Source organism: Pleurodeles waltl, chromosome 5, assembly GCF_031143425.1.
Source record: "Pleurodeles waltl isolate 20211129_DDA chromosome 5, aPleWal1.hap1.20221129, whole genome shotgun sequence".
NCBI classification, from domain to species: Eukaryota; Metazoa; Chordata; class Amphibia; order Caudata; family Salamandridae; genus Pleurodeles; species Pleurodeles waltl.
Genome location: NC_090444.1, coordinates 994,437,379 through 995,590,811, shown reverse-complemented (window position 1 = coordinate 995,590,811; position 1,153,433 = coordinate 994,437,379). Strand labels below are relative to the sequence as shown.

The 1,153,433-nt window shown below is 45.6% G+C and overlaps 1 protein-coding gene, 1 long non-coding RNA gene and 1 pseudogene across 3 annotated transcripts; 1 reads left to right on the top strand and 2 right to left on the bottom strand.

Moving 5' to 3' along the window:
* Positions 1-226,696: 226,696 nt before the first annotated feature.
* Positions 226,697-1,098,373, bottom strand: ADGB (androglobin). 2 transcript variants are annotated; one of them, XM_069235154.1, is made up of 35 exons: positions 1,098,184-1,098,373; positions 1,067,523-1,067,685; positions 997,626-997,718; positions 981,257-981,328; positions 950,060-950,266; positions 899,369-899,508; positions 898,252-898,338; positions 877,640-877,824; positions 841,595-841,717; positions 810,438-810,532; positions 802,623-802,797; positions 783,532-783,622; positions 748,626-748,722; positions 733,679-733,724; positions 719,787-719,916; positions 695,908-695,971; positions 693,422-693,524; positions 686,043-686,184; positions 654,334-654,448; positions 621,993-622,244; positions 616,320-616,458; positions 593,684-593,809; positions 572,743-572,836; positions 566,518-566,652; positions 548,378-548,531; positions 528,201-528,388; positions 480,263-480,447; positions 462,600-462,763; positions 433,573-433,687; positions 415,833-416,023; positions 381,143-381,307; positions 339,268-339,466; positions 285,722-285,821; positions 249,766-249,949; positions 226,697-227,156 (listed from the first exon to the last, which is right to left on the bottom strand). In XM_069235154.1, the coding sequence occupies exons 1-35, from the start codon at positions 1,098,258-1,098,260 to the stop codon at positions 226,938-226,940; spliced, it is 4,815 nt and encodes a 1,604-aa protein (XP_069091255.1). In that variant the 5' UTR covers positions 1,098,261-1,098,373; the 3' UTR covers positions 226,697-226,937. The 2 variants fall into 2 exon arrangements, with proteins under 2 accessions (XP_069091255.1, XP_069091256.1); XM_069235155.1 differs by having other exon boundaries at positions 227,016-227,156; positions 249,782-249,949.
* On the bottom strand, positions 1,048,248-1,048,646 carry LOC138295195 (large ribosomal subunit protein eL36-like; annotated as a pseudogene).
* Positions 1,098,374-1,098,464: 91 nt separating the features above from the next.
* On the top strand, positions 1,098,465-1,100,031 carry LOC138297340 (uncharacterized). Its single transcript, XR_011204037.1, has 3 exons — positions 1,098,465-1,098,536; positions 1,098,641-1,098,755; positions 1,099,882-1,100,031. It is a non-coding gene; the product is annotated as an uncharacterized lncRNA (long non-coding RNA).
* Positions 1,100,032-1,153,433: the final 53,402 nt, after the last annotated feature.

The following is a 1,153,433-nucleotide window of genomic DNA, read 5'->3' as shown; positions in this document are numbered from 1 at the left end:
TTTGGCCCATACACTGCACTTCAGTCTCAGCGAAGACATCTGGCGGGAGAATGACTTGCGATGCTGTAAGTGTTTTTTATTCTATTTTTTTATTTTACTTGCACGCGCATCCACCCATTTGGCTGCCCCGTCCCTCCTCTGTAGATGCCAGTCGCCACTGGTAGCCCGGTCCACTTTGAAGAATAAGGGGCTTGGTTTCCAGTACTAGCTGTGTCCTCCCAATGTCTGTGTGTCATTCAAGACACACTGGACACCCATCAATGAATGTGTGTGCTTCTGGTGTTGTATGTGATTTTGGTGTACCCGGTCAGTCATGACAGTGAGAGACTGTTAGTGTGAGTGAGAATCAATGTGGGTGAGGATAATTGAGAGTGACATTGAGTGGATTTAAATGTAAAGGGAAATGAGAGTCAAAGTTTGTGAGAAAAGAGTTAGTGAGAGTAAGAGTGAGTGAAATGAGTGTGAGTGAGTATGTTTGACTAAGAGTGAAGGCTAGTAAGCCTGAGTGAGTGATAATAAATGAGACTGAGTGAGAATAGGGTAGTAAGAGTGAGTGCAAGTGATTATGAGTAAGAAAGTATGGGTGAGTAAGAATGAGTGAGAGTGAGCGAGTGAAGGTATGTCTGTTATAAGTGACAAAGTGAATGATACAGAGTTGTTTGAAGTTGAGTCAGGCAAATGGGGAATTATGCTCTCTGGAGACTCAGGTGCTCCTGATGCTAGACTGCTGTGGTCGAAAGATTTGAGGTTCCCCCCAAGTACCTAAACGGGAGGTGCAGAACTTGGGTATATAATCTGACAGCAACTTGTCCTTTAAACCCCAATTAAGGTCAATTACCACTACTTGCTTTACGCTAAAAAATCCTTAAAAAAGATACTTATATTTTTACCAGGCCGCACACACAAATCAGTGGTGCATGCCCTCCTTACTGCCAGGCTAGATATGCCAATGTCCTATACCTCAGTCTTCCAGCGGGACTTCTTAATAGGCTACAGCTGATCCAAAATGCAGCAGCTCACCTTATTCTGAATAGCTCAATGAGACAATCTACCACGAATAATCTTAAGGAACTTTGGGGCATTTTTACAAGAAATTTTGTAAATTGGCAGCGCTGTGCTGCGTTACTTCTAAAACGCAGGGATGCGCCGTAATTACTAGAATAAGGCGCATCCCTGAGTTTCCCCCTGCGCTAGTGCTAAATTAGCTGCAGAGCACCGATGCAGCCACCCTTGCGCCATGGTGCAAGGGTGGCTGCGTTGCAGGGGAGCTTGTTTTTGTGCAGGAAGGGATACCTTCCTGCACAAAAACAATCTTCAATGATGATTGCTGTTTCTATGTGTGCTGTAGAATGCAGCACACATAGAAAGAGCAAAATATGAGGACAAATGAAAGGATTTCTCCTCATTGCGCCATACTAACGACAACCCTGGGGTGGAGTTAGATTTTGGAGCTGCCTCAGGTTTTTGAAATCTCGTAAATATGGGGCAGCATCAAAATGCAATGGGTTTTGCTGTGGAAAGCCCACAGCAACACTCATTGCATGCCCCGAACACGCAAAGTGCTGGGTGTGAAGGGGCCGTATTTATAAGGCGGCATTAAGCTACTTCTTGTGGCTTAACACCACCTTGTAAATACAGCGCAGTGCACAGCACCACTCGAGCGTCACAAAAAGTGGCACTAGGGGCCTGTAAATATGCCCCTTTATTGGCTCCTGATAAAAAAGAGGGGCATCTTTAAGGCACTCACAATTACCTATAGAGTTCTGCATCAAATAGGGCCTCCTTATCTGCATCCCAAGGATATACAAGGAAAGACTAGGAGGACAAACTTTCTCCTATTTGACAGGAAAAAATTTAATCCACTTAAAGCACTCAGAGACTCAAAATTGGAGAAGTTGTTTATGTCTGCACTAAAAACACATTTGTTTATAAAATGTTTAACTTAGGCTCCTTGAGCGCTCTATAGGTTTTAGCATGAGGACACCTATTAGGAATCAGCTATGTCCTTTGTAAGTGTTATTATTTTTATTATTAACCCTTTAGCTGCTGGGCCTTCCCCCCCATGATGAGCCCTTTTTTGGCAATTTGGGGTACTTTGTGCTTAGACCCCCCATACCTTTTTGTGCACATAAGCTATCCACGCCAAATGTGCATCCTTTTTTCTAACATTCTGGAGATTGTAAAGGTACCCAGAGTTTGTGGTTTCCCCTGGAGGAGACCAAGAAATTAGCCAAAATACAGCAACAATTTGTTTTGTTTTTTTTTTAAAATGGGAGAAAAGTGCTGCATAAGAAAGCATCTGGTTTTTTCCCTGAAAATAACATCAACAAAGAGTTTGCGGTGCTAAAATTATCATCATCCCAGCATTCAGGAACTGCAGACTTGAATGAGAAAAACACATTTTTCCTGACAGTTTTAGCATTATACTGGGACATACCCCATTTTTTCTATTTTTTGTGCTTTCAGCCTCCTTCCAGTTAGTGACAGAAATGGGTATAAACCTTTCTGACAATTAGAAACAATTCTAAATTCAGCAAGGAGTCATTTGTGTAAGTCCTTCAAGATTTTCCACAGAAAGTAACAGTTGAAATAAAAAAAATATTGAAATTGAGTTGAAAAAAACAGCCCTTTCTTATTATGTTTTCTTCTGTAACTTCTTCCAACTATGAATGATTTTTAAAAGCAATATACCATTATGTTTTCTGGATCCCCCTGGGTATGGGGATATATAGGTCTTGTAGGTTCATCAAGAACCCACGCTACTAAGAGTCAATAAATGAGCTGCACCTTGCAGTGGGTTTTCATTGTATACCGGGTATACAGCAATTCAGTTGGTAAAATATGAAGAGTGAAAAATAGGTATCTAGGAAACCTATGTATTTCTAAAATGAGCACAAGATAAGGAGTTTATAAACAGTGGTTATTTGTACATCTCTGAATTTGGGGGTCCTCATACTAGTATGTGAATTACAGGGCATTTCTCAAAATGACTTCTTTCTTACACATTGCCTTCCATTTTGAAGGCAAAAATGTAGAGAAAGACAATTTGCAATAACACTTGTTCTTCTATTCTGTGTTCCCCCAAGTCTCTTGATAAAAATGGTACCTCATTTGTGTGGATAGGCCTAGTGCCCGAGACAGGTAACGCCCCAAAACCCAACATGGACACATCACAATTTTCCGTTGAAAAATGATGTATTTTTTGCAAAGTTTCTAGCTGTGGATTTTGGGCTGTAGCTCAGCTGGCACACAGGGAAACCTACCAAACCTACACATTTATGGAAGGTAGACACCTAGGAGAATCCAGAATGGGGTGACTTATGGGGCTCTCACCAGGTTCTGTCACCCAGAATCCTTTGCAAACCTCAAAATTTGGCTAAAAAAACATGTTTGCTGCATATTTCAGCGACTGAAAGTTCTGGAATCTGAGGGTAGTCACAAACTTCCTTCCACCCTGCAATCCCCTAAGTTTCCCGATAAAAATGGTACCTCACTCATGTGGGAAGGCCTAGTGCCCGTGACAGAAATGGATCACACAACGGTTAATGTTAGTCCTTTCATGAGGGCAACTGTTGAGCCTGGGGTGATCCATTCCTGATGCAGTCAAGTGGGGTAGCATTTTTATCAGCACAGGTGGGGAAACACTGGGTGGTAGAAATTTTGAGGATCCCAGCATATTCCTGTATTTTGTGTGACAGAAATACAAGAAAAAAATGAGTTTTTATTCAACATTTCACTTTTGCAGGGTATTCTGGGTAGGAAACCTTTAGAGAATCCACACAAGCCACACCTACTTGGACTCCCCCAGGTGTCTAGTTTCCAGAAATGTCTGGGTTTGGTAGGTTTCCCTATATGGCTGCTGAGCCGAGGACCACACACGCATGTGCCAGCCTTACAAAACCAGGTTATTTTGTGATAGATAATTCTGATGTCTCCACAACATGATTTGGGTGGTGGAATTTGGGTCTGAACTAAATTGGGGAGCTCCAAGAGAGAACTCTCTCTGTGCTTGCCGCCGCATGCACCTGCTCTCTGGGTTGGGCTAACCCACTATGGTCCCACTGCACAGACTGTGCTTGCGAAGGGACAGCACGACTGTCTTCATCAACTCCCTCAGAATCACTGGAAGAGGAGTTGTCAGATGGGATTCCTCTGACTGAAAAATCACTCTCAGAGTTTGGTCCATTGTCCTATCCCTCAGATGCTGCCTCTGTATCTGATGTCTCAGCCTCTGACCCTACGTCAAAACTGTCCTCCGTAATTCGAGATACGGCTTGAGCAGAAGTCATCCAATGAGAAGCCATCTCTGCTACTGGCTAAACTGTCCCTCTAAAACACTAGCCTACGTAGACAGTCACAGTATTGCTGGTGTGTGTGTGATGCGTGCAACAGGAAAGGTCAGTCACCTTACCTTCACTTCTTCCCTCACTTCTTCCCTCAATCAGCACGTTTTCTCAAGACACTCAAAAAAAAAAAGACACACTATTACTTCACCTTGTGACATACCCATCGTCACAGTCTTTAGTGCCTGTGGCACCCAGTCCGACATTCATTATTGATGCTCCTACTCCCATGACCTCCTCTTCGGATTCCCTCACTACCACCCAGCAAAAGTGCCCTTCATCTCTCCATAGCCCCCCCTCGCACATACATTTCATTTGTATTATAGCGCAGGTAATGGCTGGCTTTACTAATCCACTCAGCTATTCACATAAAATACAGATTTGATATTTGCAGCAGGCATATAAACCTTCTGTGTTACTTTATTGCATCAAAACTGCCACTAGACAAAAGTCTGATCCTTCTCTAGCAGAAACATAATCACAAGAGTTATCTTGACTTTTTTATTGCTGCCTAAGATCTATGGTTGAAACGTGGCGGTTGGAGTACGTGCAATGCTTTGAAGACGCGTGCTGCAAGACAGCTGGTGGTGAATATATATATATATATATATATACATATATATATATATATATAAAACCGATATATATATATATATATATATATATATATATATAGAGAGAGAGAGAATATAGAGAGAGAGAGATTACTTTTATATTTGGGCGTGGTTTCCCTGAAGGCTGATCGCACACCCTAGGGAAACCACACATGCATTGACAAAAGTGATCTCCCTGTATGTGTGTGTGTGTGTGTGTGTATATATATATATATATATATATATATATATATACAGACATATATATACAGACATATATATAGATATATATCTATATATATATATATATATATAGAGAGAGAGATGTATATCTACATATAGATCTATAAATATATAGCTCTATAAATATATTTTTTAATGGCTGTATGGTTTCCCTGAGGGGCGATCGTGGCCCCAAGGAAACCATACATCTATTAAAAATAAATTGTCCCCACAGTGGGGTCAGCTCTGCTCACGGGTTACCCCCTTTCAGTTTCTTATTTTTTTCTTCAAATATGCGTATTTATTTTTAACCCCTGGGGAAAACGTTTTTTTTTTTAAATATGCCCCGGGGAGGGGATGATGACCTATTTACAGAGGGAGCTGACCCCCCCCCCAAGTGTAATCCCTGGTGTAATCCCTGGTGTCTGGTGTATAGTGGGGTTTCCTAGCTGTGAATTGCAGCACTGCTGCAATCCACAGCCAGGTAACCATTTCAGGAAGGCCTCGTTTGAAGGCTGGGGAGGCCCTTTCCTGCCCGTTTTCCCCATCGGACAGAAAGCGGCCTAACCTGTTGCTTCCTGCTCTGGTGGGGAAAAGAAACAAGGAAACTCTTCCGTGTCTCCCAAAGGGGTTTTAAATAAAAACAAATCTTCCGGTGCAACACACAGGAAGATTTTTAAAATTCCTCCCTGGCGTCGGCCACTGGTTGTGACCCGCACCAATGAGGGTGTGCGTGCACGCACTGAAGAGGTTCAAAGAGTGAGTGCAAGAGAGAGATTGACAATGAATGATTTAGGGGGTCATTACAACATTGGCAGTAAAAGCCGCTTACCGCTGTGCTGAAGACCACCAACACACCGCCGCGGCCACGGAATCCCGCCACAGCTATTATGACCCACAGTTCGGAATCCGCAGAAATTCAGACACCCACACAACTCCGCCACACCAAAGGTCAGTGCCAAACTGGCGAAAACAAAACCTCCACCGTCACGCCAACAGAAACACGCCCATGCTATTACGACCCACGAATCCACGCGGCGGTCTTACAACTGCAGTATTCCATTGGCGGTACACACCACTGCGCTCAAAATACACACACATCTCCAAAACACCGCCACATTGGACAATTCAAAATACACACACCTGATACACATACACACACCACTCCCACACACCCAATACAATATAAAACACACACCCCCAACACCCACAAACCCCTACGACCAAAATATCTGAAAGAAGGCCAGAGAGAGACAACAGCAATAGACAACCCCACCACACAGAGGCACACAACACCATCACCCATACAACATCCACGCTCAAAACACCCCACACCACCACACATCACCACACTCATCAACACATACACCACCCCACACATCACCTACACCACCCCATGTCACGCCAAAGACACCCCAGGTTTTCGGAGGAGGAGCTCAGGGTCATGGTGGAGGAAATCCTACGGGTAGAGCCACAGCTATTTGGAGCACAGGTGCAGCACACCTCCATAGCCAGGAAGATGGAGCTATGGCGAAGAATCGTCGACAGGGTCAACGCTGTGGGACAGCATCCAAGAAATCGGGACGACATCCGGAAGAGGTGGAACGACCTACGGGGGAAGGTGCGTTCCGTGATATCCAGGCACAACATCGCGATACAGCGGACTGGCGGCGGACCCCCACCTCCTCCCCCACAACTAACAACATGGGAGGAGCAGGTCTTGACCATCATGCATCCTGAGGGCCTTAGAGGAGTCGGTGGAGGATGGGACACTGGTAAGTCAAATCTTAATTATCATATCCCCCACCCTACCTGTATGCTATCTCACACCCCCACCCTCACCCCCTCCCCTATCACGCCAAATCCTCACTAATGTACTCAATACACAAACCACACATCCCAACACCAAGCCCTGCATGCAACACCAAAGCATGGTCACCCCTCACTAAAGCAGGCCCACAGCACATACCCTTAACACCCCCCAACCATCATCACACAAGCCCCCACACTGGAATGCTAGCACTGGGGTACACGCACACCCACCCATTGCACACAATGACACACACATGCAATAATCATGCTTTTATACCCCTGCAGGACCACTACCCAATGTCACCAGACAGGAGGGTCCAGACATCTCTACCCCACCCACAGAAGAGGCCCACAGTGATGACAGCAGCTCTGGCCAACTGGATCCAGATGACCAGCCCGGACCATCGTGTGCCTCGGGACAGTCGGTTCCCCTTGCACAGGCACAGCCCAACACTGACCTTCCACCCTCTGGTAACACCAGGACAGCACCCACCCAGCGGGCCCATACCTCCGTCCCCAGGACACGTCAATCAGCGGTGTGTCCACCACTACAGGGAACCCAGGATAACCCACCACCCCAACAACAACAGGGACCTGGGGGCAGTGGTAGTGGGCACACGGTCCAGGGGACGGAGGCACAGGAACACAGGGGAACTGGGAGGGCTGCTGTGCGACAGGGGGCGGACAGGCCAAGGGAACCCACTCTCCACGAGGCCCTCTCCTCCATCATGGGAGCCTACCACCACTCCCAGGAGACGATGGCTACGGTCCTGGCCAAGTTTCAGGAGACCCAGCGCCTGCAGGACGAACAGTATTTGGGGTTCAGGGAGGAGCTTAGAACCATCAGCTCCGCCCTGGCGTTAGTGGACAGGACGCCCCGCCACAGGACCACCACACCAGCACCCCACCCCCTGCAGACGGAGAACCACCCCGCAAGCGGTCCCTGAGATCCAGGAACAGGACAGAGCAAGATGGCAAGACACCCGCCAGGAAATGAGACCACCCTGATTGTCCTCCCACTGTCCCACTTTGTTACCCTGTCCAGATTTGAACTGCCCCAGCTCCACTTCCTATGCCCATATGGGCAATGCACCTGTGTGACTAATAGACTGGACTCTGCCATGGACATTCCTCCACCATCACCCATCACCATTTTGCCACCCTCTCCAATAATTAGCACTTCAATAAACACCCTTGAACCACAAAACAATCTGAAGTCAGTCTGTGATTATGAAAATGTGTATTAACTATGACAATTGCAAAATCCGTTCGAAAATGTAATGTCAACATACCTATGTCACACATCACAAGTCCATGAAGGATGCAAGCAGATGACACACGTTGGTAACCACACCTGTTAAACCGTAATGGAAATGTACAACTCAGTTACCATATACTGCTACAAATTGACAGACAGGATAGAGGTAGAATTGTGAAAGTGAATGTGATAGTTAAAAAAATGTTCTCACCTGTGTGTCACTGGAAATATTGCTGTATGACTGACTCCCTGTTGTCTATGTCTTCTTCCTCAGCTTCATCCTCATCACTGTCCACAGGCTCCACAGCTGCCACAACACCGTCATCTGGACCATCCTCCTGCAGAAAAGGCACCTGGCGTCGCAAAGCAAGATTGTGAAGCATGGAGCAGGCGATGATGATCTGGCACACCTTCCTTAGTGAGTAGAATAGGGAACCACCTGTCATATGGAGGCACCTGAACCTGGCCTTCAGGAGCCCGAAGGTGCGTTCGATCTCCCTCCTAGTCCGCCCATGGGCCTCATTGTAGCGTTCCTCTGCCCTGGTCCTGGGATTCCTCACTGGGGTCAGTAGCCATGACAGGTTGGGGTAACCAGAATCCCCTAATAGCCACACACGGTGCCTCTGGAGTTGACCCATCACATAAGGGATGCTGCTATTCTGCAGGATGTAGGCGTCATGCACTGAGCCAGGGAACATAGCATTCATCTGGGAGATGTACTGGTCTGCCAAACATACCATCTGTACATTCATGGAATGATAACTCTTCCAGTTCCTGTACACCTGTTCACTCCTGCGTGGGGGGACCAGAGCTACATGGGTGCCATCAATAGCACCTATGATGTTGGGGATATGTCCCAGGGCATTGAAGTCACCCTTCACTGTAGCCAAATCCTCCACCTGAGGGAAAACGATGTAGCTCCTTACGTGTTTCAGCAGGGCAGACAACACTCTGGACAGCATGTTGGAAAACATAGGCTGGGACATCCCTGATGCCATGGCCACTGTTGTTTGAAATGATCCACCTGCAAGGAAATGGAGCACTGATAGCACCTGCACGTCAGGGGTTATTCCTGTGGGATGGCGGATTGGTGAGATCAGGTCTGGCTCCAACTGGGTACACAGTTCCTGGATTGTGGCACGGTCAAACCTGTAGGTGATGATCAAATGCCGCTCCTCCATTGTTAACAGGTCCCCCAGTGGTCGGTACACCGGAGGATTCCGCCATCTCCTCAAATGTCCCAGCTGACGGTGCCTAAGAAGGACAACAGCGACCACAGAGTCAACAAAATCCCAGGTATGTACCCACAGCTACACAGAACACAACACCAAATACAAAACTCATCATGTATGTGTGTTGAGTGTAGGCCTAGGTATGTGTGACGCAGTAGTAAATGAAGCCATGTGGGCCCCTGAAGTGGCGGCTGCCTGACCTCTAAAGTGGGACAATGGGGTGTGAGGTATCAGCGCTGGCGTTGTACACCGTCGCGGTAGGCGGTCGTAGACCGTGGCGCAATGCTGCATTGGTTAACATTGGACCCTATGGGTCCCAGGAGCCAATGACGAAGTGCGCCGGCGGTGATGATACGCACCGCCGCGGACGTCACCGCCACGGACGTGACCGCCATTTACTATCTGTTCAATCACTCGATACCTGATCTTTGACAGGAGAGGACCTATACTGCAAGTGCTGCTGTGACCTCGGTCTGGAAGAGACAATGGCTGCTGCGTCTGGGGACAGGGCCCCTGCCTTCACTGCTCAGGAGTTGGAGAAGCTAGTCGACGGGGTCCTCCCCCAGTACACGCTACTCCACGGTCCTCCAGACCAACAGGTAAGTACACAGGGAGCACGTTGTATGGGCTATGCTGGGTGGAGAGGGCTGGATGTCAGTAGCAAGGGGGCAGAGTTAAGCGACCATGAAGGACTGTGAATGCATGTGCCACATGGCAAGGGTAGGGATGGGGGCCACTCACTTCGACGGTGCACTTGTTAATGACTTCTCTTCTTCCCCTGTACATGTCATGTAGGTCAGCGCCCACCAGAAGAAGGACATTTGGCATGCCATCGCCAAGGATGTCCGGACCCTGGGGGTCCACCAGAGACGGGGCACCCACTGCCGTAAAAGATGGGAGGACATTCGCCGCTGGAGCAAGAAGACGGCGGAGGCTCAGCTGGGGATGGGACCCAACATGGGAGGGGTGCCCGTCGCACCATGACCCCCCTGATGTTCCGGATCCTGGCGGTGGCCTACCCTGAGTTGGATGGGCGCTTGAGGGCATCACAGCAGACACAAGGGGGTGAGTACAACATCATTCTGCGGACTTTGCGCACAGTGGAGGGGTCTGGGTGGGGGAGGATGGCTGTGGGTTCCCCTAGGCCAGGGCGAGTTAGGTAGGCTAGGCCCCTCCGTAATGCATGCCATGTTGCACTCCACCCCACCTCTGTAGAGTGCCAAGTACAGGTATACATGCCCCTGTGTCATCTATGTGTGCAGAAGTCCACTATAGCCATGTAGGCCAGATCCCAGGAATTGCATCTGTAGAGGCCAAGAGCACGGCGTAGTGCAGGGGGCTGCTGTGTCTGTATTGTCCGCCAACGGTAGCGGTAAGCCATGCACTCAACCTGTCTTTCTTCTGTCGTTCCCCACCTCCCTTTTTGTGCTCTCCCTGTTTTTTTGTGCATCAGCATCATCAGGCGGAGGTACAGTGGCACCGGAGCACGAGGTAGCTGCATCCCACATGGCCATGGAGGGCCACACCACAGACTCTGAATACACCAGTGGGACGGAGGGCGAGGGGAGCTTCACGTCGGTCACCGGATCACCAAACAGTGACACAGACTCGTCCGCCGATGGGAGCTCCCTTGTGGTGGCGGCACCATCTGTGCCCCCCACTTCTACAGGTACAGCCGCCACCCCCCCTACCAGCACCGCCCTCCCAGCAGCCCCTTAGCCTTCGCTCCTTGCCCGCTCACCCAGGAGGGTGGGCATCACCTTCGCCCCGGCACCTCAGGTCCTGCCCCAGTCACCCCTGCTGCCCTCAGTGAGGAGGCCATTGACCTCCTCAGTTCACTCACTGTTGGGCAGTCTACCATTGTGAATGCCATCCAGGGTGTAGAAAGGGAGTTGCAACACGGTAATGCATTCCTGGAGGGCATTCATTCTGGTCAGGCTGCCCTTCATCGAACCCTGCAATCTCTGGCCTCAGCACTGTTGGCAGCCATTGTCCCTGTGTCTAGACTCCCCCCTCCAACTTCCTCCACCCAGACCCAATCCCCTGTACCCCAGCCTATCCCAAGCACACCATCAGACAAGCATGCACACACCCCAACTCACAAAATTAGCTCAGGCAAACATAAGCACCACACATCCCACAGGCACTCACACAAGCATCACCCACATACAGACACAGCAACATCCACTGCCTCCACTGTGTCCCCCTCCTCGTCGTCTCCCTCCTCCCTCCCAGTGTCGTCTACACTCTCACCTGCATGCACCACATCTACAGGCACTAGGACTCGCACCAGAACACCCAGCACCACACCCCGCTCACCTGCACTCACCACCCCCACTACCATTTACAAGTCCCCTGTGTCCACTCCCAGTGTGTCTGTGACGCCCCCTCCCAAAGTACACAAACGCGGGCACCCACACACCCAACATCCATCCACCTCACGACAGCCTCCAGTACCTGCACCCAAATCACCTAAAGTGACACCTCCTACAACCACCTCCTCTTCCTCCACTCCCATACCCCCTCCAGCTACCCATCCCAAAGTTCGTCAGAAACTCTTCCTCCGCGACGTTGACCTCTTTCCCCCCACCCCCACCCCTCCAATTCATAGGTCCCGTAGTAGCACCTCAGCCAAAAAAAGTCTGGTACCAGAGGTGCGTGTTAAAGGTGTGTGGAGTGCACCGGCCACCAGGGCAGCCAGTGTGACACGGAGCCAGAGCACTGCCAGTCCACCCCCTGTAAAGCACCTTAAGTTGGAAAGTGGCCGACGGGAGAGGGTGAAGACTCCTGGCGGAAAAACAGCTCACAAGGGTCCCGGGGGGAGTGCTGAGTCTGCTGTGACTCCTCCCAAGGTGTGGAAGGGGCAGAAGAAGTCTTCAAAGTCTGGGAAGAGCAGCACGGCGGAGAAGGCCGCCATCCTCCCCGCCGGCCGGGACGCCACCGCCAGCAGTATCGTCACAGGTCAGGAGACCACCGCCGGAGTCAGTGCACTGGAGGGCACCAGTATCGTCACAGGTCAGGAGACCACCACCGGAGTCAGTGCCCTGGAGGGAACCAGTATCGTCACAGGTCAGGAGACCACCGCCGGAGTCAGTGCCCTGGAGTGCACCAGTATCGTCACAGGTCAGGAGACCACCGCCGGAGTCAGTGACCTGGAGGGCCCCGGCAGCCACAGCCACGCTGGGCACTGAGGGACCGTAATGCCACACACCGCTGCACAGGTCAGAGACAGCAAAGGCAAGCACCGCTGAACAGGGCAAAGCACCGCCATGGCAAAGCACCGCTGAACAGGCCAAAGACCGACATGGTGAAGACCGCTGAACAGGGCAAAGCACCGCCATGGTGAAGACCGCTGAACAGGGCAAAGCACCACCATGGCAAAGCACCGCTGAACAGGCCAAAGACCGACATGGTGAAGACCGCTGAACAGGGCAAAGCACCGCCATGGTGAAGACCGCTGAACAGGGCAAAGCACCGCCATGGCAAAGCACCGCTGAACAGGCCAAAGACCGACATGGTGAAGACCGCTGAACAGGGCAAAGCACCGCCTTGGCAAAGCACCGCTGAACAGGCCAAAGACCGACATGGTGAAGACCGCTGAACAGGGCAAAGCACCGCCATGGTGAAGACCGCTGAACAGGGCAAGGCACCGCCAAATCAAGCATCGTTAGCCCATGTGCAGCTGGGACAGTGACGGAACAGGGTCCGTCATGGGGAGCGTGATGCACTCCGGGCACCAGTCCCCCTCCAGAACCAGTGGAGACTGTTAATCACTTGAGAGACTGTGGCTTTGCACTCCCCAGGATGGTACAGTGGGCAAGCCACCCACTGTAGAGACTTGAGAGACTGTGGCTTTGCACTCCCCAGGATAAAGCAGTGGGCAAACCACCCACTGTAGAGACTCGAGAGACTGTGGCTTTGCACTCCCCAGGATGGTACAGTGGTTAAGCCACCCACTGTAGAGACTTGAGAGACTGTGGCTTTGCACTCCCTAGGATAAAGCAGTGGGCAAACCAGCCACTGTAGAGACTTGAGAGACTGTGGCTTTGCACTCCCCAGGATAAAGCAGTAGGCATCCCACCCACTGTAGAGACTTGAGAGACTGTGGCTGTGCACTCCCCAGGATAAAGCAGGGGGCAAACCACCCACTGTAGAGACTTGAGAGACTGTGGCTTTGCACTCCCCAGGATGGTACAGTGGGCAACCCACCCACTGTAGAGACTTGAGAGACTGTGGCTTTGCACTCCCCAGGATAAAGCAGTGGGCAAACCACCCACTGAAAAGACTTGAGAGACTGTGGCTTTGCACTCCCCAGGATACATCAATGGGCATGGAGCCCCATCGTGGATCTGGCGTGGTGCAGTCATCCGGCTGAGGTTGCCCCCCCCTTCCCTTCCCCCTGAGGTGCCTGTTGTATTTCTATCTGATGCCCCTGCAGTGTTCTCTCCGTTTGTGGACAGGTATCTAGTGTGGGCCTCGCCCATGCATTGTGGGCCCAGTGGTCCACGGACATTGAAATGTGCATACCTGCACTACTAATCATGATGTATATATTTGGAAAGTGTATATCTATCTGTATATAGTAGGTTACTGTATTTTGATACATTACAATGTTTGAACTGATTTAGTTTTGTCTTTGCATTCTTCCGGGGGGGTTGGGGGTTGTTACTGTGCTGTTTGGAACTGCATTGGTGTGTGTGTTGTAGTGTGCGAGGGTCGGGTTGGGGGTGGGGGTGTTGCGTGTGTGTCCCCCTGACTTTTGCCTCCCCTATGTCGTAGGTGCAGTACTCACCGTTGTCTTCGGCGCCTACGTTGCTGGTGATCGTACAGGAGCAGGAAGACAAGCGCAGGGAGTATTTGTAGTTCGGGCTCCATGGTAGCCTCCTTCCGTCGTGGAGTGTGTTCAGGTGAGCGTTTTCGCATTGCAAAAGCTGTTTCCGCCGTATTTTTATCCACGGTGAATCCGCCCCGGAAAAGGTGGCGGATTGGCGGGTTGTGCTACTGTGGGCGGTACTTTGTCTTCCGCCTGTCTGTTGGCGGTGACCGCCGCGCTGCTTGTCTGTACCGCCGTGGCGGTCGGAGTGTTAAAGTGGCTGTCTATGTTGGCGGTTTCCACCACGGTCATAATTCCCTTTTTTGGTCCGCCGGCATGTTTGCGGTATTACCGCAGCTTTAACACCGTCCGCCAGGGTTGTAATGACCACCTTAGTGTTTAAGTGGCTGAAAATGTAAGTGAGTGTGAGTATGAATGTAAGTAAGCATGAGTAATAATGTGGTACCATGCTTGTGAGACTCCCATTGGCCCTGATGTAGTGAAGGTAATTGTTCTCTCATAGAGGCACACCTGACAAAATACTGGTGCTGGCATTCTGGAGGTAATGCTTAGCATGACACTTACCTGTGACAAAACACTGGCATACTTGAGGACATTTTTGACATGGGGCACCAGTGGCAAAATAGTGCTAGCACAATTAAGGAAATTCTTGACATTAGGATGGGCTGCCATAGCATATGGGTTGAGAGCAACCATCACAAAATGATGACCCTTATACACTGAGGTCGTTTTTGGTACAATGGTCATCTATGCTATGTGGATGCTAATAATGGCAAACTTCTGACCGTGGTATATTGTATGTAATGTTTGGCCCAAGGGGGCACCAGTGGCTTAAAGGGCCACTCATGACAGAATGCAGGTCCTGGCAAAATGAGAAGCATTTTTGGCATATCGGGCACATATAACACATTTTGAAAAAAACAGGTCAACTGCTGGGAAGCATCAGGTTACATTGGCTTGGCACATCATGAAAACTTCTGAATATTTAAAGTGTGTTCTTTTAAAGCCTATGGCTTCCTAGCAAATTTATGTCAGGTATTGCTTTAAAATACACGATTTGACCCCTTTTTTCCCAACTATTTTCTCGGTTGTAACACCCCCTCCCCTGCCCTGCCTCCCCACCGAATTTCCTCTGGAAGAGGTCTGACTCATTCCCTTCACATCCTCACTACAATTCAGGGCTAGTATTATGCCCCAGTAATTTCAAAGATCATACTAGCACCCTAATATAGATAGTATCTAAAATAGACAAATCTTCATCTTGTGCTGATATACAAATCGTGCACTTATTATGGCACTTCAGCGATGTCACTTCTTGTGATGTCATCAGGGTTAAGTTTCTGTGTCATGACTTCTGGAGAACAAAGACGTACTTTCACTTTCTTTGATGTCATTAAGAACAAACGGTGTGTGATGTCACTTTCGCTAGCCTTGGCATTTTGGTGAATCGATGCCCATTTTGAGGTACAAATAATATAACAAAAATATTCCAAAGAAAAGCTGTGGAAACAAGCCTTGGCAATACTAGAGCATGTAACTATGCCAATAAAGCAAGATGTTATTCAGAAACCCCTAAATTGTACCAGCTTACAGAATGGCAACCAGCAAAAACCCTGTGCTGCTACCGTCACTGCCCTACAGCCAGGATTCCTGAAGTCACTTAAAATGCATCAACAGGTTTCTGTCTTTGTAATTCCACAAAACTACAAGTGCACACTTTTAAGCAATCAGTGCTAGCAGTCTGCAAAATACCAGCAAGTAACAAACGCTTATTTTATCGCCTCTCTACTCATTCAATGATGGTGCTAGAAAGTGTACACTACTTAAATTGTAATTTTAATTTTAAATTTTAAAATATTGAGCCAGAATATGGATTACCAACGTATTTTGAAGATAGGTGTATGGAAGCAGTTATGCATTTGCTATACTTAATTCCACCTCTATGGCCCTTGACAAAGAATACCTATATCTTCAGGATAGACAGATGTGGAGTTAAAAACAGTTAATCTATACTTACTTATATATACGTTCCTTCACAATACTTTGGAAGTCGAAATTTAAGCTACGATATTTTGGTAGCACAATATTTTTATGCTCAATTTTCTCGCATACAATTTTTATGAAAAAACACACAAATCCATCTCAGCGAAAACGGGTACATGGATAATTATGCTTTTGTTAGTCAATGGACTCCATCTTTTGAATACTGACTACAGATAAGAGCGAGAGCATATGCATTAGAAAATAAAAATGTATATTCGAGCTAGTGATTGATGCAGGGGAACTCTTCAACAAAGGTTGAGGGGCAGAGAAGGTTGGGGGTATAGAAGGGCAGAAGTATTGTTTTGAAGGCATGGCATCTAGGCCCAGATTTATACTTTTTGACGCAAACATGCGTTAGCGCAGGTTTGCATCAAAAAGTCTACCGCCAGCTAGCAACATTCGTGGATGCCAGCCGGGCGTCATATTTAAGGAATGACGCTAGCCGGCGGTAAGGCCCGGTTAGCGTCAAACTAAATGACGCTATCCGGGTGGGGGAGCAGTAGGGGAAACAGGGGGTCGTGCGTCAAAGAATAGCGCTAGTCAGGTTAGAGTCAGAAAAATGACTCTAAACTGACTAGAGTCATTTTTTGACGCACAACCCCCATGGACATGACTCCTGTCTTAGTAAAGACAGGAGTCATGCCCCCCTGCCCAGTGGTCATGCCCAGGGGACTTATGTCTCCTGGGCATGGCCATTGGGCACAGTGCCATGTAGGTGGGACCAAGTTGGCCCCCCAATGGCACTTTTAAAACATAAAATAAAAAACTTACCTGGACTTACCTGGAATGGGTCCCCCCATCTTTAGGTGTCCTCCAGGTGTGGGTAGGGGTGGGCGAGAGTGTCCCTGGGGGTCGGGAAGGGCACCTGTGGGCTGCTTCCATGGTCTCCGACCATGGAAATGAGCCTACAGGTCCCCTAATGCCTGCCCTGACCCAGGCGTTAAATAATGGCTCTAAGCAGTCTTAGCGCCATTATTTAAGGCCTTCCTCATCCCGTGCATGATTTTTGTACGGGAGGATAAATAAGGCGCTAAGGCCTTAGAGTCATTTTTTGCCTGAGAATGCCTACCTTGCATCTCATTGACGCAAGGTAGGTTTTCACTGTAAAAAAATGATGTTAACTCCAATATTTTGGCGCTAGATGGGTCTAGCGTCAAAATATAAATATGGAGTTAAGTTTGCACCAGATTTGCGTAAAAATAAAATGACGCAAATTTGGCGCAAACAGAGTATAAATATCCCCCTAGTTTAAAATAGCACTAACTGTAAAATGGAGATCGGCAGAATGCAATAGAGTAGGGATCTGAAATTAACTGTTGGTTGGCAGGCAGCTATGACAGCAATGTGAATTTTTTATTAAGGGCATGACAGCTCCAAAGGAAGTGAACTGTGGCATGTAATTTGTGAACTTTACATGAACAACAAATAACTCAAGGAAAATAAAATCACTGAAAGGCATAAACTCCACTAAGGAGATGCTATAGACCTCAAGAAACCTGTGCCTCTGCAAGCATGTCCATTTTGATGTCCCTGTTTGTATCAATATCACATTGCACAAAATGATTACGCTTTAGAGGGTTACTAAAATCAGACTTTCCGTGCAGATCACTAAGTAAATGTAGCAACAGGAAGAATAAGCTATGTAGAGAACCCAAATCTCATCAAAGAGGTTTAAGCATTGGAACCTGTATTCTGTGTTGTTCACTTCTTAAATATTTTCTCCTTTTATTTTTCAATATGTTGTTAAACAGGTGTATTTTAGTTGATTTTGAAGGCAATCTTCATATAACTTGTGCTGAGTATGAGCGTTATGGCTCTGATTCCCACCTGCTTTACAAGTTGTTCCTCATAATGCCCCGTTTGTATTACAAAAATATTGTTTTAAAAAATGTAAGAAGGATATACAGACTTTGGGGTCCCTTTAAGCAAAGCTACAATTTCACAATGAAGGCACTATTTCTGTCTGTCAATTTCCTTTTTATACTGTGCACTAAGAATAAGGCATGAACTATACGCCAGCCCTTGATCTTGCTTTCCAAGGACCATTCCCAAACATGAAAAACAGCAACTGCTGACTCTGATAGCTAATACCAGCTGTTAACGATTGTGTTAAACTGAGATGAGGTCCATGTAATGTCTTGCCTGTGATGCATCAGACAAGACAGGAAATGAGGGTACACCCAAATAAGTGAAGAGTGCCTACTAAGTATCACCTTAGCCGGAGGGTCTAGTAGTGCGGTCTCCCACACCATGTGACCCAACTAATAAATCTGAGTGCGGACAGGCGGGTTTAATATAGAAAAGAGAGACGGCTGGTCACGTAGCTGCATACCTGGCTCCTGTGTATTATTCCAGCGCAACAACAGTGCAGCGACACTGGTACAGCATCCATTTTAGGACATCCTCATTCCTCACTCCTCATCCCTGCTTCTCATCCATCATCCCTACTTCGCATCCATCATCCCTACTTCTCTTCCATCATCCCTACTTCTCATCCATCATATGTCATTTCTACTTCTCATCCATCATCCCTACTTCTCATCCATCATCCCTGCTTCTCATCCATCCTCCCTACTCCTCATCCCTCATCCTTGCTTCTCGTCTATCATACATCATCCCTACTTCTCACTTCTCATTCATCACCCCTACTTCTCATCCATCATCCATACTTCTCATCCATCATCCCTGCTTCTCTTCCATCACCCCTACTCCTCATCCCTGCTTCTCATCCCTACTTCTCTTCATTCATCCCTACTTCTCATCCCTCATCCCTGCTTCTCATCCCTACTTCTCATGCATCATTCCTACTTCTCATGCCTCAGCCATCATCCCTACTCCTCATCCATCATCCCTACTCCTCATTCCTCATCCCTCAGTCATACCAACACATTTTCAGTTTTGTGAAATACACCTTCACACTGATTGGTTGGAAACAGACAATCAGAGTTATGAGAGAAAGCTGCATTCTATTTCAATGAAAAACAGCCTCCTCATTGCACATGGTGGGTGAAGAGGGAGGAGAGGAAATGCAACTGTGTGTTTGTTTCCAGTGAATTTAAGGCTGCACAATATTTCATTTTATTTAACTCAGTGTTTTTCTGTTAGCACAGGCCTCTGCAGAAAGCTCTGCTGGTTTGGGAAATACAAGGAGTGCACAGCCTGGGCCATAAATCAGCTCTTGGAGAAAGGGTTATACAGGTCATCTACAGTTAAACCGAAAAACTTTCTGGTTTCAGTTTCATATGTAGAAACAAAATGTTTAAAATAAACTCTGGTGACAGTGCAATCCAATTCATCCAAACCTTTTCTGGTTTCATTTTTATTTGTAACAAATAAAATGTTTAAATCTGAGCCTGCTTTTTATTTGTAACAAATAACATGTTTACATCTGAGGCTGCTTTTATCTCTGAGAGCTGTATCTTTTTTCTTTTCTGAAACCAGAAAGATTTTCAATGAACTGTAGATGAACTGTATAACCCTTTCTCCAAGAGCTGATTTATGGCCCTAGCTGTGGGCTCCTTGTATTTCCCTAACCAGCAGAGCTGTAAGAATGCAGCTCTCTCTCATAACTCTGATTGGCTGTTCCTAACCAATCAATGTGAAGGTGTGTTTCACAAAACTGAAAATGTGTTGGTATGACTGAGGGATGAGGAATGAGGAGTAGGGATGATGGCTGAGGCATGAGAAGTAGGAATGATGGATGAGAAGTAGGGATGAGAAGCAGGGATGAGAAGTAGGGATGCTGGAAGAGAAGTAGGGATGAGAAGCAGGGATGAGGAGTAGGGATGATGGAAGAGAAGCAGGGATGATGGATGAGAAGTAGGGATGATGTATGATGGATGAGAAGCAGGGAAGATGGATGAGAAGTAGGGATGATGTATGATGGATGAGAAGTAGGGATGATGTATGAGAAGAGAGAAGTAGGGATGATGTATGATGGATGAGAAGCAGGGATGAGGGATGAGGAGTAGGGGTGATGGATGAGAAGTAGGGATGATGGAAGAGAAGCAGGGATGAGGGATGAGAAGTAGGGGTGATGGATGAGAAGTAGGGATGATGTATGATGGATGAGAAGTAGGGATGATTAATGAGAAGTATGGATGATATATGATAGATGATAAGTAGGGATGATGGAAGAGAAATAGTGATGATGGAAGAGAAGCAGGGATGATGGATGAGAAGTAGGGATGATGGGTAAGAAGCAGGGATGAGACACAGGGATGAGAAGTAGGGATGATGGAAGAGAAGTAGGGATGATGGATAAGAAGCAGGGATGAGACACAGGGATGAGAAGTAGGGATGATGGAAGAGAAGTAAGGATGATGGATGAGAAGTAGGGATAATATATGATGGATGAGAAGTAGGGATGATGAATGAAAAGTAGGGATGATGGAAGAGAAGTAGGGTTGATGGATGAGAAGTAGGGATGATGGATGAGAAGCAGGAAGGAGCGACCTCTGACCTGTTTTTGGTCTAGAGCTCGCCCCCCACGTCCGCAGCACCACCTTGCTGTCTCATGTCCCTGACCCCCGCCCACGCTGCTGCTAGCGTGTTCGAGGCCCTCCTCCACCCGCAGGCATCCTCCTGCGCCTCATCCCTGGTTTCTAGTGGGCTTCTGGTAAGCGTCGCTAGACTTGTGTGCATTGTGCCGTTTTCGCCGTATCTTTTAACTGTATTCTGTTTTCTGCGCCTTGCTTCCTAGCGCTTCTGCCCCCATTTGTGCCTTTTTTAATTGCTGTATTCCGCTTGCGTTGTGCCGTTTACCGTATTTGTGACTGTATTCCGTATTTTGAGATCGCCTTGTGCCTTTTTTCACTTTTTGTGCTTTCTCCGCTTGTTTTTCGCCCCTTGGGCGCTCCCCCTTGCCGCTTTCCCCTGCCGCTGCCTCCCTGCGGCCCCGCCCCCTCGCGCCCCCATTCGCCGCTCCCTCCCGCCTCCCAGCTGCTCCTCCCTCCCCCTCCCTTCTTAATGGCTGGCGCTGCGCGTCGAGGGTGAGCAACCTCTGACCTGTCTTTGGTCTAGAGCTCGCCCCCCACGTCCGCAGCACCACCTTGCTGTCTCGTGTCCCTGACCCCCGCCCACGCTGCTGCTAGCGTGTTCGAGGCCCTCCTCCACCCGCAGGCATCCTCCTGCGCCTCATCCCTGGTGTCTAGTGGGCTTCTGGTAAGCCTCACTAGACTTGTGTGCATTGTGCCGTTTTCGCCGTATCTTTTAACTGTATTCTGTTTTCTGCGCCTTGCTTCCTAGCGCTTCTGCCCCCATTTGTGCCTTTTTTTAATTGCTGTATTCCGCATGCGTTGTGCCGTCTACCGTATTTGTGACTGTATTCCGTATTTTGTGATCGCCTTGTGCCTTTTTTCACTTTTTGTGCTTTCTCCGCTTGTTTTTCGCCCCTTGGGCGCTCCCCCTTACTGCTTTCCCCTACCGCTGCCTCCCTGCGGCCCCGCCCCCCTCGTGCCCCCATTCACCGCTCCCTCCCACCTCCCGCCTCCCAGCTGCTCCCCCCTCCCTTCTTAATGGCTGGTGCTGCGCGTCAAGGGTGAGCGACCTTTGACCTGTTTTTGGTCTAGAGCTCACCCCCCACGTCCGCAGCACCACCTTGTTGTTGTGTGTCCCTGACCCCCGCCCATGCTGCTGCTAGCGTGTTCGAGGCCCTCCTCCACCCGCAGGCATCCTCCTGCACCTCATCCCTGGTGTCTAGTGGGCTTCTGGTAAGCGTCGCTAGACTTGTGTGCATTGTGCCGTTTTCGCCGTTCTTTTAACTGTATTCTGTTTTCTGCGCCTTGCTTCCTAGCGCTTCTGCCCCCATTTGTGCCTTTTTTTAATTGCTGTATTCTGCTTGCGTTGTGCCGTTTACCGTATTTGTGACTGTATTCCGTATTTTGTGATCACCTTGTGCCTTTTTTCACTTTTTGTGCTTTCTCCGCTTGTTTTTCGCCCCTTGGGAGCTCCCCATTGCCGCTTTCCCCTGCCGCTGCCTCCCTGCGGCCCCGCCCCCTCATGCCCCCATTCGCCGCTCCCTCCCGCCTCCCGCCTCCCAGCTGCTCTTCCCTCCCCCCTCCCTTCTTAATGGCTGGCGCTGTGCGTACGCGCAGCGGGCGCGCCAGAGGCAAGCCCGTCTGCACCCGTCCGCACTTGGACCACGCCCAGCGCCACCCCCCCTGGTCCGCGCGACCCCGGCCCCAACAGACACCGCTACTCGGCCAACGAACTCATCGCTCTCAACCCCGGTTCCTCCACAACATGCTTCCGGGCCACACCGAAGCACACCAAAGGTCCCTTCTCCTGCCGCGCCTGCAACTTCACCTGCAACAGAACAAGGAAGCCCGCAACAACCAACACCAACCACCTCCACTGCATACTCCTCAACACACGCTCCGCACGAAAGCACGCCATCGAGCTCTGGGACCTGCTCGACACCACCGCCCCAGACGTAGCCTTTCTGACCGAAACCTGGTGGAACGACTCCTCAGCCCCTGACATCACCATAGCCATCCCTGATGGCTACAAGATCACCAGAAGAGATCGCCCCAACGGAATCGGAGGAGGAATAGCCATCGCCCACAAATCCACCCTCCAAATCCACACCCACACGGACGACACCCTGAAGACAGCTGAACACCTGCACTTCTGGATCCACACTGACCCCAACACCACCCTCAGGGGAACGCTCATCTACCGACCCCCAGGACCACGAGCCCCCTTCAGCGACACCATCGCCGACATCACGAGCACCCACGCCCTCGCCTCTATGGACTACATCCTCCTTGGAGACCTCAACTTCCACCTGGAGAACAACAACGACGCCAACACCGCATCGCTGACCGACAACCTCTCCAACCTCGGACTCAGTCAACTGGTCAACACACCCACTCACATCGCCGGCCACACGCTCGATCCTATCTTCTCGGCAAGCAACCACGTCACCTTCAGCCACACCACCGAACTCCACTGGACCGACCACCACTGCGTCCACTTCACATTCAAGAAACACACCAAACACCACCGCACCCCACTACCTCCTCACCGCCGCTGGAGCAAAGTCACTGAAGACCAACTGACCAGCACCCTCGCCCAGAACCCACCTACCGACCCCACCGACCCAGACACTGCCGCCATCAACCTCCGACGGTGGATCCACGACTGCGCCAACACCCTCGCACCACTCAAGAGACCCATCGTCAACCAAGAAAAGAAAAAAGCCGCCTCGTTCACAGACGAACTCATCACCTCCAAACGCACCTGCCAGAAACTAAAGAAGAAATGGCTCCTCGAACGCACACCTACCAGCCTGACAACCCACAAGAAAGCCACCCGCAAGCACCACCAACTAATCAGACTCGCCAAACGCTCCCACTTCACAGAACGCCTAAACAACAACGCACACGACAGCAAAGAACTCTTCCGCATCGTGAAAGAGCTCTCCAACCCCAGCGCCAACGTCAACGACATCCCACCATCCCAAGAACTCTGCGACGCCCTGTCCACCTTCTTCCATCAGAAGATCGCCGACATCCACAACAGCCTCAACACCACGCCTCCGCCAGACCCCACCCCCGACAACTCCTGCGCCAACCGCCTTACCGCCTGGACCCACGTAGACGACGCCGAAACTTGCAAGATCATGAACTCCATCCACTCAGGATCCCCTTCAGACCCATGCCCACACCACGTATACAACAAAGCTGACTCTACCATCGCACCCCAACTCCGAAAGGTCATCAACTTATCCTTCGATACCGCGACCTTCCTGGACAGCTAGAAGCATGCCGAAATCCACGCCCTCCTCAAGAAACCCAAGGCAGACCCCAACGACTTCAAAAACATCCGCCCGATCTCCCTCCTCCCCTTCCTGGCGAAGGTCATCGAGAAGATCGTCAACGCGCAGCTCACCCACCACCTCGAGGACAACTCCATCCTGGACCCCTCCCAGTCCGGCTTCCGGCGCAACCACAGCACCGAGACTGCTCTCCTCGCCGCCACAGATTACATCAGGCAACAAATGGACAACGGCGAAACATCTGCCCTCATCCTCCTGGACCTTTCCGCAGCCTTCGACACAGTTTGCCACCGCACCCTACTTACACGCCTCCACAAAGCCGGAATACAAGACAAAGCCCTCAACTGGATCTCCTCTTTTCTCTCCGGCAGAACCCAGAGAGTCCGACTCTCACCCTTCCGCTCCGAAGCCACCAACATCATCTGCGGCGTACCCCAAGGCTTCTCTCTAAGCCTGACGCTGTTCAACGTCTACATGGCCCCCCTCGCACAACTGGCCCGTCAGCACAACCTCAACATTCTCTCTTACGCCGACGACACCCAGCTCATCCTCTCCCTCACTAAAGACCCACCCACCGCCAAAGCCAACCTCCACGAAGGACTGAATTTAATTGCCAAATGGATGAGAAACAGCCGCCTGAAGTTGAACTCCGACAAGACGGAAGTCCTCATCCTCGGACGCACCCCATCGGCCTGGGACGACTCCTGGTGGCCCACCGCACTGGGGCCCGCTCCTAAGCCAGCCAACCACGCACGCAACCTTGGCTTCATCCTCGACTCCGCCCTCACCATGTCCAAGCAGGTCAACGCAGTTTCCTCCTCCTGCTACAACACCCTCCGCATGCTCCGTAGAGTGTACAAATGGATCCCGAGGGAAACCAGAAAAACTGTGACCCAGGCCCTCATCAGCAGTAGACTAGACTACGGCAACGCACTCTACACAGGCATCCCAGCAAAGGACATCCGACGACTTCAATGCATCCAAAACGCCTCCGCCTGACTGGTCCTCGACGTACCCCGGCGATGCCACATCTCCCACCACCTGAAAGACCTCCACTGGCTCCCCGTGGACAAGAGGATCACCTTCAAGCTCCTTACCCACGCTAACAAGGCACTCTACAACGCCGGACCCGCCTACCTGAACAACAGATTCAACTTCTACGTCCCCTCCCGCCAACTCCGCTCTGCCAACCTCTCCCTCACCCCGCTTTCAACGCAAGACCTCCGGCGGAAGATCCTTCTCCTACCTCGCCGCCAAGACCTGGAACACCCTCCCCACCCCCCTGCGGCAGACCCAAGACCTTCTCACCTTCAGGAGACTCCTCAAGACCTGGCTCTTCGACCAATAGCAGCTCCCCCCCCCCCCCCCCTCAGCGCCTTGAAACCCTAACGGGTACGTAGCGCGCTTTATAAATGTCATGATTGATTGATTGATTGATTGAATGAGAAGTAGGGATGAGGAGTAAGGAATGAGGATGTCCTAAAATGGATGCTGTACACTGGGTTTTTTTTGTGACTGCTCAGGGAGTCGCCATCATACTCCCCAACACAACAGTCCAGTGGTACTAGGTCAACCTTAGAATGCAGCAAGCACAGGCTGGGGCTACCTGGGTCACTTATGCCAGACAGACAGCAGAATCATAAAAGGGAAGGCAGATACTGAATCTTTACGAGATTGTTCTTTAGAAAGTCCTCTCATTTGAGAAAGTTAGTAATTTGGTCCTCTCTTCAGTGGATTAGATAGAGTTAAAAGTATACTTCTAAAGGAGGCAATTTGAATGAGGATCTGGAGTTAGTTTTCCTGTAATACCTATAACTTAGAGTCTGACCTGCAAAAGAAGAAATCCGAATATCAAGTCTAGGAAGGCTAGCCATTGATATAAAACTCAAAAACCATCCTGCATTTCCATGACAGAAACAGAGAGGATTAAACACTATGGCCCTCATTACAACCCTGGCAGTAAATCCCGCTTACCGGCGTGCAGAAGACCGCCAACATACCGATGCGGCCGCAGAATTCCGCTACAGGTATTACGACCCACAGCTCGGAATCCGCCATAATACAGACACCCACACAAGTCCGCCACACCAAAGGTCAGTGATAAACTGGCGATAACAACACCGACACCGTCACGCCAACAGGAATACGCCCACACTATCACGACCCACGAATCAACGCGGCGGTCTTTCAACCGCGGTATTCCATTGCCGGTACACACCGCCGCGCTCAAAATACACACACATTTACAAAACACAACCACATTGGACAAATCAAAATACACACACCTGACACACATACACACACCACACACACACACCCAATCCAATATAAAAAACACACCCACATCACCCACAAACCCTTACTACCAGAATTCTGAAACCACGCCAGGGAGAGACACCACCATAAACAACACCAGCATCCACAGACACACAACACCATCACTTATACAACATCCACACACCTCAAACAACACACAACACATCCCCTCACACATCACAACACAGACCACCTCACACATCACCCACACCACATCATGGCACCTCAACGACACCTCAGGTTCTCTGAGGAGGAGCTCAGGGTCATGGTGGAGGAAATCGTCCGGGTGGAGCCACAGCTATTCGGATCACAGGTGCAGCACACCTCCATTGCAAGGAAGATGTAGCTATGGCGCAGAATTGTCGACAGGGTCAACGCAATGGAACAGCATCCAAGAACTAGGGACGACATCAGGAAGAGGTGGAACGACCTACGGGGGAAGGTGCATTCCATGTTCTCCAGACACCAGATTGCTGTACAGAGGACTGGCGGTGGACCCCCACCTCCTCCCCCACAACTTACAACATGGGAGGAGCAGGTCTTGGCAATACTGCATCCTGAGGGCCTCGCAGGAGTAGCAGGGGGACTGGACTCTGGTAAGTCAACTCTTTACTACCTTATCCCCCCCACCCTACCTGCATACCATCACATACTCCCACCCTCACCCTCACCCCCATCACTCCAACACCTCACATAAGCCCCACTATCACAACCCACCCATCCCAATACCAAGCCCTGCATGCAACACCAAAGCATGGGCATCCATCACCAAAGCATGTCCACTACAGATACCCACACAGACCCCAAACCAAATATCACACAAGGACCAAGCCAAGAATGCAAGCACTGGAGTACAGGGTCACTCACCCATTGCACACCATGGCACACACAGATGCAATAATCATGCCTTTACACCCCTGCAGGACCCCTACCCAACGTCACCGGACAGGAGGTACCAGACATATCCAGTCCCCCCACAGAAGAGACCCACAGTGATGACAGCAGCTCTGCACAACTGGATCAAGATGACCAGCCCAGCCCATCAGGGACCTCGGGACATTCGGTTCCCCTGACACAGTCACAAGCCACCACAGAGCCTCCCCCTTTAGGAAACACCACCACAGCACCCACCCAGCAGGCCCATCCCTCTCTCACCAGGACACGTCAATCAGCAGTGTGTCCACCATTACAGGAAACCCAGGCAAACCCACCAACCCAAGAAAATCAGGGACCTGGGGGCAGTGGCAGTGGGCACACGGTTCAGGGGACAGAGGCTCAGGAAAACAGGGAAGCTGGAAGGACTGCTGTGCGACAGGGGGAAGACAGGCCCAGGGAACCCACTCTCCACGAGGCCCTCTCCAACATAATGGGAGCTTACCATCATTCCCAGGAGACAATGGCAACGGTACTGGCCAAGTTTCAGGAGACCCAGCGGCTGCAGGAGGAACACTATCTGGGGATCAGGGAGGACCTGAAGTCCATTAACAACACCCTGGTCACCATTGCAGGGGTGCTGCAAGACCTTGTCAACACCAGGAGAGACACAATGGCACAACAAGGGGCCCCTGACACTAGCCTGGACGATGAACAGCCCTCCACCTCCGCCGGCGCTAGTGGACAGGAGACACCGCCACAGGAACACAATACCAGCACCCCACCCCCTGCAGATGGAGAACCACCCCGCAAACGGTCCCTGAGATCCAGGAACAAGACAGAGAACATTGCCAAGACCCCCGCCAGGAAATGAGACCCCCCTGAATGTCACCCTTCTGTCCCACTTTGTCACCCTGTCCATCCTTCAACTTCCATTGCTCCACTTCTTATGCCCCTATACCTGTGAAACAAATCGACTGGACTCTGCCATGGACATTCCTCCACCACCACCCCCCCCCGCCCATTTTACAACCCCCTCCACTTATTTGCACAGAAATAAACACAATTCAATCACAAAACAATCTGGAGTCAGTCTGTGCTTTCACAAACGTGTAATTGCAATAACCATGGAATGTAGCAATGTCAATTTACTTGTGCGCATACCGATGTAACACAGCTGTAGGCCTGGAGGAAATATAGCAGAGGGCACAAAGTGGGACCCACATCTGTGAAATGGAAAGCCAAAGTGACAAGTCAGGGTCCATAGACTGAGTGCAAAAGACAGACTTATGCTAGCTCCAATAATAGTATGAGATATGGGAGGCAGTGACATCTTCTTACCTGTGTCTCACTGGAAGTATTGCATGATTATGTTGTTTCGGTTGTCGATATCCTCTTCTTCTGCCTCCTCTTCTTCACTGTCCACAGGCTCCACAGCTCCCACAAGACCACCATCTGGCCCATCCTCCTGCAGAAAAGGCACCTGGCGTCGCAAAGCCAGGTTGTGCAGCATATAGCAGGCCACAATGATCTGGCACACCTTCTTTGGTGAGTAGTAGAGAGAACCACTTGTCATATGGAGGCACCGGAATCTGGCCTTCAGGAGGCCGAAGGTTCTTTCAAACACCCTCCTAGTTCGCCCATGTGCCTCATTGTAGCGTTCCTCTGCCCTTGTCCTGGGATTCCTCACTGGGGTCAGTAGCCATGACAGGTTGGGGTAACCAGAGTAACCTGCAAATTCGAGGGACAACTGTTAGACACACACTAACCCTTAGGGACAACCCCATACCCAGACACTTATTCACACTGTATAGGGTCCTTGTCCTCACCTATAAGCCACACACGGTGCCTCTGGAGTTGTCCCATCACATAAGGGATGCTGCTATTTCTCAAAATGTAAGCATCATGCACTGAGCGAGGAAACTTGGCATTCACATGGGAGATGTACTGGTCTGCCAAACACACCATCTTCACATTCATAGAATGGTAGCTCTTTCGGTTTCTCTACACCTGTTCACTACTGCGCGGGGGTACCAATGCCACATGTGTCACATCAATGGCACCAATGATGTTGGGGATATGTCCCAGGGCAGAGAAGTCACCTTTCACTGTGGGCAAATCCTCCACCTGAGGGAACACGATGTAGCTGCGCATGTGTTTCAGCAGGGCAGACAACACTCTGGACAACACGTTAAAGAACATTGGCTGGGACATCCCTGATGCAATGGCCACTGTTGTTTGAAAGGAACCACTTGCCAGGAAATGGAGTACTGACAGGACCTGCACTAGAGGGGGTATCCCTGTGGGATGGCGGATAGCTGACATCAGGTCTGGCTCCCACTGGGCACACAGTTCCTGGATTGTTGCACGATCAAGTCTGTAGGTGACTATGATGTGTCTCTCTTCCATTGTCGACAGGTCCACCAGCGGTCTGTACACCGGAGGATGCTGCCATCTCATCACCTGCCCCAGCAGACGTGCCTTATGGAGGAGAACAGCGAGCAGAGAGTCAGCCAACACTGAGGAATCACAAAATGTAATTTGCACACATTTATTAATCCACAATGTGCCTGTAACTGTGTGTATTCAAGGCCTACATTGGTGTGATGCAGTTATTATTAATGCCATGTGGCCCCCTGAAATGGCAGCTGCCTGACCTGTAAGGTGGGACAAGGGGATATGAGGTAACTGCACTGGCGTTCTACACCGTTGCGGTGGGCAGTCGAAGACCGCGGCACAATTCTGCATTGGTTAACATTGGACCCTATGGGTCCCAGGAGCCAATGACGATGTACGCCGGCGGTGACGGTATGCACCGCAGCGGACGTGAACACCAATTTCTGTCTGTTCACTCACTAGATACCTGACCTTCAACAGGAGAGGACCTACACTGCAAGTGCTGCTGTGACCTGTGTCTGGAAGCGACGATGGCTCATGTGTCTGGGGAAAGGGCCCCTGCCTTCACTTCGGAGGAGTTGGAGAAACTAGTGGATGGGGTCCTCCCCCAGTACACACAACTGTACGGTCCTCCAGACAAACAGGTGAGTACACTGTCTGTTTGGAGTGGTGTGGATGGAAGACACATGGGGGGTGAGGCCTGCATGTGCGGACGGTGGGTGCATGTGCGTCAGGTCAAGGGTGGGAACGGGGGCCAATGAGTATGACGGTCCGGACGGGTAAAGAATTTCCTTTCCCCCATACCATTCCTCTAGGTCAGCGCCCACCAGAAGAAGGCTATTTGGCGTGCCATCACCAAGGACGTCCGGACCCTGGGTGTCCACCACAGACGGAGCACCTACTGCCGGAAAAGATGGGAGGACCTGCGCCGCTGGAGCAAGAAGACAGCGGAGGCCCAGCTGGGGATGGCCTCCCAACGTGGGAGGGGTGCCTGTCGCACCATGACCCCCCTGATGTTCCGGATCCTGGCGGTGGCGTATCCGTAGTTAGATGGGCGCATGAGGGCATCACAGCAGCCACAAGGGGGTGAGTACACTCTCATTCAGCTGACTGTGTGTGCAATACGAGGTGTCTGGGTGGGGGAGGTGGGCAGTGGGTTCCCCTAGGCCAAGGTGAGCTTGGTATGCAAGGTCCCTTGTGAGGCAGGCTATGTGGCACCCCAACCCCACTAGTGGTTAGTGCCATCCAGTGCTTAATTTGTAAATAAAAACATGCCGGTGCCCAAAGCCCTCCTCTTACACACGCGACTGCTGCAATTAAATGTGCGAGCACTGAATACTGAGGCAGCGCAATCCTGAAGCCATCTCGGGCCTCTTCAATCCATTTACAATCACTCCCTGACCCTTCAGCTCACTCTTGCAGCTTTCTCCTTTTATGTTACTTTTTCGTTTTACTCTTCCTCCGTCTTTCCCACATGTGTCTTTTACTTGCAGCAAATGCTTGAGGCAGAAGAATAAGCCCCGGCCCTCAAAATTAAGTGCCAGTGCTTAGCACCGGAAACAACAAGCACAAATTAAGCACTGGTGCCCTCTACACCTAGTCAGGCTCCTGTGACTTCCAGGTGTGCAGCAGTCGGGCTTAGGCCTTGTACCCCATGGGCATGTGATTAATCTAGGAACTATAAGTGCATGGCGTAGTGCAGAGGGCTGCTCACTGTCTGTTGTGTCCGCCAACGGTAGTGGTGTTGCATGCACTGAACATGTCTTTCTCCTGTCTTTCCCCCCCCCTTTTTGTGGTCTCCCTGTTCTTGTGTGCAATAGCATCATCAGGCGGAGGAGCATTGGCATCGGAGAAGGAGGGAGCTGCATCCCACTTGGCCCTGGAGGGCGAAACAACGGAGTCTGAAGCCACCAGTGGGACGGAGGGCGAGGGGAGCTCCACGACGGGGACAGGAGCAGAGACCAGCGACAGCGACTCCTCCTCTGATGGGCGCTCCCTTGCGGTGGCTGGCCCCTCTGTGCCCACCGCATCAACAGGTACAGCCGCCACCCCTCCTACCAGCACCGCCCTCCCAGCAGCCCCTCAGCGTGTGTCCTGTGCCCGCTCACCCAGGAGGGTGGGCATCTCCTTCGCCCCAGACACCTCAGGCCCTGCCCCAGTCAGCCCTGCTGCCCTCAGTGAGGAGGCTATTGACCTCCTGAGATCCCTCACTGTTGGGCAGTCTACCATTCTGAATGCCATCCAGGGTGTTGAGAGGCATTTGCAAAAAACAAATGCATACCTGGAGGGCATTCATTCGGGCCAGGCAGCCCAAAAGAGAGCATTTCAGGCTCTGGCCTCAGCACTGATGGCAGCCATTGTCCCTGTGTCCAGCCCCCCCCCCACCAACCTCCTCCATCCAGACCCAATCCCCAGTACCTCAGCCTATCCCAAGCACACCATCAGACCAGCATGCACACACATCAACATACAAGAGTGGCTCAGGCAAACATAAGCACCACACATCCCACAGGCGCTCACACAAGCATCATACCCATGCACACATACCAACATCCACTTCCCCCACTGTGTCCCCCTCCTCCACGTCTCCCTCCTCCCTCCCAGTCTCGTCTCCACTCACACCTGCATGCACTACATCCTCAGCCCCTACCTCCATCACCAGCACGCCCATCACCACACACGGCTCACGTGCACTCACCACCCCCACTACCATTCACACATCCCCAGTGACCTCTCCCAGTGTGTCAGTGAGCCCTCCTCCCAAAGTACACAAACGCAGGCACACACCCACCCAACAGCCATCCACCTCACAACAGCCTCCAGCCCATGCAGCTTCACCCAAATTCAGCAGACGTACACCTCCTACAACCACTACCTCTTCCTCCACTCCCAAACCCCCTCCATCTACCCATCCCAGTGTGTCTAAAAAACTTTTCCTGGCTAACATTGACCTCTTCCCTACACCTCCCCCCGTCCTTCCCCTAGGGCCAGGCTTTCCAGGTCCGAGCCCAGCACCTCAGCCACCACATCCCCAGGCACAGTGGTGCAGCAACTGCGGGGTCATGGAGTGCGCCAACCATCAGGGCTGCTAGTGTGCCACGGAGCAAGGGCAAGGACATTCCGCCACCTGCCAAGGTTAAAAAGGTGCCCACATCCCAGAGGGAGAAGCCGAAAACACCTGCCACCAAGGGGTCAGCGAAAATGAAAGGGGATAGTGGCAAGACAACTGCGCCACCATCAAAGGTGGGGAAGGGCCATAAACTGAAGGGCAGGTCAGGAGAGGACATGGGGGCACCGACTGAGGGACCAGTGTCACACCTTGTGTCCACGTCCACGCCAACCTGTACGGCGGAGAACACCGCCACCGCCACCTGCAGCACCACCTGCACCGCCACCAGCACCGCCGCCAGCACCACCGCCACAGACGCCACAGCCAGCACCGCCGCCATAGACCCCGCAGCCAGCACTGCCGCCACAGACCCCGCCACCAGCACCGCCGCCACAGACCCCGCAGCCAGCACTGCCGCCACAGACCCCGCAGCCAGCACCGCCGCCACAGACCCCGCCGCAAGCACCGCCACGACTGACACCGCCGCAAGCACCGCCAGCGGCCCCGAGACGTCCTCAGACAGTGGCACCACCGCAGACATGGCTACCACCCCCAGTGGTCAGTCGTCCGAGGCTGGTGGTGAGTTCAAGGACCCAGGGCAGCTTCCATGAAGCATCACTGTCATCACAGTTGTCACCTGCATATGGAATGCGAAGCCGCAGCAGTGTGGGGTATGTCTCTGCCTCCATGGCGTATCATGCTACCTGTACCTCTGCAATCTTGTGGCACACACACCCAGGAGAGTGTATTGTTCCGGCCACACTGCACGTGGAGCACTCTGGGCACCATGCCCCCTCCAGAACCAGTGGAGAATGACATCTACTACCTCAGTCCTTGGCAGGATGAAGCACTCTGGGCACAAAGCCCCCTCCAGAACCAGTGGAGAATGGCATCCACTACCTCAATCCTTGGCAGGATGAAGCACTCTGAGCACAAAGCCCCCTCCAGAACCAGTGGAGAATGACATCCACTACCTCAGTCCTTGGCAGGATGAAGCACTCTGGGCACAAAGCCCCCTCCAGAACCAGTGGAGACTGTTATCCACTTGAGAGACTGTAAGAAGTGGGCAAACCACCCACCGGAAAGACTTGAGAGACTGTGGCTTTGCATTCCCCAGGAAAAAGCAGTGGGCAAACCACCCACTGGAAAGACTTGACAGACTGTGGCTTTGCACTCCCCAGGACCAAACTGTGGGCATGGAGCCCCCTCATGGAGCAGTGGCGTCGTGCGTTCATCAGGCTGAGGTGCCCCCCCTCACCCTGAGGTGCCTGTATATTTTCTATCTGATGCCCCTCCAGTGTTCTCTCCGTTTGGAGTCAGGTATCATGTGTGGGCCTCGCCCATGCATTTTGTGCCCAGTGGTCCACGGACAATGATTGGTGCACTATCCGGACTTGTGTATTTGGTGTACATAATTGTATATACTGGATTTTGAATTTTGATAATGATATTTCACATGATTACATTCGTTAAAATCATTTCCTTTTGTCCTTGTTCTTCCAGGGGGTTGGGGGGGGGGGGTGTATATGTAATGTTGCAGCATGTATTTGTGTGTTTGGTGTTGTGGGTGGGGGTGGGGGTGTTGCGTGTTGCGTGTGTGTGTCACTCTCTTTTCCCTCCCCCCTCCCCTGTGTTGTAGGTGCAGTACTCACCGTGGTCGTCGCAGCTGTCGTTGGAGCTCCTGATAGAGGAGCAGGAAGACCATCATCGGCAGTATCTGCAATTAGGGATCCATGGCATCCTGGTTCCTCGTGGGGTGTGGAGAGGTGAGTGTTTTCCCTTCTGTGTACTGTTTCCGCCGTGTTTTTGTTCGCGTTGGTTCCGCCCCGGAAAAGGTGGCGGATAGGCCTGTTGTGATAGGGTGGGCGGTAAATTGTCTTCCGTCTGTCTGTTGGCGGTGTCCGCCGCGGTGTTTGTTTGTACCGCCATGGCGGTCGGAGTGTTAAAGTGGCTGGCTATGTTGGCAGTTTCCGCCACGGTCATAATCCCATTTTTTTCTCCGACGGACTGTTTGCGGTATTACCGCCTGTAGGAAGTTGGCTCTGTATGTGCTATTTCAAAGTAAGGAATAGCATGCACAGAGTCCAAGGGTTCCCCTTAGAGGTAAGATAGTGGCAAAAAGAGATAATACTAATGCTCTATTTTGTGGTAGTGTGGTCGAGCAGTAGGCTTATCCAAGGAGTAGTGTTAAGCATTTGTTGTACATACACACAGACAATAAATGAGGTACACACACTCAGAGACAAATCCAGCCAATAGGTTTTTTATATAGAAAAATATCTTTTCTTAGTTTATTTTAAGAACCACAGGTTCAAATTCTACATGTAATATCTCATTCGAAAGGTATTGCAGGTAAGTACTTTAGGAACTTCAAATCATCAAAATTGCATGTATACTTTTCAAGTTATTCACAAATAGCTGTTTTAAAAGTGGACACAGTGCAATTTTCACAGTTCCTAGGGGAGGTAAGTATTTGTTAGGTTAACCAGGTAAATAAGACACTTACAGGGCTTAGTTCTTGGTCCAAGGTAGCCCACCGTTGGGGGTTCAGAGCAACCCCAAAGTCACCACACCAGCAGCTCAGGGCCAGTCAGGCGCAGAGTTCAAAGTGGTGCCCAAAACGCATAGGCTAGAATGGAGAGAAGGGGGTGCCCCGGTTCCGGTCTGCTTGCAGGTAAGTACCCGCGTCCTCGGAGGGCAGACCAGGGGGGTTTTGTAGGGCACCGGGGGGGACACAAGTCCACACAGAAATTTCACCCTCAGCAGCGCGGGGGCGGCCGGGTGCAGTGTAGAAACAGGCGTCGGGTTCGCAATGTTAGTCTATGAGAGATCTCGGGATCTCTTCAGCGCTGCAGGCAGGCAAGGGGGGGGTTCCTCGGGGAAACCTCCACTTGGGCAAGGGAGAGGGACTCCTGGGGGTCACTTCTCCAGTGAAAGTCCGGTCCTTCAGGTCCTGGGGGCTGCGGGTGCAGGGTCTCTCCCAGGTGTCGGGATTTTGGATTCAAGGAGTCGCGGTCAGGGGAAGCCTCGGGATTCCCTCTGCAGGCGGCGCTGTGGGGGCTCAGGGGGGACAGGTTTTGGTACTCACAGTATCAGAGTAGTCCTGGGGTCCCTCCTGAGGTGTCGGTTCTCCACCAGCCGAGTCGGGGTCGCCGGGTGCAGTGTTGCAAGTCTCACGCTTCTTGCGGGGAGCTTGCAGGGTTCTTTAAAGCTGCTGGAAACAAAGTTGCAGCTTTTCTTGGAGCAGGTCCGCTGTCCTCGGGAGTTTCTTGTCTTTTCGAAGCAGGGGCAGTCCTCAGAGGATGTCGAGGTCGCTGGTCCCTTTGGAAGGCGTCGCTGGAGCAGGATCTTTGGAAGGCAGGAGACAGGCCGGTGAGTTTCTGGAGCCAAGGCAGTTGTCGTCTTCTGGTCTTCCGCTGCAGGGGTTTTCAGCTGGGCAGTCCTTCTTCTTGTAGTTGCAGGAATCTAATTTTCTAGGGTTCAGGGTAGCCCTTAAATACTAAATTTAAGGGCGTGTTTAGGTCTGGGGGGTTAGTAGCCAATGGCTACTAGCCCTGAGGGTGGGTACACCCTCTTTGTGCCTCCTCCCAAGGGGAGGGGGTCACAATCCTAACCCTATTGGGGGAATCCTCCATCTGCAAGATGGAGGATTTCTAAAAGTTAGAGTCACTTCAGCTCAGGACACCTTAGGGGCTGTCCTGACTGGCCAGTGACTCCTCCTTGTTTTTCTCATTATTTTCTCCGGCCTTGCCGCCAAAAGTGGGGCCTGGCCGGAGGGGGCGGGCAACTCCACTAGCTGGAGTGTCCTGCTGGGTTGGCACAAAGGAGGTGAGCCTTTGAGGCTCACCGCCAGGTGTGACAATTCCTGCCTGGGGGAGGTGTTAGCATCTCCACCCAGTGCAGGCTTTGTTACTGGCCTCAGAGTGACAAAGGCACTCTCCCCATGGGGCCAGCAACATGTCTCGGTTTGTGGCAGGCTGCTAAAACTAGTCAGCCTACACAGATAGTCGGTTAAGTTTCAGGGGGCACCTCTAAGGTGCCCTCTGGGGTGTATTTGACAATAAAATGTACACTGGCATCAGTGTGCATTTATTGTGCTGAGAAGTTTGATACCAAACTTCCCAGTTTTCAGTGTAGCCATTATGGTGCTGTGGAGTTCGTGTTTGACAAACTCCCAGACCATATACTCTTATGGCTACCCTGCACTTACAATGTCTAAGGTTTTGTTTAGACACTGTAGGGGTACCATGCTCATGCACTGGTACCCTCACCTATGGTATAGTGCACCCTGCCTTAGGGCTGTAAGGCCTGCTAGAGGGGTGTCTTACCTATACTGCATAGGCAGTGAGAGGCTGGCATGGCACCCTGAGGGGAGTGCCATGTCGACTTACTCGTTTTGTCCTCACTAGCACACACAAGCTGGCAAGCAGGGTGTCTGTGCTGAGTGAGAGGTCTCCAGGGTGGCATAAGACATGCTGCAGCCCTTAGAGACCTTCCTTGGCATCAGGGCCCTTGGTACTAGAAGTACCAGTTACAAGGGACTTATCTGGATGCCAGGGTCTGCCAATTGTGGATACAAAAGTACAGGTTAGGGAAAGAACACTGGTGCTGGGGCCTGGTTAGCAGGCCTCAGCACACTTTCAATTGTAAACATAGCATCAGCAAAGGCAAAAAGTCAGGGGGCAACCATGCCAAGGAGGCATTTCCTTACACAACCCCCCCCCAAACGAAAGAGGATGAGACTAACCTTTCCCAAGAGAGTCTTCATTTTCTAAGTGGAAGAACCTGGAAAGGCCATCTGCATTGGCATGGGCAATCCCAGGTCTGTGTTCCACTATAAAGTCCATTCCCTGTAGGGAGATGGACCACCTCAACAGTTTAGGATTTTCACCTTTCATTTGCATCAGCCATTTGAGAGGTCTGTGGTCAGTTTGAACTAGGAAGTGAGTCCCAAAGAGGTATGGTCTCAGCTTCTTCAGGGACCAAACCACAGCAAAGGCCTCCCTCTCAATGGCACTCCAACGCTGCTCCCTGGGGAGTAACCTCCTGCTAATGAAAGCAACAGGCTGGTCAAGGCCATCATCATTTGTTTGGGACAAAACTGCCCCTATCCCATGTTCAGAGGCATCAGTCTGCACAATGAACTGCTTAGAATAATCTGGAGCTTTTAGAACTGGTGCTGAGCACATTGCTTGTTTCAGGGTGTCAAAGGCCTGTTGGCATTCCACAGTCCAGTTCACTTTCTTGGGCATTTTCTTGGAGGTGAGTTCAGTGAGGGCTGTCACAATGGATCCATATCCCTTCACAAACCTCCTGTAATACCCAGTCAAGCCAAGGAATGCCCTGACTTGAGTCTGGGTTTTTGGAGCTACCCAGTCCAGAATAGTCTGGATCTTGGGTTGGAGTGGCTGAACTTGGCCTCCACCTACAAGGTGGCCCAAGTAAACCACAGTTCCCTGCCCTATCTGGCATTTGGATGCCTTGATAGAGAGGCCTGCAGATTGCAGAGCCTTCAAAACCTTCTTCAGGTGGACCAGGTGATCCTGCCAGGTGGAGCTAAAGACAGCAATATCATCAAGATAAGCTGTGCTAAAGGACTCCAAGCCAGCAAGGACTTGATTCACCAGCCTTTGGAAGGTGGCAGGGGCATTCTTTAAACCAAAGGGCATAACAGTAAACTGATAATGCCCATCAGGTGTGGAGAATGCTGTCTTTTCTTTTGCTCCAGGTGCCATTTTTATTTGCCAGTACCCTGCTGTCAAGTCAAAGGTACTTAGAAATTTGGCAGCACCTAATTTATCAATGAACTCATCAGCTCTTGGAATTGGATGGGCATCTGTCTTGGTGACAGAATTGAGCCCTCTGTAGTCCACACAAAACCTCATCTCTTTCTTTCCATCTTTGGTGTGAGGTTTGGGGACTAAGACCACTGGGCTAGCCCAGGGGCTGTCAGAGCGCTCAATTACTCCCAATTCCAGCATCTTGTGGACTTCCACCTTGATGCTTTCTTTAACATGGTCAGATTGTCTAAAGATTTTGTTCTTGACAGGCATGCTGTCTCCTGTGTCCACATCATGGGTACACAGGTGTGTCTGACCAGGGGTTAAGGAGAAGAGTTCAGGAAACTGTTGTAGGACTCTCCTACAATCAGCTTGCTGTTGGCCAGAGAGGGTGTCTGAGTAGATCACTCCATCTACTGTGCCATCTTTTGGGTCTGATGACAGAAGATCAGGGAGAGGTTCACTCTCTGCCTCCTGATCCTCATCTGTTACCATCAACAGATTCACATCAGCCCTGTCATGGAAGAGCTTAAGGCGGTTCACATGGATCACCCTCTTGGGGCTCCTGCTTGTGCCCAGGTCCACCAGGTAGGTGACCTGACTCTTCCTTTCTAGTACTGGGTAAGGGCCACTCCATTTGTCCTGGAGTGCCCTGGGAGCCACAGGCTCCAGAACCCAGACTTTCTGCCCTGGTTGGAACTCCACCAGTGCAGCCTTTTGGTCATACCAAAACTTCTGGAGCTGTTGGCTGGCCTCAAGATTTTTGGTTGCCTTTTCCATGTACTCTGCCATTCTAGAGCGAAGGCCAAGTACATAGTCCACTATGTCTTGCTTAGGCTCATGGAGAGGTCTCTCCCAGCCTTCTTTAACAAGAGCAAGTGGTCCTCTTACAGGATGACCAAACAGAAGTTCAAAGGGTGAGAATCCTACTCCCTTCTGTGGCACCTCTCTGTAAGCGAAAAGCAGACATGGCAAGAGGACATCCCATCTCCTTTTGAGTTTTTCTGGGAGCCCCATGATCATGCCTTTTAATGTCTTGTTGAATCTCTCAACCAAGCCATTAGTTTGTGGATGGTATGGTGTAGTGAATTTATACGTCACCCCACACTCATTCCACATGTGCTTTAGGTATGCTGACATGAAGTTGGTACCTCTGTCAGACACCACCTCCTTAGGGAAACCCACTCTGGTAAAGATACCAATGAGGGCCTTGGCTACTGCAGGGGCAGTAGTCGACCTAAGGGGAATAGCTTCAGGATACCTGGTAGCATGATCCACTACTACCAGGATATACATATTTCCTGAGGCTGTGGGAGGTTCCAGTGGACCAACTATGTCCACACCCACTCTTTCAAAGGGCACCCCCACCACTGGAAGTGGAATGAGGGGGGCCTTTGGATGCCCACCTGTCTTACCACTGGCTTGACAGGTGGGGCAGGAGAGGCAAAACTCCTTAACCATGTTGGACATATTGGGCCAGTAGAAGTGGTTGACTAACCTCTCCCACGTCTTGGTTTGTCCCAAATGTCCAGCAAGGGGAATGTCATGGGCCAATGTTAGGATGAATTTCCTGAACAGCTGAGGCACTACCACTCTCCTAGTGGCACCAGGTTTGGGGTCTCTGGCCTCAGTGTACAGGAGTCCATCTTCCCAATAGACCCTATGCGTTCCATTTTTCTTGCCTTTGGACTCTTCAGCAGCTTGCTGCCTAAGGCCTTCAAGAGAGGGACAGGTTTCTTGTCCCTTACACAGCTCCTCCCTTGAGGGTCCCCCTGGGCCTAAGAGCTCAACCTGATAAGGTTCAAGCTCCAAAGGCTCAGTTCCCTCAGAGGGCAGAACTTCTTCCTGAGAAGAGAGGTTCCCTTTCTTTTGCTGTGTTGTAGTTGGTTTCCCAACTGACTTTCCTGTTCTCTTGGTAGGCTGGGCCATTCTTCCAGACTCCAGCTCTACTTGTTCACCCTGTGCCTTGCATTGTGCTCTTGTTTTCACACACACCAGTTCAGGGATACCCAGCATTGCTGCATGGGTTTTTAGTTCTACCTCAGCCCATGCTGAGGACTCCAGGTCATTTCCAAGCAGACAGTCCACTGGGATATTTGAGGAGACCACCACCTGTTTCAGGCCATTGACCCCTCCCCATTCTAAAGTAACCATTGCCATGGGATGTACTTTTCTCTGATTGTCAGCGTTGGTGACTGTGTAAGTTTTTCCAGTCAGGTATTGGCCAGGGGAAACCAGTTTCTCTGTCACCATGGTGACACTGGCACCTGTATCCCTCAGGCCCTTTATTCTAGTCCCATTAATTAAGAGTTGCTGTCTGTATTTTTGCATGTTAGGCGGCCAGACAGCTAGTGTGGCTAAATCCACCCCACCCTCAGAAACTAGAATAGCTTCAGTGTGGACCCTGATTTGCTCTGGGCACACTGTTGATCCCACTTGGAGACTAGCCATACCAGTGTTACCTGGATGGGAGTTTGGAGTGGAACCTTTCTTGGGACAGGCCTTGTCTCCAGTTTGGTGTTCATGCTGTTTACAGCTATGACACCAGGCCTTTTTGGGATCAAAGTTTTTACCCTTGTACCCATTGTTTTGTGAAGAGGCTCTGGGCCCACCCTCCTGTGCAGGTTTTTGGGGGCCTGTAGAAGACTCTTTACTATTTTTAGTTTTGGTTGTCTCATCACCCTTCCCCTGGGGAGGCTTTGTGACCCCTTTCTTTTGGTCACCCCCTGTTGAAGTCTTGGACACCCTTGTCTTGACCCAATGGTCCGCCTTCTTTCCCAATTCTTGGGGAGAAATTGGTCCTAGGTCTACCAGATGCTGATGCAGTTTATCATTGAAACAATTACTTAACAGGTGTTCCTTCACAAATAAATTGTACAGCCCATCATAATTACTTACACCACTGCCTTGAATCCAACCATCTAGTGTTTTCACTGAGTAGTCAACAAAGTCAACCCAGGTCTGGCTCGAGGATTTTTGAGCCCCCCTGAACCTAATCCTGTACTCCTCAGTGGAGAATCCAAAGCCCTCAATCAGGGTACCCTTCATGAGGTCATAAGATTCTGCATCTTTTCCAGAGAGTGTGAGGAGTCTATCCCTACACTTTCCAGTGAACATTTCCCAAAGGAGAGCACCCCAGTGAGATCTGTTCACTTTTCTGGTTACACAAGCCCTCTCAAAAGCTGTGAACCACTTGGTGATGTCATCACCATCTTCATATTTTGTCACAATCCCTTTGGGGATTTTTAACATGTCAGGAGAATCTCTGACCCTATTTATATTGCTGCCACCATTGATGGGTCCTAGGCCCATCTCTTGTCTTTCCCTTTCTATGGCTAGGAGCTGTCTCTCTAAAGCCAATCTTTTGGCCATCCTGGCTAACAGGAGGTCATCTTCACTGAGAGCATCCTCAGTGATTTCAGAAATGTGGGACCCTCCTGTGAGGGACTCACTATTTCTGACTAACACAGTTGGAGACAGGACTTGAGGGGTCCTGTTCTCCCTATTTAGGACTGGAGGAGGGACATTGGCCTCCAAGTCACTAATTTCTTCCTCTGTGATGTCATCATCAGAGGGGTTGGCTTTTTCAAACTCTGCCAACAGCTCCTGGAGCTGAATTTTGGTAGGTCTGGAGCCAATGGTTATTTTCTTTATATTACAGAGAGACCTTAGCTCCCTCATCTTAAGATGGAGGTAAGGTGTGGTGTCGAGTTCCACCACCTGCATCTCTGTATCAGACATTATTCTGCTAAGAGTTGGAATACTTTTTAAAGAATCTAAAACTGTTTCTAGAGTCTAATTCAAACTTTTAACAAACTTTTTAAACTCTAAAAGACAATGCTAAACAGGGACTTAACACACAAGGCCCTAGCAGGACTTTTAAGAATTTTGAAAAATTTCAAATTGCAAAAATGAGTTTCTAATGACAATTTTGGAATTTGTCGTGTGATCAGGTATTGGCTGAGTAGTCCAGCAAATGCAAAGTCTTGTACCCCACCGCTGATCCACCAATGTAGGAAGTTGGCTCTGTATGTGCTATTTCAAAGTAAGGAATAGCATGCACAGAGTCCAAGGGTTCCCCTTAGAGGTAAGATAGTGGCAAAAAGAGATAATACTAATGCTCTATTTTGTGGTAGTGTGGTCGAGCAGTAGGCTTATCCAAGGAGTAGTGTTAAGCATTTGTTGTACATACACACAGACAATAAATGAGGTACACACACTCAGAGACAAATCCAGCCAATAGGTTTTTTATATGGAAAAATATCTTTTCTTAGTTTATTTTAAGAACCACAGGTTCAAATTCTACATGTAATATCTCATTCGAAAGGTATTGCAGGTAAGTACTTTAGGAACTTCAAATCATCAAAATTGCATGTATACTTTTCAAGTTATTGACAAATAGCTGTTTTAAAAGTGGACACTTAGTGCAATTTTCACAGTTCCTAGGGGAGGTAAGTATTTGTTAGGTTAACCAGGTAAGTAAGACACTTACAGGGCTTAGTTCTTGGTCCAAGGTAGCCCACCGTTGGGGGTTCAGAGCAACCCCAAAGTCACCACACCAGCAGCTCAGGGCCAGTCAGGCGCAGAGTTCAAAGTGGTGCCCAAAACGCATAGGCTAGAATGGAGAGAAGGGGGTGCCCCGGTTCCGGTCTGCTTGCAGGTAAGTACCCGCGTCCTCGGAGGGCAGACCAGGGGGGTTTTGTAGGGCACCGGGGGGGACACAAGTCCACACAGAAATTTCACCCTCAGCAGCGCGGGGGCGGCCGGGTGCAGTGTAGAAACAGGCGTCGGGTTCGCAATGTTAGTCTATGAGAGATCTCGGGATCTCTTCAGCGCTGCAGGCAGGCAAGGGGGGGGGTTCCTCGGGGAAACCTCCACTTGGGCAAGGGAGAGGGACTCCTGGGGGTCACTTCTCCAGTGAAAGTCCGGTCCTTCAGGTCCTGGGGGCTGCGGGTGCAGGGTCTCTCCCAGGTGTCGGGATTTTGGATTCAAGGAGTCGCGGTCAGGGGAAGCCTCGGGATTCCCTCTGCAGGCGGCGCTGTGGGGGCTCAGGGGGGACAGGTTTTGGTACTCACAGTATCAGAGTAGTCCTGGGGTCCCTCCTGAGGTGTCGGTTCTCCACCAGCCGAGTCGGGGTCGCCGGGTGCAGTGTTGCAAGTCTCACGCTTCTTGCGGGGAGCTTGCAGAGTTCTTTAAAGCTGCTGGAAACAAAGTTGCAGCTTTTCTTGGAGCAGGTCCGCTGTCCTCGGGAGTTTCTTGTCTTTTCGAAGCAGGGGCAGTCCTCAGAGGATGTCGAGGTCGCTGGTCCCTTTGGAAGGCGTCGCTGGAGCAGGATCTTTGGAAGGCAGGAGACAGGCCGGTGAGTTTCTGGAGCCAAGGCAGTTGTCGTCTTCTGGTCTTCCGCTGCAGGGGTTTTCAGCTGGGCAGTCCTTCTTCTTGTAGTTGCAGGAATCTAATTTTCTAGGGTTCAGGGTAGCCCTTAAATACTAAATTTAAGGGCGTGTTTAGGTCTGGGGGGTTAGTAGCCAATGGCTACTAGCCCTGAGGGTGGGTACACCCTCTTTGTGCCTCCTCCCAAGGGGAGGGGGTCACAATCCTAACCCTATTGGGGGAATCCTCCATCTGCAAGATGGAGGATTTCTAAAAGTTAGAGTCACTTCAGCTCAGGACACCTTAGGGGCTGTCCTGACTGGCCAGTGACTCCTCCTTGTTTTTCTCATTATTTTCTCCGGCCTTGCTGCCAAAAGTGGGGCCTGGCCGGAGGGGGCGGGCAACTCCACTAGCTGGAGTGTCCTGCTGGGTTGGCACAAAGGAGGTGAGCCTTTGAGGCTCACCGCCAGGTGTGACAATTCCTGCCTGGGGGAGGTGTTAGCATCTCCACCCAGTGCAGGCTTTGTTACTGGCCTCAGAGTGACAAAGGCACTCTCCCCATGGGGCCAGCAACATGTCTCGGTTTGTGGCAGGCTGCTAAAACTAGTCAGCCTACACAGATAGTCGGTTAAGTTTCAGGGGGCACCTCTAAGGTGCCCTCTGGGGTGTATTTGACAATAAAATGTACACTGGCATCAGTGTGCATTTATTGTGCTGAGAAGTTTGATACCAAACTTCCCAGTTTTCAGTGTAGCCATTATGGTGCTGTGGAGTTCGTGTTTGACAAACTCCCAGACCATATACTCTTATGGCTACCCTGCACTTACAATGTCTAAGGTTTTGTTTAGACACTGTAGGGGTACCATGCTCATGCACTGGTACCCTCACCTATGGTATAGTGCACCCTGCCTTAGGGCTGTAAGGCCTGCTAGAGGGGTGTCTTACCTATACTGCATAGGCAGTGAGAGGCTGGCATGGCACCCTGAGGGGAGTGCCATGTCGACTTACTCGTTTTGTCCTCACTAGCACACACAAGCTGGCAAGCAGGGTGTCTGTGCTGAGTGAGAGGTCTCCAGGGTGGCATAAGACATGCTGCAGCCCTTAGAGACCTTCCTTGGCATCAGGGCCCTTGGTACTAGAAGTACCAGTTACAAGGGACTTATCTGGATGCCAGGGTCTGCCAATTGTGGATACAAAAGTACAGGTTAGGGAAAGAACACTGGTGCTGGGGCCTGGTTAGCAGGCCTCAGCACACTTTCAATTGTAAACATAGCATCAGCAAAGGCAAAAAGTCAGGGGGCAACCATGCCAAGGAGGCATTTCCTTACACAACCCCCCCCCAAACGAAAGAGGATGAGACTAACCTTTCCCAAGAGAGTCTTCATTTTCTAAGTGGAAGAACCTGGAAAGGCCATCTGCATTGGCATGGGCAGTCCCAGGTCTGTGTTCCACTATAAAGTCCATTCCCTGTAGGGAGATGGACCACCTCAACAGTTTAGGATTTTCACCTTTCATTTGCATCAGCCATTTGAGAGGTCTGTGGTCAGTTTGAACTAGGAAGTGAGTCCCAAAGAGGTATGGTCTCAGCTTCTTCAGGGACCAAACCACAGCAAAGGCCTCCCTCTCAATGGCACTCCAACGCTGCTCCCTGGGGAGTAACCTCCTGCTAATGAAAGCAACAGGCTGGTCAAGGCCATCATCATTTGTTTGGGACAAAACTGCCCCTATCCCATGTTCAGAGGCATCAGTCTGCACAATGAACTGCTTAGAATAATCTGGAGCTTTTAGAACTGGTGCTGAGCACATTGCTTGTTTCAGGGTGTCAAAGGCCTGTTGGCATTCCACAGTCCAGTTCACTTTCTTGGGCATTTTCTTGGAGGTGAGTTCAGTGAGGGCTGTCACAATGGATCCATATCCCTTCACAAACCTCCTGTAATACCCAGTCAAGCCAAGGAATGCCCTGACTTGAGTCTGGGTTTTTGGAGCTACCCAGTCCAGAATAGTCTGGATCTTGGGTTGGAGTGGCTGAACTTGGCCTCCACCTACAAGGTGGCCCAAGTAAACCACAGTTCCCTGCCCTATCTGGCATTTGGATGCCTTGATAGAGAGGCCTGCAGATTGCAGAGCCTTCAAAACCTTCTTCAGGTGGACCAGGTGATCCTGCCAGGTGGAGCTAAAGACAGCAATATCATCAAGATAAGCTGTGCTAAAGGACTCCAAGCCAGCAAGGACTTGATTCACCAGCCTTTGGAAGGTGGCAGGGGCATTCTTTAAACCAAAGGGCATAACAGTAAACTGATAATGCCCATCAGGTGTGGAGAATGCTGTCTTTTCTTTTGCTCCAGGTGCCATTTTTATTTGCCAGTACCCTGCTGTCAAGTCAAAGGTACTTAGAAATTTGGCAGCACCTAATTTATCAATGAGCTCATCAGCTCTTGGAATTGGATGGGCATCTGTCTTGGTGACAGAATTGAGCCCTCTGTAGTCCACACAAAACCTCATCTCTTTCTTTCCATCTTTGGTGTGAGGTTTGGGGACTAAGACCACTGGGCTAGCCCAGGGGCTGTCAGAGCGCTCAATTACTCCCAATTCCAGCATCTTGTGGACTTCCACCTTGATGCTTTCTTTAACATGGTCAGATTGTCTAAAGATTTTGTTCTTGACAGGCATGCTGTCTCCTGTGTCCACATCATGGGTACACAGGTGTGTCTGACCAGGGGTTAAGGAGAAGAGTTCAGGAAACTGTTGTAGGACTCTCCTACAATCAGCTTGCTGTTGGCCAGAGAGGGTGTCTGAGTAGATCACTCCATCTACTGTGCCATCTTTTGGGTCTGATGACAGAAGATCAGGGAGAGGTTCACTCTCTGCCTCCTGATCCTCATCTGTTACCATCAACAGATTCACATCAGCCCTGTCATGGAAGAGCTTAAGGCGGTTCACATGGATCACCCTCTTGGGGCTCCTGCTTGTGCCCAGGTCCACCAGGTAGGTGACCTGACTCTTCCTTTCTAGTACTGGGTAAGGGCCACTCCATTTGTCCTGGAGTGCCCTGGGAGCCACAGGCTCCAGAACCCAGACTTTCTGCCCTGGTTGGAACTCCACCAGTGCAGCCTTTTGGTCATACCAAAACTTCTGGAGCTGTTGGCTGGCCTCAAGGTTTTTGGTTGCCTTTTCCATGTACTCTGCCATTCTAGAGCGAAGGCCAAGTACATAGTCCACTATGTCTTGCTTAGGCTCATGGAGAGGTCTCTCCCAGCCTTCTTTAACAAGAGCAAGTGGTCCTCTTACAGGATGACCAAACAGAAGTTCAAAGGGTGAGAATCCTACTCCCTTCTGTGGCACCTCTCTGTAAGCGAAAAGCAGACATGGCAAGAGGACATCCCATCTCCTTTTGAGTTTTTCTGGGAGCCCCATGATCATGCCTTTTAATGTCTTGTTGAATCTCTCAACCAAGCCATTAGTTTGTGGATGGTATGGTGTAGTGAATTTATACGTCACCCCACACTCATTCCACATGTGCTTTAGGTATGCTGACATGAAGTTGGTACCTCTGTCAGACACCACCTCCTTAGGGAAACCCACTCTGGTAAAGATACCAATGAGGGCCTTGGCTACTGCAGGGGCAGTAGTCGACCTAAGGGGAATAGCTTCAGGATACCTGGTAGCATGATCCACTACTACCAGGATATACATATTTCCTGAGGCTGTGGGAGGTTCCAGTGGACCAACTATGTCCACACCCACTCTTTCAAAGGGCACCCCCACCACTGGAAGTGGAATGAGGGGGGCCTTTGGATGCCCACCTGTCTTACCACTGGCTTGACAGGTGGGGCAGGAGAGGCAAAACTCCTTAACCATGTTGGACATATTGGGCCAGTAGAAGTGGTTGACTAACCTCTCCCACGTCTTGGTTTGTCCCAAATGTCCAGCAAGGGGAATGTCATGGGCCAATGTTAGGATGAATTTCCTGAACAGCTGAGGCACTACCACTCTCCTAGTGGCACCAGGTTTGGGGTCTCTGGCCTCAGTGTACAGGAGTCCATCTTCCCAATAGACCCTATGCGTTCCATTTTTCTTGCCTTTGGACTCATCAGCAGCTTGCTGCCTAAGGCCTTCAAGAGAGGGACAGGTTTCTTGTCCCTTACACAGCTCCTCCCTTGAGGGTCCCCCTGGGCCTAAGAGCTCAACCTGATAAGGTTCAAGCTCCAAAGGCTCAGTTCCCTCAGAGGGCAGAACTTCTTCCTGAGAAGAGAGGTTCCCTTTCTTTTGCTGTGTTGTAGTTGGTTTCCCAACTGACTTTCCTGTTCTCTTGGTAGGCTGGGCCATTCTTCCAGACTCCAGCTCTACTTGTTCACCCTGTGCCTTGCATTGTGCTCTTGTTTTCACACACACCAGTTCAGGGATACCCAGCATTGCTGCATGGGTTTTTAGTTCTACCTCAGCCCATGCTGAGGACTCCAGGTCATTTCCAAGCAGACAGTCCACTGGGATATTTGAGGAGACCACCACCTGTTTCAGGCCATTGACCCCTCCCCATTCTAAAGTAACCATTGCCATGGGATGTACTTTTCTCTGATTGTCAGCGTTGGTGACTGTGTAAGTTTTTCCAGTCAGGTATTGGCCAGGGGAAACCAGTTTCTCTGTCACCATGGTGACACTGGCACCTGTATCCCTCAGGCCCTCTATTCTAGTCCCATTAATTAAGAGTTGCTGTCTGTATTTTTGCATGTTAGGCGGCCAGACAGCTAGTGTGGCTAAATCCACCCCACCCTCAGAAACTAGAATAGCTTCAGTGTGGACCCTGATTTGCTCTGGGCACACTGTTGATCCCACTTGGAGACTAGCCATACCAGTGTTACCTGGATGGGAGTTTGGAGTGGAACCTTTCTTGGGACAGGCCTTGTCTCCAGTTTGGTGTCCATGCTGTTTACAGCTATGACACCAGGCCTTTTTGGGATCAAAGTTTTTACCCTTGTACCCATTGTTTTGTGAAGAGGCTCTGGGCCCACCCTCCTGTGCAGGTTTTTGGGGGCCTGTAGAAGACTCTTTACTATTTTTAGTTTTGGTTGTCTCATCACCCTTCCCCTGGGGAGGCTTTGTGACCCCTTTCTTTTGGTCACCCCCTGTTGAAGTCTTGGACACCCTTGTCTTGACCCAATGGTCCGCCTTCTTTCCCAATTCTTGGGGAGAAATTGGTCCTAGGTCTACCAGATGCTGATGCAGTTTATCATTGAAACAATTACTTAACAGGTGTTCCTTCACAAATAAATTGTACAGCCCATCATAATTACTTACACCACTGCCTTGAATCCAACCATCTAGTGTTTTCACTGAGTAGTCAACAAAGTCAACCCAGGTCTGGCTCGAGGATTTTTGAGCCCCCCTGAACCTAATCCTGTACTCCTCAGTGGAGAATCCAAAGCCCTCAATCAGGGTACCCTTCATGAGGTCATAAGATTCTGCATCTTTTCCAGAGAGTGTGAGGAGTCTATCCCTACACTTTCCAGTGAACATTTCCCAAAGGAGAGCACCCCAGTGAGATCTGTTCACTTTTCTGGTTACACAAGCCCTCTCAAAAGCTGTGAACCACTTGGTGATGTCATCACCATCTTCATATTTTGTCACAATCCCTTTGGGGATTTTTAACATGTCAGGAGAATCTCTGACCCTATTTATATTGCTGCCACCATTGATGGGTCCTAGGCCCATCTCTTGTCTTTCCCTTTTTATGGCTAGGAGCTGTCTCTCTAAAGCCAATCTTTTGGCCATCCTGGCTAACAGGAGGTCATCTTCACTGAGAGCATCCTCAGTGATTTCAGAAATGTGGGACCCTCCTGTGAGGGACTCACTATTTCTGACTAACACAGTTGGAGACAGGACTTGAGGGGTCCTGTTCTCCCTATTTAGGACTGGAGGAGGGACATTGGCCTCCAAGTCACTAATTTCTTCCTCTGTGATGTCATCATCAGAGGGGTTGGCTTTTTCAAACTCTGCCAACAGCTCCTGGAGCTGAATTTTGGTAGGTCTGGAGCCAATGGTTATTTTCTTTATATTACAGAGAGACCTTAGCTCCCTCATCTTAAGATGGAGGTAAGGTGTGGTGTCGAGTTCCACCACCTGCATCTCTGTATCAGACATTATTCTGCTAAGAGTTGGAATACTTTTTAAAGAATCTAAAACTGTTTCTAGAGTCTAATTCAAACTTTTAACAAACTTTTTAAACTCTAAAAGACAATGCTAAACAGGGACTTAACACACAAGGCCCTAGCAGGACTTTTAAGAATTTTGAAAAATTTCAAATTGCAAAAATGAGTTTCTAATGACAATTTTGGAATTTGTCGTGTGATCAGGTATTGGCTGAGTAGTCCAGCAAATGCAAAGTCTTGTACCCCACCGCTGATCCACCAATGTAGGAAGTTGGCTCTGTATGTGCTATTTCAAAGTAAGGAATAGCATGCACAGAGTCCAAGGGTTCCCCTTAGAGGTAAGATAGTGGCAAAAAGAGATAATACTAATGCTCTATTTTGTGGTAGTGTGGTCGAGCAGTAGGCTTATCCAAGGAGTAGTGTTAAGCATTTGTTGTACATACACACAGACAATAAATGAGGTACACACACTCAGAGACAAATCCAGCCAATAGGTTTTTTATATGGAAAAATATCTTTTCTTAGTTTATTTTAAGAACCACAGGTTCAAATTCTACATGTAATATCTCATTCGAAAGGTATTGCAGGTAAGTACTTTAGGAACTTCAAATCATCAAAATTGCATGTATACTTTTCAAGTTATTGACAAATAGCTGTTTTAAAAGTGGACACTTAGTGCAATTTTCACAGTTCCTAGGGGAGGTAAGTATTTGTTAGGTTAACCAGGTAAGTAAGACACTTACAGGGCTTAGTTCTTGGTCCAAGGTAGCCCACCGTTGGGGGTTCAGAGCAACCCCAAAGTCACCACACCAGCAGCTCAGGGCCAGTCAGGCGCAGAGTTCAAAGTGGTGCCCAAAACGCATAGGCTAGAATGGAGAGAAGGGGGTGCCCCGGTTCCGGTCTGCTTGCAGGTAAGTACCCGCGTCCTCGGAGGGCAGACCAGGGGGGTTTTGTAGGGCACCGGGGGGGACACAAGTCCACACAGAAATTTCACCCTCAGCAGCGCGGGGGCGGCCGGGTGCAGTGTAGAAACAGGCGTCGGGTTCGCAATGTTAGTCTATGAGAGATCTCGGGATCTCTTCAGCGCTGCAGGCAGGCAAGGGGGGGGTTCCTCGGGGAAACCTCCACTTGGGCAAGGGAGAGGGACTCCTGGGGGTCACTTCTCCAGTGAAAGTCCGGTCCTTCAGGTCCTGGGGGCTGCGGGTGCAGGGTCTCTCCCAGGTGTCGGGATTTTGGATTCAAGGAGTCGCGGTCAGGGGAAGCCTCGGGATTCCCTCTGCAGGCGGCGCTGTGGGGGCTCAGGGGGGACAGGTTTTGGTACTCACAGTATCAGAGTAGTCCTGGGGTCCCTCCTGAGGTGTCGGTTCTCCACCAGCCGAGTCGGGGTCGCCGGGTGCAGTGTTGCAAGTCTCACGCTTCTTGCGGGGAGCTTGCAGGGTTCTTTAAAGCTGCTGGAAACAAAGTTGCAGCTTTTCTTGGAGCAGGTCCGCTGTCCTCGGGAGTTTCTTGTCTTTTCGAAGCAGGGGCAGTCCTCAGAGGATGTCGAGGTCGCTGGTCCCTTTGGAAGGCGTCGCTGGAGCAGGATCTTTGGAAGGCAGGAGACAGGCCGGTGAGTTTCGGGAGCCAAGGCAGTTGTCGTCTTCTGGTCTTCCGCTGCAGGGGTTTTCAGCTGGGCAGTCCTTCTTCTTGTAGTTGCAGGAATCTAATTTTCTAGGGTTCAGGGTAGCCCTTAAATACTAAATTTAAGGGCGTGTTTAGGTCTGGGGGGTTAGTAGCCAATGGCTACTAGCCCTGAGGGTGGGTACACCCTCTTTGTGCCTCCTCCCAAGGGGAGGGGGTCACAATCCTAACCCTATTGGGGGAATCCTCCATCTGCAAGATGGAGGATTTCTAAAAGTTAGAGTCACTTCAGCTCAGGACACCTTAGGGGCTGTCCTGACTGGCCAGTGACTCCTCCTTGTTTTTCTCATTATTTTCTCCGGCCTTGCCGCCAAAAGTGGGGCCTGGCCGGAGGGGGCGGGCAACTCCACTAGCTGGAGTGTCCTGCTGGGTTGGCACAAAGGAGGTGAGCCTTTGAGGCTCACCGCCAGGTGTGACAATTCCTGCCTGGGGGAGGTGTTAGCATCTCCACCCAGTGCAGGCTTTGTTACTGGCCTCAGAGTGACAAAGGCACTCTCCCCATGGGGCCAGCAACATGTCTCGGTTTGTGGCAGGCTGCTAAAACTAGTCAGCCTACACAGATAGTCGGTTAAGTTTCAGGGGGCACCTCTAAGGTGCCCTCTGGGGTGTATTTGACAATAAAATGTACACTGGCATCAGTGTGCATTTATTGTGCTGAGAAGTTTGATACCAAACTTCCCAGTTTTCAGTGTAGCCATTATGGTGCTGTGGAGTTCGTGTTTGACAAACTCCCAGACCATATACTCTTATGGCTACCCTGCACTTACAATGTCTAAGGTTTTGTTTAGACACTGTAGGGGTACCATGCTCATGCACTGGTACCCTCACCTATGGTATAGTGCACCCTGCCTTAGGGCTGTAAGGCCTGCTAGAGGGGTGTCTTACCTATACTGCATAGGCAGTGAGAGGCTGGCATGGCACCCTGAGGGGAGTGCCATGTCGACTTACTCGTTTTGTCCTCACTAGCACACACAAGCTGGCAAGCAGGGTGTCTGTGCTGAGTGAGAGGTCTCCAGGGTGGCATAAGACATGCTGCAGCCCTTAGAGACCTTCCTTGGCATCAGGGCCCTTGGTACTAGAAGTACCAGTTACAAGGGACTTATCTGGATGCCAGGGTCTGCCAATTGTGGATACAAAAGTACAGGTTAGGGAAAGAACACTGGTGCTGGGGCCTGGTTAGCAGGCCTCAGCACACTTTCAATTATAAACATAGCATCAGCAAAGGCAAAAAGTCAGGGGGCAACCATGCCAAGGAGGCATTTCCTTACACAACCCCCCCCCAAACGAAAGAGGATGAGACTAACCTTTCCCAAGAGAGTCTTCATTTTCTAAGTGGAAGAACCTGGAAAGGCCATCTGCATTGGCATGGGCAGTCCCAGGTCTGTGTTCCACTATAAAGTCCATTCCCTGTAGGGAGATGGACCACCTCAACAGTTTAGGATTTTCACCTTTCATTTGCATCAGCCATTTGAGAGGTCTGTGGTCAGTTTGAACTAGGAAGTGAGTCCCAAAGAGGTATGGTCTCAGCTTCTTCAGGGACCAAACCACAGCAAAGGCCTCCCTCTCAATGGCACTCCAACGCTGCTCCCTGGGGAGTAACCTCCTGCTAATGAAAGCAACAGGCTGGTCAAGGCCATCATCATTTGTTTGGGACAAAACTGCCCCTATCCCATGTTCAGAGGCATCAGTCTGCACAATGAACTGCTTAGAATAATCTGGAGCTTTTAGAACTGGTGCTGAGCACATTGCTTGTTTCAGGGTGTCAAAGGCCTGTTGGCATTCCACAGTCCAGTTCACTTTCTTGGGCATTTTCTTGGAGGTGAGTTCAGTGAGGGCTGTCACAATGGATCCATATCCCTTCACAAACCTCCTGTAATACCCAGTCAAGCCAAGGAATGCCCTGACTTGAGTCTGGGTTTTTGGAGCTACCCAGTCCAGAATAGTCTGGATCTTGGGTTGGAGTGGCTGAACTTGGCCTCCACCTACAAGGTGGCCCAAGTAAACCACAGTTCCCTGCCCTATCTGGCATTTGGATGCCTTGATAGAGAGGCCTGCAGATTGCAGAGCCTTCAAAACCTTCTTCAGGTGGACCAGGTGATCCTGCCAGGTGGAGCTAAAGACAGCAATATCATCAAGATAAGCTGTGCTAAAGGACTCCAAGCCAGCAAGGACTTGATTCACCAGCCTTTGGAAGGTGGCAGGGGCATTCTTTAAACCAAAGGGCATAACAGTAAACTGATAATGCCCATCAGGTGTGGAGAATGCTGTCTTTTCTTTTGCTCCAGGTGCCATTTTTATTTGCCAGTACCCTGCTGTCAAGTCAAAGGTACTTAGAAATTTGGCAGCACCTAATTTATCAATGAGCTCATCAGCTCTTGGAATTGGATGGGCATCTGTCTTGGTGACAGAATTGAGCCCTCTGTAGTCCACACAAAACCTCATCTCTTTCTTTCCATCTTTGGTGTGAGGTTTGGGGACTAAGACCACTGGGCTAGCCCAGGGGCTGTCAGAGCGCTCAATTACTCCCAATTCCAGCATCTTGTGGACTTCCACCTTGATGCTTTCTTTAACATGGTCAGATTGTCTAAAGATTTTGTTCTTGACAGGCATGCTGTCTCCTGTGTCCACATCATGGGTACACAGGTGTGTCTGACCAGGGGTTAAGGAGAAGAGTTCAGGAAACTGTTGTAGGACTCTCCTACAATCAGCTTGCTGTTGGCCAGAGAGGGTGTCTGAGTAGATCACTCCATCTACTGTGCCATCTTTTGGGTCTGATGACAGAAGATCAGGGAGAGGTTCACTCTCTGCCTCCTGATCCTCATCTGTTACCATCAACAGATTCACATCAGCCCTGTCATGGAAGAGCTTAAGGCGGTTCACATGGATCACCCTCTTGGGGCTCCTGCTTGTGCCCAGGTCCACCAGGTAGGTGACCTGACTCTTCCTTTCTAGTACTGGGTAAGGGCCACTCCATTTGTCCTGGAGTGCCCTGGGAGCCACAGGCTCCAGAACCCAGACTTTCTGCCCTGGTTGGAACTCCACCAGTGCAGCCTTTTGGTCATACCAAAACTTCTGGAGCTGTTGGCTGGCCTCAAGGTTTTTGGTTGCCTTTTCCATGTACTCTGCCATTCTAGAGCGAAGGCCAAGTACATAGTCCACTATGTCTTGCTTAGGCTCATGGAGAGGTCTCTCCCAGCCTTCTTTAACAAGAGCAAGTGGTCCTCTTACAGGATGACCAAACAGAAGTTCAAAGGGTGAGAATCCTACTCCCTTCTGTGGCACCTCTCTGTAAGCGAAAAGCAGACATGGCAAGAGGACATCCCATCTCCTTTTGAGTGTTTCTGGGAGCCCCATGGTCATGCCTTTTAATGTCTTGTTGAATCTCTCAACCAAGCCATTAGTTTGTGGATGGTATGGTGTAGTGAATTTATACGTCACCCCACACTCATTCCACATGTGCTTTAGGTATGCTGACATGAAGTTGGTACCTCTGTCAGACACCACCTCCTTAGGGAAACCCACTCTGGTAAAGATACCAATGAGGGCCTTGGCTACTGCAGGGGCAGTAGTCGACCTAAGGGGAATAGCTTCAGGATACCTGGTAGCATGATCCACTACTACCAGGATATACATATTTCCTGAGGCTGTGGGAGGTTCCAGTGGACCAACTATGTCCACACCCACTCTTTCAAAGGGCACCCCCACCACTGGAAGTGGAATGAGGGGGGCCTTTGGATGCCCACCTGTCTTACCACTGGCTTGACAGGTGGGGCAGGAGAGGCAAAACTCCTTAACCATGTTGGACATATTGGGCCAGTAGAAGTGGTTGACTAACCTCTCCCACGTCTTGGTTTGTCCCAAATGTCCAGCAAGTGGAATGTCATGGGCCAATGTTAGGATGAATTTCCTGAACAGCTGAGGCACTACCACTCTCCTAGTGGCACCAGGTTTGGGGTCTCTGGCCTCAGTGTACAGGAGTCCATCTTCCCAATAGACCCTATGCGTTCCATTTTTCTTGCCTTTGGACTCTTCAGCAGCTTGCTGCCTAAGGCCTTCAAGAGAGGGACAGGTTTCTTGTCCCTTACACAGCTCCTCCCTTGAGGGTCCCCCTGGGCCTAAGAGCTCAACCTGATAAGGTTCAAGCTCCAAAGGCTCAGTTCCCTCAGAGGGCAGAACTTCTTCCTGAGAAGAGAGGTTCCCTTTCTTTTGCTGTGTTGTAGTTGGTTTCCCAACTGACTTTCCTGTTCTCTTGGTAGGCTGGGCCATTCTTCCAGACTCCAGCTCTACTTGTTCACCCTGTGCCTTGCATTGTGCTCTTGTTTTCACACACACCAGTTCAGGGATACCCAGCATTGCTGCATGGGTTTTTAGTTCTACCTCAGCCCATGCTGAGGACTCCAGGTCATTTCCAAGCAGACAGTCCACTGGGATATTTGAGGAGACCACCACCTGTTTCAGGCCATTGACCCCTCCCCATTCTAAAGTAACCATTGCCATGGGATGTACTTTTCTCTGATTGTCAGCGTTGGTGACTGTGTAAGTTTTTCCAGTCAGGTATTGGCCAGGGGAAACCAGTTTCTCTGTCACCATGGTGACACTGGCACCTGTATCCCTCAGGCCCTCTATTCTAGTCCCATTAATTAAGAGTTGCTGTCTGTATTTTTGCATGTTAGGCGGCCAGACAGCTAGTGTGGCTAAATCCACCCCACCCTCAGAAACTAGAATAGCTTCAGTGTGGACCCTGATTTGCTCTGGGCACACTGTTGATCCCACTTGGAGACTAGCCATACCAGTGTTACCTGGATGGGAGTTTGGAGTGGAACCTTTCTTGGGACAGGCCTTGTCTCCAGTTTGGTGTCCATGCTGTTTACAGCTATGACACCAGGCCTTTTTGGGATCAAAGTTTTTACCCTTGTACCCATTGTTTTGTGAAGAGGCTCTGGGCCCACCCTCCTGTGCAGGTTTTTGGGGGCCTGTAGAAGACTCTTTACTATTTTTAGTTTTGGTTGTCTCATCACCCTTCCCCTGGGGAGGCTTTGTGACCCCTTTCTTTTGGTCACCCCCTGTTGAAGTCTTGGACACCCTTGTCTTGACCCAATGGTCCGCCTTCTTTCCCAATTCTTGGGGAGAAATTGGTCCTAGGTCTACCAGATGCTGATGCAGTTTATCATTGAAACAATTACTTAACAGGTGTTCCTTCACAAATAAATTGTACAGCCCATCATAATTACTTACACCACTGCCTTGAATCCAACCATCTAGTGTTTTCACTGAGTAGTCAACAAAGTCAACCCAGGTCTGGCTCGAGGATTTTTGAGCCCCCCTGAACCTAATCCTGTACTCCTCAGTGGAGAATCCAAAGCCCTCAATCAGGGTACCCTTCATGAGGTCATAAGATTCTGCATCTTTTCCAGAGAGTGTGAGGAGTCTATCCCTACACTTTCCAGTGAACATTTCCCAAAGGAGAGCACCCCAGTGAGATCTGTTCACTTTTCTGGTTACACAAGCCCTCTCAAAAGCTGTGAACCACTTGGTGATGTCATCACCATCTTCATATTTTGTCACAATCCCTTTGGGGATTTTTAACATGTCAGGAGAATCTCTGACCCTATTTATATTGCTGCCACCATTGATGGGTCCTAGGCCCATCTCTTGTCTTTCCCTTTCTATGGCTAGGAGCTGTCTCTCTAAAGCCAATCTTTTGGCCATCCTGGCTAACAGGAGGTCATCTTCACTGAGAGCATCCTCAGTGATTTCAGAAATGTGGGACCCTCCTGTGAGGGACTCACTATTTCTGACTAACACAGTTGGAGACAGGACTTGAGGGGTCCTGTTCTCCCTATTTAGGACTGGAGGAGGGACATTGGCCTCCAAGTCACTAATTTCTTCCTCTGTGATGTCATCATCAGAGGGGTTGGCTTTTTCAAACTCTGCCAACAGCTCCTGGAGCTGAATTTTGGTAGGTCTGGAGCCAATGGTTATTTTCTTTATATTACAGAGAGACCTTAGCTCCCTCATCTTAAGATGGAGGTAAGGTGTGGTGTCGAGTTCCACCACCTGCATCTCTGTATCAGACATTATTCTGCTAAGAGTTGGAATACTTTTTAAAGAATCTAAAACTGTTTCTAGAGTCTAATTCAAACTTTTAACAAACTTTTTAAACTCTAAAAGACAATGCTAAACAGGGACTTAACACACAAGGCCCTAGCAGGACTTTTAAGAATTTTGAAAAATTTCAAATTGCAAAAATGAGTTTCTAATGACAATTTTGGAATTTGTCGTGTGATCAGGTATTGGCTGAGTAGTCCAGCAAATGCAAAGTCTTGTACCCCACCGCTGATCCACCAATGTAGGAAGTTGGCTCTGTATGTGCTATTTCAAAGTAAGGAATAGCATGCACAGAGTCCAAGGGTTCCCCTTAGAGGTAAGATAGTGGCAAAAAGAGATAATACTAATGCTCTATTTTGTGGTAGTGTGGTCGAGCAGTAGGCTTATCCAAGGAGTAGTGTTAAGCATTTGTTGTACATACACACAGACAATAAATGAGGTACACACACTCAGAGACAAATCCAGCCAATAGGTTTTTTATATGGAAAAATATCTTTTCTTAGTTTATTTTAAGAACCACAGGTTCAAATTCTACATGTAATATCTCATTCGAAAGGTATTGCAGGTAAGTACTTTAGGAACTTCAAATCATCAAAATTGCATGTATACTTTTCAAGTTATTGACAAATAGCTGTTTTAAAAGTGGACACTTAGTGCAATTTTCACAGTTCCTAGGGGAGGTAAGTATTTGTTAGGTTAACCAGGTAAGTAAGACACTTACAGGGCTTAGTTCTTGGTCCAAGGTAGCCCACCGTTGGGGGTTCAGAGCAACCCCAAAGTCACCACACCAGCAGCTCAGGGCCAGTCAGGCGCAGAGTTCAAAGTGGTGCCCAAAACGCATAGGCTAGAATGGAGAGAAGGGGGTGCCCCGGTTCCGGTCTGCTTGCAGGTAAGTACCCGCGTCCTCGGAGGGCAGACCAGGGGGGTTTTGTAGGGCACCGGGGGGGACACAAGTCCACACAGAAATTTCACCCTCAGCAGCGCGGGGGCGGCCGGGTGCAGTGTAGAAACAGGCGTCGGGTTCGCAATGTTAGTCTATGAGAGATCTCGGGATCTCTTCAGCGCTGCAGGCAGGCAAGGGGGGGGTTCCTCGGGGAAACCTCCACTTGGGCAAGGGAGAGGGACTCCTGGGGGTCACTTCTCCAGTGAAAGTCCGGTCCTTCAGGTCCTGGGGGCTGCGGGTGCAGGGTCTCTCCCAGGTGTCGGGATTTTGGATTCAAGGAGTCGCGGTCAGGGGAAGCCTCGGGATTCCCTCTGCAGGCGGCGCTGTGGGGGCTCAGGGGGGACAGGTTTTGGTACTCACAGTATCAGAGTAGTCCTGGGGTCCCTCCTGAGGTGTCGGTTCTCCACCAGCCGAGTCGGGGTCGCCGGGTGCAGTGTTGCAAGTCTCACGCTTCTTGCGGGGAGCTTGCAGGGTTCTTTAAAGCTGCTGGAAACAAAGTTGCAGCTTTTCTTGGAGCAGGTCCGCTGTCCTCGGGAGTTTCTTGTCTTTTCGAAGCAGGGGCAGTCCTCAGAGGATGTCGAGGTCGCTGGTCCCTTTGGAAGGCGTCGCTGGAGCAGGATCTTTGGAAGGCAGGAGACAGGCCGGTGAGTTTCGGGAGCCAAGGCAGTTGTCGTCTTCTGGTCTTCCGCTGCAGGGGTTTTCAGCTGGGCAGTCCTTCTTCTTGTAGTTGCAGGAATCTAATTTTCTAGGGTTCAGGGTAGCCCTTAAATACTAAATTTAAGGGCGTGTTTAGGTCTGGGGGGTTAGTAGCCAATGGCTACTAGCCCTGAGGGTGGGTACACCCTCTTTGTGCCTCCTCCCAAGGGGAGGGGGTCACAATCCTAACCCTATTGGGGGAATCCTCCATCTGCAAGATGGAGGATTTCTAAAAGTTAGAGTCACTTCAGCTCAGGACACCTTAGGGGCTGTCCTGACTGGCCAGTGACTCCTCCTTGTTTTTCTCATTATTTTCTCCGGCCTTGCCGCCAAAAGTGGGGCCTGGCCGGAGGGGGCGGGCAACTCCACTAGCTGGAGTGTCCTGCTGGGTTGGCACAAAGGAGGTGAGCCTTTGAGGCTCACCGCCAGGTGTGACAATTCCTGCCTGGGGGAGGTGTTAGCATCTCCACCCAGTGCAGGCTTTGTTACTGGCCTCAGAGTGACAAAGGCACTCTCCCCATGGGGCCAGCAACATGTCTCGGTTTGTGGCAGGCTGCTAAAACTAGTCAGCCTACACAGATAGTCGGTTAAGTTTCAGGGGGCACCTCTAAGGTGCCCTCTGGGGTGTATTTGACAATAAAATGTACACTGGCATCAGTGTGCATTTATTGTGCTGAGAAGTTTGATACCAAACTTCCCAGTTTTCAGTGTAGCCATTATGGTGCTGTGGAGTTCGTGTTTGACAAACTCCCAGACCATATACTCTTATGGCTACCCTGCACTTACAATGTCTAAGGTTTTGTTTAGACACTGTAGGGGTACCATGCTCATGCACTGGTACCCTCACCTATGGTATAGTGCACCCTGCCTTAGGGCTGTAAGGCCTGCTAGAGGGGTGTCTTACCTATACTGCATAGGCAATGAGAGGCTGGCATGGCACCCTGAAGGGAGTGCCATGTCGACTTACTCGTTTTGTCCTCACTAGCACACACAAGCTGGCAAGCAGGGTGTCTGTGCTGAGTGAGAGGTCTCCAGGGTGGCATAAGACATGCTGCAGCCCTTAGAGACCTTCCTTGGCATCAGGGCCCTTGGTACTAGAAGTACCAGTTACAAGGGACTTATCTGGATGCCAGGGTCTGCCAATTGTGGATACAAAAGTACAGGTTAGGGAAAGAACACTGGTGCTGGGGCCTGGTTAGCAGGCCTCAGCACACTTTCAATTGTAAACATAGCATCAGCAAAGGCAAAAAGTCAGGGGGCAACCATGCCAAGGAGGCATTTCCTTACACCGCCGCTTTAACACCGACCGCCAGGGTTGTAATGAGGGCCTATGCCCTCTGCTTTTGCTCAGCAAATTGATGGCAGCAATAGGTAGTAAATGTGTATAGATGGGCAGAGTGTAAACTGCTATTTATTCCCAGTGTGAGGAAGGATCATGGTTCAAGAGAGGTAAAGCCTCTGGAATAAAGCTTCATGGCATAACCCATGAATGATTCAGCTATGGTGTATTCCATACTCTTCGTTCATGTGCAGTATTTATAAATAAAGGGGTGTAAGCAGGAACAAAGTACAGTCTCGTTGCATAGATCGTCTATAGGACCCAACCCTATCCTGCACACATTTCTCATCTAATATCCCCAAGGCTAACAAATCCTCCTAAAGAACCACCCTTATTGTGGTAATACTAATGGTTTTAGCCTTTGCACTGTGATAATAATTACTGAATCTATGTTTATTACCTGACGTGATCCAAATAAAATGTTATTGATCTTCACTGTCAGGCATAAACTCCAATACAATGAAATCGAAGATGAGCTTTTATGAAATCATTCACTGATGAAAGAATATTCCAAGAGGCTGAAGTGTTAACCCGTTTCGCGTAAAACCTTGAATGACAGGCACACTGTTTTGTCATGACTCCTAGCCTATTTCATCAGAATCCTTATCACAAGTTCGACAGTTACGATCGTGGCCATGAGAACTACTGGATGAAAGAAATAAAGAATGACTTTCTTGCCAGAAAGCACAAATCCGGTTTGAGCATCTTAATAACCTGTATAATGAATCGCGACTTCTCCTTCTGGTGAACTGGTACATCCTACTAAAAACTTTCAAACGCAACTTCAATTTTTAAAGAGAATTGTAAGGGAAAATAACCATCCCAGATACTCGCTAATTTAATTTGGTTCACCGTTGAAAAACATTAAGCTTAGTCTGGAACAGAAGATTCTAGCGCAGTGGTTCCCAACCTGTGGTCCAGGGGTGTCCGCAACTCCTTAGAAAATTAAAAACAGATTAGGTGCCCTGCTTTAAGTAATGACTCAGTGGAGGGGGAGGCCCACATTCCAATAATTATTTACTGGGGTCCCCGGGTTCCGTAATGATAAAGTGGGGGCTCACAGAAGTCAAAAGGTTGGTGACCAGTGATCTAGAGACCTCTCGTTAAACTACAGTCGATCAAACATTTCATTCATTTTACACAGGTGTACGTTCATCCTTCCACGACGAGAAGCTACATTGCACACCTCATTAACAAATGGGAGACTGAACTACTCTACAACATGCTTTGCAAAAGGCATCTCAAAACCAAGAGATAACTTTTTGTGAACTTGAGGTAGGATTTCTGAGAAGAAAGGTACATTTGAAATCTAATCTACAAACGTCTTGCCCTCCCCCTAAGTAAAAATAAAATGACTTACAAAAGATTTGCATGATTCTATTGAATGCATCGTAATTGCATTTATGTAGAGCTTACTACTCATGCTGAGGGCTTAAAACATTTTGTGGTGAGTAGCAGGCTTATCCGGAACCCAGGGTTAGGGGTTAATTTACTAGTTACTGGTATTAGCCTTGTACTCTGAAGGAAACCATTCTATGCATTCAATCCATTTTTTTGTGGTAGTGTAAATTATTGAAAATTAGGTGTGATCACTGGTTATATGTCTGTAAGACTTTTATTTTGCTCAGTAGCTCAAGGGACCTGTGGAACAGAGGGTGTTTTATTCAGTGTAGGGAAGAGTGATTCAGTGCACCTATTCTAAAAACAAGGGCCCATATTTATACTTTTTGATGCAAAACTGCGCTAACGCAGTTTTGCGTAAAAAAAATTAGCGCCGGCTAACGCCATTCTGAAGCGCCATGCGGGCGCCGTATTTATTGAATGAGGTTAGCCGGCGTTAGCCGCCGGCGCCGTCTGGTGTGCGTTAAAAAAAACGACGTACACCAGGCAGCGCCGGCGTAGGGGGATATGGGGCTTGGGCGTCAAGAAATGGGGCAAGTCAGGTTGAGGCAATTTTTTCGCCTCAACCCGATTTGCGCCATTTTATTTTTCACTCCCAACCCCCATAGAAATGACTCCTGTCTTAGAAAAGACAGGAGTCAGGCCCCCTTGCCCACTGGCCATGCCCAGGGGACTTTTGTCCCCTGGGCATGGTCATTGGGCATAGTGGCATGTAGGGGGGCACAAATCAGGCCCCCCTATACCACAATTTTTTTTTTTTAAAAACACTTACCTGAACTTACCTTAATGTCCCTGGGATGAGTCCCTCCAGCCTTGGGTGTCCTCCTGGGGTGGGCAAGGGTGACAGGGGGTGTCCCTGGGGGCATGGGAGGGCACCTCTGGGCTCCTTCAGAGCCCACAGGTCCCTTAACGCCTGCCTTTTGCAGGCGCTAAAAAACGGCACAAAAGCGGGCGTACGTCATTTTTTTTGACCCGCCCACTCCCGGGCGTGAATTTTGCCCGGGAGTATAAATCCGACGCACATGCCTCGGAGTCGATTTTTTAGACGGGAACGCCTACCTTGCATATAATTAACGCAAAGTAGGTGTCCACGCTAAAAAATGACGCTAACTCCATGGACTTTGGCGCTAGGCGCGTCTAACGCCAAAGTATAAATATGGAGTTAGTTTTGCGTCGAAATTGCGTAAAAAAAAACGACGCAATTCCGGCGCAAACGGAGTATAAATATGCCCCAAGATTTCCAGTGTGAGTGCAGGGATCAAAATTCTGCACAGAGGTCTGTTGATGGTGCTATTGATTACCGAAATTCTGTTGTATTCATTCCATCTCATGCCTCTTTAATCCACCAGACACTCCCTGACTCTTTGTTTCACTCTTACATGTTCCTTTTCGTCCCTGCTTTCTTCCTTGTTTCTTCTCTTCCAAATTCTTTCACCCTTTTGTCTGTTTAAGGTCGAGCCTGCAAGAGCATGTGCTAATGAGACACTATTGTTTACAGAAAGTACTTGGAGCATGCCCATTGCTGACCATGGTCCGGGGGGACGGTAGACGAGGGATCCTCTGAGGGTGGTCCTGGGGTCGGTGCGAATTTGAAAATGCAGATGTTCAGCGGCGAGAGGGGTGTCTTCGGTGGAGGTGGTGACGCTGACGGAGTCTTTGAAGACGATGGCGATACCTCCTCCTACTTGGTTGGTGCGGTCTTTTCTGGAGATCTTGTAGCCTTCGGGGATGGCAGTGGCGATGTCTGGAGCTGATGAGGCGTTCATCCAGGTTTCCGTGATGAAGGCGACGTCCGGAGCCGTGGAGTCCAGGAGGTCCCAGAGTTCAACGGCGTGCTTGTGGACAGAGCGAGCGTTGACCAGGATGCACTTGAGGTGGTTGATGGCGCGTGGGCTGGTGGTCACCATCGATTCGATTACACTCCAATCCACTCTAATGTACTCCAATTCACTGTATTTGAATCCACGCCACTCTACTCCATTCAATTTCACTGTAATCCACTATACTCAAATTCACTCTACTCAAATCCATTCCACTCAGTCCACTCCACTTCACTCTAATCCACACCACACTACTCCATTCAACTCCACTGTAATCCAGTCCACTGCAATCCACTTTAATCCACTCTAGTGTAATCCAATCCCCTCTAATCCACTCATATTCACTCCACTCCACTGAACTCCAATACACTCAAATCTAATCCACTCCATTTCACCCCACGCCACTTTAGGCTAATCCACACCATTCTAATCCATTGCACTCTAATCCACTCCACTCTAACCCACTCCGGTCCACTTCACTCCAATCCACTCTAATCCACTCCACTATAATCCACTCCAGTCTATTCCACTCCACTTTAATCCAATCCACTCCACTCCAAACAGTCCAAATCCAATTTAATCCTCTCCACTCCACACTAATTTACTCCAATTCACTCAAATCTACTCTAATACACTCTAATCCACTCCGGTCTCCCGCACTCTAATCCACTCCATTCTAATCTGCCCAGTCCACCTTAGTCCACTCTACTCCAATTCACTCCACTCCACTCTAAACTACTCCAATCCACTCCAATTTAGTCCACATCAATCCACTCCAATCCTCTCTGAGCAACTCCACGAAATCAACCCCACTTCACTCTCATCCGCTCCAATCAACTGCACACGAATCCACTCTAAATAAGGATAATTCACTCAACTCTAATCCATTCCACTCCAATCAACTCTAATATAATCTACTTCAGACCACTCTAATCTACTCCACTCCAATCCACTCCAATCCTCTCCAATCCACTCCAATGTAATACATCCCAATCCAGTCTAATTCACTCCACCCTAATTCATTCCACTCTAATCCACTGTACTCCATTCCAAGCCACGTGACCCTAATCCAGTCCACTTTAATTTACTCCAATCCATTCTACTCTGCTCTACTCCAATCCGCTCCACTCCACTCTAATGCATTCTAATTCAATCCACTCCACTCTAATCCACTCCACTTTCCTTCCGCTCTTCTCTAATTCACTCCACTCCCTTTCCACTCTACTCTAATCCACTCCACTCTAATCTACTCCACTCCATTCCATTCCACTCCTATCCACTCTAATACATTCCAATCCCCTCCACTCTGATCCGCTCCAATCCACTCCACTATAAACGACTCCAATCCACTCCAATCCACTCTGCTCTAATCCACTACACTCTAATGAACTCCTCTCCAATCAACTGCAGTCCACTCTACTCTAACCCACTCTACTCTAAGTCACTCTACACCACTTCACTTCACAAATCCATCCTAATCCATTCTAATCTACTCCACTCTAATTCACTCCAATCAACTCTAATACAGTTCAATCTACTCCACTCAAATCCATTCAGCTAAAATCCACTACAGTCCATTCTAATCCATTCAAGTCCACTCTAATCCAGTCCACTCTAATTTGTGTCAATCCACTCCATTCCAATCCACTCCAATTAATACCACTCTAATTCACTCCAGTCTACTCAACTCTAATCCACTCCAATCGATTCCAGCCCACTGCACTGTAATCCACTCTGATCCAGTACAATCCACTCTGACCCATTCCACGTCAATCTACTCTAATCCCCTCTAATCCAGTCTACTTCACTCCAGTCCACTCTAATCCACTCCAATCTACTTCACTATAATCCATTCCACTCTAATACATTCCAAGGCAATCTAATCCACACCACTCTAATTCATTCCACTGTAATGCACTCCAATCATCTCCACTTTAATCTACTTCACACTAATTCACTGCACTCTAATCTACTCTACTCCACTCCAATCCACTCTAATTTACTCCACTATAATCTACTCCACTCCAATCCACCTAATTCTAATTCACTCCAGTCCACTCCATTCTGATCCACTCCACTCCACTCCAAATCACTCTAATTAAATCCACTCCACTCCTCTCTTCCCGACTCAACTCTAATCCATTCCACTCAAATTCACTGCACTCCAGTCTAATAAATATCACTCCACTCAAATCCACACCACTCCACTAATGCTGCCCACTCTAATCCACTCCACTTCAATCCATGCTACTCTAATCCACTCCACGCCATTCTACTCTGCCACACTCCAGTCTATGACACTACACTCTATGGCCCTCCAAGCTACTCCACTCTTTAATACTCCACGCAACTCCACAGCACTCTATGCTAATTTACAACACTCTGCTGTATGGCACTCTGCTCCACTCTATTACTCTCCACTGTAGACAACCACACCACTAACTTTTAGCCATGCTGAACAGCAGCCACACTGGTGTACTATATGCCCAAAGCACATTGACAAAGCCAATAGCTCTCACATAGGTGAGCACTATTGACTTTGCCTTCTTGTTCTGGATCAAAGTCTGTTGAGGGAAATTATGTGCTGATTCCCAAAAAAGAATGCCTGTTGTCTCAGCTTGCAACAACCGGCTCCAAATAAGCACTCTAGATTTCATACAATGTTGCTGATGTCAATTTGCCTGAATTCCCCGTAATAATTCCATCTTTTTGCTATTTTTCATCACATATGCTCGCTGCATTCCCGTGTGCCAGTGTTTTCAAGCTGCCTGGACACTTCTGACGTTTACTCGTGTAAAAATCAAACGTACTTTCTTTAAGCCTTATCAAGCCACCGCCAGCACACGCCTGCTTCTCGGCTCACCGCAGCGTGACTCAACTATCATCTACGTCTGTAGGAAAATCCGAGACGAAAACAATGCGCCTTGGACTGCAGGGCAGGACAAACAAACAGCCTTAAAACACAATGTGCTGGGTAAACAAGGATTAAACAAAGGTCCTCGTATATGAGGCATGAGAGAAACTTCACTTCGGTGTAAAGAGCAGGATATTACCACATAGATTAATCATTGCGAAATACACCTTCAAGTAGTTTCGATTTGTTGCCCAAGGGACGCAAAACAGTCACCAGAAAAGCAGTAACAAAATATAAACTATTAAACTAAGTGGTACGTGAGCTACATATAGCCGGAAGAGGGGGGTAAGGTAGAGTTCCGGGAGAAAGATGAGGGCGATAAACTTAAATAACCCTCGGTGAATAATCACTTCTCCCATTGTCCGTTCAGAACATACGGACTGGGATTAGCTGGTTGTATATCGGGGTCATTTTCACTGTTAGGTCTTGGAGTCCAGGGTGGAACCTAGCACCACCGCTCAATATAATGTAACTCACAGGTCATCTTGCCAACATTAAGGAAAACAAGCATTTGCAATGCAATGGGTCTCGCGTTTGCTCCAGTTAGAGCAGTTACCATTGTAAACTCCTAACCGGACTTTTCTTGCCACATAAATTGTGGCAGTATTGTTGCACTTTATCGCCTCGGGGCGCCTTGCAAGCGGCACTGCGCTACCATCACCCATGGAAGAACTGTTTTTACCCGTGTTATGTGGGGCGCACTGGCTACAGCATGGGCCACGGAGAAAGGAGGCCAGGTATGTGACAGGCTGCCACCGCGCGTGCTCTCACCCCATACCCCGTGTATTTATTTGTGGTGCTTTTCAAGGCATGAAATATAATGAAATGTTGTTTATGTACAGAAGTTAGATGCTACCGATTTAACGTTTGATAGTACTAAAAGGAACAGATGGTACTATTAAGCCACCTAATAGTATTCATGTTATCAGCCTCAGAGGGATGAAGCTCTGAGGTGGCCCAGTCAGGATTGGAATCTGTGACCCAGTGATTGCACACACATCCTGCTTAGGCGGACAACCTCATAACTCACTAATTTGTCTCAGTCACTGGACGACTCAGAGCGCTATGTGAATCTTAGGAGAGAAGAGACAGTGGGGTAGAGGCACGGGTGGCACTGGAGGAATGGTGCAAGCGGACAACCATGCATTAACAATGCGCCTTCGTGTAGTTTTAGTGCAGCAGTGCAGGGGACATTACTCCGTTCATTGAGAGAGACTGTACCCTCTAGTGACATAATGCATCACTTCGCCTATATTTCATGTTTACTGTGATAATCCATTGCACATAGTTAGTTGCATCTATTTACTGATTCGGGAGAAGTTAATAATATGCAGTAGATCAGTGGGTGCTGCGCCTGCTGCAGATGGCTGTGACCTTGCCATCACATGTTTTAAAGCCGCTGGGCAAAGTCTGCCTTTCATCTTTTCTGGGTTGGTAAAAAAAAGTGCAGTGGATCACTACATGACATGGAGATGGGGTCGGATACAGAAAAGATACCCAAGTAACATCACCTCTACTTAAAAAAAAAAAATCTTACTACTTCCCTTAATGAACACACAAAAAATGAAGAGCACAGACCTAAGGAATTACAAAACTACTATTTTACTATTAACCTCTAATGTTGGGCTCCGAAGTAGTGTGTTACTCGCTGCAAAAGCTTCTCGTCAGGGGTAGTAAGCGCTATACAACTACAATTTACAAAAAGGGATGGACGTGCATCGCTTGGCAGTACACCTTCAATCACAGTCTAAAGCTTTATATCAACATTTCCTATCCCTTTGGAGTAATTTTGCTAATAATGTGTCCTTTCCATGCCACTTAGTGCTGCATGTTTGCAGGTTCCAAGTGCTGTTCATTACAGGTGTTATTATTTCGTTGCATCTAGTGGTACGGGTTTTAACATCAGCTGATGAAAGGCTGAGTTTACACGTGACTTGCTGTTTGCACAAAGAGATGAGCAGCTACTGAGTTTCCTTCACCGTCTCAGTGCTTGAACTGACGCTTGTTCTGTGCGCTGCATTTTGCAATCTACTCTCTTTTGGGTGGGAGGGCTTCTCTGTTTTTAAAGGCGCATTAAGCAGCCAGGCAAGTGCTCATCGCTGCAAAATGTGACACTTCCAGCCGGTAATACAGTGTGTCAGATCAACTTGGTTAAATATTACACAAACCAACTAATTTATATGTGCGCTTTTTTAACATGTTTTGGTGTGATTTGGAACAATTAGAATAACCAATTTTTACAAAAATACCAGTTACTTGTTTACACCTATAAATTAAGCATGACGTGCTGATTATAATAGTAATAACACGTGTTGGCTTATGCTGGGGTAAGCATACCAAAAACATAACACAAGCAGCAGGCGCTCGGGGAATATTCCCCAGAACAGCACGCGCGACTGCAATTACTTATACTCTTCGCAATTGTGAGCATTGGAGACAGAGAACAGGAGTTAACAATAAAGAAAGGGCCACGGATAGACGAACAGCATTTTTTCGAGGCATTATATAGTTGTCTGTGTGAAAATTGTGCGCAAGGGCGTACCGCGCGTACAAAAGTAACACAAACATTTTAAATGCAACGGGTCTCGCATTTGCTTGAGTTAGAGCTATCAGCCTTGTAAACTCCTCACTGGACTTTTCTTGCCACACAAATTACAAGAAAAAAAACAGAGCGATCGAGCTGAAATCGAAAATGGAAAAACCGAGCGATTGCGCTACGTAAACCCCAGTGCAATCGCGCTGCGTGGAAAAGAAACAGATAAAGAAGTCCGGACTACAAGCTGAAAATATCGAGCCTCAAATGTTTTTAGTAGTTTACTGGTGCTGTGTAGGTGGGCTAAACACCGGAAAAGGCATGTCGTATGCATGCCTTTCACAAATTAAAGCAAGCGGATTTTAAAAGAAAAGCCCACGAACCAATGTAAGTGACTGAGGTGACATAGGTGTGGTTTGAAGCCCAAAGACAGATTACAGAATGGACGGAGCGCTTTGCGCTCGCCCATAAAAACGATGCTTGGAAATAAATTACTGCTATCTAACTAGAGAAGATGATCTAAAACAAGTATTAGCATGTATATAGAAACCAAATAAATTATTAAAACTAACAGCAGGCCCTCGACCTTGCTCATTGTGGTTGTCCCCTGCTGCTGCGGATCACTTGCTAATATGTGGCACTTGCTTTGTAACTTTCTGTTCTGTTTTGCTGCATTGTGGTTTGTTGTTGTATTTTTGTTGTTTCTGTTGCTTTTTGCCGCTCCTACTGTTTTTTCCCCGCTTCTTGCCCTCCCACCTCGTGCCTCCTGCTAGCCTCTCTCACCTCCCAGGACTACTTATGGAGGCTGCAGACCTGCCCCTGTGAGCAGCTCCTCGACCTTTGGGCAGTGTGCCACTCCCTTGCTGCTGCGGATCGCTCGTTGGCACCTGGGATTGCCATGGTCCCCCAATTGCTTTGTGACTCTCTGTTTTGCTGTATTCTATTTTGCTGCTTTTGTATTTCTGTTGTTTCCATTGCTTTTCACAGCTCCTGTTATTTTTTTCCCACTTTGTGCCCTCCAGCTAGCCCCTCTCACCTCCCAGGACGATAATGGAGGCCACAGGGCAGATGCGCTCAGCAAAGCCTGTCTGTGCCCCTCTGTGCCTGGACCGCACCCAGCGCCAGGAAAACTGGTCCTACTTCCACCCAAAGATACTGAACCCAGGACGCCATAACAACAACTGCTGTTGGACCTCCCCTGTTCCACAGTAGGCCAGCACTGCCTTTTCTCCTGCTACACTGCAGCTCCACAACCATTGCGAACACCACCGCACCTACCAAGACCACCCCAGGTCATCTCCACTGCCTCCTGCTCAACGCATGATCTCTCTGCAAGCATGCAACCAAACTTTGGGACACCATCACCTCCTCACCCTCAATGTCATCTTCCTCACCCATACCTGGCTCAACTCCACTCCGATGGCTTCAAGATTACACACCGAGACCACATCAAAAAGTACAGCGGTGGAATCACCATCATTCACAAGGAAACTATTCACTGCACCACCACTGCAGACAACATCATGAAACACCTCAACTTCTAACACTGAACCAACAGCAAAACCACCATCAGAGGCACTGTCACCTATAGAACTTCCAAGACCTTCCTCCAGTTTCTGCAACGCCATTCATGATTTCATCACTCCACTCACCATGGACTCCGAATACTACATCTTCCCTGACAACCTCAATTTTCACCCTTATGACCCAAACAATATCAACACTGCCAACCTACTTGAAAGTGTTGAGTAGGCTCTCATTATCCTAATGAGATTACTGGATTTCAAGTGGCAGAATTGCCTGCGGTGTGGGAGACTGAGTCTGACCCACTACAGCTGACACTTGTCACCCTAATCTGGGTTTTCCTTGAGCCAACTAGCAGTGCCTCATCTCTACCCAAAGGCAGGGATGATTGGGCAGCCAAGCGCATGACATAACTGGTTTCTCAGGGAAGCCGTGATCACTCAGGTCTTATCCGTTTTTCTCATTTACATTAGTCTCCTAAATACAATGACAAACAGAGGCAGTATATGTTTCAATAAGATTTTAATGAAGCAACTGCATCTTAGATAGCAAAGCATGGACTGCAATAACCAGGACGATGCAGCATGACAAGATTAAAATTGTGACAAGGAGAGTAAAACACAGAAATAACGCTACCATATTGTCACTAGAGTCAATAGACTAATTCCTATCTAGGCTATACTAGAGAACAACGTGTTAAGCTCTAATTCTGCCCAAGTTCCCCTGGTAAGACCTCATCCCTCATACCTGAGCAAAATGCCTGAAGTCTGCAGAAGCAGCTGTAGCGAAGCATTCAGCAATCAGCATACAGTCGTGGTTCTCTGGCTGGAATCTCCCTCTAATGTGTAAGGGACAGGGAAGTGTTTTCATAATAAAACAGCTGATGTTCTGAGAAAATGTCCCTAATTAAGGATGTGTATTTTCTATGAATGTCTGAGACTAAACTTTTACCATGTTCACCGGCAACCTATCTTGCTGCAGCCTTGGAAGAAGCACAGAGTGAGCAAGAATGTCTTGTTTGAGTGCTGGCTAGGCAAAAACAGTTAGATAGAAAGAAATAAAGCAAGGCTGTAAAAGTGCCTATTGTAACATTAATAACATGAAGCTGAATAAAATATATCTAGGTTAAAGTGCATAGTGGCAGGCCTAGTATGTTAAAATAACGTGCATGAAGCTATAACTAAAATGGCTACACAACAAAAGTATGAGCAACATCAGCCTCACCCAAGTAGTCACCAACTCCACAATCATCACAACACCAGAAAGCGCTCATGCAAATGACTCAAAAGGAAATGGCTCACCAGCAAGGAGCCCACTGACGGACTATCTTTAAAAACTGCCCTTGGCCAATTCCACTAACTCCTGAAAAAGATGAAAAACCAATCACCCTGGCCGACTGCATCAAAGCAAGCTCCAACTACAGCAAGGATCTTTTCAAAATCGTCAAAGAGTTATCCAGTCCTTCAGCCACCAATAATGTCATCACCCCTTCACAAGAACTCTGCGACTCCCTAGCAGACTTCTTCCATGAGAAGATTTCCACAATCTACAGAAATTTTAAACCCCAACCTACAACCTCCTCAGCCACCTCGACCCCACAAATGAGGAGCACGACCACCCGCTCACTACCTGGGACCAGCCCACCATGGAAGACAACACAGCCATCATGATCTCCGTCCACTCAGGAGCGCCCACAAGCCTCTGCCCTACCACATCTTCAACCACAGGTGCAAGCTGATCGGCACCAAGCTCACTGGCATCCTCAAATCATTCATCACCACAGCTACATTGCCTGAAGAATGGAAGCACGCAGAAGTCAAACCCCTACTCAAGAAACCATCCGCAGACCCCAACAAACTCAAGAACTACGACCCTATTTCCATGCTCCCCTTTCTTGTCAAAGTTCTTAAGAAGGACATAAACCGCCAATTCATAGAACACCTGTAGAACAACAATCCTCCGGATACTTCCCAATCTGGTTTCACACCAGCCACAGCACTGACACCGTCATGATCGCAGCCACAGACTACATCAGATCCTCCTCAACCAAGGGAAAACGGAGGCCATGAGCCTCCTCGACCTCTCAGCAGCGTTTGACACAGTATCACACCATACCCTAATCAAAAGGCTTCACAACATTGGAATCCAAGGAGATGCCCTGAAGTGGATCTCATATTTCTTCATTGGTCGAACCCAGAGAATCCACCTTCCGCCCTTCACCTCAGCATCCAAGAACACCATCAGCTGGATCCCATAAGGTGTGTCCCTCAGCACTACCATGTTCAAAACTTACGTGACTCCCTTGGGAAAATGTGTCAGATCACATGGACTGAAAATCTTATCCTAGGCCAACGATACCCAGCTCATCCTCTCACTATCAGAAGCCATCTCTTCCACACTGACCAACTTCAGGTGCATGATGAACATCGCCGACTGGATGAGAGTCAACTGCCTACAACTTACCCAGACAAGACAGAAGTGCTGATCTTCTGGAACAGCACCTCATCATGGAACAACGCCTGGTGGCCCCCCAGAACTAGGGCCCTCACCCACTCCAACCAACCATTTCCGCAAACTTGGCATCATCCTAGACAGTAATCTTACCATTAAAAGGCCGATCAATGCAGTCTCATCTACATGCTTCCTCACCTTGTGCATGCTTCGCAGGATTTTCAAGTTGCTTCCTGTTGACACCAGATGCACCGTCACACAAGCCCCGGTCACCAACCAACTGGATGACGTCAACGCACTCTATTTAGGTATCAACCCGCCCCTCCTCAAGAGACTGCAACCGATTCAGAACTCATGGGCCAGATCCATCCTAGATCTCTGAAAATGGACCCACTTCACCCCCACCTCAAGAAGGCCCACTGGCAGCCCACTCAGAAGAGATGTCAGTTCAAGATGTTGACCCACACCCCTTCAAATCCCTCCACATCCAGGGACAAGCATTCATCAACCACCGACTGAACTTCCTTCTTCCCTCTGGAGACTTGTGCTCTGCCTCCCTCAGCCTTGCCCACACCCCTCGCATCCGCCGCAGCATCAGTGGAGGATGCTTCTTCTCCTACCTCTCTGCAAAGTCATGGAAGAATCTCCCACTTCACCTACAGAGTGAGAGTCTCTGCATGCTCTCTTACCTGGTAACGCAGTGCCAGGATGGGGAGAGCCTAGTGTGCATGTGTGTTTAGCCAACCCGAGACGCAGGTGGCCAAATATACATGTGCACTGAGGGGGAGTGCTGTGCACTTCCCCTCTGTCTGTGTCACACCCGTGGCCCCGCCTCTTTTACGGTAAAACCATAACAAACGTGGGGGCATATTTATAATGTCCTAGCGCCACCTTGCGCCACATTAACATAATTATTTTTTAAGTTAATGTGGGCTGACGAGGCCGAAATCTCTGCGCCGTATTTACAGGATGGCGCAATGCATTCATTGTGCCACTCTGTAATCCTTGGCGCTACATTATGGCTACGCCAGGCATAATGTATGCAAAGGGGGCATTCCCCCATTAGGGGAGCCAGAAAAATGGCGTAAGGAAATCTGTGAGATTTCCTTGCGCCATTTTTTATGGCACTTTTAACGTCTGCTTAAGAGCACGCATTAAGAGGGGGCTTCCATTCTTTAGAATGGGGCCCTATGTGCTCTGCAGGAGTAGCACCAATATTTTGGCACTACTCCTGCAGAGTACATCAATAGCATCATGAAAAATTACACTATTGCTCCCTACCCTGCGCTATGGTGCACCGTATGTTAAATACGGCGCACATATAGTGGCGGTAGGGGGTAGGGGGGCACTAAATGGCACAGGGAAAGTGGTGGTTTCAATAAATCTGCCCCATAGTTTATTAGGTTTTACTGTAAATGTTTTGCAGCTGCTGCTTCTGCCGGTGGCGGGGGTGGATACAGGGGTGATGCTCCTCCACCACAGCGGAGGAGCCACCACTGGATATTTGTATCCTTTGATATTTTTGTTCTCAATATTCTGTCCGACAACCACACACCTATCACAGGCCACTTGGCTGGCACACGCTTAGACAGCTCAATGGAGAACAAAAAAAAAACCATACATTTCCTCTTTATGAACATTTAACAAGTTTATACCTTGTGTCGTTAAAGTCTTCTGAGCTTTTCTTGGCTGCCTAGTTTCTGACCATAAATTATTTAACTTGTGTCATTTTCACGTAGTTTAATTTACCACCACTTCTGAAATATTTGAATGCCAGCGATTACATTTCACTCCACATAAAGGGTCACATACAATAAATCCCTGTAAGGAACTTACAAAAGGAATTATCAAATCATTTCTGCTAAGACTTATTTTTCTACTCAAGCTAAATGAAGAAAAGCAAATGCTGCTGAACGAACACAACAAAGTAAAACCCATTTTAAAATTATAACACTGGCTACTCAACTAGCCGCAAAGACTCATTCTGTTTCTCACAGTTCACATCCGCTCAATTAGTCTTTGGCCTAGAAGTACCATTCAGTGGCATTCATAGAGTGACACCTAAAAAGGACAGCTTGTCATTGTGAGATAAACTAATGGCCGGGATTTGAAAGTCATCAATTACAGATACAATAACAAATATCCATGTACAAAACAAAGGTGACAAATTGACGAAAACAAATGGAGACAGTCACAAGAGCTGACAAACCCTTCTCCTGTCAGCGGTGACACTGAGCAGCTAAGAAATTCTCTTCTGCTCCCCTACAAAGCTCCAATAAGCCAGCCCATACATATCAGCCCAATGCACATTTCGTAGCTGCCTGCGGATGTCTTGCAGCCGGTTCTCCATCTAAAATGTGTATTTCTGGTTATTTTCTTACCAACTATCCAGTGAGCGGAGAGGTACTGCCTGGCTGGTCTCAAACTACTAGTAGTGGTTAATGCATCACACAAACTGAAAAATGCAACAATTGTTTGATGGACGGGAGATGTACACCCATGAATAATTAGTCTCAATATATAATTTTGTTCCAACAGTATTAGTGTGGTTCTTTGGCACCTCTTATACATGTTTCCTGTTCAACTTCTCGTTATAACTTCTTCCATTCTACTCAATAAATGTTGTTGCCAGCACCGCTTGCACAACTAGGCCCATATTTATACTTTTTGACGCTAAACTGCGCTAACGCAGTTTAGCGTCAAAAAGTTTTGCGCCGGCTAACGCCATTCTGAAGCGCCATGCGGGCGCCGTATTTATTGAATGGCGTTAGCCGGCGCAAGCAGACCGGCGCTGCCTGGTGTGCGCGAGAAAAACCACGTACACCAGGCAGCGCCGGCGTAGGGGGAAAATGGCGCATGGGCGTCTTAAAATGGGGCAAGTCAGGTTACGTCGAAAAAATCGTCGTAACCCGACTTGCGCCATTTATTTTCGACGCCCATCCCCCATCAACATGACTCCTATCATTGTAAAGATAGGAGTCATGCCCCCTTGCCCAATGGCCATGCCCAGGGGACTTCTGTCCCCTGGGCATGGTCATTGGGCATAGTGGCATGTAGGGGGGCACAAATCAGGCCCCCCTATGCCAAAAAAAATTATTAAAAAAAAAAAAAAAAATACTTACCTGAATGTCCCTGGGGTGGGTCCCTCCAGCCTTGGGTGTCCTCCTGGGGTGGGCAAGGGTGGCAGGGGGGGTCCCTGGGGGCAGGGGAGGGCACTCTGGGCTCATTTTGAGCCCACTTGTCCCTTAACGCCATGCCTGACCCAGGCGTTAAAAAGCGGCGCAAATGCGCCGTTTTTAGCCACGCCCGCTCCCGGGCGTCTCTTTTGCCCGGGAGTATAAATACCACGTAAAGGCCTGGGAGTCATTTTTTAGACGGGAACGCCTCCCTTGCATATCATTAACGCAAGGAAGGGGTTCACGCTAAAAAATGACGCACATTCCGGGAACTTTGGCGCTATTCGCCTCTAACGCCATAGTATAAATATGGCGTTAGTTGGCGTTAGTTTAGCGTCGAATTTGCGTCGAAAAAAACGACGCAAATTCGGCGCAAACGGAGTATAAATACGGCCCCTAGTACTTTGAGGGACCTCCGTTTCTCCATATGCCACATAATCCACTTCTAGCAGCTCCTCTTCCATTTGGGCTTTATGGCACCATTTTTACTGTCCCTCCCGCACTTCCTCTGCCCTCTACAAAAAGCTCATCATCAGTTACCCATAGAATCTATACAATACCAAGACATACATAAAGTTGGCTTGTGTACTCCTCCGAGTCTTGGTAGGACCTCCATTAAACTCTGCTCTACCTATGGCGGTGGGGCGTGTAGTGTCCTGCTGGACACTTTCTATTGTTTGTTACACAGCCACTCCTGGAGGGCTGGACTTTACACCCACCCCACATCCATCCAACACAGATGTCACAAGTCAGGTGACCCTGCCAAGGAAAGAGCCAAAAATCATGTGCTGGAGGCCAGTTACCAGTATCATCACCCTGGTGCCTGCGTCATTTATTAGTCTAACATGTGGGCCTAGGGCCCAGGTCATAACAGGGCGCTCTGTTAGAATGTTACTAACGGAACAATTCCTGATCAGCCGTTATAGGCCTGCTTTGGAGATGAACTGCAATTGTGGTGGAAAGACCCTAGACACTCAAAGCACTTGTGGAACCCAGTACATCACTAAGAGAACTATTGTTCCACTGATGATGGTTAAACATGGCACTCTTACTGCAGTCATCTTGCTAGCACCAGAAGCTCTCCAGCAGTGATACAATCATTTTGTACTAGCACTCTGACTGGAATATGGCATCACATTAATTTAACAGTTTATTAGGAAAAGTGTTATTCTTTTAGGTAACATTCCCTGCTGCAGCAAGAGCAACTTTAGTGACACTCACTGTCACATAATTATGTTCCTGTGGCCCTGAACAGGAAGCCAGCAAATTAGCCCTTGGAGTAACTTCGGGTAGTCCTGGGTGCAGATGTAGTTGCAGGGCTCAGTAGGAAGGCTGGCCTCTGAGGGTTAAAGGTAGGTTCCAGGCAGCAGGACAGTCCTTCCAGGTACAGCTGCAGTCTGGCAGAGTGCACAGCAAGTCACAGCAGCTGGCAGTCCTCTGAGACTCCTGCCACAGGTTCAGTAGTGAATTGAAGAGTGGGTCTGAAGGTCCTATTTTCATACCCTGGTGCCCTTCCCCTGGAAGGTGTGAAACATTTCTGGAAGGGTTCTTTGAAGTCAATCAATCAATCAGTGTATTTGTAGAGCGCACTACCACCCGGGAGGGTCTCAAGGCGCTGAGGGGGGGAGGGTGCTGCTACTGCTCAAATAGCCAGGTTTTGAGTCGCTTCCTGAAAGTCAGCAGGTCTTCGGTCTGTCGTAGGGGCACGGGAAGGGTGTTCAAGGTCTTGGCGGCGAGGTGGGAGACGGATCTGCCAACGGTATTCGCTCTTAGGATGCAGGGGACGGTGGCGAGGTCGGCTGAGCGGAGTTGGCAGGACGGCGTGTAGAAGGTGAGTTGTCTGTTGAGGTAGGCTGGGCCAGTGTTGTGGAGTGCCTTGTGTGCGTGGGTGAGGAGCTTGAAGGTTATCCTTTTGTTGACGGGGAGCCAGTGTAGGTCTCTCAGAAGGGGAGTGATGTGGCTGTGGCGGTGGGCATCGAGGATCAGGCGTGCAGAGGCATTTTGTATGCGTTGCAGTCGTTTGAGGAGTTTGGCCGGGGCTCCTGCGTAGAGGGTGTTTCCGTAGTCAAGTTTGCTGCTGACGAGGGCTTGGGTGACTGTTCTTCTTGTATTTGTGGGGATCCACGTGTAGATCTTGCGGAGCATGTGCAGGGTGTTGAAGCAGGTTGAGGAGACAGCGCTGACTTGCTTGGTCATGGAGAGTGTTGAGTCGAGGATGATCTCCAGGTTGCGTGCGTGGTTGGTGGGTGTTGGGGCTGCTCCCAGAGTCATCCCAGGCTGAGGGGTTGGCACCGAAGATGAGGACCTCCGTCTTATCTGAGTTCAACTTCAGTTTGCTGTTCCTCATCCATTCGGCGACGGCCTTCATTCCTTCGTAGAGGTTGGATTTGGCTGTGAGGGGGTCCTTGGTGAGGGAGAGGATCAGTTGGGTGTTGTCGGCGTAGGCCTATGATGTTTTATACCGTCCCACACATACGTCCTCATTGCCGGGCAAATTGTTCAAACTGGCAGGAAATCATAATATAGAACCTCTTGATAATTTAATGGATAACTAGCAATTACAGGTGAATAGCCTTGAAAGTGCAAGCACGTCTGGCCCTTAGTAAGTAAACTTACAAGGGGAGCGTTTAGGTCGATGAACCTTTTAGATCGCATGGAGTATCCTAATCATGTAGTGACCATCGAAATCAATAATCAGCCTAAAGTACTATTAATAAAACATCGTCTCACGAATAACCACAACTCGGTGAAGAGTTAACAATTTTTATTTCCCTATTGATTACAATGCTAAATCATCTGTTACATCAATCTTTATTCAATCTGCTCAATTATTAATTCCTTAATGAAAACATCAAAGTCATGACTTGAAGAAAACATATGCGTGAAAACACCTACATACGCCAAAAGAATACCAAAATTAATAGCAGAGTTCAGCAAATAGCTTGTCAGTCATTTGTCACTGTCAACGTCACCCCTATCAGCCTACCTAGCCAAGATTAGCATCAGCATGTAGGGCTTCATGCAAAACAATTTAGAGAAAAAGCATTAATTTGGAATAGATTTATCTAAGTGAGAATTCTATAATCAGTGCAGTTGGTACCTAGAAGAAAAGTCAAAAATTGTCAGTCACATTTTCATAGCTACCTATCCACAGGATGGATCAGCAACAAAGTCAGCCTTCATCTTCAGGTCATCAGTTAGTCAGCCACGCATCAGGCTCTCAGAGTATGAGCCCAACGACGGAACCTCGGACATCGTCTCCTGACGTCATCAATGCACCCCTCGCATCTCCTGTTTTAGCCCTTTGTCATGACTTTTTATTAAGGTCTCCCAGTCCATCCCCCTAATTCCTAATTGGTCAGTCATTCAGCAGATATGACTTTAACCTATAGTGTTTGTTTACCAAATCTACCAATTTTAATATTAGTCATTTCACAAGATGCGGATTGGTCCGCTATATGATGTCCTCATCATCCGGCCCTTCAGATATAGAAATTGTTGCATGTTCTTCTTCATTCAGTGCCTCTATTGTTCAAGTCCTGGGAAAGTACATTTAGCCTACACTACACATAATTGTATCAAATTGTCTTCATCATCTCCTGTTTGCCGGTACATTGCAGAAAATTCTAGCTAAGCAACTTTAACATCGGGCAGTTCAGGGTCATGGCAGCTTCTTGCAAACGCGGTTATTATTTCTGCTCTTTGAGTGCGAGGCCTAGGAACACTACGCCATGTTTTTGAGCTAAGTTAGCACTATAAATTAAACTAAAACATAGGTTATACATCTCAATATGATATATTACTACATTATTCTCGTATATTTTTCATCATTTCATACAGTTTCAGGTATATTAGTACAATCTCGTATACATGGCTGTCACACCCCGAGGGCACATTTTCAAACTTGCACATTATTTCCTCTACGATTAATTTCTCTACAAACTTTTCATTAATCAAGCACATAAACATGATTCATCATTTTCCAATTAGCATATCTGCTTCAACAATAGTAAGTCTGAAACACAACTTTCACAGGGCATAAACTGCTTAGCCTTCAAAAAAGTAGTGAACTGTCCCATATGTCTCTGACATACCATAGAACTAAGCCAAGATTCACTAAACTGTCACACAACGCTGCGCAGCAGCAACAAATGCTGTGCTGTGTTGCATAACGGAGGGAGCAGGAGAGTGCCATGTCTACTCTCTCCCTAGCGCCGGCACACAATTTTGCTGCAGAGCGCCAAGCACACACCTGTGTGTCATAGTGCAAGTGTGTGTGCAGAAATCTAGCACAGGTTTTGTACTGGAAGGGTTTCCTTTCAGTACAAAATAGTATGGCTAGACTTAATGTTAGACCTGACAACCTTAGGGTGGCCATTCTCTAACTTTTTGCCTGGCTCCCTCCACTTTTCTGACACTGGTTTTGCTGGTTTTAGGACTCTGCGCACTTTACCACTGCTAACAAGTGCCAGGGTGCGTATGCTCTCTCCCTTAAACATGGTAACATTGGTGCATTCTCATTTGGCATATTTGATTTACCTGTAAGCCCCTAGTAAAGTGCACTACATGTGCCCAGGGCCTGTAGATTGAATGCTACTAGTGAGACTGTAGCACTGGTTGTGCCACCCACATAAGTAGCCTCTTAACCATGTCTCAGGCCTGCTATTGCAAGGCCTGTGTGTGCAGTTTCACTGCCACTTCGAGTTGGCATTTAAAAGTATTTGCCAAGCCTTAAACTCCCCTTTTTCTACATATAAGTCTGCCCTGAGTTAGGCCCTAGGTAACACATAGGGCAGGGTGCTATGTAGGCAAAAGGCAGGACATGTACATGTGTGTTTTATATGTCCTTGTAGTGGAAAACTCCTAAATGTGTTTTCCACTACTGTGAAGCCTGCTCCTTTCACAGTCTAACATTAGGGCTACCCTCATATACTGTTTGAGTGGTAGATTTTGATCAGAAGGGGGTAACCAGGTCCTATTCCTTATGGCCAGAATGGTAATAGAAAATCCTGCTTATTGGTGAGGTTGCATTTTATATTACTATTTTAGAAATGCCACTTTTAGAAAGTGAGCATTCATCTGCACTTAAAATCCATCTGTGCCTTACAGCCTGTCTCCAATCAACGTCTGGGCTTGGCTGATTGACACCTTCCTTCTGCATTTCACCCAGACAACCACAAACACAGGCTACTCAGTCACACCTGCAATCATCTGAATTCTGAATGGGTCTTCCTGGGCTGGAAGGGTGGAGGGCCTGACACATTTCAAAGGCTAGTGGCCTGCCCTCACACAATGGACTGCCAAACCCCCTATTGGGACCCTGGCAGACAAAGCTGTGCTGAAAGGGGACCTTGTGTACTTCAAAACCACTCTTTGAAGTCTCCTCCACTTCAAAGGCAATTTTGGGTATATAAACTGGGTCTCCGACCCCACCAAATCATACAGTTCTGGACCTGAGCCTGCAACCTGTCAAGAGGAACTGTCTGGCTGCCCAAAGGACTCATCTGGACTGCTTTGCTGTAAAGTACTGCTGCCCTGCTGCCCTCTGACTTTGCTGAGAAGTGCTCTCCAAAGGCTTGGATTTAGCTTGCCTCCTGTTTTCTGAAGTCTCAGGGCCAAAAAGATTTCAACTCCTCAAGGAAACTCCTTGTACACCGAAATTCGATGCATAGCCTGCTGAAAACGACGCACAGCCTGCCATGAGACGAGAAAATCAAAGTAGCCCGACTTTTCAAGCGAAGATTGATGTAGCGCCTGCGTTGCGACCCGAAATTCGACGAACGGCCATACTGGATCTACGCACAGCTGAGCCAGAACAATGCAGCCCTACTTTCTTTGTGAAGAATTGACACAGTGCCTGCCGTGCGACAGAAACTTCAACGCATCGTCTGCCAGATCAACATAACGCCTGTAACTTCTTCCCGCATGCCCAGGATTTTTCTCATATCATCCCTGGGTTCCAAAAGATCACGGCATCGCAGTGAAGCAAAGCCCCTTGCAGTGGGGAAAGAAACAACGCATGGTCTGTGTTGCGCTGGAAAATCCAACGCACACCTTATTTTTCCCCACATCTCCTCCTCTGCAGTCTCCGTGCATGGTCATTTTGAAGCAAACCAGTTACTTTGTGCAAACAAGATACAACTGTTGATTTCTAAGATTTAAGACTCTTTTTAAACTTGCAAAAGTGATATCTCAACTTGTGCTTATTGCTTCTTTATCGTTTTGACCTTAATTTAACTGAATAAATATCATATATTTTTCTAAACCTGCGGGGTGTATTTTTGTGGTGTTTTCACTGTGTTATTGCATGATTTATTGCACAAATACTTTACACATTGCCTTCTAAGTTAAGCCTGACTGCTCAGTTCCAAGCTACCAGAGGGTGGACACAGGATAAGTTGGATTGTGTGTGACTTACCCTGAATAGGATTGTGGTTCCTTTTTAGACAAAGGTGAATACCTCTGCCAACTAGAGACCCCATTTCTAACATTGGTGATCAGCGGTGAGGATAGGACTTGTGTTTGTGCAGTGACATACAATAGCTACATGTACACTTCCTACCCACAGTTAAAGGCCAATTTGATTTTTCTCTTTTTTCAGCAATTTATTTCTGTTTGATACTTTAATCTAAATCCTAAACAACATGTCTCTGGCTGGGTCTCAAGGAGGAGCGGGAGAGTTTGACCTAGTCAATCTGGAGACATACACTGTCAGCCACATAAAAGGGTTCTGCAAGGGGATGGGAGTACCTACCCGGGGTGCCTCCAAGAAGGAGGAGTACCAAAAGGAACTGAGGGCCTGGGCAGAAGCCTGTTCACAAGAGAATGTTGTAGTGGAAGAGCCAGAAGATGGCTCCCCAGAGGATTTGCCACCAGCAGTGGGGGATGACACCCCTGGATCTGTGCACCCTGCTAAACCAGGGAGCAGTGTCTCAAATCACAGCCTGACCGCAGAGGAAAGGAGGAAGGAGAGAGAGTTTCAACTACAGATGGCCAGGTTAAATATAGAGAGAGAGGAGAGCAGAAAGAGAGGCTAAGAGAGCAGCCGGACAAGCTGAGGTGGCTGCAGCTGAGAGGGCCTTGGCTGAAAAAAATCTCATCTTAGCTCATGAACTGAGTCTGAAGGAGCTGGAGCTGGAGCTGAAGTCTAGGCAGTCTGAGTCCAGCAGTGATGGTGGCCACATACATACAGGACATGCTGGGGACGAAAAGGTTTGTATACCCAAAGATGTGGTGCCAAGTTATGTGGTGGGAGATGACATTGATAAGTGGTTTGCTGCTTATGAAGTTGCACTAAGGGCTCATGGGGTTCCTGAAGAGCAATGGCGGAGGGTGGCTTGTGGAAACACATGCCAGTACTTGGGAGGGACACACTTCTCACACTAGAGGTTAGGGACCTGAACAAGTATGACCCTATCAAAGCCATTTTGATTGCTCAGTTTGGGCTGACCCCTGAAAAGTATTGCCAGAAAATCAGGGGCAGCATCAAACTCTCCATACAAACTTGGGTAGACTTTCTTGATTTTTCCAGCAAGGCACTGAATGGATGGGTGCGGGCAGTAAAGTAAATGATTATGTGGGGCTGTTTAATTTGATCCTAAGAGAGCATATGTTCAGTGTTTGCTTTACAGAGTTGCACCAGCACTTGATTGACAGTAAGCTAACTGATCTTAGGAAGCCTGCTGAGGAGGCAGACATCTAGGCTCACACCAGAGTGTCCAAAAAAGTATCTCGGGGGGACACCCACAAAGGTGGTCAGCGTTCCCACCAGAAGAAAGAGGGGGGAGAAAACGTAATAATAAGGATTTCTCAAAAGGTCCCCAAAATAATTCCCATGGCGATAGTGATACCCAATCCCAACCTGATTCTGCAAAGAAACCAGGATTCTTTGACCATAAGAAAGGGAGGTTTGTACCCCAATGCATAGAGTGCATCAAGTATGGTCACTCCAAGGGTGACTCCAAGTGTCCAAAAAGGGCACAGCCCCCCACTGGAGGGCAGACACCTGGGTTTGCTAGTGTAGTGCTCTGGGAGGAGGTAGTCCCAGATTGTTTTGGGGAGCAGATAGAGGTAACCCTAGTGTCCTGGGAGATGAGGAAATTGTGCCAAAAGCCCACATACCTGTCAATACTTCCAAGTATAGGTAGTGGGTCACCACTAATGGGCAAAGGGTGGAGGCTCTGCGTGACACAGGAGCCAGCATGACTACTGTCAGGGGTCAGCTGGAGTCAGCAGAGCAGGTTATTCCCAATACATTCCACCAGGTCATAGTCACTGATAATCATAAGAGTCAACTACCGGTGGCTCTGGTTCCCTTTGAGTGTGGGGGGGGTCTCTGGTACTCTGAAAGTAGCTGTGAGTCCTGCCATGCCTGTAGATTGTCTGTTAGGTAACGACCTTGAGCATACTATTTCAAAAGCCGGATTGCTTGAAACCCCACTAGACACCAGGGATTTTTTTTTTTCCTGAAACTGTCAAAAGGGAGCGACCCCTTGGGCAAGGGTCGCTCCCAGGGGGGGCATTTTTTTGGGAAGGCCTTTTCTGCCCCCCTGGGGGCAGAAACCTCTAGGCACCAGGGATCTTTATTTTTATTTTTTATTTTTTCTGATGGCAAGGGTTGCTCCCCTAGGGGGCAATATATATTTAGGCCATTTCTGCCCCCCTTGGGGGCAGATTGGCCTATGTTGATGAGGCCAATCTGCCCCCAAGGGGGGCAGAAACCATTAGACAACAGGGAGTTTTTTTTTTTGCGTGAATTTCACGCAACGGGAGCGACCCCTTGGGCAAGGGTCGCTCCCAAAGGGGGCATTTTATTGGGAAGGCCTTCCCAAGGGATCATTTCTTTTTTTTTTTCTTTTTGTTATGTTTTTTTTTTTTTTTAGGTGGGGAGCAACCCCTTAGGCAAGGGTCGCTCCCCTAGGGGGCAAATTATATTTAGGCCATTTCTGCCCCCCTTGGGGGCAGATTGGCCTATTTTGATGAGGCCAATCTGCTCCCAAGAGGGGCAGAAACCATTAGACACCAGGGAGTTTTTTTTGTGTGAATTTCACGCAAGGGGAGCGACCCCTTAGGCAAGGGTCGCTCCATAGGGGGGGAATTATTTTAGGCCATTTCTGTCCCCCTGGGGGGTAGATCAGCCTATTTTGATTAGGCTGATCTGTCCCCAAGGGGGGGCAGAAACCACTAGGCAGCAGGGATTTTTTTGTTTTACAGATGGGGAGCGACCCCTTGGACAAGGGTCGCTCCCCTGGAGGGGCAAATTGTATTTAGGCCATTTCTGCCCGCTTTGGCTGCAGATCGGCCGATTTTAGGTCAATCTTCCCCCAAGGGGGGCAGAAACCACTAGGCACCGGGGATTTGTTTTTTGTGTTTTTTTTTTTTTTTTAGAGATGGTGTGCGACCCATCAGGCAAGGGTCGCTCCCCTGTGGGGCAAATTGTATTTAGACCATTTCTGCCCCCCTTGGGGGCAGATTGGTCGATTTTAGGTCAATCTGCCCCAACGGGGCAGAAACCACTAGGCACCGGGGATTTGTTTTTTGGCGCCAATGTCACGCAGGGGGAGTGACCCCGTAGGCAAGGGTCGCTCCGGGTGGGGGGGGGTGGGTTTGGGGGGCAAATTTATTTTAGGCCGTTTCTGCCACCAGGGGGGGCAGAAACCTCTAGGCGCCAGGGCAAATTTTTTTTGTGTGTTTTTTTTTTTGTTTGTTTGTTTTTTTAGAGATGGGGAGTGACCCATCAAGCAAGGGTCGCTCCCCTGGGGGGCAAATTGTATTTAGACCATTTCTGCCCCCCCTTGGGGGCAGATTGGTCGATTTTAGGTCAATCTGCCCCCAAGGGGGCAGAAACCACTAGGCACCGGGGATTTGTTTTTTGGCGCCAATGTCACGCAGGGGGAGCGACCTCGTAGGCAAGGGTCGCTCCCAGGCAGTGGGGTTTGGGGGTGGTGGGGGGTCAAATTTATTTTAGGGCATTTCTGCCCCCCCCCCCTGGGGCCGGCTGAGCTAGAGGCCAAAATCCACAGGTAGGCACTGTTTTCTATGAAAAAATGTGATGTGTCCACGTTGTGTTTTGGGCCATTTCCTGTCACGAGCGCTAGGCCTACCCACGCAAGTGAGGCATCATTTTTATCGGGAGACTTGGGGGAACGCTGGGTGGAAGGAAATTTGTGGCTCCTCTCAGATTCCAGAACTTTCTGCCACAGAAATGTGAGGAACATGTGTTTTTTTAGCCAAATTTTGAGGTTTGCAAGGGATTCTGGGTAACAGAAACTGGTCCGAGCCACATAAGTCACCCCATCTTGGATTCCCCTAGGTCTGTAGTTTTCAGAAATGCACAGGTTTGGTAGGTTTCCGTAGGTGCTGGCTGAGCTAGAGGCCAAAATCTACAGGTAGGCACTTTGCTAAAAACAGCTCTGTTTTCTGTGATGTGTCCACGTGTTGTTTTGGGGCATATCCTGTCGCGGGCGTTAGGCCTACCCACACAAGTGAGGTATCATTTTTATCGGGAGACTTGGGGGAACATAGAATAGCAAAACAAGTGTTATTGCCCCTTGTCTTTCTCTACATTTTTCCCTTCCAAATGGAAGACAGTGTGTAAAAAAGACGTCTATTTGAGAAATGCCCTGTAATTCACATGCTACTATGGGCACCCCGGAATTCAGAGATGTGCAAATAACCACTGCTTCTCAACACCTTATCTTGTGCCCATTTTGGAAATACAAAGGTTTTCTTGATAGCTATTTTTTACTCTTTATATTTCAGCAAATGAATTGCTATATACCCGGCATAGAATGAAAACCCACTGCAGGATGCAGGTCATTTATTGGCTCTGGGTACCTAGAGTTCTTGATGAACCTACAAGCCCTATATATCCCTGCAACCAGAAGACTCCAGCAGACGTAACGGTATATTGCTTTCGAAAATCTGACATTGCAGGAAAAAGTAACAGAGTAAAATGTAGAGAAAAATTGATGTTTTTTTCACCTCAATTTCAATATTTTTATTTTTCAGTTGTTATTTTCTGTAGGAAACCCTTGTAGGATCTACACAAATTACCCCTTGCTGAATTCAGAATGTTGTCTACTTTTCAGAACTGTTGTGGTTTCTGGGATCCAGCGTTGGTTTCATGCCCATTTCTGTCACTGACTGGAAGGAGGCTGAAAGCACAAAAAATCGTAAAAATGGGGTATGTCCCAGTAAAATGCCAAAATTGTGTTGAAAAATTGGGTTTTCTGATTCAAGTCTGCCTGTTCCTGAAAGCTGGGAAGCTGGTGATTTTAGCACCGCAAACCCTTTGTTGATGCCCTTTTCAGGGAAAAAAACACAAGCCTTCTTCTGCAGCCCCTTTTTCCCATTTTTTTGAAAAAAAACAAATTTTCACTGTATTTTGGCTAATTTCTTGGCCTCCTTCTGGGGAACCCACAAAGTCTGGGTACCTCTAGAAACCCTAGAATGTTGGAAAAAAAGGACGCAAATTTGGCGTGGGTAGCTTATGTGAACAAAATGTTATGAGGGCCTAAGCGCAAACTGCTCCAAATAGCCAAAAAAAGGCTCGGCACAGGAGGGGGAAAAGGCCTGGCAGCGAAGGGGTTAATGCCTGCCTTGGACAGGTGTTGAAAATGACAGGAAAAATGGTGCAGTGAAATCTCGTAAATTTCACTGCTCCATTTTTCTGGGCCTCATAACGGGGAAACGGCCCCCTTGCATACATTATGCCCTGCGCAGGCATTATGTGGTGCAAGGGGTTACAAAGTTGCAGAATCTAAGCATTGCGCCACTTTGTAAATCTGGTGAAGGGAAAAGGCCTCTTTGACGCCGCCTTAGCATTAAAAAAATTACGCTAAGACAGTGCAAGGGGGTGCTAAGAGCTTGTAAATATGCCCCATAGTTTTAAATGACTGAACACCATCTTGGACAGGAAACAAAACACACGTTAACCCAAAATCATCTACCTCCACCTCTTGGGACTACAGGCATGGACAGGTCTTTACAAATGTGGCAGTAACTCAGTATAAGAAAATGGGTTATTGGTTTATGGGCCAACAACTGCAATCCTTGTCAGGACAAACCACAAAAGTCACTATATTACCTGTGCTTAATCCTCTCATAGGTCGGCACAAAGGCAGTCAGGTTTAACTTAGCTGCACCACGTAAAGTATTTTTGCAACACACAAACAGTAATAAAGTGAAAGCACAACTCAGGAAAACCCCCAAACCACTTTAGAGAAACAGAGTACATTTTAATAAATACAATAGGACCAGAACAACAACAATCCAATAAGTAGAACCAGAAATATGCAATGGAATTTTAAACTTTTAAGAAAGTATAGTGTCTAAAATCACAGAGTGCCACTCGCAGTCATCTGGTTGTACTAGACCGGAGAAAAGTCACAACTTTAGGTCGACCGCGAAGGATCTTGGGACAGATGCAGGAATCAGGTTAGTCCCACTACTTAAATTACCTTACCAAAGTCTGGCGTGATGAGGCCAGAACTTCAGCTTTTCTCATTTTCTTGTAGAGGGGTGCAAACTGAAGTTAGCCAAGGGTTTAGGACCTAGGGTGGCACCTCTTGGGGATCAGGGACTCACTCTAGCAGAGGCCAGCATGGCTCAGCCAGGTCCAGTTGCAGCAGACCAGCATGGCAGTTGCAGAGATGCCTCTGGATCTTGTTATGTACCTATGGCTAGGAACAAGAGGTAAGCCAGCTGACACAACACACTAAGGCAGCGTGGAATGAAGGAAGGCGATCAAATCTTTTTTCGCAGAGAGAAAGGCAGTCCTCAAGCATCAGAGCAGTCCTCTGGGAAACATGGTAAGCCTCAAGCAGTAGGGCAGTCGAAAGAAAGACAGGAAGAAAGAAAGAAAGAAAGAAAGAACGAACGAAAGAAAGAAAGAAAGAAAGATTCGGATAGCTTACTTGGAATCAACCCACTTTGCTATCTCAGCAGCCGGCAAAGGTATCACTGATTCCACTGTACTGAAGTCTACCTGGCTAATCAATGTATACAAAACTACACGCCCAATGAGTTATCTCACCTGCTTCAAAAGTATGAGCAGTTATATTCCTAATGAACTATTTTACCATTGTATGAACATAAATGTAATTCCATTTTCAGATATTGACGCACCCAAAAGTTTCTTATTTTTTTAAGGGTAACAGTCAAAAATATTGGAAACGAAAACCCAAATCACCCCACCTATACTTAAATAAAAGTTTTACAACAGTGTTGCAAATAATACACAACAGATCCTTGTTTTCCACCTGGATGCAGCTTATTAAAGAACCATTAGTAAAATTTACTTTAGGATAAAATGTAATCTTCAGAAGTGTCCGCCTATGAACTCAGATCCCATAACATTGAAGCTTTCAATTTGAGTATTATATTGGAATTTAGATATAATTACATTTCATTGATTGAATAGTACGAAGATGATATCTTAATAGAGAATAGTTTCAATGGCACCAAACTAGTATTCTATAAAATAGCAGAAGTCAGATAAACAGACAACAGCATTGGCAGGAGACACGAACTGATAAATCTGGAATGTGCCCTCTGCTCACATCAAAAGCTTCCTTTGATTGGTGCTAAACACAAAGGCAACACTAAAGTAATTTTACAGTTACAAAAGTGGCACAGAAGGGAACAACCTTGTGTGCAGATGTGCTCCTTGTGACCAATCCAACACATTTCCTATTAGGATGTAGGGCTATTTTCATTTATGAAACTAGGCAGTTTGTGAGTTGCTACAGTCTGGTGGTCTGCCGGTCACTTTTTGTACATAAAGGAGAAAAGGGGACCATATTTGGTTGAACTGGCACAATTTGTTCAGTAAGGCAGTGTGACTTTGTCCACTTCTAAATTATACCAGTGTTTACCCACCAAGGGTCTATGCAAGGCTTGAGATTTCCATTAGGATTCATCCATTTTCACAGAAAGTGACATCTCTGGTTTCCTGCCAAACCCATCTTGAAAAGAAGAAGCCAAGCAAGAGGACTTCACTTCCCATCACACATCTGCGCAGGAAGTGACATCACTGGATTTCCCATCATGCATCTGCACAGGAAAGTGACATCACTGGTTTCCCACCCACAGATCCCTGCACTCCTCCCAGGACCTACTTTATGGCGATTGCAGTGCGGGCGTGAAGCAGACCCATGCCTCTGGTGCACCTAAGGCGAGCCACGGGCTAGGCAATCTGCGCCCATCTGTGCCTGGTCCACGTCCTGTGTCAGAAACTCTGCCAGGAACCCTGGTTCTGCCTCAACCCACTGCCACTCTGCAGTGTTTCTCTGTGCTCTCAACCTTTGCTGCCTCTCGCAGCACTGTTGCCACAACACACCACACAACTCAGAAGGAGCACTCACTAGGACCTATGCAAGTGCTCATGCACTCTCCCATGCCCTACACCTACCACTCCTACCTCAACAGCAACCAGCACCCCACTCTCTCACACTCACACAAACCAGCCACCACCCATACAAAATACCATGCTCAAATTCATGCTCCTCAACACCCGCTCACCCACCAAACATGCCACAGAGACTAGGGACCTATTGCACGACCACCCTCCGGACTTGCTCTTCCTCACAGAAACATGTCTATAGCAAGCCTCTGTGCCGAACATTGCTATACCCATCCCTGCTGGCTACAAGATCACAAAGCAAGACAGTCAGCAAAAACCTGAAGGTGAAGTTGCTATCATATTCACAGATACCATCAGTTGCACCACCTACAAAGACGTTCCCATCCACTACATTGAACACCTCATGTTCAAGATATGTGTTACAGCTACCTTCTCCCTGAGTGGAACCCTTATGCACAGACCCGCACCAATTTCGCCAGTGACATCACAGACTTTATTGCACCCCTCATCATCAACACTAGCATCTTCATCCTTCACCTTAACTTTCACTTGGAAGACCGTATCAACTCAAACTCTCAGGCCCTTCTAAAAGCTTGGGAAGCCTTGGCCTCATCCAGGATGTTATTGCACCCATCCATCCTGCTGGACACCTATGGGATCTGATTTTCTCCTTATTTAGCAAAACCACAATCAACAAGACAGCAACTATCAAGTGTAGAGACCACAGCGTCATCAGTTTCAGCATACCCATCCTTCATTACCCCAAATCTATGTGGGAGCAGGGTTTTCTATGCCTTAATCTTTTAGTGTAATCATTAAATAACCTCTGCCACTGGTCGTAGGGGCCTTTGTTTGCTGACAAGGAAAAATGCAAAGGGGCAATCATCTACATCAATCCAATAACATGACAAATTGTTTAATGACTTTTGTAGAGTCAATCAAGCAATTTTGTATAGTTAAATGATTTTATTTTCAATTCTTTTGCTTTATTATCTATTCAATATTTAGTAGTCTTTTAAGCATCATCATTAGAAGTGATATAATCCAATAACAATATTTAAATATTTGTACAAATTACAGTTTAAATTGTAATAATGCAGCAAGAATGTTCCATAAAGGAAAGTTTCCTATCTTAAATAAATTGAATAAGAGTGAATAAAGAGTAAGTTCAGATGCCCAATGAAGTGTTTAAATAAGAAAATCATGTATGAGCAAAACACCTTTGCATCTCAAGCTGGAAAGAATTCTCAGCTATAAATCTGCAAATCGGCAAAATAGGTGAAGCAACCTCCCATGAAGGGAACTAGCATTCCAGGCAGGTGGGAATAGATGAACTTCCCATTTCCTTACATCTGTACAGTTGTCTGTGCAAATAACAACTCAATGTGGAAAACGGGCCTTTCAATGCTAATGCATTATTTTCAGTTAATATTGCATGTGGCTAACTTACGTCATTACATTATAATTTCTTTTATGCTCAGATTGACTAAGTCTGGTTGCTAACTGCATTGCATTCAAATGTATGTCTATTTTCATGTACTGTTGTGTTTGGAAGTTAAATGTGCTTTTGTTTGTAAAAAAATTATAATTTGTGACAGTATTACCACCACTAGAACTGCCTGGCATAGCTGGAAAAGCATCACAGAAGAGGTGTGGGATTCTGCCCACTACACACACACCTGCCTGAGCACACCAGCAACTTGTCAAAAGACACCTTGGCTCCCCTCAAGCACAATCCAATGGCGAGAGCCCGACCACAAGTCAGATGGTACACAGAGGGACTTAGGGGCTCATTTACACGCCCCTTGCACCACTGTAGCATCATTACTTTTGCCACTACAGTGGCACAGAACAGTCCCCCACCCCAGGTCATCATTACAAACTGGTGCAATGGGACCATTGCACCAGTTTGTAAACCCTTGCACCGCATTATACCTTTGCAAGGTATAATGTATGCAAGTGAGGCATTCACCCACTAGGAGGCCCGCAGGAATTGTGCAGTGAAATCTACAAGTTTTCACTCTGTCATTCTAGCGTAATTTTTTAACGCCTGCTCAGAGCAGAAGTTGAAGTAATGCTGTGTCGTTTTTAATGGGGCCCCCATAGCATTGGTGGACTAGCGTCAACATTTTTGACGCTAGTCCAGCAAAGCACCACTACTGTGCCAGAAATTATGATGCAGCTGTGCTAACAAGCACCATGGTGCACTGTATTGTAAATTAAGCGCTAGCATGGTGTCGTTAGGAGGTGCAGGGGGCGCAAGCAAACTGCTGCATTGTAATCATTGCACCAGCTTTTTGTAAATGAGGGCCTTTGCATGGCAAAATGTCACTGTAAGAAACTGGAGCACAAATGGAGGACAAGTCAAGACACCACAGATAAAGACATCTTCAAACCAGCTCTAAGATACTACCACCAGTAGAACATCAAGAGAACAGCTCTTGCAGATCGCATCAATGCTGCCACTAACAGCAGCAAGGAAATCTTCGCTATCATCAAGCATTTCACTGTGCCTCTTGTTGCCTCCAGCAAAATCACTCCCTCACAAAACCTTTGCACAAAGCTTTCAGAACTATTCTGTAACAAAATCACCACCATATACAGCAAGTTTGACCCTCAATTGGATCCAATCACCGTAAAAATTCAACTTTCCATCACATACTGGGGTATCTATGAGGTCAAACTGAATTTGTTCTGTATGGTTGTTTGCACAAAGCATGGACAAGGGCGTTGTTTGATAAACGATAAGCCCGGCGGATAATTCTGAGCCATCCCCAGCTCTGACTCGTTCAGGGACATCTTTTCTGACAGTCGTAATATTTAGGGGTTTAGCCAAACCCATATCTAAAAGTTTCCGGTAGCCCCAGAGTCAAGCAATATGGAAATGACCTTATGAACCTGATGGGACAACACTAACATCACAATAAGAGCTAGATGTCGAGGTACTGGACTGATGGTATTAGCCAGAAGATGTGAGACCATATTGAAAGAAGCACTCGATAAAATGGTCTCAGAAGTTATCGAGCCAGTTAGTTTTCCGCCTGGTCAGGAAGAGAGAATTCAGGCCCTGTTACCGCACCAATGGCTTTCTTTGGAACAGTAGGCTTGTTAGGAAATTCCCAAGCAAAATGCCCTGCCTTACCGCAGTATAAACACAGTTTCAATGTTTTCCTACGTTCTTTCTCTTCCTTAGATAGTGGGCCCCGCTCACTGCCAATTTGCATGGGCTCAGGTGTATCATGAGTGGGAATGGTGGACTCCTTTTTCTCAGTTTTGAGCACCACTAAGCGTGTGTCACACCGGAATTTTTCTCCCTTACATTCACTCAAGCGGTGATCCAATTGTACCACCAGGTCAATGAACTCAGAACACTCCGTAGGAGGTTCCACAATTTGAACTAGAACATCCTTGAGATCGTCCCGAAGGCCACGATAGAAGAGGGAGGTCCTCTTCTCCTCTGGCCACTCAGTCTCTGCCACCAACCGATTGAAAGAGGTGATATAGGACAGTAGATCCTTGTTTCCCTGGTGCAAAATTCAGCAACTCATTGTCACTGTCTTGCACGAAGAGGTGTTTGGTGAACGGTTTCCGCAAGGCTACCTTGAACCGGTTGAAATCATACAGTATAGGGTCATTGTGCTCCACCAGCAGAATAGACCAATTAGCTGCATCGCTTCCCAAATAAGAAATAATAAAAGCTACATTTGCAGCATCATTGGGGAATGCAGCTGCCCGACACAAAAACTGTATCTGGCACTGGTTAAGAAAAAACCTTTCTGGTGGAGCTAAAGGCACAGGGGTTGGTGTTGTGACCATTACCTGCATGGGTTGTGTGGTGGAAGTCGTTGGGCCTGAATCGGGTCTAGGAACATGATTAGACGGGTCAAACCGAGGAGCCTGTAGTACTGGAGATCTTTGTTTTAGATTGACTCCTCTCCATGGGGTGTCATGTGGTTTATACCGCTCCAGATTCTCTTGCTTTAAGGAAAGAAGTTCCTTCTGTAATCCCGCTAGGGCCCTAGTTAAATCTAATAAAGATGGAGCATCCTGATCAGCTGGTAAGGCCTGTGCTAAACCTTTGAAAGTACTCATTGAGGAATCCATCGCCCAGGCAGCCCTGTATGTTGTGGCTTGGCTTTATGTCGAGACGGGCCACTCACCTGAAAAGCAGGATGTCTGCAGGGGCGATGGTATGCCTCCCGACCGCCTGTAACACCTCCCGGCACTTCCTAGTGGACACAGAAACCCCGTCAGGTGTACTTCGGGTGATAGTAGAGTTAGTGCACTCAACTTCCATGAAACTGAATCTCTCTTTCTTATATGGGCACGGGAGCAGTAGTAGAACACCGGGATGCTCCAGCACTTTTCTTGGATAATAATAACTGTTGGCACAATTATTAACACTGCATTACCAAAAAAACAAATTGAGTACCATAACAATAAGTACTGCGACACTAGGGCTCGCTTCCCAGAGATTCACTGTTGCGAGCTACAATTAGAACTGTGGTTGCACTTATCATGCACAAGAAAGACAAACAAGGGCATTAATTATATCACATATAACTTTCCTGCATGCATAGGGTTAAACTAAAAGGAACAAAAACAATCCAAGAAATACAAATGTCCACTCTGGGTTCAAACAGTTAGGGTGGCACAGTTTGGTTTGGTTTCACTCTGTGTGAGAAAAACCCTTCAAAAAGCAAATTCCTCAAACCTGAAACACAGGCATGAATGACACAATTTAAATCCAAGAGTTATGCTATTAGAGAAAGAAAAGTCACGTAAATGCCCTTTTAAAATTTCACTGTCACTTTTTGTAGTACTTGAGCTCAAACAGATTTCCTGAAGCACATTAAGGCAAGTAACTACAATAATAATGTAGAATGTTCAGAAATGCATTTGTCTCTTCAAGATAAGTACTCTGCTAAAATACGAGGTCTGAAATACACCAGCTCTTCTAGGAAAGAGCGGCGCTCAAAGAACAAACTCCCTGGAGAATACTAGTCACTGAGCTGCAGTCTTTTCCGGAGTGCTGGAGGAATGCCTGGTGTCAGCTGATACAGGAACGAAGAAAAGAATTGCCTCCAAAGTCCTACATACGAGGATGACAGCAGGGGATGGACTGCCAAATCAGATGTTGAGATCAGGAAGCAAAACAAAGCCAAGCAGGGAGGCATGCTTCACTCTGCTATGTATAGCCAATCAGGAAAGCAGTTGAGTTTCCACATGTGGATGAGTCACCACACCCAATTAGAAGCACATGTCTACACCACACCCAATTAGAAGCACATGTCTATGCCTGCTCACGTTAGCAAATAAGCATTGGTAAAACAAGCATTGATAAAACCAATTGTGTAACACAGCACATCATGTTTACTTAGAAACATGAAGGTTTAACCAAGAACAGAGATATGATTTAACCCTAATCCCTGGGGATGCTGACAGATAACGCAGGAGGCACCTTGGGGATTCCTGACATGGCAGAAGTCCCAGGGAAGTAGTTTGCCAGGACTGTTCCTGAGCAAGGTGACTCATTACCCAGTGCTGGGTAGCATGAGGCCTGTGAAAAGTTTGGGAGGGCAGCCTCGAGCAAAGTGTGCTGATGGTCGATAGAACCAGATCCAGCGCAAGCAAACTCACTTGGATATTGAGGAGCCTATTTACAGGCCACATGCATTGCTGTGAGTCACTTTTTGTGATGCACCGGCAGGGCATAGTGCAGGCCCACATCTACAAGGCCACGTAAAGAATCTTTGTGTGGCTTAGCATGGCCTTGTAGATATGGTGTAAGGCAATGCGGCGAAAGTTGCTGCATCAGGAAGGCATTCCATGGGCATTGCAGTGGGTTTTCCCACGCAATCCCAATGGGTTTTGGTGCATTGACAGATTTACAAGGCATTGCAGACCTGGGAATGCGTCAAAATCTTATGCCTCCTTAGTGGAAGTGCAACAAATATAAATATCTTTATTTCCTCTTGTTTTTTCCTCTTTCTATGAAGCACACATAGAAAGAGGAAAAAGCCTCCATGGATTCTTTTTGTGCTGGAAGCATTGCGGTCTCTCGGCGAGACATGGGATGCATTTCCTCACTGCAGGGACAGGCAGGAGGTGGCAGCTAGAGCTTAGATCCAGAAGGCCTTAGAAAAAAATAATAATAATTTAGCCCCGGAATTTATGGGAAAACCTGCATGAGCTGGCTACTTGCTCCTTATTTGCCTACGAGGATCCCAGAAATTAGTGTGGGGCACAGCTAGTGACATTGGTTAGCAGTATTTAGACTGTTTGAGAAGTCAGAGAGTGGGTCATTATCTTTTTGACTATAGATGGGCGGATGGTGGATGGGCAGTATGGGCCACAGTGTGGTGGGGAGTCGCTGTCACAGTGAAAGAATTTGAAGGTGATCAGAGTCGGGCTCAGACAAAAAATAGGTCTGGGCACCAAAATAAAAGTGGCCCACTTTGGCAAAGCATATACTTAAATAAGTGCCAATATATGGGAAATCAACTGTAAAAACCGGCCCAGCTGTCAATTAAACCGACCCAAAACTGCTAAAAATGGCCCACGCATTGAATTAGCAGACCAGCCCACTAGGCACTGCCTGATTGCTTTAAAGGCCAAGTTGACCCTGAAGGTGAGGCAAAAAGAGCCATTATGGGTTTTGGTAGCAGAGCGCACTCGAGCTGGAGGGAGGATCATCTACCTAGGTGTTGGGGCAGTGGTGGTTCCTCTTTTAGGGCAGAGGAGCGTCACCCTGCCTGCTGCGAGTGCAGCAGAAAACATAAATTACTCTATTTTACTTTTTTTAAAAGGAGGTGCCGCTGGTCCAGCCCGAGTATGAGGGCAGGGCATTCCTGTTTATTAGCAGGAGGATTGATGACTTGCCTAAAGATTAAGGGCCGTATTTATACTTTTTGGCGCACAACTGCGCCAACGCAGTTGTGCGTCAAAAAACTTAACGCCGGCTAACGCCATTCCAAAGAGCCATGCGGGCGCCTTATTTATGGAATGACGTTAGCCGGCGGAGCTGACTGGTGTGCGTCAAAAAAAATGACCCACACCAGGCAGCGCCGGCGTAGTGGAAAATGGAGCTTGGGCGTCAAAGAATGGGGCAAGTCGGTCTGAGGCAAAAAATCTGCCTCAACCCGATTTGCGCCATTTTTTTTTACTCCAACCCTCCATTGACATGACTCCTGTCTTAGCAAAGACAGGAGTCATGTCCCCTTGCCCAATGGCCATGCCCAGGGGACCTCTGTCCCCTGGGCATGTTCATTGGGCATAGTGGCATGTAGGGGGGCACAAATCAGGCCCCCCTATGCCACAAAAAAAGAAATTACTTACCTGAACTTACCTTAAATTCCCTGGGATGGGTCCCTCCATCCTTGGGGGTCCTCCTGGGGTGGGCAAGGGTGGCAGGGGGTGTCCCTGGGGGCATGGGAGGGCACCTCTGGGCTCCTTCCGAGCCCACAGGTCCCTTAACGCCTGCCCTGACCAGGCGCTAAAAAATTACGCAAAAGCGGCTGGATGTCATTTTTTTTGACCCGCCCACTCCCGTGCGCCATTTTTGCACGGGAGTTTAAATAAGGCGCACATGCCTTGGAGTCATTTTTTAGACGGGAACGCCTACCTTGCATATCATTAACACAAGGTAGGTGTCCACGCTAAAAAATGACGCTAACTCCAAGATCTTTGGCGCTAGACGGGTCTAACGCCAAAGTATAAATATGGAGTTAGTTTTGCGTCGGATTTGCGTAAAAAAAAACGACGAAAATCCGGCGCAAACAGAGTATAAATATGCCCCTAAATACGCATGTCGGAATGGCCGTCTGTCTGGGGACGACCAGCCCGACATGTGCACTTAAGTCTGCACCAATACGAGCTGCTTTAAACAGGTGGGCGGATTGGAAATACAGGCGCCCAGTCTCAAAAGGAGCTCTGGGTTAGCCCGCTCTAACCAATCATGGTGCTGCGCTTAAGCTGAATACTCCTATAAACAGCATGAGAGCAGTGTCAGGAATGGTGTTGTGGAGAAAGTTAACCACCATACTGCCTGAATCAGGCTTGCGCTCTTGGCTACTCTCAGAGCACCGGACCAGCGCAGAAGAAATAAACAAGAACATAAGTAAGGCAGAGTGCTCGGACTGTGCACATTCGCCACACACACTCTGTCGTAGGTTGGCAGACTTCAGAATACCGGTCTGCTTGAGCTTCTCTCACTTGGCAGTGTGCAACATGAGGTACCTAAAACCTACTCGTATTACTGTATCGTTTATTATGTGTTCCTGTTTGTTTCTGTGACTGCCAGGCCTTCTCTTATCGCAAGACTGCCCTAAAAACGATAATTTAATTATGAAACTAGTCACGTGCATTTACTATCGAGAAACACAGGCACAGTGTTATAGGGGCATGGAAAAACAGACTCAAACATGCGCTTGCCTCCCATTAAACATTAAGGGGCATATTTAAGAGCCCCTAGTGCCATTCCAATGCCACATTAGCTTCATTATTTTATGCTAATGTGGCGTAAGAAGGCCAAAAACGCACCACCATATTTACAAAGTGGTGCAATGCATGCATTGCGCCACTTTGTAAACCTTTGCAATACATTATGCCTGTGCAAGGCATAATGTAGGCAAAAGGGGTGTTCCCCCGTTAAGGGTGGGCCAAAAAATGGTGCGAAGAAATCTGAGAGATTTCCTTGTGCCATTTTTTTGGCACAAGAAAAGTGGCGCTGCACTGTGTGCATCAATACTTTTCTTAAATATGCCACTACATTTTATAGATGACAGACCTGTAAAATGGTTTCCACTCATCTTTACCTCACCCCCTCCACCACCACTAGCCTCGTGTCTTCTATCTTGTTATTAATTTGTCTATCATGTAGACATGATTTACTCCGCATAAACATGATTACTAAAGTGCTTTCATTTGAGAGCTGCTGTTATCCTCTCAAGTGCCATTAGTCGTGAGGCACTCGCACTTCTCATTTTTGTGCACAATCTAGAACATCTTACAAATGTGCTTGTTGCCATAGAATTGTACACTTTATCACGTGAGCTACTTCATTAAACTAACTCCACAGCCGTGGAATAATTGGGCCTCTTTTTTCTCCATAGGGATTTAATAAACATGTTAAGGGGAATATTTAAAAGCCCTTAACTCCACAAGAGCATCACTTTTGCCCTGCGCTGTATTTAGAAGGTGGCGTTAAGCTTCTTTTTGTGGCTTAACGCCACCTTGAAAATATGGCCTCTTTATACGCATTATGCAGCACACATAGAGAGAGCAAATCGCCATTTAGTTTGTTTTTGTGCAAGAAGGTGTTCCTTCCTGCACAAAACAATCTCCCCCTCAACACAGCCATCCTTGCACTATGGTGCAAGGGTTGCTGCGTTGGTGCACGGCAGCAAATTTACTGCCGGCTCAGGGGAAACACAGGGGTGCACTATATTCTAGTATGCTCCTTAATATTAAATTTTTTGATATGCTTTGTTTAAAATTGTCCTTTGCTAATGTCCTGTGACTAGAAGCATTGATTTACAATTAGTATATTTGTCCATATTTACAATATTTCCTGTTGTCTACTGGAACTGCTACTGGCCTAACCCCTCTCTGTTTACTTGTACTGCATTTTATACTCCAGTTCAAAGGATATGGGGCCGTATTTATACTCTGGTTGCGCCGAATTTGCGTCGTTTTTTTCGACGCAAATTCGACGCTAAACTAACGCCAACTAACGCCATATTTATACTATGGCGTTAGACGCTTCGGGCGCAAAAGTGCCCGGAGAGTGCGTCATTTTTTAGCGTGAACCCCTTCCTTGCGTTAATGAGATGCAAGGGAGGCGTTCCCGTCTTAAAAAATGACTCCCAGGCCTTTACGTGGTATTTATACTCCCGGGCAAAAATGACGCCCGGGAGTGGGCGTGGCCAAAAACCCCGCATTTGCGCCGCTTTTTAACGCCTGGGTCAGGCATGGCGTTAAGGGACAAGTGGGCTCAAAATGAGCCCAGAGTGCCCTCCCCTTCCCCCAGGGACCCCCCCTGCCACCCTTGCCCACCCCAGGAGAACACCCAAGGACGGAGGGACCCATCCCATGGACATTAAGGTAAGTTCAGGTAAGTATTTTTTTTTTTTTTTTTTTGTGGCATAGGGGGGCCTGATTTGTGCCCCCCTACATGCCACTATGCCCAATGACCATGCCCAGGGGACAGAAGTCCCCTGGGCATGGCCATTGGGCAAGGGGGCATGACTCCTATCTTTACAATGATAGGAGTCATGTTGATGGGGGATGGGCGTCGTTAAAAAATGGCGCAAGTCGGGTTAAGACGATTTTTTTGCCTCAACCTGACTTGCCCCATTTTAAGACGCCCTAACGTCATTTTTTCCCAACGCCGGCGCTGCCTGGTCTACGTGGTTTTTTTCCACGCACACCAGGCAGCGCCGGTCTGATTGCGCCGTCTAACGCCATTCCATAAATACGGCGCCCGCATGGCGCTTCAGAATGGCGTTAGACGGCGCAAAATTTTTTGACGCTAAACTGCGTTAGCGCAGTTTAGCGTCAAAAAGTATAAATATGGCCCATAATGCGGATGCAGAATATATTCTAAACATGAAATGGGAAGAACTTGTATGTCTACATGTCTGCTGCACACCCACAGAAGTACACATTTTTACACATGATGACGCACTTGAACACGTACAGTGCTTAATTTGTAAATAAAAACGTTCCGGTGCTCATAGCTCTTCTCTGAAACACGCGGCGGCTGCTGCAATTAAATTTTTGAGCACAGAATATTGAGGCAGTGTAATTCTAAAGCCATCTCGGGCTCTTTACTCCATTTACAGCCACTCCCTGCCCCTTCAGCTCACTCTTGGCGGTGCTCCCGCGGTCCCCGGACCTCGGAATGACCGCCTAAATTCGGAAGAACAATCAAAGCAGTCATCACTTACTTTCACCTTAATTGATTATTTATAGGGACCAGGGAAAGGGCTCAAAACCAGTTCTGTACATAAAAGTATAATTTAAACCAATGATTTAGGATTAGAGCCAACAAAGATTACTTTATTATCTACCTTTCTAAAGAATATAATCTTAAACATATCGGAGGCATTGAGCAGAGGGGGAAAGGAAATAAAACCGAACTGTGAAATCCTTGTGAAAACTATCTACAAGTCATAGTTCCCGATGAATCAAGCGGAGACAGTTACGGGTCAACTAGCAGTAGCCTAATATCAATACTAGGCAAATAAAGGAAATGCATTATGTATCAAAGGGTAACAGAGATACACACAATCTAAGAATTGTGATCAGTAATGATAGTGTGATTGATCACATGGGGACCTCTGATAAATGGTTCACTGCCAACAGGTACAATGTTTTATCTCAGCAAATCTACTGCTCACAGCAATCACCGTGTGATAGGGTAGATTACATGTGGGGTACTCCCGCAACATTAGATTACTGAGCTGGAATGTACGTAGTTTTGATAGTGTAATCAAATTAAAGGGTATAGTGGAAAAGTTTAATCATTGTCCCATTCTAATGCTCCAAGAAGCATGGCTGCGGGTGAAACCTAGGGTTGAAGGCTATGCACCTTTCTGTGCAAATGTCTCCCAGACCAGCAATGAAAAGCTGTTGTGGGACCTACTTACTTTGGTATCAACAACAATTATTAAAGACTGTAATCAAGAATTGCTCTCTAATAACTGTAATACATAATAATGTAGCAGTAAATGAAATTCTGTTTTTTGTGAATGTATATATGCACAAGGTAACTATAATGTTAACAATGATAAAAGAAGTCGGTGACAATATTAAATGTTAAAGTTACACTACCCGGAAGCAATAGTTGTAACGGTGGTGAATTTTAACATAGACTTGGTACGCTTAGTTACGGAGGAGATTGTAGGGGATGCTTTAGAGGTTTATAACATATATGGAAATTGGATTTGTTTAAATGGGATAGTGGACCGGGACATCCCAGCGTTATTCACGAGGAAGGGAATATTTGGAGTTTCAATTATTGATTATATTATTGCCAATTATAATTTATGTCACAAATTCTCATCACTTCAAGTGAATTTCAACCACGGTAGTGACTATGCTATACTTTATCTCAGCTTTGACACACCTTACCAATTGACCTCGCCTTGGTCATTAAACAATGGAAATGGCAGAGTAACTTTTGTCTCAAAAGCAGGGACAGCTTAACTGGAGCTCTTCCATCACGGCTTTGTTTAATATGCTTCTCTCTTCCACAGTGGATCAAAATCAAATGGTGAATGGGGATCCTGTTAAGATCTTGGAAGACACCATTTCTGAAGTTGCAAATGAGATTCAAGGAAGATCTCAGCCAAAAAGAAAAAGGCAATCCCTTCTAAAGATTCAAAAGAGGTAGAACTTTCTTGGAAATTAAACAAACTCATTCCTCAGCAGTTTTCTGATCCATCGGTACTCAGAGGCAAAGATATACAAGCATTATGGAATAAAAAAAGAAAAACCTGATCAGAGCTCAACAGAAAGGAAGCCGACTCAAACTAGCTGAATTTGCAGCAAGCAAGAAAGTTAAAAAAATATGGGGCATATTTACAAGCCCCTAAAGCCACTGGAAGGTCACTTTTAGCGACGCTCCGGTGGCGCTGTGAACTGCGCTATATTTACTAGGTTGCTCTGGGCCACTTTTTGTGGCTTAACGCCGCCTTGTAAATATGGGCCTCTCCGACACAGTTTTCTTTTGGGGGTTCCACCACAACGTACATTGCTTTTGACTCTGCCCCATATTTACAAGGAATCGTCAATCTGAGGCAGCACCAAAAACTTATGCCACCCCAATGGTGACGTTAGAATGGTGCAATGAGGAGAAATAATGTTATTTCTCCTCGTTTTTGCTTTTTCTATGTGCGCTGCATTCTGCAGGACATATAAAAGAGCAAAAGAACATTAATGATTGTTTATGTGCAGGAAGGTGCCCCTTCGTGCACATAAACAATTATTCAATAATGGCGATTTGATACTTCTATGTGCGCTGCATTCTGCAGCACACATAAAAGTGCCAAATCGCCATTGTAGATAGTTTATGTGCAGGAAGGAACACCTTCCTGCACTTAAACAATCATTCCCTTCAATGCAGACACCCTGGCACTATGGTGCAAGGATGCCCGTGTTGGTGCTGGCAGCTAAATTTAGTGCCAGCACAGAGGGAAACACAGGGATGTGCTGTATTTTTGTAAATACGGAGCATCCTTGTATTTCAGAACTGATGCAACACAGCACTGACAATTTTGGTGCACTGCCGCACTGTCCAGTTCCAAGTGAATTTGCCCCTATATTTCAGGCATCTATTTGCTAAGCACACAGGCAGTAATCGAGCTCCGTCTACAGTACCTATTTTTCCTTCTGAATGGATCTATTATTTTACTGACATATGCAAAAAACTCAGCCATAGTACAACATGAGGTGCCTTTATTACCTATAGCAAAAACTGCTGTGGACACTGGGCAAATAAAATCCTCCAAACAAAAAACAAATACTGTCTCTAATTAATAGAGGAAGATTATCAGCAGTAGTTAGCCCAGATGGGATACCAATAATGGTGATGATTAGTGACCGGGAAACTTTGAGCAAATTTCTAGTACACCTTTTTGCATCATGTTATGACTTGGAAGGCATACCAACTTGATGATCAGGGAGTGTTGTCCCAATTCACAAAAAGGGAATTCACTCCTTGCCCAATAACTATCAACAAATTGCCTTGCTGGACGCTTTGGGGAAGATCTTTGCATCCAGCATCTTAGAGCACCTAGAATAATGTCCATCCTCGTCAGAGGTGATTCCAAGTGGGTTTTAGACCCAATCACTCAGTGATAGACAGCATAGCAATTGTTCAGTCTCTCATTGATAAATATGTGGAGCCTCATTTAAAACGTTTTGGCTTAGAGCAGTGCCACAAGCCTTCTTGCTGCACTTCCCTGCGTCAAAACAGAAGGGCAAGAATGTGCTGCATCTACAAGATACAGTGCATTCCTGTCCTTTCCCCTGGCTCTGGTGCATAAATTGCTGCCCTTCATCAATGCAGGCACCCTTACACCATGGCGCAAGGGTCCTTGTGTTGCGGGGATGACTGTTTTTGTGCAGGATGGGAAGCCTTCCTGCACAAAAACAATCATGCAAGAAGGAGGAAATAAAATGGGAGAAATAAAGATATTTCTTCCAAGTTCAACACCCTTATGCCACCCCTGGGGTGCTGTAGGCTTTTGACACATTCTCAGGTTTCCTAAACCCTGTAAATCTGGGAATACGTCAAAATCCATGGGTGCTACGTGAGAACACCCATCGAAACACCCATGGAATGCCCCTTTGATGTAAAGTAAGGCAAGGCAGTGACTTGCGCTGCATTGCTTTACTCCATATCTACAAGGCCATGAAAAGCCAAGCACAATGGCTTTGTGTCACCTTGTAGATATGGGCTTGTAGATAAAGTGGCGCACCAGTGAAGGAAGCTGATTGTAAAGAAGCCCCATGGTGTCTAAGTCTCAGGTTCTATATTATGTATTTGTCGACTTCTCACCAGCATTCAACAGAACGGATAGCCCTACCTTTTGGAGAAAATTGATCTGCCAGGCGATAGTTTTAGCATTACATTTAAGTACATGGTGTAAAGTTCTAATGGGGAAAGTAAGGGTTTGTCTCCAAAAATTACACCACAGAACAGCCTGAAACAGAGCTGTATTTTGTTTCTCTTTTGTTTTCTATCTATTTATTTGATTTCCCCTCTCACTTTACTAATCTTTAAAAAAATTCTCCTTGTGTACCGGAAAAAGATTTGCGTGCTTTATTGCATGTGGACGATGTTGTCATTTTTGATCTTACACTGATTGGACCCCAGCATAGCTTAGATTCTCTTTTTAAATATACAAGAGATAACTACCTGACGGTAAACATAACTAAGACCTGGGTGATGCCATTTAAAGGCAAGAGGCAATATTATTCTTTCAAATGGAACTTGGGTGGGAGTCTTTTAGAGGTTGTAAAAACATATGTTTATCTTGGAAGGTCTTCTCCCAATCTCTGGAAACTAGATCCCATCTATTACATATCGGCTCTATAACATTGGCAACAGCTGTTTTGAAAAGTAAGACAAAGGGTCTGATTTAGATCTTGGCGTTGTTACCGTCAAACCGCGGTGGCAACAGACCCAAGAAGACCATCAAGTCGTGGTGTACAGACAGCTGTATTCAGATTTTACAGTCCTGCAGGCAGTGTACTGGTGGCTGTTTGCTGTCAGAGAGAGGACATTGTGAGACCCAATGGACATCGAACAATGGTCATGGCTATGCAATATTGGTAAGTGACACACACACATTGTACCCTTGCCATATGTGTCCCCCTGCATCATGCACAACACAACACTTCACATACACACCATTATCCATTGCCATCCCACCGCAAAACACGTGCATGCCAAAAACACACATTGCCATACATCCATGACACAACATACACACACTATTGATGCTGCACATACGTATGACACAAACACAACAACAAACACAACTACACAGTCATCTACACAAACACGTGCAAACACAAGCACAACTACACACATCATGACAAAGACCGCCACACAACACCCACCTGAAATTTGCACGCAGCAACACAACACAACATACACAACAACATCCACGCCATATGCAAGTGGCACACATCTTGACACATCCTCATCACCCACAATACCTCCCTCCACCTCAACCAGCCAATCGCATCGCACAAACATACATATACTGAGTCACACGCACAACTTGTTGCACAGCATGACAGGTACATGTCCTCTTGCAATGTGCACATCTGGACACAGTTGACAAGTGGGATTCTACTGTCATTGTGGTGCCAGCATTCATTTGGCAATGAATACTGACACCAAAATGACAGTTGTGCATGTGTGCAATGTGCGTTGTGTACAAGTGTTTCCCCATCCGTGTCTTATACAATTGTCTCCCCGACATATGCATGTCACAGTAATTTAAAAAAAATTACTGTGACATGTATATGTCTGCAGTGGTCCAGAGCTCATGTGCAGGGACCCTCCAATGTACATAGCCGATGCGGGTTGCCTTCCTTTAGTGTTTTCTCCATGGTCTCATGGCAGCAGCAACAGAGAGTCTTGTCCAGTCTTGTCTACCTGAAACAGGAACGGAATCGGGGAAAAAGTGAGTTTGCACCGTTTATCCCCCCAATCCATCAAGTCAGATGTGGCTGCCGGGCTACCACTTTTTGCTTGGCAGTAAGGCACATCCAAATCTGCAAAGCAGTAAGTGTGGCTGGAGTCCTACCACCAGCCACTTTTTCCTATGGCGCTGTTGCAGCAGCAAAAACCTGCCAGGGTTCGCTAGACTCAGGTGGGCTTTTACCTATGGGACTGCCAACATCCAAATCTGAAGGGTGGACCATCAAGGCAGCAGATGGGTTCTCAGTCAGAAAACTGATGGCAGGACTGTTACCGCCAGCATCTAAATCAGGCCCTAAGGTTTTCTAGCAATGTCACTCATTGTCTTACATTAAAAGGATATAGGCCCTACTGCAATAAAATGTCTCTTAATCAAACCCAAAAATATTTATTGTTTTCTTTGGAATATAACGTGCAATGTTTAATAATGATGTTAACATTGGGTATTTTAACTTTAAAGGATTTCACGGACCATTGGTCTGGCTTAGATCACTTGACTGGAAATTATGATCTCTGCAACGAGGAGAAGAGGGGGAGTGCAAGATTTAAAACATCCACCTTGTTTGTGTCCACACTCAACAGTGGTGAATGACAGAACCAGTTTTTTTAAACAGCTGAATTTTAATTTTTAAATGCAATTTTTTTTAATTTTATGAATTCATATCACTGGCAATGTCTCCTCCCCACGTGAGCTTGTGTGCTATAACCTTTCACAAATTCTCTCAAATCTTTTTTTTTTAAACTGTGTCATTGTGGAGAAGTGATTTATAAACTGTCCATTTTTATTATTTTTGTAAACATTGCTGATCTCAGCCGAGAGCTAAATCAATACAATTATATATAAATATACAAGAGGTTTATAACATTCCAATGCAATTACGTTGCTCTAATATGAAGCAAATTGTAAGTAGGCGATTGGCTGCAAAAGAATGTGTCTATCTTAATGGGCATAAATCCCTTAGATTCTCCTGTAAACTCTTCCGGTATGGTAATCAAGTATGCCCTGTGAAATTATAGTTTAGTTTTAACCTGGCAATACACATTTTTGACAGTTTTGAAGTTGTTAAGGAATGAGGGAAGTGATCTTTGGGTGCAGGAGGTTTTCCTATGCCAAAAGGTAGCCATAAAGAATATAACATACGTAGATTTCTTCCAGTAGGCTTTTTTTTATCCACGACGATTGACTACATCTCGGCCGAACACTTATACTACCTCATGATTATCAATCAGACAGCCTTATGGAAGGATGAAATTAATATCAGCAATAGAAAGCTTAAATGGTACCAAAACACAGTCGTAAAGGTAGTTCAATGTATTGTAGTAAAAGACTTACAAAGTCAGGCTTGTGTCTGATAGAAGGTAGGCACTAAGGGACATGTTTATACTTTTTGGTGCAAGACTGCACTAACGCAGTTTTGCACCACAAAGTTTAGCACCGGCTTGCACCATTTCTGAGCACCAAGCGGACACCATATTTATGGAATGGTGCAAGCCGGTGCAAAGGGTAGGTTAGCATAAAAAAAATGACACAAATTCGGTGCAAAACAAGTATAAATATGCCACTGAGGGCGCTAGTTGGTTTGACTCCGGCTGCCGTAGGTGGAGAAATAATTTACGTATGTTGCGAAATGTAAATAGAATATTAAAATCAGAAGCGCTTTAAGTGAAAATAAAAGAACTAAGAAAAAATAATATAGCCTGAATAAAGGAAAACAAGATACCCTATATTAACACCAAATTGAATGAAATTAACTCTGTGATTCATTCGGGGCATCATAAACAATGTTGGAGACCGGTGAATACTGTATGTAACACACAAACCCATCTTCATAATTAACTATAACCCCCGAGGGAAAATGGGAATGTTATTTAAATAAACTATTCCGAAATATCCTGTGATAGATCAGGAAACTGTAAAAAGGCTAAAACTTACACATGCCGCTGATAAATTACTTGCATTAGTGGTCCAAAATAATATAGATTAGCGGACAAAATTGCACTACTGTTTAAGTGGATTTCCGTAACTGGTAAAAATGCAGGACTCTCGGAAAGGTGCAGTTTAAAAGCAGTATTTTAAAAGGGAGATAGAAGACAACTGCCAAACTACAGATGATTTAGCCTGACAGATATAGGGCCAGATGTAGCAAAGTTTTGCGAGTCGCAAATGGCCTGAATCGCTATTTGCGACCTCGCAAAATCCCAAATGGGATGCAAAATCCCATTTCCGAATAGCAAATAGCGATGCAACACAGCACCGACTCGCAAAAATTGCAACCTGATTTTACGACCCGCAAACAGGAAGTCGCAAATTGCGAGTCGCAAACCATATGCAAAAGCCAGTCGCAAAAAGCCCGTTTTGCACATCCAGATTACCACTGATTCAGAGCAGGTGGTAACCAGAACCAAAGTATAAAAGGAGACCCAGAAGGCATCTGGGTGACTCAAAATGGCTGAACTGTACGTGACAGCATGGAGGAGGAGAGTCCATGCTGCCCAGCAGAGGAGGAGGAGGCAGAGACAGAAGAGGATATACCGAACCAGGCAGACACTATTTCAACAAACTGAGGAGGAGATATATGACAAATATAGACTGAGCAGTGCTGTAATCTTAGAAATAATTGAACTGCTGAATCCTCAGCTTGAACGATAGACAATGCGCAGCAGCTCCATCCCTACACATGTGCAAGTGCTATGCTCACTGCACTTCTTGGCCTCGGGTAGCTATCTGGGGGTGATTGCTGTGGCAGGTGGGGTATCCCAAAGTGCACTCTCACGATTCTTCAGATGTTTCCTAGATGCCATACTCACACACATGTCCAGATATATATAACTACCCAGGAATGAGGCAGAAATTATCAGCACCAAGTTGGACTTCTACAGAATTGCCAACTTCCCCCATGTAATAGGGTGTGTGGACGGGACACATATACAAATTTGCCCACCTGCAAATCTGGAATATGTGTTCCGCAATAGGAAATGTACCCACTCACTAAACATCCAGGTGGTATGTGACGCTCATAATGTCATTACTGACATTGGAGCTAAATATCCAGGGAGTACACATGACTCATACATATTCAGGCACAGTGGCATACACCAACGCCTAGAACGTGGGGAGTGTGGAGACGGATATCTATTAGGTATTGCTGACTACACTCTGAAGCCATACATACAGGTCACTGTGTAACCCATTGATGCCCTGCTAAATTTGCCTTTTTTGTCAAACAGGTGACAGTGCATATGCCCTGAGACCATGGATACTCGCCCTGTACCTAACACCTGGCAATCAGAACGAGAGGCGATATAACAGTGCACATCGGCGGACCAGAACTGTAGTTGAGAGGATCTTTGGCTTGTTAAAGGCAAGATTCAGATGCCTCCACAAAAGTGGAGGTGCACTCCAGTATGCCCCAGAAACAGCATGCAAGATAGTTGCCGCCTGTGCCATCCTACACAACATTGCCACCAGACGTGGGCTACATCTCACCCCTGAAGACACAGACACGGAGGATGAGGAGCAAGAGCTACCACACCGACAGCCTGGGGATAGAAGCATCGCAAATGAGGGCAGACAGAGATGGAACCACATTGCAACCCAATACTTTGGCTGGTACGTGGCAACCGTGACCACACTCACTAATGTCAGACACACATAGCCCAGTTGTGTAGTCAAGCAAACAAAACCTTTTTATTTCTAAACTATGAAAAAAATAGAATTGTGCTGTATGCCACAGTCTTGAATTGTAAAAAGTCATATCAGACACATTAATTGCATGTGCCTTAGTAATAGTACATGTTGGTGGCTCATAGCCTCCTCCTACTGCGGCCACCATGGCTCACTCCTGGTGGGTCCCCTGACCCCTGCCGTGCACTGCTACTCCGCAGCACACGGGAATCGGTGGCAGACACACTGCTGATGGTCAAGCCCTCCTCGCTGTCCTGCGGGGAATCCCCTGTGCCCCTTGCAGCCTGCCTGGTCTCCATTATGTCTACTGCATGGCTGATGCGGCTAAGTCCCCGTGCTACATTTCCTGCGTTATGACCTAGTTCAACCTGCAGGCTGACAGTACGCCTTGACAGGCAGGTGGTGTTTGTAGCCAGGCGCCCAATGGATGCTGCAAGTCTGTCAAACCGGGCAGCAGTGTTGCGCTCCCTGCGCCGTGCCTGTGCCCTGTCTGCCACGAGTACCCTGACCAAATGTTCGATGGCCTGTGTCATGTTCCCCAGATGTGTGTTCATCTGTTGGAACTGACTGTCCACATTTGCCATCCCATGGGTCATAGTGGTCTGAAGTCTATTAAGGTTTCTGTTTATTGACCGCAAATGTCTGTTTTGCAGGCGCTGACCCTGTACCAGTGATGCCTCCAGTCCCGCAAACTCAACGTCTGCGACATCATCCCTGTGCACAGACTGCACTCTGCGCCGGCGTCTGCGCACTGCTCCTACAGCTGGCTGTGTGTGCCTCTCTGTGAGGCTGGGCCCTGGTGCTACCCCTGCTGCCTCCATGTCCTGCGCAGGATCTTCCATGGAGTCTGGTGGCATTTCCATGGGTGGTGGCATCCTGCTGGGCCCTGCTGTGTCACTGGCAGCCTCCTGCTGTGAGTCTGGCCCATGTTCCTCTCCCTGCATGTGTTCGCTGATGGGGTGCCTTGTGGGAGACCTGTGGGACATAGGGGATACACTGTCAGTCTCGCACATCTGTTTTATGCCTCATAATAAACATTTCCCCATATTTGAACCACTGTACTACATTGCCCATAATGCACTATTCTAGAGGTTGCTAGACTGGAATGGAGCTAGTCTGGTGGTGCCTGCTGCTGTGTACTGGGATAGTGTGTATACTGCATTTGTCGGTGTCAAAGCATATATCATGGTACTCACTTTTTGATGTTCCAGACGCTGAACTGTCCACTTCTCCTATGCCAAGTACGGCCTCCGGCTCCAGTGTCGTCTCCACCATGGTTTCCAGGGCTGTAGGTGGTGGAACGGTGGATGGGCCTCCTCCGGTGCCCCTCATCTCCCTCACGTGCTCCGCAACCCTCTCCTTGGTCCTGGAGCGAAGGTCATCCCACCTTTTCTGGATTTCCTCTAGGGTGCGGTGGCTTACCCTAATGACATTGATTTTTTCTTGAATTTCTTGCCAAATTCTTTTCTTCTGAGTGTCAGGGACACTCATTGCTGCCTTGCCGAAGAGTTGGTCATGGTGTAGGCAGCACTCCTCCGTTAGGACCTCCAACTCCTTGTCTGAGAATTTTAGTTTTCCTCCTGCCAGCACTGCCTGTCTCCTCCATGGTTGCTGCAGCTCCTCTCACCTAGGTGTGGCTCTGCAGTTTGGGCTGGGTGTGCTCCTCCCTCCTCCCAGTTCTATTTGGTGACTTCCTGGTTCTGATGTCATCACCAAGAGCCAGGAAGTGGGTTTCCCAACTGTTAGGTTGCACCTGCAGGCAATTTGCGAGGCAGTTGCAATTTGTGACATCGGACCACACCCTCTGCGCAAATTGCGAGCTCACTTTTAGCGAGGTCGCAAATTGCGACATCGCTAAAAACGGAGGTCGCAAAATGCGGTGCCACACATCTGCGACTTGCAATTTGGTATTGCAAGTCTTTATTGCATTTGGTTTTGCGAGTTGGAAATTGCGATGCGCATGGAGTCGCTATTTCCGAGTCGCAAAATTTTACCTACCTACATCTGGCCCATAGTATCAAAGATCCTTTTCGACTTTCCTCTAATCTGATTTACAGGAATGAAGTTTAAGTCAAAATATTATATCAAAGGAGCAAGATATATTTTGAAAAGTGATAGCGGTATTTCGGCACCTGCGGGTTCGGCGGTCTTGGGAAAAGACCGCCAAAGTCGTGATGAGGGCCATGGTCTTGGGAGGCTTCTGGTATGGATATGCCTATTTTAAACTAATCGTACAGCTAGACTAAAAATTTGTGACATAATATTAGACAGGTGTACTGTGGAATGTGTAACCAGAAAAGGGTGCACGGACAACCCCTGTTGTTTTCACGGCATTGTACCCCTTAGAGATAGTGCTTAGGAACAGTTTGCGGGCCTGGGGTGGAGCAAATTGTATCAATGTAAGTGGCTGATACCTTGGTCTATGGTACTCACTCACACTTACCACTTCCCACTACCCTTGATGGAGCTACACACATTGGATAGGGTATCAGGTCTATGCACCAACTGGGGCACATCTGTACTATTCCTACCGAAAAGACTGTTGGGATGACCCACATCTAATCTTCAATGATGGGTCGCAAACAGGAAACAGGCCAATTCGGATGCTTGACCAGGCAGGTAGCCCATATGGCGGACACATTATATGCATATAACATTGACAAGATCATACAAGGCCTCAGTGGGTCAGTCAAGTTCTGACCTACACGCTGCTACACACTGCTGCACCAGTTCTGGGTCCCAACAAGCAGCAAGGCCTCTGACATGGTTCCCAGCAGGTCCTGGCTACCAGCCCTAGCCTTCGCTTCTGCCTGCAGCCCTTGGCGGGCTGTGACTCATGCAGTGAAGTACAGCAAGGGGTGATATCGATACTGGATGACAAAGGAGAGTGGCAGTAGAGATGGCAAAAATGTCAAAGACAATGGCAAGCAGGTAGTAGGTGACCACCTATTCAACAGAGGTGGCCGTCATTGCCAGAGGAGGCCACCCCACCCTGCTTTACATCCGCCTGTCCCCCTCCCACACATCTATACCTACAGCTGCGCCGCTGTCTATGACCTAACTGCCTCCTAACTTCAGCTGGGTAAGGTAGAGTTTATTTCAGCGGTGCCACTTCAGTGCTCCTATAACATTTGGTCCCTTGGGCTGGACTCTGTAAAAAATCCCCCATTGGGGCTTTGTGCATGCTAGTGCCCCTTACCTGGGGGGCCAGACCCTTCGCAGGGTTTCTCAGCGCACTTGTGCCCCTTCCAAGGCAGCTCTAGATGGCAAAGACTAGGAAAGGTGAGGCTGTGCTGTAAAGGGTTGGAAAAACAGCACACAGCAACTCCGGTGACCTCGGCCCGAATTCCAAGGAGAGTTGGAGACAACAGCAGCAGCAGAAAGTGGCAAGCAGTGGGGAGAGACAATGAAAAATAGTGAAGTTGCCATTTTAGGTGTTAATATGAAGCTGCTAGGAAAGAAAGTTGTTGAAAGTAGTGGACAATTGTTCAGTTGTTGCCGTCTGGAATGACTTTGGCACGGCCACAGGTGGCTGACCTTACTGCTGGTGGGTGCATAAGTGGTCAGAATTAGCCCAGTGCAGCTTGTGTTCGCTTTGCATCGTATTGCCCCATTCCGCCTCAGAGTAGCTCAACATAGCTTTTACCAGTCTGATAGCCAATCCAGCATAGCGGCATGTCAGATACGTAACACGATAATTTTCTGCCGGCAGGGGAACGCTGAGGAATGGGTTTATAAACTTCACCTGACCTCACTTTGGCAGAAAATAGTGTTAGTAATACCGCACTTTGTGGTCAGTAAAAACTTGGGAGTCAGTGGTGACCAAGAAGCAAAGAAAAAAACAAACTCAGGCACCCCCACAGCGGACAGGACAGACTTCACCATTAGTCCCATTAACACCCCAGCTTCCTGGAATGAATGCTTGATTGAATGACTCCTGCTCTATCAGATGGGATAATTCAGGGTTATTTCAATCTAGAATCACGACCAAGTTTAATTACTTAAAGGATGCAGGTTGTCAGAGTCACCAGATCCTCGGGGTCTGCGCACGTTCCCAACACGTCCACCACTGAACAGCTCCAAGACTCTGATAGATAAATCACAGAGGCTAAGAGAGTTCAAGAGGGGAAGAGGGGATTAGGAAGGGGACAGCTAGGAAGGAAACCTGTGGGAAGCAAAAGATTAAACAACACAACATCAGATTAAAAAACCAACATTTAGATTCATAAAGACTCTCTGTTGGATCTATGGTTCAATGATACTTGGAACATGAAATAATACTCCATTGAGTTCCAGAATTCTATGACACTCGGAACATGAAATAACTCTCAGTTGAGCCTATAATTCAGTGATACTTGAAACATGAAATATACACACTGTTGAGTCAAGAGTTCAGTGATACTCGGAACATGAAGTAACACTCTGTTGAGTCTAGAGTTCAGTGATACTCGGAACATGAAATAACACCTAAAACTAAGAAAACATGAATGGTCTAGAACTAGACTCTAATTAGACCTTACTAAATCTAGATACCTGGAAAAGAATCAAAAATGGTTAGTACAATGTTTCATATAGAATTTTCATGAATTGAAAACTTACTGTTCTAGGGATATTAGAACGTTCCTGAATATTGTTCCAAAACAAACACAGCCTCATTACATGAGGATAAGACTCTCCAAACATTTCTTGGAAAAACAATAGGAATTGTACTAGAGACCCTACATGCACATAGAATACGATATCCAGAATTCTAGCACAATAGAACTTTAGAATGTCAGAACATAGATTGCGCACATCGCGGATTTCCACAAAAGTTCTGTAAATGTCATGAAATAGTTGCACACAATGAATAACATGAATTAAGCATAGGAAACAAATCGCACATTTTACCGATTTGAAGGCAGCTTTGTAAATGGCAGAAAATGGTTGCGCGCAATGAATATCTTGGTTTATACACAAGTAAAGAATTGCGCTTCTTGCCGATTCAAATGCAACCTGGAAAATGTCAGAAAATGGTTGCGCGCAATGAATATCTTGGTTTATACACAAGTAAAGAATCGCACGTCTTGACGATTCTAAAACAACCTTGTGAATAACAGAAAATGGTTGCGCACAATGAATACCAAGGGTTAAACACGAAAAGCGAATCGCACGTCTTGCCGATTCGAATGCCACCATAAAACTGCCAAGGAATGGTAGCGCACATTGAATATCATGAAGTACGCACAAGGAAAGAATCGCGCGTCTTGCCGATTCGAATGCCAACATGAAACTGCCCAGGAAATGGTAGCGCACCAAGAGCAGCAAGAGTTAAATCACTAGGAAACGAATCGCGCGTCTTGCTGATTCGAAGGCCACCATGTAAATGTCAAAAATTGGTAGCGCACAATGAATATCAAGGGTTAAAACACGAGGAAGAGAATCAAGCGTCTTGCCGATTCGATGTCACCATATGAATGCCTGGAAATGGTAACGCACAATGAATAACATGAATTTAACACGAGTAAAGAATCGCGCGTTTAGCTGATTCCAATGTAAGCATGTGAATGCCCAATAAACATCAAGCTCACTTTCACACACACAAGAATCAAAAGATTTAGCACGAAGAATTAGGCCCCAAGAATTCGAGCGTCACTGATACGGAGTCGGGGGCCCAGCCCGACCTCCGTCTTACTGCCCTAATCAAGAATTTCCCAGGCGAGTGAAAGGGCGAGGCCTGGAAAATCAAAGTAGGCCACCGGAACAGGAGCTCCGGAAGTTGCCGCTGCTCTGCACTGGGACCTCTGAATAGTGAGCACGTGGAGCTGGGCTGACTCCCTTTTATAGAGTTTTGGCCCAGCCCACAACCACACCCAGGCATGCTGCAGGGAAAGCTTCTAGAAGGCCCTGGAAAGGGACCACACCCTGACGCACTCTGAAAGCCTGCAGCAATACATTGCAAATGTACAGTACTTATAAGCACCTTAAAAATGAATCTTTTGGATTGAATTCTGCAATGCAAAAGGTTAAACAATAACATATCATCACAATGCAGAAATTACATTATCTTGAGAGTGTTTGGTTTTTGCATTCTAGACGCCCATAGAGCGCGCACTGCCCAGATGTTGACACAGGTGCAGTAATATTTTCAAGTAATACTGACATTAAGGGACTACCCATTCAGTTAAGCCCCACAGCACTGGTACACAACCACTTAAGAGAATTGACCACCCCATTGCAGGCGAAGGGCCCTGGAAGCAGCACTGAGCAAGGGAACATTAAGAACCATTTGGATAACATCGTTGAGAGAGAGGAGGTAGTTACCACAAATTATTTGAGCATCAATCACAGTTACTCACATCAGAAGCAGTCAGAGACTACAATGGAGAAGACTGATATCAAATTATAGGAACTGATTAAACCTGGTGAAGACTCCCTGCTGCAGTAGCTCAGTTCATTGCTGGGAAGGGATGATCTGTCTCACCTAATACACCAACTGGTGGAAGTAGAAATGAAAACAACAACTCTCCTGTAATGGGATGACACTGGCAAATGGAGACGGACTTCGGGGCGGTAGCCCCACTAGGTTTAGAAGACCAGCGGATGGGACACTGCTACCCAATAAAATGGACCCCAATGAAGCAGATCAGAAGGGAGCCAAACAGACCCGAGGAACAGAAAGCTATAACTGCTGAGAACTCGCAAGATCAAGAGAAAGATCTATCGCATCTCTGCTCCAAGGAATGGGAGAATATGCAGGCCTCATATGGCAATGAAGCTCCGTCTATTTCTAGTCCTATTACAAAGGGGAGCAAAGAGCTTCAGGGGGGGACTTGGGACAACAATGCTCAGAACTTTACTTAGCTCAGTGGAGGCAATTAACTTCCAGGCAAATAAAATGGATATACAGATCAGCCTCCTGAACACCCTGGCAATGTCTGTAGCTGGAATTGATGAACAAAATTGCAAACTTAAATAATTTAAGAGTACAGGCAGGTACACAAGGTACCGGTCAAGATTGAAACACTGTCTTGGATACACTGTCGACTCTCCCTGAGACAATGTCACAGTAACTCAATGAGTTCGAGAGAATGGTCAAGGAAAAGCCCCAAAGGGGCACGGGGCACATACAATGTGAAGCAACAAAGACTGCACACTTGCAATGGAGCATGAGACTATTGCAAGTGAGGCAATCTTAGGGGAGGTTGTGGATCTGCAGTTTGGAAACCCTCGGGCATAATTAAGGAAGGCACAAATTGCAATATGGAAGCCACTGAAGTTGAGCCTGGGAAAACACCAGTACTAACAACATGTATACAAGAGTGTGGCCACCAGACAATGGGTGACACTTCAAAATCTAAGATGGATAAAAAAGGAAGGGTTACAATAAAAAAAAAGTCTGACAAGTAGTTTGGCAGCCTGCCCAACTTTCAATATAGGAACTAGGTCACCACCCATTGCCCAGGAACAAAAATCAGTCATTGACAGAGGGGGAGGGGCAGAAGCACCTGGCACAATGCCTGAGATGAGTAGTGAAACTAAAATCAGCAGCAGTACAGGAATTTCCTAGGAAGCAGCTGCACCAGACACCCCAAACCTAGTTATGGTTAACAACCAATCTCTACACTTTAATTCCTCCCTGACCAGCTGCTCAAATGAGTTGGTCAGAATTCAGTCAGGTCAGACACCGCTACCGAGACTCATCCAACCTCTAAAAATATATATCTAGGGGCCCATTTGACATTTTAAACAGGAGCAATATTCTTCAGCTCATTTGCTCGCTGGACTCACTCTGAGAGGTCACCTCAAAAGAGATAATCTCAATCGAATTATTGATAGGTCCGGGATAGCAAAATTAATCCACCAACGTCACCTGGGGCTCGGTTGAGCTAGCCCAGATGTATTGACAGAGGCTGAAGCCCTTAGAAGTTGGGGGAATATAATCACCCCACTGAGGAGTATGAGATATCCTCACATCTTGGAGTCCACAAGAAAGGACGGAACAATGCCAAGCTAACCTAGAAATGTCTATTCTGTCCTAAAAATTGCCCTGAGTAAATCTGTAGGCCTTCCAATGCAACCTGTTAGAAACTCTCCAGGAAAGCCGTCTACAGGCTCTAAGGTTGTAGCAGACTGGGGTTGGCTGTTAGGGGTTTTGAACACAACCAGATTACTGAAATGACAAAACATCTATCCAGGCTCTGATATAAACAGTGGGCTCAGAACACGTTCCTGGAATATCAATGGATTGTCCCACAAGTTGAAAGATCCAGAGACACTTTATTATCTCTGTTCCTTTCAAGTAGTGCTCTTACGAGAGACCTGGTCACAGGTGGTACTCCATTTGGAGTGCTTTGTTAATTTCTTTGTCCCTGCAATAAAAACTCATAAATATGGGTGCTGGAAGAGAGGTCTTGCAATGTACACATCAGCTATTAGTGCAAAAGAATGCAACAGGAAACCAATGAGGATGGACTACAGGTAGTGAATCTGCTCCTTAAAAATCCAAAAGGCTTGGCTAAGACAATCACATTGGTGAATGATTACATTCACTCACGCAGAAGATCAAGGTCAGAGTTAAGTGACATGTTGATGGATCTAATTGTGGGACTAAGGAAGGAGAGCCACAATAGTGAACTATGGGACAGATTTATACTTTTTGACGCAAAACTGCGCAAATGAAGTTTTGGGTCAAAAAGATTAGCGCTGGCAAGTGCCATTTTTTAACGCCACCCGGGCATCATATTTATACTATGATGCTGAGTGGTGCTAGAACAAGGTTAGAGTAAAAAAAAAATACGTTAACCATTGCGCCTTGTCATAAAGCAAAACAGAAATGCACCGTTTTTTACCATGTTAGCGTCAACTTTAGATGTGAATGCAGAAAACAGTGCAGAGGAGAGGCAAAATGGAGCCAGAAAGCCAGGAGAGACCCCAGTGTGACCCCAATCAACCAGGAACCAGCCAGGAGGACACACATAAGACCCAGGGGAGGGAGAAGAAAAATAGAAAGTGTTGTTTCAATGCAGAGGAGCATGAAATACTGGTGAGAGAGGTGACAGAGCATCAACATCAACTCTTCATCAGCTCAAAATTGCCAACTGGAAGGAGAGAGGCAATCTGGCAGCAGATAGTAGAAAAGATTACAAGTGTGGCAGAGGTGAGGAGAACCGAAAGTGAGTGCAAGAAATGCTGGCATGACTACAAGTGAAGGACAAAGAAAAAAATGACAAGGAAAAGGAAGCAGCACTGCAAACTGGAGGTGGTAGTCCAGCACCACAAGAGGACCTGGATGAACTGGAGGAGCTGGTTGCAGCTGTCATCCCGGAGGAACTGGCAGTGGAATCGCAGGACAGGAAAGCGCAGACTACCAGGAAACACCACAAAAGCAGTGTAAGTCGCATGGAGAAAATTAATGCTAAATTATCAAGTGCAAGAAGGGGGAGGCGCATAGGACACACTTAATGCATGTCAATGGAGCGCAGAGGGACACATTGCACATGAAGCATGTTGCATCATGCTGACGTAAGCTACACATGTACCTACACCTTGGTAGTGCCATGCACCACAACACATACACAACCTGGACATATATCAATCACCTGGGCTGAATACCTACATGTACATATGCAGCACATGGGATGGATGGCATGTCTAATGACTGTGTCTCTGGTTGTGTCATCACAATATCCCTCGCATATAGTCAAATTGACCCTACCAACACAACCAAGACATCAGAGACTAGGAAGTCAGTCAAAACCATTCCTGGGGTTATATCATGGTGGTGTCCCTTTGCATTACCACCTTGCAACTGCCTTGCCTCATTGCCCAAACATGTGTGCTGCATCTTACAGCACACAATTCATTGCAACCGTCCCAACAGTACACAGACATGTGCCGGTAGCCCCACCACCCTGCACATTAACAACACATCCACAGAAGGCAGCCACCTCTCCATGATGCAGTGAGGATGCCCCATGGTTGCATGGAAAAATAATCAGAGCAGGCGCTGGGGGAATAGCAGGGTGGTCCTGTATCACAGGAAACATGGCACTACCCAAAGCAACTAAACTGGAACCACACATCTTGATGCTGATCAGAAATGTGCCACTACAGAAAATATGTACCACAGATAACAAACTGCAGGTCACAACAGATACAGGCTGAGCCGACAACTACTCTGACACAACCTTGTGAGACACATAGGAATGGGGAAATAAACATGCATACAACACATGGTGTATGACTGTGAACATAATGGTGTATAATACCACATTGACGGGCAGGGGATGGTGCATGGGCAAGTCTGGTGTTGGTAAGACTGCCAGTGTAGACAGTGTAGACAGTGTACCCTTTGTGGTTGGCGGTATAAGTCACACGTTGGGATGGCGGGTGGAAATCTGTCTGCTCGTGGTAGCTCTGTGGAGCACTTAGCAACACATTGTTGAGGGATCAAACAGAGTCAGTGCCAGTCTTGGGGTTCATTGGGTGTGACAGGACACGCTGCTCTTAGCCCTGCAAATCAGGCAGTGGAAAGGGCAAAGGGGCAGGGCATGTGTCAGACTTTGGCGTAATCATACCTCTAAACATAGTATTTCTCCTACCAAACGTTTTTGCCACACACTTTGTTCTATTAAAAAACATTCTCCTCTTTATTCATGTGGAAAAATGCATTTGTGTAATAAGAGTGCTCGGTGGTGGTTAAACTGCTCAAATCCACGATGTCTATGTTGATGGAACTACAATTCCCAGCATCCTGGAGTACACATGATTAAGGATGTAGGGGCCAGATGTAGCAAAAATAAAAATTGCGACTCGCATTTTGCGAGTTGATGCGACTCGCAAAATGCGACTCGCAAATTGGAATGCCAGAAAAAAAAGCGATCCGATTTTGCGACTCGCAGCCGGACTCGCAACGCTGTGTGCGAGTCCGCAGTTTGCGAGGTCGCTGTTTGCGAGTGTGCAAAAAACAAACTCGCAATTAGCGAGTGGGTGTCGCAAATTGCGAATACCTTCAAAATTGCTTGCAGATGCAGCAGAACACTCCAGAAAGCATACCAGAACACCCTGGAAACACTTCCTGGCACATGATGATGACATCACAGCCAGGAAGTTAACAAATACACCTGGGAGGAGGGCTCAACAGTGAGCAGTGTCTCTGCCACTCACAGTAGGGTGCTGAGGAGTGGTAGGCACCGCACCATGGACGCAGCAGGGACCAGCCAGGCTGGCAGGAGGGGCAGGAGATCATAGATAACAGCCAGGACAGATTAATGTGGCACATGGCGTTAATGTGCCACATGACTGGTTGGCATTTTCCTGCCCATGGACAATTTCAACTTGTATATAGTTTCTTCATGACATTAATAAAACAGTTATTTTTGTTTCACTTAACAAATGGTTAATAGGTGAGTATGGTGGGAGTTGACACGTACCGTCCAAAATATTGCGTTGCAATGTGGTCCCGTCTCAGTCTGCCTTGATTAGCTAGACTCCTATCCCCATGATGGCGATGTGGTTGTTCTTGCTCTTCATCATCAGGATCTGGGTCTGCAGGGGTGAGAGGTAGCCCACGTCGGGTGGCTATGTTGTGGAGGATGGCGCATGCGACCACAATTTTGAAAGCGGTAATGGGGGTGTATTGGAGGGCGCCTCCACTGCGGTGGAGGCATCTGAATCTTGCCTTCAGCAGTCCAAAGGTGCCCTCGATCAGGTTCTTGGTCCTCTTATGCGCACTGTTGTATTGCCTCTCTGATTCAGTTCTGGGTGTTAAAAAAGGAGTCATGATCCAAGGCCTGAGAGCATATGCACTGTCACCTGTTGGGCACAAAAGTACACGGTTAGGAAGTCCAGATTGTCGTGCACAGTGACCTGTGTGTATGTCTGCAAGTGTCTGTGGCTCTACCTAGGAGGTAACCGTCTCCAAATTCCCCACGTTCCAGGCGTTGATGTATCCCACTATGCCTAAAAATGTATGAGTCATGGGTACTGCCAGGAAACTTAGCTACGATGTCCGTGATGACATAATGGGCATCACAAACAACCTGTATGTTGAGTGAGTGGGTACACTTCCTGTTGCGGAAAATGTGTTCCAGATTAGCAGGGGGGCATATTTGAATGTGTGTCCCATCTACACACCCTATGACATGAGGAAAGTGGGCAATGCGGTAAAAGTCCAGCTTGGTGCTGTTAATTTCTGCCTCATTCCTTGGTAAGTATATGAAGTGAGACATGTGCGTGACTAAGGCATCTAGGAATGCCCTGAGGAACCTTGACACTGCACTTTGGGATACCCCACCTGCCACGGCAATGACCCCCTGATAGCTCCCTGAGGCCAAGAGGTGCAGTGCGCATAGCACTTGCACATGCGTAGGGATGGCGCAGCCACGCAGAGTCTTGTGTTCTAGCTGTGGTTTGAGTAAATCTATTAATTCTAGAATGGCTGCGCTGCTAAGGCGGTATTTGTCATAGATCTCCTCTTCAGTTTGCTGAAAAAGAGTCTGCCTGGTTCTATATATCTTCTCCTGTCTGTGGCCCCTCCTCCTCCTCTGCTGGGCTGCGTAGACTCTCCTCCTCACTGCTATCAGGTATATCTCCGCCATCTTGAGTAACCCAGATGCCTTCTGGGTCCCCTTTTATACTTTGGTAATGGTTACCACCTGCTCTGAGTTAGTGGTAAATGGGACATGCAAACTGGGCTTTTTGCGACTAGTCGCAATTTGCGAGTTGCAATTGCATGAGGTTTGCGACTCGCAAATTGCGACTTGCAATTTGCGGGTCCCAAAATGGGGTCGCAACGGATGCGACTCGCAAACGGGTCCCATCGCTTTTTGTGAGTCGGAAATGGGCTTTTTGCATCCCATTTCCGATTTTGCACTGTCGCAAATTGCGAATCGCCCCGTTTGCGAGTCGCAAACGTTTGCTACATCTGGCCCTAGATCTTTATGGAATTTTCATGATTGAGGGCGTGGTTCTGCTATAAAAACCAACCACTCCCATTTCCCTGTGCTTACTATTTTGGACTTTGCCTGGATTGGATTTGGTCCCCTGCCGTGCAGTGGATGGTCTCTGGAGTTCCAAGAAGCGAGTGGACGGATTCGCTGTCGTAAGAGTGTTTACTTTTCAGGAACATTTCTTTTTTGAAAGACTGCACCAAAGCTGAATGTTTCATGTTTAATAACATTGTTTATTTTGCATACAGAATCTAAGCTGAGAGTTTCATGTTTAGTAACATTGTTTATTTAGGAGAGGAAACTGAAGTCATCGCTTGTTTAATCTTCAGTATCTTTGTTTAGTTAAAAATCTGAAAAGTGATGTGGAGTGTTTGACCTTTAACAACCTTGCTTTAGGAATATCTGAAGCTTTGTGTTATTTTAGTTTAAATATGCCCTGGGGATTAGTTACAATTATATGTTTGTTCTAGTGCAACATATTTTGTTTAAAAGGATTCTTTTAAGTAAAAGGAAACAGGGTCATTTGCAGACTTTATAAATGGTTCCAGCTGAATTGAATTATGTTATTCTTAAATGTTTAAACAGAGGACACATTTACAAGCTCATGTTTTAAAAAGACTTCTTATTTAAATGTTTTGTTTATTTGAAGAAATAATCAATATAAGAGCGCATTCTATTGTGAAGGGTTAAACATTAGAATTCACTGTGTTTCTTGAGAAGAAAGATTCATAGGTATTTTTATAAAGTTGAAAAGTTACAGTTTTAAAATTCGTTGTGCAATTTTGGACAAAAAGATGTTAACTAAAAGACATTGTAGATTTCATATTATATTTTAATTATTAGATAAACATATTTGAAGGATATTAATATTTCTTCTCAGATAGTATTTTTGTGAATATATTATTAAATATTTGCATATTACTTGCCTTATAATAAATATTGGATAAATGTTTAAATATCCTTGTAATTGTCTTCTATGCATGTCTAAGAAAGTTTTCTCTTTAGATTGCCTTTCATGCTGATCTTCTTTTTCCCTTTTGAGTATGATATTTGAAGTTATAATTGTCAACAATAAATCATAACAGAACAAAGACACAAATCCAGAGGAATCCGACTTTGACAGCATGGGACCCCCTGCACTGCCCATGCCAGGCGCATGGGCTGTGCATAGGCATCCAGGGGCACACCACACCACATCACCACCAACCTTTGTATAGGGGTTTTACCACCATGCAAAGGCTGGTGGAAGAGCGGGAACATACCTGGAGGGTAGCGTTGATCGTAATACTGGTCTGGTGTCATAAGACAGGTGGCATTGCCAGTATGTAAGCTGCTGGAAACCTGTCAATGCCAGGCCATTGGCCCATAGGGCATTCCCCATTGACAACATGTGCCAACATCACCTGCGCTATTGGAGGTGGCCGTATAGACAATGGCATTCAGGTGGTCATAGGACTGCTGCACTTGTAATGAGGGACCAGTATGAGTACCTCAAGAATCACCATCAAACTAGCTCAAGGCCCTTCAACTCCAGTTAACTGGCAATGTCCATAAACTCATTTACCATCAGGCACTGTAAGATACAAAATTAAGTACACAGCAAAAAATGATACCCATGCTGGCCATCCCTGGGTCTACCCATGTGCCTGTGTAAAATTAGCTGCACTGCCAACATGCTGCATCTCTTGCATCATAGTGCAAGGATGGCTGCATTGAGGGGGAGATCATTGTTGTGCAGGAAGGCGCACCTACCAGCACAGAAAGAAGGTGAAATGGAAATCTGTTAGGTCCATGTGTGCTGTGCAATGTAGCACACATACACATACATCAACATAAGGAGCTATCAAAGTACACAACATCATAGTGTCTTGGCAATGCCATCCCTGGGGTGGTGCAAGGTTTCAGTACCGCACAGGTGTATGTGAAACATGTAAGACTGGGGCAGGGCCATATTGCCATGTGTGGTGCTGCGGCTTGACCACTACAACACCCATTGCAAGACCCATTGCAAGACCCATTGCAAGACCCTACCATGCGAATGGATGCATGGGAGGTTTGACAATAACAAGATGGTGTCATGCCACAAAAGAGGATATACATCACACCTAGCAGATATGACACAGCCAATTGCACCACCTGAGCTTCCCCTCAAGTGACACTCAGGTGGGGCAAAGGGCTGATAGACTGCAACCATGATGTACAGGAACAATGTTTGGAAAGTAAGATGACAATGAGCATCCAACAGAAACATTTCAACTGTCACAACACAGAAAGATTTATTTTACACCATTTCATTGCAGAGGATGATGGCTCTCCTGCTGATCTGCCTGTCCTGGAGTACCCCGATGACCTGGATGGCCAGCTGACAACCATCAGCCAAGAGACCCTTCAAGAAGCCCTCGTATCCCTCCAGACACCACCTCCAGTCGCAAGGAAGACAAATAATGTAGCAGCCATCCCAGATGCCCCACCCAACACCCCAATAGAACGACCTGCCAGCACCGACACAGCTGAGGACTCCCAGGGACCAGCTTTGAAAGGACAGTGGTAGGAGTCCAGTGGGAGCTGGCCAAAGAGGTGCTGGTGGCAATGGAGACTGTGGCAGCCATCCTAGAGGCTATGCGCGCGTGCCTCGTTACGGCCAATGAACAGACTGTAGCCACACAAGGCACACACTCCCCACTTCATGGAGTCCAGCAGTGTCTGAGGAACATAGCTGCTGCCATGAGGGAGAGGCCACAACAACTGCCCTCCCAAACTCGCAGCAGCATGATGGAGAACAAGCTGGACTCCATGCACCGGGAAGTGGCCTCCCTCAGGACAGACATGGCTGCCTACCACCGGGATCTTGCTGCTATCCTCAAAAATCAGCAGCTCCTCCTTGCTGCAGTGATGCCATATGTTGTTCCAAAGATAGCACCTGCCGGAAATTTGGGAGTCCACATCTCCAACCACTGAAGTGTGTGTGGGCCCCCACAACCTCCCCTCCACCACCAAGGGCAGAGGAGACACCACACACATCGGTAGATGAAGATGTGGAACAGATAATCTTCACCTGTAAAAGTTCCTGGTAGCACCTGCCCATGCCACATAGGCAGTGCTTTCCTTTGTCCTGTGCTTGAGATCATGCCAGTGTTAGCACAGTTGAATATGTGCACTCTTCACTGACACACTGTTGACCTGTCTGCTATGGACTGTCATTGTCTCTCACTTTCTAATTGGCAATTCAAGGCCCTCCGCACTTAACAACACTTCACCCAAGCATGTACCATGAAATGTCCCTCAACCCTGGACTTGTGTTGTGTCACAATTGTATGGATTTCACAAATGGGGTCACTGACTTGGACATTGTATATATTGCACTACGACACTTGTGAATAAACACCTCCTACACAAACAGCTTGTCTTTGTGTATTGTGACACATCTACTACGCTTAGCAATTGTGATATGTGTAACCATGTCATTAGTCACAGAGTTTCAGTACAAGAGGGCAGGAATATGGGGCACATACCTACACACAAGGTTCTAACATGATAAATGTCAATGCTGGTCTCATCCCCTAGAAGCAATTCACTGAGTATGTAAAAAATTAAGAACCCATGCATGCATCACTCACTACATATGGCAGGAATGGCTGTGAAACAGGTCTTGGGCAATATCTTCAGCTGGTAGTACCAGTAGAGCACATTGGTGTGAAATAGAGGTACCTAACCTCATCAGTGATTGCCACAGGTCACGTTTGCAGGATAGAGTTCAAATGTAGGCTGTTGTCAGATGTGCCACAATCCCCAACATTTCTACACAGGACCCCAACACTGACAGCTGAATTACCACACCTATCTGTCCAATGCAAAGTTAACATAGTCACCTTGAGTGGTGGGTACACTGGATGGCAGATGCATGGCAGTGCTTAATTTGTGCTTGTTGTTTCTGGTGCGGAGCACCGGTACTTATTTCTGAGGGCCGGAGCTTAGTTTTCTGCATCAGGCATTTACTACGAGCAAAAGACACATATGGAAAAGGCAGGGGAAAAGAAAATTCGAAAAAGCGTCCAAAGGCAGAGAGCAGAAGGCTGCAAGAGTGAGTTGAAGAGGCAGGGAGTGGCTGTGAATGGATTAAAGAGGCCCGAGAAGGCTTTAGAATAACGCTGCCTTGATGTTCTGTGTTTGCTTATTTAATTGCAGCAGCTGCGTGTTTCACAGGAGAGCTTTGGGCACCGGCACGTTTTATTTACAAATTAAGCATTGATGCATGGGCAAGTAGATGTGAAGTTCCTGCCAATGTGACAGTTTAGATGTCAATAGGTGATGCACATGTCAGGAGAGGTATTCGGAGGAAGGACGGAATCCCTAGGCCACAAACAATTTGCAATGTGAACTCATGGGAAGACCCTGAGACACTAGCATATAACACAAAATGTATAGGAGTATACAAAATGTTTTTATTAAGTATTAAACTGTACTAAAAAAAAAAAAAAAACTACCCTATACTAACCTATTCTAACTATACTTAGGAAACAACTAAAGCTAACTACCCTATGCTAAACTTAACATACACATTTAACACCACACTCTAAACATTGGGCCTCACCCCCTTAAGTTACAGGACACATGCAGGACAACATATACCAATACTACACATATACTAACTAATTCTAAACAAATATTTCTTTTTTGCATTTGTTTTAAATTATTAAACACATATATACCCCAACATGACCCCCCACTCACCCACCAATCAACCCATAATAAGTAAATAACCCACCCCCAAACCCTCTTATCCTAACTAAACTACATACCTAGGCTAACCTAAAACTATCCCCCTAAAACCCATAATCAAACATAACTTAAAAGCAGAAGGGAGGGGACAGAACTTAGAGGTGGCAGTTCAGATTCACTCAGAGCTTTGCTTTCTCCAGTTTTTTTTTACGTACTTTACCCTCTTGGTGTTGTCAGCCACCTCCTTCTCCAGACCAGCCAAACATTTCAGGATCAGGGAAATGTCCCTCTTCCGATACTGCAGCATTTGCGTGTCCATGGCATTAGGTGGTGTGGGCTGTTGCACTGTAGTATTTGAAGTTGCTGCAGCTGAAGTAGTGGAAGTGGTGCCAGATCTCCCCCCCTGCACTTCTGAGGAGATATGTGTCTGCGGTGCCTTCTTTGTCACTGTGTGGACCTCTTTTGGGAATGCCCGCCATTCTCCCATTGTCCTCTCAGCACAGTAGCAGCGAGCCATCCTACGGAACCCAGATTCCACTGCCAGGATATGGCAGTACCTCACTGTCCTCTTTTTGAATGTGCGTAGCTCATCTTTGCTCATTTTGGCAGCTGTGAAATGGAGACAGGCAACCATCAGTGTCAGCATTGTGTGGAGTCTGCACAGCTCTAATTACACATGCACTCCAACTCACATTCCAGAAAAGACAATGGCCCTGATAAATGTAATGACAACGCTGCCTTAGCACCATTTTATTGCCACTAAGGTGAGGCAAAACGTGAAAATGAACCAAACACATGTAAGTGTGCATCGCTTTTGCATTATAAACAATAATGCAAAGGCAGTGCCAACTTGACATAGATCAGGCCCAAACTTCCTCATCATCTGTGTCTATTTCCAACCATACATCACCAGGAACTTGGACATGTTAATGGGAGGATGGGATCCTATTCGTAACCATAAGGGGTCAGAGCTGATAGGTACACATAGAAGCCTGATCAATATGACTGTCACCTACAGTGTGAGCATTACATCGACCTACAAATTTGATATTCGACTCCCCTGAGCCTAAGGGGGGGGACGGCCATGCAATCCATCATCTCAATTGTCCTGGTCATCCACCAAGGCATGCCCACTCATACATGGAGTCAAGGAGTGGACCATATGTTAGGAGGGCTGACAACTAGGAAGCTGGTATCCATAGGACTATCACATCTACATTAATGTGTCCAGGTGTAGACACCCATTAATACCTGATCTGCCACTATTATTCCTTACACATCCATTTCCATGCCAGTACACGTTTGGCCTTGACTTGCATGCAAGACAATTACATTCCACATAAGTGAAACATGCACGGAGTGCTAAAGACGGAGCGCCATGCTGGGGGACAATTGCCAGCCCAGTTCTCCAGCTTCATGACAATACAGGGATGCACCAAATTGAGTTCAATATGGTGCATCCAGGTGTTGTGAGAATGATGGAGTGTGCCACTACAAATATTCTCACAGCGTTGCACTGTGTCATTCGTAGTCATAGTCACATATGGCCCTACACGTGGCTTGACATCACCTTTTGCAAACAATGCTGGCTATTGTGCACCACGTGCCTCACAAGATGTGACCCTATGGTGGTGCATGGGGATCCCTTAAAAGGGCCATAATGCCAGCACACAGCCTACTTTGATATTTGATCATCGAACAGCTTATCACATCTGGCATTGTATTCAGCACACAGGACTCACACAAAACCTGGATTACGTCACAGAACACACATTATCACACTTACTGGATACATCTGGGTCCTCAAATCGTGCCACTTTGTGGATTGTGTAGGGAGCAGGTCCACCTGTAAGACATGAATGGAAAACCTTGCTTAGTGTCATATCACAATCACTGCAAGTGGACAACAAATTTGAGTGTGAACTAGTTGAGAGGAGTGAGCTAGTTATCCTAGTGGAAAACAGTGCAACAGACACACCACTACAATCACACAATGACACAAACACTCAGGTGAGTAAAAACCACACATCTAAACACTAACACTGGGCCAGAGACTCATGTAGTGCTACACGCTGCAGCAACCATATGTGGGCCATCTCTAGAAGACGGAACAACATGGTATAAGGGGGATTTGTGTAAAAAAACATGACACTACCCTGACGCTTTGCAAGACATATGACTCAGGTACTCAAGCCTGTCCTGCAAGGAACCCAGAGGCGCTTTGTGATAGACATGCGGCTCAATTTTAAGACTGCAATGATCATGCGTTGATTTGTCCATGACAAATGTGGCAAAGTTGTCTAATGGTCTCAAATGCCCCATATACATTGCCTCCTAAGGCAGGTAAGCCCCCCTTTGCTAACATAATGGCAGGGGCAGGGGTCATGTGCGTTAAATGATGACAAAGCTGCGCTATACATGCATTGCCCAACTTTGTTGACACAATCCATGGAAAATATGGTAGGCTTGTGGTGCCTTCGCGTTTCATACATGACACTATGCCAAGGCACAGGTGTCGCAATGGCCTCTGAAATGTGTGCCTACATGATAGTTGTGCAGGACTCACCAGACATCTGACCTGCATTGGTATGATGGTTTGACATGTGAACTCCAGGCCTAGACTGACACAGATACACTTCATTCTGGTGTAGTGTGGTTAGTTTTACGTATTCATTGCGCTTTAGCTTCAGGCTTTAGGCTTTTGTGCACTTTGCCCTGAATATATTTTATTCATTTGCTGACAGCTTAGAGCCTCTGTGCACTTTGCTCTACATGCTTTTTATTAGGCTTCATACTGTTATTTTTTAAATAGCCAGTTCTACGGTGTTGTTTTTTATTTCATATCACACTGTTTTGCCTACTTCAGCACTGGAGTTCTCCATAACATATTTACTCTGTGCTTCAGTCAAGGATACAGTGTGGTATATTGCCGATAGACGTGGTAGGAGTTTAGACTTGGCATTCCTGCGTAGGGACATTTTGTGATCACGATGACATGTTAGTTATAAAATCACTTCCTTGTCCCAATACACGCAAGAGGGAGATTCCGACCAGAGAATCACAACTAGACGCTGACTGCCTCGTTGCAGATGCTGAACCAAGATCACAGGTCTTTGCTCAGGTATGAGGGCTGATGTCTCCACAGAGATTCTAATAGGCAAGCTAGACGCTTAACATGCTGTGCTCTAAATAGAACAAGCAGAGGGAGAGTAGAAACTGTTAGACAATATGATAGCTTTGTTCTTATGTTTTACTCTCCTGGTGACTATTTCAATCCTACTGTGTTGTATGGTTCTGGTTATTGCGGCTCACACCGTAATATCTAAAATACAGTCGTTTTATTAAAACATTATATAAAACTTATACTGTCTTTGTCATTTGTATATGAGATCATATTGGAAACAAGAGAGTTGGTTTGGATCTGAGTAACCACGACTTCCCTGAGAAGTTCCAGAGATGTCATGCGCTCGGCTGCCAAATCATTCCTTCCACATGGGAGAAATGAGGCACTGCTAGTTAGCCGGAGCAAAAACCGGATTTAGGGTGACAGAGTTCTTTACACGTGGGTCAGACTCAGTCCCCCATACCGTTATAGATCCTGCTGCCTAGAAATCCAGTAGTCTCATTTAGAATAATGAGAGCCCACGCGACATGGCGCCGCCAACGTTTGGTCTGGCTCTAATGATTAGGTCCGACTGACTCTCTTGGTCTCATATATAGTTTGACTCCTCGGTTCCGTATACGGAGACGTCCGTGGGGTTGAGGGTTTCCGCCGCCACGGCATAGGAGCTTCCTATTGCTTAGTGGTTGGTTGTTCAAGCTTGAACTTTGAAAGGAAAACCCCGATATTGGTGTGCCTTCTCTGACCTGGAGCTATTTTTTATAAATGGCGAATCCTAATGTAGTGAATATAGCAATTAATATGCGTCACCCGCTCACAGGACATCTGTTGACACATGGACTGACAGTCCAGGGGGGTCCAGTCACTTTTGTGGTGGACGCCCATGCAGCTTATAGAACGGAACTTTTTTATTCTTGGGTCGGATTTCCAGCAGTGGATGGGGGAACAAATACTTTTCACGAATACACTGTTGCGAATGTCCCTGGACAATACAGGGCTTACGCTTATTTAGAAATACCTCTATCTTATCAAGAACACCATAATTGGCTTGATGGCGCCCTCCCACACACAGTAGCACAAGTTAGGTTAGGTCCACTGAGTAATGATGGTCCTACCTGGCCTTTATTGGCTACATATACACCTCATCCTGCGGTTGCTCAATTGGCAGTGGTTGAAGTTCGTAGTTTATATACAGACTTAACGGCTACATATAGACGATTAGTTCAGTTTGTCATGCAGACACTAAATACGAATGCAGCGCGTGCTGCTCCAGCGCACCCACAGACTGTGGTTCCGGGTATTAATCCGGCCACTGTGCACTCAGTTATGGGTAAAGTACCGGCTAAACGAGAGGAGACTCCATTTTGGCTGGCGCAAAAAATTAACACGCTGGAAGCAGTATTTCCCCATACGGGACCTCAGGATAAACATAGAATTTTGACGATGTGTTTGCCGTATGGGATTGTTCCTCCGGTGGACCTTTGTAATACCTGGGGCACGGTGTTTGCCGCGCTCTACACTACGGCACACGGTACACCGACATTAGCTAATTTACCGGACGTGCTTAAACAGATTCAAGATGAATATGGGGCTGCCCCTGCCTTAGATTTGGGCATGCAGTTGCTGGGCAATTTTGCCACAGTTTCTTCTATTATTTTGAGTAATCTCAAAGGAGAGGCAGTAGCACTAGCAGTGCGTATGCGTCTTCGGGATGTTCCGCTGCTTAATCAGGAGCGGAAGCTTCCGAGAATAATAACGGAAACATATTCTAGTATTGGTCGTGATAGCCTAGGGGCTAGACCACAAAAACCCTAGTTACAGGGTAAAAATAATGAAGATAATGCTGAACAGCAACAACCTGAGGGTTCGAAAAAGCGCTGGGAAAAGAAACAGCAAACACCTAAGAAAGATGGTGGGCAGTCTCCGCAACCGGAGACCCCACAGAATAAGTATAATCTCAGGAATAGGGATACCTTGAAGACGCCTGATAGATATCAATATACTGATACACGCCAATCTCCTCGGAAAAGAGAAGTGAGAGAGGTGGGCAGTCAGAGCGGAGGACGGAGTACGTGAAACCGAGACAGGATTCACAACGCTCAGTGGAGGTTTCTATTAAACAAGAAGAGAAACCGCTGCAACAAAAACAGCAATTTAAAAAGAAGAAAGTGGCAGCAGTCTCAGTTAGACATGCCACTCAAGAAGAGAGTTCTCTTGACGAACAAGACGTGGGCGTTAGCACTGTTAGACAGCGCGGCAGAGGTCACAATAGTTCGCCGGAGTCTTCTAGAGCATCTGGAGGTGAAAGCAACTGATGACTTCATACAAGTCGAGACGGCGGACATGCGAATCTCTGATCCTGATAGAGTATATGAAGTGACTCTACAATTAGAAGGGGACATTGACCGTATTATAAACGCCATTTTTTGGGACCATGTGGTAAAATCATATGATGTTCTGTTGGCCGAACAGGATTGGCCACCTGACTTTGTTCGCGACTGTCCGGTTGGGGAGGAGGTTATTACACCTTCCTTCTCACCACTTGTTCCGAGAGAACTAGCGGAGTCCTATAGTAAATCATGGGCATGAGGCGAACCTCAGCCACAGCCGCAGTATCCTATCAAATTTGAAGCAAGGGCATCGGTTAGGAAAATTCTTACACAATTGGAGTATCAGGGTGTAATTGAGCCCTGTGTCTCGCCGATGAATAATCCCTTGTTTCCGGTTGCTAAACCGGACCATTCATATAGGATAGTGGTGGATTACCGACATTTGAATAGTCATACACGCACATATGCAATACAGAATTCACATAGCGCAGCGCTTATTAATAATATCGTGCGTAAGAAGTACAAGACAACATTAGATATCTCGAATGGATTTTTCTGCCAGAATATAGCGCCCGAGAGTCGGGACTATACCTGTTTCAGTGCGTTTGGCTCTCAGAAATTTTTTTGTCGTTTGCCTCAGGGGTATAAGAATAGCCCAGGACTGTTTTCGGCTCGTGTCACTGAAATTCTGCATGAGTTCGACCCTGAAGCGTTGTCATATGTTGATGACATATATCTGACAGATGATGAGATTCTGCAACATCTAAGGCGTGTATCGCGCATTGTTGTGGGGTTTGCTGACATTGGCTTTAAGTTTAATTTTAAGAAATCAAAGATTGCCTTCCTCAGCGTCATTTTCCTGGGATATGAGTTGTCGAGTGAGGGCAAGAGCTTAGCGCCACATTTTTTGGAGAAATGTGCTTTATTGCAGCCTCCTAATACGGTTCGGAAGCTCCAGTCATTGTTGGGGTTTTTGAATTTTGGCAGAACTTACATTCCTGATTATGCGACGCGTATAAAACCCTTGTACGAGTTGATTCGCCCGAATTTTTCGAGTAGATTTTGGACGATTGAACATACACACATACTACGAGAGTTACAGAGTGATCTCTTAGCAGTTAAACACTTACACACACGGGACAATAAGACTCATTTAGTCATCAGGGTGATACCTGGGGCTGTTGGGTTTACTTATGTCACCTTTAATGAGGGGGAGACAGTCCCGATTGCATACAAATCTCATTTGTATTCTGCTGCAGAACAACGATTTGCACAGACTGAGAAAATTCTCACTGCAGTACAGATGGCTGTTATTAAAGAAAGACCGCTAGCCCAGGGCCAACGCATTATTGTCGTTTCCCCAATTCCGGCCTTAGAGGCAGTTACAAAAGCGAGTGTTCCAAATTCGAAAGCTTTGCACCCACGATGGATACAATGGGCTACGTCTTTGACAGCCACTGATGTAGATTACTTATTTGACCCTAAACTGCAGACTCAAGAATTTCTTCAATATGAGATGGAATACCCTGTTCCTGCTGGTACGTTGCCTATTGACCAATATCAAGTGGTCATGTATACCGATGGCTCTGCGCAACCAGCGGTTGGGACTAAACAACAGTATTCTGCTGCATGTGCGGTGGTGAGCGGCACTATGGAGGGGGAAGTGTTCTGCCCCCGACATACTTATACTAAAACCTTGGGAGATTGCACGGCACAGCTGGCTGAGCTCAAAGCTCTATTGTTAGCATTGGAGCACGCGGATCCGGCGACTTTAACCTTGCTGGTCTGTGACTCCTACTACTGTGTTCAGTCTTTCAATGAATATCTACACTATTGGAAGATGAATGGATTCAGAGATTCTAAAGGCAACACCATTAAACATAAAATGTTGTGGGGTAAGGTTGCGGATCTGAAGGAAACGCTTCCTAACGTCCATGTTGTGCATACACTTGGACACCAACGCGTTGGAATACACGTTGCTGGGAATACTTTGGCTGATGAAGCCGCGAAATCAGCAGTGGCAGTCGCCACTGTGGCCGCAGTGACTCGTTCGAGTTCCAAACCAGACACAGAAATTTCGGCTGCCATAAAGGCTACGGTTGATGGCATGCCCTTTCCTAAAGGATTTCCTTCAAAATATAGTTACTGCTTGAATGGTGCGCTGAATGCTACTGTTACAATTCCAGGCATTGGTGTACGTGAAATTCCCAATAAAATTGAGAGACCTCGATTAATTTCTGCAGCACATGAGGGGGTGGCTTCTGCACATGCTGGTGTGGCTGCCATGATTTCACTTTTACAGGCTCGTTACTGGTGGCCTCGTAGCTATAAAGAGACGAAGCAATATGTCCTTTGTTGTGACGTTTGTCAACAAATTAAAGCATCGTCGGCTAGACGCCCGCAGCAGATGCCCCTTCTGATTTCAAATAGACCATTACAGTGTGTGTACTTGGATCATTGTGGTCCGCTGACACCAGATTGTGCATACAAATATATATTGGTTGCTGTAGATTCGTGCTCCAGATTTGTGTGGGTATGGCCACAATGCTCGGCTGACGCTCAAACTGTTATTAAAGATTTGCGCATCTTTGTCGATATATTTGCAGTTGCGGCTTTTCATTCGGACCAGGGCCCTGCTTTTGCCTCTAAGGCATTCAGGGACACCATGGCTTCGTTGGGGGTCCAACTCCAATTCTCGTCTCCATTTCATCCCGAGGGAAATTCTGTCGTGGAGCGTTTAAATCGTGATTTAAAGCAGTACTTAATGGCCAGAGTTATAGGTACGGGTCGTGGTTGGCTAGCCCACCTATATGGAGTACAGAGAGCACTTAATAACTTGCCTAGAAGGTCACTGGGGGGTCGTACTTCATATGAGTGCCTGTTTGGAACACAAATGTATGTTCCTGATCTAGATGGTCCTGGTGTGGAGGCGGCAGACACGCCCTTTGACATAAATGATCGTGTCACTGTTTTGCAGGATTTACAACAATTCCGTGAAGATAACTCTTCTGCCAGTGCTGCCTCCTCAGGAATTAAGGATGAGCCAGTAACACCTACTGGTTGGATACCCAGGATTGGAGATCTAGTGTGTGAAAAGGTCGCAGTTAAAAAAGAATTTGGTCCTTCTTATCGAGAACCTGTCCCTGTGTTGGGGGTGAGCGGCACGAGAACTGTGATTTTACCGCCGCTGCGAGGGGCCAAAGGAAATCGCTTTGTTTCCATTGATAATGTCAAGTTACAACATGTGGCCGATTCTGCACAGCAGACCAAGAGGGACACCCAGTAGTTCCGGAATCCCTCTCACTACTGGGGAAGAAGTCCTGCTGCAGGTGATTTTCACCGACACTGTTTCCTCTCCGAGCTTGGGGAGGGTGGATGATGATCTTGCGATTGTTCCACCGACGGCGATTAATATGGAATCTTTTGATCAAATTGCTGTACGTTCTACTGGTGTTTCTGAAAATGTGGTTTATAGCGTGCCACGGCAAGAGCCTCCATATGCTTCTTTGTTCACAGTTGCACCTTTTGCTAGAACTGCTTCTGGCTGCTTCAACGACGCTGATAATGATGTGTCCGGCTCCTCGTCCTCGATGTCTTCTGTCCACGGTCCACGACGGCTGCTGGGTTGGCTTAAACGCACATATTTTGTTTTTCCTTGGAACTATTTTTGGCTGTTTTTGGCCGTGATGACTCTTTTTTTATGGTTGGGATTTGTGGTTACTTTTTTTCTGATAATACATGGTCATTTTCTTCCTGATCGATCTGACATTGAGCACGTGGAGACTGTGTTAAAACCGCATTTTTCATCTCATATGGTTCGAAGAGACTTGTCCACTGTAAACATTTCTGCAATACCAATTCCGGATGGGATTGTGTGGGATAAAGTAATGTTTGATATATATGGTCCCACTGAATTGATTCAAATACCGTATGTCCTCAAGTTATCCATGAATGATATTGTTATACCTGGCATTGTTTCTGATGATTGGGATGTGAAGACAGTAGATTCTATGCTAACGGATTTGCAATATTATACTGTCTATGACGATGAAGATGCTTACCAGTTTAGAGATAATCATGGTGACATGTTTTGTTACAACTATTATGGACACCACTTTATTCATTTGCCTAGTATACCTGTCCCTTCTAAATTAAAAAATTGGCAGCACTATGTGAATGCTACTTTTAGTGACTTTACACATTGGGTCCAGAATGGTACGGTTAACACTTCATCGTTACATCCAGGCGGGTGGTTATTATGGCCTGTAGACACTAATGTGTGTCATCAATGTTTTGTCACCTCTTCAGGGGAGTTCAGGACAAGTAGGGCAGACCCTCGTTACGTATCACCAGAACATGCTGATATTATAACTACATACAGTGTGGGGAAGCTTTGTCGGCAATGGTTGAAGTCATCCACGCTGGATGCAGTTAAGTCACATCTCAAGTTACTGTTTAATGATACTGATTTACAAGAGTTTTTGTCAGGTCCCAAAGTACCACGGAAGAAAAGGTTCTTATACGAGGTTTATAATGAGATTTGGAAGCTTTCACAACAAGAGGCTGCAGCCCGGTTGAGGCAGATTGATCAGGAAAATCTGATGCAGACTTTGGGCCTCATTATGACCCTGGCGGGCGGCGGAGGCCGCCCGCCAGGATGCCGCCCTCCAAAATACCGCGCCGCGGTCAAAAGACCGCGGCGGGTATTACGAGTTTTCCCCTGGGCTGGCGGGCGGTTGCTGAAAAACCGCCCGCCAGCAGAGGGGAAAATGACCTTCCCACGAGGATGCCGGCTCGTAATCGAGCCGCCGGAGTGGGAAGGTGCGACGGGTGCAGTGGCACCCGTCGCGTATTACTTTGCGGGGCCCTCTTACGGGGGCCCCTGCCGTGCCCATGCCATTGGCATGGGCACGGCAGGGGCCCCCAGGGGCCCGCGACCCCCCCTACCGCCATCCTGTTCATGGCGGCTTTCCCGCCATGAACAGGATGGCGGAAGGGGGGGTCAGAATCCTCATGGCTGCGGAGCGCGCTCCGCAGCCATGGAGGATTCAAACGAGCAGCGGAAAGTCAGCGGGAGACCGCTGACTTTCCGCTTCTGACCGCGGCTGAACCGCCGCGGTCAGAATGCTCGTTGGAGCACCGCCAGCCTGTTGGCGGTGCTCCCGTGGTCGGTGGCCCTGGCGGCCACCGGCCGCCAGGGTCAGAATGACCCTCTTTGTCTGTTGTTGATAATGGCATGCATACCCTTTCTGACCGTGTTTACACGATTGACAGCATTGTTTCCTCTGCCATTGACATTATTAAATCGGACATGTCTTCTTTATATCATGGGCAGAGTCAGACCCGGTCCATCATGCAGCTGGGTTGGACTCTTCAGACCTTGAAGGCGGGTCGCGTTCCATGGCAGCACGTTCGTGCCAGAGAGATCTTTATCTCTTTTAATTTGACTTGTCAACAACAACTGATGGCAAAAAAGGAAGCGACATATGTTATGTTAAATATTGAGAAATTAGAGAAACTGCCTTTCACGGTGGCTGAGATTCCGTCAGCTGAGTGTTGATTCATGGGGTTATTAATTTGCCTATCTCCACTTTGCAATTTACTTCTTGTTTGAAGCACATTCCGGTGGGTAGATATGAACTATTGGGAGACAGTTACATACACGAGGTGTGGGAGCTTCCCTTTCAGTACAGATGTGTTAATGGTTTGAAGGAGGTTTTTCTTAGCGGCAGCGAATGCGAAGCTTCTGTCAGCCATTCAATGGTTTGTAAACAGCTGTCCTTGCACGGGGCGTGTAACGCTTCGATTGCTAACTTAGCTTGTTATCTGAAGGGAGTTCCAGTCCCGGTTATTAAAAACACTTTCCAGGTGCTTTCTAACGGCAGTTACATTGTTCTTAACAGCGAACGCTGCTGTGGCATGCGTGCCGGAATAGTTTACATCGTCGTTGTCAACAAGGCCGTAACGTGCTGCGGGAATGTGTTGTTTCCCCCCACTCAATTTAGGGAGGTAGCAGACATCTGGCCTCATATTGCTACTTCCAAGGTTGATTTCGACAAGTTGAGTCGGCTAAAAGCTTTATTGTTTCAAAAGCATGTGGCCCTTACATCTGCTAGCGAGACCTACGCACTTCAGGTGGCAAGGTCATCGGCGGAGATATAGTCCCTTTTGAAAACTAACTTTCCAAATCACTTCGGTGAACTTGTAGGACGTATATTTAATGCATCCAGCACTGCTGGTATTGCACATTTTTTCAAAGTCGTTGGTGTTGGTTTTGCTCATACCTTCTCTTCCATATTCGGTTTGATACCTTCGGCTATACATTCTATTTTCGGAAGCATTTTTGGGGGTTTCCCGATTACTTTGGCTTTATTGGCTGGAGTCTTGCTGTTGTTGCTTTTTTTTCACAATGGCTGTCCCGTCACGACGAGATCCTGTATTTCTGCTCCCGTCAGCGCAGCTGTGTCGTGAACGCATGATGCAGCATTTTGGAGCAACACTCCTGGGACATTTGGAGTGTGACTGGTCTCTGTCATTCAGACCGGTTTTGGATTGTGTGCAACCTGTGTTTCGATGCCTTTGGTGCTCGTTTGAACATGCACTGGCTCTCTGTCTCTCACTGCAGCGCCCTCCAATGGTCGATACTGATCTGTTGATGTTCCCGATTAGGGCTCATTCCCAGACTTGGGCACTACGGATGCGCTTGATTCGTGAGGCGGTTTATGAGATTTCCTTCCTAGAGGAAGATGGTATTGTCTGTTTCATAGGCCCTGCACGGGGTGCCGCCCTGAATGGTTTTGGGGCTTTGGATCACACCTGCTCCATGGTACTTTGTGACGTGGATCTTCCGATACTGAGATATATCGATGTGGAGGAACTCCTGCGTTCTATTGCTTCTGTCTGACGATTGGATTTTTACGAAATTGACACTATATTGAATTTGGCTTTATGGTCACATGTTACCTAAATTTATGACTTTGTTGTCTTCTCACCTTGTCGAAATGATTGTTTTAGATATTGTTTATATTTGGGGCATCCTTTTATATTATTGGAACCACTTGCTACCGACAAGGGGAGGGTGTAGTGTGGTTAGTTTTACGTATTCATTGCGCTTTAGCTTCAGGCTTTAGGCCTTTGTGCACTTTGCCCTGAATATATTTTATTCATTTGCTGACAGCTTAGAGCCTCTGTGCACTTTGCTCTACATGCTTTTTATTAGGCTTCATACTGTTATTTTTCAAATAGCCAGTTCTACGGTGTTGTTTTTTATTTCATATCACACTGTTTTGCCTACTTCAGCACTGGAGTTCTCCATAACATATTTACTCTGTGCTTCAGTCAAGGATACAGTCTGGTACATTGCCGATAGACGTGGTAGGAGTTTAGACTTGGCATTCCTGCGTAGGGACATTTTGTGATCACGATGACATGTTAGTTATAAAATCACTTCCTTGTCCCAATACACGCAAGAGGGAGATTCCGACCAGAGAACCACAACTAGACGCTGACTGCCTCGTTGCAGATGCTGAACCAAGATCACAGCTCTTTGCTCAGGTATGAGGGCTGATGTCTCCACAGTGATTCTAATAGGCAAGCTAGACGCTTAACATGCTGTGCTCTAAATAGAACAAGCAGAGGGAGAGTAGAAACTGTTAGACAATATGATAGCTTTGTTCTTATGTTTTACTCTCCTGGTGACCATTTCAATCCTACTGTGTTGTATGGTTCTGGTTATTGCGGCTCACGCCTTAATATCTAAAATACAGTTGTTTTATTAAAACATTATATAAAACTTATACTGTCTTTGTCATTTGTATATGAGATCATATTGGAAACAAGAGAGTTGGTTTGGATCTGAGTAACCACGACTTCCCTGAGAAGTTCCAGAGATGTCATGCGCTCGGCTGCCAAATCATTCCTTCCACATGGGAGAAATGAGGCACTGCTAGTTAGCCGGAGCAAAAACCGGATTTAGGGTGACAGAGTTCTTTACACGTGGGTCAGACTCAGTCCCCCACACCGTTATAGATCCTGCTGCCTAGAAATCCAGTAGTCTCATTTAGAATAATGAGAGCCCACGCGACACTGGTTGCATACAACCTGTCCACGAGCATTGCATGCAGCACCCCAACTCATCTGCTACTGTCATTCAAGAGCAGTGAACAGTAAATAGTATACCAATGGGAGACTCACAGACAGGTCTGCTGATCCCACCACCAAGGTAATGAAGCAGATCCTGCTCCCTGGCCACCAGATCTGTCCAGCGATGCTTGAGCTGGTGCTCATTCCTGCCAATCCTGTACACTCTCTTCAGGTGGTTGAGTACCTTGCCCCAGCGCAGCTGCCTGGCCTCCTACCGGTATCCCTGAATGACCCGGCCACCCATCTCTAGCATCATGGGAAGGTAGTGGCATACCAGCCACACAAATCCACCTAACTCTTCCTCTGACATCCTTGTCAGCCTCCCCATGCCAGATATGTTTTAAATGGTCAAATTTGACCCCAAATACCAAGAAAAAAAGGAAAAATAAACGGAAACTTAACCCCACTAACAAATCCCAACTATCTCAAATGCTAAACTGCCCTGCACAGAGACCCCACAGAACAAATACAAATTTTGACAAAAAACACACAATATCACAACTACTGGGACAAAATGCACACAATTAATGACAGGACACAAAAGGAGGGACACAACAAACTGCAATCAACAACCAAGACATAACCACCAGCTCCAAAACACGACCACACAGTCAGAAAGGCACAGACTGTAAAGAGAAAGTGAAACTACACCCACTGTACCATGCATGTAGACAGGATTTCCTATTACATCACGTTTTTCGGTTATGCGTGTATTTATTTGACGCATTTGACATTTGCATAGGTTTTTTTGACGCATAACGCACGTGCATCGTTTATATAGATGAATTACGGTTATGCGTCGATTTCACTGAAGGCAGCATTGAGAGGTGAGCAAAGGGGGAATTCACGCTAAGGGCCCATATGTCATTTACTTTGCATTTGCAGATGTTTTAGACGCATTTGTGTCATAAATTTTGCCTCTATCCCTGATTGTGTGTTTTTTTGCATTGGCCTTGCATTCAGTGTGCATTGTCCTTAGATGCACCCTGAATCAGCATACATATAACATGGGAATGCTGCAGTGTGGCATTTTGGGTATGGCCACATGTGATGTCCATGCAGCAATGTGACAAGGGTATGATTGGTCTGTTCCACCAATGTGTGTGTTACAGACCCAACACCATGCAAATGTGTGACAACAGTGCATCCACATATGTTTGGCATTGAGTTCAATGCAATAGTTCTGATTTGTTATTGTGTATTGTGTTTTTGTCTGTGATATGTGATGTTGTCACACAGAGCATAATATTTTAAGCTACATACACAGATCAGGCATTGTTGATGATGGGTGAAACATTGCTACCTAGGAAATATTACAAGACAACTGTCTCCGTATGTAGATTTTGAGTTTATGGAGACTTGTGTGATGCCTGCGTATTTGTCTGACATGTGTACATCTTTGGTACATAGTGTGTATGACACACTCTGCCTACATTACACCCAGAATATGTTTTGATCACAAATGTTTTATTGAACTTGTTGCAATTACAAATGGTTGTTGGTTTTGTGTGGTGGACCTGCAGCCCTAGCTGCATATAGTCTCATCTATGCAGATGTGCATTCCACTGATGTGTCCGTTCAATGTGTGAGGTCATGTGTACCCTGTGTCAGGATTGTGCCCATGGCAGTAGCAGGACAGATTACCATAGATATACTGCATAGGCCCAACTTCTACCATTGTTTGTTATACCTGGGCAAATCATGATGGCCATTGTTACTAATGATGTCCCCCCCTTGTCACACATGTTCCATGCAGCCATTGCAACTCTCATACTGAGTTGTGACTGTGTTCAGTTCTAACATGACTTAATTTCTATTTATTGACATCCACTGCCTCATGTGTGGGTCCCTTGCATACATCCTATTTTGACATGATGTAGTTGTGTCTGATGGCCATTGACTTACAATTTGGCAACGTGGATGTACAAAATATGTAGTGGTCCATTGATTGTGTCCTTCATTTGTCACATACCAGTGATGAGGCTGTTAGTGATGTGTGTGATGGTGGCAGTACAATCTTACACATCACATGTGATGTTGCAACAGTACTTGTCAGATTCCTATTTGTACATGATCCCTGACCCTTGACTCACATTCCTAAGCTATGCGTAGTGGAGATTGAAAAGACCAAAGCAGTTTTGGTTGTATTAGTGAAGTGTTTATTTACAAAATTGACAAGGTGAAATCAGTGGTCCTTAAGAGTGAAAGTTGTCAAAGATGCTGTCTCCGGCGTACCCCAGCAGCTGTGTTGTGCTGTTCCTCCTCTATATCGTCCACACCATCCTCCGCCTCCTCAGGTACGACATCTACCTGTTCATACATAAGAAAGTTCATCCGCACACATATGTGGTGCAGGATAACACGTCAGGATGATTTTGCACACAATGTGTGGGACATATAGAAGGCTGCCTCCTGTGAGGTCTAGGCACCTGAATCTTGTTTTCAGTATGCTAAATGTCCTTTCCATGATATTGTGTGTCTTACGGTGTCCCTCATTGTATGCACGCTCTGATGCTGTGCTTGGGTTTGCAAATGGGGTCATTATCAACGGCTGTATGCGAGAACCCTGATCCCCTGCAAAAGATAAAATATGTAAGTTGTTGTTTAGGCTTGAAACAGGTTTGTCATGTTGCATGGCAGTTGTTATTTTGATTTGGTTGTGTCTAATACGTGTTTGAGGTATGGTGTGAGTTCCTGGCCTTGTGCAAAGTTTTCTTAGCACTGTGTTGTTGAACATGACAATCTTGGGAATTGGTTCAAGGACTTGGGACATATATTATGGAATCCTAACTGATGCTCAGTATGTATGTACCATGTGTTGTGTAGTGCACCTTTGTGTCAGTGTGCTATCACTAGAGGGGACATGACATATTCTCACAACACAATGGAGTCTGATGTGGTGACAACGTGTGGTAGTCCTACTGAGCCTGGACATCCGAGCCATTTTGACATGTGTCATTACAGATGAAGTGCAACACTTAGGCCCATTTTTATGAGTAAGTGACAATGCACAACACAGCTCCAACACTGGCAGCACTGTGTTGCAACATTTTGACTATGCAGGAATGCACCATGTGTGACGTTACTAGGCAACTCTTTGTTATCCCCTGCGCCAGCGCCTACTATACAGCCGTGCACCAAAACTACCAACTTTGCACCAGGGTGCTTGGCTAGCTGTCCTGTGGAGGTGGATGTATCTATGCAGGTTGGGACACCTTCCTCTACATATACATTTTTGATGGCCAATTGGCTCTCTCTGTGTGTGCAACAGAGCAGCATGCATAGGTGGCACATTCATATGAGGTCAAATCACAGTCTATTTCCTTATTGCAATGTGAAAACGGCCCCCCTGGGGTGTTGCTTGATGTTGGCACTTCCTCAGGTTTTAGGTGACACCTACATCCTTGTCAGCATCATTATGCTATGTATCTTGTGGTGACAGACCTGCAGCTACACACATTGCAAGCTCCTTCCACGCCAAGTGCTGGGTGGGAGGATGGCTGATTTAAAATGTGGCTTCAAGTCACAAAAGAGTGGTCCTCCGTAAACGTGTACATATAGTGAAGGCCATGACAATGGCACTGGGGGCTCTTACATAGACCCCTTAGTGATCCGGAGTGGCAGCTGATGTTTGTGCCAGCCATTAGGTATCCAAGGGTGTGTATCCCATTGTTTCAGGATTATCAACATCACAACCAGTGTCTCTCCTATCTTCCAAAACATGAATCAACATTTATACTGTCCACACATGCACAGTGCAGGCTATGGGATGGAGCTCAGCTGCTTAGCAAATGTGTCCTTTAACACAGTGCATGTAAGGTCAGCGATGTCCTAATTACTCCTCCTATGGCATCCATGATCTGCACTGTCTAACAGTGACTCTGCCCCATGGTGGGCCATTTATTGTTTACAGTACAGACATGATGGTGTAGTGGGTCAGTAAGTGGTGCATGTGAGGTGACACTACAGTAGGTGTGGTGCCACTTCTCACAAATCTGGCACATGGTATGTGATGGCCATTGATGTTGTATTCCTATGTGTGTGGCCCAATGCACCAGGCAGTTGTATATGGACACTACAGGTATGTCAGGTATGTGTTGATGAGATGTAGTTGGTATTGGCACCATTTGTCTGGCATATGATGTTTGTTCTGGCGGAGACTTGTACGACATGATTGGAGTGATCTGTGTCTATGTGTGACTTACGTTACATGAGCATGGTGTATGCCGTTGACATTGCTGTGCTATTCTTTGTTTGGTGTACTGTGTGTGTGAAGTGTACGTAGTGGGCAACCTGTGGGCACTTGCAGTGGTTTGTGTACATCTTCTGTTTGCAAACGGTACACATCTGAACCTGTCCTTCACGTGGTGTGCCTGTCAAGTTGTGGTTGTGTTAAGTACATGTGGGTGTATGTGTTTGTGGTGTACACTGATTGTGCTGTACATGGTGCATATGTGTTGTTACCTGCAGATCTGTGTTACCCTGGCCATGTTTTTTTTGGAGTGGTGTATATCTTGTGTGTCCTACAGGGTTGGTGTGTTGTGTGTAAATTGCTAGGTCTGTTGACTTACCCACAAGTAGGCCATTTTCATATTATCCATCCTGGAAGTGTTCGTTGATCCTGCTGTGCTGCAATATGTAGGCATTATGGACACTCCCAGGATACTTGGCCAAAATGTTTGTGAATAATCCCCAGTGGTCCACTATGGCCTTCACATTTATGGAATGCGTGTGTTTGCGATTCCGGTACAAATGCTCTGTTGCTGCAAGTGGAACAAGTTGGGCATGGGTGCAGTCAATTGCACCGAGCACATGCGGGAAGCCATCAAATTGGTAGAACCCCTGTTTTATCTCCTATTGCATTTTCTGGGTGTTAGGGAAGCAGATGTGGTGGGTTTTCAGAGTGATCAATGCGTCTAACACCTTTGGCAGGAACACCGAGAATGACGGCTGTGACATACCAGCAACCAGGGCCCGCTGTTTGAGCCACTTGCCAGCATGTGCAGGACAGCTAGCATCTTTGTCACAGGTGGTATATTATGTGGGGTCTGCAGGATGGCTGTGATCTGTGGCTCGGTGTGGCACAGCAGGTGTAGTATGGCTTGCCAGTTGAGTCTGTATGTCCTTATAATGTCTTGTTTTCTGAGGGCAAGGAGGGTTGTCGTGTTTCTGAATATCCTCTACTGCCTTCTGACGTTTTGGTGGTGGTGGTTGCAGTTGTTGTTGCTGTCCTCCATGTTGTCTTGCAAGCTGGAGCATTATCACTTCCATGTTATCCAGTGGGTTGTTAATGTTGCTTCTGTGTGGTTTCCTTTAGCAGTGATGTGTGGGCCTCATTTTAACACCTGATCTGACCCAGGCGTGAACATTTTAGGCAAATCGGAGTTAATGTAATTTTTTGGGTCTGCCTCCCACCCGTGCATCATTTTTGCCCAGGTGGATAAATATGGTGCTAGGGGCTTAGAGTCATTATTTGGATGGGAACGCCTACATTGCATCTCATTGATGCGGGTCTAGCGTCAAAATATAAATATGGAGTTAAGTTTGCGCTGAATTAACGTAAAAAAGATTGACGCTAATTCAGTGCAACGCAAATATAAATCTGGGCCTATATGTCTCAGGAGACTTCAATATGTGGCTAATAAGCACGCTTCCTTCAAATGAAATTATAGAGGCCCAAGAAATATTTTGGACGACGCCCATCCAAAAAAAGCCCCAAGGGCTTAAGTCTGACAATAGTGGTCAAATATTTCAAGGTAATCTGGAACATCTGGGCCTGAGAGCTTTAAATGGTTGCTTAAGCTCAGATAAACCACCTTGTCCTTCTTACTTAACTAAATCTAGGGCATCCTCAATCAATGATATGTTCTTGAGCCTTCCTCTGTTGCAGTTTGCTACTGCCTTTAGGGATAGATCTGAAAGTGACCATCGACCCCAAGAGATAAATTTGGAGATAGACATCAAAGCGTATGAATGTACAGATGCTTCTCTTCCAAAACTGGAGTATGGAGCTAAGCAAGTATGGTTATCCATGCTGAGGGAGAGAGAAAAACCTTTGGTTACCTGGGAAGGTTCACTACAGATCTTGCTAATCAATTTACAAAACCAGCTGCGGCCAACAGAAAAAGTTGTGATTATAAGAACTATTCTCCTCAGGTGTGGGGGCGTAACCCCTCGATTAGAAATGCTGAAAAGAAAGTAAAGCAATTATGGCGGGGTCCTCAAAAGGACCCCCAAACGACCCAGTGATCCTACAAAATCTTAGGAATGTGAAGAAAGTACAAAAAAGGTTAAAATTGATAGCTCAAAGAAAGCGCATTGACGCCTTTTGGGCTAAACTGCTGCGTGACATTAGAAAAAATAACTCAGCTAGTTTCTGGCGGACTGTGAATGGAACATTCAGTGCTCTCTCAAGAGTGGCAACCTCTAATATCTCAGATGTAACTTGATTTAATTTTCATTAGAGTCACTATAACCCTGAGGAACATGTGGAACACACAAGTAATCATTCAGTGAATCTGGAGTTATTTAACCCTAAGGAGCTGGTGTAACACACAAGTAATCATTTAGTGGTTTCAGAGTTATTTAGTCCTTTTGCCACCCCACATAAAGAAGAGGTTCACAATCTACCTGGTTGTATAATTACCATGAGCTGCATCCATAGGCAGATTATAAAGGGACAAAGGGAGGGAGCTATCTATAAAGATGATCCATCATTCTGGGCAACTCAGCTAACCCTGCTGTTTAATTTCATTGTTCAGCATCATTGTATACCATCCTCATGGCGAGGTATGATTATTTCACCAATTTTTAAGGGTGGAAACAAAGGGGATTCTGGGAACTTATGCCTTTGTAGCTTTAATAAACAATGATGCTAAATACTTTGCAGGCTTATTGCTAGAAGAACTTCAGAATTGGGTGGAGGTAAACACCATCATACTGTGAAACCAAACAGGCTTCATGAAACAAACAGGGACCTCAATAAACATCATGGCTCTTTCCCTGTTAAATGATCTTGAAATAACAACTATTCAGTCTATTTGTGCTTTATTGATTACAAGATAGCATTCAACAAGGTTGACTCAGGGAGGTTGTGGGGGAAACTGGCTCATTGGAACAGTCTGGCCATCTTACTAAAGGCCCTGGTATTACTGCACACTGATACATAGGTCATAGTCAAATTAGATGATGGTGGCCACCTGTTGAGGGCAGTTAAAACAACTTGTGGCATGAAACAGGGTTGTGTGCTGGCTCCAACTTTGTTAAACCTGTTTTTATCTGATCTTTCACAGGCTTTAAATGCGGTTAATACCCATGCTCCTCAATTGGGGAGTTTCCAGTTTCCGTATGCAGATGATTTAGACCTTATCAGTAGAAAAAAGGTGGTCGAAAGCGACTTCTTGATGTAACTTTGGCCTACTCACCAAGCAATGGTCTGGCTATTAATAGGAAGTAAACCAAAATATTTGTAGTTCAAGGCAAAAGGTCACAAAAGCACCTATGATTCTTGGAGGGAGAAAAATTAGAAATTGTAAAAATTTCAGGTACCTTGGAGTTTACTTCAACGTGAACGGAAGGTACAAGGATCAACTAGAGGAAATAAGAAAGAAATGCAATGCTCTGACTTTCGGTCTGAGGACCCTTTACAGTAAGTTGAAAGGTCCAACACTCATCCCGATCTTGCAGGTGGCTGAGGCAAAAGTCCTGCCCACACTGACTTATGGATTTGCAGACTTGAGGGGACAGGACAGTGCACTCTGGACAAAATTATACTTAAAGTATATATGTCTATGTCCCATTTACCATCATCTACTTCACCGGCCCAAGTCAGGCTGGAGTTCGGCATTGCTAAGCAACTGGCTCGGAAAGCGGCTTTTAAAAACTGCTGCTATAGGTGAAAATTAGCGTTGGAGCGTTTTTTTGGGTCGTTAGCTCTGGTCCGAAATCGAAGACAGCCTGAGCTCTGTGGCTCCATGCCTCTTAGATCAGGCCTTAATTACTCTGCCTGGGATTTAACTATGAACCACATGGAGTTTAGAGAACTGTCTAAATCGAGCACCCAGTTACTATCAGTGGTTGAGGATAAAGCCAGCTTGTCACACTGCTGCCATGGTTGGATGAAGCTCCGCAGCTATACTAGGCTTAACTCACAGTGTTATCTAAGTAAACCTTACAGAAATCATGAGAAGGAACAGTTTCTAAAATATTTGAAGGAGGTTTATCAAAGAGTTTACTCTTTCTTTGGTATACATAAGATCGTAATATGCATTAGTAATTTGACTCCCACATTGCCATACGTAATTCAATTGGTGGACTCGCACTTTAACACCAGTATTACCCAATGCATGTTGCAGGGGGAGGGGGTGCGTATGCTGGGGAAGGCGCATGTTCTTTGAGACAGCGTTCCTTTCTGCTTTTAAGGACGTTTGCTGAGGACTAGCTGTCTTGCGGACAACTTCCAAATTATTATGAGCATGGGCACCTTAAACTCACATACTGCCCTTTGTTGAAAATCTAGGGTTAGCAGGGTCAGACTGGACCCTATCTCAGCTCTTTAATATATGTACGGACAAGAGGAGTATACGTTTTGCATATGCTATTAAATTGAAGTATGGTTGAGAATTTTATAATGCAATTTTAACAAAGATGAATTTGGATGTGACTTATTTCCTTTTTATGTGTTTTACAATGAGCTTTCCGAGTATTGTACTGCAATGGTTTTTATTAATCAAGCAATAGAGATATTATTTGATTTGATAATTGAAAGTTCTGGAATTTGCTCCCTCTCTCAATAATTGGATGCATTTCCCTGATTAAAATGATGTTCTTACATAGATGCCTGTACGTGATCCAAAGCTCTAAATGCCCTAATCCCAGAGACACCTTCAAAAAGTTTGATAAGCTAATGACAAAACTAGTATGGGCTGATAAAAAAAATGCATAGCTAGGCTGGGCACATTGAAATGGGAATGGGAACATGATCATCTGGCAGTCCCAGACCTAAAGTTATATTATCTAGCAGTCAGCCTCAAGATGCGGCAAAATGGTGCTCACTGGATGATAAATGATAAAAAAATTACTAGAAGACTTGATTAGTACAAAATCTGTCCTAGTGCTGTTGATGAGAAGGAAGGCGATACCTGTAACCTTTCCCTACTTCAAGAGACAAGTGAGAAGGACAAGGGAAAATCTCTTTGAGAGTAAAACAGTACTGGGAAGTAAATATGCAAGCACCTAGGTCCTGATTTATACTTTTTGACTCTAAACTGCGCTAACGCAGTTTAGCATCAAAAAGTATACCGCCGTCTAGCACCATCCCAAGACACCAGCTGGGCGTCATATTTATGGGATGACGGTAGCCGGCAGAAAGGCCCGGCTACCATCCTAAAAAAAGATGCTAGATGGGTGGGGCAGGCGTAGGGGGAACAGAGGGTTTAGCGTCAAAGGGTGACGCTAGTATGGGCAGAGGCATAAATAATGCCTCTAACAAGACTAGCGTTATTTTCTGACATTAAAATTAAAACCCCATGGACATGACTCCTATCTTAGTTAAGACAGAAGTCATGCCCACACCCCTATGGCCATGCCCAGGGGACATATGTCCCCTGGGCACAGCCATTGGGCCCACTGTCATGTAGGGTGGCCCAAGTTAGGCCCCCCTATGCACTACAGAAATAAAAAAACACTTGTTAGCTCTACTTACCTATACTGACCTGGGGTGGGGTTCCCCCATCCTCCGCTGTTCCGCTGTTCCTCTGGTGTGGGTGGGGGTATCCCTGGGGCTAGGAAAAAACACCTGTGGGCTTTTTTCATGGTCTCTGGCCATGGAAAAAGGCCCACTGGTCCCCTAACGCCTGCCCTGACACAGGCGTTAAATATTGGCACTAAGGAAGCTTAGTGCCATTATTTAGGCCCTCCTCCCTCTCATGCACCATTTTTGCCCAGGAGGATAAATAAGGCGCCTGGGCCTTAGAGTCATTTCTTGCTCGGGAATGCCTACCTTGCACCTCATTGACACAAGGTAGTTTTCCGCAGGCAAAAAATGACTTTAACTCCAATATTTTGACGCTAGACGGATCTAGCATCAAAATATAAATATGGAGTTAAGTTTGCGCTGAAATAGCCTTAAAAAATGATGTTATTTCTGCGCAAACAGAGTATAAATATGCCCCATAGTAACTATCGAGACTGGGTAAAAGCCTGTTCCCAAGTAAGGGAAATTTCATGTAATACATGATTTAAATTACCCTACTGTAATATTGTTCAACATACTTACCTTGACCCAGTAAATCCCAATAGTCTATACCCAATGAGGTCATTCTCATGCCCACAATGTGGTGGAAACGTTGATGCATGATTATTTCACATGACAAGGCCAGGTAGGGAGCTGTCAGGAGGCGTGCAGAAGGTAGCGGTACTGGGAACTTATTATATGGAGCTTATTCCAAATCACATCCCTACTTCTGGAATGTACAACTAAACAGTGCTTACTAAATATAATTCCTAAAGGGAAAAACATTTTGTACATAACTTTGTAAGTTTGGGATTGGGATGAGTCAAACTCTGCATCATCATACACTGGCTGTTATGACAGGGAGGGTAGTAAAGGAAGAAATGGAGTGTGCAACAGAGGAGGAAATTCATCAGAAAGTGGACAGAAGAGGCCCAAAAGCAGCAGTGGATATACTCAGCTGGAGGGTCATGCTTAATAGTTTGGCTACAGTAAAGAATGAGAATGCTCCATGAGTGGTTGAAATTATTCACCATCTCTAAGGTGGTCATTACAACCCTGGCGGTCGGTGTTAAAGCGGCGGTAAAACCGCCAACAGGCCGGCTGTAAAAAAATTTGAATTATGACCGTGGCGGAAACCGCCAACAAAGACAGCCACTTTAACACTCTGACCGCCACAGCGGTACAGACAAACAGCGCGGCAGTCACCGCCAACAGACAGGCGGAGGACAATGTACCACACACAGTATCATAAACCTACCAATCCGCCACCTTTTCCGGGGTGGATTCACCGCGGATAAAAACACGGCGGAAACAGGCATTTCAAAGGGAAAACGCTCACCTCTACACACTCCACGAGGAAGGAGGGCACCATGGAGCCGGAACTCCATATTCTCCCTGCGATAGTCTTCCTGCTCATCTACGAGGAGCATCAACGCCGGCGGCGAAGACAACGGTGAGTACTGCACCTACGACATAGGGGAGGGGGAGGGAAAAGCACAGGGACACACACAACCAACATCCCAACCCCCACCCCGACCCTCACCCACTACAACACACACACCAATGCACATCCAAACATTACAGTAACAACTCCCAACCCCCCCAGGAAGAATGCAAAGACCAAAGGAAATGAGTTGAACCATTGTAATATATCAAAATACAGTAACCAAATATATATATATATATATATATATATATATATATATATATATATATATACACATTAAACAAAATATACACGACGATTAGTAGTGCAGGTAATGCACCATTCATTGTCTGTGGACCACTGGGCCCAAAATGCATGGGCGAGGCCGGCACTAGATACCTGATCAAAACAGAGAGAACACTGCAGGGGCATCAGATAGAAATACAACAGGCACCTCAGGGGGAAGGGAAGGGGGGCACCTCAGCCGGATGAGTGCACCACACCAGATCCACGAGGGGGCTCCATGCCCATTGATGTATCCTGGGGAGTGCAAAGCCACAGTTTCTCAAGTCTCTACAGTGGGTGGTTTGCCCACTGTACCATCCTGGGGAGTGCAAAGCCACAGTCTCTCAAGTCTCTACAGTGGGTGGTTTGCCCACTGTACCATCCTGGGGAGTGCAAAGCCACAGTCTCTCAAGTCTCCCAAGTTATGTTATGTTATGTTATGTTATGTTATGTTATGTTATGTTATAATTGCTTATATAGCGCCTAAACTGCCCAGAGGCCTCGTAGCGCTTATACTGTGATAGCGGGATTGTACTGTTTATGTTTGTGCAGGAGTTTAAGTTTTAAATAACCAAGTCTTCAGATCCTTCCTAAAAGAAGTCTCTTGTGAATTTGATCTAATATTGAGAGGAAGGTTATTCCAAAGCAAAGCACCTTGATATGCCAATGATCTTCCTCCCCACCTTGCTTTCTTCACCGTTGGCACTATGACCAGCTTAGTTGAGGAGGATATGAGTGGCCTGGCTGGAATGTAGACATATGCCAACGTTTTAAGCATTTCAGGACCATTATCGAATATGGCTCTATGAATGTGGCATAGGGCCTTGAACTGAATCCTGTTCTCCACTGGGAGCCAGTGTAGGGACGCGACTCCTGCCCGTATGGAGTGTTGCTTAGGAGTATTTAGAAGCATACGCGCAGCTGCGTTTTGTACCCTTTGTAATCTTTGAATCACGTATCTTGGTGATCCTACAAACAGGGCATTGCCATAATCAATCTAAGAACCTATCAGTGCCTGAATAACCAGTCTTCTGGCAAGAAACGGTAGTATAGTTAAAACCTTCCTCAGAGTCCTAAGCAGGGCGAATGAGGTTCCTGCTATTCTATTGGCATGTTGGGACATTGAGAGTTGGGTGGGTTGCCCACTGTACCATCCTGGGGAGTGCAAAGCCACAGTCTCTCAAGTCTCTACAGTGGGTGGGTTGCCCACTGCTTTATCCTGGGGAGTGCAAAGCCACAGTTTCTCAAGTCTCCACAGTGGGTGGTTTGCCCACTGTACCATCCTGGGGAGTGCAAAGCCACAGTCTCTCAAGTCTCTACAGTGGGTGGGTTGCCCACTGCTTTATCCTGGGGAGTGCAAAGCCACAGTCTCTCAAGTCTCTACAGTGGGTGTTTTGCCCACTGCTTTATCCTGGGGAGTGCAAAGCCACAGTCTCTCAAGTGTCTACAGTGGGTGGTTTGCCCACTGTACCATCCTGGGGAGTGCAAAGCCACAGTCTCTCAAGGTTCTACAGTGGGTGGGTTGCCCACTGCTTTATCCTGGGGAGTGCAAAGCCACAGTCTCTCAAGTCTCTACAGTGGGTGGTTTGCCCACTGTACCATCCTGGGGAGTGCAAAGCCACAGTCTCACAAATGGATGCATGTCTCCACTGGTTCTGGAGGGGGACTGGTGCCCAGAGTGCTTCATCCTGTGCAGGTCAGACGGATGGGATGCATGTCTCCACTGGTTCTGGAGGGGGACTGGTGCCCAGAGTGCATCATCCTGTGCAGGACAGACGGAGTGGATGCATGTCTCCACTGGTTCTGGAGGGGGACTGGTGCCCAGAGTGCATCATCCTGTGCAGGACAGACGGAGTGGATGCATGTCTCCACTTGTTCTGGAGGGGGACTGGTGCCCAGAGTGCAGCACTCACCCCGTGACGGTCCCAGTTGCGTCACTGCCCCTGCTGCTAATGGGCTAGCGGTGCTCGCCTTGGCGGTCTTTGCCCTGTTCAGCGGTGCTTGAGTTTGCAGTTTCTGACCTGTTCAGTGGTGCTTGCCCTGTTCAGCCGTGCTTGCCATGGCGGTCTTTGCCCTGTTCAGCGGTGCTTCACTTGGCGGTCTTTGCCCTGTTCAGCGGTGCTTGCCCTGTTCAGCGGTGCTTGCCATGGCGGTCTTTGCCCTGTTCAACGGTGCTTCACTTGGCGGTCTTTGCCCTGTTCAGCGGTCTTTGCCCTGTTCAGCGGTGGTTGCTATGGCGGTCTTTGCCCTGATCGGCGGTGCTTGAGTTTGCAGTTTCTGACCTGTTCAGCGGTGCTTGCCCTGTTCAGCGGTGCTTGCCATGGCGGTCTTTGCTCTGTTCAGTGGTGCTTCACTTGGCGGTCTTTGCCCTGTTCAGCGGTGCTTGCCATGGCGGTCTTTGCCCTGTTCAGCGGTGCTTGAGTTTGCAGTTTCTGACCTGTTCAGCGGTGCTTGCCCTGTTCAGCGGTGCTTTCCTTGTTCAGCAGAGCTTGCCATGGCGGTCTTTGCCCAGTTCAGCGGTGCTTGCCAAGGCGGTCCTTCATTGCCCAGCAGGCCTGTGGCTGGCGGTTCTTCATGGTCAGCTGGGCTGTGGCTTGCGGGGCCCTCCTGGCCAGCTGGGCTGTGGCTGGCGGTGGCCTCCTGGCCAGTGACGATTGGGCTGGCCTCCTGGGCAGTGACTCTGGCGGTGGCCTCCTGGCCAGTGACGATTGGGCTGGCGGTGGCCTCCTGGGCAGTGACGATGGGGCTGGCCTCCTGGGCAGTGACTCTGGCGGTGGCCTCCTGGCCAGTGACGATTGGGCTGGCGGTGGCCTCCTGGGCAGTGACGATGGGACTGGCCTCCTGGGCAGTGACTCTGGCGGTGGCCTCCTGGCCAGTGACGATTGGGCTGCCCTCCTGGGCAGTGACTCTGGCGGTGGCCTCCTGGCCAGCGGGGATGATGGCGGTCTTCTCCGTCGTGCTGCTCCTCCCAGACTTTGGAGATTTCTTCTGCCCCTTCCCCACCTTGGGAGGAGTCACAGCTGAGTCGACACTCCCCCCGGGACCCTTGTGAGCGGCTTTGCTGCCTGGAGTCTTCCCCCTCTCCCGCCGGGCACTGTCCAACTTCTGGTGCTTCACATGGGGGGGGACTGGCTGTGCTGTGGCTCTGTGCCACACTGGCTGGCCTGGTGGCCGGTGCACTCCACATACCTGTAACAACAGGCACCACTGGTCCCGGAGTTTTTTTGGCTGAGGTGCTAGTACGGGACCTATGATTTGGAGGGGGGGGTGGGAAAGAGGTCAAGCTTGGCCAGGAACAGTTTCTTGGGAACACTGGGACGGGTAGCTGGAGGGGGTTTGGGAGTGGAGGAAGAGGTAGTGGTTGTAGGAGGTGTACGTTTGGTGACTTTGGGTGAAGGTGCATGCGCTGGAGGCTGTCATGAGGTGGATGGCTGTTGGGTGGGTGTGTGCCTGCGTTTGTGTATCTTTGGAGGGGGCGTCACAGACACACTGGGAGAGGACACAGGGGACGTGTACATGGGAGTGGGGGTGGTGACTGCACGTGAGCGGGGTGTGGTGGTGGGTGTGCTGGTGCGGGACGCAGTGGCTGTAGTGGTAGTGCATGCAGGTGAGAGTGTAGACGAGACTGGGAGGGAGGAGGGAGACGACGAGGAGGGGAACACAGTGGAGGCAGTGGATGTTGGTGTGTCTGTATGTGTGTGATGCTTGCGTGAGTGCCTGTGGGATGTGTGGTGCTTATGTTTGCCTGAGCTTCCCTTGTGTGGTGAGGTGTGTGCAGGCTGGTCTGATGGTGTGCTTGGGATAGGCTGGGGTACAGGGGATTGGGTCTGGGTGGAGGAAGTTGGAGGCTAGAGACAGGGACAATGGCTGCCATCAGTGCTGAGGCCAGAGTTTGCAGGGTTCGATGAAGGGCAGCCTGACCAGAATGAATGCCCTCCAGGAATGCATTTGTGTGTTGCAATTCCCTTTCTACACCCTGGATGGCATTCAAAATGTTAGACTGCCCAACAGTGAGGGACCTGAGGAGGTCAATGGCCTCCTCACTGAGGGCAGCAGAGGTGACAGGGGCAGGGGCTGAGGTGCCTGGGGCGAAGGTGATGCCCACCCTCCTGGGTGAGCGGGCACGGGGCGAAGGCTGAGGGGCTGATGGGAGGGCGGTGCTGGTAGGGGGGGTGGCGGCTGTACCTGTAGAAGTGGGGGGCAGAGATTTTGCCACCACCACAAGGGAGCTCCCATCGGAGAACGAGTCCGTGTCGCTGGTTGCAGATCCTGTGACCGCCGTGAAGCTCCCCTCGCCCTCTGTCCCACTGGTGTATTCCGAGTCCGTGGTGTGGCCCTCCATGGCCATATGGGATGCAGCTCCCTCGTTCTCCGGTGCCACTGTACCTCCGCCTGATGATGCTGATGCACACAAGAACAGGGAGACCACAAACAGTGGGGGGGACGACAGAAGAAAGACAGGTTGAGTGCATGGCTTACCGCTACCGTTGGCGGACAATACAGACACAGCAGCCCCCTGCACTTCGTCGCGCTGTTGGGCTCTACAGATGCAATTCCTGGGATATGGCCTACATGGCTATGGTCGACATCTGCACACATAGATGACACAGGGGCATGTATGCCTGTACTTGGCACTCTACAGGGGTGGGGTGTCACATGGCCTGCATTACGGAGGGGCCTAGCCTACGGAACTCGCCCTGGCCTAGGGAAACCCACAGCCCTCCTCCCCCACCCAGACACCTTCACTGTGCGCAAAGTCCGCTGAATGAGAGTGTACTCACCCCCTTGTGTCTGCTGTGATGCCCTCAAGTGCCCATCCAACTCAGGGTAGGCCACCGCCAGGATCCGGAACATCAGGGGGGTCATGGTGCGACAGGCACCCCTCCCACGTTGGGAGGCCATCCCCAGCTGAGCCTACGCCGTCTTCTTGTTCCAGCAGCGAATGTCCTCCCATCTTTTACGGCAGTGGGTGCTCTGTCTTTGGTGGACCCCCAGGGTCCGGACGTCCTTGGCGATGGCACGCCAAATATCCTTCTTCTGGTGGGCGCTGACCTACATGACATGTACAGGGGAAGAAGAGAAGTCATTACCAACTGCACCGTCTAAGTGAGTGGCCCACATCCCTACCCTTGCCACATGCATGTGGCACATGCATTCACAGTCCTTCATGCACGCAGAACTGTGCCCCCTTCATTCTTACAACCAGCCCTCTCCCATACAACGTGCTCCCTGTGTACTTACCTGTTGGTCTGGAGGACCATAGATTAGCGTGTACTGGGGAGGACCCCGTCCACGAGCTTCTCCAACTCCTCTGCAGTGAAGGCAGGGGCCCTTTCCCCAGACGCACGAGCCATTGTCTCTTCCAGACCGAGGTCACAGCAGCACTTGCAGTGTAGGTCCTCTCCTGTCGAAGATCAGGTATCGAGTGATTGAACAGATAGAAAATGGTGGTCACATCCGCGGCGGTCACGTCCGCGGCAGTGCGTACCATCACCGCCGGCGTACATCGTCATTGGCTCCTGGGACCCATAGGGTCCAATGTTAACCAATGCAGCATTGCGCCGCGGTCTTCGACCGCCTACCGCGACGGTGTACAACGCCAGCGCAGTTACCTCACATCCCATTGTCCCACTTTAGAGGTCAGGCAGCCGCCATTTCAGGGGCCCAAATGGCCTAATTCACAACTGCGTCACACAGACCTAGGCCTTGTCGCACAACACAAATACAGGCCAGATTCGGTGTATGAATGGTGTTCTGTGTAGACTGTGGGTACATACCTCTGAGTTGTTTGACTCTGTGGTCGCTGTTGTCCTTCCTAGGCACCGTCCGCTGGGACATGTGAGGAGATGGCGGAATCCTCCAGTGTACCGACCGCTGGTGGACCTGTCGACAATGGAGGAGCGACATTTGATCATCACCTACAGGTTTGACCGTGCCACAATCCAAGAACTGTGTGCCCAGTTGGAGCCAGACCTGATGTCAGCAATCCGCCATCCCACAGGGATCCCCCCCTCAAGTGCAGGTGCTATCAGTGCTACATTTCCTTGCAAGTGGGTCCTTTCAAACAACAGTGGCCATGACATCAGGGATGTCCCAGCCTATGTTTTCCAACTTGTTGTCCAGAGTGTTGTCTGCCCTGCTGAAACGCATGCGGAGCTACATCGTTTTCCCTCAGGTGGAGGATTTGCCTACAGTTAAAGGTGATTTCTATGCCCTTGGACATATCCCCAACATCATAGGTGCCATTGATGGGACCCATGTAGCTCTGGTCCCCCCCCACAGGAGTGAACAGGTGTATAGGAACCGGAAGAGTTATCATTCGATGAATGTACAGATGGTATGTTTGGCAGACCAGTACATCTCCCAGGTAAATGCTATGTTCCCTGGCTCTGTGCATGACGCCTACATCCTGCGGAATAGCAGCATCCCTTATGTGATGGGTCAACTCCAGAGGCACAGGGTGTGGCTATTAGGGGACTCTGGTTACCCCAACCTGTCATGGCTACTGACCCCAGTGAGGAATCCCAGGACCAGGGCAGAGGAACGCTACAATGAGGCCCATGGGAGGAGTAGGAGGGTGATCGAACGCACCTTCGGCCTCCTGAAGGCCAGGTTCAGGTGCCTCCATATGACAGGTGGTTCCCTATTCTACTCACCAAGGAAGGTGTGCCAGATCATCGTGGCCTGCTGTATGCTTCACAACTTGGCTTTGCGACGACAGGTGCCTTTTCTGCAGGAGGATGGTCCAGATGGCGGTGTTGTGGCAGCTGTGGAGCCTGTGGACAGTGATGAGGAGGAAGCAGAGGAAGAAATCATTGACAACAGGGACTCAGTTATCCAGCAATATTTCCAGTGCCACACAGGTGAGAACACATTCCTGCCTACTACAAGTACTTTCACACTTCTACCTCTATCCTGTCTGTCGATTTCAACCAGTATATGGTAACTGAGTTGTACATTTCCATTACGGTTTCACAGGTGTGGTTTCCAAAGTGTGTCATCTGCTTAGATTCCTCATGGACTTGAGATGTGTGACATAGGTATGTTGACATTACATTTGAGAATGCATTTTTTCACTGTCATTGCTAATACACATTTTCAAAATCACAGAATGACTCCAGAATATTTTGTGCTTCAAGGGTGTTTATTTTAGTGCTCAATATTGGAGGGGGGTTGTCAAATGGTGAGGGGTAATGGTGGAGGAATGTCCATGGCAGAGTCCAGTCTATTAGTCTCACAGGTGCATTGTCCAAAGGGGCATAGGAAGTGGAGCTGGGGCAGTTCCAGTATGGACAGGGTTACACAGTGGGACAGTAGGATGACAATCAGGGTGGTCTCATTTCTTGGCGGGGGTCTTGGCATCGTGCTCTGTCTTGTTCCTGGATCTCAGGGACCGTTTGCGGGGTGGTTCTCCGTCTGCAGGGGGTGGGGTGCTGGTGTGGTGGTCCTGTGGCGGTGCCTCCTCTCCAATAGCCCCGGTGGAGGTGGTGGGCAGTTCATCGTCCATGCTAGTGTCAGGGGCCCCTTGGAGTGCCACAGTGTCCCTCCTGGTGTTAAGTATCTCCTTCAGCACCCCTACGATGGTATCCAGGGCGGTGCTGATGGTTCTGAGTTCCTCCCTGAACCCCACATACTGTTCCTCCTGCAGCCGCTGGGTCTCCTGAAACTTGGCCAGGACCGTTGCCATCGTCTCCTGGGAGTGGTGGTATGCTCCCATGATGTTGGAGAGGACCTCGTGGAGAGTGGGTTCCCTAGGCCTGTCCGCCCCCTGTCGCACAGCAGCCCTCCCAGTTCCCCTGTGTTCCTGGGCCTCCGTCCCCTGGACCGTGTGCCCACTGCCACTGCCCCCAGGTCCCTGTTGTTGTTGGGGTGGTGGGTTATCCTGGGTTCCCTGTAGTGGTGGAAACACAGCTGATTGACGTGTCCTGGGTACGGAGGTAAGGGCCCGCTGGGTGGGTGCTGTGCTGGTGTTACCAGAGGGGGGAAGGTCTGTGGTGGCCTGTGACTGGGTGTGGGGAACCGACTGTCCCGAGGCCCACGATGGTCCGGGCTGGTCATCTGGATCCAGTTGGACAGAGCTGCTGTCATCACTGTGGGCCTCTTCTGTGGGTGGGGTGGAGATGTCTGGACCCTCCTGTCTGGTGACGTTGGGTAGTGGTCCTGCAGGGGTGTAAAAGCATGATTTTGTTGTACACACACAGGCAATAAATAAGGAACACACACTCAGAGACAATTCCAGGCCAATAGGTTTTTGTATAGGTCCACACAGAAAGTACACCCTCAGCAGCGCGGGGGCGGCCGGGTGCAGTGTGCAAACACGCGTTGGGTTTTCAATAGGTTTCAATGGGAGACCAAGGGGTCTCTTCAGCGATGCAGGCAGGCAAGGGGGGCGGGGGGCTCCTCGGGGTAGCCACCACCTGGGCAAGGGAGAGGGCCTCCTGGGGGTCACTCTTGCACTGGAGTTCGGATCCTTCAGGTCCTGGGGGCTGCGGGTGCAGAGTCTTTACCAGGCGTCGGGATCTGAGGAACAGGCAGTCGCGGTCAGGGGGGGCCTCGGGATTCCCTCTGCAGGCGTCGCTGTGGGGGGTCAGGGGGGGCAACTCTGGCTACTCACGGTCTCGCAGTCACCGGGGAGTCCTCCCTGAAGTGTTTGTTCTCCACAAGTCAAGCCAGGGGCGTCGGGTGCAGAGTAGCAAGTCTCACGTTTCCGGCGGGAAACGCAGGTTGTTTTAAAGTTGCTCCTTTGTTTCAAAGTTGCAGTCTTGGGTGAACAGAGCCGCTGTCTTCAGGAGTTCTTGGTCCTTCTAGAGCAGGGCAGTCCTCTGAGGATTCAGAGGTCGCTGGTCCCTGGGGAAAGCGTCGCTGGAGCAGTGTCTTTAGAAGGAGGGGAGACAGGCCGGTAGAGCTGGGGCCAAAGCAGTTGGTGTCTCCGTCTTCTCTGCAGGGTTTTTCAGCTTAGCAGTCCTCTTCTTCTTAGGTTGCAGGAATCTGAGTTCCTAGGTTCTGGGGAGCCTCTAAATACAGAATTTAGGGGTGTGTTTAGGTCTGAGGGGTTAGTAGCCAATGGCTACTAGCCCTGAGGGTGGCTACACCCTCTTTGTGCCTCCTCCCTGAGGGGAGGGGGGCACATCCCTATCCCTATTTGGGGAATTCTCCATCTGCAAGATGGAGGATTTCTAAAAGTCAGAGTCACCTCAGCTCAGGACACCTTAGGGGCTGTCCTGACTGGCCAGTGACTCCTCCTTGTTTTTCTCATTATCTCTCCTGGACTTGCCGCCAAAAGTGGGGGCTGTGTCCAGGGGGCGGGCATCTCCACTAGCTGGAGTGCCCTGGGGCATTGTAACACGAAGCCTGAGCCTTTGAGGCTCACTGCTAGGTGTTACAGTTCCTGCAGGGGGGAGGTGTGAAGCATCTCCACCCAGAGCAGGCTTTTGTTTTTGTCCCCAGAGAGCACAAAGGCCCTCACCACATGGGGTCAGAAACTCGTCTCTCAGCAGCAGGCTGGCACAGACCAGTCAGTCATGCACTGAACAATTGGGTAAAATACAGGGGGCATCTCTAAGATGCACTCTGTGTGCATTTTTTAATAAATCCAACACTGGCATCAGTGTGGGTTCATTATTCTGAGAAGTTTGATACCAAACTTCCCAGTATTCATTGTAGCCATTATGGAGCTGAAAGGATTTGCAGCAGTTGCTACAGGTGGGGGTGCAACGCTCCTCTGCCACAGCGGAGGAGCCGCTACTGCTTGCGCCCTGTTCTGAAGTCTCAAGGACATCAAAGACTTCATCTGCCAGTGCCAGGGCCCTTCTGCTGAGAGTTCTGTCTTGCTAAGTGGTGCCAAAACCAGTCCCTGGGCCTCTAGACGTGGAAGCTGGTAACCTGCAAGGGAAAATCCACGCACTGCTGTGTGCATGTCAGAAAAACCGATGAAGCGCCTATCCCACGGCTGAGAATTAGATGTAGCACCTGCCTCGTGGCTGAAGAATTGACGCAATGCCTGTTCTCAACGCGGACCCTTCGCACAGTGCATCAGAATTTTCCACACATCAAAATCTTCCATATCACCGCACAGACCTGAAGCTCCTTGTCTGGAAATCGATGCATTCCTTTTCTGTGATGAAAGAATTGTCGCACGGCCTCACGTGAGAGTTATGGACCGATCCATTGCTTGCTTTTCCGATGCACACTCGCCCATGCAGCATTATTTTTGACACATACCAGGTACTTCGTGCTAAAACAACACGTCCATTGATTTCTATGGATTAAGACTCTTTTTACTTTAAAGATTCATAACTTTGCTTGTGTATGTTGGATTTTTGTCATTTTGGTCTTGTTTGATTTAGATAAATATTGGCTATTTTTTCTAAACTTGTGTGGAGTCCTACAAATACTTTACACATCGTCTCTGAGATAAGCCTGACTGCTTGTGCCAAGCTTCCAAGGGACTGAGCAGGGGTTATCTGAGCTGTGTATCTCACTTACCCTGACTAGAGTGAGGGTGCCTACTTGGACAAGGTGTAAACTGACTGCCAACTAGAGACCCCATTTCTAACAGCGGTGTTACAGGCTTTGCACTGTGGTCATACTGCACTGTTTAAGCAGTGTCAACAGCACCGTCTTCCCTTGTAAAATATTTGCCAATCTGTGCTGCACACTCATGTGTCTCAATTAAATGTATTTGTTATTATAACTTCATTTGTAAAGTGGTGGCCTTTCTGAAGCATTAATTGCATGAATTTATTTAACCTTGTATTGAACAAGTTACTTCCGTTTGGTAACACATTATCTGGTAGAGACTATGGGGGTCATTATGAACACGGCGGTAAACACCACTGTGTTCATGCTGGCGGTCTTTCTATAGACCGCCAGCCCCCCTGACACCCCACCGGCTGCATAAAGAACATTCTGCTGGGCCGACGGGTGGAAACATTGTTTCTGCCCGCCAACCCAGCAGAATGCAGGGCTGGGACATTAACGACGGCTCCACATGGAGCCGCCGTCAATGCCGCTGTGCGGCGGGTGCAGTAGCACCCTTCGCGCAGATCACTGCCTGTAAATCGGGCAGTGGCCTGCGCGACGGGGCACTGCAGGGGGGCCCCGGGGCATCCCTTCTGCCAGCCTCTCCCTGGCGGGGGAACCCACCAGGGAAAGGCTGGGGGAAATAGGGTACATTATCCGGAGGACAGCGCTGCTTGCAGCGCTTCCCTGTGGGATAATGTAATCCGCCATCGTCAGGCTGCCTGTTGGAGGTAGCCTGGCGGTGGCGGAGGGCCGCCACAGGTGGCCCTCCCTGTGTTAATAATATGGTGGTTCAGACCGCCATGTCGGTGGCGATCTTTTTCCGCAGCCGCCGGCATGGCGGCCTGAACCGCCAAGTTCATAATGAGGGCCTATATCTAGCTGCAGATTCCTTATCTTTGAATTTCACAGGTGTCAAAGTGGATCTGGAAACTTTTGCATGAGCAGTACCCCTGTGCGCCATTGAGTGACTTAGTTCCATTCCGCACAGCGACGGCAGTGTTGTTGCTGCCAGAAGTGATGTCTCAGTCACCTATATAGGCACCACCCAGGCGCACGGATGTCAGTTACTTTTGCGACTTGCCACACCAGGAGCGCAGAGCCATGAAGTGAAATAATGAATGTGTGTCCAAACTAGGGCCCTGAAATCTGCTGCTAGATATAGGGGGTCATTCTGACCCCCGCCGGTGGCGGAAGCCGCCGGCCTGGCGGAAGCCGCCGGCCTGGCGGGAACCGCCAGAAGACCATACTGCGGTCAAAAGACCGCGGCGGTCATTCTGACTTTCCCGCTGGGCTGGCGGGCGACCGCCAAAAGGCCGCCCGCCCGCCCGCCCAGCGGGAAAGCACCAGCAACGAGGAAGCCGGCTCCGAATGGAGCAGGCGGAGTTGCTGGTGTGCGACGGGTGCAGTTGCACCCGTCGCGATTTTCAGTGTCTGCCAAGCAGACACTGAAAATCTCAATGGGGCCCTGTTAGGGGGCCCCACGACACCCGTTCCTGCCATCCTGTTTCTTGCGGTGTAAACCGCCAGAAACAGGATGGCGGGAAGGGGGTCGGAATCCCCATGGCGGCGCTGCTTGCAGCGCCGCCGTGGAGGATTCCCTGGGGCAGCGGGAAACCGCCGGTTTCCCTTTTCTGACCGCGGCCTTACCGCCGCGGTCAGAATTGCCCCAGAAGCACGGCCAGCCTGTTGGCGGTGCTTCCGCGGCACTCTGCCCTGGCGGTTTTCAACCGCCAGGGTCAGAATGACCGCCATAGTCTCTACCAGATAATGCGTTGCCGAAGATAAGTAACTTGTTCATCTGCTAGAGAATTCTAGCTGCAGATCCCTTGACTTTAAATAGATCCCCAAGCCATACCATCCTGGCGGTGGGCTGTGGACAAATGTGGCTGACTCTGCAGACTTTGCTGTCCATACAGTAGTGTTTGGCAAACGTGTGTAGGGACACCCACATTTCTGCCTGGTATATGCCAGGGCTGGAAATCCATGAGCTAATGTCGTGGTTGCAGCTTTTCCTCTGGTGGAATGGGCCCTTAAGCCCTTGGGTGGCTGATTTTTAGCAAGGGCGTAGTAGATCTTGATACTGACAATGACCCACTGCAAAATGGTCCATTTCTGTACATAGCCCACAAAGAGTTGGTTGTCCACCAGGAACTCTTTTGTTCGATTAAGGTAGAACAACAATGCTCTTTTTGGGTCCGGACAGTGGAGTTGCTCCTCTTCTTTGGATGAATGTGGAGGAGCAAAAAAGGTGGGCATGGTGAGAGACTATCCCAAATGGAAAGGTGTCACCACTTTTGGGAGGAAAGAGAGCCAGGTGCGAAGTACCACCTTCTCTGGTAACACAGTAAGATGGGGCGGCTTGAAAGATAAAGCCTGCCGCTCACTTACCCTCCGGGCAGATGTTATTGCCACTAAGAAGGCTATCTTAATGGTAAGAAACCGGAGGGGACAAAAATTCTTCTGAGTGACAACCGCCTTGGAAACTCCAACATGCAAAACTGCTGACATTGTGCATTCTCTTCGGAGGTGAACATATCCAACCAAGACTCTCCCCACTGCTTAAAGAGTCCTTGCACCACATCCGAATGTAGACACTATTTGAGATCCGCTAGGCAATGACAAAGATCAGAAGATCCTCCATCAGCCGTTCTTGAGATGGCGGTATAAGGTGAGTGAAAGATTAGAAAGGGAGGGAGTAGCCCCTCCAAATGATCTGCAAAACCCAAAATTATTTGCCAAGGCCAAGCCTCCGGTGCAGAACCTGATGGGGCCTCCTCCAATCCCACAGGGCCTGAAGATGCTCCAGAGAGGTCAGCCTACTCAAATACTCGGCGCATGGCCTTGTAAAACTCCTTCATTTGAGTCGGGGTTCCTCCGGCTTCTGGATAAAGGAGGAGGCATTGAGTTGGACCTGGCAATGTTTCCACAGAACCATGCCTGGAGTGCTGATTTTCCCCACTCGTCTCGTCAGCAGAGGGACAAGGTGAAGGTAAGTAACTTATTCTTTGGGGACCAGTCCCTCAAAGCTTTCTGTGACATGGCCTGGCAGTCCGAGCACGACTTTGAGTCTTGGTTGTGCTCGAGACACTTAGCACACAAGATGTGGGTCGATAACCGACATGGTTTGGTGACGGGCGCCACACAGCTTAAACCCTACATTTCTAGATGATATTCTCAACACACAGAAAACATATTCGACAAAATGTCAAAAAAAGTCTGTCAGTAAGACACAGAAGGGTAGCTGTTTTCTGGATCAGTGGTAACTGGCATGGAAAGAAAAGGACTGATGTCAGTGAGCTTGGGTGGTGCCTATATAGTTGACCGCGACATCACTTCTGGCACCAACGATGCCAATGACACCATGTGGACCTGAACAAAGCCACCCGACAGAGCGCAAGGGTACTGCTGACGCAAAAGTTTCTGGATCCAGTCTGATGCTGAGAAATCCAAAGGTAAGGAATCTGCAGCTAAAAGTCTAGATCAGGTATGTATGTTCTGTCAGAAAGATACCAGTGAGAACCATTGTTTTTTTAAACATCTTTTTGTTTTATTTTGACAAAACCAACAGCAATAACAAAATCCCCTTCCTAGACAGCGAGGGTGGGGTCCATGAGAAATCTCCATCCCGCTATAACCATATTCTCACCTGGAACTTTATCCTATACCTTCCCTCAGCTCCTTCTATGGCCCCCAGACTTTATCACATTTCCGGGCGCACTCCCTTGCTCTATATATTTGCCGTTCAGCTCCCATGCACCAATCCATTCCTTCCTCCCAGTTGCGTCTAGTCGATAACATTGTAGCACCCACATGCCTCTACTGGCCACCATTAAGGCTAAATTGTTAAAAAGCAGTGCATATCTGTCTAATGTTTGTCCCCCCAGATGCCCAGCGCAATCTACTGGGGTGTAAGCTGTATCCCATAGCCCAGTGTATTTGCTTACCAATCTGTTCCCAGTACTTTTTGATCCCGGGGCAGTCCCACAATGGGTGGAGTAAGGTACCCCTCATCCACATGCAGCACCGACAGAGGTCATCAGTTGCCCTGCCCATCCGATACAGGGCCTGATTTAAGGAAAGTGGCACTGCACCCAATGCAGCACCACATTCCTTGCGCTTCTTAGCACCCCCCAGTGTGTGGTGCCATATCTAAGACACAGCGCACCACAGCGATAGTTATGGAACTAGCACGAAAATGTTTTGTGCTAGTTTAGAGCTTTGCAAGATTAGCATTAAAAAATGTTGGCGCTAATCCTGTAAAGCCCATTGAGGCCCATTGTAAACAATGGTATGCCTCCTTTTAACGCCTGCTCTGAGCAGGCGTTAAAAGTGCTGAAAAAAATGACACAAAGAAATATTTTAGATTTCTTTGTGCCATTTTTTCAGCCCCCTTCATGCCTCCTTTGCATACATTATGCCAGGTGCAGGTATAATGTAGCACAAAGGGTTACAATGTGGTGCAATGCATGCATTGCGCCACTTTGTAAATTTCACTCATCGATTTTATCCTCCTTGGGCCACATTAGCGTAAAAAAAATGATGCTAATGTGGCACAAGGAGGTGCTAGGAGCTCTTAAATCTGTCGAACAGTCAGGTCCCCATTAAATACACCCTGTGTAGTATCTTCAGTTTGATCAGTCAGAACCCCGCCTTAACACCTAGCTTCAGTCATCATCCTCAAGCTGCCTTTGGTCTCTCTCCTACATTTCTCCCTAAAGGGTGCTAGCAACAGGAGGTTGTTGTTTAATAGACTGCATGATATGTCGGGAGGTATCAAGCAACATGTATTCCAGTGGGGATTCCTCCTCTGTGGTGCCTTGGCGAGCCCAAGCCTTCTCCAAGATGTATTTCATTTGTTGATACCACAGTACCTGGCTTCAGTGCTTAATTTGTAAATTAAGAGGTGCCGGTGCTCAAAGCCCTTCTCTTAAACACAAGGATGCTGTAATTAAATCTGCCAGCACTGAATACTGAGGCAGCGTAATACTGAAGTCATCTCGGGCCTCTTCAATCCATTAACGGCCACCCCTGCCCCTTCAGCTCATCCTGCAACTTTCTACTTTCTCCCTTTATGGCCCTTTTTTGTTTTTCCTTCTTCCGTCTTTCACATATGTGTCTTTTTTCTCGCAGCAAGTGCTTGAGGCATAAGAATAAGCCACGGCCCTCACAAATAAGTGCCGGTGCTCAGCACCGGAAACAACAAGCACAAATTAAGCACTGCCTGGCTTCCTGTTAGTTTAAATTCTTTCTGCAGTGCAGTAAATGAAATCAGATCCCCTGCGTCCAGACATCTCCCAGGTTGGAGATACCAAGGAGATCCTACTTCCTGTAGCCCTCAATCTTATGCAATCCACTTAAAAAAGTACAGGATTCACAGATGGTTCCATACTGTTAATTTACCCCACCATACTAGCTTCCTTGTAGCCCAGTTCCACACTGTCATCACGGTTTTTGTGGCATAGGCAAGGGAGGCAACCCCCTTCATCCATAAAGTCTCTGCAGGTACTGGGCTGGGGCTATTGCTACCCTGTCATCCTGTACAGATGGTTCCTGAAGGTCCAAAAACGCCCAGTCATTTATCACCTGCAGCTGGGTGGCCTAATAATTGAGCTTGAGATTCGGAAGAGCAATACCCCCATCTGTCTGGTGTCTGGTCAGTAGTTATAATGCAACTCAGGGGATCCCACCACCCCACAAGAACCCCCTAGTGAGTCTGTCCACAGTCTGAAAGAATTTATCTGAATTTGGGAACAGGGTGTTCTGCAATATAAATAAAAACTTAGGCAGTAAATCATTTTATGTAGGCCCACCTGGCCCTGCAGGGACAGGGGAGGTTTCACCACCTTTCTACATCTTGATGTTAAGCATCAAGGACTCATAGCAAATTCCAGTCAAAAACAGGTCTCAGTCCACAGTCACAAAGATCCCCAGGTATTGGAACACATCAGTCGCCCATCGATTCTCATGTGCGTTCCATGACCACCCTCCACTTGGGGAACACCACAGATTTGTGCCAATTAATCTGGACTCCCGAGCAACAGCCAAAGGTTTCTAGGATATGTAGGATTCTGAGCACGGAAGTTGGTGAGTCTGCCATGAACAGCAGGGTATCAGCTGCGTACAAGGAGATGACATCTTCACATTTCAGGGCCTGTTGTAGGCCTCTGATATGTGCATTTCTTAAGACCCAGGCTGTCTGTACCTCCAGGGTCACTGCAAACAATAGTGGCAATAGCGGTTGTAGGAAGCTGGCCTGATGTGTGGTGGGTATCAAAGGTACTTACTCCTTATACCAGGTATCCCTTATTAGTGTAGTGTAGGTAGTGTCTAGAAGCCAGGCTCTCTAGAGGCAGATGTGGATGAGCAGCCAAGGCTTACCTAGGAGACAGACAAAGCTCATAGAATACCACTGTAGTCACACAGCACTTACACAATGAAAAAAAACACTCATGGGCATATTTCAGAGCCCCTAGCACCTCCTTGCGCCACATTAGCATAATTTATTTTGATGTTAATGTGGCCCAACAAGGCCAAAATCCACACGCCATATTTGTAGCCCTTAGCTCTACATTATGCCTGTGACAGGCAAAGTCATTTTCTTGGCACTTTTAATGCCTGCTCGGAGCAGGCGTTAAAAGAGGGCACACCATTGTTTAAAATGGGCCCCTACGTACTCTGCAGGAGTAGCGCCAACATTTTGTCCCTACTCCTGCAGAGTACATCAATAGCGTAATAAAAAAATGACACTTTTGCCCTCTACCCTGTGCCATGGTGCGCCGTATTTTAAATACGGTGTACACATGGTGGCGGTAGTGGGGCGGTAAAGGGCGCAAGAAAAGTGGCGATCCAGTTTGTGTAGTGCCACTTTTCTTGAATATGCCCCTCAGTGTTACAAAAATAAAGGTACTTTACTTTAGTGACACAATTACCAAAACGTACTAGAGAGACAACCCTCCAATAGGAGGTAAGTAACACACTAGATATATATACACTACTAATCAGAAACAGGCATAAATAGCAGTAGAAAAAAGTTCAATAGCAATAGACAATAGTGATCCTAGGGGGAGCCCAAACCACATACTAAAAATATAGAATGTGAATGCAGGATCCCAACTAGGTAAGTGGAAGCTACTGAGGGGAGCTGGGGAACTAGGAAACCCCAAAGCTAAGTGCCCCCAACAGGGCCCCCTAGCGACTAGGAAGTAAGCAGTAAGATACTGGATTTTCCCCAAGCCACCGAAAAGGACTAAAAAGAACATAATGCAACACCCAGACAAGACTGCAAGAAACCAGATGTGGATTCCTGAAGACTAAGGCCTGAAAAAGAAGAAGACTGTGTCCGGAAGTCGCAGGAGTGTCTGGCGGTGGCAGGAGCCACTACCCATCCACCTGTAGTTGCAGGAGTTGGTCGACGGTAGGTCGAAGATGGCCAGCAATGCAGCTCTGGAGTCGGTGAAGAGTTCCTGGAGGATGCAGTCAACGTCCCACGCTGGATGACAGATTGCAGTCTGTCTGTGGCATGGAAAAGCCACCAACAAGCCTTGGCAAAGGCCAGAGTCGCGTTAGAAGAAAGGTTGAGCTGCCATGGACCAGCAAGGTCCAGGAGGACTCAACTCACGGGGGGGGTCTCAGGGGACCCTCAGCAAGACAGAGTCCACAGAAGAAAAGGCAGCTCCCACAGGAGACCCAGTGGAAGAGGACCCTGGATGAACCCCTCCTCAGCGCCTGACATCGCCATAGCCATCCCGGACAGCTACAAGATGACCCGCAGGGACCGCTCCAACAAACCAGGAGGAGGCATCGCCATCATCAACAAAAACACCCTCAGGATCACGACCAGCATCAAGACACCCTCAGCACCGCCGAACACCTGCACTTCCAGATCCACACTGAACCAAACACCATCCTCCGAGGGACCCTCCTCTACAGGCCCCCCAGCCCCCAACAGGAGTTCAGGGACTCCATCACCGACATCATCAGCACGCACGCTCTCGCACCCACTGACTACATACCCCTCAAGGACTTAAACTTCCACCTCGAGAACACCAACGACAACAACACCGCCACCCTGCTCAACAACTTCTCCAACTTTGGCCTCAAACAGCTCGTCATGACACCAACCCACTCCGCAGGACACACACTCAACCCTATTTTCTCTGCCAGCAATCACGTCTCCTTCAGCCCCACCACTGAACTCCACTGGACAGATCACTGCTGCATCTACTTCTCCTTCAAGAAACCCACAACACACCACCACCACCCACAACGGATCCCCTACCGCAGTTGGAACAAGGTCACCGAAGACCAACGTATCGCGACCCTCTCCCAGAACCCACCCATCGACACCACCGACACTGATGCAGCTGCCCGCAACTTCAGGCAATGGGTCGACATCTGTGCCAATACTCTCGCCCCAATCAAGAATCCCTCCAATAGACGCACCGACAGAAAGGCCTTCTGGTTTACGGCCGACCTCCATAAATCTAAGCAAACCTGCCGAATACTCGAAAGAAAGTGGCACCAAGATCAGACTCTGTACAACCACACAGCCTTCAAAAACGCCATCCGCTGTCAGCGAGACCGGATCCTCGGGGTTTGCACCTGTTCCCAATATGTCCACCTCTTGGCAGCTCCAAACTCTACTAGCTATTGTAGCACAGAGTTAAAGAATGGCCAAGCGGGTGGGGTTTAGGTTGGGAACAGCGGGGAAGGAGACCTGTGGAAGAAAGAGTTAAGAACACAATAGCAAAGTCATTCACATTAATCATCATGAGCTTTGTTTTAACTCTCTATGCTCTAATAACATGAGAGATCAAGAACTTTTCAATTATGTGACCTTTTTATAATCATTTACTCTGAACATTGAACTTTCTCAAGTTAATCCTTAGAATAGCAATTACATCACAACAAGAGTCAATGAGTACATTCGTTCCCAAAGAATTAACTGCTATAGGATTCATGAATTATACTGTAGAAGAGGCAAACTAACTAAACCTGTTTTGTCAAGAAAGATCACACTCTATTTGATCTAAGTTTCAAGATTCATTTGCCCAGAAATTATTGCGCACCTTATTGCCAGACTGGAAGGATCGAGCGCTCTGCCGATCTGAACTGCAAGGGTTAATTGCCAAGAATGAATCACACACACTGTTGCCGATTCAACCATCAGGATTCAAATGCCTCGAAATGATCGTGCACTCTGACGATCTGAACTGCAAGGGTTAATTGCCAAGAATGAATCGCGCACACTGTTGCCGATTCAACCATCAAGATTCAAATGCCTCGAAATGATCGCGCACTCTGCCGATCTGAACTGCAAGGGTTAATTGCCAAGAATGAATCGCGCACACTGTTGCCGATTCAACCATCAAAATTCAAATGCTCGAAATGATCGCGCACTCTGCCGATCCGAACTGCAAGGGTTAATTGCCAAGAATGAATCGTGCACACTGTTGCCGATTCAACCATCAAGATTCAAATGCCTCGAAATGATCGCGCACTCTGCCGATCTGAACTGCAAGGGTTAATTGCCAAGAATGAATCGCGCACACTGTTGCCGATTCAACCATCAAGATTCAAATGCCTCGAAATGATCGCGCACTCTGCCGATCTGAACTGCAAGGGTTAATTGCCAAGAATGAATCGCACACACTGTTGCCGATTCAACCATCAAGATTCAAATGCCTTGAAATGATCGCGCATTCTGCCGATCCGAACTGCAAGGGTTAATTGCCAAGAATGAATCACACACACTGTTGCCGATTCAACCATCAGGATTCAAATGCCTCGAAATGATCGTGCACTCTGACGATCTGAACTGCAAGGGTTAATTGCCAAGAATGAATCGCGCACACTGTTGCCGATTCAACTATCAAGATTCAAATGCCTCGAAATGATCGCGCACTCTGCCGATCTGAACTGCAAGGGTTAATTGCCAAGAATGAATCGTGCACACTGTTGCCGATTCAACCATCAAGATTCAAATGCCTCGAAATGATCGCGCACTCTGCCGATCTGAACTGCAAGGGTTAATTGCCAAGAATGAATCGCGCACACTGTTGCCGATTCAACCATCAAGATTCAAATGCCTCGAAATGATCGCGCACTCTGCCGATCTGAACTGCAAGGGTTAATTGCCAAGAATGAATCGCACACACTGTTGCCGATTCAACCATCAAGATTCAAATGCCTTGAAATGATCGCGCATTCTGCCGATCCGAACTGCAAGGGTTAATTGCCAAGAATGAATCACGCACACTGTTGCCGATTCAACCATCAGGATTCAAATGCCTCGAAATGATCGTGCACTCTGCCGATCTGAACTGCAAGGGTTAATTGCCAAGAATGAATCGCGCACACTGTTGCCGATTCAACCATCAAGATTCAAATGCCTCGAAATGATCGCGCACTCTGCCGATCTGAACTGCAAGGGTTAATTGCCAAGAATGAATCGCGCACACTGTTGCCGATTCAACCATAAAAATTCAAATGCTCGAAATGATCGCGCACTCTGCCGATCTGAACTGCAAGGGTTAATTGCCAAGAATGAATCGCGCACACTGTTGCCGATTCAACCATCAAAATTCAAATGCTCGAAATGATTGCGCACTCTGCCGATCTGAACTGCAAGGGTTAATTGCCAAGAATGAATCGCGCACACTGTTGCCGATTCAACCATCAAAATTCAAATGCTCGAAATGATCGCGCACTCTGCCGATCCGAACTGCAAGGGTTAATTGCCAAGAATGAATTGTGCACACTGTTGCCGATTCAACCATCAAGATTCAAATGCCTCGAAATGATTGCGCACTCTGCCGATCTGAACTGCAAGGGTTAATTGCCAAGAATGAATCGCGCATACTGTTGCCGATTCAACCATCAAGATTCAAATGCCTTGAAATGATCGCGCATTCTGCCGATCTGAACTGCAAGGGTTAATTGTCAAGAATGAATCGCGCTCACTGTTCCCAATTCAACCATCAAGATTCAAAAGCCTCAAAGTGATCACGCACTCTGCCGATCCGAACTGCAAGGGTGAAGTGCCAAGAACAAATCACACACATTGGAAATCACAAAGCCAAAAACTCAAATGTTGCTAGAAAAGGGAGTCGAGGGCCTTCCCTGAACTCCGCCTTACCGCCCTGCTTAAAGATCAGCAAGATAATGAGGACAGGGCCAGGAAATGTCCAAGTAGGTCTCCGGAATAAGAGCCCTGGAAAATGCTGCTGCTCTGCACCGGGACCTCTGAATAGTGAGCAAGTGGAGCTGGGCTGGGTTCCTTAAATAGACCAAAGACCCGCCCACCTGCCACACCCAGCCACACCCAGACAGGCTGTAGGAAAGGCTTGGAAATGAACAATACATTGCAAACAGTATTAATGACATTTCAAGATAAATATCTGCAATGCAAAAAGTTAAGATGCAATATCAGCACACAATGCATGAATTATTACATTGCATAATGTTTGTCATTTTGCATTATGTTGCCCGTAGAGCGCTCACTGTCCTGGTGTTGACATCCGCAAACACCACCAACTCATCTGAGCCGCCAAGAGAACCACATTCAAAGACCGAATCAACAACAACGCACACACCACAAGGAGCTCTTTAACGTCGTGAAGGAACTCTCCAACCTCAGCTCCAACGCCAATGCCAACGACATCCTGCCATCCCAAGACCGCTGCGATTCCCTACCCTCCTACTTCCACCGCAAGATTGCAGACATCCACGACAGCTTCAGCACCCAGGCCACCCGGCAACCACCAACACCACAGTTTCACCTCCGACCAACCTCCTGCTCTCCTTGACCCCTGTCAACGACAACGGCACCATCAAAATCATGAGTACCAGCCACTCCGGTTCTCCATCTGACCCCTGCTCTCACCACATCCTCAACAAAGCAAGCTCCATCATCGCACCCCAACTACGGAAGATCATCAAAAGCTCCTTCAAGTCTGCCACCTTCCCGGAGAGCTGTAAACACGCAGAGAATAACGCCCTCCTCAAAAAAAAACAGGCGGACCCAAAAGACCTCAAGAACTTCCGGCCTATCTCCCTGCTCCCCTTCTCAAAAGTCATTGAGAAGGCTGTCAACAGACAACTAACCCGCTTCCTTGAGGAGAACTGCACCCTGGACTCTTCCCAATCCGGATTCCGCAGCAACCACAGTACCGAAACCGCCCTCATCTCCGCAACCGACAACATCAGAACCATACTGGACAACAACGAAACCGCAGGACCTGGACCTCTCGGCTGCGTTCCACACTGTCTGCCACCACACCCTATGCTCACGCCTCAGCAATGCAGGAATCCGCAACAGACCACCTTTCTAACCGGCAGAACCCAGAGAGTCCACCTCCCCCTATTCCGCTCAGAGGCCACCAAAATCATCTGCGGTATACCCCAGGGTTTGTCCCTCAGCCCGGCCCTCTTCAACACCTACATGGCCCACTCGCTAACATCCCCGATCCAACAACCTCAACAACATCTCATACACCGACGACTCCAAGCTGAACCTCCCCCTCACCAAGGACTCCACCAAGACCAACCTCCACAAAGGAATGAAGGCCATCGTCGAATGGATGAAAAGCAGCCGCCTCAAACTCAATTCTGACAAGACAGAAGTCCTCATCTTCGGCTCCACCCCCTCCGCAAGGGATGACTTCTGGTGGTCTGCCACTCTCGGAGCCGTTCCGACTCCCACCGAACGCACACACAACCTAGGATTCATCTTGGACTCCTCGTTATCCATGACCCAGCAAGTCAACGCCATCTCCTCCTCCTGCTTCAACATCCTCCGCATGCTCCGAAAGATTTACAAATGGATACCCACTGAAACCAGAAGAACAGTCACCCAAGCCTTCGTAAGCAGCAAACTGGACTACGGCAATGCCCTCTACACAGGAACCATGGCCAAACTCCAGAAGAGGCTGCAACGGATCCAGAACGCCTCTGCACGCCTCATCCTGGACATCCCCTGCCACTGCCACATCACAGACCACCTGAGAAACCTGCACTGGCTCCCAGTCAACAACAAAATCACCTTCAAACTCCTCACCCACACCCACAAAGCACTGCACAACACTGGACTAGAATACCTCAACAGACGGCTCTCCTTCTACACCCCGACCCGGCATCTCCGCTCCGCGGACCTCCCCCTTGCAACCGTCCCATGCATCCACAGAACTACAACCGGCGGTAGATCATTCTCTCACCTCGCTGCCAAAACGTGGAACACTCTTCCCACCCACCTACGCCAGACCAAGGACCTCCTTACCTTCAGGAAACTTCTCAAGACCTGGCTGTTCGAGCAGTAGCAGCACCCCCAATTCTACTCCCCCCTCCTCAGCGCCTTGAGACCCTCGCGGGTGAGTAGTGCGCTTTACAAATTCCTGATTGATTGATTGATTGACCCTGGAGTCACAGAGGAGCCCACGCAGCACAACTGAAGAAGGGTCCCAGCCACAGGAAAGGTACTCCGAGGGCTGTGCATCACAGGAAAGAGTGTGGGGGGCTGGGGCTACACGGAGCCTGAAGATCCCTTGGAGGAGATGCCAACAAGCTTTGGTAGGTGCAAGAGATGTGGTGCCTTGGGGTACTGTCCTTCGTGGGAAGGCAAGGCCTTACGTTCACCAAAGCTGAACAGCTGGTAAATAGGACCAAGGGGACTACTCCAGACCACCACCTGTGGTGCAGGATCCATGCAGCTCAGGATGAGAGGAGATCCATGAAGCCGGTCATGATTGCAGTTGGTGCCTGCGATGCAGGGGAGTGACTCCTTCACTCCAAGGGAGATCCCTTCTTCCTTTTCGTGCAGACTGATGACTTGCCACCCTCAGAGGATGCACTGCCGGGGAAATGCTGCAGAACCTAAAAGGAGCTGTGGAAACAAAATTCCAAGCAGAGTCTTCGTTGTGGATGCAGATTGTCAGTTCCTGGAGGGTCCAATCGCAGTTCCAAGGGCCAGAAGTCGAAGTAGATGTTGCAGAGGAGTCCTGCTGGAATCTTGCAAGCTGAATCTGAGGACCCACCCAAGAGGGAGACCCTATATAGCCCCGGAAGGGGGGATTGGTCACCTAGCCAGGTGGCCACCTATCAGGAGGGGGCTCTGACATCCCCTGCCCGACCTTGCCACTCACGTGCTCCCAGAGGCATCTTCCCACCTTGGATTCAAGATGGCAGAATCAAGGAGTCCTCTGGAGGAGCTCTGGGCACCACCCCTGGGGTAGTGATGGACAAGGGAGTGGGCACTCCCCTTTCCATTGTCCAGGTTCGCACAAAGCAGGGACTGGAGTTCCCTGAACCTGTGCTCACTGGTTTATGCAAGGAGGGCACCAATTGTGCCCTTCAAAGCATACCAGTGGCTTGGGGAGGCTACCCCTCCCAAGCTATGTAACACATATTTCCAAAGGTGGAAGGTGTTACCCCCCTCTCCCAGAGGAAATCCTTTGTTCTGCCTTCCTGGACTTGAGCTGATCAAGCAGCAGGAGGGCAGAAACCCATCTGAGGGGGGGCAGCAGCTTGGGCTGCCCGGAAAACCCCAGAAAGCCGATGGGAGCCATGCTGGGGGTCCTCTAAGGAGCCCCCAGAGTGCATGGAATCATACTTCTAATACTGGCAACAATATCGGAGTATGATTCTAACATGTTTGATACCAAACATGCCTAGGTTCGGAGATACCATTATGTAGCTGGACTTAGATAGTGACCTATGTCCAGTACACACGTAAAATGGAGTCCTCGCACTCACAAAGTCGATGAAAATGGAGCTGGAGTTTGTGGGGCACCTCTGCTCATGCAGAGGTGCCCTCACACACAGGTACCTGCACCCTGTCCTCTGGGCTAGAAGGTCCTACAATAGGGGTGACTTACAGTGGCCTGGTGCAGTGACCTGTAGTGAAAAGTGTGCATGCATACTTTCACGCAGGCTGCAATGGCAGGCCTGCAGATACACTTTGCATGGGCTCCCCATGGGTGGCATAATACATGCTGCAGCCCATGCGGGACCCCTGGTAACCCAATGCCCTGGGTACCTGTGTACCATATACTAGGGACTGATATGGGAACACCAGTATGACAAATGTAGGATGTGTGTGGTCCAAGCAAGCAAGTTTGAAGGGAGAAAGCACATTCACTGGGGTCCTGGTTAGCCGGTTCCCAGTGAACACAGTCAAAATATACTGACAACAGGCAAAAAGTAGGGGTAACCATGTCAGAAAGAGGGTACTTTCCTACAGCAGTCATCCTTGTCTGGTGTGCCTGAATAGTCTAAATGCTATTGGGACCCTGACTCCTGCAACTGGGTCCCGATATAAAAGCTTCACCCAAGATAAAACATGAGCACCAAAGCCCATCTTAATAAGCACCACCAGCATGTATGACAATTCCAATGAATCAAAGGCCTTCTTGGCATCAAGGATCAGAAGGAGCCCTGATTTCTCAATTCTAATGCTACTAGCCAAACAATCCATCAGGTACCTTAAGTTGTGTCCCGAGGCGCTACAAGGCATAAACCCAGACAGAGTTAGGTTAGCCAGAGAGTCCACCATCTGTTTAAGGTGGTTTACCATGATTTTCGGTAGCACCTTTGTCTCCACATTAATCAGTGAGAACTGCCTATAGGAGGCACAATTGTCAGCTGGCTTACCCTGCTTCTGAATTAGAGCAATCACAAACTCCCTGAGGTACGGCGGCAATATGTCCTGAACCCTCGCTCTAAAAACATTTTAAGCATCGGTTTCACCACTTTGGATTTTACACATTTGAAAAACTCTGGCAGAAAGCTGTTAGAGTCTGGGATCTTACCGCTGCTGAGCTGGGATTTGACCTCTGCCACCTTGTACACAGTGATCTCTTAATCTAAGAGGGTCCTCTGGTCAGGTTTCAGACTGGGGGTCAGAAGGTCAGCAATAAAAGTCTCCAGGTCCTCCCGATCGACCAGGGCGTGTGACCTATACAACTCCTCCAAGTACTCTGCAAATGCTTGTGTAATTTTCAAGGGATTCTTCTGTAACCCTGCCCTTCCAGAATACCCCCCTGTATCCACCATTGTCCTAATTCCCTCTTCACCAGCCAGGCCAGAAGCTTCCCTGCTTTGTTGCCTACCTCGCACAGCCTCCCCTGCTAGGCTCGGAAAGGGGCCCTGGACTCCTGATGGAGTAGGTGCACTTATTCTTGCCATAGCTGGTCTAAGCTATGTGCCCAAGAAGACAAAGTAACAAAATTACCTTCCAACTCTGCTAGTTTCTCTTCAAACCATTGACACTCCTCCTCTCCCTTACGTCCTTTACCCATTACCTGTGCAATTAGTTGGCCCATAAGGACGGTTTTGTAGGCTTCCAACAAGTCAACCTCAGAATGTACAGAGTCCTCATTTTCCATGAAGTAGCATTCTATGGCCTTTATCACCAGTCGCCTAGTGGTGTTATCTGTGAGTTCCCACAGAACCGGCATCCATGTCCCCCTCGGCCCTGGGATGCCCTTTTGAACCACTCTGGTTATGGGTGAGTGATCGAGATCCCCCGCGTGAGAAAGGTCATGAGGATTAATATATACCCATCTGGTGTCTAGGAAGCCGGAGATAATCCAACCTAGACAATGTGCCCATGGAGTTGGCTGCATAGGAGTATTGTTGTTGGTCATGTGTCTCCCTCCCATGACCTCCATAAAGGTGGTCTGGGGCGAAGTCTGTCCAGGGTCGTTCCCTTGTTTTCATTACCCTGTCTAGGTCCCATCAGATTGAGATCACCATAAAAAATGGTCAGCCCATCTTGGGCTTATGCCAACCACACACCCAGGCATACTAAACTCTCAGACTGCAGGCCAAGGGGAAAGTACCAGGAGCAAAACACCAGGTCCGTACCATAACACAGCCCCTGTATCACTGCATGACACCCATTCTCAATGATCCATGTTTTATGGGCCTCCAATGGGAGGGATCTACAGGCTAGGCTCCCACTCCCTGGGGGTCCCTAGAGAAGCCCGCATGTGCCAGAAAAATGTGTCTACCCCGGCTCAAGAACCTGCAGTTGTTGCCCACCAGCTGTGTCTTCTGTAGCAGGACCATGTTGGGGTTATGCCTCCGGAGGTATTTCCTCACCATCCCTGTCTTAAGTTTATCCCCCAAGTCATTCATGTTTCAGAAGAGAATCTTCAGGGTTAGGCCACCGGCCGGGGCCTCCAGTTCAGCACTCTCCATATATTGGGGGTGATTCTGACCGCGGCCAAGCGGTTCCCGCCGAAAGACCGCTCCGCAGTCAAAAGACCGCGGCGGTCATTCTGGCTTTCCCACAGGGCTGGCGGGCGACCGCCGAAAGTCCGCCCGCCAGCCCAGCGGGAAACACCCTTCCCACGAGGAAGCCGGCTCAGAATGGAGCCGGCGGAGTGGGAAGGTGCGACGGGTGCAGTTGCACCCGTCGCGAATTTCAGTGTCTGCAAAGCAGACACTGAAATTCTTTGTGGGGCCCTGTTACGGGGGCCCCTGCAGTGCCCATGCCATTGGCATGGGCACTGCAGGGGCCCCCAGGGGCCCCACGACACCCCATACCGCCATCCTGTTCATGGCGGGTGAACCGCCAGGAACAGGATGGCGGTATGGGCTGTCAGAATCCCCATGGCGGCGCAGCAAGCTGCGCCGCCATGGCGGATTCCCATGGGCAGCGGAAAGTCGGCGGTACACCGCCGGCTTTCCGCTTCTGGCCGCGGCTGTACCGCCGCGGTCAGAATGCCCGGCGGAGCACCGCCAGCCTGTTGGCGGTGCTACCGCCAACCTCCGCCATGGCGGTAATTACCGCCAGGGTCAGAATGACCCCCATTGTCTGTTTCAGTACCTACATGTCTGGTCCCTGTCTGCCATGTCCTACTCCACATTACAAATGCCCTCAAACAAACATGACCCCCATGATTCCACCCACTCAAGCACTTTGTGCTGTGTGCTCAGAACTACCCCCTCCCCAATGCCCAAAATGTCTGTCACAATATTGCCAAAACTTGAGCAGAGTTTGAGAATAGTCTGCAGCTATGTAGTGTGAACCACACCCACGTGAGGGGGAGTGACCCTCCATATTCTCAATTGACCTTCACCCAATGCACCCAGGTGTGCACCTTAGTAGTTGCTCATGTAGTCATACCTGCCACAAAACTCAACCCAGGACCTCCTCATATCAACAAGTCTGCCATCATAGGAGTCACGTCGGGCAAGTCCCTTCATCTTCGCTCCTTCAAGAGTCCTCCGAGCCATCCCTAAAGCCCTCCACTGACCTAGCCAGTTCCTTCCATCTGTTGCTGGTGGAGAGAGGGCGACTAGGTCGCAACTCCGCCACTACTTTCTCCCTTTCAATCTTCGACTGGACCCTCGTTTGGGCCACCCTTGTTCTATGGTGTGGCCCTGTTGCAACTTTGTTGTCAGCCAGTGTTCTTGTTTCTGGGATTCCTGCGCACACAAGGACATGCGCTCTTGGCCTCAAGCCATGCCCACGCCTCAGCCACTATGCTAAAGATGTGGGAGCGGTACTGGTCCACAATCCTCAATCTGCCTGGGTAGAGGAGCACATATTTTAAGTTCAGAGTTAATAGCTGCCTTTTAACGTATATGAAAGACTTCATTTTACGTTGAACCGCCTGAGTATAGTGTGGATAGATATTGACCTAGCCTCCGTCCAACTGTTAGGGTCCATGATTGTGAGTACGTTGTAACATGTCATCTGTGTCACAGAAGTTGATTAGTCTAATGGCCAATGCCCTCATGGGGACAACCGGCCACAGTGGGCCTCCCAAAATGGTCTGTTTCCACTGTAAATAGTCTTGAGGCCTTACCATCCATGACTACCTTCAACAGCCAATCCTCCATAAAGAGTTCAGCACTGGGACCTTCAACGCATTCCAGCAGGCCCACCACTTGCACATTTTTGCATCAGGAGCGTCCCTCTGCATCTTCCACTCTCTCCTGTAGGAGCGCTATTATGTGCTGCAAGATTTGTAGCTTCTTCTTGTGGTTCATTGCAATGGGCTGCAGATGGGCCACTGCAGACTCTTTTTCAGCTACCCTGTCAACCAATTTTTTGTGGTCCGCTCAAAAAAGTCCCAAATCCAGAGTGACCAAGTTTATTTTATTCTTCAATGCAATCTAAGGGTCTGCAATAGCTGCTAGTATTGCTGCTGTGTGAGCCTCCAGGCCAAAGTCTGATGGGCAATGGTCCATCTCCCCAGAGACCACCTGATTCTGTCTCGCCCCCTTCAGGGAGCCCTGTCTTGCTGGTTTATTGCGCACCATGACAGACAGCGCCACCTAGCTCAGTGCCTCTCGTACGTTGTTTACCAAGTCCAGAGCTCAGGGACTGTCAGACACAGGTTTGCTGCCTCAGCCTGGCCACGCCACACCTCCACTCCCCCCCAAAAAGGGGCTGACTCCTCGGTCACCCTCAGGCCGCCATGCCAACCAACCTTCTCAAGACAGAAACTGTCCCAGCTGGCACAAGCACCCCCAGCTCACGTCTGTCAAGCCTGGTGCCGGTGCTGGTGTAGTTCTGCCTCCACCTCACAAGACTCACAACCTCCTCCAGCACACCTTTGCGTACTACCACTGAAGAACCAGCTTCACTGTCTGGCTACAGTGTGCTCAGAGTAGCATCAGGATTGGCTGGGAGCACCCAGCCAGGGCGCTCCCAGGCAGATTGGAAGCCTGTGCCTGTTCTCTCCAGCCCAGCAACGCAGTGCTGGCCTGGAGTGAGCACACTGCGCATGTGTGTTTTCCCAGCCCGACCGGCCAGCCAAACACACTGCTCGTCACCCTCGTGGCCCGCTTCTTTACAAGAAAACGACAATAAACACAGTTTATTATTGTTTTCTTGTAAAGGTTTTGCAGCTGCTGCTGCTGGTGGGGGGGGCAAAGCTCCTCCCCCCTAACGGAGGAGCCGCCCCTGCCTGTGTATGTCCTCCAGTTGTGATGGCTGCTCTTCCTAGGGACTCCTGCCTCCTGGGCAGCTCTGGGGATCAGCCAGTCTTCCCCTCGCAACCTGCAGTACGCTTGGCCCCAAAATCACCTCTTCTGATGGTCGTTCGTGCAAGGGGAGCTCCCAGGCATTGGGTGTATCGTAGGTTATGGGGCTGGCGCAATCTTCTAGAAGTTGTGGGTTACGGTGGCTCCAAGATCAGTTTCACTCTGACTCTTTTTCCAGGCAAGTCGTGGCCTCTGCAGGCACCGCTCCCTCTCCAGAGTCCATCAGTTTTTGCCACAGGCACCAGGATCATTGCTGTCTAAAGGGTTGACGGTGTAGAGCTTCAGGTGCTCGCGTCCACCTCCATGCACAGTTGGTCACACCCCCAATGAGATCCATTGTTGCAGATATATACAGATTACCTTGATTTCCCTAGGCTATTAGGTAGTCCCTGTTGCCTTTTGAGTAATAGACAGGTGGCAGAGACTGGTACGTTCTTAACAAAATCTTTTGTGACACTTATAACCATAAATTATTAGATTTGCTTTACATTAAGCTTTTACTCAATCTTAGTTCCTTAGAACTGCATGTCTTGCTTGATAAATGGCTGGTCTTCACGACATAATTTCACTAAATACACCCTTGTCTCTTTTTATTTGTATTGGTAACTATAGATACATTTACCTAATTATCCCCTCTTCCCTCCATTTCAACATTGATAACTTCTGAATTATTTTTTTACGTCTCACTACCTTAATAATTGGTATTTCGTGTCTGTTTGTGTCCACTAATAACTTCATCCCACAAACATTAAGATGTTTATAAGCTTTATTTCGACATGTACATGGCTGTTTTTTAATACACTGATACTAAATATAGCTGTGAATATTATATTTGTATAATGATTTATTGCAAAACATCTTCATTGATCCAACAGCCTCAGCTGTTAAAATTATAGTCCACCCACCACATATCAGGCTACACCCCCATAAACAATTTGGCTCTCTGCCATCCATCCTTAAAAATTGCTACTGGAATTACTATCCTAAACTATTTCTACCAATTCTTTTCACCCTTTGACTTCACTCCCAAATATCTGTATACTGATCATTTCTTCCGTCTTATTTTAATTTTTGGCACCTAGATAGTTTACATTTTTTTATTTTTTTATTTGAAGACATATAAATACAAATAGATGCAAATACAGTACAGTAATTCCTCCATGTACAATAAACAGCAGTTAATATTTAAATTCAATATAGTCAATAACGTGCAAAATGTAGCCTAATATAAATCGGCTAAAATTCATACCGTGCTAGCTTCAAGCCATCATGCAAATGGAGCCCAAATAGAGTTGCCGATCCGCCTTCGAGTAACTCCCTTAATCGCATGACAGCTCTTCTCAAAATAATACATCAAGATTAAGCGGGCTAGCCACTGGTTAAATGATGGAGGCATTGGCTCTAGCCAATCCAATGTAATACAGCAGCTAGCCACTGACATGGCTAAAAACAAAAACCTCCACAGCTGAAGCGAATACTCAGCATCATCGTCGCCGAGCAGTACAAGCTGGGGGGTGACCACCACCTCCTGCCGGCAAAGGCTAGAGACAAAATTAGCGATATCTTTAAAAAATCCTTGCAGTCTGCCACAACTAAAAAACGTGTTCCAGGTCAGCCAGCTCACTCTTACAGTGGAGCATACCACCCCCCTTGAGCTACCCCATTTCGCTAACTTGACCGGTGTGTAATATAATTGAAATAGCGTTTTATAGTGCTGTGCTTGAGGACCGGCCACAAGCAAAAGGCGCTGACCCATATCTAAAGAAGTCAAGAAAGTAGATTCAGATGCTCCAATACTTCGGTCCCACCTCTCAACATGATTGCCTAGATCATCCGCTAATGTATCCAAAAAAAGTGGATATAGAGAACGCGCCTGCCACTTTGTATAGCTATATAGTACCTCAAAGATAGGAACTCTATTCCTCATTGAGCCACTGGCATGAGCTGGCATTTTCAACAAAAAGTCCCTTATTTGTAGATATTTAAAAAAGTCTCTGCTATCAAGTTTAAATTCCTTCCTCAGCTCTTCAAACATTTTAATGTGGGCCCCTACATAGAAATCACCAATGTACCGAACACCCTGTTTTATCCATCTGGCACTTTGTTTATCCCTAAAAATATCGGGGAGTATAGATGAGTTCATAATCAGAGTATAAAAATGTATGCGTTCTATTCCCATACGGGTTTTAATCCTAGTCCACACCCTATAAACCGCCCACACAGACTTGAAATTGACTTTTTGTAAATAGCTGTGCTCAATGTTCCTCATCAAGGCTGCACTAGCATAATTGCCCCAGATCATATTATAAATAGATGGACAAGGACACGTACCAACTCATGTATAATTAGGGGTTGAATATATTGTAAAGCTATCGCCCAATAGTGGAATAGAAAATTAGGGGCACCAAATACTTGTATGCCCACTGAGGTTTAGAAAAGGACCATGTGAAACTATTTGCTAAGTTTTCCATGTATTTAAACCAGTCTTTCCTAATTTCCAGTGGAATATTACGGAAAAGATATAAGACCCTAGGTGAAAATAGCTTTTTAATAATATTACAGCGCCCTACAATCGTTAAATGTAAGTTATTCATGCTGCACATCTCTTTCCTGGACTTAGCAATTACGGGGGCGAAGTTTTTTTTCCACAATCTGCTCCACTTTAGTCGTTAACTTAATTCCCAAATAAGTGACTTGTTCAACCCTTCTATTATCAGCCATAGAAATCCACTCGTTCCCCATTATTTGACTCTTAGCCCTGTTTAATAAATAGCCTGATACCACACCAAAATCTGCCATTAACATTTCTATTTCTGCAATAGCCAGCCCAGGATCAGGCGTAGTAATGGCTATATCATCCGCATATGCCAGGATTTTCAGCGTGCCCTCAACAGTATTCATGGGCGATATCAAGTTGTTGTGAAAAAGCCTCCTAATTAGAGGATCAATGTAGAGGGCAAAAAGCAAAGGTAAACAGGGACAACCCTGTCTCGTACCTCTTGTGATATATATAATATCGGATGCTACCCCCGATATATAAATCCGAGCCATAGGTTTCTGACTTAGGGCTTGAATAGCCTTAATAAAACCAGGTCCAATATTAGCTTTCGTCAACACTGCCCAAAGATATTCCCATCTCACTCTATCAAAAGCTTTTTCTGCATCTAACAAAATTAATGACATTGGGGATGCCGCAGCTTGAGATGCGTCCAGCATAGCAATGATCCGCCTAACATCGGTCGGCCGTCCCATGTCCAGGAATAAACCCATGCTGCCACGGAGAGACAAGCCCACCAATTATTCCATTCAATCTCGTTGCGAAAATGTTTGCATACAGTTTCGCACCTGCATTTATCAGAGAGATAGGGCGATAGGAGCCTGGCAACAGTGGGTCCCTTTCCTTCCTTAAAAAAAACGCAATGTTGGCTTCTAGCCATGAACCTGGCACTTGCCCGCCATCCTGAACTGACACAAATAGTGCCAGGATATCGTCTTTTAATAGATCAAAAAAAGTTTTTTTAAATTCCAGTGGTGTCATATCCAGCCCAGTGGCTTTCACATTGGGCAAAGAGGCTACTGCTGCTATAATCTCATCAGTCAAAATAGGAGCAACCAGTTGGCGGCTCTCATGTAATGATAGTCTAGGGCCAGGATTTTCCATCAAATACTGGCTAATCTTTTCTGCTTGATCCCTACCAGGTAAGTTCTCCTGCTGATACAGCACCGAATAGTAATCTTTAAAGACTTCCAATATCGCCAAGTCCCCCAGGACAATGTGCTCCTGTGTATCCTTGATAGCAGGAATAAGGCCCCGGATCGCTCTCTCTGCCTAATGTCATAAGCAAGCAGTTGCCTACCTTCTCACTAAGCTCATAGGACTCCTGCCTGCGCGTCTGAGCCTTGATAACATCTTGATTTACATACAGCTGCATAACCCTAGCTTTTGTGGCCGCTATCTTATTCAGGATACTCTGTATGGACTGACTATTCACACTCGACCCCCCCCAATCTGTCGCTCCAGAGAAGCTAAGTCCTCCAACGCCACTGACAAAACTGAGCAACGTTGTTTTTCCTGCTTTAGGGCATAACTTAAAGTTTCCCCTCGAACAGCTGCTTTTAAGGTGTCCCAGAGCATCCCAGGTGAAGCCGTGCCCCGATTAAAGCTTAAAAACTCCAGAATCTATCTTTTCATTAGAGATACATAAGCAGGGTCTAAAAGTAAGCCCTGGTCGAAAGACCAGGGTCTTTGACGCCGCATATTGCATAAAACTGGAAATTGCACCACCAAAGGATTATGATCAGACATAACCCTAGGAAACTTCTCTATAGACAATCCCTCATACAAAGATGATGACAAGAAAAAATAGTCCAATCGAACAGACGTCCGATGCGGGTAGAAGAACAAGGTGTACCCCAAGTCAGTGACCGCATCATGCTGTCAAGCGTCCACAAGTCCATGACTCTGGACTAAAGCCTGTACAGCACGGTGGACCTTCGGCTTTCGGCCCACATATGAGTCCTGATTATGTAACAGGGTACCCGCCTCTATGTGTATGTTCAAATTGCCGCATATAACCAACGGAATAGGCCAAGCAGCCAACTCCACATTCAGACTATCTATAATATCGGGATCGTCTAAATTAGACCCATAAATGGAGCACAGGGTAAAGCAAAACTCCCCCAATATACATTCCAATATAACCCAGCGACCCAGTATTATCAACCCTTTTTTTTCCACCCTAAGCAAATCTCGGCGAGCGAGAACCGCAACCCCTCCTGTTGTCGTGGTTTGGGTTGTATAGGCTAGAACTTCCAGTGAAAATCCCAAAAATGCTTTTTTGATGGTACAACATGCATCTCCTGCAAGCAGATTACATCTGCTTTTAACATCTTTAACCCATGATTAACCAAGCGCCTGTTCGCCGTATAATTCAAGCCACAAATATTAACCGTAGCAATCCTAAGAACGTTATAGTGCCCCATTTGAAAAACTGACCCATACTCCCATAATTAAACCGAGCCTGATCATGCATGGAGAAAACTTCAATATCTTCTTCTACTTCATTTTATGCATCTTCAAAACCAGCATGCTCCCCTGAGTCCAACCCCCACCCCCAGCCCCCCAATCCCACCAAAAAAACCCAAAATATACCCCCACTCAACCCCCTCTTCCCCAATGCCCTACCAAATGAGGCGGTCAGACTAAGTCTGTAAGATGGACAGGGCGCCGCCCCCTCCTAGGCTCCTAGAACTATCCCCCAATTAAAAAAGAATATTTTTTTATGTCTGCTACATCATACCGCAGATGAGAGTAAAACACCACACAAAAAAGAGATAATTTCTTTCAAGCACCAAGCTAGTGCAGCCCATGTCGCTGCTCATTTTACCTGATTCTATTCCCAAGCTTTACCCCTCCTTTCATGATCCTGCCTCTTCTACAGCTTACATACCCATGTGGTTCTTTATATATTTATACCACCTCCACCCCATTCCATCCTTTCCCTCTCCCTTGTTAAGTCAAAGACTGCAGGTATTCTTTAGCTTTGTTCTCTGACGTAAACATCCTCACAGTGCCTTTAAATACTGTCTTAAGTCGAGCTGGGGCCAGCAAAAAAGCTTTGTCTCCCTTCCCCTGGAAGGAGCTAATCAGTTGTCTCAAACGCCAATGTCTCTCTACTGTTGCATGACAAAAGTCAGGGTGAGAAAAAAGGTAGAACCCTCACAGCTTATCTTGGAGTTAGGACGGGCCTTTTCATAAACTATCTGCTGCAGCAAGTAGCTGCCAAAATAGACAATAAGGGCTCTAGGATGCTGCAAACTGGACCCAGCTCCTCCTACTGTCATCTGTTTCTTCACATAGAGTGGGAACCCATGGACTCTTTGGATCTCCTTCTCCCAGTCCCAAACAGACTGTTCTGGAAATGCTGCCTTAAACAACCTGATTATATAGGCCCTTGCATCTTGCCCTTCTATTCCTTCTTGTATCCCCAAGATACGTAGATTGTTGCAGCGTTGTCAGTTTTTCAAAGTCCTCAATCTTCCATTGAATATCAACGAGCTGAGTATCGTGCATAGCGGCTTGTTGTGTCACTGCTCCCAGATCTGTTTCCAGGGCATCAGCCCGAGCCTCAATCACGGCAATCCGTTCACCAATTTCTGAGCAGGACTTTGCTATCTTACTGACTGCTACTTGTAGTTGCTTTGTGGCCACTCTAACTTTTTTGCTGTCCCCCTGTGTCTGTTTATGTTGCGCCATGATAGTCTCATAAATAAGAGCCAGCGAGGGGGGAGTCACCTCTAACTCCGTAGCATCTTTCTCATGGCCACCTGGGATTTCTAGAAGCTCATCCATCATATGCGGGATTTGTTGTGTTCCCAAATAGTCCCAAGACATTGCTCTCTCCCCCCACACCTTTCTCTTTATTACATTTTTTTCCATTTTCTCCATATCTTCATCGCCTCGCCTTTCAGGTCACTTATTCGCAGTCCGTCTTAGCATGGAGGGGGGAGCAGAAGAGTTATTCCCTGTTTCTGAATCTGTGAAAGAACTACTACCAGGGTCATCCGAGTCCCTGGACAGGTCCGAGAGAGAATACAAATTCTCACCACCCTCACCCGCCACGTGATAATCCTCTTTCCCCTGCTGAAAATTGCAGGGATTGAGGGGAGCCAGGAGGGTACATGCTGAAACAGCCAGATTTTCCTCGGCCATTACGATTCCTGCTGCCACTGTCGACATCAGGCCCTGATGCACAACCTGCGAATTCTGAGGCTGCTTCAAGGTATCTAAACCAGAAATTGTAGGAAAGTACCATCTTGCCTGGCATGTTACCCCCATTTTTCACTGTATATATGTTGTTTTAGTTGTATGTGTCACTGGGACCTTGCCAGCCAGGGCCCCAGTGCTCATAAGTGTGCCTGTATGTGTTACCTGTGTTATGACTATTTGTCTCACTGAGGCTCTGCTAATCAGAACATCAGTGGTTATGCTCTCTCATTTCTTTCAAATTGTCACTAACAGGCTAGTGACCAATTTTACTAATTTACATTGGCATACTGGAACACCCTTATAATTCCCTAGTATATGGTAGTGAGGTACCCAGGGTATTGGGGTTCCAGGAGATCCCTATGGGCTGCAGCATTTCTTTTGCCACCCATAGGGAGCTCTGACAATTCTTACACAGGCCTGCCACTGCAGCCTGAGTGAAATAACGTCCACGTTATTTCACAGCCATTTTACACTGCACTTAAGTAACTTATAAGTCACCTATATGTCTAACCTTTACCTGGTAAAGGTTGGGTGCTAAGTTACTTAGTGTGTGGGCACCCTGGCACTAGCCAAGGTGCCCCCACATTGTTCAGGGCCAATTCCCCGGACTTTGTGAGTGCGGGGACACCATTACACGCGTGCACTACATATAGGTCACTCCCTATATGTAGCTTCACAATGGTAACTCCGAATATGGCCATGTAACATGTCTATGATCATGGAATTGCCCCCTCTATGCCATCCTGGCATAGTTGGCACAATCCCATGATCCCACAGGTCTGTAGCTCAGACCTGGGTACTGCCAAACAGCGTTTCCCGGGGTTTCACTGCAGCTGCTGCCAACCCCTCAGACAGGTTTCTGCCCTCCTGGGGTCCAGCCAGGCTTGGCCCAGGAAGGCAGAACAAAGGACTTCCTCAGAGAGAGGGTGTTACACCCTCTCCCTTTGGAAAATGGTGTTAGGGCTGGGGAGGAGTAGCCTCCCCCAGCCTCTGGAAATGCTTTCATGGGCACAGATGGTGCCCATTTCTGCATAAGCCAGTCTACACCGGTTCAGGGACCCCTCAGCCCTGCTCTGGCGCGAAACTGGACAAAGGAAAGGGGAGTGACCACCCCCCTGACCTGCACCTCCCCTGGGAGGTGCCCAGAGCTCCTCCAGTGTGCTCCAGACCTCTGCCATCTTGGAAACAGAGGTGCTGCTGGCACACTGGACTGCTCTGAGTGGCCAGGGTCAGCAGGTGACGTCAGAGACTCCTTCTGATAGGCTCCTTCAGGTGTTGCTAGCCTATCTTCTCTCCTAAGTAGCCAAACCCTCTTTTCTGGCTATTTAGGGTCTCTGCTTTGGGGATTTCCTTAGATAACGAATGCAAGAGCTCATCCGAGTTCCTCTGCATCTCTCTCTTCACCTTCTGCCAAGGAATCGACTGCTGACCGCTCTGGAAGCCTGCAAAACTGCAACAAAGTAGCAAAGACGACTACTGCAACTCTGTAACGCTGATCCTGCCGCCTTCTCGACTGCTTTCCTGGTGGTGCATGCTGTGGGGGTAGTCTGCCTCCTCTCTGCACTAGAAGCTCCGAAGAAATCTCCCGTGGGTCGACGGAATCGTCCCCCTGCAACCGCAGGCACCAAAGAACTGCATCACCGGTACCCTGGGTCTCCTCTCAGCATGACGAGCGAGGTCCCTTGAATCCAGCAACTCTGTCCAAGTGACTCCCACAGTCCAGTGACTCTTCAGTTCAAGTTTGGCGGAGATAAGTCCTTGCCTCCCCACGCCAGACTGCATTGCTGGGAACCGTGACTTTTGCAGCTACTCCGGCCTCCGTGCACTTCCAGCAGAAATCCTTTGTGCACAGTCCAGCCTGGGCCCATGGCACTCTAACCTGCATTGCACGACCTCCTAAGTTGTCCTCCGGCGGCGTGGGACTCCTTTGTGCAACTTCGGGTGAGCACCGTTTCACTCCACGTCGTAGTGCCTGTTCCGGCACTTCTGCGGGTGCTGCCTGCTTCTGAGAGGGCTCTTTGTCTTGCTCGACAACCCCTCTGTCCCAAGACGCAATTGGCGACATCCTGGTCCCTCCTGGGCCACAGCAGCATCCAAAAACCCTAACCGCACGACTTGCAGCTAGTAAGGCTTGTTTGCGGTCTTTCTTCAGGACAACACTTCTGCACAACTCTCCACAGCGTGAGGGATCCGTCCTCCAAAGGGGAAGTTTCTAGCCCTTGTCGTTCCTGCAGAACCTTCAGCTTCTACTGTCCAGTAGCAGCTTCTTTGCATCCACAGCTGGCATTTCCTGGGCATCTGCCCATCTCCGACTTGCTTGTGACTTTTGGACTTGGTCCTCTTGTTCCACAGGTACCCTCAACTGGAAATCCATCATTGTTGCATTGCTGGTTTGTGTCTTTCCTGCAGAATTCCCCTATCACGACTTCTCTGTCCTTTGGGGAACTTTAGTGCACTTTGCACTCACTTTTCAGGGTCTTGGGGTGGGCTATTTTTCTAACCCTAACTGTTTTCTTACAGTCCCAGCGACCCTCTACAAGGTCACATAGGTTTGGGGTCCATTTGTGGTTCGCATTCCACTTTTGGAGTATATGGTTTGTGTTGCCCCTATTCCTATGTGTCCCCATTGCATCCTATTGCAACTATACATTGTTTGCACTGTTTTCTAATACTATTACTGCATATTTTGGTATTGTGTACATATATCTTGTGTATATTTGCTATCCTCATACTGAGGGTACTCACTGAGATACTTTTGGCATATTGTCATAAAAATAAAGTACCTTTATTTTTAGTATATCTGTGTATTGTGTTTTCTTATGATATTGTGCATATGACACTAGTGGTACTGTAGGAGCTTCACTCGTCTCCTAGTTCAGCCTAAGGCGCTCTGCTAAGCTACCATTATCTATCAGCCTAAGCTGCTAGACACCCTATACACTAATAAGGGATAACTGGGCCTGGTGCAAGGTGTAAGTACCCCTTGGTACTCACTACAAGCCAGTCCAGACTCCTACATTGGTTGTGCAGTGGTGGGATAAGTGCTCTGTAACTACTTACCACTTTTGTCATTGTACTTTTCATAAGAGAAAAATATACAAAACAAGTTCAGTGTATGTACACCTAACCAAAACGTTTTGCATTTCTTTTCTCACTTCTTTTCTAAAGTGCTGAAAAGTACCTCTAACTTTCTAAAAAGTTCTTAAAAAGTTTTAAAAGTTTTTTTTCTGTCTTTCTAAAAGTTCTGAAAAACTTTTTCCCCCTTTTTCTATCACTTAAACACTTTCTAAAATGTCTGGCACAGGCCAAACTGTTGATCTGTCCAAACTTGCTTATGATCACCTTAGCTGGAAAGGAGCAAGGAGTCTCTGCATAGAAAGAGGTTTAAGTGTAGGGAAGAATCCCCCTAGAGAACTGTTAGTGAATATGCTTGTTGAACAGGATAAGGCCAGAGCTGGCACAACTGTTGAAAAGTTAGCTGATGGTTCCCACTCTGATTCTGGGGCACCCCTAGCAAAAGAAGTGGGAGGGAAACTTCCAAGCCTGCCCCCTAGCAAACCACCTAGCATAGCTGGTACTGATGTAGAGTCACACCATACTGATAGTGTTGTCTCACATCACAGTAAGAGTATCCCTTCTCATCATAGTAGAAGTGCTGTTTCTGTTAGTCAAGCTATTAGGGTGCCTTCTGTTAGGGCCAGGTCTCCTTCTGTTCTATCTCAGCATACTTATGCCTCTAGACATGCCTCACCCACCCACCCTGATGACAGAGTGTTAGAAAGGGAGCTCAATAGATTGAGAGTGGAACAAACCAGACTGAAGCTCAAGAAGCAACAGCTGGATTTGGATAGGCAGTCCTTAGAGGTGGAAAGGGAAAGACAGAAATTGGGTTTAGAAACCCATGGTGGCAGCAGCAGTATTCCCCATAGTCATCCTGCAAAAGAGCATGATTCTAGGAATCTGCAAAGATAGTTCCCCCTTATAAGGAGGGAGATGACATTAACAAGTGGTTTGCTGCACTTGAGAGGGCCTGTGTTGTACAGGATGTCCCTCAAAGGCAGTGGGCTGCTATCCTATGGCTATCAAAGTGATGCCAATAATTTTGCAGTTCTTAAGAATGCACTCCTGGATGGTTATGGCTTAACCACTGAACAGTACAGGATGAAGTTCAGAGAGACCAAAAAGGGGTCTTCACAAGACTGGGTTGATTTTGTTGACCATTCAGTGAAGGCCTTGGAGGGGTGGTTACATGGCAGTAAAGTTACTGATTATGAAAGCCTGTATAACTTGATCCTGAGAGAGCATATACTTAATAACTGTGTGTCTGATTTGTTGCACCAGTACCTGGTGGACTCTGATCTGACCTCTCCCCAAGAATTGGGAAAGAAGGCAGACAAATGGGTCAGAACAAGGGTGAACAGAAAAGTTCATACAGGGGGTGACAAAGATGGCAATAAGAAGAAGGATGGTAAGTCTTCTGACAAGGGTGGGGACAAATCTAAAAATGAGTCTTCATCAGGCCCACAAAAACACTCTGGTGGGGGTGGTGGGTCCAAATCCTCTTCAAATCAAAACAAAGAAAAGAAACCATGGTGCTATTTATGTAAAATAAAAGGCCATTGGACAACAGATCCCAGTTGTCCAAAGAAAAGCACCAAGCCTCCTACCACTACAACCCCTACTGCTACACCTAGTGTCCCTACTACTAGCAGTGGTGGTGGGAGCAAACCTACTAATAGCCAATCCAAGGGAGTAGCTGGGCTCACTTTTGGTAACTTAGTTGGGGTTGGTCTTGTTAGGGAGACCACAGAGGCTGTGTTAGTCTCTGAGGGGGCTATTGATTTAGCCACCTTAGTTGCTTGTCCCCTTAACATGGATAAGTATAAGCAACTACCCCTAATAAATGGTGTTGAGGTTCAGGCCTACAGGGACACTGGTGCCAGTGTTACAATGGTAATAGAGAAACTGGTCCACCCTGAACAACACCTACTTGGTTACCAGTACGAAGTAACCGATGCTCACAACAACACACTTAGCCACCCCATGGCTGTTGTAAATCTCAACTGGGGGGGGTTACTGGTCCAAAGAAAGTTGTGGTTGCCTCAGATTTACCTGTAGACTGTCTACTTGGAAATGATTTAGAGACATCAGCTTGGTCAGATGTGGAGTTGGAGGCCCATGCAGCAATGCTGGGCATCCCAGGGCATATTTTTGCTTTAACCAGGGCTCAGGCCAAAAAGCAAAAAGGACAGGGTGACTTGGATCCTGGAACAATGGACCAAGTGCTCCCTAAAGCTAGGGCTAGTAGAAGTAAAGCACTACCTACTATCCCTCCCTCTACAGTGGATTCTACTTCTGAGGAAGAAGAATTTCCACCCTGTGCAGAACCTACACCAGAGGAGCTGGAAGCAGTCACTGCTGAGCTTTTGGGTGAAGGGGGGCCTGCCAGGGAGGAACTGAGTGTGGCACAGCAGACCTGTCCCACACTAGAGGGTCTAAGACAGCAAGCTGTCAAACAAGCAAATGGGGATGTCAGTGACTCTCACAGAGTTTACTGGGAGGACAACCTCTTGTACACTGAAGCAAGGGATCCTAAACCTGGAACTGCCAGGAGATTAGTGATTCCTCAGGAGTACAGAAAGTTCCTCCTAACTCTAGCCCACGACATTCCCTTAGCTGGACAGATGGGGCAAATGAAAACTTGGGACAGTCTTGTTCCCTTGTTTCATTGGCCTAGAATGTCAGAGGACACAAAATAATTTTGTAAGTCCTGTGAAACCTGTCAAGCCAGTGGCAAGACAGGTGGCACTCCAAAGGCACCCCTTATTCCACTGCCTGTGGTTGGGGTTCCCTTTGAAAGGGTAGGGGTTGACATAGTTGGCCCCCTTGACCCTCCTACTGCTTCAGGCAATAGGTTTATCTTGGTGGTAGTGGACCATGCCACCAGATATCCTGAAGCAATTCCTCTAAGGACCACTACAGCACCTGCAGTGGCAAAGGCCCTCCTGGGAATATTTTCCAGGGTGGGTTTCCCAAAAGAAGTAGTATCAGACAGGGGAAGCAATTTCATGTCTGCTTACTTAAAGGCCATGTGGAAGGAGTATGGTGTGACATACAAGTTCACTACACCCTATCATCCACAAACAAATGGACTGGTGGAGAGATTTAACAAAACTCTCAAAGGCATGATTATGGGACTCCCTGAAAAACTCTGCAGGAGATGGGATATCCTTTTACCATGCCTCTTTTTTGCTTACAGGGAGGTACCCCAGAAAGGAGTGGGCTTCAGCCCCTTTGAACTCCTCTTTGGACACCCTGTGAGAGGTCCTCTAACACTTGTTAAGGAGGGTTGGGAACAACCTTTAAAAGCTCCAAAGCAAGACATAGTGGACTATGTACTTGGCCTCAGATCAAGGATGGCTGAGTACATGAAAAAGGCCAGTAAAAACCTTCAGGCCAGCCAAGAGCTCCAAAAGCAATGGCATGACCAGAAGGCTGTTTTGGTTCAGTACCAACCAGGGCAGAAAGTGTGGGTCTTGGAGCCTGTGGCCCCAAGAGCACTCCAAGATAAATGGAGTGGACCCCACACAATTGTTGAGAAAAAGGGTGAAGTCACCTACTTAGTTGACTTAGGCACTGCCAGGAGTCCCCTTAGGGTGCTCCATGTCAATCGCCTGAAACCCTACTATGACAGGGCTGATCTCACCCTGCTCATGGCAACAGATGAGGGACAGGAAGAAGAGAGTGACCCTCTCCCTGATCTCTTCTCTTCCACAGAACAAGATGCTCTGGTGGAAGGGGTTGTACTGGCAGATTGTCTTACTGCTGAGCAGAAAGACCACTGCATAAATCTCCTGGGTCAGTTTTCTGAACTCTTCTCTACTGTGCCAGGCACCACTTCTTGGTGTGAGCACACTATAGATACTGGAGACAGCTTGCCTGTCAAAAGTAAGATCTATAGGCAGCCTGACCATGTCAGAGACTGCATAAAACAAGAAGTGCAGAAAATGTTAGAACTGGGAGTGGTTGAGCACTCTGAAAGTCCATGGGCCTCTCCTGTGGTACTTGCACCAAAACCTCATTCCAAAGATGGAAAGAAGGAAATGCGGTTTTGTGTAGACTATAGAGGTCTCAACCAAGTAACCAAAATGGATGCTCACCCTATACCCAGGGCAGATGAGCTCATAGATACACTGGCATCTGCCAAGTATCTAAGCACTTTTGACTTGACTGCAGGGTATTGGCAGATCAAATTATCAGAAGATGCAAAAGCAAAAACTGCATTTTCAACCATTGGAGGCCATTACCAATTCACAGTAGTGCCTTTTGGATTGAAAAATGCACCTGCCACTTTTCAGAGGTTGGTGAACACAGTCCTGCAAGGGCTGTAGGCTTTTAGTGCAGCATATCTGGACGATATAGCTGTCTTTAGCTCCAGCTGGGATGATCACCTGGTCCACCTATGGAAAGTTTTGGAGGCCCTGCAAAAGGCAGGCCTCACTATCAAGGCTTCAAAGTGCCAGATAGGGCAGGGGAAGGTGGTTTATCTGGGACACCTTGTTGGTGGGGAACAGATTGCACCACTTCAGGGGAAAATCCAAACTATTATAGATTGGGTTCCCCCTACTACTCAGACTCAGGTGAGAGCCTTTTTAGGCCTCACTGGGTATTATAGGAGGTTCATAAAGAACTATGGCTCCATTGCAGCCCCTCTTAATGACCTCACTTCAAAGAAAATGCCTAAGAAGGTATTATGGACAGCAAACTGTCAGAAAGCTTTTGAGGAGCTGAAGCAGGCCATGTGCTCTGCCCCTGTCCTAAAAAGCCCTTGTTACTCTAAAAAATTCTATGTCCAAACTGATGCATCTGAATTAGGAGTAGGGGCAGTCCTATCACAACTTAATTCTGAGGACCAGGATCAACCTGTTGCTTTTATTAGTAGGAGGTTGACCCCTGGAGAAAAGCGTTGGTCTGCCATAGAGAGGGAGGCCTTTTCTGTGGTCTGGGCACTGAAGAAGTTGAGGCCATACCTGTTTGGCACTCACTTCATTGTTCAGACAGACCACAAACCTCTACTTTGGCTAAAACAAATGAAAGGTGAAAATCCTAAATTGTTGAGGTGGTCCATATCCCTACAGGGAATGGACTATACAGTGGAACATAGACCTGGGAGTAGCCACTCCAATGCAGATGGACTCTCCAGATATTTCTACTTAGACAATGAAGACCCATGAGGTAATGACTAGTCTTATTGTCCTTCGTTTGGGGGGGGGTTTGTAGGAAAGTACCATCTTGCCTGGCATGTTACCCATTTTTCACTGTATATATGTTGTTTTAGTTGTATGTGTCACTGGGACCTTGCCAGCCAGGGCCCCAGTGCTCATAAGTGTGCCTGTATGTGTTACCTGTGTTATGACTAACTGTCTCACTGAGGCTCTGCTAATCAGAACATCAGTGGTTATGCTCTCTCATTTCTTTCAAATTGTCACTAACAGGCTAGTGACCAATTTTACCAATTTACATTGGCATACTGGAACACCCTTATACTTCCCTAGTATATGGTACTGAGGTACCCAGGGTATTAGGGTTCCAGGAGATCCCTATGGGTTGCAGCATTTCTTTTGCCACCCATAGGGAGTTCTGACAATTCTTACACAGGCCTGCCACTGCAGCCTGAGTGAAATAACGTCCACGTTATTTCACAGCCATTTTACACTGCACTTAAGTAACTTATAAGTCACCTATATGTCTAACCTTTACCTGGTAAAGGTTGGGTGCTAAGTTACTTAGTGTGTGGGCACCCTGGCACTAGCCAAGGTGCCCCCACATTGTTCAGGGCCAATTCTCCGGACTTTGTGAGTGCGGGGACACCATTACACGCGTGCACTACATATAGGTCACTACCTATATGTAGCTTCACAATGGTAACTCCGAATATGGCCATGTAACATGTCTATGATCATGGAATTGCCCCCTCTATGCCATCCTGGCATAGTTGGCACAATCCCATGATCCCACAGGTCTGTAGCTCAGACCTGGGTACTGCCAAACTGCCTTTCCGGGGTTTCACTGCAGCTGCTGCTGCTGCCAACCCCTCAGACAGGTTTCTGCCCTCCTGGGGTCCAGCCAGGCTTGGCCCAGGAAGGCAGAACAAAGGACTTCCTCAGAGAGAGGGTGTTACACCCTCTCCCTTTGGAAAATGGTGTTAGGGCTGGAGAGGAGTAGCCTCCCCCAGCCTCTGGAAATGCTTTCATGGGCACAGATGGTGCCCATTTCTGCATAAGCCAGTCTACACCGGTTCAGGGACCCCTCAGCCCTGCTCTGGCGCGAAACTGGACAAAGGAAAGGGGAGTGACCACTCCCCTGACCTGCACCTCCCCTGGGAGGTGCCCAGAGCTCCTCCAGTGTGCTCCAGACCTCTGCCATCTTGGAAACAGAGGTGCTGCTGGCACACTGGACTGCTCTGAGTGGCCAGGGTCAGCAGGTGACTTCTGAGACTCCTTCTGATAGGCTCCTTCAGGTGTTGCTAGCCTATCTTCTCTCCTAAGTAGCCAAACCCTCTTTTCTGGCTATTTAGGGTCTCTGCTTTGGGGATTTCTTTAGATAACGAATGCAAGAGCTCATCCGAGTTCCTCTGCATCTCTCTCTTCACCTTCTGCCAAGGAATCGACTGCTGACCGCGCTGGAAGCCTGCAAAACTGCAACAAAGTAGCAAAGACGACTACTGCAACTCTGTAACGCTGATCCTGCCGCCTTCTCGACTGCTTTCCTTGTGGTGCATGCTGTGGGGGTAGTCTGCCTCCTCTCTGCACTAGAAGCTCCGAAGAAATCTCCCGTGGGTCGACGGAATCGGCCCCTTGCAACCGCAGGCACCAAAGAACTGCATCACCGGTACCCTGGGTCTCCTCTCAGCACGACGAGCGAGGTCCCTTGAATCCAGCAACTCTGTCCAAGTGACTCCCACAGTCCAGTGACTCTTCAGTCCAAGTTTGGTGGAGGTAAGTCCTTGCCTCCCCACGCCAGACTGCATTGCTGGGAACCGTGACTTTTGCAGCTACTCCAGCCTTCGTGCACTTCCGGCGGAAATCCTTTGTGCACAGTCCAGCCTGGGTCCACGGCACTCTAACCTGCATTGCACGACCTCCTAAGTTGTCCTCCGGCGGCGTGGGACTCCTTTGTGCAACTTCGGATGAGCGCCGTTTCACTCCAAGTCGTAGTGCCTGTTCCGGCACTTCTGCGGGCGCTGCCTGCTTCTGAGAGGGCTCCTTGTCTTGCTCGACGCCCTCTCTGTCCCCAGACACAATTGGCGACATCCTGGTCCCTCCTGGGCCACAGCAGCATCCAAAAACCCTAACCACATGACTTGCAGCTAGCAAGGCTTGTTTGTGATTTTTCTTCAGGAAAACACTTCTGCACAACTCTCCACGGCATGAGGGATCCGTCCTCCAAAGGGAAAGTTCCTAGCCCTTGTCGTTCTTGCAGAACCTTCAGCTTCTACTGTCCAGTAGCAGCTTCTTTGCATCCACAGCTGGCATTTCCTGGACATCTGCCCATCTCCGACTTGCTTGTGACTTTTGGACTTGGTCCCCTTGTTCCACAGGTACCCTCGACTGGAAATCCATTGTTGTTGCATTGCCGGTTTGTGTCTTTCCTGCAGAATTCCCCTATCACGACTTCTCTGTCCTTTGGGGAACTTTAGTGCACTTTGCACTCACTTTTCAGGGTCTTGGGGTGGGCTATTTTTCTAACCCTAACTGTTTTCTTACAGTCCCAGCGACCCTCTACAAGGTCACATAGGTTTGGGGTCCATTCGTGGTTCGCATTCCACTTTTGGAGTATATGGTTTGTGTTGCCCCTATTCCTATGTGTCCCCATTGCATCCTATTGTAACTATACATTGTTTGCACTGTTTTCTAATACTATTACTGCATATTTTGGTATTGTGTACATATATCTTGTGTAAATTTGCTATCCTCATACTGAGAGTACTCACTGAGATACTTTTGGCATATTGTCATAAAAATAAAGTACCTTTATTTTTAGTATATCTGTGTATTGTGTTTTCTTATGATATTGTGCATATGACACTAGTGGTACTGTAGGAGCTTCACTCGTCTCCTAGTTCAGCCTAAGCTGCTCTGCCAAGCTACCATTATCTATCAGCCTAAGCTGCTAGACACCCTATACACTAATAAGGGATAACTGGGCCTGGTGCAAGGTGTAAGTACCCCTTGGTACTCACTACAAGCCAGTCCAGCCTCCTACAGAAATGCCTTGTAACTTTTGATGGATTTTTCCCTCAGATGTTGCTTGTTGCTTATTGCCATTGGTATTAGACATAGAAAGGCATAAGGAATCCAAAGACATGCCCCTCACAGAATTACTTTGGCCCAGAGGTCCATTCCCCTCACTAATATCGTCCGTCTGGGGCAGTACCCTGTCTTCAAGAGCTGTGGGCACTGAGGATACTATAGACACTGGGCAGATACTATCGCCAGTTGCCTCAGTCACAGCTGCAGACCTTGCCTATAGATGATCAGAGTTCGGAGATTTCTTATCTATATTGTCCACTAAGGCTTCCACGGTTTGTGGGGCTTTGAACATTGAGGGGATTGTTACCCCCCCATGCGCACAGGCCAATCTGGCCTCATTTTTCGACTTACAGTTTAGGTTCATCACTCTGTGGTTACTTTCCGTGGCCTCCTGAGCCCCCTCAGCTCTTGCTGTAGTTTGTCCTCCAGTGCTGCTGTTGCTACCACTCCTGGAAGCACCTCCTCGAGACGGAAGATGAGAGAGACGCCGATCCTGCGTTCCCAGCTTCACTCGGCTCCCACGCACAGCCTTAGAGGCCATCGCTGATTGTAGGGCTGCTTGAACCAGAACGGAGCGGGGAAGCACCAGAGCACAAAAAAAACACAAAGGGGCATATTTATACTCTGGTTGCACCGGAATTGCGTCATTTTTTTTTACGTAAATCCGACGCAAAACTAACTCCATATTTATACTTTGGCGTTAGACCCGTCTAGCGCCAAAGATCTTCGTGTTTGCGTCATTTTTTAGCGTGGACACCTTCCTTGCGTTAATGATATGCAAGGTAGGCGTTCCCTTCTAAAAAAAGACTCCGAGGCATGTGCGCCGTATTTATACTCCCGGGCAAAAATGACGCCCGGGAGTGGGCGGGTCAAAAAAAATGACGTCCAGCCGCTTTAGCATCATTTTTTAGCGCCTGGTCAGGGCAGGCGTTAAGGGACCTGTGGGCTCTGAAGGAGCCCAGAGGTGCCCTCCCATGCCCCCAGGGACACCCCCTGCCACTCTTGCCCACCCCAGGAGGACATCCAAGGATGGAGGGACCCATCCCAGGGAACTTAAGGTAAGTTCAGGTAAGTATTTTTTTTTGTGGCATAGGGGGGCCTGATTTGTGCCCCCCTACATGCCACTATGCCCAATGACCATGCCCAGGGGACATAAGTCCCCTGGCCATGGCCATTGGGCAAGGGGGCATGACTCCTGTCTTTGGTAAGACAGGAGTCATGTCAATGGAGGGTGGGAGTCAAACAAAAATGGTGCAACTCGGGTTGAGGCAGATTTTTTGCCTCAGACCGACTTGCCCCATTTTTTGACGCCCAAGCTCCATTTTCCCCTACGCCGGCGCTGCCTGGTGTAAGTCATTTTTTTTGACGCACACCAGGCAGCTCCGCCGGCTAACGTCATTCCATAAATAAGGCGCCCGCATGGCGCTTTGGAATGGCATTAGCCGGCGTTAAATTTTTTGACGCACAACTGCGTTGGCGCAGTTGTGCGCCAAAAAGTATAAATACGGCCCCAAAGTGCCTCCAAGTTGTTGCTGCCACGAGCGCGGTGGCTGGATCGGGTTACACGGCCAGCTCGGCTTGCAGGTTACAGAAAAAAACTCGGCAGCTGAATAAAGCAGGACCTCCCAGAACCGCGGCGTCATCCTGCCGAATCGTTCGCTCTCGTTCCTCTGCGAGCGCGAACAGTCAAACAAACATCGGAGCGCAAGAGGGAGAGAGCCTCCAGCCACTAGCAACTTGCGGCCCATCTTGCCTCTATTGCTTGTATACCATTGTTGCACGTTTCATTTAATGACATAAAACTAACATAAATACACATTTGTGGTATTTAATACTAGCTTGACCTACGAACACCCTTTCGCCTCCAGCTTTCAGGAGAAGGTTCAGCAGCTGACAACTAAGGGTCTGTTGACAAAGCAATCATCCGTTGCAGGAGCAGGTAAGACATCTTACTACTTGAATGTTTTGGGCCATAAACGAATCATTTTTTCAGTACTCGGTTATTTTTTAGCTTAACCATACATGAAACATTAATACACTTCATTAAAGACAGTGTAAAAACATCTCCTCATTGACACAAGTTTCAAGTACACATAATACTGCAAACAATCACATTTCTAAAATCCACCCCTTATGAATATCCTAATCTATCCTAGAAAGAATACATATTACTCTCCCTCCGATGGTAAATTCCTATGCTGATATAATACATCTAGAAAATAGATGCACAGCAGAAAACGAGTATTTAGATATCACATAAAAGCCAACTTGCGAGGTGTCCCTCTTACATACTCCTTAAACGATCACATAGTGCCTAACATTGAGATAACTCAGCCAGGATATTACATATTTTCACCTCGGCTTCCTGTATGAGGGACAGAGGAATAAAACGAGACCTTCAATATTTATTTTAGAGAGAGCAAGGTTGTACTAACTCTAACTTCTTCTGGGTTACTGCAAATGTTACTTAATCCAGACAGCTGTACAAGTCACATATTTCAACCATTTCAAATGATTACAAACCTTAATTGACATTTCACACTGGAGAGCAACGGTATAATGAACAAGATAGTCATGCCCTTGCAGGCAGATCCAATAAATTAATGGCTTTAAACAAGTGATTGCCTTAATCATGATTAATCCTAACTAAAAACAGGGAGGGACATTTGGCATTCGCTGGGTAAGTCCAGCAAGATTCTCAACAATCTATTTTTGGTAATAGATTGTAAGTGAATGTTAGAATACCCTCAGATTTCACCACAGTATGCGCTTGGGTTTTGTATACCAATCAATAGTCTTACAAAAGGTTCAACTTCTTCCTTATTGATGGTAAAGTGCCAGGTATTGCTCAAGAAAGAGGCTTGTTATGTCACTTCTATGATTAGACGCAGCTTCTAATGTGAATGTTACATTTTTACAACCACCTTGTCATTTTAGCTTCTGTTGACAATGAGCCTGATAATTATACTATATTAGTCCTAGGAGAAATCCTGATCCTCCTCCAAGGTGCCATATCTACAGCTTCCACGGCTCAAGAGGAGGAGGAGGAAGACGATGAATAAAAGAGACTGACAGTCCCAAACAGAATAACATAGTAAAGAAGGCCTCAGAGCTGACCGTCAGTCTCCCTCCAATACACCTCCTGCATACTGCAAACCCCTAGCCAACAGCTACCAAAGCACATATGCCTGGGCCAGCAACACTGGACTCTCTCCAACTAAAATCTCAACCTACAGGTACCATAGTTGACTCTCACTGTAGGTGTAACTCCCTTTTTCATGACATTAACTGAGGGGGAAAAAGCCTTGGTGAAGAAATCCACTATCCAGTCTAGCTCACACAACCTCCCTGGTGCCAACATTCTACATAGTGGACAACTTACTGGTATTTTAAGATGACCATCTGGAGTGGTCGTGAGGGGTTGGCATGGCCTAATAAAGTCCTCTGGGAGGATTCGTTTTTCCCACAACAACACTGTGAGTGGGATATTCAAGAAATGGGGAGACAGTGTGCAAAACATAATCTCATCTTGAAGCTGTACAAAGGTTGTTTACAAGAGTGACCGTTGTCTGTCTGCGTCCGTTTGAGAGGAAAAACTCCATCCATGACAATGCAAAGATACACTGGGAAAATTTTTGTTTGTCAAGGTAGAATGATGCAAGGCGACATGCCTTGACCATGCAGATGATAAAGGCTATATGACACAGACAGGTAACTGGTGATCTGCAGGACCATATGAAGTCAAATAATACACAACACCAGCCTGCATGGCCCACCACCTCCCAAACCCTAATAACTTACCTGCACCAACCACAAATCCACCACCTTAAAATCATCAAACCCAACTACAACCTGAAGAGGGCACACTATTGCATAGCCAGAGATGTGCATGATACTTCCCATCTGTTTGGGTGTGGCATCAACCGCCATAGCTATGAGCATTTTCCAGTTCTCTCACTGCCTCATCCTCACAAACCCAAACATAACTTTCAGAACTTCCCATCCCATGTCATTGAATGGAATGAGTAATATTTTGGCACCTTTATAATCAGCACATTTATTTACCATTCATTAGTGTGTTCACTTGTGTTCATGCCGATGTTAAATGTTTCTACAATAAAATGGGAGCAAACTGCCCTTTAAACTTTGTATTTGACATTTCTGTACTTGCATACATTAATATGCATGCCCACACATTCACGAAATCCACCAATAAATTCAATGTACCAGATTTAAAAAAAATAGTTTTTTTTTTTTTTTATTGATTATTTTGTTTTATTTTCCATTATTAGAAAGGCACAGTCTTTAAGAAACAAAAAGTGGTCTATTTCAATGAGGGGAAGGCAACTTGAAATTGGGTAGGCAATACAAAAAATAGGCCAGAAGCAGAAGGGAACATGTCCGTGTACATAGTGAAAATGAAAACATGTAATAAAAGTTTGCAACATGTCCAACATAAAACGTCCAAATGATTGTTCTAAAGTATTAAAGTTAATTTATGAAAGCAAATCCAAAGTCCAAATAAAAAGTAATGTCATTACCCTAACCCATATGAGGTGTCAGACTTGCTGTTCTTGATTTGGATGAAATGTTCCTGGCTACCCTCTGGCTCAAATTTCACCACAACATAAAATTCCTCCTCTGGTGCAGACAGGTGACTTGAATTGGTAGGACTGGAGACCCCTATAAGGATCTGAACATTCTAGGGTATGTCTGGAAACAATATACAGAGACAGCCCACAAGACATGGGAACAGCAGGTGAGGAGGGAGGTGAAGGCAGATGGGCCACTATGCTGCTATCAAGAAGATCAAGAAGTAAAATAATTTCCAATGCCGGCTAGCTAGTATCTCTCGGATAGCGTGCAGCTTCTCTGTCACCTCTTACACATCTTAGAAGATCTCTAGTTGACCAGTTGACCTGGAAAGAGGTACACAGCTGGAGACTACATAGAGGTGGAGGCTTCTGGAGTGATAGTGGGACTAACCGCAGGCCCAGGTGATGGTGGCTGTGCTCCTGGGACACCACAGAGGTATCTTCTTATAGGCCAGGAGACGCTGCACCATCTGACACGTCCTGGCATGTGATTTTCAGCTCTAACACCCACTGGGAAAACTACAGCATTTTACCTCACATCCCTAGAATAACATTGCATTCACTGTTAATGGCAAATAAGAGCTGAGATATGAGTAAATGAGCAAACAATGGTGACTCATAGGTGAAGCATCAACTTCTCATTTCCGGCCGTTTCATGCTGGATATTTAAAGTTAGTCACTGACTGTATGTCATTTTATAGTGACCGTTTTGTGTATCAGCATATAGCAATATGGCTGACAAGTGTGTTAGTCATTATATAAGATCTATTTTAAATCACATAAAGTAAACAGATCATGTACAAATCTAATCAAAAAGATTTGAAAGTTTGATGTTAAGACACTGGCAATTGTTACTTAAAGAATTCCTTACATTACAAACCTTGTTCTTAGTGCAATTTAAGTTTGACATCATATGACTAGAACATACCTATCATGGTCTTTTAAAAAAGATCACTAAATAAAACATTTTAACTGGTCACCATATGGTACAGCCACATGGAAAAACTAACCTTCGGTAATGCTTTATCTGGTAGAGGTTCTAACTAGCTGCAGATTTCTTACCTTAGAATAGTATTATTCTCCTGGCATCATAAGGGATCTGGACATTTTTGAATCGTACCCCTGCACACCAGTAGGCATCGTCACTTGGCTCTGCATCATAATCATCCACTCTGGAAATTACATGCCTAGTACCCGTATAGGCATCATCCTGACGTCAGTTACTTTCACGACTTTCCACGCCAGCAGTGCAGAGTCCCGATGAGAACTGACCACTGGTGTAAAATAATAAGGCCCTGAGAAGGGTGTCCCTTACATTGCAATCAGCTCAGGAGCAAGCAGAATGGGAGGGCCTGTAAGGAATATGCAACTAGATAGAGTCTCTACAATATAAGGAGCAACCGAAGAAAAGTTATTTGTTCATCTGATATAGACTTCTAGCTACCTTAAAATAGATACAAAAGCATTGCCTCCCAAGAGGAGGGTATGTGAAGCAAATTTAAACCAGAAAGTCCTGCAGGGCAGGACCGGTGACGTGCCCGTTGTGAAGGACCTGACTGTCCAGACAGTAGCACTTGGTAAATGTGTGCAAGGGAGCCCAAGTTGTGGCCTGCCAGATGTCCAGGACAGGGAAAATGTGGTCTAACACAGTGGTCTTAGCTTTAGGTCTGGTGGAATGAGCACGCAAACCCTCAGGGGGTTGCTTCTTGGCAAATGCATACCATATCGTGATCCAAAGCACTATCCATCTGGAGATGGTCCATTTGTGCACATCCTTCCCTTTTTTGGCTCCAACGTACTCCACAAAGAGTTGCTCGTCCATCAGGAACTCTTTTGTGCAATCAAGGCAGAACAACAAAGGCCCCGATTAAGAAAAGTGGTGGCTCATGTCATGACGCGCCACTTTTCTTGCGGCCCATTGTGCCCCCACTAACGCCACCATATGTGTGCCGTATTTAACATACCGTGCACCAGGGCACAGGTTAGGGACAATAGCATCATAATTTTTTACATTACTGTTGTACTTTGCAGGATAAGCGCCAAAAATGTTGACGCTCATCCTGCAAAGTTCATAGAGGCCCAAGATAAATAATGGTGTGCCTCCTTTTAACACCTGCCCCGTGCAGGCGTTAGAAATTACGCTAAAAATGACGCAGTGGAATCTCAGAGATTCCACGGTGCTATTTTTGTGAGCCCCTTAATTGGAGAACTCCCCCTCTCGCATACATTTTGGCGGTCATTTTGAACATGGCGGTTCGGCCTGCCATGCCGGCAGTGGCGGCTGAAGCCACCAGCCGGCATGGCGGGCCGAACCGCCACATTATGAAATGGATGACGGCCGCCAGCGGCAGCCGTCACCCACCGCCATGCTCCCGCCGCCAGGCAGCCTGGCGGCGGGATGAAACACCATCTGCCATTGTAGCTGCGCTACCCTGCGGATAATGTTTCAAATGCCACCAGCCTTTTCCTGGTGGGATATCCCACCAGGAAAAGGCTGGCGGAGGGGGCCCCTGCACTGCCCATGCACTTTGCATGGGCAGTGCAGGGGCCCCCGTGCAGGCCCCTGTCGCGCATGTCACTGGCCGATTTACGGGCAGTGACATGCGCGACGGGTGCTGCTGCACCCGCCGCACACCAACATTGGCGGCGGCTCCTCATGGAGCCGCCCTTAATGTTGCGGCCGTGTTCCCCGCAGTGTCTCCGCCAGCCGGCCTGGCAGGGAAAACATTGTACGGCCGGCGAGATTTCCAGGAGGCTGGCGGTCGATTGAAAGACCGCCAGCCTGAATTCGGCGGGAAATCCCAAAGTGACCGCCTATGTCTGGTGCAGGCTTAATGTGGTGCAAGGGTTTACAAAGTGGCACAATGCGTGCATTGCGCCACTTTGTAAATATGGCGTGGCGTTTTTGCCACACTATCGCCACATTAGTGTCAAACAATTATGCTAATGTGGAAATAGTTGGCACTAGGCCCTTCATAAATCTGGGCCAAAGTTTTTTTTGAGTCCAGATGGTGGAGTCTCTCCTCCTCCTTGGAGGGGTGAAGCAGAGCAGTAAAAGGAGGCTATCTGATGTTCTGGCCCACACAGAAAGGAGTTACCACCTTTGGAAGGAAGGAGGCACATGTCCGGAGGACCAGCTTGTCCGGTAGAAGGTGGTGTAGGGAGGGTGAGCTGAGAGTGCCTGCATCTCACTGAATCCTCGCTTATGTAATGACCACCGGAAAGGTAGTGTTGATGGTCAACATAATATCAATATACAAAGAGTATATAGTTCCTAGGTTCATCTCATGGCGGAACACTATTAGTGTATTTCCCAAGAGAAGGGTGGTCAGTGGAAAGTGAATATTCAGGAGCAAGACCACTCACCCCCCAAATGGGTAGCATGTTTCATCATAGGGGACCTCCTTGTTGAGCCGTGGCTGCAATGCGAAGGAGCCACTCAGGGGGGCTCATTGCCAAAGATATTTTAAGATGATTCGCTGTTTGAGATCCCTATCCCCTGGTTTGCTTTTTAAATGGACAAGTAATCTTCGAGATATGTTGGTGCATACTAGACCAAAATCTTCACCACAGTAGGAACAGGGCAGCCAGTGGGATTGGCCACCTATTATGGGCCATTACCCATGAGGCAAATGTTGTGTCTAACAAAACCCGCCAAAGCATTCTGCAGCACGCATAGAAAGAGCAAAATGGCAGAAATGATTGTTTATGTGCAGGAAGGTGTCCCTTCCTGCACATAAACAATCATTTGAAAATGACGCTTTGGCACTTCTGTGTGTGCCAAAGAGCCATTAGTGATTATTTATGTGAGGGAAGGGACACCTTCCCGCACATAAACAATCACAGCCCTCAACGCAGACATCATTGCACGATGGTGCAAGGATGCCTGCGTTGGCACTGGCAGCTAAATTTAGCGCCAGCGCAGGGGACAACACAGGGGTGCACCGTATCCACTTAAATACGGTGCATCCCTGCATTGTGAAAATGACTGAGCGCGGTGCTGCCAATTATGGCGCAGCGCCGCGCTCTCATTTTCCCATACATATGGGCCTTAGATCTCCCTGGGTATGATCAATGGCCTAGGTGAAAATATTCTGCAAGTGTTTAACAAATCTAGCCACAACAGGTGACTTGACTAAAGAGGTTTAGGGGCCGATTTATGGAAAGTGGCGCTGCACCGAGTGCAGCGCCACTTTCCCTGCACCCCTTAGCGCCCCCCTACCGCCACCACGATTGTGCTGTATTTAAAATATGGTGCACCATGGAGCAGGGTAGAGTGCAATAGCATCATTTCTCATGATGCTATTGATGTACTCTGCAGGAGTAGTGCCAAAATATTGGCGCTACTCTTGCAGAGTACATAGGGGCCCATTACAAACAATGGAAGCCCTCTTTTAAAGCCTGCTCTGAGCAGGCTTTAAAAGGGCCATACAAAATGACGCAAAAAAATCTCTTAGATTTCCTTGCGCCAACGCCCCCTTTGCATACATTATGCCTGGCGCAGGCACAATGTAGCGCGAAGGGTTACAAAATGACACAATGCATGCATTGCACCACTTTGTAAATATGGCGCTAGGATTTTTAGCCATATCAGTGTAAAAAAAAAAGATTCTAAAGTGGCACAAGGTGGCGCTTGGGTTTTACAAAAATGCCCCTTAGTCTGGCAACTGCAAACATGCTGAAATGGCTGATAGATAACCTTTAACTCTGCCCAGAGCAGAGCCCTGCTGGGCCAAATATAAGCGAACAGAAGAACCTTAGAGAGAGGTGCAGAAAGATGGCCAATATTTCTAAGATCACACCGTGTCACAAACTTATCCCAGTGGCAGCTTTATAATGACTTGGTAGAGGGGTGCGTGGCTGCCAGGATAACATCAAAACATAGGGAGGAAGTTGGAAAGCTGTCGACTGTTGCCGCTTAATCTCCATGCATGAAGGTGAGAGGTGCACAGGATTGGGTGCAGAGCCTTCCCCTGATGCTGAGACAGAAAATCCACTCTAAGAGGCAGCATGATCGGGGCACCGATGGCCATGGTCAACAGCTCGGGATGTCAGAATATCTGTGCCCAGTGTATAACCCCCAAAACAATTTGAGCCCGGTTGATCCTGATCTTCTTGAGAACTCTGGTCAGGAGTGGTATAGGCAGAAAGATGTACAGGTGGCGGGAGCTCCACTCAAGATGAAAAGCAACCTCAGAGGGAGAGTCGCCTTGGAAACACCAGTGCACAAAGCTGCTGACATTGTGCGTTCTCTATGTTGCCAAACAGATCTAACCAAGGCTCTCCCCACTGCCGAAAGAGGCACTGCACCACCCACAGGTGGAGACACCATTCATGATCCGCTAGGCATCTTTAGGCGAGTTAGTCTGTCTTGGCATTCAGAGAGCCCACCATGTGTTGAACCACCAGGGTAATGGCCTAACATTCCAGCCATGTCCAGAGATACAGAGCCTCTTGACAACGGGTTCACAACCCTACGCCGCCCTGTTTGTTGCAGTAGCACATTGTGACTTTGTCTTATGACCAGACTATAGAGTTTCATGTACAAATCATCGATGGACCTTAAACTTGCAGCGTCTCTTGGAATTTTGTCTTTTCTTTCACAAGTTAGTCCATGCACGTGACCTTTTTCAACACCCTTCATCTTGACCCAACCCTGAGGCTAGTATTTAGGCATCTAGATATGTGAGTATTGTTTTCTTGGCCCCAGGAGACTGGTCGGAGTACCTGTTTAGTGCCCCCTTGATGGGGACCTCATTGCTAGCCTGCTTTCTCGGGTTGTGAGGATTGTCTTTCCAGGTGGTAACCTCTGCCCCTTTGTGTAGGTTCATCCATTTTGCACCCTGAAGAAAGTGGTAGACTACATTTTGTGTTTGTTCATCAAAACAAGTGTCTGCCATTTTAATGGGAACCTGAAGAACATATTATTATGCAAGAATGATTAAAAAGAATTAAAGGAAAACTTCCCAACAAGACAAATGAGCAGTTGGAGATGTATGCCTTATTTGTATGATTTCAAATTGAAGAATAATTAATACTTTTGTCTAGTGCAAGAAATTATGAATGTCCATTGATATATATGAAAGTAGAAGGCACATGTGTTTGTGTTTTGATTTTATACACAAACACTAGTGAAGGACAAGTCTGTCTCTAAATACATGAGTGGTTTAGTCGTTGGTACTTGGACCCAATATTTTCAGTAGTATGGATAGTCTGCTGTATGGATAGTATGGCTGTGGTATGACTGTGGTATTGGTGAGGGGTGTATTTTGATTTTAGAATACTTGGGGTATGGTTGGAACTGCCTAGAGAGTAACCCTCCTTTATACATATTGTTGGCTTTGATTTGTTGTGCACTTAAGATTTATGCCTAGATTATATATATTTGTGCAACTCAACACGTATATTCCATTATAAAGATTGTATTATATATTATGTAATAAACAGTTTTCAAAAACATACACTATGTTGGATTTTTTTTTAATGTGATGGCTCTAATGTGACAACTGAAGTATCAACATTGATGAGTTACACGATTGTGAAAATATGGAGTTGGCAGGCTGTTTTGTTGTCTTTGATGCATCTGTCACTACAGTCAGCTATGGATGGTGAGCAGAAAGGGGTCTGCCACTAACCCAATCGCAGCTTGTCAGCCACCACTGCAGATATTTTGCAGTTCCCTCCGAGATCTGGACCATGTTTGAGAAATTCCTCTGATGCTGCGCCCACTGGGAATTCAGGTCCCACTCCAGAGCCTGCATATGCCAATAGGCATGGGTTACAAAAAGGTTGGAGCAGGCCATGAGGTCAAAACAACCTTGTGGTCATTCTCACCAAAATCAAGGATTGAGGCTGAAGCATTGGTATAATAGCCTGAATATCCTGGGCCTGCGGCTCGGGAGTATAGGCCCTATGAAAAGAGAGAGTGTCCGGTGTAACTTCAGCTCATCGATAGTGAACTCCAGCGAGTGCAGAAGGTTCGCTGTGGTCTTGATATGGTAGATGAATGCCTGGAGCTAGCTCACCTTCAAAAGCCAATGGTCGAGGTAGAGAACAACCGGAACCCCTGACCTCCGCAGATGAGCTGCGGCCACCGGCATCACTTTAGTGAACATGGGAGGGGAGCTGGTAAGCTAGAAGGGGAGCACCGTGAAATGAAAGTGCTCTTGCCCCATCTTGAACCGCAGATAATATATGCAAGCAGGCAGGATGGGGATGTGGAAATAAGTGTCCTGCAAGTCCAATACTTCCATCCAGTCTCTCAGATCCACTGCAGATAGAACTTAAGCTTGCGTGAGCATTTTGAATTTCTCCTTTTTCAGCAAGAAGTTTGGAAGGTCAAGGTAAGAATAGGACAAAGGTCCCCATCACTCTTGGGCACCAGAAGGTCGCAGGTATAGCAACCACAACCTACTTCTGATGTCGGCACCCTCTCTATGGCTCCTTTGGACAAGACAGCCAGTGCTTTCTGATGGAGCAAAGAGAGGTGATCCTCCATCAGTGAGTCTAAATAGAGTGGCATGGGTGGAAATGTGGTAACAAATGGGAGGTAGTAGCCCCTTTAGACAATTTGCAATACCCAATGGTCCAACATTATTGACCCCCAGTGGTGCAGGTGATGGCATATCATGCCTCCCACTGAATGCCCATAATGGTCGGAGGACAAGCTAAAGGGGTTTGGAAGCTGTGGCTGCCGGGAAGGGGGGTGGACTGGCCTGACCTCTGGCTACCTGTCTCACATGGCCAATGGTACCCATGTCGTTGGCCATGAAAAGGCTGGGAAGCCTGTTGGGCACTGTGGATGGGAGTGTATGGATGCAGTTCAAAATCCCTTCCTTGGCTATGAAAGGGGTGGAAGGTGGACTGGGGTTGCTGTCCTTAAGGTGCTCCAGCACTGGGTCCCCCTTCTCCCCAAAAAAACAAGAGCCATCAAAGGTCATGTCTATAAGCCAGCCTTTGACATCCCCTGAAAAGGCAGTGGTTCTCAGCTAGGCATGGAGCCGCAAGGCCTCAGACGATAAAATCGCTCAACCCAGTGACTTGGTTGTGTCCAGTCCACATCATAGGGCAAACTTTTCTGCGTCTCTCCTGTCAGTAATAGCTTGGGAGAGTATAGATCAGGCCTCCTCTAAAACCTTAGGCAGCACTTGGCACTGGAGCTGGTGCTGGGGAAGCTTTTCAGTGGATGTCAAAGACTGGCTGGGGAAGGTCTTGGTCTCACCAGTGGCTCTGCTCAGGATCCAATATGGGATCAACAGTACCAACTGGTGCCGAGGGTGAACATGCCAATGAGGATCCAGTAGGGTTCTTCCAAGCCTGTGGTGCCTAAAGGTGCTCCAGAGATCCAGAATCATCCTAGGATGAGGTGCATGGCCTTACAGATTTCATTAGGCATAGGGGGTCGCTCCGGCTCTGGGAAAGTCAGGGAAGCACAGAGCAAACCGTGACTCAGGATCTGCGGAAGTAGGAAGCCTGGAATGCCAATGCTTCTGCTTCTTGTCAGAAGACTGATGGGCGGCAAAGTCAAAGCCCTCTTCAACTTCTCTTAATTTGTGAGATTTACCCGTCTTTCCTGACAACTTCAAGTGGGATGACGATCTTTGGGTTTTGCTCAGCGAATGATCCCGGCATCTTCCTTGTGACTGGAATCTTGAGCGTTGCGGGATCATCAACTTCAGGTGGTGAGGAGCTTGAGGGATCACTGCGTCAGTTACTTTGGGTGCATGGCGCTGCAGTCCTTGCAGGTCTTGGAGTTGTGGTCTCTCTCCAAGCACCACAAACAAACCATTTATACTCTGCTTGCACCATATTAGCGTAAACATTTTTTACACTAAAACGGTGCAAACTTAACTTCATATTTATATTTTGACTCTAGCCCATCTAGCATCAAAATATAGGAGTTAGCGCCATGCTGTGGACGCTAATTAGATGCAAGATAGGCGTTCCAGTCCACAACATGATGCTAATCCCCTACTGCCATATTTATACTCCTGTGCAGAAATGACACGCATGGATTAGGCAGACCCAAATAATCGCGCTAAGCCTGCTTAGCATCATTGTTTATTGCCTGGGTCTGACCAGGCGTTAGGGGACCTGTGGACCCATTTCCATGGCTAAACACCATGGAATGGGTCTACAGATGCCCGCCCCAGGAACACCCACACCAGAGGGACGCCATAGGATGGGGGATCCCATCCTGGGTAAGTATAATTTTTTTTTAATGTGCCATGGGGGGCTCCTTACATGGGGCCTGACACTGGGTGTTATGGCGTTGCCCAGGGGGGTCCCCTGGGCTGGCCACTGCGGTGGCGGGCATGACTCCTGTCTTTAATAAGACAGTAGTCATGTTTGGGTGGTAGTGTGTCAGAAAATTACACTAGGCTGGTTAGCGGCATATTTATTGCCACTAACCAGCCTAGCGTCATTTCTGACCCACTACCTTTTTCCCTTGTCCCCATCCCCCTGGCTAGCATCTTTTGTTTAGATGCTAGCCTGTCCTTTGCGGCACGTTGCGCCATTCCATAAATATGGCGCCCGGCTTGTGCTATGGAATGGCGCTAGCAAGCGCTATGGATTTTGCCGCAAAACTACATTAGCGCAGTTTTGCGGCGAAATCCATAAATATGAGCCCAAGTGTGGCTCTGTGTAGGGAAACATGTTTTCTGCAGGTTTATCCCAATTTTTGCCCCCATTTGGACTATTGGCTGCTGGTGTTTCAAATCTGAGACTGCACTGAGGCCTTCTGCCCAGCCCTCAGTGACAGTTTTCAGTCCCTTTACAAAAGGTATGTTGAATTGGTTGTCCCTATTTGACAAGTACTGACTTACATATAAGTTCCTAGTATATGGTACCCAGAGTACTTAGGACATGTAACGCAGAGTGTCCCCACAGGGCTGCAGCACTGGTTGTACCAGCCTTTATGTGACAATGTGAAAACATGGCCCCCAATCTGCCATTGCAGACTGGAAAGACAGTGTCACACTGCCAGTTTGACTTTGCCATTACCATTAATAGCAAAGCCACCCTACCCCTTAACAATATGTATGTCTCCCCTAAGGAAGGCCAATAGAGCCCTATGGCAGGCAGCTATTTTTTGTTCAGTGGGACATATATTTTCCATATGTCTAGCAGCAACACTTCCAAATTGTCATTTTCCTGTGATTAAAGTCAATAGCCCCATTGGCTAACACAGGGTTACCGGTTGGCACTCCAACCCGGCTAACCCCTGATTGGGACTACCTAACTGGGTCATGTAAGCTAATTAAATGCAATCCAAGGCACTCATCTCAAGTCAATTGAAAGTCAATATTAATATCCTCTGCGTTCAATATTGATATTGACTTTCAATTGACTTGAGACGAGTGCCTTGGATTGTATTTAATTAGTTATTACCCGTTGGGGGAATTTTGGGGGAGTTGGGTGGCTCTTCCCTTCCAGGAGCACCATATATACTTATGTGCATTTGAGATTTTGGTGAGAAATCGTGAGCGCCATTACCTACAAAACACCCTTCTTTATTTTTTGTGGGTCATGTAAGCTATCAATTTAATTGTGGCATTAAATGTGACTTGATGGTCTAGTCGACATTTATGTTACTTTTAAAGTTAAGCAACTTTTAGAAATTTCCCACTCTGTCCCCCAGCTAGTCCAGTTGCTTCACAAAGGCCTTGGCACATACACAGCTTTCTGACTGCTTGGGAAGACGTGTGAACAACTCCCAGGCTCACAAACAAAGGCAGTGACCACAAAGCCACCGTTGAAGGGCAGGTGGTGTAAACACACCCAAGCAACTGCCTTTTGTTCCTGTAGACAGGTTGGAGACAGGGACAGAGAGGGAAACCCAGTGTCAGAACTGGTTTTCCCATGTGTATGTAGCCCCTGGATAGCCACACCATTGGTGTGGGCTACCATGCCCTTGATGACCAAGGATGGGTTGTGCCATCTTGGGTGGGAGGGGGCAAGAATATTGCACTATCGGACAGCCTGATACCACATGCTAGAAATTGGGTGTCTAGTTGGCAGAGGTATACACCCTGTCCAAGTAGGGACCACAATCCTAGTTAGGGTACGGCACAACACAACCTAAATTATCCTGTGCTCACCCTCCAATAGATTGGCACAGAGCAGGCAGGCTTAACTTAGAAGGCAATGTGTAAAGTATTTGTGCAATAACTCCTATGGTAACACAGAGAAAACACCACAAAACGTACTCCACATCAGTTTAGGAAAATAGATAATATTTATCTGAATAAAATAAGACCAAAATGACAAAAATGCAAAACGCACAAGTCAAGAGATCTCTCTTTAAAGGTTTAAATGAGTCTCAACCCTTAAGATTCAGTGATTGTATCCTTTTTACACACAATACCTGAGAAGCGTCAAAAATAACAACACAGAGCGGCCGCAGAATAGGAGATGCATCGAAAAGCAAAGAGATGCATAGATATTTCTGGCACGGCAAAGGCGACACATCGTTTCTTTCCATGCTAGAAGGTGATACGTTGGTTTCCAGGAGTGCAGCCTTGGTTCCTCACTGTGATGTGGGGGTATTTTGACACCCAGGGCTGATGCGTGGAAAACCCAGAACGCATTGAGCAGAGGTAACAGGTGCTTCATCTATCCGGCAGGTGATGCAGTGAATTTTGCAGGTGTTGCATCAATTTTCTGAAGCCCTGGATTTTCTCTTCTTTGGTGAAGTCTTTGATAACCCTGAGACCTCGGAACAAGAGATAAGCTCAAGCCCTTGGAGTGCACTTGAGGAGAAAGGCAGAGTCCTTCCAGCAGAGTCTGGGATTAGCAGGCAGCAGAGCAACAAGCAAGCCAGCAGTCCTACCAGCAAAGCAGTCCAGATGAGTACTTTGGGCAGCCAGGCAGTACCTCTGACAGAATTCAGTTGTAGGTCCAGAATTTTCTGAATTGCTGGGGTCACAGACCCAGTATATATACCCAAAAGTGCCTTTTAAATAGAGGAAACTTCAAAGAGTGGTTCTGAAGTGCACAAGTTCCCCTTTCAACCCAGCCCTGTCTGCCAGGAGCCCTGTGACAGGTTATCAGTCGTTTGTGTGATGGCACGCCACTGGCCTTTGAAGTGGAAGAGAGAGCCCCTCCACCCTCCCTGCCCAGAGAAACCCATCTGTATGCAGATGAATGCAGATGCAGCTGAGTGTCCTGTGTTTATGGCAGTCTGGGTGGAATGCACAAGGGGAGCTGTCAACCAGCACACACAAGACCTGGACTGGAGACAGGCTGTAAGAAACAGATGGCAGTGAGGGCAGAGAAATGCCTTCTGTGTAAAAGCATCATTTCTAAAAAAGTACTGTAAAATCCAAATTCACCAGTAAGTAGGATTTCTCACTACCATTTCAACCATACCAAATATGACAAGGCTACTCCTCTTAGATCAGAAACTACCACTTAAAGGCATATAACAGAATGTATAAAGCTAGTCTATAAGAGGAGCAGGCTTCACAGTAGTGAAAAACAACTTTGGGAGTTTTTCACTACCATGGCAAGTAAAACTTATACGTACATGTCCTGCCTTTTACCAGTGAAACTGCACACACAGGCCTGGCAATGGCAACCCTGAGACATGGTTAAGGGGCTACCTATGCGGGAGGCGCAATCACTGCTGCAGGCCCACTAGTAGCATTTAATTTACAGGCCCTGGGCACATGTAATGCAGTTTTCTAGGGACTTACAAATAAATTAAATATGGCAATTGGTGATGAGCCAATGGTACCATGTTTTAGGGGGAGAGTGCATGCACTTTAGCACTGGTTGCCAGTGGTAAAGTACTCAGAGTCCTAAAGTCAACAAAAACAAGATCAGAAAAAGAGGAGGAAGGCAAAAGGTTTGAGGTGACCCTTCAGAGGGGGCAATTTTCCAATACCATACCAGGCTGGAACTTTGTCACCCAAGAGGAGGAGACCCACTAGCCCATTGGCTAGTGACTGCATTGTCCCATTGGGGCACACTCCTGGGATAAATAGGGTGCCCCTGGAAACCTAGACTTTAGTACACTGTGGATCTGGAGAGAGAATGGAAAGAAAACCCTCTTACAGCTGTTGGAAGCACACAAACATAGTCTGCAACACTGGCATGACTGCACCTGCTGCACTTTGGATTAGTAGAGTTGGGACCCTGTCTAGAGTTCTTGGCTTGGGGAAAAGTTGATTCCCTGCCCCAGTTCAAAGCAGTGACTCCAAGGGTCAGTTGGCTGGCCCCCAGGAACAACACCAGGGACATTAAAGCCGGGGGTTCCCAAATTGCCAAATTGGTAGCCACCGCAGACATTTTGCTGCTACTGGGCGCCAGGTCCTTCAAGGAACTTAGCCGAGATAGCCAAAAGTTGCACCCATATCTGCTGGACCAATGAATGGTGTCTATTCCTGGATTCGTCCCAAGCAAGGGACACTAGCCCCCTCCAAAGGTTTGCAGCCTGGCTGCTATATTGCAAGAAACGAAACCCTGCCACAGCAGCCCTTCTACCAGTGTACAGAGGACTTTGTGGAACCTGATATCTGTGGCCAAAGTAGCCCCACCTCACACATGGACCGAGGACTCACCCGGGATTGACACCCATCAACCGCACAGCATCAGGGTCATACTTGAGCTTGAGAATCCTTTGCCTGCATTGTTCAGCATCAGGACCACTCCATTGTCATCTATGGCGGTTGTCCTGTAAAGTTTAGATTATGCTTCCAAGATGCTCAGGTAGCCAGGTAACTATCCAAAGTATCATTGCAGGCCTCCTAGATCTGTGTCCTGCCAGAAATGGTCACCCAAATTGGATCAGGGTTGCCGGACTTAGGCCCAGATTTATACTTTTTGCCGCAAAAACTGAGCAAACGCAGTTTTGCGGCAAAGAGTATAGTACCGGCTTGCACCATTCCACAGCACCAGCCAGGCGCCATATTAAAGGAATTGCGCATGCCGGCGCTAAACTTGGGCTAGTGTCTTAAAAAACGTCGCTAGCCGGGTGGGGGAGGCAGTAGGGAAGGAGGGGGTTGTGCGTCAGAAAATGACACTAGCCTGGTTAGAGGCAAGAAAATGCCTCTAACCAGACTATCGCCATTTCCTGGTGCACAGTCACCAAAAACATGACTCCTGTCTTAGGAAACACAGGAACCATGCCCACCACCCCAAAGGCCAGCACAGGGGACAAGTGTCATGGGCATGGCCATTGCACCCTGTGCCATGCAGGGGGCCCCAAGTTAAGGCCCCTGATGGCACTTTAAAAAAGAAAAAACTTACCAATACTTACCCTACTTACCTGGGATGGAGTCCCCCATCTCCTGGTGTCCCTCTGGTGGGGGTGAGGGTGTTCCAGGGGTTTGGGGAGGGCATCTGCGGACCCATTCCATGGTGTTTAACCATGGAAATGGGTCCACAGGTCCCCTAACGCCTGGTCTGACCCAGGCATTAAACCTGTGCGTCATTTTAGCATGGGAGATGAATATGGGGCTATGGGGATAGCATCATTTTTTAAATGGGAATGCCTACCTTGCATCTCATTGACGCAAGGTAGGTGCACGCATCCAAAAAATGCTGCAGACTCATAAATTTTGACGTAAGACGTGTCTACTGTCAAATTATAAATATGGATTTAAGTTTGTATAAATACGCCCCTAACTCTTTCAAACTTTTCAAAAGTTTCCAAAGTTTTTGTTGACCAATGCTTGTTTGTAGTTATATTATGCCTTTAAAATTTGTATCTCCGGAACCCTCCTGTGGATTTTGATTTAAACATTCATAAAAATATGCTCTATTTTTATAAATTGTTGTGTCTCTTTCTTGTTGTGTGACTTTCTTTCTTTGTCTATTGTTTGGTACTGTTATATGCGTCACACATTGTTCCTTTGCTAAGCTTTACTGTTTGCAACCACAACTACCTAGGGTTAAGCTTAAGGTTAAGTAAATGAACCTGAATGGAAGATGTTATTTGAGAGTGTACTGCATGATAGCGCCCCACAGCTGTATCATACTGTACACCCAAATCCTCACAGTTTGTCACAGACATCTGCCTGTGACAGGCACCACATATTTTTAAACCATCCAGTTTCTTTGGAGACATCCATGTCACACCAAGATAGAAATCTCTTGAAAAAAGTTTGACAAAAAGTCAATAAAAAACACAGTAAAAAAAATGACACAGGGTAGCTCTTTACAGATGAGCGCTATCTGGCGTGAAAGGAAAAGAACCAATGTCAGCGCGCCGTGGTGGCACCTGTATAGACACGTGTATGTAATTTCCAGTGCAGACATCATGGAGCTGAACGATGCTGCCTGCTTAAAAACATCCGGATCCAGTCTGATGCCTGGGGAACATTCTAACATAATCAATCTGCAGCTAGAAATCTGTATCAGATATAAAACACAGTATGCAAGAGAAATGAGTAAACACTTTCAAAACATTTATGCATTTTGTTTTTATTACCAAATCATACTTAACATCTTTCTGTTGTTCATGTGCCTACAGTTGAGCATCAATGGCCAGCAGGCTGATTTAAGCACCCTCCTGTGCAGTGATGCCAGTACGTTGTGTTGCAAATGTAGATTGGTGGCTACTTCAGGCACATTGTTTGCCCTCAGCCATGTCCTGAGCCGGAGGTCTTTCCTGCAATTATGTCACTCATTCCTTTTTCTGGTATGGACATTAACCACACTTGAGCAGATGGTAATGTCCTTCCATATCAAGGTCAATGCTATAGTACTCAGTTGATTGTTCGGTCTTAGCATTTAACTCAGAAAAATCCAGGAGAACCCCATCACAAATTATGTTTAATTCCTTTCTGGAATCACTAGAGGACCTCCCAGAACAATCCCCAGGGATTTTGGGGATACATCCAACCAACGGAATAGCAGGATGGAGAAACCTTGGTTTGCAGTGAATCGGTTGCTCAGGAATGGCCTACTTCCTATTCAGGGATGCCATTTTCTGTTCGTTGCCATAGGTGGGTATCTCTGTCCAAGATCTGCACACTCACATACCGAGTGGAGACAAAGAAAACAGGTCTGGACTTCAAATACATTGTAAAGAAATAGCATTTAAAGCCTAAAACATGTCTACATAAATACATGTGCATTGTATGTTGTTTGTATTACTAATCATTAAATACTGAATGAATGAGAAAGTGATGTGAACATAAATGCATATTAAAATGAGACTTACTTGTTTGGTTTTGACATCATTGTAGTGCAAGAGCACTGTTTCAGTATGGCATTTGCGAATGGTGTAATAGTCCACCATTTCTCACTGGCTCAAAACTGTCCAAACATTGTGATTCAGTAACCAACGCAGTAGCTCATGTAAATGAATGAGGCAACTTGTTGGTTATGCACCCACAGACAAATGCTCAGATTTAAGAGGGCCTAGCGCCATCTAACAACACATTAGCGTCATTTTTTTTACGCTAATGTGGTTTTAGATGGCTAAAAACGCCACACCAGATTTACAAATTGGAGCAATGCTTGCATTGCGCCACTTTGTAAACCCTTGCGCCACATTATGCCTGTGCCAGGCATAATGTATGCAAGAGGTGCGTTCTGGCATTAGGGGGGCCGAAAAAATGGCACAAAGTAATCAAAGAGATTTTTTTGCGGAATTTTTTACCGGCATTTTTTACGCCTGCTCAGCGCAGGCGTTAAAAGGAGGCTCCCATTGGTTTCAATGGGCCTCTGGGTGCTCTGTGCCGAAGTCCATTGTTCTGTACTGCACCCTGGAAACTTGATGGGGCCACAGTACAGGCATGATTTTCACATGTAAGCCCCGTTGCATGGCGAAGTTGTGCAACATGCAACAGGTAACAATAATGTAACACATAACTTCGGGGATATAATGGAGCACCCCCGTATGATCTAGACATTTAAAGTGTGATTGGTGGATGCCAAAAGTACACTCAATGATTACTCATGTACAAGTGTTTACCCTTGCACACCTCTGTAGAGGCTGCATCATTGGATGTCGGAAGGGTGTGAAAAGATAAGGAGAGATAGCATTCCTGGCTAGTTGCGGAAATCCCCAGCAACCTTGTGACTTGCAAGAGGTGACTGCTGGAAGAGGTTGCTGTCATATGTGCTTCCAGAAAAGGGAATATGTACATCAGTGAAGCAGCCTCTGGCATTGCAGCCAGCATGCACATTAATGGGGTGCCATCTTCTCTGTTTGGAAATGGTGTTCACTGTAGAGTTATTGCTGAAGTGCTTCATGGGTGCAATCATTGGCACCTAACACCTGAGATAAGTGGGCAATGGCATAAAAATAACTTGCCATCCACAGCCTTCTGCTAGTGAGTGTGGTATGATAATAAACTGGTGCACTTGGCTGGTAATGCATCTCAGTACATGTAGCAAGCAGGGTGATTGACTAGTCCGATAGATTCCCAAGGTGCCCTCACTGATCCTCTGGTTGGATCCAGAGGCTAGTAAATGGAGAGCAGCCGGTATTGGAGCTATTTTCAGGCATAGCTTGGGATCCGAAAGTAGATGAATTGAGATCCAGATCAAAGTCTGCAACCATGTCAAGCATCACATCTGGCGAGAAGTGGTATCTAGCAATGACTGCTTCACTAGGCATGCCAAAGATGTTCATCTTCTTGCTGTAAACTCCCACTCTCCTCCTTAAATAATTGTTTCTCAAGTTGAGGGGCAAAGCTGTAAGGTATTCATTGACAGGGTGAAACAGATTTTTCATGTGTGAGTTGCAGTAACTTTACACTGTTGATAGTACCGCTCACTCCCACCCCCACTCCTGGAGCAAGTGTGGTAGGTGATTGAAGGTTTGTTGGAATATGGATTTATATTATTCTACCTAGTAAAAAGTTGTTTATACATTTAAAAATATATTAAGGTATTAAAAATATGTTATTAAATATTTATTTTTAACATTTTCCCTTTATTTTAAGATGTTTCCCTATACATGTTATTCCCTAGTCCCACTGATATGTATGAGAGTGTGTTATAGTACCAGTGACTGGCCATGTGTTGTACTTGACTTACTCCAACACTTGGCTGAAGGAGAGTTGAGCCTGTTTTGTCAGTACTTCTAATGTAGTAGATTTGGGTTTAGCTTTTGTGAATACCAACTGGCATACAATTGTATGGGTGTGTTTTAATACTAGCATGTCCCTTCTAAGCCCCTCATTACATTTTCCTAAACCCCAACCATGTACTATACATATTCTCCATTATCCAGCCACTTCCCCTCTCCCGTCAACATTTAAGGCACTTCTGAAGGAGATCTCTGCTTATAAGAGACAGGGCACATGAAGGTGGTGTCCTCCAGCCAGAGATTTATGAATAGCATGCGTAAGTACATAAAGTAGTCTTACTAGAGTACTACTTCCAGTAGCCAATGCCTTTTCAAATAGGCCCGCTGTATTCCTATGTTTCCGTACAGTAGGGAGATTAATTTCTCTATAGCTGTTCCGCGGTCATTTCTTTTTTAATGGGTCATATCTGCTTCGTCTTTTTCAGTATCTACTGAAACATTAGACACTAGAAAACCTCGTCTGGCATTACCAAACCTGGGCCAACCAAGAGAAAAAAATAAATTGTCCATTATTCCCACTGACCTTTTTCTGTTTTGGGGTATCAGTGCAGCAGATACATTTCTTCTTTTGCGAAATAAAATGTAAAATAACATGAAACATCTGATAGGTACACATGAAGTGAATACTTCTATTAGTAGTGAAGTAGCAGACATGATATGCATTTTTTGTTGATCCGTATAGTTAGGGGTTTGAGGTTTGTCACCAAATGAAAGGTGGATCATAATCACTTGGGCCCATATTTATACTCTGTTTGTGCTGAACTAGCGTCATTTTTTTTTACACTAATTCAGCACAAACTTAACTCCATATTTATACTTTGGCGCTCGACACGTCTAGAGCCAAAGCTATGGAGTTAACGTCATTTTCTGGACGTGAAAACCTACCTTGCGTCAATGAGATGCAAGGTAGGAGCTCCCGTCTAGAAAATTACGGTATGGCCCTTGCTCCATATTTATCCCCCCATGCTAAAATCATGCAAGGAGTACGGGGGCCTTAAATAATGGCGCAACGCATGCTTAGCACCATTATTTAACGCCTGGGTCAGGGCTGGTGTTAGGAGACCTGTGGGCCTATTTCCATGGTCAGAGACCATGGAAAGAGCCCACCGGTGCCCTTACCTGGCCACTGGGACACCCCCACCCACACCAGGAAGACACCTAAGGATGGGGGAACCTCATCCCTAGTAAGTAGAGGTAGGTATTTACACAGATATAGCGATTGCCTTATTACACACTGGCCCATATTATGATTGGCCGATGAAATTCCGCTAAGTGTAGTTTCTCCTGTTATTGCAAACACATTCATTTCGAATCTAAAGTCTAACTCAGCACCTCTGCAATATTCCCTAGGCAAATTTCGGCCTGGAAAAATGTCTGGAAAATAGGAAGGCATGCACATTTTGGTGCCCCATTTTGCAGAGGTGACCTCAGAATAGGCGATAAATCTCGCCGCTGTTAAATTCTGAGCCTCAGGATATTGGATTTTCGAATACGTGATAATTACACGATCCAGTGCCGGTCTGCTCGTACAGAGGATGTAAAAAGCAAAGGAGATAAACATGTTTAGACAGCTCCATTGCAACATCTTAAAAAATTATCGGATGTTCTGAAAGACTCCGAAAATAAAAGGCAGTATCTACTACATAGGCCCAGATATCAGATAAAACAAAGACAAGTGAAAGGAATGTGATAGTTTGTATAAAGAGGTCTTGCTTTTAAACACTAGCATGAAATACATTTCTGAAATTGTGTTACATTGTTTTTTGTTCAGTATTCTAAAAAGAACAGGGACGCAATTATCAAGTAATTTATTTGAATAAAGCAGTAAAGAAATACAACAATGAATGTTAACACTTCATTGATTTAAGAAAATAGGTGTATGATAGAAAATGTACCAATATATGACAACCTGGCTACAACTTTACGTCAGTAGCAAAAAATAGACTTTGGCCCGTATTTATACTTTTTTACGCTAAACTGCGCAAACGGAGTATAAATATGCCCCTTTATTTCTTTATTTACATACAATACATGGCGCCATTATACTAGCTTATTTTTCTTTCCTGCACTCTTCTGACCCTTAGCACTTTTCTGGGCCTTTTTCTTCTCTGCTGAGGGACTCTTGCTCTCGAGATCTGCTTGAAGGGCTGCTTCCTGGGCAGCTAAGGCTGCTTGCTTTTCATTCTCAGCCTCTACTAGCTTATTTCTGTATGCGTCACGAGCACTGAGGATCCTGTCCCGTGATGCATCTAAGGATAGCTAAAGAAAGGAAATATAGATTTTAATTGCAAAGAGGAGCTGCAGACAACCTTTGTATTATACACGTATGAAGTGCTGATATAAAACTTTTATAACTTGGAGATGATTATTTTATGGTGTTTAGGTTTGATATGCAAAGAAATGCACCTCCTTTAGCCCACAAGTGAGCTTAGAACTGACTGGTCAAGAAATAAATTAACATAATACTAGTTATCAAACAGGCCTGATGAACTATTTCCTATTGACACAAACTGACAGTGGTAAGAATCCAATGTTGTCGAGATTCAGAAATGTTCATAGCTAGGGAAAAATTATTTAAACAAATATTCAATACTTTAATATTCTATATACCTAGAAGTAACAGGCTTCATCATTGGTAAATGCTAGCAGTTATTGTATGTATTTAACATTTAACTCGTGAGTACAGGGAAAGAAAAAAACATGGAATTAGTAATGGACTTCAACAATAAAATAACATTTGCATTTGAGGTAAACCGTTAAGGGAATGAACATCAGTAAAATATAAAATAGTTCAATAGGGACCACAATCTTCACATTCTATAAACGACAATAACCCTTTTGCTGATAATAATAACATAGCGTCAAATTTACGAAGATATTTGCAGACCTAAGTGACAGTGAGTCACTCTTACCCGGATTTATTTCCACCAGCATTTCTGCCAGTATGAGGAAATAAACCGTTTTGGTGACATTTCTCAGAGTTTGGACTGAGAGACTACAGGGTGGGTGTAACCGCCAAAGGAGGTCACAACCCACAAACATGCAAATGAATGTGCATTCGCAACCCCTGTGGCAGGCACACCAAAGCAGAGTTGCTGCAATCATAGGCAAGGTTAAGTTCGTATCCAGGATCGGAATGAGCAACAGCACCATGACCCCAAAAATGGTGAAGTTGCAGTAGAAGAAACCTCTCAAATGATAAAATATCTACTCCATCGAAAAAAAGGTTTTAAAGTGCAAAAGCACGTTTGCATTTCAAAAGTGTAAGTGGAAATATTTACATTTACATTTCCGTACGTGTACATGTTTATGCACGCATGCTCAAGAGGGAATTAATTATCTACTGTCCCATGTCCCCAGGAGTATGATATAATTGTTTGTAATCTTAGTAAACTAGGCCCTAAGTATTCTTGTACAAGGGGAAGAGGCAGGAGTTGGCGAAAGAGAGTAATTAATAACCTGTGGTGAAATTAAAGACATTCTATTCTACTTAATCTTAATTATTTCCTGCAAACCTTGTGAAATGCAACGATATCATGGAGGAGGCAAAACAGTACAAGATGTCATTAAGAGAAAGGTAAATCATGGATAGGGTAATCCGACAAGGAAGTCAAGATCATACGAAAGTCTGTAATGGCCTATAATATTGGAGGTTGATTGGGGATGGGGACGAAATGAATGAAGGCAAGATAAAATTTCAGGGTGTGGACAAACCTGGGTGGGGTAGAACGGAATGGGCTGTTTGTTACAATATCAACTACAGAAATATTGTAATAAAAAAAATATTGCATCAAAAAGACTGGGGACCTGGGCGGATGCGCCTTGCTAGAGCTTTGCATCATCCTCCCACTTATCGGCCTAATCCACTGTGAGGGCTCGGCATTGGGACTGGTCTTAGATACTGGCAGCCTTCTTCACTAGGGATGGCCCCGATCTGCGCAAGAGGCGCTGCTGAGGAAGCCGCCTGGGGCCCATGGCGGACGGTGCAGCGGCAACCCACATTTCAACAGTGGGGCCCGGTAGGCCTGGGTTGGCCAGCCTCACTCCCTGGCAATTGTGGGGACCTCCCATGGATATGGAGTGCATGGTAGGAGCTGCAAAGCGGTAGCGTCTGCCCCCTCCCGTCTGAACCTGCACTGCCGACAAGGGAGTAGAGGCTGGGTATGAAGTGGCCCTGAGTCTGCAGAGACCACTGCCCCCTCCTAACAGCTGCTTGACAGGCACGGATCACAGCCCATTAAAGGAGACTCTGGTCCCACTAGGACCCGACGAGCTCCCATTACAAGGACTCCCACTCTCCCCCGGAGCCTGCCTTCGGTCTGATGTGGGAGCATGGAGCAGCCGGCTCTCCCTTTCCCCAGCGAAGGTAAAGCAGGGGTGGCAAGGAAAACAGCCAGAGGGGCTGGACAAGGGAGCATGGCATTGGACTGTGCCCACGATTTTAGGAAGCGCTCCAGAGGTAGGCCTCTATAGGGCAGACAGCATTGCAATTGCTGGGGCCCATTGCACCAGAAGAAGCGGGAGAGATCTGGATGGTGACCATGGACTGGCAGAAAAGGTGGGGGGCTTAGCCCTGAATTAGGCCAGGGCCTGTGGGACTTGATTGAGCCTTACTCACCCCAGAGGGAGGTAGTTGCCTGAATCCTCGGAGGGGCCTCCCGGCCAACACCATTGGGGCATCCCCACAGCCCACCCATAGCCTGGGCACTGCATATATATGAACTCATCCTAATCCCTGCACATTACTGGAATCGGCCAGAGACAGACACCAACACCCACCCACTGATGCCTCACTCGAGGATTGAGGAAGGCCAGTGACTGGGATGAAAAGTCAGCCACCAAACTGCTGCTGCCCCAGCTGCCCCAGAGTCAGGACATGCTGCAGGCACACGTGGACCCATGCTTGCCAATCTTCACCGGCACCGCAAAGGCAGCATCTCGCAAGGACACTGCCAGAACCACTTTACAAAATCTAGATGTTCTAGATCATGGAGTCTAGTGAACGTAGTACTAACTATATTCCATGTTCTTTCCTCTGAGCTTCCAAATACGAATGTTCCGTAGCAAGGGATCCAAAAACAGACTAATCTCTCTCTAGAGAAATTAACCAACATTTACTGGAACATTTCAGCACTAAAAGGGAAGTTAAATGAACCCGATTAGTGTAACCTTATAGATACTGCAGACATTCTTATGTTCTAAAACACTTGGAAATGTTTTCCCTATATAGAGTGGGTTTTAGATTATTTCATATTCCTGCTGCTGCGTCTAGAGCTGGGAGCCCGTCAGGTGGGCTAGCACTGTGAGTTAATATCACTTTGTATTGTTCCATTAAACAACTCTCCATTAGTCTGCCAGCTATTTTAGGGTTAGAATTTATCTAAAAAAAGGGCAAGACACTACTAACTATAAATGTTTACAATCAAAGTTCCAGCAGGACAGTAGATGTTTTAAAAATATTGTCTGATTACTTGGAGATTCTCTCAAATGGTCCCTAGGTCATAGTTGGTGGTGATTTTAATCCTTGTTTTGAGCCTTCTACAATTTTGAGATATCTTGCCAAGGACGAGGATGAGTTTTAGGGCATCCTGTTAAATAGTACCTCTAGGACCTTTCATCCGAGGACAGCATTACAACTAAATGACATCACTTTAACATTTGGCGTACATGCCTGCAATGGACGTACCGTTTAAGAGCTCATATGAAAACTTTTTTTTATACAGAGGGAATTACACAATTATTGTTGACTATATCTTTCTTGATGTCCACCTCCGGTTTAAATTGATTGGCAAGGATGTTATGGATAGGCAAAAAAGTGACCAACATCTCCTGATGTTACAGCCGAAAGGGAATCTAATCAACAAACAATTAAACCAGCAGGTTTGAGGAGAGAATGAACAAGCAATCTCAAACAACAGGAAGAATGTCAATATGGATGACCAAACTAATTTGTACAATTACTTAGTTCCGATACTTGTCTCTGTTGGTGAATGGGACCCCACAGATACTTCAATTATAGACACCCATACTCGATAGTTCCAGGATCTGAAGAACGTATTTTTATGAAGACTACAAAAGGGCCACAGGGGAATAGCATGAGCCAGTCACTGTGGTTTCATAAGGAAGGCAGATCAGCTAAAAATCTTTTGATATTAGCAATCAAAAGTGGGTCCAAATGCCATATGCTCTGCGAGAGAAGATTTTAATAAGCAAAGTAAAGCCATGGGAATCATCCCTGTGGGAGGATCTCCTAGAAGCTGCCCAGACCTAAAACCAGGCAGCATTCTTGCACATAAATAGTAACAGAGACCTCTCCCAAGTCCTGAGACCAGAGACCAAGATATTGCCCCATGATTGGCTTGACCATTTCCAGTTGTTATACTGTGCACATACAGAAGCACAGAAAGAAATACATTTTCGAGAGAGTATAAATTGTGTGAACTATTCAGTGCAGCAAGAATCCCCCTTTAAAGATGCAGATCCTTCTGAGCAGAGTAAGCACTCAGTAGTGTATTTGTCTATAAAAGATACACTAGCGTCTATAAAATCACAGAAATCGGAAAAGGCCCAGGACTAGATAAAGTTCCCTGTGACCCTTTTTTAATCTGAGCACACCATATGGGCACCATACATCAACAAAGTCACCAATGCCATGGCAGCTGGGGCCTCTATCCTTCCATTGTGAAAAGGTGCGGCGATAGTACCGGTCTACAAAAAAGTCTCTTAGTCCAAACAAGTTAATTATCGCACAATAGACAATATCCCAAAAATGTTTTGTAAGCAGGTACTGGACAAATTGATTTAATGGGCTGAGGAAAACAAAATATAAACCCCGCTCCATGCTGGTTTTCCATCAAACACCAGTACTATTGACTAGGTGTTGACATTTTTTTAACAATGAAACAGAAGATTGTTAATATTAACAAGGCCGCCGTTAGGTGGCATTCGCTGACACAGCCTTTGGCACAGTACCCAGGGGGAATCTGTGAAATGTTTAAATAAATATGTATTCCTTTACCAAATTTAGACATAATTGTGCACTTGCACGAGAATACCTTTGCACACGTTCACTGAGGAACCAAAGAAGAACTCACAGATCCCACAGCCATTGAAAAAGGACTAAGGCAAGATTGTGTCTTAGCCCAAACCTTGTTTTTTTGTGTTTACCAAAGGTTGTGTTAGAGTTATGAAAGATTGTGACAACGATTCCTCAATGTTGGGTGGTGTCAAAACTTCGGCAAATTTATTCGCTCAAGACACCGTATTGGTTTCTAAAACTCCAAAGGGGATTCAATTGTTGCTAGAGAGGTTTGACCTTATTTGTTCGTCCATGCCTAACAATTAACTCAAGCAAGACAACATTCACGGCAATCAAGCCTCATAAACAATTCAGGGGAACACTACGGCTGGGTAACACGAGTCTTGGAAGGGTTACTGAGTTTGACTACGTCATAGGGATATGATTGTCAAGCTCAAACTCATGGTTTTCTAAATGGTTTGTAGAGTGTGATATTGCTGAAACATAGGGCGGCCGCTATAACTAGATTGGCCAACAAAGCTACATTTCATCCCGTTTTCCCAGCTCTAGAGATCTACAGCGACTAATAGGCTGCTGGTGCCATTTATGGTTCAGTGTTTTAGGGAAATAGTAATGTTGACTCTGGGGGTGGCTGAAAACAATTTTAGAAGAGCAATTGTATCCCTCTCATAAAGCAAAACAATATGGCCCGTGAGATTGGACCTTAATTTGAAAGCATACAGTAGTTATAATTAGGTTAATACAAATCCTCTACTGGCTTCGTATTTGGTCGGTGGAGGACTTGAAACACTTCAGGATATGTCTCAGAGATATTTGATCATGCCTTGGTGGATCAAGATTACCCTGGTTAAATTTCCATCAGGACATCTTTGACCAAATTGGGTCTGAGTGATTTGTGGTCCAACAAAGGAGCCATTACCGCCACTTTCCATGTGTTTGTCCAGAAAAGCTTTCGGGAATGGGAGTGGGAAAACCTCAGCAATACATAGGCTTGGGAACCCTGATGGTGATATTCTTAAAAGTGAAACCTGAAGCATGTTTGGACTGTGCAACCTTCCGTTTATGCAGTCATTGTGCATCAAGTTCAGACTGGGGACTTTGCCCTTAGTGTACTTTATCAGTAACTGGAGTGCTGTTTCTCCTACATCAGAGTTGTGCTTTGCTTGTTCTGATTCTGACAAAATGGAGGAACACGTCCTATTTTCCTGTCCGGCATATAAAAAAAACAAAGGGGACGTTGGATTGTTCCCCTTTGTAGATGCATGAGGGTTGGGCAATATAGGGTAGACTCGAGAGTTAGTAAATACAGTATTGAGGGCCACGTAGTATTCTCAGTAGCAAAATACCTCTAGTCAGTTTGGCATAGGAGATAATGTATAATTGCTGTTTAGGATCTATCATGTAATCTGATACGTTTATTATTTTTACTCCATCTATTTTTACTTCATTGAAGGAAGTATCAACCATCTATAACTGCTTTGTACAATATGTGTTATTTATGCATGTATTTGTCTATGGATTTTATCCAATATTATGAAAAATTTGATTTGACTGATAACCAAAATACTGATATTCTATATTTAACTCGTTAGCTGCTGAGGCTTTTCCAGGCCCAGTTATTAGTGTTTTTTTATGTTTCCAGAACTTGAAGCTTAAGCCTTCAAAATGCATTTTCCAAAAAAGTTACACAGGCACAATGTGTGTCCTTTTTTCCCCCACATATTGGGGACTCTAATGTTACAGTGGATTTGTAGATCCCCAGGAAGTGAAATCAGTAAAATATCTAAAATATCGAAACATTTTTTATTTTTTGTGGAAAAAAAGTACAAGTTACTTACTTTCGGTAACGATATGGAGACATTTTCTAGTTGCATATTCCTTACCTTTGAATTTCTCCATGCGTCAGAATGGATCAGGAGTAGTGCAGAGCCATGAAGAACACTGAGAATGGTGCGCCAAAACTAGGTCCCTTAGAGGGAAGTACCTGCCCCTAGAAATCAGTTCGCAGTGCAGGGAGGATGTGCGGGTCGGTAAGGAATCTGCAGCTAGAATCTGTCTCTACCAGATATATCTTTACCGAAGGAAAGTAACTTGTCCATCTGATAGAGACTTCTAGTTGTAGATTCCTCACCTTTGAATAGATACCCGAGCAATACCATCTCCAGTGGTGGGCTGCAAACTAAGATCACACCAAAAAATCCTGCAGGACCGAACGGCCAAATTAGCTGCCCCTGCGGACCTGACAGTCCAGGCAGTAGTGCTTGATAAATGTATGTAAGGATGCCCACGTTGCGGCCTGACAGATATCCGGGACTGGAACTCTGCGTGCTTACACCGTGGTAGCAGCAGTTGTTCTGGTAGAATGAGTGCGCAAACCCTCAGGGGGTTGCTTTTTCGCCAAAGAGTAGCACATCTTGATGCAAAGGACTACCCATCGTGAGGTGGTCCTCTTCCTCATCGCCTTTCCTATCTTCGCACTCACATATCCCACAAAGAGTTGATCCTCCACCCGGAAATCTTTGGTACAATCTAGATAGAACGCCAATGCTCTTTGTGGATCCAGATGGTGGAGTCTCTCCTCCTCATGAGAGGGATGTAGGGGTGCGTAGAAAGTAGGCAAGGTGATAGATTGGCCTACGTGAAAAGGCGTTACCACTTTGGAAAAAAAGGAAGCCCTGGTACGAAGAACCACTTTGTCAAGATGCACTGCTAGGAATGGTGGCTTCGAAGAGCCTGAAGCTCACTTACTCTGCGAGCAGAGGTGATAGCAATCAAGAAAGCTGTCTTAAAAGCCGTAAAGGACAGTTGTGGAGTGGCTCCAAAAGGGCACACATGAGGTATGTGAGGATCAAGTTCAAATCCACTGGGGGATGATGAATGGGACGGGAGGAAACATATCCCAACAATGGGAGATTTGAAAAGAGAAGGTTGTTCTGGTAGCCTTAAGAAGGCAGAGATGGCAGACAAATATCCCTTGAGGGTGTCCAGAGTAGGGCCCTGCTGGTCAAGAGAGAGAATAAAGAGGAGAACCTCTGAGAGAGGTGGAGAGAGGGGATCAACAGATTTGTTGATACACCATGCCACAAATTTCTTCCAACGCACGCGTATACCGTTTGGGTGGAGGGACGCCTGGCTGCCAAGATGACATTACAGACTTCGGGTGAAAGGTCAAAAGCCGTCAACTGTTGCTCCTTAATTTCCACGCAAGGAGGTGGGGACTGGACAGGTTCGGGTGGATAACCATCCCCTGCTGCTGTGACTGAAGATCCTCTCGAAGGGGCAGTCTGATAGGAGGATCGATGGCCATGCTCAAGAGCTTGGGATACCAGACTCTTCGTGCCCAGTCTGGAGCCACCAAGATTACTTGGACCCTTTTTTGCCTGATCATCTTCAGAACTCTGGGCAGAAGTGGTATTGGCGGGAAGGCGTACAGGAGGCCTCAGTTTCACTTGTGACGAAAAGCGGCGCTGAGCGAGTGCCGCCTTGGAAACTACAATGCGCAATACAGCTGACATTGCGCTTTCTCTGCGGAGACGAACAGATCTAACCAAGGCTCTCCCAACTGCTGAAAGAGACCTTTCGCCACCTCCGGATGGAGACGCCATTCGTGATCGACTATGCATCGATGGCTGAGTTCGTCTGCTCTGGCTTTCAGAGAGCCCGCCAGATGTTGAACCACCAGTCATGTCCAGAAGCAAAGAGCCTCTTGACAAAGGGTCCACGACCCCACTCCGCCCTGCTTTTCGCAATACCACATGGCGGTGGTGTTGTTGGTGAACACCTACACCACTTTCCCTTTGAGAGAGGGAAGGAATGCTTTCAATGCAAGTCGGATCGCCCGGAGCTCCAAAAGGTTGACGTGGAGCTCAGACTCTGCCCGAGACCATAGGCCTCTGATCTCTGCTTCTCCCATGTGGCCGCCCCATCCCAGGAGTGATGCATCTGTCACTACTGTGAGATCTGGTTTGGAAAGGGAGAGGGATCTGCCATTGACCCAATCTAGATTCAACAACCACCACTGCAGGTCTTTCGCAGTTCCCTCCGAGATCTGAACCATGTTGGAGAGATTCCCATGATGCTACGCCCACTAGAACTTCAGATCCCACTGCAGAGCCCGCATATGCCATCTGGCATGTTGGACCAGCAAGATGCAGGAGGCCATGAGACCCAGCAGCCTCAGAGCCATTCTCACTGAAATCCAGGATAGAGGCTGAAACATCGCTATCTTAGCCTTAATATCCTGGAGTCACTTTTCTGGAGGATAGGCCTGAAACTGCACTATGTCCAGAACAGCTCTGATGAAAGGGAGCGTCTGAGAGGGAGTCAGGTGGGACTTTGGCACGTTGATAGTGAACCCCAGCGAATGCAGAAGGTTCGCCCTAGTCTGAAGGTGGGAGACGACTTTCTGGGGTGAGTCCGCCTTCAACAGCCAGCAGTCGAGGTAGGGGAAGACTGGGACCCCTAACCTTCGCAGAAGAGCTGCAACCACTACCATCACTTTCGTAAACACCCGAGGGGAACTGGTAAGGCCAAAAGGGGGCACAGTGAACTGAAAGTGCTAGTGACCTACCAAAAATCAACGTCTGTGGACCAGTAGGATAGGAATACGGAAATAGGCATCCTGCAAGTCCAACGCAACCATCCAGTCTCCAGGGTACAGGGCAGAAAGGACCTGAGCTAAGGTTAACATCTTGAACTTCTCCTTCTTGAGGAAGAGGTTAAGTGACCGGAGGTCTAGCATAAGGCGAAGGCCCTTGTCCTTTTTGAGCACCAGAAAGTAATGGGAATAGCAACAAAGACCTACTTCTGGAGCAGGGACCCTCTCTATGGCTCCCTTGGCCAGGAGAGCCTTGACTTCCTCGTGGTGAAGTGCCAAATGATCCTCCGACAGGTGATCGAATGATGGTGGCTTGAGGAGAAGTCTCGAAGGGGAGGGAGCAGCCCCTTCGGATGATCTGTAAAACCCTCCTGTCCATGGTAATGGATTCCCAGTGGGGCAGATGATGGTGAATTCTGCCACCAACTGGTCCTGGATGTCCCAATGGACCAGGAAGGTTTTGAGGCAGAGGAGGAGGTGGGGGTGGACTGGGCGGCCCGCTGACTCCCCGATCCACGAGCAAAGTGGATCCCGCGTCCACATCGGCGCAGGGGCTGTGCAGCATGCGCAGGTCGGTGGCCCAGTGGAAAATGACGCGGTTAGGTGCCCTTTCCGTAGCCACAAAAGGACCGAGAGGCAGACTGAGGGGGGCGAGGAGCGGCTGCGAGGCCAAGGGACCGAGATATAGCCTGGGAATCCTTAAAGCACTGGAGCGCTGAGTCTGCTTTGTCTCCGAAAGAGACAAGTGCCATCAAAGGGCATGTCCATCAAAGATTGCTGGACATCCCCCGAAATGCCAGACGTCCTCAACCAGGCGTTGCATCTCAGTGCCACCATTGATGCAACCGATCTGCTTAGTGAGTCGGTCGTATCCAGTCCACAACGGATCATGAACTTGGCTGCGTCTCTACCATCTGTCATGGCTTGGGAGAGAACATTCCAGGCCTCTTCTGGAACTTGTGGCAGCACTTGCATGACTGTATCCCAGAGAGTATGGGAATAGCGGCCCAAAAGGCATGCAGTGTTCACAGACTGCAGTGGTAGGCTGGCAGAAGAAAAGATCTTCTTCCCTAAGTTGTCCAGTCTTTTTGATTCCCTGTGCGAGGGAGCGGTAGGGAACGCGCCAGTGGATGAAGAAGCCTGGATCACAAGGCTCTCAGGCGTAGGGTGTTGGGTAAGGAAATTTGGGTCATTTGGTGCAGGCCGATGGTTGCGGACAATTATCCTATTCACAGGAGTCCCTGTGCTGGGTTTCGACCAGGTCCCCAGTAGGACGTCCATAAGTGCTTCATTGAAGGGAAGAAGGGGTTCCGAGTTGGAGGCCCCAGGCTGAAGCACTTCAGTCAGGAGGTTAGGCATGACCTCCACAAAAGGAAGCTCGAGGTCCAAAACCTCAGCCGCCCTTCTCACCACCATAGAATAAGAAGATCCCTCCTCCATAGCCATGGTACGGGGAGAGAACATGCCAGTGTCAGGGGAGGTGTCCAACCCACTGGCATCACCCAATCCCTGTACCCAATCCAGTTCAGGCTCAAGCTGGTCTTCTAAATGGTCCAGCGACCCCTCTACACTATCCCCGTATCCGTACCCATAGTAATAGGGTTCAGGATCAACCCTGGGCACAGCAGATCCCATGGAAAATGTAATCGGCATCGAGCGATGTCGTTCCGGCTCCGGGTCGTCGGGAATGAGTATAGGTCGATGACGATTGGACCCAATCGGTGCCGGGAGCGTCGACGTGTGACCCGACGCTGGGGAAGGTCGCGTTGGCACGACCGGCATCGGGACGGATCTGGAAGCAGAACCTGAGGTGCCCTCCGGAGTCGGGACCGAAGTCGCCGACTTTGAACCCGAGGGGGCCCTCACTGACTCCCCTGGGCCCAACGGCGCAGACGATGGGTCGGCCTGCCCAAATATGAGGCGGATGACCTTATAGAACTCCTTTAGTTAGGAAGGGGTAACTCCGTCACCTGGAAATTCGGGGAGGCGCAGAGCGGACCCAGACTGAGGCTCCAAATACGGAGGCCTAGAAAGTCAACGCTCTTCCCGTGTTGCGTCATGCGAGCCATGGGGCGAGGTGGAAGAACGTTTCGCCTTCTTCGACTTCTTGTTCTTACTCGACTGTCCAGATGACTTGGACGAAGAATAATGGTGGCGACTCCGTGACCAGTCTCCTGACCTTCCTCTCAACCAGGACCGGGAACGACTCGGAGCATGACTTCGGGTCGTGGTTGCGCTCCAAACACCAAAGGCACACGAGGTGCGGATCCGTCACTGACATCATGCGGTGACAGGGGTCGCAGGGCTTAAATCTGGTCTTACGTGACATCACTCGACGCATCAAAACTCCTCAAAAACGAATTTGACAAAATGTTGCAGTTAGTCAAAAAATGACTGGGGTAACTCTTATCCAGATCTGCGCGAAGTTTGGCACAGAAAATAACTGACGTCAGCGCGCCGGGGTGGTGCCGATATACGACCGTGACGTTATCACAGTGACCACGATGCTAACGATGCCCGCGGAGTCAACCGACGCCTCCTAACGGCGAGCAAGGGTAATGCTCGAAGAAAAATTCTCCGGATCCAGTCTGATGCCTGGGGAAAAGCAGATTTGCTGTACAACAAAATACATTTTGTTTATTTACAAATGGTATCAATAAAATGTTTGCTGTGATAGGATCACCATCTTCTTAACTTTCAGAAACAAGCATGGCTGTAAAAAAAGTAAATTATTTTACCACAGTTTTTGTAGTTTTGTAAGCAGTAATAGATTTTTACTATTTCTCTACCTATTTGCAGTTTGTGGTGGAAACAGCAGTGAAACCAACTGGTAAATCCAAAAAGCTGTACATTTCTGAAAAGTAGACAATTCCAAATTCAACAAGGGGTTGTCCCTGTAGCTCACCCAAGGTTTTTCAAAGGAAACTGGTCATTCAAATATACAAAAACAAAATCAGTCAGACCCTGTGGCCACAGAAATATATAGTGTTAGGTGGCTGTCCAAAAACAGGTGCTATCCAGAGGCAATAACCGAGCTGCAGTTTATATTTTATATTCATTTTGTACCACCCATGCAGCAATTCATATGGTAACATCCACTGAACAAAAAATTGGCATGTGGGAAACCTACGCATTTTTTTAATGAACCCAAGATACTGAGTTTAGTAATAGTGCTTATATGTACAGCTCCTAATTTTGGGTTTCCCATACTGTTGGGAAGGAAGAATTTGCTGCATGGTGATGGACGTGCAACTCTGTCTTGAGTGCTCCAGCTGCATGAATATCTAGACACCTGATACTGATTTTTTATAATGGGCGAACACAGATCATGCTTTTGTGCCATGACCGAGGCCGATATCATGGTAATGCAGTCTAAATAGATTGGGAGGGGTGCACCAAGCCCTACTACATACTGGTAGAGGGATACTGCTTTTTCCAGGAGTAAAGTGACATAAACACTCTGCTGGCAGCATTCTGTTCTGGTTTAGCAAGAGTCAGTAGTGTGAACAGACCTTTTTACCTATGTCACTGGAGTGGTGCTTAGTGGTCCACTCATGTAAAGTTCAATTCCTGTGTACTTAACTCATCCTTTGCCTACATGGTGACTGCAGGTAGCGCCAGAAATGTGTGATACTTTCATGTGCGTGCTGAAATGTGCCTGTGCATGCCACATAAGATGGCGGCCTGAGGCTTCCAGTTTGGAAACCCTGGGCCCAGAAAAGCTAGTGGCGGTGAAGACTGCTACCCCCAGACAGGAGATGTGGATTGCTGACATTCCTGAGTGCTGGGTGGGGAACACGCACAATGGAGGAAGGAGAACAGAGAATCTTCTGTGTACAACCAAGGTTTCTTTGATTCCAGGAAGAGTTATTGGTCAATGGGGCCCAGGTTCATAGAAAAGCGAGATGGTAAGTGTTAAAAATGGGGTCTCTAGTTGCCGGGGGTATCTAAGTAGGGACCAGCACCCTTGTCAGGGTAAGTCAGATACACACTAAAAGATAACCTGTGCTCACCCTCTGGTAGATTGGCACAGAGCACTCAGGCTGATCTAAAGAGGCAATGTGTAAAGTATTTGTGCAACACACAGACACACACACAGTAACAAAATGAAAACACCACAAAGACTCCACACCAGGTTAGGAAACTAGATTATGATTTTATAATTAATTTAAGACAAGAACAAATAACTAAACGAGTTCTAGCACTTAAAAGCAAATATTGCTTCAGAGGTTACTTGAGGTCACGCTTGACATGGGCAAAGCCGACTGCAATGGAGCGCAGGCTAGCTACCGGAGCCACGCAGGCCCGGGGAACAGAGTATCTTGATCCTGGACGTAACAGCAAGATGCGGAGCACAGGCGAGTGATGCGTCGATGCTGGGGCCACAGTCAAGGTGATTTTACTTGGGCACAAAAGATGAGCGTCAAAGCCGTGATGCGTTGATTCCAAAGCGGATGAGCTGGATTTCTCCACACTGTCAAAGGGATGGCAACGATGTGTGAGTTCAGTGCTGCATCAATGCTGGTGCGCCGGGTGCTGCTTCCAGCAGGCAGGGGATTCGTTGCTTGATGCGAAGGTCCCAGAAATGCTGCTTGGGTCCCAAGTGCAATGCACTGATTTCACTCCTGCAACAGGGTCGATGAGTTGGTTGTTGCTTCTAGCAGGAAGGAGATACATCTATTTCACTGGTGCAAGTATCTGTGTCCACTTCCAGGGAACCAGGAACAGGAGCAGGGGTAGGGACTTTGATATCTCTGAGTCTCTAGCAACAGGAGGCAAGTCGATAAGCCTTTGGAGATCACTTAGGGGTGCAAAGTAGAGTCCAGCTCTTCCTAACCGGGGTCACACAGCAGCATGTCAGCACGGCAGAAAAGCAGTCCTTTTAGGTCAGCAGTCCAGCAGAGTAACAGAGTGTCTGATTTGGTGGAACCAGAGAACCAGTACTTGTACCCAAATGTACCTTTTAAGTGGGGGGTGACTTCACAGAGGGTCTTTGAAGTGCACAATTATCCTTTTTTCCTCAGCCCTGGCTGCAGTTCATCCATAGGGGGTAATCAGCACTTTGTATGGGGACAGGTAATGCCTATTCAGGAGTGTGTCAGTCCCCTGCCCAGGAAGAGCCATCAGAATGCAGATGAACACTTAGACACACCTACCCTTCCTGTGTTTGTGGCAGGTTACAGGCATACAAAGCTGTAAGAGCAGAGAAATACCAACTTTCTAAAAGTCTCTTCCACAAGAGGGATGTCCCCTTGCAAGGTCAGCCAAGCTGGGCCACTAAGAAATGTCAACAGAAAAAAAAGAAATTCCAGTACTGACCTTACTTTAAAAATTCATATATGTGCGTGAGCACCTAAATCAATGGGTGTGATGACCAATTATTTATTACTTAGTGTTAATACAGTTTATTCAAATGTGTGTACATACAACATTGGCATTTATAAAATAGTAATGGTACTTCACCATTAAAGAGGATTTAACATTACCATTCCAATGATATGAAACATGACATAGCTACTCCTTCTCAATCAGGAATTACAACTAAAAAGTGTAATAAGGAATTGCCAGTGTTAGCCTATGAGGTTCACAGTAGTGAAAAATGACTCTGGGAGTTTTCCACTACCAGGAAATGTAAAACTTTAAAGAACATGTCCTACCTTTTAGTTACATGACACCCTGCCCTATGGGCTATCTAGCTCCTACATTAGCCAGATGGTGACTACAGAGAAGGGCGCATTGTACGCAATGGTGGTGCTAGGTCCTGGACCTAGATCTGCCAACGGTGCCGGTCAGGACTAATTCCTGACAGAAGTACTTCAGCCGGACTGATATCCTGCTGTAGCCACCATAGGAGAGAGCAAGCCAGTTAGCCAATAATTATAACTGCTGAATTTCCATGGTTTTGTGCGAGGAAATGCAGAACCTAACTATAACGTCCCTGTAACCTTTGAGAGCGTCGTATGAAGCTTCTGGCATCGCAAATGTCGGAGCCATCCCAATCTTCCCATCGACCAAGTTCTTCTTGACTGGCATCTGTTCACGGGCCCGATCAAGGAGTCGTTCTCATGGATGCCATTCTCCATCGACGTCAAGAGGTAAGTCTTGACACAGGTGGTTGAAGTCACAAAAGTTGTCGACTTCACTGCAAACGACCTCAGTTGAGGAAGCGAGGTCTGTAACCTTCGGTTTGAACCCCGAAGACATGGACAAACCACACTGTTCCATACAACAAAACATCGAAGCAGGTCGCAAACGACCCAACTAACCTTTACCAGATCTGCATTGCAAGCGCAGGAAAGAACAAAGTGACGTTGGCGAGGGGTTTATATGGACTCCGCTGATGAATATTTGATAAAAAATGTGTTTAATGCATTTAATTATAAAATATAATGTTATATTTTCCAAGTTTTTCCACTTAAAAATGAATGTATTTTAAAAATGAACACTGTATAAAAAATTAAATATATGATTTGTAGTTTTGAAAGACCATTAACAATAGCAAAAATGTGTTAGTATTTTTAAAGCATTCCTTACTTTTAATTCCAATATAATTTTTATTCATTTTTCAATATTTATACAAATTAAGTTTAAATTAAAATTACATTTGTAACAGAATAATTCAAAACAACATTGATACAAATATAGAAGTATATTACTTTACAATAAAATATAAATTAAAATCTGATCACTCTAAAATAGTTCCCAAATATAATAAACATTCATAAAATAATTATATAATGATTATGAACACATAATAGTTTCCTCTGAGCTACGCCACTTCAATGTACGCCTTCCCACTCTACGCTAATCCACTTTGCCCTACACCACTCTCCGCCACTCCACTGTACACCCCTCCACTCTACGCTACTGCTCTCTTTGCCACTCCACTCTTCTACACTCCACTGTACAGTATTCCACTCTATGCTACTCCACTTTACAGTAATCCACTCTATGCTTCTACAGTGTACACCAATCCACTGCACACCGCTTCATTGTATGACACTCTCCTCCTCTCTCTATAAATCCACTTTAAAAAGTCTACCACACTTCATATCACTCTGTAACATTCAACTCCACTCCATCCCTGTACACTCCACTCTCCAACACTATACTCCACTTCATGCCCGTTCACTCCAATGTACAACACTCTTTTCCACTATACAACACTTTTCTGTACGACACAGCACCTTATTCTACTGTAGGAGACCCCACTCCAAATTATAACAGTTTACTACCTACACTACGCCAGTATACTCCACTTTATGCCACTCTACTGTATATCACACCAATAAACTCTATTGTACTTTACTTCACACTATGTTACACCACTCCATGCCACTCTACGAGGCTTTACGTCACTCTGCCCTACTATACAACAACCCACTCTATGCAGTTCCACTGTTTCACACACTACTGTAGTCTCTGCACCTCCACTCTACAACACTCTAAAACACTGTATGCCCCTCTCCAACACTTTACTCCTGTCTATACCCCTTCGCTTCACTGTACAACACTGTACACTACTGAATACATGCCACTCCACTCTATGCTACTCTAGTCCACTATACAACACTGTACGCAACTCTTTGTATGCCACTGCACCCCACTGAACTCCACTCTACTAACACAGTACTCCACCGAATGCCACTCCACTCTACACCACTCAATGCCATTGTACTCTGCAACACTTTATGACAATCCACTATACCACACTCTGCAACACTGTACTGTACTCTACTCTACAAAATCAACTAGACTGTATGCACTCTACTCTAGATCACTTTGAAATACTGTACGAGACTCCACTACACTCTATGGTACAACACGATACTCTAATGTATGACACTTTAGTTGACTGTATGCTGTGCCACTCAACTCTACTGCACTCCACGCCACTGTAGTCTATGACACGCCACTCCCCTCTATGACATTTTACTCCACTCTACACTACTCCACTCCAATGTACTCCACTCTACTGCACTTTATCCCACTGTACACCACTGTACTATACTCTACTCTACGCGCCATTTCACACTCTACTCCACTCCACTGCATGCAACTCCAATCTACAACACTATGCAACTCTACAACACTCTACTCCACTCTATGGCCTTCCAGTCTACACCACTGTACTACACTGTATGACACTCAATGACATGACACTCAACTTCTCCCTATGATATGCCACCTCACTATATGACATGTCACTCCACTCTACAACACTCTCCTCCACTGTACTCTACAATACTCCACTCTATGACACTGTACTTTACCCTACTCTACTCTCAAACACTCTATTCCACTCTATAACAGTCTATGACACCCTACTCTACAATACTTAACTCCACTATAGGAGGCACCATACCATTACACTTGATTACACTTTACTATACTGGATGATATGCTACGATACAACAGAGTGTTGTATAGTTCAGTGTTGCCAAGTGCAGTATCGTGCAGTAGAGTGGCAGAGAGTCTCATACAGTGTAGTGTTGTACAGTGGAGTATTATTATTTGTGAGAACACAATAGTAGAGTGGCAAGTTAGTGTTGTCTGATTTGCAAGCTGAAAAGAGCATGTAAGGAGGTCTGCTACTTATAATAATTTGAAGGTGGTGGATAAGTTTTAAATGAAAGTTAGAACTATAACTTTGGAATTTTTAAAGTTTGTATAGTTTAAACTTGATTTGTAAAGAGAAAATATGTTTTCCTAAATAAAACTAAGCTTTAACCTTTGGATAGATAGATAGATAGAAAGATAGATAGAGATAGATAGATAGATAGATAGATAGATAGATAGATAGATAGATAGATAGATAGATAGATAATGTGTGTGTACATATACCTATATAAGATAAAACGTCATGCCTAAAAACGAAAACAATTAGGAGTCATATTAATACTTCAAGGTAAATTTAGGTGCAAATGATTTCTGTCTAGACTGTTTATGGGAGATAATGAATGTAATGTGACAAACAGTGTGAGGCTTGAGTATTCTTTCTAGATGTCTATCACGCATTCCAATGGGAGAACGTCCTAGAAGGTGGAATGATAGACTAACAGCCAATAGCATGAGCTGAGAGACATACACCTCTGGGCGAACTCAAAGCCCACTCTAAGTATATTTTAAGACACTTGTCACAATATGTAATGCAGACAGCTGCGTTGTCAAACCAAATCTAAGTATATAAATCAATGAAGGTGGCCTCTATATTCCACATATATGTAGTATCTGCTCATTTAGGGGGTTATTACAACTTTGGAGGAGGTGTTAATCCGTCCCAAAAGTGACGGTAAAGTGACGGATATACCACCAGCCGTATTACGAGTCCATTATATCCTATGGAACTCGTAATACGGCTGGTGGTATATCCGTCACTTTACAGTCACTTTTGGGACGGATTAACACCTCCTCCAAAGTTGTAATAACCCCCTTAATGTTTTTTTTCCTGGGAGTGTGATGGTACCACTATATGTACTGGGCATCAAGAATAGTTCAGTACTGTAGGAAAATGCCACTGTTGTCATGGTTATCCCCTAACTTATTGCCTTTTGTTGATGCCAGCTTTGATTGAAAATGTGCAGTGACCCTGCTAACCAGGCCCCAGCACCAGTGTTCTTTCCCTAAAACCGTACCTTTATCTCCACAATTGGCACAGCCCTGGCACACAAATAAGTCCCTTGTAAAAGGTACCCCTGTGTTTTGCTTTCACTAATGACCGAGCTGACAAAAATCTCTGGAACGCACTTCTCAGTTCAAAGAAGACATTTATTATTATTTCACCCCCAGGTTCCTAAAAAGGAGGTTAGCATGGTAAAAGCACACATTTAAAAATAGTCACAGCAATGAAAGGAAAATATACAAAAAGGATTCTCAACTGCAATGTACACAGCAAATATATGTAGTTATGTGATATTATGCAAAGCAAATAATGAAGTAAAAATTAATCACCTTAGGGCCTGCCAAGCTCTTCATCTTTCTCATGCCAGCAAGGCAATTACCCCATTCGCCTGCGAGAAATAGATTACCACCCTCACAGGACAGATATCAGGCATCCGACATCAAGAATCCTGACTGAGGCCACTCTCGCTCTCACTGCCGCACTGGGTCTTTTATATGATGTAAAAACAGAAGGAACTTTCCGGAAAAAACCCTCACTTAGCAATACAAACATGCCGGCTAATTTAGGTCAGAGTTGAAAGAAACAGGTTGGAACTGGCCAGTTTCCCAAGGTGTCTCTCCCAAGCCTAAACCGTTCCCTGCTGTCCTTATCATGCTGACTGACTAACTCCACATTAATATGTTCTAGCTCTTCGGTGAGAACGAGCACGAAAACAAGCACAGTTTACAATGTGGAAAAGTACAAACACATTTAACATGGCAGTGTCTAACGCTACGATAAAGTCAATAGGCAGCTAAACTGAATACAAAATGTAGTCTGCAACTGGTGAACACTAGACAGCTAACCCTGGGGCAAAGTGGTGCAACACAAAGTCAGTGGCCAAAAACACATATTTCACTACACCCTGGTACCAAGGGCCCTGTGGCCAGGGAAGGTCTCATAGGGCTGCAGCATGTATTATGCGACCCTGGGGACTCCTCACTCAGCACATGCACACTGCCTCACGCTGGTGGGGAGACTAAGTCGACATGGCACTCTCCTCAGAGTGCCATGCCCACAACCCACTGCCTGTGGCATAGGTAAGTCACCCCTCTAGCAGGCCTTACAGCCCTAAGGCAGGGTGCACTATACCACAGGCAAGGACATAGCTGTATGAACACTATGCCCAAACAGTGTCAAAGCCAATTCTTAGTCATTGTAAGTGCAGGGTAGCCATAAAGAGTATATGGTCTGGGAGTTTGTCAAACACAAACTCCACAGCTCCATTATGGCTACACTGAATACTGGGAAGTTTGGTATCAAACTTCTGAGCACAATAAATCCACACTGATGCCAGTGTGGGATTTATTGAGAAATGCACACAGAGGGCATCTTAGAGATGCCACCTGCATGCCAGCCCAACTGCTAGCGCTAGGCTGACTGGTCTCTGCCAGCCTGCCACTTCCAGACTTGTTTCTGGCCACATGGGGTGAGTGCCTTTGTGCACTCTGTAACCAGGAACAAAGCCTGTCCTGGGTGGAGGTGCTTCACACCTCCCCCTGCAGGAACTGTAACACCTGGCGGTGATCCTCAAAGGCTCAAGCCTGGTGTTACAACGCCCCAGGGCACTCCAGCTAGTGGAGATGCCCGCCCCCGGACACAGCCCCCACTTTTGGCGACAAGTCCAGAGGAGTTAATGAGAAAAACAAGGAGGAGTCACCCTCCAGCCAGGACAGTACCTACGGTGTCCAGAGCTGAGGTGACCCCCTTCCTTAGAAAATCCTCCATCTTGGCATGGAGGATTTAGCCCAACAAGTTTAGGGATGTGCCCCCATCCCCAAACGGAAGAGGCACAAGGATAGTGTAGCCACCCTCAGGGACAGTAGCCATTGGCTACTGCCCTCCAGCCCTAAACACCCCCCTAAATCTAGTATTTAGGGGTGACCCTGAACCCAGGAAATCAGATTCCTGACGACCTAACAAGAAGAAGGACTGCTGACCGGAAAACCCTGCAGAGAATAAGGAGACAACAACTGCTTTGGCCCCAGACCTACAGGCCTTTCTCCAGATTCAAAGAACCTGCAACAGCGACGCATCCAGCAGGCCCAGCAACCTCTGCTGACTCAGAGGACTGCCCTGTAAACCCAAAACACCAAGAAACTCCGGTGGAGAGCGGCTCTGTCCAAAGCAACAAAGATGAAAACATCTTTAAAGGGACTCTCACTTCACACCTGAAGCGTGAGTCCCCAACACTCTGCACCCGACGCCCCGGCCCGTGTCCAGACAAACCAACACCGCAGAGAGGACCCTAAGACGACCTCCCTGCACCCCCATGACGTTGCCTGCAGAGAGAATCCAGAGGATCCCCCTGACCGCAACTGCCCGGTAACAAAGAACCCGATGCCTAGAAGAAGCACTGCACCCGCAGCCCCCAGGCCTGAGAGGAACCAACTACCAGTACAGGAGTGACCAGAAGGCGGCTCTCATCCTTGCCCAGTCAGTGGCTGGCCCGAGAAGCCCCCCGTGTGCCCTGCTTGCATCGTTAGAGTGACCCCCGGGTCCCTCCATTGATTCCAATACAAAACCTGACCTCTTGTTTGCATACTGCACCCGGATGCCCCTGCGCTGCTGAGGGTGTTTTTTGTGTGCATGTTTGGGACCCCCCCAGTGCTCTACAAAACCCCCCTGGCCTGCCCCCGAGGACGCAGGTACTTACCTGCTAGCAGACTGGAACCGGAGCACCCCTAGTCTCCATAGGTGCCTATGTTATTTGGGCCCCTCTTTGACCTCTGCACCTGACCGGCCCTGTGTTGCTGGTGCTGGGTGTTTGGGGTTAGCTTGAACCCCCAACGGTGGGCTGCCTATGCCCTGGAGAATGAACTTGTAAGTGCTTTACTTACCTGATAAACTAACCTTTACTTACCTCCACCAGGAACTGTTGAATTTTGCAGTGTCCATTTTTAAAATAGTTTATTGCCATTTTATGCCAAACTGTGTACATTACTGTTTTCATTCAAAGTTCTATATTTACCTATGCCAAGTACCTTACAATTTATGTACTCACTTGAATTCTGAATCTTGTGGTTCTAAAATAAACTAAGAAAAGAATATTTTTCGATATAAAAACCTATTGTCCTGGAGTTAAGTCTTTGAGTGTGTGTTCCCATTTATTGCCTGTGTGTGTACAACAAATGCTTAACACTTCCCTTTGATAAGCCTAACTGCTCCACCACACTACCACAAATAGAGCATTAGTATTATCTATTATTGCCACTATCAACCTCTAAGGGTAACCCCTGGACTCTGTGCACACTATTTCTCACTTTGAGATAGTATATACAGAGACAGCTTCCAACAAGTACCAACAATTTAGAATATGCAACATGAAAACAAATCACACAGTCAAATTGTTCAAGATGGAGCTATCCCTGAGCCAGTATGTGAACAATTCTGAGCCAGTGCAGCTAGAAGTATTATTAAAAAACATATTCTTCAGGGTCCTAATTGTCCAGGTTTGTTGACCTTAAACACATCTGAAAGGTATTAACAAAAATACTGGCTAAAGAATGAATGCTTAACATGGCCAGTAACACAAATGAGAGTATTGGTATTGTTGATGGAATTAAAGTACCTGCAGATCATCGTACATTTGCAGCAACCTTTGCTTTAGCAGTGTCCGTGACTTCTGTTCCTCTTCTCTTTGACGTAGCACTTGCTCGCGAAGCTCTTTGTACTGACGGATCTCCTCTGCTTTCTGCATCTCTTGCTGTAGTAAGATAGTCTCATCTTTAAGCACAGGTTCTGGCATTGTCTTCCTACAGAATGATATAGTATATTTTATTTTGTATCCCTGTGCTTTGTGTGATTGTACCCTATTTGTTGATCACTAAGATGTATATTCGAAGTACTAACAAACCAGAAGAGGAGGAAATTATTCAAAGAACACAAATCATATACGAGGGCACCACATGCAAAAACAGGATTCCTAACATAACACCCAATGTCTTGTTTCTAAAAGATCCCAGCTTCTTGCTTCATGCGCCTTTCTTCATGAAGTCCACCATGTTTCATATGCCTAATGTTTCACATACTAGAAATCCTCACAAGGTCACGTGCCAATATGAACATACTGAAGATTTTTTTTTTAAATCCATCAGAGAAGCTGAGATATACTTGAATTATTTGCAATAGTTTGGAATTTCAGAGATTCATACCATACCAATGTAGAATGTACAAAGATAAAACATTTGAATTCTGCTCCTAAAGGGTTACTTCTGAGCTTGGAGAATGCATGACTTTTGAAGGTTTCACAAAAAATCCAGGGGCATTCTGGTAGATCTACAACAGTCATAGTGTTTCTGAAGTTCTCCGATGTGTAATGTACTCAAGGGGAGTCAAAAACATTTGAACAATTCGGTATGTTTAAAGGTAATTGAAAGGTGTTGCTCTTTCTTGTTTTCGCCCAGGTATATATTCTTTCCTCAAAAAGAAATAATTTACTGAGTATCCTAATTTTATAACATAATATACTTACTCATTTGACAAGTAGTAATATGTGTGTGTGCTACAGTGGGAAACTAACTTCAAGACTAGGTAAATACCAACAAACTGATGAGCTTATAGGCTAAGCTACATTTGCAAGGTGGACACTCAAACACCTACACTGACTCAAAATATACAAATGCAGCAATTCTGTCACAGTGGTGGATTTTCTACAGTTGTAAGTGTACATTACCAACATAAAATCTCACCAATCCTGATTATGCAAATCCATATTGGAACTTTATATATGTAAGGTGCCTGTTGGCACAACGGTTCAGTTTAGGTTCACAAAAGGTGTAAAGCTTGCACATTGTTTTCTTAATCCTGTGTTTTATCTCACATAGACATTGTAATTCCCTCTTTGTAGGATTCTCAGACCATTCAATCTCAAGGCTGTAAAGGTTTCAGAAGATGGTCATAAGACTAGCAAAAGTGCTCAAATTATGAGTTTGTCTCAGGGTCGAGACGAAGTCTCAACTGTTTTCCAGTAGACCAGAAGGACCCTTCTTAAATCACTTTACGTAATCCAAAAATCCTTTCGCAAGCTGGCCAGGTCTTTCTCTCCCACCTGGTGAAACCCCCTTATAGCTGTCATTACGATCAAGTGCTGTCTCTCACAAATAATTTAACCAGAAGCACATCAGCGGAAGAGCTGTTCACCAGCCAAGCTCTGGAATGATCTCCCTCAGGATCTGCGAAATATTTCCAGTTTTGAAGTTTTGAAGTATGCTGTAAATGTCTTCCTATTTTCACTGCTCTAGCTCTGTCTGATGTGGGCCAGGGCTGGTCTCTTGCTGGACTTCTAACTCAGCTTTTGGGTTGCTATCCTGTTCGCTGTTCTTTTTATTCCTGTTCTAGCACCAAGATGCTTCACTGAAAATGTGCTCTATTATTATTATTATTATTATTATTATTATTAATAATAATAATGATAATAATATTAATAACAAAAACAACAATAATAATAATAATGATAATAATAATATTATTAATAATAATAATAATAATAATAATAATAATATCACAACACTTAAACCACACCCTCTACATACATATACACATGGCAATTTGGTCGTTTACAGCGCTTAGAAACAGGAGAAGTGTGAAACAAGGTTTTGTTATCATTTAGTTAAGTACTAATGTCAACTACGTCTGCAGATTGTAAAGTGCAGTTTGTAACTTGCGTAATAACAGTACACTAATTATTACTACCAACATGTTTATTTCATAGACCCTAATGCTGCTGCTTGCTATTTTTAAACACTGTAACTTAGAGGAGTGCCTGGTTCTCATTTTAATAGTACTCTACATATGGATCTTGACAGAACAACAGATTGAGTTGGCCTAACTGAGATTCAACTGGTGAACTGCAGCCCACACACATGTCAGCAGCGGGTCGTCTTGCTGGCTTATTCCCGAATACAGAATTACAGCCTACGATCCACCGAATACTTGCTAGTCTTTACTTACAAGACAGCGTGTTTGAGACATTATAGCCCTGTTGATCTGTTTAATTATTATTTTTTCACTACTGAATAGCATTTTGCAACATGCACTTAAGCCAAGTTCGGTCGTCCCTTTATACAGTAGAAAAAACAACCTAAATTTGTATCAAGGAGATCAACCCGCAATCACAACTCATGCCTAACATCTCATTTAAAACCATTTATCTCAAAAGGCACGATTGGAGGGATTCGAATGTGACCATACTAGACACATCTCTCAGTTATGCCATCTTCCAAACCAGGATTGCAATGGCTGCTCATAAAGTTATCTGAAGTTCAGCAGATATTATGTATTATTATAGGTTTTGTATTACTGTACCGTCCCACACATATGTTGACCATTTCTTCTCTTGCTCTTGACCTAACTGATGGAACTCCAGCATGAACGAGTCCTCTGTTGAAACACCAAGGCAAAATGTGTTTTTTAACACTGGAATTACATGACACCAGCCCTACCAAGTATCACGCATCAGGCGTGATTCTAAAGCATTTCAGTGTGGTGGTCTGCATCACTGCGCTGAAATGGAAAATCGGAGATTGCTTAAAGTATCCTGCGACCCCAGACCAGCCCATGGCTGCCACTCTGGTCGGTGCTGGATGGCCACAACTGAGCTAGTGACCGTGGCTGCCTGCAGCCTGACTCTGAGTTGCGGCGATGTAAGCAGCCGGGAGCCACAAGACAAAGGGCCTGATTCTAACTTTGGAGGACGGTGTTAAACCGTCCCAAAAGTGGCGGATATTCCACCTACCGTATTACGAGTTCCATAGGATATAATGGACTCGTAATACGGTAGGTGGTATATCCGCCACTTTTGGGACGGTTTAACACCGTCCTCCAAAGTTAGAATCAGGCCCAAAATGTAATTATCATTCATCTGTGCCGATTCCTGTCAGTGCCCCTCAGCACAACACAACATCTCAGTCCAGTCCCTGCTATACAGTGTTTCCATTCCTGTTAAACATTTTGTATGAAAATGTGTCTGCATATTTGCAGAGAACTTTAATAAAGTACTGCTCATGAAAGACTTCTTTAACATCATGGTTACACATTTGTTTAACAGTATAATCAGGTTACAAGGGCACCAGGCTAGTTAGTCCCCTTTCATTTCTGGTGTTTTGCAGCAGTTGTCAGATTTTCTTAGATTTTCTTATTGCTCAAATGGGTGAAATGAACAAGTTACTTACCTTCAGTAACAAATTATCTGGTAGAGACTCTATTTAGCTGCAGATTCCTTACCTTAGAATTCCCTGGTGTCAGCTTCAAATCCGGAATTTTTCTGCTGAGCAGTACCCTGCGCGAGCCTTCAGGTGGCGTCATTTGGATCCACGTGCGTCGTCCGGCTCCATGTGCCGTTGTCAGCGTAGTTGGAGCCGTCTGTGACATCACGGTCTTCTATACAGGCACAACCCCGGCACGCGTACGTCAGTTCTTTTCCACAACTTCCCACGGCAGAAGCGCAGAGTTATGGAAGAACCAACTTTTAGCTTTTCTTTTTCTTTTTCTGATTGTCTGAACAAAAAGTAATGCCCTGGAGAAATGGTAAAAATCTGAATAATATATATCCGCAGAGCGGGGAGGCTTGGGTGGGTGTAAGGAATCTGCAGCTAGATAGAGTCTCTACCAGATAATTCGTTATTGAAGGTAAGTAACTTGCTCATTTGATAGAGCCTTCTAGCTGCAGATTCCTTACCTTAGAATAATACCCAAGCTATAACTCCTGGTGGCTGGTTGCGAAGATATACTTCACACAAGGAAGTCCTGCAGGACTGAGCAAGCAAAATGGTCCTCTCTTCTAACCTGTGCAAGGAAACCCACGTTGCCGCCTGGCAGATGTCCAGCACCAGCAAGCCTCGAGCTAACGCTGTGGTAGCAGCTTTCCCTCTGATAGAGTGAGCTCTCAAGCCCTCAGGAGGCTGCTTCATAGCCAAATCATAGCAAATTTTAATGTAGAGAACGACCCAGCACCAAATGGTTAATTTTTGGACTGCCCGCCCCTTCTTTGCACCAACATACCCCACAAAGAGTTGGTCTTCCACCCGGAACTCTTTTGTGCGGTCAAGGTAGAACGATAACGCTCTTTTTGGGTCCAGCCGTTGGAGACGATGCTCTTCTTTAGATGGATGCGGGGGATCAAAGAAGGTGGGCAGAGTGATATTTTGACCCAGATGGAAAGGGGTCACCGCCTTGGGGAGAAAAGAGGCATGAGTTCTGAGGACTACCTTATCAGGATATATTGTGAGATACAGTGGTTTTGACGATAAAGCCAGCATCTCACTCACTCTTATGGCAGATGTGATCGACCACTAAGAAGGCTGTTTTATTAGTGAGCAGCTGGAGAAGACAATTATTTAAGGGCTCAAAAGGAGCACACATCAGAAAAGTAAGCACTAGATTAACGTCCCACTGGGGTATAACAAAAGGCGTAGGTGAAAACATATGTACAAGCCCTTTTAAGAATCTCTGTACCATAGAAGACTTAAACAAAGACTGTTGATCAGGCAAACGAAGGAAAGCCGATAAGGCAGAAAGATAGCCCTTAAGAGTCCCTAAGGAGGAACCCTGTTGGGCTAGTGACAGAATAAACAGAAGGATATTAGAAAGAGAAGAAGAAAGAGGATCAATAGACCTCTCTGTACAATATAATACAAAACGTTTCCAATGGCAGGCATAAATCGACTTAGTAGAGGGCCACCTGGCTGCCAGAATGACATCACAGACCTCAGGAGGGAGGTCATAAACCATCAACTGTCGCCGCTCAATCTCCATGCATGAAGCCGCAGAGTTGACAGGTTCAGGTGGCGAACCTTCTGCTGCTGCAACAGAAGGTCCTCCAGAAGTGGCAACCTGATTGGAGGACTGATGCTTATTTTGAGAAGCTCTGGTTACCAGACTCTTCGTGCCCAATCCGGAGCCACTAGGATTATTTGGGCCTGGTTGTTCTTGATTTTCTTGAGAACTCTGGGCAGAAGTGGTATAGGCAGAAAGGCGTACAGGAGGCCTGAACTACACTTGCGATGAAAATCATTGCCTAGTGTTAGCTGCCTTGGAAACTCCAATGCGCAATACAGCTGACATTGCGCTTTCTCTTTGGAGGCGAACAGATCTAACCAAGGCTCTCCCCACTGCTGAAAGAGTCCTTGCGCCACCTCTGAATGGAGACACCATTCGTGATCCTCTAAGCATCACCGGCTGAGTTTGTTCGCTCTGGCGTTCAGAGAAACTGGCAGGTGTTGAACCACCAGGGCTATGCCCTGATGTTCCAGCCATGTCCAGAGACATAGAGCCTCGTGACAAAGGTTCCACGAGCCCACACCGCCCTGCTTGATGCAGTACCACATTGCGGTAGTGTTGTCTGTGAACACCTGCACTACTTTCCCTTTCACAACAGGAAGAAATGCCTTTAATGCTAGCCGGATCGCCCGAAGCTCCAACAAGCTGATATGGAGCCTGGATTCCACCGGAGACCACAGACCCCTGATCTCCACCTCTATCAGATGTGACGCATCTGTCACTACAGTGAGATCTGGTTGGGGAAGGGAGAGGAGTCTACCCTTGACCCAATCGCAGTTCACTAACCACCACTGCAGATCCTTTGCAGTTCCCTCTGAGATCTGACCCAAGTGTGTAAGATTTCTCTGATGCTGTGCCCATTGGAACTTCGGGTCCCACTGCAGAGCCCTCATATGCCATCTGGCATGCATGACAAATAGGATTCAGGAAGCCATGAGTCCCAACAGCCTCAGATTCTGTCTTACCGAAATCCAGGATAGAGGAGGAAACATCGGTATTATAACCTGAATATCCTGGACTCGCTGCTCAGGAGGATAGGCCCGCTACTGCACTGTGTCCAGAACAGCTCCGATGAAAGTGAGCTTCTGAGAGGGATTGAGGTGTGACTTTGGCATGTTTCTGGTGAACTCCAGCAAGTGCAAGATGTTCGCCGTCATTTGGAGGTGGGTGACAAGAGCCTGGGGCATCGGAGCCTTCAACAGCTAATCGTCCAGGTAGGGGAAGACTGAAATCCCTAACCTGCGCAGATGAGCTGCCACCACCGCCAACACCTGAGGGGCACTGGTGAGACCGAAAGGGAGCATGGTAAACTAAAAGTGCTCGTGGCCCACCTTGAACCGCAAGTAACGCCTGGGGGAGGGCAGGATGGGAATGTAAAAATACGCATCCTTCAAGTCCAACGTTACCATCTAGTCTTCTTGGTCTAGGGCAGACAAGACCCGAGCAAGAGTGAGCATCTTGAATTTCTCCTTTTTGAGGAAGAGATTGACGTCCCTTAAATCCAGGATAGGACGAAGGCCCTTGTTCTTTTCGGGAATCAGAAAGTATTGGGAAAATCAACCACTGCCTACTTCTGACATCGGGTCCCTTTCTATGGCTCCCTTGGCCAAGAGAGACGTAACTTCCTCGCAGAGCAAAGCCAAATGATCCCCCATCAGTCATTCTTTTATCGGTGGGATAGAGGGAGGGAAAGACTGGAAGGGGAGGGAATGATCTGCAAGACCCATTTCTCTGATGTGATGGACTGCCAGTGAGGGAGAAGAAATTAAATCCTCCCTCCAACTGGACGGACATGGTCTTGCAGAACCATACTAGGAGGGCTTGGGTGCTCCGGAAGGGGGGTGGGTGGTGTCCGACCTCTGGCTAGACCCTCTGGGTGTGATGGTACGCCGACCTCGTCCTCGCACGGGATGCTGGGAAGCCGGAGGATGGTGACTAACTTGTGGCTGGCGTGGTACAGCGCCCCTTGTGAAGCCTTGAAAGGGACGAAAGACAGACTGCTGAAGAGCCGGCGCTGTAAGGCCCAAGGATCTGGCCGTATCTCAAGAATCCTTAAATGACTCAAGCGCAGAGTCTGCCTTCTCACCAAAAAGGCGAGAGCCATCAAAGGGCATATCCATCAAACTCGACTGGACATCCCCTGAGAAGCCAGTAGGATGGAGCCAGGCATGGCGACGAAGGGCCACTGTCAAAGAAATCGCCCTGCCCAGCAAGTCGGTCATGTACAAGCCACACCTGATAGTAAACTTGGCTGCATCTCTCCCATCCTTGACAGCCTGGGTGAGAGTGTCCTGTACGCCCTCCGGGAGCTGGGGCAGCACCTGTGCCACCGTATCCCATGAAGTATGGGAAAACAGGCCCAATAGGCAAGAGGTGTTTACTGACCTCAAAGCCAGGCTGAAGGAAGAAAACAACTTCTTTCCAAGTTGGTCCAGCTTCTTGGATTCCCTTTCCGGAGGGGTAGAAGGGAAGGCACCACAGGAAGTGGAGGCTTGGACCACCTAGCTCTCCGGGGTGGGGTGTTGGGTGAGGAAACTAGGGTCATTTGGAGCAGGTCTAGGACAGCGGCCAATTGTCCTATTCACAGGAGCCCCTCTGCTGGGTTTGGACCATGTTCCCAGAAAGACATCTGTGAGGGCCTCATTGAAGGGTAACATCGGCTCCGATGTAGCAACCCCCAGCTGAAGCACCTCAGGCAGGAGATTAGTCCTGACTGGCACCGTAGGCAAATTTAGGTCCAAGACTTCAGCTGCCCTACGTACCACCATTGCATAAGATGCGCCCTCCTCCATAGCCACAGTGGGAGGAGAGACCGTGCCAGCATCTGGAGAAGTATCTAGTCCTTTGGCCTTCCCTAGATCCTCATACCAGTCCTGTTCGTGCTCCAATCCATACTCTAAACGGTCCTCAGACCCCTCCCATTCGTCTCCTGTGTCTCGCTGTTCTGAATAAGCCTCAGGCACTGATCAGGGCGTAATCAGCAGTGTCGAAGTCGGAATCGGCATCCTACAACGTCATTCCGGCTCCGGATCATCCGGAATGAGGATGGGGCTACCACCACCAGTGGGCACCGGTGGTGGAGGGAGTGTCGACGTCGGGCCCGCCTGCCGGAGGAGGTCAACTGTGAGAGACCGGCGCCGGTCCAGATCCGCTATTGGATCCTGGGGTCCTCAACTGCACTGAGGCTGAAGCCACTGATGTCGAATCCGATGGGGCCCCTGCTGACCCTGAAGACCCACCTGAGGGTGTAGCCCGCTCAAAAACAAGGCGCATAGCCTCGTAAAATTCTTTAGTTTGAGCGGGGGTCCCCGGAAAAGGGGGAAGACGCAGAATTGGCCCTGGCTCCGCGGAACTGCACTCGGAACGTCGACGTTCCCTAGACGCCTCGTCGGCCGACGGGCTTATCAAAGTCGAAATCCACTTGGACTTCTTCTTCTTCTTGTGCCTCTTACCTGAATTACCCGAAGACCTAGAATGAAAGGAAGATGACTTGGGGCTGCAGGAGCGATGCCGCAACCTCCTCCTAGAGCGGGACGTGACCTCCTCGGAGCTGCGCTAACCGAAGACAGCTGCTGGGCCGCTAGAAGCTTGAGAGATCTCTCTCTCTCAAGGCCTTTGGAGCCATGGCCTGACAGTCGGAACACGTCTTTGAATTGTGGTCCTTTTCCAGGCACCAAAGACACACCTGGCGTGGCTCTGTAACCAACGTGGTGCAATGACATGCACCACATGGTTTGAATCCCGTCTTCCTCGAGGACATCGTTCAGACAATCGTAAAGCTTCGACAAATCCGTCGAAAAAAAGGGTAGCTCTTTCCGGATCTGCGCTTAACCGGCGCGGAAGGGAAAGAACTGACGTACGCGTGCCCGGGTGGTGCCTATATAGAAGACCGTGACATCACAGAAGGCTCCAACGACCCTGACAATGCCAAGCAGAGTCGGACGACGCACACGGATCCGAATGACGTCACCCAACAGCGCGCAAAGCGTACTGCTCAGCAGAAAAATTCCAGATTCAAAGCTGATGCCAGGGAATTCTAAGGGATGGAATCTGCAGCTAGAAGTCTCTATCAAATATCTGATATTTATGTTTCCCTCATTTTCATTGCTTGATGTGTGCTCACGAGAAAGTGTCAGTCATGGTTGTTAAAATGTCACTCATGGTTACACTGAGATTATCGAAATGCCAGATATAGCAATCTGAAACCCTGGCAGCTATGTGGCACTAAATGTGTTTGTGGCGTGCCTTGAACCATACCCATCATAGTTCAGTTTCACAGTTGTATTACAACCTTGCAGTAGATTTCTTCATGATGAGTAAAGTGCGTGTATCCGCAAAATGACAGAACAGACAGTATGCAATCTTCAAGGAAAAAAAACTGTAGAAAATCAGTTGAGAGGTTCGCATAGCAGGTTTAATTTGCCAAATACTAGAATGCAATTGAGTGAATACCTTTACTCTTGGAACTGCATTCAAAAAGTTTGTTTTTCTTAAAAAGTAGCACATATATCTTTCTTTCTTTTTACTTTCTTTCCTTCGGAGCAACACAATTTTTCACTGCAGGCCTACACAATATACAAGCATTAAAGAAATATAACTGACTACATATATCATCTGTGCCTTAACAATATTAATGTTAAGTGAGGCATCAGAACGTATTATTGAAGGGGCTTTCACTGTAGGAGCTAGAGATTTCATATATACGTGTGCGTTCTAATGTTTAGCCTTAACATGAAGATTTGTAGTTCTCATTCACATTTATACTTGTGTTTTGAAATGTGGCATTTATTGAACAGCACACTGCATATGTAATTAAGAATTCAATTATTCATGTTTTGCATTTATTCTGACAAAATGCTTGCACCCATAATGGTGTATTAAAAGTGCATACTGACAATAATTTTCTAAAGTTGACATAACTAGGCCCCTTTGTTTACCATGAGTTGTATTTTTTCATGCTCTGCATGTTTTATGAGTATTATATATTAGAGATGGAAAGGCCTGAGAAGAAATCTTCTGGCACGGATTGGACGATTTAATGGGGGGAAGAAGCCTTCGATTCATTCCGTATGTGAAGTAAAAGCATCAAAGCTTAACTGTATTGTTGGAGCTCTGTGGGATGGGAGAATAATTCGATGTTGCAAGTGTGCTCCATGAGAGGAGAAATAATTCGGTCTCTGGTGATGTGTTAGGAGATAAGGGTGCTCCTGGAACTTCCCACTTTAAGTTAGTGTTCCCTTTGGTTGAGTTATGGCTGATTTCTTTAGACTTGGAGAGGTACAGACCTCTTAGCACCCTTTGCCCTTACTGTGTGTTGCTTCACACTAACATTGTTTCCTTTCTGCTAAAGACTTCTACTGGAGTCTTTGCGATGCTGACACCTACCTGCTTTATCCCTTAAAATCATTGAGACCCTGCTCTATTTAGCTGAGAACCTAACCAGATGTCTTTAATTCTGCTTATATTGAGGAGGATCAATCCAAATTATTTTGTTGAAATCAATTCTGGTTTCTTAATATCTGTATATGCTGTGACTGTAATTTCTGTATGCCTTATGCTATTGAGATTGAACCTATTCTGGCATTTCAGTTCGCCAGTTCTGATTCTGTTCCTTTATAATCTGATTCTAATTTTACGCATATATTGGAGAATTGATAAATTTGTAATACATCTACTACATTTTTCATATTAATTCTTGACCCTCTTTGTGTGGCAAAGTTGGCATTACGAGTTTTAACTGTGAATGTAATACTAACCACTTTGCCTTCAAGTACACTAAAAGATCCATAAAGTGGAGACCACAGTCCGCTTCCTTGTGTGCACTCTCACCTCTGTCACCCCCTGCACTATTACCATTTCCCTTTCCCTCTTGGCAAGCCTTTGTGAACAGTAACAACCCCTAAACCTTTTCTTCTTTTTCTTTTTACTCCTCCATCCTCATCTGCCTTTCCCATTTCCTTGTTCCTCCCTCCTTGCATTTTTCTTATGTTTGTAATATTTTCGGAGATGGACCTCCCCAAACTTTTACCACCCGCTCACTAGGTTTTGGTGAGTTTCACATTAAGCTGATGTGCTCGGTGGTGTTCGGGAAATGTCTTACTTCATGAAGAAGTTAGAATTTTTTCAATTTGCGTGAGCACAGTATTTTAAATTCAATCTGGGACCACAGCCTTGTGTTCCATCAACACGCATAGCACATCAGGTGGAAGCAGTGTAACCTAAGTGTCGCATGGTGACATAATAGAAGCCAATTCCTATTCCCGAAGAACAAGTCACTTACCTTTAGTAATGCTCTTTCAGGTAGAAACTCTATCTTGCCACTGGTTCCTCACCTTTTGAATATTCCCCAGGTGTCAGACTGGATCTGGAAACTTTTTTCAGTAGTATGCCTGCATGCCCGTAAGCAGCACCATGCATCTTCGCACTGATGCTGTTCATTCTGGAAAAGACGTTCAGAGCCAGGGACGGCTTTAGGGCGGTGCGATTGGTGCAGCTGCACCCGGCACTGAATTTGGTTGGGGGAATTGTGTTTGAAAAAAACTTACAGATTTTAAAGCATGTGAACTTCCTTGTGCATCCAGCTATTTCAGGCAACCATAAAAATGTCAAGATAAGCCTGATGTTTATTGTTATTGCTGGTGAGAAATCGGGACTTTGTATAGTGGCAGTTCTGACTCATCAGAAAGTAGCACAGAGGGATTTGTGTACCATGCAGATCACAAACCTGAGTGAGTCAAATATGAGCAGCGCTTAAAAAAAAATTAAACGTATGTCAGAGAGGAACTATGGAAAGATGAGAGGCACTGTTGGAGAGTCATGGTGAGGGAATTGATGGAGAAGGAGGTCATGGGGAGGAGGCGCCAAAAAGACTGTTGTACCAGGCGCCCATATTGCTAAAGCCGGCTCTCTTCACAGCCTATGTAGGCAGACTCCCCCGTACTGACATCAGTTGCTTTCAAAACTGTCCTGGCCCCAGGGGGTAGAGCCCCAGCAGCGAATTGGTTGTAACCAGTGAGCAGATTTCTAAACTTGAATTCTTATTAATGGATAGAGTCCAATTGCAGAATGGAGAGGAAGTGGGGTCGGCGAGTAGTCTGCATCCAGATAGTCTACAAGAAACAGCATTAATGAAGGTAAGTAACTTGTCCTGAAAGAGGCTTCTAGCTGCAAATTCTTCATCTTTTTAAAAAATACCAAAGCACTACCTATTTGGAGGTAGGTCTATGAATGGACTCAAATCAGAAAGTCTGGTAGTGCTGAGTGGCAAAATGAACATGTTACTTACCTCTGGTAATGCTTTATCTGGTAGAAACTCTATCTAGCAGCAAATTCCTTAACTTGGAATATTTCTCAGACGTCAGACTGGATCCGGGAAATCTTTAGCAGTACCTCTGCATGCCGTAGGTGGTGCTGATCACCTCGGCATCATCCACACCGGAACTGAAGTACGCAGGGCCTACTTAATCACCATCCCAGCGTGCTGACATCAGTTTCTTTCTGTAAATCTTTCCCGCACCAGAAGCAGAGAGCAACGTCAGAAGGCTGAGGACCTACAGTGCTAAGGACCTACAGTGACCTTTCAGGTAGGAAGATCTGTTCTCAGAAACAGACAGCATTTTAGGGTCAGTAAGATGTCTACGACAAGACCCAGTCCCTTCCAGATAAGGCGTTACTGAAGATAAGTAATATGTCTATCTGACAGAGATTTCTAGCCACCTATTCCTTACCTTTGAAGACCCCCCAAAGCAATATCTCCATTGAAGTGGGTCTGCAAACTGGTTCAGCCCAAAAAGGTCCTGGAGGATCAAATGGGAAAAGTTCCCGTCACAACAGAACTCACTCAAGCCTAAAAAAATCATAAAAATGTTACTAGACCTGCAGGTCGAGTAACTTGTATAATCTACTCGACCTAACTGTAATGTACTTGACCCGTAAACTGGTCTCAAATTGTGTGGCCCTAGGCAAATATTTTATTTTACAGAGTAGCCTTTTTCTTCATTCTCACATATAGGTGCACATTCAAATATTTTATTTTACAGAGTAGCCTTTTTCTTCATTCTCACATATAGGTGCACATTCAGATATATGAGTTCAGCATTTATGCTGTACTTAAAAACTCTTTTGTTTGATTAAATAGACTAAACGTTTGCTCCATGTATACTAAGAACCCACATATAAGGGACACACGATCCATGACTTGCCTCTTAGTTTACTAATAGCATTGCCATCATGACAGGAGTGTTTCTCAATTTGTGTTTAAACACTCACTTTTAATAAATATATTCCTCCCACGTCACAGCCTGACAGATGTGTAGGGCGGGGGCGGGGGCGGTGCGAGCTAATTCAGTGGTCGCAGCTTTGGCTCTGGTGGAATGAGCCAACAAGGTCTCAGGGGGTTGCTTTTTGGCCAATGCAAAGCAGATCTTAATGCAGAGTACAATCCATCTGTAGATGGTGCATTTCTGCACTGCTTTCCTCTTCTTTGTTGCAGTGAACCCAACAAAAGACTAACAGTCTACCTAGTGTTGCTTGGCGACAATGCTCTTTTTGGGTTCAAGCAGTGGAGTCTATCCTCCTCTTTGGTGTGATGATCCAGAACAAAGAAGTTAGGCAGCTGGATGCTTTGACCAAAGTGGAATGTTGTCATTACCTTCGGCAAAAAAGGGGTATGGCGCAGAGAACCAGTTTGTCTAGAAAGAAGCTGGTGAACGGAGGGTTAACAGAGATCACCCGCAGCTCATTGAACCTCCTGCCAGATGTGATGGTCACAAAGAATATCTTGATCGTAAGAAGCCTGAGGGGCAACTATGCATATGTTCAAAGAGTGAACACATTAAGAAAGTTAAAATCAAATTAAGATCACTTTGTGGCAAAATAAAAGGTTTGGAGAAAAACAGATGTTGAAGGCTTTTCAGAAAGCATGGTACAACAGGTGACTTGAACAGGGGGGGCTAATCTGCCAACCTCAGAAAAGCCAACCAATACCCTTTAACTGTGTCCAGAGGAAGGCCTTGCCTGGCTAATGACAAAACAAACACCAACATTTCAACAAGAGTGCAGAAATACAGCCAACATGTTTTTCAGTGCACCAAGACACAAATTTGTCCCAACAGTTTGACTATATGGTCTTTGTGGAGGGATGGCAAGCTACCCTCACAGACAGACTTTGGGAGGGAGACTGAAGAATCTCAAATGCCACCTCTCAAACTTCACGCATGAAGGCGGAGCGTGTGCAGAAGTCTGCCCTGTTGCTGCGACATGGAGTCGATCGGCGCCCCCTTCTGGCACACAGAGGTTTGACTCAAGATTCTCCAGATCCAGTCAGATGCTTACAGAATATTCTAATGTAAGGAATCTGCAACTAGAAGTCTCTATCAGATGCTGCTGTCAGCGAACCCAGCTGTGCAGACAGTAGTGTGTTATCAATGCATGAAGTGAAGTGATGCTCACATAGCTGCCTGGCAGAATTCCAGCACAGTTGTAGTAGCATTGGCCCTGGTGAAATAAGCTCACACCCCATCTGGAGGCTGCTTCTTGGCCATTGTGTAGCAGATCTTGATGTAGAGCACAATCCAACAAAAGCTACTCCTCTTCTGCACTGTTTTGCCTTTTTTTGCACTAGCAAACCCCACAAAGAGATGATCGTCCACCCGGTGTGCTTTGGTGAGATCGATGTAAAAGCTCAGCACTCTTCTGGGGTCCAATTGATGGAGTCTCTCCTTCTTCTAAGGGAGTGAGCAGAGCATAGAACAATACCTCAGGGATGGTTTGCCCAGTGTGGAATGGAGTCACAACTTTTGGCATGAAGCATGCTAGCGTCTGCAGAATCAGTTCTTCTGGGAACACCGTGGTAAATGGCCTACAGACACAGATACCCTTCAGCTCACAACTCTCTGTGCTGATGTTATAGCAATGAGAAACACTGTCTTGATGGTATGAAGCCACAGAAGGCAGCTGTGAAATAGCTCAAAGTGAGAGCACATGAGAGAGAGGAAATACGTATTGTAGGCCTTTCAAAAAATGTGACACAACCGGCGACGTATACACTGAGTGCTGGTCTGGTAATTGTAAAAAGGCCAAAAGATCCAAAATGGGTCTTTTAACTGTGCCAAAAGCACAGCATTGCCGGACTAGAGACAAAACAAGCAACAAAACATCAGATAACTTTGCCTGGAGGGGGTCAATCTGGCGTTGACCTCAGCAAACCACAACTGTGCTCAAATGACAGGTGTATACAAGTTTTGACGAAGGATGCCTGGCTAACAAGATGACATCAACCTCCTCCGGAGGGAGGTCAAAGATGTTCATGCATGAAGTTTGAGATTATCACGGCCCAGGTGCAGAACCCTGTCTAATCAGGAGCCACTAGGATGTCTTAGGCCCAGTTAGTCTTGATTTTCTTCAAAACAAACAGCAGGATGTCAGATAACTTTGCCTGGAGAGGGTTAACCTGGCTAGGTACTCAGGAAACCACAAATTTGTCCCAATGACAGGCATTTAGAGTTTTTGACGAGGGACGCCTGGCTGCCAAGAGAACATGAACCTCCTACGGAAGAAGGTCAAAGACGTTCAATAGTTGCCATCCAATCTCTATGCATAAAGGTTGAGATTGTCAAGGCCCAGGTGCAGAAACCTGATCTGTTGCTGCAACGGCTGGTCCTCCCAAAGGGGGAGCCTGACTGGGGGACAAATGCCCAAGCCCAAGAGCTCCGGATATCATACTCTCCTTGCCCAATCAGGAGCCACTAGGATGTCTTGGCCCAGTCGTTCCTGATCTTCTTCAGAACTCTGGACCGCAGATGTATCAATGGGAAGGCATATAAGAGTCCCTGGTTCCACTCTAGACGGAATGGGTCTCCTAGAAGAGAACTCCTTGGAAACTTCAATGCCCAGAAGGGCTGACATTGGGTGTTCCTGGCGGTCGCGAAGAGATCGAGCCAGGGTTCTCCCCCTTGTGGAAAAGACCTTGTGCCTCCTCCGGGTATAGCTTAAACTCATGGGCTGATAGATGTCGATGGCTGAGCTCATCCCCCTTGGCATTCAAAGATCCTTCCAGGTGGTTTGCAAACTGGCAAATTCCTTGATGGCCTAGCCATTTCCAGAGGTGCAGAGCCTCATGGCACAGTATCTGTGACCCCACTTAGCCTGTATGTTGCAGTGCCATATGGTTGTGCTGTTGGCCACGGGCACCTGTACCAGCTTCCTTTTGATGGATGGAAGGAGTGTTTTCAGGATTAAGCAGATCGCCTGAGCTCCACAGGGCTGAAATGGAGCAGGACTCCACAAGAGACCGGATGCCTCCAATCTCCACCTCTTCCAGAAGGACACCCAAACCCAGGAATGATGCATCATTCAACACTGTCAATTCTGGGTAGGGTAGGGTTAGGGGTCTGCCACTGGCTGAATCGTGGTCCAGTAACTCTCACTGTAGATTTTTCATAATCTACTCTGAAATCTGGTCATGGTCAGAGGGGTCTAGGTGGTGTTGGGCATGGATCCCACTGTACAGCCTGCATATGCCACCTGGGGTGATGTACCAGCTGGGTGCAGGGGTCCATCAGTCCCAGTTTCAGAGTCAAGCTCATTGAAATGCAGGACAGAGGCTGAAAGATTGTAATCATAACTTGAATGTCCTTAGACTCTCCTTTCTGAAGGAAAAGCTTGAAAATGAACTGTGTCCAACATAGCTCCAATGCAGGGGAGCATCTGAGAAGGAGTCGGTATGACTTAAACATGTTGATTGTGAATCCTAAAGATGACAGGAGGTTCGTCATAGTCTTGAGGTGGTGAACAACTGCAATGGTCGAACCCACCTTCAACAGCCAGTTGTCGAGGTAGAGAATGACTGGGACCCTCGAATCTGTGCTACTACCACCGCCATCACTTTCGTGAACACCCGAAGAGCCCTGGCGAGACCAAAGAGGAGCACAACAAACTGAAAATGCTCCAGTCCCACCTTAAACCTCAGGTAGTGTTGATGGGCCTGAAGGACATGTGTATGGGAATAGGCATCTTACAGGTCTAGTGCTATCACCCAGCCTCCAGGGTCGAGGACAGACAAGAACTGGGCCAGTATGAGCATTTTAAATATTTTCCTTCCAGAGAAAGGGATTGAGAGTCTGTAGGTCTAGAATAGGATGAAAGCCTCCGTCCTTCTTTGCCACCAGAAGCAGTGGTTATAACAACCTCAACCTATTTCTGGCACAGAAACCCTTATGATAGCCCCTTTGGCCAAAAGGGTTTGCAATTCTAGCCATAAGAATGGCAGATGGCCCTCTGTCTGTCACTCTGGGGACAGTGGTAGGTGCAGCAGAGTGGCAATGAAGGTGTCAACACCAGGACAGTGCGCGCTCTACGGGAAACCAGAATGCAAAAACCCAACACTCTCAAGATAATGTAATTTATGCATTGTGATGATATGTTATTGTTTAACCTTTTGCATTGCAGAATTCAATCCTGAAGAATCATTTTTTAGGTGCTTATAAATACTGTCCATTTGCAATGTATTGCTGCAAGCTTTCAGAGTGAGTCAGGGTGTCGTCCCTTTCCAGGGCCTTCTAGTAGTTTTCCCTGCAGCATGCCTGCGTGTGGTTGTGGGCTGGGCCAAGACTCTATAAAAGGGAGCCAGCCCAGCTCCACGTGCTCACTATTCAGAGGTCCCAGTGCAGAGCAGCAGCAACTTCCTGAGCTCCTGTTCCGGTGGCCTACTTTGATTTTCCAGGCCTCGCCCTTTCACTCGTTGGGTGATTCTTGATCAGGGCGGTAAGACAGAGGTTGGGCTGGGTCCCCGACTCCGTATCAATGAAGCTCGAACTCTTGGGCCTAATTTTTCCTTGCTAAAATAATTTGCTCTTGCGTGTGTGAAGGTGCGTTTGGACTTTTCCATTACTTTTGCATGGTGGCATTCGAATCTGCAAGACGCGCGATTCTTTTCTTGTGTACTAATTCATGATATACATTGTGTGCTACCATTCCTTGGCAGTTTCATGGTGGCATTCGAATCGGCAAGACGCGCGATTCTTTTCTTGTGTACTAATTCATGATATACATTGTGCGCTACCATTCCTTGGCAGTTTCATGGTAGCATTCGAATCGGCAAGACGCGCGATTCTTTACTTGTGTACTAATTCATGATATTCATTGTCCGCTACCATTTCTTGGCAGTTACATGGTGGCACTCGAATCGGCAAGATGGGCAATTCTTTTCCTTGTGTTCTAATCCATGATATTCATTGTACGCTACCATTCCTTGGCAGTTACATGGTGGCACTCGAATCGGCAAGATGTGCAATTCTTTCCTCGTGCTTAATTCATGTTGTTCATTGTACGCTACCATTTCTTGACAGTTACATGGTGGTTTTTCAAATCAGCAAGACACGCAATTCTTTCCTCGTGCTTAATTCATGTTGTTCATTGTACGCTACCATTCCTTGAAAGTTACATGGTGATTTTCGAATTGGCAAAACGTGCGATTCTTTCCTCGTGCTTAATTCATGTTATTCATTGTGCACTACCATTCCTTGACAGTTACATGGTGGTTTTCGAATCGGCAAGACGCGCAATTCTTTCCACGTGCTTTCTTCATGTTGTTCATTGTGCGCTACCATTCTAAGGCATTTACTTGGAAGTATTCGAGTTGACAAGTCACATGATTTATTCCTTGAACCAGGGAAATTAGTTGGAAAAGTAGTCAGGGTTGTCCCCCATGATGCATGCACCAACAAGCTTTCAGGGGGACTGGCTCAAATGAAAAAACCTAGGAGGGAGGGTGGTGGCTTCTTGCAATTTGGTGATTGACAAGGGAATCAGAGCAAGGTTTGGCCAGGCCCCAAGAGAGCATCTGTAAGTGCCCCACTGAAAGGTAAGAGGGGCTTATTACTTTTGCCAAGGCTGGAGTACTTCTATCAGTACATTTGTTTTGACCTCCAAGGTTGGGAGTTGGCATTCAAAAACCTCAACAGCTCTACACATGACCATTAATAAGAAGCACTCTTCTCAGTGGCAGGACCAGGGAGTGAGAGAAGGCCATGTTCAGGAGAGGAGCCCAGGCCTCTGGCCTCTTGAAGGTCATCATATCGATTGTCTTCGTTTTATGAGTGCCCTATTTCATCACCCACATCGTACTTATTCGCTGAATCTATTCCGAATAAGGAATGTAATGTATGTACACTTCCTTGAAGAGGTGGCAACTCCAGTGGGGAGAGGCGGTGCTTTGACAGGAGTCAAGTGCAGCCTCAGAAAAGGCTGCAACAGACATGACTTGGATTTTGAGAGCACAACTGGCACCTTACCATCCAGCACTGTTGGAGTCAGCAATGGCATGGAGGTTTAAGGAACCAGCACGGAGTAGAACAGGAGTCAATGTGGGAGCCAGAGGAGGTCCAGTAGAGGATTCGGAGGTTCAACAGATGCCGAGGGCAAACCCGCTGTCGGTATCCCAGATGGAAGGCTCTCAGCTACTTGAGGTCAAAAGGTGCACCAGAAGGAGCCGGTAAGGATCCAAAGAGTTAGAGCATGGCCTTGTGGAACTCTTAGATCTGCCTCGGTGTCCTGATGTCCCAGAAATTCAGGTTGTGGCGGGATAAGCTGCACAATTGGCTCCAATGTTGGCCGACTGTGAGTGCAAGATCAAGAAGCATGGAGACGCCGTCGCTCCTTCTCTGGACAATGTGAGTGGTGGGAAGGATCCAAATCCCGCTTGGATTTTTTCTGTCTGTTTTTTCTCAACTTAAAAGAAGACTTGAAGCGTCACAACCACTGCCCTCTGGAGTGATTCCTGCGGCTTATGGATAAGGGACAACCCTTGGACTTGGACAAGTCTCAACTCCTAGTCTTCAGCTGCTTGGTGACATAGAATTTCACCTCACAGTCTCATATGGTCTTCAAGTTCAGCAATGCATAGTTACTGTTGGGTGTAAGAGTCGTGGCCTGACCCTGGGCATTGCTGGTGAACCTGATTAGGATCTGTCACAGACATTTGTTTGTAACAGTTTCTTACAGGGTTGGAAGCCAGTCAACTCGGAAAGTGACATTTCCCTTTCACTCTGTAAAATTTTAAGATGAAAAACTGTCTCAATGAAACAAGAGGTAACTGGGACCCATGTCTGGTGGCGCAGACAAAAAGGAACTAATGTCAGTCTGTGGGAGAGGAGCCTAAATAGTCTCTGCACGTCATCTGTGGCTATAAGTCTTTTTCTGAAAGTACCATCCTGGGAGTCCCAGAAGTCCCAGCCTGGGACTTCCAGAATCAAGAGGCAGAAAACGAGCAGTGCTATCAATAAAACATGTGTGCAGCGAAGGTTTCCAAGTGTGCATGGCAGATGGAAATGTCCTGCTGCCATGCACGGCACCTTTTTTAAAGCCCTTTAGTTTTTTTTAAAAAACATTAGCTTGTCATCATCAAAGAAACTTTATTCGATTGTTTTTGACAATCATAAAAGTCATTACGCAAAAAAAAAAAAAAAACTGTTTTCAGAGAAAAAAGGAAGAAAAATACAGAGAATAAAATACGTATAAATATAAATATAAATGCAAACAGGTAAAAGATTAAGAAAGTGGTAGAGGTTAATAAATAATTTGATTAAAACAGATAAGGTAATCTCAAATATGACGCTTAGAAGTCTCACCCATTTGCCTCAAGGCATTGTCTGGCCTTAATCACTGAACACAGGAACAAGGCTAATCCATTGCAAACCATGATAGAGGGAAGGGATAAAAGATACAAAAAAGCTGGACGACATTGTTTGAAATGCATTAATTTTAAAAGTGGCATCACAAACATTTTCCTAGAAGTTGAATAAAATTTACAAAAAAGAAGTGTGTGCATTGTATTTTGATCGGAGACATTATCACAAGGGCATTTTTGCAGTTGTAGAGACCAGTCATTAATCAGGGGAAAACTAACGAGGCGATGAAAAGACTCTAGTCTTAAGCGCGTAAGGACAAACCGATGTCTTGGGTTCGTGACTTTACTTAAGTATGGTTCCATACCATTCGTTTGCTGTATCATGTGGTTTCTCCTGACACTATGTTTATTTGCCTCCGCATCCCATCTCAATTCGGCCAGGTGGGTGAGGCAAGTGCTTTTCAGGTCTTTCCTGGAAATTGTTTTCAATTCATCTGGAGTAAAAAACAGCTCAGGGTGGCCTAGTTTAATAAGAAAGTGCTTTATGTAATTTAGCCATGGAATTTTGGACGAGTAAGTAAGTGCTAGGGCATCTGCTATGATAGCCCTGTTCAACCTTGCAGGATCCGAGATCCATACCTTATGCCAGAGTCGAATTGGTTGGACACGAATGAGATCTGTGAGGTATGTTACTCCCATTTCTGAATGGCATACTACTGTTGACGTTGATTGCGGGACACTTAGGACTGTTTTCAGGAGAGCATTTTCGGTCAGCTGTAGGGTAGAGCAGTCTCGATATCCCCAGAGTCCAGCCCCGTACAGTGCTACTGAAACACATTTCGCATTGTAAAGAGTCATCATATCTTTAGGAATTGCTCTCCCCACCCTTTTAGAAAAGTTTTTTATCGCCATTACGGTTTTCGTAAATAACAATTTTCTCGCCTTTATGGCTTGTACCCATGTACCTCTGTCATCGAACACAATGCCTAGGTACGAAAATATCCCTGTGTCGACTAGTTTTGCACCTTTTAAGTCTATGTGGCAGTTCTTTGTGCGGCATCTGGAATATGTCATAGAGAAAGTTTTAGTGTGCTTAATTTAATGCAGTTATCCATGCAGTTATCAAAGGTTGTTACTAATCTTTGCAAAGCGACTGGGGTGCGGGCCATCAAGACAGCGTCATCCGCATACAAGAGGGCCGGGATCTTCCGAGAGCCTATTTGTGGAAGATCACCACAGGCATTGGAAAGAGTCCCCTCTAGACTATTAGTCAGTCAGTCAGTCAAAATAACTTTATTCGGCGATTAGCCATAAAAGTAAACATGCATACATAAAAATCATCATAAAATACAGTACTTATGACATTCATTAAAAGTAAGTCTATTAAATCTAAGCTTACCACCCAAGCTTACTAAAACAGTAAGATAATAAATACTTATAAAAACGTATATAATAATAAGACAATATAGTAATAGGACAATGCCTAATTTCTCTTAATAAATAGTCACATTACCAGTTCATATCGATTTCTAATGGTGATAGCGAATTTAATAAAACTAAGAATAGAAATGCAGATTTGTTTGGATGAGAGGCTTTGGATTCCAATCAATCCTTCTTTGTAGGAAGAAGTGTGCAAGTTGCGCAAAATGGGTAATAAAAAGGATTTCCTGGGAACTGAATAAAGTTTACAAAATAAAATAAAGTGGCAAGTGCTTTGTTTTGAAAAGTTATCACAAGGGCATGGGGGTAGTGTTTTTTCCCACACACATTTTATCGGGAACGCCACTCTAAAATGGATCAAATTAAATCTAAAAGTTACAAGTAAAGAGTATATAGAAGGGATCGGGAACCAAACAAAATAAGGTTCTAACAAGTCTGATGATAGAATTTGTATATATGAATTAAAAGAGCTCAATTTCTCTGCCACTTGGTATCTAAGATTCATAACATGCTCTTTATGTCGAAGTTTAACAATTTCTTTCGCATTAGCTGGCAGGAGCAGCTCTGGTTTAAAATACATATACTCCAAATCCAAGTTTCGGAAGCCATTGTGAACAAAATTTTGCCATGGAATTTTGTTACAGTTTGATAATGAGAAACAATCTTTTACACAATCATGTGTTAAAGTAGCCGCCGGATTTGACCATACTTTTATCCATAGCAAAAGTGGGGCAATATCTATCAAATCTGTAATGTAGCGGATTCCCAGTTCCTCATGGCATAAAATGTTCGCTATGTTCTTAGGTACCATAAGTAACCGATGAAGGAATTTATTCTCTGCAAGCTGTAAAGTGCTTGGACTGGTATATCCCCAAAGGCCACCCCCATAAGTCGCCGCCGAAACACATTTAGAGTTGTAGAGCGTGAGGATCTGGTGGACCGGTCTATGCCCTAATTTGCGGGCAAAGCGAAAGATTGCCTCAACCTTTCTTGCCAGTTGTTGAAGCTTAAAATTCAAATGGGATTTCCAAGACAGAGTGGAACTTAGATACAGACCTAGATAGCAAAAGTCTTTTACCTTTGTCAGGGTATTCCCCCCATTCTAAAACATCTGGTATGAGTATTTTTAGGACCGCAGGTCATAACATGTGATTTTTTAAAATTGACTTTCAAATCCAGCTCTCGTGTGTGTGTTAAAAAAAGATCCAAGAGAGTCTGTAGACCATTGGCCGTGCGGGCAATTAAAACAGCATCATCGGCATATAATAAAATTGGCAATTGTCTAAAACTCATCCTTGGGAAATCCTTACCATTTTGGACCAAACAATTATGCAAGCCATGTATGTACAGTAAAAACAGGAAAGGTGCCAGTGTGCAGCCCTGTCTAACACCTCGAGTGGAAACAAGGGGATGGGACCTTTCACCGTGTTGTCCAAACTGAATTAAAATATGGAGGTCAGAGTATAAGCGTTTGATCAAAATTAACAAATCTTGCTCAATCCCCATTGTATCCATTATGTCCCACAGTTTTGCTCTGTTCACCATATCAAATGCACTAGACAGATCTATGAATGCTAAATGGATAGGTTCCCTTTTGGCAATTACATATTTACTGAGGATAAGATGTAAATTTAGGGCCTGGTCCACTGTGCCTAATGCAGTCCTAAACCCATATTGAATTGGCGATAAAATGTTTGACCTTACAACCCAATCCTCGAGCCGGGTCAGGATGACACTCCCCAGTATCTTTGCCGTGGAGTCTATTAAAGAAATGGGTCTGTAGCAGAAGGGGTCAAGCCTGTTACCCTTTTTGAAAATCGGAACGATAATTGCCATTAACCATGAGGAGGGAATAGCGCTTTGAATAGCACTGTTCAGAACGTTTGTGATTAATGGAACCCACAGATCAGGTAGAGTTTTAAATAGATCCACCGGTATCCCATCAGGGCCAGGAGCTTTCCTTAGTTTCATTTTAGTTATTGCTGCACTGATCTCATGTGCCTCATGTAAAATGGCGCTCTTAACTGGAATTGGAGTAGCCAAACGTGGGGGGCCACATACCTCCCCTCCGTCATTGGGATTATTTGCAGATTGAAATACAGATGAAAAATGGTCTACCCAAACCCCCTCTGGTATCAAACAGTCATCTTCTCTGTTTTCCTTTCCTGAAAAATATGGGTGATTAACCACCTTCCAAAATTGAGAGGGATCCCGTAGTTCTGTCGCTGCCATAAGGTCTTCCCAAGCGCTAGTGCGTATTTCATTCTTTCTCTCTTCTAGGACTGATTTATATCGGCCCCTGGCCTGTTTAATTAAATCCCGATTAGATGGAATGGTTTTGATCGCTAACTTTAGATCTCTATGGGCAGCCGTACAGGCAGAGTTGAACCACCGTTGAGGTTTTACACCTTTGGGATGTTGGGCACACAACAGTGCCTGAGAAATAGCACAGCTTAAAGATTCAAAGGCATTTAGAAGGTGGAATGGAGTGGGTTGCAGGGACAAGCAAGTGTTTATGTCAGCCTTGTTTTGAGTAATAAGGTTCGTATGGAAAGTGTTAGAGTTTACTCTCTCCCACCTTATGCGAGGGCCAGAATTTCTTTTGAAGACCTCTTTCCCTTTATATGCAATCCTAGGTAAGATTACTCTAGTTTTAAAGGATAATTTTATACTCAAAGGGTTATGGTCACTAGCACAGTGAGATTTAATTTTAAAATCCGCTATTGAACGTGAAAGTGAGGAGTTAATCAGAATAAAATCAATAATACTGCCGTTAATACTTCCAGTATAGGTGGGTGTTTCTCTTATCTGACTGTTTGCCATATCCCTTGCAAAAGCAAGATCAAATTTATAAATGAGAGTGTTCAAGGCATTTCCTAAATTAGAGTGAATAAAATGAGTGAGTGACTCTCTGCCTTCTATAGCGGCACCACATAAATGAGGTAATTCATACTTGCATAACTGAACATTAAAATCTCCAACCCAGATCGTATCAAATTCCCTGTCCTGAAGTTTCCCGGCTGAGTCTAGTTGGTCTGTAAGCTCTTCGAGACTTCCTGGCAGAGCAGCACTTGGAATGTTATTATAAAAGTTTAAGAGTAAAATATCTTTTCGTCCGGATATTGATAATAAAACTACCAAAAAAAAAGCAGAAGACCAAATCAATGAAACCTCAATTTTTGGGAGTAATAATGACACAAGTACCAGAAGGCCGCCACTTGCTCTGCCTGCTCTAGATGGAGTAGCTGGCTGAGATACGGAGTAGTAGCCGTCTAAATGGAAGGGTGCCGTAAGCCAAGTTTCTTGAAAACAAATGATGTCAAATGTGGATATAAATTCTAGCCATTCCAAATTTTCAACTTTAGAACGCAACCCAGCAATATTCCAACTAATTAAGGATAACAATGCGTTACTTTGCTGGGGCTTTTTCCCAGACTCCTCGATTATGGCCGTGTCTGTTGTAAGATGTGGAAAGCTAACTAACTCGTCAGGCCCTATGGGTGATTGCAAAAGTGTATGCACTCCCATCAGCTCTGGTTCCTGTAAATATTCATTGGGGAGCCCCGAACCCTCCAATTGTCAATCAATTGCGTCAAGGGAAGAGTGATTTTGAGTAACCCCAGAGTCAAGAGTGGGGTTCTGTACAGGTGCCTTTGTTAGAATATTTTTACCATGGAAAGCCCTCGTAGGAGGAAGTGGTAAAGTGGGCGGCCTGTAGAAAAAGCTTAATGGATAGACTTTAATTCCACCTTCCCCTTTTGGACTCAATGGTAGAGACGCCAACAAATGATTAACACGATGAGAATTTGCAAAATTAATCACTATGCAATCGCCTTCATATGCTTTTTTAGACAAGCCTAACCACTTCACCCTTCTAGCCATAATTATTCTATTATTTAAATCATCTTGATGTCTAAGTTTTTGGCTCATCCAATGTGCACATTTCCTTATTAGCGCATGAGTATCTTCCTTCTGAGCGCAATCAAGAGGTGGAACGTTTGCTAAAACTAAAACATATGGCAAGCTATCCGGAGGAAGCTGTAGAACCTCTTTTGTGCTAGTGGAAGATCTAGGTTTAGAAGCAGTTTCAGGCCTCGGTAAGTCAATCGCGCCACCAGCCAGAGTAGACAGGGAATCAGTTAATAAGTCATTATGGGGATTGCGGGTAGGTATGCGATGGGACGGGAGTTGGTTACAGTTCATTAGACGGTTAGCCTGCTGAGAAGCATTGAGATCAGACACCAATTTCGGAGTAGAGGGAGGGGAGTTTGAACTAGAATTTAGAGTGGGCTGCTGAGGCAGATATTTAAAAATAGTTTCTTGTAACTGCTCAAATTTGGAATCAATAAGTAATGTTAGCTTCTCCTCTAAAGCCGAAAAAAAAAGGTTTGAGGATTGAGTCTAAATTGGTCGAATGATTATCTCTTAGAATCCTGCGGTCTGAGCCTAGATCGCCCAATATTGAGATTTCCTTTGGAAAAGGGTCGGCCGGGATATCCGTTGGTGTGGAAATACGTTCCTTAACCTTCGTTGGGTGTTTGAGTAACTTATTACACTTACGGAATCCTCCAGCTTTCCTTTTTTTTGGGGGAGGGGGAGTGTCAGCTAAATGTTCGTTGTTAGCTATGTTAAAGGGCTGTAAAGAATGCGAAGCATTAACGTCATCTTCAGGCAGAGGCAAAATAAACTCACTGGGAGCAATTGGAGAGACTGCGGACTGTATATAAGTCGTAGGTTCTAAAGAGGTTCTTTGGGTCAAATTATTTGCCACCCCAATTCTTTCTTCCACTTGGACAATTTCAGTTTCAATGGCCCCAATAACTGAAGATAAGTAGCTAGTTATTGATGATTGGACGGGCATAGCGTGTGCTCCATCGGCCCCAGGTGTGGTGTTCTTTCTTTTACCCATTGTCTTGCAAGTAATAATGGGGCAAAACACCAATCTAAGCCGATATGAGTAAAATACAGGGAAGTAGTGGCAGTGTGAAAATAGTAATTAGATAAATGGAACTGCTCTCTTAGCGGATCTTGCTTAGATGCCAGTTACTTAGGACCTCCTGAGCCGTGAAACCCAAATAAGGGGGGTTATGAAAGAGCAATCACAGAAGAGAAAAATGCAGTACCTCTTAAGAGTCCGATGAGCCTGATCCAGAAGTCCCATGTGAGTTCTCAGGGGGGTGGCCAGCCCCTTCCGGGCGCTGACGGGCGAAGGACGGGCCGGCCCTTGGCCCGGGCTTTGCCCAGGCGCCACCCGCGCGCGTCCTGCGAAAACGCACTTCCCGCGACAGCGGGAGCGCGATCCAAGTTTAAAGGGCTCCTGCCCTATGGTCCGCCTCCTGCCTCCTTCCGAAAACACGCTTCCCGCGACAGCGGGAGTGCGATCCAAGTTTAAAGGGCTCCTGCCCTATGGTCCGCCTCCTGCCTCCTTCCGAAAACCGTGATCCAAGTTTAAAGGGCTCCTGCCCTATGGTCCGCCTCCTGCCTCCTCCGAAAACGCACTTCCCGCGACAGCGGGAGCGCGATCCAAGTTTAAAGGGCTCCTGCCCTATGGTCCGCCTCCTGCCTCCTTCCGAAAACGGCGATCCAAGTTTAAAGGGCTCCTGCCCTATGGTCCGCCTCCTGCCTCCTCCGAAAAGGCGCTTCTCTAGACTATTAATTTACAAGGCGAACAATAGCGGAGCTAGCACACAACCTTGACGCACCCCTCGTTCAATGGGAAAAGATGAAGTGCATTCACCCTGACGCCCATAGCGGACCCTGGCGTTTGCACCAGCATACAATTCCCTAATAAAGTGGACTATGGTAGTATCGACCCCCATGTCCAACAAAATGGGCCACAATTTTGAATGCACCACACAATCGAATGCAGAGGTTAAATCGACGAATGCAAGGTATAGTGCTCCGGGCTTGGCCCTTGTATATTTACCAAGTATGATCTCTAGGTTAAGAGCCTGTTCCGTTGTCCCTATACCGGCCCTAAACCCGTATTGTAGATCAGAGAGGATGTGATTTTCCTCTATCCAACCTTGTAATCTGTTTAAAATAATACGTCCCGCAATCTTTGCAAGTGTGTCGAGCAATGAAATAGGACGATAACATGCGGGATTATGGCGATCTCCCTTTTTATAGATTGGAATAATTATAGACTCAGCCCAGGTCGGGATGGAAGTAGTTGAGCAGCAGGCGCATAGCACCTGCGTCAATAGTAGACCCCAAAGAGGGACATTAGATTTATAGATGTCAACTGGAACTCCATCTGGACCTGGGGCTTTTCCGCTTTTACTTGCATTGATAGCGTCAATGACCTCGTTTAAGGTAAATGGTGAGATGGGGTCATGAGAGTCTAATTTAGGGAGATTTATTTCCAGTGCCAAATTTTCTGAGGAGTATATGGCAGAAAAGAATGCAACCCACTCTTCTTCAGTGATGGCAATTTCAATTTTTGGTATTTCTTCATCACATAGGAGCGGGGAGTTCACAATTTTCCAGAATTTGACATTATCATTCCGGAGGCTTGCATCGTGGAGGGATTGCCATGCCTCATTTTTTAAGTTCTGTTTTCTTTTCTTTATGGCATTTTTATACTCCTTCCTCTTTAAACTTAATTGGCATTTATCCGGGTTTTGTAAGTGTAAGTGGCATTTTAGGTTCTAACAGGCTTGTGTGCATTCAGCATTGAACCAACCTTTATCCTCCTTCGGGTTCGATTTGCTAAAACTTGCCTTGAGAAACTGTTTTACACCAGCCGTGATTACCATGAAGGCCTCGATACAGTCTCATGGGCTCGTGTTATCTGCAAGGCAGATATTAAATTCATTAGCATAGTTGGTCACTAGTTGTTTCATAAAACCTGTAGGTTCAATGTCTGACCATCGGATGGTGTAACCATTTCTTGCTCCCAGTTCAATATTTTCTACTATCTCTTCCATTTCCCTGTGTATAAGAACGTGTTGGGGAAATGTGAGGCCTACGATTTGAGGGTTATGGTCGCTAAATATGGTATCTTGAATGTCATAATCAAGTACATAAGGGAGGAGGTTATTGGAGAGTAAAATGAAATCAATTGTCGTGTTGGCTTGCCTACCGTTAAAAGTGGGTTTCAATTGTGGTCTACCCTGGGTCAGACAGTTGCACAGGATGAGGTCAAGACTAAATAGAACTTCATTCAGCAAGTTGCCTGAGTTGTTGTGTATGAAGTGTAGTGAATCGTCATCACCATCAGGGGTATAAGGGCAGTAGCCCTTAGTTGAACTAGGACACAGGTGTATGTTAAAATCGCCTCCCCACACAATATAAGACTGTTTATCTGAAGAGTCACATGCTCGGTCTATATCATCCTGGAGGAGGTTTAGTACGAATCGAAGATCTTGAAAAGGTACATTATTATAAAAATTAATGACCACCAGTTGTGCAATATTTTTTAGATGACATGTAATCACTTGATAAAACATATTAGATGTTAGAGCAATGTCCTTGATTATATCACACTTGTTGGATATAAAGGTGCACAAACCGCCCTTAGCCCTGCCCCGTGCAGAAGGAACGGCAGTAGTATGTAGTGTCCTATAGCCATATATGTGAATCGGGTTCACAGACCAGGTCTCTTGGAGGCACACCCAGGGAGAGCACTGGATGTATTCTAGCCAGGCCTCATTCTCCACCTTAGATCGGAGGCCAGCCACATTCCAAAATAAAAATGAGAGATGGTCTTTACGCATTGTTTTTGCCTGGCCCACAGAGGACTTATCAGTTATCTGAGTTTTCCCTGGGATAGTATTGCTTTCTGTGCATACGAGAGGAATCGGGGCACAGGTAGAGGTTTTTATTGGCAGGGCTCTTGGAAACAGTTCATCATTGACAGATTGTCTAAAGGAGGGTTCCATGTCCAATCGTTCTTCTCCAGTAGCTACTGCAGAATTGACTGTACCCAGATGGGCGAGGTCCGATGTTTTCTATAGGGTGCTTGAGCCTGCAGGATTCCTTGTCAGATAATAGTCAATCAGTATCTTTAGCTTGTCAATTTAAGAACTTTTTTAAAAATGCAGTCATCAATCTTCACATGTACCGCCCAACTACTAACCTATTTATTGTTCTTTGTTTGCTCTGAATTTCTCCTTTACCCCATCCCTCTTATTGAACTAAAGGTGACCTCCTTCCCAAATGGATTGTTTTTATCCCCCGCCTCCCTCTCACCTTCCCCTGCCCCACTCTTTACCTGCCTCTATCACTTCCTTGAACAACTACCTCACAATTTTAACATTGCTGTTGTGGCCATCTGAGTTAATCTTGGTATTTAGCGCCATAGTATTAATGACCAAGGGCCAGATGTAGCAAAGGGTTTTTCCCATTTTGTGTCAATGGGAAAATGTGTTTGTATATATGGCCCTAAGTTACTTACCTTTGGTAATGCTTTATCTGGTAGAGATTCTATCTAGCTGCAGATTCCTTACCTTTGAATTTCCTGCCGTCAGCTTGGAATCCAGAATTTTTTGCTGAGCAGTACGCTGCGCGCCCTGTCGGAGGGCGTCGTTTGGATCCACGTGCGTGGTGTTGTCAGTATTATTTTGACCTTGTTATTTAGCACCATAGTATTAATAGCGAATACTATTGTGAACCAAAAGTGTTTTTTTTTTTTTTTCTATTTTTTATTACTTCTGTTTTTCAAGTTTTAACAGCAAAGTCTTCCAACTTCCAGTTTTTATAAAGTTTTTTTTGTCACAAAACGCTTTTTGGTGTTTTAGATTTTCATACACTGTATTCTTATAAATATCTGTTTTATTAAACCACACACTACAAACGACACACTGCTATGTAAGTAGTTTTGAAACAGGAGAAGAAGCCATGCAAGACTATCAAGGCTATGCCTGCTGTTAATCTCAAATTAGGTTATATTTTGCAACTAATAGACTATTAAAACATAAAATATAAAACTACTCGTTAAATTTAAAGCTCCCAAAATTAAAAAATGCAATGACTGTTTCCCAGCTAGGAAGTATTAAGCTAGTTCGTATAGAAAGACAAACTGTTAGGGGGTCTAAATTGTCTCTGCTCATAGGGATCTCGGTCACAAGACACACTGACAGGGAAAACATGAATGGGTGAAATAAAAAAGGCACCCTGCAAAATTAAATCATCGCCTTCTACGGAATTGTTTAAACTTCTATTTCATATTGTAATCAGTATGAAAAAAAAACATTCGAATTACCACAGACACATTGTTAACTTGTTAGACTTACGGATGGTAGTGAAGAGACCAATATATCACGTTTTAATCAGAAGACCAGCTTTTTTAAACAAGACACAATCAGCATTGCGTCATTTTATCTTTCCCAAGAACAAGGTCTAGTAAATCTACCGCCCATTATCTGCCAAAGACACATACCATTATTAGCAAAGGAAGATATGTTGGGGAGATAACCTGGATCACCAAATAGCAGTAAATGTGGCAAACAGTTGAAGAAAGCATAGGAAACTCTACAAATTGGCAGGTTTAACTAACTATTAGTAGAAACCAAGAGCAGTGTCTCTTCAGTTATTACCATCAGATACTTTGAGATTGGTTTAATATCCAGCGTGTGAAATGCTCAAAACTTTACCTAATGAAATACAATATGTAATTTACTACATACTGCTGGAACAAAAAATAGTAAGTGAAATTCTGAAATATTTGCACAGTGGTTTCTTTTTCTTTCGTAATCCTTTATTGAGGCTTATACATAGGAAAGTAACACCTTACATGACAGTTACTATGCAAAGGAACAACATGGACTTTCATATGCAACAGTGTACACCTGGCATTTTGACAATCATAATTGCCTGATCCATGGTGACGACATTCCGTGCAATACGTGTACATACTATTGAGTAATGAGAACTTTCATACATGTATCCGTGGGTCCAGTCCTTTTACATTATCGCCTTCTGAAATAAGGGACAGGGTACACAGTGGTTTCTAATTTCTAGCACTTGAATGGTGTAACAGTTAAATAATTAATGGTGGCTTACCAAAGGCTGCTTCAGTTAAGTTTAAGAACGTGCTCATATGAGAAGGCCAATTAACCAAGAGGAGAATGGCGCTAGTTTTTAAAATGAATCTGACATTCCACTTTGCTTACCCACAGGACTGGCGGTATAAGCATTAGGCTCTTGCAGGAACAGTAAGAATAGCTTCTGTTCTTGGGTGCCCAGGTGTTTTCCATCTAAGTGCCTAATTATAACTCAGGAGGGCAGCATCACTAGGTAACATAGTGCTCTAGCAGGTTCTCAGTGGTCCAGGGTTTCCGGACCTTATATCAGCAGACCCCCAGTAATTATTGGGCCAGAAATTCAGGTCCCCATTTTCACCAGCTGTGAATTTGCATCCAGGAAAAACTAGCTAAATTGTGCATGGCGCGGGGGGCAGGAGGTCATAGAAAGAAACAGGGTATGGCACTTATCAGACCCTACTAAGCATCATAAGAGAAGCTGACAACCCTTCCCCTGGAATCCCTCCCTAAACGCCCACTGAGCAGCAAGTGCCCAAGGCCAAAGCAATAGAAGCAAGGTAGACAGAAACCTTGACGATGTCCAGACTACCTCGTGACCACCCACTCAACTGCCTCTGCCACCACAGCAGCAGGGCTGGGACCGACACTTCGTCACGTTAGAGGGCGAGAGCACAGCCCGGTCCAGACATTGTTCACCCCACTATTAAATAGGTACAGAGGAAGAATAATATAGTCCCCATGGCCATTCAGGATACTGCCCTTGAGCCTCCATCTCTACAACATGCTGACCCCACCCAAGCCACCCGCAATCAGATCGCTGGACAGAAGACCGAGGCCTCGGGACAATCAAGCATCCCCACCAGGACACTTGCGACACGATGAGGGAGCAAAAATGGATCCCCAGCCATCCTTAACCACAACCCAGTCCCATGGCTGCCATCCCTCTAGCAACCAGTCACAAAACTAAACTCCTAAAAAACCGGTCTGCAAAGTTAGTCGTAGATGTGACCCGATTAACCCTTAATTGGACGGTGGAGAGCAAGAAGGAATTATTGCCCAGCTTTGCTAAAGACGGTCCTTGCAAATCTGGCTCCGTGCATTACCCAACTCCTAAAGAGGTCCTTAGTGAGGATATTTTGTTAACCTTTTTTTAATTGAGCTTTTGATGGAGCCTTAGTTTTTGGAAGGTGTCCTCTTTTGCTTTGTGGCACCTCAGTTTAATGATTAATAAATAGGTAACTTCTTCATTTGGACATTTGTCCCATTATAATGTTAAGTCCCTAATCCTAAAACAGTTTTCCTGGTCGCGATCATGTAAGCCTGGAGCTTCAATGAGTAACAGGCTGTTTTCACATTGCAATTTTTTTTAAACATCTTTCCAGCCCTATGCTAACGAACTCACATTTAAATCAGCCTATTTAATTGACTATCCTCTTAACTGTTCTACAAGAAATAATCACTCACGCGCCAATGAGTGGAGCAAGCATTTCTGTTCTCGAGGGTCTCTTGATCCTCCCCGTACAACTGAAAAACAATACAGAACACGCGGAGACACCGTGGCCCTATCGTGATTGGCTGTGCTGGTTTATGTGCCTGGAATTCGTAGCTCCACTGTGTCCGATCTGTACTGTCTGAAAATCTAACTCGAAGATGTGACTCAACACATTTTACTCTCGCTTTCTTTTACTCAAACCGTAAGGTGCTGCCGAGGAGCCTTAATAATTAAACAATACACACAAAGACAATATTATGTGCTTTCCATAAGGTTAATTCTATAGATTCATTGTTGGTGCCAACTCCCATAAACAGTAGAAAATTCTGTAAACTGAAAGGAATGGAAATATCAGCACTTCCATTACACCAAGCCAGTGATGCATGACTGCGACATCAAGGGACAGAAGTTACGCACCGCATTGCTGAGGCTATATTTCTGAGGTTAGCCAGAGGCCTGGCAGCCCCTGTGCAATATACTATGCCATCAATAACGGTTAACTTGTTTGTTTAGGGCTGGATGTAAAAAAGTGCGTACAAGAGGAACTGGGCCTACTTCTCCGCTAGAGTAGTACTTTACCAGAGTGCATCATTTCAGGTATCCGGACAGTCAACACGTTTTTCATCTCCTAAAGCGCGCAGGCCTGGGGATTTTTCAAGGCTTATTCTTTTAGTGATGCATTTCCAGGTAAGAGATTGAGTCCAGAGGATACACTTAGAGTACTCAATGCTGTTTCTGAAAATATCTGGTCGGTAGCCCTGTAATGTATGGTGGTCATCTATGGACCATCAAAGGGCTGGCATGGGCCTTAGTTGTCTTACGAATGTGCGGAGGTGAACAGGGGCTGGCTGAGCAGATGTTTGAAATAATGTCTTTATATAATAAATGAAAATGAACAATCATGCCACCACGAAAAGTAAAGAGATTTATGTATACTAAGAAATGGTGAAAGCATTCTAATCTATCAAGCCCATTGCTGAGACTGCATGTTGAAGGGGTTTTGAGGTCCAATCCTACGATATGGATATGACTGTGACTACAAGTTTAATAGGTTCTGGGGTCCCATCCCATGATCTGGTTATTTTAAAGGAAATGGTGCTGATTCACAAAAGAATGAGTAGTAGTGCTACAGGAGACCTCTTTTACGTACTTTTTCATGCCTTTGTGAATCCGAATCGAAAAGCTCAACGTCCTATTAGCAAAAGTGCCAAGAGGGCACAATCCTTTCTATCGGCAATAATTACATTTATGAATGTACCCTGAATAATCCCATTGTCGACGTAGTACGTAGGAGAATACGTTTTACAGGAGTGCTGCTTTATGTACTCCAAAATGTACCTGTGAAAACCTCCCAAAGAAAGAAAGAATCGGCTGAGGGAACATAATCTCCATCAGAAGTATAATTCACAAAGATATGTGACTTTTTTGCTCAAAGCAAATCAAAATTATGCAAGTAAGAATGAGAAATATAAAACAGGTGTTTTGAGTGTAAATGATGAGGAGCGGGGTTCTCTTATCGGAGAAGCTGTACATATATCTGAAATGACGTACTCGCTATTTCCCTGAAGCTTCTGGGTGGTGCTATATGGGGTCTTGGATGGATCATAATTATTTTCATTTCTAGCCTCTCCTTCCTACGGGGGGGGGGGGGAGATGGGGGCGGCTTTCGCCAAACAAAAGTGCTTTTTGCATCGTTTTACAAAAAAAAAAAAATGTAGACAACCTATACTTTTATCCAGTCAGAACGAAAGCATCTGCTAACACTGCGGAATGAACCTCTGGCCTACATTATCTACATCTACCAACCACTTGAAGCGGTTCTCCGACAAGTTCACGTCCCTTTAGAAACAAGCACTTACCCTCAATATGCGTGTTTATGTTTATAGGGGACACACCCACAGGAAAAACACAACACAAATTACAAATACATAAACACCCACAGGAAAAACACAACACAAATTACAAATACATAAAAATGCATATTTCGTTACAGCAAAACAATCAATGGAATAAGCATTTGACATGGAATATGGACTTGGCCAGGATTTTCAAAGTCTACCCTATAAAAAACTGTCTGGTTAAAAGCTCAAGAGATTTGCATGTGGTATTTTCGTCACTAACCGCGGCTGCTTACGAAGGCAGTGCTCCAACTAAGAAGAAACCCTTTTAAATATCCGGATACACATATGGACATATCACAACGTACCTAATGAATGGTGTAAGATCCAGTGGCACCCATGTTTTAGGTTGTGCTGCTGGGGCCAGTGCTGTCATTGGTTGCTCTCCAGGTAAAATAGAAGGCGACACTGTAGAAAAAACATAAGGATTTTTACATTACATGAATTGATAAGGCAAGTTGTCGCTCCTGGTTTTGTTGATGTATTTGCTTAGCTTAGTGGTTAAATAAGGACTATGAAGGTAAATATATTCTCAGCACATGTTAAGCTCAACCACACTGGGCATCTGTACAGTTGTTGTACACTTTACTGTACTGAGTACTAACTCAATTATTAATTAGGGTAGGAGCCATTTCAACATTATATATATATATATATATATATATATATATATATATATATATATATATATATATATAGTAAAACGCCCTTTTTGGCATGGTTACCCCCCCCCCAACACACACACATTTTGCCTGATATTGATGCTAACTTTGACTGAGTGGGTGCTGGGATCCTACTAACCAGGCCCCAGCACCAGTGTTTATTCCGTAAACTGTACCATTGCTTCCACAATTGGCACACCCCTGGCACACAGCTAAGTCTCTTGTAAAAAAGGTACCAGTGGTACCAAGGGCTTAAGGGCTGCAGCATGCACTGTGCTACCCTGGGGATCCCCTCACCAAGCACATGCACACTGCCATTGCAGATTGCGTGTGATGGTGGGGAGAACAAGTTAAGTTGACAAGGCACCCCTTTCAGGGTGCCATACCCACAAACCACTGCCTGTGGCATAGGTAAGTCACCCTTCTTGCAGGCTTCACAGCCCTAAGACAGGGTACACTATACCACAGATGAGGGCACAGCTGCACAAGCAATATGCCCCTATAGTGTCTATGTCCTCTCTTAGACATTGTAAGTGCAGTGTGGCCATATTAAGTACATGGGCTGGGAGTCTGTCATTACGAACTCCACAGCTCCATGATGGCTTCACTGAAGGTTGGGAAGTTTGGTATCAAACTTCTCATCATAATAAACCCACACTGATACCAGTGTTGGATTTATTGTACAATGCACACAGCAAGCATCTTAGAGATGCACCATGTATTTTACCCAACCCTTTAGTGTAAGGCTGACCAGTCTGTGCCAGCCTGCCACTAACAGACAAGTTTCCAACTCAATGGGGTGAGAACCTTTGTGCTCCCTGGGGTCAGGAACAAAGTCTGCTCTGGGTGGAGGTGCTTCACACCTCCCCCCTGCAGGAACTGTACCTTCGTGGTGAGCTTCAAAGGCTCAGGCCACCTGTTACAGTGCCCCAGGGAACTCCAGCTAGTGGTGATGCCTGTCAACTGGTTGAAGCTCCACTTTTGGCAGCAAGTTCAGCAGGAAAATTAGGAAAAACAGGGAGGAGTGACCACTCCAGCTATGACCACCCCTAAGGTGTCCAGAACTGAAGTGACCCCCTCCCTCCAGAATCCTACGTTTTAGTTTGGAGGACAGGGACCAATAAGGTTAGGAGTGTGCTCCCCTCCCCAAAGGGAGTAAGCACAGGAAGGGTGTGGCCACTCTCTGGGACTGCCCTCAGAACCCTGTAACGCCACTAAATATAGGATTGAAGGGCACCCCTGAACCTAACTCACCAGATTCCTGGCGACCCTCAAGACAAGAAGAAAGAAGGACTGCTAAGATGACACCCCAGCAGACTCCAGACACCAACTGACTCAGCCCCAGACCTACCAGCCTGTCTGCAGCTTCAGAAGCCCTGCTACAAAAACAGGACACATCCTGCAGGACCAGCAACCTCTACAAACCCCCAGAGGACTGCCTGCCCAGCAGAGGACCAAGAACTCCAGAGGACAGCGGCCCTGTCCACAAGAGACTCCACAAAGGACTCCAAAACAGCCCCAGATCTGCGAGTCCTGCCCACTCTGCTCCCGAAGTCCACAGCCCGAGTCCAGGCAGCCCACCGGTCCACAGTTGGTCCCCAGGCGATTCCGACCTTGTGTCCACCCTGGGTTGACCCCTGCTGGCCAACACTACGACGCCTGCAGACTAAATCTAGAGGACCCACCAGACCGCGAGAGACCCGGGCAAAGATATCCCACGCCAACAGGTACCCCTGCACCCGCAGCCCCCTGGCCTTGGGGAATCTGAACTACAGTCCAGCAACGTTAAGCAGGTAGCCCTCCTCCTTGTCCAGTCTTTGGTTTTCCAGAACCAACCTCCTGGACCTAACTTGCAGCCTCTTTGTGACCCCTGGGGTCCTCCTACTGAAAATCATTGGGAGCCCAATGCTGTGTTTGCACCCGGCCGACCTCACCTAAACCCCGCAGGTCTACCCTCCGTACTTACCTGCCAGCAGATCTGTTTCCTAGTGCCCCCAGTCTCCATTGGATCCCAATCTAAATCCAGCACCAACTTTGACCTCTGTTCCCAGCTGGCTCACGTGTTGCTGGTGGTGCATGTTTGGGGTCATCTTGAACCTTGACCAGTGGACTTCCTAACCCTAGGAGACTTGAACTGTAAGTCGAGTACTTGCCTCAAAACTGCAGTAACACTTTCCCCTCCAGGACTGTACTGAAAATTGCACTGTCAACTTTTAAAAGTGAAACGTTTTACTTGCCTGTAAAATGTTTTATTTGCCAAACCCCAAAAAGTACAATTGATACATATTTTGATACTCACTTGCAAATGTACTTACCTGCAGCAAGATTCTTTTGGTTCTAGAAATAAAGGAACAAAATATATTTTTCCTGTATAAATACATTGGCCTTGAGTTAGTCATTGAGTGTTTGCCTCATTTCTTGACTCTGTGTGTACAGCAAATGCTTTGCGCTCCCCTCTGATAAGCCTAACTACTCAACCACACTACCACAAAAGAGAGCATTAGTATTGTCTATTTTAGCCTCTGAGGAACCCCTGGACTCTGTGCACACTATATCTCATTTTGATATAGTATCTACAGAGCCAGCTTCCTACAATACAAATCTCTAGATTTGATATATATATATATATATATATATATATATATATATATATATACACACACAAACACACATACATATATATATGCACATATAAACACACATACATATATATAGATACATACATATTTATACTCACAGAAATAACAATGGTTAAAGTAATGTTATAGTTAGGTTGGAAGGAATTAACAGCTAAAGTTTAAAAACCACAAAAACACTGAAATTCCCCAGATACAATTCAGTTAACTAACTATAACGTGCACCCCCTTGATGCATTGTTAATGACCTCACATATTACATACCTCATGACATGTTTAATGACCACATTGATGACATCACTGAGGACATCTCAAATGACATAATTGATGATAACACTGATGACATCATCCAATGAACGTACAAGTTTGCTACATGCTTTCCCTACTGGAAAGTATTGGCAAGCTACACCTAGACCCTATTTTCTACCACCTTTGCAGTGCTCATAGGTATAGTCTTTTGCAACATGGAGGACATAAAAGATATCAGTAAAAATACCCATATTTAGTAGAGATTATGCTCTTTTTTATTGGTATTCAGGTGCCCAAGGCTAACAATGTCTCTGTATACATTAATGCAATGAGCAATTTATTTAATCCTAAATAACATTCACAAAAGTGTTTGGTCATTTAATTACCTTAATGAGACGTACTTGTTAAAGTTAAATACCTAGGCTGACATAAAATTTTAAGTCAATGGCCTCACATCTAAGATTCAGCAACTCATAAGGCATGTTTGAAAAAATATCTTATGTATATTCTTGAAATTAGCAGAATCCGTACACCATTGCAACAATGCTTATTATCATTCTTCGACTTGAACTTGTTGTAAATGAGTCACCAACAGATTACATAGTCTTCCGCAATGTGTAGTGTGTCAGAGTTTTCATTGAACTTCTGGAAATAAATATCTGTATCGTAAAAATTCTCAAGTTTATATTAAAATTGTCAATAGCACTACATGACAACTTTTTACTGTCAGCCTGTGCACAGAAATCAACTGGTGAATCTATTGTAAACATAAGCTTTAGCTTTCCTCTTATGTTTTGGCTATAGGAGTTTGATTTAAGGCACAACCTATTTGTAATGTATGTCTGCAACTCACACTTGTTGTTTTTGTCTCTTCCTTGTTTAAATTAAGTACTGTTTTAAAACTTTTCATGTAGGTAAACTTTGCACCATATGCAATTTACCATGCTGAATATGTCTTTTCTCCAGGTCAGCTCTGTATATATTCCATGGAGGCACACATGTATATACAGTCAATGCATGCTGTATTTATTTGTGGGCCTTTCACTACTTACTTTCTTTTCTAAAGGGATCAAGCAGTTTATTGTGTAATTTGAAGAGAAGTAGCTTGGATGATGTCATCAGTGAAGTCATCATGTATATCATTCGCAATGCCATCAGTAATGTAACCAATAATGTTAAATAACTTTTCATAAGTGATGTAATCTGTGAAGTCATAAGCAGTGCATAGTCAGGCGCAAGTTATAGTTAGCTCAGAGAACTATAAAGTGGCATTTTCAGTTTCAGTGTTTTTTTGGTTTTTAAGGATTACTTTAAAACCCACTTCAACACTCAACTATAAAATTACTTTAACCATTGTTTTTTCAGTGCCTTTCTAAGATTTTTTTAACATAAGATAAGATGTTATTACCATACCTAGCCATACTATCCCTTTAAAAAACAAGTTATTTACATTCTGTAACGTTCTTTCTGGCAGGGACTCTATCTAACTGCAGATCCATCACCTGAATATTCCCCCAGGCATCAGACTGAACCCTGAAAATCTTAAGCATTACCCATATGAGCTGGTAGACGGCACCTGCAACTCCATGTGTTGAATAGATACCCAAGTAATACCTGCCAGGTGGTGGGTCTGAGAACTGACTCAGACTAAAAAGTCCTGCTGCAGTACTGAGTGGGCAAAATGCTCATTTTGGCAGACCTGGCTGTCCAGAAAGTAGTGCTTCATTAACGTATACAGAAATGTCCACGTAGCAGCCTTGCAAATGTACAGGACAGGCCCTCCACGTGCCAATGTAGTGGTAGCAGGATTGGCTCTGCTGGAATAAGTACATAAGCCTTCAGAGTGCTGTTTTTTAGCCAATGTGTAGCACAATCCAGTGAAAAATGGTTCTGTTCTGCATTGTCTTGCCGCCCTTTGCTTCTGCGAATCCAATAAAGAGTTGATTGTCCTCCTGGTGTTGTCTAGTTTGACTTATGTAGAAACTGAAACCTTTTAAGATCAATGCAATGCAATCTCTCCACCTTAGTGGGGCGAGGTGAAGAAAAGAACACCAGGAGGGTGAAGGTTTGCCTGGCATGAAAAGGAGTAACCACCTTTGGCAAAAAAGAGGCACATGTCCTAAGACCATCTTGTCTGGGTAGAACGTGGTGAAGGAGGGTTAACAGAGAATGACTGTAGCTCGCTCACTCTGCCTGTTGAGGTTATGGCCATGAAAAAGAGTGGTGTGAGGGTAATCAGCCTAAGACAACAGCTGTCTAGAGATTCCAAGTGAGAGCACATATGAAATACCAAAACTAAATTCAAGTCTAGCAAGGGCATAACAAAAGAAGAAGGTGAAAACAGAGGCTGTAACCCTTTGAGAAAATACATCACAACTGGTGATTTACAGAATGAAGACTAATCCAGCAACTGTACAGGCCTAAATAGCTGACAGGTACTCTTTAATCATCCGTAAAGCACAGCCTTGCTATGCTAAGTGAACACAAAGAGCAAAACCTCAGACAATTTGGCATGAAGTGGGTCAACTTGTTTGGTAGGGTATGAGGCAACAAAATCATCCTAACTGCAGGTGTATACTGACTTGGCGGAGGAACACTTGGATGCCAAGGTAACATTGACAACCTCTGGAGGGAGGTCAAAAGCGTGCAACTGCTGCTGCTCAATTTCCCAGGCTGTGCAGGTCCAGGTGCAGGACCCTGCCCGACTGCTGTAACAGGTGATCCTCCTGAAGGAGCAAACTGATCGGAGGATAGATGCTCATGCCCAGGAGTTCAGGATACCATGCTCTCTGTGCCCAATTTGGAGCCACTAGGATGAATTGGAACTGGTCTGGATCTTCTTCAGAATCTGGGGCAGAAGTGGTATTGTCAGAAAGGCATACAGGAGTTCCAGTTTCCAATCTAAAGAGAATTAGCCTCTGAGTAAGAGCTGCTCTGTTACTCAGAAGTGCTGATATTTTGTGTTTTTATCAGTTGCAAACAGATGAAACCAAGGTTCTCGTCATTTGTGGAGGTACCCTGTGCCACCTCCAGGTGTAACCACCATTCATGATCCACAAGGTATCAAACGTCTGAGTTTGTTTGCCCTGGTGTTTAAAGATCCCACAAGGTGCTACACTACCAAAAACAATTCTGGTGTTCCAGAAGCACCCAGAGACGCAGAGTCTCTTGGCACAGGATCTATGACGCCACCGCACCCTGCTTCTTGCAGCATCACATGGCAGTAGTATTATCTATGAACACCTGATACAACCTCCCTTTGACAGATGGCAGGAAGGTTTTCAACACTAAGCGGATAGTTCTCAGCTTTAGCAGGTTGATGTGGAGCTGGGATTTCGCTGGAGACCAGATGCCTCTGATCTTCACCATTCCCAAGCAGCCATCCAATCCCTGAAGCAATGCATTGGTTACAATTGTCAGCTATGAGTGAGGTAGGAAGAGGGGTCTGCCACTGACCCAGTTGTGGACTAGCAGCCATCATTGCAGATCCTTCTTAGTCTCTTCTGAAATCTGGACTTGATTAGAAAAACCCCCCTGGGGCTGTACCCACTGGAATTTCAAATTCCACAGCAGATCCCGCATATGCCACCTGGTGTGTGTGACCAGCAAGACAGAGGAGGCCATCAGTCCCAGCAGCGTCAGCATTATCCTCATTGAAACTCACAGACTGGGGCTGAAACATAGGGATCATTGAAACTTTGTTGCATCATGGTCAATCTGAGTGGACTGTGAAAGGATGACGTGGGCTTCCTCTTAGACGATTAGCAAAACCTTGAGAAAGTGAGTCCTTCCCTAGAAACAACTGATCTCAATGGTAAACTGATAGATGAGTAAACTTACTTTCAGAAGGTCTCAATACACTTCGATTCACAATCAGGAGGAGTATTAGGGAACTGTTTGGGTTCCCAGAGTCCCAACTGGCCTTCTTTCGCTTCTTCTTGGCCTTACCTGAAGACTTAGACCTCGATGACAACCTATTGCATGTCCAGCTTTTGGAATGGGACTGGGCTCTCCCCTGTGACTTTGCATAACCCGGGATCGTTTGATGCTTGGTGACGAAGAGCTTCCCCTTGTGCTCCCATATAGTCCTCAGGTAAATCAAGGTGCAGTTGTCCCAGGTCTTGGAGTTGTGTTTTGATTCCAGACATCACAGGCAAACCAAGTGGGGTTCAGTCATAGACATTTATACGCAACATTTCCCACAACATTTCAATCCTGCCAACTTTGGAGGGGATATTTCCCATGCACACTGGTAAAAAATAGTTTTGAAGAAATGTTTTAAAAACGTCAAAAACACAGTTTCAAGAGACCTGGTCTAGTTCCGGATCCATGTCTGATAGCCTGGCAAGACAGGAACCGATGTCAACGAGCCTGGGTGGTGGCTATGTTTGCCCATGCATGTCACTTCCAGCGCTAAACAACGTCAATGAAGAGCCACCGGTGCCACGTCCCTGCACACAGCGTGGTTAAGATTTTTGACTGGCACCTGGAGGAATATTTAAAAAGGAGAGGACTCGGTGCTTAGATAGCTCAATCAGAATTTTATTTCAGTGAGTATCTGTTTTTTTTATTTTAGGGAAGATCATATTACCACACCTGACTATAACGTATACTTAACCTTTGTTGTTTTCATAAATTTATACGGATTTTGAACATACTTAGACAACACCTCTACTGCATACAGCCTTCAGCCATTCACAACAGGGGGTTGGCAAAGGTCAACCCTCTTCTGGTGGCCAACCCACTATTCTCTATCTGTGTGCCCTTGCTCCCATCGCCTGCCTTCTGTTGTTAGCTTGCTGGCCCTGCCTCATTCCTGCCTGCTCTCTGTTCTCCTTCTGAGTGCTCTGGCCCCTCCAATCTGCCCTCTGCGGTCAGCTTCCTGACCCTGTCCCCCCTCCTCTGTTCCCCATGTGCCTAGCCCTTCTCTTTTTCATCTGTTCACTGTGGTTTATTGCTCTGCCCCTGTTGGCATGTCCTCCAATGTTATGTTAAAAGAATTTATAAAGCGCATGGCTGCCCCACCAACAGGGCTTACCAGTGCCCCACCAATAACACAGCACACCACACATAAACAAATATGACAAAAAAGGCAAAGAGCACTTTATAGATATGACATGAAATCTAAGTTGCAAATAACCAATTTTAAGCTGTTTCCTAAAATTAAAATAGTTCAGTGTTTTTCTTAAATATACAGGCATATTAATGCAAAAGGCCGGAGCAAGAGCACGGAAGGAGCAGCCTCCTTATCTTGTTTTGTTGATCAGTGGGGTAAGGACAAGATTTATGTCAGCTGAGAGGAGGGTTTTCGTAGGTAAGTAAGGCTGCATAATTCCAGAGAGAGTAGGGGCTCCACATGCATACATAATCGTGTGGGCTGTAGTCAAGGCTTTAAACAGTATGCGTTTCTCAGTGGGCAACCAATGAAATTTCTGAAGGAGCCTAGCGGCAGAACAGAATTTGGGGAGAGCAAAAAGTAATCTGGCAGTATCATTTTGGACAGACTACAGATTTTTTTTTAACCAAACTCTTGGTGCCCAGATATAGAATGTTACAATACTCCAGGTGAGCCAAGATTAAAGACTGAATTATCATCTGCCAGACTTGAGCTTGGAAGAAACCAATGATTAGTTTAAGTCCTCCAAAAAGACCAAAGCAAGTGCTGCTCAGTGTTCTAATTTGGGTCTCAAAGGAAAACGGGTCGTCCATCCCGATGCCTAAATGCCCGAGGCCTTCTGTCCACCAGTGGTCATCCCAATTCTGGGTATGATTCTCCAGCGGAAAGACACTGGTTTTATTGGGATTTAGTTTTAGGCAGTTATTTTTCATCCAATTGGCATCTACAAGCATACACTCCTGGAAGTTGGAGATATCTTTTGTTGCATCTGTTGAGAGTGTAAAAATAAGTTGTATATCATCAGTGTGTGAAATTAGGGAGATCTCAAAGGACTTCACAACCTCAGCTAATGAGCTCTCATAAATAATAAAAAGAGTAGGGCTCAACAAAGAGCCCGGGGAAAAACCATGTTCCAAACGTCTCTGTCTGGAGGAAAAGGTGGGGGTATTACTGGAAAGGATGGAGGCACGCCATGTTAAAACTTTGCCTCATTTTATGAGTGTGGAGAAGTAGCACCTTGTCAATCACTGTGTCAAATGTGACACTAAGGTCTAGGAGAATAAGGGCTCATGAGGTGCTTTCATCTGCTGCTCTACGGAGCGCCTCAGTCACTGCTAAGAGAGCCGATTCTGTGCTGTAAGAGAGTCTGAAGCCATTTTGGGATGTGTCAAAAATGTTGCTGACCTCTAGAGACTCAGTCAGAGGACTGTTTACATGTTTCTTCACTACTTTAGATAGAAAGGGTAGCAGGGGGATGGGACGGTAATTTTCAGGTTTGGCCACGTGAAGGGACACTTTCTTCAGAAGGGAAAATACTTTTGCATGTTTCCATGTCTTATGTATCAAAGTCGAGGACAGGGAGAGGTAATCAATTTCTAAAAAATGATGGCAAAATAAATTCATGAACTTTTAAAACAAGGTCATGTTTGAGTGGGTCATCTGGAGAACTTGACTGCATAAGGAGGTTAGAAAAGCAATTCAAGTAAGGCTACATAATTCAGTTTTGCCTTTGGCTCATCTGTGAGCAAAGGCAGTCCACTGCTTCAGATCTTTCACTTGTCAAAATAAATTGAATAGATATTGCTAATCTTTTCGACAAAAAGGTCAGCTAGTTTGTTACAGTGATTATTCGAGGCCTAAACCAGCCCTTATGCAGCTACCAGTATTGTTAATCTGTTGATAATGGAGAAAATCTATTTTGCCAGATTATTACTGTTTATATTTTTATTAGAAAAGAACTCCACCCGAGCTTTCCTAATCATTTTATGATAGATTTTTACTGTGTTCATATAGAACCCCTTAGCTAGAGTGTCAAAAGTCTTTCTCCATGCTTGTTCAAGTACTTTCCAGTGCTGCTTTTCAGCAACCAATAATTCATTGAACCAGAGAGTGGAAGATCTTTTTTTAATCTGGCTCGGACATGCAGGCATAAAAACATTGAGGGCTGAAGTAAGCCATGACTTTATCTTGGACTGTGCATGATCCACATTGGGATCTAACTGGGGAGTGTTCCTTCAAAACTAGCAACCAAAATCAGATTCAATTTCTGCCATTGCCCGCTTACTGCCCTGCCACCTCCCCCATGCTGTGTGTGTGCGCCCCTGTCCCCTCCTTACTGCCCTCCTTGGTCGACTAAGCTGTCCCTGCCTGGCTGCCCTCCATGGTCAGCTCACTACCCGCTACCCCTGCCCTCTGTTCCCCGTGTGCATGCCCCTGCTTCTACCTTCTGCCCGCTGTGGTCCATTATGCTGACCAGATCAGGTCTGTTTGCTGTGGTCAGATTGATACCCGGGTCCCCCTTCTGCCTGGCCTCTGTTCACCATCTGTGTGCCCATTCCCTACCCTGCCAGCCATCTGTGGACAGATTACTGCCCCTGCCCACGCCGGCCTACCATGTCACGTAGGTTCTCATTAGGATAATGAGGCTACTGGATTTGCGTGGGAGGATCGCCTAAGGTGTGGGCACTGAGTACAACTCCACACATGGTGACACCTGTCGGCCTAATCTGGGGTTTCCGGGCAAACTAGCAGCGCCCCATCTCTGACAGAGATGATTGTGGAAACCAAGCTCATGGTAAGATAGACTCCCCAGGGAATCGTGGTACATCAGATCTCATCACGTTCTCTCAGTTACCATAAACTCACTCAGGCAAAGACAACAGAGACAGAATAGTTAGATAAAAGCAGGTGCACAGCAATAACGAGGATAATGAAACACAAAAGGAGCAGGCTTATGACTAAAAATGTACAACACAAGAACAGTCCTACCACGCTGACCACGCTGTCTAAACAGGGGAGTGGATCTATAACCCCTCACCTACCCTAAGTATGAGCACAGCATACTAAGCCTAATCTGCCCTTTGGGTTTCCCCCCTGTCTAAACAGGGGAGTGGATCTATAACCCCTCACCTACCCTAAGTATGAGCACAGCATACTAAGCCTAATCTGCCCTTTGGGTTTCCCCCTGGGAGAACATCATCCCTCATACCTGAAGAAGAGGCCTGAGGTCTAGAGAGACACCGTCCCCATCCAGTTCAGGGCTCGGCCGTCTAAGCAAGTAGCTGTAGCAAAGCTTGCAGCAATCAGCATATAGTAGCGGTCATCTGGCTGGAATCTTCCTCTAACATGTCTGGGACTAAGGGGTATACAACAGCTGACATTATAAGAAATGGTCCCCACGTATGAGTGTGTTGTTTTTTGTGAATGCAGTGGACATAGCATACCACGTTTGTCAGCCTTCCTACCTGACTATAGCCTTGTAGAAAGCACAAAGTGAGCTACATGTCCTACTAAGAACACAATGCTTTCCTAGGAGAAAGGGCAAGAAGATAGAGAGAAATAAACCAGCACCGCAAATTAAGCTATTGCTATAAAAACAAAGCAACGCCGTGTAAAATGTAATAGGGTGAAAGTGCACAGTGGCAGGCCTAGTTAGCTAAAACAACATGTCTAAAACCTAACTAAAAGAGCCATACAACAACCCTATGTGGTCAGCTTTCTCCCCCTGCCCCCTCCTTCTTGCACTTGGTTTTCCATGTGCATGCCCCTGCTCCCTCTTTCCTACCCTCAATGTTCAGCTGTGCTGCCCCTGGCCATGAAGGCCTTTCCTCTGTGGTGAGCTTGCAACCCCTTCCCCCACCTACCTGCCCTGTGCTTTCCTTGTCTGTGCCCTGCCCAGTCATTCCTGCCCATGTGGTCTTTTGTGCTGTCACTGCCCCTCCCACATGCCCTCCATGCTTAGCTTGCTGAGCCTACATACTTCGTCCCTCCTTTCTGTTGTCCGAGTCAATGACCCTCCCTCCTGCGTTACATGGCCAGTAGTGCAACCACTGCCCCTTCCGTCTGCCCTGAGTGGTTAGCTTGCTGTCCTTGTCCTGCTCCCACATGCGCTCTGCTGTTCATAAGCATGGTGTCTGTGTGAGTCGTTATCTTCCCCCATGATCAGCTTGCTCAACCTACCCCTACCTCTCTGCCAACCCTCCAGTATCTGAATCCATGACCCTGCCCCCTCACCCCAGCCCTTAATGGTCTGTTTTACTGCCACTGTCCCTCCTGCCTGCCCTGCTCCCAAATGTCCTCTGTTATCTGTGTGCATGCCCCTGCCTCCTCCCTCCACTGAGCTGCCACTACCCCTTGTGCTTGTTTTGTGTGGTCTGTTGTGCTGCCACAGCCATTCTTGTCTGCCCAGCAAGGTCAGCTTGCTGACCTTGTCCCTGCCCCCTCACCCCTCTACTTTCCATTGTCTGAGTATAAGAGCCTATTGTCGCACTCCTGCTCTTCATAGTTCATTGTGGTGTCCCTTCCTCCTGTCCTTCATGATCTGCTGTGTTGCCACTGACACTTCTACCTGACCTGAGTGGCCTGTTGTGCTGCCACTGCACCTCCTGCCGACCCTCCTTGGTCAGCTTGCTGCTCCTAGTTCAGCTCCCTTCCTTCTGCCCTCTGTTGTCTTCGTACAGCCTCTACCCCCTCCGTTCCACCCTCCAAGGTCCTTTGTGCATGCATCTGCCCCCTCCTTCTCGCCCACCAAAGTCTGGTGTGCTGCCACTAACCATACCACCTGCTATAGACAGGGACCTGGCTTGGCAGTTCAGGCTAGACAGTTCCTACTGGAGCAGGACCAAAGCTGATTTGTACATAGCTGGATCTAATCTGAGAGGCCATGGTGGTAAAATGAATGATGGATGGAGATGCAGGCCTGAGTCATTACCAATGGCTGAAAGATTCAAGCAACCCATCCATCCCTTTTTTGTTTACTTAAGTCCTTTGGTGCAGTGGATGACCTGCTGACATCCTCCGCAGTGCTGTAGGTGTTCATGGGTCATCCACCTACAGGGGGCAGGTTTTTGGAGGAAGTTATTGTGCTCCCACTGAGGCTTCCCTGCATGTATTTAGATATGGGGGATAAGGAGGAACTGCTTCTATGTAACTCCCCCACCTTCATCTATCAGTGACATCAGAACCCTACAAGGTGTACTAGCGTCACTGATCACATTGGAAGGACCATCCAGGAGCAGGTAAGGCAGCTCCCTGTGCAGCTTGTGGGTTTTTGTCCTCCTACCCTGCCCCTCAGTGTAGGAAAGGGGTGAGCCTCTCCTTTCCAGCAATGCCTTTTTCAAAACAATCCCTGTTTGTGGATCATGGACACACTGCAACTCATGAGCAGGGATCCACAAGACATCAAGGAATTATATTAATTAAGTGGGATGTCGGCCCCTCGGCATGGTTGACCCTCTCCCCCCCCGGGAGGCCATATATAATGTATATTTATGTTTAACCTTCCCTGGTGGAGCCCATTGACCCTGAATGAGAGGAGCTATTGGCTTCTCCAGTAAAGGAAATTTGGCCACCATTTTGATTTTTAGTTTTGTGCTGCCCAGGACCTTTCAAGCTTTCCTGGGCAGGAGAAAATGTGTAAAGGAATGTTGGAAAGGGGAGAGCCTCAATTTCCAGTGATGCCTTGTTGAAACAGATCCCTTGTCATGGATTGTGAATGAACCGCAGTCCAAAAGCAGGGATTCCATTAGACACTAGGGAAGTCTTGTTTTGTGTGCTTAGTTGGCCCTCGGGCATGGTGAACTTGCCCATCCTTGTATATAATATGTTTTCCCTTCTCCTGGGGGACGGGGGAGCATATTAGCCCCTGATGTGGGGCCTAAAGCCCCCCCAAAAGTGATGGGAAAATGTGGCAGCCATATTTTTCATTGTGGGCGGGGCTTGTCTAGTATTCCCTGGGCAACAAACATTTTTTGAGGTTGGCCCCAAGCACGTTTCGACCCGAGTGGTCAATATATTATATTTGCTTATTTACCCTTCCATTGGGGGATGATTGGGCACCCTGCTAGGGGTCATGATGAGGGAAAATATGGATGATTTTATTTAGGCATATGTACCTGAGTTTTTGGCACTCCCCGGCCACACAATGTGTGGAGCAAGGGGCAATCTTTCTTTTTATGGGTCTTTTTTCTCTACCAGAGACCCTCCCAAGGAAAGGAAAATATGGCAGTCATATTTATAACTGCTGCAGTGGGTGAACCCATTTCAGGTAGCAATCAGTTATTAGGCTGTTTACATTTTGCTAAGGCCATGGTATTAAGGTGGGTGGGCTGAAACACTGTTCTAAGCTGTGGTGGGTGGAAGCAAAATGTGAATGGTTGAACCCATGATGTATTCCATGCTGTGTAGAATTACAGTACAGTAACTGATAAATGGTTGAAGTGTACGGACCCATTTTCCAAATGATATTTGCTGGTTGAAAGTAAAATATGAATTACACAGGAATTGATCAGTGCTTGATGTGGGCTTACACATTGCCCTATGCTGTGGTAAGTGGAAGCAAAGGGGCAGATGACACAAATGGCTAACTTCATTGTGTCTAATCCGCATTCTGCTCTTTCACAAGGAGTGTGTTTCAAAAATAAATTTCTCCTGGCATTGGGGGAAAATGTAGCATAATAGGCTTTTGTTTTTTTGTGTGTGTTCTTTTGCAGTATGAAATAACATTTTTCCTTATCTATTTCCCTTAGCTTCGTTGGAGATGCTTTTGGCAGAGTTAGATCTTTGGATATGTTTTTGGCAGCATTGGCTCTTTGAAAAAGTTCTTTGTATCAGATGAGTGCAAGTTTGAGACTGTTGTGGTTGTGATCACACTTTACAACACTCTCACAGCCTTACATTACCATTCTTTCAGTACACAGCACAAACACAGCACCCCAAACACAGGCACACAGCATTCATTTCTATGAGAATCTCTGCATTCTATCTAAGCCAGAAAGTTTTAGTTAACAAAGGTAGATGGCGTCTAATTGGATGACTGCTTCAGAGGCTCTAACTCAAATAATGGAGAAGAGCTGTGAGGGAGGGTCTGATACTGAGACAGCATCAGAGGGAAAGAGTCATGAAGCAGGATCTGGGGGTGATTTTTCAGCTGGAACTCCTTCTGATGACAAATCATCTTCCAGTGATTGAGAGGGACATGGCCCTGGTAGTTGTGATATCCTGTTGCGAGCACTAACTGTTCACTGAAAAGCTAGTGACAGGGAAGATCAGTGGAGAGTGCAGAAAGATATGGCACTGAGCACAGACAGAATGCTGACTTGATATTTTCTGGAGATACTGGATGTAAGGTCAATACAGCAATTTTTTTGCCTAGTGACTAATTGCATCCAATTTTGGATGCAGATTTCCCTGAGGAAATTGTGCAGCATAGCGATTTGCATGCTGAACAGTTTCTGTGGGAGCCTGGAGGCACTCTGGCGCCTCACCCTAGGGCACACCTGTGGACCCCCACTTCACTCAGGCAGCTGAAAAAAAACGTTTTGGGCCTACTGCTGAAAATGGGAATAGTCCACAAACTAACTGTACTGTCCTACTGGCCTGCTTTTGCGATTAGGGTAACACCAGGTTTCGCATTGGTCATGAGCTGAGACAGAGCTATGATTTTGCAGTGCATGCTGCAATTTAATGACAATTCTTCTGCAGTGCCACAGGACCTCCCAGAAAAGCTATCCAAAATTCGGCCTGTTTTGGAACATTGCTCTGCCAAGTCCGAGATTTAGGGGGTTATTACAAATTTGGAGGAGGTGTTAATCCGTCCCAAAAGTGACAGTAAAGTGACGGATATACCACCAGCCGTATTACGAGTTCCATAGGATATAATGGACTCGTAATAAGGCTGGTGGTATATCCGTCATTTTACCGTCACTTTTGGGACGGATTAACACCTCCTCCAAAGTTGTAATAACCCCCTTAGACTCCTAGATAGGATAAAGCAGTTGATATGTCCTTGATCTTGAACAAAGAGCAACTGCTGTTAATGCAGTACATACCTAGTAAAAGAGTTTGTTGCTGCATCAAGATGTATATTTTATGGGAAAGCTCAATTGGTTATGCATACAGCCTGAGAGTAAACACCGGGAAGGACTCTGCAATAAATCCTGCTGGATGTCCTTCTACGGTAGGAGTGAGTGAGAAGATTGTATGAGACACTACCCAATCTATCCTTTATAAAGGCCACAATCTTAATGTACTAGATCGATTATAGGTGAGTTCCCACTTCAAAAATTACTAATAATGAGCACAATGCTTCAGTAGTTGTTTATTACATAGAAGACATCAGTTCCATAGGTTTATAGTCCAGTTAATTAATGATAATCTTGAAGCTGAGATTAAGTTCCAAGGATCAGCAACATAATAGTCCAATCAACTAATATCAAGGTTGGAGAGAAATCAAGTAACAATATTCGATGGAAGAACAGCCAACACGTGTTTCGCCCCTTTAGCGGGTAGGCGGGGGCTTTCTCAAGGCCAGTTCAGAGCATAATGAAAAACTTCTGACATCAATTGTCACAATTATGGATAGGAATCTAAAGATGCGGTAAGCAAAGGAAATACTGGCGAAAGATCACCGGCGCGTCCTGCGTTCAATCGCTGATTTTTCATTATGCTCTGAACTAATCTCAGCTTCAAGATTATCATTAATTAACTGGACTATAAACCTATGGAACTGATGTCTTCTATGTAATAAACAACTACTGAAGCATTGTGCTCATTATTAGTAATTTTTGAAGTGGGAACTCACCTATAATCGATCTAGTACTATAATTATTGGGAGGCTTAGGGTCCAGGCCTTCCGATTTGGAGTTCTCACAACTATCTCATAAATTCGGCATTCTAAGGAAGTCAACTGGCTGGACTCCCTTTTTTCATTTCCACAATCTTAATGTAGATAACTTCTATACAGGATTCTAGCTGTTTAGTGAACTGTACAAAGCTGGCACTCTGGCTTGAAGTGCATTAGAAATAGGATTCCCTTATGAGCTTGTTTGTAAGAAGCTCCAAAAAGGAAAGAGCAATGTTTTGCATTGCCGCAAACTGCTTGCTGTCAAGGTCTCAGACAGGCAGGAAGCCTACGTGCTCATTACGCTTGAGAAAACATTTCAGGTCATAGTTTGGGGATAGTTGACAGAAGTCCTCAAGCCCACTTGTATAAGTGACAATGAGTGGAGTGGATAAAAACATCCAAGTTCTTCAACCATATGATGTGAACCGTAAAACAAGCACATTATATAGGAAGTTGGCTACTCACCTGATGCAGTTAGCAACCTACAATGCGTATGTTGTGTATGTTGGCACATGACCACAGGAAGACTGATATCATTCTTTGACTTTCAGTTGTCTGTTATTGAAAACCTTGCTGTGGTAAAAGCAGTAGTCTCTACTTAGCCTGTTGTGAAGAATATTGCAAGACAGCAGGATTGGCACTTTGCCAACAGCATTTCTGAAACACAGCAAAAAGAGTCACCAATATCGCCGATGCAGAGTTTGTGCTCAGCAAGAAAAGTGGCAGGAGAGTAGATATGACTGCCCCCAGGACCCATCTCAGTCTGGCCTGTGTTTGCCAATTTACTTCTCTTTGTACCACACAAATGTGAGTTGATAGGAAACAGACTCAAGTAGTGCACATTGTTTAGGAGTTACTCTCTGTCCCAAATGACTGTACATGGATACATAACTTTCAGTGGGCCCTTACTTGAATAGCTGTGTAGCCTTGGAAATTGGTCACTTGAATTATAGAGAATAACTCTAATCCAAGACTTTTTTCTTTCTAAATTGGATTTGAGTCACCATGCATTTATTCACTGTAGCATAGTGGCAGACATTGGTCTTGCTTTTGGCTCTTTCTCACCTTCAAGTCCCATCAAAAATGTGGGGGACGTTCTGTCCACCATATTACAAGTGCATTTCAGTGAGCGCTCTGAACATAATAGTCAACAGGACATGCACCATGTTTTAATTGAGTACCCTTGTCCACCAAACTCTAAGGGGGTCATTCCAACCTTGGCGGGCGGCTACCGCCGCCCTCCAGGCGGAAACCGCCATTTGGCCGCCATGCGGCCAAAATTCCGCAGCCCCCATTCTGACATTCCCGCTGGGCCGGCGGGCGCTAACCAAGTTAGCGCCCGCCGGCCCAGCGGGAATGAGGGCCGCAACACAGGAGCTGGCTCCGAATGGAGCCGGCGGTGTTGCGGCCGTGCGACGGGTGCAGTTGCACCCGTTGCGCTTTTCACTGTCTGCTAGGCAGACAGTGAAAAGCTGGCCGGGCCCTGTTAGGGGGCCCCTGCACTGCCCATGCCTGTGGCATGGGCAGTGCAGGGGCCCCCAGGGGCCCCAGGACACCCCTTACCGCCAGCCTCTTCCTGGTGGTGAAAACCACCAGAAACAGGCTGGCGGTACGGGGGTCAGAATCCCCAGGGCAGCGCTGCCCTGGCGGATTCTCCCAGCCGGGGCAAAAACAGCGGAAAACCGCCGGCCCCGGCGGGGCGACCGCGGCTTTACCGCCGCGGTCAGAATGGCATTTGAAGCACCGCCAGCCTGTTGGCGGTGCTTCCGTCATTCGTGACCCTGGCGGTCCAAGACCGCCAGGGTCAGAAGGACCCCCTATGGCCCTTATTCTTTCCAGAAATGCTCTTTAGAGAATTTAGTAGGTTGTGTTCCAGAATGTTAAGCCCTATTTTCAAAGGTAGATTTTCTAACACTGTCCGAGGAGATGGATTTATTGCAGTAAGTGTACTGAAAGAGCATGAAAGACAAGTATTCCCTAGCCTAAGCAGGCTGCTATGGTGAAATGTTGGGAACATTGCCCCCTCAAGTTATTAGGACTCCAGGTGAGCGACAGCAGCCAAAGTATAGCCTAGGTTTGTTGTCTTAGATATCTTGTTTAGTAGACAGCCGTTAAGCAAGGTAGAAGTGACATACAGACTACTGTACCCACCACTCGTCACGTCATACTTCTGGTCTGTTTGCCACCTTCATACTCTGTCAAAACATGACGGATATTTTGCCAACCATGTTTCTAATGCATTTCCGTCAGTGGACTTCACATAGTGGTGGACATGACATGTGCCTTGTTTTGAATGAGTACCCCATTCACCAAACCCTAACGCCCTTAGTCTTTCTAGAAGTGTTCTTTAGGGAATTTAGTTGTCGTCCTCAGAATGTTTAGTCCCATTTTTGATGGTACATTTGGTCACACCGTCTTAAGAATGGGCCACAAATGAATATCCGAGACACCCTCAATGTATGTCCACACACTGAAAGGAGTTTGAGTAGTGCACAGGGTGCACTGAAAGCACATGACAGAAAAGTCTTTCTGAACCTAATCAGGCTTCCATGGTGAGGCTTTAATAAAGGTACACCTGGCACCCTAACAGTATTAGGACTGCAGATGAGATGGACAGACATGAACAGGTAGTTAAACCATAACCTAGGTTTGCTTTCTTAATGGTCTTGTTTAGGTAGAAGGAGATATTCATGTTCGAAGTGAAAGTGTAGTCAACGCACTAAACAAACATGGCTGCAGTATGTGTGTAGGGGCAATTGTGTGGACATTGGCTGGTGAAATGTGTGACTGTTGGCTGGCAAAATATGTGGCTGTTGGCTGGTGGAATGTGTGGTTTTGGCTGGCGGAATGTGTGGCTGTTGGCTGGCAGAATGTGTGGCTGTTGACTGGCAGAATGTATGTATTGTTTGCTAGAGGTGTGCTTCTGTAATAAGTTGGCTAATCAGTGGTCGAGTGGCAGTGTGATTGGTGCTTCAGTCCTGCTGGTGTATGAATGTGATTGACTTGTGAATGGTGGCTGTTTTTTTATGTCAGTATGTGTGTGTTGGGTCCCTGCCCGGCAGTAATAATGGCTTTGTATGGCACACATGAAAACATTGTGAATGGATCATAACATGCTTGGTATCTTGACATGCCTTTACGGTTCACTAACACTAAATAATGGGTTAAATATTCCAATAATGTTATCAGTATTGACGCTTTAACCTATTACCTCTGGTAGTGCCAAAACATACTGGTATGAATTTGTGCTTGAGCTCTGGATAGGTTCAGAAGGAACACTAACATCTCCTCACATTTTTGAAAACTGAACACCCTGAGTTTTCTAGGGAGGTGTAACATGCATTAATCCCATTCACTTATCAACAATACAAAAGTACTACCAGTTAGTGTTTCCACCCTTGTCCTTATAAAAATGCTGACACCCTTTTGTGGCTTGGCCTAGCTCCTGTGACACAAAAGGTTCTAAAACGTAAATTGGAGCCATTGGCAATAGGGATAGCTGTGGTATTTGGGCCTGTGCTCAGTGGCCTGCTAGGGAAACCTAACAAACCCACATATTTCTAAAAACTGGATACCTGGCGGAGTCCAGGGTGGTGTGCCTTCTGTTGATCCCACAAATTTTCTTACCATCAGTGTTCTATGAACCTCAAACTTTAGCGAAAAACACTGATTTTCCATACATGTCTGTGATAGAAACTTCCAGAAACAGCAGGAATCCACACAATTCATAGCCCCAAGTTTTACTCCACTCGGTGCAATGAAAACGCTGCCCCACTTGTGTTGGTGGACCTATTGCCTGTGACAGTAATGGATCCAACCAAGGCCAATAGAACCACGAAAGGCACACCACCCTGGAATCCCCTGGGTATCTAGTCACTGATTTCTCCACTTAGTGTTTAAGTGTCTTTTGAGTTGCGGTCTTTTGACCCACCCACACAAGTGAGATTCCATTTTTATCGGGAGAGTTGGGGGAACAAAGGATGGTAGGAAATTTGTGATTCCCCGCAGATTTCAGAACTCTTCACCACAGAAATATGAGAAAAGTGTTGTTATCCATAGTGTGAGGTTTGCAAGGGCTTCTGGGTAAAATTACCTAATGAGAGCCACATAAGTCATGCCACCTTATATTCTCTTGAGTGTCTACTTTTCAGAAATGTGCAGGTTTAATAGGATTCCTGAGATGCCATTACAGCTAGATTCCAAAATCCACAGTTTTCCTGTCTCGGGGGCCAGACCCACCCACACAAGTAAAGTACAATTTTTACTGGGAGACTTGGGGAATGGTAGGTGGTAGGAAATCTGTAGCTCCGCTCAGGTTCCAGAACTTTCTGTCACATACATTTGTGGAAAATGTGTGGTTTTCCATCGAAGTTCGAGGTTTGCAAGAGTTTCTGGAAACAATTACCTGGTGATAGCCACGCAAGTCCCACTACTTTGGACTCTCCCAGGTGTCTAGATTTAAAAAATGTGCAGGTGCTGTAGGTTTCCCTAGGTGCCAGTTGAGCTAGGGCTCAAAATCCACAGCCACCCAAATTGCAAAAAAGAGTCAGTGTTCAGTGGAAAAAGGTGACATGTTCATGTTGCATTTTGGGCCCTTTTCTGTCCCAGGGGCTAGGTCCACCCACACAAGTAAGGTGCCGTTTTCATTGGAAGACTTGGAAGAAAGCAGGATGGTAGGACATTTGTGATTCCCTGCAGATCTTGGAACTGTCCTTCACAGAAATGTGATGAAAATATGTTTTTATACACAGTTTGAGGTTTGCAAGGGTTTCTGGATAAAATTACCTAGTGAATTCCATGCAAGTCACACCATCATGAGCATCTTGGTTCAAAAATTTGCAAATTTGGTAGGTTTCCTGAGGCGCAGGTAGAGCTAAAACCCAAAATCCACAGCAACCCAAACAGCAAAAAAGGGTCTGTTTTGAGTGGAAAAATGTGAGGCTTTTTGGGCCTTTTCCTTTTGCAGGGGCCAGGCTTACCCACACACAAGAAGTACCATTTATATCAGGAGACCTTGGGAAATGCTAGGTGGTAGGGAATTTGTGGTTCCCCAAAGATCTCAGAACCGCCTGTCATAGAAATGTGAGGAAAATGTGTTTTTTAGCTAAAGTGTGGGCTTTCCAAAAGCTTTTGGTAAAATTACCTAGTGAGAGCCACATAAGTAGCACCACCCTAGACTTTCCTGAGTGTCTAATTTTCAGAAATGTGCAGGTTTGGTAGGTTTCCCTTAGGTGCCAGCTGAGCTAGGACCCAAAATCCACTGGTACAAAAACTGCAAAAAAGGGTTGGTGTTCAGTGGAAACAGGTGGCATGTCCATGTTGCACTTTCGGCCCCTTTCTGTCCCAGGGGCTAGACCCACCCATACAAGTGAGGTACCATTTTTATCAGCTGCGTGGGTGAAAATCTGTGTGTGCATGGAGATTCCAGAACTTTCCGTAACAGAAATATGAGAAAAATGTGTGTTTTCAGCCAAAGTTTGAAATTTGCAAGGACTTCTGTGTACAAATACCTGGTGAGAGGCAAGTAAGTCATGTCACCCTGGACTCTCCCAGGTGTCTAGTTTTCAGAAATATGCATGTTTGTTAGGTTTCCTTAGGTGCAGGCTGAGCTAGGACCCAAAATATACTACTATCAAAACTGCAAAAAAGGTTTGGTTTTCATTGGAAAAAAGGTGACATTTCCATGTTATGTTTTGGGCCCTTTCCTGTTGTGGGGGCTAGGTACACACAAGTGAGGTACCAATTTTATCTGGAGACTTGGGGGAATGCTGCGTGGTAGGAAGTTTGTGGCTCTCAGATTACAAAAATTAAGTATATCTTCAGTGGTAAAAAGGTGACATGTCCATGTTGCATTTGGGGCCTTTTCCTGTTATGAGCTAGGCTGACCCACATAAGCACTTTAATAAGGACACATGGAGGAACACTAGATGGTATAAAATTTGTGGCTCCCTACAGAATCCAGAATATTCTGCCACAGAAATGTGAGGAAAGTGTGTTTTTTAGCCAAAGAGTGAGTTTTTGCAAGGGCTTCTGAATATTTTTTGAGTGAGAGCCATGTAGGCCACACTACCACAGACTCTCCTCACCATCTAGTTTTCAGAAATATGCAAATTGACAGGTTTCCTGAGGTGATGGCTGAGCTAGGGCCCAAAACCCACAATCAACAATTTGTTTAAAAATCTTGAGGGATCTAAAAAAATGACCCCTTGCTGTGTTCACAATTGTTTTTTTTTTTACCTTTCAGAATTGCATAGCTTTCCAACATCAGTGATGGGTTTCATATCTGTTTCCATCACAAGCTGGAAGTAGGATGAAAGTACAAAAATTAGGAAAATGGGGTACCTCCTAGAAAAATGACAAAACTGTGGCAAAAATCGTTTGTTGATGCAGCTCTACTTGCTCCTGAAGGATGGGCAGATGGTGATTTTAGGAAAAACAGACACTTTTTTGCACAGCACCTTTTTCACATTTTTTCACCCAAAAAACACAATGTTTGCTATATTTTGGCAATTTCCTCAGTCCCCTCTGGCATAATTCACAAACCCAGGGTACCTTTAGAATCTCCGTGATGTTGGCAAAAAAGGACAAAAATTTTGTGTGGATACCTTATGTGGAAAAAAGTTACGGAGGAGATTGTGCAAAGTATCCCAAATAGCAAAACAAAATGGCTGAGCACTGGGGTTCAGAAAAGCCTCAGCAGCAAAGGAGTTGAGTTTGTGCATCTAAGATGCAGGAAACAAGTGAAGAGTGAAAAACAGAAACCCCAGACATTTCAAAAGAGAGATACTGAAGCCATGAGGTAGCAGTGTGATGCTGGTGGGGCACTGATACACTTGTACAGAAGTACCAGAAGGGAAGAAGAGGTCTTATTAAAAGCACTGGATTTAATGTTGAGATCAGAGGAGTGCTTTATCAACTGTGATTTATTGCTCAACACTCAAACAGCAGCAATAAAGAAACAAATTAGACGTGGAAATCACACGTTTGCCAACATTCCAGAATGTCTCCTATTTATTGCTGCTCCTTTAACAGATAAGCCATGCGGAACAAGATACTTATCTTCAATAACGCCTTATCTGGTAGAGGCTACACCTAGCCGCAAGTTCCTTACCTTAGAATATTCCCGACTGGATCCAGAAACTTTTGGTGTGCAGTACCCCTGTGCGTTGGTAGGTGTGGCAACATCTGCATCTGAAATGACTTGCGTGGAGCCTATATAGAGGCCACCCTATCCTGCTGACATCAGTTTCACAACTTTCGACGCCGGAAGCACAGAGCCACAAGGAACACTGACCACTGGTGTGCAAAACTATGGCCCTTATAAGGATTAATACTTAACTCTAAAATCCGGTTGCACAGCAGGGAGGGATGGGTGGGTCAGTAAGGAATCTGCGGCTAGATGGAGTCTCTACCACATAAGGCATTACTGAAGGTAAGTAACTTGTTCATCTGGTAGAGAAGTCTAGCTGCGGATTCCTTAACTAGGGATAGATACCCAAAGCAATACCTTCCCAGAGGTGGGGCTGCAATACAGATTATACTAAGAAGTCCTTTAGGACCAAACAGGAAAAATGACACAGCCTCAAAGGAGCTGACTGTCTAGGCAGTGGTGGTTCATAAACATGTACAAAGAAGCCACATTGCTGCATGACAGATATCCAGGACAGGAACTCTGTGAGCTGATGTAGTAGCTGCAGCTTTCACCCGGATAAAATGAGTTCACAAATTCTCACAGGGTTGCATTTTGGTCGGTGCATAGCATATTTTGATGCAGAAAACTTTCCATAGCAAGATTGTCCACGTCTTCACTGCCTCCCCTTTCTTGGATTCGACAAACCCTATAAAGAGTTGAACATTCATCTGGAAGTCATAAGACTCATAAGTGCAATCAAGGTCGTACAACAATGCTCTTTTTGGGTCCAGTCGGTAAAATCTCCCTCTTGATGAGGTGGAGCATAAAAGGTAGGCAGAGTGATGGACTGTCCTACATGGCAAAGAGGTAACTACTTTTGGTAAGCGATGCTCTACTTTGAAGAACCATTTTGTCAGGGGAGAAAGTAATGTATGGAGGATGCTCAGAGTGCGCTTGTAGCTAACTGACCCTCCAGGCAGATGTTATCGCCACTAGGAAGGCCATTTTTTAGGTGAGAAGCCCGAGTGGACAGTTTTGGGGCACCAAGTTAAGGTTCCCCTGGGGCATAATAAAAGGCACTGGTGGGAACATGTGCTGGAGACCTTTCAGAAACCTATGTTCGATTGGGTATTTGAAAAGCGATGGCTGATCTAGAAACCACAGAAATGCAGAAATAATAGAAAGGTTTAACATGCCCACAGCAGAGACCTGCCAAGGAAAGAAAAAACAAGAAAACCTAGGAAAGGGGTGCAGATAGAGGGTCAACATGCTTATCTGCACAACATGCCATGAACTTGTTCCAACAGCAGGTATATACCGCCTTGGTGGAGGGACGCCTGGCTGTTAAGATAACATTGCAAACTTTGGGCAGAAGGTTGAAAGCTGTCAACTGTCACCACTCAATCTCCACATATGAAGGTGGAGCATTTTCAGGTTTGGGTGCAGGACCCTACCCTGCTGCGACAGCTGATCCTCCCAAAGAGGCAGCCTGATCGGAGGACCAATGCTCATGCTCAATAGCTCATGATACCAGACTTTCTGTGCCCAATTCAAAGCAAAATGGATGACTTAGGCCCGGTCATTCTTGATCTTCTTGAGAACTCTGGGTAGGAGTGGTACTGGCAGAAAGGCATACAGGAGGCTGGAGCGCCTCTTGAGATGAAAAGCATCTCTGAATGAGAGCAGACTTTGAAACTTCAGAGCACAAAACTACTCAAACAGATTTAACCAAGGTTCTCCCCACTTTTGACAGAGACCTAGCGTCACTTCCAGATGGAGAGGCCATGTGTGATCCGCTAAGCACCACGCCTGAGTTGGTCCCCTCTGATATCCAGAGAGCCTTCCAGGAATTGAACTGCTAGGGAAATGCCCTGGTGTTTCAGCCCTGTCCTGAGGCACAAAGCCTCTTGACAAAGTCAACTATCCCATCTCGCCTTGTCTGTGCTGTACCACCACTTGGCGGTGGTGTTATCTGTATTAGCCTTCCCATGAGTGAAGAAAGAAAGGCTTTCAATGCAATTTGGATCACCTAAACCACCAATAGATTAATGTGGAGCTCAGATTCAGCTGAAGACCAGAGTCCTCTGATCTCCAGGGCTCCTAGATGGCTGCTGCAGACCAGGACTGATGCACCTGTCAATATAGTCAGCTCTATTTGGAAAAGAGAGAGGGGTCTGCCACTGACCGAGCTGGGGTTCATTAACCAACACAGCAGGTGTTTTGAAGTTCCCTCTGAGATCTAGACCATGTTGGAGAAATTCTCCTCCCCAACAACCTAATGGTCGTTCTCAGAAAAATCCAGTATAGAGGCTGAAGCATGGGTAGCTTAGCCCCAATATTATGGACTTGCTGCTTGAGAGGATAAGCCCAAAACTGCACTCTGTGCAGAACAGCGCAGATGAAAGAGAGCATCTGAGAGGAAGTTAGGTGTGACTTTGGCACATTGGCATTGATCCCTAGTGAATGCAGAAGGAGGTCTGCTGTAGTTTGAAAAGGGAGAGACAACCAACTTGAACAGCCAATCATCAATGTAGCGGAAGACTGGGACTCTTGAGCTCTGGAGGTGTGCTGCAACTACCACCATCACCTTGGTCCACATCAAGGGGCACTGGTAAGACAAAAGGGCAGCACGACAAACTGGAAGTGCACTTGGCCTACCATAAACCGCAGGTAATGTCTGTGTGCAGGCAGAACGGGGATGTGAAAATAGGAGTCCTGCAAGACCAACGCTACCATCCAGGCTCCCAGGTGCAGGGCAGACAACACTTGTGCAAGCTTGAGCATCTTGAAATTCTTCTTTCTCAGGAAGAGGTTAAGGAGGAAAAGAACTAGGATAGAACAAAGCCTCTGTCCTTCTTGGGCACCAGAAAGTAGTGGGAGTAGCAACCACAACCTACTTCTGATGTGGGTACCCACTCTAGGGATCCCTTGAAAAAGAGAGCTAACACTTCCCGATAAAGCAAAGAGAGGTGGTCCTTCATCAGAATGCTGTAAGTGGGTGGCATGGGAGGAAGGATGGTCACAAAGGGGAGAGTGTATCCAATTTGGACAAGCTGTAAAACCCAGTGGTCAGATGTTATTGTTCTCCAATGGTGGAGGGGATGGCATATCCTGCCCCCACTGGATGCCCATGATAGCTGGAGGGCAAACTGAGGGGGTTTGGGGGCAGACTCCTCTGTCTGCCTGTGCCACGTGGTGTGAGGGAACTGCATCGTAGGCCACAAAAAGATTGCAAAAGTTGCTAGCCTTAGTAGCTGGGAATGTAGAGACGCAGTTGTAAACCTTTTTCACAAAAGGTGCAGAAGGCACACCAGGGTTTGTGAGGGGTCATAGAAAGGCCAAAGGGCCTGGCTGTAGCCTTTCTGTTCTTGAATTGCTTCAGCACTGAGTCCGCCTTCTCACTGAACAGACAGGAGCCATCAAAGGGCATATCCATGAGCGAAGCTTGGACATCCCCCAAAAAGCCAATGGTTCTCAAACAGGCGTGGTGCCTAAGGGCCACTGACAATGAAATTGCATTACCCAGCGAGTCATTTGTATACAGCCTAGCACATATCTTATTGGGAACTTGGCTGCATCTCTACCATCCGCAATTACCTGAGAGAGCATGGCTCGGGCCTAATCCAAGACCATGGGAAGCACCTGCACAGCCAAGTACCAGATCATATGAGAGTACTGGCCCAAGAGGCATGCAGTGTTCACCTACCACATTGCCGTGCTGGCAGATGGAAACATCCTCTTCCCAAAGGTATCCAACCTTTTTGATTCTTCATCTGGAGAGTGGCACGTCATGAGTGGGGTTAATTTTGGATGTGGAGGCCTGGATCACCAACTTCTCCAGTGTATGGAATGTGTGAGGAAACCGGGGTCCCCTGGGGCAGGGCGATGGTGGCAGGTAATCAATCCGTCAATGGAGTCCTGGGACCCAACTAGTGCTGAGGGCAAACCTTCTGGCAGAACACCAGTAGGGGCTCCTCCTGAACCTGTGGGGCTCAGGGGCGCTTGGGGGGGAGGGGGTCAGACAACCTGAAGAGGTGATGCATGGCTTCATAAATTCTTTCAGTGGGGCGGCAGTTGCCTCGGTCCCAAAAACACAGGCATGAGCAAAGATGGCTCAGGCGCAGGCGCAGGCTCCAACCACTGAGGTATGCCTCAAGTGCCGACAGCCCCGTGACTCGTCCTAAGACTTTCGAGGTGAAGTCAAAGACCTCTTTGACTTATTTTTATTGTGGGTCTTCCCCGACGAATTGGAATGGAATGACAATCGTCGGGTACGACTTAGCAAACAACCTTGGGACCTTCCTTGAGATTGAAATCTGAAGCATCAAAGGGCTGCCTGACGTCGGGTGCAAAAAACTTGAGGGACTGCTCCCTCATAGCATTGGGATGCATTGCACAGTAATCCTTGCATGTCTTGGCGTCATGGTCCTGATCAAGACACCAGAGACAAACCAAGTGTGGATCAGTCACTGACATTTGTTGGTGACAGCCACCACATGGTTAAAAGCCTGCTTTTCTGGTGGACATCCACCCACCAGGACACAAAGTCTCAAAAATTATTTGACAAAAGGTTGAAAAAAAGTCAGTCAAAAATGACTGGGGGTTGCTCTCTCCAGATCTGCGCTGGCTAGAGTAGAGAGAAAAGAACTGATGTCAGCGTGCAGGGTGGCACCTATATGAGCACTGTGCATATGACTTCCGGCAAGAACGATGCTGATGATACCATGCGGAGCCAAATGATGTCACCTACTAACACACAGGGGTACTGCTCACCAAAAGCCTCCAGATCCAGTCTGATGCTGGAAAATATTTCAAGGTAAAGAATCTGCAACTAGAAGTCTCGATCAGATTTTCCTTTACTTTTGATGTGAAATGTGTATGTTGCTGAACTTACTAGTATATGTTTTAAATGTTTTGCAAATGCTGAGACTACTGGTTTGGAGACTCAATTGGGCTGGAAGTAGTGTGCTTAAATGAGTTACTGTACTTGGTTTACATACTTTACTAAAGAAACCAGTTGTCGCCTTAAATCCATAATGAGCTCCTCTAGCGCAACCCTAATAATACAGGTATTTTTCCAGTTTTCACTATTCTTTGGGAGAACTTTCAAAATTCAACTCTTCTGTAACCATACTGCCTTTCGTGGGTGGCAATGTTATGGATCATGGACATATACCAGGCATGCTTGCAGGCAACTTGATGGTCGGCATGCTGACCTTTCATTATCAGGTATCAGGAGTGACTAAAATCTCATGAGAGGGATTCACTACCACCAACTGGCTAGGCCATATCACTGTTAAACAATGCAAAAGATAAACAGCAACAACTTTGTTGTACTGATGTTGATTTTTTATTTATTTGACAGATGAAAGGATTCTGGTTAGCTCTTGCTATTATGGTATATTTAATGACAAGGAAAATATGGTCTATTTTATTTAGTTGAAGGTTTGATACGGTTACCCTGTGAAACCAGCAAGGTGATGCAAGGAGAGCAAGACACATAAATGAACTTGGTGATCTACGTGACCTCACCATGGAAGAGGCTGTGCGCGCTCGTGCCCGTTCCCTCTCCTGCTAGCCAGTCAGTCTGCTCTACCTGTGCTGCCACTCTTGAGGAGCTAACAGACCCTCTCTCCTGTCATTTTTCTGTCCTGCTTGACTTGCGTTCTCTACTACCTCTGGTGGCCTGCTGAAGTTCTCCAAGGTGCCCAGTTACAGCCTCAGTGGAGAGACAGGTACCATAAAAGAAGTGGGGCAGAACCGGGCAGTGAATCCAAACACAAACTTGTTGCTGGTGAACTGGTGGGGCTGGGAGGGAGAACATGGAGGGTCAAGTCTGACCCACTCCTGGTAGAATGTTGAGCGCTTCACTAGTGGGAAAAATGGCTTGGACTGCCGTTGCACAGGGAGAGAGGTGGTGGAGGCAGCACATGGTGCAACTTGTGGTGCACCAGCTGCCTAAAGGTGACTACTCTGCTTCGGCTCAAATTAGATTTCAGCATATCATTTACAGCAAGTTTGTGGTTGTATGAGTCAACAAACAACTCAATAGACAAGCAGATTTTGGTGCCCCCCCTTTAACGCAAGTTTGGGCAGCAGTATATCTTTCAGAGGAACTTAGGGCCAGATGTAGCAAACGGTTTGCGAGTCGCAAACAGCGAAAATCGCCGTTTGCGAGTCGCAAACCTGAGTTTGCTATGCAGAAATGCATTTTGCGAGTCGGGACCGACTCGCAAAATGCATTTCAGAGTCGCAAATAGGAAGTGGTGTTCCCTTCCTATTTGCGAGTCGGAGTGGTATGCAACTCCGGTCGCAAATGGAGTCGCAGTTATCATCCACTTGAAGTGGATGGTAACCCACTCGCAAACGGGAAGGGGTCCCCATTGGACCCCTTCCCCTTTGTGACTGGACCCCAAATTATTTTTTCAGGGCAGGTAGTGGTCCAAGGGACCACTACCTGCCCTGAAAAAATTCCGAAACAAAAGGTTTCGTTTTTTTTTTAAAGTGCAGCTCGTTTTCCTTTAAGGAAAACGGGCTACACTTGAAAAAAAAAACTGCTTTATTTAAAAGCAGTCAGGGACATGGAGGTCTGCTGACTACAGCAGGCCTCCATATCCGTGAGTGCCCATAGTCGCTATGGGGCCGAAATTTGCGACCCACCTCATTAATATTAATGAGGTGGGTCTTTGCGACCCCATAGCGACTTGCAGACTGTGTCTGAGACACCGTTCTGCATTGCAAATTGCGAGTTGCAATTTGCGAGTCGCTCGGACTCGCAAATTGCAAGTCGCAATTTGCAAAGTTGCTACATCTGGCCCTTAGTTGCCATTTCCCTGTCTCATCCCTATTTTGTGGATTGTCAAAACCTTTAAATTACCAACCATGACCATCAAAAAATTAAGGAGCTGGCAAATTTTTGAGAGATCTCCTTGAGCCAACCTACAAAAGTACTGCTACGGTGCAGTGAAGAATCTTGCATATTGGTGGTCCATCCAATGTGCCATAGATTCTAACATTCAATACCAAGAAAACACCTTATACGTTTTCCTTACTTCTTGTATCACCAGCACTATTGCTAAGCAATGCCAAGGCATACATCACCATGAGTCGTGTATTGACTTTGACAAACATTTCACAACTCCAAGAATGCCCAGAAAGCAACACTCATTGGAGAGACCTCAGCTTGCGGTTCTAAGAACAGGTGATGGAGTATACCCTAAAAAACAAGGATATCAATTACATAAAGTCTTTATCCAATGATCAAATCAACACAGATCATCCATAGTATCCATGACACTTTTCCCCATTGGAAGACCCTGGCTCTCCATGAAAGCAGTCCCCTTCCACTGGAAGACCTCTCAAACACCTTGGAGCTCCCCATGAAGGCTAGCATTCAATCGCCCAGAAACTATATAGCTACCTCAGAAAACATCTTTGTTCTTCAGGGAAAAACTCCCTCTGTTCTCTGTGTTAAAACTCCTGGTGAAAACTTCCTCAAATTCCAATCATATACTGGATTCCTTATCAGTCACTCTTTTCACACTGAGAATGAAGATGAGTAAACTACTTAAAATCTGCTCATCAAGTTTATCCCTTTCTTGGAATGTCTGCAACTCGCCTCAGAACAGAAAAAATGTGGCCTCTTAGACCGGGATCCCATTGTGGAAGGAAAGATCTAAAAATGTGAAAATCCAAAAGGTTGTAATTTATTCATTCTGGAACTTGTTTGAATCAAATAAAAGAGAACAACCTCAAGAGCCTGAAGGGGACCAAGATTCACCACTCTGCTCAAAGTAGATGGTGCACTGGTGGTATTCCCCATGTCTGAGGAAAAATGGGCTAGGTTGCCTAAACCTGTTCCTACTCTAATGGAAATTCAAAGTGGCACGAAAAAAGCAGAAGATGACATTTCTGCCTCCCCAATTAAGGAAAAGGCCAGAAAGAAGAGAAGAAATAAAAGGCAAGTACAAATCATAAGGTTTTCATAAAAAGGTAGGCAAAAGATAAAGTTTGATGAACAACTTCACAGTCTAATCAAGTATAGAGGCAATGTAGCTCCTTGTGGTACACATGTCCAAATCAACCCCACTAATTTCACTAGCAAAAGGCAAGGGGTAAATCCTGCTTCAGCTAGAGCCCAAGCAGCATTCAACACTTTCTGAGAATAAAAGGCCCCTGCCCTGACTCCCTGTACGTTCATGAAAGACTCTCTTGTTAAAATAAGCAGTCAAATGGAGGTGAAGGTGGGATCTTCTGTGTAAACTGTAATTTTATCAAGCTCTGATGGTGTAAAACAATTCTATACCTCTTTGCAAGAGTCACAGAAAGAAAAACTTAAATCCAGAGTAATGCAAGTCTGACGGGAGCTTTTCTCTTAATCCATTGGCCCCAAACAGTCATTGGAACTGTCACAAGTGAATTTTCTCAGAAACAGCGAACTACAAATGTCCATGATATTTGAAATTCCATCAACAAAAAAGATTCTCAAATCCAACAACCCAGCCTTAAATTGTCTCGAAGAAACTGGCAAACAGAAGCCCTAATTGTTGATTCTTTTTATGTGTTTAATTACCCCCCAGTACCAACAGATATAGGTCATGCTAAAGAGAGTTTGGCAATACTACTTTCCATGGAGTTTGATTGGAAGACTCACAAAATGTTGCTCGATACCAACTGCCTTCAGTGTCTAAAGATCTCACTCGCAAACTTGTGGTAACTCTCTTTTAGTCTGTAATGTATGTGTGCCACTGGGTACACAGTATATTAGTACTATCAAATACATTTTTCGCTACTACAAATAAAATAAGAGATAAAGAAAAAATTCCCCTGTCTTCTAACCACAGGAGACTTTAATGCAAAAACTCTCTAACCCTTTTGGGATCCTCATTGGTATTCCAAGCCAGAAGACAGCTGAAATATACCGAAGGCTTCATTCTAAAAAAATATCTGGAGTGATACACAGGTGTACTTCTTCTGGAAAAACTTAAGTTGTGAGAAATTAACCCTTTAAATGAACAAAAAGATCCCAATATCTCAGCAAAAGTAACCAAATGTGGTCCATCTAATTCTTCTATTATTGATTGTATGAGTACCTTATGTGCAACCTTACATTTGATACCGCATTTCACTGTAAACTATACTCCTCACAGCGACCATGCTCTTCTCCTCTCCTTGCTAAAACTGTCTTCCAAAAACCTTAGTTTTGAGGGGGAAGAAAAAAAGCTCTGCCATATTCCTGGTAACTGGGGAAAGAAAGGCTGAAAGTAGCAAATAAGTACTGCTATCAAGGTAGAACCTTTATTGTTCCATGGGAAGAAGGCACTTTGATTATTTAATCCAAATTGATAAAACCGATATTCCCCCTACAATAATCTATGCTCTGGAACATAACGGCAATTGAATCTTGGTCATTTTTTTAAATATTAGCAGAGGGAATATATTTAGAAAATGTTATTACCTAAAATCGTCACTTCTGGTACAACTCAGATTAGAACTTAGTATAGTCGGGGTTTTAGTCCAGGTTCTAGCCGATATAATTAGCTGGGAATACAAACTGCTTCCTGCTCCTAACTGCTATCTGATCGATAGAGCGGAGGCCCTTGTCCTTTTTGGGCACTAGAAAGTAGCAGAAATAACAACTGTGACCTGCTTCTGGCACAGGGACCCTCTCTTTGACTCCCTTGGCCAGGAGAGCCGTAACCTCCTTGCGGAGAAGTGCCAGGTGCTCCTGCATCATCCAAATGTAGGATGGTGGCATGGCAGGAAGCATATTCTTGAAGGGGAAGGAGTAGCCCCATCAGACTATTTGCAAAACCCACCTGTCTGACGTGATGGTATTCCAGTGGGGCAGGTGATGGCGAATCCTGCTGCCGTCTGGTGGGGCAATGCCAAATTAGAAAGGTTTGGAGGCTGCAGCTGAACAGTGGGCTGTGGACTGGCTAGACCACTGGCTCCCTGATCCACGCAGATGCTGGATCCCATGTCCTCAGCCCCAAAGAGGCTGGACAACATGCGCAGTGCAGTGGTTGGCGAGGAACGGAAGTGGTTGGATGCCCCTTCCGTAGCCATGACAGGGGGGAAAAGTAGACTAAGTGGGGCGAATGGCAACAGCGAGGCCAAGTACCAGGCCATAGCCAGGGACTCCTTAAAGCGTTTGAGCGCCGAGTCTGATTTATCCCAGAAGAGCCAGGTGCCATCAAAGGGCATGTCCATCAGAGTAGAAAGAACATCCCCTGAAAAGGCAGATGTCTGTAACCAGGTGTGGCACCTCAGGGCCACCATCGAAGCAACCGGTCTGCCCAGAGAGTTGGTCAGCCTACATCTGATTGTGAACTTGGCTGTGTCTCACCATCAGCAACAGCCTGGGAGAGAATGGCCCGGGCCTCCTCCGGGACCTATGGCAGCACTTGCGCGACCATGTCCCATAAAGTATGCATGGAACGGCCCTAAAGACATCAAGTGTTTATGGACTGCAGTGCCAGTCTGGAGGAAGTAAACAACTTCTTCTCAAGGTAGTCCAGCATCTTTCATTCCTTATTTGGAGGAGCACAAAGGAACACGCCATGGGATGTTGAGGCTTGGATGACCACACTCTCAGGAGTGGGGTGTTGGGTGAAGAAAGTCGGGTTGATAGGCGCAGGCCTATGGCGGCGAGTTATTGTCCTATTAACAGTAGCCCCTGTGGTGGGTTTGGACACGATCCCCAGAAGGACATGCGTGATGGCCTCACTGAAGGGCAAAAGGAGTTCTGATGTGGAAGCCCTCTTACCGAATTTGTCCCCCTAAGAATAAGGGTCAGGATCCATCTAGGGACCAAAGTCCAAGCCGAAGTCGGAATCAGCATCGAGCAACACCGCTCTGGCTACATGTCAGGATCGACATGCCCAAGGCGACGTCAGGAACATGAAGTGCAGAGCCGTCGTCGGGGAAGATCGCAAGAGTATGACTGATACTGGTCCGAGTATGGAAGCGGATCCCTTAAAGCCCCTCAGAGCTGAGGCAGAAACCTCCACAGCAGAACCCGAAGGGGCATCTTCCAACCCCACAGAGCCTGAAGGCTCCCCGACAGGGTTGGACTACCCAAAAATGAGGCACATGGCCTTGTAAAATTCCTTTAGTTGGGCACGGGTGGCTCCAGCTTGGGAAAGAGCAGAGCCAACCCAGAAACTTGAAAAAGAGCAGAGCTGACCCAATAACAGGTTCCGAAGACAGAGGCCTAGAGTGAGGACGCTCCTTCTCCCACATCATGTCGTCTGACCGATGGGGAAAAGTCAAAGAACTCTTGTGCTTCTTTGATTTGTTTTTATGCATACCTGAACGACCAAATGATTTTTTTTTTTTTATAAAGATTTTTATTTTATTTTGAAGAACAAAAAAGAAATACACAACGAAAATACATTATAGCAATACCTAAAAAAAGAAAAAATACAAATATCAATACCATAGCACCCTCTTCACGATGTAGCATCTGCCATCTCTGTCTCATTCGTCCTGTGGGACCCGGGGACCTGGTAGGCCCACGGCCTCCATGCGGTCTGAAATAAGTTTTAGTTTTTAAGGATTCTGGAGATTTTGGTCCAGTCTTTATGACATTAGAATAGGTGGCTGACCCCTATTGATACCATGTCCGAGGGAGATCAGTTTGCTCTCTACCTTTCGTGGCCTATGTTCGGTCCCTCCCACACACAGAGCAAGGATTTCAGCTGTTACTGCCCCATGGACCTTGGGTGACTTTTACTTCGGGGGTGTATGGAGCTTCCTGCCATCTTAATTTATTCAATCAGCCAACAGACCCACCCAACTCCCCCATATTCTATTGTATTTTTCAGGACAACCTCTTGCTTCGTACACCAGTCTTTCGCATCCTGCGCACCAATCCACTCCTCGTCTCCATTTGTTAAGGGTCGGCGCTTTTACGGCCTTCCATTCCGACATAATGTCCCTTTTTGCCACCAAGCAGGCCACTCCCAGGAATGTACGACTCGATCTATTTAGTCCTATCTCACCCAATGCCCCCAGTAAAAGTGGTGTCGGGGATACCTCCACCGTAGACTGCAGTACTTCGGAAACCTCCTCTATAACCGCCCTCCAATATGACTCTATAACTGGGTAGGCCCAGACCATGTGGAAGAAATCAGCTCCTGGCTGAGAGCACCGGGGGCACTCGTCTGTGGGCCGAAGACTCGCCCGGTGGAGCCTCTTAGGGGTAAGGTAAGCTGCGTGTAGGTAGAGGGTCTGTAGCAATTGAAACCGTGTGGATATGGCCAGTGTTCGGGGAGCCATTAGTGCCTCTCTCCAGTCTAAATCCTCCATGGGACCCACCCAGCCCTCCCATTTCCGGCAAAGTTCCTCGAGGGGAGGGGATGTGTTAGTGAGGATGGAGCGGTATATTTGGGAGGTTCCTCCTTTGTTTAGGTGTCCCATCATAATCTTAGCTTCCAGCGGGCTATACTCTGGGATGCTGTCTCCTGCTCGTACGTGTACCCGTAGAGCATCTCTGAGCTGTAGATATTTGTGAAACTGGGTGTTGTGTAGAGAGTATGTTTTCTGAAGCTCCTCATAGGGTCGAATGTGCGAGTTGCCCCAGATGTCGCCGAGCGTAGTTATCCCAATATTGTCCCACTTCCGAAAGCCCTCCAGCGTGGAGACTTCCTTTAGCCATTTCCCCTGCCAGAGAGGTGTCTGAAGAGTTAGGCGATCCCACCACCCCGTGGCTCTCTGTGCTGCGCGCCATCCCGTGAAGACCAGCTTGGTCACCTCTGGGGTGGATTGTGGAATCACGCCTCCATACAGGGCATTGAAAACCCCGTTGTAACCCATCTCCTGAAGTTCCAGTCTGTACGCGGGGTCGGTCCAACCCCCTGTTAGCCAGTCGTTAATCACCAGTAGGCGCATGGCTAGGTAGTAAAAATGAATGTTGGACATCCCCAGTCCCCCTTCATAGACGTTTCTTTGACACGTGGCTAGAGCTAGTTTGGGGCGCGAGCCGTGCCACAGGAATTGGCGTGCCATAGTCTCGACTTCGTTGAACCATTTCCGAGGGATTAGGTGCGGGAAGTTTTGTAGTTGGTATAGGAATCTGGGGAGTACCATCATTTTGTATAGAGCTATTCTCCCCAGCGTGTTGAGTGGTAAATTCCGCCAGCGTTGAAGATCTTTCCTGAAGTTTTTAAGGAGCGGTGTGATATTCAGTTCCCAAGCTAGCTCAGGGAGCAGAGCTATGTGAACGCCCAGATATTTAAAACTATTGCGGCGGATTGGGATGTTTTCCTGCCAGTTTACATAGTCTCTCGAGGGGTGTAGTGGGATCAGTAAGGATTTGCTAGAGTTTAGGGTAAGCCCCGAGGCTTGTGAGAAGAGCTCTAGGAGTTCTAGGACCCGCGGGCCGCTCATTGCCGGGTTGGAGAGGTAAAGGAGGAGGTCGTCAGCGTACAGTGCCACCCTGTCCTCCGGTCCCGCAGGCCATGCCCAGCCTGTTATTAGTGGGTCTTCTCTCAGCAATTTTGCCAGAGGCTCAATTGCCAGGGCGAAGAGTAACGGTGATAGGGGGCAACCCTGGCGGGTCCCGCGACGGATCTGTAATGGATCGGATGTCACCCCGTTCACCTGAATACGAGCTGTCGGGTTGGAGTAAAGCAGTTTTACTCGGTTTCGGAATTTGGGTCCAAAACCGTTTTTCTTTAAAACGTGTTCTAAGTACGTCCAATCCACAGTGTCAAAGGCTTTTTCAAAGTCTATTAGTAGGAGGTCAAGAGGGGACCTGGACAAGGTGCCACGGCGAGCTAGGGCATTATGCAACCTTCTAATGCAATGTCTGGTGCTACGTGAGGGCATGAAGCTGCACTGGTCTGGATGTATCAGCGAGGGGAGCACTTCCCTCAGCCTGGTAGCCAGTAATGTTGAGAGCACTTTAATCTCCGCGTTTAGCAGGGAGATGGGTCTATAGGCTGAGCGGTGGGGCGCTGGCGGGCAGGTCTTCGGAATCACCACTATTGTAGCTTGGTCTATTCCTATGGGAAAACGTCCTATTTCTGCTGCTTCGCTAAACATGTTGAGTAGATGGGGACATAAAATGTCCCCGCATCTGTTATAGAGCTTGGATGGAAAGCCATCCGGCCCAGGAGTTTTGCCTGATGCTAGCCCGGACATGGCCGTTGATATTTCGGCCAGGGTTATGGGTTCCTCCAGGATCTCCTTGGTTGCCTGTGGGATTCCAGGGAGCATTATGTCATCTAGAAGGGGAGATTCCCTTTCAATTTGCGGGCGGGGGCGCTCAGCGTATAGTTGGGCGTAGTATGAAGCGAAGCTCATAGCAATTTCCCGAGGGGTCTTCGCTATTGAGCCTGCCTCGTCCACGACCTCTGGGATAACTCTGTCGGCCAGTGGCCATGAGGCCAACCAATGCAGGAGTTTGCCATTTTTATCGCCCCATCCATACACGCGAGCCGCCGATGCCCTACATGTGTGCTTTGCGGCCTCAAACACCAGCTGTCTTATTTCTTCTCTAATCACTGTTAAACGCCTCAAAGCAGATGCTGATGCCACGGTAGTTTCAGACTGCTCCAGGGCTAGGGCTCTGGCTTCGAGGGTTGTCACCTGTAAGTCTCGTGCCCGTTTGCGGGCGCGCACACGGTACTTGGCATAGCCTCTAAGTGTGGCTTTACATGCCGCCCAGACTGTGCCCGGGGATTGTACGGATCCCAGATTTTGCTCAAAGTACTGGGTGAGGTGGTCCCTTAATTCGAGAGTGAAGTCGTTATTCTGTAGGTACCATGCATTCATACGCCACATGGGAAGTTGATTTGGGGCTATGTCTCCTATCCGGATTCGGACTGGAGAGTGATCCGAGACTCCCCGAGGTAATATCTCAGCGCCAGTGACTCTAGGGACGTCCAGGGCGGGCATGAGCACAAGATCAATTTTTGCCTGAGAGTGGTGAACCGCTGAAGTGTGTGTGTATTGTCGTGTTTTGGGGTGCCATGTCCTCCATACCTCACACAGGGCTAGGCTTGTTATCCAACCATTTAATTTGGTTGCTCTCCCTACTCGGGTAGATGAAATAGGTCCGGATACGTCTACTTTAGGATTCAGGACTGAATTAAAGTCCCCTCCAAAGAGTGTGAGTCCCTGTGGGAGGCCTATAATCATCCGGCGGAGAGTTGATAAGAAGGTGTCGAAGCCAGCTGGGGGAGCGTAGACACATACGAAATTTATCGGTGACCCGTTTGGTATACCGGTCACTGCTACAAATCTACCCTGTGGGTCTGACTGCGTGGCTGTAACCACTATGGGCAGTGAGCGATGGAATAAGATGGCCACCCCCCTGGAACCTCTCGAGAAACCCGCGTGGAAAGCTTTGTCAAACCCTCCCTGTGCTAGGATAGGGCACTTGGTTCCCAATAGGTGGGTCTCCTGTAAGAGGACCACTGAAGGGGCATACCTGCGCAGGGTGTTGAACACTGCAGATCTTTTGATTTTATCTAGGAGGCCATTAACGTTCCATGAGAGAATCTGTGTCAGTGCGGGGACCGTGTGTGCCATGATTGCGTTACGGGAATTCGGGGACCTGACCAGGGGTCCAGAGATAGGCACCTCGAATGGAAGGGATCTATGCAGCGGGTGTATGTATTGCTATAGTAACTTATCACAACCGTTTCACTAAGCCCTAACATGAGCTTTAAACTCCCCAACTCCCCCCCACCCCATACTTCTACCTTTGAAGCATCTGTCGCCCTAATGCCCAACGGGGGCAACACAGCCATGTAGACTGCCATCGAGTGGAGTGGTGGACCCCTCCTGTATGTCGGATCAGTTGCAGTTGATTAATGAAAAACCCCTACCCGTAATAAAGTTGTTGGGGTGCTCGGCGTAATGCTGTCGTGGGTGTGCATTGCATCAATCACGTGAGCGCCATCTAGTTCCGCTGGTGTGGCCCATTGCAGAAGGAGCTCAGTACATGTAGGGCCAGTGTCAACCAAGTTCGGGAGATTGGCTTAAACGGTCCACTCATTGCTCTTCTTTCGAGGTCTGGTCTCCAGGGTGTACCATTGGTCCCTCCCCCGGTGTGGGGACCAGGTTCGGATAGTTATCCTCGATTGTTTGGGCATTAGAGTTCTTCAGCCTCCCTTTCCTGAATCTGGTGCGCTTCCGACCTCTCCGCATGATCGCTTGCGTGCCCGGGTGTGTCACCCGGGGGGTTCCAGACGAATCAATTGGACCCCTTCGGTTTCCGATACCCTCCTCCGTCAGCCAGTCCCACGCCTCCTCAGGTGACTCGAAGAAGTGCGCCTTGACGGCAAGGATTACTTTCAGGCGAGCTGGGAAGAGGAACATGTAGGAGAGCTGCATCGCTCTCAGTTTTTGTTTCACCTGCTCATACGATCGGCGTTTGGTTTGGACTTCTCGAGTGTAGTCTGGGAAGACCAACATTTTCTGATTGTCCCAGAGGAGGTTAGGGGAGCGCCTGGCTTCTCTGAGGATCGCATCACGGTCTTTAAAATTGAAAAAGCGCGCTATCATGGGTCTTCGGGGGCCGCGGGGCCAGGGCTCTATGCGCTCTTTCAATCGCGAACCAAGGTGAAAGAGAGTTCTCCGGCATCCAGGATTTAATCCAGTTCTCTAGAAACTCAGTAGCTTTGCCATCCTCCGCGCCCTCCGGGACGCCCACAAAGCGTAGGTTGTTGCGTCTGGAGCGGTTCTCTGCGTCTTCTGCTCTGCGGTGGAGCTCGCCGGTCCGAGTCTGTAACTGAGCCACCTTGGTTCTAAGGTCAGCCAAGTCGTCCTCTGTCTGTGAGACACGGTTCTCCACCTCCGTAATACGGCCCACTGCATTCCTGAGATCTTGTCTTACGAGGCCCATCTCTTCCCTCACCTCTCCAATCTTGGTTTCCACTGCCTGTTGCGAAGTCTGAATTGCGAGGAGGATAGTACTGACCCCGTCTGCAGTCTGTTAATTAAGTGGAGCATCACCTCCGGTTCGGGGGACCGTTGGCGTGGTAAATTGGTCGATCCTCTGCTGGGATGGCTGCGCCTGCCTGGCGGCTCTAACCTTACCCATGCTGTCCGAAGGGCCAAGGAAGTGCAGATATGATCTAGAGGGAGCAGTGCGTATCCATGACAAGGGCCGCGTGTCTCTTGTCCGGGTGGGTCTGACCTGGGGTGGCCACCTCGGGGAGGGGGTTCCAGCCAGGGGCCGAGCAGAGGACGGCAACAAGGTCTTTCACTGGGTCCGCAGGAGGGGGTGGGGTCACCTGTCCCCCTCGTGGTGTGTCCCAGGATTCGGTCAGTAGGGAAAGGGACTCACCCCTCTACAGGTCCGGAGCCATGGAAGCGTCTAAATTGTCGGAATCTTCCGGGGCAGCAGTCCAATTGTTATCTTGGCGCCCTCATGGCATGCCCATGGCTTTCGGTGCCCCCATAGGCACGGGACAGCGTTGACCCAGGGTAGTTCTAAGGCCAACTTCCTCCGGGGCCCGAGTCTCCGCAGACCCCAGGCGATGGGGAGCCACTGGCCCCACTGTGTTCCCCACGGAGTTGTTATTGTGCCAGTTCGGTCTCACCCTTCGGTGGGCTGATTTCCCCCCGGGTGCAGGTTTCGGGACTTCGGTTTGTGGGTCCACGTGGGTCAGGGCCCTCGTCGTGTTTATTCGTCACCCCTGCTTCCAATCGCTCCTCCACTCTCGTTCCTGCGCCGGAGCAGGTGCATTTTCGGAGCTTCGCAGTTTGCGGGGCGGAGCCGGTGGATGGTCTTCTGACATCCCCGGTTCGCTGTTAAAGTCCAGCAGGCCCCGGGTTCCGGATTGCAGGCCCAGTCTTCCACCACTTAGTGGTGCGCAGTATTGTCTCCCGGGGCTCCAAGGGCGCGGATCTCCAGTGCGCGTCCCTTTATGCCTCCTACCTTCTGAGGTCGCGCTGCCCGAGTCAGTGCACCGGTGTTCGGGCTCCCGGTGTCTGGTCCGCTGAACCACGGGGCCTGTCTGCCTCGGAGACGCCCAATCTCGGTGCCGCCGACCGCACGTGCGGTAGTCCGCCAGGCCCCCCTCTCGGGCGCGCTGGATGGTGTGGCGCCCCCATGCGCGGCTCCGGGAGCCTCGGGCATGGTCTGGTTCCCGGGCCGGCGTCGCTCCCCGAAGGCTCCAGGCACTCCCGAGCTTTGGATTTTTGAGCTCCCGGAGTCAGGGGGCCACCAAGACACCCCTCGGGTCCCGGTTGGGACAAAGCAGGATCGAGTATGGCAGTGGATTTGGGCGGATGACGGAGGGGTCCGGAGCACTCTTAGAGTGCGACCGCCATCTTGACGCGCGTGGCCACGCCCTCTGAACGACCAAATGATTTGGAGTGGGGTGAGGAGGAGTGCTGATGGCTCCGCGTGCAGTCTTGGGACCTTCCTCTCGACCTGATGCGATACAGAGCAGGACTCCAGGCCGCGAGCAACTTTAGGGACCACTATCTCAAAGCCTTTGAATTCATGGACCAGCAGTCGGAGCATAACTTTGGGTTGTGGTGGTGCTCCAAGCACCTCAAACACACTAGATGCTAATCTGTCACCAACATCATGTGGTGGCAGAAGTCGCAGGGCATGAAGCTGATCTTATGAGATGACATCTCGACACACCAGAAGTTAAAAAAGTTCAACAAAAAGTTGAAGGCCAGTCAAAAAGCGACTGTAAGGGTAGCTCTCTCCGGTTCTGCGCATAGGTTGGCGTGGAAAGAAAAGAACTGACGTCTGCGTGTTGAGAAGGCGACTATATAGACCCACAAGGTTATATCTGGCATCCACGACACCAACGACAGACACGGAGTCGACCAATGCCACATAACAGCATGCAAGGGTATTGCTCGAAGAAAAATCTCCGGATCCAGACTGACGCCTGGGGCAAATTCTAAGATAAGGACTCTGCAACTAGAAGTCTCTACCAAATACCAATTTGCAGCCAGTAAATGCACAGTTACAGAAGAGCACTGTGTCAATTGATAACTGATTTGGTAATTAGACATTTTATTGACACAGTTCCAATTCCTGCCTTATTCTACTTCCTTCATAAGAAGAGTTTCTTTGCTTTTTCCCTGATCTGTAAGCCTATTGTGCCCTATCTTCTTTGGACCCATTCACTACTGATTCAGTGTGGTCATCTTTGTGAGGTTGCTTCTGACTGAGACTACTCTCAACCACTTATGCAAGTTTCCCATCATTAACAAGAGTGAATGTTAACCATTTCTCTAAAGTTGCTGTTTGGGATACAAATCATGAACAGCAATGCATTCTGGATCAAGTGGTTTATACCATAAGGAATTCAAGGTGATTGTTTTCCTAGTTTTGTACAGTTTCTATGTCATCAGTGCTATTTTTTCACTCTCAGTAGAAAGATACTTCTTTCTGTCCATTCAGCTATATTAGTGAGCAGTGTTCCCTTAAGGAGAGAGAAAAGCTGTGCTTTCAGAGGCATTTTCAATGGTACGTCTGTCTCCAACTAAGCAATGGTTAAATAATTGGGTAAGATTTGAAAGGTTAGGATTTCTCTTTCGCTAATCAGCAGGTTTCCAGAATATTCACAGTTCCTTTGGGAGGTAGGAAGTTTCAGTGACTTGTTTCCCATTTAGATTGATTTTAGCAACTTGTTTTTTCACGTAGATTATGAGGCCGGTTGTTGCTCATTTGACAAATCAAAGTAGAACAACAACACTCTTTTTGGGTCCAGCTGGTGGAGTCACTCCTCTTCCTTGGAGAGATGTAAAGAGCAAAGAAGGTGGGCAGTGTGACAATTTGCCCCAAATGAAATAGGGGTCCTCACCTTTTGGAAAAAAGAGGCATGGGTGCAAAGCACCACTTTGTCAGGAAACACTGTGAGATTTGGAGGCTTGGATGACAAAGCCTGCAACTCATTCACCCTCCACGCAGATGTTGTGGCCACAAGAAAGGCTTTTTTGATGGTGAGCAGCCTGAGGGGACAATTATGAAGTGGCTCAAATCGAGCACACATCACAAATGTAAGAACCAGATTCAGGTCCCACTGAGGCATAATGAAGAGCCAAGGCAGAAACATATGTACAAGCATTTAAGAAACATAGGCCCTCATTCCGACCCTGGCGGTCTAAAACCGCCAGGGCCGCGGGCAACGGAAGCACCGCCAACAGGCTGGCGGTGCTTCAGTGCCCATTCTGACCGCGGCGGATTTCCCCTGGCTGGCTGAACCTCCATGGCGGCGCCGCAAGCAGCGCCGCCATGGGGATTCCGACCCCCTTCCCGCCAGCCTGTTTCTGGTGGTTTTGACCGCCAGGAACAGGATGGCGGGAACGGGTGTCGTGGGGCCCCTGGGGGCCCCTGCATTGCCCATGCCACTGGCATGGGCAGTGCAGGGGCCCCATAACAGGGCCCCAGCATGATTTTCACTGTCTGCATAGCAGACAGTGAAAATCGCGACGGGTGCAACTGCACCCGTCGCACCCCTACAACACCGCCGGCTCCATTCGGAGCCGGCCTCTGTGTTGCAGGGCCTTTCCCGCTGGGCCGGCGGGCGCTCCCTTGGCGGGCGCCCGCCTGCCCAGCGGGAAAGTCAGAATGGCCTCCGCGGTCTTCTGACCGCGGAGCGGCCATTTGGCGGTTCCCGCCCGGGTCAGAATGACCCCCATAGTCACAATAGGGGACTTAAATAAAGAGGGTTGTTCAGGCCGCCGCAGAAAAGTGGATAGAGCAGACAGATAGTCCTTAAGAGTGCCAAGAGCAGAGCCCTGCTGAGCAAGATACAGAATGAAAACAAGAACATTAGAGAGAGAGAAGCAGAAAAAGGACCTATAGACTTCTCTGTAAAATATTTTACAAAGTTTTGCTTACGACAGGCGTATACTGTTTTGGTGGAGAAACGCCTGGTTGCCAGAATAACATTACAGATTTTAGCAGGAAGGTTGAAAGTTGTCAACTGCTACCGCTCAATCTCCACACATGAAGGCTTAGTGTTGATAGGTTAGAGTGGAGGATCCTCCCCTGCTGCTGTGACAGGAGATCCTCTCGAAATGGCAGCTTCATCGGAGGATTGATGCTCATTTTCAGAAACTCTCAATAACAGACTCTCCTTGCTCAGTCTGGAGCCATTCTTGATTTGTTTTAGAACATTGGGCAGAAATGGAATGGGCAGAAAGGAGTATAGGGGGCCTGAACTCCACTCATGATGAAAAGCGTTGCACAGGGATTGCTGTTTTGGAAACTCCAACGTTTGATACTGCTGACATTATGCGTTCTCTTTGCAGGCAAACAGATTTAACCAAGGCTCTCCCCACTGCTAAGAGAAACCTTGCACGACCTCCAAATGAAGACACCACTCATGATCTGCTAGGCATCGAAGGCTGAGTTTGCCTGCCCTGGCGTTCAAAGACCATATCAGGTGTTGAACAACCAGGATTAATTCCTGCTGTTCAAGCCATGCCCAGAGATGCAGGGCCTCTTGACAAAGGGTCCATGACCCCACCAAGCCCTGCTTGTTGCAGTACCACATGGCAGTGGTCTTGTCCGTGAATACCTGCACTACCTTCCCTTTGACAGAGGGAAGAAATAATTTCAGTACTAGCCAGATCACATGGAGCTCCAGCAAGTTGATACGGAGTCTGGATTCCGCCGGAGACCAAAGTCCTCTGATCTTCACCTCTCCCAGATAGCCACATCATCCCAGGAGTGATGCATCTGTCGCTACGGTGAGGTCTGGCTGGGGAAGTGAGAGGAATCTGCCTTTGACCCATTCACGGTTCATAATTAACCACTGCAGGTCCTTTGCAGTTGCCTCCGAAATCCTGACCATGTCAGAGAGATTGTTCTGATGCTGCACCCACTGGAACTTCACGTCCCACTGCACAGTCCGCATATGCCATCTGGCATGATTCACCAGCAGGATGCAGGGGTCCATGAAGCCCAGCAGCTTCAGATTCAGTCCCACCGAAACACAGGACAGAGGCTGAAACATCGGCATCACAGCCTGAATATCCTGGACTCGCTGCTCAGGAGGATAATCCCGAAACTGCACTGTGTCCAGAACAGCTCTGCGAGGGAGTCAGGTGTGACTTCAACATGTTTATTATGAACCCTAGGGAATGCAGGATGTTCGCCGTAGTCTGGAGGTGGAAGACAACAGCCTGGAGCGAGCCCACTTTCAACAGCCAGCCATAGAGGTAGGGGAAGACTGAAACCCCTAACCTGCGCAGACCATCACCAGGAGCTTGGTGAGCACCCGAGGGGCAGAGGTAAGGCAAAAGGGGAGCATGGTGAACAGAAGGTGCTCATGGCCCACCTTGAACCGCAGATAATGATTGTGGGCAGGCAAGATGGGAATGTGGAAACATGCATTCGGCAAGTCCAGTGCTACCAGCCAGTCTCTTTGGTCTAGGGCAGACAGGACCTGAGCCAAAGTGAGCATCTTGATTTTCTCCTTCTTGAGGAAGAGATTGACAGTCTGTAAGTCTAGGAGCGGGTGAAGGCCCTTGTTCTTTTTAGGTATCAGAAAGTTGCGTGAATAACAACCACTACCTACTCCTGACAATGGAACCCTTTCCATGGCTCCCTTGGCCAAGACAACCATTGCTCTCTCAGAGCAAAATTATGTGATCCTCTCCAGCCGTTCATGTGTCAGTGGTATTGGGAGAGGAAAGGACTGTAAAGGCTGGGCGCAGCCTTTCTGGATGATATGCAGAACCCACGCATCCGATATAATGGACTGCCAGTGGACGAGATAATGCTGAATTCTACCTCCAACTGGACAACCATGGTCCTGCAGAACCAAACTAGAAGGGCTTGGAGGGTGTTGGTGGCAGATGATTTCTGGCTTCCAGATCCTCTAATTCAGAAGGCATTGTGCCCACATCTTCGCATGGCTTGAGGAGCTTGCACAGGATGGTGGTTGGCATAGGGCTGGTGCAGTGGTATACCCCTTCTGTAGTTACAAAAGGGGTGAGAGACATACATTGAATGAGGGGGTTGCCGAGAGTCCCAAGTACTTGGCCGTAGCTTGAGAGTCCTTAAAGTGCTCCAGCACAGAGTCTCCCTTCTCGCCAAACAAGTGAGTCCTGTTGAAGGGCATGTCCATAAGATTTGCCTGGACATCCCCCGAAAAGCCAGAATCTCTCAGTCAGGTGTGGCGTCATGAAGCCACCATCGATGAAACCGCTCTAGCCAGCAAGTCAGTCATATCCAGGTCACACATAATGGTGAAATTTGCTGCGTCCCTCCTGTCTTTCACTGCTTTGGAGAGAACGGTCCTCCGGACCTGTGGCAGCACTTGCACAACCCTATCCCACAAGGTGTGCGAGAAACAGCCAAAAAAGCATGAGGTGTTCAACCTCAATGCCAGGCTGGTGGAAGAATACATCTTCCCAAGTTGGTCCAGCCTCTTGGATTCCCTGTCTGGGGGGAGTGGAAGGGGACACACCATGGGAAGTTGAGGCTTGGACTACCAAGCTCTCAGGGGTGGGATGTTGGCTGAGGAAACTAGGGTCATCCAGTGCAGGGGCATGGCGGCGGGCAATGTCCTCTTTACAGGAGCCCCTGTGCTGGGCCTGGGCCAGGTTCCCAGCAAGCCGTTAGTAAGTGCCTCATTAAAAGGCAAAAGGGTTTCAGAAGTGGAAACCCCAGGCTGAAACACTTTTGTCAAGAGGTTAGTCCTTGACAGCCACTGAGTGAAGTTTGAGGTCAAGGACCTCCACTGCCCCACGCACCACCACTGCATATGAAACTCCCTCCTCTGTAGCTACAGCAGGGTGGGGAGAGCAAGCCAGAATCTGGAGATGTGTCCAGTCCACTGGACTCTCCTAGTTCCTCATACCAGTCCAATGATTGCTCTTACTGGTGCTCTAAAGGGTACAGTGACCCCTCCTACTCATCTCTCATGCCTGGCTGTTGAAAATAATGCTCAGGCAAGGATCTGGTACCCATGGGCACTGTTGGTGCCGGAATTGGCGTTGTGAGATGCCGCTCTGGCTCTGGAAGGTTGGAAATCAGAATGGAGCTCTTGATGGCAGTGAACGCCGGCGTCGCAAAGAGCATCAGTGTCTGAATGGCTTTGTGTGTATACTACCGGTGCCGATCCGGATCCAGGTTCAGATACATGAGCCCACATCCGAGCTGAGGCCAAAGCCGTTGGCAAAGAACCTGATGGGATCTCCTCCAACCCTGCAGGGCCCAAAAGGATTCCGGAGGGGGGTGCAGAGTCTGACCTGGCAAGGATTCAGTGGAACCTTGCCTAGAACACTTGATGCATCGGCCGACAAACGAGGTGAAGTCGAAGTCTGCTTGACTTCTTCTTCTTCTTCTTCTTGTGCCTCTTCCCTGCGACCGTCCCGAGCACCTCAAGTGGGAGGAGGAGGACTTGGGCCTCCTTGGGAGGTCCCACAACCTTCTCCTCTACCAGGACCGTGACCTCCGAGGAGTCGCGCTCGATGGCCTTGATTGCTGGGCTGCAAGGAGCTTCATGTACCGATCTCTTAAAGCCTTAGGCACCACGCCATGCAGACCAAGCACAACCGAATCATGGTTGCACTCGAAACATCATAGGCAGACAGGATGAGGGTCCGTAACTGACATTGTGCGGCGATAGGTGCCAAATGGCTTGAATCCTACCTTTGTGGGTGACATCCTCAACACACTTTCAAAAATACTTGACAAAATGCCCCAAAAAAAACCTCTCTGGATAGGCACTAACTGGCGCAGAAAGAAAAGAACTGACGCCTGCACGCCTGGATGGCTCCTATATAAGTGACTGCGACATTCCATACAGCGCCAACGATGCCACACGGAACCGAACAAAGCCACTCGATGGCGCTCACTAGGTTATGAAGTCACCAGACAGCGCGTTTAGGGGTACTGCTCAAGCAGAAGTTTCTGGGTCCAGTCTGACACTTGGGAAATTCAAAGGTAAGGAATCTGCAGCTAGAAGTCTCTATCAGATTGACAGGTTTACACATGTCTTTGATTACAGGTCCATATGTGGTGTAACAAACAATTTTTGGGTTAGACTTCCATATCTCAGAGACATTCCTTGAGCTTCTGCCATACTGGGAGGGCCTCCTGAAGTATGAGGTCATCCCTGCATTGCAGTGGCTTACTGAACATCCCTGAGGTCCATTACATTACAGGGCTCAGCAAGACTTGAAAGGTTGTGTTTTAAGAAAAGGATGTTGGTATGAAAGTGTTTTGCCATTGTAGAGTGAACTGAGTGGGTAGTTTGTTTGTTGGTGGTTAGACATTTTGGAGTCTTGGAATGGCTTCACAATTTCTGATACCCACCTTGATGTGATTTTGAAATTAGATGTAAGCATGTGAGATGAGGTGCCCAGAAGGAGGAAGAGAATGTAGAAGGATGGTAGTCAAAGGTGCAGGAGATATTACATATAAATCACTTCAAACTCTTAGTAGGTGCATTTGTAGAAAAGGGTTTAGGTACCTGATCTGTTATGGTAAAATGGAAAATGTTTTATCAGTTCAATATGCAAACAGATTAGAAGGCACAAGATCAATGAAGTTGACAGATCTGATAAATGAGTTCTGGCATTATTGTCTGAACAATAACATTTCAGCGAGAGCAGAATATATTTCTTTTTTTACATTGGATCAGCTCATAACTGAGTCTCGGGCAGTGGTTGTGTCTAGACTAGAGTTTGACAATACAATTCTGGTGGACGTACCGCAATCCAGGCTCAACACGTAGAAACTAAACTTTCACACCAATGCAAGTATAGACTTCTCTTAAAAATATGACCACATTTCCCACATCCTCACTGCTCTACATTAACTTCCTTCAGAGGCACATTTTAAGTTCTGACTGGAATATATCACATACAAGGCTCTGCAGTTTAACACACCCCTCTTACCTTAAAGAGCTACTTAATATCTTTGAGGACAAACAACGCACATGAAGGAAAGATACAGTCTTTCCAGAAAGCCCTTGGATTAGACCATTCCATGCCCATCACCAATCATTTTCTAGGTCTGCCACTGCAATAATAACTCTTCCAAGTCTGAATAGAAACCTGCTATCTTTGAACCACCACTTAAAGATTCCTTTGTATCAAATATATCTCCCAAATATGCAGCTCACTAAACAATGCACATCACTGTTTATGTTAAGGGTTGTTGACTGCACTGAAGGTAGATGATTTCTCTCATGCTACTTGTAACAGTTGTTAAGTGTACAGTGGTAATGTGTTCTGGCATGAAGGGTGCTTTAAAACAAAATAGTGGAGCTAATAAATAATGAATTATCCTTGTCTGATGAATTCTAGGGTGAATGAAAGCCAAGACGCCTAAGTGAATAGAAGCTGGATCCAAACATGTTTAAGGGGATAGATCAATTATTGGGTGATTCATGGTAGATCAAGCTGCAAGAATGTTAACGCTCAGGTGCCATGATTTTACAGCTGGGAAGCATACTTGGAGGCAATGGCTTTGGATACATTTCTCTGACTGTGGCCAGGGATGCAGGTTTCATCTTCCCCTTTTTAATGATTCAATGAGTGAGGAAAAGGCTGGGGGATTCCATTATTGGACACTTATGGAACAACTTTTCAATTTTACCAAGGACTGCTTTAAGAACAAAAGCCATTTTTTAAATATCTCGGTTTAGGAAAGGCATACAAAACCTTTCTGACAGTCTGACATTTATCAAAGGTCTCATTCATTCGAGAACACAGAATTCTAGTAAATATGTCACATGGTTGGTTTCTAGAAACCTTACTCATCTTAACCTGTGGCTGGGTTGCATCCAAACTGTATCTGTCATCCTCTTACCTTCTGTGGTAACTGTAATTATATTTCTGCAGCCCAGCAAGAATGTGTGACTGACATCTATCTGTGGAACAAAATGCCCCTCTGTGCAGCTGCAAAATGGAGCATTTCTTGCAGGAAAAGAGGGGGAGATTAATTATAGGAACATCCAAACATAGTTATATAGGAATATAAGGGCAACAGAGAAAAAAGAAGGCACTGACCGCCAAGCCAGCACAGAGGAACGACAGCAGCTAGCTGTAGGAATAGTATATGTGTATTAAAACAGGACCTTGATGGGAGTAACTAGATCTAAAATCAGTCTGGTTGGTTTCTTTCTGGTTGGAAGACTAAGTTACTGTTATTTAATGAGAAGTGTTACAGAGCTCCAGTACTGTAAGTGATATTCTATCATCTTAGAAATTTTGCAGAACAGTGCCTTGCATACCAGATTTACCCTCAGTCAGAGGAATGTCTACAAAAGAAGGGGAGGGCTTACTAGGGGAATTTATTAGGAATCAGTTAAGCACTCTTAACCAACCACTGCTGAGGCACTACAGTTGCTTTTGTTTCTCGCGACCAAGCATCCAGAACACCGATGGATTTTGGAGAAGACAAGTAGAAAGCGGAGCCAGTTGCTGCCTCCCAGGTACAGGAAAAAAGCACTGGATCCTGAACACTCTTAAACAAAACCATGGCAAGTGCTACTCAAGGGTCAGACTAGCTGCCTCCTGTAGACTTAAGGAGAAAAAGAACAAGAAGAGAGAAGTAGGTAGCTCCATGGGAAATAGTATTCGTGCTTCGGCCTTGGCTGAATACAATAGCTGAGCCTGTCTTCCTCTACTACTAATACTCAAGGTCTGGGGGCGTTTGAGTGTACCAGCCTGCAAGGCAACTGATTATGCCCCTGCCTTACCCATCTCATGTGAGGCAGACAATCAAGTTGCTGTTTTTTTCATTTTTGTACAAGAAAGTCTCTTCTGTGGCAACTTAACCTTGAGTTTTAACTTCCAATTGTTTCTTGTAGGTGCATTTTGAATTTAAGAACATGTCTCCCAATTCCGTTATCTGATTTTCTTCTTGTTTTACTTTTACAATTTTTCTTCGTTTCACTTGATTGGTTTAAAGATGTTACTGCTTCATTTCTTGACTTTGATGTTGCTTTGATGTTGCTTAAATACTTTACTCACATTTTTTATGAAAGCCTGTTGCTTTCGCGCCATGACTACCAGAAGAAAGATAAGAATTTTTTTATGAAATTGAAAGACAGTGGATTACTAACTTTGTGAGAGTTCATATCTTTCTCCTCACAACTAATACTCCACGTTGTCAAATAATGGACATATTAGCAACCTTGTCGTATTTTTTTGGCTGTTTAGTAGAGTTTCACATGTTCATGCAGTGTATAAATCCAGTAGCCGTTTTTTTCTGAACACCCTGAAAAGAGGTTCTTAACGGTTGAGTGGCTGAGATGAGATGAAATGTGCTTGTCTAAGATAATGCTTGCCTTAGTTATAGAATTTAAAGAAATTACACTTTACGCTGATGTGATTGGCTGCGTAACTGGATTTTTGTGTTAAGGGTAACTGTCATTAGAAGAAATCAAGCACTGGATTGTAGTTAAAGGATGTCTCATTTTTAGGTTGAGCATAGCTGCTTTTCCGATGTGTTGGAATGTACCTGGGCTTTTAACCACACCCACCTCAAGCCCATCAGTGGCACTTGTTCGTGGGCTTGCCCTTCAAAAATCCTTTGATGACAATGGTAAAAGGTTTCGGTTTGTCCCTCATTGGGGAGGTTTTGTTACCGCCTTGGCCATCGCCCCTATTACATGGCTAGTTGTATTTTTGCTGATAAGTTTAACTGCGAGCAAACTTCTTTTTCCTTTTGTGTGTCTCTTCACACTGGTGCTAGTGGCAGCCGTAGCGCTGTGAATCAGTTCGCTCATGCAAAACTTGTATTTTTCATTTTCAATTTATGTTGCAAGAAAAGTTCAGTTAGGAGTTTACAACGCTAATAGCTCTCACTCGAGCAATTGTGAGACCCATTGCATTGCAAATGCTTGTTTATGGTTGGTGCACAGATGCCATCATGTAATCACAGATTTTGAAACAGGTTTTGATTGTTGATGGACCCTTATTATCTTTCAATGCCTTATTGTTCAAGTTTGTTTGTCCATAATAGGTATAGCGAAGAAATTGTGGAATGTTGCAGGACTCACAGTTTCCAGGTTTGATAATTGTGCTTTACTGCTTCAATTTGAAGGGCAAGTATCAAAGTAATGCATAGTAAACATTTCCATGTTTTAAATTAAATGTGATTTTATACTCCCTTCATAAAGAAAATTATTAGTGGATAGAAAGTATCCCAACTAGAAATTATACTAATATGGTCCTAGATAAGAATAATATTTTTGCAATGTATTTTATGTGTCAGATCGTGGAAAGACATTTTGCAGCAGGGCCTGATTAAAGGAAGCATGTGGTTGTTCGGGTTATTTGATGTAAACCCCAACACTGCTCATTTGCTAACAGTCATTCATTATCAATCACACTTTTGACACAAATTCTGTTAGAAGGGACATCAACTGAAAAAAGCTTAAAGAACTCAAACAAGACTATTTGTCTGAGAAGCACTCTGAGTTGTGTGTATGTGCCACGCTGGATCTACATGCACGTTAAAAGTATGTCTGTCTATACCTGCTTCCTTTGTCCCAGTTACAGTTGGAGGTTGCTCAGATTCAATTTGATCATTTAGTCCTGCTGCACTTGGAGGCCACTCAGTCTTGATGTGATCCTGTACCCCAGCTGTCGATGACGGCTTCTCTGTTTCAGTTTGATCCTTTGGTGAAACACTGGACATGTACTTGTTGATAAACTGCAAGCGTGCTTGTTCTGCCTATGAAACATGCATTTAAATAGAATGTGTTAGCAATCTCATGAACAGAAAATACTATAAGGAGAAAATACAGTTCTTTAACAGTTCAAATATTCAAAATGCCAGTCGTTCGCTTGTTTCCACCTCAGCACAAAGCCCTTATGCTAGGAACAAAGTACTTGATTTACAAAAATAGTAAGTCACAAACCATTCACAAACTGACTTGCGATTGAAAACAGGGTATTGTTGATGTACGAATAATTGCTAATGGTAAATTTCCTAAAACTGCACATCAAATAATTAGAAATCTCTTATTTTTGTGATAGAAAATACCAAATTGCTAATTGAGATTACAAAATAGCAAATTGTCATTTTTGTTTTGCAAATAGGACATTTGTCAAAACACATTATTGTGCAAAATATCATCAATTGGAAGTCCGTGGTAACCAGGTGCCAAGTAAAACAAGTATTTTCAATGCAACGGGTCTTGCATTTGCTCGAGTTAGAGCTATTAGCGTTGTAATCTCCTAACCGGACTTTTCGTGTCACACAAAAGGAGAAAAAAAATGCAGCGCAATTGTGCTGCGTGGAAAATAGACAGATAAAGTAGTCCGGAAATCATGCTGAAAACATCGAGCCTCGTATGTTCTTAGTAGTTTACTGGTGCTGTGTAGGTGGGCTAAACACCGGAAAAGGCATGACGTATGCATGCCTTTAACAAATGAAAGCAAGCAGATTTTAAAAGGCAAGCCCACGAACCAATGAAAGTGACTGATGTGACAAGGGCGTGTTTGGAAGCCCAAAGAGAGATTACAGCATGGGACGGAGCGATTTGCGCTCGCCCATAATAAGGAAGGTCAAAATGCATTGTTATCTTTCACGATCGCTCCAATCTGTGTTGCAGTGAGGAGAATGTGGCTTCGTGTAACCCAATAGAAGAGGAGAGATGGAATGTTCAGACAAAGGAGCTCTCTATTTGACCAAACAGATGAGATTTTTGTTACGTATGGGTTTAGCAAATATGTAATTCTTCGTTAAATTAATAAATTGGACTGTGTACCATGCAGGCCTACACAACACAGTGGAACAATTCCTACCTACACTCAGGTTCTGTGTACCTTACACCTTTTAGCATCTGGAAGCTACCATCAAACAGTTACAGTTACAGGAGGGATCTCCCAGACTGCCTCATGCAAGGTTTTTAGGATTTTTCTTGATGTAATGTTGGCAAGAATTAATTCTTATATTGCATTTCCAAATATGCTTGCTGAGTTGGAAACCTACAAATATCTAAGCCTTTGCTACAGTCCATTTTCCACAAGTGATACGATGTGTAGACAATAGACAATTTCTAATTTGTGACATCGAACATGTATCACAATAGATGGAATAACCATTCATTCAATATACAAGCAGTGTGCAATGTCACATGACCACAGACTCAGTTGCTTGATAACTAGGGAGTTCTTGTGACTCTTATACAGTTAGACACTTTCGACTATATGACCGACTATCAAGGGGAGCACTTGGAGACGGATGGTTGTTGGGTAGATAATATTTTAATATAACCATTGTGCTAAATTTTGGATCTTTATAATATTTCTTAAATGCGTTTGTTAAATTGCAGGTGACAGTGCCTATGCATTACAATTAAGAACAACAATTTCATACTTTAATCTCAGAACACTTAGACAAAAGAGGTACAATGCTGCTCATAAAGAAACAAGTAGTGTCATAGAGTGGACATTTGGCTTAGTCAAAGGCAGATGTCGATGTCTGCACAAAAGTAGAGATCCCCTGGAATATGATCCAGCAATGTTTTGTAAACCGTACCCACGTGGACAATATGAATAATTTAGTCATCCGAAGAAGACTTCCAATGAACCCTGCAAGCGAAGACATTATGCTGCAAGAGCTGCAGAGGGATGTGCATGCACGTCATCGACAATTTCTTTTAAGATACACATCACATACATAATCTCAAAGAAGGAGCAAACAAAATGTATAGACTAGTAAACAATTTATTTTCTGTTTATTCACTAATTACTTTGAATATGAATAGTTTAATTCTGAATAGATTAATCCAGGATTGGAAAACTATTGTTGTTACAAAATAATAACATGTCTTTGTTTACCCTTAAGAAAATACTCAAATTATCTGCATTTCTGTTTGTTGATCAGTAGCTGTCTTTTTGATGAATGTGATGTGGCCTTGTCTTTTCTGTCTCCACTCTGGCAGATATACTACTCACTCTTCAGCCTCCCTCAATTTCTCCTTGCTGCCATAATTACTGAATTAGAAGTGTTGGTTATTCGGGCTAGGCTCCTTGCTACATCACCACTGTGGTTGACTAGCTCTACCTGCATGTTAGCAGTTCTCCAACACATAGATTAAATGTCTGCAGCCAACCTTTCAACAGAACATCCTAATGTTTCAAGGCACTTGTTCATGTAGCTCTCTGTTGGCATCTGTGTGCTCCAGTCTTCAGCCATTTGTGTGGATTCATTATGTATAGCAATTTATAGTAATTACTTACAGCCAGACCTAAGGGCTGCATTACAATCAGAAATTGTTCAGTCTAATGTTGGTACCCCTCTGCTCAATTCAGAGACAGACCTCTGCTGCTTTCTTTGAATTTTTAACATTGATTGTCCCAATACATGAGTTTGTGCTTGAGTAGGGGAGGTTTCCTCCCCTTACGTAATGCTCGGTCTTACAATAGGCCTCAAAACCCATCTTTCTCTTTTTAAGAAAGAAACTGTTGGTTTTGGATGATGCTGAGAAACTGCAGAGGGCACAATACTTGAAGACTGTCCTCCAAATGCAGGGGTGGTATTTGGCCTATTGGGTGCCCTGCCTCTGTATGAATGGTAACATCTTTATCAGTAGTTTCAGCTTTTGAGTGATAGGAGGAATCACTCACATCCTTTGTTTCTAGTGGGAGTGTATGAGTAGGTTGAGCTGCAGTAGGTCAAAACATAGTGAAAATATTCCTAAAATGTTTGAGTTTATAATACTTTAAGTGTGTTAATTTAAACAGTTTTGGCTATTAATAAAAAAGAGCTAAATGTAAATATTATACATAGCATTTACAATATATTTTAAATAGCTCACCAAGTTCAAAACGCAAAAACAACACCTTTTTATACAAGACTTGGAGTTATGCACATGGCCTAATTACCCACAATGATTTGTACTGATCACTATGAACTGAAATGGATACATTAATATATGAATGTTTCAATTTTTCACCAATGTTGACTACTGTGTAAATAAACATCATAATATTACAATCTCCAGGCCCATTCAGTTTGTAACACTTATTATACCTATTTATCATTAATATACAGTGATATAAGTACATTCTTATGAACTGACTTGTAGCTTGATGTGTCAATACTGGATACGCCAGAGATGGATTCAGGCTGGTAGGTGGTCTCTATCATTTTTCCAAAGAGGTAGTCAGTGGTTCTGTACTTGGTTCCCAACCTCTACCTGCAGCCTCCTGTCTTCTTGATGCTACCTTCTCTTTGGAGCGGAGGCACAGGTCATACCACCACTTTTTAATTTTTTTCAGCAGACCTTTTGGTGACATCTACAGCATTTATACTTTGATAAATCCTGGTCCAAATGTGTTTTTGTTGCCTCTGCAACAGACATGAAGGCCCATATTTATACTTTTTGACGCAAAACTGCGCTAACGCAGTTTTGCGCCAAAAAAATGAGCGCCCTGCTAACGCCATTCTGAAGCGCCATGCGGGCGCCGTATTTATTGAATGGCGTTAGCCGGCGTTAGCCGACCGGCGCTGCCAGGTGTGCGTGAAAAAAAACAACGTACACCAGGCAGCGCCGGCGTAGGGAAAAATGGCGTTTGGGCGTCCCAAAATGGGGCAAGTCAGGCTGAGGCAAAAAAATCGTCTTAACCCGATTTGCGCCATTTTTTTTGGGCGCCCAGACACCATTAACATGACTCCTGTCTTAGCAAAGACAGGAGTCATGCCCCCTTGCCCAATGGCCATGCCCAGGTGACTTATGTCCCCTGGGCATGGTCATTGGGCATAGTGGCATGTAGGGGGGCACAAATCAGGCCCCCCATGCCACAAAAAAAAAAAAAAAAAAATACTTACCACAACTTACCTTTTCTTCCCTGGGATGGGTCCCTCCATCCTTGGGTGTCCTCCTGGGGTGGGCAAGGGTGGCAGGGGGTGTCCCTGGGGGCTTGGGAGGGCACCTCTGGGCTCATTCTGAGCCCACAGGTCCCTTAACGCCTGCCCTGACCCAGGCGCTAAAATCCGGCGCAAATGCGGGTTTTTTAGTCCCGCCCACTCCCGGGCGTCATTTTTGCCCGGGAGTATAAATACGACGTATATGCATCGGAGTCATTTTTTAAGACGGGAACGCCTACATTGCATATCATTAACGCAAGGAAGGTGTTCACGCAAAAAAATGACGCTAACTCCATGAACTTTGGCGCTAGACGCATCTAACGCCAAAGTATAAATATGGAGTTAGTTTTGCGTCGAATTTGCGTCGAAAAAAACGACGCATATTCGGCGCAAACGGAGTATAAATATGCCCCGAAAGATTTCCCAAACCGCTTTTCGTTTCAGAGAGACACTATTCCACAAGACATTCCAGCTAATTTCCAGCTCTTGGTCATTAAATTGATGCATCCTCCTTTCACAAAACTTCTCTTGTGACGCCTGGCTGGGCATGATGCTTAGAATTCCTTCTGTGATGGAAGACATGTTCTCATTCTGCTGTGCAGGTTAAAGTAAAGGTACTTACTAAAATGGGTGAGGTTATCTGTCACTGTGGGGGAAACAGGTAATATTTGGGACATATACTGATTTGCAATTTGCGATTCAGTATGTAAAAATACAGAATGCTTATGAATCACCATTTTCCCAAAGGGAAGGTACTTAAAACATATTTAGGGATTCCTAATTTGTGATTCAGTATTTGCTGCAATTTAGGAATCGCTAAAGATCATTTTTGTACATTAGACTTTGCAAAAGACACAGTGAGGGTGGGGGGGTGCACTTCCCCCCTTAATGACGGGACCCTGCTGTTCAAGGGAAGTGCTATCTCTCTTGTCTACTCTGAAGACAGAACACAAGATATCTTGCAATCCTATATATTAGCTCTTGTTCTGTAATTATTTTCACTTTTATGTGGATAATAAATTGCCTTTTAAGAGAGTTTAAATAATATATTACTTTTACAACCCTATTAGTCTCTTGATCATGTGACAGAATGGAGCTGTGTTGCAGTCCTGTGGATCGTATACACCACCACCCAGCCAAACAACCTAGATACCAAAAAAAACAAGTAACACAAGTGTGTGAACTGAATGTAACTAAGGATAAAATGTCAAATCATAGAAAACCAGAGTGGGCAAAAACAAGGCATAGAACCCATATACAAAAACAGGAAAATATGCAAGGATTACGGTTTTGGTTAACGTTTAGAATGATACAATACAGTGGTAATAATTTTCCCTTTTTACCTCTGTACTTTTTTGTATTTTCTATAGGTAAACTTGTTAGCCACAACATTTTTACAACTATTTTTCTAATACTTATATTTTGTATTCAGACTTTTTTTAAACACAATCCCGTTTGTCAGTGCAGTTCTTATCCCCTGCAACAGTATTTCTAACAGATATCATTTACAAAAATGCTGGTAAATGTAAACCATCCAATCTGCCTAGATGTTCTGTGTACCAATAGAAAACTTTGCACGATTGCACAACATTTCTAACTGAAACATATTTGCTGGTGCTGGTAGAAATAAAAATAAAATAGAAATAATGTGAATACCCAAAACCTTGAAAAAGGACCAAATGAACAAGTTACTTACCTTCGGTAATGCTTTTTCTGGTGGATACAGTATCTACCTGTGGATTCCTCACCTTTTGAATATCCCCAATGCACAAACATTCAACAGAAACTTTTCTCTATAGCTCTCCACATTGACGAGGACGTCATAATACTATGGCTCAACACGCAATTCCTTCTGACGTGATTGGAACCATAAGAGACCCTCGTCGGCATGCTCACATCAGTTCCCACACACTTTGTTTGTGCCTTTAAGGCAAACGGGTGAAACCAACATCACAAATGCAACAACATGTCACAAAATAGATACAAATATACACCAATATCTATATAAATTGAAAAATATATACATAATATACAAATGGATTTCTTTTTGGTATATACAGACAAGCAACGGGGAGGCATGTGGGTCAGTGAGGAACCCATAAGTAGATATTGTATCAACCAGAAAAAGCGTTACTGAAGATAAGTAACACGTTCCTCTGATGGACACATCTAAGTGTGGATTCTTCACCTTTTGAATAGAATCCCTAAGCAGTCCTGCACTCGGAGGTGGGTGCCTGTCTGCTTATACCAAAAAGTCTTACAAGACAGAACGGGCAAAGTGACACTTCCTTCTCACCTCTGACTCTAAGCAATAGTGTTTTGCGAAAGTGTGGAGGGAGGCCCAAGTTGCTGCTTTAAACATGTGAACTACTGGGACACCTCTACCCAAAGCAGAATTAGAGGACTTAGCTCTAGTGGAATGAGCTCTTATGCCTACAGGTGGCTGCTTGTTAGCCATGGCATAGCAGATCTTTATGCACAGGATGATCCACCTAGACAATGTCCTCTTGTGTAGAGCCTTTCCTTTCATTCTGCCTACATATCCGACAAATAGTTGATCTTCCAGCCGGAGATCACGTGTCCTGTCTATATAAAAGTTAACAACCCTTTTAGGGTCCAAAAAATTAAGCCTTTTTTCCTCCTTAGATGGATGGGGAGGAGGACAGAACGTGGGAAGGGTGATAGACTGGCATAAGTGGAGGGGAGTAACTACCTTTGGAAGGAAAGCAGCCCTGGTTCTCAACACCAGCTTATCTGCATAGAAAGTGGTGAACGGAGGCTTAACACTTAGGGCCTTCAATTCGCTGACTCGCCTAGCAGACGTTATGGCCACAAGGAAAACTGCCTTAAAAGTGAGTAACCTGAAAGAACAACTGTGTAAAGGTTCAAAAAGAGAACCTATTAAGAAAGTCAGAACTAAATTAAGATCTCACTGAGGCATTATAAACGGACTGGGAGGATATCTATCAGTAAGTCCCTCAATAAACCTTAGCACTACAAGAGGACTTAAAAAGGGAAGGCTGGTCGGTGCAAACAAAGGAATGCCGAAAGGGCAGACAAAAACCCTTTAAATGTTGCAACTGCACAACCTTGTTGCACTAAGGAAAGCTCACGAATGTAAAATGTCAGACAAATGGACTATTAAGGGGTCAACAGAATTTTCTTTGTACCACTTAACAAAGCTAGCCCATCTGCCCGCATATACAGTGGAGGATTGCCTGGCCGATAAAATAACATCCACAGTGTCAGAGGGGAAGGAAAAATAACTCAGGATGTCCCAGTCAATCTCCAGGCATCTAGGTGCAGGCTCTGGAGGTGGGGATGAAGAACCCACACCTGCTTCTGCGACTTCGAGAGGTCTTCCCTGTGAGGGAGACAGAGCGGAGGGCACGGTGAGAAATAAAGAAGGTCTGTGTACCACATCCTTCATGGCCATTCTGGGGCTATTAATATGAACTGGGCCCGGTCTTGGCAAATCTTCCTCAGAACCTGAGAAATCAAGGGTATGGAGGGGAACGTGTGAAGCAGCTGGGAGCCCCAGTCCAATTGAAATGCATCCTCCAAAGCCCCCTACAGCGAATACTGGAGGCTGCCGAATGACGGGCAGTGTGCGTTCTCATGAGTGACGAGCAGGTCTACCTGAGAGGTCCCCCATAGCCGGAAGATGTGAAGCACCACTTCTAGATGAAGGCGTCACTCGTGATCAGCTGAAAAATGCTAACTGAGACTGTCCGCACCTACGGTCAGAATGCCGGACAAGTGATTTGCTATGATGCGAATCCCATCATCCTGAGCACAGGACCAGAGATGTAGAGCTTCTTTGCAAAGAAGATACAACCCTACACCTCCCTGTTGTTGACATACCACATTGTAGTAGTACTGCCTGTCAAGACCTGTACTCACTGACTGCAGCTGAAAGGGAGGAAGGCCTTGAAAGCCAGATGCATCGCCCACAGTTTCGACAGACTGATGTGTAACAACTGTTCTCCTGGAGACCACAGTCCTTTGTTCTCCAAATCCCCCAGATGTGCTCCACACCCTAGAGTGGAGGAATCTGTAAATCACTGTGACAACCGAAGGTGGAGGACAAAGCGGCTTCCCTTGTGATAGACTGCCGTCAACACCCTACCATCTAAGATCCGTTACAGTGTCTCTGGAGATTTTTACCGACTTTCTGAGATCTCCATTGTGTTGAAACCACTGCCTGCAGAGGCACCACTGAAAGGCCCTTGTGCTAGAGTGCCTGGTTGACCAACAGAATGCAGGAAGCAATCAAACCAAGCAGCCATAAGACCTTCAGGACTTGAACCATTGCTCCACTCAGAAACATCAGAATGATAGCCTGAAAGTCAAGAATCCTCTGAGGAGGAGGGTAGGCACAATTAACTGTAGTGTCCATGTTATACTTTTTCATCCTTGGCGTGGTTTCCACCTAACTTTTTGCTTCTGTTTCCCAGGTTGTTGATGTGTGCTGGACTCTGTTTGTGCTGTGTTTGTTACTCTGGGCACTTTACCACTGCTATCCAGTGCTAAAGTGCAAGTGCCCCTATACAAAATGTGTATATTATTAGCTTAACATGATTGGCATATGTGATTTACTAGTAAGACCCTAGTACAGTGCACTAGAGGTGCTCAGGGCCTGTAAATAAAATGCTACTAGTGGGCCTGCAGCACTGGTTGTGCCACCCACATTCGTAGCCCTGTAATCATGTGTTACAACTGCCACTCCAGTGTCTGTGTGTGCAGTTTTAAACTGCCAATTCGACTTGGCAAGTGTACCCACTTGCCAGGCCTAAACCTTCACTTTTCTTACATGTAAGACACCCCGAAGGTAGGCCCTAGGTAGCCACATGGGCAGGGTGCAGTGTATGTTTAAGGTAGAATATCTACAGTGAAATACTGCTAAATTCGTTTTTCACTGTTGCAAGGCCTATTTCTCTCATAGGTTAACATGGGGGCTACCTTTAAAAATGAATAAAGCATAGATTACCTTTGGGAGCAGATAGACGTGGAGTTTGGGGTCTCTGAGCTCACAATTTTGAAATACATCTTTTAGTAAAGTTGGTTTTAAGATTGTGTGCCCCTATGAATGGGGTGTGCTGAGAGGGCTCGAAGTGAGACTTGCCCACGTTTATGGAAAAGCCCAGGTTGTACAACTGAGTTGTCAACTGCAAGTGATGTAATACCATCTCTGGAGACTTGGCTTTGAGCAGCCAATTGTCCAGGTACAGGAATACCGGTATTCTTCTTTTTCGGAGATGTGCTGCGACCACCGCCATCACCTTTGTCAAGATTCGAGGTGTGGAAGTGAGACCAAATGGAACTACTGCAAACTGGTAATTTTGTGGCTCCACCATGCAACTGCAGAATGGGGATGTGAAAATATGTATCAAGCAAATTGATTGAAACCATCAACTCTTCCTTGTCCAGCAGTGGAAGCACCTGTGCCAGGGTTAGCATTATGAATTTCTCCTTTTTGAGGAACCAATTCAAAACCCTGAGGTCTAGGATCAGCCGCAACAGACCAACCTTTTTGGGAATCAGGAAGTAACATGAGTAACAGCTTGGAGCCCGTTCCTGCTACAGAACCAACTCCATTATGCCCTTCTGAAGTAGGGATTATACCTTCTGTTGGAGGAGTAGAAGATGCTCCTCTGAACCTTGTTGGAGATGGAAAGGTGGGGGGAATTCCCAGAAAGGTAGACAGTACCCATGTTCTACTATTCTCGAAACCCACAGGTCCAATGTTAAGGACCTCCACTGTGGTAGAAAATGGGACAATCTTCCTCCCACGGGCAAAGCATGCTCTAAGAAGGTGAAACTATGGCTACTTTCTTGTGATGTTGGCTGGGGAAGAGGAGGTGAAAGGTTGATGGACAGCTCCTCGCTGTCTGCCCTTGCCACGCCCTCTTTAGGACTTGTACAGTAGATTGGCTGACTGATGCTGCTGGAACTGCTGCTTGCCACGAAAGGAATAGATCTAGAAAAAAGACCTGGAACTTGCAAAAAGGCCTGTAGTCTCTAGGTTGGGTTTGAAGGCCTAATGACCTCACTGTCACTTTGCTGTCTTTAAACCTTTCCAATGCAGAATCAGGTTTGGTGCCAAACAGTCTTGCACCAACAAAAGGCAAATCCATTTGAGTGGCTTGCATTGAAGTTCCATTACCCTAGCCACTGAATCAGCCATATCCAAGCCCGACTGTATGACCTGTCTCACTGCTGCCTGACTATCATTCAAAGTGTCCCTGAACATCTTCTGGCAGCTTTGGAACCACAGCCCTGGCAGAATCCATCAAGGCATGAATCTAGTGGCCCAAAAGACACGTGGCATTGGCAGATTTCAAAGCCAGACTCCTAGAAGAAAAAAAACTCCTTCACAGATTGATCCATTTTTGTCAACTTCCTGCCCACTGGAGAAGTTGGGAAGAATCATGGAGCCGACATTGAAGAACAGGAAGCTTGTACTACCAAGCTTTCAGGTGTTGGTTGACTGCTTAAAAACAGAGGATCCGCTGGTGCAGTCTTGTGCCTTCTGGAAAAGGGTCGAGACACTGCTGCAGTAGATAAAGCTCCAACTTGGCCAAATGTCCAACGCAGGCTCAGTCAAAGCCACATTAACAGGTAAAAGTGGTTCTGACACAGAAGAAGAAGAAGGAAGTATTTCTGTCAATAGATTAGGTTTAATTAAATTCTGCTGTAGGAAGGGGTAACTCCAGCATTCTAGCAGCCTTCCTTATCACCACATGATATGATGTAACCTCAGGTGGAGGTGTGCCCTTCGGTGACATCAACTCCTATTCTGGGGAAGAGTCCAGACCACTTGCCACATCCAGTCCCTCAAAGTCAGGATCAAGCACAAGAATTTCTCTTTCTTCCAGGTCAGGGTCCAGCTGTGAACAGAGATATTGTTCTCCCTCGAGAAGCCACTGAATTTCTCACCGGAGACTGAATTGGTGCCAGCAACGCTGGTATCGGCACAGAGGATTTGGACACATGGACAGTGGCTGGAGTTGAATGATGCAACTCCGGCATGGAGCCTTCTGATTTCGGTATGAGTGCAATCTGCGCAGATTACTCCTGCCGAATGTCAGCTGGCAAAGGAGTCACCTTCCTCAATACCGGAGATGGCCTGAGTACCTGGGCCATCTGCATGATAGGCAGGAATGGAGCATGCTGATACGGCACCAGAAAACCTACCTGGTAATAAGACATTGGATCCATGGGGCCCGAAGGCACACCAGATGAAGTCATGGCCCAGTTAGAATGCTAAACATAGCATTTAGAAAGCTGGAAGGATCTGTCCCAGAAGCAGGAAAAGCTGGATGCTCTTGCTCCTGTCGCAGAGGCAGAGGAAGAAATGGAGTCGGAGGGACCACTTCTGGATCTGAATCAGGAGGCACAGGTGAATTCGATGGTTTTACTGGACTCGAAGGCAACGCCAGGCAAGTCACAGGGGATGTAGTCAAAGAGTCTTCAGTCGACCTCGGACAAGGAGACACCGACGTCAGAGAAACACCTCCTGAAGATCGACGTCAGGAACTGTGACGCTGCTTCTTTTTCTGCTTCCTCTTGGATGACGACAACTCCAAACGAGGTGAAGACCTCCAACTGCTTCTCTTCTCCTTCCTAACCTTGGCCTTGAAAAGTTTTGCCTCTCTTTCTTTCAAGGTTTTCTGGTTTATCTTCTGGCACAAAAAACAGGCGTCAACATTTTGGTCTGAGCTGAGACAGTCATCATGTGGTTCCGTGATCGATATCTGACCGCCACACTCCTGTCTGTGCTTGAATTTGGACTTCCTCTGTGGAGACATTGTTGCAGAAAAACAGAATCTACAGTTTTTTTCTAACTTGAAATACTGTTGCTAACAGAAACCTATAGGGAGAGATGAAAAAAACGCTATGCATCCAATGCGAAGAAAAAAGGGAAGGGACATCTGCACGTCGAAGAGGGGTTCTTATTGCTCCAATGACATCAGTTGGAGTCACTTGCAGAGCCATAGCATTATGACATCCTTGTCGACGTGAAGAGCTATGGAGGAAAGTTTCCTTGGAATGCTGGCGCATTGGGAATATTGCAAAGGTGAGAAATCCACAGGTAGATGCATCCATCAGAACAATACGGACCCAGCATTGAATCCCATTTAGGAGGAGAACACTGTTTTGCTAAAAAAGAAAAGAAAAAAGCACGAAGCTTCTATTTTTAATAATTTTGTTTTCAATACACAACTCAAAGACAGATGTTATCACCTTGGGAACAATTGAAACAAAACCACTCCGGAGCCTTCATTTACCACTCCTCGAAATGTTGTCCTGGAAACTAGGCTTGTGACAGAATAAGTGCAAAACCTGAACTATTTGAAATGTATCCCCTCCTCCATCCCAGCCCCTCCATATTCAGGTCTTGGTCAATAATGTTTAGTACTATGAGGTTCTTTTGACATTTTAACTTGACTGTTGAGTTTTTGAGAATGGGGTCACAGAATCTACCAAATTTACCAAATAGTGTACATCAGCCCATGCATGATCTTCTTCATGCCAATATGGTTCACAATTACTGCATTGCACTGCTCAGTTATAGAATTTGCTGAGTGCTGCATTGAGCAAGGACTTTTGGGGGAAACACCTGGAAGAATGAGTCCTGAACCACGAGGTTGTGAAAAATGAAAGCGAAACAATGCTTACGTTTTCCACGACTTCCTGGTTTTGGTACCTTAACCACGCATGTCTGAGCAACGTACATGCGTGGTTAAGGTACAGAAGGGAGTCTGAGTGGACGCGGTGAAGGAGGATGTAAGTTGGGCTGGGACTGGGGCTGTTTTTGGGAGGGAGGTGGGGGTGATTAGGGTTTGGAGGGGGCAGGGTTTAGGTTTTAGGGGCAGGATGGGGACTCAGGGTATTTTTAGTGTTTGGGGTGGGATGGGGCTGGGAGTGATTAGGGTTTAGGGAGGGAGGGGGGGTCAGGGTTTAGGTTTAAGGGGTGGGGTGGAGGGCTGGGGTGGAAGCATGCTGGGTTGTGCATGCTGATTGCTAATGCCTTTACCAGGAACGCGTTTACAACAGTAAAATCGCTGTAAACGCATTCGTGGTAAAAGCATTAGTGGTTAGAACGAGGTCGCTGTTCCGACCTCGTTGTTGAGCCACGGGTGGTTTAGGCACCCGTGGTTCCAAGATATAACCACTTTTGGGCCATTCCAGGCACTGACTAATAGATATCTTTACTGGCACACAAAATAGTAAAGTTTCTTGTGTTTTCGGAAGGAGGTATCTCAAAGCCTGTTGTACAGCCTTCATACTCTCTGTCCTGAAGGTTCATGGATTCATACATAACCAGAGGACATCTATCAATGAACCTGCCCCTCCACGCTCCATTCAACATGTGGAGCACTGTTTTTATGAATCATATGTTAACTAATGGACAGAGGAGTGCCATTCATGGCATATTTTCAGGAATGATTTGGGAATTCGAGGCAAAATTAGGAAAATTCCATCTGATGCCTTCCCATTCATTTTTACATAGGATCTTATCCCATTTCTTTTCCCAGGCTTCTTGTGCCCCTGTTACTCTGCTCCAGTCTAACATTCAACTGTTAGAATAACTCTGGGACAACCCACCCAAAATCTGTCTTGTCTTTCAGGTACTTATGAAACTGTATGAGCTGTGATGTACCCCACTCTTTAATGGACCAGTGTAAAACCTAATGTTGTACTAAGAAATATCAAAACTGCTCCATTTCCGTCAGGTTAAAGCCAAATCTTACTTGTTGGAACAACTTGATGACATCTTAAAGTATCTTCACTCCCATTTGGTCATATCTTCCCACTTCCAGGTGCCCAAAAATAATTCAATCTGAGCTCGAAGAAAGGTGCTATTACCACAACAGGCCTGAATAGGGGGCAGGATGCCCGCCATTACATTCTTCACAAATTGTCCCAAATCTGGAAGGTCAGTCATGTCATCAGGGAAATATAAAGCCTGACTACCCAAGGCAGACACAATATTTCCATACAGAGCTTGAATGCAGGCATGTAATAAATGAAGCAAGGTGTCTTGTTGCTTCTTGGCATGCACAAATTCCGGAATTTTGGTCTACGCTGCTTTGTAATAGAATTTAATATCCTAGCTCCACCTCCCTCTGTCTGAAATATGCATGTCTCAGTGAGATGTAGGATATTTCCCTCCTCAAACAACTTGCCATCTTAAAGGACACAGTGTGACCCAACCTAAAATGGAAAGGGACAGACACACCTGTAGGACATTTCCCTTCTCAAACAACTTGCCATTTTAATGAACACAGTGTGGCCCAACCTAACATGGAAAGGGACAGGCACGCCTTCTGAAAGGTTGGCAGGTTCCTTCCCTCCCTAAGGAGCCATCTTTTAGGTGCTACCAGGACTACTGTACTGCTCTTTCATCAAGGCATCAGACTCAGCTCACTTCTCAGCTGAATGTCAGGCTGATACCAGCTCTTATTGAACAGTAGCTCTCTGTATACTCCCTGGGACACTGCCTTCCAAAACCAGAGAGGTCTATTGGAACCAGAACAAGTGAGGTAGGGGGTCCCACTCGTTTATATTAAAATGAGGCAGAGGATGTATATCCACAGTCTGTAACTTTAGAATCGGTTTGGGGTGGTTCTCTTTTAAAGTATCCTTTCCACGCTGCTTTCAGACACAACCTTTGTTTAGACTGATGCTTTTCACAGCAAGGTAGTACTGAGCATATAGCACCCAAAACAGAGCAACAAAGAGGTGTGTGGTTTCTGCACCTGGCTGTGAACAGCCAACTGAAAGTATAAACAGGGAAAGACAAAAGGCCAGGCCTCACCTAAAGATTTCTAATATTGTGCTTGATGGCAAGAACATCCCCCTGCATGGACACCTCCAACTAAAACAGCTGCAGTGTGGCTGATGTCTGCTGAGTCATCATCTCCTACTACTGACAGAGGTAATAAGCATTTGATGAATTTTCCTTTGTTGTGTGTCCCTTGCTATGGTTCATTTGGCCATCTCATTTGAGTAGTGTTTCTGGTACTAATTATGTGGATGTAATGCCTGGACTTGCACCTGGTTTTTCAAGCTGCTAAGTTTATGTCCACACAAGGACATTTACAAAGATGCTGCCTGAACCCTTCCATCAATTCTGCATCATTGGGTCATGGCTCGGTTAGCACAGTTCTTTTGGATGCTGTTACATGTTTATGTGCTCCAGACAATCTTGACCTCACTACCTAGAGTTGTTGCACTGATGTGTCTGCCAGTTCACTGCCAGGGGTATTGGAATGGCTTGCCTTTAAGCTTACATGCAGTTATGTGCTTGGTAGCAGATGTCCCAGTCTGATCTGTGCCCAAGTTCATTTCTGTTGTCTGATTCATATGCGGAGAGTAGCTGGTGTTTCCTTGATGCTTTTGTTTTCTAACAAGTTATTTAACAAAAGTCAACAGTCAATTGTTGGCATCAACATACGTGATTGCTTTGTAGATTGTTTCCCTTGACAGTAATCTGAGATGCCTGCATCACATTCAGGCATGATTTAACAAATTCATGCTAACATTTGAGCAGCCTAGTGGTTTGCAATCAGATGTTTTCATGGCATTTGTCTGAAAATCTTATACTGGATTTAAGGGTGTAAGTTAATGCAGGTTGGTTGTTACAAAGATTAATAGTGCAGTGTAGACTTCACATCCTTTGGAGTTTTGCTGAAAGGTGTATTACATTGGTTGAAGCGCATGGCAGACATAGTCAGACACCAAAGCTGAACATGTGATAAATGGAGCTATATTTCCATAACCTTACTCACTGCTGTCATACTCAAGGGAGATACCTGGGCACACCTATTCAGACAGAGGCACAATGGAGTGCCTTTCATAGAGCATTTGGAGTACAACATGATTGCAGAAAAACCTTTCTGAAAGCCAAACAGGTGTATCTGTGCTGGACGAGCCCTGCACTGAGGCCTCATATAAGGGAAAATGCACTTCATGCATATGAAAGATTGCCCAATTACAGTTATCAATGAAAGCCAAATCTGAATGTACAGCTCTGCATAGAAGAGCATGAAATAAAGTAACCAGTAGCATATAGCTAAGTCTGCATGTCATTGTACTTGGGGCAATTCTCTTGTCAAATATGTTATGCAAGGCAATGTGAAGTCTGTGCGGTGTTTTGCTTTGTATACAAATGGCTTCCCCTTTACAAGGAACATGATGCTTTCTTTGTCTCTCAAATGTTAAGTACATGGAGTTGTAACTATGTTTCTAGGTACTTGTATAGCAGAACATATGACCAGGGAGCAGTGGAAGGAGAGCAAGTAAGAGGAGGTCTTGGCCAAGATCTCAGGCTGGAGTGGCGCAGAGAGTGGCTTCAGCTGCCCTTGCTACTGCTATAGTTCAATTTGCACTTTCTCTTCGAGGTCCTGGAGCAAGTCCATACTGACCATCCACCTTAGATGCTGCCACCTGTCCTATGAAGGGGCTCAAAAACTGCTGAGGGCACCGAAAAGGTGCATTAAGAGTCTCTCCAGCTGTGCAAGAGGTTATGTGGTCTATAGAGAGAGGCGTCTAAGCAGTTGCGGGCCAGGAGCCCTGGTGACAGGTATGAAGTTGAGCAGGAGCTCAACTAGTTCTGCATGCACAGACAAGAACGTGCTGATAGCTCAAAACAAGAACTGCAAGAAAGGAGAGAAACTGTCAGATAACCATAGATGAGGAAGAGCGGCTGTCTAAGTTACTACTCACTACTAACATCTGGGGACGGATCACAAAAGATTTCTGACTGATGCCATTTCATGTCTTTGGTGGAAAGTTAAGCCAATGTTTGCTCCAACTTTTTATCTTTGTCACTGTATTAGGAAAACAGGATTCTGGAGGTGAGAATGAGTGACAAGAATGGCTGTGTATATTTGTTGTTGGTATTTTGTTGTAGTCGTGATGTGTTCTTTTTTGTGCTGCATTGCAGCAATGAGATTTTGTTGTGTTGTGGTGGTTGTGTTACACTGTTTTGACTATTTTGTTGTAATTTGCTCAGTTATGTTTTAATTGCATTGTGTTGTTATGAGTCTTTGCATGTGTATTTGTGTTATGTTCTATTGTTTACTTCAGATATGTCAACAAATGCTGCCACATTTTTAGTCAAAAATCAGAACATGACGAGAGTGCCAGTGACAAACACCCATTTACCACTAACTGCGCTGCTCAAGCTCTTTAAATACTTAAAACACCAGTCATCCCAAAACCGTAGCAGAGTCTAAACATAGCGCTCACAGTGCTAATTTTATGAGGTGTGTTTTTTGATCTGGTCATGTATTCTTTTAAGACGAACTACAGCCCTTATTCCAAGTATCCCAGAGAGCGTTGCGATATTTAACAGACCAAGTAAAATCCGATAACTCAGTTTCTGAATATATCTCGAGAGCTATTTCGCCCCAATTCCAAATGTTTCCCTAGTGAAGGGGGATCAGGTGCACCCGATAGTGGTCTCCACACCAAAATCCACAGTAATTAGCGGGCTGTGACCGGCCTTCTGCATCAACCTGTGCGCTTCCTCCTCCTTCTCAAGCGCTGCTTGCAGCGGTACTGGAGCAAAGCTCCGAGCCTGTATCATATGAAGCCGTCCACATTGTCCACATCACATAGTTAGGGGATGAGAGCAGTGGCAACAGCAAGGTTAAACAAGCATTTGCAATGCAATGGGTCCCGTGTTTGCTCGAGTTAGAGCTATTAGCGTTGTAAATTCCTAAGTGGACTTTTCTTGCCATGTAATTGGAAAATTAAAAGTAAAGCAGTTCACATAAGCAAGTCAATTCAAAGCGCCCCGGTCGCCATAAGCGTGAGTGTGAGTTTTTTTGGTTCCCTGCCTGAATGTCTAGAACGATCGCAGCTGGGGTTAAAAGGCAAACCGAAACCAGAGGAGGGACCCATCACGCGCTGCAACAGGAGGAAGTGTGGCGTGGTGTGATGGACAACAAAATGTTCACTTATTGAAATCGCCTGGGAGGGAACTCAGCACACATAGGAAGGACATTTCACAAAATCCACCATTAAAAATGAAGCATTTAAGACAAGCACAACAAAGAATGAATAGCAATAGTGGGCGTGCTTAAAAACCCACAGAGAGATTACAACAGGCCAGAGCGTTTGCACGCTGGACACTAAAAAGCAGAGTGCCCGAAGCTGCTCTTGCTGTGCTCCCTCTCCAGCAGCCTGTGTCTTTCCAACCAGAGTGACTCTTGTACTGATGTGCCCGTGCAATTTAATCCCTATCACTGCTCTCTAATTCTTCTTTAGCTACTCTTATTTAACCTCAGCTGCTCTTCACCATATCAATGTCTTCCATCTCCTACTTCCTCTTTGCTGAGGATTCCCCACTCCTTCTTTCTTCTCTCCTGCTCCCCGCGTGCATTCTTCTCTCCTATCTGCTTCCCTTCTTCTCTTCACATGTTGCGCCTGATTTTTCAGTCCTGCTTGCTTTTCACTTGCTTGATGTTCCTGCCATGTCCCGTTTTTCCTTCTCTGCTACACCCACAACTCTGCCTCTAATACCTTGTTCCCCCTCCTGTCTGCTCTTACTTTGTGGAGTCAGTAATGTTTGTTACTATGTGGGGCACATAATACTTGCTAGTGAGGGGGGAACTAATGTTCATTATCGAGTTGGGCCATTAAAGCTTATTACAACATGGGGCACTGATGCATATACTGCCTTGTACTATTGATATATGTTATTGCCAGGTCTACTGATGCAAGTTGCCCTTAGATGGAACAGACGTATTACGGTCTGGAAAAGCTGATATTGGAGACAGAGACTGCTGTACGCAAATATACGCAATATGTTATCTGCCATATATGCTTAGCCAAAACTTTCTCCAGTGCCCATTAAGGATAAGTCATTGCTGCTCCTCTAGGCCACACTGGCCCTTAGGCTCCTATTTTGGGTGGTGGTAGACTATTCCTCTTCTGGGCTTCCAGCTGTTCTTTGGGATGCATGATAGGGCAATGGGTGCAATCTCATAATCCATAATCCCACCTGCAGATTTGACCTTGTCACTGACAGTACAGAGGGTCTGCGCATTTTGCACAGAGCTAAAGACTGTTCAAGTCAGCTGATACACAACACTGCCTGAGCCCCACACACATGTAGAGCACGGGCTTTCATTAGCAGACAGTGCAGTATATTGTATGGAGTTGGATGGCTTGGGTTAGAAATTCATGTGCAACAGCTATTGTAGGCAGTGGGGTATTGTGGACATCTAATCACAATGACCATACGTTTCGACTTTGCACTATACAATGAACAAGTTACTTACCTTCGGTAATGCATTGCTGGTATAGACTCTGTATTTTGAATTTTTCCAGGTGTCAGACTGGAACCAGAAACTTTTATAACAGTTCCCTCACATGTAGGAGGTGGTGTTGTGCGCCTCCGCAACGCATCTGTCTTGTGTTAATGTGATGTCAGGGCCACTATATCGGTGCCATCTCTGCGTACTGTCATAACTTTGTTTCTGATCTTTGACCACTCTGTCGACAGAAAGCTCATAGAAATCATATTAAGGCACTGTGCAGATCTCTAAATTAGGATCTTATTAATGGACTGTGTGAGTCCATACCACAGCACAGGGAGGATAGTGGGTTGGTGAGGTGTCTGCGGGTAGATAGAGTCTATACCAGAAAAGGCATTTCAAAGGTAAATAACTTGTTGTTCTGATAGGGACGTCTAACTGCAGATTCCTCTCCTTGTGAATATATACCAAAACAGTACTTTCTGTGGTTTTGGTCTGTGGAATGGCTTGGAGGCCATTTTTGCATTCTCCCCAGGATGCATGACAATGCAAGAGAAAGTTGATTGTGTCTCCACAGCTGAGAATGGGGGATGTTCAAGATTTTTCTTGATCTTTTTCAGTAATCTGGGTAGGAGAGGTAGGATCCGAAAGGCATACAAAAGTTCCAACCCCCAGTGTAGGCAGAAGGCATCACTGAGGAAGAGCTGTCTTCACAATGCCACAATGCAAACCTTTAGACACTACACTTTCTCTGTGGTTGAAAAAAGACTGAGAAAGGCTTCTTCACATTGCTGGAAGTTGACTTTTGTAACTTATGAGTGCAACTGCCATTTGTAATCTGCTAGGCCACGTTGGCTGAGTTCAACCTTCCTGGCATTTAAAGATCTTGCCAGATGTTTGGTGATCAGGGAGTTGCTCTGAGTGTTCAGACATCTCTGAAGAAATAGCAAACTCACTGATGTGGAGGCAAGCCTTTGCCGGAGACCGGAGTCCTGTGATGTCCTGCTTCCCAGACAACCTCCACAACTCACCAATGATACATCTGTCACATTAGCTCCAGGTGGGGTAGGGAGAAGAGTCTGCTGCACGTTCAATTGTGGTTGAGCAGCCACCGTTGCAGATCTTTTGCACTCTCCTCGGATACCTGGATAGAATATGACAGGATTTCTTGGTGCTGTGTCCACTGATTACTTCAGATCACACTGCAGAGCCTGCATGTGCCACCTGGTGTGGTCCACGAGCAGGATGCAGGAAGCCAAGAGGCCCAGAAGCCTCAGAGCTGCTCTCACGGAGATCCAGGCTAAGGGTTGAAAGACTGTGATCATGCCCAAAATCCCAGCACTTGTTAAGGCAAAGAGAAAATTGGAAAGAGCACCGAATGATGCCAACAGTCGTCTGGAGGTGGCTTCCAATTGTTTGAGGTAGCCAATCAGCAAGGTTGGGAACACTGGTATTCCAAACCTCCGCAGAAGGACTGCGACTACCACCATCATCACTTTTGTGAACACCAAAGGTGCACTGGTAAGGTCAAAAGGGAGCAACAACAACTGAAAGTGCTCTTTGCGTACCTGAAACTGCAGGTAGCATCTGAGGGATTGCAGGACGGGAACATGGAAGTAGAGGTCCTGCAAATCTAATACCATCCAGTCTCCTGGATCCAAGGCACACAGGATTCGGACAGGTTGAGCATGTTGAACTTGTCCTTCCAGGGGAAGAAGTTCAGAAGGCGAAGGTCAAGGATAAGGCAAAGGCATCTCTACTTCGCACCAGAAAATAATACGAGTAGCAGACAGTGCATATCTTTGATGATCGCACGCACTCTATTAGTCCTTTGGGCAAGAGAGCCTGAACCTCTCCAAAACGTATGGACAAGTGAGCTAGTGGGAGGTGTGGTGTGGGTGTCATATATTGTGGATGTGACAGGAAGGGTAAGATGTACCCATGCTCCACGATCTGCAGCACCCATTGGTTGGATGTGATGTTCCTCCACCTGAGGAGGTGGAAGGTGGCACGTCCTCCCACTGGGCGATTGTGAGTTTCTGAGGTTGAATTACAGAGTTTTTGTGGCAGCTGCAGGAGCGAGAGCTAGCATCCCCTGGGGGTCAGGTTGCTGTCACCCTGATCCCTGGTCTCTAGTCCGAAAGGGCTGAAAGGCCAGTTGCTGCTTTGGCACATTTTGGAGTTGATTCTGCTGAAATCCCCAACTAAAGCCTCAAAAGAGGCGAATCTGCTAGAGGAATGGTGGAAGAGGCAGAGCTAAGCCTAACGAACAAGCAGTGCTTTTATCTCTTTAAATTTTTCTAAGGCCAAGGCTGCCTTCACTCCAAACAGCCTGGAGCCCTCAAAGGGCATATCCATCAAGGACTGTTTGTATGTCAGTAGAAAAGCCAGTGAAGCGAAGCACGACGCTGGTCCCAACTGCCCTACCCAGTCGGTTGCATCCTGGCTTTATTTGATGAGGTGTTGCTGGGTTGGATGGATGTCCTCCGGTGATGTACGTGCATTAATAGAAAAAATTAAAACTGAGAAAACTTATTGGAGGAAACAAAATCATGGAAAAACAATTTTAAGAAAAGACAATTTTAAGGAAATACAAATAAATCGAAAATTAAAAGGAACACTTTAAAGGAATGAATGTTTTAGTGAGGAGAAATCCACAATTACAATAAAAGGGTGTAGTTTAGGACTAGCGAGGAGATTTTGGATTCAGGGAAGAGTACTGTTTAGGGGAGATTATGGGTTTTTAGTGACAGGTATGGGTGAACTTCAGATACAGAAAAGGGTTTTAGGGTTAATGGATGGGTGGAGTTTAGGGCTGGTAAGGGGTTTTTTTGGTGTCACAAATGGGTGAAGTTTAGGGGAGGTGAATGATTTTTAGGATTCACGGATAAGTGAAATTTAGGGTTCAATAATGTATCTTGTTTAGGTGTGGTGAGAGATTTTTAGAGGGCAGGGACTAAAGGTGTTTGGGGCTGTGACATCCTGCGCAAGATTGATTCAACACGGAGCCACGTGACACCACCTACCGATGGACAGGGGAATTTCTATAAAAGTTTCCAGATTCAGTCTGGCGCACTGGTAAACTCAGAAGGTGAGGAATCTGTAGTTAAAAGGCTGTATCAGAAATATCGATTCATGTAATACAGCTTCTACAACATTCACACAACATTAGGCTTCCTTTCAGTGCCTCCAAAATGCTTGGGCAGCACCACCTTGTTGACTTCCAATGAGAACTCTTTCTCCTCATCCCCAGTACACAGATGGCTGCGCCTACAGAAAAAACGGAGTGATACCACTGCTGCTACACCCAGCCATGTCTGCATACCTTTGCTACACATGTTTGGGGTATGCATAAGATTGTGTGTTTGCCAGCTGTTAACTTTACTGGAACAGTTGTACCAGTGTCTTGTATTTCAACAGCCTTTTAGATCTCTGCTGCAGACAGTTCTAGCTGTCTGCTTGCAAGGCCTATTGTTTCCAATATGTATATATACACAGGCGGCTTTAGGTCAGCTCATTTGCCCATAATTGGATGCCATTGATGTTTCTCTCTCTTTCCAGCTCCTTATTCAACTGCTTTCATTTCTGTTCATGTGTATGTCCTAAACCAAGTGTATTTTGGTCTCACAGTGAACTGATTGGTTGTCTCAGCTCCCCCAAGCCCCGCTGATCCGCTACGACCCCACCACCCTCCACGCCCTCAACCCAGGGCGCTCCAAAACCTGCTTCCTAGCTCACCCCAAACGCACCCATGGACCCTTCGCCTGCAACTCCTGCAAACGCATCTTCCACCACGCAACTACCACGACCACAAGCCCACGCGCCATCAACCACCTCAAGTGCATCCTGGTCAACGCTCGTTCCGTCCACAAGCACGCCGTTGAACTTTGGGACCTCCTGGACTCCACAGCCCCGGACGTCGCCTTCATCACGGAGACATGGATGAACGCCTCCTCTGCTCCAGACATCGCTACCGCCATCCCCGAAGGCTACAAGATCTCCAGAAAAGACCGCACCAACCAAGTAGGAGGAGGTGTCGCCATCATCTTCAAAGACTCCATCAGCATCACCACCTCCACCGAAGACCCCCCCCTCGCCGCTGAACACCTGCATTTTCAGATTCGCACCGACCCAAGGACCACCCTCAGAGGATCCCTCGTCTACCGTCCTCCCGGACCTCGCGCCTCTTTCAGCGACGCCATCGCCGACTTCATCTCCCCGCACGCCCTCGCCTCACCGGACTACATCCTCCTAGGCGACCTCAACTTCCATCTGGAACAAAACAACGACCCCAACACCACCACCCTGCTCGACAACCTCGCCAACCTCGGCCTCAAACAACTGGTGAACACCGCCACCCACATCGCCGGACACACGCTCGACCCTATCTTCTCCGCCAGCAAACACGTCTTCTTCAGCCACACCTCTGCCCTACACTGGACCGACCACAGCTGCGTCCACTTCACATTCCGACGCGAGACCTCCCACCTCCGCACTCAACCCATCCCTCGTCGACAGTGGAACAAGATCCCTGAAGAGCAACTCTTCTCCGCTCTCGCCGCCAACCAACCCACCCTCACCACCGACCCCAACGACGCAGCTCTCAACCTCACAAACTGGATCTCCAACTGCGCTGACAACCTTGCTCCCCTCAAACGCACGCATCGACAGACCAACACCAAAAAACCTCTCTGGTTCTCTGACACCCTCAAAGAATCAAAGAAAACTTGTCGTGCCCTTGAGAAGGCTTGGCGCAAGGACCACACCGCTGACAACATGACCGCCCTCAAGAACGCTACACGCGAACACCACCACCTGATCCGCACTGCCAAAAGGAACTTTTTCACCGACAGACTAGACAAAAACAGCCACAACAGCAGAGAACTCTTCAGCATCGTCAAAGAGTTCTCCAACCCCAGCGCCAGCGCCAATGCCGTCACGCCCTCACAGGATTTGTGCGAATCCCTCGCCACTTTCTTCCATCGCAAGATCAGCGACCTCCACGACAGCTTCGGACACCAGACCCAACCATACACCACTGAACCCGCTTCCCCGGACATCACCCTCAACAACTGGACCCACATCAACACGGAAGAAACCAAATCCATCATGAACTCTATCCACTCCGGCGCCCCTTCGGACCCCTGCCCGCACTTCATCTTTAACAAAGCCGACGACATCATCGCCCCGCACCTCCAGACCGTCATCAACTCTTCTTTTTCTTCTGCTACCTTCCCCGAATGCTGGAAGCACGCTGAAGTCAACGCCCTACTAAAGAAACCTACGGCTGACCCAAGCGACCTGAAAAACTTCCGCCCCATCTCTCTTCTACCTTTCCCAGCCAAGATAATAGAAAAGACCGTCAACAAACAGCTGACCACCTTCCTGGAAGACAACAACCTGCTCGACCCTTCACAAACCGGATTCCGAACCAACCACAGCACGGAAACCGCCCTCATCTCAGTCACAGACGACATCAGAACCCTGATGGACAACGGTGAAACAGTCGCCCTCATTCTCCTCGACCTCTCGGCTGCCTTTGACACCGTCTGTCACCGCACCCTAATCACCCGCCTACGCTCCACCGGGATCCAAGGCCAGGCCCTGGACTGGATCGCCTCCTTCCTCGCTAACCGCTCCCAAAGAGTTTACCTCCCTCCGTTTCGCTCAGAACCCACCAAGATCATCTGCGGCGTACCTCAAGGCTCATCGCTCAGCCCGACACTCTTCAATGTCTACATGAGCCCCCTCGCCGACATCGTACGCAAGCACGACATCATCATCACCTCCTACGCCGACGACACCCAACTTGTACTCTCCCTCACCAAGGACCCCGCCAGCGCCAAGACCAACCTACAAGAGGGTATGAAGGACGTCGCAGATTGGATGAGGCTCAGCCGCCTAAAGCTGAACTCTGAAAAAACGGAAGTCCTCATCCTCGGCAACACCCCGTCCGCCTGGGACGACTCCTGGTGGCCCACGGCCCTCGGCACCGCACCGACCCCCGCAGACCACGCCCGCAACCTCGGCTTCATCTTGGACCCTCTTCTCACCATGACCAAGCAAGTCAACGCCGTGTCCTCCGCCTGCTTCCTCACTCTCCGCATGCTCCGCAAGATCTTCCGCTGGATCCCCGCCGACACCAGAAAAACCGTGACCCACGCCCTTGTCACGAGTCGCCTGGACTACGGCAACACCCTCTACGCCGGGACCACCGCCAAACTCCAAAACCGCCTGCAACGCATCCAAAACGCCTCGGCCCGCCTCATCCTCGACGTACCCCGCAACAGCCACATCTCCGCACACCTGAGACACCTGCATTGGCTCCCAGTCAGCAAAAGGATCACCTTCCGTCTTCTCACCCACGCACACAAAGCCCTCCACAACAAGGGACCGGAATACCTCAACAGAAGCCTCAGCTTCTACGTCCCCACCCGCCCCCTCCGCTCCGCTGGCCTCGCACTTGCTGCCGTCCCTCGCACCCGCCGCTCCACGGCGGGTGGGAGATCTTTCTCCTTCCTGGCGGCCAAGACCTGGAACTCCCTCCCCACCAGCCTCAGGACCACCCAGGACCACTCCGCTTTCCGGAGACTCCTAAAGACTTGGCTGTTCGAGCAGCGATAACCCCCCCTTTCCCCCCTAGCGCCTTGAGACCCGCACGGGTGAGTAGCGCGCTTTATAAATGTTAATGATTTGATTTGATTTGATCTCACTTCTATCCACTGCTGGCCTTACTTGCATTCAGAGAAATATTTTTATCTCTTTAAACACTCTGCTGGAAGGCAGATTGTTATTAAGGGTTAGTACACACCTACCACTAGCAATGAGGCCACCAATCCAATGTTAGGCTCAGCCAAGTTCTCAAAACATTAGCCCCTCGCTCAACCCCTGGTAGCTTGGCAACCAGCAGACAGACTTAATTTTAGAGACATGTATGTAAAGCATTTAAATACACAAATACAGTGAATAAGTAACGCACAACACACAATAACAATTCCACATCAATTTATAAAAATAGGAAATATTTTTATCTTTAAAATGACACCAAAACGACAAAATATAGGGAACTGGAGATATGCATTTTTAATGATTAAATAAGAAAATGTGCTTTCTAGGGCTTAGAAATCAATAGTGCCAACCGGGGACATCTGGTTGCCTTAGACTGGGAGCAAGTCACAATTTGAGGTTGACCGCGATGGAGCCCTGCTCGGATACACTGAGCAGAAGGCCTTGGTCAAAGTTTTACCTTCTGACTTTGTCATTTTTCTGGAGCTTTGTCTCTCGTCGTCAGGCGATGCACCTCGTCAGGCCAGAATCCGATGCAACAGATTTGGCTTGAGTTTCTGCAAAGTTCCGGCCAACTCCTGGAAGTCTTGGGTCGCGATTCACGTTGGCAGCTTAACTCTCATTGATGGGTGGGTCACCTTATGGAGCTTTTTCCAAAAGTTTCTCCAAACGTCTGGAACGTTTTCCAGAAGTTCCTCTTGAGGGTTCAAAATGTCCCAAACACAACTGCAAGGGTCTAGAAGCTCTGAGATGGTCCTTGGAAATTTGGACCACAATTCCCACAATGCATCTGGCCAAATCCTTAAACGTTCACTGGACTCCCTTCAGGCTAGGGGCTTTAGTTACCACTGGTACAGAAAAGCTCTGTTAACCTGTTGCTTTCAGGAAGTCCACTTCTAAGTCCTTTTTAGAAGCAAGGCAATGTCCTTAGGTCTGCTATTCCAGTGTGCAACAGGAGCAGTCCTTCAGGGTGCAGTTCCTGGGTTGCAGACCTGGGTTCTAGCAAGGCACTCCTTTTTCTCTTTTTGGCTTCAGGCAGCAGATACAAGTCTCAGACATATTTATTCAAATATCTTGGGGGATAAGCGGGGGGGCACCCCTGTCCAGTGAGATTCACTGTGCCACGCAAAAGCATAACAGCATCCTCCAAAACATAGCATTGTCTTGTCCCACAAGGCACTGCACTTTGAAATCCAAGATGGATGATTTCCCTCCAGCTAACCTGGCTATACCAACCTACTGGTGTGACCAATTTCCAATAACACTCCCCTCCAGATCCTCTGCAAATTCCTTCCATTGGATTGCCATCTGTCTGAGGGGTACACGAAGAGGGGGTAGGCCTGACTGGCATTCCTAGCTGACTTGCTCTCTTTGAAGCTCAGATTGATTTACTCAGCCCTCTTCCGGCCCTGGGCCCTGCAGCTGCAGAGCTCCTTCCTCCAGATAATCTCTCCTCTGTGCAGGCCACTTAGCATCTCATCAAAGCAACCTGGCTTATCCTGTTAAGGCGGACTAATCAGAAGAGGCAACTAGCAGACTGGAGTTTTGCTTAAAGAAAATAAAGTCCTATAACTTCTCTTCTGTACTAGCTATGACATATTCATCAGTGGGAAGTTGTTGGATGTCCTTCAATTATACATTTAGCTCTTTTCTAGAAATATTTGTGCTTATATGAAATATTCAAATGTTATCCCATGGAGCTAAGTATCTACAATGGGGAAAATGAAATGAGCACTAGGACATATAAAACATCTTTTATAATGTCCCTGCTTATAGATACATGGCACCCCGCCCCTGGGGCACCTAGGGGAGACCTTCAGGGTAATATATGTAAAAATAAGGCAGATTACCACTTTGGAAGTACTTTTAATTCCAATGTCAAAATTACTATTAGCAATGATAAACTCCTGTAAGACCCTAGTATATAATAGGGCAAGGAGGTTTAGAGGCTCAGTAGATTTCTTGCACTGCTTTGTTGCCTGCTGTCATTTTTAAAGGCAGCCCTGCCTTGCAGATTGTCTTTAAAAAGTAAAGTGTGTTCAATTGTACTACATTTTAATTAGAGCACTGGCCTTAGACCTGGTTAGCAGAGCCCAGGACACAGTCAGGGTAAGTTACCACCAGTATCAGTCAGAAAAAATGGGTGGGAACATGCTAAAATGATGACTTTCTTACACATTCCATGGTAGTGCAGGTGTTTTCTTGCTCTGCACCCTTGTGCTGTTTCCTCTTTCAATTAGTCCCACTTCTCTCTCTCTGAGTTCCTTCCCCCACGCCTACTCATCCCCTTCATACTCCTACCCATCCACACTCTTTTTGTAACTCCTTACTCCCTGCTCCCTGGTGTTGACTTGCCGTGTCTGCTTCCGACCTGTTGCCTGTGTAAATCTTTTTTTAATATATATACTTTTTTAGGAGGAAGTATCTGTTGAGTTGCACTGGGGTGAGCTAGGCGCTGTGTAACATGTGAAACTGTATATTTTTAAATCTCGCTTTTCTCTAGACGGTGTATGGAAATGCGAGTGCTTAAGTTCACTTCTTATAACTGACACCTTCCCAATGCCATTCTCCCGCTTAGTCCAGAAGGGGATCCAATGAAATGTCAGTGTGGCCATGGAGCCTTATATATAGCCAATTGGACAAGCGACGACCAGCTCCAAAAGTAAGCAGGGTCTTCAGTAAATTATCTGTGGGAGGCTCCTCATCTCATACTCCCCACAACCTATACTAAGTATTGCGCAGGTGGAGAGAGGTGAGGAATTGATCAGCCGGAAGGTCAAAATATGTCTGATGCTGGGGGAAAGGGAAGGAGATGGCTGCCTGAGAAAAGATTCCTAACAGATCGCCTGATCAAACGCTCCTGCCAGGCATGTAATGCCTCGCTGGAATAAGATTCTGGATATCGCGGGAGAGCCACTAAAGGAAAGCCAGAAGCATATGGAACAACTTGGCGTGTAAGGGTGCAAAGCCTTCGATGACACCCGCTTGCTACCTGCAGATGGTGTGCCTGAGAAGGGTGGGTTGCCTGGTCCAGGAGAAGGAGCCCCCTGATAGCAGAAGCGGTAAACAGGGGGGGAGTGATAGTAGGTTTTGACTGCTATCCACGTAGCTACCCATTGTAGTTGAGCTGCCAAGAAGTACAGGTCAAAGGAAGGAGCACTCAGCCCGTGTTCATCTGGAAATAGTTGCAACTTGCGTGAAGCAACTCTGCGGCACCCCCCTCCCCAAATCAGTTTGATATGCAAGGAATCAAGGTCCTTAAAAAAAGCTCGGGTGGGATTATGGGGAGATTGGTAAAATATTACAGAAGGCGAGGTACAATAACCATCTTTGACAGTGCAATCCTCCCGTGTAGCCAGTGGCAACTTTGTCCAAAGAGAGACTTAGGATTTAAGCGAGGTCAGCACAGGACGCAGGTTACCTTCAAAAAGGTAATCCGGAGAATGATACAGGTGGATACTCGCAAAGCTGAGGTGTGCCATCCATAATTATTTTGTGGGGCTAGAGTGTCGTGAAGTGGGTAACTAGTGGATTTGCCCCAATTGAGTCGGAGTCCAGACACCTTGGCAAATGACTGTAACATGGTGTGGATGAGGTTTTTGGGTCATATGACAGTCATGGAGGAACAGGAGTAGGTCGTCTGCACAGAGTGAGACCACATGTGTCCTTTCCTCGAGGGGGTTACCCCACAGTCCCAAGATCTTGTAATCAGCCCCCAATATAGCAATGGGGCGGCAGGACAGGGCATCTGTAATGTCCCGGTGGGGCTTGGAGAGAGAGATCAACAAAATCTCCTGTAATGAGGATGGCAACTCACCCAGTAGGAAAGCCTTGTTGTACATAGCAGCCAAACGGGGTGCAAGAATGTCAAAAAATGCACTGTAATATTCTATGGAGATGCTGTCCAGGCCCGGGGTTTTATTGCTAGCCATGTCCTGGACGGCCTGCTTGGCATCTGCTGGAGTTATAACCTCATCCAACACATTCTGGGTAGGCGTGTCAATAGTATGGATGGTAAGGCGGCCTAGGAACGTAGCTACAGCACTGCCCTGGATCTCCTTAGGCGTTTTGTAAATACAGGAGTAATAAGTGTGAAAGGCTGAGAGAATGTTGCTCTGTGCGTGAAGGAACGCACCCGAAAGGGAGCGGAGCTAATGGATGGGGTCTCCCTTTGTTCCTGACGGATTAGCCAGGCAAGGAGGAAGCCCAATGTATTGCAGTCCATGTGGGTTTTAGCGCATACTGAGTGAAATCGAAGCCGTGTAAACGCTCCTAGAGGGAAGCATGCTGTTTCTTAGCCTCCTCCAATGCTGTGATACAAGAAAAGTCTTGCTCCGCCCGATATTCCAGCTGCGGCAGGAGGTGTTCAGCCTGTCTAATCTCCCCTTCCAGCGTGCATCAGACCCCAACAATCCCCAGCAGGCAAACCTCACAGATGACAACCTTGAATGCGTCCCACTCAAGAAGTTTGTTGGATGCTGTGCCTTCGTTCTCACTAAAGAAGTTGTTAATATGGGAGGCCCTAAAAGCTGGGTCCTCCAAGCATTCGTGTGGCAGGCGCCAGGTGGTGCGAGCACCCTAAAAGATATCTACTGTGTGGGCGTCATGATCTGAAACAACCCAATCCAAATAATCGGTGCTTGCAGGGAGGGCGTGAGTGCCTGGGACAGAGAAGACGGTGCAGTCTGATAGATGTACAAATTGTCAAACGTGGAATACAAAGAATACACCCGAGGGTGAGGGTAAAGTGTCCGCCAGGCACTTAGCAAAGCCCAGTGCTGCATCCATTCTGCAAACCTTGTTGCCTGAGTTTGTGGACGAGGAACAGGGGAGCGGGGATGGGTGCAATCCAGTCAAACATCAAGGACACAGTTGTGATCTCCCCCAAAAATCCAAGGAAGATGTATCCTATGGGCTAAGAGACCGGATAGCTACGACCAGAAAGCATCCTGGTCAGTATTGGGGGCTTATATACTCCAGAGCAAGACTGGGAGGTAGTTGAGACTGCCCCCAGGAAGACATAGCATCCATCCCCATCAATTATAGTGTTGAGCACCTGGCAAGGAGTCCCCTGGCAGATCCATATTAAAGCTCCCCGTGGCAAAGGCCGAATACGTGGTTGCGTCTCACAATCTTTTTTGGAGGTGTGGCAATTGAGGCATAGTGTGTGTCTCCTGAAGGAAGACTATGTGGGGGCAATGGCACTTGAGATAGGAGTAAATGGAGTAGCGTTTTTGAGCAGTTTGCATGCCTTTGACATTGAGGGTGAGGAATCTAGTAGAAACTTTCAAGTCAATCGTGGAAGAGGTAGGGAGTGGCAATAAGTGGGCAGCGAGTGGTTTCAACATGTAGCAGTGTGAACCCCCTGGTCAGTGCCCCATTTGAGTGATGGTGTGCAAGCACTGTGCATTCATGGTGCTTAAATGGGAACTAAGCAAGCTGGAGAGAGAATAGGGAATTGTAAACAAAAAGAGCCTTCTGCAACAGGCAGAACGCCGCAACTGGAAATTGTGAATCATGAATCATATAGAGAGGGGAACGGGCCAAGAGTGGAGCGTGTGTGAGCTAAGCAGTACACCCTCAAACGTTAAGTAACTGTAGTGGGGCCCCCAGTGGTGCGAATGTATTGGGATATGGATACTGTGCCTATACTGCTATGCCACACTGATGATGGGAAGGGAAATGAGACGAGTCAAGCATGTTTTCATACATGACACATTGAAGCTGCGCGAGTATGAAACAAGTAACAATAATATCAGAAAAATCATATAATATTGTCAGCAGTCTGAGGAGTCAAAAGTTGAAGATAGTGGAAAAGTTGGGGAGAGGGCTGTGATGAGACCGACACACTGTTCTGAGGAGAAGATGCGTGGACTGCTGTCAACATCCGAGAGAACAGTGTCTGTATTCAGATGCTTGGCAGCCGCTAGTGCTTGGCGTCCATTTCCCATTATTTGCTCCAAGTCTGGGGTTGCTGAAGATGGCGATTTCGATGTAGGAGGAAGGGGATCCCTCTGTGGGTGGACCCCCATTTTCACCGAGGTCTGGCAGATTTAGAGGATTCAACAGTGGGACGCAGCAATGAAGTGTCGAAGTATCTGTCTAGCCTTTCCCAGTTTTTTTTAGGGTTGGTAAAGAAATTAGTTTTACCCTCTGATGAACAAGTTACTTACCTTCGGTAATGCTTTTTCTGGTGGATACAGTATCTACCTGTGGATTCCTCACCTTTTGAATATCCCAATGCGTCAGCATTCCACTGAAACTTTTCTTCATAGCTTTACCTGTCGATGAGGACGTCACAGTGCTATGGCTCCACCCACGACTCCGCATGAGATTATCGGAGCCATAATTAGCCCTCATCAGTGTGCTGACATCAGTTCCTACCCACTCTTTTAGTGCCTTTGAGGCAAACGGGTGAAACCAACATCACAAATGCAACAACATGTCGCAAACAAGATACAATTATACACAAATATTTATATGAAACAAGAATTGCATAAATAATATACAACAGATTTCTTTTTTGGCATATACAGACAAGTAACAGGGAGGCGGGTGGGTCAGTGAGTCATCCACAGGTAGATACTGTATCTACCAGAAAAAGCATTACTGAAGGTAAGTAACTTGTTCTTCTGATGGATACATCTACCTGTGGATTCCTTACCTTTTGAGTAGAATCTCAAAGCAGGCCTGCACTCAGAGCTGGGTGCTTGACTGTCTGTACCAAAAAATCTTGCAAGTCAGAATGGGCAAAGTGATCGTCCCTCCTCAGCGTCTAAGCAATAGTGCTTCCCAAAAGTGTGAAGGGAGGCTCAAGTTGCAGCTTTACAGATGTCAACTACTGGTGCACCTCTAGCTAAAGGGGAAGTAGAAAATATTGGCCCTGATTTAGAGTTTGGAGGAGGGGTTACTCCATCACAAACATGATGGATATTCCGTCCGGTGTATTACGATCCCCATAGGATATAATGGGATTGTAATATGGCGACGGGATATCCGTCACGTTTGTGACGGGGTATTTCCGTCTGACGAGATCTAAACCAGGCCCTTGGCTCTAGTGAAGTGAGCTCCAATACCTTTAGGAGGCTCTTTGTTAACCACGGCGTAGCAGATCTTTATGCACAGGATGATCTATCGGGACAATGTCCTCTTATGCACAGGCTTTCCTTTCATTTGGACCACAAAGCCAATAAACAGTTGATTGTCCAGCCGTAGATCACATGCCCTGTCTATTTAAAAGCCCACAGTCCTTTCAGGGTCCAAGTGATGAAGCCTTAGAAGGATGGGAAGGAGGATAGAAATTAGGAAGGGAGATAGAGTGGCTCAAGTGGAAGGGAGTAACCACTTTTGGCAGAAAAGCAGCCCTGGTTCTCAGTACCAACTTATCTGCATAGAAAGTCATGAAGAGAAGTTTCACACTTAACAACTACAATTCACTAACATGTCTAGTCAACGTTATGGCAACTACAAAAACCGTTTTGAAAGTAAACAATCTTAAAGGACAAGTATGTAAAGGCTCAAACAGCATACGCATAAGGTAAGTTAACACAAAACTAAGATCCCAATAAGGCATGATTAACAGTGTGGGAAGGTACTTGTTAGTAAGAACCTTAATAAACTGTAATACTATAGGGGACTTAAACAGGGAAGGTTAGTCTGGTAAACAAAGAAATGTTGAAAGGGCAGACAAATATCCCTTACCTGTTGCAATTGCACAACTTTGTTGCGTTAGGGAAAGCACAAAACATAAAAAGGTCAACTGAATTTCCTTCTCACCCTTTAACAAATTTAGCCCATCTGCCAGCATAAACCAACTTGGTGGAGTGTCACCTGGCCGATAAAATAACATCCACCACGTCAGGGGAAAGAGACCACATAGCCAATAAACAGCTGATCGTCCAGCTGGAGAGCACATGTCCTGTCTATTTAAAAGTTCACAGCCCTTTTAGGGTCCAAGTGATGTAGCCTTAGATGGATGGGAAGGAGGATAGAAAGTAGGAAGGGTGATAGAGTGGCTCAAATGGAAGGGAGTAACCACTTTTGGTAGAAAAGCAGCCCTGGTTCTCAATACGAACTTATCTGCATAGAAAGTCACGAAGGGAGGTTTCACACTTAATGACTGCAATTCACTAAGATGTCTAGTCGACGTTATGGAAACTACAAAAAAACGTTTTGAAAGTAAATAATCTTAAAGGAAAAGTATGTAAAGACGCAAACAGCATACTCATAAGGTAAGTTAATACAAAATTAAGATCCCACTAAGGCATGATTAACAGAGTGGGAAGGTACTTGTTAGTAAGAACCTTAATAAACTGTAATACTATAGGGGACTTAAACAGGGAAGGTTGGTCTGGTGAACAAAGAAATGTTGAAAGGACAGACAAATATCCCTTACCTTTTGCAACTGCACAACCTTGTTGCGCTAGGGAAAGCACAAAACGTAAAAAGGCAAACTGAATTTCCTTCACACCACTTAACAAACTTAGCCCATCTGCCAGCCTACACCAACTTGGTGGAGTGTCAACTGACCAATAAAATAACATCCACCACGTCAGAGGAAAGAGAAAAAGAACTCAGGTTGCCCGTTCAATCTCCAGGCATATAGGTGCAGGCTCTGGAGGTCACGATGTAGAACCTGCCCTGTGACTGCAAGAGGACTGCCATGTGAGGGAGACGGAGGGGAGGGCACAGTGAGAAGTGAAGATCTGTGTACCACACCCTTTGCGGCCAAATCCAGGGCTATTAATATGACTTTGGCCCGGTCTTGGCAAATCTTCCTCAGAACTTGAGGAATCAAGGGTATGGGGGAAAACGAGTAAAGTAGCTGGGATCCCTAATCCACATGAAATGTGGCCCCCAACATCTCCTGCATCGGATACTGGAGGCTGCAGAACATCAGGCTGTGCGTGTTCTTGTGAGTGGCAAACAGGTCTCTCCGAGGGATCCCCCATATCCCGAAGATGTGAAGCAGCACCTCTAGATGGAGATGCTGCTCATAATCGGCTGAATAATGCTGACTGAGACTGTCCGCATGTAAGTTCATAACTCCACCAAGTGATTTGGCACTATCCAAATACGATGGTACTGAGCCCAGGACCAGAACCGTAGAGCCTCTCTGCAGAGAACATACAACTCTACACCTCCCTATTTGTTGACGTACCACATTGCAATAGTATTGTCTGTCAAGACCTGCACTGACTGAAAGCAAATGGATTGGAGGAAGGCAGTGAGAGCCCGATGTACTGCCAGCAATTCCAACAGGTTGATGTGCAATAACAGTTTCTCTGGAGACCAAAGTCCTTTGATCCCCAGATGATCTCCCCACCATGGAGTGGAGGCATCCGTTATTACTGAGGCCACCAGAGGAGGAGGACAAAACAACTTCCCTTGAGTCAGATTGTCATTCACTCTCCACCATTGAAGATCCACTGCAATGTCTCTGGAGAATTTGACCAAATCTGAGATCTCAGTTCTGTTGAAACCACTGCCTGTGGAGGCACCACGGGGGCCCTCGTGTGCCAGGGTGCATGGGTGACCAACAGAATGCAGGAGGCTATCAGACTGATAAGGCGAAAGGCCTTCAGGACTGGAACCATTTCTCCACTATGAAACATCGGAATCTAGCCAGAATATCTTGAATCCCTTGAGGAGGAGAGTAATCATGGTTCACTGCAGTGCCCAGTATTGCCCCTATAAACAGGATGTGTTGAGAGGGCTCTAGGTGAGATTTGGGCACATTGATGGAAAAGCCCAAGTTGTACAACAACTGAGTCATCAACTGCAAATGATGTAACACCAACTCTGAAGACTTGACTTTGAGCAGCCAAGTGTCCAGGTAAGGGAATACTGGTATTCCCCACCTTCTGAGATGTGTTGCGACCGCGTGCATCACCTTCAAGAAGACTCAAAGTTCGGAAGTGAGACCAAATGGAAGGATTGCAAACTGGTCATGTTGAGACCCCACCATGAAGAGGAGATACTTCTTGTGCGACTGTAGAATGGAGATGTGGAAATACTCTTCCTGCAAATCGACTGAAACCATCCTGTCTTCCTTGTCCAGCACAAGAAGCACCTGTGCCAGAGTGAGCATTTTGAATTTTTCCTACTTGAGGAAACAATTCAAAACCCTGAGGTCTAGGATCGGACGCAAACAACCGTTCTTTTTGGGAATCATAAAATACAGAGAATAACATCTTGACCCCATTCCTGGTTTGGAACTAATTCCACTGCACCCTTTAGAAGTAGGGTTTGGACATCCTGCTGAAGTAGCAGACGATGTCCTTTGGAAAAAAAACTTTTTTGAGAAGGGAGCAGTGGGGGAAACTCCCGAAAGGGTAGGGTGTATCCATTTTCTACAATACTCAACACCCACAGGTTTGATGTTATGGACCTCCACTGTGTGATAGAAAATGGACCAACTTTCCTCCAAATGGTAAAACCTGCTCCAAGTTGCAAGAACTAGGGCTGCTTTCCTGAGACGTTGGTAAGGGAGAAGAAGAGGAGGAAGAGGAAGGCTGATGGGCGGCTCAGTTTTTTTCCTGGGCCCACCCTCTGTAACTCCTATAGAAGAGATTGGCCTGCTGCTGCTGTTTTTATTGTCTTCCTCGAAGGGAAAAGGTTCTCCCAAATCCTTGGAACCTCCAAAACTGCCTATCATTCTTCAGTGGCATTTGAAGGTCCAAAGACCTGGCTGTTGCTTTACTCTCCTTAAACCTCTCCAAAGCCGAGTCAGCTTTAGCACCAAACAATTTCGACCCATCAAATAGAAGTTCTAATAAGGTTGTTTGTATGTCAGGAGAAAAACGAGAGTCTCTTAACCAAGCATGCCTCCTGGAAGCAACTGAGGTTCCCTTCCCATTGCTCTTGCCACAGAGTCAGTTGTGTCCAGAACTGCCTGGATGACTTAGCGTGCAGCAGCCTCACTACCATACCTAAACAATTACTTAACACCAACATGTTTCGGACCCTACTCAAAAACTCCCACCTGGAGCGATAATCCCTTCACGGTCAAGGGTTTTGGGCGCCTCGTCAGGGCTAAATAGTAGTTGGGGTCCCTATCGTCACTTTATGTGTCACACATACATGCAAAAGGTAAGACTATTTCTCACATTGTCCTCTTCCAGTTATTTAGAAAAAGATGCAAAACAGAGGTGCTTATAAAGTTATTATTCAGACCAGCCTTTCCACTTCGAAAAATGGGGTGTTGATGACTTTGGCCAAGGCTGAGATTTCTGACATCCTGTCTTTTCCTGCTTTGCCTTGGCCATAAACAGCTTCGTCTCCCTCTCTTTCAACCCCTTGAGGTTCATCTTCTGACACGACGACCAGGTGTTCACATCATAGTCTGAACTCAAACACCAAAGGCAATCGTCGTGACAGTCAGTAATTGACATCTGCCATTCGCATTACCTACACAGCTTAAATCCAGACTTCCTTAGAGGAGACATTTTTTCTTCCATCAACAAAGTTGCAACCTTGGAGAAAAACTACTGAAGGAAATCTAAGACCTAATTGAGAGCTACAAGAAAACCGTTACGCATTGAAGACACAGAAAAAAGAGAACTGACGTCAGAACGCTGGCGAAGGTTTCTTATGGCTCCAATGACATTACGTGGAGTCGTGTGCAGAGCCGAGGCATTGTAACGTCCCCGTCGATGTGGGAGAACTATGAAGAAAAGTTTCCATGGAATGCTGGTGCACTGGGATATTCAAAAGATGAAGAATGTGCAGGCAGCTGTATCCATCAGAAAAATGATTTTGAGTCTCGCAGGATACAATAGGGAGTACTGGACTCCCAGGTGTCAAATATGCTGTTTGGCCCCAAGGAAAGTGGTGCGTTGGCATTGTACAGCAATTGTGCAGTCCGGGAATATCATTACGTCTTTACCCTCTAGCAAAAGGGGGCCCTTCAAACAGGCTGCAAGAAGGATGGCATTCCAGTCCCAGTAGTGAAGGAATTTTGCCAACATGAGATGCAGCAGTGTGCCAGAACGTGGTGTGACAACTCTAGTGAGAAGAAAGCAGTAAGATCCGAGGCAGAAACAAAGGAGCAGAACCAAGTATCCAATAACTGCAGAGGGTCCTTCCCCTCTAACCCCTTCGGCATTGCTTCTGTGGGAATGACCGTCTGCATCATCCGCCTACTCCTTCAGCATTTGTAACCGTTCTTGGAGGTCTCAAATGGCTTATACATTATCTCAACTTTGAAGCTATATTGCGGCCATAGTCTGTTCTTCCTCAGTCACTGGGTCTTTGAGTTTTCCCTGCTCATCCCTGAGGAAAGTCTGCTCTGTCACCAGGGACCCCAGCACAGTCTCCAGGGACGTGGGGGAGTTTTCAGTAACTGACAGAACTTGATCCAGTTTATCCTGTGGGGGCTGCAAGGATTCAGCAGACAAGTCCTGTTAGGGGTGTCAGAGATTATGGAGAGGGGGCGGTGTGAATTCTGTGATAGCACTGCAGATGTTTTCATTCCCCTCATGATAAGCTTTAGCGGCGTGGAGGGGCGACCTGCGGCCCAGGTAGTCGCAGTCCAAACAGGGCTTAGGCTAGTCCCAGGAAGATCTATTCTGTCACACCCTGATATAGGTGCCAAAGGGGCTAGTGATGATCCATGGAGCTGGAGAGGCTACGCAGAGCCAATCCGCAGTGTCCTGATATAGATATCGAGGTTCCCGAAGCCCCAGTGGTTCCACCACAGCACGGCAGGTAGTACGAGCCCAGGGGTAGCCAGCTGGAGACAACCCGCTCAAGCCCACGGCTGTGAGGAGGAGGTAATGCTCATGTGCTACCTGGAGTCCAGAGGGGCTCCCCACTTTCAGTCACAACTTGCCCCTAGGTCCTGTGGGAAATGGTGCTAGAACCGGCACTAGGAACCACTCTCAACGGGTACCTGAGTGCAAACAAACACCAAGGCAATGTGGAGGAGAGGGGGCCCCAGGGAGCACCAGGCCATGTGCAGAGGCAGGGCCATCACAACAGCTGGAAAGCCTGCAACAGAAGCAATGCAGGCAGACCCCAGTCCCCCCCAGCCAGGCAAGGCAGTCCTTTCCTATGTGTTGCTCCTCCCCAGATGCTGCTGAGTTACCAGTCGTGTGAGGGGCCCTCCTCCCTGGAAAAATGCTGAATGTCATGGAGTCAGGAAGGCACCTATGGTGCAGAGCAACCGCGATCTATCATGCTGGGTAGAGGGGTGGAGACCCCGAGCTCAGATGGCCCCTCGGATTGTCATGGATGTAGGTTTTTCCCTCCAGTAGATTGGACACCACTCCTGCTCACTGTGGTCCAGGAGGTGAAGAAGCAAGAACGGTTGTGTGAGGCCAAGAGCACCAGCAGTGTAAGAATTGGGTTGTCCAGAGGGCACAGGCCGCATTGAGCCCAGAATCAGGTGTGGGCATTCCAGGCCCAAGTAGACTTAAACAGCATAGGAGTACTAAGGGGGCTCTCCCCCCGCAGTTCTGATGCTCCATGCAGGCGATTCCTCTCGTCTGTTCTGTGGCCGCTGCAGCTGTAGGTCTCAAGAGTCAGGGGCTGGTGAGTTGGCGCGTGCAGGTCAGTAAAGCCACTCCAATGCAGCCGCTCAGGGCTTCAAGAGTTGGGCTGGAAACATGTGCCGTACATCATCCAGGTCCTCTGCCGCTTTCTCCAGTCTCAGCCCTCCGCAAATTAAGGGATTTGTCTTCCACCCATAAGTGGCCAACTCAGGGAGGAATCAGTGGGTTGTCATGATGAGTGCGAGGCGGCCGTTGAAGCAGAGGTGTGCCCTTGCCCTCCACAGCAGGGACCAAAATGCTGTGGGCCAGCAGCAGTAAAGTTCCAGTGAAGTATCCCAGGGTTACAGCCATCTATGGTGGGCTCCAGGGGATAATGCGGTTGGGGTGGGGTAAAGAGTGCGGAGCGTTGTTAGGAAGGGTCAGCCATTACTGGCTGCTGGGCAACACCCCACCTTTTCTTGACCTTTAAAAAAAATATTTTTTAATAAAAATATTTTAATTTACTGAGATAACATTGGCATCTGTCATGATAAATTAAAAAAGGCTACAAGTGTCACAAATTAGTATGCAAATACATAACAGGACTTGTACCTTAATTTCATCATGACCCTGGATGCCATATTAGAGTGGATTTTCTTTACTAAAAAATCCATTATAAAATTGCCATCACATGTTTGCATCTTCATGCACACACATAAAGTCAATTGGAAAAATAAGCATTGGCAAAGCCAAAAGCTCAGTGTTTTAAAGCCAAGGGTCTAGGCGAGTGTGGGTGACATTTTTAATGTCAAGATGGTTTCTTTACATGAGGATCATAAGGTTTTACATATCCGTTGCAATGAAGCATTAACTATGCTGTGATCTGAAGGCATGACTAAATTGTCTTTTCCAAGCAAGAAGACTCAGCTTAGTTTGAAGCCGGCTGAACTAGAACTGGATAAGCCTGGAGAAATGTAGAGCCTTTTACATGCTTTGGGTTTACCAATTCCGATGAGAATAAATAAACATGGACTGCGCTCAAAACATTTTGTAATGATTGATTGATTTAAGTAGAAAAATAATTTACAATTCTCGGATATATATGAGGTTTGTGATGCAGAGTATTCACAGTCATTTCAAACAAACCCTGATTTAGTAATGAATGCATGCACTAGAAACAGAAGGGCAAAGTGTCCTTTAATCATCTAATCTTAACTTTTTATTTTATCCAGGACCCAAAATACCAACAACTGACCACGGTGGGAAGCATGAGCTTGTATGCAAAGTCTTAGAATTGCGTTCCTCAGGAGATAATCAAAAGAAATACTAATACAACGGCACGGTGTCAATCTGGAAAAAGAAATTCACCGAGGAGCAGGTCAAACGTCATTTGTCAGCAGGAAAAGACACAAGTAATGTAAGACAAGAAACACAGAGACTAAACTAAAAGAACTCCAACATTCTCACACTCAATCCAGTGATTCAAATTCCCTGAGTTTCTAGAGGATACGCCAAGGGAGGGGGAAGGTAAATTATACAAAAATCTGTCCTTTTGCAGAGCTGCCCTAGCCCCTACAAATTAAAGCAGACATCTTGTTAAAACATGTAGGCACTGATGTCCACACTATTGAAATCACAAAGTCAGCAAATATTGATTTCTTTCTTGTTTATCTTTTATATACATCTTTAAACATTTAGGGCCAGATGTAGCAAAGGTTTTTACCCATTCTGTGTCTATGGGAAAAAGTGTTCGTACATATGGCCCTAAATTCTTCATTTTTTATCTTCCAATCAGAACATTTCTAAAACATCCACTGTCGTGTAGGAGACTAACCATATTTGTCAGGCTGAGAAATAACTATAATAATGACAATACATATAAATTGTATACTATTTGAGGCTTAAATGCCTCAAAGTCGATCCCCTTCATCTTTTCCAGCACATGGAAATGGACTTTCTAGGTTGAATTTACAACTCTTATACAGTGCTCACTGTACCTTGACAGCTCTTCCTGGTTCTGCAGACTCCCAAGCGTGTTTCATTGCTTTTATTTCATCTGCTCTTTCAGTGTCTTTCTTTACTTCCAAAACATGTGCTTCACTCTGATCACTTACTATGCGCAAAATCCACTCAGGTTTGGGTGGCTCGTGCACTGGTTGAGCCTGCAATAAAGACATATAAGAATGTGAGAATCTGAACGTATAAAAAACTCAACTCCAGAGGTAGGTATCCATCACCCATAATCTCAAACGACATGAACAACTCTAAACAGCAATACATATGATAGGCACCATGTTGGGAGCTAGGTTTGGGTTGTAGTACCCCCCCACACACACTTTTTGTCTAGTTTTTAGATGCAACTTTGACTTAAGTGCACTGGGTTCCTGATAACCAGGTCCCCAGTGCCAGTGTACCTTCCCTAAAACAAGACACCTCATCACTTTATCCCCAAGTGGCCTCAGCCCCTGTAAGTCTCTATTAAATGGTACCCTTGGTACCTAGTGCATGGGTACTGAAGAGGGCCCCTCAAAGCTTCAGCACAATTATGTCACTCTGAGGGACACTGGTCACTATAAGTTTCCCAGCTAAATGATGGCTTGTCTGAATATAGGGATGTTTGATATCAAACATCTCAGATTAATAAACCCTCACTGATGCCAGTGAGGTATTTATAACTGTACCCAGAGGGCACCTTAGAGATGCCCCGTGAAAACCTACCAGCTACTAGTGGGTCGACTAACTGGTCTGACTACTTCAGCCACCACAGAAGCGTTTCTGGCCCCCCAAGATGAGAGCCTGCACTCTGGAAAGCTGGAGACAAAAGCCTGCACTGGGCAGGGGTGTTATCATCTCACACAGTCAGGATAGATATTCCAGGGCGGGGAGCTTCAAAGGCCTAGCTTTGTAATGTGACCCAGGTCTCTCCAGATAATGGAGATGACTGACCCCACTTTTGGCAGCAGCCCCACCCTTAAGGTGGACGAACTGAAGTGGACACTACGTTTTAAATTCCTCAATCTTGTTTGGAAGGGTTATGCCCGCTTCCAAGCTGAAGTGATAACAGAAAAGGTGTAGTCACCCCAAAGCTGGTCAGCCTATTGGCTGCCACCTGGCACTCCTTGTAACTGATTATTTAGGTGGCAGCCCTGAACTCCAGAACTCAGATCTTGATGACCTACGAAGATGAGGATACAAGTTGCACCCACAGAAGAGGAAAAGAAGCAGCTGACCACGCGAGACTGCCTGCTGACCTCAAAGGACTCTGCCCAAGAAGCCAACCCGTACAGCCTTCAATACAGTCTCAAGTCTCCCATGAGCAGCGAACCAGCTCTGCAACAAGAAACTCGAAGGAAAAGACTTTGCAGCTGCTGGAACCCCAGAAACCCAACACCTGAAGTGACCACTGCACCCAACGTCCACGATGCGAGGTGAAGCCAACCAATGGTCCCCAGCTGGCCATAGACCAAGTCCAGTGTGCTCTCACCCATCTTGGACTCACCCGAGATGCCTGCAGCCTCTACACACAGTCTCCCTCTCCCACACTCTTGTGGCGAGTGACAACCCAACACCTCCATCAACCACTGAACCCCTCATCTCTGACCCCGTTAGAGGTGGGTCACTGGTGCCCACAACGTCCCCCAGCTCCTAAGAGCTCAAGTCCATCCTAGGTCCACCCGTGCCGCACTCCCCAACGATGCCTGCAGCCTCAACATGTTGGACCCCCTGACTGTAAGTGCTCCCAGACGAGAAAACCCAACGCCTAAAGACACCCCTTCATCCGTCGCCCCTGGGCACAGAAGAAGAGGACCAAAGGTGCACCTACGTCCCTGAGCACACCAAGTCTACTATCTACCTGCCTACCTGCTTGTTGTCACTGACTAGCGTCCTAGCCAGAGCCTGTGGCCTATTTATCACAAGGTCTAACTCCCATAGAGTATTATTGGGCACCCAATGCCTTTCTGCACCCCTACACCTGGTCGCCCCAGTGCTGCCTGGTATGACCTGTTGATGTGGTTCTGATCAGTGCCCAGGACTTAACTTTGCTCTGTAAGCTTGGCCTCGTAAATTGTTGTTAAGCCTGTGTTTGCTGAACATTGTCTTTCCTCCATAGGATAACATTGAGAGACTCAGAAAATTGCACTGTGTTGATTGCTGAAACTGCAAAGTATTTCTGCTTTAAAGTCTACTTACCTGATTATGAAGTTCTTGGGTTTGAAACATATATAAAAATTGTTATTTTTCTAAATTGGTCTCAGATTTATTCTTTGAGTGTGTGCCTCATTTATTGCCTCTGTGAGTACAACAAATGCTTAGCACTACCCTCTGATAAGCCTAGCTGTTCGCCCACACTACCACAAAATAGAGCATTAGTTCTATCTACTTTGGCCTCTGCAAACCCAATTGTGGATTCACTGGACTCTCTGCACAGTGTACTTCCTTTTAGGGAGCCAACTTCATACAGAACAGTTTGACTCAATGGAGAGGCCTTTCTTTGATACTAAATGGGCAATCATGTTACTTAAGCACTAGACATTAGACGGACCAGAGATAGCTGGAGTGTCCAAGAAGGGTAAATGGTAAAAAAAGAATAAGAGATTGCCTTGCCTGTTAGCTGCAGTTCTTGACTTCTGGGTTGGAACCCCTTGGAACATCATCTTGGCGTACTACACAGCACATGACCTATCTATACAACCTAATGAAATCCAGTACACCGCATTTATTTACATATTGTACAGATGTATTGATTGCCAGCACTAAATCATGTATGTATCAAATAAATGTATTGAAACCTCCTTGGATCTGAAAGATTTAGGGCCTGATTACGACTGCGGTGGTCCGACCACCGAACCGCCAATGGCACGGTGGGAAGGTGGCTGCCAAACCGGTGGCCTACCCACTGCCGTATTATGATGTTTACGCCTGGTTAGCCAGTGGAAACAGTGCAACGGTATTGGCTCCAGCTCTCAGAGAGAGCCGAGACCAATGCCGCCGCATAGAGCACATCTGGAATACACACTGTCAGCAATGGCAGACAGTGCGCATTCCGAGTGTGCTGACATGATCATGGGCAGTGCAGGGCCCCCCTTGTAGCCCCAACTTTGCCTTTCTGCCAGCCTTTTCATGGGAGTGACACCGCCATGAAAAGGCTGGTGGAAAGGAAAGCACTGCAATGCTAGACCACAGCTTTCTGCACTGGTTTACCATGGGATCTATGGTCCTGGAGGTGTCAGCGGTGATGGTGGTCCGACTGCCAGCATCATAATCTAGTGGGCAGAGCGCCACTGCGAGTACTGCGGTTCAAGGCACCGCCGTATTCATAATCAGGCCAGTAAATGGAACCTCTCCTTGTGTGTACAAAGGGAACTTCTAGAAACCTCCTCTGAGGGTGTTCCTCAACCTTTCAAAGATCAATGTAACCAACCGCAACATTTTGATTTAGCAGATCACAATCAACATCTCAAGAGTTGAGCCCAGACAAGAAGGCAGTCTATGATATTCTGAAATGTGGAAATGGAACCACTGTGTGCCTATTATACTCCAAAGTTTTGCCACTCTACAGGGCATATTTATACTCCGTTTGCGCCGAATTTGCGTCGTTTTTTTCTACGCAAATTCGACGCAAAACTAACTCCATATTTATACTTTGGCGTTAGACGCGTCTAGCGCCAAAGTTCATGGAGTTAGCGTCATTTTTTTGCGTGAACACCTTCCTTGCGTTAATGATATGTAAGGTAGGCGTTCCCGTCTCAAAAAATGACTCCGATGCATATGCGTCGTATTTATACTCCCGGGCAACAATGACGCCCGGGAGTGGGAGGGTCTAAAAAACCCGCATTAGCGCCGGATTTTAACGCCTGGGTCAGGGCAGGCGTTAAGGGACCTGTGGGCTCAGAATGAGCCCAGAGGTGCCCTCCCCTGCCCCCAGGGACACCCCCTGCCACCCTTGCCCACCCCAGGAGGACACCCAAGGATGGAGGGACCCACCCCAGGGACATTAAGGTAAGTTCAGGTAAGTATTTAAAAAAATAAAAAAATTGTGGCAAAGGGGGGCCTGATTTGTGCCCCCCTACATGCCACTATGCCCAATGACCATGCCCTGGGGACAGAAGTCCCCTGGGCATGGCCATTGGGCAAGGGGGCATGACTCCAGTCTTTGCTAAGACAGGAGTCATTTCTATGGGGGTTGGGAGTGAATAAAAAATGGCGCAAATCGGGTTGAGGCGCAAAAATTGCCTCAACCTGACTTGCCCCATTTCTTGACGCCCAAGCTCCATCTTCCCCTACGCCGGCGCTGCCTGGTGTACGTCGTTTTTTTTAACGCACACCAGGCGGCGCCGGCGGCTAACGCCGGCTAACGTCATTCAATAAATACGGCGCCCGCATGGCGCTTCAGAATGGCGTTAGCCGGCGCTAATTTTTTTGACGCAAAATTGCGTTAGCGCAGTTTTGCGTCACAAAGTATAAATATGGGCCTACATATTTTCACTGCAAAAGCATTTGGACGGAAGCATGGTGTGCTCAGCTAGACTGAAGTGGGAAAATATAACACAGACTGCAAGCCTATCCTCTGTTTCTTGTTTGCTGTTCTCCGAAGAAGATTTTCATGACTGCTAAAAATGGAGTAATCTTCTAGTGTTTTTACTCAGTTTCTCAGTTACAGTGCTTTATGATAAGTGATGATAAGGCTTGAGAGTTTTCTGCTTCAATGAAGGCACAAAAGGCATAAAAGAAGTTTCTTTGCACAGCTTTTTAACAGAGGAAATACAATTTAAAGGGAGAACACGACACGCTAACCATATGTTCTCTGTATGCATGTCAAATAATACACTGAATTAAGTAGATTTGGGAATCTAAATACAGAGGTGGACCAGAATAGTGTTTTCTAACAGGAATGTGATGATATGAATGTACCAAAAAAGGAAGGACAGATTTTGATAAATACAGGCTACCAATCTAAAATAATTACTGGATAAATGCAGATTTCTCTGGTTCTGACAAAACCTGATGATGGATAATGAAGACTTGAACTCTGAATAATAGTGAGGTTGGAATGATAGAAGGGAGGCAAGGTAATATATATACACGACTATTAATGGTTGACAAACCAGCTGTGAAACTTCAGCATCTTGGGATTTTGCAGGTCTTCTTAGACAGAATGCTTCCCCAGGCCATCCTTAATCACTTTGTCGATATAAATTCCAGTTTTCTGTCTCTCCCTCCTTGCCTCAGACTTCTCCAATCTGTTAACTTCAAGACCCTAAGTGGAGCCTCCAGGAGCCCGCACTGCACCCTGAGCCCTGGGAGTTACTAGACCCTACCAATGTAAGATCTGCTTTCTGGGATTCCTGTCTTACCCCTGCCCACGTCTGTAATTGCAGCGCCAACTACCAGGCATCAGATGATGCTGCTGGTTGGTTACACGCACTTCAGTGAAGTGATACTGCCCAAGCCAAAGAGAGCACAGCCTTGTGGCTTCCGCTGCATCATCATAGCAAAACAGCTATAGTGGGTGTAGTGGGTTTCATGTAGAGAGGGTCCTACTCCCTAAGCTTTTGGTCTCCTCTCTTGCCTGGTTTGCCCTACTAGCTCAAAAGTGACCACACTCCAGATAGGGCCTCCCAGATTCTGAATTCCCTCTACTGATCCCTGGGAGTAGATGGCCCTGTTTTATTATGGAACCCACTGCCAGTATCTTTGTCTCTTCTGCTCAGCTCCCTCACTGCCTGTCAGCCAACAGGCTCTGGATGGACCCACCTCTAAACCAAGGATGACTGGGAATTGAAGAAAGCAACTAGCCAAGTTTGACAGCTGTTTGTGAAGCCAGTTTACATCTGGAAGGACCCAAGCCAAAACCAATTCATTCATATTCAGCACTATCTTTTCCTCCGCAATTTCCATCTGTATTACAACCAGAGTCAAACAGTATATCAAACACCAGCTGACCACTATGAGGAAGGTGGTGGATATTCCTGCCTAGGCTAATTTCTTTATATTTATTGGTGCAGCCATTAAAAAAAAATACAAAGAGTGGTCTTTGGATTGCCCGCTTCAGCCTTGGCTGTTGTAAGTTAGTCACCTTGATCCATAACTTTGCTACAATGGCATCACAAATTGGATCAGCCCAGTGCAGCATTTTTTCTCATTGTTATGCTATCGGATGCTAGGCATATTTTTCCACTCCATAGGGAGCGCATGTGTGCAGTTTTCCGGAGCAATAGCTGCTACCAGAGACTATCTAGAGAACACAGAAGCTACTTTCAAAAGAACGCAACACCATACTTGAGGGCAGATTTACTAAAGGTTGACAGAACGCAGCAGGGGAAGTTGCTGTGTTGCGTCAAAGGGAGAGAGCAGGAAACCACCATATCTACTAACATATAGGGCATTTCTGCCTTCTCACAGTCCTGGAGCACTTCTGGCTGCCTAGCGCCAATGCAGGCACCCTTGTGTCACGATGCAACAGTGCCTATGTTCTGGTCATAATAGTTTTTGTGCAGGAAGAGATACTTCCTCCTGTTTATGCCAGTATGCCATTATCGTGCTAACTCATGTTTACTGACATCAGTAAATATTGGTTTGCGTCAAAATACATGGGTGGAGCTTCACCCACGTAACGCATCCCTAACACAAATTAATGCAACATAACATTACTTTTGGGATAAAAACACCCGTGGAAAGCCATGCAAATATAGATTTGAATTGCTCTGTAAATCCCAACATGGATTTTGCATTAAGGCTGCTTCAGTGAATGGTGCAACCCCAATGTAAAATCCTAATAAATCTGACCCTAAATATTCTTCAATTGTTGCAGTTTTTTTCTCTACTTTAAAGAGATAGATCATTTCCCCTACTTCAAATAAAGAAATATCTATTTCAAGTTGTCAATTAGTTACTTGAGGCTCCAGATGAAGCCTCCAGGACCATGCACTGCACCCGGACTCCAGAGAGTGGAGGGCCTTCTCTCATGCTATACTTCACATCAGTTCCACTTTTAGTAGTGTTCACTGTTTACTGCAAAGCACATTGAGAGTTACTCCTGACAAAGGGTAGAACTGTATACACCCTGCACTTATAGCTCTGTGAAGTACACAGCTGCCTAGCCCCCCCAGACTCTAAAGGCAGTCAGTCCTTGAACATACAGCCACTGAGATTGGATTCGTAAGTCTCATTTATTGCAAATCAGACCTGCACAACTCAATTTGGGGATGGCTCTGTTTATACTAGGCTGAATGTCACACCTTTTGAGAAGAGAGCTCTCTGTTCGGAGCTCTATTCTCCCTGCCCGGCAGAGCCTTAGAGGCTCCAGGAAGTACTTCCCATCTACCAATGCATTATCCACATATTTATTCCCTTGCACATTTATTTATTTATGCAGGCACACATCCAATCTTTCATGAACTATTTGATTCATTCTCATATTCAGCAAACTCACAAATCCACACAAGCACACTTACAAAATCACCAATCATTGAAATAACATTTTAATTTTTTACCAAAAAAACTAGACCTACTAGCTTTGCCAATCTCTGTTTATATAGTGTTTCAGGCTGCGCTTGTGTTGTTTCCTAGTACTGTAAATAATTATTATCCAATTAAATTACATTCAATTTATGGAGCTTGAAGAGATGGAGATTGATTGGATCTTAACTTGTGACGTCATCATCATCTTTATCATAAAAACTTTATTTGATTAGACAAAATAATCATAAAGAATAAGCTACTTACCTTCTGTAACGCTTTTCCTGATAGAGACTTTAACTAACCACATATTTCTCACCATAGAATAGTCCTCAGGTGTCAGACTGGATCCGGAACATTGTGAGCAGTACCTCTGCGTTCTGGTAGTTGGCGTTGACTGGCTTTATTTCCGTGTTGGAAGAAATGTTTGCGGTGCCTATTTGGGCACCACCCCGTCATGCGGACATCAGTTTCTTTTGTGACTATTTCTGTATTAAGATCCCTGAGCCACAACTGACTTATGTATGACCAGTGTGCACAGGATCTTAATGGTGACCAGCCCATTTCAGGATTGGGGAGGATGGGAAGGACAGCTGGAGTTTCTTCCAAAAAAAAGGTACGTATTTTGTTCTTTTGATAGAGACTTCTAACCGTAGATTCCTCACCTTAGAATAGATACCCAAGCAATATCTCCCGGCAGGTGGATCTGCAAACTGGCTCAAATCAGGAAATCCTGTAGAACTAAACAAGAAAAATACCTGTCTCGAAGGACCTGACTGTCCAAGAAGTAGTGCTTTATGATCACATGGCATGCAGCAGCTTGGCAGCTGTCCAAGATAGGTACTCCGTGAGCTAACACAGCAGTAGCAGCCATGGCGGAATGGGCCAGCAAGTCCTAAGGTGGCTGCTTCTTAGCTAGTGTGTTGCAGATCTTGATGCACAGTGCAATCCATTGTGAAAAGGTTCTTATCTGTATTACCCTGACTTTTCTAGCTCCTGGAAAAATGATAAGAGCTGATAGTACCCGAAAGGTCCTTGCTATGATCAATGCAAAAAAAGGCAGAGCTTTTTTCAAATAGCACCTGTGTGGCCTCTCCTCTTCCTTGCCTAGGGAGTTGCTGGTGTCCAGTCCACCCCGGATGTTGAACTTTGCTGAGTCCTGCATCTATAAGTATCTGGGATAAGATGGCTCAGCCCTCTTTGAGATGCATGGGTAGCACTATGCAACCGAGACCCAAAATACCTGGGTGGTCACCTACTGCAATGACAGGTTGGTGGAAGAGAAGGTCCTCTTCAAGAAGGTATCCAGCCTCTTTGATTTCCTCTCAGATGGAGTGGTAAGGAATTCACTTAAGGTAAGTTTGGCAACTGAGATCTGCAAAACCAGGCTCTCAGGAGAGGAATGTTGGATGAAGAAGGCCAGGTATCCAGGGTGCAGGACCAACAATCATCCTGTGCACAGGAGCCCCTGTACAGGGTTGAGAACATCAGTAAGGGTCTCAACAAATGGGAGTAGAGTTGACCCCCAATTAAAGCACCTCTGTCAAGACATTGCTCTTGACCATGATGAAGGGCAGCTGTAGGTCAAGGACCTCCACTGCTCTGTGTATTATCATAGCGAAAGACGATCCTTCCTTCGTGACAGGGCCCGGGGGAGAAACCAGGCAAGAGTCTGGTGGGGTGTCTTGAACACTGGCATCACCCAGTTTCTCATATCAGTTTTCCTTCAGGGGATATTAGTCCTCCTCAGCATCACCCCCCTCTGGGAAAGTGGGGCTGCTCAAGGGTGTCAAGCCTAGGTGGGTTGGCGCGCTCCAGACGGTACCGGTGGCGTGCGATGTTGAGGTGATGCTGTCTGGGAGTCAGAGAGGATGATATGGCCCTCCTCAAGCAGCAGGGGGACGGTGAGCGGCATAGGTGTTGGTATGGGGGCAGATCCAGGAGGTCCAGCTGATGGGGGCAAACCCCCCCCGCCATAATCCAAAGGGGCACCTCTCGGCTTCGTGGGGCCCGAAGACATGCCAGAGAGAGCCAATGGCACAAAGATGGAGTGCATGGCATCATAGAACTCCTGGAGCTGGACAGAGGTAGCTCCAGGTCCAGGGAACTTGGGGAAGCATAGAACAGATGTGGCTATCAGCTCTGCAAGGGGAGAGCGGGAGCTGGGCTGACTAGGAGAGGCAGAAGTGCCGTTCAACTTCTCTTTCTACTGCAAATTTGACTTACCGGACTTCAGCGATGACAACATGAAGTGGAATGATGATCATCCACCGGATCGGCTCCAAGATTGGTCCCGAGATCTCCCTTGGGATTGAGACCGACATCAGCATGGAGCCTTCTTCTGCCACCTTCTCAGATGCTTTATTTCCCACTTGCCAATCCCCTTGAGGTGCACCAGCTTGCAGCTGGCACAGGCCTTGGAGTCGCGGACCCACCAGAGGCAAACCAAATGTGGGTCGGACAGACATCGGTCTGTGGCATTCCACACACAGTTTAAATCCTGTAAGTTTGTTAGGGTTCATATCCCTTCCACAGTGGGAGCAGAAAGCTCAAACACAACGACAAAAGTGTTGAAAAAGAAATATAAAATGACCTACGAAAGTCTCCAGCTCTGTGCTGTTGGAGCTGAAGGAAAGGAACTGATGTCAGCAAGCCTTTATAGGCACCAAGCACGTCACTTCCGATATGGATACCGCCAATGCGGAGCCATTCAACGCCACATACCGGTGCACAGAGGTACAGCTTAAAATCTTCTGGATTCAGTCTAATGTCTGGGGAATATTTAAAGGGGAGGAATATCAGGGAGAAGTCTCTATTAGAAAGTACAATCAATAAAAATCAACCAAGAATTAATTAAAATAACACAGTATTGCTACAAAGATAAAAATATAAACAATAGATATAAGAATAGAGCTTAAAGTAAAGCAAGTCTCTTGATTTTCAAGTGCCTGCAAGTAATAAAGTGCTATGCTACAATGGTAGGTTTCAAAGGTATGCCTTTTACAAGGGCACCCAAATTAATAAATGATTCTAAAATGCCATCATTGACACCCTGGTCAGTAACACATATGTTAAATGTACTTAAATGGATCTTTACCAAAGACACTAGAAATCCGCATAGGTTGGGTATCTTCAAGCTAGAATTAGGTCTTGTTTCTGGTGCTAAGTTTAATTGAGGACCCAGGTGTGCAAAACAACTTAGAGAAAGGGGTAATTAACAGAACAGTCAAAGGATCAAGATACCCGATACTCAGTTTTAGCGTTTCATTATTCAAAACATTTTTCACAAGAAGTCTGGTGACAACTTAAACCAGACTAAAAGTCCCCCTTTGCTCTTCCGAAGCTAGATGGTAGTGAGAGGGCAGAATATCAGACATTACCATAATGAAAAGTACCAGACCCTACCCAGGTCTGCCCTGGAGAAGAATATCAAATCAGTTGATAAAAGAGAACCATTACATAGAATTTACTTTAGAGGCAATACCTGCAATTTTCCAGCTGATTATATTCACACTACTAGATGGAAATACCGGGACAACTGTAGGGGTTGAATCCCCTCTTAAGAGGGGAACACTGATTTGTTGACTGGGGGAGGGATTGTAAAGTCTGAAATGATGTTGATATCAGCAGCTAGTTTAGGTGTTCTATAGAAAAAAAACAAGTGGGAGAACCCAGACAATTTGTGACTTTTAAATCATAATAATGTAAAACATTTCACTCACTGAGCCATCATGCCCATTGTGAGAAATTGAGAAATTGGGTTGTTGCGTGCCTGGGGTGTGAGCCCTGTTGAAGCAGCAACCACAGTTCTGGACAGGTGAAGACACAAGTAGCAAACTCCAAATTAACCTGCACTCATTCTCTGGTAGCTTGCCACAGAACACTCAGGCTTAACCTGAAGGCAATGTGTAAAGCCTCTGTGAAAAACTTCAAACATTAAAACAGTAAAAACACCACGAAAAAGGATCCCAAAACAGGTTTGAAAAATAGAAATTAAATTATTAAATAAAACAAGACCAAAATGACAAAAATTCAATAAGAAGAAGTTGAGTTATGAATCTGTAATGAATAAACAGTAAAATAGCCATTAGAAGCAAGATGTTCCAACTAGGGATAAATGGATGTGCCGGACCGGTACGAAGTCAAAGGTTCAGGCCGATGGAGAACACGCCAGCAGACCCAGTTAGGCCTGCTGAACCAAAGTACCTTAATTCCTGGTTGCAGCACTTTGTGTGGATCCGAAACCAAGATGTGTCTTGCAGCCGAGGTGATGCGTGACCTGAGATGTGGCAAGGCTGCGGGCAAGGTCCTGATGAGTCGATGTTGAGGATCCCGTCAACGGGGCTTGCAATGTGAAGACCGGTATTGACGATGTCTGGTGTAGTCGAGGCGATATTTTGGTTCTGATCCATGCACTAGCGATGATGCAGAGGCTCAGTCTTGTTGTCAAGGTGAGAGATGCAAGGACCCTGCACCGTGGAAAGCGTCATGCAGTGGCGTTTCTGAAGGCAATGTTGGTCTGATGTAATGGTTCCAACCCACGTGGTAGACAATGCATTGGTTCTGCTTCACGCAACAGTGGTGATGCATCGGTTCTGCTTCTGCAGCAGAGGATGCATCCGTTCCACTGGAGCAAACACCATAGGACCTCTTCCAAGGATCCAAGACTGAGGGAGGCTCCACTTGGCAGGGCAGATTCACAGATGGCAGAGACCAGATGTAGGAGTGGGGTGGCTGGAAGTCTTTTATGTCAAAGAGACTTCAGATCAGGAGGCCAGCCAACTAGCTCTTGATGTCACATTGTTGTCTGGGTTGGAGAGATGCAGGTCTAGTTATTCTCACTTCCAGGCAAGGGGGCAACAGGGACAGGTCAGCACAGCAAAATGGCAGTCCAGTAGAGTGGCAGGTCTTCAGCAGCACAGCTGTCCTTCCTCCTGGCAGAGTGTTCACAGGTCCAGAAGTGTATTGGAGGACAAGTTACTTACCTTTGGTAACACCCTATCTAGTAGAGACTATATCTAGATGCAGATTCCTTACCTTTGAATTCTCCTCAGGCGTTAGACTGGATCTGGAAATGTCATTTGTAATCCTCTAGACATTTTCAGTTGAGTTTGTCTGCTCTGGCATTCAAACAGCCTGCCAACTGTGGAACAATCAGTAATATGCCCTGCTGTTCCAGCTATGCCCAGAGATGTAGGCCTTCTTAACAAAAGGTCCACAACCCTACCCAGCCCTGTTTGTGGCAGTACCACATGGCAGTGGTGTTGTCGGTTAACACCTACACTAGTCTTCCCTTGGTGGAGGGTAGAAAGGCTTTCAATGCCAGTCGGATCCCTCGGAACTCCAGCATGTTGATGTGGAGTTGCGCTTCCTCCGGAGACCAGATTCTTCTGATCTCCAGCTCTCCTAGACGGCCACCCCATCTCAGGAAAGATGCATCTGTCACTACTGTCACTTCTGTCAGATCTGGTTGGTGTTTGTTAACCACCACTGCAGATTTTTTGCAGTTCCTTCCAAGATATGGACCATGCTGAAGAGATTCCCCTGATGATGCACCCACTGGACAGGTCGCACTTTAGAGCCTGCATATGCTATCTGGCATGTGTCACTAGCAGAATGCAGGAGGCCATGAGTCCCAACAGCCTCTGAGTCAGCCTCACCAAAATCCAGGATAGAGCCTGAAACATCAATATCATAGCCTGAATATACTGGACTCGATGCTTGGGAGGATAAGCCCATAACTGCACTGTGTCCAGAACAGCTCTGATGAAAGGGAGAATCTGAGGGGGAGACAGGTGTGACTTTGGCATGCTCACAGTGAACCCCAGCGAATGCAGGTGGTTCGCCGTAGTTTGGAGGTGGGAGATGACAGCTTGGGGTGCTTCTGCCTTCAACAGCCAGTTGTTGAGATAGAGGAAGACTGACACCGCTGAGCTCCACAGATGAGCTGCAATCACTGCCATCATCTTGATGAACACCCAAGGGGCACTGGTAAGGCCAAAGGGAAGCATAATAACCAGGAAGATAGTCATAGGATTAGGGCGCTCACAGTAAGTCCATACAGTAACATTTCAACTCTTTCATGGCACGGTGCTCCTGGCAAGAGGATCTTCCTTAATCCTCCAATGTTTCAAGGGAAACTCACAGTGAAAAAAACAAATGTCAGGGCACTCATGAATCCAAAGTAGTGTATCCAATCTTCATTGAGAATGACAATAGTTTCTTGTAAACATCAAGTCCATTTAATTGTACAGTATGCCGTTCAGCACAACAAAAAAGGCCGTCCTTGAAGACATAAATTACTGTAGAGATCACGGCCCATAATCTTGTAGCAACCACAGCCAACACGTGTTTCATCCTATGAGAAAATGTTCTCGTAAGGACTTCATCAGGGCTTAACTCAAGTAATGTATACTAAATAGGAAACAGTCTTCACAATAATTCTGCGATGTCTTTAAAAGCATATATTTGTCCAACGCCGTAAATAAAATCTGAAATAGTTACAATTCGTATCTATTTGAAAATGAATAGTATCTGCAGTTTGATAACCCGCCACGGTCAAGTTATCCCGTGGCGTTTCCAATAATGGATTCAGCGTTGACAAATATATGCTTTTAAAGACATCGCAGAATTATTGTGAAGACTGTTTCCTATTTAGTATAGCGAATGCCTTTCATACATACTGAAAGGCATTTTTGCATTCGCAAACGGCCATTCGCACCGTTTGCAAATGCAAAAACGCTTGCTACATCTAGCCCTAAGAGAGGTTGCTGGACCCTTTAGAAAATAAGTATTAAAAACATATCTTCCCAGGAAAGAAAAAACACAGCACCAATGGCTTCTGACGGCATCTAGTGGCACCTTCTTTTCACCTGCATCATTATTAGTAAAAATGGCAGATTTAAAAATTATAAACAAAATTTGCTTCAAAAGCACCTCATCCCGGAATGTGTATGGGCTTAGTCATAATGCCTTCTTTACTCCCTCACCGTGTAAAAGCCCTACACCACATTATGTTACATTGTAACTATATGATGGAAGGGGGCACATGGAGGAGGACAAAAACACACAATGACCTACAAATTACATGTAACAGGAGCAAACATGCACTAGATAAACAGGAGCAAACCCTAGAAAGCTCTAACATCATGTAAAGTAGACATAGAGGGATTTCTATCAGGGCAAAGGCAGGAGGTTATTAGACCTAATTACCCATCGGAGCATCCTCCAGTATTGATCGGCCCATCATCAGGCTGATAAGACAATTGTTCCACAATATACAAAACCTTGTAATATTAAGATGTCAAATGTTTGGAGAATAATTTACAGAGTTCTTCAACTACATATAGCTTTCTGACCTAAGTAAGAATCTTTAACGGCGGACAGTAATTCAGAAATCTGAGGCGTCATGCAAGGTATTGCTGACTAGAACAACACAAAAGGATGATGGATAGAGTGCTAAAACCATTCAAACACTCACCCCAAGTCACAGATCTGGGTTTAATCCATCGTTCTTTTGCTCACCATGCCACCCCAGTTTGGCCTAAGCCATATACAAATCAGTCTTGACCCTGTTCCCCATGGGAACAGTCCAGCCCAAACTTCCAGGCTAGGTCCTCCCTAAACCAGAGACAAGCATCCTGGAACCAGTTTCAGGGTATCACCCTTCATCAGACAGGCTAGCTTGAATCCAGTGGTACAGTGAACACGGAACCCACGTCTGTGCATACCCTTCACACTTAGGATAACCTTAGCAACACAAAGCATGATGGACAGAATGCTGAAACTTTTCAAACACTCTCCCTCAGTCACAGATCAGGGTTTAATTAATCTTTCTTTTGCTCACCATGCCACCCCAATTTGGACCCAGTCATATGCGAATCAGTCTTGACCCTGTTCCCCATTGGAATAGTTTAGCCCAAACTCCAGGCCAGGTTCTACCTGAACAGGAAACAAGCATCCTGGAACCGATTTCAGGGTATTACCCTTCATCAGCCAGGCTAGCTTGAATCCAGTGGCACAGTGAGCACAGTACCCACATCTGGAAATACCCTTCCCACTTACGGTAACTTCAGCAACTCAAAAGGATGGTGGATGGAATGCTGAAACTTTTCAAACACTCCCCCAGTCACAGATCTGGGTTTAATCCATTGTTCTTTTGCTCACCATGCCACCCCAGTTTGGACCCAGCCATTTGCAAATCAGTCTTGACTCTGTGCCCCATGGGAACAGACCAGCCTAAACTGCCAGGCCAGCATCCTGGGACCGGTTTCAGGGTATTACCTTTTATCAACCAGGCTAGCTTGAATCCAGTGGCACAGTGAGCACAGGACCCACGTCTGGGCATACCCTTCCTACTTAGGGTAACTGTAGCAGCACAAAAGGATAATTGACAGAGTGCTGAAACATTTCAAACACTCACCCCTAGTCCAAACTGGAATGGCATGGCAAGCAAAAAAAATATCCTTGCTGGGCTAAAGCAAAAACAAACAACAAACATCCAACAATTTGGAGAGGGTCTATTTTGTGGACTTCACACCGAGCGACAAGTCTGTAACAGTGCCCTGTGTAAATAGATTTCATACAGGGACGCCTGGCTGTGGAAATGACATCCACAATATCAGGAGGTAGACAGAACACAGTCAACTGCTGCTGCTCAATCTCTACACATGGAGATATAGATTGCACAGGCTCAGGTGGTAAACTCAGGCCTGCTGCTGTGACAGAAGAGCCATCTAAAGTAGTAGCCTGATCTGTTAACAAATGCTGAAGCCCAGAGGTTCCAGGTACTACACTTTCATTGCACAATACAGAGCCACTTATGGGTTTGCGCCAGATTGTTCATGATCTTCAGTTTTAGAGACTGGCAAGGCAGTGGCAGAAGAGCGTATGAGTCCCATGCCCCAGTCTTGCCTGAATATATCTTCTAGAGAGAGCATTCTTGGAAACTTCAGTGCAAAGAAGATTTGAATCTGCATGTTCTCGAAGATGACAAAAAGATCTAGCAATGGTTATGCCCAATGTTGGAAGACATCCTGTGCCATCTTGGGATACAACTTGCATTCATGATCTACCAGGTGTCGCCAGCTAAGCTGATCTGCCCTGTCTTTTAAAGACCCCACCAGGTGGGTTCATGATTAGAGAGAGAGGAGCAGCGCCTTTTAGCACAGGACCCATGACCACACTCCAACCTGCTTGTTGCAGTAGCACATAGTGGTGTTGTTGTACGTGAGAACCTTCATTGGTCTTTCCTTGATGGACAACAAGAAGGCCTCAATGGCAAACAGATGGCCCGCAATTACAAAAGATTTATGTGGAGCCAGGCTTCCACTGAAGACCAGAGCCCTCTGATCTCCACTTCTCCCAGATGACCTCCTCAGCCCAGCAGGGATGCATACATCACCACCATTAGCTCTGGGTTGAGAAGTGAGAGGGGTCAGCTGCTGGTCAGTATGTTATAGAGAAGTGCCGTCTCCAGATCTTGTATATCCTCCACTGAAACCTGGATGACATCCAACAGGTTTTCTTGGTGCTGGAGGAAACTGAGACTTCAGATCCCATTGTAGAACCCAAATATGCTACCTAGCAAAGTGGACAGCAAGATGCATGAGGCCAGCAGGCTAGGAAGCCTCAGAGCCATTCTCACGAGATCTAGGAACATTGGGAACATATTCCAAATGTTATGGACTTGTTGTGATGGAGGAAAAGCCCTGAAATGAACTGTATACAGAATAGCTTCTATGACAGAAAGCCTCTGCGAAGGAATCAGGTTTGACTCTGGCTTATTCATTGGGAACCCCAACCATATCAGGAGGTTCTTCATCATCTGGAATTGGTCTACAAATGACTGTGGCAAGCGGGCCTCCAACCACCAGTTGTTGAAGTAGGGGAAAAGTGGTATTCCCTAACCTTTTAAGAGGTACAGTGACCACAATCATCACTTTCTTAAACATCTGAGGGCTGCTGGTAAGGCTGAGGGGGAGCACTACAAACTGAAAATGCTCCTGGGAGACCTTGAACTGCAGGTATTGTCTGTGGGACTGTAGGCAGGCACATGAAAGCATGCGTCCTCAGATCCAAGGCAACCATCCAGGGCATGGCAAACAGAACTTGGCCAGTGGGAGCATTTTGAATTTGTTCTTCCATAGGAAGGCTTTCAACAGGCAAAGATCCAAAATAGGAGGAGGGGCTCTGCCCTTTACAAGGAAATAGCGGGAGTAACAATCCATTGCCACTTTAAAGGCTGTCACCTTCTTGATGGCCCCTTTGGCCTGTAGAGTTTGCACCTCTTGCACCAAGATGTGTCAGTTAAAGGTGGCTCTGATATGGGAGGAAGTAGGGGAGGGCTGAAAAGAATGAAAGTGCATTGCCCTGATGGATAATCTGGAGGATCCATCTGTAGGATGCAAAGGCTTGCCATTGTAGAAGAATATGTCTGATCCTGCCTCTTATAGGCAAGCTGTGCAGAACTAAGTGAAAAGTAAAGCAGCTTGGAGGCTGATGCAGCAAGGGTGCAGTACTTGGTGAAATAGTGCCCCTGGTGACCTGCACAATGTCTGATTGATCCCTATCCCCATCAACAAAAGGACAGGCTTGACTGCAGTCTTTAAGGTGGGGTCTGGGTGCTATATGCCAGCCCTCTGGAGTAGTCTTGTATGGGTCCAAGCTCCTGAGTAAACTGGCCAGCAGGGGATGAAAGGCTCGAAGAACATGCTGTAGCTCTGCTTTATTAAAATGTTCAATGGCAGATCAGTCTTTTCACCAAAAAGGCGAGACCCATCAAATGGCATATCCATGAGAGACATCTAAATGTCCCCAGAAAAGCCAATGGATTGCACCACACGAGTGTCCACTGCATGCCCCAAGCAGTCAGTAGTATCCAAGCCGGTCCTAATTACATATTTAGGTGCATCATGGCTATCTTGAATGGTTTGAGCCAAAGAGCTACAAAAATCCTCCAGGACCACCAGCAAGATCTCGCTGAACATGTCCCAAAGAGAGAGTGTATAATGGCCTTAAAGAGAGACCATATCGTCTGACCTCAGCGCCAAGCTGGCAGAACAGAACATCAGATTCCTGAATGCCTCAGTCCTTTTTGACTTGATGTTTGGAGGCGTCATGGGGAAAGCATTAAGGTTAACTTTGCTTATACCACCAAACACTCATGAGTTGGTTTCTGAGTAAGAAACTCCAGGTCGCCAGATGCTGGTCTGTGGTGCTTGCTTGGAAAGATAAAAGCTTTGCCCAAACGCCAGGGGAAATATATACCCCACTGGCCTCCTACATGTCTAAATAGATATCATCATCATAGTGCAGGAGTAAATCATCCCCTTCATCATCATTGTCAGGTTGTTCAGAATCTGAGTCAAAAAGATGATGAAGCCTCTGAGGAAGGCCTTGTGGAAGAAGTGTTTGTCTGATTCACAGTGTATGATTTGGTTTGAAGCTGTACACCAGAACTGGCAGAGGTTCGACATCCAACACTGATGAAGTTGAGATCAGTATTGGTGGAAAAGGAACCCGTGGACATTTTGGAGCCAGAATAAAGTGGGCACCAGAGTCAATGAGTAATCTGAGATGGGTTTGAGGGGCACTGGTGGCACCAAGGATGGATCCACCAGCTGTACCCAACTGGAGGCCCCTCCAGATCCTTGGGGCCCAAAGGCGGGCTAGAGGGAGCCGGAAGAGTATTATACTTACACAACATGGCCTTCTTAAAGGCCTCAAATTGCTGTGGCATGGCTGATGGCCCTGGAAATTCTAGGCATAAGGAGACCAATTGAGGAATCAGCCCTACGATCATGGATTGGGAGTGAGACCGTTTGGCACCTCTTAATGTCCTCCCAACTTTTTTGGGACCGAGTGTGGCATGATGGGGTCCCACTTTGACTTCTTATGCTTCTTCTTAGATTTTAAATTAAGCAACCTTAAGAGCAGGTACAAATCTGCGCCCCTCGACTTAAAACAGGAACAAGAGACTTAGTCCAGGTCCGTGACTCCTTTTGGTATAGGGTGACATACCGCTTCACTTCATGATCACCTTTGGGTGCATGAGGTCACATTCTTCGCACTATTTTGAGTTATGCCTCGTGGCCAAACCCCAAAGACACACACCGTGCAGGTACAACACTTACATTTGTTTCTGTCAGTTATGGCACTGTTTGAACCCAGCAGTGTTTGTTGGGGGACATTGTTCTCTTGTACACTGGAAAGGATTTTGGAAGGAATTCGCCAACACACTAAACTGAAATGGAACTTCAGATTCCAGACTGCAGTGAGCAAAAAAAACCTGTCCTCAGCGTTCAGTGGTGGTGCCTATATGTGGCTCCACTACGTCTCTTTTGGGGTGGAATGAGGTGGATGTGCAGCTACACTATGCCAGCTGAAAAGAGTGTGTAACAAAGTCCGCTACTTATAATAATATGAAGGTGGTGGATGAAATGTAAACTTTAGCATTTTTTAAGTTTGTGTAGTTTGAAATTGGTTAGTATATTGTAGCACTTCTGATTTGTGTGTTATAGATTTCCACTGCTGATGAAATAGCGTGAGATGGTGCATTTTTATGCAAATCTATTTCAAGCGGAATACCTAAATAGTCTTTGCCTCCTTCCACGTTGCTTACTAATTCCATATCAATATATCTTGATGATATATGCATTTCGTCAAGAGGTACTGATGCGGAGTTAAGAAGGCTGAATCTCTAATTACCTTTCCATACTTTCCTTGGTGATATTCTGGTAGTCGACTTTTGCTCACATTATTTTTGCACAGCAATGTTTTTGTACTTGATATTCTGTGAGTTGAAAGGTGCATAAGTAGATGAGTGATCGGGGAGTGGTAGTGTGTGGACAGGTCGCTGGCTGAGAGAGTGGACATACGAGTGGCTGATTGGATGAGTGGCCTTATAAATCAATGGAGACACATTGGACTGATTTCATGTGCGATTGGCTGCATGAGTGGTCGGCTAGATGAGTAAGTGAAAGCATGGTTGAATGGTTGACTGTAAAAAATCAATGGGTAATTAAAGGTATACAAGAATAACAAATAAAATAAACCATTTCATGTTTCGGTATGATAGCCTATACATTTATGCATGGTGCTAGCAAATACCTTTTGATTTTACTTAGATAATTTTTATATAGTGACGAGGATCTACAGATTCCTCTACAATAACGTTTTGAAAAAAACACGACAAAAAGCATTGCTAAAGCCTAAAAGCTGGCATCCAGCAACAGACCTATTGACTTTGCCAATGTTTGGTTTAACTCGTTGTTACAGAAGACCAGGCGGATGCTATTTTGCATACGATGATTACAAAACAGAAAAGTCCATCCTTCGACCATCGGGTTTGTGTACAATGTAGTCACTAGAAAATGGGTGGGTAGATGAGTGGATTGGTGGTAAATTAACGCATGTGCTAACTTATTGTTGAAAACACATTTTCTACTACAAATGTTTTGTTTTTTTAATTCGTTGGGCAGAATGGATTTTGAGAAAAAATAATTATGAAATGTTAATATCTGACAGGTAATGTGAGGGTGTCCTTTGTGCAAAGTCGAATATAGTGCAGCAGAACGGCCAAAGAAACTATAACAATAACACATATTGTATGTACTAATACTACGTATTTAGGTTTACCTGTTATTATAGCACTTTGAAAGTAAAAGGCAAAAAATGATGTGCTATAGAAACATAGGTTAATACCACTACTTTTATACAGTGAAGTATGGATTATTTAAACCATTGTATCTCCTTGCTTGGAACCTTGGCAATTTTTCTATATGGTACGTTTGCCTTATAATATTGTAAATAATAACCTTATCAAACACAATTTAATCACCAGTGGCTATAAAAATATCCGTCCAGTTAAACTTCACCAACACTGCTTAATACAGTGCTTCAACAACTACCTCTTTTGTTGTTCAACGAGCACATGCCTAGTGAAGGGAAACCCAAGAGTCCCGAATGGAAGTTGATATTCGATGGACAGGTTAAAACCAAACTGGGGCTACAATTTTGTTATCCTCACTTAAAATCCTGCGTAACAAACAGTATCACTGACTATAACTGCACCATTAAAAACCGTGACTTACCGCTCTTATGTCTTGTATCTTAAGTTATTTCATATTCGACATGGGAAGAGGCAAATTAATCATCATACCGAAAAACATAAATACTTATCAGGAGCTTAACTCCTCTCTTGAAGCACTCACATACCTACCTAGAGAGTAATAGAAAAGAAACCACCATCCGCCCAAAAGCATCCTTACTTACTTACTTTGGCGGTGCGTGTCTGAGTCCTCGTTGTATAAACACAGCCCACATCCAACGTCCGTTTGACAACTGACAACGGCTGTGGGCGTCATTCACAAGGCTCTCAAGTGGTCCCAGACATAGACTCTGAGTGCCACATCCGCAATATGCACACCTTGAGAGTACAAATCCATTTGCATGGCTCACAAGTACTAACAAACTTAAAGCTTGAGTTTCAGGTACCCACTTTAGTGACATCTTGAGAGAACATAGCATTATCAAAGGCAACAGGATGAAAGATCTATGGTTGAACTCAGACCGTCACGTCAGCTAACCCATAAAATTCAAGAATTCAGATTTCTTATTCACTAGAAAACTCATTGATGACCCCTGAAACATACACTGCCCAAACAAAGAAGTGTAATATTGGAAGCCATTTGACAGAGAAGATGATACCCTGCGTCTTAATGCTTGTTCTTGTACCACACTGAAGTTCTGTTGCCCATTAAGATCAGGACAGATCAACAGAAAAGGGAGGGCAGGAAGGCCTTCGAGGCCAGGCGAATCACAAACAGCTCCAGGAAGCTGACGTGTAATCAACCTTTGCTCATCCAGAAGCCTTCAATCTTCACTTCCTCCTATTGGGCACCCCACTCTATAATGGAGGCGCCCATCATCACTGTTGCCACTGCTGAGGGTGTGCATAAGGACATCGCGCATGACAAGTTGCCCTCTACTGACCACCGCTTAAGATCCATTGTGCTGTCCAGGAGGATTCTGATGACCAGGGCCTGCTTTTGGGCAGTGCGAGCGGTGTGACCGCACCGGGCTCTTACCTCTGGGGGATGCTGTGTTTAGTAATAACGTCCGAAACGTGCGATTTAAAAGCACCTGCTGAAAACTTCCTTGTGCGTTTAACCTTCGAGAAACAATTAAAATGTCGAGATACCTCTTGTGATTAATGTTCCTGCTAGGGAGAGAAATGGGAGTTTTGCCTAGCTGCAGCTTTGACTCAACATAAAGTAGCATAGAAGGTTAATATGCCTGCTGCAAAAAACAGAACTATGGACATATTTAAGAAAAGTGGCGCTGCACACAGGGTTTGTAAATATGGCGCACAATTTTGGCCTTCTAACATCACATTATTGTAAATAAAATTACACTAATGTGGCATTAGAATGGCACTAAGGGCTCTTAAATATGCCCTATGGCAGTACTTCAATTGTGCTTGATGTTTCCGGTGTGGAGCACCAGCACTTATTTTTGAAAGCCGGCGCTTATTTTTCTGTCTCAAGCATTTACTGCGAGGAAAAGACACATATGGGAAAGACGGAGGAAGAGAAAAACGAAAAAGCGTTACAATGGGAAAAAGCAGAAATCATCAACAGTGAACTGAAGGGTCCGGGAGCACCTGTAAATGGATTGAAGAGGCCCGAGATGGCATCAGGATTAGGCTGCCTTTGTATTCCATGTTCACACATTTAATTGCAGCAGCCGCGTGTTTAAGAGGAGGGCTTTGGGCACGGCACCTTTTTATTTACAAATTAAGCCTTGCCCTATGGGGCATATTCCCAAAAAGTGGCGCTGCACGCAGTGCTGCGTCACTTTTTTTGTGCCCCTTAGCACCCCCCCTAATGCCACCATGTGTGCGTCATATTTAAAATATGGTGACCATGGCGGTAGTTAGGGGACTAGCATCAGAATTTGTTATGCTAGTCCGGCACTTTGCAAGATTAGCATAAAAAATTTAACCCTGCAAAGCACACAGAGGCCAATTGTAACCAACAGAAGACTCCTTTTAACGCCTGCTCTGAGCCAATCTAAGTTTATTTTAAGGTAAGAAAGTGTGAATGAATACTGCATGCATCTAACATGTTTTGAACCTAATCCATATTGTTTACAGTGGTTTGCATGCTTTCCCTTTCTGGTCGGTGAATGCAGATGCACAGTAGCAAAAGACACATACAAGAAGACCTTCTCTCGCATGATATATGTTTATGTTTTACATTTTATGTCTTGTTATGTCTCACCGGGTATATGTACAATGTCTGTTTATATACTAGAGAACCTTCAAAAAACTCCTAAACAGGCAAATAGCTATTCTTCAAATTAAATGCCAAGATAATCTGGATTTCATTAAAGACACGGAGGCATTCCTTTAATCTCACTTCATGCACCACTTTAAAGAACATCATAAATAAAAAAATACAGAACAGAACATTCAATACATAAAAGAAGTCCACGAAGCGAGTAATCTGCCTCTATTAAATGCTGTATTGGTTCCTTCCATCAAAGACGACTGTAAATAAGGAATCCACTGGAAGTGAAAAATGTCAGAGAAACAAATCTTTTATTAGGCAAACCTTTGGTTATTCTCTGGAATAAAAAAAGGTGAAGCATTAAACCTCCAGTTAATGCAAAACTAAATAATAAGGAACAAGCAACAATTAACAAAAGAATTGCACCTCATAACCATCATTTATCTTACAGTCTCCCTCCCTTTTTTGTGTTTTAATATATTGCCCATTACATAGGGATGGGAGGGTGGAATAATGTTTGTCTCTCTGTCTTTAATGAAATTCAGATTCTCTTGGCTTTTAATTTGGAGAATTGCTATTCCATTACAAGACCAGAGGCTACCACTATGCATGTTGGTAGCCCCTCAACACCACATGAGACGTGCTCAATTGGTTTACAATAATGATTTGCAAAAGTGTATTAGACCAATCCACTGCTCTCAAAATATCCTCCAGTCTGCCACCTTTAAAAAAGGACTGGCAAGCCATTGCACCTCTCATAGAATAAGCTTGAAATTTCTGTGAATAAACACCAGTTAGTTGCATAGTCCATTTCACCCATCAAGCAATCGTAGCCATCATAACAGATTTAAAGGGTTTTACAAAGGAAATCAAAAGCTGGGGCGAAATTCACTCACTCTGGAGACATACTCCCTCATGCAATTCACAACACAAAGCTTTCTGCAAGAAGAATCAAAAGGTGGATAAAATATGGTGTTGGACAACGGCCGGGGCACGCACTGGCATCTATGATACGCAAACCCTAACGCACCAACGCTAACCTCGAAATACGGGACGATGATGGCAACACTTTCTGGGATACCTCGGAAATACTCAAAATATTCTCAAAGTTCTTCCAGTGTCTTTATTCCTCGTGCAGACTAACAGTAGACACAGATGGATACTTAGAGAAGTGGGCTTGAGCTGGCTGAGTAATGCACAGAGGGAATTCCTATTAGCTGATGTAAAAAAAGATGAAATAAGGGAGGCCATTGTGTAAAAACACTCAGGCAAGGCTCCTGGCCCCGATGGGCTGCCTGCTCATTTCTGTAAAACATATGCTGGTTCCATGGTTCCGATCCTAAAAAAAAGTCTACCACGAGGCAAGAGAGGTAGGCCAGTTGCCACCTTTCATGACAGAGGCAATGATTATTACTATACTTAAAAATTGCAAACCAGCTCAGCGCTGTGACTCTTACGGACTCCTCTTCTTTATCAACTGCAATGCATAATTTGCACACTTTATTTGTTCTCGTGCAAGACATAGATCCAGAGTTTGCTGCTGCCGTGGTGTTCATCGATACCACCAAGGCTTTCAATTATGGTGAATGGAACTACCTGATGGTGGTCCAGAGGCGCATGGGTTTCCCGCTCCGCTTCTTGACCTGGATCACCCTACTGTACTCCCAACCAACAGGTAAATTGCAAATAATCAGGACCTCTGTGGCCCCAATTAGCATTGAATGTGGCACCAGGCAGGGATGCCTCTTGTCGCCATTACTTTTCGTGCTAGCGACTGAGCCCCAAGTGGCCAAGTTGCAACAACACCATTGTGAGAATGCTATCAGATACCCCACCAGACATATATTGATATCATTAAATGCTGATTATATCATGCTATACATCAGGGAGCCACAGATCAGTTTCAACGTGGTACTTCATGAGTTTGTGCATTTTGGTGGTCTGTCAGGCACCCAAATGATTTGGAAAAAATCATAACTTTTTCCCCTCACCCCAGCCACAGACCGCTTCCAACCGGACTTCCCGCTTCAGTGGTGCAACTCTGACCTCAGATACCTAGGTATATTAATAGTCAAAGACAGAGGAGAACTGACTTACGCTAATTATGGTACACCCTAGACGTGATTACGGACAGAATCAAATACTGTATATCACTGTCTCTTTCCCTGGTGGTCCAAATCTCTCTTATGAAGATGGTTATGCTGCCGAAACTGCCCTATTTGTTCCTCAATATCCCCTACTCGCCAGGGGAACTTTTTTTTCAAACTACTCAAAAAACAATTAATAAGATTAGCTGGGGCGGGTAAGCAGCAACACATACAATGGAATACACTCACACAACCCTTTTCGAGGGGTGGCTTTGAGGCTCCAGACATGAAACTCTGTTTTCTATGTGCCCAAGCACATTATGCTATATACTGGTAGAGAACACCCCCTTACATGGCGCCTATCCCCATGTCTGCCTACCTGGGTGTGCAAGACAAAGCAGCTAGTGCTCCGGAATTGATTGTTACTTGCACCAACAAGCCACTGCTCTACTCACCACTCATTCCACTGCCTTACCGTTTTGCCATACATGTCGCTCATCAGGCGGCCTGTAGGGCCGTACTCCTTGATGCTGGAATCAACACGTGGGGGGATCTTTATGCAGACGGCCTATTCATCAGTTGTGAAGATTTCTTTGCCAAGGAAGCACCAACACCACTAGACATTTTTTACATTTGTAAGATTTTTTTCTATGATAAACTTTGTATGTTTGTGTTTTTTGCGTTACAATGATCTACGATGTTCAATCTGTTAATAAAATTAATTTAATATAAATTTGAAAAAAAAATGGTGTCAGAGATAGTTTTCATTCTTCTAGTGACCTCAAAGGTAACGCCAAAGGCATTGTAAACTCTGGTACTTACCTCCAAAGCCATAACGTCCGGCACTCGTAGACAAGATATTAAGCAAAGTAGAGAGACCAACTTCATAAAAAGTCTTTTTAGATCCTAATACCTATTACCAGGCCAAGAGGAAAACACAGAGAAGACTAACTTAATCTCCCATAGAGTATCATACTTAGGCCCATATTTATACTATTTTAGCACCGCATTTAAGTCATTTTTTGACGCAAAAGTGGCGCACACTTAAAAAAAAGTATAAATATGGTCCTTAGTTCTAGGTGGTCTCCTCAACCAGATGCTTTTAAGCACTCAGCAAACATTTTTCCCTACAGTCCTCACATTGCCCCTGCAGATATTGCAGACCTACTACAGTTTATTAATCTGTTGCAAAGGCCACCATCTACTGCTCTATGAGAACATTAACCATCTTCATTTCAGGGGATCTCCATGGGATCCAAGTCCCGTTCCAAGCTCCAACGTATCCATGCCTTCCAAATTCATCTATATCTGCAGTGGGTTCCTGAAGCCCAGGACTCCTCCAGGAGTTCCTCAGCTCTTCCTGAAAGGCCTGACATTTTGGTAGATCTCCTGACACTCTCCAATCAAGAAGGCTCAAAGTCCCAGTCAGAACCACAGGATGTTCCTCTCCATCTGCATTTTGCAATAGGCCTTGCATGGCAGGAAGAAAAGGGGGAATGTAGCAAGCTAGCTCCAAGGTCATTGGAAACCATGCCTCTGAGACCCAAAATGGAGTTATTAGAGCAAGTGAGCACCTTTCCTGCCTGACTTTCTGAAGAACTCTCGGAATCATAGCGAAAGGAGGGAAACACGTAAGGGCTGGTTCCTTTCCAAATTTGAAGGAATGCGTTCACTACTAGAGCATCCGGGTATGGCCATTAACGTCTATTCTCCAAAACGCCAGGGGTAGCGGAAGTGATATCACACACCATTTGACATTTACTTTTACTCACACACATACTTTTACACATTCACACATACAAACACATAAACAGACTCTCGCCCCCAAACATGCACACACCGTACATTTTAAAATATGTTTACTTACCTCAAATGTCAGTGAGGGTAGTCTTAAAGTTAATTGTACTCCATTCTTTATTACACTAATAATGAATAATATATTATTCACTATTAGTGTAATAAAACAATGACAGAAAGCCAGGAAAATGGAGCTCCAACTGATGTCTACAAGGACGAGCTGCCCCTGTGATCCTGGTATGGATTTTGCCACCTCTGAGGCCAGGGGTCGCAAAGGCAGGGCCAGAGGTTGCAAGGGGCAAGCCAGGGGTAGAAGCTGCAACCCCTGTTGATGCCTAAATGACATTCATGGGTATGGCATTCAACTATAATATTTATTCAGCTGAAACGTGCTCGCAAAGAGATCTAACTCCAGTGGGACCGAGATCTGAGACAGTCTCCTGAAACATGATCTGTTCAACTTCCAGTCGCTGAAATCTCATAATAACCTTGAATCCCGGCCTGCACTAACATTTACCTTCCCATGGAAATATTTTACCTTTAGGCTGATCTTGTGTTCTAAGAAAAATAACCAGAGTTCCTTTGTTAATTCTGACAGATCTAAGGAGCTTGTTCCACCTAAGCGATTTATACACGCTACTGCAGAAACAATGTCCATTTTTAACAAAACCGCTCTGCCCTGCAAACAATGTTTGAAACTCATAAGGGCATAACGGCCTGCTGTCAACTCTAAATAATTTATATGATGCAACGTCTCTACATATGACTGCAAGCCACCAGTATACTGGGCACCCAAGCGTGCATCCCAACCCAATAAGCTTGCATCCGACTCCAGAATGAAGTCCAGTCTGGAGAGCATCCAAAGATCGCCCTGCCATTCCAGGCATCCAATATTTCCAACCACAAAGATAACTCTGATCTAGCCTCCCCATCCAGGAGCACCTTGTCTCCATACCACAGTCCTGCCCAAAGGCCTTTGCTATTATCTTCTGCAAAGCCTGATAATATAGAGGCACCATAAAGATCGCTTGAATAGATTAAGACAAAAGACCTAGAAGCCTGGCTAGTTCCCTCAATGTTATAGATTCTCATTTGAGAACAAATCTTATCTCTTTCCAAATTTTGGAAATCTTCTTCAAGGGCAATAGCAGAACCAGGTTCACAGTATCTGTTGTGAAACCCAAGAACTCTAGAGACCTGGAGGGGGTAAGAATGGATTTCTCCCTGTTTACATGAAGCCCAAACTCTCCAAGAGGGACATGACCATATGCAAGCTTTTCAAAATCTGCGCTCGGCATTGGTATATAATGAGGACATAGTCCAAATAAACGATCATACATATACCTCTCTCCCTGGTGTAGGATGCCACAGCTCTCATTACAGTTGTAAAACACCACTGTGCAGACGAGAGTCCAAAGGGATGCACACAGAATTGATAAAAGCGACACCCCCAGGTGAATTGGAGGTATGGTTGATACTCCCTTTCCATGTAAATGGTAAAGTACTCAACTTTCAGATCTAACTCCACTAGCCAATCCTTCTTTAGCAACATATCCCTTGAAAGATGGATCTCCTCCAACTTGAAGTGCCAGTAGACTAGGAACTTTTTCAGATCTCTTAGGTTTATCACGGGCCTCCACCCCTTGCCTTTCTTTTTCACTGGGAACAGTGTACTTACGAAAACCCTGTGCTCTGAAGACACCTATAGGATAGCTCCCTTCTGCAACAAGGTTTTTACCTCTTCTTCTACAATTTGCTGTTGCATAGTGGTCAAGCTCAGATATCTTGGGGAAACTGCCTGAAATGGTTCTTTCCATAATTATTGTTTGAACCCTCTGACGGTTTCTAAAACGGACAGATCGTGTTTAATTGTTTCCCAGACGTGGGGAAAATAGTCTGAGGTGCCCTCCCACTCTTCTCAGGGAAGAAGGTAAGATTGTAGTACTCACCCTGCTATCCGGTCATGACGTGTCCACGTGACCTGTTCCATCTTCCACGATGCACGCGTTCTCTTTAGGGATAGAAGGTTCTGGCTTGAGAGCCTCTGCTGAGGCCTCTTGGTTTTCTGTAACTCACAAAGTGAGACCTCTTTGAGCCATGGCCAGCAGAAAGTCCCCTTCTGCCAGCCAACATAAAAACAATTGGGCTGAAGACTTTGCGCATATTAGACTGCACCTTGTTGAGGGCTGTAAATGTTGCAACATACTTTGTCAGGGTTTTAATCATGTCCTTGCCAAGGAGAGGGCCTTTGGGATTCCCAGAAAGCTCTCTCTCTGCAAGCTCGCCAAGTTTTGGACTTAATATAATTAACACAACTCTGCACCTCTTGACATTAAGGCCAGCGTTCGCATTCCCAAGAACGACCACAGCCTAGAGGCTCCCCCTCATAAGTAGGTGTATTTCCAGTGGAAGTTCATTGATGTGTGCCTCCTCTACTATTTCTCACCAGGGGTCCAACCACGTCAAGGAGGCGGTGGTGGCATGATTTGAAGGGGCCTCTCAAGCCCCTTTCTTGGGTCTCTACCCAGCTTGAAAAGGAAAGTGATGATTTCTGGGTCTAAATTAGGGGTAAGGCATAACTCATCATGTATAACAGGCAGCGAGCATTCGGGCTTTAAAATATTCCAAACTCCCTTCTCAAGTGGATTCTGAATCCACTGTTTAATGAACTTTGCTACATGGTCCAGGGGCCACCACTCAGCACTCCTAGGGTGCTTAACGTTGTCTGGGGAAAACATTTCCTCTCCTAAGGGATTTTTGATTACACCCTTAGAGGTAGAGGGGGTATCGTCCGCTGTAAAGAATTTGTCCCCATCAAAGTCCCCTTGATCCAGATCCAAAACATATTCATCTAAGGGGTTTTAGTTTAGAGGTTCCTCCTCCTCTGATACATCAGAAACTTGAATGCTGAATCCATTGTGCTGCATCAAACACCTTTCAGTTTTGTGCCGCATAAGGCACCCATACTCTGTGAGGTGCTTAGACCTCCCAACTTTTTAAGGGGTGTAGCCTCTCTCTCTCAATATCGTAAGTGTGCTTGGACTTTCTCTTTCTCGTACCCCCTTTGTCGCCATAAGGTGAGTCTTCCCCTGAAATAGACCCATGGTCCCCTTCATTTTCAGATCCTCTCATAACCATGACTTGATCGTACAAAAGAAGGCATTTTATGCTGAATTAGCTTTTTGATCAGCTCTTAAATGATTTTACCCTAAGAAACCTCAGAGTTCTCTCCTTCCTGACCAGGCATGTTAATCTAATAAGGTACAGTAAATATATATAAGTCAAAAAGGAGAGACCACTAATAGCTGAAGCAAGAGGGCTCGTAGGGAGATCCTCAAATAAAAAGGCAAGCGCTATGGACTGAGGAGGAATTAAACTAAAAGCATGCATTGGGCGAACAGCAGATTGTGGGGACACCGCAACTGTCAACGTGACAGTTACAGTGTCCCCCATCAGCATCCCAGGGTCCTTGAAAGCATATTGTTTAAGGCCCAAAAAAAGATGGTAGTGTGTCATGCTAAGGGCCATTGCCCGAAGAATTCCTCTAAACCTGACTGACATGTCTCTGCCTGAAATGATGCATTGGTCGGATGTGGTCTACTACAAGCGCCCTGCAGGTAACCGGAGCTGCCCTGAAAAAACACCCACTGTAGCAAGGCAGGGGCCATTGCAATCGGAGCCACGCTGAGGCGATTTCCAAGGTCTGGACCCTGCAAGCAAAGATGGCCCCAGTCCGGCAGGACTAGACGGCCTGGCGTCAGGTTCTTACAAAACCAGAGGTACGCTTGATGAGTTAGCGAGCAGCGCTTACCACAATTGAAGTAAAAATAAAAAAAAGGAAGCAATTGTTTAAGTGATTACTAAGCATTTAAATAAATAAACCAAGAGATAACAATCCTACGGGAATGGGTTCCATAAATTGGAAGCCACATGACTAAGTAATCATAAGAAAAACAAACTACCAAGCATATGCAAATGAAAATAGTTAAACATAACGAGATATAAGGTACTTATCTGCGAGTAACAGCATTTATGATGTTAACTTTTTTCAAGTGCTGCGTGGAGTGGCATTAAAGGAATAATGCATAAAGGTAGCCTCCTTTCCATCTGACGGCCCATTGATGGTATTGTATGGTTTGGATGCATGCTCATTTTGAGTGAATGTGATTAGCCAGTGACATAGGATAAGGCAAATGTGGTGGGCCACTGATGAAGCATAACACCCTTTGTGGTGCGTGAAGACCAGCCTTTACTATTTTGTAAAATCCTTTGGTCCTTACTTACAGGGAGACACAGTACATCGGGATAAGGTTTCCTCCGGTGGATACCATCCATAGTCTTGATCCATTAATCGAATTTTTCTATTTTGTTGTTCTACATTGTGGTTTGGGAGGAAGCACATAAGAATCTACCATTTCTCGTCATGTTCCCTCAATTCCAGGAACTGGGATCTCATGTTTCTTTAATCAAATCCATCACCTACCACCAACGGTTTATAGGCAGTTCCCTTCTTTACTATATGCTTTAATGACATGATGGCTGTATGGGCGACTGAGTGGGTATGTAAGTTCATGTGAGTGAGTGAGTTGGTGTGTATAGTTGTGTGACTGTGTGTGTAAGTGACTGTAATGAGTCAGTGACTGTATGGGTGAGTGTGTGGGTGTGTCAGTGTTTCTCCAGCTGATTAACTGGATGTGTCACTAGAATAGTGATCTATTAATGAGCTGCGTGAGTGTGAGTGTGAGTGGGTGTGTCAGTGGGTGTATGAGTGGGTGTGTAAGTAACTGTATGAGTCTGTGAATACCTCAGTTAGTAGTGTATGGATGGGTGAGTGGTTGTGTCAGTGGCTGTATGACTGAATGAATTTCTGTATATCACTATTTTTATGCATCTCTGAATAAGTATGTGAGTAAATGTGTATGTGTGTGTGTGTGGGTATACAAGAGTTGTGTCTGCAAATGAGTGGGTGTATGACTGTGTGGATGATGTCATTGGTGATGTCATCAGTGATGTCATATGAGATCTCATCAGTCATGTCACTGACCGTGTCAAGAGTGATGTAATATGTGAGGTCATAAGCAGTGAATTACGGGTGTGCCAGTTATAGTTAGCTCAGGTAACTACAACTGCTGAATTTCTACAGTTTTGTACGAGTAAATTCAGAACCTTTGTTTTTTTCAGTGAATTTCTAAGGTTTTTTATTCTATTTCCTAACTATAACATCCCTGTAACCTTTCTTATTTTTCCGTGAATTTCTATGTTTTTTTAACGTATAGTAATTTTAATTACTGTACATTAATCCAACCACGATGCGCAGGCCTTTGGCCAACACCCTATAACCATCCAACCTTGCAACAGCCTTCACCCGTGCGCAGGGGAGGTTGCCCGCAAGACCTGGCCTGCAGCCAGACCCTGTGGCCAACCCCCTCAATCACATGCTGTGCATTACCCTTTGTCCGTGCGCGACGCAAGTTGTGTACGGCCTCTCTGGGTGTGAAAATAGGTGTGAGAGGGTGTATCTGGGGATGAGAGTGGCTGTCAGACTTATTTGTCTAGGTGTAAGAGTGTGTACATCAGTGTTTTAATGGGTGTGTCAGTGTGTGCGCAGGTCTGTCAGTGGGTGTGTGAGTGGATGCGTAACTGAGTGGGTCTGTGAGTCGATGCGTGAGGGTTTGACTGGGGATGTGAGTGTGTGCAAGAGGGTCTGAATGGGTCTGTGAGTGAGTGTCTGAGTGGGTCTGTGAGTGAGTGCGTAAGTGTCTGGGAGGGTGTGTGAGTGGGAGAAATTGAATGAAAGAGCCAGAGAGAGAGAGGGAGGGAGAGAGAGAGAGAGAGAGAGAGAAAGAAAGTGAGAGGGAGAGAGATAGAGATAGAGAGTTTTTAGGCTTTGGTGTATAATATACTGAGAATGAGATATTTCTCTACAATTTAAAATAAAAAAGGTATCTGTCATTTTTAAAAATAAAACTAATTTGTACTTTCTTTATTTTTAAATAATTATTTTTGCAAGGAAATGCCCTTTATGGGCTATCTGACACCGCGGGGCAAGCCTTAAGGTTTCCCTCACAGTGCCATTGCTTCAGCATGCACGGAGCTGCTTAAGAGCAGCTCTGTGCATGCTGAAGCATTTCATCTCTGCCCCCTGCACGCCTGCAGGGGACAGAGATGAAAGCTTCAGTTTTTGACAGCGGGACCTGCTTAACAGGTCCCGCTGTCAAAAACCGAAGTATTTGCTGTGGCTTGGCTGTTTCTCATCCTGAAAAGGAAACAAATAAAGAAAATACTAGACAAGGTGAAACACATAGGAATATTAGACGTACTGGATGTAAAACTTTGCATGGGGAAGGAAACAGACGAGCTAGACAGGGTGATAGCATTTATGTACCATGTGCAAGCACGTGTGGTTACTGCTGCACAACACAAGTGCACTAGGTTCGGCATAGTAAAACCTCATCAAACAAATTCTAGAGTCTCATCCAACGGTCAGGATATTTAACACCCAATCTTAAAAATATTATCTATAAGACTGTAGTTTTTTTTATATTTTTAATTTTCACTTGTCTAGCACACTATTTGCCATGTGCGTGGCTTTGCAACTACTTTTGCTATTCACGGTTAACTTCCCAATCGTTTCCAATGTAGACCGGAGTCGGATTTGGTTTCAACAATAACAGAACATGCTCTCGCTCACTTTAGGTTCTACTCTTTACAAACAACCCTGCATAGACAGGTCATACATATGCTGCCAATATGCTCACAACAGCACTGCTCACCGAGATTACCAAATACACATTTACAACAGCACACGTTAATACAGGACTCTGAACAATAGGCAACTCGAATAAACAACCATCAGGCTATTAAAGCATCCATGAGCACTCGCTAAACTCTGCTCCATCATACACATCAAACATTTACCGAGCCATAAGTACCACCACTATGAACAGAAGAGATACCGAGGTGATTTTGGTACAGCCATCAATTTGAGATTTAAAGCAGGCTCCTGGCTGCATTGCTAACGCGTTGGATTTATACAATTAAGTGACTCTTACCCGAGACTCTGGTCTAGATGCTGGAGCTGAGTGCAGTTTATCTTTATCTCTGCTCGACTTTTCCTTCTCGGCTGATTTCTCTTTCCCTTTGCGAGACGTTTTGTGCGCGGTGGTTGATTTCTGAGAATCCATATGGCCGTGAGCGTCGGCGCCGGGAGAGTGACTTGTTTCCTCGTGTTTCTCACTGGACACTGCTCACGCGGGAAGGTTATGTTTAGGCAGGTTTTATGTAGATGCCCAGTCCAGACACACCAATACGTCAAAGGAAAACCATTAAAAAAGAAAAATGGAGCGAATCAGCATTATGTCTTTTAACTTTCAAATCATTCCTGGACATTAGCTAACCAAACATTAGAGAAGAGGTCACGTAAACGTGTTTCTAATTTACTTTGTCTTAGCATAACCTATGCACAGACTTTGCTGGTGGAGACACAGAGAACGGCTCTACCATTCTATGCTGCAATTATGATTACTGTACAAAAATAAATCCTGTTTCTCAGTTATTATTAACAATCCCACACTTTTCCTTAATCCTCGTGTAAGATAATTGTCTTTACAAGTAATAATGTAATCTTCTTTGTATAAGAGAGTACGATTCCACTCAACATATTTAAATTAAATCTAACGCAATGTATGTACCAAGTATTCCATTCACCTTTTCACAACCCTCCACCAAGTGACCCAGTGTAAAGAATCTCAAACTGACCAGTCCATATAACTGCTGACTAATAATAATACACAGTTCAGGGAAAAACGAACGGAAAATACATCAATGACACTATTGTATCAAGTCCAAAGAATCATTTGCTGCTAACTCTCAACCTTTGGCAGGGGGTCGCTTTATCAGAATAGTCACTTAGTCCAGCTGAAGGTGTGGTATTTTCAGTACTTTTAGACGCCGTCTGTTCTTTCAAACAGTCCAGTGAAATGTCACTGTCCCTTTGTTTGGAGGCACCGCTCAGTTTAAAACTGACACTGTGCGTTTTAACCTCACTTTAGGGGAATGTAATGTTTTGGAGGCTTTTATCAGAACTAACCTTGGTATCCTGTAACCCCTTTTATATATTATAATACAAACATTTTACATGATAATTGCTTTATATAAAAGCAAGGGCAGATCTCGGTGTATTCTCAGACTATGGAAGAGGTCATGGATAACATACCAGCTAGGATTTTCATGAATAATTGAGATGGACGGTGAAGGCTGAGTGGAGGCCCTTTTTTGTTACACGGTATTTATTTGCCCCCCTCGTCTCCCCCCATAATCTGTCCTATTTCCAAACACATGCTCTTCACCATCTCTTCATACACATGCACTCTTCCTCTTCTCCTCTTTTCCTGACTCTTTTTATCTTTCTCCCTCTATCGTGGGACGGCTTTTAAGAACACTGTATCCCAGATTTACTAAGAGTTGAAACAAGCCGGGCCAGCAAGCAAAGCTGTTGTGCATGTTGCGGCTCTCTCCATGTGAATGAACACTTTGTGCAGCCATGCACCAGCACAGGCCTCCCTGCATCATAGTGCAAGTACGTCTGAATTGTAAAGTGTATAGTGTTTGCACAGGAAAGGGTTTCTTTCTGCAGATAAACTATGCGTAAAGGATATTTCCTCTTAGTAGATGTGCTACAGAATGTGGCATACATGCATAGGGTTAAAAACAAGTAGAAGTAAAAATTATTCTCCTTGCTACGCCTGCCTTAGCTAGTACAGGATTTTGGTGCAAATCCATGTCTAGAAGTCTTTGTGGATTTGGAGCTGCATCAAAACTCATGGGTGGATGCAAGGGAACACCAATGCACCACCCATGAAAAACTCTTTGATGCAAAGTAACGCAAGGCAGTGCATTACTCTGCACTGGATTCCTTTTAATTACAAACCAATGCAAATCCACATTGCTTTTGGCCTGTAAATATCAACCAGGGTTTTGTGTCGGGTCTGCATTAAAAAAGAAATGCAAACCAATGCAAAATCTTCATAAATCAAAGCCCAGATGTGTAGCTTGAAATCAGACAACTGTGCTAAAAAGAAAAAAAATATCCATCATTGAGAACCCCTGTCACGCTTCTTTTAAATAGCCTGCCCCGTTGCATCAGTGACTACAGCATCTTCTTTAAGCAAACCCTTTTTATACCTCACACCCTTTAATAGGTAACAGTCTAACTTTCCGTAGTCTAAGGGCTAAATACCCATCCTTCTTTCTGAGGTTGACAAACTGAGTACCATAACATTGGGTATAGCACATCTACACCACCTAGAAATGCCCAAATTAAGGTACACGTTGCTAAATAAAACATAAGAAGTTGTCACACTCCTCTTGCCTATTATCATGGAATGATATACAATATATGGTCAGCTGGGACTATATTAAAGATCTGCCAAGATGACATCCCTTCGGTTGAGGCCTGCCAGAGCCTCGCAAATGAATGGCCTCAAGACAAGGCCAGCAAGTAAGAGAGCTGAGTAAATCAAGGCAAGTCTCACAGCTACCGCGTGCTGACTGCTGGAGCAGTTTCTGTGTGCAGTATGTGTGTGCAAGTTCTCAGATACTAAAGCCCACATTTACAAAAGGTTTGCAGAGGGTTTGTGTTATTTTTTTCTGATGCAAACCCAATGCAAAAAGTTTAGTTAGGATTTACTACCATCGCTACTGCGTTAAATAGTAACCCAAAATAATGTAAAGTTCGGCAATGCACTGTCATTCGCTACCTGTGTGAAGGTATGTTCCATGGGAGTTGCATGGGCATTCCCATGCAACCATTCATGGGCTTTGACGAAAATCCCTGTCTACAAAGAATTAAGATTTGTCCAAAGCCACCTTGAGGCAGGTGTAATGAGAAGAAATATTTTAATTTCTCCTCATTTTTTCCACTTTGCATTTGTGCTGCATTGTACATGCTGCAAACTGGGGTGACATGGTGGTCAAAGAAACTATGGATTTAGGCCCAGATCTTTGACTGGGGGGTGAATGTTTGACATTATTTAGCATTCTGTTCCTCATCTGCTCTTTTCGAGTTTGTCACCCTAAGTGTGCCGGGTATGCCCAGACGTTGGTCCAGGGCTCACAGCGCCACTGGATTCAAGGTAGTCTGGCTGATGAGTGGTGATATCATGAAACCGGTCCCAGGATGCTCATTTCCAGTCCAGGAAAGACCTGGCATGGCAGTTCGGCTGGCCTTTTCCCATGGGGAGCAGGGTCAAGACAGATTTACATATGGCTGGGTCCAGACTAAGGTGGCATGGAGGGCAAAAGAAAACAATGGATCTAGGCCCAGATTTCTGACTGAGGCTGAATGTTTGACACTGGTCAGCATTCCGTCCATCACCAGTTCCTTGCACCAGGTATGCCTAGATGTGGGTCCCAGGCTCACTTAGCCACTGCGTTCAAGCTAGACTGGCTGAAGACGGGTGATATCCCCCCAAAAATGGTCTGGTTCCAGGATGCTTGTTTCTGGTACAGGGAGAACCTGGCCTGGCAGCTTCGGCTGGACTGTTTCCATGGAGAGCATGGTTAAGGCTGATTTACATGTGGCTGGGTTCAAACTGGGGTGGCACGGTGGGCAAAAAACAGATGGATTTAGGCGCACGTTGTTCAACATTCCGTCCATCATCTGTTCTTTTTTCATTGCACGGCACACATACAAAGTGTGAAAAGCCCTAAAACATACTATTTGTGCTGCAAGAGACCTCTTGTAGTACAAAAAACGATGGGACTTATTTACAAGGAATTGATGTAGCGCAAACCATTTCACTTTCACAGGTGAAAGGGCAGCAATGCACCGTATTTACAAAATATGGTGAAATTCTGTCCTTTCTCCCTGCACTGGTGCACAATTGCCTGACTAGCGCCAACTCAGACACCCTTGCACCATGGAGCAAGGGTGCCTGCATTGCATGGAGGATTGTTTTTGTGCAGGAAAGGGCACCTTTCTGTACAAAAATAATCCTGAGAGGTGTTTTATTCTTTCCATATGTGCTGCAGAATGCAGAACACATGGAAAGAGGAAACAACGAGGAGAAATGAAAATATTTCTCCTTGTTACGCCTGCTGTGGGGATGCGTAAGGTTTTGGCTTAGACACAGGTTTACAGGCTCTTGTAAATCTGGGGGAGCCCTTCTGGAACTCACATGGACCTTAAACTTTTTATCCCAAACCAAGGCGGATGTACAAAGATGGCAAGCATTGCTGTTAAACGCCTTAGGCCATGTGGCCCTATATCAATTTATGGTACTGCCACGCCTTTTGATTGTGCTCCAAGGACTGGTTCCAAGCACTGGAGAGGGCCACCACCCTGTTCCTCTGGTATGGTGCGAGACACCGGGTAGCAATACAACACTGTCAGAGGGGGGTTTACAAGGGGGGGATGGGTATGACTAACCCATACCTGTACTACTTGGTGACACAACTCCTGGTGGTGCACGACTGGTTTAATGGGGGATGGAAGGACTCAGCCTATCAGTTAGAGTTAAACTCACTGGGATTTCCACGTATTCTAGATCTTCTTTATGGCTCGCCGCTTCCCTGAGACATGGATCCATTGACCAGAGCGGTCTTCCTCGCTTGGCGAGCAACACTGCGGCATACCCGATGGAACAATGTTATCACCCAACAGACCCCACTGTGGCACGGAAGATGGCTGAGTGAGTCGGCGGGGCTGGAAGGGTTTGTGAAATGGAACCTCGTGGGAATTTCGCATCTAGGAGATGTATGGAGGGGGGGCACCATGCAATCTTTTCACGATTTGCAATCTGACTTTCAACTGTCCCTCACGCAGTTCTTCAAATATCTCCAGCTTCGGCATGCCCTGGGCAAGCACCTGTCACGCACAGACTCGGTGCCAGAATTGAGTTCACTAGAGGCCAAGTTACTCATGGGTAACCTGGGGAAAAAAGGAGTATCCCAAATTTATAAAATGTTATTTATTAATGCTCCAGGCAACCTAAACCTAATCAGGAACAAATGGGAGGGCTGGCTGGGACCCATTGAAGAAACTGACTGGGTGGAGGCACTAATGGCGCCCAGAACGTTGGCGGTGTCCGCAAGACTGCGTGCAGTTATACTTTTTGTATGGGGCTTACCTATCTCCTGAGAGACTATATTGGGTGGGGCTTTGCCCCTCCGCTCAATGTCCACAGTGTACAGGGGAATAGGCAGACTTCTTTCATATGGTTTGGACATGTCCTCCAATACTGATATATTGGGGTAAGATAAATTGCGAATTTAATGTTGTGCTGGGAAGGGAAAAACAGTTGTCCCCAAAATTGGTTCTGCTGGGCACGATGGAGGAGCTAGAGGGCACAAGATCTGACCGATTATTTGTTGTTACAGCCATGCTGGTAGCCAAGAGAGACATTGCAGCTGCCTGGAACCCTCACACGGGGCCAACCTTCCAGAAATGGAGGCGCGGAGTGGACTGATGTGATATTCAAGAAAAGTCGGTTTATGAGGCGAGGGGCTTCCCCCATAAACACAAGAAGGTGTGGGAGTAACGGTTGGGTCTTCTGCCGTGAACCAAACATGCATGTGTGTCTACTTGCTATATAGCAACGTTGTGGATCTGTCACATGGTTCAAAGAGATTGTCATTGTAAGTATGATTCTAGGCTGGCTGTGCCAAACCTTACCTGTGCAATGTTTCTCTTCCTCCCTTTTGTCCTCTCCCTTCTTTTTCTTCTTAAAACAAAACCAATAAAATTGTTTTATAAAAAAAAAAAATCTGGGGGAGCGCCAAAATCCATGGGTGTTGCGTGGGAAAATCTACTGCAATGCCTGTGGGAAAATCCACTGCAATGCCCGAGGCACTGAGTAAGACAAACCAGCAACTTGTTCTGCTTTGTCTTACCCCTTATCTATGAGGCCACGAAAAGCCACACAAAGTGGGGTTGTGTGGCCTCATAGATATGATGGAGTGGTTTGCGCCACCGGAGCGTAAAAAAAAGTGATGCTCTGCTGGTGCAAGCCTAATGAAGACATCTTTGCCCTATGGTGCAAGGGTATCTGCACTGGTGCATAGCAGTGAAAGGTCTTTCATGTAATACAGGGCAGCAACTTACTTGCTGCCCTACATTGTGGGACTTTTGTGGAAATCTGGGCCTGCATGTGTTTGGGTGTAACTGTGTAATTATGTTCATGCCCATTACATCACATCACAATTTCAATTGGAGCCCACACACCACAACAATCTTAAACTCATTTTACAGCACCCATTTTTTAGATATTCTTCTCACCACCCTGAGTGCTAGGTCTGTGCTATATTATATGGGTAAAGAGATACCCAACTCCTAATGTGCATCCTTCTCACCTCAGCAGCTAAGCAGGATATATTTCTGTCAGACCCTTTAATCCGCATGAATAAATGACAGCATTGATGGATAACTGGCTATTGAGTGAATGAGTGATTTCTCACTCAATCAATGATACAGCCATCTACGCACCCCTTCATCCTTTCAATAATTGTGTGTAACATTCGTCCTCTCATCCATCCACAAAAATGCACAGAAAATTGCCTAAGACTATAGATAGCACTTCCACCTATTACAAAGGTCAGATTATTGGCTTTGCAAATGCTTGTTAAATGATTATTTTTGGTTTTAAAGTCAAATTAGTGTGTAGCAAAGAATCAATATATGCCATCCACTAAACTGAACAAAGTGTGAGCTGTGAGATTTAAGCAAAATATTTTAGTCATGGGGTGATTCTAAACTAAAACACATTAGTCATATAGCAGTGCATCACAACTGCATGGCTTCTCAGTAGATACAATAACATGACAGTGGCATATTCTGTTAGGCCTAGTATTCTGCTCAAGTGGTACAAGTTGGAAGTTTGCCATTTCTGCAGGGTCACCCTAGAATTGTGACTTTTGTTGCTGAACCCGTTTTTTGCAGTCAATAGGACTCTATGCCCTTCACCCTGCTAACTAGCAGTAATGGGCTTGTACTCATTGCTCTGAGCATGTTAAAATTGGTATACACCTTATTGGCACATTACATTTACTTGTGAGACCCTAGTATATGGTACTACATGTACCCAGGACCTATGAATGAAGTAGTGGGCTGCAGCACTCATTAGGCCACACACTAAAGTAACACTATAAAACATGTCTTCAGGTCTGTCCCTGAAGCCTGTGTGTGCAGTTTAAACTGCCATTTTGACCCAGTAAAATTAATGTTTTGCGAAGACTTAACCTTCCTTTCCAGAGGTTATAAGTCACAAAAGGTAGGCCCTAAATGCTGATAAGGCCAGGTCATGGTAGTGAAAAAGCTTTAAAGTCACTTTTCACAGTTGCAAGGCTGGCACTCCCAAAACAAAACACTGGGCTACACTGTTACACTATAACAACTTATAGTGCTTAGCTTCAGCTTGGGAGCAGCTAGAACATGATTCAAGGATTCATTTTAATAGAACTTTAATATCCAATATAATAGTCAAGTTGATTTTATAATACTGTTCTAGAAATTACACTTTTATAAAGTTGTAATTTCTCTGCTTATGCCAAAAAGACCATTCCTCTAGAACTCAGCGTCACCTTTCCTTCAAATGGCTTCCGTGGGGTGAGATGTGGATTGCTCCTAAACAGTGGATTAAAAACTTGAGTGTTGACGGGTGTTTTAACTCACTGAGCAGGATGGCCTGGAGGGCTGTGCATGGCCTCTCCTTGAGCTTCAAGAATACCTACTGTGTTACTGTCAGATGTAGCTCTCACCTAGGCCTGCCTCCCTTTGCCTGACTAGTCAGCTTTGCTCCTAACCCAGTGGGAGCTACTCCAAAACTTGTTTGGAGTGACCACAAGGGATGGTTGGCACATTATCATAGCTACGCCTCTGGGTGGCATAGAGTGCTCTGGCGCGAGGAAGAAGGTTCTGCCATGTTGGAATTAGGTAAAGATGCTAACTGTGCAATAGCTTAGAGTAACAAAAAGTGCTGAAAAGTGGATAATGTCACCATTGAAAACTTCTACCCTATTGGTTAGGGCGTGCCCAGGGGTTTTTCCCACCCACAGTCTGGCACTGTGCATACAAGTGGACCCCACAGACCTCTCCTCTGAATACCCCTGGACCCCTGGGGAATTGGAAGGATTTCCTTGCTGTCTGAAGAACCTAGAGAAATACTAGACCTGCTTGCCTTGATTCCAGGATCCAATGGTCAGTTGGCTGCAACTGCCTAGCTGGCCTTTTTCAACTGGACCTGCCCTAGTCCCCGCTGCTGGCCTTTGTTGGAGTGAGTCCTAACCCCAAGTGGTGTCCTGGTCCCGTGGCTGGTGTTAGACTGTACTTTGTCTGCCCAAATTGCAAAAGCTGGGACTTAGAAACCTTATGCCAACTTTTTTTCCAAAGAACCAACACATAACCAGAACTGCTGTGGAGTTGAAGCCGTTGAAGCAACGGCCGGATCCAATGTGCTTATTTGCCTCGCAGAAGGAGATCTGGTTTCCAGAAACATTTCTGTTAGACTTGGCAGCTCTTGGCGTGACCTCCCTCAACTTTTTGCTTCTGACCTCCTGTTTTTGATCCATATTGCTCTTCGTTTTTGCTGGCTTTAGGACTCTGGGCACTTAACCACTGCTGGCCACCGCTAAAGTGCAAGTGCTCTCTGTCTAAATTGTATTTGTCATCGTTGGCCTTAACTTTTGACTTTGACTTGTTCTAGCATGACCAGATAACCGTGCTTGGTGCTTTTTGGTGTTTGGCACAGTTTTTTTCTCTAATTAATCTCTGTTTCTAATAACTGAATTTTTGTTATTTTGGTATCATTTTATTTATTAAAATATTCTCTGTTTTTCGAAATTGATTTGGATTTCTGTTATGTTGTGTTTTCAAGTCAGGACTGTTTGAGTACTGTATATAATTTAAACATTGCTCCCAAGTTGAGCCTGATTGCTTTGTGCCAAGATATCAGAGAGTTAAGCACAGGTTTATTTAGTAACGTTTGTGGTTAACCCAGACAAGTATTGTGTTTAATATTTGAGGTGGATTCTCAATTTCCTTAATTAATACTCCAATTTCTTGCAGTACACATGTGCATAGTTCACATATATAGGGGTTTGAAATCAGATTTGGGGGCAAGCAACAAAAAGTCTCAGTCCACGTCGCTAGACCCGCATCTGGCTTTGTGTCGATACCACATGCAAACAACGCCCTCCAGGAACGACCCTTTGTACATCTCTGACTTCCAATTACCAAGGTGTGATGGCAGTGCTGATTTCCAGTTCATGGCAATCATAATTTTAGCCAAGATCATTGCTTGATTAATGAATGCACAGTTATATTTATAAGAGATGATCCTCAGCATCAGTCCAGTTTTAGTCTATAGAGGATGAGACTTCCTGTCAAGTTGGAGACTTTTGTGGCTAATCAGCCTCAAAAACGTTGGACTTCAGTAGAGACCCACATCTTGTGAGAAAAAGAAGCCTCATGCATTCCACATCTAGGGATGCGTTGGTTCCCCTAGGCACATGTTGTAAAGGTGTGCTGTGGTCAGATGAGTGCACTATGTGTAGTTGAACTGAATCAGCTTGAATCTAGCATTTCTAGAGACCTCCATCATATGCTGCAAGGCCTGTAAGCAGCAGCAGTCCAAGAACTCTTTCACTATTTGTCTTCTCATTCGTCCTTCAATTTGGTGAGGTGGCATTTGTTCTTGTCCCTGATCCCCCTATACAGGGTAGTGATCATTCTGAGTTGTGTGTACCTATTCACCCATGTTCCCACAACCCCATTCTAGATGCTGCCTCCTGTAGAGTGGAGCTGGTAAAAGACTTGCCAGGGGTCATTTTGGTTTTCAATGTGGCAATGCTCCCACATACCCTTTACCTCTAACTAATATGGAAGATCTTGCAGAGATGGGTAGAGTACACACTGTTGCGAAAGTGCAATCATCTTAATAGATCTCAACTACATATTGCAGAGGCCAGGAAAAAGTGCAAGATATAAGTACAAACTAAAGGGCATATTTATGAACCTAGTGCGCCGCCAGGCATGACTTTTTTTGATGCTCCGGCACCAGAGATTACAAAATCATACCAATGAGGCCACACTTGCGTGGCTTTGCACAGCCTCATAGATATGGAGTAAGGCAAGCCAGCTCAAGTTGCTGCATTGCTTTACTCTTCACCAGGGAGACGTTCCATGGGTGTTGCAGTGGGTTTTCCCACGTAACACCCATGGATTTTGACACATCCCCGGACTAATGAGAGCCTGTAAACTTGGGGATGCCCAAGACCTTTACGCCTCCCCAATGCAGGCGTAACAAGGAGAAATATTTGTATTTCTCCTACTTTAATGGAGCGCACATGAAAAGAGGAAAATGCCTCTATGGACTGTCCCTTCCTGCACAAAATCAATCCTGCCGTTAACACAGGCACCCTTGCACCATGGTGCAAGTTTGTCTGCTTTGGTGCTAGGCTTCTGAAATGGCGCCAGTGAAGGGAGGAAATGACAGAAATGCTCTGTATTGCACAAATACAGTGCATCCCTTCCCTTTCATCTCGGTGTAGGGCAGTGCAAGGTGACTTGCTGCGCTGCCCTTAGCCAAATCCTCGTAAATATGGCCCTAATGCTGGTCACTGTCAAGAAGGTAACCAATAAAAATGATACAACTGTATTTTAACATTTGGCTTCCAGTGGGACTTGGTGATGCATCAACCCACACTGCTTTGAGTAAAAAAATTATTCAACTACACTGTCCTTCAAAATGTAGATATCACCTTCCACCTCTAACGTTAGAATGCATACATTTCCAGTCTGATACATTTATCTACAAAACACAGTCCAAAAAGGATCTGTGGGCATGAATCAATCAGAATTTAAAAATATCAGGGACAGTTGAATTTATGGGCTTGCAGTGGAAATTTGACAACTGGCCCTCTTGCAAAGTATAAAAAAGTGAACGTGATGCAGTATTCTAAACTGCTACTGGTAAAACAAAGAATGAAAAATAATGCACTGAAACAGGATTTTAATCAAGGGGAGAGGGATGGTATACAGAGAAAACCAAGACATTTTTGTGGCGTTATAGTCCAACCAATGGACTATAACACACTGCGCTCCGTGCTTTAGTCGATGTGCAAAAATGTAGGAACAATCTCTGGGTCATCCCCAAGACGACATAAAATCATTCATGGTTATCTGTACGTAGATCATCTAAAGTAGTAGAGGTGAAAGGATTGACCATCAACATGTTACAATGATAGTTTTATCTCAGCGGGTACATATTTGAAAGTAATTTAAGTAGATTCCATCTAAACTTTGTATAATAGATATAGGATAACTCGAATCTAATGTCGATGAGCGAAAATTAATCAAGCCGCTACGACATTGCTCAATGGTGAAGGTAAAAAAACTTTGACTCATGTGTAGAGAAATCACAGCAAAGTTATACGTTTTTCTCAATTAAGCCTGTATATTTTCCCAAAAAATGTGCAAACATATGAATACATGGGGGATAGAAAAAATATTTGCATTCAGTGTGTTAGTGGCTCCACTCAGCAGCACTAACTGCAAGTCACACTCCTAACACTACAAGATGCCGTAGGGTGTCCTCCAAACAATCTTCATTGATCTATGTGCCGGGAAAGGCCTGCACCCACTGTGGGCACTTTGAACAGAAACAACAGAAGCTTTCAGAAGCTACTTACATGAACTGGAACCAATAGTTTCGCCCTACTATACACAATAACTGAAGAATCCCAAAATGTAGAAAGAGGCAGGAAATGCCACCTCAAAAGCAGACCCAGATCTCTCACAGCCAATGTCTACACTAGCTTAAAGACAAAAATGCACCAAGACCCACCTTGTTCTCTTCTCATAAAACTTCGATGCTTGGCAACTTGTAGTCCATTCAAAACTTACCCCAAAAAACAGATAGCTGAAATTCAAGTAGACTGTTGACTCTACATTGCCTCTTCCCATGTAGTCTAGAGAAAGTTTATGTGGAACCCAAGAGAAATATCAAGTTTAAGGATATTAACAGCAACTTCCACGTTTTATCACCTCAAACAGTCAAAAGAGTGTTTCCTTTACAGTCCAATACCACTTTAAGTCTCTCCACTGCACGCTACCTGGCATGTCCATTCATCAATGATTATTGCCATTTCCCACCATATATTAGCAATTCATGGCCACCAGCTCCTCCAGTCTCTTCCTTTCAATGATTATCGCTGTTCCCTTATGTAAAGCACATCCTTTTAAATACCTAGTGTGCTCTGAAGTACAAACAGGACATAAACAATCTTCTGTCTGAATCGAGATGTCACCCAGCAGACCTGACTAGGCCGGCTTTGATACAATTTTATTGTCTTTTTCAATGACCTACTTATTATAACCTATATAATCTCCTTAAACAAGATTGTCATGGAAAGGAGAAGTTGTTTTACCCTACAGCCCTGACTTGTCCTGTGCAGACATTAATGGTATGATATACCCTTCCTTTGAGTGCATAGGCATCTACTGTTTCATCAAGCCCAAAACTGATTCATTTTAGCAGTTCAATAACATCACATCCCCTACCCTTTCAAACGACAATCATTTTAGGAATTCCTCAAACTGACACTACACTTGCATTTCAAAACCAACTCAATTCTGCTCAAGTGAGAGTGTCATCTAATCTCTGGGTTGATGGGCAGGACAAAAACCGTTCATTGCTCTCAATGAGAACTTGCAGGCCACCAACTTCAAATAGGTGGTGAACGGTCAAAAGTATGCAGACAGCCACATGTACAACCTTATATTCACCCATAAACCTGAAACACTGATCCTGATTGTGCACCAGCAAATTTGGTTAGAACACTCTTTCATCTTTATGTACTTGACTGACCCGGCGCACATACCAGTCACACACAACGTCTTCATCTAGGCGAATCTGAGTCAACAAGCAAATAGGTCAATACAAACCTTACAGATTGAGCAGACCCCAAACCTTTGCTAATCAACATCTATCACAACTTATCTGCCCTTGATATTTTAGCCACAGCCAAAACTAGAAGAACAAGGTACTTACCTTTGGTAATGCATTATCTGATAGAGACTCTATCTAGCTACAGATTCCCTACCTTTAGAATTTCCAGGTGTCAGCTTGGAATACAGAACTTTTGCTGAGCAATAGCCCAGTGCAGGCCATCGGGTGGCGTAATTCAGATCCACGTGGCATTGTCGGCGTCGTTGAGTCGTCTGTGACATCATGGTCACCTATAAAGGCACCACCCAGGTGCACCTACGGCAGTTCTTTCCTTTCCGCGCCGGTTACGCGCAGATCGAGAACAGATCTACCCCTCTGTCTTTTTTGATAGGTCTTTTTTGACCTTTTTGTTGAGAGTTTTTTCATCTGTGCAAGGATGATCTCGAGGAAGACAGGATTCAAGCCGTGTGGCGTCTGCCATCGTGCCATGTCGGTGACAGATCCCAAACAGGTATGCCTTTGGTGTCTCGAGCACGACCATGACTTGAAGTCACGCTGGGACTACTGGGCCATGCCTCTGAAAGCTTTGAAGGAGCGGTCCCTGAAGCTAATGGCAGCCCAGCAGTTGACATCGGCTGGTGTGACTCCTCTGAGAACACAGTCCCGGTCGAGGAGAAGGTCACGGACTGCTCCAGGAGACCCAGGTCCTCCTCATCCAACTCTAAGTCCTCCAGGCACTCGGGAAGAGGCACAAGAAGAAGTCCAAACAGACTTTGATTTTGCCACGCCCGGCATTGGTCGCAGCTCATCTGCGCAGGTTAGGGGTTTCAGTCTTCCCCTACCGCAATGACTGGCTGTTGAAGGCTCCTCAGCAAAAGTTCAATATTCCAAGGTGACGCCTGGAAATTCTAAAGCCAAGGAATCTGCAGCTGGAAGTCTCCATCAGATCACCTAAGATGGGTATCAAAGCAATTAACAAGTGATTTAGGAGAGACCTATTCAGCTGAAAACATTTTAACTACCAATTGGAGTGACAATAGTTTAAGTATCAGGCGCTGCAGATGATAAAATCTGTACTAATAAATATGCAAAAGGGTAACACAACCATCGAATGTGCCAAAAAGTGCTTCAATGCTAAATGATTTCAAGAGGCACCAAATCAAACTGAGGAAATGTTTAATATCTGTCATGAGCTATCTAACACAAGGATCTGAAAACCAAACCTTGAATGACTTAGCAACACTGTGAAGATTTCGTTGCAGCTAAAGTCAGCAAGTTACATCATGTTACAGTCTGCTTTCACCTCAATGAAATATATCGAGTTTGTTGAGCTTCTGTGAATGCCAAAACAATAACATGTATTGCAATTACTGGCATCTGTTCAACCTCATGTTTCACGCAACTCCCTTCCTCCATTGTGATGAAAAAGATAAAATAGATAAATTCCTTTACTCATTCTTAAGATATTTCAGCCCCTGTAAAACACAGTCATCACCCTTTTTAAAAATACAAATAAAAAACAATTTCCATAACTGAAAACATTGTTTAATTTCTGGTACATACATAACATCCCCCTTCTCAGAAAGATCAAGGAAAGAAATGAAAGCAACTGGACAACTCCAAGAACAGGTGGAGTGTAACTACCTTCTCTACAATGACCATTTAGATATTTTAATGGAACTAAATCAGTATTTGCCAAAATCAGGGAGGCTCTCCTTTTCTTCACAGAAGAGACAACAAAAGCCCTTCCTTGGCATATCCCGGCCTCATGACACAGACAACCACACCATTTTAGTGGAAGGCCAGGATCAACAGGCAGGTATAAACAGCCCCGTTCTAACATAGGGGCAATCACTCCTTAACGACTCCAGACACAATTTGAGGATAGGGTTTATCAAATCATCTACACACCACATTTTGTAAAGCTTACCCTCGGGATAATCATTTAGTGTCTACTATTCTAAATCTATGTATGTGCATTGGCACAAGTGTTACTCCAACACTACATGAATTTCTAAACTTAAGCAGTCAAAATTCACGTCCAGCTAGGCAACAGACATCGAATTCAACTAGCATCACTGTGTGGTTGAACTTTGTGCTATTGTGGATGAAGGAGAGTTTCCAATACAAGAATGAATTTGAAACTGAGATCATAGTCATTGCAAAAACTCGGCATGACTAAATGTCCTTTGACTAGATAACACACCTTTGAATCCTCCACTTTCTACACTAAAATGTAAGAACTTTAAGGATTTTTTTGATTTTTCATTCCTCAAGTCAATGCAGTTGTTAATACCTATAAGTGGTACACTTTCAAAACCTATCACCAGTGAATTTTGCAAGATCTCTGGTCAACGCAGAGCTGCCTATTGTAACACTATTTACGCTGGCTTCCCATAAGAACTCATTATCAGTCTGAAAATGCTATTGAACACACCTCACTAATTGTGCCTACACCTCTGATAGAGCAACAACATTCAACATGCCCTCAGAACACTCTACTGGTTTCCAGTTAATGCCAGGATTAAATTCAAGGTCCAATGTAACATCCTTAAGATGCAGAGGGGGAAAGACCTTGAATACTTGCAGAAACAGGTGCATAACTGTGCACCTACCATAAACCACTGTGGAATAACCTCAATCTCAATCTGATATCTAAACCCAATCATATGAGGTTTGGAAACTTCTGACTATGTAACTATTGACATTTGCATAACTGTCTACTGAACAAACGTTAGAGTTTGAACAGAGTTTATCAGATGCCAATGTACCATCCTTGTTCTTTTTTTTCTTTCTACGTACCTGTGAAAGTATCTCTTGCACTCTGTAGTAATCTAAAAGCTACACACAGCTCTTTATAAAGTACCTAAATTAAGAAACAAATAACAATTCCATTGATATAGAAGGTATGTTTAGTCACATTGTTATCATTTGGTCAGAAGGACAGGTAGGCATCCATGATCTCTACAAAGTTTTTAACATTCGTCGAGGGGAGTGATGGCACTCAAGATCTAAAAGTCATACTGAGGTATAACCCTCCTCCTTAGGAGCAGAGTCAAATGATTCCAGAGCATCTTGAGATTGGCTGCGAGAAGGCAAGGGCAGTGGCACCATTATCCTGGCCAGTAGGGGTCCTCAGGTGCAGAATGATCTACCTATAATTTGCATAATTGTAACAGGTCAAAATGAATGCTTTAGTGAGTTCCAGAATTGAGCTGAGATATGTGAGGCCTTGAGGGATGCCTTTACAACAGGTGAACTGAGGAAGGCAGATAAAGTGGGCTCTAAAGGTGAGGTAGGAAGGTAACCAGCCCAAGACAGGTCAGTGAATTCTGATGTCTATAGCCTGTCCCATAACATTTAATGATATAAGGTGTGCAAAACAATATTCTTAGGATCCTCCCAGGATGATAAGGATGCAAGTCTTTTACCATCTTGTAGCCAGTCTATACTTGCCATTTTCCATTTTCTTTTTTGTTTTATATTTTTGACACCATTTGAAGGGTTCCTAATCATAATGAACCCCCAAATTGCAAATCTTATTTCAAAATATGTTCCTCCTGTTGTAAGTTTGCCCTTTCTACAGGGTCATACTGAACTTTTTTGTCCTTTTTGTTGAGCCATATTTCGCAGGCTGTGCACTTTACCCCTGCTAACCAGCGGTCAAGCTCTTGTGCTCCTCCTTTAAACTCAATGAACTGGTATACACTTTATTGGTTCATGTAACTTATCTATATGTCCTTAGTATATGGCACAAAGTGTACCCGCAGACCATACGTTTAATGTCACTAGCGAGTTGCAGCACACCTTATGCCAACCACTACAGTAAAAGAGTACAGTACGTTTCCAGGCCATCACTGTAGCCTGGCTGTGCAATTTTAAACTGGCAATTTGACATGTCAAAATGCATCCTTTTGATAGGCCTAAATCGTCCTTTTAAATATCAGTAAGTCGCTCGTCAGGTAGGCCCTATTCCCCATAGGGTGCATGGTATTTAAAAATAGGGCATGTAAAACTTTAATATTCTAGACGTCCTTACAGTGAAATAGCATCAAATCTATTTTCACTATAGCAAGCCTGGTTGCTTCCAAAGGGAAACACTAGATTACATGAAACACCTTATAATGTTAAAGAGAAAGTAAGAGCTAGATAAATATTTTAATTGACTCTTTCAATAGTTAAAATCCAGTATAATAGTAAAGTCGAATTTTGTCTATTATGGAAAATGTAACTTAAAAAGTTACACTTTGCCTGCCTAAAGATTCCAGAGGCCTTACTTTAAGTATTCAACTGTCATGTGGAAGCTTGATGACTCCCTTGTGATGAGGTGTAAACTGCTCCCAGGACAGAGGCCATGGGCATTAGGTGTGGGAAGGTGCAGGTCTCCCTTGACAGGATGACCGGGGTACTGTGCCCAGACCTTTGGTGCACTGTAAAGGGGACTCCTCTATCACTGACGCATGCAGCTCAAACCTGAACCTGCAACATGGATCATTGTTATCCTTTCCCCTTGCGCTAGCGCGGTTCTCTGTGACTTTATTTTACACGAGGTATTCCTTCAACTGAAATATACACTCAAGATAGCACATTTATGGTTATTTAAAAAAAATGTGGGGAAAAATGACAATACTGCGCACATCCCTACTAATAACAAATGTTACTCTAATTAAACTCTACACCATACACTGCTAGGGTTTGGTTCAGTCAAACCAGCCCCCTCGCCTATCCTAAGCACCCCCCCTCCCCGTTCCCCTTAAAAATAAGGCAATACAAACTAAAAACAAATACGCTTATGTTAGAAACAAAAACTGCTAAAACTATGAAAATATTACAAGTATTACATTCCTACCTTTGACTTCATTCTTCTCTGATTCTTTCAGGCCTCTCACAAATGCCATTTCGCTTTCCGTCAGTATCCAGCTGTTGTGCAGGACCAGCGTTTGGATAATATATTTGTAATGTGGCTGTAAAGCAGGCGACCGCAGCACAGTCATAAATTCACACAATGTCAGGAACACAAATACAAATGCTCAACATTATGTAACAATTTGCAATTGCTTGTGTTATTAATCATGAGATTGCATTAAAAATCAACCGCATACTTTCATGTTAAATGTGCTGCTTTTCAAGAACAGGAAATGCAAACTGCTAGAAAATTAATGAAAACGTTATGTGCCCTTGGTAACAATGGCTTGGACGGATTTCGAATACCCTGTGCAGACTTGAGATCTGTAAAGTCTCCCAGGCTGGCTTGGGTAGCACACGAGCTTTTTTTTCACCTTCTGTCACGGCATCAAGTGCCGTCATTTCGATATTGACCTGATGTAGCAACACCGATGACATAAATGGAGCTGTCCCACCCAACCATTACTATCAATCAATCAATCAAGGATTTATAATGTGCAGCAAGTCACTGACGGGGGCCTCAAAGCGCTAGGGTTGCTGCTTGCTTCGTTGTGAACTGTTCATTCGAAAAGCCAGGTCTTGAGCTCTTTCCTGAAATTCTGGAGCGATGGGGTGGTCCTGAGGTGCAGGGAAAGGGTATTTCATGCTTTGGCTGTCAGGTGCAAGAAGGAACGTCCTCCGCTGTTGCTTCTGCGTATCTGGAGGCTATCTGCGAGGAAGAGGGGGTAGATCGTTGGTGTAAGGTCTAGCGTTTATGTAAGCTGGTTTTATATTATGCAGGCCTTTGTATGCATGGGTCATCATCTTGAACTGCATCTGTTCTGAATCAGGAGCCAGTGTAACTTCTTGAGGTGGGGTGCGATGTGGGTTCATCTGGGGAGGTCAAGGATGAGTCTGGCTGTTCTGTTTTGCATTGTCTGTGGATGGTAATCCACCACAAGTAATAATGTCACTATTCTTGTTAGGTCCAATACAGGCTACAGTAATTTAAACCTGAGCTATGACACAGAGCATACAGGCTTAACTTGAGAAAATATGTACAGACTTTGAATTATCAAAAAGGTTAAAAAGTCTGAAGCACAACACAATCAAAATACCACTCTAATTTACAAAAATAAAGAGTACTTGTATTAACAAAACAACACCAAGATGATAAACATCCAATAAGGGGAACCTGATATATGAATGTTTAAATAGAAATAGCCTCAAAAAGCATTAAGGACCTGCTGTGGTTATCTGGCTGCTCTTGACCTACCTATGAGCTGGTTAATGCAGGATTATCCCGGTCCTCTGGAGGTCATTAGGACCAAAACGTTTTTACGCCCCAGGTTTTTCAGATTGTTAGGAGAAGTGCACCTTGACATAGCTAGGGGTCTCAGGACCCCCAGCACAACACTTGGTGGTCAAGACTCTCTTGATTAGAAGCCACCAGCAGGGTGCAGGGCAGATTCAGTTGGAACTGGTCAGCTGGGTTCTTCAGGAAAAGGGCTCTTCTAGCAGCTTGTTGTGTCCCTGTAGCTTAACAGGTCAGCCAACTGATCCTTGGAGTCCAAGTCTTTGACATAGGCACGGGTGGGAACAGAATCAGCTTTTCAGGTCTCCTCACGGTCTCAACAGAAGGGGCAGTCCTTTTTCTGTCTTTTACTGGTCTACTAGTGTTCAGAAGAAAGTGTCAAGGGGTGGCACATTTATGCCTTGCACTAGGCTGTAGTGGGGGTGACTCCTGGACCCTCCCTAATTAATGGGGAAAAAGTTTCCAAGGGTAACTCTACCCACATTTGGAGCAGTTCCTGTGTTCTCTACTGCAAACAACGCCACAGGGACCCTCTCTACCTAATTCAAACATGGCAGATACTTTCTCCTTTGTGCACAACTCCTGTGCTCACCCTAGAGTTGTGGCCAGGGAAATTAGCAATCCCTCTAATGTGGTCACTAAAAAACGGTCCTGGGGGCAGCTCCTCTTCCACTTGGGTTGGTGTCTGACTAACTAGAGGGACAAAGGAGGAGGCATGCCCATGTGTCAGCTACACCTGCCTGTGATAGAGTAGGCCTCTTTAAAGTTAAATATGTTCTGGGACACAGTACAGGTGGTCCAGAGGAATAGAACTCCTTCTCACACCAAAGACCTTTGTTTCAACTCTGAGAGCAAGTCCACACCTCATCAAATGGCCTATTCAGCTCCTGGGTGGTAGATGGAAGCTCATGTAAATTGGCTTCTAGATGCTTTAGGCAGCAAAGAGCTAAATTTCTAAAAGTAGCTCTTGCAAAATACTTATTACAAATCTGACTTTACAAGTGAATTGAGCTTCCAATAAATATTTTAAAATGTTCAAGAATTAACTTTGAAGCTCTTTCCTAGGCATGGCTAACATTATTAAATTTATTATTGCAGCCGGATGTTTTCCTGTGGAACAGTTAACTATCTGACAGTGTAAATAGCTTTTTGAGGCCCTGCCCCTGTAAGGACATGTTTAACATTAAACTATTATTTGTCCTACTTTTGAATACCATGCGCACTACATTTTGGGCATAAAGACCTTCTTGGGGGTGACCTATTAATAGTTAAAAGGATGGTTTAGGGCTGTTAAAAGGTTTTTTTTAACACGTAAAATTTGCAGATTTAAAACTGCACAAACAGTTTACAGCGGTAGGCTTTCAGTCAGGTTTGCACTATCACTGCAGTGGGTGGCACTATGGGTGTTGTAGTCCAATAGTGACATTTAACTTACGGGCCCTGGATATTCTTTGTACCATATACTAGTGACCTATAGGTAAGTTATATAAATATGCCAATTAGAAGTATAGCCAATTTTGACAAGTTTTGGAGGTCTGACTACATGCACTGGGGCATGGTTAGAAGAGCCCCAATTCACAGAGTAAACAAAACAGCAGCCTCAATCAAAATAAAACGGGGATGATCATGCAAACCGAAGATTGAGAGAGATGCTGGCCAAACAAAAATCTACACAGGTAACACAGAAACCATTGAAGGAAAGGCACAGTACTGGTTAAGTTATTCCCGTACCTTCCCTCCCCTGGACTTATTGGTAACAAACGTACTGGCCCGTTTGTGTGGCGGTGGAGAGAGTGAAAGTATACAGAGGGTGGAGTGTTCTTAGGAAATCTGGATAGCACTGGTTATTTCTCATTTCACTCATCTTATTTCACATAGAGATTCTGTCTGCTTTTGGCAGTCAAAGTCTCTGGTAGAAAAACAACAGGTCTTTGTTGCTCCACCAGATTTAGAATTTTGATGAGGTATTTATCTTTGAAAGACTATGTGACAACAACTAACTAATTCGAATGGAAGAGCCTAGGATATCTGAAAAGAAGATAAGCTACCACAAAAAGAGCTGAAACACTGATCTTTGAAACAAGATTCTACTGTGGGGTTAAAGTGAAGGCAATAATATTTTGCATATGTATGGGTAGAAGAGCAAATGACGACCTTGCGGACAACCTGTGAAGACACCCTCTCATGAAAGCAGCAATAACCCTCTGTCCCTGGTAAAAAGTGCAAGTGTCTCAGTTCACGTTGAGATTCAACTGACTGCCTATATTCTGCTAAAAGCTGTGTAACACATTAAAATATGACTTTGCAAGACTACACCACATACCAGAGACAACATTGCAGGGTTCACATTATCTAACCCTTTTATTCAACTGTGTAGATGAACACTACAAAGCTCAGACATTTTTCAAAAAGCACAGGAATATCTAGCTAACATGCAGGAGGAATGGGACAGATAGAAGGTTAACTTGCCAGAGGTAAATAATCTTCAGCACCATTGAGACTAAACTGTTCAACTGCCTACCTGGGGGAAGTGACAGGAAAGGCATTAGGCGAGTCTTGACCAAGAAAGTGTCAGTCCATGAAGCACCCTGAAATCTGGTGAGTGCTCAGAAATTAGCCGGACAGAGGTGTCTATGCTTTTTGTCACTACTGAGGCAGCCTTCCAATATACAGCTGTGAAAAGTATTAACACACATTTATTAAATGAAACCAGCAGGTCCATCTCCTGGAGACTCAAACTCCCTATCTGCCTACTTGCCATTTTGGAGATGGAGAAAGAGCCCTAGATGAGTGATTGTAGATGCAGATGATTGTCTGTTTCAGAATCATCAACTTCAATGTCTCCTTCACAGAGCTAAATGAATGCAAGGATATCAGAGATGGATATGAAAAAACTGTTTTAATGTCCAACAGAAATTTATTTCAAGATTATGTCCCTGGCTTGCCGTTTCTCCATAGAACAAAGACAATGTGCTTTTACCAGCTTCTCAGTGTAAAGCTTCGAGGCATATTTGGAGGTTCAACATACCATGCTACATGCAATGATGCTGTGCAAAGAAAAGTAGCTGATTGGATTTCTTGGAGCTACAACCACCCCCTGTGCTACCAACTTAAGGTGCATGCTCAGCACTAATGAGGGATTTAACAATGATATGACCTCCAGGACCAAGCAGGCAAAATGCACCCCACAACAGACCTGGCTATTGAGGCAGGCATTAAAAATGACACTAAAATGGCACAGTGAAATCTTGTAGATTTCACTGCGTCATTTTTTTGGGTCTACCTGCGGAGGTACGCCTCCCTTGCATAAATTATACTTGGCACAGGTATAATGTGGTGCAAGGGTTTACAAACTGGCGCAATGGTGACATTGCGCCAGTTTGTATATACAGCGCGGGGTGATGGACTGTTTTGCGCCGCTGTAGTGTAAATGACGCTAGGGTGGGGTTAGGGGCTTGTAAATGAGCCCCTTTGTGTGCAGTGGTAGCAGCCTTACCTCTGGTGGAAGGAGCATGTAAACCATCTGAAGGTTGTTTCTTCGCCAGTGTTTAGCAGATCTTTATGCAAAGAACAATCCATCATGAGATTGTCCATTTGTGCACTGCCTTGCCCTACGTTTCCTTTGGGAACCCCACAAAAAGCTGATCGTCCATCCAGTGTTCTTAGATGCAACAAATATAGAGGCTTAATGCCCTTTTATGGTCCAAACGATAAAGTTTGACTTTCTCAGAGATGAGATGAGGCAAAGAATGCTGGAGGGGTGACAGCTTGCCCAACATGAAATGAAGTGACCACTTTATGTAGAGAGGAAGCTTGGGTCCTCAACACCAACTGTCTGGAGAGAATGTCATGTAAGGTTGGTTGATAGAAAGGGCCTGCAGTTCGTTCACAGGCATGGCAGATATTATAGCGATGAGAAAGACCCTTTCATTGTCTGAAGACTTTTAATGATAACCGAGCAGCAGCTCAAACATTGTGCACATCAAAAAAGTGAAAACTAAGTTCATGCCCCACTGAGGCATCACAAAAGGTTTTGGTGAAAATAAATGTGGCAAACCTTTCAAAAATCTCATCACAACAGAAGATTTAAAAAAACTTCAAAACTTTAAACAACTCAGCTTATAGGGGATCAATTTGTCAGGTGCCGCACCAAGCCACAAATTTGTCCCAACAACTGGTGTACACCGAATATTATCAAGGGATGTCTCACAACCAAAATGAGATGAATGACCTCAGGAGCAAGGTTGTAAGTGTTCAACTACCGCCACTCAATCTCCAGGCATGGAAATGCTAATTGTGCACACCCGGGTGCAGGACCCTGCAGTGATGGTGTGACAGAAGATTCTTCCCAAGCGGCAGCCTGACCAGAGGACAGATTCTCATGCACAGGAGTTCTGGGTAACACACTCTCCTGGGCCAATCCTGTGCAACTAGTATGACTTGGGCCTGGTCATTCCTGACCTTCTTTAGAACTCAAAGCAGGAAAGACAGCAAGGGGAAGGCATACATGATTCCCAACTCTAGGCGGAAGACCGAGAAACAGATTTGTCTTAGAAACAAAAGCAGACATTTGCACATTCATGGCAGCGGCAAAAACATCAAATCAGGGTACTTCCCATTAGAGGAAGATGCCCTGTGCCACCCTTTGGTGCAACTGCCATGCATGAGCTGCTAAGCAATGGCAGAAGAGTTTGTGTGCCCTGGCATTTAGAGTTCTTGTCTGGTGGTTAGCACCAGAGAAATACAGTGGGGTCCAACCACTTCTAGATGCTCAGGGATTCCTAACACATGCCCAAGACCCGAGCCTGCCCTGCTTGCTGCAGTATCACAGGGTGGTGCTGTGTCGGTGAGCACCTGCCAAAATCATCCTCTGATGGTGGGCAGTAAGGCATCCAAGAAAAATGATGTAGAGTCTAGTCTATGCTGGAGACCAGAGACTCTGATCTTCACCTCTCCCAGATAGCCTCCCAAAACTAGTAGTGACACATGTTTGACCAATGCCAGCGCTTTGTAGGATTAGGGGAGGGGAGACTGCCACTGATGCATTCATGGACCAGCATCCACCACTGCAGGACATTTGCAATCTTATCTGAAATCTGGATACAATCTGACAGATTCACTTGTTGTTATACCCACTGAACATTGAGTTCCGACTGTTAAGCCTGCATATGTCACCTGGAATGTTTGGCCAGCAGGATATAGGAGGTCAAAAATTCCAGCAGCCTCAGAATCATCTACCTTGAGATCCAGAACAGAGGCTGAAACATCTGGATCATAGCCCAGTGACATGGACTCTCAGTTCTAGGGAAAAGGCACAAATCCATTGCGTATCCGGTATAGCTCAGCTAAACAGAAGTATCTGTAAAGGCATCAAGTGAGACTTCGACACATTGATAGTGAACCCCAATGATGTTAGGAAGTTTGATATTGTCATGAAAGAGCATGTTCGCAAGTTATGTTTGAATGCCCCCGAAAAATCCAATGGGAAACACTGAAGCACTGCATCTAATGATAATACTGGTACCTTTATCCCAGACAACAAAATCAGAGAAATCCAGGGCGAACTTCCAAATATATACTGCAGCATCCCAGTCATCCAGTATAATTCTTTAAAATACATTTTAGAAGCCTTCAGACAGAGCGGCCAAAATCTCACCAGCTTTGTCCCATGGTGTGTGAGAGTAGCAACTCAAGAGATAGACAGCATTCAAGAACTGGAGCGCAAGGCTAGCCATTGAAAATACACTTTTTTGTACTATACTGTCTAATTTCTTTGATCTTCTGTGAAGTGGAGCAACAGGAAAGCAATTTGAATTAACTTTTCCTGCAGAGACCTGAACTATATTGCTCTTGGGAGTATGATACTGTGTCAGAAAAGATGCATAACATGAGGCAGATCTATGCTTATAGCAATCGGGAAACTGATTGCCAAGGTGAAGCAAGTCTTGGACCAGTCCACCAGGAGGGATTCAATAAGGGCCTAATTAAATGGTAATAATGAGTCTGAAGTGGAGAGACTGAGCTGCAACATTTTAGTCAAACACTGGCCTTAGTTTAAACTGCAAATCTAGCACCTCTATGGCTCTGTGTATCACAGCAGCAAAAGGAGCACTCTCTTAGGTAGGGGCCCTTAAGGCCGAAGTCACTTGCACCTCCTGTGTGTTCAAGCTCCTGCATATCAAGGCATAACCAAGCATCAATGTAATGGGAGTAGCATGTTGTCTGCCTCCTTGTCATAATCTTCATTTTAGGGAACAAAGTGTTGAATCAGAGCCAAAAAGGGCATCCATCCTTTTGAAACACTGCCTCCATGGCTAGGGTACAGAAGAAGAGGCCTCCTTATTCTGAGCTTCAGCCTTGTTGATGGTATTTCGTGACACACAGCATGCCCTAGCCGAAGCTGGATCCAAAATGGGAATTAAAGTGGGATCTGGTGAAAGCACCTTTGGAGATAGTAGTAAAGATGACAAAAGAACAACTGACAGGGCCTGCAGCAACAGACTCTAGGCACGGCCTGGTGCTAAATGCGGAGCAGGCTTAGTTCATATGTGGTCTGGGGTGTTGTGGCAGGTTTGGCTGGTGGAAGCCTGACCGGAGCTGGAGTCCCAGGCGGATCCTTGAGGCACACATGCAACCCAGAGAGATCCACAATCACCTTGCATGGGCTCCTTGAAGTCTGTGGATTTCTATAAGTTGGTGAACTCTTCCTGGAGCAGAAGTAACAGGAAGTTGAAGAGCAACACCTCTGTTCTTGTTCTTGTGTTTTCTACTCATCCTGTCACTTGATCCCATCTTGCACTTACTCAAAGACAATGACTGGGACTGGGAACGGCCCGTATCTTAAGTAGGACCAAACCCTTTTCTTGTGCTCAGGGACATATAGGTTAGCTCCTTGCACGCTACTGACCTTTGGATGCATAAGAGAGTATTTTCGCAGGACTTAGAATCATGTTTGGTGCAGAGGCACCAAAGACAGATGTTGTGCAGGTCTCTGCCAGGGATCTGCATGTGACACGCATTGCATGGTTGAAATCCTGTACTGTTGGTTGGTGCCCACTCTGAACACTGTCAAAACCTTCCAGAGAAAAACCTTGGGAACTATCATGCAAAACCTAAAGGAACAGACTTTCAGATCAACACTGAAGGGGGCGGGAAAAACATGAATGGACACCAGTGCTCAAGATGACATCTATCCGTAGCATCGGTTCCATGACATCAAGCTTAAATCTAAAGGCAAAAAACATAATATTGATATGCTTAAAGTACCTTTACACAAAATCTAAAAACTACTGCATGATAATATTACTGGATGTTTCTGGTAAATTAATTTCAAAATATATTCTAAAATGTTTGAATGAGTAGGTATACCGTAGCAAAATTATACTAGTGCAAGAGAGACACTGTAGAGCTGCAACATCAACTACCAACAACTGTTAAAACAAAGTAAAGGCAGAGCACACCTGATACAGGTTGCAGAAGGATGTTTGAAAGTTGATTGTGGCATAAAGGCAAAGATGTTACAAAAGATCTGTGAGAAAGGCCAAAACTTCTGTTGACAACAGATTATCCACCAATGGAGATCTGGGCATGTGCTCATGTTAAACAGCTGTAATACAGTGGTACAGAAAAACTCTGTCTAGAGTGGACGTTTATAAGGTGTGGATGTTCATTTCCAGAACTTTGCTAAAGATATTGAGCACTGCAGATTGTTGAATAATGTAGAATGGAGGGATGTCCCACTTAGAGGTAGTTTATCTCACGTTGTTGTAAGCATGGTTGTAAGGTTGTATGTCATTGTGCCCATCTCAGGAATATGTGCACGTATTTTATTAAAGTGTGGAGGACTGTCCACAGGGCTTGACAAAAGGTGTCTTTTCAGTGGAATATACATACCTGTCAACCTCTTGACTTAAAATTGGAGGTCATTTGAAATATTTAAGATGGTAATCCCATTACGGTGAATGGAAATTTGTCCAGAGGTGTAGTGTGTTGAATTACTACATGTCCAAAAACCCTATAGGACAGTGCCACATTGAGCGTATTACGTCATCAGTGATGCCATAAATTTGTCATTTGAGATGTCAACAGTGATGCCACCAGTCATTTCATTCAACATGTCATGAGTGAGTTAATACGTGAGGCGATAAGCACTGATTTGTGGGGGTGCAAATAATAGTTAGCTCTGTGAACTTTAAATGGTGAACTTCAGGGTTCTTTGGTTTTCAAATGTTAATTTTTGTGTTATTTCGACACCTAACTATAACATCACTTTAACTATTGTTTTTTCAGTGAATTGCTAGGATTTTTTTTATTGTAAGCTAAAATCTTATTGCTATACCTGACTACTATGTCACTTTAACCTTTATTTTTTCAGTGATATATACATCTACACACAGCAGTCATAAAGCAAGATAGACTAATCATCTGGCAGAAGATTTTAAAATAGGCTAATCCCATTCACTAGTTACTACTGATATCTGACCCCCGTGAAGGAAAGAGGGTCTGGGTTCAACATAGAAGCAGAAATGAGTATATAAAAAAAAGCCAGATGCCAGAAACAAACTTCAGCATAGAATTAGAGCTGTTCCAGTATTATTCTACTTGCATGTACCCAACTTTCCAGCTTCCTTTTTCAGTGATATATGCATCCACACACAGCAGTCATAAAGCAAGATAGACTAATCATCTGGCCGAAGATTTTAAAATAGGCTAATCCCATTCACTAGTTCCTACTGATATCTGACCCCCGTGAAGGAAAGAGGGTCTGGGTTCAACATAGAAGCAGAAAGGAGTATATAAAAAAGCCAGATGCCAGAAACAAACTTCAACATAGAATTAGAGTTGTTCCAGTATTATTCTACTCGCATGTACCCAACGTTCCAGCTTCCTTAAAAACAATAAAGTCCTTTCCATCAAAATTAGGAGTAACAAATTTACTGTCTTTGATGCAGGTAGAAGGCGTTGTCTTGGACCTTTTATAATAACCATCGGGTCCAGGGTCAGTAGGTTCTAGTATACAGGACTTCAATTCGAAGACAGAGTTCTGAAATACTGATACCTGGCTGTCACTTTAAAGAGCAGTTATTCTTGAGAAAAAAATAGCCGTAGCTACTTCTATTGGTATCCAGTATTATTCTACTTGCATGTACCCAACTTTCCAGCTTCCTTTTTCAGTGATATATGCATCCACACACAGCAGTCATAAAGCAAGATAGACTAATCATCTGGCCGAAGATTTTAAAATAGGCTAATCCCATTCACTAGTTACTACTGATATCTGACCCCCGTGAAGGAAAGAGGGTCTGGGTTCAACATAGAAGCAGAAAGGAGTATATAAAAAAAGCCAGATGCCAGAAACAAACTTCAACATAGAATTAGAGTTGTTCCAGTATTATTCTACTCGCATGTACCCAACTTTCCAGCTTCCTTAAAAACAATAAAGTCCTTTCCATCAAAATTAGGAGTAACAAATTTACTGTCTTTGATGCAGGTAGAAGGCGTTGTCTTGGACCTTTTATAATAACCATTGGGTCAGTAGGTTCTAGTATACAGGACTTCAATTCGAAGACAGAGTTCTGAAATACTGATACCAGGCTGTCACTTTAAAGAGCAATTATTCTTGAGAAACAAATAACCGTAGCTACTTCTATTGGTAAAGGCCTCTTTTGTTTCTTTAAAAACCTGAACAAACACAGGCAAATAAAAGGTGGAATCACACCATCTCATACATGATTCCACAACCCTGTAAATTGTCTTTATGCAGTTGAAATGTGTCCCTTTGAGAATATTGCATTTCTTTTAAAAGGCGGGAGGTCAATTCCATAAATCCATGTTAGCGGTGTGGGCAAGTATGTCAACAGACACTTTCCCTTAGAAGTAGGAGTGACCAGTACTGCCTATAAAAAATACAAAGAAAAGATATACGCCAGCTATCATTTAAGTAAGGCCTCCTTCTTAGAGACAAAAATGGCCAGTATTGCATATAAAACATATGCACAGAACACATAAACTTAGCATCACTTAAGTAAGGGGTTCCTGAAAACAGTGGTACTGTTAATTTATCAAGAACTTAGGGACTGATTAAGAGTATGACAGACAGGTTACTCTGTCACAAACACATCAGATTACTATGCCTGTCAAACTCTCGGTCTGCCTTAGAGATGGGCGGACAGTATGCTTTCTGTTGATCAAGCTCCTCCAGGCTCCATAAACAGAAAGCTTCCTTCAATTGCCCTACTGAGTGGGAGCTGTCAGAGAAAGGGCATTCCACCTCCCGCGATACCACCCACCCTAACTACAGTGGATAGTGTGATGTCTTTTTTGCCTATCACCTGAGGGGAAACTCCCAGAGTGGGGTGGGAGGTGGGTTATTTTTCTTTTAATACTGCGTTCTCTTCAGGTACAAACACTTTGGTGAATGGCCGCTGTTGGTTTTTTTGGCTGTTCCACAAACTTTTACAAATTTTCTATTTTTCAGAAACAAACTCCTAAAGTGTGAGTTTATTTCTGAAAAATAGAAAATTTGTAAAAGTTTGTGGAACAGCCAAAAAAAACAACAGCGGCCGTTCACCAAAGTGTTTGTACCTGAAGGGAACCGCAGTGATGGGGATTCCTTTAAAGGTACAGAGATGACCACAAGGCCGGAGGACATTTCTAAATGTGGCACAAACGGTGGTCTATCAGGTTGGCGGAGGTAAGATCCTCTGCTACCCTGATGGATGAAGTACCGTCTGCCAAAGCCCAAATCTGGATAATATTAAGAAGGTACAATTAATCAGATCAATAACTGCTTTATTTTCTCTTGGGTTTGTCAGCGATTCCACAACTAAAGGGACTTCCAAAGTCAAATGAAAAATACTAGAAGGAAAGCTGCAAAACGTATGGTGTATAATCAGATCTGAACTACTGTTAATTGATAGGGAGGTTAAGACTTGTATGTCAAAAAGTAATTATACACATATCCTGAAGCATACCTTAATCCATTTGTTCATTACTTTTATTTAAATGTTAAGGTGGAAAGGCTTCTCCTAGCTATACAATTAGGGGCATGTAAGGGTTTTGCATAGAATGATCAAGTTTGTCCATTTTGTTGAAATGCACTGTAAGATATTTCAAATATTTGTTCATATGTACTACATTGAATCATGGACAGAAAATAAACATCACACTTAATTTTAGGCATGATCATATTCATTTGGTAAAAGGAGCAGTGCTATTTTCATATGATGCAAAATCCATAAATATTTGTTCCAGTTGCTTTGCGATTATCTTTAAATGCCTTTCCTGAAGAATAATTACTTGCACTCCTGTTCATTTGAACCATAAAAGGATGGACCTATGCTTATTCAAGTAGCTAACACCATTCTTATTGCATGAAATTGCCCTGAACACTTTCTCTGTTATACCTTGCCTACCCATGCCGATCTATTCCCAGCTGACTCCCCCTCTTTTCCCAAATCTAGCCACACAAGATTGTCATCATCGCCCGGCCTTTCTCTTTTGAGCTTTGGAAAAGCTTTTAGCCTGAAGAAGCTTTTGGTGCTACTGAGTGCTTTACTCTGATTATTATTTTTTAACCTATGTGGTCCCACACCCTGTGTAACTTCACCCCCCCTATTGAATTCCCCCACAGTCTCTGTACATGAAACCCTCCCCACCTAGGGTCTCTGGTAGAACCTACCCCCTGTTCCCCCCTTGTGATCCCATCCCTACCCATCTTTCCCACCAACCCTTCCCTGGATTGTGGCGCAGTGAAATGGCGATTGAGGCAGGTTCCAGGAAGAAACAAGGTTGGAGGACACCCCAGACTTCCCAGCCATCAGCAGTTTGGACAGATCTCAAATACCTGACTCATATATCCATTGTTGCCGCCTGCCAGAATAAAAAGCTGATAGATGAAAAAAAAAGCCACATTTTACAGCTGATCAATTTGAGCAAATTTAGCCCAAAAAAGTCTTAGCTTGCTCTACTGGCTGAAAGATATGAGAGTGTCCCTTACATAGGAGTTTCAGTTTTGACTGTTGGACAATTTCTGATGGTGCCCGTAAAGGTGTCAATCATCCCCTTCAGTTCTTTGTGGCGGTGAGATGCCATGAGTGACATGTCAGAGATGTTGTCAACTATGTGACACACCCTATTTTTGATTACGCTGGATAGGATCTGTTATTTTATCTGGAAATCTCCAAAGTTAACCAAAATGGTTTGTGGATGCTGAAAATTAGGATGCTGATTTGGAGGCACACAATGTTCTCTAGAGATAGTAAGATCTGCTTCTTTAGCTATCATGCCAGGGCAAATATGATTACAACTGTCGTAATGGTGGTCCCATTCACGTGCCCTTCCAGGACACCAACAAAGTGCTGATTGGAATTGTGGGATAGATTCTCCAAATCATCATGCTTCCACTGAAGATCAGCCAGCTTGGACTGTAATTTTAAAGTTGCTGGATCTGTCTTCTGTTTAAAATCCTACAAGTATGAGACTCTGCTGTGCCTGGGACATCTGGAAATTTAAAAGCTGCATATTTGAGTTAATTTGGCCGAGTTCTTCACTTGTTTATTTATAGGTCTTTTTCTGGGATATCTTCAGCTCACAAATTTCTCCCAAGATCTGAAGCAGAAGAGTCTCCACTGAGAATGTTGACAACAGCGTTGAGACTGTCTTTGGTCTTGATGATCCAAGAGCCATATGCAAGGAAAGAGCCCAAAGTGAAGCATTTGGCCCCCGCCTTTCTTATGGATTAGATCGAGGGGATCCCTTGCAATACTAGAAGACCCAGGTTCATGACAGGGGGCTGTTTGTATGAGGGTTCCATCAATATTTCCAAAACCAACTCTTTGTTGTTGTGCGATGACTCCACCTTGCCCACTCTTTCCTGTGGCTGGTTGTTCTATTAGGTATTCATTGAGTTCTATGTGATAATGTGTTGTGTTTGGCAATTTTTTTTAGAATGCATTGGAATTGACGGGTGACTTGGTGTATAAAATCAGGTGAGTAGGTGTTTTTTTGTTGGTTTCTTATTTGTTAGGGTTTGAATATGATAGATTGGGTTGTTTTTTGTGATCGTAAATGTTGTAATGTGGTTTATTGTTTTAGACTTGATCTCCTCATAAATAGACAAGTAAAAGAAGTGAAGAAGTCAGAGGATATATGTATGGTAAGTTTTGATTAATTTTGTTAGACAACATACGTGTTTAGGATATAAGTGATGGTTTTTGATTGAGTTGTTGTGGTGTTTTAGGGACTCCCATCGTATTAGTCCTGAAGAAGACCCGCTGTGGAGCTGGGATTTGGCCCAAGATATAGAGGGGTCGAAACGTCGATGGATATATCATAGTCTGGATTGGTTTCTGCATAAGATCTTTGGAGGATTGAAGACAGTGATTTAGACTCTCTGAGGATTTGGAATGGAGTTAATGCAGCAAACAAAAAAGAACCAACTGACTGTTTTTAATGTTTTTTGTATAGGTTTTTGATTCATTGGAATATGTATTATTCTCCTTTCTATCTATCACGAGCACTTTTTCTCACACTATCTGTCCCTGGGTGTGTTGTTTTAGCAGATGGGCTGTCCATTTAGGATGAATATATTAAATTGATATTTATGTATAAGTAAATAAATGAATATATATATTTATATGAATAAATAGCTTTTTTGCTTTCACCTATGTTGTTTTATGATGTATAAATAATTTGTCATTTTCTCCCCGTTAGGGCATTGTTGTATGTAATTGGGGCTGTTGGAAGCATTGATCCTCTGCTGCTTTGATGCCTTAGATGATTTACCCGTAGCACAGGCACGCAGCGAGGTATCCTGTGACAGCCTCCTCATCATACTACATGTTTGTGTTCACCTGCTTCAAGTGCAGGGTTGTAGTACGATGCGGGATGAGCGTGACCAGGAAGGCAAGAAGACGTAGCTTGGCATCTGCAAGCCACATCCGCGATTACGCAAACAGCTTCCGCAGCCACCCGAGTTCGCTTCAGCCTAGATGGGCCAATACTGAGCCCTCTAAGCGGCATTGCACTACCAGTTGCACAGAAAGTCCTAGCCCTGTCACAGGGCACCGTCTCTTGGGGAAGGTCAGTTAAGTTATATGGCACAACATAAGAAATTAGCTCTGAATTGTACAGCATTACAGCGCTGTATCGTGGTTATGTTTCCATGTGGGAGTATAGGCTCTGCTCAGCCGTAGCCTCACAGAAATATATGTGGATTGTGTTCTAATGGTGGTGGGGATTGCTGCTACATTGCTATTTTACCACGTCTTGCTGCGTTTTACCACCTAAGCTGTGCCCCTCTTACCGCTTAAGCTTCATGCCAAGGATATCTTTGTTTCCCCCTGATGTAGTTGTTGGAGGTGTTGCTTGCAGCTCCAGGAAGTGCTACTCGCCGCTGTTTATATGAACTCTCCTGAGCTCGATACACACGGCAAGATCGCCCGTCTTCCAACTGCTGACCGGACTCACTTTCGCTCCGGGGCTCCGCCACCGCAAGTTTTCCACCCGCCATCCTGGAACACCCTCCGCCTCTCCAGAAACCTGTACTAGTCACAGGGGATGAAGGGAGCACCAGTGCCCAAATTTATATCACAGGCCTTTTGTTGCATCTGCAAATGTGGTGGTTGCGGGGGGGGAATCACTATTCTATTTACCCAAAAGTTTACAGAGAAAGTATTATGGGTGTTGAGCGAACCTAAAGCTCAATGGATTTTGGTGTAAGAGCTAATAACACAACTATCCACTGTAGGAGGCTGGCCTGGCTTGTAGTGGGTACTAGAGGTACTTACACCTTGTGCCAGGTCCAGTTATCCCTTATTAGTGTAGAAGAGGTGTTTCTAGCAGCTTAGGCTGATAGAAGGTAGCTATGGAAGAGCAGCTTAGGCTGAACTAGGAGACATGTAAAGCTCCTACTATACCACTGGTGTCATATGCACAATATCATAAGAAAACACAATACACAGATATACTAAAAATAAAGGTACCTTATTTTTATGACAATATGCCAAGAAGTATCTCAGTGAGTACCCTCAGTATCAGGATGAGAAATATACACAAGATATATGTACACAATACCAAAATTATGCAGTAATAGCAAAAGGAAGTAATGCAAGCAGTGTAAAGTTACAATAGATTGCAATAGGAGCACATAGGTAGAGGGGCAACACAAACCATATACTCCAAAAGTAGAATGCGAACCACGAATGGACCCCAAACCTATGTGAGCTTGTAGAGGGTCGCTGGGACTGTAAGAAAACAGTGAGGGTTAGAAAAATAGCCCACCCCAAGACCCTGTAAGGTAGGTGTAAAGTGCACGTACAACCCCCAGAGATCACAGAAGTCGTGATAGGGGGATTCTGCAAGGAAAACCAACACCAGCAAGGCAACAACAGTGGATTTCCGGACCTGAGTACCTGTAAGACAAGGGGACCAAGTCCAAGAGTCGCGACAGTGTCGAGAGTGGGCAGGAGCCCAGGAAATGCCAGCTGAGGGTGCAAGGAAGCTGCCACCGGATGGAAGAAGCTTGGTGTTTTGCAAGAACGAAAAAGACTAGGAACTTCCCCTTTGGAGGATGGATGTGCCTGAATTAGAATATTAGTGTTTTATACATTTATTTTTTATATATTTCACGATTATTTGTTCATTTATATTATTTAATTAAAGTTTTTTCTATTAAGAGTTTGTTCCCTTTTTCTCTTTTGTCATTATTTGATTCTGTTTAGCAGTCTTGAACCATTCCTCTGAATGACTTTAATTTATCAGCCTATATTTATCAGCACCCGCAGAAGTACCGGAACAGGCACTTAGAAGAGGAGTGAACCGGAGTCCACCCGAAGTCAGAAAAGGGAGTCCCACGACACCGGAGGACAACTCAGAAGGTTGTGCACTGCAGGTTAGAGTGTCGGGGACTCCGGCTTAGCTGTGCACAAAGGAAATCCTGGAAGAGTGCACAGGAGCCGGAGCAGCTGCAAATCACGCGGTACCCAGCAATGCAGTCTAGTGTGGGGAGGCAAGGACTTACCTCCACCAAACTTGGACTGAAGAGTCACTGGACTGTGGGAGTCACTTGGACAGAGTTGCTGAGTTCCAGGGACCACGCTCGTCGTGCTGAGAGGGGACCCAGAGGACCGGTGATGCAGTCTTTTGTTGCCTGCGGTTGCAGGGGGAAGATTCCGTCGACCCACAGGAGATTTCTTCAGAGCTCCTGGTGCAAGAAGGAGGCAGGCTACCCCCAGAGCATGTACCACCTGGAAATAGTCGAGAAAGCCGGCAGGATGAAGCGATACAAGGTTGCAGTAGTCGTCTTTGCTACTTGGTTGCAGTTTTGCAGGCGTCCTGAGCAGTCAGCGGTCGATCCTTTGGCAGAAGGTGAAGAGGGAGATGCAGAGGAACTCTGGTGAGCTCTTGCATTCGGTATCTGAAGAATTCCCCAAAGCAGAGACCCTAAATAGCCAGAAAAGGAGATTTGGCTACCTAGGAAGGAGGATAGGCTAGTAAGAAAGGTAAGAGCCTATCAGAAGGAGTATCTGACGTCACCTGCTGGCACTGGCCACTCAGAGCAGTCCAGTGTGCCAGCAACACCTCTGTTTCCAAGATGGCAGAGGTCTGGGGCACACTGGAGGAGCTCTGGACACCTCCCCTCGGAGGTGCAGGTCAGGGGAGTGGTCACTCCCCTTTCCTTTGTCCAGTTTCGTGCCAGAGCAGGGCTGGGGGATCCCTACACCGGTGTAGACTGGCTTATGCAGAGATGGGCAGCATCTGTGCCCATCAAAGCATTTCCAGAGGCTGGGGGAGGCTACTCCTCCCCAGCCATCACACCTATTTCCAAAGGGAGAGGGTGTCACACCCTCTCTCAGAGGAAATCCTTTGTTCTGCCTTCCTGGGCCAGGGCTGCCTGGACCCCAGGAGGGTATAAACCTGTCTGAGGGGTTGGCAGCAGCAGCAGCTGCAGTGGAGACCCCGGAAAGGCAGTTTGGCAGTACCCGGGTTCTGTGCTAGAGACCCGGGGGATCATGGAATTGTCTCCCCAATGCCAGAATGGCATTGGGGTGACAATTCCATGATCTTAGACATGTTACATGGCCATGTTCGGAGTTGCCATTGTGACGCTATACATAGGTAGTGACCTATGTATAGTGCACGTGTGTAATGGTGTCCTCGCACTCACAAAGTCCGGGGAATTTGCCCTGAACAATGTGGGGGCACCTTGGCTAGTGCCAGGGTGCCCTCACACTAAGTAACTTTGCACCCAACCTTCACCAGGTGAAGGTTAGACATATAGGTGACTTATAAGTTACTTAAGTGCAGTGGTAAATGGCTGTGAAATAACGTGGACGTTATTTCACTCAGGCTGCACTGGCAGGCCTGTGTAAGAATTGTCAGATCTCCCTATGGGTGGCAAAAGAAATGCTGCAGCCCATAGGGATCTCCTGGAACCCCAATACCCTGGGTACCTCAGTACCATATACTAGGGAATTATAAGGGTGTTCCAGTAAGCCAATGTAAATTGGTAAAAATGGTCACTAGCCTGTCAGTGACAATTTGGAAAGAAATGAGAGAGCATAACCACTGAGGTTCTGATTAGCAGAGCCTCAGTGAGACAGTTAGTCACTACACAGGTAACATATTCAGGCACACTTATGAGCACTGGGGCCCTGGGTTACCAGGGTCCCAGTGACACATACAACTAAAACAACATATATACAGTGAAAAATGGGGGTAACATGCCAGGCAAGATGGTACTTTCCTACATTCACCACCATCCTCCTCCTCCTCAGGCAGGTCATCAACCAGCTCATGCAACCTGCTCATACAAGGGGACGGTCATTGGTGAAATTGGTCACTAGCCTGTTAGTGACAATTTGGAAAGCAGAGAGAGCATAACCACTGAGGTTCTGGTTAGCAGAGCCTCAGTGAGACAGTTAGTCATCACACAGGGAACACATACAGGGCACATACTTATGAGCACTGGGGCCCTGCCTGGCAGGGTCCCAGTGACACATAGACTAAAACAACATATATACAGTGAAATATGGGGGTAACATGCCAGGCAAGATGGTACTTTTCTACATCCACTCCATTAGTTTCTATGGTCCCATAGAAGATGAGGTGATATCACCTCAGGAACTGTATGATCTTTTATCCCTTCTGACTGGTTTAATCTTAACTGGCGGGGACTTTAATCTCATACAAGAGACCACTCTGGATTGCTCCTGGCAGAGCAAAAACAGAACAAACGAAAATCAGCAAGGGAATTGGCACGGATGAAACGGGATCTTGCTTTGATAGATCCTTGGAGAACGGATTTCCCTACAGTGCTGGAATTTACAAGTTTTTCTAAACATTTCCATACTGCACCCCGCATTGACTACTTCTTGGTATCATACAGGTGGGGAAGAACAGGATAGGTATTCTGTCAAATACCTTTTCTGATCATTCAGCCCCATATGTAGACCTAAAAGCCAGTAGTACAGTGAAGGGGGCGACACGCTGGGTCCTGAATAGGTTTTTGCTGACCCAAGAGGTGTAGGTTCCCAGTATGCGGATGGCACTAACCGATTTCTTACAAACAAAACAGGGGTCAGTCTCAAGTTAATCTATCTGGTGGGCATTTAATGCCTTCATACAAGGCAAGTTGAATTGCCTCTACAGCCTGGCTAAATAGAGTAAGATGCGGATAAATTGTTGTGTTATAATGGGACCTAATCAGGCTAGTAGGGTCAATACCAAATCTCACACCAGGCTAATACAAGCTAGTCAAGAGTCAAAAGATGATTTTGTTTTACGTGAGGTTATTAGTCAAAAGACCTGTTTCCATAGAGTTTATGAGGAAAGTGAACATACTGGGTGCCACTTAGCGTTCAAAAACATCACAATCAAGGGATTGTTCAAGCTATATTTGATCTTAAAAACAGGGTGACAACAACAGATAGCGAGCAAATAGGTAGTCTTTTTAGAACACTGCTGATTTGTACTCCCACAGCGACTCTTCCTCACCCAACCAGGTTAATGCATTTCTTAATTCAGTTAGTCCTGTGTTGGTAAATGACCTACGGGAAAGTATTATCACCCCTATCAGACGGGTTGAGATGATAAACGCTATCAAAAGTCGACCCAATGGCAAAGCATGCTGCAGCAATGGTATATCATCTAAATTTTATAAGATCCCCAAAGACCTTACCGAAGCAGTTATAGTTAGCTTCCTGAAGAAAGACAAGCCTCCTGTGTCACCAGGCTCTTATCAGCCGAATAGTTTGTTAAACACAGACTATAAGCTCTTTGACAAAATTATGACTCTACGTCTTGCCGCTGCTGCAGCGTCAGTTGTACAAGGAGATCAAAATGGGTTGTTTGCCAGGCCGGTCTGCTTCCAGTAATACTGACTTCCTGTTGCAAGATATAGACAACTTTTCAATCTATAATGTCAAAGCTGTAATAATGATGTTGGATGCAGAAAGAGCATTCGACCAGGTCCAGTGGGATACTATGTTTACTATCCTGGCACGTTTTGGTTTCCCCTCCAAATTAATTGGGCTGCTACATAACCTATATAAAAGAGCGGATAATGGGCTACATTCCAATACATAGAGTCATGCGCCAGGGGTGTTCAATGTTGCCAGTTCTCTTTTCTCTGTTCATGGAACCCTGGCCATTGCCAGTTAGACTAGATCTCGCAATCTTGCCACCTGTAGAGGGAGTGCCAAAACTCAAACTATTTGCAGATTAGATTGTGCTCTATGCCAGGGACCACTTTAAATATCCAGGACGCTTTAACCAAAATCAAGTCCTTCTCAGATATAGAGGGCTATAAAATTAAACAAGCAAAAACCGAAACTCTGTTGTTTCATTGTCAACCAGAAATATTGTCTTCTGAAATGGAAGAAAACTATTCAGACTCTTGGCCTATTAGATATCTTGGCATCTTTGTGACATGTAACTTTGCAGCGCTCTATAAATTGACCTACATAGCCACTTTGAAATAAGAAGCTTCCATCTTGTGCCATCGTCCACCATTATCAATAGTAGGACGGGTTGTGAATATCAAAATGACTATCCTGCCTACATTCATGTTTATTTTTTCAAACATGATCACTGCTAAACAATCCTTTTGCCAAAATTGACCAAATGATACAGAAGTTTCTTTAATAAGGCAAGAAACCACGTACAAAATTGGCCATTCTTCAGCTCTCTATTGAAGATGGAGGGCTAGCGCTTCCGCATATGCACAAATACTACCCGGCTGCATGTTTTGATTGGTTAAATAGGGCAGCTACAGAAGATATTGCATCAAGTGGCTTTTAACTGCAGAAAATGTTTGCCGAGGTAGCGTCACAGCTACCAGCATTCCTTAAAATACTTAAACTGCCCAGAAAGTCTTCGTACAAGTCCCCTAACGCATTGGTCAAAACGTTTTCACCAAGTCAAGAGAGCTTTCATTTTTCCTTGACACATCTCCAGATACCTTTCAAGGATGCTAGATTAGGAGGTCTAAATTTATCGCTAAATGTTATTAAAAAATGGGCCAGGTTGGGTTATCATAGATTCCATTTTTTTTATCTGCTGGCCAAATTAAAACATGGGAACAAATACCCAAAGGGCAGGCCAATCTCTCTACAGATCTAGAATTCTGTTACCTTCAGCTCTCATACACCATCTGGCTTATTTAGTGGTAGCAAATGGGGTAAACAGGCATATCAATAAGACACAATATATGGTGCGGAAGCTCGACTTTGTTGGCTGGACTAAATTCAGTCGCATGTCCTACAAAGCCCTGTGGGGAACTAATTTTAAATGCATGTCTTTTTATTCTAAATGGGCTCTATATTACATGCCATATCACTTGCATCTAATGTGTCCTGCTGCCTCGGCTCACTGCCACAGATGTAATTATCCCTGCAGTGACTGGGCCCATATGGGCTTTCTCTGTCCCAAACTATTTGACTTTTGGAATAAATCAATTGCTTTATGAGTGATAATGTGCAGGTCTATATTAAACCAGACATTTGGGGAGCCCTGTTTGGAATCTCCCCCACTAGTGTCGAACGGATCTGAGAGAGCAACAATTCTTTTTTATCGCTGATCCTGCAGAAGTGGAAGTCTCCGAGTCCTCCTATATGTGAGACTTGGATCAGTAAAATAATCAGTTCCGGAGGCTAGAAGAAACATATGCACAGATATTGGGGGCAAGGAGAAAAGGAGTATGCATTTGGAGGCATATGGGAGGAAGAATTATTTTAGTATCTCCCAATGCATTTTTTTTTACTAAACAATGAATGCATGAATTTATAATATTTTCAAAACTTGTTTTTATCTTTTGTTGTTTCCTATTTACTACTGTGTTTAAAGCCAAGTGCTTGTATATCTGATTATCTAACAAAAAGATACATTGAAAAAAAAATATTTTTGACTTTTTAACTTAATTCAGTCAAAGAAATGTGTAATAAATCTTGATTCTAAGATTTTGAACCTAGGACCTTATTCCCACAGTTAAATGATAGTACCATATAGCACATCACACACAAGGCATGTGAATAACAGGAATCAAAAATGTGAAAGAAGGGAGTAGAGGCATAGAAATGAAAACAGCCCTAATGAACAAGTTACTTACCTTTGAGACAGTATCTAGCTGCAGATTCCTTACCTTTGAATTTCCCAGGCGTCAGACTGGATCCGGAAGAATTTTGCGTGAGCAGTACCACTGTGCACCATCAGGTGACTTTGTTCGATTTCACGTGTCATTGGCGCCGAAAGTGACATCGTGGTCACCTATATATATGTCACCTCAGCACGCGAACGTCAGTTACTTTTCACAACTTTCCACGCCAGAAGCGCAGAGCCATGAAGAGCACTGACATTGGTGTGTCCAACCTAGGGCCCTAGAAATCTGTCCGCAGGGAGGAATCGGTGGGTCTGTAAGGAATCTGCAGCTAGATGTTGTCTCTACCAGATAATTAGTTACCGAAGGTAAGTAATTTGTTCATCTGATAGACATCTAGCTGCAGATTCCTTATCTTTAAATAGATACCCAAGCAATTACAATCCAGGTGGTGGGCTATGGACAAATTTACTAAACTAGGAAGCCCCATAGGACCAACCAGGTGAAATGCCCTTCCCTGAGGAGCTGACTGTCCAGGCAGTAGTGTTTTGCAAATGTGTGCAGGGATGCCCAAGTTAAAGCCTGGTAGATATCCAGGACTGGAACTCCATGTGCCAATGCGGTGGTCGCAGCCTTTTTCCTGGGAGAATGGGCCCATTAATCCCTCAGTAGGCTGTTTCTTGGCCAGAGTGTAGCATATTTTAATACAGAGAATGACCCAGTTTGAAATGGTTTGTTTCTGTACTGCTTGACCTTTCTTTACTCCAACATGCGCCACAACGAGTTGGTCGTCCACCCAGAACTCTTTTGTGAGGTCAAGGTAGAACAACAACGCTCTTTTTGGGTCCAGAGGGAGGAGTTGATCCTCTTCTTTATGGGATGTGGAGGAGCTTAAAATGTGGGAAGGGTGACTGATTGTCCCAAATGGAATGGGGTCACCAGTTTTGGTAGGAAAAAGGCCCTAATATGAAGCACTACTTTGTTTTGAAACACAGTCAAATAGGGAGGCTTGAATTGCAAAGCCTGCAGCTCACTCACTCTCCTGGCAGATGTTATTGCCACTAGAAAGGCTGTCTTGATGGTAAGGAGCCCAAGGAGACAATTGTGCAATGGTTCAAAGGGAGTGCACATATAGTAGGTGAGAACCAGGCTAGGGCCACACTGAGGCATGATAAGGGGTGAAGGAGGAAACATATGTACATGCCCTTTGAGAAGCCTATTTACAGTACGGGACTTAAATAAAGAAGGCTGGTCAGGCAGCTGCAGAAAGGCAGACAGAACAGACAGATACCATAAGAGTACTCAGAAAAGAGCCCTACTGGGCAAGGGTAAGAATGAAGAGAAGAATGTCAGAAAGAGACGCAGAAAGATGGTTGATAGATCTTTCTGTACAATATAATACAAAGTTTTGCCATCGGAAGGTGTATACTGTCTCAGTGGATGGATGCCTGGCTGCCAAAATAACATTACAGACTTCGGGAGAAAGGTCGAACGCTATCAACTGTTGCAGCTCAATCTCCACGCAAGAAGGCAGTGAGTGACAGGGTAGGGTAGAAAACCCTCCCCTGCTGCTGCAACAGAAGATCTTCCCTAAGGGGCAGCGTCATTGGGAGATCAGTGCTCATTCTCAGACGTTCGGGATACCAGACTCTCCGTGCACAGTCTGGGGCCACAAGGATGACTTGAGCCCCGTTGTTCTTTATCTTTTTGACAACTCTGGGCAGAAGTGGTATGGGTGGAAAGGCGTACAGGAGACCTGACCTCCACTTGAGATGAAAACTGTCTCTGAGCAATAGCCACCTTGGAAACTCCAACAAGCTAAACTGCTGACATTGTGTGTTCTCTTCGGAGGCAAACCAAACTAAGACTCTCCCCGCAGCTCCAACTCGAAATGGAGGCGCCACTCATGATCCTCTAGGCATCGATGGCTGAGCTTGTCTGCCCTGGCCTTCAGAGAACCTGCCAGGTGTTGAACCACCAGGGTTATGCCCTGCTGTTCCAGTCATTTCCAGAGACGCAGGGCCTCTTGCTTGTTGCAGTACCATATTGAGTGGTGTTGTCCGTGAACACCTGCACTTTCTTACCCTTGACAGTCGGAAGAAATGCTTTCAGGGCTAGTCGGATTGCTCAGAGCTTCAGCAAATTGATGTGGAGTCCAGATTCTGCCAGAGACCACAGAGTGCTCTGATCGCCACCTCTCCCAGATGGTCGCCCCATCCCAGGAGTGACGCATCTGTCACCACTGTGAAATCTGGGGGGAAAGGAGTCTGCCTTTAACCCAATTGCAGCTTGTCAGCCATCACTGCAGATCTTTTGCAATTCCCTCTGAGATCTGGACCAAGCTGGTGAGATTCCTAGATTGCTGTCCCACTGGAACTCCAGGTGCCACTACAGCTCCTGCATGTGCCACCTGGCATGATTCACCAGCAGGATGCAGGAGGCCATGAGGCCCAGCTGCCTCAGAGTCATTCTCATCGAAATCCAGGACAGAGACTGAAACATCTGTTTCATAACCTGTATATCCTGGACTCGCTACTTGGGAAGATAAGCCCAAAACTGCACTGTGCATGGAACAACTCCGATAAAAGGAAGCATCTGAGAGGGAGTCAGATGTGACTTTGGTACGTTTATAGTGTACCCCAGTGAATGCAGGAGGTCTGCCGTAATATAAAGATGAGAGTGGAGAGCCTGGGATGAGCTTGCTTTTAATAGCCAGTCGACGTGATAGGGAAAGACTGGTACCCCTGATTTCCACTGATTAGCTGCGACCACCGCCATCACCTTGGTGAACACCCCAGGGGGGCTGGTAAGGCCAAAAGGGAGAGCAGTGAATTGAAAGTGCTTGTGGCCTACTTTGAACCACAGGTAATTCCTGTAGGCAGGCAGGATGGGAATGCGGAAATATGCATCCCACAAGTCCAAAGCCACAAACCAGTCTCCTTGGTCTAGGGCAGACAAGACCTGAGCCAAAGTAAGCATCTTGAATTTCTTCTTCTTCAGCGAGAGATTGACAGTTCGGAGGTCTAAAAGAGGTCAAAGACCCTTGTTTTTTAGGAATCAGAAAGTAGCAGGAATAATAACTACTGCTTGCTTCTGATATCAGAACCATCTCTGTGGCTCCCTTGTCCAAGAGAGCTGTAACTTCCTCTCGCAATAAGGACAAATGATCCTTCAAAATTCGTCCTTGTGCTGGCAGTATAGGGGAGGGAAGGATTTGAAGGGGAGGGAGTAGTCTCTTTGAATGATTTGCTGACCCACCTGTCCAATGTAATGGACTGCCACTGAGGAAGATGGTTATGTATTCTCCCACCAACTGCACAGCCATAGGAGACTAGAAGGGCTTAGAGGGTGCAGCTGGTGGGGGATTGGTGGTGGACGATTTCGGGCTACCTTATCCACGGGGTCGGAATGTATCGCATCCATGTCCACTCAAAGCTTGGGGAGCTTGTGAAGGACGGTGGCTGGCATAGGATTGGCATGGTGCCACACCCACTCTGTAGCCACAAAAGGGGCAGGAGGCAGGCAAAGGATGTAGGGTCACTGAGAGACCTAAGGATGTGGTTGTAGCCCGCTAGTCCATAAAGCACTTCAGCACCGAGTCTGCCTTCTCTCCGAAGAGATGTGTCCCATCGAAGGGCATGTCCATGAAGTTGGCCTGGACATCCCCTGAAAAGCCAGATGTTCTTTATCAGGCATGGCATCTTAGAGCCACGGTCGACGAAACCGCTCTGCCTAGGGAGACTGTCATGTCTAATCTACACCTGATGGTGAACTTCGCTGCATCTCTCTCGTCCTTAACCGCTTGGGAGAGGATAACCCGGGCCTCCTCCAGAACCTGTGGCAGCACTTGTACAACCGTATCCCATAATGTGGGGGAATAATGGCCCAAAAGACACCAACTGCAATGCTAGGCCGATGGAAGAAAACAAATTCTTTCCAAAGGTGTCCAGCCTTTTTGATTCAGTGTCTGGGGGAGTGACGGTTAACGCATAATGGGAAATTGAGGCTTGGACTACCAATAGCTCAGGGTTGGGATGTTGGGTGAGGAAACTGTGGTCACCTGGGACAGGGCGATGGTGGCGGCAATTGTCCTGTTCACAGGAGCCCCTGTGCTGGGCTTAGACCAGGTTCCCTGAAGGACATCCGTCAGTGCTCACTGAAGGAGAGCAAGGGTTCTGATGAGAAAGCCCCAGGCTGAAGCACTTCTGTCAAGAGGTTAGTCTAGGCTGCCACGGAGGGAAGTTCGAGGTCGAAGACCTCTGCTGCGCTCTTCACCACCATTGCATCTGATGCTTCCTCCTCCATAGCCATGGTAGGGGGAGAGAGCAAGCTATTTTTTGGAGATGTGTCCAGTCCACTGGCACGACACAGTTCCTCATGCCAGCCATAGATGTTTCTTACTGGTGTTCTGAAGGATCCAGTTACCCCTCCCATTTCTCCCCTATGCCTGGCTGCTCAGAGGAATGCTCAGGAAACAACCTAGGACCAATGGGACCTGTCTGCACTGGAGTTGGCATTGATCGATGCTATTCCGAGTCATCGGAGATTTGAACAGTGGTGTAACAAAGGGCTCCATAGACCCTGTGATGTGGGATGTCCTCTGACCTCTAGGGGCCCCCCTCAGCCCAGAATCCGGGCCTGAGAGCACCTGAGTAAGACCAGAGAGGGCTCCTCCATATACTTTGCAGGGGGCCCCTCAAATTTCACTACGCCACAAGATTAGAATGGGGCTGACGCCACTGGTGGGCGCCGGCGACATCAAGAGGATCGACATTGGGGCCAGCAATGAAGAAGGTCGCATTGGCACTACTGGCACTGGATCCTTGATCGGATCCAGGAGACCCCATCAGAGCTGAGGCTGGAACTGTCGACAGGGAACATGATGGGGCCTCCTCTGAACCTGCAGGGACATAAGGAGCTCCGAAGGGACCGGCCTGATCAAATACGTGACGCACGGCCTCGTAGAATTATCTCGCCTGAGCAGGGGTCACTGTCTCCTAGAAATACGGGGAAGCGCAAAGTTCGTACTGGCAACGGCTCAAGCCTGGAACACAGATGTTCGAGGTTATGTTGTTGGCTGACGGAAGAGGAGAAGTCAAAGCACACTTTGACTTCTTACACATCTTATGGCTCTTCCCCGAGTGTCCCAATGACATGGAGTGAGATGAAGAGAACTTGGGGCTCTTGCAGTGGTCAAGGGACGACTTCTCAATCGTGACAGAGATCTCCGACGAGTCACTTTAAGTGGCATCAACTGCCAGACCGCAAGCAGCTTTATGGACTACTCTCTCAAAGCCTTCAGCGCCATGGCCCTGCACTCCAAGCACCACTTGGAGTTGTGGTTGCACTAGAGGCACCACAAACAGACCAGAAGGGGGCTATTCCAAACATGATGCAGTGACAGGTGCCACGCGGTTTAAAACCTGTCTTCCTTGAAGATATTCCTTGACACACTTTGAAAAAATATTCAACAAAACATCAAAAAAAATCTTTGAAAAAAAGCCAGAGAGTAGCTCTTTCTCCAGGTGAGCGCTAACTGGTGCGGACAGAAAAGAACTGATGTCTTTGCGCCAAGGTATATATATAGGAGACCACAATGTAATTTCTGGCGCCAACCACACTGGCACCGCTCCGCGGAACTTAACGAAGCCACCTTATGGAACGCAAGGGCACTGCTCACGCAAAAATTATTGGGATCCAGTCTGATGCCTGGGAAATTCAAAGGGAAAGAATCTGCAGCTAGAAGTCTCTATCTGACTATATACTGCATGCCACAATGGTCACATTAATGATCTCCGATAAATGTAATAAAATATCAATAGCCATTTCAACATCAACCATAATGCATCAGATGTCATCGCATGGACAAACTAGTTAAAGACTACTTTCACTGCCAAGGATCAAAACAGACCTTTGGAAACCGAAGTTTACTCTATGGGTCTAAAATTGTCATTCATAGGAACTGATCAAGACTTGCTCAGTGAAATAAGAAAGTCTCATATGCTATGTGGCTATCCCGAAAAGATGACTTAGGAATATGATATAGTTTAAATATTGTTTTATTGATATATTCAAATCTTACCTGATGATTATTTAAACCATTCTCTGAAATGACGTCTTCTGTTGCTGTTTGGCTCCCAATGGCACTTCCTTGCCTGGAGGGAGTCTTATCCCTTTTATCAATTGCAGTATTGCTGCTTCGCTTTCTTTTTGCTCCCCCTCCTGTTAATGTCTGGCTTTTCCCAGCTATAAAAACAAAAGTTTAATTTTACGTTTTCTCAAGCACAGTCACATATCTTTCCCGGCACTTTTAAGGAGGTGTCACTTTACCGTTACAAATATGGCTAAGTTTCTTCTTGACACTTTAAGGGAGTGTGAAATGCAAAGCAAAGAAAACGCTATTTCAGTGTTAAAAATAAATACAACTATAGGACTGTCATAATAATTCACATTTCCAGATTATTGTCACCAATAAAAAGAAACAAGTACACTTATTCTTAGTTCAATGTTTTATCCACATGTTTTTATGTTCATACATGTTGCTACAACATCAATTGTTCTTCACAAGAAGAGAGAGGTTCAGGGTGAAAATGTTTACACGGAAGCAAGTTAAATGCTCTTAACCTATCCATAAATCCTCTGCCTAGAGACTGCCTGAATCCGACTCCTACCTGTCACCAAACTCTCAGAACATCAATCAACAGTCATGAATAGACTAGTGAAGGCGAGCAGGTCAAGGTGGAGAATGTAATGTTGGCATCCTTTTAACTTGGTTTTGTGTGTTGGTTTATACAACTCTAAAGTTTCACTACTTCAGGGACAAAACGTTGAAGCTAGTAGGTGTGTTTCAATATGATCAGTCAGGAGGCAGTCTGGTGATAGGCTGCACCTATTGGTCCTTATTTACAACATCATCTACATAGCTGAAGAGAGGCCTCCATTCTTCTCTAACTATAGCTAACTGCCAGGCTTATGTCCAGCTTCAAAAGCCACAAAAATCTGTGCCTCTGCCGCACCCACTCTTCTACAGGTTCTCACAAATATATCTACATTAGAGAAGGTAATGTCCCTAGCAGAAGTAATAGTCAACGTAAATGCAGTATTACAATATCGTTATTTCATGGCACATTTGTGCACAGGTTTTAAAAGGGACCATTCTCAGTATGGATTAAAACTGCAAAGCAGAAACTAGTCAATGAATTGCGGAAACACTCTCATGAGACTTGAAAGAACGTATTAAACATTAGGCTTAACAACAAATTAGACTGATCTGTGACTTGTGTTCAATGCACACAGTGATGTCTTCAGAGACTGATCCAATTGATCGAGTGTCTTGGTTGGGTAGGTAACCTGCTTACTGCAATTTATGTCACCATTTTGCCACGTGCTGTCTGGCATTTATTTGTATTAGCCATCTACACACAATGCCGTTATATTGGGGGTCTGGGGGAAGGAGAGAAAAACTTTAGGTACACGTTTGTGCTTTCCCTTATAGACTCATTAAATATACAAAAGGCAATCGTGACCGTATGGGTTCTGAAGTGTGAGAACCCCTCTTCCTACTGTATAGGAAGATGACCCAGTAGAGGACGTGCCTATAGTCCCAGTCTCAATTTACAGGACCTGGAGGGTATATTATAAAAATTGAGGGCATGGCCTCACACCCGCCCCACCTCCCGGGTGTCATGCTTCATCATTGGCCATCCTGTGCTCAGAGTCAGTCTCACTGAAGCCAAAGAAAGGGGCTAAAATATCGGTATCATAGCCTGAATATCCTGAACTTGCAGCTCGGGAGGATAAGCTTGAAACTACAGTGTCCTGAACATTTGTGATGAAAGGGAGTGTCTGAGATGGGATCAAGTGTGACTTTGGCACATTGCTAGTGAATCCCAGTGAGTGCAGGAGGTTCTCCGTAGTTTGGAGGTGGGAGACGACTGCCTGGGACGAGCCCGCCTTTAACAGCCAGTCATCGAGATAGGGAAAGACTGGTACCCCGAACTCTGCAAATGAGCGGCAACCATCACCATCATTTTGATGAACACATGAATGGTGCTAGTAAGGCTAAAGAGGGGAGCGGCAAACTAAAACTGCTTGTGGTTTATCGTGAATTGCAGGTAGTGTCTTTTGGGCAGGCAGGATGCGATATGGAAGTATGTGTCTTGCAAGTCCAACACTACTATTTAGTCTCCCGGGTTCAGGGTAGACGAATCTTGAGCACGCATGAGCATTTTGAATTTGTCCTCTTTCTGGAAGAAATTGAGAGGGCGCAGGTGTAGGATACGAGATAGGCCTCCGTCCATCTTGGGCACCACAAAGTAGTGGGAATAGAAACCGTGACCTACTTCTGATGCTTGTACCCTCTCTATGGCTACCTTGGCCAAGAAAGCTGACACTTCCTAATGGAGTAAAGGGATGTGGTCCTCTGTCAGCTGCTACAAGCAGGTGGCATGGGTGGAGGTGTAGACATGAAGGAAAGGGAGTAGCCTCTTCTGACAATCTGGAGAACCTAGTGGTGGGATGTTATCAACCTCCAGTGGGGTTGGTAATGGCGTATCCTGCCTCCCACTGGATGGCCATGATAGGTGAAGGGCAAGCTAAAGGGGCTTGGAAGCTGAGGCTGAAGGAAGGGTGGTGGACTGGACCAACATCTGGCTTCCTGACCCACAAGGATTGTGGGTACTGTGAATTGGCTACGCAGGGGCTGGGAAGGTTGTGTGTCATGGTGGCTGGGTGGTAGAGACACAGATAGAAGCCCCACAAAAGTAGTGAAAGGTAGACTCGAATGGTAGACTGGGGTTAAAGAGGGGCCAAAGAAAGACCCAAGGACCTGGCTGTAGCTCTGCTGTCCCTGAAGTGCTCCAGCACTCAGTCTGCCTTGTCTCCTAAGAGATTGGAGCCATCAAAGGGCATGGTTATGAGAGAAGCTTGGACACCCCCCAAAAAGTCAGTGGTTCGCAACCATGCGTGGCATCTAGGGGCCACTGATGATGAAACTGCTCTGCCTGGTGAGTCAGTCGTGTCCGGCCCACAATGCATGCTGAACTTAGTTGCATCCCTCCAGTCAGCAACAGCTTTGAAGAGCATGGCCCGGTCCCAAAGGAAGTGAGAGTATCGTCCCCAAAGTCATGCAGTGTTTACTGACCACAGTGCCACGCTGGCAGAAGCAAACATCTTTTTTCCTAAAGTGTCCAGCCTTTTGGACTCCCTGTCCAGTGGAGTGGTAGGGAATGAGCCAGGATTTACTCTGAAAGTGGAGGCTTGGACCACCAAGCTCTCTGGAGTGGGTGCTGGGTGAGGAAATGGGGTTCCCTGGGGTGAGCAATGGTGGCAGGCAATAGGCAAAGGAGCCCCTCAGCAAGGCTTGGATCAGGTTGCAAGTAGGACATCCGTGAAGGCTTCATTACATGGGAGAAATGGTTCAGAAGGGGTGACTTCCAGCAGAAGCGAAGCACCTCTGTCAAGATGTTTGTCTCAACAGCCACAGTGGGCAGCTGAAGGTCCCAGACTTCAGCCACATTCCATAACACCATAGCCACAGTAGGAGAAGTCCTCAAGCAAGTATCTAGGGAGGCGTCCAGTCCGCTGGCCTCTGCCAAATTCTCACACCAGGTGTCCTCAGTAATTTCAAGTGTCTGGTATTCATAAGGGCCCTTAGACCCCTCCCAGGTCTCCCCAAGTCCTAGCCCGTAGGTATAGGACACAGCTTCCGACTCAAAGGAATGCCTCCAGTCAGTGCTGGAATTGCGTCGGATGTTGTCTAAGCAGTTCTGTATTGGAGCGGCATGAGGATGGGGACGGCACCACCGGTGGGTGCCGGTGGCATGGGCCGTGGGGGTAGCATCAGGGAATATCAAGGAGGTTCGACTGGGGGGCGTGGTCTGGCCACCAGGCAAGATGGCCGTCACAACGTGAGGCTCTGCCGGGGCCGGGCAATTGACTATATTTAATTTATCCTCCAGGCGGCATCGGTAGGAGCGGACCCCCGGGTCATCCCCCCGGGACCCCAGCGACTTAATGTGAGCGGGGAGCGGCTGAACAGGCGCCCGGAGGCCAGGTCCGTACGATTGGGCCTGGCGCCGGCGGTCACCAGCGCGCGCTAGCTCTGACTGTGCGCGTGGGGGAGGGGAGACGCTGAGGCTGCTCCCGGCCGAGGAAGGAAAGAGCCGGGAGTGCGGGAGAGCTCCGGGAGGCCTGATCGGCGGCTACATCGAGCCGCGGCCTTCCCCCCCTCTCCAGTGTGCATTGCGGCTGTTGGCGCCGGCCCCCTGAGCCCCTAATGACCTCTGGCTGGAGAGCCTTCTTGGGCATCCCGATTCTCGGGCTCCCGGCTGGTGTGTGCTGGGCCCCGACGGCACGAGGCATGCGGAGGGCGTGCTGAGGCGGAGATCTGCCTGGCCCTCGGACGGTGAGGCGACTGGAGAGGGCGAAGGCCTGAACTTTAGGCCCTGGTGGAGAGGCGGCCGGAGGGAGCTGCGGCTTGGCCCTGAGACGCCTCCATGCGAATTCCTGCTGGAGAAGACCTGCATATTGCACGGAGGGCCCTGGACTATCCCTGGCAGAGAGAATCAAGTGGACACTGATGCAGGCGGTGAGGCGGGGGCGGAGGCCCGGGCTGGTGCGGCAGTGTGTTTCTGAGGTGTCCTCTGGTGACTGGAGCTTGAACGCCCTGGCTCTGGAATCTGGTGCCTGCCTGGCACCCCTCCCTCCCCCCTCTTGTGCTGCGTGGATTACCCTGCTGCTGGCAAAGTCTGCGGAATCCCTATAAAGGAAGCAGGTTTGGCCTGGGGGGCTGAGCAGCAGATCGGTGCGTCTGAAAGCTGCCTGTGGCCCTGGGAGGAGAACTGAGTTGCCAGTTGGGTGATTTTTGGAGGTGTGGACCTGCAGTCTTCGGAGTCACGCACGTCTGAGATAGAGGATGCGCGTAGTGGTGACAGAGAACAGATTGCGCAAATGGAGCGTCTCCTGGAGGTGATACGGAACAAAAATGAGGACTTGGAGGCGCGGTCCCGACGCAATAACATACGCATTGTGGGGCTGCCGGAGGCAACTGATATGGGTCGCATGGAGGACTTCGTTGAGAATATGTTGCAAGAGCTGTTTGCTGGCGAGCTCTCTCGGCTGTTGGTGATTGAGAGGGCACATCGATTCTTGGGTCCTCGGCCTCCTCCCGGCACGCCTCAGCGCCCAATTATTGCACGACTATTGAACTACAGGGACCGAGATGCTGTCCTCCGGTTGGCCAGGGAGAGAAGACCTCTAGTATATAAGAATTCCGAAATTAACTTCTTCCCTGATTACACCCCAGGTGTACAGGCCCAGAGGCGGGCCTTTCTGCCGTCAAAGCACCTATTGAGCCAAGCTGGAGTTGGGTTTGCCCTGTTATACCTGGCTAAACTGAGGGTGCGGCATGAGGGCAAGGTGCTGTATTTCTCGGATCCAAAGCAGGCGACTAAGTTTGCTAGACGATTACCAAGACAGTCGGGGGCGGCGGGGTCTGGGGGGACGAGTGCGGAGGACGCCGCTCTTAGTGACAATGACTAATTGGCATGTATGGGATACTGCTACGTGTGAAGCTGTGGGTGCGTGTGGGTCTGCTCCGAGACCGGGCCCCTGATGTGTAGCTGATGCTTGGCCCTATGGCCCCTCTCCCCTAGAACATCTGGGTGGAGAGCTGTTTGGCAGGCTTCTGCCCCTTGGATGAGTCCGGTTATTGCTTGCTTTAAGTTTACGGGGTGGGCTTTGAGGTTGGTTGGGCGGGTCACTGCGAGGGTCCGATTGGGGGGCCTGTGTGGGTGGTGGGAGGATTGGGCCAATTTGGGAATGTTTCAGGTTTCCTTTTTGTTAAGTTCATGGCAGGTGGAGAGGTGTGTTCACGCGCAGTGTTGTACGGCTGCAGTTCTGGATGAGGGATGACGCTACCTCTGCTGTGAGATGCTTGACATGGAATGTGCGGGGGCTCAATGATAATCGGAAAGCCCGGCTGGTGACTGCTTATGTTAAGCGACATGGTATTGAGATCTGTATGATACAGGAGACGCATCTGATGGCATCAGCGGTGGGCAGACTGAAAGCTGGCTGGGTTGCGGAGGCTCATTGCTCTACATATTCTAGCTACGCGCGTGGGGTTGCAATCATTATCCGCAAAGGACTGCAGTGGCGTACACGCGAAATTATTATTGATCCCAATGGCAGGTACGTGCTACTGAGTGAAGTGTTGTTGGACAGGGCTTGCCGGCTTGTGGCTGTGTAAGGGCCGAATGTTGATGACCCGGAGTTTTTTCTAGAGGTGTGGCGCCTAGTGGAGTCGTTGGGAGCTGGAGCTGTGATCTGGGGCGGTGATTTTAATGTAGTGCTAGATGCTAAGCTGGAACGAGAGAGTGTGGCTAGGGTGCAGCATGTTTCTTCGGCGAGATCTCTGGCGGCAGTAATGAATAGCGGAGCTCTGGTGGATTTGTGGAGGCAGAGACATATAGGCGTGCGAGAGGGCACCTGCTTGAACTACTTCCATAGCAGTTGGTCTCGTATTGACCGATGGCTGGGCACCAGAGATTTGGAGGCTTGGACTAGAGCGATAGACCATCTCCCCCGTACGTTATGGGATCACTCGCCGGTGTTATTAGAATTGGCGATACCCAGTGAGCTACAACCGATGGTTATGTGGCGATTGCCCAGTGGAGCGCTCCGTGACGAGATCTTCCGGGAGGAAGTACGGGAGGCTGTTCGGCCATTTTTTGCTGAGAACCGAGGATCGGTGGAATCTCCCGGCACTATTTGGGAGGCATTTAAAGTGGTTATCCGTGGAGTGTGTCTCGCGAAGCAGCATGGAATTGTGAAAGTCTTAAGGCTGGAGATGGCCGATATTGAAGGGAGGCTCGGTGAGCTAGAATGTCGATTGGCGGCGACATGGTCAAGTGAGGTCCTTGCGGAAATTAGGCGTGAGGTGTCCTCGTACGAGGAGGCCTCCCTAAGAGAGGTTTGTTTCCTCGGGAGACACGCACAGGCTCGTAGGTATGGGGAGGGCGAGAGAGCTGGGAGGACGCTAGTGGGATTATTGCGTAGACCCTGGGCCAGTAATTACGTTACTGAGGCGATAGACGCTGAGGGCGGCAGGGTGACCGGGTCGAATGGAGTGATGCAAGTATTTATAGAATATTTTACGCAGCTATATGCGTCCCTGGTGGGTTTGAGAGAGGCAGATATGAGGGAGTATTTTGAGAACATTGCGCTGGTATGGTTTGAGGAGGCGCACAGGATGTATCTGGATATGCCGTTTACAGTGGAGGAGGTGGCAGCGGCGATTTGAAGTTTACCCAGAGATAAGTCTCCAGGAGCTGATGGACTGACCCCCGCGTTTTATAAAGAATACGTGGATATCCTTGCTCCCTATTTGCTGGAGGTGTACGAGGAGTCTCTCGCGACTGGGTCACTCTCAGCCTCCCTGCGGGAGGCTTTAATAATAACAGTTCTGAAGCCCGGGAAGGACCCGACACTATGTGATTCGTATCGCCCACTCTCCATGATAAACATTGATAACAAAATTCTTGCAAAAATGATAGCGGAGCGATTACAGCCACTTCTCTCCAGATTGGTGCTTCCGGATCAATCAGGCTTTGTCCCTGGGAGGTCCACGAGCCATAATCTGCGCACTTTCTTTGCGGTGATGGGCTCATTAGACGCGGACGATGATGTAGCTGCGGTGTTTCTTGATGCAGCCAAGGCCTTTGATTCCCTGGCCTGGGAGTATATGTTTGCGCTTTTGAGCCGAGTGGGACTCAGCGTGCGCTTTGTGAACTGGATCAGGCTGCTGTACACCCTGCCCACTGCCAGGTTGTGTCTTAACGGAAGTGTATCGGCTCCATTCCCGGTTTCGCGGGGTACGCGTCAGGGGTGCCCGCTGTCTCTGCTTCTTTTTGCGGCTGCAATGGAGCCGCTGGCGGCGGGATTGCGACAGAAATATAGCAGTAGTGGCTTACAGTTTCGGCAACGCCCTGTATTGATATCCTTATATGCGGATGATATCGCGCTATACGTGCGAAACCCAGGGCAGAATCTAGACTTTTTACTAGATGAAATTGTGCACTTCGGGAATTTTTCTGGGGTCACTATTAACTGGTCGAAGTCGATGATCCTGCCATTAACTCCCAGCGTGGAGAGATTTGACTCTCGATACCCTTTGGTCTGGGCGGGGGGACCGGTGCGTTATTTGGGCATACACCTGTGTTGTGACGAGGATGCGCTACGTCTTGCTAATTATGGGGCAGCGCTGACATGGCTGGAGGAAAAGGTGGAGGTCTGGAGCACTTTGCCACTTTCGTTGACTGGACGCATTGCTATTGCCAAGATGGTGGTACTCCCTAAATTTCTGTATTTGTTCGTGAATCTTCCCCTTCCGCTTGCTGGGGGCTATTTCCGGCGCCTGCGATCTGCGCTCATTTGATTGGCGTGGGCGGGGCGGCAGCCGCGTATTGCCTGGGAGAAAATGACGCTGCCATTTGAACAGGGCGGGCTGGCAGCCCCAGACCTGGAGTTATATTATCACTGTGCTCAGGCGCATTTTGCGTACTATTGGCTGAATCCGACCCGTTATATGCCACATCTGCCGCCTGAGAGTGATTCTGTCTGGCCTGACGGCTTGGTGTGTGTGCTTGGTAGGCGGGTTCCATCCCGTTCTAGGGGAATCCACAAGGTGGCCTGCGCGGCGAGAGCGTGGAGGGCGCTGATGCAGCGGTCTGGGGTCTCTGTACCATTCGCCCCTTCGCTGCCTGTTATGGCAGTTGCTGATGCTCAGATGTTCCGGGATGGTGGGGTGCGCGGGTTTCTGCGAGACGCTGGCCTGACGGTGCTGGGAGACTGGGTAGTGGACGGCCGGCTGTTGGATATTTCCGATGCACTTTCGGGCTGTGATGGTACTGCGCTGCAGCGATTTTGCGCTCTCCGGGTCCGTGCTTTGCTGCGAGATCGATTTTTTGGTGCGCCTGGTGCTCCCTTGGAGTTTCGTGCCCTGGAGGTACTTTGCGGCGCGAGATCCCCTTCTAAGCTGATAACAAAGCTGTATAATTACATGCAGGAGCAGGGGGGTGGCCTTGGGGTGTCCTCTAGGACTGCATGGGAGAGAGATGTGGGGGAGCCTATCCCGGAGGTAATGTGGCGCAGTTGTTGCGCTCACATGAAAGCATTATCCCCTAACTACAGGCTTCGTCTGCTGCACTTCAAGTTTCTGCATCAATTATATTATACGCCCAAGAGACTACATTCCATGGGGCTGCTGGCGGATGCATGCTGCGCTCGCTGTGGGGCTCAGGATGCAGGTTTTTTGCATCTGGCATGGAAGTGTGCGGAAGTGTATAATTTTTGGGGGGAGGTATGGCGGTCGATTGCTGAAATGATAGAGTTGGAGCTGCCTCTCTCCCCTAAGATAGCGCTGTTGAGATATATGGATGAGATCCAGGGCCCGCATAGACGTCTAGTGGGCCTCCTCATGTTGCTGGCTAAGCGCAGGGTTGCTATGTGTTGGGGCCGGGGGAGAACTCCTCGTAGGTCCGAATGGCTGCGAGATGCGGCTTTTTGCCATGATCAGCTGTCGGTATTCTGGGAACTTATGCCAGAGGGGTCCCGTCCCAAGGATATTTGGGCCCCTCTGAATGAATACCTGGCGGCCCAGACGGAGTGTGCTGTGTGATTGGTGGCTCCCATCTGCGAGGTTCATCCCCCCTCGGATCATGTGTGTTACCATGTTGTACGATAAGCCTGCGCGATGTGACTGCGTGCTCCACCTGCCTTTTTAATGGTTCTAGTAATTTGTTCTTCCTGCAGTTCTTCCTGCTCGACGATGTTAGGTTATTACCATTGGCGTGTATGTTTTTCTCCTACATCGGAGCGGTGGATTTTTTCGCTCCTCCGGTGTGGAGGTTCTTTTTGTGAAGGATCCCTTGATATTAAGCATGTAGGGAGAGACTTTAGCAGAGAGCTTCCTGTGACATGGGATACCGTTGTAGCTGTATGGTTTGTGATGGTTCTCTTCTATCCCTGATCTTCTCGTCGAGAGATCTATTGTATTAATGTATGTTTTTTTGGTTTGTGTTCTAAAATGAATAATAAAAAAAAAAAAAAAAAGGAGGTTCGACTAGCACCGGTACAGATCTGTCCATGGATCCAAGGGGCCCAACTAGCACTGAGGGGGAAAACGCTGTGGAAGAACAGTAGAGCTCCTCTTGAGCCCACAGGGCAGGAAGGCTGGGACACCAAATATGAGATGCATAGCCTCATAAAATTTGTGGAGTTGGACAGGGGTCGGTCTAGCTCTCAAAACGTAGGAAGATGCAGAGATAGCCCAGGCGCTGGCTCAACCAAAGAGACAGGCCTTGAATACCAAAGCTCCCTTATCTCGTCAGATGACTTTGGACGGGGCGAAGTTGAAGACCTTTTCGACTTCTTGCTCTTGTTACGCTTGTGGGACTTATCCAAACGTCTTACTTCGAGAGCAATGAAAAGTGCTTGGAGTAGTTCCACTACTGATCTTGGGACCTTCCTCTCGACAGGGGTTAAGACCATTGCGGCATGGCATGGCACGTTGAGCAGCAAGGAGCTTGAGGGACTGCTTCCTCAAGGCCTTGGGGTGCATGACAATCAACGCAGGTTTTAGCGTTGTGGTCACCCTTAAGGTACCAGAGGCAGATGAGGTGTGGGTCCGTCAATGACATTTTATGGTGACAGGAACCACAGAGTTAAACCAAGACTTCTTCATGGACATCCCTGCCACACCAGGAGTCTCAAAAATGTCTTTAACAAAAAGCTGAAAAAAGTCTGTAAAATTCTATATTCATGCTGACTGGCGCAGAAAGAAAAAACTGACAGCCCACTGGAGTGGCATCTTTATAGGTATCGCACAAGTCACTTCCAGCATGGATGACACAGAAAATGCCATGCTGAGCTGAACGATGCCACCTACGGGCGCACAGGGATACTGCTCACGAAAAAAATTCTTGACCCAGCCTGATGCTTTGGGATAATTCTAAGGTAAGGGATATGTGGCTAGAGGTCTCTATCCAGTGCCTTTCTATGTTGGTTTGCTGGGGAAGCTAGTCCAAGTGCACAAGCTGTGATTCTGCTTTTTAAGCATTCCAAGCAGAATTTGGCTTTCTATCCAAAAAGCTGCTTGGCATTAAAGTTTACGCCCATGAATGTTGCTTTGACATTTCCAGAGCAGTAAATGAAACACAATGAAGTGTGTTGGTGCCCGTATCCTTACCCATGGATGAGCAATGATATCTGCAGAATCCAGACCTTACTTCAAGAACTGTTTGTATGCATTTAACCTGTTACTGACCAGATCCATAAATGTTTTTTAAGTAGTCTGAGCAGCTGATTACTATAAACATAGCCAAACTCTTTATAGTATGAACATATCAGCCCGGAAGGAAGGTCACATTAGCAGTGCAGAACGCAAGGCTCCCTGAAGCAAATACATTTCAGCTCACAAAGTCAAGTTTCTTTGATGGAAGGCACCATGGGGAAGGCATTTGAGGAGGACTACCAGGCCAAGTTGAAGGACGAAAAAAGTGTGGGTCACTCAGGGGAGAACTCTGGCATCTGGATACCTGCATGAAGACTGCTTGGCCTGAAAAGGGTTTTTGCTATGTAGTAAAGGAAGGATCCAGGAGATACTTACTGACTGGAATCAGTGGCTCCGTCACTGTTGAGAAAGGTTGCAAGATGTCAATCAAAACATTACTCTTGACCTTGGCAGAGTTCAAGGTCGGTTCCAAGGCTTCAGCTGCTTTTTGTACCACTGTTGGTAATGAGGAAACGCCTTCTGAAGCCGTGCAACAAGAGTAAGGGTAGTGACCTCACTTGTGAAGTTTCGAGGCCATTTGCATTTTGTTCAGGTATGATCCAGCATTAGTGTTATGGAGGAGAAAGGTAGGTTATGAGCTTCTAAATCATTATCTTATGTTGCACCATAGTCAACACCTGGAACTGGGAATGCACTGGGGCCAGAGATGAACAAGTCCAGGCAAATCTCTGTGTGCTAGGAAGGTAATATGCCAAAGACACACTGCTGAAGCATCCATTTTTTTCTTACCACAAAGACAACTTCTCTTGACTTTGATGGTTTCAAGAGCATGGTTACAGTTGGCTCCATGGTAGCATCTGTGTTGGTACTGACCAAATGGAGGAATGTGCCACTGAAAGAGGCTCTGACCAAATGAATTAATGTGCCCTGGCAGCTTTGACTTCTTTGGGGCTGAGGCGGCGACTAGGGAGGCACTGCATTGGGAAGTGTCAAAATCAGGTCTACCAGAATCACCAACCCCACAGGAACATGCTCCTTGTCGGAGGCAGCTCAGAGTATACAGGAGCTGTTCTGAACAGATCCAGCATAGCCAGCTGGAAGGTTTTGACTTGCACATCGAAGGCTGATGGAGCTGGAAACTCCGGTCTCAACTTTGTCTGTGTCTGAATTGTATCCAACAACAATTAAGATGCATCAGGGAATGTAGAGACTATGGTCCTGTAAGTGAGACCAGTTCTTCGAGGAAGAAGAGGACTGCTCCTTGTGATGGAGCTTTTTGTGTTTACTTTGGGAAGAATTCCTAGGGACTTGTTATTTGCTAGGTCACTTACCCGTGGGGTAAAGGAGATTTCTCTGGCGACCATATGTGATCTTTGGCCAAAAGCAGCCTGCTCTCCTGCTTCCTGTTGCCCTTCGGGTGCATGGAATGGCTATGGCATGGAGTTCCAATATCAGACTCCACATGTTATGCTTGTCTAACAACAAGATCATTTTGCAGCAGCGGCGACAACTTTCTGGGAAGACATTTGACTTAGTAGCTGTCAAAAGTCTGAGAATGTTTGTCAGTGACACACAAGAAAAGGCTATGCACCCAGGTTGATGAGGCACAGAAACTTAGGAACTAACACCAGGATGCCTGCTGACACCTAACATGCTGGCATGAGGGGCAGCAGTGATTAAACTTGTATAGTGCCACTTGGTAGCCCTGGACAGATATTGCTGGGGAAAAGCTTTTCAGAGTCTTCCCATAGCCTAGAAAGGTAATTCATCAGTGTAAGAAAATGGCCCTTGTTGCAGTTACCCACCCCCCACTTTCTGCTAACCAGGCCTCAGCATCAGTGTTCTTTCTCTAAAAATGTACCATTGTTTCCACAATTGGCACACCCCTGGCACACAGATAAGTCCCTTGTAAAAGGTACCAGGGGTTCCAAGGGCCCTGTGACCAAGGACGGTCCTTAAGGGCTGCAGCATGTGTTATGCCACCCTAAGGGACCCCTCACCTAACACATGCACACTGCCATTGCAGAGTGTGTGTGTTGGTGGGGAGAAAAAAGGCAAAGTCGACATGGCATCCCCCTCAGGGTGCCATGCACACAAAACACTGCCTGTGGCATAGGTAAGTCACCCCTTTAGCAGACCTTAAAGCCCTAAGTCTGGGTGCACTATACCACAGGTGAGGGCATAGCTGCATGAGCAATATGCCCCTAAGGTGTCTAAGTCCACTCTTAGACATTGTAAGTACAGTGTGGCCATATTAAGTATATGGTCTGGGAGTTTGTCAAAACGAACTCCACAGTTCCATAATGGCTACACTGAATACTAGGAAGTTTGGTATTAAACTTCTCAGAATAATAAACCCACACTGATGCCAGTGTTGGATTTATTTAGAAATGCACACAGAGGGCATCTTAAAGATGCCCCATGTATTTTACCCAATCCTCTAGTGTGGGACTGACTGGTCTGTGCCAGCCTGCCACTAGCAGATGAGTTTCTGACCCCCTGGGTTGAGAGCCTTTGTGCTCTCTGAGGCCAGAAACAAAGCCTGTACTGAGTGAAGGTGCTTTACACCTCCCTCCTGCAGGAACTGTAACACCTAGCGGTGAGTCTCAAAGGCTCAGGCTTTGTGTTACAATGCCACAGGGCACTCCAGCTAGTGGAGATGCCCAGCCCCGGACAAAGCCACACTTTTGACGGCAAGTCCAGAGGGATAATTAGGAAAAACAAGCAGGAGTCACCACCTCAGCCAGCACCACCCCTAAGGTGTCCAGAGCTGAAGGGACACCCTCCTTGCAGAATCCTCCATCTTGATTTGGAGGATCGGGGCCAACAGGGATAGGAATGTGCCCCCCTCCCCAAAGGGAGTGGGCACCACGATGGTGTAGCCACCCTCAGGGACAGTAGCCATTGGCTACTGCCCTCTAACCCTAAAAACGCCCCTAAGCCTTGTATTAAAGGCTCCGTGAACAAAGCTAGTTAGATTCCTGATGACCTCAAGAAAGAAGAAGGACTGCTGATCTGAAAACCCTGCAGAGAATAGAAGGAGACAACAACTGACTCGGCCCCAACCATACCGGCCTCTCTCCTGCTTCAAAAAGCTGCAAAAGAAGAAGCAACGCGTTCTGCAGGACCAAGAAACTCCTGTGGACAGCGGACCTCTCCAACAAGAAGACTAAAAAAACATCTTTAAAGGGACTCCCACCACACACCAGAAGTGTGAGTCCAAACTACTCTGCACCTGATGCCCCTGGCCCGTGTCCAGAGGAACCAAACAGCCAGAGAGGACCCACAGGTGATTCCAACTAAGTGTCTACCCTGGGCTGACACCTCCACCCCCCCACGAAGACGCCTGCAGAAGGAATCCTGAGGTTCCCCCTGACTGCCACTGCCCGGGACGAAGATATCCCACGCCTGGAGAAGCACTGCACCCCCAGACTCGAGAGAAACCGACCACTGCTGCTCCAGAAGTAACCAACAGGCGGGCTTCATCCCTGCCCAGTCAGTGGCTTGCTCAAGAAGACCCCGTGCCTTGTCTGCAGCACCTAAGTGACCCCGGGTCCGCCCATTGAGCTGCATTGGGAACCCGATGCCCTGTTTGCACCCGGCCATGCCAGTGCTGCTGAGGGTGCGTGTTTGGTGCCTACTTGGGGCCCCTCCAGTGCTCCTCTAAACCCCCCTGGTCTGCCCTCCGACAACGCGGGTACTTACCTGCAAGCAGACCAGAACCGGAGTACCCCCTGTCTCCATAGGGGCCCACGTTATTTTGGCTCCTGTTTGACCTCTGCACCTAACCAGCCCTGTGTTGCTGGTGCTAGGTGTTTGGGGTTATCTTGAACCCCAATGGTGGGCTACCTATGCCCCGGAGACTGAACTCGTAAGTTTGTTACTTATCTCAAAAACTGTACTTTACTTACCTGCCCCAGGAACTGTTGAAAATTGCAGTATCCACTTTTAAAATAGGTTTTTGCCATTTTAAGGAAAACTGTGTACATTGCTGATTCCATTCAACGTTCTAAGTACTATTATGCAAAGTACCTTTCATTTAATGTATTTACCTGCTAAATGAATCTTGTAGTTCTAGAAATAAATTAAGAAATAATATTTTTCTATATAAGAAAAGCCTATTGGTCTGGAGTTAAGTCATTGAATGTATGTTTTCACTTATTGCTTGTGTGTGTACAACACATGATTAACACTACCCTCTGATAAGCCTAACTGCTTGACCACACTACCACAAATAGAGCATTAGTATTATCTATTATTGCCTCTGTCAAGCCTCTTGGGGAACCCCTGGACTCTGTGCACACTATATCTCATTTTGATATATTATATACAGAGCCAGCTTCCTACAATCATGTAACAGATCTGCGGGAAAATGTATTTATCAGGAATGAGTGATCTGATGACTTAATCAGAGATAAGGTTAATTAAATAAATTGGCAAGCTTGCAAAGTTCAAAACCCCTTTAAGAAAACAAGTGCATTCATTTGCTAAGAACACTCTCAACTCTATGAACAGCGGCATGGGCACCTTATAAAATTAAAATTAAATCTACCCCCAATCCAGTTAGCTGAACCTAGCAAACGATATGGCTAGGTCAACCATTTGTAAAGATATCTAAAGGGAGAGGCTGAACTGGACTATCCCGGCAATGGCATTGAGCATGAGTTAGGATGTGGTTTACTGTTAGATGATGTAAGAAATTGGATTCAGCACAGAGTCCTAAAAGCCAACAAAAACAAATTTGGCAAAGCAGAAGGGGTGAAGGGAAAAAGTTTGGGGGTAACTTGGCACAGAGTGCCAGGTCTAGTAAAAGATAATATCACATCCTACTACACCTGATTTACACTTTCATGCTAATCAATGTATATCCCTCCCTGTCTTCGCTCCCAAGGGTCCTTGTTGATTCTAAGCAACATAACAAAAGAGTGAGTGTGGACAATTATAGTCTTCACGTGGACAACTGTCTTTTTTTTCTCAGCAACCCCAGTTTCCTGAGGTGTCACCCCTTAATGTTCCTCCTCATGCTCCTTTATGGTCCTCATATACTTTTTTGTTAACTTCAAACAGACCTTTACTTGCATTCGTATAATGGTGCTATTCACAAAATGCTTGCATTAGAAGTGCATGTAAGATTTTAAATTTGTGCGTAGGCACCACTCTATCTATAAAAACAAATATGTCACCCCAGCAAATGTTCTACGCTTGCATATTTATAAAAGCTTCTAAAAGACATAAGACATATGAAGGCCCAACTCTTCATGTTCTGGGCTCCCCAGTCTGTAACTCTCTACCACTTCTTTTCAGTCCTGAGGATCACTGACAGAAAATCTTTAAGGACTCAAATGTATTCTTTGGCATTTGATAGATACGTAATGTCATGCCCCCACAGTTGCTGTGATGGGTGGTCTGATAATTAAGACCAGCATGTTTTCTTTACCACTGGCTTTCAAGACTATGGGCCTGATTTAGAGTTTGGCAGAGGGGGTTATTCCATCATAAACGTTACGGATATCCCATCTGCTGTATTAAGTATACATTATGTAATACGGTGGATGGGATATCCGTCACATTTGTGACGGAGTGACCTGTCCACCAAACTCTAAATCAGGCCCTATGTTCTTTTAAGTCTTTGTCATTTTCTTTGAGTCATTTTTATGGTAGGTGTCCAGGTACACGCCTCCCTTTCCTGATAATCTGCCTTGCTCCCATAACTATGGTCTGCACAGCATTATCTTATGACCGTTATTCTTATTTATACACACAACCATGACCCATGGAGATCTTTGTCCACTGTTGTATTTTTAGAAGCTCTCTACAAAAGCCCTAAATAGATAAAATAAATTGAGAACATTGTAATGGGGTCCGCCTGCACGAAGTGTGGAAAACGGATTTGAGGAAAAGCCCACAGTGACAATCACCTATCTATTTCTGGTGGTTGCCTAGGTGATTGTCACTTAAATCAGCAAATATACCCTCCTCGGAAGCATGAATTCTAATCAATAATTGGAGGCAAATCAGAGAATCTCTCTTTCATACTCAAGTGTTCATTGAAATCTAAAAATCTTCGTAGAGTTCATTGTAATTTCAAAGATGGTGTCCCCAAATACATTCCAAATTCCAGTATTCCAGTATCTCAATAGTTTTAAAACACAACTATAGCTGGCACATGTTTCACAGTTATGCTACTTTGTTAAACCATATAATCAGAGAATGTGTGGACAAAATAGAATCCATTAAATGAAACGTATAAAAAGCACCAAACCTGACACACAAAGGGTGTAGGTATAATACCTTACTGAATAATACATAGGACACAGAAACCTTTTTTATTTATGTAAAAGAAATAACACAACTCAAGCTAGAGCAAACTTATCTGTCCTGCTAAAAAAGGTTTTCCGCACAAAGTATGGGCCTTGGAAAAAGTGATTATCATATATACAAGAAGTACTTACAAACAGAGCTGAGTGGCCTCTCTGTGGGCTGGAACTGAAATGCGTGGATTGTGGCTATGCCTTTTCCAGTTGTGCTCACGACTTCCTTCTCATTATTAAGGATTTGTAGCTTGATAATGACATCTGATTTTGATGTTTTCACTCGTATTGTGGCCATATGTTCAATTGAAACTTTTACTGAATACCTACAAAGGGTACATTGGGAACACACAAAATAAAATTACAGCTGACTGTATTCAATGAAAGTTCGATGAAAACTGAATAGTATGTGAAAGGATGAGGAGCACATTAGTCATCTTGAAAAATACGTGTATTCAATCTGACTGACAAGAAACGGATACAAAATCTTGAATTTCTAAAATATTTGTATGATTTTAGTGACCACTAAAATAGTTGATAAGGAAAATGAACAAAGATATTCTATTAATCATATTTTACTTATTATTTGCTTACCTTTCCAATTAGAAGGAGATAGAATAGTTATTCCTATAGGAAAGAATACCATACCACTCCAGAAAAGTCCCAAATTATTATAAGTCCTCAAAAATAAAGGTTTGTACAAAGCAGGTCAAATTCAATTATTTTATTGACATGCAGAAGCATCCGTTCCTCCTGAGGCATATGGTTTGAAATTAACGGCCGACGTGTTCTGTCGGACTCTTGGCTTTTTCAAAGCTTTAAGGTACATGAAGTACAGCAAAATCCAATGTCAATGACGGATAATTGCACCAATAATCATAAACAACTTGGTGTGCCAAATCATTCCACTTGTATATCCCGAAAGAGTAAAGATATCAGCAGTGTGAAAGAAATGCCTTATCCAGACCTGGGTACACATGCATAAGCAATAGTAGAAAAACACAGGTGTAGCAAAAGAAGTAACACCAACGTGGTGAACACAAAGTAGTTCATGCAGAAAAATTAATAACACAAACTATCCATTGGCTGTACACTACAATAGAGCCCATGCAGGTTCAGAGGTGATTGTCATCAGGTTTCATGGTTCAGCTCAGGTGAACATCAACCCCAGAGGTGGGGACAGAATTGAGGCTCTGAGAAAAGGTGAAGCCAAATGGATTGTCAAACTACATGCAGTGTACAATGAACTAAATCATTTGAAATAAATCTATTATCTTCCTTTATACAGTGGATGGAGATATCATTTTATAACTATATTTTTGTGACTATATACTGTATTACATTGAACATATTTAACTGAAACATCTACACAGCATGTACACTCAAATAGGTATATAATAGCCCATGTCAACGCCTTCCTTCTTTTTTTTAGTTTTGTTCTACATTGTTGCCTGTGCTACCACAAATGTAAATGTACACAATATTACTTTGTTGAAACTTTTACTGCAGGCACAATGTATCAAATGTATTTAGTCTCAGTTTACTCTTTTAATATGCATTAGTAAATGTTTTACAATTCACATTGCGCATACTGATGGGGGATTTTCTCCCACAAACTTTCTTGAGTTCTTAAATGACTGCTGCCCTTCATTCTTGTATGTTGGTCTTTTGGGGCTTGTTTGGCTTCCGTGTTCCTTTATCTTTGTTCACTTCTAATTTATGGTGTCTCCAAGCTCACTATTTTCTCACCTTTACACTGTTCTGTTCACACTTCGTACTCTTGCTCCCACATTGTGTCTCAACTTCTAACAAGCATGCAAGCTTTTTATGTCATGTTCGAATGATTGTTTTTCCTAAAAGATGTTTTCATTCTTTCATTCTTCCTTTTTTTCCACTCTTCCTTGGCACCTTTTGAGTGACATGAGAGAGGCTTGTAGTAATTTTTCATACAATACACAGTGTGGTTAGTCACTGGATCTACGTGTGCACGTAATGCATATTTTTTATTGTCGGGTCAGTTTCAAGTAAACATGGCAGCACCATTTTCATCAGTTCCTAATACAGCCTTTGCACTAGTTGATTTTCTATGTTTGCTCAAGGTTCGCGTATTTAAGTCTGGAACCAGATGCCACTGGGTTCATTTACTTGGGATGCCGCGCCTACAATGTCTGTTATTTTCTGAGGTACATCTCTTGCTTTGGGGAGTTTTCAGCACTGCATTATGACTTTTAGTCTTATTGACTTAATTTGTTGTGCGTGCACTTTAGGTCTTGACTGTTGAGCCTTGTAATTGGGTTTAACCTATTGCGTGTGCATGCTTGATTCTGACAATTGAAAGTTCTTCTTGTTTTTTCAATATTGCTCTCAACTAGTCTTTTGCTTGTTGCTTACACAACATTCTGGTCGGTGTCTGCTGCCCTCCCCAGCTCCTGTGGCTGCTGCTGCCTCTGCCTCTTGCCTGGGTCGAACTGAGAGTCTCCTGGCTCTCAGTTCGAGGCCCTCCTCCAACCACAGGCTCATCCCTGCACCTCATCTCTGGTGGGCTAGTGGCCATCACAAGTAAGTATTTTCCTTTTCTATTCTTCTCTCTGTAGCTCTTTCACTCTTGCATTTTCTGCCTTTCTCTTCTATCGCTTGCCTTTTCTTTTCTTCTCTGTCGCTCTTTCACTTTTGCATTTTCTGCTTTTTTCTTGTATCACCCCTCGTTTTTCCCTAGTGCTTTTTCCTTTCTCTCCTCTTCCTCTGCCCCCAACCCCACACGAAGCACCTTTCCTGCCCTCCCGCCTCCCAGCTGACTGCTCCCCCTCTCCCCTTCTTAATGGCAACCACGGCACTGTGAGGTGGCAGCTGCACTGATCTCCTGGTCGGTGTCTGCTGCCCTTCAATCAATCAATCAATAAAAAGAAAATTATAGAACGCACTACTCACCCGCTAGGGTCTCAAGGCGCTTAGGTGGGGGGGGAAGGGGGAGGAGGTTACTGTTCGAACAGCCATGTCTTCACTTTTTTTCTGAAGAGCAGCAGATCCTGGGTCTTGCGGCGGTCGGTTGGGAGGGAGTTCCAGGCCTTGGGGGCGAGGTAGGAGAAAGATCTGCCTCCTGTGGTGGTGTGTTTGATGCGGGGGACTGTGGCGAGTGTGAGGTCAGCAGATCGGAGGTGGCGGATGGGAGTGTGGAAGTTCACTCTATGGTTGAGATAGGTTGGGCCGTCGTTGTGGAGGGATTTGTGCACATGGATGAGGATTTTGAAGGTGATCCTCTTGTCGATGGGGAGCCAGTGAAGGGATCTGAGGTGTGGTGAGATGTGTTCATGGCGAGGGAGATCCAGGGTGAGGCGTGCGGCTGTGTTCTGGATTCTCTGGAGTTTGCGTTTGAGTTTGAGTGTGATGCCGGCGTAGAGGGCGTTACCGTAGTCTAGCCTGCTGCTTGAGTGCGTGGGTAACGGTCTTTCTGGTCTCTTAGGGAATCCATTAGAAGGTTTTTTTCAGCGTGCGGAGAGTGTTGAAACAGGAGGAGGTGACAGCGTTGATCTGCTGGGTCATGGAGAGGGAGGGGTCTAGGATGATGCTGAGGTTGCGTGCATGGTTAGCAGGGGTAGGAGCAGGGCCTAGGGTGGTGGGCCACCAGGAGTCGTCCCATATGGTTTTGTTGGGTCCAAAAATGATTATTTCGGCTTTGTTGGAGTTGAGCTTGAGGTGGTTGGCTGTCATCTAGGCGGCGGTGTCGAGGAGTGCAGCATGGAGGTTGGTTTTGGCAGTGGTAGGGTTGCGGGTGAGGGAGATGATGAGTTGGATATCATCTGCGTAGGAGAAGATGGTGATTCCGTGCGGTCGAAGGATGTTGGCGAGCGGGGTCATTTAAATGTTGAAGAGGGTGGGGCTGAGGGAGGATCCCTGGGGGACACCACAGATGATTTTGGTGGCAGTGGAGTGGAAGAGAGGGAGGCAGACCTTTTGGGTTCTAACAGTGAGGAAGGAGGTGAGCCAGTCTAGGGCTTTGTGTCGAATCGCTGCGTTGTGGAGACGTGTACAGAGTGTGTGATGGCAGACGTTGTCAAAGGACGCGGAGAGGTCTAGGAGGATGAGTGCGATGGTCTCACCCTTGTCGACTCTGGTTCTGATGTCGTCAGTGCATGCGATGAGGGCGATTTCTGTGCTGTGGTTCTTGCGGAAACCGGACTGGGAGAGGTCGAGGGTGTTGTTTTCCTCCAGGAAGTGGGATAGGCGTGTGTTTACTAGTTATTCAGTGACTTTGGCGGGAAAGGGGAGGAGGGAGATGGGGCGGTAGTTGGCGAGGTCGTCCGGGTCAGCTTTGGGCTTTTTTAGGAGTGTGGTGATTTCTGCGTGTTTCCAGGGGTCTGGGAAGGTGGCGGTATCGAATGAGGTGTTGATTATGCCGCGAAGCTTGGGGGCTATGGTGGGGCTGGCTTTTTTGTAGATGCAGTGGGGGCAGGGGTCGGAGGGGGATCCAGAGTCGATGGAGTTCATAGTTGTTTTGGTTTCTTTGTCGGTGGTTGGGGTCCAGATGGTAAGTAGGCTGGGGGTGTGTGAGGGATGGGTGGGGGGTGTGCAGTGGTTGTGTGTGTTGTGAAACTATTGTGTATGTCTAGGATTTTGCGGTGGAAGTGGTTTGAGAGGGAGTCGCAGAGGAATTGTGTGTGTGGGGTCTATGTTGCTGGCTTTGGGTTTGGAGAGCTCTTTGATGATGGTAAAGAGTTCTTTGCTGTTGTGGGAGTTGCTATCTATGCGTTCCTTGTTGTATGCTCTTTTGGTGGTGCGTATGAGTTGGTGGTGAGTGCGAATGGTGGTTTTGAGGGTGGAGAAGTTAGTGATTTAGTGATCCTGTCGCCAGGCTTTCTCAGCTTTGCGGCATTTGCGTTTGGAGTCGTGGAGTTCAGTGGTGAACCATGGGGCGTTCTTGATGTTGCGGGTGGTGATGTTTTTTCTGAGGGGGGCAAGTGTGTCTGCGCAGGTGGTGATCCAATTTGTGAGGTTGTGGGCAGCAGTGTTGTGGTCGCTGGTGTGGGCAGGGGGGTTCTGTGCCGGTTGGGAGTTCAGGTGTTCTGGGGGGATCTTGTCCCACAAGTGGTAGGGCACGGTGTGTTGTTGGTGGTGTGAGGGGGGTTTGGCGAAGGAGAAATGGACGCAGTGGTGGTCAGTCCAATGGAGTTCGGTGGTATGGATGTAGGTTATGTGCTGGCTTGAAGTGAAGATTGCGTCTAGTGTGTGTCCTACTGCGTGGGTGGGTGCTGTGACCAGTTGTTTGAGTCCGAGGTTGGTGAGGTTGTCTAGGTGGGAAGAGGTGTTGTGGTCTTGGGGGTTCTCCAGTTGAAAGTTGAAATCACCGAGGAGGATGTAATCTGTGGATATGAGTGCGTGAGGGCTGATGGTGTTGGCAATGGTGTCGCTCCTCTGGCTACTGCTGCTGCCTCTGCCTCTTGCCTGGGACGAACTGAGAGTCTCCTGACTCTCAGTTTGAGGTCCTCTTCCACCTGCAGGCTCATCCCTGCGCCTCATCCCTGGAGGCGTAGTGGCCATCAAAAGTAAGTATTTTCCTTTTCTTCTCTTTGTTGCTCTTTCACTGTTGCATTTTCTGCCCTTCTCTTCTATCATTTGCCTTTTCTTTGCTTCCTTCTGTTGCTCTTTCACTTTTGCATTTTTATGCATTTTTCTTCTATCACCCCTCGTTTTTCCTTAGTGCTTTTCCCTTTCTCCCCTCTTCCTCTGCCCCCCTCCCCCCACGAAGCACCTTTCCCGCTCTGCTGCTTCCAAGCTGACTGCTCCACCCTCCCCTTCTTAATGGCGGCCGCGGCTCTGTTAGAGGGCAGCTGCACTGACCTCCTGCTTGGTGTCTGCTGCCGTTCCCCGCTCCTCTGGCTTCTGCTGCTGCCTCCGCCTTTTGCCTGGGACAAACTGTGAGTCTCCTGACTCTCGGTGTGAGGCCCTCCTCCACCTACAGCTGACTGCTCCCCCCGCCCGCCCTCCCCTTCTTAATGGCGGCTGCGTGAGCGGGTGCACTGCTGGCGTGCCGAAGGCAAGCCAAAGGAAAGCCTGTCTGCGCCTGGACCACGCCCAGTGCCAGGAACCCTGGTGGCTTCCAGTTGAGGTCCCTCCTCCCAAGCCCCCCAGCGCTTTGAGACCCTCACTGGTGAGTAGCCACGCTTTATAAGCATTGATTGATTAAACATATTTGGAGCCCTTTTAGCTCACATATCTGTTTGATATAAGCCTTGAACTAGTGTGAGCTCTGTGATGTAATATACGTCTTGCCTTATATGGCTACTATTTGCAAAGGGACCTGTGGCACCTTGCTTTTTTGTAGCGTATTATATTGTGTCACCTCAATACACATGGTTTTATTTTTGCTATTTCTGCAGTGTTCTGCAATTCCATTCAAGTAGGCGAGGGCTTACCAAGCCCCCCCACTCGTGGTCTCACGAGATTTAGAACCCTGGTGAATTCTTCGGAATGTCTGTGTGAAAACTTGAAGCTTTACGGTTGTGCTCTGCAAATTACTACCGCTTGAAGACTTTTTTTGTGGTATGTTAAGTCCTACTTGTCCCATTCTTCTTATATTGCCCTATTGGCTTTGGATTTGTAACATACACACCCACATTATTTGTTTCATTCTTAAGAATCCAGTACCTGCTTTGACTACACATTAGCAATCATAATGGCTTCTCCAATATAACTATTATACATGGTTACTTTCCTTGGACAACAGGACCCTACTCTATAGTGACAGGGTAAGTTCAGCTCACATACCATTAGTTGCATTTTATGGATACCGTGTTTGGGTTAGTTTAGCAATAATTTTCTATTACTGTTTTGACTGGACAGTGTTTGTGGACTTCCCTTGCCGTTCTGTGCCGGTCCTCGTGGATAAATCACAAGTTTTCCTTAAGCTACTTTAAGACTGGCATCAGTTCAGTATTACAGGTATGAAGGTATATTATGAGCTCCTTCTCATCATACTCACTTTTAGTTAACTAAACCTTGTTTTTTACTTAGATTGTTTCTACTTTGGATATGTTTATGGCTCTACTACTATATTGGAGAATATTTACAAAACCATTAGTTTAGTAGTTGTTAACTTTGTTCCCTCTACTTTGGGGTGCTGGAAGCACATTTTTCTGTATACACCACATTGTGTTTGCCACGTTGGTCTTCTTTTGCTTCACTTGTGGTTTTTTAATATGACTTGTGCATGTGTACACAGGTGTGGATGAGGCATTTCTTTCATGCTACTGATATCTTTCCTCTTTCGGGCTATATAGGTGGAATGATTTGGCACTCCAAATTGTTTGTGATTATTGTTGAAGTCATTGCCATTGGATTGTGCTGTATCATGTACCTTACAGCTTTGAAAAATTGATGGTTATGACAAAACACTTGTTAGCTTTTGATGTCAAAATATATGCCTTCTGAAGAACGGATGCTTCTGCATGTCAGTACAAGAAATTAATTAGGTCTGCTTTCTACAAACCCTTCTTTTTGAAGATTTATAATAATTTTTGACTTTTCTAGAATGCTGTAGTATTCTTTGAAATATGTTTGCACAATAAAGTTGTTTAGCTATCATTGTCTATGCCTTTTGGTAGCATGGCATACTATACCAAGTAGCACCACCAAAACACATTGGTTCTGATTTAATTTAGCCACGCATATGTGGTAATTTTAGAGGTGTGATCAACGACACCACTATTACCCCATACACCATATGCTAGAATAGTAATTCCTGATGGAATAATCATGTGCTGAAAAAGAAGCTAAAGATATACTGCAAAAGTAAAACATGCCAAGATGGACCCAAAGATGAATACCACACTATTTCCTAGCCAACTTTCTACAAAAGTTCCGGAAATTACCGTTTGCATCACAACACGTGGTGAGTAAGGCAGGAATAAAAGGTGAATACCAAAAGGATCGGCAACCCATTTCCAGCATTGTATTTCATAGAAATTATCAGTAACATAGCAATACGCCTTTGCGACTGGAGTTAGTTTTAAAGAAATCGATCCGTGGATGGTGGCAGATCTAAAAAATCTGGCATACTACTTCTTGATATTGGCACCCCTTCTGTTACAACATTAGTAACCAAATGTGGGCACCCACTTGGATATTGCACTCAGTGCCACTGCCTCTTTGCACTGCTTTGTCTTGACAAAGATGTTTTACATGCACACTTATAAACCATATTCAAAGAAAATACACAAATAAAGTTTTGCAAAAATGTAAGTTACTCCTGAGTTTGAAGTACATTTTTCACTTTCTAGGATTTATCATGTTTAAAGTGTACATTACTGTATGTGATCTCATTAAATGCATCATAATGCATTTGCACTTATTAACTCTTATTAATTTCTCCTCTGGGAAAATAGTTTACTTATGGAGAAATCTCCCTTCATAAATTTCTAGCTCTGAACGTTTTTTGTCCCCCTTCTCACTCTCAAAAGTGATTCTTTTATGTATGAATTAAGGAATTTGTAATTGAAAATAGAGGTTTTATGAATCACAAAATGGATTCAACATTTTATTCACATTCTTATCTCTCACTACCTGAATCTGATTTTGTTCTTGGAAACCAAAATCCTTGCCTTTGAACACATTGCTGTCCTACACCCATGACACAAGATCCTGGAAACTCGCTGTCTCTTGAGATATAGGCCCTCATTACGACCTCAGTGGTGTTTTGGAAAGACCGCTGAGGTACCGCCGCACTGAAGACCGCCAGTGCAGGCGGTTTTCCGCGCAGCATATTATGACTGCTGGCAGCCCTCCGTCTTTTTTCGGACGGAGAGCCGCCAGCAGCCATACTGGCGGTCGGCGGGGAAGTGGAGGCTGCTCCACCTCCACCGTCCCGTCATCAGAACACCGCCCACAGAATCACGTCCCATGATTCGGTGTGGCGGTGTTCTGGTGACGGGGTGCTGGCGGGGGAGCAGCCCATATGGATCCCGTCCCCTCCCGAAGGATCACCGGAACAGGTAAGAAGATCGTCCTTCAGGGGAGGGCTGTGGGGGGGTGGCTGTGGGGGGGGTGTTGTGTGCGTGCATGGGGGTGTGAGTGTGTAGAGGGGGTGTGTGAGTGCGTGTATGCATGCGGGGGTGTTGTGTGTTTGGAAATGTGTGCGTGTCTGTCTGTATGTTTGACTGTGAGTAAGTGTGCGTGTATGTCTAAGTATGTGTGCGTGTATGTCTGTATGTATGTGTGCGTGTATGACTGTGTGTGTCTGCTGGAATGTTTGTTAGTATGTGTGAGGGTATGTGTGATGGTGGTGTCTGTGTGCATGAAGGGGGTGAGTGTCAATGTGGGGGGGGTGGGGAGTGGGGTACTACCACCTTTGGGAGGTGTTAGGGGGTGAGGGGTGAGAACTCGGGGTGGGGGAGGGTGGCGGTGGAGACCACTATCTGTGCCAGGGAAGGAATTCCCTGGCACTGATAGTGCCTACCTCCATGGATTTCGTGGTGGTTCCAAACCACACAAAATCCATGGTGGTATGCAGGGTCCTGATACCGCCGGCGGTCTGGTGACGGCCGCCGGGCTGGAGACCAAAGTCTCCAACCCAGCGGTCGTAGTGGAGAAGTGGCGAATGACCATGCCGGTAACCGCCATGGTCATAATTCCATTTTTTTTCCACCGGCCTTTTGGCGGTATTACTGCCACTTCTGCCCCATCCGCCAGGGTCGTAATGAGGGCCATGGTTTGCCTCATGTTCTCTAACTAGCTAGTCCTTAGTGACCAATACAATGACCTATCAGACTTTCTTGGGTGTTGGACTTGACTCTCTGTCACCCCCTTAATGTTTTGCCTTCATCCCTCCTAGTCTCTGAACCCGTTTTTGTTGGCCTGTAGGACTCTGTGCACTTTACCACTGCTAATCAGTGCAAAAGTGCTTACAGCTTGTGCTCTCTCCTTTAAACATTTTACAATTGGCTTACACCAAACTGGAACATTTAATTTACTTATAGGTCCCTAGTAAAATGATATTGCTTGTACCCAGGACATATAAATTAAAAAACAAGTTACTTACCTTCGGTAGTGCATTATCTGGTAGAGACTCTATTTAGCTGCACATTCCTTACTTTAGAATTTCCTGGCGTCAGCTTGGAATCCGGAATGTTTTGCTGAGCAGTACCCTGTGCGTGCTATCGGATGGCGTTGTTTAGTCCGCATGGCGTCGTATGCGTCATTGGAGCGTCTGAGACGTCACGATCACCATAAAGGCACCACCCTGGCACGGGTACGTTAGCTCCTTTACCCACGAACTTTCACGCCAGCAGCGCAGCATCATGCATAGAACCAACAGTTCGTCTGTGCAAAACTAAGGCCCTGAAAGGGATAAACCCTACCCTTACTAAACACATTCGCAGAGCGGGGAGGCTCGGGTAGGTGTAAGGAATCTGCAGCTAGATAGAGTCCTTACCAGATAATGTGTCACCGAAGATAAGCAACTTGTTCATCTGGTAAAGACTTCTAGCTGCAGATTTCTTACTTTGGAATAGATACCTAAGCCATAACCTCTATGCGTTGGGCTGCGGATACCTCCACTCACAGTAAAAAGTCCTGTAGGACCAAACTGGCAAAGTGTCCGTCTCTCCGTATCTGATTGTCCAGGCAGTAATGTTTTACAAATTTGTGCAAGGATGCCCATGTTGCTGCCTGACAGGTATCCAGGGCTGGAATGCCCCGAGCTAGCGCAGTGGTAGCAACTTTGTCTCTGGTAGATTGAGCCCTCAAGCCCTCAAAAGGCTGCTTCCTCGTCAAAACCATAGCAGATCTTGATAAATAGAAGGACCCTGCACGAAGTGGTTTGCTTCTGCACTGCCCGGCCCTTCTTTGGTTCGAAGTACCCCACAAAGAGTTGGTCATCCACCTGCAACTTTTTTGTGCGGTGAAGGTAGAATGACAGTGTCTCTCTTTGGGCCCAGCCAGTGGAGTTGCTCCTCTTCTCTTTCTTTAGAGGGATGCGGTGGAGCAAAGAAGGTGGGCAGAGTGATGTTCTGAACCAGATGAAATGGGGTCACCACACTCGGAGAGTAAAGAGGCACGAGTTCTGAGAACTGCCTTGTCTGAAAACATGGTGAGATACAGTGGCTTGCATGAAGAGCCTGCATCTCACTCGCCCTCCTGGAAGATGTTATTGCCACTAAGAAGGCTGTCTTGATGGTAAGCAGCCAGAGGGGACATTTGTGTAAGGGCTCAAAGGGAGCACACATAAGAAATGCGAGGACCAGATTTAAGTCCCACTAGGGTATAACAAATGACTAAGGGGAAACATATGTACAAGCCCTTTGATAAAATCTATGTAGAATGAGATTTGAAAAGTGAAGGCTGATCAGTCAGCCAAAGAATGACGATAAGGTGGAAAGACAGCCCTGAGCATACCCAAGGCAGACCCCTGCTGGGCAAGGGATAGTATAAAGAGAAGGATATCAGAAAAAGGAGCAGATCAATAGACCTTTCTGTACAATACAAAGCGTTTCGAACAGTAGGCGTATACCGTTTTAGTGGAGGGACGCCTGGCTGCCAGAATAACTTTGCAAACTTCAGGAGGAAGGTCAAAAGCCATCAACTGTCACTGCTCAAGCTTCACGCATGAACATGCAGAGTTGACAGGTTCGGGTGGAGAAACTTCCCCTGCTGCTGCAACAGAAGATCCTCCCGATGGGGCTACCTGGCTGGAGGATTGATGCTCATTTTCAGAAGCTTGGGATACCAAACTCTCCTAGCTCAATCTGGAGCCACTAGGATTACTTGGGCCAGGTCGTTCTTGAGCTTCCTGAGAAGTCTGGGCAGAAGTGGTGTGGCAGAAATGTATATAGTAGGCCTGAACCCCACTTGTGATGAAAAGCATCGCTGAGCGATTGTCGTCTTGGAAACTCCAATGCGCAGTACTGCTAACATTGCGCGTTCTCTACACAGACGAAAAGAACTAACCTAGGCTCTCCCCATTGCTGAAATTGTCCTTGCACCACGTATGGTTGGAGTTACATTTTGTGATCAGAGAACCTGCCAGGTGTTGAACCACCAAGGTTATACCCCGCTGTTCCAGCCATGTCCAGAGATGCAGAGCCTCTTGAAAAAGGGTCCACAACCCCCACACCGCCCTGCTTGTTGCAGTACCACATTGCAGTAGTGTTGTCAGTGAACACCTGCACTATCTTCCCTTTTACAACAGGAAGAAATGCTTTCATTGCTAGCCAGATCGCCCGAAGCTCTAGTAAATTGATATGGAACCCGGATTCCGTAGGAAACCATAGACCTCTGAACTCCGCCTCTCCCAAATGGCGCCCCATCCCAGAAGTGACACTTCTGTCACTACTGTGAGATCTGGCTGGAGAAAGGAGAGGAGACTGCTTCTGACCCAATCACAGTTCACTATCCACCACTGCAGGTCTTTTGCAGTTCCCTCTGAGATCTGAACCGTGTAGGCAAGAATCCCCTGTTGCTGCGCCCACTGGAACTTCAGGTTCCACTGCAGAGACCTCATATGCCATCTGGCATGCTTGACTAACCGGATGGAAGAGGCCATGAGTCCCAACAGCCTCAGAGTCTGTCTCAATGAAATCCAGGATAGAGACCGAAACATCTGTATCATAACCTGAATATCCTGGACTCGTTGATGAAAGGGAGCTTCTGAGACGGAGTCAGGTGTGACTTTGGCACGTTTATAGTGAACACAAGCGAATGCAGGAGGTTTGCCATAGTCTGAAGGTGAGTGACGAGAACCTGGGGCGTAGGACACTTCAACAGCCAGTCGTCGAGGTAGGGGAAATACTGAAATCCCTAACCTGAGCAGGTGACCTGCCACCACCGCCATCACCTTGGTGAACACCCGAGGGGCACTGGTGAAACCGAAGGGGAGCACAGTAAACTGAAAGTGCTTGTTGCCCACCTTGAACTGCAAGCAATGCCTGTGGGCGGTCAGGACGTGAAAATACGCATCGTGCAAGTCCAATGCTACCATCCAGTCTTCTTGGTCTAGTGCAGAGCAAGAGTGAGCATCTTGAATTTCTCTTTTTTTTGAGGAAGAGATTGACGTCCCTTAAATCCATGAGAGGGTGAAGACCCTTGTTCTTTTTCTGAATCAGAAAGTAGTGGGAATACCACTGCCTACTTCTGACATCGGGACCCTTTCTATGGCTCCCTTGGCCATCAGAGGTGTAACTTCCTTGCGGAGACAGATTAAATGATCCTCCATCAGCCGTTCTTTCAATGTAGAGATAGAGGGAGGGAAAGACTGGAAGGGGAGGGAATAGTCCTTCTGTATAATCTGCAAGACCCATTTGTCCGATGTTATGGACCGCCAGTGGGGGAGATGAAATTGAATCCTCCCTCCAACTGGATGGACATGGTCTTGCAGAACAATACTAGGAAGGCTTAGGCATTGCGGAAGAGGGGAGCTGGGTGGTGGTTGACCTCTGGGCTGGACCTTCTGGGTCTGAAGGTACCACAACCACATCCTCGCACTGGATGCTGTGAAGCCGGCAGACGGTGGCTAACCTGTGGTTGGCATGGAACCGTGCCCCTCCAGAAGCCACGAAAGGGGCGATAGACAGACTGCTGGCAAATGCGTGCTGAGAGGCCCAAGGATCTGCCCATGACTTGAGAGTCCTTAAACTGCTCAAGCGCAGAGTCTGGCTTCTCACCAAAAGGGCATGAGCCATCGAAAGGCATTTCCATCAAACTAGCCAGGACATCCCCCGAAAAGCCAGTGGTACGCAGCCAGGCGGGGCATCGAAGGGCCACTGACGAAGAAATCACTGTTCCCAGCAAGTCAGTCGTGTCCGGCCACACCAGATGGTAAACTTGCCTGCATCTCTCCCATCCTTGACAGCTTGGCTGAAAGTGTCCTGTACGCCCTCCGGAACCTGGGGCAGCACCTGTGCCACCGTATCCCATAAATTATGGGAAAAACTGGCCAATAAGTAAGACGGACCTCAATGCCAGGCTGGAGGAAGAAAACATCTTCTTCCCAAGTTGGTCCAACCTCTTAGATTCCCTATCCAGGGGAACGGAAAGGAAGGCACCATGGGAAGTGGAGGCTTGGACCACCAAGCTCTCTGGGGTGGGATGTTGTGTGAGGAAACTAGGGTTGTTTGGAGCTGGTCGATGGTGGAGGCCGATTATCCCATTCACAAGAGCCCCTGTGCTGGATTTGGACCACGTCCCCAGTAGGACATAAGTAAGGGCTTCTTTGAAGGGTAACATCAGCTCCAATGTAGCAACCCCCGGCTGAAGCACCTCTGTCAGGAGATTAGTCCTGACTGGCACCATAGGCAAGTCAAGGTCCAAGACCTCAGCTGCCCTATGCACCACCATAGCATACGTTGCCCCCTCCTCCGTAGCCACAGTAGGAGGTGAGAGGATACCAGCATCTGGAGAAGTGGATTCTCCTAGATCCTCATACCAGTCCTGTTGCTCCAGACCATACTCTAAAGGGTTCTCAGACCACTCCCACTCCTCACCTGTGCCTGGCTGTTGATAATAAGTCCCAGGCACTGATCTGGGCCTAATCGATGCCATAGAAGTCAGAATCGGCATTGTACGACGTAGTTCCGGCTCCAGATCATCAGGAATGAGGATGGGGCTTCCACCACCAGTGGGTGCCGGTAATGGAGGGAGCGTCGACATCGGGCCCAGCACCGGATGAGTCCGACTGTGAGAAACTAGTGCCTGTCCGGATCCAGCATCAGATCCTGGAGTCTCCAATGACACCAAGGCCAAAGCCACCAGCGTCGAACCCGATAGGGCCCCTGCTGACCCCGTGGGGTCCGAAGACCCACCCGTCGGTTCAGCTCGCTCAAAAACGAGGCGCATGGCTTTGTAAAATTCCTTTATTTGAGCGGGGTCGCTCTGGCTCCGGGAAAGGGGGGAGATGCGAAGTCAGCCCTGGCAACGGCTCCGCAGAACTGTACTCAGAATGTCAACGTTCTCGAGGCACCTCGTCAGCCGATGGGACGTGGCGAAGTAGAAGTCCACTTGGATTGCTTCTTCTTGTGCCTCTTCCCGGAATGTCCCGAGGACCTCCAGTGGAACGAAGAGGACTTGGGGCTCCTGGAGCGGTTCCGTGACATTCTCCTTGAGTGGGACTGTGATCTTCGAGGAGTCGCGCTGACCGAAGACGACTGCCGGGCCGCCATGAGGTTTAGGGACAGTTCCCTCAAAGCTTTCGGGCTATGACCCGACAGTCGGAGCACGACTTCGAGTTGTGGTCCCTGTCGAGGCACCCGAGATATACCTGATGGGGGTCCGTAACCGACATGGCACGATGACAGGCACCACAAGGCTTGAACTCATTTTCCTAGATTACATATTCCTCATACGGACATAAAAATTCTCTGTCAAAATGTCAAAAAAAGACTTGCCAAAAAAGGCAAAGGGTAGCTCGATCCTGGACCTGCGCTTAACAGGCATGGAAGGAAAAAAACTGATTTACGCGTGCCGGGGTGGTGCCTTTATAGGCAACAGTGTTGTGTCAGACGGCTCTAACCACGCTGCCGAAACCACGCGGAGCTGGACGACGCACGCGGATCCGAACAATGCCACCCGACGGCGCGCGCAGAGTATTGTTCAGCAAAAAGATTCCGGATTTGAAGCTGATGCCAGGGAATTCAAAAGGAAGGAACCGCACCTAGAAGTCTCTATAAGATGGGGAAAGTATCATGCCCTGATATGAGTCCAGGGGTTTACCCAGCCTTAAGCAAAAGGGAAAAAAAAGTTTTGTAAGCAAAGAAACAAAAGAAGGAGCACCCAGCCTGTTGTTTTTGCAACTAAAGGGTATCAATCACAACAACAAGACCCGTGTGGGTCGTCCGCACTGAGTGTTGCGATTTCCCCGCCTAGGGCCACTGTGGCTATGTCAGTTTGCTGCATTGAGGCAAGAGTGCCAGTTCAAGCTGTACAGGCAATTGTCTACGGTGAGAAGGATGGATCACTCCCCCAAGATCAAAAGGGGTCAGACAGGGAAGGTTTAGCAGTACCCCGGGCCATCAATGATGCTCTGTGCATGGAGGATGCTGACTATGTTGGTTTGTCAGTGACTGCTCCATCGGGGTCTTTCCTACAGGGCCCGGGTTGCCGTCCGACTTAAAATTCCCCACCTGTTCTCCAAGAGTTACACCTGACCCCACCTTTACAAAATTGCACTTCATACCGGAATACCAATCAAAGCGTTCTCACGATATTATAAACAGAGGAAATATCTTAAACCTTTTTAAGGCCATTCCAGAACTGAATGCTATTGGTTCTGGGAATATCACATCAATTGAATTTCTCCCACAGATGGGGATGCGGTCAGGGGAAACTACCCTGATGACATTGGCCACAGCTGACTTGGCACAGGCAATTTGTGATAAAAAAGGATGCCTTTGAATCGTGGGGCATTACGATCACTCTGTACAGTTCTCCTGGCTATCCTGTGCTTCTGCTGGCTGCCTCCAGCTTTAAATCAACAATAGTGCAGAAGCCATTTTCAATCTTAAAGGGAGCCCAGAGGAGCTCCAGCACCCCCAACATTGTAGGAATATCTGGTATGAGTAACCGAACTGTGGGCCAACTGGGACTTGTTGCCATCTGTTCTGTCACAAAGGCCAGTCGCATGAACACCACGAGGGGGTCCTACAGGGGAAGGGTGCGAGGGACTGTCCCTGTGCTTCTGGCACGTAAACTTGAATCCACTGACCTAAATCTTTCCTCAATGATCATGACATTGTTGCCTTGCAGGAAACTTGGGCGGAAAACAAGAACCCACTGTTGGGTCAACGAGAAAAAGAAAAGTGGCCGAGCCAGAGGGAGTCTAACTATTTATGTTGCTGTCAAACTTATAGGGTACATAAAAGAGGGAAGCTGACATGGCTAATGCAGTTGCTGGGTGACTTAGTAGGCAATTATCCACATGCTGATTTTTTGGTCACGGGGGACTTTAACACAAACTTATTTTAGGACTTGTCGGAATCCCCAGAAGGGCACCATTATGGGGGGTAATTATTGTCTCTTGGAGTCAGATAAGACCTAGGGACTGCCCATACAGTGCCCTGGGAGAAAATGCCATTACAGTCTTGAACAGCATGGGGTTCAAAGCCCTGAATGGCCACTTTCAGCAAGAAGTACCACCGGGCTGGACGTGGTCAGACGGGCGTTCTTACTCATATCTAGATTACACTTTCTGTAATATGAAATTTCTTTCCAACATAGAACATTTTAGGATCTGTTCTTGTTGTGAGAAGGATCACCGCTCCCAGATAGTAACTATGAGATCAAGCACTGACCGTCATGTTAAGGTACGGTCGGTAGGAGGTGGTGTGTGTTATGAGGCCCTGAAGCGCATCCGATGGAGCTCCTACTTCGGATCAATCATAAAGGGGGAGAGTGCCAATTTTTTGGGCCCAATTGAGGCTGACCAACGATCTCTCGTGGAGCAGTGGGACAAGTTAATTCTTCTTTCATTTTATAAATATCAGCGACCTGTGCGCCACCTGTTCCCCGTTCCTCCACTGTAATCCTCGGGGGGACACTTGATTTAAAGAAAGCCCAGAACAGGGTTGCCAGGGCATTCAGGAAGCAACCCAATTCTGAGGTGCTGACTATTAAACTTAGAGAGGCTCAGAAAGTGTATAAGAAGGCAGTTTGTTTAGAAAAACAGTGTTCTGGGAAAAACTCCTTAGTGCAAGTAAGGATTTGAACCCACGGACGTTTTGGAGCCTTATAAATGATCTCACAAGGAACCAGTGGAGATCTGGCTCTGCTAATATTGCAGAGAATGATTGGGTTATTTTCTTGACAAACCAGTTTGTTGCTAGTGACCTCGAATGCATTGAGCAGGGCAGAGGTTGCAATGGGTTGGTTGTACCTCAGGTCAACCAGCATTTGCAGGTGGCTGGCCGTTCGGCCCATGCACTCGAAGTCATTTTTTTTTCTCTAACGCGTTTTTGCCACATTATTGACAGAGCAAGACGGGACAGTGTCCCTGGGCACAACGGTATTCCGTAGGCTGTTTTCAAACAGGACGCCCTTTTTTGGGTGGACCATACTGCAAGTTTGTTTGATCAATGTCTTTCTTCTTCGAGGATTACCGATTTGTGGTGTGGTGCCATTATCCACCCAATTTACAAAAGTAGCTCAAGGCCAGATCCAGCCAACTTTAGGTTAATCGCTCTCCTCAGTAATGAGGCCAAGTACTAAGCTAGTCATCTTCTAGAGGATCTTTGATTCTGGGCTGACCAGAATAGCATAATTTCCATCTCTCAAACAGGGTTTTCGGCCACTACTGGTACATCTACGAATCTTTTAGCATTGTCCATTTTGATAGACAAGGCACAAATTTCGGCCTCGGTGATTTCAGGGCAGCATTTGATCGGGTGGCCAGGCATGCTCTTTGGGCAAAATTACAACAATGGGGTATTCCTCCCTTGCTCTTGGGGGCCATTATTGAACTACATACCGCCACTTGGATTCGCATCAAACTAGGAGGCGGTTGTTCTTTCTCTAGAAAAATGCCAATGTTTCGCGGGGTAAAACAGGGATGTGACCTTGCTCTCCTGCTGTTTGATTTGTATATTTACGATCTGTCATCTGCACTCGATTCTGTCAATTCACATTCCCTCAAAATTGGGGGCTTGCGACTAAGCCATCTGCTGTATGCAGACAACCTGCCAATGCTTAGCTACACGACTGTTGTCCTTCAACAGCTGCTCAATAAACTGGCCTCATATAGAGCTGAGAACGATCTCATGGTAAAGCTGCTTGAGACAAACGTGGTCTTATTTTGCAGGAGAAGGCAGTTGAGTATCAGTTGGTTTTTATAAGACTAATAAACTGACCTCTGACTCATCATATAAATATCTGGGAGTGCAGCTTGATGCCAGAGGAAGCTTTGTCATCCAAAGGAATGAGATAGAAGCTGAAGCGCTTGCCCTGCAGGTTGCCTTCGCTAAGTTATCTAGAACATTGAGGGGCGTAGTTTCCTCCCAATTTTGAAGGTTATAAGCATAAAGATCATCCCCTCACTGTCCTACAGTCAAGAAGCAATGATGGATAATGGCACCGGGCTACTAAATCAGCTGGTCTTTAGGATCTATAAGAGGTTCCTCCACCTACCACAAACTGCATCTCCTGCACAGGTCAGGCCGGAATTTGGGCTTTTGGACCAGCATGCTGTGGGTACCAGGGTGTTTTTGGAATTCTGTCATAAATTGCTCAGGGCAAAGGCTGGCAGTTTAGAGTCAGTATTATGGTGACAGTTACTAGAAGCCAATGGGCTCTGGGCTGCCAATCTGTCGCAAGAAGCATTTAAGCTGGGGTTAAGAAGAGGGTTCAGCTCTGGTCTTATCATAGTGACCGAGCTCTTTTAGCTAACCGGAAGCACGCCTGGTCAGTTATTAACTCATTCTGCCCAAGTCATCCACCTGAAATAAATAGTTATGCCACTGAGGATAGGTGACTGGGGCTTCCTGAAACATGTTTCGTCTTGGGGCTTAGCGCCAGGGGAGGGAGTCACATGTACGGGTTGTGGTATAGGGGAGGAATCCCTTGAACATGTAGTTTGTTTGCGCCCATCACTGCTTCAGGAGCGAAGAAGATTGCTGCGGACTAAGTGGAATGAACTGGGAATCTGCTCCTGTCTCCAGGCTGTAATAGCGTTATTGGATAGTAGGAATACAATGCTAAATGTTTCGGCAGTCAAATTTATCAAGGCCACCTTGGCCAAATTTCTTCGGGTCACTGCGAGCGCGAGCTAACGCTCTCTTGCCTCGTTCAGGTCAGGCCAATTTGCGCATTACCTGAACTTTCACCTTGGCCACTTGCCACGTGCCTTATGGTTGTCAGTGGGTTAGAAAATTAGGGCACGCTTGCACTTTAAGGGTAGGAGGCCTATTGTTTCACTGATGTTCTGTCGAAGTCCCCCCTGCTCACTGGTAACCAAAGATTTTTCGGTCGTGCTTTTTATTGCCATTAATAAGGATAATTTTTATTGCATGTTATATTACTGTTTGGCATTGGTTTTATTTTTGTGATGGATTATTAAATTTTAATAGATTTTAGTATCCAAACAATAAATATAATTTATGACTGGCTCTTTGTGCTATAGCGATGCTCTCCCGGCTGCTCGTGGCCTCCTCCATCATGAAATGGTCTCTTAGCGCTGGACTTTGACAAGTTAACATTTTCAGCATGACTAACCTGGTCTCTGTATCTGGCCCAAGCTCCATTGTGGTGGGCCTGAACTTGTGACTTCCCCAAGTCTAGCATGTCCAGATAAACACTAGTGGCCCTTTGTGCTTTTAAGCGCTATACTTATCCCAAATCTTTGAAATTGCATATCTCTGGTTCTATTAATTGGATTTTTGTTGTTTTTGTGTTAAACAGATTACTACATTTTACTTTGCTTTTCAAAATTTGTGTGGGTTTTTTCTTGTGTTGTGTTTTCATTTTAGTACTGTCTGTGTGCTGCATAAATACTTTACACATTGCGTTTATGTTAAGCCTGACTGCTTTTGTGTGAAGCTACCAGAGGATTAACTACAGGTTAAATCAGTGACTTTTTGTGGTTCACCCTGACAAGGATTTTAGTTATTATTTGAGAAGGGCTCACACCCCCCCTCAACCAATAACCCAATTTCCCACACTGGGATACCAGCAATGTTCAGGATAGCATATTCAGTTTCAAAATTGAACTGTTTGAATTGTCTTGTCAGGTAAAAGTAAAGGACCTGTCTGGTTAATGTTGGTGATACCGTCTTGTAGTGGAAACAAAGAACGTACTACTCATCACACAAACACTGAAGCATTGTGATTGCTTAAGTTGTCAGTTTGCAAGGCTCACAAAAAAACTTCAGTTTTATGTAGAAGTAACATTTCTGCCTGTAAATGAAGCAATGTCTTTTCAGGGAGCTAGACATCAAGTGTGAGCATTGCAAGCAAGGAAATATTTATCCTCCGTGCAAAAGTAAATGAACAGCCACTACAGCCAAGAGTATGGTGAACACCTGAGCTGTTGGCAAGGGACCAAAGTAAAATATCCTGAAATGAATGTCTCACATGCATCATGATAAACAGGTAACTCTTTAGTGCACTGAGTGAATTCCAGCAGAGAAATATGACTCATGCATATTCAGTGATACCATCCAGTTACCATTTGATCCAGAAGTATAAACTTTAAACTCTTTTTTTATCATTTGAGTGATTTGCGGTTCAAAATGAGCTGCAGCACTCCTGCATCTCTTTTAGTGATGTGAAAATAATTGGAGTAAACCTCCATGTAGACTATAACTGTCTTGTGTAGAATTTGTGAAAGATTTTGTAATGATTCGTTTGAGTGGCCTGTATTTGGATTGGCATAGAACGATTTCTCATGACTTGGAGCCTATACCTCTTTCTAATCACCTGTAGGTCCCAATTCAGCTTCCATTGCTTCATTAAAAATATATCATCCTGAATACCTTCTCTAATTACTCTGACACGCTAATGTAATATGACGCCAGGGTATTTTCAAAGTAATATTCCCTGGGACACTAAAGCAGCTATAATGAAAGTCTGTGATGCTGCCTGCATCTCTTAATATTCTTCAGCACTAGATGGTTTCATACATTGTGACTGTATTTCCAAGCATTCACTGCTGCCAGACTTACTCAAGTTGCTCTAGTGAATGTCTGTGTTTCAAAAGGAACTATGTACAAATGTGTTCGAACACATATTATTTGTAAAATATTTAAAGAATACATACAGGAGTAGTATTGGCAATGTTTATTGTACAAATCTATACATCACTATATTTTTTTATGAGAAGAACTCAGATCAGGAAATTGTTGAAGGCCTGTGCAATGTAATGTATAATTCTGTAGACATTAGTAACCATAATTTAGGCATTGTATTTCATTATGAGTACATCTTGTTTAGTCAGGTCTTCAATAATCCCAAAATGGCCTGGTATGGAAGTTAGTGACTCCAGTGAGATTACATGTTATGCAATTTCACCCATACAGCCCAGCTGCAGAAATCTCTGGGTAAAACACCAGGGAAAATATGGGGAAACAGCACAGAAACAGATATTCCCACATGTTTTTGCCCAACGTTTTTCAATATTTTGGCGCCTATTCGAACTTATCAATGCTGCTAGTATTGGGCACTCCTGGACAGAATATAAAGCCGAATTCCACTCAACTCAGAATCCTAGCTGGAAAGCCTGTCTGGGGAACGTTTATGCACCAATAATGAATGTCAGGACTTTTAGGGTTGCAGCGCCTGCCTCGTCCTATCGCGCTGCAGACATTATTATGGCAGGGGATTCTAACTGTGTCCTGGATGGTGCTATAGACCGAGAACGCACAGACATCACACTAAAACCCATGTGACCAGAGCATTACGTGACATGATGCAGAATTGTGCCTCCTTGACATATGGAGGGACAGATGTCTGCTGGTGAAGGTGTTCCCTTGCTATACTCCTGCGGCAGGGACACAGTCGATTAGACTACTGCCTGGCTTCAAGTGATATGGCACAGGGAGTGTTGGAGATCTCTTACTTAGCCTGCTTTCTAATGGACGACTCCCAAGTTCTAATGCGTTCTGGGAAGGAGCGCAGACACCCAGCGATTCCACTACGGTGCCAACGAGCAGACGCACTGACAGACCTTCTGTTGAAGGGCAACGGTTAACGAGACATTGACACACTGCTTTCCCGAGATCTGGGGATCTACAGGTAGGAAGGCACTGTACTGGGCAACAATGAAGGTGGTTCCATGAGGGGTATGCCTCAATACAACGTATGGGATCAGTAGACAACTGGAAAGGGATAGTCAAGGGCACGAGAAAGACTTAGGGGACATAGAGGCAGTGCTTCATCTACACTCGGACAGGCTGGCGGACTGGACTGAGACCCGTAAACTCTTACTGGATGACTGGCGTAGGCTTGAGAAATATACATACACTGGGTATTGCCAGCGGCTGCATGCCAAAGGTGCTAAAACTGGAGCGATGCTTGCCCGACTGGTCAGGCAGGAAAGACCTCGGACTCCCATCCTGATGATGCACGATGACACAGGAGGCCTGGTCTGTATGCAACGGGCCATTAATGGAGTATTTCAATCCCACTTGAGCAAGACCTACGCTGTGCAGGGGATGTGTCTGACAGGTTACGCAGAGGAACACTTGGCAGGAATTCTACTCCTGCACCTTGACTAGGAGGACTGTGAACCGTTAGATTGGTCTATCACACGCAAGGAGATTATCTCCGCGATTTGAGGGTTAAAAACGGCAGAGACTCCAGGAAGAGGCGGTCTTCGCGCGAAGCAGATATGGTAGCTGACAGATTTCTCAAGGTCTACGATGAGGCTCTTCATAAAAATTAGTCTTCCATTCACAATGGGCAAAACACTAATCGTGATGGTACAAAAGCCAGGCAAGGCCCCAACGGTGGCCTCTGCGGATAGACCCATCTCCTTCTTAAATGTGGATGTTTAGCTCATCAGTGGCATACAAGTGGTACCTCTCCTCCCCTTCTCCTGAACTTAATACACACCAAACAGTTGGGATTTAGCCCAAAAAGAAGTACTCTGCATAATCTGAGAAGACGTTCCCACGTATATCATGCCCCACATCTGCTTAACGATGCCTATGCGTTGGCACTGTTAGATATCGAACAAGCGTTCGACTCATTAGACTGCAATTATCTCTGGCACGTGTTAAAGAAAGCGGAGATGGGTCCTAAGTATATACATTGGGTTCACCTACCTTGCACTGCTCTTTCTGCTAGAGTGTGAGTGGATTTGGAAGTTTCTGAACTTTTCTGTTTGCATAGAGGGCCAGGCAAGGGTCCTGGCACCGTTTCTGTTTGCGCTTGCGAGGGAGCTGAAATTACACAGGACGATGGGCCCCCAAGGGATTACCGTAGGAGAAACAACTCATGTCGTCTCCCTCTACTCTGACGATGCCCTGATATTTCTGAGACAGCCAATGTATTTTGTTCCAATACTTCTGAATGTGCTGCAGGAGTTCGGGGAAATTTTAGGACTCTGTTAACCTGTCAGAATCCAAATTGTTTCAACTAGGGAACTTGGCTGGAGTGTCAATTGAGATGCTCCCGAAGGTGTCTCCCCTGGGAGGCAGACAGTGTCTGCTATTTGGGATCCAATTGACGCACACCACGCAGTCATTCATTGAGCATAATATCGGGAGGGTGGCAGATGGACTGCGCGCATCCGTCAGGTTCTGGAGGGACCTTCCTATGTCTCTAGTGGGCAGAATCGCCATAGTAACGATTATAATGCTCCCTAGATGTCTCTATGCCCACCAAGGCACTCTATACACGATTCTTAGATACTATTTAAATCTATTGATAGCCTCATGGTTGACCTGCTATGGGCAAAATAATGGAAACAAATAGGGTTATCCATGTTAAAAAGAACCTAGATTCATGGAGGTCTGGTTATTCCAGTCCATTGGCTTGACCCTGAAGACACATGGGAAAAGACCCTTCTATGGGGCTCTCATGCTGAGAGTTCATTGCCTGGGTTGCTGATGAGTGGTTCTTGGGTTCCTCAGGATAAGCCTTATATCATATGCCAGGTGCCCAAGGTGTGGGAGGGGCAGTCAAGAGAGTGGATTCGATGCACATCATATGCCCCAGGCATATCAGTATGGGCTGTACAACCGTTCCTGAGGATGGCAGATTTGAGGTGATTTGTCACACGGGATGATGTCATGGAATCCTATACACTGGGAATGGGACAGTATTTACAGTATGCTAAGATCTCTGTGACAGTGCGAGATCAATGGCTGACCTTCCTGGATACCCCTTCATGCTCCAACACCCTGGTGACACCATTAGCAATGGCGGGGGCTGTAGATTGAACTCTCATATTTATAGGGCACTACACGACAACCTTCTGGGGTCATCCTGTCATGTCCAGAACAAATGTGCAGAAATAATAGATGAGCCAGTGAGGGATAATGAGTGGGTAAGGATACACGGAGGGTGCTGTCAGCTCCAATGTCAGATTAACATTGATGCACTATAATTATGTGCACCATACATACCTCTCCCCATACTATAAACAGTGCCCAGTTGGACAGTTACCCCTGCTGTAGAAGCCTAGCAACATACTTTACGCATATGGTGTGGTCATGTATGGCTCTATCCTTTTATTGTCAGAGAGCATTGGACAACCTTAACAGAGCTACTGGTCCGACCAAACAATTATAGGTGTGACAAGTGTTACTGGGACTGATCCCCTCCCCCTCCAATAGAAAACTTAGTAGAAAGTTTATCCTACTTGGCTTGCTGATAGGAAAATACTGAATAGCTGTAAACTGGTGGGAGTGGAGCCCCTTAGGTATCTGGATTGGCTGAGGGATGTCTCAGAATGGGCAACTGCTAAGGAAATTCGAATGAAACATGTCCGCAAAGATGAAAAACTGGAAGATTATATAAGGGCTTGGGCGGCCACGTTGTCTGACTTAAAAGAACCCCAGGCGAGTGTGCCACCTGGGAAACAGGCTGTGTGATGTGCCTGCATGGCTTGGGATGACCAGAGTGTAGGGATGGATACTGAGTCCTATATGGCTATATAATTTAACGTCAAAGACTGATTCCTATTGTCGCGTAGGTTCACATTATCCTAATGAGACTACTGGATTTTTTGGGCAGCAAGATCGTTCACAGTGTGGGGGACTAAGTCTGACCCACGGCGAAGGACCCTTGTCACCCCACATCCGGGTTGAGCTCCGACTAACTAGCAGTGCCTTATCTCTCCCAAAAGGAAGAGACAATTGGGCAGCTGTGCGCATGACATCTTAGTGCTTCCCAGGGAAGTCGTGGTCACTCATTCACAGTGTGGTCTCATATATAAATGACAAAGGCAGTTTGAGTTTCAAAGATTGGTTTAATAAAACAACTGCATTTTAGATAACAAGACGTGAGCCGCAATAACCAGAACCATACCACACAGTAGGACTGAAATAGTAATGAGGAGAGTGAAATGTAAGAATAATGCTATTATAGTGCAACCATATTACGTTCTCTCTCTAAGTTATATTTTGAGCACAGCATGTGAAGCTCTAAGCCTGCCTTTTAGGTTCCCCAGGGAGGACATCGACCCTCATACCTGAGCAAAGGCCCGTGATCGGGATCAGCATCTGCAACAGGGCAGTCAGGATCTAGTTGTGGGTTCCTGGTCGGAATCTCCCTCTTACGTGTACCAGGACTGGGAAGTGTTTTTATAACTAACACGCCGGTGTTCTAAGAAACGTCCCTACGTAAGAATGTGTACTTTCTACGAACTCTAAAGACTAAACTTCTACCACGTCTATCGGCAATGTACCAGACTGTATCCTTGACTGAAGCACAGAGCGAGCAAGAATGTATTGTTTGAGAACTTCAGTGCTGAAGTAAGCTAAACAGTGTGATAGAAGAAAATAAAACAAGACTGTGAAACTGGTTATTGTAAAATAACAGTGCGAGGCTAAATAAAATGCATCTAGGGCAAAGTGCACAGAGGCCTAATGCTTTAAGCAAACGTGCAGAAAGCTACATTAAAAATGGCTACACTACACCCTCCCCTTGTCGGTAGAAAGTGGTTTAAGCCGAAGCTAAAAATGCCCTAAGCTAAAAGATAATTAAAACCCTATAGAATTTCAACAAGTCAAGAGGACACCAAAGCACATTAATCCTCAATTTAAAAATAAGCATGCGGCTAAGAGCCAAATTCATCTAACAGTGTCAATTTAGACCAGATCCAATTCAAACAGTGGTCATGGAAAGCAGGAGGTTCTCCACTTCGGCAGATGACAAAACCGGAAAATCCACCCCAAAGACTATCAAGGAGCAGGTGTATTCCAAAGCCCCAGTGTCAACCAAGGCGGCATCCCGTACAGAGCCTGTGAACAAGTTAATATCAACTTCCTCCAGGAAGGGTATCTCATAATCAGCCTCACGAAGCAAACGCAGCCGCAGTGCACATGTATGGTAATGAGCCCTTATCGGGAACATCAACAGCTCAGCATCAACCACTGGGGGGCGTTGCTGTGAGAGACAGACGTCCAGTGCATGTTCCAAATCGCACCAACGGCTCCGAAACAGGGGCTGCACACAATCCAAAACCGGTCTGAATGACAGAGACCAGTCACACCCCAAATGTTCCAGGAGTGTTGCTCCAAAGTTCTGCATCGTGCGTTCACGACACAGCTGCGCTGATGGGAGCGCCCACATTCGTCCTTGTTGCGGCGGGACAGCCATTGTGGAAAAACAACAGCAACAGCAAAATGCCAACTAATAAAACCAAAGTTATCGGGAATCCTCCAAAAATGCTTCTGAAAATTGAATGAATAGCCGAAGGTATCAAACCGAATATGGAAGAGAAGGTGTGAATGAAACCAACACCAACGACTTTGAAACAATGTGCTAATCCACCCGTGCTGGACGCATTAAATATACGTCCCACGAGTTCACCAAAGTGGCTCGGAAAGTTGGTATTTAAAAGGGACTGTATTTCCGCTGATGACCTTGCCACCTGAAGTGCGTAGGTCTCACGTGTAGATGTAAGGGCCACATGCTTCTGAAACAATAAAGCCTTTAGTCTACTTAACTTGTCGAAATTCACCTTGGAAGTAGCAATGTGAGGCCAGATATCTGCTACTTCCCTTAATTTAGTGGGGGGAAACAACACACTCCCGCAGCAAGTAACGACCTTAGTGACCGAAACAACGTAAACTATTCCGGCCCGCATGCCAAAACAGTCTTCACTATTGAGGAGGACGTAGCTGCCATTTGAAAGCACCTGGAATGTTCATTTAATCAAGGGGACCGGAACTCCCTTCAGATAGCAAGCCAAGTTTGCAACCGAGGCATTACATGCCCCATGCAAGGACAGCTGCTTACAAATCATCGAATGGCTAACTGAAGTCTCGCATTCACTACCGCTAAGAAAGACCTCTTTCATGCCACTGAGACATTTGTACAAGAAGGGAAGCTCCCACACCTCATGGATATAACTATCCCCCAACTTCTCATATCTGCCCACCGGAACATGTTTCAAACAAGAAGTGAATTGTAACATGGAAATAGGCAGATTAATAACCCCGTGTATTAACCACTCTGCAGAGGGGATTTCGGCCACAGTAAAAGGCAATCTTTCTAATTTTTCAATGTTGAGCATGACATAAGTCGCCTCCTTCTTAGCCATTAGTTGTTGTTGTCGTGTTAAATTAAAGGAAAAAAATATCTCCCTGGCACTGATGTGCTGCCACGGAACGCGACCCGCCTTCAATGTCTGAAGTGTCCAACCCAACTGCATAATGGACCGGGTCTGACTTTGTCCATGATATAAAGAAGACCTATCAGAGCGTATAATGTCTATAGCAGAAGAAACAATGTTGTTAATCGTATATATTCGGTCGGACAAGGTGTGAATTCCATTATCCACAACAGCTAATGCCTTTTTCAAATTTTCCTGATCTATCTGCCTTAACCGTGCTGCAGCCTCCTGCTGGGAAAGATTCCATATTTCATTGTATACTTCGTACAAGAAACGCTTCCTACGTGGTATCTTCGGGCCTGACAAAAAATCTTGTAAGTCAGTGTTATTAGACAGGAGAGTGAGATGTGTCTGGACTGCATTTAGCGAGGATGATTTTAACCATTGTTGGCACAATTTTCCCACACTATATGTAGTAATTATTTCAGCATGTTCTGGTGATATATAGCGAGGGTCTGCCCGACTCGTCCGGAAACCCCCCCGAGGAGGTGACAAAACATTGATGACACCCGTTGATGTCTATAGGCCACAATAACCACCTGCCCGGACGTGTCAATGAAGTGTTAAATGTACCATTCTGGACCCAGTCTGTAAGCTCACTAAAAGTGGCATTTATGTATCTCTGCCAGTTATTAAGTTTTGCAGGGACAGGTATACTAGGCATGTTCAATTCTCTAATTGTTGCTAAGCCCAAATAGCTAGTCTGTTGCACTGTTTCATTTAAAAAAAATCATTTGGACGGGAATGAGACATGCTCTAAACAATGTTTCCCTACCCTTTGTCTGCCAATGTTTTGTTCCCCAAACACTTTTCAAATCAACATTATCTGACCAATATTCATAACCTTCAATCGACAGTCGGGAAACAAAAGAATCTGAGTATATGAATTTCGTATTAGTCAACAACATCTGCTTATCTTTAGACAGAGTTAACTTAAAATAATATGACTTAGCATTCATTTGATGATGCCCAGTAAAATACGTAAATTTGTCAGAATAAGTTTTGGAATTTCCCTGTGTGGGAGTCGGGCAATGTTCCCATTGCGTATAGTCAAATATCGTTTTTGGACTACTTGCTTTATGTATAAAGTGGTGCCCATAATAATTATAGCAAAACATGTCACCATAATTGTCTTTAAACTGGTAAACATCTTCATTTTCATAGACAGTATAGTATTGTAATTCAGTTATCATGGAATCAACTGTCTTCACATCCCAATCATCAGACACAATGCCCGGTATTACTATATCATTCATAGATAACTTTAGGACATACGGTATTTAAATTATTTCAGTGGGACCGTATATATCAAACATTACTTTATCCCACACAATCCCATCCGGAATTGGTACAGCAGAAATGTTCACAAAGGACAAGTCTCTTCGAACCCTATGAGATGAAAAATGTGGCTTCAACACCTCCTCCACCTGTTCAACTGCTGATCTCTCAGGAAGAAAAAAAGAATGTATTAGCAGAAAAAAGGTAATCACAAACTCAATCCAAAGAAAAAATGCAAGCATAGTCAATAAGAGCCACAGATAATTCCATGGAAAAACAAAATATGTATCTTTAAGCCAATACATCAGCTTACGTGAACCTGACAGGTCAGTAGTCGAAGAGGCAAACGAGTCCGATAGACCATCGTTGTTGTTGGCAAAGTACCCAGAGGCAGTTCGTGCAAAAGGTGTCGCCGTATTCAATGGAGGAGTTGGTGTTTCTCGCGGTGGTACACTGTAGATAGCACCATCCGTCACGTCAGTAGTCATGGTGACTCAATCAAATGTTCCTAAGTTATTTGTTGTCGGTGGAACTAATGCGAGATCATCATCCACCCTCCCCAAGCTCGGAGAGGCAACAATGTTGGTATAGATAACTTGAAGTGGAACATCTTTCCAGGTAGTGAGAGGGATTCAGGAACTACTGGACGTTCCTCTTGGTGTGCTGTGCAGAATCGGCCACATGTTGTAACTTGACATTGTCAATAGAAACAAAGCGATTTTCTTTGGCACCTGGCAACGGTGGTAAAATAACAGTTCTCGTTCCGTGTATCCCGAACACAGGGACTGGTGCTCGGTAAGAAAGGCCAAATTCTTTTTTCACTGTGACCTTTTCATGCACAAGATCCCCAACTCTGGTAATCCAGCCAGTAGGTGTTACTGGCACATCCTTAATTCCTGTGCAGGCAGCACTTTTAGAAGAGTTATCTTCACAGAACTGTTGTAATTCGTGCAAAACAGTGACACGATCATTTATGTCAAAAGGCGTTTCCACCGCCTCCACACCAGGACCATCAAGATCCGGAACAAACATTTGTGTTCCGAACAGGCACTCATATGAAGTACGACCCCCCAGGGACCTTCTAGGCAGGTTATTTAGTGCTCTCTGAACTCCATACAGGTGGGTTAGCCAACTACGACCCGTACCTAAAACTCTGGCTGTTAAGGATTGCTTTAAATCGCGGTTTAATAACTCCATGACAGAATTTCCCTCAGGATGGAATGGAGGCGAGTACTGGAGCTGGACCCCCAACTAAGCCATGTTGTCCCTGAATGCCCTTGAGGCAAAAGCAGGGCCCTGGTCCGAATAGAATGCCGCAACTGCATATGTACCGACAAAGACACGCAAATCTTTAATAATAGTTTGAGCGTCAGCCGAGCGCTGTGGCCACACCCACACAAATCTGGAGCAAGAATCAACAGCGACTAGTATATATTTGTATGCACTATCCGGTGTTAGTGGACCGCAATGATCCAAGTACACACATAGGCCCTCATTCTGACCTTGGCGGGCGGCGGAGGCCGCCCGCCAAAGTCCCGCCGTCAGGTTACCGTTCCGCGGTCGAAAGACCGCGGCGGTAATTCTGACTTTCCCGCTGGGCTGGCGGGCGGCCTTCAGGCCGCCCGCCAGCCCAGCGGGAAAGAGGCAAGAGGCTTCCACGATGAAGCCGGCTCGGAATCGAGCCGGCGGAGTGGAAGCTGTGCGACGGGTGCAGTTGCACCCGTCGCGTATTTCACTGTCTGCGCAGCAGACAGTGAAATACATTTAGGGGCCCTCTTACGGGGGCCCCTGCAATGCCCATGCCAGTGGCATGGGCACTGCAGGGGCCCCCAGGGGCCCCGCGACCCCCCCTACCGCCATCCGGATCCCGGCGGTCGGACCGCCGGGATCTGGATGGCGGTAGGGGGGGTCGGAATCCCCTCGGCGGCGCAGCAAGCTGCGCCGCCTTGGAGGATTCAATGGGGCGGCGGTACACTGGCGGGAGACCGCCAGTGTTGCCGGTCCGACCGCGGCTTTACCGCCGCGGTCGGAATCCCCATTGGAGCACCGCCGGCCTGTCGGCGGTGCTCCCGCGGTCCTCCGCCCTGGCGGTCTTTGACCGCCAGGGTCAGAATGACCGCCATAGTAACGGTCTGTTGGATATTAAGAGGGGTGTCTGCGGCGGGCGCTTAGCTGTTGAAACTTTAATTTGTTGACAGATGTCACAACAAAGGACATACTGCTTAGTCTCTTTATAGAGACCAGGCCACCAGTAACGGGCCTGTAATAGCGAAATTGTGGCGGCCACGCCAGCATGTGCAGATGCCACTCCCTCATGCGCGGCTTTAATCAATTGTGGTCTTACAACTTTATTGGGGATGTCGAGTACGCCTACGCTAGGTATTTTAACCTCAGCGTTGAGCATACTTCCCATGAAGTATCGGTATTTATTAGGAAATCCTTTAGGATAAGGCGTGCCATCAACCGTAGCTTTTATGGCAGCCAGAATCTCTGTGTCTGGTTTGGTTTGGAACTCGAACGAGTCACTGCAGCCACAGTGGCTACCGCCACTGCCGACTTTGCGGCTTCATCAGCCAAAGGATTCCCAGCAACGTGTATTCCAACGCGCTGGTGTCCAAGAATATATACAACATGGACTTTGGGTAGCGTCTCCTTCAGGTCTGCTACCTTCCCCCACAGTAGTCTGTGTTTTATGCTGTTGCCTTTGGAATCTCTAAACCCATTCAAGCGCCAGTAATGTAGGTATTGATTACAAGACTGGACGCAATAATACGAATCACAAACAATCAGTGTGAACTGCGTTGGATCTGTATGTTCTAATGCCATTAATAGAGCTTTCAGCTCAGCCAATTGTAACGTACAATCCCCTAAGGTCTATGTATAAGTATGTTGGGGGCAGAATTTCTCCACCACCATATAGCCGCTCACTACCGCACATGCAGCCGAATACTGGTGTTTTGTTCCAACCGCCGGCTGCGCAGAGCCATCGGTGTACATGACTACTTGATATTGATCAATAGGCAACGTGTCAGCGGGAACTGGATATTCAACTTCATATTGCAGAAATTCTTGAGTTTGTAATTTTGTGTCAAAAACGTAATCTACATCAGTGGCTGCTAAAGACGTAGCCCATTGTATCCATTGCGGGCGCAATGCTTTTGCGTTGGGAACGCTAGCTTTTGTAACAGCCTCTAGGGCCGGAATAGGGGAAACGACAATAATGCATTTACCCTGGGCCAGAGTTCTTTCTTTAATAAGAGCCATCTGTCCAGCAGTGAGAATTTTCTCTGTGGATGCAAATCGTTGTTCAGCAGCCGAATACAAGTGAGACTTGTATCCAATCGGGACTGTCTCACCTTCATTAAATGTGACATAAGTAAACCCTATGGCCCCAGCTATCACCATGATGACCAAATGTGTCTTACTGTCCTGTGTATGTAAATGTTTTGCGGCTAGTAGATCTGCTTGTAACTCCCAAAGAGTATGTGTATGTTCAATTGTCCAGAACTTGCTTGAGAAATCAGGACGGATTCATTCATATAAAGGTTTAATGCGTGTAGCATACTCAGGAATGTATGTTCTGCCAAAATTTAGAAAGCCCAACAATGATTGGAGTTTCTTAATCGTATTAGGTGATTGCAATTGTGCACACTTTTCTAAGAATTGGGGCGCTAGGCTCTTACCTTCATTTGATAGCTCGTATCCAGGAATATGACGCTGAGGAAGGCAATTTTAGATTTTTTGAAGTTAAATCTGTAGCCAATGTCGGCAAATCCTGCAACAATGCGGGCTACTCGTCTTAAATGTTGTAGCAACTCGTCGTCCGTGAGATATATATCATCTACATAAGACAATGCTTCAGGGTCTATCTCGTGTAAAATTGCAGTCACACGAGCCGCAAACAGTCCCGGGCTGTTCTTATACCCCTGAGGCAAACAACAGAATTTTTTCTGGGAGCCAAACGCGCTAAAGCTTGTCAAATCCCTGCTTTTGGGTGCTATATTCTAGCAGAAGAATCCATTCGAGATGTCTAAAGTCGTTTTGTATTTTTTCCGCACAATGTTGTTCATCAGTGCGGCGCTTTATGAATTTTGTATAGCATATGTACATGTATGTCCGTTCAAATGTCTGTAGACTAAGACTATTCTATATGAATGGTCCAGTTTAGCTACAGGGAATAAGGGATTATTCATCAGTGAGACACAGGGTTCAATTACCCCATGGTATTCCAGTTGTGTAAGTATTTCCCTCACCAGTGCCCTTGCTTCATGTTTTATGGGATACCTCGGTTGTGGCTGAGGTTCACCTTTAATCGGAATTACATGATATGGAGAATCCCTATCCCACCCTACGTGATTTCTATGTAAGGCAGGTGCTTGTGCTAGAGCCCATTTGATACAATAGGACTCTGCTAGTTCCCCTGGAACAAGGGGCGAGAACGAAGGTTTAATAACCTCCTCCCCCACTGGGCAGGTGCGGACAAAGTCAGGCGGCCAATCTTGTTCAGCCACCAAAATGTCATATATCTTAACTACACGATCCCAAAAGATTGCGTGTATAGTGCGTTCAATGTCTCCTTCCAATTGTAAAGTCACTGTATACACCCTATCGGGTTCAGAGACACGCATATCTGCTGTTCCAACTTGTATGAAGTCATCAGTTGCTTTCACCTCCAGATGCTCTAGAAGATTCTGGCGAACTATGGTGACCTCTGCCACGCTGTCTAGCAGTGCTAGTGCCCATGTCTTGTTCTTCAAGAGAACTCTCTTCCCGAGTGGCATGTCTAACTGAGACTGCCGCCACCTTTTTCTTTTTAAACTGTTGTTTTTGTTGTATCGGTTTCTCTTCCTTCTTGACAGAAACCTCAGAAGAGCGTTGTGATTCCTGTCTCGGTTTCACGTACTCTGTTCTCTACTCTGACCGCCCACCTCTCTCATTTCTCTTTTCCGATGAGTCCTGAAAGGAACGAGACTGGCGTGTATCAGTATACTGATGTCTATCAGGCGTTTTTAGATTATCCCTATTTCTGAGATTATACCTATTCTGCGGGGTCTCCGTACGCGGAGATTCTCCCCTTTCTTTTTTAGGTGTCTGTTGTTTTTTCTCCCAGCGCTTCTTATTACCCTCAGGTTGCTGTTTTGAATTTCTTTACTAATGTTTCCCTGAAATTGAGGTTTTTGTGGTCTAGCCCCCAGGCTATCTCGACCGATACTGGAATATGTTTCTGCTGCTATTTTTGGCAGTTCCCGCTCCTGATCCAGTTGCGAGACGTCACGAAGACGCATACGCACTGCAAGTGCAACTGCCTCCCCTTTAAGATTATTTAGGATTATTGAAGAAACTGTGGCAAAGTTACCCATAAGTTGCATTCCTAAATCTAAGGCCGGGGCAGCCCCGTATTCATCCAGAATTTGTTTAAGCACTTCCAGTAGATTGGCCAATGTCGGTGTACCGTGTGCCGTTGTATAGAGCGAGGCAAACACCGTGCACCATGTATTACAATGTTCAACTGCGGGAACCATGCCAAATGGTAAACACTTAGTTAATATTCTATGTTTGTCCTGGGGTCCCGTATGGGGAAATACCGCCTCCAGCGTATTTATTTTCTGTGCCAGCCAAAATGGAGTCTCCTCCCGTTTTGCTGGAGCTTTACCCATAATGGAGTGTACAGTCACCGGGTTTATACCTGGTGTTACTGCATGTAGTTGAGCTGGAGCAGCACGCGCTGGGTTTGTATTTAGTGTCTGCATCACAAATTGTACTAAGCGTCTATATGTAGCCGTTAAGTCTGTATATAAACGACGAACTTCAGCCACTGGCATATTTGCAACCGCAGGATGTGGTGTATATGTGGCCAACAAAGGCCAGGTCGGACCATCATTACTGAGTGGACCTAACCATACTGGTAATATTGTATGGGGTAGGGCGCCATCAAGCCAATTATTATGTTATTGATAAGATAGAGGTATCTCTAGGTATGTGTACGTCCTGTACTGGCCAGGCGCGGTTGCAACCGTATATGTGTGAAATGTATTTGTATTCCCATCAACTGCTGGTAATGTGACCCAGGAGTAAAAAAAGTTCTGTTCTATAGGCTGCGTGGGCGGCCACCACAAATGTGACTGGACCACCCTGGATCATAAGACCATGTGCAAGCAAATGTGCTGTGAACGGTTGTCTCATATTAAGAGCTATTTGTATTACCTGGGGATTCGCCATCCCCGTGAGTGCCCATACTCGCAATGGGGTCGCAAACTGCGACCCACCTCATTAATATTAATGAGGTGGGTCTTTGCGACCCCATTGCGAGTTGCAGAAGGTGTCTGAGACACCTTTGTTCATAGCAAATTGCGACTTGCAATTTGCGAGTTGCACGGACTCGCAAATTGTAAGTCGCAATTTCCTACATCTGGCCCTAAGTCTGACCCACGGCGAAGGACCCTTGTCACCCCAAATCCGGGTTGAGCTCCGGCTAACTAGCAGTGCCTTATCTCTCCCAAAAGGAAGAGACAATTGGGCAGCCGAGCGCATGACATCTTAGTGCTTCCCAGGGAAGACATGGTCACTCAGGTCACAACCAGTTCTCTCATACACAGTGTGGTCTCATATTTAAATGACAAAGGCAGTTTGAGTTTCAAAGATTGGTTTAATAAAACAACTGCATTTTATATAACAAGGCGTGAACCGCAATAACCAGAACCATACAACACAGTAGGATTGAAATAGTAACGAGGAGAGTGAAACATAAGAATAATGCTATCATAGTGCAGCCAGATTACGTTCTCTCTCTAAGTTATATTTTGAGCACAGCATGTGAAGCTCTAAGCCTGCCTTTTAGGTTCCCCCGGGAGGACATCGACCCTCATACCTGAGCAAAGGCCTGTGATCAGGATCAGCATCTGCAACAGGGCAGTCAGCATCTAGTTGTGGGTTCCTGGTCGGAATCTCCCTCTTACGGGTACCAGGACTGGGAAGTGTTTTTATAACTAACACGCCGATGTTCTAAGAAACGTCCCTACGTAAGAATGTGTACTTTCTACGAACCCTAAAGACTAAACTTCTACCACGTCTATCGGCAATGTACCAGACTGTATCCTTGACTGAAGCACAGAGCGAGCAAGAATGTATTGTTTGAGAACTTCAGTGCTGAAGTAAGCTAAACAGTGTGATAGAAGAAAATAAAACAAGACCGTGAAACTGGTTATTGTAAAATAACAGTGCGAGGCTAAATAAAATGCATCAAGGGCAAAGTGCACAGAGGCCTAATACTTTAAACAAACGAGCAGAAATCTGCATTAACCTCTTAGGTGCGGGCGTCGCACACACCCTCCCTGGTGCGGGTCACGACCAGTGGCCGACACCAGGGAGGGCATTAATAAATCCTCGGGTGCGTCGCACCCGAGGATTTTTTATTTTTTTGTTTACTCCCCCCGGGAGACACGGAAGCTACCGTGTCTCCCCCCGCCCCCCACCCGCCCCTTTGTGACGTCAGCGCGCCGCGAGGCGCGCTGACGTTGCAAAGGTGTTTTCCCCATGAAAGCAGGAAGCAGCCTTGCGGCCGCTTCCTGCTTTCATGGGGAAAACGGCCTTTTACACGTTCGGGAAGGCCTCGTAAGAAAGGGGAGACACTCCCCTTTCTTACGAGGCCTTCTGAAACGGTTTCCTGGCCCCCGATCGCAGCACAGCTGCGATCGGGGCCAGGAAACCCCACTAGACACCAGGGATTTCACTTTTGGGGGGCGCCCCCCCCCGGAAAACGGGCCGCCCCACCCCCCCGGCATAATTTTTTTTATAAAAAAAAAGGTAGGTGCCCCCTGGGGGGGGGGGGGGGGCGCGATCGCGCCCCCCCAGGGGATTTTTTTTTTCTTCAAAAAAATAAAATAAAAAATAAAAAAATGAAATGACAGGGGGTCGCCCGTGGGCAGGGTGACCCCCTGTGGGGGCAATTTTTTTTTTAGATGTTGTAGGGTTTCCCTGGGGGCCATTTTGGCCCCCAAGGAAACCATACAACAACTAAAAAAAAAAAATGTATATATCTATATATATATATCTATGTAGATAGATATATCTAGGTACATGGATATATCTATAGATATATCTATGTAGATATATATATATATATATTTATATATATATATATATATATATAGGTAGATCTGTATCAAAGAGATTTATAAAGCGCGCTACTCACCTGTGAGGGTCTCAAGGCGCTTGGGGGGGGGGGGGGATGGGGGGAGGGAAAGGGGCTAGGAGGTTCACTGTTCAAAAAGCCAGGTTTTGAGGCCCTTCCTGAAAAGAAGTAGGTTTTGGGTCTTGCGAATGTGGGTTGTGAGTGCGTTCCAGGTTTTGGGTGCAATGTAGGAGAAGGATCTGCCCCCGGTGGTGGTGTGTTTGATGCGGGGGACAGAGGCGAGAGAGAGGTCAGCTGAGCGGACGTTTCGTGTGGGGGTGTGGAAGGTGACTCTCGTTGAGGTAGGCAGGGCCTGTGTTGTGGAGTGATTTGTGTGCGAGGATGAGGATCTTGAAGGTGATCCTTTTGTCAATGGGGAGCCAGTGGAGGGATTTGAGGTGTGGAGAGATGTGTTCGTGTCGGCGGAGGTCGAGGATGAGTCGTGCTGCTGAGTTCTGGATGCGTGTAGTTTGCACTTGAGTTTTAGAGAGGTGCCGGCGTAGAGGGCGTTTCTGTAATCAAGCCTGCTGCTGATGAGTGCGTGAGTGACAGTTTTTCTGGTCTCTGTGGGGATCCATTTGAATGTTTTTCTGTATACGGAGTTTGTTGAAGCATGAGGAGGTAAGAGCATTGATTTGTTGGGTCATAGAGAGGGAGGAGTCTAGGATGATGCTGAGGTTGCGTGCGTAGTTGGCGGGGGTGGGTGCAGGGCCTAGCGTGGTGGGCCACCATGGGGGGTCCCAGGTGTTTTTGTGTGGGCCAAAGAGGATTATTTCGGTTTTGCTTGAGTTGAGTTTCAGGTGGTTGGCTGTCATATATACATCACTTTTGTCAATATGTGTGTGGTTTCCCTGGGGGGAAAAGGGTCCGACTTGTCTAGTGGCAGTTTTAGTGCCATAAAGAAGCGCAGAAGGTTTATATGCATACTGCAAAGAGCACATCTGTATTTTATGTAAATAGCTGAGTACATTAGTAAAGTCTATGGAGAGATGAAGGGCACTTTTGCTGGGTGGTAATGAGGGAATCCGAGGAGGAGGGAGTAGGAGCACCAATAATGATTGTTGGACTGGGCGCAGGAGGTGCTAAAGACTGTGACGAATGGTATGTGACAAGGTGTTTTTTGAGTGTCTTGAAAGTACGTGCTGATTGAGGGAAGAAGCGCAGGTAAGGTGGCCTCTACTGTTGCACGTATCTCACACACACCATCGATTTTGTGACTGTCTACGTAGGCTAGTGTTTTAGAGCAACAGTTTAGCCAATAGCAGAGATGGCATCTTGATGGATGACTGCTGCCTGCACTCGGGTTATAGAGGACCGCTCTGACATAGGATCAGAGACTGAGACATCAGATACTGAGACAGCATCTGAGGGATAGGACAATGGCGCAGACTCTGGGAGTGATTTTTCAGTCAGAGGAGTCCCATTCGAAAACTCCTCTTCCAGTACATTATGAGGGAGGTGATGAGGACAGTCCTGCTGTCCCTTCGCAAGCTGTTCGTGCAACTGGGTAATAGTGGGTTAGGCCAACCCAGAGAGCAGGTGAATGCGGCGGGAAGCAGAGAGAGAGTGCTCTCTTGGGAGCTCACCAATTTAGTTCAGCCCCAAATTCCACCACCCAAATCATATTGTGGAGACATCAAAATTGTCTATGGCAAAAACAAACTGCTTTTGTAAGGCAGGCACCTGTGTTTTTGGTCCTGGATTCGGCGGCCATATAGAGAAACACACTAAACCCAAACATTTCTGGAAACTAGACATTCGGGGGAGTCCACAGAGGTGTGACTTGTGTGGATTCCCCAAAGTTTTCTTACCCAGAATACCCTGCAAAGCTGAAATGTTGAAAAAAAACTCTATTTTTCTCGCATTTCTGTCACACAAACTACAGGAATATGCTGGGATCCACAACATTCCTACCACCCAGTGATTCCTCACCTGTCCTGATAAAAACACTACCCCACTTGAGTGCCTACACCTAGTGCCTGTGTCAGGAATGGATCACCCCAGGGTCAACAGCTGCCTCACGTAAGGACCAACATTGACCGTTGTGTGATCTATTCCTGTCGCAGGCACCAGGCCTAACCACACAAGTGAGGTATCATATTTATCAGGAGACTTGGGGGAACGCTGGGTGGAAGGAAATTTGTGGCTCCTCTCAGATTCCAGAACTTTCTGTCACTGAAATGTGAGGAAAATGTGGTATTTTAGCCACATTTTGAGGTTTGCAAAGGATTCTGGGTAACAGAACCTGGTCCGAGCCCCACAAGTCACCTCATCTTGGATTCCCCTGGGTTTCTAGTTTTCAAAAATGTGCTGGTTTGCTAGGTTTCCCCAGGTGCCGGCTGAGCTAGAGGCCAAAATCCACAGGTAGGCACTGTTTTCTATGAAAAAATTTGATGTGTCCACGTTCTGTTTTGGGGCATTTCCTGTCGCGGGCGCTAGGCCTACCCACACAAGTGAGGTATCATTTTTATCGGGAGACTTAGGGGAACGCCGGGTGGAAGGAAATTTGTGGCTCCTCTCAGATTCCAGAACTTTCTGTCACCGAAATGTGAGGAAAACTTGTTTTTTTAGCCACTTTTTGAGGTTTGCAAAGGATTCTGGGTAACAGAACCTGGTCCGAGCCCCGCAAGTCACCCCTCCTTGGATTCCCCTAGGTCTCTAGTTTTCAGAAATGCACAGGTTTGGTAGGTTTCCCTAGGTGCCGGCTGAGCTAGAGGCCAAAATCTACAGGTAGGCACTTCTCAAAAAACACCTCTGTTTTCTTCCAAAAATTTGGATGTGTCCACGTTGCGCTTTGGGGCGTTTCCTGTCGCGGGCGCTAGGCCTACCCACACAAGTGAGGTATCATTTTTATCGGGAGACTTGGGGGAACACCGGGTGGAAGGAAATTTGTGGCTCCTCTCAGATTCCAGAACTTTCTGTCACCGAAATGTGAGGAAAACTTGTTTTTTTAGCCACTTTTTGAGGTTTGCAAAGGATTCTGGGTAACAAAACCTGGTCCGAGCCCCGCAAGTCACCCCTCCTTGGATTCCCCTAGGTCTCTAGTTTTCAGAAATGCACAGGTTTGGTAGGTTTCCCTATGTGCCGGCTGAGCTAGAGGCCAAAATCTACAGGTAGGCACTTCTCAAAAAACACCTCTGTTTTCTTCCAAAAATGTGGATGTGTCCACGTTGTGCTTTGGGGCGTTTCCTGTCGCGGGCGCTAGGCCTACCCACACAAGTGAGGTATCATTTTTATCGGGAGACTTGGGGGAACGCCGGGTGGAAGAAAATTTGTGGCTCCTCTCAGATTCCAGAACTTTCTGTCACCGAAATGTGAGGAAAACTTGTTTTTTTAGCCACTTTTTGAGGTTTGCAAAGGATTCTGGGTAACAGAACCTGGTCCGAGCCCCGCGAGTCACCCCTCCTTGGATTCCCCTAGGTCTCTAGTTTTCAGAAATGCACAGGTTTGGTAGGTTTCCCTAGGTGCCGGCTGAGCTAGAGGCCAAAATCTACAGGTAGGCACTTCTCAAAAAACACCTCTGTTTTCTTCCAAAAATTTGGATGTGTCCACGTTGCGCTTTGGGGCATTTCCTGTCGCGGGCGCTAGGCCTACCCACACAAGTGAGGTATCATTTTTATCGGGAGACTTGGGGGAACGCCGGGTGGAAGAAAATTTGTGGCTCCTCTCAGATTCCAGAACTTTCTGTCACCGAAATGTGAGGAAAACTTGTTTTTTTATCCACTTTTTGAGGTTTGCAAAGGATTCTGGGTAACAGAACCTGGTCCGAGCCCCGCGAGTCACCCCTGCTTGGATTCCCCTAGGTCTCTAGTTTTCAGAAATGCACAGGTTTGGTAGGTTTCCCTAGGTGCCGGCTGAGCTAGAGGCCAAAATCTACAGGTAGGCACTTCTCAAAAAACACCTCTGTTTTCTTCCAAAAATTTGGATGTGTCCACGTTGCGCTTTGGGGCGTTTCCTGTCGCGGGCGCTAGGCCTACCCACACAAGTGAGGTATCATTTTTATCGGGAGACTTGGGGGAACGCCAGGTGGAAGGAAATTTGTGGCTCCTCTCAGATTCCAGAACTTTCTGTCACCGAAATGTGAGGAAAACTTGTTTTTTTAGCCACTTTTTGAGGTTTGCAAAGGATTCTGGGTAACAGAACCTGGTCCGAGCCCCGCAAGTCACCCCTCCTTGGATTCCTCTAGGTCTCTAGTTTTCAGAAATGCACAGGTTTGGTAGGTTTCCCTATGTGCCGGCTGAGCTAGAGGCCAAAATCTACAGGTAGGCACTTTGGAAAAAACAGCTGTGTTTTCTATAAAAAAAATAGGATGTGTCCATGTTGTGTTTTGGGGCATTTCCTGTCGCGGGCACTAGGCCTACCCACACAAGTGAGGTATCATTTTTATCGGGAGACTTGGGGGAACACAGAATAGCAAAACAAGTGTTATTGCCCCTTATCTTTCTCTACATTTTTTCCTTCCAAATATAAGAGAGTGTGTAAAAAAGACGTCTATTTGAGAAATGCCCTGCAATTCACATGCTAGTATGGGCACCTCGGAATTCAGCGATGTGCAAATAACCACTGCTCCTCAAAACCTTATCTTGATCCCATTTTGGAAATGCAAAGGTTTTCTTGATACCTCTTTTTCACTCTTCATATTTCAGCAAATGAATTGCTGTATACCCAGTATAGAATGAAAACCAACTGCAGGGTGCAGCTCATTTATTGGCTCTGGGTACCTAGGGTTATTGATGAACCTACAAGCCCTTTATATCCCCGCAACCAGAAGAGTCCAGCAGACAAAACGGTATATTGCTTTCAGAAATCTGACATCGCAGGAAAAAGTTACAGAGTAAAACATAAAGAAAAATGGCTGTTGTTTTCAGCTCAATTTCAATATTTTTTTATTTCAGCTGTTATTTTCTGTAGGAAAACCTTGTAGGATCTACACAAATGACCCCTTGCTGAATTCAGAATTTTGTCTAGTTTTCAGAAATGTTTAGCATTCCGGGATCCAGCATTGGTTTCACACCCATTCCTGTCACTAACTGGAAGGAGGCTGAAAGCACCAAATATAGTAGAAATGGGGTATGTCCCAGTAAAATGCCAAATTTGTGTTGAAAAATTTGGTTTTCTGATTCAAGTCTGCCCGTTCCTGAAAGGTGGGAAGATAGTGATTTCAGCACCAGAAACCCTTTGTTGATGGCATTTTCAGGGAAAAAACCACAAGCCTTCTTCGGCAGCCCTTTTTTCCCATTTTTTTGGAAAAAACTAAATTTTCACTGTATTTTGGCTATTTTCTTGGTCTCCTCCAGGGGAAACCACCAACTCTGGGTACCATTAGAATCCCTAGGATATTGGAAAAAAAGGACGCAAATTTGTCGTGGTTAGCTTATGTGGACAAAAAGTTATGAAGCCCTAAGCGCGAACTACCCCAAATAGCCAAAAAAGGGCTCAGCACTGGGGGGGAAAAGGCCCAGCAGCTAAGGGGTTAAAAATTTCTACACTACATTATAATGCAACTGTGATACGCTGGATGGTCTACAAGGCTACATACAAGAGCAGGGAGGGTGGAGGTAGCTGAGTTTGTTCACTGGTCATACTGAGGTTCATTCAATAAAGTTGCAGAGTAAATTTTATGATTATTTCCGTCATAAATTATATTCTGTCAAAATTCAATAAAGATTATTTGAAAAAAAAGAAAGTTTCAATCATCTACGACAATTTATGGACCCTTTATTAGGGATTTTTTTCAGATGGATTAGAGGTTTCTACAAATGCATGAATACACACAATTTTCATAGAAGTATTCGTGTGATCGTGTTGGAAAAAGCCATTTTAAAGATGCGCCCCAAAGCATAAACTAATGAAATTAAATCGACTCTGATCAGTGGGAAACCTTTTTAACATGTTTAAAGCGTACAAGAACTAGGTGCATAATATGAAGGAGTGAAACACACCAAGTATGAAGCTGGCATATTTCTGCTGTAACAGACGTGTTATTCACTTTACAGGCTGAATAATTTGTTCCAGTTGCAGAAAAATGTTTACGTATAACAACCACTGCAACAGGAGGAGTCTCCAACCTTTTCTGTTATGAGAGCTACTTAGGATCAGTAAATATCAACCCAAGTTACCAATATCATTAGTGTTGTAATAGTGATTACATCAGAAATTATTATATTAGTTACCGCCCTAAGTAAAATTAGCCGTATTGATCACCTCTGCATCAGGCTAGGTAGCCACCATTAATGTAGAAAAAGGCTTTGTCAATTTTAATGACCGTACGTTGGTAATACATAACAGCCATAGCTTAAATGTCCCTGGTACCAAGGTAATATTATTTGTAATAAACCTCTCCAATGTCACATGATTTATCACACAAATATCAGTCTTATTTTCTGTAAATTCAATCATCAGCTTATCAGTTCAGAAAATGCACATATTTTAGTTTCAAATACACATTTTTCGATTTTAGTATACATATATTAATTCAATCAAGTAAAAGCTTCTAGTTTAGTAGGCTGCATTGGACACAGGAGAGCTACTTCTAGGCAGCTGGAGAGCTACCAGTAGCTCACGAGCTACTCGTTGGAGAAGCATGCAATACAAAATTAACCTTTGGTACATTTTGCTGGTTATTAAAAATCAAATTTATTGGTAAAGGACTGCAACAGTTCCGTTTTCAAGGATGTTTCGCCCAGAGTGTTTTGGTGCCAAAAGTGAAGCCTTCATTGATGCCATGAAGTTCACATGTCCAACTTTGGGGAACCCTTTGCACTCACACCTTCATCTTCTGCCCCACTAAAGGATTTTTAGCTCGACCAAAAATAAGACGGTAAAACTGTTGATCCAGATGAACCCTATCCACACTCCAAAGTGGTTGGCCTGGAAGTGCAGAGGCAACTTATGCCCTGATGCCTAATGTTAATTTAGTCCTTTCCCATTGATCAATTTATGTCTTACCGCAATTGTTTTTGCATTTTATTTCCTTTTTTGCAAAATGCATTTTAGGAATTTATCTGATTGATGTCTTTGGTTTATTGTGTTTCTAAGAACCATCACGTGCATTGTATCTGAGGGAAGTCTGTGCTTTGAGCCGCAGCTGCCAGAGCATAAGCCCAGGATTCCACAGTGAAACCTTCCTTTTACTTTTGTGTACTGGGATAATTATCTATGTGGGAAAGACTACACTGCAGAATATGTTGGCATTGCAGGAAGGACCTAATATATATTCTCTTGAGTGCAGCTGCTCACTGTTCCTACTCCTCATGATGTGCACATGGTTTCAGCTCACTCTATGTGGCAAGTAATTTTTCTCGTGCACCTAACTGCTGTCAGCACTACTCGGCACGACTGCATGTTTCTCAAATAATTCCCACGTATTCCTTTGTCTTCTGAATCAGGCACTTCGGATCTGCCTGCAGGTTGAGCTCTTCATACCTTTTTTTCTCTAAGTCTACTTGCCAAAACTGTAAGTGCCAGCCATTAGCAATAAAATATGGAAATGACATCCAGAACACTGAGCATTGCCTTGCTAAATGATCCTGCATATTATGATCTTCATCAGCAAATGTGGTTGTGGTCTACACAACTACGGTCACAGTAGGAGACCCAGAACCCAGAAACACACATTTTATCTTTATCACCCTGGTAAACTTATAAAATCAGCGGCTCAGGTTGTATTGCACCTAACCACTAAGGTTTATATAATACAGTTGTGCTTATTTCTTAGGCTAATGACAGGTTGTGCAAAATCTGAGGCTCATTGCGGAGTAGACTTGCATGTTTTGTTTGCATTATTTTCTACAGAGACTAACGTCATCTTGTGGTCGCTTTTGATCACTTTGTCATGCATAATATTTTCATGATGAAAGTAAACGCACTTGTCTGCATTATCATCCTTGAGGTGACAGGTTTGCTACTAGTAGGTGAAACTGACACTGGTCAGGAGGACGGAGGCTCCTCAAAATTAGTCGAAAGGGTAGTTTAAGCCTGGCAAGTCTATTGAGTAGCCAATCCATCTTAGTTCTAATGTTAAGGCTTTTTCCGAATTTTCAGTAGAGTGGGGCATTTATCTCTTTTCCCAAAGCCAGAATAACAATACCTTTGACATTTAAAGTGCTCTAGCTTTTTCAAGTAGAGGTTCATTCTTATTATATGATTTTGCACTCACAGCGGCCAGCCAATGATCTCTTTGATGAGGCCAGAATACACCATGATAAATTACTGTAGGTATGCCATGCACAACTAGTTAACTGGTAAACTTTGGGTGATTTGTGGAGTGATAAGATACTGCGAACATAAATGGTTTAATGTTGGTATCTGTGATCACATCTTTTCTTTGGGGTTGAAACAAATATTCCACACACATGATTCAATTTCTACATTTGGGTTAGGACTGCCATAAAAATGTAAAGGTTTTATTCCTTTGCAGCATTAAGGTACTGAATTATCTTCCGATAACAATAAATGTGGACCAGGCAGTTTGTGATTCAAAGAGGTAACAACAAAATTGTATTTTAAACTTATGACTTGAACGTGGTCAGATACATTTGAAGTCCAGTGTGTCCAACGATTTAAACTGAATACCTGCATTTCTATTTTCTCTTACAGAATATTTAATTGACTAATGAGAACAATACCTGTTTAGTCTGGCAACAGGTGTATTGATTCTGTTTCTCTACATTTCCCAGTCACACTACACCCAGGGCTTGATTTAGTGTTTTGAAGACGCAATGCTCCGTAATAAATGTTTGTCATGTCACAAGTGCTTTACAGCTTATGGTACTTGTAATATGACAGACGACATATCCGTCATGTTTAGAAAGAGTATGCCATCTGCCAAACTCTAATTAATGTCCTTAGTACATAAGAAGGGACAGAAACAAATCCTGTGCAATGTACATCACCTTGTTAGACAATTGTTAGGCAACTGATAAGGCAGAAACATGTTGCCTACCTATAGTAAGCTACAGAGGGTCCTAATAAGCCTCCAGAGTTTTGACCTTGTGTTTGGAAAGTGACGAAGTATTAATTTAACTAACACAGCACAATTTTAACCTCAGTCTGACAAGTGACTGTTAGCACCATCGAACAGATAGCCAATCCCATCTTGACAACCTAGAGCAGAGGTCCCCAAACTTGTCAGTCATAAGATCTACTTATGTTTAAAGCAAACCATCCTGGGCCATTAATATTAACAGTGTTGTACACGTCAGACAAGATTACATTAATGACCATCTTATGCAACATTACCTGACGTGAACATCTCAGTGCAGGACTACCAGCAGTAATGTAAAATTGCCTTTATCAATTTCTACATTAGTAATTCAGGACTGGCACAGCTGCAGTGCCCCTGGCATGGAGGTAATAATACCAAGGTTATAATACTAGTGAATAAGTCACCCAATGATGTGTGATTTATCATTTAAATATCAGCTTTAAATATGTTTTGGAAATTATGGGTTCTGGAACATACACACATTTTTGTCTTGAATATAGTTTTCAATTTTGGTACACATATATTATTTCCAGCAAGCAAAAGCTTCTAATTTGGAAGGATGGACTGCACACAAGAGTGCTACTCACAGGTAACTGGAGAGCTACCAAAATCTCATGATCTACTCGTTAGAGAAGCCTGACAAAGAGGCAGGGTAACCTATAGTCAGTAACCTTACACCGTTACACCAACAAACAAGCTCACAATGAGCCCACCTTGCACATTGGTATTTGGTGAGGAGGAGGCCCTATGATGAAACATGCTATCAAGTGTAAAGAGGGTCCATTACCCTTTTAATTTAAATCTGCTGAACTCACAGTTAATTTTTTTAGGCTGAATAAATGGCACAGGCAGGACAATGTCCCATGTCTGACGCGGGCCAAGAGAAGTGCTTACTAGTTACAACTTGTGACTGAAGACAGACTCCCTTTTTTATTTTAAAGAAGCAGAGTGCTGGCATCATAAAGGGAATTTCCTGAGCCCCTAGGGTGCATTAGCAGGAGTTACTGGGATGTTGGCTTTAACACAAAACATTAAACATTTTGACACCAGAATTTGATGGACCCTATCTTGATTAGTTGGCTCAACGTGGAGAACAATTGGATCTAGTTTAAAATATTCCGCAGGAGATTCCATATTGCTGATCAAAAGCACACCCCTGATTCAAAATTACAAATTAAACCTTTTTATGTGCTTAGATTATCTATTTTTTTCTACATCCTACATGATAATGGTAATATTTAAATCAGTGGGGATGATAATAGTAAAACTAACAGTAATAAAGACATTTAGAACTAATAACCAGTAATAATAATTAACACAAATATGATAATTCATATAAAAATATAATTATACAATAAGAGAGAATGCATGGAATATAATATCCTCTTGCATTTACCTGAACAAAATATGTTCCTTGTTGGGGATAAAGTACTCTTTGAATTCCTTCATGAAAAAAGAATTATTTAATACGTCACGAGCAGGAGATGGAAGAGGGTTGTAGGATGTGATGAGACGCAATTTCCATTTTCCAGCTGTCACTGGGAAATCACCTGTAACTGCTTCAGCAACAATGGTATACCCCCTCTGAAAAATGTATTAAAACAACAGATGTTATTTTCCAGTCTTAGAACTTACACCCACTATTTTCTTCATCAGATTGTTATTACTAGAAGTATGGGCCACTTTTTTGTTTTGCTCCTTCTTTTTGCTTGTCTTGGAAGGTAAAGAACAGGTTAATTACCTGTACACTGTGGTTCTCCAGTATTAAAGTCTTTCATAGATTCACATGCTTGAATCTTCCCCATTGTCATAGTGGGAATCCCACAGTAACTGTAATAAAAAGCAGTGCTAATATATAAGCATTAGGAATCTGATTGAAAACAATAGACATTACTACCAATTGATATTGTTTTAATGAATCCAAACTTCAACCAGTCAGAGCACAGACTCTGAAGCACTCACCCCCTGCAGAGCTATCGTACCTCAGATTTCAAGCACATTTGTAAAATAAGAGAAAATAAAAGGTATTAAAAATGGTGAGCCTTAACGGGTAGGTGGGCAGGTTGCATGTGACTCTTTGAAAAATGTTAATACTGGGGAATGACAGTGTACAGGTAAGCAACTTGTTTTTTCTCCAGTATTATATCTTTCATAGATTCACATGCTTGAATCAGACTAGCAAGCAGTATTAAGAACAAAATGGAGGAGTGTTAGGTAAACCATCTCCCCATGATAACAATTACCATACTAAGAGTAAAATTCACCCGCAAGAATGTCATTCAAAAATGTGAACAAATGTCATGTGGCAAAAACCTATAATAAAGGTAATATATATTTATATAGAAAGAAAAAGAGAGAGCTATTGCAATCAAGAAATATGCACAATTAACACAAAGTTGCATACCTTGGGAAAACAGGTGTCCTAACACGGCCTGCCTGACTGCCACATCAGCCAAAATCGAGCCTGTAGTGCTGTGTGAAGGTATAGGCATTAACCTACATTGCTGCTCTGAAGATGTCCGGCAACAATACCCCTGCAAACAGGGCTGAAGAGGCAGCAACCTTCTGTGTAGAGTGTGCCTTCACTTTTGCCGGCAGCGGTCTTCCTGCTTTCTCAAGGCTGAACATGATAGTTGGAGACATCCAACGAGCGATACTCTCTACAGGCAGAGCTTGCCCTTTTCTTGGCAAGGCAAGAGAAATCAGGAGCTGGTCAAATTTCCTGAAAACCTTAGTTCTGTCTAGGTGAAACTGAGACAACTTCTCCCATCAAGAGAATGTAAGCTTCTTTCTCCTGGTGAAGATGGTTTACTGAAGAATGTTGGCAACATGATGGGTTCATAGAGGTGAAAGGATGTTGGCACTTTTTGGATGAAATTAGGTTTGGTTCTCCTCAAAATGATTCTGGGCCTGATTTAGATTTCGGCGGACGGGTTACTCCATCACAACAGTGAAGGATATCCCATCTGCTGAAATATAAATCCAGTAGGACATAAAGGGGTTTATATTTTGGCGGATGGGATATCCATCATCGTTGTGGCGGATTAGCCATTCGCTGAAATCTAAATCAGGCCCTCTTTGGTTAAGAAGTTGCAAATGTGGTTCATGAATTGTGAAGGCTGAATTTCACTTATTCTCCTTGCAGAGGTGAGTGCCAAAAGAAAAGCTACTTTCCAAGACAGAAATTCCAATTTAGCCTTGTGAATTAGTTCAGAAGGAGCCCTCATTACCTGCTCATTAGCAAGACAAGACTATGTTTAGCTGCCATATCACAGGGGAGGGTAGAGCTGAAATGGGCCCTTTATGAACCCTTTTATCAGTTTGTTGGACCATAATGAAAGTTCCCCTCTATGCCTCCTGAATCTGGAGATAGACGCCAGGTGGACTTTAATGGATGAGTGAGTCAGTCCTGACTTTGCAAGCTGTAGCAGATATGGAAAAATCTGCTCCGCAGAATATAAGATCTGATGAGTCTGAAAGCTACACCAGGAGCAAAACCTCTTCCATTTTGCAGTATAACATTTACTTGTGGACTCAGCACAAGTGTGCTGGAGAATCACTCTGCAATCCCGCGACAGGCTTAGTGTTCCAAACTCAGTGTTGTGAGGAGCCAGGCGGCTAAGTTGAGAGATCCTATCTATGGATAAACAACTTGCCCCTTGTTCATTGACAGAAGATTCTCTGATGGTTGGAATGGAAGGTGTGTGCACTCCAATAGGTGAAGAAGCTTGGTGAACCAGTACTGTCTTGGCCACTCTAGGGCTATGAGTATGAGATGGTAAGGCTTCTGCTTCATTTTTTGGATGATGTTGGGAGCGAGCAGGAATGGAGGAAAGGCATACATGAACATTTTCGTCCATGCTAGGTTGAATGCATTTACCCAAGAGCCCAGCCAAGGGTACCTTCTTGTGTTCAACTTGCATTTCTTGTTTTGAAGGAGAGTGAAGGATAGTGAAAAGATGCAGGTTTTGAGACCCCCATAGCTAAAACACCTGCATCAGCTGCTGCTGATTGAGTTCCCACTCGTGGCACTTTTTGTCCTGCTTAAAGTATTTGCTCATTCATTGTGTACCCCGGCACATGTTCTATCTTCAAGTTGATGTTATTAGCAAAAAAACATTCCTGGATTTGTTGTGCTTGAGCCGGAGGATTTGTAACTTGTTTCTGCTTGTTTGGTGAGATAAAACATGGTGGTAGTGTTGTCTGTTCTCACCAAGAATGAAGAGTTGCAGAGCCTAGGAAGGAATGCTGGAAGGCCCAGGCAAACTGCTTTCAATTTTAGGAGATGTATGTACCCATTTCCCATGGGTATTCAAGTCATGTAGGTGAGCTCTCCAGCCTTCTAGGAAGGTGACTGACATCATCACTATTTGAGGTAGTATAGGAAAGAATGAGAGACCCTGTGAGACGTTGTCTTTGTTCATCCACCAAGAGACAGCCGAATTCATCTTCAATGTGATTGCAATTGAATCATCGAAGGTGCCCTGGCACTGAACCCACTGCTCGTCCAGCTGTTCCTGAAATGGCTGCATACGAAGAGGGCAGTTCAGAATCAAAGGGATGCAGGATGACATCATCCCCAACACTGACTTGTACTTCCATACAGAAGTGACATTTTTTGCAGAGAGAGATGCTGTTATTGCCTTGAGTCAATAAATGCTTTCCGCAGTAGTGAAGGCCTTGGCATTTTCCGTATCTAGAGTTGCTCCCGAAAGACTTTTGACCTGGACAGAATTAGGGACGATTTTTCCTTGTTCAGTGTGAAACATAGAGTTTTGAACAGCTGTAGACAGGTGTGGGTTGATTTTCTTGCAGATTGAGTAGATCCTTTTATGAGCTAGTAGTCCAGGTACAGAAAAACCTGGTGCCCTGATCTCAGAAAAGCAGCCACTGTGGACATGCATTTCGTGAATATCCTGGGAGCTGATCTTAGCCCAAAAGGGAGCACTTTGAACTGGTAATGGCACCCTGCCACCTCAAACCACAGGAATGTTTGATGGTTGACATGGATGAGGATATGAAAATTTGCATCTAGCAGGTCCAGAGATGTCATGAAATCCCCTGTATCTATGAGCTGCAGAATCTTCTGTAAGAACAGCATCATGAAGGGCGGTTTCTTGATTAATTTAATAAGAGCCTAAAGCCCATTACTTGCCTCCACTTGCTTGGCTTCTTTTTGATGAGGATGAAGTTGGAATAAAACCTCGTCTTGCGCTGACCTGAAAGGACTTCCTCTATTGCATTCTTGGAGAGAAGGAAACAGATTTCCTGCTATAGCAGAGCAAGATAGTGGTGCAAAGTTCTGCGCGGTGAAAGATTTGGAGGCTTTTGAACAAATTCCAGGATGTGACTGTGCTGGATTACGTTTAGCACGTTTAGCACCCATTTGTCGGAACAGATGTTCTTCCAATGATTGCAAAATTTAGAGCGGGAACTTTGAAACAGTTGTTGTGGGACTGAAGTGACGGGTGTCTGGGAAGCATCATTATAGTCTAGAAATATCCTGTACCCTTCCTCCAGCCGGAGAACTTTTACACGCTGGCTGCCTAGGATGGAAAGATGATGCTGTAGCCTTGTATGATTGCTGTGAAGGATATGATAACTGAAAACCCTGCTGGGAGTAAGGCTGCTACCTGGCTTGTTGGTAAGGAACTCTAGATGCAAACTGTTGTTTGCCTCTGCCTCTCTGAAAGGGCTGAAAACGTCTCTGTTGAAGCATGTCCACTGAACAAGTGGGTTCAGTGTCCAATTTTATGGACTGCAAAGCCTCATTCACATGCTTTCTGCAAAGATTTTCCCCATGGAATGGCTTGTCAAGGATTTTTGGTTGCACAGAAATTATGTTGCTTTTAACTAGCCCTAACGTTGTAAGACAGACACTCCTACCATCTGACAAAAGGCAACTAAAGAGATGTCCATGGCAGCATCAATGATCTTTGAAGAGGCCTTTTCTCCTTCCAGCAGTATTTCCATTGCCTCTTTCCTTTCCCTTTAACCTCCAGGAGATATTACAGAAACACTAACACGTCAGACCACATCTGGCGGTTGTATCTCCCTAAGATAGCCAGCGCATTAGAGGCTCTTGTTAATGTTGCTGCCATGGCTGTGAACCCCGTCCCTATATTGTCCATTCCGTGACCCTCTTTGTCTGGTGTGGCAGAGCATGAAGAAGACTGATTTTTAGCCCATCATTGGGGTGCTTGCATTATTACTGAGTCAGATCGAGGCTAACCTATAAGTCATGTTGATGCATTGTCAGGGGCCTTAAAAATCTTGGCCAGGTTAGGAACGACAGCAGCCACTGAAGCTGGTGCTTTCATGAATTTACACCCCTCTTGTAAGATGTATTCTACAATATGGATAGATCCTGCAGTGCACTGAGCCGAATCCTTAAAATCATAAGGCAAACATTTGCTTTGCTTAGCTGGGAGTGGCAAAACGAAATGCTTGGATATTAGTTCCAGTAACTCATGAAAGCCACCTATCTCAGATGGGGGCGAGTCCACTGGAGCTGGGGTAGGCGATGCAGATAGTGGTGCCACATAGTCATCCCATTCTTGGTTCTCCCCAGCAGAATCAAAGGGAATTTTGCCTTCCTCAGGCTGGTGGTCACCATCGCTGTCTGCTAAAGTATCCCTAATGGTAACAAGTGGTAGCACAGGCCTTTATTTTTGTTGTGGCCCGATAGGGCTTCGTGGAAGAGATACTGCTAAAGGAACGTCTGTTCGCAATGGGGTCTGCTGAGACAATGTATTGGTCTAAAGAAACCTTTTATAATAGCCATTTATCATCATGTGCAAGTCTGTGACCAGAGGGATCGGAACTGCAATAGTGGCCCCTTGCGCCTGAAGCTGCTCTTCCTCTGGCTCATTGAAAGTGTAATGCTCTTGGAAGGTGTCACATTCCTGAGAAGACTCCTGGCTTCAGTCAAGAAAAGGGAAATCATCTTCCAGATAGGTAGGAGAACCTTGATAGGCATCCTCATCCTCTGTATCCTGGCACTAGACGTTTAGTTGAGAGAGGACTGTATGCAGGGCAAACAGAATTTCATCTCGTAATTCCTGCATCTCCAGCAGTAGTACTGACCTCAAAGTTTACATCTTGCAAATGTCAGGTTGCAGAGGCACTAGAATGCTTTCTCAGAAATGTAAGTAGTATCTTTCTCTGCCGTCGAAGGGGTCGTCAACAGTGCCACTGATGGGGTCGACTACGACTTCAACCCAGATGGAATCTTCATCGACGGGAGACAAGAGGATGGCATTGACGGAGTCGTCGAAATCCTTGCTGTCAACTATGGTCTCGTCGACAACTGCGTTGTCATTGTCAGTGTATTTGTCAATGACAAAGAAGTGGTCATTGTTGTCCTAGATGTCACCATTGTCGATGCTTCTGTGGTAACATGAATCGGGGATACCTGAATTGTCGCCACCTTCATCGACAGAGCGGTTGTCGACTGGATGATCTTCGACAGACAGAATTTCCTCACACATGTTTCCTTAAAAGGTGTGACAGGAACCAATGCAGGTGAGAAGGGATACACTGCATGAGAGGGAGAGGTTCCAGTCTGATCCTTGCTTCTTGACCTCTCAACACTGATTTCCCAGCTTTGGGATTTTGCCCTCTTTGAATCTTTGGCAGATGAGTAGGGGGTTTTCACTTTTACACTTCTTTGAGGAAGAATGTACTCCTTTTTCAAACTCAGACTCAGACTGAGCTTTCTTTCTCCTTTGAAGCCAGAGACGAAGATTGGCCTCACAGTCCACGAGGGTCTTGGCTGAAAAAGTATAACAGTACTTGCGCTCTTTTGTTTTGTGCTGAGGGTAAAGGAAGTGTTAACCTTCCTTGTGGGGGTCTCTAGAGAAGAATCTTGATTTACCACAGGACTTACAAGCCCTGAAAAGCCTTTTCTTGGATCTTTCAGAAATGCTCAAAATATGTAATGATTCCTCACAACTGTACTTCAGATGTCATCTGGAAGTTTGAAAGTCATTTGAAGAGCTGACAGGTCAAATGTTTATAGATTAAATATTGTGACTGAGTAGAGCTCAGGGAGATTCCCTAACATACAATGTGCAGTAAGAAATCTGAGATATGGTGGCTTTGCAGGGGATGAGTGCTTCAGGGTCTCTACTCTAATTAGTTGAAGTTTGGATGCATTAAAACAACATCAGTTGTTTACAAATGTCTATTGTTTTAAATGGGATTCCTTTGCTTATGTTTTAGAACTGCTTTTTATTACTATTACTGCGGGACTCCCATATGACTTTGGGGAAGATTCAAGCATGTGAATATATTAAAGATATAATACTGGAGAAACTCTTCATGAGAAACTTTGCCTTCAGATCAATTGACTCATAAAGCAGGGTAGTTTAAGATAGTTTCCTTTTTTTATAGTACACACATACTGGGCAATTGTATTCATTTTATTTTTTTAAATCCACCAGCATATCAGTAATTACAGAATTGTCGATGTGGCTGTGTAGGAAAGTGCCTTTGTTGGCATTGGTTTCCCCCCCCCACACATTTGTTACCCCCCACCCCACACACACACACTTTTTGCCTAATATTGATACCAACTTTGATTGAGAGTGTGATGGGATCTTGCTAACCAGGCCCAGCACCTGTGTTCTTTCCCAAAATCTGTAACTTTGTTTCCACAATTGGCACACCTATGGCCCCCAGTTAAGTCCCTTGTAAAAGGTACCCATGGTACCAAGGGTCCTGTGGACAGGGAAGGTCCCCAAGGGCTGCAGCATGTATTATGCCACCATAGGGGACCCCTCATCAAGCACATGCATACTGCCTTTGCAGCTTGTGTGTGATGGCTGGGAGAAAAGGGCAAAGTCGACATGGCACCCCTCTCAGGGTGCCATACCCACAAAACACTGCCTATGGCATAGGTAAGTCACCCCTCTAGCAGGCCTTACAGCCCTAAGGCAGGGTGCACTATACCACAAGTGAGGGCATAGCTGCATGAGCAATATGCTCCTACAGTGTCTAAGTCCACTCTTAGACATTGTAAGTGCAGTGTAGCCATATTGAGTATATGGTCTGGGAGGTTGTCATTACAAACTCCACAGCTCCATAATGACTTCACTGAATACTGGGAAGTTTGGTATCTAACTTCTCAGTACAATACATCCACACTGATGCCAGTGTGGGATTTAGCGAAAAATGCACCCAGAGGGCATCTTAGAGATGTCCCCTGTATGTTAAACAAACTGCTAGTGCAGGACTGACCGGTCTGTGCCGGCCTGCCACTTCCAGATGAGTTTCTGACCACATGGGGTGAGAGCCTTTGTGCTCTCTGTGGCCAGAAACAAAGCCCGTCCTGGGTGGAGGTACTTCACACCTCCCCCTTGATATAGTGCGCCAGGGCACCCCAGCTAGTGGAGTTGCCCACTGGACAAAGCACCACTTTTGGCAGCAAGTCCGGCCGGAAAATTAGGGAAAGCAGAAAGGAGTGACCACCCCAGCTAGGATCACCCCTAAGGTGTCCAGATCTGAGGTGACCCCTTCCCTGTAGAATCCTCCATCTTAGTTTGCAGGACAGGGACCAATAGGGCTAGGGCTGTGCCACCCACCACAAAGGGAGTGGACACAAGAAGGGTGTAGCCACCCTCAGGGACAGTAGCCGTTGGCTACTGCCCTCTGGCCCCTGTAACGCCCCTAAATCCAGTATTTAAGGGCTCCCCTGAACCCAGCTCGTCAGATTCCTGGTTATATATGAAAATGCCATTTGTTCCGAATATAGCTAAACACAATTCCTGTATTTCCCTAAAAAACAAGTTACTTACCTTCTGTAACGCATTATCTAGTAGCGACTCTATCTAGCTGCAGATTCCTTACCTTTGGATTTCCTGGCGTAAGCTTGGAATCCGGAATTTTTTGCTGAGCAGTACAGGTGGCTTTGTTCAGATCAGCGTGGTGTCGTTGGAGCCATCTGTGACATCACGGTCACCTATAAAGGCACCACCGCTGCGCGCATACGTCAGTTCTTTTACCCACAAACTTCCACGCCAGAAGCACAGAGTCGTGGATAGAACCAACAGCTCCACTGTGCAAAATTAGGGCCCAAAAAGGGATAAACCCTACGCCTATTAGACGAGTCCGCAGAGTGGGGAGGCATGGGTGGGTGTAAGGAATCTGCAGCTAGATAGAGTCTTTACCAGATAATGCATTACCAAAGGTAAGTAACTTGTTCATCTGATACAGACTTCTAGCTGCAGATTCCCTACCTTAGAATAGATACCCAAGCAATAACCTCTTGGCGGTGGGCTGCGGATAAACCTTCTCACATTAGAAAGTCCTGTAGGACCGAAAGGGCAAAGTGTTAGTCTCTTTGGACCTGATTGTCCAGGCAGTAGTGTTTTGAAAACGTGTGCACGGAAGCCCACGTTGCTGCCTGACAGATATCCAGGACTGGAACACCTCATGCTAGTGCAGTGGTAGAGCCCTCAAGCCCTCAGGACGCTGCTTCTTAGCCAGTGTGTAGCAGATCTGAATGCAGAGAACAACCAAGAACGAAATGGTTCTGCACTGCCTGACCCTTTTTTACTCCCACATACCCCACAAAGAGTTGGTCATCCACCCAGAAATGTTTTGTGCAGTCAAATTAGAACGACAATGCTTTTTGGGTCCAGTCAATGAGGTCGCTCCTCTTCCTTAGAGGGATGTGGTGAAGCAAAGAAGCTGGGCAAGGTGATATTCTGAGCCAGATGAAATGGGGTCTCCACCTTGAGAAGGAAAGAGGCACGTGTTCTGAAAACCACCTTGTTTAGATACCTAGTAAGATATGGTGGCTTAGATGACAGAGCTTGCATCTCACTCACCCTCCTGGCAGATGTTATTGCCACTAAGAAGGCTGTCTTGATGGTGAGCAGCCGGAGGGGACAGTTGTGTAAAGGCTCAAAGGGAGCAAACATAATAAATGTGAAAACAAGATTTAAGTCCCATTGAGGCATAACAAAGGGGATAGGGGGAAACATATGTACAAGTCCTTTGAGAAATCTATGTAGAAAGAAGGCTGATCAGACAGCTGAAGGAATGCCGATAAGGTGGAAAGAGAGCCCTTGAGAGTACTCAAGGCGGAACCCTGCTGGGCAAGGAATAGTATAAAGAGAATGATATCAGAAAGAGAAGCAGAAAGAGGATCAATAGAACTTTCTGCACAGTTATATACAAAACTTTCCAACGGCAGGCGTATCCCATTTTAGTCGAGGGATGCCTGGCTCCCAAAATAACTTTACAGACTTCGGGAGGAAGGTCAAAAGCCATCAACTGCTGCCGCTCAATCCCCACGCAAGAAGGCGCAGAGTTGACAGGTTCAGGTGGAGAACATTCCCTTGCCGCTGTGACAGAAGATCCTCCCGAAGGGGCAGCTTGATTGGAGGATCAATGCTAATTTTCAGAAGCTCGGGATACCAGACTCTCTGTGCCCAGGCTGGAGCCACTAGGATTAGTTGGGCCTGGTCATTCTTGATCTTCTTGAGAACTCTGGGCAAAAGAGGTATGGGCGGAAAGGCGTAAAGGAGGCATGAACTCCACTTGCGACGAAAAGCGTTGCGGAGCGATTGCCGCCTTGGAATCGCCAACGGGAAAAACTGCTGACATTGTGCATTTTCTGCGGAGGCGAACAGATCTAACCAAGGCTCTCCCCACTGTGAAAGAGTCCTTGCACCACCTCCAGGTGGAGAAACCATTTGTGATCTACTAGGCAATGACGGCTGAGTTTGCCAGCCATGGTGTTCAGAGAACCTGCCTCGCCCTCATATGCTAACTTATATATGGGCCTTTTTGAAAAAACGCATGTGTGGCTCAACGGTCCCCTCAATTTGACTGAACATATTTTCTTTTGGGGTAGGTACATTGATGATGTGCTGATGATTTGGACTGGTGATGAGCCACAGCTGATGCAATTTATAGATCACATTAATGAAAATTAGTTTAACATCAGAATGACTTATGAATATAGTAAAGATCGGATTCACTTTTTAGATATAGAAATATTTGTGGAAAATAACTGTGTCTACTCCAACTTATATCGGAAGTCTACTGCGTATAATGCATTGCTACATGCTGGAAGTTCTCACCCGACTACACAAAAAAATGCCATTCCCTTTGGTGAAATGATTCGAGTGAAAAGAAATTGTAGTAATAGTAAAATCTGTGACTCTGAATTAAACAAACTAGAGAACAGATTTATGCAAAGAGGATACTCTGCACAAGTTATAAGTGAAGCCAGAAGGAAAATCAACAAAATCCAAAGATCCTCTCTATTAAGAAAGAGTATTAGCAATAATAGGATCAAAGGATCCGTGTCATTCTGTACTCCGTTTAGTCAGAATAGTCAGGAGATATATAGAATTATTTGCAAAAATTTGGGTATTCTACACACTGACAGGACCCTGAAACAACTATTGCAGATGAAACCTACAATAATCCACAAGAGAGGGACTACCATTCCAGACATTGTGTGTAAAAGCTACTTACCACCATCCAGAGATAAACTGACTACTTGGATCCACCAAACCAAAGGGCTTCTTTAGCTGTAGTAGATGCAATGTATGCAATCTCGCGCTGCACAAAACTTTCAGTTTTAAATTTAATGGCAGCAAAACCTATAAAATACAGGAGTTTATAAATTGTAACACTAAATATGTAGTCTACATACTAATGTGTGAATGTGGAAAGATCTATGTGGGTAGTACGATCAGACCCTTAAAGGAGAGGATCCAAGAACATGTACGTGCTCTGATAAATAAGGATCCTCGGTCACCTATAGTATGTCATGTCAGCAGGGAACATTCTGAAATAGAAACCCCCATTTTCAAATACATGGGCATCAGTCAGACACAGGCACATCCAAGAGGAGGAAACCGGGAGTTGCAACTCAGAAGAAATGAGGCCAAATGGATACTTAGATTAAAAAGTATACGAATGGGAATCAATATTGATCATGAATTACACTATTTTTTATGATTATTTACGTTTTTGACAATGTATGATAGCTGCCCTGTACAGTGTTCTAGATATGTTTGACATTGATGCCATTAACCAATTGGACTGACTGTATATGAATAAGGATCATACTATGGCGGTCATTCTGACCTTGGCGGGCGGCGGAGGCCGCCCGCCAAAGTCCCGCCGTCAGGTTACCGTTCCGCGGTCGAAAGACCGCGGCGGTAATTCTGACTTTCCCGCTGGGCTGGCGGGCGGTCGCCTTCAGACCGCCCGCCAGCCCCGCGGGAAAGAGGCTTCCACGATGAAGCCGGCTCGGAATCGAGCCGGCGGAGTGGAAGCTGTGCGACGGGTGCAGTTGCACCCGTCACGTATTTCACTGTCTGCGCAGCAGACAGTGAAATACATGTAGGGGCCCTCTTACGGGGGCCCCTGCAATGCCCATGCCAGTGGCATGGGCACTGCAGGGGCCCCCAGGGGCCCCGCGACCCCCCCTACCGCCATCCGGATCCCGGCGGTCGGACCGCTGCGCCGCCGTGGAGGATTCAATGGGGCGGCGGTACACTGGCGGGAGCCCGCCAGTGGTGCCGGTCCGACCGCGGCTTTACCGCCGCGGTCGGAATCCCCATTGGAGCACCGCCGGCCTGTCGGCGGTGCTCCCGCGGTCCTCCGCCCTGGCGGTCTTTGACCGCCAGGGTCAGAATGACCGCCTATATGTACGATGTATTTTTAGTTGGATTATTCTTTCTTTATATATAACTCTTCTTTTTTTATAACATAATGGATATGAGACTTATCTTTCAATCTATTACCTACCATAAATTCACTAATCTTTTGATGATTATGAATAGATATATTGACCTGATCAATTGGCATTTCAAACAAGTTCTTATGATTTATCCACATAGGCTATCCACCTTTATCATTAGACATCTGAACTTTAAATTCACTAATTCCTTAAACTTTCCAATTATTTTTCTTAAAGACAATAATTTTTTAACCTAATCGTTGCTCCGGTTATTTCGGAATCATTAACCTTTGTAAAAGCAACCTAGCTTTCCATCTTTTACTATATTGAATTTTTGATAGTTCCTTTAAATAGGTGACCATACACTGTTCGTAACTACTGACTAGGTCCGTTTCTCTCCTTTAAAGTTTTTAGGCAATTGCCTTTTCTAATATAAACTGCCCATTTGCTTTTGGTTATTTACTCACTGCCACACAATGAAGTGTTTTGGGTTTTTCAAGTCGGTTGGTCTATTTTCAGCCACCGACTGCCCGTGCCCCATGATCCTTACTCTATGCTGGGGATTTTTGTTATCGCGCGCTCATGAGCGTTCTGCCGTCTACTTTTGGTAGTGGGATAAACAAACTGTTTTTTTGTTACTGACGAGTGATTTCATAGCCGCCTTTTATATATAACACCGAGACAGCGTGGCTTCATCCGTGAATGCTGGTACTGAAATTTAAAGATGGCGGCCATTTTTCCCCATACTACTTTTACACACACGATTCATTAGAAGGAAGAGTCCTTCCTTTATTACAATGTTCGCTTTAAAGCAATAATCCTAGAGACATTCGGCTTTTGGAAGCCGTTACGGAAGGACCGATTTCAAGACGCCTTAATACTTTTCAAGGTAAAACTAGGGACTTTGCATTGAGGATAAAATCCCCTATCAAGTTGGTGTAATACTTTGGGTTTGTTTTGAATCAATTTCTCTCTTTTGGTTAGACCAAATTAACAAACTCCTTCCACTTTGGTTTATCGCAGGCACCCTATATTTGGATGTCAGGCTAATTTTGGATTTATAGAGCCTAATTTGGAGTTTCTTACTACAGGTTAGTAAGAACATTGGATGTAAATAAGGACATAGTAATATTTAGTCTCATTCTAAATTATATCTTTAAACAAGGGCTAGTTATGGGTCCTTCTTTTTACAGATTCCTCGTGACTTTTTGAATTACATTGGATTGACATTTCGCCCTTAAACAACTTATGCTAAAAGGAGCAAGGTACTAAAATGCAATATATCTTTGTAGTCATTAATATACCCACTTGGGATTATACTAATTAATCATAATCATCAAATATTCACAGTATTTGATCTTTTTGTGATAATCATAACGAATCTCATTTTCTTAAGAGCAATACTTTCAATATGCATGAGGCCTTTTTTTTTATCGGTGTTTTCTGTGCACTATCTTGATTATACACCTCTTTTATTTCTCTCTTTTTTCTCACTTTTATTGTTGTAGACATAAATATTTTTCTCTTCCTCTTCTTTCCACTGAGTGATGATATCGAGAATTATGGCTTCTCTATGCTCTCTACATACCTAAGTACTATTAACATCCATTTGTGGTATCAAGATATACTTCTTATCACCGGGCTTTTAATCATTTTAGAATATCTACACCGCTACTATTACTTAATACACAGCATGATATTGCTATTTTACTGGGTGGTCTTTATTGTCATTAGCAGTATAAATAGGTACACTAATAAGTCTACTCAATATTTGTCTCTATCAGCCTTGATAAAGTCCCATGTGGGACGAAACACGTGTCGGCTGAGTTTGGATGAATCTGGACAATCATTCTATCTACCTGGATGAAGACAATTCCTTTTCGCTTCCTTATCTTCAAAGTGGATATTTTCCACCCCTACAACCACTTTTGCTTTGGACTTTGAAATGACTATAGTAGGGGATCAAACCACTTATTAATAGATTCTATATCTGTGTAATGTTTTGATGAATGTTAATTCTTTATTAACAATTTCTTATGTAAACATATTTGTGTTATATCTCAAATTTATGATTTATGTATTAAAAGTTTTTTGTTTTAAGCTCTTCACTTTTCAAATAGCACACTCGGTATTGATACCACTTTAGGGACAACTTATCACACACTTGAATGTGTATGACTATTGGAATTTTCCATATTAGAGGGATACTTCTTTGTGTGTGCTCCGTTCGCATTTTTTCGCAGAGTTTACTTGCGGGTACATGTGTTCCTGTCCCGACACACATGTGTGACAACAGACATGTTTTGAATGTATGAGCACCTATAACAATACTTGTCACTATAGGAATGTGCAGCAACCATAGGTTTTCTGTTGTCTATTACCTCTAATGTTAAAAAGAAAGGTGTTGAACCACCAGGGTTATGCCATACTGTTCCAGCCATGTCCAGAGATGCTGGGCCTCATGACAAAGGGTCCACAACCCCACTCCACCCTGCTTGTTGCAATAGTGCTGTCCATGAACACCTGCACCATCTTCCAATTTAAACAGGAAAAAATGCCTTTAATGCCAGTCGGATCGCCCGGAGCTCCACTAAATGAAATGGAGTCTGGATTCCGCCAGAGACTAGAGGTCTCGGATCTCCACCTCTCTCAGATAGCCGCCCCATCCCAGAAGTGACACATCTGTCACTTCTGTGAGATCTGGTTGGGGAAGGGAGAGGAGTCTGCCTCTGACCCAATCGCAGTTCACTAACCACCACTGCAGGACTTTTGCAGTTCCCTCTGAGATTTGAACCGAGTCTGAGGGATTCCCCTGATGCTGTGCTCACTCGAACTTCAGGTTCCACTGCAGAGCCCTCAACCACCATCTGATGTGTTTGACTAAAAGGATGCAGGAGGCCATCAGGCCCAGCAGCCTCAGAGTCTGTCTCACCGAAATCCAGAATAGAGGTGGAAACATCGGTATCCTAACCTGAATATCCTGGACTTGCTGCTCAGGAGGATAAGCCCCAAACTGCACTGTGCCAAGAATAGCTCTGATGAAAGGGAGCTTCTGAGAGGGAGTCAGGTGGGACTTTGGCACGTTTATAGTGAACACCAACGAATGCAAGAGGATTGCGGTCATCTGAAGGTGGGAGACGAGAACCTGGGGCGTCGGAGCGTCCTACAGCCAGTCGTCTAAGCAAGGGAAGACTGAAATCCCTACCCTCCGCAGATGAGGTGCTACCACCGCCATCACTTTGGTGAACACCCGAGGGGTACTGGTGAGACTGAAGCGAAGCACAGTAAACTGAAAGTGCTCGTGGCCCACCTTGAACCGCAAGTAACACCTGTGGGCAGGCAGGATGAGGATGTGAAAATACGCATCCTGCAAGTCCAGCGCTACCATCCAGTCTCCTTGGTCTAGGGTAGATAAGACCTGAGCAAGAGTGAGCATCTTGAATTTCTCTTTCTCCCGTAAATCGAAAATGGGATGAAGGCCCTTGTTCTTTTTGGGAATCAGAAAGTAGCAGGATAAACAAACACTGCCTACTTCTGACATTGGGACCCTTTCTGTGGCTCCCTTGGCCAAGAGAGCTGCAACTTCCTTTCGGAGCAAAACTAAATACGCCTCCATCAGCCGTTCTTTAATGAAGGCATAAGGGGAGGGAAAGACTGGAAGGGGAGGGAATAGTCCTTCTGCATGATCTGCAAGACCCATTTGTCCGATGTTATGGACCGCCAGAGAGGGAGATGAAATTGAATCCTTCTCCCAACTGGACGCGAGTGGTCTTGCAGAATCATACTAGGAGGACTTGGGCGCTGTGGAGGTGGGGGCTGTGTGGTGGCCGACCTCTGGCTATACCCTCTGAGTCTGAATGTACAACGACCTCGTCCTCGTACTGGATATGAAGTTGACAGAGGATGGTGACTGCTTTGTGGGTGGCTTGGTACCACACCCCTTCCAAAGCCTAGAAAGGGGCGAAAGGCAGACTGCTGGTGAGTGGGTGCCGACAGGCCCAAGGATCTGGCCGTAGCTCAAGAGTCCTTCAACTGCTCAAGTGCCGAGTCTGCCATTTCTCCAAATAGGTGCGAGCCATCGAAGGGCATGTCTATAAGGATTACCTGGACATCCCCCGAAAAGCCAGGCGTACGGAGCCAGGTGTGGTGACAAAGGGCCACAGTAGAAGAAATCGCCCTACCCAGCAAGTCGGTCCTGTCCAAACCACACCGTATTGCAAACTTTGCTGCATCTCTCCCATTTTTAACAGCTTGTGAGAGAGTGTCCCGCACGATCTCCGGGACCTGGGGCAGCACCTGTGCCAGCGTATCCCATAAATTATGGGGAAAACTGCCCAATAGGCATGGGGTGTTTACAGACGTCAATGCCATGATGGAGGAAGAAAACAGTTTCTTTCCAAGCTGATCCAGCCTCTGGGATTCCCTATCCAGGGGAGCGGAAGGGAAGGCACCATGGGAAGTGGAAGCCTGGACCACCAAGCTCTCCGGGGTGGGGTGTTGAGTGAGGAAACTAGGATCATTAGGAGCTGGTCTATGTCGGTGGCATATTATCCTATTTACAGGAGCTCCTGTGCTGGGTTTGGACCATGTCCCCAGCAGGCCATCAGTGAGGGCTTCGCTAAAGGGTAACATTGGTTCTGATCTGGAAACCTCAGCTGAAGCACCTCAGTTAGGAGGTTAATCCTGACTGGCACCGTAGGCAAGTCTAGGTCCGGGACCTCAGCTGTCCTATGCGCCACCATACCATATGAAGCTCCCTCCTCCATAGCCACAGCAGGTAGTGAGAACATACCAGTATCTGGAGAAGTATCCCGTCCACTGGTTTCCCCTAGTTCCTCAGACCAGTCCATATGCTCCAAACCTTATTCTAAAGGGTAACGGGACCCCTCCGATTCCTCACCTGTACCTGGTTGATGAAAATAAGCCTCAGGCACTGATCTGGCCCCTGTTGGCGCCGTCGAAGTCGGAATCAGCATCACACCAGAGACATACCTGATTGGGGTCCATCACCGACATGGCGTGATGGCATGCACCACACAGCTTGAACCCCGTCTTCCTCAATGTCATCCTTGCACAGACTCGAAAAAGCGTTGACAAAAAGATCGAAAAAAGGCCTGCCAAAAAAGGCAAAGGGTAGCGTGAATCCAGACCTGAGCTTAACTGGTACGGAAGGAAAAGAAATGACATACGCGTTCTGGGTTGGTGCCATTGTAGGGGACCGTGATGTCACAGGCAGCTCCACTTATGCCGACGACGCCAAGAGGATCCAAACGACGCCACCCAATGGCGTGCGCAGGGTACAGCTCAGCAAAAAATTCCAGATTCCTAGCTGACGCCAGGAGATTCTAAGATAAGGAATCTGCAGCTAGAAGTCTCTATCAGCTAACATTGTGCCATGATGGGCTGCATCTGCCTCTCTGTACAAAACAACACACTGGATCAGCCCCATCACTGCCCTTGCAATCTGCTCTCAAACCGCATATTCATCATTCACTTCTTCATCCCATTTCCACTCACACCTGTTTAGATTTCAGTGAAGTTAGGAAAATGCTACTAACAGCTCTCTGACTGGGTAAAGCAGTGTCTCCCAGAGCCTCACCACTACAATCGCCCTGCTTAGCCCATTGTGATGCCCACATATTCTTCAGAAAATAGGCAGGAACTGTATAGTCTGTCTGACTTATTATATCACAACACTTTCGAACTACAAATTAGAAAACATCAGGACGGAAAGCCCAGACACTGTCCCTAGTCCAAAAAGAACACCAATCACATAAGCAATTCTCCCAACAACAAACTAATACAGCCCCAAAAGCGGAATTAAAACTTTTTATAGCCCTTGGCGAGTGAAGCGTTGGCCTGCCAGGTTCGGGAGGCTAAAATACCCTCTTACCTGGCGAGGACTGCTCGCCTTACTTATAAATCTCCGCTTTCCTGGACATAAGTTGGTTGTTGACCTGATCTGTCAAACTCTAAAAGACCCCTCAACATTAGACTTCCTAGTATAACTGTCTGCCAGTTCGTTCGCGATTCCTCAAATCAGCATAGCCAGCCTCACTTGAAAAGAAGTAGTTTAAAACCCGAAATGGTGTTTAACTACAAACCAAATGCCATCCTAAACCCCAAACCATATAATATAGAAAAATAATTTGATAATATTAATCTTTTAAAGAACACAGGCCTTCATGAAATATTTAAATTAAAGGATGGACAACTAAGCACGTCCCTCACGAGAACTTGCAGTTCCACCGGTCCTAATTTGAAGAAAATGTTGACAGCACAATTTCCCCAAAAATGTCTAAAAAGCCAATAGTGAAACAGGTAGTTCAAAACTAGAAATGTGCGTGGCCTATTATTAACAATAGAAGCAATCCCAGTTTCTACATGTATTTTTTCTCCTTGCCAATAGATTCCTACATCTTATGTAATAACGAGGAATCTCCTTGGAAGGAGCAAGCTGGAAACATAATAATACACAGCTCGGAACCGTCTAAGGCAGCATTTACAGTAGCGGAGCAGTATAGATTTTACACTCATGCAGCAGGGCTTTCAATCATGTTATGCAGACAGTAAATTTACAGATTAGGGATTCACTGCACAGAGCAGGAAAGACACATATTTAGTGTCAGAAAGAGCGAAGATTTGAATGCTAAAGTTGTACACTCTCTGTGATCACCCTCCCGTCATGCTGTGCGAGGTGTGATGTGGGAGAGGGGACTAAAGTACCAGCTCCCCTTCAGCACCATGTATTTCACACTAAGGGTCTCATTCAGACTTAGGTGGACAGGTTACTCCGTCACAATGGTGACGGATATTCCACTCGCTAAAATATAAATCCCATAGGAAATAATCTGATTTATATTTTAGCGGATGGGGTATCCATCACCGTTGTGATGAAGTAATCTGTCGGCCGAAATCTAAATCCGAGTCATTGAGCATGATGAGCGCTCCGGAGTGTGGGTGGGGGCAGCAGTGATCTAGGGGTGGCGATGAGCACAGCTAAGTGCCACAGTGGTGGGTGTAGGGGCCAAAGACTGCCAAAGGAGGCGAGGACATTAACATACCTGTTAAGTCCCAGTCTCCTGCAGTCTTTTATTCTGCTTTGTTATGGGGGAAGAGAAAGTAGCAAAACCCCTCTCTCCTCCCTAGCCTTCTTTTTACTGACCCAGTGCCAATAGAAGGAGATTTAAAGAAATTGTTTAATTAAGATGTTGTAGGGCTTTTGAAAAAATCACTGCATTTTTTCCAAAAGTCCTAATTTCGTTATTTTTTTGCAAATCGCAAAATCCTGAAGGGCCTGACTAGCACATGGATAATCATGGATAAACCCTTCTTTACATGCAGATGTACCACCAACTCATACTATGCTTGTCTCCAAGCAATCAGGAATTATCTCTGCTCTGACAGGTCCAGCAGCATTTCAAGAACTGCACTGGGAACCTTCATTTCATGGCTACTGCAAATATTTCTTGCTCTAAAGAGGTGGAAAAAATATAACTTCTCCCTTTTTTAATTAAGAGTGAGAGCGCAATTGCAAGTCTCCTCTTTTCCTTGGCCTACCCCCATCCCCAACGTGTGAATTAGCCTAATGAAATAAGATACATCAGCTGAGTCCAGTTAAAGCAGCTCTTATGTATAACACAGCAAAAGTGGTTTGTGGTGCTCGGTTTAATCAGCCCGCTTCTGCTGGTTTGCCTCGTCTCCTCCATCTAATGCAACACCTTCGAGCACATCCCCTCTGCAGTGCTAAGAGCTGTTACGCAATGCACAATCAAGGAACGCTCTTCAAAATTCGGAATTCGTACAAGACAGACATGCAATCAATGACAATGAAGTTTTGGTAAAAATCACAGAACAAGACTTACCAAGTTCTTATTATAAAAGTAAGGTGCAACCTTGTAAAAAACTGTAGGAGTGACTTCAAGAGTGTCATTATTGATGACATGGAGAAAACAGTTAGGAATGGTGGTGTACATCTTTGGTACTAACAGCATACCTTCTGGTACATGAAATACTTCTCTAAAATGAAAAATGAAAATAAAGAACATTTAAATTAACATTTTTACAAATCACAAGTCAAATAAGTACGTATTAATTCTACATTAAACAAGCAGTACCTCGTTATACGCATGTTGCTAACATTACACCGACATTAGCACATGGTGCATTTTAGTTGTATTTATCAGATACTGTTGATTTCAATTTCTTGATTTAAATTGTAAAACATGTCTGCTGTAAACATGTAAAGAAAACACGTAGAGTGTGCTGTCTTTCCTGACTCACTTACATGCTCCCCACTCTGTTCCTTCACATCGCCCCAGGAGCATCATTATGCATTGAATACCGCACACCGTTCCATTCTGCACCACAGCACATACCTAAGACTGTCCACAAGGTGCAGACTGGGACAGTGAGTACCAGAGCAAATGCTCTGTTAGCACTGATGGTGCAAACCTGTTTCCGCACTGGTAACAGTGTTTTAGAGCAGTGGTTCCCAACCTGTGGGCCGGGGGCACCTGGGGGTCCGCGAAGCCTCCTCAGGGGGTCCACGACTGCTAAGAAAATTTAATAATATTAGGTTCCAACTATCAGTAATGACTTAGTGGGGGTCCACGGATTCCAATAATGATTTAGTGGGGGTCCCTGGGCTCCAGTATTGATAAAATGGGGGTCCACAGAAGTCAAAACGTTGGGAACTACTGTTTTAGAGAAAGGCTGCCCAGCTGTTTGAAGCCACTGTTCAGGCAGCAATCGTCCTGATTATCAAAGGCATGGAGGGATCCTAAAGCAGGCCCACTGAGTCACTGCAGCAACCTGTAGTGGTAAACCCCACTCGTCACACTTTGCTCTGACTCTTCAGCTCTGAGGTTAGGCTGCTCCCAAGATGCAGCTGCGCCGACCACGGCCCCACGCCCAGCACAGCACGGTCTCCCAGCACAGCACAGCAAAGCCTCCCTCACTCATCGGCAAATCGTCCGAGACGTCTCCGCTGCTCCGCGAGCCCGCCCACCCAAAAGGCATCGTCTGCAGAGTGCAGTGGATTAATAATAACGTAGCTGTGGATGGTTGCATTTTAATACGCACCTCGCCACTTCGAGGGCCCTAGGCTGGCTACCAGTCTCCATAACTGCCCTAACAGGGATTCAAGCTGCTTTGCATCCTTCTGCAGCCCAGAACAGCAAGCAGGGGGAGTCGAAGGCAGGATGGTGAAGGATGTTATAAGCCGGGCACTGGAGCGCTAATGATTAGTATCTGCCGTCTTGTGCTGTCAGGCCATGCCCCATGTTTGTGTGAGTTTTATTGCTATTGTAATGGATGGTAAATGGAAGGAAGAGTCAGTGAATAGAAGAATGAATGCATCAGTGAAATATGAGTGACAAACAGTGTCTGATGGCTTACTGAGTATCTACCCTATCAGTGACACAAAAGGAACTTTCGTTCATAAGTCAGACGTATTGGCACTGCCATGGGAGTGCATGTGTTTTCATGCCCTCTCTCTTGTGTGCTGCTTTTCCCTCAAATAACTTCCCTCCCCCAGTGGAGGGGCCCGCGGAGAGTAAGAGCCCCGCTCTAGTCTCTCTGCGGGCTCTTTCGTGAAGGGGAAGTGACGGAGCCAGGAAGGGATTGGCTCACAGGTAAGTGGGGGTGGGCTTCGCAGGTGGGGATAAAATGGGAGTAGGGGGGAGGGACCGGCCTCTTTCCGCGCAACCCATCGCGCGGTTAGTTTGGCCGGTCCCTGGTGGTACTTAGTTTCTCAGGCAAGTGTTTATTGGGCTGGATAGGGGGGAGTGCTATTTAAAAAAAAAATACCTCTCCAGGTTGAGGATCATTTCCCCGGTTGGGGAAACAGGCATTTATATGTGGCAGAGGCGGCGGCGCTCTCAATAGCGAGGCGCCATCCGCCCGCGCACACGTGCATTTTTGCCAGGCCGCGGGAGCGGCTTCCCGGCGATTTGTTTAAATTAATCCCAGGCGCTTGACGGCCGACGAGCCTTTTACGGCCCGCTCGCACGAGGCAACACAGTTAAATAATAAGCGGCAGCGCATTCTGGTGACATCCCGCCGACAGCAGGGCCCACAAACTTACTGTAGGGCCGGTACAGGTCTATCATTATAGCTACTGGTAGGCAGGACAGTGGAGTCCACGCACGGCGCCATGGCAAACAGCCATGACGCGGAGGCGGTACAGGCCGTGCTTCGCATTCTAGGCGAAGCCGGCCGAGCTGACCTTGTCAGGCCTGGGGTTTTGGACCAGGCCTGGGTGGGAATGGTGCAGCCGACGCGTCTGGCCGGGTAGGAGCAGTGGTAGCCGCATGTACATCACCAGATAGGGCCAAAAACCCCAAAAAAGCGGCGGTGGGGCTGGCACGTGGCGCTGCTTCCCCCACCAGCCAGATGGGAGAGGGTGAGGGACCAGCCAGCGAAACGGAGGCTATAGAGGAAGGGGCATCACCAGAGCAACAGGAAGGGGGCATTGAAGGGCAGCTGGGCCAGCCAGTGGGTGAGGGGGCCCTCTTGCAGGACCTATTGGTTCAGGAGCCCCTGGGCACCAGTATAGAGTTGACACCTATGGACCTGTCTCTCCCTAGAGTGGGGGCCAATGCGGCTGGGACCACCATGGCGACAAAAAAGAAAGGCAAGGCCCCAAGCAGGGCGGCAGCTCGGCTAAAGGTAAAGCTAACAAGGCGCAAACCAAGAAAGCCGGGGGGGGGGGGGTGCCCCCGAGCCCGTTGCAGGATCTGGGCAGAGTGGCCCTAGGCTCAGCAGGCTGGACATGGGCGAAGCATGGGATTTAGAGGCCAGGATCCGTGAACAACGCCACATAGTGGCAGAAACAGAGGACAGGTGGGCTCAGTTGTGCATGGAGCGGGAGGTGTCCGCGCCATACCGCCAGCAGCTAAAGAGACCAGCAGAGAGTGCAGGGAGTGCTGGAAATCTACAACAGGAAGCTAGCAAGGGTAGCTGGGTCTGGGTACAGAGCGGTATGGGACAGGAGTCTGGTGCGGCCTGTGGGCTAGGTAGCGCAATGGGAGCCAGTGGCGCACACGGCTACGATTGGCGCGGAAGGTCAATGCCAACGCACAAGGTTGGCAGAAAGAAGGCAACGCCAACGGGGCGCAACACGGCCCCAGCACGTTGGTCTGAAGCGCTAGAGGGGTCATCGGTGGCCTTCTCTACTCCGCAGGATCGGGGGTTCCACAGAGATGGTGGGCGCCATGAGGCTTCAGCTAACTACATGATGATGAGTGGTGGTGTTGATAAGAGGTTGGATGTGGTTGAAGAAGATGTGTTGGAACTCCACTATGAAGAGGAACTGGATGAATGGGAAGATGGGGAGATTACGGAGGCAGAGGTGAGCAGCAGGAGGGGAGGGGAAGAGGACACAGGAGCGGCGCAACCCCTCTTTCCACTTCTATTTTGCAGGACCAAGCTATCAGCGGAGAACAACATGAAGGGAGGCAAGAACAAGCACGTGGCCGAGGGGTACAGAAGGTTTCACGGCCGGTGGGAACACCAGGGAAAGGTAAAGGGCAATGGTGGTCAGTTTGGGGGGATGGCATGGGGGATGGGGATGCTCCGGGACGGAAGTCCATTGGGGTACGTGACTGTTCCAATCTTGACACACTATCGGTCAAAGACAATCAGGGCGGTGAGAAGGGTAAGGAACTGCAAGGCAGTGCTTCAACCGAAGGCGGGAGCGGGGCCAAGGTAACTGGGGAGAATGCAGGGGTAGAGGAGAAAGAAAGTGGAGAACACAAGAAGAGACTTCCTTATATGGGACTGGCGATGCCCTTGGGTTCGCATGTGGCAGATAAGACAAAGTCAAGAATATGGAGACACGAGTATGTAGACGTTTTTAAACTCTTGCATAGGGACATACAAGCCAAGGAGGGTTCCAAGGAGGAAGAGTGGGAATTAGCCTGTAGGCCAAGGGTACCAATTACTATGGATAATTGGACATCGGCATTCTTGATTTTCGCAAGCATATATTGCGAGAAATATCCTGACAGTGCCATAGCACTCTTTAAATATATGGACATCATCCGGAAGGCACAAATGCCCCTTGGGGGTTTTGCCTGGTTGAGTTATGATGGGGAGTTCAGGGCTTAAGTGAGTGTCAACCCCGACAAACCATGGGGTGATGTTGACCCAGAATTATGGATGCAATGGATGGCAATCCACAGCAGCTACTCATACGTCCAGTGGTCTGCCGGTGGTTTACAAGCCTTTTCAGGCACGTCCCGCCCCGGGAGGGGCGGGCGAGGGGCAGAGAACCTCGACTAACACGACGGGAGCTTGCTGGAACTTCAACAAGGGTTTCTGTTCCAGACAGCCTTGTAAATTTAAACACGATTGCTCCAAATGCAGTGGCCGTCACCCAGTTACGCAGTGTTTTTCGCTCTCCAGTCCAGCCGAACAATGGAGAGCAGCCTAGGGCAGAGGCACACAGGGCGCTCCTGCTCCAAAGGGGGCCTAAGCCAGTTAAGTTAGATTTCCTCATATCATGGCTTCACAGATATCCGGATAGAGCCACAGCGATTAAGTTAGCAGAGAGTTTTCAGGAGGGTTTTAGGGTCAGCTACCAAGGTCCATGTAGGAAGCGATGGGCAGACAATTTGCGGTCTGCAAAAGAATTGCCACAGGTGGTTAGAGGCAAGCTGGATAAGGAAGTGTCATTGGGCATAATTGTAGGCCCCTTTTACGAGTGGGCGAGTCAAACTCTGATGATCTCCCCGTTGGGAGTGGTGCCGAAGAAGGCCCCAGTGAGTTCAGGTTGATACATCACCTGTCATGGCCGGAGGGCGCATCTGTCAACGATTTTATTGCGGCTGAGGATACCAGAGTAGTATATGCAACTGTGGATGATGCTATAAGACTGGTCAGGGGATGTGGCTCAGGGGCTGAATTGGCGAAATGTGACATACAATCAACCTTCAGGCTACTGCCGATACACCCAGGAGACTTTGACTTGTTGGGAATGCAATTTGAAGGGGCCATTTATGTCGACAGGGGTCGCGTGATATCTTGCGCCCTGTTTGTGGCTTTTAGCACTTTCGTGCAATGGGTTTTCATCAAGATCAGTGGGCATTATGCGGTGACCCATTACTTGGATGATTTCCTGTTTGTAGGGACGCGCGACTCCGGGGCTTGCGGGAAGGCTTTGACGGCTTTTCAAAACATGACGTGCCATATGGGGGTGCCTCTGGCTCCGGAGAAGACCGAGGGACCTTTGGCAGTACTCACTTTTTTGGGGCATTGAGCTAGACTCCATTACCTTGACAGCCAGATTACTGACACAAAAACTAAAAGACATGCTGGAATTCTTGGGTACAGTGAAGGAGGTGCGGAAAATTGATTTGCGAACAGCACAGAAGTTGTTGGGTTATCTCAACTTTGCTTGTAGGGTAGTCGGGGGGAGGACTTTCTGCAGGAGGTTAGGGCTGGCTATGTCGGGAGCAGTGATGCCACACCACAGACTATGAGTTTCAATGGGTTTGAGAGAAGACGTGAGGGTGTGGGAAACATTCCTGAAGCATTTCAATGGGGTATCCATGTTTTTCTGCGAGGAAGAGACAGTATGGCAGGTGCAGATATTTTCAGATGCGGCAGGAGCAAATGGTTTTGGAGTTTTTTGGGACGGCAGGTGGTGCGCAGAGTCATGGCCAGCACAATGGTTGCAGCAAGGGAGGAGTATTGCCTTCTTGGAATTGTTTCCTCTTTTGGTAGCAATGGCAGTGTGGGGGAAGGAGTTAGCAAATAGGACAGTTTTATTCAGAGTTGACAACATGACAGTCGTGGAACTGGTTAACAGACAGAAAGCAAGGGATCTTAGGGTTTTGCGCTTGATGCGCTATTTTATGTTGCAGTGTTTATCTTTGAATGTGATTTTTAAAGCTGTTCATATACCAGGAGTATTCAATGAGATTGTGGATTCCCTGTCTCGTTCACAGTGGCAGTGTTTTCGCAACCTGGCGGCAGGAGCAGAGCAGAACAAGACAGCGGTCCCGGCAGACATTTGGGAGTGGGGGGCATGATGATCACGGGGCTGGTGCAGATGTCCTTAGCGGAATCCACTCGGCGAAGTTACCGGCTGGCCTGGTTGGAATTTCAATCATTTGAGGGGTTCGCAGGACATTTTTGGCTACAGAAGGGTAAACAGTTAGAACGCCGTGCCTTGCGTTTCGTGCTGTTCATGATACAGAAAGGTTTGTCAGCGGCGACTATTGGTGGAAAACTGGCAGGTGTTTCATTTTATGGGAAACTATTTTTCGATCACGACCCGGCTAGAAATGACTTGTTGGGGAAGATGTTAAAGGGTTGGGGCAGGATTAGATCAGCTGAGGTTAGAACGGCCAGAGAACCCATCAGTTTTGAATTGTTACTGGAGTTGTTGCATGTGCTGCCGGTGTGTTGCACAGACGTATAAGAGTTAGCACTGTTCCGTTTATGTATGGTGTGGATGTTTTTTGGCGCATTTCGTGTGTCAGAACTGCTGGGGGTTGGAACAGCGGCTGGGGTATGGTACAGGGAGGTTTGCTTACACGGCGAGCGATTGGGGATTTGGCTTAGAAGCTCTAAGTCCGACCAGCTAGGCAGAGGGAAGTGGGTGTGGTTGGAAAAAGGGGGCAACGCTTTGGCCTGTCCAGTTGTAGAATGGAGGAATTTTCAATCCTTGAGTTTTTCGAATAGGGAAGCCTGGGTGTTTGTACATAGGTCTGGGTCCAAGCTTACCAGTTTTCAGCTCTTGCGAGTTTTGAGGATGGCATTGGGGTGGCCGGGCCACGGATATTGGCACGCATTCGTTCAGAATAGGGGCAGCTACGGCCGCGGCGCATTTGGGTTGGGATTGGGCGAAGATCAGGGCGATAGGTCGCTGGAAGTCAAGATGCTGTGAACGTTATGTGAGGCCCTGAAGGGCGGGGGAATGACAACAGTTCGCAGGAGGTGGGTTTGGGGTTTATGCTATGTAAACATATGTTACAGTTATTTTTCCGTTACAGGAGATGTGTATGGCCCATCGCATGGCATGATGGTCACGTGGCTGGTAGGCCATTCATTTATCCACTGGGCAGCGAAGTTCGCGGAGAAACAAATCTATGGTTGGGCCCTGGGACTTTCCAGTAATCGACACAAGGTGTTATGGTGGAGGAAGAGCGGCATGCAATGGGGTAACCTGCTTCCTTTTATCACATCTAACTTACTGAAATGGGGATGTCCAGATTTGCTAATCATCCACTTGGATGAGAATGATCTTGTTAAACTATCAGGACTAATGCTACTGCAACACATGCAGAGAGACTTGGAAATTATCAAAAAGAAATTGCATGGCACATGCTTGGTGTGGACAGAATTTGTTCCTCGTAGGGTGTGGAGAGGGGCAGTCAAATACGGAGCCATGGAGCAGGCTCGCAGGAAACTTAACAGAGCGATGAGAGTTTTTTGCTGGGCACAAGGGATAAAAATCCTGAAACATGAGGACATTTCGGAGCAGGATGTGGCACTTTAGGGATGATGGTGTATATTTGTCCATGTTAGGGAACGCATACTATTTGATGGATTTGAGACTGTCGGTTGAGGACTTGTATGGAGAAAACATGTGGATCAGGGATAAGGAGTGAGGAGGTCAGGTTGCAGTAGCGTGTCTACGGGGGTGGGGCAGCAAAACGCCAAATGGGTTTGTGCTGGTTGGCAGTAGATGGGGGAGGGTGGTGAGTCAGATGCGGGCTTGGCCACCCTTCCAGGGAATAAACAAGCAGGTGAAGGCTGTGAGTGGGGGTACTCACGAACCAAAAGGGGCATGAAAGCAAAAGGGGAGTGTGTAGGGGAACGGAAATGAAATGAGGGTTTGGAGTGGAAGGATGAGCGAGGAGATGTTAAAGGGAGGGCGTTATTAAAGTTGCGGTTTTTCAGAGTAAAAGTTAAGGTTTGTGTTGCTTGTTGCAATCCTGTCCTAATAAATGACCTTTTACACTAAATAGCTGTCACTGAATTATTTCCCAATGGAGGGGCTCGCGGAGAGTAAGAACCCCGCTCTAGTCTCTCCGCAGGCTCTTTCGGGAAGGGGAAGTGACGGAGCCAGGACGGGATTGGCTCACAGGTAAGTGGGGGTGGGCTTCGAGGGTGGGGATAAAAGGGGAGTGGGGGGGGAGGGGCCGGCCTCTTTCCACGCAGCCCATCTTGCGGTTAGTTTGGCCTCCCACCCGGCAAAAGAAGGGAGACGGGAGAGGAAGGAAGTTTGAGTCAGGAAAAGGGGAGTAAGGGGGCGGAGCATCAGGTAGGGAGGGTTGCAGGAATGAGCGGGCAGTAGATGGGGGAGGGTGGTGAGTCAAATGCGGGCTTGGCCACCCTTCCAGGGAATAAACAAGCAGGTGAAGGCTGTGAGTGGGGGTACACACGAACCAAATGGGGCATGAAAGGAAAAGGGGAGTGTGTAGGGGAATGGAAACGAAATGAGGGTTTGGAGTGGAAGGATGAGCGAGGAGATGTTAAAGGGAGGGCGTTATTAAAGTTGCAGTTTTTCAGAGTAAAAGTTAAGGTTTGTGTTGCTTGTTGCAATCCTGTCCTAATAAATGACCTTTTACACTAAATGGCTGTCACTGAATTATTTCCAGATGAGCCCTGACACTTGAAGTTGAACTCCAATTGCTTGCAGTTATGGGGACATGACAGCTGCTTTAATGTTTTTCATTGATCCTTTTGATTAATAGAAATTAATCCCCAGAAGAAAACACAATGCTGATAAAAGAACTTTTGAAATATTTCAGTAAGAAGTGTGTGGAGCAATTAATTTTGCTTCAGTGCTTCACACGTCCTTCTTGTCAAGCAGTAAAAATGTTTCTTAAACAGTTTGAGTCCTGAATTTCAGTCCCATCACTATGTAGCTTCAAGTAGTTTTCAGACATCTTGGTGTTGATTGCACCTATACATTTTAGAAAGTTCTCAATGGTAATGCTTAGATCCTTGATTATCTTGAGAAAAATATGAGCATCATCAGCATATATAAAGAACATCTATCAGAACATCTATCAGAAGGTCTCAGTCATGTATTCCAATGGAATAACATATACGTTAAATTACGATGGTGGTACAATGTAGCCCTGTGGAACATCACAATTCATACTCTGCAGAGTAGGGGAGAAGTTACCAGGCAAGTAGTTATGTTTTATTGCTTAAAGCATTTTGTAGCCAAGTGACTACTGTGCTCTGGACACAGAGATCAGTGAGGTGTGCTAACAGGAAGCAGAGATCTCTACTGTCAGACCGCAGAGATGTCCAGGTGAAGCAGTGCCGCTCACTATATTTCATCAGCTTTTGATAATAAATCAATTGTTGCCACTAACAACGACCTTCTCAAAACTACAAACTAAGAAAATCCTAGTTGCATATGGTGTAGCGCAGTGTTTCCGGTTTCCTAAACTGTGGGTCGGGTCCCACTGGATGGGATGTGAGCTGATTTTTTGGTGGGTCACGAAACGCCAAGAAATAAATACAGATGGCTTTAAATTCGGGATTTACTTTGTTACATTTTCTGCCTTCAAAGGCAAGTCTTCTGCTGCTTCTTATTTAACATGAGGACTGGTGTTTACAAACACCTCTCACTTTGCAGTCAGAGAAAGAAAAATAAAGTGAATTATGTGACAATCTTGCTGGGGTACACGGTGTGTAGGAAGTCACTTTTTTGTAAGACACAACAAAATGTAAATACCTTCAAATAAACTGTATACAGCAGTTAGAAAAGCAAAACCGAAGTACTTTTTTGTAATTCTGAAGATGAAACAAAGATTTTATTAGGATAAAAAAAAAAAAGACACTTTACTTGGTGATGCAGAAATAATAAATATTCACTGAAACACGTTTTCCACACATTATCATTTTTGTGTGCAAGATAGTTTTATCAGTAAAACTGTGTGTCTGTTCAGATTTTGTGACCCTTTAAATGGAAAATGTGCTATCTGTAAATGACAATACATTACCACATGAAGCTTTAGTTATATTAAAAAAATTGCATGCCTCGTGTCCATTAAAGCAGGGTGGGCCACAAATCTTTGTCATACTAAAAAGCAGGTCGTGGTTCTAAAAGGTTTGGGAAGCACTGGTAGTGTATTGTTAGTTTCGACTTATCCCTGAAGTTGGGTAGTGTGGCACTAATTAGATGAGCGTCATAGGCAGAAATAGAAGTAGTGCCTGGAGACTCGAAAGGGGCGAATGGCAGACTGCTGGCGAGCAGGGGCCGAGAGGCCGAAGGATCTGGCCACAGCTCGAGAGTCCTTGAACTGCTCAAGCGCAGAGTCTGCCTTTTCTCCAAAAAGGCGTGAGCCATCGAAGGGCATGTCCATCAGGCTTGCCTGGACATCCCCCGAAAAGCCGGTCGTAAGAATCCAGGCGTGGCGACGAAGGGCCACTGTAGATGAAATCACCTTGCCCAGCGAGTCAGTCGGGTCCAAACCACACCAAATCATAAATTTGGCTGCATCTCTCCCATCCTTGACAGCTTGAGTGAGAGTGTCCCGTACACCCTCCTAGACCTAGGGCCGAACCTGTGGCACTGTATCCCATAAAGTATGGGAAAAACAGCAAAATAGGCATGAGGTGTTTACGGACCTCAATGACAGGCTGGAGGAAGAAAACATTTTCTTCCCAAGCTGGTCCCGCCTCTTCGATTCCCTATCTGGAGGTGCGTAAGGGAAGGCACCCCGGGAAGTGGAGGCTTGGACCACCAAGCTCTCTGAGGTGGGGTTTTGGGTGAGGAAGCTAGGGTCGGTAGGAGCTGGTTGATGGTGAAGGCCGACTGTCCTATTAATAGGAGCCTCTGTGCTGGGTTTGGACCACGTCCCAAGCAGGACATCAGTAAGGGCTTATTCGAAGTGTAACATAAGCTCCGATGTAGCAACTCCTGGATGAAGCACCTCTGTCAGGATGTTAGTCCTGACTGGCACTATAGGCGACTCTAGATCCAAGACCTCAGCTGCTCTACGCACCACCATGGCATACAACGCTCCCTCCTCCGTAGCCCCAGAGTATCTAAAGAAGTATCCAGTACACTGGCTTCCCCTAGATCCTCATACTAGTCCTGCTCCTGCTCCAATCCACTCTAAAGGGTCCTCAGACCACTCTCATTCCTCACCTGTGCCTGGTTGTTGGAAATAAGCCTCAAGCACTTATCTGGGCATATCGGCGCTGTTGAAGTCGGAATTGGCATCGCACAACTTTGTTCCGGCTCTGGATCATCTGGAATGAGGACGGGGCTCGCACCACTTGTGGGCGTCGGTGGTGGGGGAAGCCTCAACGTCAGGAACAGCGCCAGAGGAGGTCGACTATGTGGAACCGACATTGGTCCAGATCTGATATCGGATCCCGTGGTGCCAACGGCGCCAAGGCCGAAGCTGCCCGCGTCGAACCCGATGGGGCTCCTGCTGCTCCTGCAGGGTCCGAAGAGCCACCGCTGGGGCAGACTTCTCAAATACAAGGAGCATGGCTTCGTAATTTTTTTTTATTTAAGTGGGGGTCGCTCCGGCTCCCAGATGGGGTGGGGAGATGCAAAGTTGGCCCTGGCATCGGCTCCGCAGAACCATGCTCAGAACATTGACGTTCCTGTGATGCCTCGTCGGCCGATGGGCGTGGCGAAGTTGAAGTCCACTTGGACTTCTTCTTCTTTTTGTGCCTCTTCCCCAAGTGCCTGAGTGAGAAGAAGAGGACTTGGGGCTCCTGGAGCAATCCCACAACATTCTCTTAGAGCAGGACCGTGACCTCCTGGGAGTCGCACCTACCGATGTTGACTGCTGGGCCGCCATGAGCTTCAGAGACCGCTCTCTCAAAGCTTTCGGGGCATGGCCCGGCAGTCAGAGCATGACTTCGAGTCATGGTCTCTGTCGAGGCACCAGAGACATACCTGGTGGGGGTTTGTCACTGACATGGTGCAATGGTAGGCGCCACACGACTGGGACCCCATCTTCCTTGATGACATCTCGCACAGACGAAAAATCTTTGACAAAAGGTCAAAAAAAGGCCTGCCAAAAAAGGCAAAGGGTAGCTTGATCCTGGACCTGCGCTTAACTGGCATGGAAGGAAAAGAACTGATGTACGTATGCCGGGATGGTGCCTTTATAGGCGACCATGATGTCACAGATGGCTCCAACGATGCTGACGACGCCGCGTGGAGCTGAACGATGCACAAGGATTCGAACAATGCCACCCGATGGTGCGCGTAGGGTATTGCTCAGCAAAAAATTCCAGATTTGAAGCTGACGCCAGGGAATTCAAAGGTAAATAATCTGCAGCTAGAAGCCGCTTATCAGTTACTGGCCGATAAGAAACTACAGAATTGTGAGTAGGAAAAGAGTTCCGGGGTCAGACGTTCACAGCCATTGTGTGGGTGGAAGCATCAAACTTGCGGATTCCTGGAACCGAAGTTTGAAAGCACCGGAGGTCACTGTACTGTGAAGAGGCAGAAGCAACACTTTAGGCTCTTTGACATGGGAGAGGAGGCATATACAATACTCAATGCACAACGTCTGGGAAATAAACAACTGACTCCATTTTGAGAGGGACTTGGTATTCAGTATGTTTTATGTCAACTTTCGACAAATGACAGCATGGCTGAGAAGTCTTGACTAGCATTCAGGAAAATCACCCAGCAGTTTATCATGGACCTTTGTGAAAACTATTTCTAATACAGTAAGAGAGCCTTTCTATTCAGTTGCCCCATTGCAGTCCATTACTCTCAGAAGTGCATTAATATCTTTAAACGTTTGGTTGCCTAAGTGGAAAAACATTTGGTCTTCTCCCTGGTCCCCAGAGACAAATTATAGGAGTCATAACTGGCACTGCATGGCACACCCATGAAATGTCTGGCATGGCTTTTTAAGTGTTAAAGTGAAGTTGCATACATAAAAGGCCTTGCAGTGCCTGGTGTGACAGTCTTTTTTGGCAACCGCCCCATGACCTCCTTCTCCACAAATTCCCTCACTAGCGTTCTAAAGCAAGGCCCCTCATCTCTCCACAGTTCCTCTTTGATATACATTTAGTTTTTTTTAAAGCACTATTCACAGTTCACTCACACTCAGTGATCGGCATGGTACACATTCTTTGCAGCAGGCATATTATCCCTCTGCACTACTTTATGGTCAGTCAAAACTGCAACTAGACAAAATTCCGATCTCTCAAAAGCAGTAACATCAATCACTAGACTTATCTTGACATTCTTATTGTTGCCTGAAACTGCTGGGTGCACAAGGAAGTTCGCATGCTTTTAAAATCATAAGCAGTGCTTAATTTGAGCCAGTGGATTCCAGTGTGGGGCACCAGCACATATTTTTGAAGGGTGGTACTTATTTTTCTGCCTTGTGCATTTACTGCGAGTAAAAGACACATATAGGAAAGACGGAGGAAGAGAAAAACGAAAAAGCATCCCAAAGGAAGAAAGCAGAAAGCTGCAAGAGTGAGCTGAAGGGGGGGGGAGTGGCTGTAAATGGATTAAAAAGACCTTGGATGGCTTCATGATTACGCTGCCTCAGGATTCCAAGCTCGCACATGTAACGTTCTTTCAGAGGAGAGCTTTGGACAACGGCACGTTTTTATTTACAAATTAAGCACTGCTCATAAGTTATTTTTAAACACAGCGACCCCCACCAAAGTCAGTGTGAGGGGCAGCTGCACCAGTTGCCCCGCCCTAAAGCTGGCCTTTGCGCCCCTGAATGTTTACATGACTCCTGTTCCCGCATTTAATGTATTCAGATGCATGCCAGAAGTTTAGAACCTTGAAAGCAGGTCTGCTCATTACTAATGTGATATTTTCAATATCATAGAAACCTACACATTACATGTGCTCAATTGCCACATATTTTATGTTCCTTACAACGGCAAGCGAAAGAAAGGGATTTTTCCAATCTCTGCAGTGTCTTACATATCATGTTAGTTGGGTATCTGCTGCTTAAAGTGTGGGTGACATTGCATGGTTCCTTAACAAACAACAGCTTCTGTACTTACTAAGATCTGAAAGGTCACATTGTTCACTGTACTATGCAACGAAACAGGAGTTCACCAAGGGTTCTCCTCATTGCTCCACAGACCCCATTTATGAAAAAGTATAACAGATACAGGTGATAGGGTGGGGAAAAGGGGATGGAACGGTTGCTAGAAAGATGCTGAACAATGGGTTTTTCACTTAAGGCTTGATGACATAAACGTAAGCGAAACCTTATAAGAATCAGCCTTAAAATCTTTATAATAACCTTACTGTAAATGATCTAATGATAGCGTAGGTGGGATTGAAGCTAACGGATTTGGGAATTGGAATGGAATATGATTGGGATGTAGTTAGCTTAAATCGTTTCATTCATTTCATTTTCTGAGTTGTTAATAATTATTATGCTAATCCTTATTTAATTGATTTATAAAATAATAGGACAAAGCAAATATTAGTTTTGTTTAAAATGCCGATCCTTTTTGTGTTACTGATTTCAGTAAGGAGCTCTGGAAAATCACCTGCATATGAGAGATCGCTGACTGATCAATCTAAATGCTCACACTTCTGCCCACAAGGGTTGGTTAACTTAGCAGAGGGGTAAGAAATGCATGCCAGTTTTCTGTTCTCTGAAAATGTTCTTAATTCTTTATGTGTGTAAGGAAATGCCTCCTTGGCATGGTTACCCCCTGACTTTTTGCCTTTGCTGATGCCAAGTTATGATTTGAAAGTGTGCTGAGGCCTGCTAACCAGGCCCCAGCACCAGTGTTCTTTCCCTAAACTGTACCTTTATCTCCACAATTGGCACCCAAGTAAGTCCCATGTAACTGGTGCCCCTGGTACCATGGGCCCTGATGCCAGGGAAGGTCTCTAAGGGCTGCAGCATGTCTTATGCCACCCTGGGGACCCCTCACTCCGCACATACACACTGCTTGCCAGCTTGTGTGTGCTGGTGGGGAGAAAATGACTAAGTCGACATGGCACTCCCCTCAGGGTGCCATGCCAACCTCACACTGCCTATGGCATAGATAAGTCACCCCTCTAGCAGGTCTTACAGCCCTAAGGCAGGGTGCACTATACCACAGGTGAGGGCATAGGTGCATGAGCACTATGCCCCGACAGTGTCTAAGCAAAACCTTAGACATTGTAAGTGCAGGGTAGCCATAAGAGTATATGGTCTGGGAGTCTGTCATACACGAACTCCACAGCACCATAATGGCTACACTGAAAACCGGGAAGTTTGGTATCAAACTTCTCAGCACAATAAATGCACACTGATGCCAGTGTACATTTTATTGTGAAATACACCCAGAGGGCATCTTAGAGATGCCCCCTGAAAACATACCCGACTTCGAGTGTGGGCTGATTAGTTTTACCAGCCTGCCACACACCAGACATGTTGCTGGCCACATGGGGAGAGTGCCTTTGTCACTCTGTAGCCAGGAACAAAGCCTGTACTGGGTGGAGGTGCTTCTCACCTCCCCCTGCAGGAACTGTAACACCTGGCGGTGAGCCCTTTTGTTACAGCGCCACAGGGCATCCCAGCTAGTGGAGATGCCTGCCCCTCCAGCCACTGCCCCCACTTTTGGCGGCAAGGCTGGAGGAGATAATGAGAAAAACAAGGAGGAGTCACTGGCCAGTCAGGACAACCCCTAAGGTGTCCTGAGCTGAGGTGACTCTGACTTTTAGAAATCCTCCAGGATTAGGGATGTGACCCCCTCCCCACTGGGAGGAGGCACAAAGAGGGTGTAGCCACCCTCAGGGCTAGTAGCCATTGGCTACTATCCTCCCAGACCTAAACACACCCCTAAATTGAGTATTTAGGGGCTCCCAGAACCGAGGAAGATAGATTCCTGCAACCTGAAGATGAAGAAGGACTGCTGACCTGAAGCCCTGCAGAGAAGACGGAGACACCAACTGCTTTGGCCCCAGCCCTACCGGCCTGTCTCCCCACTTCGAGAAAAACTGCAACAGCGACGCGTCCCCCAGGGTCCAGCGACCTCTGAAGCCTCAGAGGACTACCCTGCATCTCAAAGGACCAAGAAGCTCCTGAGGACAGCGACCCTGTTCACCAAGACTGCAACTTTGCAACAAAGAAACAACTTTTAAAGACCACACGTTGCCCGCCGGAAGCGTCAGACTTTCCACTCTGCACCCGGCGCCCCCGGCTCGACCTGCGGAAAACTAACTCTACAGGGAGGACTCCCCGGTGACTGCGAGCCGGTGAGTAGCCAGAGTTGGCCCCCCTGAGCCCCCACAGAGATGCCTGCAGAGGGAATCCAGAGGCTCCCCCTGACCGGGACTGCCTGCTTCAAAAAACCCGGCGCCTGGGAAACACACTGCACCCACAGCCCCCAGGACCTGAAGGATCCGAACTCCAGTGCAGAAGCGACCCCCAGGTGGCCATCTTCCTAGTCCAGGTGGTGGCTACCCCGAGGAGCCCCCCCCTTGCCTGCCTGCATCGCTGAAGAGACCCCCGGGTCTCCCCATTGAATCCTATTACAAACCTGACGCCTGTTTGCTTCTGCACCCGGCCGCCCCTGTGCCGCTGAGGGTGTACTTTCTGTGCCTGCTTGTGTCCCCCCTGGTGCCCTACAAAACACCCCTGGTCTGCCCTTCAAAGTCACGGGTACTTACCTGCAGGCAGACTGGAACCGGGGCACCCCTATTTCCATTGAAGCCTATGTGTTTTGGGCACCACTTTGACCTCTGCACCTGACCGGCCCTGAGCTGCTGGTGTGGTAACTTTGGGGTTGCCTTGAACCCCCAACGGTGGGCTACCTTGGACCCAACTTTGAACCCTGTAAGTGCTTTACTTACCTGTGAATCTAACAAATACTTACCTCCCCCAGGAACTGTTGATTTTTGCATTGTGTCCATTTTTAAAATAGCTTATTGCCATTTTTGCCAAAACTGTACATGCTATTGTGATGATTCAAAGTTCCTAAGATACCTGAGTGAAATACCTCTCATTTAAAGCATTGTTTGTAAATCTTGAACCTGTAGTTCTTAAAATAAACTAAGAAAATATATTTTTCTATATAAAAACCTATTGGCCTGGAATTGTGTTTGAGTGTGTGTTCCTCATTTATTGCCTGTGAGTGTACAACAAATGCCCTCTGATAAGACTATTGCTCGACCACACTACCACAAAATAGAGCATTAGAATTATCTCTTTTTGTCACTATCTTGCCTCTAAGGGGAACCCTTGTACTCTGTGCATGCTATTTCTTACTTTGAAATAGTACATACAGAGCCAACTTCCTACATTGTGGTTTAAAAGTTCTACCAGAGTTGGCCCCAATGATTTCAGGCAACATGACACTTATTGGCAGTCACACCAGAGGTATCATTATAATTACTGCTATATCCAGCAATGGTGATCCTTCTAGGGCAAGTTCTTTTTTAACACTTATTTTATTGCTATTTCAGGTAATACATATTATGGTTTATGATGTACCAACATGCAACAATCAGTTAATGAAGGCGGGTTCAGTTCGTAGCTGGTCTCAATCTATGTTCAACATGGTTTATCGAGTTTGGCATAGCCCTCATTGCGGACCCATGATCGATCTTCGTAGGTATTGATGGGGGTGCCCTGGAATCTACAGGTCAGCAGTGGCGGAGCTGCTGCTTCAGTTGGGGTGCCTGATTCAACCGGGTTAATCTTATATAGTATGCCAGAATAAGTGTTCAAGTTTTTCTAAAGAAGTGAAACTAAGCTGATGAACTTTCCCAAGTGTGTGTGTTCTGTCTCTGGTGTGAGTAAGTATGGCTGTAAACCCAAGGCATTGTACACTTGTCGTGCAATAGCAATGGTCGCTCTCTAGAGGGATTGGTCGGGTCTTCTGGGGCAAGTTCAAAGCACTTCACTACTGCAAGCATGTGGTAGAAAAGCTCTTCCGATACCTGATCTCTGTGTAAATAGAAGACTGCAGACTATAAACATCTGAATCAAGAGCTTTTTCAAAACATTTCCATTTCACACCAAAAAAGCAAAAAATAATCGAATGAAGCAATATATATGAGTACAAAATTTACCTGAAAACCACAAACCAATGATTTGCAGGCTGATCAGAATATGTAACGGTGTAATCAGCAAATGTAATCTTGGCCCACTCATCGTTATAGCAGGGGTATATTTGTACAGCATCCAAAGCTATTTTAAACATATGCCTAAAAATTAAAATAAATGAACAAATAATTATATTTAAAAATACTGAGAGCTTTAGGAAATAAAACTTGATAATTCTCCTCAGGTGATACATATAATTCATGAAAATAAGGTTTATTGTTCTGATGGATATTTCCATCTTACATATTTTTTATCAAATTGTTTTATTGAAGATTTTTCTGTCAATAACATTACAATAATCAAATGGATGAAGTCTGTGCTTAGGCCACTCATCGAAATCAGAGCCAAGTAGCAGGTACAGTTTCAAAACAGATAGAGTTTGGCCAAGTTGCCATATATACTATAAGTGGTGGTAGGAAAAGAGGAGGATTAAGAGAAGAAAAGAGAAAGAAGATGAGAGAAACATAACATCAGTTTTCAAAAAGATCCAATTAAAAACATATTACCTAGTATCATTTAAATTGTGGTAATTGAAAAAGGAGCAAAAGAGTATAATGGTAACATTAGAACCTATCTGGATGGACCATTGAGGGGCTGTGAATCTGGGGGTGAATCAGGTGAGCCGGTAAAAAGAAAAAAAAAGGCATATGTAGCACTTCTAGGTGTGATGAGGGAAGGTAGGCAAAGGGAGAATATTTATATCTGGAAGAAGTGTAGTGCTCTAGTGCGAGTGGGACAGGAGAAATGTGGCGAGGCCCCGGGACAGAAACTGAACCAATAGACCCAAAATGTAGTTAAAACTCCTCCAGATATCACAAGTTTGTCTGCCATTCATTCCATTGTAAGAGCTTGTCACAGGCGAGCATGCCATTGTGACACAGAAGGAGCCTCGGGATTTTTCCATGCTGAGGCTAAGGCCATTTCAGCTGCTCTTAGGCAGAGCCAGGTGATTGAGCTATCACCCCAAGTCTGATGTTTATGAGATGTGTCTCGAAGACCTAAAAGAACAAATTCTTGAGTGCAGGGTATTGGATAACCCAAAATGTCCTTAATTTGAGCTTGAGCTTAAACTTCCACCCAGTAGGGTTGCATGGTTGGGCAATCCCACCAAATATGCTGAAATTCTTCTAATAGCCCACAGCCCCTAAGCACAGGATGCTTAGGTAAGCATTGAGTGGGCAGGTATTCTTGGGCTTCTACAGGACATACAAAATTGTCTTACCCACCACCGCTCTATCCACATGGAGCCAAAGTTTATCCAGTTCCCTAAGGGGCATTAGGATATTACTCATAATGAGGCTGCTTTATAATAGGAGGCAAGGTCTGGAAATGTCAGTCTTCTGGCCTCTCTAGAGGGCGTCTGCAGTTTGTGAAAGAGGCAGGCTCTGCAATTCTGCCAAATTAAGTTTGTTATCAGTGTGCGTGTGGTGGAGAAGAAGTCTTTATCTGGCTCAGTAGGGACTCCCTTAAAAAGGTATATTATACGTGGCAATATTGTCATTTTAACTGCATTTATACACCCCAACCACAAGTCATATACAAAAGGGCCTAGCGTTTAAGATCTACTCATAGCTGCCGAAGGAAGGGGGTATAGTTTGCTTTATATAAGTCAGTTATTTAGGGAGCTATCTTTATGCCTAGGGAAGTGATCTCCTTCTTCGCCCATTGGAAGGGGGAGGAGACTGCTATATCCTCCATCTGCCCTGGGGGGATGGTCAAGCTGAGTATGAAAGACCTCTGAAGGTTAACTTGGAAGACACCTTCCATTTTAAATAGCTTGAGTTTCGCTTGTAAGGCTGGTAGTGATTTTTGGGGGAAGTTATAGACAGAATGATATCATCAGCGAATAATTATATTTTGTGTTCAACTGAGCCAAAGGGGAGGCCTTGAATAGAGAAGGTAGTCTGTATCTGCGCTGCTAGTGGTTCTATACTGAGTGCAAATAGTAAGGGCAACAAGGGGCAGCCCTGCTGCATTCCGCGGGTCAGCTTAAAGTAATCAGAGGCAGATCCATTCACCCGTACCCTTGATCGAGGGCAAGTAGAGTTGGCTTCAATCATAGTTAAAAACATTTCCCAAAACCAAAGCGGCGCAGCGTATGGAAAAGGAAATTCCAGTCCACTTGATCGAAAGCCTTTTCAGCGTCTAGTGCTAGGAGAAGTGCCATATTCTCAACTAGGTAGATCACCTGCCGCAGGTTATCGTGGGTTTGCCTCCCTTTAATAAATCCAGATTGTTCTGGGTGTATTAATTCTGGCATACTGTCTTCTTGTCTATTGGCTAATATTTTAGTGAATAGTTTAGCATCAAGATTAAGTAGGGCAATTGGCCGATACAAGGAGTGAGTATTCTTTCCGGGCTTTGGGATGACAGTTATCAGGGCCACGCCCATTGAGGGAGTTACTGTGTGGGAGTGCGCTATATAATTAAATAGGTCTGTCAAGTGGGGAACGAGATCTGAACTGAAGGATCTATAAAAGTGGGCATTCAATCCATCAGGACTGGGTGCTTTGAGGAGTTTAAGTGTGCCTATAGCAGCTTGTACCTCCCCTCTAGTTATAGGACCATTTAATGTTTTGTTAAGGTCTGAGGGGACCTGAGAAAGGGAATATCATTTAGGTATGGCGTTTGATCCTCATTATCTGTGGGGTCGGAGATGTAGAGCTGTTTATAAAGGTTTCCGCCCATCTCTTCTCAGAATGATGAGTCATTCCGGATTCTTCCCGTATTAGGGGGATGCATTATTTTTCCTGCCTAACCTGTAATTTTCATGATAACAGTGAGCTCACTTTTTTGCCCTGTTCATAGGTGTTCGTTACAAGATTTAAGAGTGACAGCTCAGCTCTATTGGCATATATTGCATCTTACATGTTTTAAACATATCTATACATGAAACATTTTCTATTTATCTTATGTTGGTGGGTGGGTGTTATTAAAGAGGGGATTGAAACATTCAGTTTTCTATAGTATATTGCTAAGTAATACTACACAGTATTTAAACATTTTTGCCTGCTGTATAGAAATTGATGGTTGTTATGTTCTGGCCCCTCAATAATAGACCGAGCCAAAGGCAAGGATGCATAACGAGGGTAAAGGCAAAATTGTGTACCGACTGGATTGCACTAATGACACTGGATTCCAGCATCTGATATTTACTGCTCTTATGTAAGAGCAGCAAACATGAACTTTATGTTTCCAGGCTCTTATGTCAAAGAATTAAAGCGGCTGCTTCCATAGTCCTTACTAGGTCTCCAGAGACTCAAGGTTAGTGGTGAGAGGGCTTGCGTTGATCAGTTACCTCAGCCAGATCTCCAGTGAACTGATGAAGCTGGTTTAATGGTAGATGATGCACAGTCCTCTGTCAGACTGTGACAGAAAATAGGCCAAGGGCACCAAAATAAAATTTGCCCTATTACCTCATGGTATACAGATTTGTAGAGCGCACTCTCACCCAACAGGATATCCTGGCACTGAGGGTTAGTGAATTAGAAAGCTAAAAAGGTGGCCATGTTTGATGCAGTTTTGGGCTTGTAACGACAAGCTGTATAATGGTTTTTCAAAGTGTGGAAGACTGCATTGAGCGAACTTGCTGCACCAATATTTGTTTTAATATCAGCATAATATTTAGTAAAACCTGGCCCTAGCAGACCAGGCCAACAAACAGCCAAAATATCCCACACACTGACCTGACACACCACCCTGTCGGACGCTGTCTGATTGCTATATATCGACCAAGCCGACCCTGATCAGTCTTGCTTGAGGCACTGATCTAAACTGCTGTGCCCAACCACAGCCCAAACCACCCATACCTGAGAGAGAGAAAGTGAGAGATTGAGAAAGCGATTAAACATGGGGGAGGGGCCCGGGGGCATTTCTGGTTTTTTAAACTGCAAGCTGGCTGCCGCCCTTGCGCTGAGTGGGTGGCTGGCAGCATACATTTTTATAAGAAGAAAGAAAATCCCACAGGCCCAAAATTAGCAAGATGCCCACGCGGCCCACAGGGGGATGGAGAAATTGACATATTGCGCACAGGGCTCGGGCGGCGGGCCCGGGTGTATTTCTTTTTTTTTAAGTGCAAGCTGCCAGGAGCCCATGCAGACGGCGTCTGGCAGCCTGCACTTAAAAGAAAAGAAATGGCCCCAGGCCTGCCCCCCATGTCCTGTGAACAGTAGACCCTAAATTAGAAAGATGCCCTCTGGCCCACGAGGAGGGTGAGGCATTGACGTAGTAGGGCCTGCCTCGCACAAGGCACAGGCGGCCGGCCTGGGGGCATTTCTTTTTTTGGAAGTGCAAGCTGCCAACTACCCAAGTAGTTGGCAAAACTAGCTTCAATCACATGTTGACAACCAATGTGGAAGGTACCAACCACCAAAGTATAACTTAAAAATGATAAGCCTCAGAAGCAGTTTTTGACCTAACCTAATTTACCTCTCTGTCTGGAAGAGGTGCTAGGATCACTTGAATGCTACAAGTCCTACAATGTCACATTCACATCATCTCTCTCTCTTTTTCTTCCACACTCAAACTTCGAATTTAAAAATGACCTTCAGTGGGCGAAGTGTCATTCCTAGGAATAGGCCTAACAACTTTTGGGACTACTTCAGCTAGGGCTGTGGAGACTACACCATGGACTTCAGCAACTTCACTGCCGACAACTCTGTATGAATTTGAGAAATCATCAGGTACACAAACGGCATTTACCCTGCAGTGCCTCAGTTTTGCCTCTGCCCCTTACTCTGACGCCACAGACTCAGGAAGGCTCTCCAATAAGGTCTAAGCCTTTAAAGTGACATGGAATTCTCCTAAAACTATCGTTCTGAAGCTTAAGATCTGCAGCCTCTGAGAAGCACTGTGGCAGTCTCAGTTTTAAAAAATTCAAAAGGTACCAACGGTACCAACAATACAGCAGTCCATAATTTCCCTACTGTTCTCAACACAAAGCGTTTACCAAACAACATCATAACAAGCGTTACAGCTTGTCCAGAAAAGGCGACCATCTTTACTTCTTCTTCTCCTGAGAATGTTAATACCTGAGACACATGCTTTATTACAAGACCAAGATTTCATCTTCTGTTTCTTCAGTATTGGACTAACCCTGGTCACTAGAATTACGGAATTCTGCAGCTGTACTGTTGTCCACATAAATATACATTATCTCACTTGCCACATGATCCACAATCGTTTGCATAATATGCAAATTTGAACAAAAATAGTTTTTAGCTCAAATGAAGCCACAAATACTTAAAAGGGACCACACATCCTGCTGCAGGGTGACAGACACTTTGTAAAAACTAAGTTGTCACCTTTCAGTTGCAGATGAAAATCCATTTTCTGTCATCAGTATGAGAAGTTTCATTGCCAAGCTAAGCATAACAAGCATCTGCAATGCAATAGGTCTCACATTTGCTTGAGTTAGAGATATTGGCGCTGTAAATTCATAACTGGACTTTTCTTGCCACATAAATTGGTCAACCCTGCCTCATAATTTTATCTTTTCCTGACACATAATTCTAGTGTCCCTGCATATAAAAAAAGCACTTCCATTTACCTTCTTCCTCTATGTGGAGCCAAAAATGAAAATGTTGCCATTTAGCATCCTAATTTAAATCTGTCATGCTAATTGGAATAGAATACCACTTTCACGACCCCGCCATCAAAGCTGGCTAACACAGTTCCCCCCAAAAAAGACACAAGACAGCCACGGCCCCTTTATGTAGAGTTTTTTTTCTTCTAAGATACAATAGATCGTCGCCATAGCTTGCGCCCTCCCTGCAGGCTTGACCTAAAGACTTGACCCAGCTAACTGACTGCAGGCATGACAAAGACCGCCATTTCCATATGCTCCCTAAGGAATGTGGAAAAGTGCACAGCAGCTTATTAAGCAAAGACTCGCACACCACCTTTCAAGTCATATCTTGTCATTCATTTCCTGAAGCTCGGATACTTGGCATGGGGGAACAAGACCTTCAAAAACACAGTAGGTACTGATGATGCTCTAGGAGCTCCTTCGCAGTTTGCCTTTTAAGCAGAGAAATACTAACATAACAAAGCCTTTGTTTCTCTCACGTCTTTCTCCATTTAAGAGGAGAAACATCCATGCATCCCACCACCTATTGCAACATCGCTACAAGATTAATCTCCACCACAGTCTCAACCTCTATTTTTTATCTTAAGACAATAAACACAGTTACCTCAGAAGTATAGCACCATAGTGGTCAATATTTTGCTCTAACACTGCCCATACTTTTTGAAGAGCTTCTTTGGCAGCAGCATTTTCTTGTGTGCCTAAAGTAAACACAAATTAACATTGGTATTCCCGCCTATAAATCACATTCAAAACAATCGTCGGGTTTCTTAGTAACTAATGTACCTGTTGCATTTAATACAACTTTATTGCATGAACCATAAATAAAATTGCATCAAAAATATGTAAGTAACTTTTTTATTAAAATTCTAAATCATTTCTGAATATTCCTACAGTACATACACCATACATTTTTGATCAATGAACCTGTAGAGCTATAGATGGGTATCTGTAAATAACGGGGATGTTTATCACAGAGGGGCTCTGAGTGGCATCAAAAAGACAATGAGAGGTTAGCTTGAGATGTCTATGATGTTACCAGGAACCCCAGGGTCAAAAACATTCCCTTTATTCAGTTAGCGATCTACAATTTTATGTTGTGTATAACTCCGCCCCCCCTCCACACACACAACCCCTGCCCCTGCTCACATGAGGATTGCAGGGGTGGAGGATGGATGTAGAGCCATAGATATCCAGGTGTCCTGTCACCCAACCACCCTTGACATTAGGCTACTCTCCCGTGCTCACATGTTAAAAAAATCACATTATATCTTGCCACCCTCGCCCCCTCGAAAAATCTACAGCTGGCATCCTGCCACCCTCCCTCACCATCTTATATGTAATCTCCCTCACCTCAACCTTTGCCCAGTAAAAAAAATCAAGCTGTACTTGTCACTTTTTGAATTCACCTTCTGCAATATTAACCCTTCCCTAACACAAAAGAATCACTACCTGGAGTCCTCTCACCTATCAACAATATCCACTAAATCTCTGAAAGCAGGACTATCCACTCTGACATTGGGAGTGGAGAGACTTTGTTCTGTGAAGAACAAGTTACTTACTTTCCATATTGCCTTTTCTGGTAGAGACTCTATCTAGCCGCAGATTTCTTACCTTAGAATTTCCACAGGTCAGATCTGGAAGATTTTCGAGCAGTACCCCTGCTCACTGGTAGGTGGCTCGTTCGGTTCCATGGGAGCATTATCCATGCTGGAAGTGATGTACGTGGTACCTATGGAGGCAGCATCCTGACACAAGTTACTTTTGTTACTTTCCATGCCAGGAGTGTGGAGCCACAATGAGAACTGACCACTGGTGTGACAAGCTAAGACATTGAGAAGGGTTTGTCTTACACAATAATCAGTTCGCAGAGCGGAGAGGAACAGTATGGAATCTGATGCTAGCTAGAATTTCTATCAGTTAAAGCATTACCGAAGGTAAGTAATTTGTTACTTTGATAGCGACTTCTAGCTGCAGATTCCTTACCGTAGAACAGGTAACAAAGCAATACATCCTCGCAGATGGGACTGCAAAACCAATTAAATTAGAAAGTTTCTGCTGGACCTGTCACAACGGACCAAACTGTCCAGGCAGTAGTGATTAGTGAATGTCTGCAGTGAAACCCAAATTGCTACTTAACAGATGACCAGGACACCACATAGCAAATCTTAATGCTTAGAACAATTCATCTCACCTTCCCTTTTTTAGCTCGTACATAGCCCACGAAAAGTTGATCATCCACCGGGAACTCTTTTGTACGTTCAAGCAATGCTCTTTTTGGATCGTGACAGTGGAGTCCCTCCTCTTCTTTAGAGGGATGAGGCAGAGGAAATAAGATCGCCAGGGTGATGTTCTGGCCTACATGGAAGGGAGTTACAATCTTCGGAAGGAAGGAGGCACGTGTCCGTGGAACCAGCTTAATCTGAGTAAAAGGTGGTATATGGAGGGTGTACTAAGAAAGCCTGGAATTCACTGATACTCCTAGCTGATGTCATGGCCAGTTTTAATGTTTTAGAGGCTCAATTAGAACCACACAAGCAAAAGGTGAGGACCAGGGTTAGGTTCCACAGAGACATGATGAATCGCATAGGGGGAAACATAAGGCCTTTAAGGAACCTAGCCACAACAGGGACTTACAGAGGAAAGATAGGTTTGGGCACCGCAAAAATGCCAAAATGGCAGACAGATAAAAGTTAACTGTGCGCAGAGCAGAGCCCTGCTGGGCCAAAGATAAAGCAAACAAGAGAGCCTTGGATATAGATGCAGAAGGTTGCAATGTTGTGGGAAGCACACCATGACACAAACAGCAGGCTATACCAACTTGGTGGAGGTATGCCAGGATGTCAGAATAACATTATAGACTTCGGGAGGAAGGTCGAAAGTTGTCAATTGTCGCTACTTAGTCTCTATGCATGAAGATGGAGTGTGCGCAGGTTTGGGTGCTGGACCCTTCCTCGTTGCTGCAACAGAACATCCTCTCCTGATGAGGACCCTGATCGGGTGAACCAATGGTCATGCTCAACAGCTTGGGATACCAAACTGTCCATGCCCAATCCAGAGCAACAAGGATTACTTGGGTCCAGTCATTCCTGATCTTCTTGAGAACCCTAGATAGGATTAGGATTGGCGACAAGACATAAAGGAGGATGGAGCACCACTCGAGACAAAAAGCATCTCTGAGCCAGAGTTGCCTTGGAAACTCCAGCGCTCAAAACAGCTAAAATTGTGAATTATTGGCGGTGGGGAACAGATCTAACCAAGGCTCTCCCCACTGCTAAAAGAAACCAGGCACCACTTACGGATGACGGTGACATTCGTGATCAACTAGGCATCTTCAGCTGAGTTTGTTCGCTCTGGCGTACAGAGAGTCCACTAGGTGTTGAACCACCAGGGAAATGCCTTGACATTCTAGCCATTTCAAGAGAGGTAGGGCCTCTTGACAGAGGGTCCACGACCCCACCTGAATTGTTTATTTCAGTACCACATGGCAGTGATGTTGTTCGTGAACACCTGCACCAGTCTTTCCCTGATTAAAGGAAGAAAGGCCAACGCCAAGCTAATCATCTATAGCTCCATCAGGTTGATGTAGATCTTGGACTCTGCCAGAGACCAGAGTCCTCTGATCTCCACCTCTCCAAGATAGCTGCCCCAGCCCAGGAGTGACGCATCTGTCACTACAGTAAGATCTACTTGAGAAGGGGAGAGGGGTCTGCCACTGACCCAATCACAGTTGGTTTCCCACTACTGAAGATCTCTTTCAGTTCCCTCCGAGATCTGGACCATGTCAGAGAGATTCCCCTGGTTCTGCACCCACTGGACCTTCAGGTCCTACTTCAGGATGCAGGAGGCCCAACTGCCTCAGCCTCAGAGTCAGTCTCACTGGAATCCAAGATACAGCTGAAACATCAAACTGCACTGTGTACAGAACGGCTCAGGTGAAAGGGAGCACGTAAGAGGGAGTCGGTGTAAAATTGGCATGTTGATAGTGAACCCCAGCAGGTGCAGCTTTGCTGTAACGTGAAGTTGGGAGATGGCTGCTGGGGTGAGCCACACTTTAACAGCTAGTTGTCAAGGTAAGAGAAGGCTGGATCCCTCAATCTCCGCAGATGAGCTGCAACAACTGCCATCACTTTTGTGAACACCCAAGGGGAGCCTGAAAGGCCGAAAGGGAGTGTGCCAAACTTAAAACTTAAAGTGCTCTTGGCCCACCATGAACCGCAGGTTACGTCTGAGGGCTGGCAGGACGGGGATGTGGTAATGGTACCATCCAGTCTCCCAAATCGAGAGCAGACAGAACCTGGGCGAGCACGAGCATTTTGAACTTCTCCTTTTTCAAGAAAAAGTTGAGAAGGCACAGGTCTAGGGTAGAACGAAGTCCTCCATCCTTCTTTGGCACAGGAAAGTAGCGGGAGCAGAAACCACGTCCTACTTCTGGTACTGGCACTCTGTCGATGCATCCCTAGGCCAAGCGAGACAGCACTTCCTGACAGAGCAAGGAGAGGTGGCCTTCTGTCAGCCAGTTGTAAGCAGGTAGCATGGGTGGAGGGGTGGTCACAAAGGGGACGGAGTAGCCCCCTTGGATAATCTGCAAAACCAAACAATGTTACTGACCTCCAGTGGTGCAAGTAATGGCATATCCTGCACCTCATTCAATGCCCTTGATGGTCGGAGGGCAAACTAAAGAGGTCTGGAGACTTCAGCTGCCTGGGAGAGGTTGAATGGCCTGACCTCTACCTACCTGTCCCACATGGTCTACAGGAAATATGTCCTTAGCTGTTGGCTGTTGTGGCTGGGGGGAGTGGAGAAGGTTGGGAACCCCTTCCGTAGCCACAAAATGAGTAGAATGGCAGACTTGGGTTGACAAAGAGCCATGGAGAAGTCCATGGATCTGGCCATAGCTCTGCTATCCTTAAAGTGCTCCATCAATTAATCCATTTTCTCTCCAAAAAGATGAGAGCCATCAAAGGGCATAGCAATAAGCGAGACTTGAAAATCCCCTGAAAAACCAGTAGTTCTCAGCTGCAGGGCCCCCGAAGATGAAGTCGCTCTACCAGTGTGTTGGTCCTGTTAAGTCCACATTGTATGGTAAATTTTGCTCCCCGTCAGTAACAGCTTGGAAGAGTACAGCTTGGGACTCCTTTGAGACTACTGGCAGCATTTACGAAACCAAATACCAGATCATATGTGCACATCAGCCAAAAAGGCTCGTGGTGTTCACTGACCGTAGTGCAAGGCTGGCGGAAGAGAACAACCTCTTTCCAAAGGTATCCAGCCTTATGTGATCCCTATCTGGTGGAGTGGTAAGTAATGTACCAGTATTGGCTTTAGAGGTGGAGGCTTGGACCACCAAGCTCCCAGGGGTGGGGTGCTGGGTAAGGTAATTTGGGTCCCCAGGAGAAAGGCGATGGTGGTGGGAACAGCTTGGGCCAAGCTCCGGGTAGGGCAACCATAAAGGCTTCATTAAAGGTGAGTAAGGGTTTGAATGGGATGACTCCTGGCTGAAGCACCTCTGTCAAGACATTCATCTTGTCTGCTACCGGGGGTAACTGACGGTCCAAGACCTCAGTCACCCTATGCACCACCAAAAGCGAATGAGTCACCCTCTTCCATGGTCACTTTTGTGGGAGAGACCAAGCCAGTGTCCGAAGAGGTGTCTAACCTACTGACTTCTGTCAGTTCCTACCAGTTGTCCTCAGTATCATCTAGGGAATGGTGGTATTCATAAAGGTCCTCAGACCACTCCTATTCAACTCCCTCTCCGGGCCTGTTGAATGAAAAATGCATTGGTATTGTCCTAGTCGGTGCTGGAACCAGCATCAGAAAACACCCATTTAGCTCTGTGTTGTAGTCGGAAATAACAACAGTGCCAGGAATATCAACACTAGACCGCATGCTGAGGATGGTCTCGGTCTTGTGGGCGGCTTTGCTCCAGATCTAACAACGGATCCATGGGGCCCAACTGAAATCAAGGGTGAACCTGCTGGCAAAGATCCAGTAGGCGCCCCTTCTATGCCTGTGGGGACCAAAGGCCCTTCAGAGGGGCCGGGCTGCCCAAACATGAGGTTCATGGCCTCATAAAATTCTTTCAGCTGGGTGGGGGTTGGTCAGGCTCCAAGGAAGTCAGGAAAGAACAGGGCAGACTCTGGCACAGAAGTGTGAAGCCTGGAGTGCTACTACTGAGCACAACTCCTCATGGATCATTGCTATTTGGAGCAGAAAGGAAAGAAATTACACCAATGCCCTGGCATGGCGCCTATATTGGTCTGCGGACATCATTTTCAGTGTGGACAATGCTGACAACACAGAGCCGAACAACGCCACAAACCGGTATGCAGGGGGAGTGCTCGAAAACGTCTGGATCCACTCTGACACCTAGGAATAGTCTAAGGTAAGGAATCTCTGATTAGAAGTCTCTATCAGATATATTAGTTTAATTTAGCTCACCCTAAACTCTAACCTATAAACAAACTTTTGATTGGGGGATTTCTGAAAGATAAGACATCAACTGTGAGCAAGACTGACTTGTCATGACGTCTTTGCCCCTCCATCTCAACTTCAGACGGAACTTTGTTTATGTGTGCCTTACATGACCTGTAAGCTAGATACATTATAATGTTTTATTTAAAGGTATTGGTCATGCAGTTGAGGAGGTCTTGTAAGGTACAGTACCAGATTGGAGGTACAGGAGAACTTGCATCATTAGGCCCTAAATGATTGGAATGTTGTTTACAATTCAAGTAGATATAAACTGTCCTACTGATCCATATCTAAGTTGTACTCAGGAGAGAGAAGTGTCAGATCGATACAAGTTCTGCTAGGTATATGACACTGTCCATTCAAACATGTAACCTTGGGAGAGTTTTGGTAAACCTCTAGTAAGGCAAACTGCATAAGCTTTGAACAAGTCAACAGCCAGCATTTATGGTCACTGTGCTTTCTCATTCTTGAGAGCTTTTATGGCCACTCTTACATGCTCCATTGAGAGCCACACTTTTATTAGGCCTGTCTCTTCCTCTGCTGCTTGTAGGACCCTCCTGCACTTATTAGCTGGGGCACTTGTGATAGCTTGCAATCTTGTTCGCTTAAGAGACAGGGCAAACATGCCTTGATAGTATTCTATCCATTTGTATGAGCTATTTCAGCTCATAGCACAAAAGAGCTGTCAGAGGTGCCCCAGGCCAACATTTGCTAAGACTGTTTGCAATTGTTATGTTTAGTAGTGTTGCTGTACTCCAGACATTTCCTGGCACTACATGTTTTGTTTTATCATGATCCTAAATGTTCTTTTTAGAATCTTTATCCATGACAGGTCACCCCAAGATTTGAGTCTTCTTTCCAGATCAATTTTACAGAAGTGCATTCCTATTCTCTCTACTGGGTTATTGTAAGAAAGTGGATCACTATTTGGGGTGGGAAGTTGCCCACTTAAAAAATAACAACACTAACTCATCAGGGTGAACCTCAAAAGTCGCTGAATTAAACTGAGCTCAACCCCATGGTAGATATGGTACTGAGCAGACATGCTTAACTTAGGTCAAGGTGTAAAGTATTTTGCAGTGTCAAAATAGTAAACACACCAATATATATTTCAATCTAAAGCAGAAAAAAAGAGTGCATTTTAATGCAAAAAAAGATACTAAAATTACAAAATCCAATAGGAGGACCAGATTTATGACTTTTTAATGATTTAATTGAAAATATAATGAAACAGCATTAAGCACCAATGATAGTCTATGGATGTGGTAAACAGGGAGATAAGGTGCGATTTCAGGCTGACTGTGATAAAGTGTGAGTCGGATACACCAAGCCAACACCATACCAGTCAAAGATTTTACCTTCTGGCCTATTCCTTCTTAATGGAGCTCAAAATTCTCCAGCGGTGCAAGCTTCAAGCCTCAAGGTTTCTGGAGAGCTTCCCTGGATCACTTCTAAGGTTCTCTGGACTTCAGAGACAGGGCTCAGGAGCCAGGACTCACTCGTCCAGAGGTCACTAGCATGAACCAGTCCAGGTTCAGTTGTTACTAGTCATGAGGTCACTTCACAAAAATTGCCTCTTGTATCTTGTTGTTTCCATGTAGCCATAGGGGAGGTCAGCCAACTATACCCTTGAGTCCATATCTCAGTCCGGGTTACAAGTGGGAAGAAGTCCAGCCATTCAGGTCTCCACATAGGTCACAGGGGGAAGGCTACTTCTTGTCTGATCTTCCACAGGTCTAGGAAGTGTTCTGAGGAGCTGTTGTTGAGGTACCAGCTTTAGAGGTTTCACTTGCCAGTAGATGGGGGTGACTCCTGGACACCGATTAACCATTTGGGGGAAAAGTTCTGGGGGGCAACCCTCCCAACTTTGGCTGTGCAGCTGCTGGCAGGCTATTGCAAATTATCCCCCAGCTTCAGGTGGGCAAATGATAGCTCACTAAAATTTTCCTAAAATATTTATTAAAACTCTAACTGCATCAATGAATTGGATTTTTAATGATTATGAAAAATAGATCTTCAATTACGACTATAGCTGTTTCCTATGAAAAGTTACAAATTACAGTTTATAAGCTGTACTTTGAAATTTTTCAGGATCTAGCTACAGCCCTGCCAGTGAAAATAGCTTTTAGGGGCTTGTTACTGAAGGAAAATGGCAACTTTGTTTTCATACATGTTCCACTTTAAAATATCAGGCACCTTACCTTGTGGGCAACCATGTGTACTTAAGGGTAATTTGTTAACATTTTAAAACAGGGTGTCCTGCATTCCAAAAAGGGTTATTTTGTTAGCAGGTTTTTAGGCTGCTGCAGTCATGCTACACATGGTAGACATTAAGCAGTGTAATATAGGCCAACTCTGTGGATACCACAAAATATTCTGCAGTCCACAGAAAACTGTCAAACATGGGACCCTGTGTGTATTTTCTATACCATGTACTACTGACTTATAGGCGAGTTACCTATGCTAATCATGTTTAAAAGTCAAAGCACAGACACTTAGGCCTGGACACCCCCAATATGCAGAGATCAAAAACCAGCAACAACAGGATCCAGGGAAAGGAGAAACATCTGGGGTGACCATGGAGAGAAGGCAGATTTGCCACATATATTAATTTCATTATTTAGTTTGGCAAGTAGACTTGATATTGTATGTGTCCATTGAATGCAGATTAAAATGATACCAGTAACTGTACAGTGTTTTTAATAATGTTATTAAGTTTTTTTTTTTCAGCTGACCTACTTCTCTCACACAAATGATTACCTGATAGATTCTACCATCAACATTTTGATACATTTGTCCATGGTCTCCAATCCTCTGCATTTAATTCCTTACCTTCCTTGTGCCTGATAAATGGGTATACTTATGAATACTCAAACATAGGAAATGACTCCAGGTTATGATTCTTTTCAACAAACCAAGTACTTTCATCTTCCTTAAATTATGGGCAGTTTGCATACTGAATTAATGTGTGATTTATTAAGGCTGTCAGTCCTTCATTGCAGAACATCCCTGTAAACCCAGTTCCCCCTAAAGCTTAAATGGCTAACACTGGACCAATATTAACACTTAAGAATAATGGAGTTCTTCCCTTCTTGCCATGTGTCATGGGAATATGAATATGATTAGAGTACCTGCTTCTCTGTTTTTCTTCAAAGAACTTCTCATCTGCAACCCCCACAGATTGGTCCTAGTATTAAAGAGACCAGCTAGGATGTGAGCAGAAGCATGGCCCCATGTTTGATTTTCAGTTTAGCACCGGAGAAGCTCAAGGCTTTTGGAGCCATGCAGTTTCCATAAACGTTTATTAGTTGTACTGATGTGCCATCCTTAAGTATTATAATTGTGGTCAATATTGAGAAACTTGTAGATGGCATCTGTGCCCATTAATTGATTCGAACATTCTTTTACATGATTTGTGGTTCCCTCTTTCCTCAATTTTACTCGTAATGTATTGGTGGTGACTAATAAGCACAATGATTTGCAGCCTTATAAGTTCCTGATGGGTGCCAACCATATTGCCTGAAACATAGTGATGCCTACTCCCCAACAAAGTTTTACAGAGCAAGATCCATAGCTGTTCACATAATCAATTATATTCAAATTTAAACATTTCAAGTAATTTTCTCTGAGTTCCGATTTTCCTTTCGTTTAATTTATTACTGAAGAACGAACAACAGAACATTTGTCAACTGGCTCTGCAAATCATGCAGTAGCAGGAATGCATGTGATGGTGATTATAAGAAACATCTCCTCCCCTAGTAGAACATATGAAAAAAGTCCCATCTTTGATATTTAAATTTCTATTGATTCAAAGGAAGACACTAACCATCTCTTTGGAAAAGTCAAGATTAAAAAAAAAAAGCGGGGTCCGAAGCCATTAACAGATTAGTTACTCAAGCAGAATAACAATACTGCAGAAGGTGGATTACATTAAGAAAAAAACAATGGTAAATAATACAAGTTTTATCTGAAATTGAGCATCAAGAAAATTGCATGTATAAAACTAGGATAGCTCCAGTTTGACGCAAAAGACATTTTTGAAGAATGTATCTGCTGGAAAAATAAGCAATAGAAAGCTAATTCCTTTCTTGCTGAAAACCAGATAAGGAATTATTCAGAATCACGTTAGGAGCTCTGCAAGCTTATTCATGAACTCTCACTCATGTCTATTTTTAGCAGCCATGACAAAGGCTACTCTGATCTACCAGAGCACACAGTGGGAATTTTGAAATGTTTTCCTGCTTTCTTGGATTTCACAGATCCTTGTCTCTCACCTAGGGCTAATGAAGAAGTATGGGGCCAGACAATATTCCTTTCTCAGGGCTTCAGCATCCGCAGCACACTGGGATGGAAGGTTACCCGTAACATATATGATATACATTTGAATCCAAATATTTAGAAACAGATAATTTGACATAGTGTCTAGAAATTATCTCTCTGGATTGTTGAATAAGTAACATGTTTGTACTGAGAATGGATGCTCTGAGACAGAGGGAGTTAACCTAGTCAATTGAAGGCTTCCAATACTTTAGACATAAATGTATAATCATTTTGAGCAGTGTGCAAAGTGTTCTTCTCATTGCTAGAAGATGGATTGGTTCTTCTCCACTCAGAGACGTTTCTGGTACTCTAGAAGGTGAACCTCTGCACTATGAATTCTAAGTGGCAAGGGATTTGGCGTTGGAGCTGGTATTTTATCATTCAACCTATACTTTGCTGATGCAGTCAAGAAACAGAGTTTCTTCTCCCAGGATGAAGTTGGGAACATAGTGAGAGAGATGTGCAATTGTGGACAGAGGTGTAGGGAAAACGGCAAACAAGATGTAACACTGAAAAACAATGACTGTAATTGCGCTAGAAATCTAAACTTACATTAGAAACCGAGAAGGTGTGTTGGAATTGGCATTTCTGCAAGGTCACCCCCAAACTTTCTGCCTTCCTCCTTCTCTTTTTCTGACCTCATTTTTGCTGGCTTTAGGACTCTGCACACTTTACCACTGCTAATCAGTGCTAAAGTGCATATGCTCTCTCCTTAAAACATGGTAACATTGGCTCATACCCAATCGGCTTATTTAATTTACTTGTAAGTCCCAAGTCCAGTGCACTACATGTGCCCAGGGCCTGTATATTAAATGCTACTAGTGGGCTGCAGCACTGGTTTTGCCACCCACATAAGTAGCCCCCTGACCATGTCTCAGGCCTGCCACTGCAGTGGCTGTGTGTGCAGTTTCACTGCCACTTCGACTTGGAATTTAAAAGTACTTGCTAAGCCTTAGACTCCCCCTTTTCTACATATACGTTACCCCTAAGGTAGGCCCTAGGTACCCCATAGGGCAGGGTGCTATGTAGGTAAAAGGAAGGACATGAAGATGTGTGTTCTACATGTCTGGGTAGTGTAAAACTCCTAAATTTGTTATACACGGCTGTGAGGCATGTTCCTTTCATGGGATAGCATTAGGGCTACCCTCATATACTTATGAGTGGTAGATCCTGATCTGAAAGGAGTAGCCAGGTCATATATAGTATGGCCAGAATGGTGATACACAGGATACTCAGTCACACTTGCATACATCTGCATATTGAATGGGTCTTCCTGTGCTGGGAGGGGGGAGGGCCTGACACTTACATGTCAAAGGACAGTAGCCTTCCCTCACACAAAGGACTGCCACACCGCCTAATGGGACCCCGGAAGACAGGATGGAACTAAAAGGGGACCTTGTGCACTTCTAAGCCACTCTTTGAAGTCTCACCCACTTCCAAAGCACATTTAGGTATTTAAACAGGGCCTCTGCCCCTAACAACTCAGACACTTCTGAGGTAGACACTTCTACTTCATCAGGCACTTCCTGGAGAAGAACCAGAACCTGCAACCTGCAACCTGCCAAGAAGAACTGCCTGGTTGCCCAAAGGACTCACCTGACTGCTTTCTGAGAAAGACTGATGCCTTGCTGTTGCCCTGCTGCCTTGCTGCTCTCTGGCTGTGCTGAAGAAGCGCTCTCCAAGGGCTTGGATAGAGCTTGCCTCCAGTTCCCTGAAGTCTCAGGACCAAAAAGACTTCATTCCTGCAAGAAGAACTCCCTGTGCGGCGACAATTGACACACAACCTGCAACAAACGATGCACAGCCTGCATCGCGGTGAGAAAATCACTGCACGCCGAACCAGAACGACGCAGCCCGACTTCGCAAGGAGAAGATCGACGCAGCGCCAGCGTAGCAACCGGAAAATCGACGCACAGCCCACAGGATCGATGCAAGCCAAGCTGGAACAATGCATCCCGACTTCCAGAGAGGAATTGATGCAGCGCCTGCCGTGAGGTAGAAATTTCCACGCGACGCCCACAGGATCGCCGCTGCCCCTGTGACTTCATCCTGCAAGGGCAAGATTTCAACGCATCATCCCCGGGGCGTCCGAAAACCCCGCAACCCGAAGAGGAATCCAGTCTATGTGCCGGAAATCGACGCAAAACCTGCCCTGCGTTAAAACTCGACAACACATCGCTTGAGTGCGACGGACAAATCGACGCACACCGCCCTGTTTTCCACGCACCTCCTCCTCTGCGGTTTGAACGCAAACCAGGTACTTTGTGCTTGCAAGAGACATTTGTTGCTTTTAAGAGACTGAAGACACTTTATATCATTTTTACAGAGATATTTCAACGTATACTTATTGTATCTTAATTGTTTTAACCTGTATCTTATCAGATAAATATTATATATTTTTCTAAACACTGTGTGGTGTATTTTTGTGGTGTTCTACTGTGTTATTGCATGATTTATTGCACAAATACTTTACACATTGCCTTCTAAGTTAAGCCTGACTGCTCAGTGCCAAGCTACCAGAGGGTGGGCACAGGATAATTTGGATTGTGTATGACTTACCCTGACTAGAGTGTGGGTCCTTGCTTGGACAGGGGGTAACCTGACTGCCAACCAAAGATCCCATTTCTAACAAGGTGCTTGCCCAAACCTTTTTTGATGGGTCTGGGAATCTTATAACACAAAAAGATTGTAGCTCAAATGAGGAGAACTAGAGCCATGTGGAAATAATTATAAGGGTGAATCATCAACGTCTCTTTTATCAAATTCTTTATCACTAGGCAATGCTGGCTTGGAAACTATAGCCAGTTCCATATTCTTCCTTCCTATTTAGGTGCACCACCATGCATCACATTGTAAGGTTAAAGGTATCATTCAGTCTCTGTCAAATTGAATACGAAAAGTAGGCAATTCCAAAGCAACCTCCAAAGATTCCATGGGGGAATTTGGATCCCAGACCCAGAATGCTATGATGACAAAACATGCCATTGTTAAGATACTTTATTTTATAGGCAACTGAAAGCCAATTCAGATCTTCCAATGTAGCTGGGGTGCAATCTCATCTCTTTGGTCCTAAAAGCAGTGGTGCTCCCCAATGTCTCTGGGACCGTAACACAGATTATGATGCACTAATCCAGCGAGTCAGAACAAACGTCCGTGTGAGTCTGATGCTGAAGCTCTTGCGTATGAAGATGAGAAACATTCTCAGCATCATACATTGACTGGTGCTACATTGTGACTTCTGAAAACTGTTGCGCAAACAGATCTCTGTGTCAAATCACATTCTGCTTACTGTATGAAGAAAGGCAACAGTCCCAGTTGCTGAGGCCTCACAGAACAAACTGTTCACAGACCAGGGCACATATGTCAATTTCTTCAGCTCTACACAATCTTTTACAGGAACATCTTCTTCATCCAATAGTATATATGTTTCAAACCGTTTGGGATTCCAATGTTTCAGTTCAACATTTTTACCCAGCTGGATAAGAAATACGGTATTGTTTGCATGCATTTGGAACTGAATTTGGTCCTATTACTATTAGATTAACTTTACCAAGTGTCTTACATAGACAGTGACAGCCTTTTGGGGGGGTGGGGGAGGCATTAGAGATGTTTTTATGTGATGTTTTCAATCCTAACCTGCTGTGCCCCGTCTGAATAGAAGAACTGGCAGTATGGGTGGGATTTGGCTGGCAATCTGGTCATGCCATGTCATAAACAAGAGAATAATTTAGAACATAAGGGTTTCTTTTTGGTCCAGATTTCCATCAAAGTGGATTTGCTGCAGGATATTTTTTGTTTCCCTGAACGTCTGAAGCTACCTTGTGATCTCACCTTCCACAATCTTGCAAAGTAAGGGGAGGTTAGCGATAGGTCACTAGGTTTTAACTTCTGACTCAAAAAAGCAGAAAGTTTGGTTTAAATTAAAATATATGCTGATGAACAAATTACTTACCTTTCGTAACTATTTCTGGTAGGGACTCTATCTAGCTGCAGATTCCTTGCTTTCTGACCATTCTTCAGGCGTCAGACTGGATCCGAAAACTTCTCTGTATTACCTTAGCATGCCGAATGGTGATGCATTGCCGCTATGAATTGATGCTGTTTCACTCTGGAAATGACATGTGGGGCTTATAAAGGTGCCTCTCCAGTGCACTGATGTCTGTTGGTTTTGACACTTTTAATGCCTCTACACGTGAAGTCCGAAAATCAAATTGGTAAGCTAGTGTGCAGATTCCTAGACTTAATACCTTATTAATGGATGGAGTCCAACAATTGAAAGGGAAGGATGGGAGAGTTGGCGAGGAATCTATAGCTAGACAGAGTCTGTACCAGAAAAAGCATTACTGAGGGTAAGTACCTTGTTTGTCTGATAGAGAAACCTTTAGTTAGGTAACAAAGCAGTACCTAAGGGAGGAGGGCTGTGCATGGACTCAAACAAGAAAGTCCAGGAGTTCTGGATACCATACTCTCTATTCCCAGTCTGGAGGCACTAGGATGACTTTGACCCAATCTGTTCTGATTTTCTACAGAACTGAGGGAAGAAGTGGTATCATCGGAATGACATACAGGAATTCCAGGCTCCACTTGATTGTGCAATACATCTCAGATCAAGAAATGCCTTGCAAATGTTAGTGCAGAGAAGTATTGACATTGTACATTCTCGGAGGTGGCGAATAGATCAAGCCAATGTTCTCCCCATTCGCGGAAGAGATCTTGTGCTGTCTCTGGGTGTAACTGCCACTACTGATCCGCTAAGAGCCAATGGTTGAGTTCTTCCAGCCAGGTATTTAGTCAGCCCAGCAGGTGTTGCTACCAGGAAGATACTTTGGTGATCCAGTCTTTTTCAGAGGTGCAAGGCCTTCTAGCAGAGGGCCCATGATTCACACCCACCCTGTTTGTTGGCAGGTGTGTTGTCCGTGAGCACCTGTATCAGCCTCCCCTTGATGGATGGCAGGAAGGCTTTCAGCACCAAACGGGCGGCCATCAGCTCAAGAAAGTTGACGTGGGACAGAAACTCCGCCAGAGACCAGAGGCCTATGATCTCCACCTCTTCCAGATGGCCACCCGAACCCAGAGGCGAGGCGTCACTTACCACAGTCAGTTCTGGATGGGAAAGGGAGGATGGACTGCTGAAAACTCAATTGTGTCCAATAGTTAACACGCAGATCTTTCAGAGTCTTCTTCGAAATCCCTTTGATGTTCGACCCCCTGGGACTTTAGATCCAACTTTAGAGCCCGCATATGTCAGCTGCTGTGTTCAACTGTCAAGAAGCAGGAGGCCATCAGTCCCAGCAGCCTCAGAGTTGACCTCACTGAAATCCAGGACCATGGCTGAGAGATCGGGTTTATAGTCTGATTATCCTGGACACTCTTTCCTGGTGAAAGAGAGAATCTGGGACGGGGTAAGGTGTGATTTCGGCACGTTGATAGCGAACCCCAAAGATGATAGGAGGTTCACTGTAGTCTGGAGGGGGTTGGCAACTGCTTGGGTTGAAATCACCTTTGAGGCTGGGAATGACTGGCAACCCTTACTTCCGATTATGCGCTGTTACCACTGCAATGACTTTCGTGAGCACCCGCAGGGAGCTTGTTATACCAAGGCAGAGCACAGAGAACTGAAAATGCTCCTCTCCACCACAAACCACAGATAGCACTGATGGGCCGACAGGACGAGTATACGGAAATAGGCATCCAGCAGGTCCAAAGCCGCCATGCAGTCTGCAGAGTCAAGGGCAGACAAGACCTGGGCAATGGTGAGCAGTGGGTTAGGCTTGTGGTAGGGAAAGCCTCTGCCAAAACCAAGAAACAAAAGTTGGAAATGTGGCTGTTGAGGCTGGGTGGAAAGACGCAGAGAGTGAGTGGAAGCCCTGCTCTCTTTAAATCAATCAAGGGCTGAGTCAGCCTTGTCCCCCAACAAGTGAGTCCCATTGAATGGCATGTCCTTTAGGGAGGACTGATTGTCACCCAAGAACCCAGTGGATCGTAGGCCCGCACGGCAGAGGTTGGCGACACTAATGCCAATGGCCCACCCAACTGAGTCGGTGGTGTCCAAGCCACAATGCATTGTGAACGTGGCTGCATCATGACCATCCTGGATGGCCTGTGAGAGAACGGAATGAAGTCTTCCGGAAAACAGGGGAGTACTTTTACCATTGAGCCCCAGAGGGCATCAGATAACGGCCCAGGAAACAGAAGGAGCTGATGGATCGCAGAGCCACACTAGCAGAGGAGAACAAGCATTTTCTAAAAGTCTCCACTCTCTTAGATCCCTGCCAGGAGGAGTGGCAGGAAAATTCTTAAGGTTGGCAGGTGCATGGAAAGTTGCAGCAGAAAACTCCCTGGAGAGGGGTGCTGACAGAGAAAGACTGGGTTGCCCAGGGGCAGGGCAGCGGTACCTGGCAATTTGTTGGTTAACTGGAGGGCTGGTACATGGTTTCGCCCAGGCCTCTAGAAGAGTATCGGGGGGGGGGGGGTAGAAGCTTGGGAGCAGCATGGACAGGCGGCAGGATTTCAGTCAGGATGTTTGTTTGGACCTCTATAGTGGGGAGTTGAAGGTTGAAGACTTTGGCCGGCCTGTGCATGACCATGGGGTGGGAGGAAGATTCTTCTGTGGCTGGACCAGGAGGTGGGAGAAACGGGCAGCTTCCAGGAAGTGTCTAGTCCACTAGCATCTTGCAAGCCCTCAACCAATTGTCATCCACCTGATCAGAATCGCTGTCAGAGTCTGTTCCAAAAAAAGAGTGTGAGTTCTGCTTGCTGGGTGGTAAGGCGAGAGGAGAAAGCTCTTTAGGATTCGGTTAAGGCATCAGTCAAATTGGGACAAGGGTTGAGTCAACGTCGGAAGGAACAATCAGGGCCACTGTAGGAAACTGCCACTGTTGGCACGGTTACCCTCCCACATTTTACCTGATATTGATGCCAACTTTGATTGAAAGTGTGCTGTGATCCTGGTAACCAGACCCCAGCACCAGTGTTCTTTCCCAAATTCTGTACCTTTGTTTCTACAATTGGCACACCCAGGCATACAGTTAAGTCCCTGGTAAAAGGTACCCATGGTACCAAGGGCCCTGTGGCCAGGGAAGGTCCCCAAGGGCTGCAGCATGTATTATGCCACAAAGGGGGATCCCTCACCAAGCACATGCACACTTGCCCTTGCAGCTGTGTGTGCTAGTGGGGAGAAAAAGGCAAAGTCGACATGGCACTCTCAGGGTGCCATGCCCACAAACCACTGCCTGTGGCTTAGGTAAGTTGCCCCTCTAGCATGCCTTACAGCCTTAAGGCAGATTGTGCTATACCACAGGTGAGGGCATAGCTATATGAGCAATATGCCCCTATAGTGTCTAAATCCATTCTTAGACATTGTAAGTGCAGTGTAGCCGTATTGAGTATATGGTCTGAGAGGTTGTCATTATGAACTCGATAGCTACATAATGGCTTCACTGAATACTGGGAAGTTTGGTATCAAACGTCTTAGCACAATAAACCCCCACTGATGCCAGTGTGGAATTTATTGAAAAATGCACCCAGAGGGCATCTTAGAGATGCCCCCTGTATGTACGCCAGACTGCTAGTGCAGGACTGACCAGTCTGTGCCAGCCTGCCACTTTCAGACATGATTCTGACCACATGGGGTGAGAGCCTTTGTGCTCTGTGTGGCCAGAAACAAAGCATGTCCTGGGTAGAGGTGCTTCACACCTCCCCCCTAGAGGAACTGTAACACCTGGAGCTGAGCCTCAAAGGCTCATGCATCAGGTTACAGTGCCCCAGGACACTCCAGCTAGTGAAGGTGCCCGCCCTCCGGTCAAAGCCCCTCTTTTGGTGGCAAGTCCGGCAGGAAAATTAGGGAAAACAAGGAGGAGTGGCCAACCCAGTTAGGACCACCCCTAAGGTGTCCAGAGCTGAGGTGACCCCCTCTCCATGAAGAATCATCTATCTTGGTGTGGAGGACAGGGACCAATAGGGTTAGGATTGTGTCCACGTCCCCAAAGGGAGTGGACACAAGGAGGGTGTAGTCACCCTCAGGGAAAGTAGCTATTAAAACCAGGATTTACAGGCTCCCCTGAACCCAAGACTTGAGATTCCAGGTGACTTGACAAGAAAGAAGAAGGACTGCTAAGCAGAAACCCCAGCATAGAAGAAGGAAGACGAAAACTGAGTTGGCCCCAACCCTATGCCTGTCTCCTGTTTCAAAGAACCTGCACAAGAACAGCAATGCATCCTGCAGGACCACCGACCTCTGCCAAGCTCCAGAGGACTGTCCTGCACCCCAAAGGACCAAGAACTCCAGAGGACAGCGGCCCTGTCCAGAAAGAAACTCCATCTAAGGACTCAAGAGTCTCCCCAGATCCGTGAGTCCTGACCACTCTGCACCCGAAGCCCATGGCCCGTGTCCAGGTGGTCCAACCGGCTAGAGAGGATCCCCAGGAGATTCTGAGCAAGTGCCCACCCTGGGTTGACCACTCCTGTCCCTCACAACGACATCTGCAGTGTGAATCCAGAGGACCCCCCTGACCTCGAAAGCTCCGGACAAGACGTCCGATGCCGAAAGGTACACTGCACCCGCAGCCCAGAGCCTTGGAGAACCTGACCACTGCTGCAGCAATGTTCAGCAGGCAGCTATCCTACTTGTCCAGCCTGTGGTTTTCCTGAACCGACCCACTGGACCCAGCCTGCAGCATCTAAGTGACGCCAGGGGTCCCCTAACAGAAACGCACTGGGAGCCCGATGCCCTGTTTGCAACCTGCACCCAGCTGCCACTGTGCTGCAGAGGGTGTGTGTTTGGTTCCTACTTGTGGCCCCCCCAGTGCTCCTCTAAACTCTCCAGGTCTGCCGTCCGAAGACACGGGTACTTACCTGCCAGGAGATCTGAAACCGAGTGCCCCCAGTCTCCATTGGAGCCCATGTTAAATTTGCCTCAACTTTGACCACTGCACCCGGCCGGCCCGTTTGTTGCTGGTGGTGGCTGTTTGGGGTTAACTTGAACCCCAACCTGTGGAATTCCTAACCCCCAGGGACTGGAACTGTAATTCAAGTACTTATCTGTAAATCGTACTAACTTTTCTTCCCCCCAGGAACTATTTCTGAAAATTGCACTGTCAACTTTGAAAACAGATTATTGCCAATGTTTCAAAAACTGTATATCTTATTGATTTCAAACAAAGTATTATTGATATATGTGAGAAAAACGAAACTATTGAAGTACTTACCTGCAACTTGAATCTTCTGATTTTAGAAATAAATTAAGAAAAGATAGTTTTGCTATATAAAAACCATTGGTCTGGAGTTAAGTCATTGAGTGTGTACTTCTTTCTATTGTCTGTGTGTGTACAACAAATGCTTTGCACTACCCTCTGATAAGCCTAACTGCTCGACCATACTACCATAAAAGACAGCATTAGTATTATTTACTTTAGCCTCTGTTAAGCCGTTGGTGAACCCCTGGACTCTGTACACACTATATCTCATTTTTATATAGTATATAGTATATACAGACAGCTTCCTACACCACCTCTTCTGGTACCATTGGTGTCGATGTGTCGGGCCTGGATTAGGTAAGGGCGCTGAGGGCAGCCCTGGTACAGGATCCAAGAGTGAAATTGGCAGCTGTAGCCGCGGTAATACTGATGGTAAGCATCTTGGCTCCTTGGGGCCTGAAGGTGCACCGGTTTTGGTAAAGAACCGAAGAGCTGGAGCATTGTTGAGTGAAACATTTTGATTTGGCGCTGCATCACTGAAGGTCCCTGAAAACTCATGTTGTGCCAGAATCAGCTGTGAAATGGGCTCTGAAATTGGCAAACTTCGTGAGTGGAATGGCACTGTTGGCACCACCTACAAGCTTTGTAAGGAAAATGGGAACGGCACGTAGTGGCGGACGTCTGCTTGGACTTCTTATGTTGCTTATGCTTACCTGAAGATCTGGAGCATGACAAAGACCATCCTCAAGAGTGGCTTTGTCTACTTAGGGAATGGAAGCGGGACCGGGAACTAGCTTTCGACCTGGAGGAGGACTCGGAGTGGTCCCTGTGCTGGATCTTTTTGTGCTTGTCTACATTAAGTTTCGCCTTGTGTTCCCTGATTCATTGACACACAGTCCTAGCAGGTCTTGGAGCCATTGTCCGACCCCAAACACCACAGGCACACCTGATGGGAATCTGTCACAGGCATCCGTTTGCAACAACCCTTAAAGGGGTTAAAGGCTGCCATCTTAAGGGGTGACATCCCTTGCACATTGCAGAAAAATGGGAAAATAGCTGACAAAAAGCAGTCTCTGTGAGATGGGAGAAGCTCTAGGTCCACGTTTGGAGGTGCAGAAAGAAAGGAACTGATGTCAGTACACTGGAGTGGTGCCTCTAAATGCCCGCACATAATTTTTAGAGCAGAACAGCATTGGTGCAGAGCCGCACTGTGCCACCTTCAGGTGTGTTGAAGTAGTATGAAAAAGTTTCCAAATCCAGTCTGATGCCTGGAGAAGATTCAAAAGGTAAGGAATCATTGGCTAGAAGTTTCTATCAGAAGGATGTTTTATAATCTAACAAGGCAGACCTCTTGATTAGGATTTAAATAAAAAAATGAATAGGTAGTGGTATATGGTTGCAATTGCTCTTGTTTGTTTCATGAATGAGGATTTGAAAATTAAAAATAAAGCACATCTTTTATGTTTTTCATGGATTGGTATTCAGGTCTAATAAGTTCAGGCAAAATTAAGCATCATGGACGCAAACAACTTTAAAAATACTATTCCATTAACCTACCAGGTACTCTAGCTTTCCAAAGCATTCGAGTGTGGGTTCCTCGCCACCAAGCCTGAAGTTTAGTTGCAGCTTCTTCTTCTTCTGTAGTTGGGCTCTGCCAAGAATCAAGAATCTCACTTGAGGTATCTAAAGATGTGGAAAATAATTAGAACAGTGATAATCACATCTTTCCATCACAAGCCCTACATATGAGACCACTTAAGAACCTGTACATCCAGCAGAGCAAAATGAAACAACTTATAAAACTATTCTTTTCAGTTTTATTATTGTTAACCAGTTCAGGATCACATACAATGTTTAAAGACGTTACGTAATAAAAAAGGAGCTTTGCCATGTTCAGCAATGCATTTCCATTAATCTAAAATATTATTTGCCATGTCTTTGAAACCTGGTTATAACATACCGACATGTTAATAAAGTGCAATACCACATCTATATGTAATACAAGCAATGTATTAACATTCCTTTCATCTGTCCCTTCTATGTTTCCTTATCACTTTGATTTTCAGAATCATGTTATTTTCATCTCTATGACCTAACTAAGGGGTCTTCAACAGCTGAGGTTCCATATGTCATGTGTCTTCCCTCTTTGCACCTCACATAAAAGTATTATTCCCAAAACTGTCTTTCATTACATGGTGACATCTCAAGAAAAGGCCATTCTTTTCAAATGAACATAACTATCAGTGTTTGATCTCACATGATACTGTTGACATATGATAAATTCCAACATATTACAATGAAGTTCTTGGCAGAACACAAGACAGTGAGAACCAATCTTCGTTTCTCTAAAAGTATGTTTTGAAATGGAATGGTGTATCCTCCCTCAAACAGTATTTGTTGAGAAGGGACCATAATGGGATACCATATTGTAGCCATTAATTTTGTCTGTTTTACATCCAGAAAAGTTCCATCAAAGAGCATGCCACAGCCTCTGTGCAATATTAGCATTCTTTCTATACCCTGCCCAGCACTACAGAGAAGAGGTATAAACAATTTGGTTTGTATGTCTCTGTTTCCAAATTGAAAGAAACCTCATCACCCAAATCCCAGAGAAAGAGCACATTTCCCAGGTCAACTAAAACTCCAATATTTGCAGCCAAAACATAGTAAAGTGATGAGTTGTCTGGTATTTAGGTCTATAAAGAGGTATGAGCCTCGGACACTGATCTTCAGAAATATATAGTTTTTTCAATGAGGTGATTAACTTCTGAGCAACCCCTATGTATTAACCGGAGAAAGTTAACAGAATGGAATCATTCAACATTATGTACACCTTCTTCAAATGTGTCAGGATCGAAAATAATCCTAATGTGTGTGAGATCCTTTGTAGAGCTGATGAGTGGATTTGGAGGATAACTGGCTTGGTATGTATGGCGATAAAGAAGAAAAATGTGTCTATTCCAACCCCAGTTTGGTGTATGATTGGAAATAGTTTTATACAATGGGAACTTTCAGGAGGCCAATAAATAAAAGGCCTGATAAACAAAGAGCCAGGTCAGAAATAGGTATGGCAAATTGCACACTGACAATTTGTGATCAACCAGATCTGAGAGGCGAGACTTTCTTTCTGAAATCTAAGAATTCAAAAATAAGCTCCACAAAACGGAACATATGTTTAAAGTTGTGTTTGGTTTGAAAACAAATTGTAATACGTTGTTTAAAAGTAGAAATATCTAAGGTAAAAGAAAGTCACAGATGTAGTGCTATATAGCACTTTTTCATGTTTTCAGTCCTTCAAGATTCAAAGTATGTGGAACCAGAGTCACAAATCCAGGTCTCCCAGAGTCTGCTGTACCAGTCTCTGTACCATGGATGCCATCTCCTAGCTGTCGGGGATCTGTGACTCTTGAAAAGGGTCTGTGGTCCCCAGGACTCTTTTTACTGGTTTAAAATATAAAACAAGACATTCCTTTGTGTGTCCCTTTCCAAGCCCTTGGCATCAGGGTGAGTGCACCCTGTCTACTTACATGGGCTTTTAATTTTTTCACTCAGGACATGGGGACCATGCCTCGTGTCTTAAAGAACAAGTTACTTACCCTTGGTAACACATTATCTGGTAGAGACAATATCCAGCTGAATATTCCTTACTTTTGAATTTCCCAGGCATCAGACTGGATCTGGAAACTTTTGCATGAGCAGTACCCCTGTGTGCCGTCGGGTGACTTTTTTCGTTTCCTCACGGCGTTGGCTCCGGAAGTGATGTTACAGTCACCTATAAAGGCGCCACCCAGGCATGCGGACATCAGTTACTTTTCACAACTTTCCACATCAGGAGCATTGAGCCATGAAGTGAACTGATGAGTGTGGGTCCAAACTAGGGCCCTGAAAGAGGAACAACCCTAGCCCTAGAAATCTGTCCACAGAGCGGGAAGGCATGGGTGGGTGTCAGGGTGACAAAATGTCACAAATGGGATGGGGTCACCACCTTGGGTAGGAAAGAGGCTCAGGTGCAAAGCGCCACTTTGTGCGAGAACCCAGAAAAATAGAGAGGCTTGAAAGATAAAGTCTGCAGCTCACTCACCCTCTATGCAGATGTTTTTGCCACTAAGAAGGCTATCTTGATGGCAAGCAGCCAGAAGGGACAAGGGTGCAGTGGCTCAAAGGGAGCACACATGAGGAAAATGAGAATCAGGTTCAGGTCACATTGAGGCAAGATGAAGAGCGATGGGGTAAACATATGTACAAGCCCTTTCAGAAACTTATTTGCAACAGGGAACTTAAATAAAGAGGGTTGGCCAAACAGCAAGGCGGACAGAGCAGAAAGATAACCATTATGAGTGCCCAGAGTAGAGCCCTGCTGGGCAAGGGTAAGGAGGAAGAGAAGAATATCAGAAAGAGAAGCAGAAAGAGGGTTGACAAACTTTTCTGTACAATATTTCACAAATTTGTGCCAATGGCAGGCGTATACCATTTTGGTGGAAGGCCACCTGGCCGCCAAGATAACTTTACAGACTTTGTGAGGAAGGTCAAAGCTATCAACTGTCACCGCTCAATCTCCATGCAAGCAGGCAGAGAGTTGTGAAGTTCGGGTGGAGGACCTTTCCCTGCTGCTGCAACAGAAGATCCTCCTGAAGGGGCATTCTGATCGGAGGATTGATGTTCATTTTCAGAAGCTCAGGATAACAGACTCTCCATGCCCAGTTTGGAGCCACAAGAATTACTTGGACCCAGTCGTTCTTGATCATCTTGAGAACTTTGTGCAGAAGTGGCATGGACGGAAAGGAGTACAAGAGGCCTGAGCTCCACTCAAGATGAAAAGCATCACCTTGGAAACTCCAACGTGCAAAACTGCTGGCACTGCGTTTTCTCTTCAGAGGCGAACAGATCTAACCAAAGCTCAACCCACTGCTGAAAGAGTCCTTGGACCACCTCAGAATGGAGACACCATTTGTGATCCGCTAGCCATTGAATACAGAGTTCATTCACCCTGGTGTTCAGAGAACCTGCCAGGTGTTGAACTGCCAGGATTATGCCCTGCTGCTCCAGAAATGTCCAGAAACATAGGGCCTTTTGACAAAGAGTTAATGACCCCACCCTGCCCTGCTTACTGCAGTATCACATGGCGGTGGTGTTCGTGAACACCTGCACTAACTTCCACTTGACAGAGGGAAGACATAATTTCAATGCTGGCTGAATCACCCAGAGCTTCAGCATGTTTATGTGGAGTCTGGATTCCGCTGGAGTCCAGAGTCTCTGATCTCCATCTCTCCCAGTTGGCTGCCTCTTCCCAGGAGTGACACATCTGTCATTACTGTCAGATCTGTTTGAGGAAGGGAGAGAAGGCTGCGTTTTACCCAAAAGGGGTTTGTGAGCCACCACTGCAGGTCTTTTGAGGTTCCCTCCGAGATCTGGACCATGTTGGAGAGATTCCCCAGATTCTGCGTCCACTGGAACTTCAGGTCCCACTGCACAGACGGCATGTGTCATCTGGCATGATTCACCAGAAGGATGCAGGAGGCCATGAGGCTCAGCAGCCTCAGAATCATTCTCACCGAAATCCAGGATAGAGGATGAAACATCGATATCATAGCCTGAATATCCTGGAATCGCTGCTCGTGAGGATAAGCACGAAAATGCACTGTGTCCAGTGCAGCTCCAATGAAAGGGGGCATCGAAGAAGTAGTCAGACGCATTTATCGTGAAACCCAGTGAATGCACGAGGTCCACCCGTAGTCTGAAGGTGGGAGATGACAGTCTGGAGCTAGGATGCCTTCAACAGCTAGCCATCGAGGTAGGGGTAGACTGAAATCCCTAACCTGCGCAGATGAGCTGCTACCACTGCCATCACCTTGATGAACACCAGGGGGCTGCTGGTGAGACCAAAATGAAGCACGGTGAACTGAAAGTGCACGTGGTCTACCTTGAACCTTAGATAACACCGGTGGGCAGGCAGGATGGTGATGGGAAAATAGGCATCATGCAGGTCCACCACTACCAGTCAGACTCCTTGGTTTGGGGAAGACAAGACCTGAACCAAAGTGAGCATCCTGAATTTCTCCTTTTTGAGGAAGAGACTGGTGGCTCCGAGGTCTAGAACAGGGTGAAGACCCTTGTTCTTTTTGGGTTTTGGGCACCAGAAAGTAGCGGAATAACCACTGCCTACTTCTGATATCGGAACCCTTTGTATGGCCTTCTTGTCCAGGAGAGCTGTAACTTCCTCTCAGAGCAAGGTCAGATGATCCCAGCCATTCTTGAGATGACAGTATACGAGAAGGGAAAGATTAGAAAGGGAGGGAGTAGCCCCTCCGAATGATCTGAAAGACCCATTTGTCTGATCTTATAGACTGCAAGTGGACTAGATGATGCTGGATTCTCCCTACAACTGGGCACCTATGGTCCTGCAGAACCAAACTAGGAGGGCTTCGAGGCTGCACCTGCTGGAGGTTGGTGGCAGACAACTTCTGGCTACCAGACCCACGGGGTCAGAATCCACTCCATCCACATCCTCTCACAACTTAGAAACATGTACCAGGCGGTGGCTGGCATAGGGTTGGCGTGGTAGCACACCCCTCCTGTAGCCACGAAAGAGGCAAAAGGCAGACTGGGGACAAGGTGTCAATGAAAGGCCAAAGGACTTGGGCGTAGCCGCAAATCCTTGAAGCGCTACAGCTCAGAGTCTGTCTTCTCTGCAGCCAGGTGTGGCGCTGTAAGGACACCGTCGACTAAACTGTGCTTCCCAGTGAGTCAGTCGTATCCAGACCACACCTAATGGAGAACTTCGATGTGTCCCTCTCATCTTCAATGCTTCGGAGAGGATGGCCCGTGCCTCCTCCGGGACCCGTGGCAGCACTTGAGCTACCATATCCCACAGGGTGTTAGAATAACAGTACAAAAGGTATGCAGAGTTCACCGACTGCAATGCCAAGCTGGCAGAAGAAAACATCTTCTTCTCAAGTGTGTCCAGCCTCTTGGATTCCCTGACTGGGGAAGCGGCGGTGAATGCACCATGGGAAGTTGAGGCTTGGACTACCAAGCTCTCAGGGATAAGGTGTTGGCTGAGGAAACTAGGATCACCTGGCGGAAGACATTTGCGGCGGGCAACTGTCCTACTCACAGGAGCCCGGTGCATGGCTTGGACCAAGCTCCCAGAAAGACATCGGTCTGTGCTTCATGAAAGGGCAATAGGAGTTCAGACAACGAAGACCCAGGTTGAAACACTTCGGTCAAGAGGTAACGATCGAAGTTTGAGATCAAGGACCTCCACTGCCCTCTTCACCACCATTGCAATGGATGCTCCCACCTCCGGACACACGGTGGGTAGAGAGAGCAAGCCAGTATCTGGAGAGATGTTTAGTCCGCTGGGATCTCCTACCTCCTCATACCAATCCAGTGATGGTGGGGTCTCTAACTGGTATTCTAAAGGGTCCAGAGACCCTTTCCCCATGCCTGGCTGCTCCACAAAACGCTCAGGCAAAGCACAGAAATTAGCGTCGGTCGATGCCATTCCAACTCTGGATCGTCTTGGATGAGAATGGGTGCCAGCGGTGCCAAGATCATCAACATCAAGATAGACAACAAAGAAGGTCACGTTGGCACAACCAGCGCCGATCCGGATTAGAGATCGAATCCATGAGACCTTATCAGAGCCGAGACCAGAGCCATCTGCACGGAACCTGATGGGGCCTCCTCTGACCCCACACGGCCCGAAACCACTCCAGAGGGTTCGGCCCGCTCGAATACTTGGTGCATGGCCTCATAAAACTTCTTATCTTGAGTGGGGGTAAGTCCAGCTCCCGGATACAGGGGTGGCGCAGAGTAAAACCTGTCAACAGCTACACAGAACCATGCCTGGAACACTGATGGTCCTCACTCATTGCATCATCCGACAGACATAGTGAAGTCGAAGTCCGTTTAGACTTCTTCTTCTTCTTGTGCCTCTTCCCCGAGTCCTGAGGACCTCGAGTCCAAAAAAGAGGACTTGGGGCTCCTAATGTGGTCCTGACAGCGTACAGTACAAGTATTCCAAGTGGGTGGTCAGTGGGCCCAGCTGGTCGGTACAGAGGATCACGTCTAGTCTGGTAGGAAGGTCATGTACCGGAGAATAAAATGAATATTCACAGTCTGCCGGATGACCCAGGAGCCCCACATCATGCAGTTACCATTGTATCAGCCATGTATGAAAGTGTTGTGATGTTCAAGCACTTATAGCTCCCTGTAAGGAGGGTGTAGAGCGGTCCCAGTTAACGTTGGTATTCAGTTAAAGTCTTCTGCCCAGTGAGCAGGCGGCATTGGGGTGTGGAAAAGGGCAAGGGTAAGTGCTTTGAGAAATTCTTGTTTGGGATTAGGTGCATAAATTCCGACCAGTGCTTGTTGCCACCCATCTAATTGGACTCCAGTACAGCTTATCTACCCCTGTATCAGCCTAGGGTCTGTCAGCTGTGTATGGGACCCCAGGTGCTATCCAAATAACTGCACGCGAGCGAAGGCTGATGAAGATTGTGCCAAAGACCTATCCCCCGTAGGAAGCTGGCTCTCTATATACTATATCAAAATTAGATATAGATCCTCATTATGACCATGGTGGTCAGAGGTAATATGGTGGAAAGTACTGCCAACAGGCTGGCAGTATTTTCCACCATATTATGACATTGGCGGTTTGGCTGAAGCCAAACTGCCAATATACCACACTGACTGCTGCAGCTGTAATGGCCGGTGGGCTGGAGATATCAATCTCCAGCCCGGCGGCCATCACTGTACCACCTGCGGGATAATGACCTCGCCTACTGCCATGGTTTTCGTGGCTTCCTTACCTCAACGAAAACCATGGCAGTAGGCACTCTCAGTGACAGGGAACCCCTTCCCTGTTACTGATAGGGATTTTCCCCACCCCCTCACCATACTGCTCCCCATCTCCCTTTCCTCTCCAGACCCTCCTTCCTACAAGCCCCCCTTCACACACGCACAAACACACACCCATTCACACATCATCCACGCATGCATTCAGCCATACACACACATCCGCACACACTTACATAGATACACTCAGACACGCATTCACACAACAAAACATACACGCACTCACACTTCCAGACATGCACACACATACAACACGCAACACACACCTGCATACACACACGCACAGACATACGCACACACACCCACTCACACACACACAACACACCCTCAACCCCCTCCCGTCGGAGCACCCACTTACCTTTGTGTAGAAGGTCTTCCGGCAGGAGACAGGACGGGGCGCTGCTGCCAGAAGAAGCATCTGCCAGCAGAACACTGCCAGGCCGTATTATTTCTCATAATACGGCTGGCAGCAGCACCACCTTACCGCCATCCGCTGGCATGGCCACTGCTTAATTTCTGCCATCCTTCTGGTGGAAATCCGGCTGTGGTCATAATACGGCGGACGTCTGGTAGCTGAGGCGACGGTCTTTTGGCGGCCGTCAGCGCAGCGGTAGGTGGTTTTTACCACCAGTATCATAATGAAGGCCTTAGTGTGCACAGGATCCAGGGGTGCCCCAGAAGCTTAACAGAGGCTAAAGTAGATAATACTAACGCTCTCTTTTGTTGTAGTGTGGTCGAGCAGTTAGGCTTATTAGAGGGTAGTGCAAAGCATTTGTTGTACACACACAGACAATAGAAGAAGCACACACTCAATGACTTAACTCCAGACCAATGGTTTTTATATAGCAAAAATATATTTTCTTGATTTATTTTTAGAACCACAAGATGTAAGTTGCAGGTAAGTACTTCAATAGGTTCGTATTTCACACATGTATCAACAGTACTTTGTTTTAAATTGCTAAGCTATACAGTTTTTGATATAGGGAAGAAAAGTTAGATTGTTTTACAGGTAAGTGCAACACTTACAGTTCCAGTCTCCTGGGGTTAGGAAGTCCATGGGTTGGCGTTCAACCTAACCCTAAACACCCACCACCAGCAACACGGGCGTCCGGGTGCAAAGGTCAAAGTATAGGCAAAATTAACATGGGCTCCTAAGGAGATTGGGGGCACTCGGTTTCAGATCTGCAGGTAGGTAAGTACCTGCGTCTTCAGAAGGCAGACCTGGGGGGTTTAGAGGAGCACTGGGGGAGCCACAAGAAGGCACCAAACATACACCCTCAGCGGTGCTGGGGAAGCCGGATGCAGGGTGCAAACAAGGTGTCGGGTCTCTAATAATTCTCAATGAAGGGGTCGGTTTCTCCAAAATCTGGGGGCTGCGGGTGCAGTGGGTCTTTAGGGATCGGATATCTTTGTCCACAGCTTTCCCAGTCAGGGGGGTCCTCAGGATTCCCTCTGCAGGCGTCATCGTGGAAGGGTGGAGAGTTCAACCCAGGGTGGGCACTTGCTTGGAATCACCTGGGGATCCTCTCTAGCTGGTTGGGCCACCTGGACACAGGCTGTGGGCGTTGGATGCAGATTGGTTAGTACTCACGAATAAGGAGTGAGGTTGGAGTCCTTGGTTGTTGTTTCTTCTTGGACAGGGCCACTGTCTTTGGGAGTTCTTGGTCCTTTTGAGTGCATGGCAGTCCTCTGGAGCTTGGCAGAGGTCGCTGGTCCTGCTGGATGCGTCGCTGTTCTTTTGCAGGTTCTTTGAAGCAGGCCAGTAGGGCTGGGGCCAAAGAAGTTATTGTCTTCTTCCTGCTCTGCTGGGGTTTCAGCTTAGCAGTCCTTCTTTCTTGTCAGGTCGCCAGAAATCTGACGACTTGGGTTCAGGGGAGCCCAAATCCTGGATTACTGGGGTCAGAAGGCAGGAGCCAATGGCTACTGTCCCTGAGGATTGCTACACCCTTCATGTGTTCATTCCCTTAGGTGGAGGGGGACACAATCCTAACCCTATTGGTCCCTGTCCTCCAACTCAAGATGGAGGATTCTGCAGGGAGGGGGTGAACTCAGCTCTGGACACCTTAGGGGTGGTCCTAGCTGGGGTGGTCACTTCTCCCTGTTTAAATTACTTTTCCCACTGGACTTGCTGCCAAAAGTGGGGCTTTGTCCGGGGGTGGGCAACTCCACTAGCTGCGGATCCCTGGGGCACTAGAACACGAGGCTTGAGCCTTTGAGGTTCACCGCCAGCTGTTACAGTTCCTGCAGGAGGGAGGTGTGAAGCACCTCCACTCAGGACAGGCTTTGTTTCTGACTACCGAGAGCACAAAGGCTCTCACCCCATGTGGTCAGAAACTTGTCTGAAAGCGGCAGGCTGGCACAGACTGGTCAGTCCTGCATTAGCAGTTTGGCTAACATACAGGGGGCATCTCTAAGATGCCCTCTGGGTGCATTTTTCAATACACCCCTCACTGGCATCAGTTTGATATCAAACTTCCCAGTATTCAGTGAAGCCATTATGGAGCTGTGGAGTTCATAATGAGAAACTCCTGGACCATATACTCAGTATGGCTACATTGTATTTACAATGTCTAAGAATGGACTTAGACTCTCTAGGGGCATATTACTCATGCAGCTATGCCCTCACCTGTGGTATAGTGCACACTGCCTTAGGGCTGCAAGGCCTGCTAGAGGGGTGACTTACCTGTGCCACAGGCAGTGGTTTTGTGGGCATGGCACCCTGGGAGGGGTGCCATGTCAACTTTGCCTTTTTCTCCCCACCAGCACATACAAGCTGCAAGGGCAGTGTACATGTGCTTGTGAGGGGCTCCCTAGGGTGGCATAATACATACTGCAGCCCTTGGGGACCGTCCTTGGCCACAGGGCCTTTAGTATCATGGGTACCTTTTACAAGGGATTTAATTGTATGCCAAGGGTGTGCCAATTGTGGAAACAAAGGTACAGATTTTGGGAAAGAACACTGATGCTGGGGCCTGGTTAGCAGGATCCCAGCACACTTTCATCAGTGCTTTGCATCAACACTAGGCAAAAAGTGGGGGGTAACCATGCCAGCAGTGGCACTTTCCTACACACCCCATTTGGTCTGAACCTTCTGAAGTTCAGCTGGCATAAAATGTGTTTCCTACAATATGAATTTGTGCGTGTGATGGCAATTCAAACAAGTGTGGATTTGATAATGCTCGGTTGGGTTGCCATGCCATGCACATTCCACATCAGCACATTATAGAGAGGGGTGTGTGTGTCATTATGTGTCCCCATGATAAATCGTTAAAAACATGTGATAACCATGAAACTGTAGGCATAAGGTAGTCTAGTCAATGCTTGTGCAGTGTATGGATACCAGAGGACATTCCCTCCACCCCGTCCAAGTGTATCCCATGAAGGTAGATGTGTTCAAAGCCCCCCTAAAAACAAAAACAAACTTACAACAATCAGCATAGCGTAACAACCGAACCCCTCCAGGGTCAGGTCCCCTATGAGTCCCCAGCCAATTACCCCTTAACAACAACTTTAGAACATCAATAATATACGTTGGGAAAAACATGTCCTCATTGGAGTCTTACTCTGTGGGGCGTGAAGGAAGTAACGACCATTGTTGTATGGCAAGGCCCAGAGTATGTCAGTCTCCACCCAGCAAGCCCAAAGTTTGCAGCTTACTGGAGGAATGCCCAGGCATGCCAACACAGAATTACAGGGGCGTCCCTGTGCAGTCCACCAGGACCTGCCTCACAGGTCATGCGAAGACCGCGTTGTGATCTGCGGGGCCTGGAGGATGTCTGTCAATGAAGTGCTTGAGTCACCAGAGTCCGAACCAGAGGCTGTTGTGGTGTCAGTGTGTAGTAGTTCATGCTGCATTGGGACGCTTCAGATATCACACATGCCTGTTTCGCTGCTGCATGGTCCAGGGACGTCTTCGAAATTATGGTATGTCGTTTGTGCCACCAAGGTCTGAGCATCAGCCAGTCACCAGCACTCGTATCTTCCGCTGTGACCTGTGTCAGTCCTTTGGCATTCAGCCAGGTCCATACACCCTCTGGTAAGAAAAACACATGGGTTCTTTCGCCACAATAACCCACAGCTTTGCTGGAAAGAGCAATGCATATTTAAAGTTCTGATCCTGAAGGCATTGCTTGACTTTCTTATAAGAGCCCCGGTGGCCCTGCACCTCCATTGTGAATTTGGGGTATGCCAAGATTAGTCGATGTTCATAGTGCCAGGGTCCCTTAGGATGGAACTGTTGGAACAGTAAGTCTCAATCCCAGTAGTTAAGCAGGCATGCTATGACGGCGTGCAGTGGGGCACCCACAGGAGGTGGCTTGCCTGGAATCTGGTGCTTCCTCCTTATAGAAAATAATTTTGGTACTTCATATGCCAACACCATCGTCAACAGCCATTCTTCAAGGAACATTTCCACGCATGAGCATTCAGAACACTCAGGGGAACCCAGCAGGCGAATGTTATTATGCTGGGAGTGCCCTTCTGCATCTGCCGCTTGGCAGGGTAGACTGGACACTTCATCCTCTATCTTCTTCTACTGCAGCTCCATCACGATGGGCTTCATCCCAGCAATAGCGGACTCCGTTCTGTCGACCCTTTCTGACAGTTTGCAGTGATCTGCCTTTAATAAATTCACATCCAGCAAGACAGCATCTATTCCTGCCTCTAATTAGGTTTTAGTGTCTAAGATGGCATGTAGGACTTTGTCAAATAGAGTTGAATGAGTGAGAAGCGTGGTCTCCAGATGTTGGAGTGTATCTAGGATTCGGTCTGTTGCTGTAGCTGTGACTAGTGATTCATGTTGTCTGGGGAAAAAGATTTTATGGTCTTTGGTTTCACCATGTTAATTAACAAGCAATGTTGCCCCTCAAGTGATATTGAGCTGATGAAAGGAGGAAACAAACCCAAGTGCATAAACAGTGCATAGGGAAAGCACAAGGAGTTACACAATATGAACGCAGCGTAGGAAGACCAAAGAGACAGTTGCTCACACAGAGTCCTGCAAGCCAGGGAGTGAGAGGACCGTGAGTAACGTCAGGTGATCCTCGGCGTGGATGTGGTGTTACAAAATGACACTATAGATAGCTACATGGGCAATGCACCATTATTCAGTTGGTTCTTCATTGCAATCAATAAAGCCAGGCCCCGGAAAGTAGGAGGTTGTAACCACCCATGCAGGTCCCTAAGCCAGAAGTACCAAATGTCAGTGGGGTGGTGTTTCAGGCAAGCTGTCCCAACGGCATCCCACAAACACCACAAGAGATGTATCCCCCTTGTTACTCTGCAGAGGTGGCCAGGTCGAAGGTATTGAGGGGAGCAACGTAACTCTTAGTAAGTACTGGAAGTGTCACCTGATACTACAAACCTCCTATGCACCACCCACAGTTCAGCTCCAGGTATGCAGGAGGCCACACCTGCAAGGGTCACAGTTTCAGCAAAGGCAGGTCAGTGGATCTTGCAGGCAGAGCTGTTTGTTTAGGGTGCTGTGTGATTGGTGAGCTCCTCGGGTGCCTTGTCGGCCTGGGTGAGAAGAGAAGTCACTATGTAGGCCTCAGGCAGAAATCCGTGTCTGGGGAGACAAAGGAATATTGGTTTCCAGGCCGCAGATTGCTTCCTCCTTCTTAGCAATGTGCGGGGGAGGCCCCGAGGGGGAGATCGCTGCTGGGAGTGGATCCAGGCTTTGCAGCAGGGCTCTGGTAGGCCGGGGGTTCACTGTGGGGCCAGGTGCCACATCAAACTCACACATACCCTTAGACTGTCTGGGAAGATCTAACATAAAACGAATCATCCTTCTAGTCACCTTACCTATTTCGATCTTTCTGTTCGGGAAAAGGTGAGAGAACTGTCTATTAAGTGCTGGACCAATCCTCAGTAGAGGAATTGTGACAGACAAATCGGGATCCCATCCAAAACTGATGGGTTACATTTTGTGGCTTCCATTTCAGTTACTATTTCCTTTTTCTGACCCTCTCTTGTTCTTCTTCCAGGACCTTGACTGTGGATCAGTATAACAGGATTGAAAGACTGTGCGGGTCAATCAAGCGGCTGTGTAAACCATAGGGAGAGCCAAGAGTGCATCGGAAATCCACAAAGAGTGTGGGATATGTGATTATTACTTACAGCTTCGCCAAGGATGATGCCTGAACCCACAAGGACAGTATTAAAAAACCCTGGACATAATATGGGATACGAGATCCAAGGGTGATACAATTTTGGACGATGGGCATTTTAGGGTGAGACTCTACATACAGCACATTATAAAATGGCCTGTGCACTGACTGTAATGGATATATTTAAATTTGTTTTTATTTTTTATTTTTCTGTATTAACCCCTTAACTTCTGCTTCTGATCCCCACCTTCCTTAACAGTGCTGAACCCTTTTCCAGCTGTTTGAGGTAGTTGGCCCTTTGTGCCCCATAACTTTTTTCCACACAGGTTTTCCATGCCAAATGTGTGTTGTTTTTCTAACAATCTGGGGATTCTAACACTATCCAGGGTTTGTGGATGTTTCTGGAGGGGACCGAGAAAAGGGGCAAAATATAGCTAAGGTTTCTCTTTTTTTATTAAAGTAGGAAAAAAGTGCTCCAGATAAAAGTGTCTGTTATTTTTACTAAAAATGACATCAAACAAATGCTTACTGTGCTGAAGTCACTATTTTCCCAGCTTTCAGGAACATGCAAAGCTGAATTAAAAAAACTATTTTTTTCCACAGTTTTGGCATTTTTCCAAGAGGTGGTCCATTTTTTCGATTTGTGTGCTCTCATCCTACTTCCAGTTTGTAGTGTAAACCACTGTAAAACCCATGGGTGATCCAGAAAAGCTATAGATTTCAGGAAAGTATACAAAATTCCAAATTCATCAAGTGCTCATATCTGTAGACCCCTGAAAGTTTTCTCAAATAAACTAACTGTTGAAATAAAGACCTATTGAAAATGAATAGGAAAAAATTGCGATAACGATTTCATATTTAACTTTTTGTCACAATGGCCGATTTGCAAAAGCAATAACCATTACGTGTGCTAGACCCTTCGGGTTGCCGGCATATATAAGGTTTGTAGGTTCTCAGAGAACCCAAGGTATCCGGATCCAACAACTGAGTTGCACCATACAATAGTTTTTCATTGTGTACTGAGTAGAAAGCAATTCATATGGTTAAATATGTAGAATGAAAAATGGGTATCAAGGAAACCTATGTATTTCTGAAATGGACTCGAGATATAGAGTTTAGGAGTTGTGGTTATTTGTACATTTCTGAATTTGTCCGTATATTTACTAGCTTATGATTTAGAGGGTATTTTTCAAAATGTCTTCTTTCTTACACACTGGCTTACATTTGGAAGTCACAAATGCAGTGAAATCCAATTGGTAATAACAAATGTTCAACTATTTGTATGCTCCCATATGACTTCCAATAAAAATGATATCTCACTTGTGTGGTTAGGCCTAATGCCTGTGACAGGACAAGGGCCAAAACACGTGTACGCATCACATTTTTTCACTGAAAACAGACCCTTTTTGTCCAATGTAGGTAGCTGTGGTTATTTAGGCGGTAGCTCAGCCAGCATCCAGGGGAACCTAGTAAACTTGTACATTTTTAAAAACTAGACATCTGGGGAAACTCAAGGTGGGGTGACTTGTGTGGCTCTTACAGGGTTTTCTTTTTACCCAGGATCCATTGCAACCCTCAAACTTTGATTAAAAAAATACACTTTCCTCAAATTCTGTGATGGAAAGTTCTGGAATCTGTGGGAAGTCACAAACTTCCTTCCAATGAACATCCCCCCAAGCCTCCCAGTAAAAATAGTATCCCACTTGTGTGGGTAGGCATTGTGCCCGTGAAACGACATGGTCCAAAACGCAACATGGGAACATTACATTTTTCCATTGAAAACTGACCATTTTTTTCCATTGTGGGAAGCTGTGGATTTCAGGCCCTAGCTCAGCCAGCACCTACAGAATACTCCCAAACTTCCAAATTATTTTAAACAAGACACTTGGGGAATCCAGATTTGGTGAGTTGCATGGCTTTAATCAGGTTTTTTGCACCCAGAATCCATTGTAAACCTCAAAGTTTGACTAAAAATACATTTTCCTCACATTTCTCAGATGAGAAGCTCAGGGATCTGTAGGGAACCACAAACTTCCATCTACCTACCATTACCATCAGTCTCATGATGAAAATGGTACCTCACTTGTGTGAGTAAGCATAGGGCCTGGTACAGAACATGGCCAAAAATGCAACATGGATACATTACATTGTTCCACTGAAAACTGACTTTTTTTCTCAATGTGAGTAGCTGTGGAATTTGGGTCCTAGCTCAGCCGACATCTAGGGAAACCTTGCAAACTTGCTCATTTTTTAAAACAAGCACCCATGAGAATACAAGATGGGGTAACTTGCATGGTTCTCACCTTTTCTGCTTCTTAATCAGAGTCCACTGCAAACCTCAAACGTTGACCAAAAAAAAAAATACTCACACTTCTGTGAGAAAAAGTTCTGGAATCTGAAAGGAGCAAAAAACGTCCTTCCAATCAGCAATTCCTCCAAGTCTCCAGATAAAATTGGTACCTCACTTGTGTGAGTAGGCATACTGCTCAAGACAGGAAATGGCCCAAAACGCAACATGGATACATTACATTTTTCCACTCAAAAATGACTCTTTTTTTCAATGTGGGCAGCTGTGCTTTTTGTGGGTCCTGACACAGCCGGCACCTTGGAAATCCTTGCAAACTTGCACATTTTTAAAAACTAGATACATGAGGAAATCCAAGGTGGGGTGACTTGCATGGCTCTCACCATGTGTTTTGATCCAGAATCCCTTGCAAACGTCACACTCTGACAAAAAAAGGACATTTCCCTTACACTTCTGTGATGGAAAGCTCTGGAATTGCTGGGAACCACAAATGTCCTTCTACCCAGAAATCTCCTAAGTCTCCATAGGTACTTCAGTGTTTGGGGTAGGCTTAGTGCCCTGGACAGGTAACGGCCCCAAGCACAACACATCCAAAACTTACCTTTCTTTTTATTTTTGCAAAATGGATAGCTGTTGATTTTGGGCCCTGGGTCAGATGGGAGGAGGAAAACCTAGCAAACATGCACATTTTTTAAAACTGGACACCGGTTGTAATACAGGGTGGGGTGACTCATGTAGCTCTCACCAATATTTTTTACCCAGAATCCTTTGCAAACCTCAAACCGTGACTAAAACACACATTTTCCTCACATTTCTGTAATAGAAAGTTGTGGAATCTGCGGGGAGCCAAACATTTCCTACCACACTGAGTTCCCTTATGTCCCTTTATAATAAAGGTATCCCACTTGTGTGGGTGGGCCAAGAGACCACGACACAAAAGACCTTAAAGTGCTACATTGATAGATAGGCAATAGGGGTAGCTGCAGTATTTGGAGCAGTGCTGTGGCACCACCTGCGCAAACCTACAAATCACAGCCATTTTTTAAATCTAGACAACCAGTGGATTCCAGGGTGGTGTGCCTTGCATAGAGCCCATGAGGTTTTGTTACCCACAATGCTCTGCAAACCTCAAACTTTGCCTGAAATCACACATTTTATTTAGGTTTTTGTGAAATAAACTTCCAGAATCCACAAAATTCCTACAGCCCAGTGTTACCTCAGATGTGTTGATAAATACCTGCATCACTTGTGTGGCTGGGACCAGTACCCACAACAGGACCGGATCAAACCATGATCAATGGGAGCCCTTGCCAAGGGCCTTCTATTGACCCCCAGTTTATCCGTTCCTGTCGTAGACACAAGGCCCAACCACTGAAGTGTCACAGCGTTTTTATTACCACAAGTGGGGAAACGCTGGGTGGTAGGAATTTGAACACCCTATCCATCCCACAGCGGGGACAGCAATTCTATTGGACCCGTGCACGAGCCCATGACAGTGAGGCTATTACATGAATGCAGTCCCTAGTGTCTAGTGGACTTTCTGTCCCCCACCCCTCCCCGGTGGGGAAGACTGGGAGTATTCGCCCCCATCCACACTCCACAGGGGGCAGAAAGACTGTCTGCTTTGTTTTTGGGGTGAGAGCATGGCTAGGGGTGGGCGGCCCCTAGCCCTATATTTCCTTTAAAAGACAATGCCTGGTATCAACTGGGCTTTCTGCCCCCCCCTCCACCCAGGAGGAACATCAGACTAATTACTACATCTGATCCACAAAGGGGAGCAAAACTGATGCCACATTTAAATGGGGTGGGGGCATGTCCAAGCCCATGCTGGGCATCCCCCACTCATATTTAAAAAAAAAAAAATCCCTGGCATCTAGTGAGCTTCCTGCTACCCTCTGTTGGGAGGGGGGGGGGCAAATTGGGGTAATTACCCCAGTACGCTCCCCCAGGAGGATGCAGGGAAACTGATGCCCCATTTAAATGGGGGGGGCATGGTCATGCCCATGGTGGGCATCCCCCATCCCTAAATTAAAAAATATATATTTCCCTGGTGTCTAGTGGGCTGTCTGTCGAACCCCGCAGATGGGCAGATTGAGGTTAAGTACCTCCATCCACCGCACCGCCCAGTGGGGGCAGAAAGACTGATATAGTTAAATATGCTACGGTCAGAACAAGCCCTTTCTATGGAGCTGTTCCCCTCATCCCTGGTGCCTAGTGGGTGGATCCCTGCTTGGGGATCACTCTCCTGTGGCTATACCCAAGCAGGGATCTATTGGAAAGAGGTAGCATTGGAAAGGGGAGATTCTCAACAATACCTCTCCCACCCCAATCAGTGCTCGGAGCTGAGATATGCCCATCGTCTCGTTTTACTTTCACTTTACTGTAATGACATCAGTGTGCCATGTGCATCGATTAGCATTACAGTAAAAGGGAAGCTCATAGCAAGCAGCCAAAACCTGGCCTTTATTTACCTTCTCAGTGTAGGCAAATGGCCGACATATGCACGGAGGATGTAGTGCGTGTGTCAGCCACTAGCCAATACCCGCACCTAAGGGGTTAATGTTTGTCAACAGTTTGGAAAAAAATCAAACACATATGCATGAGACAAATAAAATCCATTTCATATTGAAATTTACCACATGTACATCACAGCATACAGAACTGCACAGGATCTCTGGATGCAAGACACTGAACTGGCTAGCACACCTTGCCTTCGTTCACCTGGACAGCCAACAATGCACTTATTGTTTGTTGATATATTTCAAATAAACTTGGTCCAGAGCGAAATATGTAGTGTTGCTCAGTGTGATAAATTGGGTTGTTGGTTGAGTGGGATGAAACCATACTCACGCAACAGCCACAATGCTTGTCAGGGAGAATGACAAAAAGTGACTAAATTAACACATGCTTAAGCCTCTGGTAGGCTGGTACAAAAGCAGTCAGGCCTAACTGAGAGGCAATGTGTAAAGTATTTAGGCAGGAAACAAACACTAATAAAGAGAAAACACAAGACAAGAAAAATCCCACACCAAGTTAGAAAAATAGAATGAAATGTAATTAATTGACACTAAAATGACAAAACTCCAATCACCAGAAATGGAGATAAGCAATTTCAAAGATTTAGGTTAAGTATAGTGTCTAAAAACACAGAGTGCTACTCGCGTTTATCTGGTCATGCAAAACTGGGTGAAAATCAGACATTCAGGCCGACCACGACAGAGAGTGGCTTGATACAGGAACCAGGTTAGTCCAGCTGAAAAAGCTACCTTCTCAAATTACGGTGCAAAGAGTCCAGTTCGTGTTGGAGGAGGTCGTAAGGAGCAGGGAGAGCGTCATGCAAAGTCATTGATGTAGCGGGGAGAGCAGGCCGGGCACTAAGGACAGTTGTTGCTGTAGCGCGAAGGTCCAGTCGGGTGTCACAGGTGGTCATAGCTGGAGCTTTGCATTGGCAGTCACTGGAGGATGCTGCTGCAGTAGCCCCCTAGTGCAGATGTTGCGTTGCTGGTCGCTTCTGGCTGTCACTGTTGCATGAAGAGGCGGGTTCACTGGAGTATCGCCTTCGCAGTCAGCACAGGGGACAGGATCTTGGCATGAATGGGCCTGTTCGGGGAGCTCAAAACATCAGTATTTCTCTTTTTCCTCTAGGAGGAGCTCAAATGATGCCCCTATAAGGGTTCAGCACCTGGGAGGCACCTGTTGGGGATTAGGAACTCACTCCAGCAGAGGCCAGGAGGCATCACGCAGGTCCAAAGCAGGTCCAGGTAGGTTCAGTACAGCAGTTCAGCTAGGCAGTTGCAGGGAGGCCTATGGAATTTGTAGTGTCCATGCAACTCAGAACAAGAGGCCAGCTAACTATCCCTTTAAGCTACTCAGGTAGCCTGGGATGGAAGGATCAGGTCCAGTCTTTCTTCTCAAATAACAGAGCAGGTCTCCAGCAGCAGGACAGTCTTCTGGCAGCAGGGTAGTCCTTCTTCTGCAGCGTTCACAGGTCCTGAGGAGTGGATCTGAAAGTCCAATTTTTATACCTGGTGCCAGCTTTGAAGTGGAAGAAACGTCTGCTGTTTTCACCTACACAGACGTTTTAAAATTTCTTGCCAACTTCCATGATCCCAGGATGTCTGAGGGCACCACAGGCTAGTGTAGTGTTTCCCAAACCGTGGGTTGCAACCCACTGGTGGGTTTCAAGCTGGTATTTGGTGGAGTGAACTAGTTAGCAGTGGTAAAGTGCTCAGAGTCCTAAGGCCAACAAAAATGAATTCAGCAAAGCTGGAAAGGGGAGGTGCAAAGTTTGGGAGAAGACCACCCTAAGGCTGACAAATTTATGCAGGAAGGATGGTGATAGCCAGAAAATAAAAGGACAATAATCTATCAGGTATCTAGCAATGGAATACAAAATCAGGGTGATCATTAAGTGGGAACAATGTTGTAGCATGATGCAGGGCTTATCAATATAAAATGGAAAAGATGTGAGCTTACTATTACCAAAGAAATCAGAAAGATGAAGGGAAAAATAAGCACCATGTTACCTACCAAAGACCACTGGACAATATCAGGCATTCTGATTTGGGATAATAGCACGTGTTGATGATAACCTGTCCACGTTTATACAGACTTCATTGTGATGTCGAATACTGAAAAGAAGTTTATTCTGCACCTGGGACTCTGTACTCTGAGTTAAAATAAGGCGAGTTTCCTTTAATTGTACTGTTTGATGCATGTAAAGCAACTATCAAAATTGTCAACGCTTTAGCACAATGAAATAACGATGTGCTGTTAGTGATGTTGGCCAGTCCCTTTAAGGTAACATTTGCCCCTGCACGTCAAATCACTTATATAGAGTACCAGGAGAATTAGCATTTCCCTAAGCTATTTCACAATGGGATTTATCATATAAATATACGTTGGCTCCTCCATAATTACACACAATGGACAAATTCCTTTGCCCTTGCTTATACCAGATCAGGCATAAGAACAAGTTACTTACCTTCGGTAACGCCTTATCTGGTAGACGCAGATACCTTACTTTAGAATCTTTCCCAGGCGCGAGCCTGGATCTGGAAACTTTTTTCCTTAGCACGTCTGTGCATCAGTAGAGGATGTTGCGCGACTCTGTACCTATGTCCACTAGATGTGATGTCAGCGGAGTCCATATAAACGCCTCACTGGCACGCCAATGTCAGTTTCTTCTGTGACTATTTTCTACGCTCAAAACATGGAGACACATATAGAAACTTCCTACTGAAACAAAATGATTGAACAAAAGACACCCTTGTGTCACATAATAACCAACTTTTTAATTCAAGATGTTGATTTCTATAGTCCAAACTCTGAGACCAAAGAGGACTCAGTTCGTAGAGTAGGGAAGGATGGGAGAGTCGTTAAGGAATCTGCAGCTAGATCCTGTGCCTACAAAATAATGTGTTACTGAATGTAAGTAACTAGAGACATCTGGCTGCAGATTCCTTTCTTTAGAATCAGATACCAAAGCATAGTAACCCGGAGGAGTGATGCGAACTGAGACCTTCAAAAAAGTCTCTAAGTATCACAAAATCGGTCTAGAACAAGAAAAAAACGAACAATCATAATAATTAAGGAGAGCAATAATATACTCAACAACATCAAAACCTGTGGAAGGATCCATGGGTAAATAAAACCATAAGAAATTAATAACATGGGATAAGCTAATCTATGTTAGTATGTCAAAAGTGTGTCATACGTTACCTAACAATATTAAGAGTCTCCAACTAGCAGAAAACTGGTCTAGCACAAGAGAAATAGACCTTGCATTACAGGAGCACCAATGAGGAAACACATAGGCCCTCATTATGACTTTGGGCGCCAGGAGACCGCCAGTGCTGGCGGTCTTCCGCCTGCCATATCACGGGTACTTCCGAATTTCTGCCCAGTCGTACTGGCGGGCGGAGGCGCTCTGGTGGTTCGACCACCAGCCACGCCCTGCCAGTAGGACACCGCCTGCCATATTATGAGCCATAATAGGGCCTGGCGGTGTCCTGCTGGTGGGGCGCTGCCCGCGGTGAAAACGCCCTATCCTGTTCCCTGCCGGACGACCTTCTCACTGGAACAGGTAAGGTGATCGTCCGACAGGGGAGGAGGTGGGAGGGTGGGGGATGTTGTGGTTACGTGTATGAGTGTGTGGTGTCTGCGTGTGTGCATGTATGTGAATGTGTGTGGTTGTATGCGTGTCTGTATGATGAAGTGAGTGCGTGTCTGCATGTCAGTGTGTATGCTTGTGAGTATGCGTGTTTGGATAGAGTTGTGAATGCATGTATGGATGTTGCTGTGAATGCGTGCATGGATGCGTGTGAGTGGATGCATGGCACAGTTCTGTCTCCAATTGCAGGTGCATAGCCATGCCACCCCCCCCCCCCACTAGGTCCCTACTTATTGATTACATGCCACTAGAGCACTCGCCTCCAACGGTCGATACGTGGCCATCCGACCTCCCCCTTTACGATGCCCTGATTTTTTCACACCAATTCAGTTGACCGACCCCTGAGGCAGTTTGGCTGGGTGAATGTGGCAGTGACATGTTCTGCAGAGAGCGCTTCGGAGAATGTGAAGCATGTATTTAGATTTGTAGGACGAGTGAAGTTATGAAGAATATGAGTAAGAATGTATGTTATGTGGCTCAAAGTCCAGTGCGAGTCCCCCAGTACAGAACGTCCCTTATGGTTTTGTGTGCATTAAGAGAGAGAATGTGCAGTACAAAGCCGAGAGAAATTACAGAGCAGGTGAGGGACTGAAGGGTATGGCTAAGGAGGATGCTGATATGTAGGTTATCCAATTCGAGAAGCAATATATCATTTATTCCTGCCATAAACTGCTGCTTGGGGGAAAGGTCATCATATGATGTTAATCCCACGAGTTTTTCTTAACATGAGTGATGTTTTTTGCAGTTCATTACCTGAAGAAATCGGATTAGCCTCATACGATCTGAGAGGCTCTACGTTCAGGGTTAAAGCTCGATAGGCAAATTCTAGTTCGGATGTAATTTTGTTTCCGACGACTTCAGAAAAAAGATGCCATACAGCTGCATTAAAAGCCTGCAAGAAAAAAAAAACTCATTCACCTTTAGAAAACCTGATATTACCCACTAAAGCAGCAGTGCTTCAGCAGGAAGACATTTTTATACCTTCTTAGCTCCTCTGATTTCATGAACTTTAATAACTTAATCGTTTTTTCTGTTCTGCACTGGAAATCGGGAACATACAGATGAGAACCGAACACGTTAACAGCACAATCTTGGTTACAGTTCAAGGGAGCACAATCACCTAAAATGTTCTACTACACGATCCATGCATAAGAGTGGAATCTACACGGGTCTCTTCAAGGACAAACACACAAGCAGATATACGTATTTCGGAAAGGGAACTCATAGAGAACTGTACGCAGGATTCGAAGGATGTGATAATGTTTGATGCTGCACTTCTGATGGCCTGTAGCGCTGAAGAAGATATTGTTATAACAAGCCAAACAACAGCAGCTTTGCTATGACAACTCTCAGCGGCTTCTACTACGTGAAACCACCAGAGAACCTTTATTGGGGTGAGGAAACCTAGCAGCAGAACCATCTGGTAATTTCTCTGATAGTTTTGCAGTCAAACAGCCGAAAAACATCCTTGAATACCTGACTGAAGTCTTCTGGACTTCGGGGTATATTAGTATGGGGAAGGACTCAAGTTTTTCTGGCACACAGGGCTACACGCAACACATCATTTACACATGCCCCACTGCACTGTACTAAAACTGGGAAGAAAAAAATTGGGAGGTACCTGTATAGACAGTATAAACTCTAACGACTGGATTCACAAAGGTAAATTCACACATGTAGATTTCCTCACACGTAAATATACCCCTGAAACTAGGTGTAAATATACCCTATTTTGCTCTTTAAGATTTTCCAAGTGTAGATTTATAACTGATGTAAACTTATCTGTCTCCACTCTCTCAGTTCAGATTGTGGAGATCTCTGCCGCCTTGGCCTAGCTTCTATGGTAAAGGGTTGCACTGAAGCAAAATGTGAGTAAATTTAATCACATGAAAAATGACAATGTCAATTAAGGTGTTAAAGTGTTAAAGAAATATATTAATATATTAACAAGCATAATGCCCATAATTCATTGAGGCTGAAGTATATGGGCAATTAAGTCATGGATTGAATGTAATTCTGATGTAGTAAATTACTTGCAGAATATACAACCAGAAGTTCCATAATGCAACGGGGCACCAGAAAGGGCTATTAAAGTCAAGACATACAGTTGAAAGGTTAAAGTGAGTCACAGCACAAATAGTCTACAAGAATATATGCATACCTGTGTTTGCAAATCCTAGCACAGTAAAGCCTGACCTACTGGCTCTGCCAGTGTTTTCTTGAAAATATTGTCAAAGGAGGATCTTAAACACTGCAAATTTCTCTGCTACTTTTCCTTAATGCAGTATAGGTATTTAACACTCACATGGATATTCCTACCAATGTAATGTGGACTTAACATGGAGTCTTCTGAGAATATAGTCTTCATCTTTGTTGTGTTGTGTATTGGCAAGAACAGTTTGCAGGATAAAGCTACAAATGTGAGAAAATTGGTAATGTGGCGCAGCAGATAATGTGGTGTAACGTGTGTTGAATTGTAACTATATTTATCATATGATACATTCCCTTATATTTTTCTTTTACCATTGAATATGTCAAGTAAGAAAAACAAGAGATTTAATATATATACCATCACATCTTATGTATATATTTTTTGTTAATTCATCTTAATCAGATAATGATAGTATTTCATCAAACATTATATCAAGAGTTGTGTGGAAAAATATAAAAAAATATATAATATTTAAAACCATAAACACAAACAGATATCCAGGCACACTCTTAATTCACATGCTATATATTCACAATTATGTTACAGGAAGAGTCCCATGGATGACAAAATCTCTTTCTTTAAATCACCAAAATCCTCAGAATATAACCAATTCATTTCAAAATTAATCATTATTTGTCAGGTGAGCTTTGATTCACTCCTTAGCAGATTCCGATTCCCACTGCCGCAGCCCTCTAAATTTGTGCCTGGATTGCTAAATGCCTGACCGTGTTTATTTAGATGACTTAGCACATATTGTGCTGTATACATCGCCAACATTTCTACAAATACCCCCCAAATTTGAGTTCCAAAACATCTTGTCTCTCATCTACTTCACATAGTGATATCACTCGGTGGTGCTACACTACTTACATGCCCGAGGGGAAAAAATAAATTTTTTTTGAAGCTGACAGTTAACATTTATATCAAACATAAATGGGCATCCAAGTAAGAAAGCAGGTAGTTAGAAGTACTGTGACTGCAGAAGCTGAAGACACACCACTGCTGTTGAAAATCCTGCAATGGAGCGATTTATCACATTATAGTGTGATCTATCCTTTTAGGATGACCCTAATGGGTTCCATGGGAGAGAAGGCTTAAAGAATACAGAATCAGTTGACAAGAGACTGGGAGTTAACTGACACATTTCTAGATCTGGCTCTTGCATCGACTTCTGTCATGGTCGCCATGATACTGTTTTTTTGGCCTTCCTTGGGAGCACGGAAGTAAACACCTAATCCATCCATACATGTTGCAGACTAGAGATAGTGGGCCTGCTTCACATGCACAGGTGTGACCTACTCTTGTAGTGTTCGTGGCTTATTCCAGAATTTCATCAGTATGCTAGGAGGACTCCTGGCTTACTACTGGTATTTATTAGCAAGCCAGTAGTATTCCAAGAGTACATTGGGTACTCAGTTCAGTGAAAATTACTTTTGCTTTTGTTGGGAAGGAAAAGATCCCTTGCATGGTAGTAGATTTGAACCCCTGCCCTGAATGCTCAGCTGTGGTGATATCAGGATCCTCTGTAACGATTTTTGGGCATGAGTGAATTACGGATCATGCATGTGTGTCATGACTCAGGCCTGTCTCATGGGTTGCAGTCAGGTTAGATCAGGAAGGCATATAGCCTTCCACCCCTATATACTCATATAGCGGTGGAAGGCTACCACCCTCCCGTGAAGCTGAGTAGTACTACAGCAGTGGTGGCAGCATTTAGTTTTTATAGTGAGTGATCAAGGAATATGGCCAGGCCTTCTGATTTGCGTCATGGGGGCCTTCTGGCCTACTCATAAACCTCTGTTGTTTTGTGCTCAGCTCAAACTCGCCCTACATCAAAGGAATATGTGGGGACAACAAGTGCATTTTAAGTGCACTGAACTGGCTATGCATGAGCTTGGGTGCTACAGTACATGGGGATAGCTGGTGCATGTGCCTGGTGCATTGTGCTAGTGTGTGTGTATGTGAGTCTGAGTGCTAAAGTATATGGGGACTGTGTATGCATGTGTGAGTGCACCACATTGGCATGTGTGTGAGCCTATGAGAGCTACACCATGCATCGTACACCACTTAATTATCCTAAACCAGGCTCTAATATGTAGCTTGTGAGCTACTGGTAGCTGTTCAGCTACCAGAAAGTAGCTGTCTTCTGTGCAGACCAGCCTACTAAATTACATGTTTTGTTTTTGTATGGTTGAATTAATATATGTATACCAATATTCAGAGTCTTTATTTCAGATGAAAATGGGTGTATTCTCAGAACTGATATTTGGAGAAAAGTGTTAACAAGCATACTGGGAATTCTCTTTGAGTATTCCTTTTCGCAATCAGAATTTGGGTATATTGACGTCCAGTTTCTTGGATATTAAACCTATACCAAGAGCTGAGGACTGGTTAGATACAATCTATCCCAGGCGAGCGAAAACATTGTTCATGAAATTTCGATATGGGATTCTTCAGATTAAAGCTTTTACTATGAAATGGAGCCCCCAGAAAGAGAATAATCATGAGGTGATATGGGGGCTATGCAATATGGAGACTATTGAAACTGTGGATTATGTTTTGTTCTTCTGCAAAGCCTATGACAAACCTAGGAAAAAATGGATTTGACCTATTTGTAGGAATGCAGGAATTAGAATTATAAAGAAGCGTCCAGATTACTTAGGTCTAATACTATCCCATCAACTGTTTTTGGAATAAGCCGCTTTCTTTTAACGACTTCATTTATCAGGGACAAGGAGGGCCTGAGGTTTTAATAAGTTCAGATTCACATTTATAGATAAATTTCATGAAGATCAAATGGCTAATAGGCCCTCCTCTAAGCAAGTTAATAGACCCTGAGAAACTATTCTGCCTAAGATGCAATATAGTTTTTTAAGTGAAGGAAAATATAGGCTTTTAGGTATTTAAGGAATTTTTCTTATCTTTTTAGATTTATCTATTTATTGCTTATATAAATGGTTAAATAGTTCTCCCATAGTTAGTTAACAAGTATTTGGTAGTATGGGAGGCCATTTTTAGGAATTTTTATAATCTTCATTTAAAGTAATAATGTAAATGATGTTATTTAATGTTTTTAGGAGTTTCACCGGTTATTATTTATGCAAATTGGTTTTAGTACCTATGTGAATAATTGCTGTTGGATGATGTGTCTTTCACTCGACTGTACTTTCCTTTTATGGCTTTTAGCCGAATAAAGGTGTGATGATGATGATGATCATGATGAAAAATGTATGACTTTCCAAAATATAACTGAAGCTGATAATTGAGTGATAAATCATGCAGCGTTGGGGAGTCTTATTACTAATATTATACCCTTAGTCCTAGGGGCATTGCAGCTATGGTTGTTATGCGTCACCCACTTAGAGGCATTCCAATCTGACAAAAACCTTTTTTACGTTACCGCTGGTAACCCTGTCTGATGCACTGAGGTGATCACTGCTGGCAATCTTGAATATGGAGACTACTAAAGTAACCTTGTCTGATGTGCTAACTGATACAACACTAATAATATTAGTAGCTTAGAGGGTTTTCATTGAATATAAGTAGATTGTGTTACAGAAATGTTTGAAGAGCCTTAAATGAACTCCATGTGTATAATTTAGGGCACAAGCTGGTCGCCTATCATTCTAACAAAAGATGGACTTCCACTGTCTATAACAACTTCGGAGTCTGTCTAAAGGATACTGCATCCCCAAAACATCAGGTATCTAGCTGAAAGAATAGAGGTGCCACTATAACTTTTGTTTTTTGTAGGCTAAATGTGAAGTTATACAGTTCTTTTCTGAAGCCATACTAAACGTTATTAGTTCCCAACCCTAGAAAGCCTTCACTTAGGGCTAAGTGGTCGATCTGACAAGGCTTGCCCCCACCGTGGCCCTGTTAAAATGTAAGGTCTTTAAAGAAAGTTCCACGAAGCACAGGCAAGTCCCGGAATCAAGTAAAATTAGGCAAAATGTAGTCTGAAAAGCATTTTTGTTCAAATACTCTCATCGTTTCAGACAGAAATGCTGACCTAAGTTTCATGAAAGCTGCCCTGAAGCCCGTAAGTGAGACCTGAAAATGAATCAAACGCTCCACTTCTGCTTCTCCCACGTTGTTTCATATATTTCTGCACATGTAAGTTTACTGCTTGGCAGTAAATGTTGGAGGGTCTGGAAGCGAGGGGCTAGGAAAATGGAGAATATCAATAAAAGAAAAAACACAGCAGTGCTCACCTCAAAATGCTTTTGTCCAACGATGTCTTCGTTATCTGTGTTCTGTTCAAGTCCCATCGTCTCTCTGTTAAATGCCTTTTGTGCCAGTCCTATGAGTGGACGCCCCACTCTGTTATCTGCTTTTATAGGGTAATGGGCTAATTCCAGCTGCTGGAAGGCAGCAGGAAGTTCTTCCGCATTGCTGAAGTTATGTATCACGTTTCCAATAGCTCTCAAAATACGGGCGCCCTGCTCTATGAAACGGAGACTTTCCTGTGAAGAGAGATTGATGATCTTAGCGCATACTGCATAGCACAGGATGAAACAGACAAGTCAAGATGCAACTCTTAAGCGTTACAGGTCACATTTATTTCAAATTTGTGGATTTCTGCTATTGAATTATGAACGAGGGGGCTGCTGGTCTTATTCTGGAGGTGACTGAAGAGGTTAAAAGGTAATTTGCTTCATTTGACAGTTCATCTACCACAGACTGGTCATTTCCTTTGTGGTCCATCATGGACCCTATCCCTCATTAAACAAGCATTGGTAAATGCATTAGGTTTAGCCTATGGGATTAATAAAATGAGGTGTGGGAGCACTGTATGAGAGCAGGGAGAATGGTGTGAGTGCTCTCAGTGCAGGGTACGTGGTGAATAAAACACGTTCAGTGTATGAGTGGAGGGTGAATGTGCCTGGTGACTGAGGTGTATTCATTGCAGAATAAGAATAGTGTGAGTGTACAGGGTGATAGATGTTACCCTCTATAAGGTAAGAGATGTGCGAGTATAGGGTGAGCAGTAGGTCAAGAGTATAAGTGCAGGATGAGCGGTTTGAGTTCAGGGTGAGAGGTGTAGGTGGAGGGTGAGAGGAATGCGAGTGCTGGGAGAGAGGTATGGCAATGGTGTGTTAGCACAGTCAGCACTGTGTGAGTGGTGGGTGAGCAGCATCTGACTGCCAGGGCAATGTCAGGGTGACTGTGCAGAGTAAATGGTGGGTGAGTGTGCAGGGGCAGCGCTGTCTGAGAGTAGGTGAAAAGTGTGTAGGTGTTGCGCCGCAGAACACATTTTGATAATACGGAAAGGTTACCTCCGTCATGAAAATCTAATTAAAACAATGCACAATTGTTTCCTCTAATTCACTCTATTCAAATTTCCAAGTTTATGAAATCTTATTAAAAGCAAAAAAACAGTGAGGAATGTTTGTTTTTGTTTTGTGAACTTTTCAACCAGCTGCAAGACTTTCTCCCTTGGTGGTGTAGACAATCCTTTATAATGGCTGCTCTGGGCCACTCCTTGGAGACTAGTAGGAAATATACCCTACTGTTACATAACTATTCTTGGCTGGCAGCATGACACACTGAGTTAAGGGCTTGCTGCTCAGATATCACCACCTTACAACAGTACACACTGTAATCAATTGTTCAACAGTAGAAGAATAAAAAAAAATACAGAAAGGACCATACACGGTGTCATCCCTGGACAAATCTGAAAAACAAGGAATGCAGCAAAACACCTCTTTTAAACCGTCACCAGAAGCAAGAAAATCCATAAAGAAAGTGCTTTCAAGTTTTTCAAATCTAACAATTAGAACCTCATCTAGTCCAGGTTTTCGCTTTGCATTTTGTGACTTGCAGTCCTATATACCACACTTTAAAATGAGGTCTACAATTCCCAGAATGCAAAGCAAAATTTTAGCTAACTGGGAACTTGACCACTCTAAAGAAACATTGCAGTAAGGCAATGTTGAAAATGTTTTTGTGACTCATTAATGTAGATGTGTGAGAACCCCAGTCCGAAATACTGGTGCACAACCTGGAAGGAGGGTGTAGGATGAGCTCTTGTCAGGTCTTATAGGTGAACTCACAACCATCATGTGACCAGCTATTGCGCAGATAACAGGCTGAGTTAGACACCTGTTTCACCCACCCAATCAGCACACAGGTGCACAAATGTGTGCATGTATGTCCAGCTGTAGATCTCATTTTAAAAGGTGGGCACTGGCGGGTAGCAAGCTAGTCTGCTTTAGCAGAGCATACAATGCGCAAGACTCAATAAACTCACTGATAGTAGAGATTCACAAAGCGAGTGGTCTAAGATGGAGAGGAACTTACCTGTTTTATAAGTTAATCTTCAGAATATCCTGTAAGAAGTCAAATGATTGACCTCTTTCAGGGCCTTTGTGGTAGGTGTGAAGAAGTTAAACGCTTGTAAAGTGAGCACCCAAAGTAGTATGGAATGAAGACAATGGGCGACATGGATGAGTGACACAAATTGAATGGATGAATTGACATGAGCTAATGACACTCGCCCCTGATTAAGGAAATCCAGACAGATTTGGTGTTACCTGGCAATGCAGTAATATATGGAAGCTTGATCGGTAGATCTGGTAAAGGGCTGGCTCTTGTTGCAGGAGGGCTGATTGGAAGCCACACCCAGAAAATAAACTGATGGGCGTAATCAGAAGCTGCCAGATGAGTCCCTGGGTGGGGGTGCAGAAAGGTGGAGGATGTGAAGAGGCATGGTTGAATTGTGGAAGTGAGCTGCAGACTTGAGGATACTTTTTGCCAATTCGTGCTATCATGGGGCTTTGAGTCAATGCAGAGGAGAAGACAATGACATGAACAAATGGTCACTAGCGGTTGGCAAAATGAGAACACAACTTAAATGAGCCATAAGTGAATTCAACTGATGAAAAGGAAGTGCAGCTTGCATGAAACAAGCAATGCTGTGGACCAATGGGGAAGCAGCAGGTAAAGCGATTTTGGAAAAAGAAAGACTACACACAGGCCCACCAAAAGAGGAACTACGAGAGAAGATGAGGAATGGAGAGGAGGGCTATTTGAAAAGTTGGAAGCAAACAAATGGATCATGTGGGGCTAGGTTCAGAGGGAACGCCTAGGAGAGGAGCTGTGTGGGAATGATGATGGCATGGTTAAGGCCCGAGTTAGAGTAGTTTTACTGAAAAAGGTGCAATAACTGTGAACAAGAATGGTAGCTTAGTTTTAAGAAAGTCTGTTGCTGAGACGCGACATAAGTTCACAATATCTAAGGGAAAGCTAGAGAAAATATGCAAGCCCCGGATATAATTTGGTTTGATTCAAATATAACAAATGATTATGAACAGGGTGAAAAAGTGGGCATTATATTCACTGCACAGAGAGGGGCAGCACTGTCTTTTCTGATGCTAGGTTCTAAGAATGTTTGATAGAGGGTGTCTTCGGTATACATTCACCTTGTGTAATGGGATGGATACAGAGGGTGACACTTCATTATTGATGTGCTATCTTTAATATAATAATTTAATATAATAATTCAAACACAGCTGCAAAAAAGTAATTGCTAAATTCCAGGTAGAGGCTTTCAGCGTAAGGCAGGAAACACAATAGAGAGCAGGACAGGAGGTTGGGGAAAATGTTGGGGTGGGTTAGAAACAACTGGAAGGCAGTGGGGTTAGAAACAAAGAAAAGGTACCAACACCTAAGAAGCCGAGTCAAGCACTGCTCACCACATCCCGCAGGTGAAAATGAAGTCAAAATGTTAGCAAGCAGAAACAAGCTTAGTAATGCTAAAGAAGAGAGATAGGTTTTTGTCTGAGCCTGGGCTGCAACAATGGTTTTCTTCTCCTCATTTTCCTGGGGCTGCTGTCAGAAGTGAGTAGAAAGGTGCACTATTAAAGGAAGCAGTCAAGGCCAGTGCACATGCAAGAGGAATAAGCAGTGATGTTACTCATGCTATAATGTCATGCGTCATGAGCAGTCAGTGTTTTCAACACTGCTGTAATTTTCAATAACAAGCACCGGCCTCTGCAACAAAAGGGAGCACTAGAGTGGGTGCCTGCTTTGACCCCAGGGGGACTGGTGAGTGCGTGTTGGCCTGGGGGAACTGGTGAGTGTCGTTGCTATCAGGGTTCGAGTCTTGGTGGATGGCACAACATGCAGTATTTCTGTGCAAAACATTTAGGGCCGCATGTACAAAGATCCGGTTTTGCGACCAGTAAACTGCGAGTCTTAGTGACTCGCAATTTTCAAGTCGCAAAACCAGATGTAGAACAGTGTACTTTACTCTGTTTGTGATTCCCAATAGGGTCGCAAATGACCTACCTCATGAATATTCATGAGGTAGGTTGCAATTTGCGACTCCATTGGGAATGGCCGCCCTCACAGGGATGGTTGCCTGCTGGAGACAGCAGACCACAATGTCTGTGACTGTTTTTAAATAAAGCATTTGTTTTTTAAATGCAGCCCGTTTTTTTTGCTTTTTTCTGGACCACTGCCTGCTCTGAAAAAATATTTTCGCTGCCATTCACAAAGGGGTCCCATGGGGACCCCTTTCAGTTTGCGAATGGGTAAGCACCAGTTTGAAACTGGTGCTAACTGTGATTGTTCTGCGACCACATTCGCGGTCACAAAACAATCATACATACCATTTGGATTCAGTATTAGGAAGGGACGCCCTTGACATGCCCCTTCCTAATACCGAACTGCAAAACCCAAACAGCGATTCGGTAACAAGTTACCGAATCACAGTTTGGGCTTTGTACATCCCATAAAGCATTCTTCAAGTCACAAACGGGCTGATTCTGTGAATCTGCCACTTTGCAACTTGAAAAACGCTTTGTACATCGGCCCCAAATCCTTCAGTGAAGTGCTCTGAGACCTAATTTGGGGTTTGCGCTATGTGTAAAGTAGCAAATCAAATAAGAAAAGATATTCTGAAACCAAAGCAGATGAACACAGTACTTAGGCCTCGGGACAATGATAACAGCAAACACATCGGGCACAAGCATTGGTAAATGCAAGAAATAGTGCTACAGCCAATAGAAATGAAGGAAAAGTAAGTGGCAAGCACAGGAACAAATAAAAAGCAAGGAAAGCAAGGGGGCGGGATGTAAGTCCCTTTTAAGATTCATATTAAATATAATATATTTCACAAGCACAGTGCAAGCTGTGCAGACAAAACCTAAAAAACAGTTCCACCACCCTTGTGTGGCCCAATTGTAATGTGTCCTTCTGCTTAGCTGTGGGGTTCTAAGCAAGCTAAGTTAGCCTGACCCAAATAGACTTGCAGTGCTAAACTCACTGGCAGTTCTTAGGAACAATATAAGTATGTGAGAGAAACGCTACCTCAAATCAAGACTCTTTGATGACTTCTGTGTGTGCTTAAATGAAACATTAGAAAAATGAGAAATAAGATATAAATAAAATAAGACATAAAAACTTGTCAAAAAAAATGCAATTACTATTCAATTTCAAGGAAAAATAAATCATTCAGAAAAGAAAGCAAAAGAAAAGCTGGTGTTCTATGTTTGCCATATATATGGGCTCGAGTGGTAATGTATGGGGGTGGGGGGACCATGTGTGTGTGTGTGTGTTTGCAATGTTGGAGGAGAAGATTTTTCGATGGTTGTGGCTAAAAGGCAGTGATCAGCAAGCTGCATATGCTCGTCAATGTAAGAAATGAGGTATGCCATACCAAGTCTTTTTTCCTACTATAACGTATAATAAAATAAATACAGAGAAGTATTCAGGAAGAGAATAAAAATGGTTGACCCCACAGGGCAGAAAAACAGGCAATCATAAAAATATAATTTAATGTTTTTTTAAAGAAACAATGGATAGAAATAGCTAACTTAACTTTACAGCTCTAAACATGAGAAGCTGTAGGTGAAACACTTTAAAGCAAACATCTTAGCTCTACAAAATCTGGGGACTTCCAGTTGCAGACCCTGGCATTTCAGTAGACAAGTGATGTACACAAGCTCATATGCAGGGGAAGTTAATTCCAGGAGCACTGTCAGTGCCCAGGCAATTTTATTTCCATTAATATAAAACCATTAAGGTAATTATATTGCCCAACTCCTGTCGCTGCTGGATCACACACACAGTTCTCAGTTCTTGCGGTTAAAACTGAAAACTGTACATTCTGTTCTCAATTCCCATGGCTTGTACTAAGAATCGCATGTGCTTGCATTGTATTTCACCTGCATTTCACCTTGACAGCAGACACTTTCGCTCTTGTAGAGTGCATCTAAAAGTGAAAGAGAGGGACTGCAGGAAAGTAAAAAATGACACAAATTACATATGTTCTCCTTTTTCCTTTGGGTAATTATTGCAGGAAAATGCGTTTCTTAAAAACAATACTACTCATTTAAAATTAATCATGGGCAGTACATGTCCTGCATTTGGTGTCCGAATCAGTTTCCTCCAGGTACACAAAATCTTTCATGATATGAGATAAAATAAAATATATTTGCTTCAATCTGTATTGCACATACAGCTAAAAAAGTTCAAATCACGTTTGTCCTGTTAGTTGCACCAGCAAAAAAATTTTGTTCCACTGCCCTAGATATGTATCTCGGAAAACTTCTCACCTCTGTCATCTTTAGAGCTCATTGCTAGGTAAAGTCTTTTGAACTTGATATAAATTAAGATCTAAGAAAAATAAAGTTGCCATAACATTTCTGTTAAAAAGATTGTAATTCTATAAGCGAAAAGAAAAAAGTCAACCAGCACACGTCATTAGCTGGCATCATTGCCCTGGTCTGCAGCATCAGAACAGGGCAAGAGTGACAGATTAACTCTTCCCACTTGCAATTTTGCTAGGAGAGTGTACTTTAAGCTTTCATAAATGTGTCACCCCAAATAGAGGTTCTGGGTGGAAGCAGCTTGTTGCTCCTACACTGTTCGCCTGTGTCTGGCTCTGGTAATTACACTCTTCAAGCACTCAATGATGATTTTCCTGAGTAATGTGTTCCGCTGCTTGTTTTTGCTATGTGACAATTGGAATTAGGTAGCTGGCATTCAACAAAGTTTTCACTTCTGTATAAGCAGGCATTCAATATGATTTTTTGGGGGTGTAATGCTATCAATATTTAACCACTGACTCCATTTTGACCACTGACTCCATTTTGTGCTTAGCTTAGCTCCAGATGCTGTCACATCGGTGGCACAGGTATTTTCTCATGCACAGCTTGTTTTCTACACAGAAGTGTTTATGCTCTTGTTCCTAGCACAAGGCTACACTGTGTTGGAACAAAACATGGGGGGGGGGTTGAAAGGTACATGATAAGAGAAGGCTTCAGCCTTGGAAATGTTTCCATCAAGAAAAGTACAGCTTCTCTAGAATGTGCATCAGGGTAGGTCCTGTTCGTTTGTGTGTTTTTGAAGCAGACCGAGCACAACCAGCACTTGAATTTCATAACTTACGCCAGGGGAGGGTGAGGTTGCCAGAACCTTCCATTGGGTTTGATCAAGGTAAATAAGGTGGGTAGGCTTGCCACTGAGTTAGAAGAAGTTCTCCTGAATGTGGATGCACAGTTCAGGGTAAAATATCCCACAATGGAAAGATCTCCTACTGCCTCAGCCGTCCTCGACTCCTCGGCTTGATGCTGGCAAGGATGAAGAAGTCAACCCTCTTGGTGATGCATTTTAATTCTAATTATCTAGCTTTGCTGTGCACATACATGAATAAATATGTTTATATTCACTGCATACATATTCATTGTTGATGTATTGCACTTTTCCTGCCTATCGTTGTTTAACTGCTGTGATTATTTTAGTATGCACACGTTTTAGTGCATTCAAGATAAATGCTCATGTTCATATTTTTGTGTGCTTTTATTTGAGATTTGGGAAGTGCCTTAATAAATTCATTAATTAAATTAAGAGTGCTGCATTCTTTGGCTTCGTTCCCTCTGAGTTTGAAGCTAAGCAGAACAATTTGGCGTACTCGTTTGCAGGATGCGAAGTGAAAGATTTAAAAGTGAAAATGTTCAGTAAAAATTCAAAGGCAGTTTCCAAGGTGCCAAATGGCATACCAGAGTGGGAAAAGGCACCCTATGATGTTCCTGTGAATAAATGGTCTTGTGGAACAGGGTTATGTGAAAATTGGGGTGGATGTCTTATCGATGCTGAACCAAAAACAGTTTCACCCTGTTCACATAAAGTGCCAATAGAACGGGACGTGATTTATCTATTTTAGGCAGACGGGCTGGATCCTGTTATCTGCTTATAGAAAAATGCATGAAAAGTGTGCACAGTTAGAACAAGAAAATCAGCAATTGGAGAGGCAGCTAGTTGAAGCAACAAATAACATAACCAGGTTGTCTTGTCAGAATAAGTTTTTGCAAGATAAAGTGCATACTTATCAATCTGTCGCAGAAAAGGCAGCTGTTCACGTTGCTCAATACAGATACCGTAAGTGTAGAGTCAATCAAAAGAAAGTTAATTTAGCCATTGCTAAAGCAGGGTTAAATTGTAACTCTAATGTTTGGGATGTCAATATTTGGGATTTCACTGATTTTTCTAATTCCAGTGATGAATTTGTTAAAAAAGTGGGGGCCAGCTTGAGGCAGGTGAACAGAAAATAATTCAGGCGCAGCCCATACACAGACGAACGTTACAGAAGGGATCTCAATTCCCTGCTGGGGGTGCGGCTATGGATTCTTTAGAGGGTTATACACAACAGTACACTGTACAGGAGCAGTTGAGGGGTTATCACAGTAATCAGCAGATCACCCTACTGTAGCTAGTAGTCATGGGGTGAAACCAGAAGTATCCTACAGAGTCAGGCTGACCCCAAAATGTTAGGCCTTGGTATCCATTAAGAGATGCAATGCAGAGAATTAAGGAGGAAGGAATAAAAACTGCTATTTTTCTGGATGATGCTCACCGTCTGCTAGACAGACCGCTCTCTGTGTCAGTGTGAAACAAGATAATTTGCTTTGCTCCTCCAGCTTGCAAACATGTGATAATAACTCTATTAATCAATCAGACAGGTAACCCTTTAAAAGATGTGCTGGAGGCAGTTCGTGAATTAAGGGAGTTTGGAGATTGGATGAAGCCTGAGAGAGCCTCAAGGTCTGAGGGTCACACAGACAATAACAGAGTATCTAGGAGAGACATGTTTATGGTGCTGTTGTTGGATGGTGTCAACAAAGAGCAGATAAATGGGCTAGATAGTAAGAGTCTGTGGGAGATGTACTGTAATCAAAGGCCAGACAGAAAGGGAGGGCAGCAGGAAAGTAAATAAGCAGGATAACAAACGAGTGACTCAGGGCAAGTCAAAATTGCAGGAGGAAGGAACAGAGAGGGAGAAACATGTTTCTTCACTGGGGAAGGAAGAGGACGATTTGGACACCGATTGGTTAAATGCTGAAAACAGGAAAAGAGAGGAATGTCCTCGCAGATATGAGAGCATATATCCAGACCTGACTTGGGCAAAAGTTGACAGGTTTTAATCAGATTAGGATACACGCAAAGCTCCGATACAGGGATGGGCTTGTATAGATAACAGACCCCATGTTGATTTAGAAATTCAATGGAAGCATAAAAATGTTCAAAGGGTCTGGGCATTAGTTGATACCGGAGCAGAGGCCTCTTTAATTTAATGGAATCTGAAAAAGTTCACAGGCCAGTACTACACCATTGCAGGGTTGGGTGGAAAGCAAACCCCGCAGTGCAGACTAAGGTTCAAATGAAAATAGGGAGAACGCCTAAAAGAGAATACACTGTTTTGATTGTGCCCCTCCTACAGTATATACTGGGAATTGACATTTTGAAGGTGATGACTCTATACTTGGATGATGGTTTTTATCAGTTTGGATCAAAGAACGAGTTACTTACCTTCGGTAACGACTTTTCTGGTGGATACATTAGCTACCTGTGGATTCCTCACCTAATGAATACTCCCATGGCGCCAGCATTCAACGGAAATCTTCTTCCTAGCTTCTGCACGTCGACGAGGACGTCACATTTGCCCACGCGACACCGTCTGACGTCATATAGGCAATAAGAAGTCCTCGCCGACGTGCCGACGTCAGTACCAACATTTTTTACGTGCCTGAGAACAATAATCTAATGTGATGAAAGACAATAGCAACATCTCATAACATTGTAAACCACACATCATTGCAAGAAGATGGCTATAAATGTAATATATATATTTTTCTTTAAAATAAATAAATATGTACACTAAATATATATATATATATATACAAATATATATATATATATATATACACACATATAAACATATACATATCCCCATATATACATAATCTATTGCAGCCCTCAGGACCAAAAGGAGCACACTCAAGAATTACTTGATGAGACCAGACAGGCAACGGGGAGGCGGGTGGGACCATGAGGAATCCACAGGTAGCTAATGTATCCACCAGAAAAGTCGTTACTGAAGGTAAGAAACTCGTTCTTCTGATGGATACAACTACCTGTGGATTCCTCACCTAATGAATAGAGTCCCAAAGCAGTACCGCTCTCGGTGGTGGGTGCCTATATGGTCAAACCAAGAAATCCTGCAGTACTGACCGTGCAAAATGGCCGTCCCTTCTGACCTCTGAGTCCAAGCAGTAATGCTTCGCAAAAGTGTGAAGGGACGACCAAGTTGCGGCCTTGCAGATGTCAACCACAGGAACACCTCTAGCCAAGGCGAAAGTGGCCGACTTAGCCCTGGTGGAATGAGCTCTAATACCATGAGGAGCATCCTTCTTTGCTAAAGAGTAACACATTTTAATGCAAAGAACAACCCACCTGGAGAGTGTTCTCTTGTGGACTGCCTTTCCTCTCCTCTTGCCCACGTATCCGATGAAAAGTTGATCCTCCAGCCTGAAATCCTTAGTTCTGTCTATGTAGAAGCTTAACGCCCTCTTTGGGTCCAAGCGATGTAGTCTCTCTTCTTCCTTTGAAGGATGAGGTGGAGGATAGAACGTGGACAGAGTAATTGACTGGGCCAAATGAAAGGGTGAAACAACCTTCGGAAGGAAAGCAGCCTTGGTCCTCAACACCACCTTATCCCCGTAAAAAGTTGTATAAGTGGGTTTCACTGACAAAGCCTGCAACTCACTCACTCTCCTTGCAGATGTTATAGCAACCAGGAAGACTGTCTTAAGAACTAACAATCTTAAGGGGCAAGAATGAATAGGTTCAAAGGGAGACCCCATAAGGAAAGTTAGGACCAAGGACAAATCCCATTGAGGCATAACGAAAGGATTTGGAGGATATTTATTCATAAGGCCCTTTAAGAATCTAAGTACTATAGGAGATTTAAATAACGAAGGTTGGTCTGGAAGACAAATGAAGGCTGACAAGGCAGACAAGTAACCTTTAATAGTAGCCACTGCACAACCCCTCTGTGCTAAAGACAAAGCAAATGATAAAACATCTGACAAATGAGCACGTAAGGGATCAATCTGTCTCTCTCAACACCATACCACAAATTTAGACCACCTATTAGAGTAGATAGATTTAGTGGAGTGTCGCTTGGCCGCTAAGATAACATCCACTACATCAGGCGGGAGAGAGAAGGAACTCAGGTTAACCCGCTCAATCTCCAGGCAGGTAGGTGCAGACTCTGGAGGTTGGGGTGTAAAACCTGCCCCTGCGACTGCGAGAGGAGGTCTGCCCTGAGAGGGAGACGGAGCGGAGGGCACAGTGAGAGTTGGAGAAGGTCGGAGTACCACACCCTCCTTGGCCAATCCAGAGCTATTAAGATTACTTGGGCCCGGTCTTGGCGAATTTTCCTCAACACTCGAGGAATCAAGGGTATGGGGGGAAACGCGTAAAGCAACTGGTCGCACCAGGTTCTCTGAAACGCGTCCCCCAAAGCTCCCTGCACCGGATACTGGAGGCTGCAGAACAACGGACAGTGCGAGTTCTCCCGGGTGGCAAACAGATCTATCCGAGGAAACCCCCACATCTGGAAGATCAAACGGACTTGATCTGGATGGAGACGCCACTCGTGGTCGGCCGAGAACCGACGACTGAGACTGTCCGCACATACATTCAAGACTCCGGCCAGATGATTTGCTACCAAGCAAATCTGATGGTCCTTTGCCCAGGACCATAGTCGAAGAGCTTCTCTGCAGAGAAGGTACGACCCCACTCCTCTCTGTTTGTTTATATACCACATCGCGGTAGTATTGTCCGTCAGGACCTGAACCGACTGACCGCGAAGGGATGGGAGGAAGGCCTTGAGAGCCAGACGTACAGCCCGTAACTCTAACAGATTGATATGAAACATCTGTTCCTCTGGAGACCAAAGCCCTTTGATCTCCAGGTCCCCCAGATGAGCTCCCCATCCTAGAGTGGAAGCATCCGTTATGACCGTGGTCACTGGTGGAGGCTGCGTGAACGGCCTTCCTTGGGAAAGATTGTCGTCCGCAATCCACCACTTCAAATCCGTGGCAGCATCTCTGGAGATCCTGACAGAACCTTCGAGATCTCCTCTGTGATGAGACCACTGCCTTCGGAGGCACCACTGAAGAGCCCTCATGTGCCAGCGAGCAGGCGTGACCAACAGTATGCAGGAGGCAAACAGACCGAGCAGACGAAGGACCTTGAGGACTGGAATGACCGCTCCACTTCGAAACACTGGAACTAACTCCTGAATATCTTGAATCCGCTGTGGCGGAGGAAAGGCTCGATCCAATGTTGTATCCAGTACTGCCCCTATGAACAGGAGGCGTTGAGAGGGCTCTAGGTGAGATTTGGGCACGTTCACCGAAAAGCCCAGGTCGAACAACAACTGAGTTGTCGACTGCAGATGATGCAGCACAAGCTCCGGAGTCTTGGCTTTTATCAACCAGTCGTCCAAGTAAGGGAATTCTGCTATCCCCTTCCTTCTGAGCTCTGCCGCAACCACCGACATCACCTTCGTGAAGACTCGAGGTGCTGAAGTAAGACCAAACGGGAGGACCGCAAACTGATAGTGCTGCGACCCCACCACAAACCGGAGATACTTCCTGTGCGACTTGAGAATCGGGATATGAAAATAAGCATCCTGTAAGTCGACAGACACCATCCAGTCTCCCTTGTTCAACGCCAAAAGCACCTGAGCTAGGGTCAGCATCTTGAACTTTTCCTGTTTGAGGAACCAATTCAAAATCCTCAGGTCCAGGATTGGTCTCAACCGACCATCCTTTTTGGGAATCAGGAAGTACCTGGAATAACAACCTTGACCCTTTTCCTGCTCTGGAACCAACTCCACCGCGCCCTTTGAAAGGAGGACTTGAACCTCCTGTTCTAACAACAGGAGGTGTTCTTCTGAACAATAAGATGGGCGGGGCGGGATGGGGGGAGGAAACTCCCGAAAGGGAAGGGTGTAGCTTTTTCCCACAATGCTGGTATCCCAGGTGTCTGATGTGATGACCCCCCACTTGTGAAGAAAATGCAGTAACCGTCCCCCTACAGGAGAGGAGTGAGTGGGAATTGGTGGAAGCCTAAGGCTGCTTCCCCTGCTGCACCCCTCCAGAGGACGAGGAAGAGGCAGAGTGCTGCTGAGAGTCTCCTCTGGTACGGACCCTACCCCTCCCTCTAAATGATCTAAAGGTGAGAGAGGAGGTAGATTGTTGGAATCTCCCCTGAAAGGAAGAGGAGGATGAGCCACGACCAAATCCTCGAAACCTCCTAAAAAACCTGGAGGAGGCAGAAGAAGCGGCTTGCAGTCCTAACGACTTGGCCGTGGCCCTACTCTCTTTAAACCTCTCCAAGGCCGAATCTGCTTTGGCACCAAAAAGTTTGTCCCCATCAAACGGGAGGTCCAACAGGGTTGACTGCACATCCGAAGAGAACCCTGAGTTGCGAAGCCAAGCCTGTCTCCTCGCAACCACCGCCGTGCCCATCGCTCTAGCCACTGAGTCAGTTTTATCCAACCCAGATTGGATAACCTGGGTTGCAGCAGCCTGAGCATCAGACACGAGATTCAAGAGACCTTGAGGAAGCTCTGTATGCGATGATGTTATCTCGTCCATAAGAGAATAGATGTACCGCCCCAAGATACACGTAGCGTTGGTGGACTTTAACGCCATGCTACAAGACGAAAATACTTTCTTCGACTGTGAGTCCAACTTTTTGGAGCCTCTGTCCCCCGGCACTGTTGGAAAAGATCCAGGTGCAGATCTAGCAGAACAGGAAGCCTGGACCACCAAGCTCTCCGGCATAGGGTCTCTGGAAAGAAAGCCAGGGTCAGATGGTGCAGCCCGATACCTCCTGGCCACAGACCTATTAACAGCCGAGGAAGATACCGGCTTCTTCCAGACCTCCAATACCGGTTCAAGCAGAGCCTCGTTAAATGGCAAAAGAGGCTCTGCCGATGTAGAGGCCAGATGTAAGACCTCAGTTAGTAAATTCTGTTTCGCCTCAGCCACCGGCAAAGGCAGTTCGTGGAAGTTAGCCGCCTTCCTTATTACAGCATGAAAAGTGGCTGACTCCTCAGTATACTCCCCTGGAGATGACAAGTCCCACTCAGGGGAAGTATCAAGGCCACTAGCTGTATCCAGTCCATGAAGACCCTCGCTAGAATCCTCAATTTCCCCTTCCTCCAGGACTCGTTGATATTCCTGTTCCTCCAAGAGGCGGAGAGCACGTCTTCTCGAATGTAACCTCTCCTCAATACGCGGCGTCGACATGGCGTCTGCAGAAGTCGAGGAACGACGCCGACCACCGGATCCGTGCGACGCCATGTCAGGCGCCACAGAAAGCTTCGACGCCGAGCCAGGCGCCGGACAAAGAGAAGTGCATCTCGGAGTCTCAGATGGTCCTGCCGGGGTCACTGGCCGAAACCCCGAAGCCGATGGAGCCGAAACCTCCGGGGCCGAAACCTCTGGAGCCACCGGAGCCGACACCGGCGCCGAGCCCACATTCCCCAAGGGGAGAAAGGGCATGAAGGGTGCTGGCCGTATCGGCGCCGGAGCACCCAAGCTGAAAGCCAACGGGCCCGAAGGACCAGTCGGAGCACTGCCTGGAGCCATCTGCTGGAAGATGGTAAACTTCGCATTTAAAAATGTGGTATTATCAGCTCCAGGAGCCGGGAAAGCCGGATACTGGGGTGCCTGGATCGAAGGCGACCCCGACGCCAGCCTCGACGTCTGCGACGTCGGAGAGAACACCTGAGGCTGTGGCATCTCAATCACTGAAGACGTCTGCCCAGGCGAAGTCGGCGAAGCCGGAGAAGGCAACGGCGTCGATGGATGAGGAGTGACTGTGGGACTGACCTCCCAAGTCTTCCGACGCCGAGCCGATGGCGACCTCGATCGTGACCTCTCCTTGCTCGAATGCCGCCGTGAGTCCCGAGGGCGCCGGAGTCTCGATGACGTCGATGCGACTTCAGCGAGGAGGATTTTCTATGATGTTTCTTCTCCTTTCTCTTCGACTTCGCAATAAAGAGTTTGGCTTCTCTCTCCTTCAGGGCTTTCGGATTCATGTGTTGACATGAATCACACGTGGCAATGTCGTGGTCGGAACTTAAGCACCACAAGCAGTCCGAATGTGGGTCAGTAACTGACATCTTGCCCCCACACTCCCGACAGGGCTTGAAACCAGACTTCCTCTGAGACATAGTAACCTCAGAGAAAAAGACACGCAGCAGAAAAAACACACTGTAACTCGAAAGGCAACAGTAGCTCCCTCGAAGATAACCGTTTCGAATGGCATGGAAAAAAGGGAACTGATGTCGGCACGTCGGTGAGGACTTCTTATTGCCTATATGACGTCAGACGGCGTCGCGTGGGCAAATGTGACGTCCTCGTCGACGTGCAGAAGCTAGGAAGAAGATTTCCGTCGAATGCTGGCGCCATGGGAGTATTCATTAGGTGAGGAATCCACAGGTAGTTGTATCCATCAGAAGAGATACATTTCAGTGTCAGCCGTGAGCTTGGGTCATAAAAAGATATCCCCATTGAAAGTGCACCCGGCAACCGAGATGGTTTTCTTGAAACAGTACCGAATTCCGGGAGGGCATGAGGAGATAAGTAAGACTATACAGGATTCGATGGAGGCAAGTGTGGTGGCCCCAGTCACCATTGAGTGGAACAATCCTTTGTGGCTGGTTGCCAAATCTGATAGGAGCTATAGAATGACTATTGATTACCGCAAATTGAATAAATATATGCCTCCATTGACGGCTGCGGTTCCCCAACACAAGCACTTTGATTGAGAGAATACAAACACATACATGGACTTGGTATGGGACCATTGATATTGCCAATGCTTTGTTTTCTATACCATTGGCCCCTGAGAGTCAGGAGCAATTTAGCTTCTCCCACGGCAGCAGACAATGCAAGATGTTAAGGCTGCCCTAAGGGTATGTACAGAGCCCTACCATCTGTCGCCGGCTGCTGGCAGAACACCTGGATTAAGTATCCGTCATTCCAGGGGTTCAGTTGTCTCATTTTATCGATGATGTGATGATTCAGGAAGAGACACAAGAACAGGTGCAGACTGAGTTAGACAGGGTTGTGGAACTCTTGCAGAGTAAAGGGTGGATGATTAGTTCAGATAAGACACAAGGACCCTCTCAAAATGTGAAGGGTCTATAAATCCAGTGGAATCAGGGACATGGAGAGGTGTTGCTGTAGGCAAAACTAAAGATATTAGAATTTGCCACTGCTCATAATAAGCAGGAGACTCAGGGATTTATTGGACTGTTTGGGTTTTGAAGACAGCCTATCCCTTCGTTGAGTCAGATTTTGGGCCCTTTGTACAAAGTGACAAGAAAGAAGCATGAGTTTGAATGGGGAGAGCACCAGCAGTGTGCGTTTGAATTAGAAAAGAAGGCAAGTCAACAGGCGTTAGACTTATGGCCAGTACAGGAAGGAGACACTGAGTTACATGTAACCGTTCAGGAGCAATATGCAAATTGGAGCATGTGGCAAAAACAGGGAAGAAAGAGAGTGCTCCTGGGTTCTGGACCAAACAGCTGCCAGATGCTGGAGAGGGATATACACCTTTTGAGAAACAGTTACTTGTGTGTTACTGTGCTCTAATGGATACTGAGCAAATGATCCTAGAATGTAAATCTGAGACCTGAGATCCCAATAATGCAGTGGATGATGAGTTCACCCAAAACTCACCGAATAGAACATGCACAGGAAGCTAGTGTTATATGATGGAAGTGAAACATACAGGATAGGGCCCGAGTGGGAACAGCAGGAACAGCAGCCTTCCATGAACAGGTGGAACAAGCCCCCATACAGAACAATGAGGTGAAGCAGGAGGTACCTAAGATAAAATAATCACCAGTGAGGAGGGGTGAGCCATTTGAATCCTTGTCCCCTGGGGATAGGAAGCATGTATAGTTTACCAATGGTTCAGCCAAGTATGTGGGGGCCAAAAGACATTGGAAGGCAGTGTCATGTAACCCAGTCACCAAGAAGTTGCTGTCCTCTTTAGGAGAAGGGAAGAGTAGTCAATATGCAGAACTGTATGCTGTATATCAGGCACTGAAACAAGAATTGCCTGAGACCTGTCACATTTAAACTGATTCTTGGGTTAACCACCTGGGTTCCCACATGGCATGCACATAACTGGCAAATACCTTTCAAGGAGGTGTAGGGCAAAGAATTGTGACAAGAAATTTGGGGAATGCTAGAGCAATATACCGTTAATGTGTATCGTGCAGATGCCCACTGTCCCACCAACACACTAGAACAATGGTTTAATTCCCTTGCTGACGACAAAGCCAAAATCTCAGATGCAGAAGTGGTGATGCAGGATTCTGACATTGTGGAGATGGCTGAGTGGATGCACTTAAAAATATACCTTGAAGCGAAGGCTACTAATAGGTGGCCAGAGATTAGGGGGATGCGCATTCTCCTAGACTTGAAAAAAACTGTGATCATGCAGTGTCCTGTTTGTCAACACTCACAACAGAGATCTGTCCCACAAACTGTTAATGGTCAGTTGGGGAGAGGGAAGTTGCAGTGGCAGATATGGCAATTTGATTACATTAGACCACTACTGAATAGTCGTAGGTGTCAATATGCCTGCACAGTAGCGGACACTTATTCTGGCTACCTGATTGCCGTCCCTTGCAAATGTGGCACGCAGTTTAGCACTCTCAAAACACTGGACTTGTTAATGTTGTGTTACGGAGTCCCACACCTAATCCAAAGTGACAACGGGTCACATTTCAAAGGTAAATTGGTGCAAGATTATTGTTCACAACACAATATTGAGTGGATTTATCGTATTCCATATTACACACAAGCTGCAGGACTAGCTGAGTGAATGAAGAGCTCACTGAAAGCCCAATTATAAAAAATATCAGATGGAACTTTGAGAAACTGGAGAGAGCTTTTAAATGTAGCCCTACAACTTCTGAATAACAGACCTGTGACAAAAATGCAGAGACCCCTGTAACACGAATGTTGACCCCAGCGTTACAGATACAACCATGTGTAGCGTCCAACACCATCATGTATTGGGAAATAAAACCAGGAGCCTTAGCTCCTTACCGAGCCACACCAGAATCTGCAGGTCCTGAATTACATGCTTTGAATATATACAGAATGAAACCAAGAGACATGGCACTTCCAGAAGACAGGTGTTGGAATACAGATTCCCTCCAAGCATTTCGGATTGACTCCTCCCCTATCTGGGTTGGCACTCAAAGGTATTTGGGTCCTGGGGGAAGTGACCGATGCAGACTACCAAGGAGAACTTAAGGTTATCCTTTTGAACAGTGGAGACACTGGGGGTCATTTTGACCCTAAATGACGGAAGCACCGGCAACAGGCTGGCGGTGCTTCCAGGCGTATTTCGACCGCGGCGGAAGCGCCGCGGTCGCACTGCCGGGGCCGGCGGTATTTCACCACTTTTGCCCCGGCGGTGATAATCCGCCTGGGGGATTACGAGTTCCCGACCGCCAGCCTTTTTCTGGCAGTTTGCACCGCCAGGAAAAGGCTGGCAGAACGGGGAGTCGTGGGGCTGATGATCATACTTGTTTCTTTTGCAGATCATACTGCAAGGTGTCTTTGTGCTGCTTGTACCACCTGGTCGGTATTCGGGCATGTGTGTGTAGGGTCGGGAGATACTGAACGCCCCCAGCTTCGAAGTGATTGACCAACAGGGCCGATCGACACCTTTTCTGCATTTAAACAAGAGTCTGGAACCATCTGGCGCAAGCCGTGCTCAACAGATCAGATTTCTGCATGACAAATATGAAGAGTGCTGTTGATGTAATTTCAACGTGTTTGGTAGCCATACCGACTCCTGCCAGCGTTTGCTGCAGATTTTTTATGCCACCAACAAAGATGGAGCAGTTCAAGAAAGTGACATGTTGTCACACTTTACACTTTGTGAGTACTGCAGGTTTTGCCAAGAGGTAACGGATGAAAAATGGGAGAATCTGACCCACGTGATTACTTGCAATATTACTGCCGGTGATGTCTGCTACAATTTAACTTGTGATACTTACAAAATCGGAAAATGTGCTCAAATGGGCCTTGAAGCAATAACGGGGTCTCCTCAATAGATCCCATGGAAACCAAAGAGTACTATCACAGAATATTGGCACATCATGATTGCTGCTAGTCACATCAAGCATGTTAAACTACCAGTGGGGTGGTTGTTCTCATGTGGAAATATCACCTATATGTACATTCCTGCCAATATAACTGGTGGACCTTGTGCTTTTATGCAGTTAGGACTCATGATGTTTCAATTTCACTCTGTACATAATCGCTATCCAAGGGAAACAGTTCAATTAAGCGAAGACTGTGATTCTGAAATTCAGTTATTATCTAAATCAGAATATGTTCGCTTAAGTATTTCTATAGTAGGAGCTCCAGGATTAGCTGCTTATAATGCTTAAGTCAAGTTAGCATGTCTGATGATCAAGAATATTAACAACACATCCATCGCCTTGGCTGAATTACTACTGGACATTCGAGGCACTAGAAAAGCTGCCTTATTCAACAGGACAGCAATTGACTATTTGCTCCTAAAGCATGATCATGGCTGCTCAGAATTTGAAGGCATGTGCTGCTTTAACCTGTCAGACCACTCTAAATCTATCCAGTCTCATATTGACACTTTACATGAATTGGTGAAAGTAGTGAGACAAGATGTTGACAAAGGGTAGAGGGATTTCTTATTTAACTGTTTTCTTGTTTTCGGGCAACTGCACACTATTTTAGGTGGAATTCTTGCTGTGTTTGTATTATAATAATGCTATGTTGCTATGTAGAATGCATACCTAACCTACTACAATGTTTAGACCGAACAGGGTTACTTTTTGAATAATTTGTGATGAGAGTCACTGGTCAAAGTGTGATGTGTAATGCTATCTGTATTTAACCACTGACTCCATTTTGTGCTTAGCTTAGCTCCAGATGCCGTCACATCGTTGGCTCAAGTATTTTTCAATGCACAGCTTTTTTTCTACACAGAAACTGATTATGCTCTTCTTCCTAACACAAAGTCACACTGTGTTGGAACAAAACATGGGGAATGTGGAAGGTTCTTGATAAGAGAAGGCTTTAGCCCTGGAAATGTTTCAATCAAGGAAAAGTACAGTCCCTGTGTCTGGAATGTGCACCGAGGGAGGGCCCGTTCCTTTGCATGTGTTCTATGCAGACCGAGCACAGCCAACACTTGAATTTCATACCTTCGCCAAGGGAGGGGGAGGTTGCGAGAGCCTTCCTCTTGGCTTTGTTATATATAGGGTGGGGAGGCTGATCTCCTACTGCCTCAGGTGTCCTGTACTCTTCGGCTTGATGCTGGCAAGGATGAAGAAGTCAACCCCCATGGCGATGCATGTTAATTCTTAATTATCTAGCCTTGCTGTGCGCATACATGAATATATATGTATATATTCACTGCGTACATATTCGTTATTGATGTATTGCACTTTTCCTGCCTATCATTGTTCAGCTGCTGTTATTATTTTAGTATCTACACATGTATTAGTGCATTCAAGTTAAATGTTCATGCTCATATTTTTGAGTGCTTTCGTCTGAGATCTAGGAAGTGCCTTATTAAATTCATTACTCAGACTAAGAGTGCTGCAATCTTTGGCTTCGTTCCCTCTTAGTTTGAATCTGAACAGAACGGGGGGATGTGAAAACACATAATTGTTTTCCAAGTGATTGTAATGAAGACAATTTATTCAACAAGTTAACAATAGCAGGGAGGAATGCTTGAAAGTTTTCCCCTCTTTTCAGTTTGAATACAATTACAGATTAAACACGAAGGTGGCTATTTTCCAGCAGGATTAATGTTGTTCTTATTGTAATTGTTCTCACAATTGAAGAATAGCTTTGGGATTAGTCTTGGTATCTTTATTTCTCATTCTCAAGAAGACAGCGTGTGCCACGTAAGTCTTTCTCGGAGCAAGATGCTAACTTGAGCTAATTATCATTGAATAGTTTTAGACATGTGAAGCAGATTACTGTGGTTTAAATCCAGAATCAAAAAGTCCAGTGTTTTTTTTATAGCCAAAGACTGAAGAGCATCATATTTATCTGCGTATCAGGGTTGAGAATAATTCCATCTGATAAAATCAGTTCCGTAGCGCATCAGATTAATAATACACTAAACCCTTGTTTGCACACAACCACTTGATGGCAGGAGGTCTCCAGTATTTGCAGCCCTATCTTTCAGTTTACATATTCAATTTTAAGACATGATTGACGAAAAAGTGATTATAACGTATGGAACAAGCACGCTTGAAATGCATGCAGCCACAGGGAGATTATGTAAACAGCGGGCAAAACATAAAATAATTGCCACAAAAGCACATGAAAACAGTACTTGGGCCTCGGGACACTGACAGGCGTAAACACAGATGGAAGAAACATTGGTAAATGCAGGAAACAGTGCTACAGCCAATAGAAACGGAGGATAAGTAAGTGGTAAGCATAGGAACCAAGGAAAAGCAAGAAAAGCAAGGGGGCGGGATGTAAGTCCCTTTAAGAATTATATTAAATATAATGGATTTCACAAGCACAGAGCAAGGGCTACTTAAAAAACGGATCTGCAAAGCCTTGTAGAGAAATTATTCTTCGACCAATTGCATTAGTGAGCCTGTATCGCACTTGGTAACTGTTTAGTTGAAACTGATCTAGTCAACATTCATGATTCTCACCCTGGCGAATCAGCGGCTGCACCTAAATTTTTTTGGACAGGCAATATGCTCCCACCATTGACTGTATCTTTATCTCCTGCAATTAAACTAATTATCTTTCAGTCGGCAAAGTGCTTCATAAAAATTGCAATGTGACTACAAACGCCATACTGCATTTTTTGTTCGGCCTGTGTTCACTGTGCGCCGATTCCATGTGGACGATTTGTGCCTTTCCAATAAGGACAATAGTCTGAGATTGGTCTCTAAGCTCAGAGAGGCTTGTGCGTTCCTCGAACATTGAATAATAACATCATTTTATTACTTGTCTCACTAGTGAGTCTAGTCATATCGACATTGCTTTGCCATATCCTGAACTATGGTTGTTGATTAAACCTCCTTTCCTAAGCCTGTACACCATCCAGGTCGTAATTTTCACAGCTGGTTTGATACAGCCTGTTCCTTTGATAACAGGAGCTTGTGGGAAGTTTTGTCATAAAAAAACAGGATTGCCAATCACAAAGCTATTTACAAAGGAACGTTAAAAAAGAGAAAGGTCGAGATTGTGCATAGCAACCGTGATCTGCTAAAGTCTGCTTTTTTTTTTTTTTTTACAAAAAAGCAAACTAAATTATTCTGGCATACAGTGACTTTGATTCAGGTCACCAGTGGGGTTCCAGACATGGGGTGGACATCACTGCCACACAATTGGTGTCCCATTTTTCTGGCATTTATTGTTATAACTATACCAGTGCAAGTGAACAAACCCAATATTTGTTCCATGATGCAGCCACGACAAGCCTCACATTTGATCTCTATTTTATGGTTTCCGCCCTTACAATCCATGCATAGGGCAAAGGAGTGCCTATGGATTTATTCTAATCGAATATTAATCTCTGGGATCCGCTGCTCACCAACATTACTAACAATGCCTGCCGCACTCAGCTCCCTAGTAATAAAATTCTAAGCCATGTCTTGTGGCCTTAACAGTTTGAAAATGAAGATGTTTTTAATTAACGGTAATACTTTTGAGAAAATGCATTAATTTCCAGATCTGGTATTGTTTTTGAATTTGGTATTTATGGTCTCCAAACATCACTCTTAAACAATAAATGTTAAGTCGATCATAGGACATACTAATTAACATTAAATCCAAGTTGGGAGGCAAAGCCATTATCCTCATGTTTGAAATTCATAAGACACTGTTGGCCTAATAATGAGTTGATCATTAAATTCGCACTTAAATCCCTGTGTACCCACAGGACAGAATTACGAGTTTGGCTTTATTATCGGATGTGTTAAATACCTCAACATTATTTACATTTTAGCAGGTCAACCATCCCAAAATTAACAGGGTAAAATATATTATATTTAACCTATCATGCTGGTTTTGGTGCATTAAAAACCAAAATCCACATGTCAGTCCCCCGAACCCGTAATAGGAGTTATCACACCAGATAAATAATGTAGCCCAAGGTTTTGTTATTTATCAGGGGCAATAAATATTGCCTCAGCTCTTAATCTGGCCCTATGTCTTCTGTTCAGATTAACTGGTGCTGGTGTTTTGGGTTATGCTAACAAAAACTGTTTGCAACATGAAGAGAACTAATTTTGTCGGCACAGTATTTCACTACCTTTGAGTTCAAATTTTTTCTGACATGATAAATTGGAGCTCTCATATATTGAGGATTATATGAAACTTAACCCATTTTTGCTATTGTTATTATGGCTAAAAGTCTAACTTTAGACCAAAAGCCTAACTTTACTATGAGTAAAGTTACACTTTTGGTCTAAGTTTGGACTGTAGACCAAAAGTCTAACTTTACTATGAGTAAAGTTACACTTTAGGTCTAAACTTGGACTTCTGGCCTAAACGTAAACTTTTGGTCTAAGTTTAACTTTGTGAATCAGGCCTTAGGGTTGTGTTTCCTGCAGCTGCAGTCAGGCCAAGATGACTGCTTTGCAGGGAGTTCATTCCTAAAATTTGTACTGGGACATAGGAATTAAATGCTTTTTAACTGCTGTTCAATAAAATATGTGTGTTTCTGCTTTTATGATTGCATTTTTATAGTCAAATAAAGCTACGCATTATTATGATTAATATTATTATTATTATTATTATTATTATCATTATTATTTCTGCTTTCTAGAGCTGTAATTTCACATTCCAATTGGAAACTAAACCCATTTTAAATTCTATGTGACGAAATGCACTAGGGCTTGAATAGAGCACAGTGAGCTAAATGTATACAGGGCATCTTAAGAATAGGAGGGGAGTGCATATAAGTTGGATGCAAAGAGAGGGGTCAAGAAACAGAAGGGACGTATTAAAATAATGATTTCGATCCGGCGTTTTGGTATTGTATTATTTTGTTATTGTATTATAGATACTCCATATGGTATTTTTCAGTAGATGTTACATGTCTTGGAAATTATTACTAGGTAGCAGACCGTTTCGGGAAGCTTTGCCTCCATTGATTGTCTCTATTGTTTCATTTGTTTGACATCTCACTGGTGTGGCCCTTTCAGGTTTTCAGTTGTAGGATGCATGCAGATTTTAAGGGCTTACCGCTTGTTCTCTGTTTCTGTATGCTGAATACTGTTTTGAAAAATGACAATAAAAAATATACCGCACAACAAAAAAATAATGATTTCACAGAAAAGAAGGAGGAATGGGTACAGAACGAGGTGCTGGAATCTTTTACCACAATGAAGTTTTAGGTGAGCAAAACTGAAGGACTATGCAAAAATGTGCGTAAGATGCATTGTGTTGGGATACAATCAAAAGAAGGACACTTTGGCGGTCATCATGACCTTGGCGATCCTGTCCCGCCATGCCTGTGATTGTGGTCCGATCGCAGACAACCTGGCGGTGCAGGACCGCCAAATAATGACTGCAGCAGTGAACTGGCTGCATCGCAGGCAGTTCTCCACCTGTACCGCCAGTGGCGTGCGACTGCCTGGCCGAAGGTTTACCGCCTGCGGTATAATGAGTATCCTTACCGCCAGGGATTCCGCGGTGGCAGCCTGCCACAAAATCCCTGGCGGTAAGGATACTGGCAACAGGAATACTAATTCCTGTCACCACAACAGGACTCCCCAATCCCCCCGGTCCCCGTACTGACCCCCACACCACACTTGCATCCATACACACTCATATCCACGATCACCCATTCACACACATGCACACACAGCCACGACACTCCCCCACCCCGCATACACGCACACATACTCCCCCCACCCCCTGCAACACTTGGAAACACACGACACCCCCCACCCACCTCCATTCACACACACACACACACACACCCATTAACGCACACAACACTCACCCCCCCCCACCCCTGTAGGGCGATCACCTTACCTGGTGGTAACGGTGGTCGTCCGAGAGGGAACGGGGTCCATTGCACTTGCTCTGCCACCAGCGCCCCACCAAAACAACACCGCCACTCCATTTACAATGTTGTAATACACAGGCAGTGTTGTGGTGACATGGTAGTGGCAGTGGAGAAAGCTCCACTAGACCGCTGACTGCCAGTATGGCTGCTGGCGGCTTCCCCGCCAAATAGCGGTGGAGAGCAGCCAGCAGCCATAATATGGCAGTCTTCAGAGTTGGCGGTCATATGGAGGCAGTGACTTCAGCGGACTACAAAATAGACATCCGAAATCATAATGAGGGCCCTCATATTGTAAATTCCACTTCTGCCACTATGTGGTTGAGAATCCTTAATTCCTCAGTGTGGGTCGCATAAGGTTCTATAAAAATGATCTAGGCTGGAGAACCACCTGTAGTTGTAAGTAACTTATTTATCTTTAATATGATATCCTTTATAGATTGACATGCACTTTACACAGCAACAAGTAATAAATACCTTCTGCATGGGGGAATAGGTGTATCGTCAAGAAGTTCCCGACATCCATAAGTCTATGTTCTAGGCAGTAATGCTTGTAGGCAGTACACAAGGACTGCCAGATGGCCACTCTACAAATTAACAGTATTGTTATGTGGGCTGGGAATGCAGTTGTGGAGGCTGTTCCTTTCAGTGAAAAAGTAGACAACCACCCTGGCATTGCATGTTAACTCTCTGATGTGTATTTATTGCAGTCCTCCAGTTGTCTGCCAATGTAACGCTTGGCTACAGTTTGCCCTTATCTAGCCTGGCCATATGCAATGAAGAGTTGAGTAGCTGACCTCAAAGACTTTCTCTAGTCAAGTTAACAGTTCAAACCCCTATTAACATCACAAGTGGGTATGGCACTCTCAGCATCAGGCATTGGTTGCTTAAATAAGACAGTCAGGCATACCATTTGGTTTAGATGAAAATGGGACACATTCAAAATACCCCTGGGGAGGGTCATAAAAGGTCAAGTTATCAGCAGAACGTTTAGTGCAATGCTACAATGATGGAAATACCTAAATATCAGTTCTTCTCATGGATTTAAGAACCACCAAGAATTGTTTTCTTTCAGGTACGGTATTGAACAGGGTCTTCAAGAAATCTCAGACCATGCGTGGTTTGGCCTCAAAGTGTAATGCAAGACTGCCCCAAGATGAAATCAAAACGATTCATTCTGGAGGTCTAGCATAGCAAGGCTCACCTGGTAGTTCAGTATTTTACATGGCATGCTCATGACTGTGTGCACTGTATTATCCACGCACCATGTGCAGAGCCAATTCCTATTGTGGCGGTAGGCGGCAATATTCAAGCCCAAAATTAAACTAGTTACCAATTCAACACAGTCCTAAAATAGATATGAGGTGTTAAAATCTAGAAGTCCGTGAGTCAAGCTACTCGGATGAGGGCATCTACTTGTGATGAAAGATGATGCTGGAATCTCTGGATGAAATCTTGGGTTGCATTTGCATCAGGCAGTGTTCGTAGATGGAGTACAGCCAGAAGCCAGGTGTGTTGGAATTAGGTAAAGCCTTGTATGTCATTTGGCCCCATCTTTCCAATAACCCCCACGCCAGACAGTGAATGAGTGGCAAAAGTGGAAATGGTTAAACCAATATCCCTTTCGCTACATGCAGGTAAAGAAAGAATGATTTCTGTTTCTGTTAGCTGAAAATAACTTTATGAGCGGTGTCCAACGGATGAAGCAACAGGTGCACTACCAATCAGTCTAGCTCTCAAACATGAGATTCTGCATCTGACCTGCTTTAATTAATCCACTTTGTGGTTCCTCTTCAAAGATCAATGTTGTGCCTCACTGAGACCTGATATACATGCCCCAAGACTGCTGTCTTTTCTTGAAAGGACCAGTTTGACAGTCCCATCAGTCAAGAAGACTTAACACATTGTTGTGTTCACTGTCTTTACAAAGAAGGTGTTCAGTGGGGCATGTGGTAGAAACATCTTCAAACTGTAGTGCTGAGCTTTGAGATTCATCATGGGCCACTGGTCTATGGTCTTAAGTCCTGTGTTCAAAACTCATCCCACTTTGGAAACATCTATCACTCTTGTGACCAGTGATGTGACTAGACTGAAGAGTTTGATAATCATCAGAATAAAAGTCCCTGTCTGCCAGGTCTGAGCTGATTTTATTGTGTTTGTGACCTAAATGAACAAGCTACGTATGTTAGATGACACCTTTGCTGGTAGAGAATGTAAAAGAAGATTCCTCACCTTGAGAATTTCCCTAGGAGTCATATTGGATCCAGAAACATTTCCACAATTCCTTCATGCCTCGACAGGGGGCACTGTGAGACTCCACATCAGATCAGTCCACTCGCATATGATGCTGGGGCATCCATATATTAGTCATGCTGACATAAGTTTCTTTCTTCCCATGCCTTATGAGCAGTTCTGAAGCTAGTTGAGCTGTCTTGTAACATGCATTTTCCCTTAGGAAAATTCTTGTTTTCTTTCTAGAACAAAGCAGAGTGAGGTGGGGCACTCCCAACAAAGCAGAGCTCTGCCGGATGTGACCCTCAATTGCAATGGGCTGTATTTCACACAGGTACAGTGGAAAAAGGGCACCAGTGCACACAGTGAGGTGGCAGGATATATCCGACCAGTTTGAGCAAACAGCGGAGTGGCATACTATATTGAGGTTAGTTGAATCCCCTCCACTTTGAAGATGGTGAAGGGCACAGGTGCTCCATGCTCTTCACAGTGGAAAGTTGACCAATTTGACAAGCTAGTGGTCAGAACATTGAGCCCCAGCAAAGCAGATGAGGTGCAGAGCACGTAGAACTGGTTGGTGTCAGCAGCAAAATTCCTACAGACCACTTGGGACTCCCATGGAAAGTAGAATTGATGGGGTTGGTGTGGAGTTTTTCCTACTGCACCAGATCAACAAACTGTGATGTGTTGTGTATTAGAGGTCAGTGAAGTGTCTCCTTAACAAAGGATGATCTACGTAACCTTAAGGTAGGCTTTGTGAAACTTCGATCTGCTACTCTGCAGCAAGAAAGGTGGGCAGAAGATACAGAGGGCAGATCTAGGAGGAACAATTTATGTTTGTTGGGAACTCCTGAGTATGTAGAGGGATTATGCACTGAGCTCTTTTTCTCTGCCTGGGCTAAATCCTGGGTCCCAAACCAAGAACTATCCAGCTGCTTTATCACTGTCAGGGCACACAGATCCCTTTCCCAGAAGCTGTCAGTGGAACCCCTGCACTCTATCATACTTTCACTGCTTAACTACTTGGAAAGGAATGCTATCTTGAAGACGGCTTGTACCCAACAAACAGCAATGCTGGACTCTCTGGCGTAATGATTATCACGGACTATATGGCTCGAGTCCAACAACAGAGAAGGACCTTAGGGGAAGTTGAGGTCAAGGTTGAAGCTATGAAGATTAAATATATGCTCCTCTAGTCAGGGAAAATGTAATATACTAAGAGGAGCCACACTGTTTTGACCCCGCAGAGGAAGCATTGGAGATGGGTGGAGGACAAAACCCACCCATCCATTTTCAATGTACTAATTGGTACTGGTGAGGCGTAAGGCGAGGGATACGGGGCGAGGATGTCCAAATTCTCTGGAGTGAACTGACTCACATGGTCTCTTTTCTAGCTTTCCTTGACAGATGACCCTGGTCCTTTTTGTTCTAGGTAATGTTAGTTATTAGTTATTACTTGAAGGGGATATGTTAATGGGCAACAGATACATCAATTCCCTAAATCAAGGTGGGAGGAGTTAATGGAGAGGTGTTTATGGAACCTTCAACTTAGGATGTTTTAGGTTAGGACATTTTTAGGCTCATTGGTTGGGCACTGCCCATCCCACTTCTACACACATATTTTCACCATGACACACCTAACCCAGACATTTTAGTATTACTTAGAATGTTAACAGGCTTATAATAACTTCAAGAGAGCCGCTGTACTTAACCATGCAAAGACGCTGGTACTGGACAATATCCTACTTAAGGAGACCCACCTACTAGGCAATAAATAATACTTCCTAGGGAGACAAGGATACCCCCGAGTTCACCATGCGAGTTACATCCACTGGGCTAGAGAAATGGCCATTTTGCTTTTGACGTCCTTTGCCCTTGTTGTGCCTGGCATGCACATAGACCCACTCGGCCGCAGGCTCCTGTGAAGGTTATTCCTGGACGATCGTTAGTGTGTAAAGTCCCCTGGAGCTGATTGAGAACTTGTTGACCATGCTAACTGCACAGCTGACACAATTACCAGTGAATGTGACAGTATTTGGTGGTGACTTCAATGCTGTAATGAACCAGTTGTTAAACTGCCTTAGCAGGAGAATGATGTGAAGGGCAACTTCCTTCCGCACGGGTGGACACCTTAGGAATGAGTGATGTCTGGAGAAAATGGTATTCCCACGTGACCTTTTGGACCACTCATTGTTCATGATGTTATATGGTGCCCCGCTGCTGGATAAAGCGGGGTGGCATCTCAACACATAATGACTCAACAATGAGCACATTTCAGAAGGGTTTAGTAAGGAAGTGGCTTTCTACTTTGAAATCAATACTGACTCATTGGACCATGCATGTGAGGCCTTTACGTCTATGGCATGTGGTCATATGAAACCAGCATGAAAAAAGAGGCCGACATCTCAGAGGCCAAAATCCGTAAAATTGAGTAGAAGGTTTCCTGTACATGGGACACCCATGTTATCAGACATGTACCGGTAGAAGACTTGTGACATCTCCAGCTAAATGCTACAAGAGTGTTGTGGCTTGACACTCGGTACTGGATCTACAATCGGGGAGATAAGGTGGATCAGTATACTTAATGGCTGGCAACATGAGATTTCGAAATTCACATAATCCCAGAGGTATGCCAAAGTCTAGGCGGCATAGCCACAGATGGTGCCTCCACTGCAGAGACGTTTGCAGAACACTGCTCTGGTTAACATGTCCCATGAGCCTCCCTGCCAAAAGAGCAATCTATACCCACAGCACCAGATCTCCAGATGAACACGATGAAGATGCTTGAGAGGGGGAGAGGCTAGACAAACCATTGCCCTTGGAGAAGCTACAAGCAGCTATATCTTCGATGCACAGTGGCTTTCTTGCCAAACTTTACAAGTGATACTCATCCCTATTGGCCCTGTATCTGCTGGCTCTTTTTAAAGAACTACTAGTGGAGGGCTGCATGCCCGATGATCTTAGGAGAGCCACATTAGTGGTTATCCCCATGCTAGGGAAGGTCACCTCAGATTGCTCAGCATACTGTCCAATATCTACACAGCTGGCTCTAGTTATACAATCTCTTTTCCATGCAGATCAAAATAACTTTATGCCAGGTTCTGGCTCCAAGCATTGCATTTGCCACATGCAGGTTGGCATAGCCAGATTAGCAGAAATATGAGAGGCAAAGGCCCTGGTATTGGTACTGTCCATTTTGAAAAGACATTCATTTCAGTGCACTGGCCTTTTCTGCTCTAGATTCTGAATAGAATGAACTTCAGTCCCTATTTCCTAAGGGTAGTTGAGATCCTTTGCGATCCATGGGTCCAAGTGAAACATGTACTTTTTCCATTGAGAGGTGTACAAGGTAGGGTGTCCCTTCTCTTGTTTGCTCTAGTGGTGGAGCCATTGGCTGAGTGGATCAGGAGAAACGCTTGGCTGTGGGGGCTCTGATGGACAGGGGACTGGGGGTATCCAATATCTGTTTGCAATACAGGGTGTCACAGATATTAGAGCTATTAGTAATTAACAATTAGATATATTGAAACAGCTTAGACTTGGCCAACAAGTTGTAGAGAAATGTGCTCCATTAATGGAATCTGGGAGCGATACTTTAGTGGCCTGCCATCCCCAGGGGACTGCCTGCAACAAACAGGTGCCCCCTGACTTGCTGGCACATGTTTCAGGCATTAGTGGATTCAGACCTTTGGATTTGGTAGGTATGTCAAAGGTGGGGGACATATGGGTGGAGGGAAGCCTCAAATAATTTGAACAAATGACAGATGAATACGACTTGAACCGTTACCAATTGTTTTGCTACTTACAGCTCTGACACACATTCTCCTGCCTTGGTCACCTGTTGGGGGAGGGCCCCAAATGTAATCCATTGGAGCCTAAGGTTGTCATGAAACAACTGATTAAGAAGGGTATATCTCACATTTAAAGATCACTGGTAGTGAACTCCCCAGATCCTTTTCTGCTTCTATGAGAGAGACTGCATGGGGAGGCAGGCCCACTGGAAGAAAAGGATTGGCTGTAAGCCAAAAATGGCAGCCAGATGTTTGGTCATATCAGGTAAACTCAGGCTGATTCAATTCAAGATTTTTCATAGGGCCTGCTATGATTCTGTTAGAATATGGCACATGTAGACAGCAATCACAAAGCTGCCCTAGATGTATGGTAAGAGGACAACACTTTTTCATGTGATCTGGGAATGCTGTGAAATCAAGCACTACTGGGCCAAGATAAACAATGAACTGAGCTGGGTTGTTCACTTTACTCTGACCTCATGCCCCAAAAGTGCTATCTTGGGTATCAAGGGGGAGTACCCAGACTCACTGGGCGTCCAATGCCTAGTAATCACTGGCTTGATGGTGGCAAAGCAAGACCTAGCCAGATACTGGATAGCCTCTTCCTCCTGCTACTGTGGCTAAGTAGACTCGTGGCATGGACCTATATGTCACAGCTGGAAAATGGTTGATAAAGTGCATGGCATTCCACGTAACTATAACATATTCTGGGACAATTGGCAGGATCGGCTTAGCTAGCTACATATTATGCACTAAATGATTGGCGATGGGAATGTGCGAAGAGTGAACATTATATGTAACAGGGTGGGTCATGAAGAAGCAATGCTTTCTTGTTATGTTTAAAAAATCCCCCAAAAAGATTGAAAAAAAAACCAACAGCAATGGAGGGATGGGACCCAATGTAAGAAATGATTGCATTCACTCTATTAAACTGTTATGGCATCTGGATGCTGGATTATATTTTAATAGGGCACTTACCAAGACAAAAAAGTAAACATTGACATTATCTGTAGGTTTCACTTGCCAAGCTATAAAAATTAATACCATATGACTAACCCACGAACAATTGTATTGGTGCTGAAACATGTACCTTTTCCAGATGCTGCATAACGGTTTCTTCTTCACCAAAGACAAATGGCACTTTACTACACACCTGAATGTGATGTGCAAAAACGGCACTTGCCGTGAAGTGCAACAAGTGGCGCCTGTAGAGAAATGCAAAAAAAGTTAACAGATATCTGTTGCATCGTTAAATAATGTTTGTGGTTTTTAAGGTTGTATGCAAGATATTTGAGGAGATTAAACAATTACAGACCGGTACACCCTGCCTATGCACCCACATCAGCACAAACAACTTTTAATTCAATAAAGGGATTTGCAAATGTACAAAATATGAAGGTCAAATCTGTGATCCACAGATATACATCCTGCTGCACAAAGTGGTGTGAAAGAGTCTTTTTACTGGTCACAAAATACTGTTCGTAGTTTACGAGCAGCATTTTGCGACCAGATATTTGTACATCGGACCCATAGGGGGTCATTCCGACCGCTGGGGATGCGGGAGCACCGCCAACAGGCTGGCGGTGCCCCGCAGGGCATTCTGACCGCGGCCAGGAAAACCGGCGGTCTCCCGACGGTTTTCCGCTGCCCTGGGAATCCCCCATGGCGGCGCAGCTTGCTGCGCCGCCATGGGGGATTCCGACCCCCTCACCGCCATCCTGTTCCTGGCGGCTCCGACCGCCAGGAACAGGATGGCGGTGAGGGGTGTCGTGGGGCCCCCGTAAGAGGGCCCCACTTTGTATTTCAGTGTCTGCTTTGCAGACACTGAAATACGCGACGGGTGCCACTGCACCCGTCGCACATACCCACTCCGCCGGCTCCATTCGGAGCCGGCTTCCTCGTGGGGAGGGGTTTCCCGCTGGGCTGGCGGGCGGCCTTCTGGCGGTCGCCCGCCAGCCCAGCGGGAAAGCCAGAATGGCCTCCGCGGTCTTTCGACCGCGGAGCGGCCATATGGCGGCTCCCTCCAGGCGGGCGGCTCCCGCCGCCCGCGGGGGTCAGAATGACCCCCATAGTTTTTTAACTCATCCAAAGAAATCTATCAATGCAAACCATCTTTTACACACAGAAATGCAAAGCATATTTAATATAAAAAATTCTCAAAGGCCCATTTTTTAAGTCTTTTAACCTTTTATTAAAATGTTGATCAACTCTTTGTAGTGCTTAGTTACTTAGAAATGTATTGTGTTGTGGCTAGCCTTGCATCAAATTTCTCCATCCTGACTTTTCTCCTTCTGAATACGTCATGTGCTTTAGACAAAACTGTGTGTACTTTGTGAAGGCATGTTATCTTCTGCATGGACTGATAGGTGGACCTCAACTGTGTTTTTTTAGTACTTGTGTTTGTATTCATTACAGGTTGAAGCTCTCTAACCAGATGTGCCAAAATGGCAATACATGGTGTTCTACCACTGTATTGTGGTCGAAATATTGACCTAAAAAATATTCTGTTCACTATATTGATTTTACCACTGTCCCTCAAAGTAAGTCTTGATAGGTAGATGTAGAGACAACGCAGAGATAGGTGTTATAGCATATGCAATATTTTTGCAGGTCAATATTTTGATCTCGATAATATGACATAAAAGCCAGTACATAAGGTCATATACAGAATGGGTGGATTTATTAACAAATAGTGCATCACTCATGAGACTGAGCAGTGAAGAAGAAGATGTGGACAAATCACACTGAACAGAGTACATACAATGTACAGGATCAATACAAAGATTATATATCTACAGTATAAGTAATTGAGTTAGCCATTTTGAGGATAAGGTAATATTGAGGGAGGTGGGATGGGGTTAAGTGGATGAGGGATGTCTGTATCTGTATTAGAGATGCTTTATGTTGTTTATGTGGATGGCAGGCTCCTCCTTTCATTACTTTCATTTAGCAGCATGAGCTACAATGTTTTGGTCTTGCTGTGATACCCAAGAATATCTGATTATAAGAACACAATTCCTTTTCTTATTTATGTTTTTTCATTAGGAACATTTTAAAACTCCTGCCAATTTATCTTTCTCGTTCTTTTGTTAGGTCGATACAGACTTTCTCAATTACCAATGATTTCAAGACTATTATCATAGTATTTTCTCTGCAATGCCTCAAAGTAGTAGCAGGTGTAACACCTCTTGGATTAAATACCAAAGGGGTGATTGTGAGTTTGGCGTGAAGGGCACTCTGTTCCAATGGCGACAGAGTACCCTTTCTGCTGAACTCCAAGTCTGCCTGACTAATTTAGTGGTAGGCTTAAGTATGGCTGCTACGAAGCCTACTCCGGTTCCATTGCCGACATACTCCTAAAACAGCCTGATGGAGTACAGGCATTCAGAAGTTAGCCATCCAACTGCCCACCCAATTTAAAGTAAGTAATCAATGGCTTTTTATTTACTGTCAGCTGGCGACGATGGACGGACCCCTGTACCATAGGAGAAGACTCCCATAGTGTAGGAGTCATTAGTTCTTTATTTTATTTTTTTTAAACTCCTCTTTTGGGAGTTTGTTTTTTGAAAAATCAAAAGCTTTGTAAAACTTTGATAGGCAGTGTGAAGCTGGCTCTGTATATATATGATATACAATACGATATCAAAATGAGATATAGGGCCTTATTACGACTTTGATGGAGGGATTCCTCCATCACAAATGTGACAGATATCCCATCCGCCGTATTACGATCTCCATTCAATATAATGGGATCGTAATACGGCGGACAGGATATCCGTCTCATTTGTGATGGAGGAAACCCCTCCGTCAAGGTCATTATAAGGCCCATAGTGTGTACAGGGTCCAGGGGTTCAACCGAGGCTTGACAGAGGCTAAAGTAGAAAATACTAATGCTCTCTTTTGTGCTAGTTTGGTTGAGCAGTTAGGCTTATCAGAGGGTAGTGCAAAGCATTTGTTGTACACACACACAGACAATAAGGGAAGTACACACTCAATGACTAACTCCAGACCAATGGTTTTTGTATATCAAAAATATCTTTTGTTCATTTATTTCTAGAGCCACAAGATTCAAGTTGCAAGTAAGTACATGAATAAGTAAGTATTCCACATATGTATCAAAGCCACTTTGATTAGAATTAGCAAGTTATACATTTTTTGAATACATGGCAATAATCTGTTTTAAAAGTTGACTCTGCAATTTTCAGAAACATTTCCTGGGGGGAAGAAAAGTAAGTATGATTTGCAGGTAAGTGCAGGACTTACAGTTCCAGTCTCCAAGGGTTAGAAAGTCCATGTGTTGGGGGACAAGTTAACCCCAAACACCCACTAACAGCAACACTGGGCTGGCCGGGTGCAGAAATCAAAGATGAGGAAGATTTAACATGAGCTCCTATGGAGACTGGGGCCACTCGGAATTAGGCCTGCTTGCAGGTAAGTACCTGCGTCTTTGGAGGGCAGACCTGGGTGGTTTACAGGAGCACCAGGAGGATCACATGTCTGTACCAAACACACACCCTTAGCGGCACAGGGACGCCGGGTGCAGGGTGCAAATATAGCATCAGACTCCCAATGCTTTCCTATGGTGGGAACCAGGGGGCCACAAAGATGCTGAAGGTGAAATCCAGGGGGTCGGTTTCAGGAAACCAAAGGCTGGACAAGGAGGGGGCCGTCTGCTGGATGATGCTGCACTGAAGGTCGGATTCCCCAAGGCCAGGGGGCTGCAGGTGCAGGGGTACCTTTTAGTGTCAGGAATCTTCACCTGGTTCTGTTGCGGTCAGGCTGCAGGTGTCCTCGTGGTGGACTGGAGGGGTCAACCGAGGGTGGGCACTTGCTAAGAATCTCCTAGGGACCAGCTCTAGTCGGTTGGGCCACCTGGACTCGGGCCGTGGGCACTGAGTGAAGAGTGGTCAGGATTCACGCATCTGGGTCGGTTCTGGACTCCTGTGATGGAGTTTCTTCTTGTACAGGGCTGCTACCCATGGGAGTTCTTGGTCCTCTGTGATGCAGGCAGTCCTCTGAAGGCTTCTCAGAGGTCGCTGGACCCACAGGAAGTGTCATGTTCTTTTGCAGGGCTTTTAAACCTGGAGATGGGCCGGTTGGACTGGGGCCAAGTAATTTTTTGTCTTCTCCGCTCGGGTTTCAGCTTAGCAGTCCTTTTTTCTTCTTGTGAGGTCGACAGGAATCTGATGAACTGGGTTCAGGGGAGCCCCTAGATCCTGGACTTCAGGGGTGTTACTGGAGTCAGAGGGAGTAGTATTCTCCTCCACATAAAAGGAGAAGCCTCCTTAGAATATGTTTGATAGTATCGATGCACCTTCTAAATTTGCTGAGTAATCATGAATCTATTATGTCACTTCTGTAAATTGGCTGGTCAGTTTTTCCCTTTTATTTTTCAGTTTTGGCAAATATATTGGTATCATTTACCTTGGATGGGTATAAACTCTTCTTTTCAATGGAGGAATACAATACACTTTCATTCTGTGCACTAAACCTAGACAATGCTTCTGAATAAAGGGCTAGCCCTAACAGTTGATGTTCCTGAGCTATAAAATTTCCCATAGTGCTCCGAAGAGGAATACCGAGACAGCAAAATATCTTACTACTTTAGATGACATCCCAGACCCTGTCTCAAGGTGTGCAGAATGAAAGATGTGAAAAAGAAGCAGCTCAAGGGAGTGGATCTGCATTTTTACTTTTAGTGTTAGCCAATACTTTTTTCTCCTAAAATGATATATCTAGTATGCTTACTGATAGGGTTTTCACCAGTCATCCTCACCAATTGGTCTGTTCAACCTATTCATGTTTAAATTCCACCTACTGCAATATAAAGCGTGGGACCCTGGGTCAACCCACTTTAGCCACTTTCTAACAACTGTGAGTGACAGCATTTCACTGCATTGCTATCAATATCCACATTTCATGTGAAAGGTGCAGGAAAAGGAGCTTGCAAGAATGAAACCTGAGTAGAAGAAACAATGTTCCTGTTCCCAGAAGTAGCAGCTCCTTCTGGGTGGGGTGTCTGCATTTTCATGTACATCTAGGGAACAGGCCACAGACAGGCAAAGCTAATAGTATTATTTAATTTACTTCGACTGACAACTTTCTTCCTAAGCTACAGGCCACCTCCTTAGAATGTTTTCCATGGCCCCATACAAACCACTGCAGAACCTGTTGTGTGCACAAGTTCAGTAACCCCTTCCGCTGCATATCCATACCTGTGGCATGAACTGTCACTTTGTCACTGGAACCAAGCTGCAACCAATTGAAGAGCCCTACCTAGGGCGAAACTGGTCTTGGGTTGCTTGTATTCCAGTTCAGAGGGGACCTAGTTTGGCAGCTTGAGCTGGACTTTTCCTATAGGATCAGGGTCAGGGCTGATTTGCATATTGTTGGTGTAAAAAATAAACAATGGAGTGGTATGCGTTCTTACCAGTCTGAGATTAATGCATACATCCCTGCCATCATTTTTTTGTTTACCTTAGTGTAACACTTTAAGTCCGATGAGTAGGCCAAGATACGGTTCCCGTGCTCACTTTGCCACTGAAACCAACCGGTACTTGACTGAAGAGCCCCAGCTGGGGTGAAATAAGTACTTGGATTGCTTGTTTTTCCATTCAGATAGGACCTGGCTTGGAAGTTAAGCGTGGACTGTTTCTACTCGAACAAAATAGAAGCTGATTATCATAAATCTGGGTCTTAATCTGATGTGGCACTGTGGGCAAAAAAGTATGGACTGGCATGCAACCCTGAGTAACTACCAGTGGCTGAGATTAATTCAAGCATCCCTCCCATCATTTTTTTGTTTACTTCAGTGCTACGCCCTACGTACTACAGGTATGACGTGGGTCCAACACACCAAGTTATGTGACCCAAGAAACATGCTGCATGCCCAAAATGGTTAGAGCAGGACAATTCCAACTTTCTAAATGTGGCATTTTCAGAATTGTGATTGAAATCCAACTCCACCACTAAAGAGGGTTTGAAATTACAATTATCCAGACCCCAAACATGACATACCTACCTGCTTCCACACAAACGATATCACTTACTTTATGTAATAAGGTAACCAAATGTTATCCTATGAGAAAGTAGACTTTGCACTTATGAAAAATGAATTTGAGTCTCACTACCAGGACATGTCAAATAAAATAATAAAACACACTCTGCCCTATGAGCTGTTTAGGGCCAGCCCTAGGCGTGACACATGTATTGAAAAGGGAGCTTTAGGCCTTGCAAAAGGTTTATTTGAGACATGTTGTTAAAGGGCTACTTAAGTGGGAGGCACAATAAGTGCTGTAGGCCCACTAGTAGCGTTTAATTTACAGGTCCTGGGTACATGTAGTACCACTTTTAATAGGGACTTACAAGTAAACTGAATGTGCCTATGAGGTGTAAGCTGCTTTTGCCATGTTTAGAGGAAAATTGGGTAGCAGTGGTAAAATGCACAGAGTCCTAAAAGCCAATAAAAACTGTACAGAAAACAAGAGGTATGAAGTCCAAGGTTTGGGGGTGACTCTGCAGAGAGGGCCAGATCCAACATCCATCTAGGGTGAAAGCGGTCTTGGGTTGCTTGTGTTGCGGTTCAGAGAGGACTTGTCTTTGCAGTTTGAGCTAGACTGTTCCTGTTGGAGTAGTATCAAGGCTGATTTGCATATAACTGAATCTAATCGGAGTCGGTATTGTGGGCAAAAAAACAATGGATTGGGATACGGCCGGAGTAATGACCTGTGGCTAGGAATAATTCAAGCATCCTATCCATCACTTTTCTGTTCATGAACAGTGTATGCACGTATTTGAGTTGCTTTTTCAGCATGTTTTTTTTTCTGATTACCATGATGGGTAGTTGGTATATATATGTATGTATATATATATATATATATATATATATATATATATATATAATATCATCCCTTGCGCCAGGCACCTGTGTATAATGATATTGGCCTGCAATCATTTGCATGTCCACAGCTATTTAGCACACCACTAGCCAACTTACTTGTAGAGATGCACAGCAAGTCCTTTTCGTCCATTGATTTGTTTGTTGTGTCATTCGCATTTTTCTTCCACGAACTACTTCATATAGCAAGAAGGAATGGGTCATCCCACTTCAGCCATTGGGCAATTTCACTGTTAATTACAGTATTCTGTTCTTTCACAAGGCGCTCATATGAACAGAACGTACTTCCATTAAGTGCAGAGACTACTAGGGCAATGTGCTCCTTTTGATACAAAAAATATTTTTGCTTTTTTTTCCAATTTTTTTCAATATTGGGAATGGGTCAGCAGCTTATCCAATGATACTTTATAAAAAGAATCATGGCAAAACAGAACAAGCATTGACAAAAGAAAAGGCCGGCAGCCAACGCCAAACCTATTGACTTGCCAATGCTTGGTTTTTTTTGCCTGAGAGCTCAACTCGCAAACCGAGATACAGCCAGCAAGCTAGCTCAATAGCACCCCATGAATGGAGGATCAGATGCACAATTTGATACCTCATGTATGGACGTGTCCACAAGATGGACTCTTTCTTATACTTAACCCAAAGTATCTCTAGATATAAACAAGCAAGAACATTATTTGGTGGTAACTACCTCCTCTTTACGGTACCAAGGGTTAAATTCAGATGTAAAGGAAGGGCATTTCCCCTTCTAGGTCTACTTTTCAGGAACTCCTTCCATCAGTGCTCATTCAAAAAAGCCCAAAATCCAAGCTTTTTTAAGTAGTCCTTTACATCTACGCCAAGAGACCCGTGGGTGCCTAACACACAATTTACTTAATTCATCAATCAGTTGCAAGGTAGGCAGGTTTTGGTAGTGCATGCATGCCAACCCTCCCGATTCAGACGGGAGAGTACCGATTTCAATGCTGGTCTCCTGCTTCCCGATTACTCTTGAGGACTTCAGTTGACAGGGCTTGGTCTAGTGTAACTCGAAGTATGCACTGTCTTTGACCTGCTTCTGCAGACCAGTGCACAGCACTTGCATCACGCTCTCTCTGTCTGCCAAAGCGCCTTCTCTGTGCTCATGACAGGTAAGGTAAAAAACTTACATTTGCTTATCTAATATCCGATCCTGCGGTAGCTGACTTGTAAATCCCATACATAACAGTAACCCCATTCAGGCCCCAAAAGAAGTCAATGGGGGAAATAATTCCTCCTGATTTTCTTTATTGAAATCTCCCACGTTTCTCTGTAAAATGTTGCCATGTATTGTAGTGGTGCTCCCCATCTGGGAATGGAGGATTCTCCAAACCTATCACCATAATAAACACAGTAAGGCGTGTTCTTTTTAGTTCAATTACTGTGGGATAGAAATATCTTGGATAATTAAACAGACATAACAAAAATAATGGAAGTGAAAATATCGGGAAGGAAAATAAATGCAGATAAAGAAGGAATTAAAGAAATAAGACTAATGGGAATGGTGAGGAATAAACAATTAAAACGAAAAAGAGTGGCATTGTGCGGTTCTTCACTCCAATAAATCAGATAAATGAAATAAAGTATTAAAAAATAGAGGAGTTCATGTTTTTTCTCTCCCGTCAGGTGCATAAAAAGCAGCAGCTGAAAAAAGATACTTAGATGGCTCAATACTACCATCTACAGACAAACATGAAATTAACATTGATGAAGGCAATATAACCACACATTCACCTCCCTCCCCTGCAAGGGAGGCGTGAAAGTATTGTCTTTGCACTAAACGAAGAAAATCATACTTGTGCTCACATCTGGGTCCGTATTACATGTAGGCCCCCCACAGAAACATCAGGTGTGTGAGCCCATTCTTTGCGCCTCACTGTAGTATTACAGAAGGGGTGCCAGACACCTATGCAGACGCTTGTGTAATAGATATTGCAGTATTTTATTGGGCATTCCCTCATTTACCTGGGACGTGGCCCCATGCGAATGAGGCATAAACCTTTCCTCTTTGCCAACATCCTATTGAAGACGCAGGTGCAGTAGCAAAAAGGCTGCCATGTGGCTCACTAATTTGTGAGCAACAAAGAGGTGGATCCTATAAACTCCCTCAGACATCCAAGTGGAAGCGGAGGTGGTCACTCACTGCACTTGCTTTAAAGGGGATCTCAATACCCCCTTGAAGAGCAGATGCTCCAAACAGCCCCTCAGCATTTCACCAGGGCTGTAGTGAGGACAACACATTATTATATGTAATATGGTACACTCTGACTGTTTACCCTAGGCATTCCTCATTAAAGGTGAGATGGAGCCCAAACAAAAAATGTGCTTATTTTCAGTAACGCTCTTTCTGTTGGATACTCTAACCACGAATTCCTCACCTAGTGACTATTCCGAGGTGCTAGATTGGATCTGGAGATTTTTTTTTTTAGCATTGCTCCCATGCACCAGCAGGTGTCATTGTAGAGCTTTGTGTCAACTCTGTCCTGCCCTGGAAGTGATGCAAGAGCCACATAAATGTGCCATCCCTGCTGCTGACTTCAGTCCCTTTCTTGACTCAGTCTGTGCCACTGGATGCCGAGTTTAATAACTGATCAGGTGGAAAGATTGCAGATCTCTAAATTGGGAGCTCTTTACATATGGATAAAAGTCAGTTCCATAGAACAGGGAGGTAGAAGAGCTGTAAGGAATATGTAGCTAGATAGAGTATCCACCAAAAAGAGTAGTACCAAAGGTAAGTAACTTGTTCTTATGATGGATAACAAAGCAGCACCTCCCAAACTGCTGAGTTTGTGGTTGTGGAATGGTTTAAATCAGAAAGTCATGTAGGACCGAATGGGAAAAGTGCCCTTTTTTCGTACCTGGTTATCAAAGCAGTACTGCTTTGTGAGAGTATGGATTGCCTCACACATTACAGCCTGACAGATGTCCAGAACAGGTCTTCCATGTGTCAACCCAGTGGTAGTAGCATTGATTCTGGTCAAATGAGCCCTAAGATACTCCGAGGGTTGCTTCTTGGCAGGTGTATAGCAGATTTTTATATAGAGAAATATCCACCTTGATATGGTCCTTTTCTGCAATGCTTTACCCTGCTTTGCTGAGTCGAACCCCACAAAGAGCTTATCGTTAAGTAAATGGTCCTTGGTACAGTCGATGTAAATGCTCAAGGCTCATTTGGAGTCTGGATGGTGAAGCATTTCCTCCTCTTTTGAAGGCTGAGGTGGAGTAAAAAAATGCCAGAAGGGTGATGGATTGTCCAACATGAAAAGGTGTCCCTATATGCCACACTAGTTTGTTACATCAGTTTGTCCGGAAAGAAATAGGTTATGATGGATGAATGGAAAAAGCTTGTAGCTTACTCATGTGATAAGATGGTTACACAAACAGGTGTAGACAGAGCAACCAAGGCACAAAGGTTTCCAAGGAGCAGAAGTGTGGACATGTTGTTCTCTGCTCTTGGAAAATCTAACATTCGTTTACCACAGGACATCTTTGGGAGACAAGGTTGGAAGAGCATGGTCAGGGGAGAGCTAGGAGCACCATAGCACGAGCAGGTACAAGTGTACAGTAGACAATGGCTGTCCCAGGCAGTTCTGGGCAGATCACGTAGACTAAGCAGGGCAAATAAGATGCAGCAAGGTGTGCTGCCATGACAGTGAGCTGTGGTTGCAGTGAAGGTGTAACATCAACCTCAAAAGAGCTGCACTGGGGGAGAGTGGGAGGTTTTCCTGCACCACCCTGGGGGTGGGTAGTGATTCAAGGAAGCAGTGGGTTTAGGGAAAAGTGCAGCTTGTGCCCCTACCTACAACCCTGTGTGAGGCCTTGTGACTATGTACCTCAGACAGCTTGGAGGGCCCAGTAAGATCAGAAATTGAGAAGAGAAAGGCAAAGAGGCTGTGCAAGTGAAAGCAAGCAGTCACTCAGCTTGCCTTCACAAATTCTGATGAATACCCACAGCCAGAGAAGTGACCAAAGGCGCAAGGGCACAGCAAAGTGGGCACAAACAAGGAAGTACAATAATCAAGACAACAGTTAGCCAAGGCTGCCAAGGTGTGCAACCCTTGCACCCATGGACGAGCTGGGTCTTAATCACAGCATCCTAAAACTGCCTTTTCCCAAGGACAAACAAGTAAGAATAGGAAATTTACACCAGCTATGTGATCCGGCAGAGTCCAAACAAATTTTAGGGAAGAACGCAAGCATAAGAGATTACAGCGCACAATGGGCAGGGCACACTTTGCCCACAAAGTGCACATGTAAAGAAAATCAAGTTAATGGCAAGCCCAGTGGAATCAATCTCAAGCTCACCTAGGACATTTTTGTTCTTTAAAATCTTGTCTCCTCAGAAAGCCATCACCAGAAGAAAAACTAGTGAGAGTAATCAATCGGGGAACCCAGAAACAGGGGTTCTAGGAAATTTCTCCCCCCCCCCCCAACACACCTAGTAAGAGGAATTAATTAAGATTCAGTCGCTCAACAAGCTGCAGACCATATGGCCAAACAAAGACCAAATCAAGTAGGTTTGTCAGGATTTAGCATCAGCCTGAATTCTGCAGTTGACATCTTTGCTTCACCTGTAGACACAATGGCAGTCATCAGGAATGAAACTTTTGAAAAATCACCTGCCTTATTCCCCAAAATGAAAATCAGTTTCTTTAGATCATCCACGCAAAATTCAGAAGAGATGCAACGCCTACAGAGCTCATTATATCCAAGTTTAAACATACTAATTTGATTATACCCTCAGCGAGCATCAAATCAAGGAAAAGCCCAGGCATGGTGGGCAAAGTACTGCAAGTTACACAAAAACTCAGCTTTGCTCACAAGCCTCTTTAGACCTATCCAATTCACCACTAACTGAGGGAGGAGACTCAAAATCCAGCAATCACCTCCAAAGCCATACATGGGGCAACAGCTGCAGCAATGAACTAACATTCAGATTAAATTGACATTCAAGTTAACTTGCTCAACACACTGGTTGTTTTTATAGCATGGATAGAAGATAAGCTAAGATAAGATAACTCAATCTGTTATTGTTAGAGCCCAGGCCATGAGCAGTGAAGTACAAAAAAATCCCAGTTTGTGCTCACCAATACTGGATAAATTGTCCACTCTCCGCAGTATCACAAATGCCTCCTTGAGGAAGTAAAACTGGGCAGGCTTAAACCTGGTATCATCGCAAGATCCTACTATGACCCAGAGACAAGCAAACTGAGGAAAAAATAGCAGTAATAAAATAAGTGTCATAGCAAAACTTCATGGGATAGAGAACCTAGAAGAAACTTAAGTCATCATCGAATCCTTCAGTCAGACTCCTGACAAATGCACTGGGCTGCTAACCAGGTGTCAGACTATTCCTTCAAGTCCAGTTCAGCGTATGCAGGATTATATTCTACAAAAGGAGGAAGTAAAGAGGGCTTCCCTCAGTGTGGTGGGCCGACAAGCAACCCATGGAACTACCCTAGCATTGGACTAGATTATTTCAAATCTACCCATTTCTAAAGACCGTCCTGATTAAGCAAACGGGAAAAAAAGGAACAGTGTAAGAACAGAAAAAGGAACCACATAAGGACAGAAATAAACCCACTACACCAGCTGTGGTACAGAATATGAGGAAAGTATACCTAATTTTTATGGAAGAGAGTATTAAGGAACCATTGCATAAGAAGGAGGTGAAGTAAGGGCCCAAGACAGTCCCAAAGGCATAAAACACAGGCCATAAAAGACAGCTGAACATCCAGCAGGAGGCTCATCCAAACAAAATCATAAGACTAAGAGAGCTCTCGTCAGAGGTGGTAACCGCATTAAAAACCATTGCTAGCCAACCTGAATGGGACAGTATGGGACAGTACCGACTCGCCTATAACATCAACGTGAACATCGTTGATTGAGGATCAAGAACCAACCTATATGCCTAGAGGCATCCAAAATGAGGAATTCAAGCAAGACCCCAAGAAGATCCCTACATGTGGATTTGTAAAGGTAATGACAAGTTTCAAATTCTACACTAGAAGCCACCGAAGTTCCTCAGACTCAGAAAGAAGGAAAATGAAATAGTGTCCAAGGGCCAAATAATGGTCAGTCATCTAAACCCTAGCAACAGAAAATACTCTCGTACTTGCAATATAAATCAAGGGGTAAGCTGTATGTACTAAACCAGACCAATGTCCTAAAGCTAATAGATCTGGAGATATAACTTCCATTGAGTTTCTACCAAACCGAGCCTACAGTTGTCACTTTTTTCAGGCCCCCATGCCTAACTGGTGTACATACATAAAGCCAAGAGTCACTCAGATGGGAAAGACCCAAAGTGGTTTCCATTCTCAGATGCGCAGTGGGGCCGCCCTCATAAACGTTTCTTCGCAATCTAGGTGACAGCACCCCTGACCCTGTCTGGCCACAAAAAGTGGTAACTGGGGAGAGAGCTGGACAATCACATTTCTGAATAAACTGGCTTGTCCGACACATTATCCACAAATCCCAGGCATGAATGAATTAGATCAAATGTTGCCCAGCTGCAGGGACCAAGGGAATTAAAGAGTTGTTCATGAAAGCTTGGGGCTTAGGCAGCAACATTGATGATGAAGACCTTGGAACATATTGGCACCAATTCCACGTTATAGCTTTCCAAGATACCTAGTTGAAAACTTCGGTACTACTATAAGGGTACATTGAATACACCTGTCCAACTATTAAAGTAAAGCAGTTCGGGCTACCAGAGAGGGCTTTTCTATTTACTTCAGTTTCAGCCTGAGGGTACATGTTTCCTACTTAGCGTTAACAGAGCCGAGCTTTCTTGCGGTGCTCTTGAAAGGCTGGAATGAAGAAGGGAATACCCTCCTAATCATCATAAACATCTATTTACACTAGGAGTGGGAGTATAGCGCAATAAGGGGGAGTCGCATACTGGCAACAGGAATGTAAATGTAAAAGGAAATCCCTGGCGGAAAGGCGGCTCCAAATACCGTCTGCAGTCTATGGTGGACCGCTGGGGAAAAGGTGGTCCACCTTCACCCCGGAGGTCTGACCACCGTGGTGCTACAGGCGGTTAACTGGCTGCTTTGCAGCCTGTTTACCGCTGTGGTCATAATCTGGCAGTCCAACACCGCCATGCCGTCGGCGGTGTTACCGCCACCGCCAGCGTGGCGGAGCTGGACTGCCAATGTCATAATGAGGGCTTAAATCTGCTCTTGGGGTAGTTATTTCCCCCAACATGTACCTCTATTTTCTTATCGCAAAATGGCCCCCTCAAATCGAAAAAGGGTACAAGAAGGTATTTTGCTCTAAGAAATAGCACTGGATGTGCTATGGGGTTAGACTTTTCCACCAACTTACTCCCAGCATCTAGTGCTATTGCACCCTCACGTCCAAAATGTACATGAGGATGCATTTTGCATTAAAAATATCACTAAATTTAGCAGAAAACAAGTAATAAGCCTGAGCTGTTGCTCAGAGTCGCTAAATGTACTCTCACAGTAGAACTGATTTCCCTCAAATTACTCTTAATTACTAAGCAGGCATAACTGCCTTATGATTGGTAATTCTGCATCAAATAGTAATGCAGAAATACCAAACTTACTCCGATTACTCCAGTGTAAATAAAATTATCTCCAGGCCTACTTTAACCCCTCACCCAAAGGAAAAAAGGATAGTAATTGAAAAGCTATGTCATGTTATAATGGTTCACAATGAGGCAGATATGATTTTAATGGGGCTTTCAATCTCAACCAGTTTCACATCTAAAAGAAAGAGGCAGATCAATAAGAGATGGGCATTGAAGGGGTATTTCCGAAGCAATCTTTTCCATCGATAAGTCGCTCCGACCGGCTCTTTGATTTTGGCACTTCAATAGGTCTTAGTGTGTTTAATGGCAGGTTTCCTGGTGATAACCAACTAGCATGGACCAGACTAAATGGGATTGTCTAATACCTGGATTACACTCAGGTGAATGTTGCCCTGTTCAGCTACATCCAACAGTATTGCACCAATGAGCCTGGACAGTGACCATTTTTCCCAGGTTATAACTCCGGTAGCAAACATCCCAATCCTTTCTGAGTCAAAACCCCTCCTGTCCGATGAATATACTGGGAACCTAAACAGGCTAGGATGGAATGAGGAAATTGCATCAGAAATTCTCAATAGTTGCGCACTCTTTATGTCAAATTACCCAGGCCTAGCGGACACCATAGGCAGCTAGCTGGACCTAACAAGATATATCATAACAAAATAACTCGGGACATTTCACAACAATGGCTATACCCTGGAAAGCCCAGAAGAAACAATGTTTTTATATGAAGTGAGGCGTTCTAGATAAAACGTGAATAAGCATTTGCAACGGTTAAGAGTAAACCCACAATCCCAAGATCTAAAAGCAGTAGTTAACCTGCAAACGGAAAAGGGAACTTTGGGCCCTCAAAAAAAAAACTATGATGATTACTGGGCCCGAAAAAGTAAAGATGCAACAAACATCTGGCGAATGGTTGATACAATGGAGCATGGCACGCGCAAAGTATGATACAAACAAAAGAATTTGCAAATGTATCTTCCAATTACCAGAATCAGTTTTCTCAGTCCATGTCCGCTTGGAATTCGGATTCCTTAAGCGAGTCGTAGCCACAAAAACTGTGTTCACCAAGCTGTGTCATAAAATCAGAGCAGCAAGCCCTAACACTGGATGGTTTGTTATGGAATGAGCAAAAGAGCGCAGGGGGCAAGACTGCCCACGTATGAAATAGAGGATCCTGTTTGGACGATCTATATATTCGGGAGGTATGGTCTCTGGGCACTAGACATAATGAGTTTACAAAGAGAGGTGAACACCAATGCCCGGTTAATGGGCAGAGTCTCAGACAAAGAAGTACTGGCCAAAAGTCCCATGCCTGGATGGTTTTACCATCTTCTAATACATCAGGAAAGCAACCATATCTGGGAGCGAGCTACTCAAAATCTGCAAAAAGTAGTCTTTCAACTGGAGGCCCTGCAAACACTGAGTTTTACAGCAAAGTGGCAGAACCGACCAATTAAGGCGAAATGCAGACTCTGTGAAAGGAACGGGAAATAATTTTACATGTAATATGTCTGTGCCCTGTGTTTTTAGATGCTCACAAATCACTGTTTCGATTGCAACTTAATATCCTGAAAACTTGATGATGCAGGCAGGATGTAATTTTAGCCTTGAATTGCACTGAATGTTGGATTAGTTTAATTCATGTTCATATTCTTGTAAATGCTTAGGCCCCTATAGAACGAAGGCTGAAAGGGGTGTTATTCCCCCCCACCCCCACCAATTAGACGCACCTTCTCCCTTCAGAGTTGAGCCAAGATGAATTTTTATTACGGTAATGTTCATATTCTGCTATTTTAAATATTTACATTAGGTGTTTTCCCTTTACCACGCTGATTTTATATCATGTTTGGCTTTGATCATTTAAAATATACGGTAATCAGAATTGTTATGATGACCAACACCTAAATCGATAAGGGACATTGTTTATTCAGGCTGGCACTTTTGTCTTCTTGCGCTGGCACATTGGCACTTTGTAGATGCCTTTGTATTTTTTTTTTTTTGTAATTCTGAGTGTTTAAATTTAATCTTTTTAGCTTCTGTATTATGCTCTATCTTGATTCTGCATTGTTTTATCATATGTTTGCTTGTCTTGCAAAGGTTTTTAGTAACCATGCAATAAATAAGTATATCACATCATGTCATGAGTTGAAGTTATAGATACGAGAATGACTGTTTTGAGAATCAGATGCAAAGCACAGCTGTGGTGCACTGGCTCAAAAGGGCTCCACATAAGAAAAGTGAGCACCAAATTAAGGTCCTACTGTGGCAATACAAATGGTTCCCATCCACACATATGGACCAACCATGAAGAAAATGCATCATAAAATGATTTAAATAAGGACGTTCGGTCGGGTGAATATATAAAGGCCGAAAGAGCAAACAAATAACCTTTAACAATCCCCATGGCACGTCTTTGCCCAGCTAAGGACAGCACAAAAAGTAGAACATCTGACAACTTTGCTTGCATTAACTCGGTATCATGGGAATAAGAACAGGACACAAGCTTATTATAGAGTAACACCGTACACAGATTTTGTGGATGGACGTCTCGCCACTACCTCAGGAGGGTGGTCAAGAGTAGTCAACCACTGCTGTGCAATCTCCATGAATGGAGGTATAGAATGAGCAGTCAGGGGTGTAGTACCCTGACCTACTGCTGCAACAGAAGATCCTTCTTAAGAGGCAGCCTGACTGGAGGACTGATACTCATGTAAAAAATGTCAGGGTATCCCTGAACCTCCTGGCACCATCTCTATGTCTATAGACATTAGGATAACTTTGGGCCAGTTGCTCATGATTTTCTTCATGACTCTGGGCAGCAGAAGTGGAGGGCGTACAGGACTCTTGCTCACCACTCTAGGTGGAGTGCATCTCAGAGAGAGAGCCTTCTGGGGTACTCCAGTGTGCAAACGTATTAACATAGTGGGTTCTTGGAGGAGGAAAGTGGATCAAGGCACTGTTCTCCCTATTGCCAGAAGACACCCTGTGCCACCTTTGGGTGCTGCCACCATTTCAGACATGGGCAGCTGTGTTCATCCGTCCTGACATTTAAAGATCACGATAGGTAATACACGACAGGGAAATCATCCTGCAAACCCAGCCAATTTTTGAAGTGTATGCCTTTTGGCAAAGAGCCGAAGACCCCACCATGCTCTGCTTGTTGCTATACAACATGGTGGTGGTTTTGTCTGTGAAGACCTGAACCAACATCTCTTCGATGGACCGTACGAAGGCCTTTATCTCCTTATGAATGGCCCACAATCCCAAAAAACTGTTTTGGAAGCAGATCTCTTCTGTACACGAGAGTCCTCTGATCTTCACCTCCCCAGATGGCCTCCCCAACCCAACAGAGACATGCCTATCACCAGAGTCAGCTCTGGGTGGGGTAAGGGGAAGGGTCTGCTGCCAGTCCAATTGTTGTCAAGGAGCCACCAATGCAGGTCTTTTGCTGTTTCCTCCGTAAACTAGATGGAATCTGACAGGTCCCATTGGTGCTGAGCCCACTAAGACTTCAAACCCCACTCCAAGGCCGCAAGGACCATCCGTCGTAATCAAAAAGCAGAATGCAGAAATCCAAGAAGTCTCAGAGCCGCTCCCACTGACACCCAGGAGAGGGGCTAAAACATTGGGATCATAGCCTAAATACCCTGGACTCGAACTGGAGAGAAGGCTTGACACTGCACTGTATGCATGACGTCTCCGATAAAAGTCAGCCTCTGCAAAGGACTGAGGTGTGGATTTGGCATGTTGATTAAGCACTCCAGAGATGTTAGTTGGTTTGGCATGTTGATCAAGCACTCCAGGGATGTTAGGGGGGTTGCTGTCATCTGGAGGTGTCAAGCCCATCTTAAATAGCCAACATCCAAAGGTGTGATGCAACCTCTGCCATCCCTTTCGTAAACACCCAAGGGGTACTGGTGAGGCTGATGGGGAGTATGGAGAACTGAAAATGCTCTTGGCTGCCTCAACATACAGGTAACCCCTGTGGGACTACAGGGCGAGAATGTGAAAACAGTCATCTTGCAGGTCCGGTGCTATCATCCAGTCTCCTGATTCCAGGGGAGAAAGAATTTAAGCCAACATTAGCATCTTGCGTTTGTACTTCTTCAGAAAGAAATTGAGCTGGGATCTTTTTTGGCACCAGGAAAATAACAACAGTAAGAAGCTGCCCCTCTTCCAGTTGCTGGGACCCTCTATATGGCTTCTTTGTTCAAAAAGTCTGGATTTCTTAGCACAGAGTGGTAAAATGGTCCTCTGAAAACCGCTCTGATGTGGACGTGATACGAGGCGGGTCTGACATGACTAGCAGGGTGTAGCCTTGTTAAATGATTTGGAGAACCCACTTGTCAGATATAATGCTTTGCCACCTCCCGGAGGTAATGACTTATTCTCCCTGCCTCAGGGTGGCCATGTGCTAAAGAAGGAAAACTAAAGTGGCTTGGCTGCACAATCCATGGCGACAAGGGAGTAGCCAGAATGTTGCTCCTGCTGGCCTGGGACTTGTCGACTAGATTCCAGGCCCTGGCTTCAGAAGTACTTGAGAGTTTATCCTCGGGGGCATGAGTCCTTTGGTCTTGCCTTTGAGTTGAACCCCTTCTGAAGTTTCTAAAGGGACAACATTGCTGACAATACTGTCACACAGGCACAGAAAAGCCTAGGGAGTGCGCTATGGCCATGCTGTCCTTTAAGCACACCAGTGCCAAGTTGGCTTTGTAAGTGTAGAGATGGGTGCCGTCAAACAGTATGTCCATTAATGATTCCTAGACATCACCAGAGAAGCCTGTGGATCTCATCCAGGTGTGGAACCAAACCACTTCGCTAGTACACTCTACCATGCTGAAGTCAGCAGTGTACATTCCAGAATGGATTACATACCTTGCTGCATCCTGCCCATCTTGGATGATCTGCATTAAATGTATGTGAAACTCTTCGAGAACTGTTGGGACAATCTCACCAATCATATCCTACAAAGCACATAAATAGCTGCCTAGGAAGCAGCTAGCATAGACCGAGCGAAGGGCTGTTCCGATAGAAGAAAACACATGTCTTCCGAAAGCCTTCATACATTTAGACTCTCTGTCAGGAGGAGTCATAAGAAAGGAGTCAGGATGCAGTCTGCTTGCAGAGGCCTATACAACCAGGCTTTCTGGTGTAGGCTGCTTGGTCCAGAAGGCAGGGACTCCTGGAGCAGGCCTGTAGTGTCTGGCCATCTGTCTAATGACCAGCAGGGAAAAGCAAGGCTAGTCCAATGTGTCAGTGAGGTTTTCATTGAAAGGACGAAACAGCTCAGTAGATGCCTGTCTGGGCTCCAGAATCTGTCAGTACATTTGTTTTGAGCTCAATGGACGGAAGCTGTAGGTCCCAGACTTTGGCCTCACAACAGATGGCACAGCAAAATAATATAATTTCTCAGTTTAACGCCTAGGGGATAAATCAACCCAGTGTCAGGGAAGGTACCCAACCACTGGCCTCCTGCAAATTCATGTATAAGTACAGGTTGTCATAATATTGGGCATCATCTTCATAATCTCAATTGTCTTTTCAAAGATTATAGTGGCTTCGGTCACAGTCTGAGCCAAAATATTGTGAAGGGCTTATAGACGATGTCCTCATAGGGGAAGTGTTCTGTCTGAGTTGACCTCATAGGGGAAGTGTCTGGAATGAGGTTGTACCGTTTATAGCGATCAAACTCGATTTAGGTTTGTTTTGGAGTCAGACAAGACAATCAGGTCCTCTTTCAGCATTGTCCGCATCAGGACAGGTGTCAAGATGGCACTGACCGGCATGGGTTTCACAGGGAAAATTGCAGTCAGGTTAAGCATTTCATTTGTCCCAGAGATGGGGTGGACCCTGCACTGGGGGCAAGAGGCGCAGAAGGCTTCGAGGATGGACCAGGTGATGGTGAACCAAATGGAGGCCACCTCAGATCTGTGAGGCCCGAAGGCATGCCAGAGGGAATCAGCATGGTGCTGAATATACACAGCATGGCTTCACTGAAAGCCTCTATCTGCTACAAAGTAACCAACGGGGCCAGAAACTCGAAGTGTACCTGGGCAAGTTGGGTGATTGTTTCCTCAATAGGGAACCAAGATCAACAGGCACCTTAAGATCTACGCCACTTCTCAGGATGAGAGTGGCAGGACAAGGAGGAACCCTGCTTTGACTTCTTACTTTTATTTTTCTTGGGCTTACATGATGGCTTTGATTGGGAAGAGGATCAGTGGTGAGAATGGCTTCAGGAGCGGTTCCACGCCTTCGACAAGCTGCAGAACGTACGCCCCTTTTACCAGTGTTCCGTGATGTAGAAATCAGCTTCACATTTCCAGACTGTTTTGGAAAAAAGTTAGAGAGAAAGCTCTGAATCGGCAATCGAATGCTCAGAAAGAAAGTAACTGAAGTATGCAGGGGTAGTGCATTTCAGGGGCGGGATTGAGTTGATGCAGTGTTGACCAACGCCACCTGGCGCAAGGGAGAAATACTGACAAAAATCTACAGATCCAGTCTGGCACCTAAAAGTACTCACAAGGTGCGGAGTCTGTAGTTAAAAGTATCGATCAGAAAAGCACAGTGAATCCTAAGTAAAATATGGCTTCTAAAGGATTTTCACTTTTTTGTAAAACAACGAGCTGGAATTGAGAAGCTTCCCTCACCGCCAAAAGATTTTTTTTATAGATCATTGTGATGCACATTGTGATATGCTCGCTTATGTCAGAACTACTGAAAGTAAAGCAGTCAAAGTCTTTACGCTCCAGCTGCTTTCACTAGGTTTGGTGCATTAGTCACATCTCAACCTCCAAGCACAAACCACCATGAAAGAGGTAACGTTGGAAAGTGGAGACAGCAGAAGGGCAATCCCTAAGCCAGGAATACACACACTAGCTTCTAAGGAATGCTTGGGGATGGGGATGGCGAGAGGGATGGCAGCCTAACCTGGCATAGTCAGATGTTCTCCCCGAGGGGGACTACATTCTTTTTGTCACCCTAGGGCCAGCAACCCCAAAACTGGCCCCTAGTGGACAGAAATCCACAAGACACCAAGGTCTATGTTTTTTTGAGAAACAGAATAGAGTGGGGCCCTGTCTGTCTTGGGTCACACATCCACACCTAAAGCCCCAACATTGCTGCTCTCTTCCCAGAGGCAGACTGGGGAATTTAACTAAATCTGCCCTCCTAGACAGAGTGGAAACCCCAGTAGACACTAGGGTTGTTTTTACTTCGATACAAAAAACGGTGGGGGCAGTTCATCTAGTCCATCCAGACATCGGGCCATACTTCCAACCCTAAAAGGCCCCAATATTCTATTTGACTCTACCCACAATCTTCGCTCCCTGGGATGAAGAAAGCCCACTAGACATCAAGCTCATCCTGACAATCAGACAATGCCAGCCCTTCCTAAAGTCCAACAGCCATTCTGCTCCCACGGGTAAACTAGGGGATTTACCCCTGATCTGGTCCCTCTGTGGACAGGGTTTGGCAATATGCCCACCCCCAAAGTCAAATCAGTGTTTCTGCTCACCTGGGAATGGACTGGAGATAGATTGGGGCCAGTCTGCCCCTTCAGTGTGGGGTGGAGGAAGGAAAGCCCCATGGAAGCAAGGGACAGACTTTTGTAAAAGGGGATGGGGTGGAGACTTCCTTTCCTGGCATAAGGTAATAACTCCACCCTTAGAGATCTAGCAACCTTTCTGTCCCCATGGTGGCAGACTGAAAGATTTACTCCCAATCCATTCCAATTTCCCCAGGGATGCAGAGCTGGTTTTATTGTATAACAAATGGCGTGGTGGCAGGCTCATACTGGCATCCTACCTCTACATCCTAAACAATCTTTCTGTCCCTGGCTGTGTTTACGACTAATCTGCAACCCGTGGCTGGAGGGAGAAGAAAGCTCACAGGATGGCAGTACTAGATTTTTATTTATTCTTGTTTAAAAAAATGAGTTGTACGTGAGCATTTCCCAGCAGTAGTGCGCACCTACCACTGAAGCTGAAAAAGTCTTTCTGCTGCCATGAGCAGAAAGATAGGATTTACCCCCACTCTGATAACATACAGGAAGCCAAGGACAGATTTTTTGTTTAAATTGGGTGGGGTTCATCCATCCAGACATCAGGCCATATCCCCCACCAATAAAGCCTCAAAAGTTTTTCTGCTGTTGGAAATGATTGACAGATTTGCCTTTAACATGTCCTCTGGGAGGAGGGGTGGGTAGAAAGCTCACTGGTTGCCTGGGTTATTTATTTTAAATAAGATGGAGGTTGCCCATCCTGACATATGGCCATAACACCGCCCCTAAAGCTGCAACAGTTTTTTCTGCCCTCTGGCTGTGCAGATTAGGTGGATTATCCCTATCAGACAGCCCACTGGATGCCAAGGATAGATTTAGAAAATTAAATAAATGGGATGGGGGCTTGTCGATCCTGACGTAAGGCCATATCAGTCACCTCTGAAGCCCCAACAGTCATTCTACTATCCCCAGGGACTGCAGATTAGGGGCTATACCTCCAATCTTGCACTCCTGGGGCGCCGAAGACCCACTGAATGTCACGGAAAGATGTTTGTGTGAAGAATGGGTTGCAGTTATTCATTGGGCAACATCCTCATCCCAAAATCCCCAACAGCCTTTCTGCTTCCCTGGGATTTGCAGCAATCTCTATGACAAGAGAGAGGAAATTTGGATCATATTTATTTTTTGGTATAGTTTTGACATATAGGCAGGGAGCTAGCATAAAGACTGTCAGATTCCTGCAGGTGGGGGCTGCAGTGAAGTCTTAGAATGGGTGAGTCCCACACTCCAGCCTGTTTCTCACCTTCGTCCTTGATGGGCTGGTGGGATTTCTGACTGCTCATATGGGAGACAGTTTTTAAATAGCCCTCAGGGGTCTGAAACAGACTACCAGTGGAAAAGTGAGAAAAGGAATGTGGTGGGCGCTGGACTACATTACCATCTTACCCGACTTCCGGACACCAAACTGTATTTCTGCAGGGATGTGGAATTCCCATCGCCAGACGCCCAGGACATATTGTTTGGGGTCAAGAGCAACACATTTTCATGTTTACTTTGTCCTTAGGACAAGTAAGCCCACCACCTGCAGCACAAACCCCTCGGCTGACAGTTTACAGAGATGGAAACTGTATGCAGTTGAGTTAATGTCTGTCCATATGTTAATGCTGTTCAAACTTCTATTTATGGTTCATTAATGATAAGCCTTCATTATCAGGGTGAGCGCTGTAAATAAAAGTTTTAAGGTTACTCTGCACTGATAGTGGATCCAGTAAAAAAAAAAAGTGTACACATGTTTGAAACGTTTAACAATATGAGGCCAGGTATAATGCTCCCAGAATGCCTTCTGATTTTGCAGAAGCTTGTAAGCAAGAGTGATGATTATTTGCTTTCAAAATAAAATGTACAGAAACAATGCAAGTAGGAAAAAACATTTTGATACTATGAAATTTTAGGTGCTATTTCTTTAAAGCGTCATTTAGTAAAATGTGTTGATGCATGATAGTATTCCCAAAAAATACTCCTAATGAAAACTCAGTGTACCCATTTTCAACAAGCTTATGGGAAGCATGAAAATAAACAAGCACTGGCAAAGCTAACTGATCCGACCTTTTTTTTTTTTAGGCTTTTGGTTTCATCAGTGCGTGTCTTGTTTTGACATGGCTTTTGTAACAATTTATTCTTCTGGGAGCTCCCAAGCCTTCACCATTGTAACAAACACTGGCAAAAAGAAAAAAATAGATTTGGGTTCCAAAAAGCACACATTGCCACCAGTGGCGTAACAAAGGCCCTGAGCCCACCTCCAGAGGGCCCCATCAGCACAGCACCTGCCATGAACGAGTTGGAGGTGTGGGGCGACTCCATGTTCTTTGCGGGGGGCTTCTCCACTTTTGTTACACCACTGAGAGCCACAGTAGTTCCTTGCATGAACAAAACTACTTTGGGTGCCAATATGCTCCTTGTGGAAGAGCAGAATGCGATCACTCAAAGTAAAGCCAGGAGATAGCGAAAGAAATAGAAGTTTAATCAAAACAACATTTCTTTGTTAACGCCAAACCTAATTAGGGACCGAATTCTTAAAGAAAGTCACAAAAGTGCATCCGTGGTATACGTCTTTGAATTAGTGGCTATTATGAATTCACAAGAACTTACAGAAGTAGACCATTGTATTTTAGCATAAGCAAATATGCAAGTGTAGATTTGCTCATGTGAAAATCTATTGAGCGTTTACAAGTTCATTTTTCCTCAAACCACTTTTTTCCCCAACCCTGGAAGAACTTTTTCTGCCATTGTCATAAGTGAATTTCCAACCTTTCTCATTATGGAAAAAGATTAGAGAAGAGCTGGCGAAAATCTTTAAAGCATGCAAGTTAGTAGGTTTGCAGACTCAAAGGCATTCCTGCCCTGGAACTATTTCTTACTGCTCCCTCAAGCCCCAGTATGTATATCTGCGGAAAGGTGACAAAATAAGGAAATTGCAATAGTAAGTACTGAAACTGCAAGTATTCAGGCCCTACTAGTAGTAGCCCTGGCATAATCAGAAAAGGCTGCTATCCAAGCTCTTACATAATGAGATTACTGCCATAATTTTGCACTGCACTACATGGCACCAAAAGGGCAAGTAGATTTTTTTACAGGAAAAGTAGATTTAAGGAGCAACCCATCCCATGGACAAGTAGATATTTTATTAAATTCCACACCCATGTTTCTGGCTCCACAGGGAGGGAGACCTGGGATGGAGGCTTAACCTCTCTTTGCGAGCCAATACACTATTACTATGAAAACAAATTCCCAATTTTCTCTCACTTGCCATTGAGCTTGACTGCACTATTCGGGCTCTGACAACTAAGAAGCCTTACCAAGTCTGGACATTTCTGAAACCAAGAGACACAGGGGAATCAAGGGTTGTATGGCTTGCATGGTTTCCTGTACATTATCTTACCCAGTAGGCCATGACAATATCAAAGTATAGGTTACAAAAAAAATCCTTTTCCCATATTTATGTAACAAAAAACTCTGACAGTTCCAGTCAATGTCCAAAGTCTTACTACGTGTTTTCCTATAGTTCTCACAACTGAAAGGCTGCCTCTCATGTTTGGGTGGTCCTAACATGTCATAGGAATGGAAAACATTATACCCATGTGAAGGCTTCATTAAAACAATTTGGACATCCTACAGTACATGTTTTGAAAGGTTTCTGTTGCAAGCGGTACACCCACCCATACAAGTAGGAATACCATTTTCATCAGGAGAAGTGTGGAAACGCTAGGCGGTAGTCATGTTGTCAATCCCTGTAAATCCTGGAACTTTTCCTCACTGCATTGAGGATAATTTGTGATTTCAGTTTGGTGTTTGTGGGTTATTTTGGGTAGTAAAACTTAGGGAAACCAACAAAAGTCACACCACATGCACTTCCTGGGATTTCTAGTTTTGAGATATGTGTGAAGTTGGTAGGTTTCTGTGGAGGCCGACCAAGCCCAGGCCTAACTACTGCAGCTTTGCATATTGCCAGACTGAGCAAACTGCAGAGGATAAATCTCGATGTTTTTTGCTGCATGTTGGGTAGTGTGTGAATGGGGGTGGTGTTCCTGTTGCAGACATTAGGCGTAGCCTCACAAATGGGATACCATTTTTATTAGGTAAGTGTGGGTATACAGATCAGGAGAACATTTGTAATTATCAATGGAATTTTTCCTCTTCATTTTGCTTTCCAAATGTAAGGAACTGGCTACCTTGTAATCATCTGTTTGCACCGCATAGAGTTCTGAAACCACATGTGCACACCCTCCTCCCCAGAACCCAGCAGTAATAACAAATGTTTCAATAATTACACATTATTTACCAAGTTACAATGCACAGGGCACATGATATTGGTCTTACTATACACTCCACTTTCACATTTCACCAGCTGAAAGAAAAACAATCTTAGGTGGAATCGATGCCCATGCGCACTGAGGACCAAGGGAGAAGTAATGCAATATACCATGTGTCTCTAAGCTTCTTAAAAGAAACAACAGTTGCAGTATCTGGGTCCAACACTAGATGACAGTACTATGCAATTATTATTATTTATTATTTGGGGATTTGTACAGTGCAACAGCTACTCAAAGAGTGACCTGGCACTACCAGTAAAATCTAACCCAACGAATATATGAACTAAAAGGCTGACCTGAAAGCCAAGTCTTGAGATGTTTCTCGAAAATTAAAATGTCCCTGGTGGAACAGAGTTGAAGTGGAAGAGCATTCCACTCCTTGGCAGCCAGATAAGATTAAGAGCCACAAACCCTTTTTTTTCCCCTCTAAATCGAGGGGTGACCACCAGCAAAGAACTGGAGGACCGAAGTGCCCTGACAGGTTGATACAGCATACATCTGTTGGACAGTGCCTTTACAAAAAAGCTCTATAAGCTAGTACTAGACCTTTGAACCTCACCTGTTCTTTCACAGGCAGCCAGTGCAGGTGTTTTAGAGCTGGCTGAATGTGAACTCTCTTGGGGAGATGCAGCAAGTGGCTGCATTCTGCACTTGCTGCAATCTCCTCAGGAGGTAGGCAGGCAGCCCCTTCTAGAGTAAGTTGGCACAGACCAACCTAGAAGTGATCAAAGCCTGGATCACTCTTTTTGTACGCAAGGGGGAGCAAATACAGATTTTGTTTAGCATTTTTAGCAGACCAAAACACTTAGCAAATATCCCTGCCATCTGAGGTGCAAAAGATGTGATTTTATCCAATTTCACCCCCAGATTATGTGCTACTATGCCGGGGCGGGACTGAGGCGGGACATCTTGTGGTCAAAGCCCATTGACCCAGGTGTGGGGGCAAAGGGGGTGTCAGAATAGCAAAGTGGTGATAAAACTTCCCGAAGAGCTGAGAAGTCATCAATATTCATTATGACAGTGTTTGTAAGAAGTAGGGAGTCTACAAAAGTTGTAATTTTGGTGTCAAACAAATTAGAGAGTTGAGTGCAGAGTTTGGGGGAAGGTGTTAGGGGCTGAAGCAGGGCATCTGAAAGGGTACATATCTTTACATTTTAAACACCTCAATCGGTTTATTCTCTGATGAGTTAATCTGAGCTGTACAAAATTCAGACTGAGTGTTTCTAATTGCTTTATGATAAACATTTAAAGCCATTTTGTATATGGATTTACCAGTAAGGAGGTACTGCCGCCTCCAGCTTCTTTCCAATTTCTTAAAATTTTATAGCAACTCGTTTAGCGACTCATTAAACCACGGGCCTACTTGCGTTTTGTAGAGGATTTGGCCTCTCTGAGTTGGATGGGTGCAATGCCATCAGCCGCCTGAGTAAGCTAGGAATTCACAAACCTGTTATCAGCCTCGATGTCACCACTCATATGAGGAGGCTGCAGACTTAAAGCTGCACTGAAGGAATCTGAAGAGACACTAGTCCAATCTCAATGCAATAAAGTGGTAAGTGTCCTGTGAGCGAGGGGGCCATGTCCAGAAACCACAGAGCATACATGAAGGCATGATCAGATCAGGTCAAAGATTGGTTGTCAGATACCAGGACTTCGCAATTGGAAAATGTAGTCTCAAGAAGACATATTTTCCAGGAGAAGTTGGCCATAAGCTTTAAAGCATGAGCCTACATGAATACTGAGGTCCCCAAAGTCTGTAAAATTAGAATATTTTAAAAGATATTTTGAAAGGAACTCCTCAAATGAGGACAGAAATTCCTTTGCGTGCCTAGGTGGACGGTAAATCAAAACGACAGCTAGGCTTTTGTTAGCAGAAAGTGATGTACAAAAGCCCGTAGATTCTGCTCCCACAAGTTAATTAGTATCAAATTTAGTGCAATTGAGCCAGTGCTTGTAACTAATAGCAATCCCACAACCTTTTCCCCATTCTATCAAGATGCAGCATGGAATAAACCAGTTTGACTAGCCAGTGCGACATTAGGTGCAGAACTATATGACATCCAAGTTTCATTACAAAAAAAGATATGCCCCTCTTATCTTCCCTCAAAACACTGTGAATATGCAAGGCATCTTTAGGTAGAGACCGAATGATGCAAATTAAGGCATGCATCCTCCGCCACTTAAGAGGCATTGTGAACCGTGAGAAGAACGATTCTTGAGGGGAGTTCCCTGTGCTTGTAATGTAACAAGGCAATGCTAACAGGTTTGAGGTAGGGGACAGCCCGAGGAATTAGACTTACCAGGGCAAGATGGCTCCCGTCTCAGTGAGAGAAGTTCAGCTGCTGTATAAGTGATCTGCTGACTCTGGGTAGACAAACTGGCATTGTGACAGGCCCTGAGCACAAGACAATTGCGGATGGGCATAGAAGGGCTTGCATTAGGCGCGCCAATGGCACAACAGCCCCGGCCCGCTTTATATTGAGTGCTAGCATTGACAGCAGGTTCAGGCACTACACCGTTAACTGGCTCAAAATGGTGGCAGGGGCATATGAAACTAATGAAAGAACTCCCTCCACACACCTCAAATAAAGTGCAAATGCAGTAACGAAGTGCAGGTAAAAACAATTCCTCAAGTAGTTTTCCCCCGAGTCAAAAAACAAAAATTGTGCAAATGCGGTAAAACTACAAGTATGCAAAGCGCATGTATACACAGCACACATGCTATGAAGACTATCTGTTCCTGAAAGCGGGGAGGATCACAGGACAGGAAATTCCCTAGTCATTGCATTCTTACAAAAAGCTTTGCTTTCTTGTATTGCACATTTTTCCATTTAAAAAATAATGTGCTACATTATGGGTACGTTTTTCGGTTCCCTCTATGAGAATCCACAAAGCCTGGGTACCTTTAGAATCTCCAAAGTACGTATTATTATTCTTATGTATTTATTTATTGAATATGTGCAGTTAATTAAATCCATTACATGTATAATGACCAATTAAAACATTTCAGCTTGGTACCTCGCGCTACAAAAATGAATTTGAGTAATCTTTTAAAATGCAACTAAATGGTTCAAGGCGATTAAACTCTGAAGACATAAATTGAAAAATTGCATAAAATACTCAACAAATGCTAGCAGCTGTGTAGTGGCAAAGACATATAGCAAAGACCAGACAACAAAAGAAATGAAGGAGTCAAAAGCGGCAAGTCTGTGTGCCTCCAGTGAGTTATAAACTGCCTGGGGCCTCTTAAAACATTTTAGTAGTCTGAGTCGTTAAACGCAAACGCTTGACATTTAATATAACTTTTATAAAACTCAAAAGCTTAGCATTTAATAAAGCCATTGGAATAAAATTGCTAATTAACCCTAAAGCGTTCACAGTAGGCGCATCAGAGCATAAAAACACTTAACCAGTATTTTTTTTTAACTCTGTGTTAACTGCAACTACGTTAGTCTTGTTTCAGAAGCATATTGCTGTAACATCAGAGTCACACCTATCACAGAGCAGCAGATGGGCATATTAGGAAAGGCTCGAATGGGCTTTAAGGAGCTTAGTATGTGCTGCTAAAAATCTCACCAATTTACAGTTTATCTGTGGATCATCAGGGTCCAAAGTTTTCATTATAGCCTGCCGGCAAGATCAAACTCCTGGCTGGACAAAGGCTGATTTCAGCAATTGGAGGCGGGCTTCCCTTATCGCCGGACAGATGCAGACCATGTGGACAATGTCCTCTTTCCTAGCACCACACAGTCTACACGATGTATCCGTAAAACTAGCAGATGGCGTTTCAAGTGAACCGGACTTGTCATGCTCAGGTACAGTGCCATCTCCTAACTCCTAAAGTTGTGCATGACCATCCAGGCATGTGACCAGACCACAAATGTGCACTTGTCATCCAACAGAGAGTGCAGCTTAGTTAGTCTATTCAGTGCATGACAGAAAAGAGAATATGATAAATAGGAATTCCATAAATAGGAGGTGTGAGTTTCCTGGAGAGAGAGTTTTAAATATTGGCTGTATTCTGAATTTGGATCATTTTCCACTGAGTGCCATAATGCAATAACTAGTGGTCTCCAGTGATTAGATCGAATTTTGTACCAGGTTTTGATGGTATGAAACTTTCTTGCTAGTTGTTGCCGCTTAAGGCCAAATTCTAATTTGACTCAAGTTGGTGATGCACTTTGGGGAAGACAAAAGGTAAGCTTGTAAATTTGAGTTTGTTGTTGGTCCAAGATTACAGCGTCATTTCCATTTAATGCATCACTCCTGTAAGCCACTGTCACAGTCATGACAGACATTAACGGTTTAAATGACGGCCCATCCAACTTCTTGAAGATACCACAGAAGGCAAAGGTCACAGCCTTGCATTTCTGTATCATGCATTGTTTGTGTGCCAAGAAGTTTAACTTGTTATCTATGTTGAGGCCCAAATATTTATAATATGTGACTTCTTCTAACATTGCGTTGTCTATCTTGAGATTAAGGACAGGGCCGAAGGCGTTCCACATGGACATGGTTTCCGATTTAACGGTGTGGTTTCCAATTTGCTAGCCAAAGCAAATTTAGCCAATGCATTGACTGATCTCTGTAGACCCACTCTTGTATGACTCAAAAGAATGATGTCATCTGCATTTGCGATAACCTTGCCCCGTATGTGAGTTTGATTTGGACCCATGTTTTTTCATAAAGCAATTCAATGGCTCACAAGATTCTGTCATGCAGCCCCCATCTTCTTAGTTTCCCCTATAGGAGAGATCTGTCCACCCGATCAAAGACACTTTTAATATCTATAAAACATAAGGGAAATTTTTTCTTAAGGTGCCTGGATTTGTTAGCTAGAGTAATGAACGCTAGTATATTGATCCCTTCCGGAAGCCAGTTTGATTGAGGGGACCAAATTAACAGAGTTAGACCATTCTTCCAAATCATCTAGAGTTTAGGAGGCATAGTACTTGGCTACTGAGTCAATTAAGGCAATCAGTCTGTAATTTTCTGGGTTAAATCAATCCACACCCTTGAATATCAGGTTAATAATGGATCCTCTCCAGCTAGCTGAAATATTACTACTATCTCCAAAGTATGTAAAAAAACCACAACATTTGTCCTTCACAACTTTTGTGGATAAAAGTGTGAACTTCCCAAACATCAAAAGTGGGCTCAGCAATGGGGGTGGGTGGGAGTGGAGGAGCTTAGTACTTAAGGGGTTTATTTATCTGTTTGTTTACAAAAACATAAAAAATAAATAGGGGTCCATAATTAAATATCTCAAGCTGAATCCCTACATAAATAATGACGATGATGAAAAAACATTGAACCAATAAACAATGTATTCCACAAGAAGCCATACTCCAGATGGTCACAATTGTATTTTATGAACTATAATAACTGCCATTGGCTCTGCTTCCCCTAAACAGAATTCAAAATGATTTAAGAGATAGTCACTTACCCTGGAGGAAGGCTTATCACAGTAGCTTTGATGGCGTTTGTGTGCATTTTTAGCACTAGTGGCCCAATAATAAAGCTTTTAAAGGAAAAATGTGCAGCTGTTAACTTGCCTTGTGGTAATAAATTAACCTCCTTTTGGTTGGCTGCAAGAAAAAAAGGCATTCGATTTCAAATCAAACTTTTATTTCTGCGTTAGGCTACAATATGCTATAACAAAGATTCAAAATATGTTTTTAAAACCCAATCAGCACAAAGATATCAAACAAATACGGTTAATTGTATTGATATAAAAAACTTAATACTCGCCTTGTATTCCTTAAACAGTATCGAAAACTATGGGTAGTCACCAAGAAGAGTAAAATAAAATAAAATCAAGCTTAAGAGATGAGGGTAAACACGTTTTATCACACGTGGACTCTTTGCAAATACCAGATCTAATTTATACCTACTGTAGCAGCATCTAAGGAAGGAACTAGCAGAGGATCATGTCTGGTGTTGCTACCAAATTAAAAAATAACAAAGTCTCTGGCGTACTATGGATACTATTCACATTTAAGTGGGCATGATGCACTATTCCCATTTGCAGACCAGGGATCTGCAGTTAGCACACCAAATGGTTTGCGAACAGGAATGCAAATTGAAAGAAGCCCTTTATTCTAATAGGCTGCATTGGAAATTCGTGGGAGTGAGGCAAATGATTAGCTTATTGAATATTATTTAGGAACTTTGCAATACGTGACCCCTGATCATTTCCCCCAAATGAGGAGATGGAGGCTTTCAAGGGCCAGCAGGCCTTTAATTCTTACATTTGGAGTTCCAAACAGATTTTTTTAAGCAGCTCATGTCACATAAGGAGAAACGTACTGTTCTAAGAAAAAAATGTTTCTAGTTTCCTATAAACAGTGCTTTAAATGGGCCGCTACTGAGTACCGGCACTTTTTTATTTTGAAAGGGAGAATACCTGCACTTCTCAAGAAAAACGTAATACTTTTCATTTGAGAGTACCGGCACTTCTCGGACCAAGCAGGTACTCTGATACAGAGTACCCGCACTTCTATTTTTCCCATTTAAAGCACTGCCTATAAAGGAATCTGTTGCAAGGGAACAGCTTCCCATTTTGCTCAACAGTTACCACTCAAACTTGCAGGATGGTAACTAATGATTTGCAACCATAATTGCAGTCACATTGATACAGTCCGTTACGAATCCCAAGGACAAAGGGACGCGCCTCTGTCACGGAGCATCCTATTTGCGATTAGTAATGGATTGCAAAAACCCTTTTACGACTCAAACTGTTTTCACAAGTAAAGTGGCTTAAATACATTTTAAACAGGCGTTCTGCAGTAGGAAATCCCATGCCTTTGCGAATTTACATAAATTGTGACTTTCGTACATGAGACTCTTATGGGCATATTTATACTCCGTTTGCGCCGAATTAGCGTAGTTTTTTTCGACGCAAATTCGACGCTAAACTAACTCCATATTTATACTTTGGCGTTAGACGCGTCTAGCGCCAAAGTTCATGGAGTTAGCGTCATTTTTTTGCGTGAACACCTTCCTTGCGTTAATGATATGCAAGGTAGGCGTTCCCGTCTAAAAAAATGACTCCGATGCTATTGCGTCGGATTTATACTCCTGGGCAAAAATGACGCCCGGGAGTGGGCGGGACTAAAAAACCCGCATTTGCGCTGGATTTTAGCGCCTGGGTCAGGGCAGGCGTTAAGGGACCTGTGGGCTCAGAATGAGCCCAGAGGTGCCCTCCCAAGCCCCCAGGGAAGCCCCCTGCCACCCTTGCCCACCCCAGGAGGACACCCAAGGCTGGAGGGACCCATCCCAGGGAAGAGAAGGTAAGTTGTGGTAAGTATTTTTTTTTTTGGCATAGGGGGGCCTGATTTGTGCCCCCCTACATGTCACTTTGCCCAATGACCATGCCCAGGGGACAGAAGTCCCCTGGGCATGGCCATTGGGCAAGGGGGCATGACTCCTGTCTTTGCTAAGACAGGAGTCATGTTAATGGCGTCTGGGCGCCAAAGAAAAATGGCGCAGATCGGGTTAAGACTTTTTTTTGCCTCAGCCTGACTTGCCCCATTTTTGGACGCCCAAACGCCATTTTTCCCTACGCCGGCGCTGCCTGGTGTACGTGGTTTTTTTTCACGCACACCAGGCAGCGCCGGTCGGCTAACGCCGGCTAACGCCATTCAATAAATACGGCGCCCGCATGGCGCTTCAGAATGGCGTTAGCCGGCGCTAATTTTTTTGGCGCTAAACTGCGTTAGCGCAGTTTTGCGTCAAAAAGTATAAATATGGGCCTTAGTTCGTGCTTTAGGTGGCGCCTTAGAAATCGGCTATCCCTGAAAAATCCAAAATACGAGGCGAATTTACCTCACAAAGCCGACACTTCAGGTTGAGCTGGCTCTTTCTAGTCAAGAATACCAATGCTGAATTCAGTGCTTAATTTGTGCTTGTTGTTTCCAGTGCAGAGCACCAGCACTTATTTTTAAAGGCCGGCACTCATATTTCTGCCTCAAGCATTTACTGCGAGAAAAAGACACATATGGGAAAGACGGAGGAAGAGAAAAACGAAAAAGCATCACAATGGGAGAAAGCAGAAAGCTGCAAGTCGTGAGCTGAAGGGGCAGGGAGTGGCCTTAAATGGATTGAAAAGGCCCGAGGTGGCTTCAGGATTACGCTGCCTCAGTATTCCGGGTTCGCACATTTAATTGCAGCAGCCGCGTGTTCAAGAGGAGGGCTTTTTGCACCGGCACGTTTTTATTTACAAATTAAGCATTGTCTGAATTGCCTGTGCATTTCAACTATGTGGTAAGCCACTCTCCCATTTGCAGAGATTATTGCATGGCTTAACTTGAGCCCAGAAAAAGCCTGATGTAGTGTCAGACCTGGCATCTTTTATTCTCAGCAACCCTGATAAATGCCAGGCGTCTCGGGTCACGTTAACACACTTCATAATTTTACATTCCAGCAAGTACTCAAGATTGTCACGCTTTTAAACGTATTGTGCTCAGGTCAGCCAATGAGGGAAGGCAGCAGTCCCAACTTCATCACAGAGTTGGATGGGGTCAGTGAGACTTCTGACCCCACCCCACTCTGACGAGGTGTCACTGATTGACACTCGCCCTGGGCGCTTCAGGGTTTAAACCTGAAGCACCCAGGTCGAAGTCAATGGGTGACGCTTCCCTCATCACCTGGGGGAGGGCCTCAAGGCATCTTTGCTGAGCCAAGGAGGTCACGCCCACAAGAACTGTGACCTCTCCAGCCCAGCAAAGTTCAGCTCAAGCAGCCAGGAGTCTGCGCAAATTTCTCATGTCTGCTCCTGACTGCCTGACCTGAACATGAAGAGTATCTGTCAGGCTGACCTTTGTCCAGCCTGACAGACACTCTTCATTAGAGGCAAAAGATGGCGGGTGTGGCCCCTCCGCCCCAAAGGACGGGCCGCGCGTGGCTCAGCCAGAGCCAAACTTCTGGTTCAACCACCTCTACTATTATGTTGTGTAAAAGTGGGCAATTTCTGAAATTAGCTGATGTAATGGACATCAATGCTCTTTTCAGCTCTTGATGAAGTGTCACTCAAAGTGTCACTCGCAAGGCATTGAAATGTCAAACATATGTCACTCATATGCTCACTGCAAACCTGGAACTGACCAGCAGAAGCAGACTGAAAACTAGGCAGCTAAGTCTCAGTCTATAGAAAACTGCCTTTTTCGCACTGCCAAGCTTTAACTTAAGCAATGGTAGATGTGCAAATTTTTTCGTGTTCATTAAACATGGAGCTTTCCACATTTGATCAAGTCCAATTTACCGTCTGCTGGTCACAAACAGGCCACAGGTAAATATATATGGGGTTTTCCCAGATTCAGACTTGAATGCCCACTATGTTGAGGAAGCAGACATCCCACCGTACAGCTTTTAAATAGTTTCAAGGCTGACACAGCTGACTGTCCTGTTAATAAGAAGGCATTCAGTTTGCCTATACTTGTAGAGAGGTACACCTATTGCATTACAGCAAAATGGCAGCTCAAGTCGCTTCTAAGCGTTGCATCTTTTTGTGGTCTCAGATGGCTTGGGAATGTGATTTCTATATCAACTCAACGGGCTTCATGTTTAAAGAGTGTTAACAATGGCAAACACTCAGAATTCGTTAATGTGAGGGTTTGCAAAAGCTAAACACTTTTTGAAATGTGTTAAACCTAATTAGCAACCCTTAAAATGTTTTCCAAATCGTTAAATTGGTTTAGGAAACAATAGAGAAATTGGTATTTGAAAGGGGGGTGTTTAGGGTGTCCCTTCCAAATGCTGATTCCTCTTGGCATGTATTAAGGTTTGGTCCCAAATATTAGTATTTTACCACCACCTCAAAGGAGGCAGAAACATATTTGCAAACAGGAAGGGGTCTCCAAGTGATGCTTTCTCCATTATGAATGATGAAAACATTTTAGGAGTAGGCAGTGGGCCAAAGGAAAAAAAGATTGCTTTATTTAAAAGCAATCACTAACATGGCGGTCTACTAACTTCAGGAGGCCACCATCCCTGTGATTGTGCCCAATCACAGTGGGTCACAATTTTCAACCTACCTCTTAAAATACTGATAAGGTAGGTCAAATTGTGACCAACTATTATTCTGCATTTTGTGAACTGATGTATTAGTACATAGTTACATACTCACAAAATCAAAAACTATTTGGTATAACTCGGTGCAAAGTTAGTGACCACTTTGTATCGTATCAATTCCTTGGACACGAGGCCCTATACTCGGCTGCTTTAAAACAAGGTCTAATGGTGCAGTCTAATGTTTTTATTTCAGGAAGAGAGAATTATGTTCTTCACGAAGTGTCAATGTGGTGATTAATACACCTCTGAATTGAAGTGCAAATGTTGAGGGAATGTTTTGTTTTTCTACATTTTCTGATTATTGAGTTTTCGTTGGCAATGCAGTGACATTTTTATAGCAGTATGGAGGGAGATCAGACGTACGCTAGCAATTGATGATTTCTATTATGCTGTTACACTTAAAGTGTGCATTATGACGATTTGCCCACTGGTGCAAGCATGGCACACTGATATACTGATATGCCATTGTCTCTCGAACATTCCAAAAAACACCCTGCCCCATCGCCACATAACCTGTTTTTCCCTCAACCCAAAACCCCTTTATGCCGATTTTCTCTTCCCTCAGAGAAACATGTTTATGAGACTCCTCTGAGTCTGACATTGCAGAAGCCGTCAACCCAACATCTGAATATGCTCTTCAAACCCTGAGGAAGTACTGCCACTACTTACTGTTCTTTTTCTTTTATTACCATCAGTAATGTGTCTTTCAACTTTGCTGTAAGCCTCATATTTAGAATCAATCATATTTCCATTTCCTTTTCCAGGTACCTCTTATGTTACCTTTCGAACCTGTTTCAATTTTAACCCTCCACCAGCAGAATCATAGCTCTCTACATCCAAAGTGCAGCTAACTTCACGATCCTCAGAGATCTCGACAAACATCTTGATGCGACTCACCGGGCTGACATTCTTTCTCTCACCGCCATAAGGCCCCTAGGACTTGAGTAATTAGTCTTCAGTGGTACCCTCATTGGACAGATGCTTGATTCTTTTCTTTCTATTAACACTCTTAGGGCCAGATGTAGGTAGCCTTTTGCGCCTCGCAAACGGTGAAAAACACCGTTTGCGAGGCGCAAAAGGCCTCACGCGATGCAGAAACACATTTTGCGAGTCGGTACCGACTCACAAAATGTGTTTCCGACTCGCAAATAGGAAGGGGTGTTCCCTTCCTATTTGCGACCGCATCGCGATGTAGAGTTGATTTGTGACCGCGAAAGCGGTCGCAAATCAACTCGCAGTTACCATCCACTTGAAGTGGATGGTAACTCATTCGCAAACGGGGGGACCCCTTCCCCTTTGTGAATGCAAAAAAAAATATTTTTTCAGAGTAGGCAGTGGTCCTATGGACCACTGCCTACTCTGAAAAAAACCGAAACTAAATGGTTTCGGTAATTTTTCTTTTTGCAGCTCGTTTTCCTTTAAGGAAAACGGGCTGCAAAAAGAAAAAAAAAACTGCTTTATTGAAAAGCAGTCACGGACATGGTGGTCTGCTGTCTCCAGAAGGCCACCATTCCCGTGAGTGCCTAGACTCGCTATGGGGTCGCAAACTGCGACCCACCTCATAAATATTCATGAGGTGGGTCTTTGCGACCCCATAGCGAGTTGCAGAAGGTGTCTGAGACACCTTTCTGCATACCAGTTTGCGAGTTGCAATTTGGTTTGTACTTACATCTGGCCCCTTGTTCTCAGGTTTGATCTCTTTGCTTTTCCTTTCTCTATAAATTATTGTGCCCCCACATCTGCGGGTGAAGAAAAGATCAATCCTAAAAATGCTCTGGTTAACAAGGTACCTTACTTTTAACTCTGATATAATGTTTAATATCGCTTTCAATTTTGAATCTCTTCTGGTCTCTACTTCTTTACTTCTCCTAAGTCCATCTATTACCCCTGCCATCCTCCCTCAGTGTTGGTTCACTGGATAACTATCAGGAGAGCCAAGCACCACCACAAACTCCTTGCATGTCATTAGATGGAAGACTGCAACCATAACACTAAAGTTCCTTACGCCTCAGCAGTCAAGCAGTACATGCAGATAAATAAATAGGCTCACCGTATTTGATGCCTTTAGAATTGAAAATACCAGCAGCTTGCCATGAGAGGTTTTCTCCAGTGTCACGGAACACTGGATTCCTGCAGCATGCTCTATTACTATTTACCCTACTCAAAAATAAATTTTACTCCTTTCTCACCTACAAAGAATTGTTTCTCGAACCTGCCTTCACACACACTGGGTCTCCTACAGTATTATCAATCTTCATCTTTCAGTCCATCCAAACACTACTTCCCTTACCATGAGCTCCTCAGACAAACCAGACCACTGCAACAGGCATTTCTCTACACTTAAAGCACAGCTCAACTATTTCCCTTCAGCTTAGCAATGGTACACCAGCTCAGATAGCACCAGTTCAGAAATACTGCCTGCTCAAAATGGAAGTATCAGTTCATCAAAATAGAAATTGGTATGCACTTGTTACCCAAGCATCAAAGAAGGTGTTCTCCCCACCTCTAAATGAAGCAGGAGGCACTGCAAGTTTGACACAGCAGCCGCCCTGTCAATGTATGGTGGGGCTCCCACTCTGCAAAGCACTACCTAAGGCCTTCGGTTTCAGGTGAAAATCCGATGGTGATGCAGCAAATTACACCACTTTCACTTTTAACCATTAGTCTCATACTGACAAACAGCAACAAGATAAATAAAAATAGCACTGCTTTAGTCAATGATGAAATGTTCTATAAAGTCCAAACTTTACTTACTTTCACTATCTCCCCAGCGTCCCAATGCAGAGAAGCTAACCACAATTTCAGTTGGCTTCAGGTTGTCCACAAAAAGGTAATATGATCCTTTATCTTCTGGACTCTAAGGGACACAAAAAATCCAATATTTCTGTTTACAGTTCAAAGATTTTGAAATCATGGGGTGATGCAACCAACACAAAACCATTCATGCATGTAACAGTTGAAAACTCAGCAATTCTGATGTTTGCAAGGAGAACAGTACATATCAAATTTGCAGTCAGCTTGTGATAATTGAGCTGTCTGCCATTAAGCGATGTTCAAAAGCACACTGTACATAAAGCTATTATGTATTCTTGTGAGATTGTCTTTTGGAGGGTGGTCATAGGGCAAGCAGGGGCTACAGGGCCTCAACTTCGGGGGTAGGCCTCTGATGTCCCAAGGTCCATCCAACTATGGCTCCACCAAACTGCCACTCTCAGGGCCAGCAGTGGGGAGCAGTGATAGTTTTCTCATTGATGTGTACCAGTGCTAAAGTTCAGGAGGCAACAATCATACAGCAGTGCAATAACTGAATGTTCAACCCAGTGCTCGACTTTTCAGAAAGAACACACACTAGAACAGAATTTTACACAACAATGTAGGCATAAAACAATTTAGTGTCCTTCGTGCCACGAGGCAGGGCTGTGCCTCTCCCTGCTATTTCTTACGGGCCCTCCTTTGGTCTAGATGTGCCTCCCTCGCCTCTGGGTTTAGGGTAAAAGCATGATCATGGCTCAAGTGTAGATCTTCCCTCTAATGTACTAGCACTCAGTCTCTCACAGTTCAGTTTGCTTAGTACTTACCAACTACAGTGGAACAGTATGGGCAGTAGTTCGGCTTTATCACAGTGCACTAGTTCCTTCCCACTTCTGGGAGGGGGTGCACTAACATCAGCTCCTTTGGCGTCTCCTTGCTGGCTGCAGGTGCTCGTCTGGCAGAAAGTTCCATAGCTGTCCTGCTGTGCACGTCTCCAATGGTTACTGGCAGCACTCAAGCAGACAGGGATGATGATTCGCAGGGAAGACTTGATCACAGCGAGGAGCAGGTGGTGGGGCCATACACATGCCAATATCCTTTTTGCGATGCAGTTATGCACCAACCAATGTCCTTCCAGTGGTACAGCCACATGCAGACTTATTATCTTCTGTGAACAGCTATAGACAAGCCATTTTTTAGCACTAAGGCCACACACAGACTGATCTTTTTCTGGGCAAGATGTTCTCACACACACTGATCTTCTGCCACTCAGCAGACAGGTTTGCTTCTCGGTCCTCCAGGTCAAGGTGACAACTCTTCCAGCAAGAGGTCAGAATCAGGTGATATCTCCTTACCTCTGGGAAGCTACCCATGAGACAGACACCAACTGTGGTTGTAAAGCAGCCTCTGTACTCACCATAATACTCCTTTATTTTGTTATAGACAACTTGGAATTGGAACAACAAGAGGGAAGTGGGGTCCCACTTTTATACAGCAAAAGAAGACAGGGGATGTGAATCCAATATCAGCACTTTTATAACAGATTTGGATAGTTTTTCTTTCAAACGTCCTTTCCAGTCAGCTCTCCATGCAGAGCTTTTGTGGATAGTGACGCTTTTCACAGCAGACCTCTTTCCAGCCAGGAGAACCCACAATAGAGGGGCAAGCAAGTATGACATTTCTGTACTTGGCTGACATCAGCCAACTGAAAATGTAATCATTGAAAGGTAAAAGGTTGGGTCGCACCTAAAGTGCCCCATTCCCTTACAGAACAGCATCTGCTGTCCCACCGTTCACCGCTACCATCTTCCAAATGGCAGTGTCAGGAGGACTAATCAGCAGCCCTGGGTCAGCAAAAGGCCTAATTGATTTTTTAAGACACCTTGTCTCCTTTTACCTCACTTTAGTGTCTAAATGTCCTCACTGCAGCTTCAGAAATGTCAGCAATACATGTCCACTGTCTGGGAAAACTACCATACCTTCATTGTGTACAAAAAGGCCAGGCCAGTGCAATTCAAAATATAACCTACAGGCCTCGATTTCTCTGGCTCATTCACAGACACCACCCAGACAACATACACGCAGGCCTTTCTGGTTCAAGCATCAAGCTTTCTCCTTTTTCAGCCTCCAATTCCGTCCTATTATCAGATAAGGTCTCAAAATACAACATACAGTGCTCAAATGTTCACCCCAAATCTACTTATTCCAGAAGATTACTAATGTCAGGGCAGGTTCTGAATCCGACAACATTTCTGGATAAACTTTATAAAACACAGATTAAGTACTAGTCTTTTGAAGTGATGTCATACAAATAGACAGCAATCACGTTCAACATCAAAGTCCAACAGTTTATAAAGTGTTGCACACTGTTGATTTTATGTCATTGCTGTTTAATGTGCTCGCACATTTCATTTGCTAATATTTCACAAGACCAGGATCCATAATTTAAGGCGCACACAAATAAAAGCCAAATGATCTATAATAAATACCTTAAGATCTGTTCTCTGTTGAATGTATGGATATGAATAGATTCTGTGAAAAATATATAATGTCCTAAAAAGAAATGAAAAAAACATATTTAAGTATTAGAAAGCAATGTTAAATATGCCCCACAATTAATCTATTTCCTAAGTTCGAAAAACTAGTGCTGGCAGGTGAACAGTATGCACTTAAACTGCAACATGTCAACATTAATAGCTCCTTTTAAAGCGAGACAGCCCTGTGATTCATCGTCTACAACACACATCGAACTTTGCAGCTATCAATGCGGCTGAGTTTTACACTATAAAGGAAACCAGTGCCTAATTTGTGCCTCTGGTCACCAGACCTTATTTTGGATGACTAGACTTATTTTTCATCAGACTTCAACCCAGAACAAAAAAAGAGAGAACATCTGAAAGGATGCAAGAAGGATGAAGGTACTATATGAAAACGGTGACAAAGGGAGTATATGTGAAGGTGAAAGCGCTTGCAAGAGTGAGATACACAGAAAGGAAACATATGGGAGGGTGAAAAAAATAGGCATGAGGTGAAATCAAGACTGGGCTTCTTTGAGATTTGGCAGCCTCAGCATTTGTCAATGAGGTGGTTCCTAAGAAACATGTGGGCCTGTACTAAATAAATTAAGCAGGGACCTACTAATCAACATATGGTTAGATAACATTCTAGAACGAGGCTGCGATTGTAGACAAACCTATAGAAAAATCCAATTAAGTGATAGCACACATTACTACTATTGAAGGAGTAGTATAACATGCACTTACCTATAACACTGAACTTCCCTTTTATCCTCTTTTATTCACATGCTTTACTAACTCACCTGCATTCCTACCCATTTACTCCCCACCATAAGCTGAAGAGATGACATTTAGGTCGTAATATCTCGGAAAGTTTCTAAGCTAGTTAAAGGTAACGAGTTTCCCTTCCAGGGGAGTCTGTATGTACCATGATTCGTTCATATGCATCAAATCTTTAATTAAATCACACAAGAAGAACTTGAAAGCCTAAGCCTTTAAAAAATACCAAATAAAGCAATTGCTAAACCAAGATTACGACAAACATAAATATATGTACAAACAATGTGTAAAACCATATACTGCGAGAGTATTTTCAAATATACTTGGTGTTACATGAGGGGTTTCTATGACATTGGCTAATAAACCTTGGTCTATATCTAATGGATGTGGGGGCAAATGTGATGGAAGAAAGAATGTCCAAAATGACATGAACCAAAATAAACCTTCTCCTGTCTGAATGTTGACTTTGAAGATGGACTGAAGCATGTTCTTTTCTTACAGGAAAACCTGGGGCCAGATTGATTAAATGTTGGCTACAAAACTGGTCATAATTTGTGACAAGTATAGAATTTTACATACCAACTAACAAGTTAACCTACTTTGCGAACAGTAATGAGGTATGTTGCAAAGTGCAACTCACTGAGAATGGTGGGCACTACAGGTATGGTGGGCTCTTATGGATCAAAGACCACGATGACTGTGACAGCCAATAAGTACATGTTTTTTTTTAAATGCAGGCCATTCTCCTTAAAGGAAACAGTGGTGCATTTATAATAACAAATTTACTTTTGTATGTTTTTTAGAGACTAGGCAGTGGGCCTTTGGAACACTGCCCACACTCCAACAAACTTCTTATTACATTTACAAGAGGAGGGAGTTCCAGAGGGATCCTCTGCCTTTTGTGAATGGGTGGTTCGGCACTTGGTAAATTTTCAATATTTTGCGACTGGATTACAGTTACAAAACAATGATACATCACATACCGATTCGATATTTAGAAGAAATGTCCACAACACGCCACTTCTAAATACCAAATCAGTATGAGTTTGCAATCCCATTTTAGAAATAGCTAAAAGTTTACAAACTCCTAAATAGGGCTAGTACATTAAAAAATATATTTTTGCTGCCACAAACTCCGAATCGAATTGTTTGTGACCAACAAATAGCTTTGTCCTCCTGATTCCAAATTCTCTAAAAATACAACAACATCCAGTTGTTAGAGGACAGTGGGGAGTTTAAAAAGAAAAACAGGATGCAGGCAATTACTAAGAGCATGTGACAGGATTCTTGCTAAATCAACGCGAAAGGGAAAGGCTCAGTATTAAAAATCAGAAGGGTGTGAGACAACTGCAGGTATTTTGATTTCATTACACATTTCCTTACTGGCAGCACATGCACGCTATTGCTCCCTTAGAAAGGAAGAACTTTGATTATGTGAAAGTCAAGGTAATGGTCACTGAACCATAGGGAGCTTGAGGGGTACTTTCTTGCGGTCCTGGGGCAGTCACAGGTTGCTGAATCTTACCCTGTGTGGAAAATGACCAGGTACTACTGGTCCTCTGAGGCCACAATACTGTTGCACTGAGAAATGCACAGCGACGAATCTTCCTTTAAGCACGGGATTCTCTCAGCAGTAGCAAGGGTGATGTGAACGGGGTCAGAAACTCAGAATACAGTGAGGAACAACAGCTCCACTGTCTAGGGAGAGGATGTGGCTTAATCGCTAGAGCTGCTGACTTTGGAACTGGGGAACCAGGTTTTAAAACTGGCCTCGGCTCAACATCCTATGATTCTCGGCAAAGCTCCCCAGTCCCTAAAATAAAGAACAAAACTCTGTAACACCTGGTTCTCATTTAAAGCACTCTAATGTCCTTGGGTTATTTTTGTATTATATAAAAAGAAGTAGGTCAATATCTAGTAAGTATGATTGTACACTTTAAAACAGAATGCAATTCTGAGCCCGAGTTATAGATTTTTGATTAATACTCCCATAATCATTGTTATCCTTTTAGTGATCCTTCTGGTCAACCTGGATTTTGTCAGAAAGGTTTGGAAACCTTAGGAAAATATAGTAGTTTACGTGATACAGGGAGGAGTACCGGTCGGTTGCATAGATTCTACTTTATACTAGCTGCCAGTTGTACTCTAGGATACTCTATAATACAACATGTAAATAGAATAGATGACAGACCAGCTAGCTGTGCCACTGCATTCAAGCTAGCCTGGCTGATGAGGGGTGATACCCTGAAACCACTCCCGGGATACTTGTTTCCGGTCCAGGGAGGACCAGGCCTGGCAGTTCAGGCTCGACTGTTCTCATGGGGAGCAGGATCAGACTGATTTGCATATGGTTGGGTCACTGGAAGGCAAACAAATGATGTATTGGGATGCAGCCTAAGCAATTACCAGTGGCTGAGATTAATTCAAGCATTCCATCCATTACCTTGTTGTTTTGGCATTTTCTGCCCTAAGTGCCAGATGTGGGTCCCAGGCTCACTGTGCCACTGGATTCAAGTTAGCCTGCCTGAAAAACAGGTCCCAGGATGCTTGTTTCCAGTCTTGGGAGAACCTAGCCTGGCAGTTTAGGCGGGACTGTTCCCATATGGAGCAGAAACAAGACTGATTTGCATATGGCTGGGTCCAAACTGGGGTGGCATGATGGGCCAAAAACAATGGTTTGGGATGCGGCCTGAGTAAATGCTAGTGTCTGAGATTAATTCAAGCACTCCATCCATCATCTTGATGTTTTGGAATCTGATTAATTTTAACATCATTTTAATACTACTCATGGAGGCATTTTTGCACCAGGCACTAGGCACTTTACTGACTGGTAGGGGCATTCTGGACTCGTCGGTTACAGCGAGCAAATGCCAGTTTGGGCAAGTCTCGGTCTAGTCTTCCTTGGAGGAAACTATTTAAACATCTATGATAGCACGACCACGCAGAGCGGGTGAGCCAATGGCGCACCAAAGGCAATCCCGTCAGAACCCAAAATGCATCATTCGCAATGACCCCTGGTCGTTTACCCGCTTACTGCTATACTAAGGAAGAGCAGTTCAGCATTAATACATCAGGTAAACAGATTGACAGCTATTGTCTAGATCCTGGAGTAAAGTCAGTTCTTCACTGCTTCAATTATTGCAATTTTACTTATTTGGAGGATTTGGGTCAGCCGCCAAGACCACAACAGAGCATAGAGCATGGAGAGAACTTCCTGGTCTGCTTTTTAATTAATACACAGTCACTCGCTAAATATAAATATGGGTTTTACAAGGTCTTAGACTCTCACACCCCCACACCTGGCATTTCTAGTTGAAACCTGGTTGGACGAAACCTCTTACACAGACGTTAGGTTCAGCATTACCTGCCGGATATTCCATTTGTAGACTTGACAGGATGGGTAAGCGTGGTGGTGGTCTAGCAATAGTGTTTTGTGATATGCTGGGAATAACATGTGAACCCTCCACTATCTTAGATTATGAGGCTCTTTCCTTTAGATGGAAGTTAATGGACAGCTGTACTTTTCATGGACTATTTGATCTACAGGCCTCCCGAACCTAAGGTTAAGTTTTTAGATGCTGTGCTTCACCATATTGATATTAGTGTTCAATGTTATAAATACACAATATTTAGGGACCCTAACTTCTATCTGGAGAACCCAAATGAGAAAGACTCAGGGTCTGATTTAGATCTTGGCGGTAACGGGTCAGTCAACCGCCACTTTTTTGATGGAAACCCAGTCCATCGCCTTGGAGGTCTGCCCGCCCTATCTAGATGTTGGCAGTCCCTTAGACTTTAACCTGCCCGAGTCCTGCTGAATCCGCCAAGGGTTCCCATCGGCTGCGATGGCGCCATACAAAATAGTGGTCAATGGTGGGACTACAGCCACATTTCCCACTGAGCAGATTTGGATGTGCCTTACCGCCAAGCAAAAAGTGGCGGTCCGACCTCACTTGTTTCCCTATTGCACTCCTGTTTTCGACTTGACAGGACTGGACGACACCCTCCGTCGCTGCTGCCACTGGCCTCCGGAGAAAACACAACCTCCCCGTAGCTGGGCACAAAGGTAGGGAACCCGCATTGGCTGTGAACGTTGGGGGGGTAGGGAGGGGTCACCGCACATGAGCTCTGGACCACTGCAGACATATACATGTCACAATAATTGTTTTTAATTACTGTAACTTGCATATGTCAGGAACACAAGTGGGTCAGACACGGATGGGGACACACTGGTACACAACACATATCACAACTATCATTAAGATGCCAGTATTCATTGCCAAATGGATGTTGGCACCACAATGACGGTACAATCACACTTTTCAACTGTGTCTATGTGTGCACATTGCGAGGGGACCTGTACCTGTCATGTTGTGCTTCAAGTTGTGTGTATGACTCAGTATGAGTATGTGTAATATGATTGGCTGGGTGAGGTGACAGGAGGCGTAGTGTGTGACGTGGTTGTGTCAGTGTGTGTGCCACTTCCATATGGTTTTGATGTTGTTGTACATATTGATGTGTGCAACATTCAGTTGTGTGTTGCTGTGTGGCTATCATTGTGATGTGTGTAGTTGTGATGTTGTGTGCATGAGTTTGTGTAGATGAGTGTGTAGTTTTATTGGTCGTGTTGTGTGTTGGTGCAGTGTCAATAGTGTGTGTAGGTTGTGTCATGGATGTACATCAATGTGTTTTTGCAGCATGTACGTGTTGTGTTGTGGTGGGATACAATGGATAATGTTGTGTATGTGGTGTGCTGTGTCATGGCTGATGCAGGGGGAAAAACATATGGTAAGGGTAGAGTGCATTTGTGAGTGAGACTTAACTCTATTCCACAGGCACTAACACTGTCCGATGTCCATTGGGGCAAGTGATGTCCTTCCTTCAGAAAACCGCCATCAGTACATCCCCTACAGGACTGTAACATCTAAATACAGCGGCTTGTACCTGTCTTGCTGACAGCTAGAAGAACGAGTTACTTACCTTCGGTAACGACTTTTCTGGTGGATACATTAGCTACCTGTGGATTCCTCACCTGATGAATACTCCCATGGCGCCAGCATTTGACGGAAATCTTCTTACTAGTCTCTGCACGTCGACGAGGACGTCACTCTAGCCCACGCGACGCCGTCTGACGTCATACAGGCAATAAGAAGTCCTCGCCGACGTGCCGATGACAGTACCAACATTTTTTACGTGCATGAGAATAATAATAATAACCCAATGCAATGAAAGAGCAAAGCAACATCTCTTAATATTGTAAATCACACAACATTGCAATAAAATAGCTGTAGATTTAATATAACCTTTTTTTTTTTTTTTTTTTTTTTTTTTTTAAACAAATAAATATATTTATACATACGAATCATGTATATACCCAATATATATATAGATTTATATATAAATATACACATATATACAAATATCATACATGCAAAATGTATTGCAACTTTGAAGACCAAAAGGAGCACACTCAAGGATTGCTTGGAGAGACCAAAAAGGCAACGGGGAGGCGGGTGGGACCGTGAGGAATCCACAGGTAGCTAATGTATCCACCAGAAAAGTCGTTACCGAAGGTAAGTAACTCGTTCTTCTGATGGATACAACTACCTGTGGATTCCTCACCTGATGAATAGAGTCCCAAAGCAGTACCACGCCCGGCGGTGGGTGCCTAAATGGTCAAACCAAGAAATCCTGCAGCACTGACCGTGCAAAATGACCGTCCCTTCTGACCTCAGAGTCCAAACAGTAATGTTTCACAAAAGTGTGAAGGGACGACCAAGTTGCGGCCTTGCAGATGTCAACCACAGGAACACCCCTGGCCAAGGCCGAAGAGGCCGACTTAGCTCTGGTGGAGTGAGCTCTAATGCCCTCAGGCGGATCCTTCTTTGCCAAAGAGTAACAGATTTTAATGCAAAGAACAACCCACCTGGAGAGTGTTCTCTTGTGGACTGCCTTTCCTCTCCTCTTGCCCACGTATCCGACAAACAGCTGATCCTCCAGCCTGATATCCTTCATTCTGTCGATATAGAAGCTCAACGCCCTTTTTGGGTCCAGGCGATGTAGTCTTTCTTCCTCCTTTGAAGGATGAGGCGGAGGATAAAACGTGGACAAAGTGATTGTCTGAGCCAAATGGAAGGGTGAAACAACCTTCGGAAGGAAAGCAGCCTTGGTCCTCAACACCACCTTATCCCCATAAAACGTTATATAAGGGGGTTTAACCGATAAGGCCTGCAACTCACTCACTCTCCTTGCAGATGTTATAGCTACCAGGAATACTGTTTTAATAACCAAATACCTTAAGGGGCAAGAATGCATAGGCTCAAAAGGGGACCCCATAAGGAAAGTCAGGACCAAGGACAAATCCCATTGAGGCATAACGAATGGTTTTGGAGGATATTGATTCAGAAGACCTTTCAAGAATCTGAGAACAATAGGGGATTTAAATAACGATGGTTGGTCTGGAAGACAAATGAAGGCTGACAAGGCCGACAAATAACCCTTAATGGTAGCTACTGCACAACCTTTCTGCGCTAGAGACAGTGCAAAAGACAAAACATGTGACAGATGAGCATGTAAGGGATCAATCTGTCTCTCTCCACACCACATAACAAATTTAGACCACCTATTAGCGTAGATAGATTTAGTGGAGTGTCGCCTGGCCGCTAAGATAACATCCACTACATCAGGCGGGAGAGAGAAGGAACTCAGGTTGCCCCGTTCAATCTCCAAGCATGTAGGTGCAGACTCTGGAGGTTGGGGTGTAAAACCTGCCCCTGCGACTGCGAGAGGAGGTCTGCCCTGAGAGGGAGACGGAGCGGAGGGCACAGTGAGAGTTGGAGAAGGTCGGAGTACCATACCCTCCTTGGCCAATCCGGAGCTATTAAGATGACTTGGGCCCGGTCTTGGCGAATTTTCCTCAACACTCGAGGAATCAAGGGTATGGGGGGAAACGCGTAAAGCAACTGGTTGCACCAGGTTATCTGAAACGCGTCCCCCAACGCTCCCTGCATCGGATACTGGAGGCTGCAGAATAACGGGCAATGCGCGTTCTCCCGAGTGGCAAACAGATCTATCCGAGGAAACCCCCACATCTGGAAGATTAAACAGACTTGATCTGGATGGAGACGCCACTCGTGGTCTGCCGAGAATTGGCGACTGAGACTGTCCGCACGTACATTCAAGACCCCGGCCAGATGATTTGCCACCAAGCAAATCTGATGGTCCTTTGCCCAGGACCATAGCCGAAGAGCTTCTCTGCAGAGAAGGTACGACCCTACTCCTCCCTGTTTGTTTATGTACCACATCGTGGTAGTATTGTCCGTCAGGACCTGTACCGACTGACCACGAAGGGATGGGAGGAAGGCCTTGAGAGCCAAACGTACAGCCCGTAACTCCAACAGATTGATATGAAACACCTGTTCCTCTGGAGACCAAAGCCCTTTGATCTCCAGATCCCCCAGATGAGCTCCCCATCCTAGGGTGGAGGCATCCGTTATTACCGTGGCCACTGGTGGCGACTGCGCGAACGGCTTCCCCTGTGAAAGATTGTTGCCCGCAATCCACCACTTCAATTCCACAGCAGCATCTCTGGAGATCTTGACAGTACCTTCTAAATCTCCCTTGTGTTGAGACCACTGCCTTCGGAGGCACCACTGAAGAGCCCTCATGTGCCAGCGAGCATGCGTGACCAACAGAATGCAGGAGGCGAACAGACCGAGCAGACGAAGGACCTTGAGGACTGGAACTACCGCTCCATTTCGAAACATTGGAACCAATTCCTGAATATCTTGAATCCGCTGAGGCGGAGGAAAGGCTCGACTCAATGTTGTATCCAGTACTGCCCCTATGAACAGGAGGCGCTGAGAGGGCTCCAGGTGAGATTTGGGCACGTTCACCGAAAAGCCCAGGTCGAACAACAACTGGGTTGTTGACTGCAGATGATGCGACACAAGCTCCGGGGACTTGGCTTTGATCAACCAGTCGTCCAAGTAAGGGAATACTGCTATCCCCCTCCTTCTGAGCTCCGCCGCAACCACTGACATCACCTTTGTGAAGACTCGAGGTGCTGAAGTAAGACCAAACGGGAGGACCGCAAACTGATAGTGCTGCGACCCTACCACAAACCGGAGATACTTCCTGTGCGACTTGAGTATCGGGATATGAAAGTAAGCATCCTGCAAGTCGACAGACACCATCCAATCTTCCTTGTTCAACGCCAAAAGCACCTGTGCTAGGGTCAGCATCTTGAACTTTTCCTGTTTGAGGAACCAATTCAAGATCCTCAGATCCAGGATTGGTCTCAACTGACCATCCTTTTTGGGAATCAGGAAGTATCTTGAGTAACAACCTCGACCCTTTTCCTGCTCTGGGACCAACTCTACCGCGCCCTTTGAAAGGAGGACTTGAACCTCCTGTTCTAGCAACAGGAGGTGTTCTTCTGAACAATAAGATGGGCGGGGCGGGATGAGGGGCGGGAACTCCCGAAAGGGAAGGGCGTAGCCTTTTCCCACAATGCCGAGAACCCAAGTGTCCGTTGTGATAGACTTCCACTTGTGGAGAAAACGCTGTAATCTTCCCCCTACAGGAGAGGAGTGAGTGGGAAACTGTGGAAGCCTAAGGCTGCTTCCCCTGCTGCACCCCTCCAGAGGACGAGGAAGAGGCAGAGTGCTGTTGAGAGGCTCCTCTGGTACGGACCCCACCCCTCCCCCTCCCTCTAAATGACCTATAGGGGAGGGAAGAGGCGGGTTGCTGGAACCTCCCCCGAAAGGAAGAGGAATAAGAGCCACGCCCAAATCCCCGAAACCTCCTGAAAATTCTAGAAGAGGCAGAGGAAGAAGGAGCTTGCAGTCCTAACGATTTGGCTGTGGCTCTGCTCTCCTTAAATCGTTCCAAGGCTGAATCTGCCTTGGCTCCAAACAGTCTGTCCCCATCAAACGGGAGGTCCAGCAGGGTCGACTGCACATCCGCAGAGAACCCTGAGTTTCGGAGCCAGGCCTGTCTTCTTGCCACCACAGCCGTGCCCATCGCCCTGGCCACCGAGTCGGTCGTGTCCAGCCCAGACTGGATAATCTGGGTCGCGGCAGCCTGGGCGTCCGAGACCACATCCAAAAGACCCTGGGGAAGCTCCGTGAATGAAGACGAAATATCATCCATCAGCGCATGGATGTACCTCCCCAGAATGCACGTGGCGTTGGTGGCCTTCAACGCCAAACTGCATGACGAAAATATTTTCTTGGACTGCGCATCCAGTTTCTTGGAGTCTCTGTCTCCAGGCACCGTCGGGAAGGAACCAGGCGCTGACTTTGAGGAACAGGAGGCTTGCACCACCAAGCTCTCCGGCGTAGGGTGTCTAGAGAGAAAGCCAGGGTCAGATGGTGCAGCTCGATACCTCCTGGCCACAGCCCTATGAACGGCCGAGGAAGACACCGGCTTCTTCCACACCTCCAACACCGGATCCAGCAAAGCCTCATTAAATGGCAAGAGAGGCTCAGCTGCAGCAGAGGCCGGATGCAATACCTCTGTCAGCAAATTCTGCTTTGCCTCTGCCACCGGCAAAGGCAGGTCCAAAAAGCTCGCTGCCTTCCTCACCACAGCATGAAAGGAAGCAGCCTCCTCCGTATATTCCCCTGGAGATGAAAGGTCCCACTCAGGGGAAGTGTCCAGCCCACTGGCTGTATCCAGACCATGCAGTCCGTCTCCAGAGTCCTCAATCTCTCCCTCCTCTAGGACTCGCTGGTACTCTTGCTCTTCTAAAAGACGGAGAGCACGCCTCCTCGAATGAAGTCTCTCCTCGATACGCGGAGTCGACATGGCCTCCGCCGACGTCGAAGAACGGCGCCGATCTCCAGAAGCATCTGACGCCGCGTCCGGCGCCACAGGCAGCTTCGGCACCGAGGCAGGAGCCGATGGACCAACCGGAGTCACAGGGCAAAATCCTGACTTCGACGGAGGGGCAACCTCCGGGGCCGAAACATCCGAAGCCACCGGAGCGGCCACCGACGCCGGCACCGGCGCCGAGCCCACATTCCCAAAAGGGAGAAAGGGCATAAAGGGTGCCGGCCGAAGAGGCGCAGGATCACCCAACGAAAAGGCCAAGGGCCCCGAAGGACCAGCCGGAGCAGCTCCTGGAGCCATCTGCTGAAAGATGGTATACATCGCATTAAGAAACGCGGTACTATCGGCTCCAGGAGTGGGAAAAGCCGGATACTGGGGTGCCTGGATCGAGGGCGACCCCGACGCCGGCCTCGACGTCTGCGACGCCGGAGAAAACACAAGAGGCTGCACCACCTCAATCACTGACGCCTGACCAGGTGAAGTCGGTGACGCCGGAGAGGGCAACGGCGTCGATGGATGCGGCGTGACCGTGGGGCTGACCTCCCAAGTCCTCCGACGCCGAGCCGAAGGTGACCTCGAACGAGACTCCTTGCTGGAGTGACGTCGTGAGTCTCTACGGCGCCGGGAGTCTCGATGACGCCGGTGAGACCTTGGCGAAGAAGACTTCTTATGATGTTTCTCCTTCTTCTTTGACTTTGCCATGAATAACTTGGCCTCGCGCTCTTTGAGGGCCTTCGGATTCATGTGTTGACATGAATCGCAAGTCGAGACGTCGTGGTCGGAGCTCAAACACCATAGACAGTCGGAGTGAGGATCTGTAACTGACATCTTGCCCCCACACTCTCGACAGGGCTTGAAACCCGACTTCCTCTGAGACATTGTTACCGCAGAGAAGACTACGCAGCAGACAATACACTGTAACCACGAAGGTAACCGTTTCGAATGCACGGAAAAAAGGGAACTGTCATCGGCACGTCGGCGAGGACTTCTTATTGCCTGTATGACGTCAGACGGCGTCGCGTGGGCTAGAGTGACGTCCTCGTCGACGTGCAGAGACTAGTAAGAAGATTTCCGTCAAATGCTGGCGCCATGGGAGTATTCATCAGGTGAGGAATCCACAGGTAGTTGTATCCATCAGAAAGAGCTATCATTGTGGCTGTCTGCAGCTCAGTTGCAATACATCCAAATGCAGTGGGCAGGACGCCGTTTTCTTGGGACCGCCGCTGCAGTGGTTTGGCGGTAACACCGGCAAGATCTAAATCACGCCCTCAGTCTTTTTAATAGAATCTATGAACTGTTTTAAGTTGGAACAGAGAGTGAAAACTGCTACTCATAAAGCAGGCCACACTTTGGATGGCATTTTTGCAATAATCCTAACCTTAGGGTAGATGGGGTACTACCCATTTCATGGTCGGATCACATGGCAGTCCAGTTTAGTATAAATATCTTGATTCCTATACTTGACACAAAAACAATCAAGAAGAGCAAATATATTCAGCTAAGGAAGAAGTTAAATAAAGGGGCTTTGGTTGAGATCCTAGACTCATCAACGCCTGTTTCAATTAGCAATCCTAATGCAGCTGCAGTAAGATACCACAACTGGATAAGTAGAACAGTCCTAAAGCAAGTACTTCTAAAAAAGTTAAATCTTATAGGAAAAGACCATCCGCCCTTGGTTCTCTGTGGCACTCTGAGCTATGAAACAGAAATGCCATAGGCTTGAGTAAGTGGATACAGGATTATAATGATAGGCAAGGACAGATATAGAGAAGCAACTTGTGAATACATAAAACTCATTTTGGAGGGAAAAAACGAAATTTCACACTGAAAAAATGTAATTGGCCTCCAATTCCTCAAAGGAACTTTTAAAAGTATTTCAGTCTTTTTTAAGCCCTATTCTTCCTTCTGGTCCCCTCCCCAGTCAGGCTTTCTGTGAGAAATTGGCTGATTTAAAAAAAATAATAAGGTTGAGGTGGCTTATGGGGAATTTGACCTGACCTGCCACCTGTCACATGATAGACCAGAGTCACTGCTTATTGGCTTAAACAAACCTGAGCTGCACAATTTTCCACTCCTGTCTATCGATCAAGTGATTGAGCTAATTGGACATATCAAGTCAGGAGCTGCCACCACCGATCCCTATCCACCTAAGGTAGTGCAAGATGTAGCAGACAGTCTTGCTCCACTCCTAACGACTTTGCTGAATACAATTATTACAGCAGGTATTTTCCCTTCAGATTGGAAAAAGGCTTCAGTTTTGCCTCTAATAAAAAAATCTTTGTTGGATCCTAAGGAGGAAAAAAAAATCATTCAAATCTCAAGGCTACCCCATACTGCCAAGCTACTCAAAATCATGTTAATACCAGACTGTCAAGTTACTTGGAAGAAAGACAACTTTCTGGATAAAGCGCAGAATGGCTTAAGTCAGGTTACAGCACAGAGACAGCCTTGATAGCAGTTTCAGAAGAGATCAGATCTTTTAAGGACAAGGGTGGGAGAGCTGCAGTGGTCTTTATGGATCTTTCAGTAGTTTATAACACTGTAAATCATGTTGCTCCCTTAAGAGTGTCTGACAGAGACTGGAAATATTGGTTCAGCACATTATCTCTTTTCATCATTTTTAAGGAACAGGGAGCAATCTGTGGCACTTGGGGAGTTTAATTCTAAATCCTCCTCCCTTCCATGTGTTGCCCGTCTGGGGTCATCATTTAGCACTACGCTTTTTAACATCTATGTTGCACCGTTGGCAAAGCTGGATCACTCTTTTGGGTTCACCACAGTAGTTTAAGCAGATGATACAGAGATTGTGGTATCAGTTTTGAGTAATGTGGAGGGGGTTGCTTACAGATTGAACCAGTGCATGAGTGCCATTGTCAAATGGATGTCAACTAATTGTCTGAAGTTACTTCAGACAAAACAGAGGTTCTTATATTTGGAAAGATCAGTTTATGGAATCATTCATGGTGGCCGCAGGCCCTTGGCTCTCTTCCCAAGCCAGTTTCCAAGGTAAAGAACCTTGGAGTAGTCTTTGATGCTGAATTGTCCTTCAGAGAACAGGTAAACAAACTGACATCCTCCTGTTTTTTAATGCTAAGATCTCTGAGGAAAGTGCTGCCTTTTACTCCTTTTCAGCTTCAAAAATAAGTGCTTATCACCATAGTCTTATCCAGGACTAATTATTGTAATGCCCTTTATTTGACCATTAAACAAATGGCACTCAAAAAGATCCAGATGCTGCAGAATGCAGCCCGCCTTCTTAAAACAAAATAAGTCGGTGTCTAATGCCTTAGTGGAGCTTCCTTGTCTTCCTGTAAAGAAAAGGGTGGCTTTCAAGGTACTTTGCTTGGCACACAAAGGGCCTGATTACAACTTTGGAGGAGGGTGTTAATCCATCCCAAATGTGACGGATATACCCCCAGCCGTATTACGAGTCCATTATATCCTATGGAACTCGTAATACGGCTGGTGGTATATCCGTCACATTTGGGACGGATTAACACCCTCCTCCAAAGTTGTAATCAGGCCCAAAGTCTTGTACGGTGCAGGACCCGACTATCTTGCAAGAAAAATTAGTTGGTACCAACCAAAATAAAGGTTGTGATCAGCTGTCTTATATTTAGTTGTTGTCCTCAGAATAAAGATATGTCTTGGGGGAGACTGTAGATTTGTGTTTTCCATCTGCCAGCTATGGAATAAACTGCTTTTACATCTTAAAAGCCAGTCGGATCGTCTCAGCTTTCGCAAACAGTTGAAATCCTGGCTGTTTTCACTCCAATTTTAATCCTTTAGGTCTTTTCCAGTTTGTCTTAGGTTCCTTAGAGCCAAGACACCCCCTGGTATTCACGTGCTCTAGAAAATTCAAATCAAATCAAATTTGCTGCCCTAAGTGCGCCGGGTATGCCCAGACGTGGATCCCACCCCACTGTGCCACTGGATTCAAGCTAGCCTGGCTGATGGGGGTGATACCCCGAAACCAGTCCCAGGATGCTTGGTTACGGTCCAGGAGGACCTGGTCTGGCAGTTCGGATCGACTGTTCCCATGGGGAGCAGGATCAAGACTGTTTTGCTTATGGCTGGGTCCAAACAGAGGTGGCATCTTGGAGCAAAAATCGATGGATTGGAATGCTGCCCCAAGCGATTGCTAGTGGCTGAGATTAATTCAAGCATTCCATCCATCACCTTGTTGTTTTTGCTAAACATACAATGTGTCACTCCTAATATAAATGCAAGTACCTGAATTAAAAGGAGTGACACTTAAAATCTCAAATGCTTTAACCCACAAACCTACCACCCAATAAACAAGGTTCCTCGCAGTCACAGAAAAATAGTAGGTGCCCCCGGTGGTATCTTCGGTGAACCAGTGTCTGGTCACTAGTGCCCATCTAGGGGCATATTCCTGGTTTAGTGAAATCCAAAGACTAATCAAGGCTCACGCTGCACTTTCTCTTTAGTTGGGGACATTGGCAGAATAGTGGGCAAGTACTGACTATATATCTTGAGGATGCCTGTAGGAGCAGGGTCTTCTATCTCAGCAATCAACGGTCGCAGTCAACATTTTAAAGTGGCAAGGGCACCCATTTGGTAAGGCGGCACACATAGCTGCCACTGAGAACACCAGCAGTTACCGTCAACTGATTTCTTTTAGGGTTAGTAGTGATAGTGGTCACCGCAGTTTCAATCAATTATATCTCAGAAGTCGTTAGAACTAGAATTACGGTTCAAATGGCTTCACATTCAGGACAACATCCTTTAGATGATAGAATGGAATCACACACACTAGGGATGAAGACAGAGAGTTTCCTTTGTTCCACTGGAGCTATCCAGGACGTAGGTACTGTCAGACACAAATCTCTGTCCAGCCTATCAATGATGTTTGACCTCACCCCGATGAATGCACCATAGCACACTGATGGGCTCAGCTGGCTGAGGGGGTGCCACAGAGAAAGGAGAAGTGGATGAGAGAAACAAAAGAGATACTGCTATGAAGTTGGAGGGACAGCCTCTGTCTTCAGCTGCCTGGCATGAAAAGAGGCACATACCTAATGCACATCAGGACTGGTTCTAGCAGGGGCCAGGAGGGAATCCTCTGGCCCACCGAATGCCAACACCAACAAGGGTGGCCATTTATGTTATTTTGCCTGCAGCCCATGGTTTCTGCATGCTCCACATACTTGCAGGCTAACGAGCAATGAATCGGGAAGCTTCATGTCTATGTGACAGGACAGTCACAGTGCGTCTATTATCCCTAGGCCTGTGGCTTGAAGGGGTTCTGTTAACAGGGGGTTCCATTCTAAATGAAAAAAGACAAGCATTATTTGTTTGCTGTGTAGACAGTGAACAGCAACTGTGGTGTGGCTATAGCCAGGTTGTTAATTTGATGAGACCGTCGGTGGGACCGTCCAGTGCTCAAACCAAGGAGTAATTAAAAACTTACTTTCCAATAGGTCCGTAACGTTCGGAGCAAAAACACTGATCGATATCTCAACTATAAAAACATCTTCCAAGGCAGTGATGCAGTCCCTGTTCACATTTCACGTTTCAATTTAACCTTGGCTTGCTTTAGAATATTTGTTTTTCCCAGCTGTTGTGCTTCCCTGTCCTGTACTTTGAAGCACATACTGTGGACCACATCACCTGTAGGTGATTAGTGAGGTGACTGCAAGTATGGCTGTCAATTACTGGGCATGACTGCGAACACTGGAGTGAGGCAGAGGGAAGTGCACGTTTCTCACTGTGCCTCTAACAGGGTCATAAAGGTGCTCAAATTTAATTTCCATTCAATCCTTGGAGTCTCTGCAGAGTGCACAGACAGATGGTCACATAAGTGCCAATTGTAATTCCAATTTTATAGGTAAGTGTGTTAAGGGGGTATACAGAGCTGTGCTGTGCTGTGAAATACCAACAGAAAATAAAAATCTATTTTTACAGATGAGGAGCAGGAGCGAGGGCATCGTGAATTAAAGGAGGTGCAAGAAATTACGAGTGTGACTGAGTGAAAAAGGCAGTGACGAAGAGGAAGATGACCAAGATATGCAGAAAGAGGAGTTCAGAAAGATGTGGAGAAGTAAAAGGTGTTAATCTTGAACCGAGCAAGCACCTGCAGAGGTAAAATACATGGTGTTAAGGGGACAAGAAGAGTGACAGAGACACTTTGATAATCAACCACAGAACTTAGTAATGTTTAACTCACAGCCGCTTCTTTTTTTTATTTTAAACATTTTCAATCTTAATTATTCACAGCATAACCATTGTTGTTACGCATTTGTTTGGTACCCCTTCCAAGGTTTATCAAAGCCAATATGTTAATCGTTTTAGTCATATGTTCATCGTTGTGTGATATATCTGGTTGCAGGGCTGGTTGAGCTCTATCTAGACCAGCCCCAGTGAAGTATGCTGAATTTGCCCCACAGTAAATTGCCAATACTGGGGCTCATTTAGCAGCACCCGCGTGTCGCCTTATTTCCATTTGGAGCAGCAACTGGCAAGGGATGAGGAAGAGTTCTTATTTTCACTTCAAGCTGGGCCCAATCCAAAGGCCTCGCTTGAAAGGCCAATAGCCATCCCTTATTTTGAGTCTCATCCGAGGTAGGAGCTATCAGACTTGTAGAAGCCAATACTATTGAGTGCAACAAAGGCTCTCGGCTTGTTATCAGTTCACAAGTGATTAAGGGCCAGATGTATGTAGACAGCAAATTGCGACTTGCAATTTGCGAGTCCGAGCGACTCGCAAATTGCATCTCGCAATTTGCTACGCAGAAAGGTGTCTCAGACACCTTCTGCGGCTCGCTATGGGGTCGCAAAGACCCACCTCATTAATATTAATGAGGTGGGTCGCCGTTTGCGACCCCATAGCGAGTCTGGGCACTCACGGGGATGGTGGCCTGCTGGAGACAGCAGACCACCATGTCCGTGACTGCTTTTAAATAAAGCAGTTTTTTTTTTCTATCTGCAGCCCGTTTTCCTTAAAGGAAAACGAGCTGCACATAGAAAAAAATACCGAAACCTTTTGTTTCGGGTTTTTTCAGAGTAGGCAGTGGTCCATAGGACCACTGCCTGCTCTGAAAAAATAATTTTGTGATCATTCACAAAGGGGAAGGGGTCCCATGGGGATCCCTTCCCGTTTGTGAATGAGTTACCATCCGCTTCAAGTGGATGGTAACTGTGAGTAGATTGCGGTGCGAGTCGCAAATAGGAAGGGAACACCCCTTCCTATTTGTGAGTCGGAAATGCATTTTGCGAGTCGGTTCCGACTCGCAAAATGCGTTTCTGCATCGCGGGTGGGCATTAGCGCCTCGCAAACGGCGTTTTTTGCCGTTTGCAAGGCACTAATGCCTTTCTACATCTGGCCCTGAGAGACGAAGATTTGGAGAGAGGTTTTTGACTTTCCATCAGCTCCTGCATGAAAGATGTGTGCACTTTAAGACTGTCAGATGTACCCGTACAGGTAATAACATTAATACAGATTTAAATAGCACTTACTTATAGAATTTTTATCTTTCATTTCTTTTGTAGCTCTACTCACCCCAATTTAGGGTATTAGGACACTTTACATCACAAATATATGGAGACAATGAATCATACAAGTGTGTAATTCAATGTACCGGATATGTTACATAAGACATGAGGGTTACAAGGTATGTGAATCATATATTCATACTACTAGGCATTATATGTTGAGAGTGCTTGCAGTGAAGAAACACAAAGTAAGGATTTAAAATGCAAGGCGGTTGTTGGGGTTTCCAAAACTAACATGAGCTTATTGATAGCAAAAGAACTCGTTTTAGCATCTTTAGAATTTCGAAAGATTTTTAAAAAAAACTAATAAGATAAAAAACGTATGCCTTGCCATTTACTTGTAGCTTCTTGATTTCTATTTAAAGCACAATGTGATATATGATATATTTGAATAATTGTAACTTGTGAACTTCAAGTAACAAATTAAACTCTGTTACTAAAGCAGTAACCTAACGAGCAACCTATATACAATATAGATCTGTATGTTACATTAGCTGTGCAACAGGCACAACAGGCACATTAACCCTCTATGCTACATCTGTGACTAGGCAGAAAACAAGTATACCCTGCAAGTACATCAACCACCAGAATTATTTCACCATTTTTATACCTTAAAAATAGCTGTCAAACACAAAGGGGGTTATTACAACTTTGGAGGAGGTGTTAATCCGTCCCAAATGTGACGGATATACCACCAGCCGTATTACGAGTTCCATAGGATATAATGGACTCGTAATACGGCTGGTGGTATATCCGTCACTTTACCGTCACTTTTGAGACGGATTAATACCTCCTCCAAAGTTGTAATAACCCCCAAAGATCTTTGCAGAAATCGATGTACACCTATATGATGTTTTAGAATGCAATCTGTTTATGACCAATTAGGTAAGCTAGAAAAGATATACTGTAACATTTGTCCTTATAGACATAATCACGCCATGCATAAATCCACCCCCTTTCTGCTGACGCATTTTGACCTCTAATTCATGGGATTCTGGAGTAAATGTTTCCATTTCCAGCACTGTTTGGGTGCAATAGTGGAGTCTACTCCACTGAGCTGGATTTCACCACAATATAAAATAATTATCTTACCCTGGCTATGGGCTACTTTTGTGCCAGGACCAACAATAGCCAGTTCCCCTTCAGGGGGCACCTTCTTTTGTCTTTCTGGGAAAATCTTGCATCTCGCCCCCATAAAATGTAACAAATATCAAAGGCAATAGTATGCAGGTCACAAACAAAGACTTGGGGCCTCATTACGAGTTTGGCAGGTGGTGGAGACTGCCCGCCAAACTCATAATGACTAGTTCAGAGTAGATTGTTGCATTTTGCCATAATATAGATCAATAATCAATTCAACAATAATAAAATTATAATTTGTCGTTTGACAGGATTGAGTAATTTTCAGAATCACTGGAAACTGACTATTGTAAAAAAAAGTTACATTCTGGTAATGGCAAGGTTCCCTTTTAAAAAAACATAGATAATTTGCTAAGCTTTATTTTTATTTCTGTGCCTTGAAAGAAAAGTATCATTACAGAAAAAAGCATAATTACAAATAAGAAATCAATACCAAAAAAGAAATATATCTGGCCCAGTGGGAAACTACCCACAACATGGACGCCAGTGGTGCGTCAGGTGTAATTCAGGCAGTGAAAAACATGACGGCTGCCCTATGGGCCCCTGCACTGTTCATGCCAAGTGGAACCGCCATGCAAAAACTGGCAGACACAGGACTTGTAATCCCCAGGGCAGTGCTGCTTGTTGCGCTGCCCTGGCAGATTAAGATCGTCGACACCGCCAGATCGTGAGCCGGCAAAAAAGTGGCAGTGCAGGCAGTCAGACCGTGGCCCTTTTGCCACAGTCATATTGTGGCTTTCAGACTGCTGCATTGGCGGCGGTCCAACCGTCACCGAGAGTCTGGTGGTCCTAGGACCGCCAGCCTCATAATTAGGGCCTTGGTCTCTCTAAAGCTGACACAGTTGACATTTAATGACACTCAAACTTTTGAATATTGCCTTACATTTAATGTTTACATGGTGCTCTGAACAATTTGAAGCACACTCATGCACAACATGAAAACCCTAAGCTTTAGTTGACACCACTACCAAAATGCACCCACATCCCCACCCTGTAAGACTGTAAAAGGCGACTTAGAAAGTGACTTGAGGCCTCAGCAAAAGGAGCCACAAATACTACAGGAATGCTAAAAGGCGGGTTACAAGTGGTGTTTCAGAAAAAAATGAAAGGACTGGGTCAGAGCCAATCACATGTCAGGGAATTCTTCAATTATATTGTTTCTTACCATGTGGCTGAATCAGTCTGAGCTTAACCAACCTGTTATATGATCACCCTAAAATCATTCTCTTTTGAGCCTTTTCTACGTACCCTACCAAAGTGGCAGTCACTGCCACTGTCACAAGTGCTTTAAATAAACCATGCCTTTCTTTAAATAATTATTAGACAGAAAATACAAGTCTCATACAAAATTCTTACATTCTATTGTATTTTAGGCAATATTACTGGCCCAGAATGCATTACAATGCAACATTTACCAATTTTCTCCAAAACGCAAGAGAGAAACATGCCTCTCCTTAGCTATAAAAACATATTTTATTTTGATAATATTTACTTGCCCACGCAGACTAAAAAGCTTCATTTGCGGCTGACCCTTCCAAGAGAACCCAAAGACAACACCTAATCCTTTGTAAAGGTTTCTTTAAATACTTTCAACTTTTGACTATTGGCACTACAATGTCTATCAAAATTAACCATTTGCTTTGGATGCTCAAAAATGTCTGAGAGAGAACTAAGAATGGAATCCTGAAAGTAGTATATCACCAGTGACCTTCAGAACACCCTTTTTATGGATTCATGTGAGTTCAGCAAGGAGTTAAGAAGATATTATCACATCATTCATCAACAAATGAACATCTGGCTATGCCACAGCTCTCCACTACAACTAAGAGAGAGAATACAAGCTCCCAACAGAAAGTAGCTCAAAGGCAAAGACAGAACAATCATTGGCAAAGCCAATAGGTCATGTGTTGACTGCTAGCCTTTTGGGAATTCTTGGTTGGTCTTGTCATGGTTTTTTAAAACTGTTATGGTTCAGAAAGCTGCTGGGCTCTCCTCAAGACAAACAAAAACATTGGTTATAGGTAAAAATTATGTCTTGGTTCAAAAAAGGTGCACATTGTTCTTTGCAAAAAATGTTCTGCAAAAATGTTTGTAATATGGAACATTTTTCTGCACTTCAACGTTATCCTACTTAAAATAATGGCTGTATTTTTCCGTTATAAATGTGGGACCATGCCTGTAGGCAGCTGAGAGCGTTATACCTGCCACTTGAGAGAAAATTAAACTAAAAAGTTAACTTTGTGTTTATATGTATTCAATAAAACTCATCATTTAAGTTTTCTCACATTTCCAAGTGTTGCATTTACAACAGCAGGCATCTTGCTCCCAGTGACATTTAGACACAGTGCCATATTTATAACAGACAAATACAGCCATTTGTTTAAATGGGAGGAATTTAAAGTGAAGAAACATGCTTCATAAAATCATTAAGACATAATTAGCTTAATTGAAAGAGGAGAAACACATTAAGACTTATTGTTCCATAGAAATATTTTCCTTCACTTTATATGTCCCCATTTAAAAAAACAAAGGTATTTTTCTGTTTTAAATAGGGCACAGTGTTTACTAGCCACTGGGAGTAAGGGGCCTGCTGTTTGTAAATCCAACACATCAAACAGGGGAAAATTTAAATGAAGAGTTAACTTAATTTTTTTAATAATTTTTCATTTTAATTTTATCCCATTTAAAAGCACTCAGAAACATAATTTTGCTCTCACGGTCCAATATTGAGTTGACAAGACCTTTTATTTAAGAGTTAAATACCTCAGTGATGTAAACAGCATTCGCTTAACTTTAAAAGGGAACTTTAATCCTGTGCTTATTTAAAAATGAACACAAGGCTGTGAGCACTTTGAAGGTGTCTGCCAGCTACTGGCAGCTCTTGATAGACTGGTTGGACACACATGGTCTAGTGGCACTGACTATAAACACAGTGCCTGGAAAAGACATTAAACAGCAAACAATAATCAATCCATTATCCTCAGTAAGAATTCTAATCATTGAAACACACTTAGCAAGTACATATTTTTTTTTCCTGCGAAGCGAGGAGTAGAACTGCAGGTGAAGCATGCCACCTCGTTGGGAGTCTATTTCATGTCCTTTAAAATATGAATTTCCAGTGACAGAATTCTACATGGATCTATATATGTTTATTCTATCTAGTTATTTTCTTAAACATTGATCCTATATAGTTCCTTCTCCAATTCCTCAGGAATGTTATACCTTTTAGTTTACAACTATGAACAAAGTGTCACCACTGTCAATCACTGTATATCCAGGGGAGAGCGCAGTAAGCACTCTCATTGAAAAATGGTATATCATAACCCAGCACTACCCGACATCATTATGTCTCAGAAACAGTGACTAAAGGAGTGTTTCTAAGATTGTCAAGCTCACTTAGGCAAAAACACACAGAGGCTTTCAGACTTGCATAAGGGCATGGAAGCACAGCCTGACCATATCTGTGGAAATGACCTTAGTTTCAACAGAAGCTTACAAACCGGTGGATTTAAAGTTGACCTGTCCTTGGTTATTATATTTAACATAGTAGTGTCACTTGTATGTTGGGGTGGTTTGATACAATATCAAATATGTCTTTCTATGTCTTTGTTACAAAGAAATATTGGATGCCAGTATACAGGATCATGACAGGCATGGGGCATACCAACCTAAAGCACTATTGTGGTAGGAGCCCTCTGTCCAGAATGACATTGCGGTCTGGGGTTAACTGAATCTGTGACTTCCCAATAATGTGATGGAGCCCAGTATTTCAAAATGGAGGGTACGGGAAGATTAGAAAGGTGCAGTAAGACACCACTATATGCACAGGGATTACACTTCCACTGGAAGTACAACCCCTTCTGTAAAATAGAGCGGGGAATTGTTCCAGCCTTAAGTAACCAAATAACTCCTGGTTACCCAAAACCTTTGAAAGGGAAAAATCATTAAGTGCTATTACAGATACATTACCCTGTAAACTTCTATAAGTAACTAGTGTATGAAGCACCTTCTCGCTTAGCAGCAGGAAAGGGGCCTGGGGACCTAAAGGCATAAATTGAGTTGTTCTTATTAGACTGGTTGAATCAATGTAAACATGAGGACTCTGTACTGAGGATTCTTGGAAGGAATAAGTATAAAAGCTGTCTACAATGCATGTTTTCGACTCTCACACTGTGAATGTGACAGTAGGATTAGGGAATCTGCCTGGCAAGAAGGCGAGTCTTGATGTGAGCCAGACCATGCACTCCACCCTGCACAGTCAGTCGTCCCCTGTTACAGAGGGCCTCAGGCTGTACACAATGGGTGTTGGCCACAGGACCTTATCTACAGTCAGGCCAATACAATAGTTTGAGCTTTTGGAAAGACTTAAGAGGCTCTTGGGAAGGAATATTCCAATCACGCCTCTCCTCTGCTTTGATTCAGAGTATGGTATTTTGTGTCACGCTTGTGAAAGGTAGAGAATTGTCATGAGCTTTCTTTGACCCAATGAGATACACATTTTAGTGTATGAGATATAAAACAACAACATAGTGACATATTTCTGGTTAAATTAAAAGAAATCAAGAGAACACATGATTACTTACTGAAAGCACTTGCAGAAAATGTCATAGTCAACCCAGACTTCCTTTAGGTTAGGTCTTGGCTCAGTGGGGTCCTGCTCATCAGCTTTTTCCTGCGCATTAGCAGCAGGAACTGTGCTTTCAGTGACATTATCTGCATGGGTAGGACAGAAAGGATATATTTGACATTAGAAACAATGTATACCTGGTCCCAGTGAAAGGCATTGCTAACAGCCTCGCAATGCAGACTACAAACACTACCCACAACTCTACAATAAAGAAATCGATCTCACAGAAAGGGATTCTTAACTATCCAATAATAATTCAAGAAATTACAGGTGCTGCGACTAAGCAAGTCTTTACTGAGAAATAAATGACAACAAGCAACTTTGCATCTCCAGTTTTTGTGCACTACTCTGGAAGCAGTTAACAAGAGCCACTGGAGAAACGTAATCAAGGGAACTCACGACTGTTACCATAAAAATGTGGTTTCCTTAGAAAACATTAGAACATAAATGTGAAGGTGAAACAATGAACGAAAATACCTTCACAAACAAGGCGTAGTAAAATTCCCTCTAAACGACTATGTAATATAAATACAAGTGAGTAGAAACTCAATCGTACCCTGATTCAAACACCAACACACACAGATTTCAGATGCAAAATGGTTGAGGTATTATCCAGAAGACACACAGAAGAAAACAAAAATTCATGGTACTGTTTTCAAAATATATTAGCACAAAACATAATATTGATTTGAAAGCGAAAACTGAAATGGAGTTTTGAGACCGTCGGTTGTGGAGGAGGTGATGAGTTTTCAGTCAGGTGCCATAATCTGTGTTAGTAATAATAATAATAATAATAATAATAAATCTTTATTGCAATTTTGTTCAAATACTTTTATGAATAACAGAATTGACAGAATATTTTAAATAAACAATGCAATAAAGAAAAGAAAACACATCATGTATAAAATGCATTCGTGAGTCTTCACTCTATACTTGATGATGCTGTCAGTGTGCCCTATATGTAAAATAGTGTCAATCACTGCTACAGTTGCCCTGTGGGTTCTTTCCAAATGACTTGCTTCGTAAACTTAACTATTCCAATATAATCCCTGTTATTATTCCGAGGATGACACAGGACCAAGACTGAATGTGAAGTTTGTGTGGAATTTACTATAAGCATTTTGGGGCAGATATACGCAGGGAATGCTTTGCAATTTTTTGTGATTCGCGAATCACAAACACCTATGTACACATGTGTTTCACACATTGTGCTAGTCCAAGCGGGTCGCAAACAGACCTGCTTCATGAATATTAATGAGGTAGGTCCTGCTTTGTGACCCATTGGGAATCGCTAAAATCACAGGGATGGTGCCCTGCTGAGGTCAACAGACCACCAAGTCTGTGATTGCTTTTACATAAAGCAATGTTTTTTTTTTTTTTTTTCAATGCACCCGTTTTCCCAAAAGGAAAACGGGATGTGATTCAAAAAGAAAAATGAAAAGTTTTCTTTTCATTTTTTAAGAGTAAGTAGTGGTCCGTGGGTCCACTGTGTGTTCTTAAAAAATGTTTTTAAGAACATTCACAAAAGTGAACTGGCCCCTTGGGGACCCTGTTTCCGTTCGGGAATCGGTTACCACCAACCTGAAGTTGGTGGTAAAATGCGAATGTTTTGCAACTGCATTTCGGCTGCAAAACATTCATACATACCACTGTGATTTGTTATTAAGAAGGGACGCCCTAAACACACAGCTTCCTAATACCAAATCTCAAACCCAAAACGCGATTCGGTAACAGGTTACCGCTTTGGCACATCCCAAATTGCTTTTTTGCAGTTGCAAATGGCCAGATTCTGCTAACCAGACTGTTTGCGACCTCAAAAAAGCTTTGTACATCTGGCCGCTGGCCACTTATTATTCCCCCTCCTTACAATGCTAAGATACTTCATGTGGCAACATCTCTGAAAGAGACTAGTTCAGAGTCGATTTTTGTATTTTGCCATATTTGTAATATAGATCAATAATCAATTTAACAATTATAAAATTATAATTTGTAATTTGAGCAGGATTGAGTAATCTTCGTGTACACTGGAAACTGACTATTGTATAAAGAAGCTAAATTCTGGTAATGGCAAGATTCCCTTTTAAAAAAACCTAGATAATTTCCTAGGCCTTATTTTTATTTCTGTGCCTTAAAAGAAAAGTATCATCACAGAAAAGGAAAGCATCATTACAAATAAGAAATCAAAACCAAAAAAAAGAGATATATCTTTCATAAGAAGCTTATCTTTTTCAGATTGATATATTCTATTATGTTCGGGGGCAGTCTACTCCATCACAGTCACAGAGCAGAGAAGTTATGTAAAACTAATATGATATATCCAAGTCGTTTTCAAGGACACGGTCCAGGAATCCTTTTAGCCTACTTTCACTTTATTTCACAACTAATGATAGAACCAGTATAAGTCAGAAAGATGCCTCACATGTTGATATTTTCTTAATCTTAATATCCTGTCTGGTCCCGTAATTTTGGGTGCTGAATTTTATATATATTCACCAACTGGAAAAACCAATGACATTTGCATACAATACAATACACCGGATTTGTAAAGCGCATGGCTACCTGGAACCGGGCTTCCCAGCGCTAGCAGAAAACAGTGATAGACAAGCACAACGCCTTAATGGAAGAGGTGGTTTTTAACTCCTTCATGACGTGAAGTCAATTATTTTCGCCTCTCAACTGGAGTGGAAAAGAGTTCTACAACCTCGGAGCAAGGTAAGAAAATGATTGACCGCCACACCTCGATCTTTTTAGAAGATCCAGTAAGCCCTATCTAAGGGCCCTATTTGGTTGGTAGGGTTTGATCAAATGGTGAAGGATTTTGGGGCCCAATTTGTATTTGGCCCGATGAATCATGCAGAGTGCCTTAAACTGGACTCTGCTGCTTATGTGTAGCCAGTGAATAATTCTAAGTGCTTTCCTTGCCGAATGTGATTTTGGAATCCTCAAGAGAATCCTTGCTGCAGCATTCTGAATGAGTTGAAGTTCACTTGTCACCACCTTATGTCTACCACAATATAGTGAATTGCCATAATCCAAGTGAGATCAAATTAACCCCTGGATCACAGTTCTCCTAGAGTCTACCGGGAGCCACTTCATAGTTTTTCTAAGCGCTCTCAGTAGACTGAAGCAGATGCCAGCAACCTTGTTCACTTGCAAGGCAACAGAAAGCTGGTTATCCAAGGTGAAACCCAAGCTCTTTAACTGTTCTTTGAGTGTTGGACATTCCCCTAACACAGTAGGGCAGCTGATTTGTTGCCAGAGGGATGGGTTATTACCTACCACCATCACCTCCATTTTTTCTCCATTGCATTTTAGGCAACTACCGCCTTCAATTCAGACACCTTCTCCAGGCAGCTGTTAAGTTTTATTGAAGTGGCAGAGGTATTATGGGATAGCCTATCAGCTTAGTGTTGTCCGCATAGGACACCACTGAAAAGTCAAAGACACCAATGATGTCTGATAGTGGGGGGGGACATCGATATTGAAGAATGTGGGGCTCAAGGCTGCGTCCTGTGGAACTCCGCATCTCAGCACCTGAAAGGTAGAGTAACAAGACATCTCACTAACTTGGAAGCCTCTCTCATTCAGGGAGGAAGCAAGACATTTTAAAGCATTTCCAGTGATCCCTATTCCTTTCAGGTGTTTCCGCAGAATAGCATGGGATACCATGTCAAAAGCAGCACTTAGGTCAAGAAGTATGAGTGCCTCAGAACCACCCTGATCGAGGACCAATTTGAAGTCTTCTGTCACCCTCAAAAGCACAGTTTCTGTGGTATGGTATGCACAGAAACCTGTCTGTGTCAGATGGAGGATGTTGTTAGATTCCAGAAAATCTGAAAATTCCTGTTGATAATCTTCTCCAGGATCTTACTGGGCCCAGGAAGTAAAGAGATAGGTCTATAGTTCTCCACTGCTTCAGGATTTAATGAGGGTTTCTTAACTAAGGGGCGAATAATAGCATGCTTCCATTCAGATGGTACCTGTCCAGTCTTCAGTTATAGATTAAAAAGGTCAGTCAATGTGGACAACATTAGATCACCACCCTTCAATAAAATGGCACTGAGGGCTGGATCCAATGGTGAGCCTGGTGTAATTGATATAGCCACACATGCCACCTCCTCTCTGTTTGATTGTGGAAACCTTGCAAGTTCAACTCCCTGAATTTTGCTGTCACATTTCCCTTCCAAACTGCCCTTCAAGCCTGATGCCAAAGCATTGTAAATGCTGCTCACTTTCCCAAAGAAGTGTGACACCAGTAGCTCACGGCGCTCTTCTGAGGGACACATAGCCACCTCTATGGAGTTCCCTTTTAAAAATGATTTTACAATATGGTAAATCTCTTTCGTGGAATTCGAGGACAAGCTGATCCTACTGGCAAAATCATTTATCTGAGCTCTTCAGAAAGCATGCTGATATTTTTTTTACAGAGGCTTTATAGATTTGTTTCTCAGTAATGGCATATTTATTTCTCCATTTCCTTTCCTTGACCTTACAGTCTTTTTTTAGTTGTCTCAATTCCTGAAAAAAACTGTTCAGTCTATCTATTGGTCTCGTTTTTCTACTAGCTTTTATTAAGACACCTTCATCTAGTGCCTTGTTAACTCTATCTTTTAACTCAGCATAGGACAGTGAAACATTTAACTCCATTAATTCAGTTTGGAGTTGTGTTCCTTAAGGCCTGTGCCCAACTAGATGCATCCAGTATGGACCACTGTCATGATTCAGACACAGCATTAACCTTATGAGTTACTTCTAATAGTTTAGGAATGGAGAATGGAATAAGATAGTGGTCCGTCCATACAGTTTGTACAGGAGACTCCACTACCACATTCTCCAAGTTCGTAAAAATTGGATCTAAAATATGGCCCCTATTATGTGTAGAGGAGTTAGCTAACTGAATTAGTTGAAGTACCGACATGTCTTGCAGGACGTTGGAGGCCAGTGGGGGGGAGGGGAGGGTAGCGTCCTCCAAATTAAAGTTTAAGTCCCCCAGGACTCTGACATTTGCTGCTTGAAGACTAAATGTCACCACTAAGTCTGGAAAGGTTCCCACAAATTCTGATGCTGAACCTGGTGGACAGTAGACCAGTACTCCAGTGAAAACAAAGGTGTGGGAAAGTCTAATGTAAAAAAACTAGGCTATTACAACCCAGAATTATGCTAGGAGTGCATTTACATTCTGTAGTTTGTTTAGTTATAATTGCAGCTCCTCCACCTACTTTCCCTACACGATTGCACCAACTGATCTTATAACCTAGAGGTAGAACAATGGCACTATCAGGCTCGTTGCCCTCCTTATGTTGTTTCTGCTTCTGAATCAAAGCACACTGTAATGTGCTCTTTCATTACATGCATGTGGTTAATGTTTCAGAACAGAATGCAAAGAATAATGCTGACAAAGTGTTGTGAGGTTATTTTAGCAACTTTTTATGGGCATGTTATTTTAGCCATAGACCTGCAGCTTGTTCCCTTTAGCCTAGTAACAATTTATTTAATTTTCTGATAAAAGCTTCATTCTGTGGTGATGTTTTATTTCTCATATTTCATACACTTTTAGCCTAGAAACTTTTCATTCTTTTTAGTCTGACATTCTTGTTGTGTGCTCTGCTCAAGGCTGTACCAGATATTGTTGTCAGTACAAAGTGGAACACCACAATCTTTGCCATTTCACGAGAAACACATGTGTTCTTACGTTAGGGCAGTATTCTCATAGTGACAGCTGCTTTATTATAAAACATTTATCTGCCCTCTATACGTTAGAGGGAGAGCTCCAGCCATCGCATGCTGTTGCTTCATTGCAGCTGTCTGCTGAAACGTGACGTGTTTTCTGCCTACATGGGAGAGGACTCTCAGTAGACCAAAAGCTCTTTTTGCTACTATCATATTCAGGTATGGGGGGTGGTATCTTCCTTGGGATCCTGAAGGGTGGATTAGGGCTAACACTGCTGTGCTCTAGTAGTGCTTGAGTGGCATAGGTAGGAATTCCAAAACGTAGCATTCTGATACTATGGTGGGAATTATTTATATTTCACTTTCTTTGTCACCACATTGCTATTATTGTTTCATTATCCTAGTCATTGCAGTACATGCCATTTTATCTAGAACGCAGTGGATTCAATAAAATATATAGAACCAACTCCTGCTTCTGTTTGTCTCTGCATGTGTGAGACAAATGTAACTGAGAGAAAACGATGAGATCTGTTCCACCAAAATTTCCCCAGAGAAATCAGAATGTCATGCGCCTGGCAGCCACGAATCACTGCCACTTTCAGGTGCTGGTAAGGTACTGCTATGTGGCCGGAAGGTTTAGGCCAACAGTTGTCACACGGTGTGGAATTGGAGTCAGTTCCCCACAAATTAGTGGTGCTACCTCCCAAATCCAGTAGTCTCCTTAGTACAATGAGAGGCAACACAACAAAGGGACACCTACGAAGGTTACTCTTTCTGTGTCTTAGGAGTGCAAATGTCAACATTAGTGAAAGCAAATTCAACTATAGTAATCACAAAAGCTGAATTCACACTGGTACATGGCTATACTCCTATGAATTATGAATTCAGTATGGTTTAATTGTAAGTGTAAATACATCTAACAATGACTCATTGTGAGCAGTTTAGATTGGAGAAAAATGCAAAATGGGAATAACACCCTTGAATCTATTCAAGAGAAGGAGTTTATCAGTTTTGAGAGTAGACAAGGGGAGTGAACACACCTAAGACGGGATGGGGAGGAATGGGTCTTTATAGGGTTAAAAATGAGAACCCAATAGAGAGTTAACACGTGGAAATGCTCCATTGTGCATTTACACATTCAGAAAGATTTACATTTACAATAATATGGATGTTTACTTGAATACTCCATGGAAGTTGTGACAGTCAGTTCCAAGATTCTTCCTTCTACTTGGGGTTTTAGAATTAAACCAGCTAGGATTTCTCCAAGTATCATTAGGAGACACTGATGAACAAAAAGGGAAACCAATCTTGAAAAGTAACCAAAGAAATTCTCAGTTTTCTATGATAAATGATTTTTTTTGTGTCAATCAGGAAATGTGTATTAGATGCCAAACATCTCATTGTAATTAAGGATAAAATTCAGCTTAATTAAATTCTGAATTACATTTTAAAGGGGTCACATAAAACTCAAAAGCTCATTTTATGATCGTGGGAGAATTTTGTCCAGTAGTTCAACTTCTACCACCAAAGTGGTGAATTACAATCCATGCCTAATGCCTAATTTAGATCTTGGATGCAAGAGGTCCACTGCCACGTTTTCAATGGAAACCCAGTCCGCTGCCTTGGCAGCCCGCCTACCCTATTTAGAAGTAGGCAGTCCCATAGACTTTAACCTGCCTCAGTCCTGCTGACTCCGCCAAGGATTCCCATCTGCAGCGATGGCGCCATAGGAAATAGTGGCTGACGGCATGACTCCAGCTACACTTCCCACCAAGCAGATTTGCATGTCCCTTACTGCCAAGCAAAAAGTGGCAGACCTACCTCTACGTATGAGCTGGTGGGGTGCGGGGTAGAGGTGAAAACTAACCTTTTTTCCCATTTCCAATCCCATTTTCGGCTGGACATGTCTGGACAACACCCTCTGTTGCTGCTGCCACTGGACCCCAGAAAAAATATGAGCCCTGGCCCTGTTGCTGGATATGAAGGTAGGGAACCCACATTGGCTGTTTACGTTGGAGGGGTGTTGTTGTGTGGCGGTCGCTGTTGTGATGTGTGTAGGTGTGCTTGCGTCTGTGTGTGTTTGTGTAGATGAGTGTTCTGTTGGTTGTGTCGTGTATGGGTGCAATGACCATAGTGTGTGATTGTTGTGTTATAGATAAATGTCGATACCTTTTTGTGGCATGTACTTTTGTGGTGGGATGGCAATGTATAATGGTGTGGATGTGGTGTGTTGTGCCGTGTTGTATCGTGTGTGAGGCAGGGGGACACATATGGAAAGGGTAGAGTGTGTGTATGTGACTTCTATTCCACAGCCACTGCCATTGTCCGATGTCTATTTGGTCCAGCGATGTCCTCCATCCATCAGCAAACCGCCGGCAGTACACCACCTGCAGGACTTTAACATTTAAGCGGGAACCCGCCTACCTGACGGCTGGATAGAGCACTCCGCTGTGGTGGTCAACAGTTCACCCACAATACATATAAATATGTTGGGAGGAACGCCGCTTTCTTGACAACATTTTTGGGCCCCTCGCCACAGTGATTTGGCAATAACACCGCCAAGATCTAAATCAGGTCCTTAGTCACAAAAACAGAAATCAGAAATCGTCACCTGGGCAAGGTAGGAAACTGTGGCCTCTGAGGATATGATAAAGCCAAGGGTCTGCTAAATACTTCAGTTTTGGTGCCAAACACTCCTATTCGAGCAAGATTGAAGCTGTAGTCCAGGTTGCCTCACCACTGGAATCACCTTTCCACTTTTTCCAGCTGGCTACACTTGCCCATACATTTCTGTTTTTAGAAGCATAAAATCTACAGAGGAAAAGACAGGACTCCAAGAGGAGGGATGTGTGGAAGAGGAATACCTGTAAGGTCTTTGTATAGTATTTAGTTCAGGGTAGAGCGAGTCAGAAATTGTTGCTACTGATGTTCTCCTGTTGTTGCAGTGGGGTACTGCCTTCATCTGCTCCCAAGTTCAACATTTGGACTTTCAGTTTTTGGAGCTCAGAATCCTCCAGTGAGATGACAACTGATACCTGGATTCAGCAGTCTTGCAAAAGCCTCACATGGAACAAACCAAGAAATTCTGTCCACCAAGGTTCAATCTTTATTGGGTAACTTTGGCACCATTACTGGATCCTCCACTAGTCCCACTTTCCATGGGTACTGAAGTTGCTTCTCCTGGCCAGGTCTAAATCTCCAAAATTGAAAGGGAACTTTTCAGTCCAGCAGGCATATACAGTAGCCATTTTATTTATCCAGAGTCTAGTTCAATGGTCAAATGGCTACTCTTAACTTCTTGTCCTAATTGGGAATGGTACCACAGAAGGCCAGCTGGTGAGATCAATGAGAAGCACTTCAGTTCCTGATTACAAGGGAAAGCAGGTGAGGCCTCAATCAGGCAGAAGCCACGCAGGAACAGAAGTTCTTCTTCTGTTCTCTCATACGTTCAGTTTATACACTAGGTGCTAATCCGCTTTTGCTTCACTTATTATGACTTGAGGAAAACTATTAAAGGATATGCTATTCTTGGGTCTTACAAAATAAAATGGACAAAGTGCCACAGCATTAAACTCCAGATTTCCTATTGTACGCAATCTGCCTTTCTGCACGGTCACCAAAAGGTTTGACCTATTGATGGACCCTATACTTCTGCTGGTTTTAGGACTCTGTGCCCTTTACATCTGTGACCAGTAGTAAAGTTCCAGTGGTATCCCTTTCAACATAGTCAAACTGGCATATTCCTAATCAGCATATTTAAAGTATCTGTAAGTCCCTATTATTTAGTAAAAAGTACACCCAGGGCCTGTAAGTCAAATGCCACTAGTGGACTGCAGCGCCTATTGTGCCATCCACTACAGTGGTACAGTGGTAGTGCAAACATGGCTTCAGGCCTATCCTTGTAGCCTGACTATAGCAGGGTAAAAAGTGCAATTTAGCCTCCCTTTTAAATATTAATAAGTCATCCCTATGTAGGCCTTGCAGAACATGGGACAGGGTGCATGGTATTTAAAAGTAGGCCATGGATAAATGTATTGTTAACATGTACTCACAGTGACCAGCTCCAAAAAGCTATTTTTCACTGTGGGAGCCCTAGCTGTCCTATATGGAAAACCGCATATTGATTAAAATTCTAAAACTGTTTCTCACAAATGGGACTAGCTACCAAAATTACTGAACAACTATTTTATTAGTTATTCAAATCAAACTTAAAAAGTGAGATTTTTAGTACATAAGAACAAACAGTAACTTTTAGAAAGTTACCTTTCCACTGCATGAAGCTCCAGGAGCCTAATTTGCATTTGAGTTCCAAATTCTCACATTCAAGAATTAACATTTGAATAGGTATGAAAAAAGTGTTACACAATAGGCCACTGTGATTAGCATTTCTACCTGAAGGGGTAGGGATGACTCCTTTGAGTTCAGCAGAAAGGTGGGAGTTATGAGCACCCTTTTTGACATTACAGTGTTAAATCTTGTATCAGTGTCAATCCCTACTTCACAGGTCTGCTGGGTTTACACATAAAACTTTGAAGCGCACTTGTAAGGAAGAAAACAGGATGCCAAGACAATTTTTGTGTAGCCACTGTCTAGTTGCTGCAAAACCCTGCTTTTATCATACCAGACCTCTGACTCACGGTTTATTGGGGGTATAGTAGCTTCCTGTACACTTAGGGTTTTAAGTTCATTGCTGGGGGCACACTTGAAAGGCAGAAAACAAAATGCCAAGACAATTCTTGTGTATTCACTGTCTGGTTGCTGTAACCTCCCTGATTTTGTACTACCAGACCTCTGACTCACGGTTTATTGGGGGTATAGTGGTTTCCTGTACACTTAGGGCCTAATTATGAGCTTGGCGGTCTCGTCGCCAGTCTGCCAAACTCACTGGAGGATGCCATGGCGGCGACGTCCCCCTGAGCATTTTCCAATGTTCCCGCCGGGCTAACATGCAGAAACAGTGCTATGATATTGGCCTCGCCTCCTTCAAGGGAGCTGAGGCCAATATCGTAGCACATTGCACCCTCGGAATGTGCATTCCGAGGGTGCTGGCAAGGGGGGCCCCCAGCACACCTGTACAACCAGCCTTTCCAGGGTGGGGTAACTGCCATGAAAAGGATGGTGGTAAGGTGAGTTGTAATCAGACAGGTGGCGCTGAGTTCAGCGTTACCCTGGTTAAGCACAACTCAGACCGCCATCACCCCATTGGGAATAATGTTCCTGGCGGAAATGGCGGTCTCCTGGCGGGTCCGCCCGCAAGGGTTGCAATTTGGCAGTCGTGGCTGTCCGACCTTCATCGCAAAGCTGGAGGATCTTGGACCGCTAGCCTCGTAAAGAGGCTCTAAGATGTAGGAGTCACTAGAATTAACATAGAACACTCACAACACACATGCTCAGCCTTCACAGCCCAAGTTTCGCGTGGCTGTAGAATTTTGTGATCTTGAAAATGCGCAAAGTGGTAACGCTGTCCCTGGGCACCTTTATCCCATTGGTTAGGGCATGCCTAAGGGTCAAGGCTCAGACCAGGCAAAAATGTGGCATCTCTAGGTACCTATTTCAGAACACTGCTGGTGCTGAGGATAAACATAATTGGATTGGACCAGCTGTATGTGACCTGAGAGAAGCCCTAAAGGACCTCATGTACCCAGCACAAAGGAGTGGATTCCACAGGAAATAAGACTGGCCTCCTGTTCAAGATACAGGGATAAAACAGGCTACAACGGGCCTTTCCTGCAACTGCCCAGCTTACCAGTAGAAGTGGTAGTACTGACTGCTACTGTTGACCTCTGTCAGGCACCCTGTGTGTCTCTAAGTGTCTCCTCTAAGGTCCTGTGGCTCTAGAAGTGTACTGCTGCGGCTGATTTGGAGTTAAAGGACTACTGTGGCCACTGACTATCACTGGCACAATGAGCTTGCTAGTGTTATTGCTACTTACATTTTATAACTTCATATGTCTGATTCCACTTGTTGGATTCTTTTACATTTTGTTGTTATTTTATTTATTAAACTTCACTATATTTTCCTAGTTCCGTTTGGGGGTTTTATTATTTTGTAATTTTACTTTGTACTGTTACACCTGCCTTCCTGCCAGAAATCAGATAACAGACCAACTCTTTCCAAAGACCTGTTGTTTGCCGATGGGAGACACTCAAGACCTATATTCTGCTTGGGAATTCTGATTACTGTTAGTGAGTAGGAGGAAACCCAGCAAAACCACTATGAGTCTATCCTGGCTTCAAGCAGTTGTGTATAACTTTTTATAAATCATCTTGGGAACATATTTACCAAACACTCATGTTCACCAGTGAATTAAGTTTGCGATGAATATGACAGCGGTATAAACATATTTTCTCTAGCCTTCTACTTCGGCTATGACCTTTATTCTTAGGCCTTTCAAATTGCAAAATAACCTTGCAGTTGGTCTAGTGAAATAGAATTTTAAATCATGTCACTGCAATTGCGTGCTAAATCCATATTCAGCATGACTCATTTTTAGATATTAGACACCCAGGCATTATAGGTACCAAATGACTCCTTGACTTGGCTAATGTAAAAATTATTCTTTTCAACACGTCAACGTGGTTTACGTTGACATGTACTGACTGGGGGCTCGGGTACAACAATTCCGGACTTCAAAGGTACCCTTGAAGACGTTTTAAAAGCAGCTGTATGGGTGGTATTGCTGCATGATTCAGACCACATGTAACATCTAACATTCAGGCAACCGATTACATTTCTGCACCAGATTACTGCTGCCTTGCCTCATACTAATTGCAATGCCAATGTCAATATTCTGTTTTATTTTTGTAAATCGCATGGCTACCAGGAGGCCTCCCAGCGCTCCCCAAAACACGGAAGAGGCAGAGGAGAGGGCAGAGTTAGCTATCAAAAAGCCAGGTTTTTAAGGCTTTATGAAACAGAAGTTCATGCTCTAAAAGGCGCTGTTACAATGGCAGCAAGTTCCAGAGTCTGGGGGTCAGGTAGGAGGTGGACTGGCCACCCCTTCGCACCCTCCTGACCCTGGGCAATAATCTAAGGCCAAATGGAATTAGCAGATTAGTCACCATGGTCAGGTACAGAGCATGTGCACTGAGGTGCTGATTAATATTCTCTCACTCCCCAGAGTGAAACATGCAAGCAAAACCCAGACAGAAAATGGGGAGCCAAACAAGAAGTACTTCCCTAAAGTTGCCATTTGTCTCACACATTATTTGGTGTCGGAAATAAAATATGGTAACCACGATTCCATGTCATACACTAAATCGTGTTTTTTTTTTACTAGTTTCCAGGTAAATTATGAATTTAAATGTTGACCTGTGTCCCAGCCAATGACTTCTTAGATATATATCGAAGAAGCACCATGTCAAGATGGCCACCATCAGATCAAACTATGAACAACAAAGTTACCTCCTACATCTATGCTACCCTGTATAAAATAACACCTGATGGATATAGAGGTATACTGACAAAAAACAATTAATTGCACAGTACATGAATTATCAACGTATACACAAGGCAGCTACATATCAGGAATGGTTATAAAAAGATATGCACGTAAAAATAAGGATCGAATCATTGGTCATAAAGGAAGAGTAATGTTCTTACATGTGGCAGCTACTGATGCAAAACAATGTTATGGACTGATCAAGCTTAATCATTATGTACTATGTGTATAGCACAGATGCTAAAAATAGAAATAACATTTTTAATTTTAAGGGCCATAAGTACCGGAAAGAGACATATAAACATACAAACAGTGCGGAGTTCCATAGAACAACAAGGACTGTAAACAAAATACATGTGAGATCGACTAATGTTGCATGTGAGACAGAGTAATGTCGCTCCATATAATATAAACACAAAAGGTCATGGGAGAAATGCTTGTACAAATTCTAGCCACTTGCAATTACTTAGGACAGCTGTCCAGACCATCAATTTTTGCCCACCGTGCCTTCTAGACCAAAGCCCACCTTATATAAATCAGTACTGTCCCTGCTCCTCATAGCAAAAGTCCATCGCAAACTGCCAGGCTACGACCCCTTTGCTATATATAGTAATCAGGAAAAAGGACAATATAAAATAACAGATCACGGAAATGGCTGATCATTTCCTCACTTATCTGTGAAAACGATGTGTCACATGGGAATAAATAATAGCTGTAACTTAGATATCTCGCTTTACCTTCATTAGATGCGCTTGGATTAGGTTGTTGTTGGTTTGCACTGCCCTAAACATGGAAAGAAAACAGCAACCATTAATTTAAGGGTCGTCCACAAATAATGGTTAAACGCATTATGGGCAGTGTCGAAAGCAAGAAACCAACCTGATTTGATTTGCAGCTGTTATGATATTATGTGCTTGTTAAACCTTCTAGAATTAATCATAAAGTCATGTCTGCCCATGCAAAGGGTTGTGCTGATTCTTTTATGGTTACGTCTAATGCCCAAGCAATGTTTTTTCCCCAGGAAACAGAAAGAGCTCAGCTTTCTAGGAATTTACAACTGAACATAGAATGTTGTCACATGAGTAACCGCCCTTTTCTAAACATTAGGCCTCGATCCAAATTTTCTGTGGGAACTGTAAAAAATTGCAAATGAATCCTCAATGCTTATACACTGAAATAATGGCTTTGCTCTGAGTACTAGGACATTAAATAGCTAATGGACAGCTTTTATGGAGGGTACTGATTTTTACCTCTGGTGATCCAAGGCCCAGGTACTACTGTAGTTCTATTGGGTAACCACGTTACTCCACTTGACTCTCCCAAGATAGAGAGGACCAGCACTGAAGGCCTACACTAACAGACGTTAGAAAGTTTGGAACTCAGCTACTGTTGGCAGAGATGATTACACACAATTATGTCAAAGTCCCGTAAGAGCTATTTGAGCGGAATCAGTTTTATACTTAAACACAGGAAAAAATGTCCATTAAAATTAGAATCAATACCAAAAACAAGATCCTACTATTTTTAGCAGGTGAAATGTGACAACTATATATTTTCATTATGTGAAATAAAAAGGAAAAGGGGGAACTGATCCCTAGAGTTGGTTGCAATTTTTGAGTCTCATTGTTTCAGTGCACGTCCCATAATCCAGTAGTCCAGGGAGCATCACTATGCTTTTTTAAAGATCATCGCTATGCTCCAAAACTCCTCTACGTCACTGAACAACAAAATAGGAAGGGGGCAAAGGACCTGTGAGATTAACATCAGGTCTTTGCATTATTCGCTCTCTAAGATTTGCTCCTGCATCTATCTTTCTGTTGGTGAATTTGAGCGCAGGTGTCTGATTGCACACTGCCTACTTACAAATGGCTGCTGCTAGTTCATGAAAACTCCTCTGTACGTATCCAACTGTTTCACAGGTGTGCCTTTTCAACTTTAACTGTCACCAGCTAATGTGGAAACCGCCTATGGCAGAGGAAAGGATATTAAAAGTACCAGGAGATTTTCCAGTGACATCCACCAACAAAGCCACTCAACATTGCATATCCCTCGTCATCATGCCTCAGTGTCCCCCAAGTGTCCCCTGCAAGGCTCCTGTGGATATCGGGCAACCCAGGTCCTTCCGCGAATAGGTAATTCACTGGGCACATGAACAGTTCCATCCACAGTAAATTCCTGTTTAATGTAAAATAAAATACTGGATAAAATAACGAAGGTCTGAGTATCTCGCAGGACTTCTGGCAATAACTTAAGTGGGGCTATGTACGAGGGTATGTAAGTACAATATTAAATATCCCATCTTAACATTCATCGCTTATTCCTTCTCAAGTAAACAACAGCATCCACTTTAAAAGATTTCAGCCTCCAAAAGAACATGCACAGAATTGACTGCCCACTCAGATTATGGTGGGGAAGTTAATTTTGCACTAGCACATCACTCAAAAGTAGTAGTAACCTTGTCAATGCTGCAACTTAATGCACCCTTTTTATAGGTACGCCATACATCAAGGACATCGACAGTAGTTATATATGGTTTCCTAGAAGTAAACTTGAAGATCTTTTGAAGTTGCATGCAAACTAGATGGCTGGATGCATGGGCTCTGGGACCAATTGGAACTGTATTAAAAATACAACAATGATTATGTAGAATAACAAGGGGCATGTTATGATGGCCCCTTTAAGATGGATGTAAAGTAACAATTATGATGAATACAAAAACGAAGACAATGAGTATTACTAACCCTTCTCCTACGCTAAACTGTACCTTCCTTAAGCATACGAGAAAACAAACTGTTTTAGTAGTAATGAAACATGCTATTTTTCGGCACTCCTACCTAAAGTAAAAAAACTGTCATACGTGCTTTTCCCCATCACTTTTTTTTTTACAAAATGCAAGACTAACAAAGTGTTAGAGAAGCGCCAGGCAACCTCGTACACACTGCATCATAATCTGCTCACTTTTTAACTAACCACAGTTCTTAAGGCATCAAGGCAGACACCTTTGAGGATAAAATGCCTTGGGGATTGATTATCATGAGGGTTTACGGGGTACCCTAAATTCAAAAGATAAGCATGAAGAGTGCTCACTCAGTTCCATGATATCAGTGATGCAGATGTACGTGATTCTTCTCCCTTCTCTGTCCCCTGGTTCACCTAGAATACTATGATAGTCCCCGGAAGCAAATGGGGCTCATGGAGCATATCCTCTGAATTCAGCAGTTTTGCGTTTCCACAACATCAGTCTGGTAAAAGATTTATGCTGATCTCTACTTCCAAACGAGGTACAGGGAATTTGAGTGGTAAGTTTAGCAGTATTCGGGATTCTATGATACAAGATCACTAGAGCAACCGACACCTAATAGGATTGGACTAGATTGCTGATGGTCCCATTGGGTGTTTTTGAAAGAATTAGTTCGATGTGCTATATTTTCTGTAATTGGAAGGCCCATTGCATGCTCTTCTAACACATGGCGTAGGGATGTAAACATTGAAAATGCCTTCAGTATCCTAAAATGTTTACAAGCTAAACCCTGAGAAGTTTCGGTGGTCCTGGGAGATGACACCCAAATAGGGAGATTTATATTGTAGGTCAGAAGTGGTGCATGACCTGTACTGGATCTTATAACCCAGGATTTATTTACGCACCACAATGTCCTTCCACAACCTGTCCCCAAGGAACTAGCGGAGAGTACAGTGGAGAAAGAGTTCAGTCTGCAGCTGGCCAGACTCAGGAAGGAGGAAGCAGCTGCCAAAAGAGAGGCAGCCAAGGAGGAGGCTAAAGATGCCTTTGGAAGAAAAGCAGGTGAAGTGCAGATTGCCTTAGCTAAGGTAAAGGCTAAAGCTGAGAGATTCTTGCCTGAGAGAACATTGATCTTAGCTCATGAAGTGAGTCTTGACGAGCTGGACCTCAAAGCCAAAGAAACCTCAGAATCTAGCAGGAATGGTGCCAGCAATACCATCTCCAGTGGAGAACTGAGGGTCTGTATTCCCCATGTCCTGGTGCCTAGCTATGTGGTGGGGATGATATAGATACATGGTTTTCAGCCTACGAAGTAGCCCTGAGAGTCCCAGACTATGACTGGGGGTGGTCTCTGGAAACACATGCCTGCAGTGGGTAGAGATACTGTCCTCTCACTAGAGGTAAGGGATCAGATGAAGTCCCACGAAAGCCATTCTTCTCACTAAATTTGGAACCCAGAAAAGTACTGCATGAGATTTAGGGACATCCAAAAACTGCCAAAGCAAGTCTTGGGTGGATTTCAGTGATTATTTCGGTAAGGCACAAAGTGGTTGAGTGAGGGATAGTAAAGTAAGTGATTTAACGGGCTGTATGATTTGATTCTGATAGAATAAATGCTCAGTACGTGCTTGCTTTACAGAGTTGTGCCAACACCTAATTGACAGCAAGCTCTCTTCACCTAGGGAGTTTGCCTAGGAGGTGGAAGTCTGGGTCAGCATCAGAGTGTCCACAAAAGTATCTGGGGGTGTGTTCAGGGGAGGGCATCACATAAAGGGTGGACACAGTCCCAAACCGAAGAAAGATGGGAGGCAAAAATATAAACAAGGAGTTATCTCAAGGCCACTGTTAGCCTGACAGCACCTAGGGGGGCCGTTCCCCAAACTCACATCCTACTCACATCCTGTTGCTGAAATTCGTTTTTGTGGCATTAGGATTCTCTGCACTTGATCACTGCTAACCAATGGTAAAGTGCTTCTGCTCACTCCTCAAAACATCAAATGCTTCTATTGGGCCTGCAGCACTTACTGTGGCACCCACTTAAGTGCCCTATAAAACCTTTCTTAAGCCCGCCATTGCAGCCTGTGTGCAGATTTAAACTGCCAATTTGACTTGGCAAAATAATCCTTATGCCAGTTCTAAACCTCCCCTTTTAATATGCATTCACCCTTAGGGTAGGCCCTAAACAGCCCACAGGGCAAGGTGCATTGTATTTAAAAAAAAGGACATGGCCTTTTAAGTTTTACATGTTCTGAAAGTGACAACTCCTAAACTCATTATTTACTACTGCGAGGCCTATCTCTTCCATTAGATAATATTGAGCTGCCTTATTATATTTAATAGGTGCTAACCTTTGATTGGGAACTGAAAGGAATGACAAGTTTGGACTCAAATACATTGTACTTTAAAACCCTTTTTAAAGGTAAAGTCAAAATTCTGAAAATGTAACTTTTAGAAAGTTGGCATCTCTAGCCCTAACTAATTGGTACCTGCAGCCTGTGTCTTGTGACTGTGGACAGCTTGGCAGTTGGCTTCTGTGTATTCCTCCCACTTAGTGATACACAGAGGGACTAGGATGGGCAGAATGTGTGGGGTATACCTGTTTCTTGCCAGAATTCCATTTCAAAAAGTTTCTGCCAACATACCCACAAAGGGTCCTGACACCAACCTTTATTTCACCATGGACCACTTTGAGCCTCGCAGGGGAAGGAAGGACAATTCAAGAACTAGATGGGGGATAGCCCACTTTAAAGGATGGCACCACGTATAAATATTATACCCTCAGATTAACTTTTCAGTACACTTGGGGACCTGCAGACTACAAAAGAAGGACTGCCTTGTTCCCTAGAGGACTGCCCTGCTGCTTGAGGCCTTCCTTGTTCTTTAACAGACTGCCCTTCGGCTTGAGGCCTGCCCTACTCTCTGAGAAGAAAGACTGGACCCTTCATACCAGGCTAACCTGAGTAACTCATGGGGGTCAGTCGGCTGACCTCCTGTTCTGAGCTACAAGAAACTCAAGAGCCCTCCAAGAAACTGTCCAGCTGACCTTCTGCAAATGGACCTGCCTAGCCCAGCAAGTGTACCTGCCTGATCCCTGCTGACTTCTGCTAGAGTGAGTCTCTTATCCCTAGAGGTTTCTTCCCAGGTCCTGAACCTTTGGCTGGCATCAGAGTGCTGTCCTCGGCAGAGAAATGTATCAGTATGGCATCCCACGATGACCACCAAAATGAAGCCCCAGTGAGCCCAACTCTTTTGAAATACAGAGAATGCCAGAGACAAGTGGCAATGCAAGATGTGCACCTCGTGCTACAGCAACAACAGTCAGCAGTGACTTCCAGCGCGAAGCTTCAGCAACAACTGTCTGCGACGCCCGACCAGGTCTTCATGCTAAAGCAATGACCATCTACCACTCCAGGTCTGCTGTTTGTGCTACAGCGATGATCATTCTGCTTTGAGGCGCTACACTTAGCTAAAACTTTAAAACAGCAAATCTCTGGTTCTACTGATGGGATTTTTATCATTCTGGTATCAAGTTTCTTTTTTTGCGTTTTCACTTTATTACTGTTTGTGTGCTGCATAAATACTTAACACAGTATCTCTAAGATAAGCCTGACTGCTTCTGTGCCACCCTACCGAATGGTTAAGCACAGACTGATTTAGTGACTTTTGTGGCTCCCCCTGACAAAGAATGTGGTGACTTTTGTGGCTCACCCTGACAAAGAATGTGGTTGTTGCCTCAGTGAGGCTTCCATGCCCCTGAACCAATAACACCAATTTTTACAGTCAGGGTTCTCTGCTTTTTGTTTAGTCTGACATTTCTCTTGCTATCCCCGCCTAGCTTATATTTAGTCTTTTTGTATCCTATGCAGTGACTGGACTTGAAATTTGGATGTGCAATTAATCTCCAAACATGTCCTTTACTCTGGGTACGATGGGCAGCCTTGAGTTGAAAATGACATCCACGTTTTTGCTTGCAAAGGCTAAGAATATATCAGAGGTAATGGACACACAAAAGATAGATTAGAAGCTTTACTATCCAACAATAATAATTTCGTATTGGCTCCATTGAGACATGTGAAGTTTTCCTCTTTCCAGAAGTATGCAGATTCTGGAAGTGTGGCCAAGTGAGCCACAATGGCAGATGCCTGAACTGTAAGCTCCGCTCCAGCCTGGCAATATCCTGAAGTAATATGCACCTGGGGTGCATTCCTGAACCGTCACCCTGCCTGCCAGCTTCTCTTCCCACCCTGCCATCGGGGGAGCCCGGAGGTGCCTGAAGTGGACATAGGACCACATATGACTGATTGAAGGGGTGGGCCTGCTAGTGCAGGCCAGCCCTGCCCAAGTAAGAAAGAGCGGCAGCCACCAGAGCGAGGCACCTGCATATTCCGGACTACGGCCTGACCCCACACCTTGTGTGGGGCGAGGCAGACTCACCCGCGCATGCCGGACACAAGTTGCAGCTGTGACTGGAGAAAGGCAAGGTGTCTTTGCTGGGTGGGCCTTCGCAAACGGGCCTGGTGAGCCACAGGGACCCCGAGTGACAGCAGAACAGGGCTGGGAATAGGGGCATCGGGTGCAGCACATATGCAAACTGAGACAACCTGTTGTATGGGATATTGTCTCTGCCCCCGTGTGAGGCCGCAAAGGGTGCCAAGTCGAACACGTGGACTCATCTGGGCAGGACTGACTGATCGGAGCAGGGCAAGCACATACATTGGACATACCGGGTTCCATTGCAGTGGTGACAGACAGCAGAAACCTCCCTAGCCAGGACCATTGGAGACAAAGAGGGAACCAAAAGGAGGGACAACACGTTAGCAGAAAGACAATGCTCTCTCCCTCTGATCAACGGAGAAGCAGACTTTGGGAGCCCTCAGGATCTCCTGAACAGAGGCGAGCGGGGCGTGCATGTGAGAAGCCTTCTCTCCCCCTTCCTTGTATAGCTCCCTGGACAGCAATCTCGTACCTACCTGGTGGGAAACTGACTGTATGGACTGAAAGGGAGCAGGAAGGAAACCGGCTCTGAACATTGGGGAACACCGGTTGCTGGAACCTGGGGAAGGTGAGTTGGAGGGAGTAAAACAGACTCCTGGCATGCTGCCCCTCCCACTTCCGGTACGCCCCACAAGTTTGCAGTGCAGGCAGGCGCTGTTCAAGCCCACCGCCGGGAATGAATGGGGGAGTGGAGAAAAGGGGCAGAGGGGCAGCTACAGCCTTTGGCTGGCAAACTGGGGCCCCTGCCCAACCTCCTGGATGGCAAATGACTCATTTGGGGGACACAGGGAGGATTCCCCTAGCCGCTGGGGGCAACAATTGGATTGCCTTGCAGGGTGCTCTGAGGACAGCTGGCTTCAGAAACAGACTGCTTTTGTCCCCCTGGGGGATCAGACCCTAGTAGGAGATCCACCCTCACTCTCCCCATCTGGCCACAAGGCCCCATCAGGCTGGGCCGCCGGCAAAACCTCAGTGCACACATGGGGAAACTGAGGGCTAAATCACAGGGCCCCCCACATAAGTTCTTCAAAGGCAACACAGGCCCTATCGACACAGTCATTACATTGGAGACCCTGCCCCAGCCCCTACAGGACACACTGGACAAAATCCTTGCCGCCACAAAAGATGCAAAAACTATGCTTCAAAAAGAGATTGGCACAGTGACGACAGGATTGGGACTGGTGCAAGCAGATCACAGTAAACTGGCAGAGTCATGGAGTCCAAAATGGCCCTAACTGAGTTGGAACCAGCATAGAAAGCAATGGGCAGCTAATGGGCCTGACGGAACGGGTTTGCAAACTCGAACAACGAGCAGGGGAGGCAAAGGGCCGCAACTGGTGGAATAACACCTGAGTTGTGGGCCTCCCCAAGGGCAGTGAGGGTTCGGACATGGTGGTATACTTGGAAACGTGGCTGCAGGACACAGTTGCCTGACCCAACTCACCCCCTTCTTTGCAATCGAAAGCGTGCACAGGGTGCTGGCGCAGTCACTGGTCCCAGGAAGCCACCCAGGCCAGTGAAAGCACACTTGCTACATTATAAAGATGTCATTTTACAATGGGCCTGGGAGGTAGGCCCCTTTGGAGTGGGCAACAGCCAAGTGACAATGTTCCCAGATTATACATCAGCAGTCCAGGTCAGAAAGGTCTCTTTTCTGGCAGTCAAGAAAGCACTGAGGAGTAAGGCCTATGTACCCACCCCTTATGTTCCATGCAAAATTGAAAATCCTGGAAGATGGCAAGTCATATTTCTGCCAGGACCCAGAAGAAGCTTGGTCCTGGATTGAGGCATTTTGTGCTGGAACACCGAGGCCCACGTGGACTGGAACCAATGGAGGGGAGCACCAAAGGAACAAACAGCAACCTGACAGCCTAGAATGGAATGAGACACTGTCCAGGCCCTCTAAATCTCGAATAGACCAAGAAAAGGCAGTCTTGCAGGCGTTGCAGACTTGGCGAAAGCCAAGGGCATGGACAATGAGGAGGAGTCACCCTCAGTGAAAGGCTCAGTGGGGTCGGAGTCTGATGGCCTGGATCAAGCAGAGACCAACCCACCAGTGGTCATTCCACAGACATCACACAAGATCATCCAGAGGAGGCGGTCTGGGCTTTGGGACATGGGGGGGGGGTTTCACTCCTCTCAATCCTCAGGTAGAGCGTGAAAGATGCCATGGAGGCCGGTGCGGTAAGAGGAAGAGCTGGCAGGTCCTTGGGCCTACCCCCACCTCAGATCCCATAAACTAACCATGGCTGTCAAAAGCAGTGACTGTTTCTTTAAACTGACTAGTTTGGGTGGCCAGACTTTGCAGGGCTGCCCTAGGGTTGGGGTGTTGGGACATACATTCACATTTTTTTTTTTTTTCAGTTACTTACATAGGCCTGTCTTGGGAGGACAAATACTGGGAAGGCGTGGTGTGGGGTGTGGGGGGAGGGATGGGACTCCAGGCACACACAGAGTTCAACTCTATAACATCAATACCACATGAGTTTAAACTCATGACGTGGAATACACAGGGTATTGGGGCAGCCAAGGAATGACACAAGATACATACATACCTCAAACAGCGAGGGGTACACATAACCATGCTGTAGGAGACCCACTTCATATAACTAGAGGCAGAAAGGTTACAACGCGTTGCCAGGGACAGATATGTGCCACCACATATTACACGTTTGCACGAAGAGCACTCATTTGGGTAACAGCAGGAGTCCCTTTCAAAGCTACAACAATAAAAACTGACAAAGAACGTAGCTATGTCTTAGTGGAGGGAAGACTGTGCGGTATGTGGGTGGTGCTGGGAAGCATATATTCCCTAAATCAGGACCAGATCACTTTTCTGGAATCTCTTTCGACACAGTTAAGCCAACTGTCAGAGGGGGTCCTGCTACTGCGGGGATACGGGTTTAATTGTGTCCTGGACACTTTACTGGACTGCTCAACCCCACCATTACCCGAGGCACAGGTGCATAAGACAGCAGAGGGCATGAGGGGATGAATGGCGCACTGGGACATGGAGGACATGTAACACATGTAATATACCCTTGGCAGGGACTATTCCTACTACTCCAGCATGTACAAACTTCACACTAGGAGAGACAGGGACATTTGCTCCAGGGGACTTTGTTGTTACGTCAAAAACAGACTATCTAGACAGAATGCGGTCTGACCACAGCCCTCTCATGCTAGCTCTACAACTCATGGGCGAACGACCCACGATCTAAACTTGGCACCTTCATATGGCAGCCCTCGAGGACATGCAATTCTGGAACATGGTGCACCACCGGATGGTCCACTACTTTGAGGATAATTCTGATACAGCTTCAGAAAAACTGGTGGAGTGGGAAGCCTTCAAGGCAGTCGTGTGAGAACACTCCCTGGGTCAAACAGTGGGGATCCACCAAGACCTTAATCAAGAGTTGTCCCAGCTGGATGCCACTTTATATTGCCTGAACAATGCACAGGGTATAGATCTGGAAGCTCTCACTAAACTGCTTGAGTCTTGGGAACAATACAATACAACGATGGTTCCACGATTATTGGGAATACATGGCCCGCGCCTGTGAAGAGGAGACCAAGCTGGCATGGCTGGCTGCATAGCTGGTCCTACCGGATGGTAAGGGCTACCCATTACACGTGTGAAGTCACAAGACAGGGTAATATTCTTCTCTCCACCTGATATTAATGCAACGCTCCGAGACTACTACATGACACTATATGGGTTGCAAGAATTCGGCCAGTAGGGATACCTTTGTGTTGTCCTGGACCGGGCAATGCTCTGGAAGCTCCCCGAGGAATAGGCTGCAGGGTTGGCGAGCCCGATTACGGCCATGGACGTTTGAGCCACTGTTAAGAGCATAGCAACAGGAAAGTCACCAAGGCCCGATGGCCTCCCCTAGAGTTCCATGCGGCCTCTAGTGAGATACTGGCCCCACAACTTGAGGCCCTCTATAAGGAGGCACACGAGTTAGGGAGGCTCCCAGACTCGATGAGGGAGACCCTGGTAGTTCCCTTATGGAAGTCCACTGTCCCTGAGGGCAGCGTAACAGACTACAGACCACTCTTGATGCTTAATACTGACTTAAGGTTGCTCTGTCCTCGCGATTGAGGCCGCATATGCCTGAACTGAAACACCCAACCAGAATGGGTTTATCCCAGAGCAGAATACACTCCCTCAATCTTAGACGACTGTATAAATTAATTCACAATCAGGACTGATTGGACCACCCATGGGCTGTTATAGTGTAGGTGGACCTTGAGAAGGCCTTTGACACCGTGGGGTGGGACTTCCTGGGGGCTGTCATGCTGCATATGGGACTGGGGGAGGGCTCGGCAGTCTGGGTGAGGCTACTGTACATGAGGCCTATGGCTGGAGTGAAAACTGGCTGCACAATTTCCGACTCAAGTGACATCTTCTATGGCACCAGACAGGGGTGCCCGTTTTCCAGACTCGATGAGGGGTGCCCTGGTAGTTCCCTTATGGAAGTCCACTGTCCCTGAGGGTAGCGTAACAGACTACAGACCACTCTTGATGCTTAATACTGACTTAAGGTTGCTCTGTCCTCGCGATTGAGGCCACATATGCCTGAAACTGAAACACCCAACCAGAATGGGTTTATCCCAGAGCAGAATACACTCCCTCGATCTTAGACAACTGTATAAATGAATTCACAATCAGGACTGACTGGACCACCCATGGGCTGTGATAGTGTAGGTGGACCTTGAGAAGGCCTTTGACACCGTGGGGTGGGACTTCCTGGGGGCTGTCATGCTGCACAGGGGACTGGGGGAGGGCTCGGCAGTCTGGGTGAGGCTACTGTACATGAGGCCTACGGCTGGGGTGAAAACTAGCTGCACCATTTCCGACTCAAGTGACATCTTCTATGGCACCAGACAGGGGTGCCCGTTTTCCCCGCTACTATTTGTGCTGGCCAAAAAAACACTGGCTGAGTATATCAGAATGAGACTACGGGGAGGGGCCTCATGGTTGAGGAAGAAGAACATACCATATCCCTCTATGCTGATGATCTGCTGATTTATCTGAAGAATGAGTAATAGGACATCAGCTTGGCCTTTCAACTCCTTGAGGAATATGGGTCTTTCTCCAGCCTCTGGAACAACCGGGCCAAGACTTGAGTATTTCTGTTGTCTTCTGGGGCCCCACAGACAACTGGCTGCACACCTAGTATATTTTGGGCACCTCACACGTTCAAATATCTCAGTATCCAGATCTATCACAACACCTCCGACCTACTAGAGGGCAACCTCAATATAGCAATACACTCCCTGAAATCCTGTATCTCCTTTTGGAGATCCCTGAGAATTCTGAACTTCGAGTGGATTTCGCTTTATAAGATAATTATGCTCCCTAGACTGTTCTATAACTTCTCAAAATTTCCAGCCCTAGTCCCGGTGTCATGGTTTCGGCAGCTGGACTCTCTCCTGAGAGTGCTGGTCTGGGATTGACAACAGGTCTCACTCGTGACCCTGCATCACCCTCCCATAGAGGGAGGGCTTGGGGTCCCAGAGTAAAAGCTCTATCTCCTGGCAGTGCAGCTCCAGTGGGTCACACCTTGGCAGATAGAACAAGGTTGTGAAGGCTCGGTCAGATTGGGACTGAACTCAATCAAGGGCCACTGTTGGCGAAGCTGTTAAGACCTACAATGCAAATCCCAAGTCCAGGCTACTCCTGAGCATGGCACTGAGTTGCTGGTGCCCCAGCTGCCGGCAGACTGGGGATAGAATACCCTACCCCGCCCCTGGGCTACTGCTGGTGGGATTGCCACATGGCAACCCGATCAGGTACTTTAAGGCTAGCCAATTAGACTCTTAGAAAGAGGCAGGGATAGTGACGATAAGCGATTGCTATCATCTGGGCATGCTAATCCCACTGTAGGACCTGATGGAGCAGACAAACCTCCCGGTGTTTCACTTCCTCATGTATGAGGCACTTCTGTGCTTGTTCAGAGATCTCTGGGGACAGGGAGACGCAGAACCATCGACACACCCAGTATTGCAATTGCTGCTGACGATGGAGACTGGGAGTCACTTGATAACCTGGCTTTACAAGGTGCTTAATGGGGCTTCTGTGAAGCCATTACGGGCCCTTAGTGAGCGCTGGGCTGCATACCTGGGCTGGAATCTCTCAGATACAGAATGGGGGAGGCTACTGGAATATCTCCAAAACATTGCCATGCAACACCTGACTGAAATACATCCAGTACAACTACACCCACAGGACTTACCTGACACCACACAGACTCAGGGCAATTCATAACAGTGAGTTAAGTTAAGATCATGTCCACACTGTACGACACTGGATGCAGACTTCCTACATATGACCTGGATGCACCCATATCCGGATTAACTGGGAGAAGGTACTGCCACAAATTAGCACAACCCTGAACCGCTCACTGGAGAACACAGTAGAGACGTGCCTGCTAGGTAACTTCATTAGGCCAGAGCCCAAAAGAGTAGGCTCAGGCTTGCAGATCTAGTTCTAATATTAGCTAACAGAAGGGTCACCATGACATGGAAGAAGTCCTCAGGGCCCAGGGCTGAGACCTGGATGCAGGATGTAACGTTGTGGGCCAGGGCTGAAAAGAGAGCACAAACAAGGGAAGAGGCCCAGGGGATATGAAGAAATGTTATAGCTGACCTATGGTAGGAGATCACAGACGAATGGGAGCACTCGATGGAGACAGAGATCCTGATTTAGATGTTGATGGATGGGTTACTCCATCACAACAGTGAAGGATATCCTATCTGCCAAAATCTAAATTCCATAAACTATAATGGGATTTAGATTTCACCAGACAGGATATCCATCACTGTTGTGATGAAGTAAACTGTCCGCCAATATCTAAATCAAGCCCAGAGTCTGAACAGGGGATGACCCAGTCGGTGAACACTGTACCAGCCCGGAATGGGAATGAGGGTGAAAACAATACACCTGTGGGCGACTTAGAGGAGGAATGAAATCGGGGAGACCAGGGGACAGACCCCTGGGCTTACGGCACTGCCCTCTCCCCACCACACTCCTCCTGAAGATTGCAGAGGCGACCATACTGCTGACCATGGCCTGCTACCAGAGCAGACACCCCACCTCCCAGCGAGGCATAGTTAGATATTAAAGTTTGTATAACACACTTGTAATGAAAATCACCACCTATCCTTAAAGTGAGAGTAAGATACACAGAACACTATGAGCAACACCAGGGAAATGCTAATCGGAGAGGGAATCTAGGATGCTGACATATGAGGGGGCCCCATAACCCTAGTCACACTCGAGGGTAAGCTGGAGGGTCCTCTGTATTACATACTTCACGTACGATGACCACTCAACAGAATATTTTAAAAGACAACTGATGTTGCTCTATTTATTTGTTTCTGTAACCTAAATACCAATAAATACAAGTTTTAAAAAATATACGTTTCTAGAATATTGAAATGTATCTTAAGACCGTCATAGAGCCAAAGAGTGGATTTGTGTGTCATCTACATACATTATGAAGTGAAGCCAGCATAGCGTCATGACCTAGAATAGGGAATGGCTAACTCCTAGCTGGGCTTCGGCACAGTTTGCCTGAGCACTCCCCGAATTCCTGTCGGAGAGTGTTTAAACAATGCAGTCATCAATGTTCCCATTTATTGAAAGACCTTCCTCTGCCTGAAACTAAAAGCGACTGGGAAGGAACAGGAAGAAACTGGGCGTTCTCCTAAATGCATTCTTATTTTCTTCAAAATGGGTTAAGGACCTCGGGTATCACACATGTATTGGACAAGTGGGGAGATTAATGAAGAGGTAAGAGAACCCCGGGATGATCGGGTATAGACTCCATTTGTTTCACTTGCCAGGGTAGCATGCCTTCCATAGGCTCTAGAAGTTCTAGAGCGTTGTCCAACTGGGGCAATGATCAAACAACTAGCACATGCTTGCCTTGATAGGAGCTTGCTTCAGTTAGAAAGTGTTAGACGAGGCACAGTAGACCATTTTGGTTGAATTGTTGCTTCTAATTTGTCAAGGAGCAATAGGTGACATACACAAGGTAAAAGCTAAAATGCAGTATATTTAATATTGCTGGGCAGTAAAGAAAAAGAAGATCCACAGGTTTACGATTCAAGCAGGGTACCAATAGCCGAAAAAAAGCGACAGTAAAGCTGGAAGCTAAGCAACGCGACTGGTTGCAACAAGAAACTGGCATACTACATCGATGTAACAAGCTGATTCTGCAGTATACCGATACAAACCTAGGAGAATTGAAAGTAACCTAAAGGTAGAAGTCATTAACAAGCAGCCCTTAAGTCTGTTCTTTGTTTGCTGTAATTGCCTGTATTTCAGGAATTCTGATATTTTGTCTAGAATCTTACCGTTCCCCAACGTAATCAAAGCAGCCAAAAGCATGACGTTTGTAGTATATAAAACCTAAACACAATAATATAATATTACTTACCTGAGCAACATTATCTTCTTGTGGTGTGACGGGACCTTGTGTCACTCGAGAAAGGCTGCCAGAAACGTCTACAGTCTCTCCAACAGAGGGGAGTTGCCTTAAAGACAAAAAAGTAAAAACAGATCTAAGTGATTATTTTGAATCCCCAAAAAATTATGTTTTTTATAGGAATGCGCACATTTAGTGTGAGCTATAGAAGAAGCTGGCAAAACATGTTGAAGTGTTTGTGAGCTAGACTGTTAGTGTAAGATTTTGGGAGGGGAAAGGAGGTATAACATGCAATCTGAAAAGTAATGTAAGTGGCAGGTGTACGACCTTTTGTTTTGCGACTCGCCATTTGCGATCCGTTTGGGAATCACAAATTACGAGTCGCAAAACAAAATGTAAAACAGTGTTAAGTACACCGTTTGCGATTCCCAATGGGGTCGCAATTGTTTTGCGACCACATTCACGGTCACAAAGAACAAGTTACTTACATTCGGTAATGCTTTTTCTGGTGGATACAGTAGCTACCTGTGGATTCCTAACCTCATGAATTCTCCCAATTTGCCAGCATTCAACGAAAATGTTTTCTTTCTAGCTTTCCACATCAACGAGGACTTCATAATAGCACAGCTCCGCACGCAACTCTGTCTGACGTCATCGGAGCCATAAGAAGTCCTCAAGGCAAACGGGTAAATACCAACATCACCAGCACAACATGTGCCAACTCAATATATATAAAAATATAAATAATATATATAATATATATATATATACACATATACACATCATTTTATAAACATTCCTTTATAAACATTCCTTTTTAAAATATCTATATTTCTATAATAGGCTTCTTACATATTTCTAATATGGGTTCAGACAATGCCTCATTAAACCGAAGAAGGGGCTCTGATGACAAGGCTATAGAATGCAGCACCTCTGTCAAAATATTTGTTTTTAAAATCCGAATCAAGCAGAGGCAAGTCCAAAAGTTCTGCTGCCTTCCTAATCACCCCATGGCAAGACGTCACTTCCGAAGAAAGTACACCTCCAGGAGATAACAACTCAGGGGATGTATCAAGACCACTTGCTACATTAAGTCCTTGATATTCATCGGAAGGTACAGCTGGTGCTGTTCCTCCAAATACTGCTATTCTTTAAGCAGTCTTAAGGCTTTCCTTCTTGATTTCAGCCTGGAATCCAGGCGCGGCGTAGATAGAGTTTACCAACGTGGCAGACCCCTGTAATGGCAAAGGTAAAGAGGTGGAGACGGATCTATGCTCCGTGCTGGAGTAGTTTGAGCCGACGCTGGTTAAGGTCTATCCGACGTTAAGTATTGGCACTGTCATCTCTGACAGAGGCAGTGTCATCTTCAGCGCCGAGCCAGTCCTTTTGTATGGAGTCGATGGTAGGAAAGGCATGAATGAAGCCTGCCTGTATGGCGCCGGAATCCCAAGTGTAAAAGCTAAAGGACCTGTGGGGCCAGCAGGTGCACCCGAGGGGACCATTGCTTCATTAAAAATGCTAAACATAGCATTTAGGAATGTAGACGGATCGGTTCCCGGAGTCGGGAAGACAGGATACTCTTGTTCCCTTTGCAGAGGATGGGTTTGATCTGACGCTTGATCCTCCAGCTCCTGACCTTGCACGGATGCAGGAGAAAATTGAGCCACTGGACTCAAAGGCGATGCCAAAATCTCCTCCAAAGACGGTGTTGGATTTGCCTTAGGTGACTTCGTTTGGGGAGATAGAGTTGGACTCACTTCCCAAGTTGTGCGGCACCATGATTTCAAAGTCGGAGAACCAACCGAGGGCTGCCATCTAGGGACGAACGGCACCGCAATCCAGGATGACGTTTCTTGTGGGATCTTGAAGATGTGTGCGAAGAAGTGTCCTCTCGAGTACTATGATGTCCCCTCTTCTCTTTCTTGCCTTTTGAGACTATTGCTTCTCTTTCTTTCAGAGCTTTCGGATTCATGCTCTGACAAGACAAGCAACCTTCAAGGTCTTGATCAGAGCTTAAGCACCAGAGACAGTTCTCATGCGATTCAGTCACCGACATGTGACACCCGCACTCTCTACAAGGTTTGAAGGCAAATTTCCTCGTCGGAGACATTGTAGCGGTTACAATAAATTCTCTCAAAACAGTGGAGAAACAACAGAGAGGTAGAAAACCATTAGCATCGAAGGCATGGAAAAAAGGGAACTGACATCAGCACACCGGAGAGGACTTCTCATGGCTCCAATGACATCAGACGGAGTTGCGTGCGGAGCCATGCTATTATGACATCCTCATCAACGTGGACAGCTAGAAAGAAAAAGTTCTGTTGAATGCTGGCACATTGGGAGAATTCATAAGTTGAGAAATCCATGGGTAGTTGTATCCATCAGAAACAATCATACATACCATTCAGATTCAGTATTTGGAAGAGATGCCGGGAACACGCCCCTTCCTAATACCAAATCGCAAAACCCAAATTGAGATTCGGTAACAAGTTACCAAATCGCAATTTAGGCTTTGTACAGCCCAAAAAAAAAAAAAAAAATCACAAATGGGTTTGCGACTAGAAAAATGCATTGTACATGTGCCTCTAAGTTCTTTGGCTTGAAAATTGCTGGCCATGTCTGTATGTTTGTAAATTAGCTGGCTTATCTGGGCAGCGCAAATACTAAATGTAAAATCCTAAATATTGATGTTTTTAATATAGATGTTACGGTATTGTGGTTATCAGAATATCAAGGATGGGAATATTGAGGGTAAATACATTGGCGGTCATTCTGACCGCGGCGGGCGGCGGTCGCCGCCCGCCATGCAGTTACCGCCGAATAACCGCCCCGCGGTCAAAAGACCGCGGCGGCCATTCCAACTTTCCCGCTGGGCCGGCGGGCGACCGCCAAAAGGCCGCCCGCCGGCCCAGCGGGAAAGCCCCTGCAACGAGGAAGCCGGCTCCGAACGGAGCCGGCGGAGTTGCAGGGGTGCGACGGGTGCAGTGGCACCGGTCGCGATTTTCTGATTGGGGCCCTGTTAGGGGGCCCCTGCACTGCCCATGCGTGTGGCATGGGCAGTGCAGGGGCCCCCAGGGGCCCCACGACACCCGTTCCCGCCGTCCTGGTTCTGGCGGTGAAAACCGCCAGAAACAGGCTGGCGGGAAGGGGGTCGGAATGCCCATGGCGGCGCTGCAAGCAGCGCCGCCATGGAGGATTCCCTGGGCCAGGGGAAAACCGGCGGGACCGCCAGCCTGTTGGCGGTGATTCCGCTGCCCTCCGACCGCCAGGGTTGGAATGAGGGCCATTGTGTTTTTTTACATTAATATTGAAGTTTTAAGTTTTAAATAACAAATAATGTGGTATTTCATAAAAATTTTCAGCATTATTTTTTAGTTATATAATATTAATGCAAAATACATTACTACAAATTTAGCTTCAAATGTTTTTGTCCATCATTCTTTACTGACCTATCTACATAACACATCCAGGCGCATGTGCAGCAAACGTTTCCGATAGAAATGTCGAGTTTGGATATTGCACAACTGTGCGTAACTCCATTATAATCATTATCATACATATCCCTCTATTTGAGCAATTATGTCACAAACCAGTACGTCAATTGCGACCAAAAACAAGTGTTATAACATTCAGAACAAATTAACATAGTTGTCAATCATCCTCGTGTCCATCTTCACGTACCCGTGTGTGGGGCGTACCTATAATGCTTAAGGGGCAAGGGGGGACAAGCTAAAATTACAGAAAACAAGCTAGTGGGGGAAGGCATAAAATCAGTAATCATGGGTACAGCCCGGGGAAGGACGCCTTACCCTCGTGCCACCTAGCACACAGGTCACCTCACCTCAACTCAACCAGTGGGAGAGATGTCAGTGGCGTAACAAGACTTGATGCCCCCTCTGCAAATTACTTGGAGGAGGGCCCCCTTCTCCCTGGCCCACCACCTGCCAGTTTTGCTGAGGGGGCCCCTTGGAGCTCAAGCCCCCAGCCCCAACAATGCAGCAGCTGCGGGGGCTTTTGTTACACCACTGAGTGATGAAATAGAAGTTTTATCATGGTGGCCTTTCATCTGATTTCACTTCAAGTACTTCTGGATAGCCATCCCAATGTACCTATCTCCTCTCTCTGTCCCTGCAAGTAGATAATTAGACAGCATATCTATCTCAGTACCTCACCTAATCAGGCCCCAAAGCCATCTGGTGACCTGCGGTGGATTTCTATGCAATAGTTATCCTTCTTTTAGCATGCTTGTATGCAAAGTCAAGAAACGTACGGCTGTGCTTATTTTTCTTTGAGCAAGGGCCCGAACCCAGCAAGCAATGGGAAGCTTTCCCAACCACCTCTGCTGAACATGATACAACTTCATCCCAGAGCCTCCCCACCACCCATATGGTAAAATCCTGCTTACTCTGACACAATTGCGTCAGGCAGTAGGAGCTCCAGAATACATGTACCCAAACTTTTTTGGGGTCAAGTAGGTACAATATTCATAATTAAACTGGACACATTTTAATTTAGCATTCCTGGTGACTGCTATAACATTACTCAGACACTGGTGGCTTCATTACGAGTGTGGAAGTCCAAGGCTCGCCACACTCGCATTGACGATCAGACCGCCGCACTCCGGGCAGTCCAACATCCCAATTACATCCCTGGAGGGCGGACCCACGAGGGGACCGCCATCCCTGCCGGGATCATGGCTCCCGACGGCAGTCTGAGTTGTACTCAGCCAGGGCGGCACTGGACTCAGTGCCGCCTGGCTGATTATAGCTTCCCTCACCCCCAGCCTTTCCATGGCAGTTTGACTGGCATGAAAAAACTGGCCATGAGGTTGTGCTGGGGGCCCCCCTGCCCAGCACCATCAGAATGCGCATGGGTGCTTTGCAGACAGTGCGCATTCTGAGAGTGCTGGTCAGCCCCCTCTGTGCAACGAGACAGAACTCGGCTCCTTTAAGGGAGCAGAGTGCTATCTCGTAGCACTGTTCCCTTTGGTATGACTGGCGGGAACGCTCTCTTTCAATGTTCCCGCCAGTCAGACCATCTGTGTGTGCCAGTAAGCGGGATCGACCAGAGATCTTAATGTCCAAACAGTGAGTAGGTCCCCCAATTTTACAATGTCTGCATCTGTTTATGTGAACACATTATGTACCCTACAAAGCTCAGCACAGCTAGTGAAAGCCCATAGTGGCCGTTCTGGTGCATATGGTGTCTTTTAGGCTCTGCCTCTTACATACAGTTTCCAGCACTTGTAGGCCACCTTCAGCAGCATGTCATCTTGGTATTAGCTTCCTTCAGCACCGTTAATCATTCCAAAATCTTGCAGCGCCCTAGTTTCATATGGATATAATCTGCCTCTGATTTGCCTGGCACTAATCCAGTGCATCAACCATTAAAGCTGTGCCGCCGCATCGCCAAGGTCATAGGTGGGAGTGGCATTCTCCCACTAGAGATGCATAAAGCTTAGTAATTGCCACTCTGCATCTATCCGTGGCCCAAATTACAGTTAAGTAATGACTGCAAGTCTTTGAAAAAGCCCTCAGAAGAATGTGTCCCTGTCAAAGAGAAGAAAGTAGATTGCTTACCCTAGATAAAACCCAGTCCTCAAGGAAAAATTCCATGCTTGGGCCTTCTATAAGCTTCAGCAGGCCCACCACTCTGATGCTGTTGAGACACGAGCACCTTCCTTCATGATCCATTATAAATTTGAGGTGTCACACAGCTTCCTCTGACACTTTGATGAGTTAGGGCAATACTTTCAATGAGGGTATAACCGTTGCAAGCATAAATCATTGTTGTCCACCTGTCCTTCAGCTTTTAATGACCTGTCCTGAGACGTCCAACAACTATCGTTAGGGTGTCAAGTCCTTGAGTTCCGAAGACAGTTTAATGATGAGGATGGCTATCAAAATTTCATTGAATTTGCCAGAATGTTCCTCCAGAGTTTGCTCCATTGTACTGCTGGCGATCAGGGCTGCAGAGTCCACAGTGCCTTGATTCCCCTCATACAATCCGGCTGTCACCAGTTTACCTGCCTTAGGCCTTACCATATATGAGCTCTGAGACTCTACTACATAAGCAGTCCAGCAGAATGCACGTCTACACTGCCCACAGACAATGCGCTTTCACCCTCAAAAGAAAGGGAGCTGGTGGTAATTGTATGACGATAACATGAAGTAGTATGTGTCATGACCATAGGAGCCCGATGTGTGCCACTTTTGCCATGGCATATTTATCACAGTTGCTTCTTGGTCCTGCAGAGGACAGTTGGGTAAATGATGTATCTCCTGGTACAACAGGCGTCATTGTGGCCGGACAGTGGCCAGGACCATGAAGCAAGAGCTGCCACCAGCTACGTCAAGATCAGAAGTCAAATGCTATTCAGTGTGGGCATAGTAGCCACACAACATTATCGTGGTCTATAGGTGGCATGTATTCCTGCATGTTCAAGGCCCAGTCGATGAACGTCCTCAGCAATCCAGTAGGTGGGGCCAGTAGGGCATGGTCCGTGCCCTTCAATGACCGCCACCTCTACTAATGACTACCACTTTGCCAGTTCACGCAGGCTGCATTCCAAACTGCCCACTGATGATGAGGCCCTCGCTCCCCAGTCCTTCCTTTCTCATCCAACAAGGGACACCAGCACATCAGAAGCAGTCCTCGAGGCCCTCTGGAGTGATCTGATGCCATCTTACTTGTGCTCGCAACAGCGCAGGGTGGCAAGCTAGCAGTCCAGAGCTGGTGCACCCTGCCGAATGCTTCTGATGTTATGTGCGGCACATTCGCGGAAAGGGTGCTCAGTTGGAGCGTACCATATACTAGCTTCCAGGCTCCATTAAGGTTGGGGGGGCTTTATTTCTATTTCTATCCTGGTAGGGGTCGGATCACTGTCAGGATGGCTGTGAAAAAAGGGCGATTCAGTGGTGCTCGCAGCAGATGTGATTCACCAAGTCACCATCTTGGCTACACCCCAACTTTAAATTATCTTTTTTTCTGGTTGATTGTTTCTATAGGGTATTTGACGGGTAGTGGTATATATTGTTTTTACTATTTTTAGATGTTTGAATTTATTATCTAAGTCTAACATTTTATATAATATATTTAATTACTGAAAATAATTATTCCCTGGATTTTTTGTGTGGTTGTGGGTTTAATTGGGAAATGAGGTGTGTAGTGTTTTAAAATGTAAAAATATGTTTATTGCATCTGTAAAAATAGTTTTATATGAGTTTTTTTTATTTTAATATTTTAAACTTGATTTGAAAATATTTACTGCCCATAATTATTACAAAATAGATATTTTCATGTAACATATTCTGTTAATGGAATAGAAGTAGTAAAATTTAGAAATATTTTTTTTATTTAATATATATATTTTAAAATATTTTAATTTGTTAGTGCATTTTAATGAACTGATTGATTAATTTACAGGTATTTAAGATTGGATTTCAGAAGTTTAATTTCAATGCAAAAATATTTAATGATATTAGTGATTGTAGCATTTTTTAAATACTTGTGAGATCGCTAAACATATGATTTTAAGTTGATGTTTGTTAGTCTGTAGTTACAATTTTAAACAACCCTTCCTCCCCAATTCTGTGCTATTACCCAAATGTCTGTATAGTAAATCACAAATACTCATTTGGCACCCTCAACAACATGCATTTACCCTAATTTTAGTGTGGTTCGATTTAGAATAGTAAATCCAACACTCAATAGCATGCTTTGTCTCCAGTGCTCGTTAGGTTAGAGTTCAAATAGAAAATCTGACACCTGAATAATGTGCAGTTTCCTAGAGATAGAAAAGCAAATCAGACCAACCAATAACATAAATTTTCCTAATGTTAGCTAGATTAAAGTTAGAATAGTAAACTGTTAAGTAAAGTATAAAATGCAAGGAAATCTCACTACAACAGACTTCAGTATAGAACCTTGGAGGGTGATACGCGACCAAAGAGCAGTACAAAACCATGTCTCATAAGGACACAAAATAGATGAGAGTTTACCAGAAAGCAGAAAGAGCTCAGCAAGTTTCAGTTAAATAGGAAAACATGTTTGACAAGCCTTGAAAAATCTACGATCACAGCATGTATTCCCTCCCTGTTGTTAGCTGAGACAGTGACATAGGATGTATGTGGTCAAAGGTAACTTGAGTATACAGAGTCAGATAAGAAAAACTGAGACCAGCAGAACAAAACACACAAAGAGAGGTTAAAGGTTAATGTTTCATCAAAGCTCTTTTTGGATAAAGATAAGGGAAGCCCAGAGGAGAGGACAGGAGTTGAAGGATGCAGGTGGTGTGGTGTCTGAGTGGAAATATATCATTAATTTGTTCTGTGACTTGTTATAGCTTTTTTAGATGACATGTATGAAGTCAGCATATTTTGTGAGTATATAAAGAGCTGCCTCCATGCAGCAAATTGACAAAGTCCTCATTCCTACGGGGCTGACTGTCTCCTGGCTGCATTGTAAGTAAACCTATTTTTTTTTATTGCCAACGACCTGTGTCTTTGATTTTTTCTTTCCTTGTTTTACAAAACCTGAGCCTCAACTACATGCATTTCCATTTTCCCATTAGCAGGACTGGAGATAAAATAGTAAATCTGTTCTGCCTACCCTAACTATCTGTAGTTTTACCATTATTAGTTACACTAGAGCTAGAAAAATATTCTGCTACCTACAAATATATGTATTTTCCCCAATGTTAGTTGAATTTGGGTTAGAATAGTGAATTTGACTTCACAAATATTCACATTTTCGACAGTGTTAGTTGTACTGGAGTTAAAATAGTAAATTGGAACCCCAACAACCTGCTTTTTCCATACTGTTTGGCTGGACTGGAGGTTGAATAGATTTCCCTAATTCTAGTTGGATTAGAGTTATAATAGTAAATGAGGTAGGTACTCCCCCACCTTCACCCAAATTATATGCATTTCCCATAATGTTAGATGGATTTGAAACAGAATAGTAAGTTGAGTTCCCCCAACTATATGTTTTTCCTCAGTGATGGTTGGATTGGAGATAAAGTAGTAAGTATGCCTTCTGAACTATACACTTTTTCTCCAATGTTTGTTTTCTTCAATGCTAGATTGATTGATCTTAGAATAGTAAACCTGCCCCCTATCCAGCAACGACATGCATTTTTCCAAATATTCGAATGGAATTAGAACAGTTAATCTGACCTCTCACTTTGATTTGGAATAAGACACTTTAATAGTTATAAGAAAAGCTCGCAAATTGAGTTTTTAACTGCTTTTTAAAAAATAAATACAGAAAGTGATCTTTTTTCTGTCTCTATTTTTTTAAATTAAAAAAATGGAAAATATGTAGGGCTCCTAATTTTATGGTATTTATTTTTTGACATTTTCATTTTTATTTATACATTTCTTTTGCTAATTTTATCTGTATTTGTCCATATTTATTTTGTGTTTAATGTACAAAAAATACAGCTGCAATGGGTATATTTCCACATTTATTGAACCAGTAAATGTATACTCATGTTTGAATGTCCCACTGGTTTTAGCCTCTATACGACAATTAAATCATCAGAAAACCTTTGCATGCTAGAACACACACAACACACCCACCCGTGATAAAGTACCCACTGCTGTATATAATGATATTGCAAGTCACTGAAGTTCCATATCAATATTGAGGAACAAGGCCCAAGGCCGAGTACCTTTATAAGGTTATGGAACTCCGAGGTGACTTGTAATATCCTTATCATGTGTGCCATGGGGTAATTTATCCCATATAATACACTGTCAAATCATCATCTTTCCCACAAACCACATAAAACCTGGATGTGTAGGTGTTTCCTTTGCAAGAATGAACATATTTGCACACATGAAGACTAAAAATAAAACATCTAGTGGAAAATTAAATCATCAAAAACTTGTCAGATATTTGTTGCAAACATATATTAGAAACAATTCAATACCAGTGAGTTTTTCTCAAAACAAGCAGCAGCAACTCAGAAACGTGCATAAAAAAGCAGAAAGATTCTAGCTTTTCTCTATCTAAGGAGTGCAAAAAAAACATATTCTCTCTGCTTGTCATTATAAGCTATTTAAATAGAGCAGAAGAAAGAAAAACAACAATCCATGTGTTGCTTAAAACAGCAGCTTCAATTATAATCCATTACCTGACCTGCTTTTCTCCCCAGCTGCTGGCCCTGGAAGCAGGCATTGTGACATCAGAACTCAACTGTACTTATCTTATATTAATCAAGTTCTGACATCTTTTCTTTATAATTGGCGACTTGGTGAGTCACAAGTTGAAGGTTATAAAGAAATTAGTGACTTTCCATTTACAGAGGGATTACAGAATCCTATGTGTGTGTGTGTATATATATATATATATATATATATATATATATATATATATATATATATATATATATATATATATGTGTGTGTGTGTTAGAAATGGGGTCTTTGGTTGGCAGTCAAGTTACCCCCTGTCCAAGCAAGGACCCTCCCTCTAGTCAGGGTAAAGGAGAATCACCCTCAGTTAACCCCTGCTCACCCCCTTGGCAGCTTGGCACCAGCAGGCAGGCTTAGCTTCAGAAGCAATGTGTAAAGTATTTGTACCAACACACACAGTAACTCAGTGAAAACACTACAAAATGACACAACACAGGTTTAGGAAAATAGGTAATATTTATCTAAACAAAACAAGACCAAAACGACAAGCATCCAACATACACCAGTCAAGTTATGAATTTAAAAAGCAAAAGAGTCTTAAATCCTTTAGAAAACAGTGAGAACGTTGTTAGCGTAAAAAAGTACCTGGGTAGCGTCAAAATAACACCACACAGGCGAGTGTGCATTGGAAAAAGGTCAGCGATGCATATATTTTTCAATCACAAGCGAGACCGTGCGTTGTTCCTCCTCTAGTCGGGTCGGCGTGCGTCGTTTCTTCTCTCCCGCAAGACAGCGATGCATCGATCCTGACGGGCACCTCAGGTCCGGGCAGGCTTTGCATTGTTTTTCCGCACCCAGTGATGTTGCGTTGAAAATCCGGTTGCACTGTATCACAAAACCGCACTGCGTGGGGTTTGCGTCGTTATCAGCCTCTGTTAGTGGGTGTTGAGCGTCGTTTCTCCAGCCACATTGCGTCGATCTTCCAGCTGCGATGAAGGTGGAGTATTGATTTCAGCCGCGAAGCTGGTGGTGCAACGTTTTTCAGCTGCGACACGGAAGTTGCGTCACAAATTTTACAGCGCGGTGGCCTGTGCATGGATCTTCAGTTCTTGGCTGCCAGCTTCACCTCTCAAGGGTCCTGAGACTGGATAGGGCACCGCTTGGCAGGGCAAGAGTCTCAGCAGAGAGTACAGGTGCTGGTAGGGGAAGACTGTGATTACCCTGAGACTTCAACAACAGGAGGCAAGCTCAGTCCAAGCCCTTGGAGATTCTTCCTCAAGCAGGAATGCACAGCAAAGTCCAGTCTTTGCCCCTTTTCACAGGCAGGGGCAGCACTTCTGATCAGCTCTTCAGCTCTTCTCCTTGGCAGAGGTTCCTCTTGAACCCAGAAGTGATCTAATTTTCTGGGGTTTTGGGGGCTCTTCTTATATCCCTTTCTGCCTTTGAAATAGGCCTACTTCAAAGGAAAGTCTCTCTTGTTTGTAAGATCCTGCCTTGCCCAGGCCAGGCCCCAGGCATACACCAGGGGGTTGGAGACTGCATTGTGTGAGGGCAGGCTCAGTCCTTTCAGGTGTGAGTGACCATTCCTCCTCTCCCTCCCAGCACAGATGGCTCATCAGGATATGTATGCTACACCACAGCTCCCTTTGTGTCACTGTCTAGAGGAGAGGTGCAAACAGCCCAACTGTCAAACTGACCCACACAGGGAATCCACAAACAAGCAGAGTCACAGAATGGTTTAAGCAAGAAAATGCCAACTTTCTAAAAGTGGCATTTTCAAACACACAATCTAAAAACCAATGTCACTAAAAGATGTATTTTTAAATTGTGAGTTCAGAGATACCGAACTCCACATGTCTATCTGCTCCCAAAGGCAATCTGTGCTTTAATAATATTTAAAGGCAGCCCCTATGTTAACCTATGAGAGGGATAGGCCTTGCAACAGTGAAAACTGAATTAGGCAGTATTTCTGTATCAGGACATGTAAAACATATAAGTACATGTCCCACCTTTAACATACACTGCACCCTGCCCATGGGGCTCCCTAGGGCCTACCTTAGGGGTGCCCTACGTGTATAAAAAGGGAAGTTTTAGGCCTGGCAAGTGGGCACACTTGCCAAGTCGAATTGGCAGGTTAAAACGGCACTCACAGATACTGCAGTGCCAGGTCTGAGTCATGTTTACAGGGCTACTAATGTGGGTGGCACAACCAGTGCTGCAGGCCCACTAGTAGCATTTGATTTACAGGCCCTGGGCACCTCTAGTGCACTGTACTAGGGACTTACTAGTAAATCAAATATGCCAATCAGCGAAAGTCAATCGCACATACATTTCTCATAGGAGCACTTGCACTTTAGAACTGGATAGCAGTGGTAAAGTGCCCAGAGTAACAAAAAAAAACAGCAAAAACAGAGTCCAGCACACATCAACAACCTGGGAAACAGAGGCAAAATGTTAGGGGAGACCCACGCTAAGGATGCCAAGTCAAAATATATATATATATATATATATATATGCAAAAAAGAATAGAGAACTCTGGGTAGTTCCCAAGTTTAGGTGGAGAGCAGCTCCAGTAAGGAGCCCTCTGTAACACCAGCAACACTCTAGATTTGCTCACCTCAAATGTCTGTTTATCAAGCAAAGTTTTTAAGCATTGGATCAACACAGTGCTATCCATGCCGAGCTAGATAGTGACAAAGTCTTTTGCCATTTATACAGCAAAGTCTTTAAGCATAGGTTTGACACAGTGTCAACCTTGTCGAGCTGTAAAATGACAAAAGCCATTTACCACTCCAGGCACAGTATTACAGCTTTGGACTGGTAAAATACCGTCCAAGCCAACCTGGAATGAGTAAAAGCAACCCCTGACACATGTTTCGCTCTCATTAGAGCTCATCAGAGAGGTTTAGCTTTGTCCAGACACAAGGGAGCACCCAGTATAAGTCAAAACAAATCCCTTTCAGGGTTAGAGTGACGCATAAATTATGCAAAAAAGAATAGAGAACTCTGGGTAGTTCCCAAGTTTAGGTGGAGAGCAGCTCTAATAAAGAGCACTCTGCAACACCATCGACACTCTAGATTTGCTCACCTCAAATGTCTGTTTATCTAGCAAAGTTTTTAAGCATTGGATCAGCACAGTGCTATCCATGCCGAGCTAGATAGTGACAAAGTGTTTTGCCATTTATACAGCCAAGTCTTTAAGCATAGGTTGGACACAGTGTCAACCTTGTCGAGCTGTAAAATGACAAAAGCCATTTACCACTCCAGGCCCAGTATTACAGCTTTGGACTGGTAAAATACTGTCCAAGCCAACCTGGAATGAGTAAAAGCAACCCCTGACACGTGTTTCACTCTCATTAGAGCTCATCAGAGAGGTTTAGCTTTGTCCAGACACAGGGGAGCACCCAGTATAAGTCAAAACAAATCCCTTTCAGGGTTAGAGGGACGCAGAAATTATGCAAAAAAGAATAGAGAACTCTGGGTAGAACCCAAGTTTAGGTGGAGAGCAGCTCTAGTAAAGAGCACTCTGCAACACCATCGACACTCTAGATTTGCTCACCTCAAATGTCTGTTTATCTAGCAAAGTTTTTAAGCATTGGATCAGCACAGTGCTATCCACACCGAGCTAGATAGTGACAAAGTCTTTTGCCATTTATAGAGCAAAGTCTTTAAGCATAGGTTTGACACAGTGTCAACCTTGCCGAGCTGGAAAATTACAAAAGCCATTTACCAGTCCAGGCACAGTATTACAGCTTCGGACTGGTAAAATACCATCCAAGCCAACCTGGAATGAGTAAAAGCAACCCCTGACACGTGTTTCGTTCTCATTAGAGCTCATCAGAGAGGTTTAGCTTTGTCCAGACACAAGGGAGCACCCAGTAGAAGTCAAAACAAATCCCTTTCAGGGTTAGAGTGATGCATAAATTATGCAAAAAAGAATAGAGAACTCTATATATATCTGCCAAACAGTGTCTGGAATGCGGGAGCAGTCACACAGCGGTCCCGGGCAGGTTCCGGAAAACCCCACAATAAGTGGTCCTTAAATTCATGGAAAGCCCAGGAAACCTCCAAATGTGCTGTCAATCCATATGATTTCTTGGAAAATCAAATCTCCCCACCAACACGTTATGGCCGTAGCCTTGCTCACGGATGGAGCGGGTTTAAAATAGACATCTTTAAATAGATACAAACATAGAAAACTGACAAAATTACAAATGTCGATACTGTGGCATTTACTATGGCGGCCATCTTTAAACATAGTAACTTGAATACATTGCAGTAGTCTAGCAAACATCTGTGACTATGTTTTCAATATAAATATTCTAATTGTTTGATAACACAAAATCATATATCAAATATTAGAATTCTAAAAGAGGCCCATGTTTCATCCACCTACACACAATTACGATGTATAAATCCCTTGAGTAGCACAATCAATATTTCAAATAAGCCCAAGTGGGCATTACACATAAGGGAAATATATAACAGAAATATACCAAATAATAAACAGCTGCTATATTAAGTCCAGCAGGGAGGATGTTAAGAGACCAAATGAGAACTATTTTGAGATGTTAGTAGATTGGAGAGAGAGGGGTCTCATAGAATAGGAGGAATATTTCTTTCTAAAGTGTGACCGCCTAAAGAATTCTATACTTTACTTTCTACCTAAATTGAACAAGACTACATCCAATCAATGGGGAGACCGATTGTGTCAGCAATGGGCTCCCTTTTAGAAAATACCTCAAAATATATTGATTATTATCTCCGACCCTATGTAGAAGCATTACCATCATATGTGAAAGACACAACAGGATAACATTGGGTTGCCTTATTACATTTAATAAGTGTTGGCTTTTGATTGGGACAAGGTAAGCATTATATGTTTGGTATTGATGAAACTGTAATGAAAATTCCTCTTTAATGGTAAAGCTGGATTTTCAGTTACAATTTTGAATATGCCACTTTTATAAATTTGGCAATTTAGTACCATTAGCCTTTTGGTGTCTGCAGCTGTCTAAGGTCACATGACTGGGTGTAACTGACAATTATTCCTCCCAGTCACACAATAGAGGGATAAGGAGTGCCTGAATGGGCCACCTGCTGGCAGGATGGGAATGAAGCTGGGCACAGTCCTAGTAGTAATTGAATAGGCTGTGCTCTGCCTTCACACAAAGGGCTTGTCACCTCTACATTGTGTCTGCAGCTAGGTTAGAAATTCTAAGCACTTCAGAAAGAAACCTCTAGAAACTTCTCCCAACTTCAAAGGTGGCATCAAGTATAAAAATAAGGCCCTCAGACCTGCTCTTGGGTTCACTTTATAGACCTGCGGAAAGAGTCTCAGAAGACTGCCTGCTGCTGTGGCCTGCTGTGTATTCCACAAGACTGCCTTGCTGCTCCTGAAAGGACTGCCTAGCTGCCTGGAGCTGCCTTGAACCAGCAGAGGCCAGCCCTGCTATTTGAGCTCTCCATCTTCACCTGAACCCTGGACTACCAGTGAGACTCCAAGGCCTTGTTTGCTGGCCTTCTGTTCAGAGCCACTGTGACATAAAAGGCTCCCACCATCTTGAACCCACACCTAGACCCAGCCCCGTTGAGTCCTGAACCCCCACGTGGTGTCCCATCAGTTCTGGACCCTTGGATGTAGTGCTAAAGGTGCTGAGATAACCAAAATCCAAAACATGAGGCTTAGAAATGTTTTGGCTAAAACTGCTCTGAGAACGGAGGAAGACAAGGACCAAGTGCTATTCAATTTGCCAAAAGTGCATCGTTGGTCAGCCTGACTTTGTGGCTCCTCCCGCTACGTTCTTCTTTGCACCAGCAAATCCTGTTCAGCCTGTCCCTCATCAAAGGGGTATCCAAACTCCTGGAACTGTTTTCGGCTACAGCCTCCTGCCTCATCCCACTGGAAATATTCAACTTCCAAAAAAATGGCTAAGTCCAAACGTAGAAAGCTTCACCATTGGCTTAGTCCCGAGGCTCCCTGATGATGACGCTCCCTCCTCAGCACATTGCCTGCAATCTTGCCCTTCTTCTATGTCCAAAGGAATGCTCCAACCAGGCCCAATTCATTTCTTGTATCTGAACTGCACTCCATAGTGGTCGGCCATCTTCTTCGACTTTAACCTGGTCTTGCATGACTAGATGTCTGTGGCTGGTGTTTTGATCTTTTAGGCGCATACTGTTTGCTAAAACTTTTCAAAATCACAACTCCAGTTCTACTGATTGGAATTTTGTCATTTCGGTGTCAAATAATTTGTAAAAATGTACTTTATTTTTCTAAATTGGTGTGGGATTTTTCTTGTGTTTTGTTTTCATTTTATTACTGTTTTAGGCTACATAAACACTTCACACATTGCCTTTAAGTTGCCTGAATGCTTTATTTGCCAAGCTACCCACAGATGAGCACAGGTTAATTTAGTCATTTTTTGTGGTTCACCCTGCAAGGGACGGGGGCTATTTCTTGACCAGGGCGCACACCCCAGTTAACCAACAACCCAATTTCTCTCACTGGTGTTCAGCAGTTGGATCAGTACCTGTGTTTATGCAGTGATATGTGTTACATAAAAATCCCAGATAAATAATTTGACACCAGAGTTGACCTCTTTTAAAATTCTTCTTATTTTTCCATTGAATGTTTTCTCCCTTTTCTAAATGTAAGTGCCCTACACTCCTTTTTGCACTATGGAGATAGAGCTGTGCAACTTGGATTTCTTCAGCAGGGCTCGGCTGCTGAGCAGAACGGGCTGAAGGCAGACAAGAAGGCTACTAATCTAGATTTCCAGGTAGCCTTCACAGCCTTGGAGGTGCATAGTGGCAGTCCACCTCAGGGGATGATGATGGTGATAATAAGGAGGGAAGAGCACTATGAGATGATGTGGGCTGGTTCCGGAGCTGCAAGGAAAGCCTACTCAACCCCAGCAGATGACCAGAATGTAAAAGGGAGCGGTGTGTATGCCAGAGGCCTGCAGGACAGGAAGGCAGAGAGGGAGTGCAAACTTCAGCTGGCAAGATGACTCTGGGAGCAAAGGAGAGGAAGGCTGAGGCTAAAACAGCCTTGGAGGAAAAGAGACTGGCCATGGAGGAGAGAAGAGTGCCCATGAGCTCATTCTCAAAGAGCTGGACATAAAAACCAAAAAAGTGGAGTCCAGTACTCTTGCTGGCAGCATACCTGCAGTGTCATCTGGACAGGTGAGGATCCACATACCATAGGATCTGGTGCACAATTACATGGTGGGTAATAATATTGATAAGTGGTTTTCTGCTTATGAAGTAGCTCTGAGTGCACACAATGTCCCAGAAGAGCACGGAGGGATAGTGTGTTATCAGCACATGCCTACAGTGATATTATTTTGCTTTAAGCCCTGATATTTTGGGTTCTGTCTAGCACAAAAGCATAAGATGTGACATTTGTGCTCCAACTGTTTTGTTTCACACTAGTTTTCTTTGGGTTTATCCTGTTTTCCATGGGGAGAGGTCTCCATCTGGTTTTGCCCTTTACATAACCCTGGGAGGCATTGACCACGAGGATAAAGAATATGATATTTTGCTAGCCTGGCAGGTACACCCTGAGAGAGCGTGGATTTATATAACTTATATTAGAGCAGAATATCTATATTAATGTGTGACGATACTGCATAGAAAACTGTAATAATAGCGAACTTGCTTAAACATGCATCTGACTTGTGACTACGGTAAAATGGCCACTAATGTATACGCACACTAATAATGATGAATAAAAAGTTTATATTAGATTCAATTAAGCTTATATTAACGTTCGTATTGATGAAACCATATTGAAATTCCTTGTAAGCCTTAAGTTAGCGTGAGCTGCAGTTTAGTTGCTCAGCTCTCATATTAAATGCATTTTTTCTGTTTTCCAGTGTGCTGACTCGCAAAGGGCCATGACCCTGCAAATGTTCATTTTCTTCAAACTTGTAAGATGCATGTATCTTTTGTGATTCTGTTCCCAAGCGCATATTTGGTGCCTTGGTTTAAGTTTTGTATAACAAATTGAAACAAATGTAGATTAATGTAATGTACAAGGAAGTTTAGAACTGCTGACCCGAGAAGACGTGCCAAGGATGAAGTAACACCAGACGTGCCACCTCCGAAGACGTCAATTCTGAAAGACCAATCAAAGTGTTATGAATAATTGTGGGATGACAATTGGGAGTACCTAATGTTTAATTTGATAGGTTAAAGATAGTGGGGTATAGTAAATGTCCAATAGAATTTTGGGGGAATGTACTACGAAAAAGGGATACAAACCCATGTCACAGAAGGGTTGTTAGAACTAGGTAGGGAATGCTATTGATTTTATCCAGAAACTCTGTCACTCTGTTTGGTGACTTTGAGAATTATTAAACCATCCATAGACTGCCCATTTTTACACTTCTCCTCCTTATGAGGGAAGTGTCCTCTATGCCCTTTAGTTGAGTTCTGATTTATGGCATTTTGACTGATGTCCTGAAGACGAAGACTGATCCTGAGTGCTGACCTAATCCTTGGAGGGTAATTATGACAATGCAATTTGTAATTTGTCTGTTTGCTTTTCCTTTCTAGGTACCAACTGCTCCTTTTGATAGAGACCATAGTTAGATGTTTTTTCCAAATTGGTGTTCTAAATTGTTTTGCATGAAGCCCAACATGCTAATGCTAATCAGTGGTTAGGACAGGGGTTCACATAAACTGACGCAAATAGACAAACGACTGACATTATGCTATGTTGAATTAACGTGTGTTCAAAATTATGTTATCTTGATCTATGTTTATGCCGTGTTGTGTTCTAATATTAGTGATTCTTGCATTAATTAAATCTTATCACAGTTGCCATATCGTGACTATGCTATTATGCTTTTTGGTATTGAGATTGACTCTTTTGCTCGTAGATTGTAATCAATAGGGAATAAAATACATAAAAATTCTAATAAAGGTGTGGTTATTCATGGCTGAAAGGTCATGGGTGCGTCGCTAATTTTTGATTAATGTCTTTTACCAAAGTGAAGTGTATTGTTGTGGTAAATATTGATGACATTATTAATATATTGATTGACATATTGATCAGCTATCTCGTCCTACGGTGTCTCTCAACTGGGTCACAAGATTCATTGGCCTAAAACGAGTCCTAATGTGTAATAAATTAACATAAAAGGACGCGTTAGCAACCCCTTTCATGTAAACAGTGATCACTTTAGGTTTGGGAAATGCTGGTGTTATCCAGGTGAAAGTACCCTTCCCTTTTCAGTAGTTATCTCATTTGGTACCCATTTGGCCACTGGAGGAAGCAGAACCGACTTACCTACATTATTTACAATTGCTAGTTTTCTTCTTTGGTTATGTCAATTTAATACACAGAAGTGCAAGTGGTACGTATGACAACTGTGGTATACACTTATTTTTGGTGATTACAGGTCACATGGTTTGTCACTTTTCTTTTGGGTGATTTATTTATTGGGCATGTATAAGTGATATCTTGTCCTATGCACAGTATACAGCAGGGTAAGTATATGACCCTATTTCCATCGTTTGTTGATTTCTCTTCTCAGAGGTATTACCTCTTAAAGACCAGGTGAAGCATTTGGTGAAGGTATTTCTCTTCTTTTATTCCTTTGTGTGTGTTTTCTGCAGTTTGATGTCATTTTGGAGATATCTGGGTGCACCACGTTGAGGATCCTAGCTTTGAATAACTTATTAATAAGTATAATAATGTTTGTTTGCTAGCTGGTAGCACAGTAAGACCTATAAACTATCCACCCAGAGACTGGTTGCTTCTTCTTGGATGGGCCCATTCTAATAATTCTGTTGGGACCACAATTTACAAAGAAACAGTTATATTGCCTAACAACTGTTGTTTTTACAGCTCACTGTTCCACATAGAAGGACCAAAACTAAAATTCTAATTTCGAATATTCTGGATCTGCAATTTGGTCAGGCCGGATATTATTCTCTAGAAATAGACTGCATTATATGTCTTTTCTGCCTTCCCCTTTCTTCTGTTATCTTATCCTTTGAATCAGGTTGCTTTTCATACAATATTTTTCTTATTTCCCGTGTGTTATTTTAGTAGAATGTTGCAGTGAAATCCTGCTCACTGGGTTTAATAAAAGCTCAGTGAGTTAAGCACTAGGGGCCTGATTACAACTTTGGAGGAGGTGTTAATCCGTCCCAAATGTGACGGATATACCACCAGCCGTATTACGAGTTCCATAGGATATAATGGACTCGTAATACGGCTGGTGGTATATCCGTCACTTTACCGTCACTTTTGGGACGGATTAACACCTCCTCCAAAGTTGTAATCAGGCCCTAAGTGTTTAGATTTGGGTCTGACCAGTAGATCAGAGGTTCACATAATCGGATGGTTAACTAAGGCATTCACTCATTCAAGTTCCGTGAAGAGAGGACCAGTTTAGATTTGGTATCAATGTTTAACGTAAGGAAATTAACATAAAAGCACTATGTAAATAACACTCTGTAATTATCACAAAATAAGGAGTTATTCCAAGATCTATGATGCCTGTTTCCTGCTTGTTGTTGAACCGGATACAAAGTAAAATAAACCATCGCTCTCTTCCTATTACCATTCGCACGTCAGAAATGGTAAGAATGGAGATCTTTTAGGTAAATTAACAGCGACCAAGAAAAGAGCTCTCCATGTTGAATGTGATTTAGCCTGTAAATTGTAATGAATGAACCGAATGTTATGACTAGCTATCACTTTCTGTGCATTCTAGCAAATGACTACCTAGAAACAGCTTTCCCTATCTTCGAGTGTTACTTGTTTCCTGCTGAGAAAGGGGAACATTTTTAATTCATGCTCACCTGCAGTCTCCAGAGTTTTCCTTCCATCATCTTTAGACAGTTTCCTTGTAGACAGCATTTTACTTGAAGGAAATACATGGTGACGATTAGTGATGAGAAGCAGTGGCAGGAGGAAGATCTTGCATCCCTACACTTCTCTGCGTCTCTCTCGCTCTTGGCAGTAGGGCCGAACCGAAGGTCACTGGGTCTATGGGCACCTGCAGCCTGTGTTGCCTGGGTTGTCTGCAGGGCCGAGTAGCAGTTGATGTGGAAATAGGCATCCTCAAGCTCTTTGCATACTTTCAGTCCCCTTGAAGTAACAGCAGTTATACCTGTATTTTCTTCCTTTATATGGTGGTGTTAGAAATTAGGTTTTTGGTTGGCAGTCAGGTTACCCTCTGTCCAAGCAAGAACCCTCACTCTAGTCAGGGTAAGACACACACAATCCAAGATTATCCTGTGCCCACCCTCTGGTAGCTTGGCACGAGCAGTCAGGCTTAACTTAGAAGGCAATGTGTAAAGTATTTGTGCAATAAATCATACAATAACACAATATAGCACCACAAAAATACACCACACAGTGTTTAGAAAAATATATAATATTTATCAGGATAATTGTAGGTCAAAACGAATAAAGATGCAATGTGAAATTGTAGGGGTATCACTGGAAAGTGATATCAAGTGTCTTAAGTCTTTAAAAATCAATCAAAATCTCTTTCAAGCACAAAGTACCTGGTTTGGAGTGGAAAATCTCCGCAAAGGGCCTTGGAAAAATGATGTGTGCGTTGATTTCTCCCCAGCACACACGGACTTGCGTTGTTATTTTTCACACAGGGAAGTCGTGCGTCATTTTCCGGCGCGCGGACAGTCTCTTTCTATGGGTCACGGGGTTTACCAGATGTCCCGGGTCTGTGCGTGGATTCTCCTGCTTTTTTTCCAGCTGTGCGTCGTTCCGCGGGGCTGTGCGTCGAAGTTTCGCTCTCACGGCAGGCGTCGCGTCGATTCCCCCTCTGGAAGTCGGGCGGCGTTCTCCTTGCGAGGCCATGCGTCGAAGTTCCGTCCGCCCGAAGGCGTCGCGTTGATCAGCTTCAGTGTGCGGCGTTTTTCAAGCCGCGGAACAAGCTGTGCGTCGAAATATTCGCCGCACAAAGAGTCCAAATGAAAAAGAGAACTCTTTATGGTCCTGAAACCTCAGGGAACAGGAGGCAAGCTCTATCCAAGCCCTTGGAGAGCACTTTCACAGCCAGACAAGAGTTCAGCTAGGCAGCAGCACAACAGCAAGGCAGCAGTCCTTTGTAGAAAGCAGTCAGGTGAGTCCTTTAGGCAGCCAGGCAGTTCTTCTTGGAAGGATGCAGGTTCTGGTTCAGGTTTCTTCTCCAGCAAGTGTCTGATGAGGTAGGGCAGAGGCCCTGTTTTATACCAAAATGTGCCTTTGAAGTGGCGGAGACTTCAAAGAGTGGCTAAGAAGTGCACCAGGTCCCCTTTCAGTTCAATCCTGTCTGCCAGGGTCCCAGTAGGGGGTGTGGCAGTCCTTTGTGTGAGAGCAGGCCCGCCACCCTCCCAGCCCAGGAAGACCCATTCAAAATGCAGATGTATGCAAGTGAGGCTGAGTACCCTGTCTTTGGGGTGTGTCTGAGTGAATGCACAAGGAGCTGTCAACTAAGCCCAGCCAGACGTGGATTGTAAGGCACAGAAAGATTGAAGTGCAAAGAAATGCTCACTTTCTAAAAGGGGCATTTCTAGAATAGTAATATTAAATCCAACTTCACCAGTCAGCAGGATTTGGTATTACCATTCTGGCCATACTAAATATGACCTTCCTACTCCTTTCAGATCAGCAGCTACCACTCCAATACTGTATGAGGGCAGCCCCAATGTTAGCCTATGAAGGGAGCAGGCCTCACAGTAGTGCAAAAACGAATTTAGGAGTGTTACACTACCAGGACATGTAAACTACACAGGTACATGTCGTGCCTTTCACCCACACAGCACCCTGTTCTAGGGGTTACCTAGGGCACACCTTAGAGGTGACTTATATGTGGAGAAAGGGGAGGTTTAGGCTTGGCAAGTACTTTTAAATGCCAAGTCGAGGTGACAGTGAAACTGCACCCACAGGCCTTGCAATGGAAGGCCTGAGACAAGGTAAAAGGGGCTACTTAAGTGGGTGGCACAACCAGTGCTGCAGGTCCACTAGTAGCATTTAATCTACAGGCCCTAGGCACATATAGTGCACATTACTAGGGACTTATAAGTAAATTAAATAGTCCAATCAGGTATGATCCAAGGTTACCATGTTTAAAGGGAGAGAGCATATGCAGTTTAGCACTGGCTAGCAGTGATAAAGTGCGCAGAGTCTAAAGGCCAGCAAAAACAGTGTCCAAAAAGTGGAGGGAGGCAGGCAAAAAGTTAGGGGTGACCACCCTAAGGCTGTCAGGTCTAACAGGTGGTCCTATTGAAACTGAGAATGGGCCTGCTTAGAAAGTAACAGGATTAAACACCTATTCATTTTTTTAGGTACCTTTTCTACTGCGTCTTTCTTCAGTAAGGCGCTGGCTTCCTTTTGTAGCTGTGCTCAATGGCACTGAGAGGATCTTCTTGGTGGAACATATGGAGGGGGAGACTTGAATACCAATGAGTAACCATTGTGAACAAAATTCTGAACCCATCTCTCTCTTGTTATTCTTCATACTTTTCCAGGTAGATCATGATGGTTTCCTCTACCAGAGATACTAACAGGATGGTGGGAGGAAAGATTTCACGACTTTGATGGTGGTTTCCCTGTCTGCTGATTAATACTAACCATGTCTTCCTTTTAAAGGCTTACAATCACGGTAATGCTGTCTATACTGGTGTTGTTGCTGCTAATGGGATCACTAAGGGATTTCAATGATATGTGGGTATTATCGTCTATCAGAATGTTTATAGTGTAACCCTTCTTTTGCAGCCTCACAACCTTTAATATTTCTTCTTAGTCATCATTCTATTGAGCTTATCAACTGTATGACAGTGAAACAGAGACTTTTCTCAAAGGTAAGGCTCAGAATGCATTGTTGAGTATCTAGGTTTAGGCCAATGAGGTGAAACCAGCAAGTTTGCCTTATGCACCATCCATGGCAATATCTGTGAACTGCAGGATCTGAAGGAACTACATTTGCCATAATCACTTCATTTGAGGAAAACATGCTTTGCTGGAGCATGTCCTGGTAGTCCTGTAAGTCTACCTGCTTTACTTCTCCATTAAAAACGGGAGAGAATCCTAGAGAGATTTATTGTGGAGCTCTAATATGATGGTAGCACTAGCCATCTTCATGGTGGAGGTGAGGTCTTCCACATCTTTCTTCCCACACTGTCCATACTCTTACACTCTTTATCCTGAGCTGGGGTGAGGGGCAGTGGACGTCGGTGCTATGGCACGTGACTTCCTGATCACTGAGACAATCATCGAAGAAGTTTGAGGATCAGCTCTAAAAAATAAAAGGTTTTGATACAATGGTTTGTATTCTTTTAAAAGTCTAGCTGGGCCAGACTTAGCTATTGCGGAGTGAGGAAAGTAGCATAGCCTGTTCAAAAGACATGAACTCAAAGGTAGAAGTGGTCTGGATGATGACCAATGATGAACAGTCTAAAAAATAACCAATGTGGTGGCAGCTGGAAAAGGTATAGGTATACTGAGCTCACCTGTTACTCTGATGAAAACCTTGTTAAAGGGTGATATGTTGTCTAATAGTGAAACACAAGCAGAAGTTGAATCCAATAGCAATGATGCATAACCCCAGATAAATGAATAGAAGGATGGATAAGTCTTAGAAGAGTGAGTCATTCTTTTTCTCACACTGCTACCAGGACTTCGAACAACTTTCCCCAGCACCTCATGGCCTCCTCCTCACTTATTGAATTCCGCAAGAAGCTAAAGAACTAGCTCTTCAATTACCTCTGTGTCTCAGGCAGTCACTGCATGTATGTAGGTGCCACCCTGCTCACCCACCAGTGCCTGCATACCCTCTTGGGGGATAAGTGCGCTTTACAAATCCACATAACATAAAATAACAGATAGCAGAGGAAATTGGGATTTTGTTCGTGAATGCATCAAGCACCTAGAATGAGGCAATCTCAAACATCTTTTCAAGGCAGATGTATGTCTTCTACAGGTTTTAGGATAAATGAAGTTTTCAGTGGATCCTCACAGTTCATAGTCTGAGCCAGTGTTATTAGAGGCAATAACTGTGACACATGAAGTGCTGAAGAGAAATGAGGTGAAGCAGACCTCCATGGAAGGCGGTAGAAGAAAGCTGGACCAAAGGGGTACTTCACATATAGGTTCTGGAGTACTCTGATTAATCTACATTGATATCTTCAATGACTTGACATTGATCATGAAGGGAAAAGGGCAGAAGTTCTTGACATGGTTTTAAAGGCAAGGGATTGATGGATCTTGACATTGATGATTGTCTTTCATCGAGCATCTGGAGGCGCCTGTCATTAATGAGTGCCTTTTCATCAAATGGTGCTTCAGAGTCAAATGTCTCAGGAGCTTGTCAACATTCGACAGTGAGTATGTTGCTACCATGCCCGTTTTCAATGTTTTGGACCTCAACGTCCAACGGGAGCGGTGCCATTTTCTATGGGGATACCTCTCTTTGGAACTACCGTTAATGAAGTTTATGGGGAGAGAGGAAGTAGTCTTTTTAGAAGATCCCTTATTTTTCTTGCCCCTCTTACCTTCATTAAGTTAAGCCTGGAAGCTTCTCTTTTAGGCCATGAAGCCTGATTTTCTGTATGACCTTTAAAGGCCTCCTGGACAATTCTAACAGTGGCAACACTCTTTGGGTCAATGAAATTAGGAAAACATACGATAAAGAAATTTGGGAGATCTGGCTGGGTCTTCGTAACACAAAAAGGGCATTTAACAAAAAGTGAAGGCATTTTGTGAGATAAATAACTAATTTCCTATAAGGAGACTGATGGAAAATACTCATAGACACAAAAGATGCTAAGTGAAATCAGTTCTTAAAAGTCTAAAAATGTTTCCAACATGAAAAAAAGCCTAAAATGGAAATAACGTAGGGCCTAATCACGAGTCTGGTGGTCCATGGACTGCCAGACTTGCGGTGGCACTCTGACCGCTGCCATATTATGACAGTGGCAGAGCCGACACGGTCTGACCGCCGTCACTGCCAGGTTGCCACCTACCAATGGCCTGGCAGTACCGGCGGGCTCAATCTGCCAGGGCAGCACTGACCTCCCGATTATGACCTGCGTTTCCACCAGCTATGCCTGCACTTGGCATGAGCAGTGCAGGGGCCCCTATGGACAGCCCCATTGAGCTTTTCACTGCCCAAATTGCGGGCAGTGAAAAGCGCAACGGGTGCTGTCAAACCCTATGCACCTCAACATTGCCGCCAGCTCTATTACGGGCCAACGTCAATGTTGTGGTGTGTTTCCCGCTGGGCTGGCGGGCAGAAATGCTGTTTCTGCCCACTGGCCCAGCAGGAAACTCAAAATAGGTACTGTAGAGGTACGGCCACATATGCATTCATCCTCACACAGCACTTTGGCGGGCAGCATCCCCCGTCTTCCAAAGTCATAATGAGGGCTAGAGTGTTCCGGGATCTTGTTTTCAGGAGCTGCATAAAAAGAACTCACTCACCTCTAGGACAAGATCGAACAGTGGAGGTAGTTGATTCATTAAATGCCCACTGACAAATTTGTAACCCGTACCTATGATACCCTATCTGCTAGCACTGCTCTATTTTAACTTTCTTTTCTTTTTCAAAAAGGTTTGTGAAAGAGATTTCTAGATACATTTAATGAAAACAGTGACTATTTGGATATACTTAATTTATTTTGGAAAAAATGGCCAACTAGCCGCTAATTAGGGTGTAAACATAGTTTTTACTAGTTAAAGTGTGCTTTCCTATTAGGGAGCTTGGTAAGTGGGTTTGTCTGCTTTTTTGTGAAAAATCAAGTCATATATTATCTGCAAAACACAGCATGTAACACAGACAGGTGGGAATGAGTGGAGTGAAGTGAGAAGACAGAGGGTCGACTGCAAGCCAGGCCCTGTGCCAAATCCCAATTCTAGTAGTGGCCGGTAGCTGGGAAGGGGTGCAGGGCCTCATTGCAGCCAAAGGCTCTTCCCAACTTAATTACAACCAGTGGGAAGCCATGAGCTGCTGCAGCTGGCTGAAAGCAGAGAACTGGGTGCAGGGCCTGGCCATAGACCAGACACTGTGCTCAACACCCATGGCTGTATTACACATAGTGCCCCAGCATCCAACAGGCAAGTGCAACTACTTTTTGCACCACAAGGGCACTATGATTTATAAAAGGGGCTTTAGACACTTGTGCAGTCCCTTCTGTAATACTGAAAGCGTTGGCACACATATAACAACAGGTATATCTTCACAGAGCATCCACTCATTTGAATGGGGGCCCGGCCCCATGCAAATGAGAGAATCACTTTATCTGTGCTTCTGTGACATAGTATGGATGTGGGCGCTTAGACAAACATGCTTTCCGGAGGCACACTGAATGTTAACCACAAAACATGGTGGACTGTCAGTGAACGCTGTGAGAATAGCCTTCTACAGGGGGGAAAGGTCTTCCTTGGATCCCCCCGAGCGTTTTTCTGCAGGCAGGTGCAGTCACTCACTGCACCTGCCTGTAGGGGGATCTCTAAACCCTCTTTAAAGTGCATGGCCAAGCCCTTCACTCAACACCTGGCCATCAGTCAACCCCAGCTGTGCATGACCTTTGGCAGTTCGCTTGCCGGTTAGGTGGTAGCAGGGGGTAGGGTGTACAACCCCTGGTGTGCCCAGCCACAAGCTTTGTGTTGGAGTGGTTGGCCAACTGTGATGTGTTGGTTGCAGGGCCTTGTGGCGGGCCCAGCTCAAAGCCTGTTGCACATTTGGCCATGTGCTGCAAGGATTAGACTCCCATAATGGAATGGGTACAGGACCTAGCAGCTTGTCTGGCCACACACCCAACCATCACTGTCCCAAGCCATAGGGCATGCTCAACAGTGTTTCGCCAACCTCCGCTGTGCATGCTAGAGGCAGTACACTACAGGGATTGGAAATAAAAGAAAAGCCAGTGAAATTCTGTGAAAAACACAGTTAAAAACTGATTTATGGTTTGTGGCCCAAGATTGACAAATCACTAAACTTTACCAGTTATAGTTACCAAAGCACACAACATATCATAACTTGCACCAACCGCCATGCTTAAAGCACTCATTTGAAAAAGTTACAGAAATAAATCAAGAGTGAACAAGAGAAGAGCATAGTGACAAAAAAGGGAAAGTTGTCACTAATTTATCCAGGCTCTATTCGGTCACAGGTCCCTACACTACAGTTCAGGACTGTGAGATAGTCCAAAAGGCTCACTCAATGTAAACCTATACTATTAGTCCCTGAATGGATTACTATGGTAAATGAAAGTCTCGGACTGTAATTAAAGAATGTCCTTGCAACTTGGAATCCTACCTAAACCCCAGAAGTTTGTTTTTAGATAACTGTGTTCCCAGTACTTAAGAAGCAGCCATGTTACACATGAGAAGCTAAGTGCACTGTTAGCGCTGTTTGGATCTTAGTAAAGAATAACAGAGATGCATTGCTAGAGCTTTGTGTGGGCCCAACTTTCTTGGGATCCTCTGGCAGCCAGTGCTTGCTGAGCACTCCTCTGGTGAGTAACTATTTGACTTTCTGAAGGGCAGTGGGGTAATCTAGGAGGTGAAAAGAGTTTGGAATACAGGTTTCTTCATAACTCAAAAAAATAAAGCTCATTAAAGGTCACCTTCCAGTCAGAACTATATCTTTAGAATAGCATACCTGAAGGTTGAAGAGCACAATGTACAATGGCAAAAATATAGACACAAAAACTGAAGATTTTATTGTGTTTAAGCAATAAGGAGTTATTTGATATCTAATAAACTAGAAGTGACAGAGCTATTGTCAATCCGTTGAGGAAAGACTAAGTTCTCATATGTCCTCCGGTGTCATCAGGTACCAGTCCTTTTACTAGACCCTTACATGTGCCATGAATGTATCAAGCATCCAGGGTAGTTCACCCTTATGGTCATTCCAGCAGTCCCAAAGCTGCATATTTTCTCTAACATTGTAAGGGTTTTAAGTTGAGCTGCACCACTCCAGACTCACATAATGACAGGAAAACATGAGTGATATGTTGCAGGCTCTGCGCAGATATTCTCATAGTGAGTGTGATACGTCAGGGTGGAAATAGTGGCCAAAAATAGGCAAGTAAGAGAGAGAGAGGGTGTGTGTGTGTGTGTGTGTGTGTGTGTGTGTAAGAGGGTGTGTGTGTCATGTGAGTCATGCAAAAGCTAATTTATGTCATAAGATGGATAACAACAACATGAAGATGCCCCTGTTATATGCCAGTCCTACAATATGGGTGGCAATATTGAGCATACTGCAGGAACCCATAGCATGAGATGGTGATATATAGGCAAGCATTGCAGAATCTATCTGAGTGGTACCACTGGAGGAGGACCTCATACTTTAGTTGTCTCTATCACTATGCTCAGAACTGGATAGGAGAAATGTGTCCAGTGAGAAAGGGACAGGAGTAGCAAAAAGCATAGTAAGGGTGTGGTGCGCAGAGGAGATAAGAGGGAGGTGAAAGCTGCTCCATTCAATGGGTCTGATTCACAATCTGCATTTTGTAGCAAGTACGGACGTACTACTTACTTACTAGAAAATGCAATTCACAAACCCACTGGTGCAGATCTCCTCCTCCACCTCGCCTGTCTTTCCTGTGAGAAGATCTCCGCACATGTAAGTTTACTACTTAGAAGCAAATGTGGGAAGGATCAGTGGAAGTGGTGGGAAAATGGAAAATTCTACTACTAAAAGGGACACGTTTAGGAAGAGACAGGCTACTACAAACAACCACGCACATAAGACTAAGCCTATTGCTATTGACAAACTACACTTCTATATTTACTACAGCCCTTACAAAACTAGAATAAATGTTCACCAGCTTAAACTTGGTGTAAGACAAGCACCGCACATGGCCACTCACAAGTACTGTAACACTTTCATAGAAAATAATGTAAAATAAATAAATTATCTTTTGACTTTTGAAATATATACCTACATTTTGTATTAAATTATCATTTTATTATTTTAAAATGTAATTAATAAAATAAAATAACTGAATATTTTGACCTTGCGTTAACTTTTAAAAACAATGAACACATAGTAAATAAAAATAAAAATGTCACTGTGAGTGAGTTTTTAATTAATATTTAAGAAACATGATTTATAAACTAAATATAGTTTAATTAGTTATTTAAACCCTTCTGTGCTGGGACGTAATGGTTACGTCCACCGGCACAGTGCTCCTGTGCCGAGGACGTAACCATTACGTCCTCGCCATGGAGCTCAGAGGGAGCGTTAGCACTCCCTCTGTGGGCTTCCCTCCCACCCCCCCCCCAAGGCCGGGATGGAAGGGGATGCCCTTTCCCTTCCATCCCTGAACCCCCGAGTGACGTCTGATGCCATCTTCCCCATAGCTTCCAGCGCGATCGGAAGAGAAATGCAAAGCATTTCTCTTCCGGTCATGGGAGGGGGGCCTGAGAGGCTTCAAAGGGAAGGAAAGGAATTTCCTTCCCTTTGAAGTCTCTCAGAGTATTTCAGAAGCCGGATCGTGAAGTGATCCGGCTTTCGAAATGTCCACTAGACGCCAGGGATTTTATCCAAAAAGGAAATTGGCATGAGGGGAGCGACCCCTTGGGCAAGGGTCTCTTCCCAGGGGGGTAATTTTTTTCAAGGCCTTTTCTGCCCCCCCTGGGATCAGATCGGCCTATTTTTATTAAGCCTGATCTGCCCCTAGGGGGGGGGGGGCAGACACCACTAGGCGCCAGGGGTCATTTATTTTTGATTTTTTGTTTGGGGGAAGATCGGCCGATTCTTGTGAGGCCAGTCTGCTCCCAAAGGGGGCAGAAACCACTAGACACCAGGGAGGTTTTTTTTATGGTGAATTCACAGAAGGGGAGCAACCCCTTAAACAAGGGTCACTCCCCGGGGGGGCAAATTTATTGTAGGCCATTTCTGCCCCTAGGCGCCAGGGATCTTTTTTTTTTTTTTCCTTTTTTTTTAGAGGTGGGATGCGACCCCTTAGGCAAGGGTCGCTCCCCTGGGGGGCAAATTGTGTTTAGGCCATTTCTGCCCCCCTTGGGGGCAGATCGGCTGATTTTTGTTAAGCCAATCTGCCCCCAAGGGGGGAAAAAAAACACTAGGCACCGGGGATTTTTCTTTTTTTGCACCACTTTCACACAAGGAGAGCGACCCCTTAGGCAAGGGTCGCTCCCCTGAGGGGGCAAATTTATTTTAAGCCATTTCTTCCCCCCCTTGGGGCAGATCAGCATATTTCTATTAAGCCAATCTGCCTCCGGCGGGACAGAAACCACTTAGGCACCAGGGATTGGTGTGTGTGTATGTTTTCTTTAGGGGGTCAGCCCCCTGGGTAAGGGTCGCTCCCCAGGGGGGCACATTACTGTTGGCCATATCTGCCCCCCTTGAGGGCAGATTGGCCTATTCTTGGAAGGCCCATCTGCCCCCAAGGGGGGGCAGAAAGCCCACCAGAGACCAGGGAAGATTTTTTCCCAAAATAAGAGGGTGGTGGTATGGCCCCCACCCCAAATAAACAGGACCAAAGTTGTTCTGCAATTACCCCTGATCCACACCCGGGGAGGGGGGGGGGGGGGGCAGAAAGTCTACTAGATGCCAGAAAATTAAAAAAAAAATATATATAGTGGGGTGGTGGCTACAAACCAGTACGGGCCTGGTTATGCCCCCACCTCGACTGAAAGGGGTAACAGTCTTTCAGCTCTCCCCCGCACTCTAAGACATTTTATCCCACAGCAAGCAAGAAGACATTTGATTATTTGGGGTTTTGGTTTTACATCTGGGACATGAGAGCTTGGCTAACTCTCAAAATAGTCCCACTTGGTATGGTGAGGGCTGCACTTTATGGACTTTGGGACGCTGCCATGTAGAAAAATCCACAAGACCTAGACACATCTGAGAACTAAACATGTGAGTGATTCCAGGGTGGCTTGTTTCACATGCACCCAGCACCATTTTCTTACCCATAATGCTCTGCAAACCTCCAACTTTGCTGGAAATCACACATTTTTCCCACGTTTTTGTGATCTGCAGGAATTCACAAAATTCCTACCACCCAGCATTGTCTCATCTATACCAATAAAAATTCTGCTGCACTTGTCAGCCTAAAAAATGATTTTTTTCAAACTGCCCTTTTGGGCCAGCTTTGGTTCCCCCTCAATTTTGACATGTTTGTGGCTCTTCCCTGTCACAAGCACTTGGCCCACCTACACAAATGAGGTATCATTTTTACCGGGAGACTGAGGGGAACGTTGGGTGGTATGAAATTTGTTCCAGTGCGGTGATCCCACACAGAAATGTGGGAAAATGTGATTCTTTAGCTATATTTGAGGTTTGCTGAAGATTCTGGGGAAAAAAACATTGGGGGATCCACGCAAGTCACACCTCCCTGGACTCCCTCGGGTGTCTAGTTTTCAGAAATGTCTGGGTTTGGTAGGTTTCCCTAAATGGCTGCTGAGCCCAGGACCAAAAACGCAGGTGCCCCCGCAAAAACAGGTAGTTTTGTATTTCATAATTGTGATGTGTACACATAGTGTTTTGGAGCATTTCCTTTCGCGGGCAGTAGGCCCACCCACAAAAGTGAGGTACCATTTTTATCGGGAGACGTGGGAAAACGCTGGGTGGAAGGAAATTTGTGGCTCCTCTCTGATTCCAGAACTTTCTGTCACCGAAATGAGAGGAAAAAGTGTTTTTTGGCCAACTTTTGAGGTTTGCAAAGTATTCTGGGTAACAGAACCTGGTCAGAGCCCCACAAGTCACCCCATCTTGGATTTCCCTAGGTGTCTAGTTTTCATAAATGCGCAGGTTTGCTAGATTTCCCTAGGTGCCGGCTGAGCTAGAGGCCAAAATCCACAGCTAGGCACTTTGCAAAAAACAGCTCTGTTTTCTTTGTGAAAATGTAATGTGTCCACGTTGTGTTTTGGGGCATTTCCTGACGCAGGCGCTAGGCTTACCCCCGCAAATGAGGAACCATATTTATCGGGAGACTTGGGGGAACACATAATAGCAAAACAAGTCTTCCTCTACATTTTTGTCTTGCAAATGTAAGACAGTGTGTAAAAAAGACGTCTATTTGAGAAATGCCCAGTAATTGACATGCTAGTATGGGCACCCCAGAATTCAGAGATGTGCAAATATCCACTGCTTCTCAACACCTTAACTTGTGGCCATTTTGGAAATACAAAGGTTTTCTTGATATCTATTTTTCACTTTTTATATTTCAGCAAATGAATTGCGGTATACCCGGTATAGAATAAAAACCCATTGCAAGGTGCAGCTCATTTATTGGCTCTGGGTACCTAGGGTTCTTGATGAACCCACAAGACCTATATATCCCCACAACCAGAAGAGTCCAGCTGGCGTAACGGTATATTGCTTTAAAAAATCAGACATCGCAGGAATAAGTTTCAGAGTAAAACGTGGAGAAAAATGGCTGTTTTTTTCACCTCGAGTTCCATATTCTTTTATTTCCGCTGTTATTTTCTGTAGGATACACTTGTAGGATCTACACAAATGACTCCTTGCTGAATTCAGAATTTGGTCTACTTTTCAGAAAAGTTTAGCTTACTGGGATCCAGCATCGTTTTTTCACCCATTTCTGTCTCTAACTGGAAGGAGGCTGAAAGCACAAAAAATAGTAAAAATGGGGTATATGTCCCAGTAAAATGTCAAAATTGTGTTGAAATATGGGGTTTTCCAATTCAAGGCTGTTTGTGCTTGAAAGCTGGGAAGATGGTGAATTTACCACGGCAAACCCTTTGGTGATGCCATTTTCAGGGAAAAAAACACGAGCCTTCTTCTGCAGCCCTTTTTTCCCATTTGTTTGGAAAAAACGAAATTTTCGCTGTATTGTGGCTAATTTCTTGGTCTCCTTCAGGGGAACCCACAAAGTCTGGGTACCTCTAGAATCCCTAGGATGTAGGAAAAAAGGACGCAAATTTGGCATGGGTAGCTTACATGGAGAAAAGGTTATGAGGGCCTAAGCACGAACTGCCCCAAATAGCTAAAAAACAGGCTCGGCACAGGAGGGGAAAAGCCCTGGCAGCGAAGGGGTTAATATACATTTAAATTAATGAGTTAATTTGCTATAACATTTTATTGTATTCTTCTATCCCTATAATAAATATTGTAAATTAATTTACATTTATAATATTTTATTATGTATATGTTTAATATGTTTACAAAGAATAATAAACTTTAATAATTTACCCTATACTTTCTCAAAGGGAGATCGCCAGGTCTTTACTTATGTGTGAAAGATACAAGTAGAAAGTTACACTCATAAATCCGGTTGTAGTAGTGTCTGGGGTGGAGACATGCAAGTCTACAATTAGTGTAAATCTACACATCGAAATGGTGAACAGTAAAAACGTGTAGATTTACACCGAGATGCAATAGTAGGTCTACATAGGTAAATTTAAACATGTAAATTAACATTTGTGAATAGGCTCCAAATTGAGATGCCCTTAGCAAAGACCTTTCTTTTTAAAACATAAGTTGCATGTTGGGGTTCTTAAGTCCGTATTTATAGTGAGCAAAACTTACAAGTCCCTGAAAGCAAAGAGATCTTAGTAGAGTGACTTGTGCAGGACCGACTGAAAGTGTCACACTTGACACAGGACCACTTGACAGCAATGCAGAGTAATGATCATCTTTAAAAAACGCATTCGCTTGATGAAACGATATTTATTTAACATAACATTAAACCATTGTTATCTAGTGACGACAAAAGAAAACCATACTGATCCATATTCTTGGCACCATCTAGATGAAAAGTAAAAATGCGCACACTCCTCTAGTTTTCACCCAAACATATTAAAAACGACTTACTCTTCACAAGGTACAGGGATATATTCCATTCTAAAATGCATGAAGGGGGAAGAAATCTCAAGAAAATTATCTTCTTTTTCCTCTTCCAGTTCTGTACAGAAGTAAAATCAAGAAAAATTAATAGCATTCATAATTTAAGAGGGTGTGAAGATAAAACAAAGTGATAAGCAAAGAATAAGGTATCTTGAGCGGATTTCTTGCCTCTAGACCTAGGTCCCAAAACATTCTCTTGTACTCATTTTCAGCTTTTGCCATAAAAAATTATCTTCCAAGACAAAAGTACATGCACCATTGTTTTTATTTGACGTTTAATGTGCCTTTTAAAACATCCAACAAATGAATGAGACCCATCACATAACACCCCCAAAGAAGCGGAGTGCAAAGTCTTTTTTCAGCTGCACAGTTACTGATTTTTGCACCTCACGAAAGTTGTGAAGTTTACCACCTTTCCTTCAGTTTGCCAAATGAAGCTGTTTTTTCTCGGCATGGTGAGATAATTTTCCCATCACTCTACTTTGCAAATTTGTTTCATAATTCTATGCTCAAAAATATATGTTGAAAGCCTCTCTGCAACTTTTCATTATGAAGAGCTGTTCTCTGAGCATCTGAATTGGAGAGAAGAATAAGGCGCCACACTAGCCATTAATGCCACCAAAAATTAATGTTGTCTGCATGTCGGCAATTATTTTCCCACTGAAATGGCTCCCACGTCGATGGAAGGGCCATTTCAGGGAAAAAAAACATGTTAGTCAGTCCACTATACCATATCGATTTAGTGGAAATTCTCACATAAGGCACAGGGATAGTGGCCAACCAGTGGCCTATACCCTTGAGGCAACTTCTACTTGATTTGAAAACTACAGAGAATCCAGACTACAACCACTAGGTAATTGCTGCACATATGTGACCATATCTCTAGAAACTTAGATTTTACAAGGTCCTATGCATCACTCACACATCCCACCCATTCCAGTCTTCAAATTCACAGCACACCAACCAAAGACCAGCACTTGCATGAAGGTCAAACATACTGCACAAGATATTTTGGTTGGTTTTACAAATCTCTTTTGTGATCGCAAAGCATGCAGTGTGCAAAATGAGAGTTTGCGAACACAAACGGCTGTTAGGTATGCATGAATCCCATTTTATGAGTAAGAAAAGCCTTTCTGACTCGCAAAATGGGGTTAGCAACCCATACCGAATCGCAAATAGGAAGGAATGTGAATGGTCGTCCCTTCCTAATTGCAATTCGGTATATTATCTATCAATTATTTCACTTACCAACAACTCAAAGGATATGGTAACTGATTTACAAAAGGGAAGGTGTAATCTTGAGACACTTTCTCTTTACAAATGGTGTTGGGTCTCTTAAATGGTAGCAGGCAGTGGCCCAGAGGATCACTTATAGCCAATCACCAGGGGGCACAAATATCGACCAGCCTAATTAATAATAATTTAGCTGATCATTCTGCAAACGTTGCACCTGGAGATTTTGCAAAGAAGTATATTTATCTGAGTTCAATATGGCAACATCGTTAGTGGAGGTGCTGAAAGATCACCATCTAGTTGGGTAAATGAACAGGACCACACGCAGGGAAACTAGCACAGGCATTAATCTTTCAGAAATGCTAAGAGCCCTGAATTGTGTTTTCTCCTGCATGAAAGTGGTAAGAGAGTGTGGTAAAACTTCCAATTTCATGAGGGAGAAATGCACATCAACAATGCATCCCATAAATTAATCTTATTGGGAGCAGTTCTCTCTAATTTGATATTTCTCCCAGCCTGTCGCAACAAAATAGAACAACAGGAACCTCCAAGATACACGTCTTAAGTATTCAGTACTCTGAGATTCTGCAAAACGTTCACTGGTGAGAGGTAACTAAAAGCTACACACAAACCCAATAAGAAAAAAATCCCTGTGAGAAAATGTCTCCTCTTGCCTGGTCACCCCCATTTTTGTTGCTGAAGTTTTTAGTCTGCATGCTCAGGTGCTGCTGTGTAGTGACCAGTGGATGTGCTCTGACCCCTAAACCACCTAGAAACTGGCGAATCCCTGATTGGTCTGTTAAACACTCCTACAAGGCCCTTTGTGTGTTGAAACTGCACCCATGGCATGGAAAGTTAAATGTCACTAATGGACTGCAGCACTTATTGTGCTGTCCGGTACTGTGACGAGGATAATATGACTTTTGGGGTACCACTGTAGCCTGACTGCTGTTGTTTAAAACAGCAGTGCAGCTTGTTAAAACAACATTTTTTGACAATATTTTAAATATGGTTAGCCACCCCAATGTAGATATTGTAGCCTAAAAAGAAGATTGCTTTGTATTTAAAAGTGGGGCATTTACAAAATTAATGTTAACATGTCCCTACAGTGACAAGGACCTTCAAGCTATTTTTACTGGGCAAGCCTAGGTGTGCTATGCAAAAAATCTAATTTGGAGTACTGATTAAAAATACAGTATCTTGAGAATGGGACTAGATAGAAAATGAATTAAACAACTATTTTAATAGCAATTAAAATCCAATTCAATGCGGAAGTTGGAGTTTTAATAAATATTAAGGAAAACTAACTTTTAAAGAGTTACCTTTTACTGTGTGAAGCTCCTGAATGCTAAATTACATCAACTCTCGAGCTTCTCCCCATCTGCATTGGGCCTGGTTAAGCTGCGAATGAGGTGTGAAATTCCTCCCAGGTTCTACACAGTAGGTCACTGTGTTTGATAGGTATACTGGAATGGGCTAATCAACTCCTCTGAGCTGAGCTGAGCAGAAGCGTGAGGGCTGTGACCCTCCTGCTGACACCACAGTGTCAAATCTTTCCTGACAGGTCTGCTTAAGCCACATGAAATATTTTGGCATCCTTGAAAGGGAGCAACCAAGATGCCGGGATAATTCTTATTCTGGTTGCTGACCTGCCCTACTTTTCTATTATCAGATGCGTGTTTCCTGGATTGTTATGGGTACAACACCTACTTCAAACTGTATTTTAGCGTTAGCTGTGGGTGGACACTGGTTAATTTCCATACTTCACTCCCTCACACAACCCCAGCCGTGAGAGCCCAATTTAATGTGGCCACAGTCTTTTACCATCTTGAAAATCCCATGGCAAGCAACATTTTGTCAAGCAGAAACTAATGAAAAAGTGGGTAGGATTGCACCTGGGAACTTTTACTGCATTGTTTAGGGAGCGCCCAGGAGGCACCACTAACTGGTGTTAATATGGCACCTCAAAGTACCATCTGCAGAACTATTTTCTGAACTGGTGGGAGAACAGAAAAGGACTGGACCTGCTGTCTGTGACATGAAAGGAGTCCTGAATGACTGGACCTGCGCTTCTTCCTTGTACCGAAGACAAAGAACAAAGAAGTGGACTCCAAGGATCAGTTCATTTATGTCCTGTTTGGCTAGAGGGACACAACAAACTGCACAAGGCCTTTTCCTGTATATTCCCAGCTGAACTGTGGCAACTGGATTGTGGCCTGGACTTTGCTCATGGTCTCTATCTGACACCACAAGAGCCTTTGAGTTCCCCCTGAGGTACTGGGGGGCTTAGAAGTGTACTCTGTGTTTGAATGGTCCAAAAAGGACATTTGAAAACTTTTGAAAATCTCTTGCTCTAGAGCTTCAAGAGGTTCTGCTGCAAAAGTATCCAACCAGCATTTCCACAGAGTTGGACTGAATTTCAGATTTGCCCTGTGCGGAAATCTCTGCTCCCAATTTTATTTTTTATTAAAGTCCCTTTCTGTGTTGGAACTTTAGAATCTTTTTCAACAAAAACTCAAAAGCTCCAGCAGGAGCAACAGACGTTGTGTATTCGACCAGTGGCTAAATGTTTAGCTTTGTTCCACGTGGAAAAGAGCTTTTCTTCAGAAAACAACAAAGTCCATTTTTGGATTGGGACCTGGACATTGTTTCAACTGGTCTACTTCCAGGTTGCAACAGGACCAATCTACTTAGTATATCTGCCAAGGAGCCATCTTGGTCAGCCTCAGATTCCACCTATCTCCTGATTGACTGCAACCTTTGACAACCATTGTGTCTTTTCGCTTTTTGGTGCTATTTTCACTTAAGTCTTAAAAAGGCATAGCTGTGAATCTCCTTATTGGATTTTTGTTGTTCTGGTCTGTCATTTTGTTCTTTGAACTGTACTCAATTTTACTAAATTGTAGTAGTGTTTTTATTGTGCCGTGTTTTAACTTTTTAACTGTTATAGTACTTCTTAATGCTATATAAATTTGAATTAGGTAAATCCTGCCCTGTCCCACCACCCACCAGAACCACCCTCCTGTTTCTCAGAAGGGGCTTGGGAACACTCCACCAACCTTAATTTGGGACTTGTTTGGGTCATCTTTAACATTCCCTCACTCTGCTGGGGGAAAACTAAACCGCCCTTCTTGGGGTCACTCCGAGGTACCTTCTTGGATACTCTACTACAGACCCAGAGGACGGCCTCATCAGCTAGCATCTCGGAGTCAGTAAGCCGGCTGTTCACTAGGTGCTGACGCAGCTCTGTAAGCAAATATTAAGTATGTACTCCCTCAGAATCAGTTTTTACAGCCCATCATAATCATTAACTATGTTGCCCCTCACCCAGCCACTCAGTGTCTTACTAGAGTAATCCAAGAAATCCACTCAAGACTGGTTTGTTACTTTGTGGCTATCCCTGAACCTCTGGTGGTACTTCTCAGGGATCAGTCAAAATTGAGTGACAAGAACGATGGAGCATACTTGCCATATTTGGGTTGGTCATCTTTCTCTAGTGTGAGTAGTGTATCCCTCCTCATTGAAGGCATATGCTTTCACTAGGCACCAGCCCACTGCTTCTCTGGGATCTTGTGCACCCTCAGGGCTACCTCATATGCAGGACTCTGAGGCCTGTCTGGTTTTAAACTTCAGCTCCTTCCTTAATGTTCCAGCAGGATCTTCTTTTCTGCTAAGGCCCCCTTCAGCATTCTTTTCTTCTGTCCTTAGCCTCATTGTGGCCAATTGCAGCTTGACTTGCCATACTGACTTCCTGTCCTCAAGTTCCTCTTGGATTAGGATCTTTAAAGATACACTAGACTTTGGAGTCACTATGGGGTCCTGGGTTCGACAGATTCAGGTCCAAACCTTCTTACCCAGACATGAGGGCAGCACATCGGCACAGAAAGGCAGCAATCCTTCCGAGTGGCGGTCCAGGAGAGGGGCAGTCCTTTCAGCAGAACAGCAATGCTTCTCCCTGGCAGAGTATTCACATGGTCCATAAGTATACTGAAGAGTTGGTGTCTGAGGTCTAATATCTATGCCATGTGCCTCCTTTGAAGGTGGAGAAGCTTATAGTGGTTCCTCTTTGAAATGCACAGGTTTTCTGCCTCCCATGCCCTGGTCCAAGACTAACAACAGTGAGTATGCAGTCCTTTGTGTGGAAGCAGGGCACAGCTTGTTAAAGTGTAAGTAGGGCTGTGCCCAGCTCCACCCCCTCATCAAGACAGGGATGGCCCATCCAGGCACGCCTAAGCTCTCTATTGTGTTTGCCTGTCTAGGAGGAATACACAAAGCCCAATTGTCTGCAACACCTAGTCATGTGACCCAGAGACAGGTTGCATGCACTAAATAGCTAAGGCAGGAAAATGCAAACATTCTAAAAGTAGCATTTTCAAAATTGCAATTTAAAATCAGACTTTATCATGGCAGGATTTTTCATTAGAATTTCAAAGACCCCAAATATGAACTTATCACCTGTTTCCATTTGGAAGGTACAGCTTTTTAAATGCAAATAGGTAACTCCAATGTTATCCTATGGGAGAGTTTGGCCTTGCAATAGTGAAAACTAACTTGGGTTTTTCACTACCAGGACATGTAAAACTTGAACGTTCATGCCCAACTTTTTAAATACACTACACCCTGCCATTTGAGCTTTTAAGAGCCTACCCTAGAGGTGACTCAAATGTACTAAAAAAGGTTTCTTTTGCCAGCTCGAAATGGCAGTTTAAAACTGCCCATATAGGCTGCAACAGCTGACCTGATACATGCTTAAAAGGCTACTTAAGTGGGTGGCACAAAATGGACTGCAGGCTCACTAGAAGCATTTAATTTACAGGCCCTGGACAAATGTAGTGCCACTTTACTAGGGATTTCCAGTAAACTAAATATGCCATTTGGGTGTAGGTCAATTCTACCATGTTCAAAAATGAGAGAACAAGCACTTTAGCGCTGGCTGGCAGTAGTAAAGTGTGGACAGTCCTAAGGCCAAAAATGAATTCAGCAAAAAGTGGAGGTAAAAGCAAAACGTTTGGGGAAGACCCTGCAGAGAGGGCCAGGTCCAACACAAGTATTTGGCCTGAACAGAAGTAAAGTGAAAATGAGTAAAATAAAGCTGGGATACTTAAAAGCTACGAGCTTTTTGGGCTCTACCTGTCCTGACTGTGCCTTTATCCTAATATGAAATGCTGCTGGGTCCTCACATTGCTGCTTTGCTTAGGCCCAGGTAAGAGCAGAGGTATAAAGAGCTGAATGGGGTTCGATTGGGCTTATAATCTCCTGGCCCATCCCACCAAAACCATTCCCCAGGGTGTGTCTATGTAGTTCAGACTTCTCCATCCTCTTTCTGGAGAGTCCTTTTACTTCAGGGAACCTAGGGAAAGAAGCATCCGGGGAGGGATGACCGGACCTTGGAAATGAAACCTCTCAATGTGTCCCATCATGTGTAACACGAAAAATATGGGCCAGTGTGTTCAAAAACGTTTTGTGCAAATGAGCTCCTTACTTGGCTATTTGTGAGTACAGTCTACAATAATTAGGTTGCCCAACATACCCCATTGTCATGTTTTAAGGACATACAATGAAACAAAAGGAGAATGTCACGCAAAAGCAATTTATATTTAACTTTTGGCCTAAAAAAGGACCAACCTAAAAAACGGAAGTTGTTCACGAAAATGGAGAGAGTCTATATGATGGTAGAGAGATCCCCTGGGATCAGAGTGGGGATAGTGAGAGAATGCTATGTACAGCGAGAAGTCCATAATGCTGACTGGCTAACGTAGTGGTCCGAATAGCAATGATCTGCTATCAAAGATAGACACAAAAATGTATTTCATTTTCATTAAACAATGAAGCATTTATGGATTGCAAATGTGCATAAATCCTAGGATGACAGATTTCTACCACATACGTATTTGTTAATTTGTATCTCGGGATTTAAATAATTCAGTCATTAACTTTGATTCACAAGACTGTGACCTTTTGACAGGCGTCCTGTACACCAGAAATTTTCCAGCTCATATCTTTGAAATTTTCTCCATACACTAAGAATTCATACTGGAAATTAGTAGACGATGAGTTACCGTTTTACACAACATGAATATGCTTTGTGATAAGATCCAAAGTCAAGATGAGTAAGTACTATTTACCTAAAATAATTTAAAACTGCTCCATTTCCAACTACTCCTATCTACAAATTGGGCCCACTTGCTGCCATTGTAAGTTGCAAGACATTTCGCAACAAGTCTTTAGTGTTGCGATGCAACCTAGGTAGTAACAGGTCGCATCGCAAAATTTACAGTTGCAGGACAACCTGCCTAATGAATATTAATTATACAGGCAGTTATGTGCAACGCCCTGTGATTGGCTACTAAGCGAGTGATAGTAAACTGCAAGGAACAACAGACAATCGTCCCTGAAATTTGCATTTCCAAACAAGGAACATATTTTTTAAATTCATCCGATGATAATGTAAATTAACCACTGCTTCTTTAAAAACAAAATCACGTTTCGGAGCAGTTGGAGGGCGTTGGGGGGAGGATGCGGTCCAACACTATTTCCAGAGGGGAATCTGTCCAACAGGGACAATTTCCCCTTTGCAAACCTGTTACCACTTACTTGGAGGAGTCAGTAACTTTTCAAAGGTTTTTACAGCAGTCTCAAACATTAATACATACCATACTGAATCACAATAATGAGGGGACTCCTTGTTACGCCCTTTAATAACAGAGAACTGCAATGGATCGATAAACTGATTTTGAAAATCAGAAATGCTTTTCGGACTAGTAAAATGAGTTTAGTGAAAAAACATTTTTCTGACACAAACCGTGAGATTTTGCAAATCGCAGATTTGCTCAGCAAAGAGGCAATTTACCTCCTATCCTATAAATATGCGACAACATATAGAACCTTGTCAGTCTCACTTTGTGGCTCTAATTCATCATCCCAATAGTCTAAGCAGACTGTATATTAAAAAGTGTAATTAAAAATGGTGAGTATGGTTCACTAGCTTGATAATTTTTTTTGCATTACTACACTGAATGAAAATGTGGTGCGATGAAAATAGAGATCTGTTGGTTATGAATTGCTAATCCAATTTTCAAAAACACGATTGATCTTGTTAAAACTCCAGTGGTCATATCATGCTATAAGTAATAAAAGGCTGTGAAACTGCAGGTGAAAACTAAGAAAGATCCCTTTGTACCAGTGGAAAATGATAAATGAGTGTATTACCTACAAGCCCAAATTCGGCCCTGTTATTGTCTTATTGTGATCCATGGCATGTCCTCTGCAAATTGAATGGAAAACGTATAAATATACGACAACCCAGTCAAAGTGTAAGAATTCTTGGCACAGATAAATTGTAGCCTCTACTGAAATCCCGTACATTTAATACTGAAAGTGAATATCCAAGTACAGAGCCCATGCAATTACCTTTTAGACAAGATGTAGCTTTTCAGTTTGCACAGTTCTTCTTTTCTGATATCTCATCATAGAAAGTTCATTAATAAACATTGTCCCTTGTCTTGTTTGAATGGGGAATGTTCTACGTTATATGAGACAGGGCTTGTTTGCTTTCCAAAATATTGTTTAGGCACATGGGTACTCTGAAACGTTGCAGACCGCCCAGTGCTTAATTTGTGCTTGTTGTTTCCGGTGCTGAGCACCAGCACTTATTTTTGAAGGCCGGGGCTTAATCTTCTGCCTCAAGCATTTGCTGTGAGAAAAAGACACATATGGAACAGACGGAGGAAGGGAAAAACGAAAAAGCGTCACAAAGGGAGAAAGTAGAAAGCTGCTAGAGTGAGCTGAGGGGGCAGCAAGTGGCTTTATATGGATTGAAGAGGCCCGAGATGGCTTTAAGATTACGCTGCCTCAGTATTCCGTGTAATGGCAGCAGCCGCGTGTTTAAGAGGAGGACTTTGGGCACCGGCACCTTCTTATTTACAAATTAAGCACTGAGACCGCCCCAATTCGTTCCCTTTGATTATTTGGAGTAGGCTGCTCCCTGACCTGGCTATGAGAGTTTAGTTAGGGAGGGTGTCCCTTCCGAGGACATGGGAAGAGCCTTCTGCACTGCCACCTATTGACAGTAAGGAGAATGTCGACCAGAAAATCCCCATTCTTCTCTTTGCAGATGACTCCCTACTCATCTCAAAAACCCCTATGGGTTTACAAATCCTTGTGGACAAATTTAATCTCTTTTGTCGGAATTATGGTTTAGAGTTGAACCTGAAGAAAACCAAATTGATGGTGCTTCGCTCTGGCCCACGAAAGAAATGCACTACAAGGCTAGACGGCGTCATTTTGGATCAGGTTAGATCCATTGATTACCTGGGTGTGAGGCTTACTGATTCACTCCAATGGGAGGAACAGGTCAGCAAGAGTGCGGGGCTCTTGCAACATCTGTCAGCATCCATACTGCGCCTTTACAGGAGTACTATGGCCAAAGCTGTATCCCCAGCAATAAAGATCTATGTGGCCAAGGCGCAAGGTGCTGCTGCCGACGGTGCAGAGATTTGGGGCTTCTCCGATAGTAGTAGAATAACTAAAATCGAGAATAGTTTTGCACGGGCCCTATGTGCATGCCCCATTAGCACCCCATTAAACCCCTTGTTTCTAGACTTGGGGTTTAAACGAATGGCTGACCTAATCATTTTATGACCTTTGCTGTACTGGGTGAGGCTATGGATAGTCCCAGAATTAGTCGTATATAAGTCCTCACTTCTAGAATTGTTAAAATGTTTTAATTCCACTTCCATCCCATGGATCAAACACGTATCTAGCTGGTTTTGCACATTAGGATTGAGAGACTTATGGGAGAACCCCCACCAACTTGAAAAGTCCCACGTAAAAGCATTGAAGCGCGCTTACTGGTCGCATATACGGAACAACTATATTTCTCATAAACTTAACGGTCGCTTAACTAATCTCTTTATTGATTTTAAATGGTACCCAGAGTTTGAGCTATACCTAGATTTAATTCCTGACCTACTAGGCAAAGGACTGTACACCAGATTCCGTTTTGGAACATTACCATTGATGACCCTGACGAGCAGATGGGGATCCAATACCACTTCTGACATTTGCCCTGTGTGCGGTAATTCCCCTGAAACAGTAGAACATTTTATGTTTTTCTGCCCTGCTTACTTAGTCCCAAGGTCCAAATGGATCCGCAAAATCTGTCGGGAACTGAAGATAAGAAAATGTGACCTAGCCTTGAGGATTTTAAAAAGTCACAACTCCAATATGTTAATATACGCAGTAAGCAAGTTTTTAGCAGCGGCTTGGCGTATACGCAACCTTTACACAAACAATGACCTTAATTGATTTTAAGTTGGAAAATCAGGGATTTTATTTTACTTATTCTATTTTAAACTTGGTTGATGGCAGTTTTGTACTGTTTTATTATTTATTATGATGATTGCTTATCTTTGTATTGTATTGCTTTGATGGTCTGCTGGCCGAATAAAGCTATTGTGAAACACAAGGAGAATGTAAGCAAAGCAGTGCAAATGCTAATTTAAGGCAGTTTGTACCCCCAGTTAATGGGCAGATGTGTGTCTTAAGTTGTTAAAGAGTTGGGGCAGTGCTCTTTTAGCTCCTTAGACAGTTGTACATGAATGGGAGTCAAATGGCCATTCGTGGCACGTGCTGCTTTTGGTTGAAATGTTAGCAGCATGTGTTGGTATATTTAAAATAAACAACAGAGCATAACATGGACATGCACAAAGCAATATAACAACACAAGCATGATACTATAAGGCAGAACAACGCTAAGCAGTTAAAACAGAGCTCGGCACAGCCACAGTACAACACAAAAACATCACACAGAAATAAAGCAGGACAAAAGCACAGCGGACCAAAAAAGCAACAGAACAACTCACTACACAACAGAATGCCCTAGAACAAATATGCACTAATGTTGCTTCCACAGATTACCATTTCAAGCTAACTGCCTTCATAATACGGTGGTGTGAGAGGTGTTTGCACCAACGACTGCCATAACTTACCACCAAGGGCAGGAAATAGGAGAGGCAGTTATACATGTTTTGTGATTCTGTCCCTTGGGCTGTATCATATAAAGTGAAACCAGAAAGTGCTAATGTAAGACGTGGTCCCTGCTCGGCTTTGGGTTGAGTGAATTAAATTGTTGAAGAGCTGAAGTAGTGATATTTTACCACCTTTGACAGTGGTAAACAGTTGCATGCCACTGAAACTTTAAAAAAAGCACTTTGGCTGGAAAGGTAGCAGTATGTATTGGCATTGCTAAAGAAATAATGGAGCCCAATGAACATACCAAAACATAACACAAACTGAAGTAAAAATACTTCAAAAATATGAAAGGGCAAAACACAATATAAAAGTCAAAACATAGTGTAACACAACCACCACATACAATAAATTGCAATAATGGAGCACAAAACAGTAAAGCACACATAGAGAAGCCACGCCAACATATCAACAGAACAACACACATGCACAAATAACCTTGTCATGTATTACCACATCTAAAAATCTGCTTTCATAATATGTCAATAAAAGGAGTTCATGCCAGGACTGTCTTACTATTCTCCGTCAACATGTACTACCACCAGTCAAAAATGTTTTCTAATCCAGCCCCTTTTCTTAAATGCTCACTACTTGATTAAACTACTTTTGCAACCAGCTCACCCGCAGGATAAGTAATTAAATACTTACATATATAAACAAGGCACATAAAGGGCAGCATACATTTATGTGAAACCTGCTAAGTTGACGGAAAACATATTTCAGCCAATTGCTAAGTGTGAAATCCATAAATATGTTATAATGAAGAAAGACACCCAACACTGTACTCTGCAAACTGACAAAAAAAACCAACATAACTGAAATCCATTTCTAAGAATTCAAGGAATTGAAATCAGATTCACTGTAGAAGCAAATTAACAAAAATGCAAGAGGCTCAAAAATGATAGAAAAATACACGAGAACATTTAGAAAAGAATTAATAATTATTCTCCTTACAAAAGTTTGGAAAAAATAATGTGGATTCCATAGCAAATCCCTGTTAAGAAATACTTAATATTGAATTGTAAAAAGGAGGTAAGGAGACAAAAATGAAGGCAGGCAGGGGAGGGAAGGCATTGGATGTCCCATCTGCCCTGTTACAAGTCCCATAGGCTATAATGGAACTGTAATACAGCGGACAGGATATCCATCACGCTTTTGATGGAATAACCCCCTCCGTCAAAACTCTAAATCAGGGCCAGAATTAGGGTACGGAAGCAGGGGCCTCAAAAATAAAATAGGCAAAAAAAGGAAGAGGGAACTGAGAGAAAGAAAAATTAAATTAGTTTTAAAAATGGGCAAAGGAGGTGGTCTGGGGCGTAACTTAAAAAAAAAAGTACAGGGGAGTAGAAGGGGCAGGGAGGAAGAAGCAACACTATATGGAAAAAAAAGCAGTGAAAATGTTGGATGGGTTTAATGTGCTTCAACAGCAATTTAAAGAACATATGAACCACCACTTAGTGACAGGAAGTTGCAGATCACAAGCGCAGAATGCAATAGAGGAAGAGGAAAGAGCGATGTCTTTCGGCAGCCACTTTGACAGTGAGTGGTGATAAAATATACACCCTAAAAATAAAAGTTATCATAGATAGGAGAAAACATGGAAGCGTACAAAAACAGCTGACAGCATCCAAAGTAAGTATTCAGGGGAAGCAAACAAAAGGCAGTAAGTTCTAGGTCAGGTTGCAAAAGAAGGCACATCAATCGCTTCTCACATATAAAACCTAAGGTCAGGTGAAGGGTCAGAAATCCTAAAGCGACAGAAAGAGGTAAAAATACACAGAAACAAAAATACAATAAAAGAACATGACGTACAAATATGGATGGAAGCATTTGTGATGCATCCAAAGTTTTATAATTGTGGATAACCGGAAACAGAAAGAAACAACCCAGAAATAATTCCAGCCATTTTAATTTGGGAAGAAACTGTATAATGTAATCTAGGCGGTACCATATTGGATAGGGAAATATGTAGGCTAGCCCTGCCCATCTTTTTGGTGTGCTGATGCAACATGGCAACTGGCCGACCTGGGCAATGAACAGCAGCCATGCCAATGCCCTGAGAAAAATATCCCTGCTTTGCTGAGGGATGGGGACTTGCGTACCAGGGCCCAGTAAGTAATGAACAGAGAACTAATTTCTTCGAGAGCATCACTGTAATTAAAGGTCACATCTTGAAACATCTGATGGCGAACACAACTATCTAAAATGCTATGCGACTTCTGAATCTAAGAGTATGCAAAATAAAATGCCTTTGCTTCTCACTGTGTACATGGCAAACATCAAGAAAACTGAAAAATAAGAATCAATTAACATAGATACACTTTACTTATAAACTACCGCAAATAAGCCTTCTTAAATTCCTAATTGAGAGCAATAATAAAGGAGGAACATTAAAAGGAGGAACATCAAAAAAACGCTCACATGACATTTTGGATCCATTTGCCCTAAATGAAGACTATGTTGTATAGAAAAAGAAGAACAAACTGAGAAATAGAAAGAGAAGAGTTGTCGCCGAAAGTTATGCAATTCAGAAAATCAGCAAATGAGCGGGGGGGAGGTCAGAAAAGAATAGAATATGTTCAAACTGACCATAAGTGTAAAGAAGACTAAGTAGTATTGTGGGTAAATAAGAAAGGATGCTTGCTATAGCATCGGTATGTATAGGACATTAGTTACTATGCAGCAGGCGTCGAGATATTCATACCGAACAAGTAATAAAAAAAAAACTCCAATAACTTATTTGATTCATACCTCATATCAGGGCACCTTCCTTTCAGGTAGGACTCATATTACTTTGATCAACTACTGACCACCACAAAGCTCAGCGCAGCAGTCCCTACAAAAATCCCAGTGATACCGATAAAAACTTATGTCACCCAATAGCTTTGAAAAACACCACTATGTAAGAACGTTTCCTGATGAGATTGTAAATTGACGGCTGGACTATTGATGTCAGAGTAAGGCATGGAAGCAACCGCCAAAGTTTGAGACATATGGACCTAGGATGATCCCAATTTTGTGAAAAGAAGACTTTATTGATGTGATATTTGTGGCAGAAAGGCAAGGTAAAAAAAAGATTCAGCTGAGAGGCAAATCAATACATATTTATCCAAGTATTTCTCGAGGCACCGAGACTAGGAATAAGTTGTTTAACCTGTTTCAACAAGTCTTTGTGGTGACGGGGGCCAAAACAAGCATATTTTAACCAGCCATATTGTCACTGGTAGTAAAGACAAAAAACACATTTTGGTATGGCAAGGACTTGAAGTGGCTTTTACCCTACATAGTAAACACCCATCAGAGAAAGGCTTCGTGCTTGCAGACTCTCCTGCCAAAATTGTTTGAAATGAGGAACCAAATGGAACTAAAAAGGGGGTTTGGTCGCTGTGGGTTTTTTCCCACCCTGCTCTGGTGGCTATTGTAAATTTCTGGAATCGCAGATATATTGGAGGTAGACTTCCTGGTGACCTCACTAAGTTGTCATCTTCAGGTTGTGGTTGCTGTTCTGAATGATATATACAATTTGGCGTCTTACCCTCTCCATATCCCTCTCTCTCTAATATAGTTTCTTTATTTAACCCACATTTCCCGACCTATCCTAGTCCTCCACCCTCCACTTTTTCTTTCCTGGTTGCCGGCAGCATTGGTTTTGGGTGGGACTCATTCCACAGAGTCAGAGTATAGGGAACCACATAATGTAGTTCTAAAACCAGCTATACAGTCTTTACAAGGAATCAGTGGTAAAAAAAAACAATGCTCCATAGAATTTTACACAATTTAAGAGCATATTTTCTAAAAAAGTAAATGAGAGAAGATTAGTGATGCAGTGAAGATAATAAACCGTTGTTGGTCTAGTAAGGCGCAACTTGATAAAATGTAGAATTGTAAAGAGTTGAGACTCAGCCCTCATTATGGGTGGCCTAGTGAATGGTATGATATTTAGCGCACCTGATAAAATTTGACCCTACTGTGTTAGAATTTATTGGGTGCGTTAAATACCATCCAATTCTGACTTTTTGGAGGAATAAAATGCAGAGTTTGAAGCTTACTGCACCATAAACTGCATGTTCCAGTTAAAAACTGGACATGTTTCCACCAAACATGTATCAGTAGATATCACCTGCTGATGCTTATCACCAAACCTATAATTAACTGAGTCACTCATAATGAGGGCCAAAGAGTTAGGAAATAAATGGTCCCTTCCATACTTACTGTCAAGGGCAGAATGATTAAGATTTGAGATTCTATTTATTGTTCCTTGGTAATAAAAAGTTCATCAATAGATTGAGACGAATAATCGAATAATCGTTTTACTATTAGAAGATGGATGCCTGTTTCCACTGACATACACATAGGAAAAGTTAAGCAGAGTAACTCATGTAATTCTTAGCTGACAGCTGCTTTAGCGTCCTATTTATTGGTGATTGCTCCAGCCCGTTTCTCTTTAACCTAATCTGGAAAACTAGAAATGTTTAATGCAGTAATTTGAAGAAAGTATTACGTCTTTGACAATAGGCGCTTCCACATAGAAAGGAGAATGTAAAAACGCATGTCTCTCAGACACAAATGCAACAAAATGAGTAAAAGGCTTATTCACTTATTGAGGAGAAAAATGCTGAGCATATTGAGTCAGGATATGTTCTACAGCTCTTTACATAAGGAGACTGCCCAGTAAACAGTCTTGAGACAGCATGCACGAGGCTGGTTATAGATTTTCAATGGGCTGCACTCGTTTGATGTAATAGAAACAAATGTTTTTGCTTTGCCTTACCATCAGTGCTCAATTTGAACCGGTGGTTTCCAGTGCTCAGCACCGGCCCCTAATTTTCAGCACGGGCTCTTATGACAGTTACCACATGGTGATGCTGTCTATCAAATTCTGAGGAGAGCAGACTGGGTTTAATAATTCAAGACACATTACACATGAATAATACTTGCCACCATGTCCATTCTTAGAGCTATGGGTGGCCTGGAGTGCACGTGTAGAAGTGAGATGGTTACTGGCAGTGCTGGCAGGAGCAGTGGGTGGTGCAGGCTGCAGGGCTCTCCTAAGGAGGGCCCTGGCACATACTTTTATTTACAAACTAAGCACTGCTTACCATCACTCTCCAAACACCAGAAAAGATACGTGCGTTTTATTAGTAAATTGTGGTTAAACATGGGACATTTAAATATTATGTATTATGTACTGAATGAGTGGATGCATTTGAGTGAGTGTTTTAGGGTGCCAAAATGAGTCTGCTAAGTAGTATATGTAATATAAAATGAACTGAGAGTCAATGTTGTAAATTAACGTTAATATTGTACTAAAGTTGATGTATTCGATTCATTTGTTGTAATTAGTAAATGATTGGTGACTTTTTTCATGAACGCAGCGAAGTATTTATTTTGTGACAACCACGGAAGCATACAATATAGATAAAGTGAGTGTTTCAATTGCATAACAAAACAAATGTGTCGATTGCCCATTAACGGAGGGATAAGTAAACTGTATTTTTTGGTATTGAGAAATCAAACACCTGCTGTATGGACCCGAAGAATATAAGAGGGGAACGTGGTGGTTGTGGGAGAGACCTAAATAGCTTGGAGGGGCTTCTACTAACAGATGCGGCTGGAAACGGTCATGGAAACCATGGGATAGTGTCTCTCTTCCTTCCACCTGTTTAGGTAAAAAGACAGAAAGCCAAAGCCATTCTATTAAATATATAAGAAATAGATGCGTATTTAGTAAAAATGAAAGTTGGTGCTCACAGACTGTGGATACATTTCCAAAAAATTGCAAGCTGATGCTTTGGGAAAAAATAGCTTTTTCCTAAAAATGTAATCTGTTGTTTTAGAACAAAGGAAGTGCATTTCCCAAAAAAAATCCAAGCTGTCTGTTGATAATTTTATGTAGATGAGTTAATGTAGAATTTTGCATTTGTCTGATGCCAACAGGAGTTATTTTCTTTCTCGTGTAGGTAGTTGGTGCTCTGCATCAGTGGCCTTTTTATAGACATTTATAGAACTGATGTCGGAGCCTTTCAGACTGGTGCAAGTCAAACAATATTTCTGCCGTCTCATGTGATGTCTGCATTACCAGAGAACTAGTTCTTCTGGTTGAGCCTATATAATCTATCTATCCTTATGGAAAAAAACTGCCCCAATGTGACCTGGCAAATGCCGATTTTATGCACATGGCATGGAAGTGTGTGACAGTCGCAGAGTCTCGGGGGAGGGGGCGGATTCTGGAGTACCTGGGAGGGGCACTGGAGCGGGAAATTCCGTAACTGCCTAAAATATGCCGAGACAAGTACAAGTGGCCACGAGCAGCTAATGTGGGTCTAGGTTTATGATGCTGGCTCTGTCGTTGGCCAAACAGATAATATGCCTGAACTGGAAAGCCAGGAGGGCCCTGTTTGTCACACAGTGGAGTAGAGATGTGGCCCAGGGTGGAAGGAGAAAAGGCACACCACTGAAATCAGAAGACAACCGGAAATACCCCATAGCGGAGGCACGGAACTAACTGCTAGAGAAGTGTGAACATCCAGAGCTAATGCTTGGACTGGACAAGCCCTCAGCAGCCGAACAGTGTACACACAGACGAGACTGATATCACGATGTGTTAAAAGCGATCAATGCAGATGTAAAAATGGTTTATTCATAAAGAAGTATAACGATTAAAATAATATAAATAGACCTACAGATCTATGTGCAAAATCTATACTTAGGGAAAACTTTGCTGTCTTAGACATGAAATTGTGAGATCTATGTAGCTTTCTAGCTTCCTTACTGGTGTCATCACAGTGGAGTCTGCATCATACAATATGATTAAGGCCTTCATTACAAGTTGCCTGACTGCGGATGCAATAATTATGTCCTCTTACAAACTGTCCTCTTTAAAACGAGGCATAACATGTTGGTGCTTTGCACACCGGAATATGCATGTACAGGAACTCACAAATTTTCTTCCCCCATAAAGTTTGTCAGATTTCACCTAACGAAAATGATGTGGGGAATATTATGGTGGATGTGGTAATTACTACAAAAATGTACTTTCAATCCGTGTGCAATAAGTAGTTTGTGCGACAATGGAAATACGGGGTCACCCTTGAAGACTGCCTAATAATCCACTTTTAAGGATAGCATGGAGAAATGAAAGGATGTTGAAGGTAAACATTAAAAGTGTTATTTCAAATGTGTTCACGTTGAGGGGAGGCTGTCCCAGACTCTAAACCAAGGTTAATTAAACTGGTAGAGAAACATTTGTCTTTAGCCCAATTTTTTGGAAATGTTGCTCAGAAATGCAACATTTGACCCTATGTTATATGAAAAAGAACAAACTACCTAGCAAACACGAGGGGGAAAATCAATGGAAAATCAACAGAAAAGACTGGGATGGGTATGGTGGTTATTAACTTATATTATTGGATCTCCAAGATTTCATGGCAAATGACTGATCTAGTGGGGTGTTGGCAGATCGTTTTTTTGGCTAGAAGTGGCCCACATGGGCCATATAATGATTATGGATATGTTATACAGTTCCTTTATCCCTTGGATACTCCCAGAGGCCACTCAAGTGCTTCTGCTGGTCTGAAGGACAACTCTCAGGTGGACCTGGTGGGACTGGAAAAATCACACTTGAGATCCCCTTCGAGAGAGTTGCTGGCTGAGATAAGGTACAGGACTAAAGGGTTTTGGTAAACTGGACTTCATTGGTATACCGAAGGTCAGAGATGTCTGGCAGGGCGTTCATATGAGGTCCTTTATGAGATCAGTAGGACAAATGCATGGCCCCATTATAAAAGCAGACTTACCTGGGGGATCAGATATGACACTATATTCTTTCTTTGGACGGACGAGTTTCCAACGAGGAATTAATGGACGTTTTGTGGGTGGTTCCAATGGACATGATCTAATTCTGGTCACAAGAACAGGATGACTAAATGCATGTGAAAGGCCAAACTGCCTCAGACATTCAGAAGAATCGGCCTGTAAAACACATAAGGTGAGAAGAGTGAACATCATTTAAACATAACAGACTATGAAATCAAATTCTACCCAATACTAAGAATTTTAAATTCAGTAAAATAAAATAATAAGTAGGTAGGTATGAATTCCATCTGAGCCAGGAATAGACATGTTGATATGGTCTATGATTAAGCTCTCATGTCAACCTTGCCAAGTTGAGCCTGCAGAGGAAAATCAAGACTATTTTACACATCCATATTCACCCATTAGCTGCATTGGCCAAACTCATGACTTCTGACGGAGGTGCTAGAAATGCAAGGACCAACAACACAAATAAGCAACATGTTAAAAAATAAAGAATAGCTGAGCAATCAAGGACTCTTTAAACATCAATACTGAGTCTTAAAAGTGCAGGGTTTGTCTAGTGAAAATTCTGAGAAATGGGCAGCATTCCTGCCACATTCTTTATGCCCCTATATCATGGACCTGCCCTGCAGTTACTTAGCCTTTCAGTACAGCAAATTCTAGAGGCCTGTCTGCAAGTTAGAGCCTGGTCAATCTTTAGGGAGAAGGATGCCTGCCTCTTTGTGATCATCCTCATCTTCCCCTTTTGTGGTGTGCACCAAGTATCTCAGTGCTTCTGAGGTGGACTGAAAACAGTTGTGGAACCAACGGAACATATCTGTTCTCAGAACTGCTATCTGATGACATTATTTTTTCTTTGGGTAACGCACTGTCTTTGTTCTTGCCATATGCAAAACCAACTCATGACACTAAATGGATCTCAATATTGAAAACGGTGTAAGAAGTTGACAAGAAGTCACTATAGTAATCTTTGCAGAAGACACTGGAACAGACATCAGGTTCAGGTGTGGTTTTATTGCTGGCTTGATGACATGGAAACCAAAGACTGGCGCATGTAACACCAAGTGGGCTGCTGCTATCATAGCATTAACTGTACCAATAAGTGACTGACCCAATTAAGGAGAATGAAGGTAGGGGTACTCAAGAATCAACAATAAACAGCACCTTCATCCACCATCCTTTATAACTGTGTAAAGCAACACTAATATACAACAAGAGACATGCAGACATTTCATAAGTAAAGAACAAGTTTCTTACCTTCGGTAACCCCTTATCTGGTAGAGACTCTTTCTAGCCACAGATTACTTACCTTAGAATTATCCACAGGTATCAGACTGGGTCCAGAATTTTTTCATGCACATTACCCCTGCAAACCGGGATGTGGCGTCGTACAGCTCTGTGTGCCGTCGTCGGCATTGTCCATGTAGAAAATTATGTGTGCAGTACCTAAAGAAGTGCCATTCCAGCTGCTGACCTCTGTTTGTTTTCATGACTTTCCAAGCCAGGCGCACGGTCCCACGAAGAACACTGACCAGTGGTGTGGAAGACAAGGGCCCTGAAAGTGGAAAAACCATGTCCATAGAAATGTGTTTGCAGTGCTGGGAAGATGGGTGGGTCAGTAAGGAATCTGAAGCTAAACAGAGTCTCTACCAGATAAGGCGTTACCAGACATAAGTAATTTGTCCATCTGATAGAGACATCTATCCACAGATTCCTTACCTTAGAACAGATACTCAAGCAGTACCTTCTCGGACGTGAGTCTGCGAAACCGTTTCACACTAAAAAGTCCTGCAAGACCAAACAACTAAGTGGCTGACTGACTGTCCAGGCAGTAGTGCTTGGTAAATGTGTGCAGCTGTTCAGCAACACAACTAATGCAGTAGTTGCAACCTTAGCTCTGGTGGAATGAGCACGCAAACACTCAGGTGGTTGCTTCTTGGCCAGTGAATAGCAGATTTTAATACAGATCATGATCCATCGGGAGATGATATGTTTCTGCACAGCCTTCTCCATCTTTACTCGGACATACCCTATGAAAAGTTGGTCATCCCCCTGGAACTCTTTTGTATGGGCAAGGTAGAACAACATTGCTTATTTTGGGTCCAGTCAGTGGAGTCGCTGCTCTTCCTCAGAGGAATGAGGCAGAGCTGAAAAGGTAGACAGGGTGATGAACTGGCATACATGAACAGGAGTGACAATTTTCGGCAAGAAGGAAGCTCAAGTGAGAAGAACCAGCTAGTCTGGAAAAATGTTTAGATATGGAGGCTTTGATGACAAAGCCTGGAGCTCACAGACCCTCCACGCAGATGTTATTGCCACTAGGGAGGCAGTCTTGATGGCAAGGATCTGAGAGGACAATTGTGCAGTGGCTCAAAAGAGGCACAAATGTGGAAGGTAAACACTAGATTGTGGTCTTTCTGAGGCATGATGAAGAGTGAAGGTGGAAACGTGTTGAAAACTTTTCAAAACCCTATTCACAACAGGGGATTTGAACACTGATATTTGAGCTGGCAACCACAGAAAGGGTGAGATGGCAGAAAGATAGTCATTAGAGGTACCTAAAGCAGAGCCCTGCTGGGCAGTAGAAAATATAAATAGAAGGACCCAAGAAAGGGGAGCAGAAACGGGGGTCTACCTGTCTTTCTGCACACCATACCACAAACTTGCCCCAGCAGCAGGCACATTCCTTCATCATGGAGGGACACCGGGCTGCCAAGATAACATTGCAGACTTCAGGCAGAGGTCGAAAGCTGTCAGCGGCCACCGACCACGGGAGCACCGCCAACAGGCTGGCGGTGCTCCAACGAGCATTCTGACCGCGGCGGTTCAGCCGCGGTCAGAAGCGGAAAGTCAGCGGTCTCCCACTGACTTTCCGCTGCTCGTGTGAATCCTCCATGGCTGCGGAGCGCGCTCCGCAGCCATGAGGATTCCGACCTCCCCTACCGCCATCCTGTTCATGGCGGGAAAGCCGCCATGAACAGGATGGCGGTAGGGGGGGTTGCGGGGCCCCTGGGGGCAGGGGCCCCCGTAAGAGGGCCCCGCAAAGTATTTCAGTGTCTGCCTTGCAGACACTGAAATACGCGACGGGTGCCACTGCACCCGTCGCACCTTCCCACTCCGCCGGCTCGATTACGAGCCGGCATCCTCGTGGGAAGGTCGTTTTCCCCTGGGCTGGCGGGCGGTTTTTCAGCAACCGCCCGCCAGCCCAGGGGAAAACTTGTAATACCCGCCGCGGTCTTTTGACCGCGGCGCGGTATTTCGGAGGGGGGAATCCTGGCGGGCGGCCTCCGCCGCCCGCCAACATTGGAATGACCCCCTTAATCTCCACGTATGAAGGTGGAGCGTTGCCAGATTCGGGTGAAGAACTCTCCCCCATTGCTGCAACTGGAGATCTTAATGAGGTGGCAGCCTGATAGAAGGACCGGTGGCCATGCTCAACAGCTCGAGATACCAAACCCTCCAAGCCCAGTCCGGAGACACAAGGATGACCTGGGCCCGGTCATTCCTGATCTTCTTGAGAATGCGGGGCAGGAGTGGTATGGGTGGAAAGGCGTACAGGGGGCCTAAGCTCCACCTGAGTTGAAAAGCATCTTGGAGAGAAAGCCACCTGGAAAACTCCAGTGTGCAAAACTGTGGACATTGTGCATTCTCGGTAGTAGCAAATAGATCTAACCAAGACTCTCACCACTGCTGAAGGAGACCTTGCCCCACCTATGGATGAAAATATCATTTGTGATCTGCTAGGCATCTCCGGTTGAGTTAGTCCACCTTGGTATTCAGAGAGCCTGCCAGAGGGGGAACCACCAGGGATATGCCCGACATTCCAGCCACATCTAGAGGTGCAGGGCCTCTTGACAAAGGGTCCATGATCCCACCCACCCACCCTGTTTGTTGCACTGCCTCATCACAGTGGTGTTGTCTGTAAACACTTTCACTAGCCTGCACTTGGTGAAGGGTAGAAAAACTTTCAATGTTGGCCAGATCACCTGGAGCTCCAAAAGGTTGATGTGGAGTCCAGAATTTGCTGGAGACCAGAGGCCTCTGATCTCCACCTCTCTCAGATAGCCACCCCATACCAGGAGTGACGCATCTGTCACTACAGTCAGATCTGTTTGGGGAAGGGAGAGGGGTCTTCAGCTGACTCAATTGTGGTTCTTTAACCACCACTGCAGATCTTTTGCAGTTCCTGCCGAGATCTGGACCATGTTGGAGAGATTCCCTGACGCAGCACCCACACGAACTTCAGGGTCCACTGCAGTGTTTGCATGTCAGAGTGCACGTTTCACAAACAGGATGCAGGACGCCATGACTCCCAAAAGCCTAAGAGTCAGTCTCACTGAAACTAAGGATAAAGGCTGAAAGGTCAGTTTCCTAGCCTGAATATCCTGGACTCGTCATTCAGGAGGATAAGCCCAAAATGCACCATTTCCAGAACAGCTCCAATGAAAGGGAGTGTGTGAGATGGAGTCAAGTGTGACTTCGGCACGTTGCTAGTGAAACTCAGCGACAGCAGGAGGTCCGCAGCAGTGTGAAGGTGGGAGACGATTGTCTGGGGCAAGTCCGCCTTCAAAACCTAATTGTCAAGATAGGAGAAGACTGGTGAACCCTGATCTCCTGAAATGAGCTGCAACCGCCATCATCACCTTGGTGAACTCCTGACGGGGGTTGGTAAGGTCAAAAGGGTGCATGGAAAATTGAAAATGCTCATGATCTACCGTGAACAGCAGGGAACACTTGTAGGCAGGCAAGATGGGAATGTGGGAGTATGCATCCTGCCAGTCCAATGCTACCAACCAGTCTACCGGGTCAAGGGCAGACAGAACTTGAACAAGTGTGAGCATTTTGAATTTCTTTGTTTTCAGAAAGAAATTGAGAGGCACATGTCTAGGATAGCACTTGGGCACCAGAAACTAGAGGAAATAACAACCATGACCTACTTTTGGCATCAGCGCCCTCTCCTTGGCTCCCTTGGCCAAGAGAGCCACCACTTTGTAGTGGAGTAAGGAATGGTGGTCCCCTGTCAGCCTGTTGCAAGTGGGTAGCATAGGAGGACAGGAATAGGAGGGGAATAGTCCCTTCGGACAATCTGGAGAACCCAGCAGTCTGATGGTATTGACCTCCAGTGATGCAGGTGATGTCGTACTCTGCCTCCCACTGGTTGCACATGATGGTTGGAGGGTAAACTAAAGAGGTTTGGTGGCTGCGGCTTCCGGGTGGTGAACTGGCCTGACCTCTGCCTGCCACACCCATGAGTGAAGGGGTACCCATCCTCGGCCATGCAGGAGCGAAAGGTGGACTGGGATTGGTGTGGTGCCATGGAAAGGCCCAAGAATCTGCCCGTAGCTTTGCTACCCTTGAAGCTTTCCAGCAATGAGTCTGTCTTGTCTCAAAATAGATGGGAGCCATCAAAGGGCATGTCCATCAGCAAAGCTTAGACATCCCCTGAAAAGCCAGTCATCCTCCGTCAAGCATGGTGCCGGAAAGCCACTAATGAAGAAATGACTCTGCCTAGCAAGCTGGTCATGTCCAGTCCACATTGGATCTTAAAATTAGCAGCATCTCTCCTGTCTGCCATAGCTTAGGAGAGTAAGGCCCGGACCTCCTACAGTACCATGGGCAGCACCTGCACAGCTGAATCCCAAAGTGTATGGGAGTAACGCCTAAAAGGTATGCGGTGTTCATGGACCGCAGAGCTAAGCTGGTGGAAGAAAGTATTTTCCAGCCTCTTGGATTCCCTATCCACAGTGGTAGTAATTTGGGCCACTCAGAAGTGGACCACCCAGAAGTGGAGGCTTGGACCACCCAGATCTCTGGGATAGGGTATTTTTGAGAAAACTGGGGTCCCTTGGGGCGGGACAATTGTGGCAGGCAATTTTCCTGCTCACAGGAGCCTCAGTGCCCAATTTGGACCAGGCCCCCAGCAGGATGTCTTTAAGGTCTTCATTAAAGGGATAAGCGGTTCTGTGGGAGTAACTCCCGGTTGAAGCACCTCTGTCAAGAAGTAGCCTTGACTGCCACAGATGAAGGGCTAAGGTCCAGGACCTCAGCCACCCTAACGCCCCCATAACAAAAGAGGCTCCCTCCTCCGTAGCCATGGAAGGAGAGACTATGCCAGTGTTTGGGGAGGTGACCAGTTCACTGACATCCGACAATTCGTTATATCAATCCATGTTGAGGACTAGGGACCGATATTTTGTTCATGGTTCAATGGCTTCTATCAATCTTCCCCAAATCCCATCCTATAGAAATAGAGCTCAGGCTCCAGTCAGGAGGGTATGGCTCCACTTGGAGTCAGTGTTGGATGATGCCCCTCTGGCTCTGGTCAGGGATAAGAATGGGGACAGCACAGCCTTAGGGCACTGACGTAAGGACCAGACTCGGCAGAAGATGATATGGTACGACCTGCAACAGTCTGGATCCATCTGTGGATCCAAGGGGCCCAACTGGCATAAGGGGTGTACATGCCGGTGGGGTACAAGTAGGAGCGTCCAAAACCTGCAAAGCACAAAAGTGCTCCAGCATGGACTGCTGTCCAAATATGAAGTGAATGGTCTCATAAAATTATTGTAGTTGGGTGGGGTCGCTCTACCTCCTGGAAACTCAGGGAGGCGCAAAGCTGACCCAGGCACTGGCTCAACCGTAGAGCCAGTCCTTCAATGACGATGCTCCCTCATCTCTTCAGATGACTTGGACAGATGGGTTAAGTCAAAGACCTCTTCGGCTTCTTACTCATCTTTTTGTGGGAATTACCTGAACACCCGGACAACTTTGACTTTAACAAAGACAGATGGCTCTGTGACTGACCCCGGGACCTTTTTCTCGACTTGGATCAAGCCTGTCACAGTTTCACACGTCAAACAGCAAGGAGCTTGAGGGCTCACTCCCTCAAGGTCTTGGGGCACACAACGCAGCAGTCAACACAAGTCTTCTCATTGCGGTCACGCTCAAAACACCAGAGGCAGAAGATGTGTGGGTCTGTCACTGACATGTGTCCGTGACAGGACTTGAATCCCGCCTTCAGAGTGGACATTCCTGGAACACCAGGAGACAAAGTCCCAAAATTCTTCAACAAAAAGGTCAGTCGAAAAATGACTGGGGGTACCTCTCTACAGATCTGCACTGATTGGTGCAGAAAGAAAATAACTGATGTCAGTGTGCTGAGTGGCACTTATACTGGGACTGCGCGCGTCACTTCTGGCTTGGATGATGCAGATAACGCGACCCTCAGCTGAATACCACCACGTACCAGAATGCAGAGGTACTGCTCACGGAAAGATATGCAGATCCAGTCTGACGCCTGGGGCTTAATGCTAAGGTAAGGAATCTGTGGCAAGATGTCTCTATCAGATAGTACATAGTAGTGCCTAAAAGTAACATGGCCAACCTATGAAAACATACTTTTTCACAAAAAACATAATGACACGAGGAAAGGTCATATGCTAATGTTATAGGAGCTAAACACTACTGGTCATGTTGCGTGCTTTCCTTGGCAAGAACCAAACACAGACACTGAAAATCTATATATTAAACACTTACATCACCAAAGTACATTTCTCGTTGGAATCTAATATGAACACCAAACACTTGTGTCAGCAAATACCATTTTCTATACGAATTTAGCAATACCAATATCCTCATCCCAATTTTTACCATTTTAATAACCAAAACGCTGTGGCATACGTTTTGTGGCATATTGTAAACGGTGAAACGTTTTATCATTTTCAGTCACTCACAAAGTGATAGTCTTACTCTTAAATCAGAATTTTATGTTCTCTCTGTGAAGGCGTAGTGCTTACCATCCGTCCAAGAACCGATATCCTCTTTTCAGACACATTAAGTGGCAAGAAATTGGCGTAGACCACCATGTGAGAAGACTGTTGCATTGGGAAATCTAAAAGAGAGAAATGTATATTTTGTTATCATTGCTGCCATAAAACAAACAGAATATGCTAAAGAGAACTGCATCATAAGCTACCAGTAATGATAAGGCCAATTTGTTTCGCTTTTTATAGCAAAAAATATCTGTTGTTGCACTAGCACTTCCTGTGGTCCAACCAGCAACTTAGTGTTTGAGACACTGGTTTCAACCTGTCGTAGTTTAAGAGTCGCTTGTTGGTCCACCTCACTTCTTGTAATAAAGTACACAAGCATGCATGATGAACTGTAAAGAAGTGATCGCTGTTGTAAGTAAAAAGAAGGTTCACATTCAAATAAGATTGGATACTAAAATATGTCAGATGAAAGCTTTGAATGCTCAGGCACCTCGTTGCCCTCTCATCACACTATCCTCAGCCCTTGAGCTGGCTGCTGCGCCTATAGCTACCTATGGTACAAGCAGCCAAGTTCCTGGTGGGAGGTGTGGGCTGGGCAGAGAAGGGCCACGGATAGTCAGTAGATTGCAAGAGATGATGCCGACAACAGAGTTTGTTTGAGAAAACTGAAGGCGAAAACCTGTAAATCTAAGTGGGAATTAAAAATCTAAATCCTGATTGCAGTTTGCAAACCACCTGAAGTAGTTTGCAATCCGCAAATAAGTTATGGAATTACTTAATATTATTGTTTAAAAAGCGAGGATATTTCACTCCTGTCAACATTACGTGAAGTGTATAATTCGAAAATTGTGAACCATAACCTTTGAACATATGATGCAGAATGAAGGGAATGTGTTTGAAGAGGTATGAGGGCACAGGTCAGCACTAGGGGTTTAAGGGTACAACACAGAGGGTGGGAAACTGCTCTGTGTCCCCCACCAACAACAAACAACAATAATCAGCAGGGTTTCCAACCGTATTATACATTAATAAGGGCATCGAGAGTGGGGGAACTGGACACAGAGGTGTGGCCAAATGCTATTTTCGTGCTATTTAAATACCACAAACATACACGCCCTCATTCAATTCCTGCTCATTTAATAATCGGGTGTGGCAGCATGCTGCTTCAGCTGAAACTGTTAACATGTTATTTTCAAATCTGAGTACAGCATCCTAACTTCCATGTGACGGTATTTAAAGGAATTTTTAGCTATGGCATTATTGTATATGTATGGTTGTGGCTTTTCTAAAAGGCACCCTAGTAAAAAGACAGTGGAACAATGTACAGGTTCAAAGAAATAAATAAAGTAAATGAGTGAAAGGCAAGGTAACTGGTTTGTGAGCTATTAATGCATTTTTATGTAGTGTTCTTTAAAGATATGAGTCTTCAACTATTGCATTGGGGTGGTCATGGTTGATAAGGGATGTTGTTCCTGATCCTGACAGCACAGTAAGAAAAGGCCTGCTAATTTTTTTTTTTTGCACACTTCTTAATCTGCAGTCAGATGATGTCCTGCCTGCGGGTGTGCCGAGAACTATCAGAAATGGTGCGTTGGCAAGATAATGGGGTGCTGGTCATGATGGCTTTATTAATGAGGTGCTGGTTTTGAAGATGGTGCAAGCTGGCAAAGAAAGCCAACTGAATTTTATTAGGATGGGGGTGATGTGATTCTGAGGGCCGCCATAATGGATGGTGGGATCGGTGCTGCCGAACCCAGCGCTGAGCGGGCGCTGTAGCACCCACTCAATAGTTCTTTGTGTGTCCTGCAGTTTTAAGGCAACAATACAATTGTCAAGATAACTCAAATTATTAATGTTCCTGCTGGAGATAGATCAGAGTTTTGTCTAGTGGCAGTTGGACTCATCATAAATTAGAACAGAGGGTTAATATTTATAATGCAAAGAACGTGCACCATGCAGATCACAGAACTGTATTTTATGTGGATAGCTCAGTGGGTTATTGGTTTTGTCACAGAGATCCTTTTGTACTTGCAGTTCATAAGTTACAATTCTAATATTGCACCAATACTTATGAACTGTCATTAAAGAGCTTCATGCAAACTGCATACTATAGGTAAGGACCATATGTATTTTCCCCAGTCCTTCGTTATCTGCTCCTAATGTTGCTAAAAAGGATTTGTTTGGGTAGAAATACATTCATTTTAGTAAAGTCAACTCCAACAAGTGCTTTAAAATGAATTAAATGTATGTGAGACGGGGCTATGTAGAGAAGAGGAATATTGTGGGGGGTGGTAGTGAAGGCATCCGAGCAGAAGGTCATGGGGGAAAGGGGCAAAAAAGATTGTTGCACCGGGTGCCACAAGCACTAAAGCAGTCCTTGGTGACCTATTCTTCAAGTCTTGGAGGATGCCCTTAAAGGGTGCCAGCGTGGAGACCAGGAGGCCATGGAGCAGGGCGTTCCCACTATTCACATGCATAAGAATGAGAGCTTGGACAGTGTTTTTGCAGTTGATTTCTGCAAGAAAGGGTTTCTCTTTTGTAGAAGGAAGAGCTGGCATCAGGCCGACTTTGACTTTTAGCAACGTGTTCCTTGAGGGTGACGTTGGTTTTTAGCAGTGGCGGCTGGTGAAATTTGAAAGTGGTTATGGAACAAAAGTTGGATATGATTTTTACGTATCGAGTGAAGCAAGCAAGATTAATGGACAAACGTGAGGTCCAAGGTTGGTCCTCCTGCCAAGATTTTTTTTTAAAAAGATTGACAAATGGTGCATTTGAAAGCAACTGAATTTAGTGAGAAAGAAATGTTTAGAAAGCAGTGCGAACGTACAGCTTTGAAATATTAAACACATTAAAAACTGCCCCATACCTTATTGCATTAATACATTCAACAGTTACTTTAATGTGCAAATTGTACAGCGCAACAACTTCAGGCCCTCTAAGTGTATGCTTTCCCAGTGTCTTGCATTGCATGCAACTTCATCTTTGGAAGAAAATGCTCTAATCAGGAACCGGGAAGCACCAACAACAGCTGGCAGAAATATGTACAGACAGGTCTTTAAGTGGGATGAAAAAAGTGGGGCTCTCTAAAAGGGAACATGTAAAATAAATTTCTGTGATTCCCATAGTTTGACACCAGACCTGTATTTTGGTTTCTCCCTGAGATGTTATTGCATCCAAAAATATAACACAACAACTGACATACACCTAAAACCTGTCAGTACTATTGGCTTTGTCAATGGTTGCTATCTGTTTAGGATAAATGAGTAACAACAATGATTTGTTATAAATAATTAACATTGAAAATGTCTCAATTCTGACATTGTAAGAATGTGGAGTATGGCCTTCAGTTATGTGCTCCTTATGGGAGTAGTAGTATGGCCTTCAGTTATGTGTGTTTTATGTTAGATATGTATGCCCTTATTCTCCACTCCATCTTCATAGTTTCAACCTCATCTCTTACCAGCACTATCTTTTCACTCTCCCCTGAATGCACTTACTCGCATCTCCCTACGTTTACCACCCCAGACATACACTGCACTCATTCACATTTAAGCACATTTTTTCCTTTTGCCTTCTACATATTGTGACCTCTGTGCACCCACTTCACACACATTTACACTGAAATTACTGAATTACATTTGCTCTGCAGCGGTGCCAAGCCACTAACAGGAATGTTGCTTTGCCTTCAGCCTCCGCCCCAGCGCTCTCAATCAAAGCTCCTCATAAACTCCTGGCACAAGTCAAAGTATGCACTACACAAGAGTAATAAGGTGCACGAAAAAAAATACAGAAACACAGCATGATGAAACAGTAAACCCTCCTGGGGAATGCAACATTAAGTAAAACGTGTGAAATAAAAGAGATGAACTACATTGATGACACACCTTAACGTTTTTAACATTCATTGTTTACAAATCAATACATGTTTTAGGAATAATTGTTAAGGGCATTAAGATTGGGCAAGTTTTAACGCCGTACAGCAGATAACTGCCTTAACTATAAGCACATATTTCTCTCACATTTATGGATTAACTTCGCAAGGGAAATCAGAACCATGCTCGTCTTTTAGAATCATTTGGCGGGAGAACAAATACAGAAACTCCACTACTGAAGGGGCCATCGACCTGCAGCCGGGGCCTAGTGTATCACAGTGGGGGAGGTTAGCATGACAAGGGGTCTCAGCACACTATAAATAACCCATTATTAGCATTATAACACTTATGATTACTGCAGACAAGGCACCAAGGGCCAGACGTATCAAAAGATTTTGCATTCGCAAATGGTGCGGATCAGTAAATATCGCTGTTTGCGAATGCAAAATAGCATTTCACAATGTATGAAAGGCATTGCAGTCCCATTTAGGGAATCACAATTTTTTCCCTAAATAGGAAATCACAAATAGGGAATTCCTGTTTGTGATTCCCTATACACATGTAACAAGCATCTCCTAAATGCATTTAGGAAATGCTATTACCATCAACTCCAAGTTGATCGTAACCATGTGCAATTTTAAACAATGTGCAATTTTAAACTGCATTACAAATGCATTTTTTAAAGTATCATGTAGGGCACGCATGTCCCTAGGGAATGTGCCCGCTTTACATATGCACAATTATTTTGGGGGATGCATCAAAGGAGACCTTAGGCCTTTGGCACCCTTGGTTTTGTATTTCCTAATTTGTGAATTCCTAAAAGGAAATCGCAAATTAGGAAATTCAAAACCATTTGCACCAATGGTCCTTCAGGCCTATAGGAACAAATAGAGTCACAATCCCTAATAGTGATCCTTAATAGCGATTGTGGTTCTGTGGGAATCGCTATTAGGGAATCGCTATTTTGTTACATGGCATTTTGCACTACGTAATAGCGATTTCTTAAAAGTCGCTATTTCGGGAATGCCAAATGTGATTGTGATACATCTGGCCCCAAGTTACACATGCATGCACCCACTCCTACTGCGTGACAAATCAGAAAGAGTGTGATCTATGCCTGTGAATGACAAATGGCTGCCCTCACGCAAGGATGGAGACTCCAATGCCCAAAACCATGAAGCTGAAAGCATCACTGGCCTATAGTGGATACCACCATAGACCACAATAGAAACAAAGATCTTTAGAACTCTAAGCCCTGTGTTGTGTATCACAGTTGAGAAAGTTGATTGACTGCCTGGCTTCCATCTCCTGCTTCAGAGCGAGGCGGGGCAGGCAGCCTAAGACAGACAGCCCAGACTTAAATGCATCAATTTGTTTAGAAATACGATTGTATCTCTAAACAAATCGGTCTATTTATTATTTTTTCATGTAGAAGTGTAGGAATTTCAGAAGGCCACAGCCCTTTAACCCTAAAGGAGAAGCCGCTCCTGGTTTTTAGGATGAATCTAAGTGGGCTGACATTCAGTGAAAGTTGAGGTTCAAAGCTGTAAAGGTTCAAGTAGTTGAGCTAGGTTTGTATTGTTTCTTGTTAGTTGTTAGTTGCAAATAAGAGTAATTCTTTTTCAGTTGGTTGATCTTCATGTTAGTGATGGACACTCAGGTTTGGATGAGGTGCAGGCAGAGTATGAGGCACTGCATGTCTGAATCAGAGGCTATTTTCAAATAGTTGGGTACTCATCAGTATATTGATGATTTTAATAATTTTAGCTTGCAGTAGAGCATCAAGCAGCTCCACGAAAAGGTTGAAGATAACATTTGACAGTATGAAGTCCTGCTGGGCTTTTGCAGTGGTAGCCAGGCAATGCTTTTGGACACACCATGTGCCCAGTTCTTGTGGTCCTAGAACCGTCTGTGGACCACCTTGGGTCTGTACTGCAAGCTTGGGATGTATGGAGTGCCAGACAGCAAGAGAATCTTGTCTTGTGACCCTAGCACCTGCTTCACAAAGTCTTTGGTCATGATCTGCCACATCCTGTTCCTGGTCCCTCTATTATCTAGTCCAGTAACCACCTGTACCATCTTATAGAATTACCATATTTTGTTCCAAGGTGATGGCTGTGTGATACCATTCTGAAGTGATTACAAAGAGGGAGCAATCCCCTTCCTGGAAGAGAGTCTCTTTCTAGAAGTACATCTAGGAAGCATACCACTCCCTGGATGTATATCTAGAAGTGGCACAGCAAAACTCCAGGATCTTGGAATTTGTCTGGGACTCTCCTAAAATGGCCGTAAAAGTACTTAGTAGACTTTGAAGGTTTGAAAATGCCAACAAAACTTTAACTGCAGAGCTGCAACTGCCTATAATTTATTAATATATATTGTAGAGGAGATACTATGCCTTTTTAAAGTACTCTTCAGAATCCCCGATTTGCTCTTGAGCATTTATCACTGTGAATGAAGATGAAAAAATTGTATTTCAATAAAGAAAGAAATGGAGTCCAAGCGCGGTCCAGTATAGTGCAAGGACAAAATGTAAAGGAAGCTAAGGTTAGTTAAAGTAAGCAAGTAGGTTCTTAGTGATTCAATATGAAGGTGGGTCCTTTTCCTTTCTAATGACACAAAGGCCTAAATTCCTAAGTGCCTTCAAATTCGATGTCACTAAATCTGTAACATTTCAAAGATGATACTGATTATATCTTGTTAGCACCCAATGCTGTCCTCAGAAAGACAATCTTTTCCCCATTCATCAATGAACCACAGGGCCTATTCGTGTACTAAACGCACAGAGGAACAAAAGTCAAAGTCTAGAAGACATCAACCACACATATCACAGATGAACGAGTTATGTACATTTGGTAATGCCTTTTCTACTAGGGACTCTATCTAAATGCAGATTCCTCACTGTGTATATTTTTCACAGGCACCAGACTGGATATGAAAACTCTAATAGCAATGCCCTCGCACATTAACAGGTGGCATTGTGCAGCTCTGCATTGGGCCTCTTGGTTCCAGATATGATGTTGGGGCCAATATAAGAAAATTACCTCCACGCACTAACTTCAGTTTCTTTGTAATCTCAGTTCACGACATTGGAGACATGGAGCAATTGAAATCAGAACTGCAATTCAGATTTCAAAACTTATTTCACAGAACCGAGAGGAGAATCTTTCAGTGAAAAATTTGTAGTTAGATAAAGTCTCTACCAGAAAAGGCATTACCGAATGTAAGTAACATGTTCTTTTGATAGAGTTTTCCAACAGTAGATTCCTTACCTTTGAATGGATACAAAAACAACAACTTTGTAGGTGGTGGGTTAGTGGAATGGCTCGGACCAAGAAATCCTGTAAAAAGGATTGGGCGGTCTGCCCATCCCAGCGAACCTAGAGGCAGTAGTACTTTATGAATATGTGGAGGGACACCCACGCAGTGGCCTGGCAATTGTCCATGCACCAGCGCAGTGGTAACATCATTTGCTCTGACAGAATGACCATGTAACACTTCTGGGGTCTGCTTCCTAGCAAGTCCATAGTGAATCTTTATGCACAGGTAATCCATTGTGATATGGTCCTCGTCTACAACACTTATCCCTTTTTCATTTGAGAAGAGCCAATGAAAATCTTCTTATCTTGCCAATTTTCTCTGGTTCGATCGATATAAAAACTAGAAGCCATTTTAGGATTAAGTGCATGAAGCCTTTCCTTCTCCTTACAGTGAAGAGGTGCAGCATAAAAGCCAGATAGACTAATGGATGCCCTCTGTGAAAGGGCATAACCACCTTTGGCAAAAAAGACGCCTTTGTCCAAAGGACTAGTTTGTCCAAAAAGAAAGAAGCATATGGTTGCTGAACACACAAGACTTGGAGTTCACTCACTCGTCTAACAGGTGAAATAGCGATAAGAAACACCATTTTGATTGTTAATAAGCGTAAGGGACAACTATGCAAGAGTTCCAATGGAGTGTACATTAGATAAGTGAGAACCAAATTTAGGATTTAGGTCCCACTGTAGCACCACAAAAGGTGACAGAGGAAACATGTGACACAACCCTTTCTAAAAACGCACCCCAACAGGCGACTGGAAAAGGGACGGCTAAAACCGGTAAGCATACAAAGGACAAAAGGGCAGACAAATACGCCTTGAACTTTAGCCACAGCAGGGCCTTGGTGAGCCAATAAGTGACAAAATGGAAGGATGTCTGACAAACTTGCATGTAAGGGTTGAAGCAAAAAACATCAGGCAACAAACTTCTCCCAATGCCTTGAATATACAGATTTATTGGAGGGGTGCCTGTCAGCCATAATGACACCAACCACTTAGGGAGGAAAACTAAAAGCCCTCAATTGTGGCCGCTGGCTGTCCAAACATGGAGATGTAGGTTGAGTAGGATCAGGTGCGGGACTTGGCCCTGCTGTTGCACCAGAAGGTTCTCCAAAAGCAGCAAACTGATTGGAGGAGAAATGCTAATGGGCCAGTTCTGGGCACTACACTCCCCTTGCCCACTCTGAAGCCACTGGGATGATTTGAGCCGAGTCTTTTGTGATATTTTTAAAACCTCTGAGCGGGGAGGGAGGGGTGGCAAGGTGTACAGGAGTAACCGTCCTAAATACAGACAGAAGGGATCTCTGAGGGAGGACCAACTTGGAACTGAAACACGCAAAAGGTTGGACACTGCACATTTACTGCGGTGTTGAATTGATCGAGCCAGGGTTCTCCCCATTGCTGGATGATGCCCTGTGCTACCTCTGATTGTTAATGTCATTGATCTGCTAAGCACCGGTTGCTGAGTTTGTCCATCCTGGCATTTAATGCTCTTGCCAGGTGTTGGGCAGTCAGGGAGATGCTTTGATCATTCAGCCACTTTGAAAGTACAGAGTCTCCTGGCACAGGTACCACAATCACACTCTGCCATGTCTGTTGCAGTGTTACATGGCAGTTGTGCGGTCTGTTAGAACCTGCCCCTATTCCACCTTGATGGCTGGGAAGGACACCTTTAATGCCAATCGAATTGCTGACAACTCCAGCAACTTGATGTGGAGTGCAGCTTCTATCAAATACCAGAGTCTTCTGATTACCACCTTTTTCAGGAGACCACCCCTAAACCCAGTAACAATGCATTCATCAAAACCCTTACCTAGGTTGGAGTTGGGAAAAAGGTTTGCCGATGGTCCAATTGTGGCCAAATAGCCAACATTGCAGATCTTTTGCAGTCTTCGTCAACCCCTGAACAAAGTCTGATAGGCTACTGTGGTGCTGAGCCTACTGGTACTTCAGATCCCACTGCAGAGCCTGCATGTGCCACCTGGCATTGTCCACAAGCAAGATGTAGGAGGCCAAGAGGCTGAGAAGCTTCAGAGCTGCTCTCACTAAAAACCGAGATCTATTGCTGAAACATTGGGATCACAGCCCAAATGTCCTGAACTCATTGAGGCAGAGAAATATCTTGAAAAAGCACTGTGTCCAGAATGGCTCTGGTGAAGAAGAGACGCTGTGAAGGAGTCAGGTGAGACTTCAGCAAAATTTATGTATGAACACAATGGCATTAACAGGCTAGCTGTTGTCTAAAGCTGGTTCCTGACTGTTTGAGGCAAATCGTTGAGGTATAGGATGAGTGGAAGTGATATGTCCAACCTCCACAGATAGGCTGTGATGCGCTACAACTACCACTATCACATTTGTGTACACCCGAGTTGCACTAGTCAGGCAAAAGGGGATCATACAGAACTGAAACGACTGTGCAGGACAGGGATGTGAAAATATGCATCCTGCAGGTAAAGTGCCATAATCCAGTCTCCTGGATCCATGGAAGACAGAACTTGGGTCAGTGTGAGCATTTTGAACTTGTCCTTCCAGAGGAAGAGGCTCAGAGGTTGGAGATCTAGGATAGGATAAAGGCCTCTATCCTCTTTTTGTACCAGGAAACAATAGAAATAACAGCTAGTTCCCAATCTCCGATACAGGTACCATCTCTATTGCTCCATTGGCCAAGAGAGCTTGAACAGCTTTGTGGAGTATGAACAAGTGGTCCTATAGGAGGAGGATAGCATGCCCAGGGGATCGGCAGAAAAGATAGAGAGTAGCTATGTTTTTACTATTAGTAGCACCTATTAGACTGAAATGTTGTTCTGCCATCCCAGGAGGTGAAAAGTGATCCAACCTCCTACCAGGTGCTCATATGCTGCCTTGGACAAACTAAATCAGTTTTGTAGCGATGGCTGCAGGGGGAGGGTTTGTGGTCTGGGCAAAGCGTTGCATCTGTGGGCCTGAAGATTGTTGGAAGGCTCCCCGAAGAGGCTGGGAGGCTGGGAGGCCTGTTGTTGCTCAGGCCCTTATTGACGCTGCCTCAGGGATCCCCTGCTGAAGCCACAAAAGGGGCATTGTGTTTGGGGGAACTGGCTGAGCTAGACCCAGAGCATGAGTGGTGGCTTTGCTCACCTTAAAAGTCTGGGGGGACTGGGTCATTCTTCACCTTGAAAGGTTTAGAGCCATCAAATGGCATGTTAATGAGGGACTACTGGATGTCTCAAGAGAAGAACGTGTAGCGAATCCAAGCATGACACCTAAGCACCACAGTGGTCCTGACTCCACTACCCAGACGGTCTGTTGTGTCCAGGCCAGAACAGATCGATTATTTTGCAGGATCTTGACCCTCAACTGCCAGACACTGTAGGGTATGCCTGACCTCCTGGGGGACACATTTGCCATTCTATACAGCAAGGTGTGCGACTCCCATCACCAGAGGCATGAAGTGTTGATAGATCGCAGGCAATACTCGTAATGAAAAATATACATTTTACAAACTTTTCCATCCATTTGGATTTTCTGTTGGGTGGAATGGTGGGATTACGTGGGATACCAATAATGGTGTCTGCGGCCTCTTTCGGGCATCGCATTTCATTTGCAGTCGCTATCTGCTGAGGGGGTTGGAGGTCAAGCGGCAGTGCTTTAGCAGCATGCTCCAAGGACCAGTTCCAAGGCCCAGAGATACCCAGGACGTAGCACAACTCTCAGTGGTGTGAGTGGCAGGACATCAGTGAACCTAAATGGATTTTTTGGGCTTTTTATGAGAATGCTTAGACCTACCTTAGAACCTAACTTCTGGTTCTTGAGGGGAAGTGGGCTTGAGATCGGTCCTGGGTGTGAGAGCGTGTCTGTGCCTTTGACCAAGACAGTTTCTTCGACTTCTTTTGGAGCTTGGCGATGGCAAACTTGGACTCATGATCTCTAATCGCCCATGCCAGCCCACAGTAGACAATTTGAAAAAGCGAAGAGGGAAGGTTTTCTCAAAAAGACAGCACTGCTAGCTTTCAATTCACATTGGAAAGACCAGGAAAAAAAAGGAACTGACACCCGCCTGCAGAAGTGGAGGTATTATAGAGGCCCCAACATCAAATCCAGAACTGACAGGCCTGACACAGAGCCGTATAATGCCTCCTGTCAATGCACGAGTAAACTGCCATTACTTTTTTGGGATCCGGCCTGGTGCCTGGGGAAATTAAGGGGGTCATTCTGACCCTGGCGGTAAAAGGCAGTTACCGCCGGTCAGAAGACCGCCATAACACCGCCGCGGCCGCGGTAACCCGCCAGGGTCATTCTGACCCACAACTGCCAAACCGCCAAAAACCCGACCTCCACTGAAGGCCGCCACATCAGCGGTCAGCGATAAACTGGAGATGACCAAACCTCCACCGTCACGCCAACAGAAATACGCCCATGCCATTACGACCCACCAATCCACGCGGCGGTCTTTCAACCGCGGTATCCCATTGGCGGTACACACCGCCGCGGTCAAAATACACACACCTTTACAAAACACGGCCACATTGGATAATTCAAAATACACACACCTGATACACATACAAACACCACTCCCACACAATCAATACGATATAAAACACATACCCACATCACCCACAAACCCCCACAAATCGAAATTCAGAGACAAGGAGCAATACACAGAGAGAGAGCACAGGGAACGCAAACCACAACAGACACAGGAACCCAACATCATCCCCCACACTACATCTACGCACAAAACACCACACACCACTACACTCATCACCACAAACACCACCCCACACCTCATCCACACCACCCCATGGCACCCCAAAGACACCCCAGGTTCTCGGACCAAGAACTCAGGGTCATGGTGGAGGAAATAATTAGAGTAGAGCCCCAGCTCTTCGGCACACAGGTGCAGCACACCACAATAGCCAGGAAGGCGGAGCTATGGCAAAGGATCGTCGACAGGGTCAACGCTGTGGGACAGCATCCCAGAAATCGGGAAGACATCCGAAAGCGCTGGAACAACCTACGGGGGAAGGTGCGGGCGATGGTGTCAAGACACAACATCGCTGTGCAGAAGACTGGCGGCGGACCCCCACCCACTCCACCCGAATTCACAGCATGGGAGCAAGAGGTCTTGAACATCCTGCATCCTGAGGGCCTCGCTGGAGTAGGCGGAGGAATGGACTCTGGTAAGTCTAATCTCAACTACTTCACCCCCCCCAACCACCAGCATGCCAACCCACACCCCCACCCTCACCCCCAACCCCCCAGCACATATCCTCCCTGCTAATGTCTCACCAGCACAACCCACCCAAACCAACACCAACCCCTGAATGCCAACACAAACCATGGACACCCATCACCTAAGCATGACCACTGCACATACCCATCCCCCCCCCCCAAACCACCCTCACAACTCCTCCCACAAGGGAATGCCAGCACTGGGGGACAAGGGCACCCACAATTTGCACGCCATGGCACACACAGAAGCAATAACCATACTCTTTTACCCCTGCAGGGCCCGAACGCCAACACACCGGCCCGGAGGGTCCAGAAATGTCCATCCCACCCCCAGAACAGGCCCCCAGTGATGACAGCAGCTCTGTCGACCTAGAACCTGATGACCAGCCCGGACCATCGGGGACCTCTAGACAGTCGGTTCCCCTCAGGCAGCCACAGGCCACAGCAGACCTACCCCGCTCTGGAAACCCCAGCACAGCACCAACCCAGCGGGCCCATGCCTCTGTCTCCAGGACAGGTCAAGCAGCAGTGTGTCTACCACTACAGGGCACCCAGGGCAACCCACCACCCCAACAACAACAGGGACCTGGGGGCAGTGGTAGTGGGCACACCGTCCAGGGGACAGAGGCCCAGGAACAAACGGGAACTGGGAGGGCTGCTGTGCGACAGAGGGAGGACAGGCCTAGGGAACCCACTGTCCAAGAGGCCCTCACCACCATCATGGGAGCGTACCACCACTCCCAAGAGACGATGGCGACGGTCCTGGCCAGGTTCCAGGAGACCCAGGCCATGCAGGAGGGCCAGTACATGGGGTTCCGGGAAGAACTGCGCAGCATCAGTTCCGCAATGGGTACAATCGTGGTGGCACTCAACCAGATTGTCACCACATTGCGGGACCATGTGGCCCCCCAAAGGGCCCCTGCCACTAGCATGGAGGAAGAACAGCCCACCACCTCCGCCGGCGCTAGTGGTCAGGAGGCCCCGACACAACAGCAACGGCCCACCCGGACCCCACCCCCTGCAGAACATGAACCACCCCGCAAGAAAGGCCTGAGATCGAGGAAGAAGACAGAGTAGGATGTCAAGACCCCCGCCATGCACGGATCCCCCCGGATGTCATCCCACTGTCCCACTTGTTCACCCTGTCCAACCTTGAACTGCCCCTGCTCCACCTTCCACAGGCATATGGACAATGCACCTGTGCGAACGTGAGTCTGGACTCTGCCATGGACATGCCTCCACCATCACCCATCACCCTTTTTGAACTATACAACAATTTTTGCACTTCAATAAACACAATTATTGCACAAAAACCATCTGGAGTCTGCTATTTTTTTTTTTAACCAAATGTATTCGATATAACCAACCAAAAATGTCCAAATACATTGTGATGACAACATACCAGTGTCACACAGCGGTAGTCCATGGGGAAATAAACCAGAGGGCACTCCGTGGGGACCACATCACTGAAATAGGAAGGCAAATTCACAACTAAGTTACGATACATTGGGGTGAAAGGTCAGACAGTAGAGAGCCAGTACTGTTACAGATATAATAAAATGCAGGAGTAGATTCTTACCTGTGTGTTACTGGAAATACTGCAGTATCACTCTGTCCCTGTTGTATGTGTCGTCCTCTTCGTCTTCCTCCTCTTCACTCTCCGCAGGCTCCACAGCGGCCACAACACCACCATCTGGACCATCCTCCTGCAGGAAAGGCACCTGGCGTCGCAAAGCCAGGTTGTGAAGCATGCAGCAGGCCACGATGATATGACACACCTTCTTTGGTGAGTACATTAGGGATCCACCTGTCATATGCAGGCACCTAAACCTGGCCTTCCGGAGGCCGAAGGTCCGCTCGATCACCCTCCTAGTACGCCCATGGCCCTCACTGTACCGTTCCTCTGCCCTTGTCCTGGGATTCCTCACTGGGGTCAATAGCCAAGGCAGGTTGGGGTAACCAGAGTCACCAATTAGCCACACACGCTGTCTCTGTAGCTGTTCCATCACATAAGGGATGCTGCTATTTCGCATGACGTACGCATCATGCACTGACCCTGGGAACTTGGCATTTACATGGGAGATGTACTGGTCAGCCAAACAGACCACCTGGACATTAATGGAATGATAACTTTTTCGGTTCCTGTACACCTGTTCATTGTCTTTTGGGGGGACCAAAGCCACATGGGTACCATCAATGGCACCCATGATATTGGGAATGTGTCCAAGGGCATAGAAATCACCCTTCACTGTAGGCAAGTCACCCACCTCAGGGAAAATGATGTAGCTCCGCATGTATTTCATCAGGGCAGACAACACTCTGGACAACACCCTTGAAAACATAGGCTGAGACATCCCAGATGAAATGGCCACTGTAGTTTGAAATGATCCACTAGCCAAAAAATGGAGTACTGACAGCACCTGCACTAGAGGCGGAATCCCTGTGGGTTGGCGGATGGGTGACATCAGGTCTGGCTCCAGCTGGGCACACAGTTCCTGTATAGAGGCACTGTTGAGTCTGTAGGTGAGTATGACATGTCGTTCTTCCATTGTCGACAGGTCCACCAGCGGTCTGTACACGGGAACATTCCTCCGTCTCCTCGCAAGTCCCAGCGGACGGTGCCTAGGAAGGACAACATGGAGCACAGAGTCAATCAACCCACAGGTAAGTTCCCACAGCCTGCACAGTACACGAATCTCTCTGGATTGAATAGCTTGTATGAGTGTCGATGCAAGGCCTAGCCATGTGTGACGCAGTAGGAATTAAGCTATGTGGGCCCTTGAAATGGCAGCTGCCGGACCTGTGAAGTGTGACAATGTGAAGTGAGGTCATTGCGCTGGCATGGCACGCCGTGGCGGTAGGCGGTCGAAGACCGCGGCGCAAAGCAGCATTAGTTAACATTGAACCCTATGGGTTTCAGGAGCCAATGACGATGTGCGCCGGCGGTCGCGGTACGCACCGCCACGGGCGTGACCGCCATTTTCGCTCTGCTTAATCACACGAGACCTGAGCATCCACAGGAGAGGACCTATACTGCAAGTGCTGCTGTGACCTCGGTCTGGAAGTGACAATGGCTGCTGCGACTGGGGAAAGGGCCCCCGCCTTCAGTTCCGAAGAGTTGGAGAAGCTCGTGGACGGGGTCCTCCCCCAGTATGCGCTACTCTACGGTCCTCCAGACCAACAGGTGAGTACACGGGGGCCAATGCATAGTGGGCAATGCCTGTGATGAGTGGGGTGGAGGGGAGGGGAGCGAATTACCAATGCATGGCACGACAGATGAGAGCATGTGCCACCTGGCAAGTTTGGGGAGGGGGGGCCACTCACATCGAGCATGCAGAAAAGTGATGATGTTTCTTTTCCCCCCCTGTACATGTCACATAGGTCAGCGCCCATCAGAAGATCGATATTTGGCATGCCATCGCCAAGGACGTCCGGGCCCTGGGGGTCCACAACAGACGGGGCACCCACTGCCGCAAGAGGTGGGAGGACATCCGCCGCGGGAGCAGGAAGACCGCCGAGGCTCTGCTGGGGATGGCCTCCCAACCTAGGAGGGGTGCCAGTCGTACCTTGACCCCCCTGATGTCCCGGATCCTGGCGGTGGCCTACCCCGATTTAGATGGGCGCTTGAGGACATCACAGCAGACACAAGGGGGTGAGTACCAGCACATTCAGCTATATTTGCGCGCAGTGGAGGTGCCTGGGTGGGGGAGGAGGGCTGTGGGTATCCCTAGGCCAGGGCGATTTCTTTAGGCTAGGCCCCTCCGTGAGGTATGGTCCTGTGCCCCCGCCCCCCACCTCTGTAGGGTGACTAGTAACGCTATTCATGGACCTGTGTATTCTGTGTGGGCAGTTGTCGCCCAAAGGCTTGCAGGGCATGTCCCAGGGAATGAGTAGTGTACCCCAAGTGCGCAGCGTAGTGCAGGGGGCTTCTGTGTCTGTCCTCTCCGCAACGGTGTCCCCAAATGCATGCACTCAACTTGTCTTTATTTCTCCATCCCCCCCCCCCCCCATTTTCTTTGTTTTTCGGTGAATGTGTGCATTAGCATCATCAGGCGGAGGAGAAGTGGCATCTCCGCAAGAGGGAGCTGCATCTCACATGGCCCCGGAGGGCCATGCAACGGACTCCGACATGACCAGTGAGACGGAGGGGGAGGGGGGCTCCACTACGGGGACCCGTGCAGACATCAGTGACACCTACACGTCCTCGGATGGGAGCTCCCTTGCGGTGGCGGCAACATCCGTGCCCACCGATACTACAGGTACAGCCGCCACCCAGCGCATCAGCTCCGCCCTCCCAGCAGCCCCTCGGCCTTCGGCCCGTGCCCGCACGGCCAGGAAGGCGGCCATCTCCTTCGCCCCAGGCACCTCAGGCCCTGCCCCAGTCACCCCTGCTGCCCTCAGTGAGGAGGTCATTGACCTCCTGAGGACCATCATTGTTGGGCAGTCTACCCTTTTGAATGCCATCCAGGGTGTGGAGAGGGAGGTGCATCAAAGCAATGCATACCTGGAGGGCCTTCATTCGGGTCAGGCTGCCCATCAGCCTCCCTCTTCTAACTCCCTCCACCCAGTCCCACTCCCCTGTTCCTCTGCCTATCCCATCCACACCTACAGACCAGCCTGCACACACCTCAACACCCAAGGGAAGCTCATCAAGACATAACCACCACAGAACACACAAGCATTCACACAAGCAACATACAGATGCAGACATGCCAACAGCCACTACCTCCTCTGTGTCCCCCACCTCCTCGTCTCCCTCCTCCCTCCCTGTGACGTCTACACTCACACCTGCATGCACACCACCATCAGCCAGTACACCCATCACCAGCACACCCTCCACACCAGTCCGCACACGTGCAGTCACCACCCCCACTGCCATGTACACGTCCCCTGTGTCCTCTCCCAGTGTGTCTGTCACCCCCGCTTCCAAACCACACAAACGCAGGCAGGCACCCAACCAACAGCCATCCACCTCACGTCAGCCTCCAGCCCAAGCACCTGCACCCAAAGACACCAGACTTGACTCTCCTACAACCACATCCTCTTCCTCCACTCCCATACCCACTCCAGCTACCCTTCCCATGGCTCCTAAAAAACTAATCCTCTATAAACTGGACCTCTTTTCCTCACCTGACCCACCCCCTCCATCTCGTAAGAGTTCCAAAAACACCTCAGCCACCACCAGCCCAGCAACTCCCAAGAACGTCGTGGCTGGTTTTTGGAGTCCGCCCTTTCCTTGTGCAGGGACATCGGCCAGCAGCAAAGGCACAGCCAGCCCCCCCCCCCGGGAAGAGGAGCAAAAAACTGAAGGGCAGGCGCGACAGGCCTGATACGCCTGCCCCCAAGGAGGGTAGCCTTGCACCGTCACCATCCAAATCTGGTAAGGGAGCCAAGGGCCACGGAGAGTCTGCCAAGGAGGGCAAGGGCAGCAAAGCGCAAAAGGCAGGGAGCAGCCGACCTGGCCATGAGGGCCCCACCAGCCCCATTCCGGGGGTATCGGAGGAGACCCAGGGCCCCAGGACTCCATCACAGGAGGGCCCCGCAACGGAAAGGTCCGATGCTGACTGAGCAGGAAGTATTGGCCAGGTGTGGTTCACTCGAAACACAAGACAGGCACCGCTGAACAGGGCCCCGCCAAGACAGGCACCGCTGAACAGGTCCCCGCCGTGAGAAGCACTGCTGAACAGGGACCCGCCGTGAGGAGCACCGCTGAACAGGTCCCCGCCGTGAGGAGCACCGCTGAACAGGGCCCCGCCGTGAGAAGCACCGCTGAACAGGGCCCCGCCGTGAGGAGCACCGCTGAACAGGTCCCCGCCGTGAGAAGCACCGCTGAACAGGGCCCCGCCGTGAGAAGCACCGCTGAACAGGGCCCCGCCAAGACAGGCACCGCTGAACAGGGCCCTCCTGTCAAGCACCGCTCCACTGGGCCCTCATCTCAAGCACCGCTCCGCTGGGCCCTCATCTCAAGCACCGCTCCGCTGGGCCCTGCTGTCAAGCACCGCTCCGCTGGGCCCTCATCTCAAGCACCGCTCCGCTGGGCCCCTCATCTCAAGCACCGCTCCGCTGGGCCCTGCTGTCAAGCACCGCTCCGCTGGGCCCTCCTGTCAAGCACCGCTCCGCTGGGCCCTCCTGTCAAGCACCGCTCCGCTGGGCCCTCCTGTCAAGCACCGCTCCGCTGGGCCCTCATCTCAAGCACCGCTCCGCTGGGCCCTCCTGTCAAGCACCGCTGGCCCATTGGCAGGCCCGGTTCTGTGTCGGGCAGGGCTTCACGAGGCACTCTGCCCACCATGCCTCCTCCATGACCAGTGGACTCTGTAATCCACCTGATGGACTGTGGCTTTGCACCCCCCAGGATGGCACAGTGGGCAATCCACCCACTGTAGAGACTTGAGAGACTGTGGCTTTGCACTCCCCAGGATGGCACAGTGGGCATGGAGGCCCTTCGTGGATCTGGCGTCGTGGACTCATGTGGCTGAGGTGCCCCCCCTTCCCTTCCCCCTGAGGTGCCAGTATTTTATTTTTGTGATGCCCCAGCAGTGTTCTCTCCAATGGACTCGATCTCGTGTGTGGGCTTTGCCCATGTGTTGCTGCACATTGGCCCACGGACATTTGGACTTTGCAAAACTGTGCCGGACTTTTGCTACTTGTATATATATAGTTCTAGATGTGTAATAATTCTTTATATATTGCTAAGTTCGCTATACTTAATTATTGATATAATATAGTTCTATTTTTACAATCATTGCCTTTTGTCTTTGCATTTTTGTTTTGGAGGTTTGGGGGTGTCACTCTAACTTTTCAATCTGCATTGGTGTGTAGGTATTTCGGTGGGGGTGAGGGTGGGGGTGGGTGTGTGGCGTATGTGTGTGCCCGTAACCTTTCCTCCTCCCCCCTCCCCTGTGTCGTAGGTGCAGTACTCACCGTTGTCGTCTGCGGTGACATTCGTGATCCTGGAAGAAGAGCAGGAAGGCAATGGCTGGGAGGATGTGGAGTTCCGGTTCCATGCTGTCCCGATTCCGCGTGGAGTGTGTCGAGGTGAGCGTTTTCCATTGGAAATGTCTGTTTCCGCCGTGTTTTTATCGGCGGGGCTCCCGCCCGGAAAAGGTGGCGGATTGGTGAGTCGTGATAGGGTGGGCGGTACATTGTCTGCCGCCTGGCTGTTGGCGGTGACCGCCGCGCTGTTTGTTGGTGCCGCCATGGCGGTCGGAGTGTTAAAGCGGCGGCTGGTGTTGGCGGTTCCCGCCAGGGTCAGAATTCCATGTTTTGGACCGCCAGCCTGTTGGAGGGTTGGCCGCCGCTTTAACATTGACCGCCAGGGTCAGAATGACCCCCTAAGTCTCAATCAGAACAAAAAATATTACAAGTGTATTCTGTTGCGTTCTTACAGTGAGCAAGCCAGCAGGATGATGTGCTTAATCAGACTGAAAGCAATAGCTAGCTAGATGTACAGCTAGAAGCAAGCTGTTTCCATTCTATTCTTGCACCACCCTCGATTGCATTCCCAAATGTAGTGTTTGTTCCACTAACTGATTTTATTATGAAGAGACCACAGTTTCAAGTACCTTATAAAAGCCATGGAAACCCAGCAATGGAGTGGAAACTGTCCTGCAGTATAGTGAAGTATAATTGAATAGTGCAGTAAGGAAGAATTTCTTGTATGGTTTGAAGATGCAGTTAAAGATGAAGAAGACATTACATATTTGAAAACAACATTTCAAAAATGTCAATACAGTCTTACCTACCAACATATAGATGGCATATCCAGGTGTTTAGCATATTCAGAATTCCAAAAAAAAGTTGTTTGTCTTGGCCAACTACTGCAGATTTGCAGCAAGAGTCAGTATGTATTTGATGAGGTCTGGATCTCTGTCAGAATGAAGTACCTATGATTGTGAGGAATATTTGTTCTTGGGTCCCATTGTTTAATTAATATTTTTATACTAGGGTGGATTTGGTACAGGAGTGTCTAAAGAAATTCAGGGCAGTCTAAAATAGTATGTAAGGCTTGGAAAGGTCCGTTTGGATTCTACAAATTATAAAACTGTGTATTGTACTGCCAATAGGGCCTGTTTGTATTTGGTAAGAATTTCTTTGAGGGTAACTAGGGGATGGGGAGAATTACAAAGGTGGTCATTACAACCCTGGCGGACGGTGTTAAAGCAGCTGTAAGACCGCCAACAGGCCGGCGGAAAAAAAATTGAATTACGACCGTGGCGGAAACCGCCAACAAAGACAGCCACTTTAACACTCCGACCGCCACGGCGGTACAAACAAACAGCATGGCGATCACCGCCAACAGACAGGCGGAGGACAATGTACCGCCCACAGTATCACAACCTACCAATCCGCCACCTTTTCTGGGGCGGATTCACCGCGAACGAAAACAAGGCGGAAACAGGACTTCGAAGGGAAAACGCTCACCTCTACACACCCCACGAGGAACCAGGACGCCATGGAACCAGAGCTTCACATTTTCCCTGCCCTTATCTTCTTGCTCCTCTACCAGGAGCACGAACGCCGGCAGCGAAGACCACAGTGAGTACTGCACCTACGACACAGGGGAGGGGGGAGGGAAAAAACAGGGACACACACATGCAACACCCCCACCCCGCCCTCACCCACTACAACACACACACTAATACATGTTGATACATTACAGTTACGCCCCCCCAAACCCAGCGGAAGTATGCAAAGACAAAAGGAAATGAGTGTAACCATTGTAATATATTAAAATCCAGTACGCAAAAATATATATACACTATAAACAAATATATACACCGAGAATAGTAGTCCAGGTATTGCTCCATTGAAGTCCGTGGAACACTGGGCCCACACGGCATGGGCGAGGCCCACACTCAATACCCGAACATGACGGAGAGAACACTGCAGGGGCATCAGATAGCAATAAAACAGGCGCCTCAGGGGGAAGGGAAAGGGGGGCACCTCAGCCGGTTGAGTGCACGACGCCAAATCCACGAGGGGGCCCCATGCCCACTGTTCAATCCTGGGGAGTGCAAAGCCACAGTCTCTCAAGTCTCTACAGTGGGTGATTTGCCCACTGTTCAATCCTGGGGAGTGCAAAGCCACAGTCTCTCAAGTCTCTACAGTGGGTGGTTTGCCCACTGTTCAATCCTGGGGAGTGCAAAGCCACAGTCTCTCAAGTCTCTACAGTGGGTGGTTTGCCCACTGTTCAATCCTGGGGAGTGCAAAGCCACAGTCTCTCAAGTCTCTACAGTGGGTGGTTTGCCCACTGTTCAATCCTGGGGAGTGCAAAGCCACAGTCTCACAAGTGAATAACAGTCTCCTCTGGTTCTGGAGGTGGCTTTGTGCCCAGAGTGCTTCATCCTGCCAAGGACAGAGGTAGTGGATGTATCTCTCCACTGGTTCTGGAGGGGGCTTTGTGCCCAGAGTGCTTCATCCTGCCAAGGACTGTGTGAGAGGATGTATCTCTACACTGGTTCTGGAGGAGGCTTTGTGCCCAGAGTGCTTCATCCTGCCAAGGACAGAGGTAGTGGATGATTCTCTCCACTGGTTCTGGAGGGGGCTTTGTGCCCAGAGTGCTTCATCCTGCTCGTGGCGGACTCAGTAGCATCAGTGCCCTTGTCGCTCATGGCCAGCGGTGCTTGTGGCGGCGGTGTCCTGTTCAAAGGTGCTTGTGGCAGGGGTGTCCTTGGCAGTGGTGCTTGTGGCGGTGGTGTCCTGTTCAGCGGTGCTTGTGGCGGCGGTGTCCTGTTCAGTGGTGCTTGTGGCGGGGGTGCCCTTGGCAGCGGTGCTTGTGGCGGCGGTGTCCTGTTCAGCGGTGCTTGTGGCGGGGGTGTCCTTGGCAGCAGTGTTTGTGGCGGCGGTGTCCTGTTCAGCGGTGCTTGTTGCGGCGGGGTCCTTGGCAGTGACTCAGCTGCTGGCGGTCCTGTCTGGCCCAGCGGGCTGATGGCAGTGGCCTCCTGGCCAGCGGGGCTGATGGCGGTGGCCTCCTAGCCAGTGGGGCTGATGGCGGTGGCCTCCTGGCCAGTGGGGCTGATGGCGGTGGCCTCCTGGCCAGCGGGGCTGATGGCAGTGGCCTCCTGGGCAGCGAGGCTGATGGCAGTGGCCTCCTGGGCAGCAGGGATGATGGCGGTGGCCTCCTGGCCAGCGGGGCTGATGGCGGTAGCCTCCTGGCTGATGGCGGTGGCCTCCTGGGCAGCGGGGCTGATGGCAGTGGCCTCCTGGGAAGCGGGGCTGATGGCGGTGGCCTCCTGGACAGCGGGGCTGATGGCGGTGGCCTCCTGGACAGCGGGGCTGATGGCGGTGGCCTCCTGGGCAGCGGGGATGATGGCGGTCTTCTCCGCCGTGATGCTCTTCCCAGACTTGGTGGGCTTTTTGTGCCCCTTCCCCACCTTGGAAGGTGTCGCAGCTGACTCCACACTCCCACCTGTACCCCTGGGAGCGGCTTTGGTGGCTGGAGTCTTCCCCATCTCCCGCCGGGCACTGGCCAACTTTTGATGCTTGACAGGTGGGGGACTCTCAGTGCTGTGGCTCCTTGCCACACTGGCTGCCCTGCTGCCTGGAGCACTCCAGAATCCGGTGACTACTGGCACCACTGGTCCCGGAGATGTTGTGGCTGAGGTGCTAGGTTGGGACCTGGAGATTCGGGCCCTAGGAGACTGACGGGGTGGGGAGGTGAGGGAAAGAGGTCAAGGGTGGACAGGAAAAGTTTCTTGGGAACACTTGGACGGGTAGCTGGAGGGAGTTTGGGAGTGGAGGAAGAGGTAGTGGTTGTAGGAGGTGTACGTTTGGTGACTTTGGGTGAAGGTGCATGCGCTGGAGGCTGTCGTGAGGTGGATGGCTGTTGGGTGGGTGTGTGCCTGTGTTTGTGTATCTTGGGAGGTGGCGTCACAGACACACTGGGAGAGGACACAGGGGACGTGTGAATGGTAGTGTGGGTGGTGACTGCACATGAGCGGGGTGTGGTGGTCTGTGTGCTGGTGATGGAAGTAGTGGCTGTAGATGTAGTGCATGCAGGTGTGAGTGGAGACGAGACTGGGAGGGAGGAGGGAGATGAGGAGGAGAGGGACACAGTGGAGGCAGTGGATGCTGGTGTGTCTGCATGTGTGTGATGCTTGCATGAGTGCCTGTGGGATGTGTGGTGCTTATGTTTGCCAGAGCTTCCCTTGTGTGTTGAGGTGTGTGCATGCTGGTCTGATGGTGTGCTTGGGGTAGGCTGAGGTACAGGGGTGTGGGTCTGGGTGGAGGAAGTTGGAGAGGGGAGGCTAGAGACAGGGACAATAGCTGCCATCAGTGCTGAGGCCAGAGTCTGAAAAGCTCGCTGAAGGGCTGCCTGACCAGAATGAATGCCCTCCAGGAATGCATTTGTTTGTTGCAACTGCCTCTCTACACCATGGATGGCATTCAACATGGTAGACTGCCCAACAGTGAGGGACCTGAGGCGGTCAAAGGCCTCCTCACTGAGGGCAGCAGGGGTGACTGGGGCAGGGCCTGAGGTGCCTGGGGGAAGGTGATGCCCACCCTCCTGGGTGAGCGGGCACAGGGCAAAGGCTGAGGGGCTGCTGGGAGGGCGGTGCTGGTAAGGGGGGTGGAGGCTGTACCTGTAGATGCGGGGGGCACAGATGTGGCCGCCACCACAAGGGAGCTCCCATCAGAGGACGAGTCCGTATCACTGGTGTCAGCTCCTGTCCCCGCTGTGGAGCTCCCCTCGCCCTCCGTCCCTCTGGTAGTCTCGCCCTCCAGGGTCATGTGGGATGCAACTCCCTCCTGCTCCGGTGCCACTGCTCCTCCGCCTGATGATGCTAATGCACACAAGAACAGGGAGACCACAAAAGGGGGGGGGGGGGGGGGGCAGAGAAGAAAGACATGTGAAGTGCATGCATTATCGCTACCATTGGCAGACATGACAGACACAGAAGCCCCCCACACTATGCCGCGCACTTGGGGTCCACTGTTCAATCCCTGGGACATGGCCTACAAGGCTATGGCCGACATCTGCACACATGGATGTCACAGGAGCCTGACTAGGTGTAGTTGGCACTGTACACAGGTGGGGTGAGGTGCCACAGGGTCTGCTAGAAGAAGGGGACCTAACTAGCACACTCGCCCTGGCCTAGGGAAACCTACAGCCCACCTCCCCCACACAGCCACCTCCACTGCGCGCTGAATCAGCTGAATGAGAGTGTACTCACCCCCTTATGGCTGCTGTGATGCCCTCAAGCGCCCATCCAACTCCGGGTACGCCACTGCCAAGATCCTGAACATCAGGGGGGTCATGGTGCGATGGGCACCCCTCCCACGTTGGGAGGCCATCCCCAGCTGAGCCTCCGCCGTCTTCTTGCTCCAGCGGCGAATGTCCTCCCATCTCTTACGGCAGTGGGTGCTCCGTCTGTGATAGACCCCCAGGGTCCGGACGTCCTTGCCGATGGCACGCCAGATGTCCTTCTTCTGGTGGGCACTGACCTACATAATTGTACAGCGGAAAAATAAAAGTTATTACCAACTGCACCGTCACAGTCATTGGCCCCCATCCCTACCCTTGCCATGTGGCACATGCACTCACCGTTGTTTCATGCACGCCTCAATCTCCCCCCCCCATCTTTCATCCAACCCACTCCACACAGGCATAGCCCATACAGCATGCTCCCAGTGTACTTACCTGTTTGTCGGGAGGACCGTAGAGTAGCGTTTACTGGTGGAGGACCCCATCCACTAGTTTGTCCAACTCCTCCGATGTAAAGGCAGGGGCCCTTTCCCCAGACGCACGAGCCATTGTCTCTTTCAGGCTGAGGTCACAGCAGCACTTGCAGTGTAGGTCCACTCCTGTCGAAGATCAGGTATCGAGTGATTGAACAGATAGAAAATGGAGGTCACTTCCACGGCGGTGCGTACTGTCACCACCGGAGTACATAGTCATTGGCTCCTGGGACCCATAGGGTCCAATTTTAACCAATGCAGAATTGCGCTGCGGTCTTCTACCGCCTACCGCAACGGTGTACAACGCCAGCGCAGTTACCTCACATCCCGTTGTCCCACTTTACAGGTCAGGCAGCCGCCATTTCAGGGGCCCACATGGCTTGATTTTTAACTGCGTCACACATACCTAGGCCTTGCCTCAACACTCATACGTGCAAATTTCAGATTATGAATCGTGTTCTGTGTAAGCTGTGGGTACGTACCTCTGAGTAGGTTGACTCTGTGCTCGCTGTTGTCCTTCATAGGCACCGTCCGCTGGGACATGTGAGGAGATGGCGGCATCCTCTGGTGTACCTACCGCTGGTGGACCTGTCGACAATGGAGGAAAGACATGTGATCATCACCTACAGGCTTGATCGTGCCACAATCCTGGAACTGTGTGCCCAGTTGGAGCCAGACCTGATGTTAGCTATCCCCCATCCTACAGGAATCCCCCCCTAGTGCAGGTGCTGTCAGTAATCCATTTCTTTGCAAGTGGGTCATTTCAAACAACAGTGGCCATAGCATCAGGGATGTCCCAGCCTATGTTTTCCAACGTGTTGTCTGCCCTGCTGAAACACATGCGGAGCTACATCGTTTTCCCTCAGGTGGAGGATTTGCCTACAGTGAAAGGTGATTTCTATGCCCTGGGACATATCCCCAACATCATAGGTGCCATTGATGGGACACATGTGGCTTTGGTACCCCCCCCCCCCCACACAGGAGAGAACAGGTGTACAGAAACCGGAAGAGTTATCATTCAATGAATATGCAGATGGTGTGTTTGGCAGACCAGTACATCTCCCATGTGAATGCCAAATTCCCTGGCTCAGTTCATGACGCTTACATCCTGCGGAATAGCAGCATCCCTTATGTGTGTGGCTATTAGGTGAGCACCTGGAAACAAGTCAGTGGGAATGTTGTCTGGGTCTGGGGATATCCCTACAGGTTAGTTTGGGTCTAACAGTTGTCCCTCGCCATTTGCAGGTGACTCTGGTTACCCTAACCTGTCAACCTGTCATGGCTACTGACCCCAGTGAGGAATCCCAGGACAAGGGCAGAGGAACGCTACAATGAAGCCCATGGGCGAACTAGGAGGATTGTAGAGCGGACATTCGGCCTCCTGAAGGCCAGATTCAGGTGCCTCCGTATGACAGGTGGATCCCTATTCTACTCACCAAAGAAGGTGTGCCAGATCATCGTGGCCTGCTGTAAGCTCCACAACTTAGCTTTGCGACGACAGGTGCCTTTTCTGCAGGAGGATGGTCCAGATGGAGGTGTTGTGGCAGCTGTGGAGCCTGTGGACAGTGAAGACGAGGAAGCAGAAGAAGAGGACATCGACAACAGGAACTCGGTGATCCTGCAATACTTCCAGTGAGACACAGGTAAGAATACAAACCTGCCTACTACATGTACTTTAACACTACTACCTCTCTAATGTCTGTCGTTTTCACCCAGTGTATGGTTACTGAGTTGTCACTTTCCCTTACGATTTCACAGATGTGGGTCCCACTGTGTGACATCTGCTTTGTTTCCTTATGGACTAAAGCTGTGTGACATAGGTATGTTGACATTACAATTGAAAGAGCATTTAGTCACTGTAATTGCTAATACACTATTTCGAAATCACAGACAGACTCCAGATTGTTTTGTGCTTTAAGGGTGTTTATTTAAGTGCTCAATATTGGAGGGTGCTGTAAAATGGTGAGGGGTGATGGTGGAGGAATGTCCATGGCAGAGTCCAGTCTATTAGTCTCACAGGAGCATTGCCCAAATGGGCATAGGAAGTGGAGCTGGGGCAGTTTGAGAATGGACAGGGTGACAAGGTGGGACAGAAGGATGACAATCAGGGTGGTCTCATTTCTTGGCGGGGGTCTTGACATCGTTCTCTGTCTTTGTCCTGGATCTCAGGGACCGTTTGCGGGGTGGTTCTCCCTCTGCAGGGGCTGGGGTGCTGGTGTGGTGGTCCTGGGGGTTGTGCCTCCTGTCCACTAGCGCCGGCGGAGGTGGTGGGCAGTTCATCATACAGGCTAGTGTCAGGGGCCCCTTGTTGTGCCACAGTGTCCCTCCTGGTGTTGAGGACTTCCTTCAGCACCCCTACGATGGTGCCCAGGGTGGAATTGATGGATCTGAGTTCCTCACTGAAGCCCGAATACTGTTCCTCCTGCAGCCGCTGGGTCTCCTGAAACTTGGCCAGTACCGTTGCCATCGTCTCCTCGGAATGGTGGTAGGCTCCCATGATGTTGGAGAGGGCCTCGTGGAGAGTGGGTTCTCTGGGCCTGTCCTCCCCCTGTCGCACAGCAGCCCTCCCAGTTCCCCTGTGTTCCTGGGCCTCTGTCCCCTGGACCGTGTGCCCACTGCCACTGCCCTCAGGTCCCTGTGGGGTGGTGGGTTAGCCTGGGGTCCCAGTAGTGGTGGACACACTGCTGATTGACGTGTCCTGGGGACAGAGGTATGGGGCCGCTGGCTGGGTGCTGAGCTGGTGTTTCCAGAGGGGGAAGCTCTGTGGTGGCCTGTGACTGTGTCAGGGGAACGACTGTCCTGAGGTCCCAGATGGGCCGGGCTGGTCATCTAGATCCAGTTGGACAGAGCTGCTGTCATCCCTGTGGGCCTCTTCTGTTGGTGGTGTGGAAATGTGTGGACCCTCCTGTCCGGTGACATTGGGTAGGGGTCCTGCAGGGGTATAAAAGGATGTTTCTTGCATCTGTGTGCCATGGTGTGCAATGGGTGGGTGACCGTGTACCCCAGTGCTTGCATTCCTGTGTGGGACCTTGTGTGATGGGGGTTTAGGGGGGTGTATGGGTATGTGCAGTGGCCATGCTTTGGTGATGGGTGTCCATGCTTTGTTGTTGCATGCAGGGCTTGGTGTTGGGATGTGTGGTTTGTGATATTGCGACATTTGTGAGGAGTTGGAGTGATGGGGGTGAGGGCGGGGGTGGAGGTATGTGATGGCATGCAGGTAGGGTGGGGGATATAGTAGTAACGCATTGCCTTACCAGAGTCCATTCCTCCATCTACTCCTGCGAGGCCCTCGGGAATCAGAATCGCCAAGACTTGCTCCTCCCATGTTGTTAGTTGTGGAGGAGGAGGTGGGGGTCCGCCGCCAGTCCGCTGAACTGCAAGGTGGTGTCTTGAGACCACGGAACACACCTTCCCCCGTAGGTCGTTCCACCTCTTCCTGATGTCATCCCTATTTCTTGGGTGCTGTCCCACTGCGTTAACCCTGTCCACTATTCTGCGCCATAGCTCCATCTTCCTAGCTATGGAGGTGTGCTGCACCTGTCATCCGAATAGCTGTGGCTCTACCCGGACGATTTCCTCCACCATGACCCTGAACTCCTCCTCAGAGAACCTGGGGTGTCTTTGCCGTGCCATGGGGTGGTGTGGGTGATGTGTGGGGTGGTGTGTGTAGTGATAAGTGGGGTGATATTTAGTGGTGTGTTGTGTGAGGTGCGTGGAAGTTATGTGGGTGATGGTATTGTGTGCCTGTGGATGCTTGGTAGTAGTTTGTAGTGTCTCTCTCTGGCCTTCTTTCGGTATTTTTGTCGTAGGGGTTTGTGGGTGATGTGGGTTTGTGTTTTATATTGTAATGGGTGGGTGGGAGTGGTGTGTGTATGTGTATCAGGTGTGTGTATTTTGAATTGTCCAATGTGGCAGTGATTTGTAAGAGTGTGTGTATTTTGAGCGTGGCGGTGTGTACCGCCAATGGAATACCGCGGTTGAAAGACCGCCGCGTGGATTCGTGGGTCGTGGAAGTGGGGGCGTATTTCTGTTGGCGTGATGGTGGAGGTTTTGTTTTCACCAGTTTATCACTGACCTTTGGTGTGGCGGACTTGTGTGGGTGTCTCAATTTTGGCAGATTCCGAGCAGTGGGTCATAATGAACGTGGCCGAATTCCGCTGCCGCGGCGGTGTGTTGGCGGTCTTCTGCATGGCGGTAAGCGTCTTTCACCGCCAATGTTGTAATGAGGGCCAAAGTGTTGTCCCGTTAACTGCTATATAATCTGTATTTGTCTTTGATAATCTTGTTCTGCATTTGAGAAGGGAGCAACTGGTTGTGTAGAATAATGCAACACAGTGCACGTAAGATCCATTGTGCATTTCTTGGTAAAAGAGTTGAAAGCGACTATTGCAAGAGACAATATACTCTGAACAGTGGGGCCCTGAAATATTACATATTATTTCCCTTCTGCGCCACTATGCGTTATACCGACGTAAAATAGACTTGGTTAGCTAAACAGACTAGGACTGAAGGATTACACTATGGTATTTTATTGCTGAAATGTTGGGAGGCTCTACGAGACTGCATGCCTGGATTTACTTCTTTTATTTTATATATGAGCAGTTTTATATAATGCAGGTAAGGCAAAGGGTGTTAGAATGCTTCACTTAAGTATGAGTTAATACCAGCAGAAAACAGGATATACAATATATCATAAAACATACGAGTACGAAAAGATCATAAGGTAAACAATACATTATAATGACCTGTAAAATGTGAGCTATACATATATAGTAAGTTACTTAAAGTAAAAAAAAAAATATATTGTGAAAAATATGGTCTCTACATATATGGTAACAGTCGCCTAAATAATAACAAGCATTTTCAATGCAACGGGTCTCGCATTTGTTCGAGTTAGAGCTATTAGCATTGTAAAGCGAAAAAAACGCAGCACGTTCACGCTATGTAAAATGCAGCACACTTGCGCTGCGCGGAAAATAAACAGATAAAGTAGTCCGGACTCCAGGCTGAAAACATTGAGCCTCGTATGTTTTTGATACTTTACCAGTGCTGTGTAGGTGGGCTAAACACCGGAAAAGGCATGACGTATGCATGCCTTTCACAAATGAAAGCAAGGGGATTTGAAAAGGCAAGCCCACGAAACAATGTAAGTGACTGACGTGGCATGGGCGTGGTTTGAAGCCCAAAGAGAGATTACAGAATGGACGGAGCACTTTGTGCTCGCCCATAAAAAGACATATGGTAACTTAGAATAACGGCGTCTGAATATTAATAGCCACGGTGCCTTTCTCCAGTAATATCATCAAGCAGACAGTTTTCATTTATGGTTGGAACTAAAGATAAAATACCAGGTTTTTCAGCTCCTTCTTCAAGAGCCGATAGGATGAAATAGTTATAACGGCAGGCGGGTGGAGTTTCCCAACTCTAGGTGCACTTCGTTAGGACTGTTTGAGAGAATTTTCCTCCTTGAATCCTGATGCTTCTATGAGGAGATTATCCTGCTCTGAAGGATGTGTTGTTCTCGTTATATCACCATCAGAGGTGTAGCTTCGTGGAGAATGTTTGGGGTGTTTGACCATTCTAAAAAGTGTATTCTGCAGTATATAGTTGTGTACAAGTGCTTCCAGTCAGGTATGGTGAAGTGTCTGTCGGATTTCACCTGGGATTTTTACATGCCAACACTGACAAAAACATACACGCACTCTTCTCGTCTCTGTTTTGAAAGCCTTAAAAATAATGATGAGTTTGAAAAATGTTGTTTTAGGTGCCCCTAACAATCCGCCCTCCTCTCTCTTTCGACAGCCTCTTAAGCCCCCCTCATGTATTTTCATATACTGTGTTTTAACAAGAAATCCTGTCGTGATTGTTGGGAAATCTGGAGCTCCTGAATACGTCCGAAGGGAGGCCCTATATATACTTTGGAGGGACCCCCCTCAAGTTTTGTTACATCTCTGGGCACCACCTCGAATACACATATGCTAATTGCATTAGAAAACTGTCATTACATTATTGAATAGATTAGCATACACCAGTAACATGTCGATTCCAGTGAAATATGTAGTTTCGGAATATATATCTATATAGCTTCATTATTTAATGTACCTACTTTCTGGAAAAGGAGGCTGATTAGCACTTAAGGATTCTGTAGATTGTCGTGCAGAATGGGGAGCAGAGCGGGCCTTGTCTTTATCGCCTTTCTTCTTGCCGACATCTTTTACTTCTGATTTATCTGTCAGAACAAGGTAAATAGAACGTATTCAACAATTACATAACAATAAAGAATACATTTATTTCAAGGACGATCATCGCTGCAAGATCTACAGCCATCAGAAATCATTGAGCAAAATGAAAAGACATAGGGATCATGGCACAAATGTATCTTTTGTTTAAACAGGGCAAAGATTCTGTCAGTTGCATACGTGGAAATGTGAAGAGCAAGTTATACTCTCCTGCTATACTGAACGTTTCTGAACTACGCCCTGAGTTAAGGCCATGTTAAAGAAGTTAGGGTGCCTGTTTTTTTAGGCCTGGCGAGAGACAGCTTTTGCTTTATCTTTATCTCACCAACTCTTCAAAAAAGTATAATAAGTAACAGAGAGAGAGAGTGTGTGGCTGTAATGATTTTTTCTTGGTTGACTCGGTTTAAATAGCCATCAAGGTCAGGGCATTCATCAATGATGCCAATGTCCCACTTGGATTCCCTTTATGTTTAGTAATAGGTCAATGCTCTATAAATTAATTCTGCAGCCCTGAACACAACTCCACTTTATCAGACTGTTATTGGTGGTAGAATCCTGAGGATGTAGGGGGTGTGGGAATTGGCCTCTTAATGGCCACAGTGTGAGAAAGTAGCCTCTTTATAGCGTGGTTACCCCCATTATTCACCTATTTGTCAGTGTGTTTTGACTGTGCCACTGGGATCCTGCTAGTCAGGACCCCAGTGCTTTTGGTTTGTGGCCTACTTGTCAGTATATTTCACTGTTTTCGTCAGTATGCTTTACTGTGTCACTGTGATCCTGCTAACCAGGACCCCAGTGCTTATGCTCTCTCTGGTTCCAAATTTGTCCTTACATACTGGTAACCCAGTATTTCACTCCAAATTGGCATACTGGCCCCCCATTATAAGTACCTAGCATATGGTACATAGGCACCCAGGGCATTGGGGTTCCAGGGGATCCCTATGGGCTGCATTTCTTTTGCCACCTATAGGGAGCCCATACAAAGGCTTCTACATGACTGCCATTGCAGCCTGTGTGTAATAGTGCATGCCCTTATTCACAGCCATTTTCATTGCACCAGGTCACTTATAAGTTACCTATTTATCAGGCCTTCAGACCCTGAAGGCTGGGTGCAAAGTACCTGTGTGTGGGGGCACCACTGCACTACCAGAGATGCACCCATGTTGTCCAGGCCCATTTCCCCGGACTTTGTGAGTGCAGAGACGCCATTTTAAGTGTGTACAGCTTCACAATGGTAACTCCGAATATGGCCATGTAAAGTGTCTAACAACTGGGAATTGTACCCCAATACTGATTCCAGTATTGGTTGCACAATTCCATGCACTCTGGGGGCTCCACATTGGACCCCCTGTACTGCCAGCCCAGCCTTCTGAGGTTTCCACTGCAGCCCAGCTGCTGCCACCTCACAGAAAGGCTTCTGCCCTGCTGGGGCTTGAGCAGCTCAATCCCAGGAAGGCAGGACAATACATTTCCTTTAGGAGAGGGGTGCTACACCCTCTCCCTTTGGAAATAGGTGTTACAGGCATGGGAGGGGTATCCTCCCAGAGCCTCTGGAAATGCTTTGAAGGGCAAAGATGGTGCCCTCCTTGCATAATCCTGTCTAAACCGGTTCAGGGACTCCCAGTCCCTGCTCTGGCGCGAAACTGGACAAAGGAAAGGGGAGGTACCAATCCCCTGTCCATCGCCATCCCAGGGGAGGTGCCCAGAGCTCCTCCAGAATGTCCCTGGGTTTTGCCATCTTGGATTCCAAGGTGGTGGGGCACTCTTGGAGCATCTGAGTGGCCAGTGCCAGCAGGTGATGTCAGAGACCCCGCCTGATAGGTGCTTACCTGGTTAGGTGACCAATCATCCTCTTAGGGCTATTTAGGGTCTCTCCTCTGGTTGTCTCTTCAGATTTGGATTGCAAGATTCCAGTAGGTATCCTCTGCATCCTTTACTTCATCTTCTACCAACGGATCAACTGATGACTGCTCCAGGAACTCTACAAAACTGCAACAAAGAAGCTAAGACGACTTCTGTAACATTGTATCTTCAGCTCCTGCCAGCAACTGCAACAGTTTCCAGTTTGTGCATCCTCCGAAGACTGCCTGTCTTCAGCCTGCAACAGAAGAACCGAAGGAATCTCCCATGGAGTGATGGAGTTACTTCCCTGCTTCAGCAGGCACCTCTCTGCAGCAACGACCAGTGTCTTGGGTCCCCTCTCCACGTGACAGTTGTGGATCCAGCAACACGGGTGGTGGACTAAAGTGACTCTGGTAGTCCTAATGTCCAGCTGTCCAACTTTGGTGGAGGTAGGAGCTTGCATCCCCACGCAAGACTGTACTCCTGTGCACTGCGTGACTTGCAGTTGCCAAGACTTGTGTATGTCATTCTAAGAAGTTCTTCATGCACAGCACAGCTTAGGCCCCCGGCACTCTATCCTGTGATGCACAGCTTCCTGAGTGGTTCTCTGGCGGCGTGGGAATCCTTTGTGTCGTGCTGCATGGGCATCCATTTGCACCTCCTTTGTCCCCGTGCTGTGGGACTCCTGTGCATGCTTCCTGGTCTTCTGAGGGCTCTCTGAGTTGCAGAGAGCCCCCTCTGACGTCCCCTCCTGGGTAGAGGCCACCAGGTCCCTCCTGGTCCCTGGCAGCACCTTTTTCCGCTAACCGCGAGCTTTGTGTGTGCCAAGGCTTGTTGGCAGTATCCAGCGACGCAAATCAGACTGCATTCATCCATCCGGCATAGGACATCTTCTGCACCAACCAGGAACCCGCATCTGTCTTCTTTAGTGCAATACTGACTTTGTCTCCTCACAGGTGATTCTTCTTTTGCACTTTCATCCGGGTTAGCAGGGGCTCCTGTTCTTCCAGGACTCTTCCGTGATTCTTGGACTTGGTCTCCTTCTTCCACAGGTCTTCAGTCCAGGAATCCATCATTGGTGTCTTGCAGTCTCTTCTAGTTCTTGCATTATCTTCTATCACGACTTCTAGTGTGTTTTAGGAAACTTGCTGTGTTTCACTCCTGTTTTCCTGGGCTCCTGGGTGGGGTACATTACTTATCTTTGGTGTTTTCTTACACTTTCAGTGCCCTTCTACACACTACACTTGCCTAGGTGGGAAACCAATTTTCACATCCCACTATTTTAGTATATGGTTTGTGTTCCCCCTAGGCCCATTGCAACCTATTGTGATTTTCACTATTTGCACTGTTTTCCTACTATGTACTTACCTGTTTTTGGTTACTAGTGTACATACTGTGTAATTTACTTACCTCCTAAGGGAGTGTAGGCTCCAAAGTATTTTTGGCATTGTGCGACTAAAATAAAGTACCTTTATTTTTGCAACACTGACTATTGTCTTTCATGTGTGTAAGTACTGTGTGACTACAGTCATATTGCAAGAGCTTTGCATGTCTCCTGGTTCAGCCTTGGATGCTCTGTCTGCAGCTACCTCTAGACAGCCTGGCTTCTAGACAAAAACTACATTTCACTAACAAGGGATAACTCGACCTAGTATAAGGTGTAAGTACCTTTAGTACACACTACAAACCAGGCCAGCCTCCTACACAGTTTTGTTTTTCATTTTTTTTTCTTCAAATCTCTTTATTAAATGTTTAACACTAAACGTATAACATTAAACATTAGACATTCCAGGATATCACATTAACATTCGGTCACAAAGGCATCTGATCTGTGAGTTGGTAGATACATGGTACATATATGTCGGCAACAATACATAACATCTTTACATTTGATTATGATATGTGGGTTGTGAGTCAGGATGGAATCCTTTCTTGCTCTCACTGAATAATTAAAAGTAGATATCTTTAACACATATGCCCATTTTGTGTCTCCATGTATACGGAAATAAGAACTTACAGCATTTATAGGGTATGCAACCATTATACAGTTCACGGTGGGTGGGTGTCGTCTTTAGCTTCCATAGCTACAATGAAGGCGTCCCATACATCAGGTCCACTTAGGGTTAGACCCCGTTGTCGAAGCTGCCGTATTGTGTGTGCTTCCCCCTGTGAGGCCCGAATCAAATCATGGAGCCAATTACTATGAACCGGGGTATACGTAGCCTTCCAATGAGTTGCTATTAGGCACCTAAACAGTACGAGGGCCAAGTCAATGTATCTGTTTATTTGTTTGTCCCCCTTATTGCGTCGGCGCAGGCCGAGCAAGCACGATTCCGGCGTCACAGGCAGCGTGCGGTTCGTTATCTCATTTATATTGTCAATGACACTCCGCCAGGCCTCCATTAGGTGTGGACAAGACCACACCATGTGATAGAAGTCTGCCGCTGGGTGTGTGCATCTAGGGCACTTCGGATCCGAGTCTGGAAACATTTGCCGTATGCGAGCCGGGGATAGGTAGGTGTGATGTATATAATTAAACTGTGTATAGCTCAGTCGAACATTGGGCGATATACCATTAATGGAGGAAAGCATCTCTACCTAGTCCTTTTGGGACAAAGGGGAAGGAAGCACCATGTCCCATCTTGCTTTGGCACGTATCAACTCGGGGCAAGCCCGGTCCAATAGCAGCGAATATAAACAAGATATTGTTTTTCTAGTGTTGCCAAACGATAGGAGTAGTGTAAGCAATTGTGATTCCTGGGGCTCATCTGTGCCTGCTCCCCACGTGGCTTCCAGTAAATGCTTAACTGTGTGATATGTAATGAAGGTGCCCACCGGAATCCCTGTTGAGTTCAGGAGTTCATTAAAGAGCTTCAGTGATGAGCCCTCATAAAGTTCACCCAAGTTTTCTAGTGCTGCCTCGCGCCACGGGGTTGTATCATGTTTTGACCTATTAGAGTTTGTGCTTTAGGTAACTGTGTCCATGGCAACATAGGGGAGTATGGTATTGGGCTGCAACCATTGTGGGCATATCTATGCCAGCACGTTTTAGCAGCTAATAAGAGAACAGAGCTCTGTGTCAAACGGCTCGATCCATCTAACAGCCAAGTGAGCACTCGGAGTGGTGTTAATAATTGCAACACCAGCTGTTGTTCTGCCGAGGGGGTTCCGCTCAACCACAAAGCAGGCCACTGCAATTGGGCTGCTGCGTAATATAGTTCAAAGTTAGGCATGCTCAGGCCACCCTTGGATTGTGGGTATTGCGTTATACGGAACACCACTCTACGCCTGTCTCTTCCCCATAGTAAATCAGTCATAGTGGAATGTAGCGTTTTAAAGAAGGAACGGGGAGGACAATCAGTAGCGCTGTGAAGTAATATAAAAGACTCAGAAGAATAAGCATTTTTGCAATAGCCATTCGTCCCATTGGTGATAAAGCGAGGGATAGCCAAAATAGTAAGGATCAGCGCACAGAGCGGAGGGCCCTGTCTACGTTGCCCTCTCTGAGGTCTACTATTGAGTGGTATATCTGTATACCCAAGTATTTGAAAGTGGTGTGGCACCACGGTAGTTGGTAATGTGGGAGGGCCGTTCGTTATTTTATGGGTACGGGGGAAAGGGGAAATATACAGGATTTTGACCAATTGGTTCGCAAGCCAGAGATGGTCGCAAACACGTCCAGTGTCTCCATGACTTTCATCATGGATTCTATATGGTCGTGTAGGTATATCAATGCGTCGTCCGCATATAGTGATATGATATTGTATGTGTTAAGTTCTGGGATTCCCCAATTGTGTGCCTGCTTGCGCATTGTAACTGCTAGTGGTTCCATGGCGATCGCGAAGAGAAGGGGGGATAGCGGGCATCCCTGCCTGGTGCCTCTTTATATTGGAAAGGACTCGGAAATTTACCTGTCCCGCCTTGACCCGCACAACGGGTTTGGCATACAGCGTCTTGATCCACTGGACATATCCAGCACCAAATCCCATAGCCTCTAACGTAGCAAAGAGATAATCCCAGCTAAGCAATCAAATGCTTTTTCTATATCCAATGATATAGCTACTGCACCTGCTGGTGGCGTCACCCCGGTGTTGTGCAATATACAGATGAGGCGACTTATATTGAGAAAGGTGTTCCTACCTGATATGAACCCTGACTGATCCTCGTGGATTAGGTGTGTCATGTAGGGAAGGAGTCTGTTAGCTAAACTTTTACCTAGTAATTTGCAATCAGAGTTAAGCAATGCTAGGGGGCGGTATGATCGGACATCAAGGGGGTCGCGTCCGGGTTTGGGGAGGACGGCAATCAGTGCTTCATTCCTGGAGTAAGGTAATCTCGTTCTTTCCTATGCCTCATTGAACACCTGCAAAAGGGGCGGTAGCAGAAGAGTGGCCTGGGATGATATGTATTCTACTGGCAGGCCGTCTGATCCTGGGGTCTTGCCGCGTGCCATCTGTGATAGTGCTAGGCGGAGTTCTTCTAAGGTGATTGGGCCGTCTAGCACCTCAGCCTGTTCAGTCCGCAAGCGTTTCTGGGGAGGAAATACTAAGAAGTCATTTAGCTGTGCAGCCGGGGGAGGAGGATTAGGTGAGTATAAGGACTGGTAGTAGTTGTAAAAGGCCTCGTTAATTGCTCTTTGTGTGCTTACCATCTGTCCTGTGTCCAACTTTATTGCCCCTATGGTGGAGGGCTGTCGCACCGGCCATGCTAACAGTCTGCCTGCCCTATCACCTTCTGCATGCTTACTTGCCATGTGGTGCCTATAGTCATACCTGCAGAGTCTAAGATCTGCCTCCCTATAATTCGTCTTAATTGTTTGTAGTTCTGCCATGGGTAAGTCATCAGCCGCAAAAGCAACCTCAGCTTCACGTAACTGGGACTCTAAGTTTGAGATCTCCCTATGTAGTGCCCTTCTGACACCAGTTGATGCAGACATGCAGTGGTCCCTAACCACCACTTTATGGGCATCCCATTCTATCGCTCTATTGGTTGCGGAGCCACTGTTGGTAGAGATATAGTCAGATATACATTTAGTTAGTTCAGCACAAAAGGGAGGGTCAGGCAAGGTCTCTGTCTGTAGGCGCCATGTAGGAATACGTGCGCGAGGTTTCCCCCATCCTAATATCGCATATAATGGGTTATGATCTGATAAAGTAAAAGCCAGGTATTGTGCTGTGTGTATCTTGTGTACGACCGCCTGCGACGCTAATATCATGTCTATCCTGGTATGAAGGGCATGTATAGGGGAGTAAAAAGAGTATTTGCGCTGCTACGGGTGGCGCGAGAGTCGGCCACTTTGGGCAGGCGGTAGTGGGGGGATAGATCTATCCATTTGAATGTCCATGACACAGTTGAAATCGACGCCCCAGATGCAGTCTATTGTTGGGTCGTGGAACATGCCTGTTGTGAGTGTATGAAGGAAATCTAGTTGATTAAAGTTGGGGGCGTATAGTGCCACTAATGCCAACAGCGTGCCGTCTAGTCTACCTTCTACTACTATATATCTCAAATTTGTGTCTATACGCGTATTAGTGATCACGTAAGGGACTCCTGGGGCGATCCAGATCGCCACTCCTTGTGCGAAGGAGGAAGACCCTGTGCCCAGCCACTGTCCTTTCCAGGTTTTCTTGGTGAGGTCTAGGGTAGTGTTTATTAGGTGTGTCTCTTGTAGTAGGGCGAAGTGTATATGGTGGTGTTTCAGGTAATTATGTATACGTTGTCGTTTACGTGGGTTTGCCATTCCTCTCACATTCCATGTCAACATACTATATTTTGGGGTGGTTGATTGTCTTTGTGTTGTCATTAGTGTGTGGGGGGCAAAAGAGAGAGGAGGCGTGGGGGGCACGTCCCGGTTTTGTTGTGTGGGGCAGCCAGCATCTACCATTGCCCTGCCAATACCCCCTTGGAGCCCGGATATCATATACTGTCAGCATTTTTACGTGTGCTGTGTGACAATACTGTAAGGGTTTACTATGTAGACCTAAGGTGATCCCAGAAAGAAAAAAAACAGATAGAACAATAACATTAATAAACAGCAGCACAATTGTGCAAACATCTAAACAATGGCCATTACCATGAGCAGATATAGGAGTGAACCGGTCCATATGGTACAGGGCGTAGAGGATGCGAGTTCAATACAAGGGTAATCGTGTCCGGCCCAACGAATGGACTTACTCCTTCCTCCACAGGGTGCGCCCACGAGGAGGGATCCACACCGTGCACTGTGTCGTAGTTTAAGTTCTTCATTGTGGCTGCCTGCGTTGACCGGTCAATGTACCGTATGCCATAGTCATCTCCAAGTGACACTGCTGATCATCTGGAAATGTTAATTAAATGTTGTCGGCCAAGCGCGGAGTGAGAAGCGGGCCCAAGGGGGATCCCAGCAAGTCAGAGTTAGTTTCATGTTCCTGGTCAGAGTTTCTAGTTCCCACATGTTCTGTTAGTGGGTCCGCCACAAAACGTGGACCTGTAGGAGTCGGGAGCGCTCTTCCGTGACTTGTTCCATGGATGGCTTATGTCCTGGACGTGATCGTCGTTTTTGTGTTACTTTAGGCTGTGTACGTTCTTCTGTGGAGTTTTCCTGTTGTAGAAGACAGGCAAGACCCTTGGCGTGCAGCCACGTCCATGCATCTTCTGTGGACGTAAAGATGTGGACTTTGGGACCATCCTGTACTCGTAACTTAGCGGGGAATAGTAGTGCATATTTGATGTGGTGTTCCCGTAGGCGTTTTTTAATCTGGTAGAACTAGTTACGTTTCGACTGGACATCCGCCGTGAAGTCGGGGTATGCCGTGATTGATGCATTGTCGTATTGCTGTGGACCCAATTTACGAAGGGGCTGCAAGTCGAGGTCCCTATCCCGATAGCTGAGTAATTTGGCTATTATAGGACGGGGATATGCGCCTGGTTATGGAGCTTTGCTCGGAACCCTGTGCGCGCGTTTTATCGGAAAGAATTTAGGGATATCACCCTGCAACACCGTATCTGTAAGCCATTTTCTGCACTGGGACCCTCAGCCCGCTCCGGGAACCCTACCAATCTGATATTATTTCTCCTCGATCTGCCTTCGGCATCTTCTGCTCTGCACTTTAGTTAGTCAACCTCTGTCGATAAGCGTTGTACTTGTTCTCGTAGAGTTTGTACCACTGGGGTCAATCCACCTACTTCTTTTTGCGTTTCCGAGACTCGGTCAGCCAGTGCACGCTGGTCGGTTCTGAGTAGTCCGACATCCACTACCACTGCGCCTAGCTTCGCTTCCAAGGTAGTTTTGGTTTCTACTATAGCTTGCAAGACCTTCTTGAATTGCGAAGTATGGTTGCTTAGTGTGATTTCCATCTGTCGTAGGGCCTGGGCAGTAGAGTCTTGTTCTCCCATTGGGGGGGGGGTGTAGGTGATTTTTGGCCCCGGTTGGTGCTTTTGACATTTTTGGCTTGCCCATCTAGGCAGTGCTTAACCGATGCGTGGTTTGTGGGTCTTCCGGGCTTTGCAGCACAAAGAAAGTCGATCCTTCGCTCACATAGGAGTGTTAGCGCATAATTTCTTTTACCTCGACTTTTATTCAGTGGTATGCCGGCTTGTAATATTAACGGGAGTGAGTAATAAGGGCCAACGTGCGACTATTACTGATCTGCTTGTCGTATGGGCCTGTTGGATTGTTCTTTATGAGCGTGACTTATCCCTTTCGCAGTACGCTGTTCGATCGGTAGAGCCCTGGTTTACGTGCGTCACCAAGCGGCAACTTCGGGCGTAGGCCCAGGATCAGTGCATGTCATTCAGTGTAATGCGGCCCGACATGTGCCACCGGATAACTTTCCGTGCTTCACAGCGCCCAATTTCTGATAATTGTAGCACGTAATCAGCGCAGGTCGCCGAGACTCCTCTAAACTACAGGTGGATTCACCACTATATCCCATTTATGTCGGGTCTTTGTTTGCACGCACCGCGTCCCTTTAATACTTCACAGGTGCTGCGTACGGCCCGCCGAGGCTACGCTCCACTCACAGCAGCCGGCACCTCGGATCCGCCACTCAGCTGGCCCACTACGGTTCCCCAATTAAGCCGGGGATGTCCGATGCGTGCTCGTTTGCACGCTCAGGTCTATGCGGATCGCAGGTCCGACGTTTCCGTCTGTTACTCAACGGGACGCAGCTCGGTATTTGCCGCCGAGCACTCCGCTCTTCCCACAAGCACCTTATTGGGTCACCTCCAGTCCGGGCTTTATTCCGCTCGGGCTCCGAGCCAGAGTGGGATCTTGTGTTGGGGGGTTAATCAGCACGGGGTAGTCGAGCGCCGTCCCCCAGGCCCGCCGCCCTTCACGTCCCGTACTCCGTCCTCTATCCGTCTGCCTCAGTCCCCTCACGGCACTATCAGTCCCACAGTGTTCCAGGATGGGTCACAGCCTACTGGATCCCTGCCCAAGCACCAATGCGGAGGGGAGACAAGCAATCCGCCAAGTAAAAGTGGGGATTGCTTGTATTACAGGAGATTTTGATAAGGCCAGGGACGGAGCAGCCGATCAAGCAGCCGCTCCGGTCGCCATCTTGGCCACGCCCTCGCATTCTACACACAGTTATTGATAAATACAGAAGGAAACCAGTATTATTATCCCACTGGGTCAGAAACTACTGACAACTATGTATACTCAGAAGGACAATGACTAAAACGTAAGGACACCTAGACACAACATGAACACTGGGCGGCAGACTCACACAAAGCCTGCCACTATTTTGTTGGTCACCAAACATGTGGAGGTCAATGGATGCCGCCAATCATACCTATGGACTTCTTACTCAACCATATTTCACAGGTACATCCGCATGCACTGTTTCTATATAGGAAGAAGACAAAGGATCCCGGTTACCACAGACTGGACACAGCTTTACAACAGGAAGCCTGTAATTGGTTCCCTCAAAGGAGCACACGTAAAAAGGCACATCTTGTGGTAGACACTAGTATAATGCACACTTGGTGTACCTCCTTGATCCTTTATTTCAGCTCTAGGGTCTCATAACTTTTCACATGTCAGAACTTTGAATGAGATTGCATGATTGCCAAATTTAAGGAGGAAAAAGGTCATTGTGGCCCTCCTGTGCCACATAAGCTAGAGAGTGCGGAAAACAATATTCTCACCCCTTGCCAAGGAGCACACTCACTCAAGTGGTTGGAGCATTGGTGTGTCTGAGTGGTCAGGGAGTCAGCCCACAGGTCCAAGAGGACCAGACATGGTGTCTTATGGTTTTGAGCCTCCACTGAGAGCCAAAGAGCAAACTTTTCCATGCAGTTCAACTCCTGTGGGCACCCAGAGTAGACAACACACAGAATAGGAAGCTGATCCTAGGGAAATTTCCCAAAGGTGGGCGAATTGCCTTCCAGGAAAGGGTTCACGGTTCCACCATGCAGAGGACCACTTCTCCAGTCAAAATCAGCCTCATGGAATACTTCCTTCTTCCCTGGAGGTGGATGGGTTGGGGTATGCTATAATAAGGGCAGGGTGAACAACACCCACCTGCTCAACCTATCCAATAAGAAGAGGGGAAGTCGAGTATTGGAGGGCACCAATGGAATCAAGCCAAATCTAATAGAGGGGTGGAAACAGCAGAGGCTGAGAAGAGGCTCACACTCTATGGAAAGAAAAGCAGTCAGTAGGGAGAAGTGGGGAATGTAGCAGGACAGGCTCTTCCAAGGAACTTCTATCAAGGGTAGGTCGCTCCCCCTGCTGCTGCAGCTCCTCCAGCTCCTCCAGGTTCCTGAGACCCACCTCGCAGTAAGTACCCCCCACCTCCCAGCCCCTCGCCCTGCCCCGCGCTACTCACCCTCTCTCCTGCTCCTGCTTCTTTTCTCCTTTTCTTCTTCTCTGTTCTTCCTCCTCGCTCCTCTTCTGTAATCTTCTTCTGTACTCTTCTTTTCCCCGTCTTCTCTCTTCTTCTGTGTGCTTCTCTGCCTCTCCTGTCGCCTCTCTTCTTCTTCATCTTCTTCTGTGGTCTTCTGCCTGTCTTCTGCCTTCTGTTCTTCGTCTTCCGTATCTTCATCTGTGATCTTCTGCTCTTCTTTGATCTTCTGCTCTTCTGTGATCTTCTGGTCTCCTGTTCTTTCGTTCTTCTGTTCTTCCGGTCTTCTGTTCATCTGTTCTTCTGTTCTTCTGTCTTCTATCTTCTATCTTCTGTCTTCAGCTCTTCTGCCTCCTCCGTCTTCTTCTCCCCGCGCCTGCCCTCCTGCTCCTGCCTCATCCCCCTCCCTCACTCGCCTCCCCTCTCTATCACCCCTATCTACCCCGTTCGCTATTTACCTCTCTCACTCCTCCTATCTACCTATCTCTCTATCTATCTATCTCACTATCTAACTCCCTCACTCTCCACCTCCTCCTATCTACCTATCTCTCTATCTACCTATCTCTCTATCTATCTATTTCTCTATCTATCTATTTCTCTATCTATCTATTTCTCTATCTATTTTCTCTATCTCTCCCCCCTTCCCGCCACCCCCTCTATTACCTATCTTCCTATCCTCTCACTCTACCTCTCACCCTCACCCACCTCTACAACCCCCCCTCCCCTATCTTCACAATCCTACTCCTATCTCTCTCCCTAATCTCCTAAACCTCCTAACACTCACCCCCCTCCACCCTTAAACCCCCCTCCCCCAGCTCTTCTCACTCTACCTGTCCCCCCCTCCCTCGCACTTTCCCGCCGCGACCTCCTGCACACCCCCAGCTCCCATTCGCCCCCAGCTGACCCCTCCCCCCCCTACCTCATATGGCGGCCGCTGTGCGACCGTGCAGTGGGCACGCCGCTGGCGCGCCAGAGGCAAGCCCGTCCGCGCCTGGCCGCGCCCAGCGCCATGACCCCTGGTCCCCAGCTCTCCCAAGCCCCGCTGATCCGCTACGACCCCACCACCCTCCACGCCCTCAATCTAGGGCGCACCAACACCTGCTTCCAAGCTCACCCCAAACGCACCCATGGACCCTTCGCCTGCAACTCCTGCAAACGCATCTTCCACCACGCAACTACCACGACCGCAAGCCCACGCGCCATCAACCACCTCAAGTGCATCCTGGTCAACGCTCGTTCCGTCCACAAGCACGCCGTTGAACTCTGGGACCTCCTGGACTCCACAGCACCGGACGTCGCCTTCATCACGGAGACCTGGATGAACGCCTCCTCTGCTCCAGACATCGACACCGCCATCCCAGAAGGCTACAAGATCTCCAGAAAAGACCGCACCAACCAAGTAGGAGGAGGTATCGCCATCGTCTTCAAAGACTCCATCAGCGTCACCACCTCCACCGAAGACACCCCTCTCACCGCTGAACACCTGCATTTTCAGATTCGCACCGACCCCAGGACCACCCTCAGAGGATCCCTCGTCTACCGTCCTCCCGGACCGCGCGCCCCTTTCAGCGACGCCATTGCCGACTTCATCTCCCCGCACGCCCTCGCCTCGCCGGACTACATCCTCCTATGCGACCTCAACTTCCATCTGGAACAAAACAACGACCCCAACACCACCACCCTGCTCGACAACCTCGGCCTCAAGCAACTGGTGAACACCGCCACCCACATCGCCGGACACACGCTTGACCCTATCTTCTCCGCCAGCAAACACGTCTTCTTCAGCCACACCTCCACTCTACACTGGACCGACCACAGCTGTGTACATTTCACATTCCGACGCGAGACCCGCCACCTCCGCACTCAACCCATCCCTCGTCGACAGTGGAACAAAATCCCCGAAGAGCAACTCTTTTCCGCACTCGCCGCCAACCAACCCACCCTCACCACCGACCCCAACGACGCAGCCCTCAGCCTCACGAACTGGATCTCCAACTGCGCAGACAACCTTGCTCCCCTCAAACGCACGCATCGACAGGCCAACACCAAAAAACCTCTCTGGTTCTCTGACACCCTCAAAGAATCGAAGAAAACTTGTTGCGCCCTCGAGAAGGCCTGGCGCAAGGACCACACCGCTGACAACATGACCGCCCTCAAGAACGCTACCCGCGAACACCACCAACTGATCCGCGCTGCCAAAAGGAACTTTTTTACCGACAGACTGGACAAAAACAGCCACAACAGCAGAGAACTTTTTAGCATCGTCAAGGAGTTCTCCAACCCCAACCCCAACGCCGTCACGCCCTCACAAGATCTGTGCAACTCCCTCGCCACCTTCTTCCATCGCAAGATCAGCGACCTCCACGACAACTTCGGACACCAGACCCAACCAAGCATCACCGAACCCACACCTCCGACCATCACCCTCAATGACTGGACCCACATCAACACCGAAGAAACCAAAACCACCATGAACTCGATCCACTCCGGCGCTCCATCGGACCCCTGCCCTCACTTCATCTTCAATAAAGCCGACGACATCATCGCCCCGCACCTCCAGGCCGTCATCAACTCCTCTTTTTCTTCTGCTACCTTCCCCGAATGCTGGAAACACACCGAAGTCAACGCACTACTAAAGAAACCTACGGCTGACCCGAGCGACCTGAAAAACTTCCGCCCCATCTCGCTCCTCCCCTTCCCCGCCAAGGTAATAGAGAAGACCGTCAACAAACAGCTGACCACCTTCCTAGAAGACAACAACCTGCTCGACCCTTCACAAACCGGATTCCGAACCAATCACAGCACTGAAACCGCCCTCATCTCAGTCACAGACGACATCAGAACCCTGATGGACAACGGTGAAACAGTCGCCCTCATCCTCCTCGACCTCTCGGCTGCCTTCGACACAGTCTGTCACCGCACCCTACTCACCCGCCTCCGCTCCACCGGGATCCAAGGCCAGGCCCTGGACTGGATCGCCTCCTTCCTCTCAAACCGATCCCAAAGAGTCTACCTCCCTCCATTTCGCTCAGACCCCACCGAGATCATCTGCGGCGTATCTCAAGGGTCATCGCTCAGCCCGACACTCTTCAATGTCTACATGAGCCCCCTCGCCGACATCGTACGCAAGCACGACATCATCATCACCTCCTACGCCGACGACACCCAACTTATACTCTCCCTCACCAAGGACCCCGCCAGCGCCAAGACCAACCTACAAGAGGGCATGAAGGACGTCGCAGATTGGATGAGGCTCAGCCGCCTAAAGCTGAACTCTGACAAAACGGAAGTCCTCATCCTCGGCAACATCCCGTCCGCTTGGGACGACTCCTGGTGGCCCACGGCCCTCGGCACCGCACCGACCCCCGCAGACCACGCCCGCAACCTCGGCTTCATCTTGGACCCTCTTCTCACCATGACCAAGCAAGTCAACGCTGTGTCCTCCGCCTGCTTCCTCACCCTCCGCATGCTCCGCAAGATCTTCCGCTGGATCCCCGCCGACACTAGAAAAACCGTGACCCACGCCCTCGTCACGAGCCGCCTGGACTACGGCAACACCCTCTATGCTGGGACCACCGCCAAGCTCCAAAAACGCCTGCAACGTATTCAAAACGCCTCGGCCCACCTCATCCTCGACGTACCCCGCAACAGCCACATCTCCGCACACCTGAGACACCTGCATTGGCTCCCAGTCAGCAAAAGGATCACCTTCCGACTTCTCACCCACGCACACAAAGCCCTCCACAACAAGGGACCGGATTACCTCAACCGTCGCCTCAGCTTCTACGCCCCCACCCGTCTCCTCCGTTCCTCGGGCCTCGCGCTCGCTGTCGTCCCTCGCATCCGCCGCTCCACTGCGGGTGGGAGGTCCTTCTCCTTCCTGGCAGCCAAGACCTGGAACTCCCTCCCCACCAGCCTCAGGACCACCCAGGACCACTCCGCATTCCGGAGACTCCTAAAAACCTGGCTTTTCGAGCAGCAGTAACCCCCCCCGCCCTTTTTGCCTAGCGCCTTGAGACCCGCACAGGTGAGTAGCGCGCTTTATAAATGTTAATGATTTGATTTGATTTGATTTGATCAACGGACCTTGTTGATCAAAAACCCTGATACATGGTTGGAATATCCCAATAGAAAAAGGCTAAAGAGAGGTCAACCCAAGAAAAGACAGTATATAGTGATCACTAAGGAGCTTAAAATCGGTAAATTCCAGGCAGTAATGTATATCGAACCAAGAAGACACTTGTGGCTACCATTTCACAAATGTCAAGAGGCACACAGTCATAGATAAGGAGCAGGGCAACATGACTCTCCAGAGCCATGCAGTGGACTTTGACCCAACTAACTAGTCACATAACTTCAGTAACACTCTTTCGGGTGTGTACTATATCGAACCGGAGTTCCTTTTGCAGGTATATCTGCACTCTCAGATACAGAGCCCATCAGCAAATTGGAATTACCAGTCTGCAGATCTCTAGACTGGGACCCTTTTTTAGATGGAAGAGTCCATTCAACAGAATAGAGAGGTGGTAGGATTGTGAGGAATCTGAGATTACATAGAGTATCCACCAGAAAGAGCGTTCCCAATGGTAATTAATTTCTTCTTCAGACAGATAGTTCTAACTAAAGATTCCTCAACTTGTGAATAGATACCAAAGCAGTACCTCCCCAGGTGGTGGGTCCATAGAATGGCTAAGACCAAAATGTCCTGCAAGACTGAACAAGCAAAATGTCCATCTGACTGACCAGGATATTAAGGCAATAGTGCTTTGTGAACTTGTGCACTGATGAACAAGTTACTTACCTTCATATCAACTTATCTGGTAGAGAATATCTAACTGCAGAAAACCTTACCTTAGAATATTCCATAGGCGTCTGACTGGATCCATAAGATGCTCGAGCAGTATTGCTGCGCACCGCTAGATGGCGTTGTTTGGCTTCGAGTTGGTAAAAAGAACAGATGATGGACGAAATGCTGAACAATGCCAGCATTCACCCCAGCCAAAAGGATCTGGGTTTAATCCATCATATTTTTTGCCCACTACACCACCCCAGTTTGGACCCAGCCATATGCAAATCAGTCTTGACCCTGTTCCCCATGGGAACAGTCCAGCCCGAATTGCCAAGCCGGGTCCTCCCTGGACCGGAATCAAGCATCCTGGGACTGGTTTTGGTGTATCAATCCTCATCAGCCTGACTAGCTTGCATCCAGTGGCACAATGAGCACGGGGACCTACGTCTGGGCATACTCCTCCCATTTAGGACAACAAAAGCAAAAAGAACAGATGATAGACAAAATGTTGAACAATACTCTTCCCACTAAGGGCTGGAATGATTTTATCATCCTAAGTGGGAAGGGTATGTCCAGACCTGGGTCCTGCACTCACTGCGCCACTAGATTTAAGCTTGCCTGGCTGATGAGGAGTTATACCCCGAAACCGGTCTCAGGATGCTTGTTTCCGCTCCAAGGAGGAACTGGCCTGGCAGTTCAGGATGGACTGTTCCCATGGGGAACAGGGTCAAGACTGATTTGCAGAAGGCTAGGTCCAAACTGGGGTGCCATGGTGGGCAAAAAATCTATGGATTAAATACAGATCTCTGTGACTGGGGTGAATGTTTGCATTGCTCAGCATTCCGTCCATTATCTGGTCTTTTTTGCTTTTGAGTTGGCAGCATCCAACAATAAGTGACATGTACAGTATCTATATAGGTGCCTAACTGGCACGCAGACATCAGTTACTGTCACAACTTTCCAACTTTCCACACCTGGAACACAGAGCCACAATGAAAACTGGCCACTGGTCTGACAAGCTAATGCCCTGAGAAGGGTGTCCCTTACACATTACTCAAGTCACAGAGGGGAAAGGATGGGAGGACCGGTAAGGAATCTGCAAATAGAGTCTCTACCAGATAAGGCGTTACCAAAGGTAAGGAACTTGTTTATTTGATGGAGACTTCTAGCCTCAGTTCCCTTACCTTATAATAGATACCCAAGCAATACCTCCCTGGAGATGGGCCTGTAAAGCCAATTAAATCAGAAAGTCTTGCAGGACCAAACAAGCAAAGTGCCAGTCACAACAGACTTGAAAGTCAAGGCAGTAGTACTTGGTTAATGTGTGTAAGGATGCCCACATTGCTGCCTGACGGATGTCCAGAACAGGAACACAGCACGCTAACACAGTGGTCACACCCTTAGCTCTGGTGGAGTGAGCCCGCAAGCCTTAAGGGGGTTGCTTTTTAGCCAATGAATAGCAGATCTTGAACGATCCATCTTGAGATGCTCTGTTTCTGCACAGCCTTCCCTTTTTTTGCTCCTACATAGCCCACGAAGAGTTGATCGTCCACCCAGAACTCTTTTGTGTGGTCAAGAAAGAATGACAGTGCTCTTTAAGGGTCCAGGCTATTGAGTCTCTTCTCTTTAGATGGATGAGGCGGAGCAAAAAAGGTAGGCAAGGTGATGCTCTGACCTACATGGAAGGGAGTCAAAACCTTTGCAATGAAGGAAGCACATGTCCAGATAATCAGTTTGACAAGGTAGAAGGTGGTCTAAAGAGGGTACACAGAGAGTGCTTGCAATTCGCTGACCCTCCTGGCCGATGTTATGGCCACTAAAAAGGCAGTTTTGATGGTCAATAGCCTAAGAGGGCAAATGAAGGAGGCTCAATTGGTGGTCATATCAGAAAGGTGAGGACAAGGTTGAGATCCCAGTGAAGCATGATGAATGGCATGGCGGTGGGGAACATATGCTGCATGCCTTTAAGGAATCTTGTCACAATAGGAAGCTTAATCAGAAAAAGATGATCTGACAACAGCAAAAAGGTGAAACCTCAGAGATAACCCTTAACTGTGCCCAGAGCAGATCCCTGCTGGGCTAAAAATAAAACAAACAAACCTTGGACAAAGGTGTAGAAAGGTAGTCAAAGTTATGGGAAGCACACTATAACACAAGCTTATACCAACAGCAGGAATGTACCAATGTGGAGCAGGGATGCCTGGCTGCCAGAATTACATCACAGGCTTTGGGAGGAAGGTTGAAAGCTGTCAGCTGTCATTGCTCAATCTCCCCACACAGAGGTACGGAGTGCACAGGTTCGGGTGCAGGACCCTCCCCTGTTGCTGCGACAGAAGATCCTCTCGAAGTGGCAGCCTGAATGGAGGACTGATGGTGATGCTCCGAGCCCAATACAGGCCCACAAGAATGACTTGAGCCCAGTCATTTCTGATCTTCTTGAAAACCCTGGGCAGGAGTGGTATTGGTAGGAAGACGTACTGGATGGAGACCAGAGTCCCACTCGAGATGGGAAGAGTTTCCAAGCAAACATTGCCTTGGAAACTCCAGTACACAAAACTGCTGACATTGCCCGTTCTTGGAAGTGGCGAACAGATCTAACTAAGGTTCCTCTCGCTGCTGAAGGAGATCTTTCACCACCTCTGGATGGAGACACCATTCTTGATTGAGTAGACATCTTTGGCTGAGTTAGTATGCTCTGGCAATCAGTGAGCCCGACAGGTGTTGAACCACAAGAGAAATGCTGTGATGCTCCAGCCATGTCCAGAGATGCAGGGTCTCTTGATAGAGGGTCCACAACCCTCACCCGCCCTGTTTGTTGCAGTACCACATAGCGGTGGTATTGTCTGTGAACTCCTGCACCAGCAAGTCCCCTGAACGAAGGAAGATAGGTTTTCAATACCAAGCAAATGCCCCAAAGTTCCAACAGGTTGATGAGGAGCTCGGACTCTGCTGGAAACCAGAGTCTTCAGATCTCCACCTCTCCCTGATGGCTGCCCCAGCCCAGGAGTGTCACATTTGTCAGAGCTGGCTGAGGAAGGGAGAGGGGTTTGTCACTGACCCAATTGCAGATCCTTAGACACCACAGCAGATCTTTTGTGGTTAGCTATGCGATCTGGATGATGTTGGAGAGATTCCTCTGATGCTGTGCCCACAGGGACTTCAGGTCCCACTGCAGAGCCCACATATGCCAATGAGCATGAGTAACAAGCAGGAGGCATGAGGCCCAACAGTCTCAGAGTCAGCGTCATCAGAATCCAAAACATCGGAATCATAGCCTGAATATCCTGGACTCGCTGCTTAGGAGGATAGGCCAGAAACTGCATTGTTTCTGTAACAGCTCCGATGAGAGGGTGCGTCTGAGAGGGAGTCAGGTGAGACTTTGGCAAGTTGATAGGAAACCCCAGTAAGTGCAGGAGGTTTGCCATAGTCTGAAGGTCAGAGACAAGTGCCTGGGGCTAGCCTGCCATCAACAGCCAGTCGTTGAGGTGGCAAAAGACTGGAACCCCTGACCTCTGCAGATGGGCTGAAACCACCACCATCACTTTCATGAACAACCAAGGTGCACTAGTAAGGACAAACAAGCAAGGCAAAATTAAAGTGTTCTTTGTCCACTGTGAATTGCAGGTAACACATGTGGGCAGGCAGGACAAGGATGTGGAAACACGCATCCTGCAAGTCCAACGCTACCATCTTGTCTCCCAGCTTCAGGGCAGACAGGACTTGGGTGAGCTGAGACTTTTGAACATCTCCTTTTTCAGGAAGAGGTTGATAAGGTGCAAGTCTAGGCCTTCTTTGGCAGAAGAAAGTAGCAGGAATAACAACCACAACCTACCTTTGATGCAGGCACCGTCTTTATGGGTCCCTTGCCAAGAAAGACTGCACTTTCTGATGTAACAAGAAGAAATGGTCCACCATCAGCCAATTGTAAGTGGGTTGCATGGGTGGTGGGGCAGTGACAAAGGGGAGGGAGTAGCCCCTTTGGACAACACATGTGATCTACCGGTCTGATGTCACTGACCGTGAGCGGGGCACTTGTTGGAGTATCCTGCCTCCCACTGGATGCCCATGATGGTCAGAGGGCTAACTAACGGGACTGCTTGGGGGATGGACTTATCCGACCTTTGGCTACCTGCCCCACATGGTTTATGGTACCCGCATCCTCTGCCACAAAATGGCTGGGAAGTCTGTTGCCCGTGGTGGCTTAGATGGTATGGACGCAGTTGGAGGCCCCTTCCATTACCACAAAAAAGTGCAGAAAGTGGACTGGGGTTGGCGAGGGGACAAAGACAAGCCCAAGGACCTGGGTGCAGCTCTGCTATTCTTAAAGAACTCCAGCGCTGAGATTGTCTTTTCTCCAAAAAGGCAATAGCCATCAAAAGGCATGTCCATGTGGGGAGCCTGGACTTACCCTGAAAAGCCAATGGATTTCAGCCAGAAGTGGGGCTGAAAGGTCACCAACGATGAAATCGATCTGTCCAGCGAGCTGGTTGTGTCAACCCCACACCTTATAGTGAACGTCGCTGCATCCCTCCCATCAGCAACAGCCTGGGTGAGTGTGGCTCAGGACTCTTTTAAGGAAATAGGCAGCACTTGTGCAGCCATGTCCTATATCGTATGGGAATAATGGCCCAATAGGCATGCAGTATTTGCCAGGCAGGTGAAAAATAATATTCTCTTGCCAAGGGTATCCAGCCTCTTGGATTTCCTAACCGGTGGAGTGGTAAGTAATAGGTCGGGATTCATTCTGGATACGGAGACTTGGACCACCAAGCTCTCTGGAGTGGGGTGCTGGGTAAGGAAACTGGGGTCCCCAGGAGCGGGGAGATAGCAACATGCAATCGTCCTATGCACAGGAGACCCTTTGCAGGTCTTGGAACAGGCTTCAAGTAGGACATCTATAAGGGCTTCATTCAAGGGGAGTAGGGGTTCAGAAGGTGTGACTTCTGGCGGAAGCATCTCCGTCAAGACATTCGTATTGACTGCCACCATGGGCAACTGAAGGTCCAAGACCTCAGCTGGCCAACACACCACCATTTCAAAAGAGACTACCTTCTCCATTGCCATGGTAGGAGGAGAGACCAGACCAGTGTCAGGTAAGGTGTCTAACCCCCTGGCCTCCGCCAGTTCCTCCTACCGGCTCTCCTGTTCCTCACTGGGTAGCTGGCAACTATAAGGCTCCATAGACCTCTCCCTCTCCAGGCCTATCTAACAAATAAGCCACTAGCTTTGCTCTGGAAAGCATGGCCCCGGTCCGCTCCAGAGTCAGCACTGGATGATGGCCATCCGGTTCCGTGTCGGAGTCAAGAATAACGATGGGGATGGCACCGCCCAGGGCCATTGGCGGCTCCAGGGGCATCAGCACTGAAGCATGCACAGAGGAAGGTCTCGGTGTCGCCGCTGGCTCCGCTCCGGATCCAGCAAGGGATCCATGGGACCCAGATGGTGCCGACAGCGAACTGGCTGGGGTGAGGTCAGTAAGGCCCAAACACACCCATGGGGCCAGAAACCACTCCAGTGGGGCCAGGACATCCAACTACGAGGAGTATGGCCTCAGAGAACTCCTTCAACTGGGCACGGGTCACTCCTGCTCTAAGAAAATCAAGGAAGCACAGAGCGGACCTGGATTCAGGTTCTGCCGACTCATGGGGCCTGGAGTGCTGCTGCTCCTGAGTCTCATCAAAAGACTTGGACAGCCATGGAGATGCCAAAGACCTTTTCAACTTTTTGGATATTTTATGTTTGTGGGACTTACCTGACTTACTTGACTTCCCTGATGAATTGGAGTGTGATAACAAACATGGGGAATGGCTCTGTGAGCGCTCCCAGGGCCTTTCCTGCAATCGGGACCTTAAGCGTTGCGAAATAGACTGACATCAGGTGGTGAGGAGTTTGAGGGAGTGCTCCCTCAGCACCTTTGGATGCAAAGAGCAGCAGTCCTCACAGGTCTTGAACTCGTAGTCCTGCTCCAGTCACCACAAACACACTGAGAGTGGGTCTGTCACCAACATTTGCCTGAGACATGCCCAGATGGTCTGAAACCAGCTGGCTTCTTGGGTAGCAGACCTCACACCATAAGAACATTTCTCAAATAAATTCTACAAAATATCAAAAAAAGCCAGTAAAAAAGTGACTTAGGGGTAGCTCAGACCAGATCAGCGCTATCTGCCGTGGAAAGGAAAGTACTGACATCAGCTTGCCGGGGTGGTGCCTATATAGGTACCACACATGTCACTTCGGGCCCAGGCAACACAGATGACGCTGAGGCGGAGCTGAATGACACCACCTACCACAGCACATTGGTATGGTTCGAAAATCTTCTGGATCAAGTCTAACTCCTGGGGGAATCTATCAGATGCCCATATAGCAGCCTAACAGATATCCAGGACAGGCACCAGAGTACTAGCAGTCATGGCTTGACTGTTTCTTAGCTAGAGTGAAACAGATTTTAAAGTAGAGGACTATCCACCTAGAAATTGCTCTTTTCTGCAATGCCTTGCTTTTGTTTGCTCCCGAGAAGTCCAAAAAGAGCTGATGATCTCTTGTACGAACAATGTAGAAATATGAGCATTCTCTTGGGAATCCAAACAGTGGAGTAGTCTTTACTCCTCTTTCGAGGGTCAGGCAGAGCAAAGAAGGCCAGAAGGGTGAAAGCCTACCTGACATGAAAAGGTGTCTCTACTTTCTACAGGAATGTGGCTGAAGTCTGCAGCACCAGTTTGCCTCCAGAAAAGGGTGTATAAGATGGTTGAACTGAAAGTGCCTATAGCTCACTTATGTAACAAACCAACGTTATTGACACCAACACACACTTTTCAGGATCATAGGCTTAGTGAGCAACTATGCATTTGCTGAAAGGGGATGCACATTATAAAACTGAGGACCAAATTTAAGTTCTACTGTAGCATCACAGAGACCTTTGAATGGAACATATGTTGTAAACCTTAAAGAAATCTCATCACAAGTAGTGCTTTGAACAACGTAAACTGATCCCTCAACTGTAAAAAAGCCAAAAGAACTGCCAAATAGCCTTTAACACTACCCAGTGCAAGTCCTTGCTGTCACAAAGATAAAACAAACAACACAACGTCCAACGATTTGGCCTGTAATGCATCCATCTAGTGACTGCCGCAAAAGCCACAAACTTGTCCCAGCGCCTGGTGTACACCGACTTTGTGAAGGGCTCCTAGCTGACAAAATAACATCAATAACGTCAGGAGGGAGATCACAAGGAATCAACTGCCACCATTCAATCTCCACACATGAAGGTGCTGGTTACACAGGCCCGAGTGTAAGACCTTGCCCTGCTGTAGCGACAAAAGATCTTCCCAAAGTGGCAGCTTGATTGATGAACAAATGCTCCAGCGCTGTAGCGAAAAGATCAAGCCAGAGTTCTCCCAATTGCTGAAAGACACCTAGCACCACCTTTGCGTGTAACTTTTATTCATGATCCTCTAAGCGATGGTGGATGTTAGTCAGTTCCGGTGTTTAGAGATCATACCGGGGGGGGTTCAAGACGAGGAAAATGTTGTGTTGATTCAGCCACTTCTAAAGATGCAGAGCTTCCTGGCACGCGACCCAGGACTCTATGCAGCTCTGCATGCTGCTGTATCACATGGCAGTGGTGCTGTCTGTAAGAACTTGTATCTGCCTCCCTTTGATGGTTGGCAGGAAAGCAGTTAATGCCAACGGATTGCCCCAACATGAACAGACTGATGTGGAGGCGGTTTTCTACTAGAGACCAGAATTCTCTGACCTCTTCCTCTATGAAAAGGCCTCCTCAACTTATCAGTGATGTATCCGGGGCACCGGACTAATGTCTGCACCAAAGCCAATGCAGGTTTGAAAGGCACAGACAGCAGAGAGGGTGAACTCACTGTGGAAGTGTGACTAAAGGCCCCTGTGAATCACTGGGGTCCAAAATGCACCGGAGGGCACTGGAAGTGAAAGATGTGAGTGCCTTCCTCTCTGACTCAAACTATTTTGTTAAACATCAAGTATGATTTCGACCATAACACAGCACTAAAGCTGTAATTTTATCAGTCAGAGATGATATGCGGGGGATCTGGGAGGTGGGACTATCCCAGCTCTGGTACCATTAGACCTGTCTACAGCCTTCAACACAGTCTACCACAAGATTGTCTTGATCAAATAGGGTTGGCAGTCTTTAGGGGGAATACCCTAAGTTGGCTAACCTCCTTTTTGGATAACAGGACAACTCAAGCCTTTCAGAGCAACATATCTAAAGGTTGAGTGTGGAGTCCCACACCGGTTGGCCATGTCCCCCTAATTTTTAACATTTACATTAAACCCTCATTAAGGAACTTGGGGAAGGGGATTTTGGATTTTCAGTAATGCGGATGACTGTCAGAGTCTACTCCAGCTTGACACTTTCTGACTATTCCCAAGATCATTTCAGGGATATGTGTTTCATTAGTAGCTGGATGAGTCAAAAACATCTCAAATTAAATGTGTATAAAACAGCAATTGTGGCCTTAGGTCAAAATCCTTCTTTATGGACTAACTCTTGTTTGCCTTCTGAAATGGTTGTGCTTCCTGCCCATAAACCAGTGGTAAAAAAGTTTGGGTGTCTATGTTGATCAACATATCTCTTTTAGGCCACACATCAGTGTTGTGGCCTCTAAATGTGTTTTCGTGCTAAGAACAATCAGGAAGATCCAACCGTTTTTGACTATGGATGCTATGAAGACTATTACAGTAGCCGTTATTGGTGCCAAAATAGACCATGCTAACAGTATTTATCTTGGCCTCCCTGAAAGTCATCTTAAGAGACTGCAGCTGATACGGAATTGGCAGTCAGACTGGTCTTCAGAATTCCTCGAAAAACACAAACCACTCCTTACTTGAAGAACCTTCACTAGATGCCAAATAAACAGCAAATCACATTTAAAGCCTGCTGCTTAATGATTAAGGGCCAGATGTACAAACCGTTTTGCATGGCGCAAACTGCGAAAATCGCAGTTTGCGCTATGCAAAACGGCCATCGCGATGCACATTCCCATTTTGCGAGTCGGTCCCGACTCGCAAAATGGGAATGCGACTTGCAAATAGGAAAGGGTGTTCCCTTCCTATTTGCGACTCGCACCGCGATGCAGAATTGCTTTGTGACCGCGAAAGCGGTCGCAAAGCAATTCGCAGTTAGCACCCACTTCAAGTGGGTGCTAACTCATTCGCAAAAGGAAGGGGTCCCGATGGGACCTCTTCCCCTTTGTGAATGTCGCAAAAAAAAAAAATTCAGAGCAGGCAGTGGTCCAATGGACTCCTACTCTGAAAAAACGAAACCAAATTGTTTCATTTTTTATTTTGTATTGCAACTCGTTTTCCTTTAAGGAAAACGGGCTGCAATACAAAAAAAAAATGCTTTATTGAAAAAGCTGTCACAGACATGGAGGTCTGCTGTCTCCAGCAGGCCACCATCCCTGTGAGTGCAGGGAATCGCAAGGAGGTCGCAAATTGCGACCCACCTTATTAATATTAATGAGGTGGGTCTTTGCGATCTCCTTGCGATTCGCAGATGGTGTCTGAGACACCATTCTGCATACGAATTTGCGAATCGGAAATTGTGAGTCGCACCAACTTGCAATTTCTGATTCACAAATTCGTATCTTGCTACATCTGGCCCCTAAGTCTCTTAAGGGGGATGGACCCAGGGTTCCTGAATGATCGGTTATTAAGATATTACCCTAAAAGGAATCTTCCATCTGCACCTTCAAACCCTTTGGTGGTGCCCAGACTGAAGAAAATTAGGGTGGAGGGGCGATGTTTCTCAGTACTTGCACCAAAGAGGTGGAATGCTCTCCCAATAAAAACCTGCTCAATCACTAAATTAGTTCCTTTTAGGAAAGCACTAAAATGTGGCTCTTTAAGCAGGCATTTGACAAACAGGGATAGTTATACCTTTGCCTTTCTTGCTACTTCTCTGAAGTGTCAGCATCAAGATACCCCTGGCTGAACGTTTGCGCTTTAGTAATACCTCTTAACATAAAAACACAACAGAACATAACAAGCGTGCTTTAAATGTCAGGTATGGCCTCCCTAAAGGCCTTGACTTGCTGCAATGATGCTGACAGACCTGGAATGTCAGGATGCCTAGGAACCAGACTCAGAATCGGCTCCTCAGAAGTTGGGAAGAGAAACCAAGTGGCACATTGATACTCTTGTGCCTTCTCTGGAGATTGAGAATGGAAGGAAGGGGCTAGTTCCCCCTTGGATTCCCTGTGTTTCTTCTTTTACTTTCCGAGGTCCTTGACCACAACAGGCACGACTCTGGGACTGGGACCTTTCTATAGACTCCAACAGGTCACAGTGCGCAGTTCTGCAGTGATTTGTTGTATAGAGCTTCGCTTGACAATTCCTTATGGCCTTCAGTTCCACCTGGGCACATTCGCTGCAGGCCTGGAGTCCTTTGATCTCAAGGACCTAAGGAATACCTGATAGAGATCTATCACAGACATCTGTTTGTGACAGTCCCTAAAAGGCATGAACCCTGTCGTTATAGGAGGGGACATTTCCCTTTCATAAGGGTACAATTTTGAGAAAGATTAGGACATTCTTGTCATAGACAAAAGGAGTAGAGTTCTGAATCCGCATCTGAAGGCGCAGAAGGAAGGAGACTGATGGCAGCACGCATGGCTGGCACTTATAAGTGGCTATGTTTTTTACTTCTGAACGGAATGTCATCGATGTGGAGCTGAGTGACACCATCTACCGGTGCACAGTAGTACTGCTTTTCAGTTTTCTGTATCTATCCTAATGCCTGGGGAATATTCACACAGTGAGGGATCTGATGTTAGCAGTACTCATCAAGAACAATACAACTCAAATGTTGAAAGCTGAAGCAATATGATCAGTTCAAAATCTAAACTAGATTAGCATTACGTGGGAAAGAAGAATTTATAATTGAAAGTCCTATATTGAGAATAAGGTAAAAAAAAAGTCAATCAGAAAATTATTAGCTTTAATGCTAAAACAATAGATTTATAAGACTCTGATTTCCAGGACTAACTAATACTACTATAACAGGCTGTATCCTAAAGATACCCCTCTCGGCCCCAATGAGTCACAGAGGTTTTCTCGGTCACATGAAGCTTAACTAATTGAACAAATATCAAGCTCAAAAACCTGATAGTCAGATACCAAGCATAGTACTGAATAAAGCAAGATGTGATATGCAGAATGGGTGAATCACCAGAAAAAGATGTTTTAACAGCTAAGTTTTCATCGCATTTATAGCACATATTTATATATTTTTACTTGCTGAAAGACGTGTGAAATAGCCAGTTATTTTAGTGAATCGCAACCGTTTTGATACAAAAAATAGAGGCTTCATCCCATACTTGCTCTAAAATATGAATGTCCTTTATAGGTCAAAGTGGGCTATATTTTTGCCAGATTTTCAGGATAACCACTGACAAAGTAAATGAGTTAAGTTTACTTTTGCTGTATGCGCTTTTATTTGATGAGCACATACAGAATATCTGGCTCTCCTAAATGGACCTATGTTTGAGATGCCCGCTTCCTACTGAGAGCCCTAGAGAGACCTGGGATTCTCAACATAACTATTGTGCACTACTTTTAAAAACTACCCATAAATAAAAACTATAACCATTTGTGAAAGAAGACCACTATTCCCCTTGCTAGTGAATGGTGTTGGGGAAAGAGTTTTTCATGTGAAATATCCCTGTCGCATCACTGCTGCATCTGCGGTCCTTGAAAAAATGGTGCACTTTACTAATATCTCTTTTCACGTCTCTTCAAATGGGAACTTGTTTTTGTGGTCGTGATTGACAGCATGTCTAATTTGCGGCCAGTGGCAAAAAAGTTCACTCTGCTTGAAACAATTGCAGAGGAACTTGATTTTTTAAATCCCAAAACAAGTTTTACAGGTGAAGGAAAATGTGGTGTCAAGACTCCTATGTTCTCATACTGAGTCTTAAAATCAAACGGGACAGGGACTGTTTTTTCAAGAGTAACATGGTAGGTATATTCAGAGAGAAGGGTAAAAATGCTCCGTTTGAAACCAGGTCTGAACCTGGCCATATAAATGATGTACCTTGTTTCCTGGACAAGATCCTTATATCCACAAATTATGACATTTTCCAAGGTCTCAGAACCAACCTACAAAAGTTTTTTCTTAATATGTGGGACTCATTTTCAGAAAACCATAAACCATGCTCCATTCACTTCGCCTAAAGTCAGCAGCACAGAACGTTTATTCAGGAAACTGTCCTGTGTGAAATGCTCACTACATAAAAGGCTCTAATTTATTTTCCGGCTGTGAAACGTGGCAGATGAGAGAGATGTTACCTGTTGGACTTTTTGCCTTACGCAGGGTCATCCCCAGTCTTTTTGCCTCCTTCCTCCTGGTTTTTCTGACCTCTCACTGTTGGCTCTAGGACTCTGAGCACTTTATCACTGCTGACCAGTGCTAAAGTGCAGGTGCTCTCCCATCTAAAGTTGGTATGATTGGCTTATACCTAATTGGCATATTTAATTTACCTATAAGTCCCTTGTACAGTGGTATCTCTATACCCAGGGCCTGTAAATTAAATACTACTAGTGGGCCTGCAGCGCTACTTGCGCCACCCACTGAAGTAGACTTTCAAAACCTGTCTCAGGCCTGCTAGCGCAGGGCCTGTGTGCGCAGTTTTCTGCCACAGAGACCTGGCATCTAAATTTACTTGCCAGGCCCAGAACTCCCCTTTTACTACATGTAAGTCACCCCTAAGGTACGCCGTAGCTAGCCCTATGGGCAGGGTGCCATGTATGTAGAAAGGCAGGACATGTGCCATATTGCATGGCCTGTCCTGGTAGTGACAAACAGCCTAACTTGGTGTCTCACTGCTGTGAGTGCTGCCTTCTCATAGGATTGCATTAGAAATGCCCTGCCTTATGTGTAAAGGGTATTGTCTGATTTATGAGGGGTAGCGTAGGCGTGTTTGGTATGGTTGTGATGGTGATAATAAATACTGCTTACTGGTGTGGGTGTATTTTTTATTACTATCACAGAAATGCCACTTCTAGAAAGTTGATCTGTGCTTATGACTCTGGTGTTTTGCAGCTTGACTCCAATCCACGTCTGGGCAGAGTGACAGATGGGGCTTTGTGCATACTTTTCAGACAGCCTGTACACAGGGAGGGTGGAGGTGTCACAGAGGTGCATCTGCATACTGAATAGTCTTCCTGGGCTGAGAGAAGGGAGAGGCGGGGCTCACCTACATTTGTAAAGGCTGTGCCCTGGCCTCACACAATAGGGTCATTAACCCCCCACTGATGTTTGGAGCCTGTGCTAAAAGGAGAAAGGGGGCCCTCCCAGAACCAGTTGTAACTGGCTGGAACCTCCTCTCCCTACCATGGTAAAACACTGTAAAAACTGACTATAAGTAGAGGGGAATTTTTCCCACAATTTGGAGACTCTTGGAATCATCTTGGAACTGGACACCAAAGGCTGAAAGGACTCACCAGGAACCGCCATGGGCTGCTGCTGCTGTGCTGACCTGTGACCTGCCTGGTCACTGTGAAGGACTTGCCACTTGCTGCCTTTCCCTTGTGCTGGCCTGTAGATGGGCCCTCTACCTGAGGACCTTGACTTAAGATTCTGCTCCCCAGGGGCAGGGTGCTGTGGCCCCTGACCCCTGCATCCATTTCTTCACGAGGGGTGCTTCTCCGTGGTTTGCAGCGCACTCATGGAGCCTTGGGAGCTCGTAGGCTCCTGGCTGCATTGTGCCCCTTTAAATAAGCTCACCGCAGCGGCCCGGGAAGCTGGAAGAACACTTGCGCACCGCATCGGGTGCAGGCGAGTGTCTGCTCAGGCCCCAGGAGGGGTCCGATCTTCTTGTGGCTTCACGGCAGGACCAGGGGAAGGCGCGGGGAGTGCCCCCTTCCCCCTAGCCTCTGCGTTAGGAGCAGGACGCTCCTTTTCTGCTGTTAGGTAAAACGGCATTATTGTGGGCCCCCCCCCTTGGTGGAAGGGCCAGTGGAGGCCCGGGGGGGCCCCCCGAGATCGCGGGTCCCGGGAGGGGCCTGTCATTAAACCGGAAGGGGTGCGTGGTGCCCCCCTCCTGCCCTAAGTTGTTTTTGCTGGCTTTGGCCCCACTCGTGAGGGCCGGTTGAGGCCCTGGGGGGCCCCAGTAATCACGGTCCCTGGAGGGGCCTGTCTATAAAAGAGAGGAGGTGCATGTCTCCTTCCTCTGACCCCAGAGTATAAGGGAGGCCCCCGTTTCGCGCATAGGAGCGCCGGTGCCCCATTGTTCGCCTTCTAGGCACTGGAGGTGCCTTCATCCAACCAGGTACTGTTTAAAGGACCAATATAGTTGCAATCCAAAGTTCTTTCTACAGACTTTTGTTTGATTCATATATTACCTACCTGCGTTTGATGTTTTTACATATGTGTATGCAAATGTTCCTTTTATGGACATGCTTGCTAATATGTTTTTCTAACTTGCCATATGTTTTCTAATGTTCCTACTATGGGCATTTTATGATATTCTTATGACAAGTGCTGTGATGTAATAACGTGTTTTCCTGACTACTGCTTATGTTGCAGAATACTGATTAACCTGTGTGTTATGTGTGACTACTGCTAGGTTGCAGAGTAACTAATGTGTAACGTTCTGACAACTGTTAAGGTAGCAGGATAGTACTGATATGTGATGTTTGGTCTGATAATTGCGTTGTGTACAATACAGTATATTTTCATATAATCTGGTGTTGTGTTTCCTTTGTGGTGGGGATATTGCATCCCATGTGTGTGTCTGTTGTGCAAATGCTTTACACATTGCCTCCGGGTTAAGCCTGACTGCTCGTGCCAAGCTACCAAGGGGGTGAGCAGGGGTTATCTTGGACGTGTAAATCCCTTGCCCTGACTAGAGTGGGTAAGTTCTGCCTGGCTGAGGTGCATACCCTAGCCAACCAGAAACCCCATTTCTAACATTACCCATTTGTATCTGTTTCTCACGACCATTACAACGTGTCCCTTGGTTCAGAATGTTTAGCATTGAAAATCAAGCTACCCTAAGATATTCTATACCATGGGTACTCACAAACTTTTTCTCGGGGGCCAAAATTGCAGTATGGTTTGCGGCCGAGGGCCGCACTGAAGTGACAGTTGGGGGGTGGGGGGGCGGGGCTTAGAGGGGGAACAACCACCCCGCCCTCTTTTTCAAAACATTGCTCTCACCCCTACCCCAGTAACACACACAGCGCCATCTGCACACAGCGCCATCTGCTCTAACCCCTACCCCAGTAACACACACAGCGCCATCTGCTCTCACCCCTACCCCAGTAACACACACAGCGCCATCTGCTCTCACCCCTACCCCTGTAACACACACACAGCGCGCACAAACACAGCGCAATCTGCTCTCTCCCCTACCCCAGTAACACACACACAGCGCACACACACAGCGTGCACACACACAGCGCAATCTGCTCTCACCCCTACCCCAGTAACACACACACAGCGCACACACACAGCGCGCACACACACAGCGCCATCTGCTCTCACCCCTACCCCAGTAACACACACACAGCGCACATACACAGCGCCATCTGCTCTCACCCCTACCCCAGTAACACACACACACAGCGCGCACACACAGCGCAATCTGCTCTCACTCCTACCCCAGTAACACACATACAGCGCACATACACAGCGCCATCTGCTCTCACCCCTACCCCAGTAACACACACAGCGCCATCTGCTCTCACCCCTACCCCAGTAACACACACACACAGCGCACACACACAGCGCAATCTACTCTCACCCCTACCCCAGTAACACACACTACATTAAAAACAAATAAATAAATAACCAAAGAGCCTTACCTGACTCAAAGCACTGTAAAGATGCCACAAATGTAGAACGGCAGGCAGGCAGGCGGGCAGCAGACGTGGAGCCGGTGACAGGAAGCAGATGACAAAGCCCCGTAAAAGTTAGCTGCAAGCGCTGACTTTTATGGGGCTTTGGCTTCCAGGATCCACGGAAACGCCATAAATAATGGCCGCCGTAGTAAACACAGAGGAGGGCCGCGGGAGCATGCGCAAAGAAGCCACTGTTGCGCATGCTCCCGCTGCCCTCTTCTATGTTTACATACTGCGGCCATTATCATAGGCCGTTTGTTGTACGTCTCTGCGGGCCGCTAAGGTCGGTCCGTGGGGCCGCTGGCGGCCCGCGGGCCGTACTTTGAGTAACGTCGTTCTATACCTTTATAGTTTATGGAATATATTGTCACCAAGAGTTCTTTCAAAGTTTAAAGAACAGACTCATCCATTACTATGTCTATGAGGCCAATAAGTGGTCACGCAAAATGTAGGGCCGATAGTTTGTTACAATGACATGTTTTGCCTTGCTCACATTCACAAGACGTCAGAGCAAGATACAGCATTATCATAAACACAAGGTAACGCAAACCATCAGAGAGAAGGCATGCCAAATAGAGGCTTTCTACTATTTTGAAGTATACAAAAAAGTGGATGAATGTTTGAATTAATCTCAGCCACTAGTAATTATTCTGGGCTGAATCCCAAACCATCGTTATTTTGCACACCATGCCATTCAGTTTGGACCCAGTTATATGCATAGCAGTCTTGACCCTGCTCCAGTGGGAACACTACAGCCCGAAATGTCAAACCAGGTCCTCCCTGAACCGAAACAAAAACAATCCAGGACCAGTTTCGACCCTCTTAGAGCTCATCAGCCAGGTGTAGCTTGAATCCAGTAACACAGTATGCACTGGATCCACATCTTGGCATAACCGTCCCATTTTTAATGACACACTAAAGTATACAAAAAAGTGATGAATGGAATGCTTGAATTAATCTCAGCTACTGGTAATTACACAGGTCACATCCACATCCATCATTATTTTGCAGACCATGCCACCTCAGTTTGGACCCAGCCATTTGCAAATCAGTCTTGAGCCTGCTCCAATGAGAACAGTCCAACCCAAACTGTCAAGCCAGGTCAACCCTGAACCAGAACAAAAGCAACCCAGGACCAGTTTCATCCTACTTAGGGCTCATCAACCAGGTATAGCTTGATTCCAACGATACAGTGTGCACTGGACCCATGTCTTGGCATAACCGTCCCACTTTCAACAACACACTAAAGTATACAAAAAAGTGACAGATGGAATGCTTGAATGGAATGGGATGCAACACAGAGCAATTGTCAGTCGCAGAGATTAATTTAAGCATTCCATCCATCACCTTGTTTTTGCATTTGACGCCCTAAGTGCACCGGGTATGCCCAGACATGGGTCCCGGGGCTTACTGTGCCACTGGAACCAAGTTATACCTGGCTTAAAAGCCCTAACAAGGGTGCGACCAGTCCTTGGTTGCTTGTGTTCTGGTTCAGGGAAAACCTGGTGTTTGGGCTGGACTGTTCCCACAATGAGCAGGGTTAAGACTGATTGGCATATGGTTGGGTCCAAACTGAGGTAGCATGATGTGCAAAATAACAATGGATTGGGAATGCGACCCGAATATCTCAATAGAGATAAATCAGATGTAAAACCTTTAAGCTCATTGACATTTAAGGAAATATTAGGTGATTCTGGTTTGACATGGCAGCCTAAACAATTGAAGTACATAGGCATAGAGTGTGAATAAAATCTTTTGGATACCATCAAACATAATGAATTAATAGTGCTGAAGAAGTGTAGAGATCTCCTCAAGGAATGGTCTCTAAAATTCCCTTCATGGTGGGACAGAATAGAAACAGTAAACTTATTATTATCCCTAAATTCAACTATTTAATAAGAATAATCCATTTACTGCTGTAAGAAGACTTCTTACACAAGCTGGATATAGCTAACAACACATTTCTATGACAAAACAAATAACCAAGAACACTCTTTAAAAAATTACAAGTTTCCAAAACCCTATGGGGGGGCAATCATCCAAATATCTAAATTTACCAACCTGCCCCTTTTTTCAAACAAGGCTCCAGATGGCTCGCCAAACTAGAAGATCATGCCCCTTTGTTGCTAAAGATTGAAAACTCACTGGTACTCACAGGGAATCCTATTGATTAAACACCTTGGTGATCAAAGGAATACAATTACATTTACAAACTTTCAAGAAACATACAATTTACACAACATCAAATTTTATAGGTTTCTAAAGATTAAATTGGGCTTAAATAAACTCACAAAATATAATAACAAGACCTAAATTTTCAGTTTCATATTAAATTTATATGAGAGGGGCCACTCTGTCTCTAAAATACTTAAATCCTTAAATCTAATAATCCTAGGCTCAATGTCTCCATTCAATCAAAATTAGTAGAGGAGTGCCTGTACCTAATTAAACAATTTGGTCCTTGCATTTAAAAATAAAATTACACCTACAAAAGCACAAACCAAATTTATGATTCTTCACAGAACCTTCTGGACCCTCCCCCCCCCCCAACGTCTACATGGATTGGGCCTTTGAAACAGCCCCTCTTTTTGGAATTGTAATGCAAATATAGGATATAGACTTTTCAACTGCTTATCCTGGATACCTACTTGACACAAATTCATAACATATTCAAATCAACCCTACAGATAAATACGATGAAAGATTTTATAAATATTATAATTACTAGCCTCTCTGATTGTAACATTAGACATGAGGACAAATTCCTACTAGATCTTATACTTACCTTCCAATGCAAAATCATTCTCAACAATTGGGAAGGCTACTCAAACGTCTACTAATGAACATGGTTAGAATTGGCTTCTGTTTTTGAGGGGTGCAGATAACACTTGATTACCACAATCTCTATGGAAAACTCCATACAAATCCATTCAGAACTCTGTGGACTCATATTTCGCAAATGCAAAGCCTTCTTGAATCAAAGCCATACTGTACCCAAGTTGCCCTGGTATTTATGTAGTCAGAAAGCTCTATTATCAGACATATTGAATCTGCCCTCCTAAAATAATTACACATACTTAGCATCTCATGCCTTCCCTCCCTTCTGTCTACACTCTGCAGTCTGTATTATTTGAGTACTATATTGTTGTGATTCAGAATGAGGAACTGTATTTCATTTATGAGGTGAAATGGCATATATAGTCTATAATAATTATGGATGGACTCCCCTTTGTCTTGTTTCAACTGTTTATTTTGTGTTTATAAACTCAATAAAATTGTTTGATCATAAAAACGTGCGGTCATGAGAATTGCACTTAGAGTGGCAGTTAGACTTTTGGATTTTCAAAGACTCAACTCTAAGCAAGCTTAAAGAAATGTCATTGCAACTTTCCAACCATAGAAAAACGTGCTTTAGAAACAAAATAAGGACTGCCAAGGTTTTTACTGTGGCCTTGAAAGAGGCAAATTTTGTAGGTGCAAAAGACTCCCTCTTACACCAAGCACTATATATATATTCAACAGCATAAACCTCACACATAAAGCCGACACTGAATAGAGGGGATAAATAGTATTACCTTTAGTGGGCTTCTCTGCTTGCTTAACGAATGGTGGTGGTTCATTTTTGACGTCTTCTGCCTTGGTTTCTGTAACTTTTGGATCCTTCAGAGGAGTACCGGATTTTACATTTTCATCATCAGGAAACTTAAACTCAGGCAATATTTCTTTCAAAAGTGTCCAAATCTTGTCACAATACCCTTCCCTAAAGCAAGAACCAATCAAGAGATTTAGCACCAATTTTAACATAATAATTCCTAAAGTTTTGAGTGCTTTGAAGTAAACAATGACCAATAAGAAAGGGAAGACAATGAGGTTGAGCTATTGACAGTTATGTAGGAGGAGTTATATAATCTTGTAATCAAAGATAAAATACACCTGTGACATTTGATCCTTATATACTACTGTTAATGAAGGTTAGCTTCTTTAATAATTGTTTCCACCTGTGGAATCCCAAACGTTTTGGAGCATAAAAGTGAATTAGATGCTGCATATCAAAGATCGTCATTTGCTTCAGGCTGCTGGTGGGGGCAACCAGAGAAGAGATGGAATCAAGAGTGAGCCTGGGGAGCCATGAAGAGAGTAAAGTGATAATAAGGTGTAATGATATGTGTGTTTTGACCACTGACTCAACGTTGCACTTAGCCTAGCAGCACACCATCACATTAGTGACCACCAGCTTCATTTTGCCTATTGACTTTATTTTAGCATAAGTCACCGCCACGTTAAAAGCTGCAAGTAGTTTTCCACGTTGTACAATGTGCTCATGTTTTTATTTTTCGTGTTCTTTCCCACCAAGGGCCTAGGCTGATAAGAATGTACTAAGACGTCAGAAAACAGTCTTGTTTTGAATTGGCACCTTCGGATTGTGGCCAAGTCCCAACGTGTTATTTTCAAAGCTGGCCTAAAGCAATCAGCATTTTTTAAATAAACTTCTGCAGTAGGATGGAGGTTCTAGAATTTTCCTCTCTTGTTTGTTCAAAGTATAAGAGGCCGAGATCAGATAGACCGGGGACTGAAAGTAATTCAGATTTCAGACATGCCCAGGTTGCTGGGGTGTGTCATCCTTCCTGTGAGGACAATTGATCTCTCTCTCCTCGATTGATTCTGGGATCTGGCGATCTGATGCTGAATAGGAGGAAGATAAAGCAGTTGTGCCCGTGCCTCATGGTGATGAATATTTTTTAATTCATTATTTGCTTTGCATTATAATATAGATACATATATTTGCTGTGTATATTGCAGTGGAGATTCATTTGTACATGTTTTCATTTAATTGCAATGATCATTTTTAAATCTGTGCTTTCAGCATGCTGACCTTCCTTTATGAACCTTGCGAAGTGAAGTAATAAATGTCTTCTTTAGACTAAGAAGCACATTCCAGAGATTTTTTTCGGTGCATGAGTGTTTCAGCTAGGTCATTAGTGAAGCAAAACATAGGGGCAGCTTGATGGAGGGCCTACTACAGTACCAGTAATCTTGTACCTCCCCTGTTCCCTGGTGTTTGTAAGCCAATGTAGCAGAGGCACAGGAGGCTAGACCATCTGCAACAGAAGTTCTGCTAGGAGAGGTGAGGGAGACATCGTAATTGATGTTTACAGAAAAGTTGACTGGGGTGTTGGCGCAGGAGGTGATCCAGGTATAAAATGGTGATTATTCGATAGTTGGTACAGTACTTGGGAAATATTTTGAGTTCTGCTGTCTGATTTTGGGGAGGGGGTCCAAACTTGGGACTTTCAATAAAGATGGTGTGGGTCAAGAAGAATTAGTGTATTCTAAACATGAGACCCAGAAAGTGTTATTAGCCACTTTTTTCATACAAAAGGACTGAGAACCTAAGAGATATCTTAGTACACACAAGACCCAGACAGATGAGGAAACTGTCAAATACTATACACCTTTCACTGGGTCTTCCTGAAGTAGTGGGACATTACCCATGTGGATAGTGCAGTATCTGTCATTTAACATCGTCCACAAAAGATGTAGATCTGGGCTTACCATTCCCATGACAGTTAAGAAAACATACTTACTGTAACACCAAGCAGATTATATGTATGATAACCTTTCCATGTGACCTTAGGTATATAGGTTGGACAACCCACAAGATCAGGACCAGCAGCTACCAGCACAGGAGCAATATTTGCAGTAAGCATAACACTAAGAAAATGGCTGAACACTACATTACTAGGTCCCATACTTCACACAATCTCAGACAAGTTATACTGAAACAAATAGATGGGGATAGCAGACACATTGAGAAGATCCTCTATGAAAAAGAGCAGCACTGCATATGCAAGTTGTCCATCCATATGCAAGGATTGAACAATGGCATTCTTTTTTGGAATATACTGTAGGACAGATAACCACCTCTGGGTGTCTTATACTGGGTGGTGAGTTTATGTAGAGGGTAGTATTAAGCATGTGTCACCAAGTGTATTGTCTGCAATGATTTAAGGAGCTGTTCATATCAAGAAAGGATAAATATTTCCAGGCCTGTTCAGCTGGTGGGTCGGCCGACTTTCACCTACTAGTTATCAACCGTTTAGCCATTATCAGGCCCAGGTCCGTAAATCGCGCTGCAGCTCTATGCCTCTCGCCCCTGGGAAAAAGGCCCAATACACATGCTTCTCAAGTGAATGGAACTGGACTCGACGTGCATTCCGATAGGCAGCCCACCACTGCCCTCCAGAAGCAGCACAAAGATGGGCAGGACCACAGCATGTGTATCATATCTGCATCTATATAAGAACAGCGAGGGCAAGCTGCATCTTGACGAGCAAAGTATCTGTTCACTTGCGCCGGAGTGAGGTAGGTTCTGTGAATGATATAAAATTGGATCAGATGAAATCTGGAGTTGCGGGTATATTAATGTGGCCAGAGAGGGACGATTTCCACTGCGCATCTGTGACTTAGGTGGTCGCATCCCTGTCCCAGACTGCACGCAGCGCATTGCATTCTAGGGCTGTGTGCATGCGCAGCGCATCCATGAACCATCTAATCAGGTGCCGCCCCTGCCCCAACACCTGTATAAACTGTATCAGCAAATGCGTGGGAGGAGCCACTGATACGTCACCCCACCTGGAAGCCAAAGACCTCAACAACGAGTTATATAACAGAAACTGTCCTACAGGCAGCCCCGACTCCTGAACCAGTGTGGAGAACGGAATTAGCATACTATCATCATAAAGGTCACCCAGTGTATATAACTCCGCCGCATGCCACACACGTAACTCGGAGCCCGACGTAATCTTAGGGCTGCGTGGAGTACCCAACAATGCCAGGGCTGGAGCAAATGGGACCACCCCCCCAGTGAGGCGCAAGGACCTAAGATAACAGCTACAAGCCACCTTAAGGAATAGTTGCTCTGGCAAGTTCACGCACGCGACTGGGTGAAATAAGTGCGACACCTGCACTAGGGACCAGGGGCCCTCCGTGGTCGCCGTATCTGTGAGATGAAGGCCCGCAAGCCATTTGGACACCCATTGGAGCTGAGAGGCCAGGTAATAGTGCTCTAAATTAGGAACCGCCAGGCCACCTCCCTCCAGCGGCAAGTACAGTTTTTTCAGCGCGACCCTGCAGCGGCCTCCACTCCAAATGAATTGCCTCACCGTAGACTCCAGACTCCTAAAGAAACTGGGGGGGATATAGTGCGGGAGATTCGAGAAGTAATATAATAGTTGCGGCAAGACTATCATTTTCAGAAGCGCTATCCTACCTACCACCGACAGCGGCAGCGTCTGCCAGAAAGCCATCTGGGATTTGATTGAAGTCACTGCTCTCTTAAGGTTCCCATCAAATAGGTCTCCCTCCCGGTGAGAAATACTGATGCCTAGGTACCTGAATGCATGCGGCTGCCATGGGACAATACTCCCAGCAAGACAAAGCTCTGGGTTTGGCAGCGTAGGGTCAAAGGGGAAGAGGCATGGTTTAGACCAATTGACCTTGAGTCCAGATGACGAAGCAAATCGCTGCAACAGTGTCCCAACCTCTGAGGGGATTCGCGTAATATCCCTGAAATACAACAAAAGGTCATCCGCATACAACGAAGCCATGTGCAGGCCGTCCCCTAGGGTAATTCCCCAACCAGTCCCCTGATCGCCCAGAGCTGCTGCCAGTGGCTCCATGGCAAGAGAAAAAAGCAACAGGGAAAGGGGGCAGCCTTGCCTCGTACCTCTGCACACATTGACTGACTCTGATACAATACCCCCCCAGCTTAACCCAGACCTGAGGTTTAGCGTATAGTAACTTAACCATCCGAATGAAGTGGGGCCCAACGCCAAACCGCTGCAAGACCCTGAATAGATAGGGCCACTCTAGGGACTCAAAGGCCTTCTCCAGGTCAAGGACAAGACATCCTGCCCCTTGCCAGTCCCGTCTCGCATAGTGCATGACACGAAACAACCGCCTGATGTTGTGTGACGTATCTCTCGCCGGCACAAACCCATTCTGATCCGGGTGTACCAGTTCAGGCGTTATAGGTGCAAGACGCATTGCTAGCGCTTTGGCCAGTATTTTATAGTCCGTATTGAGCATCACAAGCGGCCAGCACGAACCCAACTCCACTGGGTCCTTACCAGGCTTGGGAAGGGAGACCAGCAGAGCCTCTCTCTGGGATGTTGCCAAACATCCCCTCTGTACTGCCTCCTCATAAACACAGAGCAACTTGGGCACCAGAATTGAAGTAAATGCTTTGTAAAAGTCAGCCGGCAGACCGTCCGGACCCGGCGTCTTGCCAGACGCCAGCTCACGAATACTGGCCTGTATCTCAATGAGATCAAAAGGCTCCTCTAGTGCCCTCACCCGGTCCTCTGTCAGACATGGGAGCTCCACACCGGCAAAAAACTAATTACAAGACCGCACAGGAGAAAGCTCCCTTGAGGCATACAGCGCCTGGTAGTGCTGCGTAAACGCAGAATGTATTTCCCCAGGCGTATGCAACAGACCACCAGTCTCCGATCATATCTCCATAACCGGGCCATGATCGCCTTCGCGTCTAACCAGCCAGGCCAAAAGCCTGCCCGACTTATCTGCCGAGGTATGCGTTCTCGCTGAGTGTGCAGCATAATTCAGATGACGCAGCCGCTCAAGCAGCGACAAACGTTCGGCACGGGCCTTGGACAACAACGTCTCCTCTGCGGAGTCCCTAGCAGCTTCCCTCTCTGGGCGCAGCGAGTCTCGCTCTATACGAGTCAGGCCACACTCAATCGAGCGGCGCAAATTCCACTGAGTCCCCTGTGAGAAAACAGGGCTGATTGCAGAGGCCCCCTATCTTTTTGCCCCCAATTTCCACTTTTTGTTGGTGTTTTCCTGACTCTGATGGTGCCCTGGGTACTGCTAACCAGTCCCAGGGCCTGTGCTCTGTGTAAAATGGATATGCAAATTAGGCTAATTATAATTGGCTGAGTTAACCTACCTATAAGTCCCTAGTATATGGTAGGGCATGTAGGTTTAGGGACCACAGCATAGGTAGTGCACCCATAGGTGCCCATAGGTGCACTGCTGAGGTGCCCAGTGTCATTTTAAAGGCAGGCCTGCCTTGCTGGCTGCTTTTAAATTAAAGTTATATGCAAATTTGACTTTGGAATTAAAAGTAGTTCCAAAGTCTTAAACTACCTTATTTTTACATATAAGTCACCCCTAAGGTGTGCCCTATGTGCCCCTAAGGCTGGGTGCTATGTAACTATAAGCAGGGACTTTATAAAAATAGTTTTATAAGCCCTGGTGAGGTAAAAACAGCCAAATTCGTTTTTCCCTCATTGTAGTAAATGGCCTTCATAGGCTAGAATGGGGAGACTTTATTTTAATTTTTAAAGTCTCCTTAAATGATGCATACCAAGAATTTGGTATCAAATTAATTGTTGTAATAAATCCCACAACTTCCAGTTGTTGGATTTAATATAACTTGTTCAGGTAAAGAGTTTTAAACTTTACCTGAAAAGTTGCCCATTTCAGCCCTGCATTGTTTTTGCTGCTGTGCTCTGATTGGCCAGCTCTAGTAGCTTGGCCAAGCTTCCTTGATGAGGTGTGAAGTGGCTTGGCTTCACACAAAGGAATGTGCCTGTGGGAGGGAATCTCCCCTCAGCAGATGGTGAGGCAGGAAGGGGGAGGGCTGCCAAACTGGTCTTCAAAGGCAGAGAAGGACATTTGGAGCAACCAGCAACACCCCCACATCCTGCAACCCCAGACAACTAGGTGCCCCCTTGATTAGATTAGGAGAGGGCAGGAGAGGGGTGTGTTTATGATTTTTAGCCACACTAGTGGGTGGGCTCAGCCAGATGTAACCTCCAAAAATCAGATTCAGCCATGATGGATTTTTAGAGAATGTTGCCTCCTGGGATTGATTTTTGCCACACTTCCCAGGAAGTGGTCATCACAGGGGGAAGGACCCTGCACCTGATTGGAGAACCAGGACCCCCCTGCTTTTCACCCAGGAGCAAGGATAAAACTGGCAGACCTGCACCCACACCTCAGTTCCCTACCACATTCAACAAGGAAGAACAACAGAAGAAGGAGGACTGCCCTGCTGGACCCCTGGCCTGCACCTGGAACCTGCACTCAGAAGGACTGCACCAGCTGCACACTTGGGCTTCACCACAAGAAGGACTTTGCCTGGCTTCAACTGGTTCAAGGAGGGACTCCCTGTTTGCTACAGGTGAAAAATTGCTAACCAGAGTCCCCTGCACCAACTCCTGAAGAAAGCGACCAGCTGACCACTGTCCAGTGGCCAAAAAGGAGTTTGCGCCAGGTGCATTCTGGGAGTTGTAGTCCACACCCCCCAAGGACCATCTCAGAACTTCTGGACCCTTGGGGTGAGCTGTGGACCTCAAAAGAACCTTAAAAGGACATCTGGGAGAAGCCCCAGAAGTTTGGAGAAGTTTGGACAACTTTTGAAAAAAAGCTCCATAGAGGGCCGCAGCAACTCTAGCCGGCTTGTCTCAACCGTGACTCGGCCTGATTTGCTGGTCCGTCCCTGTAAAGAAAATCTCCGAAAAAGAGACTAAGTCCAAAGGTAAAAAGTTGACCGGGACCTCCCAGCCAGCGTATCCGAGGAGGGCTCCATGGACGTCGGATCAAAATCCAGGTTTACCCCGGTCGAAGGATTTTCACCTCGAAAAAACGACTAAGTCCGAAGGTAAAAATCCCCACCGAGGATTCCAGCATCGCGTATCCGGAGAAGGGCTCCAGGAGGTCGGATTGGACTGGCAGGTTCGTCCCGCTGAAGAAAATCTTCAAAAAAAAGACTAAGTGTGAAGGTAGCATTTTAACCGAGGCCTCCCGCGGCCTGTAGCCGAGCAGGGCTCCATCGCGGTCGGCCTGAAACTTTGACTTTGCCCCGGTCGAGGCGCAACCAGATGACCCGATTGGCGCTTTTTGTTTCTAAGCGCAAAAAAAATAAAATTCTTTAAAAATTCATATCTCCGGTTCCCCTTATCTGATTTTATTCGTTTTGGTGTCATTTCAAAGATAAAAATATAATCTATTTTTATAAATTGGTTTTGGATTTTTAAACTGTTTCCTGTGTTTTATTTAATTACTGTTTTGTGATATTTGAATGCTTTACACTCTGTCTCCTAAGTGAAGCCTTGACGCTCGTTGCCAAGCTACCAAGGGTTGAGCTGGGTTTAATTTACTGAGACCTAACTGGACCTTAGTGGAGGTTAGTGGCCTATTGCTAAGTGTAGGTACCTACCTGCCCTTACCAATGACCCATTTTCCAACATTTTTGGTGAGCTGTGGTGGGATCCTGTACTTGTGTTCAGTATCACGTTACAGTTTTAAGTAAAACAAATTAAAAATCCTTTAAATTGTCCTAGTGCAAAAATTGTTTTTAATTTTTAATTTGGATTAATTTAAATTATTTAATTTTTGTGATTTTTCTAAATTCTTGTTTCCAATTTTTGCAAAAAGTTTTTGTTGACACAAAATTAGGGAACCATGGAGCTTGATCTGGCTAGCCTACCCACACTGACAGTAGTCCAGCTTAGGGGGTTGTGCACTGAAAGAGGGTTGCCTGCAACCACTGACCTCAGGAAGCATGTCCTGATCAAATCCCTGACAGCATGGGCTGAGGCCCAAGAGGTAGACCCAGAGGAAGCTCCAGAGGAGGGAGAAGTAGGGGAGGATGCTAGCTCTCACCACTCAGGGGAGGGAGGGCATCTGAGCCTAAGTGAGGATGAGGAAGACCGGTCCTCATTACATACAGTCACTAGGGGCAGTCCCAAAGCTAGTTGGGGGAAGGGAGTCCCTTCAGGAGGAGAGAACCTGTCCCTCAGAGAAAGAGAGCTGGAGGCCCAGCTAGCATTCATAGCTTTGGAGGCAGAGAAGCTGGCCCTAGAAAAGAAAAAGTGGGCAAAGAGAGCGAAAAGAGATGGTGGCAGCGACAGAGAAGTTGAGGTGTCCCTGGGTGGGGGGTTTTGCCCCAGATTACCCAAAGCGGTGGTTCCTGCTTATGTAGAGGGGGATGACATAGGCAAGTGGTTGGAGGCCTTTGAGAGGGCACTCCAAATGAGAAGGGTTAGACCTCAATACTGGGGTTCCCTTTTGTGGGAGTTGGTCCCCAACTCAGGGAGGGATAGGCTTCTGACCTTAAGGGGGGAGGAGGCAGATTCATACCCTAGTATGAAGAGGTGCTTAACCAAGAAGTTTGGGCTGACCCCAGAGCAGTATAGAATGAAGTTCAGGGACACCCAGAAGGTCAGTACCCAGTCTTGGGTTGACTTTGTAGACACCTCACTTAAGGCACTAGAGGGCTGGATTATTGGTAACAAAGTAAATACTTATGAGGGGTTATACAATCTGATCATGAGAGAGCACATCTTGACCAATTGTACCCAAGAAAGGTTACGCCAGCATCTAGTGGACTCTTAGCTGACCAACCCTAGAGAGCTAGGGGAGGCAGCTGATGAGTGGTTGAGAACCAGGGTGGTTGTCAAGTCCCAGGGGGGAGACTCCAAGAAGGGGGGGTCAGGTCCCCAAAAACCTAAGGAGGGAGGTGGTAAGCCCACCACAGAGACTCCCTCTGTACCCCAGAACCCTAAGAAGAAGGAGAGTAAATCCCACTCCCACTCTGACAAGCAGAGACAGGGAGACCCAGGGTTAAAAAAGCTCTTGGACAGTAAGGCTTGCTTTGACTGTCAGCAGACAGGTCACTTCAGAGGAGATGCAGCCTGTCCAAAGAAGGTGGTTAGCAATGGGCTGTCCAGTGTAGCCATGGAGGAGGACTCCTCAGATGATGAAGTCCTCCTAGCATTGAGCTGGGAGACAGGACCAGATGGTAAACTGGTGATCCCTGAGGGTGGGAGTAGGCACTTCCACCCCATTCAGGTGAATGGGATCCCTACCACTGGCCTGAGAGACACCTGTGCCAGTCACACTATGGTGAGTGACTGGTTAGTGACCCCAGACATTTATGTCCCAGGAGAGACTAGGAAAGTCAGGATAGCCACAGGGGAGGTCACCTCCAAACCTGTAGCCATAGTGCCCCTAGAGAGGGAGGGTATCCTTGACTGGTTTAGGGTGGTAGTCAGTGCTGACCTCCCCCTAGATTGTATCCTGGGCAATGACCTCCCAGAGGTGAGTCTGGTCCCAGATGGGGCGGCCGGCCAGGGCGCCCCCCAACCCAAAGTACTGGGGAGTCAGTCCCTACTGTTAGTAGACAGGGGTCCCCAAGAAAAGGAAAGAAGAAAAGGAAGGGTAGGCCACTCTTAAAGAGAGTTCCAGGGAGCCAAAGGCCTTCTGCCCCAGTAGGGGGGGAGCCCAGAGTTGGCACTGGTGAGGCCTCACCTGACCCCAAGGAAGTCCTGAGTAGTCAGGCAGCTGTCCAGATGCAGGGTGTTGCCCCTGCATTGACAGAAGGGAGAGTGGAAGGAGGGTGTCTGCCACAGGAGGTGGTAGCCCCCCACTCCAGACAGCAAGAGGAGTGCCAGGACCCCATAGTTGCCCCTAAAGCAGCTCAGCCACCTGTCAGTGGAGAGCTTAGGGTGTGGTTCTGGGTACTGACAGCTGTCAGTAGCCTCTGCTGGGTGCTAGCCTTCCTGGCAGCACTGTACTTGGCCTGGGAGGCAGACCCCAGGGCCAATAGCAAAGTAGGCCCCCTGACCCTGTTGGTCATGGTGGGGTTGCTCAAGTGTTGGGTGACCTCTTTGGGTAAGCTAGGTGTTGCCCTAGCAAAGTTAGGAGTAGGGGAGGTGGGCACCTCAAGACCCAAGTTGGCAGAGAGAGAGGAGGAAGACCCCCCTAGAGGGAAGTTTCAGTTTGAGATGGGTCCTTTCGCTGTTGGGGTGGGTTCACTACCCAGAGGGAGTGACCATGACAGGAGGATGTAAAGCAGAGTAGGACCTGCAAAGGGACAGCCAGTTTTCTTCACTGTCTTCCTCGCCTAACACGCCAGGAAGACTCTCCCAGGGTTGGGCTGAGTCTCCTGGGCGTGTGGGCTGGGGGGGGGCTTGTGTGAGAAAACAGGGCTGATTGCAGAGGCCCCCTATCTTTTTGCCCCCATTTTCCACTTTTTGTTGGTGTTTTCCTGACTCTGATGGTGCCCTGGGTACTGCTAACCAGTCCCAGGGCCTGTGCTCTGTGTAAAATGGATATGCAAATTAGGCTAATTATAATTGGCTGAGTTAACCTACCTATAAGTCCCTAGTATATGGTAGGGCATGTAGGTTTAGGGACCATAGCATAGGTAGTGCACCCATAGGTGCACTGCTGAGGTGCCCAGTGTCATTTTAAAGGCAGGCCTGCCTTGCTGGCTGCTTTTAAATTAAAGTTATATGCAAATTCGACTTTGGAATTAAAAGTAGTTCCAAAGTCTTAAACTACCTTATTTTTACATATAAGTCACCCCTAAGGTGTGCCCTGTGTGCCCCTAAGGCTGGGTGCTATGTAACTATAAGCAGGGACTTTATAAAAATAGTTTTATAATCCCTGGTGAGGTAAAAACAGCCAAATTCGTTTTTCCCTCATTGTAGTAAATGGCCTTCATAGGCTAGAATGGGGAGACTTTATTTTAATTTTTAAAGTCTCCTTAAATGATGCATACCAAGAATTTGGTATCAAATTAATTGCTGTAATAAATCCCACAACTTCCAGTTGTTGGATTTAATATAACTTGTTCAGGTAAAGAGTTTTAAACTTTACCTGAAAAGTTGCCCATTTCAGCCCTGCATTGTTTTTACTGCTGTGCTCTGATTGGCCAGCTCTAGTAGCTTGGCCAAGCTGCCTTGATGAGGTGTGAAGTGGCCTTGCTTCACACAAAGGAATGTGCCTGTGGGAGGGAATCTCCCCTCAGCAGATGGTGAGGCAGGAAGGGGGAGGGCTGCCAAACTGGTCTTCAAAGGCAGAGAAGGACATTTGGAGCAACCAGCAACACCCCCACATCCTGTAACCCCAGACAACTAGGTGCCCCCTTGATTAGATTAGGAGAGGGCAGGAGAGGGGTGTGTTTATGATTTTTAGCCACACTAGTGGGTGGGCTCAGCCAGATGTAACCTCCAAAAATCAGATTCAGCCATGATGGATTTTTAGAGAATGTTGCCTCCTGGGATTGATTTTTGCCACACTTCCCAGGAAGTGGTCATCACAGGGGGAAGGACCCTGCACCTGATTGGAGAACCAGGACCCCCTTGCTTTTCACCCAGGAGCAAGGATAAAACTGGCAGCCTGCACCCACACCTCAGTTCCCTACCACATTCAACAAGGAAGAACAACAGAAGAAGAAGGACTGCCCTGCTGGACCCCTGGCCTGCACCTGGAACCTGCACTCAGAAGGACTGCACCAGCTGCACACTTGGGCTTCACCACAAGAAGGACTTTGCCTGGCTTCAACTGGTTCAAGGAGGGACTCCCTGTTTGCTACAGGTGAAAAATTGCTAACCAGAGTCCCCTGCACCAACTCCTGAAGAAAGCGACCAGCTGACCACTGTCCAGTGGCCAAAAAGGAGTTTGCGCCAGGTGCATTCTGGGAGTTGTAGTCCACACCCCCCAAGGACCATCTCAGAACTTCTGGACCCTTGGGGTGAGCTGTGGACCTCAAAAGAACCTTAAAAGGACATCTGGGAGAAGCCCCAGAAGTTTGGAGAAGTTTGGACAACTTTTGAAAAAAAGCTCCATAGAGGGACCGACCCGCCGCGGCAACTCTAGCCGGCTTGCCTCAACCGCGACTCGGCCTGATTTGTTGGTCCGTCCCGGTAAAGAAAATCTCCGAAAAAGAGACTAAGTCCGAAGGTAAAAAGTTGACCGGGACCTCCCAGCCAGCGTATCCGAGGAGGGCTCCATGGATGTCGGATCAAAATCCAGGTTTACCCCGGTCGAAGGATTTTCACCCGAAGGTAAAAATCTCCACCGAGGATTCCAGCATCGCGTATCCGGAGAAGGGCTCCAGGAGGTCGGATTGGACTGGCAGGTTCGTCCCGCTGAAGAAAATCTTCAAAAAAAAGACTAAGGGGGTCATTCAGACCTTGGCGGTCCATGACCGCCATGGCGGAGTGCGGCGGAAGCACCGCCAACAGGCTGGCGGTGCTTTCTGGGCGATTCTGACCGCGGCGGTAAAGCCGCGGTCGGAAAAGGGGAGCCGGCGGTTTCCCGCCGGTTTCCCGCTGGCCCAGGGAACCCGCCATGGCGGCGCTGCTTGCAGCAACGCCAAGGGGATTCCGACCACCTTCTCGCCAGCCTGTTTCTGGCGGTGTCCACCGCCAGAACCAGGATGGCGGGAACGGGTGCCGTGGGGCCCCTGGGGGCCCCTGCACTGCCCATGCCACTGGCATGGGTAGTGCAGGGGCCCCCTAACAGGGCCCCACAAAGATTTTCACTGTCTGCTGTGCAGACAGTGAAAATCGCGACGGGTGCCACTGCACCCGTCGCACCCCTTCAACTCCGCCGGCTCCATTCCGAGCCGGCTTCATTGTTGAAGGGGCTGTCCCGCTGGACCGGCCGGCGGTCTTCTGGCGGTCGCCCGCCGGCCCAGCGGGAAAGCCGGAATGGCCGCCGCGGTCTTTTGACCGCAGAGCGGTCTTTTGGCGGGAACCGCTTGGCGGGCGGCGACCGCCGCGGTCAGAATGACCGCCTAAGTGTGAAGGTAACATTTTAACCGAGGCCTCCCGCGGCCTGTAGCCGAGCAGGGCTCCATCGCGGTCGGCCTGAAACTTTGACTTTGCCCCAGTCGAGGCGCAACCAGATGACCCGATTGGCGCTTTTTGTTTCTAGGCGCTAAAAAAAAACCAAATTCTTTAAAAATTCATATCTCCGGTTCCCCTTATCTGATTTTATTCGTTTTGGTGTCATTTTAAAGATAAAAATATAATCTATTTTTATAAATTGGTTTTGGATTTTTAAACTGTTTCCTGTGTTTTATTTAATTACTGTTTTGTGATATTTGAATGCTTTACACTCTGGCCCTCATTCCGACCCTGGCGGTTTCAAACCGCCAGGGTGGAGGGCAGAGGAAGCACCGCCAACAGGCTGGCGGTGCTTCCCGGGCCATTCTAACCGCGGCGGTAAAGCCGCCGTCAGAAAAGGGGAACTGGCGGTTTCCCGCCGGTTTTCCCCTGGCCCAGGGAATCCTCCATGGCGGTGCTGCTTGCGGCGCCGCCATGGGGATTCCGACCCCCTTCCCGCCAGCCTGTTCCTGGCGGTTTACACCACCAGGAAGAGGCTGGCGGGAACGGGTGTCGTGGGGCATGGGCAGTGCAGGGGCCCCCTAACAGGGCCCCACAAAGATTTTCAGTGTCTGCTTTGCAGACACTGAAAATCGCGACGGGTGCCATTGCACCCGTCGCACCCCTGCAAATCCGCCGGCTCCATTCGGAGCCGGCTTCCTCTTTGCAGGGGCTTTCCCGCTGGGCCGGCGGGCGATCTTTTGGAGATCGCCCGCCGGCCCAGCGGGAAAGTTGTAATGACCCCCGCGGTCATTTGACCGCGGTGCGGTCTTTTGGAGGTTTCCGCCCGGCGGCCGGCGCCCGCCGCCTGCCAGGGTCGGAATGACCCCCTCTGTCTCCTAAGTTAAGCCTTGACGCTCGTTGCCAAGCTACCAAGGGTTGAGCTGGGTTTAATTTACTGAGACCTAACTGGACCTTAGTGGAGGTTAGTGGCCTATTGCTAAGTGTAGGTACCTACCTGCCCTTACCAATGACCCATTTTCCAACATCCCCAGACAGTGACCTCGGATGAAGACCTTAAAGGCATCCCACTCCAGCAAGCCTGTGGAGGCAGTACCATCATTATGCTAAAAGAATTCAGGGATCGCCGCATCCAGTGACGCATTAAAAGCAGCATCCTCCAAGAGCTCAGGCCTAAGTTTCCAGGTAGGGACAGCCGGAGGGGAAAAATCCCAACCCAGACGCATAATCTGCGGGTTGTGATCTGAGTGTGTGCGTCCCAGGTAATCTATGCCTATGACAGCAGAGGCCAAATTCTGCGTGCAAAGCATCCTGTCCAGGCGCACATTCAGGGAGTGCGCGGCAGAATAATACGAGTAAACTCTGTCTGCAGCATGCCACTGCCGCCATACATCTATCAGCTGCCACTGTTGCGTCCAATTCGCCAACCCAATCGCGGCTGCCACAGCAGGGGACGTAGGCAATGGGGGGAAGGAACGATCTAAGTCAATACTTAGCACACTGTTAAAGTCCCCTCCTATTAACCAAGGGTAGTCACCCCAACCCCCCAGGTGGTGGGACAAAGTATGCAGAAAGGAGGTCTGATCTACATTTGGGGCATAGATAGAGCCCAATACTATGGCCCTGCCCGCAAGCCTTCCCCGGACCAGGGCGAATATCCCTTGCGAGTCGATGACCTGTTCCTCTGCTATAAAGGGGACACCGGCCCTAGTCCAGATCAGGGCACCCCTGGCGTAAGTGGAGTGACCCGTTGCATACAGTAGCCCTCTCCAGCGCCGCTGCAAGCGATGAAGCTCTGAGAGCACCAAATGGGTCTCCTGCAAAAAAAGCGCCTTTTAAGATATGAATATATAGAATACCTGCGCTTAGGCGTATGTATGCCGCGCACGTTCCAAGTGATCGCGATATACGGATTCATTATGTCATCTGATGTCATCTGTCTGGTACTCACGCCCCCTACCCATCCCGCCCTCAAGCATAGTACCTCGCTCGCAGTAGCAGATCCACAACACCCAGTCAGACACGCTGTATATAGCCTCCAGCATAACCAGAACAGAAACAATGACATCAGAACAGATAAACAACCTGTTTACGCCCTAACCCAACAACTTGAACATGCAACATTGTAATCACACATTCTGATTCTCCGTTAGCAGGAGAGTGGGGTAGGCCAAATCACACAAGGAGGCAAACTCTCACTAAGCCAGTCAGCCCGGCCATATTGGATAACAGGGGGCGGGGGTGGGGGGCAGCAGCTGGCTGCAGTCATAAACAGTAAACGGAGACAGCCACAGTGTTAGCAACTGCCTACCCAGGAGAATTTCCCATGCCTGGCAACCAGGCCAACCATCAGTACATGCTAAGCAACATATCCTTTGTTGTTCAGGCAGCCCATTACTCCAAGCAGATAGTTACAGCATTGCCGGGCCAGCCAAATCGGCCCCCAGCAGGGCCTAGAAAAGTTCATCCGCAGTGGCTGTTGTCACAGACGGGCACTCCGGAAAGCTCAACTCGGAGAGCCTATCCGGCGTGGCCAGCCGGTCGCTGGGAGGCTGTGAAATTTCAGTTTCCGACTCCGCCGGCGCCGGAGAGGCACTAATGGCTGCAGCCGAGTGTATCGCCTCATGCCGCTCCTGCATGAGCTGTTCCAGGTCAGGAGCATGAGTCGCGGCCTCTGCGGTCGCACCACCGCCCTTACGGCCACACCTTGCCCGACTGCGTTTGCTCTTCAATGCGGGAGGGTGTCTCTCCAGTGCCCGAACCGAAGCGCGGCCCGTTGTCTCCAACCACTCCCACGTCACTTCTGGTGTGGTAAAGAAATGCAACTTATTCTCAGCCACAATGCGGAGTTTGGCGGGGAATAGTAGAGAGTATTCCAGGCCCAGATCTCGGAGTCTACGCTTCACTGGCATGTAGGAGGCCCTGTCCTTTTGCACCGCCAGAGTATAGTCCAGAAACAACATGATTTGCGCATCGTCCATTCAAGGCGGCGGGAGGATCTCACAGTATTTTGAGTATGACATTGCGATCCGCATAGTGGAGTAAGCAGATTATAAAAGGACGAGGGCCACTTCCCGGAGGCCTTGGCTGAGTGGCGATTCGATGAGCGAAAAAAAGGGGGTTAGTGTACCAGTTGGTACCAGTCCCCGAAGCCAGTTCTCTGAGTATGCTACCGCATCTCGACCCTCCGCTCCTTACGGTAATCCAACCACACATATGTTATTTCTCCTGGTACGCCCTCCGCATCTTCCACTCGACGCTCCAGCTCCGCCACACGTGTCAGAGCATCCCCCACCGCAGACTCCAAGGGGGGCGCCACCGGCGTCAGCTCATCCACTCGCGCCTCTATTGTACCTGTTTTATCCACCAGCTTGCGATGGTCAGCGTGCAGCAGGACAAGGTTACTAGCTACCTTGTCGATCTTAGCTTCTAAGGCGTGCGAGCCTGCCCCAACGAGTCACCAATGCATTCGACCGCAGCCAGCACAGCATCCAACTTCTGGATGTCTTGCGCTGCAGCGTCTTGCGACCTCCCAGTTCCAGTGCAGGAGCGAAGACGGCCCATCCCCGCCATTATCAAGGCCGCTGCAGGTTCCATCCAATGCCCCTCCACTTACCAGCCAACGCACCACCAGCTCCGGCAGTCTAGAATCCTGCAGCGCGCTCCGCTTGCGCAGAAATATCAGGACAGGAGACCACTGCAAGCAATGCAACAGTCCCGGAGGAAAATGGGCCCTTCAGGGCCACCTCCAGCTCCACACTGTTAGCTATCACACTGGCTTGGCTCCTCAGCACCAGATTCCAAAGGGGAACTTCGGGACCGGCAACAAATCTGCCACCCAGCCGCCTCCAACGTCAATCAGAGCAGCACTTCATCAGGTCTTCGAACCGGGTTGGGCCCGCTTGCCCACGCGCCTAGGCCGTCAACGCGCAGCAGCACGAGCAGCCCAGCCCTCGGTTGCTCCAGTTACTTCTCCTCACCGCCTGCCACCAGGTCACTGGGCTTCAATTTCAGGCCTCCAGGGCCCCAGACAGATATCTGAAGCGGGAACAGGCCAGCAGGCCAGGCCGCGCGGTCATCGGGCCCGGCCCTCCCCTGCAGCACCTGAACGCTCCGCGCGGGAGGCCGACGCCCCCAACCGTGCGCCTCCTCAAGCCTCAGGCTCTTCTTCACCCCCGATGGGGCACCATCTCCTTGGGGGCCCTCCTCAAGCGAGCTCTCGCAACGGGGCCCCAACGCGGCACTCACTCACGCCGAGGTGCGTCCGCCGCCCGCCAGAGCTCGGCGGGCCGTGGACCCACATGGGCCCAGCCCGAACTCAGTCTGCGCCGCTCCAGAAAGCCGGAGCCCGGTCCCGCCGCAAATCGGGGCCCCACCGCCGCCCAGCACCGCCTCTGGCCAGGCGCCGCTGGCCTCCGGACTCCCATGCGATGTCGGATAAGCCGAGCGAGACGCGGAGCTTCTTCAGCTCGCGTCCGCCATGTTCGCCGGCTTGGCCACGCCCCATGATCTCGCCCCATGATACAGCCAACGTGCTGGATACCTACCAGTATATGTGCAGCACACATTTCGGCCAGGCGCACAGGGACACGTCATGACTGCCATTGAAACTAAGGGGGTCATTCTGACCTCCGCGTGGCGGGAACCGCCAGAAGACCGTACCGCGGTCGAAAGACCACGGCGGTCATTCTGAGTTTTCCGCTGGGCTGCGGGCGACCGCCAGAAGGCCGCCCGCCAGCCCAGCGGGAAACCCCCTTCCATGAGGATGCCGGCTCCGAATGGAGCCGGCGGAGTGGAAGGGGTGCGACGGGTGCAGTTGCACCCGTCGTGATTTTCAGTGTCTGCTTGGCAGACACTGAAAATCTTGGTGGGGCCCTGTTAGGGGGCCCCTGCAGTGCCCATGCCATTGGCATGGGCACTGCAGGGGCCCCCAGGGGCCCCACGACACCCGTTACAGCCAGCCAGGTTCTGGCGGTCAAAACCGCCAGAGCCAGGCTGGCGGTAAGGGGGTCGGAATCCCCATGGCGGCGCTGCCTGCAGCGCCGCCATGGAGGATTCCCTTGGGCAGCGGGAAACCGGCGGGACACCGCCGGTTTCCTGTTTCTGACCGCGGCGGTACCGCCGCGGTCAGAATGCCCATGGGAGCACCGCCAGCCTGTTGGCGGTGCTCCCGCGGTCGTTGGCCCTGGCGGTCCATGACCGCCAGGGTCAGAATGACCCCCTAAGTGTGCTTGAGAGCATATATTGAAGCTCCTGACTGGAGCCATGCAAATTCAAGGCTTGGAGGGCACCAAATAAGTTTAAGAAAGGACAAGCACCCTTGAAGAAGTAAGTCTCTGTGGCATTCTTGGGAGGTGGACTGCTGTAGACTCTTACAACTACAACTGACTATAGCATTCTTCTTTTTCCATCTCCCAGTGTGTGACTACAGGGACCGTACTCCCCGAGGCCTTACGGAGTTGTAAGCTACTGATTAACAGTTTAAGGTCACTACAACTGCTGCTGAAGCATGTGTGTGTGTAAACTCACAATACACATGGTATGTTGGATTTTTAAGTGCGATGTGTGGCTTTTAATAAGTGCTTGACGTACAAACTTACCATGTTCTTGCACTCAGCCTTTGATGCATGAAGGCATAATTATGTGCCAAATATGAGAAATGATAACTGGTCTTTCTTTTTCTCTCGTTCTAGATGTATGGAGGAAATTTTCTGAAGTCTGGTCTGTAAAGTCGCGCATGCTTGCCAGTGTGTGTTATAGTGTTGGTCCATTATTATAATAGTAAGGCGTAAAGCATATCATAGTAGAATAGGGATTCGACTCATTTTGGTCCTGAAGTATGTTGAGCCCACCCACTCACACGCGGTGTAGTGGGTGAGGATCCACTGATGAAACATGTCAGTGGTGGTAGCTGTGGATGAGGATCCTAACAAAATAGCTAACAGTTTTTTTTCGGTCCCACGATCTACCACCTTTGTGATTAAGGGTAGAGAGAAGGTTGAGGGCATTCGATTATTACAGCTTCCCACTCCTCAATATTGTGGCAAATACCTCTGAATTAGAGCATCAATCGCCAGTGCCTGAAGCAGCATATTCACTTCAGCACTTTATATACAGAGGAGACCAACAATATGTAAACCTCCATAAAAGAAATTTCAAATAGTGCCTGTATACAGAGGTGAAAATACAATATATAACAAAATGACAAGAAAACATCCAACTCTCAACGGATTCAGTAAATACAATTACAAAATGTCTTCATTTTTCAAAGTCCAAGTATCAACATTTAGATTCAGAAATACAATAAATGTTAGAGGATGTACTTTTTCACATTATTGTGTATACGTGTTACAGAGGTGCTATTGCATCTCTCTAGTTAAGGCTGACGCCTCACTTCATTAAAAAAAAACTATTTTGCACGCTTAATAAATTTGCCCCTTTAACAATTTGCACCAAACTCAGGAAACCAGCATTCAAATTTCCAACATCCACAGATCATGCCAAATTGCATGTAGACTATCCAAATTAGTAAAAAATTATAAGGGAAGTCCCCAACACTAGCACCTCTTCAATCACCATGGGATTATACACAGGCGACATCTCCCCAAATACTTCAAAATACATAGAGTAAACTTTCACCAGGTTTTATGGCTGGGCAACTTTGTCATCATTAGGTAAGGTATCTTGATTTGGTGAATTTTCGTGCAGTTGATTTTGAGAGAGAAGCAAGAATCTTTGGTGCATGCACCAGTACTGTGTATTCTATAACATGATCATGCCCTCCAAAAAATATATAATCTGTTGCAATGAAAAGCGAACAAATGGGGCACACACCATTTAGGTGAATGAACAGTGGGCATTTCCTCTCCTTCCCTCCCAATGTTCATGAAGAACAATAGAAAAGGTAAAGCAGCACAATAGGAGTAAGGATACTGTAAGATGCATTAGAGGGAGGTTCTCTGGTCCACCGTTTTATGCAAATCTTTCCTCAGTCTATCAGATTTTTGTTTTTAAAAAATGATTTGTCATCCAGTCTCTGGTACATCCCAGGGTGTGCTCAAGCTGCCACATATCTTTTATGCTGAGATTATTACGCACACAAGAGTATATCAAAACTGGTGGATGGAGACACCCTCCCATCCAAAGGCCATGTGGAGCGGACACAGAGGACAAGTGGAAGGTCATGTCCTTCTCTGAGTGTGCGATGTGCATAACCAAATAACTTACACCGGTTCTTTGTTTAGCAGAGACCAAAGTAAAATATTTAAAAAACAGTGAAAAATGTTGATGAGAAATTAACATGGCCACTAACAAACCACAGAAATTCCTTTAAATCACCCAACTGAACAGACGTACTGATTTCAAACCCAAATTGTCCAGTTACAATGTGTAACGTAATAACAATTACTTCAAATGCATGGCTCATGATCTCACGGATGTTGTTATGGATGAGTTCACACTTTTTTGGGCAGCCAATGTGAGTCAATAAATCATAACTTCAGTGGTACAATGATACTTACTGGAGAGGAAGAACTTCAGGCAACCAGCCAGTGAGTGAATGCAGAACTGTAAATCTCCCTCTTTCTCTTTTTCCAGAAGAATGAAGTCTGATGTACATAAAAATGCACAAATTAGGTGTATGATTGAAAAAATTGCAGGTAAACAAAAACAATCTAACTTTGATGCTGCAATCTGGATGGTAAATCAATCTTAAATAAATGCGGTCAGGACTGCAGAAAAAACACAAAAACTAGACCTTTTCCTTTCCTCAAAAGCCACATGGGGGCCTGTGATTGGTTCCAGTGGGTGATGGCAGCCAATCGGATCTTATCTTTCAATCTGTTGGATCCATGCATCCTCCACAGAAGGATATAGACATACATTTTCTACATTAGTTCCTCAAAAATTATAGAACAGATTCACACCAAATCACAAAAATCACACGTTCTGAACCAAGATCTTTCTTTATGTCAAATGTGGTGTAATTCTGTTCAGTCATTTTGCAGTATCTCTGTTCAGTTTTCCTATGCATTAGGAAAATGTGTTTTAGGTCCTCCTCTTCTCATTTTTCTCGCCCCCCTCCCCAATTCTCCTCCTTCGAAGGATCACCTTAAAACTTTCCAGTTTATAAATTAGGCACCAAGAGCCTAGAATGGAACAGTCACGACCTCCAACTACCTCTATAAAAGCAGTGCTTAATTTGAGCCGAGGGCACTGGCGTTTATTTTTGGGGGCGGGCACTTATTTTTCTGCATCGAGCACTTACTGCGAGCAAAAGACACATATGAGAAAGGCAGAGGAAGAGCAAGATCAAAAAGGGCAGAAAGTTGCAAGAGTGAGCTGAAGGGACAGGGAGTGGCTGTAAATGGATTAAAGAGGCCCGAGATGTATTTAGGATTACTCTGCCTCAGTATTCTGTGCCTGCACATTTAATTGCAGCAGCCGAGTGTTTCAGAGGAGAGCTTTGCGCACCGGCACGTTTTTAATTACAAATTAAGCACTGTGTGTGTTCAGAAAGACAATACTGGCTTCTGTGTACCATTACTATAAATCCCGAAATAGCTTATTGCTTTATTTTAGATAATTATAGTCTTGAGGAATGGTATAATGCAAAGAAATAGTAAAGGTTCAACCTACGTGACATTCGCCAGTTTGATGAGAGCTTTAGATAACAACATTGGCCAAAGTTCGGCTTCTAAATTTGTGGCCGGAAGCAACAATTGGTTGTCTTCACTGAACGGCATGGTATCATCCACAGTGATCTTGCGCCAGCTACCCTAGAAATTAGCAGCATGAAGAGAACAAGCAGATTAATGTCATGGAAATTAGGAATAGAACCGGATATTTAAAACAAGCTTTTCATTTCTCCTCCCCCAAGCACTCGAATCGTGTTCCTGCTGTGGCAGCAGTGAAATTACCGATGCTTTAATGACCAGGAGGAGAGACAAAAATGGCAAACGAGAGTTTTAATAGATACATCTTGTGTGACTGGGAGTGAAATATCCCACTAATTTAGTAGCCAGCACGTGTTAATTCAGTCTCCTCTTCACTCACTTCACTAATTATTGGTACATGAAGTCTTAACACACTACTTATAACAAACGAATAGACACACCCCACTAATTTGAGATTTTCGCACATCTGCAAAGCATGTTATTAGGTAACAGAATGCCAACGTTAAAAATACATTTATAATCTGTTTTTAAAACGTTGCTAATGTAGTGTTACAAGAGATAAGCAAGAACCTTACATTTCGAGTATTAAAAAAACATTTTTCAAAAGGCCGGTGGTAGAACAAATAAATAGCTTTTCCCTGAGTATTCACAGAGCCTTTTTCCTGTCATGCAGAGGATTGTCGCACTGGAATTTAGTTGCTATTCTGCATGTGTCATTACACACTCGGAGAGAAGAAGCAACACGTGTAAAAACTATAAAATGTTTTTTTACCTTTACAAAATCCAATAAAGGCAATCTTTCATTTTATAAGAAATGACGCATTGTTTACCTGTATTCCTTTATTGATGGGTGAGAGTGTTCCAAGTGGCTCCCACAACTACTAATATTTTATGGAGTCAACTCAAAGGCCGTCACAATGAGACGCCCATAATAAGTCCGCAGCGAAATAACTGGAATTCGTAGTTTTGGGGGAATAACTTGCAGAAACACGACTTAGTATACTGATTTATACATGCTTTTCCCCGAAATTCCTCCTGAATACTTTTCCTGCTTGAAGTAGGCAAAATCTCTGAGTGGAACAGCGCAGAGATTTGGTGTTCCCACAAAACTTATTATTCCGACGGTCACTAACTCTTCTTACCATCCCAGTCAGAATTATCAGGCCACTTGTAACAATGGCCAAAATGATTTGATTAGAGCGACGTGTAAAGCAGCTAATTACTGGTATATACCGCACTCTGGGAAAGCTAAATGAACGTTTTATTACAAGTAAAATACCAATTTGTACTCTTTGCAATTATCTAGAGTACTGTTCTCTCCCAGTTTAGGTGCCATTCATTTTGAAGTTTTTCTTTAAGATATGAATGTCTACCCCTGTTGAAGGAGGAAGAAGCGCTTTACAGAATATTGAGGGATAAAAATGTTAATTGATTTACTTACCACTTTCACTAATATGAACAAGATGGCTTCTAACATATTTGAATATGTGCAGACAGCATTGTGGGTGACGAGGACCTTTCCGAAGTAATGCATTAAGCGCCCAAACACCGACCGCTCGACGCAATACCACATTCCCAAAGTCGAAGGTTCCTCACAGACAGCTTCCTCTTTGAGAAAGGATACCCCTACCCTTCTGGGTGCTGCCATCCAATCGATGCTTTCTGACCACAATTAAGGCTGCACTGATACAATGATCTGAGGTTTAGAAGGAAGGGGGCACCTTTCACGCCTCTTTCATTCTGATTCACAATTGGGTTGCAAAGTGTACACTGTGCATCAGAAATGCATTTCAAAGTGCCTTTGTACTTTGCGGCTTTAGATGTTGCAGTCACAAAGACTATGAGTTTAATATATCAGCCACTATGTTTTTAAAGAGTGCTCTGCCAGGCCACATTACAAGAGTCCATGCTTGGAAGTCAACACAGTACAGCTTCATAAGAGTGCGAAGAAAGCCCATCCCATCAACTTAGCAAAGCAACCTCTACGGTGCTAGTCTGATCTAGACAGTACTTACTCATTATTAGCCCACAATCTTAAACATCTGTTCATGAGTGAAATGGCCAATTATTGAACAAATACTGTAAGGATTTGAGCTTGGCCAGTGACACTGATATTCAATAAGGTGGAGATGACTATTATCTCCATTACTATTAGGCGTTTGCTTACTGAACCATGTCACATTACGGGCACTTGATTAGGCTTGCATAGTATGTACATTTCGAGTAGTTACTGTTTTAGAGCGCAACAGTCTTGTGCAGCATGCTAGAGACATGCTTCAGCACGTAAGTCCTCCTTGTACCTATTAAACCAAATCTTCTTCATGGTCTGGTGCTCCGACTGCTCGCCCAGACACCAGTTCTGATAGGCATTCACATTCTCTCACTAAACCGCCTCCCTTTGTCAGAGGCGGTAATCATTAAGTTGTGCTGCATCTGCTACAGTCTCTTAGCTTATAATCCACTTTCATCCTTCTTTTTCCATCCTTAATCATGGACATTTGGATGCCTCTCTACTCCCTCATGCTCAGATGTTTTATGACAGAAATCCTCAATCTAATAATACTAACTGTGCATAACATGCACCTAACCATAATCCCCACCTGACATGCGCACTCCCTCTCCACCAGTTAGGAGCCTCAATATATAGTTAACCACTAGAACAAGGCCGCTCTCTTTCATTACACGCACTGCTAAGGTTACAAGGTTTTATCACGCATCCTTGCTTCCACTACATCTAGGGCCAGATGTAGCAAGCAGTTTTGCCCATTCTGTGTCTATGGGAAAATGTGTTCGTACATATGGCCCCTAGTCCCTTATCAACGACCTTGTTAATGGGTAAAAAGGACGACTGCAACAATCTCGTAGTTGGCATCTCGTAAAACTCCCTCTCCCACGGGATAAAATTATCAACTTTACCACCCAAATATATTTTTACCTTCACCTGTCACAAGTCTGCTTCCTCCTAATGCCTCGAAGTTGGCAGACTTTGTGAAAAATATAGGATTTACAAACTCCACACGCCAGTTCCCGAAGCAGTATCAAGCACCTCACCCACACTACTCACAAAAAACCCTCCATTTCTGTCCATAAGCAGGTAGTCAGCTTTTCTAACCTTTGCCTTATTTTTGTCTGTAAGCCAACTCACATCCAGTACAAATTCAGGGCCTTAGAATTCCATGCATCTCTCCACTGGAAATCCTAGACGCTGCCCCCTCCCCAGTTACAAGCCAGCATTCAGATCCACCTCCAGGCCCAGCATAAACAGCCACCCTGATCACTGTGCGTTCGTCCACATTGCCTGCAGGACTGCAACCTAGCCACTAAACCTCCACTCCTCCTCGCACACCTGAGTTTTAAGTTGACTATAACTAGTTTCTGCTTACTATTAAACATATACATATTTGCCCAGGGCTTTGTGTCTCTTCAGTTTTAAGGAATAAACTCATGCTTCTCTTGTATTCAATTCCAACTTTTTTTGCTGGATTACCTACTGACCATGGACACATCACCAAAAGAGAATAAAGGAATATCATCTAATCTTTGTCATCATCATCATCATCAAGTTTATTGTATAGTTAATCAAACCATTACCTGAGATCAACAAGGATAATAAAAGGGCAAATATAAAAAAATATATATTTTATACATGTATAATATTATTTAAAATACGCTACACTGGTCTGCCAATGCAGAAGCTAAAAACAAGTTAGTCAGTGGTGACTACTCTTGCAGAGTTTGTTATTTTACCACCATTTGATGTACAGGAGCCATCTAACAAAGCCACAGCTGAGTCAATACTGTAGAAAACATACTACCACCCGAGGGTGGTCCCATTTCAAACAAACCATAGTAGCTTGTTAGCAACTGTGGGTCAGATATTTGCTTGCTGACATTTATGGATGCGATATCGTAGAGATAATGGACATAACCATTTCCTCCGCTGAATGAGAAGCGCAGGACAACTACAAACGTGTCAAAGGTGCTAATTTGTAAATGCATTGCCTGCACTCTTCCTCATGTGGGGCAGTTTTCATTTGAGCAAAGGTCAGGGGTGGAAAATATCCCAGAGAGGAAGCAGATGTTATTTTTAATGTACATGGGAAAGAGAGGCCTATAGATAGAGCTCTATACACTTTTTATAGCAGTTAATAACCGAATAAGAACTATTTCTCTTGCTAATGTTTTTTGATCTTTATAAAGGGATCTCTTTAGAGTGGCATTTGACTAAAGTTTTGTTTCTGTAATGAAAGTCTCCCAAAATTCGACTAGTGACAATCTCTGCAAAGTTTAATCTAACACAAGTCTCCTTAAGCTTTGGGTTTGCCGAGGACCATCCATTCTGCCTTCCCTAAGCTTTCGAAGTACCCTCTTGAGAGGATCTTGAGTCTTTGCCTAACCTTTCCTTGTCAGCAGATAGACTGGATGTCGAAGAAGTTGAGCTCGTAAAGGTCCTCATCATGTGTCTAAATTCTAATCCCTCCGCAAACAGGAGGTTGTGCAAGGACCTGAACTCCAAGTAACGCAGTAATTATCTCTTAGCAACTGTCCCCTGAGAAATTTTGACAGGTTAAACCTGATTAAATAAACAGTAGGAAAACATGCAGGAACATTCCGATTAAGTTCAGTTGAGAGTATCAGCATTTTCAAAGTTTAACATTTTCAATGACTAACTCTAGGCCAATTTTTCTTATATAGCAAAAATATATTTTGTAACTTTATTACTAGAACCAGAAGAACTTTATTGCAGGTAAGTACAGTTGTAAGCAGGCATTAAGCATATGTATCAAATGTACTTTGGTTTTAGCAGATAAAACAGTTTACAAGTAAGTAGCAATTTTCTATTTAAAAAGTTGACACAGTGCAATTTTCCATAGGAGTCCATAGCGCCCTGGGGGGAGAGAGTATTAGTATAGTTAACAGGTAGGTACACAACTTACGACTTCAGTCTTCGGAGGTTAAGATGTCCATAGGACATACAGAGTCCCCCAAGGATCTTCACTGAGTTCCACACTGTGCAATGCATATATGGCCCCTCTCACAGCCATCGTCAGAAGCCACGGAATGAACATTGTGTCATATGCCGATGATACACAACTCATCATTTCCCTCACCAAAGACCCGGACACGGCCAAAAGGAACTTCCACTCAGGAATGGAAGTAGTTGCCACCTGGATGAGAGAAAGCTGCCTCAAGCTAAACTCCGGCAAGACTGAGCTCATCATCTTCGGAAACGCCACCTCAGCTTGGAACGACTTCTGGTGGCCCACATCCCTCAGTGACCCCTCTGCACCAACAGAGCACGCCCTCAACCTAGGCATCATCCTTGACTCCTCCCTATCCATGACCCGACAAGTAAACTCAGTCGCCTTCTCCTGTTGGCACACACTACCCAAACTTCAGAAAATCTTCAGATGGATCCCGGCAGACTGCTGCAAGACAGTCACCCACGCCTTAGTCACAAGAAAGCTCGACTACGGCAACGCCCTCTACGCCGGCACCTTGACTAGAAACATCAAAAAACTACAACTCATCCAGAATGTGGCTGCCAGACTCATCCTGGACCTCCCATGCAGAGAACATATCTCCCACCACTGGCTCCTGGTCGAGAAACGAATCACCTTCAAGCTACTCACCCACACATACAAGGCCATACACAACGCAGGACCGGCCTATCTGAACCACTGTGTCTCCTTCCACACCCCCACCAGACCCCTCCGCGCCGACCAGCTGGCCCTGGCCACCATCCCTCGCATTCATAAAACCACCACCGGAAGACAATCCTTCCCCTACATCGCAGCAAAGAGCCTGAAAAACTTCCCCCTGCACCTCAGGCAAAGCCCAAAGCCCATTGCTCGCCATCTTCAGGAAGAACATCAAGATGTGGGTCTTTGGATGAGGCCCCCCCAATCCAGCACAGCGCCTTGAGACCTTCACGGGTGGGTAGCCAACCTTTACAAAAACTGATTCATTGATTGATCATACGTCGAAGTTTAGGTTAACCCCGAAAGTGCACCACCAGCAGCACAGGAACGGCTGGGTGCAGAGGTCAAAGTTGGTGTTGGGTTTCCAATGGAATCCTATGAGGAATGGAGGTGCTTGGGACAGATATGCTTGCAGATAAATACCCGCGTCTTTGAGGAGCAGACCTGGGGGTGGTTAGGTGAGCACCGGGGGAGGGAGGGGAAGGTAAGCACCAGTCACACACCCTCAGTGGCACGGGGGTGACCAGGTGCAGGGTACAAACACAAGGCTAGGCACCCAATGCTTTTCGATGGGGGGACCGCAGAGGTCATAAAAGATGCTGGAAGCTGGGTTCAGGAAGTCGATTCCAGAAAACCACAGGCTGGGCAAGGAGGAGCGCTGCCTGCTGAATGTCGCTGGACCATCGGATGGATTCCCCAAGACCTGGGGGCTGCAGGTGTAGGGGTACCTTTAGGTGTCAGGAATCTTTGTTGGATCCAGTCGCAGTCAGGGGGGTCCTCTGGTTTCAGGCTGCAGGCATTGTTGTGTTGGCAAGGAGGGGTCAACCCAGGGTGGACACAAGGCTGGAATCCCATGGGGACCTGTTCTGAATCGATGGGCCACCTGGACACGGGCTGTGGGTGTCGGTGCAGAGTGGGCAGGACTCGCGGATCAGGGGTGGTCCTGGAGTCCTTTCTGGAGCTTCTTCTGGACAGGGCCGCTGTCCTTGGGAGTTCTTGGTCCTCTGCTGGGCAGGCAGACTTTGGGGGTTTGTAGAGGTCACTGGTTCTGCAGGATGCGTCGCTTTCTAGTAGCAAGGCTTCGGAAGCTGCAGACAGGCCATTAGGGCTGGGGCTAAGTCAACTGGTGTCTAGAGTCTTCTCTGCTGGGGTCGGTTTAGCAGTCTTTCTTCTTGCTTTTTTCTTCTTGAGGTCACCAGAAATCCAGTGAGGTGGGTTCAGGGGTGCCCTTAAATCCTAGATTTAGAGGTTTAAGAGGGGGTCAGAGGGCTGTATCCAATGGCTACTGTTCCTGAAGGTGGCTGTAACTGTGATCCACTCCACTCCAATCCACTCCATGCCACTCCAATCCACTCTGATCTACTTTAATCCACTCTACTCTAATGCACTCCACTGTAACTCAATCTAATCCACTACACTTCAATATCACACTAATGCACTCCAATACAATGGAGTCCACTACAATCCTCTACACTCTAATCTGCTCTAAACCACTCCACTATAATCCACTTCAACCCACTCTAATCAACTCTACTCTAATCCAGTCCAATCCACTCCAGTCAACTCTACTCCACTCTAATCCACTACAATCCACTCCACTCTAATCCACTCTGCTTTAATTCACTCCACTTTAGTACATTCTAATCCACTCCACTTCACTCTAATCCACTTTAATCCAGTCAACTCCACTCTAATTCACTCTATTCCACTCGAATCCAATCGAATCCACTCTAGTCCACTCCAGTCTAATCCAATCCACTCTAACCCAATTTAATCCACTCCATGTCACTCTTGCCACTTCTCTCTTTGTACTCCACTCTACACCACTCACTCTACAGCACTCCATGACACTCCACTATGTGACACTCCTTTATATGACACTCCACTCTATAACACTCTACTTTATGACACCTTCCTCCACTCTATGCCACTCTACTCCACTCCACACTACAACACTCTAGGCCACTCCACTCTACGACACTCTGTGCCACTTTATGCCACTCCACTCTACGACACTCCATGCCACTAACTTTTAGGCAGGTTGAACAGCAGCACACTGGTGTACAACATGGCTAAAACAATTGCCAAAGCCAGTAGTTCTCGCATACATGCAACTGATTCGCTTTGCCAATGTTAATTGTGATTATTTCGGCTCTCCAGCAGATGCTTCATGGTCACTGTGGAGTGAGTATGCCTACATGATCTTTCAGCTAAACTTAGGGCCCGATTACGAGTACAGTGGTCTTGGGACCGCCGTACCAAAGTTGGCGGTACAACTGCTGCGCCCTCAGCGGTCTGACTGCCCGATTAGGATGGTGGCAGTCAGACCGCTACAAGACTGCCGCCACCGCCAACTCCTGACCCACTGCGACGTCTGCGGTAGGGACAGCGGCAGACAATGCAGTGCGTATTCTTACCTGCCTTTCTGCAAACCTTCTCATGGCGGGGAACCCACCAGGAAAAGATCAGCGGAAAGGCAGGAAAAGGGCCAAAGAAGGGACCCCAGGACAAATATGCACTGTTGGTGCACGCACTGTCTGCCATGCACGACGACATGGTGCATGGCAACAGTGCACCCGACTTGCTGGCTGCGCAATCAGTGCAGTCAGCATTGGTGTTGGCACGCTTTTATAGCCGGAACCAATGCCAGCTGCACTGACTGGGTGGACAGCCCCACGGGGTGTCGTGATGCGGTGGTCGGGAGGCCGCCGGGTTGGCGGCGTCCTTCTGACCACCACCGCTGCGGGCTGGCAGTCTGGCCACCAGTATCATAATCAGGCCCTTAGTATCTTCCTTAGTTCAGGCGTTGGTTGAAATAAAGGATTTTCATGAGGTGACAGTACTTTTCTCTCTAGTAGATGACGTCCATGACTGGAACTCAGCCCATAATCACATAGCTTCTCTTCTACCTCTGTCTCACAAATGACTTCCTCGCAATCAGAGGACGCACTGGCAAAGCCAATCAGTCTGGCCTAGGCAACTGTGCAATTGTTTTGCTGTTTATTTTTTGCAAACAAACAAAATATACAAAAATATAAAAGAAACGAAATGGTCCAGAAGTCGAGTCATTGTAGGCCTGGCACTGTACTGCACTCTTTATAAGACGGCAGTGTATATATGGTCAAACAAACAACAACTTCTCACAATGCAGTACAGTACTCGAAAGCCAACGGCTGGAGTGGGCTAACCCACTGACCTACGCTGTCATGGGTGGAAGCAAAATGTGAATGGCACCTCAAGAGGGCTGACCGGAAGTGACTACAATCATGTATACATGTAGTTTGTATTATGAAGTTTCTGGAAAACGTGGTTGTCGAGACAGCTGAAGATGTATGAGGCACACACAAAAATGAAATGGATTTTAGAATAATGCAACCGCAATCAAGTACGTCAGCATGTTGCTTAATTTATCTTCATGTCTCTAATTGTTTCCAAGATTTTTCAACCTAAATCCTCTATCTAATTTCTAAGAGAAAATCAAACTTATCAAAGAAGCAAGTGATTCTGAATGAGAATCACCAACCCATGGCTCAGGCACCCACCCAACATAACAAAAATAACCAATTTAAAAGAATTAACACATACTGGAAAGCATATATTAAGGATGACTAAAAAAATACTAGGTTGCCCTTTGGAGATCACACGATTAGGTATAGGAAAGCCTTCCATTAACACGTTTACCAGAACGTCAGATGAAGGTTTAATTTGTGCTGGTATTTGCAGATGGTGAGGTTCAACACTCTTTTTCGAGGCCCAACATTTCTCATCATCAGACTTTGACCCAGAGCAACGGAGACAAAGGCAGAAATGGGAAAAAGAAGGAAGAAGCAAACGATAGGTAAACACATACTAATGAAGAAAGCAGGAATGAAAAAGAACTTGCAAGAGTGATACAAAGAGACTGGAAGTACACAGTGGTGAAAGAACGAGGTACAAGGGGGACTCACGACTAGCCAACATCGGTATTAGTCAACCCTGCAGCGGGCTCCTAAGAAAAAAACGTTTGGCCCTGCAAATATGGCGATGGTGATGTTTATTAAATTTATGATTTTTACTTTCAGAACGGTAGTTCAACTAAGTTATTTGCTAGGTAAACGTACACAGCGACTTTCATAAAATATTGATCCAGTGCACTGAATTGAAACTTAAGCTCTCTGCTAAAGGTGTTAACAGTAGTTCGCACTCAAACATAGAGGGCGCTCTTAAACTTTACATTGTTGCATTCCTGAACTTTTTATACATCCCATTTTTTTAATCCAGTGTTCCTAATTTAGCTCAACAGCAACGTGTTTTCTCAAATACGCAAAACTGGCTGTGTTTTTAGTCTCATTGTGACAATTAAATTGCGCTAGTGGGCTCAAGTTGTGCCATTAAACTGGTTATTTTGTTTTAATGCCACCAATCACCACCTACAAATCTGCAGCTGCGGAAGTGTTGACAGTATTAGAAATTAACTCTGCACACACATCGCATGCCAAAGCACTTAGACGTCTGCAAGAACATTTCCAATTCACTGAATGTAATTTACATTCCTAAACACTGTCTAGCGGTAATAAAAGAGTTTTGTGCTCGTCCTCTAGAAGATGATGGTGGGCGACGGGACTCTGACATTGAAAGAAATTGCATTGTAAATCCATAGCGACTCAGAAAACCTGATGGCCTTAAATGCTTCGGTATTCTACCTGCTACAGAAATGTTTCACGGCCGCTCATTAAGCATTCAGTCAAAACATGTTGCATACTATCATAAACCCTACTTCGCACAAACTACTTCCCTTCAGTGTTGAAAACATTGTAAGACCAATGCTCAAATAAATTTCGAATTCTATGATTGGACCAGTGGATATCTAAATGATACTGTTTCATCTGAAGTTTTTTCCCCTCCAATGTATGCCAGTGCGTTTACTTCTGTAAAGGTTAGGTAGATGGACAGGTACAATGGATGCAAAACTGGTCAAGTTCAATTAAGACTGAATTTTATTGAATTTTAGTTGAAACTGAGCAATCTAATTTACATGTGAAAATCTCTAGGCTCAGGTATCCTAGAATTGAAGAGCAACACATGCTCCTGGTTAAGTGCCTTATTCGCATGTTGGGAGAGGATACTGGAGGGAATCAGGGTGTTGGGCGATGGTAGACTACGGCCACGGTCTTGATGCGAGCAGTAGCTGAGATACCAAAAGATCCAATCTGACCCACAACATTAGGCAATTTCTGGCTCACTCTTGGTATCTTGGCCAAAGGAGCAAGGCTTTCCTCAAACAAAATGCATATGGTGTAGGTTTAAAGGTGTATCAGCTAACTAACAATACATGGACTTTGCTAAACAGTTAAATATTTAATAAGAAAAAAGTTGTAATATAGAAAAACTGATAACTGGTACAACACAGTGCTTAATTACCCTGCTGCCGAAAGCCAGTGCTAGAATCACCTACCAGCCATCACACTTAAACAAGTGTCACATTTTGGATTATTACAGGATTATTCCAGGTCACCCCAAGATGTAGGAATGGCCTAAAGTGCTAGCTTTATAACTTTTATAGTATATTGAATTGTTGAACACTCTGACATGCTCTGTCCACGAACAGGCTGAGATAATCACCATGTGCTCTACTTTGAAAAATAAGTTCAGTTGTTTAAATATAAGTGCAGGTGCCGAGAACCATCAAACACCGGCAGAAATTATGTACTAGTGCAACAGTTATAAGGAAAACAAAAACTGTTCAATGAAAATTTAAAAAGTCAGTGTCTTATGGTCATTTAACTTGGGGCTAGGCTCCCTTTGTGGCTAACCCAAGAGAAACCGTAGCCAGCTAGAAGTTGGAACGCGGTCCTTTTAAACATTTTAACTTCAGCTTGGAATTCTTTCAGGAGGTTTAACATTTTCAGCAGAGCAAGTTTGCTATCATTGTGAAGGGTGCAATGTTCATTTAACTGTTAATGTTACAAGAATGGAAACAGCTTAGTTGAAATCTAACCATTTATTTTGTAATGCTGCACCCTTTTTAAGTCATTTGAACGTTCAATGGTGTATCTAATGGGTGGCCTTAAGCACCAAAACAAAATTCCTAAGTAAAGTGAACAACTGCTTTTAAATTCTTTGGAAAATTACTGGGCCTGGGATTTACAAACTTTCAAACTAACATAGGTATGAATCAATTGCTGAAATGCATGGTGGGGCTTCGTTCCCTTGTCCTCATAAATTTCTAAAATGACACACATACAGGGAGTGCAGAATTATTAGGCAAATGAGTATTTTGACCACATCATCCTCTTTATGCATGTTGTCTTACTCCAAGCTGTATAGGCTCGAAAGCCTACTACCAATTAAGCATATTAGGTGATGTGCATCTCTGTAATGGGAAGGGGTGTGGTCTAATGACATCAACACCCTATATCAGGTGTGCATAATTATTAGGCAACTTCCTTTCCTTTGGCAAAATGGGTCAAAAGAAGGACTTGACAGGCTCAGAAAAGTAAAAAATAGTGAGTGTCTTGCAGAGGGATGCAGCACTCTTAAAATTGCAAAGCTTCTGAAGCGTGATCATCGAACAATCAAGCGTTTCATTCAAAATAGTCAACAGGGTCGCAAGAAGCGTGTGGAAAAACCAAGGCGCAAAATAACTGCCCATGAACTGAGAAAAGTCAAGCGTGCAGCTGCCACGATGCCACTTGCCACCAGTTTGGCCATATTTCAGAGCTGCAACATCACTGGAGTGCCCAAAAGCACAAGGTGTGCAATACTCAGAGACATGGCCAAGGTAAGAAAGGCTGAAAGACGACCACCACTGAACAAGACACACAAGCTGAAACGTCAAGACTGGGCCAAGAAATATCTCAAGACTGATTTTTATAAGGTTTTATGGACTGATGAAATGAGAGTGAGTCTTGATGGGCCAGATGGATGGGCCCGTGGCTGGATTGGTAAAGGGCAGAGAGCTCCAGTCCGACTCAGACGCCAGCAAGGTGGAGGTGGAGTACTGGTTTGGGCTGGTATCATCAAAGATGAGCTTGTGGGGCCTTTTCGGGTTGAGGATGGAGTCAAGCTCAACTCCCAGTCCTACTGCCAGTTCCTGGAAGACACCTTCTTCAAGCAGTGGTACAGGAAGAAGTCTGCATCCTTCAAGAAAAACATGATTTTCATGCAGGACAATGCTCCATCACACGCGTCCAAGTACTCCACAGCGTGGCTGCAAGAAAGGGTATAAAAGAAGGAAATCTAATGACATGGCCTCCTTGTTCACCTGATCTGAACCCCATTGAGAACCTGTGGTCCATCATCAAAAGTGAGATTTACAAGGAGGGAAAACAGTACACCTCTCTGAACAGTGTCTGGGAGGCTGTGGTTGCTGCTGCACGCAATGTTGATGGTGAACAGATCAAAACACTGACAGAATCCATGGATGGCAGGCTTTTGAGTGTCCTTGCAAAGAAAGGTGGCTATATTGGTCACTGATTTGTTTTTGTTTTGTTTTTGAATGTCAGAAATGTATATTTGTGAATGTTGAGATGTTATATTAGTTTCACTGGTAATAATAAATAATTGAAATGGGTATATATATTTTTTTGTTAAGTTGCCTAATAATTATGCACAGTAATAGTCACCTGCACACACAGATATCCCCCTAACATAGCTAAAACTAAAAACAAACTAGAAACTACTTCCAAAAATATTCAGCTTTGATATTAATGAGTTTTTTGGGTTCATTGAGAACATGGTTGTTTTTCAATAATAAAATTAATCCTCAAAAATACAACTTGCCTAATAATTCTGCACTCCCTGTATGTACATTCAGAAGAGGACCATTATAACATTACTTATAACAGATTAAAGATTTCTAAAGGATGTTTTAACAAAATTTCATTTTAATCTTTTGGGAGAAAAGCATACTTCTGCTAGGCTGGGAAATCTGGGGGGTAATTTATTTGAATCGGAAAACAGAGGCACACTCGGAAAGGAGAAATAAGGCAGCTGCCAAAAAGAAAAAAAAACAGTATAGAGTATAGATTTCCCTATAAATGTTAGGTATGTGTCATATATATTTTGCTATGAATAGGTGTGACTTACTCTTGAAGCACTCCTGGATTACTACTAAATTGCCGGAGCAGCCAGGAATACTACAAAAGTAATTAATAGTTAAATCTTTGTGATTTTTTCAAGAAGTCCGGGGTCTGCTTTATAGCTCTGCATGGGTTTGGAGGAATTCTCAGAAGTTTTTGCTAACTAACAAATGTAAAAGCAGGCTGCAAAGAAGAAATCTGCTGAGAAGTTCCAATGTGCCTTGAAACCATTTGTCCAGACAACTATAGGAACATCCACTGAGGAACAGGAACAGGAGTATTGTGCAGCCTGATATAGCCCCCCAGTGCAATGGGGGTGAAGCAATTCCACTCAAAAGACATTAGCACCTAATTTAGAGTTTGTCAGAGGAGTGCTCGGTCACAAACATGACAAATTCCTTGTCCGCTTCCTTACAAGTTGTAAGAAGTTGGGTTATTGGTTGAGGGGGTCAAAACTCTACTCCAGCAACATCCCCAGTCCTTGGCAGGCTGAACCACGAAAGTCACCAAATTATCCTCTGCGTAACCCCTTGGTGCTCAGCACAAAAGCAGCCAGGCTTCACTTATAGGCAATGCATAAAGTGTTTATGCAGTACACAAACACTAATAAAGTTAAAGCACAACACATGAAAAATCCCAAATCAATTTAGAACCACAGAGGACATTTTAATGACTAAAATGATACCAAAACAAATTAAATCCAATCAGTGCAACCGGAGTTACGAATTTTTAATTTTGTTAGTGCAAAATAGTGCCTGAATGTTCAAACTGCAGGTATTCTGTTGCACAAGTAAAGTCAAAAGTTATAGACAACTCCAATGGAGCGCAGATCGGACACACGAGGTGGATTGGGCCCTTACTTGGCTTACCTTCAGACTTAGAAGAAATTTTTAAGAAAAGATCCTGAGAACGTAAAGTTTAGCGGGGCAAAGCAGTCTGCTTTGTCCAAGGAGGAGGAGCTGTCAGCAGAAACCGCTAAATGGAGTTGTCGTGAAGATTTCAGAAGAGGAAAACCTCTAGCGGGACTCTTTTGGAAGTTGAAAATCTCTAGCAGGATGAAGCTGCACGCTGCAGCCAACAGGGGCTCCATGAGGCCTGATACCTTCACTGAGAGGTTTCGCTGAACAAAGTTTGCAGCTGTGGAGAAGAACGTAGCTGAAGCTACAGCAGAGTCAGGCTGAGCTTGTTATGTTCCTGTAGCTCACACAGGAGGCCAGACAACTAGTGCTTGGAGTCTCGCGGATACTCCTGGGTTCAAGCAGCAAGGCAGGTCTCAAGCAGCTGCTTAGTCCTCTGGGGGGCAATTCAGACCTCAAGCAGCAATGTAGTCCTCTGGTAGCAGCAGCATAGTCCTCAGAATTACAAGGCAGGCCTCAAGCAGCACTGCAGACCTCTGGGTGTCCAAGGCAAGTCTTCCACAAGTCCAGGAGAGTAATGTAGATTTGTTTTGAAGGTGCAATATTTATACCAGTGCCACCCTTTAAAGTGGGTGAATCTTCTAGACTACCTATATATCTGGTTCAGGAAAGTTCTTCCCTTCATCTGCCAACTCTACAATAAGTGTGGGGTGACAAAAGGAATGTGACAGGTTTCTTTGTGTGTGCTGGAGGCAAGTTCTCTGAAATGTATGTGGGGCAGGGAACAGCTGCACCCCAACCATTCTGGTACAACTGTCCATCCTGCGAACACCTAGTCCCCTTTTGTCTCAGGAGGAATACACAAAGCCCGACAGCTATGCTATTCACAGTCATGTGACCCCAACACTGACAGCAGGCATCAAATGGTTAGGGGAAGAAAATACCAACTTTCTAAAAGAGTCATTTTGAGAATTGTGACTTAAAATCTGATTTTACAATTAAAGAGGATTTTAAATCACAGTTCATTTGAGTCCAAACATGACATTTCTATTTGCTACCAATCAAATAATTGCACTTCTTAACTGTAATAAGGTAACCTAATGTTATACAATGGGAGTGATAGGCCTTTCAGTAGTGAAAAACAAATATCGTTTTTTTTATTACCAGGACATTTAAAACTGAGGAAAACATATCCTACTTTTAAAAAAAAAATACAATACACCCTGTCCAATGGGCTGTTTATGGTCTACCTTAGGAGTGACCTATATGCATTAAAAGGGAAGGTTTAAGCCTGGCAAATGGATTATTATGGACAGGGCAAACTGACAGTTTAAAACCACACTACAGGCAGCAGTGGCAGGCTTAAGACACATTTTAGAGTTCTAGTTTGGTGGACGGCACAATGAGTGTTGCAAGCCCACTAGTAGCTTTTAATTTACCGCCCTGCCATATGCTAGGGACCTATAAGTACATTAAATCTACCAACCAGGTGTAGGCCTAATTCACCATGTTTTAGGGAGAGAGCACAAACACTTTAGCACTGGTTAGAAGTGGTAAAGTGTATGTACACAGTCCTAATGCCACTTCAGAAAACAGGAGGGGGGAAGGCAAAAAGTCAGAGGGAAGACTACACCAAGAATGTCAGGTCTCACACAAGTACCTTAGGATATAATGTTGATTGTTCTAGAGCCCACTCTCAATCATTGTTTTCCTTTTCAGGAATAAACTGTTTTAATGTTGGAGTAGGTCTTAGTCTCTTTTTCACATTATGGTACAGCACTGGTGCTTACTTCAATGAACTTGTGACTCTCCTGTACTTTGCGTCTGTCTCCAAGGCCTGCCAGACTCTGACCTCTTCTTTACTTAACACAGCTGATAACCCTGTCTGTGTATGACCCCAAACTTCTGAAGGGCCTTTCTCATTTTCTCAGTGGATGAATTCTTTCTAAAGGGGTACAACATTGCCTTTCTCTGGAGGAAAATGTCTGCCTAACTAAATCATATCTTTTACATGCTAGAGGAAAAGGAAAGTACCCTTCCAAGACGGTGGACATCATTTTCCTGTCACCTTTTTAATCTGGGCAGTCATTGTTGCACTGTGATTCCATCATTCACATGTCTCTGCTTGGTCAAGTTTTCAACGTTGAGTATCACCTCCTATCACATTATTGGGTCTACTTTGTTAACTACGTAAAGTGGAGGATGACACATATCTGACTGTTTTCTTAGTAACAAGTCTGCTTCAGAACTTCCTTGCCAGTGCAAATTGCTGTTGTAGAGACCACAGCTACTCAGTCCTGTACAAGCCCCAGTGCACCTCAGTGTATTTTTCTACTCTCAATAACTTTCAACCAACTTCACTGCAATAGATCCATAATTCCTAGGGAAGGACACTGGCTGTAGCTTCACTACGGTACCCATTGCTGCCTTGGCCACATTGGGGAGCAGAGAGAACTAACCCTTGAGCAACTTTAAAAAAAGTTGATTATTATGTCTCACAGGACCCTGGCAAGTGCATTTGCTAGGATCTTTTTGACTCAAAGTAGGGCAACTGGTTTAAGAGGAAACCAGTAAGGTTCATAAGATGATGGCTCACCAACTGTGTCACAAGCTGATTTAGCCTTGGAAGTTGTGTTTATGAGACTGTTCATGTTTAAATGTGTTGCCTGCTTCCCAAAGTGACCTGAAGCAAGGCTGGTGTTGGGGAAGTTAGTGTGCAGTCTTTCTTTAAACTTCATGATCAATGGTAAGCTGGTTATAAAACAGTGAGAGCCATAGTCTGTAAAGTTAGTCTTCACTCTTTTTTACTTAACACAGCTGATAACCCTGTCTGTGTATGCTCCCAAACTTCTGAAGGGCCTTTCACATTTTCTCAGTGGATGAATGCTTTGTAAAGAAGCACAGTATTGCCTTTCTCTGGAGGAAAATCACTAGCTACCTAAATCGTCTCTTTTACATGCTAGAGGAAAATACCCTTCCAAGATGGTGGATATCATTGGCCTGCCACCCTTTTAATCTGGGCACTCATTGTTGCACTCTGATCCCATCATTCACATGTCTCTGCTTCATCAAGTTTTCACTGTTGAGTATCACCTCATATCACATTGCTGGTCATACTGGTCCAACTTTGTTAACTACATGAACTGTTAACACATTTTAAGAAGCCATTTGGAAGGCCTACTGCTAGGCCTGGTATTGCATAAGTGTTTTCTAGGCTACGCAGAGATGAAAAAGGTACAGAGGATCTTGCAGTGTGGAAAGAGGCTGATAGACCCCTCAAGTAATAGGCCACATGGAAAGGCGATAGACATGTATTAGTGAAGGGAAATTCCCATTGGGCAAAGATATTGCTAAGAATACAGTGAAAGATGAGATTTGAGACGTAGTTTACCTGTTATGGATTGTTCATATGGTTTTGCAATGTAACACAGTATGAGCTGTACTTGGATTGTCTTGTTAAGCCTGGAAAACTAAAACTTTGTTTTTTTTTTGTTTTTTTTTAGAAAAGTGATTTCAAGGCTGTGCCATGAGTGAAGTGAAAAGGTGACCTTTCTTCAACTGGCATTAAATACAATGATAATTTGTTAAGTAAGTGATGAGTAACTTTCAGAACAGTAGACAAAACTGATTTCAGGCACAGGTAAAATTTTTCAGCCACTGCTAGATACTAATGGTGGTACTGACTGATGATCCACTTTTCTTGAAGTCATGTGGTGGATCTTGCCTATGTAGAGGCCAAGGAGGCTGAGGGCGAAGTCATGCAATAGAACATAAAAATGAAAAATAGATGTAAAATTGATCAGACCCTCAGTAGTCAAGCCAGCAAAGGGGAGAAGGATTAGAGACACTGGCAGAGTCACCCTAGCTATCAAACACCGAAGGTAAGTAGACGTTTTAAAATTGTTTCTCACTCCAGCATATTCCTCACACAAACCACTCCCAAATCACCCCTAACAGGAGGAAGACTGAAGACCCTTTTAACATCAATTTATATCACGAATCTCTGGAGCACCACTATTCCATACTGGAATTGTGCTTCCTACTGCTCCAATCAGTAATTTTCAGAGAAAGAGTGCATTATAAATGACCCTGTCGAAAGGAGTTGAAACTCGCCAAGCAGGCTTATCTTTTCAGACCAGTAACATCTCCCATGCAAATATAATGACTGTGAGTTATTTATTTGTGCAGTTTCTCCTTCTTCTGAGGAGTGAGAAGACAGACAGAATGATGGAAGTGAAAATGCAAATCTGCCTTCAGTAATATCAACATCTTCACTCTCAAAGTCATGTCGCTTTTGAAAAAGTAGTCAAGGGAAGGCCTGCAGCTTTCCCACTCTTCTCTTTAAAGTAATGTCCTCCAATAGTATTGATTTCCTTGTACAACATTTAAGTGGACACAAATGCATTGGTTTGATTGGGGAAACTAAGATCTGATACAACTGCAGGATTCCACCCACTCCTATCCTGATTCTGTCACCATATCATCTGCACCTTAACACCACCTTCTAGGGGCTCTCCGAGTAGTATTACTGTCCCTTGCTCTTTCTTCAGTTTCCCTTTGTGAGTCGAATAAGTGCTTTCAAAATTGCATTGTCTTTAACTGAATTTTATTTTTTATGTTCAGGTTTATCAATATAGGCACTGTTGAAAAGATAGTCCGACATATGAGCATATTTGCTGAATAATAGACAAGTGTGTAAATAAGATTCAACAGTAAGCCAGAGGTATTGAGTGGAACTGATTAATGTAGACATTACAAGAATTTGGATACAACTGGCATCTTAAAAAGTGGCCTTAGCTGAGTAAGGAAAAGCAAGCTGAAATATCAGCCATGTATCCCTTGAAAACTCTGGTGTACCCCCTCCCTACCTCCTATATGGTGTTGATGTGTGCATGTTATATTATCATCACATTAGCAGGTACACAAGTTGATGTCTATGAGCTCTCTATCATACAGTGTGTCATGTGCAGCAACTGAATCAGCTGCGTAACGAAACTGGATGGGGTCTCCCTGCAAAGAACATGGAAAGCCCCTCTCCGGACTCACTCAGGAGCTCTGGGGCAGTGTGGTGTGCTGAAGGGGCCGCATAAAGCTCAGCCCCCCCCTGCACCGCAGAGGCTGTGGGGAACTTTGTTACGCCACTGAACTGAGTGTAGAATGATTTAACAGACACAAAATGCAGCTTGTTACTTTCCCTTGCATAACGTAATAAAGATATTTATTTAAAAAAATTAAGAAGACTATCCACCAATGAAGCAAGACAACAGGAGCGTTTAGATGACTGGATTGATTGTTGCCATATTGTTCAATGTTGTAATCCCATCTTTAAGAGTGCCTGTGGACCAGAAACGACGCATCCCCTCGACTGCACAATGCATCCTCAACACCGGCCTTCGCATCGCAAGCCCTGTTGACAGGATCCTCGATGTAACAGGACCACACACCGTAGCCTCGCTGCATCTCTGAACCAATGCATCGCCTTAGCTACTTGACGCATGTTCAACACAGTTCCACGCAACTCTCCAGAATCAGAATGTAAGGTTCTTTGTTCAGCAGGCCTAACTGGGTCCCTGCAGCCAGCCCATGCTCCATCGTGGTTGGCCTGAATTTGTGACTTTGTTCCAGTCCAGCAAGACCAGATATCCCTAAAAGCGCTTTGTGCTCTTGAAGCTATTTTTACTTAGAACTTTGAAAATCAATATCTGCGGTTGTACTAATTGGCTTTTTGTTGTTTTGGTCTTGTTTTATTTATTACATTTTGATTTATTTTCCTAACATTGTGTAGAAACTTTTTTGTGTAGCGTGTTCACTGTTTTACTGTTTGAAGTAATGCACAAATACTTTACACACTGCTTTTAAGTTAAGTCTGACTGCTCTGTGCAGAGCTACCAGGAGGGTTGAGCAAAGGTTAATTTAGGGTTTGACTGTACCTTACCCTGACTAGGATTGTGGTTGCTGCTTGACCAGGGCTTATACCCCAGCCAATCAACAACCCGATTTCTAACAAAACATGTATAGTTAACTAAACAACTAGTGTGGGAAAGGTGTGGAAGATTAAGTAGGGACAGGTGGTGGCCAGACATTAGTGTCTGTAGTACCAACTGGTCTAATGTTATTCCCAGTTCTGAAAAAGAAACAATGCATCTCCCACAGCTACTTGTTTTACCTGGCCAATATACAGCTGGCACCAGTAGGTCTGAAGGGGAAAACCCTTGTGGCAAAGGGCATCATGTCTTTTACAATCACTGTCCAGTCGTGCTGCTGCAAAACTATTCAATGTAGACTTACCTGTGGGTACTTGCTCAAACAAAAACACTTTCTTTAATGAATGGCCAGAAAGGAAAAGATTTATGTCTCTAATCAACACCTCACCTCATGAAAAGTAGAATTGTCATTGTAGAATATTTCCTAACAATATCTGTGTGAAGAAATGTACTCTAGGTTGGTCTGGGTGGAGCAGAATGTCAAAGGGTTCCCTGTCCTTAATTGTGACAGATGCAAACTGCACATGTGAATTCAAGACTGTGCCTTTTGGTACAGGGAATTATGCCTAAGGTGAAGTACAGTGTGTAAATCACTGAAAAGCACAGCAAGTACTGGAGAGAGCACTGCCTTTCTTATCATCACCAAAAGCTGTCTCATGAAAAACGAAGGCATTGTAATCAGAACCAAAAAGATTCCGATATCAAGCAAAGGACTCAGGTCTAGGGACTTGTTTCAGACAAAATCTTCTATTTGGGCCTCTTATTTCCAGTTGTTTTGCTCCCTTTTGGAAGGTGGTCCCATTCCTGTATCCTGGCAGATCGCTGAGATTGTCCCAGTCCTTAAAAAAGGTAGTAAAGATGACCCCGGGAACTATGGGCCCATCAGCCTTATTGACACCTCCTAGAAACTCTTCTTGTGTCATATTCTAGGGAAGTTGCTGGATTGGGAAAAGGATAATTACGTATTTTCTAATATGCAGGTGGGATTTAGAAACTAAGGGTCAGTACAGTGGATCAAGGGCCAGATATATCAAAGGGTTTTACCCATTCTGTGTCTATGGGAAAATGTGTTCGTTCATATGGCCCCAAATCATGTGCTTTTGTAGCCTGCATTGGAAAACTGTAACGCTCGACAAAGGCCACTTCTATGTGGTCTTTGTGGACCTAAGATCAGCCTTTGATTCTATTCCCAGAGGTAGGTTGTGGGGAGTCCTGAAGCAGATCGGTGTCCCCGCCAACCTCTTGTCAGTTATACTTAGGTTGCACACTCATAACAATGCTCGTGATAGATATGGCAACAAAGGTACGCTTACAGACCCTTTTAACATTGAAACCAGTATCCAATAGGGCTGTGTGCTGGCTTTGACATTGTTCATGCTATATATCAATGACCTAGTCCAAGCGCTTGACTTCCCTGGCAATGATGCATGTAACTGGGCCCCCATAACATCACGAGATAGCTTTTTGGAGATGACACGCTTTTAATTTCCAAAACTTTGTGTGGCCTACCGGCAATGGTAGATCACATCCTGAGCTTTTTCAGTGCCAGAGGACTTAAGCTCAATATTAATAAAACTAAATTCATGGAGTTCAAACCCTGTAAAACAGGCAGGGCAAACATTCTGGTGGAATGCGTGCTTCTTAAATGTGTGCAGGCGTTTCTGTACGTGGGGTCTGTTTAACACACAGGATTAACTGGACCACACACATTAGCAAGAGCACACTGAAGCTCTTAACAAAAATCTGGTGCTGTGTCCAAAATGCATAAGAAAGCCTATGCATGGTGTCCTCCAGCAGTGGAGATTTATAACCCTAAAGCAAAAAGCTTAGTTATGTATGGCACAGAACTCTGTGGTTATGCTAGGGTTGATGATCATTGTAAAATAGAAAGCAAGTTTGCTGAGAGATTCCTTAACCTCCTGCAGAGTACCACCCATCTCGCTCAATTTTTGGACACTGGCATCTATCCTATCAATCTTAGTACTTTGTCTCGACCTATAATGTACAGGCATAAGCTATGGTCCATAGACAAACTGGAATTCTTTAGAACTATGATCAGGGTGCTTCTAAAATCACTGGGCTGTGAGAAGATCCCTTGGTTTGCCCATATAAAGTCTATGCTCTATGAAATAGGCTTGCCTTCCTTTGCAGCACTCTGGACTCAGCCAAGTTAGTTCCTCGCTCCCTGATAAAAGATTGCTTAAAGGAGTACCTGTGGTTGAAGGAAATGAAATGTGTTATATGGGGAGCTAGACAGACCGGTTTCTAGATGTAAAGATCTCCCCTGTTTATGACCCGTTCTTTGATATTCTCCCAGGAGGTACCCCATTACAACTTTATCTAAAATGGAGGTGTGATTGGTTCCCGTGTTGAAGGAGTACTCAAACGCGTTGGTCAGGTGTGCCAGTGTTTTATTAGAACAAGAGGATAGTCGGTGAGGTATGGTGCAGGTAAGTTAAAAGGATTTTTCGTCCTTTGGGTGGGTGGTGGTTTCTTGTTGTGGTCGCTCTCACTCTTCTCTCTCTTTTAGTTCCTCGGTATGCAGGTGTCCTGGTAGGTACATGTAAAAGAACAGAGGACAGAAGGTAAGTGGAAGGATCACTTTAGGGGTTTTCTCTTTCCTTTTCCTTTCTAGTATCTACCTGTCTTATTTTGGAGTTTACAATGGCTATGATCTCACTGTCTCTCTTGGTTCGTCTGGAAAATCGTTCTTCTGGCCCTTTTTTTTTAGCGCGTTACTGTTCTTCCCTTTCTTCTATAGTGTCTTCTATGTCTTTGTAGGTGCAGTGCCTTTCAAGTGCCTTAATCTCTAGATATATAGAATTAAAGTGCTTTGGTGTGCTCTATGCGGAGGAGTCTCTGTTTTTCCTCTTTCCCTCGTTCCTTCCCCAATCCCGTTTCCTTCTTCTCTTCCTCCCCCCCTTTCATACGTCTCTCTCACTCTCGCTCTCTTTCTCTTTGACTTCCCCCCTCAGGTATGTGATCCCACGCACCTGGGTTCGCCGCGCTTCTCCAGAAGCGTGGCGGGCATTAGCGTTTCGTCCCCCCGGCTGCCTGCTCCCGGGGGACCTGTCGGACGTCTCCGGCCGATTCCTCCAGGTTGCAGTCAGCCGTTGCTGGGTCTCGAAGCGCCGCCCTTCGTCTGCTTCGGTGACCTCTGGTAGCTCGATCCTTTCCTCCTTTGGTACTCGTCCGTCCGCTTCCTCCACACCATTTTTTCCCATCAGTGTTGTCGGAGGAACATTTAACTTGGCGGCGGCCCGCCGATCCTGAGCGTCCCACCAATCATGGGATGGGAGGCGGGTCATGCAACGGTCTCCAGGGGCAGAGTCAGCACAGGACCTGGAAGTGTGCGGGTGATCTCCAATCAACCCGTCACAGGAGGCATGGGTTTCTACTAATTCTGTGTGACAGTTTCTGTGTGAAACGGGGTGCAAAGTACTGAAGCTTGACTAAGTGCCCCTCTTTCAACCTAGCCGAAGAAACTCTATATCATTTTGCTTTTCTTCTGCCCTGCTTATGCTAGGCCACGTAAACACTGGTTAAAGCCTGTGTGTAAACTCTTGGGATTTCAACTGTATGTACCTGCACTACGTATTTTGCGCTTTGACACTAGACACATGACTGTCATTGCATTGACAAATTTGTTGCATACTGCTTGGCTTATTCACAATCACAGTATTAAAATGTGAAGTGTTGATATACTCTAATAGTACTTTCTTAATTAACATGAGCTTCCTATCACATTTATAGATCTTTTTATCATTCTGTTTTGCTCTGTTTTTTTAAATATATATTATGTGATATCTTAAGACTGTGGCACTGGCACTTTATATGGAACTATTGGTATTCATAGTTTTTCAGCCTAGTCGATGTATCATATATTTTATTTTTTGCATCTTTTTATGCATTGTGTTTTTTAGATTATTGTATCAGAAATAAACAGTTTTCTGAATTCAATATAATATGCATAACTTGGATCTTCACAAAAGTATGATGTCTTAGGTGCCAGAAGCTAGTTTGATGCTTCAGAAGGATGTAAGGTCTAAGGAGCTGATCTAAACTTTGAAGTCAAGGGCATTAGGGCCAGGGACTCACCAACTGAGGCCACAACAGAGTTAGTGGATGCTGACGGCACATAAGTTAAGATAGCAGCCCCTTTGCACACTTGTGCCAGTGCTTGGGAAGCAAATGTAGCCAGAGGAGTATTTGGGCTTGGGAAGCATAAGGCTGAAGAAAGATCACCTCTGAATTAGGAATGTCCTTGCTTCTTGCATCTTCCTGTATCTAACTGCTGAGGAGTACACCTGGGATCATATGTCAGGCTCTGTTTCGGGCTAGGGGGCTAAAGAGAAAACAGGGGCTACTGGCCAACAACAGTGGTGCCTGAGGTTGTTTGTCAGTGATGTCCGGGGTCACTCTTAATATGACTGGGCCAAGTACAACTATTCTGCAATTAACTTTCAGCGCAGACAGCATTTAGAGTCTTCACATGGAGGTAGTGCGGGGGACACAAGCTCAGAACTCAACAGTGAACCAACAGAGACAACAATGCTTACTTTAGTCCAGTGTTTATCTTTTGAATTAAAGTAAAGTATTCAAATGACATAGCACAACGTGATCCTACACAGCGCAATTAGGGAATCAGACACAGGTTTATGATCTTGTTTGCCATCTTCTTGGAGGCACTTCACCCTTTGGAGTCCTTCCCCTCTAACACAGTAGCGGCTTGAGGGCTGTGGTAGGGGCGGGGCAGGAAGGCACGGGAGGGGGGAGGCAGGAGGGAATAAACATAAAATGTAATTTAAAAAACACTTACCTTCTCCGCCGCTCCTCTGTCCATCGACGCTCCTCTGCCTCTGCAGGCACAGGCTCCCAGCCTGCCCTGCACCAATCCTGACACTGTTCAGAGCAGCATCAGGTTTGGCTGGGAGACCTAGAAAGGGCGCTCCCAGGCAGACTGGGAGCCTGTAAAGGTGCTCTCCAGCCCAGCAACTGTGTCCAAATGGTGGAGCTGCCACTGCTCTAACGGAATTCCCCAGTGGCTGTAATCCCTGGTATATAACTCGGCCCAAGGTACAGGTGCTGTTCAGGCAAATCACTCTCAAGGCATAGATGTACCTAAACGTTTAGTTCACTTTCACTACTTTGTTGTTACTTAGTTGAGTTCTGCAGACCTTGATTTGCTACTAAGGGCCAGATGTAGGTAGCCGTTTGCATGGTGCAAACTGCGAAAATCGCAGTTTGCGCCATGCAAACGGCCTAACGCGATGCACATTCACAAATTGCGAGTCGGTACCGACTCGCAATTTGTGAATGCAACTCGCCAATAGGAAGGGGTGTCCCCTTCCTGTTTGCGACTCGCATCGCAATTCAGAATTGCTTTGTGACTGCGAATGCGGTCGCAAAGCAACTCGCAGTTACCACCAGTGTCACACTGGTGGTAACTCATTCGCAAAAGGGAAGGGGTCCCCATGAGACCCCTTCCCCTTTGTGAATGTTGCCCAGATTATTTTTTCAGAGCAGGCAGTGGTCCAATGGACCACTGCCTACACTGAAAAAACGAAACCAAATGGTTTCGGTATTTTTTTCATTTTGCAACTTGTTTTCCTTTAAGGAAAACGGGCTGCAAATTCTTTTTAAAAAACTGCTTTATTGAAAAAGCAGTCACAGACATGGAGGTCTGCTGACTTCAGCAGGCCATCATCCCTGTGAGTGCAGAGACTCGCTATGGGGTCGCAAAATGCGACCCACCTCATTAATATTAATGAGGTGGGTCTTTGCGACCCCATAGCGAGTCGCAGGCGGTGTCTGAGACACCGTTCTGCATCCTGAATTGCGACTCGCAAATTGCGAGTCTCTCTGACTCGCAATTTACGACTCCCAATTCATGGATTTCGTACATCTGGCCCTAAGTCTCTCACTCTAACAGTTCTTAAAGCCCGTAGTTATTTTCATTCCGTAGGTGCACTTCAGGGTTGTGCAGGACAAACACATGCCCCTGTGCAGCTCCTGGGCTTTTAGGGCTATGGCTGCAGTTTAGCTCAAACTTGACAACTTGAAATGTTAGCACTGTGGCTCCCATCTATGGCCTACCGCGGCCAAGTTCAGACAGAAAGATGGAATGGTAGGTGCTGTCACCTGCCCAATCATGACCGTGTGGATTTTTTCAGCAGTTGCGGGCTCCAGGCCAATCATGGCTCTTACCTCAGCAGCATCAGTTTCTCAGGCATGGTGGACTTCTGGTCAGACTCAGTACTTATATTAAATATGTAACAATAACACTAATTAGCGTTTACCATGCAGCAAAAAAAAAATTCATCTGCAACCAATCAATCAAATGAAACTTAAAAACAGTAAAGAAATAAAACATTTTTCCAAATCAAAACCATTATCAAAAAGATAACAAAATTGCACAACAAATGCTTGCTGAACAACAATTACAAAAGGACAACCTCACTCTGCCTGATTACAAACCTACAAAATAAGACTTCAACAAATCACAAAATACTACAAAGTAATTTTCACAAAAAAAATGAAAGTAAAAGATGACAAACTTGTTAAGATAACAAACAATTAAACAATGCTACATATTTGTTTCTACAAAATAAAGGTGCACCTTCGGTAAGAAGGAAAAAAGCTAAAATTGAAAAGGAAATAACGGCATGGACGCCAAATTATTTGAAATACAAAAAAGACCACCACAAAAGTAGCTATTGTTACAAAAGCACAAAACTAAAATTAAAGTAAAAAATAATTCTATCACATATTAAAAAATGAAGTTAAACAAACTAATTACATTTTAAAATAAAACAATAACCAACACAAGTAACAAATCTTTTGATGAAATGTGCACCTGAAAGTAAAAATGATAAATTGAAATCTATTATCAGGTTTAAAAAAAAAATAATCATATATATTTGCAACACTAAAAAAAAACACAGATAAAATGTCAGAAACAGCACAATACAACACATTTCAAAAAGGGAATCTATAATTAAATTATAAATGATATTCTTATAGTAAGCGGAGCAAAAGCAGTTAAAAAAACACATTGGAAATGAACAAAATATTATCGATGTGCATACCATGGCAGGGCTGCCAGTAAAAATTAAGCAGGTGAAAATGTTAGGGAATATAACCTTCGTCCTAATATTGCAGCAAACGAAGAGGGAGAACATGAGCCAACGGGAGCAATGCTTAAAAATATTACAATAAACATTCTTGGAAAAGCAACAGGCTAACGTGCTGGCATACCAACTCTAAAAAAAAACATAACAACCAAAACACAAAGAATGTGAAAATATAAACATCCCCCAACACATATTAATCACCTTCTCACTATATGAAAACCTCAATGATAAAAGAATTATCGATACAATAATACCTTATTTTGGCAACTAGAAAGAGCCATAAAAGCACAATTCAAAGCATTAAACATCACCCTAGTCATTATTACATACTAACATGCTCACAAAATTCATAAGCAAGAATAAGTAAATACATAATACAAATAAATGATAAGAAACACTAAATAAATTAAGAATTATAAAGCCTTGTCACATCCACCAAAGAGATGCCCTGGGGTTGGCATCTGATAAAGTGACCATGTGTGACTTAAGGTGCTTAAGGTTAAAATAGCATCTATTTCTTTTGGCAATAGCACACTTTAAAAAGGAACAAATGCTATTACATTATATTACAAATAAACGAGGGCATCAGCACATCTAATACCACTTTTTCTTGTTAGAGGAACTAAAAACCTCTTGGAGTAGTCAATCGAGAACTCACAAAAGAAAGTAAAACTGAACAGGCTCTGATGTAAAGACTCATCACATGGGCAAATTAACACTTGGCTAGGGTCATACTGGGCCAAGGGAAAATCCAGGTGCCACCTCACAAGGCTGAGTCTAAATCTGGTTAAAATGACTCTATCCTAGGTAACATCCACCCATGCTAAATCCAGCTCCATTTTCAAAGTGGTTCGAATATTCACATACTCCCTAACAGAGGTCTTTAAGGTTTCATTTTCCTCTCTATGCTGATGTCTCATAGTTTTAAACACATTCTTGAGCCAGACTAGGTGAGACCTAAACATAACTAAGGGATTACAGAAAAGATCTGATCTCCCCAAATTAGGCAATTCTTTCTTTATTGAAACCAGGGTATTTCCAAGCCTCTGTCACATGCAATGCAGTCAAGAATCATCTCTCTGTTAAACCCTGTGTGCAGATTCACCCAGAATGCACATCATAGTGTCAAGGGAGCCAGTTTAATACAGTCCTGTACATGCTCAACCCCAAGCTCTTGATGTACAATCTAGATAGAACAAGTAGAGGGGACTTGCAGAAGGTGCTGCAAGACCCTATTCTCTTTGATCTGGAGGGAAGCAGTATTCGAGTAACTCAGGATGCCGGCCCCATAGATAAGGACCAGGAGGCACTTACTCTTAAAGACCTCCAATAGAGGGGCCATCTGCTTCCTTCCAGTGTGTGAGGCTAAATTGTAAATGTATCCAGTCACACAAGCAAACCTTAGTGAAGCTTTAAGTTTACAGGGCCCCCAGTTTACCCAGGCATCAAAGATTACACCTAAATATGAAAAATCCTGGGTGGAGTCAAAAGAATGGCCCTGAAAATATACAGGATGTTTAAACTCTTAAAAGCTCCCCCACATAAAACGCATCATCCGCATAAGGGAATGCAATAATCTTTTTCTTGCCAGCTGGGGAGACAGCTGCAGCGTGAGCAGAAAGGGTGCGCTCGCCAGCAAGGCCAAACCTAACAGAGGTCGAAAGATCATAATGCAAAGCCTGCAAAAATTTAACAAGCCCTAGATCCACCCCAACTCAGTCGATATGGTCCATATTTTGGATCTTACCACGGTGTTGAAGGCACAAGATATGTCCATGAAGGCAAGGCAGATGGAGCCCTGCCTAGTGATGGTATACTTGCTTACGAGCAGGTGCAAGTTCAAACATTGCTCCACCGAGCCTAGCCCCTCTAGTAAACCATACTGCACCTCCGACAACGTGTTTGACTCTCTGACCCATAACAAAAGATGCTCCAGCACAACCCTCCCTGTGATCTTTACTGCAGAGTCTAGTAGGGATATTGGCAGATAACAGGTTGGAGACTGAGGGTCTCCCTTTTTAAAGATAGGAACTATGGTATCTGCATGTCAGGAATCAGAGAGCTCAGTGCTGGAGAAAGCATTCAAAATGTTACATAATAATGGGACCCAAAATTCACAAAAGAATTTTCACAAATCTATGGAGACCCCATCAGGACCTGGGCCTTATTAGATGGAGACTTCATATTGGCTTCCTGGATATCTTCTAGGGTGAACTCCAGTAAAACAGGAAAGACCACCTCTGTCTCAGAGCTTTCCAGGGCCATGTCAGAGCCGTATAGAGGACTAAAATGGTTCACCCATGCCCCTGGGCTAACAGTAGTGATGACAGAATTATCAATAGCCCCCAAAGTGCCAATTTCATTAACCACCTTCCAGAAGGCACTAGAGCCTTATTTCCTACAGGTCAGGACCAGCCTACCCCAGGAAATTATTTGCAGGGCAACTTTGTACTTGGCTCTGCACACTTAGATCTAATAGCTGTCCCTTGGTTTCTCTTTCAAAGCCTTATGAAGGTTTGCCGATGCCTTTCTGCAGGAAGAGTAGAACCACTTAGCCCCACAGTTGCCAGATCTAATTGACTTCATCAGTAATTTAGGTGCAGTAAGTCCCAATTGGGAAAATGGTTGGCCACAACCCGCTGGTCACCTGAGGGGAACAGGCAACCATTGAGCATGTTGAGATGATTGACATAGAGATTCCCCATCAGGGCCATCAGGTCAGCATTTATCGAAGCCAAACGGAGCCCTTGATATTTAACAGTTAGGGATGAAGTGGACACAGCTTTAGCACCACTTTCCCCCTTGTGAATAATTAGTCCCAAACACAGGGGGTTGTGGTCACTTAATACTGTTTCTTCTATGCCACCCCTTGTCATCCTAACAATGAGAGCTCTAGACACAAAAATGTTATCAATAATTGACCCATACTCCCCCACAATGTAAGTAACATTAGTAGAGTAGTTGGGGTCCACTGTTTCACAGGCATTCATGAAATCAAACATAATAATAAGGTTCAGGAGAGGAATACACCCTAAACTAACCACACTTTGGAACCCTGTGTGAAAATAGGCAAGTTCATAGTCACAGCTTAAAATAAAATTTGACAGCATATTGACATTAAGGCAATCACCTGTACCAAAACACCCATTGTTAAAGTTTATAAAAACTATATTTGAACCATTGGGCCAAACAGATAAAAAGTCTTGGGCTAAGGTGCTCCCAGTGCATACCATGCCGATTTTACACTACTGGTTAACCCGGTTATTCCATTGGGAGAAAGGATCGCCGGAACCACATGGACAACAAAACCATCCAGGCTGGCAGCTTCCGTGACCCAGGTCTCTTGACGAAATATCATATTATAGTTTGAGGCCAGAGTAATCCAGTTATCATCATCCTTTCAACTGGCTAGCCCAGCTACATTCCAAAAAAGTAATTTAACTTAATGGGTAGTGGTAGCATTGCTAACAAGTTCCCCCCTACAGGAACTATGCCACCACCTTCAAGAACAACGGTGGTAGAAGGGATGGAACTTAAGGAACCCTCCCTTAAAGGATGTATAATGGAACAACGCATGCGCCAACCACGCATGTCTGAACAACGCGGTCGGACAACGACCACGTTGTTTCCACGAATGCCTTTACCAGGCATGACTTTACAACAATTTTTCATTGTAAAGGCATGTGTGGAACGGCATGTGTGGTTGTAGCATGCCATCCCCCCACCCATCCTATAAACGCAACTACCCCGACCCGCCACCCGCCCTAAAAATAAAACTACCCCACCACACCACAAGCCCCAAAAATAAAAATACCCCAACCTCCCACCCACCCCTAAAAACGATCCGATACCCCCACCCACCCTTAGCCCTAAAACCTACCCGAAACCACCCTAAAAACAAGCGACCCCCATCTGCCCTAAAAACCGCCCCCCACTCCCAAAAATAAAACTACTCGCCCCTGAAAACAAAATTACCCCAACCCCTAAAAACCCGACCCCCCACCCGTCCTAAATACAAAATTACCCCCACCCCTGCCCCTAAAAACAAAATTACCCTGAACCCCACCCGCCCTAAAAACAAAGCTACCCCGTCCCCCATTCCTGTCGCTTAAAAAAATAATAAAACAACTGCCCGCCCCTACAAACTACCCCCAATCCTCTTCCAGCCCCACACACCTGACTGCGTCCTACCCCGACCCCCCACCCTGGCCCTAAAAGCAAAATACTCCAACCCCCCACCCCACCCCTAAATACCCCGACCCTCCCACCCACCCTAAATACAAAATTACCCTGACCCCCCTACCCCCGCCCCTTAAAACCTGAAGTCCCCACCTACCCTAATACAAAATTACCCCGACCCCCGGCCCTACAAACCTGCCCCCGACCCGCCCCAAATAAAAAATTACTCCGACCCACCACCTATGCCCATAAAAACAAAATTATCCTGACCCCAACCCCTGCCCCTAAAAACCCACCTCCACATCAGCCTTAAATACAAAATTACCCCGACCCCATCCCTAAAAACAAAGTTACCCCAATGCCCCCACCCCTGCCCTAAAAACAAAACTACTCTAAAAACGCGTTGTCTCCCAATGCTGACTCCCTTTTTCTATGCCTTACCACACATGTGTGTTGTTTAGCATATGTGTGGTTAAGGCAGAAAAAAAGGGAGTCGTTGTTCTGGTACGTGTGGTGACAGATTGTACGACGAAACAACGAATTAAAAAACAACTACTGCCTTAACAACCAGGTCGGAACACCGACCTCGTTGCTACTACTAATGATTTTACCATAAATGCCTTAACAACGATATTTCGTTGTAAAGGCATTCCTGATAAAATCATTAGCAATAGGCACCATTCACCCTACATCCCTCACCCCACCCCCCCAACCCCACCCAAAAACCTAAAACCCCCAGACCCCCCACCCACTCCCCAAAACCAAAAACGCCCCACCCCCCAACCCCACCCCAAAACCTAAAACCCCCTGACCCTCCACCCCCTCCCCAAAACCAAAAACACCCCACCCTCCCAACCCCACCCTAAAACCTAAAACCCCCTGACCCCCCACCCCCTCCCCAAAACCAAAAACGCCCCACCCCCCCAACCCCACCCCAAAACCTAAAACCCCCTGACCCCCCACCCCTCCCCAAAACCAAAAACGCCCCACCCCCCAACCCCACCCCAAAACCTAAAACCCCCTGATGCCCCACCCCCTCCCCAAAACCAAAAACGCCCCACCCCCCCAACCCCACCCTAAAACCTAAAACCCCCTGACCCCCCACCCCCTCCCCAAAACCAAAAACGCCCCACCCCCCAACCACACCCCAAAACCTAAAACCCCCTGACCCCCCACCCCCTCCCCAAAACCAAAAACGCCCCACCCCAAAACCTAAAACCCCCTGACCCCCCCACCCCCTCCCCAAAACCTAAACCCACCACTTACCTTCGCCAACTCCCTTCTTTGTACATTAACCACGCATGTTCGTTGTTCAGAACATATGTAGTTAAGGCACAAAAAAACAGAGTCGTGGTTAAAAAAAGCGTTGTTGCGCTTTCGTTAACCACGACCTTCGGGAAAAAAAAGTAGTAAAAAAGGATGTTTCCCGTGGTGACAGTATCGCAGTAAATGAGTCATGTTGCATTTGCCGCATTGCCCCCTCAAACCGTGCCCAACAACAAGCTGGCCTGGGCCCTAAACAGCTTCTTGGAGTTCACAAGCATTCACCAGCCCAGGTGGTTCAGCTTGCCCTCAAAACAATCTGCAAAAGAGCCACAACTATTTACAGACTCCTTTCCAGAGGAGCTCGGTTGAGTTATGATGATACTTTTTTTCTGAGTAGTTCCTCATTTGTGTTTAGAACTTGGGGGCTTTGTCGATTTAGCTATAGCCTTATTTGGAGATGGAGTATTATGGATGGACAGAACTCCATTTGCTTGGCCCTAGTCTTGTACCTGTAAACCCTTGGGCCCATATTTATACTTTTTTAGCGCTGCGTTTGCGTAATTTTCTTATGCAAAAGCGGCGCAAACTTACAAAATACAATTGTATTTTGTAGGTTTGTGCCGCTTTTGCGTCAAAAAGCGGTGCAAATGCGGTGCTAAAAAAGTATAAATATGGGCCTTGGTGTCTTTGTTCGTGTTATCTTCCTCTTCAATGTGGCTTGAAGGAGCGAGATGAAGTTCAAACGTAGCATCAGCATCAAACCTTTATTCTACATTGGAAACAACCTTTTCAATGTAGCACCCACAACCTTTTCAATGTAGCAATCCAAACTACTGGCATTTCTCTTGGCCATACTCTTGACTTTTGGCTAATTTTCACTTCAACATCCTTTACAGCCTCCACTAGGGTACAGGAGTACAAACCACGAAACAAGTTTGAAAGTGTAATCCACACTCAGTGAAGAAAGGACTTGGGGCAAGTGAGAAAAAAACATCCAACATACTTTAGTCCTAGGACCAAGAAGGGTGGCCCAGCCGAGCTTCTTCCAGGCTCTGACGGATATACAGACAGGCCAGCTCTTGGCCTGGACTTCACACGAGAGTGTCTGAACACATCCTGCGCTGCAGGAATGCAGGAGCTTTTATCAGTGATAAGTCAGTGTGCCGGTGAGAGCGGGTATCGGCGCCTCCAGGCACGAGGGTAGTTGGTTGTTGAAGTCCCAGCTACACAGCCCCCATAGGTAAAAGCAGCATAATATTGTCCCACACTGCAGGAATGCAGGAGCGCTTATCAGTGTTAGTGCAGCATGCTGGGGAGAGCTGACATCGGTGCCTCCTTGTGCGCGTGAAGCTAGTTGTTGGAGTACCCGCTATGCAGCCGCCATAGGCAAATGCAGCATGATAGTGTTTGAAGAATGAATGATCATTTTTGCTACCAACAATAATTTTCTAATACAGGTTTCCTATACTCCTTCTTCAAGGTGTCTCCATGCTCCTGATTGGGGACGAGGGGGTCAGTTCTCAGGTCCTAAATCCACAATTTGAGTGATGATGCTCCCAGGCGTCCTTATTGCTCAACAGGTTCGGACCAGTTGCAGTCCGCCTTGGTCCCGGTGACCTACAAGTCACCATCACTCGGGATCAACATGGCACAAGTATTCCCAGTAGCCCCTCCTGGCATACAGGGTTGTCGCACAGCTGCCACACAAGGCTGCGGCCCTTACCACTCAGCAGTCTGGCATAAAGGGTACTGCATGGAAGGCTTTTCTACAGCAGCCATTTCAGGCATACGGGGTCGCCACAACGTTACCAACAAGGCTTAAGCCCTTACACCATGGAAGCCTTTCCCATAGCTACCTCCACAGTAGCTCTCTCCTTGCATATGGGAGTCACCAATTCAGTCCTGCACAAGGACAATGACTAGATCAGTGCAGCAGTCATTTCCTCACACATCACACAGGGAGGCCACTCAACAGGGCTCTTTACAGGACCTTGCTCCCTCCAATGCTCTCCTCTTCCTCACACGGCGCCAGTTTTGTCAAGCAGGTAGGCTCTGGTGCTCCAGGGCAAGTGGTCAAAGAGTCTCTGGGTGATGTCCCCTTACCAGAAGATAGACTAACAGGCCTTAGCCATCCAGTCCTGGTCACAGGCAGAAGTCTTGCCGAGCTTCCACTCCTTACACAGCTCATCTGGCTACTTGGCAGATGATAATTTTTGGGGTCTCAACATCCCCTTGTTTTAGCCCATATCCAGACACTAAGGCCCTCATTACGACTTTGGCGGTCTTTTTGCATGTTCTGCCTGTTTACGGGTGGAAATCTGAACCCGTCGGCCTGGCTGACGGAGGAAGAAAGGCGTTTCCACTTCCAGCACTGCCACGCCAACAGGACTACGCCTGCCGTAATATGATGCGTAATATGGTGCGACAGTGTCCTGTACGGCGGTGCGGTGCTGGCAGACTCCAGGACCCATCCCCTCCCGTACGACCCCCCTCGGCGAAACAGGTAAGTGGACAGTCTGAAAGGACGGGGGGTTGGGTGCATGTTTGTGGTGTGTGTGTGTGTATGTGTAGTGGAATGGGTGTACACATGTGTATGTATGTGTGCATGGAGAGTGTGTGTGTCTGCATGTATGTAGAGGGGAGAGGGGTGTGTCGGGGTGCAAGTGAGTAGGTGGGTGTATGCGAGTGGGGGTGCATGTGTGCAAGTCTGCAAGTGAGTGGGGGTGTTTGTATGGAAGTGTGCAGATGAGGGGGTGTTTGTATGGAAGCGTGCAAATGAGGGGGTGTATGTATGGAAGTGTGCGGATGGGGGTGTGAATGTATGCATGTGTGGAGGGGTGGGGCTGTGCATGAATGCGGAGGGGGTGCGTATGTGTCAGTGGGGGTGTGTGTATGTCATTGTGAGAGTGGGTGGGGGTGTTAGTATGGATGTTTGCAGTTTTGGGGGTGTTTGGAAGTGTGTGGACTGGTGGGGGGTGTTCATGTTTGTGGACGTATGGGGGGGTGTGTGCCAGTGACAGGAATGAGGATTCCTGTCACCGGGTGCTTTACCACTAGGATTTTCATGGTATGGCGACCGTCGCAAAAAGCCTAGTGGTATACTGCCTCCTAATACGGCCGGCGGTCTAAGACCTGCCGCAGGCCCAGAGGAGCTCACCGTCGGCCGCGTCAGTACGACCGCACCAGCGGGCCAGGCGGCATTGTGGCGGATTGGCTTTGGCCAAACCGGCATACTTGTAATGTGGCAGTCTTTACCGCCCGGTCCGCGACGGTAAGACTGCCACCGTGGGTGTGGTGGTCTTAAGACTGCCACACTCGTAATGAGGGCCTCAATGTGATTTAGGGTCTGAGTCTTTGATGTTTTTATGTTGGGGTTCTGTGTCTTTTGAAGTATCTACTTATCTGTTCTCTCTTCCTCTTGTTTCAGCAGACATGTTTCTGAAGCTGATAGCCCCACAACACAGGCATTGGGAGTGACTAAAATTCACATCTGCTTGTCAGCCCCAGCAATATGTGCATAAAAAGATAAGCCCAGGACCCCCATCCCTACTCTTTATGATTCTGTTATCGGTCTCATCTACTTCCTGAGATCTGCCCAGGCCCCTTCTTTGTGATGTGTCACTGAAGAGCACCCTTTGAAGTGTACAAGGGAGACCCGGTCATCCTCTCCTCAGCGTATGTCCTACCCAGCTTACAGGAATGCAGCAATCCACAAATCTGTCTGGAAGGAGCTTTCTACCTCCACTCCATACTTTACCATGAAGGCCTGGGTCTCCCAAAATCGAACCTAGGCCCTCCATAGATTGTACCATCCACAGGTACATATACACCCAGTGCATGGATATAGCAAACACATACTGCACAGTACTCTATCATCAATGTACTGTACCCCTCACAGGTACACACACACGCAGCACGTGCCCTCATCCTGCAGACACTGCACAACTCATGTATGGTAGCTCTCCCAGGTACACTTAAACCCAGCACATGCACTTATACCGCACACAGTGCTCACCTCATGTATTGTATCACTTACTCATTGGTATACAAACCACCAGCCCATAAACGTGCACTGCACAGCACTACATCTTTTAGATACTGCACCACTCTAAGGCATATACACCTTCGACACAATCATACACCATGCATACACTACTGAGTACTGCATTATCCCTTTATGGTACCCTCCCCAAAAAAAGGACCTGTTTACTCCTACTGATCACAACACAGTGTCTTTCAGCACTATGAGGGTAGTTCTTTGGGCGCCTCTCTCTGTCCAACAACACTGCAATCTGTGAGACAAGCCTATGTCATGGTGCCCATGCATTATCCATGTTTGCATCTGACACCAAATATCAGGTTCGGGATCCATATCTCAGTACTGTTGGGCACTCAAGGCAGATGTACACACCCATTACCATGAAGACAACATTTCTTTCCCAACACCCACTCCAAACTAAAACACATTGGGAAAGTGCTGGAGTTTGATGGGGGTCATTTTTTAAATTCTGACTTCAAATATAAACAAAGGGAAGGGGAAAAGTGTTGGACTTTGGAGGGGTGCAAAATTACCCGCCGTCCAACTCCAAACTTAACCATATGGGGAAAATGTAGGAATTTGGAAGTTAGATCTACTATTCCCACTTCGAATTTAAGAATATAGGAAAAGCATAGGACTTTTGGGGAGGGGAGGTTGACATTTACTTTTTTCACTCCAAACGTGACCATATTGAGGAAAATGTTGGGCTTTGGGAGTTTCAGATTTAATATTTGCACTACAAACCTAACAACACTGGGGGACGTTTGGGGCTTTTTTGGGGGGGTGGGGCAATTTCACTCCCACTTACCTATATTGGGTGAAAGTGTTGGATATTGGGTGGTTCAAATGTACTATTCCCATTCCAAACTCAACTACAATGGGGTATGTGTATTGGAATGTTAGGTATCAAAATTAACTACTCCCAAAACAAATACATTACTTAAAGCCATTTTAACTATCCCCAAAAAATAAACCACATAACATATATACAATAAATTGAGAGCACTATAAAAACAAAAATATATATTAAAGCTTACAAATTAATTCTTGTAATTAGCATAAAAAGGGAAATTAAAAAAAAGTTTTAAAAATACACAATATTTCACATTTCCAAATTCAATTGCATAAATGTTTAACTCCAAGTGAGAAAAAAACACAAATTACTCAAACAGATTTATATAAAACCAAGAATTATATTCAAATTAATGAAATACATGTATTGTAATTTAAAAGATAATTGACAAAATTTCATTTAATAACAAGAAACACATTTTCTTTAATAAAAGTATGTACTACAAAACGTACTTATTACAAACTTTTACAAAAATATAGAAAATATATATATAATTGACTAAAATAATTTAATATAAAAAGTTCTAAAATGTAAAAAACAAACCGTTTTAAACATAAAAACTGACTTATAAAATGAAAACTTTTAATTTACTCCCCACCCACTAAACCCAACATCCCACTCCTAAATTTATTATACAAAAACATAAACATTTAAAAAACTACAATATATTATTCCTAAATATGCACAAAATACACTTACAAAACCAATATAAATTATGATGTAATAAAAAACATGTTCAATAATTATATTAAAAACTAATAATAAAAACAATAGTCTTATCCATAATATTCTGACCCACAATATGTTTGACATCACAATAATTCAAACAAAATATTTGTTTCTCACAATATTCTTGCCACAATATTTTGTCATAACACCCTCTGTGGAGCACTCCCTTCCTTGATCATGAAGTACTTGAAAATTAAACAAAGTGTGGTGGTTTTATAAACATTTTGCAAAGCAGGTGATATGTATCCCGTATCCAAGATTTCAGAACCTGTTTGTGGTGGTTCTTGTTAGAATGTTCTTTTCAGGTTGCTCCTTAGGCACAGCCTTTGTGCTGGATGATGGCTCTCACAGCAGGTAACAAGGATGCTGCCTTTAACCATAAGTATCCAAAACAATATATATACATATCTAGCTATATATATAGCACATAATCCCCACATAAACACAAACTTGACACATACACACACAGAAAATCGAAGCAAGTGTCTGGGATTCACACAAGAGCAGGATTTTACTTGAGAGGGATCAGTAGGGTATTTGGACAAAATACTGAGTTTTAAATATCGGGAGACAGAAATATGGGAAAATAACATTGTGATATAAAAATATTGTGATGAAGAAATATTGTCGTTAAGAATATAGTTTTTCAGGTAAGCAGTATCGTTATAAAGTATTTCATGGTTGTTAATATAATTTTCAATAATATCGCTGTAAAAAATATTGATTTTTAATCATTTTAATGTGTTTTAGTTCATATATTAATTGTATGTGATACTAATGTTTGAATAATTGTCATTATGTTTGTAAATATCGTTTGTAATTTGAAGTGATGTAAAATTTTACATGTATTTGCCAATACTAATTTATAATATTGTAGCAGGTTGCTGGGTTTTTATGGGGATAGGGTGGGAAGTTAAGTATATATTTTTTAAATTATCTAATTAATTAATTACTTTTAAGGATGCCTTTGAGATTAATAGTGTTTATTATGTAATATTGATTCATGTTACATATATTTTAGTGGAGGTTGTGTTTGTAGGGGGATAGGGTGAGAAGTTAATTAGTTAATAATTAATTAACAATTAATTTTTTAATGTAGTGTTAATTATTTAATTGATTATTAATTCTGTAAATTGCTTAAAAATGATATATTTTAGTTATATTTTATGTGCAGCCTGCTTAGTTTGTAGGGATTGATGGTGGAAAGTTAATTAAGTAATAATTAGTAAATTAAGTATGAATGTATACTTAATTATTAAATGGAATATTAGTTTATTATTAATTATGTACATTGTGTAATACTTAATTATTTTAATTATATTTTAGGTGTATTATGTAGGGTAGGATAGTAAGGTATTATAAATTAACAATGAATTGTTAATTTTATTATTGATGATCAATTAAGTAAATTGTGCTATGTTTGCTAGCTTTGTGGGGGTAAAGGGTGACAAGTTAATTAAGTGATAAATTAACACTTTTGTAATTGAAAATTAATTACTACACTGTTTATGATTTTTGTAAATTGGTTATCTTTTTTAATGTTTTGATATATACTTATGTTAATTAACAATGTTTTATATGAAGAGTTGTATTTGGTTTCTAAATTAATAGGGTTATTTAAATATGTAATGTATTTGAAGTGAAATAGTTTACCTACTGTTGCTTAGTCTTGAAAGGGAATAGTACATTTAACCTCTCCGAAGTCCAATACATTCACTATTGTTACACAGACTGGAGTGAGAATAGTAAATGTAACCCTTCCGGTGTCCAACGTTTTCCCTACTGTTGCACCGACTGGAGTGGGAATAGTAAGTCTAACTCATCTGAAGTCCAATGCTTTCCCTACTGTTGCACAGATTGGGGTGGGAATAGTAAATTAATTTTACCCCTCCGCAGTCCAATGTTTTTCCTATTGCTGCACAGACTGGAGTGGGAATAGTAAATGGAATCTCTCCGAAGTCCAACTCGTTCCCTATTGTTGCAAGGACTGGAGTGGGAATAGTAAATTTAACCCCCTCATAAGTCCAATGCTTTCCCTGCTGGTGTGCTGTTTGGAATTGGAATAATATATTTAATCCCTCCAAAGTTCTAAACATTCTCTACTGTTGCATAAACTGGAGTGGGAATAGTATATCTATTATTCCTAGACTCCAATACATTTCTTAATATTGGTTAAATATATTCATTATTAATATTTGTTTATAAGATTAGTTTAATGGCATTTGTTTATATGTTTTCCTTCACATTTTTATAATATTTTTTATAAATTACTTTTTTTAAAATTTTATTTTAATTTTATTTGTTTGGTAATTTATTTAATGTTTAGGAATTGAAGAGGTAATATTTTTTAAGTAAAAAAAGAAAAATGTTACTTACCCAGTCAACATATTTTCTTGCCATGTAGTGCTGTAGATTCACATGCTTTGCATAAGTCAGCCATCTAGTGTTGGGCTCCGAGTGCTGCAAGTTGTTTTTGTTGGAAGAACCTTTTCGAGTCATGAGATCAAGTGATACTGCGCATGGGCATTGAGTCTTTTGTTAGATTTTTTTCCCTGCAGGCGGGTGAGGTAAGGAGTATATATATATATATATAAAGATATATAGATAGAGAGATAGTATAGAAAAAAGGATATCCATGCAGTGCAGATACATAAGTACATTATTTGTAAATGAATTCTACTACAACGACCACAGGCTTCCGGGGAGGAGGGAGGGCACATGTGAATCTACAGCATTACATGCCACAAACAGATGTCTACTGGGTAAGTAACATTTTCCGTTTGATGGCATGTGTGGCTGTAGATACACATGCTTTGCATAGACTGTAAAGCAGTACACATCCAAACATCCAAGTAAGCGGTGGCTAGCCTGTAGGTGTTGGATTAGCCTGATAAAAAGTATCCTGAGCACTGCCTGGCCAACATTTGCTTGTTGGCGAGCTTGAATATCTACATAATAGTGCTTAGTAAATGTGTGTGGTGTAGACCAAGTAGCAGTTTTACAAATATCTGCTATTGGAATGTTTCCTACAAAGGCCATAGCAGCAGCTTTGTTCTGGTAGAATGTGCTCTACGAGCTGTAGGTAACTGTCTTTTAGTTTTAAGATAACACGTTTGAATACACTTGACTATCCATCTATCTATCCCAGTTTTTGAAATTGGATTACATTTGTGAGGCATTGAAAATGCTACAAAAAGCTGTTTAGATGTTCTAAAACCTTTAGTCCTATCAATATAATACATAAGAGCTCTTTTAATATCTAGTGTGTGCAGAGCTCTTTCAGCGACTGAGTCTGGCTGTGGGAAAAATACAGACAACTCAGCTGATTGGTTAATATGAAATGGTGAAACTACTTTTGGGAGAAATTTAGGGTTTGACCTAAGGATTACTCTATCTTCATCAACTTGGAAGAAAGATTCTTCTAAAGTGAAGGCTTGTATTTCACTTACACATCTTAGGGAACTGATAGCTACTAAAAAGGCAACTTTCCACAAAAGAAATGGCAAAGAACAGGAGTGCATGGGTTCAAAGGGTGGACCCACGAGACTGCAAAGGACAACATTAAGATTCCATATTGGAACTGGAGGAACCCTGGGTGGAATTACTCTTTTAAGGCCTTCCATAAAGGCTTTGATTACTGGAATTCTGAATAAAGAAATATGTTGTCCGTTTTGATGGAAAGCAGCTACACCTGCTAAATGAAGTCTAATAGATGAGTATGCTAACTTTGCCTTTTGCAAATGTAGCAGGAAACGAACAATGTCTTACACTGATGCTTTAAGTGGATCAATGTTTTTAGGTTGACAGTAGCAAACAAAATATTTCCATTTTGCAGTATAACACTGTCTGGTTGTAGGCTTACGTGCTTCTCTAAGAATGTCCATAAATTCAGAGGGGAGTTGTGAGTAGCCAAACTCTATGACTTAAGAAGCCATATCGCAAGATTGAGTGTTTTGAGGTGTGGATGTCTGATTTGATCTTGTTTGTGAGTAAGAAGGTCTAGTCTGTTGGGAAGATTGTGGTGGGGAACCAACATTGTTGTTTACCAAGGCTAGCGTGTGTATGTGGGAGCTACAAGAATCATGGTGAGTGAGGTTTGTCCCAGTTTGCAAACCTGAAATGGAATGAGTGGGAGAGGCGGGAAAGTGTAAGCAAGTATCCCTAACCAATTCATCCACAGATCATTGCCCTTGGACTGAGGGTGTGGGTATCTAGACATGATGTTTTGGCATTTGACATTTTCTGTGGTGGCAAAGAAGTCTATTTCCGCTGTTCCCCACAGGTGAAAGTATTGGTGAATTACTTGTGGGTGAAGTTCCCATTGATGGACTTTTTGCTGCATCCTGCTTAGGAGGTCTGCAAACTGGTTGTCCATTCCTGGGAGACATACTGCCAGTAAGTGAATGTGGTGGTGAATTACCCATTTCCAAATTGTCTGAGCAAGAAGGGACAATTGAGACGAGTGTCTCCCCCGTTTTTGCAGATAATACATGGTTGTCATGTTGTCTGTATGAACTAGAACCACTTTGTGAGAGAGTTGTGGTAGAAATGCTTTGAGCGCCAAAAAGACTGCTAGTAACTCTAAGTATTTGATGTCATAAGTTTGTTGAATGGGATCCCATCATCCTCATATTGTAAGGTTGTTGAGGTGAGCTCCCCAACCTATTGGTGATGCATCTGTAGTGAGAGTGATCTGAGGCACAGGGTCTTGAAAGGGCCGTTCCTTGGAAAGGTTGGTGTGATTCCACCATTGCAGAGAGCGGTGAGTCTGTTGGTCCAACAACACTAGATCCTGGAGATGACCCTGTGACTTAGACCACTGACGAGACAGACACTGCTGTAATGGACGAATGGGTGGTCTGGCATGAGGACTGATGGCAATGCAGGAAGCCATCATCACTTGTAATAGCTGCATCACTAGTCTCACTGTGTAAGTGTGGTTCTCCTGTAATTGAGATAGAAGAGGTTGGAAAGCTTGAATCCGGGCTGATATGCCAGCCCTGAGGGAGAATTGGAAATTGCTCCTAGATAAGGCAGTATATGTGAGGGTTGGAGATGAGATTTGAGAAAGTTGATTGTAAATCCCAGAGTGTGTAGAAGGTCTACCTTGTACTGAGTGTGATTCTGACATTGTTAGATGGTACTGGTTTTGAAGAGCCAGTTGTGCAAGTATGAGAAGACATGAATATGTTGTCAGGGATGCGGCAACTACTGATAGACATTTTGTGAATACCCTGGGAGCGGTTGTTACCCTGATTGGTAAATCCTTGAATTGGTAGTATTTTCCCGCAATTACAAATCTGAGGTATTTGCAATGTGCTGGATGTATGGAAAAGTAAAAAACATCTTTGAGATCTAAGGCAGTCATGAAATGTAATAGGGGGAATGACATCTTGGAGAGTGACCATATGGAAATGCTCTGAGAGGATGTGTAGGTTGAGAGGTCTAAGATCCAAAATTGGTCTTAGTGACCCATCTTTCTTTGGGATAAAGAAGTATAGGGAATATACTCCTAACCCTTGATAAGGAACTGGTTCAATAGCCCCTTTGAGAAGAAGGGATTGTACCTCTTCTTCAAAAGAATAAAAAGCAGTGGTGTGAATGTTTGGGAGCATGAGGGGGAATATTTGGTGAAGTGGAAATGAGTTCTAGACAGTAACCATATTGGATAATTGATAGAACCCATTTATCTGCTGTGATATTGAACCATTGGGGATAGACATTTGCTAGTCTTCCTCCTACTGGAGAGGTGTGTGCTTGAGGAATCTGTAAGCCGTCACTAGCATGTGTTTGAGGCAGAACCTCTAGAGGTGGAGGCCTTAAATCTGTATTAATTATTTGTGCCCCTGTAAGAACCACTGAAGGAACCTCTGTTGTAAACGTGTGTTCCCTGTTCGGTCTGGGAGGAAGAAGGATCAGTGGATGATGTTTTGAACCCTCCCCTAAATGGTGGCCTACAAAATGTACCCCTCCTTGGTGTAGTTAGTAGGGCTCCCATAGCTTTAGCTGACTCTGAATCTTTTTTTAGCTTATCTATGGGGTGTCAACTTCTGGACCAAACAAGTGTTCTTTATCAAAAGGCAGGTTGAGAACTGTTGTATTTCTGGCTTGAAGCCTGAGCATCTCAGCCAAGTATGCCTTCTTATAATAACACTGGTGTTTACAACACGTGCCACGGTATCCACTGCATCAATGGAATATCTAATAGACTTATTGGAGATGGCTTGCCCTTCTGAGACTATCTCCTGTCCCCTTTTATGATGTTCCTCTGGAAGGTATGAGGAAACTTTTCTATCTAGTGCCAGTGGGCCCTATTGTACCTTGCCAGATGTGACTGCAAATTAGCAATTCACCAATGATTAGCAGGTTGGGCAGCTATTCTTTACCTGCTGCATCAAGTTTTTTTTTCTCTTCCTATCTGGAGGAGGAGCATCTCCTGTGGATTGACTATTAGCACGTTTCCGTGCTGTGCTTATAACTTCAGAGTCAGGAGGTACTTGTGATCTGATAAATATTGGGTCTGACGGTGCTGCCTTGTACTTTTTGTTGACCCTGGAGCAATAACCTTTGCCCTAACAGGTTCTTTAAAGATGTCTGTCGAATGTCTAAGCATACCTGGCAACATGGGCATAAACTGACTCTCTTTGTGAGTGTTGGTCAATGTAGCATAGAGAAAATCCTCTTCAATCGGGTCAGTGTGCATGTATACATTATGGTATGCAGTTGCCCGTGCAATAACCTGACTGTATGCTGTTGCGTCTTCAGGAGGAGAAGGCCGTACTGGGTACAAATCAGGGTTAATGGATTATAGGAGTATGGGATCTGGGTCATATAAATCCCATGGTTCTGCCTTCTGTGGAATTTCACTTAAGTCATCTCCATGAGGTGGTAGTGACCCTTCTGAAGAGAACTGCAGGTCTGTGAAAGATGTAGGGGGTTGTGGTAGTGGTGGAGAAGTAATAGAAAGTACAGGGGAGTGAGGTGGAGAAGGCTGAGGATGAACTGGAGCCTTGTCTTTGTCCTTGGAGATTTTTTTAGGAGGAGAAGTAGTACCTAATGTCTCATGGAAAGTAAGCCTCCTTTTAATAGGAACAGAGGGAGATGCAATTATTTTCCCCGTTCCCTTATTATGTGGAGCCGACGCTGACGAGCATCCTTGACTTCCAGAATTGGCTCTACTGGTGAAGCTGTTACAGATGAAAGAGTGGAGTCTTTCGAAGCTGTCTTTCTAGGTTCTAGGTTGGAAGCCTTTTCTCGAAAGGAAGGCGTTGGCTCCGAAACTGATGTTGATGGCTTCTTTCTCGGAGCTGAAATGCTCAGATTGAAAATTTGGCTCGATCTCAAGACTGTGTGGGATGTGTTGGATCTGTGTTAGATGCCAAAGACATCTTAACCTTGGCAAATTTCGGTGCAGAGCCAGAGGGCGTGGCATCCGAATGTAACTTTTGGATCCAACCATGGCTCAAAGGCAGTGGTGGACCGACGATCAGTTTAGATGTTTATTTCAAAGTCTTTAGATGGAAAGTTGGGGCTGGTGTACTCACATGTTGTGCTGCAGTGAGCAGCTGACACTCAATGTCACATTTCACATCCAACTCAGAATCTCAACTAGAGAGGGCTGCTTGATGTCCCATTTCCTCCTGTGCATGTTCCTCTCCGAAAATGTTGGGAGTGTAGTCCGGTGTTTTCGACGTCATCTCCAACCAACGCACTCTTCGATCCCGGGGAGTCTTCTATGTTCTGGGGCAAGCACAAGTTACACACCAGGTGTTGATCTGTGTTTGGAATGACATTGAGGACAGAACCTAAATGGAATCCGTTCCTTCAGCCCTGTATATTCCAACAGCACGTGAAGGAGAAGACCCAAGAAAGGCATCGATGCCCCAAGGGGAGGTGAACTGACTCCTGATGCAGGAATTCGGTTAGAGTACATTAAATTTAGTAAAAAGCGATCAAAATACTATACCAGCGCTGAAAGCAAGATAGAAGGGAAGAGTTCGGGGTAGGCTGAGCCGAAGAATAACAGAGCAAGAGGAAACACGTCCCAACCCAATGGCGGAGATCACCGAGTGGAGGAGTCACTAGATCTTGTGACTCAAAAAGATTCTGAGAACAAAAACAATTTGCAACACTCCGAGCCCAACACTAGATGGCACACTTATGCAAAGCATGTGTATCTACAGCCACACATGCCATTGAACATATAAATATATATGTATGTCTTATGGAATAAGACAGTATCTTACATGTCGCTCAATGTGCATTATTTATGTGATTCAGTGCCAACGCCACAGCTATAAAAAACAATATGTGGCCAAACAGTGAATGACCCGCATACACAATTCAGGAATCACAAATCAGCAATAATTAACAAGAAACTTGCACAGGCTGTAGCCAATCATTTTAACCTTGTGGACCATTCACTATCAGATTTGAAAATGTTCCCTGTGGAACATGTCTTAAAAGAAGAACTACTGGACATCAGAGAAAACTTCTGGATGTACCATTAAAATCACTGCATCCAGATGGACTGAACATCATACATCATTGACAATACCACTTGATTTCTGCATATGTAAAGAGTTCTCAGGACTGCATAGATTCCACATTCCAATTGGAATCTTTATATATATATATATATATATATATATATATATATATATATATATATATATATATATATATATATGTGTGTGTATATATATATATATATATATATATATATATATACCTATATAATGTCAAACTTTTAAAAATATTTTTGTAGGTATCAGTAGAAGGATAAGGACAGGATGTTTTTGTAAACAATATTTTTGACATGATATTTGTGCTACACAATATTGTTGATTTCAACGTTTTGTCAGTGATCCATCAGTAGACTACCCTCTCATTCACAAAAAATCGGTATGCTGCACCACTGGCATATGTGAATATATGAGGTCATGGAGGTAGTTCTATGCACACCATGAAAATGCGCTGTCCCAACAACTTCCCACAAGACGAAGAGTAGTGGGACTTACTAGAAAGCAAAAGCAATTGTGTTATAATCTGTTATGCTTGTGATGCATTTTGTGCACAGCTTCATTGTTCTCTGCACTGCACAGCCAGTGTGTAATGTCATGGAATATTGGGTGAGAGACTAGAGGAGCGTGACTGTTAGAGAGAGTGTGCTGAGCAGAGAGGATGCTGCCCCTGGTGGGGGTTACCTTATTAAGTACCTTGTACCGTAACCTGTAACCTTTTAAATAAAATTATAAATTATATCCTACGTGAACTGACTACTTCACTCCTACTTACCAAGAGGGAATTCTTGATTACAACACTTGTGACCGCTGCACTCCTGGAAGCTCGACTGCCAGATTACAACCCTGGCTGTCGGAGACCGCCACCAACACCAGGATCATGGATCCCGGCGGGGTGGCGGCGGTCAGAGTCGTGGTCAGCCACAGCAGTGCTGAGTTCAGCACCACCATGCTGATTACGAGTCCTCTTTCTGCCAGCCTTTTCACGGCAGGATCCCGTCATTAAAAGTCTGTCGGAAAGCCAGTGCTGGGGGCCCCCTGCCAGCACGCCCTGCAGACAGTGCGCATTCCAAGGGTGCTGCTGTGCCAAGGCATTGACCTTGAAGGGAGCCGAGGCCAATGCTGTAGATCTGTCTTTGCCGGTCTGACCAGGGGAAACATAGTAATACAATATTTCTGCCTGTCATCCTGGTGGAAACATCGAAAAAGCAACTGTGGGGGGTCAAGGAGGGGTGAGGCTGCTGGTATGATGGCCACCTCCTCCCCGCAGCTTTGGTGGTCAGATCATTCTAAACGCTAAAGTTGTAATGAGACCCTTAGTGTTTGTTGCCAGAGAAGATTTTAATGCTGTGCTGAATGTTTATATTTGATGTCAAATTGTATTGTACATGTTTGATCTTCTGTTCCAGGTTTGTGTGTCATAGTCAGGAAAATGCGTTTATATTTGTTGCATGCAATGTATTTTGTCATTTGAGTCCCTGGTCCTGCAACAGTGCACAGTAGAGGGTATCCATGTTTTGCATGCGTGTGATAGATGTATTATGTCATTTAAGTCCCTAGTCCTGTGACAATATGCAGTAGAGAGTGAGTGTTCCTAAGCCTGCAAGAGTCAGCAGTAAAGGGTGAACCTATAGTGCTAAACCTGTTGCTAAATTTACAAGATGCCCTGTTGTTTTTTAGATGAGTGTGGGATGAAAGAGACCTGTTGCTAAACTCAGAAGATGTCCTGTTGTTTTGGGATGAGTGTGGTTTGGAAGAGACCTGTTGCTAAATTCACAGGATTCCCTGTTGTTTTGGGATGAGCAAGCGTTGAAAGAGACCCATTACTAAATTCATGTGGTTCTCTGTTGCCACATATTGGATAACGGTTTAAAGATACCCACTGCACATTTCTAGAATGAGGGTTGAAAGGCACCCTTTGCCTACTGCTATAGCGAGGGATGAATGACACCCATTGTATTATGCAGAAGATGCCCTGTTCTGTGTTGAGTGAGGGTTTAAAGATACCCATTTTGTGGTTCTGTTTTTTTTATTGTTTGTGCATGGTTGAGTAATAAGTTGTGTTGTTAATGATTCTGTGGGACATGTATATTGGTGTGCTTTTGGTTTTGTATGAATGGGGTTGAATACTACCACTGTGTCAATACTTTTTAGGGCCTATAGAAGCTAGATCCTATTATGGTTTTGAGGGTAGTTTATTAGTTCTTTTTGTATTTTATTATTCTCAAAAGGAAGGAGATTGGTTATAATCTGCTGTTGGTTGTAATGGATCTCTGCACAGCTTCTCTGTCTCCCTGCCCTGCACAGCAAGCTTATGATTTCATGGAATGTTGGTGACTGACTGAAGGACTGGGCAGTTAAGTGTATGGGCTGAGCAGAGAGGATGCTGCTCCTGCTGGGGTTTCCCTTTAAGTAACCTAACATGTAACCTCTTGGATAAATCTACAACCGGTTATCCTATGTGAACTGGCTACCTGACTCCTACTTACCAAGGAAGAAACTTTTATTAGAACAGACTGTCGTGTAATTGGGACATTTAGGCTATAAAGACTTAAGGTTTTAGCATTTATATAATTGTCGAAAAGAGAAAAACTGTGACTGAAAAAGGAGTTGATAACACTGATGTCTGATGTACTTGTAAGAATTTCTACATCACTTCCAGTGAAACAGCATTAATCAACAGCTTGCTTTGCACAATGTCACTACAAATTGTCTGGTTACTCATCATAACTAAAAAGTTTCCGGGATTCAGTCTGGCCCCTACAAAAAAGTTTCATATAAGGAATCTGAAGGAGTAGATATGTATTAGAATGGAAGATCCAGTGTTTCTAAATTCTGTGCTACCGCCAAGCGCAAGCATTGCAACCATACCACACATGGTTGTAGGAATGGTTTCATAGCCATATCTGCATGACTGAAGTGCGTGCAGCCCATGCAATTTTTAAGTAGATGAAAAATGCTTTAATTTCATATGACAGAGGCGTTGTAAAATAAGTGTTGCCAAAGGGACAGACAGTGTGTCTGGTGTGTTGGTAGGTTCGGCTATAAGGAGTATGAGCTGCAGGAGTATTTTTACTACAAGTGGGGAGGAGCGGAGGATCAGTAAATGAGAAAAATAAATTATACATACAAATCTTTAAAAATACAGTCAATCAAATATGTATGGCCTTCAAGAATAGTTGAAACGTATAGCAAAATGTCATGCTGCTTTACCATTCAATTCATGGTGTTGATAATTCCCTTACATCTGTAATGTACACAAAAAGTCTATACTGAAATTTAAATGTGTCACTGAAGACTTTTCTTCTGAATTAAAGGATATCACTCACCATCCAGTAAAGTTTCACCACATACTTTCCGTAGCTATTGTATAGAGGTACATGTCCCTTAACTGCTTTGCAGAGAGCATATAAATGATCCCAAGGTCTCCACACAGGCACTGGAGGATCTGCTGTGTTCGTTTTATCATTTGCAGAAGGAGGTGAATTGTAAATCTTCCAGAGTGCGCTTAGTTCACTAACGATCCATCGCATTAACTGAGGAAAGATACAATAGCATATTATATTGTATTTTATTTACATGTGGTCAAAAATACTTTGCAACAAACAAACTAAAGGATAATATGTTGTCAAAGTAAATCAAAGCTGTTACTACACTGCATAGTTTTCTGTATGCTAAAATCAATCAAACCCTAGACATTCTACACATTTATGTACTGAATCAACGATAACCCCACCAAGTGAATGTGCCTTGCCCAATAGGTTCTGCATGCATGGCTGGGTTGATCTCTGCAGAGCCTAGAGGACTGTGTGTGCCTTTGACCAGCCCCACAGTACAGCAACTCCTACCTCGGAACCTATTGTGCTTAACTTGTGGACCTGCCTATAAGATTAAGGTTGCTGGGTCTCTTCTTCAAAAGGACCTTCGCTCAGCCCCATCTGCCACAGAATCTGTTGAGGATGGAAGTAAGTACTACCTAGTGCAATCTGTCAAAGAGAGTGACTTTCGAAAAGGCACTTCACTGAGTGCACCTGCCACCTGGCCAGCAGAGAATGTGCATTGTCTTGGGCATTACAACAACTCCATATTCTTGAATCAAATAGAAATAAGGAAGGGGTTACTGTACCAATCAACAGGCATGTACATCAGCACTCATTTGCAACCTTAATGATGTCATGAATGAAGTCCCAGAGCTGTGATACTGGCACTGATATCACTGATACCTCCATCTGTGATGTCATCAGTGGCACTAAGGGGCTAAGCAGAGTCCAATGCCGCTGCACAGGGGGGCTCCCTAGCACCATCTGAATGAGCACTATCTGCACAGCAGACAGTGCATATTCCAACGGTATTGTGGAGGGGGGCTCCTGCACTGCCAATGCCAAGTCTTTGGCAGTGCATGGGCCCCCCGATGGCCCACTGCACTTGTTCTCCGGCAGCCTTTTCATGGGGGTTGAACCACCATGAAAAGGCTGGCACATAACATGGTTGTAATCAGCATGGCAGCGCTGACTTCAGGGCCGCCGTAGCGGATTACAACCATGACTGCCATCATCCTATCGGGATGAAAGATCCTGGTAGAGACTTTTGGCGGTCCGGCCATCAGGATCATAATGTGGTCACAGCTGCGGCGGTTCGACCGGCACCGTGAGTCGGGCGGTCTTGTGACTGCCATACTCATAATAGGGCCTAAGTGAGGGTTCATAAAACATGCAATAGAGGAGTTATGATTGCACAGCAGACCACTAAAGGGTGAATTCATGGTGTTGTTATGTTTTGCTCTTTCATCTTAAGTATTGAAAAGGAATTTCTCATTTTTTAATATACCATGTTAAAGTGCTATGTGAGCTAAGAACAATGACTTAACAAAGTTTATTTCAGTGAATTGTTTGGTTTTGTTCTCTGACGTCTTTTCCAAGTTTCATTGGGCTCTTACAGCGACCCAGTGCCCTGCTGCTACAGTTTGTTCTGGAGCTTTAGCAGGGCATTCTCTGAACGAAGGACATGCTTTTTGTTCATACCATATAGCCCCCACAGCCCAGCAATGCACAAGCACAACAAACTCTGGATGCAGTATGTGTCCATTGGCCGTTCTGTGTGCCCATTGCCACTGCCACCAAAGACCACTACTTATAACAGGTTACAAGTACGGTGGCTCAAGGCACAGGGTGTGGGAGCGCTCAAGCCCTGTGTGCACTCTCTCCACTCCAAGTACCTGTTTGGCATTCCCTTTTGTTATGCACAACAGGCACTGGGCAGAACGCATGATCTTCAGCCAATCTGCAAGCCCAGAGCCACTGTGCATGGCCAGACCCGGGGCCCTTCGCCCAGAAGTCACTGCGGATGGCCTAGGCCACATATGTGGTATTTATTATGATTCTAGACAAAAAGGTAGAACAGAATTGTACAATTTGAAAGGAAAATATACAGCCAGCAAGTGATTGGAGAGGTAGTTTTGTTTCTGGGAGCAAAGCTGAACTAAACTGCATTGTAACATAGGGCCTGATTTAGATCTTGGCAGAGAGGAAGACTGGCACAAATGTGACGGATATCCCGCCTGCCGTATTACAGTCCCATTATATCCTATGCGAGGATCGTAACATGGTGGACGGGATTTCCGTCCCATTTGTGACAGAGTATTTCATCTGCTGAGATCTAAATCAGGCCCATAGTGTCTTTAAAAAGGTGCATCTTCAGCTCTTTCTTAAATTAAAGCAGGCTTGAGTTGGTCCTGATGGAGTGTTGCTCCACATACTAAGTGCCTAAACAGAAAAAGGCTATTGCCCTGCATTTGAGTTTTTTCCAATTCTTTCCCGGCAGTCTGATGGTGTCCTAGCTGCAAGTGTGCCAGGAATCACTAGAGAGTTGTGGCTTTGTCAGCAGGATATACAGGTTGCTCATCTAACTGGCATTGTAAATGTTCGTTTGCCCAGACACTGGATGAGATGTGCTGCCGCATTTAGGATGCTCTTAAAGTGGGGAGTGGGGTGGGTAATGCAAAGTATGACAGGCCATGGAGCAGAGCAGTAACGCCACCCAAATGCAAGAGAACAAGAACTTGAATGGATGTCGAGAAGTCACTTTCTGGTACGAAATGTTTCACTTAATAGTGAAAATGCTGGCATGGGCAGTCCTTGTTTTATTGAAAAAGTGTTACCTGAGGGTGAGGGTCGTCCCCAGAATGAATTCATGTGACTTGGCACTTGGTGAGATTTGAGGCTTGAATCCCTCAAGAATCCTGTGATTGAGCTATGGTTGAAGTAGTTGTTGGATTTATTTGGCAAATAATAGAAATTTAGTCTTGGTAGGGTTGAGCTTCGGGTAGGTCCTGGACAACTAAGTCGGGGTGACGCAAGGAAGTATTAGAGGCACAGAAGGCCTGAAGCAGGGGAGACGTCCAAGTACAGTTGTGTATCATTGTCATATTGTTGATTTCTGATGCTGTTATCAGTGCATAGAGTTCCAAGGGGCTACACGAGAGGCTGGTTTGGTGTGGAGTTTACTTGGGGCCTTGCTACAGCATTACCCTGAGACCATAGACTGTTCTGTAGAGGCGAAAGAGAGGAAGATTCCCTTTGGTTGGAATGGGTACTAGTGCTGGCCATGCATGGCAGTTCAGGGAGATGGACCTGGTATCCAAATCTTGCTGCATGCGGCCAAAGGTCATCCGTGTCTGTTTTGATCCTGTGCACAAGACTGTGACTGCAAGGTGTAGTGCTGGATAGCTTATGCAGCTAATGGTAAACTCTGGTTTGTGAAAGACTGTCAGTGTGCCTCAGTGGACTCGTAGGAATGAGGTATCTGAATCAAGGTGTGTTCAACACATATGGGTATTGTTAAGCACTGCATAATAGGAAACTGATTTACTGTAATAGAGAAATTAGAGATGCATGCATTTTTAGCTTTCAGTGTACGTAAATGCAAGTTTTGTACCTGTTTTCAATACAAAATGCTATTTGTATGGGTGTTCTGTTATGCTGGCATCATGAAGCTAGTAACACAATTTTGAAAGTAATTTGAATGAAATGTAAATGAAATTTGGATGACGTAAATTAAATTTAAATAACAAATACAAAGAATTGCCACACTTGCCAAGGGGCAAGCAGGCTGGCATATCCACTATTGGGGACCTGTTCCAGAACAGGGAGCTGATGGCTTTTGCTACCTTAGTGTCTATACGTCAGTTGTTTCACAATGGGGATGTGGCGTCATCCACACATGACTTTTTCCAAACACTCCACAGTACTGGGGACAGATTCTCAATGTCCTGACAACCACGACTGGCCTTGTCATTCACAACTCCTCAACAGGCCTGCATCTAGGCCTGCTCCCTCACCTGCCTCTTGACAAGCCCATGACTAGATTCCAGCACCTAGCTCTCCTTCTAGCAAAGCGTGATGTCACTATGAAGTGGAAACAGTCTTCTGCCCCTTCCATCACGGCTTGGTCAATTGATTCAATGGGGCTGCGCAGAGTACATTGTTGCATAAGGGAGAAAGGGAGGGTCTACGGAAGTATTGCATATCACAGGCCTGGGATATACTAACAGAATGCTTTACAATTAATATTCAGAATGACACCAGCCCACCACGAAGGCTCTTTGGGGAATTTCCCACCTACAATTCACCCACTGGATCTTTGAGGGTTTGGTTGTACTGGTGAAACCTGGGCTGGGATTTCAAATGTCGATGGCATGGGTTTCCCCAAGATCTGTGGGCAGTGTACTATGATTTGAGCCTTTTTCTGTGTTCTCTGAAAGTTTAGGGAAGGAAAATGCCAAGTTTCTTAATGTGGTATTTTCAAAATTATAATTTAAAAATCAACTTTACCACGAAAGAGGATTTTAAATTACTATTTATTTCACACCAAACATGACATTTCTACCTGTTCACAATCAAAAGGTAGCACTTATTATATGTATTAAGATAACCCAATGGTATCCTATGGGAGAGACAGGCCACGCAGTAGTGAAAAACAAATTTAGTTTTTCACTACTAGGACATGTAAAACTTAAACCCACATGTCCAATCTTTTAAATACAATGCACCCTGTCATTTGGACTGTTTAGGGACTACTCTACGAGTGATGTGTATTTATTGAAAAGGGAGGTTTAGACCTGGCAAAAGGCTTACTTTGCCAGGCTGAAGTGGCAGTTTATAATTGTGCACAAGCTGCAATGGTAGGCCTTAGACATGCTTTAAAAGGCTACTTAAGTGAGTGGCACAACAGGTGCTGCAGACCCACTAGCAGCATTAAAGTTTACAGGTTCTAGGTACATGTAATACCACTTTATTAGGTACTTGCAAGTAAATTAAACGTGACAATTGGGTGTAAGCTAACTTTGCCATGTTTGAAGGAGAGAGCATAAGCATGTTAATGCAAGCTCTTTGGTCAAACATAAGACCGAAATAGAAGACTTAATTGTCCATCAACATTTAGACTGCCTTTTTATTACCAAAACTTGGGCTAAAGAAGATTCAAGCCCTGATTTCATAGCAGCCACTCCATTAGGATGTTCATTTTGTAGACTGGATAGAATTTCAAGTAGAGGAGGGGGTCTGGCTACCATCTTTAAATCTATTATCTGCTGTCATTGGGAAGCCATGAATGTTGCATCAGAGATCTGCGAGGGTGCCTGCTTTAAGATACGTCAGAAAAATACTGTGTTATTTGGTGTTACTTGAGGGACTACTGGTGTACCGACATCCGGGTCCCTACTCTATTTTCCTGCAGCATTGGTCAGACATATTTGAGCCAATAACTATGTCTACCAAATGTATTGTATTGGGGGACTTCAATATTCACTTTGATGATAGTCAGGACCCTCATATCAATGAGTTCCTGAACTTTATGGCAGATTTCGATTGGAAATTAAAAGTTACGACAGCTACGCATAGGCTACGCATAGGGCAGGTCACCTGCTGGACGGGATATTTGCCCGGCATGATGACTTGGTTTTATTGAAGAATAGGCTGCTTGACTGGACTGACCACCATCTTCTTATTTTAAGTTTGACTAATGCTCTATGCCCTCAGCATGTTAGCCCTACCTTGAAACCAGTTACACATTGGAACTGCATTAGGAGTCAACAATTAGGACCGGCATTGGTTTCAAGTTGGGAAGCGGCAATTAATCTTCCTTTGTCGGCAACGGACAGATTTAAACAGGGGGTCAATTTTGCAATTGATCAATTAGCCCTGCTTAGAACCCCTCTCTCTTTAAAGAAGAAAAAAGTTAGTTGCCCCTGGTTTACCAATGATCTCAAGAGCCTGCAGAGAAAATATCGCCTACAAGAACGGAGATGGAAATTAGATTCAAACTCTGAGGAGAAAGAGAAGTTTAGAGCTGTCCTCAGCACCTACAAAGAATCAAGAAATAAAGCTAAAACCGAGTTTTATACTCAGAAAATTAAGGAGGAATCAAATGCACCTAGAGAACTCTTTAAAGGGGTACGCTCCCTTACGGTCCCTTCTACACCCCCAGAGTTGGAAAATTCTCAAGAATTCTGCAATAAGGTGGCTACTTTTTTTTTTTTTTTTGACGTTTTACAAATTCAAGCGAGTTTTATTCATTCTGTGGGGATATCAGACCCATACGGCTATTTAAATAGCACTTTAGATGATGACTGCCCCATGCTGACTGATTTCCAGCCATTATGACCGGAAAGTATCAAAGAGATCATGATGGGCATTAAATCAGGTTCCCCCAGGGACCCTTGCCCTCCCCATATATTACAGCTTGTCCCTGATTTAGTATCCACAGCTCTTGCTCCGGTATTTCAGGAGGTTATGACTATGGGAGTTTTTCCCCCATCCTGGAAGGAAGCGACAGTGGTTCCCCTGAAAAAAAAAACAGATGGAGCAGCACATGACCTTAAGAATTTGCAGCCTATCGCCCTGCTGCCTTTCCAGGCTAAAACCTTTGAAAAACACATTGACGTAGAACTAGCCACATTTTTTCAAGATTCTGGTAGCCTAGATTCTACTCAACATGGCTTTAGAAAAGCCCATACGGAATCGGCCCTCATTACCACATCAGACGCTATTCGTAGATTAGTGGATGAGGGGCAAGGAGCCATTTTAGTACTATTAGACCTATCAGCTGCTTTTGATATGATTTCCCCACATATTATGGCACTTCGTCCCCATCAAGCGGGGATTAGAGGTACAGCACTGAATATGTTGAAATCGTTTTTAGGAGAGAGATCTACCACAGTAAGTTGTGGGGATTTTAGAGCACCCACATATCAACTACTGTGCGGTGTCCCTCAAGGCTCTTCACTTAGCCCCACACTATTTAATCTGTACGTAGCACCATTGGCCAGACTTATTCGATCGTTTGGTTTTATGGCCACTTCTTATGCTGACGACACACAACTAATCATTCCTCTTCCTAAGAACTGGGAGGAAGTTGCAGATTGATTCCATCACTGTATGAGTGAGGTTAACAGTTGGATGGGCTTGAATTGGCCTAAGATAAATGGCAATAAAACAGAGATTTTGCGTTTTGGCTCTAGTAAGGAATTGTGGAGCTCACGATGGTGGCCATCATTGTGTGGTGATTTGCCTGCCCCCATTGCTTCTACCAGAAATTTGGGAGCTATGTTTGACAACCGCCTATCTTTTAACTCCCAAGTTAACTCCATCACTAAATCCAGTTTTTAGACTCTTACAATTCTGAAGAATATTTTTCCATATCTACAAAAGGTGCTTAGAATCACAGTTTCCTTGGCACTAGTAATTTCTAGAGTAGACTACTGTAATGCTTTAATGCTCAACATTGACAAAACCTCGCTTAGGAAACTTCAATTGATTCAAAATACAGCTGTCTGTTTAATATTAGACCTTCCCCGCTCAGCTTCGGCTAGCGGAAGTTTGAAACAATTGCATTGGCTACCTGTCATGAAGTGTATTATTTTTAAAACTTTTTGTTTGACACACAAGTCTTTGCATATGCGCGGATCTGCATATCTCTCCTCAAGGTTACGTTGGTATATGCCAAGCCGTCAGCTCAGATCAACAGGAACCCATCTGGTCCATGTTTCTTGTACTCGTAAGTCCAGATGGGATGATAAAGCATTTATTGTGGCTGCTGCCAAACATTGGAATGTGCTCCCCTTGACGATTAGGAAGGGACATAGGGGCTCATTTCAATCCTGGCAGTCACCAACCACCAGGGTTAAAGTGGCGTTCGTACCGCCAACAGGCTGGCAGTACGAAATGCTATTATAATGACCGCGGAGCTACCACCGCGGTAACACCGCCGGGACTGGCGGTTTTCCGCCATGGAGGTCCCGGCGGCCGCAATCCGCAAGGGCAGCGCTGCAAGCAGCACTGCCCTGGGGATTTTGACTCCCCTTACCGCCAGCCTGTCCATGGCGGTAGACACTGCCATGGAAAGGCTGTCAGTAAGGGGACTTGCGGGGCCCCTGGGGGCCCCTGCACTGCCCATATACTTGGCATGGGCAGTGCAGGGGCCCCAAGGCACAGCCCTATCGCGATTTCCACTGTCTGCTTGGCAGACAGTGGAAAGCGCGACGGGTGCTGCTGCACCCGCCGCACTGCCACATTGCCGCCAGCTCCATTAGGAGCCGGCTGCAATGTTACGGCCCAGCGGAGATGTTGAAATGCGGCTGGCAGGTTTGCGGCCGCATAGGCCGCCGTTTGGCGGTTCAACCTTGGCGGGCGGCGAATAATGTTTTGGCTTCTAGGAAGCAGCTAAAGACTTGGCTCTTTACTCAGTAGTTTTATTTTCTCTCTCCCTGTCTCCTCTTTTAGACGCTCTACCCTCTATTGCTCAGCATGTCGATGCTGTGGCCAGAATGCGCTTTATAAATACAAAAATACAAATACGTTATTACTGGTTAGCAGTGGTAAAGTGCACAGAGTCCTAAAATCCAACATAAATGGGTTCAGAAAACAGGGGGGGTGAAGGCAAACCTTTTGCGGGTGACACTTCACAGAGGACAAAGTCCAGCACTCATAACCATCAAAATGGCTTCTCTGTACTAAAACTACTAGGGATGAAAAGGAAAGATGGTGGAAGTGAACACTGTCTTAGACGGTGTGAGTGGAAACTGAGGGTCAAATGTTTTACTTCAATTTTAAGATCTGAATACAATACTGTAAACGTACCAGTGGTGGCTTTTTCTCTGCAGTCCTTCAATACATCTCTAACCACAGTGATTTCCGCCACCAAAACACAGAATAATTGTATTTCAGAATAAGAAGTTTTGTGAGACAAATTGATTAAACCACCTGATGAAAACATGTTCCCCAGGACTGCAGTGAATAACAATAACACTAGTTTAATTTGCTGCACCACTGACTCATTGCACTTTGATTTTATTACTGGGCTCAAAAAGGTTTGTAACCAGAGGTGACATAAAAAAGCTTCTCACATTTTTGTTACTCCAAATTCCTAACCTGTAAGAAAAAATATTAATAACAGAATCCAAGCAGGGGGTTCCGAGTTATCATAATACCTTAAGCCCACTGAGATAGTAACACTTGACAGTGACTCAACACAGAACATTAGCCTTTAAGAAAGCCCTTGATCCAATTTGCTGAAAGATACTGTTGACTTTTCAAAGCTGGTAAAAAAAGTAAAATCCGCAAGAATAGTAAGGGTGCTGCAAATTAATGTCAAATGTCAATGGATAAATGACTACGAATCTCTATATAACCACAATCCTAATAATGTAATCGTAATATGGTAACGTAATTCTGACGATAAGGATTTAGAATTCCTTGCTATCGGTCTAATTCTAACTCCATCTGTGGTTGTGGTCAAAAGACATAAGAACGTTTAGTGAAATTCTTGTGATAATGCCCTTGAAAACAGTAGTGCAGCTATGAGAAGTGAAAACATCTGCACAGCTCTGTGCGTATTATATTAGCATGCTTACATCAGCCATATTGTTTTTAAATCATAATGTTATGCTTAATAGACTACCACGTTTATAGCACCCATGTTGTTGTTATAACTGTATTTATATAGTACTCCAATGTTATAACAAGATGTGCAGGCCTTCACATCTGTGACAGCTGAAGCCTCATTTTTACTTTGGCACTCGTAAGCGAGAAAGTTACAATCCTGATTTCTGATCAGAAAAATCAGCCCTGACTGTGAATGTGAACTAGAGATGGGGGCTAAGTTATTCAAGAAAGAAGAGCCCCGTCAAAAGGGGCTCCAGCCCACACTACATACCACTAAATGGCAAAAGGACAAGCTGATTCTTAAAACAGTGGGTGGGGCTCACTAGTGAGGATGAGAAACAATGGCTTCCAAGGAACGGCACCTTTGATTTAGAAACACTGACTAATCAAATAAAGAAAGAAACTAAAATATCCTAAAAACAAAACAAAACGGAACCAGAGCAACAGCCCAGAAGCCCAACCCTCCCAAAATCGTTCAGACTACCCAAGACCAGTACCCAGATTACTAGGACAGCTGGAGAGGTGCAGACTGAGGCATGAATAACCTAAGCCTCGCTGATCAGAATGGCTACTACGTGAAGTGCACCATTAATGGGAAGCATGGTCCATGCCTTATTGATGTCGGTGCCAGCCTGTCTGCCCTCAAATCCTATGAATTTCCTTCCAAGTCTCTCTATCTGGCTTTTTCGTCTATGCAGTTAGCATCTCAAATAGGAAAGTTCCGGACCACATTTCAGACTTCGTTCCTTTTACCCTGGGACCCATTAGTGATAAACATGCCTTCCCGTTAAACCCAACATTCCTTGTAAACTTGTTAGGACTCTTTAAATTGGCTCTCACAGACGTGTAAACTTGCGCATATTGTACTGTTTTCTGTCTAATGGCGGTGTTTTCTTGAATATTCAACCACATCATAAAGAGGAGTTTTTGGCCATTCTTTGTGAAACAAATCTCTCTCTTATTTAATGCAGTACCCATACCTCTAATGAACTGAATAAACGTCTTGTACAGTTTCATTCTAATCTGTGGTCTACAAGTGCAAATGATGTTGGTTGCGCTGCAACAGTTAAACCCATTAAAACTAAAGTGAACCCTTGGAGTAAGCTATCGCGCGACCCACAATACCCTCGCCATCCTGAAAGCTTAAAGACAAAATCGACGTGTAATTTCTGACATCATTAAACGGGGAATTCTTGTGCCTACTGTTAGCTGCTGTAACACGCCCATTTTCCCTATAAAAATGAAGACCAATGTGTACCATGTCATCCAAGACCTTTGTGCTATCAATAGCATTGTGATTCACAGCTCCACCGTAGTCCCTAACCCCTCCACTGAGGAAAATGATGATGTCTCCTGGTGTATGTCCATGGAGGGAGAAGAGAGGCTTAAACCATTCCAGAGACATGATTCAGAAGAGAAAGGTTCTCTTTTTGTGATTCTGAGCTTTGACGTGTTGCTAAGCAAAGCACAAGACGCTGAGAGGATGAGTCTGCCAGAGGCAGAAGAAGAGCTGGGCACCTTCAAGAGGTCAGGGGAAAAAACGCTGAGAGAGTCGTCAGAGTTGAAGTCCAGGAAGGAGGTGGACGAAGGTGCATGGGAGACCGGAGACCCAGGGAAATAAAGAAAACCTGAGAAACCTGGCCTCTACAGGGCACAGTGTTGTGAAAGGAGAAGGAATGAACAAAGAACGAAACCAGGATACCAATAAGACAAACCTGCTGTTGAAACACCGTTTCAGCTCTACGCCCTGCCAGGACTCAGGAGAGTCATGGCTAAGCCGGATACGGGCAATGTGGTCCAAATACTGGGGGAAACGGGGAGGTTGGGAGTGGAAGTCAGAGAAACTAGAAACCTAATGGAAAGCTATCCCTTGGAAACACCACAAGTCGTAAAGTCCCTGTATCCCTCGACATTGCTATTACTTCAGGGAAGAGGTTTTTTTAGGCACAGCTCTAGCGGGATAGATAACGAGGCAGGAAAGAAGCTGTTTGAGAGAAGATAACTCAATATTTGCATTTCTCCGCATATATGTTAATTCCCCTTTATTGACTCCTTCACTCCCCATGGTGGCGGTAGCACAAAGATGAACTAACAAGCACTATTGATAACGCACTTGTATTCCTACACTGAATTGATTGCTGGGTCTCTTATTCCGACGGGCTCACGAAACGGTGATTCCATGTCACGAAGAGAAGCCAACAGAAGAACGAAAGAAAGAAATCTGAGGTGAAAAGAAAATCCCATCATTAGAGAAAAGACGGAAACACAAAAGTAATAGTACTCATCAAATAGAAAAAAAAAGAACCAATAAAAGTCTACGAACTCAGGTATACCTGTTATCTGAAGTGTTATTCCTGCCCTCACCACACATACTTTCCTGCATTCCAGCTATAGCCCACTGGTTAAAGTGGTGGATCATTGTTTCACCTTCTTATCAATCCCCATACACAAAGATAGTTAATAACGCTCATCGTTCTCATTTGTCAGATCTCAATTAACCTGGTGGAGACTTCCTCAAGGATTTAAAGTATCCTTATATCTTTTACCAAGCTTTAAATAAACATTTGGTTACCATGGTCTTCCCCAAAAAACCCACTCTAGCCCAGTATGTCCATTATTTATTAATCACATCTGTCACTCTAAACCAATGCAGGATAGACTCAATATATATGTGTTTACTGATTTAGCCAACGAAGGACATATAGGGCCTAATTGAGAGTTTGGCAGATGGAGTGATTCCGTCACAAACATGACGGATATCCTGCCTGCCGTATGGCAATTCCATTATTTCCCATGGATATTGTAATACAGCAGATGAGATATCCGTCATGTAAGTGACGGAGTAACCCGTCCGCCAAACTCTAAATCAGAAACAAAGTCTGTAAAGTGTCACTACTCCTCTGACTCTATAGTTGTGATACCTAGGTCACAAAATCTCTGTTGTTGAGCCTCACCTGTCATCTGAAATAATAAAAGTTATCCTGCCAAGTGACAGCTCCTAGGTATGCACTTTCTTGGGGACAGCTCGATACTGTCCCCTGTTTAACCTTTGTGTTGTTGCCCTTGTGGGCCTATTGCAAAATGTTGATACGAAATACAACTCAGAACCCTTTCAATGCTCAGAGGAAGCAAGGAGTACCTTCATGAAGGCGAAGCAGGCATTGGCTGCTGCACCTGTGAAGGGGCTCCCAGACTACAGTAAACCATTTGTGTTTTATTGCCATGAAAGAAAAATGTACGCTCTCAGGGTGTTTGGTGCAATGTAATGGGAATCATAAAAAGCCAGATGCATATTATGTGTCTGCCTCTTGACATGTAGCAGCGGGGTCACACCATGCTTGTGCTCTGTTAAGGAACCTGCCCACCTAGTAGACGTCCCTAAAAACACTGTGCTGGACTCATCCCTGATTGTACCTGTCCTTCACTCAGTCACAGCTTTACTTCTTACCACCAAAACGCTACGTTTCTCTATTGCCAGGTAATACCAATAGATTATCTTCTTGTCCACCTCTACCATCACCCTAGTCCTTTGCTCCATCCTAAACCTAGCTTCTTTGTTGCCCACCTCTCAAGAGGGAGTGATGTAAGGATCACATGTTCCAGTACAGAGACCCCTTTTTCATTTTAGTTTGAAGAGATGTAAGTGAACATGTAACAAGTGATGAATTGCTATTCCATTAAATGGACATTACTGGCATGTGTTTTTATTCTGTAAATGTGTAATGATTATGTCTGATAAGCAAGATCAATCAAAAACCATTAGGGGAACATTTAGTGACTATTTAATTTAGAAATTATTCCAGGAATTTCATAAATCTTATGACTGTTTTCTTTCATAATTCTATTATTTTATCTATTTTAATCACTTGCGTTTAGGCTTCTCTCTTTTAGTTTTAGGTTCATAAACATATACAGTAAAAGTTCCATTTTAGCTAGTCTCTAATTTAGTTGGCCTGTCCACCTTGTTACCTTTAGCCCAGATACTGCATGTCATTATGATGCAAAGAATATAAGGCTTGGCTCCATTTAAAGTAGTCTGAGGCTCCATTTTCTGTATTTCTGCAGAATCATCAATATGTCTGCCTTTGACGTATATGTCGTCTATGCTTATCTTTTCAAGAACTGTGAAAGTGTCAAGTCATTTAGGTACAGATATTAACAAAACACATGATGCAACATCAGGGTGCAACTGGTGTCCTGTTATATCAATTTCAATGTCAAACAAAGAACTGTTACCTTGTATGTTTAATGGAATGTGTTTTAGAAAGCATCATGATGCTCATTAGTTATATCAAAAATTCCTACAGTGCCACTACAAAATCCCTCATAGATAAGATACAAAAAAAAGTGCAATCTCCTAGCTGTTGGCCTTGTGCTGACAAGCTGTTCCAAACAGACAACAAGCATTGTTGTCCAGGTATGCACACCACCTCTGAAATTCAGGCTTATCATTTTTGCATCTGCTAGAACTAGCATAGCACTTACAGGTAGCACAGTGAGAGTGTTGAGGCTCTGAATTGTGATGTTACGTTTTTTTCTACGTTTTCACTGCTATGGAAAAGCATAGCTGTTATTGTATGTTCTGTGGTGGTACCAATTATGTATACCCTAGATCCTGGAGTTAAAACAATTAAAATAAATATATTGTAATTTATATTCTGTTTCTAGTGCTTGAGTGTATAAATCAATAATGAATGATTGTTTGGATTACCTGAGAAAATAAAAATGTTACTTACCCTGTGAGCACCTGTTCGTGGCATGTTGTGCTGGAGATTCACCTGCTGTGCATACTCCTGTTATCTTGTGTTGGGCCCAGATGTGTGCAAGTTGTTTCTCCTCTAAGAAGTCTTTCAAGTCAAAGGGTGGTGTGACCCCTCCTCTTGCTAGTAAAGTACATTGGTTATCTACTCAACTGTTAGATTGTATGGCAGGTGAAGATGGAGTTTGAAGCAAAGCAATGTATAGAGAGATGTCCATGCAAAGAGGTAAAAAGAGAGCACTGCAATGGCCATAGGCATCTGGGGAGGAGAGTGGGCATATGTGAATCTACAGCACTACATGCCACGAACAGATGCTTACAGGGTAATATTATCCGTTTGAGGAATGTGTGGCTGTAGATACACATGCTGTAAACAGACTGTAAACGAAAGTGTGTACAGAGCACTGCCTGACCAACATTCGCTTGTTGGCGGGCTAGCACATCCACACAGTAATATTTTGTGAAAGTGTGTGGTTTGGACCAAGCAGCTGCTTTGCCTATCTCAGCTATTGAGATGTCCCTCGGGAAGGCCATAGGGGCTTCTTTTTTTTTATGGAGTGAGCTCTAGGAGGAGTGGGCTGAGTTCTCTTAGGTTTAGCGTAGTATCTCTGGATGCATCTAACTATCCATTTGGCAATGCCTGACTTGGATAGAGCCTTCCCTTTACAGGGTTTAGATAAAGCATCAAAATGTTGTTGTGTCTTCCTAAATGATTTGGTTCTATCAACTTACTACATGAGGGTTCATTTTATATCCAAAGTATGGCAAGCCCATTCCACAACTGAGTCAGGTTATGGGAAAAGACAGGAAGTTTCATGGACTATGAAAGTAAGAGACCAGCTTAGGGATTAATGTGGGGTTGGTACGGACGACAACTCTTTCCCTATGAACTGAGAAGAAGGGTTGTTCCAGGGTTAATGACTGGAGCTCACTGACATGCCTGCATGAAGTGATAGCAACCAGAAATTTCTTCCTATTGGCCACACAGAAGGCCCGGGTGGTAGGTCTGCATGCTTCCTTGAGAATGTTCATGGATTCAGGTGGAAGATTAAGGTTCCCAAATTCTATAACCTCAGGACCCAAATCGTAAGGTTGGGAGACTGGGGTCTGGGTGTCTGATTTCTCCATGGTTCTGAAGGAGAAGGTGCGGTCTGTTGGGGAGCCTCACTTGAGGAACCATAGAAGTTCAAGCAGTCGAAAACTAGGGCTACTGTGTGTCTGCCGAAGCCTCTGCACCATAAACAGAAGGAGAGGGAGAAAAGCATAGACTACTATCCTGGGCCCATTAATCCATAGTGAATTGACGCTGGACTGTGGGTGTGGGAACCAGACACTGTGAACAGGTCAATTTGTGGGAAACCCCTTCTTTGGAAGCAGCAAAGGAGGACTTGAGGGTGGAGTTTCCAATCGTGGACTTGTTGCCGCATCCTGCTGAGGATGTCAGCAAAATCGTTGCCCATCACCGGAAAGTGCTCTGCTAGGAAATGGATTTGGTGGCAGACAGCTCAATACTAAACGCTTTAGGATATCTGAGAGTTGCGCAGAACGTACGTGGCCCTGTTTCTGAAGATAATACATGGCTGTGATGTTGTCCGTCTGGACAAGAACAACCATGCCTATCAGGTGAGGTAGGAAAGCCTTCAATGCTAGATAAACGGCTAGAAGTTCAAGGACGTTGATGTAGAGACCCTCGTGTAGAGTTCCTACTGTCTCTGGACAGTCAAATCCTGTTAGTGTGCGTCCCAACCTGTAAAGTAGGTGCCCGTTGCAAGAGTCCTCTGCGGAACTGGGATCGAAGAATGGTTGGTTCTGCAACAGGTTGTTGCTTTCCCACCACAGAAGAGAGCGACAAGTGCACTGGCCGATCAACACTAGATCATCCCAATGACCCTCCTCCGGAGACCTCTGTTGTGCTAGGCATTCCTGCAGTGGACACATGTGTAAACTGACATGGGATGCTATGGCAATGGAGGAGGCCATCATGTCTATGAGGCCCATTATTGTTCTGACCGTGACTTGTTGATTTCATTGGAAAAGAGGGAGCAGTGCCTGAAAGGACAGGATCCTGGTAGGGTTCGTATAGGCTATGCCTACACAGGAGCTGAGAAAAGCCCCCTGCTAGGGTTTAATATGGAGGGGTTGGAGGTGAGATTTTGTGGCATTAGTGGTAAACACTAACTGGTGAAGAAGGTCTAATATGACCACTGTGTGTTCATGGCATTGCTGGTGGTTGGCACTCTTGATCATCTAGTTATCCAAGTGGGCGGCCTGTCTGCGCAGGTGTGTGGCCACCACCGTGAGTCACTTGAAGAATACCCGAGGTGCAGTAGAATCCCGAACAGGAGCACTTTGAATCGGTCAGGTTTTACACTGACCACAAACCTGAGATAAGAGTGATAGGCCAGATGTATTGGTATGTGGAAATAGTACAAATGTGGTTGTGAAGTCACCTTGCTAGAGAAGCGGAATGACATCCTGGAGGGAGACCATATGGAAGTGCTCTGAAAGGATGTATTTGTTTATGGGTCTGAGGTCCAGAATGAGTCTGAGTGACTTGTAATTTTTAGGTATTTGGAATTATAGCAAGTATCATCCCTTGCCCTGCTGATGGTAGGCAATGGGTTCTATAGACCCTTTGAAAAGGAGTGCTTTTCTCGGAGAAGCTGTTGGTGTTCTGGAGAGAGTCTGTGCTTGCAAGGTGGAAATATGGGAGGCATGGAAGTGAGCTCCAGACAATAACCATGTTGGTCTGAGGTGGTAGTCTGCCATACAGGAAAGAATACTTGCAGGCACCCCAACCAGTTGTTGAGTAGTCAGTGTGGAGAAGAGTCAAGGGAGGATTTGGTGGTAGTTGCAGCTCTTTTTGGGGAGCCACATTTACATATGCCTCTAGAGTTGTTGCCCCTGTAAGATCTTCTAAAATAACCCCTGGGACGTGGAGGCTTCGGTGGAGGTGGTCTTTAAGCCTCCACAAAAGGGTGTGCGGCAAAATAAGCCTCAGGGAGCAGGCTTCTGGAGGGCACCCATCGGTTTGCTGTCTCCATATCTTGCTTGATCTTTTCTAACATTTGATTCACATGTGGGGAACAGAGATGCTGGGAATCAAAAGGCATTTTCAACAGGTCTTGCTGAACTTTCAGTCAGAGATACGGAGCCAGGTAATTCTGTGAAGAAGGACGCTGGAATTACCCCTCTGGCAGCAGTGTCTGCAGCATCTAGAGCACAGTGAATAGAGGTATTCAATATCTCCTTGCCCTCAGAGATTGTTTCATGTCATCTCTTTCTGTGCTCCTCTAGGAGGTGTTGGATGAGTTCCTTCAACTCATCCCAGTGGGCTCGATCAGATCAAAGAAGGCTGATAGAATTGGCAATACGCCATTGGTTGGCTGATTGCCTGGCCACCCTTTTGCCTGCCATATCTATGTACTTACTCACCTTTCCCGGTAGTGGGACATCCCTGTTAAACTGGGAGTTGGCTAGCTTACGAGCAGTAGTGACCATCAGAGAGTAAGGTGGGTGCTGGCCATGAATGTAAATGGCTTCAGTAGGGGAGGCTTTATATTTTTATCCACCCTAGATGCTATGACCCTGGCTCGAAGGGATCCTTAAAAATGTCAGGCATGTGGCATAGCATGCATTTAAGCATGGGGAAGTACTGAGTAGAGTGGTGAGTGAAGAAGAGTGTTTCAAAAAGGAAGTCTTGAATCAATCTGGCGCCTTAGATTAGCAATTCTAAAGAATAAGACTGGGTAGATAATTTTTAGATCTATGTATGTATATTTATTGACTTTTGATCTCTGATTTTAGAATTTAATTTTTAGTACAAAGACATTGTCCTATTGTATTATCGAACATATATGGGCGCAGGGAATAGGGTCCTTGTTGAGTGGAACATTCCATTTTAAGGAGTTATATATTTTGATTATTCTGTTTGGATTTTAACTTCCTTTTATCTTTTTAAATTCTTTATTGTGCTTATATTTTTAGTGTTCTACCAACCTTAAAAATAAAAAATAAAATTGATGTTTGTACTGTACTTTTATGGTATGTTTTTACTTACCGAAATAAAGTTAAATGAAAAAGGAAGTCCTTATCTACTAGCTCTGTATGAAGATCCATCTCATGAAATAAGGTGGCCCTACTAATGAGTCCCTGATAGGATTTGGAATTGTACGAAGGAGAGGGATTGGCATGGTACAGCTCGGGGTCTGTGTCCCCCCGGTGGGTCTTTGTCATAGGAGTCCAATAGGTTACCCTGCCGAGGGTTGTCAAATGTGTCATTCCCTCCCCCATGCCCACCCGTGTCAGTAGACCCCTATGGTGTGATGTCAAGGAAGTCCCCTGGATAAGGAGGTGGGGGAGGCGAAGGCTGAGGAACAGAGTGAGGGGATGCTTTCGCGTGGGTTAAGAGGGTGGTAGCCTTATCCACTTTCTTGCACTGCATTGGTGGAATTGGAATGTCAAAGGCTTTCTTGAAGGACAGGTGGCATTGTGAGGGTGAAACAACAGCAGGCCCGAAGGGTAGGCAAAGATCCAGCCCACATAGGGGTGGATGAAGAAGTGACTCTGCCTTAAGTTGATTTGGGGAGAATTGGCTCAGCCACACCGGCGTCAACGTCGGTCTTGCTGGTCACTGCTAAAGTGTTTGGCTTTGAAGGTGCTTCAGTTGTGGCGCCAAAGGTTGGCTTGGTGGCCAGTGTCACACTAGCTGGTGCCAAAGCAGCTGGTCGCAAAGGCTTCTTGTCAATGCAGAGTAGGGCCTGAAGGCAGAGGTGGTCCACCAGTCTGCGTCTGGTGCTCCAGAGTGGCTTTGTGCCCATTGGAAGAATGCTGCTCGGAGTGACAGCAGTATTGAGGGGGCAGGGTTGATGTGCTCACAGACTGCTGGGCTGGTGGAAGATCCTCAATCTTCAGATGGAGCCAGAGCTTTCTTCCAGGAAGAAAGCCTGTACATCTGCAACCAACAGTTGTGGATGATGTTCCAGGAGGGGCCGCGGTCAACCCGGACCCCCGTTAAAGCAAAGTAACCAACCGTAGATCCAAGACAGAGAGTAAGGGAGACACAACTGAAATACAATATCAACAGAGGGAAGGAAATCATGTGAACCAAAAAAGAGCACTGAAACAGTGTTGACTCAGAGCACCGGACCACATGTTCAAACCCGAAAGAAAAAAATCTAACAATTAAGCCAATCACAATGATGATTACCAACAAAAGGAGGAGTGACACCACCTCATGACTCAAAAGTCTTCTTCAAAGAAAAACAACTTGCACACAACACTAGATGGCAGGAGTATGCACAGCATGTGTATATATAACCATACATACCTCAGACATATTATAACCATAGTCACAGACGTCAAATATGCCATTGGAGGGACCTATAATTTTCAGCTGCTGTGGATGTAGCAATGATTCATGATCACCATGGGAACACCATATTAAAAATGGAAACAATAATTTACTGACTGCCCTTCTTCTACCTACGAAAATTGCCATTGTTAAATGTGCTGTCCACCAACCAGTCCTATATGAAGTGTTCTCAGGGAATGCCCTTGTAGATCAAGTGTCTAAAGCAGCTGCTCTTTCACCTAAATATGAAGCTACCAAGACTGTTCTAAGATCTGATGAGCAAGCTCCAGACGATGAGAAACAAAATTGGATAAAATTGAATTGTGAAAGGAAACTGTGAGAAGAGTGCAGAAGGATGGCGGTGGTAGAATGACAGCCCTGAAGTTTCTGCTCCCCAGCCTTGCCGGAAATTATGTCCGTTCACATGTGGGCAGGAATATTATGATGTGGGCTGCTGCTACCCATTGACTTGCACCTCTCGTTGCCTCCTTCACACAAGTTTACTTCCATGTACATGTTACACATGAAGATCACAATGCTGAAAAAGGGGTTAATACTGCATTCACAGTTCATCCTCTACTTTGGGTCCCCTTTGTCTATCTACAGATAGACTTTATCCAAATACCCGGATGCAAGTCTTATTCTTACATACAAATGCTTGTTGGCATTATCTCCAGTTGGGTGGAGGCTGATCTCTGCATCCGAGTGAATGCTGTTACAGTTCCCAGAAAGTTGTAGCAAGACTTTATTCCTCATTTCAGAGTTTCAATACAACTGTCCAGGGCCCACACTTAATTTCCTCCATAGTTCACTTTGATATAATCACTGGCCAACCAATGATACTGCCCTCCAACTCACTGTCCAACCATCATCTCTGAACTTACATTTAAATGATGATGTGGGCTTACAGTATAGCAAGCAACTGATTTGCCTTCTCTTTCAGGTCTGAGCTGCCCTTCCAGAGTGCCCATCTGATCCTTGTGACAGCTTGGAGTATGGCCACTCAGTAAATACGAAAGTGCATCAACAAAAGACTTCTCTGCAACACAGTGGAAAAGATCAACACCGCAGTTAAATGTCACGTGTTGCCCACCTGATCTATGCATTACATTGCAAACATGTTCCTGCCCACCGGATGCCACTTCTGCTGCTCCAATATCAGGACCTGAATCTGAATCCAGTACTTCAACAGAATCATATTCTGGATGCTGGTGCAGGAGTTCAACAAGATGTCTGTCTTTTTCGGCGTTACCACCTCCATCTGAGATGAAACAGTTCACATTATCGACATAAAATCTCACCGTGGGTCCCACTGGATTTCTTTGCTACCACTCTTGTTTTTGTTACATCTGGTGGGTACCTCATGGAAACGGAGTGAGGCACTAATATAAATCCAAATTGCAATGAGCGTTGATCTGTGTACCAGATCAACTTCTTTTTGCTGTTGACAGAAAATATCACCAGGCAGTAAATCTTTCTTCTTGCTAGCTTTGCGCTATGTTGCTCACCGGTATCTAGAAGGGGTGTGCCTTTTAGCAGGTGCTTTTCAGAAAAGAGGATACATGTTTTTATCTGCAGGAACAAGGACAGGGACATGATATGGATGATGTCAGATGTCCCAAAGATAACGTCTTAGCGGACTCCATTCATTCCACTGACTTAGAGCAATGGGCCATTTTATGAACTTTGATAAAGAAGGAACTGGAGCGAGAGAGAGTGTGCCACCGTTATCAAGACTATAACTACGTTATCTCTTTTGAATCCTGCTCTCCTCCTGGAAAGTTGTTTCTTAAGCATTGTTCCGAGAGAAGTTAATATTTAATTTTGGCAAGTAAGTTTACCGCTGGGTTCCCAGAGACTGGACTGAGGTCTGCTATCTTGGATATACGGTTCCTGACATCAGACATTCTGCTGAACAACCCTTTCAATGGCAAAGAAGGCACTGTAAAAGAGTCTGAGTCAAATAGATGAATCTCAATTATGTTTCTGTGTATGGTTTGGGGAGGCTATCCATGAAGAAAGAAAGAAAAGGCCACAGCTACTTTCACTCTAATTAATGAGCCACTTGACTCCCATCTTGCTCGAAAGAATGGCCTTGCACTTTCTCCTTGCTGTTAAGAGTGTTTGTGCTATTGTTTGCTCTGAATGCTACTCTCTTATCCCTAACACTTCTATGAATATTCGTGAGAAGATAGTTAACATTAAGCACAGTGTTAAGAACCAGAAAGAGCTGAAACCGAAAACAGGAGGGTGATGGTTGGTTTACTAGTCTCTTTGGAAAAAATGGAATGAAGATTTTTGAAATATTTCTTGCAGTAATACTGATCATGTTAAGACTTTACGTACTGATACAAATAATAATGTGCCCTACTTGTATTGATTCTAATGAAGGCATTGTCCATAGGTACTCACTTACTAATTTTGAAAATACTAACGAGAAATGCGATGATGTGTAACAAAATTGATATTGACCTAGAAATTAACAGACTGAATGCCGTAATCTGCCTTAGATTTGCACCCCACAGTGTCAAAAGGAGTTTGCAAATATGTGGCTAAATATATGCTTATTAGGCTACCACAGCGATGTGAGCAATGTTGTTTTTAAACTGGATTTATAATGTACTCCTAAGTTATACCAAGATGTGTAGGCCTTCTCATCTGCGAGAACCAAAGCCTAATTTTCATCTTGACATTCGTAAGCAAATAAGTTAGAATCCTGCTAACTCAGCAAAGAAGCATCTACTGTGTATCTTTGCTACAAGATTCTTTCAATCATTTTCTCATGAGAACCAGAGTCACCTGTCTTAGATCTTGACATCTGCATGTTCACTCTTATTATTGTGACTGCTTTGCCTAAATGAATAAAATGTATAAAAGTAATTGAATTAATAGACATATTAGCATTACATGCTCAGTAACTATGAGGGCGAAGCTACTCAGGTTTGTTTTGTAATGACTAACTTCTTTGTTCTTGGTTAATAATCACGCTACAGGCTTCCAGCAGGCACAAAGAGTGTTTGTATGTAACCAAAGTATATACAGCTGTACAAAATTATGAAGTGGTTACACCTAAAAAAGGTGAAAAAGAAGAAGGCTACGGAAACTAAACTGAATTCTTAAATCCAGAAGGGAACTGACTTAAAGAAAGTTAGGAGGGAATAGTTAAATTGAAACCTCAATCATGTGGCTAAAACCTAAATGGAGAAAAGATATCTCTACATCTAAATCAGCATAAATGGTCTGTATACTTCAAATGAATAACAAGATAGAAATATGAATTCAAAATATAGGTGTGAGGTTTAGTGGAAAAAAACACTCTTTTGAGCACTGTCACTCCTTGAACTCAACTAAAGACTTTTTACTAAAGTTGAACATCTGTAAAAAGTTGACGCAATGGTGCATATTGTGTTATCTCTTGTTCTTGTTTATGCTTGTAAAAATGTTCTTTCTTTTTCCCCCCTTCCCCTAGTGTATCGTTCAAACATGAATATTTGATGTGGCTTTTAAAATTTACACAAATTTTTTGGGGAAACTGTGAATTACGTTGGCACTAAAATTTAAGGCTGATGTCAATTTCTCTGACAAGTGCTATTGGTCTTTGACATATTACGAAACTCTAATAAAGAAAGTTTAACTAAAAGTTGATGCAAAACAAAACTGAGTTGTGTGGTAACCAAAAATGGTTGAGTTGAGAAAATGGATTAAGGTTTCTCCAAATGCACTTTGAAAAGTAAATTTTTACAAGATGATAATAACACTGATTTACATTTGGACACTACACTTTCAATACTAAACATTTTATGAAGCTTCATGTGCAGCTTCTTGAGCTGTTTCTGAGCACATGCCTACATACACAGTAGAAAGAAGAGGAACAGGGTGTCCGATAGATGGATCACTCAGGGCCTCTTTACGACTTTGGTGGTCCTAAAAGGGCACCGCCAAAGCCGTGGGGAGCATGTCACCGTCATACCGGTGGCGTCGCCCCCAAAGTGTATTACAATGTTCCTGCCGGGATGACCAGCAGAAACATTGTATTATGTGTTCCTGCCGGGCCGACCAGCGGGAACAGCGCTACGATATTCCCAATCAGGGGAACTGGAGAAATGCAATTTTAAAGATTTAAGTAGAAATAGTGCTTAACAGCACAAACTGTGGTTATTTGGCCACGCTGGACTGCGACAAAGTCACAAGTTTAGGCTGACTGTAATGGGGTGCAGGCCGGATCCAGAGACTAAGTTAGGTTTTTTGAAGAAAGTACTTTCAAATCCAGGTTATGGAGTGTTGCAAGGTCATAGGTTGAGAATGCACTGCACAGCGGTAGGAGTAAGGTCCTGCATCGGGCTGAGGTCACGCAGCAGCAGTTTAGAGGTGCTACAGGGCTGCAATGTGAGGTCCTGCGTCGAGGATGCATCACACAGCAGCGGTTCCAAGGAGCTGCAAGATCCTGTGTCAGGGATGCATGACGTAGTGGGGGTTCCAAAGAGGAGCTGCAAGGCACTGCAACTGGTCTGCTAGGTCCACAGCTGGGCTAGCAAAGCACCTTCAGGCCCACTTCTAAGGTTCCAGGACTTCGGTGACACTACTGGGGGGCCAGGGCGCATAGCTGGCAAAGTCCAGGTGCAAGGTTCATGGTGGTTGGAACCCGTTTCTGTCCCTGAGGCTTTGATCAAGAGGCCAGCCTACTAGCCCTTGGGGTCACTCTGATGGTCCTTTGCTCAAGATGTAGATCCAGTTCTCCTCAATCAGGCAGCAGGGCAGCAGAGTAGCAAAGAGTAGCAATCCTTCTTGCAAAAGAGCAAAACAGCAGTCCTTCTTCCGAGTCTTCCACAGGTCCAGATGTGTACTGAGGAGTTGGTCTGAGGGTCTACTATTTATCCTTGGTGCCAATGTTGAACTAAGAGCGGTTTCTAGTGGGTTCCACCCTAAACGTGTTTGCAATATCGTCCCTCCAGCCTAATTGGGGGGGCACAAACGACTAGTGTGAAACCGTTTGTGAGTGTGGTTAGGCAGAGCCTTTGTGATGTGCCAGTACAGTAGGTGACAGCTTCACCCCCACCACCCCCCAAAAAAAAGAGAGATGGGTCACCCTGCCAATACCTATTTCTCCTCTGTCTCATTGTCTGAAGCAATGCAAAAAAACAACTGCCAGCTACACCTAGTCATGTGAGTCAGGATACAGGCTGCAGGCACAAAATGGCTGGGACAAGAAAGTGGCAACTTTCTAAAAGTGGCACTTTCAGAATTCTGACATAAAATCTAACTTTACCATTAAAGAGGGTTTTAAATTACAATTCTTTAGAGACCAAACTCAATACACCTACCTGCTCCCAATTGAAAGTTTTTTACTACCAGGACATATTAAAGTTAAACATATAAAAGTTAAAAGTACCTGTCTGTTAAATACACAGTACCTGTCTGTTAAATACACTGCACCCTGCCGTCTGGGCTGTTTAGTGCCTACCCGAGGGGTGAATTATATGTATTAAAAATGAAGGTTTAGGACTGACAAAATATTTATTTTGCCAAGCCGAAATGTCAGTTTAAAACTGCACACGCAGGCTGCAATGGTAGCCCTGAGACACTTTTAAAGGGATACTTCAACTGGTAGCACAATCAGAGCAGCAAACCCCTAGTAGCACTTTATTTTACAGGGCCTCTATTTAGGTAGTACTACTTTAATAGGGGCTCGCAGGTACATTAAATGTCCTAATATGGATTAAGCCAATGTTAATATGTTTAAAGGAGAGAACATAAGCACAGTAGCACTAGTTAGTAATGGTAAGGTGTGCAAAGGCCAGCAAAAGCGAAGACAGCAAAAAGAGGAATGAAGGCAAAACATTGGGAGAAAACCATACCAAGGATGTTAGGCCCAACATGTGTCTCCCAGCTTAGGATTCTCACCCCTCATCTACATTAGTCATCTGAGGGGTCTGCGGTCTGTCTGAACCCGGAAGTGAGCCCCAAACAATTATGGTCTCAACTTCCTCAGTGCCCAGACCATGAAAAATTCTTCCTTTTCTATTTTACTCAACCTCTGTTCCCTACGGATTAACCACCTGCTGATGAAGGCTACTGGTTGATCTAGATTCTCTTCATTTAGCTGTGAGAGCACAGTCCCTGAGGCATCTGTCTGCATGATGAGGTCCTTGTTGAAATCAGGGGCCTTGAGCACAGGTGCAGAGAACATGGCCTTCTTCAGGGTGTCAAAAGTGTTCTGGCTAGCCTCCCTCCAGATTACCTGTCTGGGGTGCATCTTAGAAGTCAGCTTTGTCAAGGAAATCATACTCCTTGACAAATCTGTAGTACCCGGTGAGGCACAGGAAGGCCCTCACCTCTGTCTGGGTCTTGAAGGGGGTTTCCCAAGCCAGAATGGCTTGAATCTTGGCCTGGAGGGGCGGTACCATGCCCCCTTCAACTAGGTGACCCCATGCAGAGCCTGAAGCACTTCTCTGGGGTGACACAGGTGGTCCTCCCAGCTGGAGCTGAAGAACCATCATCTAGATAGGCAGCACTGAAGTTCCCCAGCCCTACCAGGACATGATTGACCTACGTCTGGAAGGTATCAGGGGTGTTCTTGAGAGAGGTAGAGAACGCAAACCTCTCTTTGGCTCAATCAAAGCGATCCTCTAGTACCCGATGTCAGATCAAACATAATGAGGAACTTGGCAGTCTCTGACAACTAATGAGCTCATCAGCTTGGGGGATGGGGTGAGCATCAGTCTTACTAACTGCATTGAGCCCCTGGAAATACATGGAGAACTGTGGTTTGGTGAAGGTACTCAGAGGGGCAGCTTTGGGGACCAGCACCACTTGTCAGGACCAAGGGCTGCTTGCAGGATCAATTACCCCCAGTTCCAGTATTTTGGAGACTTCCTCCATTATGGTGACTCTCACCTTATCAGATAGCCTGTGAGACTTAGTCTTCACAGGTACCTCTCCCAGTATCAATATCATGGGTACGCCATGTAGTGAGCACTGGGGTTAGAGACAAGTGACAGATGAACTGCCCCAACACTGGGCGACAGTCCCTCTCTTGCTCCAGGTTGAGGGTTTTGGAGAAATTGACATCTTTCACTAACGCATCCTGCTGCTTGGAAGAACGGAGGTCAGGGGGAGGTTCACTCTCCTCTTCCATTCCATGATCCATGACAAGGAGCATGGTAACCTCAGAACTCTCAAAGTGGAGTTTGAGGCAAGTGACACGGAGGACCTCCAAGGGATTCCTGGGAGTCTTGAAGTCCACCAGGTAGGCAACCTCCCCCTTATGCTCTTTAACCTCACAGGGCCCAGATCATCAGTCTTTTAGGGACTGGGGCTCCACACTTTTTGGCCAGGCTGAAACTCAACCAGAGTGGCCTTCTGTTCACAAGAGCTTCAATAAACTCCTGGCTGGCTTCAAGTTCTCCTTCGCCTTCTTCCAAAAGTGCTTCATCTGGGGGCGGAGGGCCAGCATGTAGATGAACACATCCTTAGAGGCTTTCTTGGGAGCTTGCTCCCAACCCTCCTTTATCAGGCTGAGAGGCCCTCCAACAGGGTGCTTGTGCAGATGCTCAAAGGGGCTGAATCCTACCCCCTCCTGCGGTACCACCCTGTAGGCAAATAGGCATGGTAAAATGACATCCCACTTCCGCCTCAAATGCTCTGACGGCCCCATGATTATGCCTTTGAGGGTGTTGTTGAACTGTTCAGCAAGCCTACTGGTCTGGATATGATAGGGTGTGGAGAACCTGTAGGTTACCCCACACTCATACAAAATGGACTTCATGCACACTGACATGAAGTTGCTACCTAAGGCAGATACTACCTCGATAGGGAACCCCACATGAGTAAAAGATTCCTATCAATGCCCTTGCCACTCCAGGTGCAGTCACTGTCTTCAGAGGTATAGCCTTTGGATACTGGGTGGCATGGTCCACCAAGACTAGAATAAACCTGCTGCCTAGGGCTGTCTTGGGGCCCAGAGGCCCAACAATGTTGATGTCCACCCTTTCGAAGGGAGTGCCAATGATTAAAAGGGAAAATAGAGTCGCATTACCGTTCCCTCCTGGCTTCCCATTGTCATGGCAGGTGGGTCATGACCTGGAGAATGCATCTGAGGTCACCGTCATCTGGGGACAATAAAAGTGGGTGACAAGACTGCCAAAGGAGTTGTGTTGCCCTCTGATGACCTGCCAGGGAAACATCATGAGCCAGCTCCAGTAGGAAGGTCCTCTGGCAAGGGAGGACCACCAACAGACAGGTTGTACCAGGATCAGGAACCATGAGCTTGCTGTACAGGAGACTATGCTCCCAGTGCATCAGGTGATTAATTAAGATGTTACCAGCTGGCTAGGCCTTGGCCTGACATAATAGGCCCTCTAGTGTAGGAAACTCCTTCTGTTCCATGCTCCAGGTCCTCTCGGGCAGCCATGGACCGTGATCAGGCACACCCAGTCAGGGAACACCAACATCTCCAGGTGGGACCAGAGTTCCACCTCTGCCCAAATGGTGAACTCCATATCATTACAGAGTAGACAATCCATAGGCATGGATGGACTCACAGCTACCTTCAAGAACACCCCATTCCTCATTCAAAGGGAACGAACGCTATTGGGTAGAGGCTCTGATGGTTGTCAGCTACTATAACATGGTGGAATACATTAGGGACTACTTGCTATGAGAACACCGGATGGCCCTGACAGTTGCCATGCTGGCTTGTGTGTGTGTCAGAGCGTGAACCAACTGCCCACTGATGGTGACCCACTGCCTGTACTCTTAAGTGTTGCTAGGCATGTGGGTGCTTGGCACCATCTCTTCATCACCCATGGACGCTAGGGTAACCCTAGCACGTTCCCTAATACTAACTGGGGCAATCTCCTCACCAAGTGCTATGCTATCCAGCCTTGGTGTCCGACCACCAGTGGGGGACTGTGCCCTCTTGGGACACTTGACATCACCCTTTAAGTGCCCGACTTGATGGGACTCAGAGCATGAGGGATGAACTTACCTGAGGACGTATGATCAGGGCACCTATTCTTCTTTTGCTCAGGTAGGAATTGAGACTCCAGCCCTGTGGAACTGTTTTCGGGACTTTTAGAGAGCTCCTTGTTTTTCAATTTATCTCCCCCTCCATCTAGCGGGGACCCTTTCCACACATTTGGTGATCCCCCCCCAGCTACCTTCTTGCTTGGTGCTGACCCAGGGGTCTGCTTTCATTGAAAGATCTCTGGGGTCAGTGAGTTTGCTGTCAATCAGGTGCAGGCACAGCTACACAAAACCTGTACTGAGCATGTGCTCTCTCAAAACAAGATTGTAAAACCCAGTAAAATTATTAACTTTTCTGCTCCGCATCCAACCACTCAGTGCACTACTCGAATAATCAAGGGAATTCACCCATGACTGGTTTGGCAGCTTCTAACTGTCCCTAAACCTCATGTGGTACCTCTATGGGATGGGTCCAAACATGGCGACAAGGATGGCTTTCATGGGGACATACTTCATCTGGTCTCTTTTCGCTAATGTGAGTAGAATATCCTTCTTCATTGCAGGCATATGCTTCCAGAGATTTGCCCACTAATACCCATCCTCTGAGATTCTGTGCATCCTTAAGGCTACCTCACAGGTTAAGAACCACTTGTCGGTATCATCCCCCACACATAGCTAGGCACGAGGTCTTCAGGAATATGTACCTTGTTATCTACATTTTACACTGCAGTATTACTGCCACCATTACTACTGTAGTCCACTTGCCTTGCCTAAATTCCAGCTCTCACATGCTCACTTCATAAGCCAGAAGCAATTCCTTCTCAGCTAAAGCTCTTTCTGCCTCAGCTTTCACCTAAAGAGAGCTGAGGCCAATATTGTAGCAATCCAACACCCTCAAACGGAGCACTGTCTTCTTTGCTGAGCAGGGGTGCCCTATGGGCCTAGGCAGTGCAGTGGCCCCTCTGTGGCCCCCAGCACTGGCTTTCCGTCAGCCTTTCCATGGCGGGTTCCCCACCATGGAAAGGCTGGAGGAAAGCTGAGTTGTAATCAGCCAGGAGGCGGCGGTACGTTCAGCGCCGCCCAGGCTGAGTACAACTCAGACCACCATCACCATGTTTGGAATCATGTTCCTGGCAAGGACAGAGGTCTTTAGGCAGGTTGGCCCACCCGGTTGTAATGTGGCGGTCGGACCGCCACAGTTGCGGAGGTCCGACTGTCACCGCAAGGCTGGTGGTCCTTGGACCGCCAGCCTCGTAATCAGGCCCTAAGTATTTGAGAAGGTGATTAGTGTTTGTTACAGGACGGATTTGCATTAATACCCCCAGGATAGTAAAGAAAAACATTGAAGCAGAAACAGTGCGTAGACAAAGGGGAAAGGACTTAAGCATCTACTAAACAGTGAAACAAATTAGTGTGATAAGCAGGATGGTGCCTTAAGTAGGTAGTGCACCAAAGGCAGCATTGCATCTATAGTTGAGCGATAAAAGGTGACTCTCAAAAGGTTAGCAGAATCTCATCAAATTTTCTTTGAGTCATTGTTACTGTCTGTGTGTGTCATAAAACTGAGCTTGGCATGTGAATTAATCTTCCCACAAAGCAATTATAAGATATGGAGCATGTTGCCATGTGGTGCCAAAGCAGATTCCTTGTAGCTTATAGAAGGCTGTGCACCCATTAATAGGGATGGAAAGATTTACATTTGTAGCTTAGAAATAGACTGCATTTAACTTCGCGTAAAACGATGGTCTGTTTAAAGAAGTAATAGTGAAACAACTGTGTACAACTTTGAAACAGCAAATGTTTCCAGAGAGTAGATGGCCACCACTTTGATTATAAACATGGTGGTTATCTTCGAACACTACAACAGTGATGCAATAGATACAATATAGTTCCAAGAGGGCCACCAGGTTAATTTTAAATTAGAGAAGACATTTTTGAATGGTGAAAGAAGGATACACCAGGAACACTACTGTTCCAAATCCAATTGGCACCCGCATTTAGATGCAGATCAAAATGTTATTAAGCAAAATGCCATCACTCACAGAGCCAGCCAATTTAATTGTGGATGACACTGCCAACAGAGCAAATAGATTAAATGAGCTGGCCACTCCCCCCTTCTATGTATTCTGCACCGAGGGCTGAACCTAGAAATCATTGACACTCCAAGTGACCAACGACTGTAACGAGCTGGCCAAAGCCCGTTTAGATGTACATATGCGTTATAATTGGATCTACAATTTTTGTGATAAGAGGATGGTGAGACAGCTAAAGCAGCTCCTGGACCCTACCTAAAACCCCATAGTGGCAAAACAACGACAATCCTGTGTGGTTAGAGAAAAAAATCTGATGCACATTGGAAAAAATAATAATTTTGCAAGACAATGCTGTTTATCTCTGCATCTTTTATAAAATATAAATACTTTGTTTTGGAAGGTTAGTGTGCTTGCTTCACTTGTATGCAGTTTCAGAGGTCAACATAATAGATCCTGCTGAATGTCAGTTTTTCACTTACCTCACTGTCAAATAAATGATCATTTGGTGTGAAAAGATCGAATGAAGTATCTTCTTTTACTATCACAGGAGGCTGAAAAGCAATAATGAAACATAAAACCATATATGTTATTGAAATGTTAGCAATAATAAACCATTGCACATTGATGACACGCCCCCTTACTCCAAGGAAGCACCTCAATGAATAAAGCAATACATCATTTAATAATTCATGTAATTATTTGTTGCTATGTAAGAACACTTGCTAACAACATTCCACTGTGGCTTTTGGTACATTACAGCTTATTTTTGCCAGAAATTCAGAGAACAAATAGCTTCTGCACACCTTATGAAAAGCTAACTTGTTAATATAAATGCAGTCAAGCTTATAGGCTATGATAAATACTCTGATGTATAGAAACATACTGTTCAAGAGGAAGAAAGAATAACTCTGCCTATGCTTTTTGACCTTAGAAATAAGCAAGAGTTACTCTGAAGGTAACACAAATGATAAAAGAGGGATTTTGCATCCCCTCTTAGGGAATAGTTCCCCTCGTCTCCTTTCAGTTGCTGGCGCTGTTCCGAAAAAGGTACCCATTGTGCCCTTCACCTCTACAATGTCCCTCTCTCTTCTCTTCTACTCTGCCCCTTCCAGTGATATGTAGGATAATTGGGTTACTGGATGAGGTGGGTGAAACCCTACTCACACAGAAACCACACTTTTTTTCAGGGTGAAACACAAGCAAACGCCAAATTAACATGGGCTAAAACCTCTGGTAGCTTGTCACAAAAGCAGTCAGGCTGAACTTAAAGGCAACATGTGAAGTATTTATGCAGCACAGAAACAGCAATAAAGTGAAAACACAAAACAAGAAAAATCCAACACCAATTTAGAAAAATAGAGTAAAATGGAATATATTATATTACACAAAATGACAAAAATCCAATCAGTAGAACTGGAGATATGCACTTTGTAATTTTAAAGATTTAAGTAGAAATAGTGTTTAAAAGCAAAAAGCGCCAACTGTGGTTATCTGGTCGTTCTGGAAGGAGACAAAATCACAAGTTCAGAGACCACAATGGAGCACATGGCGGATACAGAGACCAAATTAGGCCCATGGAACAAAGTACCTTTATATACTAGTGGCAGAGTATTGCGAGGTCCTGCATTGATGATGTGTTTCGCAGGGGCTGGTGCGAGGTACTGAGTTGAAGATGCGTCTCACAGCAGCAGTTCTGAGGTGCTGTGTGGTTAGGGTGCGAGGCCCTGCATCGAGGAGGTGTGGTGTAGCAGTGGTTCCATGGACCTGTAGGGCTGCGAGGCAAGGTCCTATGTCAAGGATGTATCACGCAGCTGAGATTCTGAGGAGCTGCAAAATCCTGTGTCGGGGATGTGTCGCGTAGCTGCAATTCTAATGCAGAACTATGAGGTGATGCGTCGTGCTGCATTGGGTCTCCTAGCCCACAGCTGGACTGGCAGAGCAGTTTCGGCCCACTTCAAGGATCATGGACAGGGTTGGTACCATTTGGGAGGCAGGACTCACCGCTGGCACAGTCTGGTGTTTGGGTCTTTTCTGTTCTGGAGGCTCTGTTAAGGAGGCCAGCCAATTAGCCCTTGCAGCCACTCTGTTGGTGCTGGAATCAAGATGAAGGTCCAATCCTCACTCAGGCAGCAGTGCAACAGAGTAGCAGTCCTTCTTGCAGTAGAGCAGCACAGTAGTCCTTCCACACCTCCTGATATGTAGAGTATGAAGAGTAGGGTCTGAGGGTCCACTATTTATACTTAGTGGCAGTTGTGAAGTAGAAGTTTTTATAGGGTTCTACTACCAACAGTCTTTGGAATTTTCTTGCTCCACTGGCCCTAGCTTGTCTATGGGGAACAAACAACTAATGTGAAATCTTTTGTGAGTGTGCCAAGGCAGAGCCTCTGTGATGTGTTTGTGAAAGGTGACAGCTCCACCCCTAAATCAGTGATGGCCCATCCTGCCAACACCTATACCCACTCCCTTCACTGCCTGGGAGCAATACACAAAGACCAACTGCTAGCTACACCTATTCATGTGACACGGGATACCAGCTACAGGCACCAAATGGCTTAGACTAGAAAATGCCAACCTTAGAGGCTTTAAATTACAATTCTTTAGAGACCAAAGCCAAAATTCCTACCTGTTCCCAAATGTAAGTTACCACTTACTAAATGTAATAAAATAACCCAATGTTATCCTATGAGAGAGCCATGCCTTTCACTAGTGAAAAACAAATGTAAGGGTTTTTTACTACCAGGACAAGGAAAGGTTAAAAGTACCTGTACAACGTTTTAAAAATACTGCACCCAGCCTTCCTGGCTGTTTAGGGTCTACCCAAGTGGTGACAAATGTATTAAAAAGGATGGTTTAGGCCTGGCAAAAAGTTTATTGTGCCAGGTTAAAATGACAGTTTAAAATTGCACACACAGGCTGAAATGGAAGGCCTGAGACATGTTTAAAGTTCTGCTTAAGTGGGTGTGCACAATCACTGCTGCAGACCCACTAGTACCATTTAATTTACAGACCCTGGGTACAGGTAGTATCACTTTACTAAGGAATTACAGGTATATTAAATGTGCTAATTAAGTGTAAGCTAATTTTACAAGGTTTACAATGTTTAACTGAAAGGGGAAGCACAAGTACTTTAGCACTGGTTAGTAGTGGTAAGGGGTGCAGAGTCCTAAAGCCAGCAATAATGAAGCCAGCAAAAACAGGAGAAGTGAAGGCAAAATGTTAAGGGAAAACCATGGCAAGGATGTCAGGTCAAACATGACCCAATGTCAACCTCTCTTTTCCACAGCATTGTGCTGCGTAAATACATTCAGTGTTGTTTTGTAACTCAGGGGGCTCTGATGAATACTATGGCTGACACAAAGTATACAAGGATTTGCTGTCAACCCTTTGGAGGACTGAGAAGCAATGCAGCTGAGCCAGAGTGGGTAGTTCATGTGACAGCATCCATACAGGACTCTCTGTGCTGTGTTCTGAATCCTTTGGCTGGTAAGCAGAAAGGCCCAAAAAGACTGCTGTCATAGTCCTATTTGGATCAGCTCTAAAAGGCCACTATAGACATATGTGCCATCATATCTTGGAATGAAGATTAGCTTCTAAATTGACCTCTTCTGGAGTGCAGGCATTCACCACTAAACAATATGTGATTCATTTGCTAAATCCTGGCCTACTGCCCCCAAATCTGGATGTTTCTCAGAATCTTTATGCTGTTCCAAAGGCAAATGAGAGGGTTTAACTTTCTGAATGGTAATTTTTCTAGCACATGTTGCTGTTCCTTTTCATAGATGGAGATGGAGCCCCGATGTCTGGATGCCTTTAATTACTGTAATTATTACAGCAATCAATTAGGGGCCCGTCTCTTGCCATCTTTGATTATTTGTCAATGTTCTAAGTACTAGAGATAACAATCTAATATTTCCTGTGTTTGCATTATTTCAATGCAAATAGTGCAGCCCTGTAGACAATATATACTGAGGCAATGTGACCTTGATAATTATAGTGGCATTACGGAGGATGTTCCACCTAAAGATAAGATGAATATATAAGATAGTTTCTTCAAGGATACTTTTGTCTTAACTTGTACATCTACTGTGGCCATTTGGTTTCATTTCACTACACCTATAAAAGTTAGAATTCATTATTCACTATATTTTGGTGCCAGGTCTTATGTCAAGTTAAATTATATAAGTGTATTTCGCTGACAGTGACCAAAATGCAAAGTCATTTTCTTCCACTCAACCACTTCAACTATTATCCACCAAGACATCTGCTTTTATCAAATGTGTAAGTGCATTCTAATGATCATAGCCGGTCACCCTGGGCCACGGTAAATCCATTAGAATTAGGAGGATTTAATGCTAGGATAGCTGTGGCAGCTGTGAAATGCCTAAATGTGAATTTTGATGACACTACTATAATCCATATTTTGAAAATCGTAAACACACATATTGCTACGTTCCTGGGTTTTAGGAAAAAGAGGGCGTAGCAGACACTAACATAGAGAATGGAGTTAAAACATATTAAGGCAAATGCAAAAATGAAAGCTTGGGAAGTGCTGAAAGCTGCATGCTCTACCTCTGGTAGGTTGATTGTTGGGAGGGGATCAAACAGCATATCTGATTCTGCACTTAAGGCATCCATTTCTGAAGATAACTGATTAGACCTCATTGTATGGCTGTAATGATCTAGTTACTACTGAAAGTTCAATGCCTGCTGTTGACCTAGAGAGGGTTGAACTGTGCATACCAAGGTGCTCAAGACTAGTGTGGATGGCCTCTCTAAAAAGAACCCTGGTCTGGGTAGGATCCCCATGGACTTGTATAAGGTCATTCTAGAGCATAAGATACCTTTCAATTACTATACCGATTTTTAAAGAATGTGATCAAGTGGATCATCGTTGTTTAAGCCTAGTTCGTAGCTGAATTACACTGTCCAATTGTTGGAGAAAATTATTTTTGGTAGACCTCAAGACTGGGCTAGGGAAGATAACATCATCTCAATATTCATCTGTATTTCAATGAGGCTATTAGTATTTCAGAGCAGTGATTTAACCAGTACTTGCTGGTAAGCAATCATGTCACATTGAAACAGGTGTGTCTACTGCAACAAACAATGTGATGGAGAGAATGCTTGAATTAATCTTTGTGACCACTCAGTATGTATCCCATTCCATCATGTTTCACCAACCATTCCCTCTAGGCAGATAACCGCTACATGCAAATCAGCCTTGGCCAGCTCCAACAGGAACAGTCCAGACTGAACTGCCAAACCAGGTTCCCTCCATCCCGTGCCAGTTTCAGCTTACCTAGGTTTTTTCAATGAGGTACAGTTTGGATCCTTTGGCACAGTGAGCAAGAGACACACGTCTGGGCATAGGCGTCAAACATATGGCATCTACTATAACAAACAATACCGTGGTGGTATCAATTATTTAATTAATCTCACCCAGGGCAATCACTCAGGCCACATTACAGTCTCATCTTTTCGCCTACTTTGCCAAACTAGAAAGAAACCTGACATATGTAAATCAGCCTTGGACCCACTGCAAAAGGAACAGTTTAGTGCATACTGCCAAATTAGGGCACCTCCTTATGGAAACACAAAGAACGGCAGACTGTTTTCTGCCACAGTAGCATGGTGGACAAAAAACTGATGGATTGCAGCTCTGACATCTATTAAAAAGATCAAAAGATGTAAAGAGTATCTGGGTTAAGGCCACATGTGACGCGTTTTTTGAGTTGAAGAAATATAGAGGGTTCTGAACCACACTGTTCAATGACAAAATGGGAATTAGCAAGATCATACATGGAAGGGAAGAGTGGTCTATATGAAGAGAGTATGTGTGCACAGTACTACCATGCAAAGATCTGATAAATAATACTCTGAAATTCACCGAGCTAACTATAACTTGTGCCCCCGCCCTGCATCGCTTATGACCTCACGTTACATCACTCAGGACATGGTATATAACATAATTGATGGCATTACTGATGATATCTGCAAAAACAACAGAAGATGGACGGAATGCAGAACAAATCAAACATTCACCCCCAGCCACTGGCTGATGAAGGATGAAACCCTGAAACCGGTCCCAGAATGCTTGTTTCCGTTCCAGGGAGGACCTGGCCTGGCAGTTCGGGCTGGACTGTTCCCATGAGGAACAGGGTCAAGACTGATTTGCATATGGCTGGGTCTAAACTGTGGTGGCATGGTGAGCAAACGAACAAAGGATTAAACCCAGATCTGTGGCTGGGGATGAATGTTTGATTGGTTCCGCATTCCGTCCATCATTTGTGTTTTGCATTACTGATGATATCTCAAATTAAATCACTGATGACAACAGACAATCAATATCACACCATCTTATATGGTTAGAGGAACATTCATAATAGTGTTTGAACATGCTTCAACCGTGGACAATTTTCTACTCACCTTAATGGGATTACCCTCTTAAAGACATCACATGACCTGCAATTTAAGTGAAGAGGTTGACAGGCATGCATTTGCCACTGTAAGGACACCTTCTGTCAAACCTTACGGACAACATTCCATAGGTTAATAAAATACACTACACCCATTTGTGAGATTAACATTACGGCACAGAACCTTACTGCTCTGCCTATAATAGCAGTATAAGAAACAACCCCTAAGCGGGACACATGTATATTCTACATTATTCAATAATCTGCAATGTCTCAAAACTTTAAGTGACCTTCTAGAAAAACAACATGCACAACTTATACAATATGTCTATACCATTGTATTCCAAATATTTAACACGGGCATGTGCATAGCTAACCACTTGTGGATAGTATAATGTCAACAGCAGAACTGGCCTTTCTCAAAGATTTTTGGAATTCAGGTTTGGTTTTATTCACCGGATCTGTGATCAAGGAGCGTGGGCTCAGAAATGCATGGGTTTTTTCTTGTCTGCTTGCCGATTTAATAATAATAAAATCCTCTGTGTAAAGAAGCTACAGTATGTTTTTCTGTTGCGTTTGGATGGACGCGAAGGAGATTCATTAATGGTTGGAGGTATGAGGTGCCGCTACCCTACCGCAGGCTGGCCATCAGAAAGTGGCGGGGAATCAATGATATTGATATACATATAGCTGCCCCAGGGACCACCATCTCCCCAAGGAAAATATTTAAAAAAAGAAAGGGGGTCCTCCAGGGCACATGAGTGAAGGCCATGCAAGGTGTAAGGTTATGTGCTTCGCCCTCGCCATGCCCTGGTAATTATCCACAAATGATGGCACTTGTGACATCTTTGATTACATCATTGCTTGATAATATCAATGTTTGAGGTAAAATTGTTTACGAAAAAACTCTGCATGGCAGGGGCGCAAGTTATAGTTACCTGAGGGCACAAGTTATAGTTATTTGAGAGAACTCTAACTATAACTGAAAAATGTCTAAGGTTTTGTACATTTAAAATGTGAGCATAACTATAATGCCCCTGTAACCTTTAGTTTTTTCATTGAATTTCTATGTTTTTTTTTAAATTCTATTGTGGTATATATATATATACATATATATATATATACATATGCCACAGTCCTTCTCTCATAAAAGAATGAAGCTGCACCAACCAGGTATTTGTTCACTAGAATTTTATTGCACGCTACCGCTTTGACACCTTTCGGCAGTGACTTGGCCTTGTTCTCCTCCCTGCCCTCAATTATCCGAGTCCGTGCCCCTGACTTCTGCCTCCACACAGTATTCTAATGCACAACTAGATTGCTAACATTCTATATTTATTACAAAAGTGTGGCATACCTGACGTCATGTTGATGTAATCAAAATTGTAATACCTAAAGCATTTCCCTTAGAAACTATAAAAATCAGAGGGCCTTATTCCCATAGAGATTATGGTTAGTGCTCTAAAAAACTAAAATGAGGACATATTTTCTGAGTTCTCAAATAGTAAAAAAGCACTTTTAAATTATGTGCTATCCTGAAGTTTTTTATCCCAGTTGATCATTGATTATGTGTTACACTTAAGGGAGACAATGTTGGAGTACGACCAGAGTTGCAGATTTTGCAACTGAGGAACCAGGTTTGAGTTTCGGCGTCAGCTCGACATCCCATAATTCTGGGCAAATCACTTAATCTCCCCAGGCCTAAAGCCAAAATGAATGTGCCCTTGTGTAATGTAAATGATGCTCATGTAAAGCACTCTACTACCTTTGGGTCCCTCTCATTTTTATCATTTCTAAAGGAAATTCACTGCTCTGCCCAGACTAAACAGAAGACCACCTTGATTGCAGCTGCTTGAATCGAAATACAATGGTATCATTTCCAGCCTTAATGACCTTTACTAGCTATGTTTGCAGGCCTGTGTCATAATCAATTTATGACGCATCATCTACAAGTCGGTAACAACTAACAAAACATGCTACCTAGCAGAAAAAAACAATACCACACATAGAATGAACCCGGCCGACATACAAACTAGAAGTACAAAAATAAAAAGGGGGACGCGCACAGACTTGCACAGGCGGCAGGAGCCCTTTAAATCTCGGCGGTAGCAGCCTCAGCTGCTGATAGGGCGGGAGGCCCTTTAAACTTCACTTGGCGCGCCCGCAGCCGCGGGACGCGCACAGACTTGCACAGGCGGCAGGAGCCCTTTAAATCTCGGCGGTAGCAGCCTCAGCTGCTGATAGGGCGGGAGGCCCTTTAAACTTCACTTGGCGCGCCCGCAGCCGCGGGACACGCGCGCGGGCGGCGCCCGGGCGAAGCCCGGGCCAAGGGCGGGCCCGTCCTTCGCCCGTCATCGACAGTAAGAGGCTGGGCTGGGCCACCCCTCTTTAATATCTGGTCACAGACATATTAATGCTGTAATTTAATTACACCTGTATCGTGCAGCATACCTGTGTGCCCTTGTGGTCCTCGGGGGGTGCTGTCCCCGACATTGCGACCGCTGTGTGGGAGGAGCGTTGACGGACCAGGACGGGACTACTTTAGCAAGGTCCCCTAGCACCACGGAAGCAGAACAAGCGGATCTCACACGCCCGAAGGTGATATCAAACTGATCCTGCCCCTGGCTGAGCGGGGTCGGGCAAAGGACAGGCCGTTGTGAGTCCGTTAGGGAGCCGTTAGGGGGCCAGAAGGGGTCGGGTTGAGCAAGTTCACTAAGCAGTTAATTGTAATTGTTTTTATTGAATATGATAACGTTTTAGTAAGCTGTATACCTGGGCTCCATTTAAATTGATTCATTGTGTCTTCTGGGTGTTATACACTTGCTGTTCTGTGTTATTGCTGATATATGTAGAGGCCCTATACTTTGTAAACGATATAAAAGTTCTGTGTAGTGCAGGGCCATAAAACTAGACAGTCTAGTATTTATCAAAAACTAGTAGTGGTCGTCATATTCGTGAGGGCGGTGTAGAATGGCTAAGAATATTTCCACCCTGGATAATTACCTGGTTAAAATGGTGAGCAAGATAAACACTGATAGAAGGAAGTCCTTAGGGAAGGAGTCCACCCCAGAAATGTTTTCTCCTGTAAACAATGGTAGCGGTTCTGTTATGATGGACCCCCTTAATATTGAAGCTCTCCCTTTGGAAAACCCAGCCGGTTTACCCTTCGTTTTAGAGCCAACAAATCAAGTCCCATTGGAGCCCCCGAGTGAGCCTGCATTGTCTCACTCTCCTCCTAAGAGAGCTGTTAGAAAATGCAGAAAAATGCTATCCAAGCGGGGTAACACTCATTTCAAACCAACAATTGAACCAATGATAGAATATGGTCATAGAAGTAATGTAGCTGAAAATGGGATTACAATTAACAAGGACGATGTGAATGGTGTTCTCTTGGGCCACATCGCTAAGCTATTTGAGGAAAAACTAGTCCATATGACTAAACCTCTTATGGAAAAGATTGAATTACTATCTACGGAGGTATCTAGGTTGGGTGGTCTTTTAGACAAAATGTATATGGGACAAACTATGAAACAGTCTGAGCTATCCGTCCAATCCGGCAACCCTGAACAATTGGTTGAAGCACAGAGGCCACGTTTACCTGAATCTAGGGAGCCACCAAGTATGGTGGATAGAACCCCTCATATGAAAGCAGCTGCATCTAATATTGTGAGGAACACTACTCCTGTGAACAGACCAAATTTTATTAACCTCCCACCTGATTGTGAACCCTATGTCATAGTCCTTTCGAACATTCCTCCCTTAGACCCAACAGCAGTGAACTTCCGTGAGGAATCACATGATTCTCTCAAACGGAAATCAGTTGCCTGGTTAAACAAAAATTGTGGTTTCCCCCCACACCTATCCGATCAAATACTGTCTACTAGGCGGATACCATGGATCGGAAACGCAAGGAAAAAATGTAAGGGAGACTGTGTAATTGTTAATTTTAGGCACCCTCAACATGTTGCGACTGTCCTTCTTAGAGCAGCCTCCTTGGATATAAAGGAATCTGACGTGGGTGTGCATCCTCTGGGTTATTTTTATCGACACTTAGCCAGTACATCAGAACCTTCTAAAAAACACAGACCCTTGACTATTAGAAGAAACACTAGCTCTTATACCCCAACTGGAAATAGCTTTTCAGTACTGAGCACTTTGGACGAAAACGATTGACTCCCACGAGCAGGGGATCCCATCACAGAAACGTTAGTATATACCCAGACGTGGGAACAAAAACAGAGTATAGAAGATCTTGAACCGGAACTCATAGTACCCTCGAGTCCCAGAAATACAAGGACAGTTAAATTGGTAAGCAACGTTAAATCCCCTTATTCTATTTTAAGTAAGACAACTAGTTCGGGTGTACCGGATAAGTGCCTCTCAGTGACCATGGAGGGTAAAGACACTAGTAAAGACACTAGTAAAAACTACAACCAAGATAAAGAGCCAAACCCCTTAGTTGAGCTGGAGGATGTTACAGAAAAAGACAACCTACTTATAGTATTAGATCCTCCCTGTGTAAAAGGAAAATCAAGTATTAGACTGATATCATGGAATATAGCTGGCTTAGCAAGGAACCTTGAGGATGTGGTATGGTGTTCCTATATTGAGAACTACGACATCATACTCCTACAAGAAACCTGGATGGTAGAAACCCCCCATAGGCTGGGGTATAAAACCTATTGTTCCCATGCTATTCCATCAACTAGAGGGAGAGCCTCAGGGGGACTGGTCATCTGGGTTAAAGTGACCCTAGAAATAGATGTCACCCCGCTACCCATCCCCTCCCCGGACCTACTAGGCCTTAAAATCAAAACAAGGGGGAAAGAAACTATACATCTAATAAATATATATAACAGACCGTTCCCTTCTAACAAGGAATCAGAGGTAATAGAACTCTTGGACTCCGTTCTAGACTCATTAGGAGATAATGCAAAGGTGTTAGTTGGTGGAGATTTTAATTGTAAATATGAGCCTATCCCGGGGTTGGAAAAATTATTCGACGATCAAGATGCTGCTAATGACATCCTGCCCTTAAAATCTGTAAGTGCAGCTAAAGGCACAAAAGCCGCCTTACAGATTTTACAGTTGACTGTGGCGCATGACCTAAGGGCCTGTAATGGTCGATTTCGTTCAGACAGACCAGCAGCCCCAACCTATTTTAAGGGAAATTCCAGATCCCATATAGATTTTTTAATGGCTACCCGGAATATATGGGACCAAATAACCGACTTTAAGATAGACCATAGGACGGAGAGTGATCATTTTCCCCTCCTACTATGGCTGGATTCCCAAGCATTCATTATTAAATCCAAAGAAGAGACCCTATTAAATACCACGGTCGCGGAACTAGAGGTAACTAATAACAGGCGTGCCCTAAGATGGCCCTATATCTTGGGAACCGAAATAACGCTGATAAATATATACAATGTATTTACTGAAACGGTAGGAGGCCTTCAGACAGCATTAGTGGGAACACAAGGTGTGCTTGACATACATCTTAAGCTGGTAGACGCATTAACCCCACTATTGAGCAAAATCTATAAAAAAGATGGTAATAGGAAACGGAATGATCTTGAGTCAGCGAACCCATGGTATAATAAAGACTGTCGTATAGCAAAATCAAGACTAATCCAGGCAGTAAAATCCGGGAACAGCTTGGATATAAAAAACAATAGACTAGCCCACAAAAAAACGTTGGCCCAAGCTAAAAAAACATGGGATGAAAATTTCTGGGAGGATCTCTTGAATGCAGCTAAGCTACGGGACCAGAGTATGTTCTGGAATCTAATCGCTAATGGAAATAAGCAGGGCAGATCAACAAAGGATATTTTCCTAGATGAAAATACTTGGTGCGACCACTTCACTAAGCTCTATGCTAACAAACAGGAGAATTTGCCCTTCGAGGACCATGAGACAAATTTAGAGATAAGTGTTGCTCCACTAACCTTTAGTTTAGAAGAAACTAATAAGGTTTTATTAGCTGTGAAATTGGGCAAAGCCCCAGGCCCTGACAAAATCCCCGGAGATCTTCTAAAATATGATGTGGATGTGTGGGGGCCTTACATAAATTACTTGAGTAATTCCATTGTGGCAGGCACACCAATCCCCGATTCCTGGAAAGGGGCAGAAATTACGACAATTTTTAAAAAAGGTGATCGCTACGATCCAAGTAATTACCGCCCAATAAGTTTAATAGACTCATTTCAAAAGATATATGCCAGACATATTTTAAACAGGCTTTTAGATTGGATTGAAGAGACTAAAATATTAACCAAATATCAGGCTGGCTTTAGAATAAAAGTAAGTACGGTTGACCAGGTGTTTAGGTTCATGTGCATCTGTTGGAAGTATATAACCATAAGGAAGGGTAGCCTCTATGTGGCATTCATGGATCTAAGGGCCGCCTTTGACCTTGTTCCTCGCAATTTGATGTGGTCTACATTAAGAAACATGGCGGTCCCTGGGGAACTACTTAAAGAACTTATCAAGCTTCACACAGGGAACTATGCAAAAATTAGGTGGGGAAAAGAAGGTGAGACCTCAAGGGCCATACCTGTAGACCGTGGTGTGCGCCAAGGCTGCGTGTTAGCTCCTACACTCTTCTCACTATATGTTAATGATATTCCAATCTATTTAAGGGATTGTGTACATGACTCACCGAAGCTAGGTGGCGAGCCGGTTACGGCATTACTATTTGCCGATGACACCATCCTCATTTCTCAAACTCCGAGAGGTTTACAGAATTTGGTGGATTCTTTCCAGAAGTATTGCGTGGGGAAGGGGCTAGAAATAAATCCTACCAAAACAAAGTATATGTCAATAAACTCCAAGAAATCCCTCAGGAATAATCTGTCCTTGGATAACCAAAAACTGGAACAGGTAGGGAGTTTCAATTATCTGGGGATGACGCTGGATAGTAACCTGTCCTGGAAAGGGCAGATGGATAAAAGCATTCTAGCCCTTAAACAAAACTCAATGCCTATTTTAAAAATACACGGAGCCAGTCACTCTAAAGCAATCTCACCAGCACTGGAAGTATATAAAGCAAAGGCCCAATCGACCGCCCTTTATGGTGCTGAACTCTGGGGCTTCCATTGCAATAACAACTTTGGAAAAACGGAAAACCATTTTGTACGAAGGCTACTTAAAAGACCGACAAGAACCCCCCTAGTCCCTGTTTTCCTTGATATTAATCTTAAAAGAGCAGACTATCAAGCATTATTAAGACCATTGCTGTATTGGGTCAGGCTATGGGTAACCCCGGAGTTGAGTGATTACAAGAACGGATTGACTGAACTAACTCAGATAGATGGACATATGAATACCCCTTGGTTAAAATATGTATCTAAGTGGTACGAGAGATTAGGTTTATCACACCTATGGGAAGCTCCACAGAATATGACAACATGTACCAGGAAAAATGTAAAGGACACTTTTTGGTCTTATGTCAACGGAGAGCTACTGCATAGTTCATCGATTGGTACTCTGACTTTGAATTTTTTAAACATAAAAGATACACCTAAATTCGAACAATTTTTGGATGAGGTCGGCCCTCCTCTGGCAAAAACACTTTATTTACAGTTTAGGTACGGGGTCTTACAGATTAATGCTTACACATGCAATTGGGGAGGGGTAAAAGGTTGTGAACTCTGCACTCTCTGTACCTTAGGGGCTAAAGAAGACGTTGTTCATTTACTCTTCTTTTGCCCAGTATACAAGAAACCAAGGGATCGGTGGATCAAACCCGTTTGTAAATATGTGGGGGTCAGATCCTATAAAGAAGCAGTGCGCATATTTCAGTCCAATACTTCACAATTAGTGGTGTTTGGCACAAGCAGATTCCTATATAATGTGTACCTTATCAGGAATCGACTTGGTCACAAATTGTAACGCTTTGTCAGGTGGCCCGCTCATCCCCCTCCTTGCAAAGGTATATGATGCACTGTTTTATCGACAAGTTAATTAAATTTTTATTTTATTTTTCTGGCTTTTAATTATTTTATAAATTGTTATTTATATTTTTATACGCCTAATGATACTGCTTAATCATGGGGACATCCATATACTTCTTGCCAACTGTATGTATTGTATCTTATATTTTATTGTATAATGTATTTATGTATGTCGTATTTATTTCCTGTCTTGACTTTTATGGCAATATTTGCCGAAATAAAGTAACGAACGAACGAAAAAAAAAGGCCAGAAGGCAAAATGTTCACCTATGATTTTAAACAAACCTCCATCACAGATAACGGATATTACACTGTTCGTTTAAAGCAAGAAGGAAACAAAAACTTAGGGCCCGAATTATATTTCGCCAGACATGGTACTTTGTCACAATAGCGATGGAGTTCTCTATTCGCTAAAGTCTCAGTCCACACACCCGTTTTGAGTCAGGAGAACGGCCAGATTTATATGCTGAAGTCGCCACAAACCGTCCTCCGATGCCCTGCCACGAGTATAAATATAAAACTGACACCCAACATCATGAAAGAAAACCTATATGGTGTTTGGTCATTAGTGTTTACTTTTCCAACACCAAACTGGAAAAGTAAAAACTTTTAAAACGTTAGTGTAAGAGTTCATAATGAATAACGGACACATCAATTTTTGAATTTCTTTGTATGAACAGCCATGACGGTGGTTCATACAAACCCATAGAGTTCAGTGCAGGGCCGGTGGTGAACTGTAAATTTGGTGTGTGGTGTAAAGGCAGGGTGGCAGAGTAAAGTTTTCTGCCACCCTGATTGCCTTTACTCTGTAAGTCAACCTCTAAATCAGGCCCCTATCTCTTTAAGGAGCTGCTTAGAACTCCCAGAGCTTTCTGCATCCGTGGGCACTTGCAGTCCTCCTCTGATTCAACACCTTTCTTTGTACACAGTCCTGGAGCATTCCATACCCCTTACTATGTATAGGGCTTTACTGCATCCTAGCTAGGTTTACTATAAGCTTCAAACCATACTGAAGCCTCTTAATTGAAAAAAGTGAATGCTTTCTGTATAAACATAGTAGCCTTGAATTTCCCCATAAGGTTGTGATTCATTTTTAGCTCCTGCCATCACCTGTAGGTTCTGAGGACCTCAGCTAGATGAAGATATTATGTATGATAGTTTTAAGAATATGTCCTGAAGGTGTGTGTGAGTGTGAGACGGCAGCTTGATGGACTGGAACCAGCAGGGGTTCTTTGTTAGATCTAGGCCATTTTGAGCAGGAGCATTGTGGAATGGGCAATGGCAGTGACAACCAGCACATCAAGGTCATCACCATGATGGAGGAACAGTGTGCGCTGCATTCCCACAGAATTCTTCCCCTGTCCCAGTGCAATCTGTGCAGACTTGCAAGCCAGAAAACCACCAAAAGAACTAAGGAGAGTAGGGGGCAGCGTACCTATGGGCGACCCCTCCACAAGAGCGGAGGAGCATCGCCCTGCTACAAAAATGCTCCCAAAATGCCCCAGAGCTGAAAAATAAAATGGTAATAAACTTCATTACTATTTTATTTTTCAGTACCTAGTCCTGAATCAAGGGTCAGGTCGGACGGGGCCAGGCAATAGCTGTTGAGTGACAGCAGCAGAGAACTATGCACTTGTTTAAAGTGTACATGTCCCTTTGGCCGGCTGTCTTGCGACAGCCAGCCAGACATGCGCACTTTACACATCTCTAACCCGGCTGTCTTAAGACAGCCGGGTTGGGGAAAGCACAGGCCTCCAGCGCTCCAGTGAGCGCTGAGAGAGCCCACTCCCACCAATCCTGATACTGCTTTCATGCTGTTTACCAGCATGAAACCAGCATCAGGATGTGGTAACCCTGTCTCTTGGTTCCCGCGCCGCGCTGAAGCCACGAGAGGAGGACGCTGTGAAGAAAGGGAGACCTGTTGCAGATAGGTAAATCCTTTTCTTTTTCATCAAAAAAAGATATTATTATTGTATCCCCAGCCCTCCTGCTGTAAATAGAAACCAGCCGCCATTGAGTGTACCCCTATTAGCGGGAGAGGTATCTCAAGTGGTCGTTACATCACTCACAACAGCAAGAAGCGTGCTAGCAAAGGAGTTCAGGAGCACCAGCAGGGAGTTTAAGGGAGCCAGTGTTGTGAAGTTATCCCTCCTATGATTTGTGTTGTGGACAACAACTTAAATTTCCAGTATATGAAATAGCCCGTATACATTGTATATATAATAATGCTTAATTAATTTGCACATGTCCAATTATGGAGTGATTTGAAACGGGTCAAGAAGTCTAATGTTGCCCGAGGGTGCTGGGCCCTGTTTTCCATTCTAATAGGTGGTCAGAAAAAAAGGCAATACAAAGAAAACGTTAAATGATCACTATTAACTTAAGGGCAAAAGAACAAATGTGCACCTAATAAGTAAAACAAATAGTACAATTCATTTCCTGGGTAACATTTGGTACGCCCATAAAACATTCCTTACCATATTGGTTATAAATTCATGTGGACGCTTCCATGTATGAACATGAAGAACTTGTGGCAGTTCAATCTTTCCTTCAGGATCATCAAAAAAGTGCTAGACCAAGGAAGGAAGTGCAAAAAACGTAATCAACATTTTTTAAATAAATACATGATTATATTTTCCAGCATGACACAAATGAGCATATGGAAGTCAGTTGTGGACAGGTATATAGGTAACTAAGTTTAAGAATTACTACTCCTACTTTTACCACCACTGACAATGTTGTTAACTTACTTTCCGACTATCACTTTTTCTGCAGATGTAAACTGCTCTCATTTTCCCTATTGAGTAAGACATTCATATTCAAAACATGCATGCGTTTCTGAAAGCATCGACACTATTAATACAGAGGGATTGTAGGAAATGTACATTTTTTCAGTTTTACCGCCACAGTTACTTTTGCTTTGGGCATTTAGTATTTCACCTCTGGAGTAGCTTAGATCCACTTGCCAAGCCCCAGTAAAATGTGCTCCTCATTAGAAGAGAACAACTTCGAGTTAAATGTTTCCATACATGTCACTTTGGTAAATAACTATATGTAGAAACACATTTGTTAAAAGGCCAGATGTAGCATGCCGGACCCAGGAATGTTTTTACTCCCACTAATGCCTCCATGTAACATGCTTTTAGAAAAGCATATTTTCTGCAAAAATGTCTGCAGAATCAATTTTGATTGTCACATTTGGATTATAACTATTTCTTGCTACCTTTTGTCAGGGACAAACTACCAAAATCAAATTTTCAGTGTATTGGTAATCTTTTATGAGAAAAAACAATACAAGTCTCACGGAAGCTAAGCTGCAGTGTTTAGCAATAGTGCCACCACATTCCTGGCTGACCGCCAGTTCGTCACACCTAATCCCTTTATTGATTGGGAAAACCAAGAGTTGCTACATCAGAGTAGACTCAGATATGAATGGAAAATGTCCTCCTTGTCTTCCTGGTCACACATGAGAATGAACAGCTCCTGTCTCAAATCTTTTTTTTTTTTTTTTAATACTGACCCTTTGACAAAGTCATTCATTTAAAAACATATGTTAATTAAGACCTTAGTCTTTAAACACCCCTACAATAAATACATGTTACATTCACACATTTGTACACTCAAAATATGCACACACTGTAAAAGCCTGTGCAGCAAACTAAATACATTCGTTATAAGTCACCTCAATAAATATTATTCAAATCTAAATGGTTAATAGTCCTTTAAAAGTTCCTAACAAAAATCTTCCTATTTGACAGGTTACATCCAAATACCTCTTATCTATCCAAAAATCAGCTGCGTGCCTACGCTCTAACATTCCATATTTCAAAAGGACTGGCTATAAAAATGCTTTATGCGCGGGCAATAACCTTGGACAGCCCAGTAAAACATTAAACCCACATGTACAGGTTCCGTTGGCATCTACCAATTCAGTCTTTGCCTTACGTCTCACATAGGGGTGGTTTAAACTGCCTCTGAACTTTAGCACTGCTAATCAAAGGAATGGGGTTGGCAAGGCGTCAATGTTTTGGAACCCCTCGCCGTTTTGCTATTAGTGTCTCAAAAAATAGGTAGATATTTTACCAGCGGAGCACCTCATATTGTGTTTTCTAGAACATTTTGTTAGCATGCCGAGTTCAGCCTTAGAATTGTTTATTTGGAACCTTTGATTTCCTATATGTATTGTTAATCGCCTACATCTCCTTAGAGAAGGGCCACCATGCTCTTTATTGAATTCTTTAAGCTCACTTACTGAGGACACTGCTTGTACTTTTAGAAGTTCAATGTGTTCCTGCCACAGCAGTTCCTCCCTAAACCACATGCTTAGATATTAGAATTAACTACCTCTATTTTCTATCTCTAAGGAGCCATTTATAGTTTGTCTTTCTTTACCCCAATACCAAAACCTTTGTCTTATCCACATTTACTATCAGTTTCTTCCTAATGCAATATTCATAAAAAGCCTCTAGTTTCTTTTGAAGGTCTAATCCTGTCACATCCACGATGACGAGATTATCTATATATTTAAAAAAAACGTGGAACGTGTGATATTCATTTTTGGGCTTAAGCCTTTGATTTTGATGAAACAGCAGGCAAATCTGTTAAAATGAAAGAGAACAGCAAGGGGCCACCATACAGTCCTGTTTCAGTCCTTTTCTAATTGTAATTTCACGAGTCAATGTTCCCTCTGCATCTATAATGACACATGCCCAGTTCTGCCTGTGTAGTTCTTGCAAGATTAAACGAAGGCCCTTTGCGACTTCTAATTGTATCAATGTTTCCTACAACTCTTGGTGATCCACCAAATGAAATGCGGTGTGAAAGTCTACTATGTAGAAGTGCAAGTTGCCCCTTAATTCCACAGATGTTCATACTAATCACAACTGACTATAGCAATAGTCTAATGTTGAATTTCCCTCTTTAAATTCGCTTTGTTCTAAAAGGATTCCAATCCTTAGTTTCTGATCAATCTTTCAGAAAGCCCAAAATTATTTTTGAAAACAGTTTTTCACTCATACATGCCTGCTGTCCCCATTGCTCTTCTCCCTAACTGCAGAGCTGTAAGCAATATATCTTTGTAAACAATAAGCTGTCATGGTCCTTCCAGTTAGTCACACCGCACATGTTGTCAGAGACGACACCACTGGTATGCACCCTAGCCATTTCTGCCTCATATAAAAGCCACACCAAGGACATAAACCTTGGACCGAAGCCCATCCAGCGCAGTACCTCCCAGAGATACTCCCAACTCAGGGAGTCGAAGGCCTTTCCAATGTTGGGAACCATGAAGGCTTCCTCCATCACCACCCGCCTGACAAAGTGCATAGCATGGGATAAACGCCTCAAGTTCATGTGTCCCTGTATTAGGTATGAAACCACATTGGTCCTCGTGCACTGAGTGCGTAGACCACCCTAAGGAACCTTGTAGCTAGGGCTTCCAAGAGGATTTTGCTATCAACATAGATCATTGGCAAGGACGATAAGACCCCCGGTCTGAGGGGTCCATGCCCGGCTTAGGGATCATCACAACTGTGTTTCCTACAAAGATGGTGAGAGGACCCCCATACGGTTTGCCTCCTGGAGTCAATGTACAACTGGTATGCCCAAAGGCTAATCACTGTTCTGGTCTGGTCATATGTGAAACGTCACTTAAACAGTTCAACAGTTTATCATACTCCAAACAAAAGATGATGCAATACTTCAATTTATTGTAGTGTAAATAGAATACTGTCCATTAAAAAATCCAAATGTTGCTTCACACTTGACCGAAACCGAGGACTTCGGAAAAACATATACTTGATCCCAATGCATTTTGGGTAGAATCCTTCATCAGGCCAAAGATGCATACCGTTTGTCATACAAGGAAGCAAGGCATGGAATTCACCAAGAACATATCCAGTTTGCTATAGGTGTTGTGAACCACTGTATAGCAAAAGTATTCACATTGTTCAGGGTGTTGGGCCCTCCAGATGTCCACACAGTCAAAGTGCATCACAGTGTCTCACAAAGTACCAGGCATCTGTAGCTTTTTCCCCTGTCTCAGTGGAGACTTACCCATGTGTCCGTCAAGGACACAATTAAAGTTTCCTTCCCACAAAAGCGGTGTACCCAGGTAAGGCAGGAGCAGGGTTCTGGCCAGGGTGTAAAAATCCCCGTTGTCCGTGTTGGAAGCAAACATGCTTAGAATTCAGATCTATCTGCCACTGAGTATCCTCTGAACCAGGACGTATACCACCCCTCCATATCTGCCCTGCAATGGTCAACCAAACTGGAGCCCAGGTGCTATCCATATAGTCATGCCTGTTGCGTAGCTCAATTAAATGGCGGAATAGGAAGTGATAGCTGCATATAAAGGGCTATTCAAAGAGGTAGGGCCATCTCCCTCCGCTATTCAGATGGAGTTCAGAGGTGCAAGTCATGGTGTCTACTCCGAGTCCTACGTCCTCACACTATTCGTAACTCAATTCCATTTCATTCTAAACCTCTTCTTGAGCTTGCACTATCCCACCACACAGTCCCATGCATTGTAATGGAAAATAATCTGCTTTTCTTCCACTTTGATCCTGAATACGTCTCGAAAAAGGATCAGATGACTAACATCTCTGTCCCTCAGTTCTCTTTTAACTGCATCAAAGTTTTGCATTTGTTGCTGAACCACCTGAAGGAAATCTCAGAGATAAAGTATCTTTCCATTCCAAATGACAAATGGCTAGTGGTTTGGCAGCCTGCAGGAATGTGTGCCTGCTCTTGAAGTTTAATAGTTGTGCAATTTTCACCCAAGGAGCTTTAGGAGGGGGTGTTGGTAGTGTATGCACTCTCTCAATTGACAAAAAAGTACAAAGGCTCTTCGGTTTGAACAAGTCAATGACTAAACATTGTACAAACAAATCTGACTGTACTGGCACGCCAAATTGTTATGTTGCTGCACCTCAAAAGGTTTTAAGCATCGGCTATTTGAGAAGCTATACACACAGAGTTGGATTATAGGTGGACTACTGGCACCATCATCTCACTTGTAGTCCATGTCATGTCACTCTCAGTAGTCATCACCACAGAGCAGTTGGCATAAGTAGTGTCTATCATATAATGTCAATCTTCTGACCAAGTATCAAACTCGTGTTATGGACTGCCAGCAGGACCTCTCTTGATCTTTTACCTACTCAGTGCCTTGGACCCAGCATGCACAACTCCCACAGACAGTACAGCTTAAAATTGTTTAGCCAATTTTGATGTTACGAGTGCACCCCATTGTCATGCCCGTCCTTCAAGGAAGAAATGTCTGGGTCCAGCACCAGAGTGAAAACTGCGGTAATCAGACAGAAGGGATGTCTGTGCATCCTCCTCACACAATATTAATGACACGGGTGCATATAAAAAGTGTAGTAGACAGCAAGGTGCAAGACCTGGAAGGCAGGCAAATTACCATGCCACACAAAAGGAATGCACATGTAGCAATATGGCACTCGTAGAAGAGACTTACAAAGATATGACTCTGCAAGAAAAAGTGAAAAGTACAAACAAGGACCTTAACAGAGTTTCAAAACTCCAATAGTACTTCACATGAATGACTTAATGAGTTTAAATAAGAGTTTCAGTAATGACATGCCCAAGCAATAAATAAGGTGCAGCAAGCAGCAGTGAGTGTCCCTGCAAACATAGCCCCAATATAAGACTGAAGCATAAGATAGGTGACTAGGGGTAGGTGAAGCGCCAAACAGGCAAATGCTGATAGCCAGGAGCAGAAATCCTGAACCAGGGGCAGCAAAGAACCCACTGCAATGTAGAGAGGCCAGCAGTCTAGTCACCAATTTTGAATTACAAATCGTTCCTTCCAAAATGTTTCTGTCATTCATTGTTCTCACCAATTTATTTATTTGACTTATTAAATGGGACTTATTTGGAGATAGCTCTGATAAAAATAAAATAATGCAGTGGGAAACCCTCCAGTTTAACATACTTTTAATGAAAAACACAGAAAGCAGCAGAGCAAATAATCAAAAATTAATAGTCATTCCAACTGACCACAGCTCACGTTAGAATATAGTTAGCTGGAGTCTAATGCTCAATATGTGAAATTTAGAAGTTGATAGGTTTTCTCTCAGTACAAATCTATGAAACCTAAACTTGTTACGTAGGGCAAACACTTTTCGAATGACCAGTTGGCATGACCTTCTCCTGGGAGAAGTGCAAGATGTTCTTGACGAAAAGATATTCATAAATACAATACTGAGTTCTTTACTCCTAAAATCTTCTAGTTGCAAACACTACGAAGAAGGTTGTGCTTTGCAGAAATGGGCAACTGTTCTACCTTAGGCTTTAGGGCATACTAGAGCCAAGAAACTTAGCAAGCATAACTAAGGCTAGAGGACACTTGAGATCAGTGAGAAAAAACATCTATGTTTGATTGTAAAATATAACAGTACACACAGTAGTATATGGTGAGGAAAGACCCTTTTTGCAGGATCACCATACGTTTTGGTTTTCAGTTCCGGTTTACAGATTCTGAAAAGTAAGGCGCTGACGTCCAGCGGCCAGTGTATGTGCTCTGACCCCTGAAGTATATGTGCCATTAGCTAATACCTAATTTGTAGAGAGAGTTCCTTATTTCCCTAGACCCATCTCAGGGGAGAGCCCAGAGCTCCAGAGCTCAGACCAAGGGAAGAAGGACTATGATATGTTTAATTTTTGTGAGAGCAGGCTGTTGTGGGATAGTTTAGGGCCAATCCACATGGAAGTGATACCAATAAATGTAGGGTTGTCCCTGGGAAATGTCCTTATTAGTTAGGAAATATGTCCCCCTTCCCTCACACACATACCCCCACACAAGCTAGTGCCCAGCATAAAAGTGGCACATATGGGTACCTTCCTCAGAACACTGATTGACCAGTGGAAGTCAGAAAAAGGACTGTACTTGCTGAACAAAAAGGACTGAAACTCAGAAGAAGGACTGACCTTGCTGTTTTACCTTAGGGGAAAAGCCCAAGGTCTGGACCTGCTCCAACTTGAACCCAGGACAGAAAAGTGGACTCCAAGGGCTAGTTGGATAGCCTCCTGTTAAGCTCTAGGAACACAAAAGCTGCAAAAAGCCTGCAACAAAGAAAAGCCCAGCTGACCAGTTCCTAATGGATTTGCCCTGGATCCTGCTTGTGGCTTCTAGGAGATTGAGTCCTAACTCACAATTGGTGCCTTAAAGGTCCTGGGCACTTGGCTGGTGTTAGAGTACACTTTCTGCCCCTCAAGACTTTGAAAGTGGACACTTAGGAACTTTTTCTGAACTTTTTCATAAAAGGACCATAGGCTACCTAGGGACCACAGCCAAAGTGCAGCGGCTATCATTGCAGTCAGATGCATCTTGTTGGTTTGCTTCACTTGAAAGCAGCTATGCTTCCAGAAACGTGTCTAAGTCCGTCATATCCAGTCGGCAGCCTGCCCCACAGAGGAGAAAATTCCTCCAGAAAAAAGATTAAGTCGAAAGGTAAACATTTCCGGGGGACAAACATGGTCCCTGTAGCCAAGCTGTGCTACATCACAGTCAGCCATAACTTTTGACTTTGTCCTGGTCTAGTGTACCTTTGGTTGGTGCTTAGCGCTTTTTGGAGCTAGAGTCTCAAAAACTGCTGAAAATCATATCTCGAGTTCCCTTGATCCGATTTTTGTTGATCAGGTGTAAATTTGATCAGTAAAATGTATACTACTGTTATAAGTTGTAGTGGGATTTTTAGGTAGTTGTGTTTTTGACTTATTAACCGTTTTGGTACTGATACATGCTTTATGTTTGTTTTGATTGAGTTAAGTCTGACTGCTCTGTGTCACAGCTACCTGGGACTGAGCTAAATTTTAAATCAAAGTAACCTACCTGGACTTGATACAGAATAGTGACATTATTACTTGGTGACGTTTCACAACGTCTTCAACTAATATTTCCCTTTCTCACATGCAAAGATACATAAAAAACAATATTGATGAAGTATATAAAATATATGATAATGTTTTCACAGCTCTTAGCAGCTTCAATATTCCCTCAATAACAAATCAGTGTCACAGTTATCCATAAAAGCGCCACTATTCCCTTGGAAGCCTTGCTTCAGATATTCTGTACAGCAACCACTTACTCCTGTCCTTCACACTCTTTATATTGTTACCCAGTTAACATGTCACTTCTGAAATGTTCTATAATGTCTTACATTGTAAAAGAAAGTACATGTGATATATTATTCTGACACGATAACCAAGACAGACCACAACTTTTTCAATAATAGTGAGTTTTTAGTTCCTTGTTAAAGAAGTGGGATATTCTAGCTATTCAAAGAATTTACAGTATAGATTCCGGGAAGTCATACAGTATTTTCCAAACAATGTCCCTACAAAGAATAAGTAAAGTTACTCAATAGATTACTCTGGTACTATTAATACCTAGGGGTACTCTGATTACCAATCACACTGAACCCAAATCCCCCCAGTATTATGATCAGAAACAGGTTCTTACAGCTAGTCTAATAAAATAACCATGTAACATCACATACAATTTAGTCTAGGTGGGAGGTTCCCTGAGCTCGCTAATGTGAGCCCACACCCAGTACTATATTGAGGTCCCTGGTAACTAGAGCACAAAACTCATGCTAAGTAGAGCTTGGCTGGTAGGTGACGCGAGGTGGAAAAACCCCATGAGCTAAGATACCATTGTAAGCAAAATGGAAACCTTGTAGTATGCAAGAAGAAAAGTTCCAAAACTTAAGGCAACCATGTTGCAGCTGAATGTCTGACCTTATAATGCATCTTGCATTAATGATGCTTCCAGACAACAATGCTTACAAGAGACCTGAAAACTAGCTCACTTGTTCTCATACTGAGTACTGTATACATCGGCGGCCTCTCTGGTATGGCAGAGGAGCGTCGCCCCACTGCTGAAAGGCAGTAGAAAGCAGAAATATAAAATAATAAAACTATTTTAATATCATTTTATTTTTCACTTATCAAGTCTTCCAGTCTAAAACGGGGTCATCCTCCGTGACAGCAGCAGAGAGGAGGAGCGGTAGCTGCACTCTAATTGTGCGTTTCAGTTTGGCCTGCGGTCTCACGGTGGCCAAACTGACATGCACACTTAGAACTCACCACCTGAGCTGTGTTGCACAACCCGGTGAAGAACCAGCGCAAGCTCCCAGACAATACAAGAAATATCCTAAACCAATTTAGAAAAATAAAGTACATTTAAATAAATTATTTGACAGCAGAACAGCAAAAGTCCAATTAATAGAACCATAGATATGAAGTGTTAAAGGTTTAGGTAAAATTAGTGTTTAACAACACAAAGTGCTAACTGTAAGTATCTGGTCATGCTGGACCAGGACAAAGTCACAAATGTGGGGAAAACGCGATGGAGTGTGGGCTGGAAACAGAGACCAGGTTTGGCCTGCTCAGAATTGTACCTTATGTCTTTGATGCAGGACCTTCAGCCACGCAGTATCGGTTCTAATGAGTGACGTCGAAATGCGTTGTGCAGCATCAGTTCGGATGAGTGATGCGGGCTCCTGCTGGAGTTGTGTCTGCGGCCTTGGTTCCAATGAGTAGCTGTGAGGGCTGTGATGCGAGATCTGCGTCAAGTAACATTGTGCTGCATTGGTTCAGATGAAGAGCTGTGTGGAGTTGCGACGCGATGTATCAGTTTTGATGGGGACCACAGCTGGACTGGCAGAGCACCTTTATCCCCACTGCCAGGGGGCAAGGACTGGGGAGGCACAACTTGGGGATTTGGACTCAGAGCAAGAAGTGTCCATGTGCAGAGTTCAAGGGTGTTGGAGCTTGTTGTGTCCCATCAGCTCAGACAGGAGTCCAGGCAACTAGCCCTTTGAGTCACTATTATGGTTCTGGGTTCATGGTGCAGGTCCAGTCTTTCCACCTCAGGTAGCAGGGCAGCAGAGCAATCCTTTATGCAGACAGAGCAGACCCCTGTTGCACTAATGGCGTACAAGTGTGCAGCCAATCACTAAAATCGTTTTATATAAAAAAGACAGAGTAGCAGCGCAGCAGAGAAGCTGGGCAGTCCTTTTTGCAGCACAGCAGTCCTGCTTCTGAATCTCCCACAGCTCCAGAGGAGATCTGAAGAGTGGGTCTGAAGGACCCTTTTTTATACCTGGTGCCCAATGTAAAGTGAAAGATATGTCCATAGGCTTCCCACCACAGACATGTCTGGAATTTCCCGCCTCCCTGCCCTAGTCCCAGTCTGACTGCAAACACACTAGGCTAGGGTAAAGTTCTTTGTGTGAGGGCAGGGTACAGTGGTTTGAAGTGTCAGTGGGGCTATGCACAGCTCCACCCCCATCCTGCCTGAGATGGCTTATTCAGGCACACCCAGTGGCTGGCTGGGAGGAATACACAAAGGCCAACTGCTAACAACGCCCAGTCATGAGACTCGGGAATAGGCAGCAGGCACCAAATGGTAAGGACAAGAAAATGTCAACTTTCTAAAAGTGGTATTAACAGAATTTTCAGAATTCTGACTAAAAATCTGACTCTATCATTAAAGGCGACTTTAAATTATTATTCTTCAGGCACCAGCCATGACTTTTTTACCGGCTCGCAATCAAAAGTTATTACTTATTAAGTATAATAAGGTAACCCAAAGTTAGCATATAGGAGAGGTATGCCTCAAGAAGTGAAAAACAAATTTAGGAGTTTTTCACTACCAAGACATGTAATACTTGAATGTATATGTCCAAATTTTCAAATACAGTGCGCCCTGTCCTACGTGCCGTTTAGGGCCTATCTTACGGGTGACATATATGTATTCAAAAGAGAGTTTTAGGCTTGGCAGAGGAGTTATTTTGCCAAGTCGAGTACTCGGTTTAAAACTACTAACAGGCTGCAATGGCAGGGCTGTAACATGTTTAAAGGGCTTCTTCTTGGGTGGCACTATAAGTGCTGCAGGTCCACTAGTAACATATAATTCAGAGGCCCCGGGTATATAGTATACCACTTTAATAGGGTTTTATAAGTAAATTAAATATGCCAATCAGTTGTAAGCCGATTTTACCATGTTTTTTTGGGAGTGAGCACAAGTACTTTGCAAACTTTAGATTTTAATAAAACAAATTCATAAAAATAGGAGGGGTGAATGCAAAAGGTTTGGGGGAAGACAACCCTAAGGTTGACAGGTCTAACAACCAGAAAGAAGAACTGATCTCAAAGAAATGCTTCTTGCAGCGCTATGTAACTTCTTGTCCTTTGATTTGTCATCATCTGTGATATTACAATGCACCAAAGTGGGCACTTGTAAGAATGGACAGTAAAGACACATTGGTGATCCAGTTGTGCAGATTATTAACAGTTTTATTCGGACAGTTTTGTTCACTACCTTTGGGATTATAGAGATGAAAAATCATTTTCCTTCATTTTTGGATATCTCTTAGTTTAGTTCTTGGCTCCCTTGCCTTTTACAGTGTCACTCTTCCTGCCTATTTCTTCCATCCTTTCCTTTCAGGAAGTTCATTCTTGATCATCTCAATCCCTGCTCTTCCTCAGGTGTTTCACTCCAAATCTGCCCTTGAAGAAACAAAAAATGGAAGTCACTCTCCCCGGGGCCTGTCTCGTCCCCTTTCATATGACTCTGTGCTCCAAATGACTTGTGAATGCCACTTTTGTAATCCCTTTGCCATCCAACCCCATTCATTTCATGTAGGATGATTCAAATCAGGCTCCTCCTTCTGAGCTGCATCTTCCTTGTAAGGAAAATGAAGATCTGTATCCCTAGTTCATTCTGTGTAATTATACAAAATTTTAGACTGTGCTAGGGTTCTTTACGGCAAACATAGGACTGGATAGCCGGGAGCTCAACAAGGTGGTTTGTCTCAATGGCTTCAGAAAAGGGAATGTTGTGCCAATCTCCTCAGATCAAAATTAAAAAAGATGCCCTATGCGAGCGAGAAAACCACTCAGTAGCCTCCTCTGGCTCGTTGGCAGGAATGCGTACATGGCTGGGCACAATGGCCATGGCAGTGTAAAAAAGGAAAGATCCTCTTTACTCCAAGGGTACCGCACTGGGAAACCTACTGTATATCACTGGAACTCCACAATGTATGTGTTCGCTGTGGCAGAATATAACAGGGAAACAATCTGGGAAAGAAAGCCGGTTGGCTTAGGTCAAAGACCACAAGTTAATATTGATAACAGCTTTTAATGGTTAATTACTTGGACACACAAGAAGTATGCCAATGGGCTCTTTCAACCTGTTATAAGGAGGCCCTGCACTACTAACAACGTAGGCTTTGAAGTCCTTAATAGCAGGCTAATACTCAGTCTGGAGGAGGGGGATTATTCCCTCAGAGATACCAAGCATTGCATATATATAATGAGTGTGAGAAAGTAAATTCACTTGCACATGTGTCTAAATGCTTACATGTATTCTATGAAAATGCAAAACCTTAACTTTTGTGGTTACATTTTATTAATAATTTGCCTTTTTTTTGTACCTGTTTGAAGATCACTAAAGCCTTGGTAATATTGCACAGTTACACACATTTTAAATATCTCTCCATCAAGTTGTATTGAATAGTGCACATTTCTACTGAACCATTCTGGCAAAGCATGGGCTCCTTCTTAAGTTAGCACATCAAAGCATAGATTTAAAAAGCTGGAGAGGCAGCTCTTGCTGGATATGTGTGTATCTTTATATCAAAATCTTCTTGCATTCTTTCCACGAGAAGAGCTTGGCATCTGCTTATTAGTGGCTAAGTGTTAGTGTTTTCTTTTACAGGTATATGTAGGTGCATGCATGACACACCAAGTAGACAGGCTGATAGATTGAGAAAGTGAGCTTTAAGGGAATTTTTATCTTAAACAGTAGACTGTCCAACACCTAGCCTGAGATGTTGTTGAGTCCAGGACCACATAACTCCAGTGGAAGTCGGATGAAAGAAAGGGCAGCACTAGTTGTAACTCGTACATAAATCCAATATGATCTGTTAAATAAAGAGGGAAATAGCAAACAATCTGGTCTTTATCATGTAGCATTTAACTTTCAACTATGAACATTTAACATTATGGAGAAGATTCGGACCAATGTTACAGGTAATATCCTTATCATAGTGGTGACCGTATTTGGGCCAGTTGGCCTGACTGAATCGACTACTTGAGGGATTTGCAGAAGGGGATAGGGTAACTTGTCAGGTTTGTGATTGTTGATGGAGACAGCTAAACCATTTGGCCTAAAAAATGTCAGACTGATCCAGCATTTGATATACAATTTGTTCATGGGACGTATGCATGAATCTTGACATAAGTCTCTACCACACAGAGAAGCACAGCTGTCATTGCTTTATATGTCTGCCTTGTCTGTAGTACTAATTGTTGCTTCCATAAAAGAAGAGACAGAAACAGCAGTATATGTACCCATTCCTCTATCAGATGGAAACTGTGTTCTTATGTGACGCCAATCTTCCTCATGCACATTTTGTATTTGGCTTGAGAAAATGGTGTGCCCTTTTACCTGCTATTGTCACATGCTAACGCGTCCCTTTATGACTAATTTACTCACTTTGGGACTCGTTTTAGGCCAATGAATCTTTTGACCCTGATTGAAGACACCTTAGGACGAGATAGCTAATCAGCATGTCAATTAATATGTCAATAACGTCATCAATATTTACCAGAATAAGACAATTCACTTTAGTCATAGACATTAATAAAACTCAGAAACCACCATGACCTCGCAGTCATAAATAACCACGCCAGTTTAGTATATATTTAGTGATACTTATTCCCTATTGATTACAATTCTACTAGCAAGTTTATTAATCTCAAAACCAAGAAACACATTAGCATAGCCACAATATGGCAACTCTGATAATGTTTCATTAAAGCATGAATCACAAACATTAGAACATAACACGGCGTCAGCATAGGTTATTCTTAGCAGTATACATTACTGTATTATTCAACAAAGCATAGATTTCAGTCATTTGTCTATTTGCGTCAACTTAGTGAGCCCCTCACCTAACCTCGAATTAGCATTGGCATGTTGGGCTTCATGCAAAACAATTTAGTAACACCAATTTGGAAAACATCTAACTATGGTCTCTGTCAAAAGAGAAGCAGATGGTACCTAGAAAGGAAAAGCAAACAGACAATTACAATTTCATTGTCATATAGTTACCCTCCGAATTTTGGTCAGCATCCAGGTTCTGTCTTCGTCCTCAGGACTTCAGTTGATTCTCCATCAGCCAGGAACTCAGCTCAGGCAGGAAGGGCACTTCCCTCATAAGGAGGTAAAGTGTAAATGGCCAATATAAGGTAAGAATGGTTTTAAGAACCAAATAGCAAAGTCTCTAAGCAGAGTGACAAAGTGTCTGGGTCATAGCAAATCGCATAAGCATCGCCCCCTCTCCTAATCTCCTACTCCCTAGTTCTCTAGTCTCCCTTGTTCTGATTTACTTCCTGGTGTCAAGGGTTTTTATCCCATTTTCGTTGTACATTCCCCTAAAATATCGTTGGATAAAAAATTGCACCCCACTATCTTTGACCAATTAACATTAAATTAGCTCATCGAATTTGTTACCCCATAACAGTTCTCACGTATTTTATTGGTCCTTATGATTGACGTCTTTAGCGGGTGGAATGTCCGGTATGATTTCATAGTCTTGTGGTCCTTTGCACATCTTCGGTCAGTGGCTCCATTGTCTGTACCGGTTCAGGCGACCTTGTACCTACGGATGATCTACAGTGTTGATTCAGCTAAAATGTTTCTACAAGCAAGTCGAATTTCATGAGAACGGATCTACTACAGTTACATTCAGCTTCTAGCTTTTGGAAAAAAAAGAAGAGTTCATGTCCTTCAGCAAGTCAGCACACTGCACGTTAGAAAAACACTTTTAATATGAGTGTCAGGCAGCTAGGCCTCGACTCATGCTAACTAAGGTCTAATGATTTATTAGCAAAACTCTAATACATATCCTTTTAATATTAGTGCAAACATATACTCTATCATAATATTTCAACATTATTAATCAGTCCCATTAGTACCCGTATGGACTAGCGGCCACTCCCCATGGGCACATTTCAAACGCATGTTATGGCAAAATACATTAATACATTTTCTATGTAGCATTATTATACATTAGTTCATAAACATTTCATGTTAACATAGATTATGTAAACTACGCTCTCTCAGTCCCTCCTCTGATGACACTTGCCATCACACAAACCTTTCCCTTCTTAACCTTTCACTTTGCGCATTATGCACATTTCAACATCTAGTCCTTTGTATGAGCTCTCCCAAATATGTCACCAACGACAGCAGCCGCTGTCTCTCTCTTTTGTGTTGTAATTCAGACATTTTAGGAATTTGCTTTAAGTCATCAATCTGGTAAATCTTTGGGAAAACTATTCCCAAATAGCCTGTCCCATACCATCCTCTAGGAAGACGGTAATAAGCATTAAGTCCACATATATAATAGATCCCAGGGATCTCTGGATCCTGTCCATTTAACATGAATGTCCACTTACTCTGAAACAAAAACACATGCCTGCATTCACTCGTTCCCACAAATAAAGTGTCATGCTCAGTTTTCGGCCTATATATACAAAGCCTACCTACATGTAATGCGTCTATGGCTAACTTGCCCTGTGTCTTTATTGCAGTGTAAGCATAATCATTTGCATATGTGCGTTTCTCTAACCCCTTTTCTAGCCTTTCTTTCATTGCTTTGCATCTATCATCATTGTGATCTAAGAAGCTCTTCTCTACGGGTGTTAGTAAGCAAGTTAGATTATTGCGGTGCGCATAAGCTGTTCCAAATGTCAGTGTCTGCTCAAAGAAACCCCTAACTAATGTTATGCTGTGTTCTTTGTTTAAAACTCAATCAAGGCACAAAGGAAAACACTACATCTAAGTTAGAGTAGAAGTATTGCACATGTTCTTGGTCATAGAATCTTGTTAAAAGCAAACTACAGCTTATCCCATAAATTAAAGGCAAACTATGATAAGTAACCTCTTCTTGTACTGGTGAAGGAATCTTTGTGCACACGTAACAATTCTTTGCATCCATTGTGTCAACATACTCATTCAGCAAGCGATAGAAGACATTAGTAGATAGTTCCTCTATTGTATCACAAGGGACCACTTTCTCTCCTGCAGCTTGTAACTTCGGCCAGTTATCCCCTTTATGTGTTTTCTTTCTGCTTGGTCTTTCGGGATGTTGAACCGCACCCTCCTCTTGTGCTATGGTGTTTTCTCTTGATGGACCTGCAATCGGCTCAGGAGGAGTCAGTAGACCTCCCTCTGCTTCTTCCCCCTCGTCTTCAGGGTCTGTTACAGGTTCAATTTCAAACCTGTATCCGTCTGCTTCTGGGAGAACCTCTTTTTGCATCCCCTGCTACCTCAGCTGAGATAGGCTCACTGTCACCTCTCTGGAACTCACTTTGAGCGACTAAGCCGTGCTCAGCGGGCTCTCCTTCAGTCTCAGTTCCCCTTTGAATACTCCCTGGCCCTGAGACTTCCTTCTCTGCAGTTGTTGTTTTGGACACTTCAAGTTCCTCATCAGTTGGACACGTAACTTTCTTTGTGTGACTGGCATGTATCCAATTCGGAACGCCTGCACATTTCACAGCAGTAGTGGTTGTCAGTATCACTTGATATGGCCCCTTCCAAGCACGACTTCCTCATGTGCTTCTTGACAACAACCCAGTCACCGGCTTTCAGGGTGTGATCTGGATCACTGATTGGTGGCAATGTGTTAGCCTCCACCTGGTGAGAAAAAGAGCGGACCACATCAGCCAGACCCTTGCAGTAGTCCAACAGCATATCATCCGTGATATTCACAAGAGCATTTGCAGGCACTGCGGGCAATCTCATAGCTTGGCCCATCAGAATTTCATGTGGGGATAGTCCTGTTTTCTTATCAGGTGTGTTTCTCATTGTCATTAGCACTAAGGGCAATGCATCTGGCCATTTCAAATTGGTAGCTGCGCACATTTTTGCCATTCTCGACTTCAAGGTACCATTCATCTGTTCCACTAATCCTGATGCTTCAGGGCGATAGTTACAATGCAACTTTTGCTCAATGTCCAGTGCGGCACACAAGAGCTTAATCACCTCATTGTCGAATTGTCTGCCCCTATCTGATTCTAAAGAGATCGGGAATCCGAAACGTGGTATTAACTCCCTAAGAAACAGCTTTGCTACTGTGAGACTGTCATTCCTACATGTAGGGTAAGCTTCAATCCAGTGCTGAAAACACACACAATCACCAACACATACCTCAGTCCTCCACACACGGACATTTCAATGAAGTCCATCTGCATCCTGCTAAATGGACCGCCAGGTCTCCCAACGTGGCTCATATTCACCACCGTCCCTTTTCCTGCATTCATCTGTTGACAGACGATGCACCTGTGACAGATAACCTCTGCAGCTTGTCTGAATATTGGATTGAACCAATCTATTTTAAACAACCGGATCATTGCATCTCTCCCTATATGGGCTTGGCCATGATAGAACCTCGCAAACTGTGACAGAAGACTGTTTGGCAAAACCATTTCTCCCTCCTCTGAGACCCATAAGTCATCAGCTCTTTGTACACAGTGCATTCTCTGCAAGGAGCGTTTCTCTTCTTTACCAGCACGTCCCTGCAGTGATTTTAGCTCATCTAATGTGTCAACCACCCTTAATGCAAAATTCAAACATGTTTCATTCTCAGTTTCAGGTAACAATTCCCACTGATCTCGGAACGATATACAGTTCAATGCGCAAAACCTTGCGACTTGATCTGCATAGCCGTTTCCCATTGACACAAAGTCTTGTGACTTAACATGAGCATTGCATTTCACCACGGCAATTTCAAGAGGTAACTGAATTGCATGCAACAAGTCCTTAATCTTTTCGCCATTTTTCACTGGTGAACCAGAAGAGGTCATGAAACCCCTCTGTGACTATAATTGGCCAAAATCATGTACAATTCTGAATCCGTATCTGCTGTCAGTATAGATAGTGACTTTCAGGTTTTCAGCTGCGTGGCATGCCTTAGTAAGGGCAATTAATTCAGCCACTTGTGCAGAGTACACTCTTTCGAGCCAGGAAGCTTCTAAAATACTGGTGATTGTACACACGGCATATCCAGCTCTCAGTACTCCTACTGAGGGGGTCATTCCTACCCTGGCGGTCCGAGACCGCCAGGGTAGGGGACGGAGGAAGCACCGCCAACAGGCTGGCGGTGCTTCTGGGGCTATTCTGACTGCGGCGGTAAAGCCGCGGTCAGAAAAGGGAAGCCGGCGGTTTCCCGACGGCTTCCCGCTGCCCCTGTGAATCCTCCACGGCGGCACTGCAAGCAGCGCCGCCATGGGGATTCCGACCCCCTTCCCGCCAGCCTGGTTCTGGCAGTTTTCACCGCCAGAACCTGGCTGGCGGGAACGGGTGTCGTGGGGCCCTTTCTCAATCAGGTGCCCTAAGTACTTCACCTCTCTCTGACAGTATTGCAGCTTCTTTGGGGACACTTTATATCCGTTCTTTCCCAAATGGTTCAGTAAGGCAATTGTGTCATACCTGCAACAATCTTTTGTTCTGGACACAATTAACAAATCATCAATGTACTGTACTAGAGTCGAACTGAAAGGCAGTTCTAATGACTCCAAATCCTTTTTCAGTATCTGATTAAAGCTGGACGGTGACTCAGAAAACCCTTGAGGAATTCTGCACCAACTGTACACCTTATCCAAGAATTTGAAACTGAAGAGAAATTGGCTGTCCTCATGAAGAGGCACCAAAAAAAATGCTTGAGACAGGTCCACAACTGTGAACCACTCTGCATCACACTGAACCTGAAACATGATCACAGCTGGATTTGGCACTATGGGGCAGCATTTTACCACAATCTTGTTTATCTTTCTTAAATCCTGCACAATTCGGACCTTCCCACAAGGCTTTTTCAAACCCATTATTGGTGAATTACATGGGCTGCTCAGCACTTCTTTCAGAACTCCTGGCTTCACAAAGTCCGCAATTCTCTGTGCTACCTGGATGAGGAAATCTTGTGCCATGTGGTACTGCGGTACCTGAGGAAACACTGCATTCGGCTTACCCTGTACTTTGACTGGTTCTACTCCTTTTATCAATCCCACTTCTTTTCCTGTCAGGTCCCACACTTTCTCTGTCACTGTCCCCTGCAACTCGGGTGACAAGTCATTCACTGTAAGCATTGGGAATAATGTTATTAAAGGATATTCTTCATCTGGAATCTCCGTCTCTAACTCTGAAAATTGTCCATCGCCCCCTTCATCATCACTGTTTGTCTGCACCTCAATTCCTTCATTGGAACAGGTAATTGAACACCTCATTTTTCACAGCAAGTCTCTTCCCAATAGGGATACGGGACTAGAATCACAGACTACAAACTTGTGTAATCCCTGGAAGTTGCCAATCTCAACTTGGACCGGATCTGTAATTGGGTTTGTCAAGAACTGATTTGCTACTCCTAACACCCTTATGGTATGTCCCGAAAGTGGCAATTTCGGAACTTCTGCACTTCTGACCGTAGAGCGTGTAGCTCCTGTATCAACTAGGAATGAAACCTTTGACCCATCACCTTTCCCTCTACATACGGACCCCTCTGATCTACCTCTAGGGACGCTGCAAGCCTGCACTCCTCACTGTCTGAACAATAATCCGACCATTCATCGTGTAATCCATCCTCACCACACAATGGGAACTGCTGTACTGTGTTATTTTGACTCACTGTTTGGCCTGTGACCTGTTGAGGAAGCATCACCTGTTGCTGTCCCATTGGAGCTAATGGTATTGCATTTGCTGTCTAGGTACCATGGGAACCTGCTGTTGCACCTGCTGCATTTGTGCTGGTTGAACACGCGGCATTTGTATTTGCTGCATGGGCTGTAACCCCTCCATTTGTACCATGTTATTCTGGAAGTTCTGATTTTGACCCCTCATTTTTGGACCCCTCACATTTTGAAAGGTACCGACATCATTGCTTTGTTGAACAACACCATCCTGCACCACCATTGGGCATTCCCGCTTCCAATGCCCCCACACCCCCGCACGCGTGACATGGTGACATCTTTTTCATCCCCTGCACATCATTTTGAACCACAACAGTATTCAAATCTGGACCGTGGTTCACAAAACCTCAACCTCTTGGTTGTGCCTGAAACATGCCGTTTCCTTGCGGTTGCTGCTGTATCACCTGCTGTACTCCATTTCCCTGCATCCCTGCTTGCGCTGCCTTAATCTGCATCACCATCACCTTCTCTTTCAACTTTCTCTGCTTTAACTCAATCTCGTCACTAGAGTATTTTGCATACTGCAACACCTCATCAATCAGCTTTGTTTGCCAGCAAATCAAATGGTTCTTAATCATCTGGCTAATTTCTGGCCTCAACCCTTCAACAAACCTGAACACAAGATGATTCATATCTTTTGTCTCAATGACTTCAGTGCCACTGTAATGTTTGAACGCTTTCAACAGTCTCTCATAAAAGGCATGAATCGACTCTTTAGCTTCCTGTGAAGTTCGATCTATTTTCTGCCAATCAGTCACCTTCGGTGACACCTTGGGCTTCAAAAACTCAATCTCTTTATGATAATACTTCATCACCTTCTCAGATGGTGCTCCAGTCACCTTATCCCTTGCTGGCTCCTGTGTCGGCCAGTCCACACCTCTCTTACATTTGAGCCATAAGTCAGGTGGAACTATAATTTCAAACAGGGTATTTAAGTCCTCCCAGAGACATTTTCGCAAGCTTCACAAACCTATCTGTCTGCTGGTACCATTCTATCGGCTTCTCCCTCAACCTGGGATAATCATTTGTGAATGACAGGATGTCTCCCCTAGACCACTGTACATGAACTAGAACCCCTCCGGCTGTCTCTCTCATTGGTAACATTTTTATTGTCCCTGTGTCCGGTGCGGCTTTAGCCTGCTTTGGTTCCAGACCTTCGCCCTTCTCTTTATCTCTTTTCTTGGCCCATCTGCATTCCCATTTCTCTAAGGCTCCCCAAATTTGCGCACTTTGCAGTATTTCTTTAAGATGCGCTTTCATTCCAGTGGACATCATGTGATCAAAATCTTTAGAATCGAAGTCTAATCTGTAGCTTCTTTTCAAATGTTTAGTATTCTCAATGTCTATGTTGTATTTATCTGCCAGGTTTGCCAACCTCTGATGCACCTTGCTCACTTCTCTAGTGATTTTGGGGCACAGATACCTCAATTCTGCTTCTGTGTATGATTCTAATCTGTTCACCACAATTGTTCCTTCCACTAGTTCTGCAGCTTCTACACCCAATCTCACAAAATGTAAGTATTCGTCTCTCTCGGAACTTTCTGCGGTCACTGCAGTAGTCTGCGAAGCGTTGATCTTTTCAAACCACTCATTCAACTGTTGCGCGGAAAAACCATGCAATGAAATGTTTCCTGATTGCATCAATGGTGTCTGTGTCGTATTTGTACTCAGTGTCTGTGGGGCTAGCACACTTAGTCCTGCTTGCCTCATTGGCTCTAAAGGAGCCCCAATCGGAGTGAGGTCTAGCAAAGACCTGAGTCCTTCTGCTGCTTGTTCTCTTGGTGTCATTAGTTGGGGAGTTCCTGTGAACCCTCCTCTTATTGCCTCTTGGGTCATTACTCCCTGATCACACATGCCAGGCTTACCCTGCGCATACAGCGGTACTGGTGGACCAACAGTAATTGGTAATGATATGGCAGCTGGTGTCTGACCAGGTCCCAAACCCTGTGGAACATTAACTCCCATAGCTTGACCCATCATGGGTGCTGTAGGTACTGACAGCGGTTTTGCAACTGGAGTGTAACCCAGAATCAGCTGTTGCTGCGGCTGGGGCAGCAATTGCAGAGTTGGCTTAATCTGCACTAGCTTTGATCTTGTATATATCGGATCAGGCGGCACCATCAGACTCGTATTTGTTTCTAGTACTGGGACATCTGGATAAATCCTTTGAATCTGTGGTGGAGGTTGCAACTGTATCTGCGTGTCTGGTGCAGTGGGTACACTGACACCATTTTGTATCAAAACTGTATCACTTGTCTGCATTGTATTTGTAATTCCCTTACTCTGTGCCGGATCCTCGGGACCCGCATTAGTGCTCGGAGCAGTGTCATTTATAGCATATGGTGGCGGGCGATCATGTAACAACTGGTTAAGAAACTCTTCATCGTCTGAATCATCTTCATCTACCCAGGACCTCTGAGTCTCCTTTGATTAACTAGAGCCCTTGTCTGTCTTACAGGTGGCTTTCTCCCCCTGTGTTTCGTCTTCTTGTGTTATTGCCGGAAACAATTTAAGTCCGTCAACTATTCCCCGTCTCCACATTCTGCTCTCATTGTCCCATCTAGCCTCAGCTAAAGTCTTCTCTGCCCTTTTTATTCGCCTTTCAAGTTTTTGCTGTCTTTGTCGTATGGCCATTAAATCCCAGACTGCTAATGCCTTATACTGAGCTGGTCTCGGAGGTGGCTTTTGCACACTTAACATCCACCTCAAGTTTTCTAAAATTCATGTATTAAACGTCCCATGCTCCGGGAACGCTAAACATCCCTCTTTTCTCAGTTAATTTGCGCCACTGCTTCATCCAAAGATATGGTGTGACTCCCTTTTCCTCCATTACAATATAAGCTGGAGTACCCTCAGGCGGTGTAGGCTCCCCTTCACTGGCCATAATATATGCGTCTCCCTTCAGAGCGCTCTTTAGAGCCTTGAAAAACTTCATTTTTGCGTCTTCTATTTTGTTTAAAATCTAATCAGGAAGTGACTTTAATTCCCAGAACACTCTTTACCCACCTTTCTCCTCCTTTTGCCTCTCACGGACGGCTGCCAATCCGTGAGCGACCCCTCTCGGCAACTGACCTATCCCAGCGCGGTACCACTGACGTCACACTCACACACACTGCGGATGACAAAGTCTTACGGCTTGTCCTCCTCACACAAAAACTAATGCACTATATTGCGAGCAACTTTAACCACAAAAACCCAAATTTTCTGGTTTACTACAGGAAGGGTAACACAATCGCTTCAGAACTTTACAGAGATTTCACTTGAAGCCTCGGACGCGACTCTCTCCTTCTCAGCTCCCTCACTCGCAAGCAGAATTCGACCCGCAAATCCTACTCTCAACTTGTCAATGGTTTGTTCTAGTGCACTTTAGAACTTTGCCAAATCTCCATCGAAGGTTTCACTCACACAATTTGACTCAAGCTCGACTTGTCAACCACACCCGATTGACCTTTTAAACCGCACAAACTACAACATAAACCCAAGTGTCTCCTACACTTGTCAATATACTCCGGAGTCTTAGACCATGACGGGTCCGTACATCACCAACAACCATGTGGATAATTTGTGAGCACAAAGCGCCACACTCATATGAAGTATGCCGACTTCCCGACTCTCATACCGCAGAGTATGCCCACTCCTACTAATACAACATTACCTGGCCTAAACACACAAACTTCACAAATCACCTGCAATATGCATAAGCTGAGCAAGCGCAAATTCTACACCACACATGCTAAGACGCCGAGAGCATAACCAACACACTTAGGCAGGATCTGAGATTCTGGAAAGTCATGGGGAATTTAGAAACACATCATACCTCCAATTTGCATTATCTCAGAAAAACAAGCTAAAACAATGGTTCTCCGTCCTAGGGCCCCAAAGGGCCTAAACCGTCGCTCTGCTACCAGAACTGCTAACGCGTCCCTTTATGACTAACTTACTCACTTTGGGACTCGTTTTAGGCCAATGAATCTTTTGACCCTGATGAACGAGTTACTTACCTTCGGTAACGACTTTTCTGGTGGATACATTAGCTACCTGTGGATTCCTCACCTAATGAATTCTCCCATGGCGCCAGCATTCAACGGAAATCTTCTTCCTAGTCTCTGTACGTCGACGAGGACGTCACTCTAGCCCACGCGACGCCGTCTGACGTCATACAGGCAATAAGAGGTCCTCGACGACGTGCCGACGTCAGTACCAATCATTTTTTACGTGCATGAGAACAACCAGGCAATGCAATGAAAGAGCAAGGCAACATCCCATAACATTGTAAAATACACAACATTTGCATGAATAGCTGTAAATCTTTTATATATATATATATATAACTCTCTCTTTTTTTTTTTTTTAAATATATATACACATCAAGTATATACACAAAGATATATACATATATACATATATATAAATATATTATATACAACATCTATTGCACCCTCGAAGACCAAGAGGAGCGCACTCAAGGATTACTTGGTAAGACCAGAAAGGCAACGGGGAGGCGGGTGGGACCGTGAGGAATCCACAGGTAGCTAATGTATCCACCAGAAAAGTCGTTACCGAAGGTAAGTAACTCGTTCTTCTGATGGATACAACTACCTGTGGATTCCTCACCTAATGAATAGAGTCCCAAAGCAGTACCACGCATGGCGGTGGGTGCCTAAATGGTCAAACCAAGAAATCCTGCAGCACTGACCGTGCAAAATGGCCGTCCCTTCTAACCTCAGAATCCAAACAGTAATGTTTTGCAAAAGTGTGAAGGGACGACCAAGTTGCGGCCTTGCAGATGTCGACCACAGGAACACCTCTGGCCAAGGCCGAAGTGGCCGACTTAGCTCTGGTGGAATGAGCTCTAATGCCCTCAGGAGGATCCTTCTTTGCCAAAGAGTAACAGATTTTAATGCAATGAACAACCCACCTGGATAGTGTTCTCTTGTGGACTGCCTTTCCTCTCCTCTTGCCCACGTATCCAATAAACAGCTGATCCTCCAGCCTGAAATCCTTTGTTCTATCAATAAAGAAGCTCAACGCCCTCTTTGGGTCCAGACGGTGCAGTCTTTCTTCCTCTTTGGAAGGATGAGGCGGAGGATAGAACGTGGACAAAGTAATTGCCTGAGCCAAATGGAAAGGTGAAACAACCTTCGGGAGGAAAGCAGCCTTGGTCCTCAACACCACCTTATCCCCATAAAAAGTTGTATAAGGAGGTTTTACTGATAAGGCCTGCAACTCACTCACTCTCCTTGCTGATGTTATAGCTATCAGGAAGACTGTTTTTAAAAACAAATACCTTAAGGGGCAAGAATGCATAGGTTCAAAAGGGGACCCCATAAGGAAAGTCAGGACCAAGGACAAATCCCATTGCGGCATAACGAATGGTTTTGGAGGATATTTATTTAGAAGACCTTTCAAGAATCTGATAACAATAGGGGATTTAAATAAAGATGGTTGGTCTGGAAGACATATGAAGGCTGACAAGGCCGATAAATAACCCTTAATGGTAGCCACTGCACAACCTTTCTGCGCTAGAGACAGAGCAAAAGACAAAACGTCCGATAGATGAGCATGTAAGGGATCAATCTGCCTCTCTCCACACCACGCAACAAATTTAGACCATCTATTAGCGTAGATAGATTTAGTGGAGTGTTGCCTGGCCGCTAATATAACATCCACTACCTCAGGCGGGAGAGAGAAGGAACTCAGGTTGCCCCGTTCAATCTCCAGGCATGTAGGTGCAAACTCTGGAGGTTGGGGTGTAAAACCTGCCCCTGCGACTGCGAGAGGAGGTCTGCCCTGAGAGGGAGACGGAGCGGAGGGCACATTGAGAGTTGGAGAAGGTCGGAGTACCATACCCTCCTTGGCCAATCCGGAGTTATTTGAAACGCGTCCCCCAACGCTCCCTGCATCGGATACTGGAGACTGCAGAATAACGGACAATGCGCGTTCTCTCAAGTGGCAAACAGATCTACCCGAGGAAACCCCCACCTCTGGAAGATTAAACGGACTTGATCTGGATGGAGACGCCACTCGTGGTCTGCCGAGAATTGGCGACTGAGACTGTCCGCACGCACGTTTAAGACTCCGGCCAGATGGTTTGCTATCAAAGGTTTGCCTCATGTGCCAGCGAGCATGCGTGACCAACAGAATGCAGGAGGCAAACAGACCGAGCAGACGAAGGACCTTGAGGACTGGAACTACCGCTCCATTTCGAAACATTGGAACCAAATCCTGAATATCTTGAATCCGCTGAGGCGGAGGAAAGGCCCGACCCAATGTTGTATCCAGTACTGCCCCTATGAACAGGAGGCGCTGAGAGGGCTCTAGGTGAGATTTGGGCTCGTTCACCGAAAAACCCAGGTCGAACAACAACTTCTTACTAGTCTCTGCACGTCGACGAGGACGTCACTCCAGCCCACGCGACGCCGTCCTGACGTCATACAGGCAATAAGAGGTCCTCGCCGACGTGCCGATGACAGTTCCCTTTTTTCCGTGCATTCGAAACGGTTATCTTCGAGGGAGCTACTGTTACCTTCGTGGTTACAGTGTATTGTCTGCTGCGTAGTCTTCTCTGCGGTAATAATGTCTCAGAGGAAGTCGGGTTTCAAGCCCTGTCGAGAGTGTGGGGGCAAGATGTCAGTTACAGATCCTCACTCCGACTGTCTATGGTGTTTGAGCTCCGACCACGACGTCTCGACTTGCGATTCATGTCAACACATGAATCCGAAGGCCCTCAAAGAGCGTGAAGCCAAGTTATTTATGGCAAAGTCATAAGAAGTCTTCTTCGCCAAGGTCTCACCGGCGTCATCGAGACTCCCGGCGCCGTAGAGACTCACGAGAGGAGGTCTGCCCTGAGAGGGAGACGGAGCAGAGGGCACAGTGAGAGTTGGAGAAGGTCGGAGTACCATACCCTCCTTGGCCAATCCGGAGCTATTAAGATGACTTGGGCCCGGTCTTGGTGAATTTTCCTCAACACTCGAGGAATCAAGGGTATGGGGGGAAACGCGTAAAGCAACTGGTCGCACCAGGTTATCTGAAACGTCGAATGCTGGCGCCATGGGAGTATTCATCAGGTGAGGAATCCAGATGTGGGGGTTTATCTTTTTGTCTATCTTTTGGTTATCTGAAACGCATCCCCCAACGCTCCCTGCATCGGATACTGGAGGCTGCAGAATAACGGGCAATGCGCGTTCTCCCGAGTGGCAAACAGATCTATCCGAGGAAACCCCCACATCTGGAAGATTAAACAGACTTGATCTGGATGGAGACGCCACTCGTGGTCTGCCGAGAATTGGCGACTGAGACTGTCCGCACGTACATTCAAGACCCCGGCCAGATGATTTGCCACCAAGCAAATCTGATGGTCCTTTGCCCAGGACCATAGCCGAAGAGCTTCTCTGCAGAGAAGGTACGACCCTACTCCTCCCTGTTTGTTTATGTACCACATCGTGGTAGTATTGTCCGTCAGGACCTGTACCGACTGACCACGAAGGGATGGGAGGAAGGCCTTGAGAGCCAGACGTACAGCCCGTAACTCCAACAGATTGATATGAAACACCTGTTCCTCTGGAGACCAAAGCCCTTTGATCTCCAGATCCCCCAGATGAGCTCCCCATCCTAGGGTGGAAGCATCCGTTATGACCGTGGCCACTGGTGGCGACTGCGCGAACGGCTTTCCCTGTGAAAGATTGTTGCCCGCAATCCACCACTTCAATTCCACAGCAGCATCTCTGGAGATCTTGACAGTACCTTCTAAATCTCCCTTGTGTTGAGACCACTGCCTTCGGAGGCACCACTGAAGAGCCCTCATGTGCCAGCGAGCATGCGTGACCAACAGAATGCAGGAGGCGAACAGACCGAGCAGACGAAGGACCTTGAGGACTGGAACTACCGCTCCATTTCGAAACATTGGAACCAATTCCTGAATATCTTGAATCCGCTGAGGCGGAGGAAAGGCTCGACTCAATGTTGTATCCAGTACTGCCCCTATGAACAGGAGGCGCTGAGAGGGCTCCAGGTGAGATTTGGGCACGTTCACCGAAAAGCCCAGGTCGAACAACAACTGGGTTGTTGACTGCAGATGATGCGACACAAGCTCCGGGGACTTGGCTTTGATCAACCAGTCGTCCAAGTAAGGGAATACTGCTATCCCCTTCCTTCTGAGTTCTGCCGCAACCACCGACATCACCTTCGTGAAGACTCGAGGTGCGAAGTAAGACCAAACGGAAGGACCGCAAACTGATAGTGCTGTGATCCCACCACAAACCGGAGATACTTCCTGTGTGACTTGAGTATCGGGATATGAAAGTAAGCATCCTGCAAGTCGACAGACACCATCCAGTCTCCTTGTTCAACGCCAAAAGCACCTGTGCTAGGGTCAGCATCTTGAACTTTTCCTGCTTGAGGAACCAATTCAAGATCCTCAGGTCCAGGATTGGTCTCAAACGACCATCCTTCTTGGGAATCAGGAAATACCTTGAATAACATCCTCGACCCCTTTCCTGCTCTGGGACCAACTCCACCGCGCCCTTTGAAAGGAGGGCTTGTACCTCCTGTTCTAGCAACAGGAGGTGTTCTTCTGAACAATAAGAAGGGCGGGGCTGGATGAGGGGCGGGAACTCCCGAAAGGGAAGGGTGTAGCCTTTTCCCACAATACTGAGAACCCAAGTGTCCGTTGTCTTCCATTTGGCGAGAAAATGCTGTAATCTTCCCCCTACAGGAGAGGAGTGAGTGGGGAATGGTGGAAGCCTAAGGCTTCTTCCCCTGCTGCACCCCGCCAGAGGATGAGGAAGAGGCAGAGTGCTGCTGAGAGGCTCCTCTGGTGCGGACCCTACCTCTCCCTCTAAAAGATCTATAGGGATGGGAAGAGGCAGGTTGCTGATATCTTCCCCGAAAGGAAGAGGAGGAAGAGCCACGCCCAAATCCACGAAACCTCCTGAAAAATCTGGAAGAGGCCGTGGAAGAAGGAGCTTGGAGCCCTAACGACTTAGCCGTGGCCCTGCTCTCCTTAAAACGTTCCAAGGCCGAATCAGCCTTGGCTCCAAACAGTTTGTCCCCATCAAACGGGAGATCCAACAATGTGGACTGTACATCCGCAGAAAAGCCCGAGTTACGGAGCCAGGCCTGCCTCCTTGCCACCACAGTTGTGCCCATTGCTCTGGCCACCGAGTCGGTCGTATCCAGTCCAGTCTGGATAATCTGGGTCGCAGCAGCCTGGGCATTTGAAACAACGTCCAAAAGACCCTGGGGAAGCCCTGTAAATGATGAGGAAATGTCATCCATCAGAGCATGAATATACCTCCCCAGGATACAGGTTGCGTTGGTGGCCTTCAACGCCAGACTGCAGGACGAAAAAATCTTCTTGGACTGCGCCTCCAGTTTCTTTGAATCTCTGTCCCCAGGCACCGTCGGGAAAGAACCAGGCGCTGACTTGGATGAACAGGAGGCCTGCACCACCAAGCTCTCCGGCGTAGGGTGCCTAGACAGAAAACCAGGGTCAGTTGGAGCCGCCCGATACCTCCTGGCCACGGCCCTGTGAACTGCTGGGGAAGATGCCGGCCTCTTCCACACCTCTAACACCGGATCCAGCAGAGCGTCATTAAATGGCAAAAGAGGCTCTGCCGCAGCTGAGGCCGGATGTAGCACCTCTGTTAGAAGGTTTTGTTTTGCCTCCATCACCGGCAAAGGCAGGTCCAAAAAACTAGCTGCCTTCCGTACCACTGCGTGAAAGGAAGCAGCCTCCTCAGTATATTCTCCCGGGGACGAAAGATCCCACTCAGGGGAAGTGTCCAGCCCACTGGCCGACTCCAGACCACGCAGCCCATCACCCGAGTCCTCTAGCTCTCCTTCTTCCAGGGCTCGTTGGTACTCCTGCTCTTCTAATACACGGAGAGCACGTCTCCTCGAATGAAGCCGTTGCTCAATACGCGGAGTCGACAATGCCTCAGCCGAAGTCGAAGATCGGCGCCGATCTTCAGAAGCCACCGACGCCGCGTCCGGCGCCACAGGTAACTTCGGCGCCGACGAAAGAGCAGTCGAAGCAGATGGACCCACCGGAGTCACAGGCCGAAATCCCGACGTCGACGGGATGGAAATCCCCGGGGCCAATCCCTCTGAAGCCACTGGAGCGGACACCGGCGCCGAGCCCACGTTCCCAAAAGGGAGAAAGGGCATAAAGGGTGCCGGCCGAAGAGGCGCAGGATCACCCAATGAAAAGGCCAAAGGCCCAGCCGGAGCACCCCCTGGAGCCATCTGTTGGAAGATGGCATACATCGCATTCAAGAATGCGGAACTATTGGCTCCAGGGGTGGGAAAAGCCGGATACTGGGGTGCCTGTCTCGGAGGCGACCCCGACGCCGGCCTCGACGTCTGCGACGCCGGAGATAACACCTGAGGCTCCAATACCTCAATCACCAACGCCTGTCCAGGCGAAGTCGGAGACGCCGGAGAGGGCAACGGTGTCGAAGGATGAGGCGTAACCGTGGGACTGATCTCCCATGTCCTTCGGCGCCGATCCGAAGACCTGGAACGAGTCTCCTTGCTTAAATGACGCCGAGATTCTCTACGGCGCCGGGAGTCTCGATGACACCGATGTCTTGGCGAAGAAGACTTCTTGTGATGCTTCTCTTTTTTCGATTTCGCCATAAACAGCTTCGCCTCATGGTCCTTGAGGGCCTTTGGATTCATGTGCTGGCATGAATCACAAGTCGAGACGTCGTGGTCGGAGCTCAAACACCAAAGGCAGTCGGAATGAGGATCCGTCACTGACATCTTGCCTCCACACTCACGACAAGGCTTGAATCCAGACTTTCTCTGCGACATTATTACCACAGCGAAAGACTACGCAGCAAAAATACACTGTAACCACAAAAGTAACAGTTGCTCCCTCGAAGATAACCGTTTCGAATGCACGGAAAAAAGGGAACTGACGTCGGCACGTCGTTGAGGACCTCTTATTGCCTGTATGACGTCAGACGGCGTCGCGTGGGCTAGAGTGACGTCCTCGTCGACGTGCAGAGACTAGGAAGAAGATTTCCGTCTAATGCTGGCGCCATGGGAGAATTCATTAGGTGAGGAATCCACAGGTAGTTGTATCCATCAGAATGAAGACACCTTAGGACGAGATAGCTAATCAGCATGTCAATCAATATGTCAATAACGTCATCAATATTCACCAGAATAAGACAATTCACTTTAGTCATAGACATTAATAAAACTCAGAAACCACCATGACCTTGCAGTCATGAATAACCACACCAGTTTAGTATAGATTTAGTGATATTTATTCCATATTGATTACAATTCGAATAGCAAGTTTATTAATCTCAAAACCAAGAAACACATTAGCATATTCACAATATGGCAACTCTGATAAGATTTCATCAAAGCAAGAATCACAAACATTAAAACATAACACGGCGTCAGCATAGGTTATCCTTAGCAGTATACATTACTGTATTATTCAACAAAGCATAGATTTCAGTCATTTGTCTATTTGCGTCAACTTAGTGAACCCCTCACCTAACCTCGAATTACCATTGGCATGTTGGGCTTCATGCAAAACAATTTAGTAACACCAATTTGGAAAACATCTAACTATGGTCTCTGTCAAAAGAGAAGAAGTTGGTACCTAGAAAGGAAAAGCAAACAGACAATTACAATTTCATTGTCATATAGTTACCCTCCGAATTTTGGTCAGCACTCAGGTTCTTTCTTCGTCCTAAGGACATCAGTTGATTCGCCATCAGCCAGGAACTCAGCTCAGGCAGGAAGGGCAAAAGGGCACTTCCCTCATAAGGAGGTAAAGTGTAAACGGCCAATTTAAGGTAAGAATGGTTTTAAGAACCAAATAGCAAAGTTTCTAAGCAGAGTGACAAAGTGTCTGGGTCATAGCAAATCGCATCAGCATCTCCCCCTCTCCTAATCTCCTACTCCCTAGTTCTCTAGTCTCCCTCGTTCTAATTTACTTCCTGGTGTCAAGGGTTTTTATCCCATTTTCGTTGTACATTCCCCTAAAATCTGGTTGGACAAAGGGTTGCACCCCACTATCTTTGACCAATTAACATTACATTAGCTCATCTAATTTGTCACCCCATAACAGTTCTCACGTATTTTATTGGTCCTTATGATTGACGTCTTTAGCGGGTGGAATGTCCGGTATGGTTTCATAGTCTTGTGGTCCTTTGCACATCTTCGGTCAGTGGCTCCATTGTCTGTACCGGTTCAGGAGACCTTGTACCTACGGATGATCTACAGTGTTGCATTCAGCTAAAATGTTTCTACAAGCAAGTCGGATTTCATGAGAACGGATCTACTACAGTTACATTCAGCTTCTAGTTTTTGGAAAAAAAACAAGAGTTCATGTCCTTCAGCAAGTCAGCACACTGCCCGTTAGAAAAACACTTTTAATATGAGAGTCAGGCAGCTAGGCCTCGACTCATGCTAACTAAGGCCTAATGATTTATTAGCAAAACTCTAATACATATCCTTTTAATATTAGTGCAAACATATACTCTATCATAATATTTCAACATTATTAATCAGTTTCATTAGTCCCCGTGTACATTGGCGGCCACTCCCCGTGGGCACATTTCAAACGCATGTTATGGCAAAATACATTAATACATTTTCTATGTAGCATTATTATACATTAGTTCATAAACATTTCATGTTCATATAGATTATGTAAACTACACTCTCTCAGTCACATCCTTATTAACCTCAGTAAGTACAGGTACTGAAATGAAGGGATCCGGACTCTTGTCAGAATGAGACTCGATCTTCAAAGAATCAAAGAAGCTACTGGGATAACTAAGAGGAGATTGGCACAAGCCTGATCAACCTTCATAGCAGAGTTTGACAACGTCTGAATAAATCTTGTGTACATGGAAAGATGGACATACCCCATCTACATCATCTCCTCTCCATCCTGAGACACTGTATCATCAAAAGTAAGTAATAATAAGAGCTAAGGGTTATTTGCATAAACACATCAAGAGTAACTTAATGTAATATGTGTAAAAAAAAAACAGGAGATATTATATCATCTCTCCTCCCCACCGGTAAGACAATCTAATAATCCCAATGTAGCGGCATACAATAAAGCAGCATGCAACTGATGGACATGCAAGTACATTAATGCCACACAATGGTCTGAGAAGTCAAGAGATCTAGAATAAGATCATATTTGTATTGAATCCATTGACAGTAAAAAATCTTTTTTGAGCGCTTGGCACAGTTTTTGGTTCAATCTTCTCCCTTTTTCTCCCTGACCATTTGTAATGCTATCTGTATTTAACCACCGATTCCATCTTGTCCACTGACTCTATTTTGTGCTTAGCTTAGCTTTAAGTGCCATCACATCAGTGGCTCAGGTATTTTTCCACGCACAGCTTGTTCTCTACATTGAAAGCGTTTTCGCTTTTCTCACCAGAGAAGGGAACATAACATGGGGGATGCAACGATGATACAAGTGTACAAGAATGAGAATGTTTATAGCAGGGAAGGGTACAACTCTTTCTTGGAATTGCACAATCCTTTTGTGTGTTTTCAACACTGACCAAGTACAGCCAGCGCTTGAATTTCACAAACCTTCCTCTTGAGTTCGTTTAAGGTATATTCGGTGGGAAAACTTGGCGCTGAGGCAGAAGGAACTAATTTCTGAGAGTTGATGCATTGCTCAGAAAATCAGAGACCAACTGGGGAAAATTTCTCCTGTCTCAGCTGTCCAGGTTTACACAGCTTGACGTTGGTAAGGACAAGGATGATGTTGGATTCGATCCCCTTGGTGATGCATTTTTAATTCTTAAATGATCTAGCTTTGCTGTGTGCATGCTTAAAAACATATACTAACTGTATACATATTCATTGTTGATATATTGCACTTTTTCTGATTATTATTATTCAACTGCTGTGATTATTTTAGTATCTGCACATGTTTTGCTGCATTCAAGTTAAATACACACATTAATATTTTTGTATGCTTTCGTTTGAGAACTGGGAAGTGCCTTAATAAATTCATTACTCAGACTGTGTGCTGCATTCTTTGCATTCTTTAGACTTGTTCCCTCTTAGTTTGAAGCTAAGCAGAACAATTTGGCCTACTTGTTTGCAGGATACAAAGTGAAAGATTTAAAAGTGAAAAATGTTTGGCAAAAAGTCAAAGGTGGTTTCCCAGGTTCCAAATGACATAGGAGGGTGGGAAAAAGCACCCTATGATGTTCTTGTGAATGAATGGACTTGTGGAGCAGGATTACGTGAGAACTGGGATGGGTGTCTTAGCGATGCTGAGCCAAAAACAGTTTTACTCTGTTTACAGAAAGTGCCAGTAGTAAGGGGATGTGATTTACCTATTCTAGAGAGACTGGAGGCTGGATCCTGTTATCTGCTTATAGAAAAATGCAATAAAGATATGTGCAGTTGGAACTTGAAAACCAGCAATTAGAGAGGGAGCTAGTTGAAGCTAAAAATAATGTAACCATGCTGTCTTGTCAGAATAAGTTATTGAAAGATAAAGAGGATACTTATCAATCTGTTGCCGAAAACGCAGCTGTCCGCCTTGCCCAATACTGGTTTTGGAAACGAAAGGTAGAGTCAAGTAAAAGAAAAGCAGGGTTAGATTGGGATCCATAAATCTGGGACACTAATATCTGGGACTCAAGAGATTTTTCAGATTCCAGTGATGAGTCAGTTAAAAAAGGTGGGGGCAAGCTTGAGCCAGACTAACAGAAAGTGATTCGTGCACAGCCTATACTTAGACAGAAAATAAAGGCACCACACAAAACCCGGGGGGGTTGAGATGCACTCTTTAGAAGATTATACACAACAGGAAATCAATGATATCATAGACAGATTCGAGCAGAGATCTGGGGAAACATTACTTACATGGATGGTGGGATTATTTGACACAGGAACCTCTGGAGTAATGTTAGATATAGGAGACACTACTAAGTTTTGTACTGTTAGCACTGACCCCATAATACAGGAGCAGTTTAGGGGTTATCGGGTAACCAACAGATCACCCTATTGCAGCTAGCAGTCCTGGGGTGTAACCTAAGGTATTCTACAGAATCAGACTGGCCACAAAATGAGAAGCCCTGGTACACCTTGAGAGATGCAATGCAGAGAATTGAGGAGGAGTCAATGAAAACAGCAATTTTCCTGGGTGATGCTCACCGACTGTTAGATGGACCACTCTCTGTGTCAGTGGGAAATACAATTATTTGCCTTGCTCCTCCAGCTTACAAGCAAGTAATAATGACACCTAATTAATTAGACAGGGCAGGCATTGAAAGATTAACTGGAGGCAGTTTGTAAGTTAGGAGATCTTGGAGACTGGACAAAACCTGAGAGAGCCTTGAGGTCTGAAGGATGCACAGATAATAACAGAGTATCTAGGAGGGACATGTTTATGGCATTACTGAAGGATGGTGTCAACAAAGAGCAGATTGATAGGATAGATACCAAATGTTTGTGGGAGATGTACAGTAAGCGAGGGCTGGACAGAAAGGAGGGCAGCAAGAAAGTGAATAAGCAGGATAGTAAACAAGTGAATCTGGGCCAGCCACGGATGCAGGGGGAAGGAAAAGAGCAGGAGAAAAATGTTTCTTCATGAGGGAACGAGAAGGAAGAGTTAGACAGTGATTGGTTAACTACTGAAATCAGGGAAGAAGAGGAATCTCCTTGCAGATATGAGAGCATATATTCAGACCTGATTCAGCAAACGTTGACAGGATAAAATCAAATTAGTAACAGGCCAAACTCAGTACAGGGATGGGCTCATAAAGATAACAGATCCCATGTTGTTTTAGAAATTCACAGAAAGCACAAAAATGTTCAAAGAGTCCTGAACTTAGTCGACACCGGAGTGGAGGCCTCTTTAATTTATGGAAATCCCAAAAAGTTTACAGGTCAGCACTACACCACAAGCCCCCGCGATGCAGACTATTGTTCAAATGAACATAGGGAGAACACCAAAAAGAGAATATACTGTTTTGAGTGTGCCCCTCCTAGAGTATATACTGGTAATTGACATTCGGAAGGGGATCACTTTATACTTGGATGATGGTTGTTATCAGGTTGGATCAAAAAGATAAATTTCAGTGTAAGCAGTGAGGGTGGGTCACCTGAAGATACCCCACAGTGATGTGCCCCCAGCAACCAAGGTGGTTCGTTTGAAACAATACCGAATTCCTGGAAGACATGAGGAAATAAGTGAGACTATACAGGAGATGATGGAGGCAGGTGTGGTGGCTCCAGTCACCACTGTATGAAACAATTATCTGTGGCCCATGCGCCGACCTAGATGGGCGCTACAGAATTACTATTGATTATCGCAAATTGAACAAATATACAACCCCCCTTGCAATCCCCAACACCATCACTTTGATTGAGAGAATAAATAAACTTAAAGGGACCTGGTATGCAATCATTGATATTGCCAATGCTTTCTTTTCCATACCCTTGGCCCCTGAGAGTCAGGAGCAATTCAGTTTCTCGTGGAATGGCAGACAATTCGGAATGCTAAGACTCCCCCAAGGGTATCTACAGAGCCCCACCACCTGTCATCGGCTGGTGGCAGAACACCTAAATGAAGTATCTGTCATTACAGGGGTGCCATTGTCTCATTATATTGATGGTGTGATTTGATTCAGGGAGAGACACAAGAACAGGTGCAGACTCAGTTGGACAGAGTTGTGAAACTCTTGCAAAGCAAAAGTTGGATGATTAATCCAGATACGACACAAGGACCCTCTCAAAATGGTGAAGTTTCTAGGAATCCAGTGGAATCAGGAACATAGAGAGGTGTTGTTGCAGGCAAAACAAAATATATTAGAATTTGCCACTCCCCATGCTAAGCAGGAGACCCAGCGATTCATCAGCCTGTTTGGTTTTTGAAGACACTTTAGTCAGATTGTTGCCCAAAGTGACAAGAAAGAAACATGATATTGAATGGGGAGAGCAGCAGCAGTGTGTGTTTGACTTAGCAAAGACTTATGGCCAGTACAGGAAGGAGACATTGAGTTATATGCAACCATTCAGGGGCAATGTACGAATTGGAGTATGCAGCAAAAACAGGGAAGAAAGAGAGTGCCCCTGGGTTTCTGAACCAAAAAGCTACCTGATGCCGGAGAGTGATATACTCCACTGAGAAACAGTTAATTGCATGTTACTGGGATCTAGTGGATACTGAGCAACTGACCCTAGGTAAAAATGTGATTCTGAGACCTAAGATTCCAATAATGCAGTGGGTGATGAGTTCACCTAAAACTCGCCAAATAGAACATGCACAAGAGGCCACTATAATTCGGTGGAGGTGGTACATACAGGAGAGGGCCCGAGTAGGACCAGCAGAGACAGCAGCCCTGCATGAACAGGTGGCATGCCCCCATGCAAGATGATGAGAGGGTGCAGGACGTACCAGATATAAAAGAGTCACCAGTGAAGTGTTGTGAGCCATTTGAATCCTTGTCCCCGGAGGACTGGAAGCATGTATGGTTTACTGATGGTTCAGCAAAATATGTGGGGGCCAAAAGATATTGGAAGGCAGTGTCATATAACCCAGTCACCAAGAAGTTGTTATCCACTACAGGAGAAGGGAACAGTAGTCAATATGTATAATTGTATGATGTATATCAGGCACTGAAACAAGAATTGCCTGGGAACTGTCACATTTATACTGATTCTTGGTCTACCGCCAATGGTTTAGCCACCTGGCTTCCCACATGGCATGCACATAACTGGCAAATACATTCCAAGGAGGTGTGGGGCAAGGAATGTGGCAAGAAATTTGAGACATGCTAAAGCAAAATACTGTTACTGTGTATCATGTAGATGCACACTGTTCCACAACTCAATAGAACAATGGTTTAATTCTCTCGCAGATGACAAAGCCAAAATCTCAGAGGCAGAAGTGGAGACAAAGGATTCTGACTTGGTGGGGATGGCTAAGTGAGTGCACCAAAAATGTGGACATCTGGAGAGAAGGCCACTAACAGGTGGGCAGAGATTAGAGGGATGCACTTTCCCCTAGATTTGATAAAAACAGTGATCATGCAATGTCCTGTTTGTCAACACACACAACAGAGTTCTGTCCCGCAAACTGTCAAAGGACAGTTGGGGAGAGAGAAGTTGCTGGGGCAGGTATGGCAAATTGATTACATTGCACCACTACAGACTAGTCGAGGGTGTCAATATGCTTGCACAGTAGTGGACACTTATTCTGGTACCTGACTGCCGTCCCTTGCAAATGTGCCAATTAGTTTAATACCATTAAAACTTTGGACTTGTTATTGTTGTATTACGGAGTCCCAATACAAGTCCAGAGTGACAATGGGACACATTTCAAAGGCAAATTGGTGCAAGATTATTGCTCACAACATTGAGTGGATTTATCATATTCCATATTATCTACAAGCTGCAGGACTGATTGAGAGAATGAACGGTTTGCTGAAAGCCCAATTATGAAAATTATCAGATGGAACTTTGAGAAACTGGAGGGAGCATTTAAATGAATCCTCCAAATTTTGAATAACATACCATTGACAAATGCAGAGACCTCTTTAATGCGAATGTTGACCCCAGAGTTACAGCTACAACCCCATCTAGCAACCAACACTATCATGTATTGGGAAATTAAACCAGGAGCCTTAGTTCCTTACCGAGCCACACCAAAATCTGCAGGTCTTGACCTACATCCCTTAAAAACCTACAGATTGAAACCAAGAGACATGGCTCTTCTTGAAACAGGTGTTGGAATACAGATTCCCCCAGAGCATTTTGGATTGATTGCTGCCAGATCTGGGTTGGCACTCAAAAGTGTTCAGGTCTTAGGGGAGTGATGGATGCAGACCACCAAGGAGAATTAAAAACTATTTTTCTGAATAGTGGAGACACTGACTTGATAATACAACCTGGAAATAGAACTCCAAAAGTTGTAATTATCCCATAGTAAAAAAGGAGACTGCCCTTGTCACAGTGCGGGGGGGGAGGGTTTTGGCTTAACTGACAAAAACCCTGGTGCTAAGGTGTGGGTAGAATCCCTAAACCATCCACTCGAACCAGCAGAAATCATAGCAAAGGGCAAAGTCAATGGCCCTCATTATGACAATGGTGGTAAATCTCGCTTACCGCCATGCCGACTGCTGCCAACATAACGCCGCCGCGGATAACAGCCAAGCATATAATGACACACACATACCAATTCGTCACTATACAGCCACACGCACAAGTCCGCCAGTTCAAAGGTCAGTGATAAACTGGTGATATCCAAATCCACACCGTTACGCCAACAGAACTACGCCCACAGCATTATGACCCACAAATCACCGCGGCGGACATTCAATGGCGGTAAAGCATTGGCGGTACATACTGGCGCGCTCAAAATACACACACACTAACAAAACAGCACCACATTGGACAATTCAAACTACTCGCACCTGACATTCATACACACACCACACCCACACACCCACGCCACTATAAAACACACACCCACACTACCCATAACTCTTTAAGACTAGAAAGAATTGCCACCAGAGAGAGACAGCAAGAGCACACACACAACTAGAGCCACATAACATCATCACCTATACACTATCCACGCACCTTACATCACACACCCCAACACATCACCCCACATACCCCCACCACTCACACTACACCCATGGCACCACAATGACACCCCAGATTCTCTGAGGAGGAGCTGAGGGTCATGGTGGAGGAAATCATCAGGGTAGAGCCACAGCTATTTGGAGCACAGGTGCAGCAGACATCCATTGCTAGGAAGATGGAGCTATGGTGGAGAACCGTGGACATGGTCAACACTGTGGGACAGCACCCCAGAACAAGGGACGACATCAGGAAGAGGTGGAACGACCAACGTGGAAGGTACGTTCCACAGCAGCAAGGCACCAACTAGCTGTACAGAGGACTGGCGGTGGACTCCTACCTCCTCCCCCACAACTAACAACATGGGAGGAGCAAGTCTTGGCAATCATTCATCCTAGGGCCTGGCAGAAGTAGGAGGAGGACTGGACTTTGGTAAGTCAAATCTCTATTACTATCACCCCCCTACCTGGATGCCATCACAAACCCCCACCCTCACCTTCACTCCCATCACTTCACCACCTCCCACATTCCCCACCATAACAACCACTCATCCCAATACCAAGCCCTGCATGTAACACCAATGCATGGACACCACTCACAGACCTGCATGGACACCTATCACCACTGCATGCACACTGGAGAGAATCACCTAGCCCACCAAATAGCTACCTGCACCACTGCCAGCAGCAGCCCCATTGGGCAGCCGTCCGAGGCTGCAGGGGAAGGGGTGGAGCCTCCCCCCACCACTGCTAGCACTGCCACCAGCACCACTGCCAGCAGCAGCCGCAGTGGGCAGCTGTCAGAGGCTGCAGGGGAAGGGCTGGCGCATCCCCCACCACTGCCAGCACCGACTCCTGCACCACTGCCAGCAGCAGCCCCAGTGGGCAGCCGTCCGAGGCTGCAGGGGAAGGGATGGAGCCTCCCCCCACCACTGCTAGCACCGCCACCAGCACCACTGCCAGCAGCAGCAGCCCCAGTGCGCAGCCATCCGAGGCTGTAGGGGAAGGGCCGGAGCCTCCCCACACCACTGCCAGCACCGCCACCTGCACCACTGCCAGCAGCAGCAGCCCCAGTGGGCAGCTGTCCGAGGCTGCAGGAGAATGGCTGGAGCCTCCCACCACCACTGCTAGCACCACTGCCAGCAGCAGCAGCCCCAGTGTGCAGCCGTCTGAGGCTGCAGGGGAACGGCTGGAGCCTCCCCCACCTCTGCCAGCACCGACACTTGCACTGCCACTGCCACCACTGAGCAGCCATCACCGCCGACGGACAGTGTGTAGTCCTGGGTCCATGGGCTGTTGTGCGGCCTGGCCCCTGCAAATCCTATGGGTCTGACACCCAACTGAGAGACTGACCTTGCACTACCCAAGACCTGCATCACATGTCACGATGCCCCCTCCAGAACCAGTAGAGAAGCCATCCACTCAACCCATCCTTCCCAGGAGGAAGCACACTGGGCACAATGCCCCCTCCAGAACCAGTGGAGAGGCCATCCACTCACCCCATCCTTCCCAGGAAGAAGCACACTGGGCACAATGCCCCCTCCAGAACCAGTGGAGAGGCCACCCACTCACCCCATCCTTCCTGGAAGAAGCACACTGGGCACAATGCCCCCTCCAGAACCAGTGGAGAAGCCATCCACTCACCCCATCCTTCCCAGGAAGAAGTACACTGGGCACAATGCCCCCTCCAGAACCAGTGGAAGTAGTCACCCACTAGAGAGACTGTGGCCTTGCACACACTTCTCTTTGTATGAATACTTTAGGTTTTGCCAAGAGGTAATGGATGAAAAATGGGAAAACCTAACCCAATATCACCATTGGCGATGTCTGCTACAACTTAACTTGTGATTCTCACAAAATCGGAAAATTTGCTCAAATGCACCTGGAGACAACAACAAGGTTTCCTGAAGAGATCCCATGGGAACGAGTACTGTGTCAGCATAGAAACGATAAATCTTCTAAGAATATGGACAATAGCATGTTTTCCCAACATATTAGGACTGCTGCTAGCCACATCAAGCATATCAAACTACCAGTGGGGTGGTTGTTCTCTTGTGGAAATACCACTTATACATACATTCCTGCCAATATAACTGGTGGACCGTGTGCTTTTACGCAGCTAAGACTCATGATGTTTCCATTTCACTCTGTACACACTCGCTATCAAAGGGAACAGTTCAATTAAGCGAAGAAAGTGACTCTGAAATTACGGAAATTAAAATTCACATCCTATAATGATGCTTTGATGTATATACAACAATTGAATTCTATTGATATCTGTTATGTTATTTTAATTTTTTTAAGAATAGCTATTGCAATTAGAAAACGTTATGAATTAGTGGAGGCAGCTGTACCTTAATTTAAAGGGATAGTGTACAGGATTTGATTATGCTGAGAATTAGGCTGTGGTTTTCGGTATTTTATGTGAGTATGGGATTTATGAATTTGAAGAAAGTTTGCAATTAGTACAGATGATGTATTTTATTATTATTGCTGTTTTATATTTTAAGAACTGTGTTGTAAATAATATTCTGTGCTTTTATGGTAATTTGCCGAATAAAGAATCTTGACTGACTCTGAAAATCAGTTATTATATAAATCAGAATATGTCAGTTTAAGCATTTCTATAGTAGGAGTTCCAGGATTAGCTGTTTATAATACTCGAGTTATTAACAAGTCAACATGTTTGATGGTTAAAAATATCATCCATAGCATTGTCTGAACTACTCTTGGGTATACTAGGCACTAGACACTAGAAAAGCTGCATTACAAAACAGGGCAGATATCCACTACCTGCTCTTGAAGCATGACCATGGATGCTCAGAGTTTGGGGAAATGTGCTGCTTCAACCAATCAGACCACTCTAAATCTATCAAGTCTCATATTACCGCTTTACATGAATTGGTGAAAGGAGCAAGACAAGATGCTGAAAAAGGGTGGTGGAACTGGTTATTTAACTGGTTACCTGATTTGGGGCAATTACGCAATATTTGGGGCAGAATACTTGTAGTTATTTGGATTGTAATAATGCTATGTTGCTGTGTACAATGCATACCTAATCTACTTACAATGTTTAAACCGAAAAGGGTTCCTTTTAGAGCAGTATGTTGTGAGAGTAACTGGTCAAAGGGTAGAGTGGAGTGCTATCTGTATTTAACCACCAATTCCATCTTGACCACTGACTCCATTTTGTGCTTAGCTTCAAAATGCCATCACATTGGTGACTCAGGTATTTTTTCACACACAGTTTGTTATCTACATTGAACATGTTTTAACTTTGCTCACCAGAGAAGAGAAAATACCATGGGGGATGCAACAATGATAAGAGTGTACAAAGATGAGAATGTTTATAGCAGAGAAGAGTATGGCTCTGTCTTAGAAATGCACATTGGGATCTGGATAATCCTTTTGTGTGTTTTCAACACTGACCAAGTACAGCCAGTGCCTGAATTTCACAACTTACTCAAAGGAAGAGGGGGGGTTACTAGAACTTTCCTCTTGAAATTGTTTAAGGTATATAAGGTGGGGAAACTTAGCGCTGAGGTAGAAGGAACTCATTTCTGAGGATGGATGCATTGCTCGGAAGATCAGAGTCCCATTGGGCTCTACAGCTTGATGTTGGCAAGGACAGGGATGATGTTGGATTCGATCACCGTGGTGATGCATTTTTAATTCTTAATTGTCTAGCTGTGCTGTCTGCATGCATAAAAATATATATTCACTGCATACATATTCACTGTTGCTATATTGCACTGATTATTAATATTCAACTGCTATTATTATTTTAGTATCTGCATGTGCTTTGCTGCATTCAAGTTAAATGCTCACAATAATATTTATGTATACATTCATTTGAGACCTCGGAAGTGCCTTGATAAATTCATTACTCAGACTAAGAGTGCTGCATTCTTTGCATTCATTAGCCTTGTTCCTTCTTAGGCCCATATTTATACTTCTTTAGCGCTGCATTTCCGTCATTTTTTTACGCAAAAGCAGCGCAAACTTACAAAATACAATTGTATATTGTAAGTTTGCGCCGCTTTTGCGTCAAAAAGCAGCGCAAATGAGGCGCTAAAAAAGTATAAATATGGGCCTTAGTTTGAAGCTAAGCAGAACACGTTCCAGCCTAGGTTGGCTTCCTTACCAACAGATCTTGGTAAGCCTGTGTATTATGACTCAGATTTGGCCTTCCTTTAGCCTTTACGGTCTGTGAATCCTAGGGCTCCCACTAGAGCCAGGTAACCCGATTGTTACAGTTAGGGCCATATTTGGGCTCAAATCACTGCACTGATAGGGATGGGGCTCCAATTGGACCTAGGTCACAAGACCACTACAGCTTTCCCTGCTAATTAAACATAACCTTTAGTTTAATATAATTTGAGGCAGGATTTTGATATGATAATAATGTATGGTACGTACTACACAGGCCTGACTGCTTGTAAACATGACTGCTTTTAATATTAAGGAATGTGGGTAAATGTAGAGAAAAAAGCATAGGGGTTAGAAAAACAGAATAATTGCTTGAATGGGTTTGCTAACATTGTGTGGTCATTTTCCATATTTTCTGTGTAGAAACTCCATATTTTTTAATCATTCTAAAAGTGCAGATAAAGAAAACTTTTCACTTCTCTGGTATGTGTGTTATAGCGTGGCTGCAAGGAAGATGACATTGTGGATATCTATCTAGGAAGAAAAAAAGAAACAGCTTTTGCTTTTGTAGATATATTCCTTGTTCATATTAAGGAAAGCACCTTGAAATAACCTGATTACTGGATTGAAATTAAGAGGCATGCAATTCAACTAATAAAAATCTGTAATTCCATATTTATATTACAATTTGAAATACTTATCACAGAAACTTTTTTGGCATGCATTTCAACAGACCCAGTTCATATTGAGACACCAGTTCTTTAAACCAAAACTGGCTTTATTTTAGCTGTCTCCTGCCTAAATTGCCTCTGCCTCAATGTAAGTCAATGGGAAAATGCATTCCCCGATTTTGTTTCCAAAACCTTCCACTCTACATGTGTATGATGCTACCATGTATGGTTTTGATTAAAAAAATGCTCCTTCCACTTGGATGCCATGCCTTTTCACAAGCTAGAATGGCAAGTCGATCATCGAGCTCACGTTGGAGCTGTGGAAGGAGACATTTGGGGAGGGGGGGTGTTAGTGCGGTGCTTGGGGGGTTGTTCACTCACTGTTATGGACCTTGATGCAGACGGTGTGGGGGCATTGCTGAACCTTTTGGGTCCCCTTTGACCCACTTGACCTTTTAATAATACCGGGCCTCAATTTCCTCTATCACTTCCTTCTCCTACTGTGCTGCCATCGCGCTGTTACCACTGTCATTGTCACTGCGTCTACTCACCCAGGGAGTCGCGTGAGTTTGGCGTGCGATAGGGCACTTGCCGGTCAGCGCTGGTGTGTGTTGGTGCAGAAGTTAGGGTTGGTGAGCTGAGAATGTGTGATTTCTGGGTATTAGTGTATCAAAGGGAGGTGTTGGCCCCTGTACCTTTGTGACTGTGCCTCCCCCAAGCCATTGCCCACGCCACTGCCCCTCGCGGCAGAGGGGGCTTTCAGCGGGGACTGCCTTAGGGACAAAAGTCTAACAGCTAACACCAGGGACTTTCCCTCGTCATTCAAGCTAGTGAGTCGTAGAGCTGCGGGGAGAGTTATGCTGTGGAATCTCAGTGTGCTCCCTATTTATTTGCTTGTAGGTGGAGACGGCGGCAGTCAAGGGGGAGGTAAGTAACCAACAAATGATTAACAGACTCAGACTTGTTGGGAGCACCATTCTATGTCCCAGAGATGACTGGAAGGGTAGGAGGAGGGACCCTGCTGCAAATTGAATTTGCGATGGGAGGGTACAGTACTCCTGAGGGATTCTAAAGGTCTTGTATGTTCAAGGCCCAGCACCTGCCTTCTATTGGAAAGAGGCTGGAAAGAAGTTGGAAGAAGCTGGAAGAAGTTGAGCTTCACCCTCACCCTTGCCTTCACCAAGGCCATCTTTTTGACACCTGCTGACGTCTGCCGACATTTGCCATTACAGACCCTATGTTTGGGAAGGCACTGACTACCTAACTATTGATTATTAACACAGAGTCACATACAGTTGCAATGGGGAAGCAGAGAACAAATGTTAATTTTACTTCACCTGTGCAGGGAACAACACTGGATGGTTTCCTACAGCAGGTGGTAGGGGGTGATTAGGAGGGAGATAGATCTGGCAGAAAGGCAACTGTCACTTTCATCACCTACGCGTTTGCAACATACTATAGAATCCCTTTGATCACCTGCAGATATGATCATTTGCCTGCCATAGGGGGCTGAGGGAGTGGATGAGTGCCCCTCCACTCCGATGAAGAAGTCTCAAGTTGCTTCTCCAGGAGATCCCGGCACCATCAGGGGCCCTTGGAGATTCTAATGAGAAGGCCTTGGAGGATGGAGAAAATTACAAAACAAATATGCCAAATGGGGTTGAAACAAGAGAAAAGAATGGCAATAGGGAGAGGACTCAGGGTGGGGCCAAACCCAAAAGATGGTGCCTGGGATCCATGACCCACTTTCTCTCCCAAGTGATTGGGACAGGCAATGTGGGGGAGTTGGGGCAGAGGGTGGGATGGAGAATGGGGGAGGGCTTCTTGTGTCAGAGGCCTCAGTGGAAAATGTGTGTACTTGTGTTGTACCGGCCATAGCAGGCTTGCTTAGTCTGTTTTATACCTGATAAGAAGCAGTTGAGAGGAAGCTCGTAAAACTAATCATACTCTAGAAACAGATCTGTTCACAAAAGCTGCCCTTCATTCCAAACCCGATTCTAACCCCCCTCAGAGATATAAATTGCAGTCTAGTACCTTACCCTCTAACACGCAAGTTGTGGGTGTTGTCTTGCAGCCCAACTGCGAGCTATGCGCTCAATGGGAGCAAAGAATGGTAGAGGGTGCCAAGAAGAAGAGCAAGTTGAAAGGTTGTGAGAATGGGGACAGTGTACGCTCATTAGGGTTAAAAAATTGGATGGGCCCGTTAAACGTAATTTGGAGCCTCTTAGGTCTAGCCCACCCATACCACCAACCCTTTCCAGCAACTCCCCCCAGAATGCTCACTATGGTGGTCATTACTACTTTGGGCGGTCTTTTCTAAAGACCGCCGAAGCCGCGGGCACCAACATACCGCCAGTGCTGGCAGTATGCTTGGTGCCATTTTATGACATTTCCGCTGGGCCAGCGGACTGAAACTGCGTTTCCGCCCACTGGCCCAGCGGAAAAGTCACAACAACATTGAAGCCGGCTCGTAATCGAGACAACAGCAATGTTGAGGTGCAGCGGGTGCAGCAGTACCCGTCGCACTTTCCACTGCCCGTTATGTAAGGCAGTAAAATGCGCGATGGGGCTGTGCCTGGGGGCCCCTGCACTGCCCATGCCAAGTGCATGGGCAGTGCAGGGGCCCCCAGGGGCACCCGAGTCCCCCTTACCGCCAGCCTTTCCATGGCAGTGTTTACCACCGTGGACAGGCTGGTGGATGGGGACTCATAATCTGGAGGATTACGACCGCCAGGCTGCCGGCTGTCTGTAGCCTGGCGGTACCAGCAGTATGCCATGGTCATAATACTGCGGTTCACACAGCCAGCCTGTTGGCAGTACTACCGCCACCACCAGCAGTACGGTCTGGAACCGCCGGGGTCATAATGACCCCCTATATGTCCTAGTCCTAAAAAATATGTCCTATTCCTAAAAGAAATGTGCCAGCTCTAGTATTTCATGTAAGGGGAGGGTTTTTTGCCCTGAGAAATAAGGTACGGTATTGACCAAGGGGGAAAACCAGGTAGAGTGTGGATTTCATTAGAGAAATATTAATGATTAGAAGAGCTCCTTGGATTGGCCGGGAAAGAAGAATTGCCCTGGGGACTGCCTCATTATCTACTGCAGTTCTTTAATTTTCATGGGAACTAGGCCCCATCCAAGTTCTTCCTCTGGGTTATTTTTAAAGTGACCAGGCCTTCTCCTTCACATCTAGTCAGTGGAGTTGTCATCAGCAGGACGGTGCATGTCATGAATTTAGCATTGAGGTCCAGAATTCCTTTGAGCACTTGCCTCCCTTGAGGAACAGGATTAACTCGGCAGGGATCTGGAGGAAGAGATGCGGATTGGTAGCGACCAGGAAAAAACAGGGAGTGGGTGGGAACTGAAAAGATGCAAGCTGGGTCTTCCAACTTGGATATGGGGGACTATGCACCCATTCCGTCTTGCCGTGGTGGTTCAGGGGCATGACTGGGGTTTAGGCTAACATCATGGAATATAGTGGGCATTCATAATAAGTTGTCAAACTCAGACTGGCTTACCTAAATAAGAGAAGACGATATTATCTTCCTGCAGGAAACTCGGTTACAGAAGAATTTCAGTGTGGACGGTTATTATTCTCTGTATAGCAGCCCCATGCCTTCAAGCTCAGTGCGGCAAAAGGGGGGCTTAGCCATTTTAATCTAAGTTTCCCTGGTGGGCATTTCTCCAAGAATTATTAGGCACTCCCCACGTTTCCAGCTTATTCTCATTCAGACCCCTTACACCTTTGATCTGGTTTTGATAAATTTGTATAATAATATATTTGATGCAGGAGTAACAGAGGTATTAAAGGAACTGGAGACTGCCCTAGTCCATTTATTGAAATGTATAAGACGGAGACTCTCTTAATTGGGGTGGGTGATTTTTATATCAAGCTCTGTGGGGTATATAGCCACATGTATTGTGGAGCAAATGATAAGAATGGTGGAGGCTCCCCTCACTCTCAGCATTCTCAAATGGGGGATAATATAAATAGGTCTATGATGACTAGGAATCTGATCTTTGCTAAAGAATATCTGGTGGGAGTTTTGTCCCTTTCCACCTATACGGGGTCTTCAAAGGGGAGTGAGATTGACTTTTTATCATTTCATCAGACCTTTCCAATATAATACAAAGTCACGAGGATAAAGCCTCATGCGTCAGTGATCATAACCCTCTGTTATTGAATCTAGACCTACATTTGGGGAATAATGAAGTAAGTCGGGAAACCCTATCATTGTCTAAATCACAGAAAAAGGGGTTAAGAGTCAAATGGGACTCTAGACAGGGGCTTTCTTGTCCCATTTGGTCAAGGATAACTTACAATGGTTTTCAATATTGACTTCGGCAGAGGAATACTCTACGTCGGTTACTGAGGCTTTCACTTCTCTATGCTCGGCAATCGACAGTGGCTTGAGGAGGAGCAGAGCGGCACAACCACCACTTCCCACGATCTGTTTTAACCATGAGTGCACTATGGCCCATAAAAATTTAAAAGAGGCCCTATCTAAAATTTCTGTGTTGAATAGATAGTGCAAGCTCACAGGACATACAGTCACCTTGGAGGTCAGGAAATCTGAGCTGAGGGGGGAAGACTGGGAAGAGTAGGAAAAGACATCTGGGTTGAGGGAAAGTGCCTCTTTCTGGAAGGTGGTAAACCAACGATTATTTACTGACAATGATAAGCCTAGTCTGGAGCCGGCTGAAGCATGGATGGAGCATTTTGGTACTATTTGTACCCCTAGAAGGGGAAAGGCGGAGCTGAGATGACAGTCACAACATAGGAACATACGAGGTTTTGAGTGACATGATAGGTATTGATGATGTTATTGCTACAATTAGGCGCAGCCAGGTGAAAAAGACTCTGGAGCCTGATGGGGTCCCACTGGACTTATTCAAAGAAAATGAGATGCTCTGGGCTCTCACTTTAACTATTGTTTTTAAAGCATCAATTAAAGGAAACCTAATTCCATCCTGGTCTGAAGCCACAGTCATCCCACTATTTAGGAAACAGGATCAGGATTACCCGGCTTGTTAACATCCCATATCCCTTCTGGATAGCTCTCTGAAAATTTTGGGAAAAGTCCTTGCCGCTAAACTTGAAGCCTGGCTGAAGGACAATCTGTCTCTGTCCAATGCTCAGTACGGATTCCATTCAGGGGTTGGTACTGCGGAGCACTGCCTAAATTTACAATTGACCGCAGGACAATATATCAAGGAGAGGAGAGGTTCCATCCACCTTGCGTTCCTGGACCTCTCCTCCGCCTTTGACTTGGTCAATAGGAGGACGTTGCAGGACTGTAGGGCTAGGATGGGGATTGAACCGGGCTTAAGTGGGCTCGCACAAAGAATGTATTGGCATACTAATATCAAAGTTAGATACAGTAGAGATGGGGAACTTACAGAAAATATTAGGCCATACCTAGGAGTGAGGCAAAGATGTGTCTTGGCCCCTCTTTTTTTCCTCATTTCTATCAATGATTTAGAATCCCACTTGACCACGATAGGGAAGGATCTCCCTAGATTCAGGATAAGAGCCCTGTCCGTCCTACACTATGCAGATGACGCTGTACTAATGGCAAGGGCGGCTAATGGTCTCTAGCTTCTTTTATATGGCTTTTACAATTTCATGGGGGGGCCTTGATCTCAAAACAAATCTACAAAATAATTTCTAATAACTTCAGGCCCAAGAAATGTGAAAGCTAGGACTTTTCTTGAGGGGTGGGGGTGGACAGAAACTGATAGGCTATAAAGGCATCGGGCCAATCCAGCAAGTAGAAAATGAGTTTGCTTGTAGGCTGCTCGCTGCTCCCCAATCATGCCCATCTTTTATGTGTCTTTGAGAGCTGGATTTAACACCTGCAGGCAACAAGATAAAGCTAGCAGCGCTGCTTTTATGGTTAAGGATCTGGGGGAACCCTGATGCCCAACTCTCAAAGGACATATTGGAAGATTGTCTTTCTCTGGACATTGCATTTAATATACCCTGGATTAGATATCTAAAGAAAGAATTCCGAGAGCTGAGCCTGCAGGATTACGCGGACAATCAGGCAAGTATTGACTCCAGGGCCATCTCCAGACTAAAGGAGACCTTTCAGTATAGGCAAGGCAGAGCCCATCAGGCTGCCTTTGATAAAATGTCTGTAAGCCATGCTTATAATTCAATTAAATTGTCCCCATGGGTGTGAGCCTTACCTTTCTTTGTTTCCGAATAGAAACCTCAGGTTTTATTTAACTAGACTACGCTTAAGCCTATTGCACTTGATTGTTGCCTTCCCGCAGAACACTGTCTGGGGAGAACCACTGCCCAGATGCCCATGCAGTACCTCTGCATTCAAAGTACTTTGCACTATATTGTACCTTGCCCCTTGTATGCACATACTCGGAAGCAATTTCTGTGCCTTATTTTTCACTCTTTTAATACGAACCCCCATAAGGAGGCTTTTGAGCGATTGCAAAGGCTGGAGAACCAGAAAATATGCCTGGCTGTGGGAAATTTTGTTCACTTTTCACTGAGGTTAGAAACAGTTATGCCTCACTGTAACATCTCCACCCTTGTTTCACTAGTATTTTAGGATTTGATTTCGTTTTTAACTTTTTAAATTTCTCATGTATTAGCTTGTAATCCACCATTGGCATGTCCTGAATGTAGTGAATTTAATAAATATAACTGAATTGTATTTCTATTTTATTGAATGTTTTGAATTTTCTAATGCTCCTATATTATGAAATGCTTTTATTATCTGTCCTTTATGGCTGTGAACAGCTGAATAAAGTTTTATGACTACCTGACTGCTTTTGTAGTTTCTGTGTGCCACTAGACAACGGGCAATGTTTGCACTTTTTTGTAGCTAACAATGAGCTCAGCTTCACTTACCCTACCCTTCTCCATAAGACACCATTAGTGATAAAGGTACATAAAGTACAGATGCAGTGGTGGGGTTAAACACATGGACTGGTTGATGAGTGAATTGTGTACAGCGTAATCCTTCTTAGCAGCAGCCCTTCTTATTGGTGATAGGGTGTTGCTGAGCTCCTCCCTCTTTCGCTTGGCTTCAATGGGAGTAACAACCCTTTCCTTAATAAATGTAAGTATACGTTTGTCCTTTGATACTTTGAGTAACTCCATAGCACGCCTCTCATAAAGAGCAAAGTCACGCACTTAACGATTCATGTCTCTGACAAATTTGGTGTGTTTGGTCAAACGCCCTCTACTGTGGCAATGTCTGGGTTTGGACACATTCTTGGTAACTTGGTGGCGTTTGTTAAGGCCAACAGCCTAAGGGTAGCGGATCACCATAGCTGTACTCCGTTATAGCTGACACCAGAAGAAGTTGATGAGTGGACAGGCCTGTGGGCTGAATGCTGACCACTTACAGTACAGGGCACGCAGGGTGAATACAGATGACTTAACAAAATTAAGGCTTAGTAAACTAATACAGCCATACATGATAAATGGCTGATAATATTTAGATATATTAGGTAGGAAATAGATGAGTAGGATAGGGTTGTGCGATGCAATGTGATCAGTTTACCTAACATTTGCCCTGATTTGCGTATTATCTGTTGAGTTGTTTACAATCATTTTGATAATTCTGATACAAATGCTTTATAATAACAAAAAATGGTCCTCTTTGAGGAAGTGTAAGCCTAGACTTCCTTGGCTAAACTGGTACGTTTATCAAATCCTTGGACAGATTCAAGTTAGAGATATTTATTTTAAAAATGGTTTTGCACATGTTGACCAGCCATCTGCAAGATATGTCTTTTGGACCTTTGATGAAATTTTGTTTACCTCTGTGATGATGGTTTTATGTGTACTGTATTTGTGCATATGTTTATGATCCTGGAGAGCGAAATAAAGTTATTCAAATGGGTATTTATTTTGTAAACATGCTATCCATATGAAAAAAAAACATTGCATTGTTAAGAAGGTATTCCAACAAAATGGTGCAGTGACAAGTGAATTGTGACAGGTGTACAAAAATATTCACTAGGTGCTATATACAACCATATGTACAATACTAGGGCTGACATAATTATATCCTCATGACAACAGTAAAAAAAGGAAAACACAATTCAGCATCTTAAGATGCAAGTTAAGGAAATCAAGGCATGAAAACAACAAACTCATACTTTCCGACTATACAAGAGACCACAAAGTGGCAATCAGAACCACAGAAATATAGCTATACTCCACATGCATAATCAATGCTGACAGTCCATCAAAGGAAGTTCAAAGGATTTTAGTTGAATTCTGCAATCCAGAATGCCAAAGCACAAGGAATCCACAATCGCAAGCATTCTGCAACAACGTTTCCATGAAACTGATCTAAAAAAATGTAAAAGATACTTTAAGGATCAACCAACTATTAGTAGTCCTCCTAAACATGACAGACCTGCAATCGCAAAAATGGACACAATACGTCTTCCATCTCTCATCGTCATAAACGCCCTCTCTGAAAAAGAATTCTATGACACTATCAATGCAAGCAGATAAGCAGGACCTTCTTGAGACCCACCCAGCTTCACAAAAAAACATCAAAGATATAATTTCAACCTGTGTAGAGGAAGTAGCTGGAAGCATACTAAAACGTAATTAGAAGTAGAATCTTTCCTATCAAATCAAAAAATCTCTTACACTATACAACTCCTAAAAAAGGAAGCTTGACTCATTCAGCCCATCAAACAACAGGCCAATATCAAATATATCCCGTTCCTGGTTAAGCTATTCAAACAAGCAGTTTTCACTAAACTCTCCAATTTTACTGAGGAAAATAACTTGATATAGAATCAACAATCTAGATTTAGTGCTCCTTAGGCAAGAATTATTTTTGCCGTTACCACTTATTTCAAACCTTTCCTCACTCAGCTCCATTTACTCTTCAGTGTTTGGACTCACCTGTTGGCGAAGCTGTCCCATAGCTTCCAGGTTGTGAGTTTTATTATAAATGCTGTATTTATAACTTTGCAAACATAGCTCGATTGCTCACATATGCCAAATCTATTCTAATATGATTGTGAGATGCCTTTTAATTAGAGTAGAAAGCAAGCCTCAGAATATCAAGTACTATAGTGTTCCTCTCTTCTCGTTCTTTTCTCTCCTTTTTCCCTAGGGCCTGATTCCAAGTGCTTGTGCTGTTAATATAAGCATCAAGATTCCTAGACTACCTTATTCCAATCCTATCTAAGGTCACCCCCCCAAAGCCCACATTGTGGCATATCTAAGGGATCCATCATCTCTCCTATCATATTCACCAGATACCTAGCCCCGGTATAGGATCTAATCAAACTGTTCAACCTTACTTGTAAGAAGTATGCAGTTGATACACAAATCATCCTAAAATGGATGGCCCAGAAGACATCTACAAGTCAAGACTGGGCAACTGCCTCAGTGCCTTACATGCAAAGATGACGAGTAACCACCTACCAATCAAAACAGCAAAGACAAAGGTCATGGCCTCTGGACAAAGGGCATAAACATCAGTCTAATGACATATGGCCTATTCACCTTTCCTTCCATCTCAGATGAAGACTGTCTAGAGCACATCTTGTCTAACAAAACCAATGGATCTCCTTTAGACACCTTTTCAGCTCGCCATCTCAAATCATCTGGGCCTTACATTGCAGGAGGCGTTAGTCACAAAGTAAACACTTACTTTCTTGAAGCCAAATTCCCAGGAGACCTAATTAAAACAATTGTTGGACCAAACTTGAACAACACCAGCTTTTGCCCCAACAAACCCTCTAATCTCAGGCCAATTTCACTTCCACCCTACCTCTCCAAATTTATGAAGAAAGAAGCTACTCAGCAACTTCAAACCAATACTGAAGAATGCAACCTGTTTAAATTCACCGACGCTGGCTGCTGCCCAGAATGTGAAACTAAGCCAGTCATCACTTCAGCCCCGACAATCTCAAATCAATCATAAACAGCAGAGGATCAGGAGTAATTATTTTCCTTGACCTCTCTGCTGTCTTTGACACCATAGACTATGAGATTTTGGCATCTCTCCATTTGTCATGTAAAAAATCAGATGCTTTCTTTGCAAAACGAAAAAACTTTCTTTACATTAGAATCCAGCAACTAGGTTACTTTAACCTCCTGTCACACCTTTGCTATAAGGAGTCTGTCAAGGTTCCTTCTGTCACCCCTTTTTTTTAATAAACATGCTCAACCTTTATCTAAACCTACTAGAGTCTGAAACCTATTACCTACCTTTACACTGACTATATACAGACTCTCATCAATTTAAGAGAGCCAAACACTACCTCTTCCTCAGGTATGACTCACATCCTTGCATCTGTCGTAGAGTGGATGAAAGTTAATTGTCTAAGATGTAATCCATCCAAGTCAGCGATTTTGGCCATAGATAGAAACATAAATGTTTGTGGTCTTCCGAACAGTCTTTTAACTTTTAGTTCATAACCATGGGTTAATTCTAGATGTTGATGTCAACCAATATCCCCAAATAGCCTTTGTTATTCACCCATGTTTTTTCCACATTCAGCTCCAGAGGAGCATCTTCCAGCTCCTGTGTTTTGCCCACAACATTCAAGCCAGCAAAGCCAGTTAGCCAATAATCCATAAAAGCATACATAGGGCATTATTCATCAAATTATGAAAATGACATATGGTTTCCGTAAAGTTCAAATAAGAAAGTAAAGGCAGTTTGCCAATGTATGTTAATAATGGAGCACCATGTGCAAGACAAATGTACAAAAATACTCAAGTTTTAAAATTTCATATTAGTCGGGATACCATTAAATACATCAGATATAAATAATTACACACATTGGGGATCAGTCATAAAATCCATCTGCAGAACAATTAAGAAGGTGTGCATAACTGAAATTAAATCATATTTCTGTCTCAAGTACCGAACAGATCATTTCATTGTTGTCATCATCATCAATAATATATTTATCAATCAATAAAAAGCATAAAACCACATTGCAAACAGGGAACACACAAAAATAAAACTCATGTTAACTATAGATACATATCATCATTAATTCAAATTTAATAAAAGGCTAAAAGAGGGGGTTGTCCCATTACTTCAACAACAAAGGCATATTTTCCTAATTCTAAGAGCGCTTGACAGAAAATTTGCAACATTGAAATAGACTACTGAGAGCTGCGACTTTTGAAGGTAAATCAGGGCAGTGTTTACCTGCCAAAATAATTTCCTTCTGAGTAATGGGTAAGTTATAATGCTGTCTCAAATTACTATAATGATCATAGAAAAAGATGACATGAGATCTGTCTTGAGTCAAAACATTGTCACAAGAACATGGCGCCTGATTTCCCACGCTATGATAGCCCTGAGGGTTTGCTAAAAGCCAATGTAAAAGGTTTAGTCTGGAGCGCATTAATAGGAAACAGTGATGGGGTTAAATAACCACACAAAGTTAGGGCTCCATACCTAAATACGTTTTTAAAAGCATGTATGCCCTAATAGTTTTTGCTCTTGCCATAAATTGCTTTTTAATCCAATGCAAATCTTTTTTCTTAATACTATCAGGTGCCTCGAAAAGGGCTGCACGGCCCAATTTCTCTAAAATGGCTTTAATGTAATGCAACCACGGGATTGTAAGGCCTTTATCAGAGGCGAGACAATCTCTTATGATGACCTGGTTTAACTCTAATTCAGTACTTGAACAGATTTTGGGCCATCTCACTATAGGAGGATGGGTCAACTTGTCCAAAATATACTCCAGTCCCAATTCTTCATGTGCTATAAAAGCAGCTACCCACTGTGGGATTTACAATATTTTTATAAAATCATTTTCAACTCTCTGAATCTCACAACAGTCCTTACAGCCCCATGGATCACTTCCATAACTAGCAGTTGACAGGCATTTGGCTTGGTAAACTTTCACCAATGCCTTTATCAGTCTGGCCCCAATCTTCTCACAAAGTCAAATACTGAGGCTACTGATCTGGAGAACAGATTTCTCTTAACCCTTCCTTGTGGGACCCAGGAGTCCCTTTCATCAAAAATTACCCCTAAATATGGGAGACTAGTTACTCTAGTCATCTCCTAATCTCCCCCACAAATTCTCTTTTGAGGCTAATTTAATTGCCCAATGACCATAGTATGGGATTTAGAATAATTTCCATCCATATCAAGAGAGGTCATGAACTCTATAAAAGAATTGAGAAGTCATTGGAGGAACACTGCAGTTCTGGTTAACAAGACAGTAGCGTCTGTGTATAAGAGTGGTGCAATTAAATGAGTTCCGGCATGAAGGATGTCCTTAGTAGCCATACACAAAAAAAGGCCTAGATTGTTAATAGACAGGGTAAACAATAGGGGGCCCAGAATACAACATTGTCTCACCCCTTTCTGTATCTTTATTGGCGCTGTCAGGGACCCATTCTGGTTGAATCTGACTGTTGCTGTAAGATTCTGATGCAGGGCATGTAGAATACTAACACTGTTACGGTCGAGCCCTAAATCAATTAATATCAACCATAATTTAGCTCTATTAACACGGTCAAAGGCCAATGACAAATCCATAAAGTCTAGTTGTATCCACCCTCTTTTTGCCCTGTATATTTTCCAATTATCAAGTGCAGGCACTGGTCAAGTGTTCCTTTCCCTGACTAAACCCATTCCTTTGTTCCAACCAATTTGCTAGCCTGGCCAAAATCACCGTGCCCAAAATCTTGACAGAAGAATGAATAAGATGAATCGGCCTGTAACACCTGGGTTCTGACCTATCTCCCTTCTTAAACACACGGATAATAACCAAACATCCCCATGATGTGAGGGGACCCAACCTCCTAGCTGCTTGAATACACATGTTAAGATTTCTACCCAAACTGGAGGGTCACAATTAAATAAATCAACAGGGACCCCATCAGGCCCAGAGGCCTTGTTCTTTGACATAGTTGCTATGGAAGAGTTATCTTCTCCTCTGTAAAACAAGCATCAACATCCTCCCTAGGAGCTCCAAGTGATTGGATGGGCAAGGCCTACTCTAGCCTGCCATAAATCTCTGGAAATGTTTACCCATGCATCCACAGGGATTGTACAGCCTACTGCTCTGTTTGCTTCACAGGAAAAAAGGGCCATTTATGATTTCCCAAAATATGATATTGTTAATTAAAGGGAAGGTGTTCACAATCCTCTCTCTGGCTTTCTCCGTAGTGTTTCTCTTGCCAGTTTGCACACCAAGCTTATAATACTTCCTGCTCCTTCTTTCTGATGGATACAACTACCTGTGGATTCCTCACCTAATGAATACTCCCATTGCGCCAGCACTCGACGGAAATCTTCTTCCTAGCTTCTGCACGTCGACGAGGACGTCACAGTTGCCCACGCGACGCCGTCTGACGTCATACAGGCAATAAGAGGTCCTCGCCGACGTGCCGACGTCAGTTCCCTTTTTTCCGTGCCATTCGAAACGGTTATCTTCGAGGGAGCTCCTGTTGCTGCTCAACAGTTACAGTGTGTTTTTGGATCTATTTTTTCTCTGAGATTACAATGTCGCAGAGAAAGTCAGGATTCAAGCCCTGTCATGAGTGTGGGGGCAAAATGTCGGTGACGGACCCACATTCTGACTGTTTGTGGTGTCTCAGTTCCGATCATGATGTTGACAAGTGTGATTCTTGTCAGCATATGAATCCGAAGGCCCTGAAAGAGCGCGAGGCCAAGCTTTTTCTGGCGAAGTTGAAAAAGAGGGAAAAGAGGCACCATCGAAAATCCTCGTCACCGAAGTCTCATCGGCGTCATCGGGACTCCCGGCGTCGTCGAGAATCACGGTGCCGGTCGAGTAAAGAGAGGTCTCGGTCGAGGTCACCATCGACTCGGCGTAGGAAGACTTGGGAGGTCAGTCCCACTGTCACTCCCCATCCGTCGACGCCATTGCCTTCTCCAGCCTCATCGACTTTGCCCGGGTCATCGGGCCAACCACCTTCAGTGTTTGAGGTTCCGCAACCTCAAATGTTTTCTCCGACGCTGCAGACATCGAGGCCGGCGTCGGTGTCGCCTTCGAACCAGGCACCCCAGTACCCGGCTTTCCCGGCCCCTGGAGCTGATAATATGCATTTTTAAATGCGATGTTCTCCATCTTCCAGCAGATGGCTCCAGGTGGTGGACCGGCTGGGCCTTCGGGCCCTTTGGCTTTCAACATGGGTGCTCCGGCTCCCCTTCGACCGGCACCCTTTATGCCCTTTCTCCCCCTGGGGAACGTGGGCTCGGCGTCGGAATCGGCTCCGGTGGCTCCTGTGGCTTCGACATCTTCGGTTCCGGCTGCTTCGATGTTTCAACCAGTGGCGCCGTCTAGACCTCCTACGACTCCGAAGCAGTCTTCTCTCCATCCGACTCCTGGTTCGGCGCCGAAGGTATCTGTGGCGCCTGTAGACCCGGCGTCGGACGGATCCGGAGATCGGCGTCGTTCTTCGACATCTGCTGACGCCATGTCGACGCCGAGGATTGAGGAGAGGCTGCACTCGAGGAGGCTTGCTCTCCGCCTCCTTGAAGAACAGGAGTACCAGAGACAGAACCTGGAGGAAGGAGAGATTGAGGACTGTCATGAGGGTCTCCATGGGCTGGACACTGCTAGTGGCCTAGATACTTCCCCCGAGTGGGACTTGTCATCTCCTGGGGAGTATACAGAAGAGGCAGCCACTTTTCATGCTGTTTAGGAAGGCAGCTAACTTCTTGGATCTTCCTTTGTCGGTGACTGAAGCCAAGCAGAATTTGTTGACAGAGGTGTTGCACCCGGCCTCTACATCGGCAGAACCACTTTTGCCGTTCAATGAGGCGCTGCTGGAACCTGTTTTGGAAGTCTGGAAGAAGCCGGTGTCTTCTTCAGCTGTCAATAGATCTGTGGCTAGGAGGTATCGGGCTGCACCGGCTGACCCTGGTTTTCTTACCAGACATCCAACACCTGAAAGCTTGGTGGTCCAGGCTTCCTGCTCGGCAAGGTCTGCTCCTGGTTCTTTTCCAACTGTGCCCTCAGATAGAGACTCCAAGAAGATGGACATGGCATCCAAAAAGGTGTTCTCGTCATGTAGCATGGCATTAAAGTCCACCAATGCTACATGTATTTTAGGAAGGTACATTTATGCTCTGATGGACGAAATTGCATCTACGCATACGGAGGTCCCTCAGGGGCTATTGAATCTGGTATCGGACGCTCAAGCAGCTGCAACTCAGGTTATCCAATCTGGGTTGGATACAACTGACTCTGTGGCTAGAGCAATGGGCACTGCTGTAGTTACGAGGAGGCAGGCTTGGCTTCGTAACTCAGGATTTTCCTCGGATGTACAGTCGACCCTACTGGACCTTCCTTTTGATGGGGACAAGCTCTTTGGTGCCAAGGCGGATTCGGCCTTGGAGAGGTTCAAGGAGAGCAGGGCCACGGCCAAGTCGCTGGGCTTGCAAGCCACTTCTTCCTCCTCCAGATTTTTTAGGAGGTTTTGAGGATTTGGGCGTCGCTCCTCCTCCTCCTTTCGAGGGAAATTCCAGCAGCCTACCTCTGCTCTCTCCTATAGATCTTTTAGAGGGAGGGGTAGGGTCCGTACCAGGGGAGCCTCTCAGCAGCACTCTGCCTCTTCCTCTTCCTCTGGAGGGGTGCAGCAGGGGAAGCAGCCTTAGGCTTCCACCAATTCCCACTCACTCCTCTCCTGTAGGGGGGAGGTTACTGTATTTTCTCCACAAGTGGGAGGTCATCACATCAGACTCCTGGATTACCAGCATTGTGAGAAAAGGCTACACCCTTCCCTTTCGGGAGTTTCCGCCCCCCATCCCGCCCCGCCCATCTTATTGTTCAGAAGAACACCTCCTGTTGTTAGAACAGTCCTCCTTTCAAAGGGCGCGGTGGAGTTGGTTCCAGAGCAGGAAAGGGGTCAAGGTTGTCACGAGGTACTTCCTGATTCCCAAGAAGGATGTTCGGTTGAGACCAATCCTGGACCTGAGGATCTTGAATTGGTTCCTCAAACAGGAAAAGTTCAAGATGCTGACCCTAGCTCAGGTGCTTTTGGCGTTGAACAATGGAGATTGGATGGTGTCTGTTGACTTGCAGGATGCTTCCTTTCATATCCCGATACTCAAGTCGCACAGGAAGTATCTCCGGTTTGTGGTGGGGTCGCAGCACTATCAGTTTGCGGTCCTCCCGTTTGGTCTTACTTCAGCACCTCGAGTCTTCACGAAGGTGATGTCGGTGGTTGCGGCAGAGCTCAGAAGGAAGGGGATAGCAGTATTCCCTTACCTAGACGACTGGTTGATCAAAGCCAAGTCCCCGGAGCTCGTGTTGCATCATCTGCAGTCGACAACCCAGTTGTTGTTCGACCTGGGCTTTTCGGTGAACGTGCCCAAATCTCACCTAGAGCCCTCTCAGCGCCTCCTGTTCATAGGGGCAGTACTGGATACAACCTTGAATCGAGCCTTTCCTCCGCCTCAGCGGATTCAAGACATTCAGGCGTTGGTTCCAATGTTTCAAAGTGGAGCGGTCATTCCAGTCCTCAAGGTCCTACGTCTGCTCGGTCTGTTTGCCTCCTGCATACTGTTGGTCACGCATGCTCGCTGGCACATGAGGGCTCTTCAGTGGTGTCTCCGGAGGCAGTGGTCTCAACACAAAGGGGATCTCGAAGGTTCGGTAAAGATCTCCAGAGATGCTGCCACGGATTTGAAGTGGTGGATTGCAGGCGACAATCTTTCCCGAAGAAGGCAGTTCACGCAAACTCCACCAGTGACCACGGTAATAATGGATGCTTCCACTCTAGGGTGGGGAGCTCATCTGGGGGACCTGGAGATCAAAGGGCTTTGGTCTCCAGTGGAACAGATGTTTCATATCAATCTGTTGGAGTTACGGGCTGTACGTCTGGCTCTCAAGGCCTTCCTTCCATCCCTTCGCGGTCAGTCGGTTCAGGTCCTGACGGACAATACTATCGCGATGTGGTATATAAACAAACAGGGAGGGGTAGGGTCGTACCTTCTCTGCAGGGAAGCTCTTCGGCTATGGTCCTGGGCAAAGGACCATCAGATTTGCTTGGTAGCAAATCATCTGGCCGGAGTCTTGAACGTACGTGCGGACAGTCTCAGTCGCCATTTCTCGGCCGACCACGAGTGGCGTCTCCATCCAGATCAAGTCCTTCTAATCTTCCAGATGTGGGGGTTTCCTCGGATAGATCTGTTTGCCACCCGGGAGAACTCGCACTGCCCGTTATTCTGCAGCCTCCAGTATCTGGTACAATGAACGTTGGGGGACGCGTTTCAGATTACCTGGTGCGATCAGTTACTTTACGCGTTTCCCCCCATACCCTTGATTCCTCGAGTATTGAGGAAAATACGCCAAGACCGGGCCCAAGTAATCTTAATTGCTCCGGATTGGCCAAGGAGGGTGTGGTATTCCGACCTTCTCCAACTCTCACTGTGCCCTCCACTCCGTCTCCCTCTCAGGGCAGACCTCCTCTCGCAGTCGCAGGGGCAGGTTTTACACCCCAACCTCCAGGGCCTGCACCTTCATGCCTGGAGATTGAACGGGGCAACCTGAGTTCCTTTTCTCTCCCGCCTGAGGTACTGGATGTTATCTTATCGGCCAGGCGACACTCCACTAAATCTATCTACGCTAATAGGTGGTCTAAATTTGTGGTATGGTGCGGAGAGAGGCAGATTGATCCCTTACGTGCTCATTTGTCGGATGTTTTATCTTTTGCTTTGTCTTTAGCACAGAGGGGTTGTGCAGTGGCTACTGTTAAGGGTTACTTGTCTGCCTTGTCAGCCTTTCTTTGTCTTCCAGACCAGCCTTCTTTATTTAAATCTCCAATAGTACTTAGATTCTTGAAGGGCCTTATGAATAAATTTCCTCCAAATCCTGTCGTTATGCCTCAATGGGATTTGTCCTTGGTTCTAACTTTCCTTATGGGGTCCCCTTTGGAGCCTATGCATTCTTGCCCCATAAGATTGTTAGTCCTTAAAACAGTTTTCCTGGTTGCTATTACATCTGCAAGGAGAGTGAGTGAGTTGCAGGCTCTATCGGTAAAACACCCTTATACATCTTTTTATGGGGATAAGGTGGTGTTGAGGACCAAGGCTGCTTTCCTTCCGAAGGTTGTTTCACCCTTTCATTTGACCCAGACAATTACTCTATTCACGTTTTATCCTCCGCCTCATCCGTCAAAGGAAGAAGAGAGACTACACCGCTTGGACCCAAAGAGGGCGTTAAGCTTTTATATAGACAGGACAAAGGATTTCAGGCTGGAGGATCAGCTTTTCATCAGATACGTGGGAAAGAGGAGAGGAAAGGCAGTCCACAAGAGAACACTCTCCAGGTGGGTTGTTCTTTGCATTAAAATGTGTTACTCTTTGGCAAAGAAGGATCCCCCTGATGGTATAAGAGCTCATTCCACCAGAGCTAAGTCGGCCTCCTCGGCCTTGGCTAGGGGTGTTCCTGTGGTCGACATCTGCAAGGCCGCAACTTGGTCGTCCCTTCATATTTTTGCTAAGCATTACTGCTTGGACTCTGAGGTCAGAAGGGACGGCTATTTTGCACGGTCAGTGCTGCAGGATTTCTTGGTTTGACCATTCAGGCACCCACCACCGAGTGCGGTACTGCTTTGGGACTCTATTCATTAGGTGAGGAATCCACAGGTAGTTGTATCCATCAGAAGAACGAGTTACTTACCTTCGGTAACGACTTTTCTGGTGGATACATTAGCTACCTGTGGATTCCTCACGGTCCCACCCGCCTCCCCGTTGCCTTTTTGGTCTAACCAAGTAATTCTTGAGTGTGCTCCTCTTGGTTTTGAGGATTGGTATATATTATGTATATATGTTTATATGTTTATATATATATAGTTCATATATTTATTTATTTAAAAAAAAAAAATGGTAAGTTGAATTCTCAGAATGATGTGTTTGTTTGGAATGTCATTAAATATTACTATTGTTCTTTCATCTCAATGGCCTATTATTCTCAGGCACGTAAAAAATGTTGGTACTGACGTCGGCACGTCGGCGAGGACTTCTTATTGCCTGTATGACGTCAGACGGCGTCGCGTGGCAACTGTGACGTCCTCGTCGACGTGCAGAAGCTAGGAGGAAGATTTCCGTCGAGTGCTGGCGCAATGGAAGTATTCATTAGGTGAGGAATCCACAGGTAGCTAATGTATCCACCAGAAAAGTCGTTACCAAAGGTAAGTAACTCGTTCATCTCTGCCCTGTCTCTGTGGATTTTCTTTAAAGCCATTTTCAGATTTTGATGGGCCTTAGAGCAGTTAGGGTCAAACTATCTCTCACTTGTACAATGTCAGAGTCTACTTGTGGCCCTAAGATTATTGTCAATTTGCTTACTAATTCTTCCAAATTGACTCAAAAGTGTCTCATCATTCCCAGAGTCACTCAAACACAGCTGAAAATCAGTGTCTCATGTCATAGAGAGAATTAGGAAGGTGTCATGTGGGACCTTACTCCATTTTAACCTGGGCCCCTGGTCATGTGGTGTAAACTCTTTATTGGTAGGACCAGCATTTATAGTCACAACCTTTAGGCCTCCCCAGTCCAACAATAGAATTAAAGGGTTATGGTCACTAAATTCAGACCACTGAACTTCATATCTGTGCAGAAACTGAGCTAAGTAGGCTGAAACAATTATGCAATCAATAATCGTCGTATTGACCCCTCTACCCTTGAAAGTAGGGATAAAAGGTCCTACCAAGCCCTCTCTAATGGTTTCCAGGTTAAAATCCGCCAAAACATCACTGAGCATACTACCCTCAACAGAATGTTCATAATGATTACCCTGTTTAGAACCTATTTCAAGGGAGCTTTCAGTGTCGTAACAGCTCAAAGGACAAGGATGCAAATTAAAATCACCCAATAAAATAACTGAATAAGGTGATGTATGTTTTGTCTCAAAAGCCTGTAAAAAAGAATGTAGGGTACATAGATGTTCTGTGGTGGTTTCCCAGTCGTAAGAGTTATAAAACTTTAATAAAATGTTTGGTGAACTCTCAAAATCTAATTTAACCTCCAGACAATTGCTAAGACCAGAGACAATCTGCGAAGGGGTGCAACCGATACTCGAGTAGATCAATGTAAGCAAACCTACCTTTGCTCTGCCCATCGGTGAGGGTTTTCCTGACACAGAAAAGGAGATAAACTCATCTAGACAAAACCGATTTTCTGAGCCTCAGGTCTCATGCAGCCCCACTAAGTCAAAGTCTCTGATTTTTTCTAACCAGATATCATTTTCCCTTTTGTTGCCAGGCCCAGCGATGTTCCAACTACAAAGTTTAAGAAAAGGGGACTGCTTATACCGGTCCTCTGCAATGGGTCTAACCGAGCTCTGTGGGGGGGCTCCTCGGTACTATGCTAAGTCAACTGTTACATTCCAAATTCCCCAGGGGCCGGAATCTGTTCCTCAACTCCAGTTACGCTACTGGCAATCTATTGGATGGGTCTAATCTGCCCATATGTTGGGTATACACATGCCTACGGTCCCCTAGCCTTTACACCCAGGAAGGGGGATAGAAAAAACCTAATGGGAGCACTTGAATACCCAAACCATGCACTCCCTCCACAGTGTTGCACAAAATCAGTCACAGGGATGTGGAATTCCTATCGCCCGACGCCGGGACACCTTGTTTGGGGTCAAGGGCAACAAGTTTTTATGTTTACTTTGTCCTTGGGACAAGTAGGCCCAACCCTCTGCAGCACAAACCCTTTGGCTGCCTGTTTACAGAGAGTGGAACTCTCTGTAGTTGAGGTAATGTGTTTCCAAAAAATAATGCTGTTCGAACTTGTATTTATGGTTCATTATTTGAAAGCCTTCATTAATAGGGTGAGTGCTGTAAATAAATGTTTTAAGGTCACACTTCACTACTGACGTTGGTTCCAGTACAAAAACAAAAAAAACGTGTATACACATGTTTGAAAAGTTTAGGCTATGAGGCTAAGTACAATGCTCCCAGAATGCTCTCTGATTAGCTGCAAATGAAGTGTCATTTAGTAAAATGTGTTGATGCATGCTAGTATTTCCCAAAAATATTTCTAATGGAAAATCAGTGTAACCATTTTCAACACGAATATGGGAAGCATGAAAATAAACAAACACTGACAAAGCCAACTGGTCTGACATATTTTTATAAGTCTTTTAGTTTCATCAATGCGTGTCTTGTTTTGACATGGCTTTTGTAACACTTTATTGTTGTGGGAGCTACCAGGCCCTCAACATTGTAACAAACACTGGCAAACTCCCCCCCCCAACGTTTTTGAACTCTAAAAGCACACGTTGCCACCAGTGGCATAACAAAGGCCCCGCAACCGCCCTCCAGGGGGCCCCTTCAGCACAGCACCTGCCCTGAGTGAGTCTGGAGAGGGGGCTCCTCCATGTTCTTTGCAAAGGGGCACCCTCCAGTTTTGTTACGTCACTGATTGCCACTGTAGTTCCTGACACTGAACAAAACTACTTTGTGTGCCAATATGCTCCTTGTGGAAGAGCAGAATGCGATCACTCACAGTAAAGCCAGCCGAAAGAGAGAGAAATAGAAGTTTAATAAAAACAAAATGTCTTTGTTAACACCAGACCTAATTAGGGACCAAGACCCACATGTAGGTAGCTTTTTGCATGTCGCAAACAGCGACTTTTGCTGTTTGCGACGTGCAAAAAGCACATTGCGATGCACAAACCCAGTTTTGCCATTCAGTAACCTGGTTACCGAATCGCAAAACGGGTTTGCCACTCGCAATTAGGAAGGGGTGTTCCCTTCCTAATTGCGACTCGCAGTGCAATGTAGGATTGTTTTGTGACCGCGAACGCGGGCGCAAACCAATCGCAGTTTGCACCCATTTCAAATGGGTGCTAACACTTTCGCAAAAGGGAAGGGGTCCCCATGGGACCCCTTCCCCACTGTGAATGTCACTGTAAACATTTTTTCAGAGCAAGCAGTGGTCCTGCGGACCTGCGGACCACTGCCTGCTCTGAAAAAATGAAACGAAAATGTTTCATTTTTCGTTTTTGTAATGCATCTCGTTTTCCTTTAAGGAAGCAGTCACAGACATGGTGGTCTGCTGTCTCCAGCAGGCCACCATCCCTGTGAGGGCCGCTATTCGCAAGGGGGTCGCAAATTGCGACCCACCTCATGATTATTCACTAGGTGAGCATTTGCGAAGCCCTTGCGAATCACAGATGGTGTCAGGGACACCATCCTACATTCGGATTTGCGACTCGCAATTTGCGGGTCGCAAATCTGAACCTACCTACATGTGGCCCCAAATTCTTAAAGAAAGTCACAAAAGTGCACCCATGGTATATGTCGTACCCCTATAAAATATTTGTGAACTGTATTTTAGCATGGGTTAATACACATGTGTAGATTTGCTCATGTGAAAATCTATTGAGCATTTGCAAGTTCATTTTCCCTCCGGCCACTTTCTTCCCAACCCTGGAAGAAGTTCTAATTCTGCCATTGTCAGGAGTAAATGTCCAACCTTTCTTATTATGGGAAAATATTAGAGAGAAGCTGGTGAAAATCTTTAAGACATGCAGGTTAGTAGGTTTGCAGACTCAAAGGCATTCCAGCCCTGGAACTATTGCTTACTGCTTCCTCCAGCCCCAGTATGCAGATCTGCAGAAAGGTGGCAAAATAAGGAAATTGCTACAGTAGGGATTGAAACTGCAAGTATTCAAGTCCTACTATGGTAGTAGCCCTGGCATAATCAGAGAGGCTATTATCAGAGCTCTTACATAATGAGATTGCTGCCATAATTTGTCGCCATACTACATGGCACCAAAGGGACAAGTAGATCTTTTTACAGGACAAGTAGATTTGAGAAGCAACCTGTCCCCTGGACAAGTAGATATTTTAATAAATTCCACACCCCTGCAGTCATCTGGCCACATAAAATTACAATACAATCCCTTCAAATAATTTTTGAGCAGGACCAGTCCACCTGTCTGACCATGATAATATTATCACAATCAGGTCCGGTTGCTGCCCCTTAAAGGAACACCAATGTTTAGCTTTGCGGATAAGTTCACACGTAGTTTCCGCTACTCCCGAGATCAGGGGAGGGACATTCACCAGGATAGCCACAAAAGGAATAGAGTCTGGTGAAAGATGAAGTCTGTGAGCACAGGCGCAAGGCTACCTACAATCTTGAGTTGGGGGAGGCGTGAAGTACTCGCTTGATATGACACAATGGGCTGTTGTTGAACTCGGATAATCAAAGTATGTCCATCACTCTGTCCAACACCATCTTTCCCACGTTTGGTGCTTAAGTGATTCCCGTCTTCATAAGCAAGTTGCGACATACACAATGAGGCCTGTAACAAGGCTTGGTTGTCTCCAGATCTGCCCCCCTGACTCTCCCCAGACGCAGACTGGATAGAAGTGTCGGATTGTGTTACCTCCCTATTTGATAGTTGACATTGGGATTTGTGTAAGGTCGCCTGGCGTGACCCTAGCAGATCCAGACGGGTTCCAATGAGACCTAATTGAACATGTATTATCATCTCAAGCCACTTAAACATTTCCTCCAAGTCACAATTTCCTAGAATAAGAGGAGCTAACTCCTTTTTATGACCAGCTGCGGTGGCTGCGGTTTTGCCCCAGGGAAGAGACTACTACATTTCTTCCGCTTGGTGGTCGGTTTAGGGGGGGGATACAACACTCGGAGTCCTCAGAAATACCGAGGAAGGACTCCTATCAACTGCAGAGGAAATGGTACCATATGTGGGCGCTGAACCATGGGGGGCTACTGAGGCTCCGCTTCATTTAGAGGGAGCCTCCTCTGTCAGATCACCAACACAAATTAATTCAGAACCATCTGCCGCATCCCTGAGGCTATTTGCCTGTCCCAGCGATAACCTGCATTCTGTCAAGTCGATTTCACTGGACACAACCCCAATGACTCGCTCCAACATAGCATCAATACTAGTGGGCTTTTGTGGTGCACAGAACCTACAACTGCTTTATGCTTCCTCATATTGCAGACTGGGGAGAGAAATGAAAAGTAACTCACCGAGTAGAGTAGGGGCTAGTAGGTCTGTGTCAGAGGGTAGGCCTTGCCCAGCCTTGTCCAGCTACAGGCAGGCACATACGGGCCTGTCTTGGCTTGGGCTTTGCCCTTGTGCATCCCAGGCATGCCCGCATGTGTCCCGCAGGACGTTGCAGGCACTTACATAGCCCAATGGTCCCACCAGATGATGCTCAACGATTTTCAGGGCTCCGCCACCTGCTCTGATGCTGCATGGGGCCACTAGTCCTGCTCATCACCACAACGTGTCTCCCGCGTCACAGGACTTTACAGGCACTTATATAGAGCTATGGGTCCACCAGATGCTGCTCAACGAGTTGCAGGGCTCCGTCTCCTGCCCTGATGCTGCCTAGGACCAGTAGTCCTGTAAATCACCACAATGCGCCTCCCGTGTCACAGGACTTTGCAGGCGCTTATATAACGCTATGGGCCCACCAGATGCTGCTCAACGAGTTGCAGGGCTCTGCCCCCTGCCCTGATGCTGCCTGGGACCAGTAGCCCTGTTAATCACCACAAAGCCAGCAATGCATTAGTATATTTGTACAATCCCAGCTGGGCTATTCCAATTCAGCATACTTGGGATTACCCAACAAATCTATCAACCAGTTACAAATGATCTGCAACTCGTTTTTTGAGAACTATCCGAGAGGTAAAAAGAAATGATTCAGTAAACTCCCACATTAAGCTGTACTGCCTGCACATACAAAAAATTAAAACAACCTGTGCAGTGTACAAAATATATTATACCTTTGCCCCTCATTTGCCCAGAAATTAGGAAAAAAGTGGTGCACCTGAAACCTACGGTCAACAAACAAGCCCAATATCCTGGCTCCACAATTTAATCACAAGAAATAGGGAGGCCTAACGTTCTGCTTTTTGGAAGCATCCATCTGGAATTCCAGTCGCCTTGAAATACATGTCCAGTCCTCCTTCTTAAAACTGAAGGAAGCACTACAACCTTGCATCTTTGATTAAGATTTATAGATTTTTTATCTACCATGTTAAATCTCTTCCTTAGCTGCTTAGCACCAATAGACTCCTTTGAACTGGTAGGGCACTTTACAAAACCGTCACACAAATAAATAATAAAGCCCTCATTCATCAACAGGACAGGCATATACTATATGAAAGGACTTGTGGACAGTTGGTCTGTAACACAGTCCACGCTACATGCACTAAATATTCACACACTCTGAGCACTGGCATCTCATTATTCAAATGGATTAGACATCAATGCATCTTGCTAAATCTCATTACTTGATCTCTCATAATGGAAATCACATAAAGGAGGACTGTAATACTGTCTATACGAGCAGATATGATTTCCATAATTCTTTCTCTACACCTGTTACCTCCCCAGATGCATAAGATCTTAGAGTGGATGACCTCCTGCCGCAGTCAATATACGAAATGGGATTGAAAACATAAAAGAAAAATATCAACAAAATAAAGGGACCTGCAGAGATAATCAGAGCTGCAAGCATAGCAAAAACTACAAAAAGAATGGACATCAATCTCTTGCTTCCTACTCCATCCCACCATATTACGCAGTGTCCTATAACAGGATAACCGCACTTCAGTGGTTATCGTGCACGACATGGAAACACTTCCCATATCGGCTCAAAGACAACATACTTCCATTAATACAGCCACAAGATATAGTGTGCTACCCATCTGGATAAGAGACTCAGCACTCAATATGGGGCTACTAAGCACTCTACAAAAGCATATGACAGTTTTTCAATTTGGATTACTTTCATCGATGTAAACCACACATTTAAGGGTCTTGCACTATCGTCAACAGTAACATACAATAGCACCTTCACTATTAAAGATCCAACAAAAATGTCACAACCGACAAAATAATGAGATCATGACTGAATCAACAGCTGCAAATAAGCTACAAAGACCATTTTGAAAATGTACACACAAAAATTAACATAGACATAAGCATATCTGTGCATAATTTATAAATGTTACACAGAGGCTCTTACTCAGAGAAGTCAAGCTCATGGACTGATTAGTATACGTTACATAAATGCTCATGAACTTGTCATTATCCTTTAAATTAGAAGAAAATTAAAGAATCATAGGAATATTTCAAACTAAATATTTTCCATTCAGTTCATACAGTTGGATATTCAAAGGACATGTTAAAGATAACTATTTTACAGTTTACTTACTAAAACAGGGCTTTTTCCTGGTTTCTCTTTTTCTTTTCCACCTTTTCCAGCATCCCACTTTTCAAAATTGACATCTGCATCGTTCCACTCTGGCCAAATTGGATGCTTCCCTTTCTTTGGCTCAGTTCCACCATTTCCCATGCTGGACGCCAAGGAGGAGTGTCTACAAATTAAATCGATGGGAAAATGTAAACAAGCATAAAAGAAAGCAGCTCACAGTGGATCTGGCAAATTGGTGCTTCTCTTGAAGGAGTTTTGAAATAACCTTATGATAGTAAAAACAAACAGCAGGTTGTCTACTTTCACCCTTAGCTTTAAAGTTAAGTCTGCGAGCAAAAATAAATGTCAGCAGGAGAGTGCACAAGTCAATACAAAATTGTACATAATCTGCTATTTGATTTTACATGTTAGAATAGTGACGTTATCAACATCGATAGACAATAATAGCAAAACCACAATATCAGCTTACACTGTGTCACCTAGCTAAGTGTATTTAAGGCAGTATAGATGTACTACTACTAATTCCACATTTACTTACCTTGATGATATAGTGGTAGTTCAAATTGTGGAGTCAATATTTTTGTATATGGATATTTCAACCTCAATGTTGTTACTCCAACCTCATTGACAGCAGCACAGATTTTGCATTATTTATTTTAGAGATTTGGATAGCATATAGGGCCCTCAAAAGAATTACTTATGACAGCATGCAGTAAGAATGGGGCTGTGGAGAGTTAGAATGCTGCACCATGGGTCATTAAATTAAAGCACATCCCCTACTGTAATCCAATACATTATGTTGTTTACGTGAATTTAAGGTGTGTATTCACACTTTGAACTGGGAAGCATCTAATCGCATCCGAGCAGCTGTTCTAAACTGTTTTACTTCCCTGGACCCCCACTAAATCATTTCTGGGAACCGGGGACCACAGCCTAAGCAATTTCTACTATTTGAACCTCAAATGAATACACAAAAATACAGAAACAAGTAAACACCAAACAAAAACACAAATTATGAAATATTTTATTTAATTTGCAGATAAAAAAGGATACAAAATCAAAATGTCAGTTTTAGTGTGGAGATATGAGCTTTCAGCATTTGATTTTATTTCTAAAAGACGAAGCGATATGCCATGCTCTAGTATATCATTTTATCTATTCTGATCCAAAAAAATGCTCTATTGTGTCAGCACAAACTAGTGCCTCAATTGAGATCACCAATCGTCAATATTCAATTCGGTTTGATGCATGTGTCCTGGTCTTATGACTCAAGTTTACAACACCAACGTAGTTTTGTTCCTCTGTTTTCACATTTCTCTATATTTACAGAGCATTTTAACATTTATAATTGTACATTTTGCTTCTTATGTATGCGTTAATTATATGATAATATTATTTAATTGTGTAAACAGTCTTAGACCAACAGAGCAGGCATCACAGATACCGAGGGGTCCTTATATACCATGTTAAGAACCACTCCAATAGAGAATTTAGGGCCAGATGTACAAACATTAGGAATACCAATTTCCTATTTGCGATTATTTCTTAATCGCTATTAGAAAAATTTATATTCTTAATGTATAATCTACTTTTATTCCAAAATAGTGATTCCTAGTAAAGCAAATAAACCCACCTCATGGATATTAATGGGGTACGTCACGACCCATTAGGAATCACAGCCATCTGAGTGATGATGGCCTGCAGGGGTCAGCAGACCACCATGTCTGTGATTGCCTTTTAATAAAGCAATCCTTTTTTTGTTTGGGTTAATTTAGCCCATTTTCTTTAAATGAAAACGGGATGCATGTAAAAGAAAAATGTGAAACTTTGAAGTTTCATGTTTTTAAGAGCAGGCAGTGATCCATGGGACCACTGTCTGCTCTTAAAACATATTTTTATAACATTCCCCAGGGGACCTTTTTCCCTCTGAGTTACCACCACTTTTAAACTGGTGGTAAAGTATTTCTGTTTTGCAACCGGAAACCAGTCACTAAACAGTAATACATACCATAAAGATGTGGTATTTGGAAGAGATACTTCCAACACACCCTTTCCAAATGCTGATGAACGCCCAATAATATTTCCAAGGTCTTTATTGGATATTTTCTGTTACAAGTGTCCCATCCACTATATCAGTCAGCACACCAACAACTAACCTCTCTTCCCACTTCACTCATAACATTCTTGGAATCTTGGAATCTTACATTATCGCCTTCTAATTGGAAGGCTACCAACCATAAAATAGATTATGATAACACACATCTCCCCCTCTATTCAACAATGAACAAATTAATTTCTACAGACAAACTACAAGAAAAATTAACAAGGAAAATATATATATGTAAAAAAAAAATATATATATATATATATAAATAAAGAAATAAATAGATAAAAAAATAAAAAAATAAAAGCAAGAGAGAACCAAGCAGTTGAATCAATAATGACACAAAAAGCATTACAAGCATTATAAGTATTGTGGAATGCATAACAGATGAATATAACAAAATGAGATTAAACTTTACATACATAATCTCTATATAAATCTTTGTGGTATGACTTTTTTCCCACTTCTTTTAGGCACTTAACATGCATCTATGTATACATTACCAGATACACAGATCCCATGTGAGTTATGCCTCAGAACTACAACCCTACTCACATTCCAAGTGTAATTATCTTCTAGTTTTACAGCACAACATGCTGGAACAATTTAACTACCTTGAGTGGTGCTAAAAATGCTGAAGTTTTGATAGGGCTTTGAGGGTTCTTTCTTCTCACCAAATCACCTACAACAATGTTAGTTTGACATGTAGAGTATTTGCTGTCAAAAAGCTGTTTCCTTTTCAATATTTTTTCAGTTTTTCCAACCATCCACAACCACAGAATCACCGAACATCATATGATTCATCCATGAGGAACACATGAAAGAACTGGGTTTCCTGCCCCTAAATAATTCAGAGGGATTTTTCTATAGTACTAAAGCTTTGTTGTGTTTTAGAAAAAGCAACTTTTTTGTCTTGAAATCCCAAATTACATTGAGGTGACATTAAAGTTGACCTCTTTTTCAACAACTTCCTCAAGTTACATGTACAACTATCAAAGCGGTAACACATTTGTTATAATCCTCCGTTCCTAAGAATGTAACCTTGTCATCTTTCTTTTCAGGTATGGGAAACTTTTCAATTGTCTTTACTAAATGGTCACTAGGCTTTGCACCCTCACAAGTCAATCTGTGACCCAGATAAACAAAATTGCTGCAGTTGAAGGTACACGTGGCTTCTTTCAGCATGAGAGCCCTCCCCCTAAATTCATATAACACAGACTTCAAATGATGCTCATGTTCATCTTGTGTTGCTTTATAAATGAGCACATCATCTTTATACATTTTCACCCCAGAAATGACAACCAGCCTGAAAAGCTGAAGCCTCAGATATCAGCCCACACAGCAGTCTTGTGAATCTAAACACATCAAAAAGAAGTGCTGAACAAGGTCAAATCCGTCAAACTACTATCCAAACTAATCTAGTGATAGCCAGACCTTAGATCCAAAATTAAAAACACCACAACACTTTCTGAAAGAGGTAACATATCCGTAATGTTGGTAAGAGGATACTTATCCACTACCACTGACTTATTCAAGCCTCTCAGATTAATACTTAACTTTACATCCCCTGAAGCTTTGTGAACAAGCATACCCGGGGCTCAGTGCTTAATTTGTAAATGTCAAGTTGCCGGTGCCCAAAGCTCTCCTGTGAAGCACACGCCTGCTGCATTTAAATGTGAGAGCACTAAATACTGAGGCAGCCAAATTCTACCAGAATCTCATTAATCCGGCTACAGCCACGCTCTGCCCCTTCAGATGGCTCTTGCAGCTTTCTGCTTTCTCCCTTTGTGACGCTGTTTCATTTTTCTCCTCCTCCGCCTTTCCCATATGTGTCTTTTGCTCGCCGCAATTGCCTCATGCAGAAAACTAAGTGCCAACCCTCAAAAATAAGTGCCGGTGCCCCCCACCGGAAATCACTGGCTCAAATCAAGCACTGTTGGGCAGGTATCCTTGTCCCTTTAGCTGTGCTCCTTTTGTAGAGTGGGACGTCCCAGTGGCTGGGGAAAGTGCAGCAGGCTGAGCAGTCGAACCCTCTCACAGGGCCGAGGACGCGCCATTTACTGGGTTGGCGCCGCAGCTCTCAAATCTGTTGACTCGGCTCTGTAATTTCTTTTATCACCCTCTTCCAAAAACATCGTAATCTACCTGAAGCTAAAAAAACAATCTGCACACAGTCGCTATCGAGTACAGATGAGGGGCAGCGCGGATTAGCCGCGGCCGGCCTGAGATGACCTGCGATGGGTTCCAACATATCCTAATGTCCTCTCCAGCGCCTAGACAGCAGCTCGTCCGCCCTCGTAACCCTTCACGAATGTGACTTTCTTCGCTAATTGTGCCAGTGCTGCCGTCTACACAGTGCTTAATTTGTAAATAAAGACGTGCCGGTGCCCAAAGCCCTCCTCTTAAACACGCGGCTGCTGCAATTAAATGCGGGAACACGTAGTACTGAGACAGCGTAATCCTTAAACCATCTTGGGCCTCTTCGATCCATAATAAACACCCCCTGCCCTTCAGCTCACTCTAGCAGCTTTCTACTTTCTCCTTTTGTGGCACTTTTTCGTTTTTCCTTTATTATATGTGTCTTTTGCTCCCAGCAAATGCTTGAAGCAGAAGAATAAGCCCCGGCCCGAAAAAATAAGTGCCGGTGCTCATCACCGGAAACATCAAGGACAAATTAAGCACTGCCGGGGCTGCCCACTCTGTAGCCTCCACCTCTTTAATATTTCCCTCCTTCTTTAACTTTTCAACCTCTTTGGCCATTGCTTGTCTCAAAGCAAAGGGTACACCTCATATCTTACAAGCAACTGGTGTGACATTCTCTTTCAACACAATTTTGTGAAAGTAATCTAATAAGCAACCTTATTTATCACAAAATGCAGCAGAAAACTTCTGATGCAACGATATAACCAAAGCATAATCATTCTCTTTCTCTTCAAAAGACTCAACATAATCAGGCACTGTTTCTTTCAACACAACAAAAGAGGTACTGTTCAGGTCTAACATCACATTTAAGTCTCTTTTGTGGAACCAGTTGATTATACCATCTCCGTAACAAAATACATAAATCTTCCCTGCTGTGACCCGATTCTTATACTCCAATTCACCAATGAAATACTCAACCAGTTTTATCGGTTCCCCGCCATGAGCTAACGGGGGTATATCTGGTTGAAACATTTTGATCTTATTTAAGAGATTCTTCTCATAAAACTCCCAGGGAGCCAAAGAAAATTTTGCACTGGAATTAAATAACATCTTCTCCTTGAATCCATTGATGTTGACAAAGTCAAAAGGACATTTCTTTCTCTGATGTCCCACCTGAAGAACAATCTCTCCACAATGAAGATTATCATATTCACAACCATCCTCCAACACAACCTTTTTAACTTTTCTCATTGTATTCTGAGATGTAGAATACTTTCCATAATGACCATTCTTACCATACACTCTACACTTGACAGTCAAAGCAAGACAACCCTTATTGTTGCCAAATGATCTGCAACCCCACATCTTTCCCATAAATGTTTCCTTTTGCACCTCAGAACCCTTGCCTTTGTAAAAACTGTGTGTTTTTTCCAAAGATAGACAAAACAACCATTTTCTTTTTTTTATCACATCCACGCATGCAAGAGAATGTTTACATTTCTTTGCAATAAGCAAGACTTCAACTAGATTAGGGTAATCCTACTCCCACTATTCCATCTCTGACCTTTTATATACTGCACCCTAACATGAATTGGTCCCAATACATTCTTTAAAGCCCTTTCAACTGTGCAAGAGGCATCAAGCTTCATAACATCGTGACAGTTCTCTACAGAATCACGAGGTTTTTGTAATCTCCTGCTAACCTGGTATTGCTCTAAAATTGTGCTTACTTTGGGTAAATTATGGTTATCCAATTTCCTAATGCACACCTCAAATTCATTCAAGCCCTCAGCTCCACTATCTTCTTTTTCAGGGAGATGTTCAAAAATGTATTGGCCCTCTGGATTTAAACAATGAAGCACAACAGAAGTCTTTCTCTCTGCACTCAAAGAAATGTCTTACACTCTTGTGTAGTGAGCAAACACTTTTTTCCAGATGGACCACTTTTCTGTGCATTCCCTCGGGGAGATAAACAAAATGCAGAAGGTGTAATATTTTTGCATCATAAAAATAAATAATGGAAACCCAGAGAGAGAGAGCAATAAAAGACTGATTAACCACCCACAGACAACAGTGAAAACCTTCTATATCAGAATCACAAAGAGTCTATTCACACACCAGTAACCAAAATAGTACCCGAAATCCACCTCAACGTGTCTCCTAGTTCACTGATGCCCAATAAAACACCCGATTGTCCCTACTTAACACCGGAGCTTGATGAAGCACCTTACCCAAACTGGTTACCTGCAAGTAAAATTCCACCAAAACACAAGGTTCTGACCATTCCGTGCTACAGCAAGAACTGTTTAAGCACAACCAACACAGCTCTGAGAGATCCTGCTAGTACAGTTCTAAACCGGTACTTGAAATACTACCCAAAGAAGAAGCAAGGCCTCTTTTATTATTAGTTTTCCTGCTTCAACTTTTCCAAAGTTTTTTTTTTCTTTTTGCGTTGGTCCAGCACCAAACTTGCTGTTATAAGCCAAGCAATTCCCCTATGACAATAGCTTTCAAGTTGCTACATAAACAAATGGTGATCCCATCATATAGAAATATTTCTTCACTGCTTCAGCGACCACACACAGACTTTATGTGAAGGAGTGCGCAGCCACTGACATGCTACAGGGTCTTTGCCCTGGGCGCCACCAGAACATCAGAATGTGTCAGTATTGAGAGAGGGTCGCTTGCGATGAGTTCTTCACAACTTCAACTGCAGCGTCTGTGGCAAGGTGGGAGGGTCACAGAACAGTGCAAAATATGTAGCAACCAGGAAACATATCGGGAAAAGAAAAAAAGAAAAATCTGATACTTTGCCGGAAAATGTCTCATTAGCAAACACTGGGGCTTTAAAAGAAACTCAGACAATATTTATTTTTATTTTTATAGGCATAATCTGTTTTTCCATTCAAACTGTGGTAGTGAGATGATTCCTTCACACTTCTGAGATCCCTTAGTCATTTCCAATGTGATAAACATGTGTGCCCAATAATATTTTCAAGGTCTTCATTGAAGAATCTTCATCACAAATGTACCAGTCACTATATCAGTCCGTACACTAACTGACCTCTTTCGCCACTTCGCTCATACCGTTCTTGGAGTTCTGGAACCTTACATCATCGCCTTCTCAGTAGAAGGTTCTACTAACCATATAATACATTGAGATACCATTGAGAATTGCAAATTGAACTAGTGACTCAGTAACAAGTTACCAAATTGCATTTTAAATGTTTAGAAGTTTGAAAAAGCATTTGGAGGTCGCAATCGGCCCGATTCTCCAAGTCGGGCAGTTTGGAATCGCAAATCTGTTTTGTACATCTGACCCAAAGTTAGAGAATCTGTTAGCGTAATTTGCTCAAGTAGGAGAATTTCAGCCTTCAGTCCTTCACAGTAGACTATGCATTTCATAATGCCCAAACACGCAAAGACAAATGAGAAAGCAGTAATCATTATTTAGGAAGCAGCAGTAATGAGAGGATATTTAAAGATCATCGCTAAAGTACAGTATTCTGACATGAATTTAACATAAAAATGTTGCTTAGGCATACCGAGTATAAAAGGAAGAAATGTAATTTTTTAAGTGGTCTTTTCTTGGTGTTGAGAGAGTGATTGAGAGCCTAATGTGAAGGCAGGGGCCTTCAGGTAAAGTTGAACGCAAAAAGCCAGACTGGAGACAGTTTCATGTAGGAAAAATTAACGCATGTGATTGGTTTTAAGCCCCATTGTTCCCTGCCTGAATGTTTGACTTAGGAGGCAAAGTTATGCAGAAAGGTATACTTATGGTGGTTAAACCTATCGCCCAAATTCTTCTTTTAAGAAAGAAAATCAAGGAATAAGCCGCTTTGGAGTTTAGAAGTTTAAAGGCTAGTTCTGGCTGCTTTTACAAAAGGTTTATGGACTTCCCCCAAAAATGTTTATTGATGTAAAAAAGATAAGGGTTACACAATTCAGGAGTTTGTGTAGAGTGCTCTTTACTGCAGCTTCTCAGCTCTTAAAGACTGGTGAGGAACAAGATGGGATGTGGCTGTATGAAGTATGTGAAGAATGCCTAAGCAAAAAAATCATACGATCGCTACAGTGAGGAATCATCAGAACCATTCGGGAAACAAAGCCATCGACTGCGTTGAATGGGTGGGTTTTCAACCTACTGTAAAACTGCTTTACGTCACCTTTGTGTCTTAAGTGAAGTGGAAAGAGCTTGAGTGCTGTGACCCTTACATATGAGAGGATCATGCCTGACTATGATAACCATATATATGGGTAGTAGGTGATGGGAGGCCAACCTTAGACATTTGGTTGGCTCTTAAAATCTTTTCAAGATATCCTGGGATTCAACTGTGTACTGCTTAGTGGACTAAACATAAAGGGCCTGATTTTCTAATCTTGAGTTGTATTGGAAATGCAATTCGGGTGCAGCATTTGTGATCCAAGATTATTTTTGTGCTGAAACAAAATTTTCATTGAGTACGATTGCAGAATCCCTGTCTCATGAGACAGGATTCTATATGAAGAACTGCAAATGGAGTAATGGAAGCGTGTGAGAACAACAGACCTCCACCCCTGCATTCAAATGCACAGACTGCTAACATGACATCCCATGTCCCTTAAAGCAACATGGGCTGTAACTTTTAAAACAGGTAGCATAATTCAAATTCTTATCTGGGAAGCATGGAGCAGTTCTCTCATCGTTCGCCACCCACCCCGGTGACTCCATGTGACATTCACAAAGTGAAAGCTAATTACAGACAACTTTCATTTTGCAAATGGAAAAAACAAGATGAGCTGGTTGAAATTTGCAAGTGGGGAGTTTGGAGAAATCAAGCAGATGACCTTGCAGTAGTCCAGATGAGACATTCTACTGAAAAGCCTGAAAAACGTATTGCAGAAGGGCCATAACGGGGAGACATAATGATGATGTAGGTTTTTTGGGTAAGCACTGAAGGGTACCCAAAAAACCGCTGTGAAGATCACTTGGCCATAAAGTATAATTTCCACTTTGGTGGCTCTAATTTCAAGGTAACTAACTTATGGTTCTTCCACGGTTGACCAATAGTGAAACAACCATCATATTTTTTCTAGGTCATCAGGGCTGTCCTGTAACATTAGGTTGATATTGTGTCATCTGTTTACACGAGGAAGCATACGTTGTGATTTATTACTACAAGAATAAAGGTCATATAAATAGACAAGGCCAATCCTTATGGTATGCCAGGGGAAATTTTAGCAATGCTGGATAGGAAAGACTTTTTTCTTTTTTTTACACAGCCAAGTGTGGTTAGTTATATATGGTCATAAATAGAGGACATCGCCACCCTTCTCTGCAGGGCATCGTATTCTGTACCTTGTGATATGGTAAAGGTGTCAAAGGCAATGGAGATGTTCAGTAGGACCAATGGATATGCATGCCTTAATTCAATTGCTTCTTCTTTGAGAACCTTTTGTTGATAGAAATCTGAGGCGTTACCAAAGAGACACTTGTGGATGCAACACATGACTTTAAATATTTTTTTTCCTAATGCGACACTGAAGCGAGGTCAACAGATTTGGCATAGGAGATTTTGGAAGAATTTGTCACTGAAGAACCCCAGTCATAAGAGGACAGGACATGGAAGTAAAAGAGTAAGTGTAAATTATTAAACCTAAGCCAAAGGGAAAAAATGAAGTCCGCTCAGAACAGGACTGGGTAGTCAAACACTGCTAACGAATGATAAGATGAGGGCTCGACAACAACTCTGTTTGCTTACATCGTTCAGTAATTCAGGACGAGTCGGGATACAGCTTCAGTACAGTGGCACTGGCGGAATCTAGCGTATGTATTATTTAGTGACGCAGAGGACTCATCAAAACTGCCTCGCAACAATATCTTCCAAAACTTTAGCAGCTGCAAGAAGGGCTGAAATGTTACATAAATTGTACAATACATTAGCATCAGGTTTTACCAAATAGGTAAACGCTATGTCAGTGACTGTAACGGAGTTAAACGAGAGGTACACCCGATCTAAACACTAAACTAAGTAAAGAAGGGCAGATTATTTCGAGATTGAAACTAAACAGGTGTTACCAGTGCATCCTGATTCCCGCTTGGAAATGGCCTAAAAAAGAACTGGAAGGGTAACAATAAAAAATAAGGAATATTACAAGCAGACAAGAGGAGGGCTATACACAGAGGGAAGTGGAAGGTTACTAGCTTGTATCTGATTATGGACTGTCGTATTTTACCTGAGTCTCAGAGTTTTTACAACAGACCAATGCCAGAATGCAAGGCAAAAGTTTCACTAAGTTCCCCAAATATCTTACAAATAACCTTTTGAATGCTGTTACTGCAAACACATTTGTCACATTAGAACTCTTTATAAGGTTTTAACTGTTGAAAGAGGATTTGCAAACTGTTCTTACAATGAGGATCAAAATTATGATGCCAAGTACTTTCTGACTGAAGAAAACAGGCTTGGTAATAATGACCAGTAGTTTACTTTTTCAAGTGAACTAGAGAACTATCTATTATAATTCTCCCGGGGTCAAATGATTCATGGTGTTTGGCTAGGCTACTGGACGGACTAATGAAGGTGGCATCATTAATGTAGCTGGCCAGAATATGAATGGAGATTTTAGACCACCTGTAAGATACAGAGAAGCCATGAGGAGATTTTTGAGGCTACAGCAGAGTATTGCAATTCCAACACGCAAAGGAAGCAGGATCAGATCAAGTTACAGGGGAAAAACAATATCAGAAAGGAGAGATTGCTAAGACAAAGGAAGATCAAGAGTTGAACACTTAGGCCCCCATTTACACTTGACCTGATAATCTGCATGTTTTTGTACTTTACTGGCTCATGCAGTCTTTCCCATACCAAAGGGTGCATAGGAGCAGAGTTTGGTCGGTGAGATTGGTGGGATGCGAGCTTCAGATTCCCCAAAAATAACGTGGGTTAAAATACACTTTATGAGTAGCAGTGTAGGAGGGAGGCTTAAGAAGTAGTAGGAAGGGAGAGAGGAGCTGATTGTTGAGGTACTTAAAACTCAGTATTTTGTCAAATAAACCATTTTAAGACCTTTAAAAGAGAGACAATTGTCTGTGTGTTTATGTAAAAAACCCAAGTGAAATATGACAAACACCTCGCAATGCCAATCTTTAAGCACCTGTACCCGACATTTTACTAGAGATTACATTGATTAGGGGGATGTAACATCCCAAACACACCCCTGAAGCTCAGCCCCTCGAATGCATAATAGTATGTTACTGTACTGATAGAAAAACATATCTTTTTGCTTAGGTCTGACTAACAATTGAAAAGCTGTTTGTTTTTTTAATAACTTTGATGCTTTTCACTACTAGGCAAAAAAGGACATCTGATGTGGACTGGTCACAGTGAGATTCATGCAGATCTATCAAGCAGCTGTTTAAAAAAAAGGGTGTTGGTTGAAAAAAGTGACAATTCCCATTCTAACTCCCATAGGAATCTTTGTTGTCCACTAAATGGACCGAAAGAAATTACACCAAATTTGGCCCGAAAATAGATATTCACTTAAGGAAGTGCCTTTGCTTGGTTTGGTGTAAATCCATTCAATAATGTTTGGGAAATTAGCGTTTACAAAGAGATGTTGATAGACTTCAAGCTGTCAATCAAGCTAGAGAAATTCAGAACATTAATTGTGTAGAACCACCCATGGATCCAAATTTTATAAATTACTCAAGTTTGACTAGACAAGAGAGATTTTTTTTACAGTTGTCTATTTCAGATGCGAGGAATTAAAGCTAAAGTTCTCTGATTGGCTGGCAGCAACATGAAGAAACATGTTGTGATCACCACTATACCAAAGGCCTAAGTCATGAAAAGAAATGTGAGCCACAAGCAGGGCAGCTTGTATGTAGTAAATTAAATAATAGGAGTTAGCTGTGATCTGCAGTGGAGGAGCAGGATATGTAAATAAATGCATTGGTTGGTTGTTCTAATAGATGAACTACCGGAGATTAGGAATTGTTAGGATGAAGAAGTATGACTTTTAAAGGAGTGGCTGTAATCTCTGAAATCAGATCTGGGCAATTGCACAGATGCAATAATAAGGATTAAAGCAAACATACATGTGACAGAGTAGGTTATGTTGAGGGAGAGAGGAGGCATGCTGAGGATGGAATGGAAGAAGAGAGTCATTCGAAAGGAAAAGGAGAATAAACAAGCTGAAGTTTTGAGTCAAAATCAGTTTTTATGCAGGATTGTGGCACAGGTTGTATACCCATTGAGAGTTAAGTGCAAGGCATGGCGGCAACCCTGTTTTGCACAGCATAAGAACATAGGAAGAGCGGGTTTGGAACTCGCAGCAGGTTGGGTGCAGGCCTTTTGGCCAGGTGCAGTGTGACAAAAGGCTCTGCCCTGTGCCCAACCTTGCTGTGCACAGCCCCTGTGGTTTAGGTGCAAAGTTTGATCACAGGCTCCCTGCAAGCATTCTCTGCTGCTCACATACCAAGGCCATGTGCAGCAAGAGATAGCCGCCTGGGCTTTGCGGCCAACACCCACTTCGCCAAAGAACATGCCCAGTGACTTACAGTACAGGCAATCCATGACTCGAACAAAAGCCCTGCAAACCATAAGTCACACAATGTTCATGACCTCAGCCTTAATGCAGCAGATACAATTACAAATGTTGTACATTTTACAAATTAGATTATATATCGCATTACACTTAACACTATGAAAGAAATGTTTATGAATATAGTAGTATTTGTTGGTCTCATTATACGTTGTTACTTATTAGTATGAATATTAAAAGATTAACTGCATAAGTACTAGTACCATTATTTCACAATCTGTTTGCCTCCATTTTGCTCTGGGATCAGTGCCAAATGTTGTGTGTAAGATATTTGTAACTTGAGGGATAGCTATGCTACCTAAAACTAGAACATTTAACTTAATTTTCTGTAACTGGAGGGATAGATTTGACCTAGTAAGTAATATCGCTTTGATATCACAGGAGTGATTCCACCAACTGTAGGCGAGATGAGACAACAGACCTTTCACCATATCCTTTTAACAAACAGGGACTACACAATGAAAATAAATGAAGAGATAGGAAAGTTCATCAAAGTAAATAAACTAGGAAAATAGTCTGTTATATATGGAAAACCCACGAAGCATTTTTTCAAAGGATCTCATGCGACACTTCGAGGGGGCAACATAAATTTAAGGCCATTCGCCCTGGGCAAGCAGCATGCATTGACTTGGCACCTCACAGTCAAAAACCCAATGGCAGAAGCCTGGAGCTCTTACAAAATAGAACGGAGTTGAAAGGGATATATGTAAGTAAATTAGCCGAAGAAGTATTGCTTTCTAAATACCCGAGTCTTAGACTTTTTTGGGGCAGAACCTTTTCCTGCCATATGCCACGGCCCAAGAATATGCGAGGACGGAAATAATTTCAGTGGTATGTGATACACACACAACAAACTAAATCAAATAAAATAATGGATTTTTTCAAAATTCTTATCAGAATGCAAGTGTGTGCGCCACAACAGCAGACCGACATAAGCTAGAAGCATATTACAGCAGATTCCACTACTGAGAATGAATACAAAACAAGTTAAAGCCTAATTTAAACGGCTTCACTGAAGGAAGTTATAGAAACCATACAGCTGGCACCCATATCTAAAGTGCCAAGCCCAGGCACTATTCCATTATATGAGAAATTCTCAGTTCACTTTGCTCTACTATTTTACGGTTTAATAGGCAGGATCTAGGAAAGGGGAGGCCACCCAGAGTCACTCGATGTAGCGATGATTAATAATGATGCTATAGATCTCAGGGATTGAGCTGAAATCAATCAGACATCGTGTTCTCAGTCATGCTTGACACTGAAAACAATATAGTCAGTAATTACTCGATTTGGGCTTCCCCCGGAATTTTTACCCTGGATCAAAATAATGTATACAAACTCAAATGTTTCCATAGTAATCAATTCACCTGCATCACCCGATTTCAAGATCAAGGAAGGGATGTGTTAGGGTTGGCTACTTTCTCACTTGTTTTATGCTTTAGACATGGAACCGTTTTCAATATGGATGGCATGTACCCTAACAATAAAACCAGCGACAGAAGTGGGAGCACTAGAAAAATCATGGCATACAGAGATGAGGTATTACAAGTTCGAGCAACCAGGAAGTGCAACCTCCACGATAGAACAGCAGGTTATAGAATTAGGAGAAGTGGGAGTAACTCAAAGAGGGTGCCTAATTACGTCGATTACCGAATGGAAGCACAGTCAATATATATGAGCATCAATCTGACACAATAATTTAAATGTATACAGAAGAAAAACTGTGTAAAATGGTTATATTTTTAAAGCAATGTCTATTTATATTTCTACAGTATCCATCACTAAATTTAAATGCTAGGCTGATTCATTATTAGGGCACACTGTGGAGTCAGGCGAGCCATGCAGTATCAATCCAATATTGCCAGAAAGAGAAGCATTGGCTCTGCCAAATTTGTATTTCTTCCACTGAGCAGTATGAAGGACCAGAATTGTCAAAAAGAGAAGGAGAAGCATCCCTATTTCTTCTTCAAACTATGCACTTCTTCGTCAACTTCACGTTTTTAAACTTTTTACTGCAGTTCCAGAGGCCGACATTTCAATTGCAACGTTTTCAATATAAGACCTTAGACGTCATGTTAATGATCTGGAAAGATATAATAAAGGTGTACCAAGTCCATAAGACACAAGTGGGAATGGTGTTTAGAGAAATCCTCTCCTTGCATCTGTATTTCAAATATCAATGCAAAGTTCTTGGCGCTGGTGGAATCTACAATCTAGCCATCAGTTCATGAGGTGGGGTTTAAATAATTAATCACTCTGCAATCACAGTTTGCATTTCACAATCAAATCTAGGATGGACTAATTCAACCCACTAATAATTAATTTTTATAGAAGTACTTCTGCTGGAAACTTTGCCCCAATGTATATATTTTTCAGTAATATTATTACAGATGAGCAAAAACGGATAACTAAGTGGTCATTTTAGTTGTCTGACTCAATAGACTTTAAAGATTAGGAAAAAAACATTTTAATGTATACTACCACCAATATCGAGATAAATCAGCTATAACATTACAGAACATTATATGATGTTTATATCACTCCTACGAAAATGTAAGCGTGGTCAGCAGCTGCAAAGGGAAATCCGATTATTTGTCCAGGATGTGTTAGTGGGGAAACTGATAGTATCCATAGGTTTGCGGTATGCCCGAGGCTGTATGATTATATGTCAGTCATTTTCTGTGTTTTGAGGAGTTGTCTAGAACTGAATTTATTGACAAGCATGACAATGGTTATGCTGGGGTGTATGGCTTTTCAATTACAAGATCGTGATCACCTTTCTAGTGGACGCCATGTGAAAAGTATCTGATCTTTGCCTGCAGTGACCTACTGCAATAAGGAACAATTAAAGATGTATTCTCTTGCCGAGCACCAAGATTATTGCACCAACTGCACCAGCGCCTTAGGATCAACCTAAATCTCTTCACATTTCTCAATGACTTAAAAAAACAAAACTTTTTTTTTAGAATGCAACTATAAATTTAGACCTGTCATTCTTCTCTTCTCATAGTCCATAAAGTTGGTATAATGTGCTTAGTCCGCTACTTAAAAAGAGCTTTGTTGTCCATGTGGTTAGATCTGCCACATGGTTGTGTCTGTCAATAAAAACATTTTACTTTTGTGTCAATAAATAAATAAATCATAACCATGTCTGTTAAATACATTTCAAGAACCTGAGTGAAAGCTCAAACCTGTATTTTCTCAAATCATAGTATGTGCCACCTGTGTTGACTTCCATCCGGATCAATCTGCAAAAGGTTTAAGATATACAGTTCACATAACATGGCCCAGAATGGTTAACTATAACCCTTGTTTAGGTGCACTTAATTAAACAAAATTCCTAAATATTTATTGTTCTAGTCCGTCTATTTAAAACAACACGCATTCCATACTGTCTTCTATGTTCGTTAAACAGCTTCGGCCTCATTTTATATCAGTATGGTTTAATGGATACTGAATCATAGAACCTGTCATTTTTGTTAAATATTAAACCTAAAGGCTTGACTTAGAGACGTGGACTAATAGGACATATGCCGCAAAAGGGAACTGTCTGGTTTGCTATCCTATTCTTTTCACCACTTCAAAGGGGGAGGAAAGCTGTATTTCTTATTTCCACGACCCACATTTAAACGGCAGCTCCAGCATGTTGGTATGGGAAGGTGACTATTTACCCAACGGCCTTTTTTCATCCAAAAGGCTTCTGACAAGGGCTCCTGGGTGGTGGAGACACAGTAGTGCTTTGGAAACATCTGTGTCAAAGTTAAAAGGAAACATAAGTATTTCAAATTCAGAGTTCCAAAATATCTTTGTGACTAGAGCCTCAAAAACATTTAAGATTGTACTGCATCCCAGGCAGAGCTAAGATGGCGGCTTGAGAAGATGTGCTTGTGCGAGACTCCTGGGTGCCAGCACATAGAACATAGAAGGGTCCCGTTTCTCAAACAGGAAACAAATGCCACTGCCACATGCATCAGTGTGGGGTCCCACTCAGCCCCAGGACTCATCTCTCAAACAATAAAAAACATAGGCTGTGGACTAAAGCCCAAGGATGGAGAGGCGCAGCTTGCTGAGAGCTTCAGGGAAAACTGAGCCCAGACCTGTGGTGGTGAGCCCAGCAATTAATACGGGGTAGCTGGGAGCTGCCAACATGCTGGGCCATGTGGAGCATGATCCAGCGGTCTTGAAGTCAGCGGCGGGCCTGGAGAAGAAATGAAGCTGCAGCGAGAAAGACCAGCAGCACTTCTGAGAGTGTGGGTCCTTTCTTCAGAAAGGTGGCTTGGGTTGAGGCCCCATAGATGCGGTCAAAAGGCTCAATTAACTACCTACCATTGCTGACTTTGCCTGAGAGGTGCGTGTAGTTCGAGGAGGTGCACCTGATTCCTGCTCTGTGTGACTGCATGTGTACCCACCTGGACAAATCTTTGTACTTGCACACCCTCCTTCATTGTAACATGGGTCTTTGCTGCCTCACGAGTGGCTTGTGCTGGACATTTGGTGGCTGCCTTAGTGACATTGGTAGTCACTGGACTTCTGCGAGTGGCAGTACGGACGCTTACAGTTTGGATGTGACATTGGAGTGTGCTGCCCTGCTGATCGTGGCTAACAAGAGATATTTAGCAAGAATGTCTACTGGGGGGAGAACTGGAGAGGATCAACCATGCCTGTAAAGGGGCTGGAGGGAAGCTGTCCAAACTAAAAGGTCAAAAAACAACTGAAGAAAGGCTTGCTAAGATGGTGCACTCAGCTGTTGCCTGTTGGGCTTGGAACCCTTCAGTAAACATACTGAGGCAGCAACACACAAAGGTGGTAAAACTGGGTATGATGATAGTCAAATCAAACATAGCCACGAAACAGAGGAAGACTGTAGCATTAACATGTAAAACTTGGGCAACACCTGATTAAATGGCAGACGACAGAATGGTGTGAGAGAAAAAGTTTACAATACTGTGGTGGGCAGACGGTAATATAATGACATGGAAACTGGTGCTAATTAATATGGAGAAATACAGTGACCAGAAGAAAGAGAGACCGACTTCTGATTCAGATTAACAATGGAAACCTGAAAACTATATGCAATCAAACCTACACAGCAGATTGTGATTCTATGTCAGGACCAGAGGCAAGGATTAGGCCTTATCTTTCCTCACTTTATTCAACAGCAGCCATTATTCAAGAGATTTAATCAGTCATCAAAACTTAATTTCCCATGAAACCCTAGGGAAAAACAACAAACATTTCCAGTAAATATCAGCCAATCAGTGGTTATCGAGTCCTTGAAGATCCTGTGCAACTCTCTTTCCCTCCTCTTTCTTCACTGCTCCAGCAGCGAGAAAAGTATTATTCTTTGTTTCGTTTGTTTGTGCCACTCAAATACTTCTTTAAGAAAAACTGTGGTGTGCTTGCAACTGTCATTCTGCTAATTTAGAGCTTAACTAAGACTGCAGGAACCATATCTCTCCTTCAAAGCCGCTCCGTTCATCTTGCTCCAGGCTCCGAGTGCCGGGTGCACTTTCGAATGCCAGAGGGCTCCTCACATTCCACGCATAGCGTGTCACACTCCCGGCAGCCGGCGCGCGTCAGTTTTGAATTCCAAAGACTGAAACTGATGCTCGATCGCCCACTGTTGCTGTGGCGGGGAAGACTGTCAGCATTTCCTAGCTTGGTGGGAGCTGTCCTTGTGGTGTCACAGGTCGGTGACGCAACCGGCCACCCAACACCATCAATCAGAGAGGGGTGAGTCCAAGCGTGTTCATCTCTTGGACAGCCCCGGATGTAAAAGGTAGAGTTTACCTCTGCCTGCAAGTGCGGTGGTCTGCCCCGAGGTCAGGGGCTCGAATGTATAAATAAAGAAGGCGTGGTCAGGGCCGGCAGAGGGAGTGGTGCGAATAGTGGAGTGAGGACGGGAGGAGCCGCGTCCAGACCTGCCTAAGCCGCACCTAACCACGCGGCAGTTGAAACCCCAATTACCGAGTGCGTGTCATTATTTGTGCTGCGCCGTCCCACTACTCTGTTCGGAATCCACCACGGATTCCCGACATTACATTGGCGACGACGGAGGGTGATCTCACTCTGTGCTCTCTGCCCCGCAGCGTCCGCAAGTCCTGTGGTGCTCGTGCTGCGGGTGCCACCCCGCAGCGGCCGCAAGTCCCGCGGTGCTCGTGCTGAGAGTGCACAACCTTGGCTGCCCAAGCTCGGCATGAAGCGGCGGCCGCTAATCACGCGGTGATCGTGCCGCACGAGCGTGCGTCAAACAACAACGCCGTCAAGCCTCGGCATCCTACAGCTGTGGAGCGCCGTCACACACCAGCATCACAGGTCCTGGGTACAAGCGACCGCAGGATCCCTACAGCACAACTGTTTCCCATGAAGCAGACGCCCAACCAGCCCAAAGCCCTCAGCAGCACGCCTGCATTTCTCAAACTGGAGCTCTTTCAGCCACTGGTTCCACAGTGAGTACCAGACGCCCCTTTGACTCTGTCTCCCACAGTGACCATGCGCCCCTCGCATTCCCCTTTTCAATCTCGACGTGCCTAACCATACCGCCCCATAACACTTCTGGTATCTTCAGGGAATATACTATTCTGACACCTCTGTCTCGCCTCCAGCCTAACTGGCCACCATGTCTGCCATACCTCCGGTGGAGCCGTTCATCGTCGAAGGAGCCCCTTCCGCGCAGGCCCCAAAATGGAAGGAATGGGTAGAGAGAGTCCTTCTTTTCTTTGAGGCCACTAAGGTTGAGAACACCCAGAAGCGCGCCATGCTCCTCCATTTAGAGGGGAAAGACATATATAAGATATCCAAAAACCTTGTTGAAGACGCTCCTAAAACACACACAACACTCATAGCTGCGTTGAACAGGCACTTCGAACCAATGGCCAACACCGATTACGAGAGGTTCATATTCAGGCAAGCCAGACAACAAGCAGAGGAGTCGCTGGACGCCTTCCACATGAGGCTGAGAGATCTAGCCAGTACCTTCCGGTTCAATGACGAAACGGAGGAAATAAGAGGACAAATCATCCAGGGATGTGCCTTCTTGAAGCTCAGAGAGCGCATCTTAGAAGAATCCGGGAGGTCTCTACCAGACATCCTACAAATGGGGCGCACAAAAGAACTGCCAAGGGCCCGCGCATCCCACATGGAGGCAGCCCTGCAGCGGCCCATAAAGGAAGAAGCGGCCAATGCGGTCACGGTACCCGCGAACAAACCCAAACAACGGCCAAACAAATTTCAAACAATGTAATGTGGATACTGTGGGGGGATCCCACACAAGCCAACCTAGTGCCCGGCGAGAGGCAAAACATGCTCCAGCTGCGGGAAGATCAACCATTTCGCAAAGGTCTGCAGATCGAAAAGAACCAGAACAGGAAATGTATTGGTTAATACTGCATCAAACAAGTCAGAGCATGGGAGTGACACGGACGATGACGAAGCCATGGTGCATGTGGTTCACTCCCTATTCACTGTCAGACACACTAACCCTCGACAAGCGAAGCTGCCAAAGCGCCAGATCCACATAGGCACGCACGAGACAGTTGCAGTAGTGGACACAGGAGCGTCCATCAACCTCCTAGCAACTGAAGAACACCGCCGAATGGTGCCAGTCCCGACACTAACAAAGGCAAACGTGAAGGTCTATGCATATGGGCAGAGTACTCCGCTGGCCCTGAAAGGTGTGTTTCGGACTGATTTCACCCATGGATCACAATCCATCCCAGCGAAGGTCTACGTGACTGAGGAAGAACAAGGAATGCTTCTTGGCTGTAAAGCTGCAGAACAACTAGGAATAGTTAAATTCACATTCAGCATTCACCAAAAGTCCATAGCGGACCTGCTAGCCAGGTATGAGGGGGTGTTTGAAGGGATCGGGTGCCTCCGAGACCGGGAGATCAAACTTCACATTGATGAAACGGTACAGCCGGAAGCCCTCCGCCACCGGCGAGTCGCATTCCACCTCCGGCCACAAGTGGAAAGAGAACTAGATCATCTCGAGAAAGCAGGCATCATCAAGAAGGTATCCGGACCCACACCATGGGTTTCACCCATCGTGGTAGCGAGCAAACCCAAACAACCAGGGGAAGTCCGCATATGCGTGGACATGCGCCTCCTCAATGCCGCCATCAAGCGGGAGAGGCACCTGACCCCCACAATTGATGACATCCTGGGTGAACTCAGTGAATCCCGCTGGTTTTCCAAACTAGACCTCCGGTCCGGATATCACCAGTTGCTGCTGGCATAAGACTCACGCTACATCACGACGTTTTCCACACATGTCGGTCTAAGGAGGTACAAGCGATTACATTTCGGAATATCCAGTGCCGCGGAAGTATTCCAAAATGTCATAAAGGAACTACTGGCTGACTTACCCGGGACAATCAATGTCAGTGATGACATCCTCGTCCACGCGCCCACCATCGCAGAGCATCACTCTCACCATCAGAATGTCCTACAACGAATTCAGGATTGCGGACTCACCTTACACCGCAGAAAATGCGAATTCCTGAAGGACAGGATACAGTTCTTCGGCTACACTTTCTCAGCAAGCGGTGTCGCTCCTGATCCGGCTAAAGTGAGTGACACCAAGAGTGCACCTCCTCCCACAAGCGCCATGGAAGTCCGGAGCTTCTTAGGCATGGTCAATTACTGCAGCCGCTTTATCAAGGACCTATCCAACCTCACCCAGCCCCTTCGGAAGTTGACCAAAGCTTCTGAGCCATGGACTTGGGGATCAGCAGAACAAACCGCCTTTGAAGCCATCAAAGAGGCGCTGTCCAGCGAAACCACACTAAAATACTTTGACGCACAAAAAACCACGAAGATCGCCATTGACGCCGGACCAAAAGGTTTGGGTGCCGTACTACTACAGAAACAAGCAGAAGGGATGTAGTCCCCAGTCGCCTACGCCAGCAGGTCACTCACAGAAACAGAGCAAAGGTATTCTCAGATAGAGAAAGAGGCCATAGCCGTGCATTGGGGCTGCAAACACTATCACATCTACGTTTATGGTCGCCCATTTGTAGTGACTACCGACCATAAGCCCCTACTTCCCCTATTCAACGGCACGGCCTCAAAGCCTCCGCCGAGGATAGAGAAGTGGATGCTGCAGTTGCAGGACTACAGATGCCAACTAGAGTACCATCCGGGGTCTGAGAATCCCGCAGACTACTTATCGAGACATTCGCGAGCAGCCTTGGACATGGAGGTGTGCGAAGCGCAAGAAACAGAAGAGTACGTTAGGTACATTACAGACCGGTCCCGACCACTACCCATGTCGATGAACGAAATTGTGCAAGCCACCAAAGAGGATGAGTGTCTAAAGAAGGTTCTGGCGGCGGTGCGGAATAACCAGTGACACATATTAAAGAGAAAACTACCTTTGTTGACCTCAGATTCCCAACGCACCATAGAGAGTTTGTATAACGTACGAGACGAACTCACAACAGACGCAGAAGGATGCATGCTGAGAGGGAATAGGTTGGTTATTCCATCATCCCTCACCGCCAGAGCAGTTGAGCTAGCCCACAACGGCCATCAAGGCATGGTTAAAACTAAAAGCCGCCTACGGTCGAAAGTGAGGTTTCCCCTCATGGACGAACAAGTTGAGAACATGGTGAGGTCATGTGTATGGTGCCAGGCCATCGGAGAGTCAAATAGGCCCGCCACAATAGAAACTGAACTTGCCCCCGAAGGGCCCTGGATGTCCGCGAGCCTAGACTTCGGAAGTCTACCCGATGGTCGCCACACCATGGCCCTCATCGACGATTTTTCCAAGTACCCAGAGGTGGAGATCATCCCCACCCTCACAGCAGACGTTGTGATCTCTGGTCTGGAGAAGGCTATGGCCACCCATGGCCTGATCTCCAAAATAAAGACAGACAATGGGCCACCATTCCAAAGCCGTGAATTATCCGAATACCTGAGCACTACAGGTACTCGGCATCGACGGATCACGCCAAGGTGGCCTCAGGCCAACGGTGAGGTCGAGAGATTCATGACGAAACTAAACAAGGTAATTTGCATTGACCATGCTAGCGACCAGGCGGTTGACTATGCCATCTACTCGTTCCTGCGCAATTACCACCAGACGCCCCACCCAACAACAAACAGGGCACCAAGCCACATTGCATTTGGGAGAGCTTCTACGGACTCCATCCCGTATCACCCCTCGTGGAATCCTCCATCCCTCATCCGAGATCAAGCTCAGGAGAAACAACTCGCTTCTAACCAGCGCGCCAGCCTGAGCCGACGGGCGGCCCCGTCTGACCTCGCCGTTGGGGACCAAGTGTTGCTGAAAAATGTCTCCTCGGGAAGCAAATTCCACACACCATTCAGCACCACCCCATGGACGATCATTCGCCGGAGTGGGTCTGCTGTTGTGGCTCAGCGCGGGGACGAAATCATCACCCGCAACATATCCTTGTTCAAAAGGTTCCACCTGTCAGGCGAAGGCCCCAAGACGGAGCTCTGCGGCCATGATGATGAAGACTCCTCGTCATTTCCCATCGAGGATGATGGCAACAGCCCTTGTCCCGCCGAGCAATGAGAAGAGCTACCAAGTTCGACCCCAACTGAACTGTCGAGTTTCCCCTCTGATTTGGGTCCCACACAAGACGTATCAGAAGCTACCAAGTATAACCTGCGCAATAACCCCTGTCCCTCCACGCGTTTACGTGACCATTTATGTGATGGATGATGGATGATGTATCATTGTTTTGTTAATGTTATTTGTTTGTTATAAATTTTGGGAGGAATATGGTGTTGCAGGTCGGTGACGCAACCGGCCACCCGACATCATCAATCAGAGAGGGGTGAGTCCAAGCGTGTTCATCTTGGACAGCCCCAGATGTAAAAGGTAGAGTTTACCTCTGCCTGCAAGTGCGGTGGTCTGCCCGAGGTCAGGGGCTCGAATGTATAAATAAAGAAGGCATGGTCAGGGCCGGCAGAGGGAGCGGCGCGAATAGTGGAGTGAGGACGGGAGGAGCCGCGCCTGGACCTGCCCAAGCCGCACCTGACCACGCGGCAGTTGAAACCCCAATTACCGAGTGCGTGTCATTATTTGTGCTGCGCTGTCCCACTACTCTGTTTGGAATCCACCACGGATTCACGACATTACAGTCCTTTGTAAAGAATTATCAGGAACCAGCCTGGAGCCTGACACCCATTGTGGGTGAGGCCATTCTGAGTAGCGAGATCGTCGAATAAAGGGAAATGGCCCAGGCAAGGGTAGCGCTCAGCACTATTTACTCTTCTCTCCCCTTTTAAATAACAGTAAGGGGGTCGCTTACGTCTTGCATGACTCTTCTGCTGCCCTTGGCACTCACTGATCTCAGGTCCACCCAATCCCTAATTGCCATCCGTGACTCAGCGTGCAAAGCGCTTCTGTCCTTGTGTACATTTTACCCCATACCCTCCCAGCTTTCAGCATGTCTGAAAGCCGTGAATTTGAGGACCATTCAGGCGAATATGTAGAAGAGGAACAGATCTCCTACCTTCTTATAGATGACAATTTTTGTCAAATAATGGACGCTTCCATTTTTAAGGTGGTGATACAACTAGTCGCCCCCCTAGAGAGGAAACTAAATCAGATGGCATCCCAATGCCCGCTACCCCTCACGAGGGAAGACCAATCTGGACAGTCGCAGGTTCTGAAACCCAAGCAGAAGCGCACAGGGGAAGATGGTGTTGATTTAGAGGCATTTGCAAGCCGGAAAAAGGTGTTTATGGATTCTCCACCCCCTCAGCCCCTTGACGCCCTGCCAGACCCTTCCAAAGACATTTCTACTCTGCACCCAGACCCCCTCAATGGGGACCATTACTGGTACACCTCAGATGGGGCCAATGAGCCCGACAGACCCTGGTGCCCTGTGGGCCCCCCTGATCCTCCGCAGGAGGCCAACAAAACTGAGAATAATCCTCCCAATGACTCCAATATGCTGGACCCTGAGGACCTAATCCATCCGCGCTCGGCGGAATGGATCCCAGCCCCTAAAGTTGCATCCTATGAGGTGGGGGCGCCTCTGTTAACCCCCTCCTTACGGAAATGAGAAACCGCGTGAAGGCAGAATGTCCGCATTCCTCCCTGGACAGCAAAGTGGCACTTACCCCGAGATAGACACCAAGATGGCCACATTCTTGGCTAAATTCATAAAGGACCCCAAAAAAGGGATTGACAGGTCCTGGCGGGCCTGCCAGGACAAACTAATGGATGTGGTGGGCCCTCTTGTGAAAATACTCGACATGGCGGAGGACGCTAAGTGCTCTGGGTCCCTCATCTCCCCTAAAGCATTGTCCGGCTTTGCCCAGCGGGCCATAATTTTTGGGGGGCAACACTAATTGTGCATTCTTGACCGAGAGACGCAGATTCTTTCTCATTTAGGTGGACCCCAAATTAGGAGAGTTGCCAACCTTGGAGGTGGGCCCAGTAGCCAAAGGGGTTATCTTAAGGGAGCCTTTCATCCATGAGTTGGGGAAATTTGTGAGCACCTTCACCTCACTGGACAGGGCTCAGACGTCCATTAGGAAAATCTTCGCGCCACAGATTTTTATCTATGCCGGTCATGGAAGAGGCCCCTCTGGTGGCCGTCCACCTCAGAACGCATCCAGAGGACCAGATACCAGGCAGGGACAGTAGCAGGACACATCCTGCTTTGGAACCTTCTTTCCTACAAGGAGATACCCCAGATAGCGTGGCTCCAGAGGTGTCGGCAGGGGCAATAACAACACCTTCAATTCCCATCAAGGTGAGTTTACTTCCCTCTTTGGGGTGTCACTTGGGGTGCAGGTTGGCGTAGTTCTCGCACAACTGGTAAAGTCTTACATCAGATGCATGCGTCCTGCAGGCAGTAAAAGGGTTCCAAATAGAGTTTTATGGCTTCCCAGTCCAAATCATGAGACCACAGACTTTAGCCTAAACGGCCACAATGGGGCCTGTGGCCACAGAAATTTCCCAGCTTTTAGGCAATAGGGCGATAACCCGGTCCTCTCTTCACCCCTCAGGAGTCCTCAGCAACCTCTTCCTGGTGGAAAAGAGGGACAGGGGGGCACGGCTTGTTACCAACTTGAAAGAATTCAACAAATGGGTTGTCTTCCGTCACTTCAAGATGGAGGGTATCCTTCTCCCGCGAGACTTCTTACAGGCAAACGACTGGCTGGTGCGTCTAAACCTGAAGGACGCCTATCTTACAGTTCCATTCTTCCCTCCTCATTGTCGCTTTCTCCAGTTTCAATGGAGAGCGCAGATATTCAAGTTCACTTCTCAGCCCTTCGGGCTCTCTTCGGCTCCTTAGTGCTTCACCAAGCCATTAAAGCCTGTGTTGGCGTTCCTCAGGTCCAGGGGTATAAGACTCATTGCATATCTAGATGATCTCCTCCTAATGGACCAGTGTCCTCATCATCTGTCAACTCACCTCCAATCATCCATCCATCTTCTCGAATCTTGGCTTCATCACCAACAAGTTGAAATTTGCTCTGGTCCCTCCCCAGTCCCTCCAATTTCTGAGTTCCATAGTGGACTCAGTCAAAGCCACCTTGTGTCTCCCCTCTCGCAAACTATCCAAGATCCATCACAAACTCAAACGGACTCTGGTCAAGGAAACAATTTCCCTGTGTCACCTTGCTCGCTTTGTGGGTCTTCTTTCCTCCTCCATTCAGGTCATCTTTCCAGGACCTCTTCATTACCAGGCCCTGCAATGCATGAAGATCTTTCACCTTGCAAGGGGTCTCACATACTCCCAAGTAATTCCACTTTCGGAGGAGGCCAGAGAGAAACTACAATGGTGGATCTCCCATATGTTGGCATAGAACAGGTGTGCCATCTTCGGTTCTCAACCAGATTTGGTTAAAGAATCATACGCTAGCGCATCTGGTTGAGGAGCGTGTTGCTTTGAATTCACCACAGGCAGACAGTGGTCTTCCTTATCAATCGCCTGGAGTTATGGCAGGGTCCTCTTCAGTGAGAGCGTCCTCCTGAAGATGTACAATGTGGCTTCGGTCCACTAAATCAACCACTAGGGGGGCACCCGCTCGAAAGTCCTGTCTGATCTGGCGATATCCTTCTGGGACTAATGCCTCGACAACCAAATTTCAGCGGTGGCAGAACACTTAGCAAGGATGTTCAACCAAGTGGCAGAATGGCATTTGCGTCATTGGCCCAATGCAAGTCTTTGGGAAATCCACTAGGGTTTTTTTTTCTTTTTCCGAGCAATCTGAGACATATGGGGCCCTTTCTCCATAGACCTCTTTGCCACCAGACTGGTCCATCAGCTGGACAGGTACTGCAGCTGGAGGCCATACCCTGGGGCGATTCAGATGGATGTGTTTCTCCAGGACTGGTCCCAGGAACAGGAATATGCGTTTCCCCCTTTAGCAGTGATCATGAGGGCATCTTCCCAACTCCGGAGACAAAAGGCGGACCGGGTGATGGTGACACCGGTTTGGAGATTTGAAGCCTGGTATCCAGTTCTGATGGAACTTTCTTGGGATTTTCCAATCCGTCTACCCCCTCTACCAGATCTCCTTCTCGACCCCTTGGGGAACTCTCATTCCCTGATAGGAAAAGGGTCTTTCAATCTCCTGGTCGGGAGGATTATTGGGAAAAGTGGAAAGTCCCAGGAATTTCAGGAAAGGCTGCTTCGTTACTCGCTAAGGCCTGGTCGGAAGCGGCGAATAGACAATATTACTCTGCATGGATCTGCTGGGTGGGTGGGTGTCTCCAACAGCAATTGGATCCCATTAGGCCAGAGTTGTCCATATTATTAATTTCCTGGCTTCCTTAGACTCTGAAGGACTGGCCTACAGGTCAGTCAATACCTTCTGTTCTACCATCTCCATGGGTCACCTTCCGATTGAGGGGCAGGCAGGGAAACAGATCAAATTATTGCTCCTGCCCGGAGGAAGCAGCATAAGTACCTGCTCCCTGTGAGTGGGAGCAGTGTCGGCTCCTGCAGCATACGGGGAGCCAGATGGAACCACAAGGGCCCTGGGCCTTCCTTTGCATCCCCCAACAAGAGTGTGGTGGGTGCCTTGGCTGGACACCAGGGCACCCACCTTTAAGTGTAAGGGCGCAAGGGATGGGGTCACCAAGGACTAAATTGGCCTGGGGAGGGGGCACATGGCCCCCTCCTTCTAAAAGGCATGCCAGGCCCGAGGGAAGGGGTCTCCTAGGGCAAAATCAACCCAGGGTAGGGGCTGTATGCCGTGCTCCCACTGAAAGTGACACTGGGCCCCAGGGGATGGCGTCCCTGGGGCCAAAATCATCCCCAGGGGCACATGAGCCCCCCCTTACCTTATTTAAATAAGTGGCACCAGGAATACGGTCCCCGGGGCTGGTCATGGCTCGGGGACAGGGTCCGTGCAGCCCCCTTTCCCTTAAAACAACACATGGCCCTGGGGGATAGGGTTTCCAGGGCCTAATGAGGTTCCGAGAGGGCAGCTGTGTGGCCCCCATCCCTTTATTTTTAGAAATTACCATGGGGGATGGAGACCCCATGGCCTAACAAGGCTCAGGGGCATGTGGCTCCATCCCCTTTATTTAAATAAGTGGCCCCAGCAGTTGGGGTCCAGGGGCCTATAACAGCTCAGGGAGGAGGAATGGCCCTAGGGGATGGGATACCCACGGCCTAACAAGGCTCAGAGAGTGGGACATACGGCCCCTTTCCTTTTATTTAAAAGACAAACAGCTCTGTGGTATAGGTCCCCAGATCCTTACAAAGCTCGTGAGTGGGGCCACCCACCCCACTCTCATTTAATTTAAAAAAATGACCTGGGGATGGGGTCCAAGGCCAGGCTCTAAGGTCAGCTTCCCGTCGCACAAGGCAGAAGGCTGTGTGCAGTGTGGGCTTGGCTGTCTTTGGGAGGGAGTTGGCCACAGGGCCTGGCCACAGGGCCTGGCCGCAGGCTGTGTGCAGTGTGGGATTCCCTGCATACAGGGGGGTTGGCTGCAGGACTTGGCCGGGCCCTCCAGCCAACCCCCGCCATGTACAACCAAAGGCCCTGTGCAGAGTGGGGCTGGCTGCCTTAAGGGGGTTGGCCACAGAGCCTGGCTGCAGACGTGGGGTTCCATTTACACATGGTAAATAAATATTACTTTACGGTAAAAAAAAAAAAAAAAAACACCCTAGAAATTCATTCACTTAAAAACCCAAACGTTAATGTAAGGTTATTGTTAGGCTTTATAAAAGGATATATTTATTGAAAAAACAAACCTTAGAATTTCACTGAAACAACCAAAGGTTATGGTAACGTTATAGTTAGGTGAATATGTCAGTGACAACATCAACATTTTGAACTAAAAAAAACACACAAATTCAACAGTTATAGTTGCACTGTTATGACCTCAGATATTACATCACTCATGACATGTTCTATGACATCATTGTTGGCATCGCTGATGACATCTCATATTACATCCTTGATGACATCATTAATAACATCATCCAACCTTCTTTTGTACAAGTATAGCATTATTAGTGTTGTGAAAGTAAGTACAAAATAGCTCAGAAGAATATGATCCCCTAGGGCAGTGGTTCCCAACCTGTGGGCCGGGGACTCCTGGGGGTCCGCGAAGCCTCCTCAGGGGGTCCGTGGCTGCCTAAAAAATGTAATAATATTAGGTCCCAGCTATCAGTAATGACTCCTTGGGGGTCCCCGTATTCCAATAATGATTCAGTGGGGTTCCCCGGGCTCCAGTATTGATAAAATGGGGGTCCACAGAAGTCAAAAGGTTGGGAACCACTGCCCTAGGGGAGAAAGCATGGTTTATGTGCCACATTGACCCTATACCATACACTTCACAGATAGCATAGTTCACATTAACAATCAACAACTGATATATGGAAAACCCTCAACACATACTGTCTTCAGTGTGCATCCAACTGTTCAGAGAAAGCCAAGTTCTCAAAAATACTGAAAGTCTAGTCAAAAACAAATGCCTTACTACTGATAGCTTTTATCTTTATCAAACCCCTGACAGTCACTGAATCTACACTGAGAAATAAAGTTGATATGAGTAGAGAAGTGGGTACTGTAAACAGTGTTTTCTCTGTGGAGAAAGTTTACCCTAAACCACACTGTTTGCAGCCAGTGAAACTCATGTGAAATGCACTACAGAGTATTAAAAAGTATCTACATAGAACAATGTACACTATATGCAACACTTGGCAAAAAAGGCACTATTTCCTTACAATCTTAAAATAAACCAGACCAGTAAGGTTTAATCCTTCAGTCTATCATTCCTGTAGGACCAAAATGGGTTCTATGTGTATGAACTGAACATTGTCATTTAGAGCATTTTGTAGAGATAGATCCAGTAGGGAGCATCAAAATCCAGTAAGGAATTAACACCAGTCCATCAGGCAGGCAAGAGAACTAGAGGGAGCGTCAAGTCATACTTGTCCAGTGTACCTTACAATAGCTCAACAAAACCTCTCCGTTATAACTATTTAAACGCAAAAAACAACGGCTAATTCGGATTTTTGTATTTATAATCAACAAAAGAAGCATTTCTTGACGTGTCTTCGCAGAACATTCACCCATCTCAATGCTTTCCAATTGAAAGTTTACGTGGCTCTGCTTTGTTTTCTTTACCCGGCAATTGTGGGGCTCGTGCGTTGTTTAAGAGGGCGAATATTCAATATAAAAAGTTTACAAGGTGGGGTCATGGATCTCTGCGGAAACGCAGAGTTGAATAACAACCCCTGAAACGTGTATACGAATCCATTTGAAAGAGTACAAGGGGACGAAGAAGAAGGCCGGATCGACCTAGCCCTGTCGATCGACCTGCTTCTGTGTCCCTGCGAGCGCGTCGTTCACCCCCAACCCATCCCGCCTTACTCTTTGTAGGGGGTATGCCCAAGCGCCGAAGACAGGCGGCTGGAGGAGTCTTTCTTCTTGTTTCCCTTGGAAGTCATGGCGGCAGAGTGGAGCACTTTACTTTGGCCGGCGCGACGTGTCAGGTATCCTGAGTGGGGCAAGTGTCCGGCGCTAATGCCGTCCTCTCCGGCTAGTGTTGGGTTTTCTGCTGCCACTGCTGTTGCGAGTGGTGCGTCTCCTTCGTTGCTATGGCGATGCGTCCCGGGCCGGGCTGCCGAGAGAGCTCGCGGGATCCTAGCTGCCCAGGGTTTTATGACGGTGCAGCCCTGGCCATGGGGTGAAAGTTTCGTGTACCGCGACCGGTCAGTCCGAAGGTTAGTCATACTTGAAGCTATTAAAAAAAACAAGTTTTTTACCTTTTTTGATGACGGTTACATCCCGTCGACGAATGTTTAGATATGTTCATGCATTTCTGCAGGAGCACGAATAACTAAAGTGAGGAGAGGATATGGAATAACTGCCAGATCTGTCTACCTTAGAAATGGGGAACCAGCATCGAGTGTCGGCATCGGCTCAAAATCCTGTTATTCTAGGTAAATCACTTGATCTCCCTGTGCCTTTAAACAATGAATGTGACTTTGTGTAATGTAACTGATGCTCGTTCAAAGCACTTCAATAACTTCGTGTCTAGTTTGCGCTGTAAAAACTACGACCAAAAAGAAGTAAATGCCATTAACATCAATAGTGCACAGGGAACAGCTCCCTAAATCATTCTCTATAAAGTTGTTGACGGGCCTGGAATAGCTTTGTCTTGTTCATTTGAGACACTCCAGATGGTTTGTGCATCATAATATTATGCTACCTTTTCCAGAGAAATATATCCTCCATTTGTTGATGTTTTAAGATTCTGCAAAGGCCTGGGCACGATACTTATGGCCAGATGTAGCAAAGGGTTTTTCCCATTCTGTGTCAATGGGAAAATGTGTTAGTACATATGGCCCTTAGCTAGGACTTTATATATCATTTTGGTAGCTTTAGAGCACATCTTAAACTGCATTCTTTTTATGATTGCTATTTTAAGTATGCACTGATAGGAGTTAAAATAGCACTTTAGGTAAAATGCTGATCACTGTAGAGCTGGGCAGGAGAAAAGACACACAGAGCCTTGGTGGTACGAACTCTGCAGCAATGAACAAGTTACTTACCTTTGGTAACGCTTTTCTGGTGGATACACTAGCTACCTGTGGATTCCTCACCTTGTGAATTCTCCCAATGCGCCAGCATTCAACAGAAAATCTTCTTCCCAGCTCTCCACGTCGATGAGGACATCACAATTGCACGGCTCCGCACGCGACTCTGTCTGATGTCACTGTGGCAATAAGAGGTCCTCGCCGGCGTGCTGACGTCAGTTTCACCTTTTTTTTACGTGCCTTTCAGGCTGAGAGAGCGTAGTTTTTATTACATATTATAGACGTGAAATGCTTATGATTAACAATGCTACATTAAATAAAATATTCATTGAAATATATTCATTAACGTAAAGGATTTTATGTGTGTAAACTAATGTCAACTATAAGAAATAATCGTTCATAGATTGCTAAAACTGTGCACATTAAACGTATAAAACTGCATTCATTAGAACTCGTATATCTTAAGTTAGCATGAGTCAAGCAAAGCTGTGTAGCTCTTATATTAAAGCGTATTCTTCTGTCTCTTCAGTGTGCTGACTTGTAAAAGACCATGACCCAGCGATTGTTCTTTTTCCTCAATAATTCGCAACAATACCAGATATTCCCATCCGCATGCTAGCAGCTTTTAGTATAAACTTATGTGCTTTGAAACATTAATGGACACTTCCAAGGACGATGGAGCGAGAAGAAGAGAACTTTTGACCTGATACGTATAAAGACAATGAAATAATCCCGGATGAGCCACCTACGAAAATACGTCAATTATGATGACCAATTAGAACATAAAGTTTTATCAAAAAATGACAAAATGCATTACTTAATGTATAATTTGATAGGTTAACAATGGTGGGGTGTATTGACTGACCAATAGAATTTTGGGGGAATGAATCACGGAAAAGGGATAAAAACCCATGACACAGGAGACAAACGGTCATTAGGTAGGGAATGATATCGATTGCATCTCGAAACTCTGTCACTCTATTTGGTGACCTGAGACTTAGAGAAAACCATCTTTGCCCATAGACTGCCCCTTACACTTTTCTCCTTATGAGGAGAGTGTCTTTGCCTTTAACTTAGATAGACTGACGGCGATCTAACTGATGTCCTGAAGACGAAGACTGATCCTGAATGCTGACCTAATCGGAGGAGGGTAATTATAACGTTGCTAATGAAAATTCATTTATTTGCCTTTTCTTTCTAGGTACCAACTGCTGTATGTTTTGATTAGAGACCTTAGTTAGATGTTTTCCAAATTGGTGTTCAAATTGTTTTGCATGAAGCCCAACATGCTAATGTTAATTAGAGGTTAGACGAGGTATTCATTTTGACTGACAAACCGACGTGACTGACGTGATGCTATGCTGAACTAATATCTTAGAACATTCGATGTATTATGATTCGCTATATCCATCTGATTATCTATGCTACTGATCTATGCATTATTGAAAGCTTATTATGGTTATCATCTTGTGACTGTGCTTATATGCTTCCTGGCTTTGAGATTGATGCTTTTGCTATTAGATTATAATCAATAGGGAATAAAATTAATAAAACTCCATTAAGGTGTGGTTATTCGTGACTGAAAGGTCATGATTGCGCCGAAGGTTTATTAATGACTAAAGTAAGATATATTTTGGTGTTAACTATTGACAATGTTATTGACATATTGATTGATATATTGATCAGTTATCTCGTCCTACGGTGTCTCACCACTGGGCCCAAAGATTCATCGTCCTAAAACGAGTCCTGATGTGTATAAATTAACATAGACGGACGCGTTAACAGTTCTGGTAGCAGAGTACGGTTTGGCCCTTGGGGGCCCTAGGACGGAGTTTTCATTGTTTTATTGTTTTCTTGTGATAATACAATTTGGAGAAATGATGAGTTGCTAGATTCGCCATGGCTTTTCCGGGATCTCAGAGCCTGCCTAAATGAGTTGGGAATGTTCTCGGCGCCATAGTATGTGTGGTTAGGGTCTTTTGCGCTTATTAAATCTTATGCACTTTGCAGGTGATTGTGAATATTTGAGTGCGATTAGGCCAAATTAAGTGTTGTTTAGAAGGAGTGGGCGTACTCCACAGCATGAGAGTAGGGAAGCCGGCGTACTTCATGTGAATGCAGCGCTTGTTGCTCAAAATTATCCACGTGGTTGGTTGTTGTATACGGGCCTATTGAGGTCTAAGACTCCGGAGTATGATGTTAAAATGGTTTATGTTGTAATCTGTGCAGTTTAGTAGGTCAATCGGGCGTGGTTGACAAGTCAAGTTTCGAGTTATGATGCATGTGTGAAACCTTCGATGGAGATTTGACAAGTTCTAAAGTGCACTAGAAGGAGTCATTGACAAGTCGAGAGTAGGATTTGCAGGTCGAATTCTGCTTGCGTATGAGGGAACTGAGAAGGAGAAAGTAGCGGCCGAGGCTTCAAGTGAAATCTCTGTAAAGTTCTGAAGCGAATGTGTTACCCTTCCTGTAGTAAACCGGAAGATTTGTGTTGTCATTTAAGTGCTAGCAATAATTCGCATTAGTTTGTATGAGTTGTGAGGAGTTAGCGAGGTGTGGACAAGCCACAAGACTTTGTCAGCTGCAGTGTGTGAGTGTGACGTCAGTGGTGCCGCGCTGGGATAGGTCAGATGTCGAGAGGGGTCGCGCACGGATTGGCTGCCGTCCGTGAGAGGCAATAGGTTGAGCAAAGGGTAGGTGAAGAGTGTCCTGGGAACTAAGCCGTTTTTCTGATTAAATATAAAATAAAATGAATTTTGTTAAGGCATTCAAAAGCGCTTTGAAAGGAGATGTGTATATTGTTGCAACTGATGGGGAACCTACACCACCTGAGGGTACACCAGCTTACACGGTTATGGAGGAAAAGGGTGTTGCACCGTGTTTATGGATAAAACAATGGCGCAAACTAACAGAGAAAGAGGTGTGTCTAGCGTTTCCGGAACATGGAACATTTAATCAAAAGGTGTTAGAAAATTTTAGGTGGATGTTAAGTACGCAGAAACCACCTCCAAGACCGGCACAATATGAGGCTTTGGCAATTTGGGACCTGATGGCTCTTAAACATAGACAAGAAAGATTTCACAGAAGATTGACAAGGGCAGAAAAATCCTATGCAGAGGCTAGGTGGGATAATGAGAACAAAATGTGGAGACGAGGAATAGTGGATGGGTTAAAGCTGTTTCCGGCAATAACACAGGGAGAGGAGACACAGGGAAAGAAAGCTTCTTGCAAAACTGACAAAGATTCAGGCAAACTCAAAGAGAATAAAAGGTCCTGGGAAGAAGAGGATGATTCAGATGATGAGGCGTTTATGGATAGATTGTTACATGATCGTCCGCCACCATACGCAGTGAACGACAGTGCTCCAAGTACTAGCTTGGATCCTGGGAACCAGACAAAGGAGAAGGGTGTTACTGATACAGCGCAGACTAGCGATACAGCTTTGATACAGAATGGTGTCAGTGTACACACTGCACCAGACTCGCTGATACAGTTACAGCCTCCACCACAGATAAAAAGAATTTACCCCGATGTCCCAGTACTCGAGACTACTACGAACTTGGTGGTACCGCCAGACCCGATATATACAAAGCCAAGGCTAATACAGATTGAGTCAACTCCACAGTTAGTGTAACAACCACCACAACTGATACCTGGGTATAACCCAGTAGCGGGTCCTTTGAAAGAACCTGCACCAGGATTATTAGAGCAGACCTATGGTGTCACCGCTCCAAGAAGCTTGGGATCAGGCCAGACACCTGCCGCTATATCACTACCTATTACTGTTGGTCCCCCAGTACCATTATATGCACAGGAGAAAACAGGGACACGCGAACAGGGGGTTATAACTCATGAAACGATAAGAAGAGGGCCTATTATAACTCCACAAATAATGGCCCAGGGAGGACAGGTTTGCGAACAATCAAGACCCTTAATGGACCTCAGTCCAATAGGGGCACCTCTTGAGGCAATGCGACAAGCAGGGTTGGGAGTCCTGACTCCCCAAACTATGAGTACAAATACCTCATACACTCCAATGATACATGCAGGGAACATTTCACTGCAGGGTTTTACAGTACAACAGTTAAATGAGTGGTTAGAGAAAACTTGCACATCACAAAAGACTACAGCGACTACAATCGAACCTGAAAAAGAAAAACAAGATGAATACCTAAATCTAGTACGACTAGGAGCAGAAGCTGCTGAATTGGTGGATGGAACAATAGGAGTAAATAGGTTGGAGTCTTACACTGAGGCAGAATTAAGGTACTTATGCCCTAAAATTACCAAAGAGGTAGGCAAAGTACACCAGAAATTAACGAATTTGGCAGACAAATACAATATCGACATTGGAAACACGAAACATTTGAAACTGAGTTACAGGTTAGATTTTGACACGAAGGATTTTGAACACATGAGATCTGCAGGCATGAAGACACATTTGAAAGAGTTGCTGCAAAGCGCACAAATTTGGGGTGCACTAGAGAAATAGGAAGGCCGATGGGTAAAGAAAAGAGATAAGGGAAAAAGAGATAGTCCAGGATCTAATGAAACAACAGTCACACCAAATTTAGAGACGGTGAAAATCCTACCTATGAGAGAAACGGCTGGTGGTGTTGTGGTGCATGTGCCTTGGTCCAGGGGAGACATTTTGGGGGTTATTCCAACTTTGGAGGAGTGTTAATCCGTCCCAAAAGTGACGGTAAAGTGACGGATATACCACCAGCCGTATTACGAGTTCCATAGGATATAATGGACTCGTAATACGGCTGGTGGTAAATCCGTCACTTTTCCGTCACTTTTGGGACGGATTAACACCTCCTCCAAAGTTGGAATAACCCCCTTTGTCTTTTACGAATGATTATCCTAGGTTATGCGAAAAAGCCGATTGAGTGTTATCAACAGACAAATAGATTCGTGAAGCTTGCGAAATGTCTCTGGGAAGACTTAAATACCTTGTTTGAGATTATTGTTCCGTCAGATTTGTGGCTCGAGTGTAAGAGAGGGGTAGATTGGCCCACAAAGGAACCAGCAAGGGATAAAGTGACTGGAGCACCTTCTGAAGAGGTGATGAAATATTATCATAAAGTAATTGAGTTTTTGAAACAAAAGGTGTCGCCGAAGGTAACTGATGGGCAGAAAATCGACCGGACCTCTCAAGAGGTTAAAGAGTCAATACATGCATATTATGAAAGATTGTTAAAGGCATTCAAACATTACAGTGGTACTGAAACAATTGAACCGAAGGACATGAATCATCTTGTGTTCAGATTCGTCGAAGGGCTGAGACCGGAGGTCAGCCAAATGATTAAAAATCATTTGATTTGTTGGCAAGCTAAACCGATTGATGAAGTATTACAGTACGTGAAATACTGTAGTGACGAAATTGAGTTGAAGCAGAAAAAGTTGAAGGAGAAAGTGATGGTGATGCAGATAAGGGCTGCACAGGCTGGAATACAGGGAAATGGTGTTCAGCAAATGACACAGCAACAACCGCATTTGAATGGTGTGTTTCAGGCACAGCCGAGAGGTAGAGGTCGAGGGTTTGTGAACCGTGGTTCGGACATGAATAATGTTGTTGTTCAAGGTGATGGTCAAGGAGTGAAAAAGATGTCACCATGTCATGCGTGCGTGGGCGTGGGACATTGGAAACGGGATTGTCCGAATATAATGCAGGATGGTACGGTTCAGCAGAGTATTAATGCCGGTACACTACAAAATTCACGAGGTCCAAGAATGAGACACCAGAATCAAAACTATCAAAATAATTTGGTGCAAATGTCAGGGGTGCAACCTATGCAGCAAATGCAAATGCCGCGTTTCCAAACAGTGTCAGTACAACCAATACAACAGCAGATCCCTATGGTGCCTAGACAGCAAATGCAGTTACCCCTGGCTCCGATGGGACAGCAACAGGTGACGCTTCCTCAACAGGTCACAGGTCAGGTAACAAACCAAAACAACACTGTACAACAATTCCCGTTACGAGGTGAAAATGATATGAATGAGGATTGGTCAGATGACAGCTCAGACAGTGAAGAGTGAAGACTCGCAGCATCCTTAGAGGTAGACCAGAGAGGCCCATATGTGGAGGGAAAAGTAATGGGCTACAAAGTCTCATTTTTAGTCGATACAGGAGCCACACGCTCTATGGTTCGCAGTGCAGAGGTACCAAGATTACCTCTCTCGGGGCGCACCATACGAGTGGTTGGTGTGGCTAACCAGTACCTGACTAATCCAATCACTGACCCAGTGCAGGTTGAAATCGGAAATTTCCAGGGCCTGCATAGATTTGTTGTATGCGACTCAAGCCCAGTATCCTTATTAGGAAGAGACTTATTATGCAAAACCAAATGTTCGATTACCTGTTCCAATGGTGGAATAGAGGTACAGACAAACAGTGATGATGAGGGAGATGAGGGTCAACTCATAGAAGCAGGAGAAGAGATGAATGAAGATTACCCTCTAATTACTCTTTTCCCAGTGTTTACCTTGATCGATCTACCTGCTGATCTGCAAGGATCGGTAACAGAGAAGGTGTGGGATTTGACTGGAAAGGAGGTTGGATTAATCAAGGGAGTAGGTCCAGTCAAGGTGCAGATAAAGCCGAATGCAGTGTTCCCACAAGTGTCACAATATCACATGACTCAGGATGTCCTTATTGAAGTGACACAGATAATTGTGGATTTTCTCAGACAGGGAGTTTTGAAAGAGGTCCTGAGCAGTCCGTGTAACTCTCCAATTATGGGTTTGAGAAAGCCCTGTGGAAAAGTTCGAATTGTACAGGATTTGAGAAAAATAAACGAAATTGTGATAAAATGCTGCCCTGTGGTTCCCAACCCAGCGGTAATAATGTTCCAGGTTCCTTGTGATGCTGAATGGTTTACCGTAGTAGACCTATCACAAGCGTTTTTCTCGATACCACTTCACGAAGACAGCCAGTTTTTGTTCAGTTTCAAATTCCTGGATAAGGTGTACAGTTGGTGCAGAATTCCTCAGGGGTTTTCTGAGTCACCATCCATCTTCAATCAGATATTGAAGAAGGATTTGGAACCTCTTGTGCTGCCTTACAATTCGACTCTTGTACAGTACATTGATGATTTGTTGATTGCATCCAAAACCAAAGACAGCTGCAAATATCATACCATTGCATTATTGAACCATTTAGGGAAAAACTGACATAAGGTGTCACCTAAAAAGCTGCAGTACTGTCAAAAAGAAGTGAAGTATTTGGGGCATCTGATTGAAAAAGGGTCCCGAAGAATATCAAAAGAGAGAATAACAGCTGTTTTACAAATGAATCCCCCAACAACAAAGAGAGATGTCAGGATGTTCTTGGGAATGGTGGGCTACTGTCGCCAGTGGATACCCAACTTCTCGATCATTTCAAAACCATTAACAAAACTGACAGGAAAAGAAGTTAAGGATGAACCATACACAATCACATTGACAAAAGAAGAGCTTGAGTCATTTTTAGAGCTGAAAGAGTGCATGTGCAGGGCTCCAGCATTAGGAATGCCTGATTATGAGAAACCATTTTTGTTGTTCTGTCATGAACGTGATGCTTGTTCTTTGTCTGTTTTAACACAGGTCCATGGAGATGCAAATCGCCCTGTAGCATATTTTTCAGCTACTTTGGACCCTGTCGCAGCAGCCTTACTGGGTTGTTTGCGAGCAGTCGCAGCAGTTGGTCAAACCTTTCACAATGTGAGGGCATAGTCATGGGATACCCTTTGACAGTACTGGTTCGACATTCTGTTGAAATTCTGCTGACACGAACTAAGACGCAACACATAACAAATGCACAACCAAATATGAGACAATTATTCTGGGGTCACCCAATGTCACATTGAAAAGGTGCACTGTGCTGAACCCGGCAACTCTACTTCCCAATGAGAATACAGAAATAAAAGACGGGGAAGAGTTTGAGCATGATTGTCTGGAGGTGACTGAGCTCAGTACCAAACCTCGCTCAGATATAAAAGATACCCAGTTAGAGGAAAACGATTGCATTATGTTCGTTGATGGGTCCTGTCTAAGAGATTCAACAGGAACCTTGAGAGCTGGTTATGCAGTATGTACCATATCTGGTATAGTCGAGGCCTCTTGGCTCGAGAAAGTGTTTTCTGCACAGGTGGCAGAATTGATAGCTCTCACAAAAGCCTGCCATGCTGCTGTAAATCTGAAAGTCACAATCTATACAGACAGCAGATACGGATTTGGAATTGTACATGATTTTGGTCAACTCTGGTCACAGAGAGGGTTCATGACATCCTCTGGTTCACCAGTGAAAAATGGAGAACAAATAAGAGATTTGTTACATGCGATTCAGTTGCCTGTCGAAATTGCCGTGGTGAAGTGCAGTGCTCACACCAGATCACAAGACTTTGTGTCAATGGGGAATGGTTATGCAGACCAAGTTGCCAGATTTTGTGCATTAAACTGTATATCTTTTAAAGAGCAGTGGGAACTGTTACCACAACCTGAGAAGGACACAACCTTAAGCCTAGCATTACGAGTGGTTGATACTTTAGACGAATTAAAGACATTACAAAGCCACGTTAGCAAAGAAGAAAAACGTTCCTGGCGGAAAATGCAGTGTGTACAAAGAGCAGATGATATTTGGGTGTCAGAAGAGGGAAAACTGGTTTTGCCAAACAGTCTTCTGTCACAATTTGCCCGATTGTATCATGGGCAGGCACATTTAGGAAGAGATGCCATGATCAGATCCTTTAAGATTGATTGGTTCAATCCAAAATTCAGACATGCCGCAGAAATTACTTGTCACAGGTGCGTCATCTGTCAACAGATGAACGCTGGAAAAGGAACCGTGGTAATTTTGAGCCACATTGGGAGAGCTGGTGGTCCATTTAATAAAATACAAATGGATTTCATTGAAATGCCTGTTTGCGGAGGTTTGAGGTACGTGTTGGTGATTGTGTGTGTTTTTAGCCATTGGATTGAGGCATATCCCACACGTAGGAATGACGGTCTTACAGTTGCAAAACTACTACTCAGAGAATTAATACCCAGGTTCGGGTTTCCGGTTTCTATAGAATCAGATAGGGGAAGACACTTCGACAATGAGGTGATTAAACTTCTGTGTGCCGCAGGACTAGTCGAGCAGATGAATGGTACTTTGAAATCAAGAATAGCAAAAATGTGTGCAGCAACAAACATGAAGTGGCCAGATGCATTACCTCTAGTGCTGATGTCTATGAGAAACACGCCAGATAAGAAAACGGGATTGTCCCCACATGAAATCCTCATGGGCAGAGCAATGAGGTTACCAGCGGTACCTGCAAATGCAGTAGTGAATATTACAGATGATATGGTGTTGGATTACTGCAAAAGTTTGGCTGACGTGATTCGCTCTTTCTCTCACCAGGTGGAAGCTAACACGTTACCACCAATCGGCGAACCAGGACACTCTCTGCAAGCTGGAGATTGGGTGGTTGTCAAGAAGCACGTAAGAAAATCGTGTCTTGAGCCGAGTTGGAAAGGGCCATATCAAGTGATATTGACGACCACTACTGCTGTGAAGTGTGCCGGGGTTCCCAACTGGATACATGCCAGCCATAAAAAAAGGGTAGCGTGTCCTGTTGAAGAGGAACTTGAAAATTCTGGTACAGCAACTTCAAGAGGAGAAGTCTCAGAGTCAGAGATCAGTCAAGAAAGATCTGAGACTACAGGAGAGCCCGCTGAGAACAGCCGTGTCCCTCAAACTATCAGTGAGTTCGAGAGAGGTGACGGAGTGCCAATCTCAGTGGAGGCAGCAGGAGAACAAAGACAAGGAGAGGTTCTCCCAGAAGCAGACGAATACAATTCAGAGTCTGAATACAGTGTCGAACAGGAAGGAGAGAGAGACGGAGAAGTGGCAAATTTAAATCAGAACGAATCAGAATCTCCTGAACAAGTTCCAAGCCTATCAGGAGAAAACACCATATCACAAGAGGAGGGTGCTGTTTAAGGTACTGAAGGGAAACGCCGAAGCAAGACGAACAGAGGTGACAATTGGCCAAACAAATCACACCTTAGAATAAGAGAAATAGCAAACGAGACAATAACAGAGGAAAGCAATACCTCACAAACTGACGATCTGAGTGAAGGAGAACAACAAGGAGAACGAAAATTAAAAAGAAAGAGAATAGCAAACAGAAGATATACAGGTCCTCAATGGGCATATGCTACAACTTCTGAATGGCAACAAGAATTCTTAGCATTCTGTTTTGATCGAGAAATACCAGGCCAGTACTACGGTACCTGAAGAATATACAACAAGAAAACTGAGATAAAAGATCGAAATTGTGAAAGCTGAAAAACAATAATCAAGAGTCTTAAGAAAAAAAAAAACTACCGGAAAGTGACATTAAACCTGGATTTGACTTATAGAAATAATTACGACAAGCTGCTAACCTGAATTGACGAAAAGGGTCCTGGAGTGAGTGAAGACGCTGTAAAATACGCAGAGAGAGAGTTTGCTGCTCAGAGTTGATTGTTGAGCTACTATTCTGATTCTATACAAACATGGCTTATAGTAACAAAGGAAGTAAAGTGTGTGGTTGGTTAGGACTTATGATAGGTGTTGTATGTGCAATAATGATTGTGGGAGTGATTGTGGGAGTGATTGTGGGAATGCCATGGAGATAGAGTGAAACTATTAATGCAACTTTAAAACCTGGGACTACTACTACAACTAATAAACTATCACCATGGGAGAAATTTGAGCAAGACACAAGACATCTGCATGAGGGAACTAATGCAAAAGGGGAACTTTCTACTAATGTTTTCTATCGCTTACTAAATGAGTATGTGGAAACTATGGATGCGAAAGACTGTTATGTATGTACTAAAATTCCTTCATCTGTGCAGGAGGGAGTTACTTATCATAGCCTCCCTCTTACGTATGGGATCAGCTGTAGCTTGCTACTAACAAGATTTTATGATCAAGAGCATGTGCAATATTTTTATTCAAATTTAGATGTTGTGTTTTCTTTTGTGCCTGTTATTGAATTCTTAAATAAGCTAGCTAAAGAGCATGATATAAAATTAGTTAGAGGATTCTTTGAGCCAACACTAACATTTGGAACTGCTTATGCACATCGCAATAATTTAACATGCTTACTGTCTCCTGTAGAGAAAAGCTTTTTAGATCATACAGATGATAGACGCAAAGCATTTAAAGAAAGATTAGAAAAAGGTTTAGAAAAACGCACTTATGCAAATGATTACGCTTATACTGCAATTAAAACACAAGGCAAGTTAGCTATAGATGCATTACACGTAGGAAGACTCTGCATATATAGACCGAAATCTGATCAAGATAATTTGTTTGTAGGAACGAGTGAATGTAGGCATGTGTTTTTGTTTCAGAGCAAATGGACCTTTATGTTAAATGGACAAGACCCAGCAATTCCTGGAATCTATTACATCTGTGGGTTAAATGCATATTACCATCTCCCTAAGGGATGGTATGGGACATGTTATTTGGGAATAATATTCCCAAAGATTTACCAGATTGATGAATTAAAACAAATACCTGAAACGTCTGGACTACAACATACCAGACAAAAACGAGAATCAGTGGCGGCTGTCATTGGTGACATATTTGGAGCTATAATCCCTTCAGTGGGGGTTATCCTAAATTCTATGAAAATTCAAAAGTTGTCTACTATTGTGGATAACATGCTGACAAACTTTACAGGAGCTATACTTCTGATGGATACTGAACTTGCTGCAGAAAGAGCTATGACTCTTCAAAACCGGCTTGCTTTAGACATTCTTTTAGCAAAGACTGGAGGTGTGTGCAAAATGCTTAATGAACGTCATTGCTGCTCATATATACCTGATAACAGTAAGAAAATTAGAAGCATGCTTACTAACCTGACTAGAGATAGTATAGATTTGAAGGGTCTAAAAGAACCTGGTGTTTGGGAGAAATTTGGAAAAGGAATTGCCCGAGTGGGAAGCTGGTTTACCAACATTTGGAATGGGGTACTTGCAAAAATCATGATGGGATTATTAATTGTTCTGATTTGTTTATTGGGATTTTGGGTAATATGCAAGATTAATGATAAAGTGAAAAGAAATTGGACTAAAAGAACCAAAAGAAACAAAGAAAGTGAAAGAGAGAAAATGTTCAATGAAATATGGGAAAGCTCACATAAAGGGAACGATGTTGAAATGCGTATTATGCGCAAGGTGAAAAATTAAGACCAAAAGATTTGTGATGACGAGCGTCATCAGAGGAGGGACTGAGAGAGCGTAGTTTTTATTACATATTATAGACGTGAAATGCTTATGATTAACAATGCTACATTAAATAAAATATTCATTGAAATATATTCATTAACGTAAAGGATTTTATGTGTGTAAACTAATGTCAACTATAAGAAATAATCGTTCATAGATTGCTATAACTGTGCACATTAAACGTATAAAACTGCATTCATTAGAACTCGTATATCTTAAGTTAGCATGAGTCAAGCAAAGCTGTGTAGCTCTTATATTAAAGCGTATTCTTCTGTCTCTTCAGTGTGCTGACTTGTAAAAGACCATGACCCAGCGATTGTTCTTTTTCCTCAATAATTCGCAACAATACCAGATATTCCCATCCGCATGCTAGCAGCTTTTAGTATAAACTTATGTGCTTCGAAACATTAATGGACACTTCCAAGGACGATGGAGCGAGAAGAAGAGAACTTTTGACCTGATACGTATAAAGACAATGAAGTAATCCCGGATGAGCCACCTACGAAAATACGTCAATTATGATGACCAATTAGAACATAAAGTTTTATCAAAAAATGACAAAATGCATTACTTAATGTATAATTTGATAGGTTAACAATGGTGGGGTGTATTGACTGACCAATAGAATTTTGGGGGAATGAATCACGGAAAAGGGATAAAAACCCATGACACAGGAGACAAACGGTCATTAGGTAGGGAATGATATCGATTGCATCTCGAAACTCTGTCACTCTATTTGGTGACCTGAGACTTAGAGAAAACCATCTTTGCTCATAGACTGCCCCTTACACTTTTCTCCTTATGAGGAGAGTGTCTTTGCCTTTAACTTAGATAGACTGACGGCGATCTAACTGATGTCCTGAAGACGAAGACTGATCCTGAATGCTGACCTAATCGGAGGAGGGTAATTATAACGTTGCTAAGGAAAATTCATTTATTTGCCTTTTCTTTCTAGGTACCAACTGCTGTATGTTTTGATTAGAGACCTTAGTTAGATGTTTTCCAAATTGGTGTTCAAATTGTTTTGCATGAAGCCCAACATGCTAATGTTAATTAGAGGTTAGACGAGGTATTCATTTTGACTGACAAACCGACGTGACTGACGTGATGCTATGCTGAACTAGTATCTTAGAACATTCGATGTATTATGATTCGCTATATCCATCTGATTATCTATGCTACTGATCTATGCATTATTGAAAGCTTATTATGGTTATCATCTTGTGACTGTGCTTATATGCTTCCTGGCTTTGAGATTGATGCTTTTGCTATTAGATTGTAATCAATAGGGAATAAAATTCATAAAACTCCATTAAGGTGTGGTTATTCGTGACTGAAAGGTCATGATTGCGCCAAAGGTTTATTAATGACTAAAGTAAGATATATTTTGGTGTTAACTATTGACAATGTTATTGACATATTGATTGATATATTGATCAGTTATCTCGTCCTACGGTGTCTCACCACTGGGCCCAAAGATTAATTGTCCTAAAACGAGTCCTGATGTGTATAAATTAACATAGACGGACGCGTTAACAAGGCGAAGAGGTGAAAAACAACCTCTTGATAGCCCAAAGAAATACATACATATAACCATACGGATGTAACATAAGTACAACAATTATTTATATAGAAATTAACCAAAACATATATACACTTGTAATTCAAAAGTCTTGGTATGACCAGACAGGCAACGGGGAGGCGGGTGGGACTGTGAGGAATCCACAGGTCACTAGTGTATCCACCAGAAAAAGTGTTACCGAAGGTAAGTAACTTGTTCTTCTGATGGATACAACTACCTGTGGATTCCTCACCTTATGAATAGAGTCCCAAAGCACTACAGCACTCCGAGGTGGGTGCCTGACTAGTCACACCAAGAAATCCTGCAACACAGAACTTGCAAAATGGCCATCCCTTCTGATTTTCGAATCCAAGCAGTAGTGCTCCGCAAAAGTATGAAGGGAAGCCCAAGTTGCCGCTTTACCAATATTTACCACTGGCACACCCCTAACCAAAGCTGAAGTGGCAGCCTTAGCCCTGGTAGAATGAGCTCTAATACCCTCAGGCGGAATCTTGTTTGCTAAAGAATAACAGATCTTAATACAAAGAATGACCCACCTAGATATAGTTCTCTTATGGACAGCTCTGCCCTTCATCTTTCCGACATATTCAACAAAGAGTTGGTCATCCATCCGAAAGTCACTTGTTCTATCAATATAGAAACTGAGAGCCCTTCAGGCGTCCAAGCGATGTAGTCTTTCTTCCTCTTTCGAAGGATGAGGAGGAGGGTAGAAAGATGAAAGGGTAATAGATTGCCCCATATGGAAATGAGTGACAACTTTAGGAAGGAAAGCCGCCCTGGTTTTCAGCACCACTTTGCAAGCAAAGAATGATGTTAAGGGAGGTTTGACACTAAGGGCCTAAAGCTCACTCACACGCCTAGCAGACGTAATAGCTATAAGGAAAACTGTCTTAAAGACCAATAATCTTATAGGACAAGAATGCATGGGTTCAAACAGTGAACCCATTAAAAAAGTTAAAACCATATTTAAATCCCACTGAGGCATAAAAATCGGAGTGGGAGGGAATTTATTTGTTAAACCTTTCAAGAACCTAACAACAATAGGTGATTTGAACAAGGAAGGTTGATCCGGAAGGCAAAGAAAGGCTGACAGTGCCGACAAATATCCTTTAACAGTCACAACTGCACAACCCTTCTGTGCTAAAGTTAAAGCAAACACAACATCAGACAGATGGGTTCTCGAGGGATCCATTTGTTTCTCTCCACACCAAGCCACAAGTTTTGCCGATCTGCGGCATAAACAGTCTTAGTGGAGTGTCCCCTGGGCAATAAAATAACATCCACTACCTCTGGTAGGAGAGAGAAAGAACTCAGATTGCCCCTTCAATCTCCAGGCATGTAGGTGCAGGCTCTGGAGGTGGGGGTGTAGATGTAGAACCTGCCCCAGCGACTGCGAGAGGAGATCTGCCCTAAGAGGGAGACTGAGCGGAGAGCACAGTGAGAGTTGGAGAAGGTCCGTGTACCACACTCTTCTTGGCCAATCGGGAGCTAGGAAAATGACTTGAGCTCGATCTTGGTGAATCTTCCTCAGAACCCGATGAATCAAGGGTATGGGGGGAAACGCGTAAAGCAACTGATCGCACCAAGACATCTGAAATGCGTCCCCCAAAGCTCCTTGCACCTGATACTGGAGGCTGCAGAACAACAGGCAGTGCGTGTTCTCCTGAGAGGCAAATAGGTCTATCTGCGGAAAAACCCACATCCGAAAGATAAGAAGGACCAGGTCCGAATGGAGAAGCCACTCATGATCGGCCAAGAAATGCCAACTGAGACTGTCCGCACGTACGTTGAGAACTCTGGCCAGATGATTTGCTACCAAGCAAATCCGATGGTCCTGGGCTCAGGACCAGAGCCGCAGAGCCTCTTTGCAGAGAACGTACGACCCTACTCCTCCCTGCTTGCTGATGTACCACATCACAGTAGTATTGTCCGTCAAGACTTAAACTGACTGACCGCGAAGGGACGGGAGGAAGGCCATGAGAGCCAAATGTATCACCTGCAATTCTAATACTGTAGATTGATATGCAAAGTCTGTTCCACTGGAGACCAAAGTCCTTTGATCTCCAGGTCCCCCAGATGAGCTCCCGACCCTAGAGTGGAAGCATCCGTTATGACCGTAGCCACCAGAGGCGGTAGTGAAAATGGCCTTCCTTGGGAAAGGTTGCCGTCAACAGCCCACTATTGAAGATCTGCTGCAGCGTCTCTGGAGATCGTTATCAACTCCTCGAGATCCCCTTTGTGTTGAAACCACTGCTTGCAGAGGCACCACTGCCAGCGTGCATGAGTGACCAACAGAATGCAAGAAGCGAACAGACTGCACAGGCGCAGGACCTTGAGGACTGGAACAACCGCTCCATTTTGAAACATTGGAATCAATGCTTGAATGTCCCGAATCTGCTGAGGTGGAGGATAGGCCCGATTCAATGTTGTATCCAGTACTGCCCCTATGAACAGGAGGCGCTGAGAGTGCTCCGAGTGAGACTTGGACATGTTTATCGAAAAGCCCAGACTGAACAACAACTGAGTTGTCATTTGCAAGTGATGCGCACATTCTCTGGAGACTTGGCTTTGATCAACCAATCGTCCAGGTAAGGGAATACCGATATTCCCTTCCTCCTGAGACTTGCCGCAACCACTGCCATCACCTTCGTGAAGACTCGAGGTGCTGAAGGAAGACCAAACGGAAGGACCGCAAACTGGTAGTGTTGCGACCTCACCACAAACCGGAGATACTTCCTGTGCGATTTGAGAATAGGGATATGAAAGTAAGCATCCTGCAAGTCGACAGACACCATCCAATCCTCTTTGTTCAATGCCAGAAGCACCTGCACTAGAGTCAGCATCTTGAATTTCTTCTGCTTGAGGCAAAATTCAAAATCCTCAGATCCAGGATAGGTCTCAATCGACCATCCTTCTTGGGGATCAGGAAATATCTTGAATAACAACCCTGACCCCTTTTTTGCTCTGGAACCAACGCCACTGCGCCTTTTGATAACAGGATTTGAACCTCCTGCTGCAACAACAGGAGATGGTCTTCTGAACAAAGTGAAGGACGGGGAGGGATGGGAGGGGGAAACTCCTGAAAAGGAAGGGCATATCCTTACCCCACAATATTTAGAACCTAGGAGTCTGATGTGGCTAACTCCCACTCGCGGAGAAAAAAAAACATAACCTTCCCCGTACAGGAGAAGTGTGACTCAAAATGGGTAGAAAACTAGAGCTGCTTCCCTTGTTGTTGTCCCCCAGAGGAAGAGGATGAAGCTGGGTGCTGCTGGGTGTGCCCTCTTGTCCGAACTCTCCCCCGACCTCTGAAGGATCTATATGGGAGGCTGGCAGGCTGTTGGACTGTGGACTGGGGTCTCCCATGATAAAAGGCTCCACGCCCAAACCCCCTGAACCTCCAAAAGGGCCTGAAAAGGGTAGTAGTGGAAGCCTGCAGACCCAAAGACTTCACTGTGGCCCTACTGTCCTTGAAGCGCTTTAAGGAGCTTTGGCTCCAAACAGCTTTTCTCTGTCGAAAGGAAGGTCCAATAGAGTGGTCAGGACATCTGTAGAAAAGCCAGAAGACCTCAACCACGCATGCCTCCTGGTAGCGATTGAGGTACCCATGACCCTGGCCACTGAGTCTGTAGAATCCAGACCAGACTGGATAATCTGCTTAGCCGCAGCATGAGCGTCTGACAGGAGCTCGCCGAACTGCCCCTGCATATCCTGCGGTAAGTCTGGAACTACATCTTTAGCCACATCCACCAGGGCGTTTACATATTTCCCTAACACACAGGTACTATTTGCCGCTTTCAGGGTCATACTGCAGGATGAAAAAGTCTTCTTGGCGGACTGCTCCATTCTCTTGGACTGTCTGTCTGAAGGAACACCAGGGAAGGAGCCTGGTGCAGAACGTGCTGAACATGAGGCCTGGACTACTAAACTCTCCGGAGTCAGATGCTTTGATAAAAATCCCGGATCTCTCGGAGCCACCCTATACTGTCCTGCAACAGATCTGTTCACAGCTGGCGATGACACAGGCTTCCTCCAAACCTCCAATATAGGCTCCGTAAGAGCATCATTAAATGGAAGCAAAGGTTCTGCTGAAGCCAAAGAAGGATGCAGGACCTCACTCAAAATGTTTGTTTTAACCTCAACAGCCGGCAACGGAAGGTCGAAGAAATTTGCCTCCTCCCTGACCACAGAATGGAAAGAGGCCTCTTCCTCTGTAAATTCCCCTGGAGATGAAAGATCCCACTCCGGGGAAGTGTCCAGCCGACTGGCTGACTCTAGGCCCTGATATTCCCCCAAGGGCTCAGCAATCTCTCCTTCTTCTAGCAGCTGTCTTTGGTACTCTTGTTCTTCTAAGAGCCTCAGTGCTCTTCTCCGCGACTTCCTCCTGGCCTCCAATCTTAGCATCGACATTGAGTAAGCCAACATCAATGACTCCGGCTTCAGGACCGGTAGACGCAGACCAGAGAAGAAGAAGACACACTACAATCCAATCCGGATCCATCCGGCGCCGGAGCTGATCCCATCAGCGCCGTGGACACCTAAGGTTCCGTCATCGTCGTCAACTGCGTATGAGGCGACAACATCGGCCCCGCAGGCCTATAAGGCGATGTCATCGGTGACATAGGCACATGAGGCGAAGTTATCAGCGCTGAACCGGCACTCTAAGCCGGATAAAAAGGCATGAACGGTGCCGACTTATAAGGGGCCGGAGTGCCCAATGAGAATGCCAAAGGACCCGTGGGACCAGCAGGTGCACCAGCAGGGGCCATAGCATTGAACATGTTGAACATGGCATTCAAAAATGCCGCCACATCCGCTCCCGGAGCAGGGAAGGCAGGATACCGCTGATCTTCCTGCGGCACTTGTGCTGGCTGGCATCAGAATCCTGCACCCCAGGCGAAAAATGAGGACTCTCTTGGGGTTCAACCACCTCGAAGACCGATGGCTCCGGAGAAGCCTGAGGGCTTTGAGGCTGTGGAGCCTCCCACGTCACACGACGCCGTCTAGATGGAGACCTGGATCGTGAACAACCTCTAGCGGAATGACGCCGAGAGTCGTGTCGGCGCCGCTTCTTATGCTTCTTCGAAGAGGTGTGTGAAGACGATCTGCGATGACTTCCGGTGCCCTTTCTTCACCTTAGCTAGAAAAAGTTTGGCTTCTCTCTCCTTCAGCGCCTTCAGATTCATGCTTTGGCAGGACACACACTCCTCCACGTCATGCTCCGAATGTAGGCACCAAAGGCAGTCATCGTGAGGGTCCATAACCGACATGCGACCCCGCCCGCTTGACAAGGCGTAACCGGAGACAAAAAGGACACCTTCGAAACAGTAACTAGAGCTAGGAGAAAACCGTTAGCGTCAAGGCACGGAAAAAAGGGAACTGACGTCAGCACGCCGGCGAGGACCTCTTATTGCCACAATGATGTCAGACGGAGTCGTGTGCAGAGCCTTGCAATTGTGACATCCTCGTCAACATGGAGAGCTGGGAAGAAGATTTTCCGTCGAATGCTGGCGCATTGGGAAAATTCATAAGGTGAGGAATCCACAGGTAGTTGTATCCATTAGGAACTTTATAACCCTTTTTCGCTTGCCCCTCAAAACCCACACCTGTTCTGGGGTTGCCCTAAATTATCCCCGTTTCTGACATGATCCCTGCCTGGCAGAATGGGGAAAAGGTGGGAGAGGGTACAGGCTTTTCACCTATAAGTCTAATGCACTTGGTGTTGCCCACGAAGAACGACACTACACCCTTCCCTCTCAAAGGAAACAACACAAATGGTGAACATCACCTATACAATCAAACTCTAGCTCAAACGTAGCACCAAAATAATAGGATATCGGCTCACGGCATCAGAAAGTCAGCATACTGCCTAAAGGGGTCTGGTTTGGACCGGAGGTGGTAATGTTCAGCCCCCGCCCTTCCAGAGGATCTCACAGTGGCCCCACTCATGGTAGAGACTTGATCGGGCGGCAAGTTTGGTTCATGTGTCCTTGGGAGGGCTGCGACTTCTGGTAGCCGAGCCGCCCGGCAAGACACTCGCTGGAGGGGGATCACCTGGCGGATCGTCATTTGACGGGACATCGCTTGGTTCTTCCACGCATTAAGGGGTTGGTAGCATCTTGAACAGAGACACATTTCTTGTCAGCTCCTCCTTTCAGCTGTCACCATGGTGCTTTTCACGTCGATCTCTGTGCAGAGGTCTTTCTCGAAAGGCAGCTGGAATTTGCCGCCCGGGTGGTGGTCTCTCACCACCACTCGGTCACCTGTTTGAATGGTGCTTTGTTTTGCTCGCCTCCTCCTCGACACATGGTCATTGTTGCGAGATCTGCGGGCCTCTGACCAGTTCACTGTAATTGGTTGGGCAACTCACACAGGATAACGGGGTATCGAATCAGTCACTGCTCGCTAAAAACAAAGTTGGCTCGGTGCGACTCCAGTTGTAGCATGGAGAGTGACCATGTACTCCTGAAGGAAGTTGAAGATAGCTTGTTCCACATTTCGGGTTTCTGTCACCACTATTCGAACGGTCTTTGAGAGGGTTCTAACAAAACACTCCACTTCCCCATTGACTTGGGGCCACTGAAGTGTGATGCGTCGAAGCTTGACATTCTGGGTTTGGAGAAACTCGGTCCGCTCATGACTACTGAACAGGAGTTCGTTGTCTATGCAAATCTCTCCAAACAGGCTGTGGGTGGCCATTATTTTCTTCATTTTTGGGATGACTTCGGTTGCTGAGGTTGTCGTGACAATTTCAACCTCTGGGTAGCAGGAGTAGTCATCTATGACTATCAGCATGTAGGATCCATCTGGGAGACTCCCAAAATCAGTGCTGGCTCGCTGGCACTGAAACGTGGGACCATCATCTGTGATGACAAGTGCTGGCGGATCAGGCTGTCCACTTGCTTCACAGACTGCACAGCTTTTAACAACCTCCTCCGCTTGTTGGTCAAGGCCAGGGAACCATACCTTGTTCCAGAGCCTGCTCTTCGACCTCACAATACCCTGGTGGGTGCCGTAGGCAAGGGCGACAGCGCAGGACCTCAGGACTGTTGGGAGGGCGAGAAGAGGGCCTCTCAGAAGGCAACCATCTTTACTGATGGAGAGTTCATGCCGGGCTTGGTAGAATGCCTGGAGTGTAGACCTGGCCTTCGGGGTGCGGAAAGCAGACGGTTGTTGTAATTTCTGCCAGTTGCCTGACCAGATGGCCTTGACAGCCAGCTGCCAACAGTTGTCCAGGGAGGTGGCTCCTATCACTTCTGTGAGAGGTATGGGAAGTGACCTTGCGCGGTCTACTGTGAATCTGACATATTCCTTGTGTCTTGTGCTTCTCGGGTCTCCTGTGGCGTGGCCTAGCGCGCGTGTCTTGACAGGAAGTCAGCCGGATTGCGCATCCCCGGTTGATACTCGACGGTGAAATCAAATTCTTGCAATTGTAAAATCCAGTTTTATGTCCTTGGGGGTGGCTTGGCGGACAATCCTTTGAAGAGTGGAAGGAGCGGTTTGTGGTCAGTGAGGACGATGAAGATTTTCCCGTACAGGTACAGTTGGAAATGCTTGCACCCCTCATGGATGGCGATGGCCTCTCTTTCGATATATGAGTATCACTGTTCGGTGGGTGTCAGAGTCCTACTAGCATTGGCCATGGGTCCCCATTCACTGTAGTCCTGCTTCTGGGCTAGCACAACACCAAGTCCGATGGGGCTAGCATCAATGACCAACTGAGACCCCCCTCTGCAGGTCGAAGTATACAAGCGTAGTGGTAGCTGAGAGAGCTTCTTTGGTGTTCCAGAATGCACGTTCCTGATCTTTCCCCCACTCCCAAGGGCTGTTGGCTTTGGTCAAGACGCGCAAAGGGCCGGTAAGGTCAGACATGTTTTTCATATACAACCCACAGTAATTAACCATGCCTAAAAAACTCTGCACCCCTGACACGGATGTTGGAGCTGGAGCTTCTTGAATGTCTTTCACTGTGGCAGGGTCAGGGCCGATTCCTTTCCCGGAAAATCTGCATAAAAAAAAGCTGGTGTCTCTCCTCAGGAATTTGCACTTATCACAGTGGAGTGTTAACCCGCATCCTCTCAGCTTGGCGAAGACCATTGGTAGACGAGCGAGATGGTCTTCCAAAGTCGAGGGGTGCACCAACATATCATCATTAACGTTTAAGACCCCGTGCACACCTTGTAAGACTCCTTAGATGGTGTGTTGGAACACCTCCGCTGCGCCGCAAATACCAAAGTTCAAACAGGTGTATCTCCAGAGGCTGGTTTTAGTTGAGAAGGTGGTGATTGGCCGGGAGTCGGGGTGCAATGGAATCTAGGGATAACTGGATCAGAGGTCCATTTTCTAAAACTATATTGAGCCAGACAACTCGCCGATAATGTTGATAGTCAGGGTCAGATGTCTCTCTTGTTTGATGGTCTGATTCGGTAGCCTCATGTCTACGCAATGTGCACTGCCTCAGGCTGCTTTGTTTCTTGGCGATGACTATCGGGGACACCCATGGGGTTGGCCCCGACACCTTCTCGATAACTCTGGCTTCTTCCAGGAGCTGTAGTTCTTTTTCCACTTTTGGGCAGAGGTGAAAGGCAATCCTTTAGTGACTCAGTGCGACTGTGGTGACAGACTTGTCAATGTGAAGTCGGAGCAGGGGACCCCGCAGGCACCCTATGCCTTTGAAAAGGATGGTGAACTCTTGAACTAGGTTCTCCAGGCCACTGGCATAAGCACTAAATGCAGACTGGATGAGGCTCAAGCTTTGCGCTGTCTGACAGCCCATTAGGAATCCGGACCCTATCTGCGACACATATATTTTGGTAGTTGTGCTAGTGGACTCGTGGGTAATGTTTGACGTGAAAACACCATTGATTTGTAGGTGTTGGGCATTTCCAAAAGCATATACTTTTACTTTGGTTGGCCAAAGGTTGGGGGGGATCCACCAGGTGCTTGTACACTGCGGCAGCCATGAGGTTAATTGAGGCTCTGGTGTCGATAAGAACTGATATGGGGTGTCCATGTACTGTCACTAGGCATGTGGGTAGTTTCTGCTGATTAGCACGGGCAGAGTTTACTCTCCTCACCACATGGACCACTTCCTGGTCATCGTCCATGTCCCTGTCGGAAGATGAGGTGGGGGAGCGCAAGTGGCTCTTACCGGTCTCCTGGAGCTGGTTGGCACCACCTCGGGTGTCGAGAGGCATACTTTTGAGAAATGGTTCAATTTACCACATGCGCTGAATGTCTTTTCTTTTGCAGGGCATTCAGCAGGATGTGATAAGGGGCCTCCACACCATCCGCAGGAATGGTTCTTAGTCTTTGGTCTGGGACGTTCAAGCCTTGGGCTTGGTGGAATCCTTGAGTACAGCATTGACTGGTTCAGATTTAACTGCAGGGGGATGCTTGTTCCATTTGCGGTGCAAGGGCTTTGGGCAACTCTTTAGACTGCTCCAGCATAAGGATGTCCCTCATACTCATGTTGGGTTTCTGGAGGATGCGCTCACATAGTTTTGAGGATACGCATCTGTAAGGAAATGGCTCCCTGTTGCAGTTACCCCCCACTTTTTGCCTGATACTGATGCTGACTTGACTGAGAAGTGTGCTGGGACCCTGCTAACCAGGCCCCAGCACCAGTGTTCTTTCACCTAAAATGTACCATTGTTTCCACAATTGGCACAACCCTGGCACCCAGGTAAGTCCCTTGTAACTGGTACCCCTGGTACCAAGGGCCCTGATGCCAGGGAAGGTCTCTAAGGGCTGCAGCATGTCTTATGCCACCCTAGGGACCCCTCACTGAGCACAGACACACTGCCTGCCAGCTTGTGTGTGCTGGTGGGGAGAAAATGACTAAGTCGACATGTCACTCCCCTCAGGGTGCCATGCCAACCTCACACTGCCTGTGGCCCCTCTAGCAGGCCTTACAACCCTAAGGCAGGGTGCACTATACCACAGGTGAGGGCATAGGTGCATGAGCACTATGCCCCTACAGTGTCTAAGCAAAACCTTAGACATTGTAAGTGCAGGGTAGCCATAAGAGTATATGGTCTGGGAGTCTGTCAAAAACGAACTCCACAGCTCCTTAATGGCTACACTGAATACTGGTAAGTTTAGTATCAAACTTCTCAGAATAATAAACCCACACTGATGCCAATGTTGGATTTGTTAAAAAATGCACACAGAGGGCATCTTAGAGATGCCCCCTGTATTTTACCCAATTGTTCAGTGCAGGACTGACTGGTCTGTGCCAGCTTGCTGCTGAGAGACGAGTTTCTGACCCCATGTGGTGAGGGCCTTTGTGCTCTCTGAGGACAGAAACAAAAGCCTGCTCTGGGTGGAGGTGCTTCACACCTCCCCCCTGCAGGAACTGTAACACCTAGCAGTGAGCCTCAAAGGCTCAGGCTTCGTGTTACAATGCCCCAGGGCACTCCAGCTAGTGGAGATGCCCGCCCCCTGGACACAGCCCCCACTTTTGGCGGCAAGTCCAGGAGAGATAATGAGAAAAACAAGGAGGAGTCACCCACCAGTCAGGACAGCCCCTAAGGTGTCCTGAGCTGAGGTGACCCCTGCCTTTAGAAATCCTCCATCCTGATTTTGGAGGATTCCCCCAATAGGATTAGGGATGTGCCCCCCTCCCCTCCCCTCAGGGAGGAGGCACAAAGAGGGTGTAGCCACCCTCAAGGACAGTAGCCATTGGCTACTGCCCTCCCAGACCTAAACACACCCCTAAATTCAGTATTTAGGGTCTCCCCAGAACCTAGGAAACTAGATTCCTGCAACCTAAGATGAAGAAGGACTGCTGAGCTGAAAATCCTGCAGAGAAGACGGAGACACCAACTGTTTGGCCCCAGCTCTACCGGCCTGTCTCCCCACTTCAAGAAAAACTGCAACAGCGACGCGTTCAACAGGGTCCAGCGACCTCTGAAGCCTCAGAGGACTACCCTGCATCTAAAAGGACCAAGAACTCCCGAGGACAGCGGCTCTGCTCCAAAGAAGAAACATCTTTGCAACAAAGAAGCAATGTTTAAAGAACACACGTTTACTGCCGGAAGCGTGAGACTTTGCACTCTGCACCTGACGCCCCCGGCTCGACCTGCGGAGAACCAACACTACAGGGAGGACTCCCCGGTGACTACGACCCTGTGAGTAGCCAGAGTTGACCCCCCTGGACCCCCCAGCGACACCTGCAGAGGGAATCCAGAGGCTCCCCTGACCGCGACTGCCTGCTTCAAAGAACCCGACGCCTGGTAAAGACACTGCACCCGCAGCCCCCAGGACCTGAAGGATCCGACCTCCAGTGCAGAAGGTACCCCCAGGTGGCCCTCTCCCTTGCCCAGGTGGTGGCTACCCCGAGGAGCCCCCCCACTTGCCTGCCTGCTTCGCTGAAGAGACCCCTGGGTCTCCCATTGAAACCTATTGCAAACCCAGTGCCTGTTTGCACACTGCACCCGTCCGCCCCCGTGCCGCTGAGGGTGTACTTTTTGTGCTGACTTGTGTCCCCCCCGATGCCCTACAAAATCCCGCTGGTCTGCCCTCCGAAGACGCAGATACTTACCTGCTGGCAGACTGGAACCGGGGAAGCCCCTTCTCCATTGAAGCCTATGCGTTTTGGGTACCACTTTGACCTCTGCACCTGACCGGCCCTGAGCTGCTGGTGTGGTAACTTTGGGGTTGCCCTGAACCCCCAACGGTGGGCTACCTTGGACCCAACTCTGAACCCTGTAGGTGGTTTACTTACCTGCAAAACTAACAAACACTTACCTCCCCCAGGAACTGTTGAAAATTGCAGTGTCCAGTTTTAAAATAGCTTGTTGCCATTTGTGTGAAAACTGTATATGTTATTCTGCTAATTCAAAGTTCCTAAAGTTCCTAAGTGAAATACCTTTCATTTAAAGTATTGTTTGTAAATCTTGAACCTGTGGTTCTTAAAATAAACTAAGAAAATATATTTTTCTATACAAAAACCTATTGGCCTGGAATTGTCTTTGAGTGTGTGTTCCTCATTTATTGCCTGTGTTTGTACAACAAATGCTTAACACTACCCTCTGATAAGCCTACTGCTCAACCACACTACCACAAAATAGAGCTTTTAGAATTATCTCTTTTTGCCACTAACTTACCTCTAAGGGGAACCCTTGGACTCTGTGCATGCTATTTCTTACTTTGAAATAGTACATACAGAGCCAACTTCCTACAGCATCCTTGGATGAATTGGGCTCTTACTTCATCTTCCTCGTTCTGCAGCGTGCAGGTGCTGGTCAGCTCTTGTAAACGGGTGTAAACGGGTGTAGAAGACATCCACTGACTCTTCCGGCTTCTGGTGTCCTTGTCGTAACAATAACCTCTCGTAATCGAGATTGGCATAAGGCTTGAAATGTGCAGTGGTGGCATTCTATAGCGTGGTGTCGCTTCAATGACAGTTTTGGAGATTTTATGAATGTCCACACCTTCCAGGTGTAGGAGTAATTGACGCTTCCTTTCATCTGCCACACCAATGGCTTCGGATTAGGTCTCAAAGCGTCCGACCCAGGCTTTCCAGCAGGCCGCCTGCGTGGGTGGAGCCCCCATTGTCGAGAAAGTTTCAATGGCAGGTATGCTGGCCATTCCAGATGGCGGATGGGCTGGAGTTTGAGGCCGGTTGTAGTCTGGCAGTGCTATCCTCGTAGAGCAGGGGGGTGCAGTAGACCTGGCGCTATGCAGCCAGGGACCATGGGGATATAAGTCTCTGTGTCCCTTTGTAACAGTTCACTTTGGTGAGATATTGACAGATTTATGTCCCCTTTTGTGTCTGCAGTTTCCTCTTTTTCTTTTTTTTTTTTGGGGGGGTCACCACCAATTGAGGTGAATCTGTTGATGCGGATGTCAAGGCAGATTTCCCCACCTCTCCAGGAGAGAGCTGATCTGCCTCAGGACGTGGCCACTTACCAGCAGGACAGTCGAGTGAGTGAGGCAGGTGACAGAGCGGTACTGTAGAGCGCTCCACTGCAGATCGAGGAGGACGCTTAGGCTGCAGGTAGGAACCAACTGAATTGGAGCACTGGTTGAAACGGCATGGCCGCATTGGACTCTCCGAGGCCGTCATGCAGGGAGGCTTGTCTCTGAGAGCCCTGAAGCAATGCTGCAAGGTCCCGCAAGGCAGGGTGGATTGAGAGCGGAAGCGGTGAGAGGTAAGGAGCGTGTTAGTGAATGCACATCCCCCCTTGTTGTCAGGGTAGAGTTGGCAAGGAGAAAAGACGTACAAGGCCGTGGTGGTACATACTCTGCAGCAATACTTTATTACTCTTTTCGCTTGCCCCCAAAGACCCCGCCTGCCCGTCCCTGACATAATCCCCAGCCGGCTGAATGGGGAAAAGGCAGGAGTGGGGTACAGGCTTTTCACCTGTGAGTCTGCTGCACTTGGTGCCGCCTGCGAAGGACAACACTACAATCATGCTGGTAGAAAATGGCTAGGTGGCAATCCCACACTTACTTACCATGACAAGGCATTGAATCACTTTATGACGATTAGCACAATACAGTACTCTGTAACTTGAAGTTATTGGTTACCATTATATTTTTTAGGTCGAAGCGTCCTAGACAGCGCTGTCTGTAACGAGACATATTGTGGCTCAACAAGAACATAAAGGGGCTTGGAACCCATATAGTGATTACCATTGGTTAGCTTTTCTTGTCGCTCTCATTTGCCTGCCTGTAATTCGTGCCCCAGTTTGTCAATCTTATGTTTGTCCATGTCATGGAGCATTGCCTCTTTACATTTCTTTTGAGCGGTTGCCTTAGCTGCTTCCACTGCTTGCTTTTCAAGATTTTTTTTCTTTAAAGGTAAAAACTCCATGAGAGTGCATGTGTTTTCAAGCTGACTTCTTCTTATACTCCTCTCCCCCTGCATTCTGTGTTGGTCTGACACATTTATGCTTCTCCCCACCCTTCCTTGTTGCACTCGCTCATCTGCTTATCCCCACTGCTTCCCCGACTGCGCCCTCCTTCTCTCTTGCCCATTGCTGCTGTGAAAACATAACTGCACTTGAGAGTTCTGGAGACAAGCACCTATAACACCCCAGCGCATAAAAATTATAACCACCTTCAACAGTTTTCGAAATATCAGTGCTATTAATTTATCAATTTTTTTTGCAGTTTTATATAGGGCAAACTCGAATCAAAGGCATTGAAGCACTTAACACAAGCACCAGTTACATTACACAGGACACATTCATTGGCAGAGGGAAATTAAGTGATTTGCCCAGAATCACAGGATGTTGAGCTGATGCTGAGACTTGAACCTGTTTCCCCAGTTCCAAAGTCGGCAGCACTGGCCGTAGTGCCACGTCATCTCCCCTATTGCATTCAGCGGTTTCACCACAATTGTGTGCTTTTATCTTCACTACTTCTCGGTCGGGAAACCAAATGTAGGGTTACTGTGGGTCAAGCTTAGTCTCCCTGACTCCCTTGTGTGTGGGTCGTGTGCACACAAGACCCTCCTTTGTGGGCCAAGGACCAGTGCTGTTGTTAGAGTGGGCTCTTCTGCCCCGTCCTTGAGTGTTGGGGTTGTATGGGCCAGCACAGCTTCTGCCAGATCAGGCAGAAGTTGCATAATCACTTCTGTTGTAGTGCAAGGACCTGAACTGGGTGGGGAGAAGTTGGCTTGTTGCACGGTCCCCCAGCAGAACACAACACATTAAGAAAGACTCCCTAAATCCAACCATGACTGCTGCCTCCCACCATTATGCAGCCCACTGAGAGATAATGGCATGCACATATATGCATTAGAGAAGTCATAGTAAGAATTAGCAGAGTTGTTGCAGCTCTCAAGCTTTATAGCATAAAATGGGCCGACATTAAACTTAGGTCCAAACATTAGAAGTAATATTTTTGAATTTTGTAAAGCTTGTGCAATATACAGTAGGCAGAACTTTTGAATTGTGTGGACTCTGCCAAACATAGAAGGAAGGATTGATTTTTGAATTGCTAAACTTTGTGCAAGATTGAGCGGGTGGAGTTTTAAATTGTGTAAACCTATGCCGAACACAGTAAGGAGGGTTTTTAGGTGGAAGACTACTAGACAGCACATGTGCTGTCTGTTGCAAACATATTGTGGCTCATCAAGGACATAAAGGGACTTGGAGACTGCCCGTTGCTTACCATTGGTTGGCTTTCCTTATCACTCTTATTTGCCTGCTTCTCATTCATGACCTAACTTGTCGATCTTGGGTTTGTCCCTTTGTGTTTGTTGCTGCCATGGTACATGGTCTCTTTACATCTCTTTTCATCGGTTGCCTTCACTGCTTTCTTCTGAAGAACTTCTTTTTCCTTTCAAGGTAAACACTCCAGCAGAGTGAATGTGTTTTCAAGCTGTCTCCTTCGTGTTTTTCTCTCCCTCTCCCTCTGCACTGCATGTTGCTCTGTTGCACATCTGCTTCTCCCTACCCCTTCATGTTGTACACCATGTGCTTCTCCCCAGTGTTTCCCCACCTGTGCCCTATCGCTCCTTACTCTTACGTCCATTGCTGCTTGCCACCACCTGTGCCTTCCCTGTGTTGCTTCTGCTCCCCTGACAGCACCTGTGTTGCTTCCGCACACTCCTACCGTCCCCATGTTGCTTCTACTCCCACCACAATCTTTTTAAAACTAATACATTAGCACATTTCATTTTCTTTTTAGTTACTGATCTAACCTGGATTGGTAAGTAAAAAGAAAATGATAAGTGCCAGTGTCAAAGGCTTTTAAAAAAAAAAGCTTTAGCCATGCTGCACATCTTCAGGGATGCTATGTAGCCTTGCTACAAGCATTTGGCAAGTCCAAAAGATCTCAATGTTGAGGCCTTTTGGCTTTGCCAATGCTTGTTGGTTACTGATATTAGTCTTGTGCTGTCAGTTAAATCATTCCATACATTTACTCCAAATTCTTTGTGGTAGAATACATATATAGGAATTAGGAATGATCATTGGGGATGAGGGGTATTTAAGCTCATCTGAAGTGTGAGATTAATCTATAGGCCATAGGATATTAGTTATTCGTAGGTGTCTGAGTTATAATTTCAAAGAAGAAGAGATTATGGGCAACAAAATGAGGTGCTGAGAATTTTCAGAGATTCAATAATAAAGATTAAGACAGGCAGGTAAATGTAACATGAGAAATTCTGGAGTGCAAGATTGACAAAAATCTCAATAGACCTGGGCATCCTCAGGGAGGGCCATCACAAGCTAGCAGACAAGGAGAAGCGAAATAAGGAGGGTGTTGGGGAGGTCTGCCCGACTGTTGGGGGCCTTCAGGTCAGGGTGTCTGAACTACTGTGACTAGTTGATACACTGGACTGCAGGACGGAGGATGCAGAGGGACGAAGCTGCATTAATAACATTGTGGTGGTAGGACTGTTTCAAAAGGTTGAAGGTGCAGGCATTGTCGCCTTTCTGAAGGCCTGGCTGGCAAAGGGCCCATCCCAATTCTTTGCACAGGAAAGGGCACATAGAGAGCCAGTGAGGCCCTCCTCCTTGAGGGCACCCCCACGCCCAATGGTGGCATGCTTGCTGCATTAAAAAGACCAGGACTTTATCCTGCAAAAGGCCCAAGAGGCAGACAACTTTCACCTGCAAAACAATTCTGTTGCAATTTTCCCAGTTTACACCGTGGCAGTTCAACAACAGAAGACCTTGTGTCTTGCAGTCAAGAAAGAACTGAGGGACGCTAGCATATGCTAGATGCTTCTTTTCCCTCCACGACTCTAAGTTAGTGTGGGTGATTCTGCTGTATTCTTCAGTAGCTCTTCTGAAGCATGTGATAGGCTTGAGAAATACAAGGTTGGGACTGATGCAGTACAGAGGCTTGTACTGGCAAAGATCCGCCACTGGAGGTATTGACAGAGGGCCCACACTATGCAGCCAACCAAAGGGCAACAGAGCAGGAAGGAGTGGCAGCAATTGACACAACCACTTCCTTCTGGCCAATGTCAAGACAAGACTCCACTAAGCACCACACTGAATCCAACTCTGGGAGCCTGGACTCCAATACTGCTCCTGAGGGCCTAACACTCGGACCTCAAATCAATCCCTGGCTAGCTGATAATCTATAAATGCTGCCAGGAGCACGCTGCCTGATGGATTACCTGGCAGTGTGGGAATCCCCCAGTGCACTAGCATAGGCTGGAGAACCACAATTACTGGCCTGTATTACACTCCATAATGCAACAGGACAGACTGGCTCCTGCTCAGTGGAACCTCCATTAATCCATTTCAAGGGGACTGGAGGTGCTTTGGCCTCCTGTGTGGTTGTTGCAGCAGCCACCCCTTATGAGGAAACCCCCTTACATCACCTGGATTGTGGGAGTTTTGTACCTACTGATGTTTTGTGTTCTATGTTTTAGACAGAGAGCTGTTGTCACTCTGTCCAGTGGCTGGGTAGTTAGGATTGTTATTTTGTGTGCACTCACTTTCAGCATGCAAATGTAGTAATGCACTTCAGGGCATGTGTCATGACTGATGGGTCACATTGGGGCGGGTTGCTGGCAGGAGGAGAGGAATACGCACCACGAAGGGCTTGTGGGTAGGAGCAGAATGTAGAAGGTTTACCCACCATGATGAGGAGGGCAACAAATTACTCCTTCCTCTCCTTTAATGTACGGGAGGCTGGGGACTGCTAACAAATGCTTAAAAGACCCTGGCTTACTTGAGCTGCAGGGGGGAGGACATAGCCCTCCTTTAGGATACCCAAATTGTGGGAGAGGGGTGGACTGCTTACAAAGAATGTGGAGGGCACCAGAAAGGGTTGCCCTCTCTAGCCCAAGCTCTTTGCAATCCGTTCAGCAGTAAACTCTGCACAGAGAACCCCAACAGGGGGATCCACTGCACAACAGAGAACATGTGGTCTCACTCTATGCAGATGATGTGCTCCTGTATCTGAGAGAGGCATGAATAGGAGTTCCATGGTGTGGGACCCTACTGGGGGACCACGGCCACATGTCGGGATTGTGCACCAACTGGATGAAGACATGCATTTTCAGTATCTCTTGACCTGATAGAGCCACCAGTCGCTATGTGGTGCCTGGGGATCCAGAGTGAGTCTATAGTCTTTAAGTACCTGGGGGCGGGTGTGCCATTCCAATCCCTAAATGAGGTAGTGCAATCTGGGAGTCGCATTGCACAGCTCACGGGGTAATGTGTTTTTTTGACAGACAATTTGAACTTAAATAGCGCTGGCTGAAATAGTTATATTCTCCAGAGTTCTCTACTACTTTGCAAATCTCCCGATCTGGGCCCCTGGGGTCTGTTTCAGATCCCTGACCATGCTACTGCAAGAACGGACATAGGAGGAATATCGCAACAGAATTGTCACTATGCAAAGACCCACAACTAAGAGAGGCCTGGGAGTCCCTGATTATGAACTATATTATTTTGCTGTGCAATTACAGTGACCTGCATGCTCGCTGGCACAGATTTGTCTAGCTGAAATAGGGGAGTTCGGTGAAACACACAGGGAGGGGGCAATATTGGCAGTAGTGCTGGGAGTTAAACTTGCACCATCCCAGAAACCAAAACTTCTTAACATCGCCCTCCTATGTTGGAGAGGTGCACTCTGCCACATGGTATTGTCTCTGCAGTATGCAATCCCACTCATGGGTCTGCCGACCGCCGGTGGGAGGGCCTTCTTTACAACCCGATGATTGAGGGTTTGGACGGCCATGGATATAGTAATGCTGAGGGACTGTTATTCTGAGAGTTCCTTCCAAACTCAGGAGGCACCGGTTGCGGAAAGTAACCTCCTGGGTACCCAGCTCATAACATACAGAGCACTAGTCCTAGTGGTGCACCAATTTGTTGGAGCTTTGGATCCAGAGCCCACTACTCAGGACTTTTTGCAGACCTTATTAACATTCCGGCACAAACTATTAACCTGGCTATATAAAGTGCTGGCACTGTGGAATAGAAGGGAGGTTATTATTGGCAGACCCTTCCAGGGAAAAGAATGGGAAAAGACTCTAGAATTCTTGTACACCTTGACCCAAAACACGCGGTTTAGATTTGTGCAGTTCAACTACCTACACCCCACATAACTCACAAACCACAGACTAAATGTGATTTTACAATAATCCCACCTGGGCAGCCCCAGGTGTACCTTTGTAGGTGCAGACTTTCTACACATAGTGTGGGGCTGCCCATTGATAGCAATCTTCTGGTTCTAGGTCACAACTGACCTAGAGAGAACCTTAATTAGACAACTACTGAGTATGGTGGAGATCTGCCTAGTAGGTCTTTATGGCAGGCAAGGTGAAAGATAGAATGGTAATAGGTTTCTGGACCTAGCTCTGGAGTTGGCCTGTAGGGACATTACACTTCATTGGAAGTCTCCATATGGCCCACCATATAGCAGGTACAAGGCGGAGGTTGAGACTTGGGTGGTGGCGGAAGGAGCAGCACTGCGTACTGAGGAATACAGAGACCTCCTTCCAAAACTCAAAGCAGAGCAGTAGATGGAGGTGGAAAATAGCTTTTTGGACCCGAGAAGTAGAAGCTATGTGGGGTAGATTGTTACACTATGGACTGAAGGCCTCTGGATTTGGTGCCCAGCTACCCCTACAGTACACGGTGCAGCCCGCACTTCCCTAGCCAGCTACAGCTAAGAACTTATCACTGACCTGTGCCTAGACACTGAAGTTATACTGTACATTATCAGTTTCCACAACCGAAACTGGGTCTTTCTCCACATTAAATAACTTGATTTACTTAATTACTGTCAAAACCCTTTTCAGAGGGCAATGGGGCTACTAGGCCCAACCATGGTGGTGGAGACTTTTCATTCCTGATGTCCTGTGGTCCAACCTACTATGGATCCTGCACAACTGGGCCATGTACCCCTTCTGCATTTCACTCACAGTGATATCTGTTCACTAGCAGTCAAAGGCTCAGTCGGAAGGGAAGTGTAAATACAGGTGAGTAAACACGACTCAAACCTGCATACAATGCTAAAAAATTCAATGTCCAGTAAATACTTATTTTCAAAACAAAAATAAGCATTTCATTTCTAACTCTACACATGCAAAGGAATAACGACATTCATGAGCAATAACACAATCCCCTTGAGGTTAGGGCACTAGTCAAGCAAATACCTGTCCCACCCTCTTTCTTATAACATGGTGGAGGTTATTCCCAATTTGCTGGTGGTTGCACCCAGGGAATGTTTTCTAGTAGACTGTAGTCAAGAGTTCTTGTTTGACTTCTTAGGGTTTAGTCAAAAGTATATATGTCTATGTTCCTGCAGCACTATTAGCAGCGAGTCTCAAAGCACCCCAAAAGTCCAAATCCAGTCTTACCAGCTCCGGTGGTATGGAAGCGTTCAGAGGTAAAGCGAGGCCCCTCTCCGCAGGAGCTCCTGAGTCCTGATCCTGTTTGACGGAGTGAGGCTGCACGCTGTACACGTAGCAACTATCGGACCTGCTACCGCTCGGCAGACATGAGGTAAGTCAGTTTTCCTGTCCGATTGAAGCCCCAGCGACGACTTGATGTGTTCGGCCGAGCCTTGCAGTCCTTGGGGATTCTGTTGGGTGCAGATTATAGAGTGTGCAGGCTTGTTCCACAGTTGACAAAATAAATCCTCTACCTGACATCTTGGCCACAGTGGTACCGACAGACCCGTTTGGAATGCAGGGTTGCACGTTACTCACTGTATGGGCGCTGACTTTTCTGGTGCGATCACCCTCACTTCGGAGGCCCCTCTTGGCATATGGGGTTACCGATATCAACAGACCTAAGTCTCATGCTCCTGGCCTAAATAAGTTCAACGGTGGCCCACTCTGGCATAAGGAGTTATAGCGGAGAGGTGGTGCAGGCCTGGTACTTTCTCCATGTTACTACTTGCATGGGTTAGATCAGGGTGGCCCCCTCCTCACACTTTTCTCATGGAGTCCTTTTGGTAGATCTGTCCACTTGACCTTGCTCTCTCCTGCGTTCTCCTCTTTCTCAAAGAGCACAACGGTCTTAGTAAGCAGGCAGGTGCTGGTGCTCCAAGGCAGGTGATCTTGGTTTCCTTGGGTGATGTCCCCTCACCCAGCATGGTGCTAGCAGGCCTTGGTCTCCAGTCCTGGTCACAGGCAGAAGTCTTGCAGATCTTCCCCTCCTCACATAACCAGTCTGGATGCTCGACAGATGACAAATTTTGGGGCCTCAGCCTGCCCTTTTCATAGTACTTTTCCAGACACTAAATGCAGTTTAGTGTAATTGTAGTTTTATGTTGGGGTTCTGCTTCTTTTGACATGTACATCTTTCCTTTTCTTCTTTACTCTGGAAAGGCTGCTTGTCACAGCAGGCAAGACTCCAAAGCTGATGGTCCCAGAATATAGTTAATCAGAGGGACCAGAGTTCACACATAGATGTCAGCCACAATGATATGTACAACAGAAGGTTAATTCCAGGCTTTCAGCCCTATCCCTCATGATTCCCTTGTCAGCCCCATCTTCTTCCTGAGATGTGTTCAGGCCCCTTACATGTAATCTACCACTGAATCAAAGAGATGCCTTATGAAGTGTAAAGAGAGAGGGTTGCTTCCTCCTGTGTGTGACCCACCCAGCTCACAGGAATGCAGCAATACACAAATCTGTCTAGGGGGGTTCCTGTCCTCCTCATGTCTTCACCAGAAAGGCCTGGGTTTGCCAAAATGGAACATAGGGTCCTCCATGTAATGTACCTACTGTAAGCACACTTGCATTCAATGTAGTTACACAGCACACATACTCTCTTGTATTGCTACCTCCAAGCATTGTGCCGCTACAGACACACATACTTTCAGCACACACATTCAATCTGTGCGCACTGTTCAGTTCTGTAGCTTTTCTGTATTGTACCATGTTGTGCTATTTGAAAACACACATACTGACAGCACACACACTCACCATGTGTGCGCTGAACAGTACTTCACCCTTCATGTATTGCACTTCACACAAGCACATATATACCAGTGTTGGAAATGGCCCTTTCAGCAGGGCACCCCCAAACCTTTTGCCTTCCTCCTCTACTTTTTTGACCTTGTTTTGCTGATTAGGACTCTGTGGACTTTACCACTGCTAACCAGTATTCGTGCTGAAGTGCTTGTGCTCTCTCCCCTAAATGTGGTCATATTAGGCTATCCCCAACTGACATATTTAATTTAATTATAATTCCCTAGTAAAGTGCACTACATGTGCCCATGGCCTGTACATTAAATGCTACTAGTGGGGCTGCAGCACTGCTTCTGTCACTTACTCAAGTAATCCCTTACCAATGTCTCAGGTCTGTCAATGCAGAGCCTGTGTGTGCAGTTTTAAACTGACATGTAAACCTGGCAAGATAAACCATATACCAGTCTCAAACCTCTCTAATTAAGGCCATGGACATCCCAAAGGCAGAGCGCAATGTTTTTCTAAGTTTTACATGTCCTGGTATTGAAAAACGCTTACATTTGTTTTCACTACTACAAAGCCAGTCTCTTTCCAAGGATAACATTATGATTACCTTAATACATTTTATAAGTGTAACTTCATATTATGAAGAGAGGGACTTTTCAAGTTTGGTGTCTCTGGAATCCTAATTTAAAATCCTAATTTATGGTGAAGTCAGAATTAAAATTACATTCTGAAAATACCACTTTTAGAAAGTTGGCATTCGGACTCAAGACAGTAGATTCCTTATCCTGCAGGAAATGCTCATTTACATACGTCACTCTTATGAATACATATGGCCTGAATTTAGATTGCCCATAATTTTTCCAGGCAATATCAAAATATTGTATGGAATCTCGACCATAACCTCATCCGAAACATGACATGGTAGATCTCTGATGCTATATGCACCCAATGGCATGGGAATACACATTCCATTCCACGGTGCATTGCTTGTCATCCTGTATAGACTTCTAGATGGGTACCAAGGACATACTGGGCTGGAGGACAGAGGTACTTTATCTTCCCAGAACTTTGTCAGGTCTTACCTTGGTAATACTTCATCTAGTAATGCCTAACAACTGGCACCAGACATATAAGGGGCACCTTCAACCTAAGAACCTGTTAGATGCAGAATTTAAAGAAGAGATTCGACAAGCCATCAAGCTCTATAGTGGAGTTTATCTGAAAGTCAGTCTCCTCAATTGCTACTCTATGGTGGGGGGGGGGCCTCAAGGCTGTTATACGTGGGGAATGTATCTCCAAGAGAAATGAGATATTAAAAGCAATCTGGGTACGACTCTCCACACTAGAGCGTGAACTACAACACACAGAGCACCACTACTGTTGAGTTGGCTCTCATTGTACCGATGAGGCTGCTGGATTTGGGCGGCAGCATCATCTGAATTGGGGGAACTGAGTGCAGTCCCACACCATGTGACAACTGTCGGCCTAATTCACTTCCGGCCAGCTAGCAGTGCCTCATCTCTGCCAAAGAACAGGGAAGATTTGTGGCAATCGAGCGCATGACATTCTGACTTCTCAGGGAAATCATGGTGGATCAGATCTCATCCTTTTCTCTCAGTTACGTTAGTCTCACACATGCAAAGACAAACAAAGGCAGGAAATGGTTCAATAAGATTTATTGAATCAGCTGCATCTTAGATAAAATAACATGAAATACAATAATTATAATGATGAAACATACTAGAAGCAAAATGTTGACAAGAAAAGTGAAACAGGAAAAGTCTCACAATATTGTCAGTATGCACAATAAACGCAATTCCTACCTAAGCTATGTTAGAGCACAGCAGGATAAGTCCTAATCCACCCTTCAGGATGGGAAAACATCATCCCCCATATCGGAGTATGACAGTAGTGGCGAAGCCTGTTATCTATAGAGATACCATCCCCAAATAGGCCAGGGAACCGGTAGTCTCAGCGAGCAGCTGTAACAAAGTCAGACAGCATCCATCGTGGTCATCTGGCTGGAACTTCTCTTTAACATGCATGAGACAGGAAAATGTTTTATAATAAAACACCCGATGTTCTGAGAAAGTGTCCCCACGTAAAAGTATGTGTGTTTCTGTGAATGTTTGAGACGCAGTGTACCACTTGTGCCAACAATCCTATCTTGCTGCAGCCTTGAGGAAAGCACAGAGTGAAAGAATGTTTTGCTAAGAAATGTAATGCTTTCCTAGGCAAAATGACAATAAGATAAAGAAATAAAACACCACAATGAATGTTGACGATTCTAATAGAATAAAATGAAATAAAATAAAACTTTACAGGGCTGATGGACACATGCAGTCGGCCTAGTTGCTAAAACGACGTGCCCACAGGCATCACTAAAATGGCTCCTCAACACTACTACCACTCTGGGATAAATCATCTTTCGGTCTCATGCGCACTCAACTGCTTGAATTCCAAGAGGAAGTCAATAGAGGAATGAAGTTCTTAAGTAAATATAGCCAAGCCTGGAGATACAGTGAGGGTGACAGATCAAGAAACACCCTTGTAGCCCTAGTTAAACCAGGCTGGACAGCAACCCACATCCCCTTCATATACACACCAGAGGAGACTCTTGAATATGATCCCACTAGTATCATGGAAACCTTCATAATTTCTATAGAGAACTATACACCTCCAGGGTGACAACAGAGTTCTCTGATATCAATATATATCTAGACAGGGTGACACTGGCATGGGTGTGGAAGATATAAACACTATAAATCGATTCTTAACTGTTAAAGAGATTAAACATGCTATAAAACAGTTCTGTAATGGGAGTGTCCCGGGTAACAACGGCTTCCCCAAGTAATTTTATAAGGAGTACCTGGAGGAGCTAGCCCCTTGCTCCTGGAGGTGTATGAAGAGGCCTATAGAATTGGGTGACTCCAACTCACTATGAGGGAAGCCGGAAAAGCCCCCAGATAGGTGTGAATCTGATCAACCTTTTTCCCTTATTAAGGTGGCCAGTAAAATGCTTGCCAAAATACCAGCTAATAGATTGCTCCCATTGATGCCAAGTCTCATCCAGCCAGATCAATTTGGATTCGTCTAGAGTCGATCCATGGCAGACAACCTTAGATCCCTGTTTGCCATCACACCTCACCTCCACCCTGATTTAAAAACTTGTGGTCACCTTTTTAGACACTGCAAAGGCATTCAACACAATCAAATGGTCATTTCTGTTGGAGGTGCTGGACAGAATGGGGCTCGGAAGGGCACTTGTACACTGGGTCAGGCTCATCTATTCAGTCCCTCTTGCCTGAGTGTGAGTTAATGGCGGGATGCCCCTGGTGTTTCTGATCAGCAGAGGAACACAACAGGGTTTCCCCCGTCTCCCATTCTATTTGCTGTTGCAGTGAAGCCTTTGGCTTGTGCCCTCTGAGAGCATCAATGTCACTGTGGGATCAACATGGGATTTTGTTATATTCTGCTATCAATTTATGCTCTCAATGTCCTTTTAGTGATTCAAAATCTAGAAGATAACTTAGGACCCATTATTAATGAAGTTGTGCAGTTTGGCTGACAGTGAAGATCAACTGGTCCAACCCCATTAGGGTACCTCTTACGGGGTCACGACCAAACCTACCATATTCTAAGCAGTACAGTTGCAAACTGGCCCTGTTTGGTATCTAGCCATAAAATATCAACCAGACATCTCGGCCAACCTTAGTGAGAACTACAGGAGATACCTGGAGGTGCTTAGTGGAAAAGTTAATAATTGGATCACCCTTCTATTGTCAGTGGTGGGTAGGATTGCCTTAATGAAGATAGAGGTACTATCGTAACTATTGTACATGTTCCAAAATATTCCTACCTTGAGTGAAGCATTTTTTACCCAACTGAATACTATCATGAATAAATTAGCATGGGCCGGCAAACAATCTAGAATCAACTGGCATAGACTATGACTCCCGTATAGCAAGGCAGGGTTTTCAGCACCTCATTTGGAAGTATACTATCTGGTGGTGCAGTTACACCACTGAAGTCATAACCTTCGGCATGCACCTCATGTCGCCCTTGAAAAGGGGAAAATACATCCACTTTCGAAACTAGCTGCGCCATGCTCCCAACTTGCTAAACCCATGCGTGAGATACAGATGGTGCAATTTTCTGCATGGGCACTGGCCAGGCTGGTATCACTGTGTGGTGTCCAGGTGCCCTACTTGCCCCACATACTCATCGTACATTTTTGGCTGCTCCGACTTTCTCATAATTCAATGATGCAGATTTCCCTTAAGAGGAACCATATTTTTACACTAGGGGACCTATTTCAAGACCACAAATTCAAAACATATGAATATTTGGGAGAATACCTTGATAGATGTCCTTGTATACAGTAAGGTCTCCTATGATGCACACCAACTCTTTGCCACATTTCCCAGGGAACCACAAGTGTGGCCTATGTTGTCAGTCCTAATTTCTAACTGTTACCCTAATAGGCTCATTACTAGGCTATACACAGCAGTCATGAACCAAAATAAAGGGTACCCCTCTCTCAGGCACAGACACAGTGGTTGGACTTGGGCATAGAGATCATCGATCAGGGGTGTGGCTCGCTGCTGTCAACAAACTAAAGGTGTATCTCCTAATGGAAGATTTTGATTGATTCATTAGAAGTTCTTATATTGGATATGTTTGACCACAATGATACTGGCTAAGTTCAGTCATACTGATGACACTAGGGGCCATATTTATACTTTTTGACGCAAAACTGCGCTAACGCAGTTTTGCGCCCAAAAAATTAGCGCCGGCTAACGCCATTCTGAAGCACCATGCGGGCGCCGTATTTATTCAATGACGTTAGCCGGCGTTAGCCGCCGGCGCTGTCTGGTGTGCGTTAAAAAAAACAACGTACACCAGGCAGCGCCGGCGTAGGGGGAAAATGGCGTATGGGCGTCCACAAATGGTGCAAGTCAGGCTGAGGCAAAAAAAATCGCCACAACCCGATTTGCGCCATTTTTTTACGACGCCCATCCCCCATTGAAATGACTCCTGTCTTAGCAAAGACAGGAGTCATGCCCCCTTGCCCAATGGCCATGCCCAGGGGACTTCTGTCCCCTGGGCATGGTCATTGGGCATAGTGGCATGTAGGGGGCCACAAATCAGGCCCCCCTATGCCACAAAAAAAAATAAAAAATAATACTTACCTGGACTTACCTTAATGTCCCTGGGGTGGGTCCCTCCATCCTTGGGTGTCCTCCTGGGGTGGGAAAGGGTGGCAGGGGGTGTCCCTGGGGGCAGGGGAGGGCACCTCTGAGCTCATTCTGAGCCCACAGGTCCCTAAACGCCTGCCCTGACCCAGGCGCTAAAATCCGGCGCTAATGCAGGTTTTTTAGACCCGCCCACTCCCGGGCGTCATTTTTGCCCGGGAGTATAAATACGACGCATATGCATCGGAGTCATTTTTTAAGACGGGAAGGCCTACCTTGCATATCATTAACGCAAGGAAGGTGTTCACGCAAAAAAATGATGCTAATTCCATGAACTTTGGCGCTAGACGCGTCTAACGCCAAAGTATAAATATGGAGTTAGTTTTGCGTCTAATTTGCGTTGAAAAAAACGACGCAAATTCGGCGCAAACGGAGTATAAATATGCCCCTAGGTTTAAATGCTGCGGAACTTAGGGACAGGTTTCCTTCACTTGCCTGGCGATCACTACATCCTGTTTTCGTTGTCATGAGATATGAAAAAATACATTACAAAGGATTCTTGCAAACTCACTGCCATTACATTACTTCTGGGGAAATAAAGGGTTGCCATGGTGTAGGGGAGGGCACGGTCGGAGGGTCCCTCTTTTCGTGGACTGGCTTGAAGACATGACTGTGTAAAGGACACCAGTTAAAAGCTGACTCACTGTGTTTTTTACCTTTATGAAGGCATAATGCCTTCTAGCATTGATTAACTGATTATTTTGATGAGGATGCGCACTGTCTTGTTGAGTACTATGTATGGTGGGGATTCCGTTGTTAAATATTCCAACAGTCAATGCTCACTTAACCATCCATTAATGTACCCTATTCTTAATTCATTGATTGCTGATATGCATGGATGTTAGACTTGGTATCATTGGCATGGTCTCCCCTAACTTCTTGCCTCTACTTCCAAGGTTGTTTCTGTGTGCTGTACTCTGTTGTTGCTGTTTTTGTTTGCCCTGGACACTTTACCACTGCTGACCAGTGCTTAAGTGTAAGTGTTCCCTGTATAAATTGTATGTGTACATTGGCTTATCCATGATTGGCATATCTGATTTACTAGTAAGTCCCTAGTAAAGTGTACTAGAGGTGCCCATGGCCTGTAAATCAAATACTACTAGTGGGCCTACAGCACTGGCTGGGCCACCCACATTAGTAGCCCTGTAAACATGGCTCAGACCTGCCACTGCAGTGTCTGTGGCATGCAGTGTTAAACTGCCAATTCAACTTGACAAGTGTACCCACTTGCCAGGCCTAAACCTTCCCTTTTTAATACATGAAAGGCACCCCAAAGGGAGGCCTTAGGTTGCCCCATCAACAGGGTGCAGTGTATCTTAAAGGTGGGGCATGTACTTATGTGTCTTACATGTTCTGACAGTGAAATACTGCCAAATTTGTTTTTCACTGTTGCAAGGCCTATCTCTCTCATAGATTAACTGGGGGCTGCCTTTAAATATTATTAAAGCTCAGATTCCCTTTGGGATCAGATAGATATGTGAAGTTTGGGGTCTCTGAACTCACAATTTAAAAATACATCTTTTAGTGAAGTTGGTTTTTAGGTTGTGTGTTTGAAAATGCCACTTTTAGAAAGTAGGCATTTTCTTGCTTAAACTATTCTGTGACTCTGCTTGTTTGTGGATTCCCTGTCTGGGTCAGTTTGACAGTTGGGCTGTTTGCACTTCTCCTCTAGACAGTGACACAAAGGGAGCCTGCATATCCTCATGGGCCTTCTGGGCTGAGGGGAGTGGAGGAGTGGTTACCTGAAAGGGTTATGCCTGCCCTCACACAATGCAGTCTCCAACCCCCTGGTGTGTGTCTGGGGCCTGGCCTGGGCAAGGCAGGATCTTGAAAACAACAGAGACCTCTCTTGGAAGTAGGCCTACGTCAAAGGCAGAAAGGGTTATAAGAATAGCACCCAGAACCCCTGAAAATCAGATTACTTCCAGAATCAAGAGGAACCTCTGCCAACGAGAAGGGAGGAGTATTGCCCCTTTGCCTGTGACTGTGCTTTGCTGGGTTGTCCTGAAGTAGCTGCTTCTGCCTGAGAGAGGACAAAGACTGACTTTTGTGTGACTTCCCACTGGTGAAGACTCTCCAAGGGCTTGAACTGAGCTTGCCTCCTGTTGTTGAAGTCTTAGGGACATCAAAGACTTCTCTCTGCCAGCAGCTGGGCTTTCTGCTGAGAGTCCTGCCTGCCAAGTGGTGCCCTAACCTGTCTCTGGGCCCTGGAAAGGTGAAGTTGGTGGAAAAGGACAGAAATCCACGCAAAGACCGCAGTGCTGGGCAACTTTCAAAGCACCACCTGCTTTGTGGCTGCTAAACGACACGCCGCCAGCCTCGCGGCTAAAATCGACACTCCACCTGCATCGCAGCTGAAAGAGCGGCGCAAAGTGGGTGGAGAAACGACACGCAACACCCGCAGCGGCTGCTGTTAACGTCGCAAGCCCCCACGCAGCACGGTTTCTTGACACCGTGCGACCGGATTTTGACACAACATCGCTGGGCGTGGAAAATCACGCAAAGCCTGCCCGGACCCAAGGTGCCCATCTGGCTCGACGCATTGCTTTCTTGCGGGAGAGAAGAAACAACGCATGCCGACACGACTGGAGAAGGAACAACACACGTTCTCGCTTGCGGGTAAGAAATCGGTACATCGCTGGCCTTTTTCGACGCACACCCGCCGATGCTGCTTTATTTTTACGCTACCCAGGTACTTTTGTATGCCAACAACATTCTCACTGTTTTCTAAAGGATTTAAGACTCTTTTGCTGACTTGTGTATGTTGGATTTTTGTAGTTTTGGTCTTGTGTTGTTTAGATAAATATTTTATATTTTTCTAAACCTGTGATGTGTCCTTTTGTGGTGGGTTCACTGGATTACTGTGTGTGTTTGTTCAAATACTTAGCATCTTCCTTCTGAAGTTAAGCCTGCCTGCTCATGCCAAGCTACTAAGGGGGTGAGCAAGGGTTAACTAAGAGTGATTCTCCGTTACCCAGACTAGAGAGAGGGTCCTTGCTTGGACAGGTGGTAACCTGAATGCCAACCAAAGACCCCATTTCTAACAGTCGAACTCTGTGCTTGCTGCCTATTGTCATCCTTTGTAATACTCTCCCGAACTTTAAATAAAATGTTTTCAAAATGTGAAAGTTGGCATTTTTTATCTTAAGCCATTTGGTGTCTGCTGCCTGTCTCTAATCACTTGTCTGAAGTGTGTGACAGCTGGGATTTGTGTATTCCATCAAGATAGTCACACATGATTGGAGCTTAAATGTGGCTTGATTGGCTTCAATGGGCCATTAAGTGGCGTGAATGGGGGAGGAGCTAAGCAGTGGCTCACTTACACCTGAATAGACTGTGTCCTGTCCCCACACAGAGGGCTGCATACCACCCTGTTGTGAGTCTGGAGCCAGTGTAGGAAGGGAGGACCTCTGTACGCTTCAAAGATCCTTCTTTAAATCTCCCCCACTTCAAAGGCACCTCTGTGTATAAGAAATTGACTTCTGACCCTACCAACTAAGTACACCTCTGGACCTGTGGATACTTTGCCAGGAAGAAAGACCACTGTGCCGCCGAAAGGACTGCTACTTTGAAGGAGCTGCTGCCTTGTTGTGCTGACCTGCTGCCTTCTTGCCTGAGGAAGAAGAACTGGACCTGCACTTCATCTTGAATCTAGGACCCCAGTGACTCCAAGGGCTAGTCTTCTGGCCTCCTGATCAGAGCCTCAGGGACATAATATGCTCCACATAGCACTTTGGCCCGTCTTCAGCAAGCTCTTGACCCCCAAGAGGTGCCTCTCAGATCCTGAAATCAAGCTTTTGGGCTCTTCGACAACAGACCCTTTCACTCCAGAACTACACCGCTCGCCCGGAGAATCAGCTCGAGCCACCACAAGTTTGTTTCTTCCCACAGCAAGCTTTCCTGTTCACTACTGTGATGCTCCAGCTCGCCTGTCTGTGATGCCTGGCCAACTCTTCACACCCATAGACCACCGCCAGCGATGCTGTCCTTACTCACAGCAAACTTCTCCCCCGCGAACATGACTCTTAGCACAATCCTTGAGAAGGTAAACCTTCAGCGGTACAAACCTTGGACTCTAGTCAACGCGCACTTCATCGCGGTAGCTCGACTTTTTGGATTTGACCCAGCCCAGCAAAACCACATAGCCGTGGTTTGCGCTTTATGCTTTTAGACACTATACTGCATTTTATTCTTTAAAAATTCATAACTCACGTTCTACTTATTGGATATTTTGTGTTTTTTTGGTCTTGTTTTATTTATTCAATTACGTTCTGTTTTTCAAATCTGGCATGATATCTTTTTGTGTGGTGTTTTCACTGTTTATTGTGTTCCACAAATACTTTACACATTATCTCTAAGTTAAGTCTGACTGCTCTGTGCCAAGGTGTCAGTGGGTGAGCACAGGTTAATTTAGGGTTTACGTCCACCTACCCTGACTAGGATTTGTGGTTTCTGCTTGATCAGGATGCATACATTTGTCAACCAGAAGCCCAATTTTTAACACCCAGTACATGCTTCCAATGCGCATGCACTTCACAGCACTACAGCTCTCATGTAATGTATTCCTGATAGGCACACATACTAACAGTACATGCACTAACCACACATATACTGCAAAGTACTGCTGTATGCCTGTACTGTACCTTTCCTTCCCACACCTATTTTCAGGGTAGAGTCACTACTCCTGTGTTGTGCTGCACTCCACATCTACCTGACGTAGGCCAAGTGTTAAACCTAGCATCCTTAGCATGGTTCCCCCCTAAGTTTATCCCTTCAGACCCTCTATTTTTGCTGACTTAGTTTTGGCTGGTCTTAGGACTCTGCACTTTACCACAGCTAACCAGTGCTGAAGTGCTTGTGATCTCTCTTTACAGCATGGTAAGATTGGCTTATACCTAACTAGCATATTTAAATTAATTTTAAGACCCTAGTAAAGAGGCACTACCTATGCACATGGCCTATAAATTAAATGCTACTAGTGGGCCTACAGCCTTGATTGTACCAACCAGTTAAGTAGCACTTTTAAACATTTCTCAGGCCTATGTGTGCAGTTTTAAACTGCCATGTCAACCTGGCAAGGTAAACCTTTTGCCAGGCCTAAACCAGTTTTTTTAATACATGTAAGCCACCCTTAGGGTAGGCCTTGGACAGTCCAGAGGGAAGGATGCAATGCATTTAAAAAGTAGGAAGCACACTGTTAAGGTTTACGTGCCCAGGTAGTGAAAAAACCTTACATTTATTTTTCACTACTGCAAGGCCTACTTCTCCCACAGGATAACACTGGACTTACCTTTTGCATTTTTATCAGTGTAATATCCAAATGGGAACAGGTACAATGTTCATGTTTGGTGTCTCTTGCATTGTAATGAATGATCCCAACTTATGGTGAAGTTGGATTTTAAATTACAGTTTTGAAAATGACACTTTTTGGAAGTTGGCATGTTTCTGCCTTAGCCATTTCATGCCTGCAGCCTGTAAGTGCTTCCCATGACTGGGTGTAGTTGACAGTTGGGCCTTGTGTATTCCTCCTAGATGCCCACACACAATGGAGAGCGTGACTGGATGGGTCATCACAGGCAGGGACGGAGAGAGGAGCCGGGCCCAGCCGTACTTACACTTGAATAGGCTGTGTCCTGCCTTCACACAAAGGTCTGCATACCCTCTGTTGTTAGTCTGGAGCCAGGGCCAGGAAGGCAGGGCACCTGTGCACATCAAAGGCATGTCTTTGGAAGCTTCTCTTCACTTCAAAGTACATCTGGGTATACATATTGGACCTCAGACACTAACTCTTCAGTACACTTCTAGACTTGTGGATACTCTGCCAGAAAGAAGCACTGCCGTGCTGCTGAAAGGATTACGAGCAATGCTTTTAATGGAAGAGTACTATAACTTCTCGAAAGGAAACATACTCTGGAATAGTGAATGCTTGAACTTCTACATTTTCATTTAAAGCATTGTGGTGGTATTTTATTCCTAGCTATGGTAAGTGCCATAAGGTAAAATGATGTCTCTGCCTTCAAAAATCTAGATGGATGCAAGGCCCTAGTATTACACCAGATCTTTCAAGCTGCCTCATGTCAGAAGACATCAGCTCCTCGTGTAACCTTCTCTCCTCAAAGGTAGGTAAAGGTAGGTAACCATTCAACCCAAGTTTTCAGTGACAGGCCCAATTCCAGCACCTTGTTCCCACTACACCTGAGCCCCCAATTTTAGATTAATGAGTTGAGCTCCGAGAATTTCATCTAGAGGGCACCATACAGCTCATTACCTGAAGTAAGTAGCAGAAAATTACTAAGCTTACTGTCTGTTTCTGGGATGGCTCTTAAACTAATGATTGGCATGTTTGGGAAAAAAAGTAAATTGAGTCTGAGCCTTTGTCAAATCTTGAGAATATGTTCTCGTTTCATAGAATGGAAAATATATTTGACACAGGTGTACCCTGTCACTATTCTATCACATGGCAAAGCAATGATTTAGACGCAGGTCTTATGAGATTGAAGCCTTCAGGTTACTCGCTTTACCACAACTCTCCACTAACAGCGTTCAAGAAGTAGAAAGTGCAGATAGACACTAACGAGCAGGTGTTCGGCACTTCTCATGGGAAGGATGCGAGAAGGCCTTGAAATAACACTACAAGAACTTACGGTAAAAAGACTGGCTTCAGTAAATCTTCATTGTGTGTGCGAAAATCTGAACAAGATTATGCTTACTTGAACAGTCAGACTAAGGGGGTCATTCTGACTTTGGCAGGCGGCGGAGCCCGCCCGCCAAAGTCCCGCCGTCAGAATACCGCTGCGTGGTCAAAAGACCGCTGCGGTAATTCTGAGTTTCCCGCTGGGCTGGCGGGCGACCGCCAGAAGGCCGCCCGCCAGCCCAGCGGGGAAACCCCCTTCCATGAGGATGCCGGCTCCGAATGGAGCCGGCGGAGTGGAAGGGGTGCGACGGGTGCAGTTGCACCCGTCGCGATTTTCAGTGTCTGGTTGGCAGACACTGAAAATCTTGGTGGGGCCCTGTTAGGGGGCCCCTGCAGTGCCCATGCCATTGGCATGGGCACTGCAGGGGCCCCACGATACCCGTTACCGCCAGCCAGGTTCTGGCGGTCAAAACCACCCGAACCAGGCTGGCGGTAAGTGGGTCGGAATCCCCATGGCGGCGCTGCCTGCAGCGCCGCCATGGAGGATTCCCTAGGGCAGCGGGAAACCGGCGGGACACCGCCGGTTTCCCGTTTCTGACCGCGGCTGTACTGCCGCGGTCAGAATGCCCATGGATGCACCGCCAGCCTGTTGGCGGTGCATCCGCAGTCCCCGGCCCTGGCGGTAGTCAACCGCCAGGGTCGGAATGACCCCCTAAATCTGAAAAGTACAACGTGAAATAATAAGATGTCAATGCATTTAAAATACATGTAAATGAACAATAATAAGAACCTTGCATGGCTTTGTAATGCTTTAAGCAGATATAAAACCAATTAACAAATGTTAATGGTATTCTCAGCACTGCTCCTCTGAAGGCATTGGATGGTTGCTAAGCAGACTCCATGTTTCATGCAGTCGCTCAGTAAACTTTGTCTTTCAAAAACAAGCTCCCAACATGGAAGTTGGTTTCTGTACAAAAAAAAAAAAAGGATATCAGACCATCCGATGTAAGTAGGATGGATGATTCTTATGTACTCACACTAATGGTCCCAAGCCCATCAGGTATTCAGTGTAAGGTTTCAGCCAGCAGAGCCAGCGAAAGTACCAAAAGTCAAAACAGACAAGTTACTTACCTTCAGTAACGCCTTATCTGGTAGAGACTAGACCTAGCTGCAGATTCCTTACCTGTGAATTCTCCCCAAGCGTCAGACTAGATCAGGAAGATTTTTCGTGAGCAGTACCCCTATGCGCCAGTAGGTGGTATCTGTCAGCTCCATGTCAGTCGTCAGCGCCAGAAATGACATTGGGGTACCTTTATAAGTGCCACCTAGGTGCGCAAACGTCAGTTTCTTTTCACAACTTTCCACGCCAGAAGTGTGGAGCCATGAAGAACACTATCCACTGGTGTGTCAAAACTAGGGCCCTAAAAGGGAGGTCCCTGCTCTTAGAAAACCGTCCGCAGAGCGAGCAGGATGGGTGGGTCTATAAGAAATCTGCAGCTAGATATAGTCTCTACCAGATAAGGCATGACCGAAGGTAAGTAACTTGTCAATCGGATAGAGACTTCTAGCTGCAAATTGCTTACCTGTGAATAGATACCCAAGCAATGCCATTGCCAGAGGTGGGTCTGCCAACCAATTTCAAACCAGAAAGTCCTACAGGATTGAACTGGCAAAGTGCCCATCCCTATGAACCTGACTGTCCAGGCAGTAGTGTTTGGTAAATGTTTGTAGAGATGCACATGTTGCTGCCTGGCAGATGTCCAGGACCGGAACTCCACATGCTAACGCAGTGGTCGCAGCTTTAGCTCTTGTGGAATGAACTTGCAAGCCCTCAGGTGGATGCTTTTTAGCTAGTGCATAGCAGATCTTGATGCAAAGCACGACCAAACGAGAGATGGTTCACTCCTACACTGCCCGAACTTTCTTCGCAACCCCTACCCCATGAAGAGTTGGTTGTGTACCCGGAACTCTTTTGTTCGGTCAAGGTAAAGCGTCAATGCTCTTTTTGGGTCCAGGTGGTGGAGTCTCTCCTGTCCGTAGAAGGATGCGGGGTGAGTAAAAACTAGTCAAGGTGATTGATTGGCCTACATGGAAAGGCGTGGCTGCCTTTGGGAGAAAAGAGGCCGTAGTCCGAAGCACCACTTTATCAGGATAGATATAGAGGTAGGGCGACTTAGATGATAAGGCCTGTAGCTCACTCACTCTGCAGGTAGATGTAATAGCCATAAGGAAGGCTGTTTACAATGTGGGAAGCCTGATGGGACAGTTGTGAAGAGGCTCAAAAGCAGCGCGCATCAAGAAAGTCAGAACAAAATTAAGATCCCACTGGGGCATAATGAATGGGGAAAGAGGAAAGACATGAGCAAGACCTTTGAGGAACCTATGTACAATAGGATACTTAAACAAAGAGGGTTGATTGGGCAACTGCACAAAAGCAGAAATGGCAGATATCTAACCCTTCAGAGTGCCCAAAGCAGAGTCCTGCTGGGCAAGGGACAGAATGAACAGTAGAACCTCTGAAAGATGGGCAGAAAATGGATTAACAGACTTGTCTGTGCACCATGCCACAAATTTCTACCAACAACAGGCGCATACCTTTTTGGTGGAGGGATGCCTGGCTGCCAAGATGACGTTACATACTTCAGGAGGAAGGTCAAAAGCTGCCTACTGCTGCTGCTCAATCTCCACACAAGAAGGCGGAGAGTGGACAGGTTTGGGTGAAGAACCCTCCCCTGCTGCTGCGATAGAGGATCTTCCCAAAAGGGCAGTCTGATCGGTGGACATGCTCAGCAGCTCAGGATACCAGTCCCTCCATGCCCATTCCGGAGTGAAAAAGAATTACTAGGCCCCGGATGTTCCTGATCTTCCTGAGAACCCTGGAAGGGATGGTATGGGTGGAAACAGCTACAGGAGACCTGAATTCCACTCAAGGCGAAAATGATCTCCCAGTGAGAGCCGCATCGGAAACTCCAGCATGCAAAACTGCTAACATTGCACATTCTCAGTGTAGGTGAACAGATCTAACTAAGGCTGTCCCCACTTCTGAAAGAGACTGTGTGCCAACTCAGGGTGGAGACACCATTCATTATCTTATTATGAGGCATTTTCAGCTCAGTTTGTTTCCTCTGACGTTCAGAGAGCCCTCCCCAGATTTTGAACCACCAGGAATATGCCCTGCTGTTCCAGCCATGTCCAAAGAAGTAAAGCCTCTTGACAAGGAGTCCAGGACCATGCCCTGTTTGTTGCAGTTTTACATGGCAGTGGTGTTGTCCGTGAACACCGGCACGAGCCTTCCCTTGATAGAGGGTAGAAAGGCTTTCAGTGCCAGTCGGATCACTCGGAGCTCTAGCATGTTTATGTGGAGTCCTACTTCTGCCGGAGACAAGATTCCTCTGACCTCCACCTCACCCAAATAACTGCCCCAATCCCAGGAAAGATGCATTTGTCACTACTGTCACATCTGGTTGGGGAAGGGAGAGGGATCTGGCTCTGACCCAGTCGTCGTTTGTTAACCACCACTGCAGATATTTTGCAGTTCCCTCCAAGATCTAGACCATGTCGAAAGATTCCCCTGATGCTGGGCCAACTGGAACTTCAGGACCCACTGCAGAGCCTGCATATCTCATATGTCATGTGTCACCAGCAGGATGAAGAGGGCTATGAGTCCCAACATCCTCAAAGTCATTCTCACTGAAATCCAGAATAGAAGCTGAAGCATCTGTATCATAGCCTGAATTTCCTGGACTCCCCGCTCGAGAATAAGGCCAAAATTGCACTGTGTCCAGAACAACCCTGATGAAACGGAGCATCTGAGAGGGTGTTGGGCGTGACTTCTGCACGTTTATAATGAACCCCAGCAAATGCAGGAGGTTTACCGTAGTCTGGAGGTGGAAGACAACAACCTGGGGTGAGCCTGTATGTAACAGCCTGTCGTCAAGATAGGGGAAGACTGACACCCCTGATCTCCGCAGATGACTTGCAACCACCGCCATCTTGGTGAATACCTGAGGGGCAGTGGTAAGGCCAAAGAGAAGCATGGTGAACTGAAAGTGCTTGTGACCTACTGTGAACTGCAAGTAACATCTGTGGGCAGGCAGGATAATGATGTGGAAATAAGCATCCTGCAAGTCCAAAGCTACCATCCAGGCTCCTGAGTCCAGGGCAGACAAGACCTGAGCCAAAGTGAGCATTCTGAATTTCTCCTTCTTGAGGAAGAGACTGAGGGCTCGTAGGTCTAGAATAGGGCTAAGACCCTTGTCTTCTTGGGAACCTGAAAGTAGCGGGAATAACAACCACAGCCTACTTCTGGCACTGGAACCATCTCGATGGCTCCCTTGGCCAAGAGCGCAGCAACTTCCTTGCAGAGAAGGGACAGATGATCCTCTATCATCCGGTCGTGAGATGGTGGCATGGAGGAGGGGAGGGAGTGGCCCCCATGGACGATCTTCAAAACAGACCTGACCGAGGTGTTGTAAGTCAGTAGCGATTAGATTAAGCATTAGCAGAAGACATCTTGTATTTAGCAACTATTGTGAACATTTCACGAATCCATTTTGTATTCATGGCAGCCATTTTCTCTGCCATGTGCTCGGTCCTACCTTTCTGTTAACTACTCTTGAAAATCTGTCTAGTGACAAGTTATATTTAGCATCTCCCACTTTCGCACATGCCCAGTAAGATCTGCAGCTGTTAGTAATCAGTAACAGACAGTAATGTGTCAACTAGTCCTTGAAAACTGTTAGCCCCTCCTACCTGTCGACTGTGCATTTCCATATGACCTTATATGTATGTAAGTCTTGCTTCTATAACTATACCACCTTCTTTTAGCCCCTGCGTGGGTATAAAAGGACCATGCTCTCTTAGTTCAGTGTGCGGCTTCAAACATTACCGAAGGGTGCTGTTTGAACTGTAGTACCACCTCACGAGGTTTAAAAAACTTTGTCTTTTATTTCAGTTTCTGTGCCAACTTCTTCCTATATGGTCTGAGGACTTTGTGCAGAGAAGGGCGGACCCCTTGCACTAGTAGGCCTTGCTGAAGCTTACTTCAACAGAGGCAGTGGACTGCCAGTGGGGCAGGTGAAGGCAAATTCTGCCACCAACTGGGTGTCCAAGATGGTCGAGAGACAGGCTGGGAGGGTTTATAGGCTGCTGCAGGGAAAGGAGGCAGAGGGGCAGTGGACTGACCAGACCGCTGGCCACCTGAGGCACGATGTCGGTGGGTCCCACACACACATCCCCGCAGAGGCTGAGTAGCATGCACGGCAGGGTGGGTGGATGGATGGATGGGAAATGGCACGGTTGGAAGACCCTTACGTAGCCAGCAAAGGAGCGTCGGCTTCAGGACTGGTGCCGGGGAACTTCGAGGTGGGTCGACCAGCACTGGTCTGTATCCTGGACCGGATCCCTTGGAGCACATCTGTGCTGAGGCCAAAGCTGCTGGCACTTAACCTGATAGGGCCCCCTTCAACCTGGGGGGGGCCTGAAGGTGGGCCAACACGTTCAGATTGCCAAAAAAGAGGTGCATGGCATGATAAAAAAATTTAATTGGGCGGTGGTCGCTCCGGCTTCCGGAAATTCAGGGAGGCGTGGAGTCTGCCCAGGTTCCTAAAAACAAGACCTAGAATGACAAAACTCCCTCGTCTCGTCGGCCGATGGAAGAGAAGTCGAACACCACTTCAGATTCTTGCTTTTCTGCTTGTGTCTCAACTCACCCGATCATCCTGAGGACTTGGAGTGGGAGGACGATGACTTCAGACTCCATGACATGTCCCAGGACCTTCCTTTGGACCGGAACCTCGACCTGTGCAGAGTTACTGATCTCAGAGCGTGACTTTGAGTAATGGTCATGCTCCAAACACCACAAACAGACGAGCTGTGGATCCGTCACTGACATCACCAGATGACCAGATCCGCAGGGCTTAAAACCCATCTTAAGTGACAACATCTCGACATACCAGGAGGTAATACCTAAAAACATTTTTTTTTAAAACAAGTAGTCAAAAAAGAGGAGTCGAAAACCAATTGAGGAGTGGCTTTTTTCTTGGATCAGCACTGTCCGGCACAGAAAGAAAAGAACTGACGTTGGCAAGACTGGGTGGCACCTATATAGGTACCCCAATGTCATTTCTGGCACATACGACGCTGACGACTGATGTGGAGACAATCAACACCACCTACCAGCACACAGGAGTATTGTCACAAAAAAATCTTCCAGATCCTATTTCACACCTGGGGAGAATTCACAGGTAAGGAAGTTGCAGCTTGAAGTCTCTATTAGATATGATGGTCAGCCAGACTCTTACTAGAGCTGGCAGATCTCAGGTCTGGCAGACAGTATACCCTGCCTTGTTTGGGGTGAAGAACCCTGTCTGCCAAACTTCAAATCAGGCCATAGTTTGTCTTGTAAAAATAATTTTGCCTGGGTACTGTGGGGTCTAAACAGCTGTTATTGGCTTTGGGCGAGACTGTGTATAAGCACATGCCTTTGGCCTTAAACTTTTATATA

Excerpts from the sequence above, each read along its gene's own strand:
- ADGB (XM_069235154.1), bottom strand. The coding sequence starts at position 1,098,260 with ATGACTTCCAAGGGAAACAAGAAGAAAGACTCCTCCAGCCGCCTGTCT. Across the intron at positions 950,267-981,256 it reads ATCATTTATTTGACAGTGAG|TTAATGCGATGGATCGTTAG; the intron begins GTAAGTGAAAAA and ends ATCTTTCCTCAG. Across the intron at positions 686,185-693,421 it reads ACGCTGGGGAGATAGTGAAA|CCAACCAAAAGGAGGTTAAT; the intron begins GTAAGTAAAGTT and ends TTTTTCTTGCAG.